Source organism: Taudactylus pleione, unplaced genomic scaffold (assembly GCF_031769625.1).
Source record: "Taudactylus pleione unplaced genomic scaffold, aTauple2 ptg000007l, whole genome shotgun sequence".
Taxonomy (NCBI): Eukaryota; Metazoa; Chordata; class Amphibia; order Anura; family Myobatrachidae; genus Taudactylus; species Taudactylus pleione.
The window spans coordinates 7,753,188-8,906,620 of NW_028284410.1; the positions used below are offsets into that span (position 1 = coordinate 7,753,188).

Genomic DNA, 1,153,433 nt, shown 5'->3' on the forward strand with positions numbered 1-1,153,433 from the left:
TGTGCTGAGTGAGAGATAGAGGGATGCGGTGTGCGCTGAGTGAGAAATAGAGGGATGCGGTGTTTGTTGAGTGAGTGATAGAGGGATGTGGTGTGTGCTGAGTGAGTGATAGAGGGATGTGGTGTGCGCTGCGTGAGTGATGTGGTGTGCGCTGAGTGAGAGATAGAGGGATGCAGTGTGTGCTGAGTGAGTGATAGTGGGATGCGGTGTGTGCTGAGTGAGAAATAGAGGGATGCGGTGTGTGTTGAGAGAGTGATAGAGGGATGCGGTGTGCACTGAGTGAGTGACAGAGTGATGCGATGTGCGCTGAGTGAGTGATAGGGAGATGTGATGTGCGCTGAGTGAGTGATTGTTGCGGTGTGTGCTGAGTGAGTGATAGAGTGATGTGGTGTGCACTGAGTGATAGGGGGAGGCGATATGTGCTGAGTGAGTGATGTGTTGTGGGCTGAGTGAGTGATAGATTGTTGCGGTGTGCGCTGAGTGAGGGATAGAGGGATGCAGTGTTTGCTGAGTGAGTGATATAGTGTTAGGGTGTGTGCTGAGTGAGTAATAGAGGGATGCGGTGTGTGCTGAGTGAGTGAAAGAGGGATGCGGTGTGTGCTGAGTGAGTGATAGAGGGATGTGGTGTGTGCTGAGTGAGTGATAGAGGGATGTGGTGTGCGCTGCGTGAGTGATGTGGTGTGCGCTGAGTGAGAGATAGAGGGATGCAGTGTGTGCTGAGTGAGTGATAGTGGGATGCGGTGTGTGCTGAGTGAGAAATAGAGGGATGCAGTGTGTGCTGAGTGATAGAGGGATGCAGTGTGTGCTGAGTGATAGAGTGATGCAGTGTGTGCTGAATGACAGAGTGATGCAGTGTGTGCTGAGTGATAGAGGGATGCGGTGTGTGCTGAGTGATAGTGTGATGCGGTGTGTGCTGAGTGATAGAGTGATGCAGTGTGTGCTGAGTGATAGAGTGATGCACTGTGCTGAGTGATAGAGTAATGCAGTGTGTGCTGAGTGATAGAGGGATGTGGTGTGTGCTGTGTGAGTGATAGAGGAATGCCGTGTGCACTAATTGAGTGATAGAGGGATGCAGTGTGTGCTGATTGAGTGATAGAGGGATGCCGTGTGTGTGCTTAGTGAGTGATAGAGGGATGCAGTGTGTGCTGAGTGAGTGATAGAGTTATAGAGGGATGCAGTGTGTGCTGAGTGATTGATAGAGGGATGCGGTGTGTGCTGATTGAGTGATGTGGTGTGCGCTGAGTGAGAGATAGAGGGATGCAGTGTGTGCTGAGTGAGTGATAGTGGGATGCGGTGTGTGCTGAGTGAGAAATAGAGGGATGCAGTGTGTGCTGAGTGATAGAGGGATGCAGTGTGTGCTGAGTGATAGAGTGATGCAGTGTGTGCTGAATGACAGAGTGATGCAGTGTGTGCTGAGTGATAGAGGGATGCGGTGTGTGCTGAGTGATAGTGTGATGCGGTGTGTGCTGAGTGATAGAGTGATGCAGTGTGTGCTGAGTGATAGTGTAATGCGGTGTGTGCTGAGTGATAGAGTGATGCAGTGTGTGCTGAGTGATAGTGTAATGCGGTGTGTGGTGAGTGATAGAGTGATGCACTGTGCTGAGTGATAGAGGGATGCAGTGTGTGCTGAGTGATAGAGGGATGTGGTGTGTGCTGTGTGAGTGATAGAGGGATGCCGTGTGCACTGATTGAGTGATAGAGGGATGCAGTGTGTGCTGATTGAGTGATAGAGGGATGCCGTGTGTGTGCTTAGTGAGTTATAGAGGGATGCAGTGTGTGCTGAGTGATTGATAGAGGGATGCGGTGTGTGCTGATTGAGTGATTTAGGGATGCGGTGTGTGCTGAGTGAGTGATCGAGGGATGCTGTGTGCACTGAGTGAGTGATAGAGGGATGCAGTGTGTGCTTAGTGAATGACAGAGGGATGTGGTGTGTTCTGAGTAAGTGATAGAGGAATGCGGTGTGTGCTGAGTGAGTGATAGAGGGATGCAGTGTGTGCTGAGTGAGTGATAGAGTTATAGAGGGATGCAGTGTGTGCTAAGTAATTGATAGAGGGATGCGGTGTGTGCTGATTGAGTGATAGAGGGATGCGGTGTGTGCTGAGTGAGTGATAGAGGGATGCCGTGTGCGCTGAGTGAGTGAAAGAGGGATGCAGTGTGCGCTGAGTGAGTGAAAGAGGGATGCAGTGTGTGCTTAGTGAATGACAGAGGGATGTGGTGTGTTCTGAGTGAGTGATAGAGGGATGTGGTGTGTGCTGAGTGAGTGATAGAGGGATGCGGTGTGTGCTGAGTGAGTGATCGAGGGATGCGGTGTGTGCTGAGTGAGTGAAAGAGTTATAGAGGGATGCAGTGTGTGCTGAGTGATTCATAGAGGGATGCGGTGTGCACTGATTGAGTGATAGAGGGGTGCGGTGTGTGCTGAGTGATTCATAGAGGGATGCGGTGTGTGCTGAGTGACTGATAGAGGGATGCAGTGTGTGCTTAGTGAATGATAGAGGGATGTGGTGTGTACTGAGTGAGTGATAGAGTGATGTGGTGTATGCTGAGTGAGTGATAGAGGGATGCGGTGTGTGCTGAGTGAGTGATAGAGTGATGTGGTGTGTGCTGAGTGAGTGATAGAGGGATGCGGTGTGTGCTGAGTGAGTGATAGAGGGATGCGGTGTGTGCTGAGTGAGTGATAGAGGGATGCGGTGTGTGCTGAGTGAGTAATAGAGGGATGCGGTGTGTGCTGAGTGAGTGAAAGAGGGATGCGGTGTGTGCTGAGTGAGTGATAGAGTGATGTGGTGTGTGCTGAGTGAGTGATAGAGGGATGTGGTGTGCGCTGCGTGAGTGATGTGGTGTGCGCTGAGTGAGAGATAGAGGGATGCAGTGTGTGCTGAGTGAGTGATAGTGGGATGCGGTGTGTGCTGAGTGAGAAATAGAGGGATGCAGTGTGTGCTGAGTGATAGAGGGATGCAGTGTGTGCTGAGTGATAGAGTGATGCAGTGTGTGCTGAATGACAGAGTGATGCAGTGTGTGCTGAGTGATAGAGGGATGCGGTGTGTGCTGAGTGATAGTGTGATGCGGTGTGTGCTGAGTTATAGAGTGATGCAGTGTGTGCTGAGTGATAGAGTGGTGCACTGTGCTGAGTGATAGAGTAATGCAGTGTGTGCTGAGTGATAGAGGGATGTGGTGTGTGCTGAGTGAGAAATAGAGGGATGCAGTGTGTGCTGAGTGAGTGATAGAGTGATGTGGTGTGCACTGAGTGAGTGACAGAGGGATGTGGTGTGAGCTGAGTGAGTGATAGAGTGATGCGATGTGCGCTGAGTGAGTGATAGGGAGATGTGATGTGCGCTGAGTGAGTGATTGTTGCAGTGTGTGCTGAGTGAGTGATGTGGTGTGCGCTGAGTGATAGGGGGAGGCGGTATGTGCTGAGTGAGTGATGGAGGGATGTGGTGTGGGCTGAGTGAGTGATAGATTGATGCAGTGTGCGCTGAGTGAGTGATAGAATGATGTAGTGTGCGCTGAGTGAGTGATAGATTGATGCGGTGTGCGCTGAGTGAGGGATAGAGGGATGCAGTGTGTGCTGAATGAGTTATAGAGTGATGTGGTGTGCGCTGAGTGAGTGCTAGAGGGATGCGGTGTGCGCTGAGTGAGTGATAGAGTGTTAGGGTGTGTGCTGAGAGAGTGAGTGATTGTTGTGGTGTGTGCTGAGTGAGTGATAGAGTGATGCGGTGTGTGCTGAGTGAGTGAAAGGGGGATGCTCGGTGAATGACAGAGGGATGTGGTGTGCGCTGAGTGAATGATAGTGATGTGGTGTATGATGAGTGAATGATTGAGGGATGCGGTGTGTGCTGAGTGAGTGATAGAGGGATGTGGTGTGTGCTGACTGAGTGATAGATTGATGTGGTGTGTGCTGAGTGAGAGATAGCGGGATGCAGTGTGCGCTGAATGAGAGATAGAGGGATGTGGTGTGTTCTGAGTGAGTGATAGAGGACTGCGGTGTGTGCAGAGTGAGTGATAGAGGGATGCGGTGTGTGCTGCATGAGTGATAGAGGGATGCCGTGTGCGCTGATTGAGTGATAGAGGGATGTGGTGTGCGCTGAGTGAGAGATAGAGGGATGTGGTGTGTTCTGAGTGAGTGATAGAGGAATGCGATGTGTGCAGCGTGAGTGATAGAGGAATGCGGTGTGTGCTGCGTGAGTGATAGAGGGATGCCGTGTGCGCTGATTGAGTGATAGAGGGATGTGGTGTGTGCTGAGTGAGTGATAGAGGGATGCGGTGTGTGCTGCGTGAGTGATAGAGGAATGTGGTGTGTGCTGAGTGAGTGATAGAGGGATGCGGTGTGTGCTGTGTGAGTGATAGAGGGATGCAGTGTGCACTGATTGAGTGATAGAGGGATGCGGTGTGTGCTGATTGAGTGATAGAGGGATGCCGTGTGTGTGCTTAGTGAGTGATAGAGGGATGCAGTGTGTGCTGAGTGAGTGATAGAGTTATAGAGGGATGCGGTGTGTGCTGATTGAGTGATGGAGGGATGCGGTGTGTGCTGAGTGAGTGATAGAGGGATGCCGTGTGCACTGAGTGAGTGATAGAGGGATGCAGTGTGTGCTTAGTTAATGACAGAGGGATGTGGTGTGTTCTGAGTAAGTGATAGAGGAATGCGGTGTGTGCTGAGTGAGTGATAGAGGGATGCAGTGTGTGCTGAGTGAGTGATAGATTTATAGAGGGATGCAGTGTGTGCTAAGTAATTGATAGAGGGATGCGGTGTGTGCTTAGTGAATGACAGAGGGATGTGGTGTGTTCTGAGTGAGTGATAGAGGGATGTGGTATGTGCTGAGTGAGTGATAGAGGGATGCGGTGTGTGCTGAGTGAGTGATAGAGGGATGCGGTGTGTGCTGAGTGAGTGAAAGAGTTATAGAGGGATGCAGTGTGTGCTGAGTGATTCATAGAGGGATGCGGTGTGCACTGATTGAGTGATAGAGGGGTGCGGTGTGTGCTGAGTGATTGATAGAGGGATGCGGTGTGTGCTGAGTGACTGATAGAGTGATGTGGTGTATGCTGAGTGAGTGATAGAGGGATGTGGTGTGTGCTGAGTGAGTGATAGAGGGATGCTGTGTGTGCTGAGTGAGTGATAGAGGGATGCGGTGTGTGCTGAGTGAGTGATAGAGGGATACGGTGTGTGCTGAGTGAGTAATAGAGGGATGCGGTGTGTGCTGAGTGAGTGAAAGAGGGATGCGGTGTGTGCTGAGTGAGTGATAGAGTGATGTGGTGTGTGCTGAGTGAGTGATAGAGGGATGTGGTGTGGGCTGCGTGAGTGATGTGGTGTGCGCTGAGTGAGAGATAGAGGGATGCAGTGTGTGCTGAGTGAGTGATAGTGGGATGCAGTGTGTGCTGAATGACAGAGTGATGCAGTGTGTGCTGAGTGATAGAGGGATGCGGTGTGTGCTGAGTGATAGTGTGATGCGGTGTGTGCTGAGTGATAGAGTAATGCAGTGTGTGCTGAGTGATAGAGGGATGTTGTGTGTGCTGAGTGAGTGATTATGGGATGTGGTGTGTGCTGAGTGAGTAATAGAGGGATGCGGTGTGTGCTGAGTGAGTGAAAGAGGGATGCGGTGTGTGCTGAGTGAGTAATAGAGGGATGCGGTGTGTGCTGTGTGAGTGAAAGAGGGATGCGGTGTGTGCTGAGTGAGAGATAGAGGGATGCGGTGTGCGCTGAGTGAGAAATAGAGGGATGCGGTGTGTGTTGAGTGAGTGATAGAGGGATGTGGTGTGTGCTGAGTGAGTGATAGAGGGATGTGGTGTGCGCTGCGTGAGTGATGTGGTGTGCGCTGAGTGAGAGATAGAGGGATGCAGTGTGTGCTGAGTGAGTGATAGTGGGATGCGGTGTGTGCTGAGTGAGAAATAGAGGGATGCGGTGTGTGTTGAGTGAGTGATAGAGGGATGCGATGTGCGCTGAGTGAGTGATAGGGAGATGTGATGTGCGCTGAGTGAGTGATTGTTGCGGTGTGTGCTGAGTGAGTGATAGAGTGATGTGGTGTGCACTGAGTGATAGGGGGAGGCGATATGTGCTGAGTGAGTGATGGAGGGATGTGTTGTGGGCTGAGTGAGTGATAGATTGTTGCGGTGTGCGCTGAGTGAGGGATAGAGGGATGCAGTGTGTGCTTAGTGAGTGATATAGTGTTAGGGTGTGTGCTGAGAGAGTGAGTGATTGTTGTGGTGTGTGCTGAGTGAGTGATAGGGGGATGCTCAGAGAATGACAGAGGGATGTGGTGTGCGCTGATTGAATGATAGTGATGTGGTGTATGATGAGTGAATGATTGAGGGATGCGGTGTGTGCTGAGTGAGTGATAGAGGGATGCAGTGTGTGCTGCGTGAGTGATAGAGGAATGCGGTGTGTGCTGAGTGAGTGATAGAGGGATGCGGTGTGTGCTGTGTGAGTGATAGAGGGATGCCGTGTGCACTGATTGAGTGATAGAGGGATGCAGTGTGTGCTGATTGAGTGATAGAGGGATGCCGTGTGTGTGCTTAGTGAGTGATAGAGGGATGCCGTGTGCACTGAGCGAGTGATAGAGGGATGCAGTGTGTGCTTAGTGAATGACAGAGGGATGTGGTGTGTTCTGAGTGAGTGATAGAGGAATGCGGTGTGTGCTGAGTGAGTGATAGAGGGATGCAGTGTGTGCTGAGTGAGTGATAGAGTTATAGAGGGATGCAGTGTGTGCTAAGTAATTGATAGAGGGATGCGGTGTGTGCTGATTGAGTGATAGAGGGATGCGGTGTGTGCTGAGTGAGTGATAGAGGGATGCCGTGTGCTCTGAGTGTTTGAAAGAGGGATGCAGTGTGTGCTTAGTGAATGACAGAGGGATGTGGTGTGTTCTGAGTGAGTGATAGAGGGATGTGGTGTGTGCTGAGTGAGTGATAGAGGGATGCGGTGTGTGCTGAGTGAGTGATAGAGGGATGCGGTGTGTGCTGAGTGAGTGAAAGAGTTATAGAGGGATGCAGTGTGTGCTGAGTGATTGATAGAGGGATGCGGTGTGTACTGATTGAGTGATAGAGGGGTGCGGTGTGTGCTGAGTAATTGATAGAGGTATGCGGTGTGTGCTGAGTGACTGATAGAGGGATGCAGTGTGTGCTTAGTGAATGATAGAGGGATGCGGTGTGTGCTGAGTGAGTGATAGAGGGATGTGGTGTGTACTTAGTGAGTGATAGAGTGATGTGGTGTATGCTGAGTGAGTGATAGAGGGATGCGGTGTGTGCTGAGTGAGTGATAGAGGGATACGGTGTGTGCTGAGTGAGTGATACAGGGATGCGGTGTGTGCTGAGTGAGTAATAGAGGGATGCGGTGTGTGCTGAGTGAGTGAAAGAGGGATGCGGTGTGTGCTGAGTGAGTGATAGAGTGATGTGGTGTGTGCTGAGTGAGTGATAGAGGGATGTGGTGTGCGCTGCGTGAGTGATGTGGTGTGCGCTGAGTGAGAGATAGAGGGATGCAGTGTGTGCTGAGTGAGTGATAGTGGGATGCGGTGTGTGCTGAGTGAGAAATAGAGGGATGCAGTGTGTGCTGAGTGAGTGATAGAGGGATGTGGTGTGTTCTGAGTAAGTGATAGAGGAATGCGGTGTGTGCTGAGTGAGTGATAGAGGGATGCAGTGTGTGCTGAGTGATAGAGGGATGCAGTGTGTGCTGAGTGATAGAGTGATGCAGTGTGTGCTGAATGACAGAGTGATGCAGTGTGTGCTGAGTGATAGAGGGATGCGGTGTGTGCTGAGTGATAGTGTAATGCGGTGTGTGCTGAGTGATAGAGTGATGCAGTGTGTGCTGAGTGATAGAGTAATGCAGTGTGTGCTGAGTGATAGAGGGATGTGGTGTGTGCTGTGTGAGTGATAGAGGGATGCCGTGTGCACTGATTGAGTGATAGAGGGATGCCGTGTGTGTGCTTAGTGAGTGATAGAGGGATGCAGTGTGTGCTGAGTGAGTGATAGAGGGATGCCGTGTGTGTGCTTAGTGAGTTATAGAGGGATGCAGTGTGTGCTGAGTGATTGATAGAGGGATGCGGTGTGTGCTGATTGAGTGATTTAGGGATGCGGTGTGTGCTGAGTGAGTGATCGAGGGATGCTGTGTGCACTGAGTGAGTGATAGAGGGATGCAGTGTGTGCTTAGTGAATGACAGAGGGATGTGGTGTGTTCTGAGTAAGTGATAGAGGAATGCGGTGTGTGCTGAGTGAGTGATAGAGGGATGCAGTGTGTGCTGAGTGAGTGATAGAGTTATAGAGGGATGCAGTGTGTGCTAAGTAATTGATAGAGGGATGCGGTGTGTGCTGATTGAGTGATAGAGGGATGCCGTGTGCACTGATTGAGTGATAGAGGGATGCAGTGTGTTCTGAGTGAGTGATAGAGGAATGCGGTGTGTGCTGAGTGAGTGATAGAGGGATGCAGTGTGTGCTGAGTGAGTGATAGAGGGATGCAGTGTGTGCTAAGTAATTGATAGAGGGATGCGGTGTGTGCTGATTGAGTGTAAGTGGGATGCGGTGTGTGCTGAGTGAGTGATAGAGGGATGCCGTGTGCTCTGAGTGAGTGAAAGAGGGATGCAGTATGAGCTTAGTGAATGACAGAGGGATGTGGTGTGTTCTGAGTGAATGATAGAGGGATGTGGAGTGTGCTGAGTGAGTGATAGAGGGATGCGGTGTGTGCTGAGTGAGTGATAGAGGGATGCGGTGTGTGCTGAGTGAGTGAAAGAGTTATAGAGGGATGCAGTGTGTGCTGAGTGATTGATAGAGGGATGCGGTGTGTACTGATTGAGTGATAGAGGGGTGCGGTGTGTGCTGAGTGATTGATAGAGGGATGCGGTGTGTGCTGAGTGACTGATAGAGGGATGCAGTGTGTGCTTAGTGAATGATAGAGGGATGCGGTGTGTGCTGAGTGAGTGATAGAGGGATGTGGTGTGTACTGAGTGAGTGATAGAGTGATGTGATGTATGCTGAGTGAGTGATAGAGGGATGCGGTGTGTGCTGAGTGAGTGATAGAGGGATGCGGTGTGTGCTGAGTGAGTGATACAGGGATGCGGTGTGTGCTGAGTGAGTAATAGAGGGATGCGGTGTGTGCTGAGTGAGTGAAAGAGGGATGCGGTGTGTGCTGAGTGAGTGATAGAGTGATGTGGTGTGTGCTGAGTGAGTGATAGAGGGATGTGGTGTGCGCTGCGTGAGTGATGTGGTGTGCGCTGAGTGAGAGATAGAGGGATGCAGTGTGTGCTGAGTGAGTGATAGTGGGATGCGGTGTGTGCTGAGTGAGAAATAGAGGGATGCAGTGTGTGCTGAGTGATAGAGGGATGCAGTGTGTGCTGAGTGACAGAGTGATGCAGTGTGTGCTGAATGACAGAGTGATGCAGTGTGTGCTGAGTGATAGAGGGATGCGGTGTGTGCTGAGTGATAGTGTGATGCGGTGTGTGCTGAGTGATAGAGTGATGCAGTGTGTGCTGAGTGATAGAGTGATGCACTGTGCTGAGTGATAGAGTAATGCAGTGTGTGCTGAGTGATAGAGGGATGTGGTGTGTGCTGTGTGAGTGATAGAGGGATGCCGTGTGCACTGATTGAGTGATAGAGGGATGCAGTGTGTGCTGATTGAGTGATAGAGGGATGCAGTGTGTGTGCTTAGTGAGTGATAGAGGGATGCAGTGTGTGCTGAGTGAGTGATAGAGTTATAGAGGGATGCAGTGTGTGCTGAGTGATTGATAGAGGGATGCGGTGTGTGCTTATTGAGTGATTTAGAGATGTGGTGTATGCTGAGTGAGTGATAGAGGGATGCTGTGTGTGCTGAGTGAGTGATAGAGTGATGTGGTGTGTGCTGAGTGAGTGATAGAGGGATGCGGTGTGTGCTGAGTGAGTGATAGAGGGATGCGGTGTGTGCTGAGTGAGTGATAGAGGGATGCGGTGTGTGCTGAGTGAGTAATAGAGGGATGCGGTGTGTGCTGAGTGAGTGAAAGAGGGATGCGGTGTGTGCTGAGTGAGTGATAGAGGGATGTGGTGTGCGCTAAGTAATTGATAGAGGGATGCGGTGTGTGCTGATTGAGTGATAGAGGGATGCGGTGTGTGCTGAGTGAGTGATAGAGGGATGCCGTGTGCTCTGAGTGTTTGAAAGAGGGATGCAGTGTGTGCTTAGTGAATGACAGAGGGATGTGGTGTGTTCTGAGTGAGTGATAGAGGGATGTGGTGTGTGCTGAGTGAGTGATAGAGGGATGCGGTGTGTGCTGAGTGAGTGATAGAGGGATGCGGTGTGTGCTGAGTGAGTGAAAGAGTTATAGAGGGATGCAGTGTGTGCTGAGTGATTGATAGAGGGATGCGGTGTGTACTGATTGAGTGATAGAGGGGTGCGGTGTGTGCTGAGTAATTGATAGAGGTATGCGGTGTGTGCTGAGTGACTGATAGAGGGATGCAGTGTGTGCTTAGTGAATGATAGAGTGATGTGGTGTATGCTGAGTGAGTGATAGAGGGATGCGGTGTGTGCTGAGTGAGTGATAGAGGGATACGGTGTGTGCTGAGTGAGTGATACAGGGATGCGGTGTGTGCTGAGTGAGTAATAGAGGGATGCGGTGTGTGCTGAGTGAGTGAAAGAGGGATGCGGTGTGTGCTGAGTGAGTGATAGAGTGATGTGGTGTGTGCTGAGTGAGTGATAGAGGGATGTGGTGTGCGCTGCGTGAGTGATGTGGTGTGCGCTGAGTGAGAGATAGAGGGATGCAGTGTGTGCTGAGTGAGTGATAGTGGGATGCGGTGTGTGCTGAGTGAGAAATAGAGGGATGCAGTGTGTGCTGAGTGAGTGATAGAGGGATGTGGTGTGTTCTGAGTAAGTGATAGAGGAATGCGGTGTGTGCTGAGTGAGTGATAGAGGGATGCAGTGTGTGCTGAGTGATAGAGGGATGCAGTGTGTGCTGAGTGATAGAGTGATGCAGTGTGTGCTGAATGACAGAGTGATGCAGTGTGTGCTGAGTGATAGAGGGATGCGGTGTGTGCTGAGTGATAGTGTAATGCGGTGTGTGCTGAGTGATAGAGTGATGCAGTGTGTGCTGAGTGATAGAGTAATGCAGTGTGTGCTGAGTGATAGAGGGATGTGGTGTGTGCTGTGTGAGTGATAGAGGGATGCCGTGTGCACTGATTGAGTGATAGAGGGATGCCGTGTGTGTGCTTAGTGAGTGATAGAGGGATGCAGTGTGTGCTGAGTGAGTGATAGAGTTATAGAGGGATGCAGTGTGTGCTGAGTGATTGATAGAGGGATGCGGTGTGTGCTGATTGAGTGATTTAGGGATGCGGTGTGTGCTGAGTGAGTGATCGAGGGATGCTGTGTGCACTGAGTGAGTGATAGAGGGATGCAGTGTGTGCTTAGTGAATGACAGAGGGATGTGGTGTGTTCTGAGTAAGTGATAGAGGAATGCGGTGTGTGCTGAGTGAGTGATAGAGGGATGCAGTGTGTGCTGAGTGAGTGATAGAGTTATAGAGGGATGCAGTGTGTGCTAAGTAATTGATAGAGGGATGCGGTGTGTGCTGATTGAGTGATAGAGGGATGCCGTGTGCACTGATTGAGTGATAGAGGGATGCAGTGTGTTCTGAGTGAGTGATAGAGGAATGCGGTGTGTGCTGAGTGAGTGATAGAGGGATGCAGTGTGTGCTGAGTGAGTGATAGAGTTATAGAGGGATGCAGTGTGTGCTAAGTAATTGATAGAGGGATGCGGTGTGTGCTGATTGAGTGTAAGAGGGATGCGGTGTGTGCTGAGTGAGTGATAGAGGGATGCCGTGTGCTCTGAGTGAGTGAAAGAGGGATGCAGTATGAGCTTAGTGAATGACAGAGGGATGTGGTGTGTTCTGAGTGAGTGATAGAGGGATGTGGTGTGTGCTGAGTGAGTGATAGAGGGATGCGGTGTGTGCTGAGTGAGTGATAGAGTTATAGAGGGATGCAGTGTGTGCTATGTAATTGATAGAGGGATGCGGTGTGTGCTGATTGAGTGATAGAGGGATGCGGTGTGTGCTGAGTGAGTGATAGAGGGATGCCGTGTGCGCTGAGTGTTTGAAAGAGGGATGCAGTGTGTGCTTAGTGAATGACAGAGGGATGTGGTGTGTTCTGAGTGAGTGATAGAGGGATGTGGTGTGTGCTGAGTGAGTGATAGAGGGATGTGGTGTGTGCTGAGTGAGTGATAGAGGGATGCGGTGTGTGCTGAGTGAGTGATAGAGGGATGCGGTGTGTGCTGAGTGAGTGAAAGAGTTATAGAGGGATGCAGTGTGTGCTGAGTGATTGATAGAGGGATGCGGTGTGTACTGATTGAGTGATAGAGGGGTGCGGTGTGTGCTGAGTGATTGATAGAGGGATGCGGTGTGTGCTGAGTGACTGATAGAGGGATGCAGTGTGTGCTTAGTGAATGATAGAGGGATGCGGTGTGTGCTGAGTGAGTGATAGAGGGATGTGGTGTGTACTGAGTGAGTGATAGAGTGATGTGATGTATGCTGAGTGAGTGATAGAGGGATGCGGTGTGTGCTGAGTGAGTGATAGAGGGATGCGGTGTGTGCTGAGTGAGTGATACAGGGATGCGGTGTGTGCTGAGTGAGTAATAGAGGGATGTGGTGTGTGCTGAGTGAGTGAAAGAGGGATGCGGTGTGTGCTGAGTGAGTGATAGAGTGATGTGGTGTGTGCTGAGTGAGTGATAGAGGGATGTGGTGTGCGCTGCGTGAGTGATGTGGTGTGCGCTGAGTGAGAGATAGAGGGATGCAGTGTGTGCTGAGTGAGTGATAGTGGGATGCGGTGTGTGCTGAGTGAGAAATAGAGGGATGCAGTGTGTGCTGAGTGATAGAGGGATGCAGTGTGTGCTGAGTGACAGAGTGATGCAGTGTGTGCTGAATGACAGAGTGATGCAGTGTGTGCTGAGTGATAGAGGGATGCGGTGTGTGCTGAGTGATAGTGTGATGCGGTGTGTGCTGAGTGATAGAGTGATGCAGTGTGTGCTGAGTGATAGAGTGATGCACTGTGCTGAGTGATAGAGTAATGCAGTGTGTGCTGAGTGATAGAGGGATGTGGTGTGTGCTGTGTGAGTGATAGAGGGATGCCGTGTGCACTGATTGAGTGATAGAGGGATGCAGTGTGTGCTGATTGAGTGATAGAGGGATGCAGTGTGTGTGCTTAGTGAGTGATAGAGGGATGCAGTGTGTGCTGAGTGAGTGATAGAGTTATAGAGGGATGCAGTGTGTGCTGAGTGATTGATAGAGGGATGCGGTGTGTGCTTATTGAGTGATTTAGGGATGCGGTGTGTGCTGAGTGAGTGATCGAGGGATGCTGTGTGCACTGAGTGAGTGATAGAGGGATGCAGTGTGTGCTTAGTGAGTGATAGAGGGATGCAGTGTGTGCTAAGTAATTGATGGAGGGATGCGGTGTGTGCTGATTGAGTGATAGAGGGATGCGGTGTGTGCTGAGTGAGTGATAGAGGGATGCCGTGTGCGCTGAGTGAGTGAAAGAGGGATGCAGTGTGTGCTTAGTGAATGACAGAGGGATGTGGTGTGTTCTGAGTGAGTGATAGAGGGATGTGGTGTGTGCTGAGTGAGTGATAGAGGGATGCGGTGTGTGCTGAGTGAGTGATAGAGGGATGCGGTGTGTGCTGAGTGAGTGAAAGAGTTATAGAGGGATGCAGTGTGTGCTGAGTGATTCATAGAGGGATGCGGTGTGCACTGATTGAGTGATAGAGGGGTGCGGTGTGTGCTGAGTGATTGATAGAGGGATGCGGTGTGTGCTGAGTGACTGATAGAGGGATGCAGTGTGTGCTTAGTGAATGATAGAGGGATGCGGTGTGTGCTGAGTGAGTGATAGAGGGATGTGGTGTGTACTGAGTGAGTGATAGAGTGATGTGGTGTATGCTGAGTGAGTGATAGAGGGATGCTGTGTGTGCTGAGTGAGTGATAGAGTGATGTGGTGTGTGCTGAGTGAGTGATAGAGGGATGCGGTGTGTGCTGAGTGAGTGATAGAGGGATGCGGTGTGTGCTGAGTGAGTGATAGAGGGATGCGGTGTGTGCTGAGTGAGTAATAGAGGGATGCGGTGTGTGCTGAGTGAGTGAAAGAGGGATGCGGTGTGTGCTGAGTGAGTGATAGAGGGATGTGGTGTGCGCTGTGTGAGTGATGTGGTGTGCGCTGAGTGAGAGATAGAGGGATGCAGTGTGTGCAGAGTGAGAGATAGTGGGATGCGGTGTGTGCTGAGTGAGAAATAGAGGGATGCAGTGTGTGCTGAGTGATAGAGGGATGCAGTGTGTGCTGAGTGATAGAGTGATGCAGTGTGTGCTGAATGACAGAGTGATGCGGTGTGTGCTGAGTGATAGTGTGATGCGGTGTGTGCTGAGTTATAGAGTGATGCAGTGTGTGCTGAGTGATAGAGTGGTGCACTGTGCTGAGTGATAGAGTAATGCAGTGTGTGCTGAGTGATAGAGGGATGTGGTGTGTGCTGAGTGAGAAATAGAGGGATGCGGTGTGTGTTGAGTGAGTGATAGAGGGATGCGGTGTGCACTGAGTGAGTGACAGAGGGATGTGGTGTGAGCTGAGTGAGTGATAGTGATGTGATGTGCGCTGAGTGAGTGATAGGGAGATGTGATGTGCGCTGAGTGAGTGATTGTTGCGGTGTGTGCTGAGTGAGTGATAGAGTGATGTGGTGTGCGCTGAGTGATAGGGGGAGGCGGTATGTGCTGAGTGAGTGATGGAGGGATGTGGTGTGGGCTGAGTGAGTGATAGATTGATGCAGTGTGCGCTGAGTGAGTGATAGAATGATGTAGTGTGCGCTGAGTGAGTGATAGATTGATGCGGTGTGCGCTGAGTGAGGGATAGAGGGATGCAGTGTGTTCTGAATGAGTGATAGAGTGATGTGGTGTGCGCTGAGTGAGTGCTAGAGGGATGCGGTGTGCGCTGAGTGAGTGATAGAGTGTTAGGGTGTGTGCTGAGAGAGTGAGTGATTGTTGTGGTGTGTGCTGAGTGAGTGATAGAGGGATGCGGTGTGTGCTGAGTGAGTGAAAGAGTTATAGAGGGATGCAGTGTGTGCTGAGTGATTCATAGAGGGATGCGGTGTGCACTGATTGAGTGATAGAGGGGTGCGGTGTGTGCTGAGTGATTGATAGAGGGATGCGGTGTGTGCTGAGTGACTGATAGAGGGATGCAGTGTGTGCTTAGTGAATGATAGAGGGATGCAGTGTGTGCTGAGTGAGTGATAGTTGGATGCGGTGTGTGCTGAGTGAGAAATAGAGGGATGCAGTGTGTGCTGAGTGATAGAGGGATGCAGTGTGTGCTGAGTGATAGAGTGATGCAGTGTGTGCTGAATGACAGAGTGATGCGGTGTGTGCTGAGTGAGTGAAAGGGGGATGCTCAGTGAATGATTGAGGGATGCGGTGTGTGCTGAGTGAGTGATAGAGGGATGTGGTGTGTGCTGACTGAGTGATAGAGGGATGCCGTGTGCGCTGATTGAGTGATAGAGGGATGTGGTGTGCGCTGAGTGAGAGATAGAGGGATGTGGTGTGTTCTGAGTGAGTGATAGAGGAATGCGATGTGTGCAGCGTGAGTGATAGAGGAATGCGGTGTGTGCTGCGTGAGTGATAGAGGGATGCCGTGTGCGCTGATTGAGTGATAGAGGGATGTGGTGTGTGCTGAGTGAGTGATAGAGGGATGCGGTGTGTGCTGCGTGAGTGATAGAGGAATGCGGTGTGTGCTGAGTGAGTGATAGAGGGATGCGGTGTGTGCTGTGTGAGTGATAGAGGGATGCCGTGTGCACTGATTGAGTGATAGAGGGATGCAGTGTGTGCTGATTGAGTGATAGAGGGATGCCGTGTGTGTGCTTAGTGAGTGATAGAGGGATGCAGTGTGTGCTGAGTTAGTGATAGAGTTATAGAGGGATGCAGTGTGTGCTGAGTGATTGATAGAGGGATGCGGTGTGTGCTGATTGAGTGATAGAGGGATGCCGTGTGTGTGCTTAGTGAGTGATAGAGGGATGCAGTGTGTGCTGAGTGAGTGATAGAGGGATGCGGTGTGTGCTGATTGAGTGATGGAGGGATGCGGTGTGTGCTGAGTGAGTGATAGAGGGATGCCGTGTGCACTGAGTGAGTGATAGAGGGATGCAGTGTGTGCTTAGTTAATGACAGAGGGATGTGGTGTGTGCTGAGTGAGTGATAGAGGGATGCGGTGTGTGCTGAGTGAGTGATAGAGGGATGCGGTGTGTGCTGAGTGAGTGATAGAGGGATGCGGTGTGTGCTGAGTGACTGATAGAGGGATGCGGTGTGTGCTTAGTGAATGATAGAGGGATGCGGTGTGTGCTGAATGAGTGATAGAGGGATGTGGTGTGTACTGAGTGAGTGATAGAGTGATGTGGTGTATGCTGAGTGAGTGATAGAGGGATGCAGTGTGTGCTGAGTGAGTGATAGTGGGATGCGGTGTGTGCTGAGTGAGAAATAGAGGGATGCAGTGTGTGCTGAGTGATAGAGGGATGCAGTGTGTGCTGAATGACAGAGTGATGCAGTGTGTGCTGAGTGATAGAGGGATGCGGTGTGTGCTGAGTGATAGTGTGATGCGGTGTGTGCTGAGTGATAGAGTGATGCAGTGTGTGCTGAGTGATGCACTGTGCTGAGTGATAGAGGGATGCGGTGTGTGCTGAGTGAGTGAAAGAGGGATGCGGTGTGTGCTGAGTGAGTAATAGAGGGATGCGGTGTGTGCTGTGTGAGTGAAAGAGGGATGCGGTGTGTGCTGAGTGAGAGATAGAGGGATGCGGTGTGTGCTGAGTGAGAAATAGAGGGATGCGGTGTGTGTTGAGTGAGTGATAGAGGGATGTGGTGTGTGCTGAGTGAGTGACAGAGGGATGTGGTGTGCGCTGCGTGAGTGATGTGGTGTGCGCTGAGTGAGAGATAGAGGGATGCAGTGTGTGCTGAGTGAGTGATAGTGGGATGCGGTGTGTGCTGAGTGAGAAATAGAGGGATGCGGTGTGTGTTGAGTGAGTGATAGACGGATGCGGTGTGCACTGAGTGAGTGACAGAGGGATGTGGTGTGCGCTGAGTGAGTGATAGAGTGATGTGATGTGCGCTGAGTGAGTGATAAGGGATGTGTTATGCGCTGAGTGAGTGATTGTTGTGGTGTACGCTGAAAGAGTGATAGAGTGATGTGGTGTGCACTGAGTGAGTGACAGAGGGATGTGGTGTGAGCTGAGTGAGTGATAGAGTGATGCAGTGTGTGCTGAGTGAGTGATAGGGGAGATGCTCAGTGAATGACAGAGGGATGTGGTGTGTGCTGACTGAGTGATAGAGTGATGCGGTGTGTGCTGAGTGAGAGATAGAGGGATGCAGTGTGCGCTGAATGAGAGATAGAGGGATGTGGTGTGTTCTGAGTGAGTGATAGAGGACGGCGGTGTGTGCAGAGTGAGTGATAGAGGTATGCGGTGTGTGCTGCATGAGTGATAGAGGGATGCCGTGTGCGCTGATTGAGTGAAAGAGGGATGTGGTGTGCGCTGAGTGAGAGATAGACGGATGTGGTGTGTTCTGAGTGAGTGATAGAGGAATGCGATGTGTGCAGCTTGAGTGATAGAGGAATGCGGTGTGTGCTGCATGAGTGATAGAGGGATGCCGTGTGCGCTGATTGAGTGACAGAGGGATGTGGTGTGTGCTCAGTGAGTGATAGAGGGATGCGGTGTGTGCTGCGTGAGTGATAGAGGAATGCGGTGTGTGCTGAGTGAGTGATAGAGGGATGAGGTGTGTGCTGTGTGAGTGATAGAGGGATGCCGTGTGCACTGATTGAGTGATAGAGGGATGCAGTGTGTGCTGATTGAGTGATAGAGGGATGCGGTGTGTGCTTAGTGAGTGATAGAGGGATGCAGTGTGTGCTGAGTGAGTGATAGAGTTATAGAGGGATGCAGTGTGTGCTGAGTGATTGATAGAGGGATGCGGTGTGTGCTGATTGAGTGATGGAGGGAAGCGGTGTGTGCTGAGTGAGTGATAGAGGGATGCCGTGTGCACTGAGTGAGTGAAAGAGGGATGCAGTGTGTGCTGATTGAGTGATGGAGGGATGCAGTGTGTGCTTAGTGAGTGATAGAGGGATGCAGTGTGTGCTAAGTAATTGATAGAGGGATGCGGTGTGTGCTGAGAGAGTGATAGAGGGATGCCGTGTGCGCTGAGTGAGTGAAAGAGGGATGCAGTGTGTGCTTAGTGAATGACAGAGGGATGTGGTGTGTTCTGAGTGAGTGATAGAGGGATGTGGTGTGTGCTGAGTGAGTGATAGAGGGATGCGGTGTGTGCTGAGTGAGAAATAGAGGGATGCAGTGTGTGCTGAGTGAGTGATAGAGGGATGTGGTGTGTTCTGAGTAAGTGATAGAGGAATGCGGTGTGTGCTGAGTGAGTGATAGAGGGATGCAGTGTGTGCTGAGTGATAGAGGGATGCAGTGTGTGCTGAGTGATAGAGTGATGCAGTGTGTGCTGAATGACAGAGTGATGCAGTGTGTGCTGAGTGATAGAGGGATGCGGTGTGTGCTGAGTGATAGTGTAATGCGGTGTGTGCTGAGTGATAGAGTGATGCAGTGTGTGCTGAGTGATAGAGTAATGCAGTGTGTGCTGAGTGATAGAGGGATGTGGTGTGTGCTGTGTGAGTGATAGAGGGATGCCGTGTGCACTGATTGAGTGATAGAGGGATGCCGTGTGTGTGCTTAGTGAGTGATAGAGGGATGCAGTGTGTGCTGAGTGAGTGATAGAGTTATAGAGGGATGCAGTGTGTGCTGAGTGATTGATAGAGGGATGCGGTGTGTGCTGATTGAGTGATTTAGGGATGCGGTGTGTGCTGAGTGAGTGATCGAGGGATGCTGTGTGCACTGAGTGAGTGATAGAGGGATGCAGTGTGTGCTTAGTGAATGACAGAGGGATGTGGTGTGTTCTGAGTAAGTGATAGAGGAATGCGGTGTGTGCTGAGTGAGTGATAGAGGGATGCAGTGTGTGCTGAGTGAGTGATAGAGTTATAGAGGGATGCAGTGTGTGCTAAGTAATTGATAGAGGGATGCGGTGTGTGCTGATTGAGTGATAGAGGGATGCCGTGTGCACTGATTAAGTGATAGAGGGATGCAGTGTGTTCTGAGTGAGTGATAGAGGAATGCGGTGTGTGCTGAGTGAGTGATAGAGGGATGCAGTGTGTGCTGAGTGAGTGATAGAGTTATAGAGGGATGCAGTGTGTGCTAAGTAATTGATAGAGGGATGCGGTGTGTGCTGATTGAGTGTAAGAGGGATGCGGTGTGTGCTGAGTGAGTGATAGAGGGATGCCGTGTGCTCTGAGTGAGTGAAAGAGGGATGCAGTATGAGCTTAGTGAATGACAGAGGGATGTGGTGTGTTCTGAGTGAGTGATAGAGGGATGTGGTGTGTGCTGAGTGAGTGATAGAGGGATGCGGTGTGTGCTGAGTGAGTGATAGAGTTATAGAGGGATGCAGTGTGTGCTATGTAATTGATAGAGGGATGCGGTGTGTGCTGATTGAGTGATAGAGGGATGCGGTGTGTGCTGAGTGAGTGATAGAGGGATGCCGTGTGCGCTGAGTGTTTGAAAGAGGGATGCAGTGTGTGCTTAGTGAATGACAGAGGGATGTGGTGTGTTCTGAGTGAGTGATAGAGGGATGTGGTGTGTGCTGAGTGAGTGATAGAGGGATGCGGTGTGTGCTGAGTGAGTGATAGAGGGATGCGGTGTGTGCTGAGTGAGTGAAAGAGTTATAGAGGGATGCAGTGTGTGCTGAGTGATTGATAGAGGGATGCGGTGTGTACTGATTGAGTGATAGAGGGGTGCGGTGTGTGCTGAGTGATTGATAGAGGGATGCGGTGTGTGCTGAGTGACTGATAGAGGGATGCAGTGTGTGCTTAGTGAATGATAGAGGGATGCGGTGTGTGCTGAGTGAGTGATAGAGGGATGTGGTGTGTACTGAGTGAGTGATAGAGTGATGTGATGTATGCTGAGTGAGTGATAGAGGGATGCGGTGTGTGCTGAGTGAGTGATAGAGGGATGCGGTGTGTGCTGAGTGAGTGATACAGGGATGCGGTGTGTGCTGAGTGAGTAATAGAGGGATGTGGTGTGTGCTGAGTGAGTGATAGAGGGATGTGGTGTGCGCTGCGTGAGTGATGTGGTGTGCGCTGAGTGAGAGATAGAGGGATGCAGTGTGTGCTGAGTGAGTGATAGTGGGATGCGGTGTGTGCTGAGTGAGAAATAGAGGGATGCAGTGTGTGCTGAGTGATAGAGGGATGCAGTGTGTGCTGAGTGACAGAGTGATGCAGTGTGTGCTGAATGACAGAGTGATGCAGTGTGTGCTGAGTGATAGAGGGATGCGGTGTGTGCTGAGTGATAGTGTGATGCGGTGTGTGCTGAGTGATAGAGTGATGCAGTGTGTGCTGAGTGATAGAGTGATGCACTGTGCTGAGTGATAGAGTAATGCAGTGTGTGCTGAGTGATAGAGGGATGTGGTGTGTGCTGTGTGAGTGATAGAGGGATGCCGTGTGCACTGATTGAGACATAGAGGGATGCAGTGTGTGCTGATTGAGTGATAGAGGGATGCAGTGTGTGTGCTTAGTGAGTGATAGAGGGATGCAGTGTGTGCTGAGTGAGTGATAGAGTTATAGAGGGATGCAGTGTGTGCTGAGTGATTGATAGAGGGATGCGGTGTGTGCTTATTGAGTGATTTAGGGATGCGGTGTGTGCTGAGTGAGTGATCGAGGGATGCTGTGTGCACTGAGTGAGTGATAGAGGGATGCAGTGTGTGCTTAGTGAGTGATAGAGGGATGCAGTGTGTGCTAAGTAATTGATGGAGGGATGCGGTGTGTGCTGATTGAGTGATAGAGGGATGCGGTGTGTGCTGAGTGAGTGATAGAGGGATGCCGTGTGCGCTGAGTGAGTGAAAGAGGGATGCAGTGTGTGCTTAGTGAATGACAGAGGGATGTGGTGTGTTCTGAGTGAGTGATAGAGGGATGTGGTGTGTGCTGAGTGAGTGATAGAGGGATGCGGTGTGTGCTGAGTGAGTGATAGAGGGATGCGGTGTGTGCTGAGTGAGTGAAAGAGTTATAGAGGGATGCAGTGTGTGCTGAGTGATTCATAGAGGGATGCGGTGTGCACTGATTGAGTGATAGAGGGGTGCGGTGTGTGCTGAGTGATTGATAGAGGGATGCGGTGTGTGCTGAGTGACTGATAGAGGGATGCAGTGTGTGCTTAGTGAATGATAGAGGGATGCGGTGTGTGCTGAGTGAGTGATAGAGGGATGTGGTGTGTACTGAGTGAGTGATAGAGTGATGTGGTGTATGCTGAGTGAGTGATAGAGGGATGCTGTGTGTGCTGAGTGAGTGATAGAGTGATGTGGTGTGTGCTGAGTGAGTGATAGAGGGATGCGGTGTGTGCTGAGTGAGTGATAGAGGGATGCGGTGTGTGCTGAGTGAGTGATAGAGGGATGCGGTGTGTGCTGAGTGAGTAATAGAGGGATGCGGTGTGTGCTGAGTGAGTGAAAGAGGGATGCGGTGTGTGCTGAGTGAGTGATAGAGGGATGTGGTGTGCGCTGTGTGAGTGATGTGGTGTGCGCTGAGTGAGAGATAGAGGGATGCAGTGTGTGCAGAGTGAGAGATAGTGGGATGCGGTGTGTGCTGAGTGAGAAATAGAGGGATGCAGTGTGTGCTGAGTGATAGAGGGATGCAGTGTGTGCTGAGTGATAGAGTGATGCAGTGTGTGCTGAATGACAGAGTGATGCGGTGTGTGCTGAGTGATAGTGTGATGCGGTGTGTGCTGAGTTATAGAGTGATGCAGTGTGTGCTGAGTGATAGAGTGGTGCACTGTGCTGAGTGATAGAGTAATGCAGTGTGTGCTGAGTGATAGAGGGATGTGGTGTGTGCTGAGTGAGAAATAGAGGGATGCGGTGTGTGTTGAGTGAGTGATAGAGGGATGCGGTGTGCACTGAGTGAGTGACAGAGGGATGTGGTGTGAGCTGAGTGAGTGATAGAGTGATGTGATGTGCGCTGAGTGAGTGATAGGGAGATGTGATGTGCGCTGAGTGAGTGATTGTTGCGGTGTGTGCTGAGTGAGTGATAGAGTGATGTGGTGTGCGCTGAGTGATAGGGGGAGGCGGTATGTGCTGAGTGAGTGATGGAGGGATGTGGTGTGGGCTGAGTGAGTGATAGATTGATGCAGTGTGCGCTGAGTGAGTGATAGAATGATGTAGTGTGCGCTGAGTGAGTGATAGATTGATGCGGTGTGCGCTGAGTGAGGGATAGAGGGATGCAGTGTGTTCTGAATGAGTGATAGAGTGATGTGGTGTGCGCTGAGTGAGTGCTAGAGGGATGCGGTGTGCGCTGAGTGAGTGATAGAGTGTTAGGGTGTGTGCTGAGAGAGTGAGTGATTGTTGTGGTGTGTGCTGAGTGAGTGATAGAGGGATGCGGTGTGTGCTGAGTGAGTGAAAGAGTTATAGAGGGATGCAGTGTGTGCTGAGTGATTCATAGAGGGATGCGGTGTGCACTGATTGAGTGATAGAGGGGTGCGGTGTGTGCTGAGTGATTGATAGAGGGATGCGGTGTGTGCTGAGTGACTGATAGAGGGATGCAGTGTGTGCTTAGTGAATGATAGAGGGATGCAGTGTGTGCTGAGTGAGTGATAGTTGGATGCGGTGTGTGCTGAGTGAGAAATAGAGGGATGCAGTGTGTGCTGAGTGATAGAGGGATGCAGTGTGTGCTGAGTGATAGAGTGATGCAGTGTGTGCTGAATGACAGAGTGATGCGGTGTGTGCTGAGTGAGTGAAAGGGGGATGCTCAGTGAATGATTGAGGGATGCGGTGTGTGCTGAGTGAGTGATAGAGGGATGTGGTGTGTGCTGACTGAGTGATAGAGGGATGCCGTGTGCGCTGATTGAGTGATAGAGGGATGTGGTGTGCGCTGAGTGAGAGATAGAGGGATGTGGTGTGTTCTGAGTGAGTGATAGAGGAATGCGATGTGTGCAGCGTGAGTGATAGAGGAATGCGGTGTGTGCTGCGTGAGTGATAGAGGGATGCCGTGTGCGCTGATTGAGTGATAGAGGGATGTGGTGTGTGCTGAGTGAGTGATAGAGGGATGCGGTGTGTGCTGCGTGAGTGATAGAGGAATGCGGTGTGTGCTGAGTGAGTGATAGAGGGATGCGGTGTGTGCTGTGTGAGTGATAGAGGGATGCCGTGTGCACTGATTGAGTGATAGAGGGATGCAGTGTGTGCTGATTGAGTGATAGAGGGATGCCGTGTGTGTGCTTAGTGAGTGATAGAGGGATGCAGTGTGTGCTGAGTTAGTGATAGAGTTATAGAGGGATGCAGTGTGTGCTGAGTGATTGATAGAGGGATGCGGTGTGTGCTGATTGAGTGATAGAGGGATGCCGTGTGTGTGCTTAGTGAGTGATAGAGGGATGCAGTGTGTGCTGAGTGAGTGATAGAGGGATGCGGTGTGTGCTGATTGAGTGATGGAGGGATGCGGTGTGTGCTGAGTGAGTGATAGAGGGATGCCGTGTGCACTGAGTGAGTGATAGAGGGATGCAGTGTGTGCTTAGTTAATGACAGAGGGATGTGGTGTGTGCTGAGTGAGTGATAGAGGGATGCGGTGTGTGCTGAGTGAGTGATAGAGGGATGCGGTGTGTGCTGAGTGAGTGATAGAGGGATGCGGTGTGTGCTGAGTGACTGATAGAGGGATGCGGTGTGTGCTTAGTGAATGATAGAGGGATGCGGTGTGTGCTGAATGAGTGATAGAGGGATGTGGTGTGTACTGAGTGAGTGATAGAGTGATGTGGTGTATGCTGAGTGAGTGATAGAGGGATGCAGTGTGTGCTGAGTGAGTGATAGTGGGATGCGGTGTGTGCTGAGTGAGAAATAGAGGGATGCAGTGTGTGCTGAGTGATAGAGGGATGCAGTGTGTGCTGAATGACAGAGTGATGCAGTGTGTGCTGAGTGATAGAGGGATGCGGTGTGTGCTGAGTGATAGTGTGATGCGGTGTGTGCTGAGTGATAGAGTGATGCAGTGTGTGCTGAGTGATGCACTGTGCTGAGTGATAGAGGGATGCGGTGTGTGCTGAGTGAGTGAAAGAGGGATGCGGTGTGTGCTGAGTGAGTAATAGAGGGATGCGGTGTGTGCTGTGTGAGTGAAAGAGGGATGCGGTGTGTGCTGAGTGAGAGATAGAGGGATGCGGTGTGTGCTGAGTGAGAAATAGAGGGATGCGGTGTGTGTTGAGTGAGTGATAGAGGGATGTGGTGTGTGCTGAGTGAGTGACAGAGGGATGTGGTGTGCGCTGCGTGAGTGATGTGGTGTGCGCTGAGTGAGAGATAGAGGGATGCAGTGTGTGCTGAGTGAGTGATAGTGGGATGCGGTGTGTGCTGAGTGAGAAATAGAGGGATGCGGTGTGTGTTGAGTGAGTGATAGACGGATGCGGTGTGCACTGAGTGAGTGACAGAGGGATGTGGTGTGCGCTGAGTGAGTGATAGAGTGATGTGATGTGCGCTGAGTGAGTGATAAGGGATGTGTTATGCGCTGAGTGAGTGATTGTTGTGGTGTACGCTGAAAGAGTGATAGAGTGATGTGGTGTGCACTGAGTGAGTGACAGAGGGATGTGGTGTGAGCTGAGTGAGTGATAGAGTGATGCAGTGTGTGCTGAGTGAGTGATAGGGGAGATGCTCAGTGAATGACAGAGGGATGTGGTGTGTGCTGACTGAGTGATAGAGTGATGCGGTGTGTGCTGAGTGAGAGATAGAGGGATGCAGTGTGCGCTGAATGAGAGATAGAGGGATGTGGTGTGTTCTGAGTGAGTGATAGAGGACGGCGGTGTGTGCAGAGTGAGTGATAGAGGTATGCGGTGTGTGCTGCATGAGTGATAGAGGGATGCCGTGTGCGCTGATTGAGTGAAAGAGGGATGTGGTGTGCGCTGAGTGAGAGATAGACGGATGTGGTGTGTTCTGAGTGAGTGATAGAGGAATGCGGTGTGTGCTGAGTGAGTGATAGAGGAATGCGGTGTGTGCTGCATGAGTGATAGAGGGATGCCGTGTGCACTGATTGAGTGATAGAGGGATGCAGTGTGTGCTGATTGAGTGATAGAGGGATGCGGTGTGTGCTTAGTGAGTGATAGAGGGATGCAGTGTGTGCTGAGTGAGTGATAGAGGGATGCGGTGTGTGCTTATTGAGTGATGGAGGGAAGCGGTGTGTGCTGAGTGAGTGATAGAGGGATGCCGTGTGCACTGAGTGAGTGATAGAGGGATGCAGTGTGTGCTTAGTGAGTGATAGAGGGATGCAGTGTGTGCTAAGTAATTGATGGAGGGATGCGGTGTGTGCTGATTGAGTGATAGAGGGATGCGGTGTGTGCTGAGAGAGTGATAGAGGGATGCCGTGTGCGCTGAGTGAGTGAAAGAGGGATGCAGTGTGTGCTTAGTGAATGACAGAGGGATGTGGTGTGTTCTGAGTGAGTGATAGAGGGATGTGGTGTGTGCTGAGTGAGTGATAGAGGGATGCGGTGTGTGCTGAGTGAGTGATAGAGGGATGCGGTGTGTGCTGAGTGAGTGAAAGAGTTATAGAGGGATGCAGTGTGTGCTGAGTGATTCATAGAGGGATGCGGTGTGCACTGATTGAGTGATAGAGGGGTGCGGTGTGTGCTGAGTGATTGATAGAGGGATGCGGTGTGTGCTGAGTGAGTGATAGAGGGATGCAGTGTGTGCTTAGTGAATGATAGAGGGATGCGGTGTGTGCTGAGTGAGTGATAGAGGGATGTGGTGTGTACTGAGTGAGTGATAGAGTGATGTGGTGTATGCTGAGTGAGTGATAGAGGGATGCGGTGTGTGCTGAGTGAGTGATAGAGTGATGTGGTGTGTGCTGAGTGAGTGATAGAGGGATGCGGTGTGTGCTGAGTGAGTGATAGAGGGATGCGGTGTGTGCTGAGTGAGTGATAGAGAGATGCGGTGTGTGCTGAGTGAGTAATAGAGGGATGCGGTGTGTGCTGAGTGAGTGAAAGAGGGATGCGGTGTGTGCTGAGTGAGTGATAGAGGGATGTGGTGTGCGCTGCGTGAGTGATGTGGTGTGCGCTGAGTGAGAGATAGAGGGATGCAGTGTGTGCAGAGTGAGAGATAGTGGGATGCGGTGTGTGCTGAGTGAGAAATAGAGGGATGCAGTGTGTGCTGAGTGATAGAGGGATGCAGTGTGTGCTGAGTGATAGAGTGATGCAGTGTGTGCTGAATGTCAGAGTGATGCGGTGTGTGCTGAGTGATAGTGTGATGCGGTGTGTGCTGAGTGATAGAGTAATGCAGTGTGTGCTGAGTGATAGAGGGATGTGGTGTGTGCTGAGTGAGAAATAGAGGGATGCGGTGTGTGTTGAGTGAGTGATAGAGGGATGCGGTGTGCACTGAGTGAGTGACAGAGGGATGTGGTGTGAGCTGAGTGAGTGATAGAGTGATGTGATGTGCGCTGAGTGAGTGATAGGGAGATGTGATGTGCGCTGAGTGAGTGATTGTTGCGGTGTGTGCTGAGTGAGTGATAGAGTGATGTGGTGTGCGCTGAGTGATAGGGGGAGGCGGTATGTGCTGAGTGAGTGATGGAGGGATGTGGTGTGGGCTGAGTGAGTGATAGATTGATGCAGTGTGCGCTGAGTGAGTGATAGAATGATGTAGTGTGCGCTGAGTGAGTGATAGATTGATGCGGTGTGCGCTGAGTGAGGGATAGAGGGATGCAGTGTGTTCTGAATGAGTGATAGAGTGATGTGGTGTGCGCTGAGTGAGTGCTAGAGGGATGCGGTGTGCGCTGAGTGAGTGATAGAGTGTTAGGGTGTGTGCTGAGAGAGTGAGTGATTGTTGTGGTGTGTGCTGAGTGAGTGATAGAGGGATGCGGTGTGTGCTGAGTGAGTGAAAGAGTTATAGAGGGATGCAGTGTGTGCTGAGTGATTCATAGAGGGATGCGGTGTGCACTGATTGAGTGATAGAGGGGTGCGGTGTGTGCTGAGTGATTGATAGAGGGATGCGGTGTGTGCTGAGTGACTGATAGAGGGATGCAGTGTGTGCTTAGTGAATGATAGAGGGATGCAGTGTGTGCTGAGTGAGTGATAGTTGGATGCGGTGTGTGCTGAGTGAGAAATAGAGGGATGCAGTGTGTGCTGAGTGATAGAGGGATGCAGTGTGTGCTGAGTGATAGAGTGATGCAGTGTGTGCTGAATGACAGAGTGATGCGGTGTGTGCTGAGTGAGTGAAAGGGGGATGCTCAGTGAATGATTGAGGGATGCGGTGTGTGCTGAGTGAGTGATAGAGGGATGTGGTGTGTGCTGACTGAGTGATAGAGGGATGCCGTGTGCGCTGATTGAGTGATAGAGGGATGTGGTGTGCGCTGAGTGAGAGATAGAGGGATGTGGTGTGTTCTGAGTGAGTGATAGAGGAATGCGATGTGTGCAGCGTGAGTGATAGAGGAATGCGGTGTGTGCTGCGTGAGTGATAGAGGGATGCCGTGTGCGCTGATTGAGTGATAGAGGGATGTGGTGTGTGCTGAGTGAGTGATAGAGGGATGCGGTGTGTGCTGCGTGAGTGATAGAGGAATGCGGTGTGTGCTGAGTGAGTGATAGAGGGATGCGGTGTGTTCTGTGTGAGTGATAGAGGGATGCCGTGTGCACTGATTGAGTGATAGAGGGATGCAGTGTGTGCTGATTGAGTGATAGAGGGATGCCGTGTGTGTGCTTAGTGAGTGATAGAGGGATGCAGTGTGTGCTGAGTTAGTGATAGAGTTATAGAGGGATGCAGTGTGTGCTGAGTGATTGATAGAGGGATGCGGTGTGTGCTGATTGAGTGATAGAGGGATGCCGTGTGTGTGCTTAGTGAGTGATAGAGGGATGCAGTGTGTGCTGAGTGAGTGATAGAGTTATAGAGGGATGCAGTGTGTGCTGAGTGATTGATAGAGGGATGCGGTGTGTGCTGATTGAGTGATGGAGGGATGCGGTGTGTGCTGAGTGAGTGATAGAGGGATGCCGTGTGCACTGAGTGAGTGATAGAGGGATGCAGTGTGTGCTTAGTTAATGACAGAGGGATGTGGTGTGTGCTGAGTGAGTGATAGAGGGATGCGGTGTGTGCTGAGTGAGTGATAGAGGGATGCGGTGTGTGCTGAGTGAGTGAAAGAGTTATAGAGGGATGCGGTGTGTGCTGAGTGACTGATAGAGGGATGCGGTGTGTGCTTAGTGAATGATAGAGGGATGCGGTGTGTGCTGAATGAGTGATAGAGGGATGTGGTGTGTACTGAGTGAGTGATAGAGTGATGTGGTGTATGCTGAGTGAGTGATAGAGGGATGCAGTGTGTGCTGAGTGAGTGATAGTGGGATGCGGTGTGTGCTGAGTGAGAAATAGAGGGATGCAGTGTGTGCTGAGTGATAGAGGGATGCAGTGTGTGCTGAATGACAGAGTGATGCAGTGTGTGCTGAGTGTTAGAGGGATGCGGTGTGTGCTGAGTGATAGTGTGATGCGGTGTGTGCTGAGTGATAGAGTGATGCAGTGTGTGCTGAGTGATAGAGTGATGCACTGTGCTGAGTGATAGAGTAATGCAGTGTGTGCTGAGTGATAGAGGGATGTGGTGTGTGCTGAGTGAGAAATAGAGGGATGCGGTGTGTGCTGAGTGAGTAATAGAGGGATGCGGTGTGTGCTGAGTGAGTGAAAGAGGGATGCGGTGTGTGCTGAGTGAGTAATAGAGGGATGCGGTGTGTGCTGTGTGAGTGAAAGAGGGATGCGGTGTGTGCTGAGTGAGAGATAGAGGGATGCGGTGTGTGCTGAGTGAGAAATAGAGGGATGCGGTGTGTGTTGAGTGAGTGATAGAGGGATGTGGTGTGTGCTGAGTGAGTGATAGAGGGATGTGGTGTGCGCTGCGTGAGTGATGTGGTGTGCGCTGAGTGAGAGATAGAGGGATGCAGTGTGTGCTGAGTGAGTGATAGTGGGATGCAGTGTGTGCTGAGTGAGAAATAGAGGGATGCGGTGTGTGTTGAGTGAGTGATAGACGGATGCGGTGTGCACTGAGTGAGTGACAGAGGGATGTGGTGTGCGCTGAGTGAGTGATAGAGTGATGTGATGTGCGCTGAGTGAGTGATAAGGGATGTGGTATGCGCTGAGTGAGTGATTGTTGTGGTGTACGCTGAAAGAGTGATAGAGTGATGTGGTGTGCACTGAGTGAGTGACAGAGGGATGTGGTGTGAGCTGAGTGAGTGATAGAGTGATGCAGTGTGTGCTGAGTGAGTGATAGGGGAGATGCTCAGTGAATGACAGAGGGATGTGGTGTGTGCTGACTGAGTGATAGAGTGATGCGGTGTGTGCTGAGTGAGAGATAGAGGGATGCAGTGTGCGCTGAATGAGAGATAGAGGGATGTGGTGTGTTCTGAGTGAGTGATAGAGGACGGCGGTGTGTGCAGAGTGAGTGATAGAGGTATGCGGTGTGTGCTGCATGAGTGATAGAGGGATGCCGTGTGCGCTGATTGAGTGACAGAGGGATGTGGTGTGTGCTCAGTGAGTGACAGAGGGATGCGGTGTGTGCTGCGTGAGTGATAGAGGAATGCGGTGTGTGCTGAGTGAGTGATAGAGGGATGAGGTGTGTGCTGTGTGAGTGATAGAGGGATGCCGTGTGCACTGATTGAGTGATAGAGGGATGCAGTGTGTGCTGATTGAGTGATAGAGGGATGCGGTGTGTGCTTAGTGAGTGATAGAGGGATGCAGTGTGTGCTGAGTGAGTGATAGAGTTATAGAGGGATGCAGTGTGTGCTGAGTGATTGATAGAGGGATGCGGTGTGTGCTGATTGAGTGATGGAGGGAAGCGGTGTGTGCTGAGTGAGTGATAGAGGGATGCCGTGTGCACTGAGTGAGTGATAGAGGGATGCAGTGTGTGCTTAGTGAATGACAGAGGGATGTGGTGTGTTCTGAGTGAGTGATAGAGGAATGCGGTGTGTGCTGAGTGAGTGATAGAGGGATGCAGTGTGTGCTGAGTGAGTGATAGACTTATAGAGGGATGCAGTGTGTGCTAAGTAATTGATCGAGGGATGCGGTGTGTGCTGAGTGAGTGATAGAGGGATGCGGTGTGTGCTGAGTGAGTGATAGAGGGATGCGGTGTGTGCTGAGTGAGTGAAAGAGTTATAGAGGGATGCAGTGTGTGCTGAGTGATTGATAGAGGGATGCGGTGTGTGCTGATTGAGTGATAGAGGGTGCGGTGTGTGCTGAGTGATTGATAGAGGGAAGTGGTGTGTGCTGAGTGACTGATAGAGGGATGCGGTGTGTGCTTAGTGAGTGATAGAGTGATGCGGTGTATGCTGAGTGAGTGATAGAGGGATGCGGTGTGTGCTGAGTGAGTGATAGAGTGATGTGGTGTGTGCTGAGTGAGTGATAGAGGGATGCGGAGTGTGCTGAGTGAGTGATAGAGGGATGCGGTGTGTGCTGAGTGAGTGATAGAGGGATGCGATGTGTGCTGAGTGAGTAATAGAGGGATGCGGTGTGTGCTGAGTGAGTGAAAGAGGGATGCGGTGTGTGCTGAGTGAGTGATAGAGTGATGTGGTGTCTGCTGAGTGAGTGATAGAGGGATGTGGTGTGCGCTGCGTGAGTGATGTGGTGTGCGCTGAGTGAGAGATAGAGGGATGCAGTGTGTGCTGAGTGAGTGATAGTGGGATGCGGTGTTTGCTGAGTGAGAAATAGAGGGATGCAGTGTGTGCTTAGTGAATGATAGAGGGATGCGGTGTGTGCTGAGTGAGTGATAGAGGGATGTGGTGTGTGCTGAGTGACTGATAGAGGGATGCCGTGTGTGCTTAGTGAATGATAGAGGGATGCAGTATGTGCTTAGTGAATGACAGAGGGATGTGGTGTGTTCTGAGTGAGTGATAGAGGAATGCGGTGTGTGCTGAGTGAGTGATAGAGGGGATACAGTGTGTGCTGAGTGAGTGAAAGAGGGATGCAGTGTGTGCTTAGTGAATGATAGAGGGATGCAGTGTGTGCTAAGTAATTGATAGAGGGATGCGGTGTGTGCTTGAGTGATAGAGGGATGCGGTGTGTGCTGAGTGAGTGATAGAGGGATGCCGTGTGCGCTGAGTGAGTGAAAGAGGGATGCAGTGTGTGCTTAGTGAATGACAGAGGGATGTGGTGTGTTCTGAGTGAGTAATAGAGGGATGCGGTGTGTGCTGAGTGAGTGAAAGAGGGATGCGGTGTGTGCTGAGTGAGTGATAGAGTGATGTGGTGTGTGCTGAGTGAGTGATAGAGGGATGTGGTGTGCGCTGCGTGAGTGATGTGGTGTGCGCTGAGTGAGAGATAGAGGGATGCAGTGTGTGCTGAGTGAGTGATAGTGGGATGCGGTGTGTGCTGAGTGAGAAATAGAGGGATGCAGTGTGTGCTGAGTGATAGAGGGATGCAGTGTGTGCTGAGTGATAGAGTGATGCAGTGTGTGCTGAATGACAGAGTGATGCAGTGTGTGCTGAGTGATAGAGGGATGCGGTGTGTGCTGAGTGATAGTGTGATGCGGTGTGTGCTGAGTGATAGAGTGATGCAGTGTGTGCTGAGTGATAGAGGGATGTGGTGTGTGCTGAGTGAGAAATAGAGGGATGCGGTGTGTGTTGAGTGAGTGATAGAGGGATGCTGTGTGCACTGAGTGAGTGACAGAGGGATGCGGTGTGTGCTGAGTGAGTGATAGAGTGATGTGATGTGCGCTGAGTGAGTGATAAGGGATGTGGTATGCGCTGAGTGAGTGATAGAGGGATGCGGTGTGTGCTGAGTGAGTAATAGAGGGATGCGGTGTGTGCTGAGTGAGTGAAAGAGGGATGCGGTGTGTGCTGAGTGAGTGATAGAGGGATGCGGTGTGTGCTGAGTGAGTGATAGAGGGATGCGGTGTGTGCTGAGTGAGTGATAGAGGGATACGGTGTGTGCTGAGTGAGTAATAGAGGGATGCGGTGTGTGCTGAGTGAGTGAAAGAGGGATGCGGTGTGTGCTGAGTGAGTGATAGAGTGATGTGGTGTGTGCTGAGTGAGTGATAGAGGGATGTGGTGTGGGCTGCGTGAGTGATGTGGTGTGCGCTGAGTGAGAGATAGAGGGATGCAGTGTGCGCTGAGTGAGAGATAGAGGGATGCAGTGTGTGCTGAGTGAGTGATAGTGGGATGCAGTGTGTGCTGAGTGATAGAGGGATGCAGTGTGTGCTGAGTGATAGTGTGATGCAGTGTGTGCTGAATGACAGAGTGATGCAGTGTGTGCTGAGTGATAGAGGGATGCGGTGTGTGCTGAGTGATAGTGTGATGCGGTGTGTGCTGAGTGATAGAGTGATGCAGTGTGTGCTGAGTGATAGAGTGATGCACTGTGCTGAGTGATAGAGTAATGCAGTGTGTGCTGAGTGATAGAGGGATGTGGTGTGTGCTGAGTGAGTGATAGAGGGATGCGTGTGCTGAGTGAATGATAGAGGGGTGCAGTGTGGGCTGAGTGAGTGAAAGAGGGATGCGGTGTGTGCTGAGTGAGTGATTATGGGATGTGGTGTGTGCTGAGTGAGTAATAGAGGGATGCGGTGTGTGTTGAGTGAGTGAAAGAGGGATGCGGTGTGTGCTGAGTGAGAAATAGAGGGATGCGGTGTGTGCTGAGTGAGTAATAGAGGGATGCGGTGTGTGCTGAGTGAGTGAAAGAGGGATGCGGTGTGTGCTGAGTGAGTAATAGAGGGATGCGGTGTGTGCTGTGTGAGTGAAAGAGGGATGCGGTGTGTGCTGAGTGAGAGATAGAGGGATGCGGTGTGTGCTGAGTGAGAAATAGAGGGATGCGGTGTGTGTTGAGTGAGTGATAGAGGGATGTGGTGTGTGCTGAGTGAGTGATAGAGGGATGTGGTGTGCGCTGCGTGAGTGATGTGGTGTGCGCTGAGTGAGAGATAGAGGGATGCAGTGTGTGCTGAGTGAGTGATAGTGGGATGCGGTGTGTGCTGAGTGAGAAATAGAGGGATGCGGTGTGTGTTGAGTGAGTGATAGAGGGATGCGGTGTGCACTGAGTGAGTGACAGAGGGATGTGGTGTGCGCTGAGTGAGTGATAGAGTGATGTGATGTGCGCTGAGTGAGTGATAAGGGATGTGGTATGCGCTGAGTGAGTGATTGTTGCGGTGTACGCTGAAAGAGTGATAGAGTGATGCAGTGTGTGCTGAGTGAGTGATAGAGTGATGTGGTGTGCACTGAGTGAGTGACAGAGGGATGTGGTGTGAGCTGAGTGAGTGATAGAGTGATGCGATGTGCGCTGAGTGAGTGATAGGGAGATGTGATGTGCGCTGAGTGAGTGATTGTTGCGGTGTGTGCTGAGTGATTGATAGAGTGATGCGGTGTGCGCTGAGTGATAGGGGGGAGGCGGTATGTGCTGAGTGAGTGATGGAGGGATGTGGTGTGGGCTGAGTGAGTGATAGATTGATGCGGTGTGCGCTGAGTGAGTGATAGAGTGATGCAGTGTGCGCTGAGTGAGTGATAGAATGATGTAGTGTGCGCTGAGTGAGTGATAGATTGATGCGGTGTGCGCTGAGTGAGGGATAGAGGGATGCAGTGTGTGCTGAATGAGTGATAGAGGGATGCGGTGTGCGCTGAGTGAGTGATAGGGGAGATGCTCAGTGAATGACAGAGGGATGTGGTGTGTGCTGACTGAGTGATAGAGTGATGCGGTGTGTGCTGAGTGAGAGATAGAGGGATGCAGTGTGCGCTGAATGAGAGATAGAGGGATGTGGTGTGTTCTGAGTGAGTGATAGAGGACTGCGGTGTGTGCAGAGTGAGTGATAGAGGGATGCGGTGTGTGCTGCATGAGTGATAGAGGGATGCCGTGTGCGCTGATTGAGTGAAAGAGGGATGTGGTGTGCGCTGAGTGAGAGATAGACGGATGTGGTGTGTTCTGAGTGAGTGATAGAGGAATGCGATGTGTGCAGCGTGAGTGATAGAGGAATGCGGTGTGTGCTGCGTGAGTGATAGAGGGATGCCGAGTGCGCTCATTGAGTGATAGAGGGATGTGGTGTGTGCTGAGTGAGTGATAGAGGGATGCGGTGTGTGCTGCGTGAGTGATAGAGGAATGTGGTGTGTGCTGAGTGAGTGATAGAGGGATGAGGTGTGTGCTGTGTGAGTGATAGAGGGATGCCGTGTGCACTGATTGAGTGATAGAGGGATGCAGTGTGTGCTGATTGAGTGATAGAGGGATGCGGTGTGTGCTTAGTGAGTGATAGAGGGATGCAGTGTGTGCTGAGTGAGTGATAGAGTTATAGAGGGATGCAGTGTGTGCTGAGTGATTGATAGAGGGATGCGGTGTGTGCTGATTGAGTGATGGAGGGAAGCGGTGTGTGCTGAGTGAGTGATAGAGGGATGCAGTGTGCACTGAGTGAGTGATAGAGGGATGCAGTGTGTGCTTAGTGAATGACAGAGGGATGTGGTGTGTTCTGAGTGAGTGATAGAGGAATGCGGTGTGTGCTGAGTGTGTGATAGAGGGATGCAGTGTGTGCTGAGTGAGTGATAGACTTATAGAGGGATGCAGTGTGTGCTAAGTAATTGATAGAGGGATGCGGTGTGTGCTGAGTGAGTGATAGAGGGATGCGGTGTGTGCTGAGTGAGTGATAGAGGGATGAGGTGTGTGCTGTGTGAGTGATAGAGGGATGCCGTGTGCACTGATTGAGTGATAGAGGGATGCAGTGTGTGCTGATTGAGTGATAGAGGGATGCGGTGTGTGCTTAGTGAGTGATAGAGGGATGCAGTGTGTGCTGAGTGAGTGATAGAGTTATAGAGGGATGCAGTGTGTGCTGAGTGATTGATAGAGGGATGCGGTGTGTGCTGATTGAGTGATGGAGGGAAGCGGTGTGTGCTGAGTGAGTGATAGAGGGATGCAGTGTGCACTGAGTGAGTGATAGAGGGATGCAGTGTGTGCTTAGTGAATGACAGAGGGATGTGGTGTGTTCTGAGTGAGTGATAGAGGAATGCGGTGTGTGCTGAGTGTGTGATAGAGGGATGCAGTGTGTGCTGAGTGAGTGATAGACTTATAGAGGGATGCAGTGTGTGCTAAGTAATTGATAGAGGGATGCGGTGTGTGCTGAGTGAGTGATAGAGGGATGCGGTGTGTGCTGAGTGAGTGATAGAGGGATGCGGTGTGTGCTGAGTGAGTGAAAGAGTTATAGAGGGATGCAGTGTGTGCTGAGTGATTGATAGAGGGATGCGGTGTGTGCTGATTGAGTTATAGAGGGTGCGGTGTGTTCTGAGTGATTGATAGAGGGATGTGGTGTGTGCTGAGTGACTGATAGAGGGATGCAGTGTGTGCTTAGTGAATGATAGAGGGATGCGGTGTGTGCTGAGTGAGTGATAGAGTGATGTGGTGTATGCTGAGTGAGTGATAGAGGGATGCGGTGTGTGCTGAGTGAGTGATAGAGTGATGTGGTGTGTGCTGAGTGAGTGATAGAGGGATGCGGAGTGTGCTGAGTGAGTGATAGAGGGATGCGGTGTGTGCTGAGTGAGTGATAGAGGGATGCGGTGTGTGCTGAGTGAGTAATAGAGGGATGCGGTGTGTGCTGAGTGAGTGAAAGAGGGATGCGGTGTGTGCTGAGTGAGTGATAGAGTGATGTGGTGTGTGCTGAGTGAGTGATAGAGGGATGTGGTGTGCGCTGCGTGAGTGATGTGGTGTGCGCTGAGTGAGAGATAGAGGGATGCAGTGTGTGCTGAGTGAGTGATAGTGGGATGCGGTGTTTGCTGAGTGAGAAATAGAGGGATGCAGTGTGTGCTTAGTGAATGATAGAGGGATGCGGTGTGTGCTGAGTGAGTGATAGAGGGATGTGGTGTGTGCTGAGTGACTGATAGAGGGATGCCGTGTGTGCTTAGTGAATGATAGAGGGATGCAGTATGTGCTTAGTGAATGACAGAGGGATGTGGTGTGTTCTGAGTGAGTGATAGAGGAATGCGGTGTGTGCTGAGTGAGTGATAGAGGGATACAGTGTGTGCTGAGTGAGTGAAAGAGGGATGCAGTGTGTGCTTAGTGAATGATAGAGGGATGCAGTGTGTGCTAAGTAATTGATAGAGGGATGCGGTGTGTGCTGATTGAGTGATAGAGGGATGCGGTGTGTGCTGAGTGAGTGATAGAGGGATGCCGTGTGCGCTGAGTGAGTGAAAGAGGGATGCAGTGTGTGCTTAGTGAATGACAGAGGGATGTGGTGTGTTCTGAGAGAGTGATAGAGGGATGTGGTGTGTGCTGAGTGAGTGATAGAGGGATGCGGTGTGTGCTGAGTGAGTGATAGAGGGATGCGGTGTGTGCTGAGTGAGTGAAAGAGTTATAGAGGGATGCAGTGTGTGCTGAGTGATTGATAGAGGGATGCAGTGTGTGCTGATTGAGTGATAGAGGGGTGCGGTGTGTGCTAAGTGATTGATAGAGGGATGCGGTGTGTGCTGAGTGACTGATAGAGGGATGCAGTGTGTGCTTAGTGAATGATAGAGGGATGCGGTGTGTGCTGAGTGAGTGATAGAGGGATGTGGTGTGTACTGAGTGAGTGATAGAGTGATGTGGTGTATGCTGAGTGAGTGATAGAGGTATGCGGTGTGTGCTGAGTGAGTGATAGAGTGATGTGGTGTGTGCTGAGTGAGTGATAGAGGGATGCGGTGTGTGCTGAGTGAGTGATAGAGGGATGCGGTGTGTGCTGAGTGAGTGATAGAGGGATGCGGTGTGTGCTGAGTGAGTAATAGAGGGATGCGGTGTGTGCTGAGTGAGTGAAAGAGGGATGCGGTGTGTGCTGAGTGAGTGATAGAGTGATGTGGTGTGTGCTGAGTGAGTGATAGAGGGATGTGGTGTGCGCTGCGTGAGTGATGTGGTGTGCGCTGAGTGAGAGATAGAGGGATGCAGTGTGTGCTGAGTGAGTGATAGTGGGATGCGGTGTGTGCTGAGTGAGAAATAGAGGGATGCAGTGTGTGCTGAGTGATAGAGGGATGCAGTGTGTGCTGAGTGATAGAGTGATGCAGTGTGTGCTGAATGACAGAGTGATGCAGTGTGTGCTGAGTGATAGAGGGATGCGGTGTGTGCTGAGTGATAGTGTGATGCGGTGTGTGCTGAGTGAGAAATAGAGGGATGCGGTGTGTGTTGAGTGAGTGATAGAGGGATGCGGTGTGCACTGAGTGAGTGACAGAGGGATGCGGTGTGCGCTTAGTGAGTGATAGAGTGATGTGATGTGCGCTGAGTGAGTGATAAGGGATGTGGTATGCGCTGAGTGAGTGATTGTTGCGGTGTACGCTGAAAGAGTGATAGAGTGATGCAGTGTGTGCTGAGTGAGTGATAGAGTGATGTGGTGTGCTCTGAGTGAGTGACAGAGGGATGTGGTGTGTGGTGATAGAGGGATGCGGTGTGTGCTGAGTGAGTGATAGAGGGATGCCGTGTGCGCTGAGTGAGTGAAAGAGGGATGCAGTGTGTGCTTAGTGAATGACAGAGGGATGTGGTGTGTTCTGAGAGAGTGATAGAGGGATGTGGTGTGTGCTGAGTGAGTGATAGAGGGATGCGGTGTGTGCTGAGTGAGTGATAGAGGGATGCGGTGTGTGCTGAGTGAGTGAAAGAGTTATAGAGGGATGCAGTGTGTGCTGAGTGATTGATAGAGGGATGCGGTGTGTGCTGATTGAGTGATAGAGCGGTGCGGTGTGTGCTAAGTGATTGATAGAGGGATGCGGTGTGTGCTGAGTGAGTGATAGAGGGATGTGGTGTGTACTGAGTGAGTGATAGAGTGATGTGGTTTATGCTGAGTGAGTCATAGAGGTATGCGGTGTGTGCTGAGTGAGTGATAGAGTGATGTGGTGTGTGCTGAGTGAGTGATAGAGGGATGCGGTGTGTGCTGAGTGAGTGATAGAGGGATGCGGTGTGTGCTGAGTGAGTGATAGAGGGATGCGGTGTGTGCTGAGTGAGTAATAGAGGGATGCGGTGTGTGCTGAGTGAGTGAAAGAGGGATGCGGTGTGTGCTGAGTGAGTGATAGAGGGAAGTGGTGTGCGCTGCGTGAGTGATGTGGTGTGCGCTGAGTGAGAGATAGAGGGATGCAGTGTGTGCTGAGTGAGTGATAGTGGGATGCGGTGTGTGCTGAGTGAGAAATAGAGGGATGCAGTGTGTGCTGAGTGATAGAGGGATGCAGTGTGTGCTGAGTGATAGAGTGATGCAGTGTGTGCTGAATGACAGAGTGATGCAGTGTGTGCTGAGTGATAGAGGGATGCGGTGTGTGCTGAGTGATAGTGTGATGCGGTGTGTGCTGAGTGATAGAGTGATGCAGTGTGTGCTGAGTGATAGAGGGATGTGGTGTGTGCTGAGTGAGAAATAGAGGGATGCGGTGTGTGTTGAGTGAGTGATAGAGGGATGCGGTGTGCACTGAGTGAGTGACAGATGGATGCGGTGTGCGCTGAGTGAGTGATAGAGTGATGTGATGTGCGCTGAGTGAGTGATAAGGGATGTGGTATGCGCTGAGTGAGTGATTGTTGCGGTGTACGCTGAAAGAGTGATAGAGTGATGCAGTGTGTGCTGAGTGAGTGATAGAGTGATGTGGTGTGCACTGAGTGAGTGACAGAGGGATGTGGTGTGAGCTGAGTGAGTGATAGAGTGATGCGATGTGCGCTGAGTGAGTGATAGGGAGATGTGATGTGCGCTGAGTGAGTGATTGTTGCGGTGTGTGCTGAGTGAGTGATAGAGTGATGCAGTGTGTGCTGAGTGATAGTGTGATGCGGTGTGTGCTGAGTGATAGAGGGATGTGGTGTGTGCTGAGTGAGAAATAGAGGGATGCGGTGTGTGTTGAGTGAGTGATAGAGGGATGCGGTGTGCACTGAGTGAGTGACAGAGGGAATGCGGTGTGCGCTGAGTGAGTGATAGAGTGATGTGATGTGCGCTGAGTGAGTGATAAGGGATGTGGTATGCGCTGAGTGAGTGATTGTTGCGGTGTACGCTGAAAGAGTGATAGAGTGATGCAGTGTGTGCTGAGTGAGTGATAGAGTGATGTGGTGTGCACTGAGTGAGTGACAGAGGGATGTGGTGTGAGCTGAGTGAGTGATAGAGTGATGCGATGTGCGCTGAGTGAGTGATAGGGAGATGTGATGTGCGCTGAGTGAGTGATTGTTGCGGTGTGTGCTGAGTGAGTGATAGAGTGATGTGGTGTGCGCTGAGTGATAGGGGGAGGCGGTATGTGCTGAGTGAGTGATGGAGGGATGTGGTGTGGGCTGAGTGAGTGATAGATTGATGCGGTGTGCGCTGAGTGAGGGATAGAGGGATGCAGTGTGTGCTGAGTGAGTGATAGAGTGTTAGGGTGTGTGCTGAGAGAGTGAGTGATTGTTGTGGTGTGTGCTGAGTGAGTGATAGAGGGATGCGGTGTGTGCTGAGTGAGTGATAGAGGGATGTGGTGTGTGCTGACTGAGTGATAGAGTGATGCGGTGTGTGCTGAGTGAGAGATAGCGGGATGCAGTGTGCGCTGAATGAGAGATAGAGGGACGTGGTGTGTTCTGAGTGAGTGATAGAGGAATGCGATGTGTGTAGCGTGAGTGATAGAGGAATGCGGTGTGTGCTGCGTGAGTGATAGAGGGATGCCGTGTGCGCTGATTGAGTGATAGAGGGATGTGGTGTGTGCTGAGTGAGTGATAGAGGGATGCGGTGTGTGCTGCGTGAGTGATAGAGGAACGCGGTGTGAGCTGAGTGAGTGATAGAGGGATGCGGTGTGTGCTGTGTGAGTGATAGAGGGATGCCGTGTGCACTGATTGAGTGATAGAGGGATGCTGTGTGTGTGCTTAGTGAGTGATAGAGGGATGCGGTGTGTGCTGAGTGAGTGATAGAGTTATAGAGGGATGCAGTGTGTGCTGAGTGATTGATAGAGGGATGCGGTGTGTGCTGATTGAGTGATGGAAGGATGCGGTGTGTGCTGAGTGAGTGATAGAGGGATGCCGTGTGCACTGAGCGAGTGATAGAGGGATGCAGTGTGTGCTTAGTGAATGACAGAGGGATGTGGTGTGTTCTGAGTGAGTGATAGAGGAATGCGGTGTGTGCTGAGAGAGTGATAGAGGGATGTGGTGTGTGCTGAGTGAGTGATAGAGGGATGCGGTGTGTGCTGAGTGAGTGATAGAGGGATGCGGTGTGTGCTGAGTGAGTGAAAGAGTTATAGAGGGATGCAGTGTGTGCTGAGTGATTGATAGAGGGATGCAGTGTGTGCTGATTGAGTGATAGAGGGGTGCGGTGTGTGCTAAGTGATTGATAGAGGGATGCGGTGTGTGCTGAGTGACTGATAGAGGGATGCAGTGTGTGCTTAGTGAATGATAGAGGGATGCGGTGTGTGCTGAGTGAGTGATAGAGGGATGTGGTGTGTACTGAGTGAGTGATAGAGTGATGTGGTGTATGCTGAGTGAGTGATAGAGGTATGCGGTGTGTGCTGAGTGAGTGATAGAGTGATGTGGTGTGTGCTGAGTGAGTGATAGAGGGATGCGGTGTGTGCTGAGTGAGTGATAGAGGGATGCGGTGTGTGCTGAGTGAGTGATAGAGGGATGCGGTGTGTGCTGAGTGAGTAATAGAGGGATGCGGTGTGTGCTGAGTGAGTGAAAGAGGGATGCGGTGTGTGCTGAGTGAGTGATAGAGTGATGTGGTGTGTGCTGAGTGAGTGATAGAGGGATGTGGTGTGCGCTGCGTGAGTGATGTGGTGTGCGCTGAGTGAGAGATAGAGGGATGCAGTGTGTGCTGAGTGAGTGATAGTGGGATGCGGTGTGTGCTGAGTGAGAAATAGAGGGATGCAGTGTGTGCTGAGTGATAGAGGGATGCAGTGTGTGCTGAGTGATAGAGTGATGCAGTGTGTGCTGAATGACAGAGTGATGCAGTGTGTGCTGAGTGATAGAGGGATGCGGTGTGTGCTGAGTGATAGTGTGATGCGGTGTGTGCTGAGTGAGAAATAGAGGGATGCGGTGTGTGTTGAGTGAGTGATAGAGGGATGCGGTGTGCACTGAGTGAGTGACAGAGGGATGCGGTGTGCGCTTAGTGAGTGATAGAGTGATGTGATGTGCGCTGAGTGAGTGATAAGGGATGTGGTATGCGCTGAGTGAGTGATTGTTGCGGTGTACGCTGAAAGAGTGATAGAGTGATGCAGTGTGTGCTGAGTGAGTGATAGAGTGATGTGGTGTGCTCTGAGTGAGTGACAGAGGGATGTGGTGTGTGGTGATAGAGGGATGCGGTGTGTGCTGAGTGAGTGATAGAGGGATGCCGTGTGCGCTGAGTGAGTGAAAGAGGGATGCAGTGTGTGCTTAGTGAATGACAGAGGGATGTGGTGTGTTCTGAGAGAGTGATAGAGGGATGTGGTGTGTGCTGAGTGAGTGATAGAGGGATGCGGTGTGTGCTGAGTGAGTGATAGAGGGATGCGGTGTGTGCTGAGTGAGTGAAAGAGTTATAGAGGGATGCAGTGTGTGCTGAGTGATTGATAGAGGGATGCGGTGTGTGCTGATTGAGTGATAGAGCGGTGCGGTGTGTGCTAAGTGATTGATAGAGGGATGCGGTGTGTGCTGAGTGAGTGATAGAGGGATGTGGTGTGTACTGAGTGAGTGATAGAGTGATGTGGTTTATGCTGAGTGAGTCATAGAGGTATGCGGTGTGTGCTGAGTGAGTGATAGTGGGATGCGGTGTGTGCTGAGTGAGAAATAGAGGGATGCAGTGTGTGCTGAGTGATAGAGGGATGCAGTGTGTGCTGAGTGATAGAGTGATGCAGTGTGTGCTTAATGACAGAGTGATGCAGTGTGTGCTGAGTGATAGAGGGAAGTGGTGTGCGCTGCGTGAGTGATGTGGTGTGCGCTGAGTGAGAGATAGAGGGATGCAGTGTGTGCTGAGTGAGTGATAGTGGGATGCGGTGTGTGCTGAGTGAGAAATAGAGGGATGCAGTGTGTGCTGAGTGATAGAGTGATGCAGTGTGTGCTTAATGACAGAGTGATGCAGTGTGTGCTGAGTGATAGAGGGATGCGGTGTGTGCTGAGTGATAGTGTGATGCGGTGTGTGCTGAGTGATAGAGTGATGCAGTGTGTGCTGAGTGATAGAGGGATGTGGTGTGTGCTGAGTGAGAAATAGAGGGATGCGGTGTGTGTTGAGTGAGTGATAGAGGGATGCGGTGTGCACTGAGTGAGTGACAGATGGATGCGGTGTGCGCTGAGTGAGTGATAGAGTGATGTGATGTGCGCTGAGTGAGTGATAAGGGATGTGGTATGCGCTGAGTGAGTGATTGTTGCGGTGTACGCTGAAAGAGTGATAGAGTGATGCAGTGTGTGCTGAGTGAGTGATAGAGTGATGTGGTGTGCACTGAGTGAGTGACAGAGGGATGTGGTGTGAGCTGAGTGAGTGATAGAGTGATGCGATGTGCGCTGAGTGAGTGATAGGGAGATGTGATGTGCGCTGAGTGAGTGATTGTTGCGGTGTGTGCTGAGTGAGTGATAGAGTGATGCAGTGTGTGCTGAGTGATAGTGTGATGCGGTGTGTGCTGAGTGATAGAGGGATGTGGTGTGTGCTGAGTGAGAAATAGAGGGATGCGGTGTGTGTTGAGTGAGTGATAGAGGGATGCGGTGTGCACTGAGTGAGTGACAGAGGGAATGCGGTGTGCGCTGAGTGAGTGATAGAGTGATGTGATGTGCGCTGAGTGAGTGATAAGGGATGTGGTATGCGCTGAGTGAGTGATTGTTGCGGTGTACGCTGAAAGAGTGATAGAGTGATGCAGTGTGTGCTGAGTGAGTGATAGAGTGATGTGGTGTGCACTGAGTGAGTGACAGAGGGATGTGGTGTGAGCTGAGTGAGTGATAGAGTGATGCGATGTGCGCTGAGTGAGTGATAGGGAGATGTGATGTGCGCTGAGTGAGTGATTGTTGCGGTGTGTGCTGAGTGAGTGATAGAGTGATGTGGTGTGCGCTGAGTGATAGGGGGAGGCGGTATGTGCTGAGTGAGTGATGGAGGGATGTGGTGTGGGCTGAGTGAGTGATAGATTGATGCGGTGTGCGCTGAGTGAGGGATAGAGGGATGCAGTGTGTGCTGAGTGAGTGATAGAGTGTTAGGGTGTGTGCTGAGAGAGTGAGTGATTGTTGTGGTGTGTGCTGAGTGAGTGATAGAGGGATGCGGTGTGTGCTGAGTGAGTGATAGAGGGATGTGGTGTGTGCTGACTGAGTGATAGAGTGATGCGGTGTGTGCTGAGTGAGAGATAGCGGGATGCAGTGTGCGCTGAATGAGAGATAGAGGGACGTGGTGTGTTCTGAGTGAGTGATAGAGGAATGCGATGTGTGTAGCGTGAGTGATAGAGGAATGCGGTGTGTGCTGCGTGAGTGATAGAGGGATGCCGTGTGCGCTGATTGAGTGATAGAGGGATGTGGTGTGTGCTGAGTGAGTGATAGAGGGATGCGGTGTGTGCTGCGTGAGTGATAGAGGAACGCGGTGTGAGCTGAGTGAGTGATAGAGGGATGCGGTGTGTGCTGTGTGAGTGATAGAGGGATGCCGTGTGCACTGATTGAGTGATAGAGGGATGCTGTGTGTGTGCTTAGTGAGTGATAGAGGGATGCGGTGTGTGCTGAGTGAGTGATAGAGTTATAGAGGGATGCAGTGTGTGCTGAGTGATTGATAGAGGGATGCGGTGTGTGTTGAGTGAGTGATAGAGGGATGCGGTGTGCACTGAGTGAGTGACAGAGGGAATGCGGTGTGCGCTGAGTGAGTGATAGAGTGATGTGATGTGCGCTGAGTGAGTGATAAGGGATGTGGTATGCGCTGAGTGAGTGATTGTTGCGGTGTACGCTGAAAGAGTGATAGAGTGATGCAGTGTGTGCTGAGTGAGTGATAGAGTGATGTGGTGTGCACTGAGTGAGTGACAGAGGGATGTGGTGTGAGCTGAGTGAGTGATAGAGTGATGCGATGTGCGCTGAGTGAGTGATAGGGAGATGTGATGTGCGCTGAGTGAGTGATTGTTGCGGTGTGTGCTGAGTGAGTGATAGAGTGATGTGGTGTGCGCTGAGTGATAGGGGGAGGCGGTATGTGCTGAGTGAGTGATGGAGGGATGTGGTGTGGGCTGAGTGAGTGATAGATTGATGCGGTGTGCGCTGAGTGAGGGATAGAGGGATGCAGTGTGTGCTGAGTGAGTGATAGAGTGTTAGGGTGTGTGCTGAGAGAGTGAGTGATTGTTGTGGTGTGTGCTGAGTGAGTGATAGAGGGATGCGGTGTGTGCTGAGTGAGTGATAGAGGGATGTGGTGTGTGCTGACTGAGTGATAGAGTAATGCGGTGTGTGCTGAGTGAGAGATAGCGGGATGCAGTGTGCGCTGAATGAGAGATAGAGGGACGTGGTGTGTTCTGAGTGAGTGATAGAGGAATGCGATGTGTGTAGCGTGAGTGATAGAGGAATGCGGTGTGTGCTGCGTGAGTGATAGAGGGATGCCGTGTGCGCTGATTGAGTGATAGAGGGATGTGGTGTGTGCTGAGTGAGTGATAGAGGGATGCGGTGTGTGCTGCGTGAGTGATAGAGGAACGCGGTGTGAGCTGAGTGAGTGATAGAGGGATGCGGTGTGTGCTGTGTGAGTGATAGAGGGATGCCGTGTGCACTGATTGAGTGATAGAGGGATGCTGTGTGTGTGCTTAGTGAGTGATAGAGGGATGCGGTGTGTGCTGAGTGAGTGATAGAGTTATAGAGGGATGCAGTGTGTGCTGAGTGATTGATAGAGGGATGCGGTGTGTGCTGATTGAGTGATGGAAGGATGCGGTGTGTGCTGAGTGAGTGATAGAGGGATGCCGTGTGCACTGAGCGAGTGATAGAGGGATGCAGTGTGTGCTTAGTGAATGACAGAGGGATGTGGTGTGTTCTGAGTGAGTGATAGAGGAATGCGGTGTGTGCTGAGAGAGTGATAGAGGGATGTGGTGTGTGCTGAGTGAGTGATAGAGGGATGCGGTGTGTGCTGAGTGAGTGATAGAGGGATGCGGTGTGTGCTGAGTGAGTGAAAGAGTTATAGAGGGATGCAGTGTGTGCTGAGTGATTGATGGAGGGATGCAGTGTGTGCTGATTGAGTGATAGAGGGGTGCGGTGTGTGCTAAGTGATTGATAGAGGGATGCGGTGTGTGCTGAGTGACTGATAGAGGGATGCAGTGTGTGCTTAGTGAATGATAGAGGGATGCGGTGTGTGCTGAGTGAGTGATAGAGGGATGTGGTGTGTACTGAGTGAGTGATAGAGTGATGTGGTGTATGCTGAGTGAGTGATAGAGGTATGCGGTGTGTGCTGAGTGAGTGATAGAGTGATGTGGTGTGTGCTGAGTGAGTGATAGAGGGATGCGGTGTGTGCTGAGTGAGTGATAGAGGGATGCGGTGTGTGCTGAGTGAGTGATAGAGGGATGCGGTGTGTGCTGAGTGAGTAATAGAGGGATGCGGTGTGTGCTGAGTGAGTGAAAGAGGGATGCGGTGTGTGCTGAGTGAGTGATAGAGTGATGTGGTGTGTGCTGAGTGAGTGATAGAGGGATGTGGTGTGCGCTGCGTGAGTGATGTGGTGTGCGCTGAGTGAGAGATAGAGGGATGCAGTGTGTGCTGAGTGAGTGATAGTGGGATGCGGTGTGTGCTGAGTGAGAAATAGAGGGATGCAGTGTGTGCTGAGTGATAGAGGGATGCAGTGTGTGCTGAGTGATAGAGTGATGCAGTGTGTGCTGAATGACAGAGTGATGCAGTGTGTGCTGAGTGATAGAGGGATGCGGTGTGTGCTGAGTGATAGTGTGATGCGGTGTGTGCTGAGTGAGAAATAGAGGGATGCGGTGTGTGTTGAGTGAGTGATAGAGGGATGCGGTGTGCACTGAGTGAGTGACAGAGGGATGCGGTGTGCGCTTAGTGAGTGATAGAGTGATGTGATGTGCGCTGAGTGAGTGATAAGGGATGTGGTATGCGCTGAGTGAGTGATTGTTGCGGTGTACGCTGAAAGAGTGATAGAGTGATGCAGTGTGTGCTGAGTGAGTGATAGAGTGATGTGGTGTGCTCTGAGTGAGTGACAGAGGGATGTGGTGTGTGGTGATAGAGGGATGCGGTGTGTGCTGAGTGAGTGATAGAGGGATGCCGTGTGCGCTGAGTGAGTGAAAGAGGGATGCAGTGTGTGCTTAGTGAATGACAGAGGGATGTGGTGTGTTCTGAGAGAGTGATAGAGGGATGTGGTGTGTGCTGAGTGAGTGATAGAGGGATGCGGTGTGTGCTGAGTGAGTGATAGAGGGATGCGGTGTGTGCTGAGTGAGTGAAAGAGTTATAGAGGGATGCAGTGTGTGCTGAGTGATTGATAGAGGGATGCGGTGTGTGCTGATTGAGTGATAGAGCGGTGCGGTGTGTGCTAAGTGATTGATAGAGGGATGCGGTGTGTGCTGAGTGAGTGATAGAGGGATGTGGTGTGTACTGAGTGAGTGATAGAGTGATGTGGTTTATGCTGAGTGAGTCATAGAGGTATGCGGTGTGTGCTGAGTGAGTGATAGTGGGATGCGGTGTGTGCTGAGTGAGAAATAGAGGGATGCAGTGTGTGCTGAGTGATAGAGGGATGCAGTGTGTGCTGAGTGATAGAGTGATGCAGTGTGTGCTTAATGACAGAGTGATGCAGTGTGTGCTGAGTGATAGAGGGAAGTGGTGTGCGCTGCGTGAGTGATGTGGTGTGCGCTGAGTGAGAGATAGAGGGATGCAGTGTGTGCTGAGTGAGTGATAGTGGGATGCGGTGTGTGCTGAGTGAGAAATAGAGGGATGCAGTGTGTGCTGAGTGATAGAGGGATGCAGTGTGTGCTGAGTGATAGAGTGATGCAGTGTGTGCTTAATGACAGAGTGATGCAGTGTGTGCTGAGTGATAGAGGGATGCGGTGTGTGCTGAGTGATAGTGTGATGCGGTGTGTGCTGAGTGATAGAGTGATGCAGTGTGTGCTGAGTGATAGAGGGATGTGGTGTGTGCTGAGTGAGAAATAGAGGGATGCGGTGTGTGTTGAGTGAGTGATAGAGGGATGCGGTGTGCACTGAGTGAGTGACAGATGGATGCGGTGTGCGCTGAGTGAGTGATAGAGTGATGTGATGTGCGCTGAGTGAGTGATAAGGGATGTGGTATGCGCTGAGTGAGTGATTGTTGCGGTGTACGCTGAAAGAGTGATAGAGTGATGCAGTGTGTGCTGAGTGAGTGATAGAGTGATGTGGTGTGCACTGAGTGAGTGACAGAGGGATGTGGTGTGAGCTGAGTGAGTGATAGAGTGATGCGATGTGCGCTGAGTGAGTGATAGGGAGATGTGATGTGCGCTGAGTGAGTGATTGTTGCGGTGTGTGCTGAGTGAGTGATAGAGTGATGCAGTGTGTGCTGAGTGATAGTGTGATGCGGTGTGTGCTGAGTGATAGAGGGATGTGGTGTGTGCTGAGTGAGAAATAGAGGGATGCGGTGTGTGTTGAGTGAGTGATAGAGGGATGCGGTGTGCACTGAGTGAGTGACAGAGGGAATGCGGTGTGCGCTGAGTGAGTGATAGAGTGATGTGATGTGCGCTGAGTGAGTGATAAGGGATGTGGTATGCGCTGAGTGAGTGATTGTTGCGGTGTACGCTGAAAGAGTGATAGAGTGATGCAGTGTGTGCTGAGTGAGTGATAGAGTGATGTGGTGTGCACTGAGTGAGTGACAGAGGGATGTGGTGTGAGCTGAGTGAGTGATAGAGTGATGCGATGTGCGCTGAGTGAGTGATAGGGAGATGTGATGTGCGCTGAGTGAGTGATTGTTGCGGTGTGTGCTGAGTGAGTGATAGAGTGATGTGGTGTGCGCTGAGTGATAGGGGGAGGCGGTATGTGCTGAGTGAGTGATGGAGGGATGTGGTGTGGGCTGAGTGAGTGATAGATTGATGCGGTGTGCGCTGAGTGAGGGATAGAGGGATGCAGTGTGTGCTGAGTGAGTGATAGAGTGTTAGGGTGTGTGCTGAGAGAGTGAGTGATTGTTGTGGTGTGTGCTGAGTGAGTGATAGAGGGATGCGGTGTGTGCTGAGTGAGTGATAGAGGGATGTGGTGTGTGCTGACTGAGTGATAGAGTGATGCGGTGTGTGCTGAGTGAGAGATAGCGGGATGCAGTGTGCGCTGAATGAGAGATAGAGGGACATGGTGTGTTCTGAGTGAGTGATAGAGGAATGCGATGTGTGTAGCGTGAGTGATAGAGGAATGCGGTGTGTGCTGCGTGAGTGATAGAGGGATGCCGTGTGCGCTGATTGAGTGATAGAGGGATGTGGTGTGTGCTGAGTGAGTGATAGAGGGATGCGGTGTGTGCTGCGTGAGTGATAGAGGAACGCGGTGTGAGCTGAGTGAGTGATAGAGGGATGCGGTGTGTGCTGTGTGAGTGATAGAGGGATGCCGTGTGCACTGATTGAGTGATAGAGGGATGCTGTGTGTGTGCTTAGTGAGTGATAGAGGGATGCGGTGTGTGCTGAGTGAGTGATAGAGTTATAGAGGGATGCAGTGTGTGCTGAGTGATTGATAGAGGGATGCGGTGTGTGCTGATTGAGTGATGGAAGGATGCGGTGTGTGCTGAGTGAGTGATAGAGGGATGCCGTGTGCACTGAGCGAGTGATAGAGGGATGCAGTGTGTGCTTAGTGAATGACAGAGGGATGTGGTGTGTTCTGAGTGAGTGATAGAGGAATGCGGTGTGTGCTGAGTGAGTGATAGAGGGATGCAGTGTGTGCTGAGTGAGTGATAGAGTTATAGAGGGATGCAGTGTGTGCTAAGTAATTGATAGAGGGATGCGGTGTGTGCTGATTGAGTGATAGAGGGATGCGGTGTGTGCTGAGTGAGTGATAGAGGGATGCCGTGTGCGCTGAGTGAGTGAAAGAGGGATGCAGTGTGTGCTTAGTGAATGACAGAGGGATGTGGTGTGTTCTGAGTGAGTGATAGAGGGATGTGGTGTGTGCTGAGTGAGTGATAGAGGGATGCGGTGTGTGCTGAGTGAGTGATAGAGTGATGTGGTGTGAACTGAGTGAGTGACAGAGGGATGTGGTGTGAGCTGAGTGAGTGATAGAGTGATGCGATGTGCGCTGAGTGAGTGATAGGGAGATGTGATGTGCGCTGAGTGAGTGATTGTTGCGGTGTGTGCTGAGTGAGTGATAGAGTGATGTGGTGTGCGCTGAGTGATAGGGGGAGGCGGTATGTGCTGAGTGAGTGATGGAGGGATGTGGTGTGGGCTGAGTGAGTGATAGATTGATGCGGTGTGCGCTGAGTGAGGGATAGAGGGATGCAGTGTGTGCTGAGTGAGTGATAGAGTGTTAGGGTGTGTGCTGAGAGAGTGAGTGATTGTTGTGGTGAGTGCTGAGTGAGTGATAGAGTGATGCGGTGTGTGCTGAGTGAGTGATAGGGGGATGCTCAGTGAATGACAGAGGGATGAGGTGTGCGCTGATTGAATGATAGTGATGTGGTGTATGATTGAGGGATGCGGTGTGTGCTGAGTGAGTGATAGTGGGATGCGGTGTGTGCTGAGTGAGAAATAGAGGGATGCAGTGTGTGCTGAGTGATAGAGGGATGCAGTGTGTGCTGAGTGATAGAGTGATGCAGTGTGTGCTGAATGACAGAGTGATGCAGTGTGTGCTGAGTGATAGAGGGATGCGGTGTGTGCTGAGTGAAAGTGTGATGCGGTGTGTGCTGAGTGATAGAGTGATGCAGTGTGTGCTGAGTGATAGAGGGATGTGGTGTGTGCTGAGTGAGAAATAGAGGGATGCGGTGTGTGTTGAGTGAGTGATAGAGGGATGCGGTGTGCACTGAGTGAGTGACAGAGGGATGCGGTGTGCGCTGAGTGAGAGATAGAGTGATGTGATGTGCGCTGAGTGAGTGATAAGGGATGTGGTATGCGCTGAGTGAGTGATTGTTGCGGTGTACGCTGAAAGAGTGATAGAGTGATGCAGTGTGTGCTGACTGAGTGATAGAGTAATGCAGTGTGTGCTGAGTGATAGAGGGATGTGGTGTGTGCTGAGTGAGTGATAGAGGGATGCGGTGTGCTGAGTGAATGATAGAGGGGTGCAGTGTGGGCTGAGTGAGTGAAAGAGGGATGCGGTGTGTGCTGAGTGAGTGATTATGGGATGTGGTGTGTGCTGAGTGAGTAATAGAGGGATGCGGTGTGTGTTGAGTGAGTGAAAGAGGGATGCGGTGTGTGCTGAGTGAGAAAAAGAGGGATGCGGTGTGTGCTGAGTGAGTAATAGAGGGATGCGGTGTGTGCTGAGTGAGTGAAAGAGGGATGCGGTGTGTGCTGAGTGAGAGATAGAGGGATGCGGTGTGTGCTGAGTGAGAAATAGAGGGATGAGGTGTGTGTTGAGTGAGTGATTGAGGGATGTGGTGTGTGCTGAGTGAGTAATAGAGGGATGCGGTGTGTGCTGAGTGAGTGAAAGAGGGATGCGGTGTGTGCTGAGTGAGTGATAGAGTGATGTGGTGTGTGCTGAGTGAGTGATAGAGGGATGTGGTGTGCGCTGCGTGAGTGATGTGGTGTGCGCTGAGTGAGAGATAGAGGGATGCAGTGTGTGCTGAGTGAGTGATAGTGGGATGCGGTGTGTGCTGAGTGAGAAATAGAGGGATGCGGTGTGTGTTGAGTGAGTGATAGAGGGATGCGGTGTGCACTGAGTGAGTGACAGAGGGATGTGGTGTGCGCTGAGTGAGTGATAGAGGGATGCAGTGTGTGCTTAGTGAATGACAGAGGGATGTGGTGTGTTCTGAGTGAGTGATAGAGGAATGCGGTGTGTGCTGAGTGAGTGATAGAGGGATGCAGTGTGTGCTGAGTGAGTGATAGAGTTATAGAGGGATGCAGTGTGTGCTAAGTAATTGATAGAGGGATGCGGTGTGTGCTGAGTGAGTGATAGAGGGATGCCGTGTGCGCTGAGTGAGTGAAAGAGGGATGCAGTGTGTGCTTAGTGAATGACAGAGGGATGTGGTGTGTTCTGAGTGAGTGATAGAGGGATGTGGTGTGTGCTGAGTGAGTGATAGAGGGATGCGGTGTGTGCTGAGTGAGTGAAAGAGTTATAGAGGGATGCAGTGTGTGCTGAGTGATTGATAGAGGGATGCGGTGTGTACTGATTGAGTGATAGAGGGGTGCGGTGTGTGCTGAGTGATTGATAGAGGGATGCGGTGTGTGCTGAGTGACTGATAGAGGGATGCAGTGTGTGCTTAGTGAATGATAGAGGGATGCGGTGTGTACTGAGTGAGTGATAGAGTGATGTGGTGTATGCTGAGTGAGTGATAGAGGGATGCGGTGTGTGCTGAGTGAGTGATAGAGTGATGTGGTGTGTGCTGAGTGAGTGATAGAGGGATGCGGTGTGTGCTGAGTGAGTGATAGAGGGATGCGGTGTGTGCTGAGTGAGTGATAGAGGGATGACTTGTGTGCTGAGTGAGTAATAGAGGGATGCGGTGTGTGCTGAGTGAGTGAAAGAGGGATGCGGTGTGTGTTGAGTGAGTGATAGAGGGATGTGGTGTGTGCTGAGTGAGTGATAGAGGGATGTGGTGTGCGCTGCGTGAGTGATGTGGTGTGCGCTGAGTGAGAGATAGAGGGATGCAGTGTGTGCTGAGTGAGTGATAGTGGGATGCGGTGTGTGCTGAGTGAGAAATAGAGGGATGCAGTGTGTGCTGAGTGATAGAGGGATGCAGTGTGTGCTGAGTGATAGAGTGATGCAGTGTGTGCTGAATGACAGAGTGATGCAGTGTGTGCTGAGTGATAGAGGGATGCGGTGTGTGCTGAGTGATAGTGTGATGCGGTGTGTGCTGAGTGATAGAGTGATGCAGTGTGTGCTGAGTGATAGAGGGATGTGGTGTGTGCTGAGTGAGAAATAGAGGGATGCGGTGTGTGTTGAGTGAGTGATAGAGGGATGCTGTGTGCACTGAGTGAGTGACAGAGGGATGTGGTGTGCGCTGAGTGAGTGATAGAGTGATGTGATGTGCGCTGAGTGAGTGATAAGGGATGTGGTATGCGCTGAGTGAGTGATTGTTGCGGTGTACGCTGAAAGTGATAGAGTGATGCAGTGTGTGCTGACTGAGTGATAGAGTAATGCAGTGTGTGCTGAGTGATAGAGGGATGTGGTGTGTGCTGAGTGAGTGATAGAGGGATGCCGTGTGCTGAGTGAATGATAGAGGGGTGCAGTGTGGGCTGAGTGAGTGAAAGAGGGATGCGGTGTGTGCTGAGTGAGTGATTATGGGATGTGGTGTGTGCTGAGTGAGTAATAGAGGGATGCGGTGTGTGTTGAGTGAGTGAACCAGGGATGCGGTGTGTGCTGAGTGAGAAAAAGAGGGATGCGGTGTGTGCTGAGTGAGTAATAGAGGGATGCGGTGTGTGCTGAGTGAGTGAAAGAGGGATGCGGTGTGTGCTGAGTGAGTAATAGAGGGATGCGGTGTGTGCTGTGTGAGTGAAAGAGGGATGCGGTGTGTGCTGAGTGAGAGATAGAGGGATGCGGTGTGTGCTGAGTGAGAAATAGAGGGATGAGGTGTGTGTTGAGTGAGTGATTGAGGGATGTGGTGTGTGCTGAGTGAGTAATAGAGGGATGCGGTGTGTGCTGAGTGAGTGATAGAGTGATGTGGTGTGTGCTGAGTGAGTGATAGAGGGATGTGGTGTGCGCTGCGTGAGTGATGTGGTGTGCGCTGAGTGAGAGATAGAGGGATGCAGTGTGTGCTGAGTGAGTGATAGTGGGATGCGGTGTGTGCTGAGTGAGAAATAGAGGGATGCGGTGTGTGTTGAGTGAGTGATAGAGGGATGCGGTGTGCACTGAGTGAGTGACAGAGGGATGTGGTGTGCGCTGAGTGAGTGATAGAGTGATGTGATGTGCGCTGAGTGAGTGATAAGGGATGTGGTATGCGCTGAGTGAGTGATTGTTGCGGTGTACGCTGAAAGAGTGATAGAGTGATGCAGTGTGTGCTGAGTGAGTGATAGAGTGATGTGGTGTGCACTGAGTGAGTGACAGAGGGATGTGGTGTGAGCTGAGTGAGTGATAGAGTGATGCGATGTGCGCTGAGTGAGTGATAGGGAGATGTGATGTGCGCTGAGTGAGTGATTGTTGCAGTGTCTGCTGAGTGAGTGATAGAGTGATGCGGTGTGCGCTGAGTGATAGGGGGAGGCGGTATGTGCTGAGTGAGTGATGGAGGGATGTGGTGTGGGCTGAGTGAGTGATAGATTGATGCGGTGTGCGCTGAGTGAGTGATAGAGTGATGCAGTGTGCGCTGAGTGAGTGATAGAATGATGTAGTGTGCGCTGAGTGAGTGATAGATTGATGCGGTGTGCGCTGAGTGAGGGATAGAGGGATGCAGTGTGTGCTGAATGAGTGATAGAGTGATGTGGTGTGCGCTGAGTGAGTGATAGAGGGATGCGGTGTGCGCTGAGAGAGTGATAGAGTGTTAGGGTGTGTGCTGAGAGAGTGAGTGATTGTTGTGGTGTGTGCTGAGTGAGTGATAGAGTGATGCAGTGTGTGCTGAGTGAGTGATAGGGGGATGCTCAGTGAATGACAGAGGGATGTGGTGTGCGCTGAGTGAATGATAGTGATGTGGTGTATGATGAGTGAATGATTGAGGGATGCGGTGTGTGCTGAATGAGTGATAGAGGGATGTGGTGTGTGCTGACTGAGTGATAGAGTGATGCGGTGTGTGCTGAGTGAGAGATAGCGGGATGCAGTGTGCGCTGAATGAGAGATAGAGGGATGTGATGTGTTCTGAGTGAGTGATAGAGGACTGCGGTGTGTGCAGAGTGAGTGATAGAGGGATGCGGTGTGTGCTGCATGAGTGATAGAGGGATGCCGTGTGCGCTGATTGAGTGATAGAGGGATGTGGTGTGCGCTGAGTGAGAGATAGAGGGATGTGGTGTGTTCTGAGTGAGTGATAGAGGAATTCGATGTGTGCAGCGTGAGTGATAGAGGAATGCGGTGTGTGCTGCGTGAGTGATAGAGGGATGCCGTGTGCGCTGATTGAGTGATAGAGGGATGTGGTGTGTGCTGAGTGAGTGATAGAGGGATGCGGTGTGTGCTGCGTGAGTGATAGAGGAATGCGGTGTGTGCTGAGTGAGTGATAGAGGGATGCGGTGTGTGCTGTGTGAGTGATAGAGGGATGCCGTGTGCACTGATTTAGTGATAGAGGGATGCAGTGTGTGCTGATTGAGAGATAGAGGGATGCGGTGTGTGCTAAGTGAGTGATAGAGGGATGCAGTGTGTGCTGAGTGAGTGATAGAGTTATAGAGGGATGCAGTGTGTGCTGAGTGATTGATAGAGGGATGCGGTGTGTGCTGATTGAGTGATGGAGGGATGCGGTGTGTGCTGAGTGAGTGATAGAGGGATGCCGTGTGCACTGAGTGAGTGATAGAGGGATGCAGTGTGTGCTTAGTGAATGACAGAGGGATGTGGTGTGTTCTGAGTGAGTGATAGAGGAATGCGGTGTGTGCTGAGTGAGTGATAGAGGGATGCAGTGTGTGCTGAGTGAGTGATAGAGTTATAGAGGGATGCAGTGTGTGCTAAGTAATTGATAGAGGGATGCGGTGTGTGCTGAGTGAGTGATAGAGGGATGCGGTGTGTGCTGAGTGAGTGATAGAGGGATGCGGTGTGTGCTGAGTGAGTGATAGAGTTATAGAGGGATGCAGTGTGTGCTAAGTAATTGATAGAGGGATGCGGTGTGTGCTGATTGAGTGATAGAGGGGTGCGGTGTGTGCTGAGTGATTGATAGAGAGATGCGGTGTGTGCTGAGTGACTGATAGAGGGATGCAGTGTGTGCTTAGTGAATGATAGAGGGATGCGGTGTGTGCTGAGTGAGTGATAGAGGGATGTGGTGTGTACTGAGTGAGTGATAGAGTGATGTGGTGTATGCTGAGTGAGTGATAGAGGGATGCGGTGTGTGCTGAGTGAGTGATAGAGTGATGTGGTGTGTGCTGAGTGAGTGATAGAGGGATGCGCTGTGTGCTGAGTGAGTGATAGAGGGATGTGGTGTGCGCTGCGTGAGTGATGCGGTGTGTGCTGAGTGAGAAAAAGAGGAATGCGGTGTGTGCTGAGTGAGTAATAGAGGGATGCGGTGTGTGCTGAGTGAGTGAAAGAGGGATGCGGTGTGTGCTGAGTGAGTAATAGAGGGATGCGGTGTGTGCTGTGTGAGTGAAAGAGGGATGCGGTGTGTGCTGAGTGAGTGATAGAGTTATAGAGGGATGCAGTGTGTGCTAAGTAATTGATTGAGGGATGCGGTGTGTGCTGAGTGAGTGATAGAGGGATGCGGTGTGTGCTGAGTGAGTGATAGAGGGATGCGGTGTGTGCTGAGTGAGTGATAGAGTTATAGAGGGATGCAGTGTGTGCTAAGTAATTGATAGAGGGATGCGGTGTGTGCTGATTGAGTGATAGAGGGGTGCGGTGTGTGCTGAGTGATTGATAGAGAGATGCGGTGTGTGCTGAGTGACTGATAGAGGGATGCAGTGTGTGCTTAGTGAATGATAGAGGGATGCGGTGTGTGCTGAGTGAGTGATAGAGGGATGTGGTGTGTACTGAGTGAGTGATAGAGTGATGTGGTGTATGCTGAGTGAGTGATAGAGGGATGCGGTGTGTGCTGAGTGAGTGATAGAGTGATGTGGTGTGTGCTGAGTGAGTGATAGAGGGATGCGCTGTGTGCTGAGTGAGTGATAGAGGGATGTGGTGTGCGCTGCGTGAGTGATGCGGTGTGTGCTGAGTGAGAAAAAGAGGAATGCGGTGTGTGCTGAGTGAGTAATAGAGGGATGCGGTGTGTGCTGAGTGAGTGAAAGAGGGATGCGGTGTGTGCTGAGTGAGTAATAGAGGGATGCGGTGTGTGCTGTGTGAGTGAAAGAGGGATGCGGTGTGTGCTGAGTGAGAGATAGAGGGATGCCGTGTGTGCTGATTGAGAAATAGAGGGATGAGGTGTGTGTTGAGTGAGTGATAGAGGGATGTGGTGTGTGCTGAGTGAGTAATAGAGGGATGCGGTGTGTGCTGAGTGAGTGAAAGAGGGATGCGGTGTGTGCTGAGTGAGTGATAGAGTGATGTGGTGTGTGCTGAGTGAGTGATAGAGGGATGTGGTGTGCGCTGCGTGAGTGATGTGGTGTGCGCTGAGTGAGAGATAGAGGGATACAGTGTGTGCTGAGTGAGTGATAGTGGGATGCGTGTGTGCTGAGTGAGAAATAGAGGGATGCGGTGTGTGTTGAGTGAGTGATAGAGGGATGCGGTGTGCACTGAGTGAGTGACAGAGGGATGTGGTGTGCGCTGAGTGAGTGATAGAGTGATGTGATGTGCGCTGAGTGAGTGATAAGGGATGTGGTATGCGCTGAGTGAGTGATTGTTGCGGTGTACGCTGAAAGAGTGATAGAGTGATGCAGTGTGTGCTGAGTGAGTGATAGAGTGATGTGGTGTGCACTGAGTGAGTGACAGAGGGATGTGGTGTGAGCTGAGTGAGTGATAGAGTGATGCGATGTGCGCTGAGTGAGTGATAGGGAGATGTGATGTGCGCTGAGTGAGTGATTGTTGCGGTGTGTGCTGAGTGAGTGATAGAGTGATGCAGTGTGCGCTGAGTGATAGGGGGAGGCGGTATGTGCTGAGTGAGTGATGGAGGGATGTGGTGTGGGCTGAGTGAGTGAGTGATAGATTGATGCGGTGTGCGCTGAGTGAGTGATAGAGTGATGCAGTGTGCGCTGAGTGAGTGATAGAATGATGTAGTGTGCGCTGAGTGAGTGATAGATTGATGCGGTGTGCGCTGAGTGAGGGATAGAGGGATGCAGTGTGTGCTGAATGAGTGATAGAGTGATGTGGTGTGCGCTGAGTGAGTGATAGAGGGATGCGGTGTGCGCTGAGAGAGTGATAGTGTTAGGGTGTGTGCTGCGAGAGTGAGTGATTGTTGTGGTGTGTGCTGAGTGAGTGATAGAGTGATGCAGTGTGTGCTGAGTGAGTGATAGGGGGATGCTCAGTGAATGACAGAGGGATGTGGTGTGCGCTGAGTGAATGATAGTGATGTGGTGTATGATGAGTGAATGATTGAGGGATGCGGTGTGTGCTGAATGAGTGATAGAGGGATGTGGTGTGTGCTGACTGAGTGATAGAGTGATGCGGTGTGTGCTGAGTGAGAGATAGCGGGATGCAGTGTGCGCTGAATGAGAGATAGAGGGATGTGGTGTGTTCTGAGTGAGTGATAGAGGACTGCGGTGTGTGCAGAGTGAGTGATAGAGGGATGCGGTGTGTGCTGCATGAGTGATAGAGGGATGCCGTGTGCGCTGATTGAGTGATAGAGGGATGTGGTGTGTGCTGAGTGAGTGATTATGGGATGTGGTGTGTGCTGAGTGAGTAATAGAGGGATGCGGTGTGTGTTGAGTGAGTGAACGAGGGATGCGGTGTGTGCTGAGTGAGAAAAAGAGGGATGCGGTGTGTGCTGAGTGAGTAATAGAGGGATGCGGTGTGTGCTGAGTGAGTGAAAGAGGGATGCGGTGTGTGCTGAGTGAGTAATAGAGGGATGCGGTGTGTGCTGTGTGAGTGAAAGAGGGATGCGGTGTGTGCTGAGTGAGAGATAGAGGGATGCGGTGTGTGCTGAGTGAGAAATAGAGGGATGAGGTGTGTGTTGAGTGATTGATTGAGGAATGTGGTGTGTGCTGAGTGAGTAATAGAGGGATGCGGTGTGTGCTGAGTGAGTGAAAGAGGGATGCGGTGTGTGCTGAGTGAGTGATAGAGTGATGTGGTGTGTGCTGAGTGAGTGATAGAGGGATGTGGTGTGCGCTGCGTGAGTGATGTGGTGTGCGCTGAGTGAGAGATAGAGGGATGCAGTGTGTGCTGAGTGAGTGATAGTGGGATGCGGTGTGTGCTGAGTGAGAAATAGAGGGATGCGGTGTGTGTTGAGTGAGTGATAGAGGGATGCTGTGTGCACTGAGTGAGTGACAGAGGGATGTGGTGTGCGCTGAGTGAGTGATAGAGTGATGTGATGTGCGCTGAGTGAGTGATAAGGGATGTGGTATGCGCTGAGTGAGTGATTGTTGCGGTGTACGCTGAAAGAGTGATAGAGTGATGCAGTGTGTGCTGAGTGAGTGATAGAGTGATGTGGTGTGCACTGAGTGAGTGACAGAGGGATGTGGTGTGAGCTGAGTGAGTGATAGAGTGATGCGATGTGCGCTGAGTGAGTGATAGGGAGATGTGATGTGCGCTGAGTGAGTGATTGTTGCGGTGTCTGCTGAGTGAGTGATAGAGTGATGCGGTGTGCGCTGAGTGATAGGGGGAGGCGGTATGTGCTGAGTGAGTGATGGAGGGATGTGGTGTGGGCTGAGTGAGTGATAGATTGATGCGGTGTGCGCTGAGTGAGTGATAGAGTGATGCAGTGTGCGCTGAGTGAGTGATAGAATGATGTAGTGTGCGCTGAGTGAGTGATAGATTGATGCGGTGTGCGCTGAGTGAGGGATAGAGGGATGCAGTGTGTGCTGAATGAGTGATAGAGTGATGTGGTGTGCGCTGAGTGAGTGATAGAGGGATGCGGTGTGCGCTGAGAGTGATAGAGTGTTAGGGTGTGTGCTGAGAGAGTGAGTGATTGTTGTGGTGTTTGCTGAGTGAGTGATAGAGTGATGCAGTGTGTGCTGAGTGAGTGATAGGGGGATGCTCAGTGAATGACAGAGGGATGTGGTGTGCGCTGAGTGAATGATAGTGATGTGGTGTATGATGAGTGAATGATTGAGGGATGCGGTGTGTGCTGAATGAGTGATAGAGGGATGTGGTGTGTGCTGACTGAGTGATAGAGTGATGCGGTGTGTGCTGAGTGAGAGATAGCGGGATGCAGTGTGCGCTGAATGAGAGATAGAGGGATGTGGTGTGTTCTGAGTGAGTGATAGAGGACTGCGGTGTGTGCAGAGTGAGTGATAGAGGGATGCGGTGTGTGCTGCATGAGTGATAGAGGGATGCCGTGTGCGCTGATTGAGTGATAGAGGGATGTGGTGTGTGCTGAGTGAGTGATAGAGGGATGCGGTGTGTGCTGCGTGAGTGATAGAGGAATGCGGTGTGTGCTGAGTGAGTGATAGAGGGATGCGGTGTGTGCTGTGTGAGTGATAGAGGGATGCCGTGTGCACTGATTTAGTGATAGAGGGATGCAGTGTGTGCTGATTGAGTGATAGAGGGATGCGGTGTGTGCTAAGTGAGTGATAGAGGGATGCAGTGTGTGCTGAGTGAGTGATAGAGTTATAGAGGGATGCAGTGTGTGCTGAGTGATTGATAGAGGGATGCGGTGTGTGCTGATTGAGTGATGGAGGGATGCGGTGTGTGCTGAGTGAGTGATAGAGGGATGCCGTGTGCACTGAGTGAGTGATAGAGGGATGCAGTGTGTGCTTAGTGAATGACAGAGGGATGTGGTGTGTTCTGAGTGAGTGATAGAGGAATGCGGTGTGTGCTGAGTGAGTGATAGAGGGATGCAGTGTGTGCTGAGTGAGTGATAGAGTTATAGAGGGATGCAGTGTGTGCTAAGTAATTGATAGAGGGATGCGGTGTGTGCTGAGTGAGTGATAGAGGGATGCGGTGTGTGCTGAGTGAGTGATAGAGTTATAGAGGGATGCAGTGTGTGCTAAGTAATTGATAGAGGGATGCGGTGTGTGCTGATTGAGTGATAGAGGGGTGCGGTGTGTGCTGAGTGATTGATAGAGGGATGCGGTGTGTGCTGAGTGACTGATAGAGGGATGCAGTGTGTGCTTAGTGAATGATAGAAGGATGCGGTGTGTGCTGAGTGAGTGATAGAGGGATGTGGTGTGTACTGAGTGAGTGATAGAGTGATGTGGTGTATGCTGAGTGAGTGATAGAGGGATGCGGTGTGTGCTGAGTGAGTGATAGAGTGATGTGGTGTGTGCTGAGTGAGTGATAGAGGGATGCGCTGTGTGCTGAGTGAGTGATAGAGGGATGTGGTGTGCGCTGCGTGAGTGATGCGGTGTGTGCTGAGTGAGAAAAAGAGGGATGCGGTGTGTGCTGAGTGAGTAATAGAGGGATGCGGTGTGTGCTGAGTGAGTGAAAGAGGGATGCGGTGTGTGCTGAGTGAGTAATAGAGGGATGCGGTGTGTGCTGTGTGAGTGAAAGAGGGATGCGGTGTGTGCTGAGTGAGAGATAGAGGGATGCGGTGTGTGCTGAGTGAGAAATAGAGGGATGAGGTGTGTGTTGAGTGAGTGATAGAAGGATGTGGTGTGTGCTGAGTGAGTAATAGAGGGATGCGGTGTGTGCTGAGTGAGTGAAAGAGGGATGCGGTGTGTGCTGAGTGAGTGATAGAGTGATGTGGTGTGTGCTGAGTGAGTGATAGAGGGATGTGGTGTGCGCTGCGTGAGTGATGTGGTGTGCGCTGAGTGAGAGATAGAGGGATGCAGTGTGTGCTGAGTGAGTGATAGTGGGATGTGGTGTGCGCTGAGTGAGTGATAGAGTGATGTGATGTGCGCTGAGTGAGTGATAAGGGATGTGGTATGCGCTGAGTGAGTGATTGTTGCGGTGTACGCTGAAAGAGTGATAGAGTGATGCAGTGTGTGCTGAGTGAGTGATAGAGTGATGTGGTGTGCACTGAGTGAGTGACAGAGGGATGTGGTGTGAGCTGAGTGAGTGATAGAGTGATGCGATGTGCGCTGAGTGAGTGATAGGGAGATGTGATGTGCGCTGAGTGAGTGATTGTTGCGGTGTGTGCTGAGTGAGTGATAGAGTGATGCAGTGTGCGCTGAGTGATAGGGGGAGGCGGTATGTGCTGAGTGAGTGATGGAGGGATGTGGTGTGGGCTGAGTGAGTGATAGATTGATGCGGTGTGCGCTGAGTGAGTGATAGAGTGATGCAGTGTGCGCTGAGTGAGTGATAGAATGATGTAGTGTGCGCTGAGTGAGTGATAGATTGATGCGGTGTGCGCTGAGTGAGGGATAGAGGGATGCAGTGTGTGCTGAATGAGTGATAGAGTGATGTGGTGTGCGCTGAGTGAGTGATAGAGGGATGCGGTGTGCGCTGAGAGAGTGATAGTGTTAGGGTGTGTGCTGAGAGAGTGAGTGATTGTTGTGGTGTGTGCTGAGTGAGTGATAGAGTGATGCAGTGTGTGCTGAGTGAGTGATAGGGGGATGCTCAGTGAATGACAGAGGGACGTGGTGTGCGCTGAGTGAATGATAGTGATGTGGTGTATGATGAGTGAATGATTGAGGGATGCGGTGTGTGATAAGTAATTGATAGAGGGATGCGGTGTGTGCTGATTGAGTGATAGAGGGGTGCGGTGTGTGCTGAGTGATTGATAGAGTGATGCGGTGTGTGCTGAGTGAGAGATAGCGGGATGCAGTGTGCGCTGAATGAGTGATGGAGGACTGCGGTGTGTGCAGAGTGAGTGATAGAGGGATGCGGTGTGTGCTGCATGAGTGATAGAGGGATGCCGTGTGCGCTGATTGAGTGATAGAGGGATGTGGTGTGTGCTGAGTGAGTGATAGAGGGATGCGGTGTGTGCTGCGTGAGTGATAGAGGAATGCGGTGTGTGCTGAGTGAGTGATAGAGGGATGCGGTGTGTGCTGTGTGAGTGATAGAGGGATGCCGTGTGCACTGATTTAGTGATAGAGGGATGCAGTGTGTGCTGATTGAGTGATAGAGGGATGCGGTGTGTGCTTAGTGAGTTATAGAGGGATGCAGTGTTTGCTGAGTGATTGATAGAGGGATGCGGTGTGTGCTGATTGAGTGATGGAGGGATGCGGTGTGTGCTGAGTGAGTGATAGAGGGATGCCGTGTGCACTGAGTGAGTGATAGAGGGATGCAGTGTGTGCTTAGTGAATGACAGAGGGATGTGGTGTGTTCTGAGTGAGTGATAGAGGAATGCGGTGTGTGCTGAGTGAGTGATAGAGGGATGCAGTGTGTGCTGAGTGAGTGATAGAGTTATAGAGGGATGCAGTGTGTGCTAAGTAATTGATAGAGGGATGCGGTGTTGCTGAGTGAGTGATAGAGGGATGCGGTGTGTGCTGAGTGAGTGATAGAGGGATGCGGTGTGTGCTGAGTGAGTGATAGAGTTATAGAGGGATGCAGTGTGTGATAAGTAATTGATAGAGGGATGCGGTGTGTGCTGATTGAGTGATAGAGGGGTGCGGTGTGTGCTGAGTGATTGATAGAGGGATGCGGTGTGTGCTGAGTGACTGATAGAGGGATGCAGTGTGTGCTTAGTGAATGATAGAGGGATGCGGTGTGTGCTGAGTGAGTGATAGAGGGATGTGGTGTGTTCTGAGTGAGTGATAGAGTGATGTGGTGTATGTTGAGTGAGTGATAGAGGGATGCGGTGTGTGCTGAGTGAGTGATAGAGTGATGTGGTGTGTGCTGAGTGAGTGATAGAGGGATGCGCTGTGTGCTGAGTGAGTGATAGAGGGATGTGGTGTGCGCTGCATGAGTGATGCGGTGTGTGCTGAGTGAGAGATAGAGGGATGTGGTGTGTTCTGTGTGAGTGATAGAGTGATGTGGTGTGTGCTGAGTGAATGATAGAGGGATGCGGTGTGTGCTGAGGCCCTGATTCAGAGCCGGAAGCTCTGACCAGAGTGCTCGCTCTGAATCAGGGCCGTCCTATTTAAATGTGGAGCGGCCTTTTGGACACTCGCATAGCTGTGGGTTACCACCCACAGCTTATGCGAGCGTCCATGATGATGGTCGCGGTGGTTAAAATCATCATGACCATCGGGCTTGCGTCGAGACCCTGCAGTAGGGTCTCGGTGCCGCAAGCCCTGGAGTGATTTTGGCTCTATCAGAGCCAAAATCACTCCCACTGACATCACTAGTGATGTCAGTGGGGCCGGACCCAGACGGTAGGCGTTCCCATGGGAACGCCTCCGTCTGGCAGCCACGACCCCGGCATGCCCACCAAAGGGGGCGTGCTGCCAGTCACCATCGACAGTGCGCCCCCTTTGGTGCGAGACCCGGAGCGACAGCTTGTCGCTGTCCGGGTCTCGCGCATGCGCACGAAGGAGCTCCCTCCGTCGTGTGCATGCGCATTGGGGTAACATCGACCAGCTTCCGAGCATCCTGCGCTCGTGAGCGGGTCTGAGTGAGACCCTGAGTCGGCTTCTGCTCTGTCCTGAGCCGGCGGCACTCACCACCCTCCTCCTCCAGCATAGCTACTGGCTAAAGCTCTGTCCCCCTGGCCCATGCAGCCAGCAGCTCCTCCACCAGCCAAGCTGCCCAGGCCAGTGTTGTTTCTGCTGGACACAGTGATCGGGCATTGTGCATAAATTGTCACAGATACAGTAGGTAGGTATGTATATATATATATATGTGTAAATTATGTGTATATATATATATATATATATATATATATACTTATATATATATATATTGCACAGGTGGAGAGTCCCATATCTTAAGTGCTTAATTTATAGACATCTATGGTTTGATTTCTTTGCAAACAATGTAGGTTGTTGCTGACATCACGTGAAAATTACATTACAATAGCCCCATTACAAGTATATTTAGTGAGAAAAATGTTGATGTGTTCAATACTTATTTTACCCACAGTACAAGCCTTGTGGCCCCAGTTCATGCAGGAATACAGCTGTGCCTTAAAAAAATTAATTGTATTGTTTGTACTGTGTTGTGCGTTTTGTTTTGCTCAATTGCATATATATGCCCTGTGGCTCCAGTCCACTCAGGAATACAGCTGTGCCATTAAAAAAAAGTATATTGTTTGTACTGTTTTGTGCACTTTGTTTTGCTCACGTACATATATCAACCCAGTGGCTCCTGTTAACACAGGAATACAGCTGCACTATAAAAATAATTTATTGTATTGTTTTTACTGTTTGGTGCACTTTGTTTATGTGCATATATAAGCCCTATGGCTTCAGTCCATGCAGGAATACTGCTGTGCAATCAAAAAAATAAGTAATTGTATTGTTTGTACTTTGGTGTGCTTTGTTTATTTCACATGCATATATAAGCAATGCAGTGATCTTCTAATTGAAAAATGGATAACGTAGTTTAGAGAAGAGCAACCAAATACTGTTACTGCAGCTGCTGCCACCAGTAATGATGATGACGCTAGTCCTTCAACGTCATCTACTAAAGCCGATGCTCAAGGGCATGGAGGGTCAGGGCATCTAAAATGTAAAAAACAATATACAGGGCTAAAGAAAAAAACATCTAATAAAGGAAAAGTGTGGTGCAGAAAAACAAAATTGGCAACATGCCATTCACCATATGCAGTGGCAAGAAAAGACTGAGGCTTTGGTCTTTATTTATTAGTGGTGGTTCTTCAAGTGTAAGTGAGGCATCTTCCTCTGCCTCTCATGATGATGCAAGACCTTGTCACTCAGAGTCTAAAAGAGGTGTAAAAATAATGAAAACCACTGGCAGTAGAATTAACTGTGCTAAACATAACCTGTAGGGGAGGTGACTATATCAAGCTCATATCCCAAGAAGAAACCTGATGGATCTATGAACTCAAGACATTGACACCAAGGGGTTTAAACATAGACTTTGAGCTAGCCTACTTTTCAAAAGAATGAAAATGAGCATTACAGAATTAATATTAGCCAGGTCTGTCGGGTCCGATATTTCAGGAGACTATAAGGCAAATTCAGGGGTCACTACTTACATACCTCCCTGATACTGCCCAATCTCTTCCAAACTTGGAAGCTAAACAGGGATGGGCCTGACCACTACTGGTATGGGAGACCTCTCAAGAACATCAGATTATGTAGCCACACCCCATAATAAATTCTGCCTTGTCTCCCTTAAGCACCATGCCCCAGAATTCAGACTACAACTGTCAAAGAACAGAACAACAAGGAGGAAAAAATAAAATATGTCAAATCCAGAAGGGAATAAAAAAACTAATTTCCACCATTTTTGAAAGGGGACGTGAGCAAGTATTAAACCCCTAAAAGAACTAATTACATAATCTCCACATTTCACAGGTTTATAAACAGTTTTTGGAACCCCGACTCCTACTACATTCACAACTTACAGTTACAAATATCCCAAAACTCATATATAATAATAATATAATCACGAATATAGAGAACGAATCAAGTGTACTAGGTCTTGGTTTTTGACTGTGTGTGATATGAATTCTCCTTAATATATCTTCATATGTGTATGGAGATCTAACCATGACGTATCACTTTTAAGTCTTATCCTCACCAATTTTATGTTCTACTTCAACTTTCCACTCTAAACTGCATTTAACATTATAGCCAAACTGCCTTTCAGATGTACATATATGTCTACTGTGGACCAAACTCCACCTATTCTAATAATACTTTGCTTTTTTATTGATATTATATGAGGTACTGCCACTAACCATTCAACTTAAAGAAATATCCTTGCACAAATAGTGCTAATAGTAATAAGTATTTTCCAATTCAAATAATCACTGCATTCCACTCCAAGTATCCATGACAACTAGACAAGCCACAACATAGACAGAGCAAGGAGGAGGCGGAACCAGAAGTAGCCTTAAAAGGAGGACATGATGACACTCCATAGACACACAGCCCTGACAAAGCATGTCATAACTGGACAAGCAAAATGCGTTGCTCATGCCCCCTCTGTTTTAGGACATTGGAGAGACATTGGGTGGCGGAGAAGAGAGTGCACACTCACCACCTGATGCCCACCTTGGAAACCCTGCTGACTACGCTGACCACAAACACCACCCTGAAGACTTGCACACAGCAGGATGGGAAGGATGTCAGAAGTTCCCATTAGCACCAATGGAACTGACACCCAATGACCACAGATGGGGGACACTTCATTACACACACTGCTAACATGGGACTGCAGCATTGGGTTTACTGGATTCCCTGTACAGTACTATGGCACATCAGTACCCAATAAATATATTCATATAAAGCAGTTTAACCACAGGTGCCTGCACCAGGACTCCCCACTGCAGTCATATGTTAACCCTTGGATTTTTAACAGAAACTGGCATATTAATAGTAGAACTGAATTTCCTTTAAAGGACCACCCCTGACAAGGCACCATCATAAATATTGAACTATACTCTATGGTCATCATTCAGACCCAGTCACAAGAACTGAGCGCTCATAACTGGGTCGATGTATAGGCCCTGGGCATGTGCAGTGGCCGCACTGCATGTGTGCAAGCTCCGGAGCGAGAGAGAAACTCTCTCGCTCCGGAGCTCACTATAAAAGGGCCAGCTGTCAATGTCGATCGACAGCTCGGCCCATTTTGTAGACGGGGTGGGTGGATGGTTTCACAAACGGAGGCGTTCCTTAAGGAACACCTGCCGTTTTGTGGGCGGCTGCACTGACATCAGCAGTGATATCAGTGGGGAGCTTCCTGCTCGATCAGAGCAGGAATGTCCCTGGGGCTTGCGGCTGCTGAGACCCAACCATAGGGTCTTGTCGCAAGCCCCGATGGTCGCGATGGTCTTGACCATCGCGACCATCAACCTGGTTGGTCACTAAAGCTGTGGGTGGTAACCCACAGCTTAGCTAGCGACCAGGAGGCCACACTTAAAAATAGAAGAGGCCACCTCATTCAGAACGAGTGCTCGCTTCTTGCGAGCACCTCTGAATGAGGGCCAATATCCCTAAAGGAGTTTTAAACTATATTGATAACTATGTTTACTTCATATGTATGTTTATGCTATGATATATTTCAATGTATGTTATTTATCTTATTCTGTTATTAAATGTATATTATATTCACTTTAAACATCAGCTGTGACTTTTAGATTGTGCCAGTACAGCACAATTTCTTTAGTCCACCAGTGCTATAGGCTGCACTAAGGTCCATCTGAATACCCCACAAAGGCACAGTTAATTTATATCTATTTCAAGCTAAGGAGCACACTACAGCCCCCATCCACCCATCCTACTAGAACTAACTGTGCATTCAGAAACAGTCACAAATGCCTGAGGAGAGTCTAAATGTGTCCACGAGTGCGATGTGTGAACCTGACCTTTCTGATACAGTTGTACTCACAGTAAAGCGACCATCCACCATGTCTGCTCCCTCTGCTAATGTGGGGATGAGAAGCACAAATATAGTTGATGAAATAGAAATTGAGGAAGTGCAAGTAGATGACAGGGATATTTGTGTAGCTGACAGCACTAATGAAGATGTTGAGAATGAGAATGTTGTTTGTGTAAGTCAGGCACCAGTTGAAGCAGCTCTTGGCCATGATAAGAGAAAGACCATTGTCATGCATAGGACCAACAAATGCACCTCTTATGTGTGGAATTATTTTACCCAAATCCTCACAATAATTATCAAGCCATCTGTAGCATTAGTAAAACCAAGGTAAGCAGAGGTAGGGATTTTAACTGGTACGTTAAAGAAAAGAAACTGGTGCTTAAAAAATAACAACAAGCAGTCCAGCAGCAGCTAGTTCCATTCTTTCAACTAGATCCCAGTATCTGCAGTCTCTACCACCAACATCTTCATCTTCAATATCCACAGTAATGATCGGAGGTAATCCTGCATCCAATTTGTTAAGGCTAGGTGACTGCTCCCCTATCCAGGATTCCTCAGAAAAAAACTTGAGTGCTAGGCCTGCTGCTGTTGCTGTGGATGGATCTTCATCCCTGAAGGGGACCAAGAAGACTAGTATTTAAAAAAACAAACTGACTGTGAAACAGTACTTTGCAAGGGGAAGCAAGCATAACAGCTCTCACCTAGTCGCACAGTGGATCACTGATGCCATCATTACTATGCTAGTATTAGATCTGCATCCAATATCTGCCATTAATGTAGTGGGTTTCACACAGTTAATTGAGGTGCTGTGTCCCCGGTACCAAATTCAATCTCAGTTCCATACCTCGGCTGTACCAGGACATTAAAAAAAACTAATTATTGGACTACAAAATGCCAATGTACCCAATATCCACCTAACTACATATATGTGGACAAGCAGTAGTGGGAAAATTAAAGATTACATGACTGTAACAGTCCACTGGATAGGTGATTCATCTTTAGCAGCAGCAGCAGTATCTAAAAAACAACACCAGCTCATTCAGAGGCAGGCTACTCTGTGTTTCACCAGCTTCACAAAGAGGCATACCGCTGAGAACCTCTTAGAAAAACTAAGGTATAGTGTACCATGGTAAAATGGCTTACCCCACTTGGACTCTCCTAAGGATTTCTGACTTCTAACAATGCCATCAATATTGTGAGAGCATTACAGATGGGTGAATTCCAACATGTCCCATGTTTTACTTACACAATCAACTCAGTGGTACAGTGATTTTTAAAAATGACCAAGGCGTGCAGGAGATGCTGTCTGTGGCCCGAAAAATTTCGGGACAGTTTTGCCATTCAGCCACAGCATGCAGGAGATTGCAGCAGCTGCCACCAACTGAAGCAAAGGTGGTAACCAGGTGAAATTCCACCCTTTATATCCTTCAGCAAATGGATGACCAGCAAAAAGCCATCCATAGCTATACAACAAGCCATGACATTGGGAGAGGAGGGGAGTGTTCCTCAGTCTGGCAAAGTGGAGAATGCTTTCCTTCTTGTGCAAGGTGCTGAAACCCTTTCAAGTAGCCACCTATGAAGTGAGTTCTGACACTGCTAGCTTGAGTCATGTGATTCCCCTAATTAGGCTTTTGGAAAATCAGCTCAAGAAATTGAAGGAGAAGATTAAACAAAGCGATTCCATTAGGTATGTCAAACTTGTAGATCAAGCCCTTTGTTTGCTTTGCCAGGATCCAAGGGTTGCCAATATCTTCTAATCGGATCACTACATTTTGGCGACTGTGCTTGATCCTAGGTTTAAGTCGTACATCATGTCTTTCTTTCCAACTGAAACAGATCTTAAGAGATGCAAAGAGCTCCTAGTGAGCAAGATGGCAGCTCAAGTGGTACACAACACAACATCCATTCCTTCAATTTCTCCAGCTGTCAGGAAAAAAAACTCAACTTTCCCAAAAGACCCAATGTTGATGCAGAGGAGTCAACATAACATTATGACATCTGGTCAGCTGTAAAAGAATTGCCAGAAATTAGTTACACCACTACCGTGACTCCATCTGATAGGATTATTTTCATGACACAGCACACATAGGCATGTCATAAAGTACCTTTGACTACTGGAAAGACAAAAAGGCAATTTGGAGGCCCTCGTAAGACTGGCTTTTCATTACTTAAGGTGCTCACCCTCCAGTGTGTACTTAGAAAGAGTATTCAGCACAGCCAAGAACCTTATCAGCAATTGGTGTAGGAGGCTACTTCCTCACAATGTGGAAAATATTATGTTCATCAAAATTAACTGTAAATTCCATAAGGAAGACCTTTACCACCAATTATGTAAATAAAATACAGAGGTACCTATAATGGTGGATTCCTGTGGGGAAGAATTAATATTGTATGAGGATGATGCACTCACTGATGAGGGTGAGGAATTAGATGAGGAGAATGACCTCTTCCAACTGAGGATTAACAATACTGTTAGCTTATTCCCATTGGTAGCTTTTGCTGAAGTGATTGGTTTGTTTAACTGTGCATGTCCTCTTTAATATATATAACAGAAGGTTCAGTGGGATGGCCCAAGGACAATTTAATCTTGCACCTCTTTTCTATGCACTGTTTGGGGCATTGCTGACTGACATTTTTATAGTTTATTAAACTGCCATCCTGTCTACCACTGCTTTGTGGCAATGTTTCATAGATGTCCTATATTTTTTTAAACTGCTGTGTGTTTGTGCCACTGTTCTGTTGCTTCCTTTTTTTTGTTTCAAACTGAACTGTATTTATTTCAACGAAAATCACAAATAGATATACTTGCAGAATACGCTTATGCCTTTTTTAACCTTGATTTGTAGATACCAATCTGCTTGCCTTTTTTCTTTGTAATATGTGCTAATTGGGGCATTGACAAACATGTTGTTATAGTTTAGCAAAATGTCTAACTGTCTACCACTGCAGTGCCATTCTCTTTCCTAGATGTGCCATGCTGGTAATTGAACTGCCACAGCTTCTACATGCGGTTGATGAATGCCAAAATATGTCCAGAAGTTTTTAGGGCCACAGACAGCATCTCCTGCATGCCCCTTTCATTTTATTAAAACATTCTGAACTACCAAGTTTATTGGGTGGGCAAAACATGTGACATGTTCACCCAGTTGTAATTATTAATTAATTTCTTTCCTGGCAGTCTAGTGTGAGCTCTCCTTCCAGTGGTCCTTTCTGAAATGGCACCCCAAATCACTGCGAGAGGGACTTATATCAAATCCAAAACCTGTGAAATCCAAAACCGGGGTGGTGATGATTTACCTCGATTTTGAATCCGAGCCTGGCGAGAAAACCCCACCCGGGACTCTGATCCAGTCAGATCCCTCTCCTCCCTCATATATTTTCTTCGGAATCAAAAAGTTAAATAACACTTACCAACAAATCAATCCTTTCTTTCCCTGCCTTCCACTAAATACATACTGTACCTCCCTCGGGTCATTGATCTCGTTCTTCATTAATGAAAAGTTGCTGCCACTTTGTTTCCTGGATGTGCCATGTTGGAAGTTGAACTGCCACAGCCATTGAAATCTTCTACATGCAGTTGATAAATGCCAGAAATGTCCAGAAATGTTTATGGCCACAGATAGCATCTCCTGCATGCCCCTTTCATTTTGAACAAAAATCAGAACCACCAAATAGCTCAACTGGGGCAAGGACTGATGTGAATGAGTAAAGGTTCATTGTAATTGCCTCCCCTCCTCCATCATAAATTTGCATCAGAATCCAAAACTTAAATAAATTTACTAAGAATCAACCCTTCCTTTCCCTGCCTTCAACTGCATACATCTACCTTGGGCCTCTAACCTAGTTCTTGATTAATGAAAACATTCTTGTGTTCTTTCTATGGGGTTGTATAGTTTATTAAGCTGCCATCCTGTCTGCCCCTGCAGTGCCATTCTGTTTCCTAGATGTGCCATGTTTGGAAGTTGAACTACCACAGCCACTGAAATCTTCTACATGAGGCAAGGACTGATGTGAATGATTAAAATATATTTTGTAAAAGCCTCCCTTCCTCCCTGCTTCAGAATCCAAAACTTTAATTAAATGTACTATGAATCAACCCTTCCTTTCTATGCCTTCAACTAGTACATACATGCTCCATCTCCCTCAGGCCTCTTAATAAATGAAAACATTTGTTTTCTGATGTGCCATGTTGGAAGCTGAACTGCCACGTGTTTGTGCAGCCCTCTGCTGTCACATAGCTTAGTCAGCCAGCTAGTTCGGTGCAACCTTTTTGCCTAAACTGGATTAAGACAATATTGTGAGGTGATCAAAATTGACTTTAAATAAGTGGAAATTATTGTTATTGAGGTTAATAATACTCTAGGAGCAAAAAAATCTCAAATTATGTGATTATTAATAGCTTTTTTGTACATTTAAAAAAAAAAAAAAAACCAGTCAGTGTTTTGGCAAAACCATAACCAAAAACAGATGTCGAATTGGTACAGCACACATCTCTAATAATTAAGCAGCTGTAGGTAGCACCTGTGTCTTACAGATTTCTACTTGCCTCCATGCTGGATCATTGTATCAGAACCTGCAAGTCAGATCTTCCAAGTCTGATGTTTAATCTGTCCTCTGGTCCCAGGCATTACCTGTTCCTGTATTTCTGCAGGAACCCTGCATCATAGTACTCTCTGGTCCTGATTCAGAGTTGGACGCTCTTTCAGAGCGCTCGCTCTGAATCAGTGCCCACCTACTGTATTTTTAGAGCGGCCTCCTGGCCGCTCGCATAGCTGTGGGTGACTACCCACAGCTAGTGCGAGTGGCCAGGATGATGGTCGCAATGGTCAAGACCATCACGACCATTGGATTTGCGATGAGACCCCTGTGGTAGGGTCTCGTTGCCGCAAGTCCCAGTGGACTTCTTGCTCTTACAGAGCAAGAAGTCCACCCACTGATATCACTTGTGATGTCAGTGGGACTGGCCCTAGACGGTAGGCGTTCCCATGGGAACGCCTCCGTCTGGGCAGCCACGCCCCCGGCCCGCCCACCAAAGGGGGCATGCTGTCACTCAACATTGACAGCACGCCCCCTTTGTAGCGAGACCCAGAGCGACGGCTTGCCTGTCGCTATCCGGGTCTTGTGCATGCGCATGACCGAGCCGCCTCCGTCGTGCACATGCGCACTGGGCCGACATCGACCCGCTCGCGAGCGCTCAGCGCTCAGGAGCGGGTCTGAATCAGGACCTCTGCTTCATAGCAAGTATGCATAATTTATCACTGTGATTGCTTCTCAGTAGTATTCACTAAGTGCCTGTTCTCCTGCAATAGCTCTACTAGCTGCCTGTCTATCTACAGTGACTCTGCATCTCAGTCAATGTTTGCATTCATCAGAGACTCTTTTAGTATACCACTTGCACCATTGTGTTATTAACAGTATCTGCTTCAGTTATTGCCTAGTTAGTGTCTGGCTATTTGCAGTGACTGTGCATTACAGCCAGTGATCTGCATTCACTAGAAACTATATCAGTGTATCTCTTGCTCCGTTGTATTATCTTCAGCTTCTGATTCAGCAATTTCCCTGTTATACCAAGTGCCTGGTTATCAACTTTACTCGGGATTAGGTGAAAGCCGGACCGGACTAGATTCTGGAATGCTGGACTGGGACAGCTCACTACAGCGACCTCTGCTGATGAGGGGCTGTCAGCTATATAATGCGCATCCCCAACACCCCGTCCAGGGGGTGTGTTAGTGACAGGAAGGAATTGATCATTACAGTGGCTCCCTGCCGGACCAGATGCCAGGACGCCGGAATGGAACAGCTCTGCTGTAATGCGCTGTCTGTCCGAGGGAGCCGGCTGTAATCTCTCCCCCCCGGTGACAGGTTGCCACTACACAACCCCCGGACAGCTTCTTAGCAGCACAGCTGGTCCGTTCCAGCGTCCTGACATCTGGTCTGGCAGGAAGCCACTATAATGAACTGCCTGTCACTGACACACCTGGACGGGGACTCGCATTATACAGCTGACAGCTCCTCAGCAGCAGAGGTCGCTGCAGGGAGATGTCCCAGCCCGGCATTCCGGAATCTTTTCCGGTCCGGCTTTCACTGATACCCCCTTTACTCTGCTAGTATACATTAAGCTGCAGGTGTCTGGTCTCTCTTCTCTGGGCTCCTGGTAATGAGGGCTAACTCTAAATTAAGGTTCTCATTCCAGTTCTGTCTTCAGTATGCAAGTTCCAGGCCTGTGTGTCTGTATTTCAGTGCACAAACCTGAGTCTCTCATTTAATTAACTTGGCGAAGTCCACACTAGCAGTTACACTATACATTTTAACCCTCAGTATGAATACAGAACTTTTCTCGACCCACTCAAATCCTTTTATTGCAGGTGTAGTGCCCCAGAACTTGATAAATGTGTACAGGTCCCTATAAAATGATCATGCAAGTTCAGAAAGCACTTAATGCAAGAGTTTTCCTGCCCCTGCTTGTCACTGGTTCATGCAACTGTCAGTCAAGGAGGGAGAGGCTGAGAGAGGTTTGCCAGCTGAAATCTCATGAGATCTGAAGAGAACTCCCAGGAAGCCTTTGCTGAGAAGAGCACATACAGAGATGTGTGAGACATTTGGTGTTGGAGACAGGAGTTGTTTCTGAGGAAAAGACAAGCAGGAGGTTAATTGGAAAAGAGCAGTGTACTGAAAACTTTCCCATGAGAATAAGGCAAAAATTGAGGTGTTAGCTGCACAGAGGCACCTGTGGTGAGTCTATCTACTAATTCCTAGAAGTTGTCAGAGCTCATGCAGCAGTGTGGCACCACAAGCCCCAGCCAGCATGAGGACATCAAAGCACAGGGTGTGTAGCATCAGTATGAAGATATCTCTGTTCCAGAACTGTAATTTAGACTGTGGCAGACTAAACTGATGTTATAGTTAACTCCAGCCATTTGGAGACAGTGAAGGCAAGAACAAGGATCAGCCATTTTGTGAATACAGATACTGTCAGAACCTTACTGTGAGTTGAAGGATAACAAAATTGAGACTGTATTAAAGTGCTATTTAACTACAAAGCAGTAATAGTGTGCAAAAGCAGTATACAGCCTTCTTACTGCAAACCAACAAGAGTCCAGCATGTACATTCTGCCTCCTATTCATGCAGTAAGTCAGTTAAGGAAACTGTGACTGTTAAATGTTGTCAGTTCTGTGGAACCACAGATCCCATACTGCCTGGATTGTCATCTGTTTTTACATCAAAGTATTAAACCACAAAACTATTGCTATCACAGAGAGTGTTATTCAGTGCAACTCTTGTACAGATATAGGAACATCATTTTAGGAGCAATAAGCTTTCTGCGGGATCTTCTTATTTCACCTATTCGCTAAAGGAACTATTGTCTGTCGCCACTTAACCTTAAACCTCTAGTGAGAGACTGAGATATTGTGCGGGACTTTATTGCTACTATGGGAAAAGATACACCACAGTGACTTCATCTTCCTAAAGGGTATTGTACAGTGCCTCTGAGAAACCTGTTCAAAACCAGCTGATAAGGACACAAGACTATTTGCACACCAGGATACACTTTACCACATTGTTATTGTGTTCAGGGTATCAACTAAGCCACGTCTGTGCTGGAAAGGAGCTTTGGAACCTGATTGAAACACCATTGTGAGATATCTGAAGAAATTTGCCTCTATCTAATTTAACTGCTAGGTTAGTCATTTATTGAAGTGTCAAAGTATTTGTATGTTGAAATGTATATTTCCTTGTCCATTGAAGTGTCTATTTGCCAACAAACAAGTTATGGACCTGTCCAAAGAAATTTCGTTGTTAATAAAAGTGTTATTGAATGTGTTATATACAGGTTATCTTTAGCCATCTTAACCTCTTTTGATTCAGAAAATAAAAGGTTAAAGGATTTCGATTATTGAGTTGGGAGTAAGTAATCTTTGCCAGTACCATTGCCTCTCTGTCACTTTATTCATTCTCATATCGGCTGAATCTACATTGCGAGGAAGGAGGAAGAACCGTGTTGAAGAACGGAAGTAAGTCTTGGCATTGTAGTCACTCCCTTCCTTCAGAGTGTTACACAGGTTGCTACAGATGTTTTCTTTGTACCTTTTATTTTTCACACGCTGGTGGCCTGGGCCCATAAAATCTTGGCAGAAATTATGATGTTGATAGGTGTCAACTGTGTGTTGTGGAGGACAGTCTACATAATGAATAGCTTCACCAGGGATTGATTTCTTAACCAAGTAGAACACAGGATGTGACATAACTCAGGGTTAATGCAGTGGGTATACAATGCAGGAACATATGGTATAACAGGTCCAGGAGCAGTTTAATGCAGGTGGTGTTTGCATCTGGAGCACGCACCAGCACATACATTCCACTGCGACCATCGAGTGTATGTGGTACCTTGCAGTAGTGACATTTATATATCAGAACAGAGCTTCTGGTGCAAAAAAAGCTGTCATTTATTATGCCTTGTCTGTAAATGGCACTTTCTACTTCAGGGTCCATAGGGGGTCCACAGGGTTGACCTTGGGGTACAGGTTGGGAACCAAATCCGGGCACCACGCAGTTAAAGCTTTTAGCTCCCAGGATGCACTTGGGTCCACTCTCCCTATAACCCCACCCCCCAGCCAGAGGCACCTCAGTTTAAGTTGGTGCCCGGCCGGAGTCGGGTCACCGTTACTGCAGGGGGGCTGCTTAGCAGCCCCTAAGCTTAAAAGAGTTTTATTATTTTTTACTACTCTTCAGAGCGGCAGCATCAGACTGTCCAATGGACGTCTGAGCTGCCGCTCCTACACCCCGCCGGCGCTGCGACGCCAGTACAGATCTGGGGATCGCAGCGGGACCCCAGAGTCTGTACTAGCCGGGCTCTGGAGGAATCCCTGGGCTGCTGCCGGATCGACGGGGACAGGTAAGTCGCGTGGTCACCGCTTGCGGTGATCCACGTGTGAATATGCAGCCTTATGCCTCCGGTCTCTGGGGATAGACCGGAGGCGCTAGCGGTGGCGGCGGGCTCCCCCTCCATGGAGGCATACCCCGCGTGTCCACAGCCCACCAGGGATTATAGCGGCAGCGGGAGCCGGCATCCCGGGGGGTTAATTGCTAGCCAGGGGAGGAAGCCTTCCCTGTCTAGCGGCTCCTCCCCTCAGCTCAGCGCGCCTTTCAATAATACAGTCTGGCGTCGCTGAGCTGCTTCCTCCGCGGGCCACGCTTCTTCTGAGGTCTCCAGTGGCCATTTTCTCTCTGTGGTGCTGCATAACTCTTAGGATGTCAGTGAGCCCAGTCCCCCTGCGTACCTGGCCATTTTGGGTGAGTGTACACAGCGCTATAGCCTTCCCAGACACTGAATCTGGGCAGTTGAATGTAACGACATTGTGCAGTATATTATATGTCATGCTTATGAATGTATATATATTTTTCTGCATTGTATGTGACTTATGCTAGTGCTGACTGTCTGCTTTTTCTCTCACCTGTCAGTGTATATCTATCCCTTTTCTTTATCTGCCCTAATACAGGTGTACCTGGGGTGGTTCTGAGACCTCACATATATATACTTGTTAATATCTGTGAGGTTTGTCACATACTGTTGCGTGCTGCACGTTGCCATATTTTAGATGGAACTGTGAGTTGCATACGCTGATAATGGGTCCCTGCAGCTAATCTTAGCATCAGTCAGGACCGGTATGGCACTGCTTAATATTTCCGTCAAGATAGTCAGATATATCTGACCAGGAGATTGCACACGATACTGCACCCATTATTGCTATCCTGCAAGTCATAGCCTGCAGGAATTAGTGTGGAGGATTTTAACTCAAAAACGTTTATGTATGCGGCACCATCTGGTGCGGGGCCCCTTGCACGACCCCCTTAAAGGGCGGTTTATTTCTCAGGATCCTCTCCTTTGAGGATCGCCGGGCGGGCCCAATTGTCGTCACTCGCTTGGAGTTACTTCACCATACTGCCCTTTTGAACTCGGGGTATCTCGCAATTTCTTGCAATTTACCCCTGTGCAACAGACTGTCGCTCCCCGCCAGGGTTTTTCACAGTACATGAATTACCTCCGATACCACATCGGTCTGTCATTCCCCTTGCAGGGATTACCACAACGGCCACCCTGGTGGATGTCGTTTTATACGAAATACTAATTGGCGTGATATACGCCCTGTGGTTACTGCCCAGTGGCTCTGCCGTGAACTGGATGGTATATTCGGCTCTTTCCCTCTCACATGGGGGGAGCCGATTTCAAGTATTATTATCCCTGCTTTGGGGCTGGTAGCCAGGTTCATTCTGGATATAGAGAATGTCGATCCTGCACCTGTATCATACATCTCCCGTTTTCTGCCCAGCGGGTGGATCTCATAGCGGGAGTCTGGCTGTCGCCAGATACGAGGAGTCACAAAGGCCTCCTGTTTCCCATTCCCTGAGGGTCCTCACAAGTAATGGAAATCCCCTTCTGGGATGGATTTGTATGTTAATCATCGGGTTACAGGCATTAATACGCCTCCCATCCCGGCCTGGACGGATTTTACGGATCCGTAGGTGGTAACTTTGCCTGAAATCAATGTATTCGTTTTCAGGGCCTGTTGCCCGTCCTACCATGGCCATAGCATGGTGATGCTTTTGTGACGTTTTTCCCCTCCAACTCGTCTAAGGTTCAAATATCTTTTGCCGCTCACATAAAATATGCAGTGGTCATATGTGGGATTACCTCATGGGATGCCGGTCTTCTAACTTTCAGGGTTTCGGCGGCGTCTGTATCCGCCGCAGTACCCTATGGCTGCGTTATGGGAAAGCAGAGGTGCAGACTCCTTCCATGGGGTAGATCTTGTTTGGTCCTGACCTTGACAAGATCGTTGCATCATTGGCAGTATCACTAATGGGGAGATACCGTCTTTAGCTACTCCCACTACATTCGGACTAACTCTGTTAAGTCTTTTTGTCCTCAGGGTCAGCCTAAAGGCCTGTTTTTTCCTAGGCTGTCGGCCTCCATGGGGGCCACCATATCCAGTACCGAGCAGTCCTGGACTTCCGGACGACCCTGTTTCTACACCTGAGGATATACCCTCAGCCTGACGGGACAGGTCTACATCTGGGGAATTTCCAGAGTGAGGTACTGATTCTCAACGGCCTCTCATTGCTCAGGCAGCCTCCTCACAGGCATTGTTACACGGGCCCTTCTTCAGACCTGATCAGGGCCTTACAATCCCAGAAAGCTATACAGTCTTTGTGGTAAGCAGAGCTATTTCGGCCAACCTCACTATCTCAGTGAGGGACTGGTTGTTCTACTTTCTTTCTGGGGCAGTGACCGACTGGTCCTCATTTGCCTATACTCTGTCTCAAATCCCTGAATCAGATTCCAACGGTGCCTGGACTCAGGTGGGATCGTCCATGCTCCATCATCCGACGTTTGGAACCTGGGGATTTTATGGTATATCTGAGTATTCAGGATACGTACCTACGGGTACGTACAGAGCCCTCTCATAAGCATGGGTTCAGGTTTGCTGTGCCACAGCAACACTTGTAAGTTTCGGGCTCTGCCTTTTGGGACTGTCCTCAACTCCACCGGGGTTTACCAGCCTTATGGATTTTCTGACAGTTCACCTGTTCAGGGTATCCGAATGCTCCTTTCTCTGGACGGTCTCCTGCTTTTAGCAGGATCACCAAGGTACTTTACCGCCAGGTCAGGATAACCATGGCTTCTTCTCGGCACAGATAATTAGTCAACGGAGAAAAAGTCCTCCCTGCATCCCTCACAGGGTTTTCTTCATCTGGGAGCACTGCTGGATTCTCAGACTCTGAGAATTTTTCTGGCGTAAGACAAGATCTCCACTCTTCAACTTGGAGTGTGCGGATATCTACGCAGTCGACATATGTCATTACTCTTTTTGTGATGCGCGGTCTACCAGAGTGTCTACCTTTTGGTAGGGTGGAATGTGCTCAGTTCCATTCCAGGCCTTGCCATAATTGACTCCCCTCCAGATGGATCGAGTTTTTCCCATCGGATCGCTGTTCGAACGATGATACTTTCTCCAGAGGCAAGTTGGTCTCTGTCCGGGTGGCTATGGCCATCTCGTCCGGGGTGTTCTTTGCTACAGACAGTGTCTGGTCCGCATTCGTTTCGGGGCAGTTGGACGTCTGTCGTTTCTGCCCTGCCACTTAACTTGTTGATACTTTAGGCTGTCTTGGACCTTCACTCTGGCCTAACCCATATGTCACGGTAAACCTGAATAGGTTCAGTCCGACAGTGTCACAACAGTGACTTCCATCTAGGCAACACTGGTAGTTGGGTGGCAATGTCAGGTATGTCATTCATTCTGACATAGTCCAAGGGTCTTCTCCTGGCCAACTCTGCAGTGTTTATTCCCGGAGCCCTCCATTGGGAAGCGGGCTTCCTCAGCCGTCGCGACGTGCATCCCGGGGACTAGTCTCTTCTCCAAGAGAGGTTTCAACTCCTGGTGAGCAGAGGGGGCCTCCCTGAGGGGATTGATCCTCATGGCCTTCTGACTTGATCACACATTACGGGTGTTACAGTCCAGCTCTAGGAGTACTGAAGCTACCTTCAGTGACTCTTTGTCAGTGAAGTGGTCCTTCCACTTTGTGTACCTGTGTCCTCCGGTCTCCCTTCTTCCTCGAGGTCTTCGGAAGTTTAATTCGAGACGGAGGGGCTTTCCTTCTGGGGGCTCCAGTTCGTCCCAGACATCACTGGTACTAAGATTTTCGGAGGCTTCTCATCGATACTCCATTCCTACTGCTTCACTATCTGGACCTGTTGTCTCAGGGTCCTTGTTTTTCCCTGGACCTGGATCATTTGTCTTTGACTGCACCCCTACTGTGGTCCTAGAGCTTCCCTGGCTCTGTCTTCATTGAGATGTTTAGAGAAGATAGGCCAGACTTTGCTGGGATCTGCCACGGACTGTGGCATACATAATTCTTATGGTATCGTACCTGTCGATACGATCCTCCGGTGCCCAGGATTTCCAGATATTCTGGCATTCCTTCCGGCTGGCTTGGGTTTCACCCTTGGCCTGGCCTTCCTGACAGTGCGGATCTCTACACTGTCGGTATGGTTAAGATATGGAATTGCTCCACTCTGGTATCCAGTTCATCCTTTGGAGTGTTTTCTGGATTATGCCTCCACTTGTCCTTCCTAGGGACTCCTGGGGAGTTAGTAGTGGTTCTTTGTTCCATCCGGGGACAGTCAATGGAACCGCTGGTTGTGATAGCCATTACATGGTCTATTGTTTAAGCTCTCTCTCTCTCAGGGTGTTTAAATCAACCAGGAGAGTGTCTGAATTGGGAGCGTTCTCATGTGGCTCCCTCTTCTGGAGGGCATCATGTCAGGGTGTGAGTTGCTCTCGCCCTGTATTTCTTCTTAGAGTGGTTTTTAGGTTCCATATTATTCTGGAACTTATGGTACGGCCATTCAGTCCCCAGTCTTCTCGGCTGGTGTGGCCTCATTGACTGTGGTCCGGCCTCTTTGGCTTTATATGATCCGTTCAAGTTCCTTATGGTAATCGGACTCCTTATTGGTGGTCTGCGGTTTCTGGTTTTCACAGGAAACGATGGCCAGCCTATAATGAAATGTTGGCTGGATGGCCTCATATGTCTTCCTCAGGGGCCTACCCATGGGTAGGCATTTCTGTCGTTGAGGCTTGTTTTTTCTCGGGCCATGTAACCCTCGTGGGCGGCTCGTTGTGGCGCCTCGGCTGTTTTGCCTTACAGGTGTCCACGTGGTCTTCTGTCCATTCCTTTTTAAGGTTCTAGGCATTGGTTTCCTTTGCCTCTCAGGATGCTTCCTTTTTGGCGACGGATTCTCCTCTCAGCACAACCCTTGGTTGAACTGCTTTGGGACATCCCCAAGGTCAACCCTGTGGACCCCCTATGGACCCTGAAGTAGAAAACAAGAGATATGGTAAGAACTTACCTTTGTTATCTCTGTTTCTACGAAGTCCATAGGGTCCACAGGGTGCCCACCCTGACGCACCTGGCTTCATATGGGCTGTGTTACTGGTCACCGGTTTCCTGTCTCCTTTTCTGTGAGTATGGTTCTAGAGTGTTCCAGTTTTCTCTCTCTTTTTCTCTCCTCCTCCGGCCTTTGGCTACTTACAAACTGAGGTGCCTCTGGCTGGGGGGTGGGGTTATAGGGAGAGTGGACCCAAGTGCATCCTGGGAGCTAAAAGCTTTAACTGCGTGGTGCCCGGATTTGTTTCCCAACCTATACCCCAAGGTCAACCCTGTGGACCCTATGGACTTCGTAGAAACAGAGATAACAAAGGTAAGTTCTTACCATATCTCTTGTTTTCCAGTACCCTTTGGTTATAGGGAGAGTGGACCCAAGTGCATCCTGGGAGCTAAAAGCTTTAACTGCGTGGTGCCCGGATTTGGTTCCCAACCTATACCCCAAGGTCAACCCTGTGGACCCTATGGACTTCGTAGAAACAGAGATAACAAAGGTAAGTTCTTACCATATCTCTTGTTTTCCAGTACCCTTTGGTTAAGTCTAGAGTGGTTAAGTACCATGCTGTCCCCAGCCTTTTAATAAGTTCATCCACACAAAGCATTGGGTAGGCATCACATTTAGAGTGACACACTAAGCTCTCATTAGGTTTCGACATGAACACAATGGGACTTGACCACTCACTATGTGACTTTTCAATTATATCTAATTCCAACATTTTTTTAAATTTCTTTTGACACTGATTCCCATTGGACTTCTGGTATTCTATAGGGCATTTGGTTAACCTGTTCAGTTATGTCATGTTTAGTGACTGTTGTTTTACCAGGTATGTCAGAAAACAAATCTATATTTCTTTTGAGAAATTCTACTACTACAGCAAAAAATTTTTCTGCATCGGAGAAACCTGTTCAAAACCAGCTGCTATGGACTGGGTTGTACTGTACCTTGAACTATCCAGCAATCCCCTGGGTGTCTCCCATATAGCAAGTCAAAAGGCTTGCGGAAACTCTCTAATGGCCAGCAATAAATGTTAACACATAATCCAAATCTTTCCCATCTTTATCCACCACTTTCTTTAGCATATTCTTTAAAGTATTGTTAAAATTCTCCACTAAAATATCATTCTGAGAGTGATACATGGAAATCCTTAGCTGTGTAACCTTAAAAAGGCAGCACAATTTTTTCATGACTTAACATAAATGGGGTACACTGATCATTTAGGATTTCCTTAGGCATTCATATTCTGCTAATGATATTTACTAGTATTCTAGCAACTGTACTTGTTGACATACAATATTGCACAATAATATAGCTTCAAGGTATCTAGTAGTATGATTCATTACTACCAAAATATACTGATGACCTCAGGCAGTCTTTATTACAAATCCAACCAAACCATAACTATTTTCTCAAATGGGACCTCAATAATAGGTAATGGGACAAGTAGACTTCTATAATGTTGCCGGGGAGCATGGTACTGACACCATACTTGCCTGCCTTGTAATATCTCTTCCCGGGAGAAGCAGGAGGGTGGCTATGGGGGCAGGGCCTGATGATTAGCATCATTTAGCACTGCCCCTTATGGTAAAATCACCCTGATTGGCTAGCATTTACATAGGTGTGGGGTCAAATGACGTGATTCATGTAGAATCGCGTCATTCGGCCCTGTGCCCTACACAGAGACATGCAATCGGTGTGGACATTCTCCTCATTCTGGGGGGGTTACCCAAAAAATAGGGAGCCTCCCGCGAAAACTTGTAGGCATGTATAACTGACACTCAGGGCAGGATGCACAATATTCCAATACATCTGTATGGACCCCATGGCAGAAAAACTGCTACAAATTTCTTTCAGAAGTTTGTCTACCCCTAGATGTCCTGCAGTTATGTGACTATGAGTCAGATTTAACACTGTTTGTCAGGATGCAGCCTGGTACTCCATGTCTGCAATGGCATCTTCAGGCTCCTAAAGAGCCCAGACGTTAGCTGTAGAGACAAGTGATGGATGAGTATCCTGCCCAGGGTCTTCTAGAGCCTTCTGGTGTGTGTCCTGGTTGCCGCGTTGCGGTCCTTGTTGCTGCCATGTTTGTTCACGTCATCTGATCAGTATTCTCCTATGGTAGTTCTGCGGTCAGTCAGCTGCTGTCTCTGGCCAATGACCAGCTACCAAGGAGTATATTAGGGCACTTCCTAAAGCAGGAAGATGCCTGTACAACTTTGCTCCTATAGTGGTTTTCTACTGTGTCTGCTCCCCAGGCTCTGCAGTGTACCTCTCCTGTGTACTCTCTTGTGTATGCTGTCTTCATCATTACCTAGCATCTCTCATTAAGTGATGGTTATTACCAGTACTCAGTGTCTCACATCAAGTACTGGTTATTACTGCTACTCTGCGTCTCACATCAAGTAATGGTTATCACTGCTACTCAGAGTCTCACATTCAGTACTGGTTCACATCATTATTCAGTGTTCATATCAAGCACAGCTTACCATTGCTAATTAACATCTCATATCAAGTACTGGCCATCATCGTCATCCAGTGTTTCATATCAAGTGCAGCTTACCATCGCTAATCAGCATCTCATATCAAGTGCAGCTTACCATCGCTAATCAGCATCTCATATCAAGTGCAGCTTACCATCGCTAATCAGCATCTCATATAAAGTACTGGCTATCATCGTTATTCAGTGTTCATATCAAGTACAGCTTACCATCATCATTCAGTATCTCATATCAGGAACAGTTTTACCATCGCTGCTCAGAATCTCATATCAAGTACTGGTTATCCTCACTACTAGCATATCGATTTCCAAAGTACCTTTCTCCGCTCAAATATTTTGGGATCTATTATAACTATTCTTCCAACATTGTCAGTGCTTATATAGTTCTCCCGTATCTATCTCCGTGTTTTCTCAAGATACCTATCCCAGGAGCCGTGACCTGTTCATCTGATGCAGCGACACTCACATCCCGATTGGAGGGGTCAATGGTGAACTATCAGGTGGACTAGACTCTGCACATTGGGGTAAGTATCGCCAACACCTGGGAGAGACATATGAAGAGGACTTATATATTGCCTTCCCGTTTCCTATCACCCACTGCCCTTGGCCCCCCGGGCCGTGTTCCAACTACAGAAGCCCTTAAACTCCAGGGCTTGACACTGTTCTTCTATATGATTTTGGAAATATTAATTGTCCCACAATTCCTTCTCCTTTCTTAGACACTTGGTACATCAAATCTTTACATACTGCCATGTGAGTGCATGACAACCTACTATCAGACTCTACTGGGTTTCTTTAATTTTTTTTGTAGCCTTTACCAGGGTAGGGTCATTTAAGTGCTCTGGCAAAGATCTCCTTTCTTACTTCAAGATACAGTCAACTGGTTCAACACTATTTTCTTTTTCAGTAAAAGGTGCATCATTCTGTGACCCACTGCTGCTCTTGTCACTTACTGATTCCATGACCTTGCTTGAAAATAGTGTTGTAATTGAGCGTTTATATTATGTGAAAGCAATACTTATTTAAAACAACAAATACACATGCACAAATTCATAGCAGCATTAATGTTTATAGCTCTTATGAGAAAAATGTGGAAGAGCGGATCCCTGTAAGGGTATTGTGGAACAGCAATCATGTAGTGAACTGTCCCTACCTTACCCTAATGGTAGTTTTCCTTCTCCTGGATGTGGTACAGTGTGCCCAGCAGATGTAACTGTATTGACAGCACTGTGCTCTGTATGAGGCCAGTTGGAATAGAAGCAGACTGATGATGGTGGTTTTTGGCGGGACTACCAGCGTGTGTGCGGCGTGCTGAGCCTCATTGCCACCGGATGACATCGCCGGCCACCCGATAATAGAGTAGGGAGTCTCCAGTCAGTCTCTGTCCAATGCCCACTCATATCCAATGTGTTTCATACCGTTGGGGGATTTCTCAAGGATAGGACACACCTTCCATTTGTCTATATTTATATTAAAAACTTTCTAAAAAAGTTTATTGTTTACAGGAAGTACAAAGACCAGAAGTTTCCATAAATGAGTGGCATACTCATGGTAAAAATATTTTAATAAAAATCAATATAAATGGATGTGTTTTGTTGCTTTTCTTTCATGATTGCTTATTCACATTAATACTGTATTAAAACTATGGGCCTGATTCACTACCATATGCAAAAGCGATTATGAATGCAGTTCAACTGCGATAGTATGCTAATACATTGCGATTGTTATTTCCTCGCAGCACTACACAAGGACGCCCACTTTACTTAGCACAGATCCATAATGATTAGCAAGACTAAAACCATCGGTACAATCAAGTACCATCGCACTCTCATGCGCACTTGCACAAGCTCTGACCTTACTCAGAAATTACTAACAACCACGCACACTATGAGACCTCAGACTGCGTAGGCCATCGCTGTGGATAATTTATGCACAAACATGTTGAAATGCACTGGCATGCCTGCATTCACCCAACCACCCACAAACGACACTTCCTATCAATTACTTTGTGATGGGTCTGCGTAGTCACTGTGATCACAGTCCCAATCGCCATAGCTATAGTGATGCATACGCATGCGCAGAATGCAACAATTGGCAGATTGTGTGCGGAATCTCAGTTGCATATGGTAGTGAATCTGGCCCTATGTTGTGTTTAAGAGTATTATAAAAATGAGTTTGTATAAAAATTGTTTATTTATAAAAAGGATGATAACTTTATATCAATATTTAAACCTTGTAGTTCTAAAGTGTTTAGAAGATAGATCCACTTCTTTTCTCTTTGTTACAATATAGTGACTATGTGACCATATTCAATTGGGTTTAGCGAGGAAAAAACCTTGCATCCCTCACGCCCAGTTTTGGATTACCTGTGGGTATGCGTGCTCCCGATACTCGCGGTATCCAATTAAAAAAGTTTTCACGGGGTTTTCAGAGCTGCGCTGCGTAAGAAAAAAAAACTTGCTTACCAGTCCATGGGGTCTCTGCAGCTCCCGGTGGACTCCAGTCCATCTGCTCACTAGGGAGGGGACTGCAGGGAGGCACATGGGCTGCTGGGAGATGTAGTTCTACCAGCAACCATTACTGAGGGGCATTTTCCCACTGGACACACACACACTCACTTACTCATAAACACTCACAAACACTCACACACATGCACTGACATACTCACCGCTGGTGCAGGAGACCAGGTCCTGACGCTGGATGCAGAAGACAGCACTTCAGAAGGTGAGTGTTAATTAGTCAATAGGAGGGGGTGCTGGACAGGGTCCCAGAGCATTTCCCAACCATTTTTTCTAAAATTGGGGTTTTTAGGAAAAATTGGTCATGCTCTGGAGGTGCACTCAAAACATCAATAACCCAGCTCTTAATTGAATAGCAAAACAATTGACATAATAATTGCATAGGTTTAGAGGTATATGGACAATTAGCAGCAACATGGCCCAAGCCACTACATCTAAAACATCTAATTAATTTTTTTATCAAGTCTTTTAAGAGGCGGGAACCTTCCTGGCAGAGCTGGACAATCTCCACGTTCCAACCCTACAGTCTCTGGATGTTTACGTTCACTCCACCGTCCAGCCTCCTTTTCCCCTGAAACAGTCTTATCAGTTATCACTCTAGATGACTGTTGCAGGCCTAGGGGCCATTGGGCTACACTCAACAGTTTTTTAGCCACCACATACATCTCCACCATTTCTACCAGTTGGTCTGCTGTTTTAGGTTCCCCATGGCTCAACCACTTGGCAGAACTGCATCCAGGGAACATAGATATCGGTCCATAAATACCCTTTCCACGATCTGTGGCCCTGTTAAAGTCTCCAGCTGTAGCCATTTCTTGGTGAGATGGATGAGGTCATGTATTTGAGAGCAGAGAGGTTTAATGACTATCCAGTGATTAACTTGTTGTGCTCAAACAGACATTGCGACACTGAAATGAGTTACAATTTCAGTTTTTAGTTCATCATAGTGTTTGACATCAGCAAAGCTCAAGTCAAAGTGTGATTTTTGTAGTTTCCCTGACCGAAAGGGGACAAAGAGGTTTTCCCATTGCCTTCTAGGCCAATTTTCTCTCTCAGCAGTTTTTTTTTAAATTGTTAAATAGTCTTCAACATTATCATATGGAGCTGAAGCCAGTTAGGACATCTGTGGAAGCATTTCCAGACACTAATGCTAGACCCTGTACCACCCCTCATAGGGCCTCAAAGTCCTGTTGCTGCTGGCTGTGATTTTTCTCACAGCCAATTACTGTTGTCTCTGACTCTCCTCAGTATGTAATTGCTCCTCAGTGGGCAATTGCTGCACCCTGGTAGCTTCCTGCTTAGTCACTGTAGTCTGTACTGTAGCAGTGGTTTAACTATGTTACCTCTTGGTGTAGGGGAGAAATAGAATCTAAGTTTCCTAAGCATCGGACGATGCCACCACCATTGGATTTAACAGAATAGAGTTAGCAATGTCAAAAAAAAATTGGTGTATATCCCTTTTAAATATTTTACTTGGATTTTTATGGCTGCAATTTAAGTGCATTTATCTACATTCTCCATGATGTGTGACAAAATTAGGGTAAAAATGCCATCTCATGGGGTAGACAGGTGCACTTTCACACAGCAGCCAATTACTGTAATAGCACACCAATCAAGGACCTTGGTACAATAGCCCTGATTCAGAGCTTTACACTAATGCAATCGCAACTGTATTCTCCCAGGGATAGCAGTTGCTAAACTATGCTAATGCCTTCCAAAGCATAGCTGTGCATAGGGACATCCTCTGCTGCCTTCTCATATCCATTTAATGATGTATAGCAGCTTAAACATAAGTAGCATTGATGCACATCGGGTAGTCATGCATCATGTAAGACAAGTCTGACCATCTGCAAACACTGCAGCTTCAGAGAGCTCTCATACCGAGATGGAGATCACAATGGCTAATTTATGCATGTCCATGAAATGGCATTTAAAAATGGTCTGATACAGCTACAGTTGTCTTACCACCACCCTGTTACAACCCCCAAAAGCTGACTACTTGTCACTCACTTTGCGAGACGTTCCTGTGCATGAGCATAATCACAATGCAATTGCTGCAAGTGTGCAGTGAGGCTTACACACATGCGCAATGGCAAACAATCTCTTGATCTCCGTACAAATTGGCTTTGCCAATATCTCTGAATCAGGCCCAATATCTGCAGCTAGTTTAAGTTTACAGCATAAACATAAATTAAACATAAAATAAAAGCCTAGCCTGTCTGGCTCTAACTGAACAAATGATTCTATCTCTCAGCGTGGAGGAACCTAACATCCCTCTCACAAAACAACAGTATCAGCCCAGTGCTTACAGCCTATAATCATAGTGTCTTTCACAAGGCCTGATGCCTGTTCCCCAGGTAGTGAGTGACTAAGCCTAACAACTGACACACCTTATATCAGCCTCTAACAGCTGCTCTGACAATGTTGCCAATTAGCCTCTGTCAGGATATTAGGGCACACAAAGCTCCCATTTACAACTTTTCCTGTGCTTTTATCACAACATTTTATATATATCAATAGATAGAAAGATATTCTGCCACACATACAATATGGCCCATTCTATTTTTAATCCTGCACATTTCAATCATGACAATTTCAAGAATTGTGGATCAGGCAGTAGCCCCACAGATTACATGTGATATCTTGCATGGAGGGAACTTATCCAAAGCAGAGTTGAATGCTCTTATACAGCTTAGCATGGGAAAGGACATAATTACTATATATATATATATATATATATATATATATATATTGACACAAACAGCCTCACACACAAACACATATCTTTTAGAGATTATATCAATTCATTGTTTCTCTATTGACCTTTTTTTTAAGTGTTTCTTGGCTTACTGTAAGAACCACAATGTCCTATCTGCAGGATCTGTGCAGCATCTTGTTGTAAGGAACAACTCCCAGCTTCTTTCATTTCTGTGGCTGGTAACTGCCTCTACAGCCACGATTAGCTGAGGGCTCTGTCAACAATAATGGAAGACAATGTATACTCCTCTCCCCAATAACCTCTCCGGGAGCAGGCCAACATGCTCCTTCATGCCTCCAGGCTGAGTGCTAGACTTGCCCTTATTTTTCTGTACCAGAGAGTCCTTGTGAGGTTGTCATGGCCACATTCCATGCTGGCTTACGACCACAGCACAAGGCAGAGTCACCAACCCACTTAGTAGCATTTCCCATAGTGGGGTATCACAATTGTAATATTACTGACTGCATAGCCAACATAATGGGTTTTATTAAGACAAGCAATATAACTACAGTTGTTTCAGTTTTTTTTAATTTGAACTCAACAAATCCTAAGAGCCCATTAGTCCAATAACCTCTTTGATTCCTGTGTGAAATAGGAAACTTTTATATATTAAACAAGAGGTCACTTGTTTTCATAGAACACCTGGATAATGTGGATTATAGTGTTTACAGCTATACTTACAGATTGAGGTCTAGAGCTATACACCATGGCTGTTTCAGCTATCACTATTTTTGGATAGAATATGTATTTGCAAAAGCATAGTCATCTCAATGGATTAAATAATATACTGTGAATTCATTGTTTTGTAATATGATCAAATTAAATGATACAGTACAATATAGGTTGTTCTGAATTGCTTATTGAAGGGAGGAGAATCATTGAAATGCATAAACCATTACAGATGTGCTTAACCTGGTTCAAGAGGTAAAGGGGAAAGGTGCGCTGGTGTTCAGCCAATTAATACCCTGGATTCAATTTGGCAGCTATCACAGTGGGCTCTGCATCTTACAAACAATCAGCAATCAGAAGAAAAAAGATAGTGATGCGCCGTGTAGAATTCAGTAAAATAATTTTAGGAATATTATGTATTAATATGTTTAATAAATTATTTTACTGAATTCTACACGGCGCATCACTATATTTTTTTCTTCTAACCTGATTCAAGACTATTCTGATTGTGACTATATTGTTTCTTAGAAACAATTTGACTGATGTAATGTATATTATGTATATATTTAAAAAAAACACTTGATCTATGTACCTATTTACTACTTTTTGTCTAGTGTTCTTAATAAATATATATACAGTGAAAGACAGCCATTGTGTGTTTTACCAGCATAGACCTTCAGGTTAGTTGACTGTCAGGCAATGGAATCCACAGCTGAAATCACTCAGGAAATACATGTCTACATATCATTAGCATTTCAATTTGTTAGACTTCACCAAAAAATGATTATGACACTTAATAATTACCAGAATACATTCTCTTGTTCCAAATATTAATTGGCTTAAAGTATTGCAAAGATATGTGTCTTACTGATGACCCCTGCCATCCTGTCCCTGAGTCACAATTGGGTTCTGTGTCAGTATTAGCAAACCTCTCTATAGATGCACCATCTGGGTCCTGGCTCTAACCCAGCGATACTCTTTGATAGATTATGGCAGGACCAAAATAGCTCAAAGCCTTTTTTCCCTAGCTGAAGCCTCTATCCCTCTCTTTCAAAATGTTGTTTTTTTGCAGGTTTCTGCTTAAATATTTATATAGTCCTCTCAAAGAGGTCAGGATGGAAATCATGAATATTTTATAACCTGACCTAGCAATGAGACTGCCATGATACACTGAAAATATTATGATATAGCTACATACCTTCTGTGATTTATTTTTATGCAATTATATTCTATATATTAGTTATACAGTATATTGGTGCTAGTAATTAATGTAACATCTTCCAATGCAGAAATAATTTTAACAGAATATAATACCCACACACTTACCTACACTCTTTAAATGAACAATAGTGTTAAATTGTACCACTCAAATGTAAGTAGTAGCAGAGAAACATCTTGTTATTACACAGCAGGAACACTGCTAAATCCCTTTGGGAATTTTTAAGCTTATAAAGGATCAGTTGCCCCACCTGCTAATGTAGGATGCATTTCATATATTCTATTTTATAAAGTAATATGATGATAAATGCATTACCACTGAATCCTGTAGATAATCTAAAAATATTTAGATATTCACAGCAAGGAGTTTTGGCCAAGCAAGTGTAATCATCTTCCTGCCTGCAGTACCTCTTCTAATCCTGGTTTCTGTAAAGATAAGATAATTCTTCAGGCTTCATGTACCACACTGTAACATTACAGAAGGTTAAATTACAAGCAAAAGAATTCTGGGTAATAGAATGCAAATACCTGTTTTGAGCCGTTGGCTGGTTTAGCCTTATGGGGAAAGTAGTTGAGCAACAGCTAGGTCAACCAAGGTCACCCATCCCTGGGAAGCTACTCTAGCAACCACTGTTGAAATGCAGATAACACATTATAATCCTTACTCATATTTTTGTGATGCTAAGGAATTTTAAAAATTGTTATCTAATATGTTTTAAATTTTTTTACACTGTTTGTCTATTGTCCATGTCTCTCTTATCTTGTAAAGTCTTTTTTTATTGCATAATATCAAGTGCATACAAAGGTTATACATAGCACACAGTGACAAGATATCAAAAAGGAATAAACATATATACATACAGTGGGATCAAGGTAAGAAATCATTTAAATATACAGCAAACAAAAATAAAGATCTGTGGGAATTGTTGGATCTATCATACAGACACTATAACACCTATGCATAATAACCACAATAATTAAAAATTTACACAATTTAGCACAAGAAACAAAACAAATATAATAAAGAAAATTAATAATAATTTGTAAACAATGAACATTGGGCCTGATTCAGACGCACTCGCTAGATGCGGCCACTCACTCCCAGTGTATGGAAATTCAGCTAAGTGACGTCAAGGCAGCCGCTCACATGGCAAGGCATAAGCACACCCACTATGTCTTGCCGTGCGATCACTTTGTGTTTACAGATGCCCACCAGCCTGTCTTTACCCGCCCACTAGAGTACGTCATCTCCAGGAACTATAAACAACCATCGGTACAACGGGTTCCATCGGATCTGACCACAGCGCTTGCGGTTGACTGTACCCTACCGCAAGCACTGCGATCACTTCAGTGTTTTATGCAACCAGGTGACGTGTACTATGACGCTGCTTGTTAATTATGCACGCAACCAGACCAGCGTGAACACACTCAGGCACACCTGCGTCCGCAACTCCACTCCCCCATTACTACTGGTCTGCCCCTGTTACCACCCACAAACGGCCTCTCCTGTCACTCATTCCTCTGGGCTGTCTTTGCAGGGTGAGCAAGCACATTCCGATCGCTCGTACTAGTTTGCGCACACGCACTGCGAACTACACGCATGTGCACATTAGCAAACATCGTTTGCAACGAGCGGCCGCTTGCTAGCGAGCGGGTCTGAATCAGGCCCATTGTGTGCTCAAAATTGTAGCATCATAGAAAACATGCACAACAGTAGAGAACAATGTAGAATTAGTTCCTGGTGTTCACTCCTGAAATCGCCCCAATTTTAGAACCAGTCTATATACTACATGTCAACCCTCCAAGAATACAAAAAATACTAAAAAGGCACTCCCTGGGAAATAATAAGATCCAAGAAGGTTGAGAGTAAGGCTAATCTGCCAAATTTTCATTTTTATACTATTCTATAGTTTTAAATAAACACATTATGTGCATTTTTGTATAATACTCTAATTTCTCAGTTTTTTTAGTACAGTCCTCTAATTTCTCTATGTGAATACCTAATTTCTTATACAAATAAACAATGTATCAGCCAGGCATTCATGGGCTAATGTGGATAAAAGGGGGGGGGGGGGCAAAGGATACCACTGTCATGTGCCACATTGTGCTTGAAATGGTACTGAGGGCTACCCATTACCCGCAACTTGTGTAATAGGCACTACACATAAAGTTTTCAAATTAACTTTATACTCCTCTGGAAATCTGAATCTCAATAATGACTGAAACAAATTGTCCCAAGTTATTAAATAGAAAGCTTTCTCAGCGTCTAAGGACAAAATTATATTGATATCAGAAGTGCAGATGAGTCAAGGGCCGAGAGAACGGTAATCACTTTCCTAATATTAGTGACTGAATGTCTGTCCCAAACAAAACTGTCTGGTCATTAGCATAATTGTAAAGAGAATAACCTTCAGGAGTTCAGGTACAAACAAGAAAATTGCCTATATGACCCTAGAAATTATTAGTATCTGCCTGGCTTAGACCATACTTTTATAAACGTTGGCTGAAAAGGTGTGTTTGGGCAAAATTTTATTTAACCCCACTAAACTGTCTCACCAAACCCTGTAAGAAAGGATACAATAAAATGTCCTACTATACCAATCAAGAACATGGGCTTTACCAATAACTAGGTCTTAATGGCTTTGATAAACTTGGTAAGCATAATAGGAGACGTGAGAAGGTCACCATGAAGCCTAGAAAGCTCCCAGAATGTGGACTTCTTAAATATATCAAGTAAAGATGAGCGGGTTCAGATCTCAGAGATCCGAACCCACCCGAACTTAGCGATCCGAGTTGAGATCCGAGTCGGCTCGGGTTTTTCCACCTGACTCAGATCTCAAAATGAGGCAAAACGTCATCATCCCGCTGTCGTATTCTCACGGGTTTTGGATTCTATAAAAGGTCCCGCGATCGCCGCCATTTTCATTCCAGCTGTGGAGAGTGAAGGAGGAGGCTGTGCTGTTGCTGTGTGTGCATAGGGGCTGGCTGCTTAATGTCCAGATACTGCATATGGGCTGGCTGGCTGTGGTCACTTGTCATAGGGGCTGGATGGCTGTTGTCCACTAATCCATAGACTTCATACTAGGGCTGGCTGTTGTGCTGGGCTGTGACTGTTGTCCTTAAGGGCTGTGTTACTCTGAGCTGTGCTGCAGACAGAAGAGGGGGGCTTCAGTGGCTCTTGTGTCACTGCAGTCCACAAGGGGTGCTGCTGTGTTGTACAGGGGGTGCTCTGTCCATCAGGGGTGTTCTTCACCCCGTGTGTGTGTGCACATTACCCACACTTATCAGCAATGTAGCTGCACAGGGGTGCTGCCTGTTTAGTTTATCAAGGGGCTGCTGCCTCATTCAGGGGTGCTCTCCGCCCACAGTGTAAATTATTATTTTTTTTTTCTGTATGTGTGTGCGTGTTATCCACACTTATCAGCAACGTAGTTGTGCAGGATTGCTGAATCTGTCGTTTATCAAGGGGCTTCTGCCTCATTCAGGGATGCTCTCGCCTCCAAGTGAAAAAAAAATTAAAAAGTGTTTTTTTTCTATGTGTGTGCATGTTAGCCACACTTATCAGCAACATAGTTGTGCAGGATTGCTGCCTCTGTCATTTATCAAGGGGCTGCTGCCTCATTCAGGGGTACTCTCCCCCCAAAGCGTGAAAAAATAAAAAAAAAGTATTTTTTTTCTGTGTGTGTGCGTGTTATCCACACTTATCAGCAATGTAGTTGCACAGGTTGCTGCATCCGTCGTTTATCAAGGGGCTGCTGCCTCATTCAGGGGTACTCTCCCCCCAAAGCGTGAAAACATAAAAAAAGTATTTTTTTTTCTGTGTGTGCATGTTAGCCACACTTATCAGCAACGTAGTTGCACAGGATTGCTGCATCTGTCGTTTATCAAGGGGCTGCTGCCTCATTCAGGGGTGCTCTCTCCCCAAGTGCAAAAAATAAAAAGTGGTTTTTTTTTCTGTGTGTCTGTGTGCGCAGTAGCCACACTTATCAGCAACATAGTTGTGCAGGATTACTGCATCTGTTGTTTATCAAGGAGCTGCTGCCTTGTTCAGGGGTGCTCTCCCCCAGTTTTAAAAATATATATATTGTGTGGTTATGTGCGTTAGCTGCAACGTAGCTATGCTATAAATGCTTGGTTACACTGCTGTAAGACCGCAGTGAGTATGGAGGATAGTCACATGACAGAAGAGCAGGATCCACATACCAGTCTTGTGATGATGCAAGGCTGTCAACGTCATCTATGAAGGCCAATAAACCAAGGCTTAAGTAAGGCCATGTAAAAAAATCAACTTTTACCCTTTAAAAAAAAAAAAATCTAAAGCTAAGTCAGAATTAGAGAAACAAAAAAATGGCAGCCGGCCTCTTTATGGAGCCGGCCTCTTGGCTGCACGCTAAGCTGTGGGTGACCACCCACAGCTTTTGCGAGCGGCCAGGTGAAGGTCACAATGGTCGCGACCATTGGGCTTGTGACGAGACCCTTGTGGTAGGGTCTCGTTCCCCCAAGCCCCAGTAAGCTTCCTGCTCTAATAGAGTAGGAAGCTCAACTACTGACATCACGAGTGATATCAGTAGGGCCGCCCTCAAATGGCAGGTGTTCCTTCGGGAATGCCTCCATTTGGCCAGCCACCCCCCCTCCCCGCCTACAAAATGGGATGAGCTGTTGATCAACATCAACAGCTGCAGCATTTTGTTGCGAGCCCAGGAGCGAGTAATTTCTCGCACGCTCCGGGGGCTCGCGCATAGCACTTGCGATCGGGTCTGAATCAGGCCCTGTGTCCCTGCTACCATGTCCCTTCTAGATTCCACTTCCCTAGAATAGCAATTCCCAATCTCTACAAGGACATTAAAAAAAACCTTATTAATGTCCTCCAAAATGCCATTGTGCCAACCGTCCACTTAACCACAGATATGTGGACAAGTGGGACAGGGCTAACTAAATATTACATGACTGTGACTGTATTGCCTCCAACAGTGAAAACAGCCACAGCAGCATCTAACAAATGCCAGCTCATTCAGAGGCAGGCTACTCTGTGTATCACTGGTTTTACTAGGAGGCATACCGCTTAGAAAAGCTCAGGGAATTCATTGCAAAATGGCTTACCCCGCTTGGACTCAATTTGGACTTAATTTGGTGGTGCAACATTTTTTTTTAAAATGACAGGGACGTGCAGGAGATGGTCTCGGTTTCCCATTAGTCTTCTGTACATTTTCGACATTCAGTAACTGCGTGTCGAAGACTGCAGAACTAGCAAGAACTGTGGAATTTGCCCTGCCATCAGCTGAAGCAAGTGGCAGTAACTAGGTGGAATTCTACCCTCTATATGCTTCAGTTGATGGAGAAGCAGCAAATGCCATCCAAGGCTACACTATGGCCTATTGCATAGGGAGAGGAACGGGAATGCACCTTAGTTAAGCGCAGTGGAGAATAATTTCCATGTTTTGCAAGGTTCTCAAACCCTTTGAACTTGCCACATGTGAAGTTAGTTCAGACACTGCCAGCTTGAGTCAGGTCTTTCCCCTAATCAGCCTTTGCAAAAGCAGCTGGAGAAACTGAAGGAGGAGCTGAAACGGAGTGATTCCGCTAGGTATGTTGGACTGGTAGATTAAGCCCTTCATTTGCTTCAACAGGATCCAAGGGTTATCAATCTCTTGAAATCAGATCACTATATTTTGGCGACCATACTTGATCCTAGGTTTAAGTCATACCTTGTGTGTTTTTTCAGATGGACAGATCTGAAAAGATGCAAAGAGCTGTTGGTGAAAAAATTGTCAGCTCAAGCGGCACGTGACATGGCATCATCTCCTCCTTCAGTTTCTGCAGCTGCCAGGAAAAAACTACATATTCCTAAGAGACCCACTTCTGGTGGTGATGCAGATCAGTCAGCAAAAACTAATGACATCTGGTTGGGTCTGAAAGAACTGCCTACAATGAGTGACATGTCTACCATGACGTTGTCTGATATGGTCACCATTCAGAGAATGTTGGATGGTTATTTTAGAGATAGCATCTAAATAGGCATGTCAGACAGTCTGTTTCACTACTAGCAGGAAAAAGGTAATTTGGAGTCCCTTACACAAACTGGTTTTGCTGTACTTAAGTTGCCCACCCTCTAGTGTGTACTCTGAGAGAGTTTTCAGCGCAGCTGGGAACCTTATCAATGATCGGCATAGGAGATTACTTAATATCCAGAATGTGGAAAAGATGATATTCATCAAAATTAATTACAAACTCCACGAGGAAGACCTTTACCAGCAATTAAGTAAAAAAGCTACAGAAGCATCCGTAATGGTGGATTCCAGAGGGGATGAATTAATATTGGATGAATAAGAAGATGTACACACTGATGGGGATGACAATGATGATGATGACGACATCTGTTCTTACCTATGTTGATTAAGCCAGTTTGTGTATGGGATCATTGGAACTAATGTCCACTGTGCATTGGCAGTTTGTTTTGCGGGGGATCCAAACAAGCCAATAATTTCAGCCACAAGTGGCAGTCCCTGTCACTAAAGTGATTGGTTTGTTAAACTGTGAATTTCCTGTTTCATATATACAACATTAGGATGGGTGGGAGGACCCAAGAACAATTCCATCTTGCTCCTTTTTCCTTTCCATTATGTGCTGTTTGGGGCATTGCTGTATGACATTTTTAATGTTATGGTTTATGAATGTCCAGAAATTGTAATGGCCACAGACAGCATCTCCTGCATGGCCCTTTCATTTTTTTAAAGAAAATTCTCAACCAATAGTGACATTCAGCCAAGGGTTCTCAACCCTCAAGGCTGCTACACGTCCCAAAGTCCGCATCCTGCTGCATGGCCAAAGGGCCACATCCCACCAAGAGTTCTCAGCCCTCAAGGCTGCTACATGGCTCAAAGGCTGCATCCTGTTTCACGACCAAAAGGCCACCTGTCATCACTCCTCACCAGCCCTCAAGGCTGTAACAGCCACAACTTGCCAAGAGTTCCAGCCATCAAGGCTTTTGCAGGACTGCTTCCTGATCATAGCTCTGTATCCCAGTACTACTCAGCCCGGAGGCTGCATCAACAATTGCAGGACTGCTTCCTGATCACAGCTCTGTATTCAAGTACTGCTCAGCCCGGAGGCTGCATCAACAATTAACTATCAACAGTCAATTCTTACTTCAGCCAGTGGCTGCACCAATCAAGTATCAACTCTTCTTACTTCAGCCAGTGGCTGTGCCAACTATCAATTCTTCAGCCAGTGGCTGCGCCAACTATAAATTCTTCAGCCAGTGGCTGCACCAATTATGAAGTATCAACTATTCTTACATCAGCCAGTGGCTGCACCAATTATCAACTATCAATTCCTCTTTCAGTCAGTGACTGTATCAACTATCAATTCTTCAATCTTAAAGGGGTACCCCAACCATCACAGTCTTTGCACAGTCCTTTGCACAGTCCTCAGCTCCATTTATCACTCAGTTTTGAGCCAGCTAGCTGGATGCAACCTTTTGGCCCTTAACTAGATGAAAAAAAAAACAATATTGTGAGCTGTGAGGTGCTCAAAATTGACTGGAAACAAATGGAAATAAATGTTATTGAGGTTAATAATACTGTAGGAACAAAAACAGGCCAATTTTATGTGATTTTAACTGTTTTTATGATTTTTTAAGAAAAAAATCCAGATCCAAAAACAAAACACGGAAGGGAGGTTTTGTCAAAACCAATCCAGATCCAAAACCAGAGGAGATACAGATCCAAAACCAAAACACGGGAGTCGGCGCACATTCGTAGTATCAATACTATCCTGATAATGTAAAGATGAATAACATATTTTCAAAATGTCATGAATGTCTTTGCCTTTATGAACTCTAGTACCATCAGGTTTCTTTAAAGTCTCTATATTTTCATGCTCTCTAAAGCAGATTTGACAAAAGAAGGAAAGATTTCTAACCTAATTTATAGAAATGAAAATTTTATTGACTGTATTTTTAACATGACTGGGCAATCAAAATCAAATTGTACTTTCTTGTGGAGGTAGATTTACTTTATTTATGATGAAATGTAGGTGAAGCATAGAAAGCTTGATAAACTTTAGTCAAAACCTACCAAGATTTTTTATAAAGAGAGGATAAGTTTAATCATGTAGTTGTACATTCAAATTTATCTCACCTCTTGACCATGTTCAGGAATGAGGGAGGGTGCCTACACTGAAAGACATATCAGTGTAGGCACTGCAGGGGAATAGTAATGACTGTACGATTACAATGTTGTAATCCTACTGTCGTTCCACTATCTGCTAGTGGATATGCATTAGTGTCGCTATTGCAGTTTGCCAGAGAATAAGATGGTCATCTTTGTACTCCTGGTTTGTCAACATAAAGGAATTGCATATACTTTTCAACATATTCCTAAATTTGAAAAAGTTTGATAAATAAGCTGCAAAACGCATTGATGACAAATGCTGTAGTTATTTTCAATTGCAAACCACAACCAGACAAGAACTTGATCTGAAAGGCAGGGTAAATCTCTGCCTATTAAACATGAGGCATCATATTATCAGAGACTAGGATGTAATCAATTCTTCACAGCATCCCCTGGGCATTAGCCAGGTAGGTATATTCTCTGTGAATAGGGTGGAGAACTCTCCATATCTCAGCATAATGAACTTGTCAAGTAATAACCAATATCCTAACCTTATAAGTCTTAAATGGAGAAGAACCGGGACCTACAGTATCCATGTTTTGAAAGTCCATCAAATGATTGTCCTCTCCTACTATGAAATGAAAGCCTGTGTGTATGTACAACCAAACAGAAATTAATGGAAAATAAACTTGCTATAGACATTGGGGGTGTGAAAAGTAAAGAAAACATATATAGACCCTTCAACCATGGTATTTGAAATAATATATTGCTCCATAGGGTCTATCTCATTAGACGGGATATTGAGTGCAAACTCTTTTTAATTAAAACATCCAGTGCTTTGGAGTTAGGTGGCAGTAGAGGACACTTACATTTTCATGTGATAAGTCTTTCTACTTCTTTATCATTTAGTGGGTTTCCTGTATAAGCGAGAAATCCATATTTAATTTATTCACTTTGATGAAAATCTTTTTACTCTTGATTGTGAATTGATGCCACTTACATTCCATGAGCTAATTTTTAAACTATCAATAGTTTGAACAGGGGGCCTGATTTAGAGATGCACGCTAATCCAATCGCAGTTGTGATTTTGTATGCATCACAGCTGTGAAAATATGCTAACGCCTGCAAAGCTTCCCCAAGCATAAGGACTCCCACTGCTGCCTTCTCATATGCGTACCACATCACTTACCTGTGTAAATATTGGTAACATTCAGTGGCAGATTTTACCTAGGGGCTGCAGTCCCCCGAGTAAAATCCTGCATTTCAGTGAGCCAATGCAGTCCGTGACTGCACTGGCTACACTGTGACTGGAGGTGGACTCCTATTGGAAGCGCCTCCTGCCAGTCACGCACTGGCAGCCGCAGGGGGAGGTGTCCTATTGGATGCGCCTCCTGCCAATCACGCACAGGCAGCCCCAGGAGTAGGTGTATCTGCATCAACCATAGAGCGGCTTCCAGTGGAAGTCACTGCTCTGCCTTTCGGGCTGCTCTACACGGCTTCTCAGGGCTGCAACCAATGCAGCCCCGAGAAGATGGTCTAGTGTTATGTACATGCACGGTGCTACTGCCGCTCATGCGCATGTGTGAGTTCCTGTGACTGACATTCATTGTGCAGGCACCGGGACCAGAAGCAGCGGCAGCCCCCCTCAGGTAAGAGGGCAGGACCCACTGCTGATAACACTGATGCACATCGAGCAGCCATCTTGCCTTTGTGGTAAGTATGACCTACCACAGCCTTGAAAGCTATTCTGACATGCAGAGCTGCATATGTAATCCCAGTGGCTAATTTATGCATGCCCATAAAATGACATTCAAAGGGACAGACACGCCTGCATTTTTCAGACCACCCCCTATCACCACCCCCAAACGCTGACAATTTGTCACTCACTCTGCGATGGATTCATTTGTGCATCCGTAGTTGCAATGCGATTGCTGCACATGGGTAGTGTGGCTTATATGCAAGCGCAATGACAAACAATCGTTATGCGTGCATAATCGACGTTGTGCCCAGCTCTGAATCAGGCCCAGTGTATAGATGAAAAATCAATAAAGATGAACCAGCAAGTATTGCTACACTTCACCCTCACAGAGGGTGGCAGTTGAGGGGGAATATCATGTCAATATGGAAATTGAGGGCGAGTTGTATTAGCCCTTAAAAAAACCCTCTAAAAACTGCATTCCCCATATGCATTAAAGTGGTCCGCAGAGATCTGCTGCAGCCCGCCAACACTGGAGTCCATATAGCTTTCTATGGGGCTGCAATGTGCTGGCATGCATCAAGTCCCGGAGAGCGAAAATTACCAGAGCTTGTGCCCAATTGGCAACGTCAACTATAGATGGTGCTGTCTATAGAAGTCGATGGGCTCCTTTCAGCACAAATTACCTGAGAGAGCTGATGGCCATGCATGGACAGTAGGAGGGCTGGCCGTAGCCCAAATTTTTGGTAAGCGAGTATATGATTTGGTGCCCCCCTATGCAGTGCCCCTTTGACAGTGCCTCCAGTAGTGGTCCCCCCTGTGCATTGCCCCTTGTGCCCCCAGTAGTAAGCCCCTTATATAGTTCCCCCAGTAGTAGTCCCCCTTTGCATTTTCCCCAGTAGTGGTACCCTTTATGCAGTGCCCTTTAAACAGTGGCCCCAGTTGTAGTTCCCCCCCTATGCAGTACCCCCAGTATTGCCCTTTATATAGTGCCCCCAGTAGTGGTCCCCCCCTTGTAGTGCCCCTAGTAGTAGTAGCAGTCCCCCCTCTTGTAGTGCCCCTAGTAGTAGTCCTCCTTGTAGTAGTCCCCCCAGTGGAGGTTCCCCCCTTATGCAGTGCCCCCAGTAGTAGCCTCCCTTGTAGTGCCCCCAGCAGTAGTCCCCCCATGTAGTGCCCCCAGTAGTAATCCCCCCTTGTAGTGCCCCCAGTACTAGTCCCCCCTTGTAGTGCCCCCAGTGGTAATCTCCCCCCTTGTAGTGCCACCAGTAGTAGCCCCCCCCCGCAGTAGAGACACACGTAATTGAAAAAAAAAACACTTACCTGAAACCCCATCCTGCTCCTGGTCCCGCCGCCGTTATCAGCTCCTCCATCCGTCCTCCCGGGTGCTTTGTATTATGGGAGAGACGCCATGACGTCATGACATCTCTCCCATTACCCACTGCGGGAGCCGGAAGATTCCTGGCTCCAGCAGTGGGAGCAGCAGCCGATGAGAGTCTGACTCTCATCTGCTGCTAAAGCAAACACACAGCTGCCAGCACCGGCGGCTGTGTGTTTGTGCTGTGTAGAGCTGACCGAACTCTGTCCGGTCAGCGCTACACACGCGGTGCAGCTGTGTCACAGAGACACAGTCTGCCCACGGCCCGCATGGTACGCAGCTTCTGTAACTACTTAGCTGTGTACCATGCGTAATGGGAGAACTGGCCCTGCACACTAGAACTTTCAGGTCATAAATCCGAAAGTCCTCAACACAAAGGACAGCTGTTATCAGAAGAGCTGTCATTTGGTTATTTTTTTACATTTATTCAAGCATATGGCATTAATAAGCTCCACTAGGCATGCAATGAGTGGCAGTATACACCACATGCAATGTGAACTGGGACGGTGCCACCATTAGGCAGCTGCCTGGGGGTGCCAGACACTGGAAGGTGCCGCATGTTGCCAAAAAATGTGCCTGCTTGTGCTATAACTCATGACTGTGCCTGTGATGATGTTCTACTAGCCACCGTGGTGCTGGTCTAGCCAGCCACAGTCACCTCTGTCAGTCACTGAGACAATTGCACCAGAAATGCTGCACACTGGTCTCCTCTCTCCCTGCAGCATTTGTCTACCTTGCCCAGGCTTCCTGTCAGCTGCCACTGATGTGTGCTTACTTTCACTTGTTGTTTACAAGTCAGTGAACCAATAACCCCTGTGGCGCCCACCACCAACACTCCTCTATACTTTCCTTTGCACTACCTCTGGGAGAAGAGGAGCAGGTATGCTTCCCCAGCAGAGAGTCTGAAAGAGTCCACATAGTAAGTGTAATGCACCCTATGCAGACAGTATATAATATATATATATATATATATATATATAAACAAATGTATATTGTGTGTGCTAGTAAGTGTAATGGCTCTGTTGACAGTATATTATATACAGTTTACAGCAGCATTACACTTACTGACACATAACACATATTGGATTGGTGGGGAGCAATAGGCTGAAGTTCTGCTTAGGGCACCGGGAAACCTTGTCCCGGCCCTGTATGCGATACATGACACATCCTGCCCTGGATCTTATGGCATGGTCAGCTGCATTATGCTACATATTAATGCAGATGTCTTACTCTCATATTTATGGTCTGTGCATGTTATTCTGTCATTTTATATGTATATGGTACTGAAGGTGTGAAGAGTTATGTCATTGTGCCACCTGTTAATATTATCAAGGTCTTTGTTTACTATATGCCATTATGTGGGCAGAGTTGCGTATGTTTATCTCATCATGCCACATTCTCACCACTATGTATAAAGGTTACCATAGCTACCGGCTTTTTTAGTTAAATGATCATTGAAGTTGCGTGTGGCATTATGTCACGCAGCTTTACTGAACTTTGTTCATGTTTTAGGGGACATGTCAGCATGTTTATTTTTTCTAGTTTTATGTTACTTAAGCATCATTACCCGTATGCACACTAACCTTGATAAGTATGTTTTGATGTCAAAACACATTGGTGGAGTTCCTGAAGGGAGCTTCTTGCCAAGTTCACATTTCTGATTGATTGTATTCGTGTATGACTTACCCAGGTTCCATCTACATACTGCCAATAGTCTTGTCTTGTCATGTGCTCTATTCAATCTACTACTGGTAGGAAGAAAACCTCACTGTTATTGTTTTTCATATGTTGATCCCTATATGTTGACCGTTGGTCTAAATAAATGTGCTTCTTTTTACACATTACACTATGTGAGTTTTTTTCATTTGTAATACTTGTTGATGGTGATGCGATTTGGAGAGATTCCAATATGAAGGATGCTCAATATACACAGATAACCTGTTACAATGATTTTTTCATGTAAGCATGATGTTTGCTGGGCTATTACTTGTGATGTCCACCACGTTCCCACTTCACACATTTCTCCTTGACCTTACCCTGGGAAATCCATCACCTTTTTATCCATCTTACCACATTGGGTGTATGCTTTTTAGTTACAGTATTTCACTATAATATTGTTATTTTCTTTCTTCATGTATACATGGAGTTGTAATGAATTCCCATAAACAGGGTCATTGGCTGAATCCATACCTTCATTTTATAGGAGTGGGATATTTTATAAGCACTGATTTATGTAGCTATAGTCTAACTAATTGAAGAATATACACCCCAATGCAAAGACAGGAGAGAATTGTTGCTGAGGTCTGGTAAATCCTGAAGGAATTCGCCAACCCAGTGTTCAGCAACATCCACCCTGTGAGACACTTGAGAATGCTTTTTATTTTAAGTTCCTGAATGGCATGTGGAAATTGTTTACATTGCACCTTCATTAGGGACCTCATAGTGTCCTAAATTGCTTTTACCACATCACTGTAGGACAGGGAGGATACTGTAGGAAAGGAAACACTGTAGGAGAGGAAATGGCTGGAGAGCATGGCAGAATCAGTTGCAGGGGTGCAGGCACACTATCTGCTGCTTTAGTATTCACAGTGGCAGCCATATTGGATTCTGCATTCTATTTATCACCCTGCGATTTCTGTTGTTTAGAGGGCATGGAAGGAAATCTCTCCAATTTATGAGCGGACATCTATGTAAAAGAAACAAATAGTGTGAGTCATGGCTGCTACTGTGAAACCAAATATTGGTGTTCAAACAGATCCTGCTTTGCCTCAGCAGACTTCTTTGTTTCTCCATCTAATCTCAAGGCCACAGGAACCAGAAGCCTGTTTGTATGTTCCTTAAATTCTCATATTGGTGCTGAGGCAGAGTTAGCTATTCATATCAGGGGTACAATTTATTTATTAAAAATGCAGAAATTGCAACCATATGCAAAGCAGCACTTATCTTAAGGTACATATTGGTTGATACAGTAGCACATATGCCTGATTTACACCAGTTTATCACATAAGCTTATAATTCACTTTTACCCATTTTGTAATCAGTTATTTTATTTGCAATAAATGCATTTATTAGACATGAATAAAATTGCTAAAATGGTTCCATCTTGGGTGCAACCTGTCTGAGACCCCTTTCAGACTGGCATCATCTACCTGGTTTATTTCTGGGTCGATGATGTCACCACCATCACCTGATGAGCCGGCTCTTAGAGATGAGATCATCTCCAAGCACCTGCCCTTCTTATGCAGTGAAAGGAACTCAGGTCACATTGACCCAGGTTACCCGTTTACACTGCATCATGAGCCGGCTTGAACCAGTGTTCAATGTAATATATAGTGTGTGTACCTGCACTGATAAACAATATAAATTTCTAAGAGAATTGATATAAGCAAATCACCACTAGAACAATAATAATAATATAAAAGTATATTTTTCAAGAGATTGATAAGTCCAATATGACCGGTCAAAACTTAAACAACAAAGATAATCACATATAAAAAAAAAGAATAAATACAAAAAATAATAAATACAGCAATTAAATTGATTGAATTCATATAATATAGATGAATAAAATAGCTGGAGGAGGTGGATCTAGAAACTATGAATAATTGGGTATCTAATGTTCCATGTTAACCACTTCTGTAACTTGAAGTCTTTATTCACACCAGGATAAACATACAAAAAAAGAGATTTACAGATGCACAACTCCAACATTACTCATTATGTATAATACATTTTGCAATAGCATTTTGCAAATAATAAGAGGTTTTGGCATAATCATGGCCATGGTTATGGGCCCACCCACCGCGCCCAGGTAACCTCTGAGGGTGGGTCCCTAACCTACTGGGGTTGAAATCCAGAGCGCAGGACACCCCCAAACCAGCCCAGCTGAGCCACCCCAGGGCATCACTCCAATAAGGAAAGGTGAAGTGTAAAAAAGTAGGATAGATAAGAGCAGCAGCTGCTGCATGTAGGGAGGTGAGAAATAAAGATGTGAAAATAATACATATATATCAAACAAACAATGAAAGTGCTAAAAGTGAAAGAAAGGAAAAATGTGTATATAATGCGATGCCCTGAAGCAGCCCAACCAAATCAATCCAGGGGACCCACGCCCCAAAAATCAACCCTTAGCTGCACTGCAGTATAAACACTACTGCAGTGCAGCTCAGGGTTGATTTTGGGGCGTGGGTCCCCTGGATTGATTTGGTTGGGCTGCTTCAGGGCATCGCATTATATACACATTTTTCCTTTCTTTCACTTTTAGCACTTTCATTGTTTGTTTGATATATATGTATTATTTTCACATCTTTATTTCTCACCTCCCTACATGCAGCAGCTGCTGCTCTTATCTATCCTACTTTTTTACACTTCACCTTTCCTTATTGGAGTGATGCCCTGGGGTGGCTCAGCTGGGCTGGTTTGGGGGTGTCCTGCGCTCTGGATTTCAACCCCAGTAGGTTAGGGACCCACCCTCAGAGGTTACCTGGGCGCGGTGGGTGGGCCCATAACCATGGCCATGATTATGCCAAAACCTCTTATTATTTGCAAAATGCTATTGCAAAATGTATTATACATAATGAGTAATGTTGGAGTTGTGCATCTGTAAATCATTTTTTGTATGTTTGCAACAATAGTCTCCACAGGTAGCACCTCCCATTACGTATATTTTCAGGGTGTGCAGTCTAGGGCCCCCCTTTCCACATATCACACCAGGATAACTAAGAATGGTTACTATCAGATACTGTGTTGCATGTATCCAATTATCCTGGCAAACAGTAACTTACTAATGCTTTGTTCACACCCGGACAAATTGAGACTGTATCAGCAGTGGAGGAGGCTCCGGAGAGACGGAGGTTGAGCGGCTCCTAGGTATCAGTAATGTTGAAATGATCCTGCCACATCCCAGTAATGGAGGCAGCTCCAGAATGACGAAAGTGTAGCGGCTTCTGTATTCAGAGACAGTAAATTGATCCGGCCACGTCTCAATCCTGCCTCAACTCCAAAAAGCCGGCTATTGTCCAGCGTGACCGCAGGTCCCTTGTCTCGATGGGCGCATGTGAAATTGATTGATCAAGTGCAGAAGTGTATTCCAACGGGTCCAAACAGAAAGTCCTCTGATGTGTTTCGCTGAACCAAGCTGGGACTTTATCAAAGAGTGAGTGAGAAGACTCCACATAGACCTCTTTTAACTGCAGGCCACTTGATTTCATTGGTGTGTTTGTCCTACAAATTGCCAACACCTGTAAATGATCCACCTCCCCCAGCAGGTGCAAAAATCAGATGTATTCCTCAAAGCTATAAAGATATATATATATATATATATATATATATATATATAATGTATACATACATTAAATGTGAATACTATCAATATAGTTGGTAAAAACTGAGTAGCCTCTTATCTCTGATTTAATACGTAAAACAATAAAGAAATCTCAATAACTGATCATTTGTGTATGCAAAAATGATTAGTTAACAATACTCCCCATCATTTAAAAAAATAAAAAGATATATAAAACTGTTGTCCTACCTCTACACTACTGCTCCTAATCTATCTCTGAAGATTCTTTATCTCAATCCTATAATGACATATAAGAAATTAATAAAACATATATAATACAAAAGTAAATATATACATATATATATATATATATATATATATATAGTTAATTATATTAAAGGATGCTGAAAAACAGTCCCCATGATTTCAAAATATATATGTGTACACATACAGACTCATAGGAAAGTTATTAACACAGCCATTCATGTATATAATGGTCAAAAGACTATGTATAAATATAAGGGTATGATTTCCTCATTCGGTCAAGAACCCATGACTTTTTGGTCTTATTCATCCCAGTACATGGTGTTACCATTACACCATGGATCCTGACCATTCCCTCAGACATGTATTTACCAGCCACAACAAGATAAATGTCCTATTCTCATGTAATTATGTTATCACTATATTCAAGCATGGTGTGATTTAATTCACTCATGTAAATATATGTAAGTGGGATATAATATTAATATTAATAATTAACTGTCCTCTTAATTAGACACATGACCAAATATCAACTTAACCTAAGCATTTGTATAAATACCCTCAAATGTCAATGGACATATATTTACTAGCTCTAACAACAACCAATGTTGAAACTATTAAATGTCTCTATCTACCCCATAGTTCTACAGACAGCCAACTCTACCTCTAGCATTGGTACAACCTGAGAGTGTTGAACTTTGGTGTATCTGTCATCCCCACATATTTTAGGACTGACAGCTGTAGCAGATAGCACAGAACTATATTATGAAGATGAAAACCTACTTATTTAAGCAAAAGGTTCAAAGTCTATGTTATCATTTAAGCCTGACGGAAATAAAGTTCAGAGTTTGAATATCCATAGTGCTTCTTTTCACATAAATATCTGAATCTGTCCCCACCCCTGTTGGTGTTAGACACATGTTGTATACCTATTAACATCAATCCACTTGGATCACTATTATGAGTATTGAAAAAATGTTGTGAAACACTATGTTTAATATAGCTTCTTTTGATGTTATTCTTATTCTCTCTAAACCTCGTTTTTAGAGACCTAGTGGTTCTGCCAACATACTGCATGCCACAGGAGCACTGCAGTAGGCATATGCAGTATGTGGTTTCACAATTAATAAACTCGTATAGGAAATATGCATGCACGTCAAGCATCTTGTTTTCCCACATTTGAAACACCCTACCATGGGAACAGGCAACCAGGAAAGGTCCTTATTTGGAATCTTATCCTTGGGAATTTTTCTAAGCATGCTGGGTGCTATCAGATTTTTCAAATTCCTATGTCTCTTAAAAACTACTTTCAATTGAGGTGCCAGAGTAGTTTGTAATATGGGACCTTGTTCCAAGATCCTATAGTTCTCCTGTAGGATCTCTTTGATATTGGTTGATTGATTATTGAATTTTGAAATAAAATTCATTTGGGTCATTCCAAATTTATCATAAGTCTCATTATTTGTAGGCTTGGTTTTCATCTTAATTAATTCCATTCTGTCACTATTTTCTACTTTCCTATAGGCTGTCTGTAATAGTGCTGTAGGATAACCTCTACTAGAGAAATCTTTAAACATAATGTTTGCTTGTGTTCTAAAATCTTCTATTGAAGAACAATTTCTATGTAACCTACCAAACTGACTATATGGAACATTATAAAGACACGGTTTGTAATGATTACTTGAGAAATGAAGGAAATTATTGGTATCTACAGTCTTTTTGTTACTTTTAGTTTCAATATTTCCCCCCTCAGAGGAGATAGTTAGATAAAAATAATTCACCATAATGTGACTAAATGTATGTGTAAACTTAAAATTCTAATCACTATTATTCAAATGTGAGATAAATTGTAGTGCTGAAATTTCGTCGCCATCCCAAATAATAAATAAATCGTCTATATAACGGTCACAGTACACTAGGTTCACGCCAATGGGACCCTTCCAGATGAATTCATCCTCAAACAGTCCCATGTTTAAGTTGGCAAAACTTGGCGCGAACCTAGTGCCCATGGCCATTCCAAGTGCCTGTATATGAAACTCACCCTCAAATAGAAAATAATTGTGCTCCAAAATAAAAGTGATAGCCATAAGTAAAAATTGTTTAAGTCCCCCCGAGATCTGCACATCTTTAAACAAAAAGTGTTCCATAGCACTAGTTCCTTTGGTATGCGGCATATGTGTGTACAATGCTTGTACATCAAGAAATAGAAAAGCATAACCAGATTTCCACTGGATATCTTTGAGTGTATTTAAAAGATGGGTAGTATCCCGTATGTGGGATCTCAGGGAGATAACCTGCTTCTGTAAAAAATAATCAATAAATTGTGACAAATTAGCTGAGAGGGACCCAATACCAGAAATAATAGGATGTGACGGGGGTGCTGTGAGGGATTTGTGAATTTTAGGTATGTGATAAAATAAAGGTATAACTGGAAAATCAATATATAAGAAATTAAATTCATCTTTGGATATAACTCCTCCTCTGAGGGCCTCATTGAGTATTCTTTTAGTTCCAATGCAAATTCTAAAGTGCGATCTCCTGAAATTTTCTTGCAAAAGGTATTATCTTGCAATTGGGAATATGCCACTTGGAGACACTTATCTCCTGATAGCATTTTTAAAAACTATGGAATGGTCTTTTTCACATTTTTTCAACTCCATAGATTCCCTCTCTGTCAAATTTGTCCAATGGGATTTCTTGGTACAGATTTTATGGAAGTCATCCATAGTTTTTTTATAAAAATAGAGAATAGTGGAAAATTTATGGTGAAAAGGATAGAATTTTGATTTGTTTCTGAAAGATTTGACATCTGTGTTCAACCCTTCTCGTGAACAGGGTTGAAATGCCAGGTCTTATTTCAACCTGGACCTTTCACACTGCCCATTAACCCAAGTTGCTCCACATTTACATGCAATAACCTGGGTTATTGGAGCATGTTTGAAAGGGGTATAATATAGTAGACGCAAAAGTTCCTATCAAGTTTACAGAAAAAAATAAATTTTGTTTAAACACATGCATAAAGGTATAATATATGCCCGAACTATGAAGAAACCACTCATTAGTGTCGACAGCCAATCCCAAGCAGTTCATCATTTGGACTTGCCTACCACCAATAATATAACTTCAGTCTGAATCTGTTTCCCATAGTAGAATCCTTTTTGCACACATACTATAACTGTATATGCCATTCACAGAGTTCTCCACATGCTCCTCTTTGTTGTTGCTTGTTGTATGGCTATGCCTACTCTGTGGTGTCACCTCACAATGTTTACAGTTTGTAAATTGTGGTTCCCATCATTCTCAAAACTGCCAATCCTCTCCAATATTGTGCATATCCTGATAGTATCATTTTACCAAATTAGTATAGTGAATACACTTTATTTGCCAGGCAAATTAACTGATTTTGGATCAATCCAATCCAAAAAAAGCAAATGTGAAACCTAATTTCCTGCATAACATATTTAAGTCACCTCAAGCAAATGAAATACCCTTAATATACACTAGAGATGTAAGCAGACCCCCATTTTTTGGGTTTTGCCAAAACCATCTTCAAATGTTTTGGTTTCTGGATTTTTTTTAATAATAAAAACAGCTAAAATCATGTAATTTGGGCCTGTTTTTGTTCCTACAGTTTTACTAACATCAATAACACAATTTCCAGTAAATTTTAACCATCCCACAATTGTTTTCAGTTTTCACCCATATTGGCCAAAGGCTGAAGTGAGCTGACTAGCTAAACTTAGTAACAGAGCAGCAGCACAAACACAAGGCAGTTTAAAAAAGTATATATTGTTGCATATCTCGGAAACGTAGTGGTACCGCAGTGGTAGAGAGGATGGGATAAAATATTTTCACTGATCAAAGGCCCGAGGCCAGCACAGGTAAATGGAGGTGTAATACATTTTAGTGGAAGAAAGGTAAAGCATTATTGATTGATTGACTGATTAATTACTTAGTGTTAATAATTTAATATAAAAAAGTAAATCAGAGAAATTGAAACACTATTACAAAACAAGCATCCAAAATCCCAATGAGGTTGATTGATTAAGTTATTGATTGATTACTAAATATAACTATAAATAAAAAAAATTAAAAACAAGAATCCTGATTGATTGATTGATAAATTAATCTATTTAATAAATAATTGATTACAGAACATAACTTTAAATAAAAAAAATTATAAATGGAACAAACCATTGAAAAACAAGAATCCAAATTAGATTGATTGATTAAATGATTTATTGATTAAATGATTGATTACAGAATATAACTACAAATAAAGAAAAATTGATAAATGGAACAAACTATTAAAAAACACAAATCCAAATGAGATTAATTGATTACTGTTAATAATTTAACTAAATAAAAGTAAATCTGAGTAATAGAAAACACTACAAAAAAACAAGCATTCAAAATCCCAATGAGAATGATTCCTCAGAAATTAAAGCTAATGAAATTGAATAATTAATTATTAATGATATTATTTGAAGGTACTAGTCTGTATCTGCTGAGAAGCTGCAGGAAACAGAGCCTAAACATCAGAATAAGAGGCTGGTGATAGATGGCATTGTAAGATACAAAATAACATGAACACCCCAGAAATAAGTAATATGTAATTCACTCCCAGCAGCAGCCCTAGCGTGCAAAGATTATTCTTGGAGATCCTCGATAGGGGTGGAGCCATTTAGCCATTGCAAATTGGATGCAGGAGGTCCACCTCTGACTATAAGGAGTTGGAGGTGGAGATTGCATCCATCCATGCTGCTGACAGCTGATGCTGGACTGCTTGTTATTATTTTTTTACAGGATTATTTGAGATTTTCCAAAATGATTTGCAAGTACTTGCTTCAAATGACATAGCAAGGAGGAGGTTCCTAGATGGTTAACGTCCCTACACTTTGGCCGCATAAATGGTAGAGATGACTTGCCAGATTTTTTCAGTATTTGGGTAAAAATAATTCCACAAACTCTTCTCAGGGATTTTTAAAGTTTGTAAACACAGTTTGATTTTCAGCCTTAGTGCTTTTTTAATCCACTGATTTTCCTGTTTTTAAAGATGACACCTCTAGACTCAAAGCGAAAAGGTGTTGCATGCATGGTTACATAAAGTTTCTGACTGTGTTTGGCCCCAGCTCCTGCAATAAGCATTCTAGGGCATAACCAAAAGTAGCATGGCCACCACTCACAAAGAAAGGCCATGGGCTGAACCTTACCTTGCCGCTGCTTGTGATGTATTGCATGCTGCCAGTTTTTCATTTTTTGGCAGTACAAATCCCATTATTGTTAGTGGTGATTTTTTTTCTTTAACGTGAAATATTTTTTAGATTATAGGTGCCCTTTCTTAAACCTTTTTTTACTATTAACCAGCTTTAGTAGATGTTGAAGTACTATAATGACTGTCAGCAGCCACAGCACTAGTCCTAGGTTGCTGCTTCTGCACTTCTATCGACTGACCTATGATTGGTTTTATTTTTGACAGCAGCCAAGAAATTATTTATTTAAACAAGAGAATTGTTTTGGGTGCAGATTATGGGGGATGCCACCACATACACTGTTGCTAACACTGGCAGCTGTTTTCATGCGGTTGGATAAACATGTCTTTGTGATTATTTTGGGGTGCAAATAAATGGAGGACAAAACTGCACACACCATTGCTTACACTGGAAGGATAACACACTATGAAATTTTTTTTGCGCTGTTGGCTTTGTTTTTTATACACAGACAACACTGGAAATTGTCTTCATGCACTTTGAAACAGGTCTTTGTGAGAAATGGTTTGGGATGCAGATTTTGGGTTGACACCACCGCACACACCATCGCTAAAACTTGATGGATAACACTCTATGCAAATTACATTTTGCACTAATGTCTTTGTTGATTAGACACAGAAAATACTGCCAATTGTTTTCACACACTTGGAGAAACAGGTGAGAATTGTTTAGAGGTACAGATGATGGGGGGACACCACCGCACAGAGAACAGTAAAATATTCTGTGTCTCTCATTTCAACACACACTTCTTGAAATACACAATATAATTTTTAAATTCAAGTAGAAGATACAGAACTTTTTTTATTTTGACAAGAAAAAATATTTATTTTTTATTTTTTTGTATATACTGTAAATGGGAAAAAACTCAAAACAAATAGGCCTTCCTGGGGTGCAGCAGCCTCAGACACAGTAGAGGATTTTTTGCACAGATAAAATATAAATATATTATTATTATTCGTTATTTATATGGCGGCAAAAGGATTGTGCAGCACCTTACAAAGTACATAAACAAATGAGGGCACAAGAAAAACAGTTGTTAACAGTACAAATAATGCAGGACAAATACATGGTTTATAAACATTGCTGCACAATACTTAAATAAGCAGCAGGAATTCAGCAACCAAGTGTTGTGGTGGGTACACACTGGGCGATATTACTGAGCGACTGCACAATTACGACATCGTAATCGTGCAATCGCTCAGTAATCGTGCACAAATCATGCACTTTTATGTCGGAAACGACCAGCGATGCGCACTCCCGCTAGCCGTTTCCGACATTGTCCATCGCCTGAACATGAACATGAACCTCGTCAGGTTGCTGCATGTTGGGGAATGGGGGAGAGAGCCCGTTGCTGAACGATATCGTTAATGATATCGTTCAGCGGCTGTGCTCAATGTCATGAACGACATTGAGCACAGCCTGCCGGGGACACACTACACGATATCGCTCAGGGAGCATATCATGTAGTGTGTACGCACCTTTAGGTGCCACTGTAGGGAGATAAGGAGTAAATGATTAAGATTAAGACAACTACTATTTTCTTTTTTTGTTCCGAGTGTCTCCATTAGTTGTCAGTGGACAGCATCCCCGATAGAATATAATTGCCAGTATAGTACACTATGATCAGGAAGAAATAAAATAAGTTGACAAGGGGTTCAATAATTGTACTATTTAGTTAATAGGAAGACTGGTGCAGTAGTTATTCTCACTTTATCAAACAAAAGAAACAACAACACATATAGCAGGGAGTAGCTTGTTTGTTTGCACTGCAGTGTGTGAGTGTGCAGTCAGTGTGCGTAGTTTCGGACTGGCTCACAAGGGTACAGGTGAAATCCCCTGTGGTCACCACTGCCTGAGGGCCCAACCTCCTCTTCTACTGTCAGGTTTCAGACTGTGCACTGGAATTATACATTGTTACTTTATTACAGAGTCACTTCCCTGGTAGAGCAGGAACATTATTGAACAGACCATGCTGCCTGCAGGTTATGTCCTCCATAGTGGTTAGACAAACCTTTGTGGTGGCTGGCCACACCCCTCTGGAGGCTGGCCACACCCTTTAAGCCTGGGTCCCTACCACTGCCTTCCTCCAGTGGGCCCTTCATGTCCCAGTCCAACATTGAATGTGTGTGACAAACAACATGCACACATACACTGACAATGATATATACTCCATTTTGTCCTAGTCCTACACAGTCTTGTACTCCACTTCTAATGATGCTCTTATTGCAACCTGATGGTACAGTTTGCTAATGGTGCTCCAGACCACAGATCCACACTCTCTCCCAGTGCTCTCCTGTGTCAAAATGGCACCTGATTATGAGGGATGGACTTTTATATGCAATCCAACACATACAAGATCCAACTCTGGAAAGATAAAAATTTTGCCTCGTTTTAGGATCCAAACTTAGTGGGAAGACCTGAGCCGGAACTCGGATACACTCATAACCCTTAAGTTCAGATGTGTTCCTCATCTGTAATGTTCACTAATGTATTTCCTGAATTTGGACCTTATTTTTTTGTCATTACAAACTGTGGAGATTAGAGTAGTACAAAGAATGTATAAAGAAATTCCAATGTAGAATTTTTAGTATGTACGTATTATCTGAATCTACTGTAATGACATATTTGGAGAGGTTCTCAGTGAGCACAGGCAGATGCGAAGAGTCTACATTTATAATAGGGACAGATAGCATTGATTTCTTTTACAGTAATCCAATTAGAGACTGATCTGTAGCATTGAAAGATTAACTGCAAGGATTTCCCCAAACCTCCATTAATCCTTTAGCACCAGCTATTCCTGGTAGGTGCATTCAAGGGCATGCTGGGAAAAGAATTTCTCCAACGGTTAAGGCCAAGAGATATATATGGCACATGTAATTCTCTTCCTGCCCTTTCTGATTTAAAAAAGAGACGTTTAAGTCTTTGAATGGTAATTAGGGAAATAATAGGACAGTGGAATAAAAGACTTGCAGAATTTTAATGCAGAACAGTAATGAACCATCTTGGTTCTAAATGACTTCTTACATTCTCTCTGGCATTGAAGAGTTAACCATTCCATTTATCACTATGATACACAAACCTGCCATACTGTGAAGATGAAGAATCTACCAGCTATAAAACACTACACTAATGGCTCACATTTTCACTGGGATATGTAAAATAAAAATAAAAAAGTGCTGACTTTGGCACAATGTAAAAACCTCATCAGTTTCTTTGCTGTCTCCCCTAATTGCACTGTTATGGTTTCATTAGGTGGAAGAGAAACACATTATCGTGGTCAGACAATCTCATTGAAGTCTATTTTATCTTTTGCAGAGCCATACAACATCTGCACATCATGGAAAACTTATTTCTAGAAAGCCACTGTGACTTAACCATTTCCGCTACAATGTTTTTTTTTTTTTAAATTATATTCAGGATAAAATATTTAGGTTCCCCCCAATGTATTTGTTGTATGATGGCAATATCATTTGAACAGAGGGGCATTATGATGTCATCCCATGTGATAGAGTATGGGGATGGCATTGATGGAAATCTGGCACAACTGATGTTGTGGTACTCAAATTAGTCTGTTCATGTTAAAGTTTATTATTTCATTTTCCACTTTATTAAAGTACCAATATCCAGTAGCAACTTGTTACATGTTTTTAAAATATATTAAATTACTGAAACTGATGGGGATCCCACAACTCTAATTGTCATTGAAACTATAATATTGCGCAATGCTGTCCTGTTGGGTAGCTCGCACTCTGTAAAACATTATCCAAGTAACAATGACAGTAATGTGCAGATTGAAATGAAAATATATATTTTTTTCTTTTAAACAGTGCTACTTTATTCATCTTGATGTCATACAAATAAAATGTTTCATCCTTCCCATGTCTATATAGTGTTTTCCGTTATAATATACAGATGAGAAGTGAAGGTTTACACACTGATATTACATAATAAGCAATAATGTTGGATTTTCTTGTTCCAGTCTTATTCACCAGGTAGAGAAATGCAATACATTACTTCTTCTAAAATACTGCCTCGTTCACATCTTTATTAAATCAATAGAGATTGGAGCTAACTTTCTTAAACGGATCTTTTACTATTTTGTTTTTTAGTGTTAATAATACAGGGCCTGATTCAGCAAGGATTGTTATTCTGCTAATACGCACGCTACGCAGTTGCTAATATCAGCAGTGAAATGCAAATGTCTGCATACGCATTGCGACCGCAGCCTGACATAAGGACGCCCACTTCCCCTTATACACATCCATGTATTTGAACAACATAGCAACTTAATCTGTAACATCGAGTAACATTGGACCCATACTCACAGTTTAGAAGGTCAGACCTCTAACTTCAGTGCACGCTATGAGACCTCAGGCTGCGTATGGCTACGAAGTGGATAATTTATGCACGCCCCTGCAACAACGTTGCAACGCACTGGCATGCATGCATGTATACGCCCGATCACCCCCCATCACCACCCACAAACAGCACTTCCTGTCAATAACTGTGCTCTGGGTCTGCGTAGCCTCTGTGATCGCAGTTCAGATCGCAATTGCTAGTTCACGAACGTGCACTGCGATGCATATGCATGTGCAGAACGCAACAATCAACTGATTGCGTGCGTATTAGCAACTGCGTTCCTTGCTGAATCGGCCCATGGAGCCTGATTGAGAGTTGGGATTAGAGGGCCTTATTCAGGTTGTATCGCATTGCTGCGTTCGACGTTTGTGGTCCGCGCATGCATATGCATCACAGTGCGCGTGCGCAAACTGGCCATTGCGATCAGGAAGTAATCGCAGTGAGCACGCAGTCCAACAGCATAGTGATTGACAATGAAGTGACCGTTTAGGGGTGGAGAGGGGGGGTTGTCGGAATGCAGGTGTGCCTGTGCGTTTGAACGCCATTACAGGGGCGTGCATAATTAAGCCTCTGTGATTGTATGCGCTGGCAGAGGTCTAGATGGCAACAGGAAGTTTTGCAGTCTGTGAGGTAGGGTCAGGTCAACCACAACTGTGAAAATGGTTCCAATGTTACTTAATGTTACCGATGTTTTCGCAGACTTGCGGATGCATGTCATGGGTAGTGGGCGGCTTTATACATTGATGGGTATCTTGGTATAGTGCAGCGGTTGCTGTGTGATTGCATTCATTAGCATATTTTCACAGCTAGAGGGTGCGTGCCGTGCGAATGCGGCCGTGGGAGTCGTACTGAATCAGGACCAGAGTAAGAAAGAGCAAGTAACTGTGCATCTTGGTAACGCCATGCTGCGCTACAGGACAGATGTAAAATGTGCAGAGAGATTTAGATTTGTGTCCAAACTGACATCTAAATTGCAGTGTAAAAATAAAGGTGTCCAGTATTTGTGGGCTACATGCAAAAGGGAAAACTCGCTTGGGAACGTAATCTCGGGCAGACATGATTCTTAGTAAATTTACTCCGCCGACTGACTTTCATTCCTAGTTCACAATTCCTCTTTTAAATGTTTTTATTGTATTGGCATATATGAATACATATTTACAAGATTCTGTGGTAAGTCAGATAGCTATACTGGTCCTATACTGTTTCATCTTATACCTCAGCCCACTAACAGAGAAACATACAAAAGAGGAGAATGCAGTGAGAACATTACAGCCGCTGGAGATACCAGTGGACAGAAGGGATGCACAATTTTTTATTATTATTTAAATCTGAAAATCACCCAAAACGTCAAAACTTTTTTTTTAGGTGCACATTTGAAAATGTAGTACCCTGAGAATATTTTTGTACATTATTAAAGAAAAAAATGCCTGAATAATAAATAGATGTGCGCGAACCCACGTGTTTTGGTTCTAATTCATCATCATGGTTTGGTTTTGCCAAAACCACGTTCAAGTGTTTTGTTTTTGGTTTTGGATCTGGAGGTTTTTTTTTTTTAAATAAATGATAAAAAAAACAGCTAAAATCATGTAATTTGGGCCTATTTTTGTTCTTACAGTATTATTAACCTCAATAACATTCATTTCCAGTCAATTTTAAACACCTCGCAGCGTATAATATTGTTTTCACCCATACAGGCCAAAGGCTGCAGCGAGCTGACTGGTTAAACTAAACAACAGAGCAGCAGCACAAACACATGGCATTTTAAAAAATAATATAGCACATCTTGGAAACAGAGTGGCACTGCAGTGGCAGACAGGATGGCAGTTTCATATAAACTGTACAATGCTAACCTATAGAATGTCTTCAATAATCAAGAACTAGCTCAGAGGCCTGATGGCAGTACTGGGAAATGGAGGTGGAGTATGTAGTGGAAAGCAGGTAAAAAAGAATGATTGATCGATCAAAATAATAATAATAAAAAATGGAGCTGTTTTACAGCAACTGAGAAAAGGCCATAAAAATACAATTGTAATAGCCAGGGATATCTGAAAAAGGGTTGCAAGAGAAGCTGGACATACAACTCCCCCCCCCCCTCTTCCCGCCTTCCTAATTGGGTAACACATCTTTGTAGTACATTTTATGAAGTGCACTAATAAGTAAAAATATAAGGAAGCTTAGCTCAGAGGCACAAGAGCAGTACAGGGCTCATATTAATGTCACAATAATGATGCTATTTTTTAACACAGTGTTTGAAAACACAACACAGTGCCTCACAACGCTTCTAGTACTCTAATGACATTATTTTTTAACACAGTGCCTGAACACACAACACACTGCCTCACAACTCTCCTAGTAATGGTACTAGGGAGGCAAATCATGGGAATAGCAGGATCCTGGGATTTTGGGCCAAAAACGCTGGGATTTTAATCTTTGTATTGGCGCTTCCAATCCTGGAATTTCCAGGATTGAACTGCACATGCACAGTTTAGTCAAGCAGCACTGAGCACTTTGCTCAGAGGAAGAGCAGGTTGCCCAAGCGAGCAGGCTGTGAGGGTGCATGTGACATCAGAGGTCATGCTGCACAGCTCCATGCCAACCCACCCCCTCAAGAAGCCATGCCTGCCTACAGAAATTAGCTCAGTTGAATGAGTGACTGGGGGTGACGACGATTGCCGTGGCTGTGTGTGTGCCTGCAGCTGGAGACTGAGTCTGGAGTGAGGAGGGGGCTGTGTGTGTGGACTGTGGAAAGTTAATGAATGTTTTTTTTATGAATGTGGTGCTAATATTTTAATTGCTTAACTCAATCCTGGGGAACCCAGGAATCCTGGGATCAGATTTTTTAAATCCATAGTCCCAGTATTGCAACAATGAGATGGGATTGGCTTCCCAAAATGGCACCCTAATGTTTTTAACAAAGGACACACAACAGTGTTTTATTTATTTTTTTAACACAGTGCCTCAGAATTACACAGTGCCTCACAGTGCTCCTATGGCTATGGCACACAAATAAGTTTTTTTTATAACACAGTGTCCCTTTAACACAGTGCTCCTATTGACTTTTTTAACACTGTGCCTGCCTGAAGCCCTGAACACACAAAACAGTATTTTTTAACAGAGTATCTGAAGCTCTGAACACAAAACACAGTGCCTCACAGTGCTCTTATGTGTTTCTTTTTTAATAAACCAGTACCCCTTTAACACAGTGCCCCTAACTGTGTTTTTTTAAATAACACAGTGCCCTTTAACATAGTGGAAGATGATGCAACCAAAACACACGAGTTCTGGCACCGGGAAGAATACATTTTGCCTCATTTTGGGACACAAAGTTGTCAGGGAAGCCCCAAGCCGAGGATTGGTTCGACATGTAACCCCTAAGTTTGGGTGTGTTCATATTGTAGGAATCTGAACCCACACATCTCTAGCCTGAATAGTTACTCTAGTATTGTGATGGTACTGATTTACATAAATCATCATATAAATGTGTTTAAGAGCAATACTAAACACCATCACACCAAACATATGGATATTTTAGATATTGCAAAAGTTGAAAACTGGGTCGAGTTCAATTAGCCTCGAAGTTAGAAATAGTGTTTGGGACTATTCAATAGTAGCCCGTGAAAAGTCGCAATAAGATTCACTTAACATGGATTTCTGTTCACATTCTCCTGAGGCTCAAACAGAAATCTGCATTAAAGTGGGCTTTCTGACCTTATCGTGCCATCGCAAATGCATTAATCCATAGCTCCGGTTAGGGTTGGTCATCCACCCACCATTGGTGGTTAACTATCGATGGATGATGGTTTTGCCATTGATGGCAGAGATCCAACTGTTTTCCACTTTCGATGGCAAACTGAGACCCGATGGACCAGGATAGAGCTTAGCCCTGCCCACTGGCAGCCCATTGAGCCCCAACTCTGTTTCTGATTGACCCTTAGCCCACTGTGCCAAGCAGTAGCAATGGCCATCATGGTGTGTGAACCATCAATGGTTCATTATAGATGGTTTTGTGCAATCAACGGTAATCACTAATGGAGCAATCGGTGGTGACAATCCGGAAACTTATCATGGAATCTATGGTTTAGCTGAAAATTTACTGTGCAAGAAAAAGGGCATGTAATTGAATAGCTTCAGGGTTAAAAGTCTGGGGCTACAAGCCTTTTCTTCACACTGTAAGATAATGAGGCTATATTAATTGAATCCGGAACTTTGTAACAATTTAATGTAAAATATTCCACATACTTAAGTACAGTATCATCACAGAAATGTTAAAAGAGACAGCATTATTTTTCTATAAACATTTTTTATTTAAAACTTTAAAACCATATTACCCCATACAGCAAACTGTGCACTTTAATATATCACAGTGTTAAAAAGGAAAATAATATCAAATTCATTATAATTTTTGTATATATATATATTTATATATCTATTTATATTTTATATACAGTACATTTCTTTTTCTAGAATGATAAGCAAGTAACACAGTTACCATGGAAAAAAAAAATATTACAAAATGTTTACAAAAACTATATTTATAGAAATTCTGATGTCTAGGAAGAGGAATATCCCCAAGTTTGATGAGTGTTTTTTTTCCTAGGGATATACTGTAGTATTAACATCCTGGCACTGAAATTAAGAAATGCACTTATACAATATCTTAGGGCAGTTCTTTTAGACTAGTGCAATGTGTTGTACCGACTGTTCCTAATATTGCAAACTAAGATGTCTTTGCCAATCCCACACAATTTAAAGGATCCATACCTATTTTCTTTCATGTAACAATATTAAACCTATACAATGCCAAACTCTGTCCCTGATTTGAACACTTGTTTTGTAGAATGTCAAAAGAATATTCCGAGGTAATAACATTTGTACTAAATATTCTGCAGATCGTCGCCCTTGAAATATTTTTTTGGGGTCATATAGCTGGAAAATAATATACTGGTAACCAGAAGGCTGGAGACTATTATGTGACAATACCATTGTTGTATGGTTGATCCTGATCACTTCCTCATCTACAATGCCACCCTTACTTGCCACAAGGTATAATCCCTGGACAAAAGCACATTCAATTGTAGAATATATTCCATGGTATGTCACTCAATTTACTCTACCACCTTCTCTGTGATGCCAATTTTGTCTTGGGTTTTAATGTTTCAGCATAAAAAGGGATCAGTTTAATGCAGTTACTGTTTAATGTCTGCTTTGCAGAGCTAGATAATACCAGTACACTGTATTGTCATATTATTGTATTTGTTATAGATTTTCTCAAAGAGTTATTAATATAAAAATGTCAGACTTGACAAACACTCTGTTACAGCATACAGCATGGGATAAAAAAAAGCTACTTATCAATGTTTGAATGCTCAGGACAGTTCCGTGCCATAGGGCACTTGGAAGCGTTCACATGAGCTTGAGTCAAGGTTACAGTGATGTCAATGTAACAGAAAAGCAACTAATAATGAGCAGCAGCATTAAATCAGACATGAGCAAGCAGATACACATTCTATAAATCATTCTAGATTAGTTTTATATTACTACCCTACCTGTACTCAGTGTTTATTTTTTAGGATGGAATCTGACAACATCAAGTCAAAGTGTGGAAGGGTCTTTAGGGCAGGATACAGAAAAAAAGTCACTGAGTGACTGATGCTCTCATTTTGTTACTGCACACTAAAGCTGTGTACACACTAGACGATATATTGGACGGTTTGTCATTTTGGGGTGAATCGGAATGACAAATCGTCCACATCATCCAGTGTGTATGCACTATTGTGCAATGCAGGCAGATCTCAAGATACGGCAAATGACACCATGCTTCTGGATGCATTGGCAGAACGACATATTAGGCGGTTGTACACCAGAACATGCAGTGTGTATGTACCGCCTTATATCTCATGACATCACATTTGCCATGGCTGGTTGCAGAGATCGTTTATTGTGTAACCAGCATTAGATTTATGATTAATCTGGTACCACCAGCATCAATATTAGCTTACACTACTCCACTAAAATATGCTAGGAACTAAAAATTATGTATGTAAATATATTTACTTTACCATAAAAAATTGTCTATTCGTTGTACAGTACATAGGGTAAAAATATAAGAAACCACTAGGTGAAGGGAGCAACAATACGTACATGGTGATGCTTTATTATTTATATTTCATCAATGAAGAATGCTTATATATTCTTAAAGTTGTAATTTGGTACTGGTAATGCATTTAGTCATCCAACACATCTACAGCGTATTGTTAAAGTATTTGCCAACAGTGAAAAGGAAGACCAACATACAGGTATATCCAGTATATTGTTGCCGCTGGACGGCAAATCGCACCCCGCATAGTGTGAGATGCGTGCCCGCGAGCGGATACATGCACTGCGTACGTGACCATGCCTCCATAGGAATGCATGGTGAGATCGCTGTGCGCGCCATAGCGTAGCAAAGTGCATGCAGGCATGGGGAATTGCATGGCGCGATGCATGCGCACGTTTGTGGCGCAATCAGCCACAATGTAACTGGGCACATCTGCACATTATATACCAACCATAAAAAGAGATTTTTTTGTAACTACATTTGTAATATTTCACTCAACAACTTTGTGTGACACTGCTTAGTGTGATAAGTCATTTGACCTTTACTGATTAATATTGATTAATATTACTGGGAGAAATTTAGGCAAATTATAAAACCCATCCAAAAATACACATTTATATTTTAAATACATTTATATTTTCTGGTTGAATAACAGTATAGTATTTGAATAATGTACATTTTCAATTATGGAAGAAATACATCTAACAGTAAGCATGAATGTCCTTTAGTTCCCTACTGCAACATGTAAAGACAGTTGAAGTAGATTATAATAATGCAACAATTATGAAAATGACTAAAATAAGTCATACCCAAGTTCAGAAGACATATTGCAAAAAATGTTTTACTGTGTTGAGAAACCGAATGATTGGCATAAGAAAATAAGTGGCTTAAACCTCTAGGATTGGGGCTAGCTTGGGTCTTGATCACTAGTCTTAGCAGCCTATGGAAGGGCAGAGGTGTGTTCTTTGTAGGAGACTATAGATTGGCATGGGCTGTAGGCCAAAGTTCCAGTCTTCCCACCCTCCCTCCCTTTGAGTATGTTGGTTTAGTGGTTTGAGTGTTGGCTATTTTACTGCGGGAATAAGCTAAGGGTCACCAGTCCAGGTGCAATTATTTTGTTGAGGTGCGCTCCCTTCCTTGACTGGTAGTTGGCTGTACCACCCTAATAGTGGGCAGTGTCATCACCGAAACAGGTGGGTAGTCAAGTTAGAAGGTTGACTGGATAACTTTGTTGCTTATAGGGTTTTTTATGGATGTGTTTGTGCACATTGGCAGTATCCACCTGTAATGCATGTTGTTGGTTGTGATTGGGCATTGTAGATTGGCTTATTTCTGGCTGTCCTTTCCTTGCCATCGTACGTCCCCTTAATTAAATATATATTTCATTTAATAAATAGCTAACAGTTTTTCTGCCAAAATATTTACGTCTGTGTCTTTTTTTATTGTTATTTAGTTGTTAAGTGATCTGCACACATGACACACCACATTAGATAAAAGGTTTATGATATTAAACTATATTACTATTTCCTGATGCAACATTTAAATAACCTAGAGATTTCAATAAAATTAAAAAAATGTGAGTTAGTATCATGTATGTAAGAATTATTAATTATTAAAAGATATTTGTAGCTAAGCTTTAGAATATGTTACCTTTAATGTTTAGTGCTGCATGAGGAAAAATCTATAGAAATACATCTGAGGAGTCAGAAATGTGAGAATGTGTAAATAGCACACAGAATGTATAATAAGCTTGGCTTAGTCAGGGAATGGAAGTGGATACCAGCTGCAGGCTGGTATCTTGGGAATGTAGATCAATACAGTGTATATTAAATTCCTTATATATTTATTATATGTTCATCCATATATGTAGAAAAAGAGTAAACTATTATTACATTAATGTTCACTGTGAGTGTTGGATACATTATGTTATTAAAGCAGCAATCTCATAAAAAGAACATATTTTTAACATGTATCACAGTACCAGGCTAAAAAGAAGAATGCTGTTAGTCACCATTTTATCTAAATTTGTTCTTCAGATTGCTATTATTCATTTATAATTCTGTTTGACCATGGTAACCACAGCCCCATGGCACATGGGCCCTGATTCAGAGTCGGACGCTCTGACCAGAGCGCTCGCTCTGAATCAGGGCCCACCTCCATTAATATGGAGCGTCCTCCTGGACGCTCGTTTAGCTGTGGGTCACCACCCACAGCATATACGAGCGTGCAGGATGATGGTCGCGATGGTCTTGACCATCACGACCATCGAAACTGCGAGCAGAAGCCTGCGGTTGAGTTTTTCAACCGCAATTCCAGGAGTGATTTTGGCTCTATCAGAGCCAAAATCACTCCCACTGACATCACTAGTGATGTCAGTGGGGCCGGCTTCAGACGGTAACCGTTCCCTTGGGAACACCTCCGTCTGGCAGGCACGCCCACCAAAGGGGGCGTGCTGTCAGTCAACATCGACAGCACGCCCCCTTTGATGAGACACTCCGAGCGAAGAAAAGTCCTTCGCTCGTAGGGTCTCGCGCATGCGCACGACGGAGCTCCCTCCGTCGTGCGCATGCGCAGTGCGGACCATCGACCCACTTGCGAGCGGACAGTCGCTCGCGAGTGGGTCTGAATGAGGGCCATGATGTAGTAATTATATCTGTGTCTGGCCTCCATTTTTATTTGCCAACCAGAGAGATTTTGTAGAGGAGATAATGACTTGTGAAAGTATTTAAGTAAATTAGATTCACTCATAAAAAAGATACGTAGCTTGCTATTTAAAAAAATTACCATTTGAGATTGTTGTTTTATTGTGATATGATGGTATTCTTGAATCAGGGGCGTATCTGTAATGGGTGCAGGGTGTGCAATGCACACTGGCACCGCACCACTCATCCTGCACCCATACTTTTTAATAGTTTACTCTCCGAAGTCAGCTGAAGAGGCGCTACATAAAATGCCTGGAAAATGGCTGCCGCGGCTATTTTTCCGGCGTTCTGCACATGCGCAGTAGGGAAATCACAGGGAAAATGGCTGCCGCACTATTTTTCCAGTGACCTGCACATACGTAGTAGACTCCATGCACAGACTAGTGCCTGTAGTCCACTGAGCCTGTCAGTGTGTGGCGCCGCCAGAGAGGGAGGATGGGGGCCTTGGAAGGGGAGTGAACATGGGCCCTCTCCTCTTATAAAATGCCCGTCTTGAATGTATAATTTCAATCATATATATTCTTTGAAACTTTTTCTCTAAATGTCAAGTGTCTGCACTTCACCGTTTTAATAGGACTATAGACTATTCACAGTCAACAGTAAGAAATGTGTGGATAGTGGAGTGTAAGTGTGACTTCCAGTGATCACTCCTAAAATTATACTAAGAAAAGATGGCCACCATACTTTGACAACCAGGGATGAACACATCAATGAATTCCTTCCCACAGACATAGAAGAATCAATAATTGTCCATAGCACAAAGTGAGTGAGACTGGCTTCAAATTCAAACACTTATCACACGTGTCAGCCACCAAGGGGTTAGTGTATAACTATCCATAGCTAAGTTGCCAGCAAATATTTATTAATATTTTGATATTTACTTATTTTGTCAGCTAACTAAATATCTACATATGTTTTTGCAGATAAATTGTTTCCTTGGCTGCTAATGTAAAGAAAAGTTATTCATAAAATGGTTCTGACATGTACCAAAGTAGGTTAATTTTAAAGTGATGCTTATATTTACAGTCCTCAGAAGTCTGATTTTGCTTTCTCTGCCAATGCATGCTACTTATTCTCATACTTACCTTTTGCGGCCTCCTCGGGAAGCATTCTCAGAGAGGAGATGCAGGAGACAACGTTGGTGGGCAGGGCAAAGCACTTTATAATAGTCCCATCCCCTCAACATCATGCAGAGGCAGCAGGACCAAGATGAAGCAATTTGCTTAGTATTACGTCATCATAACCCTGTCCCATTTCCCATTTTACTAGGAAGTGGGAGGGATGTGGATGGATGACCTGCTCACTCGGTAGTCCAGGTGATTGCCCAAAATCCAGGTGTCATTGACATCCTAGTTGCATAGCCAAGTATGCCTTGAGGTGCCAGGGGTATGAGTGTCCTCATAATACTCTTGCATACTGTCAATAAACCTCATTATTGTTTACTCTTACATTACATACTAACTTATATACTATTCTCTGCATGAACAATACATAACCACTGGTTTTGATCACATAACAATTTTCTGTAAATTATTAAAGGTCTTTAGACATAGGAGTAAATGAACATTTTATTTTCAAAATGAGTAGTTACAAAATGGTGTTGATGGGTACAAATGACTGAATGCCTCTCACCAGCAAACAGTTTTGTCTTGTATTAGAATGTTGTATAAACATGGCTTGCATGTATAGTATGATTAGCCTTCCCATAATGAACAATCAGTGAATGAATAATGTGGCCTAAATAAATACTTACATTCTACAATGGAATTACAGGACCACTGTTCCTAGAATTTTGCTGACATGTCACTGGAGCCACAAAGTGCATTTTTGCAGAGCAATTCTGCTGTCAAGTGTATTTATCTCAACAATATGCAACATTTTATCTAGAGTATTTCAATGATCAATACTGACTTTACTGTCTCGAATAATGTGGCTAATACCTTCCATGTACTATTTTCCTACTCACTTTCCTCTTGGTATTATTATATCATGGATATGTGGTCTGGTTAGACCAAGAGCACTGTTTACAGCCCCCTGGCAGCAGCAAAGCTGCATATGTATATAAACAAGAATCACAGACACAAATATACAGTACATTATTTCACCCTCTAATTTATAACTGCCCTGTCCTTGTATATCCTTGTATAACTGAATTAAGAAGCCCTCCTGAATTACTAATCTTCTTAGGAACATTAGCTTCACAGGTACTGAGATAATACGGTGTGTCAGGATATAATGTTCACAAAATTTAGACCTATCAACTCCTGGGAAATTTATAACTATCCTGGATATGATTATCATTCTCCCAGTCTTAAGATCATAGCACATTGGATTATTCTGCTGCAATGAAAAGGTCATAAGGAAAACAAACTGCAGAATTTGCTTTTCTTTTTACTTAAATCTGAATGGCTGCTATAGATTATGAAAGGAAATGCATACAATAACTTTAGTGCTGAAATAAGTGCCAGCAAGGATCAGGGAAGTAAACCTACAGAGGAGCTCCTAACTGGGCCAGGCAAGTATAATCATAAGACTCATTAAATATTTGTAATCAGATATGGGCTTTATAATATACCGAATAATAATCATTTTGGATAAGCCACACTGTGTACTGTACTTAAGAAAGAGACTTCCAATGTATACTGGACATCAATATTTGTTTCAGAATTTTTTTATTGGACTGCAAATTGGGGTTTGCTTCATATAAGGCTAAACTAAATACACCTGTCATCAGATTAGAGTTTATGCTATATAGCATAATAGAAATCAGAATAGACTACATAGACTGTAAACCAGACATCAGAATTTAGCTCAACACTATAGTATGTTTTGGAGAGTGTATTTATTATACCCTAACCTTGCTGCTGCACATACAGTAAATGCTACTCTTCACAATCTGGTAGCTGCACAGTATTGCTAGTCAACTATGGCTAATAATTTTCATACCTTACAGTAGCAACACACACTTTCCCCACCAGCAGCTACAGTTGTTATTCCACTACCTTCTCAGGACTTTCCCAAATATGTTAGATTGTAAGTTATGTTGGGCATATTCACATTTATCCTGTTTCATGTCTTTGTAAGTAATTTGTTTGTGTCCTCCTGATAACCTCATTGCACTGCTCTATATAATATGTCAGTGCTTTATAAAATATAATAATCTCCTTACTTTTGTGCAAATCCTACCCAGTTAGAATTTGAGATGCCATGGCTCCAATATATGTATATATAAGGAAAGGCACAAGTGTCTTTCTTGCTCAGAGTAATTTGCTTTTAATTTTAAAGCAAGTAAAAAAAAAAGACAAAAGGAAATAAAAAAATACATTAAAATCTTTGCTAAAATGATAACCACATAGTAAATGTTATTAAAACAAATTCATTTAAATATGACATTATTGCTAGGGAGAACTGTGAAATCATGTTTAAAAATACAACTCTTTTTTAAGAGTACAGATGAGGAAATGTGTTAAATATCAACCTTATTCTACATTTAATATGTTTTTGCCATTTCTAATGGAACTTAGCCTTAAATGATTCATTCACAAATCCCCCAATTGTAGTTACCCCAACATCACAAAATGTGGAATTTACAAATATGGTACAAATATAGTGTGGGATGCCATTTTCTGGATAGGTAAAGCAAAGCCAGAACTCGAAGATTGTGCCGCCAAAGATTCGCGCCATCTACAAAATGGCGCGCTAGGCCGCAGAATTAATTTTGCATGACATTCTGCTGTTGCTAGTTAATGCAATTCTTAAAAATATTCAAAAGGCAAAATTTAAACACAACCTAACATATTTAATGGCGAAAACAGAATATGCTAATGCTGTTCCTGTAGAAAGTTATCAGCTAGGCTGAATATTCAGCTTCATGTAAAATTCAATCTTAAACAGCACCACCACTACATCTTATACAGTCAATAAACTGGACGGCAATATTTCATGAATTGCTTGGTGATAAATTAATTGACTTGTCTGTAAAGTGTTGGGATAAATAGACTGAAGGGCCAGGTAAGTGGAATAAATGAGAAGGACTGAAGTGTAAAGCAGATAGGGCTCTATTTGAAAAAGGAGTAAGTTCCTAAATCTAATGAAAACTTCCATTTACTGATTTAGGAATTCCCCCTATTCATCAAGTTCCACAGGATGTGATGGTCACCGCCAGGAATTTGTGGTGGGCATCACACAGCCTATTCTGCATTGGCTTCTCCAAGCAATGTCAAGTCACAAGATAAAGTCTACACTGCTGTCCTTCATTATATGTGGTGAGCTGAAGAAAATATTATCTGTCATCGCAATGATCAATAGACCCTTGAATGTTCCTTTTTTTTTCTAATTGTCACCTATATCCCTTTCTCTTTTGGTCTTGCTGATATTCTAATTGATTTACACCTGACATCATGGTTCTTTAGAAATGGCGAATTCTTCATCATTAATGCAAACTACTCCTTATAGGTAATAAGCAAACTCTGCTTGAAACATACCTACTGTAGATGGGTCTTATGGAGACTGTCCAGTGGGCAGTAGGTTTCTAAACCGTTAGACGAAAATTGTTATGAATACATGAAGGATGCTGCTGTCAGGTACTGCAATTGTCTATACATTATGATTTATACTTATTAATTATGGGGTACTGTACTGTCTATAAAATACATCTTGTCACCGTGATTGGTGTATTCATCTTTTTTATTTACTTATATATATGCTCCTTACGTAATTAAATTAGTTCAAAAGAATGAGGGTTATAACTAACATAGTGGAAATATGTAGAAACCCAGAAAACAATTATTGTTCATCAATCTAGTACTGTATGAGTTAGAAAATAAAAGCAGAGTCAGTTTCTTGCACACGAGTACTTTTTAAATAAAATACATCTATACATACTGTAAGGTTCATAAATGAACCACAAAAAAGTGTGGACCCACAATGGTTCTTTCTTTTTGTCCAGCTAGCACACAGTCATTGGAACTGCCCCCAGACAATCAATTTATACCTGACTATGTAAGTTTGTGGATGCACCTGATAATGTGTATTAGTGAAATAACATTTAGTCCAACCTACTAAATATTTGTCACTGTCACTTCTTCATTTCAACTTTTGGGCAATATACTGCTTAGTTTGGCATCATTTTTGCATTAAATTAATGGCTGTAAGAGTTTATTACAGTATCTTGTCTTTCTTACAAGTGTACCTTTGTATGTCTCTTAGTTTTTATTACATTTGTCACCTAGAAATGTTCTTCCCTCAAGACGTGCAACTGGAAATTTTAAATGCGTCTCATTAAAAGTGCACAATTCAAGGTGATAAAAATCGAATCCTACTGCAAGGAGAAAAAAACGATACTCCCTCAAACCAGGGACCACCCATATAAAAACACATTCTTAACCCCTCTAACGTATGAATAATTTAGTCCCATGTTGCACTTCTCTTTAATGGCTGGTGCAAGTGAGCAGAACTGGGCATGTGATGACCCAAAAGAGTACTTACACTGCAGCTTTGGAGTTTATAAATGTACCTTCTTTATCTGTTTATCCTCTAAATGGTATCACAGCAGTATTGCCAGTTGTAAATTCATAATTAGCTATTTTTCTTTACATTGTAATTCAAAATAATTATTAACTTGTGTAATAATGTGGATAGTCAGTTATTTTTATCTAAAATTAAACCAAAATTGTTGATGTGAGCCCTCACTAGCTCTCTGGGTGTATTGCTGCTTAAATAATTTAACTATTATTAGTGCCAGGTATTGGGGGATAGTGGTTAGTTATTTTATCTAAAATAGTATGTTTCAATATTTGGGGAAGGGTGGAGGTAGCAAATAAATTGGGTTGCTGCAGTGTTGAATGTGCATACATTTGTGGAGCGTATCTTATGTGAATTGTCACTGCACAGGAAATGGGTGCACACAAGTACTGGTGATGCCTAATCATACACATCTCAATCATATCTAAACTTAAAGTATGACCTAAGAGGCAGAACTAAAATAAAATGTGTTCACCAAAAGCTTCTAAATGTACAATAACTATGTAGAGTTGGCCAGTAGCATAAATATGTTGTTTTTCGCCATATATTTTGCACCAAGGATAGGGCTGGTGCAAGTGAATACTAATGATGATGAAGTTTATCAAGCCAAATGCATGGATAGGGGTAGTTATGCAATTGCAGACTATGCAGAGCTGGGCATAGGCAAAAATATGACTGTTTGGAGATGTATCTGTTGCATCTAGTATAAGGGGATGTAGTTTAAATCCCTCCTTTCTTGATGCCGGAGCTGGAATCCCGGCACCAGTCAGAATCCAGGCACCGGCATCCTGACCACCGGCATAGCAAAGGTAAGTAGTAGGGTTAGACACTGGGGGGAGGGCTAGGTTTAGGCTATGAGGGGGAGGTTAGGTATAGGCTGTAGGGGGGAGGGTTACGTTTAGGCTGCAGGGAGGAAGCATTAGGTTTAGGGGTATGGGTATAGGTAGGGTTAGGATAAACATCGACAGGTGTCGATATCCTGATTCATTTGGGATGCCAGCGTCGGTATTCTGACCGCCGGGATCCCGAGAACTGGCATCCCGTACCCACCCCAGTATAGGGTAGGTGACTAGTAATAAACCAGGACCACTAGATGCATACAACTCTACATATAGCTGAATATACAAATTTCTTTTTCCATGCATGTTTCTTTTGAGTACTGTATGTCCAATTTGATATCTGCTTTGATATTAAGGGGTCTATTTACTAAGCAGTGTTAAGAGACAAGAGTGAAAAGTGATAAGGTACAAGCCAATCAGCTCCCAACTGTCATTTTTCAAACACAGCCTGTGAGATGGCAGTTAGGAGCTGATTGGCTGGCACCTTATCACTTTTCACTCTGTCTCCTAACACTGCTTAGTAAATAGAGCCCTAAGTCTGCTAAGTGCTTTCAGTATGTGTGTGTCATTAAGTTAAAGGGTTCTCTGTGGTGCATGAATATGACTTGTTCGGCACCTTCTTCATTTTTTGTTATGGAGGAAAAGGGAGTAAACACAAACTGTATATATTTATGTTTCATTACATTACTGTACACATTTGAAGATTGTGGTGCATATTAAGTACTGACATGAAATTGGACTGAAAATTGGGATCACTGTGAAGCAGGAAAATGTCAACATGGGCACACAATTATGACAGCTGGGTCACCTAAATTTTTTGGTACACAAATTTCAAAGTGTCACTATTCACAGAATACCATAGCTGACTTGTGAAACTATTTTATCTTCAGAGTATGGACAAAACTAAAAAAAAAAAAAATTTAATTTAAGAATTAAATATTATTACCGTAGTTAATCACACTATGAGTATTATCAGTGTATAGCAGGCAAAATCCTATCTTTGGTTATTTTAATTTTTTCCTGGGTTTGGCAACCTGGTCCTGTGTAGAATTTTGAGAATTGTGGTAGCATTGAAAGGACTCACTGAACTCTATTAAAGACATATGGTTAACAGAAGTGTTTACAGAATGGCATCACTGTGTGACATGATTTTCCTTGCTAGTTGAAGGTTCGTGCTTAGAGTCTTGTTGAATTGTGCAAAGGAAAGGAGAACAGGGGGTGATGTAACACAGTTCCCTTTCCTCGGCTTAGGAGTATCTTCTACATCGGCATTAGTTCTGAAGCAGTAATCTTCATGATTCAGCCGCATTAAAGGACCCATTAGCTGTCTGATTCAGACATATCTTATAGTCTGCGCCTCTTGCAAACTCCTCATAGGCACAGCATTGAGGTATGAGTTCCTATTGAGCAGTTTGGCAGACCGCATGTATGTACCAAGTGTGCTGTGTACAAGACAGATCTGATCCCCCCACTCCAGAATCAATGCTTTCAGCATGGACAAAGAAGAAAAGAGGGAGTCATTTTCATTTTTATTGCCATGCTCAAAAATACCACAACGTTTTTGTGGCTTCTCAATGTCCACGGATAGTGATATTAACTTGGCGATCAATTGTCTTTGTAAGATTTGTTTGTAAACAAGATACTTCTGGCTGTAGACTGAAAGAATGGTCTGATGCCCTTGACATTGGTCATCAAAATTGGTGAAAGGCATAGAACAGTTATTTGAGGACTGATTTCTGGACAATTGTGCATACATTCCATTTGTTCTATGGGAACACTGGGGTTAGTCCAGTATTGCAGGTCATGTTATCTTTTCCTGGCAGTCTTCTGTCATTGAAAGTGTGCATGTTAATTACGGCATCACTCTTGACCAGAACTGGTGGCTGCGGCTTGTGTTTGACACGCCGTTGACAGGTAAGAGACAATCGGATCTCATCAGCCATTGTGCTGCAGAAAGAACGCTGAAGAAGGAAATGCATAAAGAATAAGTGACAAATAAGGAGATGTTTCATCTTGCATAGTCATGTTGTAATTACTTCAATATGTCAAAAATCTACAGAGTATATACAAAGTGAATTATATCAATATTATTCTAGCTACACAATCAATCACTACTTTCAATTTTGGATAAAATTAAGTTGAACCATATTAAAAAATGGCCACATCCCTGTACGTTCATTGTAGGAGAACATTATTTACATGGCAGTCCTCTGAAATAACATGCAAAAGAAAACGGAGCATCTATTGGCAGTCGTCCGTGTGCAAGATTTATGCAAATGCATACAGACTGCTTTCATTATGTACATCCCTGAGGCAGAATGTGCAAGGGATGAGACACCCACTTTTAGCATCCGTGCACACTGTAATACATATTAGTGCATCCCTATATGCCAGGGGTCAGGGAACTTCTTTTTTACCTTTTACCCCAAAATATATTTAGATACACCGACTTTACCCCCTTGATTTGAAAGGAAATCATATAGTAGTGCCCCCATATAATGCCCTTGTAGTAGTGCCCCCATAGTTATGCCCCAGTAGTAGTGCCTCAATAGTTATGCACCTGTAGTAGTGCCACCAAAGTTATGCCCCTGTAGTAGTGCCCCATATAATGCCCCTGTAGTTGCGCCCCCATATAATGCCCCATAGTTATGCCCCTGTAGTAGTGCCCCCATATAATGCCCCTGTAGTTGCGCCCCCATATAATGCCCCTGTAGTAATGCCCCATAGTTATGCCCCTGTAGTGCCGCTTGGACAAAAAAAAACACTTACCTTAATCCCCGCTCCTGCATCCACCGCCGTCCTGTCCGCCCGCTGGTAATAACATCTCAGCGGGCGTCCGGCTTAGAGCCTCCCTGCGGCACAGCCGGGCATGCATATGAATCATTCTATATTATAGAATGATTCATATGCATGCCCTGCTGTCCGTCCATTACCCCCAGGAATTTCATTTTTAGCCCATGTGGGGTAATTTACCCCTGTTCCCTGACCACTGCTATATGCCATCATCGGTCGCACCATCAAAAATTACACCAGTCCTGAGGCAGGTGCAGTTTCTCTGTCTGACCATGGCCTCTTATGCCTTTGGAAAGGACAGCGTAAGGCAGGTGCAATCTGACTGAGCCTGTTTAAACCCCGAGGCTGTGGGAGCAGTATACCTGTAAAGACTTTTGTTGTTAAGTGTCAGTCATTAGTGTTAGCCTATAGGGATCCTTGGGTGTTTGGCTTTGCTGGTATATTAGGTCTGTTAGCCAAAGACCACCTCTTCGTTTCTGGAAATTTCTAGCAGGAGTCAGGGAAGTGATCTGTGCAATAATATGTATAAGCTGATGCATAGTCTGTTTTTTCTTGCTATCTACTTATTTCTTTCTCTAGCATTATCTATTCTTTTCCTTCTCCTATTCTTTTCTTTCCTCTTCCTCCAGTCTTTTTGTTCAGTCTTTTATTTTCCCTCAGCCTTAGATTACCTTATATTCTTTGTTCTGTCCTTCCTTCCTGCCCCCCTTGCGATGCCTCAGAAAAGCGTGCGGCCCACTCACTCTCTTTGCCGGAGCGGGGTCTGCTGAGACCGCGCGGCTGACGGTCACGTGACCAGTCGCGGCGCGGGTCACTGCTAGTGACGCCTGCGCCGGGGTTGGAGGCTGCTTCGGCAGCCCCGGCTACTGGCGGTGATGTGCAACAGCGACGGGTCCCGTTGCGCCGCATAGTGACGAGGGACGCGGCTGCTGCGGGCGCGTCCCTGGGCTTCAACAGGGCGCGGCGGGTCAGCGGTGCTTCCGCTTGTCCCCGCCGCTGGCGCAGGCCTTTGGGGCTGGGTCCTATCGCTGCTGTCAGCGGCGTTCCGGGAGGGGGGCGGGGATAACCGACACTGCTGTCACAGTACCCGGGGGCTCTAGGCCAGGCAGTGGGGGTAGGGCGTTTTGCACAGCTCTGGGTCAGGTCCCATCTAGGCACCCCGCTGGCAGTGATTCGGGTGCAGCATACTGCTGCTGTGCAGGGTGACATAATGCCCTCTCCTAGTGCTCCGCTTTAAGTGAGGTGGTGTCTGCGGGGGGAGACGTTGTTTGGTGTGGGTCACTTGATGCTGGGTCATACTTCCACCCCCCCTGTTGCTATAGAGCCCAATATACTGTATACATATATGTCCAGTACAGTGCTATCTCCTTCTGCTGTTACCCAGGACCCCAGACTTGCTCCAATGCTCTGGAATGGTGCCCGCATATGAAATAGAAAATATCCAGCTCAGGCAGGATGGCCCTACTGCTGAATCTAATGGCTTATTGCGATTGCTGGTCCTGTATATGCTGGAGTTACTGCACTCTCAAAATATTTTGTATGACACATATTAAAGCCGGACAAGTGCTAATTATTATTGCTTCAGCTATTGGCCACACTCACTCTTAAAATCAAGCATTGTGAACCCCCACCCCCTCTCTAGAAATCCTTCATTTGCCACTGGTGGGGGTCACTTAACGCTCGGTCACACTTACGCCCTTCCATTAGCACTAAGTGTGCGGCGGGAGCGCTTAAGCAATTAAAGTGTTTCTTCCCCTGCCGCTTTTGCTAGGTGATGCTGCACTTGTAGTGCAACAGGTTCTATTACCTCACAACTATAGAAAATAGGGGCGCTTGTAAACGGCTGTTGGTTTGGGTAATATAATTTATTGCACATTTCGCAATTAAGACCTATTTACTCAAAACACACAGATGGAATAAGTCATAGGACCTATTGCCACGATATATATCTGTAACGCACGGATATGGCTCCGATTACACAAAAACATTAAAAGCATACGTATAAAAATCTATGTCATGGTCATAAAAATAAAATGAAAAAAAATATCAAACACTGGTCTTATTAGCATGGGTATAAGCAGCAGAACATGAGGCATAACTATTCCATCACAGCCAGTTAGCAGGCGAATAAAAAATACAATTTGTTGGCAGCGCAGTTGACGTCCACCTCCCCAGTGTCGGAGCAGTCATCTACACACTTGCAGAACACTTTGGCCCCCCTCCCTGACACGTCAGCTTTTGCACGTTTTCGGTTTGCAGGGGGTTTTAAGTCCTGGTGCTGCGCCCTTGGTTTCTCCTTCTACGTCTGGGAAGGTGGCTATGGATTTTGTGCCTGTTCTACCTTCTCCCTCCTCTGCAGGTGTTGCTGCGACTATGACCTCTGCTGACCATATTGATGGTTTGCTGAATAGATTGGTTGTGTTGCTAAAATGGGTAACGTTAGCTGGGTGGACCAATTTGAATTTAATTTCCTCAGATTGGCGTTTGCATTGCGTTTCATGGCGCATTCCGTTTTTTGGCGGCTGCGCTGCTTTAACGGGATGTATTGTGTGGCGCGGAGTCTATGTTGTGCAGGATGCGTCGCGGCAGGGTGCTTGCTAGCGCTTCGGCATGCTAACCAGGGGTTTAGACTACTCGCTCTCAGGGGTTTGGAGGGATTTTTATTTTTCCTACGGAGGCAACAAATAGTTCGCCATATAAGTATAAAAGATCCTAGTAGGTTTTGTTTTTACCTCCAGCCTGGTTAGCATGCTTGTGCTTGTCACTAACATCGTTATTGTTGTTTTATGTTGTTTTGTCTGTGGATGGATAAAGGAATGCTGTGGCGTGAATTGAAGAGGCGTCTGATGAACACGGTGCAAATGTTTGGTTGGCCTAAAGGTGTTGATCGTTCATTTGGATGGACATGATGACGGAGTTGTTGGTTCATCATGCACTCATGATAAAATACGTACATTTGTTAGGTCTGATGGGGACCTTGGTTTATCATGCACTATAATATAAGATGTTGATCATGCATTTGGATGGACATGATGGCGGAGTTGTTTATCATGCACTCATGATCTGATACGTGCAATTGTTAGGTCTGATGGGGACCTTTGTGTCGGGGCAGTTTTGCTTCTGTTTTGTGGAGGCATTGTTTAAGGTGATGGTGGAGTTGGGTTTAGTTTGGTGGCGGGCTGCGGCTTTGAGTTGCCTTGCTTTGGTGGAAAGAACGGTAGTGTGCTTTTAGTTATAGAAATTAGGTGGGTGCGCTTTCCTGGTTCAATTATAGGCCAAACCCGTCCCTTCCTGGAATGACACAGCCCGTCCGGGCATGCTTTTTGGGGAGAGTTAAACACCAACGAGTGATGTGTTTGGTCTGCATGTGTCTGTGGGAGTGTCCGTTATTTGTTTTCCGCCACCATACTAACTTTAAGCTCACAATTAATTTCCATTGGCAACATCTAATTATCTACTTAGATAACCCAAATGTAATATGATTAATTATTAATTAATTATTAATAATCTGATGTCAAATAAATTTGACCTTTAATTTTAAATCCAACTCCTGTTGTCCGTGTGTTTATTCTTAGATAAGTTTTAGTTGTGTTAAGTCGGTAAGGTATAGTGCGCATATCAACCATAGGGAGTTTATGCAGTCGCACTTTCACACCCACGACACTCCCATAATACACCTACCAAAAGGACCATTTTTGTGTGCACTACTAACCACCTCCCAGTCACCACCCATCACTTTGCTGTCACCTTTCTGATACCATCTGAATCAGCACCTTTGTGTATGCACTCTGTGTACCGCATGCAGCACCTTTGTGTATACACTCTGTGTACCGCATGCAGCACCTTTGTGTATACACTATGTACCGCATGCAGCACCTTTGTGTGTACACTGTGTACCGCATGCAGCACCTTTGTGTATAAACTCTGTGTACCGCATGCAGCACCTTTGTGTATACACTCTGTGTACCGCATGCAGCACCTTTGTGTATACACTCTACCGCATGCAGCACCTTTGTGTATACACTCTGTGTACCGCATGCAGCACCTTTGTGTATACACTCTGTGTACCGCATGCAGCACCTTTGTGTATACACTCTGTGTACCGCATGCAGCACCTTTGTGAATGCACTCTGTGTACCGCATGCAGCACCTTTGTGTATATACTCTGTGTACCGCATGCAGCACCTTTGTGAATGCACTCTGTGTACCGCATGCAGCATCTTTGTGTATATACTCGGGACCTCATTCAGAGGCGCTCGCAAAATGCGAGTGCTCGCCCTGAATGAGGACGGCCGCATCTATTTTCCGACCCGGCATTCTGGCCGCTCACTAGGTTGTGGGTGACCACCCACAGCTTTAGCAAGCGGCCAGGTTGATGGTCGCAATGGTCAAGACCATCGGGGCTTGCCACGAGACCCTTGTGATAGGGTCTCGTCTGCCGCAAGCCCCAGTGAGCTTTCGGCTCTAATAGAGCCGGAAGCTCACCACTGACATCACGCAAGCGCAGGGCCTCAACATTGACCCACCTGCGAGTTCATAGGCGCTTGCGAGCGGGTCTGAATGAGATCCTCTGTGTACCGCATGCAGCAACTTTGTGTACACACTCTGTGTACCGCATGCAGCACCTCTGTATACACTCTGTGTACCGCATGCAGCACCTCTGTGTATACACTCTGTACCGCATGCAGCACCTTTATGTATATACTCTTGTGTACTGTATGCAGCATCTTTGTGTATACATTATGTGTGCCGCATTCAGCACCTTTGTGTATACACACTGTGTACCACATGAGCCGTAGGGGTATTTAGAAATTTACATGCATGTACAGCTGCAAATAATTTCTCAACTACGTGAACAACGGCACTCTGAATCAGGCCCTGTGTAGCTACTGTAATATAATACATAGGCCAATGCTTCGCCAGAATTTAACTTAAACACAGAGGAGGAAATGTAATGAAGAGCGATTGCCAAAATCACAACTTTTCGGTCATGTTTGCTGCATCATTTGTTTTAAAGGCAATACTAAGTGTTTTAGGTTGAAAAATATTTGTCCAATCTGTGAGTAATCTTCATTTTAATATGTGGTCAAAATTTGTATATAAATTAAAATTAATAAAATATTGCATGGTGCAGAAATATCTCCTCACAATTTGAAGCAGAAAGCTGGGATACCATTGTGGCAATATTGCTGATAGCAAACACAGGTCATTAGCCAGAGACAATCAATGGTTTTAAAACCATTATTGGTTGATGTCCATTCCTATCTCAGGGCATTAAGGAACTATGGGCCTGATTCAGAGATGTTTGAATACATCTCCAATGGTTACTCATCTGAGCATATGGAGGACCTGCACTATGCATGTGCAAATTTTGTATTACAAGATTGTTTGCAGAGCGTTCCTAAGCTGCAGCATGGTTGATGGGCTGTGACTGGGGGTGAGGAGGCGATGGTAACCGGGACCATTTTTACAAGATGTTGCCTCCATTTTATAGGCATGAGAGGCCAGGGTTTGCATCTTCCAACACAGATTTCCTTGTCCTGACAGGAGTTCTGGCGGCCAATCTGAGTAATCTTAGACTTACACAGATGGCCAATGGCTGCATGAATGGGATCCTATGGTGCTTATTTGGATGCAGCACTCCGATCTCTAATGCCAGCAGTGGCCGTTTTTTGCCTTTAGACACCTCCAACAGCATTAGTATTTGCATCCAAATAAGCAGCAGCGATGTGAATAGCATACAACTTTTAATCTGGCCCTATCCTCCATTTTGCATATACAGAAATGTATATAGAGACAACATTTCATATATACTCCACTTGGTAGCTCATTTGTTAAGTTTATAGACTTATATTTGCTGTTATTTTATCTATGTTGCAGGACTCTGTTGAAAGGAGTATGCTCCTGCACTGCCTCCTCCAGTAGAGCTGAGCCAGCGGTCACTAGGACCCGAAGCAGCTCAGTCGGGGAGTATGACCTATGACATGCACTATTGTGCATACATGGCATCTCCATGCATCTTTACTCCCCAGAGTCCCTGAGGACAGGACGTACTCTAGAGACTCCTGTCAGAATACATGTCAGTACAGCCTGTAACATTAACTGCAAATACCCTATACCCCCACCGATACACAGAGGGACTTTGGGGCTATCTTCCGCTGGTGCATCCACCCCAGCTTACGCCTGGCACACTACAATGCCCAGCATTACCCTAAAATCCAGGCTGCTATATTCCACTCAGATTGCCTACTGCTATTAAACCAGTGATATCCCTGTGTGTTATGTTACTAGCTCTTCTGCCACAGTACACAAATCTGAACGGGTTAAGCATACCACGTGTGGACTAACCACCACCAGCACCAACATCTGCGATACACAAACTTATACCATCAGCATAATGACCAATACAACTGTATTTGGGTTTAACTCCATATTTGGACGACTACTGCACCAAGCACAATCTCCTACACATATTTGTGACAGTGCATTCTGCTGTTACTATCTGCTGTCACACTACACTCTGCTAACAATTTTTGTATTTATACATTAGTAGCTAGTTATTCTAGGAATGGGATTGAAATGCCGGCGGTAGAAGGCCGACTGAGGAGATCCCGAACAGAGGTAAGTATGTTCCCTAACCCTCCCTTAGTGGTGCCTAACCCTAACCTCCCCCCTAGTGCCTAACCCTAACCTCCCCCCAGGGGTGTCTAAACCTAACCCCCCCTCCCCGCACCCTAAACCTAACCCACCGGGGGGTTGCCTAACTTCCCCCTAGTGCCTAACCCCCCCTTCCCCTAGCCTAACCCTAACCTTCCCCGGGAGGGTGCTTAACCCTAAGTCCCCCTGGGGGGTCCATAAACCTAGCCCCCGATCCCAGGGCTAAGTGTAATACTTACCCCGTCAGCGACGATCGGGATGACGGTGGTCAGGATTCCGGCGTCGGGATTAACATAGGCGTCAGTATTTTGATGCTTATGTTAAATCCCTTGCCGGGATTACACTGTCAGTATTGAGACCGGTGGCCATGCGGCCGCCAATCTCATAACTACATACAGTCAGGTGCATAAATATTGGGACATTGACAGAATTTTCATATTTGGCCTCTATTCACCACCACAATGGCTTTGAAATTAAACAAACAAGATGTGCTTTAACTGCAGACTTTCAGATTTCATTTGAGGGTAATTACATCCAAATCAGGTGAACGGTGTAGGAATTACAACGGTTTCTATATGTGCCTCCCACTTTTTAAGGGGCCAAAAGTAATGGGACAAACTAAACAATCCTAAATCTAACTTTCACTTTTTAATACTTTGTTGCAAATCCTTTGCAGGCAATTACAGCCTGAAGTCTGGAGCGCATAGACATCACCAGACTCTGGGTTTCATCCCTGGTGATGCTCTGCCAGGTCTCTACTGCAAATGTCTTCAGCTCCTGCTTGTTCTTGGGGCATTTTCATTTCAGTTTTGTCTTCATCAAGTGAAATGCATGCTCAATCGGATTCAGGTCAGGGGATTGACTTGGCCATTTGCATAACATTCCACTTTTTAGCCTTAAAAAACTCTTTGGATGCTTTTGCAGTATGCTTCGGGTCATTGTCCATCTGCACTATGAAGCGCCGTCCAATGAGTTCTGAAGCATTTGTCTGAATGTGAGTATATAATATTGCCCGAAACACTTCAGAATTCATTCGGCTGCTTTTGTCAGCAATCACATCATCAATAAATTCAAGGGAACCAGTTCCATTGGCAGCCATACATGCCCACGCCATGACACTACCACCACCATGCTTCACTGATGAGGTGGTATGTTTTGGATCATGAGCAGTTCCTTTCCTTCTCCATACTCTTTTCTTCACATCACGCTGGTACAAGTTGATCTTTGTCTCATCTGTCCATAGGATGTTGTTCCAGAACTGTAATGGCTTTTTTAGATGTTGTTTTGCAAACTCTAATCTGGTCTTCCTGTTTTTGATATTCACTCTTGTGAAGTCTTCTCTTGATTGTTGACTTTGACACATATACACCTACCTCCTGGAGAGTGTTCTTGATTTGGCCAACTGTTGTGAATGGTTTTTTCTTCACCAGGGAAATAATTATTTTGTCATCCACCACAGTTGTGTTCCGTGGTCTTCTGTGTCTTTTGGTGTTGCTGAGCTCTCCGGTGCATTATTTCTTTTTAAGAATGTTCCGAACAGTTGATTTGGCCACACCTAATGTTTTTGCTATCTCTCTGATGGGTTTGTTTTGATTTTTCAGCCTAATGATGGCTTGCTTCACTGATAGTGACAGCTCTTTGAATCTCATATTGAGAGTCGACAGCAACTGATTCCAAATGCAAATGTCACACCTAGAATCAACTCCAGACCTTTTACCTGCTTAATTGATAATGAAATAACGAGGGAATAGCCCACACCTGTCCATGAAATAGCTTTTGAGTTGATAGTCCCATTACTTTTGGCCCCTTAAAAGTGGGAGGCACAGAAACCGTTGTAATTTCTACACCGTTCACCTGATTTGGATGTAATTACCCTCAAAAGAAATCTTAAAGTCTGCAGTTAAAGCACATCTTGTTTGTTTCAAAGCCATTGTGGTGGTGACTAGAGGCCAAAATATGAAAATTATGTCAATGTCCCAATATTTATGCACCTGACTGTACCTTTATTCTATACTGCAGCAGATTATATGCATTGCTGTTTGTGTGCTCATCAGTCTCATATATGTCACAACAGATGCTTATGTATTTGTTTTCATGTTATTTGCTTATATTACCTCTATTGTCTCTTATGCATACTGTATATTGCTGTTGCATTATGTGCTGTGTTCCCATTGTAATTGTATTCTATTGCCTGTTTCTTTTCTGGTTTTACCGAACCACATGTCCTTTAACTACAATAAATCATCATAATTCAGACTCTCCCATCTAGTTTGGATTATTGGAAATTGTATGTCAAACTAAACATAGACCATAGGTAAGTTTATGGAGAGGACATACTGTATCACAGTAGTTGAATTCTACAGATATGTCTACATACACCTATCCTTAAATTGCTCTACATTACCCTGTTTGGTGCACCATGGACTTTGCGACTTACTGTATGCTGGTCACACACTGTACAATTATTTGTCAGACATCTGTCCAATCTGGCTGGTTGGGAGGAAAACCTGGTAGTGTATGAGAGCAAATGACATTTGACCATGGTCACAAAAACTGGAAAATGGACAAAAACAATTTTTCAAATTGGTTTGATTTAACCAATTTGTCTGAATAACAATGTTTGTCCAATTTCCAGTGTTTTGGACCATATGAACTATTGTCATTCGCTCCCACACACTACAAGATATTCATTCTGACCAGCCAGATTGGACAGATGTCTATCAGATAACTGTATAGTGTGTGCCCAGCATAAGCAGTGCCTTGTGTCCCGCCACACACTTTCTCACAAAATATTTGTCTTGTTCACATATCTAAAGCAGCAAATGTATAATGCATGGGTTCCCTGGATACTGGTGCTGGCATTTCATGTAGCTGCTGTGAGTGACTGGGTAAAAATGTAAAAGACAGGACCGATAAGCGTCTGGCCAGTCATTATGCTTTATACCAAAGTACTTTATACCAATCCCTTTGCGACACAAACCAATAAAATAATTAATATTGCCTAGGAAACTCATAATTTAATGTGTATGTGGCTATTATGCAAATATGATGCTAAATTAAGAAAAAAGTGCAAAACTCCAGGAATCGCTATCTGTGGTGGAACGTCTAAATCACACCAGGGGTCTCGCACCATATGACGCAAAAAGGATAAGTGTACTGTATGAGGACACATCTCAAGGAAAATAAGCATTTGGAGATAGAGATTTGTAGCAGTACACATTGGGATTGTACAGCCATCCGAAAGTAATATACACTATTCCTGTATGCCATCATGCAAATGTGTAATAGAACAACAGAGGCAACCAACTCACCTGCTCTCTCTCTGCCGTCTTCCTCAATTTGTATATAAACTCTGCCACTGCAACTACTACAGAGAGAATGAGACCAGCTGCCAATACAATAAATATGCCTCCCATGTTCTGGATGCCTAGTGCACTGGCCTCCTTGTTTCTTTCCTCTGGGCAACCTCCAGCTCTCCACCACCTCTCCTTCATCTTGTGGATTTCATCAGCCTCCTGTAACTGCAGTATGGCGATGCTGATCCTGTCCCTATATGGAGATCCTAAGGGAAGACAAAACTACAATCACTTATGTTGCACTGGAGGTAAAATGTAACTATGTACTGAATAAATATGGTTTCATTTTAATTTGATTTACTTAAATTATAGTTTGTGGACACACAGTACACATTTCTGTGCAGGCAATAACTGTATATTGACATTCAATAATATGAGTGAGAGCTGTTATATTATACCAATGTGATATCAAATATTATCCAAAGAAAGTGTAACAGTGACACTCAGGAACTAATTTATAAAGTGCACCACACATGCATTTTTCCACAAAGGTCTGAGAAGTCTGTCTTTACATTATTACTTCAACCATTCAATTATAGCTTAATGTTTTTGTTCTCCATAACAATGTACAGATTGCCCATTCCTTTCCTCACAGTCGCTGTTACATTCTTTTAAACAAACTGCACAGAGGAATGATAAAGGAAGATAAAAATATTTATACATCTGCAATCTGTATATTCAAAGCACTATTAATTAAACATGAAGTTAATATTTTTAGAACAGTAAGTGACTTGTTGTAGATAATGTAGCAAAATATGATGGAAATCATATTTTATTGTTATCACACATCAGTCTGCATTAGTCCTGTTCTTCCATTGTAAGCGGATAAGGAGCACTGTTAAGGATTACCTATGTCCTTATCAATTCCCTGGAAAGGGCTTCCTGTTATAGATATATTAGATAATGTGAAATTATATTTCCTGCTGGATACATATTGTGGTCACCTTAAATGATCTTAATCTATGGTATATGAAATAAAAAGTTTAATCCTGCCAAAACATTGTGTAAACAAGTATTGCCACAAATCACTTCATCTTACCCATGAGTGTTCCAATTCCATAGCCCTTTGAGTCTATGAGTCCACCAATCTGTGTGAGATTGCAGTTCCTCTGAGTTATATATTCAATAGCTGTTGATTCCATTAATAGAGCGTAGTCGGATGAGAGAACTCGCTGGATGCCTTCCTCGTAACTCTTAACGAGCGACGATGGCTTGCTGCTCATGAACGCCCACATCTTCTCAAAGGTCGAGATGTGAGATTTCTGCAGAGTAAACAAACAAGAGAAGGGTATTGGGATTCATACTGTTTATCAGACAAGCTCTCTTTGTTTCTCACTGTCAAACGAAAAAAGAGAGTAAATTAGCACATGCTATTATAAAATTCTCTTTTTTCCTCCGTTGTGAATTCTCCAAGGCATTGAGAAGTGTAGAAAGAAAACTGATGACAAATAATGATAGCGCAGCTAGCACAATGTGTTCATGTTTATCAGCCTATAAACCTCAGATGAAAAATGTTTACTAGTTGTTTACATATTACATATGACAATTTGCTTCTTTTTAAGAATTAGCAAGTCTCAAAACTTGTTTGTGCGCTGGTAGGCCATGACCCTAAATTAAGAAGATATGCATTTGTTTTTTCCATATCTTCTGCTTGGTGGTCAGTGTCAGGGGTGGGAGTTCATACCAGGAGCCCAGAGGGGAAATAGTTATTGGAGTCCCTCCCTGACCACTCACATTCAATACCAACACCCCAGTCCTAGCAGCACTGACACATACTCCCCTAATCCATGCTCACTAACAACACCCCAGTACCACCCAGTCAGACACTCTCCTCCCCTGCATTCACTTCCAACACACCAGCTGCACCCAGACACAAACTCTCACCCCCTCCACATTCACTTTCAATATACCAGCTGTATCCACATACACACACTCTTCTGCCCTGTAATCACTGCCAACAACCCAGAATCACCCAGACACACACCCCATCCCCTCCTCATTCACTTAAAACATCCCAGCAGCACCCAAACACACTCTCTTTCCTCTGCATTTACTACTAACACCCTAGCAGCACCCAGCTAGACATCTGCCTCCCCAATCACTGCCAACACCCCAGCAGAACCCACACTTTTCCTCCCCTGCATTCACTAACATCATAGCAGTAACAGACACACTCTTTCCCCTCCTGCATTCACTGCCAACACCCCACTAGCTGCACTCAGACACACAATCCTCCCCCAATGCATTTACCAACTCCACAGCACACAAACACTACCTGTTGCAGATGAGAATCTTCTTTCCTTGCAATTTGCTTCTCCCACAGCAACAAAAGAGGCAGCAGGTCCCACATGTGTGAAAGGGAAAAAATCAAGAAAGGAGGGAGAAACCATGTACTCCAGCCTCAGCCTTTGCCTTTTATGTACATTGGTGAAGTTTAATTGCTGGACATCAGTCCCTAGAGACCGGACTCCAGGATGGGGGCCCTGAGAGAGGGAGGACTGCAGCACACAATCACTGGGCTCTCTGCTTATTCCTGCTCTGCAGCACATAAATCAAAGTTGTCAAAGATCTCCATGTCCATCAGCAAGCATTGTAGTGACACCTATACCTTACATGGGGAATTATAGTGACAGTCATACCTTACATGGAGCATTCTAGTGACAACTATACCTTACAGGGAACATTCTAGTGATTATTAGATATGTGTTGTTGAGCTCATCTGGTTTTGTGTGTGTGTGTGAATTTACACCAGTTTTATCTTCTACTGTATGTTTCTTTATTTGTAGTTTTATATATTATGTGATAAAATAACATGTTAGAGTAACACCCCTCCTTGCAACAAAAACTTGAAAAGAAATAAAAATTGGACTACACCCCCATTGATGTTCCACCCCACCGATGCTCTGCCCACAGATCCACCACCATGCCACTCTCCCCCCTTCCCAAGCATTCCTGATGCTGTTTTCTAGAAAAATAGCACTGATTACAGGTTTCTGGAATTCCCTCTCCTAGACCAGAATTACAGTTCAAAATTATAGATGTGCACGGACCCCCTGTTTTGGTTTTGGAAAAACCACCATTAAATGTTATGATTTTGGTTTTGGTAAAACCACCCTCAAGTGTTTTAGTTCGGATTAGTTTTGGATTACTTTAAGTTGATAAAAACACATAAAATCATGTAATTTGGACATGTTTACATGCAATCCAAAACCGAGATTCAATTTTAAATCCAAGTCCCGAACTTTTAACAGACCCTAGTCTGGGCTCAATTCTCTTGGGAACCCCAAAAGTGATCTGAGCTGGGACTCGATTCAACTTGGAACCCCAAAGTTCGGGTGTGTTTGGTTTTCAAGAAAACTGAACCACACATCTCTACTCAAAATACTGTATAAAGAAAAGCTCTATTTTCTAGCACTATAGTATCACTTGTGTTGGTTCCTGTCAAATTTGCAGGGTAGTATAACTTGTAAGTTTTTACAGTTCTAAATAAGAGAATTTACTAGGATAAGTTATGTACTAGGTGTCTAGTCATCAATTATTGTGATGACCTAGTGCTAACTAAGTGTCTCTGAAAAGCAGCCGCTGATCAGATGATAAATAGGTCAGATGATATATGAATGGGTCAGATGCATTATTTTGATTAAAAAAACATGTGTAAACTAAGTTAATGCATCTAAGGCAATAGAGAGAATGATAAATGGGGCCCGATAGTGAAGTTTACAAACTGCACATAAAATAGCTTAAAAGACTGTGTTTAAGTGAAATTGCACTTTAGTAAATCTCCCTTTATGTGTTATTGCCTTGATTTTATCAGTGCCAAATTTTTTTTCCAACATAAAAAATCTAAGGTAACTATTTATAAAATAGTGATCTTGGGGCCCTCTGTGCATGCACGAGCAGGTTTGCAGACTTACACGTGCAGTGGAACTAGAAGCATACACTGTCAGTTTAATTTTGTGTGGTAATTTAATTAAGAAAAAGTAAAAAAAATATTTTTAGAATAAAGAATTTTTTTTCTTTTTTCTTCTGTCTATCTTCATTATGAGATGTTGAAATTTATAGATAGGAGGATAGAGGTGATACTTGCACCACTGTCATCCTTGTTAAATATTCTTTCACTTGTTTTGCATAAGGAAGCTATTGCTGGAGAACCCCAGTGATGGCTAGCCTTTAATAAATAGGACAAAAACACTATCTCCTGCAAAAACATCTGCTTTCTTTGGAGAAAGAGCTTTTAAATTTCAGTGACTTTTCTGTTCATTGTAAATTGTGCATTATAAGTACATAAAACTAGTAAATGATAATGGGTCTGATTCAGAGATGTACACAAACCTGATGGTTTGCATACATCTCCGATGGCGGGGGGACTGCGCATGCTCTTACACGCAGTGCCTCCCAGCCACAGCATGATTAATATGCTGAGGCCATTTGGTGGCAAGGACTCAGTGGCACTGTCTGCTTTTCCAGGAAACTGGGGCATGTTTTCTGGGAGTGTCGAGGCCAGTGTCTGCATTTTCCGCAAGCTGGCAGGAGGTGACCAGTGGCGTAACTAGGGGTGGTCGGGAAGGGTGCGTGCCCTGGGCGCCATGGGACCGGCGGCGCGGGGGGGCGCCGCCGGCCACGGTCCGGCCCACCCAAGTTAGCCACCAGTGTAGCACCGACCGCAATGAGTGCGGTCAGCGCTACACATTTACACAGGACCGGCACTAGGCTTCCAGCGCCGGTCCTGTGCTGCACGCCTGAACCCGTTCGCTCCCCCTGAGCGCTTGCCCAATAGCACCAGGAGGCGGGTTCAGGCTGTGCATAACACACGCATCGCCGCCAGCGTTGGCGGCGATGCGTGTGTTAAACAGCAGCCAATGAGAGTCAGATAGACTCTCATTGACTGCTGCAGCACCCACTGCAAGAGCCGGACTTCCGTCTGGCTCCTGCAGTGGGTAATGGGACAGATGTCATGATGTCTGTCCCATTATGCTGAGCGCGCCAGCCCGGGAGGACTGGCGGGCGGAAGCGGCGGCGCGGACTGGAGGAGCAGCGTGGATTCAGGTAAGTATGTTTTTATATATATTTTTTTAAAAACCTGTCAGCACTACTGGGGGCACAACGGGGGTGGCTACCACTGGGGGGACCTCTACTGGGGTGGGGGCACAATGGGGGGCTACTACTGGGGGCACCATTATTAGGAGGACCTCTACTGGGGGGGCTCTTACTGGGGGCACCATTATTAGGAGGACCTCTACTGGGGGGGGGGCTATTACTGGGGGCACCATTATTAGGAGGACCTCTATGGGGGCTACTACTGGGGGCACCATTATTAGGAGGACCTCTACTGGGGGGGCTATTACTGGGGGCACCATTATTAGGAGGACCTCTACTGGGGGCACCATTATTAGGAGGACCTCTACTGGGGGGGCTATTACTGGGGGCACCATTATTGGGAGGACCTCTACTGGGGGGGGCTATTACAGGGGGCACTTAATTGGGAGGGGGAACCTCAACTGGGGACCACTACTTGGGGGGGGAACTACTACTGGGGGCATTATAAAAGGGGCCTACTACTAGGGGCACTGCACTGGGGGGACCACAACTGGGGGCAACAACAGGAAGGACCACTACAGGGACCACTGGATAGGGGGGTCACTACTGGGAGCCTGCATCAGGGGGACCACTACTGGGGGCACTGCATGGAAGGGGGGGACTACTGCTGGGGCACTATATAAGGGGCTTACTGCTAGGGGCACTGCGGGGACCACTACAGGGGGCACTAGATAGGGGGGATCACTACTGGGTGCCTGCATAAGGGGGACCACTACTGGGAAACCTGCATGGGGGGGACTACTGCTGGGGGCACTATATAAAGGGCACTGCATAGGAGGGGACTGCTACTGGGGGCACTATATAAAGGGCACTGCATAAGGGGACTACTGGGTGCACTGCATTGTGGGGACTGCTACTGGGGGCACTGCATAAAGGGGAACACTACATAGGGCACTGCATTTGGGGGGACCACTACTGGGGGCACTGAGTAAGGGGAACTAATTGGGGGCTGTATAAGGGGGACCACTACTGGGGATACTGTATAAGGGGCACTACTATGGGCCTGCATAAGAGGGACCACAACTGCATACTGGGGGTACTGTATAAGGGGTACTACTGGGGTTAAGGTGCATATGGATAGGAATTTTCAGTGTGAAAATAAAGGGGTGTGTCATGTTGACACGCCCCATTTTTAAGTGACCACGCCCATTTTTTTGGGGCGCGCGCGCACATATCGGGGTGGTGGTGGTGGGGGGGCTCCCTTTTCAAATTTGCCCTGGGCTCCAAATACCCTAGTTACGCCACTGGAGGTGACCATTCTGAATAAGCGTAGTATTGCTCCAGTGCTAAGACAGCTGCTTCAGATGTTCCCATTATCCCTAACACTGCTACTTGACCTGAGTTCACACAAGTGCACGTCCGCAGGGCACAAGTGGGGATCTGCTTGGATACCTCCTTGCAATCTTTAGAATGTAAGCTCTTACGAGCAGGGCCTCTACTCTCTTGTGCTTCTCCTTACTTTACTTTCACCTACTTCTTACCCCCCACCATGGCACCTAACACTTGGTTGCTTACGCTCTGTTGCATATCTAGGTGTTATGGTCACTTATGTATCAATATATATTATCCATGTCCTTGTCCTATTTTTTACTGTAAGTCCGTTGTCAAATTATTTGTTTATGTACTTTGTAAGGCACTGCAGAACACTTGTTGCACCATATAAATAAACGATAATAATAACCCCAAACCTCCTTCCCATAGGAAGGAATGGGGCACCGGGAAACAACGCATTCCGAAGAAGCAGTTTTCAGAGATTGCTGAATACCAGGTGGTCCCATTGGGGCCCCCAATAATAAATGAATACTTGAAACAGGAGGAAACTAGTGTTTCTGCATGTGTTACATGTCTATTAAGGATTATGAATAGGCCCCATGTACTTCACTTTACCACTTAACTCAAAATTGCTTTTTACGATGATCACTTTGTCTCTGCGTCCCCCGCACTGTATCCTCCAATGAACATAGCGTGGATGCAGAAAACCACAGCAAGAAGTGTTAGGAGACAGAGTGAAAAGTGATAAGGTGCAGTCCAATCAGCTCCTAACTGCCTTCTCACAGGCTGTGTTTGAAAAATGTCAGTTGGGAGCTAATTGGCTGGCACCTTGTCACTTTTCACTCTGTCTCCTAACACTGCTTAGTAAATAGACCCCCATATTTGGTGTACATTGTATATTCTCAGACACATGATTTTGCCTTAGGCTTAACAATCTCTCTGGTCATTAGATGGCCAGTAAGGTGTTTCTGCATTTTGCATTATTAACGTGATCTGTTACATGTGAAGAGCATGTGTACTATTGCTAAAAACAGTGTAGGCAGCTACTGTATATTGCATCTGAGAAAAAAACAAACAAGAAAGACATTCTCTCTATCCATTCCCCATGTCATAGCATAAAAGCCGAACAGGCATTGAAGCAGGAGAGTGATAAAACATTAAAAAACATTACCCCAAATGTATTAAGCCAGAAAAAAAGTGATGCTGATTATTATATAATTATAATGACTAATGTACATTTAATTAAATGAGATTTCAATGTAAAACACAAAAATACAAACAGAAAAAAACAGCACTGTCCTAAATTTACAGTTTAAAATGCTGCCCACTATGTGTAAGGTTACCCAGTTCTTGTAAGTGCAGAAAGAACAAAAAAAGTATTGTGGTGCACCAACAGTAATTAGCAATATAATGATACTATAGGAATACTTTGTGATTCAAAATGTCTCAGACAGAAATGTTTTAATTGCTACTAAAGTAGCATTTATTCATTCTTGTAAATGTCAGCGTGAGCAATTCTCTTGTTTACTTCCATACGACGGACTGAGCTAACCTTGCGACACCCACTTTGCATATCTGAGCAAAGATCAACTGCGCTGGAGGTTCCGATCACTCCACTCTCTCAAAATATGACCACTGTGACTGCAGTGCTGCAAAAGAGATTGCAACCAAATGCCAAAACACGCCTATGACATTTCAATAACATGCCCATGCCACCTTCTCATTTTGTGATCACTTTAGATCACTTCCCAGTCTTCACCCTGAAACGCCCATGGATCGCAGACATCATCTCAAGTCATAGCAATGTTGTACACAAATGTGTACACCATCACACTCATTGGTTTGCATGAGTGCAATAAGGGTGTTCTAGACTTTTGACGCATGCACAGTAGCAATTAATCGCAAGCATTGGTACTGCATGCACCTCTGATTTAGGCTCATAGTCCTTTATAACAGGTGTAAAATGATGAAAATTTTACAAACACATGCACATGCAAGATCATAAATACTAAATTATATTTAAAAAATACTCAGATTTAATTTAAAGTGATGAATTGATGTCTAAAGTGATATAATTAATTACAGCTATATCTCATTGGTACTTTTATATCTGACATCAGAAAATCATGATCAGTTCGGCCAATCTCTTGCAACGTGGGAACTTTTTTTTTCTTTTATAACATCTTAATTGTGGTTTTGTCTATTTTTTCAATTAATTTAACATTTGCTTTCTTTTCCAATTTTAGTTTCTCAAATTTAAGGAATACAGTTTCACTATTACAGTATTTTCAATCCATGTGGGTTATTATTGAAGTGCTATGTAACGGCATTGAGTCAGAATCAAGGCCCATTGGCAGGAAAGGAAGGCAGACTGTTAAAGGTTTGCAAGTATTACTAATGGTAAGAGGAATCCATGTAATCATATACTGTAAATGCAGACGAGTTAAGGCAAAGGCTAAGTTGAGGACAAGGCTTTGCTGGGTTATTTCCGTAAAGGTTATGAGTTAGAAGGATTAAAATTGTACATCCTTCTTCTTTATTTTATATAAATTGACTCTTTGAATCCATACAAACCGGAGGACAATTCCCGTTCACGTGATCATTCATTTAGGATTTGATTTCTCTTTATAGATATTGATATTTGTGTAATCTTAAATTGTACAATAAAAAAACAATAAAAGTTCTACCGTATTTTAATAGTAAACCTATTTAACGAGCATGCTACACAAAATTGTCTTCTTTTCTCTTATATCAACAAATAATAATTGATATAATAGGATACTTGGTTTTTACTGTTTAACTGGGGTATACAGGTCAGTGGTCAGTTTAACTTAAGTTACATCCAGCCCCATCTAATCCTAACCCTTCAACCCCAAAAATACTCACAATATGATGACAGGCCAGAATCTCTCGACTAACTCAAATCCCCTGAAAACAAATTCCTAACACTAATAGAAATGTGTCATGTGTTTTTATTTAAAAATGTTAGAAGCATGCTTGGCAGATGGGAAGCAAAGGAACTAAGGGCCTGATTCAGACCCGATCGCAAGTGCTGAACGCTAGCAACTGGGTCGATGGTGGCCCAGAGCGCGTGCGCATGACGGAACCGGCTCTGTCGTGCGCATGTGCGAGACCTGGATAGCGACGGGCAATCCGTCTCTTCCTTGTCTCGCACCAAAGGGGGTGAGCTGTCGATGTGGAGTGACAGCTCGCCCCCTTTGGTGGGCGGGCCGGGGGGGTGGATGCCCAAACGTTGGTGTTCCCATGAGAACGCCTCCCATTTGGGGGCGGCTCCTCTGACATCACGAGTGATGTCAGTGGAGAGATTCCGGCTCTGTTAGAGCCGAAATCTCTCTGGGGCTTGCGACCACGAGACCGTACCACAAGGGTCTCGTCGCAAGCCCGATGGTCGCGATGGTCTTGACCATTGCGACCATTATCATGGACGCACGCTATAGCTGTGGGTGGTCACCCACAGCTATGCGATCGGCCAGGAGGCCGCACAAAAAAACAAAAAAAAACGGCCCTGATTCAGTGCGAGCGCTCTTTCAGAGTGTCCAGCTCTGAATCAGGGCCTAAATTTCATGGAACACTATAATCAAGTGGCATTGACAAGACATTAACAACCAGTTCCAATATAGGTTACAGGACTGGTCAGGTAGTGGAATTATTTTCATATCTCCCTGGCCTGCACTGCTCATGGAGGCCTTTGTACATCTCCCAGACAGAGCTGTTATTCCTTTAACCAATGTTAAGAAGTTTAATCTTTTTAACACTGTGTACAGAGAGGGTGCCATGAGATCACAGAAATGTCTTGCATTGCCCTTTCCTCGCTGACAGTTTATATCAATGTGTGATGCTCCTAGTATTCAATGACAAACATTTAATTTTCAGAAATGTATGAATAAGAGACTTCATTTAAATAAAACTACACAGTCCAGTACAAATCATTCAATCATTGAAAGTTTTATGAATCACTTTTCTGTCTGCCTATATAGTTTGTAAGTGATAATGTTCCTATCAAAAACTGTTGAAAAAAATTCCTCCTCTATCATTTACATTTCTGTATCTTGAAATTGGTTGATTGGATTCCCTTGGAAATTTCTAAAACAAATTAAGGTTGTCAAAACCTCTCTACATGCCCTCTTACTATTCCAAATGCATTAGCGTCTGAAAATTTGAGTTTATAAGTCAAAGCAGGATGGAAGTCTTCATAGGGTTCGAATAAATGAAATATTAATTACTTTACATAACTATTACGATAGTTTAGTTCATTAAAATGTTTTCATTAATTATATCTTGGGTATGTCTCTGTCCTATATTCGTTCTTCAATACTTTTATGGCATGCATCCAGGCAGATATATCCTGAATGTTAATATATATACAGAATGCCCATATACTGTATGGTGTAATGGGACAGCCATCTGTCCCATTACACCATAATGGGAATTTAGCATTTTGCATTCCCTACTATATTAGGATTTGAAAAAATACTTCTAATATCATTATATTTGGGTTGGGTACAGGATCCCGGCAGTCAGAATAGCGACAGTGGCATCCCGACAGTCATAATCCCAACGCCTGCAGGTAAGTGCCCTAACCCTTCCCCTAACCCACATTTCCCACAGCCTAACCCTCCCCCCGAAGCCTAACCCTAACCCACCCCTATGCAGCCTAACCCTAACTCTCCCTTCCGCAGCCTAACTCTAAAGCCCCCCTGCAGCCTAACCTTCCCTTCTCACAGCCTAACCCTCACCCTAGTGCCTAACCCAGACCCCAAGTCTAATATTCACCATTGGGATGTCAGCGGTTGGGATTCTGGAGCCGGAATTCCGACTGCCAGCATCCAGACCGCCGGGATGCCGACTGCATCCCTTATATTTGCAGTAAGGGGAGGTGGTACAAACGTGTCCTCATAAGGCAAGAAAGGACCGGTGCGACTGAGACGCTCCGAGACGAGTAACTTAAAGTATTTTATTCTAAACTTAAGTGTACCAGAGATGCTGGACTTCGACTTCAATTGCACAGGAATTAGTATAATAAACACGTACAAGGTCACAGATGAAGCACAACGGTATGTGGCATGAGGAAAACCTTTTGCTGCTCATATTGGTGCCCTTTTTAGACAGATTCAGACTCAGTCACACACAGAAGTAGAAATGCTGCAAGCCCCAGTGATTAATGTACACTAGCAATGCAGTTCTGTCACTTCTAGTTGTTTTAATTATGCAAATAAGATGCACATTTTCAGAGAAAAAGGTGCTTAGCGTGGCCGAGTCTCCCAACACCAGGCGCCCTGAGTGGGGCAATTTGTCGCAGCTTGAGCCACAGTTATGTGGACCCATCTGTACAGTATTGCCATTCTATGTACATTAACATAAAGAAAAAAAAAATATACAGGTTGAGTCTCCCATATCCAAATATTCCGAAATACGGAATATTCCGAATTACGGAATAATTTTGGCTTGACTGAGATAATAAAACCTTTGATTTTTGATGGTTCAATGTACACAAACTTTGTCTAAGGCACAAATTATTAAAAATATGGTATAAAATTACCTTCAGGCTGTGTGTATAAGGTGTAAATGAAACATAAATTTATTTCATGTATGTACACAAACTTTGCTTGAGCCACAAAATTATTGAAAATATTGTATAAAATGAGCTGCAGGCTGTGTGTATAAGGTGCATATAACACATATATGCATTCTGTGTGTATATTGGGGTCCCATTCCCAAGATATTTCATTATGATATGCAATTATTCCAAAATACAGAATATTCCGTTATCCAAAATACCCCTGGTCCCAAGCATTTTGGATATGGGAGACTCAACCTGTATATGTTTAACAAAATGCAACAAGGTGTCTATAATTAAAGTGATTTATTTTGCATTTTCCAAACAAATATTACTGGTAAATGATTATTTTGTACAATAATGATTTTGAGTTTCACTTTTTAAAAATAAACGCTCTCTTTGCAATTTGGCAAAGTGAAAAAAAAATAATAATAGATAATAGATTTAAAAGATTCCAGCAGAGTACATGACATGAAGCTCTATTTTGTATAGAACATGGTAAATGAGAATGTAACTATACATTGTGTTCATGTTCAAGGATGTACTCCATGCCCCAGGGAGTAAAATGATGATATTCAGACTGTCTGATCACACACTTAGCCAGTAAAACTTAATTCATGTTTCCAGAAGGAACTCGGGGCCTGATCGAGGCATGTCCGCTATTCCGATTTACGGAGCAGAGCGATAATCAGCAATCTGAGTCGGTGCATGCATTAAGATACATCACCGTAGTCACTCACAGTGACTAATTACTCGCAGTGTGATTAGCAGTCAAGCGTTTGTGGGAGATAACGGAAAGAGACTGTTACCGTCCATTTGCAACTCCAAAACATCCATTTAGCATCTGCAGAGAAATGGTGGAGATGAGTACAACTCTGGATCCTACATATGTGTGTAAAGATGCATATGTAGCCTGGAATGCATGTGCAGTATGTGAAAAATAACTAGATGGACTGTATTCAAAGTCGGAATCAGATTTAGATATTCCTGCTTGCTCAGAGCCTCTGAAATCCACTCTAATGTGGGGTGGAAGTTTAATTACATTGGTATGACATCATTCATGGATACATTCATCATTCATATCTTTACACTCTAATTAATTGAGATTATGTTCCATGGGGGGTGTAAACATTACTAGTGTGAGGATCTGAACAGATTTAAATTGAAAAGTGGGTTTTTTAATGGGTGAACTTGCCATCATGTACACGGATAAAATAAAGTCCAGAATATTAAAGGGTAGATAGATGGTGTAGGATGGTTCCAGCAGGAGACTGGGAGCAGGCAGGGTGGTGTTTGTTGCTAGGAAGCTGGGATTCAGCAAGAGCACAGGTGAGCACTCAAACAGACAGGTTTCAGGAGCACAGGAACTCTCTCACAGCATGCGCTGTGAAATATGTTGCACTGGCAACTATGGGAAGCTCTGGACTCCTTTAAGTACCCAGTGCAGTATCGTGATAGGTCAGAGAGATCATGTGACATGCCAAGACTGGAGCAGCTAAGTCACATGACCAGAGGCAAGATGGTGGCGCCCATACCAGAGCGGAATGGAAACACCACCAGGCTTACCCTGGCCAGAATGACACTGTGCCTGCGGAACACTTTGCACAGCCAATGCACGCCACCAGACACCAGCCCCTTTGCCTGAAGGACCTCACCACAGCACCCTCACAGGTAATACCTGTCATCCCCTATGCCAAGAAACCCTCGTCGTGACAGTACCCCCCTCCTTACGGGTGGCCTGAGGACACTTATCAGGTTTTCTGGATGGGCAAAGTGAACCTTCCTGATGAGTTTAGGAGCGTGAATATCTTGGGTATTAGTCCAGCAGCGTTCTTCCGAGCCATAGCCTCTCCAATCAAGGAGATACTGTAACTGACCACTTCAGAAACGGGAATCCAAGACTTGAGACACTTCAAACTCCACACCTCTCTTAGTTTGGACACCGGGAGGAACTGGAAGAACTTTGAGAAACTTGTTGAGAATCAATGGCTTGAGTAGGGATATTTGGAAGGAATTAGGAATTCTTAGGTAGGAAGGAAGTTGGAGATGGTAGGAAACTGGATTAATTACTTTAGTAATGGGAAAGGGGCCAATGAATCGTGGGGCGAACTTCATTGATGGAACTCTGAGGCACAAATTATGGGTAGAAAGCCAAACTTGATCCCTGACTTGCATTTGAGGCACTTTCCTTCGCTTTCTTAATGCCTGAATTTTGTAACGTGAAGAGGTCTTCTCCAAATTTGTGCGTACTTGAGCCAACAAAATAATCTCGGCAGGAAGTCCATGGAGACGAAATATGTGTTGAACAAAAAGATGAGCCAGATCCGATGCAGAGGGTAATTTCTTCAGAGGTACGTAGTGAACCATTTTTGAAAATTGGTCTATCACGACCCATATGGTGGTATAGCCATCAGAATTTGGTAAATCTGTTATAAAATCCATGGAGAAGTGTGTCCACAGGCGAGATGGAATGGGCAGAGGTAAAAGTTCACCAGCTGGGCATTGATGAGGAGACGTGCTGTGCACATTAGGTAAAGGAAGAAATGAACTCCACTATGTCAAGTTTCATTGATGGCTACCAGTAAAATCTTCTTAGAAACTCCAGTCTCTTCCGAATGCCAGCATGACCTGCGAATCATGAAGAATGAGCACATGTAAGTAGTTGCTTCCTTAACTCTGGGGCCACAAAAGTTTTCCCAGTAGGAGGTTGTAGGTGTATTGCAGCAAATACATTCGACTCTAACACTGGAGTACTATGTAGAATATCAGAATTGTTGTCACAGGATAGGGATCTGGACAAGGCATCAGCCTTTTTGTTGAGAGCTCCTGAGCGGAAAGTCAAGGTAAATTGGAAATGAGCACACTGGATATTTTTTAAGAAAAGAAGATTCCTATGATCAGTGAAGACGGTAAAAGTGAATTTAGCCCCTTCCAAAAGGTATTGCCATTCCTTTAATGCCAATTTAACGGCTGAAAGTTCTTATTCTCCTATGGCGTAGAGAGAACTTCTTAGAAAGAAAATGCATGAATGGATTCGATTATCCTCAAATCATTGGGAAAGAAAAGCTCCCACTGCCTCTGAAGATGCATCCACTTCTAACAGAAAAAGTCTATCCAAGTCAGGTTGTCTTAAGACTGGAGCTGTTATGAAAGCCTGTTTCAGAAGTTGAAAGGCTGTTTCTACCTCAGGAGGCCACAGAGCGGGGTTGATGTTTTTGTGGGTCAAAGCTGTAATGGGAGCCATTAGAGATAAAAATCCCTTGATGAAATGTCTATAATAGTTGGCTAATCCGAGAAGTCTCTGAACAGCCTTCAATGTCTGAGGTAGAGACAAATTTAGAGTTGCTTGAACTTTTTTAGGATCCACTTCTAGACTGGAACCGGAGATTATATAACCAAGGAATGGTACTCTAGGAATGCTGAAGACACATTTTTCCATTTTACAGTAGAGATGGTTCTTTCTCAGACAAGACAGGACTTCTTTTACATGTTTGTGGTGTTCCTCTAGGGATGAAGAGAAAATAAAAATGTTGTCTAGATAGACAACAACGGAAACGTATAACAGATCTCTGAAAATGTAATTGACAAAACCTTGGAAAACAGCAGGTGTGTTGCACAACCCAAAGGGCATGACAAGATATTAAAAGTGTCCATCTCTGGTATTGAAAGCGGTCTTCCACTCATCTCCTGCGTGCATACAGATAAGTCCAACTTGGAGAATATGGTAGATCCTTTGACTCTATCAAATAATTCTATAATCAATGGAAGTGGATATCTGTTCTTAACTGTAATATCATTAAGGCCTCTGTAGTCTATACACGGTCTTAGCCCACCATCTTTTTTAGCAACAAACAAGAAACCTGCTCCAGCAGGAGAAGTTGAAGGTCCAATAAATCCTTTCTCCAGATTCTCCTGGATATATTCCGACATGGCTTTGGTCTCTGGCAGGGACAAAGGATAAGTATGACCATGAGTAGGTATCTTGTCAGGCAGTAGATCGACTGGAAGACAAGATTCCTGACAACTTGTACTCCATGAGAGAATCTGCATAGTGCAACAGTCAATCCTGGGGTTTTGCTGATGCAACCATGGTAATCCTATAATAACTTCATGGAAAGCCTTGGGTATTACTAAGAACTTAAGATGCTCAGAATGGAATGCTACAATACGAACCAAGACTGGCTGAGTCTCCTTAGAGACAGTTCCATTTAACAGAGGTCAGGGAGATAGAGTGATCAAGAGATGTACAAGGAATTTGTAGCTTGTCAACAAAACTGGAGGTCCCAAAGTTTCCTGCTGCTCCAGAGTCTAACAGAGCAGTGACAAAAACAGGTTTAGGCTTAAGATCTATGGCTAAGATCAGGACAGAATCTTTAGAGTTTGGGGATGGACTTATTACTCCTAACTTGATGTCCCTAGGACCAGTTAGGAATGCGCATTTCCCGGCTTAGGGGAACAGGAGACCACCAGGTACCCCGTATCTCCACAATATAGGCAGAGGTTTTTTTTAATTCTTCTCTGTCGTTCCTCTTTAGAGAGATGGGTATGATTCACCTGCATGAGCTCTTCATCTGTAGGAGAAGGAGGAAGGCGGGTAGGAGTGGGTAGTGGGGGTGGCTTGTAACGATCACTTCTATGCTTCTCAGCCTGGCGTTCTCTAAATCATAGATCAATTTTATTGCAAAAATAAATAATTTCATTAAGATTAGTTGGAAGCTCGCAGATGAACAAATCATACTTTAATCGATCAGAAAGTCCGTGCCAAAAAGCTGAGGTACAGTAAGGGCTTCTTCATTCCATTTGAGCTCTGATGCCAAAATCTGAAACTGTACAACATACTGGCTGACAGGACGGGTTCCTTATTTTAAATACATAATACTGGATGAGGCCGAAACTGTTCTTCCTGGCTCATCAAAAATCCTACTGAATGATGTTATCAATTCAGTATATTTGTCCAGAAGAGGGTCTGAACGCTCCCAGAGTGGAAAAACCCAATCCAAAGCTCAGCAGGTCAATAAGGACATGACATAGGCCACTTTAGTTTTAGCAGTAGGGAAATTATCTGGCTAAAAGGTAAATTGCACAGCACACGGATTAAGAAATCCGTGACATAGCTTGGGACTGCCGTCAAACTTACTTGGCGTAGGTAGATGCAAGCAAGGAGATGAACTGTAACCTGTGTTATCAGAAGGAGGAGCAGGTGTAACCACTGTTACATTTGAAGTAGTCAAAGTAGTTTGCATGATATCTTGACGTTTAACCATTTTTTGAAAGAACTGAGCCATTTGGTGTTGTATAGTTTCCAAGTCTTCCAAACGGGTTGCTATGGTCTGAATTAAATCCATTCTGGACTCCTGTTCCGTGGCCAAGTCCATTGGGCCAGGGCAAACTGTTAGGATCTGGGTTTGTTGTGGACCCAGGGTGGTAATAGGCGCAGACACCTGAAAAGATTTAAATTGAAAGGTGGGTTTTTTAATGGGTAAACTTGCCAACATGTACACGGATAAATTAAAGTCCAGAATATTAAGAGGATGGTGATGATTAGAAACTGTAGTGAAGTAAGAATAAATAATGTCCGGGTAGTGGCAGAACTAATAAAAGTCTTTGTAATCCAAAAGGTCACTGCAAGGATGCAGACAGGAAAAAATTGGCAATTTTTTATTAGAAGCTACCCAGTTTCCACCACATCAAACTCATTTTGCATATGTACGCCCACAAGGAGTATGACATAGTGACAGGAGAACATAGGAAATATCAGCAGATTATCGAAAATGCACACACACTGCTCGATATCGGGAAATTGAGGCCGAGATTTTCATTCTTGGCCGATCGATCGAAGAAAAGCGCTTGTGGACGTTTTTTAACCATTTTATCGTCGAAACACTAAAACAATCGTTCATACACATTATACAATAAATCAAACCGATCACCCGAGTATTGGGTATTGGGTATAGTTTGTAGCTAGCTTAAATCTTTTTTCCATTAGGATTATAAAATGGAAGAAAGAAGACAAATTAGGTAAGAGAGAGTATGTGTGGGGAACTTTTTTCTTTATTAATAATTTTTTTTTAATATGTCAATATTTTTTTACAGTATGTTTTGTCTGGTATCATGGGCATACAGGCACTTGTAATACTGCAAGTGACAGTATGCCCTATTTATTATTCCAACACCTACAGTATATGCAGGATTGATGGGAGAAGACCTAGTGCCAACGACTTTCTGTCTTGGCAGGCTAGGACTGTGTAAAATTATAACAGGGGAACACCATGCTACAAATATCAATGTTATAGTGCCAACAGCTAACTTTTAGAGAATTGTGCTGGCAGTGTTATGTGCCTGGGGACCTACTTCTATAAATTGTAGGCTTGCGAGCAGGGCCTTCCTAACTATATACTGTATCTGTCTGTTATTACTAGGGGTGTGCACCGGACACTTTTCGTGTTTTGGTTTTGGATCTGGATCTTTCTTCGTGTTTTGGATCTGGATTGGTTTTGCCAAAACCACCATTCTGTGTTTTGGGTACTGGGTTTTGTGTTTTGGATCTGTATTTCTTTTTAAAAAAACATTAAAACAGCTAAAATCACAAAATTTGTGGGTTTTTCTGCTCCTATGCTATTATTAACCTCAATGACCTTAATTTCCACTAATTTCCAGTCTATTCTGAACACCTCACACCTCACAATAGTGTTTTTATGTCCAAAAGGTTGCACCGAGGTAGCTGGATGACTATGCTAAGTGACACGAGTGGGCGGCACAATAACGTGGCTCATCTAGGAGTGACACTGCAGTGGCAGACAGGATGGCAGTTTGAAAAAACTAGGCCCCAAACAGTACATAGTGCAAAGAAAAAAAAGAGGTGCAAGATTGGTTCGTTTGGGCCCCCCCAAAACAAGCTGGCAATTAATCTGTCCCTGCACAAACTGGCTCTACGGAGGCAAGATGTCGTCCTCATCCACCGATTCCTCACCCTCTTCAGTGTTGTGTACATCCTCATCCTCACAGAGTATTAATTCGTCCCCGCTGGAATCCACCACCACAGTTCCCTCTGTACGTTCTGGAGGCTGGTCTCCCTGGAAGAGTTGATAATTCATTTTTATGAACATCATCTTCTCCACATTTTGTTTAAGCAACCTCCTACGCCTTTCGCTGACAAGGTTCCCGGCTGCACTAAACACTCTTTCGGAGTACACACTGGAGGGGGGGCAACTCACGTAAAATACAGTTGTACAGGGGCCTCCAAATTGCCTCTTTTTCCTGCCAGTACAGGTATGGACTGTCTGACATGCTTACTTGGATGCTGTCACCGATGTAATCCTCCACCATTCTGTCAATGGTGACAGTATCATATGCAGTGACAGTAGACATGTCAGAAATTGTTGCCAGGTCCTTCAGTCCGGACCAGAAGTCCAAACTTGGTCCTGCCTGCCCTGCATCACTGCCAGCAGGTTGCTTAGGATACCTAAGTTTTTTCCTGGCAGCCCCAGTTGCAGGAGAAAATGAAGAAGGAACTGTTCACATGTCAAGTTCCGCTTCAGCTGACAGTGTTTTCACCAGCAGGTCTTTGCACCTCTGCAGGCTTGTGTCGGCTGGAAAGAGAGACACCACATAGGCTTTAAACCTAGGATCGAGCACGGTGGCCAAAATGTAGTGGTCTAATTCAACAGATTGACCACCCTGCAATCCTGGCAAAGTGAATGAAGGGCTTCATCCACAAGTCCCACTTGCCGAGCGGAATCGCTCCATCTTAGCTCCTCCTTCACTTTCTCCAGCTGCTTCTGCAAAAGCCTGATGAGGGGAATGACCAACTCAAGCTGGCAGTGTCTGAACTGACTTTACGTGTGGCAAGTTCGATGGGCTGGAGAACCTTTCACAACACGGAAATCATTCTCCACTGCGCTTGAGTCAGGTGCATACCCCCTCCTTTGCCTATGTCATAGGTGGATGTATAGGCTTGAATGGCCTTTTGCTGCTCCTCCATCCTCTGAAGCATATAGAGGGTTGAGTTCTACTGCATCACAACCTCTTGCTTCAGGTGATGGCGGGGCAGGTTCAAGAGTGTTTGCTGGCTCTCCAGTCTTCGGCACACAGTCGCTGAATGGCGAAAGTGGCCAGAAATTTTTCGGGCCACCCAAAGCGTCTCCTGCACGCCCCTGTCGCTTTTCAGAAAATTCTGCACCACCAAGTTTATTATGTGAGCAAAACATGGGACGTGCTGGAATTTGCCCTGATGTAATGCCGGCACCATATTGGTTGCATTGTCAGATATCACAAATCCCCAGGAGAGTCTAAGTGGGATAAGCCATTGGGCGATGATTTCCCTCAGTTTCTCTAAGAGGTTGTCGGCAGTGTGCCTCTTACTGAAACCAGTGATACACAGCGTAGCCTGCCTTGGAACGAGCTGGCGTTTCTGAGATGCTGCTACGGGTGACACTGCTGTTGTTGCTGCGTAAGGTGATACATCTACCCAGTGGGCTGTCACAGTCATATAGTCCTTAGTTTGCCCTGTTCCACTTGTCCACATGTCTGTGGTTAAGTGGACATTGGGTACAACCGCATTTTTCAGGACACTGAGGACACTTTTTCTGACGTTTCTGTACAGTCTCGGTATTGCCTGCCTAGTGAAGTGGAATCTAGACGGGATTTGGAACTGGGGACACACTACCTCCATCAATTGTCTAAATCCCACTGCACTAATGGCGGATACCGGATGCACGTCTAACACCAACATAGCAGTCAAGGCCTCAGTTATACGTTTTGCTTCAGGATGACTGCTGTCGTACTTCATCCTCCTCGCTAAGGACTGTTGTAGGGTCAATTGTTTGTTAAAAGTAGTGGTGTTCCTATTTCCTCTCTGGGATGATGAACAACTCCCAGCAGCAGCAACAGCAGCTGCGGCAGCAGTAGGCGTAGCAATGCAGGATCCTCCGGAGGAATCCCGGATAGGAGAGTCAGTCATGCCAGTGACATGGCCTGCAGGACTACTTCCGATCCTCACTAAGGAGGAAATTGACGAGGAGGGAGTTGACGGGGTGGTTTGCAGGCACTTGGATACAACAGAACAACGAGATTTAGGTGTCCCTGGACTACTTACGGTCTTAGCCAAAGTTTCTGAACTTGACAGTAACTTTTTATGAACGCGCTGCTGGTGCCGTATAAGGGAGGATATTCCTAGGTGGTTAACGTCCCTACCCCTACTTATTTCACCTTTACATATGGTACATATGGCAATACAGTTGTTGTCTGGATTTGGATAGAAATATTGCCAGACCAAAGAGGTGGAATGTTTGGTCTTCTGCCCAGGCATGACTGTGATGGGCTTTTTCATTCCACGGACAACAACTGTCTCCCTCGGAGCCTGATTTAAACAAACCACATCACCATCAGAATCCTCCTCGCCAACTTCCTCCTCAGCGCCAGCTACACCAGTATCCTCATCCTGTAGTACTTCAACAGTGACATCTTCAATTTGCATATCAGCAAGTGGACTGTGGGTGCTCCTTTCAGCACTTGCAGGGGGTGTGCAAATGGTGGAAAGAGCCACCTCTTCCCATCCAGTGCTGGGAAGCTCAGGCATCGCAACCGCCACCACACTTGGACTCTCCTTGGGGATTTGGACTCTCCTTTGTGATATCTTCTTAGAACGCACAGTTCTTGTGGCAGCAGCTTCAGCCCTAGGAGGAAGTGGTTCTTGATCTTTCCCTATTTTATTTTTATCTGAGAAAGTTTGGTCCTCCATTTATGTTATATTGATATATACGTGCGGCTAAGGTGCACACAAACACAGAAAATAATTTTTTATTTTTGTTGGAGACTAGTGCACTTTGTGGGTTACACCACCCTTTAAGAAATGAGCCAGCCGGTTCTTTACTTATGGGACACAGTCGCACGCTTGGTACTGCTCCTTTGTTGATGCACGTGCAGCTACAGTGCACACAATTCACAAAGACAGAAAAAAAAGAATTTTTTATTCTTTGTGGAGCATACTTTGAGGGTTACACCACCCTTTAACAGACAGACGCACGCTTGTCGCTGCTGCTTTGTGGATGCAGGTGCAGCTACAGCCCACACAATTCACAAAGACAGAAAAAAAAAAAGGAGAATTTTAAATTTTTTGTGGAGCGCACTTTGAGGGTTACAGCACCCTTTAATGGACAAGCCAGCCGGCCCTTTACTTATGGGACACAGGAGCATACCTGACGCTGCTCCTTTGTTGATGCACGTGCAGCCACAGTGCACACAATTCACAAACACAGAAAATATTTTTTTATTTGGTTTGGTTGGGGGTTACAGCACCCTTTAACGGTCAAGCCAGTCGGCCCTTTACTTATGACACAGGCGCACGCTTGGCGCTACTTTGTTGATGCACGTGCGGCTACTACGCACACAATTCACAAACACAAAAAAAATATTTGTTTTTTTGCACTTGGGGGGAGCACCCCTGATGGACAGAGCACCCCCTGGACAACTCTACAGCACCCCTTTAGGACTGGGACACTGCACAGGACTTTGGAGTGGACACAGCCCCTATGGACAACTGACTGCACAACACAGTCCAGCCAGCCCCTATGGACTTTGGAGGAGTGGACACAGGGCCTGATTCAGACCCGCTCTCAAGCGCTGAGCACTTGCAAGCGGGTCGATGGTGCCCTAGTGTGCATGCACACGACGGTGGGAGCTTCGTCATGCGCATGCGCGAGACCCAAATAGCGACGGCCAAGCCGTCGCTATGGGTCTCGCACCAAAGGGGGCGTGCAGGCGATGGTGAGTGACAGCATGCCCCCTTTGGTGGGCGTGCCGGCGGCGTTGCTGCCCAGACGGAGGCGTTCCCATGGGAATGCCTACCGTCTGGGGCCGGCCCCACTGACATCACTAGTGATGTCAGTGGGAGTGCTTATGGCTCTGATAGAGCCAAAAGCACTCCTGGGCTTGTGGCAGCGATACCCTACCGAGATCATCACGACCATCTTTTTGGCCGCTCGCATAAGCTGTGGGTGGTCACCCACAGCTATGCGAGCGGCCAGGATGCCGCTCCAATTTTAGGTAAGAGGGCCCTGATTCAGAGCGAGCGCTCTTGTCAGAGCGTCCGGCTCTGAATCAGGCCCACAGCCCCTATGGACAACAGCAGCACAGCACAACACAGCCAGTCCCTATGGACTTTGGAGGAGTTTACACAGCCCCTATGGACAACAGCAGCACAGCACAACACAGCCAGCCCCTATGGACTGGAGGAGTGGACACAGCCCCTATGGACAACAGCAGCACAACACTACACTGCACTACACTACACAGCCCAGCCAGCCCTAACTCCCACCCTCCCTCTTCACTGTCCACAGTCGAGTGAGAAAATGGCGCCGACGCGGGTACTTTATATAGAATCCAAAAGCCGCGAGACCCGGAAGGCGGGATGATGACGTTTTGCCTCGATTTCAGATCCGAGTCAGGCGGCAAAAGTTGAGCCTGACTTGGATCGGCCTTGGATTGGGAGGGCTCGGGGGGGTTTGGATTTCAGAAATCCGAACCCGATCACCCCTAGTTATTACCCAGTTTTGTTCTATTAATGTTTCCAGCCTAGGTTATGAGTGCTAGCACTGGGAATACTTTTATAAGGAGGTGAAATGCAATTTTGAAAAGCATTTTTGCATCTTAAAATGGCATTCATTGACATCAAATTGTTGCTAATGAATAGTGTTTCCTCCAGTATGGTTCTGCATGAAGATAAACCATGCATTTTAAATAGATCTTAATACAAACCCATCAACTGATCTGCAGATATATCTGCAGACTGTGCAGAACATGTGTTCTGCATAGACTCTGCACGATCTGTCGTGACTGACGTCACAACTGGGCGGGCATTTACATGCATCCACCCAGTTGAGCTGTCAATCACCCATGTGGCAAGTGTATGGGTGGTCGGCTACTGCCTGTACACACAGCATGATGCTCCAGTATATCTGTAGATATATTGGGCATCAGCTGTGAAGCACAGCTGATGCGATATGTCTGTGAATGACATTGGGACTGATTCAGAGCCGGACGCAATTAGCGCTCGCTCGTCCAGAAAATAGGGGTGGCTATTCAAATCAACCGTTCGCTCTTTGCGATCTGTTCACGCCTCTAGGTCTGAACGAGCGAACCAAACTTGTGGTAGTTTTTTAAAAAAATACGCCCCCTGGCCGCTCGCATCCTACGTCATGTCCGCTATTTATTAGATTAATCGAGTACATCGACCAGGGTATGAACTGCTCGCTATTCTTGGGGTTGGTTTTTCCTACCACAATTTTGCGAGCAGTTCTGACTATAAAATAACCCAGTGACGTGGTCAATGACGCTGCTGTTTTAATTATGCACACTCATAAAACGCCCGTTTTGACCTTTAAGCACGCCTGCGTTCGGATCTCCACTCCCCGTTTTCAAGCACCTTCCCCCGTTACCACCCACATACGCCTCTTTCTGTCACTCAAATTATCAGGCATTCGCTATTTTGCGAACACATGAATTTCGACTGCACTGACTGGTTCGCGCAAGCGTATAACGATCCGTACGCATGCGCAGTTGGGCAAACATCGCTCGGAGCGAACGAGCGCCCGCGAACGAGCGGCTGTGAATCAGGCCCTTTGTTCACTAGTACACACTGGCCAACGCACACACGATATATCGGCCATTCGATTGGTTGCTTTGGCATTTTTGTATGTAAGCCTTGATGACCCTATTTTATATTGTTTTACTGTATTAACTGAATGCAGTTCTCACTATGCAGCTCATGAATGGTAGAACAGACATCTATTTTGTGTAAAATACACATTCTCACACTGTGCATGCACACCAAATTGTACACAAACACTGTGCTTATATCCTTATGCAAATTTTGTCACATCATACACATACAACTTCTTACAACCAGAAAGGGGGAATGGGGGAGGGAAGGTATGGATAAGCATAGGCCGAGTACACTAAGGGATATATATTAACTAATGGTACATTTTAATCAATTTCAAATTGATCTAAATCAGTAAATCTATTATCATTGATGTTATGTTTCTGGGGCTGAATCATACATTTACTAACACTTAAAAAAACAAATCAAAAATTGTCTATTAATTAGTAAATGTGTGATTTAGCCACATAAACACAACCTGAACCTTTAGTAAATATCCTGTCCCTTACAATAAGCCTGGGTGCAGACACATATATACCTGCCAGGAAGCCAGGGCCAGCAACAGAAATCTCGGGGCCCAGTACACGGATGACTCTGGGGGCCCCACCTTCTCACGACCACCCCCGATCCCGCACATCCCTCCCCTGCATGTGTGAAATGTGAAGCATGAGAATGTTAAGATATGACAGCCTTTAAATAAATTGAATATACACTATGACTTACCACACTGTCTCTCTGTCACTAACAATGCAGGCTGTAGTTCTTGTCTGCCGTCTCCTGCAAGGTCTTCTTGATGACAGTGCTGTGGATGCCTCAGGGGTAGGAGGGATGGTGTCTGCAGCCAGCTGTCCACAGCACTCATCACCTTCCTCAAGTTCAACCTCTCATCACCATTATCAGTCCAGAAGACCCCATCACTTTCCTCTGTCCCCAGCCCCCATCACCTGTCCCAGCCCCCATCACTTCCTCCGTCCCTAGCCCCATCACTTTTTTCTGCCCGCAGCCCAGATCACCTTCCTCTGCCCCCATTAACTTCCTCTGACCCCTTCTCCTTTCTCTGTCCCCAGCCCCCATCACCTTCCTCTGCCCCCAGCTCGTGTCACCTTCTACCCCCACAGCCCCCATCACCTTCCTCTGCCCCTTCATCTTCCTCCAACCCCAGCCCCATCACCTTTCTCTGTCCTCAGCCCATCACCTTCTGCCCCCAGCCCCCATCACCTTCATCTGCCCATTCATCTACCTCTATCCCCAACCCCCATTAGCTTCCTATGCCCCTTCATCTTCCTCTATCCCCAGCCCCATCATCTTCCTCTGCCCCATCCCCTATTAGCTTTATATGCCCCTTTCACCTTCCTCCATCCCCAGCAACCATAATCTTCCCCTGCCCCAGCCCCTATTCTTCTACCAAACCCTTTCCCCGCAAAACAACAGCAGCACAGCCTGCCTGACGTGCAGCGACATGATCTATGATGTCATGCTGCCGCTTTGCTTACTTAAAGGTCAAGCCCGGCTAAACCACCTGGAAAAGCCCAGCGCTGCCCGAGCCAGGCTACAAGGGACTCAGAGATTGGCGGCTATGGGTCCTGGCAACCGCAGCCCCCCGACTGGAGCAGAGTCCGCGGCCCTATTTTGTGCTCGTCCGGTCCTCTGGGCCCCTCTGGACCTCGGGGCCCTGTACGCGTGTCCCCTAATTACTTAAGAGTGACTGACACTTAATACAACAAGATGCAATGATAATGATGATAACCAGCACTAGTTAGCTGATTCTAATTGGCAGATACTTAATTTACTAGTATGGTTACTGTATTATATCACTTTGTGGCTGTTTATTACTTGATATTTCCATTTACTGTAGACTACGGCAGGAAAGATGATTCACATTTACTTTAAAGGAAAACAAAATAGATGATTGTATTTAATTCAATTTGTAATTGCATTTTGTGTTTGTATGTAATTAAATTTGAAATGATTCTAATAACAATGTTAAGGCGCTAGACCTGTTTCAGCATGGATAGCAGTTGCAATCGCAGCTACATAATCGCACGTATTGCAGCTGCGAAAATATGCTAATGTCTGCCAACATAGAGACACCCACTACTGCTTTTTCACATCCTTAATACTTTGCAATCCTGTGTATACATCGGTAACATCGAAGTACATCGGCACGTCACGCACGATTACAGCATCCCTGACAAGTCACACACAATGCAAGTCTCGTTGCATGCAGTGAGTTACTCAAGCTGTGTAGGCAATCACAGTGGCTAATATATGCATGCCCATTCAAAAGCATTCAAACAGACAGGCACGTCTGCATTTCTGCAACCACACGGATATGACACATCATTACTGATTATATTGTATACAAATAGGGTAATTCAACTTTGAGATAAGTTCAACTAAACTTACTGTATGAACATAAATACACTTTTTTATGTGCGCTTCTTTCACTGCTTACATGTATAGAAATGTGTACAACTCTACATGAGACCCTACGTTGCCCTGTTGTGTTTTACTTGAATGTTAACAGTATACGTTTATTTAAATATTATATTTAATACACAATAAATATGTTTCTCCACTACCTTAATTCTGTCCTGCACATTTTAGAATGCTAGATTTGTGTAATAAAATTATCATTAACTACACTATATTCTCCTTTGCCTTTCCAGTCAACTGCCTCAGTAATATTTTTTACTACACCCTATGCTCCAATCATCACATTCAGTCTTTCTCCCAGACATACAGTATTTACCTACTTTCCAACTTTCCTCTCCAGGAGAAGCCCGGAGAGGAGATGCAGGTGGGCAGTGCTGGGGGCAGGACTGGACTATTCATGTTATTAGTCTCCGCTCCTTCATGATGAAATGCCACCAATCCCGCACATCTGAATAAGGGGTGGGGCCTAATGACTCTGAATAAGGGGTGGGGCCTACTGATTATCATAGAAGCACGTCATTAGGCCCCACCCCCGACGGACCGCGGATATTGGGTAAGATACTACCCATTCTGTCCACTTCTCTAGGCAGTAGGCAGGATGCAAGAGAAGTGCCTACTCTTTCAGGGGTGAGGGGAGCTACCTGAAAACTTGGGAGCATCCCGCAGGTTCTAGGAGATTACGCAAGTATGCTCCCAGATTGGTCTCATCTACCTCTATTGCTTTGCTTAAGTATGCCCCTTTCTCACCCTTGATTAAATTAAAAACTGTAACCCCTCTCTTGTCTCCCTGTTTCTGTCTTCTGGAACCTCTCTCATTGGCCCTGTCTTTTTATATTCCTTCCTCTCTTTGAGGACAATTTAGGAAGCAGTAACCCCTTTTGTTTCTGTCAAAAAAAGGGTTTATTCCTGTTTCTCCAAATGTAAGAAAAGGCAGACCATGGAGAAATAAGAGATTTATCTGCTAATGCCTTCTGCTTCTGTTATTAAAACTGTCACCCAAGCCAGCTATGGCGTCAAACCATTATGGGCACTTACAGTTATAAGTGGCAAAAAGCTCAGCTTTTCGTCGTTTGCTCACTAATACATAGTGCCATCTGAGGATGGTGAGATGGGGTTGGTGAGATGGTTACTTTCCAGTCCTCATGCACTGTTGGTTCTGAAAGAAATCTTGTGCATCGCAGCCTTTGTGAGCTTTCCGTATCACATCAGCACTAGGCTGTCTTTGTAATACATTTCAGCACTAAGACATCAAGCATCAGCATAAGTGGTGATGCTGGATTCCAGGATGTTTATATCAGCATATTCAGTGCATACACTTTATTTAGCTAGATCAGGCAGCATGTACGGTACAGGGGATGTATGTGTTGTTAGAGTTTGAGTAAAGATATTTTAATGAGTAAACCAAATGTGGCTGGAGAAACTCACAATTAGAAAGATTGTACTAAAATATATATAATAAGAATATATTTATTTCTGCAAAAGTGTGCTTTAGATAAATAGAATAACTTATTTAACTAACTGCCCATGACCCTTGCAAGACAGGTGTAACGAAACAATAAAAACATAACTGTATAATGAGTATACAGTAATACAATACCCTGTGGTAAACATTTGAAAAGAGGACAAGTACATGTCTGGCTTAAGGAGTTAATGCTTCTTCAGCATGTTCACTTTCATTAAACTTAAAAGATATTTTAATGCAGGAAAACCAGTGTTCATGCCAGCTTTTCTCTAAATGTGATGCATGGCTGTTCTGGTTATCCAATGCTGTGCATTTCAATTTCCTTTGTCTGGAAAAACTCTCTGAGGGCACTGGGTCAATAGGTTTATAGACTGCATTTGATCTCACACTGCATTTCTCAGAATACAGTAACATTCACCTGAGTGTTTGAGGGATAAACACACGAATACACACACACACACACACACATGCGCGCACTCCATAATACAGGAAGAGATAGGGAGATATGATGGACAAGAACAGGCCAGTATTATGGCACTTTAATAAAGGAATGTGTTGCTGGAATGTCTTTCACTATCTAGGTAATTTGGGGGATGTAGTTAGCAAACCGGCGGACAGCAAAGAAATACCAACTCTGGAACACAGACAGATGCAAGCCCAAACCAGATAGGTCTGGGGCGTCTTAGCTGTTAGCAGCAGGGGAAGGGGGGGGGGGTTAGGTTTAGGTAGCATAGTGGTGTTAGCATTAGGTTTTGGTGTAGGCACTAAGGGGGAAGGGTTAGGTTTAGGCATGAAGGGGGAGTCTTCGGTTTAGTCACTAATGGGGAGGGATAGGGTTAGGGTGCAGGGTGTGGAGGGTTAGGGTTGGGCTACAAGAAGGTAGGGTATACTTACCCGACCCCTGCTGGGATACCAACTATCAGGATGCAGCTGTCGGTACTTTGACAGTAGGCATCCCGACTGCCGGCATTACATACCGATTCCGTAATATAGGATATACAATCCTGCTAGAGAGAGTTTGGTGTTTAACAGACAAGAATTTAAAAAAGGTTACTATTACAAGTATCCCATGCTGCTACCCTACTAGGGAATTCCCCACCACTTCTGATCAGACTCTCACAAAGGCTTCAGGGGGTATATTTCCTAAAAGTCGATTTTGGTCGATGTTGGCTGTTTCTGAGCAGTGTCTGGGAGGTGGCTTGAAGTGAATGCAAATAAAGGTCATCTCATGAGCAGGTTATGGGTCTGTCACAGACGTGTCAGTGAATGTAGCTGCATACCTAAAAACAGAGTTGCAGCCATAGAAGACATGTTTAGCTGGAGTTCAGAAGGAGATAGTGCCAGCCATAGGCTGGTGCAAGTATTGATGGTGGGCACAATGGTGCACCAAGCGTAGAGAGAACTGAAGGAGTTACACTGTCCATGGACATTGAAAGTGTGCATCTCAAGGTTTGCATATTCCAGCACATGCTAGTGTACAAGAATAAGGCTGAAACTAGCATTTGCATAATACTCCTGCTGCGACTCCACAAAAAAATCATCATCTGTGTCCAACTCCGAAACAGGCTAAGCAATATGTACTCTGAAACTCATTAACTCCTCTTGTCTCAGCTGAGCACTTTTTCCACTAAATTGTCAGCTCCCTCAGAGATCATGCTACCCTTTCATCTATGTCTGCATTTTCCCCACTGGTGACAATAATAATAACAACAATATATTAAAGAGACCTGTGCATTTGTAAAGTGCTGGATTTTATTTTATTTCACACTTTTTGCTTACTATTTAGCTAGTTAAAGAGTGAGTAAGGACAGTGTTTGAAATTAATAAACATCTTATGCTGTGTATTGGAGTGGAATGTACATCATATTCTCTTTCAATCAGCAGATTGCCATGGTAGAAGTGCTTCTCTAACGAAACATGTAGATACTGACTAACAGCTAGACTTATGCAAAGTCGTAACTAGGGTTGATAACATCCAGGGCAAATTTTTTAAAATTGATGCCCTTTTGATAAGTGTTCTTTAAAAGCCTGTATATTCTATTCTATGAATTCTTATATTGGTATGCAAATAAACACAAATAAGGAAAACATGAGAGCAAAACAAAACAAATACATAAACAACAATAAATATCATGAGCAAACACAAACTAATTTGGAATGGAAAATCAAAGTTAATGACCGACAGCTGCTTCAGACTGAAACAGTCATATTTTATGTCACATCCTAGGTGTACATCAGACCCAGATGACTCAGGGCATTTTTATTTCTACCATCCTTGACTGTATGTATGCCAATAGGTTATGGGCCCAAGGAACTAGCGTGCACTTCTAGTCAGCATGCCCAGACACCAGCATGTTAAGATCGACAATGTATACTAAGAATACAGCTGCAGCAACACAGAATAAGAGGATCTGAGTATAGCAAATCCTTAATTTATACGGGTGAAAATGTACAGTGCAGGCACCAGTATGAGCTTTTCCAGGATAGTAGATTCAGAAAATTACACCACATGGAAGTTTGCCATGGAAATGCAATTAAAGTGGGAGAAGCTGTGGAAAGTTACCAGTGACCCAGGTGACTACCCAAACTCAGATGATGTGGATAGAGCCATGGGGACAATAGGCTTAGCTGTATAACAGTATGTATATATCATTATTCATGGAGAGACAACTGCACATTATATGTGGGTGACTTTACATATATCTTATGAAGACAAAGGTCTAACGAGATGAATCAACCTAAGGTATACTTTATATGACACAAAGCACAGTGCATGCAAGAATATGAATGTATAGATAAAATGATGTATATCTCTCAGCAATTGACTTCAGTAGGTAATCAAGTAGAGGAGTAGGCGGTTGCAATGATGATCCTGCAAACATTATGCCAGAGTATTATTTCTTAGTAGTGGTTTTAGAGACTTGTGGTACAAAGCTATCAACAAGGACTATGCAGGCCAAGCTTCTGCAGTTTCAAGAGCACATACCTGTAGAGACTAATGTTTATATTTTTCTTCTGCTGCCAAAGAGTACTAAACCTAGAAAATCAAAGAACAAATGTTTCAAGTATCACAAGCTGAGACATATGGCCCCAGAGTGCAGAGCAAGGGAACCATCACATAAGGCAACTCATCACATAAGCAAGATAAAAGGAATGAGTTAGCATTGAATGTAGCAGGCAGTCACCGCAAATATTGCTGGTACATGGACTCAGGCGCCATGAGGCAGTTTAGCTATAATGAGAATTGATTTAACCCTCTAAAGCTGTTTAAACCTGTGAATGTCAGGTGGATAGGATATAAAAGGGGGTATTTATCAAAGCTTGGACAGGTATAAAATTGTGAGAGATAAAGTATGAACCAACCAGCTACTGTCATTTTTCAAAACAGCCTGTAAAATGTAAGTTAGAAGCTGATTGTTTACTATTTTATCTCTCCAAGCTTTGATAAAAGTCCTAAATGCCTCGAAAGTCAAGACAATTATCGATATTGATCAATATTGATTGATGTTAAATGCAAATACATTCCCTGAGGGGAAAGTATGCCTTATGAAGAAACCATTGTGGAGGCTCAAAAAAGTACCCATTGCTGGTATTTCAAGTTATACAATGTAGTATTGGAAATTACCTTTGTTCAATCAAAAACTGATCATTGTGTATATTTCATGTGGAAAGAGAAATAACTGTTTATCTTACTTGTCCATGTGGATAGACTACTACTAGCTGGATAAGAGGGCCAAAAAGCAAATATCAAGCACATCTCAATGACACATTCAAACGCAAAGACTTTGGGCCTGCACACCAATTGATAGGTGCTCATACAAAACCTAAGTGGGGGGGTAGTTACCATAGATTAACAAGGCTACATTGAAGTGATGCTTAACAAATTTGGGATGACAGATGCTAAAGCAGTCAGCACATCAATTGACAAAAGCATGAATGCATAAAAGTTATGTGTCTGATAAAAGACACAAAAATTGAAGAGATGACAAAAATTCCATACCAAAGTGCTATTGGAACATTGATGTATGCAAGCGTTGGCACATGACCAGACATCACCCATGCTGTCAGCCATTTCAGTTAATTTATATCAATTCAAGTAAAGAGCAATGGACAGCCATCAAGCACATCCTCAGATACCTAAAGGGAACAAGTTCCTAAAACTAAATGCATTATGGCTGAAAGAGACTGTATGCATGAGTTAGTACTTTTAGCTTAGATGAGACCATCAACATTGCATGTGACAATAGAGGTGCAATAGACTTCAAAAAACTGCCAGTGGCATCCCAACACTCAGAATCCTGACAGGGGCTAGGTAAGTATCCTAGCCCTCCCCCTTCACCCTCTAACCCTAACCCTCCCATCCTGCATCCTAACCCTCCCCCCCCACACTCTAACTCTCCCAGATAGTGGCTAAACCTAACACTCCACCCTTATGTTCCTAACACTAACCACCATGGTGGTGCCTAACCCTAACCCCCCCTGGCGGTGCCTAACCCTAACACACCCCTGGGGGTGCCATAACCCTAACATCCCACCACCGCAGCCTAACCCTAACCCCCCAAGGTGCCTAAACCTAACCCTCCCAGTGGCTAACAGTTAACCTGGGCCGCTATACTTATGATCGAGATGCCAGCTGTCAGGATTCCAGCGTCAGCATCTCAACTGATGTCAAGATTCCGGCACCAGTGTTGTGGCTGCAGGTTGGGATTCTGGTGCCAGGATTCTGCCCTCCGGTATCCCGATCATAGGTAAACTGATTATATCCCTTAACTGTCACCACTGCATTAATCCTCACAGTGAACACACATAGGTACATAGAGTGTGTGCATATAAACTGCACCTCAGTGACCAGCAAATACCACAAATACTCCTGGCTGCACCTGGCTAATCCAGATATCCCATACCTGCTATAATAACCCTGTTTCTACCTGGATAATAAACCTTCATCTGGTTAAGTCATCTGTCTAGTGTACTGACTGCCAAGTGTATACTGCTGTTACCTACCACTGTAGTGTCTGCCTATAGAGCTTTGGTGCAAAATATTTCTTGTCAAAGATCTCCTGCAACTGCAAGGAGATTAACATGCTGAATTAGAGCACCTGTGACAAATAAGTAAGACTATCACAATACTTCATGCATTATTTACTAATAAATTATGCTTTATTTGCAAAGATATTCAAATAGATGAAAAGAAAGTGACAGACACAAACAGAGAGGACAATTGAGAGACTGAACTGGGGGATACAGACATTGAAACAAAAATAAGAACAGTGAAAAAGAAAGCTGCCCAGGAGAAGCAGAGGTCAAAGGAGCCAAGGTATGCACAATTGGGAAGTAAGCACATGCAGATTCCTAATATAGGTGCAAAAATTAGTGTATAATGTGTGATGAGAAGGTGGTGTGCAGTCATTATCCAACTATCTCTCCTAGTATGTGTCAGGGACTGTGGTTAAAGAGCTGGGGCACACCACTGGCAGTATGATACTGGTGACATACTGTAAGTACAGAGAAACAAAGCTGGTAATACTAATGACCACACAAACCTAAACAGCAAAAGCCATTCCCCTGACAACTGACAGCTTATTTGGGACTTGCATAAGGTTACCATGTTTTAACTTTCAGATTTCTCTACAAGGGTTGTGAAAAGGGGCATGGACAAAACTCCAGTTGGGTTGAAATTATTTAATTTCACAGATTTCAGGCACCCACATGCCCTTTTATATGCCATCTGCTGCACATGTACCTTATATGCATTCAGAGCAACACATGTAATTTTATATGCCATTAGAGATCTTTTATGCACCTTATAATACATCAGACCCCTCCACAAACCCCTTGTATGTCATCGGCTCCACAAGTCCCTTTTTGTGCCTTCAGAGCCGCTCATGCAAATTTCGATGTCAGTACCCCTCACTTGCATCACCTCTCCTCCACATGCCTCTTTAAATGTCAGAGCCCCCCTAAAGCCCCTTATATGCATCACCTCTCCTCAACATGCCCTTTATATGTCAGAGCCTCCTTCAAGTCCCTTATATGTATCAGCCTTCTCCACATACCCTTTTATATTAAAGAGCCCTTTCATGCCACTTATATGTGTCAACCCTCCCGGGACCAGGCATGCTGAGAGGGTTTTTTGGCATGACTGTAGCCACAGTGTATGAGGAAACATCTGTAGCAGTTCTTTCTAATGGTTGCGCTTTGTGATTTAGGGATGAGGTGTCAGTTTCTAGAGCATGGATGCACAATCTTATTTTGGTCAGAGGCCCAGATGGGAAGATTGCACTTATGTTAAGGAACCACTTTTAATCAATTAAATAATTAGGAAAATGTTTAGCTATACTTTTTTGAAAAATGTCCACTTATTTATGAGTAAAGTTTTTTTTGGCAAAATGGAGACAGTTCTGGAAAATTATGAAGCATGGGAATCCTTCTAATTCCATATACTATATTGAGTTTCAGGGTGTCTTGTAACACTATTTGGCCACACCCCCATCAAGACCCCTGTCATGTCTGAAAATAACAAGAAGGTTAACCTAACCTTCCCTATAGTCACAGGATGTAGTCCCAGCAGCACAGAAAGCAGCCCACACAACTCACACAAGGGTACCACACCCAGCCTGCCTGCAAAAAACTTCACAGATCTGAAACTACTGTAAACAGAATTTAGAATGTACAGACATGGAGTACAGTGGAGAGACATTGGTATATAGGGACGTTGCACTGCTGGTAATTCCAGGAGGTAGGCTGGCATGCAGAAATACAGAATTTTGCTTTGCTGGCAACTCTGGAGCTTCATCATGCCCATCAAGCCATTGATTTATGTACTGAGACCAGTGATATCACAACAAGTCATGTATGCAGTCCCATCAGGACACTGGGCCTGATTCAGACCCGCTCACAAGTGGGTTGATGGTGGGGCACTGCGCACGTGCGGCGTGCGCAAGCCCCGGAGCGAGTGAGAAATTCAGTCGCTCTGGGGCTCACAACAAACGGGGCAGCTGTCGATGTTTATCGACAGCTCGCCCCGTTTTGTAGGCGGGGAGGGGGGTTGGCTGGCCAAACGGAGGCGTTCCCAAAGAAACGCCTGCCGTTTGAGGGCGGCCCTACTTCCAGCTCTATTAGAACCGGAGCGCTCACTGGGGCTTGCAGCAGATGAGACCATACCACAAGGATCTCATCGCAAGCCCGATGGTCATGGTGGTCGCGACCATCACCTGGCCGCTCGCAAAAGCTGTGGGTGGTCACCCACAGCTTAGCGAGCGGCCAGGAGGCTGGTTTTAAAAAGAAAAGTGGCTGCCCTGATTCAGAGCGAGCGCTCACTTTTTGCAAGAGGCCCTGAATCAGGGCCACTGCCCCTAAGAAGTTGGAGGTAATTCAGCTTTCTGAGATGGAATAGGAAGGTGATAATTTTATCCTTTTATCAGAGCTCTATCGGCTTAACACTTAATAATGTATTTTACTTTTATTGATCGAATTTTTGAGTTTAGAACCTTAGGGATTTAGTGATCCATTACTTGTAGGTGCCATAAACTGTGTGCATATGCTGTTGATGCAGAGCTGTACACATCTAAAGATGGATGCAAATGGACAGAAATTACATTCATTTTGCGTGCACTTGTTTTGGTGTAATTTAAGACCATTTTCAAAATAAATCTGCATTGGCCTATTAGGCTCAACTAGATAGACTATATTTCTTTTTAAAATCCATATCATTTTTCTCTCTTAGGGGTAAATTCACTAAGATTCGTGTTGTTCCGAGATTGTAATCTCGGGTGAAAAGACACATTTTTGCTTATTGGGAATTTACTATTATTAAACTTTTTTCATCTTTGGGGGTAAAATCGGGTGTGTTAATGCTGCAAATTTGGCCATTTTTAACACTAGAAATGAATACACCACCCGCTCAGATCAGAAGTACTTTTCATTCACTTCAGCCTAAATCGGGAATTTACCATTATTTGTTTTGATGTATTAGGCCATTTTTGCAGCCAAATCGGAGACTAAATAGAATTTACAAATGCACCACCTCCTGAGATGCGAGATTTCATCAAACATACACAAATAAGTGTGATTTGTGTATGTTTAATATTGAAAAGTGTGCTCTGGCCAGCAGGCGGCCTGTGGGGTTACAGGTGCTTTGGCCAGCAGGCAGCCAGCACCTGTAACCCCACTGTAAAATAAGTAGTTAAAAAAAAGACAGAACACACATACCGTAAATAGTACAGCTTTATTACATACCTACCTATCCCATTCACACATACCTACTACCAGCTGGTCTGTCCCCTTGTCCCATGTAGAATCCAATGGGTGTACCTGGAATAAAGAGGTGATACTCACCTCCATCCTCATTGCTGCTTTCCGTAGCATCTCCGTACTTGGCAACATAACAAACCGAGAATCCAAACCCATACAGACAAGTATTTCTATGTGTGGTGTCACACATAGAAATACTTCGTGAATGACAGCTGATGGGCTGCTTAGGGAAATCCCACAGCCTGCCAGCCAATCAGAAGCTGCTTTATATGTAACAGCTGCTCATTGGCTGGGACCCATGTGTAACCAGCCAATGAGCGGCTGCTACATGTAAAGCAGCCTCTGATTGGCTGGCAGGCCATGGGATTTCCCGAAGCGGCCCGTCAGCTGTCATTCTCGAAGTGTTGCAGCCAGGTGCTGGATCCTAAACTATGGGGGAGCCCAACACGTTTTGTTACCTGTAATTTTAGTAACCAGGTCTGGCTGGTTATGATTTTTGAGGGGGACCTCATGTAATTTTTTAACATAGAAAAAAGAAAAAGTAGCCTGCACATATTTCACTGATATGGGCAGACGGCTTATTCGGAAGAGAAAGTCGGGCAGGGAACTCGGGGCTTCAACACGGACAGGATTGATCAAATACCCCATCAAACAACTTGATCCTGTCAAAACCGGGAGCTTGGTAAATTCCCGATTTTATAAAGTGAAAAAAAATGTCCCCTTTGATCGAACCTATCTGAGTTTAAAAATGGGACAAATCGGGACCAACACAAATCTTAGTAAATATACCCCTTACTACTTATTTTCCAAACTTCTAACAATATAATGGACACAAATGAGGATGAGGTGGGGAGAGAACAAAATAATAGACACAGATGAGGAGGTGTACATATGTAAAGCAGGCAGAGGTACATATGAGGAGTAGGCGAATTGCACATATGGGGAGGATGCAGAGGCAAATTAGAGTGTGAAGGTAAAAGGTAGGGAGAGAAGTACACATACAAAACTTAACTATGAAGAGTGTACATTATATCTATTCCTTGGAGGAAGGAATCTGAGAGAAGCGAGTCAGAGCCACAGGCCCCATGTGTACCCACTTAACCCAGCTCCATTGGAATTGATTATCCCAGCTATAAACTGCTGTTAATTTACAGGCAGATTGTGTGAGAATTGTAAGCATTTTACAGCAAAATTACTGTATCATTGTTGCTGCAAGGATCCTGGGCCACCTTGCATGTTGGGCCCTTTACATTCATTCCTACTGTATAACCACAAAACCTATCTGGTTGTTTCTTCACTGTCTGAGTCTGGCAACCAAATACATTTCAAAAGAAGATAATGAATTATAGGTATGAAACATGAAACAGATGCATGCGTAAAAGGTACTTAATTGCTATTTATGGATAAAAAAGTAAAATTAAAACTTTTGTGAAGAATTGCTGTTTTAGATGCAGTTTTGCAACATCTGTTCCCAAGTATCACAGACCATAAAGAACAGGTCTCTGCTGCCACCACCTAACGCTAATGAGCGCAAAATGCAACAAAGACACATAAACTATTTTTCCACATACAATATCCAGTTACTGGTGTTGTTTCTTTCATTGCAAGCATTGTTAATCAATATGCAATGCTGGTCTGTTTGCAATGGAAACTTAATTCAAGGAAAGAGAAGTTAGTTTAGCGGTTAATGGAAAATTGGGAGGATTTATTTGAGAACACTAAAAACTTTTTGGGCACATTAATCAGTTAATTCCTGGAGTTTAACAAAGCAAATAGCAAAAAATGTATATCAACACAGTAAAGAAACCTCTACTGATTATATTAAGAGCCTTATCCTGGGTATACACTAGGAAGATGGATTGGTCAGCAGACTGATCCACCAGCCGAGCGTCTGAATGGTAAAAACTAAACACACTTAGCTATTGGCCGCTCGACGCATCTGTACTGAGATCACTACTGGGCTTGCAATTCAATTTGTCCACCCAGTTGAGATGTTTATATCTGCGGCCCCTGTAGCTAGTGTATGGGTGGTTGGCGGGTCGCCTGTACACACATGCAGATGCACCAATATACGAGGGCTGATTGAAAAGTAATGATACTACCTCTGTTTTTCTGGTTATTGTGAAGCTCATACATCGATGTGTCTGAACCTGCAGTTGGACTGCCATAGTCTTCTTTGTTCGGTCACAGCTAGTGGAAGATCTTTGTACATTTCATAATGGCAGATGAGGAAGACGTGTCTGTGAGATTACGTCAAAGATGTGTGATTGAATTTTGTGTTAAACTTAGAAAACGAAGAAATTAAACTCATTAAATGTTGAGGCAAGCATATGATGGAGAAACAATTAGCTATGCTGCAGTTTTTCGGTGGAAGAAGCACTTCAAAGAGCGTAATACGCAAGTGACTGAAAAAGCTTGTTCTGGGAGATCATCCATTGTGGTTACAGATGTCTACATTACCAAAGCTGCGGAGATGTAGCAAAATGACAGAAGGCTAACTTTACATGAAATTTCGGCTTCACTTGGCATCTCATTCGAACAGAATCAGCAAATTGTGACTAAGGAACTGAAAATGCATCACTTGTGTGCCAGGTGGGTACCCAGAAATCTCACAGATTAGCAGATGCGAGGACGAGTTGAATCATGCAAGAACACTGTTTGAATGTCGGAGAGGATATCCGATTTCCTGACATCGAAAGTAATGTGTGACAATGTCATTATGATCCGAAATCCATATAACAGTCCAGGGTATGGAAACACGCAAATTCGCCTCTGCACAAAAAATATGGTGTGTTTCCGTTGGCGTATAAAGTCATGCTTCTGCTGTTCTTTAATGTGTATTGTATGATCTTACAGCACTGGGTTCCCCGTAGACAGACATACGATTGTGACTAATATTCAAACATCCTAAAAACTAGGGATGTGCGCCGACCCCCGTCTTTTGGTTTTGGATCTGTATCTTCTTTGAGGTTTTGGATCTGGATTTGGTTTTGCAAAACCGTCCTTGTGTGTTTTGGTTTTGGATCTGTATTTTTTTCAAAAATTGATAAAAACTGCTACATTAGGGCTTTTTTTGTTCCTACAGTATTATTAACCTCAATAACATTAATTTCTACTCATTTCCAGTCAATTTTGACCACCTACTAACTCACAATATTGTTTTCATGCAGTTTAGGCCTACAATTTGCACCAAGCTAGCTGGCTACCTAAGCTAAGAGACAGCAGTGGGCGGCATAAACACATGGCAGTTCAACCCCCAACATAGCACATAAGGAAACATATTCCATTAATCAAGAGGCCTGAGGGAGATGGAGTATGTATGTAGTTAAAGGCAGGGAAAAGAAGGGTTGATTCATAGTAAATTTAATTTCTTTATTCTGAAGCAAATTTATGAGGAGGAAGGTAGAGCATGGGTGAACAAAATGTCCCATGTTTTCCCAACAAAATCATCTTGGTGGTTTAGAATATTTTTTAAACTTAAAGGGGCATGCAGGAAATGCTGTCGGTGGCCATAAACATTTCTGGACATTTTTGGCTTTCAGCAACCTTGTGTAAAAGATTGCAGCAGCTGTGGCACATCAAGAAATGAATATTTTTATTATTCAAGAGACCTGAGTGAGTTGAGGTATGTATGGAGTTGAAGGCAGATAAAGAATGGGTTGATTAGTCATACATTTCATTTCATTTTTTGATTCCGAAGCAAATTTATGAGGGAGGAGGGGAGGCATTTACAAAAAATGTTTTACTCATTCACATCAGTCCTTGTCCCAGTGGAGATTCTTGATGGTTTCAAATATTTTTTTCAAGAATTAAAGGGGCATGCAGGAGATGATGTCTCTGGCAGAACACAAAATGGAAGCTCTGAACAGGAAAGGGGCAGAGGGATTTTAAAGTCTGGTACAAAACATCTCTTATTATTGTGCTTATGGGATTATGTATGGGAAGGATGGGAGGGGAGAAAGAAGAACATCTCCAGATACCATCACAAAATAGCTTCTCCATTTGGTGTTTGAGCTGCATCTGACCAAACATGACTGTTATGATCAAGCAAAGCCAAGCCCTCCAGAAAAAATGGCATAAGAGTATTTTGCAAGTAATGCCTCTTTGTGGTTTTAGATGAAATAAAAGTAAGCTTCAGAGTAGCAGCACAAAAGCACGGCAGTTTAAAAAATATATAAGACATCTATGAAACATTTGCCACACATCATTGGCAGACAGGATGGCAGTTTTCTAAACAATAAAATTAAAATTGTCAGACAGCAATGCCCCAAACAGCACATAACGCAAAGACAAAAAGGTGCAAGATGGAATTGTCCTTGGGCCCTTCCACCCACCCTTATGTTGTGTATATAGTAAACAGGACATGCACAGTTGTCAGGGTTGGCTAGGATTGGCTATCTCTTACCTCCGTGCTGGCTTCCCCTGACTTCCTTGTGGTCAGACGCCTGGTGCAGTGAGGGGTGAGATGCTGAGTATTCTACCTTAGGTGCTTTTGCGGACTTCCGTGGTCGCCTGTGTGTTTTGGGGATCGGAGTTCCCATCATGGGTGCCGCCATGACAGTTTCTCTCATGTGACAGTCCTCCTAACCAATGGTAGCATGATCTCAGTCAGCTGATGCTGTGCTCCAATAATCTGCTACCCCTGGGTATAAATCCGCCCCCAGAACTTCAGGAAGATGCTGTTCAACTTTGTTATTCCAAGTGCCAGTGTTACTCCCACTGTTGCTCTGTGCTAAATACTTCAGCGTGTTGCTTCAGCCTGCTCACAGTTTTCCAGTTTCCTGTATTAGCTTCCATGCTAACCCTTACTTTAGCTTTCTCACAGTACTTAAGCATGTCATGTCCCTTCCCTGTGTGTCTTTGTATATGTGCTGCTAATTCTATTGCAGCTTTCCTGTGGCTATTGCCCTGTGTCACTGAGGTGTCTGATTACCTGCTAGTACTATTAGCTCACAGCTGGACCTCCAGCACTAGTAATTGCCTTTGTCCAGTACCAGCATTACTAGCTTCCCAAGTTTATTCCTGCCTTCCCTCTGTGTTTTACTGTGTTTATCAGCTCCAGAATCTGTTGCAGTTCCTGTACATTTTCCTGTGTTTCCAAGCTAGCCTGCGACTGGGATTACTACATGTGCCTGTGTCCACTTCTCTCTGTGTCTTGTTTGTGCAGTCAACACCTACATTTATAGCTTTCCAGTGCATGTTGGTGTTCTATAATCTGTGTCTTGCCTCTGCAAATCAGCTCTAAACATATCTAGCAATTCCCAATATAAGCCTTGGTTTTTCTGTGCAATCAGCACTTGGATTTCTTAGTGATTCTCAGTACACTTTCCAGTATTCCTATGCTAGCCTGTGATTAGGATCCCTAAACAGCATTTCAATATCTAAGCATCTAGTTTACCTCCTGTGCTCTAGCATTTGCTTCGTTAAATATAGTTTCCGGTCTTCTGCCATTCCCAGGTACCTGTCCAGAGGGCCGCGATCTGCTCACTTGGTGCAGCAGAAAACCAAATCCCAATTGGAGGGGTCACTGGAGAAAACCACCAAGTGAGTTAGACACCGCGCCTCTGGGCAGGTCTAGCCAAACCTGTGTTCGGCCGCAACTAGGAGACCTAGTCCAGTTACTTCCCAGGTCACCCGAACCCCCCAGCTTACCGTCCTCCACAGAGGAACATTTGCATCGGATCATGACAACAATTTAACAAACTAATAACTTAAGCGACAAGGACTGCCAATTGTGGCTGAAGCGAATGGTTTGTTTGGGCCCCCACAAAACAAGCTACCATCGGGCAGATGACATTGCTGGCAATGATCTATCTGTGCACAAACTGGCTTTAAAGAGGCAAGATGTTGTTGCCATCATCATCCGATTTTCTTACCCTCATCAGTGTGTACATCATTTTCACACAATATTAATTTGTTTCTGCTGGAAACCACCATTACATCCTCAGGTGCCTCTGTAATTTTTGGATGTAATTGGCGGTAAAGGAGGTCTTCCACGTGAAATTTGTAGTTCATTTTGATGAGCATCATCTTTTCCACATTTTTGAGGAAGTAACCTCCTACGACGATCGCTGACAAGGTTCCCAGCTGTGCTGAAAACTCTTTCTGAGTACACACTGGAGGGTGGACAGCTCAAGCAAAGCAAAGCCAGTTTGTTCAAGGGCCTCCAAATTGCCTTTTTTTCTTGCTAGTAGTGAAATAGTCTTCAACCATTCTTTGAATGGTGACCATATCAGATGGAGTCATGGTAGAGGTCTCATTAATTGTAGGCAATTGTTTTAGACCTGACCAGATGTCAAAACTTGGTTTGTGTTGACTCATTTGCATCACCAGTGGATCTTTTTTTGGAAATTTTATTTTTTTCCTGGCATCCACGCTTGTTGGAGAAACTGAAGGAGGAGCCATCGCTGCACCACGTCCTGCTTGATCTGACAGTTTCCTTACCAACAGCTCTTTGGATCTTTTTTGATCTGTGTCCACTGGGAAGAAAGACATGATGTGTGACTTAAACCTAGGATTGAGCACGTTTGCCAAAATGTATTCATCCGTTTGTAAGCTTCTGACAACCCTTGGATCCTAGCTAAGAGAAACTAGGACTTGATCTATAATCCAACAGGCATTAGCTTCAGCTCCTCCTTCAGTTTCTCAAGCTGCTTTCCAACAGTCTAATTAGGGGAATTACCATAACTCAAGCAGGCAGTGTCTGAACTCACTTCGCAGGTGACTACTTCAAACGGTTTCAGCACTTTGCACAACATGGAAGATATTTTCCACTAAGCTTGAGTAAGGTACATTCCTATGTCATAATTAGTTGTGTAGTTTTGGATGGCTTTTTGCTGTTCCTCCAACCGCTCAAGCATATAAAGAGTGGAGTTCCACCTTGTAACTACCTCTTGCTTCAGCTGGTGACAGGGCAAATTCAAAATTTCTTGCAGGTGCAGCAATCTTCTACATGCACCTGTTGAATTACGAATATGTCCAGAAATTTTGCGGGCCACAGAGAGCATCTCCTGCATGGCCTTGTCATTTTTTAAAAAATTTTGCACCACCAAGTTGATTGCGTGAGCAAAACATGGGATAATATTGGTGGTGTTGTCAGAAATCACAAATCCCGAGGAAATTCCAAGCGGGGTAAGCCATTTTGCAATGACTTCCCTAAGTGATTGTCAGCAGTATGCCTTTTAGTGAAACCGGTGATACAGCTGTTGCTGCTGTTGGTGGCACTGAAGGCAATACACCTACCTAGTGGGCTGTTACAATAATGTAATTTTGCGTTTGTCTTTTCCACTTGTCCACATATCTGTGGTTAAGTGGACACTGGGTACAATGGCATTTTGAAGGACACTAATCAATATCTTTTTAACGTCCCTGTAAAGGATGGGAATTGCTTTTTAGTGAAGTGGAACCTACATGAAATTTGGTTGCGGGGACACTGGACCTCAATTAACTGTCTAAAACCCTCTGCACTAATGGATATTGGACACACATCAAATTCCAGCATAAATCTGCTGTCATACTTGCTCCCCCTGGCAAAGGATTGTTTAACAGTGAATTATTTTTTAGAAATACTACTAGTAGTCTTCATGGCTCCCCTTATTGGATGAAGATCAACTCCCAGCAGCAGCAGGCATAGCACTCAAGGATTCTTCTAAGGAATCCAGGATAGGGGAGGACTGAGTGAGCCTTATCAAATTGGATGCAGGACTACTTCTGATCATGATTGAGGATATTGTTGATGAAGGTGTTGGTGGTGATGATGCCAGGTGCTTGAATCTAGCAAAGAGAAGGGAGCTAGCTGTAGCTGATGCTGGACTGCTTGTTGTTAAATTTTTCTCCAAAGTTTCTGAATTTTGTGAACACTTTTGATGGATGTGCTGTAGATGATGTAATAGGGAGGAGGTTCCTAGATGGTTAGGGTCCATACCTCTACTTACTCTGGCATGACAACAGGTACAGATGGCTTGACAATTGTCTGAATTTGGGTAGAAATTATTTCACACATAAGAAGTGGATATTTTTGTTTTATGCCCAGGCATGACAATAGGCTTTTCCTTATCATGGGTAACAACTGTTTCCACTGGGGCCTGATTTATACAAATAACATGCTCATCAACAACATCCTCATCATCAGCATCCTCATCATCAATATCCTTTTTACCATCAGCTACACAAATATCCTACTTATCCTTGTGCACTTCCATAGAAGCATCCTCAATTTCTATGTCAGCATGTTTACTTGTGCTGCTCATCCCCATATTTGCAGAGGATGTACAAGTAGTGGAAGGAGGCTCCTCTTTGAGTACAGTATTGGAAAGGTCAGGCTCACACTTGACACCCACCGACACACTTAGGGGTAAATTTACTAATCAGTTTCCAGGTATTATCTTCTAGAAGGTGCTAGATAAATGAGAAGTAAATCTGATTGTTTGCTATGAGCAACATCACTTCTTAAATAGAACTCCCATCTTAGTAAATTTACCCCTTAGACTCTCCTCTGGGATTTGTGACATTTCTGAGCATATAGGCCCTGACTCAGAGCCAGACGCTCTGTCCAGAGCGCTCGCTCTGAATCAGGGCCCACCTCCATTAATATGGAGCGTCCTCCTGGACGCTAGTATAGCTGTGGGTCACCACCCACAGCATATACGAGCGTGCAGGATGATGGTCGCGATGGTCTTGACCATCGCAACCATCGAAACTGCGAGCAAAAGCCTGCGGTTGGGTTTTTCAACCACAAGGCCAGGAGTGATTTTGGCTCTATCAGAGCCAAAATCACTCCCACTGACATCACTAGTGATGTCAGTGGGGCCGGCTTCAGACGGTAGGCGTTCCCTTGGGAATGCCTACATCTGGCAGGCACGCCCCCGGCATGCCCACCAAAGGCGGCGTGCTGTCAGTCACTTTCGACAGCACGCCCCCTTTGATGAGACACTCTGAGCGAAGGAAAGTCCTTCGCTCGTCGGGTCTCGCGCATGCGCATGACGGAGCTCCCTCCATCGTGCGCATGCGCAGTGGGGACCATCGACCCACTTGCGAGTGGACAGCCGCTCGCGAGTGGGTCTGAATGAGGGCCATAGTTGGTTCCTGTACCTTAACAATTTTTTTTTTAAATGTCTACAGGGAGAAGGGTTTACATCATCATAAGAGGCTGAACCACCAGTTTAGCTTTTCCTTGCCACTTAGTGTGGTGAAAGGCATATTGCCAATTGTATGTCTTTCTGCAGCTAACTTTCCCATTAATGTTTTTTTCTTTACCACTGTAAAATGTTGGTTCTTTGATTTTAGATACCACTGACATAAGCCCTGTATGCCCTTGGGCATCGGCTTTAGTAGATTATGTAGGCGGACTAGCATTGTCATGACTGCTGGCACTGGCAGCAGCTCCAGCACTATTTGGTTTCTGCTCTCCTCTCAAGTGATCTTCTCCATATTAACAAACATGAATGAAGTGGGGTACAGCACAAACATCAATTTGTAGCAAATGTAAATTTTACACTGCGGTATCAATGACCTACAGTGTCACAATATTTTTTATGACTAAGAAAATAATAACACACAGCACTACCATTTACAGTGTCACAAGAGTTTTTATGAATAAGAAAATAATAACACACTTCGCTACCACTTACAGTGTCACAATATTTTTTTATGAATAAGAAAAGAATAACACACTACACTTCCACTTACAGTGTCACAAGATTTTTTATGAGTCAAACACTGCACTACCTCTTACAGTGTCACAATATTTTTATCTATAAGAAAAGAACAACACACTGTGCTACCAATTACAGTGTCACAAGATTTTTATGAATAAGAATAGAATAACACACTGTGCTACCACTTATAGTGTCACAAGACTTTTTGTAAAACACTGCGCTACCACTTACAGTGTCAAAATACATGTTGAATATTACACTGCTATGAATATTACACTGCGGTCTGACTATAAAATAATATAGTACACTGGGGAACAGCACAAAAAAATTATATTATTTAGCTTTTATTAACTTTTATTTTTTTTACACTGGGCACCCTTGGACAGACAGAGTACCCCTGGATGGACACAGCAGCCCCTGCCCTGGATGGACACAGCAGCCCCTGGATAGATACAGAAGCTATTGCCCCTATGTAGACACAGCAACCCCTGTATTGACACAGCAGCCCCTGGATGAACACAACAGCCACTGCCCCTGGATGGACACAGCAGTCACTGGATGGACACAGCAGCCCCTACCCTGGATGGATACAGCAGCCCCTGGATGGACACAGCAGCCCCTGCCCTGGATGGACACAGCAGCACCACTGGACAGACACAGCACATCTGCTCACTTCACTCTCCACAGCCGGAGAAAAATGGAGCCGATAACCTGGTACATATATAGTATCCAAAACCTGCGAGAATCCGACATCGGGATGATGTTTTGCCTCATTTTGGGAGAAAAACCTGAGCTGGACTCTGATCCCAGCCAGGATTGCGAAGTTCAAGTGGGTCCGGTTCTCTGAGAACCGAATCCGCTCATCTCTACTGAAAACCCATTTGCGTGGAGCCATAAGAAAGAAAAGACCACATTTGCTAAAGAAATGTCTTGAATCATTGCTGAAATGCTTCAAAAATGTATTGAATGTGAAGGACACTACTTTGAAAAAGAAAAATATTCAGATCCTGTGGAGTCATCTGATTCTGAATAAAAACTTTTCAACTTGCCCTCATATCAGACATATCGTCATCGGGGGTGCTACATGACCAAACAGACATATCGGGATGCACTCTTGATATATATCGCTCATCGATCAAACAAAAGATATATCGACAAGTGTGTACCCAGCATAACACTTGTGTAATTTTTGTGTAATATACTGTATCCTTTTCACCTGTTTAATGTGAGAGGCAACCTTTAAAATATTTCTTCTAACAAACATGTACCATTATTTCCAAAGATAAATGAAATATGAAAGCTTCCGTTTATCAGACAAATTAAATATAATTACATTAGATGTTAAATGTTTTAGAGGTTGTGCATCAAAGGAGATAAATGACATGTGCTGCTTTTAGGCCTTGTCAAAAAGTTAGACTTTTTTGGACAAAACAAATTAATTAATTTTGTTCTTTGACTTCTAACTTTAATAGATCATTAGGCTGTGATTGATAGAGAGAAAAGAAGAAGCCGGGATTCCTACCACTCACAAGGCAGGCTGGTTCTGTTGTGTATGTGTGCAGGCTTGTTCTTTGATCTTGACTTTCAAAAGCCATTTGGGATTCATACTAATCAGGGAAGGCTACAATCTGGGCCCCCTAGGTGCAGACAACTGTTGCAGTTTTTGAATATGGTCACCACATTTTGCTATGGTTACCTGGAACTTTTAGTTACAAAACAAAAATCAGACGTCTGCATGCTGCAAGGGTGACCACACTTGAGATTTGCTGACCTAGAGTTTGCTTAAACAGTTTGAAATAATAGCATTAGATGTTTGTGCTAAATATATCCTAGTAACCCACCATACAGTACACGCCACTTAACGAGGAGGAGTTTAAATGTTTTCCAATGCATTTAAGTTTATTAGGGGTCTATTTACTAAGCTGTGTTAGGAGATAAAGTGAATGGTGATAAGGTACCAGCCAATCAGCTCCTAACTGCCATGTCACAGGCTGTGTTTGAAAAATGGCATTTAGGAGATGATTGGCTGGTACCGTAACACAGCTTAGTAAATAGACCCCCTAGTACGTATGTATCTTGTTTTTCTTTTTTGGTTGTACAAAGCTTCGGGTCCCTTGTGGCACCTCATAAATAAATGATAATAAATAATAGGATGTTGGAGAGTTATTAATAGGTGCTTTGCCCTGGTCAAAAAGTGCTGATATATTTCTGTTCAATTGGGCACTAAAGTACATTATAGAGAGAGGGTGCCGATTACTAATGAAATGGGTGCTGCATTACATTCTGTTAAATATTGCTACAGTGGTTAAGGTGAAGGAAAATATGGAATATTGATAACAGACTGTCAATTGTCAATAATAAAATGTGATGTATAACTAAACTGTAATCTAACTTTAACCATTTATAATATATTCAGTTAATAAAATCACAGTTAGAAAAAATAATTAAATAAAATGTATTGACAAGAGATGGAAAGTGGTTTTGAACTAGGTGGGAAAATGTTTTTATGACATAAAACTAGGGTAAAAAATTACTAAGGGGTCTGTTCATCATTACATAGTTTCTACAAAAGCAGGTGAAAATTTAAATTTTCACCTGCAATTGTAGAAATGAAGTTATCGGGTCATTCATCAAGAAGGTAAAGCAGGAGATATCAGAGATATCGGTACTTGTGTACTTTACAGACTCATTGCAGAGAGAACCCAAGTGTTTTACAGTCATTGTTATTATCAATAATGGTAATGTCTAAATCCCCTTCACGGAGAGGACCCTGACATCATCAGCCAGTGTCCATCATCATTCCCAGTGTCCAGCGTCATTCCCTACCATCCAAGTGGGCATAAAGGGGGAATAAAACCTTGTGGCTAACCACTGAGCCTGAAGCATGGCGAGCCCACGAGGGGACAACTTTCTTCTTTAGGTGGGGACAACTTTCGGTACTTGTGTACGTAAAGTACACAGGTACCATTTAAAACATTCATTGGGTTCTCTCTGCAATGAGTCCGTAAAGTACACAAGTACCCAGATATATCCTCCTTACATTTCTCTCGTGGAATGGCCCGTTGTCCCCATACACTAGTATGGGGACAGAATTAATCAAGCTCCGAAAATATTTTTATTTATTATTATTTATTAACAGTTTCTTATATAGCGCAGCATATTCCATTGCACTTTACAATTTGAATCAACATTAATAAAACAAGACTGGATTGTAAAAGACAGACATAAAGGTAAGAGGGCCCTGCTCACAAGCTTACAATCTATAGGGAATTAGATGTTGATACACAAGGATAGGTGCTACAAATTGATAATTGGTCCAGCCCAATTACATAGGTTCTTGGGGCTCTATTTACTACAATCCACATATTGAATGCAGATTGTAGTGTGATATTATCAACTGAATTTGCATTGCGAATTCAGGCAATATCACAGGGATTTACTACAAGTCCCTTGCAGGGACAGAGCTTGCGATAAAGCTCTGTCCCTGCGAATCCCCTCCGCACACTAGTCATGGTATTTTCGCAAAAAATACTGTGACAAAGTGCCTGCGCATGCGCCGACCGGCCGCCGCTGTTACCCCCCGGTGCTAAGCCCCGCCCCCCAGTGCTAAGCCCTGCCCCAAAGATCACAGACCCCCGCAACCCCTCTCCCCCCCACAACTGCCTTCCCTTAATTGCACTTACCTGCATCATTTGAGTGACAGGATGAGGCATTTGTGGGTGGTAACAGGGGAAGGTGCTTGAAAACGGGGAGTGGAGATCCGAACACAGGCGTGCCAAACGGTCAAAACGGGCGTTTTAAGGGTGTGCATAATTAACAAAGCAGCGTCAATGACCACGTCACTTGGTTGTCTCTTAGCCTGAACTGTTCGCATGATTGCGGTAGGAAAATCCAACCACAAGCACTGCGAGCAGTTCAGACGCCTTTCGATGTACTCGATTGATCTAATAAATAGCGGAGATGACGTATGATGCGAACGGTTTGGGGGCGTCTTTACAAAATAGCGAGCACATATTTCGTTCACTCAGATATAGAGGCGTCAACAGACCGCAAAGAACGAGCGCTCTATTATCTTATCCGGCCCCTATTTCTGAACGAGCGAGCGCAAATAGCATCCGGCTATGAATCAGGCCCTCTGTTTGGATCACATTTCCCATTACAATTATGGGAAATGCGATCTGCTTACTAAAAATAAGTGATACTTAGGGGTTGGAGTAGAATTTTACGAATTCTACTCTAATTGCCCTATAGTAACTGTAGGTGATACTAAAATAATGTGAAAAGGGTGTGAAAACACCCTTTTTCACTTTATTTTAGTAAAAATAATGTTAATAAATAGAGCCCTTGGTGAGCTGTATGATCCAGTCACACTGGAAAGTTTGCCTAGTGTCAGGAGGATGTGAAATTGAAGAGAGAGAAAATGTGATATGTGTAAACTATAAGAAGAGATTTAGATAGGGAAGCTATAAAAGGTTATGTGGGTGGTTCTGGAATCTGATAAGCTTGTCTGAAGAGGTGAATTGTCAGAGAATGCTTGAACGTTTGGAGACTAGCGGAAAGTCTTATTGTGCATGGGAGGGCATTCCACAGGGTGGGTGCAGCCCGAAAAAAATCCTGTAACCTTGCATGGGAACAAGTAATGCCTAAGGAGGAGAGAAGCAGATTTTGTGCAGAGCGGAGATGTCGGGTTGGAAGATATTTTGAGATAAGTGAAGAGATGTATGTTGGTGTGGTTTGGTTAATAGCTTTATGTGTGAGTGTAAGTATTTTATATTGAATGCAGTAGAAGACCGGCAGCCAATGGATGGACTGACAGAGTGGATCAGCAGACACTGAACATTTGGCGAGAAAGATCAGCCTCGCAGCTGCATTCATTATGGATCATAGTGGTGAGAGCCCGTTTTTGGGAAGACCAGTTATGAGACTATTGCAATAGTCAATGCGGGAAATAATGAGTGTATGTATTAGAATTTTTGCATTGTCTTGTGTAAGATATAGTCGAATTTTAGCTATGTTTTTTTAGATGTATGACATTTAGGCTGCGAGCTTGTGGGGTGAGATTGATTGTCGAGTTGACAACAGTAATAGAGATATCAGGTTGGTAACCACTATTGGCCGGTAGAAATATAATTAATTCTGTTTTGGATATATTAAGTTTGAAGTGGCGAGATGCCATCCAAGATGAAATGGCAGAGAGACATTCAGTGACATGGACCAGCACAGATGGTGACATATCTAGGGAGGATAGGTAGATTTGAGTATCGTCCATGTACAGATGATACTGAAAACCAAAAAAGCTGATTAGTTTGCCAAGAGAGATAGTATTGATTGAGAAAAGCAGATGACCCAAGACTGAGCCTTGCAGTACTCCAACTGATAGAGGTAGCCAAGTGGAGGTAGAATCAGAAAAGCAAAAAGTGAAATAATGATTAGATAGTTAGGATGAGAACCAAGAAAGGGCTGTGTCTTGAAGACCTATGGATTGTATTATTTGTATGAGAAGAGAGTGGTCAACAGCATTAAAGGCAGAAGAGAGATCTAGAAGAATTAGAAGTGAGTAATGGCCTTTAGCCTTGGCAGTGACCAGATCATTTACTACCTTAGTCAGTGCTGTCTCTGTGGAATGTTGGGAATGAAAGTCTGACTGAAGTGGGTCCAATAAGTTGTGGGTGTTAAGAAAGTGTGTGAGGCAAGTCTCTCCAGTAGCTTGGAGGGGCATGGGAGCTGGGAGATAAGACGGTAATTTGAGAGAGAGTTAGGGTCAGAATTTTGTTTTTTTCAATATGGGAGTGATCACTGCATGCTTGAACAGTGATGGAAAGATACCTGTAGAGAAAGAGAGATTACAGATTTTAGTTAAGTGTGGGATGAGCACAGGAGACAGGGCTTTACTGTACTCAGGTAGTGTCTCTACTTCAAGGAAAAGATGGGGGTGCTCCCTAGAGTGTACATTTATATGCAGCAAGACATGTGTGCAGCAACAGTATCAAGGTATACATATTGATGACAACAATAAACCATAATTTGTATAAATTTCAGTTTCTTCCACTATATGCAGAATAATATTTTGGTTTCTGAATACATGTGGGTGGCATTTTTAGTGCAGCTTGTAAAATGTTTAGATCCTGTATATATATGTGCGGCAATTACAGCAAGGTATCATACCTAAAACACATACATTATATCTGTTACTGCTCAGATCTAAGCATAATCATCACAGTGGATACAGACAACATACATCTGTGTTCTACTTATTGCATATGGATACATGATAACAGTGTCTGAGATTATACACATAACTATCCTGTGTCACTATTGTTATTTTTCGTCAATTTTTATTATATATTTTTTTTTGTCTGTGTGTGATATTAGTGCTTTGATCATTCATTTATCTCCGTAATATGGTCATAGATAGTTATTCTAGTGATTTTCTCTTTTTCTGTTTTTATTGAGTATTTAATAAAAGGTATGTTTTAACTGCTATTTTATTTCTTGTGATTATGAAATTGTGGGGTGTGCCTCGCAAAGGAGTCTTTTTCTTTACCCTCTCTTGCTGCCTTGAAATAGGAAGCAAGATCTTGTGCACTGATAGTAGGTGAGTTGGTTGACGGAGGGGTAAGAAGTAATTTAAATATATTAAAAAGTTTGTGTTTGACAGTATCAGTGCATTACAATAAGAGTTGTAGATAGTATTATATGTGAGGAAGTCACTTGGAGTACGAGATTTATGCCACTGATGTTCTACTTTACGTGAGAGATTTTGTAGGTGTCTTGTCAATTTGGAATGCCAAGGTTGACGTCTAAGAGGGGTATTCAATATGAAACGTAAACTTCGCTGTCGAAGTTTACATTTCATATTGGAGCTTTTACCTGGGATAAAGTATCGGGTGCGCGTCCGCTTATCCCTGTATTCAATATGAAACCTACGAAAACGGGAGCCTGCGAAGTGGGATTTTCGTTAAATTACGAAATTTTCCTTAAAAAAATTGTAGGACCCCCCTAAAGCTGTAAAAACATGGGGGATCACTATGGGTACCCCCGTTTTTAGCCTGCAAATGAAAGTCAGGGATTTAAATAGCTGCGGCAGGTGTTTTTTTTCCGACATTGAAGTGATGCAGAAGAGCATTTAGGTTTTTTTTTTCATTTTTTTAAGTGGTCCCATCAAATTTGGGGTACGTGAAAATGGGTACTAGCATATTTTTATGTCCCTAAAGTAATTTTTTAAAAATTCTGCAACTGTGCACCTGCCGCTATTAATCTATTCTAGAATACACCTGCCGCATATTTGCAGAATAGCCCTGAACCTATTTCCCTATTGTTAAACTATTTTTTCCCATTTTTTTTTCACCCCACATTTTAAATTATTTTTTTGGGGTGTCCCTATTTTTTTTTTTTTGACACAGTTATTTTTAAAATGTCATTCCCAGGGGTGCAGGCTATTTTTTTTTAAGCCTGCACCCCTAAACCCCATTTCTGCAATTTTTTTCGACACCTATTCAGTGGTGAAAAGTTATCCCCGTTTTTTTTCAAAGACTTTTCGAAACTGCGAAAAGTCTTTGAAATTGAATACAGTGTAAAACTAAAACCTGCGATAATGACGTTATAGGTGCGATATTAACGCAAAAAACGGACTTATCGCTCCATATTGAATTCCCCTATAAGTCTTCATGAAGTGTGATGGGTAGCTGGAGCTACTTCATCAAGGACTAGTTCTAGGGTCTGGTTCAGGTGTGATACAGCAGTCTCAGGAGAAGTGAACTTAGAAATTGGTAAGAGTAGTTGTTGTAGAGAGGTAGATAGTTGTTGAAAATTAATAGCATTAATATCTCTGCAGGTTTGAGGAGGCTTGGCTGATTTGATTAGCATTGAGGTTGATGTAATGGAGAAGAGTGTGCAGGTTATAAGGTTATGATCTGAGAGAGGGAAAGGAGAACTAGTGAAATCAGAAACTGAACATTGTCTGGTAAATACAAGATCAAGGCAGTGGCCATCCTGGTGAGTAGAGTAGTCAGTCCTTTGGGAGAGGCCAAGAGAGGATGTTAAAGTGAGGAGTTTGGAGGCATGAGGAGATTGTGGACTGTCTTGAAATCACCCATGATGATGGTGGAGATGTCAGAGGATAGGAAGTGTTCCAGAAATTGATTGGGTGGTCCATGTGGGTGACAGATAGCAACAATGCACAGAGAGAAAGGGGTGAAAGTCCTAGTATGTACTTCAAATTATGTAATTGTGATCAATAGTACCTGTGGGATAACTGTATGCAAAAGATTGGGACAGTACTATTCCTACTCCACCTCCTATACAATTACCAGGCCTGGAGGTTTGTGTGAAGTGTAGGCCACCGTGTGAGAGTGCTGCAGGGGAGGATTTGTCTAATTGTGTAAGCCATGTTTCTGTTATTGTCAGAAGGTTGAGGTTATTTGAAATAAATAGGTCATGGATGGATGTTAGTTTGTTGCAGACAGAAAATGCATTCCATAGGGCACATTTTAGTGTTTTGGAGGGTGATGGGAGGCATGTGATGTGTCTGAGGGTTGCTGGATTTATATTCCTATGTGGGTAGGGCCTGGATTTCGTGATATGTCACTAGCTAATAGAAGTAGAAGGAGAGAGATAGTTGTGGGTTTTGTACGAAAGTTTTTTTATGGCGACAGGTTGTGGATGTTATTGTCAATTTATAAAGATACTTAAATAGCTCATTTGTATTCATAAGAGGGGAGTAGATTATTGAGGCAGCAATGTGCAAAGAGGGGTGAGCTGCAGGGAGAGTGAAGGATGTAATAGCCTTAGCCATGGAGTGAAATAAGAAAGAATAATTTTTGGTACATGGTGATTTAAAATAAAAAGTGTAAATCTTAGATTATTACATAAATGCATTTTTCTTTTTGAAATGACCTGCTTTTAGATGTTTTTCAATGTTTGTCCAACTGTTTTTTTACTACTTTGTGAACTGGATACATCATGAAAGGGATACACAGCTTTTTCGAGCACAGCTCTCATAGAACTGTCTAGTAAGAAAGATATACTGTGGCTGATTAATACAGGCTACATCTGAGACATGTCCAGCTGACCTAAGGTGTTAAAGTGCTCTGTGTTTGACTATGTAAACAACAGCCCAGTATGCCATTATAAACTATGCTTCGCTGAAAACATCACAAAAACAGGTAATGACTAATGCAAAATACAATATTTTTGGAGCTTGAGTGCGAGAGTATTCGCAGATCCCTCCGCTCCTGTCCGGCTTCTTCCACCAGACTTCGAGGCTCTTGTGCGTATGTGTGACCTGTAGGTCACTCATGCACACTAGTGCCACTGCTCTGAAAGGAGCAGTGAAAAGATTCACTACTCCAAAGGAGCATTGAAACACTTTGGGGAGACAGCTGATTTTCGGATAAGCTGTCTCCATGCCGGAGCAATGATGAATTTCTCTGGTGCTCACGTTGAGTTAGAATGTTAATTATCATCGTCCAAACTGTAGAGTTCAGGATAATAACTAATCAAGTTTGTATTGAGGATGCACTATTCTTTCATGTTTGGTGGAATTGTACAGTATGTACCTATTCCTTATTGAATTTGTTCATCAGTAATAAAGTCAGTAAAAAAGTTAATTCAGGTTATTCCATTTGGAGTAAGTGGAGCAAAACATTACAATCACATCATGTTGGCAGTTCTACCTATGTTATCTATCTGTCTCTCTCTCTCTCTCTAGTTAATTACTTAGGTGCCCTCATACTTGTAATACAAATACAAGTAGAGGTTGCAGTGTCCTTGAAGATGGCTGGTGGTAATTAAGAAGATACAGTAGTGTACTATTTTTGTTACCTTGATCAATAGCAACATATTGTTTGTTGTTTTAAAAGCCATATTTTTCTTGGTCTTGACAGTGCATTAGTAGCGGACATGAAGTAAGAAGCCATAAAACATGTGTTTCATATGGAACTCTGAACTACAACACTTTTATCTGTGGACTAATAAGACAAGCTACAGTACTTGAATTATATACTTTCATGACAATGACTCTCTCTACAATGTGCTGATGTTATGTATTATAGACATACAGAGGTGAGATACAGAGACACATGCTGTAGTTGCTTGATGGTTGCCCTTCATGACTGGTTACACCCTTTGTACCACTGTAGTTCAACCAGTGATTATCCTCAGTGAGAGTAGAAATCTCCCCCAATGCAGTGGTACAGAAGAAACCTATTAATTCCCAGCAGTGCTAAGGATTAGTGGACTGCAGGAGTTCAATGTGAAAAAATATACACTTACCTCTCCCCCACCAGTCAGAGCCAGGATATGATGCAAAGCAATGATTATGTAATTGCATCAAGCACAATGGTGTCATCATTTTTTTATCTCATTTCAGCCACTATACAGGTAAAATTCTGAAGAGACACAGGATGGAGATGGCAGTAAACATCTCCTACAGTCTAGCACCTAGGGATTAGGATGTAGCCTCATCTAAAAGATATTAATCCCCTATCTCAAATTATTTGCCCCGTAGCAATTATAAATTGGTGATAACCAGCAGGGCTGTAACTAAGGTGTTGCAGCTGGTGTACCTGCACAGAGCACAAATGCCCTGTGGGCATAACAGTCTGCCTCTGCCCCCGATCACCATTCAAGCTACCACTAGCTATCTTCTATCACCCTCTGCAATATACAGTATAGCAGTGTACCTTGAAGCTTCTTTGTGGGGCACACCGCTACTAATACACATCACAGCAGGCAGCTCTGCAGCTGCCTGCCCCGTGTGTTCCACCCCCTCCCCAACTCCTGTAGTGTCTTCAGGTACTGGGAGAGACATCATGATTGCTCTCCCAATCCAGTCCCTGTGCAAAGGAGCCATTCCGTTGGCATTCTGCTGCAGAAGAGGTGGCACTGATGGACACTGTGGCTTCCTTTGGCTCCCACAGTGACGTGCTAAGGAGCTCTGTTATACAGGTAAGTGCTGCATATAGGAGAGAGACCTGGGAGGGAGGATTTCTCCTGTGTGGCATAACGTTTACTGGGGGGATTTCTACTGTGTGGCATAATGTTTATGGGGGATTTCTACTGTGTGGTATAATGTGTAATAGAGGATTTCTACTGTGTGGCATAATGTGTAAGGTGGCATTTCTACTGTGTTGCATAATGTGTAAAGGAAGGGGATTTCTACTGTGTAGCATAATGTGTAAGGGGCACTACACATTCTACACAGTCTTCCTGCAGCCCGAGCTCAGAGGGATTCTCTTCTATCACCTGGCTGCAGTCGTGCAGCAACCCCGATTCCCTTTGCCTTCTCCCAATCCCAGCCAGCAGTCACAGGTGATTCTTAAGTTTTCCCCCTGCTGGTGGCTTCTACAAGTGTAGTAAAATGTTTTATATAGTTAAAAAAACAATTTATGATGTGTATATGTATGAGATATTGAGCTTCCCACAGCTCCCTGATATTTTTAGGTACAGGATCTCGGGTGCGAATGGACCTCACCACCACTTCTCATAAATACTTGATTGGGTTCATGTTGGGTGAACATGGTAATCACACCATTCGTCGGAACTCTCCAGAATGCTCCTAAAACTAATTCTGGGCAACTTTGGACCGATGACACCAGTGTATTACCCTGCTGGAAATTTCCACCCTTGTGGGAGTACATACAGTCAATTTAGGGCTGCAAGTGGTCATCAAACAATGAAATGTAACGGTTAACATCAATGACGTATATAGGCAGAACAGCGGATCCAACCCATGCCACATGAACACACTCCACACCATTATGGGACCACCAACAGCCTGTATAGTGCCTTGTTGACAACATGGGTCCATTGCCTCATGGGGTTTGCACCACACCCATCACTCAACCATCTGTGGTGCCTGAGGTATGTGACCACACCATTTAAATTAAAAAAGTATTAAAACCTATTGTGTAGATAAGATTTTGTGGTCACACTTTCTCTTGCACCCCAATTTTCTATATGTAAGCCAATTTTTGTCAACTAATCCCCCAGGTGCTCATTAATTGATATGCTTGGGTGAGGTTCTGTTTCTTTAAGCCTAAGCAGACCTAACCCCATGACAAAAACATAGTTTGTGTATAAAATCAGTGTGATACCTGGTGTCAAATGATAAGAGCAATTCTCATGTTTTTATGAGTAGAGACTGGTCAGAAGGGGGGACTGACACAGTTGCCCAGCTTGACAAATTATTGCAATATTTTGGAATCAACATTCCCTAAATTTAAATGAAATATGGTTGGAGTAAAGATGCTGCAAAACTCTGCAGCAGCAGCAGACAGTCAGGACAACAAGTCATGCAAAAATAAAAAATCAAACTTGCAAGTTTGAAAGTGCAGATAAAGAATAAGGGTAGAGAACTTACAATTCTAAAAGAAGGGTGTGTTATGTTTTTTTTTTTGAACTACAGAACAACTTTTGTCACTCAGAAAGTCATGTTGCATTTGCATGCTTCCAAATTTTGAATTTGAAATACTCCTAAGTCAATCACTTTAAAGTAAAAGTCCAATATGTGGCAGTATATGCAACAACATATTTTTATTACCCTCCTTTTACTTACTTACATATCACACTTTTACCTAAAAAAGGGACAAATTATTTACATTATTCTATACTTTTTTATGCTGTCAGCATACAGGGGCCTATTCATCATTACATAATTATGATAATTATTTTTTAAAGTCGCTGCAAGTTTAAAAACCAAAAGGAGGCGTTCATCATGCCTCCTTGCCTAAAGTATCTCTTCCAAAAAGCTGCTCTTTTTGTGGAGTCAGCTTTTTAGAAAAGTGATACTTTTCCTCCCACAGCTGAGGTATCCATAAGGATTTCCTCACTGCATCTGTCCCCCCCTTCCCCCTCTCTATTACGTTGATGACTTCCACACCAGAAACCCCCCTCAGAATTGTAGACCCTACCACCACCGCTGTATATCCCCCACTGTTCACACCACTGTCAATAACCACCTCCCCCGCTGCTGCTGGTGTCTATCCCTGGCTCCCTTACCCCCCGTGGCTGCCCATTGTCCATCCCCCCTCTCCCCCTCCACAGCCGCTGGTGTTCATCTTCTACCTCTGCTGCCCCTGGTGTCCATCCTACCCCCCCCACATGGCTTCTGCTGCTGGTCTGCGTAATCCCTTGAGTTGCCGCCGATGTTGTGTCTGTCCCCCCCCACAGCTTCTACTGCTCCACAGTGTAACCACCTAAGTTCTCTACCTTACGCCTGTAATTAGTAATCATCTCCTCCACTGCTGATTGTGTCTCTCCCCGGCTGCTGATGGTGTCCCACCACCACCCCCTCTTCCACTGCGCAAGCTCCCCCCAGCATCCCTGCCGGCAGCACAAGCTCCCTGCGGCACCTGTGCAGGAGAACACAGGAGGAAACCAGTGACAGCAGTGACAGCCAGATATGCTGGAGGTAAGTAGATACAGCTGGAGGGATCTAAATAGATCCCTCTGCTGCACAAGCTGCAAAGCAAACGGCAGCTAGTGCATGGTATTGTACTGTAGGCCATCTCATAGTGACGTACAGTATCACTCACAAATTCTGAAAAAAATGCTTTTCAGAACATGGTAAATTACATAATTTCCACACCCCCGTACTAAAGTATGAGGACTGTGGAAATTAACAGGGGAGAATTGTAACCAGGAGACATCAGTGATATCTCTTGTGTTATATGCTTAATTAATAGTCCTAAGCCTAAATTTTTACAAAAGTAGAGAAAAATTTTAATTTTCACCCACTTTTGTAGAAATTAAGGAATTATGAATAGAGCCATATAAATTATATATCTCACTAAGTCGAAACCACTTTGTAATAGTTGATATTGTAGAAGCCATGCAAGTAATTGGAAATACACAATATATCTCAGGGGACTTGTCATACAATCTCCAATTTAAAGCAATGACTTGCTTTATTATATGAATCACATATAAAATAGCTGATTTGTTTATATAGATTTATGTAGATTTTTGAATGTTTAGCCATCTCCCATCTAGGAAATATATAATTAAACAAGGATCATTTTTGAGGAAAATTCCACAAAAGTCTATTTCGGGAAACGGAGAAATGTACTTAAATAATTTTTTATTGCAGAAGATAGATTTTTGATATATATTTACTTAATTTAACAATATTATAACTTATTACAGACCTTCAACGTCACACAATCCTACCATTTGCTGGACAAAATATAGCACAGATATAGTGAATTTTGTAATAGGTTAAAATTTTACCTGTAGTAAAAAATTGCAACCTAGCTACTACATATCCTCCATAGACTGATAAAGTCTCCCAACAAATGATCAACTATAAAATCAGAAAATAGAGGAATATATGGGTATTCGTTTAAAGCTGAGCCAGAATGTCAACCCTGAAATCTTGATGATATTCCTCTTTTACAATATCACAGTACCGCAGCAGGGCTTCATTTGCCTTCTGTCTAGGGTTGCCACCTGTCAGGGATTACTCCTGACAATCCACCAGAGTTTTCATAATCCCAGAATTTTTTTTTACATTTCACACTTAGAAGATCAGCTACTCCTAATGCATGCCTACCCCAAAACCTCCAGTCCTTGCCTGCCTGACTGCACCTCTATGGTCCTCATCTGACACACTGCCCGTCTCCAATTTTAACCCGCCTAACTCTTCAGTCCTCCTTATCTGGTTGCCTGCCCCTCACCTCCACTCCTCCCTTGCTTAACCACAAACCATCTCATCCTTGTCTGCCTCATTGTGCACTTCCCTAATCACCTCCAGTCCTCACCTACCCTGTCTCTTTTCTCACTTGCTTGCCTTCCTACTCACCTCCCCTGCTGTGACTGTAACTGCTTCTGGCTGAGTGCCCTCTGCAGCTCCCAGTGGCCCTGAGTCTTCTTTCCTTCTCACTGCCTTAATTTGTACATGCCTTTACAGCCCCAGAGATAGTGGTACTGGTTGGTTAAATAAAATAACTTAGATGGTGACAGTTTAACCTGACAAAAATGGGGGGAGCTGGACTTGTGTATTAGTATTCCACGACTAAAAGAAACTGACTTCTTTATACATCTCTTTCTCATTTACTTCTGTATTATTTTTTCTTAATTTCAGCCATATTTGATGTTTTTTTAATAAGTGTATGTTGTTGTTCAATAAGCAATGAAATTTTTTTAATCACTGAGCAGTTTAATATCTATGTTTGGATGTCAACATAATACTCTGATATAGATTTACTTGTATTTACTCTCTCACTCTCTCTTTTACACTGTCCCTGAGGCATTTTCTGCCCCTCTCTCTCTCTTAATATGTTCCCTTCACTCTTTTCCTTGTTTCTATCGCTCTCCCCTTTCTCTCTACACCACTGTCAAAGCCGGATGATTGGCTGAGACCAAATATTTGAAATTAATTATCTGGCTACGCCATTCTGCATCGCCTCTGATGATGCCAATTTGCGTCGTCAGCATAATACCATCGGGTACGACGCTATACTTGGTTATTAGCGTCGTGCGTCTGCATAACTACTGCATATTGTTGAAGGTCCAATCAAAACCTATACGCACATTAGATAATACATATAAAATAAACAAGATGCAAAATGCATATTAGCAAAATTACACAATATTCTCACACTCACACATGCACGCAATTATAAAAAGGTTCCTCATATTAAGCTTAATATTAGAGGTTTTATTAGCAAATGCTTATGTTGTGAAATGTAATGTATATGATATTTAAGGTGCAGAAACTAGTAGACAAGTCATGTTTGGTACCATTCTAAATCCCTGTTTATTCGCAGATCTCCGGTTCTATCGGCAAGGAGATCGCATCATGCGTCTGCAAGTTATGAATTAAAGGGAATTAGTGATGAGAATGAATACCTCTGTATGTAGTGTCTTTTGGCTAGTTTAAACCAGTTCTTCAGCGGGAAAACCACACAAAGAAACTTCTGAGGAGCTGGGACATACCCCTAGTGACACTGTATGAACTGACCTATGACCTGCATCGTACCAGAATGTCCAGGAGCAAGAACCGTTGGAAATCTGTCAACTAGTTTCTTTGTTAGGACTGAACTCTGATTATAGTATAAAGCTATTCTCTCCTTGGATGACCACAGGCTTCTGGATAGACGACTGTATACTGGGACCAGTGTGACCGCGTATGTATCATCTTGTACCTTTGTATTTACTTGCTTTTTGTGCTAATTGTTTAGATCACAGCGCATTCTATTTTCTTTGAATAATATAACTTTTTGTGCTTTGGAACCACAATTGGATTGTAAAGCAATTATTTCAATATAGCGACTTGCAGTGCTAAATAGCGACATTTAGGTATAGAGTTTAAGGGGTATCAATAGTTGGGGTCTCAAAGATTTGGAGGTCACGCTACCAAGATTCGCACGATAGCATATGGATCTCGATTTCTCAACAAAGGGTGTAAGAAGGTGCCGTATGCAGGAAAGAACGCACTGTGTTCAAAACCTGTACCATCTAGTGTTGTGAAACCGATATCCGTTATTGTGTGATTTCAAGGAGTGCTGACTAGGACCTGGGGACGGGAGAGAAAAGTTTGTTTCTTTCATTGTCTGTCTTGGCGCTAAAGTGGTGGGGTGTAGTGGAGGAAATCACTGGAAAAGGTAAGTGTTATTGGAACACTTAAATTCTAACAGGGGAGAGTACTCAAAAAGGGATAAGCTACCGGACAAGGGCTTGTGTTAAAGGTGCCCAGAAAGACAGTATAATCGCATAGGCATTATTCTGTTCCTTGTTGTGCATGATGTCCACAACGGTTAGCGGGCCGGTTGTGCACAATGCTAAAGGACTGCATGAACGTAGCTCCATTGGAATGGTTCACCGGTCCACATTCTCTAGTGATAAGCTGCTTAGCGTTTTCCACGATGGGTGCAAAGCAAATGCAGAGAATGGTTGATGATGTGTTGCTCGTAGGAGGGCTGACAGGTTCGGCAAGGCATATAATGTATACAAAATATGGTGCATATGCAACTGCGTACTGTGATGTATGGGTTAAGATGACCAAGAGATGTTTGAAACCTTTTCCTAAGATTGGCAGTTTTGATGTGGAGGTGTTGAATAATGTTAGAGATAGCATCTGTGTGGTGAAATCTCTAAAGAAACAAGTAAAGTATAATGATTGTTTGAAATTATGGCAGCATGAGTGGAACACATGGTTGAGTGGCGTGCTCGTGCCGCTAAGTAGCGTCGTGAGCACTACACAAAAGTGTGCATGGGATGCAAAACAGCATTGCGCACGCACCACAAGTAAGTGCACACACGACGCTAGTTAGCAACGGGTGCGTGCCGCAAAAGAGCATACATGCACCGCTAGGTAGCGGTGCAAAAGGTATAGGTATTAGCGCATGCACACCTCAATCACCCTATGCAGCTGACGGCAACGGTACAGCTGATACAAAAAATTATAAGAATGTAACAAGTAATTTGTACCCTATCCTGAGTAATCATAAGGAAAATGTGTGTGTAGATGATGAACCTGTTGAAATGTCAGCCATTGCATATGCAGTAAATCTGTTAGAAACAGCACTGAACCCAGAAATGGAAGTGATCCCACCAGCTGTATCAGCAGAAGGGATCCCATCAGTTGTACTAGCAGTACAAATTGATGAAGGTAGTACAGTGCGTTGTAGTAACAGATTGAACCCCCAGAGTACTAAGGTAAAATTTCCCATAGGTAATCTTAAAAACAGCAAAGTGGTAGGCGTCCATCCTGTCTGGACAATAACAGTTCCCAATGGGAATCTGGATGGAAATGGTGTGGTACCCACAAGGGATGTAGCACTGCATTGTCCATGGACGAGAGCAGAATTACATTCAATAATGACAGATTTTCCTGACCCTAGAGAAGAATTTTCTAAATGCCAAAATTTGTAAAATATTTAGGTAATGCTCATGAGCCAACCAACAAAGATTGGCGAGTGGTATTACGGGCATGTCTTCCATCCAATACTGATGTGAAAAAGTTTCTCACGGATTGTGTAGTGGATGGAGATGGTCCCTTAACTGATGAGAATAACCAAGATAACATTACATGCATAGTCACCCAATTGGCCATATATTTTCCAGTGGTAGTGAACTGGAGTAAAATTTTTACCATAAGGCAGAAGGATAGTGAGTCTGCAGCAGATTATTTTACCCCAGTGCTGCAGACAATCACCCAATCTACTGGTATAGAGAATATAAAAGACAACACACACCACCAGAAAGTAGCTGTCACAGTACTTATGAATGGTCTTAAAGACAATCTAAAGATCAGGGTTCAAACCTCTCAGCCTAACTGGAGAGGAATTACTGTAGATGCTCTCAGGAAGTCAGCAATAGAACATGATAAAAAACATCCTCAGGAAGAGGGAAACACAAAATGAAAAGCTAATGGCTGTTAGCATTCAAGCTTTAGAAGGAAGTGCACACTGCCACCAGACCTATATCAAACTCAACAAAACACCAACATACCCAGCCACAAACCTCATACCACACACAACCACAAACTCTTCACGCTCAACAACCTACACAGTGACAGCCTTCCAATATAAGATGTTACAAATGTAACCAGAAAGGACACATAAGTAGATACTGCCAAGAGAAAAATTGGGGGACAAATAATAATAAAATACATAGGTTCACACCAAAAAGATATCAGCAGAATGTAGGAAATTCTCAGCAGTGCACATTTTAGCCCACATGGTGGCCGTGAATGCTTTACTGGAGAATGATAGTCAGCTCTAGGCATCAAGTCATACCTGTAGTCTACAGCCAGTCAGGTTAACTGAGAGTACTAGGGAAGAACCTACAATGACAGTAGATATAGCTGGTACTAAACACTTTTCTTGTAGACACAGGGGTGACCAGATCCGTGTGAAATTCTCTATCAAATTTACAGGTGACCAATAAGACAGTACCAGCAATGGGAGTAACTGGTAAAGTGCAGCATTATCCTTTAACTAAATCTGCAGAGGTTACCATCGGGCCGCTGGAAACTATGTATTCCTTTCCTCTGGCGGCAGTGGTTCCTACTAACCTACTGGGAAGGGATTTGTTGTGTAAAATGGCATGTGTCATATACTGTACCCCTGATGGTATATTCCTAGATATCCCAGAGAATGTTGTGCATGAGGTAAGGGATATATTGGACACGCCACTAAGGTTAATGGTTCACTCTACCTTTTTAGAACAAAGCCCATCCCAAGTAAAAGAGATGTTATCTCAAATTCCGGGTTCACTTTGGACCAAGGATGGACAGGACACTGGATTGATGGCAAATGTATCTCCTGTAATGGTAAATTTAAAAAGTAATAGGCAAGCTCCAAAAATCCCTCAATACCCTTTAAAACCAGAGGTAGAGCTAGGGGTTTATTCAATAATTGAGAGGTTGTTACAACAGGGGATTTTAATTCACACAGCTAGCCCAGCTAATAGTCCCATTTTTCCAGTGAATAAGGCTGGGGGGAGGGGTTATAGGTTAGTACAGGACCTTAGGGGTGTAAACAAAGTAGTTGAGAACCAATTCCCCATAGTGCCCAATCCAGCTGTCATCCTCATGCAAATTCCACCATCTGCAACCCATTTCACTGTCATTGACCTATGCTCTGCCTTCTTCTCTGTCCCTCTGCATCCTGACTGTCAGTATCTCTTTGCATTCACCTATAGGGGGGTACAATATACATGGACACGATTGCCCCAGGGTTTCATAGATAGACCTAGTATTTTCTCTCAAGCCTTACATGACTGTTTTCAATCTTTTCAGCCAGCCAATGGATCTGTTCTAATTCAATATGTAGATGATTTGCTGTTGTGCTCTGATTCATTTATGTCATGTTTAAATGATACTAAACTGTTGTTACTTCATCTCTCACATACAGAGCACAAGGTGGCTAAGGACAAATTACAGCCATGCCAGGCTAAGGTTAATTACTTGGGACACTGTCTAACCCAGGGGCTATGACATTTGATGACTGACAGAATACAGGCCATACACTGCTGCAAACCAACTGCAAATCCGTACCTTCTTGGGCATGTGTGGATACTGCAGAACGTGGATCCCAGGTTTTTCTGTTTTGGCATTATCATTGCAGGAATTGGTGTCATCCTCAAAGCCTGACCTTATCACACACACTGAGGAAACAGAGCAGGCTTTCCTTAACCTTAAGGATAGTCTGACAAGAGCACCTGCCCTGGGAATACCAGATTATGAAAAACCTTTTGAGTTATATTGTACAGACGCTGATGACTGCGCGGCAGTTGTCCTCACACAAAAACATGGTGACGCTAGCAGACCTGTAACATACTACAGTGCACAATTGGACACTGGCAAGATCACTCCCAACATGTTTAAGAAGTGTAGCAGCCACTACTCTTCTGGTCGATAAGAGTGAGGATGTAATATTAGGTCATGATATGATTGTACATACACCACATGCTGTACCTGCTTTGCTGAAATCTGACCAAACCAGACATGTTTCCTCAGCTAGGTTCACGATATGGGAACTAGCTCTAATGGCACCTGCAAATATTACCATTAAACAGTGCAATACATTAAATCCAACAACGTACTTACCATATGTGCCTCAGGATGCACAAAGGGTGGAGAGAGGTGAGTTGCTGGTTGAATGTGAGTTTTGCAGATATACTGATACACATGATTGTATGGAGTATTTGAATCAGACCTTTACTGCTAGACCAGATATACGTGTCACACCATTACAAAAATGTAGATGTGACATTTTACACGGATGGGAGTTGTCATAGACAAACTGACACAGGAAATTATGCACAGGTTATGCTGATGTAGATGTCGAGGATGTTGTAGAAGCCAAACCACTAGGTCCACTTCACTCAGCACAGTCGGCTGAACTGGTGGCATTAAGGAGAGCGTGTGAGCTCACAGAAGGTAAGTCAGCTAATATCTACACTGACTCTAGGTATACCTTCAGGGTAGTACACAATTTTGGGGCTCTTTGGCATCTGAGAAATTTTATGACAGCAGTAGGCATACCAGTTGCACACTCACACCACATAAAAGGACTCTTGACAGCTATCCAGCTACCAAAGGCAGTAGCTGTCATCAAATGTAAAGGCCATACATGTGAAGAAGACCCGGTGTCACTGGGCAATAACAAGCAGACGAAGCTCCCAAATGGGCAGCAGGGTTAAAAGTAAAAATTCAATTGATAAAATGATGGTTTTCCAAATGATTGACACCCAGAAATTAATTGAGATGCAAAATTTGTGTTCCCTACAGGAGAAGGCGGTCTGGAAATCGAAGGGATGTGGTCAGGAGTCCTCTGGACTCTGGAAAGATGGACAAGGTAGGCCGGTTGCTCCAAAAGGCATATTACCCAACCCTGGCTGAGGCAGTGTATGGTTTGACTCACCTAGGAAAAGGAGGTATGTGCAAGTTAGTCAAAGTATACTGGTGTGCACCTGGATTTTCTTCTCAAGCTGAAAAGAGGGCTATGTCCTGTTTGACTTGCTTGAGGAAAAATGTCAGGAAGACAATCCCTACCGAACCATCCCATATCCATCCGACAGACAGTCATTTTCAGGTAATACAAATTGATTTCATCCAATTACCACCCTGCAGGAATCTCAAGTATGTTTTAGTTTGTACCGATTTGTTTTCTAATTGGGTAGAGGCATATCCAGCTGCCACTAACACTGCTGTTTTTACTGCTAAAAAGATTGTTCAGGAATTTGTATGCAGATACGGTATCCCTAGAATCATAGAAAGTGCCTCAGGGACAACATAGTGTAGGTTTAGTACCATTCCCATTAAATGTCTCGGAGGTTCTTGGATTACAGAATCGGAAAATGCTGGATGGGAAATTCAGTAGGTCCAAACCTCCAAATTTTAAGCTCCACCAGTATCAAGTAGATAGATCTCTCTTATTTTTAAACATCACCAATTTCAACAAACCTGGAAGTTGGGAGGTGACCGGGAACAACCAGACAATGACCTTTTCATACAGAGCTGATAATGAACCACTAGATGATAAACTTGTACGCGACATTACTACCAGTGGGAGATATTTCCGGTGTAGGTATACTTGTAGTCCCATCAAGGAAATGGTTGGCAGAGTACTAGTAGGGTACTGTGCAGATATTATACAACGGGAGACATGTACCAGTCAAATGGGAGAATCTGAGATAGGATCCTTTGTCTGACAAATGTGTTTAATGGTAATGATGCATTCTATTCCTTATGTACTCCCAGATGATGAGTGTATTTTATATGTGGAAGGAAAGCGTACAAGTGGCTCACTCCAAGCTCTGAAGGTTTATGTTATCTGGGAAGGGTACTACAAGAGGTTATGACCTTTACACATGGTGAAATGCTGGGTATTCATAATAACACATCATCCCCATATCTTCATACAGAGACAAAAGAAAAATGTTACCTGGTGAAGTAAATACAGCCACACAGTTGATTAGCGAAACAACTGGCTTCCAAATATTGGTAGCATTACATCCCACCGGGATCACTCGGGGTATTTTAAATTTTATATACATCAAAGACCTTGCTAAATGAATAGATAATATCACCGAGATGTGTGATGACACGTTCAGGTACACAGGTAAGGAGCTACAGGCCTATAAGAAAGAACTGGTGCAACATAGACTAGTGTTAAACTATTTAACAGATGTTACTGGTGGATAGTGTGTGACTCTGGCCTCCAAAATTGGTGTCAGGTGTTGCACGTAGATCACCAATAATACCAGTGATCCCAAGGAGGTGATAGACCGGAAGATGGATGAGATTCTGCAGCTGAAATGGGAGTTTCGAAAGAACCATAATACCTCATTGACTGAGGTGGAGGAAAAAGGTAATAGAGTGGTTCTCGTGGTTGAACCCTGTAAAATGGTTCTCCGGTCTAGGAGAGTGGGTCCAGGAAATGGTTGCTAGTGTAGGTAAACTCCTGATTCTCATATTGGTTGTCATCTTAGTAATTGGCTTATGTGTCAGATGTGTTCCTACTGTGTTCAAGTGTGGAAAATGTACTGCCAAGGCAAACAGGGAGAATGAAATTATGATGGTGGTTAGTAGTAATAGTATGGCTATCAAGGTAAATGAAAAACTGCAATGACTGTACCATCAGATGATGAAAGGTGGATAGATTCAGCCATGTATGGAAAATATTATTGAATGTTACTCTAAACATTTTAAATAATGAGTCCCTATCCCCTTCAAGACTTCCTTTATAGGTTAGGTGCATCCCGACATCTTTCCCATGATCTTCAGGGAACCGAGGTGTGCGTATAAGGGTAGTTTTATGTCCCTCCCAGGGGCGCATTATTGATGGTTTAATGACCAAATTCTGCCATCCCATAATATAACATTAAATATTGTTTTATAGTGTATGACTGAAAAGATTAAGACTAAAGTTTGATAGGGCTTTGGTTGCTATCAAAGAGTGGATGAATGGCTGAGACCAAATATTTAAAATTAATATCTGGCGACGCCATTTTGCGTCACCTCTGACGACGCCATTTTGCGTCGTCAGCACAATACCGTCAGGTACGATGCTATACTTGGTTACCTAACTGCTGCATATTGTTGAAGGTCCAATCAAAACCTATACACACATTAGATAATACATATAAAATAAACAAAACGCACAACGCATATTAGCGAAAATACACAATATTCTCACACATGCACGCAATTATAAAAAGGTTCCTTCATATTAAGCTTAATATTAGAAGTTTTATTAGCAAATGCTTATGCTGTGAAATGTAATGTATATGATATTTAAGGTGCAGAAACTAGTAGACAAGTCATGTTTGGTACCATTCTAAATCCCTGTTTAATCGCAAGTTATGAATTAAAGGGAATTAGTGATTAGTGATTACATGCCTCTGTATGTAGTGTCTTTTGGCTAGTTTAAACCAGTTTTTTGGTGGGATAACCACACAAAGAAACTTCTGAGGAGCTGGGACATACCCCTAGTGACACTGTATGAACTGACCTATGACCTGCATCGTACCAGAATGTCCAGGAGCAAGAACCGTTGGAAATCTGTCAACTAGTTTCTTTGTTAGGACTGAACTCTGTAAGGTATATAACCTGAGTACTGATTATAGTATACAGCTATTCTCTCCTTGGATGACCACAGGCTTCTGGATAGACAACTGTATACTGGGACCAGTGCGTACGTGTATGTATCATCTTGTACCTTTGTATTTACTTGCTTTATGCCTTAATTGTTTAGATCACAGTGCGTTATACTTTTCCTTGAATAATATAACTTTTTGTGCTTTGGAACCACAATTGGATTGGAAAGCAATTATTTCAACATAGCGACTTGCAGTGCTAAATAGCGACATTTAGGTATAGAATTTAAGGGATATCAATACCACTCTCTCTCCCAATGCCCCCTCTCTCTGTCTATAATCTCTCTCTCTTTTGCTGTCTTTTTCAATATTTCTTCAGTTTAAAATATAAAAGTTTGATAAACAACAGTAGCTTTTCATATATGAATTATAACATTCGGCTGGCTAGAGAGGCAATGGCATATAAAGGGACATACAGGGGCTCTGATGGCATACAAGATGCATATAGGGCATATGGCATATAAAGTGGCATTTGGGGATCTTAAGGCATATAAGTTACATGAGGGTGCCCTAACAAATACACTGGATGTACTGTTGTTTTGGCCACGCCCTCAGTCTGGGAATCTGAAAAATCAAAAAGATACAGTAGTAAAACCCTACTTATGTTCTAGGTGGTGGCTCCAGCTTCACATACTAGTTATTGCTCTTCAGTACTAAGGTTTCACTTTGTATAATAATCTCTGTCCAGTCAGTGTACACTATAAATTAAGTTGAACCTATAAAGTAAAACTGAATTGGCTAGCTTTAAATATAGGAAATGCAATCTTATGACTGTAATAATTGATAGTGCTAATGTTGCCATCTGTTAACACCTGTATCTATAGTATGCCAGCATAGTATCATTGAATCAGAGTTGGGTACAGTAAGTGCTGTCATTTTAGGTATTCACTTTATTAACCCACAAAGTAGATTAATTTTTATTTACTTGTCAAATATGGATTTCTCTGTATACCATGTGCCATGCTAGGCCCGACTCACTGAGCATGTGTAGGTACAATTTACATTGGTTAGCTTAAATGTTCCTTGTTGCTTTATGTGCCAAGTTTATTAATTGGATGATGTTGTGAAAAAGATTCAGGTTTGCCAGTATTATTATAAGCATAACTAATACCGCTTTTATACAGAAATTCCGGGTCTGACCCGGAGGTTGGAACAGGGTTCCAATCCAGATCAGACCCGGAATTTCCCCGGCGCCGACCAAGGATATCCCCGAGTCGGCGCTCTTCACACCAGAGCCGGGTCTGCAGAGACCCGGCTTTTTTGGCATTGAAGTGGACACTTGGAGATGATGTCATCTCCAAGCGCCACTGAAGCCAGCCAATCATCAGGCATGCGGCACGATCCAGGTCACCCTGACCCGGATCGCGCCGTTTACACTGAAGGATTTCACGGGTTATTCCCGTATTAAACCCTGCAAGTTACCTGGCTTGGATTGCCGGTCACTAGACCCGGAAATCCATCCCTTTCCCCTTTTACACCAAGGAGCTACCCGGGTTAACCCTGCAATAACCTGGGTTTTAGCTCTGGTGTAAAAGGGGTATGACAAAGCAAAAAGCTAAATTCCTTCAGTTTCTTCAATGCTTCCTTCCTCCCATCAATGAAACAGTCACCATTTATATAGAAGTTAACGACCAGTTCACAAATGAACTAGCATAAAGATGTGATACTTAAACTGATTTTTATTTATGTGCTGTTTCTAATTTAATAAAATCGTCACTGAAGAGATCACCTGCCCTGGTACTGGGTGATTTATTAGCCTGGCTGTATATCATTCATTGAGCAGTCATTTACTATTGAGCAGCTGAAAACACTTCTCCACTTACAATATTACTTTCCCAAAATCCTCACCCTCCCTTAGAGGTCAGAGGCTGTCAGATCTCCTTCAGTCTATTAAATGCTGAGTGGACCTGCAGAAAAATAACTTCTTGGGATTGTGCTGAAGGAGGATGTCTGCATAATTTAGTAGAATAGAGTAAAAATAGAAAAAGCTGCAAATTCATTTACTAAATGTACACATGAGGACATTTCTAGGGTCATTATGCACAGCAAATTACACTTCCAATTTACTAAGTCAGTCCCCTCTTAGCATCCTTTGTGATGACATTGTAGGCAGCTCTAGTTGCTGAGAACAAAAACTGAATAATTACCTCCCTGAATGTGCACAATCACAAACAGGCGCCATCTTTGAAGAGACTCTCAAGTAGACACAATGACACAAATTTAATCTAGAAATTATTATTTGCAAGGATTGCCACATATTATTTTTTTTTACTAAGACAGTTCAGATTTAAAAAGTCATGTCTCAATTTACTTTTTTTTAAAAACCTGAAGCTAGTCAGAAAGTGCTAACAAACAACAAGAAAAAGGATTGTCTTGTATGGCACACAAATTGTATATAAAATATAACTTTTAGTAATTCTCAATAAAATATATTTAGTGAAATATGATTAAAAGACAGCCTACATAGAACACTGCTCTAAGCTTACAGGCTGGCGTTGAGTAATCTTATCATTCACACACACTCACACTAATATATATTCATTATATATAAATTACTATATTTTTTTAAGCATGGTTTTAATTCACATTTCAATTCTTTATTAACACGATTTATACATGTTTCAATGTAGGATATCGTTTAATAAAATTTTGCTGAATATATTTCACTGAGATTTATTAAAAGTTATATTTTATATACAATTTATGCACAATACAAGCAGTGTTGGACTAGCCCCCAGGGGTACAGGGGAATTCCCCAGTGGGCCCCACTGTCTGGGGGCCCCACTCCTTCCTCTAGGTGTCAGGTTCCAAACTGTGCACTCAAATTACACATTGTTAGTCTATTAGAGGTTCAGTTACCTGCTGGAGCAGGAATATGGATAAACATGGGTGCTTGATGCATTTCTAAAGAAACTACACCAAGATTTGCCAAATGGTTAGCTAAGCAGCTGTAGTGGCTGACCACACCCCTCTGGTGGCTGACCACACCCCTTTAGCATGGGCCCCTAGCACTGCATACCCCCGATGGGCCCTTCATGACCCAGTCCAACACTGAATACAAGACAATCCTTTTTCTTCTTGTTTATTATCTGTTTCATTGATTGTCATAGGCAGCACCCCTGAGGTCTTAAGAGATCTGTAGCAGAACTACAAATTCAGGGTACTTAAAGATTTCTAACTTGTGCAGATGTTTATGACTAGTGAAGCACAAAATAAAGCCCCAGTTTGATAAATTTGCTCTGGAGAATACACAGAAAAGTGTAGGACCCTAGTGCCATAATTTTACTAATTGTGTAAGTTGGACTATATTTAAGAAAGCAAGTAAAGTGATAAAATATCTATAATTCTATTCATATTAAATGTTCAATAACTTTTAAACTATTTAAACATATATAACACTTTAAAAGACCAGGACACTGGTACTCAAAAGCTAATGGGGCATTTCAGTACAACTGTTAGAATGTATTACTTCCCCACTGCCTACATAGAACTGAAGCCATTCCATATTTTAGGACATTTGGTCAAATAGAATGGTCTGTAAAAAGCTGTGACTACAGTCAGCTCAGCTGCTGTGACATAACATAAAACCCTGTCAATCCACACATTGCATTTCTGCAGAACAGGTGTGGTATGTTAGGTCGCCATATACCAAGTCGATATGCATCAGGTCAACATGAGAATATCAACATGGTAAAAATGTCGACACACAGCATATCTAAAAGGATGACTTGTTGCTAAGATTCACTTCCCTAGTCCTGGTTGCTGCAGCGACCCCAACTTCTATTTTTGGGTTCTGGCAGTCATATGACAGTTAGTTCTGGAGCAGGCATCTGAGGAGTGGCGTTCTGGTAAGTATTTTATCCCTAACCTTAATCTCTAACCCTAAACCTCCCCCTAGTGCCTAACCCTAACCTTCCCTCCGCAGCTTCACACTAACCTCCCCATGCAGCCTAAGCCTAACTCTCCTGATGGCGTCTAACCCTAACTGCCAGCATACTAAGAATTTCACATGGCAACATTTTAGATGTTGACATACTGAGAATGTTGAAATGGTGTCTATCGACATATTGAACCATGTTGACATTCTAATGCCGACATTGTGGTGTCAACATCGTCAATGTCGACCATGTGGCTGGATCCCCTGCAGAGCAAGTCTGTTAACATGTTATTGACTATGGGCTCTATTTATGTACATCCTGAAATGGCTACTGGAAAATAACACTATACAGTATATTGCATCATATTGATATTTAACTGTCTGGCTGTTCTGCAGTCCTGGCAAGCAGTGTGAAGACTGACATATTGACAGTACAAAAGTCTACTTCCCACTGCGCATGTGCCTGCAGTGCCTTGTGCTCCATAATGCACTCACATCTCAGGGCTTATGCTGGACACAAGGAGGCGGAGCAATGGAAGAGAATCAAGAACTTCATTCCTCTCCCTACCGAGGTAAGCTTGAGCTCATTTCACCATCTACAGGTGGTGAAATGACATGGAGAAGCAAAAGAATCATGATATTTCCATTCTTCTATTAATCACTCTTCTCATACTAGTGTATGGGGGAAGCGATTCTAACACTAATCAGGGGAACTGCTGGAGGAATCTTAGACTTCTCCACCAGGAAGCAGTGAAATTTCCTGTCTTCTGAAGTGCTTTGAGAAATAGGTCTTTACACTGCTGCATGAATAGACCCTTATATCTGCTTTGTTCGAAAAGCACCTTTCACTTAACCTGCTGCAGAGGAGTGAATGAGTACTGTATGATGGCTTTATTTATATAAGTATAAAGTTGTCAGCTGTGTATAGTATAGTATCCAGCACATATAATACATAGACTATGATATCTACTGGTAATGTCAAATAGTACCTTTACTTGCTGGTGATGTCAAATAGTACCTTTAATGCATCTGATTATACGTACCATTTAGATTTACATTAAGAGAATAAATCCAAAATAAGTAATTGCCTTAATATTTTTCCATGATGACACCCTACCTTAAAGAAATTCATGGTGGATCCATCAAGTACAGCTCCGTACTCTATCTTTGTCTGTCTTGCCAAGTCATCTGCTGAGTCTATGGCAGATTCCATCCTCTCTACTGTGAGGAAAGCAGCGAGGTTGGCAGTGTATGATGAGATGATAATGAGAGTAAAAAACCACCAAATTCCACCGATAATTCTTGTTGATAAAGCTTTGGGCATCAGCTCGGACCCTAAAATAAAGTGCAAAAAATTTTTACATTTTTTTCTCTATCTTTATTTCCTTAGTTAAGCTTGGAGGGAGGAGCATGTGGATAATCAATGAAGATATTACATATTTATATTGATATTTTTGTCAAAATATGGGACAGCTAGTATTACTTTTAATACCCTATGGTATATGAGATTATTTCCAAATGAAAAAATAAACAGCTATGTTCAACAAAAGATGGGGTCTTAGAATATAATATATATTATATAAACTTTTGACAGCTGCATCTCTCTTATTATTGCATTAGACGGCAGCTAATGTACCCCAGTGACATGTCTGCATCATAAGGTACGGCCTGATGAGTCTTTAATTTTGTTTACATTTTCTTCCATTTATATAGTTTAATAGACTGTGAATTGATTGCATAGTGTAACTTGGGCTGTGGCTACTCATCACTTTTTAGATGGGGGCATCAAGAGATTCTGCCCTTTTCCCTTGACCAAGCACCACATTGGGACTGATATTTTGACAAGTATTTTGTTTATTACCTCAGGCCAAGTTAGACACCCTTCACTCATTAAATAGTTCATTAGTGTAGATATACAGTAAATAGGTTTTTGGCCCTGATTCAGAGCCGGACGCTCTGACCAGAGCGCTCGCTCTGAATCAGGGCCCACCTCCTTAATTATGGAGCGTCCTCCTGGACGCTCGTATAGCTGTGGGTCACCACCACGAGCGTGCAGGATGATGGTCGCGATGGTCTTGACCATCGCGACCATCGCCAGTGCGAGCAGAAGCCTGCGGTTGAGTTTCTCAACTGCAAGGCCAGGAGTGATTTTGGCTCTATCAGAGCCAAAATCACTCCCACTGACATCACTAGTGATGTCAGTGGGGCCGGCTTCTGACGGTAGGCGTTCCCTTGGGAATGCCTACGTCTGGCAGGCACGCCCCCGGCACGCCCACCAAAGGGGGCATGCTGTCAATCAACATCGACAGCACACCCCCTTTGATCAGACACTACGAGCGAAGGAAAGTCCTTCGCTCGTCGCGTCTCTCGCATGCGCACGACGAAGCTCCCGCCGTCGTGCGCATGCGCAGTGCACACCATCGACCCACTTGCGAGCGGACAGCCGCTCGCGAGTGGGTCTGAATCAGGCCCTTTGTTTTAACATCAATAGATCACAATTGTTATGATGTCGTTTTTTCATAGTCTGTCTAGTTGCTTTGCAATATTTATTATCTAATTACTGCTATTAATCAACTAGGTGAATTTAAATTAGACTTACTGTAGTTTCCCTAGATTTATTGGTTGCCCTATGTGTACATTGAGGTTTTTATTTTGTAAAAGAATGTTTTAGGTGTAGGAGAGAGGTGTTAGTTGTATAGTGGTGGTTTGGTTCTCTAGTGGGACCGATGTGATTGAAAAGAACAGCAGATAGTGGCCACCTTTTGTATAGTAAATCTCAAGGTGCTTTCACTTCCAATACATTGGTTAGACTGATTGTGCACCCTGCTGGGGTCAGCGGCACCATCTGTCATGTTGGGTCTGTGATCATGGTCATTGGATGGTGAGTTGGATACCTCTGAATTTTTGTGTGGAGGTGGACTGGTAGAGAGTTCCCATTTCATAGGATGATGGGATGGCAGAAAGTACCCATCTGATTGGCTGGCAGAAGGTCCCCAGTATTGTGTTAATGGACTGACAGATGGCCCCCATTGTTGTTACACTATTGTAAATAGCCTGGCAGGTGACAAAAAAAGCACTAAATATGTTCCCTTTTTTACCACTATACAGTTTTTTAATAAATAACAAATTTAAATAAAATCTGACATTTTGTCCCACCATATCTTATCTTGTCTCCTAATTTTTAGAAAAGATGTTATATATTTTTACTACTGATGGAAAAGAACAGCGGTTAGTGGCCACCTTTGTATAGTAAATCTCAAGGTGCTCTCACTTAGGGGATTGAGGGGGGCTGTCCTTAGTTTTTATGTCTTGTGCTGTTAAGAAACTGTCCTATTTTTTATGTCTGCAGCACTTATGTAAATGTGAAAATAATCTTTTCATTGATATTTAAAATGTGGCAAATTAAGTGTTACAAACTAAAATACTTTAAAAATGAATAGCACGATGACAAAACATGGGTGGGGCTGGCCTTAAAGCCACAGGTACTGTAGCTGGGTCCGATGCCTTTTTGTCATGAAGAAATTTTCTCCCACCCTCCATTGAGTGCGTTATCAGCTTTAAAGTTTTTTGGTCAGGATGGCAGTCAGTGGTCATCTTGTCACAGTAGTTTAGGGGTGCTCTCCCTGCTGGCATTAGCAGGTATAGTTATGAAACTTGTTGAAAGTTGCTTCCAGCTTGTGGCTTCCTGTTAGATGGCCGTTCTTTCTTTGCCATCATACAGGTTTCCCAATTAATTAACAATTTAAATAAAACTTAGCTTCTTTATGCCAATAGATGTCTTTTGTGTTTTTCTTTAATTAAGTTAATTTACCCTCCTACATTTTTAACTGTCGGTTATTATCCAGTCCTGTTATATTACTGTTTTGTTTCCAATAGTAAAGTGCAACAGAATATACTGGCACTATATCAGAAAATGTTAATAACTAATTAAATCAGAACTTTTACTGTTTTAACTGCACTGAGGTCATGGGCTGTCATCAGCCTTTATGGAGTTTTGTTTATAAATAATAAAGCCATAGATATATTCATTAGTTATTTCAGTGGTACTCTGTGCATTGTCAATACTAGATAAACAGCAACTATGCTGTAATATCATCTACATGGCAGTTCTGTAATTGTTGCAGGCAACACTCCAAATATATAAAAAAAAGGATCAATGCTGTTTGGTGACAGCAAATTGTGACTAAGTTCCTCTCCAATGCTTTGTGACAACATTATTTCTTGTACTGCTTTGTTCTTTCTTTACAAGACTCTGTTTTTATCTTGAGGCTGTCAAAGTGTTACAAAAGTTCTCATTATGAGAGTATTAAAGCATAATACAAAATTAGACAATCATATAATACTTGGTTCCTCACCTTGCTGCATTAATGCACCAACTGCAAACCAAAAGCTGTTTAATAATGTAAAGTTGTTCTCCACAATGTCGGTTCCTGGGTTGCAGGGATGAGCGTCATACCATTCATAAGGGCTGAACCTAAGGTGAAGAAAAATGGACAAGGAATTTAGATTTCCTGTGACACAATACATTACTGTTACTAATGCTAATTTTGTCCAGTTGATTGAGACATTCCACGATGCATGAAGAGATGGGTATTGCTTTTTTGAAATGTTTATGAATCCAAAATAGACCAAATTATTATTACACTAGAATTTTTTGTTTGAATTTTAAGTAAAAAAAATAGATCTCATGCACTCACCGTAATTATACAACAATAGGAAAATTATGCCTATCCATAAGGAGCACTGTATATAAATAACATATTACTTTGGTGTCTGCTGACTTTTTTATGGGGGGTACGCCTACTGTAGCTTCACCAAAAGAAATGTATACAGTGGTTCATATAGTAATATTTTATAGTCATAAATTACCTAGTGTAACAATCAATTACCCAGCTTCATAGTCAGTTCCAGAAATGTTGTACCCTATTAATTATCAATATCATAATGTCTTCAATCAATACTCTATAGCATGATATCCACATCATTTCCCAATACCAGCCAGTTCCCCATCAATTCTCTATACTATAGTAATCCGTCAATCACAATATAATCATACCACATCAATCAGCTCGCCTCCCCCAGCAATCCCCAATATCATCATATTCCACATCAATTCATTCCTTCCATTCCACTCATTTACCTCCTCCTGCTTCATCTTGCTTTCTTTCTGCTAAACAGTGCATTGCCCTTCGTACACAGGGAGCTAGGGAACTAAAGTTCCCTTCTAGACAGAATTTACATTTGGAATCTAAGAATGCTGTCTGCATGCATACAGTAGCATTACAGGTCATAAGATGCCTAGCAGTATTGAAACTCACGCAGAAGGGAGTCCATTATGTTCTTTGCTGACCTCTAATACAGGGGTTGGGTACGGGATGCCAGTGCTCTGGTTCTCTGGTTCCCGGGGGTCAGAATCCTGATGCCGGTATCCCGACAGGGTTAGGATACCAACACCTGTTGGTAGGTATCCTAACCCTCCCCCTCTCTCTACCCTAACCCTCCCTACCTGGAGCTTGTACCTAAGCTCCACCCTAGTGCCAAAACCTAACCTCCCCCTCTCAGCAACCTAAACCTTACCTTCCCCCCTTAGTTCCTAACCCCAATGCTACCCCTGCCCCTAACCCTGCTACTTGCCTTCGTGTTTCTGACAGGTTTTGGGATTCCGGTGCCGGCATTCTGAATGCTGGAGTTCCTGCGGTCATGATTGTGACTGCATCCCATGATATAGATATGGCATAGGAGAGAAGAGCCCAGAGCTGAATCAATGTCTTTTATCCTTCTAATTAGGCCAATGCAAGAAGTCTAAACGCAGTATTTACACAATAAAAAGGACAAATAAATATATAGGTGCTATACCCTCAAGTTTTGGGCAGGGCCGAAACTAGGATATCTGAAACCCGGTGCAAGGCAATAATTTGTGCCTCCTCCCTTCCCGTACCTGGATTTTGTCCTTGCTCATCCATAAGGTAGTGCACTAGTCTGACGTTCTTGGTATAGTGACTTACATTATTCCACACACCGTAATGCCCATTACACATTATGCCACACACTGTCTATTACCAAAGTGCCACTTACATATTTGCCTCTGACACCATTTTATGCCCCACAGTAAGGTTTCTAATTACTTTAAAATTACCTGCTCGTTGTCAGGGGTTTTATGCTCATTACCAAGGGGTTTCATGCTCGTTACCAGGGGTTTTACGGGAGAAGATGCATCTTTCTGCATCTTCTCCCTGCAGCTGCGCTGGCCTAACAGACACTAGAGGTCCAGTAGGACCTCTAGCATCTGTCTCCTACTTGACGGCGGACATTTTTGGAGGGCCATTTTCAGCAGAGCCCATGAGGACGGCTAGTCCGCATGGAATCTGCAGCCCCCAAATCACCACACACTACAAGACTGCGTGGGGTGTGCAGGGGCTGAGTCAGCTCTATTTCACCCCCTGCATTCCAGCACCCGGTGCACTTGCACCTCTAGCCCCCCCCTAGTTGCGGCCCTGTTTTGGGAAAAACATAAATCACATCTATGCTTATAGCCTGAAATATAATCTAATTGGAACACTTATGATCATATGGCCTTATTCTGAGTTGTATGCAAACCTAATGGATAGCATACACCTCCGAAGGTGGCCGAACAGGGTATGCACAGGATCTTTCCTTCACATATGCCAATTGGTGTCTGAGATGACTTTTGCAGTTCCCCCTAAGCCGCAGCATCATTTGAGGATGGGGAAGTGGCGGTGATGGCCAGCGTCTCAGAATATGGAAGAGTGACGGCCTTGTCTTCTGGGCATGCCGAGGCCAGTGTCTGCTGCACTGGCCCTGGCTGCGTGATTTTCACAGCCTGAGTAACCTCTGAATTACTCGGAGACCCAATATTCACGCAAGTGATCCAATGACTGCACCATGAGACACAGCAGTGGATCACAGAAGCCCGCAGAAGGTGTCTATTCACACAAGATGCCTCCTATGACCACAGCATGATTTTGCATAGCTGCTGTGTACAAAGATGAGGTGATGCGATTAACATACAACTCCGAATAATGCCAATAGTCCACTGGAGAAACATATAAAACTCTACATCCAAATGCAGAGTGTGAGACAGATATTCTCTGGAACTGTTTTGAAACTTGCGCTCATCTTAGCACTATAATGATCAACTTGTTTTATTTGCAGCTGTAGACTTCTCTTTTGATATAATCTCAAGAGGTGACCTTGTGTTGATTGCACTGATAAAGTGACCTCCGCCAGTCACAAACACTAAGCTCTTGTGGATCAAAGAAAGTGCCATTAATACAATGTCACCCCTTCTCGAATAGATAAGTCACTTAGCAAACAGAACTGCAGGCTATCTCTCACACTGCATCAAAGATAAAAGATATAAAACTTTTATGTTGTGAAGTGCACTATGAAGTAAGACTTCTGAGGCATTGAGAACCAAGTATGAAGTATTGATAAACTGCAGCATGAAGAGCATTCAGTTTGACTAATCAAAATTCATCCACACAACTCATAATTATGTAAAAATGTAGATGGTTTTACCAAGTGGGAATGCACTGTGCTATTGCCTTTACAGAATAACTATGCAAAGGTACATTCTCATTCATTTGGTACGCAGAACTTGCAGTCCAAATTTATGACACATACATTACTGCTTTCCTTATATTTAAAGCTAAAACAATAGTATTTAGCATTATTATTATTGTTATTATTATCTGTTATTTATATGGCACCACAAGGGTTCCGCAGCGCCTCACAAAGTACATAAACAAATGAGCATACAAGGAGACAGTGACTTACAGTACAAAATAATGCAGGACAAGGACATAGTTTATAAACATGCTGCAATTGCAATTATACAACTCAAAGCAGCAGGGCTTCAGCAACCAAGTGTTAGGTGCCCCTGTGGGGAGTTTGGAGTAGATGATCGTATGAGTAATGGAAGGAGAAGCACAGGAGGGAAGAGGGCCCTGCTCATGAGAGCTTACATTCTAAAGTGGAGGGGCAGACAGACAGGGTTGACACAGAAGGGGTAGACAGTGAGAAAGAAGCATGGAGCAGCAGGTTAGGATGAGAGCTATAAAGCTTTGATGAAGTATTGGGTCTTAAGAGCTTATTTGAAGATTTGTAGAGAGGTGGAGAGTCTGATAAAGAAAGGGAGAGAGTTCCAGTGGTAGGGAAAAGCATGGGCAAAATCTTGGAGGTGGGAGTGGGAAGAAGTAATCAGTTGGCAGGAGAGGGGGCATGCATTTGATGAGCTAAGAGGGTGGGCAGGAATATGAAGTGAGATGTGATCAAATATGTAAATGGGAGAGGATTGGGTGAGCATTAATGATAGACATGTTTTGCAGTATTCTAACGTATGCAGGTTTAATGTACCTTCTTTCTAGGGATGTGCACCGACCCCCATGTTTTGGTTTTGGATGTGTATCTCCTCATGTTTTGGATCAGATTTGGTTTTGCCAAAACTGCCACTTGCGTGTTTTGGTTTTGGACCTGTATTTTTTTTTTAAAAATTGATGAAAAATGCTAAGATCACATCATTTATTTGTTTTTTGTTCCTACAGTATTATTAACCTCAATAACATTAATTTTCACTCGTTTCTAGTCAATTTTGACCACCTCACAGCTCACAATATTGTTTTCATCTGGTTTAGGCCCAAGACTTGCACCAAGCTGGCTGGCTGACTAAGCTAAACGGCAGCAGTGGGCGGCACAAATATGTGGCAGTTCAACTTAGAACATGGCACATAAGGAACCATGGCCCTCATTCAGAGCCGTTCGCTATTTGCGTTCGTTCGTTCAAAAACAAGGGGTGGCTATGCAAATGATCCGTTCGCACATTGCAGTCTGTTCACACCTCTAAGTCCGAACAAGCGAGCAAAACATACGCTCTTTTATTTCTTAAAAACTCCCCCTGGCCGCTCGCACCATACGTCATGTCCGCTATTTATTAGATTAATCGAGTACATCGAACAGAATATGAACTGCTCGCTATTCTTGTGGTTGGATTTTTCAACCTCTATTTTGCGAGCAGTTCTGAGTTTAAAAAAACCAAGTGACGTGGTCATTGACACTGCTATATTAATTATGCACACCCATAAAACGCCCGTTATGACCTTTAAGCACGCCTGCGTTCGGATCTCCACTCCCCGTTTTCAAGCACCTTCCCCTGTTACCACCCACATACGCCTCATTCTGTCACTCAAAATAGCAGGCTCAAAATAGCAGGCACTCGCTATATTGCGTACAAATGATTTTCGGCCGCACTGACTGGTTCGCGCATGCGTACTAAAAACCGTACGCATGCGCAGATGTGCGAACATCGCTCGGAACGAGCGTACTGCCGATAGCGAGTGGCTCTGAATGAGGGCCCATATGTTTTCATTAATCAAGAGGCCTGAGGGAGTTGGAGTATGTATGTAGTTGAAGACAGGGACAGGAAGGGTTGATTGGTAGTAAATTTAATTTCATTTTTTGGTGCCGAAGCAAATTTATGAGGGAGGAGGGGACAGCAGGGGCTCCAGAATTAGTATGTGGTTCCTGCTCTCCTCTCAACTGATTGTCCTCAATATCAACAAACACTAATGAAGAGGGGTACAACACACACATCAATTCGTACCAATTTTAAATAATACACTGCAATATCAATGACCTACAGTGTCACAAGATTTTTTATGAATAACACACTGCACTGCAACTTAGTTTCACAATATTATTTATGAATAAGAATAACACACTGCGATACCACTTACAGTGTCACAAGATTATTTATGAATAAGAAAAGAATAACACACAGCGCTGCCACTTACAGTGTCACAAGATTTTTTATGAATAAGAAAAAAATAACACACTGCGCTGCCATTTAGTGTCACAAAATTGTTCATGAATAAGAAAATAAAAACACACTGTGCTACAACTTAGTGTCACAAGCTTTTTCTGAATAAGAAAAGAATAACACACTACGCTGCCACTTACAGTGATGTCATTATGTTTTATATATAACGCATGTTATTTAGCAATTTGTTGTGGTCTTGTAGTCGGCGTGTAGCCTAATCATTTATTCTTGATTGAGGAAAGAAGTGAAAAGTTGAATTTTAGACTGCGCTACCACTTACAGTGTCACAAGATTTTTTCTGAATAAGAACAACACACCGCGCTACAACTTATAGTGTCACAATACGTGGACAAAAAACTGCGGTCTGGCCGGCAGTGCCACCAAACAATAATAACGTAGCTAAGTTGCTAACGCACACACACACAAAAAATATATCTTTTTTTTGTGGATTGATATTAATTTAATTTCACTTTTATTCTTTTTACACTGGGGAAGAGCACCCCTGAATGAGGCAGCATCCCCTTGATGAACAACACAGACAGCACCCTTTTTTTATGGACAACAAAGCACCTCTGCCATGTGTGGACAGACCACCTGCAGAGTCACAAATACGTGGATGATACTCTGCAGCAGTGTCACCGAACAATATTAGCACAGCTAAGTTGCTAAAGCACACACACAAAAAAATATATTTCTTTTTAATTTCTTTTACACTGGGGAAGAGTACCCCAGTATGAGGCAGCAGCCCCTTGATGAACAACACAGACAGAACCCCTTCTTTATGGAAAACAAAGAACCCCTGCTGAGTGCGGACAAACCACCTGCACAGAGTCACATGGACGCTAAACTGCGGCAGTGTCACCGAACAAATATAGTGCAGCTAAGATGCTAACGCACAACACACAAAAAAATAAAAAAGTACTTTTCTTTTTTTACACTGGGGAAGAGCACCCCTAATTGACAGAGCACCCCTCCTGGACAACACAACACCTCTTTATGGACTAGAGCACTAGCCTGATGGACAAGACAACAACACAGCAGCAGCCACAGTTAATTGACAGGACAAGTGACACAGCAGCTGCAGCACCCACTGAAGGAAACTCTCCTTTATATACTGCTGCCTAAGCCCCTTTATGGACAACACAGCAGCAACTTGCAGCCCAAGACCCTGACTGAACACACACACTGAGTGACTGACAGTGACTGACTACACGTCTGCTAGCTTTTTTCTCCACAGCTGGAGTGAAAATGGCGCAGATTGTGGGGACCTTTATATAATCCAAAACCCGCAAGAATCTCACAGCAGGAGGATGATGCATTTTGCCTTGTTTTTGGATCTGAGTCAGGCGGGAAAACCGAGCCTAGCTCGATTTTTGCCTCGGATCTTGAAGTTCAGGTGAGTCCAGTTCTCGGAGAACTGGACCCGCTCATCTCTACTAATTTCAGACACAAATGATGACAGAAGTCTACATCTTAAACACTACCACAGTCAGTATGAAGCACTACATTAAATACCTACTGTATGGAACAGATGCAGAGTTGCACAAAAGTCCATTTTGAGGACAGGGCCACGCATCTATGATCACGCAACTCCATCTGGTGCTGAATGGTCTTAGCTGAGTGGTAACAAGACATTTACATGCACAATAGGCAAATTTAGTGAGGGTGTATAGAGGGTATGTAGATAGAAATCTGGGCTATGCTGAATTGTGCATATGCAGACATCCTTTTGATTGTAGAGAGATCTGAATTTGCCCAAATAAGGGAGCCATACCAACTACCAGTGAGTCCGGGCCGGCGATGTTTGGCAGCGTTAGGAAAGGCGATTGGTGTGGCTCCCCTATTTGGATTTTGGACTGAGCTGCAGCACCATCTCTGGAGCCCCCACTGGTTAGAAGTGTCTTAGTCATTGTATCTGACCATGTGCTACTATTAATTCATTTTGTGATCCCAAGAGCAGAAGTAAAATACAGTTTTCCCTCAAAGAGCAGAACCAGGGAGATCCCATCCCAGGGCACCAATGGGTTAAAATGCATCATACCCATAGAAATGGATTCCAGTAATTGCCACTAAATACTGCATTATATCAATGCAATATATAGTAGTATTATGTAGGCATTCAGTGATACTTACCTGTCCGGTAACAACATCCAATAAGCAGCCCCTCTGCAATCCCAGAAACAGTGTGGATAATTAATTCCTGCAATTACAGTAAGTGCCTTACACGCCAGCATCTGCTCATGTCACAGGGAGAATGCTGGACACAAAGGTTGGAGCAATGGTTGAAGTAGCAGGAGCAGTGAACTTCACTGCTCCTCTCCCCGAAGCAAGGTACTTTTCAGCATATTTCACCATCTCCAGATGCCAAAATGAAATTGACTTGCGAAATGGAAACAAGACATTAGCGTTCTGCTCTGAATCACTCTCACAATACTATTGTGTGAGGAAGAGATTTTTATTTTAATCAGGAGCAGCGATAGAGAAGTATTAGATTTCTCCATGTAAAAAACTCCTGTTATCAGTTATACAGGGCTTTTCACTTCTTCATGAATAGAAACCTATCACACATCCCAAGGTACACATCCAATCAGTGAGCTGGAGAGTCCAGGCCATTTACTTTTAACAAACCTACTCCTTATTCTTTTCCCCAATATTTCCTCCATGGTGAGTGGAGAATGATATCATCACCATTGTGTTGTGCCCACCTGACCCAGCCTCAGGGAAATTGCTAGTCACTTTTATTTCAGGAAGTCTCCCTGATATTCACTTGTCTTGTGCTGGTGCACATTGTCTGGGCTTGGTTCCAGGATTGGCTGCTAGTCCTGCTAACTTATTACACCCTGTACTCCACCTGCAAGATTTCAGCTGTCCTCTAGAACAAACATCAGGGGCCAAATGTAATAGGGGTAGAGTTTAGCAAATGTGAGAGAAAACTCAAATTTTTTTTTAATTCAGCCAAACTCAGCCAATGTAATAAAGTTACAGAACAAGCATGTTTTTCAGACTCAAAAAACTACTGCTAAACTCTCACATTTTCTAAACGCTCACCCTATTACATTTGGTCCCAGAATGGGGAAATGTGATTTACAGTAAGTGACGGAATGCTTGTTGGTACCAAACAGAGTTTCGTGAGTATCCCAAAAATGAATTATCTCCTGTGATTTTCATGCACAACAAGAGTTTACAGAGAAGGTGCACCAAACTAAAAACTCCTAATGACCATCAATTCTGTGGGAGAAAATGGCTTGTTAATGAGAAAGGTCAGAAGAGAATGGCCAGACTAAAATAACTATGTGTTACAACTACTGTAGGGATGTGCGCCGACCCCCGTGTTTTGTTTTTGTATTTGTTTTTGGTTTTGGATCTGTATCTCTTTCGTGTTTTGGATCTGGATCTGGTTTTGCAAAACCTCCTTTACATGTTTTGGTTTTGGTTTTGGATCTGGATCTTTTTTCAAAAAATGATAAAAACATGTAAAACCACATAATTTGGCCTGTTTTTGTTCCTACAGTATTAATAACCTTAATAACATTTATTCCCAGTCATTTGCAGTCAATTTTGACCACCTCACAGCTCACAATATTGATTTTTTTCATCTATGTTTGGCCTAGGGCCAAAATGTTGCATCCAGCTAGCTGGCTCACTAAACTAATCGACAGCAGTGGGTGGCACTAACATGTGGCAATTTTTAAAAAATGAAAGGGGCATACAGGAAATGCTGAGTGTGGCCATTACAATTTCTGGACATTCATAAACAATCAAATTCAAAATGTCAGGCAGCAATGCCCCAAACAGCACATAATGCAAAGAATAGAGGTGCAATATGGAATTGTCCTTGGGCCCACCCTTATGTTGTATATGAAACAGGACATTCATAGTTTAACAAACCAATCATGTCAGCGACAGGGACTGTCAATTGTGGCTGAAATTATTGGTTTGTTTGGACCCCCATAAAACAAGCTGCCAATGTCATTGGACATGGAAATGATCCCATACACAAACTGGCTTTACATTACAACATCAGATGACATTGTTGTTGTTGTCCTTGTCATCCCCATCAGTGTGTACACCATCTTCTTCACATAATATTAATTTGTCTCCACTGGAATCCACCATAGGAGCCTATGTATTTTTTTAATGTAATTGTTGATAGAGGTCTTCCTCGTGGAATTTGTAATTCATTTTAAAGAACATCATCTTTTCCACATTTTGAGAAAGTAACCTTCTACGCCGATCACTGACAAGGTTGCAAGCTGTACTGAAAACTCTTTCAGAGTACACACTGGAGGGTGGGCAACTTAATTAATGCAAAGCCTGTTTGTGTATGGGCCTCCAAATTGCCTCTTTTTCCAGCCAGTACTAAAAGGGGCTGCCTGACATGCCTATTTGGATGTTATCCCTGAAATAGTCATCCACCATTCTGTGAATGGTGACCGTATCAGACATAGGCCCTCATTCAGAGCCGTACGCTCTGAGCAGAGCGCACGCTCTGAATGAGGGCCGCCCTCCATGAAAATGGAGCGTCCTCCTGGACGCTCGTATAGCTGTGGGTCACCACCCCCAGGCTATACGAGCGTGCAGTTTGATGGCTGTGATGGTCTTGACCATCGCGACCATCGAAACTGCGAGCCGGAGCCTGCGGTTGAGGTTTTCAACCGCAAGCTCCGGAGTGATTTTGGCTCTATCAGAGCCAAAATCACTCCCACTGACATCACTAGTGATGTCAGTGGGCCGGCTTCTGACGGGAGGCGTTCCCGTGGGAACGCCCCCATCAGGGAGGCACGCCTACCAAAGGGGGCGTGCTGTCAATCAACATCGACAGCATGCCCCCTTTGATCAGACACAACGAGCGAAGGACTTTCCTTCGCTCATCGCGTCTGGCGCATGCGCACGACGGAGCTCCCTCTGTCGTGCGCATGCTCAGTGCACACCATCGACCCACTTGCGAGTGGACAGCCGCTTGCGAGTGGGTCTGAATCAGGTCCATAGTCACGTTAGACATGTCATTAGTAGGAAGTTTTCTCAGTCCCGACCAGATGTCATTTTTTGGGGACTGATCTGCATGACCAGCAGGGATTCTGTAGGGAAAATGTAGTTTTTTCCTGGCAGCCACATAAACTGAAGGAGAAGATGATGGCGTGTAATGTGCCACTTCAGCTGACAATTTTTTCACCAACAGCTCTTTGCATCTTTTCAGATTTATGTCTGCTGTAAAAAAAGACACAAGGTATGACTTAAACCTAAGATCAAGTATTGTTGCCAAAATATATTGCTCTGATTTCAAGAGATTGATGACCCATGGATCCTGGCAAAGCGAATCAAGGGCTTGATCCACTAGTCCAACATACTTAGTGGAATCACTCCATTTCAGGTCCTCCTTCAGTTTCTCCAGCTGTTTTTGCAAAAGTCTGATGAGGGGAATGACCTGACTCAAGCTGACAGTGTGTGAACTAACTTCACGTGTGGTAAGTTCAAAGGGTTTGAGAACACAGAAAATATTCTCCACTGTGCTTGAGTAAGGTGCATTCCTGCTCCACGGCCTATGTCATAGGCCATTGTGTAGCCCTGGATGGCCTTTTGCTGCTCCTCCATCTGCTGAATCTTATAGAGGGTAGAATTCAACCTAGTTACTACCTCTTGCTTCAGCTGACGGCAGGGCAAATTCAACAGTATCTGCTGGTCCTGCAATCTTCGACAAGCAGTTGCTGAATGTCTAAAATGTCCCGAAATTTCTGGGCCACCGAGAGCATCTCCTGCTCGCCCCTGTCATTTTTTTAAAAATGTTGCACCACCAAATTAATTGTGTGAGCAAAACATGGGACGTGTTGGAATTCGCCCACATGTAATGCTCTCACAATATTGCTGGCATTGTCAAAAATTACAAATCCCGAGGAGAGTCTAAATGATTTCCCTGAGTTTTTCTAAGAGGTTCTCAGCGGTATGCCTCTTAGTGAAACCAGTTATACAAAGACTAGCCTGCCTCTGATTCAGCTGGCATTTAGTAGATGCTGCTGCTGCTGTTATTGTTCTACGCCTACCCAGTGGGCTGTCACAGTCATGTAATCTTTAGTTTGCCCTGTCCCACATGTCCACATATCAGTAGTCAAGGGGACAGTGGGTACAACAACATTTCAGAGGACATTAATACGTTTTTTTTAATGTCCTTGTACAGACTGGGAAATGCTGTTCTAGCGAAGTGGAATCTATAAGGTATCTGGTAGCGGGGACACAGGACCTCAATTAACTCTCTAAAACCAACTGCATTAATGGCAGATACTGGATGCACATCTAATACCAGCATAGCTGTTATGGCTTTAGTAATCCGCTGTGCAACTGGGTTACTGCTGTCATACTTGTTCGCCCTTGCAAAGGATTGTTTGACAGTTAATAGTTTGGTTACAGTACTACAAGTAGTCTTCCTCCTGGTACCCTTCTGGATGATGGGGCGGCGGGGGAACGCACGTTCGGTTCTCGCCCCAGATCTCTAAGTTCGGATGGGATCTCTGAGATCCAAACCCGCTCATCTCTAGTTACAACAGCGTTATGCAGAATAACATTGCTTAAGTATATCACATTGAATCTTGAAGTGGATGAGCTACAGCAGCAAAAGAACACACCGGTTAGCTAAGACTAGGAAACAATTGGCACATTCTCACCACAAATGTTGCCTAAGGGCCTTATTCAGATTATCGGGACTTTGCGCAGGTGCATGACCCAATCTGCGCATGTGCAGAACGGGTCTGCGATCCCACACACAAACTGGAGCAGACTGTCAGTGATTGACAGTCTGCTGCCGTTTGTGGGTGGGGAGGGGGTGGTGATGGGCTCTGTTTCCTGAAATGGTGACGTGTTGCCGCCATTGGGGGGAGGGAAGAGGCCAGGATCGCTGACGGAGATTTCCTGGCCTCTTCTCCGCATCTGTGGCGGCCGGCTGCATGACCCCATGGTTCACCTTAGCCGGCTGATGCTCCGCAGATTATCTGATGCTGCGTTGGACAACGCAGCTCGAATAAGTAATACAGCAGGAGGCGTGTTGCCTCCTTCTGCATTACCATATCAGCACAGATGAGATTGCAAAGCTGCTTGTGAGCTACAACTGAAGCTGAATCAGGCCCTAAGTGTGAAGAATCCCGATTTCTGCTGCAACATGCAGATGTCAGATCAAAATTTGATGAAAACTGTTTAGATTGGTGGTGTAGACCTAATGGTTTGGGGAACATTTTCTGGACAGTGGCATCTCTGGAAAGTGCTAAATTTAGTGTTTTCTGATGTGGGTGGCTATGTCCTTGCATAATTAGATTTCATTTTGCTCAATGAGATACCTAAATAAACTTGAAGTTGGCAAGTAGGTACCAGACAAAGAACTGTAAAGTAAAACAAGGTACAAAAAAAATCTGCTTTTTGTAATTATCCAGGCGCTTTAATAATCAATTTGTAAACAATGATATCCAACCAGCTATAAGTATGACACAAATCTATGGCTCTTCATTTTCTTTCTTTCTATTTTTATTTTTTTTAAAGGAATGTAGAAATACATGTTAGTAGTAGTATTTTAATATTGTAATATTCCCCATTTAAATCACAGATGTAATTAATCTAAATCCAAAACTATATAACCACAATATTTACCAATGTTAAATGCAACATAAAAAAGTAATTCTTTCTGTTTCAATTACCACCTATTCATTAACATCTGCTGCTTTCATAAGTCACATTCAATTAGCTGCTGAAATATGCAGCGTTATTTCAATGTTAGACCTTTTCCCGGACTGAAGGGAGGAAAGTGATCGGCTGAGCACAAACTGATCAAAGGGAAGGCAGAATCCATACAACTGGTCTTTGGAATGTGAGTCTCAACCGTCAAAATCAAATCAAGGAGAATATTCTAAAAGCTGAAATGCAGCAGCTTGTAAAACCCATTAAAACCCAGACCGTGGACATAATGAAGTGACATTTACTCCATGTTCAATCCTTCTATGCATGCAGGTTGTATATTAGAAGTCAGGCCTGTTTGACAATCACCCTCAGGCTCCTTCCATCTCATGGTAGGTTTAAGTAGAAATATGATTTCTTATTTAACACGTTACTTTTTTCCTCTCTGTCTTTCTTGTCCTGACACCGGAAAATAATGTTCAGAGAACTGGGAGTGAGAATATATGACTGAATAATGGTTATTCATGAACAAATGACATCTCTGGGGAGAAGTTGGAGAGTTCTGCTAGCTGGATTGAACAATTTCTTAATCCAATTGATATACTGCACATCTCTTTGCTAATTGAGAGAACCTCTTTTCATTTCTATATGCACTGTATTTCTAGATTGCCTTGTCTGGTCAAAATAATAAAAGTGTTGTACTATAGATGCAATTAACTGTCTGAAAATTCAATTTTATACATCCCCTGGGTTTCACTACATGGCAAATTTAAATGCATCCCAAGCACATCTTATTTAACCAATGCTCTACTGTATATCTCACACAAACAGGGCCTTATCCTGAGACAGGTGCAGCTGCATCCGTGTGTGCGTGTTCTGTGCTGCAGTCGCATCTGTGACTTTATGCTAATAGCACTACAAAGCCTCTCCCTGGTGCATAAAGGTGATTCTGAATGTACAGGGACTGAGACCATCAACTTTCAGCATCTTTAGACACACCATTGATCTCACCGAAACTTGCAGCAGCCCCATGCTCGGTGCAGATTCAACGTCAGAGTATGGCCTACAATGTGAGCGTTTAAGCATCTTTGACCGCAACCACTTTTGAAATGCCTGCGACATGCTCACAACACACCCATAAAAAGGACCATCTCAGTGCATCTAAATAGTAGAGATGTGCGGTTCGGTTCTCCAGAAATACAAATCCACCCGAATTTCGTGAATCTGGGTAAATCCGAGTCGCAGTTCTAATCTCCTGAGTCTTTTTGGCTGCTGAGTCGTCCACGGTGGGAGCCGGCTGGAGCTCACTCTTGAGCTCCATCTTCCGGCTCCCCTGTCTCTCCCATAGTGCAAGAGAAGATCCGAGACTTGGAGAGGACAGCGGTGGTCGCGTCAGGAGCAGGGATCAGATAAGTTGTATTTTTTTTATTGTGTGTGTAAGCCTGGCACAGCAGGGGGGGGGCACTGTATAGGGGGTGGCTGCTACTGGGGGCACTTTATGGGGGGGTGCCCGCTACTGGGGGCACTGTATAGGGGAGGCCGCTACTGGGGGCACTGTATAGGGGGAACTACTACTGGGGGCACTGTATGGGGGGACTACTACTGGGGGCACTGTATAGGAGGACTACTACTGGGGGCACTGTATAGGGGGACTACTATTGCGGGCAATGCAGTATAGTGGGGACTACTGTTGTGTGCACCGTATAGAGTGGACTACTACTGGGGGCAATGCAGCATAGGGGGGACTACTACTGGGGGAACTGTATAGGGGGGACTACTACTGGGGGCAATGCAGCATAGTGGGGATTACTACTGGGGGGCAGTGCATAGGGGGGGTGCCAGTCCATTACATTGCCAGGGGCGCTTGGATCCCTAGATACACCCCTAAGTTGATGTGATGCATTTAATACCGTATTAATAAACATTAAGTTTTAAATTATTTCTAATAGGGTGAGTGCCCCAAACAAGGAGAGTACTTTTCTTTCTCCTTGCTTATACCTGTATTTCACTCTCAGGGGTGCACCTTTAGTGGTCTATTAGCAGTTGGCCCTTAGTGGCATGATATTGTGCCCGCAGATGGATTTCCCTATCTAAAATTATCATATACAGCATAAACACCAGTGATTAGATCTCCCTCACTCCCCCCTTCCCTTGGGTTATTCTCAGAATGTTGACAGGAGAAATGTCAACATGTCAGAATGTCTACATTAGGGTTAGGCTGCATGCAGGAGGGTTAAGCTTCAGGGGGAGAAGTTAGGCTTAGGCACTAGAGGGAGAGTTACGGTTAGGAAAGAAATAGTCATCTGAACGCTGGAGGATCAGAGGTCTGACGCAGAAATCATGGTCACATAACCTCTGGGACCCTGGAGACACTGCTGCAGCCATTGAAAGCAGGTAAGTCACCAATGGGCCACCAGACACAACATGTTGACATCTATCCTGTCGACATTTAATCACTGTCTACATTATCAATGTCGACATTATGACTATTGTCATATTATTCCTAACCTAACCCGAGTAAATACTATCATTGCAATTAATGTCTTTTTATGTATGTATGTTATAAGCAGTTGCAAGCAGATAAAGCTATGAGGGATATCTAACAGTACAATAAACATTACAGATATAGGAAATCCCCGAAATTGTATTTGCATTGATTCACCCAAATTCATAGTCAATATTTGCATATCAGACCAAATGTCACCAACACTTGATATTAGCTATGGTTTAAATCTGTAAATTTCCCATTTTCCCCAGCCAGCTTTTATTTCAGGACTTCAATCATTTTATAATTATGTGGAGCAGAGGGCAGCAGCAAGTAAATGAGTCTTTAAGAGTAACTGACCATCAAAGCAAGTAAGATGGATATTAAGGCTTTACAATTAATCCTGCATTGCATGAATTAGGTCTGTACACATACTGTATTTTAAAAACATTTCATTTATTCCATATGGATCATAAAAATGGAAAAATAACAAAGTTTCCTAAATATTCAATGGCTATGTTACCTGTGGAATTGAAGTGAAAGAAATATAAAGATCTGCTACATAATTTGTTTGTTGCCTGCTTGCAACACCATGCAATACAGGGTTAAAATGGCTTTAATAAGAGAGGGTGGACAAACTGAAGTAATAATTAGTTCATCACAAATAGTGTGAAGAAAAAAATCAATGTCTTTTAACAACTGCATTAATTAAACAGCATATTTATTCTGTATTAATACACTTAGGCAGGGCCGTAGCCAGGGTATTGCGGCCGGTGCCATCGCACAGGGCACCACAGGTCAGGGGGCACTGTTTGGGCCTGTAAAATTTCTGTTTATTATCATTCTTGCTTGTAGCTTCCTCTTATTTCATCTCCTGGCCTCTCCTATCTCTTCCCTGGCCCTTCCCCATGAAGCCATGGCCCTTTTTTGGGTGCATTATGCCCCTTTGAAAAATGAGAGGGGCGCCAATGCTCTTTCTGGCACAGGGCACCATAAAGTCTAGTTACGGCTCTCCACTTAGGTGTCTATTCATAGATATCTCCTGCTTACCTTTCATTCCCGATCTGACCCAATTCCTTATACTATTGTTTGTGGACCAAAATTCATCAAGCTCTAAAAAATATAACATTTTCAGAGCTTGACATAATTCTTTAAATTATTTTTTATATCTTGCATTGTGTCCACAATTAGCTTTTATGTTGCAATTTGTATCTGGCCACTGAGATACATTCTCTGGGAGTCTGATCAACGCTACCTGTGGCTTGCTACTTCCATGTCAATTTCTTGTATGCTTATACTGGATTTACAATATAATAGCTCTTCATATTGATTTATATTTCCACGTATACATGTATTATATTTTTTATACTGCTTTTTATTGTTCTATTTAATTTATCAATAGACAATAAATTAATTGGTATTCACGTACTGTTTTCACCTATGTCCCCACATGGTTATTAGAGCGCAGTTCTCACTTTCATTGTGTTGTTCTTATAGTGAGGTTGGCAATACCTCCTTGTACTGCTGCACTGACATCTGATAACCCTTTTTTGATTAGCGCCAGGTGTATTGGTTGTGCTGACATCAGAAACCATCAACATTTTTAGATTAAATTTTTTTCATGGACCCCTTTTCCCTCCTTTGGAAAGCAGGGCCAGGGTTTTAAAAAGGTATCCTATCTGATTCCTTTGCCCCTGTTTGGCTCCTTCCGTCAGATGCTGGATTCTTTGTATGCATAGGTGAACCCAAATTCACGCATGTACACTAACATTGCCGAGTCAGACCCAGCAGTGCTAATTTTCACTGCTACACAAGTAGCAGTGATATAGATGGCGGGGACAACTGTTCTTTGGAATAGGTGCCCTCACACCTGAGCAATGTTGTATTGCTTCGGTGTTTTAGTATCCACCATTGCTACTCGCAGTGCAAATAAATAGGCCCCCTATAATCTAAGGGACAGAATTCATTTCATATGCATGTCAGAGCTTAAACCCCTAGTACAGTATATGTGGGGCTGCTCCTGGTTCTGCAAGGGTTACATTATGCAAGGGTTACAATCTGTGTTTGTGGTAAATGGGTTTGTTGGCTGGGTTACCCTATGGTTGATTATTGGAGTCATGTGTTTCAGGGCCATTTTGTGAACCTGTGCAAGTTTCCATTCAAGGGATCTTCTTCTGACAGAGATTCTACTACAAGCTCTCCCTTCATTTGGGTGTTGTGGTGTCAGCTTTTGTGGTGGTAAAGAATGGTAGCAGTCACTAACTGCCTTTTAGAAATTGAGGTGCTTTCCCAACCAATACACAGGTTAGGCTGATTCAACCCTACTGGGGTCAGCAGCACCGCCGTTCCAGGTGGGCCTTTTTGCGTCATTGGTTTGGGACGTGGATACCTTGAGTCAGGGTGTTGGGTTGGCAGTTGGTGTCTCATCCAGGTTGAGGAGTTCTGCAGAAGATGATATTGCTTAATGGGGCCGTTCTTTCTTTACCACCATACTTTATCTATGCTCTCTTTTTTTTCCTTGTGATAGTTACTCTATTATTAATAAATAAAGCAGACCTTTCTATTCCCCATATATATGCCTCTTGGTCATTTGCTATTATTATTAATTGTTAAGAGTTTATCTTGGTGTAAGGGAGTAGCCACACATTAGGCGATAGGGCGTTTATGCACTAATAACAAGTACAGCAAACAATTGTGTTTTGAAGTAGTTAGTAGGTCAAACGCAATATGTTTCCAATTTATTGAAAATATTTAAAGTGGCCATTATTTTAAGGGTAAAACCAGGTTAGTTTTGTCTTCAAAAAATATTGTTGCTTTAAATACTATAGCAAAATCGCTAAAGCAGAACTTATTACATTCAGGCTGAATCACTTTATATAACAACTAGTATTAAAGATTGTCATTCGCCAGGTCACTACAGTAGCTATTGACACTGCAGGGCTCTGTCCCAACCCATTTTCTCTCTCTCTATTGTGCCACCCTCCTGTTCTTTCTCTCCTCACTCTCTTTATCTGTCCCCATTCCCTCTCTATTCCCTCACCCACCTGTTCTCTTCTTCTCTCTGCCATCCCCAGGTTCTCCCTTTACCCCCCATGTGCACTCTCTCGCCTTCTTGGTCACTCTCTCTCTTGCCCTCATTCACTCTCTCTTTCCTCCTTTTCAGTCTATCCCCCCATTCATTCTCTCTCCCACCCACTGCTCTCTCTCTATCTCCCCTTCCCATTTATTCTCTCTCTCCCCCCAGCACCTGTTCTTTCTCCCCTCACCCCATGCTCTTTCTCAATCTCCCCCTTCCTGTTGACTCTGCCTCTCTCAGTAGTGTAACTAGGGTATTTGGAGCTCAGGACAAGCTGAAATAAGGAAACCCTACTGTGCGGAAAAAAATGGGCATGGCCACATGCCACAATGGGCGTGGTCACTGAAAAATGGGGCATGTCAACATGACACACCCCCCTTTCTCGGCAGTCTGGGAACATTCCTTTCCATTCCATATGCACCTTAATGCAGTGCCCCTTATACAGTCCCCCCTATTCAGTGCCCCCAGGTGTGGTCCCCCTTATGCAGGCCCCCAGTTGTGCCCCTTATACAGTAACCCTAGTATGCCCTGCCCTAGTTATGCCACTGGCCTCTCTCATACTGTAAAAATTAGCCAGCCTGGCAGCCGTCTCTCACAAATTGGCAGAACTGCAGCTGCCTCACATCATCTAAGATCTACAAACTACCCAGGGTCCCCCGTCTCCCCCTTCAACTCCCAAACTGAGTCAGCGTTGGTTCTCAGAGGTGGATGCAGTGTTGATGGGGCATGTAAGCAGGCAAATTTTTTCAGTCTGTGCATGCGTCCCAATGGTTACCGCCAAAAGATGCAGAATGAATTTTGCCGCAGAGAAAGGCAATTTCAGTGGGCACTTCTGGGTGGCAGGGGGGTGGCTAGACAGACATGGGTTTGTGGCAGTTAGCAACTGCATCTTGATGCAGTTTCACTGACACCATTGGCCATGTTCTAACAAAGCTTCTGTGACTACATAGGGCTGGTGCAATGTTTGATAGTTGGACCGATGGTGTGCACAGCACCAAATTAGATCTGCAGCAGACAGGCGTCACTGTACAAAGTCTATCAGGTGTGGAATTAGCATAAAGAAGCAATTCCTCTGTGGCAAAATATGTAGTCACAGTTTCAATAGTGTGCACCTCTGAGTCAGACCATATGTGTCATGTGTGCATCACACACATTAAGTTACAGTGCATGTCAGCTATCTCTGTCTGAATACATTCTGTGAGTAATCTGTTCTGTGGGGATCCCTGGCATATTCTGTGAGTGGGTGGGTCTCTGGTGTATTATGTATGGGTGGATGCGGGTCATTGGCAGGTGTGCCAAGAGAGGAGGGGAGAGGATACTAATTACCCAGGCCCGGGCTTCCTGGAGGGGCCCTGGTCTTGTGCCAGCCCCCCTCCCTCTTTCATTGCAGCAGCCCAGCCCACACTGCTGTGTGCTGGGCTACACTGAGAGACTGCTCGTGGCTGCTAAGTAGCAGCCGCAACAGTCTCCTATGCCTGTGGGGGGAACAATCACGCCCCCCCACTGCCTATACGCCAGGCTCAGAGGGCTCCTAGCATCCCCCTCCCTAGCGCGCAGCGCCGCAAAAAAAATGGTCTTTGGGAGGCATGGCCACGCCTCCCACAGTTAGTCCACGCCCCCTTCACCCAGGCCCGTTGTCGCTCTTTGCGCGCCTGGTCATTGGTGCCAGTGAGTCAGTGAAAAGAGTGGACGCGTGTGCCTCCCACTTCCATGTGGTAGACAGACATTTAGCATGATAATACGAGGTGTGGCTATTAAATAACAAGATTGTACTTGTAAAAAATAAACCATACTGCATGAGCTATCAGGGAATAGGCGAACATTGACCTTGGACTATCCTAAAACGGTTTGCACGTTTCACCAATCTCGCACATATAGTTTGCTGTCACACAGCATTCAAAGAAATTGTGTTTTTCCAGTGTATTGTAAAAACGTTCACTTCAAAAGTAGAGCAATGTGTTAACTTAAAATTTTTAGTTAAATTGAACAAAGCTCCCACCGAATCTTTTCATGTGCTAACGGAGGTTTTTGGGGCAAATGTATGTCATGTGCAAGTGTGTTTGAATGGCACCAAAAATTTAGTATTGGTCGTGAGGATGTCGAAGATGATAGAATGTCACAGAAGGCCTTGCACATCAAAAACAAATGAAAATGCGGAAAAAAATAGTTTGAATCGACCATCCGAATGATAGCAGAAATGGTAAACATCGACAGTGCAAACTTTTGTCATATTAAGTTTCTAAGATAGTTCCAAGGCCTCTCACTGACAACCACAAAGTAAATAGAAAGCACATTTGTACAGATATTTTGGAACAAATTAAAATGGATTTTCATCTATTAGATAAAGTTGTTACCTGGGATAAAACATAGAGCTTCCAGAATGATTCTGAGATAAAACACCAGTCCATGCACTGGAAAAACACCATCATCACCAAGAATGAAGAAAGCACATCAAAGCAAAACCAAATGAAAAACCATGTTAATTGTTTTCATTGAAATAATGGTTGTTTTTACGGAAATCTGGGTACCAGAAGGCACAACAGTGACTCACCATTACTACAAAAATGTTCTAGCAACTTTGCAGGAAAGAAAGATAAGAAAGAGGTCAGAGTTGTGGAAAAATGGTTTCATCCTCCATCAGGACAATGCACCAGATGAGTTTTTGGAAACAGATTGCAGTGCTAGAGAGCTCTCCATACTCGCCAGACCTACCTAGCACCATGTGACTTCTTTTTTTTTTATAAAGTCAAATCTGTACTCAAGGGAATCCATTGTGCATCAGTTACTGAGGTAAAGAAGAAAATGACAAAATGACAGAGCTCAGCTGACAGCTGACAGATAAAGAGCTGTAGCACAGCTTTGACCAATGAAAACAAAGAATGCAGCAGTGTGTGTGGATGCAGAAGAGGAGTACATATAAGGGGAACAGTGGTAAAATGTACTTAATATAATTAAACAAAAATTATAGCGTTAGTCCCATTAGAGCTGAAACTGGACTTTTTGGTGCCCTGTGCCAGAGAGAGCATTGCCCCCCCCCCATTTTTTTAATAGGGACATAAGATAGTGCACCTGAAAAAGGGCCAATGCCTCATGGGGAAAGGCCAGGGAAGAGAATGGGGGTAGCCAGGAGATGCTGGGGATAAAAGAAGAGGAAGCTACAAGTGAGAATGATAATAAATAGGAAAATTGACAGGCCCCAACAGTGCCCCTGTGCCATGGCACTGGTCGTACTACCCTAGCTACAGCCCTGAGTCCCATTATTTGATAGCCACACCTCATATAATAGATTTGGATGTTTTGAAATGTCAACAGTTTTATTCCAAGAATATACTGTCACAGTTTGTTGAATAAAGTGTATATATATATATATATATATATATATATCAATAAAATAAGTCTCTGCAGTACAGAAAAGTGTAGAAAGTCTCTGGTAACCTTTGATATCTGACTTTAATATAGCTGAATTCTTACTTCTGTAGTCAGAATCCAGAATTTTTAAACTCAGAATTGTCATGTTTCAAATTCAGATTTATGGGACTTTATATTCACATTTGGACTTCTACTCCTTGTAGCAATAGTCTTTTTAGGCTGGGTACACACGTAAAGATTTTCTGTCCAACCATCCAACTAGTTGATTGGTTGTAATGAAAATCTGGTAAGGTATGAAAGTATATTGGAGCAAATTGCTGATCATCAGTTACTCCCATACGTTACCAGATTTTCATTCCAACCAATCAACTAGTTGGATGGTTGGACAGAAAATCTTTACGTGTGTATGCAGCTTTAGTCTTTATTTCATCATAGAATTTTGACTTTTAACTTCAGAATTCTGAGTTTATAAGGTCAGAATAAAGGCTTTTCCATTTTTTTTTCTATGATTCGCCCTAGGGATCTTCATCTTGCAGCTTTCAATAGAAATAGGGCATAAATAAAAATGTCGGATTATTGCAAATAATCAAGAAAAGTTTTTTCAAGAATATGACTGTAAAAATAATGGCAAATGTAAAATGAATAATAATTAAAATTCAATACAAACTACTATACTCCTATATAGCTCAGGGCTTGATTCAGACCCACTCGCGAGCGCTGAGCGGGTCGATGGTGGCCCAGTGCGCATGCACACGACGGAGCCGGCTCCATCATGCGCATGCGCGAGACCCTTCGCTCCGGGTCTCGTACCAAAGGGGGCGTGCTGTCGATGGTGAGTGACAGCACGCCCCCTTTGGTGGGCGTGCCGGGGACGTGGCTGCCCAGACGTAGGCGTTGCTATGGGAACACCTACCATCTGAGGCCGGCCCCACTGACATCACAAGTAATGTCAGTGGGAGTGCTTTCGGCTTTGTTTGAGCCAAAAGCACTCCAGGGCTTGGGGCAATGAGACCCTATCACAAGGGTCTCGTCGCAAGCCTGATGGTCGCGTTGGTCTTGACCATCGCGACCATCTTCCTGCCCGCTCGCTATAGCTGTGGGTGGTCACCCACAGCTATCCGAGCAGGCAGGAGGCCATTAAAAAAAAAAAAAAAAGCAGGCCCTGATTCAGAGCAAGCGCTCTGTCAGAGCATCCGGCTCTGAATCAGGGCCTCAGTGTGCAAGTCTTCAATCATTCATTTGCATATTTAACTGGTTGCATTATGCAAACGTATAAGTGACAAAATATTTTATACTATACAAATGCTAGAATGTATTATGGTCTACCTTTATTGAATTATATTGCTTCATTATATACAAACACATTCCATAATTTAGCCGCCTATAGTGGATAGCTTTGAAACATCAGAAACAAATTTGCTGATTCATGAGACCCTCAAACCCATAAACCTAAAATATCGAATCAGACAACAATTTTTGGAATGAATGACGACAAAGCTTTTATTTTAGAACAAATTCAATTCTTGAATAAATTTAAGTGTGGCAAGAAGGCACTGCCCACCGGCAACAGCCAAGATATAATTAATTAACCACTAAAAGGCGTGGGCTAAATCCATGCTCTCAACACTGACAGGATGATCCAGATACCATCTTCTCCTACTTGGCCAATCCTGGCCCTAAGTCAAAGACCAGACCTACCCTAAGGTAATGGAATTCTCACAGATATCATTCTCGCAGATATCAAAGGAAAACTACCCATCAGTCACAACTGTGCCCTATTTGGCTGCTGGTGAGCAGTGCCTTTCGTCTGAAAGAAAAAAGTTAGTGAACGATCAAGATAAGTAGACACAGCAGAAGAAACAAGACAAGGGAGGGTGGGTGGAGGCAGAGTCAGATTAAGGTCCATATGGGCCTGAAGTTAAAATGTATAAAGGGCCTATTGTGTGCCACTGCAAGTGGAGTGACCAGTGCTGTGGCAGTGTGACTGGTGATGGGGAGGCATGACCAGTGCTGTGTATGTGGTCAGCATAGGGGGTGTGGCTAGTTCCATGGAGGGTATAGATAGGGCCTACCTTCAGACAGTTTACTTTATAGTGGAGCTTTTTTTGTGAACAGGTGTGAACTGTATTGTCTGCCTTTCATTGAGTGCTAGAATAGTTTAAATTAATGAAAAAAAAAATCTAAAATTGTTCACTTTTTATTGCCATATTTCTATAAGTGTTTATCACACGTTTCAGGCACTGCAGTAAATAATAAATGAACCACTGTCTTAGCTGTAGTCTTTTTTTTTTAAAAATAGCTGCATTGGCAATACTGGTCCAGGACAACTGGGTTAACTTACTGCTTTTCAGATGTGCATGCGTGAGCTTGCTTGAGCTTTCAGTTCTATTTATTAATTAAAAAATATAAATGAAGTTTAAAATAAAATAAAAAATATTTAAATGATAAAAAAAGTTATGTCTTTACATATAAAAACTATGTTTTCCCAATTTTGTTTTAATTTGTTATTGCCATCTGAGCTAGGGCTAACAGAACAGATAATGTGGCAGTGTAATTATCGCTACAATAATAGTTAAATAGGCTTCCCCATGCAAAGGTTTTGGTAAGCCTTCACCAGATAGCAAATGTTATCACTTATCAGTTGTAACTTTCATGTTTATAGGAAAAGTAATTCTCCATCAGTTACTAGGCTTTTTGTGTAAATGATTATTATTATACCCCTTTCAAACATAAACCTTGGCTTTGACCCGGCTTGGAATCCTGGACACTGAATACGGATTGAAGTAGGGGTTTCATGGCTTACCCCCTTTCACACCTGGGTGATAATCCCCGGTTATTCCCGGGTCATGACCCTGCACATGGGTGAGACTTTGCAATGATGCTAGTCAATGGACAGAACAAAAATAACTGCCAGCACTGTCTAAACTACAGTGGTTCATGTGGGCCTATTTTCATTTGGGGCCTGGAGCTGAAGCTCCACCCACCTTATTGTTAATTCGGTCCTGGGTGAAGGAATCCAAAATGAAAAGAGGAACACTTCCTGTCAGAACCAATATAAGAATAGACCTAAAACCCGCCCCTAAACTCTCCCCAATTGGACTTTTGTCATCAACAAAAAAGCACCTGTCAATCACACCCCTACAGTTCAAGAAATGTAAAATCTACGCACTAAGGGAGCCTTTTTTTCACTTCACGCTTATGCAGCCCTCGCTCCTTTATATGTACTGTCAGTTATTACACACAATTACATGTGAAAATACCTGTAGTATACATTATGGGACATGTTTTCGGATATATGTGTTATGCATGAAGTCAATAGGTCACACAATGGAGGAAGTAATGGCAGAAACTATGTTGAATGACAATAGCTTTTGCACACCATTATTACATGTTACTTGTTATATACAGGGGGGGGAGATGTACTAAGCATTGGATAGAGATAAAGTGGAGAGATATAAAGTACCAACAAATCAGCTTTTAACTGCCATTTTACAGGCTGCGTTTGAAAAATGACAGGAGCTGATTGGTTGGTACTTTATCTCTCTCCACTTATCATTCTCCAAGGCTTAGCCTGTGCACACCATTGCATGTTATTTGTTTAACACAGGATGAAGTAAAATTACACTAACACCGAATTAGTACCAGGCCCAGGTGGAAAATCTATATGAGTAGGCTGCTGGCGTATCCAGGTAAGGGAGTCATAACCACAACCCCGATATTGCATGGCCACTCAGAGCTGGAATTAATTCACTGCAGCCAATGGCATCACCCAGGGTACGATGGCCGGGAGGCAGCATAACCACTGACCCAGTCCATCCTGCCATGCTTAGATAAGGGAAGGGGCAGGTGGCACAAATTAATTAAGCATATAAGAGAAGGCAGATTGATCTGTAATTTTGCATTTAGTATATTATTAATAGGGTGTAATAAGCATTACCGGCGGCCGCGTGGCCGGCGGTTTAAATCCGACAGCAGAGGCCCGGAAGAGGTGAAGATCCCGATCGCTAATAAGGTAAGTATAACTAACCCTATTTTCTCCCCTAACCCTCCCTTAGGGGTGCCTAACCCTAACCTCCCACCCAAGTGCCTAACCCTAACCCCCCTCTAAGTTCCTAAACCTATCCCCCCCTTCCTTGCAGCCTAACCCTAAGTCTCCCGGGGGGGTGCCTAACCCTAACCTCCCCTTCCCCTAGCCTAAACCTAACCCTCCCAGGGGGGTGCCTAACCCTAAGTCCCCCCTGGGAGCCCCTATCCTAACCCCCCCTCACGGTTTTCCGCACTCGGCACCAGGCTTACCTTCGTTCGGTATGCTGGGCGGCGGGCTCCCGACATAGGTCTAATGAAAGGCGTCGGGATTTCGACACCTGTCATTAGTACCTTGCCGGGATTAGACAGTCGGGAAGCCGGCGGTTGCTATTTAGACCGTTGGCTTCCTGACTACATTCCTATTATTATTAATATTATTATTATTATTAATAATATTACAGGTTGAGTCTCTCATATCCAAATATTCCAAAATACAGAATTTTTTTCGCATGACTGAGATAGTGAAACCTTTGCTCTTTGATGGTTCAATGTACACAAACTTCGTTTAAGGCACAAAATTATTAAAAATATTGTACAAAATTACCTTCAGGCTCTGTGTATAAGGTGTATATGAAACATAATCAAATTTCACGTATGTACACAAATTTTGTATAATCCACAAAATTATTGAATATATTGTATAAAATTACCTGCAGGCTTTGTGTATAAGGTGTATATGAAACATAGATGAATTTAATGTATTGTATGTACACAAACTTTGTATAAGCAACAGGCTGTGTGTATAAGGTGTACAGTATATGAAACATAAAAGCATTCTGTCTTTAGATTTTGGTCCCATTCCCAAGATATTTCATTATGGTATGGGAGACCTAACCTGTATTATTATTATTATTATTATTATTATTATTATTATTATTATTATTTATATAGTGCCCACAACTATACAAGTACCTGTACACATGCAAAGGTATATTTTTGAGTCAGCAGCTATAACTTACCAGTAGGTTTTTGGAGTGTGAGAGGAAACCCATGCAAGCACAGGAGTATATACATATTCCACACAGATAGACCCCTTGTTTGGAATTGAACTCATGACCCCAATGCTATTATTTAGCAATGCATATCACTAGGAGAACTGGAGAGGTTCGGATATGGGCAACCTTTTATAATTGAACCCTTCTATTACCTGTACGATTAATACAGGTAATAGAAGGGTTCAAATATAAAAGATGTAATAAAAAAACCTGGGATATTTTTGGCAAAAAGGAACCTTAAAGTGTTGGAGAGAATTGCTCTCCTGCACTGTCTCCTCATGTACAGTGACATGCTGGTGAGATGATGTCACTGTTGTATTAGTGAGCATGAATGAACTCTGTTGGCACCACCTTGTAGATTGCCACAGTACTACAGCGACCTCCAGTATTAACTCCTCTGTAGAGACCTGCTGCTGTTACTGCTACCTACCACTACTACTGTGTTACTGCTGTTAACTCTATGTACACTGCTGTTACTAAATATAACCACCATCCTGGTTAAGGACGTCTATGTGGACTAACATCCCTTCCACATTCCGTTGACACCTATTGTAACCAAACAGGTAGGGTTGGTGCTAGGGTGTTTGGCACGCTCCTGCAAACTATAAATTTGTGCCCTTCCCTTCCATTTTTTATAAAGAGACAGCAATAAAGGGCATGGCCTCACAAGGAAGGGGCGTGGCCACATAATAGTACCCCCAATTCAAATTACACCACACAGTAGCAAAATCTTATTCACATTACACTGCACATATGCTACTGATTCACATTACACTACATACAATAGTAGTGTCATTTATTCATGTTATGACACACAGTGTGCCCCTTATCACTTTACATCTCACAGTAGTGCCCCATATTCACATTATGCCACACAGCAGTAGTGCCCCTTAGACACATGATGCCACAGTAATAGTTCCCCTTATACACATAATGCCACAGTGGTAGTGCCCCTGATACACATAATGCCCACAGTAGTGCCCCTTATACACATAATGTTCACAGTGTCGTCCCTTATACACATAATGCCCAGCAAAAAAAGCAAGTGACTTTGTAACTGGAACGTATTGTCAGATGCCTACAAGTTAGTGCATACTGGATGTGGAAGGAGGTTAGTCCACACGTTGATTCCAAACAAGAGAAGTTAAAAAGCAGTTAATACGATAAGATAGTACTCTCTAGTGGGCTAAGTACTGTACAGCCGTACAGCACAGTGAGGATCCAATACACACTGCCTATGCATAGAGTGGAAAATCAAAATTTTTTGGGCCCTGAAGCTTGAACTGCTATGGAGGTCCCTTTGCAACCAGCAACAATAGGGCAACATCCAACAAGGTCCAGATGCTTTGCTGCCCTTGCAAGGACCTTGAGGACCAAATGGTAGAGATGTAGAATCCCCCCCAGAATGTGAGAGACTGTAGATTGATAGATAAATAGATAGATAAATAGATGTAGAAACCCCCCAGAGAGTGAGAGACTCTGGGATTAGGAGCCCTGAAGCTTAAGCTTCATTAGTTTCACAGTAGATCTGCCGCTGCATGCAGACCCTTTTATACAGCCAAGTAAACAAGTCTTGCACCTGTAGTCTCATTGGCTTGACCTTTAAGTGATGTGACAAATCATGCACAATAGACATGTGATGTTATTGTGGCTAATAAGTCGTACACAGTCAATAACACAGACATAAGGTTATTGAGCTAGATGAGTCATACACAGTTAAGAGACAGCTGGTAGCATGTAATCTTTTAACTACATGTCAACAGAACAAACCATGTTGCAGTACAAGGGGTGCAAATACATTTATTTTTTGCATGTAGGATAAATACTGGCTACTTTTACAAGTAGCCCATTAATGCAGGACAGCTTTGTTTTTATTCTGCAATTTAGACAAGTTTGGGCGCACTCCTCTCACATCTAATAAATGCCCTAATAGTCAAAGCCCTTGCGTGTTCACCCTATTGCAAATTCTCAATTAATCCTATCAATAAACAATGTAAAATAACTTAATCGAATAATTTTTTATTTATTTATTTAACAAAAATCAGGAAGGTACAAGAGTGGGAATGCTATGATGGCAGATCAATGAGAAATGGCAATAAAGATAACACAAACATAGAAACATTCACTGGTGTACCACCCTCCCTTAGAATCCCTTTTTGGTGTACCTGACAGAAAGGACAGTGTTGCCCAGGGACACAGAGAGGGGGGAGACCAGGTAACAATTACCTGGGCCCAGGCTTGTTGGAAGGGCCAGAGTCCTCCCCCCCATCCCCCTCTTACCTGACAGCTGCAGCAGCCTCTCTCCCCAGCTCAGCGCACGGTGCTGTATGTTGGACTGCGGTGTGTCCAGGGAGTTTCTTCTGCCTGCACCTGATGTGTGGGGGGAATTTGGAAGAGATCACAGTAATCAGACCCACCCCTCTATCTGCCTCTGCTGAGGGACACTTGGTACCCCCCTGTGTGGCATGTTGCACCACTTTCTACAGCCATGGTATTGCAGTGCCCATCAAGAGCCATCAGCATCACCAAACTGAGGGATTGCATACCCAAAACATTAAAACCACTAACCTAACCTGAGCCATTTCACATTGCCACCTACAATTACATAGATTTGTGCATGTACATTAGATAGTGTCCCCTGTACAATGGCATGGACACCATGTTACTGGAAACCTCATGCACAATAGAGGTGTACCCGGTACCATGGTGTAGGCACCATGTTACCAGAGACCTGTGCATGTGCAGTAGGGTCTTGCACAATGCCAGAGACTACTAAACCAAGGAGGGGAGTGGGCCTGCATCGAGTAGTCTGCACAGGCCCCTTCCTCTCTTAATCCTCCTATGGCTTGGTTAAAAAGTTGGAAGAACAGATGTGTCCTCATACACTATTGCCACAGTCGAGCCAAACATCCCTTCTTGGAGAACCAGGTCCCAAGCACAGAGGGTCTTTTTCACTCAAATATTTATTTTAGAAGCACAAATTAAATAGTGGAATGCGACAATACTGCCTAATGAGACTGCCCTGATTAATTGATATGTGACACTTGTATATCTGTGTGCAACTGCATCTGAATCTGTGTACGAAGTGCTACGATGCAGCGGATGTGGCTTTTTTTTTAGTCCAATTTCCATTGTGCTTCATCAGTGAATTTCTACATATTTAAAACATAGAGGGAGATGTACTAAGCTCTGAAAAGTGATAAACTACCAGCCACTCAGCTCCTGTCATGTTACAGGTGTTTGGAAAATGAAAGTTAGGAGCTGATTGGGTGGTTGATCACTCTCCAATTTATCACTTTCCAGAGCGTAGTAAATCTGCCTGTAATTCCTGTGTGGTTAGGGTCGCAGCCCGGCGTCTCTGGTACAGATTGAGTGGTGATTCGCTGCTTCTGTGGTATGAATATGATGTAAATTTAAAGGAAAGCTGCTGCACTGCTCAGCGTGGCTCAGTGGATGCAAAAAATCCTAAGCACTTATTTAGAATTTATGTAAAAAGGGTATTTTGTCATTTAAAATTGACTGAAGAATACTTAGTGTAAGTATTGATATATGCATATGCATAGCTTCTTAGCCTGTGAAAACACACTGTGTATCTGCTCCTTTTGGGGGCAAAATTGTGCCTCTAAAGCTGTCACTTGGGAAAGATTATTTGAGTTTAGTTGAAATAAAGAGTTATTCCTGTAGGAACTGTGTCCTACAAGCTGTGAATGCAAATATCGAGTAGTCATTTGAGTCTTATATTTTGTGCTCTTAAGGGATTAAATGCCTAAGAAGCAGCGGCACAGCTATCAGACTTAGAGTCTCATTTATAAGCATTTATGATTCTTGCACGTACTTTAATAGCCCCTGAGTTGTCTTTAAGTGCCATTGACCTACAATAATGCCATTTACTGCACCCCTGGTGCATACTTCTAACTAGCATCTCTGTATGACAATAGGCTAATCTTACATACACCGCTTACAAGAACACAGCTTTGGGACTTCTTAGTAGCAATGTGCCTTTCCTTATAAGTATCTGCCCTGTTTAAACTTGTCCCATTAGTTATGCAATCAGACTGAAATATACACACTGTTATTCAAAATACTGTTTTAACAAGCTGGCATAGCTGTATCACCAACACAACATGTTGGTTTGTTTGTTATTTTTGCAAACTCTATAGGTACACAGACAGTTTGGGTTGCAACACCTATACAAATCAGAAAAACAAGGATGAATATAAAATACAAAATATAAAAACAAAAGTCTTTATTAAGGTCACTCACTCAGTTTCCATATTACATACATATGTAAAGCCTAGACATAGTGCCCAGGAGTTGCTTGACAAAATGGGTGGCATTACTGGCAGTAGAGGGGTCAGTAAAATACACTCCAGGTGTAAGGCAGTATATTTCCAAAAATTCTAAAGCTGTAAGAAGGCAGGAAAATAAAAAGAGCCTGCCAAAAATTAAGGATTTTATGTTAGCATGGCAGGAAGATAAGGAGCTATGCTGGAGATTGGAAGAGTAGAAGATTGGCACAGCCATAATTGGGACGGTTGCCATACCCTGAGTAGCCATATCTACACCTAAGCAAGCATCTGCATTCCTGCTTAGCTTGCAGAGAAAGACATAGTAAGTATGACTTCTGCACATTCTACACTGGCCATACACCAGACCAGCTTTCCTCCAACCATTCAACTAGTTGGTTGGTTGGAATAAAAATACAGTAATGCATAAGAGCAAATGACAGTAAGCAATCTGCAAACACCAGAAAACACGAAAAATTTAATTCAGGCAAGTTGGTTAAATCTGTTTTATTTAAACAACATGTCTGAACAGCAGCTTTCTTCCATTTCCGGTGTTTGGGAGCAAATGGATGATTGTCATTTGCTCCTATGCATTATCAAATTTTCATTCCAACCAACCAACTAGTTGGATGGTTGGAGGAAAGTTAGTCCAGTGTATGGCCAGCTTAATAGTTTTGAAGACATTCAGAGAAACAAAGACTATCCACAGTATCTCAGTATTGCCAGTGAAGGCAAAACATGCAGATCGTGTGAGTACAGTGTGAATAGAATAGAGCCAAGGTGATGAATAGAGATATTAACCCACTCTTAGAAAATGTAAGAAATGTAAAGAATTTTGCAACCCTGACAGAGACAGAGCCACCAATCTAAAAGAAAAAGCTGCTATACAGAGCTGCAATCCTTACAGACAAGGATGCAAGCTACCAAATCTTTTGGAGCAAGTTGCAAGACTGCTCGAGCTAGCTGTAAGAATTTCAAAGTAAAGTATAAATCTCATAAGGGTGTCTACCATAGCTCGGGAATAATTTTCTATGGGTCTCACTCATATAAGCTGTAAGAGGAGCATGGGGAGTGCCTGTCCATCTCAGAGGAAAAGATGGAACCAGATACCAGCACAGATGAAAATGAAGAGCCCAGGTACAACCCAGAAATCCAGGCAGTGTCCACGAATGTTCCAGATATCTACTGCTTGTTCTGTTTCTTTGCCATCTCTCAAGCTTTCTGCTGCTGATATAGCTGCTTCACAACAGCATGCATAGTATTCACAATTAATCTTTACCCAAGCCGGTTTGGCCATTACACCATTTTTGGCCATGCCTCCTCTAGAACCTGGGCCAGCAATTTGTCTCAACATCTCTGTTACTAGAAGTGTGAGTAGACACAGTAGCCTTATATTGCAGTGCTCCATACATAGAGTCATTTACCGCTAATAGTCTCTGAGACAGATGCACTCATTTGCATTGCATTATACTACTGGCACTACTACTTTCCTAATCATATAATTAGACAAAAGTTTGGTATTCCTGCGTACTGGAGTTTAGTGGCCGGGGTATACAGCACTTAGATAAGAGGGTGCCAGCCCTCTTGGGGGATAATAGTAATAGTGTAGTATCTATTGCGCTTCCCCTTGTGGTGGAGTAATGGTGTCTAGTGGTTAATGGATATTCAACCCCTGGTGGTGTATGGATATTTCTTACCATAAGTTTAATGAGGTACTATGTAAATTGAGCACCACTGAGCGATATGACAAATGTTTAATAGGGTATACCATAAACATAAAAGTAAATCAGCTTCACAAGACACACAATGGTATGCTGCGATGTGGTTTTAACAGCACAAACATTATGGATGGTTACACACAGTGGGATACAGTACAATCTAAAAACTAGTGGTATGAAAGAGTTCACACACTGATAAGAAGTGACAGGTGGCATCCTAACCTGTGTAATTCCTTCTTGGTGGCTTCCTGTTCAAAACACAAGTCTTTTACAGTGGAAGCTGGCACTTGGTGATTTGGGTCACAAGTGCAGAGTACCTGGTATGTGGGGACTTCTGCTTGCTGGCCGTTTGGAGTAGTTTTTGCTTCTCGCCAGGGATGCAGCAAATGGCTCACCTGGTCCTGGTGGTCTGCTGGGCATCTACCTGAAATGTGGGTCCGTTGTCGGTGCAGCAGGGTTGGCAGTGTTCCTGGCAGGGGTATGCCGCACGGTGGCTGCACTTTCCTCTCCTCAGGGTTGGCAGCTGTCTAGTGGTCTCCTGATGGTTACAGTGCTGTGTGTCCGGCTTCTCTGACTTCCGGAAAGAGTGTGCTCTAGTTTGAGGTGCAGTCACGTGATCAGTGGATGGAAGGTAACCATACAGTGTTAGGCACAAGTGTTCAGTATGTGGTTCCAACGCATTTCAGCCCTTAGGCCTTCCTCTGGGGGTGTATTATCATGATGGGTGGTCTCTCCTTTCTTTTATAGGAGCATGTTGTTTTTGATTGGTTTCTGGTTTTCTGCTGGAGGTATAATTAATCATGTCTGTAACACAGTGGCCATTTTGTTGGAGTCTATCCAGTGTAGAACAGGTTACTCGGCCATTTTGGGATGGGTTTCATTGTATGGCGAATCTTATATTGTGCAGGAACTTCTTGTTGTTCGTTTTAAGTTAATCGTCCAGTTCCAATGAATAGTACAGTGGATATTAGATATCTTAAATGGTATGCAGCTCTTTAACTTGTTCATTGCTTTATATAATACATGAAAAAGGGGAGGGGGGATGGTGCGTACCAGTACCAAATGTATGTTAAGACCTCTTAATCTAACAGTATAGAACTAGTAAATCATAGATCTAAACTAAAACCTTAAAACAGATCCCACAAATACATACAAAAACAAGCTACAGAAATTATTACAACAAGGTAAAAACAAAGCTATACTAACCAATCAAGAACATGAATATCTGTACATTAAACACCCATGCATCCCTGTCTTTTACTACTTACCAAAACTACATAAGAACCCAAAAAAAACCCAGGCCGTCCAATCATTTCAGGAATACAATCACTCACGTCAAAATTACCTTTCTCCAACTGTTTGTCAAAAAACAAAAATCATACATTAGGGACACAACCGATGTAATCAATAAATTACAAACAATCAACTGGCATGATAACTACTGGCTCATAACAAGCAATGTAACATCGCTCTACACTGTAATTAAACATGAACAAGGATTAGAGAGTATCAAAAACCACCTAAAACAAGATTCAGATATGCAGGACTTACAGACAAACTTCAATCTAGACAGTATTCACTTCATCTTAAACCACCCAAAGCCCAAACTACTCCAAACGGCCAGCAAGCAGAAGTCCCCACATACCAGGTACTCCGCACTTGTGACCTACATCACCAAGTGCCAGCATCCACTGTAAAAGTCTTGTGCTTTGAACAGGAAGCCACCAAGAAGGAATTACACAGGTTAGGACACCACCTGTCACTTCTTATCAGTTTCTGAACTCTTTCATACCACTATTTTTTTTAGATTGTACTGTATCGCACTGTGTGTAACCATCCATAATGCTTGTGCTGTTAAAACCACATCGCAGCATACCATTGTGTGTCTTGTGAAGCTGATTTACATTTATGTTAATGGTATACCCTATTAAACATTTGTCATATCGCTCAGTGGAGCTCAATTTATATAGTACCTCATTAAACTTATGGTAAGAAATATCCATACACCACCAGGGGTTGAATATCCATTAACCACTAGACACCATTACTACACCACAAGGGGAAGTGCAATAGATACTACACTATTACTATAATCATATAACTAGTATTATGCATAGTAGTAGTAATTGCATAAGTCTATTTAATATTTTTTTCCCTATGCTTACCTATACCTACTGAATAATAGTAAATTTGTTGGTGTGTAATGAATTACTAAGTATCCCAAACTAGGGGTGAGCGGGTTCGGATTTCGGAAATCCGAACCCCCCGAGCCCCCCCGGTCCGAGGCCGATCCGAGTCAGGCTCGACTTTTCCCGCCTGACTCAGATCTGAAATCGAGACAAAACGTCATCATCCCGCCTTCCGGGTCTCGCGGGTTTTGGATTCTATATAAGGTACCCGCGTCGGCACCATTTTCTCACTCGGCTGTGGACAAGGAAGAGGGAGGGTGGGAGTTACGGCTGGCTGGGCTGTGTAGTGTAGTGTTGTGCTGTGCTGTGCTGCTGTTGTCCATAGGGGCTGTGTCCACTCCTCCAAAGTCCATAGGGGCTGGCTGTGTTGTGCTGTGCTGCTGTTGTCCATAGGGGCTGTGTCCACTCCTCCAAAGTCCATAGGGGCTGGCTGTGTTGTGCTGTGCTGCTGTTGTCCATAGGGGCTGTGTCCACTCCTCCAAAGTCCATAGGGGCTGGCTGGACTGTGTTGTGCAGTCAGTTGTCCATAGGGGCTGTGTCCACTCCAAAAGTCCTGTGCAGTGTCCCAGTCCTAAAGGGGTGCTGTAGTGTTGTCCAGGGGGTGCTCTGTCCATCAGGGGTGCTCCCACCAAGTGCAAAAAAAATAAATATTTTTTCTGTGTTTGTGAATTGTGTGCGCAGTAGCCGCACGTGCATCAACAAAGTAGTGCCAAGCGTGCACCTGTGTCATAAGTAAAGTGATGGCTGGCTTGACTGTTATAGGGTGCTGTAACCCCCAAAGGGCACTCCAAACAAAATAAAAAAATATTTTCTGTGTTTGTGAATTGTGTGCACTGTGGCTGCACGTGCATCAACAAGGGAGCAGCGCCAAAGCGTGCGTCTGTCTGTTAAAGTGTGGTGTAACCCCCAAAGTGCACTCCAACAAAAATAAAACATTTTCTTCTGTGTTTGTGAATTGTCTGCACTGTACGTGCATCCTCAAAGCAGCAGCGCCAAGCGTGCGTCTGTCTGTTAAAAGGTGGTGTAACCCCCAAAGTGCGCTCCACAAAGAATAAAAAATTCTTCTTTTTTTTCTGTCTTTGTGAATTGTGTGGGCTGTAGCTGCATGTGCATCAACAAAGGAGCAGCGCCAAGTGTGCGCCTGTGTCCCATAAGTAAAGAGCCGGCTGGCTCATTTCTTAAAGGGTGGTGTAACCCACAAAGTGCACTAGTCTCCAACAAAAATAAAAAATAATTGTCTGTGTTTGTGTGTGCCTTAGCCGCACGTATATATCAATATAACATAAATGGAAATCCAAACTTTCGCCGATAAAAATAAAATAGGGAAAGATCAAGAACCACTTCCTCCTAGTGCTGAAGCTGCTGCCACTAGTCATGACCTTAAAAATAACATTTAAATCATCTGAGGAGAAATGTAAACTTGCCAATATGCCATTTACGAAACGGAGTGGCAAGGAACAGCTAAGGTCTTTCCCTATGTTCATGACTAGTGGTTCAGCTTCACATGACGATGGAAGCCCTCCTCCCGCTAAAAAAATCAAACGAGTTAAGCTGGCAAAAGCACAGTGAAGAACTGTGCATTCTAAGAGGATATCACAAATTCCCAAGGAGAGTCCAAGTGTGGTGGCGGTTGCGATGCCTGACCTTGCCAGCACTGGATGGGAAGAGGTGACTCTTTCCACCATTTGCACGCCCCCTGCAAGTGTGGAAAGGAGCACCCACAGTCCACTTGATATGCAAATTGAAGATGTCACTGTTGAAGTACAACAGGATGAGGATACTGGTGTAGCTGGCGCTGAGGAGGAAGTTGGCGAGGAGGATTCTGATGGTGATGTGGTTTGTTTAAATCAGGCTCCGGGGGAGACAGTTGTTGTCCGTGGGATGAAAAAGCCCATCACGGTCATGCCTGGGCAGAAGACCAAACATTCCACCTCTTTGGTCTGGCAATATTTCTATCCAAATCTGGACAACAACTATCTTGCCATATGTACCATATGTAAAGGTGAAATAAGTAGGGGTAGGGACGTTAACCACCTAGAAACATCCTCCCTTATACGGCACCTGCAGCGCGTTCATAAAAAGTTACTGTCAAGTTCAGAAACTTTGGCTAAGACCGTAAGTAGTCCAGGGACACCTAAATCCCATTGTCCTGTTGTGTCCAAGTGCCTGCAAACCACACCATCAACTCCCTCCTCGTCAATTTCCTCCTTAGTCAGGATCGGAAGTAGTCCTGCAGGCCATGTCACTGGCATGACTGACTCTCCTATCCGGGATTCCTCCGGAGGATCCTGCATTGCTACACCTCCTGCTGCCGCTGCTGCTGTTGCTGCTGCTCGGAGTAGTTCATCATTCCAGTGAGGAAGTAGGAACACCACTACTTTTACTAAACAATTGACCCTCCAACAGTCCTTAGCGAGGAGGATGACGTACGACAGCAGTCATCCTAAAGCAAAACGTATAACTGAGGCCTTGACTACTATGTTGGTGTTAGACATGTGTCCGGCTCTGCCATTAGTGCAGTGGGATTTAGACAATTGATGGAGGTAGTGTGTCCCCGGTTCCAAATCCCGTCTAGATTCCACTTCACTAGGCAGGCAATAACGAGACTGTACAGAAATGTCAGAAAAAGTGTCCTCAGTGTCCTGAAAAATGCGGTTGTACCCAATGTCCACTTAACCACGGACATGTGGACAAGTGGAACAGGGCAGACTAAGGACTATATGACTGTGACAGCCCACTGGTTAGATGTATCACCTTACGCAGCAACAACAGCAGCGTTACCAGAAGCAGCATCTCAGAAACGCCAGCTCGTTCCAAGACAGTCTACGCTGTGTATCACCGGTTTCAGTAAGAGGCACACCGCCGACAACCTCTTAGAGAAACTGTAGGAAATCATCGCCCAGTGGCTTACCCCACTTAGACTCTCCTGGGGATTTGTGATATCTGACAACGCTACCAATATTGTGCGGGCATTACATCTGGGCAAATTTCAGTATGTCCCATGTTTTGCTCACACAATAAACTTGGTGGTGCAGAATTTTCTGAACAGCGACAGGGGCATGCAGGAGATGCTTTGGGTGGCCCAAAACATTTCTGGCCACTTTTGCCATTCAGCAACTGCGTGCCGAAGACTGGAACACCAGCAAACACTCTTGAACCTGCCCCGCCATCACCTGAAGCAAGAGGTTGTGACGCGGTGGAACTCAACCCTCTCTATGTTTCAGAGGATGGAGGAGCAGTAAAAGGCCATTCAAGCCTATACATCCACCTATGACATAGGCAAAGGAGGGGGTATGCACCTGACTCAAGCACAGTGGAGAATGATTTCCGTGTTGTACAAGGTTCTCCAGCCCTTTGTACTTGAGACTCGTGAAGTCAGTTCAGACGCTGCCAACTTGAGTCAGGTCATTCCCCTTTTGCAGAAGCAGCTGGAGAAAGTGAAGGAGGAGCTAAGATGGAGCGATTCTGCTCGGCATGTGGGACTTGTGGATGAAGCCCTTCATTCGCTTTGCCAGGATTCCAGGGTGGTCAATCTGTTGAACTCAGACCACTACATTTTGGCCACCGTGCTCGATCCTAGGTTTAAAGCCTATGTGGTGTCTCTCTTTCCGGCCGACACAAGCCTGCAGAGGTGTAAAGACAGAAAAAAAAGAAGAATTTTTTATTCTTTGCGGTGCTGAAGCGGAACGTGACACGTCAACAGCTCCTTCTTCATTTTCTCCCGCAACTAGGGCTGCCAGGAAAAAACTTAGGTAGCCTATGCAACCCGCTGGCAGTGATGCAGGGCAGGCAGGACTAAGTTTGGACATCTGGTCCGGACTGAAGAATCTGGCAACAATTTCTGACATGTCTACTGTCACTGCATATGATACTGTCACCATTGACAGAATGATGGAGGTTTACATCGGTGACAGCATCCAAGTAGGCATGTCAGACAGTCCGTACCTGTACTGGCAGAAAAAAGAGGCAATTTGGAGGCCCCTGTACAAACTGGCTCTATTTTACCTGAGTTGCCCCCCCCTCCAGTGTGTACTCCGAAAGAGTGTTTAGTGCAGCCGGGAACCTTGTCAGCGAAAGGCTTAGGAGGTTGCTTCCACAAAATGTGGAGAAGATGATGTTCATAAAAATGAATTATCAACTCTTCCAGGGAGACCAGCCTCCAGAACGTACAGAGGGACCTGTGGTGGTGGATTCCAGTGGGGACGAGTTAATAGTCTGTGAGGATGAGGATGTACACAACACTGAAGAGGGTGAGGAATCGGTGGATGAGGAGGATGAGGACGACAATTTGCCTCCGTAGAGCCAGTTTGTGCAGGGACAGATTAATTGCCAGCTTGTTTTGTGGGGGCCCAAACGAACCAATCATTTCAGCCACAGTCGTGTGGCAGACCCTGGCACTGAAATGATTGGTTTGTTAAAGTGTGCATGTCCTGTTTATACAACATAAGGGTGGGTGGGAGGGCCCAAGGACAATTCCATCTTGCACCTCTTTTTTTTCTATGCATTATGTACTGTTTGGGGCCTAGTTTTTCAAACTGCCATCCTGTCTGCCACTCCTAGATGGGCCACTTGTTTGTGCTGCCCACTCGTGTCGCTTAGCATAGCCTTTTGGACATAAAAACACTATTGTGAGTTGTGAGGTGGGAGGTGTTCAGAATAGACTCGAAATTAGTGGAAATTAATGTTATTGAGGTTAATAATAGCATAGGAGCAGAAAAACCAACAAATTCTGTGATTTTAGCTGTTTTTATTCTTTTTTTTTAAAAAAATACAGATCCATAACACAAAACCCCGAACCCAAAACACGGAAGGGTGGTTTTGGCAAAACCAATCCAGATCCAAAACCAAAAAACAAAACACGAAAAGTGGCCGGTGCACACCCCTATCCCAAACCTCTGCATACTGCTTGCCACAAGTTCCTATCACTAACTGCTATATTATGACTATAAAGCCTATTGTCAGTATTTTCTGAGTTTTGACTGTTTCCAAGGCTTTTTTCAGAATTGCTTCTTTACACCCTAATATTATTTAAATAGTTCATATAATAATTTGTTTCATGGTACACATCCTTATGTGAATTCCATACAGTAACATTTATTTAACACTTGGGGCTAATTGTAGTAGTCTTCTAGAAGTGGCATCAGTGAGTTTACAGCACGTCTGCCCGACGTTTTAAAAGTGCAGTTAGTTAAAAGTCATTTAAAATTGAAAAAGTCAAAATGAGGTTGGCTTTCCCTTTTAAATGATTGCCCTTTTAAAACTCGCCTGGGACTAGCCGAAGTCTCCATAGCAGAGGCTATTGCATTTACCCCTTGTCTGTACCAGATTACAATTTGTAGGGTTTTTAAGTCTGTGCTGCATGCACAGTCTAGGAAAGTTTGTAGATCAGGTCTGGCCAATGGAATTGGATTTAAATTCCGAGGGCTTAATAGCCGCAGATTGTAATCCCGACAGCGAGAGACCGATGGATGAAGATCCCGACTTGCGCCCGTAAGTATATTAACTCTCCCCTCTCCCCCCTCTAACCCTAACCCTCCCTTAGGGGTGCCTAACCCTAACCCCCCTAGTGCCTAACTCTGACCTCCCCCCCTAGTACCTAACTCTAACCCCCACCTTTCCCTAGCCTAACTCTAACATTCCCCGGGGGGGTGCATAACCCTAAGTCCCCCCGGGGGTCCCTAAACCTAACCCCCCCATCCCCGGGCTAAGTGCATACTTACCCAGCAGAAGGACGATCGGTCTGGCGTCCTTCGGCTTTCTGGCATCGGGATTAACAGAGGCATCGGTATTTCAACACCTATGTTACTTCCCTTGCCGGGATGACACTGTCGGGATTGAGACCAGCAGCTGCATAACTACATCCCCTGGCCAACCTGTGGCTCTCCAGCTGTTGTGAAACTACAATTCCCAGAATGCCCTGCTACAGTTTTTCTGTTAAGGAATTCTAAAACTGTGGCAGGGAATTCTGGTACTTGTAGTTTCAAAACAGCTGGAGAGCCACAATTTGGCCATGCCTGATGAAGATCAATAGGAAGCTGCAAGCTCTCTACTTGCAGCCATCACTTTCCCACTTTTTGTTAACTAATGTTGCCATTTTGTGACAGGGAATATCAATTAGCATTTGGTTTCCCTGTTGTGTGAAGACACACCTTTTAATCCTTACACCACCCAGGCTGAACATGCAAAAAAAAAACCATGGCCTCGGGGTTTAACTTGCCTCCCGCTTAACTAACTGATCAGTTACTCATCTCTCTGCATTTAAAATCTGCATCACCTGCAGTACAGCATGGTTTTACCCAGGTGCAATGTTACCTGCACTTGTTTTGCTTTTTTGCTTTGCTCCCACCTCAAAATCATTCTGACTATGTTTTACTGAAGTTCCTGTTTGATTCTGGAATGGCTGATTGTGCTAATGTTCACAAAGGATGAAGCAATAAACCAGATGATGAGGTGTGTCATAAATGCAAATTACTTAGGGCTCTATTTACTACAATCCGCATTTTGAATGCAGATTGTAGTGTGATATTACTGACTGAATTTGCTTTGCGAATTCAGGCAATATCACAGGGATTTTGATAAAGCTCTGTCCCTGTGAATCTCCTCTGCACACTTGTCACTGTATTTAAAAAAAAAAATACCATGATAAGTGCCCGAGCATGCGCCGACCGGCCAATGCTAAGCCCCGCCCCCGTTGCTAAGCCCCACCCCCATGATCACGACCCCCCCTCCCTTAATTATTCTTACCTGCAGTGATCGGGGCTCCGGTGAAGTCCTCCGTGGCTCCGGTCAGCTGACATCCCATCCTGCACTGGGTCCCGGTCAAGTAATGACTTGGCCCCAGTGAAGGATGGGAGACCAGCTGGCCAAAGGGAGGACATCACCGGAGCACTGATCTCCGGTCCCTGGACTCAGGTAAGTTATTTTTTTTTACTAATTTTTTTTCTTTTTTTTACAGTGTATCAGCATGTGGTCTGTTTAGACAACACAGCTGATCACTGGGGCCAGCTTCGGGCTCTGCTCTGCATGTTAGAGCAGAGCAGGAGTCCAGTAACCAGGGAATACCTTGGATAATGCCACCTCCAGGTGGCGTTATTATCACAAGGCTTTCCCCGGTATTTTTTCACATTTTATTTTTAGTAACTTTGGCCGGATCACATCTCCCATTACAATTCTGGGAAATGCGATCTGCTTACTAAAAATAAGTGATAATTAGGGCTTGGAGTGTCTACTCCAATTGCCCTTTAGTAACTTTAGCTGAAACTAAAATAATGTGAAAAGGGTGTGAAAACACCCTTTTCACTTTATTTTAGTGAAAATAATTATAATAAATAGAGCCCCAAGTAACAAATATAATAATAATAATAATAATAATAATAATAACAACACAGCAAAGTAAGTAAATTTGGCAGAAAAACTGTTAGCTATAAATTTAATTAAATATATATTTAAAGGAAAATTTGGTTGCCAAGAAAGGACGACCAGAATTAGCACAATTCACAATGCACAATAACAACCAACAACATGCATTGTAGACGGATACAACACAAGATGCACAACTTTACTATAACACCACTATAACACAGCAAAAGATATCCACTTGACCTTTTAATTTGACTTCCCACCCATTTGGGTGATGCCCCCATCGTGGACAGCTAACTAACCAGTCAACAAAGGAAGCAGACCCAAAATAAATGATTGCCCCTGGACTGGTGAGCTGCCGTTCTTTCCTGACACTTTTGCTTTGCTTTGCTATTCTGTGGAAAGAAAACCATATTTGGAACTTTCCATTGTAAGAAAATTATAGTCTACAAACATAGCCAGGAAATTGATCATAAATTCAATCTGTAAGTGGTTCTTTTTCTATTCAGGAGAACATTATCACAATGCTCCATTTTTTAAATTTGAACTGATGTCGAACTCTGCAGAATGGCTGGCAGGGACTGGATCCTCTTGGATCCAGGCCTGCTGCCATGCCAGCTATCTCTGCCGGGTCCCACTGCCGCTAACACCCGCACCTACACTGCGTCCCTGCCGCATATGCCCTCTACCCACCCAGTGATGATAGCAGATCTATCACTGAACAGCAGATCCAGTGATGGATTTGCTGTCCAATCACATTTGCCTGACTGACAGGAGCGTGCTTTCATGTGGGCTGAAAAGGTGGCGCTTTGCCCTATTTTTTCAATGGGCTTTTACAGCCCTTGGCATGGCCCCGCCCCCCACTTCAGCACTTTTCTAATATCAGTGGGAGGCCAAGCTCTCACATCCTCCCGTCTGATTTTTACTGTAGAGATTAGAATAATGCAAAGCAGATATTTGTGACACAGAATATGTGTTATTAATATCTTCTTTGTATTATTAGAATCATTATGACAGGTGAGTCTCTGCCTCCCCTGACTACACATCCCTGCAAAGTGCGGGCAGAGACCGGAACCCATTTTGTAGGTGTGCCAAGCCGAGGGTCTGTATTGACAGACACAAACTTCCTGGACCTGGCTATCATTCTGACAGCCAGTCTGAGTAAGCTTTGATTTGTGCAGACTGGCCGAGGGTTGTGATCATAGCAACCATCGATCCTATATTGCGTCATCGGACGTAGTACTTGGATTGTAGATGCATGCAGGAGGCGTCTATTTCCTACAGGCGCCTCTTGCAGCATTTGCATTTTAGTTGTATGGTATTGCACAGCCGTTTCAGGCCTCCCTGTAAAACAACCATATTCCATAAGGTACTGTACCGTGCTTTTGACAAAGTAGCCAATTGCTTTGCTTTCTGGGAGCAGCAATGTTGTAGTGTCACAGAAATTAAGTGAGTGTTGTCAAATTTTGTATTGATGATTTTTGTTGAAAATATTCTGTAAATACCACAAAGCACTGATAGCATAAATACGATTTCTATTATTTCTAAAACACATACCTTTATTGTTTACTTTTGTAGTATACAGTAAAACCTGCTTTCGATTCTAAAAAGAAATAAACACATTTCCTTTTTCTAAATCTGGCTGTATTGTTCTGTCTTCAAACTATCAACATGTTTTTGAAACATGTGGAACACAATGTTTAAATACACCATGAATAATACTGATTTGATATCGAATTAAAACAAGACTACAGGCGTATTTAGTTAAAGAATGTCTTTACGTTTATACATCGCAAAGAGGCTAATGCACCGCCATTAATGTTGATCAAAATGTAGCCATGGATGCAAAAGATGACTAGAGAAGTGCTGGGTATTGTCAATAAATCAAGCCATGCATTCCACTTTCTAAAAAAAGCAGAGCTTGCTAGCAGAGAGACAATGATTGAAAAGCCCATTCTCCTTCCCTTAATATATTAAATCTGGTCCTATCAATTGTAAAACGCCTTACAGCAGCATCGCCTTACGGGCATCCAGTGTGCTTCATATCCCAGATTTAGGCTTATTCCATAAATATGGATTAGAAATATCAGACTAGGTATAAATCCATTTACGGATAAGATCAGAGTGAGCAGGAAAGTGCTGGTTTCATGTAAGTTAGAGATTAGCCGAAAGAGGGCTTTAGAGAGGTTTGGCTTGTATCGAGGATAATAAGTCTTGTTTATAATATACAAACAGAGGAGACACAATAAAGCCATTAATTCAGGTCACTTTATGTTCAGATGAACATCTGTTCTTCTAAATAGTGGATACTATTATTTACTGGAGGGCTTGTTAATACAGGTTGAATCTCCCATATCCAAAATACAGAATTTTTTTTTTGCATGACTAAGATAGTGACACCTTTGCTTTCTGATGGTTCAATGTACACAAACTTTTTTAAGGAAAAACCATGATTAAAAAATATTGTATAAAATGACATTTAGGCTGTGTGTATAAGGTGTATATGTTACATAAATGCATTCTGTGTTCAGACTTGGGTCATTATGGTATGCAAATATTCCAAAATATGGAAAAATCTGATATCCAAAATACTTCTGGTCCCAAGCATTTTGGATAAGGGAGACTCAACCTGTACATTGCTGGCACTTTAAAATGTGTCTATCATGTATATGTATTGAAAATAATGTTTTTGCTTGGCAATAAATACTGTGTGGGTTCTTTGAATTAACCTACATTTGTGCATTATAAGTTAGAGAACTAGGTAAAAAAAGTAAATTTTCCCTTTTTAGCAGATGAACATATGCCGACACATATAGGAGCTGAAGCTAAGCCTAAGGGGCATATCTACTGTATAATGGGTGCAGTGTGTTGTACCCATAGACTATACTTAACTTTCTGCCAGCTGATGAAGAAATCACTGGGAACATGATGTCTGCACAATTTTCCAAGAGATCCTGCACATGCACTGTGGACTCTGACACAGTGCCACAATGTACTCAGAGGTGAGCAAGCAGGGTACCCGCAGGTATATTGCACATGGCCTCCTCTTCTCTTAAACCACATAATAATGCCACATAGTGCCCTCATATACCACAGAATCATACCACATAGTAGCTGCATTTATCACAGAAAAATGCACATAGTGCCCCTATTAATCACATTAAATGCCATATAGGGCCCAGAATGTGTTTGGTGGCCATTGAGTACTGTTGACTGCACTGGTTGAATAAACTTGTATCATGCCAAGTAGTTTATAGACTGTCCCTTGCAACACACTGTGCAGGATTTATCTACCACAAAGCACCACACGATCAAAGTGTTGGACATCCTTGTTGTATATTGATGTGTCAGCCATACGTAAGTCAGTTTGCTCCTAATAGATAATAGAGAGGTAATAGATGAGATAGAACAAGAGAAATCCAAAAGGACAAAAACAGCACAAAAAAGTAGAAATTTTAATTTATTTTGAAAGATGAGCTACATTTTCTAGAAATTCAGTATAGTAAACTTATTGTATATATGTATAAATTTTTATAAACATATATTCTTCCAAAATGAATTCCACGAATCTGCTATTTTTTAACAAATCATCCAAATTTAGGGGGGTACAAAGGGTACACCCATGCCGGGCCCCAAGGCTTTGAAGGTCCCCAAGGTTCTAAGGGGCACAAAAGGAACTGCTGCACCCTTGCGGCTAATAGTTAATGAACTGACACTGACAAAGTCCCAGTGACTAAACTAGCGGGGGCGTGGCTCAGTTCTGGAAGGATGGAGAGATCATCCTGCTGTTAGCTGTATTGCTGTGGATGTTATATTTTTCATGCTGTCACACTTGCTGTCATATACACCGCCATATTTGGTATAGAGTTTTATAATTGCTTTAAAGGTTTGTTGCTGATTAAATTTTATCAATTCATGCACTATGGGCGCATCTTTGCTTTATTTTAGAAAAATACAATATCTGCTGGTTGGATTCGGGATCTATAAAGGTGAATATGCCGGCGTGATTATGGAAGTCTGAGTGCAAGTGAAACCAGTTGTGGAGCTCCAAATTCTTTGGAAACTGGTTGGCTTTATTTTCTGCAAACATAAATTCTGGGACTTGTAGTTTCTTGAGACTTTGCAACTTTTACTTTTAGAAGCGCTTAGAGAATAGTGTTTGTATAAATATATATATATATATATATATATATATATATATAGTGACAAGAATCACATAGAACAGAGTAAAATCCAACAGAATTTTTATTTTATCACCACAGGCAGATATACAGGTCAGTGTAGTGTTCATAGGCAACATGTTACAGCAGGTACACAGAATCTTCCAAGCAGCAACAGAGTTCTCTTAGTGTACCCTCAGGTCCAGGATAACTAACACTAGTCATCCCTAGGCCTATAACCTGGGTGACTAATTCACCGTCAGGATCATTGTGGATTTGCACTGACATAACTTTAAAGACAGATAACAGGTGCTGCTAATCAGCCTAGCTTGTGGCTTACAAGTGATCCCAGGAAACCCTGGACTGGATCTCATTACCATGCTGTTTATTGCCCTATCCAGGGCTGGTGCAAGGTTTCTGGACACCCTTGGCATTTCTTCAGCCTTGCGCCCCCCCAAATGCTAAACAAGCCCTTATACAGTGCCCCCAGCAGTGGTCCCCTCTATGCAGTGCCCCCCAGTAGTGCCCCAAATACAGTGCCCCCAGTAGTGCCCCCCTATGCAGTGCTCACAGCAGTGGTCCCCCTATGCAGTGCCCCTTATATAATGCCCCCATTAGTAGTCCCACCAACATAGTGCCCCTTATATAGTGCCCCAGGTAGTGGTCCCCCTATGCAGTGCCCCTTATATAATGTCCCCAGTAGTAGTTCCCCCCTGTGCAGTGCCCCTTATATAGTGCCCCCAGTAATAGCTTACCCCCAGCAGTGCCCCCAGTAGTAGCCTCCCCCAGCAGTGCTCTCAGTAGTAGCCTCCCCCTAGCAGTGCCCCCAAAAGTAGCCTCCTCCCAGCAATGCCCCCAGAAGTAATCGTGCCCCCAGTAGTAGCCTCCCCGCAGCAATGCCCCCAGTAGTAATTGTGCCCCCAGTAGTAGCCTCCCCCGAGCAGTGCCTCCAGTAGTAGCCTCCCCCCAGACAGACACACACATAAAGAAAAAAACAAAAAAACTCCACTTACCTTAATCCGCACTCCGGCGTCCGCTCCTCTGTCCCCCGGGCTCCAGCAATCCCTGTGGGCTGCGTTGCATGATGGTAGAGACATCATGATGTCTCTCCCACCACCCACCGTGGGAGCTGGGCAGTGGGCACAGCATCCAAAGAGAGTCTGTCTAACTCTCATCAGCTGCTAAAACAAGCATACAGCTGCCGGTGATGGTGGCTGTGTGTTTGTTCCTATTAGTTTCGTGTTTTGGATCTGGATTGGTTTTACCAAAACCACCCTTCCATGTTTTGGGTTCTGGGTTTTGTGTTTTGGATCTGTATTTTTTTGGAAAAAAGCAAAAAAAAGCTAAAAATCACAGAATTTCGGTTTTTTTGTTCCTATGCTATTATTAACCTCAATAACATTAATTTCCACTTATTTCCAGTGTATTCTGAACACCTCACACCTCACAATATTGTTTATAGGAAAAAAGGTTGCACCGAGGTAGCTGGATGACTATGCTAAGTGACACAAGTTGGGCGGAACAAACACGTGGCCCATCTAGGAGTGACACTGCAGTGGCAGACAGGATAGCAGTTTGAAAAACTAGGCCCCAAAGAGTATATACTGCAAAGAAAAAAAAGAGATGCAAGATGGAATTGTCCTTGGGCCCTCCCACCCACCCTTATGTTGAATAAACAGGACATGCACACTTTAACTAACCAATCATTTCAGCGCCAGGGTCTGCCTCATGACTGTGGCTGAAATGATTGGTTCGTTTGGGCCCCCACAAAACAAGCTGGCAATTAATCTGTCCCTGCACAAACGGGCTCTACAGAGGCAAGATGTCATCCTCATCCTCCTCATCCACCGATTCCTCACCCTCTTCAGTGTTGTCCTCATCCTCACAGAGTAATAGTTCACCCCGCTGGAATACACCACCACAGGTCCTTCTGTACTTTCTGGAGGCTGGTCTTCCTGGAAGAACTGATAATTAATTTTGATGAACATCATCTTCTCCACATTTTGTGGAAGCAACCTCCTACGCCTTTTGCTGACAAGGTTCCTGGCTGCACTAAAAACTCTTTCGGAGTACACACTGGAGGGGGCCAACTTAGGTAAAATAGAACCAGTTTGTACAGGGGCCTCCAAATTGCCTCTTTTTCCTGCCAGTACAGGTACGGACTGTCTGACATGCATACTTGGATGCTGTCACCGATGTAATCCTCCACCATTCTGTCAATGGTGACAGTAAGATATGCAGTGACAGTAGACATGTCAGAAATTGTTGGCAGGTCCTTCAGTCCGGACCAGATGTCCAAACCGGCCCTAGACTTATGACACAGGCGCACGCTTGGCGCTGCTACTTTGTTGATGCACGTTGCAGCTAATGCGCACACAAGTCACAAACACAGAAAAAGAAATATTTTTAATTTTTTGGAGCACTTTGGAGTTACACCACCCTTCAACAGATGAGCCAGCCGGCCCTTGATTTATGATACAGGCGCACGCTTGGCACTGCTACTTTGTTGATGCACGTGCGGCTACAGCGCATACAAACAGAAAAAATATATATATTTTTTTGCACTTGGGGGAAGCACCCCTGATGGACAGATCACCCCATGGATGACACTTCAGCACCCCTTTAGGACTACAGCCTCTATGGGACACTGCACAACACTGCCCAGCCAGCCCCTATGGACTTTGGAGTGGACACAGCCCCTATTGACAACAGCAGCACAACACAGCCCAGCCAGCCCCTATGACAGCAGCACAACACAGCCCAGCCAGCCCCTATGGACTTTGGAGTGGACACATCCCCTATGGACAACAGCAGCACAACTCCCACCCTCCCTCTTCACTGTCCACAGCCAGAGTGAAAAATGGTGCCGACGCGGGTACCTTTTATAGAATTCAAAACCCAAGAGATCCGACAGCAGGATGATGACGTTTTGCCTCGATGTCAGGTCCGAGTCAGGCGGGAAAACTCGAACCAGACTCGAATCCGGATTGGATCGGGGGGGCCCGGGGGGTTTCGGATTTTAGAAATCCGAACCCGCTCATCCCTAATGCATATGCAGCAAATAAAAAACTCGACTACAGGCGATCCAACATTGTCATAGCATGTGACTCACAATCATGCCCAATTATATCCCGGCTTGGATCGGGGGGGTTCGGATTCCAGAAATCCGAACCCGCCCATCCCTAATATATATATATATATATATATTTATAACTTTGCCAGCCAGGTGGCATTAAGAAGTAGCTAGGTGGGGCAGTGTAATACAGTACTACACTCCCACACCCAGCTGCTTCTTGATGCCACCCTAGTACTTGATATTAATGAAAAATGTTGATATGTTTTTTTTAAAGAATTTTGGTTCTTACTGGCTGGACATAGATATAACTGTCTATCAATGCTGTCTGAGACACACTACATGTCTGTATGCTCTGTCTAGCCTCTCTGCAATGTTCCCGCATTCAAACCACACCCTGCCTCTTAAAGATGGGGCAGGATTTCTAATGGGATCTCTGTGATTGCCTGTGACAGCAACATCACTGAATTGCAACTCCAAGGATCTCTGATAGAAAGGAGAGATACTGTCATAGTAACTTAAGTAAAGAGCAACTTTGATTAGAGGGACAGTCACAGGTCTCCCTCACCCGTCTCTTAGAGGCAGACCCCAAACAGATAGCTCCCCCAGAGTGAACGATCTGTAGAGGGTAAATAGCGTTGCTGTTATGTGACAGACAGAGCTGATCCAATAGCGCTCATAACGCTGATTACTCTCTGTTGAAAGCTCACTCTGTATGAGCTTTCTGATTGGCCCCCATCAGAGTGCTGGGTGGTGTGTAAAAAGCGGGAGGTGGAGCACTTGTGAAATTGATCCTGGGAAGAACACTGAGATAGATAGATAGATAGATAGATAGATAGATAGAGATGCATGTAGCCTACATATACATATGTATTGGTTATACATGTATTGGGAGGGATGTGTGGGTTGTGGAGAGGAGGGGTCAAGGAAGGTTGAGGGAGGGGGGCCTCCAGAGATATCAGTGTAACAGGCCCCAATAATTCTGTTGCCAACTCTGCTGTAGGGCAACCAAGTTATTCATAGCTAATTCAGATGAGGCATCTCCCCTGCATCTATTACCAACTTTGCACAAGCTATTGCATTTCTAAAAGCTACTAGGAAGACCAAACACATCCATGTTTATAAGAAGATCATTGCAGACAACACAAAATCATTTCAGCTTCTTCTTCTGTAACACCTGCATCACTAATGGTTACCAAATTACCAAATTATACTCATCAAATAACAAAATATTGCAATAAACTCTATAAAAAATACAGTTAATGGGGGAAGGTTACTAAACAGTGATTTTGTGTGTGATATACAAAACACCACACATTGCCTGTGGATTTCAGATCCATACCATCAGATTTACTATCTGGTGGTTTAAGGGCTGAAAACTCAAACTGCATGTGATGTGTGGCAGTGTGTGAAGTCCCAAGCAGCATGCCCTATAGAGCTAATTACATACAGCTTGGACCAAGCCGACAGAAAAATGGCATATTTTTTAGACATGCCATGACAGAATGAGATTTCAGAAAAAAGAATAAGCTAAGTATTTTTTAAGGAGCCAACATTAACTTATTAATTATGAGGAAATAATATTTATTAAGCAGTAAATATAAATGTATTATTTTAATAATGTGCCAATAGAAGAGTATTATTTGATTACAGGGCAATATTACTTTATTATTTTATAAAGAGACATATATAAATGTATTATTTAACCATTTGCCTGGCGTCATTGCATGGGTTGTGCCACAGGCAGTTGGCTTTCCCTGATGCATTCATATACCATGCAAGTGCAGACTGTATATGACGAAGTTGTGAGTACGCACTAGTAATACAATTGAAATGAATGGAAAATTACTATTACATAATTGATACCAACATCATGGTTCATCACAATAAAACATTTTTTTGGATGACTCTAAGTTGGTGGTGCTCCCTAAAGGTTTGTGCTAAACATATATAAAAGTACTTTCTGCAAGAAGCAGAGGAAAATGACAAATATGCCTTTGTAGGGGCACTCTTATGACAGATAATTGTTTATATATGGATGATGATGGAATGATTAGTGTGAATAAAACTTAACGTTTAATATACACCTTTAAAAGGAAGTTCTCCCCAGAGAGTGATGTGTAGATATAACATAGAAATCTACTAAGGACAGAAAAGAACAACATAAACGTCCTTTGAAGTGTAAATGAGTATTATTATTTATTATTGATAAAAATTCAATGAGTAATCAGCTCCTGTTAAGGGTAATGAATATTCTAATTAACCCTAATTAAATCTACAGGGAGGCACATATGATTACTTCATACGGTACATACCGGGCGACCTATAGTAGTTTTTAATTAGATCTCTGTTGTGATCAACATATACATAAATGATAGTCGGTCAGAAACAATTGTATATTGTAAGAAACTACACTATGATAACTAAGAAAGATGATTTATTAGGATAATCCAGCAGCTTTGAAATCTGTGTCCCCTGTAGATGAGTGAGGGATATACAGTCAGGTCCATAAATATTGGGACATTGACAGAATTTTCATATTTTTGCCTCTATTCACCACCACAATGGCTTTGAAATGAAACAAACAAGATGTGCTTTAACTGCAGACTTTCAGATTTAATTTGAGGGTAATTACATCCAAATCAGGTGAACGGTTTAGGAATTACAGCGGTTTCTATATGTGCCTCCCACTTTTTAAGGGGCCAAAAGTAATGGGACTATCAACTCAAAAGCTATTTCATGGAACGCCTGCAGTTTAGGGGCGGCCTCAGTAGTGAGCTTCCATCTCTATTAGAGCCGGAAGCTCACTGGGGCTTGCGATGGACGATACCCTATCACAAGGGTCTCGTCGCAAGCCCGATGGTCACGACCATCACGACCATCACCTGGCCGCTCGCAAAAGCTGTGGGTGGTCACCCACAGCTTAGCGAGCGGCCAGGAGGCCGACACAAAATAAAGATAATGCCGCCCTTATTCAGAGAAAGAGCGTCCGGTTCTGAATCAGGGCCTCTGTCCCTCGGATCCACCACAGGAATATTCTCCTCTTCCGCTCCCCCAGTACATGGGAAAGGGGCTGTTATGTTGACTGTCTATGACTGTTGACATTGTTTGTCGTCTGTGAGCCTAAGAATGCCTTGCAAGCAGCATTGTGGGTCAGTTGCTCAATCCAGCCACAAGACTAAGAGGTATATTTACTAAAGTGCGGGTTTTTAGAAGTGGAATTGTTGCCTATAGGAACCAATCAGATTCTAGCTTTCCTATAAGGAAAATGATAGAAATAATCTGATTGGTTGCTATGGGCAACAACTACACTCAAAAAAACCCACACTTTAGTAAATATACCCCTAAAAGTGCATGGAGGAGAGCTGAAGTTCCCCTCTAAGGTTCCCCCCTGAACTGCCCTATATAATCGGTGATCTGCAGATCTGGCTAGTGTTTGATGCCCGGGCTTGCTGGAGGGGCCCAGCGGAATTAGTACCCACTCTCCACCTCTCCTGTGATCACGATTATATAGTGCAGTTCTTGGATTTGTGCTGGGTCGGGGGGGTCATGGATCCCCCCTCCCCATCACGCAGCGCAGCTTTGCAGCTCTGCAGAAAGTTTTTTTTACTTTTAAGGGGACGTGGCCATGCCTCCCACTATTAAGTCACGCCCCTTTCCCCAGGGCCAGCTCTCTGTGGCCCTGATCAAAGTTACATATGTCAGCTAAACCTGATTCTTTCTAAAGGCCGGTACACACTAGACAAGTCTAGTGTGTTCTGACCTCGTAAGCAATGGGACCCGGCAGGGTTCCGGCATTGGCAAGTGCGTACACAAAAGTTCTTCAAAGAACAGTAATAATTAAGGATAGTAAGGACCAATTTAATAATAATACTTATTGCCAGAAGCATATTTATTTTAGTATTGCCATGATACTAAAGAATGTGTTGTTCGTATTTAACACATTAATCCTCTGTTGAGGTCCAGCAATGTTCCCCTCCTCAATAGCATCCCCCATTCTGTTGCTGGCAGCCTATCGCGATGCCAGCAATGTACTGTCATGCACACACATTGCACTTTTACTTGGCAGGGACTTGTCAATGCCTGAAAGGCTTTGCTGAAGCCAGAAAGGTGGTTGCCGGCAATGGGGGACTGTATGGCTGATACCTTCTATAGATGGTGTAAGCAGTTCAGTGACAAACAGCTGTAATCTAAGCTTACTGCTGTTTGGTAAATACTGAAAGGAAGACATAACCCCTTGTGCTAAAGGAGTAATGTCTTGTTAAATAAGGTAAGAAGTAAGAAGGAGTACAAATAAAACAGTACTTGATGAGAATGCTTCTGGTTTCAGCTGTATAATTCCCTGAAAGCCAATTTCTTCAGCAATCACTACATCTGAAGGAGACGGTACTTCTGTCACACTTTTCTTATATGCCACAGATAAAATCAGCTGTTTTTCAGAGTCTAAGTGCATCTCTGCTCATAAGCACAGAAGAAGGAAAAGTTAAAGACTTTCAGGCTAATGAAGACTTACACAAACTGTTTTGCGAATAGATCGTGCAAATTTTAGTGCTGGACATGCTCAATAGTTGAGCAGACACTTCTATCTATTCCCCCATTATAACATTTTTTATTGCCTCCATTAACAATCAAATTGTATTGTCCATATTAAATAATTAATAATATTACCGTCTTAATATAATTGAAAAATAACATTACTTTAATGTGACCACCTAAACATAAAATATGTTTACCCTTAATGAGATAATTATTAAAGATAACCAAGTACGCGGTCTATCTACAGGTGAAGTCAGAGCTATCCAAACAGATTCCACATTATTTTTGTAGATTGTATTAAGACACATTGGGCCTGATTCAGCAATGATCGCTATTGAGATTACCCACGCAATTGGCCTATTGTTGCGTTCTGCGCATCTGTATGCATCACAGTAAGCATACGCGAACACTCCACTGCGATCGGGACTGCAATCGCAGTGACTACGGAGACCCATAGCAGAGTGATTGACAGGAAGTACTGTTTGGAGGTGGTGATTGGGGGGTGGATGGTGAAACGTAGGCATTCCAGTGCGTTTCAATGCTGTTGCAGGGGCATGCATAAATTATCCACTGCGATGCCATATGCAGCTTGGACTGCTACTATGTGCGCTGAGGTTAGCAATTTCTGAGTAAGGTCAGATCTTGTGCAAGTGTGAGTAAGGCTGAGATTGTACTCGATGTTACCGATGGTTTTTCAGTCTTGCTAAGTAGTACGGATGTGTTTAAGGTAAGGGGGCATCCTTAAGTTAGACTGCGTATGGCATAGCGATTGCAATCATTAGCATATATTCGCAGTGAGACTGCATGCATAATAGCTATTGCGATCGCAATAGCGATCCTTACTGAATCAGGCCCATTGTACTGAAGCTTGTACTGTAGCTTGTTTTGTCTCATATGCGTTTGATGCTAGCAAATTCTTTACATATTTGTACATAGCTGCTGTCAGTACATTATAAATACTATATACAGTGTAATGGCTAAATAATAACTATCTGAGATGGCCTGAACTTGCTGTCTCCAAAATTAAAACAAATCACATCCAAGATGTAATTAGAGCTACTGTAGGTAGCTGGACATACAACAACGTTGAACCAGCACTAGTAATTATCTTTTCTATAGTATTGGAATGTTTTGACAGTTGTTCCATTAATTTTTTTTATGCCATTAACATTCTATTCTATGCTCATATACACATCGTTTATTTATATTGAATTGTTATGCTGCATGCATAGAACCGCCTGTACACATGTAGCAGCAGCCGCAGGGAGGGGGCCGGACCTGCTCCCGACCCGCTTCGCGACCAGCAGGACCCGCGGCTGTCTGGAAGATGATGGTCGTTCAGTGTATATGAACGACTATCACCTACAGATATATCTGCAGATATATCTGTATGGTGTGTAACCACCATTAGGGCTGAAGTTACTAAACTATTTCTTATGTGGTTTTCCTAATGTTTTATTCTAAAATACTTTTGGTCTTTGAAATGCTACATATCTACAAGAACAATGCAAAGACTGGGTGGTAAACAAACCGCTAGACAAAAATGAATGTCTTTGACAGTATGCAATTTAGGAATCAATAAACTAATCTGTAAAGCTCATTAACAATATCAACTGATTATTATTAGAGTGGGTATGCTCATCTAAGTTAAGGCAGTGACAATCTGAACCAGCAAATAAAACACAATTTTGTTTATTTTAATTCTCACCTGCTTTTTTGTTAGCCAGTATTTAACCACTTATGCATGTTGACTGACAAAATAAAAAAGTATACTTTTTTACTTGTTTATGTAACCATTGAATGAGGAGAACTTAAAGCCAGACATACCCTAACTTAGGGGTTCCCAGAGCCAGCCCTAACCAATTTGATGCCCTAGGCAAGATTTTGTCTGGTGCCATCAGAAGATAATCCAAGGCTTTCCCCTCACAGCACCTTCTCCCCTCACAGCACCCTCTCCCCTCACAGCGCACTACTGACTAAATAAAAAAGGGACAGGTTTTAGGGGAAAGTTCCTTATACCCACACCTCACTAGGCATTCTATAGGGCACATTCTCCTCTCACAGTACTCCTCTTCCCTCACTGCACAGCACCCCTCACCCATCACAGCACAGCACCCCTCACCCAGCACAGTACCCCTCATAGACCAGATTACAGCACAGCACCCCTCACCCAAAACCCTTCTCCCAGCACAGCACCCATTACAGTATATATTACATCACCCTCGACCAGTACAGCACCCCTCACACATCACAGATCACAACACTCCTCAACCACCACCCCTCTTACAGCACAGCAACTGTCTCCCAGTACAGCACTCCTCACCCAGCACAGCACAGATCACAGCACATCATCTATCACCCCTCTCCCAGCACAGCATCCATCCCCCAGCACAGTACCCCTCACTCAGCACAGCACCCCTCACAGCATAGATTACAGCACAACACACATCACCTCTCACCCAGCACCCCTCTCCCAGCACAGCACCTTTCACAGCATAGATTACGGCACAGTACACAACAAGCCTCACCCAATACAGCACCCCTCACCCAGTACAGCACAGATCACAGCACCCAACACCCCTCGCCCAGCACAGCACCCCTCACCCAGCACCCTTCTCCCAGCACTCTCCACAGCACAGATTATATCACACTACCCCTCACCCAGTACAGTACCCCTCACACATCACAGATCAAAAACCCCTCAGCCACCACCCCTCTCTCAGCACAACAACCCTCTCCCAGTACAGCACCCCTCACCCAGCACAGCAGAGACAACAGCACATCATCCATCACCCCTCTCCCAGCACAGCACCCATCCCCCAGCACAGTATCCATCACTCAGCACTGAACTTTGGATCTGTATCTGTCTTTCTGTGAAATTGCACATTTTGGGGCTGGAATTGGGCAGCAACTATGGAATTGCACAGAGTCACTCTGACTTGTGGGAGGGCCATGGGCATGTTGTGGGCAAGTATGCAATTCTGAGTTGTGCATAGTGGGAAAGAAAGTCTATTTCTGATGGATCTCTTGCATTAAGCATCAGGCTGGTAAGTGCCAATGCTAATGGTGACATTTGTTAAGCATAAAGCCAATGGGTGCACAGGCTTCCAGTTGCAGACATATGGACTGTTACATTAGCGGTATGGAGACTTGCATTAGCATAAGTTAGTAAATATTGTTTTTGTGGCTTCCAGCAATTACAGCCAGTGAGTGGTCACATTTTCTGTAACACACAGCTCAAAAAGACCACCCATTCAGAGTACCTCTGTCTACCTTGCCCAGAGTTAAAGTCTACCCACTAGGACTAAAATAAACAAGGGAAACCTTAACAGTGTTTATCTTTACACATCTTTTCTACATACTTCACTATCACCTTTTTCCCTTTTTCGTGTGATGCCCTGGGGATGGCCCTTGGTTGGAATTTTTTTGGGGTGCCTTGCTTCTCGGACATGAGCCCCTTAATATTAGGGACGCCAGTATAGAGGAGCCTTGACGATTGGCCTGGCGCTTATTCATATATTTGCAAATATGTGTAACCAATACCTCTAAATCTCTATTATTATGTAGGATATAAGTATTGTTTTTGCTGCAGTGTGCTGGAGGGCAAATCTCTCTTTTTTTTCTGTGTTCAGAGTAAATCCCACCCTTTACAAGCACCTGTGTTATGCAATTAAGCTGATCTGAGCAACTACCATTTTTCTTTGTAAATTTGGAGAGGCATGAAGGCAGTCAGCATTAGGAGGAGGTGCTGATGCTTATAGTGCCATGTGGATGTTTTTTGGGGTACCTTAAAGGTAAGTTAGCTCTCAGCTTACATATGTACTGTTATCATGCAGTACATCAATTGTAATTATATGACCCAGAGTGGGTGCTACCATTATGTAGCAATAATTATTTTGGGGTGAGCGTTTGGGAGTGGGGCCCCCGGCGGGGTTCTGACTGGGCCTTTCTCATGGCATCACCACTTAATTCACATAGAATACTTTTATCACTTCTCTATTTGTTTGTACATTATATATGTCATTTTAATTATTTATCATTTCATTAACACTTATTGATTTATCTTTACACATCTTTTCTACATACTTCACTATCACCTTTTTCCCTTTTTCGTGTGATGCCCTGGGGATGGCCCTTGGTTGGAATTTTTTTGGGGTGCCTTGCTTCTCGGACGTGAGCCCCTTAATATTAGGGACGCCAGTATAGAGGAACCTTGACGATTGGCCTGGCGCTTATTCATATATTTGCAAATATGTGTAACCAATACCTCTAAATCTCTATTATTATGTAGGATTTAAGTATTGTTTTTGCTGCAGTGTGCTGGAGGGCAAATCTCTCTTTTTTTCAGTGTTCAGTGTTGCCCATGCCTTGCCAGGTGCAGCATGCCAACTTGGCAGTGGAACATTATCAGACTACTACTATCATATTTGCTCAGAGATTATAAACACTAGACATCAGTTAATACTGTTTTCAATGCCTACCAGGGATAGCCTTCCCATGTACAGTACAACTAATGCATCCATTAGTGCCCATGTGCAGTTTTGCATTGCATGTTCATCGTCACATACTTGTTGCTGCAATTTGGAGGCTAATACACATAAATGGAAAAAACATGATCCACTGTAAAACTCCTGTAACCTTTTAGGATTAAAAAGAATATTCAGTTTTCACTATTATGGAAGCAGAAAGGTGAACTCTACAATGACTCTAGAAACAGATCTCTTCTAGCAACAAACTTGTAAAAATACTCCAAACCCTTACTATAACAATTATTAAATATACCCTAATCTACTGAATATTGAAATATTGAAACATAACTGCTGTATTCTTTGTCTGTCCACTACTATGGCACAGTACTTAATTACTGTTTGGTATAACCAATATACAAAGGGCAGTGGGTTTTAGTAAGCCTGCACCTATGAACATAAATTCACACAAAACCATTATTTAAATTAAAACAATACAAATAAAAACCTCTCATTCCACTTTCCTTGTCAGCAAGTTACATTAAGCACTTCATATTTTGTTCATTTTCGACACAGAGATGTGCTTTGCCACCAATTTCTATATTTATTTGTTGATCTTCAGCAGGTTCTATAGTTATTGTGGTGACATATTTCCTCCTTTGATCCATATAGAACCCTTTGTTCAGCTGAAAGTCTTTGGAGTTTGCCTGTGAGAACTAACGCCATCTTCAGATGGCATTGATTCTCGAATCACCGCTCCTTTCTATAGGAAGGAGGTCAGGGGTTGTGAAGAGGGTTACGAATGGATACATCTGCAACCTCCACCTGCCCTGCAGTTGTGCACCTCTATGGTAAGTAACACTGCTATTTCGGTAGCAGTGTTAGGTATTACTGGGACAGCTGCTTTTCAAGACACCTGAGCAATACTGAATTGCTCTTTTAATGAAGTATCCACCACTGTAACTGACAGCGAGTCAGATACTTAATCATCGGGAAGTGATCTGGCCCTTGATCCGGTCCCCGATGATGAATAGGACCCTACAGTATATGACAATTCCCCATTACAATGTAGTTTCTCCTCTTCAGTCATAAGTGGAAATGCATTTGAAATGTGCATGACTGCATAGTCCATACTAGTTTATGTTTGGTTCTCGAGTATGCACTGTTTATAAACACACAGATACGCATCACCATTGGATTTATATTCAAGTCATCATCATCCCCAGTGTACTTTGAACTACATTATCACAAAAAACAATCACAGTGTAAACTGCTACTGTAATTGCATATTGCACTGTAGACAAAAATGTTTCACTTGCCATGGTATTTAATTTAAACACTGTATTACCTTGCTATGACAAAAAGGACACAGCTCACTCCCAGGTAGGCAAGAAGGATGTACATCCAGATGTCAGGTGATAGAGGGTTCAAGAAAGAGAATACGCTGGGACTGGTACCATTGGCTTTCCGGTACAGGATGCTAATCCCAAGAGTCATGAATGGCTTAGAGAAATCAATGACTTTCTCTCGGGTGTGGGTAATGGTGAGTGGAGCCACTGCCAGGTCAGCTTTCTGAAAGAGTGTAGACAGACAGAAGATTATGAAATAGAGATAATATAAAACATGTCATTTTCAGTAAGTGGCTATCAGACAGGATATGACTAAAGGATACATAATGAAAATAAAAACAAATGTTGCTTGGAAATTGAAGAAACGTAATGTCAGCACCATCACATACATTGGGTTACTGGGCCTCTAATGATGTTGATGTAATATTATTATATTATTACAGACTCATTAAAAGACCAAAAGCAGTAATCCAGAAAAAAAAACTGCTTTGAATGTATTGACATTAAAATGCTATAAAATGCCATAAGGATGCTGTCAGACATCCATCTGCCTAAGATTTTTTGCAGCCACTGTATGTGGGGGGTAGGACTCCAAAAGCTCAATCATCAGTACTGTGATAACATTCTCAGTATGTGCCTAATTTTGATGCCCACAATATCAGAACATCTTGTCCTTGCCGATGACAATCCATTTTGGGTTTTTATATATTTTCTTTACCTCCACCTAAGCCTTCTTCAACACAACAATATACATTTAAACATACATACTCACACTTGTCAAAATGCAGCTTGCTATACAAAACAACAAACACTGGAAACTAATAAAAGATCATAGTAATACAAACATTATATATTGTTATTACAAACAACTGAAGTAAGACAAAAGAATTGCTGGTGCCAGGGAAATGATATACCCATAAAAATATATAAATAAAAAAAGCAATAAGTAAAAACCATTTTGCACAAGAAGATTATTCGGTCCATCCAAACTGATTTGCCATGATGTTTTTTTATTTGTATTTTTATTTTATTTTTTGCTTCTGATGAAAAAGTAGCAGCTCTTGAATCACAGTAAATGGTAGAGTGACTTTTAGTTCTGTTTTATTTATGTATTTATAATAAAAACATGTAGAAGCATTAACAGACATACATACATACATACATACAGTACATACATACATACTGAGTGTACATACATACAAACAAATAAATAAAAAAAAATTTGGACAGGCTTACTTAAATGATGAGCGATATAACCTGGTGAGAAATTCACCTATTAACTAGGGCTGTCTGTGAATCACCAGTGATTTTTTTTTAGTAAGCATGCTTGTTCTACAGTTCCCCTCTCATTTTTTTTTCTTTTAAACATGCATTGAATCTGCAACTCAATGAAAGCATTGTGCTCCGAGCCCCAGGGGGGCACCGTGGAGGGAGGATGGAGCAGTCTCGGACCATCAGCCACAGTCGTCCCCAAGCACTGTCTGTTAGAGGCTTGCTTTTCATTGTCTCTGTTTACTGCCCGGCCAACAGCCTTGAGCACTAGGACCCAGCGGCTCTCCACTGAGGCATGACTTCTGACATGCTCCACACCTGTGTTGTGCCTCATTGGCAAAGGACAGCTATTACCGACAGAGTTATTCTTTGTGATTTTATCCATGCATACCGATGTAATTAACACCGGCATGAATGCAAAGGGTGGCGGGATGCATTGTATCCTGAATGCGATGCGTCATTCATCCTGCCCCCTATATGGAGATCTTATCCAGATTACCCACTACCAAGGTTAACTTATTCTTTTAATGTAGAACATACACAAACACACTATATATATGGATAGTTTTATTGATAGTGTTAGTAATTATTATCATTGTGTATCATTGGCACAAGCAAGAGATATATCTCCTGAAAGGCATATTTTCTGATATGTCCACATTTTGGGCTTTATTTACTACAATCCGCATTTGTAATGCAGATTGTAGTGTGATATTACCGACTGAATTCGCATTGCAAATTCAGGCAATATCACAGGGATTTATTACAAATCCCTTGCAGGGACAGAGCTTGCGATAAAGCTCTGTCCCTGTGAATCCCCTCCGCACACTTAACACGGTATGTTCACAAAAAATATCGTGCAAGTGCCGAAGCATGCACCAACCGACTGTCACTATGCCCCACCCCCTGGTGCTAGGCCCCACCCCCCCACGATCGCGGACCCCCGCAAACCCCCCCTTAATTACAGTTACCTGAAGTTAACGGTGCTCCGGTGATGTCCTCCTTGGCTTCGGTCAGCTGACATCCCATACTGCACTAGGACTCAGTCAAGTGACGACCGGGCCCCAGTGCAGGCTGGAAGACCAGCTGACTAGAGGGAGGACATCACGGGAGCCCCAATCACCGGTCCCTAAGTTTTTTATTGCTACTGATTTTTGTTTATTTTTTTTTTAGCAGACATCAGCGTGTGGTCTGTTTAGACCACACAGCTGATCACTGGGGCTGGTTCCGGGCTCTGCTCTGCCCGTTAGAGTGGAGCAGGAGTCCGGTAACTGGGGAAAACCCTGGATAATGCCACCTCCAGGTGGCGTTATTATAACAGGGCTTTCCCCGGTATATTTTCACATTTTATTTTTAGTAACTTTGGCCAGATCACATTTCCCATTACAATTATGGGAAATGCGATCTACTTACTAAATATAAGTGATAATTAGGGCTCGGAGTAAAATGTTACGAATTCTACTCCAATTGCCCTTTAGTAACTTTATGTGATACTAAAATAATGTGAAAAAGGTGTGAAAACACCCTTTTTCTCTCTATTTTAGTAAAAATAATTTTAATAAATAGAGCCCTTAATATTTTGACTATTGTGAATGCACTGTTTCTGTACAAGGCCTATCTTACATGTCCCCATTCCAACGTGCAAAGTGTAAGGAGGAGCAAGTCAATGATATGCAAATATATTGAATTACTTTTTTTTTTCTGGTGCTCATTCATAGTACTGAAATATCTATCTTATGCAAATAAAGCAGATACATGTTTACCTGCAAATTAGCTCCTGTGAATTTAAACTACAGACTAGTTTGTAGTCTTTATAAAAATGTATGGCTAGGTCAAAATCCCAATAGTACAGAGACAGCGCAATGCTTTATAGCAAGGCAGAGCTATATATAACAGCCCATTATTATACGGAAGGGACAGATGTGGGAGGAAGGACAGATACATTAAAACAGTTAGGAACTGAATATGGAGGAAGTTGAGCTATTAATTAAGTGTACTGATGGGTTTTAAATTAGAATGATGTGATGTTTATCTGGCATTTTGACTTTGCTGCCGTAGCCAAACAAAATAAGTAATTATCCTGGCAACCTCTATATTTTTCTGGATGCAATATCACAATGAAATATTGCATGCCGTTACATTGAGATGCATGCAAACACATTAATTGTTATGTGACCTAAATCTGGGACACTCTGCTTTCATTACATTTAAAATCCTTAACGGGAACATTTGTTTTACTGCTTGTTTTAAGTTTTTATGTCTTCTCAGTTAAAAGCTATTTTGTCTTTCTTTTTTTTTGCATTACAGATTTGCTTGGCATTAGAGTGCTGCCTTAGGACAATTAAGTTAACACAGAGGCGGGTTTGGATTGATTTAATTTCATTGAGTAGACCTGCTGCTTGATCAGAATTTGAAAATGTTCGAGAAAGACAAATGAATATATGAAATACATATTGCTTTGGATGGGGGAAATGTAAATATGGTGAAAGGCTTAAATGCACTCAGTATTCTGTGTATACATGATATTGGAATTGATATCGATTCTAACAGGAATGAAGAAATGTATTGGTAAAACATTCATGTACACAATGGAAAATTATGAAGTTGTGTTTTTTTTTAACATATCAAAAATCTTTTTTTTTTAGATTCTTCTACTCTTCCTTCCGAACTTGTTTAATCTGTTACACATTTCACTAACCTTCCCTGGTGTATACTGTTTATTATGTCAGAAATGTTGTGTTTCTCGTTTGCCATACCATTCTGGCTGTTTCCCTGTTAAATTGTATATGCAGCTGGCAAGACAAAGGTATATAGAATTTCCACAGTTCTTAAGGTGCGTACACACTGGGCGATATTACTGAGCGACTGCACGATTACGACATTGTAATCGTGCAATCGCTCAGTAATCATGCACAAATCGTGCACCTTTATGTCAGAAACTACCAGCGATGCGCACTCTCGCGGGTCGTTTCCGACATTGTCCATCGCCTGAACATGCAGCACAATCTGCCGATAACAACAGATTGTCATGTTCAGGAATGATGGACAGTGCCTGCACTGAATGACTGATCGTTCATTGCAGACACTACAGGGGATCAGGAACAACGGTACGATTACAATGTCGTAATTGTACAGTCTTTCCTGATCGCCTAGTGTGTACGCACCTTTAGTATACAGTATGCACTATTCTGCTGCCTATTATCTCTCTTGCAGCTGGTAGCACCCTAGAGTACAATCACCAATCACCACTCTGTTGTACAGTACATTCTCTCCCAAACCTGTAAAAACTAAATGCACCCTTGCCCCTACTTCCACAGTCACACTACTGTCTGACAATGTAAATATTGCTCCCAGTAATCAGTAAGTGCTTTTCTGCAATACAGTTAATCCACCACTCAGCATCTCCAACTTTGAATGGTAAAGTTGTGAACTGGCTGAAGGCCCGGGGCCTGCCATGTGAATCCGGGCTAGTTTGCCGTTTGTGGCACAGAAAATATGTTACTTGGATCAAGCCTTCCCTAGAGAGTTGAGATGTCTCCCCAGTCACAACAGGTAATGGTAAATCTGTGGAATCTAGGTGCTTTAAGTCCCAGTGGACTGGAGGACCTGAAATAAGATTACAAATAGACAGTGCTGAGAACTCGAGAGAAACGGGATGAGTCGGGATGCCGATGGTCTAAATGCCGACCGTCGGCATCCTGACTGTATAATCCCGGCAGGTGTCTAATGACCGGTCATTACACCTACACTGGGAGCCCGACACCCGGCTTACGATCGAAGGTAAGCTGGGCGACGGGCGCAGACTGCCGGGGGGAGGGTAAAGTTTAGGGATCCCAGGGGGAACTTAGGGTTAGGCACCCCCCCGGGAGGTTAGGTTTAGGCTAGGGAAAGGGGGGGTTAGGGTTAGGTACCCCCGGGTAGAGGTTAGGGTTAGGCAACCCCCCTCGGGGGACTTAGGTTTAGGCGGCGGGGAAGGGGGGGGTTAGGTTTAGGCACTTAGAGGGGGAATTAGGGTTAGGCACTTGGGGGGAGGTTAGGGTTAGGCACCCCTAAGGGAGGATTAAGTTTAGGGGGTAAAATTAGGTTAGAACATACTTACCTTGGACAATATGGATTTAGACCCCTGCCAGGGTCTCGCTGTCGGGATTTGAACCGCCAGCCATGGTAAATCGTATGTATTCTGTGAGAAACTGGTATTGTACAATAAAAGTAAATGTAACTAAGGCCTTTGAAGTGGGAGGAGATGTACAGGGTCAGTCTTTAGCTGAGAGAGTCCCTTGAGTGATAACTGGGACCTCTCTCCCATATGTGGAGTGAGGTGTAGGCAATGATAGGCCAGAACAGTTGAAGAGGCAGCAGAGGGCATTTAATAATTTATAGTTTCCAACAACCTGATTTCGGTGAGACAGTCCCGAATCATGGTCACTTGCAGGGCGAAGCTTTCATGGAAGCTGGTGGAGCATCACAAGAAGTGAGTGCAGTTGAGCAGATTGTATGAACTAGGGCTATAGTGTGTGTAGATTGGAGGAGGAGATTGTTGTGTTTCAAATGTTAGGCGGAATGGTAATTGCATATTAGATGGTTATATCAACAACTGATCAGTTATCACACAGATAGTAAAAGGATTATTTGGAACGTAAAAGGTTTATTTCCTAAGTAGGCATGAGAGAGGTGAACTCAACTTGACCCAGGCAGATTAGAAAATCTGGCCCCATTTATCAACAAGGCATAACCCCTTTAGCGCTCGGGATTATGCCAGGTTTCTAAATTTAACAAACAGCGGTAATCTAAAATTACCACTGTTTATCAAGCATCACTCTCGCCATATTTTTCATCTCTCACCGGCAATGGATCACATGACAGTGCCTTTCTGGCTTCAAAGAAGCCTTCAAGGCACTGCCGGGTACCTGTGTCATGCACATGTGTAGACAGACCGTTGTGCATTCACATAACACTGGAGCCCAGTCACTGGCAGCGTTAGGCTGTCAGCAGCCCAGCAAAGGATCTCACTGAGGAAGTAGACTTTGCTGGACTTCGCAGGACTTTGCCAGAGGAGTAAGTATTGGTAAATACCAGTAAATTTTTCGTTTCTATCACAGTGATACTAAATGAAAAATTGCACTGGTGTTTAATATTGTTGATAAATGGGAGCTTCTGTGTGAACTATACAGGATATTTAGAAAGAGGAAAAGGAAGAAAGAGGAAAACTCTCATAGAGGTACTTTAAAAGAGCTGTATGTATACTCAGTAGGCATAACTTACTAATAACTTTTGGAACTCCATCCAATATTTTTTTTTTCTGACTGAATTTATGTTATATGGATTTATGTGTTCTGACTGAGTGCCATTCATATTAAGCAGATTGCTGATATACTGTAGTACAAATTAACCCATTCCACAAGATGATATACAGATAGAATTGGAATTGGCTTGCATAAACCAGCTAAATCTGAGCAGTGACCTAATAATTATCATTCTACATACAGGAACAAACCATTCATGTCTTATACTGTATAATACCCATTTTCACCAGCTGTCAAATAAAGCTAAGAATAGTTAATTTGCTAAGGGCTCTGACTTTATAATCATGGCACTGAGTGACTTGCTGAGGATTTCAGATCGAAGCCCAATGTCACCTCCCCATGTCCTTGGATAAGGATCTCTCCAAGCAATAAAAGAACATTGTATGCAAATAAAATGTTCCTTACAAATCCTGTGAATTGCAGTACAAAATTATATGCACTATAAAAATAAAGAAAATAATTAAAATAATCTGCTTCGTCATTTACCAGAAAACCACTACACCTTCCATATTAGCAGTGTAAGAAATCGGTGTACAAAATGCACATTCAATAATTAACTAGGCATAATTTTGAGCTTTATTTTTCACAAAAATAATGTCATGAAGGTGGATAGCAGAAACACAAACAAAATTAATGGGTATGGAAGATATGAGACCAGTCTATCTGAGCTAAGCACAGGCTCACCCATTACGCAATATAGGAACCTACCAGGGGCCCGGTGGACATGGATGGACCCTAAATACTCTTTCTAGTCTGGGGTCCTGGAGTAACTTTTGCCCTCTTAAGGAAAATTGTAATTTTCTTTATAGTATCTTATTTGCCTTTCCCTCAAGCAATTGGGGTTTTGGGGGATAGAATGTTAAACTTGTTGGACATGTCTATTTCAAAACTGCACTGTAACAGTAAGACCAGTAGAGTTATTGGATAGTCTCTGAACATAAGTTATACAGTTAGCTAAACTAAAACTCATAGAAATGACAATGTTAATTTATCATGTTTGAAAGAAATATCCACTACACGTGACATGTGTAGCAGCTTTGGCTAAGCTTAACCTGTATATCCTATACAGAGAAAGGAAGCCTTGTCTGTTACTAATTGTTTTTATAATAGGTTAAAGAAATAGTAAATACAACTAGTTTAACTTTGCTTATTCTGTGAAACAAGGTTTTAAATGGAAATGTTATACAGTATTCACCTCACATGTCTACCAATCTTCCCTGCTCCTCTGCTTCTCTGTCTCATCCATATTGATTTCTGCACAATTGTACAGATAAAGTAACGCCTCCCATATCAAAGAGAAGCAGTTGGCCTATTCAGTAGGTGCTCTGTGCCCAGAAAGGGCATATAAATGACATATTAAGACTACACCTGTCATGTTGAAAGAATCTGAGACACTCCCCTTCAGTATAGATGAACTAAAGTAGAGTAAAAGGCATTTTGAATAGAGAAGACATATTATGCACAAAATAAGTCTTAAGCTATAGCAAGTTTAAGCATCTGCGTACAATTCTATCTTCAGGGTATTTTACTTGCTCATTATTACTGTATCTAATGGTGAAAGCATCTATTTCTACAACTACTTAGGTAAAAGAGAACATAATTTATTTTATATATACATATATATATATATATATACTCCAGAATGTCCCGCACTCACAACCATAAAGTGTACAATGTTGGGGTGCTTCCAAGGATCAAACGAAGATGATCCCAAAATAGTCCTGTATTTCCACCAAAGGAAGGAGGCACTCGCCACTTTAATTCTTTAAGTAGTTTTATTCATTCATGGGCTTTACACTTGCTTGGATGTAACAAATTCTGGTCAACGTTCCGGTTCCAAATTGAACCTTTTTCAAGACCTCATCCAATAATTGATAATTACAAATAATACAGAGACATAATCTGTGAAAAAGAGGAAAACACATTGACATGTCTACCAGGCTCCTTATATAAAAATTCACGGCTTATATTGAACGATCACCTATATCTAGCACATATAGGACCTCATTCAGAGTCGGTTGAAGCGGCCGCACAGTCGTACGCCACCGATGTTCGCTATACTGCGCATGCGTAAAGTCCGCAATGCGCGTGCGCAAACTAGCCACTACGATCAGAAATTTCTCTCTCCTTGAACACCGCCAGGTCGGTAGTTTGAGTGTAATTTTGAGGCATTTGTGGGTGGTAACAGGGGAAGGTGCTTGAAAACGGGGGAGTGGAGATCCGAACGCAGGCGTGCCTAATTATGCGAACAGCATTTTATGGGAGTGCATACGGTTTATGGGAGTGCATAATTAACAAAGTAGCGTCATGGCACATGTGACATGGGAGGTTTTTACACTGACATGATCGTAGAGCTTAAGAGAGGGTATGATCAACCTTAAGCTCTACGACCAGTTGCGATGGTTCCCGATGGTCTCGATTAATCCTTTTATGCCCAGAGATGACGTGTAATGCGTACAAGAAGGGGGCGTATTTTTTTGTCTTCCGGCCGCTTCCTCCCCTTGGTCGGCCAGCTACCGATCCAAACTTAGTGCCATATAGGGTGCTGCTTAGTGCACATGGTACTAGCAGGACACCATCGCCAGGGTACCTATGTGACCATAGGATCAAACCATTAATAACATACACACACCTCAGTGTTATCCACCTAGAATTTGTGAATCACTATATATAAGTACCTCAATAGTCAATAGTGCTGTGTATAACGCGCATAGTTCAATGCAACCCCTCAAGGACCTAAACCTGTAGAGAACATAACTCAGTTATAATCAGGGATAGGAGCGCCAATCATTCCACCTTGTAGCTCAAGGTTGGCTTGCAGTCATCTCTGATTCATCCCTTCAGTGTGCCGTATGTCAGCTTAACCTTTGTACCTACTTATAGGCACAGCAGTTTCAAAACTGCAATAGACATGTATAAGTTTGGAAGATTAATGATGTTAAAGGAGTTCTTTGCAGATAGTAATTGTACTATGCCAGTCAAAAAATTTAAGAGACCATCTACCTTTGACCCCCCTCTCACAATGCTAGTCTGAAAACCTATTTAAGGTTAGTCAATAATGAAATTAACTCTAAGACTACCTCCAAGATTTATGATAATCTATCATCAGAAGTAAAGATTGCTCTACAGACCCTTAGGGACAATCCTCATCTTGTTATTCATTCTGCCGACAAGGGAGGGGCAGTTGTAGTACAAAATTGGGTGGATTATGATAAAGAAATCATGTCATAATTAAATGATCCGAATGTATATTTGACTCTGACTGCTAGGCCTGTTGATGAAATTAAAATCCATGTTGATATGGTGTTAAAACATGCCCATGCTCAGATGTGGATCGATGATGATGAGATAAAATTTCCGACGGTTGATAAACCGCAATGTCCTATCATCTACACATTACCTGAAATTCATTAGACCTTCGTCAAAACACCAGGCAGACCTATCATCTCGGCCCAAGGGTCATTATTGCAGCCTATAGCCATTTTTGTTCACAGTAAATTACAACCACTGGTGTGTGGTAATCCATCATATCTTCGAGATAATGGACATCTTTTAGAATTGATTAGGGATATGGGAGCACTGGATAACATATTTTTAGCCTTTGTATACAGTGATCCCACATGATAAAGGTCTGGAGGCACTAAGGGAAGCATTGCTGACTAGACCAACAAAAGTGATTCCTACTGAATTTTTGATTGAATTGGCAACTTTGGTTCTTTACAAAAATAATTTTCAATACAAAGATCGATACTATTTTCAGGTATCGGGTACGGCGATGGGCTCGAATTTGGCTCCGTCATACGCCAATTTATTTATGGCTAAATATGAAAGGGAGCATATACTATCGGTTTACGGTGATATGATTATATTTTACCATCGTTTTATTGACGATATTTTTTTAATTTGGCGAGGTCCCATCGAAGCCTTTGAATCAATGGTGACTGACCTAAATTCATTAAATTCCCAGATTTGATTTACTTATGACATCAATGCTAGAACAATCAACTTTCTTGATGTATCCATAAGTTATTTCGATGGGAAATTATTCACAACCCTGTTTAGGAAACCGACAGATAGAAACTTGGCCTTGTTGCCATCGAGTCATCACCCTACAAAACTAAAAGAAAATTTACCATTGTCGCAGTTTTTACACATCATACTAATTAACTCTACAGAGACAAGTAGAGAAGTACAACTAGAAGAGATGACGAGAAGATTTCTTGAGCGGGGTTACTAACAATCTTCCCTAACCCAATGTCTGAAGAAAGCTAAACTTCTGTTTTTGACTGAATCGTGTGATGCGAATACCATCACCAAAAAGGAGTCTCGTCTTATATACACAACTACCTTTGATGGCAACATGCAGACAACGCAAAAATCATTAAAAAAGTTTTGGCCTATCATTAAAAGTGACCAAACGCTACCTTTTTATAAGATGGCACCACCCATGATGGCGTATAGAAGGGGGTCAAATCTACGACAGTTATTAATGAGATCCACGCTTTATCCGGATAAGAAGAGTGATGTATCGGACTTAATGTTGAGAAGGCCTGGCAGCTACTCCTGTGGCAGTTGTGTCACCTGTGCCTCTATGATTGTGGGGTCTACATTCCCTCACCCACACTTGAGCTGGAAGATAAAAATTAAATACAAACTTCACTGTGCACTTGATTATCTAATCTACATTTTAGTATGCCCGTGTGGCCTATATTATGTTGACCTTACGGCCAGAAGATTCAGAGATCTCATGGCCAATCACAGGGCGAGGCGTTTATACAAGCGGCTTTGACAACTGGCACAAGTGATAAGCCAGTGGCTAGACACTTTTTACAACTAGCACATCCGGCAACATTGCTAAGATGCAAATTAATAGATTGGATACCACCTGAGCTGGGCACGGATAGGCTTGTGGCCTTAAAAAGGCGTGAAAGCTTTTGGATACATGAGTTAAATACGGTCATGCCAAGAGGACTGAATGAATGTAACCCGTTGAATGTATTCTTATAGGCATTGAGGTAGAGGGACATATTTTTGTTTTTCTATAAAACTAGTTTTCTTGACTCCGGATCCTCATGGTGTAACAGATGCGGTATTTGAGCTGTATATAGTATTAGATACATTAGACAATAGAGGTCTAGACAATTTAGGTCTATATAGAGGTTATTCCTATAATAATCTTCTAATATTTTAATATTTTTCTGTGTATATTGTATAGTTATGTCTTTGTATGTATGTTTGTTTTGTGCTAAGTAGGTAGAGGTTCTTAATATACCATCCATATATTTATCATATTATATTTATTGGTGTATAGTATTTATCGCGACTCTGCCATTGTTTTGTTATATACCACGCGGAGTTGTACCCGCATATATATATATATATATATATGATGTTATTTAAGTACACTAAATTGATGTCATGTCGCTGCAGCAATATAACACAAGCAGAGTTTTCTAACATGGTGGTGTATTAGTATGAAGTTATGGCCCTACCAGGCTCCTACAGTATGTTACTATGGTAACCAATGTGGCGGATTATCTTCCGTCCACCTCCGGTTTTACAAACACACATTTAACACCAGCGGGTCTCCATGGTTGGTTGCCTAGGCAACATGCACCAGCGTGCGTCTCATGCAGGCATGCAGAAGCGCTTGGTAGCACAACTGCGCACTTCCGGTTTCGTGGCTTCTTTAGCCAGAAGCACGGCGGGAGAGAGCAAACAGTGTGCACCTGAAGGTGAACTGACATGCTGCACACTGAAGGGATGAATCAGAGATGACTGCAAGCCAGCCTTGAGCTACAAGGTGAGCCAGATTCCACATAGATTGTGGAGTGATCGGCGCTCCTATCCCTGATTATAACTGAGTTATGTCCTCTACAGGTTTAGGACCTTGAGGGGTTGCATTGAACTATGCACGTTATACACAGCGCTATTGACTATTGAGGTACTTATATATAGTGATTCACAAATTTGAGGTGGATAACACTGAGGTGTGTGTATGTTATTAATGGTTTGATCCTATGGTCACATAGGTTCCCTGGTGATGGTGTCCCGTTAGTACCATGTGCACTAAGCAGCACCCTATATGGCACTATATGTGCTAGATATAGGTGATCGTTCAACATAAGCAGTGCATTTTTCCGTAAGGAGCCTGGTAGACATGTCAATGTGTTTTCCTCTTTTTTACAGATTATGTCTCTGTATTATTTCTAATTATCAATTATTGGATGAGGTCTTGAAAAAGGTTCAATTTGGAACCGAAACGTCGACCAGAATTTGTTACATCCAAGCAAGTGTAAAGCCCATGAATGAATAAAACTACTTAAAGAAGTAAAGTGGCGAGTGCCTCCTTCCTTTGGTGGAAATACAGGACTATAAATATATAATGTTCTCATTATATGGGTACTTTTTAACTTTGTATAACAGGAATACTATAAGATGAGGTTGGGTCAGGGTTATATATTTATACTTATTTGACAAAATATACTGTACATGATTTGAAATGATTACATCCCAAATTTGTGTACTACTATGCATCCAGCATGTAGAAATGACAATATTATAAAATAATATTGAAATAAAGGTTTCTGTTGCATAAGTGGCCCCAGCACCACCGGATAGCCAACCACACATTTAAAGGAGATAGATAGTAAATCTCATGGTTAGAGTCTGTCTCCAAGATGGTGTGAGGTTGTCCATTAAAATCCCTGTCCAACTCCCTACAAATGACTTATGATAGGCCACTAATACTAGAAACATAATATAAGCCACTTGACATGTTCACTAGAAAGCTGTGTAACATAAAGACCCATAACTTGGTAATTTGTGGCTATTGCATAACAAGTTTAAAATCTAAGGTTATAGCAGTTGAGATCAGTTTATCCATAAGATGAAGATAGATTTATTGACAGTAATGAAATAACTGTACTGTAAGTGGCTATTCTGAGTAGCACATTGCTACCACTGATTTAGTGTTTTTTTATCATGGTCACCTGTACAACTATATGCTAATACTAGTATCAGCTCTTCCCCTGGTGTACAGCCATGCATCTGACTGTGCAAGGATTGAGACACCTACTTTGAGCATTATTAGATACATTAATACCGATTGGAGTATACCAAGTTGCTGATTCTTAATCAGAGTAGATCTCCAATGTGAGCGATTAAGCGTCTAACTTTGCAACAAGTTCAGCGACAGGCCCATAATTGCGCGTCTGAATAGCCATCCTGCATATTGGCAATACATTTCTGTGACCATGCATCTCAAATGCAACTACACCTCTGTGCATACACACCATGGGATTTGCACTGTACGAGTTTTTAGGGAATGTCATGCACAGTAACAAAAAATCACTCAACTCCGTGGTTACTTATGTGTATGGCACTGTGTAGAATATTACAGGTTACTCACGCTTGCTCTGGACACTGACAAGCTCTTTGAATACTTACTGAATAAAAGGTCAGAGTGATTCTCCAGTGACTCACCTCTATTCTGTAAGTTCATGGGAAAGGGCCATTGACATCCGCATACAGTAACTTGTTTCAAGAGTAATAAGGACAATATTGTTGAATCATTGCAGCTAGAGATGCTTCAACTGGCTGTGTTTCAATTCTCAAACCAGATTGACAATCTGGTTCTACAATTAAAACATTTGCCAGAATTTCTAGAATTTTAGAACCATTATATGAAGAAAGTTAAATAGGTTAGACAATGTTTAGGCTGGCTTGACAAAGTTTTGTCTGTTAAACTGTATTAAAGCCAGTGCGTGCACACACACGCAAGCTAATTTGTACATATTCAAGCTCATTCTCATATTTGAAACTGGCTTGTACACATTTCAGTAAAATTTTTAAATACTGTATGTTGGCATTTTTTTAATTTGTGAATATTAATAATGAAAAATATTATAAAAGAAAGAAAATGAAAATCAATCATTATAATTTGAACCTTGAACAAGAATGTCAATCATCGAATGACAATGGCAAACCTCAAACACAGCCTGCAGAGGCAAACCCACAGTTCGAATAGCGGTCTATTGGTGACTGTATTATAAAACATTTCTGAGCATCTCTAGATAGAAAATTTTGATTGATCTAGAAAACAGTGGATCCAAATTAATTAGGACTGTTTTTTTATTTCTGTGGATTTGGATAAGGTCAGGAACCTCCTAGCTAGGGCCTACCTTAAAAACTATAAGACTGTCTAATGTTTATACTGTAAGGATCTGCATATGTTTTAACTTTCGCTTCGGAAAAATGACTTCTGTTTTATTTGTTTGTTGTTTACTTTTGTTTAGGTGTATTGTTCTTCTGTTGTGTCCATGATGTTAGGAAAAACAAAAATGCTGTAAAATTAAGTTACCTGTGTTCATCTGCTATTTCTCGGCTACTGAGGATGAATCACTAGGTGAGTAACTGAAAACTAATTGTCATTTTTTTCTTGTCTCGCTTGCACTGCGCACTCACTGGACTGTGTTAAAAAAATTATTTTGTGGGCAATTAGGCAAGCAAATTGTTAGTACATAATCAATGTAGTAAACAGGCAAACAGTCAAATTAAACACTTCCTCACTCCACATGTTTCCAAACTCCAATTTACTAATATTATACATTAATTGGCATAGTACCACTCCAGTTTACACAACCTAGGGGACAATGGAGATACTCTTCAGCTGTATAGTGATTCTATTTCCTTATCGCTCAGCGGCCCCCTATCCCATGCACAGATTAATAAGTAATGTCCTCCTTAAATGCTCCAACAACAGACCAGGATGTTTTTGTGGACATTAATTTGTTCTACAAAGGCACCTGTTCCATTTGGTCTTATAAACAATTTTTATATCACTTTTCAAGTTAGTCTTCCCCATCATAACTTTACTTTTAAATGCTGAAATGCTAAATGCCAAAATTATGACTATTATGAAACTGAGGAAAAACCAGAATGATAGTAAAAATGAAAGACTGATTGCCATGCTAAAAATGGACTTGAAATTCCATGCCAAGCTTATATCTAGTAGGCTTAAACCTTTTATTCTCCAGTTGATGCACCCAGACTAGGTCAAGATAGTAATAATCTGTCAATATAGTAACATGCAGGCAGCCATCTAACAACACCTGTTGAATATTGGACTTCTCTGCCAGAAAGGAGGGAGCCTGCATGGATCCAACACATGGGCCCTCTCTAAAACCACACCTGCCTGTGGAGTCTGTCTCCAAATCTCAAGTTGATTTCCTGTTACTTTACCTGGATACTGCAAAAGCATTTGTTCAGTTATATTGGACCTTCCATACAGTATTGTTATGGTTTGGGTACCAGGGTGATATACTATGGTCCATTATGGCTCTATAGTGAGACTCTTCTACTATGTTGTTCTCTAATGGCTTTTTGTCTACTCCCTTCTCCATTTATATTGACACTAAGCAAGCATGCCCCAAATTCTCACTTATATTTATTCATGATATTGTCACTACCTCCCCTCCTGGCTCTCCAATGAAATTTCCAAATTAGCTCATTTATTGTTGTTAGGCAATTCTGTAATCCCTTTTGACCTTTTCCAGGTGCGCTTTAATCTCCCTACTATGAATAGTTATAAATACTACCAAATATGTCACTGGTTCTTTGCAATATTTAAAACACTGGGGGTCCAATGGAAGGAGGAAGAAGAGGAGCCATAACCTTGGGGATTCACTACTTTAATACATTAATATTGACAAAATGTTTAAATTTAAACTCCAACTGCAATTTTAACTAGACCTTAAAACTATTTTATTCTCACATAAGTGTGAATCCATCTCTAAAGGTGCATACAAAAGTAATGAACGATTTTTGTTGAATGATTTTCGTTCAGTTTTTCTCTTGAAAAAGTGAATGAAAATTGTTTTAAAAAGTAGATGTTTACTTTACATAAAAAACGATTTTCTGTGTATTGAAGGAAAAATGTTGCAACTTCTATTGAAAATGGTTCAGTTGGCCAGTCTGACTGAACTACAAACTACAATCGACAAACGTGAACGCGCATGAATGATAATCGTTCATCGTTTATCGTTTTACACTGAATGATTTTTTGCCAATTGAACGATAACGACGTTGTTATAGTTCAATCGTTCAAAAAATAATTGTGTGTGTACGCACCTTTAGACTGCTTATCAGCTATCACTTTGTTTAAAACTGATTATACCTCATCCTAACTAAACTGCACAAATGTCTTCTTCGTGTAAAAGTTCCAAGTGACTGTTCCAGTGACCTTGGAGCACTGGGATTGTCCCCTCATAAAGTCACTTTAGAAATACATCAGAATCCTGAACTCTTAAGTCTTCTTTACACCAGTGAATTATCTTCTTTTGTATCTTTTTTGCAGACTTCGCTATACATGAAGGGTATGTTTTAGGTCATATCATTGCTACCAAAAACTTTTATTGCCCAATTTTGGAATCATTTTTCATAACCCCCCCACCCCCCTTTCATACAGTTGTTTACTAAATTCAATATGCTTTTCTGATGGAGATGGACGATACTCCATGCTCTAATTCTGTAGCCTCCCCCAATGTAAAGTGATTCACTTGGCATAAAATGTAAGTGAAGATGATGGAGCCACCTACTCTCAGCCCTCGGGGTCTAGTGTTCATGCTCCTACATTTATCATTGTTTATGTGCCACAATCTTCTCACCCTTCGGGATCATCTCTCCAAGCACTGTTGTCTCTTGCTTTCAACTGCTGAATTGTTTTCACTGTTTCTACAGTATATGTAACTGCTCCCTGAAATTCTCCCCTAACTTGCTCTTTTCATTTTTGTACCCCTTACCTATTGTTTTTAAAAATATAAAAAAATATTATTGATGTTAGGTATACTGTATATCTAATGCTCACAGTGATTTTTAGAAAGAAATTGACCACATGTACTGTAGCTGCAGATGTTTTTTGTTTTCACCAATTGGTTAAATAAATGTAATATTTTTTATCCTGTGACTACTCTCCTTGTAATCACGTAATCCTTCATCATTAGGAACATTAATCACCAAAATGAATACTGTATCTTGTTTTTATTCTCTTTTTTGTGGCTTTAGGCAGGTCTGTCTGGAGCATTCACTTAATTTCCTAATGTAATGTCTCAATGTTCTGCAGTTTTTGTCTCATGCCTTACTGTTCCTGTTTTTATCTGATTTAGTACTCTTGCCAATTCCATGCACTTTGCACCATAAACTCATGAAATGTGTATTAAAATAGGACAAAAAAAGAAGTCTATATGCTGCCACCATTATGTTCTAAATTTGCCACACAGTATGCCCTAATACTCCTGCATTATGACACATTAAAAGTAGGGGTGAGCAGGTTCGGATTTCTGAAATTCGAACCCCCCCCAGAGCCCCACGATCCGAGGCCGATCTGAGTCAGGCTCGACTTTTCCCGCCTGACTCGGATCTGAAATCGAGGCAAAACGTCATCATCCTGCCTTCCGGGTCTTGCGGGTTTTGGATCCTATATAAGGTACCCGCATCGGCGCCATTTTCTCACTCAGCTGTGGACAGTGAAGAGGGAGGGTGGGAGTTAGGGCTGGCTGGGCTGTGTAGTGTAGTGCAGTGTAGTGTAGTGTAGTGCAGTGCAGTGTAGTGTTGTGCTGTGCTGTGCTGCGCTGTGCTGCTGTTGTCCATAGGGGCTGTGTCCACTCCTTCAAAGTCCATAGTGGCTGGCTGAACTGTGTTGTGCAGTCAGTTGTCCATAGGGGCTGTGTCCACTCCAAAGTCCTGTGCAGTGTCCCAGTCCTAAAGGGGTGCTGTAGTGTTGTCCAGGGGTTGCTCTGTCCATCAGGGGTGCTCCCACCAAGTGCAAAAAAAATAAATATTTTTTCTGTGTTTGTGAATTGTGTGCACCGTGGCTGCACGTGCATCAACAAAGGAGCAGCGCCAAGCGTACGCCTGTGTCCCATTAGTAAAGGGCCGGCTGGCTTGTCCATTAAAGGGTGCTGTAACCCCCAAAGTACACTCCAAACAAAATGAAAAAATATTTTCTGTGTTTGTGAATTGTATGCGCAGTAGCCGCACGTGCATCAACAAAGTAGTGCCAAGCGTGCACCTGTGTCATAAGTAAAGGGCCGGCTGGCTTGACTGTTAAAGGGTGCTGTAACCCCTAAAGTACACTCCAAACAAAATAAAAAAATATTTTCTGTGTTTGTGAATTGTGTGCGCAGTAGCCGCACTTGCATCAACAAAGTAGTGCCAAGCGTGCGCCTGTGTCATAAGTAAAGGGCCGGCTGGCTTGACCGTTAAAGGGTGCTGTAACCCCCAAAGTACACTCCAAACAAAATAAAAAAATATTTTCTGTGTTTGTGAATTGTGTGCACTGTGGCTGCACGTGTATCAACAAAGGAGCAGCGCCAAGCGTGCGCCTGTGTCCCATAAGTAAAGAGCCGGCTGGCTCATTTCTTAAAAGGTGGTGTAACCCACAAAGTGCACTGCTCTCCAGCAAAAATAAAAAAATATTTTTCTGTGTTTGTGTGCGCCTTATCCGCACGTATATATCAAATCAATATAACATAAATGGAGGACCAAACTTTCTCCGATAAAAATAAAATAGGGAAAGATCAAGAACCACTTCCTCCTAGTGCTGAAGCTGCTGCCACTAGTCATGACATAGACGATAACATGCCATCAACTTCGTCTGCCAAGGCCGATGCCCAATGTCATAGTAGAGGCCACATACAATCCCAAATGACAAAGTTCAGGAAAATGACCTGAAAAAAAACATTTAAATCATCTGAAGAGAAACGTAACCTTGCCAATATGCCATTTATGACACGGAGTGGCAAGAAACGGCTAAGGTCTTTCCCTATGACTAGTGTGTGTCATAGTAGTATGACAAGTATGTTCATGACTAGTGGTTCAGCTTCACATGACGATAGAAGCCCTCCTCCCTCTAAAAAAATCAAATGAGTTAAGCTAGCAAAAGCACAGCAAAGAACTGTGCGTTCTAAGAAGATATCACAAATCCCCAAGGAGAGTCCAAGTGTGGTGGCGGTTGCGATGCCTGACTTTCCCAGCACTGGACGGGAAGAGGTGGCTCTTTCCACCATTTGCACGCCCCCTGCAAGTGCTGAAAGGAGCACCCACAGTCCACTTGCTGATATGCAAATTGAAGATGTCACTGTTGAAGTACAACAGGATGAGGATACTGGTGTAGCTGGCGCTGAGGAGGAAGTTGGCGAGGAGGATTCTGATGGTGATGTGGTTTGTTTAGATCAGGCTCCGGGGGAGACAGTTGTTGTCCGTGGGATGAAAAAGCCCATCACAGTCATGCCTGGGCAGAAGACCAAACATTCCACCTCTTTGGTCTGGCAATATTTCTATCCAAATCCGGACAACAACTGTCTTGCCATATGTACCATATGTAAAGGTGAAATAAGTAGGGGTAGGGACGTTAACCACCTAGGAACATCCTCCCTTATACGTCACCTGCAGTGCATTCATCAAAAGTTACTGTAAAGTTCAGAAACTTTGGGTAAGACTGTAAGCAGTCCAGGGACACCTAAATCCCTTTTTCCTGTTTTATCCAAGGAATCGGTGGATGAGGAGGATGAGGACGGCATCTTGCCTCCGTAGAGCCAGTTTGTGCAGGGACACATTAATTGCCAGCTTGTTTTGTGGGGGCCCAAACGATCCAATAATTTCAGCCACAGTCATGTGGCAGACCCTGGCGCTGAAATGATTGGTTTTTTAAAGTGTGCATGTCCTATTTATACAACATAAGGCTGGGTGGGAGGGCCCAAGGACAATTCCATCTTGCACCTCTTTTTTTTCTTTGCAGTATGTACTGTTTGGGGCCTAGTTTTTCAAACTGCCATCCTGTCTGCCACTGCAGTGTCACTCCTAGATGGGCCATGTGTTTGTGCCGCCCACTCGTGTCGCTTAGCATAGTCATCCAGCTACCTCGGTGCAACCTTTTGGCTATAAAAGCAATATTGTGAGGTGTGAGGTGTTCAGAATAGACTGGAAATGAGTGGAAATGAAGGTTATTGAGGTTAATAATTGAATAGGAGCATAAAAACCCACAAATTCTGTGATTTTAGCTGTTTTTATGCTTTTTTTCAAAAAGATACAGATCCAAAACACAAAACCCAGAACCCAAAACACGGAAGGGTGGTTTTGGCAAAACCAATCCAGATCCAAAACACGAAGAAAGATCCAAAACCAAAACACAAAACACGAAAAGTGGCCGGTGCACACCCCTAATTAAAAGTAAAATACAATGTATTGTTAAAAGGTCCTATGAATGGAAAATACATAAAAAATGAGTGTGATAACAATGCATCTAGTTCAGTTAAGTCACACCTATTTTTAATAATATTTATATATGCACATATTTCATGAAATTGGTGGTGTCTGCTGGGGTACACAATTATACAACCTTTCACTTGTGGAGCTATGCATATATTTAGGTTATTTCATGATGGTGATCTAAGTACGTGGATATACCCTGTAATCCATGCATATGCACAGGGGTGTTGAGAGGGGGGGTACTATTTACCTGGGCCCAGGCTACCTGAAGGGCTCGGCGGGTGTCCTTTCTCGCTCCCTCTCTCCCTCCCTCACTCACAGCAGCCCAGCACACAGCATGTGCTGAGCTGCAGTGGGAGACTCCTCGTGGCTCAGCAGCCACAGCAGTCTCTAATGCCTGTGGGGGGAAGCGATCACACTGCTGCTTTGCACCGAGCTGAGGGGCTCACAGCGCCCCTCCTCAGCACGCAGCGATGCTGCGAGTTGCTGCAAAAGTTTTTTTTATTTTTGCTCACACCTCCCGCGATTAGGTCACACCCCTCTTCACCTGGGCCCGGCAGGGCTCCACGCCCCTGCATATGCAAAATAGATATTTTTAGTTAGAAGATGCTATTTAAATAAGCTTAATGATGTTAAATGTTAACTGTCTAGCAGAGGGCTAAAAATGTTCTTCAGGCAAAAGGACTTCAGTATTACATATCCTTAGGAATGCTTGGAAGCAAGCTTCAGCCTGATTTTTTTCAATTTAATGTGTTTCACATTCTAGGTGCACTATGTATAGTAAAGGACATTAAAACCTTTCAAGTCAGACATATAATAAATACAGTCCCAATGTCTCCTCTCTTGTATGAGTAATTTAAGATGCAGACAAGACTACATAGGATCACATTAAGAGAAATACTAAGCATTTTATTTAATGAAGGGTATGGTGATAAAAAGCAAATAGGATAGAATGTTAAGGATCATGCCTTATGCAACCTCAGCTCCTGCCTAACACCCAATGGGACCTGAGAGGGCACAGATTACCTAATCCATTTTATGTTGTTGTTGTTAACTGTAGTTATGAAGGGGGCCCAAATCAGCATGTTACCATGGGGTCTTAACCAGGTCTGATGTAAAGTAACATTTTCAGTATTTTCACTGTGGAAATTTCCAAGTGAACCCACAATTTTGTGAATAGTATAGCAAGCGTGAAGCTGAAGTTTTAGTGAATGTGCACTTGTGTATATGTAAGTAAACTAGATGCACTTGTATGTTGGGCATTTCCATAAATGTCCTCTAATATGCCCCCACATATTATTGTATGTTTGAGATTATCTTTGTATTACCCTCTGTAAAATAGTTAAAAACATATACATTGCATAACCATTTCTAGAAAATGTACCTTGTTAATCCTGTGAAAATGTGATAAAAGACTTGCCTTAAAAGTAGGGATGTGCAGGCTCGGTTCTACTCGGTTCCGTTTGTTTTTTTTTACCGAATCTTATTGGGTTTCAGCTGTCACGAGTTTTGGATAGCCAATAAGATTCTGTAAAAAAAAACGAACGGAACCGAGTAGAACCGAGCCTGCACATCCCTACTTAAAAGTAGTTTGTGATTTATTTACTGTATTTTAAAATAAGTAGTTTATGATTTATTTACTGTATTATAAAATATTTAGAGATGTATAATATTAGTTATACAGAAACATAATAATAATAATAATAATAATAATAATAATAGTAATCATTATTATAATTGTAATAATAATTAATATATACTTAACATTCTTTATTTTCCTATTTCAGTAAAGGTGTGTATCCACTAGATGAGAGTGGAACAGCTGTACGATTACAACATTGTAATCGTGCAATCATTCTCCATCTTGTGCAGTGGATAATGTGCCTACACTGAACGATATGTTGTTCAGTGCAGGCACCCTCCCTCATCCCTGAACATGCACAACCTGTCGTTATAGGCAGGTTAGCCTGCATGTTCAGGTGATGCTTGATGTCAAAAACAACCAGAGGGAGCGCGCATCTCTGGTCGTTTTTAAAATTTGAATGCCCAATTTAGGAATGATTAATGAGCAATACAACGATAACGATGTTGTAATCGTTCAATCACTCATTTTAGTCGCCTAGTGGATACGCACCTTAACCAATTATTCGGACAGGTTAATTCTACAGTAATGGTTTAGTTGAGTAGTTAGTTCTAGTTTTCCATCTCTACCCAAAAAAACTCTGGGGCCAAACTATATACAGTATGGTAATAAATATTGCATACTTTATACATTATCCTTAATTCTAAGCATTCTGTACTGTATTTATAGATGCAATGGCTATGGGGGTAATTTGTCAAGCTCTGTGATGTGTTTAGTAATAAGTAGTGAATACCACACAGAAGGTCAAACAATCACTGAAACTTGCATAATTCCATGCCGGGATATGTAATGAGGGCTTGATTTAGTAAGGAATGCAATTGCGATTACAACTGCGATTCCGCACGGTCTCACTGCGATGATATGCTAATCCATTGCGATCGCTATGCTGTCGCAGCACAACATGAGGACGCCCACCTTACCTTACACACATCTGTACTACTTAGCAAGACTGCAAAACCATCAGTAACATCGCAGCCTCACATTTGCACAAGGTCTGACCTTACTCAGGATTTCCTAACCTCATCGCACACAGTAAAAGTCAAAGCTGCGTATGCCTACGTAGTGGATAATTTATGTATGCCCCTGCAACACAATTCAAACGCAGTGGCACACCTGTGTTTCGCCCAACCACCCCCCAGTCACCTCCCCCATCAATCACTCTGCGATAGGTCTGCATAGTCACTGTGATCGCAGTGGCTGGTTCGCACACTGTGATGCATATGTATGAGCAGAACGCAACAATCGGCCAAAAGCATGCGTAATCACAGTTGTGATTCTTGCTGAATCAGGCCCTTAGACCACTATTCTGCAGAACAGTTTTGAAAATTATGCTTAAGTATTGTACTATATTACAGAATTACTGAAGTTGAGAACTGGGGAAAGCTCATATCTGCGCCCTCGACAATGAATGTCAAACATAGAGCAAATTAGGCAACTTGCACATGTTATGTCTGTATTGTTCATTTGAATATTTATGAAACTGGTGAAGTTGGTAAAGGTGATCTCCAATTAGAGGATCTGCTGACAGCATATTTCCATTGCACTAACTGACCAAACTGAAGCTTCCATTAGTCATGTTATGACATTAGAAAACCAGCCAGTCAATTACTGAACTGTGTCATTTTGTTAAGTTTTATCATTCCTGAATTGAATAATTGGTTAAGCAATATGCATAGATAAAAAGCCTTTCACAAAACTAGTTCAGAAAGTTACTGTGTCACTTGTTAGATTGGACACACTGCTACATGTATTAGTGTCACTGAGCAGCAAAATAATACACCAAAAGTTAAGTAAAAACTGTTAAAAATCAGGTGATTTAAGTGTTTGTCTTTATGGATTCAATGACAGTTTATATGATGTTATGCAACATGTCTAACTTAAGTGATGAAATGTAACATACCTGGTTATTTAGAAATAATGGATACGACAATTGGTATTTTTATTTTTGCAAACACTATTGGCACATTATTAGAGTCATTTATAGGGCGGGATGTACTAAGCATCGCATTGCTGATGCGGTGCATCCCAACACTTATTGGGTACATACCGGCGTTAACAAGAACAAGATTTTATTATTAGCATCAGATAGAGGAGTGGAGAGGATTGCAGAAAATCGCATTGCTAGATTTGATCATAATGTGTAAACCCAAATAATAAATACAGCCTTGATGTGCCCTCATTAACAAGATTTGTTTTGTAAGTCATAAATGAGGCGTCATCCAGTAGTACTCTTAGGAAGAATGTAAAGTTTTACTTTATGACAAAGGTACAGTAGTTGAGGAGTGGTAGGTGGCTGGACTCTTGATGTGGAAAAAATTTAATGTATTTAGTCTATTGAGCATAAATTATAGCACCAAACTGTGAGTCCATAAACACTGAAATGTGTGGTAAAGCAACTAAGGTATAGCTTCATAGCAAATACAATGCATGCCCAGATGCCAAACAAATGTCAAACAAAAAGCCCAATTTGATTATTCACACCCAAGTAATACTGTAAGTTCAACATGCTTTAATATGCCCATAAGCTATTTATACCAGCACTGTGATTTAAGAAACATTATAGCCTGGATGTCCAGAGCAAAATACCCGAAATTTCCGCAAAAAAATTCATGAATGTGCCAAGCAAGATAGGAAGAACAGATGTATGGTGTGTGCTAAACAAATTGCCATAGCATAATAAATTGTCATGGACATTCATGTTCCATGGGCGCATAGGCAAGATTCCAGCTCCTGTCCACTGTTATTTCCCCTTTTAAAACAATTTTTCAAAACTATCTCATGTAGTTTTTAAAAAATCTACATTAATTGTAAACTGTGAGGATACACACAATTGCAATGTACAGTTATGCAGTGTACAAGTTAAAATAAACTTTACTGGCAAGATAAAATTACACTGATAAAGCTTTTTTAAAACTAGTTTCAATTTGTAGGAAACCATTTTTCAAGTTTCCTGTATTTCTAAACTGATATGAAGTTTCAAATGTGAGTATTCAGTCTTTGGAGGTTAGGTTTCCTTGTAACAGAAAATGGGTCTCATCCTCTATTTTTCAGTGCTTAATACATGGCTTAATTTTTAGTTACAAACAAATATTGCAAAATGCTGTAAATTTTCAGCTGGACAAACCATCCAACAAACCATGGAAAACCCATGCTGCAATGCAAATGCAATTAAAATACAGGATAATTGTGCATACTGGTCATCCCTTAGTTTACACTGATTTGAGTTACGACCCTAGTTCAATTCATACAGTGTGTTCATGTGTTTTATTTACTTTACAACATGGTCAAGGTGCACAAATTCACCTTCTAAATGGATTTACTGCTGTTTCTAAATAAGGCACACTGTTGGCGCAGTCTCTTTTTACCAAGCTTATAGTTATTTTTTTGCCTTTCATCTGAAATCACAAGCATTGGGAACTCAAACTATAAAAGGTCAGTATCAGTCTCCTTATTGTGTTATTATCTTTTCTGAATAAAGTGCAAGCTTTTAATCTCTTTTTAGTTATTGGTAAGTCTTTAATTTCTTTAAGTTTCTATATAGTTTTTCCAGTCTGTTGTAAATTGCTTCTTTATTTGACTTAATGCTTCCTTAATTTGCTGATTTGAATTATTACAGTATGAAGGAGCTTTTTCATGGACAGAGAGCTGATGATCTTTTTGAGCATATATGGTGTAACTAGGGACACATTACTTTGTGCTGCTGTTGTTTATATCTTGTTTGTTAGTGCCCTCTACTGTACTGTAATGAGACAGGTGAATTTGCAGCATTACTTGGCATACACTCTGTGTCGTTCTCTTCTAAAATACTGTCTCTCTCACTTTGGCATTAATACCTTAAGCATTTTTAAAATGTCCCTGGATGCAGGAACACTGTTCGCCACCGGTGGTCTAGCAGAGCACCACAGTCCAGGGAGATCCCCGACGCTTGCTCAAGCAAGCCACCTCCAAGCTCCAAGAAGACAACACACAAAGGACTTGGGTACTTATTCACCTCTTATCACCAATAAGAGATTGATGGGACACCGTAGTCTCCAACAACCCTAATATACCCTAATGACTGAGTATTGACTTTTGATTGTTACACTGCGGGTATACAAAGGACAAGATGGGACTTATCCCTTCTAGTGTGGACTTCATCCAATGAGACCATACTGTATGTGCATTGGTACCATTCTTTATGGATTACGATTAATAGAATACTACAAACCTATGTACTTGATTATTTACCTATACTGAGTAAAGATATTTCATATAGTTTTTATTGTCCATGATCTATATCTGTCCATAACAAGCACTGACCATTTTACAAGTTTACACATATTCTCTATGCCATAATTGACCCACTGCAGGAGTTCAAGAGTCTATATAGGTCAGCAACCACCTCTTATACTAATAAGCATATACAGTTCCCAATTACCCTTCAACACAGTTATCTAAGATATACAGACAACACCATCCTTACAATAGGGAACAGGTTGTGCGCAGCACTTGATTTTTATTTGTGTATTATTAACTAGATGAAGTCAGACATCCATAAGTGCAGCAGCACACAATAAGAAGTCTTCACCATTTACACAAAGTGCGCAGGTCCACTGTTAAACCATTATATGCCATACTGACTAAGGTCCAGCAGCAGACGGTGTTAAATGGGACTTCAAGATTTTGGAACTACATGGCCTTTGCTTCACTATAAAACACAATTACTGCAAAGCACACTACAAACAATTTCTGTGACATCTTTCTCAACTTAGAGAAACTAATCATGAAAGAGGCATGCCTATGGTGGTATACACACACCTTAAATGGTACACAGACAACAAAGTGATACCAAAGGGCCTAAACATCAAAAAGGAACCCACTCACAATCAGGAAGACAAAAACTTTATGACCAAGTGGAACGATACCCTTAATGAATGTTCATTTAAATTAATACAACTCTTGATAGATCACCACACTAAAGAGTTAGATAAACTAGACCTAGAAATTGAGGAAATAGGTTAACAATTAGACCCATATAAACTAGATCCAGAATTCATCACTCTTTCAGATCTCACACTCAAGAGAATCCAAATAGGGGAACACAACTTAATAGAAGATAAAAAAGGAAAAATCCTGAGAGATAAATTTGGAATCAATAGAACACATAACAAAAACAAAAATAAGAACAGAACATCCAATAACATCAAGAGACTACCACATATCAAACATGGCCCAATATATAAGAAACCTAACTTAACCTACCAACAATACATGACCAGACTACACAACAAAACACTTGAGGAAGAAAAATTGGAAACTGACCCTGATCACTCATTTGCAATATCCACATACAGTATAGAGGAAGAATCTAACTATTCATTCTCTATTTATGATATAAATGATGATCCCAAATTTGACACAATAGCCAGGCAGACATTGGACATAGGCTGGACCACCAGCAACATTAACAAAATACCCCCTACCAATAGACTGGTATCACGAGAAGACACCACAGTACCAAATTAACCCACAGACAATGTAACCTTCAGAAGCTTACATAATCCCCCCAGCCATGTATCTCACTAAGGCAGGTACTTTTTTAGATCTGGTCCCAACCACACCAACTACTACGATCACAGAACCACACCCCGCAATCCCCAAAGCGATCAAAAGGAAACTAGAAAGAACAGAAGGGGATGTAGGGGAGGTGAAAAAAACAAGACTAAAATCATAAATAAACCAGGGAAACCAGAACAGGGAGTATTCAACCTAAACAACACTATACTTACAGATGAGCATTTAAAACTACTGGATAAAGGATTAAAATTCGCCCCAATTAACAACATCAACAAATTTCAAACTTATTTTGATTTACAAAAATTCACATGCAAGCTCACACTGAAGAAATATTTTATGTCCACTACTCCAGCAGAAATCAGGAAAACAGCCAAACCAAAAACAGATCCATTTAGACATACTAACTTAAAACCACAATCCACTTGTTATCCAAGCCACTTGAAGGGACCATAAATAGAGGCATTTACACATATGGTAGAAAGAGAGATTGAGAGAATGGATACCAATGAAAACAGAACCAGTAATCTTACCAAAAAAGAGCATGACACACTACAAGACCTACAGAATACTCACTCCATCATTATCAAACCCGCTGACAAGGGGGGAGGGATAGTCATCCTTAACAAAGAGGACTACCATACTCAAGCAAATAGACTACTAGGGGACACCACCACATATAGAAAATTGGATCATGACCTCACAGAAACATTTACAAGGAAATTAGATAAACACATACAGCAAGGCCTCACAATGGAATTATCACAAAATAGAACACAAATTTAAAGAAACCAACCATCTGATCATTCTGGTTTTCTATTATTTACCCAAAATTCATAAAGACCCAGTAAACCCTCCAGGAAGACATATAAATTCTGGGATAGGATCCTAACCTCCAACCTCTTAGAGTATTTAGATACCATACTACAACCATATGTCCACAAACAAAAAGCATACCTTAGAGACAGCACACAAATCCTAAATCTACTGCAAGAGGTACAATGGAACAATGACTACTGGTTAGTCACTACAGATGTGACTTCATTATACTCCATCATTAATCATGAACATGGTATCAACAGTATCCGTTTTCACCTAGACAAAGACCCTGAATTACCACAACAACAGCTTGAGTTCATTCTGCAAAGTATAGAATTTATCCTAAAACATAATTATGTTTGGTACAACAATGAATTCTTTTTACAGACCACTGGCACAGCAATGGGCACAAAATTTGCCCCAAGCTATTCCAATCTCTTAATGAGTTGGTGGAAAGAGCATAACATTTGGCACACTCAGGAGTTTGGAGCAAATCTTGTGCTCTGGAGAAGGTACATAGACAATGCATTTTTATATGGAAAGGGGATGAAAACACCCTCCAAAGTTTTCTCAGCTACATCAACATTAACTCCAACAACTTAATCTTCACAGCCAATTATAGTAACACCAATGTTGTCTTCCTAGACCTAAATATATTTATACATGATGGACAGATACACACTAATACTCATAGAAAAATGGTGGACTTAAATAGCTTCATCCTCTCGACCAGCTGGCATCACCCAAACTGGCTGAATGTCATACCCAAAGGACAATTCCTAAGACATAAAAGGTATTGTTCTAGGCAAACATACTTTCTCAAACAAGGTGAGGAATTATCAACACAATTTATGGAGAAAAATTACGAACAAACCTTAGTTAAACAACAACTGGAAGTATGACACAATCAAAACAGAGAGGACATATTGACACATAAAGAGAATCAACCAAACATAAATGAAAAGTCTATTTTATTACACAATACTCAAAACAAAGCAAACAACTGGAGAAAATTTTGAGGAGACATTGGCAGATACTTCAAGAAGATGACACCTTAGCATAAACCCTACCTAGCAAACCAAGAATGATATACAGGAAGGCACCAGACATCAGGTCCAAACTGGTTAAGAACCACATCCCCCAAAAAGATTACAACAGACTACATTAAGTACTATATCCAAAGGCTTCTACCACTGTAATTCATGTTATGGATGCACTGGCGCTAGTGCTATAAGCACTAAACCCAACAATACATTCACAACATTGCAGTACAGGGGAGACACAAAAGGTCAAAGAAACACTTACATGTAACCACAATAATATCATCTATCTCCTACAATGCACTTGCCCAAAACAATACATGGGTAGAACCACAAGACCATTGAAGACAAGGATTGCAGAACATATCAGATACATTAAAAAATTGGATAGCCACAACCTATCTAAACACTTCTGTGATCATCACAATAGCAATCCCAAAGACCTCAGTTTTATGGCAATACAAACTGTACAACCGATTTGGAGGGGGGAGATTTTGACCACAGCATTAACAAACTAGAACTGGAATGGATGTGTAAGTTACAAACATTTCACCCTATAGGTTTGAATCAAGATAATGAAATCTAATCCACAATCTGCAAAATATGAATTGAGGATATTACAGTTTAGTTAGTAGATGATGCTGGTAGTACAACTAGATCTTAGCAATCCATCAACTCCACAGCTAGAGCAATTATTATGAATATCCTAACTTCTCCCTCCAGCAACATCTATTCTAATCTGTATATAGTTTATGCCACAACAATACCCTGACCAAGTTGATTTTAAGTTAATACACCACCTACAAGATGACGTTGATACACTATCCCTTTACAACATGTTCCCACTCATGACTAGATGCACAATTCTAGCCAAAAAATAACCAATGAGCCAGCATCTATTTTACTTATTTTACAATATGATCACCTGTACTTCTATTTTTTTTCTTGTTTATAAGTTAGATTTTTTTATTATTATTTTTCCACTTATTTGACCATTATTTTTATTTTTCATTATTTTATTTTATTTTTCTTCACTGATTTACACATGTCTGCTATATATATATATATATAAATATATATATATATATATATATATATATCAGTACCACTCAAAAGTCTGGACACACCTTCTCAATCAATGGTTTTTGTTTATTTAAATTATTTTCAAAATAGTCGATTAATACTGAAGACATTAAAACTATGAAAGAACACATATGGAATTGTGTTGTAAACAAAAAAGTGTTAAACAAAACAAAATATGTTTTATATTCTAGATTCCTCAAAGTAGCCCCCTTTTGCTTGGATGACAGCTTTGTACACTCTTAATAGGAATTACTAAGTGGGACCTGCTTGCTGTACAGTATAATCTCCATGGTGATAATCACTATGTCAACAAGGGACCTGTCAGGAAAGACGATTACATGATTAAACTAACCAATCAAAGAGGGCGGGACCGTTTAAAGGATCCATGAACACTTCATGCTCCCAAAGGAAATCCACCTAGGTCGAAACGCGTTGGTGGACACTGACTCCCTGAACCAGCACACTGCTGCCTGATTACACCTTGTCCGAGCCACATGCATTTCATAGGCTGCACTTGTATCCAGCCACACAGCCGAAGACCCGTAACCAGAAGTAATAGTACTAGCGCGCCTACACATCAGCCAGCTAGAGGACATCGAAGGAAGGCAGCTGAGCTCCCGGGTAAGTATCCCCTGTCAGTGGTGCCTCACCCATGATTACAGGTGCACACTCACAGCACTGGCACGGGGTGTCCTTGGATGCAGGAACACTGCCCGCCACCAGTGGTCTAGAAGAGCACCACAGTCCAGGGAGATCCCCGATGCTTGCTCAAGCAAGCCACCTCCAAGCCCCAAGAAGACCCAGTGGACAACAAACAAACTTAATGGACATGTTCCTTGCGCAATACAGATATGGTATGCCATCACACCCTGTGGTTAACTGCAGATTCAGCACTCTCACAGAATGAGATTGCTGTCACTCACAAAATGGTGGAGCTGCTAATTCACAGAATTGTGTGCTCATTGGAATACACACCAACCCACCAGGGCTTCGGCACCTTCGCCTGGTGGGTGCTAACCTGCCAGAGATTCAACGTCTTCACCTAGTGGGTGGCAGCCTGTGTCAGCTCTTTTTCATGGCTACTTCCCACTAGGACTTCCGGCATCACCTGGTGGGCGCCAACCCGCCATGGCTTTGGTGTCTTCGCCTAGTGGGCGCAAGCCTGTGTTTTAACTCTTTTTCATGGCTGCCTCCCACTAGGACTTCCGGCATTTTCACCTGGGAGATGCCAATCCGCCAGGGCTTCGGCATATTCACCTGGCGGGCACCAACCCACCAGGGCTTTGGCATCTTCACCTAGTGGGCGGCAGCCTATGTCAGCTCTTTTACTTGGCAGGCACCAACCTTCCAGGGCTTCAGTGTCTTTGCCTAGTGGGTGGCAGCCTATGTTAGCTCTTTTTCATGGCTGCCTCCCACTAGGACTTCTGATGTCTTTGCCTGGTGGGCACCAACTCGCCAGGGCTTTGGTGTCTTCACCTGGCAGGCACCAAACCACCAGGGCTTTGACGTCTGCAACAAGTGGGTGATAGTCTGTGTCAGCTCTTTTTCAGGGATGCTGCCCACTAGGACTTATGGCATCTTCGCCTGGTGGGCACCAACCCACCAGTGCTTTGGCATCTTTGCCTGGTGGGCACCCACCCACCAGGGATTCTGGCGTTTTCACCTGGGGTATTATGCTATGGAGACTCTCTCTCTTTAATTATACCCTCTGCATATAAAATTGATGCACTGTTTGGAGGAGTCAAAGAGGAGAACATACCCATGCAGAAAAAGTGTTCATGCTTAATGCCCATTTGTCTACTTTCATGGTAGACCACTGTATCTAGTAGCGGAGTCATATACACAGATATAATATCATTATATTTTGATGAAAACTGTATTACACTATGGAAAATATTTTTTTTCTTTCTTGAGTGCCTTTGGTGAATGAGATATTTTATTTGGGACACTCAGGAGAGGAACACTCACTAGAGTGCCCGATGGATCAAATTTTGGTGACATTTGTTTTATTATAGCAGAAAAGGGTTCCTAATTGAGAATGTCAGAAAAAAGTGACAGTTGGAGCTGTAGATTACTTCTGTGTCCTTATTTTTATGTTTTTGCCCTGAAATTTGGCATGCAGCACCGTGTGACAGTTCTACCAGCCCCTAAAAAATTTCAACTCAGTACCTCCTATAGCTTTTGAGGTGTATCCCCTTAAACACCCTGCCCCCCCATCAGAATTCTCTATGAAGAAATCCATTTTTTTAGACGACTGTGCCCTTATTATATATATATATATATATATATATATAGATATAGATATAGATATAGATTAGTCATCATAATATTATAATAAATAAAGACAAGAAGTAAATAAGACATAAATTAATTAAGGAACCACTTAAGTTCAAACTCCCCAAAGCTAATATTTTTAAAAGAAATATTCATCTCATGAGTGTTTGAACTCATTATCTCATTATGATCACTACTAAGCGTACTTGTATTTTAATATTATATTCAGGAAATCTGCAATATAATGTGAATGAACAATCCTGGAAAGCATATTGCACCAATGAAATGCAAAGTCAACTATTATGAAAGGAGAGTCTTTGTTATTTAAAGCTATTACCGGCTCAAGTTCCTCATTCTGGATAAATAAGATTATGGAACGCACGTTGGACCACATCTATTTCCTGCTTTTGAAAAGCTTGGAACACATATTTATTTTGGTTTCCGGTCTCCAGGAGCTGACACAGAGACTGGACCAATAGGCAGGACTATTAAAATAAATGTTTTGGTGATATTTTGGGTTTATAAAAATATCAGTCACACATTGGACCACAATGCTTTTGAAAAAGGACAACAGTAAGAAACGTGACAAGAATTGAACATCTGGTGCCAGCTGTGTTTTTCTGTGTGTTTTTTACTGTTCATAAATATTGCATATAGCATACACAGTGTTGCACTATCTTATATATGCCTTAATAATCAAATTCTAGTTTCAGCCTTCCCCTTGTGTACTAACATGTGCCAAACTGTGTAAGCCCTGGGATACTCAATTTCAATGCTCGTGGTCGATGCAACTCCACTGGTGGTTGTTATCACTTCACCATTGGCGCACCATTTTGTGCACCATCAACCCTTGCACCAGACTATGGCAGGCACAGTTCTTCCTTCTGAAATACATCTGAACATACCCTATGTGGCTGTGACTCTGCACTTGAGAATGCAGCCATTTTCACTGTTGTTGTTTTCAAGCATTCACTAGCTGGGATACACTGGTTTGCTTCCCTGATACTGCACTGAGTGTGGAGTAAACTCCATCAAGACTCATTGTCGTGCAATGTGTCTGGGAGCTGCTGGTGACATGTGGTGCACTGTTTGTGCACTAATGTGAGGAACAAATTCTCTGCAGCATTTAGAGGGGCTACCTTCTTGTGCAATGTGGGGGCTCTGATTGTTGACACCATGTGAGAGAAATGGACAAAGCAGGGGAAATGTTACAAGATAAGTATCGTCAAATCATCTTAACTCTGCAATACAAAAACAGATCTCTAAGGTGTCCAGTAAGCAGTGAAGTGAGAGAGTTTTATAAATATTCAGTTAACATGTGAATTACCATTAGTGTCCTATGTTTGTTATCAGAAAATAGAGAATAATTAAAATGAAGATTATTTCTACCAGGTAAGGTAATTGAAAACAACTGTAAATACAGGAACAAAAGGCAGATGCATGTTTAATTTGTTTTTGGATTTACTGTTGCCACCCAGTTCCGACCCCAAAACACCCATCTCGTGCAAAGACAGAACCGACCTACAGTATATGGTAAAATTTGTTATCTGCGTCCTTGCATAGAAAACTTTGTGATGCAGAATCAGTCACTAAATGACAACTCAATACAAAGAGATATACAATTATTCATTTTAATATTATTATCCTTTATTTATATAGCCCTACAAGTTTTCCGCAGCACCTTACATAGTACATAAACAAATAAGTGAATAAGAAATCAGTGACTTACAGTACAATACAATACAGTGCAGGACAATGACAAGGTTTAATCTATATACAGTGTTGCATTAGCGATCATAACACTGAAATAAGAAACAGGGCGTAAGTGTTAGGTGCCCTAGTGGGTAAGGAGTAGATGAAAGTATAAGTATAAGTAAGAAGCACAAGAGTGTAGAGGGCCCTGCTCATGAAGGCTTACATTCTAATGGGAATGGGCAGAAAAAGAGGCGTGACACAGATGGGGTAGACAGAGAGGAAGGAGCATGTAGCAGTGAGTTAGGATGAGATCTTGAAGGTTTTGATGAAGTAGTTGGTCTTCAGAGGCCGTTTGAAGAATTGTAGAGAAGTGGAGAGTCTGAGGGGGAGAGGATAAGAGTTCCAGAGGAAGGGAGCAGCACAAGCAAATTCTTGGAGGCAGTAATGGGAGGAAAGTAATCAGAAAGATTAATTCATAAGGCAAACTCCTAACTCACATCAAAGGCCAAATGTAATAGGGTGAGAGTTTAGAAAATTTGAGAGTTTAGCAGTAAACTCTCACATTGGTCCAGTTTCAGCTTCAAAATGGGCAAACATCTGAATGAGATTTTAAATCGTGAGAGTTTTTTTAATTATGAAAAACATGCAAGTTTGCTCTGTTGCTTTGTTCTCATACTCTATTACATTGGCCGAGTTTAAAAAGTGTGAGAAAACTCTCACATTGTCTAAACTCTCACCCTATTACATTTGGCCCCAAGTGTTTATTGAAACAACTGTTTTAATTTCTCAAGGCCACTAATACACAACATACTACATAGGTGTTTTAGAACAATAGTACATCATAGTTATTGTTGCCTTGAAATCTCAAACCATGACTAGGAAAAAAGCCAGCTTGAGATGCTGCCAGATCTGTATTATTCTCTAAGCCAAGTGTATAGAGATATTCCATTAAACCCACTCATTCTTTGCTTTCAATAGCTGTGGAAAATTTTCCTCAGCGCATATTGGTTTCAGAGTGATAGGGTTATCTAGAAAAATGCAATCCTTTGAATCAAAACTACATTATGAATCTATTTCCACTTGCAAAAATAAAACCAAAAATTAAAATGTTTTTTTATATCCATAATTAAATACTTTATCATCTGAACTTTATTTTATATTTTGAGGTTGTAATGAGTATAGACAGAACATTGCATTATTTAAAATTATTGAACTGTAACCTGGAACTGACTTATTATACAATATATTTTTTAAGAGAGTACATACAATTGTTTAAGCATTATCTTGTGTATAATTCTGCTGCTTTGTGTTTTGACATGTTTTTGTCATCATCACTTTTTATAAAGTCTAGTCGATATAATTTAAGATTATTACACACAAAAGGAAAATGGAGGAATGTGAAACTCAGTTTAAATAAGCTTTAGCAGGCCCTAAGTTCTGCTAGATAAAACAAATGTAGCAGTAGCTTTATAATACATGTATCCTTGGCTTTTAGAAAGAATGGTTGATCAGCCATTAAACAGAATCCTCCTAACATCAATTGATTATTTAAACAATTGGTTTAATTTCCCAAGGCCAATAATATACAATATACTAAATAGGTGTTTGAAAGCAATAACACTATAGTACTCATTGCCTTGAAATTCCAAACTATAACTATATGTAGACTTGCATCAAATGTGCGCTGTTAGTGGGACATGAGGTCTGGAGTTGAGAAACACTGGTACAACACAATCAATCACAAAAATACAAAAATACAATATCAACAATCACAAAATTCATTAACTAAGTGGAAGATCACTAAATTATATTCTAAATATTAGACAATACAATATTCCTACATACCTACTTGTGTATTTAATTAATTCCTACATACTTAAGTAATTTGTAATAAGATAGAATATGTAAATGAATTATCAATTGCTCTTAATAAACTTGAATTATTACATTGCAGTCTCCTAACAAATTTAAGATTGATATGATTAATATGATAGATGATGTACTTTTCCAACACTATATTGTATCAATATGGATAGCTTCAATGCTAGTAACCTGAGCTACTGCGACTTTGAGGGTGCATTTTTTTGGGATCTATATATGGGTTTGTGAATTAAAGCCTGTCTATTTAAGAATAACATTGCAGCACTTGTTATTCGCAGTCCGGGGTGTGGCCAGAGAGCTCATAATGGTGGTCACTATCTCTTAGAGCTCCACTACTGTCTGACCAGTGCCTAGATTCCCAGGGTCACAGATTGGACCTACACTTATCTACTTGGCCAGCCATAGAGCAAGAGCTTCCATTGAGCTATTGGCATCAGCTACAGTCCATTCCTGTCATCAGGAACAGGTCTCCTCTCATTCCACCTTGGACACAGATGCCATTTTGAAGGTCCCCGCTGATCTTCTCCTGTCATGCTTTCGAACAACTTCTCTGGTCAGGACTCCCACAACCTGAGGGCACATCTCACCACCAACCTGTTGCTGTAGCTGCTCTGGACACCCACACTAACTTCTGAGTGCCTTGCCATGCAGCATGGCATGACCACACGGGTGTATTGCTAGAGATTGGCCTAGGATCTGGAGCTTTGGATCAATCCTACTGGCTAAACACCTTCTTCAGACCACAAACTTTCTGCCTGCAGATGCAGGTCCCCCATACTAGGCACACTTGTTCTGGAGTGCCTGACACTGCTCATGGAAAGCTCTCACTGCCCCCACAGACCATCCCCTGGGGCACAGCAATGTTAGAGCTCTGGAGGACTGGATTGCCCAGGCTTTCTATACTGTGGCTACCTCCTGGACTGCCAGGCACAACCTGCGACACCTGATCTGCACTACTGCCACGTCAGGTCAGTCCCTGATCCCTCATATTGGCTGCAACTGTGCTACCCTCGCAGACTGAGTTCCTGGAGCTCTATATTTGCACAAGTGGACAGTAATTCCTGTTGGTGGAGATATATCTTAAATAAGTGTTTGTGACCAGTCTGCTTCAACCTCTCATCCTCCTGTTCATTTGGCTGACACAATTCAGAGATCTCTATTTTCAGCTGGTTCTCCTGCAACCTGGCCACAGGAGATCCTTGTTTCCACTTATTTAATGCACTCATGCTGATGCCAGTGCTCGGGTTATCTCTTGCCTACACTATTCCTGAAATACCCTCTGCTACAGTGATTGCTCTATCCTAGTACAATGTTCACTGTGTAAAATGGGGGGATGATAGATGTGATAGTTAACATGCATTCCGTTTCATGATAACTACAGATGTGTCCTTTTCCATCTTGGCTGCAGCAGTGGCAAATGTACCCGCGAGTCAAGGCATGTGAACTGGCATGCACCTGCACAGCACAGTATGCCAAGCTGTGGCATGGATCACACCATGCAATCCTATAGGATTGTGGGTGTGAATGCTCCACACGCCCACTAGCAGGTACTTATTTGTGGCATGCATACCATGGCATCAAGATGGAAAAGGACACATTTGTATGTTCAGTGTGCTGATGTGTTAACATTTCTCTACAGTTGCCTCCCTTTTACCTGTATATGTTGATGGGGAAATATAAGAAATGGACGCAGAAAAAAAGGTGTCAGACCTATGATTCTCCAATGGCTTCACAGTCTGATATTCACTCGGCTACCTCTTCTCCTGTTCAAGCATATGGCTCCAATTCAAAACACCAAGACCATGGGGAATATGAAGAAATACTATTATATATATACATTCTCTCCCTACGAAACACTACTTCCAATCTCTGGAGGTAAGGCTTATGACATGATCAAGTGGAACCCTTCCATGCTGATGTCACGCAAATAGCTCAGTGACTTCCCAGGAAGAAAGTAGGGAACAGTTGGAAATTGGAAGACATGTACTAAACTGCTGCAGTTGTCAGCTCAACAACTGAAGGAATTTAAGGAAATTCATAAATGACTGGATGATCTAGACAACCATTGTTGTGCTTTATAATGATCCAAATAATTTTATAGCTTTAAATAGTGACCAAAGACCGCTTCAACCCTGTGATTTCCAGTCTGATAAACCAGGGCATATTATAGGTAGACTCCATTATTTTATAGTTGAAGAAGAAATATTATGATAATTTAGACAAGTAGAGAGCATTGAGTTTCCATATAATGTTATTAGTTACAGTACCTTTAACTATAAGACCACTAGGTCAACAAATGTTCCTAGGAACAATTGTGTATTTCTTCTACTAACCCTTGGTACCTTTTGGTCCCATTATTTAGGTGCTTAACTGCCACATTATTTCTGTTTTCTGCACATTGATAGCCTGTATGACATGATTCCCATTTCCTGTGGCATACCAGTTATTACTTAGTTGATGTTATCCAACCAATCTGGTATACAGGATGTGTGTATATATATATATATATATATATATATATGGATTGTTCACTGGTCCAGCTTGTTGTAATAGGTCACAGGATCCTCCTTTAGGGTGGATGCAATTTATCTCCACCACGTCTTTACTCCTTAGTTGCCGCAGGGAGACTCGGCAGGGTGGTGTGGTTCACGGGGCTGTCAGCACAGTGCTTCCTATATGCACCAAGACCGGCCATGAGCACTGTGCATTAATATTGTCAGCACACCAATATGCACCTGCACCTGAGCCAGCCGCTACATGTGAGCTGGTGGCCACCTGACTGAGAACAATTGGGAGATTGTGTTTATCATACTAAATAAGTGTCCCTGCTTGATGTGGCGGAGATAAATTGTATCCACATTAAAGGAGGATCTTGTGACCTATTTCAATGGGACAGAGCAGTGAACAATCCCTATATTGAAGGGTTAGATAACTGGGCAATCTACCAACGTCCTAGAGTAGATCGCAGTGAGGTACAACAAACCAGTTGATCATTGCAGGTTTCACTTAAGCGGAATAGCACTATATTTACTAATGTAATGCCGTGATTGTAGGCTGTGTGTGTCTTCATAAAATTTGCAGGTATTTTCCATCTGGATTGGAGGAATTAATCAGGGGTTCAGTTGCCCCAGGCACTCTATGTTCCTACAAGATGGAATTAGTGCAGTCTTGTTAGTTTCCTACATCTTAATTTTAACAACTAAATACTGGTGGATACAGTTTGGGTGAACATTTGTTTTATCAAATAGGGAAGTTTTGAATAATTCTACAAACTTGAAGTTGTTTCTTACAAGTTACAGTAACTATGTTGTTTGTGAAATACCTTTTGATAGCTCAGACACCCACTAAGAATAGCTGTCAGCTCTGACATCCTGGAATGCAGTTCAGTTTTGTCAGGCTATAGTCAATTCCTGTACTTTCAATGATCTATCAGTATTGTTACTGTGGAAACTATAATAGGCACCTTTCAGTTGAAAACACAGGTTTCCCCTTAGCAGCATTTGTCTAGTTGAGAGATCAGCATTTAAAATTGTTTCTGTTCAGCTACTACTTATGTTTCTTTAGTCAGATTTCTGTACAATATCAGACACTTCTATTTTTTTTTAATTGTAGTCATTTACTTAAGAAAAAAAATTCATAAAGTATATAAAGAATGTTCACATGGAAGCAAACTCATACATGAAAGTTATTTAATAAGAAGTATAGCATGCCAGAATTGGAAATGTCAATTTGCCCAATAAGGTTAATAGAAGCACAGCGAGAGATGGGAACACTCATGGGGTAAATTTCCCTAAAGGTCAAATTGTGTTAGATTTTAAAATAGATCGAGTGCGACAGACATCAACATCATACCGATGTCGAAAATAAACATTATTTATTGTCCTGTTTCAGCTTCAATTAAAACCCAATGTCAGTTGGGTATTTGCAGTGCTAAATGCCATCAGTTTAAATCTTTTAGTTGAAATGGAAGTGTAAAACCAATCCAAAGCCCCCCCAAATAGAAGCACTGTATGATCTGAGCAGGCTTCATTAAGTTAAAAATGTTAAAAGAAAAACTGTGTAGGGTCCCGCACCAAAACCATAACCAGCCCTGGACCTCTCAGCCTGGGCTAGTTTAGGAAAATAGGGGAAAAAAATGGTGTGAGGTCTCCCCTATTTTCCTATAACCGGTACCGGGTTGAACTAGCTGGGGGCTTACACTATAGAAGGGAGACACACAGTGTGGGGTGCCCCTGCCATAATGTAATACTGTTAACCAGCCCTACAGTGGTCAGCCTAGGACTGGATTTTCTCAAAAAGTGGGGACCCTCCTGAGGAACTACCAGTCCTGGGCTATTCCCCACATTCCTGGCTGGAGATGGGGGGTTAGTTGTGTAAAAAAATAGATAATAATATTGTTCTTTATAGTGGGACTATAGATCCCAGCAAGCCTGCCCCTGCATGCAGGTATTTGTCAAACAATAAGCGCCAGCATGCCCGGTAAAATGCCCACTGGCACCTGTAGTAGTCCCACTGTGAAGACAATATTAAAATATTGACGACATGGACACTGAATGGGGTATTATTTTACCAATCTCTTGGATTGGATCCTCTTGGGACCATGTAGAAGTCGACTGGTCCTTGGAACAAAAAAACAACACAATCCAGATCTCTGCTGGACATGTAGTGTACCTGTACAGTGCCTAATGTGAAATAGCCCGGTCACTCCTGGTCATTCTCACTGAAGTCAATGGAGTAACCGTTGATTCACTAAGAGAGCTGCAGGCATTCAAGACGGGGCTCCCAGAGAAGCAGTACCACTGTTTTGTTTTGTTTTTCAATATTTTGCTTGCTACATGGAATGAATAGTACATGACCCCTTCATATAAATTGGTGTTTTTATTTAATAAAATACTCCCACATTTGGTGTACTGTGTTTTGTTTAATATTTTTTTACAGGTTTTACAGGACCTGTAGGCCACCTGCAAAATTAAAAACATTACGTAACTCTTTACACTATTACCTCTGCATCCAAAGCCCAAAGGGTGCACAGAAGAGCTCGGGGCTGGTTGTCCTAGGGATTTAAGCCATGGGCTGACCAGTTTGGGGCTGGTTCAGCCTAGTCCTGGATATTAGGAAATAGGGCTGACCACACACCATTTTTTCCCCCTATTTTTAAATACCAGACTAGGGCCCTCATTCAGAGCCGGACGCTCAGAGCAGAGCGCTCACTCTGAATGAGGGCCATCCTCCATAAAAATGGAGTATCCTCCTGGATGCTCGTATAGCTGTGGGTCACCAGCCACAGCACATACGAGCGTGCAGGATGATGGTCGCGATGGCCTTGACCATCGCGACCATCGCCAGTGCGACCAGAAGCCTGTGGTCGGGGTTTTCGACCACAAGCCCTGGAGTGATTTTGGCTCTATCAGAGCCAAAATCACTCCCACTGACATCACTAGTGATGTCAGTGGGGCCGGCTTCAGATGGTAGGCGTTCCCTTGGGAACGCCTCCGTCTGGCAGGCACGCCCCCGGCACACCCACCAAAGGGGGCGTGCTGTCAATCAACATCGACAGCACGCCCCCTTTGATCAGACACAACGAGCGAAGGTAAGTCCTTAGCTCGTCGCGTCTGGTGCATGCGCACAACGGAGCTCCCTCCGTCATGCGCATGCGCAGTGCACACCATCGACCCACTTGCGAGCGGACAGCTGCTTGCGAGTGGGTCTGAATGAGGCCCTAGGATCAGAGGCCTGGGTCTGCTTATGGGTTTAGGGGGGACTCCACACATTTTTTAATCTTTTCTTAACCATTTATAAACATCTTAAGCAAACGAAGTCTGCACAGATTATATTGATATGTGCAGGGCTTCCACTTCACAGCAGACTGATGGTGGGTTTGCCATGTGATCTTCTGTGGTAAAAGGAGTTGAAATACGACAGATTTCGAAGTCAGATTTTAAATGATAGTAAAAACCAATCCATAGTAAATGATGGTTTTTAAGACTGCAATCTCATGTCGATACCCATTGGTTTCAATCCGACGGCAGATCAGATCTTTAGTAAACGTATCCCTAGCAAACGATAATACCAAATTCATTATCCAACCAGCAAAACTAATATTACCTAATATTACACATTCAGGGGGAGTAGTTTATAGCTTAATTGTACACATTCTATTGTGTTAGCAACGTGTGTATTGTATACAGTTGACACATCCTCAGGGCCGATGCAAGGTTTCCCGGCACCCTAGGCAGAGCTTCAGGCAATTCCCCCGACCTTTAAATCTGCGTTGTGTGTCAGTAAGTGTAATGGACCTGTATATATATATATATATATATATATTGTGGTAGACACACTGGAGAAGTCTGAGATGGCATATATGTGTGTACCAGATTCCTATCATATGTGTTTTAATAACCCCAGGAAAAGTCTGTTATGCCAAACAGACCAGAAGTGTCGGCTTTTGGTAAAAGCTGAATAATGGGTCCTAGGGGTGTGGATGTGAGAAGAGAAGAGAGGGCTCCATCCACAGGCCATTCCAGGTGTTAGGCCTTTCAGTCTGAGAGCTGGCTGATTAGTAGTTGCACCTGGAAGTGGCTTAGATAAGCTGTGTTAGGTTTTGGTTCAGTGTCTCACATACCCTGGGAAGAAACAGATGCTGAGGTTTGTTCAGAGACACTTTGATATTTGAAAGTGCTGTGTTTGTGTTTGTGGTAAGGCAGTAGGCCCTGCCACTTGTAGAGAGGGAATAACCTGTCTAGTTAGTGCCCAGATGGGCTAGGATGTATTTTTATGTTTTGTTTATTTTGTTGTGTGTTGCACAATAAAACTGGTTCCGACCAGCTTGCACAAAAACCCTAGACTAGTATGCTGTTTCCTGGCTGCTGTTTGTTTGGAGGTGTCCATCTACCCCAGCAGAGGGAACCCCTACCCCAACTATATCACATTATATATATCACAATATATATATATATATATATATATATATATTACATACTTACTGAATTCCACTGCTGGCAGCTCTCATTCCTACCCAGGCTGCATCCATTCCCTTCTCTTCGAGCAAAGGGGGAAGTACAGAGGCAGCCCTGTACACACTGTATACAAGCACATGATGTACTCATACACTGCACTAACATTAGACAGAACCTATATAATGTAACATGCATATCATGCTGCTATCTGTAACACATAGTCATAGTACACAATAATCTTAAATTAGCTAGGTCATAGTGCCAGAGCTGCCCAGTGACTGGAATACTGAGACGGGACTCCAGAGTGAGGAGCACTGTCCATTGGTGTGCATGGGGAATCAGACATACCAGCAATGAGAGGTACCTGAATAAAGGTGCTACTGTATAAAAATGTATTAGGTGGTGACCCATGATGTGATAGTAGTGTGCTGAAATCACTCAGTATACAATAGTGTACAATAGTGTACAGAAGCCTGGTAGTGCCTGTATGCAGTTAGTAGGTACCCTCAGCTGGGGACCCGGCAGCAGTTCTTTGCCTCAGGTCTGTAACCTCCCCACCTTGATGGTTGAGCATGATAGGATCAGGTAGATCCATGCATACTGGCTCCAAACATCCAACACCAGCAGCCGCCTCACTGCTATCAGACTCGGGAGGATTTAGTGTTAAAAAAACTCAGGAGGAGTGGGGAAGAAAATAAAGGAAATGGACAGAAACCAACCAAAAAAGTAATAGTAGCAGCAGCAGAAAGACCCTCCTCCTCTGATCACCCCGGCTTGTTGGACGTCCTGCTCACTGGGGTGGGTGATTGATTAATTGACTTGAGCAGTGCGGGTAGCATGTGACATCAGCACTGATATTGACACAGCCTGACTGAAACATAGTGGATACAGGGCACGCCGCGGACACTGTGGCTGCGCAGGTCGAGGAGTGAGGAGACATTGTGCAGCACTGCCACTGCACACTGTCTCAGTCACTGACAGAGCGGTGGCCATGGCTGGCTTTACAAGTGCTGCGGCCACTGCGTGGACTTCACACTTGTTCATCAGTAGGACACTGCCTCTGCCTGTCATTATGGGCAGCGAGCGGCGCCCTCCCGTGGCCGGCACCCATAAACAGCTGCCTAAAGTTGCCTAATGGTGGTGCCGGCCCTACACAACCAAGCAAAAGAAAAATACTGACCATAAAACAGTATCATTTTAGCAACACACGGAGACTAAATTACTGCCAATCTAGTCTGCCTTGGTGAAATAACATCTTACTAGGTGAACCAAGCCTGAGCTCACCCATGAATGGAAAAAGTCATCACTTAAAATTATACATATTATTAGATAGATAGATAGATAGATAGATAGATAGATAAATAGGTAAATAGATACTGTAGATCAGTGGTGTCAAACTCGGGCCCTCCATCTGCTGTGGGACTACATATCCCAGCATTCCCTTATACAGTTTTAGCATGCCCTAATAGCAAAACTCTGGCAGTGCATGCTGGGATGTGTAGGGCCTAAGTTTGACACTACTGCTGTAGATAGATAAGACAGACAGACAGACACACTACTGGTCAAGAAATTTAGAACATCCCAATTTTTCCAATTTCTTTTGACATTTTTGGAGTTTAATGTCTCAATGAAATTAAATCACAGAACAGTAAAACAATTGTAGATTAAAAAAAAGAAATTATAAATGAATTTTGTTTAACTAAATATAATCAAAATTATTGACTCATCAAAGTAGCCACTTATCAGATATAAATGCCAAAAACACTTGTGGAATCATTGGAAATCAAATGTTGTTCAGGAAGTTCTTGCCAACACTGTTACAGAAGTTCCCACAAATGTGTAGCCCTTGTAGCTTGCTTTGCTTTCACCCTTGTGTCCTGTTCATCCCAAAATAGCTCACTGATATGCTGACCAATTTATGATTTCAAGCTTATCATTTTGTTACTGTATGTTCCTCAAAAGTAGTTCTGACATGAGGTATGTTATTGGTCATTTTCTACCTGCTGGATGAACCATAGACCAACTAGGAGTAGACCAGGGGTCATTGCATGGCGCTGCTAAATGCTGTGGTAGCTTTTGGTTCAGAGTAACAGTCACTCTGTGCAAGTCGCTGATTATGCATCCAGCAACAGAACCTGAAACCATCACACTACGCCTCCATGTTTGATAGTTGGTATCATAAGGGTTTATTTACTAAGCATCCACCTCTTACTGCCAAAATTTAAAAGGGCAATACTTTTAATAGAAAAACATTGGGTGCCATTGCTTAGTAAATATAAACCCCACATAATGAGGAACCATTGTTTTGTCTACACTATTCACAGCATACAAAACACCTGCACAGTGGACTAAAGATTTCACATTTTATTTATTGCTCCACAAGACCTATTTCAAGTCTTCAGTAGTCCACTTCAGTGCTCAATAGCCCAGACAAGCCTTTTTTTATTGCTGCAGAATAGTTGTAAGTTTTTAACCCATTGCTTGTTGGACCCGAGCACCGATGTGCCTTTTTACTTTCAAACTGTCCATTTACTGGAACTGTTGTATAAATGTTTATGAAACATCTTCACTGGCACAGAAAATTGTATTGTTTTCATCATAGTTTGTTGTACTGTAGCATCAACTTTGCATATGTTTATTTTTAAGTTCTGTACAGTATTATGTATAGTCACTTGTGCATAGAAATATATGAGTTTTGATAATAAACAAAATAGTTAAAAAATAATCAAGTCTGCTAAGGTATGAGCATGAACATAATAAAAAGATCAGCTTTCTAAAGGGGCCTATCCATTAGCAGATGTATTTCTTAGCGATGAAAGACAAAATATATCCCTTATAAATTCTGATGGCTGCGCTGAACTATATCGGTCATGTACATGACCGATTTTGCAAACGATATTGCAAAAGACGAACGATGAATGATATCGCATGACATCACTCAGGGAGTGGATTTTTTTAAATGATTGTTTGAATATTCATTAAAGAAGGAGTTTACATTACATTTTGGGTGGTGCTCTCTGCAGCCCTCTAAATTTCTGATTACCTATTTAAAACTCAGCATTTATTCTTTGTTGCTAGTTCGGTTGGGTGTACACCTTTCTGAGTGTCATTTCAAAGATTAATCGCTGGTTTGATTTTTGGCGTGCCATTAATTAAACTGTGTACTGTACTCTCTTGTAATCATGGATCACTACCATTACCATGTCAGGACAGCATATTTGGCCGCTGTGCTGTTGTCTGATCAGGAGAGGTCCGTGAGAAGAAGAAGGGTACATTCCTGCTGGATGAGGGAGTGACTGTTGCAGAGGGATTTCCTCTCACACATGCCACTTCTTCAGGAAATTCGCGAGAACATCCCGGATGATTTCCGAAATTTCCTGCATATGTATGATGTCACCTTCAGGGAGTTGTTGAGTCTTGTGATGCCCCTTATCCGTAGGCAGGATACGAGGTTTTGGAGAGCCATACCGATCGAGGAGAGGCTTGTGGTAACATTGAGATATCTTGCGACTGGACGATTGCTGACGGATTTGCAGTTTGGCAGCCTCATCTCCATCCAGGCGTTGGGGAGAATTATCCCGGAGATGTGCCTAGCTATTTTTACAGTTTCGAAGCTGCTGTATTTTAAGGTATTTAAAATATTTACTTTCACATTTATATTAACCGTGCCGCACTGGAGGTAGTCCCTTTAAGTGCAATTTTGTAGCTGCCCCTATATTTACCGCAGTAACCCCTCCCTGCGTAGCCCTCATGTATGTATAGTCATGTACCTCAGAGAGATGTGGAAATAATCACCCTTACTGCATTAGCACAGCTAAATATGCTGATAACACTGTCCCTATGAGAAAACAAAAAACCTTTTCCCTTGGATTCTGTGTATTCTATTGCATGCTTTTTGTGAACTTTGGATGTAGGGGTATCCCAAAACACTTGGACCTTTCATTGCATGTTTGTATAGTCAGCCACGCCCATTTAGATCATGTACCTGAGACAGATGTAGAAATACCTTCCCTGCATTAGCACTGCTATAATTTTAGATAATAGTGTCACTACGTGTATTTAAAAAAAGAAAACATTAGTTGTGTATTGGATGGCTGAAGATTTTGACTTACGCTGGAATTTCCCAAATTGTGGAGGTGCAATAGATGGGAAACACGTGCGCATTATCCAACCGGCGCACACTGGTTCCCTATATTTCAATTACAAGGGATATTTCAGCGTGGTCATGATGGCAATTGTAAATGCCAATTATGAATTTTTATATGTTGACGTGGGCAAAAATGGATGTTCCTCTGATGGTGGTTCTTTTAAAGACACCGTCTTCTACCACAGACTGTGTTCTGGCCAGCTACATTTGCCTCCAGCATCGGAATGTAAGCCCCATTTAAATTTTGTTTTTGTGGCCGATGAGGCTTTTGCCTTAAGTGAAAACATCATGAAATCCTTTCCCCAACGCGGTTTGGACAATCCGAAAGAGAATATTCCCCTACCGACTGTCCGGGGCCAGGCGTACGGTGGAGAATGCCTTTGGCATCATGAGCAGTCAGTTCAGAATATTCTACACACCAATCAGTTTGCGTGTGGACAAAATAGATTGGATTATGCTGGCCTGCTGTGCGCTTCATAATATGCTGCGCATGAAAGCTACACAGCACAGGCCAGCATGGTCATCACAGGAGATAGAACAATTAGAGGAAAATCCCATGTGGACCAGTCCTCTGCTGTACCAACACCATATTCTCAATGGGCAAAACAAGTCCGAAATGATTATATGGCCTACTTTAATTGTGTGGGTGCATTGCCTTGGCAAAATAATGTGACCATGTAATGTGCAAACTGACACTTGTTCCCAAAACTAAAAATTTAAGTTTTGAAAATAAAGGGAAAAAAAATAAGTTCTATTTTTATGTGTATATTTAAAATAATGTTTTATTACTGGTAGGAATGATGACAAACCAAAACATATTTATTGTGGAATATAATGTAATCATATATTTCTATCCTGATCGACCTATGTATTATAAATCCAAGGTTCACTCCAATCCCCTCCCATAGGGGAGAAAAAAGAATAGTGTTCTATAATTACCCAATCTCAAACCTACCCTCCCAAAGTGTGGTGTGTACCCGTAACCAAATACACCACCCGTATACTATAACCAAAAGCCCAAGACAATTGCTAAAATTTAACTGAACCCCTTCCATTAATGGCTAAAAACCATTACCCCTTTTAGACCTAAATGCCGGAGGTCAGACAGTGTTCTGGCAAGATCAGACCTGGTGCCGATCCAGCATATTACTGAGTCAGCATCGTTTACAGACCCAGCTCTTCTGTCATGAAAGTGGATACTTGGAGTTGACGTTATCTTCAAGCGCTACTTAAGCCAGCCAATTGTCCGGCCTGCGGTGCTATGCAGGTCTTCTAGAACCGCATTGCGCCATTTACACTGTAGGGTGGCACGGAAACAACCCGTGGCCAACCCTGCAGCTTACCCGGGATGGATCACCGGGTCCATGGACCTGGCTGGATCCATTACACCGCCACAAATCCCGGGTTGATGCGCATCAACCCTGGATTTTTGACAGGGTGTAAAAGGGTTATAAGTACTTACCTTGTTGCTAATAATGTCCATCGTAGTTCTGCCAATAAAGACACCTATGTTAATTCAATGAGGTCCTTCTCCAGTTGTGATCCAGATAGCCAAATCTTGTAGAATTGCCTCTAAAAACCAACATGATTGGCACAACACAATTTATCAATACTAAACGTATTAACAATCAAAATTTACCAATATTTAAAAAAAAAAATGCAACTACTGTTTATTTCATTTAAATGTTTTTTACTTCTGATGAAGTATGGATGGGATTCATCCCTTGTTACCAGGCCAATGAGTGCCAGACTACTCAAACAGAAAAAGAATCAGGCACATAACAATGTTGTGAAATACAGTCGAAAAAATACTTTGAAAAAAACATACTTTGAAAAAAATACTGACGTCAATAGGGTAAAGGGGAATAAACAAAACTCCAAAACAGTGTTCTTTGAGCACAAGAAGTAACTAGATGCTGCCTGAATGTTGTGTCAAGTTTGATGAAGTCCATTTGCCCAAGTCATGGCAACATGACCAAACTCACGGTCGTTCTTGAACAAAAACCAAAGACAAAAGGACTGACCAATTAAAAAAACACTTTAAAACTGAATATAAAAAAAATACTTATTAAAAAATGTGTCATCGGCCTGGAGGGTAGCTTGTGCCCTCATCCATGATGAGTGTACACTACTCCTCGATGTACTGGGATAGGGAGATGGTGGCGCTGGGCTACACGACTCAGCATACTGGATGGGATGTGACAGAGGAGGAACTGGATTTGTTGGATATGCCGGTCTATAAGGTGGGATGGGGAGATTGCCAGAGGCCGATGGGGTGGCGGAGGTCTAATGTATGACCCTACATCCATATGCTCATACTATTTTTCTTTGTGATACATTATCCTCTTGAAATGGATTTGCTGACTCGGAGTCATCTTCTCCATTTTGTGGCTGACATTGTTACCAAAACATTGATTTGCACTCGGGGGATTCATCAAAACTTCCTCCGTGTGTTTTAGAAATTGGCCAATACTTGATGGTCCAGAGGCTGGAGTCTTTATAGCCGGCTCTTCCTTCCAAGAGAATCTGCAGAGGAAGATGTAGACTCGGCCGGCCTCTCCACATCCAACTCCAAAACCTCTGTGGGCTCTGAAGGGAGGTTCAGGATGACGTCGATAACTTCGACCTTGAAAAAAAAAAAAAATAATAATTAATAAACATTTACTAAAACAATACTACTTACCATTAAGTGATCTGGAAATTAAGGAAGCCCTGGGAAAAGTAAAAATTCTGGCGCACAATCAATAAACATGTTTTTAAGGTAAGCAATAGACTTTAATCCACATAGTATAACATTTTTAATAGCTTACCTCATCCTGACCCTCCAACTCTTCTTTGAGGTCCTCCTCCTCCTTAACCCTTGGCTCCTGCGAGCACCGTGACCGTGTGATTGGTTCTTGTTCAAGAACAAATAGGAGCAGGTCATAGTACCACAGCTTGGGCTTCTGGACTTCATCAGCACTTGCTCCCGAATATTGTGCATTTTTGTACTTATTGTGCGCCTTTAAGAACACTGTTCTGAAGTTCTGAATTGTCGCCTTTACCCAGTCGATGTCAGCATCTTTCTCTCGGCCTTGGCTGTAGATAACAAGCTTATTAAATGCCTGATTCTTTTTATCTCTGTTTGAGTAGTCCTTGCTGGATAACTTCCACAGGCACTCATTGGCCTGGTGCAATTTGATGAATCCCATCCAAAACTTGTGTACCTTGGAAACTGACATCTGTAAAAAAATATAATTTTTTTTTTATAGACATTTGTAAACAGTAGTGCCCCTGTGCTCCCATTTGATCCCCTTTTCTGTGCTCCCATTTGTGCCCTTTTTCATCCCTTTAGTGCCCCTTCGGTTCCCCTTTATTGCCCCTTTATGCCCCTTCAGTTCCCCTTGTATGCCCCATTCACATCCCCTTTAGTGCCCCTTCAGTTTCCTTTGTACGCCCATTCACATCCCCTGGTAATGCCCCTGTAGTGCCCCCATAGTGCCCCACTGGTATAGCCCCTTTAGTGCCCCTGTAGTGCCCCCTTTAGTGCCCCCTGGTAGAGCCCCTTTAGAGCCCATAGTGCCCCCCGGGTATAGCCCCTTTAGTGCCCCTGTAGTGCCCGCCTTAGAGCCTCTATAGTGCCCCCATAGTGCCCCCTGGTAGAGTCCCTTTAGTACCCCTATAGTGCCCCCTGGTAGAGCCCCTTTACAGCCCACAGTGCCCCTGTAGTGCCCCCGTAGTGCCCCCTTTAGAGCCCCTGTAGTGCCCCCATAGTGCCCCCTGGTAGAGCACCTTTATAGCCCACTTAGTGCCCATGTAGTGCCCCCCTGGTATAGCTCCTGTTGTGACCCCTGGTAATGCCCCTTTATTCGCGCTTTTACATAACACAGGAAAAAAAAACATGCTGCTCCTGTGACTGCCGCACCGCACTATAAACAAGCCCATTAGCCCCCCTAGAAGGAAGCCTACAGCCTCCAGCATTATAAACAGCCCACTGCCCCCCACTCACTATAAACAACCCCGCTACCCCCCCGCTATAAACTACCCCGTAAACCCCCCCCACTATAAACAACCCTCTACTACCCCACCCTCACTGCACTACAAACCACCCTGTGACAATATAAACAATCCCCCATAGCTGCACTGTACTTACCTTTGTTGTTTTCCAAAGCTGTGTTGCCCCCCGGCGCTCTCCAGGAAACGCTGGCGGGAATTCTGAGCGTCCTGGGAGTGGCTTTCATAAAAATATTGTTCGTCTTTCATCGTTTACAAAACCCTACTATATTGTGCAATAATAATAAATATTACCTCACTTTAGTATATGCTGTATGTTGAAGCTATTAATTAATTAAAAACTAAATGTTCGAAATTATGAATTACTATTTTAAATGTTTATATTTATGGTAATTAACAATATGAAACATGAATTGCATGACCTAATATTTTTCATAAGTGACTAGTAAAAATAAACCACCATCTTACATATTGTATAATAAATCTGATAGATGTTGCTATTCTCTAGGTCACCACCTTTTGTCACTCTATGCTCACAGTTTCCCTTCCTAGCAATGTTAAGTAGTATAGCTGGTCCATAGCCTCAGTCTACCCTAGCTTCTAATCACTGAGGTGGAAAAAAGTGAAAGAGAAAGTTCCAGTTTTAAATCAAGGCTTGGCAGTTCAGTGAAATTGTACTTAATCTGCTACACCTGCTCGTAGCTTTGAATGCATCAGCAGCTGTCTGACTGCCACAATGTCTTCTCTGTAGCTGAAACAGTGAAAAATGAGGGTGTATATCTAAAGACAAAGGAAAAAATGACACATAGGGCCTAATTTAGATTTGGACAATGTATCGTTGCCACACGCAGTTGGCCGATGTTGTCAGATGCAGAAGGAATTTCGATGTAAGAGTCGTGAATTTCAGTGGGTGTCCCTGGTAGGTAATAGGGGTGTGATTAGGCAGATGCAGGTATGTTGCTAACAGCAACTACATCTAAATACACAATAGCACTGACACAGGATGACAGAGGGAGAAATTGCACCTACCATAGGGCTGGTACAAGTTTGATGATACAAGTCCAATGACGGTGCTTCTATATTATAGACACACTAAGACAAACTAGCACAACTGCAAGTCAGCATCTCATTATGAACAAAATCGGACACAACATTAGCATAAAAACACAATCCCGACTGTGGCAAAAGCAACGGCGGCGTCTGTGCCCACCTCTGAATTAGGCCCATAATTATCTGCCATTTATACTTCTACAATGTATTGTTCCAATGCATTTCAAACATAATATTGTCAGTCTGGAAAATGTGACAGTACATAAATGCAAAATTGCATTAAAAGACTTTTACTATATGTATTGGGATAGCAAAATGGCTACTGACAGCCATTTCTATTCATGGTTCTTATGTGTGTATCAGACATGAGGTGGTGTATTAGGCATGAAATGGTACAGGAATGTGGAAAGCAGACAGGCCATAAATCCACAAGGCATTGTCTACTGCGATGTATTCTTGCGTTAAGTTTTAAGAAGTCCTTATCAGTAGTTAACCAATAGAGTAGTTTGAAGTAGGGTTATGCCCATATTAGTAGAGTTAGATGGGTATGACAAGTAGGATACTATATAAGCAAAGAACAAAGAAGCTGCCAGTGGCCTGCCCTATGCCTGGACCAGAGACTGCAGCTGGTGGCTAGGATATTGTTCGTTCCAGCTCTATTCTGAGAGGAGGCTCCTGGATCGTGTAACCATCTTATATTCCGAAGCTAAGTAACTATTATTCTTCCATATCTTGTTATGTGTTGTAATAAGTAACATCTTTTTTAAAGATACTGGTTTGTGTGGCTTATTTAACCTTCTGTATCCAAGAACCTTATCTCGTTCCACCGGGAACACTGTACTATTCATTAAATACATAAATAATCCATTCTTGACAATATTATTATTCTGAATTAAGATAACTTTATCCTAAATTTTCTTTGTGTGTCCCTATTTTGACTATTACATGCCTGGGTACTCTCTGCATGCAACTAGACTTGCAATTTCTTAAACAGGTCAGAGCTGCTGTAATTCTGCATGAGGGTCCAATCTTACTTAATGTTACCGATGTATATGCAGGACTATGACGTCTTACGGATGTAAGAAAGTAGTAGTGGGCATCTTTAGTTTATGCTGGCTGAGCAGTTGCAACCATTAGCATATTTTTGCAGCAAAATTGAGTGCATAATCACAGCTGCGATCGCAATAGTGATCCGTAATGTATCAAGGCCACAATCTTCATAGTGCTGCAGGCAGCCCACAGTCCTTCACAGTCTGCCACAGCAGTGCTTAGTTGCACCCCACAGCCCTTCCCTGACACTGACTTAGTCTTGAAGCCCTCCCTAACACTCTGGCGTCTTGTGTGAAATGACGCCCACAATAATGAGGGATGGACTTTTATTGAATCTAAACACACAAGATCTGATGTTGGGAAGATGATGTTTTGCCTTATTTGGGGTTTGGAGGGAGAAACTGATCACAGGCTTTGAAGTGCTTGGATATACAAAAAGCAGATGGATTCCATTTTTAGAAAATTCCTCTCTCATTCTAATATTGGAATGTGAGATGCAAAACTTTTTATTCTGTCATAATGATTGAACCTGCCAGATTTTAACTAGAGATGAGCGGGTTCGGTTTTGAGAGATCCGAACCCACCCGAATTTTGTAGATCAGAGTCAGATCCAAGCCGGCTTGGATGTTCCCACCTTACTCGGATCTCTCAAATCAAGGCAAAACCATAGAGATGAAGTCTCGTGGCTTTCGTCTCTATATATAATGGTCGCGGCGGGCGCCATTTCACTCCGGTTGTGGAGACTGAAAAGGGAGGGTGGGTAGTGTAGGGCTAGGGAGAGATGATGTGCTGTTCTGTCTGCTGTGTCCTGGGCTGGTGCTGATCCATTCTGGGCTGGTGTTGTGCTGTCTGCTGTGTCCATCTGGGCTGTTGCTGATCCTTCTGGGCTGGTGCTACTGCTGTCACTGTGCTGTCTGCTGTGTCCATCTGGGCTGTTGCTGATCCATCTGGACTGGTGCTGTCTGCTGCGTCCATCTGGGCCCAATTTCTGGACCCCCCAAAAAATAAAAATATATATTTTTTTTCTGTAATATATATTTGTCTGTGTGCATGTTAGGCTTAACCGCACAAGATCTAGCAAGTCGGCAATGCAACCTAGTGCTGACCGACTCCAGTTGTCATCAATCTGTGCTCTAGGCCCAAGTTCTGGAGCTGGAAAAAAAATAAAAACATATTGTCTTTATTTTCAAATAATTGTCTGTGTTTCTGTGCGTACTAGGCTTAGCCGCACAAGATCTAGCTAGTCAGCAACGCAACCTAGTGCTGCCCGACTCCAGTCATCATCAATCTGTGCTCTGGGCCCAAGTTGTGGACTGGCAAAAAAACCAAAACATAATGTATTTTTTGGTAATTTTTTTTTCTGTGTGCACATGACTGCACCTGTGTGACTTTTGTAACTGCACCTTGGCTACACTATTGATGCTTGTGACACTGCTTCAACACCACAGAAAATATGGAGGGCTGTCACATGACAGGAGAGCAAGGCCAAGAACCACATGCTGTAGCTGCCGCCAGCAGTGCAAGGCCATCAACTTCCTTGTCCTCTATGAAGGCCCGTGCCCCAGGGCTTAAGTCACGCCATCGATATGGTAAAGCTACTTTTACTGAAGTAAAGAAAAAAAATTGAAAGGAAATTTGCCTTTAGATAAACAAAAAATTGGCAATATGCCATTCACTACACGAAGTGGCAAGGAAAGGATAAGGCCTTGGCCTTTCTTTATGAAGACTGCTGATTCTGATTCTGATAACCCTTCAGAAAAAACAACTGTGTGCCCTGAGAAATCGAAATCACAAATCCACGAGGAGAGTGCAAGTGTGTCCGCGGTTGCCATGTGTGAGCCAGACCTAAATACTAGTGTACTGGAAGACCCTCCAATTTCCAACATTTGTGTGCCCTCTGTAAATGTGGGGAAGGTCAGTCAACATCTTGCAGATGTAGTCAGTGAGGATGCTTCTGTGGAATTGCACAGAGAAGAGGAGGATATTTTGGTAGTTGAAGGTGCTAAGGATGATGAGGATGTTGATGATGTAGATGTTGGTGATGAGGATGTTGATGCCGAGGATGTCCTTTGTGTAAGTAAGGCAACAGTTGTTGCCCATGGATTGAAAAAGCTAAAGCCAATTGTTGTCATGCCGGGGCAAAAGACAAAAAGATCCACTTCTCACGTTTGGAATTATTTCCACCCCAATCCGGACAACAGTTGTCAAGCCATATGTAACCATTGCAAAGCAAGAGTGAGTAGAGGAAGGGACCTAAACCACTTAGGAACCTCCACCTCATTACGTCACTTGGAGCGCATTCATCAAATATCAAAGTGTATGTCAGCAAGTTCCAAAACCCAAAACGTAACAAGTCCAGTGTCACCTACCTGTTCCCTCTCTGTGGAATCCAAGCACCTTCGATCTCCAAAACCAACACCTGCATCATCATCAACATCCTCATTCATGATCGGAGGTAATTAAATAAAAACAATTGACTATTAAACAGTCCTTTGGTAGAGGAAGTAAGTATAACAGCTGTCACCCAATTTCACAGCGGATCACTGAAGCCATGACAGATGTGCTAGTACTAGATGGTGAAATAATAAAAACTGAGGATGATAGTGTGGAGGAAGTGTAAAAGGAGGATGAGGGGAAAATTTGTGTCCTATCTGACGCTAATGTGGATGTTGATGATAAGGATGTGGTTTGCGTAAATCAGCCACCAATGGCAGCAGTTCTTGCTAATGATAAAAAGAAAGCCAGAAAAGCAACGTCTTGGGTGTGGAATTATTTTAATCTAAATTCTGACAACAGTTGTGAAGGCATATGTTCCATTTGTAAAGCCAAAGTTAGCAGAGGAAGGGACGTTAACCATCTAAGCACCTCCTCCCTGTTACGTCATTTGCAGCGAGTTCATGCAATTTGTTTGACAAAATTATAATTTGTAATTTAATAACAAGCAGTCGAGTATCAGCTACCAGCAGTTTGGACCATAACATGCAATCTCCACCACCAACACCCTCATCATCAACCTCCTCCTTAATAATTGAAGGTAGTCCTTCCAAAAAATGTTTTGTGGGGGCCAAAACAAACCAAGGAGTTCAGCCACGAAAGTGTCAGTCCTAGTGGCTAAAGTGCTTGGTTTGTTAAACTGTGCATGTCCTTTTTAATATCCCACATAAGAGTGGGTGGGAAGGACAATTCCATTTTGTACCTCTTTCCTTTACATTTGGCACAATTTAGGCCATTGCCGACTGACATTATTATAGTTTATTAAACTGCCATCCTGTCGGCCACTGCTGTGTGGCAATGTTTCATTGATGTCCTATATTTTTTTAAACTGCCGTGCGTTTGTGCTGCTGCTCTGTTGCTTACTTTAGCCTGCCAGCTCGCTGCAGCCTTTGGCCTGTATTGGAGAAAAATAGTGAAATCAATATTGTCAGCTGTGAGGTGGTTAACAATGCCTAAAAATGCCTGAAAATTATGTTATTAAGGCTAATAATACTGTAGGAACAAAAACAGGCGAAAATTATGTGGTTTTAGCTGTATATCATTTTTTGGAAAAAATACAGATCCAAAACCAAAACTTAAAAACAATACACCAAGGAAAAAAATCCAAAACCAGATTCAGATCCAAAACCAGGGCAGATCCAGATCCAAAACCAAAACCAAAACACGGAGGTCAGCGCACTTCTCTAATTTTAACACATAAAAGACTTAAGAAAAAAATAACCCCCCAGTTCTGCTTTAAATAAAATTATTGCAACTTGCCACTATTGCACAATAAATGTGACCCCATTACTGAGCAGTCAGTTGCATACACTAGTATGATCTGGTTTGCTGTATTTGGCAGGACAGTTCTGCATCTACAGTAGGGGTGTGCACCGGCCACTTTTCGTGTTTTGTGTTTTGGTTTTGGATCTGGATCTTTCTTCGTGTTTTGGATCTGGATTGGTTTTGCCAAAACCACCCTTCCGTGTTTTGGGTTCTGGGTTTTGTGTTTTGGATCTGTATTTTTTTGAAAAAAAGCATAAAAACAGCTAAAATCACAGAATTTGTAGGTTTTTCTGCTCCTGTGCTATTATTAACCTCAATAACCTTAATTTCCACTCATTTCCAGTCTATTCTGAACACCTCACACCTCACAATAGTGTTTTTATGTCCAAAAGGTTGCACCGAGGTAGCTGGATGACTATGCTAAGCGACACGAGTGGGCGGCACAAACACGTGACCCATCTAGGAGTGACACTGCAGTGGCAGGCAGGATGGCAGTTAGAAAAACTAGGCCCCAAACTGTACATAATGCAAAGAAAAAAAGAGGTGCAAGATGGAATTGTCCTTGGGCCCTCCCACCCACCCTTATGTTGTATAAACAGGACATGCACACTTTAACAAATCAATCATTTCAGCGCCAGGGTCTGCCACACAACTGTGGCTGAAATGATTGGTTCGTTTGGGCCCCCACAAAACAAGCTGGCAATTAATGTGTCCCTGCACAAACTGGCTCTACGGAGGCAAGATGTCATCCTCATCCTCCTCATCCACCGATTCCTCACCCTCTTCAGTGTGTACATCCTCATCCTCACAAAGTATTAACTCGTCCCCACTTGAATCCACCACCACAGGTCCCTCTGTACCTTCTGGAGGCTGGTCTCCCTGGAAGAGCTGATAATTCATTTTGATGAACATCATCTTCTCCACATTCTGTGGAAGCAACCTCCTACGCCTTTCGCTGACAAGGTTCCCGGCTGCACTAAACACTCTTTCGGAGTACACACTGGAGGGGGGGCAACTCAGGTAAAATAGAGCCAGTTTGTACAGGGGCCTCCAAATTGCCTCTTTTTCCTGCCAGTACAGGTATGGACTGTCTGACATGCCTACTTGGATGCTGTCACCGATGTAATCCTCCACCATTCTGTCAATGGTGACAGTATCATATGCAGTGACAGTAGACATGTCAGAAATTGTTGCCAGGTCCTTCAGTCCGGACCAGATGTCCAAACTTGGTCCTGCCTGCCCTGCATCACCGCCAGCGGGTTGCTTAGGATACCTAAGTTTTTTCCTGGCAGCCCCAGTTGCGGGAGAAAATGAAGAAGGAGCCGTTGACGTGTCACGTTCCGCTTCAGCTGACAGTGTGTTCACCAGCAGGTCTTTGCACCTCTGCAGGCTTGTGTCGGCCGGAAAGAGAGACACCACATAGGCTTTAAACCTAGGATCGAGCACGGTGGCCAAAATGTAGTGGTCTGATTTCAACAGATTGACCACCCTGGAATCCTGGCAAAGCGAATGAAGGGCTTCATCCACAAGTCCCACATGCCGAGCGGAATCGCTCCGTCTTAGCTCCTCCTTCACTTTCTCCAGCTGCTTCTGCAAAAGCCTGATGAGGGGAATGACCTGACTCAAGCTGGCAGTGTCTGAACTGACTTCACGTGTGGCAAGTTCGAAGGGCTGAAGAACCTTGCACAACACGGAAATCATTCTCCACTGCGCTTGAGTCAGGTGCATACCCCCTCCTTTGCCTATGTCATAGGTGGATGTATAGGCTTGTATGGCCTTTTGCTGCTCCTCCATCCTCTGAAGCATATAGAGGGTTGAGTTCCACCGCGTCACAACCTCTTGCTTCAGGTGATGGCGGGGCAGGTTCAAGAGTGTTTGCTGGCGCTCCAGTCTTCGGCACGCACTCGCTGAATGGCGAAAGTGGCCAGAAATTTTTCGGGCCACCCAAAGCGTCTCCTGCACGCCCCTGTCGCTTTTCAGAAAATTCTGCACCACCAAGTTTATTGTGTGAGCAAAACATGGGACGTGCTGGAATTTGCCCAGATGTAATGCCCGCACAATATTGGTGGCGTTGTCAGATATCACAAATCCCCAGGAGAGTCTAAGTGGGGTAAGCCACTGGGCGATGATTTCCCTCAGTTTCTCTAAGAGGTTGTCGGCGGTGTGCCTCTTACTGAAACCGGTGATACACAGCGTAGCCTGCCTTGTAACGAGCTGGCGTTTCTGAGATGCTGCTACTGGTGACGCTGCTGCTGTTGCTGCGTAAGGTGATACATCTACCCAGTGGGCTGTCACAGTCATATAGTCCTTAGTCTGCCCTGTTCCACTTGTCCACATGTCCGTGGTTAAGTGGACATTGTGTACAACGGCATTTTTCAGGACACTGAGGACACTTTTTCTGATGTTTCTGTACAGTCTCGGTATCGCCTGCCTAGTGAAGTGGAATCTAGACGGGATTTGGAACCGGGGACACACTACCTCCATCAATTGTCTAAATCCCACTGCACTAATGGCGGATACCGGACGCACGTCTAACACCAACATAGCAGTCAAGGCCTCAGTTATACGTTTTGCTTCAGGATGACTGCTGTCGTACTTCATCCTCCTCGCTAAGGACTGTTGGAGGGTCAATTGTTTAGTAAAAGTAGTGGTGTTCCTACTTCCTCTCTGGGATGATGAACGACTCCCAGCAGCAGCAGCAACAGCAGCAGCGGCAGCAGTAGGCGTAGCAATGCAGGATCCTCCGGAGGAATCCCGGATAGGAGAGTCAGTCATGCCAGTGATATGGCCTGCAGGACTACTTCCGATCCTGACTAAGGAGGAAATTGACGAGGAGGGAGTTGACGGTGTGGTTTGCAGGCGCTTGGATACAACAGGACAACGGGATTTAGGTGTCCCTGGACTGCTTACGGTCTGAGCCAAAGTTTCTGAACTTGACAGTAACTTTTTATGAACGCGCTGCAGGTGCCGTATAAGGGAGGATGTTCCTAGGTGGTTGACGTCCCTACCCCTACTTATTTCACCTTTACATATGGTACATATGGCAAGACAGTTGTTGTCCGGATTTGGATAGAAATATTGCCAGACCAAAGAGGTGGAATGTTTGGTCTTCTGCCCAGGCATGACCGTGATGGGCTTTTTCATCCCACGGACAACAACTGTCTCCCCCGGAGCCTGATTTAAACAAACCACATCACCATCAGAATCCTCCTCGCCAACTTCCTCCTCAGCGCCAGCTACACCAGTATCCTCATCCTGTTGTACTTCAACAGTGACATCTTCAATTTGCATATCAGCAAGTGGACTGTGGGTGCTCCTTTCAGCACTTGCAGGGGGCGTGCAAATGGTGGAAAGAGCCACCTCTTCCCGTCCAGTGCTGGGAAGGTCAGGCATCGCAACCACCACCACACTTGGACTCTCTTTGGGGATTTGTGATATCTTCTTAGAAAGCACAGTTCTTCGCTGTGCTTTTGCCAGCTTAACTCTTTTGATTTTTTTAGTGGGAGGAGTGCTTCCATCGTCATGTGAAGCTGAACCACTAGTCATGAACATACTAGGGATCGACCTTAGCCGTTCCTTGCCACTCCGTGTCGTAAATGGCATATTGGCAAGTTTACGTTTCTCTTCAGCTGATTTAAATGTCTTTTTCAAGGTCATTTTCCTGAACTTTGCCATTTGGGATTGTATGTGCCCTCTACTATGACATTGGGCATCGGCCTTGGCAGACGACGTTGATGGCATGTTATCGTCTATGTCATGACTAGTGGCAGCAGCTTCAGCACTAGGAGGAAGTGGTTCTTGATCTTTCTCTATTTTATTTTTATCGGAGAAAGTTTGGTCCTCCATTTATGTTATATCGATTTGATATATACGTGCGGCTAAACACAGAAAATTAATTTTTTTTTGGTTCGGACTGGAGTGTACTTTGTGGGTTACAGCACCCTTTAACGGTCAAGCCAGCCGGCCCTTTACTTATGACACAGGCGCACTCTTGGCACTACTTTGTTGATGCACGTGCGGCTACTGCGCACACAATTCACAAACACAGAAAATAATTTTTTTTTGGTTTGGACTGGAGTGTACTTTGGGGGTTACAGCACCCTTTAACGGTCAAGCCAGCCGGCCCTTTACTTATGACACAGGCGCACGCTTGGCACTACTTTGTTGATGCACGTGCGGCTACTGCGCACACAATTCACAAACACAGAAAATAATTTTTTTTTGGTTTGGACTGGAGTGTACTTTCGGGGGTTACAGCACCCTTAACGGTCAAGCCAGCCGGCCCTTTACTTATGACACAGGCGCACGCTTGGCACTACTTTGTTGATGCACGTGCGGCTACTGCGCACACAATTCACAAACACAGAAAATAATTTTTTTTTAGGTTTGGACTGGAGTGTACTTTCGGGGGTTACAGCACCCTTAACGGTCAAGCCAGCCGGCCCTTTACTTATGACACAGGCGCACGCTTGGCACTACTTTGTTGATGCACGTGCGGCTACTGCGCACACAATTCACAAACACAGAAAATAATTTTTTTTTGGTTTGGACTGGAGTGTACTTTCGGGGGTTACAGCACCCTTAACGGTCAAGCCAGCCGGCCCTTTACTTATGACACAGGCGCACGCTTGGCACTACTTTGTTGATGCACGTGCGGCTACTGCGCACACAATTCACAAACACAGAAAATAATTTTTTTTTGGTTTGGACTGGAGTGTACTTTCGGGGGTTACAGCACCCTTTAACGGTCAAGCCAGCCGGCCCTTTACTTATGACACAGGCGCACGCTTGGCACTACTTTGTTGATGCACGTGCGGCTACTGCGCACACAATTCACAAACACAGAAAATAATTTTTTTTTAGGTTTGGACTGGAGTGTACTTTCGGGGGTTACAGCACCCTTAACGGTCAAGCCAGCCGGCCCTTTACTTATGACACAGGCGCACGCTTGGCACTACTTTGTTGATGCACGTGCGGCTACTGCGCACACAATTCACAAACACAGAAAATAATTTTTTTTTAGGTTTGGACTGGAGTGTACTTTCGGGGGTTACAGCACCCTTAACGGTCAAGCCAGCCGGCCCTTTACTTATGACACAGGCGCACGCTTGGCACTACTTTGTTGATGCACGTGCGGCTACTGCGCACACAATTCACAAACACAGAAAATAATTTTTTTTTTGGTTTGGACTGGAGTGTACTTTCGGGGGTTACAGCACCCTTAACGGTCAAGCCAGCCGGCCCTTTACTTATGACACAGGCGCACGCTTGGCACTACTTTGTTGATGCACGTGCGGCTACTGCGCACACAATTCACAAACACAGAAAATAATTTTTTTTTTGGTTTGGACTGGAGTGTACTTTCGGGGGTTACAGCACCCTTAACGGTCAAGCCAGCCGGCCCTTTACTTATGACACAGGCGCACGCTTGGCACTACTTTGTTGATGCACGTGCGGCTACTGCGCACACAATTCACAAACACAGAAAATATATTATTTTTTTAGCACTTGGGGGGAGCACCCCTGATGGACAGAGCACCCCCTGGACAACACTACAGCACCCCTTTAGGACTGGGACACTGCACAGGACTTTGGAGTGGACACAGCCCCTATGGAGAACTGACTGCACAACACAGTCCAGCCAGCCCCTATGGACTTTGAAGTAGTGGACACAGCCCCTATTAACAACAGCAGCACAGCACAACACAGCCAGCCCCTATGGACTTTGAAGTAGTGGACAACAGCAGCACTACACTACACTACACTACACAGCACTAACTCCCACCCTCCCTCTTCACTGTCCACAGCCGAGTGAGAAAATGGCGCCGACGCGGGTACCTTATATAGGATCCAAAACCCGCGAGACTCGGAAGGCGGGATGATGACGTTTTGCCTCGATGTCAGATCCGAGTCAGGCGGGAAAAGTCGAGCCTGACTCGGATCGGACTCGGATCGGGGGGGCTCGGGGGGGTTCGGATTTCAGAAATCCGAACCCGCTCACCCCTAATCTACAGTAGATCACTGTCCATCTGAAGTTTATTATTGTTATGAATAACAAAAGTGATGGAAGTTTGCCAGTATATGACGAATACCGTACTCTCACTTCTCCTACTGCTTCAATTGTATTACTATAAAATTCAATTCACTTACATTTTCCATACCACCTCTTCTAAATTACAACTTAAATCACAGGTTTAAACCTAGTCTTCCCTAAATGCAGAATCACATGACATAAAGACACATCCCTAATCGTCACCATTTTACGGTGCTATCACTCATATTGCAAGATTTCTAGACTAGCCTCTATATACATGTGTAAATGACACATGTAATGTCACATGAACAATGTAGTATTTGTACACAGACTAATGTATAGCATGCATCCACTTGTATGCTATACAATGGCATCTTGAAATAAAGAGTAGTTGGTCAGGCTCTAGCTTTATAAACCCATAACGTCAGCAACAAAAGGAGTGTACAAAGAAGCTTATAAAGAAGTAAACAACAAAGATCAGCACATATAAGTACTATAAAAGAGTAAAGAGACAAGACAGACATATCAAAGCATTAGCTCGCACATGAAGGACAGAGCAGAACAAAGACAGAGAGAAACTTGCCTTGACTGACATTACCAAGGACGATGTCAGACAAACGGCAAAGAGATCTGTGAGTATATATATATTATTGTTTGTTTGCTTTTCTATCACTGTTTATATATAGAAAATCATTCACTGCAATTTACTAGGGAAATATCACTGGAGTAGCTGAGCTACATTGGTGATACTGACCGGCAGCAGTAAGAGTAGTCTTATCACGTTGCCAGACAGTCTTGGATTGATCTATACATGCTTCACTTAGCACTGGTATTTTCCACATTTACAGTGAAACTAGAACCCTGAATTTTGCTTTCAGTTCTATTTGTAAAAAAAATAATAGTAAAATGTAGAAATTATATTTAAAATGTGTTGCAGATCGTGAGTGGGACATGTGTCCCATCCTGGCTTCCATTATTACAGGGACACCCATATTTGTAGGGTGATCACCAGACACTGTCAATCTGCACTAAAGAAAAAATATGTTTTTCTCAGTAGATTAGTGACCAAACACACATGGGGTTACCAATGTTTGAAAGAGGGGACCATTCTTCTATGTGACCCATTATTAATTAATATCTAGTGATTATCAGACAGTGGAGAAAAAAAGTGCACAAAACATGTTTTTTTCCTTAGATAGTGGAATATAATCCCCCATTTGTGTCAAATAAAAACAGGGGTCCCCTCATTTATATGGTAGATTTTTCATTCGGGTTACCATATTATTCCTACACATTGTAAATGCATTTTGTTTAAATGGTGAAAACTAGCCAATTTAAAAAACAAATGCATTATCATTTTCAAGGAATAGAAACCTTTTTTTTCCTGTTTTGGAAAGTTGGATTAATGCCGAAACATGATCAACAAATTATTTTGCTGATGTTGATTTTGGAATGTGACAATTATTGATGCATACAAATGGCCTCAGAACAGTAGTGAGAAAACCCACAACAGAGAATGGTTTACAAAAAATAAATATATCATCCTACTTCTGGATTGAACAAATCCTTTATTTAAATAAATAAAGCATTTTTTCATTGATTATTTGCTGTAGAGTGTCAGGCACGTGGGTCACAGCTGGTTCGGGTCACTCATTTTTTTGTTTTGCCAAGACCCATTGGTAGATGAGTATTGGATTTTGCTTACAGGTAACCCATTGGATATCTACCTGGAGAAGGGAACATGAACATCTGGCAGCAGGTAAGTATGTGTGTGAGTGTATTAGGTGTGGAATAAAATTGTAAAATCTACGGTGTGTGTGTGTCTTGTCGTTTTTTGACTTTTTTTTTTTAACAGTGCTTGCACTCATAGTTCCACAAATGCTAAAGGGCAGGCACCTGTAGTTTCACTGTAAAACACAATAGTTTACATTATAATTATAGCACCCACAAGCCAGGGGTTTACGGAAGAGCCCCGGGCTTCAGCGTAAGCCTGGGGTGCTCAGGGGGGGACCCCGCCTCCCCTGAGATCCCAGGCTCTCACTGACCAGCTTGAGGTGTTAATGCCAAGTGATAGGATCCCCTGGCTGTGGCATTACAGCCAGGCTAGAAATGAGTCCGGTGCTGGTACTCATATTTTTCCCTGTATTTTAGGAACCAGGACTGGCTCAAGAGCCAGGGGATGGTTATGCTTTTGGGGAAGGGAATAGCCCACATTATTTTTTTTTTACATTTTAATCATTTACACACTGTAAAACAACACAAGCAGCCTGCACATATTTCACTGATATGTGCAGGCTGCTTGGTCAGAAGGGAATCACGGGTAGGAAGCATGGGGATTAAACACAGGCAGAAACGATCAAATACACCATCGGAAAACAAGATCCTGACAAAAACGGGAGCTAGGTAAATACCCAATTTTATTTTAATAGATAACTCCCGGTTTTGATCGTTCCTATCAATGTTTAAAAACGGATCAACTCGGGACCAACACAAATCTTAGTAAATTGACCCCATATTGTCACTTCTATACTATACCATAATGTCATTTAATCAGTGTTTCTTATGTCCCTACATAGCCCCCACACTGACATGTAGGTGCATAACATGGCAGCTTCTTAACTGTGAAGCTGCCAACCACAGGGAGTGTGGCATGGAGCTAAGATGTCATATCCCAAATAAAACACTCTCATGAGATGTCCCATGCCCAAAATCAGCATTGCTGATCTGACAGACATCATTAACACAGTTTTATATACTGTATCTAATAGCATCTGATTTTAGATCACATTTAAACTGAATTTATACATGCTGGCAGTATGAAGTACCTATTGTTGTAGTGTGCCCATTGAGCATTCAAGGCCCCCTTAGATTCAATTAAAAAAAGACAAAATAGAAAAAAAGATAGTGAAGAGTCAAATTGCTCTGCATGGGTGCCGTGGGTAGTGAGGATGCTAAAGGCGTTTTTTTTATATTGCTCCTCTAGTTATTCCATTTTCCTAAATATCTCATGTAATTGTTGGTAGAAGCTAGTCAGACATTCTGTAAACAAATAAGGGACTAAAGGCTCCATTATTTTCTGAACCCTGTGCCAGACGTCCAATGAACATTCTGCCAAAAGGAAACTATATTTATTTCTCCATTTTATTTTAACTGTGATCCATTTCTTATGCTTCAACCTATGTTATTTACAATTTTACACCTAGGCATTCTATGCATAAATGCATTCAATATTTACAGGTCTCTAGAGGGACGTAAGCAATGTTTAATTAATTCAAAGCAGATTTACAGCACTGACAATGGTCTTGAGCTGTTAACTACACTGCTGCTCAATCAGTGTCCCTTGATCTCTTATTATACCTATAAAACTTTCAATTTTCACCTCTGCCTCTCTCACACAGTTTGCTCCTCCTCCCACTTTTTTGCTGTCAGCCCCAATCTACGGCTGCTGCCTCTCAACTACAAAGCTGGTAATTTGAAAGTCTCAGTTGATCATGACTCCCGCAGAACAATCTGTAATGTATGTTAACAACTGCATTGTGTAGTCATCCATCTTCATAGAATGAGGGCCTCTCAGTGAAGTACTGTGCTGCCCAGTCAGGGATAGTGAGGACCTGTCTGTTGCCTGATTAATAAAGGTCTATACAGTTTAAAGCAAACTTAGATAAATGGGAGAAGATCTGTGGCTAAAGCATCCATACCAGCATAATTGGTAAATTAGGTGTTTCTGCCTTTCTCCTGCTCTCCCATTAGAGCATATGTCTGTAAACAGCAGTAAAGGATGCAGACTAATGAATACTACAGTATTGCAAGAACAAAACTGACTAAGGCGTTCAAGCGTTCCCTGAAAACTTTCCTCTTTAGGTAAGTCTATCAAATTTCAGGAGAACCCACATAACATCCTATACCTATTCTAATCCATTACCTCCCCTCTATTGTACACAGGATCTGATTCAGAGCCGCCCGCAAAAAGCGAGCGCTCGCTCTGGAACAGGGCGGGCGCTTGTTTTTTATTTTAAGTTGCAGCCTCCTGGCCACTCACATACCTGTGGGTGATCACCCACAGCTTATGCAAGCAGCCAGGTGATGGTCGCGATGGTCAAGACCATCGCGACCATCGGGCTTGCGACGAGACCCTTACGGTAGGGTCTCATGGCCACAAGCCCCAGTGGACTTCCTGCTCTAATAGAGCAGGAAGTCCACCTACTGACATCACGAGTGATGTCAGTAGGGCCGCACACAAATGGCAGGCGCCTCCGTTTTCCCAGCCTCCCCACCTACAAAATGGGGCGATCTGTTGATCAACATCGACAGCCATCACGTTTGTTGCGAGCACCGGAGCGAGTGCTTTTTGCGCTCGCTCCAGGGGTCGTGCATGCGCACTGGCCCACCATCGCCCCGCTTGCGAGCGCTATGTGCTTGCGAGCGGGTCTGAATCAGGCCCACAGTCCACACATTAACTTTACATATGCTCTCTTTCTTCATTCCCATAACTGACTGACCCACACACCAACAATGCTATGTGACTTGGGGGCCTATTCATCAACACTAAATTAACATTTTTAAGGACATTTTCCTTAAATAACAATATTTTAGTATTCATGAAGTATCTTAATGCAGGAGATATCACTGATATGTCCTGGTTAAGTTCCCCTGCGGTAATTTCCACACTCCCCATACATTAGTATGGGGATATGGAAATTATGGTATTCATCAAATTTCGAAAATTATGTTTCTACATCAGGGTCCATAGGGTATCCACAGGATACCTTGGAGTATAGGTGATGACGTCAGGCATCGGGCACCATAGAGTTAAGTTTTCAGCCTCCCAGGATGCACTAGGGTCCCCCTCCTATACCCCGCCCCTGAGCCAAGGCATCTCAGTTTCGTTGGTGCCCGGCTCAGAGTCGGAGAACATGTTTAGAGGGGGGCTAAGGATAGCCCCTGAAGTTTTCTTCAAGGCAGCTGTGGCTGCACATCTGGGAGTACAGCATGGACAGTCATTGCTGACATCCATGCTGTCTCCCCTACACCCCGCCGGTACCAGAACACCGGTACTGATCCGGGGATGCTGGTAAGCATCTGGGGTCATGGCTAGCGGTGACCCCAGATGTTTCGGACCATGGCCGGATTCAAGGGGCAGCAGGTAAGCAGCGGGGGTCCTGCGGTGGGTCCCTCCTGAGCACATGGTCTACAGTCCCCAGGCAGGGGGCTCCCTGGGGACTGGCTGCAGTGTGGAGCCAGGTAACTAACCTGTGCTTCCACTACCCCCCTGGGACAGCGGGCCGCAGCTGAGCGGTAAGCGCTGCGGCGTCCCAGGGGTTAATTGCATGCCAGGGGAGCGCGCCATCCCTGTACACAGCCGGCACCTCCCCCGCTGCACACAGCCCTCTCTGCGCTGCCGATTGGTTCTTTGGCAGCGCTCCTCCCCCAGGCCGGCCTCCTCTCTGCTCCTCAGTGGCCATCTTTGTATGGTGAACGCTGCTGGAGCTGCTGATGGTGGCATCGCGGTCTGGGTCCCCCGGCATACCTCTCCTCCGTTGAAACAGGTCTGTGTATGCAGCACTGTGTCCTACCAGGCTCTGTGTCTGTGTAGTTGAGGGACAGCGCTGATAGTGCAGGGATTAATTTCTTCTGCATTGTATGTGACTTCTGCTAGTGTCTGCTGCCTGTACTTTCACTTTCTACTGTAAGCCATTTTACTGTCTCTGTTCTTCCTCTGCTAAAGCCCTTGCAGTGCGGTGTTTGCAGGGTGGTTCTCCCACTATACTAATGAGTATTAGTGAGAGGGGTCACATACTTACCATCATGTCTGAGAGTGAATTTCCTCTCCAGCTTATGTGTAGTAAGTACAATGTACCCATAGCGGAGGGGGAGGGTAACGCGGAGGGCAGTGTTATTTATTGGCGCAGCCAATTACTGTCACGGCTCCGGTACAGGAACCTCCCTGGGCTTGTTTCGCTAAATCGCTTACAACCCTAGAGGGCCAGTTAGCTCCGCCACCTGCGTTTTCCCAGATGGGATTGTCCCAGCAGTCAGTGCTGTCATCACCCATGCAGGGGTTTCAGAGACAACTGATGGTACCCCACAGTCTCCCTATTTCCCCTCCCCAGGTTTCACAGGAGCCTACGTGGGTTAATTCACTGACAAATTCGGTACAGCATTTGTCGGACGTGTTACAAGGGGAGTCTGTGTTGCGGCCACATAAGCGGCCTGTTGCGTCTCTGTCTGCTCCTTATGAGGATGATGACGTGACGTCCGATGATGGTGAGATTCTGGATCTATCTGACCAAGAACCTCTCCGTACTAAAGAGTCGGACACTAAGTCCAAGGTTTATATTCCTGGCCTTATTCGGGCAATCCGCACGGCTTTAGTTATTGAGGATGATGATCCTCCGGTGTCAAAGTCCAAATATGCCTTTTTTAAGGATATTAAGGGTGACCCCACAGTGTTTCCTCTTTCGGGTCAGTTAGTAGACCATTTAGAGGAGGCGTGGAAGCACCCTGGTAAACGGTATCAGTCTCAGAGGCGCTTAGCTGTGGCTTATCCGTTTGCGGACAATTATTTTTCTAAGTGGGAATCCCCTCCACAAGTGGATTCTCATGTGACATGCATAGTCCGAAGTGCCACCTTGCCCATGCCCTCCATGTCCTCCTTGAAGGATGCTACGGACCACAAGGTGGAGATCTACATAAAGTCCATTTATTCCCTCATGGGGGGGGGCATCCAGACTGGCTATGGCCGTATGTTGGGTAGCCAAAGCTATGGAGCGCTGGGCTGATAGTTTGGAGGTGTCTTTGGATTCCGAATGTTCGGCTGAACAGGCCGAGTTGGTAGGCAATCTCCGGGATTCGGCCACTTACATCAATGAAGCGGCCTTCGATATCAGTATCCTCACATCTCGGATTTCTTCGGCAGCTGTTGCTGCTCGTAGCACCTTATGGTTGTGATCTTGGAAGGCGGACGCTGATTCCACAAAGGGCTTAGAAGCTTTGTCTTTTAACGGAAAAGTCCTATTTGGTCCGGATCTGGACAAAACTGTAGCCACGCTGGCGGCAGCCAAATCTGCAAGTCTCCTGTGTGCTCCAGTCCCTTCAAGTTCGGGTATTTCATCCTTTCGGCCTTACAGGGCCCAGGGTAGACCAAAGCACAGTCTTTTCCCCGACAGGCTGGGCCCAAGAAATCGGTCAAGCCCAGGAAACAGGCCTGGAGTACCAGACGTCCGGCCCCTAAGTCTGATGACAAACCTGCGGCCGGATGGTTCGGGCCTCCCTTTGGGGGATCCCAAAGTGGGAGGCCGCCTGCTGCAGTTCGCCCAGTGTTGATCGATAACTATGACAGACAATTGGGTTCATGAGGTGGTTTCTCACGGGTATGCCCTCTCCTTTCGGCACAGGCCCCCATCCCGATTCTTCACCACGGGCCTTCCATTAGATCGGAACAAAGCCTTGGAACTACAGAAGGTTTTGAACACTATGCTCCTGGCTTGAGTTATATTGCCTGTTCCATTCTCCCAGAGGGGTCAGGGTTTCTATTCCAATCTATTTTTGGTGCAGAAACCCAATGGGTCATACCGTCTGATTCTCAGCCTCAAGGCCCTCAACAAGTCCTTGTGGGTGCCGCGGTTTCGGATGGAGCCCCACGGTCCATCATTCTGGCACTGGAGCCAGGGGATTACATGGTGTCATTGGACATACAGGACGCTTACCTGCATGTCCCTATTCTTTTGCGCCATCAGCAGTTCCTCAGGTTTACAATCCGCAACGATCACTTCCAGTTCCGGGCATTACCTTTTGGCCTGGTGACAGCACCACGATTGTTCACCAAGGTCATGGCGGCTTACCTGCTGCTGCATGGAGTCCGCACGTTGCCATACCTAGACGATCTTCTGTTGGTAGCAGGATCGCCAGAGCTCCTTCTACGCCACTTGGACCTGACAATTGCAGTACTGCAACGTCACGGCTGGTTAATAAACTGGCAAAAGTCCACCCTGACCCCATCTCAGAGGATTCTGCACCTCGGAGCCTTATTGGACTCCAGACAGCAGAGGATCTTTGTGATGGGGAAAAGATCTCTGCCTTACAGTTGAGGATGTGCAGTTGTCTGCAGAGTCTCCGAGTGTCTCTGCACTTGGCGATGAGGTTACTGGGCTCCATGGTGTCAGTATTCGACATGGTAGAATATGCCCAGTGTCTCTCCAGACCTCAGCAGCAATTGATCCTGTCCAAATGGAATGGACTGCCTCAGACTCTAAAGTCCCAGACGATGGTGCTCACTCCGGAGGTTCGCCTGTCTCTAGCCTGGTGGTTGCAGACGACAGACCTCAACAAGGGTCGTCCATTTTGGGTGGCGAACTGGGTCCTGTTAACAATGGACGCCAGCCTTCGGGGCTGGGGAGCTGTCACGGGTCCACACTTGTTCAAGGGCAGGTGGACTCAGGCAGAAAAGGAGCTTCCAATTAACATCTTGGAACTCCGTGCGGTTTTCAATGCTCTCCAGCAGGCACATTGGGTTATCCAAGGTCACCCTGTGCAGGTCCAGTCAGACAATGCCATCATCATGGCCTACATAAATCGACAAGGAGGAATCCGAAGTCAGACGGCACTTGTAGAGGTGTCCCGCATCCTGGTCTGGGCGGAGCGCAATGTCCCGGCCATATCAGCAGTATTCATACCAGGAGTCCTCAACTGGGAGGTGGACTTTCTCAGTCACCGAGACGTACATACGGTGGAATGGTCTCTGCACCAGGACATCTTTCAACTTCTGGTGGACAGGTGGGGTCTTCCAGAGATAGACCTCATGGCGTCACTGCACAACAACAAGTTGCCGGTGTACAGATCTCGAACAAGAGACGAAAAGGCGTCTCTGGTGGATGCTCTGTGCATCCAGTGAACGTTCTGGTTTGCTTATCTATTTCCTCCATTTTCCCTTCTTCCGCGGGTAATCCGGAAATTCAAACAGGAAGGAGGAACGCTCCTGTTGATAACTCCCGCGTGGCCCAGGCGGTACTGGTTCTCAGACCTTCAGAATCTGTCCCTGGACATTCCTCTGTGGTTGCCACTATGACCGGACCTGCTATCACAGGGTCCTTGTCTTCACCCGGACCTGGCTTGACTGTCTATGATGGCGTGACTGTTGAGACGGCCATGTTAAGGTCCAGCTCTGTGGTACAAACTATGCTAAGAGCTCAGAAACCATCTTCTGCAAGGATATACCATCATGTGTGGCATACGTTCTTCCAGTGGTGTCGACCGAGAGGTTATGCCCCTTGGGAGTTCCGTCTGTCTAGAGTGTTAGTTTTCCTACAGGGGGGGCTAGACCATGGGCTTTGCCTTGCTTCTCTGAAGGTGCAGGTGTCTGCCCTGTCAGTCTGGTTCCATCGTAGGATTGCTGCGATCCCTGATGTGTGCACCTTTATGCAAGGTGTTCTTTGAATTCAGCCACCTTTTGTTCCACCGGTGGGATTTAGGGATTGGGATTTAGCTGTGGTCCTGAGGGCTCTCCAAGGACCGTCGTTTGAACCACTGGGCTCAGTGGACCTTAAATGGCTGACAACTAAAATAATATTCCTTCTGGCCATTGCTTCGGCCAGACGTGTTTGGGCTCTCTCCTGTAGATCCCCTTTTCAGATTTTTCATAGGAACAGGGCGGTGCTGCGCACTCGTCTTGGATTCCTTCCCAAAGTTGTTTCAAGTTTCCATATCAATGAGGAAATCATTGTGCCGGCTTTTAACTCACCTGATCTTTCAGTGGGTGAGGCCACTTTGGATGTTGTGCGGGCCTTAAGGATTTATGTTGACCGCACTTCTTCATTTGGGAAGTTGGATGCCTTATTTGTCCTCTATGGCTTCCGTAAAAAGGGTTGGCCTGCTTCAAAGCAAACTCTGGCAGGTTGGATTTTTATGGCAATTTCAGAAGCTTATCTTCATGAAGGTCTTCCGGTTCCATCCTCTGTGAGGGCTCATTCCACTAGGTCTGTGGTTCCTTTGTGGGCAGCTCGACGTGGTGCCTCTGCAGTCCAGATCTGCAGGGCTGCCATGTGGTCCTCTGTCCATACTTATTATGGTATTATTGGTATTATTAGGTATTATGCGTTTGACACCTTTGCCTCTCAGGATGCTTCCTTCGGGCGGCGGATTCTCCTTTCAGCACAGGAGCGTCCCCACCCTTAAAGGATGCTTTGGGACATCCCCAAGGTATCCTGTGGATACCCTGTGGACCCTGATGTAGAAAATATGAGATATTGTAAGAACTTACCTTTGTTATTTCTATTACTACGAAGTCCATTGGGTTCCACAGGACTCCCACCCTGTCGCACCTGTGCTGCAGATGGGCTTTACTCTGGTCAACATTTTTTTCCATCTTCCTCTGGTGAGAATGTGATTCTTGTGTGTGTCCAGATCTTTTTTCTCTCTCTTCCTTCTCCTCCTCCAGCCTATGGCTTGGTACATAACTGAGACGCCTTGGCTCGGGGGTGGGGTATAGGAGGGGGACCCTAGTGCACCCTGGGAGGCTGAAAACTTAACTCTATGGTGCCCAATGCCTGACATCATCACCTATACCCCAAGGTATCCTGTGGAACCCTATGGACTTCGTAGAAATAGAGATAACAAAGGTAAGTTCTTACAATATCTCATATTATTTTCGGAATTTGATGGAGGTACTATCCGCCACTGTGAGGTGGCGAATAGCAGGTGAAACTGCTCTGCTCTTGTGCGTCCTCTGGCTCCAGAGGCTGGTCGGACACTGTGTTCTCCCAGCAGAACACAATAAAGATTAGAAAAAAAAAAAACTTTTTTTTTTCTAATCTGTACTGTGGTCTGCTGGGAGACCACGTGTCAGACCAGCAGGATGGAGACGGAGGCTGCTGCACGGACAGGTAAGTGCGGGACGGGGGGGAGGTTGGAGGGGTACATAAAATTACCGCAGCTCTAAGTAGTGCTGCGCATGCGCTGGGTTTACGAATGTAACAGCGCATGCACAGCACAGATTCCAGCTGTGGTAAGGTAGTGTAGGTAGGGAAAACTATCTATTTCCTGAAAATCTGTCATCGCAAAAATAACAGCTTTTCGGAATAGATAGTTATAGGGAGGATGAATGATGAATTCCTCCTGTAATTAGGTAGAACTCCATGCGAGTTCTAAATCTAATTACCTCCATCGAATTTTATGTATTAATGAATAGGCCCCTTGATCATATAGCCCATTGAATCTAGAGCATGTGCATTTATAATGAAGCATGTGAAATGCCAATCGAAAATGGGGCAAATATAATTTATTTTAATTAACAACACTAGTAAACAAACCTTCTTACTAAACAAAGTAGGCTATATACTTTATTTGCTTCCTTTTTAAAATGAGTCATTACAATGGAATCTTGCTTTTAAGGAGCACTTTAAGGGCCTGATTCAGTCCCGCAAGTGGGTCAATGGTGGCCCAGTGCGCACGCGAGCCCCGGAGTGAGCGCAAAAAGCACTCGCTCCAGGACTCACTACAAAAGGGGCAGCTGTCGATGTTGATCGACAGCTCACCCCATTTTGTAGGCGTAGCGGGGGGGTGGCTTCACAAATGGAGGAGTTCCCATGCGAACGCCTGCCGTTTGTGGGGGGCCCTACTGACATCACTAGTGATGTCAGTAGGTGGACTTCCTGCTCTAATAGTGCAGGAAGTCCACTGGGGCTTGCAGCAATGAGACCCTTCTGCAAGGGTCTCATCGCAAGCCCGATGGTCGCGATGGTCTTGACCATCGTGACCATCATCATGGCCGCTCGCATAAGCTGTGGGTGGTAACCCACAGCTATGTGAGCGGCCAAGAGGCCGCAACAAAAAAAAAGCACATGCCCTGATTCAGAGCGAGCACTCGCTTTTTGCGAGCGGCTCTGAATCAGGCCCTAAGTTCATTTGCATTAATGGGTGTGACTTAGACACATTTGCTCAATGAGACATGACTGCAGGGGCGTATCTATGGTATGCAATTGGGAAGCCAGCTGACAGTATACCGACAGCTGGCTTCCCAACTGTCATATCCCGTGGAGGGTGAAATGACCTAGATGTAGACGCCGCTCATTTTACCGATGCCGGAAGACCGGCGCCTGGCATCCTGATCAAAGGGATGCTGGGCACCGTGAGCAGACAGCCATGGGGGGGAGGGTTAGGTTTAGGGCTCCCGGGGGGGACTTAGGGTTAGGCACCCACCCGGGAGGTTAGGGTTAGGCTAGTGGGAGGGAGAGTTAAGGTTAGGCACCCCCGGGGGGAGGTTAGTGTTAGGCACCCCCCTGGGGGACTTGGGTTTAGGCAGCGGGGAAGGGGGGGTTAGGTTTAGGCACTTAGAGGGGGGATTAGGGTTAGGCACTTGGGGGGAGGTTAGGGTTAGGCACCCCTAAGGGAGGGTTAGGGGGGTAGGTTAGGTTAGTTAGTTTTTGCCTGGGGACAATTGGAATTTCCAGCGCTGTCAGGCTCCAACTGCCGGGATCTCTTCCTCTGTCGGCCTGACGCTGCCAGCAGTATTTCATATCGATTCCGTATCTATAATGGATCCAGGGGAGCCCCGCACCACAGACCCTGCACCCATAATAAACTTACCTCTCTGGGTTCCTACATCGGCGCGGGGGTCCGGGGCTGTAAAAACATCTGGAAAATGGCCATGCGCAGTACAGGGAAAATGGACGCCGCGGCCATTTTCCCGGTGACCTGCGCATCCGTTATAGACTCTGGGCACACTCTAGTTCCCAGAGTCTATAACTCTGGTGCTGGCCGTGCACAGTTTAGTGTGCTGCCGGCTGCCGAACGGAGAGGAAGTGGCCCGTGACGGAGACTGCACACGGGCCCCCTTCTCACTAGAAATGCCCCTGCAGGACTGTCACCATCATCAGCTTGAAATTTTCACTTAGATTTTAATATGAATACCTAGAAACCCCCCTTTATGAACCAATTTTATTTTTCAGAGTTGGTTACATCCTTGCCTTTGTCTCAGCACCAGCCGCGGGCCACCCGTGATCAAAGCTGCCCGGTCACTTCCTGTTCAGCTGTCAGCGCAGGGGCATATTTATAATGGGTGCAGGGTGTACAGTGCACATGGGTCCCTGGGTCCAGGGGGAGGGCCCACACCACACACGCTGCACCCATATGTTTTCATTACTCACCCCTCCGAAGTCCCGCACCATGGGCTGCCTCGCCGGAGAAAACACCTGAAAAATGTCTGCCAAGGCCATTTTTCCTGTGTTCTGCGCATGCACACCAGGGAAATAACCCTAGTGCGACCTGCGCATGCGCTGTAGACTCCAGGCACACTCTTGTGCTACGGCGCTGAGCACGTCCACCACTGCAGAGAAAGGAGGGGTCCCGGACAGAGAGTGCACACAAGTGCTGCAGCGCTGAGCGCATCCACCCCTGCAGAGAGAGGAGGGGGCCCGGACAGAGAGTGCACACAGGCCCCCTCCTCTGTAGAAACGCCCCTGTGCCAGCGTTTTGGCATCAGATGGCTTCTGACCCACCTGATGCGGAAGCGCTAATAGCTGAACTGTCAGTGGCTGGGTAGTGTGCCGCAATAACAGGTGACAGCTCTCACAGAGCAGCTCGGCACCTAGGGTCACAGAGGAGGTCAGCAGTTAGCAGCTGAGCCCACACGATGGTTGACCCTTGGTTAAGCTGTAGTAGCTGAAACCTACCGCAACCTACAAGGTCCTGACAGTCTGCAAAGCCAGGAACTCTGCATCCATGGATGCAGACTCTAACCTTGCCACTCATGGAAAATGGGAGAAACATGCTCCCATTTCCGGGAACGCAGGCCATCCCCACCACTTCACTGCCCCACAATTGCCTCTTCCTATCAATCAGGCAGAGGCATAAGTGTAGCTGCATGCAACTTGCAGGACCCATTCTGCACATGCACAGAACAGTTCCTGCGCATGCGCAGATTTCTGATAATCATGAATCTATTACCTGCCCAATGTGCAAAAGATATTTAACTTACTTCATTACACTGCTGATACAGAATCACTACTCCTTTTTTACAGGTCCAGGATCCTCCTTGTATACATATCAAATTCTTATGAACTATGGGCCTGATTCAGAGATGGACGTATTTGCAGAGCTGGACAAAAGCAGCTGTGCAAATCCATCCATCTCTGATGCAAATGCAGAAGGAGGTGTCTAACACCTCCTTTCTGCATTTGCAATCCCAGCACTGTGATCAACGTAGCAGGCTGGGATCACCATTGCAACCACTTTGACCAATAGTCGCGATAGTTGCTCCATTGGTCAGGCTACAGTCAGGCTGCCTGATCAGGTGCCGGTCACATAAAAGAGCAGGAACCTGTGTCTGCTGATGTAGACTCTGGCCTTGCCCCTCCCTGAAAACGGGGAAGACATGCCACCCCAAACGTGGGAACGGTGAATGGGAAGGTTGACCAGCCCAGTCCCCGAAATGCTGCAGCATGAATGACATGGGGGTGGGGGTCTGCAAGCGTAATCACAGGACCCGTTCTGCACATGCGCAGAATGGGTCCTAGACAGGTGCAGACCCAGAAACATTGGAGATGTACATTCATCATCGGATGAACGTACATCTCTGAATCAGGGCCTATGCTTTTTTAGTGGACTTGCCAAAAGTAGTAGAACATTGACCTCATTCACTATCACGTGGTTAGAGGAGTAAAGAGCATGGCTTAGCATCCTGGATTGTGCCAGTGAAGTGACAGGGACAAAGACTCAACTGACGTATAGTATTCCATAACTGCTGCATTGCGAATCTTATGGTGTTGTCTCATGTTTGCTATTTTTGTGTGTTGTGTGTTTATATTTACTATATATAATTAAATAGTGTGTGTTTAATTTACTGTTTGCCTTTATGATTACAGCAAAGAGACACCAGTTTCTGATGGCTCTTCTGAACCCAGCATGGGGCAGGTGTAAGTGCCAATTCTAATGATGATGGTTGCAGCTTCAGATGGAAGTGGGCAGCATGACTTGAAGCTGTACGGACATTCTCAGTAGCACAAGGTAGTGAATCTAGCTACCATGGCCATACACACTTACCCAGAATCAGGCACATAGTGTCAAATTCAATGTGCATATAAAGTATATTACAATACACTATTCTTTATTGTGAAAGGTGCTGAGGGCCTGATTCAGAGCCGGACGCTCTGACCAGAGCGCTCGCTCTGAATCAGGGCCCTCCTACATGAAAATGGAGCGTCCTCCTGGACGCTCGCATAGCTGTGGGTGACCACCAACAGCTTATGCGAGCATCCATGATGATGCTCGCGATGGTCTTGATGGAGACCCTGTGGTAGGGTCTCACTGCCGCAAGCCCTGGAGTGATTTTGGCTCTACCAGAGCCAAAATCACTCCCACTGACATCACTACTGATGTCAGTGGGGCCGGCTTCAGACGGTTGGTGTTCCCATGGGAACGCCTCCATCTGGCAGCCACGCCCCCGGCATGCCCACCAAAGGGGGCGTGCTGTCAATCAACATCGACAGCACGCCCCCTTTGGTGCGAGACCCAGAGCGACGGCTACCCCATCGCTAGCCGGGTCTCGCGCATGCGCACGATGGAGCTCCCTCCGTCGTGTGCATGCGCAGTGGGGTAACATCGACCCACTTGCGAGCGTCCTGCACTCGCAAGCGGGTCTGAATGACCCCCTGAATGTGCAGTTGATCACACATTATATATGAGTTGATTTTTGCTGCAAAACCAGTGGAATGGCCTTTTGTATAGCAAGAAAAGTTAAAATAACTAGAGCTTTATCTGTGTTGATGTTTAAAATGATCAGCAGTATATGAATGCTGCTTTAAACAGATGAAATGTAAAAGAACAAAACAGTGCAGTTTTATGGCCTTGTACAGTACTTGTAACCTGTTTGCGCTTTCTAAGCTATGTAATACAGCTCAAAAGGCATTTTCCTGAAGTACAGTGTAATAATATGAAATAAAAAAATAAAAATAACTTGTGTGTACATAAATGCCTTTCCCATGTAGTACTTTTTACAGCGGAAACTGCATTTACATCCTGCATATACTGTCAGTTAGATCATTGACTCTTAAACAAGTGCATTTTTATGGTTCATACACATGGTGGCCCCTTATGCACGATGCCATGGGCAGAAAGGGCAATGGTGGCACAGGGCACTGTGAAGCCCTGTTATTTTCTGTCCCTAATATTCACCATAAATTGCTTATGTCAGCAACTGCTTCAAATTCAATGGTGACAGCCATTTTGTCATTGTCTCACACTTCCTAATCCTGTAATGTGATGAGGGCCACTGCAGAGATGGCAACTGTTCTGTACTATACAATAAACCTAGCTTTAATACACATGGGGAAAAGGAAAGCCCAGCATAGAAACAGAAAACAGATTGCAGATAATGAGCACCACCATAATTATAGTATTCTTGTGACTATGTCAAGGCGTTCTGATTGCTCTCAGAATTGGTCGATTTTGATCCACCCACATCTGTCTGTCGGCTATCTCAACATAAGTTCATTGACATTTCTTTCCTGTGCAACTGCTCTGTCCATTGAAAAATATGTCCACAATTATAAGCTGTAGAACAGCCACTCCCATTCTCCTGAGTCTGTCAGGATCGCTCCTTATCTTTCTACATGGTTCTCTCTTGCCAGCATTTCTGCTGTTGTTGAAAATTACCCTGTGACATTCGATCTGTAATTCTTACACAAATGAAAAGGTTTGATTGGAGTGAGCTCCATGCGTCCCCAAAATGGTTGTTGTCACATTGTATACAATTAAAAAGACATTAAATAACTCTGAAACTAGAGCTTCAAAGCTGACCAATCAAAGCTTGATTAGCAGTTGAGTTTGTTGCCATGGAGACCTATTTTCATAATACTAATAATGATAGCTCTTGCGAAAGCAAAGGACATTTCATCCATTAAAATTACCGTGAGCAGTTTAACCAATGAAGAAAAAAAAATTCCTCCCTAACCTTTTCTCCCTTGAAAACTCAATCTGTGATTGCGTGCAAAACAGTTGGGGAGATTTCAGATGCTTATATTATATATGGTAAATTAAATTTCCAAGACCAGCTAAAAGAAAATGTTTAACCCTTAGCTGTGAAATCTGCTATACTTACATGAAAGGTTAAATAGTTCAGTACAGTATGTCAGTACAGATGTCAGCATGTATAAAAAATACTTTGCAATAGTTACTTAAAATTTCAAAAACAAAATAGTAAAAAAACAAGGTTTAAGGAAACATGGCAATAATGAAATGTGATAAAACCGGATTTCTCATTTCTCATGGGAACCTACTGTCACAATAAAATATAATCTGATAGGATTCTGAAAACACTGACACACAGAAAGATGGTGGCTCTTAATGTATATACGATATACCCCTCTACAGATAAAAAAAAACTGTCACTGAAAACAAGGTCACTGAAAAACTTGCTAGAAATCATAATTTGAAACCTAGTGACACCATCTTGTGAGAATGAAATATAATTTATAATTGTTGTCTTTCACATTGCATTATAAGCATATGGTTGAATAATTCTAGTGAAAATATTTCTAATGTTTTACAGTTGCATGCATCTATAAACAAAATAAACAAATTAAATAAATATCAAACTAAAAAAATAATTTAAGATTTAAAATACCCTTGTAATACAGTGGTAAATTGCCAATACTATTTTCAGTTATACTGCCATGCATAATATATGTTTGTGGTAATGTTTAACATTATGGGACAAATGTAATAGGTATTGGTCTAGATATTTCAGTGAGTTAGTATTCAGCTTTACAGCAGAAATATGTCAAGCATGTTGCATTTGCCTTTATAAACATAGCTGCTTTAAATCTGACTTCTTACCTGCTGATGTCTATGGCACTTTCAAAAACTCTATACCTATTACTTTTGGCCTTATGACATGTTGGCATTATTCCTTTTCTAATATTTTAATATATAAAAATCATAGGAATGACAAGTTTCCCAAAAAACAGATAATTATGTTTATTTAAAATAAAGAATTGGATTTAGCACTGTCTACTTCACTTATTGAGAGATACTGACACATAGTATTTTAAGCAGCATTTGTCAACATGTACCAGGACATATTGAGCTACAATCATATTTGAATGTTTTTCTTTTATTGTATACAGTGTATATATATATATATATATATATATATATATATATATATACACATATATTATAACTAGGGTTCCAGCAAGCCTTGCACTGCACTGACTTTGCCTATTGACATTTTACTGATTTTACTGATTGATGCTAATATTGAGCCTTTAGACATCTAATAATTTTGCCTATGAACCTATACTTAGAATATTTTTTTTTGTTATTTGTTACATTGTAAAAAAATTACTTACATGGTCAATTAGCTCCTTGACCAGACCATTCCATTGTCCTTTCTCATCTTGGATTCCATATCTGCCATCTTCGACTAAACGTATGTCATATTCAAATCCAAGAATTTCTGACACTTTCTTCAGGAGATCAATGCAAAAGCCTTCAAATCGATCCTTGCCAAACAGAGGAGTATCTGATCTCTTAAACATCACGTAAGGCTCTTCCTGGATAAATATAAAATATATATGTACATAGTGTTTATTATAGAGTATTTACAATTTCCACATATTTTCCTATAACACACTGTAATTAATCCTCAGGCACAGAACAGGTAACTTATTTAATGTCATGGTATATAATGTAGCATATAAATGTTTTGTTATTAGTTTGAATGATAATGTACGGTTACTGTATTAATAGTAGTATAGGGTCACTCATATCCAATTTATCACAGATTGTAAATGTTCACTTACAGGACCATGTTGCCAACCTAAGGGAATCACTCCAAATATACATCACGCCTTCATGATAATTGTATTTGGTTCTGTTTTGTTTATGTATTTACTTTATGTATGTTACAAATGCCAGAAAGCATATGTAATTTAATAATGCATGTATGTTATGTTGACTTTTCCTTTTTCTTGTTAGTGTTTGTTTATGCTCTGTGTTTCCTTCCCCTTGGCTTTGCCTGCAGCATTTATTTTCTCCCATGTTTCCCTTTTCTTTTTCTGTACCCTGTCTTCTTATGTGCTAAAAATAAAAAAAAAGTTTTTAAAAAAAAATACGGTATTCATCACACATATTACAAAAAACAGTTTGAATGGACTGGTAAAAAGTATGAGAATCACTCACCCTGTATGTACAATCCCTATAAACCAATATTTCACACCAGAGAAGTGTAGAAGCAGTAGAATCTTATTTAATACAAGATGCAGGATTTTTGAAAGGGCAATGTGGTTGTATACTAGAAGCAATATTTTTTATTTTAACTAAAAAAAAATTTTATTTCACTTATTATTTACAAGCACTGGGCCTTGGGGACCAGTTTTGAGACAAGTTTTGCAAATCTCTATACAGGCAAGTTTGAGGAAGAATACATTTGGAGAGGCCCACTTAGAGACAACATAGTCCTCTTTGGCCATTTTATTTATAATTTATTATTTGGGAAGGAGGGTCTGATATAGCACAATTTAATATTTGAATACAAATTCTTTTAACCTATCTTTTGTAGTCACATTTCACTCCAAAATGATTAATTATCTGGATATTATCCTTCTCCGTCCAGTATAATACAATTATTTCCTCTAAGTACTTGAAACCAACAGGAATCAGTAACTATCTACATTTTAACAGTGGTCACTATAAACCATGGATAAGAAATTATTCAAAAAAATCAGATTCAATGTCTTCGGCACAGATGATGATTTTTAAATAAGTACAACAAATGTTGAACAATTTAATGGCTAGAGGTTATCCATAATATCTGGTGAATCAAGTGAGGTTTTATACCCAAGATCCCAAATATAAAAATATCCCATATAGTAATTAAGAACAAGATACTGCTCCCCTAGACAAACAAATTAAAATCAAATGTATAGGAGAAGATCTAGGCATTCCTTTTATCTCCAAGTTCAATAAAAAATATCTAGAAATGAAGAGGTTAAAACTGATTTTTCCATTCTACAACAAGATAAGATTTCATCTGCATGCATTGGCTAAGCTCCCACAGTAATCTTCAAAAAGAATACCAATCTTCTAATAAACTTGCCCAAAATAAATTTTGAACATCAAAAGTAACAAATACTTGGCTACCTAAGAGACTACTAGGATGTTATAATTGTATTACGTTCATAAGTGTTACTTGTAAACATATGAGCAATAATATTACCAATATTCAGTCTAATGTTAATAAAAAGTTATTTCATATTGAGCAAATTCTCAATCATATTTCATATATACATGCTGGAGTGTCAATGTATACACAAGTACGTTGGTTGTACTATCAGAATGATCAAAACTGGGTTTGGAAAACATAGTATTATTAAGAAAGTTCAGAATCATAGGGCAAAATTTACTAAGCGGTGGTTTGACGGCAGGTTCTAATCTGGTCTATACTCTTGGGGTTTGGTGGCAGTTTTGCTATATGCAGATTTACTAAGGCCAAAACCGCTGCAAAACCGCCGTCAAAACACATTTTAGAATAGAATAAAACAGGGCTGTCATTTAGAAACCGCTGCAAAACCGCCACCAAACAACCGGGGTTTAGAATAGAATAGAAACTGCCGTCAAACCGCTACCACCAAACCGCCAGGGGTTTAGAACCTGCAGCTTAGTAAATTTTGCCCAATGTGTATTAAGACATTTTTCTCAATTTCATGAAGGTAACCCCAGTGGACTATTAATTACAGAAGTGGAAATGTTTGTAAGCATCAAAAGAGAGGGGGAAAAGGTTTAGATATTTATGTTTAGGTTACTTAATGAAGCTTTATATTATATATCTATATAAAAGGTCTGTCTCCTAACATCCAATCAATAGTTACTTAATTTGGATCTATTGATTATATAGTTTTTGCTAGACAAAGAACATGTCTGTATTTCACACACTAAAATCTATATTGTATGGAGCAGACTAGATGGGCCAAGTAGTTGCCATCAAATTCTATGTTTCTATGCTAATGGAAAGAGAGCTATTTGGATCTCTAATTCCGATGTTATAGTTAAGGGAATTATTCCTATGTTATCCATCTTATAGGTTGATGCCCATAGAGGATACTTTGTTGGCAAGTGGACATCCAGTACTGCCAGGAGATTACATTATATGTATGCTCATCTTACCATAGAAAATAATCATATTATATTATCTGCTATTATTTAACATTAAGTGGTTTTTTCAGAATGTGAATGTGTATATTGAACCCCAGCAAAAATTGTTGCATTTTCTGTTATTTTTATTTTACTTTATCTAATTTTATTTCACTTTTTTTGTTTTTTTTTAATAAAAACCCTTACGTTATATCTCCAATGCTAACAAGATACTTTTTGCTTTTGTATAGAATACATATCATGATACCATTAAACAAATAATTTTATAATAAGTAATCTATTTACTTTTTTTGGTGTTAATTTTTAGTACAGTCATGTCTCCTTTTAGATGTGAATTTGCACATAAAAATATATGCTTTTTTTATTTGCACAAAAATACACATTTATCTTTTTTCAAAGTATATATGCACATAAAGATGCATACCTATTTCTTATTTGTAAATGAGTATTTGCACTGAAAGACACATCTTTTTAAATACGCATTTGCAAAAAAGATGCAAACTTGTTTATCTTATGTATACTCTTAATAATACTCCTAAGGGGTCTATTCATCATCACTGTCACGACACTGTGCCCCAGCCTGCGCTCAGATATGCCTACCTAAAGCAGGTGGTTGGTTGTGATGTGGGTTTTACTCGAGCTGCCACCACGAAGAGTATTAGAATAGCGCTCTTGTGATCGCCAGACACTTAAATCACACTTCAATTCACAATTAATACACAAATGTAGCATGGGCCTCTCCAGGCATGTGAATTCATTAGAGCACAGAGATAACGCTGATAAAGATTTAGGATTTATTGAGAAAATATCTCCAGGGTTAAATTACAAGGAAAAACAGGTGAACAAACAAGACATACAGATATAAATGCACAGATTGATTTCAAATAAAAGAAAATGATAAAATGTCAGAATCCTAAGTTATCTTACTCTGAGAACTTAGGGGATCTGTATGGAGGGAGACCACCATAGACCAAAGATGGGGAGAACTCCTAGCACCTAGCTACTCCTAGTACTCCTAGCACCTAAACATGGGTGGCTGGCACTTACAGTTCCCCAACCATCCTCTCTCCCAGCAGCCCCCACCTTTTCCAAGCTCCAAAAGGACTGACCTTTGTTCTCCCAGGGTCTGTGTAGATGTAAATTAGCATGGCTACAAAAACCTATGCGTCATATATATGACTTCAAAAGGCATTTTATTGTTGGAAGACTGATAAGCTAAGGTGGAAATATTACACTCTAACAGCCTGTGTGTCTGTGCATTGGACTTGCACAATGGCCACCTAGGTTGAAGAGCAATCTTTACTTCCATGAAACTTTTGTCTTCAAAGACTAGATAGCACATGGCCACTTGATTCTATGTAGCTGATGCAACCCAGTTTTGAAATACTGTACCAATTCATAGCAAGCAGGCATTCCTAAGATATATATTTTAGGGGAACTATAATAATACACGTCACTCTCACGGGCAGGTTGTTGCTCATAGTACCATGAGCACACTTTACCCTGGGCACACAGAATACATACAGTCATGACACGTGGCTTGGAGGAATCGCTGTACCCCATGGCGATGGTCAGAATCACTTACAGTAGTTTCTACAAAAGCAGGTTAAAATAAAGATTTTCACCTGCTTTTGTAGAAATTACGTTTTTCGGGCCATTCATCAAAAAGGTAATGCAGGAGATATCACAGATATCACCTGCTTACCTTTCTCTCCCGAAATAATTAATCAAGCTCTGAAAATACAATATTTTCAGAGCTTGACTGTGGGAGCATTCTACATTTTCAGATTGTGTTTGTTCCCGCAACCCACTCCTCCCCTATGGGAGGAGTCCCGGGTTGCGAAATAAGATCCTTGCAGATCCCTCTACTCATGTCCAACTCCTTCCGCTGGATGCAGTGGTCTACTGTGCCTGTGTGATCTGTAGATCATGTAGGCACACTAGCTTCACTGCTCCGAGAGGAGCAGAGAAAAGACTCGGGGAGACAGCTGATTTTTCTTGCATCGAGTTGGAATGTTAATTATCGGGGTCTGTTCTGACCCCGATAATTAACATAATGAAAGAACCCTTAGCCATTAAGATCTCTAATAAGCACCTGATGTTCTGTGTGATTAAGAAATAAATGTATTTTTATACAATATACGGTATACATTGTGATAGGATCACTGGAAAAGTGGTCTGTGGCAGGTACATTTGTCCCAGATTCCTGTCTTTTGTGTTTTAAACCCCCAGGAGAAAGTCTGCAGTGTAGCAGGCTTGAGTTTCAGCTTTTTGAAAAGCCGGTTTGGGACCTGGGGGTTGTGGGTGAGAGGAGAGGGAGGGCTCCACCCACGGCCACTCCAGGTTTTGGTTCTCGCAGCCTGGTAACAGGCTTGTTAGTTTTCCACCTGAGAGTGGCCAATATAAGCCTAGTGTGTTTAGGGCTGAGTGTCTCACCTGGGAGAGCAGGCAGGGAGTTTGCTCAGAGACACTTGAAAAACCTATTTGTGAGTACTGTGCTGTGCTTTGTTGCTGGCGAGGGCATTAGGCCCTGCCAGGTTCTGGTAGTGAGGGAACTACCTGTGAAGTTAGTGCCCCGACAGGGCTAGGATTTATATTTATGTTTTCTTTATATTTCTGTCATTGTACAATAAAGACTGGCGCCGACCAGCTTGTACTTGCATCCAGACTGGTGTGCTGCTTCCCTGCTGCTGTGTGTGTGTGTGTAAGGAAGGAGTCCTCTACCCAGGAGAGGGACCCCCTAACCTAACTGTGTCACAATATGGTGGAGAATGCGGGCACCCACACACACTGAAGTTGCAGCGAGAGGAAAACTTTCCGTTTAAAAATTAAAGGGACAGACACTCAATTTGTGAGTGTGGAAATAACACTGTGTCCTTGGAGTCCCATAGAGGAGGCGTCAGCCAATGCTCAGAGAGGCAAGGTTCAGCTTCCAACCTACACCCCAGGACAAAATGGAGGACATTATTAAGGCCTTGCTTCAAGCTACAGCAGCTCAGCAGGAGACAAACAAACTTCAGCAGGAGACTAACAGACTTCAACAGGTCGCCATTGAGGAAACCTGCCAGGCCTTAGCGGAAAACAGCCAGGCCATAAGAGAGGTGGTACAGCACCTGGTCGCCCGGCCCAGAGATGTTAATACTGGTCCTCCCACCGCCACTCACTCCGTATGAGCCAGTCACTTCCTCCAAAAGATGACTTTGGGCGATGATGTGGAGGCCTATCTCGCCGCATTTGAAAGAACGGCCGAGAGGGAGAGTTGGCCCAAGGAGCAGTGGTCAAGTCTGGTGGCACCTTCTTTGTCTGGGGAGCCACAAAAAGCATATTTTGACTTATGCCTGGCTGATGCCAAGGACTATAAAAAACTAAAACAGGAGATCCTAACTCGCTTGGGAGTCACCACCTTTGTTCGTGCCCAATGGCTCCACCGCTGGGAGATCCATAAGGAGAAGCCTCCACATTCACAGATGCATGACCTTGTCCATCTGTCCTCAAAATGGCTACAGCCTGAGACGCTGACGGGACCACAGATTGTGGAAAGGGTCGTGATGGACCGGTACCTGCGATCATTACCTGTGACTGCGCAAGTGGGTGAGCCATGCAGACCCTAAGTCCACGGACCAGTTGGTCGAGCTGGTGGAGAGGTACGTGGCGGCTGAGGAGCTGATGAGTATGCCCCACCGAGCCCCGATGGCGCACCGGCGAACTCCCACAGACACTGGTAAGACTGTTCCAGGGGAGAAGGGTGCTGGGCAGTGGAATGTACCTAAGACTGAGGGTGTAGAACCTGGAGACAGGCCTGCCAGGCCGGGAAGGTTCTTGCCCCGTAAACGACTAGACATTAATATGACTCAATGTTTCCGATGTGGTGGCTTCGGCCATATTGCAGCTAATTGTGCACTTACAACTGAATCTATGCAATGTGATACTGCTCATGTCTACCGCAGGGGGTCTTTATTTGCACAGATAGCCTGTACGGCTGACCGGCGGGCTGTGACTGATAAGCACATGTGTGTACTCACTGTAGATGGCAACCGAGTAGAGGCACTGTTAGACTCTGGTAGCTTGGTGACACTTATAAAAGCTGAGCTGGTGAACCCCTTGCGGCGTGAGGGGAAAACTGTTGGTGTGACCTGCATACATGGGGATACTCGATATTATGTTACTGCTGAGGTGAACATCGAGACACCATGTGGTTCTGCTATAGTTTCTGTAGGTTTGGTACATGGTCTGATGTACGATGCAATATTGGGGAGAGACTTTGCTCACTTCTGGAAGTTGTGGGAAAGCCGTTTTGTTCCAGAGGTGAACAACCCCGATCCATTTGAGAAGGTTGTCAATGTAGTGGAGGAGGGAGTTTCTTCTGAGTCAGAGTTATTCCCTTTTTCTACTATGATTGGTGAACTAGAGAATGCAGAGCATGACGGTGGCCCGCCAACTGATGTGCCTCCCATTGAGGTGGGAAGTGTTGTTAGGCCAGGTGATCGTCTGCCTGCTTTAGAGGTCAGAAGATAGGTCTTTGCCGTGGAGCAGTTGAATGACCCTACTTTGGTAAAAGCCAGGGAGAATGTAAAAGTAGTTGATGGTAAACCCGTAGACCCTGTTAGTCCTTAGTCCTATCCCCACATGGCAATGTGGCAGGATTTGTTATATCAGGTGACTAAGAAGGGGGAAGATGTTGTGGAACAACTAATAGTTCCCAAAGCCTACAGAAGAAAAGTGTTGGATCTGGCCCATGGTCATATAACGGCAGGCCATCTAGGGGTAGAGAAAACCACTGAGCGAATAATGCAGAGGTTTTTCTGGCCCGGGCTTCATAAAGAGGTATCTGACTTTTGCGCATCCTGCCCTGAGTGTCAGTATCATGCTCCCAGGCCACATTTTAAAGGTCCACTAGTTCCATGCCTATCATAGAGGTGCCGTTTGAAAGAATAGCGATGGATTTGGTTGGACCCTTAATGAAGTCTGCCAGGGGACACCAGTATATTCTGGTCATAATGGATTACGCTACCAGGTACCCGGAAGCGATCCCGTTGCGCAATATGTCAACCAAGACCATTGCCAGAGAGCTAGTTCATGTCTTTAGCAGGCTGGGTATACCTAAGGAGATACTAACTGACCAGGGTACACCATTTATGTCCAAAGTCATGAAATAGTTATGCCGCCTGTTCAAAATCGAACAGTTAAGAACTTCGGTTTATCACCCCCAAACCGATGGGCTGGTCGAGAGGTTTAACAAGACGTTAAAACACATGCTTAGGAAAGTGGTCGACAAGGATGGTAGGGATTGGGACTACTTATTGCCGTATTTATTGTTGGCCATAAGAGAAGTTCCCCAGTCCTCCACCGGGTTTTCACCCTTCGACTTGTTGTATGGGAGATACCCAAGGGGGTTACTAGACATTGCCAAAGAGACATGGGAGGGGCAGTCTAGTGCTTACAAAACGGTGATTGAGTATGTTTCTCAAATGCAGGAGAGAATTGCTGCGGTAGTGCCGATAGTGAGAGAGCACCTGGAACAGGCTCAACAGGCACAGCAGAGGGTATACAACTGCAATGCTCGGTTATGCAGCTTTGCTCCTGGGGACAGAGTGTTAGTATTGGTTCCCACTGTGGAAAATAAACTTTTGGCTAAATGGCAAGGGCCCTTTGAAATCTTAGAAAGAGTGGGGCAGGTCAATTACAAAGTTTACCAGCCGGGGAAAAGAAAGCCGGAACAGATATACCATATAAATCTGTTAAAGAAAGATATCTGGAAAGATAGAACGGTACTGTCGGCCGTCCGAGACCCTCCAGTAAGTCCAGGGCCCTTAGTTCCCGAAGTGACAGTGGCAAAAACCCTGTCAGCAATTCAACAACAAGAGGTCAAGGAGTTTCTGATTAGAAATAGGGTGCTGTTCTCTGACGTACCTGGGAAAACCTCGGTCATTAAACATGACATCATCACTGACCCAGGGGTTAAAGTTAATCTAAAGCCCTATAGGTTACCAGAAGCACAAAGAGAATCGGTATCGAAAGAAATTAAAAATATGCTAGAGTTAGGGGTTATTGAAGAATCACATAGTGAATGGTCAAGTCCCATTGTGTTGATTCCAAAGCCCGACGGGAGTGTGCATTTCTGCAATGACTTCCGAAAGTTGAACAGTGTTTCAAAATTCGATGCCTACCCGATGCCAAGAGTGGATGAACTGATTGAGAGACTAGGGACGGCAAGGTATTTAACCACTCTTGACCTAACCAAAGGGTATTGGCAAGTACCGTTAACCGAAAGCGCCAAACAAAAGACAGCTTTTTCAGCGCCAGAGGGCTTGTTTCAGTACAAGATGTTGCCCTTCGGGCTACATGGGGCACCTGCTACCTTCCAAAGAATGATGGACAGGATTCTAAGGCCCCATAGACGGTATGCAGCTGCTTATCTGGATGATGTGGTCGTTCATAGTCCTGATTGGCAGTCTCACTTACCCAGGGTACAAGCTGTGTTGGACTCCATCTATAAGGCAGGTTTGACAGCCAACCCAAAAAAGTGTTGTCTAGGTATGGAGGAAGTAAAATATCTGGGATACACCATTGGCAGAGGCCTGATAAAGCCTCAGCTCAATAAAGTTGATGCCATACAAAACTGGCCACAACCTCTGAATAAGAAGCAGGTGAGAGCCCTCTTGGGAATTACAGGGTACTACAGGAGGTTTATACCCAACTTTGCCACCATGGCAGTCCCACTGACTGACCTGACCAAAGGCAAACAAAAAGTCATGGTAGAATGGAGTCCTGAGGCAGAGAAAGCTTTTCAGGAGTTGAAAGTAGCGATGTGTTCCCAACCTGTCCTGATGACTCCTAATTTTGAAAGGGAATTCATAGTACAAACTGATGCCTCAGAAGTAGGTATAGGAGCGGTCCTGTCCCAGAACAAGGAGGGTGAGGAACACCCTATTTTCTATCTTAGCAGAAAGTTGAATGTACATGAGAGAAACTATGCCACAGTGGAGAAGGAGGCATTGGCCATAAAGTGGGCGTTAGAGGCTCTCAGGTACTACTTGGTCGGAAGAAAGTTCATATTGATCACTGACCATGCCCCTCTGAAGTGGATGTCTGAAAATAAGGACAGTAATGCGAGAATTAGAAGATGGTTCTTGGTATTACAAACTTTTAAATTTTCAGTGGAAATTTTCAGTGTCACGCGTTCATTGTTTGGGGGCTTCAGTTGTTCCGCCCCACAGGTCGAAACAAAGGGGGCAGATATGTGATAGGATCACTGGTAAAGTGGTCTGTGGCAGGTACATTTGTCCCAGATTCCTGTCTTTTGTGTTTTAAACCCCCAGGAGAAAGTCTGCAGTGTAGCAGGCTTGAGTTTCGGCTTTTTGAAAAGCCGGTTTGGGACCTGGGGGTTGTGGGTGAGAGGAGAGGGAGGGCTCCACCCACGGCCACTCCAGGTTTTGGTTCTCACAGCCTGGTAACAGGCTTGTTAGTTTTCCACCTGAGAGTGGCCAATATAAGCCTAGTGTGTTTAGGGCTGAGTGTCTCACCTGGGAGAGCAGGCAGGGAGTTTGCTCAGAGACACTTGAAAAACCTATTTGTGAGTACTGTGCTGTGCTTTGTTGCTGGTGAGGGCATTAGGCCCTGCCAGGTTCTGGTAGTGAGGGAACTACCTGTGAAGTTAGTGCCCCGACAGGGCTAGGATTTATATTTATGTTTTCTTTATATTTCTGTCATTGTACAATAAAGACTGGCGCCGACCAGCTTGTACTTGCATCCAGACTGGTGTGCTGCTTCCCTGCTGCTGTGTGTGTGTGTAAGGAAGGAGTCCTCTACCCAGGAGAGGGACCCCCTAACCTAACTGTGTCACAACATATATATTTTGAATTATGTTTTTTTGCTATTACTATTATTCATTTATTAAACATATTTGTATTCTTACTGTTTATAATAATGTTAAAGTTTATAATAATGTTAAAATATATGGAAATAGACTATTATGCTCACAAAAAAAATCAGATAAATTATTAACATCTGTAATCAATGGATCACTTAGCGTAACAGACACAGGATAAAAGGAAGGAAATCCGGTCACTGCAACAAGTCTTAAAAAGTTTTGGGTATACAAAATGAAATGCATTGACATTCACTTTTTGGACACACAGCTCTCAGTCTCTTCAGTTGTATTGATCCACCAGAGACAGACATCTGATCCAGCCAAGTACTAACTCGCAAATATTGGATGGTATAATTTAGCAGTGAGCAGAGCGACTTTTGACACAATATTATTGCGGTTTAATACAGCCTCATACGACTTTGTAACCATTGTGTTCAGATCCTTGATACGGCAAGTTTAAGACACAAAATCCCAGATAATTGTTCAACTAAAGACCAACACACAATTGGAAAAGATCTATATACCACCTAAACCTTTGCACCTTTAATTATCTACTACAGGTTATTGTCCTGGACTTTTTTGATTGCCGCTAACAACTACTTTTCCATCAAACTGCAAGACTCTGATAAGTATTATATTCCGGATCATTCATTCTAATCCATGCAGATTTATATTTATTAGATCATTTTCTATGTATACTGTGAGTTTGTTTCGAGAACCAATTGTATTTATTTAATTTAATTTAATTTGTTGCCTTTAGCATATATTTTTAAGTTTCTGATTTTTTTAAATTCAATTATATAAAATATAAATTATCAGTATATTTTATGACACCAAGTGATATATCTACACATATATTATTCTGCACTAGCACAGTATTGTGCATTGTGTATTTTTAGTTATTTCAATGTTATTGACCTAGCTAGTTTGTCAAATCACTTGAGTCATGTCATGTGTTCAAGTTAACAATAAAGTGCCAAAGTGAGTGAAGACATTCATACAACAATATTTACAATACAGACTATAATAAAGTAAAACCTAGCATTGGTCTTTAATAGCCATAATTATCATAGATATATACTGTTATGTACTTTTGAGACTGGGCTAGCCCACCTAACTGATAAATTTGTGTCTTGCTTTATCCATGCAGTTATCTTAGTAAATTGAGCTTGTTATCAACTTATTTGCTATATGTTGAGTCCTATACACCAGTGTTTTGTTGACTGATGCATTGACAGCAAATCACATACACCAAATGGTCCACAATATACCAGGTGTAAGTCACAACAACATTGTTGAATGGAATCTGGTGTATATTTTTAGGCCATCAACTGCATACATACATATCAGTTGGTCAGTTACTGAGGGGATGCGGTTGAAATGCCGACGTCTGACTAAATCAGGCGTGGAAATCCCGAAGCCCGGTTTCCTGAACAAAGGTAAGCCGGGCAGTGTTAGCACTTAGCACTGGGTGTTAGGTTAAGGAACTCCCGTGGGGGACTTAGGGTTAGGCACCGCCCAGCAGGGTTAGGTTTAGGGTGCGGGGAGGGGGGTTTAGGCTTAGGCACCACCAAAGGCAGGTTAGGGTTAGGCACCACCCCGGGAGGGTTAGGTTTAGGGTGCGGGGAGGGGGGGTTAGGTTTAGGCATCACCAGGGGGAGGTTAGGAATAGGCAAAACTAAGGGGGGGGGGAGGGTTGGGATACTTACCAGGCCCAGTCGGGATCCTGATTGTTCGGTCTTCCAGCATCGGTATTTAGTTGCAGTTATTAAATCCATTGGTATTACATACCAATTCCATTACTGAGCACTACAATTCTGTTAGTTCAGCGTACACACACTTGTAACCTACCATGACAGTTAAATCCCACCAACTTTATTACTAATTTTCTGGTTACTTATGTCGTATCTAACTCTTACTGCAGTTTAAAATTATGCCTATACTGCAGCATTTATACCATGTCACATAGAACCTGTTTACACAGAAATATATTAATTGAAAAATAATAGCCTGTTTTTTATTTTAGTGTGAATTGATGGTTTTGACTTTCTAATTTTATCATCGTACATCTGTTTTCATGTTCAATAGTCCGTGATCACCAGTGACGGATTTTACCTATGGACTGTAGGGCTGCAGCCCCCCAATAAAATCTGCCACCTGCAGTAACTGCCTAGTAGTGGCAGTGATTTCTAATTGGAAGAGCCAACTGCTAATCACATTGATGGACAGCAAGGCCCAGGGGAAGGTATTTTCTCACCCTGGGACTGACAGTTTCTAACTGCGATAGTAGAGAGCGCTTCCCATGGGATACCACTCCCCTGCTCTCATGGAAGCCTTACTCAGCTTATAAGGGCTGCAGATGATGCAGTCCCTAGATGCCAACTGGCTTGTTTATGTGCATGTGCCGGGACATGTTCCTGCGCATGCACACATTTACAGACAACCCCAGGCTGGCCAACGCAGGAGCCGCCGATGGTGATCACACAAGTATTTTTTGTTTTTAGTTTCCTTTTGGTGCATAAATAAATGCATAAATAGCTGAATTATCCAGCATTTTCCTTTTGTATTATTGTCTGGATTATTTTAAGAACTAACATCTCTGCTTCAATTTGAAATGCATTATACATCTTGTCGTTAAGGGTTTATCTTCTTTGCCCTTTTTTTTCTTTTCACCTACAGCAGTGACCTTGTGAAGGTCAGTGTATCTCGACAGAATTAAATGGTAAGCTCCATAAAACAGGGACATACTGTGTCTGCAAAATTTGCTGTACACATCTGTGTATATCCTGGCATCCCCTTAAAAAATATAAAAGGTATTTATAGTATTGTGTTCATAAAATGCAAATATGCAATTATTAGCAAGCTAACAGCTTTTATAAATCATAAGCCACTATTAATTTTCCGCTGTTACAGAGTAGCAGTATGCATATTTTACGAGCTGTTAAAATGTTGTAATGTACATTGCATTTTACATATTTTTTTCTCTATATAATTCCTAACTGCAGGAAGCTCTTTCTCACAGCATATTTTCCTATTTATTAATAAAAAAAATGGACTAGCACTGAATTTAAAATTTCAAAGCACCAACTAATTTTCTAAATTGATTCTGTGGCCAAAGGTGCCCAAGATATGGAATATTGTGAGCCGTGAAATTGCTGTGCAGAGAGTTTGCCTATTGGATCATGGATCTCTCCCTGAATAAGTTGATTCCATAATAACAAGAAGGGAAGGAGAATTAATATGCAAATTTGGACATCTAGAATTTCATCCTATGGCTTTTCCTTATGATTAGATCCCATCACAATCAGTGCAACTTTTTTTCTAGGGTTTTATGAATAGTTCAATATAACTGAAACTGGCATCTTCAGACTAATAAAAATGTAAGGATAAAATTCGAGCAATATCCTGAAATCACAATATAATTTATTTTCAAATAGACAGTATTCCCACAGCAAACTACTGTGCAAAAATCGAATAAAAACATAAAATTAGGGGAAGGATATTTAAGTAGAGATGTGCACTGACCCCATTGTTCTATTATGGTTCTAAAATATTGTGTTTTGGTTTTTATCAAAACTACATTCAAATGTCTTGGTTTTGGTTTTATAATTTGGACCTGTTTTTGTTCCTACATAACTATTAACATCAATAACATTAATTTCCAGTCATTTCCCGTGAATATTGACCACCTCACAGCTTGCAATACTGTTCTCACCAATATTGGCAAATCACAGGCCTCATGCTAATAGAAATTGCTAATCATAGAAAGTAGAATTTATAATTTATTAAAATGCTAATACCAAACTTCTAGAACCAGCAAATCATAGGTCCAATCAAATCAAAGTCAGTCTCATTACCAGAGGGCACCTATTAGTATTTCCATAAATTCAGGTTTGGATTAAACAATCCACTGACTTCTTTATTCTTCATAACAGTTTACAAGTATTTATACTGTCACCATCACTATTCACAATCATTACATAGGAGTATAGTGGTGATAATCGTGAACCTTGTTTTCATGCAGTCAGAATTTTGTTTTGTATTAATATAATTTTGGTTTAGGGCCAATGCCCCCAGTAAAGCATAGTAATAATAAAGGATCTGATTCAGAGATGGATACATTGGCAATTTTTACAGAGATCGAGCAATTGTTTGCTGATGTGCATGTGAGAATACCGCACTACACACTTGCAGTGCTTGCATTGTGATTACGAATGCACAGAGGACCCACTCGCAAAGGGAATGACAGGTAGTCAGCATTTAGGGGTGGTAACAGGGGTGGTTAGAAAAAATGCAGGTGTGTCTGACCGATTCATTAATGTTTCGTCAGTGTGCATAATTTAGTCATTGCATTCTCCTGTGCAGATGCTTTTGCATTACCGTACGTCTCTGAATCAGGCCCAATATATGCTGGCTGTCAAACACACAGTAAAAGAAGGATAAAACTGTGTATTTGTGGTGGAGCTGCAGTAAATGGGACCTAAATGCATGGATGAGAAGCTGGCAATGTCTGGTCTTGCAAGATGAAGAATATCAATGCCCATGACAAGTGACTGTCTAGAATGAGATGTATGCTGCTGCCATGATATCTAGAACAGAGTTAAGAAGATGGAGCTGATTCTTCAACATCTACTGAAGAAGAAAAGTTGAAATGAACAGCTCAGACAATCTGTTATCATAACAGTAAATTAGAAGGAATATAAAAGAGAGTTTCATTACCAGGGGGTATCTATTAGGTTTTCCATAAATTAGGTTTGGCTGAGACAATCCTCTGACTACTTTATTTTCCATAATAGTATACAAGTATTCATACTGTCGCTGTCACTATTCACATTCATTATACAAGTGCACAGTGGTGATAATTGTGTGGAGATTTGTAACCTTGTCTTCATGCTGTCAGAATTTTGCTTTGTATCTATATCATTTTGATTTGGGGCCAAAAATCCCAGGAAAGTACTGCCTGTCAAACATACACTCAATCTTGGCAAAGGTCATAATGCAAAATTATGCACAATGGAATTGTCCTTGAGCCCTCCCACCCACCTTTGTGTTTTATAGTAAAAAGGACATTCACACATTATCAAACCAAGCACTTCAGTGACAAGGACTGACACTTTTGAGGCTGAAGTGTTTAGTTTGTTTGAGCCCCCACAAAAAAAAAACATTTTGGTGGTTTGTTTAAACCAAGTTACTAATTATCATAAGGCTAACAAAGTTAATCGTCCTCACAGTTGGAACATGTCATCATCTTCCATCACCCTCATCACTGTTGTTAATATCATCATCACACAATATTAGTTCATACCCACTGGAATCCATTATACGCAAGATTCTGTTTGTTGTAATTGGCCAAAAAGACCTTGCACATAGAAATTGTAGTTTATTTTGATGAAATTCAGTTTTCCACAATTTTGTAGCTTTCTACACATATTGCTCACAATTTTTTGGAAGTAGCTTTCTACACAGATTGCTCCCAAGGTAGCTCATTCAGACCCGCTCGCAAGTTGTGGTCGCTCACTGGCAAAAAGGGGCCAGATATTTAAATGAAGGTGCTCGCACTGCATCACGTAAGGATGCCCACTTTGTTTTAGCGAGCTATGGCAAAGTGCGCTCTCAAATGTCTAAAGATGCCCCCTTGCCACTCGCAACACACGTCATCTCCGGGAAATTAAGGATTAATCGGGACCATCGAGAGCCATCAGAGTTGCTCGCAGCCCTTGTGGTTGTTTTAGCCTGCCGCAAGCACAGCGATCAGTGCTGGCTGAAATACATGCAGGAGATGCTATTTTGCTAATTATGCATGCCCCTTAAAAAGCATTTTGGTGGCCTGACACATCTGCATTCTGTTCACAGGCACATTCCCCTTTCACCACCCACAAACAGCAATATCTGTTACTCAAAGCAGCAACCTGATAGTGGCTTACGAACCACCAAAATCAGATCACAATGTATGGCTTCCGCACGCGCACTGCAAATTATACGCATGCACAGATTGATCATGGTAGATGTGTCAATATATATGTGGGCAATTCTTTTAAGTCTGTCCAGATGTCATAATATTTCATTCTGGTGCACTTTGAAGACTTAGCATCATCACCAGTGGGTCTCTCGGAAATGGTTAATTTTTTCCTGGCAGCAGCATCTGCGTCATGTGCCATTTGAGCTGACAACTTGCTTGAAAGAAGCTCTTTGCATCTCTTGAGATCTGTGTCAGTTATAACAAAAGACATTATGTATGGCTTAAACCTAGGATCAAGCATAGTTGCCAAAATGTAGTGCTCTAATTTCAAGATCTTGACAACAATTTGGTCCTGGTGGAGCAAATAAAGAACATGATCTACAAGTACAATATACTTTGCTTCATTTACTTTCCTCCTTCAGCTTCTCTAGCTGCTTTTCTTGTAGTTTCTTTAAGGGTATGACCTGACCCAGACTGACAGTGTCTGAATTCACTTTATTGGTTACAATTTCAAATGGTTTCAGTGGTTTGTATGTATTCTCCACTGTGCTGGATTAAGTTAACATGCTCCTCCTCTCCTAATGTCCTAGCTTGATGTGTAGGTTTGGTTGGTTTGTTGCTGTTCCTCCAGTTGCTGAAACATAAAAAGGTTGGAATTCCAGCTAGTTTCTTCCTCTTGCTACAGGTGGTAGCATGGTAAATTTAACAGTTCTTGCAGCTGCTGGAATCTTCTACATGTGGTTGGTGAATGCTATAAATTGACAAATGTTATGGCCCACAGCCAGTATATCCTGCATGGTCGGTTAGTTTGTAAAAACTCTGAACACCCAAGCTTATTGTGTGCACAAAACATTGTATGTTTTGAATGTCACCCAGTTGTAATGTTACTTGCATTATCAGAAATAAAAAATTCTGAGGAGAGTCCTAGCGGGAACATTTTGCTGTGACATTCTTGAGTTTTTCCAATAGATTGACACTTGTATCCCTTGCGAAGCAAGGGATACAGAGAGTAGTCTGCTTGTGAATGAGCTGGCATTATGTTAGACACTGTTGCTGCTAAAGGCGATATACCCACCCAGTGGTCTGTCACAGTCATGTAATCTTTAGATTGACTGGTACCTCAAACAGTTGGATAATTGGGTACAATGGCATTCTCTAAGCAAATAATAACTTTTTGTTCACACTACAGGTGAGGAATTGCTGTTGAGTGAGATGGATTTGGTAGCATGGACACCTGTCCTCAACTAATTGTCCTTAACTAAATGCAATGATGGAGGCAATTGGATGTGGATATAATGCTACCATAGCCATCACGGCTTCAGTAATTCATTGTGTATCAGGATGGCAACTGTCATACTTGGTTCCTCTTGCAAATGATTTTTCACTACTAGTCTTCTTTTAGATCCCCTGCATTGATGAAGATTCACCGCTCATAGCAACAGCCTTAGTATGCAAGGATTATTCCTGAGAACTGTGCAAGTCAGTTTGCCTTTGCAAATTGGATGCAGGACTACCTTAGATAATTGAGAAGGTTGACAACAAAGGTGTTGGTGGGGGAGATTGCATGTGCTGATATCTATCCATACTGCTTGTTATTATTTTATATGATTTTCCAGAGTTTGATAAATAATTTAAATGAACTTGCTGCAAATGATGTAACAGGGAGGAGGTAACTAGATTTTTCATGTACCAACCACTACTTACTTTGACACTACCAAGGATTTGGGTAAAAATAATTCCACACGGAATAGGTGGATATTTTTGTATTTTGCACAGCCATAACAATGCACTTCTTCTTATCACTGACGAGCACTGCTGTCAGAACTTTTATCACAGGGGGTGACTTACTTTGACACAAAAAATATCATCCACCTGAAGTTTATCAACTTGTTCTTTTGCCAACACTTTCATCTTCAACAATCTCACTAATGTCAGATACACAATTTTCCCCCTAATCCTTATCGATTCCTGCCCATCTATACCTTCTAAAATCCTGCCTATACCTTCTAACATCCTGCCTATACCTTCTAATAATTGTCGCTATTTAGCGTAGTGAGTCGCACAAGAAATAAATGCTTTCAGACTTTGAGTGTGGTTCCAAAGCACAAAAAGTTATTATTCAATATAAAAACAGATGGTTACATGCTGTGATCTAAAGACAATTAGCGCAAATAAATCATACAGACCCAAGGTACAGTTGTGACATACGCACGTGCTCTGGACCCAGATACCGGCATCAGTATAGAAACCTCCGTCAACAGCACAGCAAGAAGACTGGCTTCTGAGTTCAGAGAGCCCACATATATACTCTTTACAGGGATAGGCAATACAATAGAACAGTTTGGCATGATTCCATTGGTTCTTCTTTCTGGTTCTTCTTTTACAGTGTAGTTCATAGGTCAATTCGAATGGACACAAACCAGCCTCCAACAGCGCTTTGTGTTCTTTTTCCCGCTGCATGCTAATCTAAGCTGATAACATTACAGAGTACATTTTAATGTTTTAACTCTCTATAGTCCATAGTTTGCAGACGCATGTTGCGATCTTCTCACCGATGATACCAGAAATCTGTTGAGACACAGTGGATCAGTACAACACCAAACACGGTCTGCTTACTATGTACTAAACCTTAGATATCAAATAACCTTTATTTCACAACATTAATAATTACTGATTAAACCTTGAATATTACACTTTAATGCTAGGGAACCTTTTATGTAAGTGTGCAGTGTGTAAGTATTGGGGTTTTGGGAATAGACACTAGTTTGCGTTGTGCGTCTACGTGTTTTGTGGAGTACACCATTGTACGTGTTTTGCAGGTTAATCATTTGATATGCTTTAGTGACTGTCTGTATTTACATAGTGAGGACTTTTAACTTCTTTCTATAGTGTGGGAATCACACAACGCTAAATAATAGCATTGCCGTATGTACTTATAATTGGCAAGATTCACTAAAATGGCGCTGGGTGGCCAGTCGCAAAATGGCGTCTTGTTGCCATTCGCAAAATTGCATCGCGCAGATTTAATTTTAAACCGATCCTGTCTCAGCCAATTATCCAGCTTCGACAGTCCACCCTTTGATAGCAAACAACATGCTATCATACTCTGATTTTAAAATTAATTTAGGCTTACATTATGACATTTTATTTAATGTTAATTTATGGGATGGCACAAGGTGGTTCTTAATCCAACAATAATGTGTCTCTAGGAGGGGACATAAAACTACCCTTATACGCACACTTCGGATCTTGGAAGATCATGGGAAAGATGTGGGGATGCACCAATCCTATAAAGGAAGTCTTGAGGGGGAATAGGGACTTACATGATTTAAGATGTTTTAAAATGACATTTTAATAACATATTTTTATGCATGTCTAAATCTTATACATCATATGATGGTACCTTCTAGTTCAGGGTTGTAATGCAGTCCTACATTTACCTCATTATTCATATTGCTACTACTGACCACCATCATAATTTCGTTCTTTCAGTTTACCTTATCTTTACATTTTCCACATTTCAACACGGTAGGAACACCTGACACATAAGCCAATTACTAAGATGACAACCAGTTTGAGGATCAGGAGTTTACCTATACTAGCAATCATTTCTTGGACCCACTCTGCTAGACCTGAGAACCATTTCACTGGGTTCAACCATGAAACCCATTCCTCTACCTTCTCCTCTACTTCAGCCACTGAAGCATTATGGTTCTTTCTAAATTCCCATTTCAGTTGCTGAATTTCATCCATCTTCCAGTCTATTACCTCCTTGGGATCGCTGGTATTGTTTGTAATGTAAGTGCAACATTTTACATCAATTGGGTGGCCAAAGTTATGCAATACCCTCCAGTGACAGCTGTTAAATAATTTAACACTAATCTATGTTGCACGAGTTCTTTCTTGTAAGCTTGCAACTCCCTACCTGTATACCTGAATGTGTCATCATACATCTCAGTAATATTATCTATTAATTTAGCAAGATCTTGGATATATCTAAAATTTAGTGTACCCCGAGCAATCCTGGTGGGATCCAATGCTAACAAAACTTGAAAGCCAGTTGTCTCACTAATTAACTGTGTGGCTTTATGCACATCACCAGGTATCATATTTATTTTGTCTCTGTGTTCATACTGTGTGTGAAGATATGGTGATGCTGTGTTTTTATGAATACCAAGCATTTCAACATGTGTGAGGGTCATAAATTCTGGAACTACTCTTCCCAGATAACACAAACCTTCAGAACTTGGAGAGAGCCACTTATACGCTTTCCTTCCACATATAAAATATACATCATTGGGGAGAACATAAGGAATGGTAAACATCATTATTGTCATACACATTTCCCTGGCAAGTGATCCTACTTCAGGTTCTCCCATTTGACTCATACAAGTTTCTTGTTGTAATATCTTGGCACAATACCCTTCTGGTACCCTACAAATCATTTCTTTGGTGGAACTCAGTGTATATTTATACTGGAAATGTCTTCCACTCGACCTAATTGTGCGTAACAGGTCATAATTCATAGGCTCACGATCAGCTCTTAGTGAGAAGGTCTTTGTCTGATTATTCCCCGTCACCTCCCAACTTCCTGGGTCATTGGAGTGAGTGATGTTCAAACATAAAAGTGATTTATCTACTTGGTACTGGTGGAGTTTAAAATGGGGTGGTTTTGATTTAAGAAATTTTCCATCTAGTGCATGCCCTATTTGTGATTCTAAAATTTCAGAGACATTTAATGGGAATGACACTAATCCAACATTACACTGTCCTTGGGGCACGTGGGAGCACACCCAACAGTCGGTTTCATTTAAAACTTTACCCACCATAGTATGATAATCCTCTAAAGGATACCCACCCTAATACTGGTTATACTTAGGTTGACACCGTTGGATGCAATTCTCATCGATTACGGACCCACAGAACTCGCACATACAATAATCCTCAGACGATAAACCTTCACACTGTCTCCGAGTTTTCAGAATAACAGATCTCTTAACAATTACAGTACTAAGATTGGTCAGACACTCCCCTGATTGGCAAAGCACTCCTCCTCTCGACTCCTCTCCATCAGTACTGCCATTAGCTCCCATCTCCTCTATCGGTCCCCCATCACAGAAACCAGAAATCCCCGAACAAACCAGGATGATGGAAACTCTAGAAGAGAATACAAAAATTAACATAGCAGACCAGTCCATTGCCGTAGCAAGGACCAACAAATTTCATTAGTTCAGATATCTCACTGCAACCTTTTAGCCCTCCCGGAACAAGCTCACGATCGACAGGTCCATGTTATCTGCCTTGTCTCTGCCTTGTTTCTCCACCGGTTGGTTGACCTTCTTACAGTGAGTGAAATGGACCCAGTTATCTCTTTCCGCCACCTTCAATGAGGTTGTACTCATCAGTAACACCTGATATGGACCTTCCCACTGATCAGTCAAACAACCTGAATGCAAGAAATTTCTGATCATAACAAATTCTCCAGGTTCAACATCATGACAGTTTGTTTCAGGCATATCATGTGACAATAATTTCAGTTTCTGCTGTTGCTGTTTTAACTGTTTACTCATTGTTATAAGATACCTTACAGTTACCTCACTGTAACCTTTCAAATCTTCCTGTGGACTTATAATCAAATGAGGTTGTCAACCAAACAGTATTTCAAAGAGGGACAGATTAAGAGGGGGTCTAGGAGTTGTCCTGATACTATGAAGGACAAGTGGTAGTGCTTCTGGCCATCCTAGTCCAGTTTCTGCCATGATTTTACTTAATTTGTTTTTAAAATTACAGTTCATCCTCTCCACCTTGGCACTGGATTGCGGTCGGTAGGGGGTATGAAATCGACTATTAATACCCATCAGTTTACACATATTTTGGAAAACATCACTTGTGAAATGAGTACCCCTATCACTCTCAATAATTTTAGGGATAGCATATCTACATACAAACTCCTGAACATTTTTGTTGGCAGTGAACGCAGCAGTATTAGTGGTAGCTGGATATGCCACTAATACAACCCAATTCGAAAACACATCAATGCACACTAATACATACTTGAGATTCCTGCAGGGTGGTAATTGGATGAAATCAATTTGATTAACTGAAAAGGTCCGTCAGTCGGAGGAATGTGGGATGGTTTGGTAGGGATCATTTTCCCAATTTTTTCTCAAGCAGGTCAGACAGGACATTGCTCTCTTCTCTGCTTGAGAAAACCCAGAGCACACCAGTATGCTCTCACCAATTTGCACATACCTTGCTTTCCCAAATGAGTCAGACCGTGCGCTGCCTCAGCCAGGCTTGGGTAGTACACCTTGGGAGCCACTAGCTTATCTTGTCCATCTCTCCAGAGTCCAGAAAGCTCTTGCCCACATCCCTTTGACTTCCAGACTGCCTTTTCCTGATGGAACACAAATTTTGCATCTCAATTAATTTCAGCATGTCAATCATTTGAAAAGTCATCAGTTGTTCAGTTGGTACATTCATTTTTAACTCTGCTGCCTATTTTGCAGCTTTGTCTGCCCTGTTGTTGCCCAGTGACACCGGATCATCCTCACATGTATGGGCTTTACACTTAATTACCGCCACTGTCTTAGGCAATTGGATTGCTGTCAATAGTCCTTTTGTATGTCTGGAATGTGCAATTGGTGTGCCTGTTGCTGTCATAAATTTTCTCAGATGCCATAGAGCGCCAAAATCGTGTACTACCCCAAAGGCGTACCTAGAGTCAGTGTAGATATTAGCAGATTTTCCTTTCGCTAATTCACACACCCTCTTTAGTGCCACCAGTTCCACCACTTGGGCCGAGTGTGGTGGGCCTAAAATTTTGGCCTCTATGACGACCTCGTCATTTACCACAGCATAACCTGTACATAATTCTCCAGTGTCAGTTTGTCTATGACAACTCCCATCCATGTAAAATGTCACATCTACATTTTATCCCGTATGTCAGGTCTTGCAGGAAAAGTTTGATTCAGGTATTCCATACAATCATGTGCATCCCGTATGTCAGGTCTTGCAGGAAAAGTTTAATTCAGATATTCCATACAATCATGTGCATCAATATACCTGCAGAACTCACCTTTTGCCAGCGACTCACCTCTCTCCACCCTTTGTGCATCATGTTGCACATATGGTAAATACTTAGCTGGGTTTAACATACTCCACCTTTTGATGGTGATGTTTGCAGGTGCTATTAAGGGCAGTTCCCATTTTGTGAAGCTAGCTGAGACATGTCTGGTTTGGGCAGAGATTAGCAAAGCAGATACAGCATGAGGAGTATAGACAATCATATCATGGCCTAATACCACATCCTTACTCTTACTGACCAATAGAGCATTTGCTTTTACACTTCTTAAACACACTGGGAGTGATCTTGCCACAGTGTCCAATTGTGCACTGTAGTATGCTACGGGCCTACTGGCATCACCATGTTTTTGTGTGAGGGCACATGCTGCACAACCATCAGCTTCCATACAATACGAATCAAAAGGTTTTTCATAGTCAGGTATTCCCAATGCAGGTGCTCTTGTCAGACTATCCTTAAGATTAAGGAAAGCCTGCTCTGATTCCTCTGTGTGTATGACACGATTGGGCTTTGAGGAAAAGACTAAGTCATGTAATGGCAAGGCCAAAATAGAAAAACCTGGGATCCACATTCTGCAGTATCCACACATTCCAAGAAGGTACGAATTTGCAGTTGATTCTGCGGCAGTGTCATGGTTTGTATGGCTTGGATTCTGTCATTTGTCAGCTGTCATAACCCCTGGGTTAGGCAGTGTCCCATGTATTTAACCCTGGACTGGCATGTCCTTAGCAACCTTGTGTCCTGTTTGTGAGAAATGAAGCAATAAAAGTTTAGTATCACTTAAAAATTACATAAACGAATCAGAATATAACAATACATTGTCCACATATTGTATTAGAACAGATCCATTGGCAGGTTGAAAAGATTGTAAACAGTCGTGCAGGGCCTGGGAGAAGATACTGGGGCTGTCTATGACACCCTGGAGCAATTGTGTCCATGTGTATTGTACACCCCTGTATGTAAAAGCAAATAAGTACTGACAGTCAGGATGAAGAGGTACAGAGAAGAAAGCAGAACAGAGGTCAATGACAGTGAAATGGGTTGCATTTGGTGGGATCTGCATAAGAATGACAGCTGGATTCAGCACTATGGGAAATTGGTTCTCTACTACCTTATTAACCCCTCTAAGGTCTTGTACCAGCCTATAACCCTTCCCACCACTCTTCTTCACAGGGAAGATGGGACTGTTGGCTACACTTGCTGTATGGACTAAAATTCTCTGCTGTAATAATCGCTCAATTATGGGATAAACCCCTAATTCTACCTCCTGTTTTAATGGGTACTGGGGAATTTTAGATTTACCATTACGGGAGCTACATTTGCCATTAATCCAGTGTCCTGTCCATCCTTAGTCCAAAGTGAATCTGGAATTTGGGATAACATTTGATCTACATGAGATAGATTTTTACCTGAACCAGTAGACTGATACATTATCCTTTGGGGAGTGTCCAACATATCCCTCACCTTGTGTGCAACTCTCTCTGGAATATCTAGAAATATACCATCAGGGATACAATATATGACACATCCCATCTTACATAAAAAAATCCCTTCCCAGTAGGTTAGTAGGAGCCACTGCTGCCAGGAGGAAAGAATGCCTGGTATGCAATGGCCCGATAGTGACCTCTGTGGATTTAGTTAAAGGATAATGTTGCACTTTACCCATTACCATTGCTGGTACTGTCTCGCTGGTCACCTGTAAATTAACTGGAGATTTTATCACTGATTTGGTCACCCTTGTGTCTACAAGAAAAGGATATTTAGTACCAGCTACATCAACCATCATTACCGTTTCTTCCCTAGTACTTCCCGTTAACCTGACTATCTGTAAACTACAGGTATGACCTGACCCCTAGCATTGACTCTCACTTTCCAATACAGCATTTAAGGCCACAATTGGAGCTTGTGACTGTTGTACATTTCCTGTACTCTGTGTATATCCCTTATGTGGATATCCAGGTACTCCCTGGTTAGGGGGTCCTACCTTCTTCACTTTACAGTTCCTACTTACATTTCCCACTTGGTTGCAGTTAAAGCACCTTCGTAGTGGGGTGGGTGAAAGGGTTGCTGTGTGGGTTGAGCGGTAGGGAAAGATTGTGGGTGTGGCTAAAGATGTTGAGGGTAATGTGGTTGTGGATAGTATGGGTTTTGAGGCTGTGTGTGATAAGTGGGGTAGGGCTGTATTTGTGGTGGTGCAGGATTGGTGAAGACATGTAGCTGTGCAGGTGCATGTGTGTCTGGTGGCTGTGATGTTACAGTCATTCCATCTAGAGCTTGAATACTAACAGACATTAGCTTCTCGCTCTGGGTCTCTCTCTTTTTTAGGATGTTTTTATCATGTTCAATAGCGGATTCTATGAGTGTGTCTACAGTAACTTCCCTCCAGCCAGGTAATGAGGTCTGAACTTGCGTCTTTAGGTTCTCTTTTAGACCATCGATAAGTACAGTGATGATCATTCCCCTGTGATGAGTGCTATCTTTAATATCCTCTATCCCAGTGTACTGGGTGATAGCCTGCAGAGCTCGGTTAAAATAATCTTCTGCAGATTCATTCTCTTTTTGTTTTATGGTGAAAATTTTACTCCAGTTAACTACTACTGGAAAATATACACCCAATTGAGTTATTATGTGGGTAATGTTACCTTGGTTACTCTCGTCTGTTACGGGACCATCTCCATCCAAGACGTAATCCGTGGTAAACTTTTTCAAGTAAGTATTGTGTGGAAGACAAGCCCTTAACACCACTTGCTAATCCTTATTGGTTGGCTCGTGAGCACTACCCAAATTTTTCAAAAATCTTTGGCATTTGGCTAATTCCTTTTTAGGATCAGGGAAATCATTCATTATGGAATTTAGCTCTGCTCTTGTCCAAGGATAATGCATTGCTACCTCCCTTGTGGGCACTACACCGTTCGCATCCATATTCCCATTCGGAACAGTTATTGTCCGGCTGGGATGCAGACCGGCCGCAATGCTACTTTTGACCTTGTTACCTGGCTGGGGATTAAGTCTACTACTGCTACGTATGTGATTAACAACTTCCTCTATGGGTGCAGTGGATGTTAACACTTCCTGTACTATCACTGATGAAGAAGGTGGCACCACTTGTGCTTGTTGTGATGGCGCAACTAACATGTGTACAGCATGGGAAATGGCAGATATAACAACAGGCTCTTCATCTGCATCATAAACATTTTCTTTGTGATTACTCAAGAGAGGGTACAAGTTACTTGTTAAATTTGTATGGGTTTTTACAAGAACTGTACCTGCACCCCCATCCACATAGGGCAGTGGTGGTGTGCATGAACCACTGGTAATACCTTCCGCAATGCTACCTTGCATGCACCGCAGATTAGCGCTGCGTGTGTACTCTCTGGTAACATGCACACCTTTAAGCCATGCATCCCCCTCATGCTGCCATAATTTTAAACACTCGTTATATTTTACCTTTTTCATTTGAGAGCGCACCATACAGATGCTATCTCGGACATTGTTCAATACCTCCTTATCAAAGATGCCAATTCTGGGGAATGGTCTAACACTCTTCATCGTCATTTTAAACCATACATCACATTACTTAATCGCATAAGCACCGTACTTAGTATGCATAATATGCTGTGTCGACCCAAGCGGCGCTTCCACCAGCAGCACATCATCTAACATCTCTACCGTTTGCTTGGCTCCCATTCTGGGAGAACCCTAAGCTTTTCAATAGAGATTTAAACTGGTGAAAGACAGTCAAGATACTTTCACTTACCTGCGGATGATATTAACAGGATGCGCCCACACACCTATGGAAGAATAACCCGGCTGCTTCCACGCACCTAATCCCTTTTTGGCTACCTTTTAACTGCTTGCATGTAGGTATTCCAATAATACCTACCCTTTTCAGTGATTTCGTCCACCCTCTGCTCAGTTCACAATCACAATTTTGCCAAAACTGTACGGTTCAATTACAATGCTCAAATAACCCTAACTGATCACTGAATACTGCAATCACACTGAGAGCCGAAACTACAACAAAGACAACAACTACACCTGCTTATGTGTATAGACTGCGGTATTTACTACCGAGCCAATAGGCCGACACCAAGCGCCTAGCACTTAAGGTTCCTACGATACCCTTAACTAGGGACATGTTACCCCTACCAACAAACACTCACTGTTACACACTTTTCTTGCGCAGAAAAATACACGGTTTCCCAGACTATGGCAACACTGTTCAAGGTATTTACAACAATGCTATCTATCAATATCCCCATGCTCTCTCAATGGCTTTGTTTAAAGAACACGTGGCAGCAATACAGGAAATATGTATACGCTATTGTGTGACTAGTCGCATACACAATAATGTGACTACTACGCAAAGCGTATTACCTTTACACTATTGTATGACTTCCCCTTTTAAAGATAAAAAAAAATCTATCAATGAAGGAAAACAAACTTTTTCCTTCCTTGTCCCTGGATTCTTAATCAGCATTCCTTAAGTCACAATAACAGGTAGCGGACTCTCAGCAACAAAGTGGTAGCAGATTTTCGAAGGCACAATGCGTTCTCCTGCTATGGCGCCTCCACCCTTTTGCTGAGAGATCGCTACAAAGTGTTACCAAATGACCGGTAGCATACTTCATACTGTGAGCCCCCAACTATCGATTTCTGCCCTTCGATACCGTCTAAAATTCTGCCTTTACCTTCTAATATCCTGCCTATACCTTATAATAATTGTCGCTATTTAGCGTAATGAGTCGCACAAGAAATAAATGCTTTCAGACTTTGAGTGTGGTACCAAAGCTCAAAAAGTTATTATTCAATATAAAAACAGATGGTTACATGCTGTGATCTAAAGACAATTATCACAAATAAATCATACAGACCCAAGGTACAGTTGATACATACGCACGCGCTCTGGACCTAGATACCGGCATCAGTATAGAAACCTCGGTCAACAGCACAGCAAGAAGACTGACTTCCGAGTTCAGAGAGCCCACATATATACTCTTTACAGGGATAGGGAATTCAATAGAACAGTTTGGCATGATTCCATTGGTTCTTCTTCCTGGTTCTTCTGTTACAGTATAGTTCATAGGTAAATTCGAATGGACACAAACCAGCCTCCAACAGCCCTTTGTGTCCTTTTTCCTGCTGCATGCTAATATAAGCTGATAACATTACAGAGTACATTTTAATGTTTTAACTCTCTATAGTCCATAGTTTGCAGATGCATGTTGCGATCTTCTCACCGATGATACCGGAAATCTATTGAGACACAGTGGATCAGTACATCACCAAACATGGTCTGCTTACCATGTATTAAACCTTAGATATCAAATAATCTTTATTTCACAACATTAATAATTACTGAATAAACCTTGAATATTACAATTTAATGCTAGGGAACCTTTTATGTAAGTGTGCAGTGTGTAAGTATTGGGGTTTTGGGAATAGATGCTATCTTGCATTGTGCGACTACGTGTTTTGTGGAGTACACCATGGTACGTGTTTTGCAGGGTTAATCATTTCATATGTTTTAGTGACTGTCTTTATTTATATAGTGAGGACTTTTAACTTCTTTCTATTGCGTGGGAATCGCACGACGCAAAATAATAGCATCGCCGTATGTACTTATAATGGGCGAGATTCACTAAAATGGTGCTGGGCAGCCAGTCGCAAAATTGCATTTCATTGCCATTCGGAAAATGGCGTTGCGCAGATTTAATTTCAAACCGATCCTGTCTCAGCCAATTATCCAGCTTCGACATCTTGTTGCACTCCCAAAGTAGCATCCTCAATATCTATATGAAACCCATTATCATCATTACTTGAACTACTACTCATCATCACATTTGCAGAGGGTTGAGAAATAGTGGAAAGCTTCTTTAGCATTACAGTGCCAGAATCACAAATGTCAGACTCACACATAGCACTTGTGGTCACCCTTAGACTCTCCTCTGGAATATGTGAAGTTTGTGAATGCAAAGTTTGTTTTCTAGCCTTAGTGCCCTTCCTGTGCACTGATTTGTCTGTTTTAAAGGTGACTTAGAGTGAGAAGGTGTTGCATGTGAGGTTACAGAAGATGCCTGACTGTGTTTGTCAATTGCTTTTCGTAATAGGCATTCTACTGAATGAAAGTGCAGTAACGGGACTACCACTCACAAATAAAGTCCATGGTCTTACCCTTGTATTGTCACTGCATGTTGTGTATGGCATGATGTTAATTTTACATTTTTACATTGCTGACAGCAATAACCTTTCCTGTACTTAAAGATTGGCAAACATTGTGTAGATTTGGAGTCTTCTTTCTTAAACCTTCTTCTTACCCCTATATTTTCTTTAAGTGTAGATTGCTGAAGAACAATGACTGCCAGCACAAGTGTTGGGATGCTCCTGTTCTTCTTTAGACTCATTCATGATTGATTTACACCACAACAGGAGTACAGCTACTGTAGTTGAATTTGTAACTTTCACCACAGCAATAAGATAGGGAAATGAGGAACTATTATCTTTACCATGCGATTTTATTAAAAGACTTTAAATATTTTTTGACCATAACCAGAAAGTACAGTAATATGTGCTGCCTCTCAAAAACACAAACACACTTGACATATAATTTAAATTGAATTCTAAAACACTTGAGATTTTTTTATTTCAGAGAAAAAAAGCTTTTTTGCACTTATTATTTTGAGGTGTAGCTGACTTGGACACAATCACACCCTGAAAGAAATGTAATACACTCTGCCTCTTTGACACCAGTAAAAAAGGCTTTTTTGCACTTAATTTTAAACATAATTTTGGGATGCAGCTGACGATGACACAATAAAATTAGTTTATTTGCTACCTCTCAAAAACACACATTATTGAAATATGTTTTAAATTGAATTATAAGACTAGTGATTGTTTTTGATACCAGAAAAAATGGCTTTTTTAACTTTTATTATTTTAGGGTACAGCTGACAAGGACATGACCACACCCAGTAAGTACTGTAATATACTCTGCCTCTCAAAAACACAAACTTGAAACTTGATTTAAATTGAATTATAATAGACTAGAGATTTTTTTATGACACCACAAACAGAGTGTCTTTGCACTTTTATTATTTTGGAGTACAGCTGGTGGGGACATGACCACACTCAACAAGTACAGTAATAGATGCTTCCTCTCAAAAACACACACTCTTGAAATGTGATTTCAAATAAATTATAAAATACTTCAGCTTTTTTTTTTAAACAGAAAAAGGTGAACAGAAAAAGTGTCTTCTTAGGGGTGCAGCTCATTGAAATACAGCACAGTATTTTTTGGTCCGCTACTTGAAATCACACTGTCTCTGCCCTCATACACAAGTGACAATATATACTGCAGTGTAGGTAAATATCTTTGTGAAAACAATTGTAAGTGCAGCACATTTTAAGTTTACTTTTACCAAACATAAAAGTCTGTTTGAACTGGATTGCAGGTGCTACTAGGGTCTGACAAACAAACAGACAGTGACAGTAGCCTGTTTGCAGTTTGCACTGGATTGAAGTCACTAGCTAGGTCTTGCAAACACATACTCCATTACAAAGATGCATGTAGTCTTTTACACCCTTCCCATCCTCTCCATCTACCTACAGCTCTCTCTAATGGCATCTCTTGTGGCATCTATTGAATTACAATTATAGGCCACAGCTTCTCTATATACTCTCTAGTGTGAAAGAATGCTTGATCATGAGGGAGGGACTTTATATATGCAATTCAAAACATGCAAGATCCAAGACTTGTGAGAAAATTATGTTTTACCTCATTTTGAGAACCAAACTTGGAGGAAAGACCCGAGCTGGGGCTTGGCTTCACTTGATACCACCAAGTTCGGGTGTGTTTGTTTTTTTTAGAGACCACACCACTCATATCTATATTTATGTACTGATTTTAAAATCAACTCAATATCTCAGTGTAAAAAAAGCATTCATAAGTGCTATTATTTTTAATATAATTGAACATTGTACAGTAGTTTATTCCACTATGACATGTACTTAGTTTTGATGAGAATTGAGAAATTGTGTATTTATTCTGTGATGTGGTTCCTTTTCTAGCAGATAAGATTGTCCATGAGTTCTTAGAGGTATATTTACAAAAGTCTAGTTTTTTAGAAGTGGAGTTGTTGCCCATATCAACCAATCAGATTCTAATAAGTAATGTAATACTTGCACTTGTTAAAATGATAAATCAAAACATTCTGCCAAAGAGGAGATGTATGGTATTAATCAATTTAACACAGTAAACAAAGTCTAAATTAATTATAATTTTCTTTAACTGAATTTAAAATAAACAAGTTATTTTTTCACCTCTTTCTTTCCAATAAGAATGCTAAGTTTAATTGATGCTTTTTGTAAATTGCTGCACTGAAAGAAAGGCATACATATAATATGTTGATAGTAATATTGTCAACAGTCAAAATGTCAACAGCATTAGGGCAATAGGAGAATGTTGCATAGCTGTAATGTTATTTATAGCATTTCAACTTTGTCAGCATTATAAATTTAAACATGGCAGTAAAATATCATGAATGCCAATATGGATAATATGCTTTAAATAACATTACAGCAGTGTCTGCATTGTCCTGTCGACATAGTGCTGTTGACATTTTGACTGTTGACAGTATTACTATCAACATATCATATGTAGTCCTTTCTTTCTTTGCAAGGATTTACAAAAAGCATCCTTTAAACTTAGCATTGACTGTCAACAGCATTAATGTCAACAAAGTGACTACTTCTTAAAATAAATATACTAAACATTTACATTTTTATGTTTGCAATGTAAAAACTAAAATATAATTTTGAGTTTTTTAATTAAAAGGAATACTTTATGTTGACTAGTAAAACCACTATACTTCCTATTGGCTGATGTAAGCCTACATTTCTGCACCATGAGAACAGAGAAAAAACATATCTACAATAAAGACGCAGAGGCAAATTGCGAGGGAAAAGGTTCAGCTTTATCTAATTATTTATGGAAAGGAGGCTAAAGGTATGGTGGTAAAGAATGAGCCAACAACTCAAGTTATCCAAAATCACCTACCAATGCCACACAGAAAGTCCAAGTACGGTAGACTCAGCCTAAACCTGTGTGCTGGTGGGGAGACCACCACAAGACCTTGTTGAGGTTAAATCAAAATGTAGTCTGTATTGTTTGAATAAAGAAAGTAATCAAGGTTTTAGTCTAATATATGTGAATTATACAGTAGCTCTTGCAGAGACTCGGATGGATATGGGTTAAAATAAATGGAAAAATAGCTTAAAAAGAGACTTTTTCTGGACTACGTGACGTAGGATGCCTGTCAGTCTGGAAAATGACACACAAGTCTGTATTCATATTTTCTTTGAAGGGAAAAATTCAACATCATATTTGCTTAAAGAGATTTAATCTACTAATGGTCATTCTGAACGAGGCATCCAATGTCAAAGAACACAGATGCATCATCTGATTTGCTTACTTATTTACTAATAACCACAGGAAAAAAAAGGAAAAAAAAAAAGGATTCCCTCCAGCTCACTGCAGCAATATCAACAAGAATACTTAAATCCTACATGATAATAGAGATTAAGAGGTATTAGTTACTAATACCTCTGAATCTCTATTATCATGTAGGAGTTAAGTATTTTGTGTTAATATTGCTGCAGTGAGCTGGAGGGAATCTTTATTTTCTGTGGTTCAGTGTAAACCCCACCCTTTACAAGCACCTGTGCAAAGTCATTAAGCTGATATGAGCGACCACCATACTTTTTGTTATTACTAATAAGCCAACACCGATACATGCATTATTGTATATTGTCACAACACATTTCTCTACATCCTCGAATAAAAAAACATTATTGCAATGTACATGTGAACACCCTACTGTTTTATGTAATTATGTGTATAAAATACCCTGTTTCCTGGTACATGGCCAAAGAAATCTCCCTCACTTCTCATTGTAATTACTCCACGTTACTCTGCCCAGAATTGTGGATTTATTGCTTTAATAAAGCTTACATATTCTTTATCACAAACCAGATGGTCCAAAGAATCTTCCTTTACCAACCTACAAGAAGAAATATACTGTTGCCATTCTTTTCCACCAAACAATCACAATAATCATGTGTGTGTTGGGGACTTCCAAGGAGGCAAGAGACCTCACTAGTATAAACCAGCAACTGAGCCCCAAAATGCCTACCCTTAACTGTTACAAGACTACACATATCAGACCAAAAAAAGGGAACATCCCTTACATATTTAACCATTGCTCCTAAATGTATTTTGTCACATCCTAGTAGTTTTAATTCAGACAGGCATATGAAATGCTTTCTGCCTTCCAAATGTTCTAGGCCCAGTGATTCAAAGCAAGAGAGGTGTTTGTAATTTATGTTTAAAATGATCCAAAGATCCTGTTTATGATTGTATTTAGAAATGTGTCTCATAACATGCACCAATAAACATGGGTAAAGCACTGCTCATTGCTTCAAACTGTGACCATTATATTGGCCTTATATATGCACCACAAAAACAGCAAAAAGTACCATAGACCATATTTTTCAAGCAGAACAATTGTAATTTGATATTGTGAATCAGCCATTTATATAACAATATGTCTATTAACATGAAAACTAATATATCTTACCAGCATAGTAGTGACAACGAGTGTCCTGTTTGTCAAAGACTCACTGACATTTGGTCCTCGTCCTTTAGCAACCTCGGTGATGTTCAGGCCATCAGTGGGGTTCCATGTTCCCACCTAAGAAGGAATAACATGTTTTGTATATAATATATGAATTCTCCTTTGGGGCAATTGTATAGTAAATTCATGTGGTGTTCTTACTGAAATTAATATTAATTTCTTAGCTGCAGTAGTTACTAAATTTAAAGCGGCAATTAATTTAAGGCAAAATCTAGCTGCTATATTACCAAAATTACACAAGTGTCCGCAAAGGCACTGGGTATTACTTTACATTTGGGCTTCAGTCTTGGACATTATGGCACAGCAGTACTCCACACAAATAACAATCCAGGGACCATTGTAGAAAAGGCAATATCATGGTTGGTGCTTGAGAGTTACCTGACTCAGGTGATGCACTGGATTCAGTGGAGACCGGCTTGACTGGAACCATGGATGTTGTAAATAGCTGTATTTGCATATGAATTGTATGGCAGAGAGAACTGCTTTTGATGATAAATGACAGGAACAGAAAACTTGTAATGTTGGAGTGGAACCAGTAGAAAACGTGAAGGAACCAGACTGGGACCAGCAGGAAGGCTGGCTGAGATGGATGGGGTACCAGTAGGTAGTCTTGCAGAATTGGACTGAGAACCAGTAGACAGACTTGTTGAATTGGACTGTGAACCAGAAGGATTTCCAGATGCACCAGGTATAGCTGTTAGCAGGATTACTAGATGAACTGGTCTGGGAACCAGCAGGATTTCTAGATATGCCAGATATTGCTGCCAGCAGCATTACTGCATAAAATGGTTTGGGAACCAGCAGGATTTCCAGATGCACCGGGGGTCTCTGCCAGCAGGAGCCTGGGATACACTTGTACACAGAGAGACAGATATAGCACAATCTGTACACCATGGGAAGTAATGAGATGTTCAGGCCCAGAATGCTATCAGAGGAGGATGTATATACCCTGGATCTGGCAGGAATTGGTGGATACAGTCAGGTGGTCTGGCAGTAGCACTCTGAGTGGTGGAAGGCACAACATGCAGAGGGAGCAAACATACCTGCAGTACTGAGAGTCAGAACTACACCTGCAATTCAAATCAAGACTAGCAGTGTTCACAGACAGGAAAGGACCCAGGTGAGTAATCAATTGGAAAGGAGAGTACAGTCCAAATGCATACACAGAAGTGTTGCAGCCAGCATGATCAGAGCAGATCTCCCTGGCAATTCACACACACAGATCCACGGGACAGTTGGCAGGGGTAAGTCTCAAGGGAAAAAAGGTGAAAAACTAGCCGGGATCATGACAGTACCCCCCTTTTTATGGGTGGACTCCAGACACCAGAAAAACTTTCTTCCAGTCATGACATTCCAGGAGCCCCAAACACAGGGACACCATAACTCTTGAAAACATCTCTTCAGACATCTTCATCCTCAGAGTAAGTAGACCATTCCTCCTCTCTACAGGTGGAACCTTCATCACGTAGGAGGTCTTTAGTGATCCCAACAGAGGACACTCTTCTGGAAACGTAGCACACAAAGATTTGGTACAAGAAGATGTAGAACCGGCATTCTTTAGCTGGTATCTTGGTGGAAAGATGATCATCTCCCCGGAAAGCCATAGCTCTCACGGGCAACTCCTGTGGAAATACGTGACAGTCAAATGACAAATGGTCTTCAGGAAATGGAGAATTATCATGTGCATGATCGAACTCAGATTCCGAGTCAGTATCTGAAGGTAGAATGGAAGAATTAGTATGACTTGAAGACTGATAGAACTCCTGGGAGGGACTAAGCAAAACATGACCAATTTTGATGGTGTTAGATGGTTGGTTCCTAAAGTTTCCTCAAGACTTCTTCTCTTGGAATGTTTGATTCTGTACCATACAAGCGGTACGTAGGAGCATAATATCAGAGGGTGACCACCTCTCACTAGAAACTTTGTCAGAGTTGTTATTTTGGGAGGTGTAGTCATACGAAGGGGACAAGGAGGTGTGTGCACATCTCATATTAAGAGATGCTGATTCCATCGTGCTGCTTTCTTTGGATGCTTGGAATTCAGTGCACTGGCTCTTGAAAACTTGACCTTGTTCGGACATCATAGGAGTGGAGGACTGAGCAAAGGATGGATTCTTGGTAGAATAAACAGACTGCTCGGACAAAATTTTAGAACTGGGAACTTTGTTAGAATGAAGATTGTCAATAGAATTTTGTTTTTCAGGTTTAGGATCAAATTCTTTAACAACAGTTTCACTGTAAGTCTTTATGTTTAGAAGTATTGGATCATTAGACTCGATGATAGGATTGGCCCAGTCCAACACCTTACCTCTAAAGGAAAGGAAAAGGAACCTAGCGATGTTGGTAGGAGTGACACCACAAGTTGGATCTGCTTCCATGATGGTGGAGTATTGCTTCATCAATGCATAGTATTGCGATAAGTCCCCATAAAAATAAATGCATGCTGGAGTATCCAACAAATTCTGTTTGTTCGAGGATTGTGGAGCACTTTCAGGTGCAGGGCCGGAGGAAACTTGAGGATGCTATGATTGATGGGGGGGGGGGTCGAAATAACTGAAGCTGACAGATGTTTGGTATTTGGACTAATTGATGGAACTGGAAGGGATCCAGAGTAGCTAGAGACAGTAGCATCAACAATCAATGCCAGGAACAGACTACAGAGATTGTCATCCACTGGAACGATATTCACAGGAGAGGCTGAACAGGAACCATGATACTCCTCCCTTGGAACTAGAACCTAGAACCCGCTCCTGGGGTACAAGACTATGAACCCCCTCCTGGGGCATGAGACTTTAAATCCCCTCCTGGGGAATGGAACTTGAAACCCCCTCTTGTGGTATGAGACTTGAGACCCCCTTCTGGGGAATGAAACTTGAAATCCCCTCCTGGGGAGCAAAACTTGGAATCCCCTCATGGGGAACAAAACTTGAGACCCCCTCCTGGGGTGCAAAACTTGAGACCCCCTCCTGGGGTGTGAAAGTTGAAGAAGCTTTATCCGGATTGCAACCGGCAGAATCCGGGCTGAGACTGGAACAGACAGAATCTGGGTTGGGACAGGAATGGGCAGAATCCGGGATGGGACAGAACAGGCAGAATCCAGGACGGGACTGGAACAGGCAGAATCCGGGCTGGGACTGGAACAGGCAGAATCCGGGCTGGGACCGAAACAGGCAAAATCCGGGCTGGGACCGGAACAGGCAGAATCCGGGCTGGAACCACAACACGCAGAATCCTGACTGGAACCGGAACAGGCAGAATCCAGGCTGAAACTGGAATGAACAATATCCGAGCTGGAATTGGAATGGGCACTGTTGGAGTTGCAAAGTGAACAGTCTTTAATGAAGTGGTTAGAACCTCCACAATAGAGATAGATATGTAAATCTTTGCACCGCTGGCATTCAGCCACAGGGAGCATTGGGCGCAGGTAACTTCGATGTCTCACTTTATTTGGTATGGAAAAATCTTTGGTTATTAGGGCTAACAAGGCAGAGGTTTTATTTGAATCAGGGGTAGTACTAAGAAACTCGGAAATTATCTTTAAAATTTTGATGAGTAGAGCTTGTAGCTGCTCCAGCAGTTGATGGAAGGTAGAGGTTCAGGTGTGATTTGAATGTCATTTGACGACTAGTCAGAATTTGCAAAAGCTGTAGCAATTGATGCTGTACCGCCTCCTATGAATACAAGCGAGCGACCAGGTTATGGAAAGCATTTGGTCCAGTATTCTGTGCTTGATCTGCCACCATCGGTAGGCCTGAACATACTGTCATGGTTGGTGCTTGAGAGTTACCTGACTCAGGTGATGAACTGGATTCAGCGGAGACCGGCTTAACTGGAACCATGGATATTGTAAATAACTCTATTTGCATATGAATTGTATGGCCGTGAGAACTGCCTTTGATGATAAATGACAGGAACAGAAAACTTGTAACATTGGAGTGGAAACAGTAGAAAATGTGGAGGAACCAGACTGGGACCGGCAGGAAGGCTGGCTGAGCTGGATACCAGTAGATAGTCTTGCAGAATTGGACTGAGAACCAGTAGACAGACCTGCTGAATTGGACTGTGAACCAGAAGGATTTCCAGATGCGCCAGGTATAGCTATTAGCAGGATTGCTGATTGAACTGGTCTGGGAACCAGTAGGATTTATGGATATGCCAGGTATAGCAGTTAGCAGGATTACTAGATGAACTGGTCTGGGAACCAGCAGGATTTCTGGATATGCCAGGTATAGCTGTTAGCAGGATTACTAGATGAACTGGTCTGGGAACCAGCAGGATTTCTGGATATGCCAGGTATAGCTGTTAGCAGGATTACTAGATGAACTGGTCTGGGAACCAGCAGGATTTCTAGATATGCCAGGTATTGCTGTCAGCAGGATTACTGCTTAAACTGGTCTGGGAACCAGCAGGATTTCCAGATGCACCAGGGGTTGCTGCCAGCAGAAGCCTGGGATACACTTGTACACAGAGAGACAGAAATAGCACAATCTGTACACCATGGGAAGTAACGAGATGTTCAGGCCTAGAATGCTATCAGAGGAGGATGCATATACTCTGGGTCTGGCAGGAATTGGTGGATACAGTCAGATGGTCTGGCAGTAGCACTCTGAGTGGTGGAGGGCACAACATGCATAGGGAGCAAACATATCTGCAGTACTGAGAGTCAGAACTACACCTGCAATTCCAATCAAGACTAGCAGTGGTCACAGACAGGAAAGGACCCAGGTGAGTAATCAATGTGGAAAGGAGAGCACAGTCCAAATGTATACACAGAAGTGCTGCAGCCAGCATGATCAGAGCAGATCTCCCAGGGAAATCACACACACAGATCCACGGGACAGTTGGCAGGGGTAAGTCTCAAGGGAAAAAGGTGAAAAACTAGTCAGGATCATGACAGGCAAATTCTACTATCAAATGTCTGGTTGGAAGATATTGGTTTCAGTGCCCTGGTCCTGTACATCCGATCTGGCCAAAACATTGATTGCAAGCTACCGGTAGCTCGTGAAGCTCCCGCCGGTAAATCGCGACCAACTTCATTACAAGCAACCTGTAATTAGCCTCTGATCGCTTCGTGTGTGGGTGATGCCATGATGGCACCCACTATGTGAGGAGCCTGTTCATCTGCTGGATCCAGTTTGATCTAGTCAGCGGCGGTGGGAAGCAGCCAGCTGGATCCCTGACAGTGTGACAGTGGGAGCACTGACAGCATGAGAGCGGGGAGCGGTGAAACTAGCCTGCCCAGCATGAAGACTTGTCAGGTAAGTTCTGATCTCTGGGGCATTATACACAGGGGGGTGGAATGGGATTCTGCACAAATGGGGGTATTACACAGAATCATTTCATATCATAAGTTATCTCATAAATAAGTTTCAACACATTGCTGCGGTAGCTCACTCGTAAGTAAGTGAACAAAAAGTAGATTCCAGGTCACAAAAGTCTGGCCACCTCTGCTGTACATAGATCATCAACTATATATCCTTAAATTTCTTTTTGTTCTCATCTTTGATAGAGCTAAATATCTTATGTAAATCACCTAGAGCATACATTTTATTTTTGCAATGTACACTACATTTTATATAGGCCTACAGGACTGTAGAATAAAAATATGCATTTAATGTATCTGCAGTATCATATTGTGCTAGAGGATTAATACTTCAACATATTTCATAAAACTGCCAGGGTAAGGCCACATATATAAGATTTTAAAAATACTATGGGATATCAGTCCTTAAGCTATTCTTATACAAGGAGATCATGTGGCTCTAGGTAACTGTCGAGAAGGGATCACTGTATTATTTGGTAGTTAAAATGAGTGTAATCTGGCTGTACAGCACTGAGAACAATTAGTAGGATTTCTTGCAGCCATACTGGGGCCTGTTAGTGCAGTTGGAAATTGACTTCAGGCCTAATTCAGAGCTGTATACTAATGCACCACTACTGCGTCTTTGTAAGCAGTTATGTGAAAATATGCAAATGTCACATACACCAGGAGATGTATTGAAACACACACTTACGGCTTTGCAAATTCCAGCATCTGCACAGCGTCAATGGCAGATAATTTGATTATCGCAGTCCTCAGTGAGCCTATGTACTTGATTACACTTTTTTTTACATGAGGCTGTTTCTATTTACATTTGGAGAGCAAATGTGTCCACCTCTAAATGAGCCCTGTAGCATACAATATTATTCAAATAACAGCAGACATAAGAACACTATTCATTTTCTTAAAGATTCATTCATGTACCAAAACAGGATACACTTTCTATTTTCAAAGGGGAAACCAGTGACACTGCTAATGAAGACTTAGGCCCTGATTCAGAGCCGGACGCAATTAGCGCTCGCTCGTTCAGAAAAAGGGGGTGGCTATTCAAATGAACCATTCGCTCTTTGCGGTCCGTTGCCATCTCCATGTCTGAACGAGCAAACAAAACATGCGGTCGTTTATTTGCAAAAAACGCCCCCTGGCCGCTCGCATCATACGTCATGTCCGCTATTTATTAGATTAATCGAGTACATCGAACAGCGTATGAACTGCTCGCTATTCTTGTGGTTGGTTTTTCCTACCACTATATTGCGAGCAGTTCTGACTATAAAACAACCAAGTGACGTGGTTAATGACGCTGCTGTATTAATTATGCACACCCATAAAACGCCCGTTTTGACCTTTAGGCACGCCTGCGTTTTGATCTCCACTCCCCGTTTTCAAGCACCTTCCCCTGTTACCACCCACATACGCCTCATTCTGTCACTCAAAATAGCAGGCATTCGCTATATAGCGAACAAACGATTTTCGGTCGCACTGACTGGTTCGCGCATGCGTATTAAAAACCGTATGCATGCGCAGATGGGCGAACATCGCTCGGAACGAGCGTACTGCCGCTTACGAGCGGTTCTGAATCAGGCCCTTAGACAACGGATTACTAAAATACCAGATTTGTCACCTTGCACAATCTGTATTCCAGTAATACTTTGGTAAACTATGAAGTCACAGTAGATAAATATTTTATTTTTGTGTAGACCGAGCTCAGTATTTAAATCAGTTCTATTATGTCTGTATTTTCATCCAGTGTTTAGTTTACTTCATTTGACATTTATCTGAAGGCACAAACAAGTTTTTTTTTATAAGATGCTCAAGTGGCACAGGGGTTAAGCCTGAGTCTCTGCAGACATTGCTCCAGTATATTGTAGGATTAACTAAGTACTGAATAAAGCTGCTGCAGATCCCTGTCATGTATACTGGAAAAGTTCCTGTTTACACAGCAAACAGATTAGGAAAATAGGATGGCTGGTAAAGCAGCAGACCAAAGCATTGTGTATTGATTATGACTAAATTTGATGGGGAAGTCAAGGGGTCACTGGAAGAGGTGAGGTCTAAAGAGACAAAAAGCAAAGGAGCCAGTCATTTATCTGTAGGATAATTGACAAACATGCCTGTATATTGTTAATCCTGTCAATAGCATTTTTTTTTCATTTTAGATTAATTGACTATAGTACTAATGTTCTAAACAGTCTCCGGTTCTGTATGCTGGATGGAGGTTGCAGTGTATGTTTGTATTTATGCTATTATGACCAATATTTTCCACAGACCTAGCTCACACTTCTGGATCATATGCATTATATGCAGCCACTTATTGAGGGTGTTTGATTGCTCATAGATCAACTGCAGTTCACTTCAGGTGGAAAAAAATGAACAACTGATTGTCTGATGAATTTTGGATCCAGTTTATATGAGCCCAGAAGCATTGTTCTGGCTTTCTATCAAAGTTCATAGATTTTTCATGACATTTTCAGTCCACAGTAAACTTGAATTTGCATGCCATCATTTTTGGTGTTTTATGATACACAGGCATTTCAAACAAGATGAACTGTATGTGGTACAGTATTTAAGACCTTTGTATAGATTAAGGAACTAAAGCAGAGTGAGCACTAAGACAGTTAGCATAGTGTAATCTCACTATGAATGCCAACAAACCAGCTACATGCATACTGTATGTGGCTATGCAGATTTACAAAATTGTGAAACGACCGCTTGTTGCTAGAAAGACAGGATGAAGTAGGGAAGTGGCATTCTAATGTAGGCTGAGTATGGTATTGACTGGTTCTCGTAATTGTCAACAGATGCACACCAGCACACAGCTGTACAGTATATATGCAAGTCTAAGCTGTATAATTTGCAGGTGCCTTAGGGCTTGTGCAAATACACAATAATAATAACTATAACTTGCACTAGAGAATATCTGATGCAGATTTCTTCATTGTCAGTACATATATTTATGTATTTGCATGTTTTAGAAAAATTTTTTTAGACAGGTGCAGCTGGTTCGCACAGGTCTTCCATAGTGGCTTACCCCAACCCATGCCTGGCATACCTTGGGCCTATTATGCTGGCCAGAGCCATGAATTCAATTTCAGCTTCCTGGCAACCCCTGATTTCTCAGCCCAGCATATAAAACTGCAGAACCCACATGAAGGCACCACAAGCTCCCAACCGACAGCTTCTGCTCACAGCAACTTGGTTCCGGAGCCTTCAACTGGCATGCAGCTGCCATCTTGAATTCCACTTGCTGCTTCCAGACTACAATGCTTGGAGACTTCCATAGCCAGAAGGGCTAGAAATCCTGGTGGTAGATGAGGGAGATGTCCTGGCTGTTTTCTTTGGCTCTCTAGAAAGAGACACCCCAGAAGTTTCTTATGCAGAGTTGCAGTCCAGCTCAGCAGCTATCACTGCCCAATGATCCTTTCCTGCAAAACCTTATGTGAGTCACGTTCTTACTTTCTCTCTGTGGTCTCATGTGGAGCCTCCCCTCCTTCTCCCCCACTCTGCCCTAATAATATGACTCTGTGAGGCATAGCCTTTCACCTCTCAACGGCAACCTACACCCTCTATGGAGGAGAGAAACACTTGACAACCTATCTGTATGCTCCAGTGCACAGAGTAAACATTCATTAGTATAATTTATTGACAACTGCTTAGCATGATTATACCTATGCCCGAAATGGAACAAGAAGAGGGCTCCTAAAGGGCTGACTCTGGAGATAACAGCACATGCTGATCTGATTTCTTGCAGTCGTGTAGAGACCAAACTTAGAATGACTCACCTCTTGGAGGCCACCGCGATGGCCTCTGTGACTGGGCACCTCCTGGGTGCATCTGACCTCAGCGATATTTAGATAGCCCTACATATCTTTAAATCCCTCCCTATCAAATTAAAATTGTCTTTCAAAAAAGATTTTGAACTGTTGGAAAGGAGATTACAGGAGTCTGTCCACTTGGAATTTGCTATCCTTCAGGCTTGACTTGACGCACCTGGCAGTGTGTCTTACAATACTTGAGAGCCATAGATAAGTGGTATATAATTACTATACTAACAGGCCCTCGTGAAGGTGGTGTCATGGCAGGCTATGTAACTACAATTTCTATAAGATAGACTGAACTAGAGCCTACAAATTAATTGACTAGTACGAGGCATTCCAGAGAATATCCCCACTCAGGGCCTCATCGATGTCCTAGTTAAGCTGTTTAAAACATTTCTGGAACATGACCTAAATGACTTAATTTTTTTCAACATGGACTAAAAGCCTTGTTCCCCCGAGGTCCCCAATCAGAATGGCTCCAGTATGCGATAAGGATGAGATTCTGAGATGGGTGAAGATACTGAACAATCTTGACTTTAATATTATAACTTTAGGTTATAACTTTTAAATGTTCCAAAATCTCCTGACACAATTTTCAGCTAATGTAACAGCTTAAACCTCTGACCAGATATTCCCAGAATAGCAAGTACCGCTGGGACACCCTTTTCAGCTTTATGGCAGGTCGGCCTCTTTTTAGTTACCCTTGGATGTTGTCCCTTTTGCTCAACTCAAGACATCGCCCAAATTTAATTATTAGAATGACCTGCCTCCCAGACCTAACAGATCCCTCCTCTGGTAACCCATCCTCTGGATTTGATGCAAACCATAGGTGCCTCCAAAAGAACTCAGAAGAGCATGAAATCATCTACTGCAGCCTTGACAACCTTAGATTCCTTGCTGGCATCTTACCATGTGTGTGCTTTACTATTATTGTACATGTTTCCATATCTGGGTCCTTCTTGTTGGACATTACTGTTGAAGTTAGCTTTGCCTTGCTTCTGTTTCTTTTTTGTGTATTTGCAGGATGCACAAAGTACTTCTCCGACCAACATGTGAGTTATTACATTTAGCCAATGCCAGCAGTTTTGTTTACTAACTTTTGGTGCATTACCTGGCCCTGTTGAGAGATTTACAGTACCACCTCCCATGTTTGGTTTCTCTGTGATCAGAATTTGTATTTCCAGATGTCCTGGGAGTGAGATATTGCCTTGTCACTTATGCTCCACATGTGATTTTTCCATTTTATTTTACCAATTGCCCGTTATTCATATTGCATAAGCCTCTTGCTTTACCCATGTTGTGTAATTTATTTATGTAAGATTTACAACTAACTACAGGTTCACCACCTCTGGCACTATACCTGGAGATGTGTTTCAAAATGCAATTACTCCTATCAGTTTATTTGATTGTCACTGTTGCCCTCTGAACTGCAGTTGTTTGTCCTGAGACTAGCAGTAATTTCCCTTATTGCTGCCATGCTTCTAAGGACTTATTTGTTTTTCATTTGTCTTGTATAAACTTTCTCTCCCTTTTTTCTAATCCTTTGTATTCTGTCCCTTTCCCCCTGCTCAATTATTGCCAAGTTTGTTTTTTTGTTAACCTCCGCCTTGCTGCAATTTCTTGTGCCAAGTGCCTTGTTAGCATGTGGGAGTTCATTGCCTTGTGGGATTTTTTCCATAGGCATAATCATCCAACTGCCCAAAACAGAACCTCGACCCATCGGAATAAGCTACACGTTTCCAGTTTTCTTGTGTCCATTGGCAGTGTTTATGAGCCCAGGCGATGCACAGCACCTTGTGCCATTGGGCAAACAATGGGACATGAGTGGGCTATTGGCTCCTGTACCCCATAGAAGAAATTAAACATTGCTGATGTTTCTTATGGACTCAGCATTTAATTTTGCTGCTATCTGTGGCAATGTCGCTTGCCAAACAGATGTTACAATGCATACTAGACAACACTGTCCACTATTATCCAGAGTTTTTATTTTGCTAACTTACATAACATGGGTAAAGCAAGATGCTTATGCAATATGAGTAACGGGCAATTTCGTAATTATAATGGGAAAATCACACATGGAGCATAATTGCCAATGCAATATCTCACTCTCAGGACAAATTCTCCTATGTAAGAATTGGCAGCTTTACCTTGAGAGCTGTGGAAGGAATTCACAATATAACAAACAAACAACTTATTATTATTATTATATATATATATTGTGATAGGATCACTGGTAAAGTGGTCTGTGGCAGGTACATCTGTCCCAGATTCCTGTCTTTTGTGTTTTAAACTCCCAGGAGAAAGTCTGCAGTGTAGCAGGCTTGAGTCTCGGCTTTTTGAAAAGCCGGTTTGGGACCTGGGGGTTGTGGGTGAGAGGAGACGGAGGGCTCCACCCACGGCCACTCCAGGTTTTGGTTCTCGCAGCCTGGTAACACCTGAGAGTGGCCAATATAAGCCTAGTGTGTTTAGGGCTGAGTGTCTCACCTGGGAGAGCAGACAGGGAGTTTGCTCAGAGACACTTGAAAATCTATCCGTGAGTGTTGTGCTGTGCTTTTGTTGCTGGTGAGGATATTAGGCCCTGCCAGGTTCTGGTAGTGAGGGAACCACTTGTGAAGTTAGAGCCCCAACAGGGCTAGGATTTATGTTTATGTTTTCTTTATGTTATTTCAAACCGATGGGCTGGTCGAGAGGTTTAACAAGACGTTAAAACACATGCTTAGGAAAGTGGTCGACAAGGATGGTAGGGATTGGGACTACTTATTGCCGTATTTATTGTTGGCCATAAGAGAAGTTCCCCAGTCCTCAACCGGGTTTTCACCCTTCGACTTGTTGTATGGGAGACACCCAAGGGGGTTACTAGACATTGCCAAAGAGACATGGGAGGGGCAGTCTAGTCCTTTCAAAATGGTGATTGAGTATGTTTCTCAAATGCAGGAGAGAATTGCTGCGGTAGTGCCGATAGTGAGAGAGCACCTGGAACAGGCTCAACAGGCACAGCAGTGGGTATACAACCGCAATGCTCGGTTACGCAGCTTTGCTCCTGGGGACAGAGTGTTAGTATTGGTTCCCACTGTGGAAAATAAACTTTTGGCTAAATGGCAAGGGCGCTTTGAAATCTTAGAAAGAGTGGGGCAGGTCAATTACAAAGTTTACCAGCCGGGGAAAAGAAAGCCGGAACAGATATACCATCTAAATCTGTTAAAGCCCTGGAAAGATAGAACGGTACTGTCGGCCGACTGAGCCCCTCCAGTAAATCCAGGGCCCTTAGTTCCCGAAGTGACAGTGGCAAAAACCCTGTCGGCAATTCAACAACAAGAGGTCAAGGAGTTTCTGATCAGAAATAGGGTGCTATTCTCTGACGTGCCTGGGAAAACCTCGGTCATTAAACATGACATAATCACTGACCCAGGGGATAAAGTTAATCTAAAGCCCTATAGGTTACCAGAAGCACAAAGAGAATCGGTGTCGAAAGAAATTAGAAATATGCTAGAGTTAGGGGTTATTGAAGAATCACATAGTGAATGGTCAAGTCCCATTGTGTTGATTCCAAAGCCCGACGGGAGTGTGCGTTTCTGCAATGACTTCCGAAAGTTGAACAGTGTTTCAAAATTCGATGCCTACCCGATGCCAAGAGTGGATGAACTGATTGAGAGACTAGGGACGGCAAGGTATTTAACCACTCTTGACCTAACCAAAGGGTATTGGCAAGTACCGTTAACCGAGAGCGCCAAACAAAAGACAGCTTTTTCAGCGCCAGAGGGCTTGTTTCAGTACAAGATGTTGCCCTTTGGGCTATATGGGGCACCTGCTACCTTCCAAAGAATGATGGACAGGATTCTAAGGCCCCATAGACGGTATGCGGCTGCTTATCTAGATGACGTGGTCATTCATAGTCCTGATTGGCAGTCTCACTTACCCAGGGTACAAGCAGTGTTGGACTCCATCTATAAGGCAGGTTTGACTGCCAACCCAAAAAAGTGTTGTCTAGGCATGGAGGAAGTAAAATATCTGGGATACACCATTGGCAGAGGCCTGATAAAGCCTCAGCTCAATAAGGTTGATGCCATACAAAACTGGCCACGGCCTCTGAATAAGAAGCAGTTGAGAGCCTTCTTGGGAATTACGGGGTACTACAGGAGGTTTATACCCAACTTTGCCACCATGGCAGTCCCACTGACTGACCTGACCAAAGGCAAACAAAAAGTCATGGTAGAATGGAGTCCTGAGGCAGAGAAAGCTTTTCAGGAGTTGAAAGTAGCGTTGTGTTCCCAACCAGTCCTGATGACTCCTAATTTTGAAAGGGAATTCATAGTACAAACCGATGCATCAGAAGTAGGTATAGGAGCGGTCCTGTCCCAGAACAAGGAGGGTGAGGAACACCCTATTTTCTATCTAAGTAGAAAGGTGAATGTATGTGAGAGAAACTATGCCACAGTGGAGAAGGAGGCGTTTGCCATAAAGTGGGCATTAGAGGCTCAGGTAGTACTTGGTTGGAAGAAAGTTCAAATTGATCACTGATCATGCCCCTTTGAAGTGGATGTCCGAAAATAAGGACAGTAATGCGAGAATTACGAGATGGTTCTTGGCGTTACAAACTTTTACATTTTCAGTGGAACACAGGCCAGGAAGCCAGCTGGCCAATGCAGATGCGTTGTCATGCGTTCATTGTTTGGGGGCTTCAGTTGTTCCGCCCCACAGGTCGAAACAAAGGGGGGGGATATGTGATAGGATCACTGGTAAAGTGGTCTGTGGCAGGTACATTTGTCCCAGATTCCTGTCTTTTGTGTTTTAAACCCCCAGGAGAAAGTCTGCAGTGTAGCAGGCTTGAGTCTCGGCTTTTTGAAAAGCCGGTTTGGGACCTGGGGGTTGTGGGTGAGAGGAGAGGGAGGGCTCCACCCACATCCACTCCAGGTTTTGGTTCACGCAGCCTGGTAACAGGCTTGTTAGGGTTTCCACCTGAGAGTGGCCAATATAAGCCTAGTGTGTTTAGGGCTGAGTGTCTCACCTGGGAGAGCAGACAGGGAGTTTGCTCAGAGACACTTTAAAATCTATCCGTGAGTGTTGTGCTGTGCTTTTGTTGCTGGTGAGGGCATTAGGCCCTGCCAGGTTCTGGTAGTGAGGGAACCACTTGTGAAGTTAGATCCCCGACAGGGCTAGGATTTATGTTTATGTTTTCTTTATGTTATTTCTGACGTTGTACAATAAAGACTGGTGCTGAACAGCTTGTACTCGAATCCAGACTGGCGTACTGTTTCCCAGCTGCTGTGTGTGTAAGGAAGGAGACCTCTACCCAGGAGAGGGACCCCTAATCTGACTGTGTCACAATATATATATATATATATATATATATAGTAGATGGAGACATTAACTATGTTACAATAAGTTGAATGACAGAGGTAGGAATCTGTGCTGAATCTCTGATAGTGAAAGTGGAAAAACCATTGTAAGGAAAAATGGAGAAGTTTGATTGGTTCAAGTACAAACCATGATTTATGATGCTATATACAAGAAGGAAAGGATCCAGTGACAGTTACACTAATAAGATGAGGTACTCAGGGACATCCTCTGCAGAAAGGTTACCCATACATGCAAAACATGGAGAAAGACAATTATTTTTTGTCCCTACAGATACTCCACAATTCATTAAACAACATTAAAAAAAATCACTCACAAATGACTGCTTGTTTTAACGCCCAAGGAGAGAAACAAATTCTGCGAACATAGGGTCTGATTCATTATGGATCGCTATTGCGATTACGCATGCAGATGGCCGATTGTTGCGTACTGAGCATGCATATGCATCTGAGTGCGCGAAGGCTTCACTGCTATCACACTATGATCGCAGTGACCATGCAGACCTAACGCAGAGTGATTGACTGGAAGTACCCGTTTGGGGGTGTTGACGAGGGGGTGGTCAGGGAAACGCAGGCGTGTTAGTGCATTTGAACGGAGTTACAGGGGTGAGCAGAAATTAGCCACTGTGATGGCATACGCAGCTTGAGCTTTCTCTGCCCGCTATGAGGTTAGCAAATTCTGAGTAAAGGTTAGACCTGTTGTAATTGTGCATGAGGTTCCAGTGGTACTCGATGTTACCGATAGTTTTGCAGACTTGCAAGGTATAAGGAATGTGACAAAGATTCGATAAATTAGTTCTCCAAACTGTAAGACACACACCTGCCTCTCACTGAGCTTCGGCAGATTGCTCACATGCTGTGAAACCATATCTTTAATCTGCAGTTTCACATGAAAAACTTGAAGTAAATTCTAGGAAGTGACTTTGACATGTCAGATAAGCACCATAAACTTCACAAAAGTGCTGATGACTTGAGTTCTGTTTCTAAATAAGTTCAGAAATAGTTAAGGGTTATTGTAACTATATGTATCCTGTATTTATTTACCTTTTAGTAACAAACTTTTGTGTGGAAATTTAAATATGTTTTTTTAAATTTTTCACCCAACACATGGAATATAATTCATGTAATAAGCTCATTAGCAAACTGTGAGCACATTTTGAGAGTCCCAGAAATTCAGTGATTAAGGGCTAGTGAAACAATTGATACTACTTTTCTTTCTTACCACTAAGGGGCATATCCGATTAGGCGCAAGTTTTATCATGCAGGCAAAGCCCCGGGTTTTACGCCTGGAGCTATTCACTTATTTAGCCTTTTCCCTGCCTCTTGTAATGCACAGTAACCCGCTGATTCTGTGTAAAATGCAGAACCTTATGGGTTTCCCCTAGCGTTAATTACCAGGGGTGCATTTTTAAGCCCCTTGAAGTAAAATTCTAGTTTTAAAGTTTTCTCTAAGTACTTACCAAACACCCTCCATCATGTCACTGCACTCCTGCTGTGCACAATCAATTATTAAAGGGCACTTTAATTGGTTACTAATACAACCTTTCGCACTTAGCCTAAATACCTTTAGTCTGAAAGGTATAACCCGGGTCACGATGAGTCATGGCTAAAAGGCTCTGATTGGTTTGCTCATTGGCATTTGGAAATGACATCATCTCCAAGTGTCCAATGCTGCCTGACAAAGGACCCGGGTCTCTACAAGACCAATCCCCGGTCGTCACCCATGTGTAAAAATGGTAGCCCTTCGTCAACCAGTGCTTGGTGTCCTGGGTCCGAGCCGGTTTGAAGCCAGGGCTTTATGTCTGAAAGTGGTTTAAGTCTCATCTGAGCAAAACCATGTTGCTTTTCAGAGGACGATATTTAAAATGTGCCAACAGATTTAAAGTTATGAGAGCTCTTCCTAACTCCAGTGCTGCCGAGAGTGGCCATGGGCACAGATTCTGAGGGAGGCATGGCCAAAGCGGGGGAGACTTGGCCACAGTCCATAAAGAGTAAAAATAGTTTTGCAGCACCAGTGACCACACAGGGGGCCCTGGAGACCACACAGGGGGACATTTGTACCCCTCAGCACCACTGCAATGCTAACTCAGGCCCCGCAACAAGCCAGGATAATAAGTACCCACTCTTTCCCCCAGCATGCGCCCCTGCCTAGCTCAACACTAAATTGTAGTGTAGAAATCAAGCAGTATTTGAGCTTAATATGCAAGACAGTCAAAATTGTCCCTGCATGCAAGCAAACAATGTTATTTCCCCCCCCTGCACAACAACATTGTTGTCCATGTGCAGATTTGCTCCCTTTATCTGAATTTGATCCTAACTCCAAATAAGGCCCTTATTGCAGGACAGATCCACCACTCTGCTAAATGCTATTTACCAGTGGGAACTATAACATACAGGAAAAGTTTGCAATTTCAATCAGTGCAATTATTTTTGGTCCTCATTGCTACAGAGAATAGTCACTTCCATCCAATCAGCATGTAAATTAATTCAATAAACATTACTAAATTATCCCCTAGGGGCTCCAAACTTACATTACAGTCTATAAAAAAATATCACCCAAAAATGTCACTTGCATACTTTTTTATAGATACAGTATATTAATGAATGAGCCACTTTTTAATCTAAACTGAACTCTATGTTATTGCCTTACATGTTTTATACAGTATAAAAACAGATACAGTTAGGATGAGTAAAGCAAACAGTTAACATTAACCTTACAATTAAGACACAATGCAATTGAACACAATGGCCCTCATTCAGAGCCACTCGCTATTTGCGGTCGTTCGTTCTAAAACAAGGGATGGCTATTCAAATGAACCGTTCGCTGTTTGCGGTCTGTTCACGCCTCTATGTCTGAACGAGCGAACAAAACTTGCGTTCGATTTTTGAAAAAATACGCCCCCTGGCCGCTCGCATCCTACGTCATGTCCGCTATTTATTAGATTAATCGAGTACATCGACCAGGGTATGAGCTGCTCGCTTTTCTTGGGGCTGGTTTTTGCTACCACAATTTTGCGAGCAGTTCTGGCTCTAAAATAACCCAGTGACGTGGTCAATGACGCTGCTGTTTTAAATATGCACACCCATAAAACGCCCGTTTTGACCTTTAGGCACGCCTGCGATCGGATCTCCACTCCCCGTTTTCAAGCATCTCCCCTGTTACCACCCACATACGCCTCTTTCTGTCACTCAAATTATCAGGCATTCGCTATTTTGCGAGCACATGAATTTCGGCCGCACTGAGTTCTTCGCGCATGCGTATAACGATCCGTACGCATGCGCAGTTGGGCAAACATCGCTCGGAGCGAACGAGCAGCGACTTACTTCCGGCTCTGAATCAGGGCCAATGTTGATTTTCTCCTGTTTTGCTTAGCTGAATAGCTATTTTATCTGCTCAAAATTTTTAATTTGACCATGTTCTATATTTATTTACATAGGATGTTACTTATAAATATGTGGGCCAGATATTGTGTTGCTGTAATCTTGATAAATACATAAATTACATATTCTATTGCAATCTTTAGGACTCTTTTTTTGAAACAATTATAATATATATTCTGGGAACTAGGCATGGAAAAGTGGCTGTCGTTTGAGCTGTGATATAAGTTATGGTACATGGTGACTGTCAAGTTGCATAATAGAACTTTGGCCCTCATTCAGAGCCACTCGCTAGCGGCAGTACGCTCGTTCCGAGCGATGTTCGCACATCTGCGCATGCGTACGGTTTTTAGTACGCATGCGCAAACCAGTCAGTGCGGCCGAAAATCGTTGGTACGCAATATAGCGAGGGCCTGCTATTTTGAGTGACAGAATGAGGCGTATGTGGGTGGTAACAGGGGAAGGTGCTTGAAAACGGGGAGTGGAGATCCGAACGCAGGCGTGCTTAAAGGTAAAAACGGGCGTTTTAAGGGAGTGCATAATTAACAAAGCAGCGTCATTGACCACGTCACTTGGTTTTTTTAACTCAGAACTGCTCGCAAAATAGCGGTTGAAAACACCAACCACAAGAATAGCGAGCAGTTCATGCGCTGTACGATGTACTCGATTAATCTAATAAATAGCGGACATGACGTATGGTGCGTGCGGCCAGGGGGCGTTTTTATCAAATAAACGAGCGTATGTTTTGCTCGCTCGTTCAGACTTAGAGGTGGGAACAGACTGTAATTTGCGAACGGATCATTTGAATAGCCACCCCTTGTTTTTGAACGAACGACCGCAAATAGCGAACAGCTCTGAATCAGGCCCTTTATTTTAAGCTGTGCAGCTCACTACTCTCCATCTGGTAGGCTAAATTATTATTACTCCACAAAAGTCATCTTTACTATGAGATATCTCTAATAGGGCTTCAGTCTTCATATATTTATTTACTAATATTTAGTAGTAGCCAATAGAACTTACTGCAAATATTCTAATGGCTACATGCAACCTGTACTCTGATTTTGCAGTATTTGGGTCAGGAGGGGATTAAGGGGGTCCTTCAGACCGGCTCGTGAGCGCAGGATGCTCGCAAGCGGGTCGATGTTGCCCCACTGCGCATGCGCACGACGGAAGGAGCTCTATCGTGCGCATGCGCGAGACCCGGATAGCGACGGGCTCTCCGTCGCTCCGGGTCTCGCACCAAAGGAGGCGTGCTGTCGATGTTGATTGACAGCATGCCCCCTTTGGTGGGCATGCCGGGGGCATGGCATCCAGATGGAGGCATTCCCAGGGCTTGCGGCAGCGAGACCCTACCACAGGGTCTCCGTCGCAAGCCCGATGGTCGTGATGGTCTTGACCATCGCGACCATCATCATGGACGCTGGCTATAGCTGTGGGTGGTCACCCACAGCTATGCGAGCGTCCAAGAGGCCGCTCCATTTTCATGGAGGAGGGCCCTGACTCAGAGCGAGCGCTCTGGTCAGAGCGTTCGGCTCTGAATCAGGCCCTTGATTCAGCAAAAATGGAAAAAAAGGTTGTTATAATATGTATTTATTTTTTTCTTTTCATTCTCTTTTTATTTAGAATTTATTAACATTTCCAACAGCTCTAAATTGATAGAGAGAGTAGACAAGGAACACTTGTCATTTGCTGTGCTGTTAATATAGTTAATCAAATTTAGGAGCATGATGCATGAATCTGGTCCTCCCAATGCACTTTACTGTGCACTCCTAGGGGTAAATTTACTAAAGTGAGAGTTTTTAGAAGTGAGTTTTAAAAGTGATGTTGCCCATAGTAACCAATCAGATTCTAGCTATTATCTTCTAGAAGGTGCTAGTTAAATGTTAAGTAGGATCTGATTGGTTGCTATGGGCAACATCACTTCTAAAACTCACTTCTAAAAACTCCTCACTTTAATAAATTTACCCCTACTCTTCTGTCTTGAGTGACACCAGAAAGTAGGATTAGCCCTAGGTTTGCAAGTAGGTGAAAAATCTGAATGTTCACTTTGCTAAATGTGGATGTCACACCCTTTATAAACATCCTTTAATTAAGTGAATCAATTTAGCTTAATTTATTGCTTATAAAAATGTTGTGGAAGGGGATTTTAGAACTGACATTACACCATGTAACACTTTATGATGGAAAGCTCCCTCCGTCCGTGCGCATGCGCAGTGGGGAACATCGACCCGCTTGCGAGCGTACTGCTGCTCGCGAGCGGGTCTGAATGACCCCCCAAGTTCGCAATGAATTAGACTAATCTCTGGGACCATCAACACATGGATAACTAAATAACCTTTGAAACCACTGGATAGGATGACTTGAAATTGTACAAAACAGTGATCTGAATGTGTCAATACCTTCTCCAAGCCGTCTTCCTTCAGGCTGACAATATCTAGATCAAAATCTGTTCGTAGCCCGCTGGTTTTGTTGAACACAATACGTCCGGTCAGCCCTTCCCACTGGGCCTGCAGATAAAAGTAGGGCATTTATGACAATTAACAAGCCTCATAAATCATCACTTAGTACATTAGCACAATACGTCATTTTAATTACTTTTTACATGATATTCTTTTTCCCTTTTTCTAATCCATGTCCCAAAAGGCTCTGGTAAATTAATAATCACATCATCATTGCTTGCTCCTTGATATTAATAGTACATTTCCATACATGCTCTTGTTGTCTAACATATATTTATGGCTATTTTTATTGTCTTCAGGGGCTGTATAGAGTGAAATATGTTTTCCTCTATGCAGAGGCCTCAATATGCCTGCTTACTACATTCTTGTTGTCTCAAGGGCATTGCAACTGCCTGCCATATATATTATACACCCTCTATAACTGTTCTTGTTGGCATTGCTTCTTTTTGCACTCCACTTCACATGATCCTGATTTATGTTTTTTTAGACAAATCTTTTGTCAACAGTATCCTATGAAAGAATCCTAAGCACAGAGAAGGCATTTCCTTCTGGGAGATATTTGGCTGCTCCTGAATTTAGCACTGACTTTTCCTAAATTAAAGAAGGCTCAATTAATTAATTGAATATTTTATTTATGTACAAGAGCCAAGTTAACTAAAGGAAGAATCCAGTGCTAACCTTAGGAGCACATAAATATCTCATGGTTGCGATGGGTAACGTTGATATATCTGTATCAATGATAACTGATAGCTCAGAGTAGTGTTTGCCACAGCCGATGTTTGTAAACAAAGAGAGAATGCATGCACGATAGACAGATCATAGATGAATAATGATATTGTAGGCCCCCCAATATGTCCAGTCCTAGAATGCAGACATTGCAAAGGGGTTACAAGGTTGCACATTTCTCTGAATAAAATGTAATAATTCTGAATGAATGACAAATATAGCTACAGAAGATATCATTACACCATCAATTAAGCCGAAGAGTGCACTAGCAGGTTGTGATTTCAGTAGAAGCAGCAGGAAATGAGAGGCATTAAGTAATTACCAGTAATTATTTACCCTTTAAGCATGATACATTTCTGGAACTTATACTGATAATGACATAATTATAAGCTTCCATTTTTACTTCTCTCTTCACGACATCTCATTTGACTGCTCTCTTATTAGTTCCCCATTTAACTACTTTCACCTGTGTAAACTATTGTCAATTGCCCTAATGTAGAATTTTCTATATACCCTACCCACTATCTTTAGCAGTTAACTTTCCACTATCTGTCACTGTTGATTTTGCAACAGGAAACTTGAAGAGATTTTCCAATATAAAGTCCACCCCATAATAACACTTTGGTATGGTCCTTCATCTGGAACCCCTGCCATTCATTCAATTAAGCATGGTCTCGTAACTCACACAAATCAGGGATCTCTGCAGACCACCTCCTGCGATGCTATAGCAGGATGGATCAAAAACAGTAGCTCTAAAGTCTCTCAATCGGAACTACTGTATAATATTTTACCTGCTACAGAGAGAGTTGAGCAGAGCGAAAGGTGTGGTCCAACCCCTGGGACCCCTGCACAGTCCTGTAACTCACACAAATCTGGGATCTATGCCGACCACCTTCTGCGATGCTCAGGTCTATTGCAGGATTGATCCAAAACAGTAGCTCTAATGTCTTTCAATCACAGCTACTACAGTATATGAGATTTCTCCTACTAAAGAGAGAGCTGAGCAGAGCCAAAGCTCTGTGACTTGAATTATTATTGCTGAGAATTTTAATCTTACACCAGGAGTAAATAGCAGTATTATATATATTAGAGATACACGGGTCCGGAGTTCTGAAATCTGAATACACCCCAAATTATAGGCTCCAAGTAAACCTGGGTTGATGTTTGGATTAACTTTTGTGTCCCAGTTCGGAACTCGGATTTAAAAACTGAACTCATGTTTTGGATTTGGACAGTTTAGCTGTTTTTATAAATTTTTCATAGATTTTCATCCGAAACCAGAACACTTTAGGCTGAGTTTGCAAAACCAAAACATGAGGAAGAATCTAGATCCAAAACCAAAACACGTGGATCCGGGCACATCTATAATTATATTTTATATATATATATATATATATATATATATATATTAGGGGTGAGCGGGTTCGGATTTCTGAAATCCGAACCCCCCCGAGCCCCCCCGATCCAAGGCAGATCCGAGTCAGGCTCGACTTTTCCCGCCTGACTCGGATCTGAAATCGAGGCAAAACATCATCATCCCGCCTTCCGAGTCTCGCGGGTTTTGGATCCTATATAAGGTACCCGCGTCGGCGCCATTTTCTCACTCGGCTGTGGACAGTGAAGAGGGAGGGTGGGAGTTAGGGCTGGCTGGGCTGTGTAGTGTAGTGTAGTGTAGTGCAGAGTAGTGTTGTGCTGTGCTGTGCTGCGCTGTGCTGCTGTTGTCCACTACTTCAAAGTCCATAGGGGCTGGCTGTGTTGTGCTGTGCTGCTGTTGTTAATAGGGGCTGTGTCCACTACTTCAAAGTCCATAGGGGCTGGCTGGACTGTGTTGTGCAGTCAGTTCTCCATAGGGGCTGTGTCCACTCCAAAGTCCTGTGCAGTGTCCCAGTCCTAAAGGGGTGCTGTAGTGTTGTCCAGGGGGTGCTCTGTCCATCAGGGGTGCTCCCCCAAGTGCTAAAAAAATAATATTTTTTGTGTGTTTGTGAATTGTGTGCGCAGTAGCCGCACGTGCATCAACAAAGTAGTGCCAAGCGTGCGCCTGTGTCATAAGTAAATGGTAGGCTGGCTTGACCGTTAAAGGGTGCTGTAACCCCCAAAGTACACTCCAAACCAAAAAAATATATATTTTCTGTGTTTGTGAATTGTGTGCGCAGTAGCCGCACGTGCATAAACAAAGTAGTGCAAAGCGTGCGTCTGTGTCATAAGTAAAGGGCCGGCTGGCTTGACCGTTAAAGGGTGCTGTAACCCCCAAAGTACACTCCAGTCCAAACCAAAAAAAAATTATTTTCTGTGTTTGTGAATTGTGTGCGCAGTAGCCGCACGTGCATCAACAAAGTAGTGCCAAGCGTGCGCCTGTGTCATAAGTAAAGGGCCGGCTGGCTTGACCGTTAAAGGGTGCTGTAACCCCCAAAGTACACTCCAAACCAAAAAAATAATATTTTCTGTGTTTGTGAATTGTGTGCGCAGTAGCCGCACGTGCATCAACAAAGTAGTGCCAAGCATGCGCCTGTGTCATAAGTAAAGGGCCGGCTGGCTTGACCGTTAAAGGGTGCTGTAACCCCCAAAGTACACTCCAGTCCAAACCAAAAAAAAAAATATTTTCTGTGTTTGTGAATTGTGTGCGCAGTAGCCGCATGTGCATCAACAAAGGAGCAGCGCCAAGCGTGCGCCTGTGTCCCATAAGTAAAGAGCCGGCTGGCTCATTTCTTAAAGGCTGGTGTAACCCACAAAGTGCACTACTCTCCAGCAAAAATAAAAAAATATTTTCTGTGTTTAGCCGCACGTATATATCAAATCGATATAACATAAATGGAGGACCAAACTTTCTCCGATAAAAATAAAATAGAGAAAGATCAAGAACCACTTCCTCCTAGTGCTGAAGCTGCTGCCACTAGTCATGACATAGACGATAACATGCCATCAACGTCGTCTGCCAAGGCCGATGCCCAATGTCATAGTAGAGGGCACATACAATCCCAAATTACAAAGTTCAGGAAAATGACCTTGAAAAAAACATTTAAATCAGCTGAAGAGAAACGTAAACTTGCCAATATGCCGTTTACGACACGGAGTGGCAAGGAACGGCTAAGGTCGATCCCTAGTATGTTCATGACTAGTGGTTCAGCTTCACATGACGATGGAAGCCCTCCTCCCACTAAAAAAATCAAAAGAGTTAAGCTGGGAAAAGCACAGCGAAGAACTGTGCTTTCTAAGAAGATATCACAAATCCCCAAGGAGAGTCCAAGTGTGGTGGCGGTTGTGATGCCTGACCTTCCCAGCACTGGACGGGAAGAGGTGGCTCTTTCCACCATTTGCACGCCCCCTGCAAGTGCTGAAAGGAGCACCCACAATCCACTTGCTGATATGCAAATTGAAGATGGCACTGTTGAAGTGCAACAGGATGAGGATACTGGTGTAGCTGGCACTGAGGAGGAAGTTGGCGAGGAGGATTCTGATGGTGATGTGGTTTGTTTAAATCAGGTTCCGGGGGAGACAGTTGTTGTCCGTGGGATGAAAAAGCCCGTCATGGTCATGCCTGGGCAGAAGACCAAACATTCCACCTCTTTGGTCTGGCAATACTTCTATCCAAATCCGGACAACAACTGTCTTGCCATTTGTACCATATGTAAAGGTGAAATAAGTAGGGGTAGGGACGTTAACCACCTAGGAACATCCTCCCTTATACGGCACCTGCAGCGCGTTCATAAAAAGTTACTGTCAAGTTCAGAAACTTTGGCTAAGACCTTAAGCAGTCCAGGGACATCTAAATCCCTTTTTCCTGTTTTATCCAAGGAATCGGTGGATGAGAAGGATGAGGACGACATCTTGCCTCCGTAGAGCCAGTTTGTGCAGGGACACATTAATTGCCAGCTTGTTTTGTGGGGGCCCAAATGAACCAATCATTTCAGCCACAGTCGTGTGGCAGACCCTGGCGCTGAAATGATTGGTTTGTTAAAGTGTGCATGTCCTATTTATACAACCATAAGGGTGGGTGGGAGGGCCCAAGGACAAATCCATCTTGCACCTCTTTTTTTTCTTTGCATTATGTACTGTTTGGGGCCTAGTTTTTCAAACTGCCATCCTGTTTACCACTGCAGTGTCACTCCTAGATGGGCCACGTGTTTGTGCCGCCCACTTGTGTCGCTTAGCATAGTCATCCAGCTACCTCGGTGCTACCTTTTGGCCATAAAAACAATATTGTGAGGTGTGAGGTGTTCAGAATAGACTGGAAATGAGTGGAAATGAAGGTTATTGAGGTTAATAATAGCATAGGAGCAGAAAAACCCACAAATTCTGTGATTTTAGCTGTTTTTATGCTTTTTTAAAAAAAAATACAGATCCAAAACACAAAACCCAGAACCCAAAACACGGAAGGGTGGTTTTGGCAAAACCAATCCAGATCCAAGACACGAAGAAAGATCCAGATCCAAAACCAAAACACAAAACACGAAAAGTGGCCGGTGCACACCCCTAATAAATATATATATATATATATATATATATATACATATATACATTAGCTGGAGTACCTGGCATTGCCTAGGATTTTAAGAATGTTTGCTTACACATCATCCTCCAACAAACCTCTCCTTAGGCAGGCCTCACGAAAGTGTGAGAAACTTCCCCATCAACAGTCCTAAGGTCTTCGAAGGAAGTAGGACCTGTAATGGTGTAAAGCAAACTTCGGAGACTGAAGCATTCAAAATTTGTCGGATGTACAGTGTAAACACGGCCAAGAGCTTCTGTTGCTCTGATACCAGGATGACCATCTACAGCAACTCCCTGTTTTCTGCGCATAAAAACTTTTCGAGAAGCATTCCATGTGTAATATGTTGGCAGCTCACAGTACAGCAGGGTCCTTGCAAAGTCATCATTTTGACACAGTTCGAAGAAAGAAGTCAATGTTGTTGCGTAATTTGGTATAGTCAGAGAGCTGAGAATGCTGGGGAGGCTTGCAAAAGCTCTCTTCGAAAGTAAACATTAAGATCATGACAAAACATGACAATACAAAATGCAGGCTCCAAGGCCTTACCCATATGCCGCGAGGCCCCACAATGAGCGTACAGCAAAAATTTTGGTTTCTAATTAATTACAAATTAACGGTAGTTAATTTTAATGTAAAATTTTTTAGTTGCCTCAGTCGTGTTTTAATACGCTCGTATGTATAATTTCACGATCTTGGCTTGTAAACTGTGGATTTGTATAGAAAGACAGAAGGAAACATTTTCACTTTTATATAGTAAAATAGTACAGATAAGAAAGTTCTTAAATATCATCACTGGAGGCAGCAGACAGCAGTACTGAGTGCAAGGCCCCACAATGAGCGAACAGCAAAAAATGTGTTGTTTAATTAATTAAAAATTAACAGTAATTAATTTCAATTTCAATTTTTTTTAGTTGCCTCGGCCGTGTTTTAGTACGCTCGTATGTAAAATTTCACGATCTTGTCTTGTAAACTGTGGATTTGGGTAGACAGACAGAAGGACACATTTTCGCTTTTACATAGTAGATATATACATATAGATTTTTTTTTCAACAAATATAATAATATAATAGTGACATAAACTTAGTAATAAATTAGACTTGGTACACCTTGATTGCTAAGTTTGACCTGATATCTTTGAGAAACAATCATAATTCTGGAAGGAACATAAGCCTGAAGAAAAGGATCAAAGAAACTGTAAAAGCCTGAAAAGGTAAACGGCAGTCCCTTGTGTACACAACCTTACACTTGCTTAGGGACTTTTCAAAACAGTTAATTAATGCTCCATGAAAGGGTGAGCCATCATTATATTGGAAATTCAATTAGCGCCGTCTGAACTTTGCATGTTGATGCTGTAAAGGAAATTTCCAATATGTGCTTTTTATGTGATTAGGAACACATCAGAATTCTTGTAAGGGGGGATTTCTAAGTCGTGCTTTCCATGTACCTTTGTACCTGTAATGCTACATAAGGCTTAAGTTGGTTGGTACAAGAAAGGCCTCGAACCAGTATTCCGTTGTGCAGAGCTGCATAAATTAGATGTGTGTATGTTATTACTTATTACCTTATATAGTGTGAGCATTCTAGAAAGCCACTCCTAGAATTGCGCATATAAACCTATTGAATGGGGAAGATCATTAGCCTCAGCCTGGGATCTGATGACAAGCTGGTGCCCAGTCAACCTCCCTGATGAAATACAGGTGTTGACAGACAATGAGGCTCCGTGAACTGCTCACACTGCTTGAACTGTACATCTGAAGCTACGTATAACAATAAAACTTATTTAAACATAATTGCAGTATGTGTCTATTTGATATTTACTCGATAAATCATTTATATTCAAAGACCAATAGTTCCACCAGGACCAATGCAATGTGGGTAAACTGGCAGGTTAATTTTTTTCATTGTGGTTTGCACCCCAGAGGTTATTTACTACTGTAATAAGTTATGTGTGGTGTTGCGGATTACACGTGAGGTTCCTACTGGACTTTGTGCTTAAATGAATCTTGATCAATATATTCAATCTCCATCACAATAAAACATGCTCTACAATAGGGTTTGTACTTCTTTAACCATTGGAGAACCCCAAGTTTTACAAACATGTTTAACGATAATGGCATTTGATATGACATCTGGAATCCTGTTATGAAAAAAAAATAACACTGAGAGCCAGGGAAGTTTGCTATTAAACTACCTATCAACTGAAGTCTGTCTATAAACTACTGTATAATAAATAAATACACAGAGACTTATTAGGGGGGAAAAGTGCCAGCTTTATTTAATAATGTGGTAGAGTATAAGGAGTGGGGAAAGTATTTGTGGCAAAGAAAGAACAGCCTCACACAGCTGTGTTGTGATCTGCTCACCATCTTAATCAGACCTAGATGGGGGGTGGCCTCCTCCAGTCCATTATACACACACTTAAGATATCCAAACTCCCCTTCCAATGACACACAGGACTGGTGGTGCCGCAGACTTCAGTAGTGTAGAATCTGCCTAACCCATGTCTTGGCAGGGAGAGCATCTCAAGATCTAATAGTGGGACAGCCACTGCTACCATTCTGTCCCACAATAAAGCATGAGAACCATGAAAACATATGGAATGGATGGGAGGGAATGTCCAGAAAGCTAGAGTTCACCCCTACACAGAAACAACTAGAATGACTACACAAACACACCCCTAAACAGTTGAAACAACTGGCCATACCACAGAACGATCCAATAATATTTTGGTATGCAGTCAGGATGCCAGTGGACGGGATGCCGGACATCAATATGCCGATGCCGCCACCCAGAAGAGATTAAGATACTGACGTCAGCATCCTGGCTGCCGGCATTCTGATGGTAAGTATGCGGGTTAGGGTTAGAGATTGGTCAGGGATGGGAGGGCTAGGTCTAGGGATCTCCCGGGGTGGGTTAGGTCTAGGCTCCAATGGGGAAGGTTAGGGTTAGGCTGCGGGGAGGAGGGTTTAGGGTTAGGCACCACTGGGGGGAGGTTAGGATTAGGCACCAGCGTGGGGAGATTAGGGTTAGGCACCACCTGGGCAGGGTTAGGTTAGGGGGGAGAGAGGGAGGGTTAGGATACTTATCGGCCCTTGTCGGGATCCTGAACATCAGTATGCCACTGTCGGTCTTTTGACCACCGGCATCCAGACCGCCATTCAATCATATGTAATCCAATATTTGAATCCCCTCTAAACCAAATATAGACTTGCACATACTAGGGGGCAGATTCAATTAGTTGTTTGATTAACCCTACTCTTATAAATAAAGGCTTTCTACCCTGTGTGTTAATCCCCAGATGGTGCACTTAATGCAGACTTTTCATCACAGCTTCAGGATCTGCAAGGAAAAATATGCATTAAATGCATTCTCTGAGGCTTAATGCACGGGGTAACCTATAGATTCCTGCACTTAACATGGAATCTATGGGTTAATTCACACTATTCTTGTATTTACCTTATAGGGAAATTGACTGATAATTGAATATCTCTGGGTGTTAAAACCGGAGCTTTATCGGTGTGGTAATTGAATCTGACCCTAGGTGATTAATACACAAAAGGCATATAAAATGCCTTCGGTTCCAATTATCTGTTATGTCTTACACCAGTGGTTCCCAAAGCAGGGAATTTGGAGTGGTACCACAGGTTGGTGGTCCAATGCCAATTAAAAAATTTTAGTCAGTGTGATAAGCAAAACCAGTGCTAATGACTGCCAATCAAAAAATATGTGGACAAAACCAAGTGCAGCCCTGTCAACCATCACATAACTGAACCTAAGGCTGACAGGTAAGCACAATTTAATTTTTGCTGAATTTATCAATAAGAAACCTTTGGCCCAGGGATGCCTTAGAAAAAATGCTGATACTCCAGGGCACCGTGATTCGAAACATTTTGGGAACCAAATCTTACACACATATATATTAACACAACGTACTTCTTGTAAACTCCAGGGAAAATATTTAAATTATATCTATATATGAGCCATGAGCTTGCAAATGATGCAAAACACCTTACCCAGATAACACTAGTATAACACCTCCCATACCAGTATATGTTTACAGAGAATATGACAATAGATCCTACAGTATGTACATCCTGAGCTTACTACTAATAATAATATTAATTTTTTTTTAATATGTCAATATATTTTTTTCTGTGTAAGTTTCCCAAAAGGAAAACTAAATAAAAAGTTTTGTATCATTGTGTTTCAAGTTGATATGACTGCATTAATTAATCAAGTAAAAATGCCAAAAATGGGAAATTGAGTTCTATTAGCATACTTTGTAAAATGTCAAGAGAAGCAGACAATAGTCTGCTGCATACTGTTCACATGCTGACATTTTGGTGTTGAATTTAATGCCTGTGAATGAAGAATGATGCAGATTTATGTAAAATGTTAGGTAAGCTTTCTCCTTCACCCTTCTGCATATCCTGATATACTGTAAGTGTAGAGTCTAAATACTCTTAAATACTGTGGGCCTGATTCCGAGAATTACGCTAATGCAATCTCAGCTACAAACTCTTATGGACCGCAATAGTGAAAATATGCTCATGTCTCCAAAAGCTTAACCAACCATAGAGATGCCCACTGCTACCTTCTCATATCCATCTGACGACGTGCAAAAGCGTAAACATCGGTAACATCTACGCAGATTGGGCAGTCATGGTGTATGTAAGTCAAGTCTGACCTGCCTCAAACACTGCAGCTCTTCTGACATGCGGAGAGCTCTCATGCTGCACAGGAGAACGCAATGGCTAATTTATGTATGCCCACTAAACAGAGTTTATGGGGTATATTTATTAAAGGTCAATTTTAATTGATTTGAAATCAATCAAAATCGTATTGTATTTCTGAAGTTAAATCACACATTTACTAATACTTAAAAAACTACATAAAAAATTGCCTAATTGTCTGTTAGTAACTGTGCGATTAAGCCCCAGAAACCCAACATCGATTTTGATCTATTTTAAATCGATTAAAATTGACCTTTAGTAAATATTACAGATGTGCGCCGACCCCCATATTTTGGTTTTGGTTTTGGATCTGGATCTCCCCTGGTTTTGGATCTGGATCTCCCCTGGTTTGGGATTTTTTTCCTTGGTGTTTTGTTTTTAGGTTTTGGTTTTGGTTTTGGATCTGTATTTTTTCCAAAAAATGATATAAGAAGAATAGATATTGAACCGGAAAAAGCGCTAATAAAGTGACATAAGTTTGCAGACTTATGTCACTTTATTAGCGCTTTTTCCGGTTCAATATCTATTCTTCTTGTATTGACTTTGAAGTATTTGGGTGTGTACTTTGTTTGCACTGGAATATAGCTGCTTCTGAGTCTTACTGCGCACTCTTCCAAGCTTACTTGTTATTTCAAAAAATGATATAAACAGCTAGAACAACATAATTTGGGCCTGTTTTTGTTCCTACAGTATTATTAACCTTAATAACAATCATTTTCAGGCATTTCTAGGCATGTTTAACCACCCCACAGCTCACAATATTGATTTCACTATTTTTCACCTATACAGGCCAAAGGCTGCAGCGGGCTGGCTGGCTAAAGTAAGTAACAGAGCAGCAGCACAAACGCACGGCAGTTTAAAAAAATATAGGACATCTATGAAACATTACCACACAGCAGTGGCAGACAGGATGGCAGTTTAATAAACTATAATAATGTCAGTCGGCAATGCCCCAAATTGTGCCAAATGTAACGTAAAGAGGTGCAAGATGGAATTGTCCCTCCCACCCACTCTTATGTGGGATATTAAAACGGACATGCACAGTTTAACAAACCAAGGATCAGCACTCAGCAGCACCAGCCCAGAATGGATCAGCAGTGCACCAGCCCAGGACACAGTACACAGAAGAAAGCACAGCACCACTCTCCCAGCCCTACACTACCCACCCTCCCTGTTCAGTCTCCACAGCCGGAGTGAAATGGCATCCGCCACGTGGTCCCTATATACTACATTGATCATAGAGACGTAAACGATTTCTGACTCTATGGTTTTGCCTCGGTTTCAAGATCCGAGTTGGGCTGGAAACTCTGAGGCTGCTTGGATCCGACTCGGATTTGCAAAAATTTGGGTGGGCTCATCCCTAGTATATATACCCCTAAATGTTCAGACACGCTGGGGTTTTTCTAAGGAAAACTACAATTACAATCTGGGACAGATTCAGAGTTGTACACTGCTGAGACCGCTTTAGCGTCTTTTGCTGTAGTTGCGCCTTTATGCTAATGCTATTATTAATCCCTTCCCCTTGTGGACAAGCATGAGCCTGAATGTGCAAGGACTGGGAAACCAACTTTGAGTGTGTTTACATGCAATGATCCCGCTTGATGCATCTTTAGATGCTACCATCGGCCACACCATCGAAAACCTGCACCTGCCCCATTCTAGGTGTAGATTCTCCATTAGAGTATGGACTCCAGTGTAAGCCATTAAGCATCTAAGTTAGCATCCAGTGACGCAACACTTCCATGACACTAAAAATAACAGGCCCACCAGATGGTGCATCTACGTGTATTTAAATATCCACCTCCCAATCACAGCCCTGGAACGCCCTCTAAATATCCAATACATTTTTGAGACCGTGCATCCCAATAAGTACTGCAACTCTGTACGTAAACACAGTGGAGATTTTAGGAATTTCTGCTCATGCGCTGTAGCAGAAATCACTCAATTCCATGAATATTGGCATTATATGCAGTTCAAAATTATACCTATGTAGTTTTATTGAGTTACTGTAGTTTCCATTGAGATTGCTTTCTTTTGCAACAGTCTGAGTGTGTCACTGCTACCTGCATCTTTTTTAGATGACAACAAAAACATGAATTTAAGCAAGAGACATCATATCTTCCAACATTAGTGAAAAACATGAGCAAAAACCATTTTTTTATTTACCCATAGCATGTCTATTTCAATTAAGACCACTCCCCATTCCCACTATTCCACAACTCTTTCGGCTATCAGAGAAAATCAGAACTGCTGACAGGTATTCAATATAAAACATGAGAGTAGCACTACAGTAGCATGAAACATTAACAGCAACTTACTCAGAAAAAGACCCTCAAAGTGGATATCTCAGTTCTGTGCACATTAAGACACACAGCTGTACATCAGAGGAAAGGATTATAGTAGCATTAGCATAAGTCACAGTTGAGTCTATGGCAATTAGATCTAACCTCTGGGGCCTGATTCTGGGTCACATGTTGCTGTGATCTAAGATATTGGTAGCTGTATTTGCACGTATTTAATAGGTGATTTGGGGTATTCTCTATGCCAGGAGAACCAAAAGGTGTGCTCCAATGCAGGGCCGTAACTAGGGTAGTGCGACCTGTGCCATGGCACAGGGCACCACAGGACAAGTGGGCACTGTTTGTACCTATCAATTTTCTGTTTATTATCATTCTGACTTGAAGATTCCTCTTATTTTATCCCCAGCATCTCCTGGCCATACCTATCTCTTCCATGGCCATTTCCTATGAGGCCAATGCTCTTTCTGGCACAGAGCACCAAAAAGTATAGTTATGGTAAATTAATGCATGTATATTACACTGAATTAAGGTTGCGTATTAGTGCAAACTGCAGGATTCCTTCACTGTGCATAGTCACAGAGCTTGTTAATAGAACTAGTAATGTCCTAGATCTACAGATGTGTCCTCATACACATAGTGTTTCTGCGCTAAATGGCTCACGCCATTTATCACAACTTAGCTAGTTTCATACGTACACATTTTAGTGTATTTTGTGGATTGCAGCCACATGCAATAAAAGGGATGCTAATAAACAGTGCACTGTAAAGAAATAGGATATGCTGCTAGAAAATACACAAGGGGATGTACATCCACAACCCAAGAGCAAACAATAGAAAATATGATGTGTACTTAATTCTGCGCTACCTATCTCCACATGTAAACCAATAGATGATAAAAAAACATATGGAAAGGGGACACATTACATATAGTCCAGTCAAAGTCCTTCTTTACAGGTAAGTCCCACCTTGTTACAAGATGTTCTACAGATGTTTGTATCCTTGTTCAGAAACAACAATTGTATCTCCCAGGCAATGGGCAGATACAAGAACAGAAAGAAAAAATAGTGCAAAACCTTAAGATAAAAGGTAAACTTAAAAAGAAGATGCACTTACAAGATCAAGGAATAAAAACAGCATATAACACAAATCTTTTGTGGCTGAGCAGCACCGCTTTCAATGTCCTCCTTGGATCACTCAGATGGAATTCAGGCTGGAGTTGTAGATACAGGTCCGGACTGTGGGCCTGATTCAGACCCGTTCTCTATATGCATGCGCTCACAAGTGGCCTGATGTTCTGCATATGTGTATGCACACGCTTCGTTCTGCGTGAGCGCGAACTACTCACTGCGATGGCATACCACTCGCTCACCCTGCAAAGACAGCCCAGTGTAATCAGTGACAGGAGTGGCCGTTTGTGGATGGTAACAGGGGCAGGACACTAATAAAGGGGGTGGGAGATGCGAACGCAGGTGTGCCTGAGTGTTTCAACACCGTTTTCAGAGGTGTGCATAATTAGCAGGCAGCGTCATAGTACACGTCACTTGCCTTTTTATTACATTGATTTCCTCACAATGCTTGCGGTAGGGTAAAGCTATCTCAAGCACTGCATGCTCGATGTACCAATGTTTTAATACACTTCCTGGAGATGACGTGTTGCTGGTGGGCAGCTCTGCCTGTGCGATTGGGTGTATGCATACACAAAGTGGCCACTCGCTAAGACATGGTGGGCGTGCTTATGCCTTGGTGAGTGATCGCTTCCGTGACGTCACTTTGCCAAATTTGCATACACATTCAGTGAACGTACGTAGATAGCGAATGGGTCTGAATCAGGCCCTGTGTCTCCCCAGTTACCAAAGGTGTTGGACAGCGATGATCACAAATACCACAAGAAGCATGTAGCCAAGCTTAACGCATTTGTGACCCTAGTGGGTCCTTCATCAGAAGCATATGTCCATAGGGGCTGGCTGCTGTTGTTCATAGAGGCTGGCTGGGCTGTGCTGTGCTGTTGTCCATAAGGGCTGTGTTGTTGTCTATAGGAGCTGTGCTACAGACTTAAGAGTGGGGCTTCAGTGGCTCCTGTGTCACTGCAGTCCATAAAGGGGTGCTGCTGTGTTGTCCAGGGGATGCTCTGTCCATCAGGGGTGCTTCTCTTCACCCCCAGTGTGAACAAAAATAAAAATAAAAAAAGTGTTTTTTTTTCTGTATGTGTGAGCGCATTAGCTGCATTAATCAACAATGTAGCTGCGCCAAGCATGCTGCCTGTGTCATTAATCAAGGGGCTGCTGCCTTGTTCAGGGGTGCTCTCCACCCCAAGTACAAAAAAATATATATTATTAAGTGTTCTGCAACATAGCTGCGCAGGCGTGCTGTCTGTGTCATTTATCAAGGGGCTGCTGCCTTGTTCAGGGGTGCTCTCCCCAGTTTAAAAAAAAAATTAAAATGATAAAAGTGTTTATTTTCTGTGTGTGTGCATTAGCCACACTTATCAGCAACATAGATGTGCAGGGGTGTTGCCTGTGTCGTTTATCAAGGGGCTGACACTGGTGACAGGACAGTCACATGACAATAGAGCAGGAACCACATAGTCTTGTAACTGCCGGCAGCAGTCATGATGACGATGCAAGGCCATCAACAACATCTATGAAGGCCGATGCCCAAGGGCTTAAGTCAGGCCATGTAAAATCAACTTTTACCCTGTTAAAGAAATAAATCTAAAGCTTTGTTATTGTTAGAGAAACAAAAAATTGGCAATATGGCATTCACTACACGAAGTGGCAAGGAAAGTTTAAGGCCTTGGCCTTTATTTATGACTGGTGTTTCTAGTTGTGATGATTTAAGCCCTTCTACTTGTAGTAGACATATAAAAATAATTGAAATTGTTAAGATGAGTAAGACACCAGAACCAACTGTGTGTGCTCCGAAAAGTCACAGAACCCTGAGGAGAGTCCAAGTGTGTCCACGGTTGCCATGTGTGAGCCTGACCTTTCTAATACTGTACTTGAAGAGGATCCTCATTCCACCATTTGTGTGCCCTCTACAAATGTGGGGTTGAGCACCACAAGTCAACATGCTGACGTAGAAATAGAGGATGCTTCTGTGGAATTGCACCAGGAGGATGAGAAGGATATTTATGTAGTTGGCGGTAACAACAAGGATGATGAGGATGATGATGCCGATGATGTTTGTGTAAAAACTGTAAATCAGGCAACAGTTTTGCCCATGGTGGGAATCCCATTGCTGTCATGCCTGGGCAAAGGACCAAAAAAAACACTTCTCATGTGTGGAATTATTTCCACCCAAATCCGGACAACCTTTACTAAGCCACTTTTAACCATTGCCAAGTAACAGTGAGTAGAGGTAAGGACCTTAACCATCTAGGAACCTACTCACTGCTACGTCACTTGCAGCACATTCATCAAATTGAAAAGGGTTTTTTAAAATTCAGAAACTTTGGCTGTCAAACAATCATTTGCAATGGTGAACTAGTATGACAGCAGACACCCAGTTGCGCAGTGGATTGCTGATGCCATAACAGCTATGCTGGTGTTAGATGTGCATCCAGTATTCACCGTTAATGCAGTGGCTTTTACACATTTAATGGAGGTCCTGTGTCCCTGCTACCATGTCCCTTCTAGATTCCACTTCTCTAGAATAGCAGTTTCCAATCTGTACAAGGACATTAAAAAAAACTTTATTAATGTCCTCAGAAATGCCATTGTGCCCACTGTCCACTTAACCACAGATATGTGGACAAGTGGGACAGGGCAAACTAAAGATTAGATGACTGTGACAGCCCACTGGGTAAGTATATTGCCTCCAACAGTGTAAACAGCAGCATCATCTAACAATTGCCAGCTCATTCAGAGGCAGGCTACTCGTGTATCACTGGTTTCACTAATAGGCATACCACTGACAACCTCTTAGAGAAACTCAGGAAAATCATTGCAAAATGGCTTACCCCACTTGGACTGCTCGGGATTTGTGATTTCTGACAATGCCAGCAATATGATGCGAGCATTACATGTGGGAGAATACATCCCATGTTTTGCTCACACATTTAATTTGGTGGTGCAACATTTATTTAAAAATGACAGGGGTATGCAGGAGATGCTCTCGGTGGCCCAAAAGATTTTTGGACATTTTCGACATTCAGCAACTGCGTGTTGAAGATTGCAGAACCAGCAAGTACTGTTGAATTTGCCCTGCCATCAGCTGAAGAAAGAGGTAGTAACTAGGTGGTATTCTACCCTCTATATGTTTCAGCCGATGGAGGAGCAGCAAAAGGCCATCCAAGGCTACACTACGGTCTATGACATAGGGAGAGAAGCAGGAATACACCTTAGTCAAGCTCAGTGGAGAATAATTTCCATGTTGTGCAAGGTTCTCAAACCCTTTGAACTTGCCACATGTGAGGTTAGTTCAGATACTGCCAGCTTGAGTCAGGTCATTCCCCTAATCAGACTTTTTCAAAAGCAGCTGGAGAAACTGAAGGAGGAGCTGAAACAGAATGATTCCGCTAAGTATGTCAGACTTGTAGATCAAGCCCTTCATTCACTTTGCCAGGATCCAAAGGTCGTCAATCTCTTGAAATCAGATCAATACAGTATTTTGGCAACCATACTTGATCCTAGGTTTAAATCATACCTTGTGTCTTTCTTTCCGACAGACATAAATCTGAAAAGATGCAAAGAGCTGTTGCCGCTTGAGCTGAAAAAATTGTCAGCTCAAGCGGCACGTGACATGACAGAATCTCCTCCTTCAGTTTTTTCAGCTGCCAGGAAAAATCTACATTTTACTAAGAGACCCACTGCTGGTGGTGATGCAGATCAGTCATCAAAAACTAATGACATCTGGTTGGGTCTGAAAGAACTGCCTACAATGACTGACATGTCTACCGTGACTTTGTTTGATAGGGATAGCATCTAAATAGTCATGTCAGGCAGTCCATTTCACTACTGGCAGGAAAAAGAGGCAATTTGGAGTCCCTTACACAAACTGGCTTTGCTTTATTTAAGTTGCCTACCCTCCAGTGTGTACGCTGAAAGAGTTTTCAGCGCAGACAGGAACCTTGTCAGTTATCGGTGTAGGAGATTACTTTCCCAAAAGGTGGAAAAGATGATGTTCATCAAAATGAATTACAAATTCCACGAGGAAGACCTTTACCAGCAATTTAGTAAAAAAAATACAGAAGCGTCTGTAATGGTGGATTCCAGTGGGACAAATTAATATTATGTGAAGAAGAGGATGTATACACTGATGGGGATGGGGATGGGGATAACAAAGATGACATCTGATGTTACCTATGTTGCAAAGCCAGTTTGTGTTTGGGATCATTGCCACCAATGTCCACTGCGCATTGGCAGCTTGTTTTGTGGGGGGTCCAAACAAACCAATCATTTCAGCCACAAGTGGCAGTCCCTGTCACTGAAGTGATTGGTTTGTTAAACTGTGAATGTCCTGTTTCATATATACAACATAAGGGTGGGTTGGAGGGCCCAAGGACAATTCCATCTTCCACCTCTTTTCTTTGCATTATGTGCATTACACTGCCTGTCATTTTTAATTTTATGGTTTATGAATATCCAGAAATTGTATTGGCCAAAGACAGCATCTCCTGCATGCCCCTTTCATTTTTTTTAAAAGAAAATTCTGAACACATTTGATGGGGTGGGCAAATATAAGCAGCAGCAGCACAGAGCATCTTCCTTCCAGGATATGTGTGCAAATACATTTAATACAAAAATTAGTTGTGTATATTGGTCACATACAAATATATTTACATGGTACGTACTGTGTGTAAAGCAGGCTGAGGTAACCTGAAGCACGCCACCTGCTGTTGTTGACAAATAACTTCCAGTAGACCCAGCAAACATCACAGATGCTGGGAGTTCTAATTCAGCCAGAGAACTACAGGCTGCTTCCCTCTAATGTAAACAACATGTCTTGGTCCCATTAGCCCTAACAACTTCCCTGAGAACAAACTAGTAAACATCTGTTTACAGTATGGTCTAGCAGCACCTCCACAAGCAAGGCCACCTCATTTTCTTTATTAGATCATGATGTATAATAAATTAAAAAAACTCCTCCAGATCAAATATGTATTTTAAGAACTGAACTTCTTGATCCTAGATTGATCTTCACTCATCATTTTTTTAAGAATCAAATTATTAAATTAAATAAATGAAAAACTAATCATTCCTTCCATCCTTTCCCTGTCTTCTGTCCATAAACATTCCAACTCCATTGGTCCTCTGACCTCGTTAAGGATAACATTCTTGGCTTTTAAAATTCTTAGGGGTCGTATAGTTTATTAAACTGCCATCCTGTCTACAGCTGCAATGCTACTCTGTGACATGTTTGAAGTTGAACTGCGACATGTTAGTGCCGCCCACTGCTGTCGCTTAGCTTAGTCAGCCAGCTAGCTGGATGCGACCTTTTGGCCCTTAACTAGATGAAAAAAATCAAGATTGTGAGCTGTGAGGTGGTCAAAATTTACTGGAAACGAGTGGAAATAAATTTTATTGAGGCTAATAATACTATAGAAAAAAAACAGTCCCAAATTAAGTGATTTTAGCTGTTTTTAGGATTTTCTTTAGAAAAAAATTCAGATTCAAAACCAAAAACAAAAAACAAAACACGGAAGGGCGGTTTTGGCAAAACCAATCCAGATCCAAAAGCAGAGGAGATACAGATCCAAAACCAGAACATGGGGATCGGTGCACATCTCTAGTTTATATAATATAAATTTTATTTTTAAAATAAAAGATATATTATCATAGTAAGCAAAAGTCATGTTAATAATAGTATACATATAACTAATATTGTTGTGTGTGCATGTGTCTGTTTTTTATGTCTTTTTTTTAATCTAATGAAACTGAAAGCAAATCTGAGCTTTCAGGACCATTGTGATGACTATTAAAGCGTGTAAATGCAGGGCTTGGTATGATGGTGGTAAACTACTGTAATCTCTCTAGGCCAGTATCACCTCAGTGTACTTGCTTTGGTGATATTTTTTCAAAACTGAGTGCAATAAAATAATTTCTTAAAAATGAATACTAATAAAAAAAAATAACCACAATTGGGGTATATACATAAATAGGCCAATTGATGTGACTTAAAAAGTGGTATGGGTTTAGCTACAGTATATGGCTGTGGGTATCATAGTGTGGTTGGGAGGGTCCTAGGGATACCCATCGCTCCAAGGCAGTAATGTTTAGCACTCAGCCACCCAATAAAAGAACATGTTACATCTGCTGTGAATCTGACTTTTTATCTACACAGATTTGTATTTGTTTGTCAGGTGGTCATGGGGTGGCCAATGAAGGTTGAAGACTCGTGTATAAGGGACTTTGGGAATAATGTGCCAGAAGACCCATTTTTATAATCCAGGGCTATGTAGCACAAGATCACAAATATTAATGTAAAAATGTTGTTTTTTAGAATATGATATTTACATTAGCAAAATGGAGTGTGCCCTTCAATTGTAAGGCATTGCATAGATGTTCCAGGCAAACATTTGTATTTCTGTACATTGAATATGCACTGTAGGCTTCCAGTGCCATCTCTGAATGTCTACAAGATCCATGTGATGGCATGGAAGTTATAAATAAGTATAGGTAATTGTTTCCCACAATCAGATCACCACACATGCACCCTCTTCTCAAGGTAGTTTGACTCTAGCAGCATCCCATCCACAGTTTCCTAGCAACCAGCTGCTGTGCTGCCAGAGCTGAGTGGATTCTCTATTGTTGATAATGATTTGGACAGACTGCTGGACAATATGGATAGTAAGGGGTCTATTTACTAACTGGTGTTAAGGGCTACAAGAGGTCAGAGGCACAGAAAATCCAAGTACATACCACTTCTTGATATGTACTAATGGATTTTCTGGACTAAGCTGCCTCCATCATTAAATCCCCAGTGCCCTATCGTGCTGCCACAGGCTCCTATGGCAGCGCTAAGTGCTTCAGTAGTTATCAAGCATTTATAAATGCTCAACGGGTCCAGTCTGCTCCCCTGGCACATCGCATCCCCAGGCTGCCGTTACCTCATCCTCTGCTTGTAAAAAAAGCATCCGCATCCAGGAATAATCTGTTTGTGTGTCAATAAAGCTGTTTAAAAAAAAAACTCTGAGCTGCTGCTGTGTTGAATGGAATCAAAGGGATGCGCTGTGTGCCTGAGCTCTCACCGCAGAGGGGGTGATTTACCGATCATCCTCTTCAGCAGGAGTTGCAACAGTAACTATTGTGGCAGCCTCCTTCTGCTTCGCAGTGGTAGTAGGCAAAGCAGGAGGGGCTTTTTCTCCGCAAAAAATGCCATGTTAATAAATAGACCCCTGAGCTCTTTCCCCGTTATGCATAAACTTTATGTTTATTGCACATTATCTCTCCTTTGTATCTATTGTCACTCTCCTTCCATTTGCAATTCTTTGAATGTAGCAACACTCGCATGTGTCTGATAATTATTGAATCATGAATTAATTCCACTTTTGCCTCACTGACAATAGGAGGTAGGTATGGTAAAAGGTTAAAAAGAGAGGGGGGATGGACTAAAGGGAAAAAAATGAAAGGGAGACAAAGAAAGAAAAGTTTAAAATGAGAGAGAATAAAATTGAAAGAGAGGAGGGGGCAGGAGATCACATAGTTAGACACAGGACCTCAATTAACTGTCTAGAACCCACTGCATTAGTGGTGGATATTGGAGGCACATCTAATACCAGCATAGATGTTATGGTGTCAGTGATCCACTCTGCAACTAGGTGACTGCTGTCATACTTGCTCCCACTTGCAAAGGATGGTTTAACAGTCAATTGTTTTTTAAAGTACTACTAGTAGTCTTCCTGTTCCCCTTCTGGTATGAAAATCCACTCCCAACTGCAGCAGCAGGCATAGCCCTCAAGAAATCTTCTGGGGCAAGGACTGATGTGGATGATTTAAATATTTTTTGTAAATGGTTTCCCTCCTCCACTCCCCTCCCCGCCTCCCTCATAAATTTGCTTCAGAATCAAAAAAAAATGAAATTAAATTTACTACTAATCAAATCTTCCTTACCCTGCCTTCAACTACATACATACTCCAACTCCCTCAAGCTGCTTGATTAATAGAAACATTTGTTTCCTGATGTGCCATGTTGGAAGTTGAACTGCCATTGCTGCTGCAATCTTTGACATGTGGTTGCTGAATGCCAAAAATTTCCAGAAATGTTTATGGCCACAGATAGCACCTCCTGCATTCCCCTTTAACTTAAAAAAAAATATTCTGAACCACCAAGTTGATTTTGTGGGCAAAACATGGGACATATTGTTCACCCATGCTCTCCCCTCCTCCCTCATAAATTTGCTTCAAAATCTAAAAATTTTAATAAATTTACTACTAATCAACCCTTCCTGTCCCTGCCTTCAATTACAAACATACTCAAAATCCCTCAGGCCTCTTGATTAATGAAAACATATGTGTCCTTATGTGCCATTTTGGAATTTGAACTGCCAAGTGTTAGTCCCGCCCTCAGCATGTTGGAATTTGAACTGCCAAGTGTTAGTGCCGCTCAGCTTAGTCAACCAGCTAGCTTGGTGCAAATTTTGGGCCTAAACCAGATGAAAACAATATTGTGAGCTGTGAGGTGATCAAAATTGACTGGAAACAAGTGGAAATTAATGATATTGAGGTTAATAATACTGTAGGAACAAAAAAAAAGATGTGATTTTTAGAAGTTTTTATGAATTTAAAAAAATTAAATACAGATCCAAAACCAATACACGCAAGGGGCGGTTTTGGCAAAACCAAATGTGGAGCTAACTGGTGGAAAGACAGACCCATGCAATTCACATTTTGTATAGATTTTGCTTGCTTGTGACCCAGTGAAGGAAATTAGTAGTATATTAACCTTCAGTACTACCAAATTAATACTTTGCTAAATCATAAAACAAAAGATTTCATTATATAACTTTGTTTCATCATGTTTCATTCCTGTTCTGGGAAATAATATGGGCTTAATATAACAGTTAAAGATATGAGCCGACCCCAGTGTTTTGGTTTTGGTTATGGATCTGTATCTCCCCTGGTTTTGGATCTGGATCTGGTTTTGGATCTTTTTCCTTGGTGTTTTGTTTTTAGGTTTTGGTTCTGTATTTTTTCTGAAAAATTATATAAACAGTTAAAACCACATAATTTTGGGCTATTTTTGTTCCTACAGTATTATTAACCTGTATAACAATCATTTTTAGGCATTTCCATGCATATTTAACTACCTCACAACTCACAATATTGATTTCACTGTTTTTCACCAATATAGGCCAATGGCTGCAAGGATCCTTCAGAGGAATCACGGATAAGAGAGTAGTCAGTCACACTTATGAAATTGGATGCAGGACTACTTCCGATCATGAATGAGAATGTTGATGATGATTCAGGTACTGGTGGTGGAGATTGCAGGTGCTTGGATCCAGATAGAAGGGAGCAGCTAGGTGACACTGGACTGATTGTTGTTAATTTTTTTTGTCCCCAAAGTTTTAGAACTTGAAATACCCTTTCCAATTTGATGAATGTGCTGCAAGTGACGTAACAGGGAGGAGGAGTTCCTCTACTAACTGTTACTTGACAATGGTTACAAATGGCTTGACAAAAGTTGTCCGGATTTGGGTGGAAATAATTCCACACAATGGAAGTTAATTTTGCCCAGGCATGGCAACAATGGGCTTTTTCACACCATGGGCAACAACTGTTGCCTGATTTACAGTTTTTACACAAACATCCTCGGCATCAACATCCTCATCATCATCAACATCCTCATTATCCTTGTTGTTATCGACAACTACATAAATATCCTCCTCATCCTCCTGGTGCAATTCCACAAAAGCATCCTCGATTTCTACATCAGCATGTTGACTTGTGTTGCTCATCCCCACATTTGCAGAGTGCACACAAATGGTGGAAGGAGCATCCTCTTCAAATACAGTATTAGAAAGGTCAGGCTCACACACGGCAACCACAGACACACTTGGACTCTCCTCTGGGTTTTGTGATTTTTCAGAGCACATTCGTCTTAACAATTTAAATTTTTTTTGTACCTCTCCTACAAGCAGAGGGGCTTAAATCATCACTAGAACCACCAGTCATAAATAATAAAGGCCAAGGCCTTATCCTTTCCTTGTCACTTTGTGTAGTGAATCGCATATTGCCAATTTTATGTTTCTCTAAAGCTGACTTAGCTTTAGATTTTTTTTTTTTAACAAGGTAAAAGTTGATTTTGTTAGCCTGACTTTTTGGCCTGACTTAAGCCCTGGTACATCAGCCTTCATAGATGACGTTGACGGCCTTGCATTGTCATCATGACTGCTGCCAGCAGCTACAAGACTGGTATGTGGATCCTGCTCTCCTGTCAAGTGACTGTCCTCCATACTCACTGTGGTCTTACAGCAGTGTCACCAAGCAATTATAGCGTGGCTAACGCGCACAACCAACCACACACACAAAAAAATGTTTTTATTTTCACACTGGTGGCGTGGCTAATACACAATTCCGCACACACAAAATTTTTTTTTTATTTTCTCACTGGTGGTGTGGCTAACGCACACACAAAAAATTGTTTTTATTGGAACACTGGTAGTGTGTGGCAGGCTAACACACACACACAAAAATTGTTTTTATTTGAATACTGGTGGTGTGGTAGGCTAACACGCACACACAAAAAATTGTTTTTATTTGAACACTGGTAGTGTGTGGCAGGCTAACACGCACATACAATTTTTTGTTTATTTGAACACTGGTGGTGTGGCAGGCTAAAATGCATACACAAAAAAGTATTTTATTTTTTTCACATGGAGGGTGAAGAGCACCCCTGAACGAGGCAGCAGCCCCTTGATAAATGAGTCACAGGCAGCACAGCACCCCTGCGCACCTACGCTGCTGATAAGTGTGGCTAACAGGTGCACACACACAGAAACATAAAGAAAAATAACAATACTCTATTTTTTCACACTGGGGGTTAATAGCATCCCGATGGACAGAGCACACCCTGGACAACACAGCAACATAGCCAGCCCCTATAGACAACAGCCAGCCAGCCCCCATGGAGTGGACAGGACAACAGCCAGCCTGCCCCAGTATTTAACTATAAATGGATATTATGGACAACAGCCAGCCCCTATGGTGTGGACATGACAACAGCAAGCCAGCCTCCATATATGGACAACAGCCAGCTTCGTCCCCTATGGATATAAGCAGCCAGCACCTGACACAACAGTATCCTAGCCAGCCCCTGTGCACATATGGACATAATAAGCAGCCAGCCCCTGACACAACAAAAGCCAGCTCCTATGCACAGCAGAACAGCACAGCACAGCTTCCAGCTCCCTCAGCACAGATCCCAGCTCCCTCCCTCTTCAATCTCCACAGCCACAGTGGCAAATGCAGGTTTTCTAGAGGGGGGTTTCCAAATACTTGATTTTAGAGTCAGTGTGGGAAGTCCACGAAGAGGGTATAATCAGCACTTATCCAGCTTTAATATGTATCATACAAAGTATATTGTGTTGCATTATTCCAGCATATACAGGACCAGAGATCACAGTACGCCGTTAGATGCAGCATAAGGTCCATCCTGTGTGAGCAGAATGTTTTTTTTACAGATGTGGGCATCATTTCAGAACATTGGAGCAAGTCCGGGAGTCTGGGATAGCAGCAGAAGAACCTAGCACTGGCCTGGACATATATGTACATATTGGTCTCCTTATGTACTGGATAGTGTATTATTATACAGTAATAATAATTAACCCTATTCATGGTCTATAGCAGTGCACCCCTAACAGTGTATGTTTTCCACATCTCCTAGTTGGTGCACAGGTATATTTATTACTGGCTGACACATTTTAAAAGATCCACAGGTGTTGCTAATCATTTCATTTGTGATACTGAGAAGAACATGCAGCACTAGTAAAATTGTATCATATTACTATTTCTATTGTGGTCATGATGTGTGCTGGGGAGGGGGGTTTCCAGGCAGACCGAAACCCCCCCTGCGTTTGCCTATGAGCCGGGTGGAAAAAAGGCAGTGAGCACGGGACATTTTATAGAATCCAAAATCCACGAGAAACCGTCAGCGGGATGATGACATTTTGCCTCGTTTTCAGAACCGAGTCAGGTGGAAAAATCCTAGTCGACTATGGCCCTCATTCAGACCCACTCGCAAGCGGGCGCACGTACGTTAGGCGTACGTACAAAAATATTTAAATTCAATGGCTCGCTCGTATTTTCGTTCGCATCTAAAATTCCTCCCTAAACTCAGGCGACCCCTCCTCTAACTAACGAGCGTACGAAATAGCGAGCGTACATCCCCGAAATGGCTTGAAAGGAACGCACGCACAAGTATAAACAGGAAGTGGCCTTGTCAGATGTCGATTACCTGCTCCTTTATTCTGCCTACCTCCATCAATCGTATCATGCCAATCAATGTATTAATTAGCTTAATTGTTTGTTTTTTTCAACACAATGCAAGAAACTTTACTCTTGTCCGTGTTTGTGTTTACCCGCAGAATACGTACGGATGAAACATTCGCTTTTATTGTTCAAAAAACATGTGAACCACAATTAAACAATTGTACTATTGCTGTGGATCCCCGCATATTTCCCTGGGTTCATTTCTTTATTTAAATTTGCTTACGCATGTCACTGCATCAAGCCTATCATAACTCTCCAGAGATTTCAGGCCCTGTCGAACACATGACTCATACACTAACCAATAAAACTGCTCCTGTTAATTTCCAAAATACATTAGCCAATCAGAAAATTTTTACACACTTTATCAAAAATGATTTTTAAGCAAAACACCATTGCCATCATGAGAGCCTCTGCATTCACCAGGCGTGAGCTGCTGGTGCTTACGGAGGTCATGGATCGCCGGATCACCAGCCAACCTCAACCCATGACCAACCGCCAGAAGCGCTCCGCGTATGCGGAGGCACGGTCCCGCCTGCGGTCCTTCGGCTCACGCCGCAACATCGGGCAGCTGGAGCGCAGGTGGTCCGACCTGCAACGGCGAACGCCCCGCTTGCTGGCATGCTTTCGCATGGAGATCCTGGAAAGTAAGTGTTATGTATTGTGGTTTTAATGTTTGTGTTTGTGGGGCAAACTGCGTGTGCATGTTTTCCTGTCTGTCCTATTTATTATTTGTACTCATATCTGCGTGTGCATGTTTTCCTGTCTGTCCTATTTATTATTTGTACTCATATCTGCGTGTGCATGTTTTCCAGTCTGTCCTATTTATTATTTGTACTCATATCTGCGTGTGCATGTTTTCCAGTCTGTCCTATTTATTATTTGTACTCATATCTGCGTGTGCATGTTTTCCTGTCTGTCCTATTTATTATTTGGACTCATATCTGCGTGTGCATGTTTTCCCTCTATTTCTGATTTATTCATTCTACTGCTATTTGGCTTTTTTTTTTTTTTTTTTTTTTTTTTAGTTTTGTTGCCCGGATTTGACCATAAACTAACCGCAATTTCTTTGTCATATTTTAGGGGGACAGCCAAGACTCCGCCGTCACCGTCCGTCCAGACGGCGTTCCCGGCCACTATCCCCAACCCCCAGCCAACACTCCACCCCAAATCTTTCCCCTATTCCCCACTCCTCCCCATCCTTCCCAGACCCTCTCCCAGAAATGTCGGGCCTCCTTCCCCTGCGTCCCACTTCCCCCTCTCCTCCACCCACCCCTCTTCCAATTACCCCCTCCCCGGAGTCCATCATAACTCCTCCCCATTCTTTGGGGAATGACGGATCCTCCGAGGAGGATCATGGAGGTATTTCCGGAGCTCCCGTTTTGGCTCCCGGTATGTTTTTTTTTTCTATTTTTTTAAAGCACAAACTGTTTGTATGTAATCATGTGTCGTGCCTTTCTTCGTGTTTTTGTGGCTTGACTTTTGGTGATTTTGAAGGTTTGCCTTTACCTCTTCCTGGTGATTTCAACATACACATATCATACCTGTGGGAATTTTTACCTAGGCCTTGTATTTTTGCCAGCCCCCCCTTTTTTTTTTTTTTTTTTTCGGTTTAGGAGTGATTTGGTTGTGTTTTTTTTTTTTTAATGTGGATTCCCTATTGTTGTATTAACCCACACACTTTTCTCACCCACAGAGGAACAGAGGCGTCGGCAAGAGGTGGCGGATTGTGTGGGGCAGATGCGCCAACATGTAATCGGCATTCTGGTGGCCCTCGACCGGCTGTCTGGCCTCCTTCGGCAGTAGTTTTTTTATTTTTGGTATTTTTTCAAAATAAATTTATTCAGACAAATATACGTTGTGGCTCATTTTTTAAATCCAAAACCAAGATAGTTTAGCATGACATAAGTAGACTGTTCCTGCAAGGATTTCCCTTTTTTAAAAGTTAGATTGTGTTTTGTCTTTGTATGTCAAACAGACCCAAGAAACACATAACAGTAACAATGTCATTTCCCTTTTTGGGTGTAGTGTCAATTACATATTTCTACATTTTACAGGTTCCTAGTTGGTGCGCAAGCTGCTTAGGCCAATCTTACAAATCCCAAGGTTGGGCCAGGCTTCCTTTTGGTGTGGGTTGGGAAGCTGAAAACATATTTCAGTTTAGCTCAACTGGCGTCAGTACTGGTTTACCCCTTAGTCAAATGTAACTTGTGTTAACCTGGTTACACTTGCTGTTAACGTCCCAAAAAAGGAAGACCATTTCACTCTCCAAACATTTATTCACAACATAACAGAGAAAACAAAGTGGTCACTCCCAAAAAAAGAACACAGTGATAAATTCAAATACAACACATACCAAGAAATAATTAAATAAAAACAAAAAATCAAGAACTGGTTGACGAAGGACCATGCCAACATGATTCCACAAACATGGCGTTGCGATATGGGTTCCAGAATATATGCCCAAAAGGACCAGATCCAGGTTTGGTAAGGGTAGCAGGAAGTAGTGAGCGTTGGAGTGCCAAAGATTATGTGAACAAACAGAAGATGGTGAGAAAAAAAAAAAAAAATTAGATGTTCGCAAACAAACACAAACACATTAGGTATAAACACTGTAGTTTTGTTCAAACTTACCTAAAAAATCTGGCCACCACATCATCGCGTATGGCCCCCCCACATACTGACCTTCGACCAACCTCGGGGGGCCATCCTCAGGTAAGGCATCCTCTGGCTGCATTGGGACACCACTCCTTATGGCAATGTTGTGAAATATCCCACACAGGACCACAATTTTAGACACCATATCCGGCACATACATGAGCTCGCCACCAGAGCGGTGGAGGCATCTGAATCGGCCTTTTAAAAGGCCAATACAGCGCTCCACCACTTGCCTGGTGGCTGTAAGTGCGGAATTATACACACTTTGTGGCCCTGGTGTGGGAGCCAAATAAGGAGTGAGCAGCCAGGACATGCAAGGGTATCCACTGTCTCCTGTGAAAAATAATAGACCACATCAGGAACACTGTGTATCAAGCTTAACATTGTTATGTACTAAAGGTCTCCACTTACCCAGAAGCCACGCATCACCAGCTTGTAGGTTGGTTAATTTCTGCCATATCCCTGATTGCCGGATGACGAAGGAGTCATGAGCACTTCCTGGTAATTTAGCATTCAGGGACAGGATCTGGAGGGAGGCATCACATACCACCATTACATTCAGGGAGTGATAGTGTTTACGGTTTCTAAATATTGCCTCCAGCCGTGCTGGAGGCTGAAGTGGTATGTGAGTACCATCCACAACCCCTATGATGTGTGGGAAGCCAGCTATTTGGTAAAAATTGGCCTTGGCCACACTAAGGGCACCCATATCCAAAGGCATTTTAATAAAATGATGGAGGTGCTTGAAAAGTGCCTCCATCACTGCCCTCAGGATCCGGGAAAAGGAGGATTGGGAGATGCCCGCCACTATTCCCACCATTGTTTGAAACGATCCTGAGGCACAGAAATGTAACACCGCCATAAATTGCGTCAGTGGTGGTATTGCTGTTGGACTGTCAATTTGCCGCTCAAGATCACTTTCTATTAATGAGAGAGTGTCTATGATGATTTTGGGAGGTAGACGGTAGCGTCTTAAAACCTCATCATCGGGCATTCCAAAAAGGGTGACACGTGTTCGAAATATCTGGGGCCTTGCATGCCTACGATGCCTACGCCTGGGACGAGTTTGAGGTTGGTCGTCTTCCGGGAGCAGGGCCAGAACAATTCGCCCCAGATCTACCTGAAATTCAAAGTTTACAATGTAAGGCTTTTGAGCCACCCCAAAAGTAACATAAAACAACTTAGCTTTCTGATACCATCCATAGCTGCTTACATGCCGGGGTATTGTCATGATACGTATAAACTGTAAAAAAGCCAAAAATGAGACATCAAAAATTTAGAGGGTGATTTTTTGTTTGTCAAATTGTTGCAAGCCAACACATAAAATAGGCGAAACACACATTTGGCCATCGATGAAAACGACATTGCACACCGTACGTCAAATAGGGTTCAAATGGACCCCAAAAATGGAAAAGGGAAAAGCAAAACTGGTTTACATGATGAATAAGCCTCGAAAAATGCGTTAATTAGTTCGCAAATGCAAGTCACTACACCAACAGTCAAAAATGCGTTAATTAGTTCGCAAATGCAAGTCACTACACCAACAGTCAAAAATGCGTTAATTAGTTCGCAAATGCAAGTCACTACACCAACAGTCAAAAATGCGTTAATTAGTTCGCAAATGCAAGAAAAAAAATGGACTTACCCAACTCGAATATATAAGATTTCCAACAAAAAGGTCTTTGGGTCCGAAAGCCAAAACAAACTAAAAAAGATGAAATTAGTGTTTAAAAAAAAATAGCTAACCAAAAACCAGAAGTAGACACCAATTGGCCACAAATTAGACTGCACAAAACTTACCAAATCAGGAAAGGATGGGGAAAAAAAGCAAAAAAATGTGAACGGAAAACCAAAACAACTGTAGCAAAACCAAAAAAAAAACAATTCTGCCAAATCCTCCAACCGCAAACAACCAAATCCAAACAACTTAACCGCCAACAATCCAACAACCCAACCTCGACTCCACACACACCAAGCCATAAATAGTGTTTATTTTCCCACACAAATTAAGGATGAATCATAGGGACGCACAATCAATGATGCGGCCGCAAACTAAGGACGCATGTATAAATACGTCACGAAATCACATTGAATTTCTGGTTGATTTCATTCTGGAAGCAGAGACATGGCTTCAGACCAGGGAAACAATGGCCAAAAATCCGGCGGTAAGGCCTTCATGTATTTTGTCTCAATGATTCTTTTTAAACATAATATTGTGCAAGTTGTGAAGTGGCTAAATCTGCATATTTACCCAAATAGGTGAGGAGGATGACATGGAAGAGACTGCTGGCCCCAGTCAACCCGCCAAAGCTGCCAAAAAAAAAAGGCAGCCACATTTCACAAGCAAGGAGATGGAGGTTTTGATCCAGAAGTGCGTTGACATCCTGCCCCAGGCAGCCAGGAATATGAGCCAAAGCCAGAAGTGGAGAATGTGGGAGGAGGTCGCCGTTGCTGTCAATAGGGTGGGTGATTATGTCCGTCTAGCCCGGGATGTCAAACGGCGGTAAGTAAACACTTTCCCATCCTATAAACAAACCCCATTGTAAAAAAAAGGATAATGGTTCCAATTTCATTCCACAGATGGGCAGACTTCAAATATCGTCTCAAGCAAAAACTTGCCGACAGGGCTAGGCATGCAAGGGGGACAGGTGGGGGTCCCACCCCTGTGTCATTGGAGTTGACAGACTTAGAAGAGCTGGCACAGGGGTGTGTGCAGGCTGTGGAGGTGTTTGGCGTGTCCAACATGGATACGGACATGCCAGACTTTGCGGCTCCTCATGTTGGCCAAGGTAAGTCTTGTGATGTCACCAACTCTGAAATGCTATTGTGCCAATATGTAGATTCTAATGTGAGTCTTTTGGCATTTTTCCTAACAGAGACAGAGGCGGATGAGTCTGCTCCAGAGGGGAGCCTTGGACGCAGAATTTCTGCTGGCTCTGCAGGGGAGGAACCAGTACATCCGGCTGAGGACCCTGCAGAAGCCAGTCCAGGGCGTGCCCCCTCGCAGGCAGTGGGCCTCCTCACAGAACTCAATTTTAAATCGGATTTCCATACGGAGATTCTGCAGAGGATGGACGCCAGTCTGATACGGGTGGCTGAGGCCCTGGAGCAAAATGCTGCGGCCAACGTGACCATTGCTCAGGCCCTGGCGGAAAATACCAGGGCCAACATCCGCATCGCCGATGCCCTGGAGCAGCTCGTTCGCCAGCACATGGTGGAGCCGACCTCCCTTCCTGCCGGAACATCCGGATCCTCCACCTCTGGCACAACATCAGCCAATCCTCCAAATGTGCCTAGCCCTGTGCCTAGTCCAGAGGCCACAACATCTGCCTCTGGACAGGCCAGCCCGATGGCATCCCGGACCCGGTCTGGCGCCCACCCTCACCCAGCCAAACGGGCGAGAAAACGGTGACAGCAATGGCGACTTTTCCCACACTCCTTCTGTGCTTGGCTCATATTCCTTTCTGGTCAAAACTTCCCTCTCCTTTCTTGTGAAATTTTTTTACATTTGGTATTTACGTTTATGTTACCAGTTATGGCTTTTTTTTTTTTTAAACAAATATCTTTGCAACAAAAAAAAGGCAACAAAATATTAGGCCAATTTGTTTGTGTTTAAACAATAAATTTAAAAAAAAAAAATGACATTGTATTGTGACATTATTGTACAAATGGGTTACATTTAATCCTGGCCCTAAAGGCAAAAACTGACCCTCTTAAAAAAAAAAAAAGGCCTCTTTAAGGAACGTTTAAAAAATCACATAGCGATGCAAATTCCACAGGAAACCAAAAAAAAGGGGAGCTAATTAAAACATGATGACATTATTGTTACAATAGGCCATAACCAACAAATTGTGGCCAAAATAAAACCCCAAAAATGTACGCTAATTGATTGTGTAATCATGACATTAGCAGCTCTGATTTCCACCTGCGTACGCTTTTGTGCTATCCCAATAAACTGCTTTCCAAACACATACCAAGCCGGTTTTCAATCCAACACTAATTACTTTACTGACCAGCCGCGATTAATCGCAGCACCATCCTTGAGTCCAGGGACGGAGGAGAAGGCCATCGCCAATGTGGTCGAGTAATCCTGACCCTAAGCTGTGCGAGCATTTTGAAGGGAAAGCGGATGTTCCAGTGACGTATGAGACGGTCCGAACACATTTGACGTTCGCATCTGCTAATGTATGTACGCCCCAAAAACGCCTCGCCACGCCTGCGTTTTTTCATCTCCACCCCCGTCAACACCCCAAAACGCCCTGTTCTGTCAATCACATTTGACATGTCACTTCCTGTACGCTATTTTAGGAACGAGAGAAAAAAAACTCGCAATCTGCCGTACGCACATGCGCAGTGTAACACCGACGCATGCGCGGTTAGTCAACATCGGAACGCAACGAGCGTACTGTTGTTAACGTGCGGCTCTGAATGAGGGCCTATGATCTGACTCGGATCCCCTAAGTTCAGGTGGGTTCGGAGCTCTGAAATCCGAACCCGCTCATCTCTAATAACAGTATGTATGTATTGGAATACTGTATATTTACTCTCAACCACACCTAGATAATAGTACACAGTGATTTTGAAATTATGTATATTTCATTATGAGACTGCAGCATATCTACTATAATGAGTTTGCATGTATATTACAACGTTATGCAGTGACATTACTAAAATAAATATTTTTCTAATAAGGTATAACAACCTTTAAACATGGGAAAAAATAAACACAATGTAATGCCATTTACAGTTCATTGATATGTTATAATGGTGTGTTCACTTTAATACAGGGACAGACAGAGCTCTGATAAGCTGTCAGGCAGCAGGCAGTCTCAAACAGCTAGCACTGAGCAGCTACAGTAGGTTGCTCCCAGGCATTTGCAAAAAGAATGGAGTCTAACAAATTATTTACACTCTATCTTTCTTCTTTTTCTGACATTTTCCTGGAGAGAACTCAAAGAAATAAAATATAATTGAACATACAGTAGTATACAAAAATACAGGACTACAATTATAGGTTATAACGTAAACTGAAAAGAGGATTTTGGATTAACATGGGTTCAATTTCTGCTATAAAATCAGAAGGAAAATCTTTATGATTAATTCAGAATAAAAGTAAAAAAATAATGAAGTCAGTGCTTAGTATAAATGTATAAGTTTAACCAGAATTAGAGGTATACCATCACTGCAACCACATTCTGGATCCATGGATATATGTTGACACCACTCTAAGATAATATATTGTGACAGATTCAACATAATTCCACATGTGGAATATCCATATCTCCCAGGTTTGGCAAAGCAAAGGCATTAGGATTGTGTAAATGTCCAGTTCAGGTGTTGCCTCAATCAGTGCCTGGAAAGGCAGATGATTACAGACACCTGTGAGAAACTGGTTTAAGAACTGCAGAGACACTGTGGAAACTGAGTCTGACAGTGAAATAATCGCCCAGCTTATAGGGGTGACTAGTGTTAGGGTTCCTGGACCTGCGAGTCCACTGAAGAAATATTGCTGTATTGGAATACTTGGTATGACGTCTTGCCTGTGAAACTGCCATATCCTCTGTACCTGCCTGTTGTGAGCAATAAAGCTACTGATGAATTTTATCTGGTCGATGTGATTCTTGTCACATTTGGCACCCAAACAGGGATTCTTGCTGGATACTGCTATGCAGCAAGAGCCCAGATACAGTGATAATATGTCTGTGTATATGCAAATTGTGCACAATATAAAAACTGTATGGGTGAATGGTCAGGGAATGTGGTGCAGTTTTAAGAGAAGCCAGCTGATATAGTTTGTTGGGAATTTGGCATAAGAGAATTTATAAAGCCTCCTAAGTTTGTCCATAAAGGGATAAAGCAGTGTAATATGGAGGAGCTTTTGAAAAGTTTTGCTTAAATAGCTGCAGGCAGCATGCTCTGGTAGCAGTACAACAAGCGCGGGTGCAAGAGCAACAAGGTCTGGTAGCAGCGCATCAAGCGCAGGTGCAAGGACAGCAAACTTTGATTTAAGGACAACAAACTCAAATACAGTTATTACATGCAGAGTTAACTGAAATAAGGAAAGATGGGCTGGAGCGAGAGGTGTTACAGAAGCTTACTCCATCTGATGACATTGAAGCTTTTCCATCCATGTTTGAGCATGCTGCTGCCAGACTTGCCCCTGTCTCACAGGGGAACCTCAGAAAGCATATGTTGAATTATACGTAACTGAGGCAAACTCCTATCCGCACTTGAAAAAGCCCATATTAGGCAGAGTTGGAGTTTCAGGAATGGCGGCTAAACCCATCTGAAGCTCCATGGGTCCAGCTGACCAAATTAGCCAGGCTGAGTAAGGCGTGGTTGCAGCCAGATAAGAACTCTGCTTAGCGTATAGTAGAGATGGTGGCTTTGGACCATGCCGTGCGGGTACTAGAACGTGTGGTGCAACATTGGGCGCTGCAGGCTGCTTCTCAAACGTTTGAGGAGTTATCAGTGGTGATTGAATGGTACCTGACTCTTGGGAAGTTAAACAAAGTCAAACAGGGATTCCAGCCAGTACCCAAGCCTAGAACCCAGGTCCCAGTTGTTAAAGCCAACAACTCACCTACAGTTGTGTGTTTTGACTTCGGTGTGCCAGGTCATTTGTGCCGGCACTGCCCAAAGCAGGGCGAGCCAATGGATTGTAGTGCTGGAAAAACAATTTGACCAGTGGTCAGCATGGCTGCTGGAAGCAATTCCCCTATACAAACCACCTTGTTGCATTTGATGGTGCGAGTGGAAGGCCGGGAGGTCTGGGCCTTAGTGTATACTGACAGCAAATTAACCATCATCTCTGTCAACCTAGTTCCACCTGGGGCTGATCATGTGCTTCCCCCGGTAATATATGTACATGGGGATGTAGAAGAATGCCCCCGAGTGCACTTCCCAATAGTGATCAAATGGTGATCCCTTAAGGTGATAGCCACTGTAACCACCAGGCCACCTTACCCATTGATCCTGGGTTGGGACTTTCCGTTGTTACAAGAGGTGGTTACTTGGCATGATGACAGCAGAAGGCCCACATCAGAGGTGTCCCAGGAGCCAAGCTCTGCTGTTTCCCAAAGTTTGGTGGCTGTATCGCCCTCCTTGTTGGTGGCTGTATCGCCCTCCTTGCCAGTGAGCAACCGGAGGGGAGTGAGACCGAGACACAGTGGGTTCCCATTGGCAAGGAAGTGTCCTTGCAGGACTTTGGTCAGGATCAACAGAATGATGGGAACTTGATAAATGCATTTGAAAATGTTGTAGAGATTAATGGTAGATTAATCATGGCTTTACCAGCAGAAGGTGTACCATACTTTGCATTGAAAAATGATTTGTTATATTGTGTAACCTATTTGCAGGGTTAGAGAGTAGACCAATTGTTGGTTTCCCAGAAACATAAGCAGTTGGTGTTAAGGGCAGCTCATACACACCTGTAGGGTGGCCATTTGGGGGAGGAGAAAACTCTTCAGCATATTCAGTTAAGATTCTTCTGGCCCGGCATTCATGCAGCAGTAAAAAAGTATTGCTAGGAATGTCCAGTCTGTCAGAAGACAGCACCCAGGCCAGGGTTTCAGGCACCCTTGGTTTCCCTCCCTGTCATTTCCGTACATTTTGAGAAAATTGGTAAGGATCTGTTAGGACCGGTGGAAAAATCTGCTCGTGGGCATCAATACATATTAGTGATGGTAGATTATGCCACAAGGTACCCGGAGGCCATCCCACTACATAACATGAAATCTATCACTATTGCCCGGGAATTGTTGATGCTATATATCCACTTAGAAATACTGCTGCAGATAAACTAATCAGTAATGCTGGGCATACAGTGCCAGAAACAATGCCTGTCAGACCGACACACATTTTATCTGACAGCCCGACACCATGCAGATATCACAGGCATACACTGTGAGATATCTGCACTCCACATTTCCCCATTCTTTCCCTGTAAAGAAACAGGGGAAATGTCTGTCGGTCAGCTGCGGCTAGGCATACACTGCTCGATGCAGCTGATTCTTAACTTACAAAATATCTCATTGGACGGATATGATGGATAATCTGGCATGCCCGACCGATTGATATTTTAGAATCGGTCGATCGCACACATAGTACAATTATTGGGGTGATCTGCCGATATCGGGCAGTTCAGCCCAATAATTGTATAGTGTATGCCCAGTATAAGATTTTACAATGGAATGCAGAGTTTGAACATATTGAGCAAGTAAATATGCATAATGTATAATTTTAAATTCTATAAATCCAAAAATTAAACCCTTACTTAAACAGTGTTATGCTAGCAAAAAATGATTTCCTTTTTCCTAATGGTGTAAGTATGCATAAAATGCTACCATAAATATGCACCACAGAGATATTTTTAGCATTAAATAGCTTTTCTCTCCACAGGTAGCACTTCGCTTTGTAACGAAAGTACTATTCAACTAGAAATGGCCTTTTCGTGAGGGTCTTTGCCCGGGCTATGCTAATGTGATGGGAGTACAAAAATTAATTTGAAAGCAGGGATTTTAAATACCTTATTAGAATAGGTCAAAACTTGGCACAATGGGGCATAGCAGTTCCTGGGTGAAATCAGTATTCATTGGTTTCCTGCATACTATTACACAATGTATTTGATTTTTTTAACGTGTGGATTAAAATTGTAAAATGCACAGGATTGGATTTTTGTTTGCCTATAAAATAAATAGAAAATTTAAACATGTGGGATCTTAAAGTGCTGCCCTTGCTCTTCATTACTGACACACTAAACCAGTGCAGATGTCTTCTTGCCACAAACTATAGTAAATGACACCACCCAATTTGTGCACATATAGGGGCTGCTTCTAAGTCGGATGGATCTCTTTCAATGGACACAAATAGTGAGTTTTAGCATACAACACATGTGCTGAAGCAAATTTATGCATTTATGTCCTATTCTTAGTCCAATGGATATTTGCCAGATCTTTCTTTCAGCAGAAACTGAACGGTGACAATGCATTTATATTGAGCTACTCTGTCTTGTGGGAGTGTCATGGGAGTGTTCTCTGAGGGCAAAGTGTAGTGTGGTCTGATGAATCATGGTTCCAGTTGTTTTGGGCTGATGGTGGAGCAGACCCCATGAAGCCATTGGACCCCAGTTGTCAACAAGGCACCATGCAGGTTGGTGGTGGTTCTATAATGGTGTGGGGTGTGTTCACGTGGCATTGGTTAGCCCCGCTGGTCCACTTAAACACATCATTGACCGCTAACTGTTACATTGCATTTCTTGCTGACCATTTACAGCCCTTCATGGACTTCATGTGCCCCCACAATGATTGAATATTCCAGCAGGATAAAGCACAGTGTCATTGGTCCCAAGTTGTGCAGAATTGGTTCATGGATCATTCTGCAGAGTTCTTACAAATGGTGTGGCTAAAACGGTTATCAAACATGAACCCAATTGAGCATATGTGGGATGTGGTGGAGAGGTCCATTTGCACCTAAGATCCTGCACCTACAAATATCAGGAAGCTGTGGGAAGCTATCCAGATGTCATGGGTTAACATATGTCCAGAGTTCTTCAGCCCACTTGTGGAATCGATGCCACATCAAGTTGCTGCACTTTTCTGGGCTAGAGAGAGTCCTACATGATACTAGGTATCCATCCCATGACTTTTGCCACTTCAGTGTAGATACTTGCATATACAATATACAGGTGTGTGTATGTGTGATACCCTGCAGTTGTAAGGTAACTATTAAGCTTTGACCCAATGCAGCCATAGATATTGAAGGCATGAGAGCCATGACTGTCTGAAACGGTGCACTCTAGGATGTTCTGGGGCAGTGCAGAGAGGTCGGCACAAGTGCAAATACATTAAAAGGAGGTGTGAGCCATAGTATAGTGAGCCAACAACAGGTCACATGTCTTGGAAGCTTCTGGAACCAACAGCACCCAGCTGAGCTATGAAAGGTAGGTGAGTTAGAGGGAGTCCAAAGTACCATCAAGCAGTGTTTACACTTTCTAACTGGTCTCTTCCTGTTTTTTTTTTTCTGGTTAAATTCACTGTAAATTCCCTGTCAAATTTTGTACATATTATTATATGGTAATTACGCAACAGGAGTGCTAAAAACTAACTACAGACAACAAAAATTCTAAAACTGACCAGGAGGAAACGTTGTCATTGCAGATTTCCCTGCAAACAGGCTGCTGTAAGCCTAAAAAACCATGGAGGGGGGAAACAAGGTGGAAACACTGCTGACAATAGAAGCAATGAGAGACCTGATCAACACAGGAAGGAGAGAGTGTCACCCATACAGAGCCAAAGGAAACAGAAATAAGGCTACATAAGTCAAGCTGCAGTTAACTTAAGGACAAATTCTTGTTTGTTAGTGAATAAATAGTTAATCCATATGTGGTATAGTGAGTATGGTTATATTTAGTGTAAAGTGTTATTTTTTCAAATATAATATTGCATTATTGAATCCAGTTTTGATGGTTTTTATTTATTATTTATTTATTACCAGTTATTTATATAGTGCACACATAATCCGCAGCGCTTTACAGAGAATATTTGTCCCTGCCCCAGTGGAGCTTACAATCTATATTCCCTATCACATGCTCACACACATACACACCAGGGTAAATTTTTGTTGGGAGCCAATTAACCTACCAGTATATTTTTGGAGTGTGGAAGGAAACCGAAGCACCCAGAGGAAAACCCAAGCAAGCACAGGGAGAATATACAAACTCCACACAGTTAGGGCCATGGTGGGAATTGAACCCATGACCTCATTGCTGTGAGGCAGTAACGCTAACCATTACACCGTCTGTGCTGCCAAATACATTGTGCAGGAACAAACTACTCATATCCTGCATAATGTTGTGTTTCCTGAGTGTTGCATTGCAGATCCTAGGTTCCTCTACTTTATAACTGTATTATATTTTGAATCCCAAAAAAACATTTTCAATACCCCTTTAAGTAAAGTGACCCATTGTAGCATACCTCTAGCTTCATTACTAATAAGAATATAAAAATGCTTGCCTACAATTTCTCTCTCATTGTCTGCATTTGGTTGAGGAACTCTTGACGTTCTGCCAAGGTTTGGTTTAAAGGAAGGAAGAAGTGAGAAGGTTACTCCGCTAGAGAGGTAACTCCAGCTTACACCAGCACCACATCATCTGTATCCTCACTTCTATAGGGTATCACATATGTGTGTAAACATAAACATACATAAGTACTTTTTAATAATGTATGTATTGTCGAGGAAGGTAAGTATCATTCAGCTGCCCCTGTGAGGTTTTTAATGGAAAATAATTGTGAAAGGAGGTTTTCTCTCTCTGCGATAACTGGCTATAGAAAACCAGCCTTATTACCATTTATTAGTAAATAGACCCCCAGTCTCATTTCAGCACTCTTTAACTCTTTTTTACTTATCACACAGCAGTCACCAGTAGCATGATGAATATCACAAGCCTGATCAATTTCATGTGTAAGTCTTCAGGGGAATATCACACTGCAATGTGTATAGCATTGCATCCTAAAGTACATGCCTTTTGATTTGGTTTCTGTAGTATGAATATTGCTATTGAATAATAATATTTCATCTATTAGGGAGTTTGACCATTCATAACAGGTTTACAGCTTATCCTCCTCTACAGTCAATCATGGGCAAGTAGAAACAGCACATTGTTTCTATTTTGGTGTACAGACCTTCCATGGGTGGATGGCATTTGTAGGATATAGGGGCACATAATGCATTGTCCCAATTATGGCTTCTCTCCTTCTCTGTATGTTGCTGAAAGTCCCCTCAATTTGTAATTTTCCTGGTGTGACTGAGGGTCGGTCTGACACTGTTTAGTTGTGTTTATTGTATAAGTAGGCTTGCGATATCTTTCCTTTAATTTGGGAAACAATGAATTACACAACTTCTGTGGATGACTTGAAGTCTCAATTTCTACTGGTTTTAATCAGTCACAGAACCTATGTAATTCAAGTATCCCAAATTAATGAGTTGATATGGCAAGCCTATGAATAAGGGGATTATCTGCCTAACTACAGTATACTTATCAATATTTGTTGTGGAACAGAATATTCTTGTTGTGAGCTAAATTGAGCATACTGTCTGTTGCTACAGAAACCTTCCTAACACTAAAATACAGTATACAGGGACTACATCCTTAATTATTATATTGTTTTCAACATCTAGCTAGGTATGTGCTGTTACCTAAATACCCTTCAAGACTGTTGCTACTTAAGGTAACCTTATTCAGGTTGAGATATTAATATTGTTGCCTTGCATTCTACGAGCACCTTTGTGGCTTAGAACTTACTTTTGCTTATTTGTATTATCCCCTCCATTTAGTTAATGACACCTGTGTCGACTTTGTTTGATTTAATCTGTAGTTAACTAAACAATGAAAAGTCTTTATTACTTCATGGTATAAAGAGTCTTGAAGTGACATAATGCTGCTATGGAGCCTTATGCTGGGTACACACTATGCAATATGTTGTTCAATCAGCCAATGAACAGCATATCGCATAGTGCATCTGCACGTGTGTACAGAAGATATGTCAGTGAACAACGTCATTCACAGACATATATCGCATCAGCCCTGCAGCACAGCCAATGCCACTATATCTTGCAGATATATCAGTATATCTGGCTGTTTGCACAGGCGACCTGCCAACTGCTCATACTCTGGCTGCATGGACCACCGACATTGACATCTCAACCGAACGGGCAAATTTAAATGCCGGACCAGTTGTGATGTCAGGCAAGACATATTGAGCAGACGATTGGTGTCTATTGGCTTACCAATCAGCCACTCTGTCAGTGGATCCATGGGTTGGCGGACAAGTCGGCCAAGTGTGTACCCAGCCTTATTCTCATTTTCCACTAACCAAAAACAATACAATGCTTAAAGGTGTAACTACAGTTTTTAGTATTACCTTTATATTGTTGCATGTGTCATTTTGATTTTTCAACCACTGTTCTCAAATGTGTATATTATACATGCAGATGTCATCAGTGTTAAGCTGCTGATAATGATAGAAAAAAAATAAGGTAGCTATGGGGGTGTGTGGTTATCCAGACTTTGTTATAGAAGAAGGTGTTATTTTTTTCCTCCTCCATATTGAACGCAGCATGTGTTTGATCCTGACTATACATAAAGACTTCCTGTTTGATTGTAGTTTCTGCTGCTCCTATAGTGTATCTGCTAATATTGAATTATTCCAGTATTGCATGTACTATATATTGTTATTCTTCTAATTGTATTGTGCATTATATTGCCAATCATGTTCCAGCTTTAGCTTGTTTTACACCATGGTGGATTGTATTGTTCAGTTAACATTGTTGTGCTTGTGTTTCTGAATAACCATTACTTTCCACTTATTGTCTCATGGTTTCATTATACAATACTTCACCTTTTCTGTCACCATCACACACAGACATTCCTATTTAATATATACCGCTCATTACTTCTCATGTGTCATAGTAATAAGTTACCAAAGTTACCAATAAATGTGGCTAATTCCCTTTACTTTTGAGTCTGTCTTTCTATAAGTGGTTTAGGAAGTGAGGTGGGGTTGTATCAAGTCAACTGGTGGACTGTGCCATAACTTGAAGAAAGTGAGCGACCTTAACCTCAAGGTTTAGGTTCTCCCCTCCAGGTACATCAAAGAAAGTGGGCCCTCACTTTGAACCTTCTTTAAAAACAATATGATATATAAATATTATTATTAGTAGTAGTAGAATTATTACTATCATTATTAACATCATCATTATTACTACTACTACTTTACACCTTTATCTAACATTGCCCATAAGTTCCATTGAAAACCTTTGATAAAAACCCCTTTGGACGAAGTGTAAAAATGTTCCTGTTTGCTCTTTGAAAAAACATTGTGCTCATGAAAGCAAGAAAGTACCAAGTTTGCCCATTTTCTCATTCAAGTGTCAGAATGACGATACATTTGTACAATGCACCTGCGGATTGTCTGATTCATCCATTTATACATCTAGCAGTTTGGTGCAATCACCAAACCAACATTCTAGCTCATTTAGAAGTGGATGCATTTGAGCTCCAAACATACGCATTTGTGCTCCACATAAAAGACACGTAAAAAATATGTATTTACATGTATACAGTATGTTTAATTGGGTGCTTGATGAGTCCAGCTCAAAAATAGTAGCATTTTCCCCAGCTGTACATCAGGCATTTAGGTGTGTATACTTGTGCCCCATATTAGTATAACAGAGATATGGCTTGACAGTGTCAACAGTAAATGCTAAAGGCACATTACCCTACCTGAATACAATTTCAATGTGAATGTGAACTGTGAAATACAAACACAAATTAAAAATACTAATTAAAATAAATCCACAAATATGCTGTTTTCCCTTTTAAAAAGCAAATACTGTAAGCATCTAATTTACTGCAGTAGTACAAATAGTAACATCAATTACGCAATAAACTGCAGCAGCTTGGTATAGTATAGTGATACTAATGAATTACTGTAAGTTCTAAGCTGGAGTGGTCAATATGCAGTCAGCCAATCAAAAGCGGCTGAATAGTGGTATCATTACAAACATCATCTTTACATAAAGTTGATCCAACAAAACATTATCTTGCACATAGTAGGTTAGATAAGCTGCTGATATTTCAGGGTAATTCATCCAACTCACTGCGAGTTGCAGTGGTGGATACTAAAATGCCGAAGCAATTGTACATTGCTCCAGTGCAGGGACAGCTGCCTCAAAAAGCAGCTGTCCCCATGAACTTTATTACTGCTTCTTCTGCTGCATTGAAACTTAAGTCACACTTGTAGTACATGCCCACTACATATATGGGCACATATATGCATATGAAGATACTCATTTGGTTGTGGTGGGATCTGAACAAGGGCAGAGGATCCAGAAGGATCCCTTTTCGCAAACTGGACCTTCTTCCCACATGAAGGAGCAGGATTCTGGGAACTGTCACCATTTGAAGATGGCATCAGTTCTTGGAGTCAAATTGCAAAATGTATTTTCAGAACTTGATAAATTTAGGTCCCCATAATACTGTATGGGGATGGCATGCCACATTGGCACTGAAAGGTATTAAAGAGATATTCGTGATATCACCTGTGTTGTAATGAATGGCCCTATTATTTAATTTATACAAAAGTTAGGTGACAATGTTCATTTTGACTAACTTTTGTAGAAACCAAGGGATAAAGAATAGACCCCTATGCTTCTTAAGACTGTTTATACTATAAAAGTTCATTAAGGTGCAGGGAGATTTGTTGAATGGAAACTTTGAATATAATAAAACAGCTGAGAGACTATTTTGTTAACTATATTATCAGCCCCTAGAGGACACTATTGCTTTATGAGTTTATTTAATATGAAAGACTCCGTTTCATAGGCAAAATATGCAACACAGAACATTTAATTTCTCTTTAATCATAATATGACATTTGAAAGTTTAAAACAAAATCAAATGTTATACATTCTTAACAAGCAATGAAATCTTAGCTGAAGCTTCATATTTAAATGATGCATGTTTGTCACATACAGTGTCTGTGTAGCTTTCTATGTTATGCGATACCTATATTCTTAAATGCAGGAAAATGTACAGTAAAAATGTAATCTCTAACACCCATTCAGATAAGTAGCATAACTGAGGAGGTCCAATGCTAGGACACCCCGCAATTGATGTGAACTCACATGTGTGAGCTCTTTCGAGCAGGGCCCTCTACCCTCTTGTGCTTCTCCCTACTGTATTTTCATTTATCTCTTACTCCCCACTAGGGCAACTAACACTCGGCTGCTTATGTGGGTGTATAGGTTGCTAATATAGCAATGTTTATTATGCTTGTCTGTGTATTGTATTGTATTGTAAGTCGCTGGTTACTTATTTGTTTATGTACTTTGTAAGGCACTGCGGAACACTTGTGGCACCATCTAAATAAATAATAATAATAATAATAATAATAATGATAATGTGTGTAATGCTGGGCATACACGGCAAGATAAAATGTCTGTCAGACCGACAGACATTTTATCTGGCCGGCTGCCAGCCGCAGATGTCCGCGGCATACACTGTGAGAGAAATCTCACAGTGTATAGCCAGACATCTGCGCTCCGCCCCCGGGGGAGGAGACATTTCCCTGTTCCTTCCGTTGGAAGGAACACAGGAAATGTCTGTCTGTCGGCCGTGCTGGGCATACACTGCCCGATGCAGCCGACAGTTACCGGGTAAATATCGCATCGGACGGGCATGCTGGACAATCCAGCATGCCCGACCGAGCAATATTTAACCCTCGGTCGCCCCCCCCCCCCACGCTACAATTATCGCAGCGATCCGCCGATATCGGGCGGATCGTCCCGGAAATTGCAGCGTGTATGGCCAGCATAAGAGTGGTATTCAAGTGTCTGTTTAGAGCATAATGGGTCCAATTGGCAAATGCAAAGGTTGGGGCCCAAGAACTAAGCCAAAGAGAAAGGAGAAGGACAAGTGGCAACCAATTGAGGCGGTATGGACAGTCCACAGAAAACATATAAGCAGGCAGAGCAGGTATGGGGAAGTCTACACTGAATCTTACCACATGGTGATAAGATTTGCTGGCTTCTTAGGGCAAATATTATCAAAATCAGATTTTGGACATGTCACTTCTGGTGTGCAGCCTGCTGAAAACATTGACTTGAGGAGTGAAGAGAGATGAAGTGGAAGAAGGTGTGCTGTAGGTTGTTTGAGAAGGGCAAGAAAACTAGTGAGCTGTGAGGGGCACATGGGAAAAGTAAGTGGTGTTGGCCAATGATAAAAGAAGTTAGAAGGACAGATATAAGCATGAGCAGATTTTACCAGTAAAATCTGCCACCCCCTGTAAGCCAGTTGCAGTCCATGCATTGGCTTTACTGGCAGTGGCTTGAAGTACAATGTGCTAATCACACAAAGGACAGGCAATCCCAGCGGGAAGTGCATTTAATTCATTGTGTGTGATATGGTACAAATAGGGTGGGGGCCAATGCTCCAAACAGAACCTATAGTAATTTAATCGACCACTGTTTGTAGTTTGTACACTTCTGTGTGATTTTTGTAGCTTTTGGTCATTCCACTCATAAGTTTACATAGTAAATATTCATACCGATTCCCAGAGTATAAATATTATAAATAAACTTAAATACAAGGCTTAGAAAAATATTACTTTTATTTTGCATCAGACATTGTTTGCTAATTTCCAGATTTCTACGGTTTCTTACCTCTTTGATGAAATTCATGAAGCGATTGCCAAACCTCCAGGCTTTGTGTCGATGACACTGCAATGAGTTGACTGTCATCTGAGGTGCCCTCTGGTAGCAAACAGACACAATATGGACCGCATCGTATGTCAGAGCAGCATCTGTCTAAAATAAAGGGCAATGGCATTGGGGTTGAGAAGAATCTCACAACTTTCTCTAAAAAATAATTTTATATATATATATATTTTTTCAAAGACACAAAGTATAAGTCCCACATTAAAAATGTAAAGTGTTAGTGTAGTTTCCCATCTAAAAGAGGTCAGTTTGCTGTGGTATTGTAGATGGGCATCATGTCTATTCTAAATGTCAGTTTATAAAATCCAATATTTTTGGAATATCACAAATACATTTTTCTTAATGTGAAATGTGCGCACCAGAATTTTAGATTGAGTATTGTATTTTTACAATATAACTCACTACCAGTGCCGTTGATAATAAATATACTGGATATAAGACAAATGATATAGTTACAAAAATACCTTGTCTAGTTCAGCTGCTGCACATCGAAAAAACTTTTGTGATTTTGCAACATATATGAACAAGGAAAAATGAGCTGAACTCCACCAGTCAAAGAATAATCATATCAGAGGAATATGCAGTGATCCACTTAAATAACCTGAGTGTGAAGTTTCAAAAAGTATTGTCCCAATTCGGAACTCTTCAAGGAACAATCTCAAGAACTGATATAAGCTTTTAAAAGGAATAAATTATCCAGAACAGCTATTAGAAGATGTTCCGAAGGAGTGCAGAGAATTGGATATGGATCAACTACTTCTCCCCTCTAAGAAAATTAATAAACTTAAAGATAAATGGACTAACAATGTACCCATTATCTCCAAATTTAAAAAGTCATCTATACAGATTAGGAGCATCATTTCGAAGAACTTCCCACATATTGATGCAAGATCCATTGTTAAAATGAGAGATAACCTATATCCCATGTGTGTTTTTTAAGAAATCGGACAATCTTATCAAATATCTAGACAAAGAGCCACTTTAGAGATAGAAGGAAGACTCTGAATTCAGAACACAGGAGTTCTACATGGTTAGTGAAAAAATCAATAGGGTGTTTCAAATGGGTTGGGTATGACATCCCGGCTGTTAGGATGCCGCTGGTCAGAATACTGACAGCGCCATCCCAACAGCCAGAATCTCGACACCCATAGGGAGACTGGAAAGAATTTTTCTAACCCCTACCCTAACCCCTACCCTAACCCTCCCTCGTCAGTGCCAAAACCTTAACCCCCCTAGTGCCTAAATTTAATCTCCCCCTCCCCGCACCCTAATCCTAACACTCCCTACCCAGTGCCTAACCCGAACCCTCCCCCTAATGCCTAACCCTAACCCCGCTACCTGACCCTATTCTCCTCCTAACACCGAGATACTTACCTTCAGGATGCAGGCGGACTTAACTTCAAGATGCCAGCAGTCGGGATACTGGTGCCGGGATCCCGACTTGTCGGGATTTCGGCGCTGGTATTCAGACTGTCGGCATCCTGCATGCCGGGATGCCGACTACATCCCTATTTAAATGGGGTGCTAGTACTAGCACCACATGTAAATTTATATCAAATAAATAAGAGTTTTAGGTCAAGTAATACCGGAGAGGTGTTCGATATTAAAGAATTTAGCAACTGCAATATAACTTATGCTGTATGTATACTTGAATGCAGTTGCTCCATACAATATTTGTAATATTTTTAGAGTCTGGTATACACATAGTATGAAATGTGAATAAATATGACACTTGGTTGGTGGTGCTCCCAAAAATTATTTGTGTAGAACACATGAATAATATTTTGATTAGAAGCAGAAAAACAAACAAGTCTTTCTGGGGCACTATTAGGAATTAGAGTACCCCAGAAAGACTTGTTTGTTCTTCTGCTTATCTGCAAAATATTATTAATGCTCCTTACACTATGTAGGGAGGACAGTTAGGTGTCTAAAATCTCACTTTGGAGCACAAACTGAATATTTTGAAATCAAGAGGTATACATAATATATATTTTTTGTTACAGTACATCAGACTGACCCATCAAGTGTCAAAATCACAGGAATAGAGGGCCTGATTCAGACCCATAGGGGGAGGGGCGCTAGATTGCACACCCTAAGCACAATGTGAGGTGCTACCTGCTGAGACTTGTAGTGCTGCAAGCATAAAGAGACAAATGCAAGTCCACACTCTAACCATGCTGAACCTAATAATATAACTGCTGAATAGCATCAACGAGGTTCTTTGCATAATAATGGCCATAATTATGGGCCTGCCACCGCGTCCAGGTGACCTCTATCAGGCAGGTCCCTAACACTCCCATGGAACAAATATAGAGCAAGGGACCCCCCAGGCCAACCCAGCAGAACTGTCCCATGGCATCACACTAGTTCAGACCCGAGCACAACGCTCGCAAGCAGGTTGATGGTCCCACACTGCGCAGGTGCATGCCGGAGCCAGCTCCAGTGTACGCATGCACGAGCCCCGGAGCGAGAGAGAAATTCTCTACACTCACTACAAAAAGGGCGGCTGTCGGTGTTGATCGACACCTCGCCCCATTTTGTAGGCAGAGCAGGGGGGTGGCTACACAAATGGAGGCATTCCTGAAGGAACGCTTGCCTTTTGTGGGCGGCCCTACTGACATCACTCTATTAGAGCAGGAAGTCCACTGGGGCTTGCGGCCACGAGACCCTACCACAAGGGTCTCATCGCAAGCCTGATGGTCGCGATGGTCTTGACCATTGCAACCATCAACTGGCCGCTCGCATAAGCTGTGGGTGGTCACCCACAGCTATGCAAGCGGCCAGGAGGCCATTTTTAATCAAAAAAGGGACACCCTGTTTCAGAGCGAGCGCTCTCAAAGAGCGTCCGGCTCTGAATCAGGCCCAGAATATGTATAACCTACAGAGAGGAGTGGAGACAGGTATCGTAAGCTATGCCTTTGTTAAAATGATTGGATTCACACCCTCAGATCGTTACATCCGGATGTGTTTATTGAATCCATTGAAATTGATTTGTATTTATTTTTTACATCTGATAACATATCTTCCTCTAGTTCTGTATCTGAGTAAAATGGTGGTGCGACCAGCACTAAGGTTACGTATTTATACACATCAAACTAGAATCCTTTTGGCCACAATCAATTTGGGTAGTTACATATAAGGAAGTAATCTCTAAATACAATACACAGTTTTGCATTATGTCATGAAGTTTGTTTGAATGACGAGAACAGCACTTATGCTATAGAGACAGAAATAGGAGATAGATAGAAAGTGACTGGGACAGGTGATGGGAGGGGGATTCTTTCAAAGTCACTTAGAAATATCCTTTAAAAATCTTTCAGTGCTGCATATACTGTATATTGAAGTCCAAAAATGTCCTAACGAAATGATATTCCATAAATAAATGTCCATAAAAATGTCAATAAAAATGTCCTTGACATTAACTCTTTAAGTGACATCTTCTTGGAGCAAATATAATGAAATTCCATTTTATCAAGAACAATTGTATTTAATATCAATAGTAGCATGTAAAAGACATATATTACCAGTTCTTACATGACTACTTAAATTCTAATTTGTTGGTAATGTTAATGGATTGCCACTGTTCATGCACACAAGCTTTTGTGATTTCTGATCCTTACTGTTTGGTTAATACAAAAGACAATGGTTGCTTCATTAATGGAAGAACACTCTGTTCCAAGGAAGTGCCATTTCTGAACCAGCTCCAAAATCGCAAATTGGCCCAATGAACTGGAACCTCAAAGGCTGCCAATGTATCATCTACTGTGTATGTTTGTATCCTGAGCAGATGATAAACAACACTGGAGGCTAGGTGGCATCTGGACTCTGAAGAGGCTGTTAAGAGAGGTGGAGCCCACTCCTCACGGAGACACAGACACAACCACAGGCTACTGTACATTGGCAAAATGATATGTTTGAGTCTTTGAGAGGTACATCCAGAAATGATAAAAGTGGAAAAATTGCTAAGGTCAAAACAACTGAGAGGAGATTCAGTGAAAAAAAATAAGTTGTATATAAAGTATAAAGTATAAATGGGAAGGGTATTGATAGAACATGGATGGAACAGTGTTTTAGGAAAATTTAGCAAAATAGATTTTACTCCACAGCTGTAATTTAAAAGCAGTATAATTGGTTATATATATTTCTGGTAGTTTTTTTTATAGTCTATTGTACACAAAATGTTAGTTATATTTGAACATGTAACACAATAAAAGTTTTAGTCTATGCATCAGCAGCACATTTCCACTTTTTACTCCATATTTACCTCCTGAGAGTCTCTTTGCAAAGGCCTGGGACATGGTCAGAGGAAGAGTTGTGGCAGACTGAGGGCATACATGCATGGCAACAAGATTATCCAATAACGTGCACCACACCCTCCTGCACTATCTGCACTGAAATCCTTCATCAACTGCCTTGTTGGGCAGAGTTATGTTATACAATATATAATAACTCAGTATTGCATATGATGCTACTCTGCTGTAAAAAAAAGGACTACAGGGGCTCTATATACAGTACATTGGTATAGCCCTTGGTATGTTCTATCCTTCCCTAACTCATACTTGCCTACACTCCTGGAAGTAATGGAAGGCTCCCTCACCCCCCAGAAGAGTAGGCACTTCTCCTAAATCCCGCCCACTTCCTAGTGAAGTGGGCAGAATGGGGAGAAACTTACCTAGAATCAGCGGTCCCTCGTTAGGGGGCGGTGCTTAATATTGTGATTTTATGATAATCTTGTAATTTGGCCCTGCCCTTAATAATATATACACTATTCGCTGGGTTTCACTGCGAGGGGGTGGTGCCAAATGAAATTAATGTCCCACCCTGCCCCCAACACTGCCTGACTGCTGACTCTCCCCGGGAGAATCCCGGGGAGAACAAATCAAAAGTCGGTAAGTATGCCCTAACTGTGTGGAATTTGTATATTCTCCCTGTGCTTGTGTGGGTTTTCTCCCACACTCCAAAAATATACTGTTAGGTTTATTGGCTCTGAACAAATAATTTAACCCTAGTGTGCAAGTGCAAGATTGTAAGCTCCACTGGGACAGGGACTGATTTGAATGGGCAAAAATTCTCTCTAAAGTGCTGCACTATATAAATAACTGGTAATAATTAATAAATAAATAAATAAATCATTGCTTTAGAATAATCTAATAGGTCAGGAATATGTTGCTTCCACATGAGTGACAACATCCTCAACAGCACTTTTGAGCATGTTCACTGCTTAAATCATTGTATGTTAACCCCTTGTACCAGGGACCCAGAAGCTGTATTTACATTCTTATACATTATGTTTTGTTTCTACTGAATTTGTTACCAAATTTTTGATATATTGAACTTAATATGTTGCATGACTCTATGACACAGCATATAATAAAAAATCCTATTTTTTTATCCTTAGTGGAATTGTATGGCAGGAACAACTACATATGTGGTGACAGTGGCTGAAAGTTTGGTTTGGGCTATTATGATAATTAAGTGATTGTCCTGGGAGTACAGATGATAAAATTAGTTACAGGTTACTTTCTGGAGATGTGAGTAATGATGGTCAGGGATCTGTATACTGGTGAAATATGATCTGAAATGTTTACTGATTAAATTGTTGTTGCAATGTCCAATAGTCAAATGGGGCCCACATGATATATATTGGCCAAGAGGGCATTGCATCATATAATAGTCAAATTGGTGTGAACTGTACACTAGTCAAACATCACCAATTAGAACCTTTACTTCTTAAGCCAAAGTTCTAGCATATTCTAGGATATCAATTTTTACCTACCACTATATATACACACCAATACTTTCCCTGGTACAGATACAGATTTTAAAGACTTGTTCCTGGAATTAGATGTTCTCATCTTTCAATACTGAGCAACAGCACAGCACATTTCTTGCTATCCTATATAACTAAGTCAATATAAGTCACTATCTTTTATCACTCCATGGGGTTTGTATGTTAATATATATTGAAGAGTGTTATTTTCAATTATAAAAAACATTATAGATCAGTAAACATGTCATTATGGTGATTGTAGTAAACCACGCTTCACCTAGGCTGTATCGCACATGGGTCCTGATTCTGAGCTGCGAGTAAAGCAAACAAGAGCAATTAACTGTGCATCTGGAAAAACCATGCTGCAATGCAAGGGGTGCAAATACATTTCAGTTTTGACACGCCCCTAACAAATCAAACTTTATACACATTTTATATCTGTTACACCTGCAATACAAGATGGTTTGTCCAAGTTGCATATTTACTTACTATTTTTTGCTTTACTTCCACCTCAGAATCAGGTCCAGTAAGTACATATACAGTATTGTACCTCTCAGCAACAAACTGACTTAAAACTATATTCAATGTTGTTTAACTCTGCCATTGCATTATGTGATGTGGTGAGTTATGAGTGTTACTCATCACCAGGGCCGTAGAGAGCGCCGCCGGGCCCAGGTAAAGAGGGGGCATGGCCTAATTGCAGGAGTCGTGGCCATGTCCCCTTGAGAAGCAAAAAAACCCACTTTTGTAGCACCGCTGCGCACTGGGGAGGGGGCACTGTGAGCAGCCTGTTGCAAACCTTAGGCATAGGAGATTGCTGTGGCTGCTGTAAGGGAAAGAGGAGGGGGGGGGCGGTGCCGGACTCGGGTCCCCGCCGGGCCCCTCTGGAAGTCCGGGCCCGGGTAAATTGTACCTGCTCCCCCTCTTCTCCGGCGCCCCTGCTCATAGCCATAACATTTTTCACTGCAGTTATTTTAAATGATAGCAGGTCAACAGGTCGACATTTGTAATTTCTGCATTCATAATGTCAACACCAAAATGTCAACAGTTATGATGTTGACATTGCTGAAACCTCAACAGGCAACATTTCAACATTCTCATATAGTGGTCAGGCTGCTAGTGGGAGGGTTAGGGTTAAAGTTAGGCATTAGGGGGAGATTAGGGTTAGGCTGTAGGGGGGGGTAGGTTAGGGTTAGACACTAGAGGGAAGGTTAGGGGTAGAAATTAGGGATGGGGGAGGAATAATCACCGGAATGCTGCAGCATCGGAGGTCTCACCCAAAAGAGATTATCAGATGACTGCTGGGACCCAAAAGCCACAATGGAGCCGCAGCAGTTTTCTGGAGCAGTGACCACTGAACCACCAGGGATAATATGTTGACATTAACATGTGGACATGTCAACTGCGTCTACACTGTCAACATATGAGGTGTGGCTATTAAATAACAAGGCTGTACATTTAAAAAAACATACTACGTGAGGTAAAAGGGAGTGGGGGATCATTGACCTTGAACTATCCCAAAACAGTTTTGCAAGTTTCACCCCTCTCGCACAGATAGTGTGCTGTCACACAGCATTCAAAGAAATTATGTTTCTCCCGTGTGTTGTAAATATGCTCAGTTCAAAAGTAGAGCAACGTGTTAACTTAAAATGTTAAGTTAAATTGAACAAAACACCCACCAAATCTTTCTGTATGCTAACTGAGGCTTACGGGGCAGACTGTATGTCCCGTGCATGTGTGTTTGAGTGGTACAAAAGATTTAGTGATGGTCATGAGGATGTCGCAGATGATGAACGTCCTGGAAGGCCTTGCACAGCAAAAACAAATTAAAATGTGGAAAAGATTTAGAAAAATTTTCAAATTGACCATTGACTCAGCATCCGAATGATAGCAGGAATGGTAAACATCGACAAAGAAACTGTTTGGCAAGTATTGCATCAAGATCTTAACATGACACACGTTTGTGCTAAGATGGTTCCTAGGCTTCCCACTACCGAGCAGATAGAAAATCAAAAGCAAATTTATACAGACATTTTAGCACAAATTCAAGCAGTTTAACATTTTTTTGATAAAGTTATTACCTATGATAAAAAAATGGATCTCCAGTATGATCCTGAGATAAAACGTCAGTCCATGCACTGGAAAACATCATCATCACCAAGAATGAGGAAAGCACATCAAAGCAAATCCAAATTCAAAGTCATGTTAATTTATTTCTTTCATATCAAGGATGATATTTTGGAAGACTGGGTACCAAAAGGTGCAACAGTGAATCATCATTACTACAAGAATAATAAGAAAGAAGCCTGAGTAGTGGAAAAATTATTTCATCCTTCATCTGGACAACACACCAGCCTACACAGCTCTATCTGTGAAGCAGTTTTTGGCCAAGAAACAGAGTGCAAAGCTAGAACACCGTCCATAATCACCTGACCTAGCACCGTGTGACTTCTGTATTTTCCCTGAAGTCAAATCTGTACTCAAGGGAACCTATTTTACATCAGTTACTGAGGTAAAGAAAAAAAAAAATAGCTTTTGAAATAGCTGACAGATAATGACCTACAGCTTGGCTTTGACCAATCGAAAATAAGAATGTAGTAGTGTGTGCATGAAGAAGGGGAGTACATACTGTAGAAGGGGAATGGAGTTAAAATGTACTTAATATAATTAAACATAAATTATAGCATCAGCCTCATTATTTAATAGCCACACCTTGTACCATACCACATCCTTTAAATGACGCATACATTTGCACTAATAACACTGGTAGCAAAAATTTTATTTTGTCAATATTATTACAATCTGTTTACTGCAAGTTGTTGACTATTAACAAGCTTTTGGTTCCATGGCAGAGGGTTTAGCATTGCAAAACCTATAGCAAAACTGCAGTATGTATGGGTAGTTCTACAAGTAGTTCACTGACAAAATAACTTTCATAATAAGCTGTCTGCATACTGAAATGTTACTGTCCAGAAAAAAAAGAAAAACTGCTAAAAATGGAAGGTAAATGGGCTGATTTATTTGGAAAGTAATGGTTTTCTCTGAGGTACAACAGTAGGTAGCTACTGTTTATTTCTGTTTGTGTAGTGGGACTAAATTAAGAAATACCAGTGCTTTGACACTATTGTTCGTACCGTCATTATTCCATCTTGAAGACCAGTCTCAGGCTTGGGAGGGGCTTGTAAACGTTCCATTGTCCATTTTTCTGCTATGGTGCTAACATAAGGATTCTCCACATTAAGTATCCGGAATCCAGTCAGATTAACCCCAGAGTAGCGATACGGATCCAGGTCCAATGCGTAGAGGTCCTATAAAACAAAATATAGATTTGAAGTCTTGCTAATACACTTTACTAGAACTTTATGACAAGGCATATAAATACTGTATCCAATTTCCCATTTTTATTAAATTTTATGTTTCTTTTAATGAAGCAGTTCCACACAATAGGTTAAGCCGGACTTCAAAACAACCACCAAAGTTTTGTTTCACTGAGGTAGTAAAAAAGTCATTTTCTAAATGGAGGAATAGTGAGAACCAAGATGTTTAATTATGATCATCAACTTGACAAGAATTTTAAACATCATATCTAAACACCACATGACAGCTAGTGCACAAACAGCCATCAAACATTATCATAAACAAAACACAGGAAAAAATGGTTAGTTAAAGAAAAAAGAGAAACAAACACTAGATAAAATTTTCCAATATTTTGGTCTAACTTCATATTTAGAAATGGGGTGCTGTAGTGTGTTAACACCCTTTTAGTCTGTTTATCTGTACATTCTCTGATCTGTTAATTATTTGACAGTCTTAAATCTTCTATTGATCGCATGTATTATTTGACATAATTGTCAACACAGTACTTGCAAATGTAAATGTAAGTTGGAAACATAGATAAATAATACTTAGATAATATATATATATATATATATATATATATATATATGTGGTCTTACCTACTGACACTATTATATAATTAGTTAAAGTCAACAAAAAATTACTCAATAGAACAATTTAATAAATACATTTTAAGGATAGAGTAATATATTAATTTTATCACAGTGGTTTATTTTTATATAATACACTTTGTGCCCTGGGATTGTTTAGTAGCTAAATCATTTTGGAATATTGTGTTTAATTGGTCTGTGCCACTTGCATGGAAACAGGCCATCAATCATTGACAAAGTCATCCAAATATGTCTATAGCTTGACAGGGATAGATGATCCCAACTCCCACCAGGAATTCAATGGAAAAAGTTTCAATATAGCAATTCTATAGATATAAGGAGCACAATTGCAGTCAGGCTTTTATGTTATTTGTTTATTCATATTTTTTTACTTTTTACCATACAATAGGATAGGATACACAATTGTCTTGTACCTACTTTTTATTTTACTCTTAGGAGGTATTTTGTCTTTACAGCAATTAAAACCCAAGAGTAATCTAGCAAAACTTATCATGCTTGGCATACAACCAGCTGTGTAATGTTGCCAGACGGAAAGTGGAAAATGGAAGGGCACGGCTGAGAAACGCATCTTAATGCATTCTTTGGCTAGGATGGATTTCTGGCTATTGTGTTTAATAACACAGAGATCTGCTGTTTCAGGAAATCTGATGACTGGATGACTAAAAAAACGACAGGAAATTGTTAACCTCTTCGGGTTGTGTCATGTTAGTAGCAATTAGACATGACAGGTTTTTTTTCAACTTAATTCTCAAATAAATTTGTTAACTCATCCAGTATTGTATTTTTTTATGAGGTCGTTCCTCCTGGAAAACTCTCCCACTCCATTTCTCCCCCTGCTGGTGTTAAAGTTGGCCAAATACATCAAGAGTGTACCTTCAGCGATAATACGAGTATTTGCTTGGTTTAGTCTGTATAACAAGTATCAAGTGTACCACCCTAATATTTGATCTTAGGAGGGTTATAAGAGCAAAATGAATGAATGAAATATGAACAAAACTTTTTTACAAAATATTTTAAATTATTTTTTAACAATTTATTGTATTTATTTATTTTTATTTGTGGAACTGAAAGCCAAAGTCCATGAATGAACTGATTGGCCAGGTTATACTGTACATGCATATATTCTCTCTGACTGGCCTAGTGAAGTGGAAAGAAAACACTTACAGCTTCAGCTAAGTATAGACAAGGCAACTGAGTATCAAACTGATTTTTTAACATAAATGAGCAAATAAATAAAACTACAGTGAGATTACAGCAAAAACCAGCCATCCTTCACGTCTCTGTGTTTGAATTTTGTTATTAGTGGTTTTCTTACTTTATTCAAATTGTATTTAAAAATGCACTTTGCAAAAGGCAAACAAATGAAAGTACAGCATGGTGATCGGAACTTCCTAAGAACCTACAAAATTCATGTCCCCTGTTTTTTTCTAAATAGGAAACCTTTCCCTTCTCCCAAATAAACTTCTTTGCCACTTTGACCTTATGTAATAATCTCATCCAACAAAATTATATCGAATTTTGCTTGTTGATGTATAAGCAGATGCATTAACAATTTAATTGTCTAATATTTTTTTCCAAAAAATGCCCAAAATTTATTATTTTTTTTATTATCAATCTATGTGCAAATGTATTAATAAAATGATACTGAATAAGGTTAAATATCTCTTATTTACATAATTTGACCATTTAAAAAAAATCAACAATTTTGGGGACATAAATGGAAAAAATAGGTTTAAACTTCTTTTTTCTTCTTATTGTAATCACACTTCATGAAGGACTCACTGCTGGCTAGGAGGCAGAGAGAGAAGGATTGCCTTTTGCAGCCACCCCCTGACAGTGCTTGTAGCCAGGGGAGAGAAGGAAAACTGTTCTGTAGCCAGGCCAGCAGAAGAAGGTTGGGGGGATATTGCAGCAAAAAACCAAGGGGTTGGCCAGGTGCTAGTAAAAAAAACAGTTGGTATTGATAAAATTTATAAAAACAAAAATAGAAGCAGCATCCCCTTCCCAAATCAAAAAACATCATCAATGTATCTGCAATAGAACAACAAGGCCACAAAGCAGCTCTTATTTAAGTGGAATCTTTGGGAGTTATTTGTACCTCTTTATTTATTCATCTGAATGTATCCACTCTTGAATGATGCATTTTAGAAATAAAAAAATATATTATACTTATATTGAAATCTATTTGTTGGTTTATTTTTTATTCTTTATATTATATTGTAATAATGTAATCAAGTTATATTAGCCAATATGATTAATTATTTAAATAAAAACAAACATACTGAGCACATGTGCCCATTAATTAATTATTATGAGCAATACTTGATTGGTGGACTGAATTAAAAGAATTTACACCAGCACCATTCATCAATGCCTCTGATGAAACTGCTAGTGTGTGTAGCAGAGAAATGCATTATGGCATTTCTTATCTCAAGCCATCTTCCTGGGGAGAAGCTCTGGATAACTTCTAAAGTTGATGCTGCATCAGGAAAATACTGTCTGCCTCCTATATATCTTCAGGTCACCCAATTGGTCTTTTAACAGTAAGCCTCTTTGCTACTACAGTGCAGTCACAATCAGATCAGCTATTTGATACTATGTAGCCATAAATACTGACTGACTTATAGCTTGTTGCCTCAGGGCTCAGTGCAACTATTGAACTAATATGTTTCACACACTAATCTAAGTGCTGTGCAATTTACCAACTAATTTCAAGCTATTAGCATTTATTGCTTAACTGTCTCATTTCAATAAATCATTGGACACTGTGACTGTGTCAAGAGAAGGGTATCTCACAGCTTTTGATAATCTTATGGACTGACATCATTGGCACATTAATCACATATTTACATCATATGCAGAGTGAATGACAATTTGTCTCATTAAGGATCAGTGACCCAGTATGTTATATACAGATTTCTACATAAGGATCCAAATCCAATGGACTGTTCAACCATCAAAGTGTGACTATAAGTATCAGCTACATGTCATCTCCACAAAGATTCAAGTGGAAGTTATTATATCTCCCCAAGTGTTACTAACACTCTTACATTCACAGATAATTTGCACTGTCTATAGCTCTACAAAGATTCCTCCAAGAGGTGACTATTCTATTAGTGACTTTATATTTCTACACTTAGGGTGTCACCATTACAATGGCCTCTAATAATACACGTATATATTTATTCTTAAAATTTGAAATATGGACCCTTTTTGCATATGTGTTCCTTATTTAGATACTAATTACATTTGGGTATAAGTTCATAGTGGCTTTATGTTGTTATTTACTGTGTATTATGGTATATGTATTTATTTATTATTTAAACCTAGGTGTATATTTATACATTTGAATTTATATTAAATTAATGTCTTAAATACTATTTGTGACATATTTTATTTAATTTAGCTCTCCTTTTTGGGAAGCTATTGTGCTTAGATATTCATTGAAACTTTCTGAAATTATAAACCTATTAAGATAACTTATCACAATCTTTTTATATTATGTGTTGTCTATTTAATTGTTGTGCCTAAATGTATTTTTATTTTGATATCAGTGTAACCTGTACAGTATATGTAGTGATAAGTGTGCATCAAGTGTATGATGTTGGTTAGGCCTGTATATAGAGATCAGCATGTATCAGTTTTGTGATATTGGTGTGTCCTCCTGTGTTAGAGATCTTTGTGTATCTGGTGTATAATGTCGATGTGACCTGTGAATAGATTTCAGGTGTGTGATGTCAGCATAACCTGTGTATAGAGATCAGTGAGTATCAGGTGTGTGATGTCAGTGTGACCTGTGTATAGAGATCAGTGTGTATCAGGTGTATGATGTTGGTGTGATCTGTGTATAGAGATAGATGTGTGTCAGTGTGTAATATCAATGTGATCTGTTCATAGTGATCTGTGTGTATTAGGTGTGTGATATTAATGTGAGCTCTGTTTAGTGACCAGAGTGTACCAGGTGTGTGATATCAGTGAGACCTGTTTATAGTGATAAATGTGTGATATCAGTGTGTCCTATGTATAGTAATCAGTGAATCATGTAATCACAGTCCAGCCAATTCTGCACAGTGATGTTATTTGTGCCATTGCTTCATTGGGGATGAGACAAAGTACATGATTTGTGTGCCCCTCCATCTCAAATTTGCCACCTCCAGCTTGCCTCTGGAATGGCTCCCAGGGGAAGAAGATTCAAGGTCAGAAAGTATGGTAGAGTATTCAGTGTCTATCAGGTGTATGATATTGGTGTGACCTGTGTATAGTGATCAGGGTGCAACAGGTGTTTTATATCAGTGTGGTCTCTGTAAAGTGAACAATATATACCAGGTGTGTGAAAGTAACAGTATGACCTGTGGATCAGGTGTGTATAGAGTAAGTAAATAGGATGGTATCATTGGAGGATGGGGGACCCAAACCAGAATCTTGACTAGGCCCCCCAGGGATCTTCATCTGGCTTTGGTGCTCACCTTAGTTTATTCCACGCCTTACCTCCCCAGTCAAGACTCTCCAGGCACAAAGTGGGCATATGTGTCAGAATTACACCAAACTACATGAACACCTATGTACAAACTGGTGTAGGTCTCACTCTGGACCAGCCCTATAATGTTTTAACAGGAGTATTTAGAATGAGAAAATCCACCAAAAAATGTATGCAATTGGCAACTATCCCATTAAGTCATTAAGTACAGCAACTCGATTACTAACTCTGTTCCCAATAAGTTTTATGCACAATACAATCTGCTTGACTTTACATTCCATATATTTAAGTGAAACCTGTCTAAGATTGCAAGTTCAGAACAGTATTTTATTGCAAATGATGCCTCTATTTATTCTGTGGGGGCTGAAGGGGATAAGCCCATATTCCAAAAGTCATTGAACAGCCATTTATTGAGTACCATCTGCCAGTGTTTGATTCATTGAACTGTATGCAACCTTGATTTTTGGCAAAAACTTGCATTTTACAGTGCCAAATGTTTACACAAAGTACTGAGTGTTGACATGGGAGCATTTAGATGCTTTCAGTATAACATAATAGGCCAATTCATTAAGATTCCCAGGGCCTCGTACCACTGAATCCTAGGCACACGCAAAAACAAGCTAAGTACACAGCCCCAAGGAAATGTGAATTAAAATGTCACACTTGCAATATATCACTGTTCAGTGTTCACCAATGGCATAATCAGAGATTCTTTTCTTTTTCTATTGAAAGAGAGAAAGTATATATAGGCAAACATAATGCTTACATATAAAAGGGTATACAATTGCAATTAAAATAAATAGTATTAACTTCCCAGTAAAGTATGTATTTTTGTCTTTGGATTATATGCAAAAACTGTATATGAGTGTGTAATACTTTAGTAGATCAATTGGCCAATTTTTTGACACTGCCCTGATTGCTGTGCTTTTGTCACTTAGTAAGTGCCCATAACGATTCACCGGCATAGCATGGTAATATTATTAACAGAAATTTTTATGTGGGCTGCGTTAACATACTGTACATTTCAGAAAACCGTGATGCCTGAAAAAGAAGTTGTCACAGCATCATAGATGTACCCCTTTAACCCCTTGTAACTAGAGATGCGCATCTACCCATGACTTTTTGGTTGTGAATTTGGATCCAGATTCATATTTGTGTTTTGGTTTTGAAAAATCACGCTCACATGTTTTGGGTTTGGATCTGTATTTTAAAAAAATTAAAAAAATTACAAAAAACAGCTAAAATTGCATCATTTGGACCATTTCAACTCAGTTTGACCAAAAGTGATTTGGAAATAAGACTCAGTTCGACTTGGAACCCCTAAATTTGGTTGTTATTGGTTCTCTGAGGACCGGACCGCACATCTCTATTTGTAACCTTTAATGCAAGTGATATATGTTAAGTACTCAATGAGAAAAATGGGGGGGGGGGTCAACTTTTTTCACAACTACTTGCTTTTTTTCTGGAAAAATATTTATAGAATAAATAAAAACATTATATAAAATATTTTTAGGGCATATAACATTTTTCACATAAAGGTAGCAGAAGGGTGTATAAGCCTTATGCTACATAAGTGGTTAGTCGTGGTGCTAATAGGTGGTTTAGTTGCAAGTAGTCAGATAGTTTAGCTTGATAGGTGTAGTTGGGGCCAGTTATCCTATTGTAGTGTAGCAGGGTAGGGTCTTATGAGTTTATATAAGTGAGAGTCAGGTTTCAGTCACTTTTTTTTTCTTCAGGATTCCTCACCCACCCGTCCCTATCATGTTCTGTTGTATGATATGTTGTGGTTATTGTTGTGTTCATCTGAATTAATTCAACTTTGAACTTAGCAAAGGTTCATCTAGGCCTCTCAGTGGCCAATAGTAGGCAAGCTGTCTCTGCCCTAAGAGGGGACCTGGGCTTTCTCATTATGGTTGGGCTCCAGTTGTGCTATGCTGATAGAGAGGTGAGTGTTGGCCTTAGCAGCTCAGTTAGTATCTTGGGGCATACAGCTACCCCCCATTGTTAGTTAAGTACAGTACATCTTGGCTGGAGCTGAGTTTTGTAATGCTTTCTTAGGCCACCTTTATTCAATCTATATAAATGAAATCTGTACCCATTTTTTACTTCCCAATACTTGTATCTTATGTCTTTATTTTTAGTTTAATGCATTTTGGTTTATTATATTTAGTGATAATAAATCCTGAGGTTCTCAGACTATAGACAGCTTAAGTATTATCCTTACCCTTTACTTTCTCAAAATGTTTTCTAATTAACAAGTAATGTATATAATAGAAACATAGGTATATCCCTTGCCAGCATGACCACAATGATGCTAGTATATAATATGATTTTAATAGAGCTGCGGCCAAAACATGCAGTATGAGAGATGGAAAGGAGTGGTTGCGCTTGTAAAGTGGCAGCAGCTTCTTCTACTGAGTCTGCTGTGTATTTATATCTGAGCACTCAATCACTGCACCAGACCAAAGAGCCCAGAGAGCAGCTGCCAGTAAGAAGAGACAGGCATCTTAACATGAGGTGGGAGAATGTGTGATTAGAAATCTCAGTTCTGTCTCCTACTGGCTATACTATGCACTTATGTTATTTATATGAGATCATTGTTTTATACAGAAAGTTTGTTGTTTAGACTCCCTTCCCTATAGCCTATACTGTAGACTATCTATAATGTTAATTATTTATACTGTATTACAAACACTGTCCAGTATATAAGGAGAACAATGTGTACACATATGTCCAGGACCAGTGTTAGGGTCTTCTGCCACTCCCTCAGACTCCAAAACTTGCTCCAATACTCCACAGAGCATGAGACTTGGATTATTGCATGGTGCCCACTTCTGGAAAAAAAAAATTCAGCTCATGTGGGCTCACCTTATTGCCTTTTCTTATACACAGGGCCAGCTTATGGTGATTGCTGGCCCTGTTTATGTCTGAATTATTACATACACTGCACTTTATATGTTGCTCTAAAATCAGTGCATCTGGAAACCCCTTCTAGAAATCTTGTGTTTTCCAATAATATTGGAAGATTTGGAATGAGGAGGATGTGAGGAAGCGGTTGGGTTATGATCATGTCACCCTGGTGATTATTCTTAGCAGAAAAATAGTCATTTATTGCTGCACATAGTACCTTCAAACCTCCCACAAATTGGGATCAATGTGCAGAGGGCACATCTTTTCAAATTGGCACTGCAACGCAAAAGTCAAGACAGTTGGGAGGTGTGTATTGATCCAGACAGTGTTTGCATCTTCAATAGGAAAATTTGTTCTGTTAATATGGAGTCCTGTCCCTTTCACAGGAAGATAAATCATTTTTTACACATGGACTTCCCCATGTGTTATATTTTGCTCTGGTAATCATTTTGATTATATTAAAAAGCTTATTGTTCTACTTATTCAGAAGCTTCAGGAGAAAGAAAAAAAAATGTATTAGAGGGTGAGAGTTGCAAAGTGCCCAGATTTCAAAGAATTAGTACTAAGAATTAAAGAAGCAATTTTTTACAGTGTAAAGGAAGTTAGACCTGCATGGAGAGACCTCTCCTCTGGTCATTACTAAATTTGCACAAGTTGTAATGTTTATACAGTGCATCCGGAAAGTATTCACAATGCTTCACTTTTCCACATTTTGTTATGTTACAGCCAAATTCCAAGATGGAATAAATAAATTTTTTGTCCTCAAAATTCTACACACAATACCCCATAATGACAATGTGTAAAAAGTTTTTTGAGATTTTTGCAAATTTAATAATAAAAAAAACACTAAGAAATCACATGTACATAAGTATTCACAACCTTTGCCATGAAGCTCAAAATTGAGCTCAGGTGCATCCTGTTTCCACTGATCATCCTTGAGATGTTCCTACAGCTTAAATGGAGTCCAGCAGTGGTAAATTCAGTTGATTGTACATGATTTTGAAAGGCATACACCTGTCTATATAAGGTCCCTCACTTGACAGTACATGTCAGAGCACAAACCAAGCATGAAGTCCAAGGAATTGTCTGTAGACCTCTGAGACAGGATTGTTTCGAGGCACAAATCATGGGAAGGGTACTGAAAAATATCTGCTGTTTTGAAAGTTCCAATGAGCACAGTGGCCTCCATCATTCGTAAATGGAAGAAGTTTGGAACCACCAGGACTCTTCCTAGAGTTGGCCTTCCATCTAAACTGGGTGATCGGGGAAGAAGGGCGTCAGAGAGGTGACCAAGAACTTGATGGTCACTCTGTCAGAGCTACAGTATTCCTTTATGGAAAGAGGAGAAACCTCCAGAAGGACAGCCATCTCTTCAGCAATCCACCAATCAGGCCTGTATGGTAGAGTGGCCAAAAGGAAGCCACTCATTAGTAAAAAGCACATGGCAGCCCACCTGGAGTTTGAAAAAAATGCACCTGAAGGACTCTCAGACCATGAAAGACAAAGATTGAACTCTTTGGCGTGAATGCCAGGTGCTATGTTTGGAGGAAACCAGGCACCGCTCATAACCAGGCCAATACCATTCCTACAGTGAATCATGGTGGTGGCAGCATCATGCTGTGGGGATGTTTTTCAGTGGCAAGAACTGGGAGACTAGTCAGGATAGAGGGAAAGATGAATGCAGCAATGTACAGAGACATCATAGATGAAAACCTGCTCCAGAGCGCTCTTGACCTCAGACTGGGGTGATGGTTAATCTTTCAGCAGTACAACAACCCTAAGCACACAGCCAAGATATCAAAGGAGTGGCTTCAGGATAATTCTGTGAATGTCCTTGAGTAGCCCAGCCAGAGCCCAGACCTTAATCCAATTGAACATCTCTGGAGAGATCTGAAAATGGCTGTGCACAGACACTTCCTATCCGACCTGATGGAGCTTGAGAGGTGCTGCCAAAAGGAGTGGGCGAAACTGCCCAAAGATAGGAGTTCCTAGCTTGTGGCATCATATTCAAAAATACTTGAAGCTGTAATTGCTGCCAAAGGTGCATCAACAAAGTATTGAGCAAAGGTTGTGAATACTTATGTACATGTGATTTCTTAGTTGTTGTTTTTTTTATTAAATTTGCAAAAGTCTCAAAAAAACTTTTTGCACATTGTCATTATGGGGTATTATGTGTAGAATTTTGAGGACAAAAATGAATTTATTCCATTTTGGAATAAGGCTGTAACATAACAAAATGTGGAAAAAGTGAAGCATTGTGAATACTTTCCGGATGCACTGTACATGCAAGCTAGCTTTTACTGTACATTGTTTTTCTTTCTTTACCCACAGCAAACTGGTGCAACCAACTTCTAGAATATGGAAAGTTTTCACCACAGCAAGTTTTGGGAAACAAATCAGTGACTTGATAGTATTGTTAAATTAAAAAATAAATAAATATATACAATATATATACAGTCAGGTGCATAAATATTGGGATATTGACTGAATTTTCATATTTTGGCCTCTATTCAACACCACAATGGCTTTGAAATGAAACAAACAAGATGTGCTTTAACTGCAGATTTTCAGATTTCATTTGAGGGTAATTACATCCAAGTCAGGTGAACGGTGTAGGAATTACAACGGTTTCTATATGTGCCTCCCGCTTTTTAAGGGGCCAAAAGTAATGGGACAATCAACTCTAAAGCTATTTCATGGACAGGTGTGGGCTATTCCCTCATTATTTCATTATCAATTAAGCAGGTAAAAGGTCTGGAGTTGATTCTAGGTGTGACATTTGCATTTGGAATCAGTTGCTGTCGACTCTCAATATGAGATCCAAAGAGCTGTCACTATCAGTGAAGCAAGCCATCATTAGGCTGAAAAATCAAAACACACCCATCAGAGAGATAGCAAAAACATTAGGTGTGGCCAAATCAACTGTTTGGAACATTCTTAAAAAGAAAGAATGCACCGGAGAGCTCAGCAACACCAAAAGACCCGGAAGACCATGGAAAACAACTGTGGTGGATGACAGAAGAATTATTTCCCTGGTGAAGAAAAACCCCTTCACAACAGTTGGCCAAATCAAGAACACTCTCCAGTAGGTAGGTGTATTTGTGTCAAAGTCAACAATCAAGAGAAGACTTTACAAGAGTGAATATAGAGGGTTCACCACAAGATGTAAACCATAGATGAGCAACAAAAATAGGAAGACCAAATTAGAGTTTGCCAAAAAAATCTAAAAAAGCCATTACAGTTCTGGGACAACATCCTATGGACAGATGAGACAAAGATCAACTTGTACCAGAGTACAGGAGAAGAGAAGAGTATGGAGAAGGAAAGAAACTGCTCATGATCCAAAACATACCTCCTCATCAGTGAAGCATGTATGGCTGCCAATGGAACTGGTTCCCTTGTATTTATTGATGATGTGACTGCTGACAAAAGCAGCAGAATGAATTCTGAAGTGTTTCGGGCAATATTATATGCTCATATTCAGTCAAATGCTTCAGAACTCATTGGACGGCGCTTCACAGTGCAGATGAACAATGACCCGAAGCATACTGCAAAAGCAACCATAGAGTTTTTTAAGGCTAAAAAGTGGAATGTTATGCAATGGGCAAGTCAATCCCCTGACCTGAATCCGATTGAGCATGCATTTCACTTGATGAAGATAAAACGGAAGGGAAAATGCCCCAAGAACAAGCAGGAACTGATGACATTTGCAGTAGAGGCCTGGCAGAGCATCACCAGGGATGAAACCCAGCGTCTGGTGATGTCTATGCATTCCAGACTTCAGGCTGTAATTGCCTGCAAAGGATTTGCAACAAAGTATTAAAAAGTGAAAGTTAGATTTAGGATTGTTTAGTTTGTCCCATTACTTTTGGCCCCTTAAAAAGTGGGAGGCACATATAGAAACCATTGTAATTCCTACACCGTTCACCTGATTTGGATGCAATTACCCTCAAATTAAATCTGAAAATCTGCAGTTAAAGCACATCTTGTTTTTTCATTTCAAAGCCATTGTGGTGGTGAATAGAGGCCAAAATATGAAAATTCTGTCAATGTACCAATATTTATGCTCCTGACTGTATGTATATATATATATCTCCAAGTGCTACTGTACATCATTATATGCAAAAAGTGTCCTCCAGAGTAAAATCATTTACAAATATTGGTGTGTCATATTTGTTGATATCCTGGCCACATACTCATGATTGTTTACCAAATAAATTCAGCTAAATTAAGCAGTATTTTAGGAGACACATCGGAAAGTTCCAATTAATAAGTGTTCATAAAGTGGTAGAAGAATCTACTCTGCAGAAATGTTTTCCCTCTTACCACCATTTACATTTCCAATCGGACCTGAATTTGCAGTGAGCATAAATTGATTTTCTAGGGGAATTCCGAAAAACAGGTAGTGCACCTGTGGCAGCACATTGTAGACCAATAGGCCAATTTTAGCAAATGTACAAGATCTGCACTCCTGTGTGTTTTACACTTTTGGAAATGACCTTTAAGGCTATATTTACTAAAGTGAGAGTTTTTATAAGTGGAGATATTACCTTTGGCAACCAATCAGATTCTATCTATTATCTTCTAGAAGGTGCTAGATAAATATTAAGTAGAATCTGACTGGTTTCTATGGGCAACACCTCCACTTTTAGAAACTCTCACTTTAGTAAATATACCACTTAGAGTATTAAAAATGTCCTTCGTCAGGCAGATATCGAACAAGTAGATAAAGCAGCACCATTGTTAATATTTCCAGTAGTTTCAATCCAACAAAATGACTCCCAGGGGTATATTTACTAAAGTGAGAGTTTTCAGAAATAGAGATGTTGCCCATAACATCCAATCAGATTCTACTTAACATTTAACTAGCACCTTCTAGAAAAAAATAACTAGAATATGATTGGTTGCTATGGGCAACATCTTAAATTCTAAAAACTCTCACTTTAGTAAATATACCCCCTGGAGTAAGTTACATAAATATCCAGCAAAACACTGAAACCACAGCATGGATCCATTAATCTCTTGAATGCAATAATGTCAGTACTCTACTTTGTACACCTACAAAGAGAACATTGAACAAGACTGGGACAAAAAGCCTTGAGCCTTTATCTGTTCATTTATTATGGTACAGTAAGCACGGGTGTCCCTATAAAATAATGTAAACTAGGATAGCTGTATATGACAGCAGGTTTTGGGGTATAGTGAAATATAAAGAATTAAAATAATGCAAATTGTCTTAATATGAATGTCTAAATTTGTGACTTATGTTTTATTTGTAGCTATAATAAAGATGAAAGTGGTAACATTTGTCTTTTATAGCGTACAGTACTCATTTACAGATGTTTATAGCAGTTTTTCTAAAGGATAAAAAGGATGCCATTTCTGATGTTGCCTCAGGCAACAGATTTAAAAGGTACCCCCGTCCCCTGTAGTTGCTGTGGAAGCCTCACTAGACAAGGAAATGATACTTCTGCTGCCAAATACCATACAGATATTTGAAAACTGCATTTTTTTTCTTGGCTTACAATCTAGAATACTAAATCATAGATGGCTAAATCATGCAGTGGGGAAGATAATTGCAAATTTCAAGCTTTTGTAGACAATATTAGGCCTCATACCAAGTGCCAACTTTTTGTTTTAAACACTGGTGAAAACACATGTCAAGTATCCTAGCATTTTTATGTGTGGAGCTTACTGTATAGCAGATTTTCCCATGTATGAAATATATAAAATACCAGATATATGTATAATATTAACAGTAAAAGACAAATAAATCGTGAGCACAAAAATATATTCAAAATAATATATAAATACAATATAATTTAATAAATAATTGAAGATTCATGTATTAAAAACTATAGAAATGTGATACTTAGAAGTATCTAAGAATTCACTGCTGGGACTTGTAGTGCAAATCTTCCAATCTTATCTTTAAAGTCACTAGTAGAAATGCAACTGTGTATGCTATGGAAACTCTGATACAAATACTATTAATGATTCTGTCTATATATGACATTGAGTGGACACCAACAATGTTGTCTCATATGACTGATTTTTTGTAATATTTATTAGTTTGCAGCCATACAAAGCAGTTTAAGGTAATAGTTTTATATGTATTTATGTTTTTTGTTATTGAAATGTATTAATACATATGCAATTACATCTTTTGTTTCTATTACAATTATTAAATACAATCATAATTGCAATAGTCCTAGCAAGACGTGTTTCTAGGACCCAAGCTGACAGTATGGAAAATGCCAGCATAGGAGAACAGCTCCATGTTACATATGCATACAGGTGCCGATACTACAGCTTGTTTTCACAATAGTGCTATTTGCATTCTATACCGATCACATTGTAAAAGCACTATTTCATTATAACCAAGGTTTCCAGTATCAGATCTGATTAAATGTGTTTTACATTTATTCAAAATCTGCCATGCTGTTTGGAGTCCAGACGTGTGTTAATCCCCAAGGCTGTATCAAGAACAGTGTGGCCAGTGCCATTGCCCAGGGCGAGATGCCCTGGTAGTGGCACAACCACAGCCCACCACAGCCCAGACTAGCTGCTGCTTTCAAAGATCTTTTGGAATTAGCTGCAGTTTCTGGACGCCTGCTGCGATGGATACGCAACCAGCGGGCACAATGTCCATCTCTGCTGGCTACCCTCCTCCTCACTTGCTCCCCTCCTCCAGTAACATTAGAGCTAGTGATGTCTTATCCCCCCAAGAAGATGACCCCGACGATGAGGAGCAGAAACTGAAAAATTAGGAATGCCATGGTGTTGCTGCCGCTATGCAAGCTGGGGAAGTCTGTATGGTAAGGGTGTAAGAATTGTGAGGCTACTTCTATAGAAGAAGCACAAGATACATTGTCTAGGTAGTCTTAAACGTGTTACATAAAAGTCGGGAAAAGTGGGGGAGATCCATAATGTCTGGTGCTGTAAAAAAAAACAAGGGAGTGCCTACCTACACCTCCTTTCTAAGGTATCCCCACCCAGACCACCCATTTCATAGTTAGGAAGGTGTAGGAAATAGAAAGTGTTGTACTGTACTAATAATCAGTATGGTGCAATGGTCTGTGAGCTTCTTACAGTAAAAAAAAAAGTATAATAATAGTAAAGTAGATTTGAAATGGAAATTAAATTAAAAAAAAAAAAACAAATGCAACACCCCCTTCCCTGCCAAATCTTCCAAAACAAATAATAAATTATATTATTAATGAAGTAAATAATAATCTATATAGTTTAATTAAATAATTAAGAAATAAATTGATTAATGATTATTTAAAATGAAGATGCGATTAGAGGGACAGGTTTACAGTATGCATTGTGTTCAACCCCTTGGACCACTATTTCAAGGAGGGATGGGAGGGGTGAGACACCAACTAAAATGTTACCTAGGGTACCAAATTGGAATATATGCTGTCAGCTTCAATGATAAACCTATAGAACTGCATCCAGCCTTCAGCTATTTCCTTTAAAGCAATGTGTGCTGACTGGTACTCTGTTCTCCCCAGGTCTTGAGTGTTACAGTATAGGTATAGGGTTTATAATAAAGACTGCTGCATAAAAACAGAATAATAGAGTCTAGGGGGTTTATTTACTAAGCCATGGATGGAAATAAAGTGAACAGAAATAAAGTACAAGCCAAACAGCTCCTAACAGTCATTTTTCAAACAGCCTGTAAAATGGCTGTTAGGAGCTGATTGGCTGGTACCTTATCTCCATCCAAGGAGATTCCTTTGCAGAGACAAGGAAATAGGCAGGTACACTATCAGACAAGGAAAAAGATACAGTAGGTATATACTATCAGACAAGGAAAAAGAAAGGTATAACATCAGACAAGAAAAAAAGGAGAGATTACGCACTAATAGAAACATATTCAAGTATGATCTTAGAATTTATCTCTCTTTGTGGTACTCCCGAAGAGTGAAATATAACAATATTCACAAAAGGTTGCAAAGAGAAAAAGGGAGAAAACTCTTTGATTGGGGCAGACTTAAATGTACAGTAGATGATAAAACAAATACTGTATGTATAGAAAAAAGTAGGGCTGATTTAAGTAATGGACAAAGTGACTAATGTCATGGAATAAAAATGTAAGGCCTGTACTCAGTTATCCTGAAATAGATATTATATGGCAAAATAGCATAGGTTCTTAACTCAGTGAAAAATGTGTTAATTTCAGGTACAGATAGTCATCATATGCATGTGTTAATAAGCAGCCAAGGAGATATAATGAAATATGAAGGTAAAGCCTGCTCTCATGAAGACAATATATAATTTGTATATTCCTGTGAGATTGATATGTATGAGAAGCAACATACAGAACTACACAGGTACTGTACAACTATTTCCACAAGCACTAATCCTGCACAATGTCACAAATGCCTGTGGCACGCAGTACAGAGTTATCTCTAATGGTGCATATTATGATTGCACCTGTATCAGTATAATGAGATACCAGTGGGCCTGATTCAGAGGTGGATGCTAATGTAGCCACGACTTCATCTTTTAACACAGCATGGCTGCATCTTTATGCTAATGCTGGAATTTGTACAGAGACGCCCAACGGCTATGGCTCTAACCCACCGCTTTGTGTAGAAAGTCACACCAACGGACATTTAAGTAACCACATGGTTGCTCAGAATGTCTGCCTGAACATGGCCTCTGGTGCCAGTGCAACTGCAAAGAAGGACACAGTCGCTGGCGGCGACACGTCAGTGTCTGATTAACCACCACGTTGTTACCTCCCAGAAACACCCACCAAAATTGTTTCTATCTGTAAAAAAGTTTGTTCTGCAACCCCCGGGGGTAACCATTGTTGTACATGAACAGTGCGACACTGATGCATGCGTGGTGCAAAAAACATTGGACAACTGCGCAAACATTGTCCACCTCTGACTCAGGCCCAGTGATACAAATATTAGGTATTCTATTTCTTTCACAGTTTACACATTAAGGCCCTCATTCAGAGGCGGCCGCTTTTTTTTTTAGTGCGGCCTCCTGGTCGCTAGCTAAGCTGTGGGTTACCACCCACAGCTTAACGACCGACCAGGGTGATGGTCACGATGGTCAAGACCATTGCGACCATCGGTGCTTGCGACAAGACCCTAAGGTTGGGTCTTGGCAACCGCAAGCCCTAGGGAGCTTCCTGCTCTGATCGAGCAGGAAGCTCCCCACTGACTTCACTGCTGATGTCAGTGCGGCCGCCCACAAAACGGCAGGTGTTCGCTTGGGAATGCCTCCGTTTGTGTAGCCACCCCCCTGCCCCGCCTACAAAACGGGGCGAGCTGTCGATCAACATCGACAGCCGCCCCTTTTGTAGTGAGCTCCGGAGCGAGAGAGATTCTCTCTCGCTCCAGGGCTTGCACACGCACAGTGCGGCCGCTGCGCGTGCACAGGGCCTTAACATCGACCCGGTAGCGAGCGCTCAGCGCTTGCGACCGGGTCTGAATGAGGTCCTAAGCTCCTTTATCAGCCTACTTAAATAGCAAGGATGTACTTGTGCCATTATCACATTGATCTGATATATACATAGTGATCAGACATGGGTTATTAAGTGAAAACAGCAATAATTGCTGATTGGTAATATCACTCAGTGATCTCCTATATAATATAAGCCCAGTATCACATTATAATTGTACATAGAGAGAGGATCTTTGGTTGAAACATTTTCATAATTTTCTTTTGTGCTGCTCGTCTTAAAACATGTATATGATGACTATCTGTATCTGAAATAAACACTGTGTTAAGAACCTTAAATACTGTATTTCCCATATTTTACCAATTTCAGGAAAACTATAGTTTTTTTAGTGCATTAGTGATTTAATACATTTTTCCCATGGTTTCAGTTATTCTGTCCATAACTAAATAATCACTGACTGTGTACTTGTGCCCCAATAAAAGGGTTTTCTCCTTTATGCTCATTTGCAACCTTTTGTGAATAGTACAAGGCAAATATAACTTTTTTCCATCTGGAATTACTAGATTGCGTTAAATGTAACACTGCACAAGTTAAGGAATGAGTTACTGTTCTACAAACGGATCTGCTCCAGCCTAGAAATCACACTGACAAAAGAGAAAAATGGTTACAGAAACATACGGTATCTTCACTTATACCCCTAATATAAGTACAATTGGAGAAAATGCATCTTTAGCGTTAGACATGTCAAGGGAACAAAGGGGATAGCTCAGGGATGCACATGCCAATATATTCAGTTCAAAATTACTAGATGATTATAATCTTTATTTTTACATTTACAAAAGTAGCTGTATTATCTGTTTTCTTACATAAAGATGTATTTGTTTTTGAACAGTTTGTGGCATATGTTCTCTCAGCCAGAAAAAAATAACTCACTGCAGTTTAATATAAAGGTTAGAGATAATTTGAAAGTTTCAAAGTTAAAACTGACCTGTTTTATCTTCTAATCTTTACAAATTATTCAGTCAACTCTGTAGATTAGGCAAATATCGTTACATGTAAATGCACCACAACTGTCGCCTATTTCATGACACTATTTTACTGTATTTTCTTTCCAATAAATATATAGTTCTGTATCCATTGATTAAAAGATGTCATGTACTTTAGCACTGCATAGCTTTGGTCCGAGCAGCAAGTAGCTAAAACTATGTATATGGCCCAGTTAGTGTAATAAGATGATGTTTGCACAAGCTCAACATTTAGGTCTAAACTAGCTTGATTGCCTGTTAAAATTGATGCATGTATGTGAATATTTAAATATCAATTTATATAAAGTATATATATTTTTTACAATTTCAGTATAATAAAAGATGATGTAATAGTAGTAGTATCAGTAGTTGTTGTAGTAGACCTACAAATCTTGTTTTCTTTCTTTAGGGCTTGCAGTCTATGACCTCCCTTCCTCCACTCATTTCTCTACTAACTCTCTTGACCTCATCCCGTCTAATCTCCTCCATTCCCTCCCTATGCTTAATCTCACCTTCACCCACCTTATTAACCTTTCCATCTCCTTTGGTACCTGCCATTCACCCCTCAAACTTGCCCTTGTCTACAGAATACTCAAGAAACCCTCCCATTATCCTTCTGTGCTTTCTAGTTACTGCCTTATATCTCTTCATCCCTATGCCTCCAAGCTCCTTGACTGTGTTGTTCATAACCATCTCACCTCCTCACTATTTCCACATTCCTTCCTTGACCCACTCTGATGTGGTATAATGTATGGGCACTACAGTGTGGCATAATGTGGGGGCACTACAGTGTGGCATAATGTAGGAGCACTACAGTGTGGCATAATTTGGGGGCAGTATAGTGTGGCATAATGTGTGTGGACTACAGTGTGGTGCAATGTAGAGGCACAAGAGTGTGGCTAATGTGTGGGCACTTGAGTGTGGTGTAATGTAGGGGGTACTGCAGTGTGGTATAATGTGTGAGGCACTACAGTTTGGTATATAATGTGTGGGCACAACAGTGTGGAATAATGTGGGGGCAATACAGTGTGGGGGGCACTAGTGTGGTATAATGTAGATGCAATACATTGTGGCATAGGGATGTAGTTGACATCCCAGCAGTTGGTATGCCAAAAATCAGAATAGCGGCAAGGAATTCCGACAGCAGAACCCTGACTGCCGGCATCCCGATAGTGAGTATTAGGGTTAGGGGTTAGGTTTAGGCACTAGGGGGAGGGTTAGGGTTAGGCTGAGATGGGGAAGGTTAGGGTTAGGCTGCAAGGAGGAAGGGTTAGGGATAGGATGCAGGAAAGGTGAGTTAGGGGAAAGGTTAGGGTTTAGGGTTAGGCAACTTACTGTACCTTTGTGCATCAGGATTCTGACTATTGAGATGCTGCTGTTGGTATTCTGACTGCTGGAATACTGACCAACAGGATCCCGTACCCAACCCGTGGCATAATATGGGGGCACTGCAGTGTGGCATAATGTTAGTACATGTGTAGTGGACTTATTTACCCACAACTGACCAGCATTGCAAGGGTTACTGCATGGCTCACCACTACCTCTCTGACTCCTTCATAATTACTACCACCTCCCTGACCCCTCCATACTCACCACTACCTATCTGCACAAACCCCCTGACCCCTCCTTACCAAACACTATCCCTCTGCACTATCTTTCTGACCCATCCATACTCAGCACCACCTATCTGCACAAACCCCCTGACCCCTCCTTGCCAAACACTATCTCTCTGCACTATCTCCCTGTCCCATCCATACTCAGCACCACCTATCTGCACAAACCCCCTGACCCCTCCTTACCAAACACTATTTCTCTGCACTATCTCCCTGTCCCATCCATACTCAGCACCACCTATCTGCACAAACCCCCTGACCCCTCCTTACCAAAAACTATCTCTCTGCACTATCTCCCTGACCCATCCATACTCCCCACTACCACTCTGCACTATTCCCTGACCCCTCCTTACCAACACTATCTCTCAGCACTACTTCCGTGACTCCCTCATACTCACCACTACCTGTCTGCACTATTCCATTTCATACGAAACACTACCTCTCTGCGTTTGTACTATCCACCTGGCCATTCCGTACCGAGAGAGAGAGAGAGAGAGAGAGGAGTTTTATAGTATTTTATTTTCATTATATAATAGGGTCATAAACTATACCAATACTTTTTCCATTAGAGTTGGCCGCACCCCGTCAAGTGACTGGTCACAGCACTTTGTGGGCCTCAATTATTGCGTTAACTTGTGGGCTCTTCATGCTCCAGTCCTCCACTGATTACAACCTATATTTCCTACCACCTGAATACACCCACAAGGGTAATTTAAATTAGAAGCCAATTAATCTACCAATATGACTTTGGAGTGCAGAAGGAAACATGAGCATGCAAAGTATATGCCAGCAAACAGTGACAACATGTTTACTCCACATAAATAGAGCACTGATCACAATCAAACACATGACCCCAGGTGAGGCAACAATGCTAACCACTGTGGCAATGTGCTGACAAAGTATTTGACTACATATTACTTGTGACATGCATAACATTAATATTGATTGTTTAACTGAGAATAGCATAATTTATTGTCTGCTTAGTGCTTAATCTCTACTGGCTGTGTTTAAATCATGTTTTCTTCTATTTGGATTTTGGTGCCATTTATTGAGTCCCTTTTGTAAGTGCCTAATTCAAAGCATTGTATTCAACCTTAGCTTTTGGCAAAAATCTTGCATTTTATAGAGCCAAATGTTAATACGAGGGACTGAGCGATGACTCAGGAGCATTTAGATGCTTTCAGTATAACGTAATAGGCCAATTCATTAAGATCCCCAGGGCCTCATACTACTGAATCCTAGGCACACACAGAACAAGCTAAGAACACAGCCTGAAGGAACTCTGCATTATAACATCACCCCTGCAATATATCTGTCACTGCTCACTAGTGGCGTTAATAGAGATTTGTTATCTGCTCATTTATTACAAATCCCTTCCTTTTCCACCTCTGGGCATACCTACACATTAAATGCATAAGCCATAATTAATAGAAGGTTTTCCTCGAGCTTACTGGAATAGATAATAATCAACATGAATTTGTTGGCTGCTGAGTTTTAAAAATACCTAGAGCATTATTTTTTTTTCTTAAGAACTTAACTTCATAAAAATAAATATCAGAGTGCTAGTGTGTAGTGGAATTTTCTATATGTTTATTTCCAACTTAAGGAAATAAAAATATAGAAAAAAACAGTCACTATGGGTCATTTACAAAGCTGCTAAAGTACAGGGCAATAGTGTAACTTGCTGATTTGTGAAACCATAGGCCAAATGTAATAGGGTGAGAATTTAGAAAATGTGAGAGTTTACCAGTAAACTCTTACACTGTTTAAACTTGGCCAATGTAATAGAGTCTGAGAACATGCAAACTGGCATGTTATTAAACTAAAAAAACTCTAATTTAAACTCTCATCCAGATATTTTCCCATTTTGAAGATAGAACTCAACCAATGTGAGAGTTCTACTGCTAAACTCTCACATTTTCTAAGCTCTCACCCTATTACAGTTGGTCCCATGTGTCTATTTTGTGAATCCCAACTGTTTTCACAGAAAGGACAGTGGATTTTTGTCTCAAGATGACAAAGCCTGCTCAGCGCAAAGTTTTGGATTTTTTTATAAGATGATCTAAGCAAATGAGAATTCACTTCAGTATAATTCGTGTGAAAGATCAAGATAATTTAATGAGATCCAAAGGACTGAGAATGCATATTTTATGGGCTGTTACTTGCCACAGAGCATTTTCTATCCAGCAAAAGACATGAATTTTATCGGGTACTTCTATCATACACATACTGTATCCAGTCAAACACCCAATCCCACATAGGTAGGCACAATCTAGGGGCAGTTTTAAAAACCAGGATGTTGATGGGCACCTAAAAATGCCCTAGCTGAAAAATTGCATGTGTTTGTGCAAACAGAGACAATCTACAGTATGCATTCACATATGCATTCTGGAAAAAAATGTAATGCCCTTAAATTTCACTTTCATACTAAAGTGAAATTACTGTTAATTTTTATTTTTGTACAATTTAAGAAAAAACATGTGTGCACAGGAGCACTGATGTGCACTGACAGGGGTTTCTCTAGTGGATTATCATGTTCAAATCCAATGATTTAAGGAAGCATCTTCATTGGCTCAACTATGCACAGGCTGTAGCTTTAGAGAGGCAGCATGCAGCCATTTACATGGGCTGCACTGCTTAATGTGTGCCTGTGTGTCACAAACTCTCGGATGGATTGTGCATGCCACCCGTATTCAGGGAATTGTCTAGACCTATTCCTGAGGCGCAGAGTCTAATGTGCCGGTGGCTTTCACCAGGGACCCTCGCAAGAAGGTATGGACTTGGCTGCGTCCAACACACGGGTCGTGGCCCTCAGGTTAGGTTTCCCTATACAGGTGCTGGCGAACTTGGTTGGTATGCAGGAGACTTTAGCATAGTCGAATAGCCGGGACAGAACCAAATAGACAAGACGGTACCAGGGAGCAGACGTAAACGGGTCACAGGGAATAACCGAGGTCAGAACCAGATATCAATGCAGAACCAGGGGTCAGGCAGAATCGGAGTCACGAACAAGCCAAGGTCAGAACCAATAGTCAGGATATGCACAGGAATGCTGGAGTATGGTAATGGAGCCTATACTCTGGCACTGGAGTGCTCCCAGGAACTTCCTTTTAAAGGTCAGAGTTCAACCCCAGCCCCAATCAATACTCCCTATTCTAACACCTGCCTCTTTATATCTTATGCAGAGTGGTGCATGCGCTCCTATTGGAGTCGCAGCTGCCTGCACACAGCCGCCGGAGGAGGAGGGGAACAGCTGACAGTGGGCGCTGGGGATCTCCTGCCCACTGTCCCATGCTGGCCTGAATCCCAGCGCCATTGGACCAAGTAAGCAAGACCTGGATTCGGCGACGCTATGACATTACCCTCCCTTCTAGAGGTGGGCACTAACCACCCCCCAAATGGCCTGTTAGGAAACTTCGGATGGAACTTCGAAGGATTTGAGGTGCATGAGTATCGGAGTCCTTGACCCAACAACATTCCTCCGGCCTGTATACCTTCCAATCCACCAGAAATTGAACTGAACCTCGAGACATTCTGGAATCTAAAATCTGTCTAACCTCATACTCCTCTTGATGGTCCACTGAAATTGCAGTGAGAGGGTTGCATTGTCTCAAATATTGATTAAGCACCAATGGTTTCAGAAGAGAGGTATTTAATACATTGGGAACCCTAAGAGTACCTGGAACTTTTAAGTGAACAGCTACCGGATTGATGACCTGAAGAATCTGGAAGGGACCAATGAATCTGGGAGCAAACTTCATGGTGGGAACCTTTAATCACAAGTGCTTAGTGGATAACCACTAGTGGATATCACCCGGGTTCAGCACAGGACCCTTCCTTCTTTTCCTATCCGTTACCCGCTTATACCTGGAAGAGGCTTCATACAAGTTCCTTTTCACCTCCCTCCAAATCCTGAAGAAATGACTCGCTGTGCCACCAACAGCTGGTAGAGATACTGACTGAAGAGCTGGTACTTCTGGTATTACAGGATGTAGCCCATACTGGATGAAGAATGGAGAGTACCCCCAATGACTCATGGTACAAATTATTGTAAGCAAATTCAGCCCATGGCGGCAAGGAAACCCAATCCTCTTGATTAGCTGAGACTTATATCCGAATGAACTTCTCCAAATCTTGATTTACGTGCTCAGTTTGACCTATACTCAAAAGATGGTATGCAGATGAAAAACTTAAGTTGATGTTAAAGCATTTACGTAATGCTCTCCAGAACCTGGAAGTAAATTGTACACCATGGTCTGAAACATTGTCTTTCGGAAACCCGTGCACCTTGAAGATTTCCTTTATAAATGCCTCAGCCAACCTCGGAGCCAATGGTTACCCTCTTAATGGGACAAAGTGAGCGACCTTGGAGAACCGGTCCACCACTACCCAGATTGTATTGAACCCCTGGCAGGAGGGTAGATCTGTTATAAAGTCCATGGATATATGAGTCCAAGGACGATCAGGTACTGAAAGTGGACATAAAGACCCCGCAGGAAGTTGAGGAGGCACCTTATGCTGAGCACAGATGGTACAAGCTGCCACAAAGTCCTTGACATCATGACGTACATTTGGCCACCAATAACTCCTGAGAATCAGTACCAAAGTTCTCCCCACTCCCGCATGACCTGAAAAACGTGAAGAATGGGCCCATTGAAGTAACTTAGATCGGAGTTCGGGTGCTACAAATGTTTTCCCTGGTGGGATCTTGACCTTGGTAACTGCAACAAAGCACCCTGGATTTGAAATAAGTTTGTCTTCCTTTACTTCACCTTCCTGGGCAAAATTGAATGCTCGAGACAGGGAGTCAGGGCCTGATTCAGAGCCGCTCGAAAGCAGCCGCTCGTTCGCTCCGAGTGATGTTCGCACAACTGCGCATGCATACGGGTCGTAATGCACATGCACCAACCAGTCATTGTGGTCGGAAATCGAGCGCTCGCAAAATAGCGAGTGCCTGCTAATTTGAGTGACAGAATGAGGCGTTTGTGGGTGGTTACAGGGGAAGGTGCTTGAAAACGGGGAGTGGAGATCCCAACGCAGGCGTGCCAAATGGTCAAAACGGGTGTTTTAAGGGTGTGCACAATTAACAAAGCAGCGTCATCAACCACGTCACTTGGTTGTTTCTTAGCCTGCACTGTTCACATGATTGCGGTAGGATAAACCTACCACAAGCACTGCGAGCAGTTCAGATGCCTTTCGATGTTCTCGATTAATCAAATAAATAGCGGAGATGACGTAGGATGCGAGCGGCCAGGGGGCGTCTTTACAAAATAGCGAGCGCATGTTTCGTTCACTCGCTAAGACATAGAGGCGTCAACAGACCGCAAAGAGCGAGCGCTCAATTTAAATAGCCGGCCCCTTTTTCTGAACGAGCGAGCGCTAATAGCGTCCGGCTCTGAATCAGGCCTTCAGCTTTTACATTCTTGCAACCTGGACGATAGGTAATAACCAGCTTAAAATGGTCAAAAAACAGTGACCACCTGGACTGGCGACAATTCAGGCAATGAGCAGTTTTGAGTTAAGTGAGGTTCTTATGATCCGTGTAAACTGTCACCGAAAGTTTTGCCCCCTCCAGCAGATATCTCCACTCTTGCAATGCCAGCTTAATGGCTAGTAACTCCGTATCCCCAACTGCATAATTCTTTTCTGGAGCAGAAAACTTACGGGAAAAAAACCCACAGGAGTACCACTTGCCCCACTCATCCATCTGTGACAGTACCGCCCCAACTCCCACTGTGGAGGCATCCACCTCCAAGAAGTAAGGCAGATCGCAGTCAGGTTGTCTTAGAATAGGAGCTGACATAAAGCACTGTTTTAAAAGAACAAAGCTCTTCAGCTGCAGGATACCATCTCCAAGTATCTTGTCCTTTTTTGGTAAGCACAGTGATTGGAGCTGCTATGATGGAGTAGTTCTTGATGAACTGGTGATATAATTTCAGAATCCCAGGAAGCGTTGTATTGCTTTCAACCCAACAGGGCGAGGTCAGTAAGTAACAGCAGCTAGTTTTGCCGAATCTATCTGCAGGCAGGAACCACAAATAATGTATACCAGAAACGTTACCTCTTTTTGCTCGAAGGAACATTTTGCAAGTTTGCAACACAACTGGTTGGACCGAAGTCATGTTAGCACTTCACACACATGCAGGTGATGACTTGATACATCCTCTGAGAATATTAGGATGTCATCTAAATATACCACAATGTATTTATAGAGCAAGTCCCTGAAGATGTGATTCATATATTTTTGGAAGACAGCTGGAGCTTTGTTTAACCCAAAAGGCATGACTAGGTACTCGAAGTGACCATCACGAGTATTGAAGGCTCTCTTCCACTCATCTCCAGCCCGAATCCTGATCAAATTATAAGCCCCGCGAAGATCTAGTTTGGTATGGGTCCCTTAATTCACTCGAAAAGTTCAGATATCAGAGGTAATGGATACCGGTCTTTGATGGTGATAGCATTCAGGCCCCAGTAATCAATGCATGGTCTCAGACCTCCATCCTTCTTTTTGACAAAGAATAGACCGGCACCCGTGGGTGATTTGGACTCCCTGATGAACCCACGTTCCAGATTCTCCTGAATATACTCAGACACTGATTGGGACTCGGGAAGTGAAAGAGGAAAAGTTCTTCCCCGAGGTGGCTCTTTCCCAGGTAATAGATCAATAGCGCAATCCCAGTCTCTATGAGCAGGAAGTGTCTCAGCGGCTTTCTTACTGAAGACATCTCGGAAGGACCGGTATGAAGCTGGAAGCTGAACTTCTGGAGAATTGACTGAACTCCGAATGGCTTACTGGGGAGGTTTGGTGGATGACAAACAGGAACCATGGCATCGAGGACTCCACACCAGAATTTGAGGTTCCTCCCAATCTAGCACAGGAGAATGCTTATGGAGCCAAGGAAGACCCAAGATGACAGGACTCTTGGCTGATGGAAATATATAGAATGCTATTGATTCTCGATGGAGAGCCCCTACTTGCATGATAATCTCTGCCATCTGAGAGTGGATGGTTGCAGTAGGAAGTTTATTCCCATCCACCCGGATGACACTGAGAGGTTTTTGAAGTGGCATAATTGGAATTCCTAACTCTTGAACTTTTTTAGATGTAATGAAGTTGCCGTCGGCACCTGAGTCCAGGAAAGCCCTAATGACTTCAGAGAACTTTCCCAGGATGAGGGTCACATCAATGGAGAACTGGGGAATTGCACAGTTATTTGGGGTGTGTTGAAATGTACCCAATCTGACCACCCCTTGAACAGTTAGGCCTTCCCGTTTCCCAGATGCTTTGTACAGCCGGAGAGATGACCTGGTTCACCACAATATAAGCAGAGTCTGTGTTTAAACCTTCTTTCACTCTCTGCAACAGGAAGGCGAGATTTCCCAACCTGCATGGGCTCTTCAGAAGGTTCCACTGGTGCCGTGAAATGTGGAGCAAGCTTAAAGGTAAACCGCCGAGACTGTTCCTTTTCTCTTGTTCTCTCCCTATGGCAAATATCCACCCGAATACACAGGGAGATCGAGTCATCCAAAGAAGTTTGCAGTTCCCTGGATGCGAGTACATCTTTGATCTGATCGGACAAACCCTGCATAAATGCAGCAACTAAGGACTCATTGTTTCATCCCAATTCTGAAGCAAGGGTTCGGAACTGCACAGCATACTGTCCTGCAGATTGATTGCCTTGTCTCAGCTGTAGAATAGCCGATCCCGCAGAGGTTACTTGACCGGGCTCATCGAAGACCCTCCGGAAAACCTTCAGGAACTCTGCGCTCTTGTTAACCAGAGGATAATTTCTCTCCCATAACGGAGAAGCCTAAGCCAAAACCTGACTGGACAGCAGCGAGATCACGTAATCCACTTTTGTTCTTTCTGACGGGAAATTTGCTGCTTGAACCTCAAATTGAACTGAGCACTGGTTCAAGAAACCTTGACAGTCCTTTGGGTCCCCATCGTACTTCATGGGATTCGGGATGCTTAATGGTGCAGAAGCACTTGCAGCCTTTACAGTCACCGTAGAAGGTGGGACTGATTGTACCGGGGGCGGCTGAGCGGCACTGACTTGTTGCATTAAGGTCTGCAGACACTGCATAATCTGAGCATGATCTTGTTCTTGCTTCTTGACTCTAGCAAGTAGGTTCTCGAGTAAGTCTCAGGGCGATGGGTTACTAGCAGCATCCATGTTTTGGGCCAGAGTATTCTGTCACAAACTCTCGGACGGATTGTGGATGCTACCTGTTTTCAGGGAATTGTCTAGACCTATTCCTGAGGCATGGAGTCTAATGTGCCGGTGGTTTTCACCAGGGACCCTTGCAAGAAGGTATGGACTTGGCTGCGTCCGACACACAGGTCACGGCCCTCAGGTTAGGTTTCCCTATACAGGTGCTGGCGAACTTGGTTGGTATGCAGGAGACTTTAACATAGTCGAATAGCCAGGTCAGAACCAAACAGACAAGACGGTACCAGGGAGCAGACGTAAACGGGTCACAGGGAATAGCCGAGGTCAGAACAAAATATCAACGCAGAACCAGGGGTCAGGCAGAATCGGAGTCACGAACAAGCCAAGGTCAGAACCAATAGTCAGGATATGCACAGGAATGCTGGAGTATGGTAATGGAGCCTATACTCTGGCACTGGAGTGCTCCTAGGAACTTCCTTTTAAAGGTCAGAGTTCAACCCCAGCCCCAATCAATACTCCCTATTCTAACACCTGCCTCTTTAAATCTTATGCAGAGCGGCGCGTGCGCTCCTATGGGAGCCGCGGCCACCTGCACACAGCCGCCGGAGGAGGAGGGGGACAGCTGACAGTGGGCGCTGGGGAACTCCTGCCCACTGTCCCACGTCGGCCTGGACCCCAGTGCCACCAGACCAAGTAAGCAAGACCTGGATTCAGCGATGCTGTGTCACTGTGTGCCCCAGCACTTTCCCTCTGCCTTTGCACAACTTCCCCCATTGTAGCTCCCAGTTGGAGGCAATATAGTAGGGTCCCCTCTCATTCCCTGCCTACATCTGACTTCATCTCATATTTGTCCAGGTCTCTGTCTGTGTTTCTACTCCTTCTCTGCACATCTATTATTATGTTTGTGTTAGTCTCCCTGTCTCCAACCTGTGTGTTCCTGTCGGGTGTTCTACAGTAAAAAGGTAGACAATGTCTAGACAGACATCAGGGGCCAAATGTAATAAGTAGTCTGTTTTGGTAAATTGCGAGTTTGGTGCTAAACTCGCAATTTTTCACAACTCTCCAATGTAATAGGGTGTCTGTTCAAGAAAACTCGCATTTTTCAGAGTTACTAAAACTCTCCATTCTCAAACTCGCATCCAGATGTTTTCACATTGAAAACAATCAACTCGCCCAATGTAATAGAGTGTCTGTTTCAGACTCGCAAAAAAAAGTTTACCAAAAGTCCCCAAATAATAGACCTGCTTCAGGCTATCGAGTACATCCTGAGCAGGTCAGATTAACACAGAAACATGCACATATCCATGAGATATGTACATGTTTCTGTGTGTACTTATGTTAAATGGTTTTAAATAAAAAAAATTACGTGCACCCCCTCCCAAAAAGCATAACTAGCCCCGGGCTTTATAAAGCCTGTTCTGGTTCTAATAATACAGGGGCCAAAATGCGTAGGGGCCCCTGAATATTAAGAACCAGCACAGGGCTTTGTTGAGCTGGTCATGGTTCTGGAAAATCAGGGGACAAAACGAGTAGGGGTCCCCTGAAAATTCCAGAGCCAGCACCGAACTCGCGACATTGTATCATTGATGTAACCACAAGATTAACATCAATTAATTTTGCGGCTACGACGTAGCGGTTCCCACAATAGATGTCTATGGGGATTTCTCACCATAGACGTCTATGGAACACACAGGCTGGCCGCATTCAGCTAATCAGGGAGCTGCTCCGACTGAGATGCTCCCTGATTGGCTGGCGGCCCCTTCACTGACGGGGCACACATAGCTTTGCTAGGTCCGTATGGTTCGTTTTTTTTGCGTTTTTTTTTTTAACCCCTGGATTGCCTACTTGGAGAAGAGGACGTGATCGACGTATAGGAGAGGTGAGTATGAATTTTTTTTTTCAGGTACACCCCTATGGATTACTTCGGATACTAGGTGAGTATGTGTGAGTGTGAGTGTACATGTATGTTTCAATAAAATTATACTTTCACGGTGTATGTTTTTTTATTTACGTATTTCTTTAGTTGTGGAACTACAAGTGCCAGCGGGCCCGTAATGCCCCACATGCTGGTATTTGTGGTTCTCCAAATACCAGCATGCAGGGGAGGCTTGCTGGTACTTGTAGTTCTACAAATAAAGACAATATGGAAAATTAAATTTTACACTTTACACTATCAACCCGGCACCCACCGCCCTAGGGTGCCGGGGATAGCCCCGCGCTATCAGTCTAGGCCTGGGGTGCCCTGGAGAGGGGGACCCCTTTATTGGGGGGGTACCCAACTCCACTGGGATCCCCGGCCTGGACTGACTAGCAGTCAGGGATAATGCTTTGGCCGGGGAAACTGGTGAAAGGTTTTCTCTGGCTGTGGCATTATCTCCCTGCTAGAAAGAGTTCGGTGCTGGTTCTGGAATTTTCAGGGGACCCCTACTCATTTTGTCCCCTGATTTTCCAGAACCAGGACCAGCTCAACAAAGCCCTGTGCTGGTTCTTAATATACAGGGGCCCCCTACGCATTTTGGCCACTGTATTTTTAGAACCAGAACAGGCTTTATAAAGCCCGGGGCTGGTTATGCTTTTGGGGAGGGGGTGCACTTTTTTTTTTTTTAACACACACAGAAGCCATCACGGATCTCACTGATCTGTGATGGCTTCTCTAAAACTCGCACCTTTTAATCCTACTCGCATTAAAAGGTGTCAGTTTACATACTCCTAAACTCACCTGCACTCGCAAATGCAGTAGCCTCGAGCTGAAAAGTTCGCAGGCTATTGAATTTGCGAGTTTCAGTACAAACTCGCACTTTTTAAAAGTGCGAGAAAGTGCGAGTTTGTACTGTTACTTAAACTGACTACCTATTACATTTGGCCCCACATGTTAGACAGTAAATAAGTTGACAGGGACAAAAGGTTGACTAACTAAAGGTCGACATGTAAGAAGGTCGACATGTAAAAATGGTCAACAGGGTCAGAAAGTCCATACAAAAATGGCCAGCACAAAAATGGTTGACAAATGTTTTTGTTTATTATTCTAACCCTAATCTTCACCCTAACCCTTCCTTTGGTGCCTAACCCTAACCCTCCCTCCTGGTCAACCTTAACTGTTGGGGTAGGTGGCTGACCCTAAATGTCCCTTCTAGGGCCTAACCATAACCCTCCAGTAAGTGCCTTACTCTAACCCTCCCTCCTGGTGCCTAGCCCTAACCATCAGGGTAAGTGCCTAACTCTAACCATTGGGGTAAGTGCCTAACCCTGTCCATCTGGTGGGTGCCTAATACTAACCCTAAAAAAAGTGTCAACCATTTTTGTTGCGACCATTTTTGTGGCGACCATTTGTGAGTCAACCTTTTGACCATGTCGACCATTTGTACCTGTCGACCCTCTTACATGTCGACCTTTAGTGTGTCAACCTTCTGTCCCTGTCAGCCTTTTGTACCTGTCGACCTATTGACTGTCTAACATCTGGGGCCAAATGTAATAGGGTGAGAGTTTAGCAGTAAACTCTCACATTGGTCAAGTTTTATGTTCAAAATGGGGAAACATCTGGATGAGATTTTAAATACTGAGAGTATTTTGAGTCTGAAAAACATGCGAGTGTGCTCTCTTGCTTTGTTATCAGACTCTATTACATTGGCCGAGTTTATAAAGTGTGAGAAAACTCTCACATTTTCTAAACTCTCACCCTATTACATTTGACCCCTGGGGCCAAATGTAATAGGGTGAGAGTTTAGAAAATGTGAGAGTTTAGCAGTAAAACTCTCACACTAATACATTGATCAAGTTGTATTTTCAATACATGAAACACCTGGAGGAGAGTTTAAATCTTGAGAGTTTTTTGAGTCTGAAAATCAAGCAAGTTTACATGTTCTGGGGACTTTATTATATTGGCTGAGTTTAAAAATGTGACCGTTCTCTCACACATTTTCTAAACTCTCAGCCTATTACATTTGGCCCCTGGTGTTTATCTAGACATTGTCGACCTTTTTGCTGTAGATCTTTAGACCTTATACCGTACATGTCATGCTGTCTGTGTGCCTGTAACTCTATCTTCCCATGTGTGTAAATATGTCTATTTTTTTATGTATAAGTCCATTTGTCCCACCAAACCCTTCTGTTCCCCCTATTTCTCCTGTCTACTCCCATAACCCACTTTGCACTTGCAACATATATCTGCCCTCATATTTAAATCATACAATGAACCTGCTCAAGTAATATCCTGCTTGGATAACTATTACATGTGTATTTGGACATTGTCTATAACACTGACATTGATGTCTCCATTAGAGATAAATTTATGTCATGCCATTCAGTTACAGATATTATGGACCATGAAGTCCATTTTCTACACAGTCACAATTCTTTATATGCATTTATCAAACACTCAGTACTCTGGATTGGAATACAAACAAAAAATAAATTTTTACAATGAATTAAACAATATCTCCAGATTTCACTTGTTCTCTCTTGTTTTTATGTTAGTTATTCAAGATATATAGGAGGAAATCACAGACAAACACTCATATATTCTGTGATAGACCTGGTGCCAAGTTACAATTTCATCATTAGAATGTTTCATATACTGTAGCTGAGAGATAAAATAACAGTTGGGATCCTTACCAGTGTAGTAAAGATGTAGTGATAATATTCTGTCATCATTCCCATTGCCATGGCCTGCAAGGTAAAAAAAATAAGATATAATATAAATAATGCAAGCTTGAGGTAGTAATAATCCACTATGTATGTTTTTATAATGCATTAATGGTTAATACTATTAAAATAGTGATGGGTATAGGATGCTGATGCTCAGGTTCCTGGCGGTCAGAATCCCGATGCCGGCATCCCCACAGGGTTAGAATATCAACACCTGTTGTAGGTATCTTCCTCCTCTCCATACCTTAACCTTCCCTCCCCGGTGCCTAAACCTAACCTCCCCCTTAGTGCCTAAACCTAACCTCCCCCCTTAGTGCCTAAAACTAACCTCCCCGCACCCAAAACCTAACCCTCCCCCTTAGTGCCTAGCCCTCCATCTAGTGCCTAACTCCTAACCCTAACCTTCCCCCTAACCTCGCTACTCACCATCAGGATTCCGGCAAACAGGATGCCGGGTTTCTGACAGGTGTTGGGATTCCGGCACCAGCATTCAACCACCGAAATCCCCGTGGTCGGAATATTGACTGCATCCCATTATAATAGTGTAGCTGTGTTTAGGTAAACATTATGACCTTAGGTCATTTTGGTATTTAACCTATAACGCCTTGTATTGTTAAAATGCACATACTGTATTGTAAATATTATATAAGTGGAATTATTTACCCAGTGCTACTAGATTATTAGAAGGAAAAAAATTATTTACAATGCTTTGAATGAACTCTTTACGTAAACACAGAGAGGGCAGTATTTTGTGGGCTGGATCAAAATCCACGAGACTTCAACTTAATATTCACTAGAACAGTGGTTCCCACACTTTTTCGAACCGCGGCGCCCTAGAGTATTAGCATTTTGTTCAAGGCACCCCTGGGCCAAAAGTTTTATTGAGAAAGTCAGCAAAAATTAAATTAAGTAAATTGTGTTTATATGTCACCCTTAGGTTCAGTTATGTGGTGGTTGACAGGGCTGTGTTTCTTATTGTCCACATATTTTTGGATTGGCAGTAATTAATCCCAACTTGGGAACCACTGCACTAGAATCTTCTCTTCACTAGTGATAAGTGCACTACTATCTAGCAATGAATATTTTATTTTAAACTGGTTAATGCTAGATCCAATTGGGTAGAAGGTACTCTGACGTCAGGGTGGGCTTGCAGTTTTACTATCCACGTGGACATAGAGTGGGAATAGTTACGAAGCGCAAGCCGCGATAAGCAAGCCCGCGAGGGTACACTTTGGGTTCTTATCTGAACACTGCTTCTCCCCCTACTGTCGCAGATCACGTGGTTGTGATGTCAGAGGTCCTTCAGACCAGTTCACTTTAGTGCTAACCTAGGGAAAATTGCTAAAAATGAAAACTAATGTGCACTTTAGACTAGCTTTTGTCAGTTGTTTTTAACACATTTTGTTCCATTTGACACATTCTAAAGTTTAAAAAATTGTTTTAAAACTTTAGAATGCAATGTATTGAATGGTTTTATTGATTCATGCTACCACAATATTTTTATGTAATAAGCATAGGTGTGAGCAGGACTTTAATGGTTTCTCTTGTTTTATTACAGAAACTGATTTATTAGTTAATATGCATTTATATGTAATAAAATAATTGCTTTCTATTTTTAATTGCATGAAAAACATTTTCAAAATAAAAACAATGACATGTTCCACAAAATTATAGCTGCTCTAACACATAAATGGTCCATTGACAATGACCATACCAGTATGCCGGTACATTCTGTTACTATGATAGCCAAGCCATTGGCCTTTGCAACATCTACCCTGAAAGGAGGCATCAAGACCCAATACACCTGCTGCATCTTCAAGTATGTTCAGTTCACTATACTGGGTGCAATATACTATATCCTCCTGAATTAAGACAGATTTCTGTGTATGTATAACTCCGTATTGGGCACAAATCAGAACATGTAGCCTATGTGTAAATGCAAAGTTGCCACCCAATTGCTCCCATTCAGCTAATAGTGGAGATGCAGCTAAGGTGTGTATGACTCTGAATCACCCGTAACTGCTCATAGTTGGGTATAATCGTATAATCTGTTCATGCGCATGTGCAGTGTGAAGGATCACAATATAGTACCTGCAACATTGACTTGCGTGGAACTCTAAATCAGGCCATATATCTTTAAATCTTCCCTCATCTCCTTTGTTACTTTAAGAAAGTGATGTGGGTCCTGCAGTTCTTCAATTCTCCACATACAATCACACCTGGAAATGCTTTTGAGATCCATCTTGCAGCTAGAGATCTATCCCATAGGCATTCCCAAGGGGTAAAGATCTGTCCCATAGGCATTGTATGTGGAGAATTGAAGCAGAAGTCAGGGATCTGACTGAGCATAATTAAAATCTCATGTGGATTTGAGCAAGGCCCCTTTAAGATTGGGTTGCTGATTTAAATTATTGTGGGGGATATTTATTAAAACTTGGAGAGAGTTAAAGTGGAGAGAGATAAAGTACTACTACTAACCAATTAGCTTCTGTCATTTTACAGTCTGTGTTTGAAAAATTACAGTTAGGAACAGATTGGTTGGCACTTTATCTCTCTCCACTTTAACTCCCTCCAAAATGTAATACATTTTCCTATGTGTTTTGAATTGATTGACAGGGATGTTAACTAGTGAGATTTGAGAGGTGTGTTTCATGTAATTTATAAGCAGCTGTCGGCTGGCGGTATGCAGTCAGGAAGTCGGTGGACCTAATCCCAACAGCCGGCTTCCAGACTGCTTTGTCCCAGTGAGGGTTAAATGACAGGTGTCTAAAGCTAGACGCCTGTCATTTTACTGACACCGGGAGACCGGCGCACAGCATCCCGATCGAAGTGATGCCGAGCCTGGACAGCTCCTGGGGGGGGGTTAGGTTTAGGGCTCCCGGGTGTAACTTAGGGTTAGGCAGGTGATTAGGGTTAGGCTACGGGGACAGAGGGTTATGGTTAGGCATCCCCAGGGGGTACTTAGGGTTAGGCACCCCTAAGGAGGGTTAGGGTTAGGGGGGAGGTTAGGTTAGAGATTACTTATCTTAGGTACGATCGGGATTTTCACCCATGTCGGGCAGCCGCTGTCGGGATTCCAACTGCCGGGCAGGCATCCGGCTATAAATCATACCAATTCCCAGCTGGCAGCTCTCCCTCTTTCTTCTGAAAATAATACCCGCCCACCCTATGTTGTTTTTATTGTTTGTGTTGGCAGATGCCTACAAGTTGGTAGGTGCATAGTGGTTGCAAACAAGGAGGTTAGTCCACACACTGATTCCAAACAAGAGTAGGTTTATTGAAGATAACATGAAATGGCTGATAGAAGATAAACATCAGTCAATACGATAAGCTAGTAATCTTTATTGGGCAAAGTACTGTATAGATGTACTGCACTGTGAGGCTCCAATACACACAGTGATAGGCTTGGGCACATGCATACCCTTTTATAGAGCCAAGTAAACAAGTCTTGCACCTGCAGTCTAATTGGGTTGACCTTTAAGTCTGATGAATCAGACATGTGACAAGTCATGCACTATAAACATGTGATTTTATTGTGGCTGATTAGTCATACTCAGTCAATAATGCATAGTCACTGTAAGAGACAGCTTGTAGAGTTTAACCACTTAACCATTTAATAACATATCAATAGTTTGGTGGTGGTAGAATGGCTGCATGTTTTAAATTGACATGATTTATCAATGGGTGCGCTCTCCTGATTTGATGGCCAAACATATGTCCGCTCTGAAAATTAACACAAGCCCATCTGGTTGTGCTATTGATTTCTGGAGAGCAATGTTTGATTTGTATGAGTATTTTGTTATCAATACTTCTCCGTCAGTAGTGCCAGAGTGTCTCAGTCCTTCATCCCCTTGTGTGCTCTATGTCACATTGAAAATCCCCTTTATGAGGACCCTTTGGGAGAAACTTCATGGCACAGTATGGATCCGGCAAGGTAGCTGTCTCTAAAGGAGTACTGTAATACTGCCATTGGTCACTCATCAGGAGGACTGCAAGGTATTATACATAGTAACCAGAAGAGAAGGGAACCAAGGGAGATATGAAGAGTTGGGTGTGAAGGATCAGGATCTCAACTGCACCAATCTGGCTGTATAATTGTGGGTTCTAATTTTGGAGAAAGCAGAAAAGTTGCAGGAGCTTTCAGGGATTTGCAACACTATGCACCTGAAGTATATGGAAAGAATAGTGGGAGAAGGGGAGTTCCTGGTGAAGGATTCAGCATCCAATGAAATTCACCGCATTAGTCAGGCATGAGATGATCATGATCCATTTCTTGTGAGACTGGGAAGTCCGTGCAGTTCTCATTTTATTTAAAGGATTTTATTAATTACACATTGCACAGGTGTGAATTTAAATTTTTTTGCATATGTTCATCATATTCTGAGTTGAAAGGAACTTCACCAGATCTTTCTTTCCATGAAATAGGGTGTTTCAGGGAGGAAACTGGGTGAGGACAATGTGATCACACAAAACTGCCCTGGAATGTGGAAGTGTCATGAGAGTGTTTTTGGAGTGGCATGGGTATAGAGCTAAAGTCTATGCATATGGGAAAGATACACCTATTTCTGAGGTAGTGCAAGTGCAGATACTAATAAGTAATGGGGCTTGAAGATCTCTTTCTGCTGAGGATTTTCCTGTCCACCTGCCTCTGTGTTTGTTAGTTTTGTTGTTGACTTTTTTTGTGGTGGAAAGGAACAGTAGCAGTTGCCATCTGTCTTTAGATCTTAAGATGCTCTCCCCACCAATACATGGGTTAGGCTGGTTCTACCCTACTGGAGTCAGTGGCATCACTTGCCCTGGTGTGTCTTTTCTGTCACTGGATTGGGAGTTGGATACCTTGAGTTGTGGTGATGAGATGGTTGTTGGTCCCCAATCAGGCCTAAGTGAAGTTGGTGAGCAGACAGCAATATTGCTTAATGGGGCCGTTTCTTAATTCACCACCATACTTTGACATTTTTTCCCCTGTTACCATTTAATTAATGATAAATAAAGTTGACCCTTTTGTCCCCACTAATATGCCTCTGTGTTATTATTTTATAAGTTGGTTATTATTATATTGTTATAATTGCAAGAGGAGCAGTCTGAGATCATGGCATTTATTGTATTTGAGGACTGAGAACTGGTTGTCATAATGGCAGGGAGACCCAACCCTCAAAGTGTTCCTGTTATGATAACTGCCCAGTCTGTTTAGCACTGGTTGAAGTTTCAGAGGCAGAGAAAGCTCTGCTTCTTTATTTATTTACTTACTTTAGTTTCTATATACAGTACTAGTCTGGAGGTTTTTCTATTCAGTTCAACTGGCCATTCATATAAATATTTGTACATGCATAAACCTTTGTTTTATTCATTTCATTAATTTTAATTGTTTTAATATAATCTCGCTCATCTGAAACCAGTGAAAACATTTTGGTAATTCCCAAAGTAATTTTTAAATCAATCTTTCATAGATTATGGCTATAATATACCTAACACTAAGAAGTCTGTAATTTTGGCGAGGGTTAGAGAACTGGTGATTTATAAGTCACTCTGCCTTTATTAGATTTGTTGAATAGCAAGGCATCCTATAAATCACTCAAAAATAGTGATGTTTTCACTTTTTCTGCCAACTGACCTTTAGTATAGTAGATTACCCCAATATATGAGTGTTATAGGGAAGAAGAGTTATTTCTGCACTACAGCAAATCCGGGATTTATATGAGCTTAATCAGGAAATCTGATTATTGGGTAATTACTTCACTTCCTACATAATGAAAGCAACTAAAACAAAGCACTGTCAAATTACCAGGACATTTCCTGAAGAGTGGTCAGTGTCCATTCCAAAATGCCAGTGACACAGAGTATGTGAAATAAAATATTTGTAGACAATCACAAGAGATGAGAGGAAAGGTCTGCACTGTATGCTGCACATAAAATAATATACAGTAGACATGTTTGTGTTGGTTCTCTTATAGATCTCAGTAATGCACAAACACAAAACATGCACATAGACACGACAAGAGATCAGATTTCACTTAGATTAAATGTCAAAATAACCTTCCTTCCCTCCCTCCCTCCAATAAAGGCTGAATCAAATAAATGGAATTCTCCAATTGGGAATTCCTGAGATGGGAGCATGGTGTTTGAGGAGATGCATCACAAAAGCTATTGGACATACTGAGCTGAAATTTGGCTTGGACAGGTAGAACTGTTGCTCGGTGCTGAATGCTATATTTCAGGGCAAAGAAAAATAAAAAATGAGTAATTGGGAGTAATGTAAAGTTTAAACTGTCAGTTTTTTCTTCCACTTCCAGTTTGGTCAAAACTGACACTTTTCTACTTTAGTCTATAAGGGATTTTTGGGAAGGCATAACTCAGGGTAGAGGACAAATTAGGACTTGGGGATTGTTTTGTTAGGTAGCTCTTGTTCCAGTGTAGGGCCTTTTGGGGTTTAGGTAAATGAGAAAGTTAGAATTTTTAACAACTGGCCAAAATATGCCACTTTTAAAGATAGGGAGCTTCAACTCACTGTGCAAGCTCAGTAGGTGGCCTGCTACAGTGGCTTCAACTGGGAGCACTAACATGGCTGCCTTTTAGCTATGGGCCATGCACAGCAGTAAGTACAGACTGCAGGTACCTGACAGGGCTGGGTCCCATTGACTGTATATACATTAGTCAGTGACTGGTCAGGTACACCATGGGCACACACACTTGTACATGCTGGGTTTGAGAGAGCAGCGAGGCTGTCCACTGACACTGCCCCAACAGATAGTAATTCATCACGTGACCCTTTCCAATCCTCCTCACTATCCACTGGTGGGTGTGGAGGCAGAGCTTGAAGCGCCACCAACACTGAGTGCCACTGACACTGCCCCGCTAGATATTAATACACCACATGACCCTTTACAATCCTCCTCGCTATCCACTGGTGGGCGGGGTGGCAGAACTGGATCCAAGAGGATCCAGACCCAACAAGTCTTCCTGCCGACCCTCAAGCAAGTGCGTACTCCGAAAGTGTTTTTAGCAGGGCAGGGAATGTTGTGAGTGATCGACGTAGGAGGCAAGCACCCTAATATGTAGAGAAATTGGTGTTCATCAAAATGAACAACCTCCATCAAAAAAATGGGTTTGCAAGTCTGGATCTAAGTGGGGATTAACTAATTTTGAGGAAAGAAGATGATGATCTTCTTGACATCAGCAATGAGGAGGATGATGGCTATAACAATAATGATGAAATTGTCAATTACAACAGTGACGAAGTTGACCACTGATATCTAGGTCAAAATATTTTAAATATATTTTTTATTATCATTTTAAAACAATGACAGCATTTTGATTCACTTTATTTTGGTCCAAAAAAAAATTAAAACATGTCATAATAAATTTGTGTATATTTATTTTGTTGGTGCCCAAAAATAGATTAATTACTGTCTGTAATCCTACTTTTTGTATCCTCTCTTTTGCAGCAGAAGTGACAAATTCATCCAATCCACATAATTGGTAATTTTATGAGTTTGTTTGGGGGTTTAAAATTTTCAAAATGTACATTGTCTGCACATTTATAGATTCACATTTCTTCTTTTTGTTGTCACTTTTTTTTAAATAAAATGTTAAATATATATAGATAGTATAAGAAATGAAGGCTACATGATGCTCAAGTAATGGTCTACAGAGTCCTGGCTGTCAGCACCCTGAACCTCTCACCACCACCACCACCACCAGAGATGAGTGGGTGCTCCTGGTTCTGACAACATAGACATTGTAGTACATTGCACATACGGCATGCAACCTTCATTTTTCAGAAAAGGGGTGAGTAGTGGGACTAGAAAGTGATGGGGCTCTTCCCACAAGTCTACTTCAGCAGCAAAGTCAAACATTCTTAAATCTTTCTGATGAGGATGACCATAATGAAGAGACCTGGTCCCCCCAATGGTAAGGTAAGCAAACGGTATGAAGGTGACTATGAGTGTACAACTAGCTGGACAAAGACAAGACTCAGGGAGGAATTCAATTAGCAGTGGTAATTTACCGTGGGTGCAAAAGGTTGGTAGCCTCTGGTTTTAATGCTTGGGGCTATTCAATTAGAGTCCTTATCTCTTGCCTGGTAAATTACCATGTTAGCGTGCATTAACCTATAGAATTTGGGATAAGGTCCCGACCTATTGGTTAACACGGTCATGGCACCCGCAAACCCAGCTTTTTGTTTGAGCTGGCTCAGGCTTAAATAAAATTCCTCTAAAACTGCTCTAATTGAATAGATCTGCTGCTTCAATTAGCCCGCGGTAAATTGCTGTGGCTCTTTGAATTCCTCCCATATACTGTTACTAGGGGTGTTTCTATAATGGTTCCAGGGGAGGCCCACACTGCACACCCTCTACCCATATTTGTAATACTTACTACTCCGAGTCCCGGTATCAGCACTGTCAAAATTGCCTGGAAATGGCCGCCACGGCCATTATCCCAGCGTTTTGTGCATGCACAGTAGGAAATGGCCGTGGTGCCATTTTCCCAATGACCTGCGCATGCGCTGTAGACTCTGGGCACACTCTAGTGCCCAGAGTCTACTGGTTCAGCATTGCGCTCAGTGCGCAGACAGCCGCGGGTGAAAGAGGAGGGGACCCTGGACAGAGACTACATACGGGCCCTCTCCTCTCTTGAAAGGCCCCTGACTGTTACTGTGTACACATCTTGTCCACAATATGATGATCTTGTCAATCGTTCCGTAAGTACAAATAGCACTAGTGCATAAAAATTATCATTTGAAAACTAATATAAAAAATAAATATATATTAACCACAAAATCATCAAGCAAATCATTTTTTAAACATTTTTTTTATTTAATTAAAAAAATAATAGATAAGGGTAATGCCCACGGTCTGTCTTATCACCGTCTCTGTATGTGTTTTATCCTCTGTCGCTTGATTGTTTAGTTGTTACTCACATCAGAACCAGCCTTTTAGAGAAAATGTTCACATCCTTATTCCAATTACTGGCCATTATGCTGACATACAGATGTGTCCACAATCCATACACCTTTCCTAAAATCTAGCCATATGGCTAAATGTGCCGTGTCTTTGAATCTGTGAATTAGCCATGCCTTGGGATTTTTCTCAAAATTTGCTACTTTAATCTGCCACTTTATACAAATACTTTTGTAGGAAAAAATGTTTGGGGCATTAATCCAATTGCTACTCTTTGTGGAGCGACTTAACCATGATGGCATCTCGTGCCAAATGAAGCAAAAAAGGAAAGGTGTATGAGGACACATCTGTATGGTGTGAATCACTCTTTTGGCCTTGTGACCAGGAGGAGCTTTCTCCCCTACAAGCTAGTTTACTGAAGACACTTTAATTCATGCTAAGGATGGGGAGCGGGGAAGGGAATGGCATACAGGCAAAATTTGGAAGGCTGCTGCTGGGGCCTCCATTTTAATATTCTTTCTTGTCATGCCCTGGAGTGTGGACCACCATTTTAATCTTCTTGTTGTCAATGATGATTAATATTTTTTATTTATTTTTTAATTAATATCAATTTACATTGTACAGGATTATGCACCTGGGAGGTGTCAAAAGGCCAGGAGAGGGACAGGTGCTACTTCTCCTCATTACAGAATGGCAATCCAATTAAGCTACAGATGTAAGGACAATTATTAGTAGCAATTGCAACTGTCTTAATTATTGATTTGTAATAATTTGTTAATCATTTTTTCCAAGCAAAAAATATTGGACAGACACTCACTCTATGATACATCTCTTTCTTACCACAACTACCATCATTTGCTGTCATCTACAGAGGCTAGTAAGCTCTGCAGTCACCCTCAAAATGAAACTATTATATATGTGCTATTGATGCAGATCTGTTCACATTTTGTGATTCACGCAATGTTGCAAAAGCACACAATTGCATTTTTTTAGTTAATGTATTTTATTTATGCATTCAATATCAGCAAAGCGCCTATGTGCCTTGTCACAAGCACCACCTTGCTCCAGGTAACTAAATGTATTATGCTCTATCTGCTGGCAGAACCTATGGTTTTGATAGGTGTCAGTGGTGTCTGATGGAGGTCAGTCCATGTGAAGAATAGTTTAACCAGGGATTGGTTTATTAAACAGGTAGAACACAGGATGCAAGTCAGCACAGGATTAATGCAGCAGCTATACAATGCAGGAACGTACACAGTATAACAGATCCAACCCAGAGTGGGTTAGTGCAGGTGGATCTGTATTAACTGGAGAACACACCTACATACATGTGCAGTGTTGCATTAGGGGCGGGATGCATGACCCAGCAGTCCCTCTGCCGTCCTTCTGCACATGTGCAGAAGGATGCATGCTGCGAGGGATGCTGTGAGGGATCCCTCTCAGGGTGGGGGTTGTGAATTGAATCCCATAGACTTGATGCATTTGAGAAATGCGATCAGACCCTTTAAAATGCCGTTTTAGGGGTTCTGACTGCTTTTGTGACATTAGTGCATCCCGCCCTAGGTCAGAAGTCGTACATGTGATGTCAGTGCACATCCATTACTATAGCATCAGCAGCACAGAGAGCTCTGCTCAACACTATTTGCAAAATAGGATGCTAGGTCTTTCTATAGTATCACCCCATGACTGAGGCTGGATGGAGTTTCCACAGACTGCAGTAATATTTCTGTCACACAGGAGGTGCTTCATATTCCTTCAATGGATACAACAAAGGGGCCACTGTCTTACCAACTATATGAGCATATAACAAAAGGAGACATCCTCTTCCTGTATGACCTGGAACTGTATTATTTGCATATTTGCAATATGTGATGTCTATAATATTTGCATATATGTGTGTGAAAACTATGTATTTGGATGCCAACCTCTAGCTCACCCCTTTATCTTGTCTATTTTCACTGGCACATTCCTAACCTTTAATCAAGTACTCATATCACCAGTCCTAACTAAAACACCCGTTAGCACAGCCTTCATCTATAGTTACCCCCTTATTTCTCAACTCCCCTTTTCCTCCAAATTACTTCAGAAATGTCTGAACAATTGCCTACCTCACTTTATCCACTCTCTCTCCCTTCTCAGCTCTTTCCAGCTTCCCCTCACAAAAATGATCAATGATCTACTTACAGGGTCATTTCTCCATACTTATATCCGTGGACCTCTCTGCTGCTTTAAACAAAATTGCTCACCATCTTCTACTGTCTACCCTTTACTCCATTAGAATTAATGCCACAGTTCTTTCTGACCTGTTCAGCTGCAGTACTCCTTCAGCTTCTCTACTTCTGGAACATGCACCCACCCCAACTACTGCAGCATTCTATATTAACCTCCTCACACCCATCTGTCTCAACTTTAATCCTTCCTCAATACTCAAACAAGACTGATCTCGCTCTCTCACATCTCCAACACATCCACTGTACCATCCTGAAAATGTCTATACTAGTTCACCAGATCCCCAAGAATGTTATTCAAAGTACAACCTCAGCACCCTCTTAGATCAAGTTCTGATCTGCTACTTGCTTTGTCTGTGAAAGCCACTATCTTTTATATTTCTCCCATGGCACTACCCACTGTAGAATTCCCTGCCATAACTGTTTAGGGTCCTCCTCAGCCTTCACTTCTTAAAAGGCACTTTGAAAACCCACTTATTAGAGCCTATCCTACTACTGGACTACTCACTGAGACCCAAAAATCCCAATCTCCACTCTAAGCCATGCATTTTTTCTTAATTATGACCTCTTCCAACTACATTGTAAGGTTTTTTATAATCAGGGATCTCCCTATCCATAGTTTTCAGTCCTACATTTATTTTGTCTACCTTGTATGTCCCTGTTTTATGTACTGTATGATATGTTTTCTTCATTGTCTGGTGTTGTGAAGCACTCCGCCGCCTTACAAATTAAGCCCAGTAACAATAATAATTATGTAATTTTGTTTACTACATTTAACTTTAAGTGAACCATCATCTTGAACAACATATGGCGCTTAATGTAGCTGCTTACGGTCAATTAATGCACTTAGGTGTTTATATGTTTAATTAATTATAAATTATAGTTTATCAAAGTATATTTCACACATGCAAAAAAACAGTTTAAGGCTTGAAACAGTATTAACAAAGCAACAAACCTGTAAACCAATTAATGCAAGTCGGCTAAAAACAAGACAAAGTACAGGCGAAAAAAAAAATTATAGCATTAAATTTCAAAGCAAAATAATTAGCAACCTCTCTGCCACGAATATTGATTTAATATACACTGGGTAGCAGAAAGGACAGAAATTAACACTTGCTAATGAAGGATACTGAACATATGGAGAAATGTGATGAATCCCACTGGACCATTCATGTTCAAATTAGAAAGCAGCAGTACTATGCGACACTAAATCAAAAATACTACTACAACAATTCTCTAATCAAGTCTGAAATCCTGAGGGAAATACAAAAGCACAAACTAACATGTCTCTCTGTACTCACCTGCCTAAGTATCTGGGCTGCCATAACATGACTGCAGTCAAAGATAATACGGAATTCTCTACCTCTCTTCATCTCCTTCAGGAGGGGGCGGGCATCTTCAGACTCTGGTGGCAGCTGGCGAATTTTTAACCGGATGTTGTATCTGGCTGGTGCCATGATAAGCTCCTGCAAACGGATAAGACCTACAGCAACAAGAAGTCAGGAGTTGTAAATAGTGTGAAACCTCTGATCACCTTAATTTGTCTATCATGTGAATTCTGTGTAGATCACAGGATATGGTCTGTTTCATTTTAAAGTTATTACTTAACTAATAATTTTTTTAAAAACAATTCTTTCATTTAAAAATGTGCACTCAAAAAACAATTTATTTTAATTAACTAATGATTACAAATAAATATAAAATCACTTTGTTTGAAAAATGTTATTTGTAATACTTGGGGAAATATTTGAAACCTTTGAAATAGTGGACAAGTGGAGAAGTTGCCAGTAGCAATCAATCAGCTATTACTGTAGCTAGCATTTACCAAGTGCATTCTATAAAATGATATGTAGAAGTTGATTGATTGCTATGAGTAACTTCTACACATGGCCATTTCTCCATGTTCATTTCTCCACTCTTTTTTACTCTTTAGAAAATCTGATACATGATAAAAAGTATAACCAGTACTACCCAGGTGTGCCGTGAGGGGGGGGGGGGGAATGGGTCCCGCCTACTGTCCCTTCCCCTCACCGCAACTACTTAGTTAGGGCAGGGAGAAAGAGAGCTGACTGCTGCTGCAGCAGTCTCTCTCCCCAGCCCAACAGACACGCTGCTGTCACGCTGTGTGCTGGCCAGACTAGGGAGACAGGCTGCTGCAGAAGCAGTCAGCTCTCTCTTGCTCCTGGCGTTATATGCAGGGAGGGAGCCATTGTGCCCCCACCCCCGGACACCCTCAGACACTCCCAGATACATTTCTACTACTAAATGATGTATATTGTGTGCCTAATTATCATGATTGAGAACACACGCTGAAATAGACTATACCATGAATCTGGAATCTGTTTCCCTGACTTGGCCAGAGGTATCTGTGGGCCAGTGTTATGTATGGGATTTTTTTATATATGTATGATACATATGGTTTCAGTTTGCAGAAATGAATTAAAATAAAAATCTTATACATACATCTGACACTTCAATTAGACATTTCTATTTGCCTAATTCTATTAGGGATGAGAACAGAGTAGGGCTACTAGTAATCAACACTATGTGGTTGGTTAGGGTTTTCATGGTTAGGAGGCTTCTAAAACACTGAACAAGTGACATACAAGAAATTTGATTTGAACAACCCCCATGTTTGGAACTGCATAGTTTTAGAGCAGAGCGAAATCCTATGGTATTACTTCCTAACTGAGACTTATGATAAATAAACTGGTGCTAGATTATTCAAATATGTTGACTTAAGTTAAAATGGTCCCTTAACAATTTAATATGGCTTTGTTATTAGGGCTTCTTGTTACAGATAACATATGTAATTCTGCATGTATTCGCAAACATGGCCTGCTGTTGGTGCCATCATACCTGTGCTGTCATCATAGACCACTGTTGCTGACCTCCACTTTAAAAACTGCACAAGATCCAGGATTGCGTGGCTGAGAGAAGCATAGTCTGGGTACAAGTTTACGTAGAAGGAGTCTCTGTTATCTAGAGGATGGTGCTTCCATCGGACCTGGATATGTGGAACTTCTAATGCATTGCAAATAGACTGGACTGCATTGGAGGAAGAACTGTGAGATGGACCAAATATAGCAACCACTCCAAGGGCCAGCTGGTCACAAGCTGCAACAAAGAGATATTCTTACCATCAATACAGTTTAGTTAAAGTATAAACCCATGTGGGATTCAAATATTACACAGTTTTAATGCCTCGGGTTATTCAGAGTTAATTCAGACTTCAGGGAATCCTGAAAATGTTTAAATTACAATATACCTTACAGGTGCAAAAGAAGAGCTTAAAAAAGCAAAACATTACTTAATTATGAAATTCCCATATAAAAGGCCAGTACACTTCAAAAACAATTACTTATAGCATTCAACTTTCAATGGTCATTTGGGTATTTTTATAAATTGGTGCAAGAATATAATCCAGACATGACCCTGTTGTTACTAATTAAATGTAAAGAGACAACAATACCGAAACATATCAACATTGAGTATTGTGTCATTGTAAACACAATTTGCTATATAGCTGCTCAGTTCGGAAAAATACAGGGTAATGTTGTTCCTGTTTCTTAGGTCTATAAAGCATTAAACACTGTCCAATGAAATAGCATTTTAGGTGTTTTTTTGCCTTTAAAAATGAGTTAGTAACTTTCTTAAATATCAGAAGGGTGCGCCATATTAATTTTTAACCATGAAAGGATTCAATCTCAAATTATGCTATTAGGTCTAGATGTGCCTACAGTCATCCCTTATTATTTTGTCAGTTTATGTAGTGGCTGCATTAGCCCAATACTTCAATTCACCAACTTATATTTCATTTCAGCATCTACTGTATGTGGAGGCAGCACTAAAAATCAAACATATATATTAATAATAAACTATTGGACAGTTTAGCAATCTGGGTGACCGTGACACCCAATGAAACACGTCAAGTTCCTGCCACCTACTCTAGCTCCCAGACTCCTTTCTTAGCATTACACCAGATCACTGCAGCTCATCTATTAACCTGTGGACACTGCCTACAGCCCTACACTATCTGCAAGACACTTGCTAAGGACTGCATGGATTTATATTTTCACTCACTTGGTAACTACATACCTGTTAACTACTGGAACAAATAATCATTTACAGTTAGACAATCACCTTTGAGATTCCATTACTCTATTTTTATGAACCAATATTTATATATTTTATTTATTTTGTACCATGATATACAGATCTTTTGATTGTATGTGCATCTTCACCATTTTAGGATTTTCCAAAAATGTGTTTTTTTATTTCTCAGCTGTCCAATAGTTTATTCTCGTGGTATGGTATTTGTGATGATTTTCAGCTCTGTCTCCACATAAATATTATTACCACCTCCTAGTTAGATTTGAGGACTGACAACCCCCTTGACAGCTGCTAGTGACAGCGCACAGTAGTCTCTCCACCTTCTTTGCTATTTGTGTTACATTTCATTTCAGAGTTTACAAGATTTCCTTCTGTATTCTGAAAATACAACACAGTTAAAATCAACATAGTTCTATATCTGTATACTTAACATAAATGTTAAACAATCCGACTGTGGTACTTTATCTGGTTTATCTGTAAATCCTTCCAAAACAAACCCTTATGCTGGGTATACACTAGCAGCTAAATTCTGCCAATCTGATAAATGCTCTGATCCGACAGAGAGATTATCGGATCAATGTGCACCTGTACACACTAAGCAATTTCTAGCTCAGTGTGTACTTCCTTCAGATCTCTTCAATGGGATCAGGAGGTTGGGAACGAGATAGTGTTGCAGCACATCAGATCCCAACCTCCCAATCTGACAGTTGCAGAAACATTTAAAGCCATTTATCATTTTTACACACTATACAATTATTGGGCCGAGCAGCCAATTATTGGGTGATTGGCACAATAATTGTATAGTGTGTTTTCCTGGCTTTACTCTAATTAAGGTAAATAATTTATACAGATAGCATAACACATTTACCCAGTAATCAAACTGTTACATTTAAGAAGCTCTGACTGTAAGTGCTCTCTGAGGGCTATTCAATTGCCAACGTACAATGACAGACTGAAACATTGTTCAACTAGCCACCTGGAATTGCATTGTTTGCTATCATTTTGATGGACTGCGTATTATATTAAGTTAAACAACTTGGCTTCCACCAACCTTTGTGGGGTCAAATAGACTGGACATATTACACCAATTTTCTAGATATATTTTAGACACTATTATCAACACCATTTAGATCACCTCTTTTTTACCACCAATTGTGAAATAATAACCTATACAGTAGCAACACATTTGACTGTGTTGAAAGTTAAAATATGTTTTGTTTGTTTCTAGTTTATACAACATTTTATCAGACTTCTAATAGAACCCTCCCATCCCCTTTATAAATTTATACTCAAAGCCACATTCAGATTCATAAGGAAATGCGATTTGCATATTTTTATGGATTAAGGGCCTGATTCAGAGCCGCTTGTAAGCGGCCGCTCGTTCGCTCTGAGCGATGTTCACACAACTGCGCATGCGTATGGGTCATAATGCGCATGCGCAAACCAGTTATTGCGGTCGGAAATCGTGCACTCGCAAAACAGCGAGGGGCTGCTAATTTGATTGACAGAATGTACCGTTTGTGGGTGGTAACAGGGGAAGGTGCTTGAAAACGGGGGAGTAGAGATCTGAACGCAGGCATGCCAAACGGTCAAAAGTGCGTTTAATGGGAGTGCATAATTAGTAAAGGAGCGTCATCGACCACATCACTTGGTTGTCTTTTAGCCTGAACTGCTCGCAGTGATAGCGGTAAGAAAACCTACCACAAGCACTGCGAGCAGTTCAAGATACCTTTCGATGTACCCGAGTAATCTAATACATACCGGAGATGACGTGTGACGCGAACGGCAAAGGGGCGTCTTTACAAAATAGCGAGCGCATTTTTCATTCGCTCGCTCTGACATAGGCGTCAACAAACTGCAAAGAGCGAGCGCTCAATTAAAATATCCGACCCCTTTTTTTGGAACGACCGTCCGCAAATAGCATCCGGCTCTGAATCAGGCCGTAAGTTGCTTCTTTTGATTGTACATGTATGAATTTTCACCAGTCTGCCTATTTTTTCAGTCATAAATGTGGCTTGCAATTGTGTACATTTCGGGGTGATGAGACCAGGGCTGGAATTGGCATGCAGTTTTGGAGAACAGGTGTGCAGTTGCAGACAAAGAATTGTAAGGGTGTGGTGTGGGCGTGTAGTTGCACTCTGTGACTAAAATGGCCACCAAAAAGTCTCAATTGTAGCCTCCTGGAAGGGTCTAAGTTGCGGGTGCACTGACCCTGGTGTAAGTGCAATGTTGATAAGGATGATTGCCTGCTATTGATCACACAATGTGAAAACACAAGCATTTATGCAAAACCCCTAAAACTGCTGCAATACTGTTTTAAAAGCCTTAAATACTTAAGAGCACACTAATTTTACACAAATAAAGAGTGTTTCATATTCAAGTGGGATAGGAGCAGTCTGTACAGTATATACATTTTTGAGGGTCGTCAATAAATTAAATTAAATTGCGTATTTTTGTCATTGGTGTTTATATGTTACAATCCACTTGGGTACTTATTATCTGCTCTGACCATTAACTGCACTGTATTTCCATTGATACTGTGATCTTCAGCCATTTTAGAACTCACAGAGTAGCTATGCCTCCACTAATAATCCAGCTGCATCAGCCCCAGGTACAATAAGAGGGGGAAGTCACAGCCAAAGTCCCAGCTGGAGACTTGCATATGCGGCTTGTTAGAGAGAAATGCACTACTGCAATACTGCATTACTTAGCTCCTGCTAGAGACCTGATTACAGCTGTCATAGCCACCATTACTGTTACCACTGTTAACTTGTATGTGCTTACTGTGTATACCGCTGTCACCTCTGTTTACTCTGTGTACACCGTTGTTACCACAATAAACCATCCAGCCTGGTTAAGGACATTTGTGTGGACTAACCTCCATTTCACATTCTGCTGCCACCTATTCTGACAATATATGTTCCACCAATAGGTTATAATAATACAGCTGACTCTGAATAGGTTGCAAAGTTGCAGATTGTTTTATGGACACATAATTATGCGTCTGTCACAGAATAAGGTCCTCAATCTCCACGCTATAAAATACGGCCTTCCCAGTTTTCTGTGACATTTTTTCAACAATATTTTCAGCTTTAATAAGTGTTTTCTTAGTCAAAGACCTCTTCAAACTGTCATTTTGCTAATTTATTGATCGCCCTGCTGAATAAGTGTCTTCTAATAGAAAGATTGAGCAATGTGTGCTTGCTTAGAAAGTGCTTACTCATCTTCATCAAATTCCCTACATTTGCCAACATATTCTTAAATTATGATAGTTTTAACATAAATTATATTTAAAATAAACAAGACAGTAGGCTCTTAATACCATGACAGTCACTTTCTCAAAAGTACATATTATTCCTTGTGAACTAGCAATGCCCACTCCATTAATGTGCACAGGAAGCAATGTAAAAGTTAAGCTAAAACTAATCAGTTTTCAGCCTGCTACTTTACATGTAATATCAGTCATTTGTACAGTAGCATGACTGTGAAAAATTGGACTGCAGTAGGACCAGAGAGAATGCTGAGCAGCATCAGCAGGAGTCTCCTCTCCTCCGCCTGTATGGGGGTGGGTGGGAGTGGTCACACTGATCACGCCCCCCCTTGGATTTGCCCCTGGCTGAGGGGCTTACCTCAGGGCAACTGCAAATAATTCCTTTTTTTGTTTTTTCTAAGGGGGGCATGGCCACGCCTTCCACAATTAGACCACACCCCTGAGAGTAACGTGCCCTTGGTCGGCTATCTACGGCTCTGCACCTTACAAATAAACATCATTGATGATAACACATTTAGGGGCCTATTTAAATTCAAAATCTGTATTTGAAATGCAGTTGAAATGTGAAATAATTACCTCTCACTGGATATTCAACGATATCACCTGAATTTAGCTTGCAAGAAAGCCTTGTCCAGGTGTAGAAGGAGAACGCAGCCTTCCACAATTGTTTATTGCTGCATCCTGCTTTTGTATTTTACAAAAGTCTTAAGTTTCCAGAAATTGAAATTGGTGTGTGCACATCTACCAGTTTTACACCAGGCATATGCCGCAGGTCAATTTTAGTGTCCAGCCCCAGCATTAGCAATAGCATCGGCGTACACCCGTGCAGTGCCAGGCATAGGAAAGCAGTGTACAGCATCACAGTCTCTATTAAAGGTATGTAAATGCTATTTTTTATATTTATTACTAAAAAAAGAAGTTAAATATTACACAAAATGTTGCAAATCACTGTTAAAAAGTGTTAAAAAGTGCACCATGGCTAGAACAGCCTTGTATACTAAATTTAAGTATAACTAATCATCATTATATTTACAGTAAAGTATACTATATATTTGATGCATATATATGATGCAAATATCCCAGGATCTGTTCTGTGATGGTGAGCTGCTTGCCAGATAATTAATTGCAGTTCAATAATCACTTAATAGTGTTGGTTCAGTTGTGCTTGGAGGAGGCAGGGCAGAGGTGGAGAATAGGGAGGGATCTCCATAGATCCCTCACTCCCAGTTGAAAAAAAACCAGAAGAAAGCTTCTGCTTATGCCATCTGAAAACAATCTATAATTGGAGCTTGGTAATTCTAGGCAGACCACATTTCCCATTAAAGGTATGGTAAATAATGTCAGCATCCAGAAATGATGTGATTTTTAGGACATGAAGAATTGTCTGATATCTCATTGAAAAGCCCTTTGATAAATTCTAGAGATACTTAACTTTTATGAAAAGTGTTCACAAAATAGTAGTGCGCACATGACTGATTAATATTCCCCATAGAGAGGAGCACCTTTTAGGCAAAATTTGGTGCAAATGAACGTTTTCAGCAGAACAGGCTTTTTTTTAAATATATGAAGTTTCTGTGATAAAATCTTTTAGTTAGGCTTTTGATTTGCCAATCTTCCATATGCCCTGATTCTGCCCTGTCCTTATTTTATTGTATGCTATATTTGATGGAATTTATAATCTTTAAATAGAGCTGGTAAAATTGACAATCACTGCATTGTGCTCTGAGATGGCATTTGAATTTCAAAATGTTAGGAGCAATTCAGCTCGGATTATAAGACCAAGTTCAGCTGAAGAAACATCTGAAATTAAACAGCCAAATGGTGATTGCGTTAAACAGTCAACAGAACAGTTTTTAAAAATTATCTCATCTTTAAACATAGACTACTACAAATCACAGTTGAGTTTTGGAAAGTAAGTGCATTTATCTTCTTGCCTAAGCAAATGGCTGAATGCCTGATCTGCTGGGATGCCTCCGGATGAGTAGTGATGTCAGAGACCAGAGGGAGTAAGAAAGTTGCAGAAGTATTGCAGTTGACTTAAATGGCACATTTGGGTAAATAGTTTTAATTACATTTCAATATTATATGAGCTATACTAAATTAATGATATTGTTGATGACTTTCCAAAAATATCTTTTTTTGTCTGAGAGGAGAGCAAAGTAGTAGTGTCTTGTCTTTTTGTGGCAGTCACAGCAGATATTTCTGCATTACTTCTATGAAAATCTGTGCTTCATCCCTAGTCACAGGCTTGACTCGATCAATAAACTGTCCTACTATTCATGTTACAAATGCTTTGAGCTGCAGTACAGGTATAATCCTGTTACAAAGAAAATTAAATTTATCACAGAATTCCAGGAGAATTGGTAAGTATACTGCTCGGTTTCTTCCAACAAGCCAAAAGCATATTGGAACAGTAAGTTGATTGACTGTGTGCATGTGTCTGTAAGAAGTATAGATAGTAGCCTCCACTGTTGAAGATAGTGATGTCAATGAATATTATTCTTTATAAAGTGAATAATGTGTGAGCTCTATTTAAAAAAACCTGTTATTTTTATTTTCAATTTTCCTTAAATGTTTATTTTGGATAACCAGTGACTTACGCTTTTCTCTAAGGAGAGTCATATCAAATAAACTCCAATTGTAATCCATATATTGAAATTTATAGTCATGGCTCCAATACCGTACAATGAGAGATATGTAACCAATCATTTACTGAGGTCCGTTAAGGGTTATTTCAGCCAGAGCAAGTGAAAGATCAATTTTTATTGCTTTTGTGATGCCCACAATAAGCACTGAGCCTATAAATTAGCTGAAAACTGACCAGACAATTAGGTAATAACCTGACCATTGAACACATCTGGGTTTTGTATAAAGCACAATATAAATCTGCAAGGATAACAATGTGACCAAGTTGTGACCTACAATACAAAGCACTTACAGTTTGTCTCTTGATCCCAAGAAAGAAAACTCGCATTTAATTTCTGGAGCTATTAATAGCTCCCTGTGGTGTTAAAAGATGGTGAATCATCTACTTTATGTAGAAACCAGCCTCTGAAAAAACATTGTTGTAATCATCTTGCGGTTTATGATATAGCTCAATCATTTATAGTTGTGTATTCATTGGCAATTCTCGGGGGAGAGTTCTCTAATTGGAGATGAGATGTGATAGCAAATTATACAGTAAGGGGCCTATTTATTATACAAATGTCTGCCTAAAATCATGCGGAAGTGGCAGTTTATACTTTATTTAAGCAGCTAGTCTATTAAGATATCTCCTGCAGACCACTGTGCCCTTTATTATCAATGGGTACTCCAGTCTGGGCCAAGCTTTGGTTTTCATAGATTGGCCCCAATAGCCACAGTAATGCCACCTTCAGATGATATTGAATGTTGTAACCCTATGGAGGGATTATGGTTAGACAGGGATCTTGTGATACATCCTGACAGCATCTTTCTTTCCCACCTAGTTGTCCTGCTAACAGATAGTTCCCATACTGTATGTAAATATAACATCAACTATATTTGCTTCTAAATTTGTTTTTGTCAAGTAATTAAATTCAAAAGCATGCTTATCAGGATCAAAGCCTGGACAGCTGACATTAAACTTTTATATTAGTTATTAATTGAAGGTAAAAATAAATGTAAGTATCTTGGCATCTTTTCTTTACTATGTTTCATTAATTCTTTGTTGTGAGACAAATTTTACAACTGTTAAACAGTTTCTGCTCTTGCCTACATGCAACCTTTTTGGGTTTAGATAATTATACATTACCATTGGGTATATAAGCTTCTTGCCCATAACAACCAATCAGATTCTAGCTATTATCTTCCAGAAGGTTCTAGATAAATGATAAGTATAATTTGATAGGTTGCTAGGGCAACGACTTCTAATAAACTGCACTTTAGTAAATATACCCCCTACAGTACACTGTTACTTTTTATGGGTTAATTAGAAGTTTGATTGTAGGCAAGCAAACAGTGACCATGTCTACTTGTAATCTAATCCAATGAAATCAGACTTGATGGCACAATGGAAAACCTGGTCAACCTATGGCCCAAATTTATGATTTTGTAAACACAGAGGAATAAATTCCAAGCAGCCAGGTTGAATAAACTAGTTTGAGCCCTCTGATTGCCTGCTGCTGCAGAGTTTTGTGGTCCCTTACTAATATACAATGATATTAAATAAATGTAAAAACTGTGTCACTAATAGTTATATAAGTGTTATAAAGATAATATCACTCTTCTGAAAATAAATTTATCATAAAGACAAATTCAGAAGTAGGAATATCTTAAATATGTGAGGGCACAATGACTAGTGGTATTGTTCCCTACAGAGCCACTTGCTTATAGAATCCCACTCTACCGCTGTATTCTTTATTACATGAGCAGTGCGTTCAAATATTACACTGACCTTTCCTGTTGGCTTCAAAGCTGTCGTAGAGATTGATCCTCTGTATATCATAGGTCAGAGTTGTGTTTGGTAATAGTGTTCTGTTTCTGTTGATGATGTTTGCTGCAAATCTAAAGGCTTGTTCTTCTGCACTCACAGAGGAAACTCCTTCCAGAAACTCAAATATGCCTCCTGTTGAACAATAATATATACATAGACACAATTAAACAAAGTAAGAGGCATTGATATGTTCTGTATAGAGCAGAGTTCTTGGTCCCACACAATATTGTCAGCAGCGCCATACCCATAGTATAAAGATTCAACTCACACTAAGGGGTCAATCCTATTAAGTGAGAAGGGTGCGAGTTGACGTTGCAACAGCGTTAAAACACAACAAAGAGACCAGCACCACCGCAGCCCACTCCGATTCCGAATTCTCTAAATTTTGCTCAGAACCCTCTGGGGCTGTGAGCAAAATTCAGCGAATCTGGGTTGCCGTAAAGTGTGGCCATTTCTGCGATGACTAGGACCAGTGAGATCATCATGGTTAATAGGATTGAGCCCTAAAGGAGATTTCTGTTTATTATACAGTAGCTACAGTATGCTTTTGTTAGTGTTATAAATAACAGTTGAAAAAACACTGTAAATAAACAACCAAAAAAAACAATACTCAAGCCATAGCAATGCCATGAATAAAGAAAGCTCTCCTATAATTTAAGGTAAAATAATGTTCTCAAAGTGATAATGTTCACAAAGTAAAATCATCATCTACTTTTTGGGTTTAGGGGCACAGCATTCATCTGTTGATAAAGCAGACAAGTATTTTTTTCATATATACTGTAGCTTAACTGATACAATATATGTACATAAAGCACACACTTGGGAACCTTTTGCCTTCTGTGAGTCTAGACAATTTTTATGAAATACACTTTAGGGCTCATTAGCTCATTACTTCATTGTGCAATGCCCTGCACCGTGTTCCCTCTTAGGTGAAAGCAGCTTGAACACTTGTAAAAGAGTGATTAATAGGATATTATATATGCTGCTAAAATACTCTTGGCAACACTTAGAAACTCCACCATGAACATAGCTTATTGTGTTTTTGGTCTGTCAAGTCTTTGGTAAAATTACTCTCATTTATTTTTTGTAAAACATTTAATTAAATAATTCCACAATACAAATAAACCATTAAGGTACTAAAAATCAAGAAAGTATGAAACATCAATATAACAATTTGCAACAGGTACAGAACTCCCATGTGTAGTTTGTATATAAGAAAGAAAGTTAATTAGACCAGAGTTTCAATGTTTTTTTAAGGAAATTTGAAGATAACGGAGAAATCGAAGCACGGGTAAGGTGGCGAGAGATGACATCACCCTAGAACAGGTTAATTAATGAAAATTAGCAAAGTTATATGTAGTAAGTAGAGATGAGCGGGTTCGGATCTAAGAGATCTGAACCCACCAGAATTTGGGGGATCCTGGGCGATTGAAGTGCAGCTCGGATCTCCCTGCCTGCCCCAGATCCCTGACCCGAGGCAAAACCTCGCGACGCCTCTGTCGAGTTGCGAGGTTTTGTTTTCAGTGGGTCTGTCATGGCTCTCAGCCAATCAGCGTTAAGCCCATTGAAAACAGCACAAAAGAAGAAAAGAAGTTGGCGCCCATCATCCCCCGCTGCCGACACCACCGGCACTCCCACTGGCAGCATCCCCCACTGCTGACACCACCACTGCCGCCACTTCTGCCCAATGTACTGAGGATACCGTCAGCGACACCCACACTGCCGACACTCTCACACTGAGGACACCACCAGCACCCCTGCACTGCTGACACAGTCAGCAAACCTGCACTAAGGACACCGCTGGCACCCCCGCTCTGCCGACACCACCGGCACCCTGCATTGAGAATGCCCTGCACTGCCGACACAGTCAGCAAACCTGCAATGAGGACACCGCTGGCACCCTCGCACTGCCGCACAACCAGCAGACCTGCACTAAAGACACCGCTGGCACCCCAGCACTGTCGACACAGCCAGAAAACCTGCACTAAGACACAGCTGGCAACCCCGCACTGCCGACACAGCCAGCAAACCAGCACAAAAGACACTGCTTGCACCAGTGCACTGCCGACACAGCCAGCAAACCTGCACTAAGACACCACTGGCACCCCCGCACTGCTAACACAGCCAGCAAACCTTCACTAAAGACACTGCTGACGCCCCTGCACTGCCGACATCACCGGTACCCTTCACTGAGGACACTGCCAGCACTGCAGCACTGCCATTCCATGTACTGAGGACACCATCAGCAACCCCACTCTGCCGACACTGCTGTCACAGTAAGTGCACTATTGGTGTATCCAACCCACACTGTATAACACACTGTATCTGTGTTGGAAATTAGAAACTGAACTGCCACATGTTAGCGCTGCCCACTGTGTCACTTAACTTAGTCAGCCAGCGAGCTGGATGCAACCTTTTGGCCTTAACTAGATGAAGCAAATAATATTGTGAGGTGGTCAAAATTGATTGGAAATTACTGGAAATAAATGTCATTGAGGTTAATTATACTGTAGGAACAAAAACAGGCCCATTTAATGTGATTTTAGCTGTTTTTATGATGTTTTAAGAAAAAATCCAGATCCAAAACCAAAACACGAAAACAAAACACGGAGGTGAGGTTTTGGCAAAACCAATCCAGATCCAAAACCAGGGTATATCCAGATTCAAAACCAAAACCAAAACACGGGGTTCGGTGCACATCTCTAGTATTATGTGGATTAAAGTACCTAAGAGGAATAATGTGACAAGATATAAAAGAAGAAACAATTGTGTTATACTGTAGGTTTCCAGATACAATATTTAACCAAAAGTAACAATCACTAATATTGTAGTGGGAGTTCATAGACTAAGTTGGGGGAGACAGTCATAGAGGCATTACGAAAAGTGGCAGAGTAAGAACCAGGTGGTTGATTCAAAAACTACCCAATGTTAGATTAGGTAGTTTCTGGGAGAGATGAAATGTGAGGATCCCATTTCTACTCCTTTTTCAATATTTTCAAGAGCAATCCACATATCAAGAATTTTGGCTTGTAATGTGTCTACTGAGGGAGCAGACTTTGTGGTATTCTTGTAATGGTGGGTGGTTTTCTGGCTCTGACCCCTATTTGTGGTAGTTATAGTATAACAATACAGGAATCTGTCATAATATGGTATAAAAGGATGTTGAACAAGTATAACAATCAAATAAAAGATCATTTATTGATATAGAAGATTAACCTCATAAAAATGATAAAACACTAGCAATCTCAATAATACACACAGAATTACCATTATAAACAGGGAGTAAACGACATATTTAAAATATACAGCAATAAAAGGACAAAATTATTCTAATAAAAGGGAATAAAGGAGCTCATTCAGACCTGGACACTAAACTGCGCTCTCTCGCAGCAAAATCCGCGTTCGCAGTGTCTGGTGTAAGGACGCCCTCTTTGTCTTAGAAAGCGACGGCAGAGCGAATGCCAGTATAAAGATGCCCACTTTTCTCTCTTAAAAGACGTCATCTCCAGGAAGTGTATGAACAATCGGAACCATCGAGAGCCATTGGAGCTGCATGCAGCGCTTGAGGTAGACCTTACCACGCTGCAAGCACTGCGGTCACTGTAGGCTGCAATACAACCAAGTGACGTGTATAATGACGCATCTTTGCTAATTATGCACACCCATAAAACTCCATTTTGATGCCCAGATATGCCTGTGTACGCAGCACCACTCCCCCGTTCACAAGCACCTTCCCCTGTTACCACCCACAAACGGCACTATCTGTCACTGAAAATAGTGTCCAGTCTGTTTACTACGAGCGCACGATTCCCGAACGCAGTGACTGGTTCGCGCATGTGTACTTTGATGCATATGCATGCGCAAACGTGTGCTAATCACCCATAGCGTGCGTCCGCAGCTTTGCGAATGGGTCTGAATCAGGCCCAAAGTGTATCAAAAAGTCACTTGATAAAAATAGATTATCAGTGCAAAAACAGTGAGAGTTCGTACCATAGGTATAAACATTGACCTTCCGGACCTAGGATCTCCAAACGATTATTCAAGGGGATAGAGATGTGGGCCCCAATGCTTACACTTTGTAGTCCCATTCCAGGGTTCACACAGTCACAGCCGCCTGGTCCTTTTTAGTGAAAGGATCGAGGTAGTTTCAGGCTGCTGGATATATACATATATTCCTCTCCCCTAGGAGCACCATAGCTCTCAAACCCCCTTTATCTATTTTACGTTTGTGGTATTCTTGTTTAGTATTAACTTTTTTGTCACTGTCATAATTAATGTGAGAATTGGTGTAATTGACCTAATAGCAGAATTTCTCAGCCATACATTGAAGTGAGTAAAGAACAGAGGAGATTGACTGTATTTCAATAACATGTCATTATTATCTATCACCCATAAGTATAAGCCTCTTCTCCAAAAAGTGGGTAAGTTATACCATGCTGAAAAATATGGTCCCTATTCTATAGAAAACCCTTAAGCAATAGTCCAACTTGAGAAAATGTGGTAACCATCTACCAATATAATAAATGATTTATATATTTTTGTATTTCTCATGTTAAGTATGACAGTATATACACACATCTCATTTAAAACATCTAAAACAATGGTGTTCATATATAAGTCACATAGCAGAAACGCAGAATATCCTAGCCCTCTAAAAGCACTGATATACAGCATTGGCATCTGAGATGTTAAACATTAAGTTTATATCAACAGATGAAGCTCTTCAACCGTTTATAGCATTAATAGACAAATAAATGGTCCATATCCATTCCTAATACAAATTGAGACCAAGAAGATTTAGTCCATCTGGATCCTTTGTCAATTAGACATGAGGAAATAAACACAACAATTAAAGAAATATGTCCCCAATGTGAAAATAAACAGTGGAGATCAAAATAACGAGAAGTATTTTAATGAAGCAAGCTATGGCCATATGTTGGATTCTCTTTTCACTGTGCTGTCCCAAAGCATCATTAATATTAATAAAATAACATCCATTTCTTCTGACATCATGGCTTTGTAGAACAACTATGGTACATATCTCTGGACATTTTGATGTGGGAATTTTGGGAAAGTGCAAATAGCTTGTAATAGGATACATTAATCGAAGTTGGTTAATTCTATAGTCCTTATGACAACTACACCTCAAACAATGATGCAAAAACATTGATTCATGGCCATAAGGCAATTAGTTTATTCTATCCTTGGAAGATTTTGAGGTCCTACATACACAAACCTTTTCATCTGTTATGGTGCATCCCACTGTATGGTGACTGCAGAAAAACAATCATTGATCCATATAAGGAAAATAAAGTCTATACTCCTAGGGGTAAAGTAGAGGTTTTTAGAAGTGGAGATGTTGTCCATAGCAACCATTTAGATTCTACTTAACATTTATCTAGCCCCTTCTAGAAGATAATAGCTAGAGTCTTATTGGTTGCTATGGGCAACAACTCCACTTCTAAAAAACAGCACTTTAGCTTGTGCAAATAAAACAGCAGAGCAGGTACTTTACCATGGAACTGGATATATCTGCACCATGTCTCCACCCTGACACCATTTGTTCTGATCAGAGGAAACCCCTCCCCCACACTAGACTGTCTGACTTACCAGTCCTGTGTCCAGATTTCCATTTACTGCTGGGATAGGAAAGTAGAATCAATGTTCTCAGGCAATGCAAGGAATTGTGATTGACAGATTGTTAAGGTCTATCTATCTATCTATCTATCTATCTATCTATCTATCTATCTATCTAATCTCTAATCTATCTATCCATTCAGCAGCCATAGTAACTGATAAACATTAACATTCTGCATTTAACTGGATGTTCAAGCAGTGGGCAATTCCATAATTTAAATGAGCACTGGAAAGGATCTGCATGAAGATTGAATAAAATTGTGTCAGCCTCATCAATATTCTTCTGAGAAGTTCAGGGGTCTTCAAGATCTTCCAACTTTGTACATCGACAATTGACATCTACAATAAATCAGAAGCCCCAACAGGTCACCATAGTGTAATATTTTCAAAATGTTGGTTTATTCCAGAATAAAAGCTATAAACTGGCTGCTCACAAATATAAAACAATAAAATTGTATATCTGATCATCAGGGGGACATCAGCTTGCTATGACCAAACTCTTGTAAAATTCACTATGACAGGAAAACATATGTGGGAGGCCATCCAATGTGTTTCATTGCCAGGACATCATCCTGAATGTTAGATACACAGAAATTGAGGGTCTCTCGGAATATGAGCAGAGTAAAATAATGGTTGTTACTGTAAATATACTGTACATAACAACAGCTAGCAGCGGAACTACATGGCTGCCTTTTCCTAGAAAGCATTTGGTGTAGATGGTGGCCTGGTGTCTGTAAGTCAGTTCACCCTATATGACATATAAGTCCTGAATTTATTTGGAAAAAAGTGTGTGTGTCTGTGGAAGAGGAAGGAGGGGGGGAGAGTGCACAATTAGAGATTTATACAAGTTGCTCTGATTCATAAAGTATTGGGAGGGGCTGCAAGTAAACTTAATTATATTATCTATTGAGTACGGGATTTCAATGGTCAGGATGCTGATGGTCAATATAACGACAGCGGCATCCCGACAGGCAGAATTCCAAAATGTTTTTGTAAGTATTATATCCCTAACCCTCCTCCTAACCCACTGCTCCCGTCCCACAGCCTAACCCTAACCTCACCTCCCACATCCTAACCCTTCCCTCCCACAGTCTAACCCTCACCCTAGTACCTAACACTAACCATCCCACTAACCTTAACCCCAATTTATTTATTATCAGTAACTTATATAGCACCAGCATATTCTGTTGTGTTTTACAACTGGTAACACACAGTAATAGAACAAGACTGGGTAATAACAGACAGACAAAGAGGTAAGAGGGACCTGCTCTTAAGCTTACAATTTACATTCTTACATTTGACTTTGGATCAAAATTTGTCAACTTCTCTACAATTGTCATAGGTGGCACTGGGGGTATGTAAAATGTGGAGCATAAAGCTTGGATTGCTGTGAACAGAGCAGTTTCTTACTGGTAATGCCATGTACAATTTTACAGAATCTTTGGACATTTCCTATGGTGGCAATCTAATGCTGTCTACAAATGATACTTATATTTTCCTAAAATTAATAGAAAAGATATACCACATTTGTGAAGGTGGGAAGTTTCTGTGCCACACATACTCTTAGCCTAACAACAATACATTTAGGAAAAACAAAAGCCACCACACTCCGTTTGCATAAGGCAACATTTCAGATCTGTATAGTACCTTTTTTCAAGCACACATACAGGGTTGTAGTGCCTTGGGAGGGGGGGCCCCATTTTTTTTTGGGGGGGGGGTCCCCACTTTCTGTGTAATTCCAGCCCTGGGCTGACCAGGTTTGGGCTGGTTAATGTTATGGTAGAGGGAACCTATGCAGAGTGTCTCCCTGCTATGGCATTATCTCCCTGCCTCATTTAGCCGGGTTCTGGTTATTGGAAAATAAGGGGAACCCCACGCTGGGTTTCCTCCTATTTTTCAATACCAGACCAGGCCCAGATGTCCAGGACTTGATATTGATTTGGGGGAGACCTCACAATTTTATTTTTATATAACTATTTACATGCTACAAGCAGCATCTAAACTAGCGGCTTTGGAGAAGTCTGTTAGTAATATATTATATTTTCTACTAGGCTTTCAATTTTAGGCTATTAGTTCTTGAGTAATGAAAACATTCTATGGAGTTGTTTAGTTAAACTGTCATCCTCAATGTCACTGCTGTGCCAGTATGTTTCATAGATGTGCTATATATTTTTTATACTGCAATGTGATTGTGTTGCTGCTTTGTTGTTTAGCTTAATTTATAATTATTAATTATTTATCAATTTATTTTACTGCCCTTTTACTATGCTATTATTCTGGCTTGAATCATCTGTATTAGCCAGAGGCCTGTGATTTCAGATTTGCTGGTTGGAGAAGTGTGTACAGTAGGTAATATATTATATTATTTTAGGCTTTTACTTTTAGGCTATTAGTTCTTGATTAATGAAAACATTCTATCATTCAGTTTATTAAAATGCCACCGTCTGCCACTATGTCTCATAGATGTGCAATATTCTTTTAAACTGCCATGTGTTTGTGCCGCTGCTCTGACGCTTAGTTTAGCCAGCCAACTCTTTGCAGCCTTTGACCAATGTTGGTGAAAACAATACTTAAGCTGTGAGGTGGTCAGAATTGTTACTTATGTTAATAAGGCTGAGGGAACAAAGAACAGGCCCAAATTACATGATTTTAGATATTTGTATAAATTTTTAAAGAAATGCAGATCCAAAACTAAAACTTTCGAGAATGGTTTTGCCAAAACCAAAACACGATTAAGATTTTGAATCAAAACCAAAACACGTGGGCCTGTACGCATCTCTTAAATAACAGTATATATATATATATATATATATATATATATATATACAGACAGGTGCATAAATATTGGGACATTGACAGAAATATCATATTTTGGCCTCTATTCACCACTACAATGGCTTTGAAATGAAACAAACAAGATATGCTTTAACTGCAGACTTTCAGATTTCATTTGAGGCTAATTACATCCAAATCAGGTGAACGGTGTAGGAATTACTACGGTTTCTATATGTGCCTCCCACTTTTTAAGAGGCCAAAAGTAATGGGACAAACTAAACAATCCTAAATCTAACTTGCACTTTTTAATACTTTGTTACAAATCCTTTGCAGTCAATTACAGCCTGCAGTCTGGAATGCATAGACATCACCAGACGCTGGGTTTCATCCCTGGTGATGTTCTGCCAGGCCTCTACTGTAAATGTCTTCAGTTCCTGCTTGTTCTTGGGGCATTTTCCTTTCAGTTTTGTCTTCATCAAGTGAAATGCATTCTCAATCGGATTCAGGTCGGGGATTGACTTCGCCATTGCATAACATTCCACTTTTTAGCCTTAAAAAACTCTTTAGTTGCTTTTGCAGTATGCTTCGGGTCATTGTCCATCTGCACTGTGAAGTGCCATCGAATGAGTTCTGAAGCATTTGACTGAATATGAGCATATAATATTGCCAGAAACACTTCAGAATTCATTCTCCTGCTTTTGTCAGCAGCCCCATCATCAATAAATATAAGGGAACCAGTTCCATTGGCAGTCATATATGCCCACGCCATGACACTACCACCACCATGCTTCACTGATGAGGTGATATGTTTTGGATCATGAGCAGTTCCTTTCCTTCTCCATACTCTTCTCTTCCCATCACTCTGGTACAAGTTCATCTTTGTCCATAGGATGTTGTTCCAGAACTGTAATGGCTTTTTTAGATGTTGTTTAGCAAACTCTAATCTGGTCTTCCTGTTTTTGTGGCTCAACAATGGTTTACGTCTTGTGGTGAACACTCTATATTCACTCTTGTGAAGTCTTCTCTTGATTGTCGACTTTGACACATATACATCTACCTCCTGGAGAGTGTTCTTGATTTGGCCAACTGTTGTGAAGGAGTTTTTCTTCACCAGGGAAATAATTCTTCTGTCATCCACCACAGTTGTTTTCCATGGTCTTCCGGGTCTTTTAGTGTTGCTGAGCTCTCCGGTGTGCTCTTTCTTTTTAAGAATGTTCCAAACAGTTGATTTGGCCACACCTAATGTTTTTGCTATCTCTCTGATGGGTTTGTTTTGATTTTTCAGCCTATTGATTGCTTGCTTCACTGATAGTGACAGCTCTTTGGATCTCATATTGAGAGTCAACAGCAACTGATTCCAAATGTCACACCTAGAATCAACTCCAGACCTTTTACCTGCTTAATTAATAATGAAATAATGAGGGAATAGCTCACACCTGTCCATGAAATAGCTTTTGAGTTGATAGTCCCATTACTTTTGGCCCCTTAAAAAGTGGGAGGCACATATAGAAACTGTTGTAATTCCTACACCGTTCACCTGATTTGGATGTAATTACCCTCAAATTAAATCTGAAAGTCTGCAGTTAAAGCACATCTTGTTTGTTTCATCTCAAAGCCATTGTGGTGGTGAATATAGGCCAAAATATGAAAATTCTGTCAATGTCCCAATATTTAAGCACATGACTGTATATAGCAGAGGGAGATATTGAAAGAGACATTATATTTCATTGTCACAATATTTACTGTACTTTGCTCACTACACTGGTTCCCCTCTCCTGTGGGATTCTTTTTGCTGACACCTGCCTCTCACTATTGCGTTCCTGTGCCTGAAGGCGAGTATATTGGGCATAACTTACAGTATGCATAACAAGAAGAATGGAAAAAAACCATATATTATACCTACAGTATATGCTGAGCCATATTCATTGAACCAGTAGAACACTGTAAGTATCCAATGTATGTCAGGCATATGTCACATCCACTTATAATTATACTTTAATAATTTATTTTGCTTGCAAAATATGCATTTGCTATTAATTGTTAATAAAAGTTTAAAGCCTCTCTAATACAGCAGGTACAACACTCCACCTCATGCACAAACATATTAGTTGAAGGGCTCTATTCAACATGTTAATTATTGGGGTCCACCGTAATTAACATCCCTACTCGATGCGAGCACCGGAGTAATTCATCATTGCTTCGGCGCGGAGACAGTTGATCTGGAAATCAGCTGTCTCTACCCGAGTTTTATCATTGCTCCTTTTCGGAGCTGTGAGACAAGTGCACAGGTCACGCATGTACACAAGAGCCCCGACATGCAGTGGAAGGAGCTGGACAGGGGCAGATGGATCCTTTTTCGCGACCCAGGACTCTGTCCCATAGGGAAGGAGCAGATAGCAGGAGCACTCGCCATCTGAAGATGGCGAATGTTCCCACAATCAAGCTCAGAAAATATTGTATTTTCGGAGCGTGATAAATTCTGTGCCCATACTAGCATATAGGGACAGCGGTCCATTGCGGTAAGCAGGAGATATCTGTGATGTCTCCTGCTTTACCATTTTGATGAATGGCCATAAAACTTAATTTCTACAATTGCAGGTGAAAATGTTAATTTTCATTTGCTTTTGTAGAAATTAAGTGATGATGAATAGAGCCCTAAGAGATCAAGAATTGGATGCCGACATCTGTACACCTTTTGCAGGTGCTGAAAGTCTGGTACAGTAATAAATAGTATTGGTGATTATGATTAGCAGTGATAGCTAACCACTCTGAACAATTTTAAACTTTTGTTTTATCCCCTAGTCTTGGGAAAATGCTATCACCCGTCTTCAACATTTTTCTTCATTGTACAGGTTTAATTAAATGTATCTAATAAGTCTCAATACTCTATTTTTTTATCACAGGGCATAAAAGAAAACAATAGACTCACTTATCCCAATCTGTGGACACAAGGCAAGCACCCTCTCCTGCTCCCCGGAGCTAGGTCAAGAGTTAGGAAGCCATAAAACTATCCAGTTAAGATGATACAATCTTGGCCCCACATCTTTACAAAGGTTAAGAGCGCAGTTAATGTCAATCCAAAATGAAATCAATAGAAAATAAGACCCGTGTGACACAATGTTGGATAATGATGATAAGTGATGAGTGTTTTACTATGAGGGACTGACATGCTGCATTTCTGAGATGAGCAGAAAACATATTGAATAGAGCACATAAATATGCAGTGAGGGAGAGAGGGGGAGGGATGTCCTACCAGATCAAACATAATCAGCGTTGATCCAATGTTGAGAGATTAGAAGCTGATAGTCATTTAGAGTCTGTGTAAAGACATTACTACAACGGGCCCACTGGAAAGAAAAAAGATAAGGATCGCATAGAGAAAGCAGGCTCAGAATGCTGAATGTTTTGGCCTTTGAGCTAAGGAGAATTAAATCAAGGGAATGAAAAGGTGATGCTTTTAAAAAGGTATGGTACGCAATGGTACAGATTGAACTTTCTATATTGAATTCATGTATGAACTTATGTTTATGTCATTTAAATAAATAAAAACATGTTTTATCTTAACACCACAAATTGAATTCTACACTCACAAATGGCCAGGGTCCCTTATGTTTTGTTGTTTCACACCTCCAAGCAGCAGAGTGGAGCGGATTAAGTCAGGGGTTGTAGCTACATCACAGAGGAGGTGTTTCTGCATCATGGAGGTGTTGTGTTCAGTCTGTACCATTAGACTACACCTTATGTGACTCAGGTCACCCTTCTTTCATCAGTTCATTAATTCACTACTACTCAATAATGCAGATATATACCCAGACTGGATAGTAATTGGGATAAAGCAGTGCCATTCGTGACAGATAGACAGGGTCCTCAAATTTTACTGTTCTGCTGAAGCTATTACGGCTGGGAGGTTTGGTGATTACCCACTGAAACTATTTTTTTTTTGAACACTTCTGAATTTCAACCTTCATCACGACACACAGCAATCCCGTCACCTCAGATGTTTTAATATTTGCAGCAAAGCTTATAGCCTGAACCTTGAGTTATTAACAATGTTGCCATTTTACTATGTTCATCCCAAGTTAACTAAGCTTGCTATATATTTTGACCAGTGGCGGAACTAGAAAGTGGTGGACCAGGTGCAAGATTATATGCTTTGGGCCCCCCTATGCAATGCCCCTTATACAGTGCCCTCAGTAGTGCCCCTTATACAGTGCCCCCAGTAGTGCCCCATATACAGTGCCCCCAGTAGTGCCCCATATACAGTGCCCCCAGTAGTGGTCCCCCTGTGCAGTGTCCCCAGTAGTGGCCCCCCTATGCAGTGCCCCCAGTAGTGCCCCTTATACAGTGCCCCCAGAAGTGGTCCCCACTATGCAGTGCCCCCAGTAGTAGTCCGCCCTATGTATTGCTCCCAGTAGTAGTCCCCCCTATGCAATGTCCCCAGTAGTGGTCCCCCCTATGCAATGCCCCTTATACAGTGCCCCCAGTAGTGGCCCCCCTATGTAGTGCCCCCAGTAGTAGTGCCACTAGTAGTGCCCCCCCTACATATACAAGACAAACACACACAAAAAAACAAAAACACACTTACCAGAATCCCCGCTCCTCCACATGCCACCGTCAGCTCCTCTGTCCTCTCGCTCTGCACGATGGGAGAGATGTCATGAAGTCATCTTCACTGTGGTAGCCTGAAGGCGGAGCTCATGAGTGAGCTCCAGCCCGGCTCCCTCTATGGAAGCAGCAGCCAATGAGAGTCTCTCTCATTGGCTGCTAAAACAAACACACCACCGCCGCTGGAAGTGGTGTGTTTGTTACTGTGTATTGCGACTGCTCTCACTGTGGTCCGCACTACACTTAAATACTGTGGGGTCTGGGGGACACTGGCGGCGGGTGCAGCGGTGGCTATGGGCCCCTGCACCACAGCGGGACCCGGTGCAAGGCACCGCTGCACCGCCGCTAGTTCCGCCACTGATTTGGCTTACCCACATTCACAGCCCAGAATTTAAATGTAGAAGATATCGGCCTTACAGTAGTAGGTATACCTCTCCTACAAGCTCTATGCTAATCTGTCACAAATGCCTTCCTACCACAATTAGAATGAAAAATGAGAATGAAACATGTACAATTCTAATACTGAGCCCATCCAAGATACAGGAAGAACTACTAGTAATAGCAATTTGTGAAAATTGCTAATTTTTTTAAAAAAGTTTGCAGTGAGATTCAAGGTGGCAATCATTTAAAATGCAAAAACAGATTTATTTATATATATATATATATATATATATATATATATATTGTGATAGAAGCACTGGAGAAGTGTGGAATGGCTTCTATATTTGTCCCAGATTCCTGTCTTATGTCTTTTAAAACCCCCAGGAGAAGTCTGTTAGAAAAGCAGACTAGTAATGTCAGCTTTTAGAAAAGCCCATTTGGGTCCTGCGGGTGTGGATGTGAGGAGAGGGAGGGCTCCATCCACAGGCCACTCCAGGTTTTGGGCCTTTCAGCCTGGTAGCAGGCTCATTAGGGCTTCACCTGGAAATGGCTGATTGAAGCTGGGTTTGTTTGTGGCTGAGTGTCTCATACCTGGGGGAGCTGGCAGTCTAGCCTGTTCAGAGACATTTGTTTAAAAGCCTGTAAGTACTGTGCACGTGTTTTGTTGATGGTAAGGGCAATAGGCTCTACCATTGTTGTAGCAAGGGAATCTGCTGTGTAGTTAGTGCCCAGCCGGGCTAGGACTTAAGTTTATGCTTTTGTTTATATTTTTGTGTGTGGCACAATAATGTCTGGCGCCGACCAGTTTGTACGAGATTCCCAGACTTGTCTCCTGTTTATACGGCTGCTGTGTGTAAAGAGGGAGTCCATCTACCCCTGGAGAGGGGCCCCTATCCCAACTGTGGCACTATATATATATATATATATATATATATATATATCTTTATTACTATCCATTTGTTAACTTTACTGGACAAGTCTTTCCTATTTAGATTGTAGATATATGGAATTATGTTATATTTATTTCATTTAATAAGTAAGATAACCAGAGAAGGCTTTATGCAGTGTATAACAGAAATGCAATTGTGTAAAACTCCTTGGAGTAAAGGATGCAGATGGCGTGCTGTGGGAGTTACATCTGTGGTGGATCAATCTTCTGACTTCTTACTTTGGCAGCAATTCCTACTGTAACTGTCCACTCCCCGCAATCTAGATTTATTTCTAGTAACTTACAGGAATGGGTCACTGCTATAGTATCATAGGCTTGGTTCAATAAACAACAAACTCACATTAGTAGAATGCCCCCAATAACAAAATTGTTTGACCTGTCATTGGTAACCTGGGTTATGATTAATTCTGTGTGCACCTCTAGGGGGCGTTAAAGTATATTCACAACTGAGGGTCAAATAGCAATGCTACAGCACTGATATGTTAGGTTTAATCAGTGTCTGTATATCATACTGTACATAACTTGGATATAGTAATGGGCAGGGCCGTAACTAGTGTAGTGTGACCAGTGCCATGGCACAGGGCACTGCAGGGCTGGGGGGACTGTTTGGGTCTGTCAATTTTCCTGTTTATTATCATTCTCACTTGTAGCTTCCTCTTCTTTTATCCACAGCATCTCCTGGCTGCCCCTATCTCTTCCCTGGTCATTCCACATGAGGCCATGGCCCTTTTTCAGGTACACTATCTTATGTCCATATTAAAAAAATGGGGAGGGGGGGCACTAATACACTCTCTGGCACAGGTCACCAAAGTGTCTAGTTACGGCTCTGGTAATGGGTTCCTCTCACCAAATCAGATAACGTGAATCAGGATGCAGCTTTCTCACCAGATGGTACACAAAGCAAACTTCTCTCTTAAACACTCTTGTCACTGCTTTCCATCCTGCTCCTTTCTCTTTTTCTGGTCACTATCTTGTCTCTTGCAACTCTTAAGGTGCGTACACACTGGGCGATAAAGTGGACGACTGAACGATAACGATATCGTTATCATTCAGTCGTCCACGTTATCATCCATTTTTAACCCCAAAACGATGAACAATAATGACGACGCGCGTTCCCATGGGTCGTTCCTCATCATCGTTCATCGGACTGACATGCAGGCCAACCTGACGATCTCGTCAGGTTGCTGCATGTTGGGGAATGGGGGAGAGAGCCCGGCGCTGAACGATATCGTTAATGATATCGTTCAGCAGCTGTGCTCAATGTCATGAATGACATTGAGCACAGCCTGCCGGGGACACACTACACGATATCGCTCAGGGAGCATATCGTGTAGTGTGTACGCACCATTACATTTTTCGCTCTCTCTCCCTCTCTCAGCTGTTTATCTGCTCAGCTGGTTACTATATCACTGCACAATGGCCTCTCCTCCACTCTACTCTCTCAGCAGGTCCAGTTGCTCCAACTGTCACTCCTCCAACTGATCTTGTTTACATCAACTGTATTTTATAATGTCTTTGGCTTATACACCCCTTTCCAAAATGGCAACGGTAGGGTATTACAGCTAAAAACACCTGCATATTGCTACCTGTTTTGAGATAATGACAGACGTAGAATGCAATCAGAGTGCATACACCAGGTGGCAAATGCAAGCATTAGGAGCTGATGAGCCTGGAAGATGATATGAGGCCTGACTGCGAGTACAAAAGATGCACAGTATAATAGTGCATAATGCATATACATTAAATGCAGCAAATGGCCAGAGACTACTAATAAGTCAATTGGAATAATCTATATGCTATGTAATCGGACAAGACAATAATATTATTATTATTTATTAAAGTCAACACTAAAACTTATGAGCAGCCTTCCACCTTCCCAACCAGATTAATAAACATATTTAATTTGTGCAGAAAGAGTGTTCAGTACAATGTAATCTTGCTTTTAAATCACTTCATTAACATTATGAGTGGTATACCATACCTCTCAACATGACCCTCTCCAGGAGGGACACAATGCTCTGGTCCTGGACTTCCCTGGTAAGAGGTGGGGCTGCAGCGCAGTTCAAAATTCAAATAGGGGAGCCACACCAACTGTCATTTCACATGCTGCCAAACATCACTGACTGGGACTCACTGGCAGTTGGTGTGACTCACCTATTTGAAATTTGGACTGTACTGCAGCCCTGCCCTTGGAGCCGCCACCAATCATATATTACCAGGGAAGTCCAGGACCAGAGCATTGTGTCCCTCCTGGAGAGGGTCATGTTGGGAGGTATGGGTGTACAATTAGCCATGAACATTGTTTGGGTGCTAATGGATCCCATGAGTCTATCCAATTAGCCCCGAAATCTGCCCGACACCAGCACTTATCGGGCTTTTTTGGGGGGGGACCTGATGTTATCTGAAAAGATATCTCCGAAAAGTGCCATGTTTTCTCCGTTGCGATGGTGAAAACACATAGGTCCGTGTACTTATCACGGATCCTATGTGTTTGCTCCCAAAAAATTTGTTTCCCAACATGATTTGACCTACCTCCAGCCCCCAACCAGTCATATCATGCAAGGTATGGGCTAGTGCTGGTTAAACATTGGGGAGTGACCCCACACATTATTTATTTATTTATTTTATGCACAAAGGAGTTTGTCCGCCCTTTATTTCAATTTTGCTAGCAGTAAAACAATATTCTAATCATTGTATGGCAAGCAAAGATTTGTGACAAATGAATTCTAGAGACATAATATTGGGCATATCTGAAAAAAAAAGTTGGTAGTATATGGAGTCCAACTTCATTATTATTTAGTTGGTAAATTATTAATTTGGCTGATCTGTTGATAAAGTTTGTGGTGTATGGCCAGCTCTAGTTGTCAGATAATTATAATTTTGTTGGTTGATCTGATGTAATGTGCCCTTATTGTTTAAGCATAAGTTCGTATTTAGCAGATCAAAGGTGAGTATTTATCAAAGCTTGGGGATAGATAAAATTGTGAGAGATAAAGCACCAAACAATCAGCTTCTCAAATACATTTTACAGTTTGAAAAATGACAGGAGCTGATTGGTTAATACTTTATCTCTCACAATTATATCTCTCCCCCCCCAAAAAAACCTCTCTCTTTCATATACACTGTCAGTAGCCATACACTGGGAAGCTCTAACTGGTTTGGTTTAACAGCATACAGACATGACAGGATTACATTAATAACAGACATTACTTCTTCACATTACATCTTCTAGAACATTCCTGTAGCAACAAAGTACATAACCATACAGTATACAGAGTGCCGACACGCCAACAACACTTAACAACATTGCCACCTGCTGTCCCTCCAATGTATTAACGCAATTTACATTAAGGGCCGTATTCAATAAGCCGCGAAAAGCCGTTTTAGGCTAAAAAGTTTCGCTGATGATGTAATTTCGCCAGGCGGAAAAGTATCACCATATTCAATTCCAAATATTTTCATGGACGCGAAAACGCAATGCAATGTAATAGGCAAAAAAGATTTGCCTATGAATAGGTTGTTAAAAAAAGTGCACATTTGCGGTTTTGGGGTGCAAACATTGGGAAACCACTCAGCACCCTTGGGACACCCCCTCAAAGCATAACTGTGTCAAAAAAATGCTAAAAAAAATTGGGAACACCCCAAAAAACTAAAAGTCGGGGTAGAAACTTAAAAACTAGCGAAATAGCTTTTGGGGGGTCTGCAAGTATGGGGCAGCTGTCTTTTAGATTGCAGGTGCTTGCTGATGGTACTTTTTTAAAACTTCACTTTTGCAATTTTTAACCATGCTTGCACCCAATTTCATGTACCCCAAATTTGCTGGGATTACTTATTTTCTCCAAAAAAATCCTGCTAAATACTGTTCTTCACCACTTGTGCAAAGACGCTAATTAACAGCTGCTGAGAGCATTTAAGTACCCCAAATACCTTGAGCAGGGCTATTCGGGGGCATTTAGATTGATCCAAAATGTTAGTGCATCTTTTGGGGGGTGTCAGGCCGATTTCCCCAAATCTGACAGCACTTTTCGCCTGTTTGCGTTTCTCCGTGACCCGTTTTCGCGTCCTTTAGAATTGAAGAGAGCAAAAAGCGGGGCTGCGCACTAACAGTTTTCGCGTCCAAAACACGCAAAGTCGTTGAAGAGAAAATTTAGCTGACGGCTGCAAAATTATCGCGGCTAATTGTATACGGCCCTAAGTCTTTAGCCGTGTCTACATGCCTCCTACAACCTCCCTCCTGGTCCCCTTGTTGTGGGATTCATCAGTGCAAATTGGCAGAAAAAAAGATGTGCATGAGCACACTAAGAAAAAAGAGCGCAAGTTCCAGCTGAAAAAATTCTGCAACTTGCCTGTACTACACCTAACTCTGAATGAGGTGCATAATGAACGAAATAATATACCGTAAACCACAGGAAAATTGCATATAATATGTTAATACAAGAAGTAAATATATATATATTTATTGGATCGCTTGGTTTTCAAATTTGTAGTTTCTCTCTCATGACCTGTTCAGAGACAAGTGTCAGTCAGATGTATGCTGGAGCTGCTTACATGGGGTGAGGAACATATAATGGTTTATGGCAGGTTGTCATAAATATCTAAGCCTAGCAACTCCTTTTAATATCTAATATAACAAAGTTTATAAGACACAATGATCCAAATTTATAGATGATAACTTTGAGTGATGAGGCTTCTCAGCTGCCTAAAAGTACACAAGAGTTATAAGGGACATGTCATAACCTGGGAAGGCAATATAAATATCACATTAATGTATCCTATTTATTTGTTCATAACAAAATACTTTATTATTGAATCTAATACTATCCTTTTATGATGAGCAGAGAAAATAGTTATGAAGAATTCCTAATTCCAATATTAGTTGTATACTTGTAAATAGCACACAGCTCATTTGCATATACTTAAATACAAACTAGCTGCAGTGAGTTCAGAGAAAGGAGGATGAACTGATAGCCCAAACTAGGCTTAAAATTTCCTTTCTGACATCGAATTGCGGTTATTTCCAGGGTATAAATTTTTATAATCATCTGTGATCCTGACTTTTGCACATTTTCCCACCACAGAAACCACATTTTGTAAGTGTGCTAATTTTTATTTTCTTTGAGAGAATCTTGTGCAATTTTAGTCTATGTACTATATGTCATTTATTATGTGGTAACCACTGTCCCTGCAAGTTGTATCCCCGGAAATTTGTAGAAGTCTTTCACAGAAGTGAAAGACTTTGCCGGGGGAAGCTAATACTGCACATGTGCACAGTGTCAGCTTCCGGAGCTGGACGGGGGCTGCAAGAGAGAGAGAGAACACAAAATCTCTTTCCTGCACCTGGAGCCTCCACAGGCTTAAAGCAATTTGCACCAACTGAAGATGGTGTAAACTACCGGGGATAAACTCTGAAAAGCTTCACTTTTTGGAGTTAAGTACATAGGGGACAGATCGTAGTTCCCAGAGATTTACAGTATGTGAAATCTTCTGTATTGTGCCATTAGTACATAGGCACAAAACAAACTGCAGTTTCTGCATAATTTATGTAAAAAACAGCTTAATACATAGGCCCCTAAATCACAAAAAAATTAAGTTCTGATTCTGTGGTCTTACAAACTCACATGGTGATGGTTGGATAGGACTGTGGTCTGCTGTGTGGGCAGATGTGATATGTTAGTGGGCTGAAAGGTGTGCTATATGAGTGAGTGAGGTGCTGCACTTCCTGATCGCAGGCGTACTGGGTCCTGCATAAAATTGGATCGAGACGGTGGGGTACGGAAGGTACGCTCGTCCTGTGGGTGCAATGATGATGGGGACTGTGTATGTGGTTGCTAGTGCGTGTGGTATGAATGAGTGGAGAGGTGTGGACTAATGGAATGACAGAGGCGGACACAAGGTGGGAGTAAATGGTTTTATTGGAGTAGTCCATGGCCCCTAATTACAGTGATCACAGACATCTGTGTAACCATGGCCCCTAATTACAGTGATCACAGACATCTGTGTAACCATGGCCCCTAAATACAGCAATCACAGACAGCTGTGTAAACAGCTGTGTAAACATGGCCCCTCCCACATGTCACAGCCTATCAACAGATCTGCAGCACACATCACCAGAGGGAGCCCAACCCCCCCATACCTCACTACACAGTGAGTTCAGCAACCTATCCCCACACAGACTCACCCCCCACCTCCCTGTACACCATTGGCCGCCAACATCACATGACCACCACCAAGCACAGGATTTAAACCCCATACCTGCAACACCATTCTCCTTACGTCCTTGAAGAAGGCAGAACCCCTGCCGAAATGCGTTGGAGACCCCATACGCCCACATTACAGACCCACGGCATACACCCACCGAAGCTCCTCAACCCCACGGGGACCTCCGGTTGGCATCAGCCATCCCATTAGCATCGCCCCCGCACTTGCTGCTGCAAGCACCTGCACCCTAACCATACAGACCACAGATTGTCACACCATCAAGCCCGTCCCGGGCAGTCCATCTACCTACCAGAAGGGTGACCCACACCGCACCCCCGGCTCTCACAGGGGTACCCACCCCCAACCCCAGTGACCCGGCACCAGTGGCAGCTCCCACAAGCAACTCAGCCCCACTGCTGCATTCACAACCATCAGCACCACCCAGTCGCTGACCGCTGCAAAATAGAAGATCCTCTTGAACAACAGCTACTCATCTTTACCACCGCAGCACCTTCAATCAGTCAACAAGGAACTGCAGCAACGCAACACCCCTACGGCCTACCAGGCCTTACCTACCAATAGGTACAAGACTTCGAGACTTTTCATTCATACGCAGGACGCCGCCAGGTGTACTACACCCATCCACCACACCATAACCCTCTCGCTCTCCCCCCCTCACCCACCGAGACTCCCAAGACTGTCGACCATAGTGTCCAGCAGGGGTAACGTGCCGGTCTATTGAACCACATCGAAAGGAGCCCCCTGAAAGAGTCCACCCACCTCCCCAATTTCTCCCCACTACCTCTCTCACCCACCACCACACCCACCTTGTTGCCCGGGGCTATATAGGAGAAGCACTGTGACTACTCTAATAAAACCACTTACTCCCATCTTGTGTCTGCCTCTGTCATTCCATTAGTCCACCCCTCCCCACTCATTCACACCACACACACAACCACATACACAGTCCAACACTCCCCATCATCATTGCACCCACAGGGCAAGCGCACCTTCCGTACCCCACTGTCTCTTACAAACTCACATGTTGAATGTTAGCTTGGTATTTTTATTACTACATACCTAACAACAGGAGACAAATGTTTGGGTAACCATAGCTGCGATTAAATTGTGAAAGTATATTGTAAAGTAAAAAAGGGGGAGAAATTAAGAACTCTCTAATGGTGAGCCCTCAAATCAATTATAAGTGGTGATAGCAAAGGTAATATTAATTGTGTTATAGAAAAAAGGAAGTTTTAATTATTTTAAGACAGACTAACTTGGTTGTTGGTGATTAAACCTTTATCATAAAAGTGTCACAACAGTCTCAGGTGAGATTGGAGCATGACATTTACTATGGACATATGTTTTTAAGTCAAATAAATTCTGATTTTTTTTCATTTATGCATTTTAACATTATATTCTCACCACATGAGAGCAATACAAATACATGTCAAGTCTACAGTATTACTGATTTAAGAAAATGTTGTACCCATATAACAAATTAGAGTGTGATTTTGGCCATGGGTTGATTCCAATTATTTGCTAAATAAAATAAAACTGGACAATGGATAGAATAAAATGAGATGCTTAAACCGACTTGCATTTGCAGTGAGTAATAAAAGCCTTTTATACATATGGTTCAGTCTCACTATGAGAGTACACATGCTACTTTAGTAAGATCAAGTACATCTGTCTTCATGTGACACTACCAGGAAACAAGACTCACTTCCAATTATTTTGTGAGCTTTCTACAGTAATTAATACATTGATCTCCTGTGTTTCCAATGAGTGAGACTTGACTTTCATTGAGTTGAAAGTGCTATGTTTTATGTTATGCTGGTAGTAAGGGAGAATGCAATTCAATTAGTGATATTACTGATGCAGTGATATTACCATGCACTGTGGGAGAATGCTGTTCAATGAATTAAACTATGGTACATTTCAAAAATAGAGATTTTAGTTCCATCCATAAAGTGTCTGTCAGAAAACATGGAGACTGTGATAATGGCAACAAAGATTTAAGGCAATGTCGAGAGAGCACCACAGTGATTAGTTATGATATTTTTGTACTTTTAAAATACACATGCACACTGTACAGTATACAAGATTGCACAATAGCATAGAACTGAAAACAAAATACATTATATTATTCTATTGTTGCACATAAGTGAAATAAGAAGCCAGAAATTTACTTTTGAATGAAAGTGAAAGGGGTATGTATCCATATACTGCAAACTATACAAAACAAACAATAAAAGGACATTCCATGTGGTAGGTAATTAAGGATTGGATATTGTAATGCAAAAGAAAAATATTTGGGAGATAGGGAACGACCTTGTAAGTGAGAAAAAACAATGTTAAGATCAACAGGGCACCACTGATTGGTATTATAATTTCCAATAATACTAAAATTAGTGTATAATAAGATAAAGGCTGATCCAGAGGTGTAAGCAGTTGTAGCTGTGACTGCAAGTTTATGCTAATGCCTTGGCTGATTGTCTTCCTGCTGAGATGCCCACAGACTGTGGCACTAATCTATCGCTGTGTGTTTTGAGACACACCATTAGCCGCACCATCGGTTGTACCATCAAAGATTGTACCAGTCCTATGAAGGCACAGAATCTCTGACTGAACATGGCCGCCTGTGTCAGTGTAGTTGCTGCCAGCGGCATGCCCATGTCTGGCTAGCCACACCCCCATCCCTGTTACCACCCAGAAATGCCCACTGATTATCACTCTCACTGTTTCCAAATTAATTCTGCATCTTAGGACGCATGTGTAATGTGACTCATGCGCAGACTGAAAACATTGGTCGCAGGCATCTGACAACAACACTGCAACGACCAGTGAACTAGGTCAAATGAGTCTTACTTCCAAGTTCCAAAAAGGGTTAGCCACAGCAACTTATTGAGGCAAAATGATAATAGATAATTGGAGAGATGTATCAAACCTAAAGAGTGGATAAGTGAAAAAGTTACATTTAGCAACCAATCAGCTTCTACAGTAGTTAGCATTTATCAAAGTACATTATATAAAATGGCAAGTAAAAATTGATTGGTTGCTACTAGAGATGTGTTGCAATCCTCATGTTTTGGTTTTGGTTTTGGATCTGGATCTCCCCTGGTTTTGGATCTGGATTGGTTTTGCCAAAACCTCACCTCCTTGTTTTGTTTTTCGGTTTTGGTTTTGGGTCTGGGTTTTTTCTTAAAATATCATAAAAACAGCTAAAATCACATAAAATGGGCCTGTTTTTGTTCTTAAAGTATTATTAACCTCAATAACATTTTTTTCCAGTCATTGGCAATCAATTTTGACCACCTCACAATATAATTTTTTTCATTTAGTTAAGGCCAAAAGGTTGCATCCAGCTAGCTGGCTGACTAAGCTAAAAGATGAGGGCGGCACTAACATGTGGCAGTTCAGCTTCCAAGTTCCAACACGGATACAGTGAGTTATACAGTGTGGGTTGGATACACCAATAGAGTACTTACTGTGACAGCAGTGTCGGCAGTGTGGGGTGCTGGCGGTGTCCTCAATGTGGAAGTGCCATCAGTGTTGGCAGTGTGGTGGTGTTGGCAGAATGGGAGCCCTGGCAGTGTCCTGAGTGCATAGTGCCGGCAGTGTCGGCAGAGCGGGGGTGCCAGCAATGTCCTCAGTGCAGGAGTGCTGACAATGTCGGCTGTGCAGGAATGCCCTTGGTGTGGGAGTATCAGCAGTGCGGGGTCACTGCCTGAGTCCTCAATATGTGGGGCAGTAGTGCAGGGGTGCTGGCAGTGTCCTTAGTGCAGGGTGCCAGTGGTGTTGGTAAAGCATGGGTGCCAGCGGTGTCCTCAGTACATGTGTGCTGACAGTGTCGGCAGTGCAGGGGTGTCGGTGGTGTCCTCAGTGTGGGAGTGCCAGCAGTGTCGGCAGTGTGGGGTCGCTGAAGGTGTCCTCAGTATGTGGGGCAGCAGTGGAGGGGTGGCGGCAGTGTCCTCAGTGCAGGGTGCCGGTGGTGTCGGCAGAGCAGGGGTGCCAGTGGTTTCCTCAGTGTGGGGGTCCTGATGGTGTCGGCAGTGAATTGCTGCTGGTGGTGTCCTCAATGCAGGGGGCCAGCAGTGTCGGCAGCGGGGGTGTCGGCAGCAGGGGATGCTGCCAGTGGGGGTCGGCAGCAGGAGGTGTTGGCAGCGGGGGGTGCAGGCGGTGTCAGGCAGCGGGGGATGGCGGCATCTTTTTTTCCTTCCTGTGCCAATGGGCTTAACGCTGATTGGCTGAGAGCAGTGACAGATGTCTCTCCCAGCCAATCAGTGTTAAGCCCACTCAATACAAAACCTCGCGATCCGACAGAGGGATCGCAATGTTTTGCCTCAGGAGAGGGATCTGGGGCAGACAGGGAGATCCGAGCTTGGCTTGGATCACCCCAGATCCCTGAAATTTGGGTGGGTTTGGTTCTCTGAGAACCAAACCTGCTCATCTCTAGTTGCTACAGTATTGCCAACTACTCCACTTGTCCACTTCTCTACTCTTTATAAAGCTTTATACAGGTCTTTTCTCTTTTGTGACTGAGGATATCACCTTATTTGGTAGCAACAAAACATATAATTGTGTAGTATGTACAGTATATTATCTGTAGCACAAATGCATACAACACATTTGCAGCAATTGAAATAGAAAGATAACATACAATAGAACCATAACAAAGGATGCTGCAGCTGAAATTCTTTTGGAATAAAAAGAGTTAAAGTATTACATCAACCAACAACAGACCTTTTCTTTGTTCATCCCCAGATAATTACTGAAAAACACCTAAAGAATAAAAAGGGGCCACAAAAGACCAGCAGAAAAATAATTGGTACTGGGATGAGTGTGGTCACTTTCTCATGATGATTGTGAATCGATTGTGTTCTGCAGTCTCCTGTGTTTGTGATTTGTGCTTATTCATGAATTCATTCTGTAGCAGTGCCAATCCCGAGGCGATGAGATCAGCCTGACAGGCCCTTCTCTCTAGAGACTGCTTAGCTGCATACGCAATGCAAGAAGTCTTATCATCAGGGAGCTGGGTGAACACAAATTAACACAAGAAAAATGGCTCCGATCCAGATTGTATCGATCGGCTGGATTATTTTCAGCAGGAATCTCTGTCCGTGTTTTCACATAGAGTCCCCTGGGCAATGACTTTTTCTCTATACAGCAGAATAGAAGGTTTGACACAGTCCCGGTGCTTCAAATCTCAAGGCACTGAAAGCTATTTTCTTTAAGTATATATATTTTTTCCTCTATATTGTAGTTTAAGCAGAGCCATGTGTAACATTTGCAGGCACATTGGGTGTGGTTTATCAAGACTATAATTGAAATTGTATTTTCGCTTCACATATCATGACAGATATAACATTTTAGCCATCATAAAGATGCACAATTACAAAGTGTATTACATTTCTTGGTGACTATTATTATGATATATCTAGAGCATCAGCTAGTGCAGCATATATATGTTTATATTCTAGGCATTTCCTGCATTTTGTACGATAGACTCACTGAACCTTCAGATATTGCTATACTTTGTTGCACTTTTTTCAGTTTATACATTGTGGAAACATTTGAAAGCTAAAGGGATACAAGTGGATTAAAAACATCCAACAACACAGAAGTGCCAGTTCATGGGAAGAACAATTATATGATAATACAGAATAATGCAGAATATAAAAGTATTGGAATGCAAAATGCATATTAATAAGTGAGCATATAAACAATTTAAAACTGAGAAAAAAATTGTTACATAGGATTTTTATACATTTATAAATGAAAATACTTGTGTTATGTAAGTCTACCTGCATATAACAGTTAGGGTGTAATATTTGTGGCATTGTGTTTACCTCCATTGTTTGTGTACTTTAGCTCAGATGTTAAGTAGTCACTACAAAATGTGCTACTTTTTATAAATAAGTAACTATCATATAAGGAAAGATAATTTTTATTTTTGCATACAGAATAATTTTTATTTGCTATATAAAGATACTCTAAAGAGCAACTGACCTCTAGACACACATCATTGGACACAGTTTACTATAAGTCAACAAACACAATACAACATTAAGTGGAAACAATCATTTAACATTTTAAAACAAGGTGTTTTACAGAATGAGGAGTCTAGTTATTGTGACCACTCCAAAAAGAATATTAGCTATCGCAGCTCTTTGCAGTGATAGAAAATCATCTTTTTGGATATTCAGCAAGAAAAAGTCACTGGCAGCAAGAGTAGTCTTAAGCCCCTTAATGGCATATGCCGGCTACTGGAGAGTGGACCTGATTCAGAGATGGACACGATGCTAATGTTTACACAGTTGAGTGACTATCAGTGGGCTGCACATGCATCAACTTTCATTAACATCGGTGGTTGCAGCAATAATTTGCCTACAGTGTAATTGACACTAAAGGGTTTATTAACTAAAGTGCGGATTTTTAGAAGTGGAGATGTTGCCCATAACAACCAATCAGATTCTACTTAACATTTATCTAGCACCTTCCAGAGTATAATAGCTAGGATCTGATTGGTTGCTATGGGCAACATCTTCAGGGGGTAAATTTACTAAGAATCAAGAATGCTCAAGTTTAGTTTTTTTAATCTCGATTTGCATCACCGAATCCCGGGTGATTTTCCTGTCTTTCTTCTCGCAAATTTACTAAGAAATGAGTTTAGCTGAAAGTGAGTTGCAAGTGAAGATGAAATTACTCACCCGAGATTGCAGTGTTTTCTCTCTGCCTAACTCTCCTGAGCTAGCAGCCTGCACATATCAGTGAGATATGTGCTGGCTGCTTGTGTGTTAGGACCCATTAAAAAAACATAGGGTTCCCAGCAAAACTTCACCTGCCCTGGACTTGCCAGCCAGTCATGGTTCTTAAAATTATGGGTAACAAAACGAATAGGGTTCCTAGTAATTTACGAACCAGCACCAGGCAGCAGGGCCAGACCTGGTTTTAAATATAGGGGTAAAAAAAATTGCGTGAGGTTCCCCCTATACTTTAAATCCAGCTCCGGATCCTTTCTAGTGGGGGACTGATGCTACAGCCAGGGGAGCCCTTTCACCGGGCACCCCAGCTGCAGCATCAATCCTGACCGCTAGTCACCCAAGGCCAGGGATCCCTGGGGATTTTGGGACCCCCCCATAAAGGGGTCCCCTTATCCAGGGCACCTCTGATAGCCCAGGGCTATCTCCACCACCACTGGGCAATGGGTGGCAGGTTGATAGTGTATGTAGTGTGTAAACAATAAAATTAACAACATTGTCTTTACAGTGGAATTACAGGTGCCAGCAAGCCTCCACTGCATGCTGGCACCTGTACCAGCATGCATGCAGGGCATTAAGGGCCCACTGCTACGTACACCAGAACTACAGTTCACCTATACAGAAATGTGTAAAAAAACACAAGACACATACCGTGAAAATAAAGTTTTATTACATACATACACACTCACACATACTTACCTGCTCCCAGATGTTCCCGTTCCCTTGCCACCATAAATTATCCTGTGGAAGTACCTGAAAAAAAGATCCAATACTCACCTTTTGTCCCACAGTGTTCTGCACAGAAATCCAATAAGGCCCATGGACACAGTTTAATAACACCCTTCAGCATGTTGTTACATTACGCAAATGACAGCTCAAGAGAATGAGCTGTCATTAGTACCGGGACGTGAGCCAATCAGTGGCAGCTTAACATTTTCGGCCACTCATTGGCTGGGACCCACGTGGACCCAGCCAATGAGCGGCTCCTTCATTGAAGTCAATGGAGAGCTGCAGGGTAACTAAACTTTACTTTGCGTTTCCCACCATTGACTTCAATGGAGTAGGCATCAGTCCCCCGCTAGAATGGGTCCGGAGCTGGTTTTAAATATAGGGGGAACCTCACACATTTTTTTTTCTCCCTATATTTAAAACCAACTCTGTCCCTGCTGCCTGCTGCTGGTTCTTAAATTACTGTGGAACTCTACTCGTTTTGTTCCCCATAATTTTAAGAACCAGGACTGGCTGGCAAGTTTAGGACTGGTTAGTCTTTTGGGGGGGGACCTCACATCATTTACAAAAAAAACCAAAACATTTTTAACAATTTACAGAAAGAAACATACACAAATCACAATGATTTGTGCATGTGTCAACCAAACTTACAGCTCTGGAGGTGAGTGTTTAAAACTTAAATTTGGCAGACAGTTTGCAGGCATCTCACCCGAGCTTGTCATCTCGATTCTTGGTAAATTTGCAAGCTGTATCTTTTAAGTGAAAAGTACTTCCAAGTTTGCCTGATGATGATAAGATTCGATTTTGCTATCTCACCCGTTTTACAAGTGAGAAGAGCGAAATCTCTCTCTAATTCACCCGACTTTGCCTTTAGTCAGTTTGCGAGTTGAAAATCATGCCTAAACTCTCCTGAGATGGTCATCTTGACCATTCTCAATTCTTAGTAAATTTACCCCTCATTCTAAAAATGCATTTTAGTAACTATACCCCTAAGGGAGTATTTGGGGGAAGCAACAGGGGAGTGGCTCAAGCACAGGTGCCTTGCAAATGTTGTCAGGGTATCTCAGTCTTCGACTACGATCCCGTATGCACTAAAAATAGCCCTGGAATCTCAGTTCCCACGGCCATTCTGCGTTACCATAGGATTAATTAGAAGGCAGATAGTTGACTGATCTGCGACTGATGCTGCATGCTGCATCTTTGTATGCAGTGGTTTGGATTTGCTATGCTGCTGTTGGGCACCTCTATACAAATCCCAGAGGCTGAGACATACAAATTTGCAACAGTGATGGCATTAGCATACAGCACATCTCTGAATCAGGTCCAGTGTAAACAATCTTAAACTCTAATGCATAACCATAATGACAAGAAGAGCTAGCAATAACTATAACTCATACATTATGGTGTATGTGTCTATATTATCTTTTATCAATCAATATTTTTGCATTTGGTCAAAGACAAACAAGGATTTATCAATGCTTCATAAAAAGACCCCTAGTTTGGATCACAGAGGAGCTCATTTAGATTTAGCACCAAAAGTGGCTGGTTGTACAGTATGATCATAGCAAACAATTTATTCATTGTCAGTCAAACTGCATTTGCCACTGCGACTTAGCTGATGAGCCCTTAAGGAGCTTTTCTATATGGCTATGGGACATACAGTATGTATAAATGGTCAGGTTTTAGTCTTGTCGCCGCTATTCGCAATAAGTTATTAACATTCACAGGTATGTTTCAAAAGAACACATGCAAGAACAGGGCTCCAAAAGGATCCCATCCCTGCGATGTGTCGGAAGTGATCGCATTACTGGTCATTTCACTTCATTCCAGAACTTAAATCTGATAGCTTCACAGCAGCTGCTGCTGTTAGACATGTAGAGACTATTATAGTTATGGATATATCTGCTGTGGTCCCTCCTTCATGCATTCGGGTCATACAGTACATAATATTTGCAAGTATCCCCCAAGAATGGGTGTTTCAGGGGATATGCCACAAATATTGAATGGTAAGTAGGCCCCTATAAACCACAATTAAGCTCAAGATACTAAAGTGCAAATAATAAAGAAAAAAATCATTAATGTCTAATAGCATATCTCCCAGTATTTGAACTGTATTCTTCTGGACAATGTGTCTTCATCATAACAAATCTCTCATTGGATTCTATTGGACGTATCTCCCAAAAGTCCAAATCAGTCATGGCAAAAATCCAGAATGCTGGGGTAGTAAAATAGCTCGGAAGTGCTATGCTTAAATAGGAACAGTAGGTGGTATATAGTAGAAATGAGCAAACCGTTCATTCATCTTGCTCCACATCTGCCCATAAATGTTTGCATGTTTCACCAGTACTGTTTTGCCTTATGGCCTTACGGTTTTCCTGTATTATCCCAATCATACCACAGAGCAAATTGAAATGACTATACAGTAGTTGACTCATCATAAATTATACAGTTCTATGAAATACAAATATACAAATATATTGATTAATGGCGAAGAAAGAAGGGAATTAGATGATTGGTTTGTGGAATCTTTCTTTTGTTCCTACTGTAAAACTCAATATGCATGATACTGCATATTCTATCATTTCTAGTGTCTTGTAATCCTTGTTATTCATTGCTATCCATACTGTATATGACATAACATTTAATGTGCAATAAAAGCAAAAATCTACTTTTCTACTGCAGAATATCTCCATATTACTGAAATGCTCACATGCACATTGCACACAGCAGCTGGAATTGGTAAAGTACACCAGTCCCGATTATCCAGCAGTAGTCAGAGATGTGCAGCACAGTAACATTAGGTATATCATTCAGTGTCAGTGTGCACACAGCAGGGTCCAATATTCAATTCAACAATACACAATAAAAGGGAAAATGCAGCTCTCCAGAACTGAATGCAAAGTGCAGTTTAGATAAGGAATCACAGCGACATATTACTGTATCTCAGTGGTTCTTGTAGTTGGGATTTGCTAGTGCTGTAGGCTATAGTGATGGTAAACCCAAAATGACAACTGAAAAGGCAAAGAAATGATGACAGCAAAAACAGATTTCTCAGAGGTAATAATATGTTGATATGATGTGTTTAGCGGTGTTAGATAATGTGTCACTCTGAAGCTGTTCTCTCAGTATTCAGTACTCTAAGAGCTAGCCATTAGGTTAATTCAGCATCCGCTAGAGAGCCACAAAATACTCTTGGGTTTAGTCAATGAAATCACAGCAGCCTCATCATTTATTCCTCGCAAGATACAGCGGATTAATCAATTTACCTATATTTATGTTTGCACATAAAGCAACACAGTAGCTTTAAATAGCTAATGGATTTGCTACTAACCACAAGACATTATTGCAATTTTCATTTGGATGCTGATACGTAAGGCTGTAAATTTGTAACATTAAGATATGTTTTGTTTTTTATACAATCATGGCTGTAAATAAAACAGTCCTGCACCAACAACAATACCAAAATGTCTGAGCTGCCAAAGTTTCTATTGAGGCTCACTCGATATATAACATTTAGCCAAATGTTTTGGTTTCTGCATTCCAACCATTTAAAGTGTCATATGAGAAAATCTATATCATGAAATACTAACAGTAGGCTGCAGCCTACATTACACTCTATTATGCCAGCCTCAATAGCGTTTAAACATCAATCAATATGCAGGTTAAACTCTCTCTCTGTTCGCTTTTTAACTGAGAGGCAGGCTAATTGATCTCCAGAGAAAGTCAATCTTCTATGAAAAGAAAATACTTTAATTATAACGAACTTCACAGCCATTTGCACAGCACAGACTACAGACTGTGTAATAGGAAATTAAGCACCTGCATTCACTGTATTATACAGAGCTCCTAACCTGTTGATTTGTGGTTTAAAGGGGATTTCAGATTCTGGAAACGTAAGTGTGAAGGCAAGTTAGTTGCTTCCTGTGCATGGAAAAGCAGCTCTTGTCCTGCACATGGTTATTTGTACAAATTAATATAATTCACTCTAGTGTCAGTCTGTTTTAGAGTAGGCTGAAATGTTGCAGCCCAAACAAACATGCAATATTACAGCCACAAAACTGTAGCCTATTGTGAGCATTTTGAATTGCATGTATCTGAGTAAATACAGTATAAGGCGGCATCACCTGGGGAGATGGGCAGGTAGGTACATTGTACTCAGGCCTGTCTAGGGGTCCAGACCAGCAAAGCATATGTAACAATAACTCAACATTGTGATGCCACAGATCTTTGGGTGACCTGATATGTACTGTGGGGTGGAAATATACAGACCAACTTGCTAACCACTTGGAGAGTTAGGTCCAAACAATTGGTGGTTTCTGCTGCTTTGAAAGGAGAACAAAATTCATTAAGTTCTCCAACAGAATCCAAATGCAAACAATGTCCTTTCTGGCTCAAGTCCCCGAATTGAGTAGTCAGTACCACTTCTTTGAAATAAATAGTTTATTGAAGTTTCGTAGTATGCCTTTGCGTGCACAGGGTACTGCAAACGTAAGTTGCACTTAAATCAAAATTACGTTTTGCTTTATTGAGCATGTGCATGACCTGTAGCAATAATCCAGTATCAGATTGTACACATAGTCAGATTTTACTCAATGACGATCTGTGGTTCGGGTTGGGTATGGGATCCCGGCTGTCAGGATGCCAGCTGTCAGATCACCGACAGCGGCATTCCGACTGCCACAATCCCAACACTAAAAGGTAAGTCTCCTACTGCTAAGCCTTACCCCTAGCCCTAACCCTCCCTCCCTGGTGCCTAACCCTAACCTCCCCCCTAGTGCCGAACCCTAACCTCCCCCTCCTCACACCCAAAACCTAATCCTTCCCCGCTAGTGCCTAACCCTCCCCCTAGTGCCTTGCCCTAAACCTAACCCTCCCCTAACCCCCAATACTTACCTTCGGGATGCCGGCAGTTGGTATACTGGAGCCGGAATTCCGACTGCTGTCGGGATTCCGGCGCCGGTAATTAAACTTCTGGCATTCTGTATAGTGGTTTGGTTTGGTGATATTTTAAAGACATCAACAATATTAAATTAGTCCAATTTTTAAAATGGTTTAAATTATGGAAATTGTCTTCAGTTTTATTTCCTGTTTTGTTACAATTTTCACAAGGACCCAAAGTAAGGAAAATAACAGCAAAGCTTTCAGCTGCTTCCAACATTTTAAATAATTTTCTCCAATTCCTAACTGCTATATGTGGTTAAAGGCCCTCACCTTCCAGAGTCAACATACATGCTTTTACTAACATCTTAATTACGCTTGTTAAAAAGAAAGGAATGATAGGACTGCAAGTGCATATGCTTGTTTAATGGAACAACAATTGGTAAGGGCTCTAAAGTACAAGAGTGGAAAGTTTTTGGACACATTCCTTTTTTGTTGTTGTTGTTGTTGCACAAATAATGCTTATAGCTGCTTTTAAACAAGGATTGGTGCTTGAAATCATACACTGGACAAAAACACATATTATTATTATTACTTATTATACTTTTATATAGCATCACAAAGGTTCCGCAGCACCTTGCAATGTTACTTATAGTACAAAACAATGCAGGACAAGGACATGGTTTATAAACATTGTTGCAGTATCGATCATTACACTCAACAAGCAGCAGGTTGTAAGCAACCAAGTGTTAGGTGCCCTTGTAGGGAGTTTGGAGTAAATGATAGTATGAGTAAGGGAAGGAGAAGCATATGGGGGAAGAGAGCCCTGCTCGTGAGAGCTTATATTCTAAAAGGGAGGGACAGACAGACAGGGGTGACACAGATGGAGTAGACAGTGAGGAAGGAAGGAACATGGAACAATAGGTTAGGATGAGAGCTGAAATGCAATGAGGAAGTAGTGGCTCTTGAGAGCCCGTTTGAAGATTTGTAGAGAGATGTAGAGTCTGATAGGGAGAGAGTCCCAGAGGTAGAGAGCAGCACAGGCAAAATCTTGGAGGTGGGAGTGGGAGGAAGTAATCAGATGGCAAGAGAGGTGGAGAGCATTTGATGAGTGAAATGGGTGGGCAAGAGTGTGATGGGAGATGAGGTCTGGGATGCAAATGGGAGAGGATTGGGTGAGGGCTTTGTGAGTGGAAGAACTTTGATCTGGGTTATGAAGAAGAAGGGGAGCCAGGTAGGGCTGGTAGAAGAGGGGAGGCAGATGTAGAGCATTTGGAGAGGAAGATAAGCTGAGCAGCAGCATTGAGTATAGATCGGAGTGGTGAGAGGTGGAAATCAGGCTAGATAGGAGGAGGTTACAGTAGTACAATCTAGAGATGACCAGAGAGTGGATGAGGGTCTTAGTAGGGTGAGAAATAAATATTTTTGAGATGGAATTGGCAGGACTGGGATAATTGCAAGACAGAGTGCTTGGAGGCTAGAGGATATGTTTGTGCTGTCAATAGATAATGATATTGGGAGAAGTGAGGTTATGCTGGACAGTGGGAAGATGATCAGCTCAGACTAAGACATGTTAAGATTAAGAAAGTGTTGGGACATCCAAAAAGAAATAGCAGAGAGTCAGTTTGAGATATGAGTGAGGAGAAAAGGGAGAGGTCAGGTGAAAAGAGGTAGATGTGAGTATAATCACCATAGAGATTATATTGGAGACCAAAAGAGCTAATAGGTTCACCTACAGAAGATGTATAGAGGGAGAATAGGAAAGGTGAAAGAACAGAGCCTTGGGAAACACCTACCTTTAGTGGAGGTGAGAGGACTTATGAGTCATGAGCAGAGACAACATGGTCAGAGAGTAATGCCTTCTTCATTCATGTTTACAGTAATGTTTTGATATATTTTCTATAGCTATTGATGGAAATGACCACACACATCTTTGTTCAATCCTTTGGCCTGATTACTGTATTTAATTTTGTAGAATAATTTTCTTTGTCTTGTACCACTAAATCGTTGAGGTTATATGGCAACTTAAAATTCTGGGGTCACTTCATTTTTTTGTTTTATATATATATAGGCAAATATACATTAGAATAAAATTGGTTGGTGCACACTACACAATACATATTTCTCCCAATTATTGCAAAGCAGGAACTTGAGGAGCTGTAATACTTTGAAAATATTTAGTTGATGAACGCAATGCATTTCATTCTCCAAATGAATTTCAGATACAGAGTTAACTCAATATCTAGAGAATTACAAAATTGAACAAACCACTTTACATATATCTATCATTACCAAAACAAGAACTTCTTCACAAATCTGCATATGTTATCTCTAAATACATTAAGATGATAGTTTTGATTATAATGGTTGTCAGAAATGTTCTGCTTTTTTCTTGTATAAGGAAAAAAAGATCATTTTGCCTTCTTAACACCATTCCAGGAATTGACATCAAGGGAATAGATCAAAAATGTAAGCTTAGATGAAAAGATTATAACACTGTACATGAATTGCTAAGTAACTAATCTTTTACTTTTATTTAAACTGATAATTTACATGTTGATTTTTTTTCCATAACTTTTTCTCAAGCTTTTCTATATTTAATATATATAATTCTTTGTTACAGTAAGGTATCCATATATCCTGGGGCAAAAGTACCGGAGGCAGTGGATGGCAGTAACAACAGCCCCAGAGGGTGCCGTTACAGCTGCCCACCATATGGCACCTCTTCCTGGCACCAGACTACATGTCCCAAAGAGGCTAACACTACAGGATTCCTACTCCCAACAGTTCCTGTGAGTAATCAAACCACAATAATTTTTTTTTAAAAAGCTGTATAGGTCTAATTTGCCATTTTTTATATAATTAGCACCAGTTGCAGTTAGCTCCTGTGAGTACTTTGCTCCCAGCAGCATCACAGGTGAGATGTGATGGTTTGTGATGTTGCTATCTATCAAAGAAGCCAGCCAGCAGAGAAGCAACAAAGTAGGGAAAAAGAAGGTGACCTAAGGTAAGTATAAAACCGAAGAGGGGAGCACATTCTGGAAAATAGAGATGGGAGGAGAGAAGTGCATTTAGCAAATTACAGATGGGAGGGGGGCAGTGTATGGAGCCCAATAAAGAAGATAAGGAAGTGGAGTTAGGGTAAGTTTGTACAATGTGGGGGTGGGCTGTGATGAGGTGCTCAAAAATAAAATACAGGCACGGTGCACAATAGAGAGCATGTAGAAAAGGGTGAACACAACAATTATATTGTCTTATCGTCGCTCTTCATTTGATTAGGAGATGTTACTTAGCTGAGTAGCTCAGTATCAGTTATTGAAAATGCTCTCCTCACACTTTAAGATATTGGGGAAAATGTAACAGCCTGCTACTTGCAGGTAATGGGGAGTTTCTGGTGAGTCTGGCCAATGTTTTGATGTGGTAATCTTTTAAAAGTGATGGTTTCACCTATGCTTGCAAGTTGCAGGCTATTACGGTACAATAAACCCAGTAGATTATATTGATACACAGTTGTACTAAATTGTGGACCCATGTTTGATATGACTATTTAGCTAAAATGATGGTTCACTGACTGGACATACTATGTTATTGCTAGCATGTTTTCAAAAGAGACACATTAATTTTAAGAATTGTTAATAGGGACATATTAGTAATGAAGGGAGTTAGGAAATCAGATTAACATGTGAAAAACAGATTATTAACAATTGATACCCTGCCCTAATTAGTCATTCCAAACGGAACAAATGTCCAGGTTATAAGTATAGCATGTCTGTGACAAAAGGCTATAGAGCACACACCTGTGAACTTTAAACCCATTTCCACTAGTTTATAACAATACAGTAGGTGTCCTTTCTGCCACTTACTGTAGCTGGAAATGTGACTCTGAGGGAAAGTGCCCAAACCAGTTATCAATAAATCATACGCCTTCATATTAGAGGATTTGGGAAATTTGGTGGCCTATTTAGGTTTAAATAATGCCATAAAAATGTAATTTCTTTTATATGAAACATATGAAACTATGAAACTGTGCAGGAAACTATGACCGATGGAGTGATATTTGCATTATGTTTCTGTGAACTATCAGAAAAAAGTTGTAGGCTAAAAAAGGATTTGAATTATTTTGGGGCACGATAATTCACACATACAGGTAAAATTTCCTCCCTCACATTAGCAGATAGGCTGCCATTCTGAGAGATTCATCCAGAGGTAAAAGTTTATAAGAGAGCAAATTGTCAGACTTCGGGGCTCAATTCAATTGAAAGACTGTACCTTGATTTCCAGCTGTGCCCCCAGCCGGAATATACTGAGTGTTATACTCTATAAGTTTCTTCTTTTTTATTTTAAAATTGTATTTTTGCAAACTTAAATCTTGTTGCAATGTAATTCTTTAACCCTGTACTACTTCTTTGTACATTAAATATAACATTCAGTAAGTATTTCCTTTATGCTCTGAGTAACTCAATAGCCTGTTCTGAAGAGAAGAATTGCTAGAAAGACTGCTTAGGCCTTGTTAACTATTGAATACTAGCCTGCCATGTATTTAATCATTTGATAGCTAGCATTAGAATTGTTAACTCTTGACCACCAGATGTCATAGAGTGTGCATTGGTTAGTTAGTTAGTTAGTTAGTAGTTAGGTTTTCCCAGACCTGTGAAAAGAGAGCAGTGACAACAAGAGTTTGTGTGTTTTTGTGTGGAGTTTGTGTGGAGTGACAGAGACTGGTTTGTGGAAGCAGTCAGCTAGTCTGCATCCTAAAGGTAGGTGCAAGATTGCTGGTGATTACTGGGAGTATAGGTAGAACCTAGAGATGATTTAATCACCTCAGAACCCTACCCTGACTAAGGGGGAGATTTAAGAAAGCTTGGAGAGAGATACAATTGGAGATAAATAGCACCAACCAATCAGCTCCTAACTGTCATTTTTCAAACACAGCCTGTAAATGACAGTTAGGAGCTGATTGGTTGGTACTATATATCTCCACTTTTATCTCTCTCCAAGCTTTATTAAATCTCCACCTAAATGTTTGGGAGACACAGGGATTCGGTATAGCTGCCCTGACTTACATACATTAAGAAGGGTAAGTTTTTTATCTAGGGTAGAGCGAGAAAATTCCTTGTGGCAGATAAAAACAACCACCTGTCCTGTCTGCCCCTACTACATCCACCTGTGCATTTTTGTATTTTTCTTCTTGCATGTTCTCCATTGAGGTTTAATCGGTACCTGGAATATTACGCCTTATGATTTTTTTTTTGTATTTTTGCATTTATGTTTTTGAATATTGTGCATTTTTCTTCTGCTTGCTGGACCTTCACATTTTATGTAATATGCTCTATTTCCCCACTGTATAGCTCTGCAGATTTCATGTGTGCCTTATGAACTGACAATGTCAATGTGACATTGTGGTTTTCAGTTATACATGGAATCTGTGGGTGCAGTGCAAGTTTTTATTTATTTTGTATTGCTGTACATTATCTCACACATTGGAATTGCACATATTATGTAATTTTTAAATTACCTAATATTTATTAATGGAGATGAGCTAGATTCTCCTAACTTTTTTGCTGATTATTCATCTTTCATTCATGTCTGGACTTCAAATTCCACTGTGCATGCTGCCTTGCACTGCCACAAAAGGCCCCAAGGCTGTCTGGCAAAGTAGTAAGAGTACTCTTTTACTGATAAATTGTGCCAATAGAAGATTTTCTATTGCTGTGATAAGCGGCCATGGAAAATCTATTCTATAATTGCATATTGATAAATAGACCCCTTAATGAGTCTCATTCTGTATTGTTACTGTGCCTTCGGGGCCCCCTAACTATAAACTTACCAGTGAAGCTCGGCTGCTGCTTCACTATGTTGTTAATGAGATGGGAGTGTGTTGCTGGTCTTTACTTTCAGAGCCTGGTGCCACCCATGGGTAGTGCTTATGGAGGAAATGCCTGAAAGGAAAGGCATATACAAGTGAAGATTTGGAGAAGGCAAGTCAAAAGGGAAATTACTAAATGCTTTGTGTTGACATAAAGAAATACAAGTTTCTATGGGGGCTGCCTAACATCAGATTTACCAAGCTCCAGGAATCCAAAGCAGCTAATTCCAGCTTCAGATGGCATTAGCTCATAGTAACCTGTGGGCTATCGCATCACATATATTTTTGGAGAGGATCCTCTGGATTTCTCTCTTTCAGACCCACACTGATGCAAACACAGAGCAATGCCCCTAATCTGCTGAAAGTTCTCTGGTCAGGTTAGTGTCTCCCTGGTCTATAAGTACATGGAAGGGACTACCATGGTGATGTAAGCTTCAGGAAGAAGTGTTAAGTTATACTAGCAATGACCGTAGATAATGGCATCACTAGGGAGTGTGGGCCGTAATGGGTAAAACCATCCGAGGGGTGACATCAAAATAGCAGAGCGGCTCTACTATTTTGGTGTCACCCCCTCAGATGGTGACACCAAGCAGAATTGCAGTGGGGGGCTTCCCAGCAGCTCCCAAAGTGCTGGGCAAGCCTCCAGCATGATGAGGAGGGTGACGTGACCTGCTGTCATGCCCCCAAAATGGCAAACATGGACACAAGACCGTGCCTCCTTTTGCATGTACACCTTCATTGCATGCAACGACTAGATGAGTGTCGCACCAGGTGTCACCACACCCAGTGGCACCTCTAACCATAGATGAACTGTTTCTAGAAAAAGAGGTATTGGACTCATTACCATTAAGTACCATCATGGAAAAAGCACTGAAAAAAAGCAATGATAATCTCAGGTTTTACAACAGACATCTGTGAGACAAATATAGTAGTCCCAAACTGCTTCCAAATTCAATTAATTTCACTGTTCTAGGTTAATTTAAGTTCTGGGAGTACTTTTCAAGATTAAACATAGTGCAAAGTAAAAATCATTGCACTGTTGAGAGACATTTCTGTTTTAAAAACAGCAATACCAAAAAACCCATTTGTAAATAACATCTAAACGTCTTTCTTGAAGTCAGACATGAGGTTGAAAAACAATTAATTATTGCATCTGGACATACACCCTTCAAACAAGACCAGACCTTACACCATCTGCCAAGTATAGGTGAAATTTGAGTTTAACATTTAATATGGAGAGTGAGATTAAGTGAAGTACCTCTTTAGAGTGGAGGTTTGTTCAGGAAATTAATTAAGGACGACTTCTGTTTGTGCACACAACACCATTCTGAACCTGCAGGCATTGTCATGACACACTGTATTTAAATAATGAAATACATAAGATTTAGTTAGTCCAAGTGTATAGTGTGTGAACTACTGAATGTCTGTTGTGCTGTTCTATGGCATATACAATTATACATTTAGCAGAGTAACAGGTGGCATACAAACATGTATTTGGTGTTGCAGCTGCATTTTTGATCTTGAGGAATTTAAGTGACATCTTCAAGCCATTTATTTTAGAATATGTCAACTTTCAACAAATGGCTTCTGATTTGCTCTGAATGATCACATACAATTAGTTTTTATGTATATGTATTAAAGTTGTTGTTAAATTCTGATTGAGATGTGAAACATATAGAAAGGGTAAATTTGCCTGAATGACTGCCAATAGAATCATTGCTTTTGATCTCAGTCTTTGCAGAAGAACAGAATGGGAGTGGTAACTGACTGCACTATCCATCTTTAATTATCCTGCAGCCAACGGCTCAGGAAAGTAATAAAAAATGGAAAAGTACAGTAGTAGTAGATGGTGCTGTATTAATTATGTGCTGAATACTTTTGTATAAAATGTTTTTTTTTAAGGATATAGATATAAATATGAATATAGAGTTACTATGTACACGTACAGATGATACAGAGCTATTTTCAGTATAGTGTCAATAATATTGTATACAGTATATATTATGTTAAAAGTGATTAATTTCATCACTGAGGTCTAGAAATAATAACTACAATCCTTGGATGGATATAAGTTCATATGCCTCCCAGGATGATAGAAACAGTTACCCAATAGTGAACGCACTACCGTACTGTAGCTTTTGCAATAAAAACTCGACTTAAAATGTATATATATCTATTTACTAGATTGAATAAAATGTGTAGGAATAACACGGTAACCCAATAAGATACACCATTTTAATAGTAAACAGTCTACTCTGTCAAATGAGTAAGTGCCTTTGTTAATAGATGCCAGAATGGGGGAGATTTGTGTATTGTACTTCCCCATCGCAAGACTTCTTCATGCTATCTGTATTGTAGGTGTTATTGTCTGGTGATTAACAGAAAAAAACTAAGGGGGCAAATAGTTAGAAAGAGGAGACTCTCCTCTTTCAAATGAGAGGATCAGAGTTTGTAGGTGCCAGTATTGAAGAGATCAGGCATTTTAGTGCTCAACCCTAGATCTATTAATGTGATATTAGAGGGTGATATTGTCTGATGATCACTCATGGTCATCAGAAAATAACCACTAAAGGGCTACATAATCTGTAAAATAGGGTATTATGGAAGTATTATGGCGATAGAGATTCTACCCCAATCCTTGAATTCTTAATAATTTATTCAATGTGCAGTGTATGGGTAATTTCCTGAGCATTATACATGATCACTAATGAAAAATCTCTGAAAGATGACATTTGAAAAAAGGGACTAATCTTTTTTAAATGAGCATATCCCTGAATCTGTGGGTGCCAGGATTGTGGATATATAGTGGTTTTAGTGTGCTCCTCATATACCCTTGCACTTTAAAAGCATGCAGTGCTTTTACTGTGAGGGAGTGGGGCCTAGCAACATCATGGGTGTCTGACAGAAGTCATCAAGCCTGTTCCATCCCCAGCTCCACTGGCAGGTACAGCAATAGAGAGACCATTTAGGTGAGGTTTTTTTACATCTTAGATTGTATGGGACTTGTCCATGTAGCTTTTGATGCACTGTACATATTATGGACAATATCTACTGAAGGGGTTAAGTTCAAATAAAATAAATAAAAAAATCAGGCAAAATGCCCCCCTTTTAAAAGCCTCATTTAACTCTCGCACTAGACAGTATTGGCTAGTTTCCATTATAAAAGGGCGATGGTGAGAATTGTTTGCCATGAGTTACTGACAAATATTCTCATGCTAGGTCTATTCAAATATTTATCACAAAAGAAAACAATTTATAGCATGGTAAATATCCATTTAGTAGAAGATATATGCAGTTTATTTCAATCAAAAGTGAGGTTTAAGCCACAAAACTGTCAAGAAATGTGTGCCAATGTTTTGGCAGGCTAGTGGTCTACTTTATACACCCAAGAAGGATAGTAGCTGATCAAAAGATTGGCTTCCACGATTGTTGTATAAATCTCATTTTTGATTGAAGACCTGTAAGCATTTGTACCTAGTTATTCTGCCAGTGTTGACTGAGCAGCCTAGAGGGGTTTGACACAGATTAGTAGGAAGCCTGTGACAGACATACTCAGCTGGCTAACACTCTTAACCATACATTATTCCATCATACTACAGAGCTGGTTCTGGGAAATCAAGACTAACATTGGGAATATTATTTGGCAAAATAGGGCAAAGAGTAGTAAATAAAATTTTGTCCTTTCAAAATACCTATATACTGTAGCTAAATGCATCTGATTATACTGTACTATTTCACATTCAGTATAAGAGAAAGGCATATTCTTCTACTTCAGAAGCCATGGCTTTACTGTATGTTGACACAATTTTGTGTTGAGAATACAACAAGGAAAAAGCTGTCAGCACTTGTTTGCTCTGTTTGGAAGCTCTAAGCATATAAGCGTAGTGTACATAGCCCAAATCAATATTGAATCACTTTTTTTTTTTACAAATTGAAAAACATATAAAGTATGGTTCCTGTATGTGTACTGTGTATTGTTAAATTCAGTGGACCATTTATATCAATCTATTGTTATACACAATACATCTACACACTAAGAAGGAGTAGTTCTGGTTAAATAGGCACTTATTATTTCACTATTCATGGTTCTATTTAGTAACGTTTAAAACAGCTGTTCTGCTAGAGAATGTAAGATATTTCCTTTCTATGCATCTAGTAAGGAGAAATGTGTGGAGAAATCAGATTTCTCTGCCTTTTCCTTTTTTATTATTATTATTATTATTATTATTATTATTATTATTATTATTATCATTTTCCTATATTTATATTGCACCACAAGGGTTCTGCATCGCCTAACAAAATACAGAAACATTTCAGCAGAACAAGAGTACAGCGACTTACAGTAAAAGACAATGCAGGAGATGTAACATTGCAGAAACAGTGGTCATAACACTCAGATAAGTATCAGGGTGGCAGAAGTCAAGGGGCAAGTGCCATTACAAGGAGTATGCAGTGAATAGTAGTATAAGTAAGGGAAGTGAAAGCGCATGGGGAAAAGGGTTCCGCTTGTGAGAGCTTACATTCTAAATGGATGCGGCAGGCAGACGGGTGACACAGTTGGGGTAGACGATAAGCATAGGACAGAGGTTTAGGATGAGAGATGGATAGCTTTGATGAAGTAGTGGGTCTTGATATCCCGTTTGACGTTTTGTAGAGAGGTGGAGAGTCTGATAGGGAGAGAATTCCATAGGTAGGAAGCAGTTTGAGCAAAGTCTTGGGAGGAAGTAATCATTGGCAGGAGAGGCGGCATTCATTTGCATAGTGAAGAGGGTGGGCAGGAGTGTGAAGCGAGATAGACTCAGAGATGTAAATGGAATACGAACAGATAAGGGCTTTGTAATTTAGTGTAAGAAGCTTGAATTGGGTTCAGAAGGGGAAAGGGAGCCAGTGGAGGACTTGTAGGAGAGAAGAGGTGGATGTGGTATGGTTGAATAGAAAGATGAGCCGGGCAGCAACATTGAGGACAGATTGGAGTGGAGAGAGGTGGGAATCAGGAAGGCCAGATAAGAGGAGATTAAAGTAGTGCAATCTGGAGATGACCAGTGACTGGATGAGGGTCTTAGTTGCCTCCATGGTGAGAAAGAGTCTGATCCTGGAAATATTTTTGAGATAGAAACAGCAGGACTGTGAAATGTTCCGAATGTGTGGTTTTAATGTGTGGGAGATAACTCCAAGGCAGTGCACTTGGGGGCTAGAGGAGGTGGCTGTGCTGTCAGTAGATAATGAAATTGTGGGGAGTGAGGTTATGCGGGTGGTGAGAAGATGATCAGTTCAGTCGTAGAAATGTTAAAATTAAAAAAGTGCTGGGACATCCAGGAAGAGGTTTCTGTAGCAATGGTGTCTGTGCATGAATTATATCTATACATATAAGAGAAACTTCTCTCATCTTTGGTTCAAAACACAACACAATCTCTAAATACATTACATATACATATCACTGTTTTTTTTCAGACATGAATAGGACTTATTAGGCAAGGAAGGGACTAAAAAAGGTGGCCTTGACTTGGATAAGTTTGTGTGATGGTCAATGAAGTAGATCCAGACAGAATAATAATCAGGCAAATAGATGATGTCAGAGACTGGAGACAATAGTATTGAGGACACAAGGGATAAAGAGAGAGATAAACTGAAAAAAAGATAAGTACCAACCAATCAGCTTCTAACTGTCACATGGCTGTGTTTGAAAATCTACAGTTAGGAGCTGATTGGTTGGTACTTTATCATTCTCTACAATATCTCTCTCCCAGTGGCGTAACTAGGGCAGGGCAATCAGGGCACGTGCCCTGGGTGCCATGGCAAGCCCTGTAGAGGGGGCGCCACCACCCACGGCATCGTACCCGCACGCTGGACCCCCCCACCATTATGTCCTGTGTCTGCCCTGCAACGAACAGGAAAGTATGCCTGATAGCCTGGTGCTGACTTGGCTGCCTGTAGGGGGAACTGCAGCGGAAGCGCACAGCCCCTCCTAGGCAGCCTTCTCTCCAAGCCTCATTCTCCTGCTCTCTCCCATTACTAGAGCTGTCGTCTGTGCCGGGTCACACCACAGGTAAGTTATTGGGGGGTAAATGGGGGGTTAGGGGTGGATGGCTAAGCTGCCATGGGGGGGGGGCATTTTTTATGTGTGGTGCCTAGTCGGGGGGATGGGGGGGGGCTGCTGGCTGCATTTGTGTGAAATAAGTGTGTGTCTATATAGGCTTTAAGTGTGTGTATGTATATGTGTCAGTGTGTGTGTATGTATATGTGTCAGTGTGTGTATGTATATGTATCAGTGTGTGTGTGTATGTACATGTGTCATTGTGTTTGTATATGTGTGTGTATGTATATGTGTGTGTGTGTATGTATATGTGTCAGTGTGTATATGTATGTGTGTCAGTGTGTGTCTGTGTGTTGAGAGAATGCAGGGGGGAGGTGATGGTGTGTTGAGAAACAATGCAGTGGGGAGGTGATGGTGTGCTGAGAGTTGATGCAGGGTGGGAGGTGATGGTGCACTGAGAGTTGACACAGGGGGGCGGTGCTGGTTTGCTGACAGACGACGCAGGGGGGAGGCGATGGTGTGGCTAAGATATGATTCAGTGAAATTTTGGTGTGGCTGAGACACACAGGGGGAAGGAAGATACACAGGGGGCACAAGGCTGGTTGAACTGCTGTCGTATGATGATGACCTTGTTAATATTCCAACACAAACAGGTATCTTCCATGAATATTGAATTCCGACTGAAGAAACTGTCATCCCAGGGAGGATGTATTCCTTCAGAGGTTCCACTTTGTGAGAAACCACCATATAGGTAAGGTGCATATGGCATAGAACGGAATGTTCCCAGACTGACAAGAGATTGGTGGCGTGTTATGTTGACCCGCCCCATTTTCAGTAGCCATGCCCCTTTCATTGTTTGACCACGCCCATTTTTTTGTCGTGCATCGAAGGAACGCAAAACTACTTTTACTATGTTGGGGGGGGCGCCAATCTTAAATTACGCCACTGCTCTCTCCAAAGATTAGTGAATTGACGCCAAGATGAGGTCATCATTGGAGGGGTCAGAAAGGGTTGAGGTTAGGGGTTGTTTCAAATGGTCACATCAAACAGGACAAATTTCAGTAGCAGAGTAACCGCAGGCAGAGGATGCCGCACAACTAAAGTTTAGCAGGAATACCTTAAGTGGGGAGCACAAAGATTACTGTCTTAAATACCATGAATGCAGGTGCAAGCACTATATAGATCTGATATCATATTCATAAAGATGTGTCCTTCTACATCTTTGATGCGTATCTCACGAATCACGCCACACTTAGGGTCTCATTCAGACCCGCTCGCGAACGCAGGACGCTTGCAAGCGGGTCGATGGTACCCAAATGCGCATGCGCGTGACGTCGTGTGCATGTGCGAGACCCGGCGAGCGACGGGGAAGCCGTCGCTCGGGGTCTCGCACTAAAGGGGGCGTGCTGTCGATGGTGAGTGACAGCACGCTCCCCTTGGTGGGCGTGCCGGGGGCATGGCTGCCAGAAGGAGGTGTTCCCATGGGAACGCCTACCGTCTGGGTCCGGCCCCACTGACATCACTAGTGATGTCAGTGGGAGTGATTTTGGCTCTGATAGAGCCAAAATCAGTCCAGGGCTTGCGGCAGCGAGACCCTACCGCAGGGTCTCGTCGCAAGCCCGATGGTCGAGATGGTCTTGACCATCGCGACCATCATCATGGACGCTCGCATAAGCTGTGGGTGGTAACCCACAGCTATGCGAGCGTCCAGGAGGACGCACCAAAAAAAAAAAAAAAACGCCCTGATTCAGAGCGGGCGCTCCTTCAGAGCGTCCGGCTCTGAATCAGGCCCTTAGTGCGAGGCATGTGCCCGTGAGCAGATACGCACACTCATAGGAATGCATGGTGCAATCGTAGTGCATGCCATAGTGTACTGTAGCGTATGCTGCTGCAGGTAATGGCGTGATGCGTGCTCACGTTTGTAGTTTATCTGGCAAAGATGTAGCTGTACACATCTGTATGCCAATTACAAATATGCTCAGTGTGAAAGTTTCAAAGACTTTTAGCTGAGAAGTCACACACCCTTGAAAAGCATTCCCGGGAAATAGTGATCCATCAGCACCAAGAGCAAGGTCTGGGCACCTAGTGTTTAAATTTTGAAGGTCTCACAAATTAACACAGAATACAATACATACTTGTATATATTCAAAAGATAAAAAAGGAAAAAATAATAATAAAAATACTCCATCGCTAATTTTTAGTTACATATATTTAGACCCAACACATGAAATTAAACTTCTTAACAAGCTGTAAATAACCAAATTTTACTTCCTTAATAGTGACATTTATCTTGTGGTCTTACAATGCACCATGCAGCAAGCTGCGTCAAGCTAGCCTCACTGTTTTTGAATTAGCAGCTCAGCAATGGATTTATTCACTACGCGGTGAGTATAATTAAAATCTGATGCCTGTGTTTTCACAGCTCAATGAACATGTTAACACAAAACCAGTGGATTCCTGAAATGTCTCCTTTGGGAATAAATTAATTTTACACATATAACGGCTTACTGTAATATTTTAATTATGCTCATCAAAGGCAATTTTCAACTTTATCTATTAATGCTTCCCCTACGCGTGTTTGAAAACTCACGGTAGCGTAACAAAGGTAAACAATCACAAATCGACTTCACACTTCGCTGAATGTGTTTCTCATCTTTATTCACAGCTAAAGCAGGGACATTCATTTTATTATAACCAAAACCTTGTTTTCTGTAGTAAAGTGCTGCAACAAAAATGCAAGTGCATGTTGTAAAACCCATGAAATGTGCTACCAGGGTCACTAATAGGCTGCCACCATGTCAATGCTCAGTCACATCTCTTTCTGAATTTCCATTTTCAGTTACTGGTTTCAGGATAAAGTCTGACCCTGTGCTCAGTTGGTGCCTCACGGGCAGGCAGCACAGCCCAGGGGCCAAAACTAGTTACATTTGTTAAATGAATGTTGCTTTCAAGCACAAAAAGGTAAGAATGAAATGTTTTAATCAAAACTGGAAGGGATATTCTTTTTTTCATTAAACTGCTGTCACATGCAGGGTACTCATTGTAGTACAAAAATTAGTTATAAAATGTTGAGCAATGTATCCATATAAAAAAAGCTATATGCTTACTGTATGCTTATATAGTCTAAAATTATATACCTGCAGCAATTGTTTGTTTTAAGCTATTTACTAAGAGTGCACATATTGTATTAAGTGATGTAATGAACAGCAACAATGGTACTTTATATAATAATAATAATAATAATAATAATAATAATAATAATAATAATAATACTGTAATAATCATATTAAAATATCTAAAGTATCCAACACTTACAGTATATTACAAAATCTCCTCTGATGAATTTTGGAGTACCATCGTAATATGTAAGATCTTTAAAGATACTGTACCCATCTGAACTTGCATACTGTTATTCTGCCTCCACAAAATACTTCCAATTTGGCTCTCCTGTGCCTCTCTGGCTGTTGTCTGGTTCCAAAATACATACTTTACATACACCTTCATTTAATTGGTTCTGGGCCATATTTGTATTCACAACACTCCAGCTTCAAGCTTAGGAAGCTAGTAATATAACTTTTTTCACAATGGGGCATGGTTTTCTACAAGATTTCTGCAATTTACAGTAATTTGTAGGGTGTCGGTGATCAATACCCAAGGAGTGCACATATTCATCTAAATATTACTTTTTTAAACTATATATATATATATATATATATATAGAAAATACAAGGAGCTGGTATCGAGCGCCTACTGTGCTTATATAACTTATTATAAAGTGCTAACAATATAAAGTGATATCGTGCAATAAAAGTGCTAATGCAAGGATAGTAATATCAAATTATCATTATCCTCAAATATTTATGCAATTTATTATATATAAAGTATAACTTATAAAATAACAACGGTCTATATGACTAAAGTGCTATTGCAGAGATCCTTCAAGGATCATAAACTAAATTAACAATCATAACATTCCATAAACATGTGCAAAAAATGCATAAATAATTTAAATGTGAATCAATAAAAGTGCAAAAATTCATTTAAAATAACATAAATTAGTTTTAATCAGACACAACAATAGATATCCTCCTACATGAAGGATAAATGACATAAAAACACATAAAACCAAGGACAAAAATGTGTATATATAAAAAAGGACTATAGATTTATCAGAATAAATAGGAATAAAAATCGTAGCTTATCTGATAAAAATGGCAAGTTCATGAATGGAAAGATAATAGCAGCCTCCAACGCGTTTCGTCCGTATCCTGGACTTCTTCAAGGGATATTTTAGCTCCTGTGGGGTATCCAATATTTATACCCCTTCTAATAATGACAAATAAGAATTGACAGAGCTCCTTAGTGACATCACTTCCGGTTTTCTAAACAGTTCCTCTCTATTAAAGTGGAGTAACCACTTAGAATCACATTAGGCCATTTCCTTTATTAAAACATTGTTAAATTGGAAGTCTGTTTCCTAAATATAAATTATTTGCTAGCATATTACTCCTTCCTTGCTGTGTATCGCGTCGCGTCACTTCCGCCCTTGTTATTCGTGCATCGCGGTCCTTCCGCCCTTACTTGAGCAGTTCACTACATCACTTCCTCCTCCGTTGTCAACGTCCCCATTGCGCGCTATGCCTCCTCCTTCCTTGTGCAGGATAGGACCTTTTATCCACTCGTCCGCCCGTCACGTGTGTCACGTCCAGCGTCAAAGCATCTCCAGTTTCTGGCGGCCTCCATCTTTGTACTCTAAATGTCTCCTTTGCCCGCGGCCATCTTGCTACTCTCATAAGTTCCATTTTCTTTGCCATATTTATGCTCCCATCTGCATCATGTTATTTATAATCCTGGGGATAGTAGTTTAGTTATTATTTCCTATATGGAATAATGGATGACAATATTAGTTTAAATATATATAACCAGCCATATGCTTGGACTCTAAAAAATGATGAGAGATTGTGACAGTTTCTAATTATTCTCCACACCTATTCAGAATCATAACTAGAATTCAAACAACTCCATAAATAAATAAATATCACATATATTGATGTATAATGTAAACTTATATGTGGACACTAGTAAAAAATCCTAAAATCATACTATTGGGGACTAATATAGTACATCCTTAAAAAATAATAAGTAATGATGATATTAAAAATTCTTCTTAAAAAAAATGGTGGATGGCAATCTTCTTTAGGGATTTTATAGTTCATATGCATATATATATATGCATATATATATAGTCTTTTCACTCTGTAGGGTCAATTGGTTCTTATGTGAGTCTTGAAACATGTAATCGATATTGTTGCATTCTGGAAATTCTTACTCCCATCTTCGGATTTATAAATCAGAGAATTCTTCTTAGGTCGTATGTCTTGGGGGATTCATGCTTATATGTCACATAAAGATACTACCGTACCTGGTCTTCCATAGAGGTCTCCCATCCAAGTACTAACCAGGCCCAATGGTGCTTAGCTTCCAAGATCAGATGAGATTGGGCGCTCTAACCCAGGTATGACGGTAGGTTATATTAGGACCTAACATGAAATCCCTTTTATCTTTTTCATCTTCATTAAAGAAATGGTGCTATCTCATAATTATCGTTAAATCCTCTAGGAGTCATAGTGTCCAATTCGAAAATCCAGAACATCTCACGTTTGGATAATTTATTTGCAAGATCTCCTCCTCTCTCTCCCAATTCCACATGTTCTATAGCTTTGAACGTTAGGTCATCTGGATCTGATCTATGGTGTGAAATAAAGTGTCTTGACACCATATGAGTCTCCACCTTGTTCTTGATATTCCTTATATGTTCTTGTATACGAAGTTTTAAAGGTCGTTTGGTCTTTCCTACGTATTTTATTCCACATGAACATTCCAAGAGGTAAATGACTGAAGTTGAATTGCAATTAAGATGTTGTTTAATTTTGTATTCCTTGGTATTTGCAGAATTACTGAAGTTTTTTCTCTGCCGATGTAAAAATTTGCATATATTGCACTTGCCACATTTGTAACTCCCTGGACAGTTATGGATAATGTTGGATTTTGAAATATTAATATCACTTAACATACTAGGTGCTAGAGAATCTTTGAGATTCCTTGCCTTTCTGAATACAATGGGGGGTCTGGGTGGTAGAATTTCTTTTAAGACTGGATCCATTAGAAGGATCTTCCAATGCTTATTAAGGGAAATCTTAATGTCTCTCTCCTGTGCGTTATATGTTGTGATGAATGGGATGATATTCTTCTCTTCCTCTTCCACATTCTTATATTGCAATAACATATTCCTCTCCATGGTATCCATTTTCTCCTTTGCTTCCAATAATAACCTTGGAGGATATTCTTTGTCTAAAAATCGATTTGTATATGTTTGGATTTGCTCGTTACATGTTTGTGTTTCACTGCAATTTCTTTTTATTCTGTGAAATTGTGAGTACGGAATATTCTCTTTCCATCTTCTTAGATGTCCGCTCTTAAAATGAAGATAACTATTGGTATCTACTTCCTTCATGAAGTTCTTTGTAATGATCGTGTTTTCTTCTCCACGTAGAACCAAATCCAGAAATTCAATAGTACTCTTATTTATTTTCGATGTGAATTTCAAATTCATATTATTCTCTGAAATGTGATTTAAAAACAATTGGAAATCTTCCTCCAACCCTTCCCATATTATCAGAATATCATCTATATATCTCTTAAAAAATATGATGTTATTTCTAAATGGATTATTTTCAAAGACATAATTCTTTTCCCAACATCCCATAAAAAGATTGGCAAAGCTAGGGGCAAAAGTTGTCCCCATAGCAGTGCCGCAAATTTGCCGATAAAATTGGTGTAAAAATTTAAAATAATTATGATTTTTGGTAGAAAATAAAATATGGGGGTTGTAGGATTGGTCTGTAGGAGATATTGGAACTCCTCCTTGGTTAAAATGCCATTATGTAGTCCATATACTAAGAGTCTCCTTAACTCATCCACATATTTCTCCAAAGGATCACAATCGAGTGGTACATAGGAATTACTGTCACCTAATAACCTATGAGATTCCTATTTTCTACCAAAAATTCATAAGTCTTTGGAAAATCCCCCAGGAAGACCCATCATCGCAGGAATAGATTCGTTAACTTCACACCTGTCTGAATATGTGGACATTTTTTTATGTAAATATGTGAAAGAACTTCAATCGTATTTAAAAGACACTACTAATTTATTACAAATTTTAAAAGGGATGGAATGGAAAGCAACTTATTCATGGGTCACAATTGATGTTCAATCCTTATACACATGTATTGAACATGGTAAAGGGATCAATGCTTGTAGAGAATATTTTGAAGTGGACCCAACAATGAGCACTACACACAAATAATTTTTATGTGATTTAATGTCTTTTATTCTGGATCATAATTATTTTAAATTTTTACACCAATTTTATCGGCAAATTTGCGGCACTGCTATGGGGACAACTTTTGCCCCTAGCTTTGCCAATCTTTTTATGGGATGTTGGGAAAAGAATTATGTCTATGAAAATAATCCATTTAGAAATAACATCATATTTTTTAAGAGATATATAGATGATATTCTGATAATATGGGAAGGGTTGGAGGAAGATTTCCAATTGTTTTTAAATCACATTTCAGAGAATAATATGAATTTGAAATTCACATCGAAAATAAATAAGAGTACTATTGAATTTCTGGATTTGGTTCTACGTGGAGAAGAAAACACGATCATTACAAAGAACTTCATAAAGGAAGTAGATACCAATAGTTATCTTCATTTTAAGAGCGGACATCTAAGAAGATGGAAAGAGAATATTCCGTACTCACAATTTCACAGAATAAAAAGAAATTGCAGTGAAACACAAACATGTAACGAGCAAATCCAAACATATGCAAATCGATTTTTAGAGAAAGAATATCCTCCAAGGTTATTATTGGAAGCAAAGGAGAAAATGGATACCATGGAGAGGAATATGTTATTGGAATATAAGAATGTGGAAGAGGAAGAGAAGAATATCATCCCATTCATCACAACATATAACGCACAGGAGAGAGACATTAAGATTTCCCTTAATAAGCATTGGAAGATCCTTCTAATGGATCCAGTCTTAAAAGAAATTCTACCACCCAGACCCCCCATTGTATTCAGAAAGGCAAGGAATCTCAAAGATTCTCTAGCACCTAGTATGTTAAGTGATATTAATATTTCAAAATCCAACATTATCCATAACTGTCCAGGGAGTTACAAATGTGGCAAGTGCAATATATGCAAATTTTTACATCGGCAGAGAAAAAACTTCAGTAATTCTGCAAATACCAAGGAATACAAAATTAAACAACATCTTAATTGCAATTCAACTTCAGTCATTTACCTCTTGGAATGTTCATGTGGAATAAAATACGTAGGAAAGACCAAACGACCTTTAAAACTTCGTATACAAGAACATATAAGGAATATCAAGAACAAGGTGGAGACTCATATGGTGTCAAGACACTTTATTTCACACCATAGATCGGATCCAGATGACCTAACGTTCAAAGCTATAGAACATGTGGAATTGGGAGAGAGAGGAGGAGATCTTGCAAATAAATTATCCAAACGTGAGATGTTCTGGATTTTCGAATTGGACACTATGACTCCTAGAGGATTTAACGATAATTATGAGATAGCACCATTTCTTTAATGAAGATGAAAAAGATAAAAGGGATTTCATGTTAGGTCCTAATATAACCTACCGTCATACCTGGGTTAGAGCACCCAATCTCGTCTGATCTTGGAAGCTAAGCACCATTGGGCCTGGTTAGTACTTGGATGGGAGACCTCTATGGAAGACCAGGTACGGTAGTATCTTTATGTGACATATAAGCATGAATCCCCCAAGACATACGACCTAAGAAGAATTCTCTGATTTATAAATCCGAAGATGGGAGTAAGAATTTCCAGAATGCAACAATATCGATTACATGTTCAAGACTCACATAAGAACCAATTGACCCTACAGAGTGAAAAGACTATATATATATATATGCATATATATATATGCATATGAACTATAAAATCCCTAAAGAAGATTGCCATCCACCATTTTTTTTAAGAAGAATTTTTAATATCATCATTACTTATTATTTTTTAAGGATGTACTATATTAGTCCCCAATAGTATGATTTTAGGATTTTTTACTAGTGTCCACATATAAGTTTACATTATACATCAATATATGTGATATTTATTTATTTATGGAGTTGTTTGAATTCTAGTTATGATTCTGAATAGGTGTGGAGAATAATTAGAAACTGTCACAATCTCTCATCATTTTTTAGAGTCCAAGCATATGGCTGGTTATATATATTTAAACTAATATTGTCATCCATTATTCCATATAGGAAATAATAACTAAACTACTATCCCCAGGATTATAAATAACATGATGCAGATGGGAGCATAAATATGGCAAAGAAAATGGAACTTATGAGAGTAGCAAGATGGCCGCGGGCAAAGGAGACATTTAGAGTACAAAGATGGAGGCCGCCAGAAACTGGAGATGCTTTGACGCTGGACGTGACACACGTGACGGGCGGACGAGTGGATAAAAGGTCCTATCCTGCACAAGGAAGGAGGAGGCATAGCGCGCAATGGGGACGTTGACAACGGAGGAGGAAGTGATGTAGTGAACTGCTCAAGTAAGGGCGGAAGGACCGCGATGCACGAATAACAAGGGCGGAAGTGACGCGACGCGATACACAGCAAGGAAGGAGTAATATGCTAGCAAATAATTTATATTTAGGAAACAGACTTCCAATTTAACAATGTTTTAATAAAGGAAATGGCCTAATGTGATTCTAAGTGGTTACTCCACTTTAATAGAGAGGAACTGTTTAGAAAACCGGAAGTGATGTCACTAAGGAGCTCTGTCAATTCTTGTTTGTCATTATTAGAAGGGGTATAAATATTGGATACCCCACAGGAGCTAAAATATCCCTTGAAGAAGTCCAGGATACGGACGAAACGCGTTGGAGGCTGCTATTATCTTTCCATTCATGAACTTGCCATTTTTATCAGATAAGCTACGATTTTTATTCCTATTTATTCTGATAAATCTATAGTCCTTTTTTATATATACACATTTTTGTCCTTGGTTTTATGTGTTTTTATGTCATTTATCCTTCATGTAGGAGGATATCTATTGTTGTGTCTGATTAAAACTAATTTATGTTATTTTAAATGAATTTTTGCACTTTTATTGATTCACATTTAAATTATTTATGCATTTTTTGCACATGTTTATGTAATGTTATGATTGTTAATTTAGTTTATGATCCTTGAAGGATCTCTGCAATAGCACTTTAGTCATATAGACCGTTGTTATTTTATAAGTTATACTTTATATATAATAAATTGCATAAATATTTGAGGATAATGATAATTTGATATTACTATCCTTGCATTAGCACTTTTATTGCACGATATCACTTTATATTGTTAGCACTTTATAATAAGTTATATAAGCACAGTAGGCGCTCTATACCAGCTCCTTGTATTTTCTATTTGTTTGTATATGTAATAGATCACCACTGTTACATTATTTGCTGGTTGAGCTGACACTCACACATCTTTGGGGGTGCATTATAATAGTGTCACATTATTACAAATTTTAGTGTGAGACAATAGACACACAACTGATAAAAATACCACATTGAGGGATTTGCACCCAACTGGCGCTGTGATCTTCTGCTGCACATATATATATATATATATAATATTTCAACATAAATTCAGGTGGTACTCAGAACCGCTCATCATCGTTTCAATTCTATTTGAAGAGTTTTCGTCAGAACATAGAAAAACAAAAGCATGTGTACATCATAATATACCCTACACCACTTACCCCCATGTGCCAATGAACCTCCCACTGATTCCTTTCAGTGCCAACCTGGTGCTCCATCGCGGCTAACTGACATCATCATCGGGAAACTCATTACCCAATGTGCAGACAAGCCTCCGGCTGACTGACGCCAGCGCCGTCCCGGAGCACCATCGCGGCTCTTTGACATCAGTATATGAGGCTAGTTGCTAAGCAACTATAAACAAAAGTACAAAGACAAAAAGAAAAGAAAAAAAAGAAAAAGCAACAATGTCCAAATTTTACAAAGCTATTCATCAAACAGTTTCACGTAGAAATTCAGTCACTAGACATATCTAAAGGTCAGCATGAAAAAAATTATACAAATATATACTATATAGAAATACGCTGTACATCCCCCAAAAGAACAGAGAGAAAAAACTGACAGCTCTCAAACATATGTTTTCTGAAACACTAAACCTATGGTCCAGAAAAGATATATATGGTTAGAGAGACATATATGACAATTAAACAAAACAGTTCGAGATACAGTGTTCATTCAAACCCATAGGGCTCCATGTCTCCAACTCGAAAATCCACCTGGCCTAGATCTATCAACTCCACGATGGCTTTCTGGCACACAATCTATCATCTTATACTTTAAGGATGACAGGCTATGGCATGCATCCCTAAAGTGTTTCGCCACTGGCTGATCAGTGGGTTTTCCTTTTAGTGCAAGACATATTGTGCTCCTGTGGAGCACCATATGCTCCTTAAACTTTCGCACGGTTTTTACCAATGTACAGTAACCCGCAAGGACAGCGGATGAAGTATATATAAAATATTGAGGAACATGTAAGAACATATCTAATTTTCATCTTCTTCCCTGATTGAGGGTGTGGAAATGATCCCCCCTGTTCCAGAAAGCTGCAGGTTGTACACCCCAAGCATCGATAGTTGCCCAGTTCTTTGGTTAGAAAATGCTGCTTTTCTTTCTTTTTACTCCAATTTGAGATATCTGTTCTCATAACCCAGTCTTTAATATTTTTCCCTCATTTAAAACAAGGAACTAAAGTTGCATCCTTAGTAATGGTAAATCAGTCTCATTGTTAATTAACGGCCAATAATTCATTGCTGCTTTTGTTGAATATAGCTTTACCCACATCATGGGGTGCTTTTTTTCTTTCACAGTGGATTTTTGTAATAATGTTTCCCTGGATATTGCCAAAGCCTTACTTCTGGTGTTAGATAAAAGGGTATTGGAGTAACCTCTCTGTAAGAATCGATTATACATAATATCCATCTGTTTCTATATATCCTCCTCATTATCACAAATATGGCAAACTCTTACAATCTGGGAGAACAGAAGTCCATGTTTGAGTACTGCAGGGTGGTGATGCTCTGCAGCTAGAAGTGAATTACAATCGGTGGGTTTGTTATATACCATTGTAGATAATTTCCCATCTAGTTTTCTAATGACTACATCCAAGAAGTGGACACTACTTACATCAAATGTAAACTTGATATTTCTGTCAGATTGATTAACATGGGACATCAATTCTTTGAACTAATTTTCCGTCCCAACCCATATGACAAATACATCGTCAATGTAACTTTTATAGAGTAAGATTTTGTTAGCAATTATAGGATCATTAAAGAACAAATCTCTCTCCAGAGAGAACATGAATGCACTAGACTTTGCAGGGGCCACACATGACCCCATTGCACATCCTTGGAGCTGGATAAAGAATTCACCATTAAAAATAAAGAAGTTCCTAGTCAAAACTAGTCTCAAAAGATCTAGAAAAAAGTCCACATCTGGTCATAAATATTTCAGGTTGTTAACAAGAAGTCTTCTCATGGCATCAATACCTCTTTCATGAGGGACGCTGGTGTAGAGGCTAACAATGTCTATTGTAGCCATGTAGCCATATAGAAGATGAGATGGTAAATCACGCATTTCTGTTAGCTTATTAAGAAACATAGTAATATCTTTTAAGTATATTGCTTCATTTTGAATCACAGGCTGAAGAAAAGCATCCATAAATTTTGAGACATCATGATACAAAGAGTCCCTTGCCAAAATAATCGGCCTCCCAGGAGGCTGTATTCTATTTTTGTGCAATTTGGGCAATAGGTAGAAGATTGGCACTTTAGGTGATTCTATAAGAAGAGAAGTTGCCACATTTTTAGTAATAATATTACTACTTACAGCTTCCTCAAAAAGGGTTTTTAATTCCATAAACAACATCGCAGTGGGATCAGTGTCTGAATATTTGTAAACCTACAAATCTTTTAACTGCGGATATGCCTCATTTTTGTAATCGTCAATACCCCTGCCCTTATCAACGGGGGATTTCACAAAATCATTATATCCTGCATGATTTTTTAAGGCAATCCATTCTTGTAGAGGTAAATTATGTATTCTATGAAATGATGATTCATTGATATTTTCAATCATTTCTGACATGGCTTTAGTATAGGCTTTAATGTTCAAAATATTGGAAGGGGAATCAAACAGAGACCTCATTTTTAATAGACCTTTATCCTCCTTTTTTTCATGCTGACCTTTAGATATGTCTAGTGACTGATTTTCTACGTGAAACTGGGGCGGTACACCTGTCAAACCGTAATGCAGGTGTCCTAAGGCGAGCTCAGGGAGTACAGAAACCTCCCGTGGAGCAGAAAGCAACTGTTTGATGTAATGCAGTGGCATAACTAGGGTATTTGGAGCCCAGGGCAAATTTAATAATGGAGCCCCCCCCCCTATGTGCACACGTAAAAAAAAAATGGGCGTGGTCACCGAAAAATGGGGTGTGTCAACATGACACACAACCCTTTATTGTTACTCTGAACATTCCTTTCCATATGCACCTTAACCCCAGTAGTGCCCCTTATACAGTACCCCCAGTATGCAATCTCCCCAGTTGTGGTCCCTCTTATGCAGACCCATAGTAGTGCCCCTTATACAGTACCCCCAGTAGTGGTCCCCCTTATGCAGCCCCCCATTAATTCCCCTTATACAGTACCCCCAGTATGCAATGCCCCCAGTAGTGTCCCTCCTTATGCTGCCCCTCATTAGTTCCCCTTATTCAGTGGCCCTCATAGTGGTGTCCCTTATGCAGTGCCCCATGTAGAGGTCCCCCCTATGAAGTGCCCCCAGTAGTGGTCCCCCTTATGCAGTGCCCATTATATAGTGCCCCCATTATCAGTCCCCCCAATGCAGTGCCCCCAGTAGGGGTACCCCCTTATGCAGTGCCCTTTATATAGTGCCCCCAGTAGTAGTCCCCCCATGCAGTGCCCCCCAGTAGTGGTCCCCAATATGCAGGCCCCCAGCAGTGATCCCCCTATCCAGTGCCCCCTATAGTGGTTCTCCCTATTTAGTGCCCCCAGTAGTGGCCCCCTAGTAGTAATCCCCTTATATAGTGTCCACAGTAGTAGTTTCCCTTGTGTCCCTAGTAGTAAGCCCCTTATATAGTGCCCCCAGTAGTAGTTCCCCCGTAGTGCAGACACACAAGGTGAAAAAAAATACATATATTTTTACCTGAATCCACGCTCCGGCTCTGGCCACTGCTCCTGCCGCCACCTCACGTGAGTCCTCCCGGGCCGGCGCGCTCTGCATAATGGAAGAAATGTCATGATGTCTCTCCCATTATCCACTGCAAGAGCCGGAAGGCGGAGCTCATGAGTGAGCTCCAGCCCAGCTCTTGCAGTGGGTGTTGCAGCAGTCAATGAGAGTCTATCTGACTCTCACTGGCTGCTGGTTAACACACACATCGCTGCCACATTCGTGGTGATGTGTGTGTTAAACTGCACAGCCTGAGCCCGCCTCCCACCCTCCTTATGCTGCTATTGAGTAAGTGCTCAGGGGGAAGGACAGGGGCTCAGCTGTGCAGCACAGGACCAGCGCTGGGCGCAGGGAAGCCTAGCGCCGGTCCTGTGTAAATGAGTAGTGCTGACTGCACACACTGCGGTCAGTGCTACACTGCCTAACTAGGACGGGCCAGGCAGGACTGTGGCTGGCAGCGCCCCCCTGCACCGTCTGTCCTACGGCGCCCAGGGCACATGCCCCTCTCATCCTGCCCTAGTTACGCCACTGCTGTGATGTTTTGACATTGTTGCTTTTTCTTTTTTCTTTTCTTTTTGTCTTTTCACTTTTGTTTATAGTTGCTTAGCAACTAGCCTGATATGCTGATGTCAGTGAGCCGTGACAGGGCTCCAGGACGGCGCTGGTGTCAGTCAGCCGGAGGCTTGTCTGCACGTTGGGTAATGAGTTTCCCGATGATGATGTCAGTTAGCCACGACAGAGCACCGGGATGGCGCTGATGGGAGTCAGCGGGAGGTTCATTGGCACATGGGGGTAAGTGGTGTAGAGTATATTATGATGTACACATGTTTTTGTTTTTCTATGTCCTGACGAAAATTCTTCAAATAGAATTGAAACGTTGATGAGCGGAGGCTCAGTGTTTTATTTCTAATATTTCTATTCTGAGTGCCTCCTGAATTTATGTTGAAATATTGTATGCTCTAAGGAAGGCACTGGAGGATTACTGCATTTTTTAAGTGTTTGTAGTGCCTAGTGTGATATATATATATATATAGATATATATATAGATATATATATATATATATATAGATATATATATATATATAGTTTATATAAATATATATATATATATATATATATACTCATATGTACAGTATATTTATATAGCACTTCTCTCTCAGTGAGAAGTTACATTTGCATTTTAAAAAGCACAAAGATAAAAATATACTAAGTAATATTAGCATACAGATTATAGAACTAGGCTTTTGGGTTGTGTTTTCTTTTTATTAGAAACTAAAGGTGCATTCATTGAAATGTTTGCATAAACAGATATATTGAGTCTGTTTTTTATGGTTTCCTCTAACTATGCGAGGAAGCAAGTTCCAGAGAGTCAGAGCTGCAAAACTGAAAATATTTACCCCCAAATGAATACGGGAGATTCTATGTAGTGAATAATGTCCTTCATCTACAGATCAAAGTGAGTGAGTGAGTGGGGGTATCTGCTTCAGGTATCTTAGACCTTGGTTGCAAATGGTATTTAAAGTCAGTAATCCAGCCTTTAAATAGATTATCCATCTTATAAATAGCCATTTAAGGGAGAAGAAACTAAGGGCCTGATTCAGAGCCGTTCGCTATTTGTGGTCGTTCGTTCAAAAACAAGGGGTGGCTATTCAAATGATCCGTTCGCAAATTGCAGTCTGTTCCCACCTCTAAGTCTGAACGAGCGAGCAAAACATACGCTCGTTTATTTGATAAAAACGCCCCCTGGCCGCACGCACCATACGTCATGTCCGCTATTTATTAGATTAATCGAGTACATCGTACAGCGTATGAACTGCTCGCTATTCTTGTGGTTGGTGTTTTCAACCGCTATTTTGCGAGCAGTTCTGAGTTAAAAAAAACCAAGTGACGTGGTCAATGACGCTGCTGTATTAATTATGCACTCCCTTAAAACGCCCGTTTTGACCATTAAGCACGCCTGCGTTCGGATCTCCACTCCCCGTTTTCAAGCACCTTCCCCTGTTACCACCCACATACGCCTCATTCTGTCACTCAAAATAGCAGGCCCTCGCTACATTGCGTTCCAACGATTTTCGGCCGCACTGACTGGTTCGCGCATGCGTACTAAAAACCGTACGCATGCGCAGATGTGCGAACATCGCTCGGAACGAGCGTACTGCCGCTAGCGAGTGGCTCTGAATGAGGGCCTAAGTGTTCTGTGGCAGGAGCAAGTCTGGTTAGTTAACAGCTTGGGTGCATTCAGCACCCCTGCGGCATGCACTGAAAGACGCAATGCTCCTATCCATCAGCATTTGAAACAGTCATCAGAACTATCATAACACATTGCACTGGAACTGATCTCACCATATGCTCACCTCTAAATATCCCATGATACATCCTCAGGACACCTACCCTACGTGTGAATACCCCGGTGCACCCAGTTACAGTCACTCTGACACATGAGGAGTTTTGGCTGAGATATGTACGACTCTGAATTACTTTCAGTTACTCAAAGCTGTGTATGTACAGTTGCAAAGCTTGGGAATAGCGAAAAATCACAAGATCCACCCGCAAAATGGACTTTCCTGCAACTCTGAATAATCAGCCCCTTTGTGTATACATTTGTGAAAGGAGTCAAAGCCTTACCTGCTATTACTTTAGGACTAAAAGTGTATTTATGACACAGACAAATTATTATTTTTTGATGTGGGAGCTATTTCTACTGCCACAACTTAATGGTAGGGATGCATGACACATCGCATTTCAGATGTGATGCCGCTCTTCACATGCATGCCGGCGTTGATTACACCGGTATGCATGAAGAAAATCACAAAGGACAGCTTTCTCGGTAAGAGCGGCCCTTTGTGAATGAGGGAATTCTGGGTCTATGAACCAGAATTTCCTCTGGTGTCCTTCTGTGCATGCAAAGAATTACACACGCACCATGGGGGGTACCTTGAGGGATTGGATTCCTCGCACAGCACCCTGTGGAGAGAAGCCCATAGACTTCTTTAGATGGCGTTACCCACCTCTTGGCGCATATGAGAAATGCAGTCAAACCCGTATGTTCAGGGTTATCCGCATTTCTCATGTTGCTGCATCCTGCCCAATAACTTTTGTCTTCATCATGTATACATTGTTATTGCCCCATTAGAAATCAATGAATATTGCCCATTACTAGTATTGATAAATAATATTACTTACAGAAGATAATAATTAAACTTTCATCCTTAATCAATTACGTTTTTTTTTGTCATAATAAGTGTATCGTGTCGCATCATGTGCTGCTTAGACAGGTAGATCTGATGTTTTTTCCAGTAGTTTTTCTGTGGTTCATGTAGTGACTTTGCCTAATCTGCATTGAAAAACTGTTGCATGTCTGTGGTTTGAAAATCAGCCTCCAAACTACTGAATACTAAATCCAACAATTTGGAGGTGAAAACCATCAAAGATGTTCAGTGGTGTGGGAAAATTTCAAACTGCAGCAAAAAATATATTTAGTAAATTCCTCCTTCAGAGTAACAGGTTTCAGAGTAATAGGTTTCAGAGTATACATAAGCAAAATTTATTCTGTCAAATGTATCTTGTTCCACATTTTGGCAAGACATTTTGCATATTTCACCAGCTGATTTTTTTTTTATGTACAAGCTCGATTTAGATTGTGAAATGCAAATTTAGAGATGAAGGGGTAAATTTACTAAGAATCATGTCTGATTGAGTTTGTTTATTTTTCATCTTGATTCACATCGCCACAACTGATTTGAGGCTTCTGAAACTCTCAAAGAAGCGTGTTTAGGTCAAACTGAGTTTTTGATGGTCCATTACAGTGTTTCCCAACCTCGGTCCTCAATGCACACTATCAGGGCAATTCAATTTGGAGCGAAAAGTCAATTTCACACCGATGACATCATTTTTGCTGGTTTTGGTTTTACACTGTATTCAATTTCAAAGACTTTTCGCAGGTTCGAAAAGTCTTTGAAAAAAAACGGGGATAACTTTTCACCACTGAATAGGTGGCAAAAAAAAGTGCAGAATTGGGGTTTAGGGGTGCAGGCTTAAAAAAAATAGCCTGCACCCCTGGGAATGACATTCTAAAAATAACTGTGTCAAAAAGTTTTAAAAAAAAATAGGGTCACCCCAAAAAAATAATTAAAAATTTGGGGTGAACAAAAAAAAATGGGAAAAAAGTGTTTAAAAATAGGGAAATAGGTTCAGGGCTATTCTGCATGTATGCGGCAGGTGTTTTCTAGAATAGATTTATAATGGCAGGTGCATATTTGCAGAATTTTTAAATAAAGACTTTAGGGACTTAAAAATATGCTAGTACCCATTTTCATGTACCCCAAATTTGATGGGACCACTTAAAAAATGAAAAAAAAGACCTAAGTGCTCTTCTGCAACACTTCTTCACTGTCTGGAAAAAAACACCTGCAGCCGCTATTTAAAACCCCAACTTTCATTTGCAGGCTAAAACGGGGGTACCCGTAGTGATCCCCCATGTTTTTACAGCTTTAGAGTGGTCCTACAATTTATTCCAGGTAAACTTAATTTTTTTTCGCCGATCCTACTTCGCCGGGTCCCATTTTCGTAGCTTTTAAATTGAATACGGGGATAAAGCGGGCGCGTGCCCGATACTTTATCCCAGGAAAATCTCCGATGCGGAGCGAAAAGTCCAGCACAGACTTTTCGCTCCCATATTAAATACCCCTCTAACAGTCCTGGTATTAGTGATATCCATGCTTCAGCACAGATGGTTAAATAAAAATAACTGAGGTACTAATTAAGACACCTATGCTCAAGTATGGCTATCCTTAAAACCTGGACTGTTAGTGTGCCTTGAGGACCGTGGTTGGGAACCCCTGGTCTATTAGATCAAGATTTCTCACTTGAGATTTCTCACCCAAGTTGCAAGTCTTCGTGCAGCCAAACTCTCCCGAACAAGCAGCCTGCACATATCAGTGAGATATGTGAAGGCTGCTTGTGTTATACCTTTAAAAAAAGGGTTAAATGTTAAAAATAAATGACGTAAGGTCCCCCCTGTATTTTAGGAACCAGAACTGGGCTGCTGAGCCTGTCCTGGTTTTAAAAAGAGGGGGGAAAAAATTGCATAGGGGTCTATTTTTAAAACCAGCACTGGGCTCAAATCAGGCCAGGGTGTAATACCACAGCCAGGGGACCCTTTCACTGGATCTCCCCAGACAAAGCATTATCACCCCAAGCTGGTCAGCCCAAGCCAGAGATCTCAGGTGAGGTGGGTACCCCCCAATAAAGGGGTCCCCCCTCTCTCTAGCACCCCAGGCTTATGCTGAAGCCTGGGGCTCTTCCACGCACCTTTGGGCTGTGGGTATGGAGGTAATAGTGGTGAAAATAGATTTAAACTATTGTTTGTTACAGTGGATCTGCAGGGGCCAGCATGCCTGCCCTTTGGCATTTGTGGAACTACAAGTGCCAGCAGGCGGCCGGCACCCATACCGCCGCTGTTAAAAAAAATAGTTAAACAACCACAAGACACACATACCATAGATTGTAAAATCCTATACTCACTTAAGTCCTTGCGCTGGTCTTTTTTGCATCCACAGGTCTTGGTAAAACAAAAACACAACTGTCCCGTTCCAGCTTGGACAAGTATAGGTATATGTGTTGTATCACATATACTTATACTACATGGAATGCCATAAGACGTGACTCTTCTGAAATTCACACACCCTGCCAGCCAATCAGAGGCCGCTCTACATGTAGCGGCCGCTGATTGGCTGTGAACCACATGCCTGTCACTCTATAGCACATGGGTCACAGCCGATGAGTGGCCGCTACATGTGGAGTGGCCTCTAATTAACTGGTGGGCCATGAGAATTTCAAGCCAAAACCCATGGATACTATGGAGACTTAGGTGAGTATAGTAACAGTTAATCTATTGAATTCCACTTGGACAAGGGTATAGACCAGCTGTCAGAAGGTAAGTATGTGTGAATGTGGTAGGTGTGTGCCATAGTATTGTACAATCTATGGTGTGTGTGTCTCATGGTTTTTTAACAATTTTTTTTAACAGCAGGGGTACAGTTGCCGGTCGTCTGCTGGCACTTATAGTTCCACAAGTGCCAGAGGGCAGTCATGCTGGCACATGTAGTTCCACTGTAAAAAAAATAGGTTATCTCTATTTTTAACACTATTACACCCATACTCACAGCCCAGGGGTGCGGTCAAGAATCCCAGGCTTCAGCGTAAGCCTGGTGTGCTTGGAAGAGGGGGGACCCATTTATTTTGGGGGTCCCCACCTCCCCTGAGATCCCCGGCTTGGGCTGACTGGCTTAAGGTGATAATGCTTTGGCCAGGAGATCTGGTGAAAGGGTCCCCTTGCTGTGGTATTACACCCTGACCAGATTTGAGCCACTACACATTTTTCACCCTATTTTTTAAACCAGGACATGCTCAGCAGGCTAGTGCTGGTTCCTAAAATACAGGAGAACCCTACTAATTTTTTCCCCTGTATTTTTAGGAACCAGGACTGGCTGACCAGTCTGGGGCTGGTTATGCTTTTTAGGAGGAGGACCCTACATTTTTTTTTGATAATATTAAACCTTAACATAGTGTTTACATGCAGAATCATACATAAATCACACTGATCTGTGTATGTTTCTGCCAAAATTGCAGCTCAAGAGGTGATCTATTTGAAACTTCTTTTTAGCTGCAAGTTTACTACCATTACACCCATCATTGTTACCAAGATTCTTAGTAAATTCCCAAGTTGTATATTTTACATGAAAAGTATTTCCGAGTTTGACCGATGGTGAGTTTAATCGAGTTTGCAATCTCACCCGAGTTTTTCAGTGGAAATAGAGAAATCTCACCCAAGTTTGTCTTTAGTAAATTTGTGAGTTAGAAAAAATGCATAAACTCACCCGAGATTGCAATCTCGAATCTTAGTAAAATTGACCCTAAAGTGTTCAATGGCAAAACAAAAGTGTAATGCAAAGGCTGCATTACTTGGCACCTCTATGAAAAGGCTACCACAAACCTTGATTTGTGTGAGATTTAGTTTCAATCGTCCCTCTTAATACTAGTAGTATCAATAGGATTTAACAAGACACTCGTAGCCAATCAGAAAAGGATGGTCATCTTGATGATCAGTTTATATCTTGCATCAGGGGTCAAGCTCCCTCAGGTGCATATTCATCTTTGTTGTGGTCTACAAGAGATGTATTTGTGTGTACACACCCTTACTGTACTCGACTAGCATTTGCGCGACCTCTAGTTATTGTAAGAATAAACACAATTTTTTTATTGTCCATTTCACATGAATACATGTGCTTCCAGTTTGACTGTTAGTAACACATTTAATAGTTTTTGTTTAATTTAATGTATTTAAATTCAGAAAAAAACACTTTATTTCATGACTGTATCATTTTTTCCTATCTAGATCCTCAGCTATCAGTTTCCTAAGATGGCTACAGTGACAGTAGACAGCGGCTCCCCTTGTTAAAAGCAAAGAGCAAAGTGCCTTCAGGTGTATAGGTTTGAACTTCGTCAAGGCCACAAACTATCAAACAATCCCTAAAAACAGGGACACTCTTAAATTACACAGGTTACAGGGCTGGCTCTAGTGGAAATTGGCAATGTGCAAAAAGCTTGTGTGAAAGCTACAAAAGTATTCTTCTAAACTTACAGTCTGAGCAAACTTTATGACTCATGCAAGTTCATATTAAATCCAGAGTTAGTCCTTTTTAAAGGGACTATATATTTTTGTTAGCCCTCTGATCTTAAAGGTGCTCCCCCATTCCCAAGTTAAAAAAACAGACATTTGCCCCATTCAGGTTATGCCACACAGTAATAACCCTTATACACATTATGCAACACAATAGTAGTGCCCCTTATACATTATGCCACACAGTAATGTCCCTCACACATTATACCACACAGTAATGCCCTTTACAGTTTATGCCACATAGTAGGAGTGCTCCATATAACACATTATTCCACACAATAGTAGTGCCCTTTACACTTTATGCCCCTTATAAAATTATGCCACACAGTAATGCCCCTTTACACATTGTGACCCCTACAGCAACTCACATCTACATGTCCCCCCAGCAGCCTCTCGCCCGCCCCACCCCGTGTGCCATCATAATCCAGCAGGTGTGGATTTGGTGCCAGCTAATTACAGCTGGTGCAACAGCAGGCATGGATAGACAGACAGCGATGGCGCAACTTGAATCTGCTGTTGTCACCAGCCAATCAGAGCTCGTGGACCGGCAGCCAATCAGGAGTCACAACTGTTGATTGGCTGTCAGTCCATGAGCTCTGATTGCCTTGCGTCAGGCGGCGCTGTCTCTCCATGTCTCCGTGCCGGTGCACCAGCTGCAGTCAGCTGGCGGGCCTGCACCAAATCAACACCGCTGACACTCAGGTCCCACTTGATGGCCTTGACTGGACTGGCCCACCTTGTGTGTGCACCATAGCTGTCGCACCCCTTGCACCCACTGTAGTTACGCCTCTGTTCACATGCATGTTAGCAAACAGTGGGATCCTTTTCAGGATCAATGGAATGGGCTTATAGGCGGGGACAATGTAAACAAATTAAGTCTGCAGGTGTACTTTAGGCTCCAGTCTTCAACCCAGGCAACACCGGGTATCCCAGCTAGTAGTAAATACACTAATATTTAGAAAACACTTATGCACTTTTACAGCTCTTCAGAACTTCTGCTCGTCTTTCATCCATACTCCCATCTAATGCTGAAAATGGCAGAATACACAAAGAAAAAGCAAAACGTAATTGGACATGGGTATAACTCTTGTCAGTGCAGAAAATCACATGACCACATGAGGTTAATGTACCCTGTTTTTATTTACCAGTTTTTACAGAGAAATTCAGCAAGAATGCTAACCTATATACCCATAAATAATTCATGTCATCCCCATACCTTCAAATAAGAGTTAGCCAGCACTAATTTGTTTTCATAAATCTACACTAGGCTCTTCTGTAATTGTAAGAGATTTCAGCTGCAAAAAAAAATCAATAAAAGGAAACTTTATTCCCAATCTCCTACAAGCCAATTACATGTTTAAACAGCGCTAACAACTAGAAGCTTGGTGCAGCCGGAGGGTACATAGATGTACGTAACAAATTCAGCCCATGTTGATTATCCAATGCTTTTATGCACATTTACTCTAATCAGGATGAAAACTTGACTGTACAATAATGAAACATTCCAGAGATTTTGATTGTACATTTTATTGCAGTTATATAAAAAGTAAAAGACCAGAAATGTGTAGAAATATTTACGCCTACCATCCTTCAAGTAAACGCTTTAATAGCACTAAGGTAACTTTATGTCTTCACTCTTTGTGATCGGACCATCTGTGGCTGCTTCTCTGCTTCCCCGCCAAGAGGGGGGGGAGGCAGGTAGAGATTGCCCGGGCATCCTGAGGGGCCCAGCGGTGGCCCGGGTCCGGCGCCGCCCCCCCCCTCCCTCACAGCAGCCCAGCACACAGCGTGTGCTGAGCTGCAGTGGAGACTGCTCGTGGCTGCTGAGCAGCAGCCACAGCAGTCTCCTATGCCTGTGGGAAGGAGCGATCACACTGATTGTGCCCCCCCTGGCTTTGAGCAGGGCTGAGGGGGCTCAGAGCGCCCCCCCCTCCCCAGCGCGCAGCGCCGCTTGGCAGCGCTGAAAAACTTTTTTCATTGCTGGGAACGGAGCGTGGCCATGCCTCTCGTGATTAGGCCACGCCCCCTATTACCCGGGCCCACCGCGGCTCTCAGCGAGCCTGCATCTCTGTATGGCCATGGCAGCCTGATTACTAGTTTATGCTAATGCATAGCCCTAAGTACACAATAATCCGTACATCTCATATGGAAGCCAATTAGTATCTGGACTTACACCATCCACATGCTTGGTGCATAAGATCTGCCGGAAACAGAGGTCCCATCTCCATCTGCATTACACACATATTGCATGGAACTAAGGGCCTGATTCAGCTTCAGTTGCAATAGCTAAGCTGCTCGTTATCACGCCTCCTGCTGCATTACATATCCGAGCTGCGTTGTCCAACGTAGCCTCGGATACTCTGCGGACCACCGGCTGGCTAAGGTGACCCATGGGCACATGCGCAGAACAGGTCTGGTGCCTGCGCAGATTCCCGATCATCGGGAATCTGCGTTCAGCATTGCTCTAGCGTGCACTGCTGTATTAAGCCCAAAATGCAGATGTGCATCCATGTATGACAGCACCACCTGTATGTATGTGCGGCCATACTGTGAGTCTCCATCTCTGTCCTCCACATAGATATGACATGCCCCTGAGAGTCTTCAGAATGGAGAGAGACAGCATTATAAAGGCCAGTGACCCTGCAAGTTCCATTACATTATCACCGCTATACCGCTGTATATGTTCAAGTGTGTGCGTACTCCACTGCCACAATAGTATGTATACACACAGGTGTGTGCTCCTGCTTGTCCGCACACCACCTGTGCTGCCCCATACATTCCTGGCTGGATCTGGTACATCCATATGTATATGTGCATTGTGAACCTGTTGTACATACAGTACCTGCTGTATTAACCCTGTGACATCCTGCAAACCTGTTCTTCCTGGTTAATAAACCAAAGACCTGGTTAAGGGCCTACAGTAATGCTTGTATGTAATCGCCGATGTTCACTGAAGTGAGTGATTATCTGCAGACTGTGGATGCGCGGCACTCACAGGAGTGTTTTGCAGAGATACTTTGCGATCATGCACACATTGGGATTTTTATGGTAGAGATGGCATTGCCTAACCGGAACAAGCTCCTTAAAGCGTACAGTGATTGCAGTCAAACCTCAGAAAATGGCATTTTCAGAGGTTAGACTGCACTTTTAGTGTTGATGCATCCCAACCATAAAAAGGAAGATCAGTCATTCTTAGAAGAGAGTGCAGAAACAGATCCTTTTTATGTACCGTAGCATTTGTTAATAATACCAGAAACTATTGGTACTGTATGATCTGGACCATGGTTTAACCAAAATGATGTTTCTGATTTAGTTTCTGTAGAACAGTGTTTCCCAACTCCAGTCTTTGGGAACTCCTAACGGAGCATAGTTTCAGATCTCATCAGTATCACAAGTGAAAAAATTAACACCACCTGTGGATCTTATAAAATGTGTCAGCTTGTAATGAATACACCTGTGTACCCACTAGGAGATCTGAAAAATATGCACTGTTAGGGGTTCCCTAGTACTGGAGTTGGGAAACACTGCTGTAGAACATATTTACCAATGTGTGATGACCAGAGCCGTAACTAGACTTTTTGGTGCCCTGTGCCAGAAAGAGCATTGGTGCCCACTCATTTTTCAAAGGGACATAATGCACCCAAAAAAAGGGCCATGGCTTCATGGGGAAGGGCCAGGGAAGAGATAGGAGAGGCCAGGAGTTGCTGAGGATGAAATAAGAGGAAGCTACAAGCAAGAGTGATAATAAACAGAAATTTGACAGGCCCAAACAGTGCCCCCTGACCTGTGGTGCCCTGTGCGATGGCACTGGCCGCACTACCCTAGCTACGGCCCTGGTGATGACCATTTCTACACGTGTGATCATAGTGTAACATCCTACATTGGTGGGAGGTACTTAGGGGCATGATATCATGAATCATGTCACTGCAGCCTGCCCTTGGCTGTTCAATACTGTAAATCGCATTACTGTTCCTCGGGGGGCAGTGGAGCCATGATGATTCATGAATCGAGGCATTACGTCAATGGACCCAGCTTCAAATCCCTGTTTGGAACATGGGTGTTATCTGGAAGGCTGGTCTATTTTAGCAGGAGTTTGGGAAAGCATCCAGAGATTTTGGAGTCTTATGGGTATTCTGGTAGAGTGGGAAAGTATTGTATGTAATGCAATCCTCCTATTAACATGTGTAATTTATACAGTATAAGGCGCTAAGTTGTGTTATATTGAGAATGCAGTGGAGTGCACCAAGCCTAACATAAATGTGTTCATGTACATAGAGAATACCCAGTATTGCGCTACCTAAAAGAGTATTAAGAAATATTCCGTACTTTTACAGGAATAAATACATGGAACTACATTAGTCAAATGAATGTTGCTCCCTCACATTTAATACCATTTCTGTGTGACTGAGAAGACACTAGAAAGAATGATTCTGCTTTATGCTGTTTGTGAAAAAATGTCTTTCCCCTCAAAGTAGATGATGCTTCACGTTATTATAATGCATGGATGCGCACCCTCTGAAAATGCAGACCCAGCCAGTGATACGCCAAGGTGATGAATTTCAGATCACTCTCTTCTAAATTATTAGCAGAGCAGAAATCTGCCATGTTTCTTTCCACACATCGAAGAGTAACTGATTTGTTTTTCCTTAAACATTATTAAATATGTTCATAGAAGAGCTATTTGTGCGATACGAGAAATAAACATCCCCATCATTAGGTGTGTAGTCATCATTACACCAAAGTGCTTCTAAGTAGAAGACAGTTTTGTGTCAGTACATGAGAATTATGCCTCAAGAAAACTTGAATGTATGTTTTAGGGGTTTAGGTGTTTTTGCAGTTTATTTTATTTGTGTCCATGTTACCAGTGACCAGTCACCTTATTAAACATATCAATGCTAATAGCTGAGATAAGCCCCCTCCTTCGACTGGCTCAGCTCCCTGTCTGTCAACTTGAGTAGGATGCATTTGGCCAATAATTGGCTGACAGAAAAAATGCACAGCTAAGCTGGATACACAGCATACGAAGGTGCACACACGCCATACACACTGCACATACAGCGTACAATGGAGCAATGTATCGTTACATGCTGCATTTGACAGCACTGCATTGACATGTCGTCCGATATGGTATATTGGGCCGACATATCGGCACATCGTCTAGTGTGTACGGACTATTGTGCGCTCTCAAAAGTCGTTCATTGCAGCTTCTGATTAGACTACAGTGTAGGCCAATCAGAAGATATCTTGAACGACACCATGGTCCTGGATATGGCCACTAAACAATATAGTGTATGGCCAACTGACATATCGTTCTGTCGGTCGTGCCGTTGGCCACGATCCATGATCGAGTAAGTGTGTACCCAGCTTTAGTTGTACCCCACTGTTAGAAATACTGTACTTACTTTTTGATCATTCATTATCTAAATTAGACACACACTGTACTATTAAAACTGGGTAGTTAAAGTGCATAATTGACGGACTAGGTGTCAGTACTTTATTTATACCTTTTCTTGGAACATACCCACATACATCTAGGAGAACTGACTCAGACCAAAAATATATGACAGACAGACATCCGCTGTATAAGTGACAAGGAGAGAATAGGGATGAAGGGGGGTGAGGTCATGTGATAAATGGCAGATGGGGTCATCACTAGAGATGTGCACCGGGTCATTTTTGCTGGTTTTGGTTCTAATTTGTCATCCGGTTTTGGTTTTGGTTTAGCTAAAACACCGTGATTAGTTTTGGTTTTGGATCTTTTCTGTTTAAAAATGTTTTGCAAATTAGTAATGTGATCAATCAGCCTCTATTTTGAACAGTTCCCCAAAATCTCCCCAACCATAAAAACAGTGGGCCTGATTCAGACCCATTCGCGAGCGCTGAGCGCATTACTGTTCATGCGTGCTCCGTCGTGCGCATGCGCGAGACCCGGATAGCGACGGCCAAGCCGTCACTCCGGGGCTCGCACCAAAGGGGGCGTGCTGTCGATGTTGAGTGACAGCACGCCTCCCATGGGAATGCCTACCATCTGGGGCCGGCCCCACTGACATCACAAGTGATGTCAGTGGGAGTGCTTTCAGCTCTGCTTGAGCCGAAAGCACTCTTGGGCTTGAGGCAACGAGACCCTACCACAAGGGTTTCGTCGCAAGCCCGATGGTCGCGATGGTCTTGACCATCGCGACCATCAGCATGGCCCTCGCTAAAGCTGTGGGTGGTCACCCACAGCTATGCGAGCGGCCAGGAGGCCGTTCTGCAAAAACAGAGGACTGACCCTGATTCAAAGCGAGCGCTCTGTCAGATATTCCGGCTCTGAATCAGGCCCAGTGTTCCGTACCTGTGGGTTGGATACAGTGCGGGTCACATACAGTGCGGGATACAGTGTGGGTTAGATACAGTGCAGGTTGGATACAATGTGGGTCATATACAGTGTGGGTCGGATACAGTGCAGGTTGGATACAGTGTGGTCTGGATACAGTGTGGGTCGCATACAGTGCAGGTTGGATACAGTGTGGGTCATATTTATACAGTGTGGATCGGATACACTGCAGGTTGCATACAGTGTGGGATACAGTGTGGGTTGAACACCATGTGGGTCGGATACAGCGTCGGTCAGCTACAGTGTAGGTTACAGTGCAGGTTGCATACAGTGCAGTTTAGGTACACCAATGGTACACTTATTGTGACAGAGGTTGTAGGCATTGTCCTCCGTGCTGGGGTGCCAATGGTGGCGGCCATGCAGCGATGCCGGCAGTGTCCTCAGTGCGGGAGTGCTGGCGGTGTCGGCAGTGCAGGAGTACCGTCAGTGCTGGTTTGCTTGCGATGTCGGCATTTTAAAGGGTGCAGGCAGTGTTGGCAGTCTGTGGGTGGCGACAGTGTCCTCAGTGTGGGAGTGCTGATGGTGTCAGCAGTGCAGGAGTGCTGGCAATGTTCTGAGTGTGAAAGTGTCAGCGGTGTTGGCAGTGCAGGGGTGCCGGTGGTGTCCTCAGTGCAGGGTTGCTGGAGGTACCGGCATGGCTGTAGTGCAGCAGTATCAGCATTGCTGGGGGGCGCTGGCAGTGTTGATACTGTGGGTGGCGGTATCCTCGGTGTGGTGGGGGCCACCATCTTGCATCCATTTACCCCATTGAAGCCTATGGGGAAGAGCTGTGACAGATGGCCAATCAGTGGTCAGCCCATTGATTTCAATGGGACTTTGGTGCCCGAGCCAAAACTGCGAGATCCGACACCGGGATCTTGAGGTTTTTGCTCAAGTATGGAAGCGAGGCAGGCAGGGAGAACAGAGCTGCGGCTCGGATCACTTCGGGTACCAGAAGTTCGGGCATGTTCGGATTCCAAGGAATCCGAACCGCTCATTTCTAGAAATCACATATGCCTTCCCAACTATCCCCTTGTTCCCCCAAAATACTCCCCTTGTCACTTATGGAGAGGGCATCCAAATATTATTTCTGTGCACAGGCCCACTGATAGCCTAAAATACCTCTGCATTCAATGTTTTGTTTAAAAAAACACCACCTTTCTAAATATTTGCTATGGAGATTAAGAATAAGTGGTGCAACTTAGTGTCGCTTCATTTATAGTGCTCTGGGCTGTAGGAACACATAGTAAACAGCTGCAATTAAATTTTAATTACTGTGGATAATTACGTAGTACATGCAAAATGGTGTTGTATTATGTATATAGATAAAGACCTGTGCAAGGTAATTTCTGCCTGAACGCAAAAGCACTTCCTAAACTTTTCATGTCTTCATTCAAGTGCTTCCTACGATTGCTCACTCTGCATTTATGTAAAAATATATAACACTTAAAGATGTGTCTTTTTTAATAAATGCCAGTGATCCTGAATTTATTACTGCTGCAATAAGAGGTGATAAGAAAATATAATTATCAAGTCTAAACCCCCATAATTAATAACTATGGACCTGATGTTTGCTCAGTCGAGTGACCATTTGCTACTGTGCATGCGTAAAAAGTGCCGGAAACCCCTGTGGCTCAGAGACCCTGTTGTGCATAGGTTCTCTCCTATTTTAGCTGGTTGCAGAAAGCCATGGATGTTCCTTGGAGGTAACGGGGAAGCAGCATGAAGTGAACACAATAAAAGGCCATCTCATGGGTGTGCTATGGGAAGGTCACAGGCGTGTCAGTGAACGTGGCTGCATTTTCAAAATCAAAGCCGCAGCTACTGGCCATGTTTAGTGAAAGTTCAGAAGGAGATAATGCGCCAGTCATAGGGTTGTGTTGATGGTGATAATAATGGTTCACTGATGGTGAAGTGTTTGAGTCAACTGGTGGATTGCACTGTCCATAGGCATTGAATGTGAGCATCTCAGGGCTTACACTGTCCCGCTCACATGAGAACATATGGGGAAGGCTGAAACTAGCACTTGCACATTACCGCTGCTATGACTCTGCAAAAATTTGCAACCACTAATGCATTAGGTTCACAGCTGAATTAGGCCCTATGTCCCTAAGGGGCAGATTTATTAAGCTATGGAAAGTGATTAATTGGAGAGAGATAAACTACCAACCAATCAGCTCCTAACTGTCATTTTTCAAACAGCCTGTAACCTGACAGTTAGGAGCTGATTGGTTGGTAGTTTATCACTCTCCAGATTATCACTTTCCAGAGCATAATACATCTCCTCCTTAGGGCTCTATTTACTACAATCCGCATATTGAATGCAGATTGTAGTGTGATATTATCAACCGAATTCACATTGCGAATTCAGGCAATATCACAGGGATTTACTACAAATCCCTTGCAGGGACAGAGCTTGCGATAAAGCTCTGTCCCTGCGAATCCCGTCCGCACACTAGTCACGGTATTTTCGCAAAAAATACCGTGACAAAGTGCCCGCGCATGCGCCGACCGACGCTGCTACCCCCCCCGGCGCTAAGCTCCGCCCCTGGTGCTAAGCCCCACCCACCGTGATCCGGACCCCCCACGGCCCCCCTCTCCCTTAATTACACTTACCTGCATGCTCCGGGCCTCCAGTGATGCTCTCTATGGTCCGATAAGGTGATCTCCCATACTGCACTGGGACCCGATCACCTGATGACCGGGCCGCAGTGCACTATGGGAGACCAGCTGACCAGAGGGGAGACATCACCAGAGGCCCGATCACCAGTCCCTGGAGTCAGGTAAGTAAAAAAAAATGTTTACAATTTTTTTTTCTTTTTTTACAGTAATCAGCTTGCGGTCTGTTTAGACCACACAGCTGATTACTGGGACCGACTCTGGTCAGATCACATTTCCCATTACAATTATGGGAAATGCGATCTGCTTACTGAAAATAAGTGATACTTAGGGGTTGGAATAGAATTTTACGAATTCTACTCCTATTGCCCTGTAATAACTATAGGTGATACTAAAATAATGTGAAAAGGGTGTGAAAACACCCTTTTTCACTTTATTTTAGTAAAAATAATGTTAATAAATAGAGCCCTTAGTTTCTTATTTACACATTGTTTGTTACCTATTTATTCAAATGTATTTGTAAATTATGTATTTAGATTGTATTTAGATTGTATTAAAATGATAAGGGATTTCTGTGCAGAGTATTAAAGGCCATATTCCATTGAAGATATGTGTACAGTTTTACCACCGCATCTGAAATAAAGCAAATACTCAGTGGAACAGTTCTAAAGATTTCACTTATCTCTACTTTCTATCCCTGAGTACATTAGTCAATCAAATGACTTACTGTAGATCAATATTGCTCCATTCATGTTCAATCCCCTATAGAATGAAAACACTGTGATTTAAGGGGTTAGTAAAGTCTCGAAATCCTCATTAAGAAAATAGATGTAATTTTTGAAACTAATCTGAGATGACCTGAGACTGACCAAGAGCAGAAAACCTCAATTACTGTTATAAATAAAATTATAATGGCCCCTGTCTTTAAGTCAGGGCAGACTGCTCAATTAATTAATCACATTAAAGACAGAAGACGATCATTGGCACTGGGCCACAGAAACCAAGAGATTATCACACTTCTCCCTACTGAAATGTGGGTGTTGTATAGAGGGAGACTAAATTTATTTGAAATAAAGAGCTGTATATATATATATATATATATATATATATACACACATATGTACTGTATATCAAATTTATATGAACTCTACAGAGTTTGTTGCACTATTAAATGCTCTAATTGAAGTCATTGGTCTTGTAGTCACTTTGTGCAATCCATTGAAAGTAGAAACAAGTACCGAGTAGGGAAACTGAAAATTTCTGTTACTTCAGTGCTTTGTGCACTTCTCACATGGTGTATTGATGTTGGTTTGTAGTACACATTTACTTTCACTACTGTCCTATACACAATATCAGCTTTCCCTGAAAAAAGCTTTGCCACTGCTGCAATAACCCGGGTTATTGCCGGGTCTACCCATTTTAGGCTTGACCCAGGTTATCCGACCTGGGTCAAGCCTAAAATGAGCTGATTTGTGGTTGTGGAGCAGTCACCTCCCACTTTTTATAACCTCACAAGTTTAGCAGAGCAGGCCCAGGTGTGAACAGGGCTGACCTGTGAATAACCCAGATCAAAGGTGCAGTGTAAACAGTGTCTGACCTGGTTTGGAACCATGGGACTGATTCAGAGCCGCTCGTGAGCACACTGCGCTTGCAAGTGGCTCGATGTTTGGCCACTGCACATGTGCTGCGTGTGCCGAGCGACTGAACTTCAGTCAGTACGTGGCTTGCTACAAGACGGGTCGGCTGTCGATGGTGAGTGACAGCTCACGCCGTTGTGTAGGCGGGTAGGGGGGCGGTTGCACAATTGCAGGCATTCCCTTAGGAACACTTGGCATTTGTGGGAGGACCTACTGACATCACTACTGATGTCAGTAGTTGACTTCCTGCCCTATTAGAGCAGGAAGTCCACTCGGCCTCGCCGCAGCCTAGACCCCTACCACAGGGTTTTGTCGCAAGGCCGATGGTCGCGATACTCGTGATGGTCTGCAGGTCGCTTGCACAAGCTTGCTAGCAGCAGGAGAAAAAAAAATGCCCACAGACCCTGTGAGCTGCTTGAGGCAGCGAGCGGGTCTAAATCAGGGCCCATGTCCGAAAACCCAGGTCAGACTCAGGTTTTTGGTGGAAAATGGGTATTAGATAGATTTCCAGAGTGTTGTGTAAACTTGTCATAATGTCAACCAGTCCTAGCCTGTTGAAAAAATGTGTGGGGCAATGTAGCACATTGCAGTTAAACGTGGGAACCCAAATGGGTCTCACCACTAGTCACTATGATTAGAAGCTGGCACTGGCAGGAAGTGACGTGAATTGGCTCCTCTTGAGGAATTTTTAAAAAATGTTTTAAAATATTTTGCAAAGAGTTTACCAAGCTGGTCGAAAGAAGAGGACCCTCCTCAGTATTTCGATGAGCAGTAAAGTGGTGAATGTTGGTGGGGAGTTATTTTTAATAAGGTACTTTTTACATGGTGTGTTACCGTATGTGGTTATTTCAATGTATTTGTTTACAAGTGCTCTGCAGATTCCATTGGCCTCTGACAGCCAGGAAATGTTGGTGCTTGTCATTCTACAAGTGCCAGCATGTTCTAGCATCCATGGGAAGTGTATGCTGGCACTTGTAGTTATATAAACAGTAGCATATGCAAGCAATTTTGTCATGTCAGGGCTTGCTTCATACTTGCCAATGAGACTACCAGAAAGAGTTATATCAGAGACTCCATATCAGAGGTAAAGGGGCATGATACCATGTTCGGTCATTGTGGTCCTGTCTTGTCACAAACCCATTTCACTTGGGATGTAGGTGGCATGTACAAGCCATGCACACTCTCTTGGGTGTCCAGGAAATCCCCTGAAATTAGTAACTTAGTTGGTAATTATGTCTTATTAGGGCCTTTAGAACATGGGATCCCTCTATGGTAGCCAGTGGTGGAATTTACCTAGGGGCTGTGAGGCTGCAGCCCCCCCAGTAATATCCTCCACTTCAGTGAGTCAGTGCAGTCCGTGACTGCACTGGCTACACTTTGACTTGAGTTGTCTCACCATTGGAAATGCCACCTGCCAGTCACACACAGGACAGGTAACCCCAGAGGAAGGTCACGTATAGGACTGGATGCCAGTCCAGGCTGCGATTAGTAGAGAGCAGCTTCCATTGCTTGCAGCCTCTACAGGGCTTCTCGGGACTGCAAACAATGCAGTCCCCAGAAGCTGGTGTTATGCGAAATCTCAACGCCACCGCCGCTCATGCACATGCTTGAGTCCCGGCGCCTGCCGGAATCATTCTGCAGGCATTGGAACCCGGCTGGCCACGGCCAGAGACTAACAGCAGCGGCAGCCACTTGCACATGCGTGGTCTGATGACCAACCATAGGCGTATTTACAATGGGTGCAAGGTGCAGTGCACACATGCTCCTGGGTCCAAAGGAGCGTTCCATACAGCACACCCTGCACCCAGAGCAACTTACCTTGTGTGGTGATGCCAACAAGAGATTCCCCCACTCTCTGAAGTGCTTATGGTGACATCTTGCCAGTGACATCTTTGGAATGATGGTGCAGAGTGGTAAAAGCAAATACTCTAGCACTATGCCAGAACCTTTGCTCTTTTGTCCACTGTGCCATCTTTCTGGTCATCACTAAAAAGATGACATTGCCGCAGATTGTGGGGGCACTAATTGGAGGAGGGGACTGCGACTCATAGGTTCCTCAGGAATTAATATGCCCCATGTCCCTAACCTAAAGTAACATGATAGCACATTTTGCAGGGATGGGCTCTTATCAGAGCCTGTGTCCCTGCAAACAATATCTTAATACATGCCCTGATAATCATTTATTATTGTCAGGGATGAAAGATGCTGCTGCAGTAGCAGTTAGTTCTCTCTCTCCCTGTGTTATGTGCGGGAGAGAGAAGCAATTGCGGAGCACAAAGCGGTCCGCAAAAATAATAATTTTTTAAAAAATGTTTTGGACGGAGGGGGTCTGACCACACCTCCCTATTTGGCCACGTCTCCTCCCAGTACCTGGGCTTGGCAGACTTGTTGGCAGCCCTGGGTAGAACACAGGTTTAATGCAGCACAATGCAGAACCATACATTAAGAACAGATCCAGGAGCAGAGCCGTAACTAGACCTTTTGGTGCCCTGTGCCAAAAAGAGCATTGCCCCCCCCCTAATTTTTCAAAGGGACATAATGCACCCAAAAAAGGGGAATGGTCTCATGGGGAAGGGCCAGGGAAGAGATAGGAGAGGCCAGGAGATGCTGGGGATGAAATAAGAGGAAGCTACAAATGAGAATGATAATAAACAGAAATTGGACATGCCCAAACAGCGCCCCCTGCCCTGTGGTGCCCTGTGCAATGGCACTGGCCGCACTACCCTAGCTATGGCCCTGTCCAGGAGCATGGTGTCTGTATCACACACCTGCAGATACATGCAGTGATGGCAGTGGAATTATATAGTGAGGTGGTGACACAGTGGTGTATAGTGTACCACTGTATATATGTGTTACCACTATGACTCACAGTCTTCCACAGTAGACACTTAGGGGCACATCCTTACAGTCCAGATGGCTGAGAGGAAACTGTGCGGTAATGACATGCATCCGCAGCAATGCATTGGGTAGGAAATACTGCAAGTGACAGTCAGTTGCTGGAGTCAGAGACTGATTAAGAACCCTAGTAACAATTCTGTTTGGGTACCCTTTTACTCCGTATGTACAGTATGTAAAAACAAAAATCACATAAATATTGCTTACATTGATCAGGTTCCCTCAGTATCTAATGTGGCTGGGAACCTAGGCTGCCTAATGACTGATCCGACAAAAGTACCTGAACATTAAAAAAAATTACAGAAAAATAGTAATCTTGAAAATAAAGCTGGGTACACACTATACAATGTAACAAATGATGCGACGGTTGCCCCAATATCACTAAATTAGCGTACACATAATATAGAGAGTATACACTTTACAATCTTCATATTTTTTGGTCTAGCAATGGTGTGTACACAATACACGATGTGCACCACATCATTCATTGCATTGTCCTATCTGCAGCACAGCAGATGGGACAATGCTATAAACGACAGTGGTGAACGAAAGCATACACAATATAAGACATTCGAATGATATATTGCACGATAGATCTTATAGTGTGTACATAGCTTAAGGGGCATGTCCAATTTGGTACAAATGTTTTTCCTGGAAAAATGAACGTGGCTATCGCAATCGTTTTTTAATCACTGTGGGTATGCGTGCTCATGATTCTCATGCTATCCAATTAAAAAACGTTTTCCGACAAAAACCTGAGCTAAATGAAAAAAAAAAAGTGGAAATCAGCTTGTACCCCCATAAATTTTTTTTTTTTTAAATATTGGGTGACAATATACATGTTAATTACTATCCCAAATATACATATTTTAAGCTTTAAAAATGCTTCAAATGGCTGATTTGTGGATTTTTTTAAGAACATAAATTAAAAAAACAATGAAAAAGATAAAAAAAAGTTGATTTCGAAGTAATATGAGGCCACCTTAATTTTTTCTTAAAAAATAGCTGTAACTCCCACCTGTAATGTTAAAACACCTGTCTCATCCATACAACACCCCCATATACCTGTCACACATTTTTTAACCCAATATTCTGCACTTTGCTTAATTTTACCCTAATAATGATATGCAATTTTTGGCCCAATTAAGCTAATTGAAAACTTCCATTTGCCTAATTAGTCATTGGGGGGGAGTGTCCCAGGGGATCTGAACCATATCCCCACATTAAAATAGGGATTTTCCCCAACTTTGCACCTGCCCCTAACATGCAAGAAAAATGAATAATTGCGGTCAACTGGATATGCCCCAAAGTGCTTATTTTTCCTATACATGATTTAAGTTATAAGGTTTATCCTTCTGAAAGGCAGGCCCTAACCAGTAACCATTTCCTTTTTTCTAACTGTACAGTCCAGCAGGCTCTGTCCTATGCTATTAGCACGTTGCATTTCCATGTTGAGCTGTTGAAATGTCAATAGCATTTCACAGTCTGCTTTTTCCATATTTATTTCCTTTCCTGCACTTTGTCTGCTGGCTCCTGTGGTTTTTAATTATAAGCAGCTTCTTTAGAAGAGACTGTACCTCTTTTACTGTATGTCCCCGACATGTAATTGTCTGTGTAGTTTCACAGATATTTTGCATGGTTTAACTATATTAAATACTTGTTTGTCCAATCAGTGTTTCTTAGAAAAAAGAAAATTGACTTGGGCACTAATTACTGCTGTAGGGTTCTTGGAAATAGAGTGAATGAATCAGTGCCCTGAAACCAATTATTATTAGTGATTCTTATGGTGCATATCCACTACACGATATAAATGAAAGATTGAATGATAACAACATTGTTATAGTTCAATCGTTCATTAATCGGGCAGTAAATATGACCAGCGACGTGCGTTCGCGCTGGTCGTTGTCGGCATCTGTCATCGCCCAATCAGGTTTTGCAGGTTCAGGGATGAGGGAGGGTGCCCACACTGAGTGATATATCGTTCAATATGGGCTCAATATCCACTGCACAATATAATGAATGATTGAATGATAACTATGTCTTTATCGTTTAATCGTTCATTAGTCGTGTAGTGGATATGCAGCTTTACTCTTGTGAGTGGCCGATTTCTTCTTCTACTGTATCTTGTGATGTCAGAATTAAGGTAAAAGTATTGCATACTTGCCGACATTAAGCTCCCTCCTTCCGGGAGGGAGCTGAATGTCTACGCAGAGCTGGGGGCGTGGCCGGGTAATGACGCGGTTTAGGGTGCGGGGCCACGCGATCGCGTCATCGTGACTCCGCCGCCTCTTCACAATGCCTAAAATATTGGCATTGTGAAGCAGGGGGCGGAGCCACGATTACGCGATTCAGTGCGAATCGCGTAACCGGGCCCCACACTGCGGGGGTTTCTTGTAGTAGTCTGGGGGGGGGGGGGTAGGCAGCAGCTGGGAGGCTTGCCTGCCTTTCCAGGGCGTCGGGAGCGGCATCCGATATTCGGGAGGCTCCCGACCAAATCGGGAGGGTAGACAAGCCTGAAGTAATGTAGTGTAATGTTAAGTAAATGATCTAGTGTAATGCTTTGTAGCTGGTGGTATGAACAAAATTATGAAATTATGTTACACAAAACAATAGATTCTGCTAAGCGCAATTGTTGAAAAAATATATATGCATTATGTATTTCCTAACTGTATTTTTTTCTTTTTTTATGTGTTCTTAATACTTGTTATTCACCATGTTTCCGTTTTGCATAAAAAAACATTTGAGAGGTTTGTATAGGTTAAAGTTATAAGGGGTGTGAGATTGTGGGGAGTAAATAGCTAATGAATTCCCTAGGTAAAATCCACTCACATATGGAAGCTATAGAAACACACCTTATCTATGGGCCTGATTTTGAGTCGGATGAAACACCGATGTTGGACACAGTATAGTGATGTTTTTTGTCTGTATATGCATCTGAGTAGCACAGCGCTTGCGTCTCTATTTTGTTCGTACAAAGTCACAGTACAAATTTAAATGCACAGTAGGAGAAGTGTATAGGAAATGTATGCAGCGTTCCTGGGTGGTGTCTGGGAGGTAACGGGGTGTGGCTAATCAGGCACATCGAAATGTGTCTTATGGATGTGTTGCAGATGTGTCACTGATAGTGACTGCATACAGAGACAGAGATTCATCAACATAGGAGACCATAATAACGGATAATCAGTAGCTGCCATAGGGCTGGTGCAAGTTTTGATGGTGCCGCCTAAATATGCCCCAAGCAGTATATCAGTGTCTGAAGATGCTCTTAGTAGGCATCTCCATCTTTGCATATTTGGGCATACAGTTGTACACCAGGGAAGGGCTTTGTTGTGGCATTAGCATGAAGTAGTAGACGTGACTGTCGCAAAAGACGCAGTCACAGATGCAGCTCCGTCCAACTCAGAATCAGTCGCTGTGTATTAAGCCTAATCTCTCATGAATTGATGGCTGATATTACCAAAAGAACAGCAAAAGTACACCAATAGGGAATTTCCAATTAAATGATTAGCTAAGTAGATTTATTGTTTGGCTTTTACTTCTACCTACATCTAGAGCGTGTACAGTAGGTTTAATTGCTGGAAAAGATACCACACCTAGGGTATCATAAGAAGTAATAGGTTCAACTTCATTTAAATAATGAGAACTGTTCATATTATTATATGAAACACACATGGGGTAATAATGACGTACTTGCCCACTTTCCCAGGATATCTAGAAGACTCCAGAATTTTGGGGAACGTTCCAGGACTGCTGATAGAATAGACCAACCTTCCAGATTCTACAGCATCCTGTATGCTCCATGATAGCAGCATCACTGAGGTACCGTCCCCCATTGCACAATGCTTTTACACCTGGTCTCATACAGCAAAGGGGTGATGCAATTCCCGGGGTAACCCACTTTGCTACCACCTTCTGGCACCTCTCTGACAAGAGGTTAACAAGTAAGATTTATGAACCAGCAGCTCAGTTGATGTAACTCAAAACAGCTGTCTGTGATGTCCATTATACCTGTTTTATGCTGAGTTACATTGCTTTATGAACTAGTGCAGGAGCAATCGGATGATGTGGGGTGTGAGAAGTGTATTTTTTTTATTGTACTAGATCTAGTGATTTAGTAGTTTAGTAAACAAAATTTCCTATGCTTCCCAAATTTTACTTTTGCATTGAATCCACAACATATTAGTATTTAGCACAAATGTATGTTAAGCTAAACTTTGTTTACTTCTCATTAAAGTAATGGTTGTTTTATTCAATTGTACAGTTTCTTAATTATTTCCCCCTCAAGTATTTCCCTCAGCACCCACAGTGTCCCTCAAAAGTTTATTAGCATTTGTAGGGATGTAGTTAACAGACCGGTGGACTACATGCTGACAGTCTATATCCCGACAACTAAAGCCCGATGGAGGATTTAAGATAGGCGTAGAGAGTTAGGGTTATGCTAGGGGGAGGGTAGATAAAGTTAGGTGCCAATGGGGGGGGCTAGGGACCTCCCCGGGTGGGTTAGGTTTATGGGGCTGGAAGGGGTGGTTAGGGTTAGGCACCACTGGGGGGGAAGTTAGGGTTAGGCACCCCCCCTGGGAAGTTATGGTTAGGCACCATTAAGGGACAAAGGCAAGTAAGGGTACTTACTAGCCCTAGTTGGGATCTTGTCCTGTTGGGCTTCTGTAGTCCGGATTTGAACCGGCAGCTAAACAGATGCCGGTAATTCATACCCATTCCATATTTGTATGTGTTATTTGACTCCTTCAATGCTGAGGGTTTTCTGACCTATGTGCTAAGGTAGAGATGAGCAGGTTCGGATTTCAGAGATCCGAACCAACCCGAACTTAAGAGATACGAAGCAGATTCGACTTGGGTTTTCCCACCTGACTCGGATCTCAAAACGAGGCAAAACGTCATCATCCTGCGGGTTTTGAATTGTATAAAAGATCCCATGATCGCCACCATTTTCATTCTGGCTGTGGAGAGTGAAAAGGAAGGAGGGGGCTGTGCTGTGCTTTTGCTGACTGTGTTAAAGGGGCTGGCTTCTGTTTTCACTCATCAGGGGCTGGCTGCTGCATAGGGGCTGGCTGTTGTAACACTTGTCATAGGGGCTGTCTGGCTGGCTGTTGTCCACTCCATACTAAGGCTGGCTGCTGTACTGGGCTGTGTTGTGCCTGTGTTACTTTATCTACTATACTAGGAGCTGTGCTGCAGACAGAAGAGGGGGGCTTCAGTGGCTCCTGTGTCACTGCAGTCCATATGGGCTGCTGCTGTGTTGTCCAGGGGGTGCTCTGTCCATCAGGGGTGCTTTTCACTCCGAGTGTGAAAATAATAAAGATTTTTTTTTCTGAGAATGAGCTGCGCAGGGGTGCTGCCTGTGTTTACCAAGGGGCTGCTGCCTCGTTCAGGTGTGCTACCACCCCCAAGTGCAAACAAAAATTGTGTTTTTTTTTCTGTGTGTGCATTAGCCACACTTAAAAGCAAAGTAGCTGCACAGGAAACAGTGCTGCCTGTGTCGTTTATCAAGGGGCTGCTGCCTCATTCAGGTGCTCTCCCTCCCAATTTCCCCCCAAAAATGAATCCATTCAATTAATCAATCATTGTGTTTTTTTTTCTGTGTGTGTGCCCGTAAGCCACACTTATCACCAGTAACATAGCTGCACAGAGGTGCTGCCTGTGTCATTTATCAAGAGACTGCTGCCTTGTTCGGGTGCTCTCCCTCCCAAGTGCCCCCCAAAAATTAATCCAATCAATCAATGTGGTTTTTTTTTTGTGTGCGTGTGCGCAGTAGCTACACTTATCACCAGCAATGTAGCTGCGCAGGGGTGCTGCCTGTGTCATTTATCAAGAGGCTGCTGCCTCTTTCAGGTACTCTCCCTCCCAAGTGTCCAAAAAAAATTGATCCAATCAATCAATGTGTTTTTTTTTTTCTGTGTGTGTGTGCGCGTTAGTCATGGCATCACAAACGCCTCTACTGAGATTTGCATAAACATTTTAAAAGGTGAAAATAGAGGATATGGTTGAAAAATGTAATAAAGCAGCTAAAACTGCATTCTCTGATTATAGTGTCCCTCCTCCCAGTCCCTACCCATGGCCCCTCTACCTGAATTCCAGCGAGGCAGAGGGGCAACTCCATGCAACTGTATTCCAGCTGCTCCTCCTGTAGCCCAGGTCAGAAGATGTGTAGGGGGTGTAGTGATGATATGGACTAAAATTGAGCTCACATCCACTAAAGTGGACAATGAATCCTCAATCCAACAGGGAGCAAAGCTGTAATTTATCCACAACACAGGATGGGATGACAATATAGGCTTGGATGATGGTATACTCTGGGGTGATGTATATATAATCCTCTTCACACAATAATAATTTGTCCCCGCTGGAATCTGCCATTACAGGTGCCTCTGTAATATTTGCACATAATTGACGGTAAAGGTCTTTCTTGTAGAACTTGTAGTTCATTTTGATGGACAACATATTTTCCATATTTTGGGGAAGTAGTCTCAGGCTGGTCACTGACAAGTTTCCCGGCTGTGCTGAAAACTCTCTCTGAGTACACACTGGAAGGTGGGCAGCTCAATTAAAGCAAAGGCAGTTTTGTGTAATGGCCTCCAAATTGCCTCTATTTCCTGTCAATAGTTATTTACATCTCTTCAGATCTGTGTCAATTGGAAAGAAAAAACAATGTCTTCATCCCTTCTGGAATGAAAATCCACTCCCAGCAGCAGGCATGGTGCTCAAGAATTCTCAAGAAAGACATAATGTAAGACTTAAACCTTAAATCTTAAATGATACATTTGCTGCCCTGTTCCACTTGTCCACAATATCTGCTCCAGTTAAGTGGACAGTGGGTACAATGGCAGTTTGATCTGAAGGCCACTAAATAACTAACTATGCTTTTTTAAATGTCCCTGTACAGGTTGGGAAATGCTTTTTTTGAAGGTTTGCAAATGATTATTTAACAGTCAATTGTTTTTGGAAAGCACTCTTCCTGGTCCCCTTCTGGGATGAAAATCTACTCCTAGACACAGAAACAGGTGCAGGATTCTCAAGAAAGACACAACATAAGGCCTTTAGGGGTAAATTGAATTTACTAAAGTGAGAGTTTTTAGAAGTGAGTTTTAGAAGTGATGTTGCTTGCCCATAGCAAATAATCAGATTCTAGCTACAGTATTATCTTCTAGAAAGTGCTAGGTAAGTGATGTTAAGTAGAATCTGATTGGTTGCTATGGGCAACATCACTTCTAAAACACACTTCTAAAAACTCTCACTTTAGTAAATTAAATGTACCCCTTAATATCTTTGTGCTGGTTAAGTGGCAATTTCGAGTCTTCCTGGTCCCCTTCTGGGATGAGAAAATCCACTCCCAGCAGCAGTAGCAGGCATGGTGCTCAAGGATTTTTCTGGGGCAAGGACTGATGTGAATTAGTAAAATATTTTTTTGTAAATGCCTCCTCCCCTCCCCTTCTCCCTCATAAATTTACTTCAGAATAAAAAAATGAAATTAAATTTACCACAAAACCCTTCCTGTCCCTGCCTTCAACTACATACATACATACTTCAACTCCCTCAGGCCTCCCTTGAGCAATAAAAACATTTGTTTCCTGATATGCCATGTTGGAAGTTGAACTGCCACGTGTTTGTGCTGCCCACTGCTGCCACTTAGCTTAGTCAGTCAGCTAGCTTGGTGCAAATTTTGGGCCTAAACTGGATGAAAACAATATTGTGAGCAGTGAAGCAGTCAAAATTTACTGGAAATGAGTGGAAATAAATGTTATTGAGGTTAATAATTCAGTAAAAACAAAAACAGGCCCATTCTATGTAATTTTTGCAGTTTTTATGAATTTTTAAGAAAAATCCAGATCCAAAAACAAAAAACAAAACACGGAGGTGAGGTTTTGGCAAAACCAATCCAGATCCAAAACCAAACACGGGGGTTGGTGCACATCTCTATGCTAAGGCCATTTTAGGTGTTAGCGCTCATCACACATTCCAACATCAATATCACAGTAAGCAATACCAACAAAATTTTACTTTTTTTTTTTTTTTAAACTTAGTATTTTCAGAAAATACCTTTTTGCTCATTCCATTTCTAACACATCAAATAAAATGTAACCAAAGTAATAAAAAAGTGTTTTGTTATTAAAACGTCAATAAAGTGAACCAAAACAATGTAATATTTATTTATTTGTTTATTCTAACACCACTAATAAATACCCTTTGGGTCTTGCTTTGGCATTAAACCACTGTTCCACAAGACAATAGCTATTAAGGGACACCATAAATTGAAAAAGGGGACTCCCCTCTTTCAATTGTGGGTGCCCTAGGTTGCAGGTGCAAAAAAGGGCATTATGTAATTCACTTCCACTCATATATGGAAAACTTTCGTTTTCTGCAGCATATTGTAACATTGCAATAGGGGTCCCATCATTTGAAAGAAGTTGTGGGTACCCCTTAATTTTTGGAAGTCAGATTAATGGAGATCTTCCCCCATCCCTGGGTTCAATCATTTTTCTTCCGTGTAGTGGGTTAATGTTTGATAATCACACAGATCAACAGACATTACCTACAAATGGGGCACACAGTTTGAACAGTTCAAATGAGGGACCCATCATATTTCTATGATGTATGGTGGGAGAGACAAAAAGGTTTAAAGTCCCTCCCCCACCATGCTCATTCATTTTTAAAAGAGACATTGACAAGCATATGCACGCTGGTGTCTTTTCCAATTCGGGCCCAGCATCACATATCTTTTCTTTGCTAAGCACCTGTGGAGAACAGGTCTGGCAAAGTACATCTGCATGATGAGTCTTACTCCTTCACAGTGAAGGGGTTAATATGGAAGAAAGACAGGGGTCAGATATGCTAAGGTGATAAATTGGAGAATAATAAACAGTCAACCACTCAGCTCCTAACTATCATTTTTCAAACACAGCCTGTAACATGACAGTTAGTAGCTGAGTGGCTGGCAGTTTATCACTCTCCAATTTATCACTTTCCAGAGCTTAGTACATCTCCCCCAGGATCTGTTTTAAAGGTCAGTGAAAGGCAAAAACCTTCTTTCGACTGAGGATGTCATGTGTGCGCATCACTCAACATAACTATACTTTACCAAAACTATTGTAAATAAAGACACGGACACAAAGATGTGACAGATTAATTATGTCAGCTATTTATTTAAAATCTAAACAAAGAAAAGAAAAAAAGGTATGGTGGCAATGAAAGGAAGGCCAGCATCAGCACAATCCAACAATGCACCATAACCAACCAAAGCAATGCATTGCAGGTGGAAACCGGCCAAGGTGCATCAACACAATTTCACAATTTAAAATCAAACAAAAGTAGCCATTCAACCTTCTATTTTGACTACCTTCCCGGTAGGGTGGTAACGTTGCCCCAGTCAGGGTGGTGAAGCCAACTAACCAGTCAACGAAGGTGAGTGCAACCAACACATTTACAATTTGCACTGGTGACCTGCCGTTTTTCCAACCTAAAGAGACAACAGCCAATGCAAAGAGCTAACAAATCTTACCCAAACAAAGGGGGAGGGATGGTGGGAAGTCAGCAACAAAAGAGGCCAAAGCCTTAAGTACAAACACACCCCCTAATGTGATAGGACCGCATTCCGCATGTTATGCACATCCAAGCTGACCCCATTCTAGAGATTTAAACCACCTCATTGTGCATTTATTTTTGCCACTCAGATTGCTCTGCCCCAGGGTTTTCTTATTATTTTTATTCAAATCGTATGCTTCATGACTGAAGAAAGAAGGTTCCCTATGATTTTAAGTGAATTATGTGATGAAGGGTTTTGGGGGGCATTTTTTTATTAAAATACTACATCTTTCCGTAGTTGACATGGAGTTGAAGTAAGAATGTGTAAAGCCACAATTAAGTTATTTGATAAAATGTACTTAATTCATGCAAATATAAGTGACATAGATTGTATCAACTGTAGTCCATTGTTGGCAAACACCACTTGGATTTTGTCACTTCACTAAACCGAGTGACTTATCACAAATTCTAACCAATCAGACTATGCCAGTTGTTTATGTTTTGGGATTTTTGTTTATTTTCTTAATCAATGAATTGTATATATTAGAGTAGTCACCCTGGATCTAGGTAAGTATAAAATAGTGAAAGAAGACTTGTGTCAGAAAGCATTTATTTAAGTAAAGGCCGTTTTACTAGAGTCTGTATATTGCGTATCACTCATTTTACATGTGAACTATAGGTCCAAGTGGCCAATTGGTATCAGGGCATGCTGGTTCTTGTAGGTCTACAAATTCCAAAATACTCAGTGTAGACTTGACCGTGCTTTTTAGACATATAGGGCCAAATGTAATAGGGTGTCAGTTTTAGTAACAGTACAAACTCGCATTTTTAAAAAGTGCGAGTTTGTACTGAAACTCGCAAATTCAATAGCCTGCGAACTTTTCAGCTCGAGGCTACTGCATTTGCGAGTTTAGGCGAGTTTAGGACTATGTAAACTGACACCTTTTAATGCGAGTAGCATTAAAAGGTGCGAGTTTTAGAGAAGCCATGGGAGTCAGAGGCTGGCCGCATTCAGCTAATCAGGGAGCTGCTCCGACGGCTGCCTGATTGGCTGGCGGCCTCTTCAATGACGGGGCACACGTGTGCCCCAGTCATTTACGCAGAGCAAAGGTATGTGTGCATACCTTTGCTCAGTCCGGCATGGATCGGGTTTTTTGCATTTTTTTATTTTAACCCCTGGATTGCCTACTTAGAGAAGTGGACGCGATCTACGCATAGGAGAGGTGAGTATGTTTTTTTTTTTTCAGGTACACCCCTATGGATTACTTCGGATACTAGGTGAGTATGTGTGAGTGTGAGTGTGCATGTATGTTTTATTAAAATTATACTTTCACGGTGTATGTTTGTTTATTTACATATTTCTTTAGTTGAACTACAAGTGCCAGCGGGCCCGTATTGCCCCGCATGCTGGTATTTGTGGTTCTCCAAATACCAGCATGCAGGGTAGGCTTGCTGGTACTTGTGGTTCCTCCCCAAAAGCATAACCAGCCCCAGGCTTTATAAAGCCTGTTCTGGTTCTAAAAATACAGCGGCCAAAATGCATAGGGGGCCCCTGTATATTAAGAACCAGCACAGGGCTTTGTTGAGCTGGTCCTGGTTCTGGAAGATCAGGGGACAAAACGAGTAGGGGTCCCCTGAAAATTCCAGAACCAGCACCGAACTCTGTCTAGCGGGGGGATAATGCCACAGCCAGGGAAAACCTTTCACCGGTTTCCCCGGCCAAAGCATTATCCCTGACCGCTAGTCAGTCCAGACCAGGGATCCCTGGGGAGTGGAGGACCCTCCAAATAAAGGGGTCACCCTCTCCAGAGCACCCAAGGCCTAGACTGATAGCCCGGGGCTATCCCCGGTACCCTATGCCCGTGGGTGCCGGGTTGATAGTGTTAATGTAAAGTGTAAAAATAAAGTTTCCATATTGTCTTTAGTTGTAGAACCACAAGTACCAGCAAGCCTCCCCTGCATGCTGGTATTTGGAGAACATCCAAATCAGGTGCAGGGTGTAGGAATTACAACGGTTTCTATATGTGCCTCCCACTTTTTAAAGGGCCAAAAGTAATGGGACTATCAACTCAAAAGCTATTTCATTGACAGGTGTGGGCTATTCCCTTGTTATTTCATTATCAATTAAGCAGGTAAAAGGTCTGGAGTTGATTCTAGGTGTGACATTTGCATTTGGAATCAGTTGCTGTCGACTCTCAATATGAGATCCAAAGAGCTGTCACTATCAGTGAAGCAAGCCATCATTAGGCAGAAAAATCAAAACAAACCCATCAGAGTGATAGCAAAAACATTAGGTGTGGCCAAATCAACTATTTGGAACATTCTTACAAAAGAAAGAATGCACCGGAGAGCTCAGCAACTGCAAAAGACCCGGAAGACCATGGAAAACAACTGTGGTGGATGACAGAAGAATTATTTCCCTGGTGAAGAAAAACTCCTTCACAGCAGTTGGCCAAATCAAGAACACTCTCTAGGAGGTAGCTGTATATGTGTCAAAGTCAACAATCAAGAGAAGACTTCACAAGAGTGAATATAGAGGGTTCACCACAAGATGTAAACCATTGGTGAGCCACAAAAACAGGAAGACCAGATTAGAGTTTGCCAAACAACATCTAAAAAAGCCATTACAGTTCTGGAACGACATCCTATGGACAGATGAGACAAAGATCAACTTGTACCAGAGTGATGGGAAGAGAAGAGTATGGAGAAGGAAAGGAACTGCTCATGATCCAAAACACACCATCTCATCAGTGAAGCATGGTGGTGGTAGTGTCATGGCGTGGGCATGTATGGCTGCCAATGGAACTGGTTCCCTTGTATTTATTGATGATGTGACTGCTGACAAAAGCAGCAGAATGAATTCTGAAGTGTTTCGGGCAATTTCATATGCTCATATTCAGTCAAATGCTTCAGAACTCATTGAACGGCGCTTCACAGTGCAGATGGACAATGACCCGAAGCATACTGCAAAAGCAACCACAGAGTTTTTTAAGGCTAAAAAGTGGAATGTTATGCAATGGCCAAGTCAATCCCCTGACCTGAATCTGATTGAGCATGCATTTCACTTGATGAAGACAAAACTGAAAGGAAAATGCCCCAAGAACAAGCAGGAACTGAAGACATTTGCAGTAGAGGCCTGGCAGAACATCACCAGGGATGAAACCCAGCGTCTCGTGATGTCTATGCATTCCAGACTTCAGGCTGTAATTGCCTGCAAAGGATTTGCAACAAAGTATTAAAAAGTGAAAGTTAGATTTACGATTGTTTAGTTTGTCCCATTACTTTTGGCCCCTTAAAAAGTGGGAGGCACGTATAGAAACCGTTGTAATTCCTACACCATTCACCTGATTTGGATGTAATTACCCTCAAATTAAATCTAAAAGTCTGCAGTTAAAGCACATCTTGTTTGTATCATTTTAAAGCCATTGTGGTGGTGAACAGAGGCCAAAATATGAAAATTCTGTCAATGTCTCAATATTTATGCACCTGACTGTATATATATATAAATATGTATAGATATATAGATATATAGATAGATAGATAATTAATTCGTTTTATTACCCCAAACTCTCTGTGTTATTTATTATTTATATGTACAAAAAGGTAAAGATACATGCTGATGGTCATCATCAATACAATTTTTATACAAGGCCTTTAGATATATCTATTGAAATTAGTGACTTAATTTCACTTTGAATAGAAAGCTAGCATGTTTGATATCAAATACTGAAGAGAACTAATTTACAAAGTGCAATTTATCCACTGTGTAGCACAAAACTAGTTTTGCACTCTTTGTGCACCTCAATAGGTGCAACTGCACATACATTTCTGCCAAAGTGTTTACGTTTAAGAAGCAAGATGGGAAAGTTTGCACAGAGAACTGAAGTGCACTGTCCTAGAATTCCTAGGAGACCCCCCATTTTGTGAGGGGACAACCATCCCCAATCATTTTATGTGCAGATAAGATAAATATTCATATGTACTCCATGCATTATAATTAGAATCTTAACATGCACAAAATTGCCACATGTAATAAAGACAGTCCTGATTTTACCTCACTTATATGATTAATTTAGACCATTAGCTAAACAGTTGCGTTTTAGGAGAAAAGTTTATTTTATTGAACACTGTGCTACTAAATAGGAAGAATGTTTGACCTTGATTTAGATTCTTCTGCCTCTCTGTCCATCTGTGCTCACTTCTAAATTATTAAGGATTCTCCTAAGGTCAGATGGTAGGCACCCACCTTATACAGTAGTATGAACAACTAGATGGACCTTTGCAATACTAGATCATTTTGTTATGTAAATCAAATAAAGTGCCTGCTAACTGAGCCAATGAATAAAATATCTGCTTGGAAATGTTGGTGCCCATTGTTTCAGAAAAGAAGAGACAATCAGAGGCCAGTACTTGAGGCTCACAATTGCTTATTAGAACATAGATTATGTAAAAAAATGGTTCAGTTGAAGAATAATTCTAGAATATCTGAAATGAAAGCCTGGTCTCTTACTTTGTTTTTGGGGAGCTATTAGGTTCCTCATTTTCTGTCATGTACACACTGTCACCACTGTCAAGTGAGGAAGGGTCCTTGATGTCTAGAAATTCAGAATTGGGTGGAAGTATCCTTTCATCCAGAGAGATTCCAGGATGTAATACATACAGAAAACACAGGAAGGTCAACAGGAATAAGATCCGGCATATTTCAAGTGCTTGGTGATTAATCATAGATCTATCTTTAGTATTTCAGCCCTTGTGTTAAATAGACCAGTCAGTTGAGTAAACACACGGGAGAAAAGTAATTATCTAGAGTCTGCAAATATCTTGTAGTAGCATATAAAAAGTAATACATATTTTTTTGAATCTATATTAAATATTACAGCAGCTCTCCCATTAAAAGCGCTATGTAAAATAAATGTAAATCAACCCAAGTCATTGAACTACGTACAATGTCCTTCCAAATGATGGCATATACTTATTAAATGCAATAAATCTTTCCATTGTAGGGCAGTACATGTCACTAATACTCCTTTCAGACATACAACCCGGGAAATTTCCTGCTCAGACCCGGGAATTTCTCCTGTGAAAAATCCCTGGTATTTGGTCTAGACCCCCCTTTCACACTACAGTTTCCCAGGTAGCACCATTCAGACATAAGCAGGGTTTTTCCAGAGTTTTACACAGTTTTTTAAAGTGGATGGTAAGGTGCAGAGGGACAGGTGGGGAAAGTGACAGAGGGACAGGTGGGGAAAGTGACAGAGGGACAGGTGGGGAAAGTAACAGGGACAGGTGGGGAAAGTGACAGAGGGACAGGTGGGAAAAGTGACAGAGGGACAGGTGGGGAAAGTGGCAGGGACAGGTGGGGAAAGTGGCAGGGACAGGTGGGGAAAGTGACAGAGGGACAGGTGGGGAAAGTGATAGAGGGACAGGTGGGGAAAGTGGCAGAGGGACAGGTGGGGAAAGTGATAGAGGGACAGGTGGGGAAAGTGGCAGAGGGACAGGTGGGGAAAGTGACAGGTGGGGAAAGTGAGAGAGGGACAGGTGGGGAAAGTGACAGAGGGACAGGTGGGGAAAGTGACAGAGGGACAGGTGGGGAAATTGACAGAGGGACAGGTGGGGAAAGTGACAGAGGGACAGGTGGGGAAAGTGACAAAGGGACAGGTGGGGAAATTGACAGAGGGACAGGTGGGGAAAGTGACAGAGGGACAGGTGGGGAAAGTGACAGATGGACAGGTGGGGAAAGTGACATTGGGACAGGTGGGGAAAGTGACAGAGAGACAGGTGGGGAAAGTGACAGAGGGACAGTTGGGGAAAGTGACAGAGGGACAGGTGGGGAAAGTGACAGAGAGACCGGTGGGGAAAGTGACAGAGACAGGTGGGGAAAGTGACAGGGACAGTTGGGGAAAGTGACAGAGGGACAGGTGGGGAAAGTGACAGAGGGACAGGTGGGCAAAGTGACAGAGGTACAGGTGGGGAAAGTGACAGAGGGTCAGGTGGGGAAAGTAACAGGGACAGGTGGGAATAGTGGCAGAGGGACAGGTGGGGAAAGTGACAAAGGGACAGGTGGGGAAAGTGACAGAGGGACAGGTGGGGAAAGTGACAGAGGGAAAGGTGGGGAAAGTGACAGAGGGACAGGTAGGGCCAAAATCCCGGGAATCTCAGTATGTCTGAAAGGGGTATTATAGGATAAATGAAGCTGTTACATCTTGTTACAAAAAAACAACAACAACCTACAGTATTGATGAGTTTATGTTTAACTGGTAACATTCCTTTATTTCTTCTGTGTATGTGTGTGTGTGTGTGTATGTGTGTAGGGAATCAGTATATAATACCGAAAGATGGGATCCAGGCGGTCAGAACCCAACACCTGGATCCTGACAGGGTTAACATATTTACACTTGGTGGTCAGTATGCTAACCCTCCCCCTAACCCTCCCTCTCTTGTGCCTGAACCTAACCTCCCCCCTAGTGGCTAAATCTAACCTCCCCCTCCCCGCACCCTAAACCTAACCCTCCCCCCTTAGTGCCTAATCCTATCCCTTCCCCTAGTGCCTAACCCTAATGCCTAAACCTAAAAGCTACTTACCTTCGGCATCCCGGTGTTTGGGATGCTGGTGCTGGGATTCTGACCAGTGTCGGTAGTCTGGGGCCGGTAAGGTAAGCATCGGCATCAGGGCTGCCGGGATGCTGAATGCATATTTGTTAGTACCCTCACAGCTCATTGAAGCAATTATTCGATCATTCTGAAAAGTCATCAAATGAATAGCTATTGTCTCATGTATACCTGCATGTCTTTGCTACGTGTATGTCATAGAATAAAGCAAAGAAACTGTGATACATTATTTCTTAATCTCCAAAGATATTCTAAAGTGGCATGAACAGATTTGTTGGTGCCCCTTAGAAAATATAATAAATAATTGGATGATAGTGATATTTCAAACTAATTGCTTTATTTAATTAGCATCACACAAGTCTTAAATCTTCTAAACAGAGATTCAGATAATTCACAGTAAATAGAAAATAGCAGTCACTCTGCTGTTTGGTGTGCATCATAGTGAACATGGGGCCTGATTCAGAGATGTATGCAAACCCGATGGTTTAAATGCAGCTCCAATGATGGCCGATCAGAGTATACGCAGGATCTATACTGCACATGTACTGATCAGTGTCTGCAAAATCACTCACAGTGCCCCATAAGATATGCATGATTGAAATGCTGCAGCAGTTTTGGGGTTGGGGAAGGGGAAGCAATGGCCAGTGTCCCAAAATGGGCTCCCCAGCTGAGTAACAACACCAGCCATCCTGAGTAACCTAAAGGTTCCTCAGATGGCCGATGTTAATGCAAATGATCCAATGGCTGCATCCTCGGATGCAGCAGTGGATCACAGAAGCCATCAGGAGGCATCTAGCATGTTTTAGCATCACTGCTGCCTCCAAAAATGCAATTGAGTGGAGATGGTTGTCTGAAGAGAGCAGAAAGAAATGTATAAATGAGCATGTTAAAGGTGAAGGCTATATGACCATATCCAAGCAAATTGCTGTTCATGTGCAAAATATAACTAAGAGGCCTCTGGACATGTCTGTAAGAGTACAATTGACCCCCAGATTAAACAGAATGATAGTGAGAATGATAGAATAAGAGCCAAGGAAAACTGCCAAGGAAATACAAGCTTAACTCCAAGGTCAAGGTGCGTCCTTGTCTGATGTCACCAACCAACACTTGTTGATCTACAGTTGGCTTCATGGATGAAGACTCTACTTTTTAAAAATAAAAAATCCAGACTCAAATTTACTAAAATGCATACTGACAAGTCACAATGCTTCTGGGAGAATGTAATTTGGACAGATGAATCAAAACTGAAGGTTTTTGACAACTCACATCAGCTCTATTTTCTCAGATAAAAAAATGAAGCTTACAGTGGAAATAACAACATACCTGCTGTGAAACATGGAGAAGGCTCAGTTATGTTTTGGGGCTGCTATGCTGTGTCTGGCACCCTGAATCTGTGCAGGGCACAATGAAATCTGAAGACTATCTGGGAATTATGGAGTGAACCATACTGCACAGAGGGCCTGATTCAGAACCGCTTGCTCTGACAGAGTGCTCGCTCTGAATCAGGGCCGAGCTTCATATTTTTTTGTGGACCACCCACAGCTATAGCGAGCGGCCATGATGATGGTCGCATTGGTCAAGACCATCGCGACCATCGGGCTTGCGACGAGACCCTTGTGGTAGGGTCTTGTGGCCGCAAGCCCCAGAGAGCTTTCGGCTCTAACAGAGCCGGAAGCTTTCCATTGACATCACTTGTGATGTCAATGGGGCCGCCCCCAAACGGCAGGCGTTCTCATGGGAATCTGGTGAAGGCTCCCATCAAACCTGAGACAGCTGGAGCAGTTTGCTCAGGAAGAGTGGGCCAAACTACTTGTTGATACGTAATTGCCTCTAAAGGCTGTACAACTAAATATTAGGTTAAGGGTACTGTACCAACATTTTTGTTCATGCCATTTTCATTTGCTAAATCTGCAAAGTTTGATTTCCAAATATCGAATAAACAATGAAGGATGACAATTATTTTTGTCAATTTCAAGATATCTCTGAGAAAAATATGGGTCAATATAGAAAAAATACAAAACAGGCACTCACCCTAAAGAAATAAAACAATTTATATGCTTGTAAATTTGGAAGAAAGTGTGACACAATTTTCTTTTTTTCCCCTCCAAATACTGTGCTTGACCGATGGAGGAATATGCATGGTGAGGATTAATATTATCCTCTCTTCTCTCTGCCAAAATCCTTCTTCACATCTTTGCTGGTGGAGGTTAGTCCTGATCCATTTTTGAGCAGGCTGCGTTTTATCTACTCCCTACCTATTACAAGCTCAAACATATAAAGCACTGGGTCTTGATGTACTAGACGGTATGTAAGCACATGCAGCCCTGTTTTTTTTTTTCTCTAGCACGTGTAAACATGTACGTTGGAAGAAATTAGGATATGTATGATGACCAGATCTATGATGCATCAACTCAATGCTTTTTCAAAATAAGAAAATTAGACAATAATTGTAGAGCAAACACTGTATTATAGCTATTATAGTAACTCATGCTTGAGTGAATAATTACATTTATGTATTTAATTTATTTATTTATTTAGAGAGTTGTTTATTTGAAAGTTGATATGTAACCAATTTGCTGCCGTAAAGATGTCTAGCATTATTAAAGAATACAAATTTAATAGCGATTTCCTCTATTTTCATATAGTCTACAATCACAAGAACAAATTCACACCTCTAATGGCTTTATAGTTTGCCAGGAAATACAAAGATGTGGTGACAAGCTGATTTAAGTAGGGTTCTTTGCAAATAATCAATACATCTTTTCCTTTCTAATTGAAGTACAGGTACTGTGGTTCAGCAATCCCAGATGCCCAGGATCAGATCTGGGCATCTGAGGATACCTGCACTTGGCACACTTTTATCAGACATTTATTTTTAAGCTGAGTTTGAGGTAGCCCAAGTTGTAGTAGCTGAATTTCTTATAGTGCATATGATTACTGGTATATCTTTGTCTCCAGTGTACACTATCTCACCTTATTTCAACTATACCATGCTACTTGTAGCTGTGCAAAATTGGCAGTTGCCTATTGTTGGTTTAAAATTGGTGGCTGATGATACCTTTGCTTGCAGTAACATTTTTACATTACTTTTGCCTGACAGCAAATTTTTTTTGTTATCACACTGCCTTACAGTCAGTATGTATCATTTGTTCTTATATTTTAAGCTCATTTGGGCAGGACCACCATCTGCTTAATGTCATTGTAAGCTATTTATTTGTATCATGATTCCTTCAATGTACAAAAATAGGATAGCTAGCTGTTGCCCGCAGCTTCGCTCATGATTAAATCACTTCTGCTAACATTTTTTTTAATTTGAAATATTCATGAGGTATTCCCTGTGACCAGCAGAGCTATATAGACTGCTGGCAGCAGCACCTTCACCCAACACTCATACCAATGATGCTGTGTGCCCTGTGCATAGAAAGATATGTAACCAAACCTATTCAAGTGAGTGTGGACCCAAAGCCCCCCTGCCCTTACCAGCCGCGCGCATGGTGCCACACCTATTTCTTGCATTGATGATGTCAATAAATGTTGTTTTTGTCATTGCTCAGCTTTAACTTGACGGATAGAGATGAAACAATGTGCAGGTTATTCGAAGGAGTTTCCACTACAAAATGAAACTTGGTTCAGTAGGTTTTGTGCCAACTTTGAACAAACAGAGAGACACAAAGTAGAGTAACAGTGATTAATAAAGTGCACACACATTACGAAGTGCTTTACAGATAATACTGAGTCATTCACATTTTTTTGACAGGATGTTTTTTGATTGTGGGAGGAAGCCGGAGTATCCAGAGGAAATCCATGCAAACTTGTAGAGAATATACAAAACCCCCACAGATAATGCCCTAGCTTGAACTGAAGCTCTGAGGCAGCAAAGTTATCCATTGTGTGAATGACACATCAATAATATAGATATAAGATAAGAACATTATAATAATAAACTAAATAAATGTCATGAAATTCATTTTCATTTGCTTTCACTCTGTTTAGGCATGATATGCTGGAACTGATTCAGAGTTGCACGCTAGCCCATTTTGCAGGTAGAACTTTCAATTTTTCACACTATACTTTTGAACTGAACATGCGCAACTTTGAGAACATTTGGCTAATCCTCAGTTGTACACATCTCAGTCTCATCTCCACTTGTGGCTGATTGGGTGCATCTTAGTGGCAACTGGGCGTTCACGTGTAGGCTAAGTATTCTGAAGAGATTTCAACAACAAAAAATTATAAATCCCTAACTGGCGCTGATTGTATTGAATAAAAGAACAAAGGAAATCAAACCTCTGCGGCTGCTTAAAATAAATGTCTGTGAGATTCATATCAAAAACTCCAACCACTTTGAAATAAATAAACAGCGTCTGATAAAAAGTCAGATGTTTCCAGGAGTATCAGATGAGTGTTTATTAATAAGAAACTATAAAAGGGCAACACTGTTGCAACTGTTTCCTAGATCAAGCTGTAACACTCGCCTGTTAGTCCAAACTTGCACTTGGAGCTGGATGTTTAAGGAGATTAAAAGGTAGTAGTACTTCATGTGCTGGCATCCTTATATGCACAATTGTGATTGCCTATAATAATCCGCATCTGATTACTTGAGGTGTCCCACATGCTAATTAATCACATGAATGGCAGTTACCTCTACTCAGATTACAGATACTGCACTGTGTAATTAAAAAACATAGGCAGCATACTCCCTTTCATATAATCAATGTCATGTCTTAAGCATCATCTAATTTTGTTATATGCATTTATTCTGTGTAATGGTTAGTCTCATATCAGCTTAGTTTGAACCTCATAGGCTTCAATCGAAGCTCCCCAATGCACCCTATATATGGTAGCACAGATCCACCAGTTTATCCTCATGTACTCCATCATACAGGTGCAGCTATATTCTCCCCTTTGTAGCAGCAACAATGTTTTACCAATTCACCTCACAAATCCTATTACTACAATAAAACACCATTCTTTAGATTTTCACATTTAGTTTAGAATTATTGAAAAGTTGGATTGATTTATGTCAACTTACACTCAGGTCATAGGGAAGTTTATAGAGAGAACAGAACAGTAAAATACCAGCTGTCAGCGAGTGGGACACATATATTATAACTCACAGATCTGCCCCACTGCCAGCTCAGCTATCTGAATATGACAATACAGCAGTTTCTACACAGTCTGCAAACAGTGGTTACTCAGCAATAGGAGTACTGTACTTTTGACTACACAGAAACCTACATCACTGTCAGTGCAGTCACATGCATATGACAATGCAGCATTCCCTGCACAGTCAAGCACCTTCAGAGCAGTACCAAAACCATGACTTCAAATCTCCATCATGTTTTTGCAAACTGTTGGCCATCACAGCAGCTACTACACTGGGTGCCTGATCCGGAATTGAATACTTACTGATACCGGCCCATCTCATCCTACATATTTCTTGTGGGTTATTGTACTGTCCAGCTAGCAGACTTTCTACCGTCTACAAAATTGGCTATACCGATAATATATAAATAATTTATTCAGAATATCATTCAAATTTATTTGGATATAACTGCCCCTGCCGATCTGTATCTGCTACAATCGACAAATCAATTATCCACAAATTTAATATCAATATGGGCTCTCTAATATGAATTTTAATGTTATGGAATAATTTCACATCTATATAATATTGTAAAAGTCTAGCACCAGTGTAGTATATGTTGGAATCAGTATGATTTACCGCCGGCCGCATGGTTCTAATCCCGACAGCGGCAGCCCGGCAGGGGTGAAGATTCCGATCGTTCTTTCTGGTAAGTATCGCTAACCTAATTTCCTAGCCTAACCCTAACCTCCCCCCCAAGTGCCTAACCTTAACCCCCCTCTAAGTGCCTAAACCTATACCCCCCTTCCCCGCAGCCTAACCCTAAGTCTCATTGGGGGGGTGCCTAACCCTAACCTCCCCTTGGGGGTGCCTAACCCTAACCCCGTCTTCCCCTAGCCTATCCTCAACCCTCCCAGGGAGTGCCTTACTTTAGCTCCCCCCCAGGAGCCCCTAACCTAACCGTCCCCCCCCACGGCTGTCCGCACCCGGCACCCGGCTTACCTTCGATCGATATGCTAGGTGTCGTACTCCTGGCATAGGTCTAATGACAGGCATTGGTATTTTGACGCCTGTCATTAGTACCTTGCCAGGATTAGACAGTCGGCAAGCAGACGGTCGGCTTCCCGACTGCTTCCCGTATATTTTCATATACTTTTATGTATTTATGTTTTAATTAAAGTAAAAAATATTCTTAAGACATGTACTCAAGCAGATTTGGTTTTATTGTTTATGTGCCTACTCTAGCACTGCTTTGTCTGTTCTTTTGTCTTCGTTTATTGCAGGTTGGCCACCTCTCATAGCAGCAGCTTTAGATACACTATTTTATTTTGCTTTTGTGGCTAGGGCTTAATTTCTACTTTTTAATTTAACAGAACTTGTCAGTCCACAGCAGAGATTCACAGAAAAAGACTACATAGGGTTAAATTGAACTTAAGGCTTTATTCATAGATGGATATCAATATTTGATGTGGTTCAGCTTTTTTTTTTTTTGCCACTGCTCATGCATCAAGTTGCGTGGTGATGGTTTAACGATGGCGGTCGCTGGGATAATTTATTTGCAAAGTGAGGGACAGGTAGAGTTTGGGAGAGGTCATGGGGGGTGGTAAGAAAAATGCTGGCATGTCGGAGCTGTTTTCTAAGCGTGCTCAAGTGAGGCTCTGCAAATTTGTTTGCAGCTGCAGAGGCTCCTGCATCTTAGGACAGCATAAGCTTACTCAGAGGTTCAATGTTCCTGCTGTTGTATGTGAGCAGCGGATGTCAGACGCTGGAAGTGGGCAGCTCAGTGCACAAGACGGCGGTTATTTACGGAATCGCAGTCACGACCGGATTTCTGTCCATCTCTGAATCTGGCCCTTAATACCTACCTTGCTGGAAGTGAAAATTATGGCTCCATTGGTATTGTTAATGTAAAAGATTTATATACCTTTTGTGTTTGTGTTTTAGCAACAAAGGGCTTTACATTACCCGCTAATTAACTAGGTGGTTTCTTACTTACTTCAGGGTCTGGGCTGCCACATCAAAATCATTAATTATCTTATGAGGAAAGGTTTACTCTGTTTAGTATATGTTGAGAGGCTTTCTTGATTAATTGGTGTTTGAAATAAATCAATGCTAAGTTTTTGTATAGAGGCACTTATTGAAGAGCTGCTTTTAAATACTGTAAAAGATGCAACCAATAAAACAATTCTAAAGCTCCTGCTGTCATATATGGTATTATGCAGAATGCATGGAAATATATATGTATACTCGCTAGCTGAAAATAAAGAGTAATTTGAAGTCCCTGCTGCTTTGGCTTATTCAAGTGTTTCATTTGCAGGTCTGACATGATAGCATCCTTCAAGGGTTAAAAGAAGCTTTTGTGTAAATGATGGCTGTGTTCTGGCCTCTCAGCTCCACTGCTCACATTTAGCACTACACACCTCCATCATTCTACCATTATGCAAACGTTTTGATAGGCGATAAAAATCGTTAGGAACAGCGGACTCATTCAAGTCAGTCTGTGGTGATTAATACATTTCACCGCTTTTCAAATTGAAACTTCATTTGGGAGGACAAAAAAATGAATGATGATCTATAATTAGAGAGTCCCATCAGGGAACAGAACATCTATTGTTACAAGGTCTATACAGGGAATTCTTCACTGAGTAATCTATGTTAGGGCTTGGCAGGGCAATAAGGCATGGATAGCAGAATTTAACTCTGTGGTAAGGAAACCCACTGATCTCTGTATTAGGGAAAAGAATGACATGCAGTTAAAGGGCTACTAACTACAAAATAATTAACAGTCCTTGTATGAGGTATCTATTAATTTATTTGAAAGTGCTAAACTAGTAAGTAATACTGACTAATATCGATAAACTATTACTAAACCTATCTGATTGGAGAGTTATGGTACTCCTCTATTCAGCAGCTGTATCTGGTTATTTCTAGCAGTGATTTGAATCCAGCACTATCTTGAGTAGTTCCTCCTGTCTCCACTCAATATATTGGAATTCAAGTCACAGCTGAACCAGGAAAAAAGGGCCTGATTCAGAGATGTATGCTATTCCGATATTCACGCAATTGAGCTATTATCGGTCAACTTCACTTGTGTCACAGTCACACTTAGAGATGTGTGCTGACCCCCGGGTTTTGGTTTTGGATCTGGATCTCCTTTGTGTTTTGGTTCTGGATTGGTTTTGCCAAAACCACCCTTGCGTGCTTTGGTTTTTGATCTGCATATTTTTCAAAAATTGATAAAAACTGCTAAAATCACATAATGTGTTTTTTTGTTCCTACAGTATTATTAAGCTCAATAACATTAATTTCCAGTCAATTTTGACCAGCTCACAGCGCACAATATTGTTTTCATCCAGTTTAGGCCCAAAATTTGCACCAATTTAGCTGACTGACTAATACACATTGTACGATCAGTCAGCGATAACGATATCGCTGACTGATCATCCTGCACACCACCAACGATGGCCAATGGCCCGCAATCAACGATCGCAGGTCACTATAGTAACCTGGTCGATATCGACCAGGTTGGCCTGCATGCACGGGCGATGGACGATATCATTATCGTCCATGCATTCCCGCACATTGCAGGTCATTGGTGGGTTGGAAGGGACCAAAAAATGCATGATATGAACAATATCGTTATCGTTCATATCGAGCATTTTAATCGTCCTGTGTGTACGCACCTTAAGCTAAGTGGCAGCAGTCCTGACACGTGGCAGTTCAACTTCGCAACATGGCACAAAAGGAAACATATGTTTTCATTAATCAAGAGGACTGAGGAAGATGGAGTATGTGTGTAGTTGAAGGCATGGACAGGAAGGGTTGATTGGTAGTAAATTTCATTTAATTTTTTTATTCTGAAGCAAATTTATGAGGGAGAAGGGGAGATCATGGTTGAACAATATGTCCCATGTTATTACCACAAAATCAACATGGTGGTTCAGAATATTTTTTCAAATTAAAGGGGCATGCAGGAAATGCTATCTGTGGCCATAAACATGTCTCGACATTTTTGGCATTCATCAAGCGCATTTGTCAAAGATTGCAGCAGCTGTGGCAGTTCAACTTAAAGCATGTCCCATCAGGAAACAAATGTTTTTATTATCAACCAAGTTTTGACATCTGGTTGGGTCTAAATTAATTGCCTACAATTAATGAGACATCTACCTTGACTCCATCTGACACGGTCACCATTCAAAGAATGGTTGAGGACTATTTTACATTTTTTAATGATAGCATTCAAATAGGTATGTCAGACAGTCAGTTTGACTACTGGCAGGAAAAAAGGCAATTTGGAGGACCTTGCGCAAACTGGCTTTTGCTTTACTTGTGCTGCCCACGCTCCAGTGTGTACTCTGAAAGAGTTTTCGGCACAGCCAAGAACCTTGTCAGCAATTGGCGTAGGAGGCTACTTCCTCAAAGTGAGGAAAAGATGATGTCTATCAAAATGAACTACAAATTCTATGCCAATTAGATCCACAAAATACAGAGGCACCTGTAATGGTGGATTCCAGTGGGGATGAATTAATATTGTGTGAAGATTATGTACACACTTATGAGAGTGAGGAATTGGATGATGATGCTGACAACATCTTGCCTCTGTAAAGCCAGTTTGTGCAGATAGAGATCAATGCCAGCAATGTCAGCTACCAATTGGTAGCTTGTTTTGTGGGGGCCCAAACAAACCAATTGCAGAGAGAAGGGAGCTAGCTGATGCTGGACTGCTTGTTGGCACTTTTTTAGCCAAAGTTTCTGAACTATGAAAAAACATTTTGGATGGATGCACTGCAGATGACCTAACAGGCAGGAGATTCCTAGATGGTTAAGGTTCCTACCTCTACTTAATCTGGCTTTACAAAGGGTACAGATGGCTTGACAACTGTTGTCTGGATTTGGGTAGAAATAATTCCACACATAAGTGACTTGTGCCCAGGCATGACAATGGGCTTTTACTTTATCATGGACAACAACTGTTTCTTCCACTGGTGCCTGAAACAAACAACATCCTCATCAACAACATCCATATTATCGTCAGCTACACAAATATCCTTCTCATCCTGGTGCACTTCCACATAAGCATCCTCAATTTCTATGTCAGCATGTTCACTTGTGCTCATCATAAGAGGCAGAACAACCAGTCATAAATAAAGGCCAAGGCCTTAGCCTTTCCTTGCCACTTCATGTGGTGAAAGGCATATTGCCAATTTTATGTCTTGATACAGCTAATTTTCCCTTTTATGTTTTTTCTTTACCACTGTAAAAGATTGGTTCTTAATTTTAAATGCCCTGACTTAAGCCCTGTATGCCCTTGGGCTTCCGTTTTAGTAGATGATGTAGATGGACTAGTATCATCATGACTGGTGGCACTGGAAGCAGCTCCAGCACTAGTATGTGGTTCCTGCTCTCCTCTCAACTGAACATTCTCAATATCAACAAATACAAATGAAGTGTTGTACAGCACACATGTTAATTTGTACCAATTTTAAATATTACACTGCAGTATCAATGACCTACAGTGTCACAAGATTTTTTATGAATAAGAAAATATTAACACACTGCGCTGCCACTTAGTGTCACAAGATTTTTTATGAATAAGAAAAGAAAAACACACTGCGCTACCACTTAGTGTCAAAAGATTTTTTATGGAAAAGAAAAGATTAACACATTGCGCTACCACTTACAGTTTCACAAGATTTTTTATGAATAAGAAAAGAAAAACACACTGCGCTACCACTTAGTGTCACAAGATTTTTATGAATAAGTAAAGAAAAACACACTGCACTGCCACTTACAGTGTCACAAGATTTTTTTTATGAATAAGAGTAACACACCACACTACCACTTAGTGTCACAAGATTTTTTATGAATAAGTAAAGAATAACACACTGTGCTGCCACTTACAGTGATGTCATTATGTTTCATATATTATGCATGTCATTTAGCACTTTGTTGTAGTCTTGTAGAAGGCGTGTAGACAAATCATTTATTCACGATTGAGGAAAGAAGTGAAAAGCTGAATATTACACTGTGCTACCACTTACAGTGTCACAAGATTTTTATGATTAAAACACTGCACTACCACTTACAGTATCACAATATTTTTAATGAATAAGAATAACACACTGCGCTATGACTTATAGTGTAACAATACATGGATGGATGATAAACTGCGGTCTGCCTGGTAGTGTTACCAAACAATAACAGCACAGCTAAGTTGCTAACACACATACACACACAAAAAAAATATATTTTTTATTTTTTGAGGAATGATAATTTTATTTCACTTTTATTTTTTTTACACTGGGGAAAAGCACCCCTGGACGAGGCTGCAGCCCCTTGATGAACAACACAGCACCCCTTTGTGGACAACAGAGCACCCCTGCAGAGCAGCGGAGTGCGGACGGCCCACCTGCAGAGTCACAAATACGTGGATGATAAACTGAGGTCTGGTCAGCAGTTTCACCGAACAATAATAGCATAACAAGTTACTAACTAGAAACTACCTGGCTAGCAAACACACAAAAAAAAAAGATTTTAATTTTAACTTTTATTTTTTTTACACTGGGAAGAGCAACACCACTTTATGAACTGCAGCCCTAGCACCTTGATGGACAGGACAACACATCAGCACCCCTTTATGTACTGCAGCCCAAACCCCTTTATGGACAACACAGCAGCAGCCCTTTATCTACTGTACCCTCTGCCCCTTGATTGACAGGACAACAGTGAGTGACCCAGCAGCGCACCCCCCACTTTATGTACTGCATCCCCAGCCTGACAACACTGCACCCTTGAACAAATAGTGACAAGTCACTGACAACAACACACAACACTGACTGCACCCTAGAAGAACAGAACTCATCTGCTCTGTACACTCTCCACAGCCGGAGTGAAGATGGCACCGATCACCAGGATCTTTAAAGAATCCAAAACCAGTGAGAATCCGACAGTGGGAGGTTGACATTTTGCCTCGTTTTTAGATCCGAGTCACGAGGGAAACTCCGAGCTGGACTCGGATCTCATCTCATATAACGAAGATTAGATGGTTCCGGGTCTCTGAGAACCGGACCCACTCACCTTTAGTCACACTACGTATGTGCCAAGTTACCTATGCGATGCTGCTCACAGTGATTCATGTCCCAGCAGTTTTCAGCGCATGTCACAGCCTGTGTCTTTGATCCCGTATGCAGATACAATGGTCCCAGTGTCTCAATTCAGGCAGCAGGATGGCAGTTGTGAGTGCATTAGTGTACATTTGTAAATCAGGCTCAGAGTGTGTTCTCTGTAAAGCAACCTCCACTGCAGTACATATATTCATATATGGGAAAGAGTGGGTTGTGTAACACTCTACCAAAAACTTTATAGTTTAGGTTTTCTGTGAATTTAGCGTGGATTCACAAGATCTGGGTGTATTTGTGTGAATTTAGCTTAATGTTAGTATGGATTACTGTGTGGTGTTTTTGCGGATTTAGGGTCTGATTTAGAGGTGGACAGTAATGCATTCGCTAGTACAGAAATATGCAAATGCTAATCTCAGCCTTCCTCTTGTGCACCAGCATGCAACAAAGAGTACTAGCATTGAGGCACATACTTTCAGGCTTCATGAACTGTATCAGGCTTTTTCTGTATTTATAGCATGGATGTACTTTTTTCTTTATAATGTGTATCTGGCTTTTTCTGTATTTATAGCATGGAACTGGCTTTTTCTGTATTTATAGTATGGATCTGTTTTTTTCTGTATTTATTGTATGGATTATTATTTTTTGTATTTATAGTATGGATCTGTTTTTTTCTGTATTTAGAGTATGGATCTCTTTTTTTCTGTATTTCTAGCATAGATGTGGCTTTTTCTATATTTATAGCATGGATGTGGCTTTTTATGTATTTATAATGTGGATCAGGCTTTTTCTCTATTTATAGCATGGATCTGGCTTTTTCTGTATTTATAGTACTGATCTGTTTTTTTCTGTATTTATAGTATGGATCTGGCTTTTTCTGTATTTATAGTATGGATCTGTTTTTTTCTGTATTTATAGTATGGATTTGGCTTTTTCTGTATTTATAGCATGGATGTGGATTTTTCTGTATTTATAATGTGGATCTGGCTTTTTCCTAATATAGCATGAATCTGGCTATTTCTGTATTTATAGTATGGATCTGTTTTTTCTGTATTTATAGTATGGATCTGGATTTTTCTGTATTTATAGTATGGCTTTTTTTGTATTTATAGTATGGATCTGGCTTTTTCTGTATTTATAGTATGGATCTGGCTTTTTTGTATTTATAGTATGGATCAAGCTTTTTCTGTATTTACAGTATGGATCTGGCTTTTTCTGTATTTATAGTATGGATATGGCTTTTGCATTCATCCTATTGCATGTGGGCTGGATACAAATAGAGAAGGAATTTATATTAGAACCATACAGACTTAGATTTATTTGATTTTCTTTTTTTCTACCTCATCCTTTGATGCTTAATAAAACTAACGGCAAAGTTGCACCTGACTGATGGACTTCTGTATCTGTTATGGACTGACATTATAAGATTAGCAGACAGCAACGTTCCACATTCTCCCTTAGAAATAGGACACCTTACATATTAGCCTTCAGCTGTTTGTCTACATGAATAACAGTGTAAAAGTTAATAAGTTATAGCTATAAATTAAAGACACAAGCATTGTTTTGTCATTTCCCTTTATTTTTTGCCTAATACCAACATACTGTTCTTCTGGAATTTCCTGGAGGCTCTTGAATCCCATGATTCACTCTCGGTTGCCCAGAAAAGTAGTCAAGTAGCTCTCCCATTGTGCCTGGCGACGGCGTTGCCCACTTCCCGACTGAAGTGGGTGGTCTGAGCGGCTTAAAATGCCTGGAACTGCCACATAGTAGGGGCAGGGCCATGTGATGCAGTTGAGGCACCACGCCTCCCACACCACCCACCTGGCTGCTCTGGGCTTCATGTAACCACCCACCTGGCTGCCCTCTCATTTTAGGGTACATACATTGGAAAGCTTTTGGGGCTGTGATGGGAGCAAAGCAAAAAAAACCATAGCAACTGTATATCTGGAACAAACAATTTTACAAGCAAAGGGGGCAAAACTTTTTTTTTTCTTGGGTGCAGGGCTAAACGTCACTACTTATGCATGTAGCCCAGAAATACTGGACTGCTTTATTTTTACAATTTAGTTTTGGGTTTGGACAGCCCCTCTAAAATCTAAATCTCTTTGCACATTTTAAATCTGCAGTGCAACATGGTTTTATTGTTTTTGTTTCTTTGTCCCAACTTAGAATCAGCCCCTTTATGTGAGATGGTGCTTTTTGTTTTGTCACTTCACACAGAGATCATTGAACTTTATGAATATTACATAAACAGACAAATGTTTTCAGTGAACACTGAGCGGAGCATGAATCTAGTATTTGTTACAGCATTGCGTCGATGGTCCATCTAACATTCAGTATGGCTGTGTAGGTTGCACTGATCACTCATTGTAGTCTACTGACTGCTCAGGTAAAATGTATCAGAAGCACAAACAATGCCTGATTTTATGACCCCCCCCCCCCCCTTTCCCCTAGTGGTCAAGCTGTAACACCAAAACTTTTGCTCGGGAACAGTGCAGGAGGCAAGTGTTGAACAAATCTATTATTTTAAGTAAAACTGAACACTATGTTAATATTTTACTGATCTTATTTTATCAGCTATACATTCTAAATAAATAAAAAAATTAAATAAATACAACATACAGAGTATTGTGTATTTGATTTTCATCCTGTTTTTCTGTAGACAAAATGATTCTTACAAATGATTAGATAACAGCTGAAATTCCATTTGTAGCTTGTAGGCCACTGTTATCTTATTAGACAGCGATAGTAAGAATACGGCTTCAGTATGGGTGTAATTCTTCAACTGTGACAGTGACTTGCCAGACTTTGTTATAATATACTTAAAATAACTACAGGGAGAACAATTCCTGAAATAAACAGGTAATAATAATTCATTAATCCATGAATACAGTTGATGAACAGTGGCAATATTTTATTACATCTTATAATTTTTTTTTGCCTTTTCATAATATATATATATATATATATATATATTACAGTATATATATATATATATATATATATATACATACATACATGAACAGTATGTGTATAGAAAAATTCTGATAAGGGGCCCATCCATTAGCAGATATACTGAACGACTGAACAGTATATCATTCAGTCGTTCAATTTATCTGCTAATGGTTAGGCCCTAAACGATGACAGATGCGCACTCCCGCGGCCGATAAATTTTATCTTTCGTCTCTCCAACATGTTGGTCAATTATCGCATATCGCTGCCAGATATTAGAAATATCTGTCAGTTTATATGCGGTAAACGACGAATGACGAAAGATATTAACAGCAGCTACAAAGCACTGGAGAGAAAAAAAATTCACTCCCTGCATGATGTCATGCGATATCGTTCATCGTTCGTCTTTTGCAAAAATCTGTCTTGTACATGACAGATATCTTTCAGCACAGTCACCGGAATTTTCAATAGATATCTTTTGTCTTTCATCGTTCAGAAAAACATCTGCTAATGGATAGGCCCCTTTACTCCTCTGTTAGAATAAGCTATTTTCTATTTATTCCTAGCAGATAAATTCCATGTATTTAAATTAGAGCATACAGTTTCCACCCCATCATCACTCAGTACCTCCTTTGGATCATTGGGCCCTGACAGTTGGTCATTTGCATGTTGCAGACTTTCATTAACAGATAGCGGGTTATAGCTTTCCATATTCCCATCCGCATCATGAGGTGATACAGAGGCTAACCTCCCACCGCATAATAGGGTCCGGATGGTATATATCGTGAGGGGGGGTTAGATGACCTTTCAAAGCCGCACCAAATCAAGATTTATACAGAGGCAACTGAGCAGAATCAAAGGACAAAGCACTATTCATTAAAGATGCATTGGGAAAAGAACAACAAAGCTCACACCCCATTAAATACAAAAAGAAATGTATGACTCTAAAAGGCAGGGTTAAATTCCTTACTGTTGTTCTCCTTCAATGGATTAGAATACGAACCACTGGTAAAAGTCTTATTCTTTTATTTTCCCACCACACAATTTCACCTAAAAAATATTTAGCTTTGATCAAATAGAAATTTCTCAGGAATGTCCATAAATAGTATACTTCTCACAGGAACATGCTTATCAGTAGAAGGGCATTAGTTGTGTTAGTACAGTGCGTACATTATTAAGAGCTCTCTCTCTCTTGTTTCCATTACTGTCTTGTTTATCTGTTCTTACATAGATATATGCACTGTGCTGTTAGACCATTTCTGCATGTGGTACCTCTCTGTAAACAAAATCAGGGGGAAATAGCACTTTTATTAAAGTACTTTGCTGGTTTCTAATATGTGACTTCTAAATCGTCTAAAGATTGTATAATAAATTCATCCTGTCATTTTATACCATTACCTCTGTACTTGCCAAGCAAACCTATTTTACTTCTTTAACATGCTACAAGTCTTCTGTGCCCACTTGCATCACCTATCCCTTCCTTAAAACGTTGTTATCTACTTTAAGAACAAAATCAACAACAGTCAGCAAGTTATATCTTCATGCCAGACACCGCACCACATACACCTATTCTCACACTCTCTAATCCACCACAGTTTTTACCCCCAATAGTAATTTTTTGTGTAATTTATTTAGGGAATTCAGTCCTGTGCTGAACAGGCTGAAGCTGTGTATGACAGGGGCATCCCACAGCCACACTATAGGTTTCATAGTGTTTATTGGCTTCAATTCCAAGGCATGACCAGTGAAAATAAGTACCATTTAGTAAATAAGACAAGCAATCTCTGCCTTCTTAAAAATGAAAGAAAGATAAACATCTAAGATCATTTAAATCATTGGTTCCAGAAAAGTAGTATCGCTGCATACATGTGAATGCCAACATAGAATATAGAGTATACGCCTACAGGGCTGTAACGCGGGCTGTGCAGCTGGCTCTGTTGCCCAGGGCACAAGGTATGCAGTCGGGAAGCCGGCGGATGTAAGCCCGACAGCCGGCTTCCCGACTGCCTTATCCCAGCGAGGGTTAATGACACGCATCTAAATCTAGACGCCTGTCATTTTACCAATGCCAGGAGACCGGTGCCCGGTATCCAAATTGAAGTGTTGCTGGGCGCCTTTGCTGACAGCCGTGGGGGGGGAGGGTTAGGTTTAGGGTTCCCGGGGGGGACTTAGGGTTAGGCACCCCCCTGGGAGGTTAGGGTTAGGCTAGGGGAAGGTAGGGTTAGGGTTAGGCAACCCCCAGGGGAATTACGTTTAGGCAGTGGGGAAGGGGGGGTTAGGTTTAGACACAAGGAGCGGGGATTATGGTTAGGCACTGGGGGGGAAGGTTAGGGTTAGACACCCCTAAGGAGGGTTAGGGTTAGGGGAGTTAGATTAGGTTAGTTGATACTTACCTGCGGACGATTGCGATTTCCAGCCACTTGCATCCGGCGGTAATTCATACCTATTGGGGCACAATGCCCCAGGATGGAAAGACTGCTGCCTTGGTCAAAGCTTTATTGTAGCTGCCCTGCCCTGCTCAAGTGTACAGTGCAGTGCTTTTCATGCAGTAAAGTGTCAAGATTTAAAGATGCTTCTTTCTTGCGATTGTATAGGAGGCAGCTACCGGTATGTGAAGAGGAGCCACCCACAAGGGAAAAGAAGAAAAACAGCTAGAGGCAGTAACAAAGGTAAAGGGTACATAAGTAGGAAGTGATAGGGGAAGAGTGTTTCATGTTGTGAACAGGTTGCGATGTGGTACATTGTGAAAAGGGGGCACAGTGGCATATTGTGATCAGGAGGCACTGTGTTCATATTGTGAACAAGGGGCACTTTAGCATATTACTATTATTACCTGTTATTTATACAGCACACACATACTTGCAGCGCTTTACAGAGAATATTTGGTCATTCACATCAGTCCTTGCCCCAGTGGAGCTTACAATCTGTAATCCCTGCCATATGCTCATACACATACATATTAGGGTTAATTTGTTTCGAGCCAATTAACCTACCAGTATAGTTTTTGAGAGTGTGAGGAAATTGAAGTACCCGGAGGAAACCCACACAAGCACAGGGAATATACAAACTTCAAACAATTAGAAATGTAGTGGGCATATTGTGAACAACGGGTAATGTGGCATACTGTATACACCATGCACTGGTGGCACAGCGACATACTATGACATGGGAGATGCACTAAGCTTTGGAGAGTGATAAAGTACCAACCAATCAGCTCCTGTCATTTTTCAAACACAGCCTGAAATTGACAATTAGGAGCTGATTGGTTGGTACTCTCCAAGGTCTAGTACATCTCCCCCTAGTGAACAGGGAGCACTGTGGCATACAGTACAATGTATAGTATGTACTATGACAGGGGACACTGTAACATACTGAGAACAAATGTTGTACTAGACGGGTTCTCGTTCTTACCACTAGTTATTAGATCAAATGTAATAGCCTCTGGGGGGGCCCAAAGTGCAGATGATTTAGCAATTTTGCTGTGTGATTTAAAGCCGTGATATTTTTAAAGCCAAAACCAAGTTGATTTTGCCTTAAAAAAAATTGCCACTTTAAATCTAGAGCACAAAATTGTTGAAAAATCAGTATTTTCATCAACCCAGAGGCCCGTTATGTTTGTTGTCTCTATTATAATCTTATCATTATCTCTAACTATGTGTAGTTTGAAAGAACATTTAAAACATATTGTACTATACTGACACCAGGGGTGTCTTAAGAGAGGAGGGGACCCATGTGCACTCCTCGTGCGGGGCCCCCTCCTCTCTCCCCGGTGGCTGGCAGGCAACTGACGCAGCTGGCCAGCCACCGGAGCATTAGTAGACTCCGGGCACTAGAGTGTGCCCGGTGTCTACAGCACATGCGCAGAACACCGGAAAAATGGCCGCGGTGGCCATTTTCTGGCATTCTGTGCATGCACAGTAAACTACAGGCACACTCTAGTGCCCAGAGTCTACTGTGCATGCGCAGAACACCGGAGAATGGCCGCGGCAGCCATTTTTCCGGCGTTCTGCGCATGTGCAGTAGACTCCGGGCACACTCTAGTGCCCGGAGTCTACTAATGCACCGGTGGCTGGCCAGCTGCATCAGTTGCCTGCCAGCCACCGGGGAGAGAGGAGGGGGCCCCGCACGAGCAGCGCTGACACCCGACGCGGGACTACGGACACGTAAGTTTAAAAAAATATGGGTGCAGTGTGTGCGGTGCGACACACTGCATCCGTTATAGTTATGCCACTGACTGACACAATTTTATTCATACAGGTTATAAACAATATGAACTTTCAAATCTCATGTAAGAAGTGGAATTTTATGCATGAATATAGGTAACCTACTCATCATAATACTGTTGACCTAAACCTCAAAAATACCTCTAAAATTAATGTTATATGAGGTTGGTACAGTAAAGACCTCTCTTATAAAGTCTTGGTGCTCCCACATAATGTACACAGGTTCCGGACTATAGATAGATAGTAAAAAGGGCAACAATGTCTAGATAAACACCAGGGGCCAAATGTAATAGGGTGAGCGTTTAGAAATTGTTTAGCAGTAAACTCTCACATTGGTTGAGCTTTATCTTTAAAATGTGAAAATATCTGGATGAGAGATTAAATCGTGAGAGTTTTTGAGTCTAAAAACATGCATGTTCTCGGACTCTATTACATTGACAGAATATGAAAAGTGTTAGAGTTTACTGCTAAACTCTCACATTTTCTAAACTCTCATCCTATTACATTTGGCCTCAGATGTTAGACAGTCAATAGGTCGACTGGGACAAAAGGTTGACATACTAAAGGTCGACATGTAAGAAGGTCGACATGTACAAATGGTTGACAGGGTCAAAAGGTCAACATGAAAATGGTCGACACACATATATATAAATTTTTTAGGGTTAGGCACTTACTGGAGAGTTAAGGTTAGGCACTTAAGGTAAGAGTTAGAGTGAAGATTAGGGCGGAAAAAAAAAAAAGTTGGCAATTTTTGTGTCGACCATTTTCATGTCACCCTTTTGACCCTGCCGACCATTTGTACCTGTCTACATTCTTACATGCCGACCTTTAGTGTGTCAACCTTTTGTTCCTGTTGACATTTTGTCCCAGTCGACCTATTGACTGTCTAACATCTTGGGCCAAATGTAATAGGGTGAGTGTTTAGAAAATGTGAGAGTTTAGCAGTAAAACTCTCACACTAATACATTGATCGAGTTGTATTTTCAAAACAGGAAACACCTGGATGAGAGTTTAAATCTTGAGTGTTTTTTGAGCCTGAAAAACATGCAAGTTTACATGTTCTGTGACTTTATTACATTGGCTGAGTTTAAAAATGTGAGAGTTTTCTCTCACATTTTCTAAACTCTCACCTTATCAGTTGGCCCATAGTGTCTATCTAGACACTGTCAACCTTTTTACTGTCTATCTGTTAATCCTCACCCAAAGTACACACACTCAAATACGACTGGAAATGTAAAATGAGTCAAGCATGATTCTCCCCACCAAAACATGGTGACTTCTAAAACTAGCTTGCGTTCTCATTGAAGACATCTGTAGCTAGAAATTGCTCAGTGTGTATGGGTGCACACCGATCTGATAATCGCTCTGTCGGGTCATAGCGTTTATTGGATCTGCAGAATTTATCTGTATGTGTTTACCCAGCATAAGTGTTTAAGTCTAAAACAAATGTTTCTTTCTACTAGATTTTTTTCCTCACTAATCTGTTATTTACTCTTTTAGCCATAAACTATTATTGTGTTACTAGTGGAAATACTGTAATTTCTTGCTTGCAGGCCAGAACACATGGGAAAAATATATTGAAGTAACAGAGAAAAATATATTGAAGTTCCCCTTGTTGTATTGTACAGGTCATTTTTCTCATTCACAATCTTGGCTTTTATTCCGCAAATAAATCATTTTTGAATTTATGGCTCATTATACTTATACAACTTATAATGAACATTTTTACTTATGTATTTGTTGTACGTATATTAAGTGTAATAAAAAGCTGGCTCTTAAATCATCTGCAGCAGGGAGTTGTATTCAGTGTTATCAGAATTCTCAATCCACGTAATTGATCCATGGTTCATTATTCTCAATCACATTAATCGACCCAGGATTAATTATACTTGCCAGAAGAAGTTATAAATTATTGAACATTTTAAATTGAAATAAGTATGTACTTTATTTCTGTGCCCCAAAGGTATAATGAACCATTTTTCGCTAATGTACTTACTATATAAAGAGAAGCAAGCTATGGTATTGTCTAACACTATGGTTCTTACATACACATCATTTACTGAGAATTCATACATAAAAGATAAAAATATACTTATGTAAAATAATAGTATTTGATAGACATTTCTAGGATTGGATTTTTTCTAAGAAAGACATTTCTGTTCATTGACAGAACATTGTAATAAAGTCTGTTTTATGTTCCAGCTGCTAAACATTACAAAAGTGTGTCTAGGTGCAAGGTGTCCTTCCTACCTCAAAGTCACTTCTGTCCTACTTCCTCTGAGGCCACGTGCAGTGGGACTGCAGATTAATGGGAAGGTCTTATAGGGGTGAAGCTTCTCTTATTTCTAGGTCACACACGACTTGAATCTAAATTGCAATCTTTTGTAATTCATCCCATTCCCAATAGCATCTTAGTGAAACAGTGACCAGTGTTATCATTAATAGAGTTTTGGATATAATAATAATAATATGCACAAGAAAGCATCATATGCAATGCCCAAAGCTATTTAGTGAAGTAAGGAAAAATACAAGGGCAAACTGTTAATGCATAGAATAATATATAAAATACAGCTTTCACAACTGATAATTTTAGGATTGATTAGTACCCTTGTACATATTCAGCTTGTATTTGTAGTTTATCATAGAACTGTGAAATGTTTTATATATATATATATATATATATATATTTATATAGTCTAACATTAGACTGTAAATTATAGATTATAAAATATATATTATTAGCACCATGCTGCTATAAAGTATAGACATTCCAAATTGCCTCAGGTACATTTTTATCATTCTACTGTAAATATGAATAATAAACTATTCTATAAATTGGGTAGATAATGCTTGGCACTAGTGCCATAAGGTGGCATTCAAGGATGTTTAGAGTCGCACCCAGAGGGTCAGTCTTTTTCCTGCTAGACACACTACTCCCCTCCTACTCCCACTATTCCCTTCACAGAGGAGACTTTTTGGGAGCACTAGACCCTCTTAAAGATGGCATTTCCCAATAAGCTTCTATTGGGAAATTCCATCTAAAGATGGCATTACGCACCAGGTTCAAGCACTTGATTGTATCTCATTACAAAGCTTGGTACATATGAGAAATGCAGTCAAACCTCCGAAAATTGCATTTTCGGGAGTTTGACCACATTTTTGCCCTTAGTCCATCCCAGCCTAAACCAAATAACCTAAGCATGGCCTGCATACCCAGTGAAACCTGGGCCTCTAGTGAGTGACCCCTACTATAGTTAGCCCTGTTCGCAGTTAAATAACAGTACAAAGTTCTTAAGCATGAATATATTTCTGGACTACAAATTGTCTACCTAACCTGAGCCAACTAATTAAATATGGAATGACAGGGAAGACTACTGTAACATTTAATACCCAGCTGTTACTTTTGTAACTGTTTCTACAGTATATGTTATAATGGTGGTGGCACTCCAGAATTTTTTTTGGATTGTAATGTTGAACATCTGGCACCCAAAGGGAAAAACGTTGCCTACAGTACACCTGCAATAAATAAAACCTTCACATCATATATATTGCAGAAAATTCTCATAAAACAGCCATTTTCTAAGGATTTCAGCATAAATTAATGTACTAAGAGGGTTGCACAGCAGATGTCAGAAATTTATCAGTCGCAAAAGCTTTCCCTATAGGTTCCTATGGGCACTGTAAATTTGTGAGATGTATGGTTTTGTGATTTATTTATGGAGAACGATCCGAAGAATGAAAGTGCATGAACATTGAGAAGGCCATCTTAACCAAGAAGTAAAGTGATAGTGGAAGCTCTTATTGGAGGGAGACATACCATTAGTCAGCAGTCACTATCTTGACAGTGAATATGCCTGATGAAGAATGCCAGCAGAATAATACTGACATGGTTGTAATAATGGGATGTACAGTAGTTATGACCCAGACGGTCGGGATGCCGGCGCTCACAATGCCAGCACCGGTATCCCAACACCAGTCAGAATTCCGGAACCAGCATCCCGACTGCTGACATCCCAACGGGTTAGTATTAAGGTCAGGGGGTTAGGGTTAGGCACTAGGGAGAGGGTTAGGGTTAGGCTGCGTGGGGAAGGATTAGGTTTAGTCTGCGGGTGGGGAGGGTTATGTTTAGGCTTTGAGGAAGGAGGGTTAGGTTTAGGGGTAGGTGTAGGGTTAGGGTCAGCCTACTTACCAGTATGTGTCGGCATTGTAACCCCATTGAAATGCCTGCGTCAGGGTTCTAAATGACGGTATCCTGAGTGCCAGCATCCCGTACCCAACCCATTGTAATATTACTTAAAGTATTTTATCTGTGTCGACAGTATAGCTTTAAACATGAGTGCAAAATATAATGTTTAAAGTTATAATGCCGACATGGTTAAAATGCTTTAGGTAACATTACAACCATGTTAGTATTATGCTGTTTGCTTTCTCCCATTAACAGATTCAAGGTGGATATAGTGACTGTCGACAATATAACTACTTCCCTTACAGGAGCCCGTGTCCCTGCAACAAATTTTCGATACATACCCATGATATATAATTTCCTATTGCTGCAATATGCAGCAATCAGCCGCAAAGAGGAATTATCACTAGCGTTAGTGACTGCTATTAAATCTTCCAGCATCAACAGTGTAGGCACTGATGGTCTCATAGCCATTGTCCTTGGGTAGAGAGGGGCGACTGTGATAAAAGAAGGACACCAGTAGTGTTTGCTTGACATCCGGCACTACAGCTGAAACAGAAATTACCTTATCATATAAAGTCCTAGCGCCTATCAACAAGTTCCAGATGAGGTGAGATCCATTTTCATTTCTAACAAAAACAAAGTTCATACTAATATCATTGTTACTAGTCATTTCGGTATAATTTTATGCAAACTGTTATACAGAATCTTTATCCTGGAATTCCTAATATAGGGAAACAAAACAGGATGCTATAACAAAACCATAAGTGATTATTTTTAGCAATGTGTGTGCACCCCCATGTTTAGGTTTTGGTTTTGTCAAAACGGTATGTAGTCAGGAAGCTAGCACTCGAAATGCCGACCGCCGGCTTCCAGACAGTGAAATCCCAGCATGGGACTAATGATAGGCATCTAAATACCGATGCCTATCATTAGCCCCATGCCAAAAACTTTACGCCCAGTACACCGATCGTAGGTAAGCCAGGCGTCGGGAGCGGATAGCAGCGTGGGGGGAAGAGTTTGGTTTAGTGTCTCCCAGGTGGACCTAGGGTTGGCTCCCCCCAGAAGGGTTAGGTGAAGGGAGGGTTAGGGTCAGGCACTCCCGGGGGGAGGTTAGGGTTAGGTACCCCCCGAGAGGGTTAGGTTTAGGGTGCGGGAAGGGGGTGTTAGGTTTAGGCTCCCCTGGGTGGAGGTTAGGGTTAGGCACTAGGGGGGAGGTTAGGGTTAGACACCCCTAAAGGAGGGTTAGGGTTAAGGGGGGAGAGGGTTAGGGATAGCCTACTTACCTCCCCTGTTGGGATCTTCATTTGCTGGTCTTCCAGCATCTGTATTTCATCCGCTTGGCTGACATAATACTTACCGATTCCGTCAAAACCACCTTCAAGTGTTTTGGATCAGAATTGGTTTTGGTTTCTTTAAAATTGCTAAAAACAGCTAAAATCATGTAATTTGGTACCATTTACCTGCAATCCAAACCCGAAATTCAGTTTTTAAATCCAAGTTTTGAGACCCGAGCCGGGACTCAATTCGACTCGGGACTCCAAAGTTTGGGTTATGTTAGGTTTTAATGATAACCGAGCCACACATCCAGGGCTGCCACCAGAAATTGTGGGGCCCGGTACTAATAAAATAGGCAGGGACCCCTGGGGGAGAGCATAGGGCAGGGAAGGCTGCACCTTATTGGGGGGGGGGAGGCACAGGGGAGGGAGGGCCATTAGGAGTAGGGGAGAAGCAGAGGGCAGGGGAGGCTGTCTGGAATTGGGGTGGGCGGACGCGCAGTGAAAGGCTACTGGATATTATGTACGTACCTATGTACTGACTTCAGCTGGTCCGGAGAGAGCGGAGGCCCAGGATGCAGGGCCGCAGCAGTGCAGTTATGCACCGGCAGCCAGCTAGAAAGCGTCAGTGGCACTTCAAATATGGCACTGACCACGAGCCAATCACAGCTCGCGGACCGGCAGCCAATCAGGAGCGGCCGCTGCTGATTGGCTGCTTGCAGGACAAACAATCAGGAGCGGTCGCTCCCGATTGGCTGCCCTTCCGCAAGCTCTAATTGGCTAGCGGCTGGCAACTTATTTGGAATGCTGCCTGCGCAGCGCTGAGCCTTCTATCTGGATGCCGATATAATCCATTAATGCTGACATCCGGGCTCCCTCTCTCTCCGGGCCTGGGACTACAGGCCCGTCAGTCCCCCCCTGCTGGCGGCCCTGCGCACATCTCTAATTATTTGAAGAAATTGCTGCCATCGACAATTACTACATCCTCAACCTGACATATTACCTAAGCAGCTATGTTTTCAAATGCTAGCCCTTTATCTGTATGCACAGTAGAGAGCAACTCATCAAGTATTAACATTGTATAACAGAGCTTTTAAAAGATAGAATTGCTTGACATTGAGGAAGTAACAATTTTATCTTAACAAGTGAGTATTGGTATTGGGTCAGCAACAACTACTGGCTATACTGAGAGAATAACATGCAACAGTCAATTTATGTTGAAATAAAAGTGCAAATACTTATTATGTGGTCAGAATGTCAGCTAGGTAAAAGGTTTGAATATTGCATTACACACTGAAAAGTGTATGACATTTACCACTTTACAAGTAGATACTGGACAAGACTTAAATCCCATAATAACATGTAACAGTGGCTTACTCATCATCTCTATTCAAACATTCTTTGTTCAATTTGGTGAAGTTCACTGCAATGTCAACTCCCTGGGTTATGTTCTGTTGCGTAGGCTGAAGCTGATAACATGCAGACCTGCTGTTCTATTGATTGCCTTCTACATAGTGTTCCCATCTTAATGAGGCCTTCGGCCATGCAACGCAACCAGAGTTATGATGCTTGTTCCTTACTATCCTATTGTGAGACGGTAAATTGGCCCTTCTGCTATCTAATGCACTGGCTGCATGTGTCTCTATGCCAAGCTCTTTGTCTGGGTTTGCCAAACAGTTTATTTTGTCCTTCTGCTGTTCTTCTTTTAAATGACACATGCAGAGTGTGTCAGGGGCTGCAGAAGATCAGCAGATGCAGCTGGTAATCAGGTTCCTAGTGCTTTATCTTCTGGGAGCTGAGGAACAGATTTTATACACACACGCAGCATATTGTAATCAAAAATTGCACTCAGTCACTTTGATATTGCTTAGCAAAGGATTTTGCCCAAAACTTGCCAACATTTTAAAATATCAGTTGTGGGAAACTTTCCTGGCTATGCAAAATAAAGGAGCTTTGGGATCACATAAACGTACAGTATATTAGAGGAACAGACTATGAGGCAAGACCAATGTTACTTTCAAATATAAATCCCAGTTAAAGTAGCTACCATTTTCACTAAGCTGAGCTATGTTATGTTGTAAATTACATGCTTTCATATAAACATAAATACATAAACCAAAGGTAACACTAATATATACATTGAAACAAAAGGTAATAATATTACATATGGTACAATAACATTGGGCTTCATAGTAATATAGTTGTCATTGTTTTATAAGTAAACTTGAAGTGTTGGGAATCAAAATCTGCTACCCATAATATATATCCATTCATAGGGCCTGATTCAGACCCACTCGCGAGCGGCTGTCCGCTCGCAAGTGGGTCGATGTTATGCACTGAGCATGCGCACGACGGAGGGAGCTCCGTCGTGCGCATGCGCCAGATGCGACGAGCGAAGGAAAGTCCTTCGCTCGTTGTGTCCGATCAAAGGGGGCGTGCTGTCAATGTTGATTGACAGCACGCCCCCTTTGGTGGGCGTGCCGGGGGCGTGCCTCCCTGACGGGGGCATTCCCACGGGAACGCCTCCCGTCAGAAGCCGGCCCACTGACATCACTAGTGATGTCAGTGGGAGTGATTTTGGCTCTGATAGAGCCAAAATCACTCCGGAGCTTGCGGTTGAAAACCTCAACTGCAGGCTCCGGCTCGCAATTTCGATGGTCGCGATGGTCTCGACCATCGCGGCCATCAAAAAGCACGCTCGTATAGCCTGTGGGTGGTGACCCACAGCTATACGAGCGTCCAGGAGGACGCTCCATGAAAATGGAGCCCGGCCCTCATTCAGAGCGTGCGCTCTGCTCAGAGCATACGGCTCTGAATGAGGGCCATAATTTTTTGGCTAATCAGTGTTTCGCCATCAGTGTCCTGATATAGCTTCTGTGTACTGTTCCCTGCCAGCAGTGATTATATCCTGCTGCGGAGTTGTCAGTTGGTGACGTGTCATGTGAGACAGTAACACACAGTTTATGTTTTTCAACTGTGCATCCGTCCAAGTCCTTGCACCCGCAGACACCAGGATGTACACCAGGATAGGGCTTATACTAGCACTGAGCATAAAGTTGTGGTTGAGACTATGGCAAAGGATGCACACATGGACGCAGCATGGTAACAGGGTGGCAGTCGTCCTGTTTCGGCCCCGCACTCTAAATCTGTGATGTCATCATATCAGGCCTAGGTGGCAGTGCCACCAGCTCTGGGAAGTAGAGCACTCTCTGGTGTGTGTGAAGGATGCTTCGGGCAGCTCTTCAGGCTACAGGGTGCCTGCTCAAAGCATCCCTCGGACACTGTGTATGGCTCTGCAATAGCGCTGCTGGCTACAGAGTGCCATTCCAGGCACCCTGTAAGCCATATGCTGGTGCCATGGGGCAGTGATTGTGCCGTGGCCGCCCACAGGGCGCTGAGCAATGGCACAAGCTGCAAACTCCTAAATACAGCCCTGCATGAATGACACTGGTTCTGGCTCAAAATCAGCCCCCATGTATATAACACGACAGCAGTGCCAGTTTCTGCCTCCCTCCTGTAAGCTGAAGCTCTTCATGTCAATGTTCTTTCAATTCATGCACATCAGATAATCATTTTCTTGGGATAACATATATTTATTAATTGGATTTGCCAGTGTAATAAAATAGGGAAATATTTCATTATTTAGGAATTAAATGACATCCACTGTTACCCCTTCTATTTGTATGAAAGTTGCACCTGTAACTGATCATGAGAAAAGGCTTAAAAGTATATTATAGTGGTTTAAATAATTCAGAATAGTCCATGTGTCACTGAGATTGTAGACTGTTAATATAAGATTTGGAATTGATATACTGTTAAATAAATCTCCATCCTCCTTCATGTATAAAATGCCATGCTGTAACTGTTGTGATGGTATTTATTGGACAGGGATGTTTGGGTAACAGCTGGGTGAGGTGTTAGCTAAGTGCGATTTTAATATAAAATTTAAAATTCAAGCTGGGTTTCATTAACAGTGTCATATCCCCAGTGTTAGAGACACTTGTGATGTTAGATTTTTTTTATTGTAACTTTGTCTCTTTTTGTCACCTAAGGACTTTTAAAAGTTAAATTCTATTATGACAATATAATATATGAAACTTGTACTTTCAGAGACAGTGCCGATATATCCTCCGGGCAGACACTTCAGGTATGTGTCATTAATACCATTCACATTACAGCCAAGTTTGCAGTGTGTAAGCAGCATCCGAGTGACTATCTGGAAATAGTTGTAGTCTGTCAAAAACTATGTACTGTTGTGTAAAGGTTAAACAGTAAAGGAGCTGTCTAACTTCAAGCAACTTTAATTTATTGTCGCATATGCATTATCCTGCAAATTTTACTAAATACATACTGTAGCTTTATACCTGTTACTATGCTTTTCAGCTATATATTTAAATAATCAGAGTCATTTATTGCTATTGCCCAGGGATATGACAGATTCTACATTGCACATAATTGTATCCAGAGGGCAACTTTGTGTCTTATCCCAGGGCAACAAAAATAAACAACTATAATTACATGACAGGACATAGAAGGACCAAGTAATGTGTTTTAAAAAAAAATGTTGGAGGACATGTGTAAGCTTATAAATAAACATCATTGAAGTGAAGTCTACCATTCATTCTTTACAACTTATACTGTATACTGTAGTATTTATCTCTAAAATGTGATACAAACGGAGCAATATATATATAAATGGTCCAATTCTGAGTTGAACGTATGATTCTTTTTGGACAGTAATTTATATGTTTTTGCATTATGCATGCTCCAGAACTGAGCATACACAAGTACAAACAATGCAGAATCATAGGTACTTTAAATGGGTTGGGTACGGGATGCCAGTGCTCAGGATCCAAACCCTACCCTTAACCCTTCCTCCTGCAGCCTAAATCTAACCTCCCCTCTAGTGCCTAACCCTCTTCCTAGTGCCTAACCCTAACCCTTACCCTACCCCTAACGCCACTACTTACCGTGGAGATTCCGGTGGTCGGGATGCCAGCACTGGGATTCTGACTGGTGTCGAAAATTTGTTGCCGGCATTCTGAGCACTGGCATCTCGCAAGCCGGTATTTCTACTGCATCCCCTTCCTCTAACGTATCTTTACTTGCTGCAGAACTGACATAACTAGCATGTAATGAAGCATTCACATGTAGGCAAAGTTCAGTGAGGGTGTGTCAGTACAACTGCTGGTTATGCAGAGTTGGGGGAAGCACCATGTATAGACTGGTGCAAGTGTGCACTAATGATGATGATCAGCAAGCTAAGTGTATAGATATGGAGTGGGAGACCGCAAAGATGGTTAGAACTCTATATTTCTATAATGACTACAAGGCCATAACTGTGTGCAACTCTCTTGCCGCACCATGGCCCTTGTTTCTATCTAGCAACGTGCCTGTAATGGCACCCTGAAGCCAGGATCACTGCTGCGCTGATGCCAGAGCATCCTTTAGATCAGCATTTTTCAAACACTGTACGGTTGTTCGGTCAGATCCGCCGGGCAGAGCTGCTGGTCAGATCCATCACACCGCGGACTGGGCAGTGCTGAGCTCTTCTGGGAGTCGGGCCGTGACCTGTGCTGGTATGACATTACCGGTCACGCACACGGTGTTTCCACCCCATCTTGAGACGCCCTGCATGAAGGGGAAATATAACCTACCTGTGGCAACCAGCACCACCTGCCTGCCTGCCTGCCTGTCAGCTCCGCGGCTATCAGACCTACCAGCCAGCATGCCTCACTAGCTAGCCAGACTGTCTGCCTGCCCGCCTGCACGCTGCTGACAGCTCTGCCGATGACGGACAGGTAGGGGCAGAAAAATGGAAATTTATTTTTTATGTGGGAGCCAGTGTAATTTGTTTTTTTTGGGGGGAGCAATGTGGGTTTTATTTCTTTGGGGGCCATCAATATGTTTTTTTTGAGTCTGTAGGGGCCAGCCAATGTTATTTTTTTCTGTGGAGGCCAATGTACTGTATGTGTATTTTGTTATCTGGGGCCAATGTATGTGTGTTTTATTCCTGTGGTGGCCAATTTTTTTATGTGTGTTTTATTCCTGTGTGGGACAATGTATGTGTGTTTTATTCCTGTGTGGGCCAATGTATGTGCATTTTATTCCTGTGGGGGCCAATGTATGTGTGTTTAATTCCTGTGTGGGCCAATATATGTACGTTTCATTCCTGTGGGTGCCAATATATGTGTGTGTTATCCTGTGGTGCCAATGTATTTGTGATTTATTTCTCTGGGGCCAATGTATGTGCGTTTTATTCCTGTGTGGGCCAATGTATGTGTGTTTTATTAAGTTGGGGACCAATTTATGTGTTTTTATTCCTGTGTGGGCCAAAGTATGTGTGTTTTATTCCTGTGGGGGCCAATGTATGTTTGTTTTATTTATCTGGGGCCAATGTATGTGCATTTTATTCCTGTGGAGTCCAATGTGTGTGTGTTTTTTTATGTGGGAGCAAATATGTATGTTTTTTTATAGGTTGCGCATGCCACATCGCTGGATGGTGTGCCTTGGCAATTTTAAAATCTTGCGTAGCGTGCCTCGAGTTAAAAAAAGGTTGAAAATCACTGCATTAGATGCTCCTGACAGGCACCCTGCAGTCTGTGTCACTGATTGCAGCTGTAATCAGCCTGCATTTACTGGTGCTGCTGGCCCCACTTGTCAGCGCAACATAATGATGCAATTCGCATGACGTCAGATGCTAAGGGGGTTGGCCAACACAGGGTGATATTTAGCCCTGTTATGGCGCTGTATGACTACAGTACTGTGGATCATCTTTCATGTCTCCACTTTCCACCCTCTCTCATCATTCTAACCATACCACACCAATGGTACTGTAGTTACATAAAAATGCCAGTTACTAATATCTGCTTTAATATTGGTGGCTGGAGGATTCTGCATTACAGTAGCCAATGCCACCCACACTCTCTTTACTAGAAGCTACAATTGTTATTCTGCTACTGGATGTGTTAAGTGTAGAATACCTCACATCTCTTTATTTGTAAGCCACTTAAATATTGATACATAATGCTAAATGACCACTGTCATTTATTTATAATCAGCAGGTCACACATATGAGTTTATTGAACTACTAGCAAGTCAATTTAGAGGCCTGTCCATGGCCTAGCGAGGTATGTGGTATCTTTTCTAGACATTCACAATGTACACATTAAATGGGCAATGCACATTCATTATGTCAACATGAGAAAGTTGACATTGACATAACCATAGGCATATCTATAATGGGTGCATCCATAGTATTCTTACTAGGGATGTGCAGGCTCGGATAGGTTCTAGTTTGCACGCCGAGTTCGGATTTTTCCCTCCAAAAATCGGGTCTCAGAAAGAGTCAAAAGGTCATCTTTCATGGACAAACATCATCTTTCCTTGTGCAAGCGGGTCCGTCCTTCTCTGTGGAGCCATCTTCCTAATGACATCTTCAAGAAGATGGCCCCGGCAGTGAAAGCAAAGTCTCTGGTACTGTGCCGGAGCCTCCACTCTCTTGTGTGTATGTGCTATAGTCTAAAGATGAGCGTGTTCGGTTCTCAGATAACCGGACCCACCCAAATTTCGGGTATCTGGGACGCTCCCCGCCTTCCCCGGATATTTTTCCCGAGGCAAAACCTTGCGATCTGCTGTCGGATCTTGAGGTTTTGCTTCAAGCGGTCATTTTTGAAAATACTTTTGCCTGTAATGGGCAAAGCGGTGATTGGCTGACAGAGCCGTCTGGCATGGCTCTCAGCTAATCAGCATTAAGCCCATTGAATGCAAGGAAAAAAACAACTAAAAGTAGATGGCGTGGTTCCCGTGGCCGGCACCCCCCGCTGCCGACAAATCTGCTGCCGGCACTCCCCACTGCCGACACACTAGCTGTCGGCACACCCACTGCTGACATCACTGGCTCCCCCATGCTGCTGACACTGCCGGCTGTCAGCACTCCCACACTACCATTCCATGTACTAAGGACACCTTCAGCAACCCCCGCACTGCTGACACAGCTATCAAACCTGCACTGAAGACACCGCTGGCACCCCAGCACTGCCGACACCACCGGTACCCTTCACTGAGGACACTGCCAGCACCGCAGCACTGCCATTCCATGTACTGAGGACACCGTCAGAAACCCCTGCACTGCCGACACAGCCAGCAAACCTGCACTCAAGACACTGCTGGCACCCCCGCACTGCTGACACTGCTGGTACCCTTCACTGAGGACACTGCCAGCACCCATGTACTGAGGACACCATCAGCAACCATGCACTGCCGACACTGCTGTCACAGTAAGTGTACTTTTGGTGTATCCAACCAACACTGTTTCCAACCTGCACTGCATCCAACCCACTATGTATCCCGCACTGTATCAAACTATCAACCCACATTGCAGCCGGCCTCCACTGTATCCAACCCACACTGTATCTCGTACTATATCAGACCCGCACTGTATCCAACCCACACCGTATCCCGCAATATATTAGACCCGCACTGTAACCCACACTGTATCCGACCTGCACTGTTTCTGACTCACAGCTACGGAAGGTACCAAGGAAAAGTCTGATTGATCGGGGCTTTACAAGGGTCAGTCATTGGTGGCCCGGAACCCCTCATGAGGAAAATACAGATTGGGCAGTGAGAATAGGCATGTGCGGGGGGCGACTAAGGCCCTCATTCAGACCCGCTCGCAAGTGCTATGCACTCTCAAGTGGGACTATGGTGAGGGCCTGCGCACACTCGCTCCGGGGGCTCGCTACAATGGGCGGCTGTCGATGTTGATCGACAGCTCACCCCGTTTTGTAAGTGGGGTGGGGAGTGGCCGGACAAACGGAGGCATTCCTGAAGGAACGCCTGCCATTTGTAGACAGCCCTACTCACATCACCAGTGATGTCAGTAGGGAGCTTCCTGCTCTGTTAGAGCAGGAAGCTACCTGGGGCTTGCGGTAGACGAGACCCTATTGCAAGGGTCTCAACGCAAGCCCCGATGGTCGCGATGGTCTCGACCATTGTGACCATCACCTAGGTACTCGCTAAAGCTGTGGGTGCATAGGCAAACGCAGGGGGGGGGGGGGTTCTGTCTTTTACTAGTGCTGCATGCTCTTCTCAGTATCACAAATGAAATGATTAGCACCACCTATGGATCTTTTAAAATGTGTCAGCCAGTAATAAATAAATATACCTGTGCACCAACTAGGAGATGTGGAAAAGAGGCACTGTTAAAGATGCACTGCTACAGACCATCAATAGGGATAATTATTAATACTGTATAATAATACAATATCCAGTACATAAGGATACCAATATGTACATATATTTCCAGGGCAATGCTAAGTTCTTTTGCTGCACCCTCAGACTCCTGGACTTGCTCCAATGCTCAGGAATGGCGCCCACATCTGAATAAAACATTCTGCTCAGACAGAATGGACCTACTGCCACATCTAATCGCTTACTGTGATCGCTGGTCCTGTATATGCTGGAATTATGCAACACAATATACTTTGTATGTAACATATTAAAGCTGGTTAAGCCCTCTTAATGGACTGGCTACACTCACTCTAAAATCAAGCATTTGGAAACCCCCCTCTAGAAATCCTTCATTTGCCACTGGGGTGGTAACCCACAGCTTAGCGAGCGGCCAGGAGGCCAGCTTTCAAAGCAAAAGCGGCCACCCTCATTCAGAGCGAGCGCTCGCTTTTTGCGAGTGGCTCTGAATGAGGGCCTAATTGTTTTGAGCAATGATATTCCATGCACGATGTCGATTTTTAGTAAATTTCTGTGTTGCATTGTTATTTTCTATTTCAAAATTTACTGGAAATGACTGGAAATAAATGTTATTGAGGTTAATAATACTGTAGGGACAAACAATTATGTGATTTTAGCTGTTTTTATAATTTTTTGAAAAAAAAATCCAAAACCGAAAAACAAAACACTAATGCTGCATACACACGTAACGATTTTGTTAGTGAACGATTTTCGTTAACGAATTTTGTTCCGTTTTTTCTTTGAAAAGGTGAACGATTTTTTGAAGTGTAATGAACGATTTTTTGAACGATTTTTTTCAGCGATGAACGATTATTGTTCATCGATATAACTCAGAAACTGAACAATTTTATGAATGATTGAACGATAACGACGTCTTACGTGTATGCACCTTTAGGAAAAAAATCCAAAACCAGATTCAGATCCAAAGCCAGGGGAGATCCAGATCCAAAACCAAAACACGGGATCAGAGCACATCTCTACTATATTCACGAATATCACTAGGAAGATGGCACGGTAGAGGAGGAGAGACCTGCTTGCCGGAGCAAGGGAAGAAGTGGGGCTTGAGGGGGCCCCACTGCTCTGAGGAGTGGGTCCACTGTACACGAGCCCCCTCGGGCAATAATACACCATTGATCGTAACACTGATGTTATGTCAACATACTGTATTATTCACTTAATACACTACATATATTTTGTATTGATTTATTGTCTCAAGTGACTTGCGGTAGACAATTCAGTACATTTTCATGCTATGAGATTATTATATAGCATTTTTAAACAAATGACTACAGCATGTTTCCAGATTTGAAAGGAAGCTGTCGAGTTTGTAGATTTAAAAACTATGCTTCTGCATTAAAGATCTGCAGTTCTGCAATAAGGATCTGTTATTACATGATAGCATGCACAGTTAGTTGCTTCGCACAGTCCTCCTTTCCTGCACAATTGCTGCGCATAGTCCTCCTTTCCTGCACAGTTGCTGCACACAGCCCTCCTTTCCTGCAGACTTGCTGCACACAGCTCTCCTTTCCTGCACAGTTTCAGCTTCCATTGGTGAGCTGATTCTGTAACTGTAGGTAGCAGCAATGTGAAAAGAGAAAACTTATTCATAATTCTCATACAGTATATAACTTAATAGAAAATAAAAAAACTGCATACACACGATGTTAATGGACTGGCAGGCAGGTTTGATACATTTGATTGTTACGTAAGAACTATATTATAGGTATAGGTTTTATATTAAAAATTTTATAAATTATATGAACCATTATTTGTGGATTTTGGGTCAGGCTGGATAAAACATTAATTATACCCCTTGGATGAGCTACATCTTAGAGACCATTCATCACAAAAGAAATGTTAGAAAACAGAGCTTCACCAATTGGAAAACATTTAAAAGTTCCTTGTTTCCATCCTTGCTCTGTCTACTGCAGCCTCTATGAATACACAGGGGTAAATTTATACCCCATTCAGACACAGACTTTCGACCAGGGATATTGCCAGGGCTTTGGCTAGACCCAGGTTTTGGCTGTGTTTGAACAGACCAGACCCGGGTTGGATGTCCCGGGTCCGCAACCCTTCTAGGTACCAGAGTTATTCCCGGGACAGACCTGGGTTGCACTGAAAAATACTTGATTGGCTGTTTGGGGCACTTAGCAGCCAAGGCACCACCAGTTTTCATGAGCTCATTATTGCGAGCCAAAAAAAGCTTCCCTTTTCAATGACTCACACTGAATGCCAGGGCAGACACGGGTTCAGTGTGAATGGGGTCGACCCAGGAATTTCCTGGGTCCAAGGTGTAGTGTGAACGGTGGTTCCTAGCTGACACACAGGTTAAAGCCGTGTTTAAACACCCAGGCCGAAGCCGTGTCGGAGCCCCGCCTCATGTCTGAAAGGGGTATCGCTGAGCAAGACATTAAAAATAGCAATACTATTTAAAGCAAAACACTTGCTTTGAATATTATTGCCATTTTAAAGTTCATGGATAAACATGCTGAGAAGGGGCAGCTTTTGCCGGTTAGTAAATTTGTCCCACTCACTGGTTTACTGAGTAATGGGCCTGGTATTTTGCAGACGGGTCCAATTTGGGTCGGACCTGGCTTCAGACCCCATTTCCACTACATTTCGACTCAGGTTATTCCCAGGTTGGCCTCGTTCACACTGCACCTGTGTACAGTGGAACTCTTCTGCCAGCGCTTGGAGATTATGGAAAATTTGCATCTCCCCATGCTGTAAATGAAACCCTGGCTGTTCATCCCAGGTTACCCGTTTACACTGCCCCTTAACCTGGGTCCTTCCTATGTCCAACACTGGTCTCTATCTGGGTTTGATTCTGGGTCACTGGACCTGGGATATTTTTTTGGGACCCATTTCCACTAAGCAGCAACCCAGTTAGACCTGGCAATAACCCAAGTTAATACGGTAGTGGAAAGGGGCTATTTTTGCCAGGCTTAAAATTTAAAATGAAAAGGGTCAATATCATTATGATGTTACCCATCCCTTTCCACTGGTCTGAGCACATAGGCGCAAGCACATGGTTACCACTGCAGAGGTATTTTACAGATATGGAAATATTGATTGTGTGGATACTTTTATTTGTTAATCAGTATGACAAGTCCACTTACAGCAATCTACATACAGTATAATTGTATATGATCTCCCTTTCGTCCATTATATCAGTTTATTTTACTTTATTGGTGCTGCATTATTGCAAAAACAACTCTGATTACAGAAATATATATATATATATATATATATATTTATATATATTTATATATAGTACATTGCATTACTGATTCATTCACTATTCCATTATTTCTAATTCCCAAAATTAATCTGGTTCCCTTGGTTTCTTACATATGTTATTGTTATGCAGTCTTATCTTATTTACACTCTTCATCAATAAACAAAATGATGCAGTTCTATAGACTCTCCAGAGGCTATCTAGGAATGTGGAGGCCACAAAATCAGCCTTATCGGCCACATCTCTCCAGTATGTCACTAGTTGGACAATCAAGTTCTAGAGAACCAGCATATAAATATCACCATAGAGTTTAATACAGTGATTATCTTCAGATCTTAATTAGATCATCTCACTAAGCATAAACTTATAATATACTATGGGGTCTATTTACTAAGCAGTGTTAGGAGACAGAGTAAAAAGTGATAAGAAAGTGATAAGGTGCCAGCCAATCAGTTCCCAACTGTCATCTCACAGGCTGTGTTTGAAAAATGACAGTTGGGAGCTGATTGGCTGGCACCTTATCACTTTCTTAGTGTTAGTGTTTGTAGAATCCCTCTGGGAGTTTTACATTGAGCAGCTTATGCATGAGTGGGTGCGAGCAGACAGATAAGTGCTTTTTTATTTTACTACACTCCATCAACTCTTTTTGTCACTTTACCTTTTTAGTCACTGTGGGACCTATTCATCAACCCTAAATGGCCCGGCAACCATCGGGTCATTCATCATTAGGGGTCCGAAAAGGACCCCTGATATTCAGCAAAGTCTGAAAACTGAAAGTTTTCGGAGTTTGCTTCTGAGAACAAGCGCCATCTTCATACGGTGCTTGCTCTCATAGCCCCGCTCCTTCCTATGGGAAGGAGTTCCGGGGATGCAAAGAGGGATCCGATCCCTCTGCCGCCTCCTCACCACCTCCCCAGTGGAATGTTATCTCCTCATACTGTAGTTTACAGTAGATGTGTTTAATTTCTTACAGTAGGCTCAACTCACTAACGGTGTATCCTGTGCATTGATCCGATGTTACCTGCATTGCTATATAAACCAATTACAGTAATAATAAATTAAAGACAAAGACAACAGTGCTGGCTTTTTGAAATAATGTAAAATTTTATTGACCAATTAATAATAATAATGGATTGGTGGCAGCATTAAAGAACGGACATGACAAACACAATGAACCACAAAATCCACAAATATGCGACAGACATGTAGGGTAGGAGGGAGGGTGAACCCGGAACAAAGTAAGTTAAACTACCTAGCAGCAACTCTCAACCAAATAACATTTCTATAGGACAAGAAAATCCACATCCAGAATACAAAATCTTAAAGGGGGCTGTCATAAGCACACTAAATGGGCAAATCACAGAAAACATCTTATGGTTCATTTAGAGATGTGCAGTTTGGTTCTCCAGGAATTTGAATACACCCAAATTTCATGAATCTGGACAGATACGAATCGCGGTCCTGATCTTCCCACGGTTCGGAATTTGGATTTTATATCCAAATTTCAGGGTTTGGATTGCAAAAATTAAATGATTTCAGCTGTTTTTAAAAACTTTTTATCAATTTTTTAAAAAAAGTTATGACATCAGAACTCAGTATATATATATCAATATTATTTACAGTAGTTTATCTTTATAATAACAAATCATTTCTGTTCATATATCTATATTTTTGCAGCATATATTACAAAAATAGAAAGTATGCATCTATTACACTACCATGTTCAAGGTCGTTGCCTAATAAATAAATATCACCTATAAATAATGAGAGCTAAACACTGTGTTCTACCCCAGTGGGGATAAATGGGATAAGTTATAGGTAAGGTAAACAAACAACAAAACATAAAGTTGAATAAAAGAACACAGTGTAATCAATATTCAGTTCCATCTCCTGCAGGACCACATGTGTCTCTATGATTTATTCATCTTGGAGGATGCTATATAAAGGAAGCAGCACAGCCTGTAGACTGGAAATGAGGTTACAAAAACCAGCTATTTGTAAACAGTTCAGTAAGTGTAGCAAATCCAACATCCGTTCTTCAGGCTATCAACAATTGCATGGAAAATTGATGATTTAAAGTTAAGAAAACTGCAGAATTTGAGGTTGTAAAAAATGAATACAGTACTTCACCCCAACAACATTTTATAAATGTTAAATATAATAAACCTTGCCACTGGCTTGGAAGTCCCCTACTCTTAGCTCTGCTACAATTTTTTTTTAATTTTTAGTATTCTATCAAGGGAATATATTTATACTATTATTTATTATACATCTAGGAGCCTGCATTCCCTTGTTTCTCTAATGTACCATCACATTTCTGTGTACTTCTACCTTCTTAAGTAATTTGTGATAACTAAAACAGATATCAGATTAAGGGGTCTATTTACTAAGTAAGCAGTGTTAGGAGACAGAGTGAAAAGTGATAAGGTGCCAGCCAATCAGCTCCCAACTGTCATTTTTCAAGCACAGCCTGTGAGATGGCAGTTAGGAACGGATTGGCTGGTACCTTATCACTTTTCACTCTGTCTCCTAACACTGCTTAGTAAATAGACCCCTAAGGGAGTAATGCCTATTCCCAAGGGCTTTTACACATATCCACTATAAACACCTGTTAAAAGCATACTGAAAAAAAAACATCAGGTGGAGCATTCATACAATGCTTCCAAATTTCCAATGCTTCCTTGCAAAAAACTGAATCGATGTTAAGCAAACACAACAAAGAGAACATTTGTCAAAAGTGTGTGTGCATAGATCCATTAACTCACATTAATTTCTAGACTCTCACCATTAAAACGATTTATAAACATATGTTGAAGACGCAACCTATAGTAAATAGTGTACTGTATCACAGAGATCCTTACCAGAGGCATCACCAGGTGCGGTGACACCCAGTGTGCACTCCATTTCCCCATCGTGTGGCGTGACCTAGCATAACGGGGGTGTGATGGACTCCTTACGGAGGCTAGTTGTTCCTGCACTGTCAGCTCCTTTTTGACAGGAGCTGAGTGCTGCAGGAAAATGGCACTGAGTCACTGAGGAGGAGCCGGCATTTTGGTGTCACCCCCTCTGAGGGTGAGACCTGGTGCGAACCACACCCCCTGCACCACCATAGCAATGCCACTGATCCTTACAAATATGAGGATGGTATTTAACATTACTTACCTGTCTGGCAAGGGTCAGCAGTGTCCCCCTCTTTGTCGCTGTCGAGCTCCTGGCTGCCTACCGTTGCCAGTGATGGGTTGTTAACTAATGTAGATGTGGGGTGGCTGTATGCGCATTACACTTAAACCCAGCGTTGACACATCAAAGTCTGGAAGGTTTCTCTGAAGTCACAAAGACTGCTGCTGGGTCCACAATAGGTATCGTATAGAATGGGATTGAAATGCCGGCAGCTCAAATTCCAACAGCGGATGCCTGACAGGATCAATTTCCCGTCAGGGGCAGGCACGTACCCTATCCTCCATTGTCCCCCCTAAGCCTAACCTACCCCCGGGGTGAGCGCCTATCCCTAACCTCTCCTGGGGGTGCATAACCCTATCCCTCCCCCCTAGGGTTTAGAAACCCTAATCTCTCCCCCCAAACCTAACCCTAACCCCGCTAGTCTCCCTAATACTAACCCTCCCCCCCCGCATGGCTAACGCTAAAGGCGCCCCAGACTTACCTGCATTTGGGATAGCATCCTCTGCATTCTGGCATCAGGATTATGATAGACATCAGTATTTTGACGCCCATCATAAATCCCTAGCTGGCATTCCGCTGTTGGGACTGTGACCGGCAGCCTTGCAGCCGCTGGTCACATGCCTACATCCCGTAGTGTACAGCTAACAGCATCTATAGATGGCATAATTGGTACAGTCACAAATAGCGGTAAACTAAACCTACAAAACACATGTCATAAGTCATTTAGCGAGTGTTAAAGGGGTTATGACTCATTCTTAAATAGAGCCCATGATATGAACACTCTTGTATATGAGACCTAAAACTAACTAAAACATTTTTACATCCTGATAAATCTAGAATTATTTCTAGATTCTAGACATTTATTTCTATTTTTTTCAGAGCCAAGAAAGGAATTGTAGATCCATTTACTGGGACACAATTTTATACTCTATGATGCAGTACTGTTCGTGGCAGCAGTGGTGGATATGAAATTACAAATAAACATGGGCACACAGTTGTGACATTTATAACTATGTGCTGGAATGACTTTTTCCTGTCTACGTTTGCCATGTGGAAACAAATGTGGGCACATTGTTTGTGTCAGTATGCAACTTCATTTCTCACAATTAATTCTGCAATTTTTAAAAATGTTATTCTTAAACATTCACAACTGCCCCTTGGCAAAGGCTATTTTGTCCTGAAACAGTGGAAACTTTATTTTGAAGTTCTCGCTCTTGTTTATTTTATTTTTTTTAAAGATTTGTTTGTGTTAATTTTCTTTGGCCCAGTTGCTATGATAATGTCTTAAAACACAGTGACCCCCTCCTATCTGTGTGTATGGCAGCATAATGAGGTTATAAATTTAATTGGGAAGGGAAACTATGTCAGAACATTTCTGTGTAGAGTGCTGTGAAAAATTGTGCACTGTTTATAAAAATAAATCATAACTACGTGATGTCTTACCTAGCTGTGTTTCATTGCAGGGCCATTTTATTAAGGTGGCAAAAAGGGCATGGGACCCCCAGGGAAGGGGGCAACATCATTAGGCATCCTGAAAATTAAACCTAAAAGTACAGCTCTCCCTGTCCGATTTAGACAAGAGATAATGGGGCTTATGTAAAAGGGTGCAAGTTTGTGCCACTGCTGGAATTCATGCGAGTGTTCCTGTTTTTTTTAAAGCGCCAATCATTTTAAAGGTAAAACCGAGCTGGTTTTGCCTTTAAAATGATTGCTGCGCTAGATATGTCTTTATCAAATGGAGAAAAAAACCCTCTTTAATAACCCTTTTCTGCGTAGAATTGATGGCAGAATGGTAGAAATAAAAACTCCAGGTCCATCTTGCCTGCTACTTATGTGTTTATTTTCTCTTTATTATATAAAAATATTTGTTTAACAATAGTTGTATATGTTTGTCCCAAGCCTTCTTATATTCTTTTACTGTGTGAATTGGGCTGCTATTCCATGGTTTATCTTTCTGTAAACAGCATAACATATTACCTCCTAGAACTTCACTAATATATTTCATACTAGCTGAAGTACCCGGCATTACCCGCGTTTAAATCTTCAAGTTATTAAGTTATCAATGAGTTGAATGGAACTGTCAACATTTTAAAAATAATTAGCAGCTCTTTCAACACACCCATGAGAAAAGTTCTTCCCGGCGCACCCTGCCGTGAGGTCCGACCGGGACCCCAACCACTCCATTAGGCACCCCAGACCAACTCTGTGAAGTTTTCATAAAAATCCATCCAGTTGAAGACCTAGAACCTTTTTCGCGTTCAAAGTTCTGCCCAGCGTACACCAACGGGAGGTCCGACCTTTTGCTTTGCAGCTCATGTTCCATTCTAGCCATTTTCTCTCAGCATGAGGCTTAATGACGATGGTGCAGGGCCTAATGACATCAGTGGTGTATGAAACACTCCAGCAACCCCAAGAATGTGAAGGACTGCTTCTAGAGTTTAGATATTATTATACATTGTAAGGGATTAACTAATAGAATATCTAACCTGCTGTCATAAAAGTGTAGTCTGTGCTCTGTTATCACCTAGCTGGCTGACCCATGTACATACCTATCTTAGGAAATTGCAGAACACATGATTTAAAGCAGAGATGGCAAATTCAAGCCCTGATTGTGACTTTAGATTTCTTTCTTTTTACACAGTTTAATTATTACACTTTACCTCATAATCCAGCCAATAACAATAGAATACATTTTACATGCACTGTACTAAGGTGGAAATTGTAACCCAAAAACAGATTTAATTTTGAATTCATTTTTTTGTAAGGCTCATTCTTTGCTATAATGATACAGAGGACCTGAATTGGTCACCTGAGTGCTCCATTCACTCACCAACTCCTTTTCTAAAAAAAAAGACCGCAGCTAAATTTAATTGAGTAGGTTGCCTGAAATTTGATAATCAGCCATGCTACATGTTTTCAGTGGAAAGTGACAGCATTCCTATGAATGCCTCTCATTTGTAGCGCTGTATTTACCAGTCCTATACTTTGTCCCTCGCTTCCTGACATTTGACATTTTTTGCTGTGATTAATTCCTTTCTCTGCCAAGTCTTCTTGCCAAACTGACACATTGATAATCCCCTGCCTACACAACTAATGTGCAAAAATTGTGTTCTTTCCAGTCCCAGCAATCATCACATTTCTAAATTACCATCTGCATGGTTCCCTCTGTTTTTTTATCTGCTATTTGCATCAGTACAGTTTAACCCTTGTGGATGCCAGATGTTGTGAAGAATAACACCTGAAATAAAGCAGTTGAAAAAGTGCTTAGTTACTTATACATCTGCATCACAAATGTTATCTGTATTTGATTTGTCCTTTTTATTTTATTCAATATACTTTCTTGCACATGTATTTTATATTCAATTTCACTTACTGTATTTGACTCTTGATACAGTATGTGTACAGTTAGTGCAATCTGCTAGCTCAGCATGGAAGCCACTGACTAGATTCTTGCAATTTGACATTTGACCGACATGTGTGAGCAAATTGGACACAGAACTGATCATTTGTTGAAATGGCCTAAGCATTTAATATTAATGTCTGTAAACAGCTTAGTATTTCACACTACGCTAAAGACCATACAGATAATAAAACATTGCAACAATAAAAACATGTTGTTTGGTTTTTATGCTAGTTATTAAATGTGCACTCTGGGGCATATTCAATTGGGTGCAAGGTTTACCAAGGAAAAAACTTTGCGCCCAATTTTGGATTACTGCGGGTATGCGCGCTTCCGATACCCGCAGTATCCAATTTAATTAAAGTGGTTGCGGGGTTTTCAGCTCGGAAAACCCTGCACTGCGTAAAAAAATAAAATAATTCTCCACTTACCTGCCTGGGGGTCTCCGGTGGTCTCAGCAGCTCCCGGTGGCCTCCCCTCCATCTTCTCACTGGAAAGGGGGCTGCTGGGAGTCCCGGGGGTTTCAGGGAGGCACAAGGGCTGCTGGGAGATGTAGTTTTCCAGGCACCCATTACGGGGGGGCACACTGACACTGGGGGGGAGGCAGGAGACCGGGTCCCGACACTGGATGCAGAAAACAGCACTTCGGAAGGTGAGTATTACTGACTAATTAAGCTAATAGGAAACTTCCAATTGCTTAATAAGTCATTAGGAGGGGTGTCGCTGGTGTCCCAAAGCATTTCCCAACCTGTTTTCCTAAAATGGTGGATTATAGGAAAAATTGGTTGTGCTCTGGAGGCACGCAAAAAAAATCTCCCTGCGCTCAAAATAAGAAAAAATGCGCACCTAATTGAATAGCAAAAATCCTGCACCTGCAGGAAAAACCTCACCCCCAATTCAAATGCCCCTTTATGTTGCAACTCTGTGTGTTTCCAATAAAATTAATATCATATATGCTAGTTTATTTTTAGTTAATTTCAGTGATTTTTAGGGGTATATGTACTAAAATGTGAGTTTTTAGAAAAGGAGTTATTGCCCATAACAACCAATCAGATTCTGCTTATCATTTACAGTATCTGGCACCTTTTAGAAGATAATAGCTAGAATTTAATTGGTTGTTATGGGCAACAACTCCACTTCTGAAAACCCGCCCTTTAGTAAAATTTACCCCTTACTATTTTTGTGCCAACAAAAGAGATGTTAGCTGTCTGCACACTTGATACTATTGCATGTGAGCACTGGCCCTGATTCAGAGCCGGACGCTCTGACAGAGCGCTCGCTCTGAATCAGGGAGTCTTTTTTTTTTTTTTATGGTGCGGCCTCCTGGCTGCACGCATTGCTGTGGGTTGCCACCCACAGCTAATGCCAGAGGCCAGGATGATGGTCGGGATGGTCAAGACCATCGCAACCATCGGGCTTGCGATGAGACCCTTGTGGTAGGGTCTCATGGCAGCAAGCCCCGGAGAGCTTTTGGCTCAAACAGAGCTGAAAGCTCTCCACTGACATCACTTGTGATGTCAGTGGGGCCGCCCCCAAACGGTAGGCGATCTCATGGGAATGCCTCCGTCTGGGCAGCCACCCCCCCGGCACGCCCACCAAAGGGGGCGTGCTGTTACTCAACATTGAAAGCACGCCCCCTTTTGTGAGAGACCCGGAGCGACGGAGTGCCCATCGCTATCCGGGTCTCGCATGCGCACCATCGACCCAGTTGCGAGCGCTCAGCGCTTGCGACCGGGTCTGAATCAGGCCCACTGTTTCTACTCAGTTAATATTTTAAAACCTGCTGTTGTATTTTAACCATCAACTCTCATTTATTTGATAGGGGGAAAAGTGTTCCATTTCCAGTCCATACTAGATTGGAATTATAATCATATTGGCTTGCTGCTTCTATTCTCACATACAACCATCTTTACATTCCAGTTGATTAATACTCTGCTCATTATGGTTATACTTTTAAATGGTTAAGTATTCAAAAACAAACTGATAACAGCAGGGAAATCTCACCCATTTCTCAACTTAAAAAAATATATATTTTGTCATCTCTGATCTCTCATTCTATAAAGCAATGTCAACACCTAAGTAAATTGCAATACATTTCACATAAAAGGATATGAAATACCACTTATTTCTGTATAGCCCAAATCATGATTTTACATAGACGGCTGTGTCCATCTCTGTGACAGCAAGAGCAAACGATTGTCATAAATATGTCTGCTCGGTGTTGCTCGGTGTTGAATGTTGCCTTTACTATGTAATAACTTTCAATTGCCTACACTAGCAGTTTATCAAACATGTGCAGATTTGGATTTCACATACAGTAGGTATCAATGTCACAGTGTGTTGCAGTCTAACTGAGGGTGTTGTTCATAGGTGGAAGTATAGAACTCGGGGTATGACTAATTGCTTATCTGATTATATTTAGTTTGTTCAATTTATAGACATGCAGTGTGTATTATCAGTAAAGGATTTATTCAGAGGAGTGGAAAAATTAGAATGTACAAAAGGGTGACTTCTGTGGCAACTGGAATAAACAATGGTTGCAGAAACACTGGAAGTTGGGAGACCGCTTTAGAATTGTTATTGCAAGGCAATAAACTACAATATCTTTAGGGATTCTGAGTAGTCAGGTAATAGATTTGTACCAGTTGAAACGGACAGCTCAAAACAGAGTAGCACAGACATATTCCAAGTAACAACAAAGCATTTCAGAGCCCAGATCTTAGGAGGTGAATGCACATGGCTTATTCCGTACATTGCACTGTGCATTTGTGCTTGCATGTGCCAATAAGTTTGTGTAGCAACACAGTGTGAGTAGCCACAGTAGGTTCATACCTATTCCAGTCAGCTACGGATGGTAGAACGGTGACCAATTGAGCAAAATATGATTTTGTACAATATCCAATTTCATATGAACATTGCCAAATTGAGCAATATAGTAACATCACACTGGTGCAAGTGTTAGATACATTTAAACACTTTAACTTTTGAAAATGACCAGGTTACCTCCCCTACTGTAGAACTAAATGATCAATTACAAAAGTAAATGACATCTGAAGGTTTAAAGATGTACTAAGTGCAGTCTGCAAAGCATTTTGTGGCTGGTTGGTAGATTGAAGTTACTGCGCTGGATGTGTAATAGAGCTCATCACACCAACATAGCTTTACTGTAGGTTGTTTTGGGGGCATTTTGAACAATTGTAAAATGTTACACTTCAAGTGATAAATAAGTACAGTAGTTTTTCTAATGCTCCATTGCCTATGTTTGTGAAAGCCTTTGTTGCATAGGAAATAAAGGGAATGTTCTTTTTTTCCAGCTGTTCACAAGGTGCAAAACATACTTCATATCAGGGTCATTTTAAGAGAGGAGAGGGTCCATGTGCAAACTCAGTGCAGGCCCCCTGCTCTCTCCGGCAGTCCCGCGGTGCAGTAGATTCTGACTTAATGCCCAAATCTACTGCGCATGCGCGGGTCTCCGGTAAAATGGCACTTGCATAATTTTCCCAGGGACAGCAGTACTGCTCATGTGCGAGTCACTGAGAAAATTACCACCGCCATTTTCCCTGTGATTTTTGCTGCTCCGCATCACCGGCATCACCGACAGGTAAGTATAAGACTGTGGGTGCAGGGTGTGCAGTGTGGGCACCCCTGAAACCAGGGACCCATGTGTGCTGCACACTCTGCGCCCATTATAGATATGCCCATGCTTCATACCCACCATAAATATGTCTGGGTGTAAATGAGTCCTTAAAAAGTGTAGTTGTCATTCCGGGTTTGTTTTCTAAAAGCATAATTAAGTTTCTATAAGAATTTGAGCCTTGACCTTTTTTTTCCGCTACTGTAATGAAAACTGTATATTAAACATTAATTACAGCAATAATCTGCCTCATGCAGTTACATAAATTGAATCCATTAAGTGCATTTATCATTGAAATAGTTGAGATTCAAGAATTACTTTTTTTTTAATTTAATAAAGAAATGAAATATATTGTTTAAAAATCTATGATAAATATGTGCAAGTAATATTCTAGATTTTTCTATCTCACTAATTTCTGGCCACAAATACAAATACTAACATTTTATTATAAAATACCAGAGATCATGTCAATATTGGCAAGATTTTATTATTTCCACCCAAAAAGACTAAGTGGTATGTATTAAATTGAGATTTTGTATAACAACCATTTTTAATTAGGTTAGATGTGCGAGTTTGCAAACCGATACAATTTCTGAAAGGCAAAACTGGTATTAAACTCCAATTTTCAAAACCACCAATCTCACATAGTAATAATAATAATAATAATAATAATAATAATAATAATAATAATTGTATTTATATAGTGCTCTTTCTTTCTCCAACAGGACTCAATGTGCTGCTGTTTTTGAAACCTGGGAAATATATAAACAATACAATCTGTGAAGAATCAATTTGCAAAACTGAATGCAAGTTCAGAAATCAGCAAAAGTTTAGAGTTTGTTATTTTTGTTATGACAAAAATTATCATATTACCATTTGAGTATAATGCCTATAAAATGGGACAAACTGATTCTGATCTTGTAGATTAACTGTGGATTTCTGATAGTGTTAAAATGATAATTCTTTGTGAAATACAATACTGTATAAAATCTGGAGACGTGTAGGTTAGGAGGAAGAGGGATGAACAGCAGCAGCATACATTGTTGCCAATGCTTAGTAGAGTATATTAGTTGATAATCATGATGTCAACATATTTTTATAAAACTTGAGATCCAGTGGAAATCTGGACACTTAAAAAGCATGTTTTAGATGCATGCAGAGTTGAAAACTACCACCTCTGATGTGATTTCATACAAACTGGTGATTAATAAATACTGCAGCTTTCGTGTAAAACTGAATTTGTTATATTGTAGTTTTAAAATTTTATGCAAAACCGCTGTTTTGTAAATCCTTCCCTAAATGTCAGAATGTATTTTTTGCAACAAATTACACAGTGATATATGTTACAGATAATGAACTCAAACGTTACTTGCATACTGTGTTGAAACAATTGTGTCACTTATGCATGGTTTATTAATAAAATTGATTTACAATAAAAGTCAAGGTCTGTCTTGATTATACTCAATACACCTGACCTGGATTAAGTTGCCATACAGGAAAATACTAACGCATTCTTGGTAATTCGATAATTGTTTTTCTTGTTTACAAATGGATAAATGAGTAAATAAATAAAGAATGAAGTTGGGTCTGAACTGAGCTCATGTCACCCATCATTCCACATACCCTGTATTCTGGAGCATGACTCTAGTCCCCAGGCAGCAGCCTGCACTGCCTAGTTGCATTTTACGTTATGCTTCAGTTAAACTCCTGACTGCCTCCATGTAGTAATAATTTATTACTTATCTGCCCTCTGGTCATGCAATATGCACATGTCAAAAGGAGCCCTGTGCAACCCATGAAGTAGATGGAAGATACCACATGCCAGATGGATGCGGATTTCACTTTAGGTTCGAGTTTGTTTGATTATTCTTAGATAAACTATGGTGCATAAACATCCAATTTAAAACAATAATCAGTCATACTGGCTTTCTGCTATTGAAATGCTGCCCATCTTTTAAGTCTAGTTACAATTTTTATGAATCCCATTTTCAGTTTAAAAAACATGTATCAGCAAACATTTGTACTAAGTAAAGGAAACTAAGGGGCTGATTCAGACCCGCTCGCAAGCGCTATGTGCTCGCAAGCGGGTCGATGTTTGCCACCTGTGCATGCGCAGCCTCCGGCGTGCGCATGCGCAAGAACCAGCCAGCGACGAGTGCTCTGTCGCTATGGGTCTCGCACCAAAATGGGGTGGCTGTAGATTGTGATTGACAGCTCACCCCATTTTGGAGGAGGGCAGGGGGGCTGGCTATACAAACGGAGGCGTTCCCGAAGGAACGCCTGCCGTTTGTGGGAGACACCACTGACATCACCGGTGATGTCAGTGGTGAGCTTTCTGCTCTATTTAGAGCAGGAAGCTCACTAGGGCTTGCGGGAACGAGACACTACCACAAGAGTCTCGTCGCAAGCCACGATGGTCACGATGGTTGTGACCATCGTGACCATCACCTGGCCACTCGCAAAAGCTGTGGGTGGTCACCCATAGCTTAGCGAGCGGCCAGGAGGCTGACACAAAAGGAAAAAATGCTGCCCTGATTCAGAGCGAGCGTTCTAAAAGAGTGTCCAGCTCTGAATCAGAGCCTAAGTCATCCGATTATTATTATTGTACAGATGTACCCTGCTTCATCTTTGCCGATCGCCCTAAAACGTGCGCATGCATCGCGCCATATGATTACCCGCAGCAGCATACGCTATGCTACGCTATGGTGTGCACTGTGATCACGGCTTATATTCCTATGGGGCGTGGGTGCGAAAGCAGAGCACATATCCGCTCGCGGGCACACGCCTTTCGCCATGCGTGTCACGTTTGCTGCATATGCAAGGATGTAGTAGGACACATCTGTATATGTACAAGTGATATTACTATATATGTAAGCTTCTGGAAATAATATCTGTATTGACAATGAGTTCTAATGTCAACGCTTACAACAGGCTTGTCAAACTCAAAATATCAACCAGGCTGAATATTCAAGGTCTAAGAGTGTGTGGGCACATCAAGATGTATACCACATAATCCAACGTACAATGTAGCTGATGGCGGATTGCTATATTCTTCCCACTGTGAGGGTGGGGAAAGTGAGTCCCCGTTATCATTGACCGACAAGTAATGCATTCTGCACATCTATAACAGCCAGGTCGACGAGTTGGGAGCCAATGTGCCTGTGGCACCGAACCCTTGACTGATATAATTGGGCGCCTTGGCGGGTCGACCAGTGTCTTGTGGATTTTGGGCAGTAAATAAATAATAGGGCACAATTAGTTTGTGTTACTATCGACACCAACTCCATGCTTTAGCGCTAAATGTGTTGATACCAGCACTACTATTCTGTATCTTATGTGCCCCTGCTATTATGGTCCGATTCAGACCTTTGTTTACCTTTGGGCACGCTGTGGCGCTGGCGGTAGCCACTGTTAGCGCTGCTTAGCAACAGCCCATGTGATTTGCTTTACCCAGTCTGCCGTGTCATTTCCGATTGTAGTGCATTCCACATAGTGGAACGCATGGTACTTCCAGGTTGTGGCGCTGCAGAGTTGTTCCTATTATGTGCATGCCAGCTGAGTGTTTTGTGCCACTTGTGCGTGCAGTGTCTGTGTCCCAATGCTGTGAGTATGTACATTATGTGTATTTGAACTATGGCTTTTTTTTTACAAGCCCCCACTTCCGGGTTTGTACTGGGGGTGGGGCTTTGCTAATTGATGTGGCTATATCAGATGGCAGGTGGATTGTTGGTCTATGGGTCTTTCTGGTGGTAGCTTTGTGGTGGCTCTCCTGTCCCGACAAAGGTCTTGTTGCGACTGATACGTCGACTATAACTATGTGATCCATGAGTAATTAAAATATGCCTTTTACTGATTGGTGAGTGCCCATCCTCTCTCTCTCTCTCTCTCTCTCTCTCTCTCTCTCTATATATATATATATATATATATATATATTTTTTTTTTTATTAAGGATGAGTCCTGACTCGAGTCAGATCTAAAAACCACATGTTTTTGATTGCAAGTCCCTCCCTTGTGATTTTTAGGTGCCAGGATTGGTCAGCATTGACTGGAAATGACTGGAAATTAATGTTATTGATGTTAATAATACTATAGGAACAAAAACAGGTTCAAGTTACATGATTTTAACTGTTTTTATAATTTTTTTTACAGAAATCTAAAACCCAAGCCAAAACAAAACCCTTGAGCTCAGGGGCATTTCAAGAGAAGAAGCAGCCCGTATGCAGTCTCTGTCCAGGACCCCCTAATCTCTCTCCAGCTGCTGGCATCGCAGTGAGCGCAGCACCATAGCGATATACTGTAGGCACTAGTCTGTTCCCAGAGTCTACAGCACATGCACAGGTCACCGGGAAAATGGTGCGGTAGCCATTTTTTTGGGTTTTCCCTACAGCGCATGGCCACGGTGGCCATTTTCCAGGGAGTTTGACAGCGTTGATAATGGTGCCGACGTGGGACTGTGGAGGCAGAGTGATAAGTATTAAAAATATGGGTGCAGGGTGTGCGGTGTGGTGCACCCATTATAGATAGAGTACTTCCCTGCTTGAGGGCAGTTTTACCAAAACCATTACATTTGAGGGTGGTTTTGGCATCTCTAATATCTATCTGTCTATCTATCTATCAATCTATCTACAGATGTGTCCACGCTAATCCTTGCTGTAGTCAAAGCAAATAGGCGTCCTAGTCGCAGCATGAAAATAGCGAGGATTGGCTTGGCAAGGCACAAGAGGATCCACGGCTTGCAATACCCAACTTGCTCCACTAATGAAAAGTGCTTAATAATACAGCAGTGGATGGTTTATGGCACTACAGAATCATAAGCCCTGACAAATGGGCCAATCGCGTACAGTTCTGCACAGTGTAAACAGTCTTCTAAATATACTGTAGTAATACAGCAGGTTGCACTATTTTATTAAAGACGTCTATATTGTTCTGCAAGGACGTAGCAGCAATTTTTGCAGTGATGTATGGCACTCACACAGTGCTGACATGCCTTACGCATGAATGGTGGGGTTGAGGGACGCTATAAGAAATCCCCACTGAACTACAAGTCTCAGCACAAAAAAAGGTCTGTTTAGATTAAACACTGCTTGTGCGACTTTTGCAGCAAACTATTGTAGCAGCAATATCTGGCTAACTGCAAAAAATGAAAGTCACACACACAGAGTATTTGAGGTAGAAAAGTAATGCATGGTTGGGAAACACACCAAATAAAAATATTCACTACGATCATTGATATTCAATAAAAGGAGGTTCTGACACTTGTAGTGTTGTGTATCCCCTGCATGTTAGATTGCTACTACAGGTAGTGAAGAGCAAGGCATAAACAACAGGTGTGAAGCATCTTGCTAGTAGCCTCCATGGATCAGTGATTAAGGTCAATACCAAATAGAGCCGTCACCTTGGGTTTGATTCCCAAGGTCAGGGCCAATAAGCAATGTGATTTTGTAATCAATATTATTTTATCTACAGTATATTTCTTTAAAAATGTAACCGTTGCTACATACTGTATCTACACATTGTTCTGCAAGCACTTTTCGGCAATTTCAACAGTGGTGTGAGGCAGTCAAACAGTGCTGATGTGCCTTACAAATGAACAGTGGGGTTGAGGTGCATCCTATAGAATCACTACTCAACTACAAGTCTGTTTAGACTTAAACACAGATTAAACACTGCTTGTGCGACTTGTGCAGCAGCAGGAGCACTATCTGGCTAACTGCAACTGCTGAAAGGCGCACACACAGAGTAATTTACACAGAAAAATACAATAAATGCAGGGTTGGGAAACAAGCCGTTTAACAGGCAGAGGATACATGACGCTGCAGGTGTCAGAACCTCCTTTTATTTAATGTCAGTGATCGTTGTAGTGAATATTTTTTTATTTTGGTGTGTTTTCCAATCCTGCATTTACTTTTCTGTGTCACTTACTCTGTGTGTACAACAACTGCAGTTATGCAACAGTCGCACAAGTAGTGCTTAAACTACAGTAAACAGACCTTTGTCTGTGCTGAGACTTGTAAATAAGTGGTAATTTTATAGCTCTCCCCTCAACCCCACTAACGTCAGCATTCATCTGTAAGGAATGTCATCACTGTGTGAGTGCCACACAACACTGTCGCATGGGCAGTGTTTAATAAAATTATGTGTTATCGTGCTGAGACTTGCAGATGTAAAAAATATATCCACCATAATATAAAAATGCTGTACAGTCTATATTACTGTATTGTACTATACACTGGAGTTGGGAATAAAAAAGCATCCAAAAAAGTAGTTCAAGCACAACAAGCATCATTTGAATACATTACAGATTTCAAATATGCACAATAACGTTTTTTAAAAGCAACACCTGGTGGACAAATAGTAGTATTGCACTCGCCAGCATCTCAGTATACCGAGCTGTGACTCAGTATGCCACACTGCGACTGACTGCACTATCCTGCGATCAGCCATGGGCATACGTAATGTGACTAGATTTTTACACTACACTGTGCATAGAGGTAAGATGAGCAAGGACACATCTGTATCTATCATTTATAATATATATATATATATATATATATATACATATATATATATATACACACTGCATATATATATATATATATATATATATACACACTGTGTATATATATATATATATATATATATAAAATGGATAGACTTGACTTTTGCATGCAGAGTAGAGAAAAGCTTGAATGTGCAAAATAATTTAAGCGTTTACAACATCCAGATTACACACTATTCAGTGTGGTTGTGGATTTTAAGGATGGATTACCAGTTTTAGGGTGTATTATGCAGTCTGCAATCTGACAATGTAACGTATTACAATTAGGGATGTGCAGGCTCGGATAGGTTCGAGTTTGCACGCCGAGTTCGGATTTTTCCCTCCAAAAAAACAGAACTCAGAAAGAAGCAAAACGTCATCTTGCATGGACAAACATCATCATTCTTGGACTTTGTCCAGGAATGATGATGTTTGTCCATGCAAGATGACGTTTTGCCCCTTTCTGAGTTCCGTTTTTTTGGAGGGAAAAAATTGAGTTCCGTTTTTTTGGAGGGAAAAATCCGAACTCGGCGTGCAAACTCGAACCTATCCGAGCCTGCACATCCCTAATTACAATAATTACAATATAACACACATACAGTAAAAATACTGTATAGAAAACTGGAAAGACTTAAACTACACAAACACAAGTGGTTTTTCTGATTGCATGTCATTGGATTAATCAATTAGAAAACACTTTTGTTACTTTGCTGGATTAATCACCTGAGAATGATCTCTCTAAAATCTTACCAGAGTGGTTAAAGCAGAAATTGCAGTCAATATTCTGCTAAAATAACAACAAAAAACAATAAAACACATGAATGTGACTAAACTCTATTATAGTAAAAAATAAACAGTTGAAGTTCACACAATGCAATGAAATTGTGGAATTCTATGCTACAAGATATACATTATTTGCACTACACAGCAATTACAAATCGCCTGTGTAGATCATTCAAAGGAAAGGCTGGTTATTGTTCACAACCGAACAACACAAAATTGATAGTATAGGAAGATTATAAAGTAGGGATGAGCGGGTTCGGATTTCTGAAATCCGAACCCAACCGAGCCCCCTCGATCCAGCCGGATCCAAATCAGGTTTGAGTTTTCCCACCTGACTCGGATGTGAAATTGGAGCCGTGCTGCTGTTGTCCATAGGGGCTGTGTCCACTCCAAAGTCCATAGGGGCTGGCTGGGCTTTGTGTGCAGTGTTCCATAAAGGCTGTAGTGCTAAAGGGGTTCTGTAGTGTTGTCCAGGGGGTGCTCTGTTCATCAGGGGTGCTCCCCCCAAGTGCAAAAATTTTTTTTTTTCTGTTGGTGTGCACTGTAGCCACACATGTATCAACATAGTAGCAGCGCGAAGCATGGGCCTGTGTCATAAGTCAAGGGCCAGTTAGCTTGTCTGTTGAAGGGTGGTGTAACCTCCAAAGTGCCTGAATACAAAAATACAATATATTTATTTCTGTGTTTGTGACGTGTGTGCAGTATCCCATAAAGGCTGTAGTCCTAAAGAGGTGCTGTAGTGTGTCCAGGGGGTGCTGTGTCCATCTGGGGTGCACCCCCCAAGTGCAAGAAAAAACATTTTTCTTCTGTTTGTGTGCGCTGTAGCTGCACGTGCATCAACAAAGTAGCAGCGCCAAGCATGCGCCTGTGTCATATATCAAGGGCCGGCTGGCTCATCTGTTGAAGGGTGGTGTAACCCCCAAAGTGCCGGAAAAAATAAAAAAAATATTTTTTTCTGTGTTTGTGACTTGTGTGCAGTGTCCCATAAAGGCTGTAGTCCTAAAGAGGTACTGTAGTGTTGTCCAGGGGCTGCTCTGTCCATCAGGGGTGCTACCCCTAAGTGCAAAAAAAACAATTCTTTTTTTTCTGTTTGTGTACGCTGTAGCCGCACGTGCATCAACAAAGTAGCAGTGCCAAGTGCGCGCCTGTGTCATAAGTCAAGGGCCAGCTGGCTCGTCTGTTGAAGGGTGGTGTAACCCCCAAAGTGCCTGAAAAAAAAAATATATTTTTCTGTGTTTGTGTGTGCCTTAGCCGCACGTGCATCAATATCACATAAATGGAGGACAAAAATTTGTCCGATAAAAATAAAATAAGGAAAGATCAAGAACCACTTCCTCCTAGTGCTGAAGCTGCTGCCACTAGTCATGTCATAGACAATGAAATGCCATCAATGTTGTCTGCCAAGGCCGATGCCCAATGTCATAGAAGAGGGCATATAAAATCCCAAATGGCAAAGTTCAGGAAAATTACCTTAAAAATAAATTTAAATCATCTGAGGAGAAATGTAAACTTGCCAATATGCCATTTACGACACGAGTGGCAAGGAACAGCTAAGGTCCTCCCTTATGTTCATAACTAGTGGTTCAGCTTCACAAGACAATGGAAGCCCTCCTCCCACTACAAAAATCAAACGAGTTAAGCTGGCAAAAGCACAGCAAAGAACTATGCTTTCTAATTCCAAGAATCCCCATGGAGAGTCCAAGTGTGATGACGGTTCCGATGCCTGACCTTCCCAACACTGGACGGGAAGAGGTGGCTCCTTCCACCATTTGCACCTCCTCTGCAAGTGATGGAAGGAGCACCTACAGTCCATTTGCAGATATTCAAATTGAAGATGTCACTGTTGAAGTACAACAGGATGAGGATATTGGTGTAACTGGTGCTGAGGAGGAAGTTGATGAGGAGGATTCTGATGGTGAGGTGGTTTGTTTAACTCTCGGCACCGGGGGAGACAGTTGTTGTCCGTGGGATGAAAAAGCCCATCACGCTAATGCCTGGTCAGAAGACCAAACATTCCACCTCTTTGGTCTGGAAATATTTCTATACAAATCCGGACAACAACTGTCTTGCCATATGTTACATATGTAAAGGTGGAATAAGTAGGGGTAGAGACGTTAACCACCTAGAAACATCCTCAATTATACACCACCTGCAGCGTGTTCATAAAAGGTTACTGTCAAGTTCAGAAACTGTGGCTAAGACCGTAAGCAGTCCAGGGACACCTAAATCCCTTTTTCCTGTTGTATCCAAACGCCTGCAAACCACACCGTCAACTCCCTCCTCCTCAATTTCCTCCTCAGTCAGGATAGGAAGTAGTCCTGCAGGCCATGTAACTGGCATGACTGACTGTCCTATCCGGGATTCCTCTGGAGGATCCTGCATTGCTACACCAACTGCTGTCGCTGCTGCTGGGAGTAATTCGTCATCCCAGAATGGAAGTAGGAACACCACTACTTCTTTTACTAAGCAATTGACCCTCCAACAGTCCTTAGCGAGGAGGATGAAGTACGACAGCAGTCATCCTGAAGCAAAGCGGATAACTGAGGCCTTGACAGCTATGTTGGTGTTAGACGTGCATCCGGTATCCGCCATTAGTGCAGTGGGATTTAGACAATTGATGGAGGTAGTGTGTCCCAGGTACCAAATCCCATCTAGATTCCACTTCACTAGGCAGGCGATACCGAGAATGTACAGAGACGTCAGAAAAAGTGTCCTCAGTGTCCTAAAAAATGCGGTTGTACCCAATGTCCACTTAACCATGGACATGTGGACAAGTAGAACAGGGCAGACTAAGGACTATACGACTGTGACAGCCCACTGGGTAGATGTATGGCCTTATGCAGCAACAACAGCAGCATCACCAGTAGCAGCATCTCAGAAAGGCCAGCTCGTTCCAAGGCAGGCTACGCTGTGTATCACCGGTTTCAGTAAGAGGCACACCGCCGACAACCTCTTAGGGAAACTGAGGGAAATCATTGCCCAATGGCTTACCCCATTTAGACTCTCCTGGGGATTTGTGATATCTGACAATGCCACCAATATTGTGTGGGCATTACATCTGGGCAAATTCCAGCACATCCCATGTTTTGCTCGCACAATAAATTTGGTGGTACAGAATTTTCTGAAAAACGACAAGGGTGTGCAGGAGACGCTTTGGGTGGCATGAAAAATTTCTGCCCACTTTCACCATTCAGCGACTGCATGCCGAAGACTGGAGAGCCAGCAAACACTCGTGAACCTGCCCTGTCATCACCTGCAGCAAGAGGTTGTGATGCGGTGGAACTCAACCCTCTATATGCTTCAGAGGATGGAGGAGCAGCAAAAGGCCATTCAAGCCTATACATCCACCTATGACATCGGCATGTGGGACTTGTGGATGAAGCCAGGATTCGAGGGTGGTCAATCTGTTGAAATCAGACTACTACATTTTGGCCACCGTGTTCGATCCTAGGTTTAAAGCTTATGTGGTGTCTCTCTTTCTGGCTGACACAAGCCTGCAAAGGTGCAAAGACCTGCTGGTGAAAACACTGTCAGCTGAAGCGGAATGTGACATGTCAACAGCTCCTTCTTCATTTTCTCCCACAACTGGGGCTGCCAGGAAACAACTTAGGTATCCTAAGCAACCCACTGGCGGTGATGCAGGGCAGACAGGACCAAGTTTGGACATCTGGTCCGGACTGAAGGACCTGCCAACAATTTCTGACATGTCTGCTGTCACTGTATATGATACTGTCACCATTGACAGCATGGTGGAGGATTACATTGGTGACAGAATCCAAGTAGGCATGTCAGACAGTCCGTACCTGTACTGGCAGGAAAAAGAGGCAATTTGGAGGCCCCTTGTACAAATTGGCTCTATTTTACCTAAGTTGCTCCCCCTTCCAGTGTGTACTCCAAAAGAGTGTTTAGTGCAGCCAGGAACCTTGTCAGCATAAGGCGTAGGAGGTTGCTTCCACAAAATGTGGAGAAGATGATGTTCATCAAAATGAAATATCAATTCTTCCAGGGAGGCCAGCCTCCAGAAAGTACAGAGGGACCTGCGGTGGTGGATTCCAGTGGGGACGAATTAATACTCTGTGAGGATGAGGATGTACACAACACTGAAGAGGGTGAGGAATCGGTGAATGAGGACGACATCTTGCGTCCGTAGAGCCAGTTTGTGCAGGGACAGATTAATTGCCAGCTAGTTTTGTGGGGGCCCAAATGAACCAATCATTTCAGCCACAGTCGTGTGGCAGACCCTGGCGCTGAAATGATTGGTTTGTTAAAGTGTGCATGTCCTGTTTATACAACATAAGAGTGGGAGGGCCATAAGGACAATTCCATCTTGCACCTCTTTTTTTTCTTTGCATTATGTACTGTTTGGGGCCTAGTTTTTAAAACTGCCATCCTGTCTGCCACTGCAGTGTCACTCCTAGATGGGCCACGTGTTTGTGCCGCCCACTTGTGTCACTTAGCATAGTCATCCAGCTACCTCGGTGCAACCTTTTGGCCTAAAAACAATATTGTGAGTTGTGAGGTGTTCAGAATAGACTGGAAATGAGTGGAAATTAATATTATTGAGGTTAATAATAGCATAGGAACTGAAAAACCCACAAATTCTGTGATTTTAGCTGTTTTTATGCTTTTTTCCCAAAAAATACAGATCCAAAACACAAAACCCAGAACCCAAAACATGGAAGGGTGGTTTTGGCAAAACCAATCCAGATCCAAAACACGAAGAAATATCCAGATCCAAAACCAAAACACAAAACGTGGCCGGTGAACACCCCTACTATAAAGTAAGCAAAGTACAAATACAATTGCAACTACAGTTATTTTCAAAGTGTGCCACAGTACTCTAATTAGTACCTAAGAATACAAAAGAGCAAAAGGCTTTCCACGAAAACTACATGTAAAAGCCTTTAAAATAATTTTTGGATAGCTCACTAAACTTTTTGAAGTGCAGGCCAGATAACTCTGGGTGAGCATAATTAAGCCTCTAGGTGAGTCCATTTCCCCCTTTTAAGAAATAGTGGGTGCTGCCTTAATTTGTAGTGTCAGATTTTTGATCGATGGGTTTTTAACTATTTAGAAAGAGAGGATGAGTTTGTGGTTACTTATAAACAATCCTTAGTAGCAGCTCCCCCTCTTTTCTTTTGGTAATCCCTTCTTCCCTCCGTGGTTTTGTTGCTTGTTATTTTTGTTTTGTGTTTTGCATGGTGGCAATTGAATGGCTGCATGTTTTTGACTTGTTGTTTAGATTAGTGGCTTTCCAATGATTTATGATGGCCAATACCTACCGGGAATTTAACACAATCCCATCCGGGTGTGTTATTTGGTTTTGAAGAGTTTACCACCAATATAGTTGTCATTTTTTTTGTTATATTGTCATCCGTTTTTGGTCCGCCACCCTACTGACATTAATCGATATAGAAATTTTATTTCAAATAAATGTGACCTAATTTGAAATGCCACCTCCTGTGTTTGTTAGTTTAAGTAAGAGATGTTTAAAAGGTGGACACCTATGCAAAGGAGGTAACTGATAGGCAGTTTATAGATTTTAAAGTACACACAGGAAAAATTTCAGTATATGTCCTATAACAGTTTGAACAGTATGCAATCAAAATGATCTCTACAATATACCAGATAAGCTTACTATTATGTAAATATACTGTAGTATGCAGAACATGACCCTTTTACAAGTTGATATAATATGGTGATATGTTCTCTTTCTATGTAATGAAGACAGAGGACATTTTATATGTCTGGCAAAGGATTTTAAAGGGATGTAGTTGAAATCCTGGTTATCAGAATGCCAGAGCTGAGAATGCTGGCACCAGAATCCCAGCACCGGCATCCCGACGGTAAGTAGTGGGTTTAGGGTTAGGCACTAGGGGGAGGGTTAGGTTTAGGCACTAGGGGGTGAGGGTTGGGGTTAGGTACTAGGGCAGAGGGTTAGGTTTAGGCACTGAAGGGAGGTTAGGTTTAGGGTGTGGGGAGCTAGAGTTAGGGGTAGGGTTAGGATACCTAGCAACAGGTGTCTGTATCCTAACCCTTTCAGGATTCGGACTGCCGGGATCCCAAGTGCCGACATCTCATACCCAACCCATTTTATACTACTAGACTGTGTCAGAATAAATTTACAGTAGGAGCAAGGGTTCAACATGTAAGGGGTTTCAACTCATTCCACAATGCAACAGGCTCTAATTACCAGCCAATCACAAATAAAATCAGGATTCTTACACTTTTGTCTCTGAGGGGGAGATGTATCAAAGCTCGGAGAGAGATAGAGTGGAGATAAAAAGTACCACCCAGTCAGCTCCTATCATTTTTCAAACACAGGCTGTAAAATGACAGTTAGAAGCTAATTGGTTGGTACTTTATCTCTCTCCAAGGTTTGATACATCTCCCCCTTGTGGAAGACAATAACGCTTCATTAAACGAGAGTGAAAGTATTCTGCACAGTGATTTGAATGTGACTTTTTGGTCACATCCTATGCTTTCTACAGGAAAACCACATACAGAAACTACTTGGTAGGTCGTTCTAGGATTAAAAGGTGAAACTTTGAATGGCATTAAGCTAAAAAATTTATGAACAAAAATGAGGAATTGAACAGTGTCTACATTTCTGTAGGAAACAAAAGCAAATTTTCATAATCCATTTTAATTCTGTTTATAATCTGCCTCTTACCATAAGAGACACTTGAGGCTTTGATCTGCCATGTCATATTATAGAACATCCACTGCAGGCCAACAATATATTAGACATCTCCAGTCTTGCAGAAACCTGCTCCTATATATTTGTATAATTCTTTCAACCGTGTTATAGAGCTAACAATGAAGCATTTTCAGAATTATCAATGTGACCCTGTAAATTGGTAGATTTTATTATAGCCTCAGGAGTGCAATGGATAAAACAATAAGATGAGGAGCAGATGTCAGCAAAAATATGACAAGTTGATGACCATTTAATGTTATATAGGGAAAGCTACCTTTATAGTCTTCTGATGCCTGGTAGATTTGTTCACTTTTATTGCTCTTGGATACTTATCTTAAAACATTCCTCATTTTTAAATTATTATTTTGTATATTACTCCATTGATTAACTCAAATAAGGCACCCAATATAAACAAACTACTTACGTAAATCATGAGTCCACACTATAGTTTGAGGACTGTAGGCGGAGGTGCTAATGAAAACAGATGCGTTTTGACCTGTACTTTGGACACATTTGCAATTATGCAGCTGATCTGTTGTTGTATTTCTTGGTAAAGCCAAACTTATCTATATATATATAATCAAGATGGGGAGGTAGAGGTGGGAGGTGCATGTGAAATGCTGTGGTTTGCAGCATCAGTAGCACTGCTATCATTATGTGTTCCACCACTAATTGCATCATCAAGCCCCCAAGCCACCCACTTCACTGGGGAAGGGGCAGCTTCAGGGAGGATGCCCTATGCAAAAAGGCAAGTATAGGTAAGGACAATACATTTATACTTAGAAAAACACTTATTAAAAGTGTAGGCTTTGCAGGGCCGTAGCTAGGGTAGTGCGGCTGGTACCATCGCACAGGGCACCACAGGGCAGGGGGTACTGTTTGGGCCTGTCAAATTTCTGTTTATTATCATTCTTGCTTGTAGCTTCCTCTTATTTCATCTCCAGCATCTCCTGGCCTCCCATATCTCTTCCCTAGCCCTTCCCCATGAAGCCATGGCCCTTTTTTGGGTGCATTATGTCCCTTTGAAAAATGAGGGGTGCGCCAATGCTCTTTCTGGCACAGGGCACCAAAAAGTCTAGTTACAGCCCTGAGGCTTTGTACAGTACTTTGTCCATATTACAATGTTTCCATGGTGTCATCATGTGCAAACCCCCCCCCGCAAAAAAATAAAAAATAGTAAAGTGAATGCAATTAAATGCTTTAGCTCTGATAATTCCATTGTAAGATGGCATTCAAAGAACAGTTGTCATATACTTGCTAAATAGTCTTGCCCATCGAAATGCACCAGATATATTTTTCGTCTATGAGATCATGTGATAACTCCTGTTTTCTCCCGTGATAGGGTTCTTTGCTGTTTCACACATATAAGTATGTCTTATACTTACAAATGTGTGTTGGGACATGTGGTAAATCAGTTAATCTCAAACTGTGAATCATTAATTATATTTTCATTGAGTGGGTGAGGTTATCACTGCACAAGAGACACACCTCACAACTAGGGAGTCACTCATTTGTGCGGTTTGTCCCTAACACTTGGGCTCCATCTATAAATGTACAGCCCCATCCTAAATACTAAACTAAAAATATTGTAATTGTGTATTGTCTCAAATGTTCCAGCAGGTACATAAATGGCATATAATGTGTGACAGGCGGGTCTTAATGTTGTCAAATTCTATGTTTCTTTGTATAACACGGTTGAGTGACCCTGAAGCTGCCTACAGGGCTGGTAAGGCATTGTAACAGGGATGAGTGGAAGATTTCATTACTCCTAAAATTCATTTTCCTTAGGTGGAAAATACTGAGCCATTGACAAGCAGCAATAAGAAGAGGATGAGCATGTTCAGCCTGGAGAAATACATGGCTGAAAAACAAGGGACTTGGAATTATAGCCCCAGAGAATAGAAAATGACATTCCCTTTAGAAGAGTAAAATCATAATTACAGCCTAAGGTGTTCTGTCTAAAATAGCAGCTATCTGTGCCAAGACTTGTCATATGACAAGAGGACAAAAATAAAATAGAGCAATATGGTTAAGTGGAGAACAGGGGATGAACATTTACATTAAAAGCTTCAAAACATCAGTCAAAACAGATTTTACCTTTTGCTTTCTGGGATATGATTTTTTGGCAGTATTGTTTGTCTTTTATTTTTTTAATGTCTCAAAGATACCTTCAAACATGATTACATTCATTGATTTGCCAAACTGATCCACACTTGCCAATATGTGAAAACAATTTTCAGGGACCATTTGCTGTTCAGTAAGGTAATCAGTATTTGTAGTATACATAATGCTCTATACAGATATAGGACATAACCACTGAACACGATTATCACACATCTGTATTACATTTTATACATGCAGGGAGGAACTGGGTGTGCATCAGCTACAGAACCCAGAGGCTAGTGGACACAGGCAATGCTGGGTCACCACTTCCTTGGAGGCCTGTGCTCTGCTCTCAGAAGAGTAGAGCAGTGACTCATTTGGGGGCCTGTGCATGCAATGGACAACCTGAGCAGTGCAAGAAACTTGCACAACTTGTGTGCCAGCACAATTACATCTTAATAAGACTGGACTAGAGATCCTGCCATTTTTTGAGACAGTATAAATTTAGATTGAGTTTGGCTGGTTTAAGGACCTTGAACTTTTACAATCTCGCTTTTACAATCTCGTCGAGTGAGCACATTTATGGAACTATTGAAATATTTTTGTTTGAGTGTAAATGACTATTTTTCAGCATAGCATTTTATAGTATTTTTTACTTTTTGAAATTTGAACCGCAAGCATATTACTGTGTTCAAGCTTGAAATTTCAGTTTGTCGTATGCTAAAATTACCACTAAACATTTATGTGGGCATTTAAGCTCAAACAAGATTGAAATGGCTCAAACATGGTCAAACGTGCTCACATATATCATTTTAATCTATTTAAAGTAAAAAAAATGGACTGTCATTTTTTGTCATTTAGAGGCAACAACAGTCCTGTTAGAGAAGCTTCTCAGAAATTGGCATGAAGCAATACTGTCACTCTGTAAAAGCTACTCAGCATATCCACGCCACCTAATACTAATATACAGTAGCTGTAACAGCCCAAACTTCAGACTTTAAAAAGTGCTCCGCAAAATTTTTGCCTAATTCCTCACACGTGCTAAATTAAAGCGCAAAGTGTATAGTCAATATCAATGTTTGTAATGAGTTCTACTGTAGGAATGGAAATGTCAGGGATGTAAAGGATAACATATTGCTTAAAGACTGAAGTAAAATTTGTAGCTCTTTTATAAATTGTTATTATGAAGTGGAGTTTGTTTGTGTTGCAGATCAATATAGAACGGAAATTAGGGCAGATAAAGTGAAAATCTCACTCTGACTTTATATGCCCTAATTACCGTTCTATTGATCTGCAACACCAACAAACTGCACTTCATATACCTGATTCATATAAGTGCTACAAACATATACTTTAGCTTGTAAGCACTGTGGTATCCTTTACATCACTGTCATTCCATTTCTACTAGTGGACTGATTACAAACATCTTTTTATTGATCATACATTTTGACCTTTAATTTAGCACTTGTATTTATGCTATTTTATAATTTTTTTGAAAAGTTGCATAAATACATAAAGTGAGTGAAAATGTATTTTATATATCTCAACCAATAGATATAGTGGTCAGCGCTCACAGGGAAAAGGGGAGAAAATACCACTAGCTGCTACCTAAGGTGATGTTCTGACTTCCTTACCATAAATACAATACAAAAAGAGGGAGCACTCTATGGTATTAAGATAATTAATACCGTCCCATTTATAACCAGTGTACAGTGTAGAACTTGTGTTCATTCCAAATCCTATGTGTCTCTGTAGTTTGGATTAACAAACTAATAGTTTTAAGTACAGTTTATTTACTCTGGTGGGCAATAACTGTAGGCTATAAGATGGAAAATTTGTAGTACCAAGTTCAGTTTCATAAGCTAGTCTAAATCAGACTGTAGGCAGGATTTTGATTGGATCTACGTGATGGATCCCTCCTTTGTAGTGTTCCCATAGTCATATGAAGCCAGTAATTATCTCCGTCCAAGCCCGTGGATACCTCAGGAATAATAAGTGCAGTATCAGGATGGTTCCGTATTCGATTTGAAGCGGCGTTTTCGCCTCTACCGGCGAAATCCCGTTTTCGCTTACATCGCCAGTTTGGAGCCGAAAACCTTTTCGCGTGCATGCCCGCTATATCCCTGTATTCAATTTGAAAGTAGGCTAAATCGGGAACAGGCGAAACTTGGATCGGCGAAAAAAACTGGAATTTTCGGGAAATAATTGTAGGACCCTCCTAAAGATGTCCAGACCAGGGGGATCACTATGGGTACCCCTGGTTTTGTCAGCAAAAGAAAGTCGGGTTTTTAATTAGCCGTGGCATGTGTTTTTTTTCCCGACATTGAAGATGTGATGCAGAACAGCACTTAGCTTTTTTTTTTTTTTTTTTTTTAAATTGGTCCCATCAAATTGGGGTACATGAAAATGGGTGCTAGCATATTTTTAAGTCCCTAAACGCATTTTTTTTAAATTCTGCAAAAATACACCTGCCACAGCTATTTGAAACCCCGACTTCCTTCAGGAGATAACAATGGGGGTACCCATAGTGATCCTCTATGTCTACACATCTTTAGGGGGGTCCCTGTAATATTTCCCAAAAATTTGCATTATGTTTTACCTGTAAAAAAACAGGTTAAAAGTTTAAAAAAAAATCACATAGGGTCCCCCCCAAAAGCCAAACCAGCCCCAGGCTTGCCAGCGTCCTGGTTTCTAAAAATACGGGGAACAAAATGTGTAGGATTCCACTGTAATTTAGAAACCAGCACCAGGCTGCAGGGACCATTCCTGGTTTTAAATATAGAGGGAAAAAAAGACATATGGCACCAGACCCAACCGACTGGGGTGTAATGCCACAGCCCAGAGACCCAATCACCGGGGCTCCAGGTCCAAAGCATTAGCACCCCAAGTCAGTCAGCGCAAGCCGGTGATCTTGGGGGAGTCGGGGACCCCCTCAAAGAAGGGTCCCCCCCTACCAAGCACCACAGGCTTATGCTGAAGTCCGGGGCTCTTCCCCATACCCCTGGAGCAGTGGGTATGGGGGTAATGGGGGGCCAAATAATGTTAAACCATTGTATTTTACAGTGGAACTACAAATGCCAGCATGCCTGCCATTTTGCCCTTGTGGAACTACAAGTGCCAGCAGACATGCGGCACCTGTAACTTCACTGTAAAATAGTTAAATAAAGACAACACACACACACCGTGATTAGTATAACTTTATTACACACACCTACCCATTCACACATACTTACCTATAACATGTTTCTATCCCAGCACATTTGGGGTACTTGAAAATGGGGTTCAGCATATTTTAAAGTTGCTAAAGTGAGTTGAAAAAATCGTGAAAAATCCACCTGCTGCAAGCAGCTGCAATGAAAAAAACACCTGGGGCAAACTTGGGGACCCCCCAGAGTCAAGTTCGCTAGTTTTTAACTTTGTCCGCCCATTTTTTTTTTTTTGCCCCCAAATTCAAAGTGATTTTTTGGAGTGTCCTTAAATGTTTTTTTTAAATATTTTGACACAGTTTACCTTTGGGGGACTGTCTGAAGGCTGCACGGGGGTTCCCGCAATGTTGCACCCCTAAACCCCAATTCTGCAGTTTTTTCCGCCTGCTATTCATAGGCGATACTTTTTCGCCATTACATTGCATTGACTTTCCACCTAGGTGGAAAGTCTTCTAAATTGAATACGGGGTAAAAGCCAAACAGGCGAAAATGACGTCATTGGTGAAGAGTTTTCGCCGAAAACAGGCAAAAACTGACTTTTCGCCTTAAATTGAATATGGCCCTATATTGCAGATGATTATGTAAGATAGATGCTACTTACTGTCTGCTGGTCCGTCAGGTTTCTGCACTCCCGTCAGAGTTTTTGTGCAAGCAAGGGAGCTGGGTCATCACACAATTGGATTCAGAATTAGAAACATTCACCAGTAATAGAATTTCTCAACAGGTCTGCCAGCCAGCTCCCCAGGTAGTGAGTATTGATATCTTTTATAGGAATCGGTATGATATCCGGGTGGCTGAATAGCCGCCAGTTCAAATACTGACGGCGGAAGCCCGATCGTTCAGGATCCTGACAGAGGCGGTAAGTACCCTAACCCTCTTCTTCCCCTATCCCACCCTTGGTGGTGCCTGACCCTAACCTCCCCAGGTTGCCTTACCTGAACCTCCACCAGTGGTGCCTAACCCTAACCCCCCCTTGCCGCACCCTAAATCTAACCCTTCTTTGGGGTGATGGGGGTCAGGATGCTAATCTCAGTAACCCGATCCTCTTCTGGATACTGTCATTGGCATTATGCCAGGCATCAGGATTCCTGTGTTGGTATCCTGTCCGCCGGCATATTAAACATATACCCTTTTATATATATATGCCTAATTCCACATTTGACTGCCTAGCTGTGCATATTTTACTGGCAGAGTTAGACTATAAACTCCAGAAAATGAAAGTGTACAAATATGATGCTGATTGATGTTCTGTGAAATGGTAATGCAAAACTGGTCTATTCCACCATGAAGGCATGAGAACTCCCAACCACCTAATCACTATAACAGACCAGCAACTCAGCCCCATAACTCAACTGTAACAGGATTACACAAATTAGACCATTGTATTAGGTGGTTTTAGCCACTGGGATCAGTGGCGGAACTCCCGGAGACAATGGAGCCATTTGCTGCCGGGCGCCAGCCCTGAAGGGGGCACCTGGCTCCATTGTCACCCATCCATTCCGGGTACTGCTGAAGAGGAGCTGCATGGAGAAGGAGTGCCACTCCTTCTCTCCGCTCTCCCCCCCCAAGCGTCATCGGCAGCCGGAGGAGGGAGGGAATGAGATAGATCCCCGTCCGTAAATGTATCCCACTGACGTCATCGCGGGTAGCCAGACCATGTGATCATACCACGTGACTGCAGCTGCACTTAGCATCACATGCTCTAATTTCCACGGGCTTAGTTGAAGGAGTGGAAGGTGCAGTGTTCCACTATCGTGGGCGCTAGTGCCGGACAGGTGGTGTTCCAGGTGATTGAAGGTGCCGTGCTCCACTAATCACGGGTGGCTGGTGCTGTGCACGTGGGGTTCCCGGTGATTGTGGGTGTGGGCAGGTGGGGGCACTGCATATGGGGGGACTAATACGGATGGGGACTACTACTGGGGGCACTGCATAGGGGGATCACTACTGGAGGCCTGCATAAGGGGGACAACTACTCGGGGCAATCTATAAGGGGCACTGCATTGGGGGGTCACTACTGGGTGCCTGCATCAGAAGGAGCACTGCTGGGGGCCTGCATAGGGGGATAACTACTGAGGGCCTGCATAAGGGGGACCACTACATCAGTGGCCACATGTGATGCAAGATGTCGCTGTACGATCCCTACTCCTTCAAAGTAAGGTAAGGTGTTGCAAGGGGACCAGTATACTTCTTTGCGGAAGTGTTCGGTCCTTCACAGCACAGGTTGCATTTCAGGACGGGTGTTTTAGTCATCCCTCATTTGTGTACAATTTAAATTTGGTTAGAGCGGCTTTTCTAGCATCTTCCTTGCCACCCCTTTACAGATTCTAATTCAGTCATCAATTAGTAAATACTGTAAACTGTAAATCAAGCAGTTGTCTGTGTTGTTATTTCATTTATAGTGTTAAGGGGTTTTTATTATGATTAATAATAATAAAATAATGGATGCTTACAGAGACTTTAGGCCGGCCTACCCTTCATTGTGCTACAGAATCAGCAGACAGCCCCAGAGGCAGCACTGGGAGTGACACAGCTAAATACCAAAACCTTATATCAGCACATGACTCTGGCAGGCACAATTAATGACTAAGCATCGAAATTACAGGTTAATATACCAGGACATAAAACAGAAATGAATTACAAGAAAATGCATATATATAACTAAGAGAGTGCAGACCACCAAGTATTGCTCTTTAGGATATTGGCCCTCATTCAGAGGTTCTTGCAAAAAGCTAGCGCTCGTTCTGAATGAGGGCGGTCGCTTCTATTTTAAGTGCGGCCTCCTGGTCGCTAGCTAAGCTGTGGGTTACCACCCACAGCTTAGTGACCGACCAGGTTGATGGTCGCGATGGTCAAGACCATCGCGACCATCGGGGCTTGCGATTAGACCCTAAGGTTGGGTCTCGGCAACAGCAAGCCCCAGATAGCTTCCTGCTATGATCGAGCGGGAAGCTCCCCACTGACATCACTGCTGATGTCAGTGCGGCCACCCACAAAACGGTAGGCGTTCCTTAAGGAACGCCTCCGTTTGTGCAACCACCCCCCCCGGCCCGCCTACAAAACGGGCCGAGCTGTTGATCAATATCGACAGCCGGCCCTTTTGTAGTGAGCTGCGAAGCGAGAGAGTTTCTCTCTCGCTCCGGGGCTTGTGCACACGCAGTGCGGCCGCTGCGCGTGTGCAGGACCAAAACATCGACCCGGTTGCGAGCACTCAGCGCTTGCAACCAGGTCTGAATGAGGTCCATTGTTCCAAGGAGATAGACTTTTACATGAGATATAAAACTCAGGTGCAGTAGCTGTTCTGGTAATAGCAACAAAGTACAGACTGACTTAATGTGTATCCACAGTGATCTCTATTGTTCATGTTATTATAGATATGCTTAGGACTGTTTGCTAGTATGGTAATAGCTTGTAGATATTAACCTACTGCTACCAATTTGGTAAGTGTGGAGCATGAGTTAGTGTAATTACCATTAAGGGTATTACCAATAAGGAAGAGTAAAGGTAGTGAACAATACTGAATTGGGATGTTATTAACACTGAATTATATGTTTTAACCTTGATTTTGTTAGGGATTGTGATGCTGGTAATCTCCAAAGCCGTCCAGTATCAGTAGTAGTCCATCATTTTATACTAAGTGTTGGATAAATATATTTTAGAGTATAATGTATTATTGCTAGTTATATGCATGGGAAGATCAAGAACTGTCAAAGAGTTCCAGCTAAATAAAGTGAGCAATATTTTATTTACTGTCAATTGTTGTGTTGGGATTGGTGACCACCTGCCTCTGCTGTGACGTGGGAAGAAAGAAGCAGCAGGAATCACTGGAATGGTGTGAAATCCAATACTAAAAATCTTCAATCACCTTAGGGGTGTCACACCGGTCATATGGTCCAATATGTGCACATCCACATATACATCTTGGCTCATACATCCACACACTAGACCTGTGATTCCCAACCTCGGTCCTCAAGGCACACTAACAGTCCTGGTTTTAGTGATGTCCTTGATTGTGCACATATGGTTAAATCAAAATAACGGAAGTACTAATTAAGGGCCTGATTCAGAGCCGCTCGTAAGCGGCCGCTCGTTCGTTCCGAGCGATGTTAGCCCAACTGAGCATGCGAACGGATCGTTATCAGCATGCGCTAACCAGTCAGTGCGGCCGAAATTCATGTGCTCGCAAAATAGCGAATGCCTGCTATTTTGAGTGACAGAAAGAGGCGTATGTGGGTGGTAACAGGGGAAGGTGCTTGAAAATGGGGAGTGGAAATCAGAACGCAGGCGTGCTTAAAGGTCAAAACGGGCATTTTATGGGTGTGCATATTTAAAACAGCAGCGTCATGGACCACGTCAATGGGTTATTTTATAGTCAGAACTGCTCGCAAAATTGTGGTAGCAAGCACCAACCCCAAGAATAGCGAGCAGTTCATACCCTTGTCGATGTACTCGATTAATCTAATAAATAGCGGACATGACGTAGGATGCGAGCGGCCAGGGGGCGTATTTTTCAAAAAAACGAACGCAAGTTTTGTTCGCTCGTTCAGACATAGAGGCGTGAACAGACCGCAAACAGCGAACGGTTCATTTGAATAGCCACCCCTAGTTTTAGAACGAACGACCGGAAATAGCGAGTGGCTCTGAATGAGGGCCTAAGTCACTTACGCTCAAGTATGGCTATCCTTAAAACCTGGACTGTTAGTGTGCCTTGAGGACCGTGCTTGGGAACCCCTGCACTAGACCATACAAAAGAAAAAAAGAATGGCATTTGATCAAAAGTAGTCAAGCAATGTCACAAGGCAGAATTGCTCTCTGGTTTTGTACTGAAATTATCCAAAATGTAGTGATATAAAATAGTAGCTGAACATAGTTGATATCATCCTTTTTCATACTGATAGTTTCACACTGCTTACCTGTGCAATGTCACCACACAGGCTACTATCTATGATAAATACCATCGTGCTAATCTTTTTTTATAAACTGAACAGTGGAGGTGCACATGCATGTCACCAAGCTAGTAAGTAGTGGGGCTGCCTTCCCTGACAAAGCCTTGTGTGTATATGTGTTTTTCACACTGTGGGGCTCACAAATATCTAATTATGCCACTGTGTACCACTATGTGTAAAACATACAGCCTAGTTCAGTGTCATTGCTTACAGCTTTCTATCATTAAAGCCAGAATCCAGAAACTGCTTGTGTGTAATCTATTACCGCACTATGCATTGGAATATCTATTATGGGTGCAGGGTGTGTAAAGCACATAGGCCCCTGGATTCAGAGGGACCCACACCAGGTATCTATATAATTATAAGCACCTCTCCAGAGTCCCATGTCGGCGCTGCAGCAGAAATCAGTGGGAAAATGGCATGATGGGCATTTTCCTGGAGATTTGTGCATGCACAGTAGAGTGGTCACTGGGAACGTGACACCCGCGCATGTACAGTAGAGTCTGACACAATTCCAGAGTCTACTGCATCGCAAGAGAGGAGGCCCACGCCTCTCTTAAACTGCCCCTGCTGTGATAATGGGTTTGCCCCATAATGTAGGATAGCCATCTAAGGGCTGCATTTATTTACAGATGTGTCCACATACACCTATCCTCAAATTACGCCTTATAGTCCCTGTTCGTGTGCCACAGACTTTGTAACTAATCCATGCCATACATTTTATCTGCATCGCTAATGTGGCAAATGTATCTTGAACACTGGTGCTGACATTATATACAACTGCTGTGTGTGTCTCAGACACTAACCTGGGTAAAAAGGCAAAAGATTGAAGTGAATCGTGCCAGACATCATTGTGCTTAATTTGCAACTTCATAATTCCTTTTCATCAAAAATGCTAATTCTAAGTCAATATGGGGCAAATCTAATAGAGTCCTAGTTTGAAAAAGGTGCAAGTTTGTGGCAAAAAAATGTGAGTTTGCACCCGCTGAATGTAATAGAGGGCAAGAAGGTGTACATTCGCATGAAACTCGCATCATGCATTCTCATCCCATACAAAGTCGCATCCAGGTGTTTGCCCATGTCAAACATAGAACTTGCACACTGTAGTAGGGAGCGAGTGTAAAACTTGTAATGAAAAAAAAATCGCAAAATAATAGACCTGCTTCAGGCTAGCAAGTTTAGCCTGAGCAGCAACGTGTATAGCAGAAGCCTATACATATAAGTGAGATCAATGTAGTTTTCTGTGTTCAAAAAATAATTGAAGTGTTAAAATAAAAATCACATGAGGTCCCCCCCAAAAGCACAACCAGCAACGGGCGGTGTGAACCGGTCCAGGTTGTGAAAATACGGGGGTGGGGGGAGAACGTAGGGGTCCCATGCATTTTAATTAACTGGCACCAGGCTCTGTGAGCCGGTCTTGGTTGTGATAATATGAGGGACATAATGCAGGGGCAAATGCAGGATTTCTAGGGGGTTTCCAAATGCTTGATTTTAAAGCAAGTGTGACCAGTTCACGAAGAGGGCATAATTAGTACTTAACCAGATAATATACATCATTCAAAGTATAGTGTATGTAATAATTCTGACATATATACAACCAACACCGTGCTCTAACTAGCGGGGTTTAAGGCTGCAGACGGGGGACACACGAGTCAGCCCAGGCCGGGAATCCTTGGGGAGGTGTTATCTAGGGGGGGTGGTATATTTATTCAATAGGGAGGGGTGTATTTGTTTTTTGTGGGGGTGGTGGTGTGTGTTAATACTGTCTGTGGGGGGGGTAGTGTATTAATGCTGTTTGTGTATGTGTGAGTGGGGGGTGCACTAATATTGTGTGTATGTTGTATGTGAGGTATATATTAATGTAGAGTGTTTGTTGGGGGTGTATTCATAGAATCTGTGTTATATGTGGGTCGCTGATGGGTCTCTGTATTATATGGCAGTGACTACAATGTTCCTTGTATTATATTGAGGTCCTTGCTATGCTCTCTGCATTATCTGGTGGTCACTGTGATTTTACCTGCATTATATTAAAGTCACTGCATAGTTCTCTGTATTGTATCACTTCAGTGTTCTGTTATGGGTGAGGTAGTGTAGTGCAGGCAGCAATACTTAGCCATTGAGTCTTGAGAGCTTGCATGCTTCATTGAAAAGTGTAGAAAATCAGCAGGTGCTGGCATCTTAAAGTAACAGGAATAAAAATGGGTACATCACTTACAAATAAAATGGGTACATCAATATATCTGGCACATCACAGACTGACAAACGACTGCACGATTACAATGTCGTAATCGTGCAGTCTTTTGCCTATCTTCTAGTCGATGGGCACCTTTAATCTCTCTGCACATTATAAATCTGCCCAACCTGCAGTGCACATGGATTTGACCAAGATGCACAGTTACCTGCCCTTTCCTACTCTATTCCCAACTCTAAATCAGGCCGTAGGTCTTTGCCCAGATTACAGAAAGCCTAGCTTCACCTCTGATAAGGACACATCTGTACAAATCAGGTAAACTTAAGCTGAACCACAAAGTATTCCACTGCTCTATAAATACTTTTTTACTGAGTAATTTGTTATCATGGCAGAGTCAGGCTCACTGCTTTGTAGAGTGCTTTGTAGAGTTACAGGGAAGCACAAGTCAAACCATTAAGCACAATAAAATATACTTAGGGAAAAAAGTAGAACAAAACCAAAATGTCATTTTAAATTGTTTCAAAATCTCAAGACAATCTTGAAGCATATATAAGCACACAATAATACATCTGAATGGATGACAATAACCTTCAGGCATACAGTTGTGGCAGTGAAAATTTGGGTGCAATACTTTAAAGGGGTGTGGCCGATTTGGGTGCATGGACACTCCCCGCATTTTGCATACCGGATCCCCATGGAGATGATTTGTCGGTGTGAATTGGCAATGTGATGCTGGAAGGTTATGGTCATACAACAACATTGGGAGCATTACCAATCTCTTACATGTGTATCTGTAGATGTTATCTATGCTTGTTATCTGAATAGATCAAAAGCAGTCAGAGTGATGAGTTTATAGAGATACATGTTTTATTGTGGGCCTTTTATTCCAGACCCTTTATCTGCTGTGCCTTTTATTTATCAGTATATGGAATATTGTGTTACTAATGGCAATGTAAAGGGAAAAAATGAAAAAAATATTTACGTATTAGCCATTTCAAACAATATGCATAAGCATTAAACAGGGATGAGCACCCTGGCATTACAACTGCAAAACTGCAGCTCTTACTATAGGCATATTTGCCTCCTCTCCCGGGAATGGCCGGGAGGCTCCAGAATCTCAGGTGGTGCTCCCTGCCGCCCAAAAGAGTATTCGAGTCTCCCGGCCAGGAGCTGCTGCTGCCGCTCGCGTTTCTCCAGCTTTGTACACTTCCCAATTGAAGTGTGCGGTACGGGGGGCCAATGAAGTGATTTGTGCTGAACCATGTTATCGTAGCTCTACCCAAAACGTTACAATACCGGTAATCTTGGCATTGGATAATGAGAGACGGGGCCACGTTGAAGTGCCCACCTATGCTGCTTCACAACGCCTGCTGTGCCAAATTGTCTTTCCCCTCCCAAAGGGGGCAGCCAGAAAGTTGAAAAGTATGAATGTAGGTTAGCAATATAATTGCATTCATGTTAATACTTAGAGGCATATTTATCAATTATTGTGTTTCAGATTATTCAATTATTGTTATTCAGACAAGATAATTGTAATTTATTAGTGCCGCTATTACCCAAAATGTACTAATATACAAATGCTGGGACAGGGGCTCAAAAAGGAACCCACCCTTGTGATGTGTAAGAAGTGAAATTAACCCTCTCCCGGTAATTTGAGCAAAGTGTAGGCCAGAGTCTACAGTGGTCAGCACTGCTTCACATGCCGGAGCTTGGTAAATTGGACAGCCAATAGTTCTGCAGGGGCCGAGGCAAGTTTCAGAGATATCTTCTGCCGTCCCTCCATGGTACATTTGGTTATCCTTAATATTTGTGGGTACCCCAAAAATGGTTTTGGTGGAATATTCTGCAAATATTGTTAAATAATATGCTCCTTAAAGTCTTTATTGTAGAATTAAAAGAAAGTATTTCTATTTATTTATCTGCAGTATTGCTATTACAGATTATAAATGTTTCCTTAGCGTACTGCACTTGTTAAAATGTTAATCTTGGTTCACTGAGGTAATTTAACAAGTCTCACAAATTGGTGTCCTATGAAAACATACTGGTGAGTGTTTTGGACAAGAGAACATCGCAGTGACTTGTTTATTCTATATGTAAAGCATATGTAAAGCATAGCATTTGCTTTGGTAAGCTGAAATGCATTCGGATCCTGAGGTTGCCAGCAATGTTACATATATATATATATATATATATATATATATATATATATATATGGAATAGTGGGAAAGAGGAAAATGCGCCTGATAGTGTAATATATTAGGTGAAAATTGTGAGAGACATATAACAGGTAACTCTTATATGCGTACCAGATAATTTCTTGAGTATGCTCAGTAGATAGAATCCAGTTTGGATGTTCCAATATTTCATAAAAAGTCAATGCCACGAGAAACTATAAAAAAACCCAGTGATATAGCTATGGTATTTACCATCAATTAGTGTACTGCCCTCTATTTAGAGGATATAAGTATAATTCTAAATAATCAATTGATATATAAAAATATATTTATTAGAATGAAGGGGACAAAGGGGTATATCAAAAATGGAGACTGTAAAAATTGAATGATAAAATAAAAAATTCAATACATATATAAACACAATATGAGGAGGATTATACAATATATGTTAAAAAATACTAAAAAAAATTCAATTCATAAGGCTTAGCTTAATGAATATGGCACTATAAAGTGCTAGTGCAGAGACTCAATATGGTAGTCCATTTTTTAGTCCATATGTTGGTGGGAGGAGGGGGCCCAATGCGTTTTGTCTAACACAGACTTCTTCAAGGGGAGCAGGAGGCATGAGACAAGACTCTTCCATGGTCTGTATTTATATGGGAATAGATTACATTTAGTTAATTGGATAATTCCGTGTCACATGACCCGTGACCGGATGTGATTATCCGGAGGTTCCTGTTTACATATTGTGCAATGTACTGTCTTAGCAAAGATGGCTGGATGTCTAAAGTACAAACCTCTTTGGACTCTTATTATCAGTTTCTTTCATTATCCTGAATGGAGATCCCGCTGTAGTGCGCACATTGAACGTGTTCCCGCAACTGACGTCATCGTTGGCTCCATTGTGCTGGAAGTCACGTGGGTGGTGAGCCTCACATGGACCACAAGCTCCGGGCATAGTCTTCCTGGTTAGCAGTATATCTCCATAGTGAAGGTTGCCAGGGATGCTTATATGCGGAAGTAAACAGTTCCTCTTGAGGAGTGCAGCAATTCAGCTATATGTGTTTACATTTTTGGTTTGAGTCCATTATCTTTGAATTGACTTTAATCAGACCCATAATATTGGTGGTCCGTAATAGAATAAATAAATAGGCAAAAGCAGATAAAATAGTACATTAAAAAACAATTGATTAGGTGACAGAGACTTTTTTTGTGTATAGATATTTGCATAAATTGGCACAAACACATATTGGCATATAAATAAAGTATAAAAAAAAGGTATATAGAAAAATGGGGAGTTCGTCCTAATTAACAGATGGCATCTTTACACATTGCAGATATTTTGTATATGTAGCTTAGGCAACTATTTTGAAGATGCTGCTATAGCCATTAATGTTAGGGTTTCTCCATATTTAATTATAGGCTCATTTGTATATATGGACAAAGGTATACATAGAAGACAGATATGTACACCTTCAGACCATATTCGACAAACTACAGGAAATTCACAATAGACAGGTGCCCTTGCAATTCATCATTTCCAAGTATATCTCACTTCTACATTTTCTCCATGCTTGGGGGTAATTTTTTACGCATGTATACATACATATATATATATATATATATATATATATACTTATGTATTAGATCGCTCCTAAAAAGAGTGATGGCATTTCCTTGCACATGAGATTATTCCTCAGTAGAACTACTGCTCCTGGTATTCTTGGGTGGTCTTCCATCCCAGTACTAGCCAGGCCCAACACTGAATAGCTTCCAAGATCAGACGAGACTCGTCATCTCCAGTGTGGTATGGCCATAGATATCTTAATAGTATATCTCGCATCTAGAAATACTCTACCTCTTTATAAAAATGGAGCGATCTCATAACCTTCATTTAGACCATATGGAGACAGTGTATTTAGCTCGTAAATCCAATACATTTCCCTTTGGGATAGTTTTCTAGCTATATCACCTCCCCGGGGACCTGAGGTAACATGCTCAATAGCTCTGAAAGTCATATTGTCTACTAGGGAATTGTGAGTTGATAGGAAATGTCGAGAAACTGAGTGGCTAGTTAGCTTGTTCTTAATATATCTAATATGTTCCTGTATTCAAAGTTTTAGAGGACGTTTGGTTTTCCCTACATATATAAGTCCACAAGGACATTCTATAACATAGATCATAGAGGTAGTATTACAGTTTGCAAACTGTTTCATACAGTATTCCTTTGAGTTATTGTAGTTGGAGAAGAATTTCCTGTTAGGGTGAAGGTACTTGCATACAATACAGTGCCCACATTTAAAAGCACTCACACATTTTGTTGTTAGAGATTTGGCTAGTTGTTTTTCTGGTAATAAACTTGGTGCAAGAATTTCTTTAAGATTTCTAGATTTTCTAAACGTGATTTGAGGTTGAGCTGGTAACATTTCAATGCATTGGGACCCCCTCCTCCCACCATCATATGGACTAAGAAACGGACTACCATATTGAGTCTCTGCACTAGCACTTTATAGTGCCATATTCATTAAGCTAAGGATTATGGATGTTTTTAGTATTTTTTAACATATATTGTATACTCCTCCTCATATTGTGTTTATATATGTATTGAATTTTTTATTTTATCAATCAATTTTTATAGTCTCCTTGTTTTGTACACCCCTTTGTCCCCTTCATTCTAATAAATATATTTTTTATATATCAATTGATTATTTTGAATTATACTTATATCCTCTAAATAGAGGGCAGTACATTAATTGGTGGTAAATACCATAGCTATATCACTGTTTTTTTTTTCTTTATATTTTCTTGTGGTGTTGACTTTTTATAAAATATTGGAACATCCAATCTGGATCCTATCTACTGAGTATACTGAAGAAATTATCTGGTACGCACACAAGAGTTACCTGTTATATGTCTCTCACAATTTTCACCTAATATATTACACTATCAGGCACCTTTCCTCTTTCCCACTATTCCAGATTCACTCAGCTGTTCTGTTCAAACCAGCATATGTGTAACGGGAGATTATAGCGCCAATTTAGGTACAAATCCTCGTAGTTGATATTTAAATATATTGTATCTCACACTTATATGTTCCTTAAACATACAGAGATGAACAACAGGTTATCATGCACTCCCCAGAAATATGGGTGTCAGCTCAACCAGTAAAAAAATGTATCAGTGGTGATCTGCTACATATACAAAAATGCAACTATTGGAACTGGAATAGAGCGCCTCATGTGCTTATATGCCCATATATTATATATATATATATATATATATACTGTGAAGATAAACTGCGGCACTCCAAGAAATAAAGTTTAGAAAAAAATCTGTATTTGGCAATCAACAGCCGAAGTTTCAGAGCGTTTATCAAGGCAGCCAAAATACATTAAATAAATTGTAAAGTCACAAACAAGTGGTACAAAATTCTTACCTTAAATAGGTACAAGTGGTCCCTGGTCTGCTGCAGACTGGGCAGCGCCTCCCCAGTCTGCTAAGCAGACCACAGTGCTTTGAAAACATAGCTGTCAGCAATGGATACATGAATAATATAATGGCAAAAGATCTGCCTAAAGGACAAAGAACACAGGAAATCTGAGAATATACCAGTATAACGCCCTGTGACATATCTATAGAAAAGAAATGCCATTATATCGACATCACTAAGAAAGTATAGGCAACATTTATTGTAGAGTTAACTGATACAAACTTTAACGATACATTATTATAGCACCAATTCTAAAAAAGTGTCATATACAGTCTCACCAAGCGTATCAACACTGAAGCATGTATATATAAGCCCTGCACTACGCGCTAAATGTACATGACTGAATGATATCTAAATTATATTCCAATTCATTTTTTCATTAAGACCACGTGGTGCAATAGTGTCAAGTTGATAAATCCAACGAGCCTCCAGTTGTAATAAATTATTTTCATGGTCACCTCCCCTGATGGAGATCGGTACCTGATCTATAACCATATGTTTCAAGGAAGGTGGCAAATGTCCCACTTCTAAGAAATGTCGGGCTACCGGTTGTTCGGAACTGCCCCTGTTCAAGGCCAATTTAATTGCTGACCTGTGTAGTGCCATTCTTTCTCTAATGGTACGGACGGTTTTACCAATATAATAATAGCCGCAAGGGCAAATTATGGCATAAATGGCATGCGTAGAGAAACAGTTCAGAACAAAACGTATCTGATACTTTTTATCCTTGTGGGGATGCTTGATGTTATTCCCTGTAATCATGTGCTTACACATGGTACACTGTAATATAAGAGACATAGTAGTGCATACTGACATTACGAGGTGTTCCAAAGTAGAAACATCAACAGTTCCTTTTTTACAAAGGCCTCCAGGATGCTATAAATGTTTACAGTGTACCACGTGTAAGCACATGATTACAGGGAATACCATCAAGCATCCCCACAAGGATAAAAATTATCAGATACATTTTGTTCTGAACTGTTTGTCTACGCATGCCATTTATGCCATCATTTGCCCTTGCAGCTATTATTATATTGGTAAAACCATCCGTTCCATTAGAGAAAGAATGGTACTACATAGGTCAGCAATTAAACTGACCTTGAACAGGGGCAGTTCCGAACAACTGGTAGCCCGACATTTCTATTTGCCGTCTTCCTTGAAACATATGGTTATAGATCAGGTACCGATCTCCATCAGGGGAGATGAGCGTGAAAATAACTTATTACGACTGGAGGCTCGTTGGATTTATCAACTTGACACTATTGCACCACGTGGTCTTAATGAAAAAATGAATTGGAATATCATTTAGATATCATTCAGTCATGTACATTTAGCGTGTAGTGCAGGGCTTATATATACATGCTTCAGTGTTGATACGCTTGGTGAGACTGTATATGACACTTTTTTAGAATTGGTGCTATGATAATGTATCGTTAAAGTTTGTATCGGTAAACTCTACAATAACTGTTGTCTATAATTTTTTAGTGATGTCGATATAATGGCATTTCTTTTCTATAGATATGTCACAGGGCGTTATACTGGTATATTCTCAGATTTCCTGTGTTCTTTGTCCTTTAGGCAGATGTTTTGCATTATATTATTCATGTATCCATTGCTGACAGCTTAGCATGATTTGCACTTCTATTTAATACACCATATTGCATATAATTAGCAGGTTATAGTTGAGGGCTTTGGAGTACATGTTTTTAATATTGTACATCATGCCCTCTATGTTTTCATAGCGCTGTGGTCTGCTTAGCTGACCGGGGAGACACTGCCAGGTTACCTGGCAACCAAGTCGCAGCTGGCTTGACGTCATCATGACGGGACCCCGGCCTAGGCGTGGACGCGCGCTGCCCGGTCTGCAGCAGACCAGGGACCACTTGTACCTATTTAAGGTAAGAATTTTTGTACCACTTGTTTGTGACTTTACAAATTATTTAATGTATTTTCGCTGCCTTGATAAAAGAGCTATGCTCTGAAACGTCGGCAGTTGATTGCCAAATACAGATTGTTTCTAAACTTTATTTCTTGGAGTGCCGCAGTTTATCTTCACAGTGTATTCTACGTTTGCTGAAGGCATCCACCGTTATCTATATCACTTATTTTGCCTTACGAGTGCCAGTCCGCTTGTACAGTTATATATATATATATATATATATATATATATATTAAATTGTAGTTTTATAAATTAAAGTGCTTTAAAGTGCTTAGTGCAAAAAATAATTCATTCAGAGAAAACTCCAAAAAGAAACAATTAGCAGCAATATGTATCAATAAGATTTTATAAACATGTGCAATAGTGCATTAAAAATAAAATTATGAAGGTCAATCAGTGTAGGCTCATCACAGACTGACAAACGACTGCATGATTACAATGTCGTAATCGTGCTCTCGTTTCTCCGTTGGCTAGTGGATGGGCACCTTTACAGTGCATGGTTTTCATTTTTCCAAGTTGGTGCATAGGTGTATTCATTACTGGCTGACACATTTTAAAAGATAGATTCACAGGTGGAGCTAATTATTTAATTTGTGATTCTGTGAGGAGACCTGGAAAACATGTGCTGTTAGTGCTCCCTGAGAAATGAGTTTGGGAATCACTGCTATAGACTATTTAGTTTATAAATGGAATTTATTCTGTTTGCCATCAGAAGTGTAAAATGGGCAATCATACCCTGAGAACAAGGTTTATCTTATGAAAATCCAATTTATTTTGTATTTGATATCATACCAATGCAGAGTTGCAGATATTACATAGAATATAGAGAGCGTCTGAATTAAGGCTGCTTTTTTCAATAGCAGTTTTGATATGTCTGCAAATAGAAAAGTTGTGTTACTAACAGAATGGCTTTGGAAATCAGTCTTATGTACCATAAGGCATGGAGCGTCACACCTTTATTCCGTTATAATCCCAAGGACACGTTTCATCATGCTGAACAGTTTATAAAACCTGCTGCCTTAAGCTGGGTACACATTAGACTATATTTCGGTCTATCCGAATGATTGGTCCGATATATTATCAAAATCGCCTAATGTGATGCTCTATGTCTGGCCATGCATGCTCCCGATTAGTTGTCTGTCGCATCATCAGGTCGGCCCTACATGTAGCTCAATCTGGTGGTCGGGCACTGGATCATCTAATGTGTACCGGCCGCCTGATATGTCAGCCCGTCTCCTGTGCGGACACCCATTGCATCGCTGGGTACACACATCATCTAATGTGTGCCCAGCTTTACACCATCAATGCAATCTTTGGATCATTGTGGCTTAGTGGAATTGTGTGAGGCACAAAGTTGTCAAATTTTCCATAGATTTTTGTAATTCTTACTTTTCTATTATAGGATATTTACTTTTTAAAATGTTGCTTGAATATACAGTAGGTTAAAATAACCTAATCAACAAGTTGTATCTTTCAGCCAAGATTTATCTGTCTATAAAGGAGGATGTAATTGAAAATGTCCTTAATTAATGTACAGTAAATATGTAATTAACTAATGTGCTTCCTTGTATACAAAAGGAGGTTGGAAAAACTACAGTACACCAGATTAAAAGAAATGATCTTCAAATGTATTGGTATTAAAAATTGTAAATACCTCTTTAAACTACCTGCTGTAATACTAACTCTGATATACTGTATGGAGATAACTATATAGGTCCAGACATCTGTGCACTAAGAAAATGTAAAAAACAGTGTTTCGGTGTAAGATGGAATTCTTTATGTTTTCAATACAAAACCAATTGTATTTCTTTGCTAAGCGAATATTTATTTTGCACCTGAAATGTTTCTTCTATATACACAGTATAATTTCACAGAATTATTATTTTTTTCTGAGGTGCAGCAAGAGACATAATGACTCGCAGATTGCTCCATATTAAATGCATTTATATTTTTATACTCTTATTTGAATAATGGATGAGTCTTATACAGCTTACTTATAACATCTTCTAGTAGATCTCTTTCCACAAGTTAAATGACTTGCTATTTTACAGGACGCTCCGGAGATTCTGGTAATCGGACAAGATACTGCATTTTATTTTTTATCCTGCACTTTAAAAATGGGATACATTTGTTACCGAGTATGTACAAAAATTAAGGAAAACACATTTTAAGTCTACAAATTACAATCACATGCAAATAATTAGCAAAGTCTGGTCACTGGGTGAAGATCTTGCAAGGGACACTTTCTTTTTTTTCCAGGAAGCACATACTCATTTGGCAGCTAAGGAGAAGATGTATCAAATGATTTAAAGAGGACAAGTGGAGAAGTTGTCCAAAGCAACCGATTGGCTTGTAGCTATCATTTATCAAGTACATTCTATAAAATGATAGGTAGACTCTGATAGCTTGCTATGGGTCATTTCTCTACCTGTGCTCTTTAGAAAGTTTGATACATCCCCCCCTCCCTAAATCCCTAAATCCTGCACATGGCTGCACAGATAGGTGCTATACATATATATATATATATATATATATATATTAAAACAAAAATGCCTTTATCCTGCGCTCACCCAATAACATAACTATACAAAGTCAGATGGCTGCCTCTTTATACCCGACCCCCCTGTTAGTGGGATCAACATACAAACAAATACAAAAAAAGGGACAAAAAGGGCGCTCTAAGTGGAATACGATGTGGCTTTAAAATATGAGGTGAATTGCCGACCAATATTTAGGAGGTGTAGACGGACCAATCGAAACTTCGTCTTTGTGTGAATTCTCCTCAAGGTAATGTTTGGTTTACATGACCTTGGAAGCCATCAAATGGAAGAATTTTGAAACATGGACTAATCTGGCGAGTTCCTGCAAGTACACCCTCGCACCAGAAGAAAACACCCAAACAATGGCCAAATGGCTGACTGTTACACTGTATTTTTAAAAAGGTATATTTCCACATTAATGTGGAAGCCATCAGTTTGATGGCTTCCAAGGTCATGTAAACCAAACATTATCTTAAGGAGAATTCACGCAAAGACATTTGGAAGTTTTGATTGGTTCGTCTACACCTCCTAGTGTGGCAGAGTTGATGACATTGTCAGCATCACGTGATGAGCTGGCATCTGGAGATGATCTTATATCCGAGTGCAGGCTCTTCCTATGGAGAAATGCGATCTGGGTCAGATAGACCCGGGTTACCCGTTCACACTGCATCATGAGTAGGGTTGAATACGCGTTCAACCCTTCTTGTGACTAGGGTTGAAATACCGGGTCACTCGACCTGGCTTATTTAAACCCTGCCCTTTCGCACTGCATAGTGACCCGGGATGCTGCCCACTCACGTGCATTAACCTGGGTTACTGCTGCTAGTGGAAAATTGGTATGAATCAGCTCCAGAGTTTGCATATTGAAATTTACCTTACCAGGGAAATTTTATGTATATTTGTTTATTCTTTTGTTAGCAAACAGATCTTACTCAGTGATTTACCAATGTCAAATAGAGGAAATTTCATACTTATGCCCCCATTTATCAACGATGCATAATCCTTTTAGTATTCGCTAAAGGGATTATGCCAGGTTTCTGTATTTAACAAACAGCGGTAATCTAGGATTACCACTGTTTGTCAAGCATCGCTGTTGCAATGTGGGCCCCTTTGCCAGCAATGAACAACCAAGGAGAGAAAAAGCGCTATGTGGATAACACAATCAAATGCTTCAAGGTAAGTATAGTGACAATGTTGATAGTATTTATATTATTTATAATAATGATTCTTCTAAGTGCGGCTTGATAGAAACAAATATTTAATAAACACTATGTTGCATAACAATTAAAAACTATATATATATATATATATATATATATATATATATAGCCATATAGTAATAGGTGAGTGAAAAAACATGTAAGCTGTCCAAAGATTTTAAAGTGTGCACACTGTAGGTGGGAAATCCCGGATCCTGTTATCATATAAAAAGTCTTTTTGTGGAAATTTCAGTAATAGATGTATAGATAAATAAATAATACTGAAATTGTCCGGCGTATTATCCAGTCACTGTAAGATGTATGTTACCCTTTATGATGGATCTTCTTTAATTAGCAAGGTGTCCTCGTAAGTGTTCTGCTTGGTAGGAATTGTAGACCTCCAGGGCTAAACATCACAAATGTCGCTGGTCCGGAACATGAACAGTCACTTTGATAACTAGGAGATGGAGTCCCAATAAAAATATATTCCAAATAGGTTCTACGCGTTTCCGTGTGGTATCGCCCCACACCTTCCTCAGGAGCAAATGAAGGCCTTTGCCGGCAATGGAGGCCCAGCAGTGCTTTTCCTTCTTCAGCAAAGCCTTCCAGACACTGCCGGGTCCTAGTGTCATGCACATGCACAGATGGACCATCATGCATGTGCACAACATTTCAGCCCCGTCACTGGCAGCATTAGGCTGCCAGCAGACCAGAGGCGGACCCCGCAGAGGGCAAGGACTTCTCAGGACCTCACCGGAGGGGTAAGTATTGTTAAATAACAGTAAATTTTGCTTTGGTATCACAGTGATACTAAACGAAAATTCTCACTCGTGTTTAATATCAATGATAAATGGGGGTATTAGAGAGGTGCTCAGTATCTGCCTTTTTGGAAGCTCAAAATAAACTGATTTTTTAATTGTCCTATGAGAAGGAAAAGATTCATTTTTTGCCATTACTTTCAAAGAGACACATTTTGTTACATCTGGGAACATTTTATATGCACACATAAACCAATGCAATAAAAAAAATTAAATGTACACATGCAATCTTAAATAAAAACAGTCCTGACATTTAAGACATAAATGAGATAGAAATGAGCATCATTTTTCAGGAAAAATACTGCAAATAATAAAACGGTTGGACCAAAAGTGATATTTGGGAGCAATTCAGAGTGCTGTTAGTTTTGCTGATACACACATTCCTATTACGGATCGCAATCATGGGAAATGTCATACAATGTGGCTGCAAAGATAAACTTTCTTTTTAAAAACAAGGAATGGTGGAATAAATCTGTGTCAGCGAACTATGGAAATCTAGATGCATTTGCTGAGTCTCTACATTTTTTTCTGTTTCATAAATGATTACCAGGTGTTAAATTGAATTCTATTTTATGATGTATTCTGAACACAATCTTCCTTAAAAATACATACCTTCCAATGTTAGAATTTGTAGTGTCGGGACTCTTTTGGGTAAGGTTCCTGCCCATGACCATGCACTTAGGGACATACTGTACCAAGCATACTATGACTCCCAAACCCATTTTTCCTGACCTAAATACATTTTAATTTGATGCAAAAGCCAGTACTAGGTGTGACTGGCACCCACTCAGTGATCGCTGATGCACATGTGCATTGCATGCCACAGACACTTGTTTCACTGGCTGGGGATAAAGTGTCCAAATAGGTTTGTGGGCAAATGATTGGATAAGTTAGTCAGAAAGGTTTTCAGTGTCCTGACCAATTTGACCTAGGGTGGTGGTATAAAATATATATATTTCTGTTGTCTGAGATTTAAGGGGTGAACAGAGTTATTACTTTGTCACTGTCGACCTTTTGACTACATCTATAGAGGCCTGTAGATGGCCACGCGGTTTCACAAAGTATTACTGAAAAATACCTCCTGAATGTTCCCATTTTAACTCTGTCTCTGTAGGTTGGTGCTAATCTGAAGCATATCAGGGACACAGATGCTAGTAGGATAATAACTAAGATTTTATCATGATGTATTGGGGGCAGCAACTAGCTATTGTCAGCAGGAGTTGTTGAACCAGCTTACTAGCAGGAGCAAGAGCTACAGCTCCTTACATACAGTACCTATATTCAGGTTTGACATTTGTGTGAACATGCCCTTACTGTGTTTGGCCTTTGCTTACCTCCCCATCTCATGCAGAGTACAAATTTGTCTATTTTACATTAAACAAATGGGCATAGGTCCAACTGAATTTAGCCTCATAAATGAGGCCCACAGTATCTACCAATGTACAGTATATGGGAAATCATCAATGAGTGCATGTTAGAGATGCTTGCCATCTTAAGAGTCAATGAAATGTTGTTTGTACAGAATAAATTAGACAAACATTTCCATCTCAGCCTGTAGAACACGCTGACTGATATTCTGGACATAATACATGAACATTTTTCACATATTGCAAACAGCCAAGAACACAGCATAGTATGAGTCAGGCTTGGCTGTATTTGTTCAGTAGTTGAGAGGAAGAAAAGCAAAAATGAGTCGGGAATTATGGCGAGAGAGAGAGATACAGAGAAAGCGAGAGCACTAATAATCAGAAACTATCAGTAATTTCCATCTCCAGCATATTACTTTTAGCTTCCATATGCTTGTCAGTCTTGTAAAACACTATCTCAGGGAACAGGAACAGAATAAGATAAACACATAGCTAATATTGGCCAATGATAAGAGATGATTGCTATCAGCTAGGGAAATGGTACTTTCTCTTGTCATGTTGACCGCCTCAGAAAGACTAGAGTAGTGTATGTCAGATTTTACCATTTTACTATGCAGGGATGTCAGAGATGGTTAATAATTTTTAAAAACAAAATATCCAAATTTTACAAGTAATTTGTGATGGGGATGAAACCACAATGTCAAAAGTGATAATGTCAAATTTTCAGACTGTCAACATTTGGGTTAGGCTGCAGGCGGGAGGTTTAGGGTTAGGCAGCAGGTGGGAGGGTTAGACTTAGGCTGCAGCTGGGAGGGTTAGGTTTAGACTGCAGTTGGGAGAGTTAGGCTTAGATTGCAGGTGGGTGGGTTAGGCTTAGACGGCAGGCGGGAGGATTAGGGTGCAGGTGGGAGGGTTAGGCTGCAGGTGGGAGGGTTAGGCTTAGACTGCAGGCAAAAGGCTTAGGCTGCAGGTGGGAGGGTTAGGCTTAGACTGCAGGCAAAAGGGTTAGGCTGCAGACGGGAGGGTTAGAGTTAGGCTGCAGGAGGGGAGGTTAGGGTTCAGACGGGAGGGTTAGGCTGCAGGTGGAAGAGGTTAGTGTTCAGGTGGTAGGGTTAGGCTGCAGGTGGGAGTGTTAGGCTGCATGCAGGAGGGTTAGGCTTAGGCTGCACCTGGGAGGGTTAGGCTTAGGCTGCAGGTGGGAGGGTTAGGCTTAGTCTGCAGGTGGGCGGGTTAGGCTTAGGCTGCAGGCGGGAGTGTTAGGCTGCATGCAGGAGGATTAGGCTTAGGCTGCAGGTGGGAGGGTTAGGCTTAGGCTGCAACTGTCATTTGCTCCCATACAAACCCATATTTTGGTTACAAACAGCCAGCTAGATAATCTTTAGTTTGTTTGGTCAACTTTAGTTGGGGAAATATTAATAATGATGGAGGCACCAATTATATTACACATTAGTTTTAGCTTTGAGCCAATTAAAATAAAATTATAGTTGCAGCTGTTATTTAATTTATAAATAATACTGGCCCCTTAATATTAAATATTATATTGTCCACATGATTGTTTTTTTTGTATTACTAATTGTTAAGTTACCCAATGCTAAATTATACAAATAATTGTGCACTATAAATAAATGTACTAATGGCTTGGGTGCCTTAATTGAGTGTTAATTAGTGAGAATTTAATAATGTGCCTCTTTAGTATGTTCTGGCCAGACTGCTAGCTCAAAATGTAAGCAGTTTGAGCAATCTCATCAGCTAGAGCCATTTACTAGTGGTTTTGGCCTAATTCCAGACCTTTAATAGTTCAAACCCATTGCAAATCGATTGTGATATGCATTTTATCTCACCAAATTACTGGACTTTAAATAAGGCTATTTGGAGGCTACAACTGTACTCCATTTTCCCCTTTTACACAGTCAATTTTGTTGATTTACAAGATAAATAATTATATTTAACCAAAAATGAACATGCAATGCAATCATCCAAATGTGCATCGATAGTGAAAATATGTTATAATTTGCGTAATATGATTATATATAAAATAATAATTATTACAATTGTAAACAGTATATATAGACATGTACAATTGTGTCTTTTACATTGTAGTTTATTCCACTTCTAAGGGTTATGCCATTTTCTTAGTAATTTTTATCAAAAGTAGTGTTTCTCAACCTTAACCCTCAAGTTGTCTCAACAGGTCTTACTTTGAGGATTTCTGTCTGTGAAAGCAAATTGGATAATTACTGTGCATGATCAAAAAAATCCACAAAACATGACTTGTTTGTGGTACTTGAGGGCTAGACTTGCAAACCCCTGATCTAAAGCAAAAGTCTAACCCTAAGCAGAATATATACAGCCTTGCCAACATAACCCTGATACATACTGTAAGGGTATATTTACTAAAGTGCACGTTTTTAGAAGTGGAGTTGTTGCCCATAGCAACCAAACAGATTTTAGCTATTATCTTCTAGAAGGTGCTAGATAAATAAGTAGAATCTGATTGGTTGCTATTGGCAACAACTCCACTTCTAAAATCTCGCACTTTAGTAAATATACCCTACACTGTCTATGTACAATGTCCAAATGTTTCTAATACCTCTTTTCCACCAAAAACCTGGGTCTGACCTGGGTTTTCAGACATGTTTCCAACTGAGGTCAGACCCAGATCAGACACCGTTTACACAGCACCATCAATCTTGGTTATTCTCAGGTCAGCCCTGTTCACACTGAACCTGGGTCTGCCTTGCTAAACTTGTGAGGTCATAAAATGTGGGAGGTGACTGCTGCACAACCACCAATCAGCTCATTTTAGGCAAGACCCAGGTCAGATAACCCAGAGTGTGCCGTTTACACTGCACCATTACGCAGGTCCATCCTGGGTCCGACCCTGGTAGCTATCTGTGTTGGATTGACAGGTCACTTGACCCAGGTTATTTTTCAGGGACCCTTTTACACTGAGATGCGACCCAGCAGTAACCCAGGTTTTTGCTCTAGTGTAAAAGGGGTATTAGAATCACCTGATTGCCAAACACTGTTAGTGGAGATCAGCTACAGCAGGGTGACAGACAGCAGGATGCTTCTAATAAAACACTCTCTGCCATCACCCTTATAATGCCACTTGATAGTTTTTCTCCTTTGCACATAATCTTCCCCAAAAGCCAAAATATACATGGCAGTAACATTAACAGTTTTCTTATTCTTATATATTAATTGTATAGTGAAGTGGTTCCCAAACTGTGCGCCGTGGCACCCTGGGGTGCCTCAGGACAGTTGCAGGGGTGCCTCAGGTTGGTGGTCCAGCATCAAATCAAATTATTTAAGGTCAATGGAATGTAAATATGTGAACAAACAGAAGAGCAAACCTGTCCAACACCACATTACTGAGCCTAAGGATGACAGGTAACCACAATTTACTTCACTTTACTACATTTTTTTCTGAATTTCTCAATAACAAACTTTTGGCTTAGGGGTGCCGAGAAACCAATGCTGATACTCTAGGGCACTGTGGTTAAAAAGGTTTGGGAACTACTGGTATAGTGTAATATTTATATTTTGATAAAAGGCATTTACAAATGAATACATAAAAAATAATGGACAATTTAATGTATCCTGCACCATATTACTATACTGTAGTTCAATGTGTTGCTGTCAACTCCAGTCCTAAAGGGGTTAAACACATCTTACTCCCCTGAGAGTAAGGAACTGGCCCTTAAATAATACTCACATGATTAAACTATAACTGCCATTGCCTCCAAGGATAGTTGCATCAATCTGCCGATGATCCTCAGTTTCTTGCTTCTTTTGACTTCTTATATCCAACATCAGGATAATATTGCTGATCAGCTTCAGGCCATCTCTAGAAATAGCACAGTGACACGTGCCTCTATTTGCCATCTGCATCTGTCAACAGAGATGTCCCATGTTGTTGTCTACCTGAGATGATCGGAGAGACATTCAAGCAGGAAGCCATGCTGTCCAACTGAAATAAGTCATTGTTCTCTCTATACATCTGTATACATCAGGGACAAAGTGTATTCAGCTACAGTATTTTCTAATCTTAAACCATGCTTATATAGTTTTACTCATTTTTAAAATTGACTTCTGCTTTTGTGTTTTTTCTCAGTGAGATATATATATATATATATATATATCTCCACACACTTTTTGACCCTGGTAAATATCCCATTGTATTCTCCCTGATGGTCCATTAAAATTATACTTGGACTTTACAATAAGTATTGCTAAACTTGCTTGTATTGTAAATCACTCCCATTTTTTATTATTATTATTATTATTATTATTATTATTAATATTATTATTATCCTCTTTATTTTGCATATATATTTTAGTGTTAATAAATGATTATTTTAAATAATTTGGATATTATTGTATTAGGTTTAAGTGGAATTCTGGCAATATTATTTTACTAAAAGACAGTGCTGGTTATTTTGCTCATCCCTAGTTGTGTTTTTTTTTTCTGTATGAGGGGCTTGGTGACAGCAGGAGGCTGTCTGTGTAAAAAGAACAGTTACGCTTGTATTCCCAGCACAGTTTCATTAGTAGTGATGTTTCCCCAGGACATGAGATAAATTCAGAAGCCTGGATGTTTATCTCCTTTGCATGTTGTTGATGTTTCTGAAGAAATAAAAGGTAGATTCAATTACATATGTGTACTGTATGTTATATACAGTAAATTATTTTCATAATGGTATTAAATAAACAAACTTCTATCTTAAAAAAAAATGTTTAGAACTAGGATATAAATGTATAATGTTTATTTTATATTGGAGGCTACTTACTGTAAATATTTTGCTTTTAATCATGAGCCCTTTTGGGTTCCTGTGACCACATATTATACGACTTGTATTGTAGAGTGAGAAAGCAATATAGCTTTAATTGTAAATCAATAAGGAACCATGATGTGGGTGTTTCAAGGTAGATAGATGGATGATATACCAATTGCACACTGTGTAGCCTTGGCTGTTACCGGTTTCCCCTGATAGCAATATATTTACTAGATTAACCAATGTCTTCAAAATAAGAACATAATCTTAGATATACTGCACATTCAACATAGACAATAAGGGGTAAATTTACTAAATTGAGAGTTTTTATAAGTGAGTTTTAGAAGAGATGTTGCCCATTGCAACCAATCAGATTCTACCTAACATTTAACTAGCACCTTCTAGAAGATAATAGCTAGAATCTGATTGGTAGAAGATAATAGCTAAAATCTGACTGGCTGCTATGGGCAACATCCCTTCTAAAACTCACTTCTAAAAACTCTCACTTTAGTAAATTTACCCCTAAGAGACAGGTTATTATTGTACAGGTCAGCCTTTTAAAATATTGTCATTGTTAGGAAAAAAAAACATAGTTGGAGTCTTTATCAAGTTGCTTGTTTGTATTTTTACTAACACATGTACTTACTATGGGACATGTTGAAAATACATGTGTTTATGAGCCACAAGTAGGTAGGGTCTTACTTATTGAACACATGCAAATGGTAATCTTGTAATGCAAATACAACAGACACATTTTTCTTTGTTTGAAAACACAGCTACAAGTTGATTCACCTATATCCAAATATTCCGAAATATAGAATTTTTGGAGTGTGACTGAGATAGTGACACCTTTAATTTAGAATGGTTCAATGTAAACAAACATTGTTTAATGCACAAAATTATTAAAATATTGTAGAACATCATCTTCAGGTGTGTATAAGCTGTATAAGGAACATAAATGAATTTCAGGATGTAGTCAGGAAACCGTTGGTCAAAATGCCGACCGCCGGCTTCCAGACAGTGAAAGCCCGGCATGGGACTAATGATAGGCGTCTGCATACCGACACCTATCATTAGCCCCACTCTGAAATCCCGGCACCCGGCATACCGAACGTAGGTAAGCCGGGCGTCGGGAGCTTTTAGCCACAGGGGGAGGGGTAGGTTTAGGGACTCCGGGGGGGACTTAGGGCTAGGCACACCCATCATGACGGTTAGGGTCAGGCTAGGGGAAGGGGGGTTCGCGTCAGGGAGGTTAGAGTTAGACACTCCCCCGAGTAGTAGTTTAGGGTGCGGGGTGGGTTAGGTTTAGGCACCCCTGGGTGGAGTTTAGGGTTCGGCACCACTAAGGGAGGCTTAGAGGGGGGACAGGGGTAGGGATAGGGTTAATACTTACCCTGTCGGAATCTCCATCTGCCGGCCTTCCGGCATCAGTATTTCATCCGCCAGGCTTAGGTCCAGCGGTATAACATACCGATTCCATGAATTTCATGTATGTACGCAAACTTTCTTTGATGCACAAAATGTAAAATATTGTATAAATATATCTTTTACGCTATGGCACGTATTCAATTAGACTCAAAAAGTTGGAAACTTTTCGCCTATTGTACTATTTTCTGCCACATTCGCCTGTTTGAGACGCGAATTTGCGTCATGCGCATCACCCCGATTCGCTCTATTCAATTACAGAACAGGTAAAAAAACAAATAGGTGAATGCATAACAGGCGGAAAGTAATGAATAGATTGGTGGAATCAGTCTGTACCCCAAAATAAGATGCACTGACACTGGTAATCATTACAGATGTGTACTATTAGCCCTAATAAACGTACTTTGTGTCCTTAAGTTGTGTTAAAAGCTTTCTAGACGTATATTTGTACAAGTGGTGAAGAATGATAGAAAATAGTCTTTTTTTGATGAAAATAAATAGTCCAGTCAAATTTGGGGTACTTGAAAATGGGTACTAGGATATATTTGTTTCTCTAAAGTGCACTTTTAAAATATATGAAAAATCCACCTGCTGCATGCACCGGCAATCCTAAAAACACCTGGCCCATCCATACAGCCCCCACGAGAAACCTATTTTGCTACTTTTTATCCTTGTCCCCACACTTTTTTTCATTTCTGCCCCAAAAATGATGTCTTTTTTGGGGGTGTTCTATGGTAAGAAATCTTCTTTGGGCTGATTTTGTCCTTTTGGGGGGGGGTCATCCAAAGAGTTCTGAATCAGTTCCCCACATTTGCACACCAAAATAGGGATTTTGCACTTTTTTCCGCCTGCCATTCAGTGGAGAAACTTCAGTGCATTGAGTTTCAGCTTAGGCGAATTAGTCCCGGAATTGAATTTGGAGATAAGACGCAAATAGGTGAAAAGTGGCAATAGGCAAAGCATTTTCGCCGGTTTTGGCTTTTCGCGTTTAATTGAATCCGGCCCTATGTGTGTATAAGGTGAATATGAAACAAAAAAGCATTTGTGTTCCATTCCCAAGATATCTCATTATGATATGGAAGTCACCAGGGGGGATGGGGTGGGCAAATCTTTTCATGTGGCCCCAACTCCCATTATGCAGTGCCACAAATTGTGGCATCATGTAGTTGGGTTGGGGCTATGATGATACAATTTGCTTAGAATCATTGCATCAGATCCCCTTCCCCATCCCATCCCGTTTCACTAGGACGTGGGCTGATACAGGAGGCTTCACTACTCTTCCAGGAGACCATGGAGGTCCCCAAAAAGTCAGGAGTCTCTCAGAGAAGTCCCGGAAGAGTGGGAAAGTACGAGTTATGCCCACGATTAGATTACAGAATGTGCACATATAACTATTAACCACTATAATTTTGCTGTAAATAAAATTTGAGATGCATAAATTATTAGCTTCTCAATGCAGTATCTGCATTTAAGTGAATGTCAGCTGCAATGACTACAATTTTCCAGTTATAGACTTAGGTTTGAAAAAGTTACCTTTAGTAATTTTTGTCCCTGGTTTCAGTCTTGATGTTTGCATTGCACAGTTTCAGTTATCTTGAATGCTCACTATCTATTCTTATTATCCGAACTTTAGAATGTTATATTTATTAAAGAAAAAAAGAATTAACAATTCTGATACATAACTTTATAACAAATTTGTACATGCCCATTACCAAAGTTTCAATGGAAAAGACAAAAGTAATACAATGATTACAAATGAATGAAATGTAAACTTTACTTTTTTTAATTACTAAGGTTATAGCTGCCAAAAGTAACAACTAATTCTTAAGGAACCTGAGACCCACAAGTCTATTTTTTAAAGTGAAGTAAAAAACTGGAATTTTTGCCAGAGTTAGAGCTTCCCCCTATCTACTAAAGACTTAGGGCCTGATTCACTATGCTTCATTACTTCATATAGTATGTAAATTCATTGCGATCGCTCTCCCGTTGCAGCAATACACAAGGACGCTCACTTTACTTAGCATACATCCGTAATGTTTAACAGGACTGGGAAATAATCGAGTAACCAGGGGCGCCGAGAGGGGGGGGAGCGGGTACAGTTTACCCAGGCCCGGGGTTCCAGAGGGTCTGGTGCCGCCCCCCCCTCACTTCCTCCCTCCCTCCCTCCCTCACAGCAGCCCAGCACACAGCGTGTGCTGAGCTGCAGTTGGAGATTGCTTGCGGCTGCAGAGCTGCAGCCACAGCAGTCTCCTATGCCTGTGCGGGGAAGTGATCACACAGATCGCGCCCCCCCTGGCTTTGCGCAGGGCTGAGGGGCGCTGCAAAACACTACTTTTTTTTCAAGGGGGCATGGCCACGCCTTCTGCAATTAGGCCATGCCCCCTCTTTACCGGGGCCCCGCGTGGCTCTCTACGCCCCTGCGAGTACCATCGCAGTCTCACACACACTTGCACAAGCCCTGACCTTACTCTGAAAGTCTAACTTCATTGCATGCTATGAGCCCTCATACTGCATACGGCATTGCAGTGGCAAATTTATGCCCGCCCCAGCAACGTTAACACCTGGACACCTGCGTTTTGCAGACCACCCCCCCATCGCCTCCCACAAACGGCACTTCCTGTCAATCACTCTGCTATGGGTCTGTGTAGTCACTGTGATCGCAGTCCCTATCGCAGTGGCCGGTTCTCGCACGTGCACTGCGATCCATACGCATGCGAAGAATTAAACTATCGCCCAATTGCATGAGTATTAGCAACTGCGTTCCTTGCTGAATCAGGCTCTTAGAACTGTCATTAGGAAGCCGTTAAGAAGGCTCTTACCAGTACATGTAACATGGCATTTCTGTTATTGCTATCGCCATCCCAGGATGGTGATAACATGGGCATCTTACAGAATAATAATTTAAATAGTTTTATTTCTGAAAAATAATTGCACATTACTTAATATTTTTTTTTTATATTTTGTAACTTTTTTTTTTAACAATGTGGATATGCATCTAGACTGGCCACTGAAACAATAAGTTATTACACTATCAACCAGTATTGCCAGGGATGCGAGTTTCACTCAGCTGGTCCAGAAACATTCTCTCTGGACAGACAGCCTTATAACCGCATATTAATAAATGGGCTCAACAGAAATCAATCATGTTACCTCGTAAAACTCAATCTTGCTGCATTTAATTGTTATGATAGTACATAGGACCTGATTCAGACCCGCTCGCTAAGGCGTGATCGCTCGCTCTGAGCAATTTTCGCCCATCTGCACATGCGCAGGGGCACCGAGAGGGGGGGGAGCGGGTACAGATTACCCGGGCCCGGGCTTCCTGAGGGGCCCGGCGGGGGCCCGGGTCCTTCGCCGCCCCCCCTCCCTCACAGCAGCCCAGCACACAGCGTGTGCTGAGCTGCAGTTGGAGACTGCTCGTGGCTGCTGAGCAGCAGCCACAGCAGTCTCCTATGCCTATGCGGGGAAGTGATCACACTGATCGCGCCCCCCCTGGCTTTGCGCCGGGCTGAGGGGGTTCAGAGCGCCCCCCTCCCCGGCGCGCAGCAAGGGGGCGTGACCACGCTTCCCGAGATTAGGCCACACCCCCTATTACCGGGGCCCACCTTGGCTCTTGGCGGCCCTGCACATGCGTATAATTCGCAGTGCGTGTGCGCAAGCTATTCGTTGTGATCTGACTTTGGTAGCTCGTAAGCCACTATCAGGTCGCTACTTTGAGTGACAGATAGTGCCGTTTGAGGGTGGTAATAGGGGAAGGTGCTTGTGAACGGGGGAGTGGTGTTGCGAACGCAGGCGTGTCAGTACCTTAAAATGCCGTTTAAAGGCATTTAAAGGCTACTCTGCATAATTAGCAGAGTAGCATCATTGTACATGTCACCTGCATGTATTTCAGCCCGCACTGATTGCAGTGCTTGCGGCGGGGAAAGGCAACCCCAAGGGCTGCGAGTTGCTCTCGATGGCTCATGATGGTCCCGATTAATCATACATTTCCCGGAGATGACATGTGTTGCGTGAGGCTTGGGGGCCTCTTCAGACACTTGCGAGCGCACTTTTGCCGTAGCTCGCTAACAGACAGTGGGTGTCCTTACGCGATGCAGTGCAAGCGCTTAATTTAAATATCCGGCCCTTTTGGCCAGCGAGCAATCTCATCTTGCGAGTGGGTCTGAGCTCCATAGTCCATAAAAATTGCATCATAGTGATTTAAAATAAGTACAGTGACTATAAAAAGTATGGAAACTTTTGACTTTTTCATTTTTTTTGCTATTTTCATCATTTATCAATACATCATAGAATGAAAGTGGATTTATTTCAGAATTCTTGCACCGATTAACACAAATACATTTATTATTCAAAAAAATCTAAAAGTACAAATGAAAACATGCATTAATTGACATAAATATTCCCCCCCATTGTTTTAAAACTTTAGCTACAATTACAACAATAAGTCTCGACCTGAACATATGGACAATGTAATTTCATCGATTTTTCTTTGTAATGTTATTCCAGTTCCATAATAGGAACGTTTAACAGAAACCAAATTTTAAATCATTTCACAGGTCCTTCAAGTCTGGGTTTGACCAGGTCACTTAAGGACATTATTATTATTATTATTATTATTATTTTTAAAAACAGCTATGTGCCTTTTACTGTTTGGTTTGGGTTGTTGTCCTGGAATATATACATTCTAGACCTAGATCTCTTAAAGACTGCAACAGGTTTCCTTCAAGTATACTTAAAATTTGCTCCATAAATTTTGACAAGTTTTCCAGTTCCTAAATTATGGAAGCAGCTCTATAGTATCCTGATCCTGTCACCATGCTTCATTTTAGTGATAGCCTTGGGATGATGCCACTTTCCCATGAAGAACAAATTTGCGAAGTACCCAGGGTATTGTTCCATGGACAGGTTCTCCAATCTCTACTAGGTTAACTCCAACGGGCCTCTCTTTGACCTCTCTAAAATTTTAATTTCGTGCATAAACATTACGTTCACTTTTTTGGATGGCCTGTTCTAGACAAATTCCCACTCTCTCTTCATGTTTTATGATGCACTTGACCATACTTGTCAACTATGAAAAGTTCTTCTCCAGGAGTTCCCTGCAGAGAACAGTTCAGATGGGCTTATCACTGATAAGTGCTGCAGGACACCGGGTTGTGGGAGAATTGCTCATTTTTCAGGTAGCTGGGAGACTCTCCCCCAAATTCAGGAGTTTCCCAAAGGTTTCAGGAGAGTTGGTAAATATGCACCTGACATATACTTCCCCATATGGAATCTTATAATAAGTCTTTTGAATTTTCTCTGAATGTTCTTTGATGTGCACATAGAAGCACTTATTTAAAAAAAACACACTAAATTAATTGAATACAAATTGTGCCCATGTGAAGTACAATCAATTAATATGTTGGAAAAATACCAGGTAAAAGGTTTAATACTTTCATCTTGACAGCTCGTTTGTTTGCCCATAGAAAGCCTTATATACCTGCCTGGCAGTGCTGAAAACCCAAGTGAGTATAAATTTACCTAGACAAATATTTGGAACAAGCAAAACAGTGCTTTATTGTACAAATCTAAAAAATCAGATTATAGCTTTTTAAAGGAACAAGTTAATTGCACCAAAAGCCTACAGTAGAGGAGATCTTTGTCACTGTTCTCTGAAAGCACTGTCCAGGCAGCAAAGCTACATTATTCATTCATCTACCAGACAGAAAGTGCACTGGCTCCCCACTTTCATCAGGCTAACGAAGTAACAAAGTTCACTAAGGCTTACATGATCAAATCACTGGCACTATTCACAAATCCTTTACCATACCAAAAGGCCTTACCGTAAGGAGCTGCAACCCCTCATCAAAATTGTCCAAACAGAAGACTGCTGTCATTGGTGTGAAACTCCCTTTTATTCCTGGTCTGGCTCCCTCAGTAATTTGGTTTAAGCAGGATGGGTGCTAGATAATGCAGACTTACCAGATTCATACCATCTTATTGAAGGAGCTGTTACTGAGCCTCCCTTGTTCCTCACATCAGCAGCAGGCCCCGAACTGCATTTGAATCTGGGAAGTTTAGCAGAACTGTTAAATAATGGGAACCATTTTATCCAGACAGATGCATAGAGAATCCACCTTGTGACATTTAAGAACTGAGTAAAAGTATGAACGTTCTGAGTTTGTATGGACTTCCACACGACCCCAGTAAAAAGCATTAGAGAAAGGGGATGCCAAGTGGTCTTAAACTTTGAAGAAGTCTTGCACACTGCTATTGCTACATATGAGACAACTGAAGGCTTTATGTAAGGGTGTGAATAATTATGAAATCAGTAGTCTGTTTTTTTTTAAATGAAGAAAAATCTTTATGATTGTGTTTTTATTAGAGATGTGTGCAGACCCCCAAGTTTTGGTTCTAATTCATCATCATGTTATGGTTTTGGCAATACCACCCTCAAGTATTTTGGTTCGTATTCAGTATTGGGACGGTTTTGGATTCCTTAAACATTTATGAAAATCTATTACTAAAATGTAATTAAAATATTGATTAAACAGCTAAAATCATGTAATTTGGACCTGTTCACATTCAATCTAAAACCAGAGATCGACTAGGAACCCCAAAGTGATTCTGATCTTATACTCAGTTCGACTTGGAACCCCTAAGTTTGGGTGTGTTTATATTTCAGGAAAACCGGACTGCACATCTCTAGGTTTTATTGACAATATAGAATAATTTGAATTGACCAGTGGAAGGAATAAATGCAAAAATCTGATAAATGTCAAAGGGGGTTAATACTTTTCACATAGACTATGATTTATGCTGTGTATGAACACTCCACATTAACAATAATATTGCTCCTATTTAGTGACAATTTATACCTGAATTAATACTAACAAATATGCCTGGCTGTTTCAAAAATGCTAAATTGTTATTCAAAGAACTGTGAACTGTTTCACACTGTTTGTTTCAAATATTTGGTTTGCTTGTTCTTTGAAGCTATAGTACTGTACGTATCTCTAGAATTCAAAGAAGACTGATTAAACTCTATGGATATGTATACACAGAGAGGCTGATTCTGAGTTTGGAGCAAACCGAAAAAACTGGATACATTTTATAAAGATCGATTTTAGAAGATTTTATGTTTTTCTGCAATATCCTGTTGATTTTGCAATTTGGAGATTTACTTAAGGCAAAACCAACAGGAAATTTCATGCCAAACACAACTTTATATGGCAATCGCTGGCATTAGACCATCAATCAAAACATCATATGACTTACATAGACCAGAATATAAATCACAGATTTACTAAGAATTGTGTTATTAAAAAACAGTCAAAACTGAACTGAAATCCCATATGAATAGTCATATTAAAAAGATCTGCTTGTGAGCTGCAGGTTAGTCTAAAGCACTGCAGAGATCAGTATGATATGTGCAGACATTGATGTGTTAAATAGTAAAGCAAGGGTTAAAAAAAAAATTGCGTTTGGTCCCCCCCCTCCTAAAAGCATAACCAGTCCCAGACCTCTGAGCCCAGTCTGGTACTGGAAAATTGGGGGGAAAACTGGTGTGGGGTCCCCCCATTTTCCAGTAACCAGCACTGGGCTGAACCAGCTGGGGGAATTACACTATAGCAGGGAGGCACATAGCATGGGGTCACCTTGCCATGTAAAACCAGTTCCAAACTTGTAAGCCCAGGGCTGGAAATCCTTAGAGTGTCAGGACCCCCAAAATAAAATGGGGTCCCCCCTCCCGAGAATCAACCAACCCTGGGCTTTTCCCCGCATCCAGCAGATGGGTCATTGGTGTAAAATTAAATTGTAATATTGGTCTACACAGTGGGACTACAGGTCCCAGCAAGCCCACTCCAGCATGTAGGCACTTGTGGATCCACAATTGCCAGCATGCCTGGCATGGGTCGTTGATGTATAAAAAATATATATATATAAATTAATATATATTTATTTTGTGCTCACCGACCCATGGCTTGGGTCCTCTTCATTCCATGTAGAAGCCCACTAGTCTTCCTAAAGCAAAAAAATGCACAACCCAATTCCAGATGGACTGTACTTGCACACTATAGAGGTCATTCCCAGTCACTTGAATTAGAATGAATAAGGAAAGAGCTAAATGGCTGAGAGTTCCAGTTCCCATGCGCTCAGCCAATTAGCGCTTTCCCCCTTTCATTCTAATGCTGGAATCAGAGAATGATTTCCATTTGCGCAAGTTGTGTACCCCTTGAATTGCAGCATGCTCTTTATCCAGATACATAGTTACTTGCTCTTTTTTATTCTTTCCTCCCACCTCAGGTGTTGACTGCAGTAAAATGTTCAATTGTAGATTTTTTTGTGCTTCAATGCTATTTATACCCCTTTTACACCAGAGCAAAAACCTGGGTTTTTGCTGGGTCTACTCGTGTCGCAGCTCAGTGTAAAAGGTCCCTGAAAAATAACCCGGGTAAACGGATCCGGCAATCCAACCAAGGTAGCTACCAGGGTCGGACTCAGGATGGATCCGGGTAATGTTGCAATGTAAACGGCGCAACCCGGGTTATCCGACCTGGGTCATGCCTAAAATGAGCTGATTGGTGGTTGTGGAGCAGTCACCTCCCACTTTTTATGGATTGGGTATGGCTGTTCGATTCCCGTCAGCGGCAGCCCGACAGGAGCAGAGTGCGACACAACGGAAGCCCGACAGTGCTGGAAATCCTGATCGTGGATAGGTAAGTATCCACTAACCTAACCTAACCCCCCTAACCCTCCTTAGGGGTGCCTAACCCTATCTTCCCCCCCAAGTGCCTAACCCTAATCCCCCCTCTAAGTGCCTAACCCTAACCACCCCCTTCCCCGCTACCTAAACCTAAGTCCCCCGGGGGGGTGCCTAACCCTAAGTCCCCCCCGGGGATGCCTAACCCTAACCCTCCCTCCCCCTAGCCTAACCCTAACCCTCCCGGGGGGGAGCCTAACCCTAAGTCCCCCCGGGAGCCCTAAACCTAACCCTCCCCCCCGCGGCTGTCCGCTCGCGGCGCCCGGCATCACTACGATTGTGATGCCGGGCGCCTGTCTACTGGCATCGGGGAAATGCGGGCGTCTACATCTAGACGCCCGGCATTTCACCCTTGCCGGGATAAGACAGTCGGGAAGCCGGCTGCCGGTATATAGGCAGTCGGCTTCCCAATTGCTTCCCCTTTTTATGACCTCACAAGTTTAGCAAGGTAGACCCAGCTTCTGTTTGAACGGGGCTGACCTGAGAAAAACCCAGATTGATGGTGCTGTGTAAACGGTGTCTGACCTGGGTTGGAACCATGTCTGAAAACCCAGGTCGGACCCAGGTTTTTGGCGGAAAAAAGGTATAACAGCGTTCTTCCCCATACAGCTCATTTACACCTTTTTCACTGAAAACAACAACAAATTGAAATAATTTGTTTATATATATATTAGTTTTTAATTACACAGCTGCCTCCCTTAAATCAATGCTGAAAAGATTTGAGAATTGACTGGACAGAATAGTCCATGAATCCATATCACAAATCCATGTTCATCTGTTTCTGAGCCTCCATCCTAAACAGGGTTAACATTTTATAACATGTACTAGAACTAGTAGGTCTACAAATTATCTATGTTACAATAAATGAAACCATTCAATTCTAACTAACTGCAGGTACTGTACAGTTAAGACCGTAATCTCTCTCTGTTGGTGGTGAACTAATTAAATGCAATTAGGTAATAATGCAACATTGACATAATTAAAATAACAGGTGAATGATCAAATCTATTAGTAGTCCAAAGGCATTTAGAACTGATTAATGCTAATACCTAATTGTGGCTGGTGTTAATAGGACACAAGGTAACCCCCTGAGTTAATTTAATGCCAGTAAGACAAGATTACACTAATAGAAGATGATCATTTCATTAAACAGCATTGTAGCCCAATGTACTGCATGATTACTGGCTCACAAGAATATACAGTATGTAGTTATGTTAATCCAGAGGTGATGATTTTACACCAATATTGTGGCAAAACAATTAACCTGTGTTTAAAAGAAGAAACTCCCTTAAGAGCAGAACTTGTCTGTGGAAGATTCTTAATGTTAGTGAAGCATTCACTTTTACTTATAAGACCTTGTAAAATTATTTGGTTCATTAAGAAAGTCAAAACCAATTTTGTTTATGTGTATAATGATATGTTTTAAATAAACATTGCAATTAAGTACTTTACAAGTTGAGTGCAGTAGTTTTATTATATTCAAGGTATACAAGCTGCAGAGTAGTTATATGAAGCAATAGAAGTAATTATCATCAATGCCTCACAAATATTATACTACCACACATATGTCAGCCTAATGTCCTTATACCGAAATTGTTAAGTAATGCCGGCTGTTGGGATGCCTCCTTTCACAATATCGACAGCGGTATCCCACGGGTTGGTATCCAGACAGGGGTCAGGTAAGTATATTTACCCTTACCCCTTCACCCCCTAAACCTAATCCTCCCTTCTTGTAGCCTAACTCTGACCCTCCCCAACCCATGCCCTAACCATCTCCGTTAGTGCCTAAACCTAAGTCTCTCTCCTTCATGCCTAAATGTAACCCTCCCCCCCATAGTGCCTAACCCTAACCCCCCCCCCCCCACAGTGATGCCTAACCCTAACCCCCCCTAAGGGTGCCTAACCCTAACCTCCCCCCCAAAAAAACCTAACCCTAACCCCACTACGCTGCCTAAACCTAACACTCCCCCCTGTGGCTAACAGCTAAGGGCGCCTCGGACTTACGTCATTTGGGCTGGCATCCTTCTGGATTCCGGCGTCTGGATTAAGATACGTGTTGGTAATTTGATGCCTATCTTAAGTCCCGTGATGGACTTTCAGTATTGAGATTCAGGCCGACGGCATGCCGTCCGCCGACCTGATAACTACATCCCCTTATACCTACCTAATTCTCTGGTGCATAGTACATATCAAAATTCCTACAGTGCATAATGGTGGCTAATATATAATACAGAAACCATTCATTGTGGATAGTGGGCCTGATTCAGCAAGGATCGCTGATGCGATCTCAGCTGCAATTGCACACGTAGGTCTGCTGTGAAATTATGTGCATCTGTGTGCTCTGGTCTAGGTAGACTACAACCAGACCTTCAGAAGATAGATCTTATACTCTAGCCATTGACCTAGTATAATCTCCTAAAAGATATCCATAGTCTGTTATTCACATCTTCCAGACTCAGCAATGCACACCATTCTTATCCTTTAGTCATTTCCTTTGTTACTTATTGGGGAAACTTATGTAGCAATACACAAAAGCTTATTTTTACATATTTTATGACATTTTATGACTGTGTTTTTCTCTGTGTTTTAAACTACTGCTCTATACTATGCAGAAAGATAAAGGCCCTCATTCAGAGCCGCTCGCTATTTGCGGTCGTTCGTTCTAAAACAAGGGGTGGCTATTCAAATTAACCGTTCGCTAATTGCGGTCTGTTCATGCCTCTAAGTCTGAACGAGCGAGCAAAACTTGCGGTTGTAATTTTAAAAAATACGCCCCCTGGCCGCTCGCATCCTACGTCATGTCCGCTATTTATTAGATTAATCGAGTACATCGACCAGCGTATGAACTGCTCGCTATTCTTGTGGTTGGTTTTTCCTACCACAATCTTGCGAGCAGTTCTGGCTATAAAATAACCCAGTGACGTGGTCAATGACGCTGCTGTTTTAATTATGCACACCCATAAAACGCCCATTTTGACCTTTAAGCACGCCTGCGTTCGGATCTCCACTCCCCGTTTTCAAGCACCTTCCCCTGTTACCACCCACATACGCCTCATTCTGTCACTCAAAATAGCAGGCACTCGCTATCTAGCTAACAAACAATTTTCCGCCGCACAGACTGGTTTGCGCATGCGTATTACAATCCGTACGCATGCGCAGTTGTGCAAACATCGCTTGGAGCGAACGAGCAGCCGCTAACGAGCGGCTCTGAATCAGGCCCAAAGTGTTTAGTGGATAAACACGTTAGAATTTATGTAAACATAATGATACAGGAGCTAGTTCAGAGATGTGCGCTAACCTTATGTTTAGCACACATCTCCGATTGTGCCGTTTTGCGCAAAAACCGATACTGCGCATGTGCAGGTCCTGCATGATCGCATGCAGAACAGCAGCAAACTGTAAAGCTGCATACACACACAACGATTGAGTTAATGAACGATTTTAGTAAACGATTTTCTACCTTGAAAAAATTAACTAAAATCGTTTACTAAAGTAGTTCATTTACTATGTTCATTCAAATGTAATAAACGATTTCTATGAACTACAAACGATTTTTGCATATTAACTTAATGAAAATCGTTGAGTTGACAAGTCTGACTGAACTACAAACTACAAACGTGAACGCGCATGAACAATAATCGTTCATCGTTTGACTCAGAAAGGGAACAATTTTTCCAAACGATTATCGTTAAACTATATCGTTTAACGATAATCGTTCAAAAAATCGTTGTGTGTGTATGCACCTTTAGTGATTGACAATCTGCTGCTATTTCTGGGAGGGGAGGTGTGTCGCCACCATTGGGGGGAGGGAGGGAAGAGACCACTCCATTTCCTGGCCTCTCTTGAATAACTGCGTTTGCATGGGGTCACTCAAGTTGGCAGAGGATCACACATATTTTCCGATGCTGTGTCCATGGACGCAGCTTGGAACAGTAATTCATGCAAAGTGTCGAACCTTGAATCACCCCATAGTTAAAATTTTGCCATTGTGTGTTTCTGCGAATAAGGTGCTTAAATGAGATCAAGATGAGCAAACGGAGGGGTTGTGTAATTTGCAAAGCAGAAACACAATATTCCACTGTGTACAATTATTTGTCATTTGACACCATCCCATCAATGTTTGTACATTCAAGGATAAACTGGGTGTGGTTTGGTGCTAATAAACTGGTTTGTCCTTGTTGCTGGAAGTACAATAGCAGCTGGTGTCAAAAAATAGATAGATCAGTGATAATTATTGTAACCATAGTTATCAGAGAGCAGCCATTAAAATTTGGGTGCAGGGAAAGTATATTTACAAAGCTGTTGTAGTTTATTCATAATAAGAAATGCTGAAGGTTGTTGGTTGCTTATATTCCAGTTTCTTAAATAACTACTTTTTACCTGTTACATTATATGCTATTACTAGAAATGTAATTGTTATACATAGATGGGCAATGATATTCAAGTACAGTATTACTTTTGCCCTCTATTGTTTGGTATATATTGATATGCCATAATGTCATCTCTAGAGAGACTCCATTTAAAGCACAAAACCCCAAGTGTAAAATTTGAACATATGACCCATGAAGATAAAACACATTGGGCGTGATTCAAATGTGGATGGTATTGCACAGTCACAGGGAAGCGGCTGTCCAATACTGTACAAGTAAAAAGCATATGCAGCAGGGGGGTGTCTGTGAAAAAATAATCGGTCGCGATGATTGGTGCCCTTGGCCAGTCAACGTAAATTGAAGCTACATAGCGCGCATGTCGGAACCCCTATGCCAGGTCTAGGAAGTCTGCATCCCATGACACAGACCCTGGGCTTGGCACTCCACCAAAACCAGGGTGACACCCCCCTGTTTTGTACAATGGTCCTGGTCGCTCCCCCGATACGTCCCCCAAATGCTGCAGCTTGTCAATTATGCTATGGCCAAGGGAGGAATGCAACTGAACATGTAGAATCCATTCTGCACACGCGCAGATCAAGAAACCATCGGATTTGTATGTAAACCATCAGGTTTGCATTCAAATCCAAATCAGGCCCACTGTTCAGTGTTATGTTGACTTTACACTGCCGATTAGATACACAGTACATTATTACCACCCTATTCCACTAAAAATAGCTGAACCTCCTCCAACATCTTTAGGACAATAACCTGAAGTCAAAATGTTTAGTAACAGTGACATTATTTGCCTCTGTCCTGTGCATTAATCTACCAATCATATACTGCACAAGTCTGCAAAGCTCTTACTCAATCAAGTTCAGCAGTACTTTATATTCCTTAGGGCTTCCAATCTCAGGATTGCGTGGTTTATCCAGGGATTGTGATTATTGGGATTGGGATGGTAAACCAGCCCGGGAAATTTTTGAAAGCAGTGATAATGGGGGCGGGCTCTGTTGAAAGGGCGGGGTCTGTTGATGGAATGGGATACTCCCTCCTTATAAGGCCTGATTCTTTATTGTATGCAGTCGCGGCTACTTCTAACTCTTTGCATGGTGCACAGCTGTGTCAGAATGTGCAAGGACTGGACACCTATGTTTAGCGTCTATAGATGCCGCAATACCACTAGATGCGCCTTTAGATGCCACCATCGGTTGCACTAGCAATATACAAGTTGCATTTCATCCATCTGTATGGCCTAATGTGTATGCAACTACTTTCAGCAAACACTCACAACCTTCCAATAACATGCCCATACTGTGCTACATATGCGTCTGATTAGTAACCACCCAGGATCGTCCAACACATTTAAAATATTGATATTGCTTTACAGAAATAAAGAATTGAACAGCACCTTATTTTCTCATAGGGCCTGATTCTGAGTGGGATGCTGCAGCGTCCGTCTGTGCGTCCTTTGTCGCAGTCACATCTGCAACCTTATACTAATGTCGCTGCAAAATCCACAGCTACCAGCATATATTAAATAGAGCATCACAGCTGCCACCACATAATACAGAGAACATCACAGCGACCACCATATAATGCAGAGAGCATCACCGCGACCAGCACATAATAGAGACCATCGCAGTGACAACTATATAATGCAGAGGGAGTCATAGTCACCACCAAATAATGCAGAGAGCATTGCAGTGATGTATATACAGTTATATGTATTATAATTTATATATATATATATATATATATATTTTTCTAAATATATATATATATGTAGACAGTATATAGCAAGTGGATAGGCAGCATATATACATATATATATATATTTTTTTTCAGACAGGCAGACATATTTTAAATATAGATAAGTCAGCTTACTTACTAGCTGTTACACATTGTGACAGTCACATACTTTAGGCTGCCGGCTCCTGTGTGCAGGATGCTACTGTGCCGTCTTGTACTGTGTGTGCCTGCTGCTTGTTGTCCTGGAACTGGAGCTGTCACTGGTGGTGACTTGACAGGCTCCGTCGGCCATTTTCTTATGGTGAGTAAGCTTCTGCGCATGCGCAGAAGTTGTAACACTGCCTGATCGGAACTGGACAGCTCCAATCGCGGCAGCTGGGGCCGGGCCGGTGTATCATAGAGGTGGTGAGTGACGGAAGCGTGCCAGGCGTCTGCTGGCCCCTAAACACATGTAAAGGGACCGGCCCGGCGGGAAACGGCCCGGCGGCCCAATCCGCCCCTGACCACTAGTAGTCATATATCCTATATAACATTACAACCTTCTACAGGGGAATGACACAGGAGAATACATCATGATGCTCATATTAGGCTTAATTAGTAGCGCATTAGTTATTTTTTGGTGTATAGTTCAGTCCAGTAAAACACAGTGTTTGATATATGTTTATTTCAGGTTGTTGCTGTACTTGTAGTTGTTAATGTACTTCATCATCAAATGCAATTTCTGCTACTATCCCACCCCACCCAACTGTTTATGAACCTCTCCCCATAATAGTACTTATATTTTGTTACTACTACAGTAACCTAGCTGTAAATAGATAAGGCAGTATACTGGCGCTGCATATCACTCCTGCTCATTCTAGGACCATTGTTTATGGTAATAAATCAATAATATTCCTCCCCATTACACTGCACTGTGCTACCCTGTGTGTATTATGATAGACCCATGCGGTACAATGTGTATCGCATGCAAGATATTACAGTGTATCAGGGAGACAGAAGAGCTGCATTAAAGAAGTAATTGGCAAATCTGTCAAATACTGTTTCCATTTTAGCTGACAGCAGGCAATTAAGTGCAGGGTCGGACTGCCCATCTTGTACTTCTGGCATGCCAGACGGGCCGATGGCCAGATGGGCCGGTCCGGCTTCAAACCCCAGCCGAACAGCTCCACCTCCCGACACTCTGCTTGGCCAGGGGATACTGAAAGACGATGAATTTAAGGGAAGGCCATGCCCCTTTTGAGGGCACACACGCAGGGGGACTGCCAGGGCTCAGCAGCCCCAGTCTTTCCCTGATGGAGTGGCTTATAGTGTCTTTATTCTATCTGATAAGTGCTGGTATTATTAAATAAGCAGAAACTAAACATCATAGGGGGTTATTATAAATGAGTCATTAGTGGGAAAACAATAAATAAATGAAAACAATACATGTCATCCTTGCTCAGCTTCCCAACACTACCTTCAAGTCTAGATTTGAATTTATGTACAGTACATAGGTCACCTTCTATTGAACCTGGATGGGGATGAGATTGTTGTCACTGTACTTTCTTATGTAACAGGTATTCCGACAAGCTAAGCCTGTGCAATCACCCCATTCCATCACCTGCACAAAAGTTATTTGTCTAAAGAATTGTGGGTTAAATCTGTAAAAACTAAGGGGTGTGCGGTGTGAGTGATCTAAGAGTGGGTACAGGATGATATGTTACTAAGTGGACATCCCTTTTCAGAGGATCTCTCATCTCTACATTCTATTTATACTATTAATTCAAGAAAATTATTCCATGGTTCCATGGGATTTGGACTGAAAAAATAAAGGATACAGAAAGTGTTTGTATTGCAGAAAGAAGCATGTAGGATCTGAGCTATCTGTTTAATGAATACATTGGAAAGTAATTATGATTAGAAACATTCACTCTTTCTAAAACTTTAATGTAAGAATCACCTTAGTAAATGGACAATATGTAGTATTATGTTATTTTTGTACTTAAATTGTAGAAGATTTTTCAGATCAAAAATGCAAATGATGTCTTACTTTACTTTGCATTTGATTATTTATGTGTCTTTGATTCCAGCAGTGTACACAACATCTTGTCAAGGGTTTGGTACAATCATTCAGTAATCTCTTCTGTTCAGAACACTTTAAGCTTTTATATCCGTAATTATTGTTTTGTTATCCTTTTCCTCACTGTGTGAAAATACAATTATGCAGCCATCACTGGTAGAGCAGATAATAGAAGTTGCTGATCAGTTTTTATTCCGCAGCCAATCAAAAATATCTAAGAAATGCTTAACCTAAATGTTTACCCTTCAGCTGTCAGGAAAGAAACAAAATATATACAGATAAAAATGATTCTGAAATAACTCCCCCTCCTCTGAAAGAACTCTTGGTTGCCATACTTATTTTTGCAACCTAATATTTGTCGTACACACACATTATATTTATTCTAACTATATATATATATATATATATATATATATATATATAGTTAGAATGCAAAAACCAGGGGGGCGCTATACAGAAGAAATATAAAAAATATACAGGTGATGAAATCATATGATTAGATCAGTAGGTCGTCTTTACTGTGTCTACAAGTCCTTTCCACTGGGATACTGGGATACCACAAGGTATGGAATTGTGGAGGCTGATCTGCCCGACGTGTTCCTGAAAATACCCTCTCACCAAATATCACCCGACAAGAAAAAGGCTCAATGGCCGATCAGTAAATAGTTGGCAAATTCTAAAAAACAATACATAATCTATAAAAAATTGCTTGTAGCATAAATAAGGTGACAAATTATCCACAATCACTATACAGTTGAGGTGATAATATAATCCTGCCACTTTACGGGTGTGAGCTTGATTGGCAGGATACTCCCGCTTAGTGTATGGACATGGCTCCAGAAACCCTACACATGTCGTCCATAAATGGACTTCTTTAGGGGTAAGAAATCAAGAATTATTAGGCATTGTCGTGATTGATGTACTGAAAATCGTTCATAGGTCATTCATAACAGTAGCAAAAAATTGATTGCACGATCACACAAAAATGGGAATTCAAATCCAGTGGATAAGTGGATCCCAAAAAATGGATTGTATTCAAGGAGTGATTTAGAACAATGTGAAAGTGCCTTCCAAACATTTGTCTGTTTTCCAAGTGCAATGAAAGTATATATTATATAATTCCCATTATATCCCATTATGAACAATCCCCCTTACCATCCCCCATTCCCGTTCACACTAGGTGTGAGGTGCATGCACGCTAGACCAATTAAGGGGGTGTGACCTCGTGGGAAGGGGCGTGGCCTCTTGGGAAGGGGCGTGGCCTTGTGACCCGATCCTGATCCCCCCTGGTCCCGTTTTTAACATTACTGGGGGGGGGGTGACTGCTTGCGTTGCAGTGCCGGCTCCCTCACAGTGTCAGGAACTGGGTGTTGCACTTATTGCTACAGTGTAGCACCCGGCTCCTGCCACTGTGGTGGAGTGTCAGTCTGCACCTTGCTGTCACCCCTTGGCAGGTGACACCCGGGTGCGGCCCACACCCCCTGCACCCCCCTTGTGATGCCACTGGTGTGTGGCACTTACAATGTAGAATGAAGAGGAAAGTCCTTTATTAGAATGACAGGACTGGCACCAGAAGATTACCAGACTGGTACTGGTTTTGAAGTCGGACTGGAACTGGAAGATGACCGGACTTGGACTAGTATTGAATCTGGAATGGAACTGAGAGATGGCCAGCCTGATACCGGTACTGCTGTATGCTGGGACTGGCTAGACAATATGGATGCCAGACTGAGACCGACTAATGCTCACAGGTTCCATTCTGGAATCGGTTTGACAATATGGATGCCGGGCTTGGAACTGCTAATGCTCACAGGTACTGAGCTGGAAACTGTTAGAAAACATGGATGCTGGGCTAGGACCAGCTATGCTGGATGCCAGGCTGGGACTGTTGATGCTGGGCTGAGACCAGTAACGCCTCTGACCGGGCTGGGACCGGTTATGCTGGATGCCAAGCTGTGACTGGTGATGATGGATGCCATAGTGCTGCATTTTGTTAATTGATAAAAATAAACTACTAACACTTCTATTCTTTTATGCATTCTTACGTTGCAGCATTTTTTCCACACCTGCCTAAAAATGTTGCACAGTATTGTATATATATATATATATATATATATATATATATATATATATATATATAATATGTATGCATGTATGTACAGACAAAAACTGATTAGCACCCTTGATTGCCAGACCATCTTTGAGAGGTTGAAAAAGATGTTTTGGTTTCTGTAGTCAGTCTCTCATTCCCTGGTGAACAGGACAGAGGTCTGTTGAGAGACACTGTGATTGCTGAATGTAAAGTGCTGTGCTAAAGGGAATCATTTTGTTTAGTTAGAGCCAGACAAGCCAGGATTTACTTTTATGTTTTGTTTATTTTTGTGCTGCTAATAAAACTAACTGTGGATACTTGCCCCAAGGCCCTGGCTGGTGCACTACTACTTGGCTCCTGCATGACAAGTGTAACTGTTTATCCCAAGAGACGGCACCCTTACCCTTATTTTCAGCCATAAAAATCTATGTGGAAAATTTAAAGTGACAAAATACCTGTTGTTTTATTTTTGAAAAAAAAATATATTGTGAACATCTTGGTGTTATCAGCAAATGCTTTGGGAAGCCAAATGCTGCTTCTCACCTGCAGCAAGAGATAACATGGAGGACAAAGTAAACGAGATGCTACAGGCTACAGCAATGCTGTATGAAGCCATCAGGGCTCAGCAGGAAACGACCAGTGTTCAGCAGGAAGTCACCAGGGTGCAGCAATTGGCTATTGAAGAGGCCCAGAGGCAACAACAATTGGAGGTTGAGTAGAACCAAGACTGCAAGGCCTTAACAGAGGTGGTGCAGCACCTAGCAGCCTTGTCTGGAAATGCTTCCACAGATATCACAAATACTGTAGCTCTAGCTCCATACGGGCTAGTCACTTTCTGCAAAACATGACAAAGAATAATAATGTTGAAACCTATTTAACAACTTTCGGAGAAACAGCTGAGAGGGAAAGTTGGCCTAAAAACATTGTCATCAATACCACACCTGGTCACGCCTGGCATTTCTGACACTCTGGTTGGTACATCTCCATGTGGGCCTGGCAAATCCCAACTGGTAGCACCCATGGTGGCAGAGCATGGATTCCATCATCTTGATTTCATTCATGTGACTACATTAGCCTACCATATTCCGGGAGTTACACTCACATGCCTCCTCTGCTGGTATGTTCATTGTCAAAACTCTCTTCATCTAGAGAACAGTCTCCTGATTCCTGGCTGCAGTGGCTTGCTGTCCTGTTCTAGTTCCTGTATCTGATCCTTCTTTCAGTAATCAGCATTTGCCAAGTGCAGCTGCATCTGGTTCTGCCATCAGTAAACTTCATTTCCAAAAAGCATACATGGGGAACAGTACATCTCATGGTAGTTACTGTGGGATTAGTTTCTTATTTGACGTTTGATGCTATATTGGGAAGAGATTTTCTCCACTTCTGAAGCTGTAGGCTAGTCAACTGCTTATGGAAGTAAATATCCCAGACCCATATAATAATGTTACTGATGCAGTGGCAGTTGGAATGTTCCCTGAATCTGAAGTGATTATTTTTCCAAGTATGATTGGGGAGTCAGAAAATGAAGAGAGCAATAGTGGAGTGTAGAATGATGTAGCCTCTACTGAAGTAGAGAATGGTGTTGAACTGATTGAATGTATGCCTGGTCTTGAAGTAAGAAAATATATTTGCCTTAGACTAGTTAAAACTGGTAAAGGCTAGACAGAAAGTAAGTGTGGTTGGTTTAAACACAGTAGAGCCTGATAGTAAGTTGTCATACCCTGACATTGCAGTACATCAAGATTTGTTGTATGAAATATCCAAAAAAGGAAAATATATTGTTGAACAATTGAACTGTGTTAGACCTGGCTCATGGTCACATACAGTAACTGCAGGACATCTAGGGACATCTACCTCTAATAAAGTCTGTCCAGTGTCACTAGTATATTTTGGTGGTAATGGATTAAGGTACCAGTTATTGAGCAATGGTATTGCTTCAGAGTATGACAACAAAGACAATTGCTTGGGAACTAGTACATGTCTGTAGCAGAGTGGGAATACCTATGGAAATCCTAACTGATCAGGATATCCCATTGAAAAGTTGTGCCTCCTGTTTAAGGTTACTCAGCTACAGACCTCTGTGTATCACCCACAGACTGGTGGTTTAGTACAGAGGTTTAACTATACTCAAAATAAAGTTGTGGGTGAAAATAGATTGGGATCATTTGTTACAGTGACTAAAATTCTGTTACTTTCCCGGCTGTAACCATATATAAATGTCATCCATTTAAAATTGTACCCCTGAGGAAGTTTCAGTTTTGGGACGAAACATGTAGGGTATTGGTATTGTCCTCTTCTGCTATCTGTAGAGTCTACCACCAGTGAGCTCACATCCGCAAGGGTGGTGGTGGAATATAACATCTACTCTACACTAACAGTGGGATGTTTTAACATCATGTTTTAAATGTGAGCAATTGTATAAATATTTGTATTTTATATAAAAATAAATAAGTTTTGGAATTTTCTAATGAGAGGCCATTTGGCCATTTTTCTTGGGTTAATTCTGGTGAGAGGGTTTATTTTCAAGTCTTCTCACTCTGAGACTGTCAAGTGAAGCTACAGCTGTGAACTGAATAAAGAAGCTATAAGACTTCTAGTGAACCATCTTGATCATCACACTAAAGACTGTATTTGAATCAAATTAAGTAGGACTGTACTATTATACATTAGCGCCCTCAGGTATCTATTGTATTATTGTATCTTTTGGAGCCCACTAACGGGGGTTTCACTTGAGGTGCTGCTTCCAGTTCTTAGCGCAAGATAAGGGATCATTTCATTTATTTTATATTATATATATATATATATATATATATATATAATATAGGATTGGGGTATCTTAGGTGCGCTAATATTTGTCTGTAGGAAGAATCTCTACTACAGGGGAGTTTTGATAACAAGTTTTTTAAAAATGGCAGCTGATAACTAACTCATACATCCTTTTATTTTTATTGAAAACATCACCCAACAGTAAAAGCCTTATGGCAACAAAGAGTCTTTATACCTGAATATTTTATTCTTGGTATAGTATATCAACAGAGTTTACATAAAATTAATGTAACGTAATGTGTTAGTATTAGGGATGTTAGGGACCCATCTTATGGGGTTAACCTTGATGAGTTGGATGGGCAAACATGTTCTAAGAACCTCACTTATACTCCATGTTAATTGTAGAGTTTATCAGGATTTTTTTGTCTATCATTGTTCTTAGGGCCTGATTCAGAGCGCTCGCTCTGAATCAGGGCCCACCTCCATAAATATGGAGCGTCCTCCTGGACGCTCGTATAGCTGTGGGTCACCACCCACAGCATATACGAGCGTGCAGGATGATGGTCGCGATGGTCTTGACCATAGCGACCATCGCCACTGCGAGCAGAAGCCTGCGGTTGAGTTTCACAACCGCAAGGCCAGGAGTGATTTTGGCTCTATCAGAGCCAAAATCACTCCCACTGACATCACTAGTGATGTCAGTGGGGCCGGCTTCTGACGGTAGGCGTTCCCTTGGTAACGCCTCCGTCTCGCAGGCACGCCCCCGGCACGCCCACCAAAGGGGGCGTGCTGTCAATCAACATCGACAGCACTCCCCCTTTGATCAGACACTACGAGTGAAGGAAAGTCCTTCGCTCGTCGCGTCTCGCGCATGCGCACGACGGAGCTCCCTCCGTCGTGCGCATGCACAGTGCAGACCATCGACCCACTTACGAGCGGACAGCCGCTCACGAGTGGGTCTGAATCAGGCCCTTAGTACCTAGAGTGTGCGCCTGCATTCTATGTCCCCTGCATTTTACTACAAGTCTCAGCATGGCAGCACCTCCTATTATGTTTAAGATAAGGGTGTGCAGTCCAAGCCCCACCCCTTTACTACTATATTTGTATATATTTTGTACACTTGAAGGTTGAGACTCTATCTATTTGGAATTTGCACCCCACCCATCTGCCCTCTGTTGTTTTTAATCACCAGCCCAGGTTCCTGCATTTCTATCTAAATATTATAATGGGCACCATTACAGGTGAATGGGCAAACATTTTTGGTAAAACATGTACCAAGAAACTCACTTATACTCCATGTTAATTGTAGAGTTTATCAGGATTTTTTTGTCTATCATTGTTCTTATTACTTAGAGTGTGAGCCTGCATTCTATGTCCCCTGCATAAAATACAATATAGTAAGGTACCCCAATCCTTGTATCTTTATTTTATGGCCTCTATTAGCTGAGGTCCACCTGTAAGGTTCTTCTTGTGATATATGCAATATAAAGTTTTTTTTTTATTATTATATGTCTACAAATATATTATTGTTTCCAAAAAGGGAATTTTGGAAGATAGTATTTGATAGTTTCTTGGAGAACTGCCATGCTTTAAGGATATACGCTTATCACATATAGGAGCACTTACATTTCAGAATCCCTTGGTAATTAGAGGTAATGCTTTTATTTACAGCATAGCTTCCTATTGACTGCCCATAGTTGTGACAACAGAGATTACCACGAAGGAGGCAGATTTGCAAACATTGGCGGCACAACTAATTGGGAAGGAAACTGATGTAGAAGGTTTATGTTATAGAATCTGGTAGAACGGCGTATTCTCTATGCAAATTCCATTTTAATTTGAATCAATTTGGAGAGCAGATGCGAAGATAAAAAAACAGGTCCTGTCTTGTAAAGGAGAAATGTTTTGCTCGAGTTCTTAAGCGCAACTCAAATCAGGCTAATTATGTATATTTCCTTTTATCTGAGTGTAAATTATATTGTAGGAGCAGCTGGCAATGCAAGTGTGTGTTTGACAATTATAAACAAAAGTCATAATTAACCATTTTATTTCAGCACTGAAAAACCAAAGGCGACTTATGGTGCGATTTTTAGGATGCAAGCATCAGTATTTAACTTTGTAAGCTGTATAGGCCTTGTCTTTCTTTATAAAGTTCACCTAATATGCCTTTTTGGTACATGATTACAGAGTTCACAAAGCTCTGCATGTGTAATTATAACACAACAAAACAAAGTCATATTTTTCTATTATACAGCATGTCAGTGGCGTCATGACTATTTTTCAGTAGTACAGATCTGTACATCACCTTCTACGTTTTTATTTTACGAAGTCTTTATTAAAGCATTCTTATACAGGAATACAACAGAAACTAGGTAAACAGTCAACATTTGAAAAATGGCTGCCTTAGTGAATGTCAACAGTATAGCATTCCTATTATGTTAATGCATTACGCAATTTGCCTACTAAATCATTATCCCAAAAGAACTGCGGTTGCACTTTTGGTGCCAGTAATTTTAGAAAATATTTGTGATCTGTCATTTTAAAGAGTTGTATTTTCATCGTGTTAGTACATGTTGTTTCCAAAAAAGTTTTACGTTGCATTTATATGTTACTTGACCTGAATACAAAATATTAAGCTCATAATTCTTTTATGTGCAACATATTAAGTCAAGTAGTTAAATAGCATTTCATTTAACAGCCTGCCTATAGAATCTTTTTTTGCAGTATTTAATAGACTTCAGGTCTTAAGCGTATTCAATAATACAGTAGATAAGTCACCATACAAACAAATAGGGACAGATAACTCATAGTCAAAGAGGTGAAGGTCAATAGTAGAAGCATCACCAAGCTACCAACTCAGAACACAGGTGAATGGTCAAAGAAGGTGGTCATCAATCAAGATCAGGAATAAAGCAGGAGGCTCAGAATAACTGACCAGAGGACAAACCCAGGACACAGTGTAAGAGAACACATCTGGCTTAAACAGGGTAATTAGTGGCAAATCATTGTGCCCTCTGCGATTGCACATGAACCACCACATGTGACCATTCTGACTGGTATAGGAGAGATATTAGTTATTTGTATTTATGTGAGAGCAGAAAAGGCTTTCATTATAAATAATGGATCTTACTGTAATCTTTAGTAAATTTATGTTGATGCAAATTCAGTTAAGAAAGAGTCTGATTTTCTGCAAAATGTCATTACAGTAATGGAAGCATCAAAACTAAATAATCCATTCCGTTATTAAAACTGCTATTTATTTTTTAAATACCTTGTTAAAAAAGTACAGTGTTTAAAAATATGATTGTGCCAAGCAACTACTTTATCCTTTTTGTACCACTTTTAAGTTAAAATACAAATTACTTTAATGTATTGCTTAAAATGTATTTCTTATCTCACAGAACTTTCTGGACTTTTCTAAATACTACAGAAAGGAGAGGGCTAATGTGCAGGCCAATGTGCAGGTTCCTCCTCTCTGGCAGCGCGGTAGACTCTTGCTTGGTGACAGACTCTACTAAGAATGCGCAGGTCTCTGGGAACTTGGTGCCTGTGCCACATTCCCAGAGACTTTTCTATTGCGCATGTGCAAAACAACAGGAAAATGTCCGCCATGCTATTTTACCAGTGATTTCTGCTGTACTGCTGTACCGACCTTCTGCGGGACTCCAAAGAGACAAATATAATTATGGGTGCAGGGTGTGCGGTGTGGGCTCACTGGGCCCAGGGGCTCGTGTACACCGCACACCCTACTCCCGTTATAAGTACACTAACGGCAGGTGTGCTAACACGTGTGGTTATTTTTCTAACCTAGCTCTACACTACTAATTGTCTGTTCTTTCTTTATATACCATTAATAAAGGAAACGTTAATAAAGTATATTAAACCATCAGTAAACAGTTAAGATTAAAAAGACTAAAAACCTCAAAAAGTCCAATAATGCTTTGTACATGCTATAAAAACAAATGTATGCAAAAATAAAAGCAGCACAATATTAGTGTGTGAAAGCACAAGTACTAATATACAGTATTTCCAAAATTTTAGCATTCATAATGGATACCTCTCTATATAATACATGATCTGTAGATGTTGCTGATACTTACCATTAGAACATTAGACTAAAATGTATTTCCTTTTTTGTACTTATTGTGTGTTTTCTAATCAATATTGTGTGTTAATGAATCAATAAAACACCAAAAACCCATGTAGTATATTCAACTAGTCTCAAAAAACATAATTTTTCTTATTGTAATGTGAAAATACATTGAAACAATCTTTTAACTCCCTTGATATACAGCACAGTACAGTACTACGAGGGGATCATGCTACAAATAAATAACAGACAATACCATGAAACAGAAGGTACTGTAAAGATGGTAATGCCTTAATGAGCTTACAGTGTAAAAGTTGTGGAGAACAACTGATACACTTATTACTGGAATAATAATTGTAGCTGTTAGCGGGAATACTATGTAGCTTTTACTATTTTAACAAATCTAAGGTAATGTGATGTATTCTGATTGGTCCCTTTTTTTTTGTTTTCTAAACTGAGAGTAAGCTAGACAATGTTGAAGTTCCAAATCTCAAACCTTGTTCAATTTGCTTACCACAGTTAAACAGGTGCTAACAATGAAATAGTATATCCGGTCATGTGGTTTTTGGGTGATATCATTGTACAGACTATAATTAACTTATTCTGAACTATAGAAATATAGGTGAAATACAATTAATAAATAAAATCATGAAGTTTAGTAAATCTACCTTGTGCTTCTACAAAAATATAATTATTAGTATTTTCTTAGTGATGAAGAACAAAGTTGTTTAGTTCATCAGCAATTTATGTTTCAAAGGACAAACAACATATACTGTAGGTCAAGATGACATTCTCTTTCATATGATACTTTAAAATATAAAGTGACATTCACTTTAATGGGACTAACTGAATTTACCACCTGTACTGTACCTACACGGTATATAAATAGATATTTAAAAGACCAACAGGTACAATTTTGTTCACGTTTCTATATAATAAAATCGACTGCTGATAAAAAAATAATGTAATCACGTTGGCATGTAAGGACAGCTGGTATGATCTCTGACCCCTCCCACCAGTGTCAGTGATACACAGCAGAGAGTGAGGTGGTAGATAAGAGACAGTGGGGGAAGGAGAAGGAGAGGAGATGAGAATGGATTGGGGTGAGGTATAGATAAAAAAGGGGGGGGAGACAGAAAGAGAGAGAGAGGTGAAGAGAAAGTGTTGAGTGGAGAGAAAGTGAGAAGTGGTCCTGAACAAATAATGAATAGAAGCCAGGCAATGCCGGACATTACAGCTAGTTAGTTTGTAAGAGGACTCGGGCCCTTATTCACGATGGTCAGGAATTTGCGCAGATGTAGGACCCGTACTGTGCATGTGCTTACGGGTCCTACATGTTTGCATGCAGTACAGCAGCAGTCAATGATTGACAGTCTGCTGCTGTTTGTGAGCAGTCTCCAATGGGGGGAGGGAAGAGGCCACGATCGCCGTTGGCTGACGGAGATTACCTGGCCTCTTTGTCGTATCTGCAGCGGCCAACTTGTGTGAACCCATTGGTCACTTAGCCGGCCAATGTTATAGCAGATTATCTGATGCTGTGTCCTTGGACGCAGCTCTATTGCATGCAGGATGCATGACGCTTCCTTCTGCATTATCATAATTGCAAGGACGGAATTGCAAAGCAGCTTTTGTGCAGCTTTGCAATTCCGTTCTGTGCTGAATCTCAGGCCCTCTGTTTTCATCCAAAACTATAAAACTATGGGCCTGATTCAGAGCCGCTCGCAAAAAGCGAGCACTTGCTCTGAATCAGGGCGGCCGCATGTTTTTTTTTCCTTGGTCTCCTGGCCGCTCGCTAAGCTGTGGATGACCACCCACAGCTTTATCAAGCAGCCAGATGATGGTCGCGACCATCGGGCTTGCGACAAGACCCTTGTGGTAGGGTCTCATCCGTTGCAAGCTCCAGGGAACTTCCGGCTCTAATAGAGCCAGAAGCTCACCACTGACATCACTCGTGATGTCAGTGGGGCCGCCCCCAAACGGCAGGCGTTCCTTCGGGAATGCCTCCGTTTGGCCAGTCACCCCCCCCCGACATGCCTACCAAACAGGGCGAGCTGTCGATCAACATTGACAGCCGCCCCTTTTGGATGTGAGCGCCGGAGTGAGTGATTTCTCGCTCGCTCCGGGGCTCGCATGTGCGCACTGCCCAGCCATCGACCCGCTTGTGAGTGGGTCTGAATCAGGCCCTATGTACAGCCAGTCTCTAATGCTAATGTAAATCAATAACCCACCCACCAGCACATCTAACTGCAAATAAGTAGCGTGGTACTGTAAGACATTGCTGTTTTTTTAATCAACCTTTCTTGATTTTTAAGAAGGGCTTAGAAACTAAGCACAAGAAATTATTTACTTCCTTTCTGCAGGTATCAGAGAAATGTATGTGTTGTTAAACAACAATTTTCACCCCAGATGAATTGAGTATGTTTTTTACAATGGCCGACAAGGGGGGAAATTCTGACCCTTTTTTTGGCTTTATTTAATGAACAACTGAAGGGCAGTGTGGCCCATCAAAGCCTAACTGTATGCGTTTTCTCTTTGTTATGCTAATGACACACCCCATGTGCGAATGGCACTTCCAGAGACATTTAGTATGTTCATTGACACCGTGAAATGTTTTCACCCACGCCGTAACCTTCACAGGCACAGAACATCTATCAGTCTTTAAACTATTCATCTGCAAAAATAAAAAGGTAAAGAAAGAGAAAAGAAATAGCTTACCAATTATTATGCTAATGCCTTTCAATACATTTCACTGGATTCCCTAGAAAATGCAATGAGTTGAGTTTACAGCATCCAAACTGCAAAATTATCCCTAAAAATGTAAGCAAACTTATTACATCAATTTAAATAATATACTCCAACCTTGTGTAAAGTGTTTTAGCCTGTAACATTAGGATGATGCGTGTCTGAAATTATTTCACTGCTCGTATGAAGCAACATTATAAAATTCTGCACTGCTATCAAACTTGTTTACAACGATGAGGATGAAGTAAACCTACATTAATATTTATATACAGAGGTGGAAAACTAATTAAGAAATAACAGCATGAAAATACAGGTGCTTAACCTGAGTCGGACGTAACCGTGTCTGTGTCTTTTGCAGGTTCCACGTCTGCGACTTTATGCAAATGCTGCTTCACATCCCCTCCATGGTGTACATTCGTGCGTACAAATGTGCAAGAACTGAGACACCCACTGTCAGCATCCATAGGCACTGAAATACCGATTGGTGTGTCTTTAAAAACATCATAGGTTGCACTATCAAAACTTGCACCAGGACTATGGCAGACGCAGTTTCTCCGTTCGAGTATGGCCTCCTATGTGACTGGTTGGGCATCACTGTACACAACTGCCTTCAGTGACACATAATGGTATATGGTAGCTTACATTTTAGCCTATGGTATATTGCACTTTTACTGTGTGTCTGCGTTTATCTGTACATAGGAGTCAGCGTACGTGCTGAATTGTTGATACACGAACGTTGCTCTGATTTGTGAGTGCTGCCAACAGCGTTTGCAAAACATATTAGTTTTCATGTCTCAGGAACATAGAGCTTACACTGCAATGTGCCTAGGTTATTAAAAAGATGGCTGCTCAAAGCATCGACATGTTGTGAGCTTACAGTGTGGTGTGTGGAGAAAAGAAGAACAGTATGGGACTTGCTTCAAAATATTGTTATAGGGCCCAGTAGCGTAAATAACACTTTTGTAAGGAGTTTAGTGGCTATGTGGCCCGAAGTTGACCTGCTGCCGGGCCACTGCTCTGTTCTTTAAGACATGCCCAATGGTGAACTTCCAATTCCAGACTGATGGAGTGAACAGCTCCATCACAGAGCTCAGCTGCACACCCGGTTGTATAACAGCCTCTAGGTGTGGACCGATTATCACAGCTCACCCCCAGTACTTTATGGACAGATTTCTGTCTATCCCAGTGCCGGCTAAACTGGAGCTTATGTGTCAGGAGAAATGCTGTGCCAATCCCATCATGGTGATGGTCAGAGAGGCAGATGCTGTGACTCCAGTGTTCATGAAGGCTGCAGCAGTGCTAGAGATGCCTTCCCTCCTACATGAATGCCTTACACCAAATAAAACTATTACATATGAGAAGAACATTATATTACATATAAACCACCATGGGACCATTACTCACACAGGATGTCACAGATATAGTTGCGCAGCTCCACCAACTCATGCTGCAGGTTTCTGACTCTTTGACTATTTCTCTGCGGATTCCACTGTGACCTTTTCCAGGCTTACCCCCTGACTTGGCATATTCTTTAACAAAATGGATTACATTCCCTGAAGTGACCAAAGTTATTCAGAAGCTGAAATCTGCTAAAGCTTCAGGCCCAGCAGTGAGTTTTACAAAATCCTTTCTCCCAAAATTGTGGATACACTGGTCTCTGGGCCTGATTCAGACCCAGTCGCAAGACCTGATTACTCACAACCGGGTCAATGTTTGCCCACTGAGCATGCGCACAATGGAGCCGGCTCCGTCGTGCGCATGGGTGAGACCCGGCTAGCGACGGGTGCTCTGTCGCTCTGGGTCTCGCACCAAAGGGGGCGAGCTGTCGATGGTGATTGACAGCTCACCCCGTTTGGTAGGCGGGCAGGGGGGGTGGCTGGCCAAACGGAGGCGTTCCCAAAGGAACGCCTGCCGTTTGGGGCGGCCCCACTGACATCACCAGTGATGTCAGTGGGAGACCTTCCGGCTCTATTAGAGCCAGAAGCTTTCTGGAGCTTGCGGCCACAAGACCCTACCACAAGGGTCTCGTCGCAAGTCCGATGGTCGCGATGGTCTTGACCATCGCGACCATCAACCTGGCCGCTCGCAATAGCTGTGGGTGGTCACCCACAGCAATGTGAGTGGCCAGGAGGCTGAACAAAAAAAAACGCCCTGATTCAGAGCGAGCGCTCGTTCAGAGCGTCCGTCTCTGAATCAGGCCCTCTGTTTTTAGTCATTATCTCATCCAGAACTCTCCCATGATATTTCAACTCTGCTATTTTGAAAGTCCTCCCTAAATTGGATAGAGACTTGGCTCAACCTGGTTCTTATAGGCAAACATTCTTGCAGATAATTTGAAGATAGTCCTACCGCACATCATCCACTTGTAACAAACTGGCTTCATATGGGGTCGTCCCTCGGGTGTCAACGTCCATCGGGTTCTTTCTGCCATTCCATATATGAGCACTTCTGAAAACCCTAAACCCAGCATAATACTATCATTGGATGACAAAAAGGCATTTGTCTTTATTTCATGGCAATATCTTTTCAATACTCTGCAATGTTTTATAATTATTTATTGATAATCTAAAATTTCTTTACGACAATTCTCAAATGCAGATATACTGTAACATCTATCTATCTTCACTTTTTACAGTACAAAAATGGCTGTCCCCTCTCTCACCTCCTTTTGCAGTCAGTTAGAGCCCTTGCCGTAGCCCTACACAACTCCCCACTTCTCATGGATTTCATATTGGCAATGTTGATCTTCCTCTCTGATCCAGCTTTCTTGCTCCCTGCAGTGATGAGGATTATCACTTTTTGGGTTATAAGATCAACACAGATCTGAAATTTGGCCTATCAGAGACTGGGCCTCTTACCTTCATTCCATTCCTACTCTAACATCCATTAAAAGTACCACTTCCCAATTTATTAGGCATTTAAATAATCTCTGACCATTCTTGGTTTTATAAAACAAAATTTTCAACTGTTATCACTAAAATTACTACTATGCTTCAGAATTGGAAATCCATAATGGCCCACACTACTTTCCTTAGGGTATAATCTTTCCGAAAATCTTTTATTTTATGTAGCTGCTCCCAACCAGCATTTCCAAGACAGATGTTACATGCTTAACCCGACATACAGTATGTCCCATTTTCTGTGACAAAACAAGAAACCTAAAATAAATTTGTCGAAGTATCATGTCCCGCACCATTTTATATTTACTTACAGACTTGTAATTTCATCACCTCCCTCCCTCCAGCTCTCCACTCATTCTCCTCTCCTGACCCCCTATACTCATTGAGATTTACCAATACTAGGGCAGGATGTACTAAGCCTGAAATGCGGCTTTCCCCATACATTCACACACGTTCCTTACATATATAGATTATTATTCCCCAGCACAACACTGGCATATGGGGCCAAATGTAATAGGGTGAGAGTTTAGCAGTAAATTCTCACACTTTTTAAACTTGGCCAATGTAATAGAGTCCTAGAACATGCAAACTCACATGTTTTTAGACTAAAAAAAACTCACAATTTAAACTCTCATCCAAATGTTTTCCCATTTTGAAGATAAAACTCAACCAATGTGAGAGTTTACTGCTAAACTCTCACATTTTCTAAATTCTCACCCTATTACATTTGGCCCATAGTTCCTACTGAAGTAGACAGTTGCCCAAAATACCATCACTCTAATGCAGTGGTTCTCAAACTCGGTCCTCAGGACCCCACACAGTTCACTTTTTGCAGGTCACACAGCAGGTGCACAGGTGTATTCTTTACTCACTGACACATTTTAAAACATCTACAGGTGCAGCTGACTATTTCACTAGTAATTATGTGAGTAGACCTGCAAAACATGCACTGTTTGGGGTCCTGAGGACCGAGTTTGAGAACCTGTGCTCTAATGCAATGTTCATACATTGTTTTGGGGATGTGGTAAAATAAAAAAAAATGGTTATATTCTCACTCCAATTTCAGCCAGATCCGCTGGCTGCCTTTGCTCCAACTTTTTGAATTGGAATATGGGTCCTGATAAGCAGAATGTGATTCCAATCCTCACAGTTCTGTTTACCTTAGATTAGGAAGCCATATTGCTTCACTGAACCACATGTACTGTACTAATCCTTTACTTAATCAAGTTAAGCAAAAAACACTACAGCTGTTATATTTTGATAGACGATCAGCCTTACCTGATGTAACAAAGGTTTTGTATGATTCTGCAAGAAATGGGACTGATTATTTGAAAAATGGACACACAGTCTCAAGACAAAATCTTCAATGTATTTGAATCACCAGATTTGTACTTGCACTGCTATTTATTACTAGAATCATAATGAGCTGAGTTATATGGTTTATTTTCTGAAGGTCATTGCTCAAATCCTGCTGCTTTCACACTTTCTTGATGATGTACATCATATTTGGTATAGATAGTAATGTTATGGGACCTCACACCAATCCCTTTTTGCCCTTCACCTCTACTCACCCCCCAGCTCTTTGTGTCACCCTGCCCATTGTCCACCAGACGTCTTTGTCAAGTGCAAACTTCCACATGCTTCTGCATTGTACTCCGCTGTGGTTACTATTCATTACTGTAAAACTCAATAAAACAGATTTGAAAATAATAAACAAAACATACACAGTGGCTATTTCATGGGCACATAGCCCTGTTTGGGCTTTCAGTTCATTTGGTATGGCACATGGCTAAGTAAGCTGCGTTTCTGCCCATACCTCCTTTATTCTTATTTATGCCACTGAATACACTGTATAGATCTTTCTTGTCATTTTTCAAATCGATTGAAAGTTTTTTTTTCATTTTCTGAGTTTTTTTCTCCTACATAATACTTATGTCAATTCAAATAATAAATAATGATGCTTCTGTGTAGATTTTGACCTATCTGCTGGGACTAGTATTATACACAGATGTGTTCACATACATCTAGCCTCCTTGCGCGGTAAATAGCCCTTTTAGTTGCACCAAGCGTCTTTTCGTGCGACTTTTTCCCTTAAAACGCATCATATTTGCAAAGCTTATGCTGATTAAAATGTTATGCAGCATGCCTAGGTCCTGTGTGCAACTGCGACATGCTACAGTACATTACAGTGTCACTACCGCTGACAGTGTAACATAGCATATCGCATGCAGATACACCCGCAGTTGCTCACAGAATATAGGCATGGCATATATCATTTTAATCAGCAGAAGCTGCTTGTGCGTCCTATTCACATCACTTCTAGAATAGGACAAATTTTAAGGGAAAAGGTTGCACGAAAAGATGCTCAGCGCTACGAAGTCACACAGTGCTCACTTGTTGTGTAACGCAACTTGTAGGGTATGGAGGATAGATGTATGTGTAACACACCTGTACATTTCTTTGAAATAGCACTCTGCAGCTTGAATGCATGGTCTTTTCTTTATTATTAATATGATTCCCCTTGTTTACCCAGTTATTTATTGGATGTGAAAATTATATTACTATATGCGTAACTTGCGCTTCTTTCATCGTAGCTGGATATTGGACAGTTTAACACCTTTAAATGTTTTCCTTTTTTAATATTAACTCAATCGGAGATTTAAATCATTGTTTCTAACAGATAAATTTGTACTTCAGTCATAGAAATGTATTGCATATCAGATATTAATCTGTCAACCAGCAGACCAGTAGAAGCACAGGCTTGCAGATCTGAACGGTGGCTAGTGACAGAGAAGCCTGTCCCTGCTTAGTAAATGGCTCCTTGCCAGTGCTACAAAGGCAATCCATTGGCCGCCTCACAGAAGGAGATTTCAGACAAAGACGCCCTTGACAAATCTTCTTTTGTTATTTTCCCCCCTTCCTGCTGCACACAAAAAGATTTTCAGGGTGGTTCAATGGAAACTACACATGTTTACAACTGAACCTCTGTTCTTATCCCGATTTTGTTTTTATCTGAAATAATGTCATGCAAATGTATGCATTACGTGATTCCTTTTGTGAGAGACAGAGAGTTGTTAATACATTTCTTTTTATCTCTGTAATTCTCATATTACCCAATTAGACTGTTATCTCTCTTGGGCAGACTCCTCCATATTAGTTCTTTGTGTTTTATCGGTAACAAGAACGTCTTCGGGTTTTTTTAAAGACGTTGTACCATCTGCAAGTTGTAAAACTCTGACCAACATTACTGTTCATCATTAAACACAGTTAATAATACACAGACATACAAGTAGGTGGTCTGGTTAGATTTCTTCTATAATTCATGCTAACGATGTAATGGAGAAACAAGATTTCATGTTGTGCTGCAAGATTTTTGTTACCAGATAAAGGCATGAAAAAAAGGAATTTTGGGAGGGGGGTTGGGAGTTAGGGGGCCTTTATAATGTGGTCAAACCTCCTAAATGCTGTTTTCTGGGGTTTAAGCATATGTGTCATATGCACCAAACTTTGGAAGGCAAAGCTTTCGGCAGCTTGGATCCGGTGGGCAAGCCATCAGAAGATGGCGTTGCCCACTGGCTCCAAGCTGCGGAAAGAAGCCTATAGGCTTACTCTTTCAATGTTCACTTGGAAGGGATCCACTTGAATACTTCCCAGTGTCTCCCGTGGCGCTCATATCATTCCACGCATGCACAGAAGGACGCCACAGGGACTTCTGGTGAATAAACCCGGAAGTCCCTTTATCGCAAAGGACAGGTCTTACCTTTGTGATATTCTACATGCATATTAGCATAATTAATGCCGGTATGCATATGTTGAGTAGTGGGATGCTTTGCTTGCAAAAATGCGATGCTTGATGCATCCCGCCCACTGACATTAGTGCTTCATGGGCCCGATTCAGCGTTGTACGCTAATGCTGCTGCAGCTGCGATTTTCACAGCTTTGGATTAGCGACAATGTAATAATGCAGTAGCAGCCAGGACTTGCACTGAGACATCCAGCTGACCGCAACTTCATACACACATTGCAGTATCGGTCACAGATCATGCACACATCAACTTGCTGAGTGAGTCTTTGGTCACTTGGAATGGCCGCTGTAACTGAGCCACCTGCGTTTTAAGCCAACACTCCATGTTTACAAACTCGGCCCTCAAGGCACCCTAACAGTCCTGGTGTTAATGATATCCACGCTTAACCACAGGATACTTTATTAGTACATCAGTCAATTTGATTTAGCCACCTGTGCTCAACCATGGATATCTTTAAACCTGAACTGTTGGAGTGCCTTGAGGACTGCATTTGGGAAGCTCTGATTTAAAGATTTGCACAGTGTAGATTTGCACATCTTACAAGAGTAAGCATGCAGTTTGAAGTGTGCATACCATCCAGGTGCAACTGGGGAATAGCAAGGCATTTTGCAATTGCTTCGTACATCACCTCCAGTGATATCTTTGCAATATTGTATTAATGAAAAATATAGTTGGCAGGGTCTGTTTACTAAATCACCACGCTCCACAATTTTTTGGGATTCTACTGGTTTCAGTTTCTAGTTATCACTCACAAATCCTGAAGTTAACAGTACAATATGATCTTCCCTGTTGTAAAAGGGTAACCGCTGCCGTCACCAGTCTTCTACACTAGAACACCTTTACCAACTCGCATTTATGGTCACTATGTGGTAGATGCAGTGCCTTTTTTCTTGCTTGCTTTCCTGCCTCAATAATTTCTGCATGCTTACTGTGGTTCAGTAACTGGCAAAGCACTGTTTCAGGAATGTTGGACTATTGGAGTCCCTGCAAGTGTTATTTAACAAATGTCAGCTATCCTTAGTAGTCTGTTTACTAAGCAGTGTTAGGAGACAGAGTGAAAAGTGATAAGGTGCCAGCCAATCAGCTAATAACTGTCATCTCACAGGCTGTGTTTGAAAAATGACAGTTGGGAGCTGATTGGCTGGCACCTTATCACTTTTCACTGTATCTCCTAACACTGCTTAGTAAATAGACCCCTTAATGTCTTATTGCCACAATAAGAGGTGATAAGAAATTATAATTACAGGTCTAAAACTTGATAATTAATAAATATGCCCCCAATTCTGGGCAGAACATTTCAGTTAGGGTGGCATAATAGGTCATCTGATGATGCCCACTGATGCATGTGATGTTTAATATTCTGAGCTAGTGTAGATAGGTCAGAAACACAGTGCAAACCCATCATTAAAGCTGGTGCCTTAACAACCAGAGCTGTGGAATTTGGGTGCACATTTGTAGGTGCAATTACAGGTTATTCTCCTATTGGACAAGTTTGCACTGGTTATGAGCAGCATTAGCAACATCAGCATTTGGTGCTAATTTATTTTAAAATTTTGGAATATGTTATCTTGAAATATACATGCAGGGCCATAACTATGGGTGTGCAAGCAGTGCCACTGCACAAAACTGATATGGTGGCACCATCTCTGCCCTGTGGCAGCTGAATTTAATTGGTAGAGTGCCCTGAACTTCAGCCTACCGATCTTCTGGAAAGCCACCCTGCACATCTTTGGGGCAGCATTTTGTTCCCAGGATACATAATTGCCCTGTTACAACTTTGTACATGACCTTATCTGGCTGTCCCTTAATTTAGAATACAATACTGTATGTTCTTTATAACTCAATAGTGCAGAAACACAGCATACACACACACAACTTTATACAGCAGCAAATAAACAAAATCTAGAAGAGGTAAAGTGCTTTATTTTTAGTTGAAGCGTGGTAACAGAGTGCAATAGAGGGGGCAGTGAGTTATGTCTGTGGGAGACTGTTTGTGAAGGAGCAGCATTCTGTTGTTACAGCAGCCTGGAGTAAACATTTCAGCTAGGTCTGAAAGGACTGATTAATGAAGATGATGCTTGGAAGCATATTTCCTTTTTACGAAAGCTCCACTGAAAAGACCACAATTGCCTCCCAGTTTTTTGTTAAACACTGGAGTTTGCAAACATGTACAATAAATCTAATTTGTTTTTCTTTTTAGGAATATGTCATTGCTTGAAGTGGAGCTGCATAAACAGATTTGCAATTTTGTTTTTGAAAATGTATCAATTGTTTTGCTTCTTGATGGAACAAACACTAACTTTTAACCTTAGGGCCCCATTCAACAATGAGACATAACCCTTTTAGCACTCATTGTTGAATGGGGCCCTAATCTTTAGCACTATAGATGGCGAGAGCAATACGTTAAATAGGAACCCAGCAACAGTCTTTCAAGCTTCATCAAAGCCTTATTAATATTATTTATTCCCAGTTATTTATATTGTGCACACATATTCTGCAGCATTTTATAGAGACTATGTGGCCATTCACATCAGTACCTGCTCACAAACATACACACATTTTTTTTGTTGGGAGTTAGTTAACCTACCAGTATATTTTTGAAATGTAGGAGGAAAACCCAGTGCTGTGAGGCAGTAATGCTAACCGGTTTGTAGACAATAGAGTCACTTTAGCATATCAGTGTTGTTGTTATTTTCAGGAAAAAAGACCTTATTTAGATTTCAAATACTGAACATATATGAAATCCAAAAGTGCTTGTTTGTACGATTGTTACAATGTAACTTGTGTAGCAACATTAAGTTGTTATAGTAAATAGTTTTGATATCCAATACTCACCAGCTGCTGCACTCATCCTGTATGCAACAGAAACGGTGGTGGAGGGTGAAAAGCAGCAGTCTTCAAACCTCGTGGCTGATTGAATACACCCCCTAAATGTACCTGTGTTGGCAGCTCAAAAAGAAAGTGTTGATCAAGCAGCATTAGCAATATTATATACAATGAGGCTGTTGAGTAAACTGAAAAGTGTTGGTAATTGAAAAAGTAGTCCCACTGCTTACTTTTAATAAACCCATAATCCCAAATTGTATTTGAAATGAAATAATCCAAAAAGATTAGAACAGAATACAACATCCTGTTCTGTACGGTTTCTGAGTTCAATTTCTTGATCTAACTTGTTATGGCTGAGGTCCATTCCTCATGTTGCTGATTGTCATGGTAATGAATCATTTATGAATCACTTAACCTTTCTCTATTGATCAGAAGCTGTTTTGGTGGACTCCGGCAAGAGACTGGTGAGGAGCTAATAACGGAACTCGAATCTAAAGGATTTTGCTTGTTTTGGCTTGCATTTAAATCCATTCCATTATGATTTCAGGTGCTGTGAGGTGGTCATAATTAACTGCAAATGCATGGAAATTAATGTTTTTGATGTAATAATACTATAGCATCAAAAACAGGTGCAAGTTACATGATTTTAGCTGATTGTATACATTTTTTAAACAAATCCAAAACAAAAACCAAACCCAAACACTTGAGGATGGTTTTGCCAAAACCAAAACACAACGATGATATAAAACCAAAACTAAAACACAAGGGTTTGTGCACATCTCTACTATATATGCCAAGTAGATGTACAAGTACTTTACTGTAATGTACAACAACCCAGGTTTGACTTTGCAGTATTTGGAAAGCGCTCTGGTGTTGTAAGACCAGGGGAGATGATAGGCCAGTGTCCTCTCAGATGGGGGGAGAGAGGGAATGCATAATTTGTAGTGGTCATCTCAATCCGACAGTATTTCCTTCAGGCTATTTTTTTTTGGGGGGGGGGATACAATTCACATTTGAATGTTCTGTAAAACAGTAATATACTTTATCCTCATCTGTGACAAAACTGTCATTGCAATGGGTGATACAGACTTTTTCTGGATCAACACAATTAACAGAATAGCAGAATGTAGATTATTGGTACTGTAAGTATACCATTGGAATAAGTCGATTCATGTTTTTAATTTGTTCTTTTAACTGTGAATGTACAAACATTTCAATAAGTTTGCATATTAAATTCAGTCATAATTTAAAGTACATTCTTGCAAAACTAATGGCATATTAATCAAAGTGTGTTGAAAGGAATTTTGCATGAAAGTAACTTTATAAACAGATTAGTAAATAGTGCTGTGTGGCATGTTTAGGAGTTAGACTACCTACACTCCACATCATTAATATGTACTACTGATTCATATTATCTAAAGCATCTTCAAAAGAAACAGAGCAGCCTTTTTAACACGCTTTTACCATTACAAAGTGAGAACTCAGCTGACCCCAATATATTAAGCTTTTAATGTACTCTCCACTTAATTAACTTTGCAGAGAACAGTCATCACAGAAATCTCTCCGTTGGAAAATCTGCAGCCAACCAAATCATTGAAAAATATGTTTTTCCCGCTGCATTAAAGAGAGAAAAATCAACATTTTTATACAGTGCACTAAAGCTGCCAGAGGTTTAATTCACAGCGGGGTACAGCTGGGAATGAGCAATGAGTACACAACATATCGTCTGTGGAAGCTGTAAGGAAATAAGAGTACTTATACACTATATCTCAGCTGCAATTATGAAACACAAACTGACTATTTTATTGCTAAACTAACAAAAATCTGACACATCATATATCACAATTGTCCCTCTCTTAGCAGGACAGTGATTTTTTTTTACCCCAAATTCAACATCATAATTTTTTCTCACCAAAGTATCCTTTCTATGATTTTATGATATCCTCTCCATAGATAAACACCTCCATTGGTATAAAACTATCTGTCTATCTGCTAAATTAATTATAATGTAATGGAGGTACTGTAGTTTGGAAAGCACTAAGGGGGTGATTCAGAGATGGACACTAATAGCATCGCCGCTGCACAGCAGCAATACTAAAATATGCTAATGCCGCTGGAGGCATCTTAGGGTTAGAGACGCCTCCTGCTGGCATAGCAGATCCGAGCACTGCGTCCACAGATGCAGCATCAGATCACCAATGTAACCATTGGCCGTGATGTTTGCAGCATCGCCCATCTGAGTAAGCCTAAGCTTACTCAGAATGACCACCTGAACTCCACTTCTGAGGCCTGTAAATTTGCTCTGGAAGACTTAGACATTGGCCTCTGCACTCCCAGAGAACGGTGGTGATAAGCCTCAGTTTTGTGAAACAAAGCCCATAGCGCCCCATCCCTGCCCCCAGATGGCTGCAGACTGACATTCACCTGACTTCCGCAGCCGTACTGCATGCAAGGACGCAGGACCTGATCTGCATGTGTGCAGAACAGGTCCTGCACATGCACAATCCTCCCTCCATTGGACTTGTACACAACCCATCGGGATTGGGCACAAGTCTGTATTAGTCCGAAAATTTACCCACTTCTTACCTCAATATGCAAGAACGAATACATTTTAGGCAGTTTATATAGGTTCCCAAACATAGCATAATTACTATACCATGGGGCAAGATTTATGTAATGTGATAGAGGAGTGGAGAGGATGCAATTTTGGTTGGATGCACCTTGCTCAGAGGAGCTGTGCAAAGCTTCCCACACAGGGGTTCATGCTAAGCTGGGCATACACCTTATCGTGTACTGTAAAATACTGAAATGCCCACAAAACAATCATGCAGATTTGGTCTAATCAGACACTTGTGCCTCCTTACTCTTAGGGAAGAGGAATGAGGGAGAGTAGGGAAGGTCCAATTCAGCCTGAGTAAAGTAAATGTGGGTTTGCATGATTGTGACACAAGCAGGCTTGCAGGGAAACACATGTAAGTCAGTCAGAAGCTGTATCACTTATGTACAAATATATACTGATGATAGCAACAGTTGCCTGCACTAGCTGCTTCAGTTTGGCTGATTGACCTCTGATGCTGATAGTACTTGTGCCCATGTTACATGATTTTGTGGCACATCTTACAATTCATTTTATTGTTAAATGCATTCATGTATAAGAAGGAGATGATACCTGCTGTATTCTAATTTTATTAGTAAATCAAACTTAATAGTGAATATGTTTTTTTTTTAATGAAAACAATTATTGTTAATAAACTTTTACTGTGTTTTGACCTGTTTGGGTCTACGTGTATCTGATTTATGCTCTAAATAAGCCTGGCACAAAAGATGTGTCCAGTTCTAACAGTAACTTTAAATATTGGTATAAGTCAAATAGGTTTGTGGGCTATGTTTATGTGCATTTTTTAAAGCTCGTATTTTAGACGCATTTTCATTCAGCTTCACATAAGAGCTAAAATAGCCAACTTTAATAAAGAAATATAAGCAATACGTGAAGCTAAAAGAAGCAATTGATAGGAGAAAAATGAAAACATATATCTGATTGAAAGGAGTGGCAATAAATGGCTAGGAGGTTGGACTTTTGATGTGATGTTTACACTCTTGAACAGTCAAAAGATGTTTCTGTCCATCCTGCATTGGGGCTAACTTTTGGAGGTGGCTCCCTAGAGTGGAGAGTAGACATATACAGTACCTTAAAGTGTGCTGGGTTCACCAACCAGGGACATCAGTGCCAAACCTAGGCATTGCAATGTGCTTCAGCTATCCATTGTTAGTGACTTTCATTTATTGAGGATATACAGTAGTCAAGAGGTTGACAATGTCGACAATCATAATGTGGACACTGCAATGTTGACAGTTATGATGTAGACATTGTTAAAATGTCAACAAGTAATGCGTCAACATGCTCAAACTGTCGATATGTGAAATGCCGATATTGTCATAATGTAAATATTCGGGTCAAACTGCGGGCTCGAGGCTTAGGGTTAGGCTTCAGGACTGGTTAGAGTTAGGTTGCAGCGATGGAGTTTAGGGCTAGGAACTTCAGGGAGGGTTAGAGACAGCAGAAAAATACCCAAATGCCAGAGAATCAGAGGTCTGACCCAGAAGTGATAGTCACATAACCATTGGGACCCGGAAGTCACGCTGTAACCGCTGCAGCAGTCTGGAGCAAGGTAAGAGGTCAGTGTACTAAGCCTTGGAGAGAGAGAAACTGAACTGAGATAAAGGACTAACCAATCAGCTCCTAGCTGTCCCTTTACAGGCTGTGTTTGAAAAATGACCTGGAACTGATTTGTTGGTACTTTATCTCCGTCCACTTTATCTCTCTCAAAGACGTAGTACAGATGTGTCTTCTTGCATCTTTGCCGATTGCACTGCAAATGTGCACACGCATTGCGCCATGCAATTAGCTGCGGCCGCGTGCGCCATGCTGTGTGCTGTGTTCACACCATGCAATCCTATGGAGTCGCGGGTGTAAGCACAGTGCGCGGACCCATTCACGGGTGCGCGACTCGCGCAATGCATGGTGCGATTTGTCGCACAAGCGGAAAAGATGCAAGCAGACACATCTGTACATAGACCACTAAGTCACCACTGGGCCACCAGGAACTATGTCAACATTCTAACATGTGGACATTTCATCACTGTTTACATAATGAATGTCAACATGGTCCACATTATGACCATGTCGACATGATGATGTCTACGTTATGATTGTCAACATATCATACCCAACCCCATTTATTGTGTTATTTGAGAGCATTATTGTTAATAGGTATGGATAATGAATAGATGCAGGGAAAATTGATTCAGCTGTATCTTGTAAATTGATTCGACCGAAATTCATCAACTGATTTATGCACTCTGGAGACTCATACTAATCTGAGTGTATGGAACATGAAGAATTCAAGCAGCAAGGATTAACAAATGTCACGCATCTATAGCACTTACAAGAGGATCTTACAGCCCCTCTGACACTCATTCTTTCTGAATTGTTCTAGGTGAGAACATCTGTGAATACCTAGGCAGAACGTTAACATCTCAACTTGTGTAATTGTTAACATGCTGACTGATGCAAACAATCCTATTGTCTTCTTGTGATTTATCATTTAGCACTTAACCAACATTTTTTTTCTAAAAGTTTTTTTTTTTTTTATAAAATGATGTAAAGAGAATACCTATTTGATTCTGATTCAGAATAATTCTGTATTATTGTTAACAAAATTATACTGAATCAGGTTTAAATACTGTATTATTTACATAAGTTGATAATAAAAAAAAAATCAACAAATTTTCAACATATTTGTGAAAAAAGTAGTTTTAAAAAAAACTTTATGTTGTTATACAGCAGGGGTCAAGGAACTTTTACCGTTACCCCCTTGATTTGAAAGGAAGGAAATCATATAGTAGTGCCCCCATATAATGCCCCTGTGGAAGTGCCCCCATAGTTCTGCCCATGTAGTAGTGCCCCCATATAATGCCCCTGTAGTAGTGCTCCCATATAATGCCCCTGTAACCCCCCAAAAACACTTGACTTAATCCCCACTCCTGCATCCGCCGCCATCCTGTATGCCCGGCTGCTCCTCGGAACTATGGGAGAGACGTCATGACGTCATTCATATGCATGCCCTGTTGTCCATCCATTAACCCCCGGAATTTCATTTTACCCCATGTGGGATAATTTACCCCTGTTCCCTGACCACTGTTATACAGGGTAAATATGGAAGCAGAGGGACCAGCAGGGCACTGTGAGAGTACCTTTCAGAAGACTCAAAATGGGCTTTGTCATGCAAAACCCAGTTTGGTGCCAGGCAAGTGGTTAATCCCAATTGCAATTTCAGTGTACAAATATCCAGGCAATGCACTGCTACAGTACCTCAACTTATTTCTTTTTTCTAATGGTTTCTCTAGTGCAAAAAAACAACAACAACAAGTATCCAGGCAATACACTGGTGTATTGGATTGACGTAAAATGGACCAACTTGTGGTGCTCTGCACACTCTAGCCACAGTAGGAACTGGGATATGATTTTAGCCAGCCTTGAAGCAGTAGGAAACTTTGAGATCCGTTGCCACTAAAAGATTACACTCCAGATGCCTGACACATTTTGGCACGTGCCACGCGACTTTGCAAAGTGATTTTTCTATTCAGATTTTAATTCCATTAATACTTTTCATTACAGTGTTTATATTTAATGTGACTCCCATCATTGTTAACTGGTTAATATATAATTTCTTTCTACTTTCAAGTGAGTTACATTGCATTGCCTGTTACTAGTTTTTTTAATTTAATTTAAACTGACATATTTAAAATGTATATTAGTCTCATTTAAGAAAAGCACACCAAACCAGACAATCCAAAAATTAAGCTCTAAAACAAAACTTAACATGTAAATTGTACATTAATAACATTGTTTTCCTTGCTAATGATGAAGAAGGTGATGATTATAATGAACATATTAAGCATTCTAGAATTAATGCTACATCTAATGATAATTGTGAAATGCAAATTTTATGTTTATATTAATTCCATGGGAAAATCCAAACAATCCATAGTATGGCCGCTGTCAAGGCTAGAAGTATGTATAAGAAAAAGAGAAAAAGTATAGCAGGACACATTCTAGAGTACTTTTCCAAACTGTACACTTAGCAAAAATTATAGCTTTAGATATGATGCCTTTCAGGTTTGCTGATTCTGCATCATTTTGGGAATTAATGGCTTGAACATTGTACAGAAAGGATATGGCAAGTACAAAGTCACTATTATACATAAAACAAAGCTGTTCCTGTTCTTTACACTGACTTTAAAAAACTAGAACTTTGAAGTACCATCTATGGCTTTCACTCAATATGTTTTGCTGTCTGCTGCTTTCACAGAGATTGTAGATAGCTGATTGGTTGTGGGCGGGGCAGATCACAGATATGCAGAAGTTTCAAAAACAAACTGAATCATGATTGGCAAATTTACCTACTGTACAATAATTTTTGTTGATGACAATTTGTGCACTGATACATAAATCGTTATATATAATATACATATTATTGTTATATTTAATTGCTGTGAATGAAAAAAAAATCACTGATCCATTTGTAATTATATAATACAAAGGTATGTAAAGCAAAACCTTCAGTGTGACAGTTTTTTTTTTTTTAGCCTCACAGGGGAAAAGTTCCTTCCAGACTCAAAAAATGGTAACTAAATACATTCACTAGGTGGGAAGCATCAAGCATCACATTCTCCATGCAATGCATACCGTTGCTCAGTGCATGCATGCATGCTGGCATTACTAGTGCCGGTATGCATTAAGAAAATCACAAAAGACAGCACTTCTGATAAGGGTTATCCTTTCTGATAGATAGACTTCCAGGTTTATGATCCAGAAGTTCCTCTGTGCATGAGCAGAATGACACATGCAACACCGGGGGTGCTGGGAGGAATCCCATTGGATTCCCTCTCACAGCACTTTTTTGGAAAGAATTCTATAGGCATCTATTGGGTAACGCCATCTAAAGATGGCGTTACCCATCGGGTCCATGCTATGGATAGCTTTTTGAAACTTGGCACATATAAGAAATGCGGTCAAACCCCCAAAAACAGCATTCTCAGGGAGTTTGACCGCATTATTGATGATAGTGCATCCTGCGGCCTGGGTTTTTCATGCCCATGATTTTCTCTAATAATTACAGCTACCATTTATTATATTATTTAAAAAAAAAAAACATTCAATTAATTTTCATGTTATGTGAATCTGCTAATGTACTTTAGTTAGGAATTCCACAGTTTAACCACCCTTACAATAAACAACCCCTACTTATGGTAATAATTAAACCATCTATTTTCATCTTCATTTATTGACGTCTTGTCATCATATCAGATCATATTTGGTAGGCATGATTGGTCCTTCATATTTCAGAATCGTCTCCAATGGAATGCTTAAGGATTACAGCTCTATAATTTCCTGATTATTATTTATTCCATTTTTAAAGCTTGGTGCCACATCTTCTTATCACCAATCTTGTGGTACTGGCATAATTATTTAAACACAGTGTTCCACAAATCTAGTCTCCCAGAAACCCTAACAGTGCATGTTTTCTAGGTCTCCTCACAGAATCACAAGTGAAATAATTAGTACCACCTGTGGGTCTTGTAAAATGTGTCATTCAGTAATGAATACACCTATGCTCCAGCAAAAGGTTGTGGAAACATGCACTGTTAGGGTGGCCTGATGACTGGATTTGAGTAACACTGCTTTAGCAGAAATGGGTGGATTCCATCTGTGCCCAGTGCTTTATCTGTTTTCTTTTGTAAGCATAACTTTATCTCCTCAAGTACCTTTTAACACTATGCATAGGCTATTGATGTACTATCTAATTCTCGCTATTGTCCTGAATCTTTGTGCAAATACATATCCCAGGGACCTTGCATGATTTTCTTTTTGTAGTATATTTTAGGTTTGATGACTATTTCCTATTAATATGCCGATGGTGACTGGCAACTATGTTTGATAGGATTATATTTTTCGTGATATGTGACACCCTCCATTTCTCTTTCTCTTTCAATCTCTATCCACTGCTGAGTATTGTTATAGTGTAATAAAGTGTAATAAAATGAATTTATTTTCTGATTTTGTTTAGAAATAGTCTCTAAGGGGCAATGTAATAGCCTCCAGTTTAGCATATACAGTATGTCAGAAATTGCCAAACCCAACCGCCATTTTAAACCATCATCGCTGCAAGTTGCCATCTACATTTCAAAACAAAATTTCTTGAATAGAAAAAACGCAGGGTTAACAAATCACCTAAAAAACACATACAAAACTAGAGGTCCTTCTGACAGACAAGATTGTAGAGTGAGGTCCACTTGCTATAGGTCCTGCAATTTCACCCCATTCAGCATGGGCTGGATTTCCTATAGAAAAAGGCCTGCAAAAAAGGTGTTGACTAATAAAGGTAAAAAAAAAAGAAAAGAAAAAATAGTACTTTCTTCCTAGCAAGCTACAGGTCCCAACAAGTCCTGTCATGGGTAAAATGTATGGGAATTCTGGCACATAGAGGACCTGCAGTCCACCTGTACATACACTGTAGAAGAAATATGTTATTGTATCGAAAACTCCACCACACATACACTGTTCTTCCCATTCGTTGTCCACCTAATTCCAAAGTGGTTTTCTCTTGAGAGATGCCACGTTAACCGATTGGAGTGGCGCAAATCCAACTCTCACATTTCTTCAGTCCAGTTTGCACAGCAACACGATTTTATGTCACTGGTCATCAATATATATATATATATATTGGACTATGGGGCTTATTTATTAACATTATTTTTACTAAAATAAAGTGAAAAAGAATGTTTTCACACACTTTTCACATTATTTTAGTATTACATAAATTCACTAAAGGACAATTGGAGTAGAATTGGTAAAATTCTACTCCAAACCCTAATTATCAAATTTTTTAGTAAGCAGAACGCATTTCCTATCATTTTAATGGGAAATGTGATTTGCCCAGATTTACTAAAAATAAAATGTGAGAAAATATTGGGGGAAGCCCTGTGATAATAACGCCAGCTGGAAGTGGGGTTATCAAGGTTTCCTCTGTTTCCCCGACTCCTGCTCTGCTCTAATGAGCAGAGCCAGTAGCCGGACCCCAATGATCAGTTTTGTGGTCTAAATAACCTACTTACCTGCATGTCTGGTGCTGCGGAACAGTTGTGGCACCTTATAAATAAAGGATAATAATAATGTCCTCTGGGGCTACAGTTAACTGGTCTCCGGGCTGCTGCATTGTGACCCTGGTCAGCTGCTGCATAGAACAGCTGACTGGGGTCACAGTGCAGGTGCCGGCAGACCAGTTTATATAAAATATATATATATTATTATTTTTAAAATGCATGGCGCCCCCCCCCCTAAAATCAATAAGAGGGTCACTCACGGTCACTCTATATTGAAATGAATGGAGAGACGCACTGATTGGCTGAGAGCAACCCTCCCGGGGGGAGATGGCTGAAGGAAGGGGTATTTTATTTTTTTGGGTTGTAACTTCCCAGTGGATTCCAATCCTGGGCTGACCAGTTTGGGGCTGGTTAACATAATGGCATGGGGACCTCTGCCATAAGACACGCTTTGTGTCTCCCAGCTATAGCGTTATCCCCCTGGTTCAGAAAATAGGAAATAGGGGGAACCCCACCCATTCTGTCCCTTTATTTTCCAACTCCAGCCTATGCTCAGAGATCCAGGGCTGGGTATTTATTTGGGTAGGGACACCACAAATTTTTTAAGAAAAAAATGTACTATTTCTATACTTTTAAACCTACATAGCCTGCACAGATCAAAGTGATATTTGCAGTGCTCATATATTATTTAGCTTTTATTCTCAGTGGTATCAATAGAAACACACCATGGCAAGTTGTCCTTTAAAATCCACGAGGAGTTGACAGTGGATTCCATTTAAATACCAAAAACGCCACTTAATAAATAATACCAATTAGACCTTGAATACCCATCAATTTGCAGTGGTTTTCGGCAGATTCTAATTGACACAGAATGTGCCACTTAGTAAATTTTGCCCTTGCTCTTCAGTGCTGCTGGTGATTGAGCTCCGATCTCTAAACACTGCAGTGCACTTCCTAGTCTCATGACACATCCAAGATGTCCATCAGTGCTCAATGCACGCCCCCCATACTCAGCGGCATGCCTCTATTGGTTCTCTTTCTGTGCAGCTTACTGCCCGTGGTGTGGCCCCGCCCCCAGCTCTGCAAGCAGTCTCTGACCATACAGAAGTGAGGCTGAGCTTTTGCCTCATCTCTCGTCTCCGTGCAGTCCCAGGGAGCTCCATAAAGCTGGTGAGTGTTTACTATAGAAATGATTACAATAAACAAAGACGTTATAAATGTCTTTGTATTATTTTAGTAATTTTTATATCAAATCTCAGGAGTATGACAGGGGAGGCTCTGCCTGACCCTGACTGCACGTCCCTGGTAGGTAACCTTGGAATGCCCAAAAAGAGATACTTTCTACTCAGGATTTTAGCACTACTAAAAAAATAGAAGGTAATTTTTCTATGTTGTGATGAGATGACTGCTTACATGGCTTTTGATACAAAGCCACACTTCTTTACCCTGCAAGTATATTATGTATGATAGGCATACTCGCAGTCTCTTATTCAACACCCTCAGGGAAAGTTCAATGAGACATGGGCGTAGCTCTGCATTTTTATCTTTGTGGATCTGCCCACCACTTTTAAAGCCTCAATTCACTGCATTTTATGTTGGGAACTGAAGCTACACATCATTGTGGTTCCTATACCAGCTGTTCAAAGCAAATATTCTCTGTATTTTTACCGTGGGTGATTCAATGCAAATTGCATCATTCGATCTTCCAGCCCCCCACTTTAGTCACCAAGTGGGTAACAATGGAAAATTGGATACAGCTTTCGGGAGAGCCTTCCAAGCGTAAGAGTTTCCCAGACCTTCCAGGAGAGTTGGCAAGTATGATGTTGGGTAGCTCATGACTTTATTTATTCAAAACAATCAACTTTCATTTGTGAAGTAATAAAAGTTACAAAATTGGTTGACAATATTTTGTTTATAGCATGGATATGTGATAATCTTGTAGGTGCTCTCTTTACTACTTCACATAAGATAAAACAGAATATTGCTAGTTGTAGGAAGTATATTAGAAAATCTAAAAAAATAAAAATACTTCACAACTTCAATAAAAGTGAAATGTTGTTAAATAAGCAAGTTATTTAGTTAGTTAAATACAGATTTGAAGAAAAGTTTAATAATGCAAACTGAGATACAAACAGCACTTTAACATATTTCTAACTTTACCCTCAATGGACTGATGAAGTGATGTACACAAGCTGTAGTATGCAAGCAAAATCCTCAGAGAAGATGAACAATCTACTATATTTGTATTATGAACACAGGCAGGCACCAAGTATGAAGTGTGATAATATGTAATATGTAATGCATAATTGATGAATAGGGGTAAATTTCCTAACGATCGGAACTGCGTCCGGTTTGAAACAGACAGATATAGAACATCAGATTGCAGTCTAAGAATACATTATTTACTATGTATCGGTTTTATCTGTAATTTACGATTCAATGTGTTAAAATGTTTTAAAATTGTAAGGGCGCAATTCAATTGTTGGCACCGGCAACTGTCTCCCCTTCGTGCCGATGGAGCTATTCAATTGTTGCTTCTATCAGATGTGAACAGCTGTCGGCGCCGACATTTGAGCTCGCACCCCCCGGGGGTACACTCATGAAAAAATCTAATTTTGTACCATAAACAGTGCATGAAAGGGGGCGGTATACATCGGTATGATGTACCGACACTTCAGCAGCGCAGTAAGAAGTGTCCTGGCGCTGGGACCAAGCATTGGATCCCAGTGCAGGAACAGCAGCAACAGCGGTGGCATTCTGTGTAGATGTGTCCCACTGGGATTAGATAAGATTTCTAATCTGTGTGGATACAAACCATCAGGTTCCGGTGCCATTTCAGATGTGGCAGCAGTTAAAACCCTGGCTGGCAGCGGCCTCTGCTTCATATTAGCTGCCAGTGCCAAATTCAAAAGTCTGTCGCTTCTTTTGATTGGCTATTGGCCTGCAACCTGGTATTGGCTCACACCCGGTGCCAGCCAAATTTAAACTTCCGCCACATATGCTGCACTGGCACCAGGACCCGATGCTCTGTCACAGCGCTGATTAGTGATGTGTCCCAGGGCCCAGTGGGGCACATCTCCATACAATACCACTGCAGTTGCTGCAGGGGGTGAGAGAGGGAAGCAGACAGTAAGAGGTGCAGGGGGAGAGAGGTGCAGGGGGTGAGAGAGAGAAGCAGGCAGTGAGAGATGCAGGGGGAGAGAGGTGCAGGGGGTGAGAGAGAGAAGCAGACAGTAAGAGGTGCAGGGGGAGAGAGGTGCAGGGGGTGAGAGAGAGAAGCAGACAGTAAGCGGTGCAGGGGGAGAGAGGTGCAGGGGGTGAGAGAGAAGCAGACAGTGAGAGATGCTGAGGTATAGATAAAAGCATAGGCTAAAAGGATAGCAGGGAGTGAGAGGTGCAGGGGGTAAGTAAAGGAGAGAGAGATGCAGGTGATCAGTCACAAAGATAGGATGGAGATATGGACACATGAGGAGAGTGAAAGACAGGAAACAGGAAAGAAGAGAAAACAGAAAGAACACATGGAAGAAGTAAGAGAGATGAGAAGAGTTTGTTAAACATTTCCTACTACATAGTGCTAAAAGCATCTAAAATTAATATCATATTATCAAAATCCCTAAAGCTTCCAAATTCCCACTTCGAGCACTGGCCTGATTCAGAGCCGGATGCTCTGAAAAAGCGCTCTCACTGAATCTGGGCATTTTTTTTTATTTTCTTGTGCAGCCTCCTGGCCACTCGCATAGCTGTGGGTGACCACCCACAGCTATTGGCAGCGGCCAGGATGATGGTTGTGATGGTCAAGGCCATCGTGACCATCGGGCTTGCGATGACACCCTTGTGGTAGGGTCTCGTGGCCTCAAGCCCCAGAGAGCTTCTGGCTCTAATAGAGCTGGAATCTCTCCCACTGACATCACTGGTGATGTCAGTGGGGCCGCCCACAAACGGCAGGCGATTGATTGGGAACACCTCCGTTTGTGAAGCCACCCCCCAGCCACGCCTACCCAACGGGGCGAGCTGCCAATCACCATCGACAGCTCCCCCCTTTGGTGCAAGACCTTGATTGACGGAGCACCCGTCGCTAGCCGGGTCTCACGCATGTGCACGATGGAGTCGGCTGCATCGTGCGCATGCCCAGTGGGTAAACATCGACCCAGTTGCGAGCACTCAGAGCTCGCGACCGGGTCTGAATCCTGCCCACTGTCCATAAAATAACATTTTTGCAATAGTCTAAAAAAGAGAAATATTGATGTGGCTAGTCTGGATTTAGCAAACCATTGCATACCACCTGTATAAATTAACACAGTTGCATTGAAATAGTGCATCACAATACACCACAACAGAATAACTATTTCATGAATAAACCACCTACTCTGTGCTAGGCTACTGCACACATATTTTGGGTAATATTACTACAAAGATGATGGCAAGGTTAAATTCAATATTAGCATTGCAACATATTTTCTATATCCCAATTTATTATACTTATATTTATAAAACCATTTGAAGGAGACAGCTGAAAACATGTTTTTTAATATTTGGATAAGATAGTAGTCAATACTTTGTCTCATTTATTACTCCTTACTGTATAAAACCATATTTTACTGATTGAGCTTTAAAAGTGTTTTCTATGCTGTCCATGGTCCTGATTTAGCCACCTTTTTGAGATGTTCAAATTGACATAAACAGGCAAAGAAACTAGTTTTTATGTGGACTTTGGGGTAAATTTCCTAAAGTGTGTTATTCAGACAAGTGAATGTGTTTCCAATAGCAACTAATCAGTTATCATTTCTTTATTGCATCCTAGAAAATTATAAACCTAATCCGATTGGTTGCAATGGGAAACACCAACACTTGTCTGTTTTACAAGCTTTAGTAAATCTACCCCTAGGACTAAATTAAATACATGGTTTAGTGGGAAATTTGGTTTATTAAAACTGATATTAAAACATGTGTCTATTCAAAATATATTGTGTTAGGGCTGGCAGAATTAATGGTGCATACACACGGTCAGATTTTGTGTCAAATCTGAATGATAACGATTTAAAAAATTGTTCAATTGTTCATATCTGAAAGAAAATCTGACCTGCAACGATTAACGATATCTGACATCTGATGTGTTTGCAGGCAGATTTTGACGATTTCATTAATTTTAATACTGTCTGAATTCGATCAGTCGTTCAAATCATTCAAAACGTTGGTAAAAATCATTCAATCGTTCAATCGTATATCTGACATATCTGACTGTGTGTATGCATCATAACTGTTAGTGGGAAGAGGGTGTCCAAACGTGCCCATGCACATAACGATATTTGCAAGCGATTGCACTATAACAATGTTGTTATCGTGCAATCGCTTGCAAATCGTGCATGCATCGTGCACATTTATGTTGGAAATGACCAGCGCGCCCACTGGTCATTTCCAACATCTATCATCGTGCAAACAAGCTGGTCAACCTGACCATAACATCAGGTTCAGGATGTTTGCAGATGATTGATGAGCCTGCACTGAACGACTGCTCGTTCAGTGCAAGCTCATCAGACTGCACGATTACAATGTCGTAATTGTGCAGTCGTTTTCATGTCTAGTGGATGGGCAGCATACAGTGATGTCTTGTGAGGTGAGGCAGGTGAGGCAGAGCCTTTCCTGTCATACTTAGGTATACTCCAAAGTTTTGACTATAAAAATGATAAGAAAAAAATGAAAGAATATATTATAAATAACTTCTTTGTATTATTCTAATAATTTTTATAGTCAAAACTCTGAAGTAAAAAGTGTATGGTAGGTGAGGCACTGCCTCCCCTATCTACCTTTACCACACATCCCTTATCAAAACTCACCAAATTTCCAGCACTATATACTGCTGCACATTTGTATACTGCTCACATGAATCCTTGGGTTCATATATGTGTGTGTAAATCTGGCTCTGATACTAGCCAGTGCCTCCCCAGCCATTTACCTCATGCACGTCACTGGTGTCTAAGAGAGTGAACCTGACCAACACCTGTTTGTGCATATGTGAAATATATGTTGGTAAACAAAACAAAAAAAGCCACATTGATAAAATATTCAGAGCAAATACATTCAGCATAAATGAGAAGAATCTATTAGCAATCTAAAAAGTGTCTGTCAATTAGCCTAATTAAGTGGTAACATTTCTCTATTAACAATGTGTACCATTAATTTCTGTAGATTTTAGCTATTTTATATTTATATCACACAACTGTTTAGTGCAATGTTGCACAATCTGTATTGCTTCAGCAGCCTCCATTAAATTCAGAGAACACTTTGGTACACATTTCTGGTTTTCCATTGAGAGTTCTGACATTCTCATGCACTGTGATTACCCTGTGCACTCTACATAGTGTAAGGGCTAAACATACAGCAGCTATCTGTCCACATAGTATAAGGGCTAAACATACAGCAGCTATCTTTCCACATAGTGTAAGGGCTAAACATACAGCAGCTATCTTTCCACATAGTATAAGGGCTAAACATACAGCAGCTATCTTTCCACATAGTATAAGGGCTAAACATACAGCAGCTATCTATCCACATAGTATAAGGGCTAAACATACAGCAGCTATCTGTCCACATAGTGTAAGGGCTAAACATACAGCAGCTATCTTTCCAGTTAAAGTAAAGTTTTCCTTTCATATAACTTGATTAACAGGGATATTTATTATATCTTCTAAAGAGTATAAGTGGTGGTGTTCTCCATTGCAACCAATCAGCTACTTGCTATTATCTGGTACATTCTTAAGAATGATAGCTAGAAATGAATTGGTTGCTATGGGAACACCACCACTGGTCCTCTCAATTGTAGTTGACTAACTGTTGCTAAAAAGAAGAATTGAGAATTGACTGAATGTCTAAGCAAATTCAACACTTCCATTTGTTCTCTTTAGAAAGTTTGATACAGATGTGTCCTCATACACCTGGCGTTTACGCCATAGAGGCAAGATGATTGGCACAACGGAGGTGGTCTGACACAGGAAGCGTAGCAAACTTTTTCACTAATATTGCATCTGAGTTGCATTGTAGCCCCATACAAAGCTGCCCTCAGTATAGCAGAGATGCTAGGTTGTAACTTTTGTTGCAAAATAATTGATACAAACTACAGTATGTGCAAAGTCACAGACTCAACAAATCATTGTGGGAGAAATTACTGTGGCTGCATTTTTATACAGATTTGCAACTTTGCAGCACCCATTGGTCAGTGTATGTTAGCAATGTAGTTTTGTTGCTTCTTGCACTTTTAACAGTGCGTATAAGATGCAACGATGCTTGCCATGGCTAAGTCGAAAGGACCCTGGCATGCCAAGATGAGCCCTTTGGCTTACCTAGAGCAAAGATGTATGAAGACACATCATTAAATATCCCCCTAAGTAAGCAGACAGTGGGACTATCATTATTTCAAGCATAATATTTGTGGAGTTTTTAGCATTAAAACTATGCTTTATTGATGTCATACTGCCAGCAATAAAGGTTATGTATTCCTAATTTCTGGATATAATGAAATACAGAGTTTAAAGGAATTCATAGATAGTGTGCAGGACATTCTGTTACAAAATATTGTACACAACCATCAATCTAACTTTACCATCAAAATAAATGTTCAGTGGTAGGTTGTTGAAATGTACACCCTGAATGCATTGGAATAATATAATGTTTGTGCTTTGTGCTGTGGCTTGTGATTATCATGAACGGTCTTTTCTGTCCCTAAATATGCTTCAGTGTAGTGTAGTCATCTTCACTTTCAAAAGACATTTCCCCCACCCACATTAGTTATTATTATCTGGACATTAACACCTTACACTATAGAAAGGACAGCGCCAATGCCCACATCCTAGCTTCAGTTGGCTCAGATGTGACCTCATTTGATGAAGTAGGTTAATTAGTATATAAAATTATATGTCTTGTTGGGCTACCATTTTATTCCTGCACCTTATTGTGCATTTCATTAAAAATATAATCTTAACTCTAAATTATAAAGCAATTTTTGCTAGTTTTAAAGCCTATTTGTAGTTGCCTGATTCACAAGAATCACAAAGTATTTCTTGATTATGGTTTTAAAACAAATATGCACATTTTAGTTCACTTTTCTATAATTTCAGTTAAAAAACAACAAATTGTGGGTAGATTTTATTTGCCACGCAATTAGGTATAATCAAAATAATGGCAGTTTTTAAAGATTGATAGTTTTCTAGAAAAAAACAAGGTACAACTTGTATGGGTACTACATGAAGAATTACTGCTAACAATTTTGTAATGTAACCAGCATGAAAAAAGCCAAAATAGGCTCAGAAAAGGGGTGAAAAAAGCCTCAGCAATGAAGGGGTTAAGTATTTTCTCAAACTCTCTCTGACCCCCTACCTTATCCTAGTTTCTTGTTTGGAAATTTAAACTAGTCTAACTGGTGGGCTACTGTGTAAGTAATAACTATTACCCACTTAACCGAGAATTTTTTTTTCCAAAAACCACTCAGAATTGTATTATTTTATGACTGAATTAGGACAAGAACATCTTTTTAAAACTTATCCAACACGATGTCAAAGTTTTTTTTTTTTGAGACACAACATATGGTGCGTGAACTTGAATCTATTTAACCATTCACAATCGAAGGTCCCATAGCAATATTCTTGATTGATAAGGGGTTCACCATAATCAAAAGGTTTCATGGAACCATCGTTATGATCATTGATTTTAAAAAAATTATATTTTATTTTCGATATATTGAAAAGCCTGTATATCGGAAAATCGCCGCACACAAGGAGGTGAGGAGAGAGGAAATAAGAGGGGACAGAAAAGAGGAGGGGAAAGGAAAGTGAAAGCACTGCTATGTTTTTACAGTGCGGGGAAAGGAGTGGCTGATTACTTTTTACAGCAAATTAGGGATGGCCATCAATGGGTTAGCTGTCGATGGTTACCTTCGATGGTATTGGAGGTTGGCATCAATGGTATGAAACCATTGGCTGACAACCATCAATGGTAATCCCTGCAAAAACATTGTTTTACTCCGTACCATTGATGGAGGAGAACCGTTGGATCTCCACCATTGATGTTAACCAATCGACCTTTGCTGGTTAACCATTGATATTTGTTAAACATTGATGGTCAATGGCCATACCTACAGTGAATACTGCAGGGTATGAACTGTGACTGGGGGGCAGCCAGCGCTCCATTTACCTTTATCCCCACCCCTTCTCACCCTTTCTGTGCCGATCACTCTGTCAGGGAAAGCCCAGCCTGGTGTGGTCGCATCTGATGTGACCAAGCCAGGCAAGTGGTTAATGAGCTTTTTGATGGCAGAAAGTAGCACGTCATCTGCAATTTCATAGCAATGTATATCCCTTTAAGATAAGTTTAAAAACAAACTAATTCCAAAATCATGACTTAACTTGGGTTAAACAAATTACCTCTAAGCCTGCAAAGTCCCAATATCAATATCTAACTAAATCCACTTTATTTCTTTCTACAAATTGGCCAGGATTAATAACATTCTGAAGGTGGAAATAGTATATTGGTATACATTTTACATATATCCTACATATGTCCTTGACATTATCAAAATTAGGTTTCTGTATTTTCTCTTTTAAATGCTCAGTTTATTCAGCTCTATTGTATACTACCATATAACAATATTGAAGGCTCTTCGATGATACAGTGATCTGAAAGAGATTGAGCACAGCATATTTGGCCTGGGTGTCATCACCATGAAAAGTGTCATTTTCTTTAAAACGGAGGTGATTTTAATGAGGTGGGAGACTTGTGCAGAAAGACGGAAGAAGTAATGACATGCAAATTGCACTGGCTGGAAGATGGATCACTGCAATCCAAAGACATTTACTGTTTTGGTGTTAGACAGCAGAGAGCTGTAAACGATTTATCTCTAGGAGCCAGCTACGGGAGAGTTACTTACAGAGACTTCTGGATGTAATACACGGAAAGATAGCATTCTCAGACACAGCAAGAAATTATGCTTTACAATCTAGAGGAATATATATTATGCACCAATACAAATATCTACTGTAGATTACCTCAGATTTGGTAACCATGGATTATTTCTACTCTCACCCATGAAGACATGTGATGGGTAGTTAATTAATAGATAACAATACAAGATTAATGCAAAAATAAATAACTAAATCTCCTTTAACAGCCTGGATATCATAGAAATAAGCTTGATAATTGTTGAGATTATATCACTACTTGGTCATGTCATTGGCCCTGATTCAGAGCTGGACGCTCTGAAAGAGCACTCGCTCTGAATCAGGGTGTTTTTTTTTGTGCGGCCTCCTGGCCGCTAGCATAGCTGTGGGTGACCACCCACAGCTATAGCTGAGTGGCCAGGTTGATGGTTGTGATGGTCAAGACCATCGCAACCATCGGGCTTGCGACAAGACCCTTGTGGTAGGGTCTCGTGGCTGCAAGCCCCAGAGAGATTTTGGCTCTAACAGAGCCGGAATCTCTCCACTGACATCAATCGTGATGTCAGTGGGGCCGCCCCCAAATGGCAGGCTTTCACATGGGAACGCCTCTGTTTGGGCAGCCACCTCCCCAGCCCGCCCACCAAAGGGGGCGAGCTGTCACTCAACATCGACAGCTCGCCCCCTTTGGTGCGACACCCGGAGCGACGGATTGCCCGTCGCTAGCTGGGTCTTGCGCATGCGCACAACGGAGCTGGCTCCATCGCGCGCATGCGCTGTGTACCACCATCGACCCGGTTGCGAGCGCTCGGCACTTGCGGTCGAGTCTGAATCAGGCCCATTGTTTCCAGTGATCTAGACCAGTGAGGACAGTGGTAGAGAATAGAGCACTGGTCAGTGAGTGATAAGCATACTGTATGCACTTCTAAGCAGACATACTCAGAGGTAAGAAGACGAGATGTTAAAAAATATGCTTTAATTAATATGCATTCATCAAGCATGACTATGCAAATAACAGAAAAAAGTTGTTCAGAAATCATGCTATGGATTGGCTTATTTTAATGTCTGATTCAGGGGTGGATGTAGTTGCAGCCATGACTGCAACTTTATGGAGGCACAGAATTTCCATCTAAACATGGCCTCCTGTTTGAGTGCAACCACATCTTTGGACACAGTCGCTGACCGTGACTCACCTGCATCTGACTAGCCACCCCCTGTTACTTTTAAGTACAAAAAGATGACCAAACTGGTGCTGTCTAAGCAGTTGATCTGATGTGGTTGTAATAAGTTAATGAAGAAAATTACCAATATAAATATTGATATACTAATGACCCACCCAGCTTCTTACAGGAGCTATTTCATCTTGCCACAGTCCCTGCACCTCATAACAACCTATGCCATGTCACCATAGTCCCCTCCATCTCACAACAGCATCCTGCTTCTTACTCCTGCCCCCTACATTTCACCACAGCCCCTCACAGGCATCTGCATCTCACCACAACCCCCTGCTTCTCACTTCTGCCCCCTGCATCCCATCAGTGCAACCACAACCCCCCTGCTGCTGCCCTGCAGTTGGCTGGGGCCTGGCTACTGGGATTGCTGGGAAGGGCAGGAGGATCATGAATGAGTGATTTGTATTTCAGCAACCATAAGCATTATCAGCAGTATGTCCTTGGGGCTGGAGCCCCTATGCATATTTCTGCAGCCTTCATGCGCACCCCTCCCCAGCTGCCAAATAATGTGATGAGCAATGCCCTCTTTGCATAACCCTATATTTCCTGGGCTTCTTGTTGAGCTTCCTCAACCATGGTGTCCTTGGCCGTGAACAGCGCTGACTTCCATGGGAGGTTCCTCCTGTTCCCCAGGGCATGTTGCTGAGTGGGAACATCTGGAGAGGGAGCACTTCATGGTGGAATACTGGTGGCCGGAGTCCACCTGCAATTACAGTGTAGGGGTGGACATTGGAATCCATTGGTCACTAACCATCAATGTTTTTTCCAATGGTAATGCTTGTACCATTTGATGGTGGTAGTCCAATGTTTGCCACCATCAAATGGAAATAATTTGATGGTGTTCCTATGGTTATTTATATTTTATTAAATTCCTGATAGCTATGCCTCCTTTGGCTAATTCCTGGTTACTGTCTGCATCAGGGCATCTTCATGGGCTCACTGGAGACTGTCTCTCACTCTCTGTTTGCCTCAGACATGATCCTGTTCACTCCTTTGTTCCCTTCCTTCTCTAGGCTGCTGCTAAGCAACAGGGCACTTTGCTAGCCCTGATTGGCTCTCACTTTGCTGTTTAAGTACTATGGGCAGCTACTCTGCCTGAGCTTAGTGTAAGATTATTTTTTTTCTTTGACTGCTTAACTAAAATAGTGACTGCTCGGCTCCTTTTTGTCATAGATGAATGGCACAAACACCTAAACCTTTCTTGGCAATGCTATATAGAATAGTGCAAATCCCATCAAAATCTGTCCAGTGGTTCAAGAGAGTATCCCAAACACAAAAACCCCAGAACTGGGAACTTTATTTTATATATATATATATATATATATATATATAGTGATAGGATCACTGGTAAAGTGGTCTGTGGCAGGTACATTTGTCCCAGATTCCTGTCTTATGTGTTTTAAACCCCCAGGAGAAAGTCTGCAGTGTAGCAGGCTTGAGTCTCGGCTTTTTGAAAAACCGGTTTGGGACCTGGGGGTTGCGGGTGAGAGGAGAGGGAGGGCTCCACCCACGACCACTCCAGGTTTTGGTTCTCGCAGCCTGGTAACAGGCTTGTTAGGGTTCCCACCTGAGAGTGGCCAATATAAGCCTAGTATGTTTAGGGCTGAGTGTCTCACCTGGGAGAGCAGGCAGGGAGTTTGCTCAGAGACACTTGAAAACCTATTTGTAAGTGCTGTGCTGTGCCTTTGTTGCTGGCGAGGGCATTAGGCCCTGCCAGGTTCTTGTAGTGAGGGAAGTCACTTGTGAAGTTAGTGCCCCGACAGGGCTAGGATTTATGTTTGTTTTCTTTATGTTATTTCTGACATTGTACAATAAAGACTGGCGCCGACCAGCTTGTACTCGAATCCAGTCTGGCATACTGTTTCCCAGCTGCTGTGTGTGAAAGGAAGGAGTCCTCTACCCAGGAGAGGGACCCCATAACCTGACTGTGTCACAATCTATATATATATATATATATATATATATATTCACTGCCTGACAAGGGAACTGAGCACACATGCTGAGAATAGTCATCCTCACTGGATTGAGTACATCTGAGGAATATCAATTCAAATCACTTTGCCTCAGGGAAGCATGAAACATGAAACACTCATTGGAAATTAAGCATATCCAAAAGGAGTGACTTATTTAAAATAGAGGTGGCCAGACAAAGAATTGAAATATCTATTGTGAATATCTGTTCGGTTATTAAATACCCTGATGAAGTTGATATTTGACGAAACACATTGGGCGATCATGTAAAAGTGACCGAAAGAGGGCTAACTTGCTGTTAAAGAGCTCATACATCTGAATGGGAGGGACATCAAGTTTTTAACACCTATCCCATATAGACCGCTCTGCTTGTGCTATTTAAGAGAGAGAGAGAGAGAGAGGGAGAAAGAGAGAGAGAGAGAGAGAGAGAGAGAGAGAGAGAGATACGGCTTGAATAAAAACAAACCATTTAATAATTAAAAGAAGCATATATCACATTCAAAATCACAATAAAAACTGTTTGTTGAAATTATAGTACAAATATACAGTATGCCTAACATAATGTCAAGGAATAAAAAGCCAAATCTTATTGTGGAGATAGCCACTGTGGCTACCAGAGGAAGCCTACTATGTGCACATAAATTATGCTCCAGATGTTACCCCATAGTTGTGATGGATATGAGGTAAGGGTAGTCCCAAAGAGTCCAATATTGTTGTTTTTCTTAATGCATTTTGTTGTGAAAGGAGCCCATGTTCTAAAAAAGTTGTGGGCTCCTTCCGCCCCCAAATGCCAGCAGCATGTCAATCATGCTGTGGCTTTGGGGCAATGTGCCCAATGTCACAAAAACAGATCTACACATGTGCAGTGTGGCTCTTGCTCATATCTGCAAACATCGGAGATTTAAAAAAAAAATCGACTTTACATAACTCTCTGAATTATGCCCTCAGTATTGCTTTGTGGGCAGTTTTGTGCCAAGCAATGGGAGAGATAAATTGTTCAGGTCTAAAAAAAGCAACACGTGTGCTTTATGCCTGCACAGTAAGGGCAATTAAATTGGTCATACTTTGCTCCAAAGATGTGTACCTGGAAAAAAACATATATTCCCCCCTTAAGCAGGCAGGTTTGCCATTAGTCCCCACCATCAGTGCAGACTTGCACCACCCTAAGCTTGGTGCAAAAGACAAACCTCCAAACAGTCATATTCTTTCTTTTCCAACTCTGCATGGCCTGCAGTGATCTTTGGGCCTGATTCAGACCCACTCGCGAGCGGCTGTCCACTCACAAGTGGGTCGATGTTCTGCACTGAGCATGCGCATGACGGAGGGAGCTCCGTCGTGCGCATGCGCCAGACGCGACGAGCGAAGGACTTTCAAACTGCACGCTCGTATAGGCTGTGGGTGGTGACCCACAGCTATACGAGCGTCCTGGAGGATGCTCCATAGTTATGGAGGACGGCCCTCATTCAGAGCGTGCGCTCTGCTCAGAGCGTACGGCTCTGAATGAGGGCCTTTGCCTAAATGAGAACACCTTACTACAACCAAGTTACATCTCTTCTGTTATAAGTGTAGATGTGATCGAATTGTGTACAACTTTGCATTGCCCATACTTGCATGTGTTATTTTCTGTGCATCTGGAAAGATGCTTCCTAAATGTGCAAATGTTCAACTCTGCATCAACCTACAGAACTGCAGGAATGTAGTTTGCTAGTGACATGGAGTATGTTTAGTTAATGTGTTTGGATTTACATGGCTGCCAGGTAAGTGAAATCACAGCCACACTAGGAAAATGCATGACTAAAGTAAAAAAAATAGGTTAAGTCCCAACACCAAGTCAAACAATTATAGCCCTTGTAAGCATTGTAAATCCTGTGGGGTTTTTACCTTGAAAATAGTATCTTCTTTGAAGAGAAGTGTGAATTGTTTATCACATACAGTATACTACCAGGGAATTCACTCAGGAACAATCAGTGAGTATAGTATCTTTTTTTCATTGTAACTGAGGGGTCTATTTACTAAGCAGTGTTAGGAGACAGAGTGAAAAGTCAGCTCCCTACTGTCATTTTTCAAACACAGCCTGTGACATGGCAGTTAGGAGCTGATTGGCTGGTACCTTATCACTTTTCAACCTGTCTCCTAACACTGCTTAGTAAATAGACCCCTGAATTGTGAAAAGTGTTAAAATGTCTCATAGTGATTAACAATTTTGCAAAATGCCACAAAGTAGTTGCAGAAAGGTCACAGATAGAGATGTGACTATCATTATGGGCAAATCAAAGAGAAAAAACTCCTGAAAATGTCATGGCAAAAAATGTCAATTCAAAGTACAGTAGATGTTATTCGCAAGCAGGATACTCATATGTCCTGTGGATTCTTAGCCTAAACCTGTTGGTGTTCAATTGTGCTAACTGCTAGAAACAAATGTTTTCTCTTAGCTTTTTCATTGTCGTAATAAATAAGCCTGGCAAACACTTTCAACCCAGAACACACTGAAAAATACAGAATTGGGGCTCACAAATTGATGAAAGTGAAGAGTTGCAGAATAAACATAAAAAAATGAAAACCCTGATTAGGTAAAATGCAAAAATGGGATATCTGACAGTAAATTACAGTATTACCTATCCTATTATCCTACTTTCCAGTTTTGCCACCTTCTATCTACTTCTAAATATCAGTAGCAAATAATTACTTTAGCTATATCAGATAAATACATCTAAATACATGAGTATAGAAGAGCCAACTGATTTTCGGTCAGAGGGTACTTGCACAAGATTATACAATCTAACAATTGTCTTTGAGCAGTCCATGTTACTTTGGAAAAATGTGCAATGCCATGTTGTGTCTGTGTGTAAAGAGACAGAACAGACTGAAATATTCAGAGAGACTTTAAAATACAAGCAATTTTGTAGTCGTAGTGGGTTCCAAGACAGACCTGTCACTATAATTTAAATTACAATAGAGGGTCTCTGCCCAGAAAAACAGATCTATGTTCTAGTGCTGTAACAGCAGCACTGGGCCACAATTCAGACAGCACAGCTGGGCACCACTGTCCTAACCATTGCCAAGATTTGCTAATGCTTGATGCTGGCCACGTCTTCAGTGCAGCAATCAATTTTCACAGTATGATGCTAAGTCCAGGATTTATAATAATTCATAAACAGTAATGCACTCAAATGCAAACATATGCAGTTATTCTACGAACTGCTCAGACTCAAAAAAATAATAATATCCACAGAAAAAAATATTTAATCAAACTATGTTATCTAAGTGTTACATATGCAATATGGTATGATTTTTGCTTAATTTTAGTGAAAAGTATTTGTTAATAATTGAAATTGTATTTTTTTCAGTGGCTGAGCTATAAGTGTGTTAACAGGAAAAGGTTAAAAAGTTTGTATAATGTATATATGCCTACTTTTGAAGAATAATTTTAGGGGGACCATGAAAGTAACACCTAGGCATCATGCTTAGCACAGCGCACTGCCATAAAAGCAGGAGTTCTAACACACTAGCAGAACAGTAGATCAGCCTCCCAGAATCTGCCCACCTTCCTGGTGAAGTGAGCGTTCCGGGAGTTTGATTATGTGATTTGCTGCAAACTGCATCCCCCTGCAGAATGTTGTGAATTACTGCATTGCACAGCCTTCACACATAGATGCCTCTACCCCCTCTCTTTCTCTCTCTCAGTCCCTCTCCCACATTTCTATCTTATTCTCTTTAGCTCTCTCTCTGACACACACACGCATTGTAGAGAAAGATCAGTAATACTTGGGGGTAAGTGTAATAGGGTGCGGAGTTCTGACATCGATAAATCTTGTGCAAGACTGCCCGATGTTTTAAAGTAGCAGGGTTGATTTTGCCTCTTAAATAACTGCTACTTTAAAACATCGCACGGGACTCGCCGAAGTTAGAACTCTGCACTTTATTACATTTACCTCTACATCTGCGAGCTGGAGAGAACTGGAAATTTCCTTGTAGCACGGCTCCTCCTGGCAAAGAAATTTTATTTAAAAAGAATTGGGGGATATCCAATTAGCTACAGGGTTTACCCCACCGCTAATTACCTGCTCGGACCTATTCATTTAGGTCCTGTATCCCCCATGCGTAAAGCTCAGAGGGTTCACTTTTGCTCACCTCTTCAGGAGATGCAAGGAAAAGTCTGCATTAAAATGCCCCCTTCTTTATTTAATGTGCGAGCAAAACCAAAAATTCTGCATTTCATGTGGAATCTACAGGTTACCGCATGCTGCCGAATAATTGAATAGCTGTGGGTGTGGAACCCGACACTTAATTCTGCATATATGCAGGATATGTCCCTTTATGTGCTCTCAGAAAATGGGCCTTGCTCTCCAGCACACAGTAGTAGTCATTACAAAGTGGAGTCCCAGGCCCAGAAAGATGGGGGCCCGGGTGGCAGCAGTGGGGATTTAGCGCTGGCCATGAGCCAATTAGAGCTCGTGAGATGGCAGCCAATCAGCAGCGGCCGTTCCTGATGATCCATGAGCTGTGATTGGCTCATGGCTGGTGCCATATTCAAAATACCACCAGTGCTGTTTCTCCATGCCTGTCTAGCTGCCAACCAGGTACATAGAATTCTGCCCTGTGCCCCCCTAGTTTAACCAGCCTTCCATGCCCTGTGCCTCTCTCTAGTCCAGCTAGCCTTCCCTACCCTGTCCACCCGCAGTCCAGCCAGCCTTCCCTGCCTTGTGCCACCCACCATAGTCAAGCCAGCCTTCACTGCACTGTGCCTCCCCTAGTCCAGCAAGCCTTCACTGCCCTGTGCTTCCCACCATAGTCAAGCCAGCATTCCCTGCCTTGTGCCCCCACCTCAGTACAGCCAGCCTTCCCTACCCTGTGCCCCCCCATAAGGTCCAGCCTTCCCTGCCCTCTGCCCACCCTCCAATCCAGCCTTCCCTGCCCTGTTTTTCCCATGTCCATCCTTCCTTGCCCTGTGCCCCCCCACCCTCACCATTTCTAGCCATCCCTGTGTACCCATTAGGTCCATCCCTCCCTGTCCTGCACTTCCCCTTCCTTCTGTCTTCTTATGTGGATCTGGCCTTTTCAGTGTGTTTTATGTGGATCTGGCCTTTTCAGTGTATTGTATGTGGATCTGGCCTTTTCAGTGTACTTTTTTCAGTGTGTTTCATGTGAATCTGGCTATTTCAGTGTATTTTATGTGGATCTGGCCTTTTCAGTGTATTTTATGTGGATCTGGCCTTTTCAGTGTATTTTTTTCAGTGTGTTTCATGTGAATCTGGCTATTTCAGTGTACTTTATGTGGATTTAGCTTTTCAAAATATTACTTTACTTTGGTGCACTAAGATGGCTGTCCTTTGAGGGCGTTAGCAGCGGCAGGACACGGCGGAGGTAGTGGGCAGGATGGCGGTGGGATCTCGCAACATCCAGCACTGCTGTGGGAAGCAGCAGGATTGGCGGCAGCAGCGGCGGGATGCAGCAGTCATGGAGATGGGACATGGCACGGGAGGCAGTGGCAGGACATGGCTATTACCTTGCAGAGTTTGGCAGCGGGCAGCGGCGCAGCTGGCTCCAATTTCAAATATGGCATTGCGGTGCCAGTTTTTAAATTCAAGACTGCCGCGGCGAGCCAATCACGGCTCGGTGCATCATCACCCCACCCCTTTATGCTGGTTTATATAAGCCAGCGCAAGGCAGCAGGTGTCAGTCTGATGGTGAAGTAGGAGCAATGAAGAGCTCCTGAAGATGGAAGACGTCGGGGGAAGTCCTGGATGGGTGGTGGCCATGTAAAAGAGCTTAAAGGTCACCGCCCTCCAGGTGAAGATGCCGTGGAAGCCCTGGGGTAGGCAGCAGCCATGTTAAAGAGCTTAAAGGCTGCTGCCCCCCAGGTGAAGGTGCAGCAAAATAAATTATTAAAACATTTGGTATAATGTTTTTATTTCAATATTTCTTTTACAGGTGTACTATATGTACCAGCGGGCCCTTAATGCCCTGCTTGCTGGTACTTGTGGTTCTCCAAGTACCAGCATGCGGGGGAGGCTTGCTGGGAACTGTAGTTAACCTGCAAAAGACTCTTTATTTGCACTATGCAATTAACCCACTGCCCAGGGGTTCCGGGGATAACCCCTAGCTATCAGCCTAGGTCTGGGGTGGCCTGAAGAGGGGGACCCTTTTATTGGGGGGTCCCCAGATCCCCAGGGATTCCTGGCCTGGGCTGAGTAGTGGTCAGAGGTAATGTTTTGGCTGGGGGGCCAGGTGAAAGGGTTCTCCTGGCTGTGGCATTATTCCCCCGCAAGAAAGTGCTCAGTGCTGGTTATGGATAACACAGGGGACCATTACTATTTTTGTTCCCTGTATTTTGACAACCAGGACTTGCTGTAAAAAGCATGGTGCTGGTTGTGCTAAATACAGGGGGCCCCTATGCTATTTGTGCCCTGTATTTTCACAACCAGGACCAGCAGTGAAAGCCCAGGGCTGGTTGTGCTTTGGGAGTGGGGGCACTTCATTTTTTTTTTTTTACACAGATGCAACACAGATGCATGGATGGATCTCACTGATACATCCATGAATCTCTGTCTTATTGATTTTATTCTCTCAGATACATGGCCAGTACCAGTGAGCCCCTCTGTCGCCCGCTGATGCTCCTGTGCAGTGCCCACTGCTGCCACTGCTCTGCACCTGCTCTGCTGCCACTGCCCCGAACACCTGCAGTCCACCCCATAGCCGTCTCTCCCTCTGCACCCCCAAAACACCTCTGCTGTCCTCTCCTCCACCCACACTAGTGTACCATTTTGTTGCCCTTTTCCCCAGCAGGTGGCCCGGTTTGCTCCTCCAAACAATGATGGTTAATAAATTATAATAAAGCAATGAAATTTCATAGACAATAAACCTTAGTTTCACATGTCCCATTAAGGCTTCTTAGAAATTATCTGAAGTTTCACAAAACCTACTGAATTTCGGCTACTCAAACTAAAAAAAAATCAATGAAATTCCAATCATTAAGGTTGATGCCTTAATAGATGTGTTCCATGCACAATACACATATGGTATGCCATCACACCCTGTTGTTAACTGCAAATTCAGCACTCTCACAGAGTGAGATTGCTGTCACTCACAAAATGGTGGAGCTGCTAATTCACTGAATTGTGTGCTCATTGCAATACACACATGCAGTTTATTCAACTGTAATCTGAGCAGTTAGGTGGCACACACATCCCACTTACTGCCCACAATCTTCCCATTCGGTCACCACAACAATCCCACTGGGTTCCAACATCCTTCTCACTCCATACATCTATTTCATTCAGAATACACATTCAGCTCCCTAAAACTATCATCCTCTGTCTATGCATGTACACTTCACATGTTCATTTTCACCTGCTTTTGTGAAGTGATAATGCATAGACCCCTTAGAGTGGTGGCATTCTGATACTGTGCATACATTAAATAAAAATTTTGTTTTGTTTTGTAAGACAAAATATTTTGCTAATTTTTAATGAACAATTATTGTATTTATTTGTAGGAGTTCTGGCATTTCACAGCAGTCAGCAATACAATTTCAGCTTCCAAAATGGAAATGTTTGATGAACCACTACTGATAACTGCTTTCAATACCTTAATTCCATGTAAGTGCATTTTATAGAGGTGATGGATTAATATCCACACATAAAACAACAGGGATGAAATCGAAAAATGTAACGTTATGACAGTTTAAGTAAACGCAGACACATTTTCCTAGTTATTAAAGGAATGTTTACCAATGTCATTTATAAAAGGAACCCTCACCTTTCTGTTTCTTAGTCCAGTAATGTGTAAAGTAAACATCTAACATGCCAATTTATCCTCACTTCACTGTACACTTGCTGGATCTTGAAATACAGTCAGGTCCATAAATATTTGGACATTGACAGAATTTTCAGATTTTGGCCTCTATTCACCACCACAATGGTTTTGAAATGAAACAAACAAGATGTGCTTTAACTGCAGACTTTCAGATTTAATTTGAGGGTAATTACATCCAAATCGGGTGAACGGTGTAGGAATTACAAGTTTCAATTTGTGCCTCCCACTTTTTAAGGGGCCAAAAGTAATGGGACTATCAACTCAAAAGCTATTTCATGGACAGGTGTGGGCTATTCCCTCATTATTTCATTATCAATTAAGCAGGTAAAAGGTCTGGAGTTGATTCTAGGTGTGACATTTGCATTTGGAATCAGTTGCTGTCGACTCTCAATATGATATCCAAAGAGCTGTCATGATCAGTGAAGCAAGCCATCAATAGGCTAAAAAATCAAAACAAACCCATCAGAGAGATAGCAAAAACATTAGGTGTGGCCAAATCAACTGTTTGGAACATTCTTAAAAAGAAAGAACGCACCAGAGAGCTCAGCAACACCAAAAGACCCGGAAGACCACGGAAAACAAATGTGGTGGATGACAAAAGAATTATTTCCCTGGTGAAGAAAAACCCCTTCACAACAGTTGGCCAAATCAAGAACACTCTCCAGGAGGTAGATGTATATGTGTCAAAGTCAACAATCAAGAGAAGACTTCACAAGAGTGAATATAGAGGGTTCACCATAAGATGCAAACCATTGGTGAGCCACAAAAACAGGAAGACCAGATTAGAGTTTGCCAAACAACATCTATAAAAGCCATTACAGTTCTGGAACAACATCCTATGGACAGAGGAAACAAAGATCAACTTGTACCAGAGTGATGAGAAGAGAAGAGAAGGAAAGGAATTGCTCATGATCCAAAACATACCACCTCATCAGTGAAGCATGGTGGTGGTAGTGTCATGGCGTGGGCATGTATGGCTGCCAGTGGAACTGGTTCCCTTGTATTTATTGATGATGTGACTGCTGACAAAAGCAGCAGAATAAATTCTGAAGTGTTTCGGGCAATATTATATGCTCATATTCAGTCAAATGCTTCAGAACTCATTGGACGGCGCATCACAGTGCAGATGGACAATGACCGAAGCATACTACAAAAGCAACCAAAGAGTTTTTTAAGGCTAAAAAGTGGAATGTTATGCAATGGCCAACTCAATCCCCTGACCTGAATCCGATTGAGTATGCATTTCACTTGATGAAGACAAAACTGAAGGGAAAATGCCCCAAGAACAAGCAGGAACTGAAGACATTTGCAGTAGAGGCCTGGTAGAGCATCACCAGGGATGAAACCCAGCATCTGGTGATGTCTATGTGTTCCAGACTTCAGGCTGTAATTGCCTGCAAAGGATTTCCAACTAAGTATTAAAAAGTGAAAGTTAGATTTAGGATTGTTAAGTTTGTCCCATTACTTTTGGCCCCTTAAAAAGTGGGAGGCACATATAGAAACTGTTGTAATTCCTGCACCGTTCACCTGATTTGGATGTAATTACCCTCAAATTAAATCTGAAAGTCTGCAGTTAAAGCACATCTTGTTTGTTTCATTTCAAAGCCATTGTGGTGGTGAATAGAGGCCAAAATATGAAAATTCTGTCAATGTCCCAATATTTATGGACCTGACTGTATATTTTATGTTAAAAAATGACATGGAATTGAGGTGTGCATGATAGTCAAATCATTATCACATTTACCCTAAAAACAATATGATCAAGTATTATAAGGTTTATAATATATGTAACTAAGGGCCTGATTCACTAATGTAAGCAACTGCAATTACGCACGCAATTGGCCAATTGTTGCGTACCGCACTTGCGTATTAGCCATTGCAATCAGGGCTGTGATCGCAGTGACTATGCAGACCCATCGCAGAGTGATTGACAGGAATTGCGTGGGTGGTGATGGGGGTGGTCAGGCGAAAGCAGGCATGCCAGTGCGTTTCAATGCTGTTGCATGGGCATGCATAAATTATCCACTGCGATGGCCTGTGCAGGTCTGAAGTTAGCAATTTCTGAGTAAGGTCAGGGCTTGTGCAAGTGTGCATGAGGCTACGATGATACTCGATTGTACCTATGTTAAACAGTCTTGCTAAACATTACGGATGTGTAAGGTAAGGTGGGCGTCCTTATGTAGTACTGTGTATGGCATTGTGATCACAATGAATTAGCATACTATCGCAGTTGAACTGCGTGCGTAATCGCTATTGCATTCGCAGTTGCGTTCCATAGTGAATCAGGCACTACATAGAATTAATAACATGCTTAGATTATTTTGGTAAAAGGTCACAATTTTATTTATATGCCAACTCACACAGCAGAAGAGCCTATACCTCTGTTGAAGGTGATGATCTAACATTTACCAACATGATATTTATCATATCGTTACAGACATTGTAGAAAGAAGTAATTCCATGTTTACCACTTTCAAATTATTGTATAAGGCACATGCTGAGAACATCATCTGTTACATTGCAAGAAGAAGTCTTATCCCCCATATGAACCTGTTCATGGGTGCTCATAAATCACACTCTGGTCACAATTATGTCAACACAATCACAGGTCACAAAACGCTGCAAAACTTTATAATGAAAAACTGCAACATAGGCTTTGGGATTTAACAACTTCAGTGAATGCTTAAGCTTACAGCTACTCAACAATAACAATTTAAAGTGAACTTGTTCACCCAAAATAGTGTAGAATAGTGATGTAATGCATGAACACACAGTAAAAGTGAATACAATCTTACTATTTCTAATGTTTACTTTGTTTTATAAAGTGCTTTCACCAGGGGCATTTTAATAGAGGAGGGGGCCTGTGTGCAGCCTCCGTTTGGGCCCCCTCCTCTCTGTCGGCAGCTCAGCGCGGCACTGAATGCTGAAGATTCTGGCTTCATGCCAGAATCTACAGCGCATGCGTGGGCTTCCGGGAAAATGGCACCCACGCCTACATTCCCGGATATATCTTCTCTGTGCATGCGCAGATCACTGGGAAAATGGCCACCACCATTTTCCCAGTGAGTGTTTGCTGCTCCGCAGCGCCGGTCCAGGAATCGGCGGAGAGGTGTATGATTACCTGTGGGTGCAGGGTGTGCGGTGTGTGGGCCCCTTGCTCCCATTGTAAAGACGCCTATGGCTTTCACTTTAATAATGGGTATATTAGAAAAAGACTTCGGATTTAAAATCCGAATTTCCGAACCGCAAAAGGAACAGTACCGTGACCCGGATCTCCTCAGGAGATTAGAACCGCAACTCGGATTTACCTGGATTCACGAAATTCGGGTGGATTCGGATTTCTGGAGAACCGAACTACACATCTCTAATATAAAGGTATAATTCACAAAATGTACCTTTTGATGTATATATTTTTTGTTCTCATTTTTACAGTATGCCGGAGCTCGAGATCCCGTCGGTCAGAATCCCGACACCAGCATCCCCTCAGGATCACAATCCTGACAGAAGAAGCTAAGTATACTCTCCTTCCACTAACCCTCCCTCCTCACAGCCTAAACCTAACCCTCCCCCCAGTGCCTAAACCTAACCTCCCTCCCCTGCAGCCTAATTGTAACCATCCCCTTCTAAACCCTCCTCCTAGTGCCTAAACCCTTAATCCTCCCCTTAACCCCAATACTTACTATCGGGATGCCGGTGCCGGGATTCTGACTGGTGTCGGGTTTCCGGCACTTATTATTCTGAGCGCTGGCATCCCGACAGCTAGGATAATACAGTAACTACATCCTGAAGTAAGCACAAAAAGTCTCCATAAAAAATAATAATATAAAAAGTACTACTGAGTCATTTCAAATAATCTGTCAATAATTTTATATGGAAAATACAAATAGCTCTTTTTGAGTTACTGATTAAAGTAATTTCAATTTAATGATTTTTAGAAAAAATTGTATAAGCATTATTACTATGCATGATGCCAACATATAGACGAGGTATTATTGAGCCTCACAACCATACATCAGATTTACCTACTCTATCAGGATTGTCAGGGAAAATCCCAAAGTTTGGGTAGTTCTACTACGACTCCTAGGAGAATATTTCACCCTACTGGATCACTGCGGAAGGCGTGGGGAGGGCAGATGATGTTATCTGTGAATTGCATCATAGAGAGATACAGGAAAGTAGATATCCCATGTTCAGCCTCTGTACAGGGCCCTGTATTTCTCAGCAACAAAGTTGCGAGTAGACTCTGGCACTGAGCCTACTGTGCATACAGTACGTGGATCTCGGGGGACATGGTGCCCACACCGTGTTCCCAGTGATTTCTGTACTGTACATGCACAAATCTCTGGAAAAGTAGCAGCTGCACCATGTTCCTGTTTTTTTCTGGAGCAGCGACGTGGGACTCCGGAGAGATATCTTTACTAAATGGGTGCAGGGTGTGCGGTGTGGGCCCCCCTAGACCCAGGGGTCCGTGTGCACACCCTGCACCCGCTATAGATACTCTACTGCTGGCATAGTGAAAATGTAGTCAAGTATGACATATACAACCAGACCATAAGTCACACACATTAATGGTGCAAGGTGCAAAATATGCACCTCCAATGTTATCATTGTGAATTTGTAATAGATTTGACTACATGCAAACAATTAGGTAATATGCATATAATTGGGGGGAGATGTACTAAGCCTTGGAGAGAGATAAAATGAAAAGAGATAAAGTACCAACCAATCAGCTCAAAACTGTCACTTTACAGGCTGTGTTTGAAAACTGGCAGTTAGGAGCTGCTTGGTTGGTACTTTATTTCTCTTGACTATTTCTCTCCAAGTCTTAGTACATCATCCCCATTGTGTGTGAAGGCAACATTTTGCATCTTCAAATGGAAATCATTGGGCAGAGTTAGTTGATCCTTACCAAGTGCAGACAAGATAAAGTTTCCTTTCAATGGTTTATGCTTATTTTCATTATACACAAAGGGTGCTGAAGAAACACTTAGTGGATCCTATGTGGGCTTACCTGTTCTCATTTTTCTCCACTCAGGAACTGGATTTCATGAGTTTAGGGATATTGGAAACCATGCCTCACTTATACTATCAATAAGAGGCATATTGCACCTTCCTTTATAAGGTAGGCACCAGTAAGAAAAAGAAATTCATATACAGAAAATGTACACATATAATAAAGTAAGCTGTATTGCCACCCAACTATGATTATAAACTCAAGATATAAATAAGTAGTATTTTAGGAGAAAAATATACTGTAAAACTTTTCTATTAATGAAGTACAGTAGTCAGTATAAGATCCTAATGTGCTAATAGGCAGGATTGTGGCTAGACATTTTAGGGGTATATTTACTAAAGTGCGGGTTTTTAGAAGTGGAGTTGTAGCAACCAATAAGATTCTAGCTATTATCCATCTGCTGCACAAGCTGCCGTGTAAACGGCAGACTGTGTAGAGTGACATTCGGGGGCTGTATGCCATCTCAGGATAGTGTATAGTATTAGTTACACCACCAAGTTCCGTAAAAAGTGCTTTTTTGGAACTTGATCATTGTCACAATTTCCACAACATACTTCTTTAAGGGGACTGTAGAAATTATTTGGAAAGAATTGTAAACAGGAAATATCAGAGATATCTACTGCGCTACACAGTTAATGAATGTTAATTTTCACCTACTTTTGTAGAAATTAATGGATGATGAATAGGCCCCTAAATGTGTTGCATTAAGCTTTTATTAAAATCTCCACTGACTTCTATCAGATTCTTAATAGATAGGTTTACAGTCTCATTTAATGCATTTTGTCTCATATAAATCTGACTTGGTTATTATCCCAGCCCCAGAAATGTAAATATATTGAGCTTAAATATTCCCTGATTTGAATAGGTGGAAAGTTTATCGAGAGGGTATCATACTCACATTGACTATAAATTCATGTTTCTAGCGTTTCTACCATTGGTCTTAATTTTCTGCCAAAAGCATTTCCCCTACATAATTTTACAACATAATCAAATAACCTTACACAGAGCATAAAGATAATAAATCGCTTTCAGTCACCATTTATTTTATGAACACCTTCTAAAGCCCTTCATTTGTATGAATGGTGTGTTACTTGGAAATGTGTCATGAGACAAAAAAAATTCCCAGAACGTGCCCACAGCAATCAGATGGAAATACATCTAATAGGACAGTTTTCATAATGTTAAAGATCAAGTATAAAAGTAGATAGTGTATCATTCCAATTTAGTGGGTCAGTGAGTCCTATGATGTTGGGGTGGTGACAAGCCAATGAGTTTTTCTCAGTTTAACCATTTCTAATAGACCTTTAACAGCACCACAAATGAACACCTTGAATTTAACATTACATTAAAACGTAACTATAATGTATATTACCCTCTTATTTCAGATATTAAAACTTATTAGCTGTAATACAGATAGAGCATATTTATTTTAATCCAATGTGCCATCGAGAGCCCCTGGAACTACTGTGAGTCAATTTAAATGCAGTGTTATTAGGCTTGATTGGTGCAACCAACTAACCATGTGACAGGCTCTCCATTACATCATTTCTATCAAATAAATGTAATCCATCTATGTTATCTCTATACTTGGTAATCTACAAAAGTATCAGGAAGGAGACTAATTCAGTATTTATTCAAGAAAAGATGGCAGTGTAAAAGAGTACACATCATTTCTGTTTTTATCACAGGGGGGTGTATCAAAGCCTAAAATGTGGTAAAACTTGCTAAAACTGCAGGTTTATCATAATACATATGTATCCCTGCATGTATTAAATAACTCTACAGCAGATATTAGAGATATCTCTGTGGGCCGCTGCGCAGCAAGCCACTTAGAATTCTATGGGGTTGTGATGTAGGCAGCAAGCTCCGGAAAGCGTAACTTTCCAGAGCTCCTGCTGGATAGGCAATGTCATCTATGAATGGCAATGCCTACAGAAGCTTTTGGACATTTTATTACAATGCAAAAACTCGCCAGAGAGGGATCCAAAGACTGCACTTGTGCCCTAGGACTCCTGTTTCATAAACCCAGAAGTCACTTCTGTTGGAGAAGAGCGCTTGCACTGTCTCTTTGGTCTGTTCCCATAGTAATGGAGGCACGCTCAATGCACACGCATGACCTCCGACCCAATGCTCCTTCTGCACATATGTGGCTTACCGTGCATTTCTCTTCTTTCATCTGCTATAGGAGTAGGACATGCCCACAACTATTCTGTTTGCAACTGAGCTTTACAGATGAAGTGGTGCCACCGCTTACCACTGTGTCACTACCACTTACCTCTGTGTTCCACTACTACCAGTCATTTTATATTACACTGTGCAAAGCCCAGATACTGCACAATACCTTTGTTTACCCGCTCCTGGCGCATCTGTATCATACTGCATGTATCTGAGTTGTGCTGCATCAACTCTGTTTTGTCGCCCACCCTGTTGTTCTACTTGATTAATAAACCAAAGACCTAGTTAAGCTATTCAACATGTGGATTGACCTCTATTGTACACAACACAGCCACCTATACAGTGACATATCTATAATGGGTGCAGTGTGTGCGGGGCACAGGGGGCCCCGCACTGCACACTCTGCACCCATATACTTTTTAAACTTACCTGTCTGAGGTCCCACGTTGGGTGTCACTGCTGCTCAGAACACCGGAAAAATGGCCGCCGCGTGTGAGCGTGCCCGGCGTCTACTGCGCATGCACAGACCACCGGAAAATGGCCACCACGGCCATTTTTCTGGCGTTCTGCGCATGCGCAGTAGACTCCGGGCACACTCTTGTGCCCGGAGTCTACTAATGCTCCGGCGGCTGGCCAGACGCATCAGTCGGCTGCCAGCCACCAGGGAGAGAGGAGGGGGCCTCGCACGAGGGGGGCACACGGGCCCCCTCCTCTCTTAAAATGCCCCTGCACCTATATATACAGCTATAGGTTCTGTCAATATCTTCTTCAACAGTACAGCTCTATAGGATGAAATGTCCCGGCAGGTAAGTACTGATGCATACTGATGTTTTAAATTACTGGTATGCATGCAAATAGGGGCTTGATGCATCACAATAAAATTGTAATACATGATAGATCCCCCTCACAGTCACAAATCATGGTATTATGTAAGTACACTATAGTCCTTGACTCATAGGACAAAATAGCAGGTAAGAGTTATCCAGTAACACTGTGAAAGAATGAGTAAATGATTTTGACAAAAGCCAAATGTTATCAAATATTTTATTCTGTGAGCTTAACATGACATCTTACACAGGAAAATATGGATGGCTCCTGTTCTGTTATCCTGCTAATTTTAGTGCAGCATGACATTTGTCTTTCTCAATGAATGAGGCAACAAGCATATTTCTCCAAGAAGCCAGGACTCACAGTGTTACCAGTGAATGGTACAGAATTGAATGAGTTACAAAATGAAAACATAGAATAAAATGAAAAATGATGCACACCCTTACCATCTCTCCCTGGACATGGCACAGAAACTGCACTTTGCATTTCAAGCAAGATTGACTGTGTGTCACTGATGGATCACTTGAAAGTATTAGGCAGATACAAGAATTGATTAGCCAATAAATCAGCTACTGGAGTTTAAAAGAAGCCATAGAGCAAATATTATAAATCAGGGTCTGATGGAAGTTGAGAAGCACTGGTACAATTTAATCATGTCTTTTATGTATGCTCTTATTTAGAAATAGCAAATTTAGGTGATAAATAATAATTTTTAAAATTAAAAGATGGGACAGCCATAGGATATGATGTTGCTTGAGCCATAAAATTGACCCCTTGGTTCTATAGATCCTTTGGTATTCAAAATTAACAAAATCAGTTATAGGAATTTAACCCCACTTATACTGTTATTTGGGTACATCCTGTGTAGGAATTAAGCAATGTGAGATGCAATCACATAACCGCTTAGGTACTATCCACTGGTGGTCTTCAAATATGAATTTTTTGGTACACATTTCCCCTGATATTGTCCATGCCCTACATTATAGAACATAATACTTCCATGTTTAATATGGAATCAGCTTAAACTTGATTTCAAATTGACTTTTGTCGATTGATAATCTGCTTTCATAAACACTTTTTCCTAGCTAATTAAATTGTAGTTAATTGATTGATTGTCTGTCAACTAAACAAATCCTAGATGTCGGGCAGCCAAGAGGCCATTGGGAATTGAGTTGGACAGTCTGAGGTATAGATTCAAAATGTACAACATGCATTTGCACTTTTATTTAAATGTAGTCAATCCATCAAAATAATGGGTTTATTATAAACAGCGATTAAACAACATGTTTAGTGTTATGTGGTGAATCTGTATTCTACAATTAAATAAAATATATTTTCTCAAGGTAGCTGCCGAGTAAAATTCGAAATGGAAATAGCAAAACATTTTTTTTTAGATTTGATTCGTATTCCTTAATGCATACTGGAATGAACATTACCATTGGTAAACGAGAATATAACTCTTAGTAGATGACAAAATTACATTCTGGGCACCAAAGTGCACTATTACTGTGATGTGGGATGCACAATGCCTGTTAATCCGAACTAATTGAAATTCTTTTTACTAAGGGGACTATTTATTAATAAACGGGTTTAAGATCTGATAATTAGAATTTGTTTTTACTGTTATTCGTGGCAATACAAAATTCTGTTCCACCAGGACACGAACATCCCTGTGATGTGTAAAGTACAGTGATCACTGAAGCAATGACTTTACCTTGTGCTGTGGGGTTCCTGGGGGCCTAATGCGCATGTATCCTCTCTCTAAGTAATTCATCCTGCTCCCAGTAAATTATACAATATATAGCCTAGAGGCTACAATGGCTAATGCATCCTATCCACAGGAAAAAGGAGGCAATAGATCAAATCTCTTTTTATAAATATATAAAGGACAATTCTTTAATTAACAGAAAAAAATTGGCTAGAGCATGACAATTCTAGGATGGTTTTTAATGACATTGCTGGACAGTCCAAAGCTGGTACCCTGCACAGTACTGCAGGCCCATAATTTGCTGCTCTGCATTGGAAAGTGCTTAATTGTAGGTTACAAAGTGTCTTTTATACACCATAAAGGGATGGGTTACCTACAAAATGGTTTTATACTATAATAAAGCCAGTCAGAAAAAGTAAAATGTCAGCTACTCAGTTTGTTCATTTTAAATTTACGGAAATGTGGTGATCACAAACTGCACTCTCTCAGGAGTGTATAACTGAACAGTCAGGGATGCGATCATGTGCAGTGTATAAACCAGCTTCTATGTGACAGCTGGCTGAAATGTGGAAGTAGATGGTGGCGGCTCTCTGTTCGCAAGCTGCCATCTTCTATGCTAGCAATCAGTGGGTAAATTGCCACTTAAATTATAAAATAATTATATATATATATATATATATATATATACAGTCAGGTGCATAAATATTGGGTCATTGACAGAATTTTCATATTTTGGCCTCTATTCACCACCACAATGGCTTTGAAATTAAACAAACAAGATGTGCTTTAACTGCAGACTTTCAGATTTAATTTGAGGGTAATTACATCTAAATCAGGTGAACAGTGTAGGAATTACAACGGTTTCTATATGTGCCTCCCACTTTTTAAGGGGCCAAAAGTAAAGGGACAAACTAAACAATCCTAAATCTAACTTTCACTTTTTAATATTTTGTTGCAAATCCTTTGCAGGCAATTACAGCCTGAAGTCTGGAATGCATAGACATCACCAGACGCTGGGTTTCATCCCTGGTGATGCTCTGCCAGGCCTCTACTGCAAATGTCTTCAGTTCCTGCTTGTTCTTGGGGCATTTTCCCTTCAGTTTTGTCTTCATCAAGTGAAAAGCATGCTCAATCGGATTCAGGTCATGGGATTGAGTTGGCCATTGCATAACATTCCACTTTTTAGCCTTAAAAAACTCTTTGGTTGCTTTTGCAGTATGCTTCGGGTCATTGTCCATATGCACTGTGAAGCGCCGTCCAATGTGTTCTGAAGCATTTGACTGAATATGAGCATATAATATTGCCCAAAACACTTCAGAATTCATTCTGCTGCTTTTGTCAGCAGTCACATCATCAATAAATATAAGGGAACCAGTTCCATTGGCAGCCATACATGGCCATGCCATAACACTACCACCACCATGCTTCACTGATGAGGTGGTATGTTTTGGATCATGAGCAGTTCCTTTCCTTCTCCATACTCTTCTCTTCCCATCACTCTGGTACAAGTTGATCTTTGTCTCATCTGTCCATAGGATGTTGTTCCAGAACTGTAATGGCTTTTTTAGATGTTGTTTGGCAAGCTCTAATCTGGTCTTCCTGTTTTTGTGGCTCACCAATGGTTTACATCTTGTGGTGAACCCTCTATATTCACTCTTGTGAAGTCTTCTCTTGATTGTTGACTTTGACACTTATACATCTACCTCCTGGAGAGTATTCTTGATTTGGCCAACTGTTGTGAAGAGGTTTTTCTTCACCAGGGAAATAATTCTTCTGTCATCCACCACAGTTGTTTTCCATGGTCTTCCGGGTCTTTTGGTGTTGCTGAGCTCTCCGGTGCGTTCTTTCTTTTTAAGAATGTTCCAAACAGTTGATTTGGCCACACCTAATGTTTTTGCTATCTCTCTGATGGGTTTGTTTTGTTTTTTCAGCCTAATGATGGCTTGCTTCACTGATAGTGACAGCTCTTTGGATCTCATATTGAGAGTCGACAGCAACTGATTCCAAATGCAAATGTCACACCTAGAATCAACTCCAGACCTTTTACCTGCTTAATTGATAATGAAATAATGAGGGAATAGCCCACACCTGTCCATGAAATAGCTTTTGAGTTGATAGTCCCATTACTTTTGGCCCCTTAAAAAGTGGGAGACACATATAGAAACCATTGTAATTCCTACATCGTTCACCTGATTTGGATGTAATTACTGTACCCTCAAATTAAATCTGAAAGTCTGCACTTAAAGCACATCTTGTTTGTTTCATTTCAAAGCCATTGTGGTGGTGAATAGAGGCCAAAATATGAAAATTCTGTCAATGTCCCAATATTTATGCACCTCACTGTATATATATATATATATATATATATATATATATATATATATATTATCATTCATTATGTATGTTCACAACAAACTCGAGATCTACTGAACTGATTTTGATTGAATTTTCACTGAAATGTTTCTTGAGATCCTCCAAGTAACATAGACTATACACAAACACAAACACACACCAATCATTTCTCCTCATCAGTCAGCCATTACAGAGATAACTTACTGGGCTATTTTCAGCAGCAGCTCCTTGTAATCTGGAGGGCGGAGCTTGTATGTAATATGTAATATAATAATGTGATTACTAATCTGACATAAATCAGGCTCCACCTTCCAGTTCAGAATTGGGCAATAGAACATTGTGTCCTCCCTCCTCATCTTGTGATTGGACACAGTGTTAATCAGGCCCCAAACCCAGTGACGAGATTGGAGGAGGTGTGCGCTTCCCATATTCCACTATCCCTGATCTGGGTGATGTGTGGAATGTGTCAGTGACAGTCCAGGGGGTGTCCGCAGGAGAGAGCATTCATACCCTTGCTGTACCCCACTGTGGGCTGCGTGATGGTAAGCTGGCTCAGCGGGAGCAGGAGGGCAGGGAGACGGCTCTAGGCCACACAGTCTGAGTTGTGTGGTTTCCATGATGACCTGAGCTACTGGCAAAGCTTTATATGTGATCTCCAGACACACATGGATTCCATGCATGTTATTAATACTTATATTTATTATACAGGCTCAGCACATTACACAGTGCTCCACATACAGACAGGGACAAAAAGCTTGCGAATTGTCCCTATGAAGGCACTGCGACACTACTTCAGTCATCACGTCACCCGGTGCCATGACTGTAGGGTGCGATCATTGCCCTCCACGTAGCTGGTGATCCCAGATGGGAGCAGCCTCCCTCCGTAGTTATAAGCTGTACTTTCATGTGATCCTACACGAGTGCAATTCTCCCCCTCCATTCTCTCCACATGGCGGGTGAGCCACAATAGATACAAACAATCTTCTTGTCACTGAATAAAATTAATAATCACTCAGTATCATTGAATAAATTAATAATCACTCAGCAACGATGGGTAGGCACTGCTAGTTATTAATAAAGCATCATAAGAATTTAAAACATAATGATAAATAATGCTGTAACAATACATTTAATGTGGTTTGATCCAAAAGAGACTCATCTGATAAAGTGGAGAATGCAACTAGGAGGGATACTATGTGGAAAGGAAAATTAAAAGTTAGACAAGTCTCCCATAACACAAAGTGCCACCTTTATCAGTGAGCATGTCTTACGCAAACATTATTTACTATTATTTATTATGTGACTTTTTGCAACTAGTAAGCTTATTAGTGATTTTATTTGGACCACCCCATCCTAATTCCCATTCATTTGTTCTTGACACTGTTAGAGCAGGAAGCTCTCTGGGGCTTGCGACAGAAGAAACCCTACCACAAGGGTCTCGTCGCAAGCCCCAATGGTCGCGACCATTGCGACCATCACCTGGCCGCTCACAAAAGCTGTGGGTGGTCACCCACAGCTTAGCGATCGGCCAGGAGACCGCAACAACAACAAAAAAAAACACCCTTATTCAGAGTGTGCGCTCTGAAAGAGCGTCCGGCTCTGAATCAGGCCCACTGTCCACTATCAATGGGTGCCAATACTATTATATATTTCTTACTAACAACCACAGTTAACCTAACATAAAATAAATAATGAATTTCAATAAGCAACAAGTATTCAAGCTATTAAAAATGTACAATAGGTTGTGAACTTTAAACAAATCCCTCTGGGAAGGAAGGAGGTTACCGTTCTTTGCTGGCAGGCCTGAAAAACAAATTGTCGGCTCTCATGTTAAAGCTTCAGGAGAAGAATAAGTGAACACAATCAGGACTCCATAGAGTGCCAGTCTTCATATGTGTGACTGATGGCATAGATTTCTGTGTATGCTGCTCCAATCACGGCTCGATCAGTGATAATAACTCAGCATAAAAAGCATCTGCGTTAGTACTGATGTGAGCTCTCCCAAAACAGCAATGTTTAATCCTCAGACTGCCCCTTCTTTTATAAAATGAAATACAATATAAATAATTAGGTCATCAAATTGCCATAGCATTATTACTATCGTAAATTAAACGGAAAAATATGCGGTTTACAGTGCCAATATATTGTAGGTTATAAAAACCAATGCAGGAGTATAATGCATCAAATTACAAATGTTCTGTTCTATTGTATAGCATAAAATATAGCATTTCAGGTTTCTTGGTGGTTCAGATAAAAAACGATTTCTTTTGTACAGGGTTTACACAGAGCTAGGCACTGAACATACATATTCTATGTTAGTTAACAAGAAGAAATAAAATGTCTGTAGACAATGTACAGTAATAGGAAGAACTCTTATTTTTCTGACAGAGTACAGTAATTTGTAATTAGATCCACAAATGATATAGCCTAATTACAGTGTTTACAATTATTTTAAATACTTTTAAAGAGCTGATAACTCTTTAAAAGCCAGTTCATGGGGAAGTAAGAGAAACCAAATTTCATGTATCATCTGTTTTTGTAAGATTTTTTTTTTATTGAAAACAAATAACTTGCAAGAATCAGTTAAAAAAATACATTCTTGATGTCACTTCCCCTAAATGCTCCCAGCATGCTGTATTGTGAAGGTCAACAGAGCACTTCCTAACAAGAAAATGTCTTGATACAGTGATTAATTGCCTGCCCTGTAATAGTCTTTTAAGGCAAATGATGGTTGTAGCAATAGATTTTCTTTGTTAGTTGTGGACCTGTGTGACAGAACATGATGGTTGCGCTACACTCTGAGTAACGATGAACTATATTCTTCACCTCATAAAAAACAAAGTGATCCAAAAGAAATATAGAATATAGCTGCTTGCTATCCAGTAACTAAAAATCTTTTTTGAAATGTAACCTTAAAGTGGGTTAAATATTAATCACCAAAGTAAGGTTTGGATATTGCTACATAGAAGAACTTGGACAGGGGCACGGAGAGGGGGGGGGGCGAGTACTAATTACCTGGGCCCGGGCTTGCTGGAAGAGACCGGCAGAGGCCCTGGGTCTGACACTGCCCCTACTCCCTCTTCCCTGATAGCTGAGCAGCCCAGCACACGCAGAGCAGCAGCAGTCTCCTCTGCCTGTGGGGGGAGAGATAATTTTTATGGACCCCTCTTGATTTGAGCTGGGCTGAGGGGTCCATAGCACCCCCCCTCCACAGCGCCATTTTGCGGTGCGCAACTAGTTCCCCCCCAAGGGAAGCATGGCTACGTCTCCTGCAATTAGGCCACGCACCCTTCCCCCAGGCTGGCTCTTAGTGGACCTTTATATGGGTGTCCCAGTATATCATTTCATAGTTAGTAAAATCCTGGGAAAGTTAAGTGGCAAGAAGTGATCTGTGACCTTCATAGATTTATGGAGCCTAATTATCATTGGGGGCTGGGATGGCCCTGATGATTAAGTATCCAACTCACCATGCGTAACCTGAGTTCATGCTTGCACATGGCCAAAGCATATCAGTGCGGAGGGACCTGCTCAGATCCCTCTTGGCAACCCAGGACCTCCTTCCCATAGGAGGGAGTGGGGGTCTGGGAATGGTATGCAGTCGGGATGCTGATGGTCTAAATGCCGACTGTGGGCATCCTGACTGTCTAATCCCAGCAAGATAATTCAATAAGCAGAATGATCCGCACTCCAGGTTCTGGTGGGTGGGTGTAATGATTGTGCAGGGGAGGGAAAGGGGGGGGGGTTATGCTGCACAGGGGCGAGGAGAGAGAGAGAGAGAGGGGGAGAGGGTTAGCAATGGTGCTGCTCGTGGAACAGGCGTACCAAACCTGTTGGGTTATGCTTTAGGAAGGAGGTACACGTGCGCTCCTTGGTGTGTGTGCGGGGGAGGGGGGGGAGAAGAATACAGAATGGGGGGGAAAGGATGGGAGGTGTGCTACTGGGGTGTCGTGTGTTGGTGTGTAACTTAGTAGGTAGATGGGTGATAGACAAATGATGAGTCAGACACTGTAAATGATTTGAATGCAACCTGTTTATTGGTGAGGCACAATGCTCCCCAGGTGGTATCGTGGGATGGGTTGGGGATGAATAGGTAGTTCCTGTAGATCCTGGTCAGGGTGTTGGTGGGCCCTTTTAGGGGGCTCCTTGCCGTGCGGCCCTTACTTCTGCACGTCCCATTTGCTGGACCTATGGTCTCAGTCTTAGTGGACCAGGATATGTGTGTTAACAAAGAAGTCCCATTCAGTGACAATGGCGGCGTCCCGCACTATTGAGTTGTTACCTACCGGTAGGTTTGTTGTCCTTGGTTGGTGCACAGTAGGTGTGTTCTCCGGTGTGCTTCCAGTGGTTGGTGGCACCCTGCGAGCCCGCAGGGTGTTGTCTGGATGGGCGCTCGTCACTGTTCCAAGGGTTGGGGTGATGCGGCGGTCCGCGTACTGTTCAGTCCCACCATGGTGGGGAGGTGATTTCACCAATATTGTGGTGATGCAGCAGTGATACATGGGGGGGTTGTGTTCTCCAACGCGTTTCGGCCTGAAGCCTTTATCAAGGAGTTACTGAGTGGAGGACTGAAGGTGCTTTATATGTGGAGGGTGGGTGTGTGGGCGTGTCCAGTAAGTAATGTGACCTATCGGAGCCATTGGGGCTGATCTGGGTAGGATGCAGTTGGTGGGAGGGGGGCAGTGTCGGTGATTGACATTTGTGATGGCTAATCTTTGAGTACTGTGCTTCTGCTGCGAGCGTGTCCTCTTGGTGTGTGGGCGCGGAGTTACCTCCACGTGGTAATGGCCGGGCTTGTGGGGAGGTAAGCGTTGTCTTGGTAACGTCGGATGCTCCTCTGACGTCACCGGTCCACGTGAGTGCTTGGACCTATTGTGTGGGGGCCTGATAGGTCATGTGACCCGGGGATGTGTGACGCGCCGCGTGGCGTGTGTGTCCAGGTATACCCCTGTGTTGTAGGATCATGTGGTTTGGTGCGGCCTATCATGGGGGGGTCCCGGTGTTGATGCTGGTTGCCATGGTACCGCCCTCTACAGTGGGTATAGTGTTACCCCGGGTGCTACGTGTGGAGTGTATTACGCGATTGACGCCTATTTGTGGGGGTGTTCCCGTGTATCGTTCTTGTGCATGCATTAAACTAACTAAAAATTGTGTGGTTAGTGTGTCATAATTATGGACATGTGTAACGCGATATGTGCCTGAGTGGAGGGGATGTCCCTGTGCGTGATCTTGTGAATCAAGCTCTTCTAAGTGTTTTTGGGCAGGCGCGTTGTAAGGGAGGTGAAGTGGTTACCGTGATGAGCTCTACTAAGAGTTGTTTAGGCAGGCGCACTGTAATGGAAGTGGAGTGGTTACCGTGATGAAAGTCAATACAGTAAGTGTGGGGGGATGCAACCATGGAGTGTGATTAACAGCCCGATCAGACAGTCGTTACATTGGGTGTGTGTGCGGTGGGGTATGAAACTGGGGGAAGTGTCCGGTGTTGGTTCATAAAATTATTAGTGGTGAGGGTTGGGGTGCAGATATAGGGGGGGCTCAGTGCTCAGGTGTCCCATGAGTGTTGGTGTGGGGGTGGTTGTGTGTTGAGGTTGGTCATCTTGTGGGTGCCTGTGTTGCATGCTTCCCAGCATTTATGTGTAGTAGTGTGGTAATGTTGGGTGAACGCTGAAAAGGTTGGGTGGGATGTGGGGTCCATATGTGGATCGCTGTTGGAGTGTCATGGTGCGAGTGCATTGGTACTATTGGGGTCGGATTAATGGATTCCTTATGGGGTGGAGTGATTGGGTGTTCTTAGGTAATTGGTAGTATGTGGGTGTGTTCCTGTTTAATGGGACCTGTCCTTATGGGTGTGAATCTAACGGGCTATGACTGATTTGATTTCATTATCAATATTCAGGCCGTGTGGTGCGAACGTTTGCATGGTGAAAATCCATTTTAATTCTTCTTTGTTGAGTCTTTTAAGTACGTCTCCTCCTCTCCAGTTTTTGTTCAGTGCTTTGATGCCTGTGAATGTCATGCATTTTATGTTACTATTGTGATTTTCTTGGAAGTGTAGAGGGACGTTGTGGGTATCAGTCTTGTTTTTTATACCTCTTATGTGTTCTGCGATTCTCGTTTTGAGGGGTCTTATTGTGCGTCCTATGTACTGACGGTTGCATGGACATTGTAGCATGTATATCACGTGACTGGTGTTGCATGTTATGTGTTCCTGGATATTGTAGGTGTTTCCTGTTCTTGATGAAGAAAATGTGGTTGTGGGTTTGGTACTTCAGTGTCCTAGTGTCCGGCAATTGGTACATGTCCCACAGTGGTAGAAGCCTTTCTTGAGGGGTTCATGATCTATGGTGATTTGTGTCAGTGAGGATGGGGGTATGTGGTTGCGAACTAATTTGTCTTTGATGTTTGGGGCTTTGCGATAAAGTACCTTCGGGTGTGTGGGGAGTATCGTGGCCAGTGTATCGTCCTTAAGCAGCAAATTCCAGTGTTTCCTAATAACTTGTTTTATCCTTGTTGCACTAGTGTTGTATTGCGTTATGAATGGTATGTCTTCCGTGTGTTGTGTCTTAATGGGTTTATATTGTAGTAGTGGTGAGCGTCCCTCGTTGCCTATTTTGTTTAGAGTTACTTAGAGTGTTTCGCTGCTGTAGTTTTTGGCTATGAACTGCTCCTTCATTTGGTTTCCTTGTTCGTAGTAGTCTGTTAGTTTGGTACAGTTGCGTCTGATGCATTTAAACTGGCTGTTGGGTATGTTTTGGAGCCAGTTGGGGTGATGTCCACTGTCTGATATAATGAAACTGTTGACGTCTACCAGTTTGTGAAAGGTCCTGGTGTGTATTTTGTGCTCGTCGATGAAGATATGTAAGTCCAGAAAGTTGACGTCTGTTTTGCTGTATTGTGTCGTGAATTTTAGATTACTGTCATTGTTGTTGATGTGGGCTAGGATGTTTGTGAGGGTGTCTAGCGGTCCTTGCCATATGCAGAATACGTCGTCTATATACCTCATCCATAGGACCAGATTCTTCCCCCAGTCATGCCCTGCCCAGATGTGGGAGTCCCCCCTTCTGCTCATGAACAGATTGGCATAACTGGGGGCGAACCTGGTTCCCATGGCGGTCCCTGTCACCTGTCGGAAGAATTGGTTGTCAAACCAAAAGTAGTTGTGTTGTAGAATGAAATCTATTCCGTGAAGTATGAATTGGGTTTGCGATGGGTCTAGTGTTTCCCCCCCATTCTGTATTCTTCTCCCCCCCTCCCCCGCACACACACCAAGGAGCGCATGTGTACCTCCTTCCTAAAGCATAATCCCAGCAAGAGTCTAATGACAGGTATCAAAATCCCGATGCCAGTCATTTTACCTATGTCGGGAGCCCGACACCCAGCATACAGATCGAAGGTAAGCTGGGTGCGGGGGGGAGGGTTAGGTTATGGGTTCCCGGGGGGGACTTAGGGTTAGGCACCCCACCCCAGGAGGGTTAGGCTAGAGAAAGGGGGAGTTAGGGTTATGCACCCCCCCCAGGAGACTTCGGTTTAGGCTGCGGGGATACCAAACCTCTGGAATGTACATCATTAGTGGTTATATAAACATTGTGTTGAGGATAAAGCAACAAAGGTCTGTGAATATTGCTTCCACTTACTGAAACAAAGACCTTTTTCGGGCTTATTTAAAGCTTACATCAGTATGTGCCAACACGGAAAAGGCCTAGCCAAGGAGGGCTTCATGTACTTGTAGTAACATTGTAGAGTCTGGAGAAGATTTACTAAGCAGATGTTTGCAAGGGGTTTTGCAAGCAATGGGTTCTGTCATGGATTGATGGCGGGTTCTAAGCTCTAAATAGAGCATTTACTAAAGAACAGTTTGAACTTCTAAATAAAATAAATGGCAATATGGCACCCCCTCAAATTGATACCCTGCCCTATGCCTCTAGACTTACAGTAGGCTGATTGTGAAAAATAGGGTGGGATTTTTTTTCCAGGTGATAGTTGCCATTTTTGGGGGACCCCACTTCTTTAGGGATTCCAGCCCTGGGCTGACTAGTCTAGGACTGGTTGCAATTATGGCAGGGGGACCCCAAGCTGCATGTCTCCCTGCTAGAGTGTCATCAACCCAATGTTGGATAGTGAAAAATAGGGGGTAACCCACATGCTTTTCACCATTATATTACACTGCTTAGAGACCCATGCATGGTTGTGAATTTTGGGGTGACTTCCACACCACTTCTTTATTTTTTGGTATGATTTTAGCATTTATTTTATATGAGTAAAGTCTGCACAATTCCCTAAGCAGTTTAGTAAATCTGGGGTTTTTACTCAAACGGAAAAAACATTGATGGTCAATATTCTATTCCACTCTAAACTGTGGTTTCTCAGTGGCTTTGCAGTGGACTTGAGCTTTATAAATCTGGAAAATGCAATCTTGCCAGTAAACTACTTCCCATTTGACTCTATTTGATGCTATGAATTTGCCTAAAACTTGTTGAATAATCATGCTTGGCGACGGGGGCGAGGCTTAGTGTCGGGAGGGTAGCAGCGGCGGCCGGCCGGCGCATGCGCGGGGCACTTGTCACTGTATTTTTTTTGTGAAAATACCATGACTAGTGTGCTGAGGGGATTCGCAGGGACAGAGCTTTCTCGCAAGCTCTGTCCCTGCAAGGGATTTGTAGTAAATCCCTGTGATATTGCCTTAATACGCAATGCGAATTCACTCGGTAATATCACACTACAATCTGCATTACCAATGCGGATTGTAGTAAATAGAGCCCTTGATGAGATATTTAACTAAGTAATGGTATATGGTGCTTCAGTTGCCCATAACAAAATTAGTATAATTCTAGTGAAATCACAATACTGTCTGTCATACTATCACATACTTCACAACTTTTGTGAGGTCATGGTCAGAACATTTGCGTAGGCCTCAGACGCGCTCACAACAAGGAGGGCGTGGCCTCACAGGAAATGCTGCACCCACGAGTTACTGTACGCCCCCATTTTCATTATTCTGGAGGCTTGCTGCATGTTCCTGGAGCTGCTGGACATCCCACAGCCTCTCCCAAAGCCGGCATAGTGTGTCAGGGTGTCCCCAAACTCCCCTTCCCCCACCCACGGGACACTGTGGGTGGAACAGCATCACAGTGCCAAAAAATGGGACTGTCCCACTGAAATAGGGACAGTTGGGAGGTATGCTATAAATAGATTGGATGTGTCAAGTCTGCAGATCTGTTGCAAAGGAGCATTGCTGAAATGGAGATAACATCATGACTGACACATCACACTCCAGGTCAAGTAATAAGAATCAGATTTTTTGGAAATCAGTGATTTACGGTAACATCCAGTTTTAATACTGTGGACATAATCTTTTAAAGGTACTGAACCCCTCAAGGGTTTGATAAAACTGAACAATCTGAGTAAGTGATTAATTTAGTTAAGAAGCAAATGTAAAACTGGAGATTTGCTATTCTGTATACAGTAAATGCTAAAGTGAAGGTAAGTCAATTTCTTGTCCTCACTTCAATCAATTAAGTGACTGGCTTTAAAATCACTATATTATAATATATGCACATTTTTAAGTCGGATTCATCCTTTATTAACAATGTCGGTTTGGATAAAAGATAAATGGGAACTGTTTAAAAACTAAAGCGATGAGATAGCCAAAAATTTGCATTTAGACATAACTAAATATAATTACCACAATGCAATTTAAAATTAAACTGAAAATTGACATTATTTTGGAGGGGTAGGCCGACATGTACTAATTTCTCCTTTAATACTAGAATATCTCTATTAGTGCAGACTATCAGTAAAAGCAGCTTGCTGGACAATGCCATTTTTGTGCTTCCTTACTCAGAGTAATGTGTACTACTGCCTTCTTTATCTATTTACAAGTTGCAAAAAAATAGACCACTGTAAAGCATTTGTATTCTCATTAAATTTGTAAATCTCTCTATAACACCCATTGAGAGATGTATAATTATCACTTCTGTCTTAACTAGTAAAATGGACTTGACATATACCGGGTCACCTCAGCCTGTCCCCACTGCACTTACCTTTGCTGTAACTTCCTTTCCTTGTTTCATCCACGGTGGGGATTCTTAACAGAAAGGAGAGGTATGCTCAGAATGTGTCTGTCCATCTCAGGACATGCTATTCTCGATTATTACAAAGAGATGCGCCCGAGTTCATTGTGGCTGAACGTGCCACAAATGTGCTCGCGCATCGCATTATGTGCCACAATATGCTATAGCGCGTCCCGGATCGCGAAGTGCATCTACATTCATTCCTATGTAGATGCAAATGCACATCTCCGATCGTGGGAGTCCGTCTCTCGCCATGCATGACGCGATTCGCTGTGCTACAGGAAAGGATGTACAGTAGCTGGGCATAACTGTAAGTGTCCCAAATTCAGATAGTTTTTAAAATTTAGTTCTTCTGTGGGACTAGGGATGGGATGTATCATGTATTGCATTTTGCATGTGATGTATCCTGCCACTTATCGCATGTATAGTAGCTTATATGCTGTATGCAATTGGAAATACAGAGGCCAGCTCTTTTGATAAGAACTGAACTTTGAGTTGTGAGGACTTCCTGGTTTAAGAACCAGGAGACCTATTGGCAATGCTTATCATATGTGTCATATGTCATCATATGTATCCGGAGCTTAATACATGAGGAATTTGGCAAATCTCAGAAAAGGGCAGTTTATGGAGGTTTGACCGCATTTTACCCTTTGCATATTCCACACTTAAATCTTAAAATAAACATTTGATGTGTTGCAGAAGAAGGGAAACAGTAAAAACGTCACTCTCCTGTCTGCACTGACTGCTATAGAGGTATAACTGGACTGCAACGGAATGTTCCCACATAGGTAAAGTTCAACGAATGCATGTCAGCTCATCTCCAGGCCATGCACACTTGGGTGTATGCAATAAGCATATGTAAGTATATTTCCCTTTGTTTTGCACGTAGTAAATATGCATACATGTTGAGAAACTATACATACAGACTGGCAAACTACAAAAAGCATTCAACTCTGCATATGGGCTAATAGACTCGATCATTTCTGTGCACACAGATCAGGAGCACATATACCAGATTTCCAACTAGGCATCAGGCTAATTGCATTAATGTGGAAAATCTGTCTCAAGCTCCTGCAACAAATTAGGATTGTATCTGTTAAATGCAAGTTAGTCAAGTGAATATTAGTCAAATAAATGATCTCGACATCAAGTGCCGGACTGGGACTAAAAATAGGCCCTGGCATTAAAGCACACCAGCCCACCTTGTGTCAGCATCTGAACACAGAGGAAGACACATCTGTGCACACCATAGCAGAGCCATAACTACACATTTTGGTGCCCTATGTACATAAAGAGCATTGGTGTTGCCATCAACAAATGAAGCAGGAAGAGTGCGCTCTGATAAAAACAGGTGTGGTCTATTGGGAAGAGGCATGACAACACACAATAGTACCTTCAATTAAAATGATGCCATACTGTAGCGCCCCTTCATCACATTACACCGCACTGTAGTGTTCCTTCATCATATCACACTGTACAGTAGTGCCTCCTATTCACATTACGCCACACAGAGCCCATTCACGTTATGCCATGCAGTTCTACTCCTTATAAACATTATGCCACACAGTAGTAGTGCCCCTAATAATACATTATACCATGCAGTAGTAGTGCCCTTATATATTATGCCACACAGTAGTATTGATCCTTATACATTATGCCCTACAGTAATGCCCCTTACACATTATGCCACACACAGTAATGCTCCTTACCAGGGGTGTATTAAGAGAGAAGGGGGCCCGTGTTCTCTCCCTGTCTGGGGCCCCCTCCTCTCTGCCCGGCTGCTGTCAGCAACACACACTATAGTGTGCCCGGAGTCTACTGCACATGCGCAGGTCATCTGGAATATGGTGAGGCAGCCACTTTCCCAGTGATTTCCTACAGCACATGTACAAAATGCCAGGAAAATAGCCGCAGCGGCCATTCTCCAGGTGTTTTGTGTAGCGCTACTCCGTGGGATTTCAGAGAGGTAAGTATAGAAAAAAGTATGTGTGCAGGGTGTGTGGTGCGGGCCCCTCTGGACCCAGGGGTCCATGTCCACCACACAACCTGCACCCATTGTAAATACACCCCTGCTCCTTACACAGCATGGAACACCCAGTAATACACCTTATAACACATTATAGACATACTGTAGAATATCAGATACAGACCAGAAACTCTTTTGTAGAGCCCCCCTCTTGCAGCTTCTCGCCTCCCCTGTGTCCGTCCAGCAGCCTCTATTCTTCACCTGTATGCCCTGGTGAATTTGGTGTCGGGCCGCCAGCGCCTGCATGAAGCCGCAGCCATGGGGCAACAACGCTGATGTCATTTTTGATCAGGTGCTAGTCGCGAGCAAATTGGAACTCATGGACTGGCAGCCAATCAGCAGCTGCTGCCGGTCTGCGAGTTCCTTTTGGCTCGCGACCTGCACCTGTTTAAAAATGACATTGGCACTGTTCCTCAAGAGCTCCCAGCTGCTGCGTCTGTATCCAGGTGCTGGCGGCCTGGCACCAAAACAGTGCCTCTGAGGGGGGCATCGAGCCCCCCTCAGCAGCACTGCCCGGACCGGCCCATATGGCCATCGTCCCTTCTGGCATTTGCCAAAGCTTACAGTTGGGCAATCCGGCCCTGCCGATATCTAGTCTTATGTGTGGAGGAAATATCTGTTTGTGTCTCTGCATAACATAGATCACATCTACAAATGCTCCCTCATCAGCTGACTACTGTAATGTTTCTACCATGACTGTTTTTTGCTTTCTGTCTCAGCTTTCTGTTTCTCCAAGCCATGATCCACCACTGATAGCTGCACAAAAATGTAATTTACCATGGACTGTGTTATTATTATCTGCTGATAAAACTGCTGCCTTGTAATTACAACATACACTTTCCCCATCTAGCTGCTATCATTGTAATTCTGTTTCCTAATGTATCAGGAGTTCCCCAAATCACTTAAATTGTAAGCTCATCTGGCAGGGGCCATCTGTACCTTAAGATGCATACACACACAACGATTTTTTGAATGATTATCGATAACGATATCGTTTATCATTCAATCGCTGAAAAAATAGTTCTCTTTCTGAGTTAAAACGATGAACGATTATCATTCATGCGCGTTCACATTTGTAGTTTGTAGTTCAGTCAGACAGACTAACTCAACTATTTTCAGTAAGGGAATATGCAAAAATCGTTGGTAGTTCAAAAAAATCGTTCATTACATTTAGTAAATGAACGATTTTAGTAAATGATTTTTGTTTCCCTTGAAAAAATTAACGAAAATCGTTTACTAAAATCATTTATTTACTAAAACGTTGTGTGTGTGTATGCAGCTATAGGTTTTATGTAAAAGCATGTTATTTGTTTGTATTGTGTGATCCCCTCATTGAATAGCACCGTCTAATATGCTGGCGCTTGATAATCAATGCTTAATAATAACTGCACATATGTTTGTTAGTACAAGTATATGTTACAGAATAATTATTTTTAGCTATATACAGTGCATCCGGAAAGTATTCACAACGCTTCACTTTTTCCACATTTTGTTATGTTACAGCCTTATTCTAAAATGGAATAAAAATTTATTTTTGGCCTCAAAATTCTACACACAATACCCCATAATGACGTGTAAAACATTTTTTTGAGATTTTTGCAAATTTAATAAAAAAAACCCACTAAGAAATCACTTGTACATAAGTATTCACGGCCTCTGCCATGAAGCTCAAAATTAAGCTCAGGTGCATCCTGTTTCCACTGATCATCCTTGAAATGTTCCTACAGCTTAATTGGAGTCCACCTGTGGTAAATTCAGTTGATTGGACATGATTTAGAAAGCCATACACCTGTCTATATAAAGCTCCACACTTGACAGTACATGTCATATCACAAACCAAGCATGAAGTCCAAGGAATTGTCTGTAGACCTCCGAGACAGGATTGTCTCGAGGCACAAATCTGGGGAAGGGTAGAGAAAAGTATCTGCTGATTTGGAGGCCACAATGAGCACAGTGGCCTCCATTATCCGTAAATGGAAGAAGTTTGGAACCACCAGGACTCTTCCTAGAGTTATCCGGCCGTCTAAACTGAGCGATTGGGGGAGAAGGGCCCTAGTCAGGGCGGTGACCAAGAACCAGATGGTCACTCTGTCAGAGCTACAGCAATCCTCTGTGGCGAGAGAAGGACCTTCCAGAAGGACAACCATGTCTGCAGCAATCCATCAATCAGGCCTGTATGGTAGAGTGGCCAGATGGAAGCCACTCCTTAGTAAAAAGCACATGGCAGCCTGCCTGGAGTTTGCCAAAATGCTCCTGAAGGACTATCAGACCACAATGTGACAAAGATTGAACTCTTTGGTGTGAATGCCAGGCATTATGTTTGGAGCAAACCAAGCACCGCTCATCACTAGGCCAATACCATCCCTACAGTGAATCATGGTAGTGGCAGCATCATGCTGTGGGGATGTTTTTCAGTGACAGGAACTGGGAGACTAGTCAGGATAGAGGAAATGATGAATGCAGCAATGTACAGAGACATCCTGGATGAAAACCTGCTCCAGAGCGCTCTTGACCTCACACTGGGGCAACGGTTCATCTTTCAGCAGGACAATGACCCTAAACACACAGCCAAGATATCAAAGGAGTGGCTTCAGAACAACTCTGTGAATGTCCTTGAGTGAACCAGCCAGAGCCCAGACTTGAATCCAATTGAACATATCTGGAGAGATCTCAAAATGGCTGTGCACCGACGCTTCTCATCCAACCTGATGGTGCTTGAGAGGTGCTGCAAAGAGGAATGAGCAAAACTGCCCAAAGATAGGTGTGCCAAGCTTGTGGAATCATATTCAAAAAGACTTGAGGCTGTAATTGCTGCCAAAGGTGCATCAACAAAGTATTGAGTAAAGATTGTGAATACTTATGTACATGTGATTTCTTAGATTTTTTTTTTTATTAAATTTTCAAAAATCGCAAAAAAACTTTTTACACGTTGTCATTATGGGGTATTCTGTGTAGAATTTTGAGGACAAAAATTAATTTATTCCATTTTGGAATAAGGCTGTAACATAACAAAATGTGGAAAAAGTGAAGCGTTGTGAATACTTTCCGGATGCACTGTACATATTACTCCTAAAAATTTGACTGTCAGAGTAAAGGGTTTACTTTATTAAGCAATCTAATATAATGATATCATATACAGAATAGTACCACTTACATCAAAAGAAATCATTATGACAATTCCCAGCTGAGATTGAGATTGCCAAATTTATTTAAGTCATTAGAAAATAGCCATTTATCAATTTTATGAATACACGTAGTTTCAATTTTATGAGTTCTGCTTAATAAAGTGGTTTCATTTTTTGGCTTTATATACACCTTAAACTTATAGTAATTCACTAAGGAAAAATAATAATTTGATTTAATATAGTGTACGCATACTATGGTCTACGTTATTAGAAGTATATTAAACCATGCATACTATCCAACTCCTACATTCATAGCATGACACAGGCATATAATACACATACATATGATCCATGAATCAGTGACAGTTCCACTTGATTAAAATGTGCAGGGTTCATCCGTCATTGTGGAGCTAACTGAGAGAATTCTGCTGATGTGCAAGTCCACATCTGTTTCACAAGCACCACTCTGCTACTCTTTGTCTTGTGCAGTATGATTGATTTATTGGTCATATCTTACACTCCTTTTTATTGACACTTTTACAGTTTCCATTAACAAAGTAACCACATTACTAGGGAACTCCAGACAGCCGATAACTGAAGACTCAGCTGTGACCTGAAATGAACCTTGGAAACCTATTACTGTCATTATATCTGGTGGGTGCAAGAAGAACTGCATCTTCAAGTGGTGCAAACAAGGAAGACCTTACAACATGTTACCTGTCATCCATAAGTAGAACTGCTGAAGAAATAACCTTTATAGTGAAAACGAGAGTAGTTTTATCAGAGACACTTTGCTGTCAGCTACCTGCCTTATAAACCTCTGTTAAAAAGGAGCTGCTGTCATCTTCTTAAAGTAAAGAGACAGAAGATGTCCAGGCTGACTATAGATTAGAGTGAACAAAAAGCAGTAAAGGTATTAAATTGGTTAGGGCTGACAGAGCTGGTTAGTAATAATGTTATTGTCAGTAAGATGGGTTCAAATCTCAGCATGACCTATGGTATCTTGACCTTGAAATTTTTTTTTGTGCTGTGTTTTCCTGAGACATTAAAAAAAAAAGAAAGAATACATTCTTTCATTCAGTCTGTTGTTTCCTCAGAACACCACATGTGATGGCCCTAATGTAGGAAAGCTGTTTAGGCAACTTGTGCAGAGACAGTTATATAGGCTACTAGCTGATGTACCCTGGGGTAATGTATAAATAATTCAAATGTATGAACTTTAAAAATATTGATGCACCATAGTGACATGAGCATCACAATGCTATGTGGATGTGGGTGGCCTACTCTTTCTACTATATCTTATTTCTTAACTTAATATTCCTCCTCACATAATGGCACTGCCTCCTTCACATGTAGTCCTGTCCTCAGGACACTGTCTGCCATAACATTAGTTGCTCAACTCCTGCTGCTTTGAGCACTCTGATGATTAGATTGGCTAAGAAACAGGGTAGACAGAGATGATCAGCTGATGGAGATTGTCAACTCACATCTTAAAAGAAGGAGGTGTGTGTGTGATTAAAGGGGAGATCAACTCTACTGTGGTTAATTCCAACTATGCCTATATAAACACTTTTAATAACTACACAAGAAAATATAATAAAACACTAATTTCTGGTTTGGTCAATGACTGACCACTCACAATATTTCAAGGCTTGCATCTAGGTTTTTACAATTTGTGGAGATACCAAATAAGTTATGTAAAGCACACTTTAATATGCACCTCACAAAAATGGGAAATACAATATAAGTTGGTATGATGTTTATAGATAAGAATTTTTCTCATGCTCCAGAAAAACACTAGATGGGGCCTCAATTTTCTCATGGCTCCGCTAATAGCAAGTCATGTGGAAGACAGAGAGTGACAGACAGCCTCCAAAGAACCCATGAAGATGCCCTGATGCTGCTGCAGTAGCCAAGAATGAGCCAGGGTAGGCATAGCTACCAGGAATTTAAAAAAACAACAACATCAGATCATCAAATGATTTCCATTTGATGGTGTCAAACATCGGACCGCCACCATCAAATGGTAAAAACAGTACCATCGGGAAAAAACATTGATGCTTAGTAATCATTGGATTCCGATGTCCGTTGTGCTGAACCTGCAGGTGGACTCCAGCCACCAATCCTCCATTGTGACGTGCTCCCTCACCAACTTGATGTTCCTGCCTAGCCACATGTCTTTGGTAAAGAGAAGGCACCTCCCATGGAAGTCAGCCCAGGAAATACAGGGCATAATGTACAAAAAGGACATTGCTTATCACAATGTTTGGCAGTAAGGGACGTATGTACATGGAGGCTTGGGAAAAATGCACAAGTGCCCTGTGGACATGCTGCTGATAATGTGTATGGTAGCTGCAATAAAAATCTCTTATCCATGATCCTCCTGCCCTTCCCAGCACATACCAGTGGCAGGGCAGCAGCAGTGGGGCTTGTGGTGACACTGGTGAGATGCAGGGGGCAGGAGTGAGAAGCATGGGGTTGTGGTGAGATGCAGGGGACTGCGATGACATGGCATAGGTTGTTATGAGATGCAGGGGACTTTGACGAGATGAAATTGCTCCTGTGCAAAGCTGGGGTGGTTTGCTAGTCTTTATAAAGTATATTCTTGTTTATGGTGTTGTGTAGTTATTTATTATTGGCTTACTAATTAACACAGCCCAAGCATTGCAGTTTTCATTACCACAACTGTCACCAGCCAAGGATTGTGATGAGCCCTGTAGCTATAGCACAGAGCTGGTTTTACCACATTTCTGGGCAGGCAGATTTGCCAATATAATGCACCCCTATGAACAGTGGCAGCTCCAGAGGTGGGGCTGCAATTCAGTACCAAATTCAGTTAGGAAAGTCAGACCAACTGCCAGTGAGTCCCAGCTGGTGATGTTTGGTAGTGTTTAGAAGGGCATTTGGTGTGGCTCACCTATTTTAATTTTATACTGCACTGCAGACCCACCTCTGGAGTTGCTATTGCCTGTGAAGATCCTCTTAAAGCCTATGGGTCAGAATCTATTAGCCACGGTAATTATTGTGGGCTTGTAGCAGTGCCTGGGGATTCAATTGATGTATGTGATAACCCCCCTGAAGTTTTTACAGAAATCTGCATTAAGTAGAGTTTATGCCCTTATTGAGGCTGCTGTGAATACGTTAACCCATAGCTCTGGGTACATATCCTGTAAACAATGGGTTAACGCACTTTAGCCGTGGATTGATCGTGCAAGGAAGGGCTTGTTGTTGAATAGCTCCAGGAATAAAAGTCCGAGGCTACAAGCCTTTTCCTTACACGGTAATGTATCAAGGCTAATTGAATCCAGCCATGTTGATTCAGCCACATACTTACATAGTATTTTGAGGTACACGTATATCAGAGATTTGTGGCCAAATTTTTTAATTTACACATGGTTCATATAATTGTGACCTGCTCTAAATGAAACCTAATATTTATGTGGCTTAATTTTATATATTAATAATAATAATAATAATAATAAAAAACAACAGCAACAACATCAACATTATTATTATTATTATTATTATTATTATTATTATTATTATTATTATTATTATTTATATTTTACAACACTCACAGAAAATATCAAACCAGTCCCTTTCACGGTGAAAGTTATAATTATATTTCCTACCACACAAACACACACACTAGGTGCCAATTAACCTGCCAGTATGTTTTTTTTTTTTAAGTATAGGAGGAAAGCTCATATACTGTATGTGTATTCAACTCTTAAATTGTACTGGTGTCATCATTCTAGTGCTTTTTGCATAGGATTATGGTCAGTAAAATACGGGTTCTGAATGTTTTTCTATTGTCACCAGAAAAAGGCATTTGCCTTTTAGTGTGGTCATCAGAATATAAGCTCAGCATTTGTATTGTGTTGACTTGAATATGTCCTCTCCATATTGTCTATAATCAATAGAGTCATGCACTGTTCTGTAGCCCTCTGAGCTCATTAGACAGTGATAACATACTAGCCTGCTCTGCATTGTACTGTGGTCACCAAATTGCAGCTCTGTATTTATTCTATGGTAACATTGTTCTGTGGTTAATCAGAAAAAAAGCTACGTTTTGCACTATGATCATCCAAAAATTGTTTCTGTGGTCATCCAATTACTGGTTTTACATTGCACTTTGGTCACCAGAATATGTCTCTGCCTTGGTCAAAGCCCATATGTGGTCACTAATATGTGGGCTCTGCATTGTCCTGTGGTCACCAGAATCAATCTCTGTGTATTCACTTGTTTGCTATACTGTGCATACTATTTACTCATCTCTATATTCACCCCTGAATATGCCTCCAGGCATTTACACAAGACATAGAGTACATTAAAATGGAACTAACCTCAATGTATTTGACATACACACACACATGCATGCACATGCAATAAAAGGTATATTTTTTGCATTGTGCTGTAATTATATTATGGATAGTTCTGATTCTACATTTGATAGCTGTTATTTTGGTAACTGGCAAAATCTCCATTGTGTAGAATGGTCAGAATGTGAAACAATGACTGATTTAAGTTTGCAAAGACTGTCCATTGCATTCTGCCTGCTGCCCTAACATAAACCTTTGCTTAGGCGTTTCCAAATCACCAAATGCTGTGCTGTAATGTTTCAGTCTCTTATCTAAGTCTTTGATGGACTCTTTGAACATTTAAGCTCCAGTCTATACTGTACCTACCACTAAGAGCTGCTTCATTGCAAAACAATACCTCAAACTACCATGTACTCATTGCACCCATTGCAATCTGGCACAGGTGCCCAAGTTGTATATAATAATTAAAGAGTAAATATTTGCCAAATTCTATTGCTTCCAAGAAAAATGTATAGGCATCTCTAAATACAACCCTACTATGGCTATAAGTACTGACTTATTTCTGTAAATGAGCTATATAACTTAATCAGTTCTCATTTACTACTTTATAATATTAGTTCAGATATAACACAATAATATCCTCAAATGAATATATTAATAACATGCCTTCAGTGTATTATAGAATTTGTCACACCTCTCACAATTGCACTTGTATCTCTGTTTCCTTAATGTGCCTTATTCGGAGTCCATATACCCTGCCCTCCCTCTCCCTTCCCAACATTTACTGCTGTAAACTGAGGAAAGCAGTGCAGCTGAGGACATTGTGCTTATTCATAGCAATAAAGTAAATAATTGTTATTACCAACATAGATTTTTGAGCTAGGTTTCCTAGAAAATATGGAACACCAAATAGGGTTTTTTTAGACTTCCAATGAGAAATGAGTTTTAATACAAACATATTACTTTTATGTCGCTCGAAAGTTTAATTTTGTAAATTTAAAAAGGCTTTGACAGTATTATGTAATAAGTTTCAACATTACCATGTTTTCTCTCCCTATTTATCACCTACTTTCTATTTTATCTCTTGTACAGCATTTTCTTTTATCTTTACCCAAACCATAACCCCTGCTTTATACAGATATTATAGCTAAGGTAATACAATGGGGAAATTCATGGTATTGTAATCTCATGTTCACACTATCTTAGTACTGTATGATATACTGCCCTCTACTGACAGCTAGCTGTCACACTCAAATCAGCCCACAGAGCAAACATACGTTCACAGTCGTTACATTTATAGAACAATACATCCTATAACCATATTGTTATGAATAGATTAAATTATTTAATGGTAGGTATACTGAATACTATTAGCTATTTCCTGACCATCATTGTAAAATATTGTGACTTCATAAGTAATGTATATAGTATGGCTAGAGTTTAAAAATATCAAAGACTTATCAGAAGCCAATATTTGTTACATTTAAAAATCTATCAAATCCAGATTTTCAGTTACTGGTTATAACTAAAGCTGAGTACATACTATAAGATATATTATACGATATAACATACCGACGTGGATCAGAACAATATATCATTCGGATCATATCATTTGTACACCCAACTGTGTGTATACGGCGTTTGTTCATCGCTTCATCACATCTGCTGTGCTGCACAGCAGATGGAACGATGCAATGATCGATGCCATGATGTTACAGGCAGCATGTAACGATATATTGCGCCATTGTGCACCTGATCGTGTAGTGCGATATACAGTATCGTTACATCGAGTCGTTCCTTTGCTGGGTACACATATTGTATAGTGTGTATTCAGCTTTATTTGTGAACTTGGAAAGAGTTTCAAACTGTTACTGTGTTAAAAATTGTATACGGGTGATCAGGAACATCTATGCATACATTTAATCCGACCTACAAATTCATTAAAACTTTTTTTCTTCTAGAACAAATCCTATAACTTAATGTCCACCTCAATGTCCATGTTTTCTTGTTGGGCGACAAGCTTGTTCAGAATCATCACCACATTAAATTTTCCCTTGATTCAAAATCAATGTCTTATTGAAATATACCCACCTATAGTGACTTTTAGCAAGCATGAAAGTAGTCTTCAGTTGCTTAAAACTTCACACATTTTACCTTTTTCATCTTCTTTGCCCTTAATTGGGGACACTATACACAATTGAATCAAAGGAAGTTGAAGTGTGATGTAGGTAGGTAAGAACAAGGTCAGGGGTTGGAGGTGATCCAGATATTTCAAAGTGTATTCCAGATATTTCAAAGTGTATTCCAATAACACAGCACTTTTGGTTAACCCATAGTAAGAAGTAACATGATTTGTCTATTTTTGTCATATCTAGGCTGGTCTGCGATCTTGTGCAAAATGTTAACTCACAGTAAAAAAATATGTTGTCTTCCTATTAAAAAGGACACATTTTAATGGTTTACACCAATAAGCATTACTGTTTTATATAACCATTTTATGAAACTTGAGAGACATAGGGTTAATGTACTGTATCCTGCAGTAAGTGCTGCAAAGTACATATATACATTTTGTTAACAGTAAATGTAGACTTCCAACATAGAATATTCTCTGAAGGATCTTAACTAAAAAGGACTATTGGGGAAATGGTTTTAATTAATTCACAGAACAATACATGGGAGTTCATCTCAATTTTATGGTTAATCATAATCATAAACACACAATCTCTATGAATCCAAACATCACACTCACACCTTGCCTTTAAGATGGGTACACACCTGACAGATATATCTGCAGATGATGGTCATTCATAGACACGGAACGGCCATGATCTGCTTGTGCCCTTGTGTCCCGGCAGCTGGGGGACGGGACCTGGCTGCCGGTGGGCATGTTGGGGGCATGTCTCGCCCCCCTCCTCGCGGAAGCTGCTGTGTGTGTACGGGTGGTCTACAGACCACCTGTACACACTTGCTGATGGACAGATATTTCTGTAGACATATCTGTCCATCGGTTGTGCAGCACTGCCAATGCGATATGTTGGTGAAAGGCGACATTCACTGACATATCTCAGGTACACACTGGCCAACAGGCAGCAGATATATTGATCGATCAATTGATCGGCCAATGTATCTGTCAGTGTGTACCCTAGTTGTGCTTGCCAAATGTAAGGAGCACTTTTTGAACTTAAGTTATTCCGTTTGATTGTGTATGACTCTGCATTCTAATATATTCCATGGTTAGGCAAACCTCATGTATACTTTACATACTTTAGTGGTGTAACTAGGGCAGGGCAAGCAGGGCATGTGCCTTGGGTGCCGTAGGATGGGCGGGGCGCCGCCCGCCACGGTCTGGCCTGGCCCATCCTAGTTAGGCAATATAGTGCAGACCGCAGTGTGTGTGGTCAGCACTACACATTTACACAGGACCGGCGTTAGGCTTCCCTGCACCTAGTGCAGGTCCTGTGCTGCACAGCCAAGCCCCTTCCCGCCCCCTTAGCACTTACCCAATAGCACCAGGCAGAGGGTGGGAGGCTGGCTCAGGCTGTGCAGTTTAACACACACATTGCCGCCAGTGCAGCAGCGATGTGTGTGTTAACCAGCAGCCAATTAGAGTCAGACAGACTCTCATTTGCTGTTGCACACTAATCACAGCTGCGCGGTGGCGATGTGTGTGCTAATCAGCAGCCATTGAGATTCAGACAAACTCTCATTGTCTGCTGCAGCTCCCACTGCAAGAGCCGGGCTGGAGCTCACTCATGAGCTCCGCCTTCCGGCTCCTGCAGTGGGCAAAGGGAGAGACGTCATGACATCTCTCCTATAATGCAGAGCATGCCAGCCCTGGAGGACTGACGTGCGCCGGCAGCAGCGGGAGCAGTGGCCAGAGCCGGAGCGTGGATTCAGGTAAGTGTATTTTTTTTTTTTACTTGTGTGTCTGCACTACCGGTGGGGGGGCTGCTACTGGGGTCACCATTACTGGGGTGGACCTCTACTGGGGATGGGGTACTACTACCGGGGGCACTGCATCTGGAGGGGGAACTTCTACTGGGGACTAGTACTGTGGGGGTAAACTACTATTGGGGGCACTATATAAGGGGCTTACTACTAGGGGTCCACTACTGGGGGCACTAATAAGGGGGACCACTACAGGGGGCACTGTATAAGGGCACTGGATAGGGGGGGATCACTACTGGGAGCCTTCATAAGGGAGACCACTACTAGGGGCATTGCATGGGGGGACTACAGCTGGGGGCACTATATAAGGGGCTTACTACTAGGGGCACAAGGGGCACTGGAGAGACCACTACTGGGGGCACTAAATAGGAAGGACCACTACCGGGGGCACTATATAAGGGCACTGGATGGGGGGATCACTACTGGGGGCCTGCTTAAGGGGGATCACTACTGGGGCACTGTATGGGGGGGACTACTGCTGGGGGCACTATATAAAGGGTACTGCATAGGGGGTACCACTACTGGGGGTACTGCATAGGGGGGACTACTACTGGGGGAACTATATAAAGGACACTGCATAAGGGGGTACCACTACTGGGGGCACTGCATTGGGGGGACTGTTACTGGGGGCACAATATAAGGGGCACTGCATAAGGGGACCACTACTGGGGGAACCACTACATTGGGCACTGCATAAGGGGGACAACTTCTGGGGGCATTGCATACTGGGGGTACTGTATAAGGGGAACTAATAAGGGGCTGCATAAGAGGGACCACTACTGGGAGCATTGCATACTGGGGGTACTGTATAAGGGGAACTAATGAGGGGCTGCATAAGAGGGACCACTACTGGGGGCATTGCATACTGGGGGTACTGTATAAGGGGAACTAATGGGGGGCTGCATAAGGGGGACCACAACTGGCGGTACTGTATAAGGGGCACTACTATGGGCCTGCATAAGAGGGACCACAACTGGGGACATTGCATACTGGGGGTATTGTATAAGGGGCACTACTGGGGTTAAGGTGCATATGGAAAGGAATGTTCAGAGTAACGATAAAGCAGTGTGTGTCATGTTCACACACCCCATTTTTAAGTGACCATGCCCATTTTTCGCACATAGGGAGGGGGGGCTCCATTTTTTTTTTTATTTACCTTGGGCTCCAAATACCCTAGTTATGCCACTGGCTTTACATGAGAAACATCTTATAGCAATATACATACACAATACAGTAATATGACATTGTAAATCAAAGGACTCTGTACTGTAAGTTTGAGCATTCCACATACAGTATAATAACACCAGGCAGGCTATTGATCCAAGTAGTATTGTAAATTCACTAAGTATTCTCATTACCATCTTCTGGAATGAGAAATAAGAATCTTTTTTCTTGTGAAACATGAAGGATATAATGTGACCTTTTTTTTTTTTTTGCTGGATTGAGAAAAGATTTTGAATGTAACATAATGGTAACATTTGCATTTAAATATATATTGTGTGTATTATATTATATGCATTAAAATATAGTATATGTACAGTAAATAGTATTTAAGCAATAAGCTTTATTTACAACTACATTACTACTTACGTCATTGTCAAAGACCACTGAATGCATTCATTTTATTTCTATTATATACAAGTGCAGAACCAAATATTTCATTACTACCATATCTCAAGTTTTTATATGTTGCATAAACCTGAGGGAAAAAAAAAATCTATAGCTGAGTTTTATTATTTTTATAATGTCCTATTTATCCCAAGTAGTAAAACATTTACTAGGATGCATTGATATTTTCTGTTTATTGAATACAAGTTTAATAAGCCATCATAGTAACTTTATAATCTGTGCTGTGACGTTGAGCTTGATTGCCTGCAGAAATATATGTTCTGTAGCTATAAAGCCTCATTTACTCTACTTCTAGTTTTAGGAAGTATTTTCAGTACATCTTAACTATTTAATGATGAGAGCTAATTTCAACCTTAATGGCTTGAACATTCATTTAAATTGATTTGATTTAGCCTAACCAAGAGAATTATGTATTGCATTATTTGATGCTGTTCTGGTAGCATATAGTGATACAGTTGAGACCCCGGCGGTCGGGATTTCAGCACTCAAAATGCAGGCACCGAAAACCCGACACCAGTCAGAATCCCAGCGCCAGCTTCCTGACCACTGGTATCCTGATGGTAATTGTTGGGTTTAGGCGGAGGGTTAGAATTAGGGTTAGGGGTTTGGGTCAGATACTATGGACAAGGCTAGGGTTAAGCTGCAGGGTGGGGGGGGAGATTAGGTTTAGGCTGGGTAGGAAGGAGGGTTAGTAGTAGGGTTAGGATACTTACCGACAGGCATCGGTATCCTAACCCTGTCGGAGATGCTGGCATCGGTATTCTGACCGCCGGGATCCAGAACACCAGCATCCTTTACCCAACCCTTTTAACTAAATATATATCTTTATTGGGCATTAGATAGGACAAATGGAACATGCATTTTTCCTGAATTTGTTCCACAGTTCATTTTAGACAATACATGCAACTTCAGAAGATTATCCTAAATTATTATCTGCAATTAAACCTGAACACACGAAGGGCAGAATTATGTATTTTTCTCAGGGATGCAATTTTATGATTTTTATTATTTTATGACTAACTTGCCTTCACAATTTTTTTTACCAAAAGGTTCCCCCTAGACTTAGCAGTGATACATCCAAGGCAGGGCCATCTTAACAGCAGTGTAGGCCCTGGGCAAAGCAATGCCCTGGGGGCCCTACCCACCCATTCATGGAACAAAAATGTAAACGGTCAATAAAATTAAACCTTTAGATTTATTGGTACTTTCAACAAAATCTGTTTAAACACAAAGATATGATGTAAATCGAGGATTAATCAACAGAAACTTATGAACATTGTCAGCCTTGAAAAACAAAAACATTCATAGAAGTATCTCATTGTAGTAGCGTAACTAAAAGGTGTGGGGGTTGTCCGGCTTCCAATCACTGAGGAGGAGCTGGCAGTGCATGGAGAGACTCCAGAGGTAGCCTGGCATCTCTGGGTGTGCTGGGCAAGCCCCCAGAGTGATTAAACTGGGGGTGTGCTGTGGGCCTACGCCCACTCCAATACCATGACCAGGGATCCAGCTCCCCACAGCTCTGATAATACAGGAGCCTCGCTGTATACTAGAGTGTATACAGTATACTACTTAGTATCATTGAATGATACTCCTATATGTGTATTGAATCTTACATTATATATATATATATATATATATATATACACATACATACATACATACACAAAAGGGCTCACTATTCTCCTTGTTAACTGTTCACCTTAATAAAAATGTTGCAGGCCACAATGTCAGCTGCACTTTCTTCTCTTAATTGCAGTGATGCCGGCTGTGGTGACTCGTCATCCTTCTCTACACTGGCGCTGATGTCATCACATCAGCGTCAATGCACAAAACCACAGAGGAGCCGCCTGTCACTTCAGCAGTGCTGTGGGAGTCTGTCTCTGAAGCGCTTCTATAGAGATCAGATGGGGAGGGATTTTCCGGGCCATCTTCCGGTACAAGTTGGTGCAGCCCCATTTGCTGATATAGTTAAAAATTGTACTGTACCAGCCAAAATGAACCCCTAGAATCATTGGGGCCCAGTATGCCCATACATTAATGCGGCCCTGATCCAAGGTAATTTGCTTAGTAACTAGCACATAATTTTTTATTAGATTATGTATTTATTTTTTTTAGTATTATTTAGTATGTGAGGTCCGATTCTGGTCTCCTCTGCATCTAATAGAGCATTTCTCAACTGCAAAGAATCCCCACTGAAGTCACATGGTGATGCTTTGGCAGCAAGACAGGATTAAGGGCGGGGTGACAGGTACGGTCACCTCGGGGTCTCCACACACAGAGGGGCCCACACCACTAGTGCATGCGTGGGAGGGTTCTGAGTACATAGAAACCCCCCGACGAACAAATACCCACCTACAGTGGCCAAAGAGGGGGCGGAGCCAATACGGCAAGCCCTGCCCCCATAGTACCCACGAATGGTGGCATTATGGTGTGAGGGGGTGGGGCCTTATGATGTGAGGCCCACCAGCAACCTGCAGCTGTTGCATAAAAATGTAAGTGTATGTTTACTGTTTTATTGTGTATGTGTTTGGGTGTATATACTGTATGTGTTATTGTATATACAGTATGTGTTAGTGAGTGTGTATACTATGGATGTGTTAGTAAGTATAAATGTGTATGTCTTGTGTGTATGTATTTGTTTATGTGTGTATACTGTATATGTATACACACATAAACGCATGCACACCGCCTCTCATGCCAACTGATTACTTCCTCCCATTCCTGCCTCTAAGATTTTACCCGCACTGCTTCCCACCTTTGGAACTCTCTCCCTCTTCCCATCATACTCTCCACCTCTCTACAATTCTTCAAATGGGCTCTCAAGACCCATTACTTCATCAAAGCCTTCAAGCTCTCATCCTAACTTGCTGCTACATGTTCCATCCTCCCTGTCTACCCCATCTGTTGTACACCTGTTTGTCTGCCCTTCCCCTTTAGAATGTAAGCTCTTTACCCTTTTGTGCTTCTCCTTACTTTACTTTCATCTACTTCTTACTCCCCACTAGGGCATCTAACACTTGGTTGCTTATGCTCTGTTGCTTATCTGGGTGTTATGTTCTCTAATGTAGCAATGTATATTATCTTTGTCCTCGTCCTGTATTGTATTGTTCTGTAAGTCACTGGTCAACCAATTTGTTCATATACTTTGTAAGGCGCTGTGGAACACTCGTGGCGCCATGCAAATACATGATAATAATAGTAATAATAATAATAATAAAATGTATGTAATATATAATATATACTTCTGCTACATATATATATATATATATATATATATATATGTATATATATATATATATATATATGTGTGTGTGTATGCATGTTTAACACACATGTATATATATACAAATTTACAAATCCAATGCTGGGGTGACTGACCCAAACAAGGTACCACCTTGCTAGAAACAATTTTCAAAAGTAGGGGTGCACTCATCAGTCTTCATGAAAAATATTTAACTTTATTTAAACCATTATAATAAAAGTACAGCCATCGATGTTTCAGTCCAATCCACGGACCTTTCTCAAGGTCAAAGGTACGTGGATTGGACCGGAATGTCGATGGCTGTACTTTTATTATAATGGTTTAAGTGAAGTTAAATATTTTTCATGAAGACTGGTGAGTGCACCCCTACTTTCAAAAATTGTATAACATATACATATATAAATATATATATATATATATATATATATATATATATATACACACACATACATACACACACATATATAGCCCACCCCCTCCAGAAAATCCTGTGTTCGCTCCTGCCCACATATATATATCCTGATGAAGGGACTTCTTTTGTCTTGAAACGTTAATCTATGGAGTAAACTACACGTTATGTCTTGAAGTCCGCTGAGTGCCGCCTGATCCCTGGTTCATATACTGTATGTATATATATATATATATATATAGATAGATATAGATATAGAACTCCCCCCCCAGAAAATCCTGTGTTTGCCCCTGCCCACAAGGCTCGGTGTGGCTTGATAGGTGCCCCCACAACTTAGTTGCCCGTTGCCCCAGGGCCCCCACAAGCCTTAATCCGGCCCTGTTTGGCAGCATATGTGCCTGGTCATCATTATCAGTGTACACTTGCACCTGAAAAGATACAGCCCTTAAAAGGACTATATATGATTATGTGATGGTGTGCATTTACATTAAAATACCCTTACTGCTGGTTACTGTACATGAAACTCCATGTCACACCCACTTTACACCTACAGTGTCTGGTCTTTAGTGTTGATATATTCGGAATGATTTCCACTCTCACATTTATGAGTTCCAAGTGTAATGATAGCATAACCAAACAAATCTGTATGATTCCACTAACCAGCTAAACATCATAGATTTAGGTGTGGGCAGACACATTTTACTTTGCCATTTACAAACAGCACCTATGAATAACGTCCATTCTCTCTTATATTATAAGGTATGTAGTGTATATATACAGATCTTGGGTGAACGTATTAGGTCCAACAAATATGTGGACATATTGTGGTACAAAGAAGACTATTTAAGCATCTACAGTACAAAGGAGATGGATGAATAATACATAAAAAATAAGCCCGTGTGTGATTTTCTAAATTGCTAGTTAAATTATGTTTTGAGATACATGTCACATGGAATTTGTAGGAATCACCGCTGGCCCTAAGCCCTGCGGATTAAATACTGACGCCGCAAGGCCGGCAGCTGAAAATCCCAACTATAGGTAAGTAACAACCCTAACCCTCCCCTCTCCCCCCTAACCATAACTCTCCCTTAGGAGTGCCTAACCCTCACCTCCCCCCTTGTGTCTAACCCTAACCTCCCCCCAGGGGTGCCTAACACTACCCTCTCCCCTAGTGCTTAACCCGAACCTCCCCCCAGGGGTGCCTAAACCTAACCCCCCCTCCCTGCACCCTACACCTAACCCTCCCAAGGGGTGCCTAAACCTATCCTTCTCCCTGGTGGTGCCTGATCCTAAACCCCCCTTCCCCAAGCCTAAACCTGACCCTCCCAGGGGGGTGCCTAACCCTAAATCCCCCCGGGAGTCCCTAATCCTAACCCTCCCCCCCTCCGTGGCTAAGCGCTCCCGATGCCTGGCTTAACTACGATCGGTATACCGGGTTTCGGTGTGGGGGTGATAATAGGCGTCGGTATTTAGACACATATCATTAGTCCCATTCCGGGATTTCACAGTCGGAAGCCGGCGATCGGCATTTCGACCGCAAGCTTCTTAACTACATCCCATGTCACACATACATTTTATATATTCATAGGCCAGAACATTTTTTAAATGTTATCACTCAATAGAGGCTAGCTGTAAACACTAGGTGGGCAGATGAACAGCCTTTAAATAGTCAAAAGAAAGGCTCATGACAGGCTTAGAAGACGTACAACTATACCTTTATACACTAGCATTATTATCATTGAGGGCATTGTTTACTCCTTACACTTTGTTAGGCTGTGTCTTTTCTAGAGGGCATCATATTAGTCTATGTGCACAGCACTAACAAACAAAGAACCAAGCCCAGACTGACCTAATGTGCCATTTTTCTGTGTCTGCTGATTCAATTGGCTCTATGTGAAGGTCAGCTTGGTGAATTAACTAGATAAGTGAGCACTCTGCTTTTATCTTGCTGCAAATATATAGCTTTTTTTTCCTTTAATAGCACTGCCTTTATGCAGTATAGCAATTGCTAATTGAAATACTGTTGTAAATTAAAGAAGCATTTCTTACACTTTGCTAAATAGGCTACTTTCACAACTTTGTTGTTTTTAAATCACAGCATCATCTTCTCTTTTTATAAGCTTCAGGTTACCCATGTCAAGCTGAGTTTTTGGGTACATCATGTGGTGATGCCCCACTTAGTTTCTGGACATCTATTACTTCAATATCATTTAATTATATTTAACTCTGACCTTCTTCTGCATTTCAAGTTCAATTACCAATGTTCTTCTGACCCATTTCTTTTTTTCAAACCATTGAGTGAATATTATTCATATTATACAGTAGTAATGTTAATATTTTATGATAGTAACTGATTTTAAAAATATGGTTACACATGTAGAGAAACTATTCTAAACTAAATTACATTTATTTTTGAAAAAGAAAAATTTAGCCCTAGATGATATTAAAGGCACAATTTAACTACTTAAATCAAGCATTTCTTACAATGGATCTGTGTGGAAACTCCATTATAAATATTGGCCTTCACTTAGGGAAAATACCTATGTTTGGTATTGCACATTAATGTTAACCTTCCACTGCCCTCCAAGCTGACATTGTTACTGATTCTGCCACTGCGGGTTGCTTGCAGTCACGGTGTCTCTAGGAGATTCCTGTATACGTTTGCTAGTGTAGAGGCAGACAGATCCTGAATGAAAATCAATATGTTTGGGGTTTTTCCAGCTAAAAGCAAATGGCTTTAGACAAGTGGTTTAGTGAACGTCAGGGATACATCACATTTGGGAAATGGATTTTGTACAGAGTCACACTGTTAAAGTCAATGCTGTTGGTATGTGGTTGGAACTAAGCTTTACAAACCAATACTTATTAATATAGCATGAGGACTGTTCTCACAAGCCTTGCTAATGAATATAAACTGTAATGCAACATACAGAACATTTACACTGCGAGCGCCCTTTGCTTCCCATCGCTCTATTCAGCCTTCGTATAATTACTGACTGTACTTTGCTTAAGCTGGTCACATAGTACTAGATCTATCACCGTTTATGCTACAATGTTTATGAAACTTATGTTGAATGTATAAATATGTCTGGCAAACAGCTACTAATAATGACACAAAGGAGAGACAGAAAAAAAGTTACATTAAAGACAGTGTTCTGTAGATCACGGCTCTGACTCTTGTGAACTGGAGCACTACTGACAGTTGTTATGGTGTGTTGGGAGCCTATTCATTCTTTTGTTTCCTCAAGTCATTCAATTGGAATTTTTATTTTCTTTACTTCTTTTCCTTCAAGCCTTGCATGTATCCTTAATAAAAACCCATGGAATTCGTCTTTGTTATACTATTTATATATTGTACAGTGGGATACATTTTTGGAAATTTTCCAAATTGACTCAAACCAACACTTAAAATACTTTCAGACTAATCTTGCAACCTACAATACATTTGTCAGAATATTTAATTTACATATGTTGTTTCTATAGCCAAATGCTACATTCCATCCAACCCTCAGTAACGTAAAGAAAAAAATAAAATAATGCTGGCCACTTGTGGTGAGTGCATTCAGTTGACATAATCTAAATTGATCCATTTGTTAAATGAAGTGCTTCAATGTGAATTGATCCACTTGTCAAATGAGCTGATTTGAGTTGTAACTTATTGCCAATGTACAATTAAAGTATTGACAAGAACTCTGTCAACCAGTAGGAGTCAAGAACCAATCAAAGTTCTTGCTCCAAAGATTCAAACAGCAGTTGGAGAAACATAGAGATACACTTTCCATTGTATATGTAAAGTTACAAAATTTAAGAATACATTAGCTGTTTTAGAATCTTCAAATAATAGGACAAAATACATAAGACATATTAATCCATTAATTAAGATTTATTTATCTCTATTGGATAGACAAGGCAGATTGCTGGAAATCTTTTGTTTGCTATAACTTATTGTTTGCTAATAATATATTCAAGATTCATGTAACAAAATTCACTTTATTTTCTTCAAATGTTAATATAACACATGTGAAGCAGTCATTCTGCACAGAAGACCATAATTCCATGCATAGATACATTTAGTGACATTCCTTAGCAATGCCAAAGGCCTCCCCACCAAGGATAAAACAAAATGATTTGTACAATGTAATAGTGCCCCTAGTGTATAAATTGGTACATTTTTTTAGTTAATAATTATTGGTTAATTCAGTCATCTCCCAGGCAACCTTTTGTTATCAAGCCTAAATAACTTAAAGGAACAAGGTTTTTGTTTTGTTTTTAAATTAGTAAAATGTCAATGTAATATTATTTAACAGATTGTGTTATGACCACCAGAGGGAGACAGAAAGAAAAGCTGTTTCATTTCCCTAATCTTCCATTTTTCAAACTCTGTTCAGATTATTCTGCCTCTAGGTCTGTCAAAGTGATCTATGCAAAGGAAAGATGAAGTATATACATGAGAAGAATGAAAGCAATTGACAAAAACAGACGTTTCTTTGTTTGAATTTTAATATGTAAAACTGGAAATAAATTTGCCATTTCATTGTCCTTTTTATACTGCTTTCACTATATTTTCCATAGGTGACCCAGTGCACAAACCCATGATGAGTTGTCCTACGACACAGTCTACAGTAGATCCACCGACTGTGCTCATCTTGTACTTATAAAATTATTTTGATTTGGAAATTGCACTGGTGTACACCCAGTCTTACTTTACTTCTGATCTTTAGCAGCTGGTTGATTATTGTGCAGTGTCTAAATGTTTGTCAGAGCTACAGTATTGATGACTCTAGGCTAGTGAGAAGAACAAGGAGAAAAGCAGCAATACTGCATAACTGTGGCAATTCCAGACCGAGATCCCTCATATGTTTGAATGATCTGATGCCAGCGAGCAGGCCACCTGGTGGTAGCCATGTCACCCAGAGGAAGGGCTTTATATGATCAATGAATTTGGTAAAGTAGCTCACGTCTGGTCTTGGTGGTAAACGTGTAAAACATTTGATGGTTGGTATGTATCAATGACTGTAGTTGAAGACAATAAATATCATACAGTAGCTGTTGATGACTAGCAGTCAATACACAATAGAAAACCATCAAACGTAAACTAGATTCCTAATTCTTTTTGTACCATTCACGCAAAAAAAGAGATTGTTATCCATGAAAAATAATGTTGTTACTATATATTGAACTCTTTGTCCCAGGATGGGGTAATTGTAGGAAAAATGTGTACAGTATGACCAAGTGATCACATCTACACAGACACACTGGTGTAGGATAACTAAACAAATTGTAATTATTTTTCCATCATCATTTATAGTGCTATTTATTCACCTGATTTTGAGCTGTCTTAATAATGAATACACTGTATACAGTTAGTGAAGAAGTGAGCAATTTAAGTGAATAAAATGTGAATTGTACAGTATGCAAAAAATTATTATTTATAATCATGAACAATGTGTGACATGCATATGTACATATCACCCAGACATGCATACATAAACACGAATGCTTTTCTCATTCTGACTCAGTTGAATTAATTCTCTTTCAGTTGCTTTAAGATTTTTGTACTATAGAGTAAAAACATTTTATTTTTCATATACTAATATTCTCAAAACTATCAACAGGAAGGTTCTTCTGGGAACAGAGTAAAGGATTACGGAACTGGCAGAGAAGCAAACGGTCTGGTACAACAATAATGTTTATGGAGAGTATTACAGAAAAAAAAACCAATATAGCAGAGTGATGCTAGAAACTTTCGATTATATATAGTATTAAACAGTAGGACTGCTCTCCCTGGTATCACTGCTGGGATCCAAAGGTTGGGATATCACAGTGTAGTACACCCAACAGTGCTCTCTGTTACAGCTCTCATTTGATGAATTGCATGTTTCAGAAGTCCAAATGCAATACAAATCATGTACACATAACCATGTGACTTATTTTTAGGGCTCTCAGAAATATAAGTAAATAATAAACTTGACATATATTGACCTTAAGTATGCTCAACCCATAGCAGTTATAGGAAACAATTCCTTCATATCTAAAGTAGTGTATTAATTATGGGAATATAAGACGTGTGAGTTCAAGATTTAGGGGTGAAAATGGCCTGACCTGAGAAAACTTCGACACATGGGACTGCTACTCCTAAGCTGCACATTTCACTTACTGCAGAAGCCATTCTTGTCAAATTTGCAATGCCATGATATGTCAGATTTACAGTAGTATCTTATTTTGATCATAGCTACAGAGGTGATCATATTTCGTTGTGAGTACTGGTCTAAAATGTTTACTCTTTAATACCAATATGCTATAAAATTCACAGAATCTTTAAGGAAATTATAAAAAAATATACCATAACCTACTCACACTACCCCCAAATATTGTGTAAAAAAAACAAATAATAAAAATACAAAATAAAAACATGGCAATACAGTATAACTAGCAAGAACATGGCAGATTCAAAAAATGGAGGCACTCGAGAATATATTTATATATTGTAATTAGAATATAGGTATTTTAATAACTAATAACAGTGTCTAATAATAATAAAGCACATTTTGTGCACAACAAAAATGATTAAGACGTATCTTTATGTGTGCTTTAATATACATTGAGAAAATTCACTAATATCATTCCCCATGGAGGATAAAAGCAGGGTGTCTCGGTACTGAAAATGTTTGGTTTTACTGTAAACTATAAAAACACGAACCCTATTTGATCTTTGACCTTCTTTGTAAAATTGAGGTTAAGTGTAAGTTCAATATTTTTTTCTTTTCTTTTCTAACCTCTGTTGATGATTGGTCAGTACTCCCTCATGTCTTAGCATGACCCCCAAAACCTTAACTCTCTATAGTATATCTTGTTACAGTATATTATATTTTTAGAAAGATATTAATGTAATACTGATTTTGGAAAACCTATTGTTATTAACTGATTATTAAACCTAATTGCAAGACTAGAGGGTTTAAAGATTCACACCTCATCAATACATTTTTATAATGAATGTATCATTTATTAATCAAAACAGTAACAAGTGCCAGTAAATTTAGCATATTCATTTGTAGAAATGTTCAAGCATATATGAAGCCAATACAAGCCAAAAATATTTCACTTCTATTATTGTCTTTTCCTGCGGCAACAATAACCCTTAATACAAATGTGGCACAATTATCATTCTGTATTGAGAAATTTTAATTAATTAAATTATGGTCAATCAGATAAAAAAGGGAACATTTACAATTTTTTAGAAATTGTTACTGTAACAGGTGTCCTTGCCCCTCTCATGGACTGTCCTTGATAATCATGTATCAGTTTTAACTTTGTGGCACATGTTCTCTCTCTAAAATAATAAATATATGTTTTTTGAAAGATCTACTGTATTATTTCCGTTTCAGATTTTGTAAGTATCAATTTACTGCATAAACACTATAACATTGTCAAACATCCTGTTGCAGAATATTCATTGTAGTAAACTAACAAAACAGTACTTCAACAGAGTGTCTAAATGCATTTTCTTTGAATTCCATTTAATAAAGAGCTTACGAAGTATATTCTTTTCAGCACCTGTTCCTACTACACACTGGCAACAGCTTTCAGGGTAAGAATCTTCTTTGTAAGTTATAAAAGACATATAAAGATGTAATTTCTTCCATGAAGAGATGAACCATTGAGGTATGGCATTACTACAAATAGATGTTTCCTGCATGTATGTGGGACCAGACAAACCTATAGCACTTCAATATTTTTTTTTAAAGAAAAAAAATTAAATCAGCAAACGCATACATTTTTAGGCACAATAATACCTGTTATATATGTACAGTACCTATACGAACAAGAAATATTATCCTCCATCCACTTTAGGTACTATATTTACAGAAACAGTCTAGTATTTCAATTTATATTTAAAATAAATATATGTATTAATAAATATATATATATATATATATATATATATATATATATAAAACATGTCATCAAGATATAACACTTGGTTTATTTCACGTTCACTTTGTGTTTATGTACAAAAGTACATCCTTTGTGATGTACTTACTATACTAATGTTTATTGATTTGTATTAAATGTGTATTAGTGTAGCCATTGCTCAGGCATAACATTAGATTAAGTATCTCTGAAGGAAGTAGATTGCATTATCACTTTTACCGATGTTGTTGTGCAGGCCTTGTCAAAAATGGTTTAATTAAAGTTACTGATGGAGATCACTTACAAAATGGTTACACACAAACCTTCATTATCATAAATTGGCAGGATATAGGTATTAATCTCAAATCCCTATACTCAATGAAATGCAGATGTAAACCTAATTTGGTATAGTTTGTCCTTGGGGAACAAGGAGATTAATGGACACCCAAGGTCAGTAAGTGGAGAGACTGCACAGTCTATAACCTGAACAGGATTTTGAGATGGGAAGCTTCCCGCATACTCCTTAGCTGTTCCTGGTTGAATAACAGAAAGTTAATCTGCTACGGAGGGGGAAACAATTGCAAGACTTATCACAGACTATCACAGTTCTCTGTGAGCACAAAGCAGAAGACAGCACTGAGAACAGAATTGACTGCTGATCTGAGACATCGCTTAAGACAATAAATGAAAACATTGCCTTTGCTTATAAATTACACATCTGCATGTAGAAAGCTACACTATGACATTATCTCTGACAGAGCTGCTGTATTTCATTATCTGTATGCATGAGGGTACTTTATGTGACTAATCCTACCCTTTAAATGCCAATTGCCCATCATGTGGATGGTAGATGCTCTTTTCTGCAGCTACTGCTTAAGAATAAACAACTTTTAAAAGAGCATTGGTATAACTATCATAAGAAACACCTACAGTATCCTGTGTATTCACCAGCATGCAGATATATACGGGCACAGTCACAGCTCAGATCTACAGTATGTCCTTAGGGACAGCTCAAATAAACTCTGCAGTGAATGGAAGACACAGCAAAGCAGGTGAAGGCAGATGTCATCAAAATTTAGTATCTGGGCAGCTGGGAAACCTGGAATGACCATTTTGCTGGATAAGTCATCCATTTCAATTTAGAGTTTGCAGCTAACAACCTAAAGGATATTCCCCTACAGACTCACAGGCAGTTAACCCCTTCACTAACAAAGGCATCAGCAAAGCACTGAGTAACATATTATTTCTGGATCCAAGGCCACAGAAGGACAGACCAGGTATAAGTGATAAAATGGCATGCAGGACTTACCTATGCGAATAACATGTGGCATTCCTTGACAGTCCTGAAGCCAGAGGATGTAGCAGAGAAAAACTGCCCAGTAGTCTAAAACCATACTCCGAAAAGAGAGCCAGTAATGTGTCATTGTTAGAAACAAAATCCCCCCGAAGTTAAGTTAATATGGGATTCCCTGGGACTTCCTTTGCGGTTTTAAGATTCCAGTGATAGCCCAAGACAGTCACAGCTGAATGCCTCTGCACTGCACATGTTAGCAGACTATCCCCCAAGACTCAGCAACTGAAAGCAAAGGTTAGAGGATGTTTCTGCTAACCACACAAAAAAATCTTCTCCCTTTATGTGTGTTCCACTGGTCTGCTTCTCCCAGTCCCATTCACCTGCTGAAGACTAGATGCTTAGATGCAGTCCTCATTGATGCTATCAACTGGTCCTTAGCAAAGCTGTGGAATGGAATTCCAGACCTAGAAGATCAGGAGCTCCCTGGGGCTTGGGGAGAAGGAAAGACAGATGCAGCAACAGCCATCCTGCAGTTGAAGGAAAAAAAAATATATTCCCTTCACTGGCTACAGAGATTTAGCACAAGTGAGAGAATTGGACTGACAAAGGCAGACACACTCAGGCAGCCTGCCTGCTCCACATGCAAAACAGCTACCATCTCATGACTGTGATTTGTTCAGTGGGTGAATACAATTCATTGCACTTGTGTGTAGTCTTTAGAGGTGGATGGGTGGACAGCAAATGAAGACAAACAAGAGGGTGATGCTGGATTACAAATGCTATCTTGGACATTCAGAATACGGGCGTTAGAATAGAATTCACACACACAGGGCAGCTTTCTTGGTCCCCCTCCCCTTTGCTATAAAGCTACTTATTGGGAGTGGGTAACCTGCCAGCATTTGCTTGGCATTAACATTGTTGTTTTTCTGGCTCTGTGACACAAACATGTAAAAATGAATCTCTGGCTATGAAGGTGCAGGGAAGGTGTGGTGTAGTGATTAGGGAGTGGATTCTGATTCTTTTGGAACAGGGGGTTAATTCTAGTTTTCTAAGTGGTTAATCAGACTGTAAATAGTAACATTAGTATTACAAGGACATATCTACCTTATTCTAACAGGATAGCAGGTTTAAGTTGTATATCCCGTATACTCATCAGAAAAACTTGCAAAAGTAACTCACATAAGAAAAACTGCTAATACAATATATAAATGTCACTGCATCCGCGTCACAAAGACAGCAGGAGCAGGCAGTAACAATAATAGAGAAAATAACATGTAAAACAGGCATACTGTGCATTGTTATTTCTTTCAAAACAAATGATTATTGTAAATCTGATAAAAATGAAGACTGGTTTCCTTCCCATGGATGAAAAAGGCTTATGTAGAAGTACAATTCATTCAGCTGTTTTTCATTTGGGATATATTATCAAAGTTTGAAAAGCCTTATGGCGGTTGAAATCAGTTATTTTTGCTGATGATAGGACCTCACCATACCTTTAGGAGCTACCCAAATGGATGGAAATATTCACCAAATTTCGCTGGCAATAGTTTCCAACTGCTTTGCATGGAGAAGCTTATTTAACAAGGACTGAAGATGGTGGTAAAAAGCAAATGCTTGAAAAATGCTTAATTATTATTATTTTTTTTTTAACTATTCTTAACTTTTTGTGTTCACTAAGTGGAACTGAAAGGCCATGGGGTAAATGTAATAGCCTGCGGACTGCAGGCATCGACGAGTCCCATTTGAGACTGGCCGATGATTTAAAGTAGCAGTCATTTAAAAGGCAAACCCAGGTTGATTTTGCCTTTTAAATGTTTGCTACTTTAAAACTTTGGGGAGTCTCGCACAGGAGTCGCCGATGCCTGCAGCCTGCAGGCTATTACATATAACCCTTTAGAGTGTAAGCTCTCACGAGCAGGGACCTCTTCCCTCATGTGCTTCTCTTTACATTTTCTTCTACTCTTTACTCCGCATAAGGGCACCTAACACGTGACTGCCAACTCCCGGCTGCTTATTGTGAGTGCTTTAATCGCTATTGCAACAATGTATATAAATCGTGTCCTTGTCCTGAACTGTAATGTACTGTAAGTTACTTGTTTCTTGTTCGCTTATTAGTCCTATGTACTATGTAAGGCGCTGCGGAACACTTGTGGCACCATATAAATAAAGGATAATACTAATACTAATACTACTAATAATAATAATAATAATAATAACCCAAGCCTGGGTTTTCAGTTCCACTTTGCATGCACTAGCCACAAAGACGACATATCGACAGAGAAAGGCCTGGCAAAGCAGTCAGTTAACCCTTATCACACCGGGCCAGTATAGCCAGTTCTCAATGCTTGTTAATATATAGGCTCTTTGAAACTTATTGTGACATATTTCTGCTTTTCTTAAGTGCATATCATGGAAGTGTGAGAGCTGGTTCATTTGTGTGGCATTAGCATCACTTAACAGCTATTATGTATTGTATAGGCAGGATGCAGATGCATACAGTGTATTGTTTAAATAACTGTATGCTAGGGACCATTAAAATGTATGCTAAACCCAAATGTTGTTCAAGCTGTAATAACAAAGCATGCAACAATCATAAAACAAATAATACAATTATAAAAGATTATTGCAGTTATACATTATATATTATTTTTTTATTGCTGCCATGTAAACAGAAATGCGATTAGGTATAAGGAACAAAATCTATGCCATGTCTGTAGTTGAGGTTAAAATATGCTAAAACAGCTTATCTAAATGAACTGTTATGGAAGAAGCTTTTAGATTCCCGGAGGTGCACTTTACACTACTGCTGGTATTGTGCTTCAGAGTAGTTCTTACATTGTGTGCTTAATTATACTTAATTCTGCTATTGTAAGATGCATTTTATTATGGTTTTAAGTTTTCCCTTAAAATGGTCTTATAGTAGGTATTGCATAATACTTAGAATGGGTACATGGTGTTACTAGAAGTTATATTTTATTCTGGCGTTTTTAGATACCCTTCACGCTAATGTTTGGCGTTGCCATTCACAATGCTAGGATATGTATTTAATTATGTTTTTTTTTTTTTAAAAGAGCAGTTTACCCTGCGTTTCAGTAAGACAATTTGCTGGTAGTAACAGTGATTCTTTCCCCAGGAAATGTCATTCACTTTCAGTCTTAAGCACACATTTTATAGATGCGTGATTCTGCTTCTTATGCTGGGTACACAGACTTGGCGATATACAGTATCACTAGTTTTTTCGACTAGGGATATATCACATGTGTGATAGTGTATATCTCTGAACGATGTAGTACACACACATATCAGATCAGCCCTGCAGCATAGTCGATACCTATATATCAGTAAACTTGGAATCAGTATGATTTACCGCCGGCCGCATGGCCGGCAGTTCAAATCCCGACAGCAGCAGCCCAGCAGGGGTGAAAATTCCGATTGTCAAAAGGTAAGTATTCACTAACCTAAATCTACCCCCTAACCCTAACCCTCCCTTAGGGGTGCCTAACCTCCCCCCCAAGTGCCTAACCCCAATCCCCCCCTAAGTGCCTAAACCTAACCCCCTCTTCCCCATCGCCTAAACCCAAGTCCCCCGAGGGGGGGTGCCTAAACACAAGTCCCCCGAGGGGGGGTGCCTAATCCTAACCCCCACTTCCCCTAGCCTGACCCTAACCTCCCGGGGGGGTGCCTAACCCTAAGTCACTCCCGGGAGCCATGAACTTAACCCTCCCCCCTCGCGCGGCTGTCCGCGCCCGGCTTACCTTCGATCAGTAAGCCGTGTCGGGCTCCTGGTGTAGGTCTAATGTCAGGAGTCGGGATTTTGACGTCTGTCATTAGTGCCTTGCCGGGACTATACAGTCGGGAAGCCAGCAGTCGGGATTACGTCCATTGACTTCCCGACTGCTTCCTGCACATTTGCATGCCAGCACAAATGTGATGTCACCCCAGACACATTGAGCGGCTGATTGGTAAGCGTGAATAGTTTACCAATCGGTCGCTCTGATGGCGGATTGGTCTGCTCACCAATCAGACGTCAAAGTGTGTACCCCGCATTTGTCTTGTAGATTGGTTCATTAGATTTCTCTATAAAAAATAGACTATTACTGTAACTTTACTTAAATGTATAACTTACATGCAAAATTATTATTATTCTTTGTTTTACATTATTGGAAAGTGACCATGTGATTTTCACAAATATCTTTAGATCTCGGTATTCCCTATGTTTCTGAAGCATTTTGGTCGAAACTAGTATACACTATTATGTACTATGCTGTTAATAATCTTGTTTACACTGATGTACAGTAGCTCATAGTATTAACTAGCGATCTGCCCCGGCTTCACATGGGAGTAATTTCATGTCTCCATAGCCCCCTGCATCTCATAACAACCGACGCCATGTGAACACAGTCCCCTGCATCTCACAACAGTCTCCTGCTTCTCACTACTGCTGTCTTCATTTCACCACAGCTTCCTATAGTTTACCACAGCCCCCTGTATCTCACCACAGACCCCTGCTTCTCACTCCTGCTTCTTACCACAACCTCCTTCATCACACCACAGGCCTCTGCATCTCACAACAACCCCCTGTTTCTCACTCCTGCCCCCCGCATCTCTCCAGTGTCACCACAACCCCCACTGCTGCTGCCCTGCAGCTGGCTGGGGCCCAGCAACTGGGATGTCAGGGCATCTGCATGGGTTCGTTGTAGGCTGTCTATCACTCAGTGTTGACCTGCTCAGTCCCTGACTCCCTCTCCTCTATAGGCTGTTTCTAAGCAACAGGGCAAATTGCTATGGTAGCACTACATGGTGGAGGAGTGGTGGCCGGAGTCCGCCTGCAGGTTCAGCATAGGGATGGACATCGGAATCCGATGGTTACTAACCATCAATGTTTTAGTTTCAATGGTAGATTTTTTTACTATTTAATGGTGGTGGTCCAATGTTTGCCACCATTGAATGGAAATAATTTGATGGTGTTCTGATGTTTATTTTTATTTAATTCCTGATAGGTATGCCTCCCCTGGCTCTTTCCTGGCTACTGTGTCTGTATCAGGGCATCGTCTTGGGTTCTCTGGTCTTTGGAGGCTGTCTGTCACTCTGTCTGCTTCAGACATGACCCTGCACAGTCCCCGACTCCCTCTCCTCTCTAGGTTGCTGCTAAGTAACAGGGCACATTGTTATTGGTTCAGCTTCAGATGCTCTCTTGCTGTTTCAGCACCATGACCAGTTCCTATACAGCAGCTTGGTGTACAATTATTACTGTTACTTGCTTCACTAAAATCATGACTACTTGGCTCCCTTTTGTCACAGATGAATGGTTCATACACCTAAACCTTCCTCAACCATGTATAGAATAGTGAAAACCCTATCAAAATCAGTGGTTCAAGAGATTAGCCCGAACGAACAGGCAGACCACTAAACCAGGGACTTTATGCTATATAGAGAGAGAGAAAGAAAGAATCTATAACATAATATAAAGCAGCTAAGGTGTTCTCTTTTGAGTGATAATAAGAAGCACAAATGCATAAAAAGAAAAGTGACAACACAGTCAATGGGTCTAGGCAAGATTCATCATGCTCATCTTTTGAATTTGTAGAGCTACATAATATGACATCAATACAGTAGCATGAGAAGAACCTTAAATGGGGAACATCACTGCAGTTTTCTTTTACCCAAATAATACTTCACCAAACCACACCACCACTTTCTAATTTAACAGGCAATCAGCTTTGGTGGTTCAGTTTTCAATCAGCAGCTAGTACCTAGATTGACTTCAGGACTAAGGGCCTGATTCAGAGCCGCTCGTAAGCGGCCACTCGTTCGTTCCGAGCGATGTTTGCCCAACTGCGTATGCGTACGGATCGTAATCCGCATGCGCGAACCAGTCAGTGTGGCCAAAAATCGTTTGTTCGCTAAATAGCGAATGCCTGCTAATATGAGTGACAGGAGGAGGCGTATGTGGGTGGTAACAGGGGAAGGTGCATGAAAACGGGGAGTGGAGATCAGAACGCTGGCGTGCTTAAAGGTCAAAACGGGCATTTTATGGGTGTGCATAATTAATACAGCAGCGTCATTGACCACGTCACTGGGTTATTTTATAGTCAGAACTGCTCGCAAATTTATGGTAGGAAAAACCAACCCCAAGAATAGCGAGCAGTTCATACGCTGGTCGATGTACTCGATTAATCTAATAAATAGCGGACATGACGTATGATGCGAGCGGCCAGGGGGCGTTTTTATCAAAAAAACGACCGCATGTTTTGTTCGCTCATTCAGACATAGAGGCGGCAACAGACCGCAAAGACCGAATGGTTCATTTGAATAGCCACCCCCTTTTTCTGAACGAGTGAGCGCTAATAGCGACCGGCTCTGAATCAGGCCCTAAGAGTATGCAGTAAAAAGGTTCCAAAGTGCACAGGGTAACCCCAATTGGTTCTTTTTTTTTAAGCAGAAAATGGTAGTGGAGGAGGTAGCTGAGATTGAGACAATAAAATGAAAAAGAGAAATGTATCTAGTAATGGCAATGTGATCTGTGCTATGCAGATAACAATGTGCAAAAATGATTGGCAATAGGGCTGATCCAAAGTTGGTCACATAAAAGTTTCCATAGACAATTGCCACAAACTTTGTTTTACAGGTTACCAACAAAATGGAGAAACTTCCTTAGAGCACTAAGTAATGTACAAGCACTATACAATATATAATACAGGTTGAGTCTCCCATTTCCAAAATGCTTGGGACCAGGGGTAATTTGGATATCGGAAAATTCCGTATTTGGAATATTTGCATACCATAATGAAATATCTTGGGAATGGGACCCAAATCTAAACACAGAATGCATTTAAGTATTATATACACCTTATACACACAGCCTACAGGTAATTTTATACAATATTTTTAATAATTTTATGGATCAAACAAAGGCCCTGATGCTGGGAATTTTTTTTTTGTGCGGCCTCCTGGCCGCTCGCATAGCTGTGGGTGACCACCTACAGCTACTGCGGGCGGCCAGGATGATGGTCGCGATGGTCAAGACCATCGCGACCATCGGGCTTGCGACGAGACCCTTGTGGTAGGGTCTCGTGGCCGCAAGCCCCAGAGTACTTCTGGCTCTAATAGAGCTGGAAGCTCACCCACTGACATCACTGGTGGTGTCAGTGGGGCCGCCCACAAACGGCAGGCGTTCACTTGGGAACGCCTCCATTTGTGAAGCCACCCCCCAACCATGCCTACCAAATGGGGTGAGCTGTCAATCACCATCGACAGCTCTCCCCCTTTGGTGCAAGACCCGGACCGACGGAGCAACGTTGCTAGCCAGGTCACGCGCATGCGCACGACAGAGCCGGCTCGCGTAACGCGCACGATGCTAGCATGCGCACAACGGAGCCTGCTCGTGCATGCGCACAATGCTAGCTGGGTCTCGCGCATGCGCACGACAGAGCCGGCTCCGTCGTGCGCATGCCCAGTGGGCAAACATCGACCCGGCTGCGAGCGCTCAGTGCTTGCGACCGGGTCTGAATCAGGCCCAAAGTTTGTGTATAAACATGAGATGTATTTATGTTTCATATACACCTTATACACACAGCCTGAAGGTAATTTATAGTTTATTTTTAATAATTGTGTGCCTTAAATAAAGTTTGTGCAAATGGAACCATCAAAAAGCAAAGGTTTCACTATCTCAGTCATGCTAAAAATATTCAGTATTTCAGAATATTTGGATATGGGAGACTCAACCTGTACTTAGAAATAGTGTGGCTATTTGTTGGGTCTTAGAAGCCCATACCATCAGGCACACTGTAAATGGTCCCATATGGATTTAGGATTTACATTGATATGCCCATCAGCGGCATTGCAGATCCACCGTTTGCATACAAATACGCAGCCATCGGACACACATACAGTAGGTCAATCATTAGACTTCCGAGTAACCCTATGGTTGTGCAGAATGGCAAAAGGAGTCTTAACAACTACATAGGGGATCGCAGTCGCAGGCTGTGAAATGCCTGGGAAACGGTCACGACACACCTGCATTTTAGTTGACACTCCCCCGTTACCTACTCCAAACAGTCCCTACCTTTCAGTCACTTTGCGAATAAATTCACTCTGCGACTGCCATCACAAGACCATCGCGACACATGTGCAGTAGAAAAAACATCGTCCATTTGCAGAAACATCGGTATAGCGTCCATCTAGGAATCTGGCCCATAATGAGTTGCTTTTTCTGTATGTCTTTCCCTAAATGATTGTTGACACATTAAAGGGAACAACTGTGCCACAGGCTACTTCAAGTCAGAGATTGTCAGCTCTAATTGAGGGTGGGAGGTAGAGATCAATTTGATGCTAAAACTACACAAGAAGAGAGTAGGATAGTTCCTTATGTTGTCAGTAGGTGCTGTTCAACCAAATGCTAGACAGTACAGTTAGTTTTGTATTAAAAGATACAGTTCAGAGGTCCAATTCTATCTCACGTTAAGTGTTCCTCACAGTGCTTCTTTCAAAAGAGTAGTACCATATTGTAGCTCTGGTACACAAGCAACCAGTGACCCCATTTACCAATGTACTAAACTATTATAATGGTTCATTACATTCATTGTATTTTTGTGGCTATTTGATTGCAAAATGTACAGTATCACAGTAGTTTAAAATGTTGGCTTTGGAAAAAAATTGAAAACCAAGTACACTGTATTATAGAATTTTCTTTTCATCTAAAGCATATTTCTAAATGGGTGTTTGTCTTGTTCGGGAAGAAAAGATTTGGCAACATAACACTGATGACCCAGTATTGCACAAACTGTAATTCTGCAGAGCAAACTGGGGAGATTTGCTCATCTCTTGCCACTGCACAGATGTGACATCAGGGAGCACAAGAAAATAATTGTTCTCGCTTAGGTTGCTTGTTGTAAATACTCTGAATTCCATTTACTGCATAGCCCCACTCCCTGTCATTCCTATAGTTTTTTATTTGAATGTGAATTGCAATCTGTTGCACAGTTTGCAGTCTGTTTTGAAATACGTTTTAGAAGCATTTCTGCCCATACTGGTTGAAAAAGGGTTAAGAGACAAGAAATGAGCAATTAAAGCAATTTTCTCTATCTAGTGTAGACCTGACAGCTTCTGGAGATGACGTTTTGGCCACTGCAGCATGAAACTTTTCAATTAAACTGTCAGTTTTGAGACGAGAGAGAGATATCCCACCTCAGACCACATTCCCCATCAGTACTGCAATAGGATGGGGCAGAGGACTGATGGGCCGAGACAGCACTCAGGGGATATGAGGGCAGCTATTTATATCTATATCAGTGTTATGCAATATCACACTTTAATAGCAATCATATACACAGATAATGGTGCATTGTAATGCGGTGTTTAACTAGTTCCATCAATGAAACCATAATACTAATATTCAACTGGCACTTAACACAATCAGGCATGACAACAGAAACAGACCCTGTGGTGGAACGGCCACATACAATATAATAGCCGCATACAGTTGTCACTTCATAGGTAATAAACCTATCAACAATTCTCTCCTGAAAATGAGAAGAGTGCAACAAGCAGATATTGCTAAAGTATACACATAACAATATATATATATATATATAAATATATATACACTTTTCTGCTCCTCCTACATATTCTTTGCTTTATACTGCATACTAGGTTTCTGCTGGTATGTATGCGTATACACGAGTACAATGTATGGCATATAGGGTACAATCATACTGGGTAAGAAAGAGATTTCCTCCGGGAGCTCTTTGATTTACTGCGCAGGTATTAGTAGTGAATTAAAATGTATCCCATTTCATTTTGTGATACGTTACAATTCTACTGACCTGCTCCTTGGATATAGGTCACATCAGAATATTGCAAGTCTGCTGAACATCATCATTTAACTGTCTTATGTCTGAAGAATGAAAAGAAAAAAAGAAAGAAAAGAACAAAAAGCTCAGTGTGATCACCCACATAACCCCCTTGCATTGTGTGCACAATACATAACCCCAGTGAAAGTACTTGTGTGTTTCCTATTACATCACAGCTACCAATCACTGTTTCCCTTGCAGCATTTTACAGGAACATCCTACTTTCCCCTTGTAGCATCAATATTTTTTCCCATCTTGCTGCTGTCAGCCTCTGGCCTTCTGCTGAAAAAGCTACTAATCTGCAGAACATCTTCATAAAATTAGTACTGGTCTTTTCCCATTAACCTGAATTTATAGTTCAAACTACGGAAGAAAGATTAAAAAAAAGCTTTATCAGCTTCGGTTTTACTTATTTTAATGCTTTTAACTCCCCCCACCTCTTTTTTTGCAATAACGGAATGGATAATGAGTGTTCTCCATGAACAGTGCCAATTGTAGCCATATTTTAATGTTTTATTCTTTGCAGAAGACAAAGCTCCTCGTGCTCACCCTTGTTCTGAGATCACCCTTTATTACCAGAGCTGGAACCTAAAGGACATATATGTATATTTCTCAATCAGCTTACCTGCACATCTACACAGTAACTTCACAAATATTGCAGGAGAAAAAGACAGATGATATGGAAGCCATACATTTCAGTAACCTTCTGCAGAGGGAGTTGAGGATTAATATGTTCTATACTGTATTTATTCTTCCTGTATTTATTTACATTTCAACATCAATCTTTGCTCACAAAATAGAAGTTATAAGTATAGAAGATATCACTGATATTTTGTTACTTATTTGACCTCACGTGAGACCACGTCTGTATTCACTTTAGCACAATCCCAGACTGCTGTCTCTAGCAACAACAGATTCTTAAGTCTTGACTGCCCTCTACTGAAATATATGCATTTGACTGCTAATGAACAGTTTGCATTACAAAGTATAAAGTGCTGTTCCCAAGAGGATTTAATATACAAATGTAAAAATGTTAGACTCTGTTTCATTACAGGTACAGGGAATAATACATTTCTAAAGGTGCATACACACTAGATGATATTTTGCATGATTCGCCCGATTTTGTCCAAATTGTGAGTGTCCGCTCATGATCATGATGCCGATGCGCGCACCTGCGGGTTGTACATCGCATCTTCAGATCTTGCCTACAGCAGGAAAGATTTGCCAGTCTCGTACACGATTTTGTGCAGATTGTACGTGTGTTGGCAGTGACAATCTATCGCACGATCTATCGTACATTCCGCGTCACTTGACTGACATATTCCTGGACATGCCCAGTCTCCTTTTTGCGCTGCATCGTGCCTTGGAAGGAGATGGACGAGATTTGAGCAGCTGGCACACCTGAACGCGCGGTCCTTATATTTTGATAAGTATAATGATAGTGCTGCTGAGCATCAATATATCCACTGACTAGCAATGTGTTTTAGTGCAAACCCTGTCCACCAATGTCTATTATTAAATGCATGATCCACCCACTGACCACCAATGTATATAAATGCATGACCCACTGTCCACCAATGTTGATTAAATGCATGACACCTTCTGACCACCACTGTGTCCCCTCTCCTGTCCACCAATGTGTATAAAATGCATGACCCACTGTCCACCATTCTGTGCCCAGCCCTATTGTGTATATATATAATACATATTTAAAAAAAAAAGAATTCATATTATGAACATAATAAAATAATGAAATTATTCTAAATAAAACTTTATTGAAAAATGCAAAAATAAAAAATTAACTTCAACATGAAAACACTATAACATTAAAACCGCATCACTTAAAACAAAACAACAACACATTAAAAAAAACCTGTTTATAATCACTAAAAATTGTTATGACAAATGTCCATTTCATTTTTTTTCCCCATAGAAATGTCTTTGTATAAGGAACACAAATTTATAACTGGCTTCCTCGAGTTTTATGAAGCCAAAGAATGTCTCTTGAGGGTCACTTGTCGTGACTATGCCAACAAGTCCAAAAAACTATTGGCATTGGAGGAGTTGGTCCAATATAGCAGTTGATACTACAGCGACCCAACAGTTAAATGGGTGAGGAGTAAGATACAGAATGTCCAGACAGTTTTTGTGAAAGAGCAGAAGAAGGTGGAAGAGTCCAAAAGATCTGGAGCCTCCGCTGATGATGTGTACCACCCCACCTTGTGGTATTACAATTGAATCTCCTTCTGGAGCAAAAACCTCATCAATGGTTGGTTGTCCTGAGGGCCAAGCGGGAGAGAGAAGAGGAGGTGGTCAAAGTTGTCAGCGTGGCATCCGAGGCAGGTTTGGTAAGTAGGGAGACAGGACCTGATTCAGACCCGGTCGCTAAGGAGCGATCGCTCGCTGCTGGGCGATTGTTGCTCAGTGCGCATGCGTATAATTCGCAGTGCGCAAGCCAGTCTCAGTGATGGGGAATCATGCGCTCGTAGCACACAGACTGCCCGCTACTTTGAGTGACAGTGTCGTTTGTGGGTGGTAACAGTGGAAGGTGCTTGTAAACGGGGGTGTGGTGTTGCGAACGCAGGCGTGTCAGGCCAACAAAACACAGTTTAAAGGACATGCATAATTAGCAAAGTAGCATCATTGTACACGTCACCTGCATGTATTTCAGCCAGCACTGATCACAATGCTTGCGGTGGGGTAAGGCTACCTCAAGGGTTGTGAGCAGCTCCGATGGCCCTCGATGTTACCGATTAATCAAACAATTCCAGGAGATGACGTGTGTTGCGAGGGGAAAGGGGCATCTTAATACACTTGCGAGTGCTCAGTGCCTTAGCTAGCTAAGACATAGAGGGTGTCCTTATGCCACGCAGTGCAAGCATTTAATTTAAATATCCAGCCCTTTTTTTCCAGCGACCGGTCGCATCTTGCGAGCAGGTCTGAATCAGCTCCACAGTGCATACACACCATTTATTTCTTTTTTATTCACATTACTTTCTTTCCTTTCCCCAAATGTCCACAGTCCTCCTGCCATGGCACTTCCCCCGGTCCATTAAAATTGGCCATGTATGCCTCCCTCCCATGCAGTCCCTGTGTTTTACAGTCCAGGTGTTGCCACAGATGACAACTGGCCAATCTCCTCAGGCTGGTCAGGGTCGTCTGGCATAGTTGTGCCAGATGCCCTTTGTTGGGTTGTTTTGTACTGTAGAAAGTTATGCAGGACACAGCATGCCAAGATGACCCAGTCAATTTTGTCCACACGCAGATTTATCGAGGTGTGGAAAATGCGGAAGTGGTTACTGAGAATTCTAAATGCATTTTCCACAATACGGCATGCCCTGGAAGGCCTGTAATTATAGATCCGCTTCTCTCTGGTCACGACCTTTTGTGCATACAGTATGGCTTCATGATATGCTCCTGTAATGCAAAAGCCTTGTCAGACACAAAGACAAAGTTTAGGCCGTGCTTCGTTTCCTCCACTGTTGGTAACTTGAGGGTCTTGGAGGTGAGCCTCTGGTAGAATGCCGTCTGTTTGAACGACTCACCTTCTGAAGCACGGCCATTCTTGCTAACATCCACAAACAAAAATTCCTAATTGGCATTCACCACTGTCATGAGAACTATGCTGAAGTACCCCTTATAGTTATAATAGTAGGATCTGCTGTTGGCAGGTGGGGTGATGCAGATATGTTTCCCATCGATGGCTCCCCCGTAGTTAGGGAAATTACAACGCTGTTCAAATTCTTCAGCGATGGTTTTCCGCTCATCCACGGGTGTAGGAAAGTAGAAAAAGATGAAAATATTGGTTACAACATGAATATAATTTTTTTATTATTTTTTCTCTACAGACTTCCACCCAAGAACTGTATTTGGCGGCAACTCCTGACTTGAGTCTGATTGGGAAAGTGAGGGGAATGTATCACTTTCCCCATGCCCACCAGCAACTGCTACTATCCAGAAAAATAGGCATCAGCAGGGAAGAAAGCAGCCGCAGAACATGCAGTCTGCAGATGACTTCTTGAGACAGGCTGAAGAGGTCTTAAGAAGGCCCCCCGGCCACTTTGATCACCTTCCTTTCCACATAAATAGCTCCATGAGGCAGATGAGGGCTGACATGCAGTTTGAATTTTATCATCTGCTGTATGATTTGGTGATCAGGGGGCTCAGAAATAATTTGTCTCCAGCCACCTACATCGCTGATCCTCTATGATCACTCCCACACAGTCAAAGCCTACTCCCCCACCCACTAACCCGTCTACCTCAAGCCAAGCTATTCATAGAGTCCTTTTGGACTCTGAGGAGGAGATTCCTAGGTTTTACAACCTTCAACAGTTTTATGTTTTTATACAATTGTCAACCAGTTTTATCTTTACCAATAGCTACTCTGGTATATGGTGGTGACAATGTTGATTGGACATGGTCACTAAACTGTTGGAAGCTGGGGCCACAATCTGTACTTGTACCATGTGTTTTCTGGCCTATTCAATCCTGCATCTGATCCATCATATATCATAGAGCAGCATAGCTATTGGTACTGATAAAACTTGTTGATAATTGCCTTTTACAATATAAATGCATCTAAATTAAAGAAAAAATGCATTTTCAGAGTTGCATTTTTGGGATGCAGTCATATTGCCGGTGGACGGGATGCTGGGCATCAATATAACTACACTTGTTTTCTACATTTAATAACAAAATAAAAATAAAAACTTTTTCTTTCTAAAGAAATTAATATGTAGTGTGTTTTTTCTTACTTTGCAAAACTGGTACTGCAGAACTTTGACAATAGCCTTGCAGGTCTCTGGGATGAAGACGCCCAAAGCCTGAGGGGAGATGAGGGACCCAAACTTCAGGTCAGCCAGGGACCTTCCTGTAGCCAGGTACCTCAGGGTAGCCACCAGCCGCTTCTCAGCAGGGATGGCCCTCCGCAGCTTTGTATCCTGCCTCTGCATATAGGGGGTCACCAGACGCAGCAACTCTTGGAAGATGGTAACATCCATGCGCACGAAGTTGCTATAGTCATCCGGATTATTCTCCAATATCTCCACCAGCAGCAACATGTGAGAGCTAGTATCCCTCTGTAGCAGCCACTCCTTTGTCCAGCATGATCTCCTCCTTTGCTGGGCCCTTTCCTTCACCAGCTTAGCCCCAGCATAGGCTAGCAAAACTCTAAAGTAATAGGGATCCATCACCACAGAATACAGGATAAAATGTAGTATAGAACACACTTTGTTAAAGGCAAGCCAAAAACAAAGCAGAGAACAATAGCAATGTACAGCGTTCAGCAGGTATAAGCCATATATTTTGCTGAAATTTTGAAGATCATCGTCAGGTGGTAAGCTAACGATATATCATGCATGATTTAACGTTAACGACACATGATAGATCATTAGATTGTTGTTCAGATTGGACACTTTTTGCACCATATCATGCCCTGGAGTGCCGGGGAGTTGTCGGAGAGAGTTCAAGGGAAATTTCTTACAATATAGCATCGTGAGCACCGTCTAGCACCTTAACTTTTTTTGAGGGCAAAGATATTGCTGAATTAAAGACTATTGATAATTGTTCTACGAGGATAATACAAGATAGATAGTGACTATGTTAAGTATTTAATGTTTTAATATTATTGCTTTTACTATTATTATTATAATACTAACCTGTTGTTATTGCTCATTGCATAGGGGACTATGCTGTTACTCCACTCTTAAATGTAGCCATAAAACAGTGGTTGTGTCTTCCTGCACCAAGTTCCGAGCTCAGGCCCATGCCATCAAGGGCAGCTGAGACCAGAAACCTGACAGAATGAAACCAATACAGAATGCATATTGCTGCACTAATCAGAGAATGTTGCAGTATCCATGTTCAATAGAGAGCTTAATCAGTTCCCTGCATTATAATTGCCAGGGCTAGGCTAGAGAAAGAATTGATAGGGGATATGGCGATATAAGGAATTGTTGGGGAATACGACTGTATTGGGGGTTGATGGGGGTCATGATGATTTGGGAGATTTATGTAGATATGATATATGGAGGATTTATGGATGAGATGATAGTTTTGATGATTCATGGGGCATATTAGTATAGGTGATTCATAGGTTAGTGATGGAGCCATTATAATATGGAACATTATTGAGATCCATGATGATATATAGGATTGTTGGAGCTCATGATAATATGGGACGCTGATGGTAGCAAGATAATAAAGGGAATGTGTGGAAAGTTTCATGGCATGGAGCAGTTCATGCTGGACATGATGATTAGGGTTGCCGCCTCATTCCTTTAATAAGAGACACATATGAATTACACAAGTTCTTTGGCTGATTAAAACCACGTGAATTGGAGACTTGAAGTCAGCCAGCCACAGAATCTGTTTAATTCAGAGATTACCAAACTCAACATTACATTCCAGGTTTTAAGGATATCTGAAACTGAGTCTAGATGGTTAAATCAAATTGACTGAGGTACTAATTAAGTCACCTGTACTTAAGCATGGATATCCTTAAAACCTGGACTGTAATTGCAGAGTTTGGGAACCTCTAGTATAATACATATGTGTCCCCTATTAAAGGGATGAGGTGGCAACCCTAATGATGATAGACTGTGGTTAATGTGGGACATAACAATCATATAGGAATTATTGTGGGGGGAATGCTGACTTGAAAAGTATATAAGGGCACCAAACTGGTTAAATATACACACGCGCGCTGCGCGATGTGTGGTCAGGTGAGGCTGGTTAGCTGAGTCTTTCCTGTTATACTTAAATATACTCCAATGTTTTGACTAGAAAAATGATAAGATTAAAGAAAATATTATAAATATCTGTATTATTCTAATCATTTGTATAGTCAAAACTCTGCAGTAAAACGTGTAAGGCAGGTGAGGCACTGCCTCCCATGTCTACCTTTTCCACACATCTCTAAACAAAACACACCAAATTTCCAAGACTATATACTGCTGCACCTTTGTATAATCACCACATTAACCCTCTGGTTCATGTAGGTATCTGTAAATCTGGTTCTAATGGTAGCCAGTGCCTCCCCAGCCATTTAACTCACCGCATGTCACTGCCATGCTTGCACACACACTCTTTTGAATCACATTTCTTACTATAAAGAAATATTAATTTGTACATTTTTATGACAAAATTCTATGAATTGCAACTCAGTCACTCTGATCTGACCAAGATCTGTGCTTCCTGTCCACACTCATTACCTGCTCCTATGCACTCTGAGGAATTCCTTCACTTATACATAAATACTTTCACCTTGTTTCTAAACATTCAAGTGCCCCTTGAAAACTCAACTCTTTAAGGCAAGCTTGCCAATTTCCTGAGCAATTACACAAAAGCTGGCCACACATCTAAATATTATCTGTCCAACCAGCCAACTAGTTGATTGGTTGGAATGAAAATCTAGTAACGTATGGGAGTAAATGATGATCAGCAATTTGCTCCTAAATGCCAGAAAACAGATGAAAATGGCCGTTCAGACAAGTTTTAAAATGTTTGATCTAAACAATTTGTTCAAACAACAGTATTTGTCCATTTCCCAGTGTGTGGGAGCAAATTGCTGATTGTCATTTGCTTTCATACCTTACCAGATTTTCATTCCAACCAATCAACTAGTTGGCTGGTTGGACAGATAATCTTTAGATGTGTGGCCAACTTTAATTGGCTTGCATATCATCACTTTAATTCAGGACACATATGAAGTACACAAGTTCTGTGGCTGATTAAAATCAGTTGAGATGGAGACCGGGGGCCTATGTATCAGTTTCTGCACAATTTTATGAATTGTTGATATGTACTAATTGGCATTACAGATCACAGTCCCCATTATTATCAATGGTGACTACAATATGACCCCTATGTACCAAACTCCAAAATGCAAAGATTTTTGGAGTTTGGCCCCATTTGTTTACACCATCTTCAGATGGCGTAAACTGCTTTTAGCGTGTGAAGGCTTACAAGTAGGAGAGAGATCTTACAATCTCCCTCCTGCAGCCTCCAGCCAGCAGCGGAAATTGTCACTGTGGGCATGCGCAGCAGGGCCATAGCTAGGGTAGTGCGGCCGGTGCCATTGCACAGGGCACCACAGATCAGGGGGCGCTGTTTGGGACTGTCAAATTTCTGTTTATTATCATTCTTGCTTGTAGCTTCCTCTTATTTCATCCCCAGCATCTCCTGGCCTCTCCTATCTCTTCCCTGGCCCTTCCCCATGAAGCCATTACCCTTTTTTGGGTGCTTTATGTCCCTTTGAAAAATGAGGGGGGTGCCAATGCTCTTTCTGGCACAGGGCGCCAAAAAGTCTAGTTACGGCTCTGATGCACAGTGTTAGCTTCCCCCAGAGAAATCTTTCACAAACGTTAAGTACTTCAACTAAATGCTGGAAATAATCCGGAGTGACATCAGTTACCTCATCCGCCATCCCTGCGAGTTCCCATTTGTAAACAGCAAGGATATTTTAGTTAAAAATGAAAATATCCAAAATGAAGCAGAACCTTAATAATCAAGGCAGTTCCGCAATTATTAGTACATAGGCCTCTTGAACTCAGCCAGCCATATAATCTGTGTAGTGATGATCTGAAATTCAAAAACCAGTTGACTCCTGAGTTGGATCATATAGTCTCACAAAGCACTTTTAACCATTGCTATCAGGTTGCACCAATATGCATTACAGTTCAATTACTCTCATGTATCAAGCATCTACTTACATGTACAATGTACTTGCATACAGAACCCACTTGAAGCTTTCTCTGTTTGTTAATGTCAAGTTTTGTTTCATTACTGTCCTTGTCCCATATTGTAAAGTGCACTAAAATATTTTTCTCCCAAACTTGCTAACAGAATGACAGAGCAACATATGCCCCCTGTGAAGATCCTTGTGTTGCTGTATCTCCAATCTGCTGTGTTACTGTATATTATCAATCAGAGCAATGTGCTGAATAGAGCTGCTAAAAGCTCAATAGATTGCTAGAAGCTCCACAGCAGAGAAAACTGGGACAAGAGCAAACTGTAGCAGGTATTAATCAGAAACAAAATAAATAAGCAGTATGTCACGGCATGTGTTGGAATTTTGCTGACATCTGTCTAAGAAGTTAAACATTGTTTTAAGAGTACTACTTGTTTTAATACTTAAGTACTATAGAAGTATGTTTTATTTTTATGCACTTTCAGTTTTAGATTTTCTTTTAAATAATGTATCTAAGAAATCTCATGGAAATTAATAGATACGTTGATAGAAATAACTGCATCATTCAAAAACAATTTTAATTTGTCCTTCTGGTTTTCCAAAGTTCCTTTAGAAAGTCTAAACCATCAAACCAGTTCCTAACACTGAAGTATATAAGGCTAGTTACACATCAGCACGACATAGAAAGATGCGATGGTCATTCCAATTTACTTTCATCCCAGAACAAATGGGGTGTCATAGGTATTACCCGACAGCGGCAGCCCGGCAAGGGTGAAAATCCCGATCGTCCCTAAGGTAAGTATTGCTACCCTAATCCCCCCCCTAACCCTCCCTTAGGGGTGCCTAACCCTAACCTCCCCCCAAGTGCCTAATCCTAATCCCCCCTCTAAGTGCCTAAACCTAACCCCCCCTTCCACGCCGCCTAAACCTAAGTCACCCGAGGGGGGTGCCTAACCCTAACCCCCAGTTCCCCTAACCTCCCGGGGGGGTGCCTAACCCTAAGTCCCCCCCGGGAGCCGTAAACCTAACCCTCCCTTCCCCGTGGCTGTCCGCGCCCGGCATCACTTCGATCGGGATGCCGGGCGTCGGTCTTCCGGCATCTGGTTAATGACAGGCGTCTAGATTTAGACACCTGTCATTAGTACCACGCTGGGATTAGGACGTCTGGAAGGCGTTTGTCGGGATTTAGACCGTCTGCTTCCAAATTGCATCCCAAACAAATTATATAAAGCGTACTATGCAATCTTCCAAATGTTGGCACGATGTATCATATCGGAGAAGTGTAGCCAATTAATCGTTTCTCCTGTACACACTATGCAATCATTGTGTAGATCACTGGCAGTTCAGGTGATGTATTGGATTGGACCAATATATCTTGTGGTCTTTCAGTTTGAGCATGCACACTGCACGATATGTACCACGTCGTCAATGATATCTTCCCATATGACGTGCAGCACATCAGCTGTGAATGTGAATGTGTTGAACGACACATGTGAACGTGCGATTGAATGTACATACTATGTGAAAGATATGTCATTCCAATTTGCCTCAAAACTACATATCGTCCAATATATCACCTAATGTGTACCCAGCCTAATGCTATTACTGCACTTAAGGCAATGTTGGAGTGTAAAAAAGAACAAAAATGCCAAGCTCCCTCCAGTTTGGTCCTGCTCACCTAAAAGGAAACATTATTGTGCTTTTGATGGACTGCGAACATTTAAAATCAAATTTTGTCCACAAAATTTGCAGTTCATCATATCTAAATGCAGAATAACGCAAATATTGCACAGAAAGGTTTAGATAATTTAGAACATCTCTACTTACCTTTTTGTCACAGGACTCTTCAATTTTTAATGAAGACAAATGGATGTGGCCCCAAAGTACTCTGGGCATAATTAAGCTAGTTTAAAATATGGACTGATGGAACAGGGATGTGCAGGGCCGACCCGCCCTTTACGCTGACTACGCATGTGCATAGAGCACCAGCCAGCAGAGGGCGCTTTGATTCGCATACCCTCCCGCCGCCACACTCCTTCCCACAGCAACCCCCGCCACCACACTTCTCCCCCCCGGCCACCGCAGGGAGGCTCCATTTCCAGCCCAGCTCCCCGCAGCGGCAGCCGGAGCTCACTCCTGAGCTCCAGCCTCCAGCTCCCCCCACGGGCACTATGGGAGAGACATTATAACGTGTACACGCCACGTTTACAGGGGGCACTATTACAGAATGCTTACTACTGGGGTCACTCTTACAGGGGGCACTATTACAGGAGGCTTACTACTGGGGGCACTTTTACAGGGGGCATTACTACTGGGGGCAATTTTACAGGGGCTTTACTACTGGGGGCACTATTACAGGGGTCTTACTACTGGGGGCACTTTCACAGGGGATATTACTAGTGGGGGCAAATTTACAGGGGCACTACTACTGGGGGCATTATTACAGGGGCATTACTATTGGGGCACTACTACTGGGGGCTAGCTACTTGGGGCATTATTACAGGGGCATTACTACTGGGGGCACTTTTATAGAGGGCATTACTACTGCAGGCAATTTTACAGGTTCACTACTACTGTGGGCTTTATTACAGGGGCATTATTATTGGAGCATTACTACTGGGGGCTAACTACTTGGGGCATTATTACAGGGGCATTACTACTGGGGGTACTCTTACAGGGGGCACTATTACAGGGGGCACTTTTATATAGGGCATTACTACTAGAGGCAATTTTACAGGGGCACTATTACTGGGGGCACTATTACAGAGGCCTTACTACTGGGGGCACTTTTACAGGGGGCATTACTACTGGAGGAAATATACTGGGGCACTACTACTGGGGGCATTATTACAGGGGCATTACTATTGGGGGCACTACTAATGGGGACTAACTACTTGGGGCATTATTACAGCGGCATTACTACAGGGGGCACTTTTACAGGGGGCATTACAATTGTGGGCACTATTACAGGGGCACTACCACTGGGGGCAACACTGCAGAGGGCACTACTAAGGGGAGCATTACTACTGGGGCCACTACTAATGGCGGCATTGCAGAAGGGACACCACTACTACTCGGGCACTGCAGAAGGGGTACCACTGCTGTGGGCATTATGTGTAAGTGCCACTACTGCTGTAGGCATTGTACAAGCATCACTACTACTGTGGGCATTATATTAAGGGCACTACTAATGTGGGCATTGTATTAGTGGCACTACTACTGTGGGCATTATGTATAAGGGGCACTAATGTTGTCATTGTGTAAAAGGGGGACTACTGTCTGTCAGAACATAAATAAGGGACACTACTATGTGATGTAATGCGAATTAGGGGCACTATGTGGTGTAATGTGAATAAGATTGTGCTACTGTGTGGTGTAGTTTGAATTGGGAACACTATTGTGTGACAACGTCCCTTTCTATTGAGACCTTTCCTTAAGCATGCCTCCCAACCATCCCTATTTTGGTGACAAAGTGTCCCAGATGGGGGAGGGGGAATGGTGAATAGATGTCATGTGCATGCAAGAGCACTGAGAATGATTGGAATTACTGACCAGCGCTCGTGGTTATGGCTTTTACCATGAGACCACACCCCTTTCCTTTGTCAGGTGTATGCACCTTTGGCATGTGCAAATTTTGCCAGGGGGCGCCAAAATGTATCTTTGCTTAACAAAAATATTAGGCTGGGTGAGAGGGCAGGAGTAGTTGGAGTGCAGCTTGGTTCTGTAGGGGTACCCTGTCTCTACTTGTGTGAACATTTTTGTAACAAAATAGTAGCACCAAGCACTTCCTTGTGTGCTTAAGTGTGGTATAAGGGAGGCTAAGGGGTGAGGGTGGGCTCTGGTTATGGTGGCAGTAATCCATGGTTGGAGGATGAAACATTAACAGTAAAAAGCAATAGGTTGACACCACAAGTTCGACAGTCAATAGATTGACAGGTACCAAAGGTCAACACACAAAAGGTTGACATGGATGTAGGTCGACAGGTAAAAAATGTTGACATGGTGAACTGTCAATACAAAAATGGTTGACATTTATTTTGTTGTTTTTTTAGGGTGAGGGTTAGGCACTTACCAGAGGGTTAGGGTAGGGCTCTAGGAGGGATGGCTAGGGTTAGGCAGCTACGGTTAGGCACCAAGATGAGGGTTAGGGTGAAGATTAGTGTTAGAAAACACTAAAGCATGTGTTAACCATTTTTGTGTTGAACATTTCAATGTCATCCTTTTGACCATGGCAATCTTTTGTACTTGTCGACCTTCAACCATTTCAATATTTTGTGTGTTGACCTTTGTACCTTTCGACCTTATGTCCCAGTCAACTTATTGACGGTCTACCATTTGGTGTCTATATAGACATTACTGTCAATCTAATGATTACCACCCATGTTTTCCATCTGGGTTGTGTTGTGCTGGTTGCGTTATGTGATGTGGGGTGATCTAAGTGTGTAGGTATAGATACATCATAGAAGCTCCTCTAGAAGGATACTTTGTGGTGTTTATGATCAATGATAACAATAACAAATAGTGAAAATAAATGAGGAGGAGTCACGTTCTTTGTAAACAACCATCTAATTGTTGTACAATGCTAAGCTCCCAGGTACTCTGTATCTGAATGGTCCCAGTCCATTATATCCAGTAACTAGATCTGGTAAACAAGTCTCCTTTGCCTTCTTGCACACCAGTCTGGGTTTTACCACTGAGACTTGTTCTTACAGCCACCATCTGTTCAAAATGATACCTCCAACCGTTGGTCTCATCCGATGCTTCCAACATTGGACTCATCAATTAAATTCTTCAATCCAACAACATCAGTCCCAATCGATCAAGTTCATCAATTCATTAATATTGGACTCAGCAATTCATTTCTTCAATTCTTCAACATCAGTCTCAAACCGATTCAGCTCTCAATCCAGCATCATTGGTCCCAATCCGATTCTGCCCATTCATCCTATATTATATATCCAGTTCCATTCAAACCTGTTCTTCAATAAAAACATGCTATACTTGTCCTCGCCTTTGGGTCCATCATCCACTACCTTATCTCTAGCGCCTCATATAATTACATGAGGAGGTCCTGGCTCAAGCCACACAAGTTCCTTCACATCTCTCTAAACTCCTCTTCAGCCTCACATGCCGGTTCCAACCTGAATCAACACTCAGGCATGACACAAAGTTGGTAAGTTTCCAGTGGTACAGCCTTTCCTCATTACCACCCTAATCTGACAGGGTGCCAGGCTTTGGGCCTGTTGTACGCTGTTGGGTTGTAGTACTGCAGGAATGCTGGTGGGGGGGTGCCAGCTAAAGTCTTAAATAGAGCACCAAATTGGTCAGTGGTCCTGGATTTGGTGGTGCTGAATGTCACCGCAGGGGAGTTATTTATTTTTTATTTATTACGAGGTTTATCTGTTTTACTTTAACTGGGTCCACTAATATAGCATGTTGCCACTCCAGAGTACCCAGCCTTTATAATTGAAAGCACTTTCAGGGAGGTCTGGTAGCCTCTGAAAGGAGTTGAGGCACAATGGCCCTCCATTACAGTAGCCAGTCCTGCTGAGCAGACTGTGGCTTGTTTTCACTATGTCAAAGTAATGCCAAACTCTTGGGATCCATGTTATACTGGAAACTGTAACCAAACCAAACCAACATTTCTAGCAATGGGGCTGGTTAAAGACTTGGGAGACTGAGACATGCTGCTTACTGTTTTTGTAAATTATGTATCTCTGTAATTTTACACATTGCAATGTGGATATTTTTTTATTTAATATATTTGAAACAAATGCAGTTCTATAAAGGAATTAATGGTACAATGACAGTGTTCAATAAACTGTTCAGTATACTATCACTGGTCACTGCTGCTTTGCAAATGGGGATAGGTTATGTACTTAGTGAATCATAAGCAAACCTGAAAAACATATGTTAATGAATTTTCCACAAGCCCACAAATAGATTTATTTTTATCTAGTCATCAGTTGGAATCATACTTATCTACTTTTCCTGAATAGCCACCAGGAGATTAGGGAGGGAGTGGTAGGTTGGATTGGTGGGACCATGGCGCTGTGAATCATGCCATTGCAGCTGTTCCCCGGCTGTATATTGTTGCGATCTACTGTATTAGATTTCTGTGGCGCAGGACTGCAATGAAGCAATACATAATAAATTGTGTCAACATGACCCCTGACCCCTTAATCAGGGAAGTGGTGGGATGCAGGAGGTATCGGTGTCTGCACACAGTCATATTTTGATGTATCTTTTTGAAACTTATGTTGCTCAAGATATTTTTAGCCTCTCTAAACCTTTTGATATTTTAAATAATATTTAGCATTTATAGCTTTTATTAGTTTTATCTTGAATGATTCATAAAATGGGGTAAATGTAACAGCCTATGTGTTGCAGGTCCCTGCAAGAGTTCGGTCATTTAGCCTCAAGATTTAAAGTGACAATAATTTAAAATGCAAAACAGGGTTGTCTTTGCCTTTTAAGTTATTACAGCTTTAATCTAGAGGCTAAATCGTCGAATTTTCATAGCTGTCTACAACTCATAGGCTGTTACATTTACCGCAATATATTTGAAGCTTTAACCAGCCACTTGATTGGCTGACATCTACATTTCAATCTTACCAGATCAGAGATTATTATGTACATCTCTCCTATGAAGAACTGCACACAAGTGGCAGAGAAATGAGTCAGAAGATCAGATATATTCTTCCTTTCAATTCTCCTTTTATTTATTGACTGTTGCTACAGAAAACTGGATATTACTCTTCGTATGAGATTATTTCTAATGTGGGACTCTGTACATGTAGTTGTCTGTCAGTATGAGACTTTACAATTCAGCATGAAGACTAAGCTACAAACTTAATGAGTCTCTAAGAAAGAGTTGAAACTGATTGCCAGACAGCTTAGAATATATATTACTGTCTCAGTACCCCGAGAACATGAAACTTACTTACAGATAAACTACAGAGTTCTCATATATGAATTTTATATTTTCTTAGAAAAAAAAACTGTTTGAGCCTACACCTAACCTCACAGAACTGAAACATTAAAAAGCATTAATACAAATGTAATTGGTTTGTATCACAAAATAAATCTCACTCTATTACACATTAATTTGAAACAATGAAATAATCAAATAGGCAAAAACTGTGTCCAAAAATAATATATAAATTTTTTGTAACTTTAACTTTTTTTATCCCAACATTGATTTTGTGTCCAAAATTATTATGTACTATATGAAATAGATTTTGGGTCACAAAACCAGTTTTGCCTGCCACAAAATAGATATTGTTTCATACAATCAGTATTGAGTAAGTAAAATAAATTTGTGAATTAGAAACTTTCTGTCAAGTGGTAGCTCGGCAGTGCGATGCTAGGGGGATTGGGTACAGGATGCCAGCGTTCGGGATCCCGGTGGTCAAAATCCCGACATCGGCATACCAACAGGTAGTATTCTTACCCTCCCCCTCTCCGGTGCCTAACCCTATCCTCCCCCTAGTGCCTAAACCTAACCCCTAACCTTAACGCTAACCCACCCCTTCACCCCGGTACTTACCTTCGGGATAAATGCGGTTGGGATTCTGGCGTCAGCATTCTGACCGCCGGAGTCCCCGCAATTGGAATATTGATCGCATCCCATGCTGGGTGTGTGATCACATCACAAGGATCAGGATCCTGCATCCCCAGACAATAATTCTGGCTACTGAGATGGCAGAACAGTCCCCCCAATTTGGAACTGTCCTGACTAAATCAGACCAGATGTTTACTTTTATAAACTGTGACATGCAATTTGTTGAAAAAGCTTAATTGCATACTGTGTAATTGTAAGTATTTCATTTGTGTCAATTTATAAAAGGTAAAATAAAAGTTAATTACAAATATAACTGAAATAAATTATATTACTTTTTCAGTTTTACTTATCTTTAAATCTGACACACATGCAATGTGCACACTGCGCTGCAACTATTTCAGGTACATGTCTTATGGCTAATTATAAGATCAGGCATATCAATTATAACACATGTATAAAACATAAGCTGCACAGTTGCAATACAATGGGATTACAATTACATGCATGCTGCATGTTTGCAATCTGAAAACACAAAGTGGGGAATATGCCAAGCATTGATTTAGTTTAATTTATATTTTTTGACATGTTTATGAATGGTTTATAAACTCCCATACTTATTAAAAGTAAAATCTGCTAGAACTTGGCCTCAAAACCTAGCTGGCAAATAAAAACAAATTGGACAGACAAGAGAGAAAATGTGGAGAAGTGAAGCTTAAAGCTGACTTTAAGCCTGAGACCATTTTAAACCCCAAGGTTAAGTTGAGAGTGGCCTTTTTAATAAACTGTGATTGACACTTGTAGGCAGTTATAGTAAAAGTAAATATATTCTCAGTGCATAATTAAGTACTCTGACTGAAATTTTATTTATGTATATAACACCTGCTGCTCAACGACACTTGGAAAACCTATCTGTGAGTACTGTGCTGTGCTTTGTTGCTGGCGAGGGCATTAGGCCCTGCCAGGTTCCGGTAGTGAGGGAACTACCTGTGAAGTTAGTGCCCCGACAGGGCTAGGATTTATATTTATGTTTTCTTTATGTTTCTGTCATTGTACAATAAAGACTGGCGCCAACCAGCTTGTACTTGCATCCAGTCTGGTGTGCTGCTTCCCTGCTGCTGTGTGTGGGTGTAAGGAAGGAGTCCTCTACCCAGGAGAGGGACCCCCTAACCTAACTGTGTCACAATATGGTGGAGAATGCGGGCAACCACACACACTGAAGTTGCAGCGAGAGGAAAACTTTCCATTTAAAAATTAAAGGGACAGACACCCAATTTGTGAGTGTGGAAATAACACTGTGTCCTTGGAGTCCCATAGAGGAGGCTTCAGCCAATGCTCAGAGAGGCAAGGTTCAGCTTCCAACCTACACCCCATGACAAAATGGAGGACATTATTAAGGCCTTGCTCCAAGCTACAGCAGCTCAGCAGGAAGCTACCAGAGCACAGCAGGAGACTAACAAACTTCAGCAGGAATCCGCCAGGCAACAACAGGTCGCCATCGAGGAAACCCGCCAGGCCTTAGCGGAAAACCGCCAGGCCTTAGCGGAAAACAGCCAGGCCATAAAAGAGGTGGTACAGCACCTGGTCGCCCGGACCAGAGATGTTAATACTGGTCCTCCCAGCACCACTCACTCCGTACGAGCCAGTCACTTCCTTCAAAAAATTACTTCGGGCGATGATGTGGAGGCCTATCTCGCCGCATTTGAAAGAACGGCCGAAAGGGAGAGTTGGCCCCAGGAGCAGTGAGCAAGTCTGGTGGCACCTTTTTTGTCTGGGGAGCCACAAAAAGCATATTTCGACTTATGCCTGGCTGATGCCAAGGACTATAAAAAACTAAAACAGGAGATCCTAACTCGCTTGGGAGTCACCACCTTTGTTCGTGCCCAACGGGTCCACCGCTGGGAGTTTCATATGGACAAGCCTCCACGTTCACAGATGCATGACCTCGTCCATCTGTCCTCAAAATGGCTACAGCCTGAGACGCTGACGGGACCACAGATCGTGGAAAGGGTCGTGATGGACCGGTACCTGTGATCATTACCCGCAACTCGGCGCAAGTGGGTGAGCCATGCAGACCCTAAGACCACGGACCAGTTGGTCGAGCTAGTGGAGAGGTACGTGGCGGCTGAGGAGCTGATGAGTATGCCCCACTGAGCCCTGATGGCGCACCGGCGAACTCCCAGAGACACTGGTAAGACTGTTCCAGGGGAGAAGGGTGCTGGGCGGTGGAATGTACCTAAGACTGAGGGTGTAGAACCTGGAGACAGGCCTGCCAGGCCGGGAAGGTTCTTGCCCCGTAAACGACTAGACATTAATATGACTCAGTGTTTCCGATGTGGTGGCTTCGGCCATATTACCGCTAATTGTGCACTTACAACTGAACCTATGCAATGTGATACTGCTCATGTCTACCGCAGGGGGTCTTTCTTTGCACAGATAGCCTGTATGGCTGACCGGCAGGCAGAGACTGATAAGCACATGTGTGTACTCACTATAGATGGCAACCAAGTAGAGGCACTGTTAGACTCTGGTAGCTTGGTGACACTTATAAAAGCTGAACTGGTGAACACCTTGAGGCATACAGGGAAAACTGTTGGTGTGACCTGCATACATGGGGATACTCGATATTATGTTACGGCCGAGGTGAACATCGAGACACCGTGTGGCTCTGCTATAGTTTCTGTGGGTTTGGTGCATGGTCTGGTGTACGATGCAATATTGGGGAGAGACTTTGCTCACTTCTTGAAGTTGTGGGAAAGCCGTTTTGTTCCAGAGGTGAACAACCCCGATCCATTTGAGAAGGTTGTCGATGTAGTGGAGGAGGGAGTTTCTTCTGAGTCAGAGTTATTCCCTTTTTCTACTATGGTTGGCGAACTAGAGAATGCGGAACGTGACGGTGGCCCGCCAACTGATGTGCCTCCCATTGAGGTGGGAAGTGTTGCTGGGCCAGGTGATAGTCTGCCTGCTTAAGAGGTCAGAAGAGAGGTCTTTGCCGTGGAGCAGTTGAATGACCCTACTTTGATAAAAGCCAGGGAGAATGTAAAAGTAGTTGATTGTAAACCCGTAGACCCTAATAGTCCTTTGTCCTATCCCCACATGGCAATGTGTCAGGATTTGTTATATCAGGTGACTAAGAAGGGGGAAGATGTTGTGGAAAAACTAATAGTTCCCAAAGCCTACAGAAGAACAGTGTTGGATCTGGCCCATGGTCATATAACGGCAGGCCATCTAGGGGTAGAGAAAACCACTGAGCGAATAATGCAGAGGGTTTTCTGGCCCGGGCTTCATAAAGATGTATCTGACTTTTGCGCATCCTGCCCTGAGTGTCAGTATCATGCTCCCAGGCCACATTTTAAGGGTCCACTAGTTCCATTGCCTATCATAGAGGTGCCGTTTGAAAGAATAGCGATGGATTTGGTTGGACCCTTAATGAAGTCTGCCAGGGAACACCAGTATATTCTGGTCATAATGGATTACGCTACCAGGTACCCGGAAGCGATCCCGTTGCGCAATACGTCAACCAAGAACATTGCCAGAGAGCTAGTTCATGTCTTTAGCAGGCTGGGTATACCTAAGGAGATACTAACTGACCTGGGTACACCGTTTATGTCCAAAGTCATGAAAGAGTTATGCCGTCTGTTCAAAATCGAACAGTTAAGAACTTCGGTTTATCACCCCCAAACCGATGGGCTGGTCGAGAGGTTTAACAAGATGTTAAAACACATGCTTAGGAAAGTGGTCGACAAGGATGGTAGGGATTGGGACTACTTATTGCCGTATTTATTGTTGGCCATAAGAGAAGTTCCCCAGTCCTCCACCAGGTTTTCACCCTTCGACTTGTTGTACGGGAGACACCCAAGGGGGTTACTAGACATTGCCAAAGAGACATGGGAGGGGCAGTCTAGTCCTTACAAAATGGTGATTGAGTGTGTTTCTCAAATGCAGGAGAGAATTGCTGCGGTAGTGCCGATAGTGAGAGAGCACCTGGAACAGGCTCAACAGGCACAGCAGAGGGTATACAACCACAATGCTCAGTTACGCAGCTTTGCTCCTGGGGACAGAGTGTTAGTATTGGTTCCCACTGTGGAAAATAAACTTTTGGCTAAATGGCAAGGGCCCTTTGAAATCTTAGAAAGAGTGGGGCAGGTCAATTACAAAGTTTACCAGCCGGGGAAAAGAAAGCCGGAACAGATATACCATATAAATCTGTTAAAGCCCTGGAAAGATAAAACGGTACTGTCGGCCGTCCGAGACCCTCCAGTAAGTCCAGGGCCCTTAGTTCCCGAAGTGACAGTGGCAAAAACCCTGTCAGCAATTCAACAACAAGAGGTCAAGGAGTTTCTGATTAGAAATAGAGTGCTGTTCTCTGACGTACCTGGGAAAACCTCGGTCATTAAACATGACATCATCACTGACCCAGGGGTTAAAGTTAATCTAAAGCCCTATAGGTTACCAGAAGCACAAAGAGAATCGGTGTCGAAAGAAATTAAAAATATGCTAGAGTTAGGGGATATTGAAGAATCACATAGTGAATGGTCAAGTCCCATTGTGTTGATTCCAAAGCCCGACGGGAGTGTGCGTTTCTGCAATGACTTCCGAAAGTTGAACAGTGTTTCAAAATTCGATGCCTACCCGATGCCAAGAGTGGATGAACTGATTGAGAGACTAGGGACGGCAAGGTATTTAACCACTCTTGACCTAACCAAAGGGTATTGGCAAGTACCGTTAACCGAGAGCGCCAAACAAAAGACAGCTTTTTCAGAAGAGGGAGGGCTCCACCCACGGCCACTCCAGGTTTTGGTTCTCGCAGCCTGGTAACAGGCTTGTTAGTTTTCCACCTGAGAGTGGCCAATATAAGCCTAGTGTGTTGAGGGCTGAGTGTCTCACCTGGGAGAGCAGGCAGGGAGTTTGCTCAGAGACACTTGAAAAACCTATTTGTGAGTACTGTGCTGTGCTTTGTTGCTGGCGAGGGCATTAGGCCCTGCCAGGTTCTGGTAGTGAGGGAACTACCTGTGAAGTTAGTGCCCCGACAGGGCTAGGATTTATATTTATGTTTTCTTTATATTTCTGTCATTGTACAATAAAGACTGGCGCAGACCAGCTTGTACTTGCATCCAGACTGGTGTGCTGCTTCCCTGCTGCTGTGTGTGTGTGTAAGGAAGGAGTCCTCTACCCAGGAGAGGGACCCCCTAACCTAACTGTGTCACAATATATATATATATATATATATATATATATACATATATATCTGTGTGTGTGTATATATATATATATATATATATAATTATTTTAAAAATTCATAGTAATTTAAAATACACAGATCCAGTAAAGCGAATTGGAATAAAATAATAAGCAATCTGAATAAAATCTATACAATGGACAGTACACCATACAATTAAATCAAGATTACTATGCAATGATAAACTTTATAATGTAGCTATATATTCTTTGTATCGATTCCTGTAACTTCTCTTGTGTAAAGTTGGAAGTGTACAAAGTTCTGATTCCACAATAAGATTAGTTATATGTTGCAGTTGTTAATGCTATATGCTATCTTTAGCACTTACTGTACTAATGATAAATATTGGTGTAAACAAACTCCAGTTGCTCCTTTTAAAAACTTTCAGCACGGTCATATTACTCCAACACTAGGAATCCCTTTTCCTGTGTAAAGCAGCATGCAATGGCTGACAATTAACTCTGTTGTGCACATTATTAAGCGGATAATTACTGCAGTTCTTTAGCCATCAATAGTGTGTTGTGCAGTCACTCAATATAGAGAGTTGAATCAGCATCCAGTACCTCTACTCACAGGGACCCTGCTGTGGATAGGTTTGTAGGTTTGGCAAGAACTGCTGAATAATACTTTGTGTGGGCCGGCTCATGTCTCTGCCGGGGCATCAAGGAAGGCACTAGGATCAGCCGCCACTTTTCCCGGAGTGTGTCTAGGTGGACATCAGTCACCATTCAGTTGTAAGGAGCAACAATTCATTTAGGTCACTTCTATGACCTCTTTCAAGTTGATTACATTTATTTAAAAGACATCCATTTGATTTGTGTTTTGCACATTTTCTTAAGAATACAGGTTGAGTATCCCATATCCAAATATTCAGAAATATGTAATTTTGTAAGCGTGACTGAGATAGTGACTCCTTTTGCTTTCTGATGGTTCAAAGTATACAAACATTGTTTAATGCACAAAATTATTAAAAATATTGTATAAAATTATCTTAAGGCTATGGGGCAGATGTACTAAGCTCTGGAAAGTGATAAATTGCAGAGTGATAAACTACCAACCAATAAGCTCCTGTCATTTTTCAAACACAGCCTGTAACATGACTGTTAGGAGCTGAGTTGCTGGTAGCTTATCGCTCTCCAATTGATCACTTTCCAGAGCTTAGTACATCTGCCCTGCCCCCCATGTGTATAAGGTGTATATGAAACATAAATTAATTTTATTTATGTAGACAAACTATGTTTGATAAACAAAATTATTATAAATATTGTATAAAATTACCTGCAGGCTGTGTACATAAGGTGTATATGAAACATAACTGCATTCTGTGTTTAGACTTGGGTCCCATTTCCAAGATATCTTGTTGTGGTATGCAAATATCCCAAAATATGGAAAAATCTGATATCCAAAATACTTCTGTTCCCAAGAATTTTGGATATGGGAGACTCAACCTGTATTTCCTAATGCACAGTGGGCCTGATTCAGACCCGGTCGCAAGCGCTGAGCGCTCGCAACCAGGTCGATGGTGGCCCAGAGCGCATGCGACGGCTCCGACGTGCGCGAGACCCGGATAGCGATGGGCAATCCGTCGCTCCGGGTCTTGCACCAAAGGGGGCGTGCTGTCGATGTTGAGTGACAGCACGCCCCCTTTGGTGGGAGGGTCGGGGGGTGGCTGCCCAGATGGAGGCATTCCCATGGGAACGCCTACCATTTGGGGGCGGCCCCACTGACATCACAAGTGATGTCAGTGGGAGAGCTTTCGGCTCTGTTTGAGCCGAAAGCTCTCTGGGGCTTGCGGCAACGAGACCCTACCACAAGGGTCTCGTCGCAAGCCCGATGGTCGCGATGGTCTTGACCATCGCGACCATCATCCTGGCCGCTCGCATTACCTGTGGGTGGCAACCCACAGCAATGCGAGCGGCCAGGAGGCCACTCCGTAAAGAAAAAAAAGCCCGGACCTGATTCAGAGCGAGCGCTCTGTCAGAGCGTCCGGCTCTGAATCAGGGCCAGTATGTGAAGTGGTGAGAGTAGCATGGAGAAATTAGCTTAATTAAAAGTACCTTTATAATGTCTTCAGTCTATAAATTATTATATCCTAAATCAAAGTAGGCTTTATTATGATCCATATTCTCTAGGTATTCTTTAATAAAATCAGTTGTATTAAGCTCTGCATTATTTAAGAGTACTAGATTCAAGAGATCATTATCTTTAGTTGTGCCTTCTACCTACTACACAAAAAATCGCTTATAGACTAAATTAAAATTGGTTCTCCTTTTGTAGTGCTAGCATACCCATTGCACCAATTAATGTAGTTAAAATACAGTATCCAACATTAACAATTAACCAACTGTGCAGTTATTCCTGTCACATATTTTAAGGACATTATAGGGGATATATCAAAGTGTGTTTTTTTTTTTCAAACAACATTTATTTTTTATGCAGTTTTCAAATTATGCAATCTATCAATGTAAAACTGCACATTGAGACCTAGGGGTGTATTTACTAAGTCTTGATGGGGTAAAGTACCAGCCAATCAGCTCCTAACTGCGATGTCACAGGCTGTGTTTCAAAAATGAGTTAGGAGCTGTTTGATTGGTACTTTATCTCCATTCACTTTATCTCCATCCAAGCTTAGTAAATAGACCTCTACATTTTTTAAAATGACAGATCATAAACCACAATGGTTGACCAACCATATGATGAAAGTTATGTGGTGGAGTTTACTGGTTTTTATAAAAAGGTACAGGTATCAAGGGAACAAATGAAAACACTACAAAAATGTATAAATTCTATGCAAAATAATGAAATCCCATTATATAGTGCCTAAAAAAAAGAAAAAATAGCACAAAACTGTTTTTAAGCCAATTGTATATGTGTTGAAAAGTTTTAAACATTTAAGGGGGAATCCAATAAGACCCGATAATTTTAACAGCAAATAAGATGGAATTTTAAAATGCTTGAATTGCTTTCAGGCAATTCAAATAGATCCTGTTTTATTTTATCGAAAATTAATCTGCTTTCGGACTAATAAACATAGGATCTGTGATAAGTTTATGGATCCTATCTGTTAATGCCAGCACATGCCGAAAACAGATAGTTATCAGGATTTTTTTTGGAGCCTGCTGAGCTCCTAAAAAGAGATGTCCGATAATCAAGGGCACCGAGAGGTGGGGGTACTAATTACCTGGGCCTGGGCTTGTTGAAGGATCCTGGCAGGGGCCTTCTTACCTGTCAGCAGCCCAGCACAAGCAGAGGGACCAGTTAGACTGCTGCTGAGCAGCAGCAGTCTCCTCTCCTCTACCTGTGCGGGTGTGTGGGGGAGCGATCACACTGATCACGCCCTTTGATTTACCCCTGAGTGAGTCTTCACTCAAACCCCCTTTCTTAACTGGCAACGCCAATGGATTATGTGCATAACTATTTAAGGTAAAGATATTAACATATTTGCCCTATTTGATGTAATCGCGAATGCTAAGCCTATCGCCGCAAAGCACAGCCCATCACAGCACCTCTGTTAACACTAGACACAGAGCTACTGATATGCGACCGCCGATAATGCAAGTGCCCCTGCAGGGCAGCCTTCTTGGCCCTACCATCCGCTGAAGAGGAAAGAGGAAAGCATTGAGGAGGAAAAAGTGTTGCTAGAAGACTCTACTTTCCTTGTGCGCCTATCCCTGTTACGTTGATGTAGAAGACATACCAGAACCAGTGGTAAGCTACACAGCCTGACTCCCCTTGCTCCAATCACTGTCCAACTCACATACTTTACAGACTCATCGGACGGGCCCAGAACAGGGTCAGAATCCTGGTGGTTGCCACCATCCTGTCCAGCGAGATTCTCCTCAGCATTGCTGACCAGACCTGAAATAGAAAGTGGATCAGCAGGATTACTTGGCCTAGCAACAGTAAGAGAAAAATGCACATCAGATGGCCTAGTAGGAACTGATGAAGCCATGACCAGAGCAGAGAGCTGACTCTTCTTGAGTGAGCAGGGACTGCCCCAAAACCTGTACAAATTTCTATGCTAGAGGGGCCAGGTGACGCCACAGCGCTGCCACAAACAAGTAAGAGACAAAGTAAAATAGGCTGGAAAAAAGGCTCTGACAGATAGAATAAAACCACAAAGGAATATACTGTAGAAAGGTAAACAAGAAAAAGGAGAAGGAAAGGGTCTGAAATAAATAAAGGAAGAAATTAGCACAACACAGTCAAAACTGCATAGCACAGTACAACATTACTTCCCTGGTCCAAAGCCGAAAAAATAAATAAAATCAGAAATTTCTTCTTTAAGCATAATCTAACCCAGGGAACACCCCTGTAAACTTTACTATTGAAGTCTTAGTCCCTGCTTAGCTAGTGTGAAATGATCCAACCTTATATATTGTAACAAGATCAGGTTCAGTGGTATCATCTTCTGGGGTAGCACTTTAGCACCATACCACTTTACATGCAGCTGCCAATTAGAAGCACACAAGTCCAGGGCCTTAGTACAAGTAACCGCAGCTAGTTTTTTTTACATAAAAATAAAGAAACCATAAAATAAATCTTACTCTGTCTGGCTCTAACTGAACTAAATGGTTCTCCCTCTCTTACAAGTGGAAAGAACTAGCGGTATATTACTAATAGAGATGAGCGGGTTCGGTTCTCTGAGGATCGAACTCATCTGAATTTAGGGGACCCGAGTCGACTCGGGTTTTCCCATCTGACTCTTGGATCTGAAAACGAGGTAAAACGTCATCATCCCACTGTCGGATTCTCGCAGGTTTTGGATTGTATAAAAGGTCCCATGATCGCTGCCATTTTTAATTCTGGCTGTGGAGAGTGAAGAGGGAGGTAGCTGGGATCTGTGCTGTGCTGCTGAGCATAGGGGCTGGCTACAGTTGTGTTGCTTAATGTCCATAGGGGCTGGCTGTTGTTGTGACTGAGGTTGTCCTGTCCATAGGGGCTGTCTGTTGTCCATAATCCATATAGGGGCTGGCTGTTGTCCTGTACATAGGGGCTGGCTGACTGTAATCCATAGGGGCTGGCTGTTGTCCATAGGGGCTGGCTGGCTGGCTGGCTGTTTTGCTATGTTGTCCAGGGGGTGCTCTGTCCATAAGGGGTGCTCTTCACCCCCAGTGTGAAAAAAACAAAAATTCTGTGTGCATGTTAGCATTACTTATCAGCAATGTAGGAGTGCAGGGGTGCTGTGCTGCTGCCTCTATCATTTATCAAGGGGCTGCTGCCTCATTCAGGGGTGCTCTTCAACCCCAGTGTGAAGAAAATAAAAACAATTTTTTCTGTGTGTGTGTGCATGTTAGCCACACTTACCAGCAACGTAGGTGCGCAGGGGTGCTGTGCTGCATGTGTCATTTATCAAGAGGCTGGTGCCTTGTTCAGGTGTTCTCCCTCCCAAGTGCCCCCCAAAAATTATTTGAATCAATCAATTTTTTTTGTGTGTGTGTCAGGGGTGCTGCCTGTGTCGTTTATCAAGAGGCTGGTGCCTCATTTGGGTGTTCTTCCTCCCAAGTCCCCCCAAAAAATAAATTAAATCAATCAATCAATCTTTTTTATTTTTGTGCGTGTCAGGGGTGCTGCCTGCATCATTTATCAAGAGGCTGGTGCCTCATTCGAGTGCTCTCCCTCCCAAGTGCCCCCCAAAAATGAATTCAATCAATCAATCTGTTTTGTGTGTGTGTGTGCGCGCACATTAGCCATGGCATCACAAAACGCCTCTTCTGAGATTTGCGAAACATTTTCAAAGGTTAAATTAGAGGATATGGTTTAAAAAATTGAATAAAGCAGCTAAAACTGCATTCTCTGATTATAATGTCCATACTCCTAGACCCTACCCATGGCCCCTCTACCTGAATTTCAGCGAGGCAGAGGGGAAACTCCATGCAACCATATTCCAGAGTGCATCTGCTCCTCCTGTAGCCCAGGTCAGGAGATGTGTAGGGGGTATGGTGATGATATGGACTAAAATGGAGCTCACATTCACTAAAGTGAACAATGAATCCCCAATCTAACAGGGAACACAGCTGTAATTTATACACAACATAGGTTGGGATGACAATATAGGCATGGGTGATGGTATAATCTTGGGTGATGTATACATCATCCTCTTCACACAATATTAATTTGTCCCCACTGGAATCCACTATTACAGGTTCCTCTGTAATTTTGCATGCAATTGATGTTAAAGGTTTTTTTCGTAGAGTTTGTAGTTCAATTTGATGGGCATCATCTTTTCCACATTTTGGGGAAGTAGTCTCAGGCCAATCACTGACAAGGTCCTCGGCTGTGCTGAAAACTCTTTCTGAGTACACACTGGAAGGTGGGCATCTCAAGTAAAGCAAAGGGAGTTTTGTGTAAGGGCCTCCAAATTGCCTCTATTTCCTGTCAGTAGTTATTTACATCTCTTCAGATCTGTGTCCCTTGGGAAGAAAAAACAATGTCTTCATCCCTTCTTGGATGAAAATCCACTCCCAGCTGCAGGCATGGCACTCAAGACACAACGTAAGACTTAAACCTTAAATCTTAAATGTTGCATTTGCTACACTGTTCCGCTTGTTCACAATATCTGCTCCGGTTAAGTGGACAGCCACTAACTAACTATGGGCCTGATTCAGACCCACTCGCGAGCGGCTGTCCGCTCGCAAGTGGGTCGATGTTCTGGACTAAGCATGCGCACGACGGAGGGAGCTCCGTCGTGCGCATGCGCCAGACGCGACGAGCGAAGGAAAGTCCTTCGCTCGTTGTGTCTGATCAAAGGGGGCGTGCTGTCGATGTTGATTGACAGCACGCCCCCTTTGGTAGGCGTGCCGGGGGCGTGCCTTCCTGATGGGGGCGTTCCCACGGGAACGCCTCCCGTCAGAAGCCGGCCCACTGACATCACTAGTGATGTCAGTGGGAGTGATTTTGGCTCTGATAGAGCCAAAATCACTCCGGAGCTTGCGGTTGAAAACCTCAACCGCAGGCTCCGGCTCGCAGTTTCGATGGTCGCGATGGTCAAGACCATCGCGGCCATCAAAATGCACGCTCGTATAGCCTGTGCGTGGTGACCCACAGCTATACGAGCGCCCAGGAGGACGCTCCATTTTCATGGAGGCCGGCCCTCATTCAGAGCGTGTGCTCTGCTCAGAGCTTACGGCTCTGAATGAGGGCCTATGTTTTTTTAAATGTCCCTGTACAGGTTGGGAAATGCTTTTTTGGAAGGTTTGCAAAGGATTATTTAACAGTCAATTGTTTTTGGAAAGCACTCTTCCTGGTCCCCTTCTGGGATGAAAATCCACTCCTAGCCGCAGAAGCAGGTGCAGGATTCTCTAGAAAGACACAATGTAAGGATTAAATCAGGGGTAGCCAACTTCGGTCCTCGAGACCTACTAACAGCTCACGTTTTCCAGACCACCTAGCAGGTGCACAGGTGTATTCATTACTCAGTACCAGATTTGAAAAGCTCCATAGGTGGAGTTAATTATTACACTTGTGATTCTATGAGGAGACCTGGAAAACATGCACTGTTGGTAGCTCACGAGGACCAGGGTTGGCTACCCCTGCCTTAAATCATAGATATTACACTTGTCCACATATCTGTGCTGGTTAAGTGGCACTTTGAGGCCACTAATTATGTTTTTTTTAATGTCCCTGTACAGGTTGGAAAATGTTCAATGTGGAAGCTTTGCAAATAATTATTTTACAGTCAATTGTTTTGGAAAGCAGTCTTCTTGGTCGCGTTCCTTCCTTCCTGGATGAAAATCCACTCCTAGCAGCAGAAGTTGGTGTAGGATTCTCAAGAAAGACACAACGTAAGACCTTAAGGGGTAAATTTAATTTACTTATGTGAGAGTTTTTAGAAGTGAGTTTTAGAAGTGATGTTGCTTGCCCATAGAAAATAATCAGAGTCTAGCTATTATCTTCTAGAAAGTGACTAGTTAAGTAGAATCTGATTGGTTGCTATGCGCAACATCACTTCTAAAATGCACTAAATTTACCCCTTAATTTCTTTGTGCTGGTTAAGTGGCAGTTTGGAGGCCACTAACTAACTGTTTTTTTAATGTCCCTGTACATTTTGGGAAATGCTTTTTCATGTGGAAAGCACTGCTAGAAGTCTTACTGGTCCCCTTCTGGGAAGAGAAAATCCACTCCCAACAGCAGCAGCAGGCATGACCATCAAGGATTCTTCTGGGGCATGGACTGATGTGAATGTGCCAAATATTTTTTTTTGTAAATGCCTCCTCCCCTTCTCCCTCATAAATTTTCTTCGGAATAAAAAAATGAAATTAAATTTACTGCCAATCAACCCTTCCTGTCCCTGCCCTGCCTTCAACTACATACATACTCCAACTCCCTCAAGGTTACCTTGAATAATAAAAACATTTGTTTCCTGATGTGCCATGTTGGAAGTTGAACTGCCAAGGTGTTAGTGCCACCCACTGCTGACGCTTAGCTCAGTCAGCCAGCTGGCTTGGTGCAAATTTTGGGCCTAAACTGGGTGAAAACAATATAGTGAGATGTGAGGTGGTCAAAATGAACTGGAAGCGGGTGGAAATAAATTTTATTGAGGTTATTAATACTGTAGGAAAAAAACAGGCCCATTTTATGTGATTTTAGCTGTTTTAATGATTTTTTAAGAAAAAATCCACATTCAAATTCAAAACCGAAAAACAAAACACGGAGGTGAGGTTTTGGAAAAACCAATCCAGATCTAAAACCAGGGGAGATCCAGATCCAGAACCAAAACCAAAGCACGAGGGTTGGCGCACATCTCTAATTACTAATGGTCAATTTTGGATTATATTGTGTATTTATAGGTGATTTTCTGTGTCATTTTTAAATTGGAGATTTACTAAAGGCAAAATCAACTATAAAATAGACTATAAAACCGAATTCCAACCACAATAATCCATCGATTTAACATCGGTACTTTCACATGGATTACTACAGGAATCTCTCATTAGCTAACAGATGGATTGAAAATCAACTTAAAATTGACTACAAAATCGACAGAAAAATCCCCAAATAAACACTGTTCAAAAACAGGTGATTTTTAGCTTCTAAACCCAATTCTATTGGTAGGAACTTAATTATGATACCTATAAAAGGAGACACAAGCATGTGGTGCACTGTGGCATACATGTTCTGACACCAGTTCCTGCGGCATAATTCTCTTGACCCGTTCCTCATACTCATTATAATCCCCCTCCACAGATGAACCTCCTCCAGTGCTGCATGCAGAGCACCTTTCCTGGGCCATCTTGGGTTTGACACAGCATCAGATGTCTAAAAAACACTTCACACACTAGTGCTTGTCGTGTTTTAAATGTCCAATAGAATTCACTGCATCAACAGCTGTCTGCCACATGGTCCACTTTTTTCTTGCAAATGTGTATTGGGCCTGGCAACTAAGTAACTCCTCAAAGTTAGACAAGTGTCACGTTTGTGCTATGGAGATCCCCTACAAAGGGATTTGAAGTCGGGGTCCCAGGTTGGGGAAGGATCTGGAGGCGAGGGGCCTGGATGTATGCCTTCCTCATCCACAAGTACCGGATGTTGGCTAGACCTGACCAAAGGCACTGAGTCTAATTTACTGGAAGGTGTTCACCAGTGACCCCTCCAATTGGGATTTGGGATTAAGCTGCACCCAGTAAGCAGGTCGCAGCCTTTTGGTCAAGTATCCAGCACTATTGGGAAATGGAAGAATTGCAGGGAAAGCACACGAGAATGATGCTGGGAGTTTGCACTTGGGTGACGTACTGAGTACATACACATCCAGATGCAGAACTGGCACAGAAGGATGACACTAGGAGATTGTACTCGGATTGTACTCTGATGACCTACTGAGTACACACACTGTGGATCCAGATGCAGAACTGGCACAGGAAAATGACACTTCGGATTTGGTACTCGGATGACATACTGAGTACAAACACAGTAGATTAACACTAGGAGGATATCACTAGATGAACAGAGCTTGGAATCTGGAACACTGCAACAGCAAGTATTCACTGGAATTAACGTTGTACAACTTCCTGTTGTCCAAAGACCGGCTAAATACCCTAAGGTAGCAGTCCATTGGAGGATAGTGTCAGCTGACAGCAACCAATGCTACCATTGGGTAAAGGACTAATCAGGTGATGTGGACTGTCATGGCTGCATCCATGATGGTAACCGCAGAAACCAAATCACGGTGCAGCACATAGATGTCCTTGCAGACCCCATGCATAATCTTCAGCGCATTACTCGCCGCCGCATCTGGCATCTGACTGTTCGAAAGGTCAGGGGAAGCCAGCACTGAGGTGAGTAACGGCCGATCATAGGCCGCAACCTGACAAGGAGTTTACCAATGCACATTTACACCTGACATTGCAACCAAATTTCATGTTGCAAGGTGAGGCTCCTTCCCCAAATCAGAGTCCTGGCCTTCTGCCTCATTCCAACACACTATCCCCACTAATTGGTTCTCTCTCCTACACCTCCCTTATCTATCTTGCTCTACCCCTGGCAGCCTCAATAACAAATAGAAAAGTAAATACACAAACTACACTTATAAACTAATATAGAACTTAAGCACACACACTCCCCAGGCACACACACAGAAACACTGACAAAGGCTAAATAAAACAATTAGACAAGACAAACAACAAGACAAACTTCAAAATGACAATAACAATACATAAATTGATGGGAAAAAGCTCTCAGAAATCACTTTCTAAGCACCTATATGAAATCACAACTCTCCTGCTAAATACTAATTCCTCCTGTTTCTCCACAAGACACACATTCAATTTGCCATTTAATAATGAGTTTATGTGGCTTACAGTGCAAGTGGTATGTTTTGCCCCATAGGAGTACATAATGAAATGTTTGTTATTTTGTAGGTGATTTTGAAGAGCACATTCCAAATCGACCATTTCTGCACTCTTGAAAATCGACCAACATTGCATTTAATTTTGAAATCGATTTCAAAATCAAATGTTAGTAACTGAGAGATTTGGCCAGTGATTTACTGTATACAGTTGATTTTGAGTCAACCTAAAGAATCAACCTTTAATAAATATACCCCTTAGTGACCAACTCACAAAATAAAGCAGCACTTTAGCACAGCACTTATATATAGCAGACATAGGGGTTGTGGCAGTATCACCAGAGATGGTGATGGTGAAATGCAGATTCTCTGTGTGGCAGGAGAGATCTGCCCACACAGAGTACAAAAGCATTGTGGTAAGATGTGTAATGGCTTCCACAGTACCAGAGCCCAGGTTCGGCTGCTGGTGGACACAGTCAGACAGTCCAGGGGGGGCTGCAGTGTGAATGAAGCAGACCAGGTGGTTAGGATCATACCTGCCAGGAGGCAGGCAGATCCCTATACCTCTGACACTGTCCTTGTGAGAGGCTGTAGCCAATAAGCTAAGAAAGCTATACCAGGCCAGGAGGCCAGTGTTCAGTCCTGCATGTGGCAGGAAGGACCACCAATCTCAGAGACTGTAAGAGACTTTCATGCAGGTTAGCTACTGCTATAGAGAGGGTTCAAGAAGTGAGCTAGTGCCCTAAGAGAGGGCTAGGTTGTTTATTATTTTCTAATGCTGTTTACTGGTTTCCATGCTGGAAGTAAAGCACCATTTTCATTTATTTTTACTGGAACGCAATGTGTGGACACCTAATCACAGCACCATTGACCCTAATCTACCGAGCTAATTACCCCACAACATCACAGGGTATATTTATAAAAGTTTGATTTTATATTCGATATGATGCTCGATTTAACTCCTCTCAAATCAAATCAAATCGAATGTACAAATCCCTGTCGAAATCCCAAATGTACTAAAATTTAATTTTTGTAAGGCTTTTCTAAATCGAATTCGATTTGGTTCGATTTTGAACAGTGATTTGATGTTCAGTTTTGCATGCCCAAGTGCAAATCGAAAACTAAATCCCACACAAATTAGAACCTCAAATCTCCAAAGTAGTAGACCAGCTTCATGCTTTAGTTTACAGCATGAGCAGATCTAATTGACACAGATGCAATCCACAGATCAGTAAGATTCATGCATGCACCTGTGTTACTAAAAGCACAACCAGCCCTGGACTTTTGCCAGTCCTGGTTGTGAAAATACAGGGGATAAAATGAGTAGGGGTCCACCGGTATTTTCCGTAACCAGCACCAGACTCATTCTAGCAGGGGGGGGTAATGCCACAGCCAGGGGAACCATTTCACTGGGTTCCCAGGCCAAAGCATTATGCCTGACCACTAGTCAGCCCACGCCAGGGATCCCTGGGCAGGTGGGGACCCCCTCAAATGGGGTCCCCCTCTCCAGGGCCCCCCAGGCAGGGTTGATAGCCTGGGGCTATTCCCGGCACACCTGGGATGTAGGTGGCGGGTTGATAGTGTAAAAATAGATGTAAAAACATTGTCTTTAACAGTAGAACTACAGGTCCCAGAAAGTCTCCCCTGCATGCTGTTACTTGGAGAACCACAAGTACCAGCATGCGTCGCATTAAGGGCCTGCTGGCACCTCTAGTTCACCTGTAAAGAAATGTTAAAATAAAGACAAGACACACACCATAACAGTATATGTTTATTACACACAAACACATTCACACATACTCACCTACAATACCTGGACCGATCCTCATCTCCATGTAGGCATCCACCATCTTCTTAAAACAAAAAAATGAGGAGCCCAAACCCAAATGACAGGGTAGCTGTGGCATTTGTAAGGGAAATGCCGGGGCTGAGCGTTCGTTGGCTGAGAGAGGTGAGCCTCTATCTCTCTCGGTCAATGAATGGTTCCCACCATTGACTTCAATGGTGACAGCTGCAAGCTAATCTTTAGTAAAATATACCCCATAGTGTCTCTCAGCAGGCCTTTAGACTGTTTCTTACAGGCAGTGGTTGAGACTGACTGGAGGCACTGGCACACCCTTTAACAGCCTCTCACATGTGGTCTGGAAATCAGGACTGCTAATCATCAGACTGTCTTCTGAACAGAAACAAGGAACCTGGGATATATAAAGATCTCCCTTTGACAACTTCCCTAGTGTTTTTGTCACATACCTTCCACTCCTGTTTTGCATGTGTTGCCCCATAACAAATAATACGGGGCAAATAATTTACGTTAGCCAGTTGACTTCCTGGTGTGTGGTCTACTAAGGATTTAAAATTTTGCAATGCCAAAGGTGGCTGGTGCCCCATGTAACCTAAACCTAGATCTTGTATTGAAACAGACCTTCTGGTGAAGAAAAAGCTATATTTTCTTTTGCACTGTCTGTCAGTGGCACTTGCCAGTACCCTTTGGTTACATCTAGAGCAATTAAGTGCCATATTGTTCCCTGCTTTGCAATTAGTACATCCACACAATGAACTAATTGAAAGGGTAGGCATTAAACTTACACACATTATTCAATTTATGGAAATCATTACAGAAGTGTAAGCTCCCGTGAGGTTTCGGAATGAGTACAATGGAACTTGACTAGTCATTATGTGACTCTTCAATTACAGCTAATATCAACATTTTTTACATTTATTTAAACACTGCCTCCCATGGGGATTCTGGTATTCTATAGGGCTTTAGGTTAACCTTAACCCCTGATTCAGTGATTACAGTATGTCTTGTTTAATGGCTGTTGCTTTACCATGTATGTCAGAATACAAATCTCTGTTTACTACCAGATAAAGGGCCTGATTCAGAGCCACTCGTAAGCGGCCGCTCATTCGCTCCGAGCGATGTTTGCCCAACTGCGCATGTGTACGGATCGTTATACGCATGCGCGAACCAGTCAGTGTGGTCGAAATTCATGTGCTCGCAAAATAGCGAATGCCTGATAATTTGAGTGACAGAAAGAGGCATATGTGGGTGGTAATGGGGGAAGGTGCTTGAAAACGGGGAGTGGAGATGCGAACGCAGGCGTGCTTAAAGGTCAAAACGGGCATTTTATGGGTGTGCATAATTAAAACAGCAGCGTCATTGACCACGTCACTGGGTTATTTTATAGTCAGAACTGCTCGCAAAATTGTGGTAGGAAAAACCAACCCCAAGAATAGCGAGCAGTTCATAAACTAGTCGATGTACTCTATTAATCTAATAAATAGCGGACATGACGTAGGATGCGAGCGGCCAGGGGGCGTATTTTTTCAAAAAACAACCGCAAGTTTGGTTCGCTTGTTCAGACCTAGAGGCGTGAACAGACCGCAAAGAGCGAACGGTTGATTTGAATAGCCACCCCTATTTTCTGGACGAGCGAGCGCTAATTGCGTCCGGTTCTGAATCAGGCCCAAAGTCTCATGCTGTTGAATAGTTGAGAGCATTTTGGCTTTTGATACTTTGGGACTAAAGGTACTGAGGTTTTATAAAATTTACATGGTAAATCTGTTGTGGTTTTCTCTTTCCAGGATGGGACACTTTATAATTAACCTCACCCACATTTTCTATGTCACCCAGTGAAGGATTTTAAAACTTCTCTAATGGACATGAATAATTGTGCAATAAATAACACCACTCTTTCCCATCTTTATCTAACATTTTTTTAAAACATATTCTTTAGAGTTTTGTTAAACCTCTCTACTTACCCATCAATCCGAGGGTCATACATGGAGGTCCTTAGATGAGTAATCTTAAACACATGGCATAACTTTATATAAAAGGGATACCCTAATCAGTTAGGATTTCCTTAGGTATTCCCAGTCTGTTAAAGACATGTGCTAGTTCTTTATCAATTGTCTTTGTTGACATATTGCTCAATGGTATTGCTTCCTCATACATCTAGCATCAATATGCTATGCAGTGCAAGACACATGACCGCCAGGTCCCGCACGACTCTGCTAGCACCGAGCATCTTTTTTTACCTGAAAATGCACTTTAGTCACAATTTGATGCGCCTGAGACGCACCAGGAGACTGCACTGATCATTTTGTACACTGCAACTAGAACTACTTCTGCCCAGAATCTCGTATCCAGACCTTATTCACTTTAGGTAGCTGTGTTTTCTCAACAACTGTTCTCTTTGCTATTTCAGTCACACCTTTCTGTTCAGGTTGTTAGTTGTGTTGGATGCCACTACTCTATGAAAGATAGCTTGAACTCTGTTCTCATATTTTCCACCATTGTTAGACCTTAGCACTTTTATTTTTAGGCCTGTTTGAGTTTTCACCAAACTCTTGTATTCTGCTGTTTACTTCTCTCTTAGCTTTCAGGTACGTGTGTCATCCTTGTATCGTCATCTACAATATGTGTCATGAAGTAGCAGTCACCGCTCATCAACTTCATTGGTCCAAACATATCTGTGTGCACTAATTTTATGGTGCTTTGGTTCTGGACACAACTTTTGAAAGGGGTAAAGTGTTTGCTTACACTTCAAACAACTTTCACTTTTTGGGTTGTTCACGGACATCCCTCTCAGCATGCTATCTGGAAGTTTCTGTATGTTAATGTACCCAAGATGACCCAATCTCCTGTTCCACAACTCCATGCGCTAGTTGGTATCAGCAGCCACCATTGCTCAACAGTTCTCAGTATTTAGGATTTACAGCCGTTGCTTTTACAATCCCTCTTTTATTGTCCCTCTGCAAACTGGATTGTATCCCTTCTTATCCAGAACACCGATGGCAATTAGTGATCTGGCTCAAAAAGTACATCTTCATTGGGAATCGGTATATAATGCCAGCTGTCTCGATGCCTCCTGCCAAAATACCAACAGTGACATCCCAATGGTTGGTATCCCGACAGGGCTTGGGTAAGTATACTTTCCTTTCCCCCTAACCCTCCCTTCTAGTAGCCTAACCCTAACCCCATCTCGCACCCTAACCCTCCCCGTTAGTGCCTAAACCTAAGTCTTCCCCGTTCGTGCCTAAACCTAACCCTCCCCCCTTAGTGCCTAACCATAACCCCCCCAGAGGTGCCTAACCCTAACCTTCTGGATTCCAGCATCGAGGTTAAGATAGGCATCAGTATTTCGATGCCTATCTTAAGTCCCATGTCGGGCTTTCAGCATCGGGATTCAGACGGGCAGCATGCCATCCGCTGGTCTCATAACTACATCCCATCAGTATCTGTAACAACTGTTTTAACGTTGATCTTCATGTGCATTTAGAACTTTTATCTCCTATTCCCTTGACATTTACAGGATCACATGAATTTAATGACTTAAACCAACTCTCATTGCAGCTGAAGTACCTTGTGACTCCTGAGTCTTTGCGGTGACTGTCAACTACATTTAATACTGACTCATTTCTTCTGTCACTTTTCAATAATGAAGTACCATTCAGTTCACTTGCTCTGCACTCTAAGGGGTAAATTTACTAAGAATTATGTTTGGTTGATAATAAACTCGCTGGGCAAAGCTGGGTTGCTTGCAAGTTTTTCCTGATCAAACACACGGATTTACTAATACTCGTGTTTGACTATATTGCTTCTGTCAGCAAAATTGCTGCAGCTGATTGAGGCCCATTTTATTGCCATCATCATTAAGTGCTGACAAATGAGAAACTTCACTTACACACAAACATGCCGATGATTAGGTCGATGTGATTTTTTAAATTCTGCTCAGGGTTTCTCTGTGTTCTAGCATGTTTGCAACCACGATTCTTAGTAAATCCATGAGTTGTATTCTAGTCAATGGAAAGTACTTGCATGTTGGTTCGATGGTCTATTCCGTTATATTTCCATAGTTTGCCATTTATTTATACGCGCAATCATGTTTTGCATCCATGTTTACCTTTAGTAAATCGGAGAGTTGCAAAATCAGTGGAAACTCACATGGGAATGCAATCTCTGCCAGACACGATTATTAGTACATTTATCGCTAAGGGCTTATGTCACACCTTGTGAGGCTTGAAGCACTTGCACTTGGGCTTTTTATATATTTTTCACTTTGTTAGCAAGGCAGAATTCACAACACTGGTCTCAACAGGAATGTGCTCTTGAAACTGAAGTAGCATGGCCCATATAATCTCCGTTGATAGCTTAGTAGCACATGACTCCAAATATACAACTAGAAAATCATACTCTTGGATGCTAACTGATGCCAATTGCTGAGAGATAGACAGCGTCAAATCTAAACATTCATTCGTGTTTTTGCATGCACTGAGTTGAGTGCCATACAGAGTGTGCCTCACATTAAACCTTGTCATTAGGGTGCTTATTCAATTGAGCATATACCCAATTTCGCAGTATTCAATTAAAAAATGGTTGCAAAATTTTTGGCCACCAAAATCCCATGGGGAGAAAAAAAATTTCCAGTCAGCCTGCTGCCTGTGATTACCAACAGCACAGCACACTCCCTGCAGCCCATCACCTCTCCTCACCTACCATGGACATGGTGCACTAACACACAGCAGCAGTACCCCACACACAGCAGACAGACCCCAGCAGCACCCGACATGCACCAGTGGGACTCCACACACACAGACACCAGCAACACACTTTCCAGAGTCCTGGGTGCTCATGAAGAAGATGGAGGAATATGATGGAAGACTGCAGCATGTTGGGATGGTAGAGGAGGAAAGTGCTGCCAGAAAGAAAGCAATTATGGACTAATTAAGCTAATTGGAAACTTCATCTTGCTTAATTAGTCATTAGGGGGGTTCGGTGTTAGGGGTTCCAGAGCAAATCACTGCAATTTTTTCTTTAAATAACAATTTAAGGAAAAATCTGACTTTCTCTGGGGCTGTAGAAAAAAAGACTATTTACTATAGAAATCACCAGCATTTTCTCGCTCCTTCATTTGAATAGGAAAAGCCCTGCAGCTGTTGGAAAAACCTCAGGTTTTTCCTATTTCACCCCCAATTGAAAATGCCCCTTTAATGATGCTGGTTCCTGTAGTGCTATTTGGAAGTTTCTGGGGTACCTCCTAGGTGAGTTAGCTCTCAATTTAAATGGCCTAGACGCAGCATGGCGGTTAATCATGTATTTGCAAATATATGCAACGAAGACCTGGATTTCTATTATCATGTAGTGTGCAAGCTTTTTTGCTGGTTTTATTGCAGTGTGCTGGAGGGAAACTTTTTTCTCAACATGATCTAAAACCTGGACTGTTGGGGTACCTTGAGGACCACGTTTGGGATCCTCTGCCATAGTGTAATACATTCAAAAGATATACTTCGCTTATTATAAAGTAATACACATGCATTAAAGCAAATAAAATAGGGTTATCTGAAAAACCACTCCAGGAAAACGCATTTCATCCTGACACCAACACAGTGTCAGTCTGACTTTTTCACAGCAGATTTCACAAGAGGAATCACAACTTTATTAAATGACAAACAATATCTATCTATTTTTAAAACCCTGTGTTCATGAAAAATAACTGATTTACTAACATTGACATAGTTAAAATATGTCCCATTGTTAAAGCTCTGTTGATCAGAAGCTCTATCGTTTGTGCAAGAACAATCAGGAGCTGTCTTTTACTACAGTGGATTAATATTTGTCCTGCTTCACCATGAGTGCTGTTCTGGCAAGCAAACATTGCTAAATAGCTCAGATAAATTTGATGTAATCATGAAGATATTTTTTTTTTTTTGGGGGGGGTGAATAGCCAATAGGGGTTTATTTATCATTACTTAATTTATACAAAAGCATGTGAAAATGTAACATATTCTTGTCTTACCATAGAGCCTACTAAGGTAAATATTTATATTCCATTAGCGTCATTCTTTAAATGTGAATATGATTAGCTTAGACTATTAGATATGATTCTGTAGTTATATGCGGTCCAGTCTTTTTTCAATTTGTTTGCTCTTAAAGGTTGTTCTGCTATCATCTAGTCCATTAATCATCGTAGGTATTTATTTACCTTCTCCTTTTAAACTGCAAGTTATAATACTGTATTGTTTATGTAATGAACACAAAGTTTCTTAATATTTTTTTAAGCGATTTGCCTTGAATGAAAAATAGGACAGCATTTTACTAGTTATATTTGACAATTCCATGGTGAAAGATCGCTCTCTTAAGGCTGTGGTTTGTAGTTATCTACATATGTCTGTATTTAATAAATATTATTTACATTTTTATTTTGTAATTTTTATTTAGTAATTATTGGTTCTCATAGAAGGGTTCTTCTATCACTGCTCGTGAGTTAAGTGTCATGTGACAAAAGCAGGTTGAGCACATGTACCTGTAACATAATCAATTTGAGAACCGCCCGGTCCGCATCAAGAGCTCTGGAGCTCCATCAGCCCCTGCATACAGCTTACAGCTGACCGTACAGGGAACTCCCTGCGCCACAAGGACAGAGGGGCTTTTCTATAGAAGCAGCAGCTCATTTGGGCTTGGATAACATCGCTGCTAAAAAGCCCATCCTGGGCTTTATTTATTGTACGCCTCCAAGTAAGTTGGAATTGGCCGGGATATAACATAATACAGCCTGATAGACCTGCCTTCTATAAGTGCTGTTTATACAAGCAAGTCATCAAACTTCTTGAAATAGCTCCAAGTCTGGTGCAAAGTCCTGATATACCAGTCCTGCCGCACCGTATTGTCAGCCTGTAACAATGAACTGAGAGAATACCACCACCTAAAGCTAAAAGGCAAGTGACAAGGAAGGAAAGACCCGGTGATAATTGGTGCTTTATACACCACAGCGGCCACTGGGAATACACGTGCCATGGTCTCTCCTAAAGTCAGAGGAGAGACACTAAGCAGTGAGTGCTGCTGTCTTCACCCACGAGCCTGCAGGGGAGGACCAGTGTGGTGTGTACAGGACTGGCACTAGGCTTCCCTGCACCCAGCACAGTCCCGTGCTGCACATCCGTGCCCCTTCCCTCCCCCTAAGTGCTTACCCAATAGCGTGGAAGCACGGTGGATGGTGGGCTTTTCCACTGCAGCCTGCGATAGCAAGCTCAAGCAGGGAGCAAGGCTCCACTTCGGGCGATGGCCCTGCTAGCCCATGCCAAGAGCCATCAGTGGGTATGTATATAAAGACTGAGTCAACACACCACATGTATACAGGCTGATTAAGGAAACAAAGTAACTATCTCAACTTGCAGTGAGCACATTGTATCTATCTGTCAAACATGCAGGAGACTGTGTTTAGCCTCACTGATTAGTGAGAAGACAGACTTGGGGGTCTATTTACTAAGCAGTGTTATGAGACAGAGTGAAAAGTGATAAGTCTGTGATAAGGTGCCAGCCAATCACAGACTGGCTGGCACCTTATCACAAAGGAGAAATAACAGGGGTAGGGGGACAGAGCGCATACTGCATCGGGGTAAAAAGGCGGGGACGGGAGACAACAGTAGGAGAAGGAGAGAGGACACGGGGGAAAGGATGGGGGGGTTTACAGTGGGGCTGGAAGGGCACCGGTGGTGGGGAAATACATAGGAACACTGCAGGTGTATGGGGAAAAGTATCACTTTCTGAAAAGTTGACTCCACAAAAAGCTTTTCGGATAAGATACTTTTGTTAGTAAGGCATGATGAATGCATACAAACAGTTTTGTAAACTTGCAGCGAGTATAAAATATAATTCTCACAAGTTATAATTATGGAGTGATGAATAGACCCTATAGTCTAGAATTTTTAAACAATCAAAAAATTTTGTACTTTTACATATAATAAGTATACATTGTACTGAAGAAGAAAACCAAGGCAAATAGTTGTGCTGTGGATGGAGCTTGAAATTACTAACCAATGAAGTTCATACTTAAAACATTTTTTTAATGCAAAAAACAAATAAACACATACAAAATATAAAAAAACAGCATTATCAATAACATACAGAATAAATAGAACAATGAAAATCTCCAAGATAACTCCTATCAGGGGCAGGAGAATATATATAATGGGTGCAGGGTGTGCGGAGCCCACACCACACACCCTGCACCCATACTTCCTAATACTTACCTCTCAAAACTCTGAAGTCAGCTGGAGAGGTGCTACACAATGCCTGCAAAATGGCTGCAGCTGCCACTTTTCTTGCTGTCTTGTGCATGCGCAGTAGACTTTGGGCACAGGCAAGTGCCTGGAGTCTACTGAACCTGTCAGTATGCCGCAGCCAGCGGAGAGAGAGAAGGGGGCCCCGGATGGTGAGTGAACACTTGCAGTTTGCGTGATCTAGGTGGCCGTGCCTCTTAGTGAAACCCAGTGGCAGTGTAAGATATACAATGCTGGTGATGGCCTCTGCTTATTTACACTGACTTCATAAGCTGTCAGCCACTGCTCCACTTACAAGGCCTGCAGAGAGTGAGTAGCCATCCTAAGAGCAGGTGGAAGACCCTTCACAGATCATCAGGCTGAGTCTACCCCCAAAATCTCTACGATGGATGCAGGAGCAGTCAAGTAGCAGTGAACATTACATAGTGTCTCCCCAGCTGCCGACATAATGAAATGGAAAAAGGTAAGTGTAGAGGGGGAGGGGAAGCCTCATAAAGTTATAAAGTTAGTGATTGGGCTATGTTGTTGTTGTTCTATTGGAGGTAATTGGAGGTAATAATTTAACATAATGGGGGACTTTTAAGTTAATGTTGTAGTGGCGTTAAAATTTTAATCCAATGGGGATGGTGACCTCGACTATTAATATATTGATGTAGTGGGGGTTTATTTAGCTATTCACATTTACTTACATAGCACCAGAATATTCTGCTGTGCTTTACAAATTAAGAAAAAAATGGTAAAACTGTAAGACTAGACTGGAAAATGATAGGCAGACAGTGAGGTAAGCAGTCCCTGCTCACAAGCTTACAGGGGTTTAATGATTGTAAATGTATTTGGGAAGGGCATTTAATTTTGTTTAATTGTGTGGTTGTGTTAATCATTTAATGTAATGGGGAAGGAACTCTGGACTTTTAATTTTTTGGTCTTTTGGGGTCAATTAATGGTGGGAAATAATAATTTGTTGATGAGAAATTTTTAATATAATAGTGGTATCTTGGCAGTACCTATTAATGGTGTGGTGATGGGATCATACATTTAATTCTGGGTTATTTGGGGCTTTTAATTGAATTTGGGATTGAGTTTGGGAAAAAGGATGGCTACTTATTAAATCTCAATACTAATTATCTGAAGAACGTAGAGCTGTGTGCAACTAACAGTACACACAGTACAGTCTGTATATATGAGGGTGATAGGAAGGCCTAAGAGAGTGGCCCAGCACTGTCTAAAATGACAGCCATATCCCCGCATTCGGCGCTCCGGCTGTGGAGAGAGAAGCTAGCAGACATGTAGTCAGTCACTGTCAGTCACTCAGTGTATGTGTCCATTTGGGGTCTCGGGCTGAAGGCTGCTGCTGTGTTGTCCATAAAGGGGTTTAGGCTGCAGTCTATAAAGGGGGGATTCTTTTAGTTGGTGCTGCAGCTGTTGTGTCTCTTGTCCTGTCAATTAACTGTGGCTGCTGCTGTGTTGTTGTCCTGTCCATCAGGCTAGGGCTGCAGTCCATAAATGGGTGCTGTGTTGTCCAGGGGGGGGGAGCTCTGTCAATTATGGGTGCTCTTCCCATTGTAGAAAAAAAAGTACTTTTATTTTTTTAATTCTTTTTTTCTATTTGTGTGTGTGCGCTAGCAACTTAGCTGCACTATTATTGTTTGGTGCCGCAGTTTATCGTCCACGTATTTGTGACTCTGTTGTACATAAAGAAGGGGTACTGTCTGTGTTGTTCATCAAGGGGCTGCTGTCCGCCTCATACATGGGTGGTCTTCTCTAGTGTAAAAAATAAGAAAAGAGCTTTTTTGTGAATGTGTGTGCATTTGCAACTTAGCTGTGCTATTATTGTATGGTAACACTGCTGCAGTTTATCGTCCATGTATTTGTGACTCTGCAGGTGGTCTGTCCGCACTTGGCAGGGGTGCTTTGTTGTCCATAAAAAATGGGTGCTGTCTGTGTTTTTCATTAAGGGGCTGCTGCCTCATTCAGGGGTGTTCTCCCCAGTGTCCAAAAAAATAGAAGTGCTTTTTTTTGTGTGTGTGTGTGCATTAGCAACTTAGCTGCGCTATTATTGTTTGGTGACACTGCCGGCCAGACCGCAGTTTATTGTCCATGTATTGTATATAAGTCATATAAGTCATAGCACAGTGTGTTTATTCTTATTCCTAAAAAGTATTGTGACACTGTAAGTGGTAATGCAGTGTTTTACTCATAAAAATCTTGTGACAATGTAAGTGGTAGCGCAGTCTAATTTTCAACTTTTCACTTCTTTCTTCAATCGTGAATAAATGATTAGTCTACGTGCCAACTACAAGACCACAACAAAGTGCTAAATAACATGCGTCATATATAAAACATAATGACATCACTGTAAGTGGCAGTGCAGTGTTATTCTTTTCTTATTCATAAAACATAATGACATCACTGTAAGTGGCAGTGCAGTGTTATTATTTTCTTATTCAGAAAAAATGTTGTAACACTGTAAGTGGTATCGTAGTGTGTTATTCTTAGTTATAAAAAAATCTTGTGACACTGTAAGTGGTGGTGCAGTGTGTTATTGTCTTCTTATTCATAAATAATCTTGTGTGACAAACTGGCAGCACAGTGTATTATTCTTTACTTATTCATAAAAAAATCTTGGGACACTGTAAGTGGTATTGCAGTGAGTTATTCTTATTCATAAATAATCTTGTGACACTAAGTGGAGGCACAGTGTGTTATTCTTTTCTTATTCAGAAAAATCTGACATTGTAGATAATTGATATCGCAGTGTAATATTTAAAATTGGTACGAATTTCACTTCATTCTTGTTTGTTGATATGGAGAACAATCAGTTGAGAGGAGAGCAGGAACCACATACTAGTGCTGGAGCTGCTTCAAGTGCCACCAGTCATGACAATACTACAGTAGTCCATCTACATCATCTACTAAAGCTGATGCCCAAGTGCATACAGGGCTTAAGTTAGGGCATCTAAAATTAAGAACCAATCTTTTACAATGAAAAAGAAAAATACATCAAAGGGAAAGTTAGCTGCAGAAAGACATAAAATTGTCATTATATCTTTCACCACATGAAGTGGCAAGGAAAGGCTAAGGATTTGAGGATGCTTCTGTGGGAGTGCACCAGGATGAGCAGGATATTTGTGTAGCTGACACTAATAAGGATGTTGTTGATGAGGATATTGTTGTGTAAATCAGGCACCAGTGGAAGAAACAGTTAATGCCCATGATAAGGAAAAGCTCATTGTCATGGCACAAGACAAAAAAATTAACTTTTTATGTGTGGAATTATTTATACCCAAATCCGGACAACAATTGTCCAGTAATCTGTACCCTTTGTAAAGCCAGAGTAAGTAGAGGTAGGAATATTAACCATCTAGGAATCTCCTACCTATTATGTCATCTGTAGCGCATCCATCCAAAAAGTTTTTGTGTTTTGTGTTGACTCATCTGCATCACCAGTGGATCTTTTGGGAAAGTTTAGTTTTTCTCGATAGATGCACTTGCTGGATAAACTGAAGGAGAAGCCATCGCTGCATCATGTGCCACTTGAGCTGACAGTTTGCTTACCAACAGCTCTTTGCATCTCTTCAGATATGTATCCATGTATGACTTAACCTGTTATATTAAATCTTGCATTTGCTCTGTTCAGCTTTTCCACATATCTGTACAATGGTATTTTGGAGGCCACTAATTAAGTTTTTTTTAATGTCCCTGCACAGGTTTGGAATTTCTTTTCTAGTCAAGTGGAATCTTGATGGGATTTGGTAGCGGGGACACAGGACTAGACACGTGCGCTGACCCTCATGTTTTGGTTTTGGTTTTGAATCTGCATCTCCCGTGGTTTTGGATATGGATTGGTTTTGTCAAAATCTCACCTCCATGTTTTATTTTTCAGTTTGGAATCTGGATTTTTTCTTAAAAATCATAAAAACAGCTAAAATCACATAAAATAGGCCTGTTTTTATTCTTATAGTTTATTAACCTCAATAACATTTATTTCCACTCGTTTCCAGTAAATTTTGACCACCTCACAGCTCACTATATTGTTTTCATCCAGTTTAGGCCCAAAATTTGCACCAAGCTAGCTGGCTGACTAAGCTAAGCTGAAGCAGGGGGCAACACAAACACCTGGCAGTTCAACTTCCAACATGGCACATCAGGAAACAAATGTTTTTATTATTCAAGAAAGGCCGGAGGGAGTTGGAGTATATATGTAGTTGAAGGCAGGTCAGGGACAGCAAGGGTTGATTGGTAGTAAATTTAATTTAATTTTTTTGATTCCGAAGCAAATTTATGAGGGAGAAGGGGAGGGGAGGATGCATTTACACAAAAATGTTTGATATTTTCACATCAGACCTTGCCCCAGAATAATCCTTGAGGGCCATACCTGCTGCTGCTGCTGTTGGGAGTGGATTTTCTCATCCCAGATTTTTTCTTAAAAATCATAAAAACAGCTAAAATCACATAAAATAGGCCTGTTTTTGTTCTTATAGTTTATTAACCTCAATAACATTTATTTCCACTCGTTTCCAGTAAATTTTGACCACCTCACAGCTCACTATATTGTTTTCATCCAGTTTAGGCCCAAAATTTGCACCAAGCTAGCTGGCTGACTAAGCTAAGCTGAAGCAGGGGGCAACACAAACACCTGGCAGTTCAACTTCCAACATGGCACATCAGGAAACAAATGTTTTTATTATTCAAGAAAGGCCGGAGGGAGTTGGAGTATATATGTAGTTGAAGGCAGGTCAGGGACAGCAAGGGTTGATTGGTAGTAAATTTAATTTAATTTTTTTGATTCCGAAGCAAATTTATGAGGGAGAAGGGGAGGGGAGGATGCATTTACACAAAAATGTTTGATACTTTCACATCAGACCTTGCCCCAGAATAATCCTTGAGGGCCATACCTGCTGCTGCTGCTGTTGGGAGCGGATTTTCTCATCCCAGAAGGGGACCAGGGAGACTTCTATTAGTGCTTTCCACATGAAAAAGCATTTCCCAACCTCTACAGGGACATTAAAAAAACATAGTTAGTGGCTTCCAAACTGCCACTTAACCAGCACAAAGAAATTAAGGGGTACATTTAATTTACTAAAGTGAGAGTTTGTAGAAGTGCATTTTAGAAGTGATGTTGCCCATAGCAACCAATCAGATTCTACTTAACTTTCTAGAAGATAATAGCTAGAATCTGATTATTTTCTATGGGCAAGCAACATCACTTCTAAAACTCACTTTTAAAAATTCTCAATTTAGTAAATTAAATTTACCCTTTAAGGTATTACGTTGTGTCTTTCTTGAGAATCCTGCACCAACTTCTGCTGCTAGGAGTGGATTTTCATCCCAGAAGGGAACCAGGAAGACTGCTTTCCAAAACAAGTGACTGTAAAATAATCCTTTGCAAAGCTTCCACCTTGAACATTTTCCAACCTGTACAGGGACATTAAAAAAAACATAGTTAGTTAGTGGCCTCAAAGTGTCACTTAACCAGCACAGATATGTGGACAAGTGTAATATCTATGATTTAAGGCAGGGGAATCCAACCCTGGTCCTCGATAGTTACCAACAGTGCATGTTTTCCAGGTCTCCTCACAGAATCACAACTGTAATAATTAACTCCACCTGTAGATCTTTTCAAATGTGGTACTGAGTAATGAATACACTTGTGCAGCTGCTAGGTGGTCTGGAAAACGTGAACTGTTAGTAGCTCTCGAGGACCGAGGTTGGCTACCCCTGATTTAATCCTTACATTGTGTCTTTTTTGAGAATCCTGCTTCTGTGGCTAGGAGTGGATTTTCATCCCAGAAGTGGACCAGGAAGAGCGCTTTCCAAAAACATTTGGCTGTTAAATAATCCTTTGCAATCCTTCCGAAAAGGCAGTTCCCATCCTGTACAGGGAAATTAAAAAAAACATAGTGGCCTTCAGTTCAAACTCCCGTTGTACCCACTGTCCTCTTAACTGGAGCAATTATTGTGGACAAGCGGAACAGAGTAGCAAATGCAATATTTAAGATTTAAGGTTTAAGTCTTACGTTGTATCTTGAGCACTTTGCTTGCTGCTGGGAGTGGATTTTCATCCCAGAAGGGATGAAGACATTGCTTTCTTCAAAACAGACACAGATCTGAAGAGATGTAAATAACTACTGACAGGAAATAGAGGCAAAACTGCCTTTGCTTTACTTGAGATGCCCATCTTCCAGTGTGTACTCAGAGTTTTCAGCGCAGCCAGGAACCTTGTCAGTGAACGGCCGGAGACTACATCCCTAAAATGTGAAATAGTTGATGCCCATCAAAATTAACTACAAATTATATGACAAAAACCTTTACCGTCAATTTCGTGCAAAGATTACAGAGGCACGTGTAATGGTGGATTCCAGCAGGGACAAATTAATATTTTGTGAAGAGGATGATATATACATCACCCCAGATTATACCATAACCCAAGCCTATAATGTCATCATGTTCTGTGTTGTGTATAAATTACAGCAGCACTCCCAGTTAGATTGGGTATTCATTGTCCAATTTAGTGGATGTGAGCTTCATTTTAGTCCATATCATCACCACACCCCCTACACATCTTCTGACCTGGGCTACAGGAGGAGCAGCTGCACTCTGGAATATGGTTGCATGGAGTTACCCCTCTGCCTCACTGAAATTCAGGTAGAGGGGCCATGGGTAGAGTCTGGGAGTAGGGACATTACAATCAGAGAAAGCAGTTTTAGTTGCTTTATTCCATTTTTTAAACCATATCTTCTAATTTCACCTTTGAAAATGTTTATGCAAATCTCAGCAGAGGCATTTTGTGATGCCATGGCTAGCACGCGTGCACACACAAAACAGATTGATTTAATTCATTTTGGGGGGGCACTTGGGAGGGAGAGCACCCAAATGAGATGCTCTTGATAAATTACACAAGCAGCACCCCTGACACACACACACAAAAAAGATTTATTGATTGATTGAATACATTTTTTGGGGGAACTTGGGAGGGAGAGCACCTGAACGAGGCACCAGCCTCTTGATAAACAACACAGGCAGGACAGCATCCCTGCACACCTACATTGCTGATAAGTGTGGCTAATGTGCACACACATACACAGAAAAAAATGTTTTTATTTTTTTCACACTAGGGGTGAAGAGCACCTCTGTAAAAGGCAGCAGCCCCTTGATAAATGACAAAGGCAGCAGCACAGCACCCCTGTTCACCTATGTTGCTGATAAGTGTGGCTAACACGCACACAGAAAAAAATGTTTTTATTTGTTTTTACACTGGGGGTGAAGAGCACCACTTATGGACAGAGCACCCCCTGGACAACACAGCAGAACAGCCAGCCATCCCCTATGGACAACAGTCAGCCTGCCCCTATGGACTACAGCCAGCCAGCCACTAGTGACAGAAAAACTGCCAGCCAGCACCTTTATGGATTATGGACAACAGATAGCCAGCCCCTATGGACAGGAGAACCTCAGTCACAACTACAGCCAGCCAGCCCCTAAATGGACAACAGCCAGCCCCTATGGACATTGAGCGACACTACAGAAGCCAGCCTCTATGCACAGCAGCACAGCTCCCAGCTCCTTCCCTCTACTCTCTACACAGTCGGAATGATAAATGGTGGCAATCACGGGACCTTTACTGATGATGATGTTTTGCCTTGTTTTCAGATCTGAGTCAGGCGGGAAAACCTGAGTTGACTCGGATCTGACTCGGATCCCCTAAGTTCGGATGGATTCGGTTCTCAGGGAAATTAACCTGCTCATCTCTACACAGGACCTCAATTAACTGTCTAAAACCCACTGCATTATTGGAGGATATTAGACACATATCTAAAACTAGCATAGATGTTATGGTGTCAGTGATCTCCTATCCAACTGGGTGACTGCTGTCCTACTCGCTCCCCCTTGCAAATAATTAATTAACAGTCATTTGTTTTTTTAAAGTACTACTAGTGGTCTTCCTGGTCCCCTTCTAGGATGAAAATCCACTCCCAGCAGCAGCATGCATAGAGCTCAAGGATTATACTGGGGTAAGGACTGATGTGAATGATTTAATTATATTTTTTGTAAATGCCTTCCCTCCTCCCCTTCCCTCCTCCCTCATAAATTTGCTTCGGAATAAAAAAATAGAATTCTACTACTAGTCTAATCTTCCTTTCCCTGCCTTCAACTACATACATACTCCAACTCCCTCATGCATTTTGAATAATAAAAACATTTGTTTCCTGATGTGCCATGTTGGAAGTTTAACTGCCACTGCTGGTGCAAACTTTGACATGCGGTTGCTGAATGCCAAAAATGGCCACAAATGTTTATGGGCACAGACAGAATCTCCTGCATGCCTCTTTAATTTTAAAAAATATATTTTTAACCACCAAGTTGATTTTGTTGGCAAAACATGGGACATACTGTTCACCCATGCTCTCCTCTCCTCCCTCATAAATTTCCTTCAGAATCAAAAAAATAAATTAAACTTACTACCAATCAACCCTTTCTATCCCTGCCATCAACTACATGCATTCTCCAACTCCCTCAGGCCTCTTGATTAATTAAAACATATGTTTCCTTATGTGCCATGTTGGAAGTTGAACTGCCATGTGCTTGTGCTGCCCACTGCTACCGCTTAGCTTAGTCAGCCAGCTAGCTTGGTGCAAATTTTGGGCGTAAACCGGATGAAAACAATATTGTGAGCTGTGAGGTGGTCAAAATTGAAATAAAATGAGTGGAAATTAATGTTATTGAGGTTAAATGTACTCTAGGAACAAAAAAAACAACAAATTATGTGATTTTAGTTGTTTTTATAAATTTTTTAAAAAAATACAGATCCAAAAAACAAAACATGCAAGGGGCAGTTTTGGCAAAACCAAATCCAGATTCAAAACACAAGGAAATACAGATCCAAAACCAAAACATGGGAGTCGGAGCACATCCCTAGTTGTTAATGAAGAATTAAAGGATGTTGACTGTTGTTACAGTAGTAATGTTATATACACACAGTTAATGTTCTATACACAACTGTTTAGGTACTAGATCACTTAGGGTGAGATTTACTAAGAATCGTCTTTGGCTAAGATTGCATTCCTGTGCGAGTTTTCCCTGATTTTGCAACTCAGAAATTTAGTAAAGGCAAACATGCATGCAAACACATGACCCAGCACAGAATTAGATGACCAAACATGCAAATAGAAGTCCATCGAACCAACGCACAAGAGATTATTATAGACAGGAATACAACTCATGGATTTACTAAGAATCACGTTTTGAAAAATGATAGAACGCGGAATAAACTCACAGCAGAATAAAAGGAATTAATAGCTCACCAAACCTGTGGGGTAATTGTGTTTGATTTGCTCTCCCATTTGTGCTGAATTAATTCTGATGGAAATAAAAAGGGTCAAGATCAGCTGCAGCAATGTAGGTGTTTAAAACATGGCTGAATCCAGTTTTGTGCAGTTTTCAACCACTATTTTGTATACTATGGACTTAAACAGCTGACTGAAAGGACCCAGGCATAAGAAACAGAGCAGGATGTGCAACTTCTTTAGGTACCATGCAGACTCTGCTGCCCTTAATTTTTCCATGACCATTTAAATTTGAAGACACTTTCTGCTGGTGTGGTCGTACAGATGTTCTGCCTCAACCATAACAACTTAATGCATCTCTATGACCTTGTCAAATGTCAACTTCTCAGACACTGGACGGTCATGCACGGTATCTAGGCTGCACAAACTGCTGGCTGTTTTACAGTGCTTATGGCTCTGACCAATATCTCTATAAGCTTCCCTTGCCAGGAGTCAACGTGGTATGTTGTCAGGGTAGCTTTTTATAGTATCTCATACATGCCTAATGTCCTGGGTGCTATTGATTGAACATACATTGAGCGAAGACCACCTCGGGATAGGGCACACATATACCTAACTCAACATAATTCCTTCTCAACTAATTTACAGGTGGTGTGTGATGCAAACCTTAAAATCATGGGTGTTGTAGTGGGCTATCCTAAACTCATGTTACAGTATAATGTCTTTATACTCAGTCAGTCATCCCTCCATGAAAAATTTGAGCCAGTCCAAATGCCAGAATGTTGGCTGTTGGGTTAGTACACATTACACTGGTCTTTCAATGGCAATCCACATACCTATATGCTTGTAGTTACACAAAATACCTGCTATAGTTTCCTTGCCTTACAGGTGATTCTGAGCATGGCTGTTGCTCATGGTTTCTGTCTCCATTGTTGACCCTGAATTCTCGTGCTGAACACAAGTATAATAAAGCACTACACAGCCACTAGATCAGTGATAGAACACACTTTGGCCTATTAGAATCTAAATTTCAGTGCCTGGACAAGTCTGGAGGCATTTTGGATATGTTTCCAAATGAGGATAAGATATATCTGAAGGAGGATGCACCACAGGATAAGATGTTCCTGAAAGAGGTTGCAACACATGATGAATCAGAGCAGCAGATGATGGCCCTAGAGAATAACCAAACTTTATTTTGAGCAAACACAATATTTTTGTTATGTACAGAATGTACAAGACATGTTATAAATTTATTTGCCTGCCACCTCATTATCGTCAATGATAACTTGTGCTGTTTTTCTTTGAATGGGGTGTTGGTCTGTGAATGCCAAAAATATATGTTTTGAGAAAAGTTATAAAGACCTTCAAAACAAACTGACATGTGGTTCATAGAGAAAAGACAGAAGACTCTAATTTGGGGCACTGCTCCTTTCCTGCTCCTGTAGGTCATGCATGTGCACTAGAGTCCCAAAGTCCAGTGGAAGGAGCTGGACAGAGTCCTATTCACAACCCAGCACTCCTCTAATAGGGAAGGAGCGGGTTGTTAGCCCCAAGCGGGAGCATTTGCCATCTGAAGATGGCGAATGCTCCCGCACTCAAGCTCTGAAAATATGAATTCTGCCCCCATACTAGTGTATGGGGACAGTGGGCCATTCCACGAGAGGAACGTAAGTAGGAGATATCTTTGATATCTCCTGTTTTACCTTCTTGATGAATGAACCGATAACTGTGTGCTGTCAATCAACATCGACAGCACGCCCCCTTTGATCAGACACAATGAGCGAAGGAAAGTACTTCGCTCGTCGCGTCTCGTGCATGCGCACGACGGAGCTCCCTCCATCGTGCGCATGCGCAGTGCACACTATTGACCCACTTGCGAGCGGACAGCCGCTCGTGAGTGGGTCTGAATCAGGCCCATAGTTCAATGACACACCTGCTATAATTGCTGTGAAACCAAAATTGTTAGCAATTGCCAGCTGTTATACATTATACAATGGTATATAAACAAAATATCCAATCCTTTATATCATGACCTAATATTCACATCATAATCACATCTAGTGCCCAGAGTCTATCACAGCGGTGCTGTGATCCTCCTCTCTTGAAACGCCCCTGGATAGAGAGTGAAGTGTTTTGTGGTTCCCACATATAAAGCTTAGCTAATTGGACGGGTGCAGGACTGTACAGCTCAGAACTCTCCAATGGCTCGCTCTGCTAATATGCTAGGTGCCGGACCGTGCAGCTGAGAAATCTCCTGCGGCTCCCTCAGTTCTGTCTGTACACAGAGAGGGACCACGTGACCTCTGCTGATGCACATTTCACTACTCAGCTTGTTCACACGTTGTCCTCAGATAAAATCCCTCATGTGGGGAGATATCAGAGTGATCAGCCAATCTGAGTTGGCTGTAATGATTGGCGGCAGCAAATAACCAATCCTGTTAAGCCCAAACAGCATTGTTGTGAATAGTCTGTGGTAGAGTGTATCAGATCAAGTAATCAACAGCTGTTGAAGTTTGTTGTACAATACTTGATTAATGCTGCTGGTGTTCTCATTGGTATCACTTAACATTGGGCCTGATTCAGCAAGGATCACAATTGCAAAGCTGCACACAGGAGGTATAGGAGACCCCCTGCTGCATTTGCGATCCCAGCACTGCAATGGAGGTCACAGGCTGGGATCACCATTGTGACCATTTGTGCTCTCAGCTTACTCAGACTGGCCAGTTTGCAAGCCCAGGACACTGTGTTGATCAACGCAGATCCTGGGCTGGCCAATCCCAGAATACAGGGCAGGACATGCCCCTTTTCCGGAAACGATGGCTGACCGCGCCCGCACTGCCGCTTAAATGCCTCCACCTGTCAATCAGGCAGAGGCATTCAAGGGTCTGCATACAACTATACAGGACCCATTCTACACACTCGCAGAATTGGTCCTGTGCATGCGCAGATTCCCGATAATCGTCTATCTGTAATCAGCAGCGCACTCGCGTGCACTGCTGAATTAGGCCCATTGTTGCCATATATACATATTGGGTTTATCAGTAGAACTATTAATATACTGTATATAATGCTTAACAGCAGTTTTTCATTTCTTACTCAGTTCTGCGAAGCAAGTATGGGATTATATTATTATGAAGCATCTAGACAAACACTTGGTTAAAGAACTATTCACAGAAAACCCTGTGTATGATTACACATGAATGGACACATTTACTCCACATTATCTACAAACCAATGTGGGTCTTGGCCATACAAAAAATGTGAGGTTTACAAAACATTTAACAAGTGAATTCCTTTGCATTCCAGGTAGAAGCTGTTTGTTTGCTAAATTGAAAGTCACCACTGGAGAAAATGTAAAAGCTTTGCTGTGCAACATACATAAACCCCTAAGTTACATCCTTGTACCTGCATTGTTAACAGCTACAAGGCTGTATACTGGAAATGTGTGAAAATTAATTAGAAATAGAAGTAACATAAATAACTAGCACATTAAATTCTCCAGGTAACCATACTATACATAAACATTGTACAGATATGTATTTTCACTTTTTTTTAAATAAATAAAAATATTATGTACTCTCAGCAGGCCAGGGTGGTCGATCTGGGTCAGATGTAGATCTACGACACCACTTCTGGTGGACTAACAGTTCACAAAGGCTCCTCATACTCTAAAAACTCTATCTGGACAGGGGATAACTGCCACCAGTCTGCCTGGATGTTTTGGCAGTTTTAGACATCTTATCCTAACTTGCCTTTTGATGTCTCTAAACCATTTTTTTACATGGGTCAAGGTCACAGTTCACATGGCCAACAGCAGTGAACTTACCAACAACCCCCTTCTAATTGGCATTTTTGTCTGCCTGCACTAGTGTGGGCAGAAAGCTGTCAGCAAAGCACCTCATAGTGCTTAAAAACTTCCCTCACAATCGCAAGATTTTCATCAAATATAAACTTTACATTACACCTAGTCTTGGTTTTGCTACACTGGGTGGACTGGACGCATCAACATCACTCTCCTGTTGTGACTGTGGGGTCTATGCATCATCACATAATTTCTACAAAAGCAGGTGAAAATGAAAACTAACATTTTCACCTGAAATTGTAGAAATTAAGTTATCGAGCCATTCATCAAATATCACATCTCCTGCTTACCTTTCTCTCGCGGAATGGCCCTCTTTCCCTTACACTAGTATGGGGTCAGAATTCATCAAGCTCTGAAAATACAATATTTTAGGAGCTTGATTGCGGGAGCATTTGCCATCGCCCCTGTCTGGCTCCCTCCGCCGGACATCAAGGTTCTTGTGTGCATTCGTGACCTGTAGGGATTAGCTGCTCACAGAGTAAGCTGATTTTTGGATCAGCTGTCTCTGCGCCAGAGCAATGATGAATTGCTCTGGTGCTGGTAGCAAGTAATATGTTAATTATCAGGGTTTGAACCCCAATAATAAACATAATGAATAGACCCCTGAAACAGAGCCTGCTGAGCCACGTCCTCTGACTGCAGTTCCTAAATCCCTTTGCCAGCTCTTCTTCTCCTCCATCCTAATAAAAAATAGCACAGAGAATAAAAACCAAAACAACACAAAATTAATCTATACCAAGAATAAATACACACACACCAGGCTCGCACAAATAGTGATAAGACAAAATAAAAAAGACAAAGCAGACAGAAAACCAAGACAAACTTAATACAGATAAGACAGAAGACACAAAAAGAGTTAAACTAGACCAATTACAATTGCAGACACCTCATAATACACCCCAAAATACTCCAATGAAAATGTAAAGGCAAAATAACTCTCCTTTAGAGCAAACTTCTACATAAACTCACAACAACGCATGTGTTTGAGCAGTTTGGGGCATATTTATATGAGTTTGCTTCTACCCACGGGAGATCTGAAGTGGTTTCCATGTTTTATTGTGTTTATTCACTTTTTAGCTTATTTTTTTTTACTGTGATTCTATCATAAACATGATGACTGATGGACTTCTGCACCACCACGACATGATCAGTATCACTAACAGAATTCTTGATACAGACTTCCCCTAGTAGTAGTGCATCGGCCACTTTTCGTGTTTTGTGTATTGGTTTTGGATCTGGATCTTTCTTCATGTTTTGGATCTGGATTGGTTTTGCCAAAACCACCCTTCTGGGTTTTGGTTTTGGATCTGTATTTTTTGGGGGAAAAAAGCATAAAAACAGCTAAAATCACAGAATTTTTTTTTTTTGTTCCTACGCTATTATTAACCTCAATTACAATAATTTCTACTCATTTCCCGTTTATTCTGAACACCTCACAATATTGTTTTTAGACCAAAAGGTTGCACCGAGGTAGCAGGATGACTATGCTAAGCAAAACAAGTGGGCGGCGCAAACATGTGGCACTGAGGTTGCAGACAGGATGGCAGTTTGAAAAACTAGGCCCCAAAGAGTACATAATGCAAAGAAAAAAAAGAGGTGCAAGATGGAATTGTCCTTGGGCCCTCCCACCCACCTTTATGTTGTATAAACAGGACATGCACACTTTAACAAACCAATCATTTCAGCACCAGGGTTTGCCACATGACTGTGGCTGAAATGATTGGTTCGTTTGGGCCCTCACAAAACAAGCTGGCAATTAATCTGTCCCTGCACAAATTGGCTCTGCAGAGGCAAGATGTCATCCTCATCCACCAATTCCTCACCCTCTTCAGTGTTGTGTACATCCTCATCCTCACAGAGTGTTAATTCGTCCCCACTGGAATCCACCACCACAGGTCCCTCTGTACTTTCTGGAGGCTGGTCTTCCCAGAAGAATTGATAATTAATTATGATGAACATCATCTCCTCAAAACTCCTACACCTTTTGCTGACAAGGATCCCGGCTGCACTTAAAACTCTATCAGAGTACACACTGGATGTTGGGTAACTTTGGTAAAATAGAGCCAGTTTGTACAGGGGCCTCCAAATTGCCTCTTTTTCCTGCCAGTACAGGTATGGACTGTCTTATATGCCTACATGGATGCTGTCACCGATGTAATCCTCCACCATTCTTTCAATGGTGACAGTATCATATGCAGTGACAGTAGACAAGTCAGAAATTGTTGGCAGGTCCTTCAGTCCAGATCAGATGTCCAAACTTGTCCTGCCTGCCCTGTATCACCACCAGTGGGTTGGATATCTAAGTTGCTTCCTGGCAGCACCAGTTGTGGGAGAAAATGTAGAAGGAGCTGTTGACGTGTCATGTTCTGCTTCAGCTGGCAGTGTTTTCACCAGTAGGTCTTTGCACCTCTGCTGGCTTGTGTCCACCAGAAAGAGAGACACCACATAGGCTTTAAACTTAGGATCAAGCACGGTGGCAAAAATGTAGTGGTCTGATTTCAACAGATTGACCACCCTCAAATCCTGGCAAAGTGAATTAAGGGATTCATCCACAAGTCCCACATACGAAGCAGAATCACTCCGTATTAGCTCCTCCTTCACTTTATCCAGCTGCTTTTGCAAAAACATGATGAGAAGAATGACCTGACTCAAGCTGGCAATGTCTGAACTGACTTCACGTGTGGCAAGTTCGAAGGGTTGGAGAACCTTGCACAACACAGAAATCATTCTCCAAAGCACTTGAGTCAGGTGCATACCCCCTCCTTTGCCTATGTCATAGGTGGATGTATAGGCTTGAACGGCATTTTGCTGCTCCTCCGTCCTCTGAATATAGAGGGTTGAGTTCCACTGCGTTACAACCTCTTGCTTGAGCTGATGGTAGGGCAGGTTCAAGAGTGTTTGTTGGCGCTCCAGTCTTTTGCACGCAGTCGCTGAATGGCGAAAGTGGCCCAACATTTTTCAAGCCACCCAAATTGTCTCCTGCACGCCCCTGTCATTTTTTTAAAAATTTTGCACCACCAAATTTATTGTGTGAGCGAAACATGGGACATGCTGGGATTTGCCCAGATGTAATGCCCGCACAATATTGGTGGCGTTGTCAGATATCACAAATCCCCAGGAGAGTCTAATTGGGATAAGCCATTGGGCAGTAATTTCCCTCAGTTTCTCTAAGAGGTTGTCCCTCTTACTGAAACCAGTGATACACAGCGTAGCCTGCCTTGGAATGAGCTGGTATTTCTGAGATGCTGCTACTGGTGACGCTGCTGCTGTTGCTGCGTAAGGTAATACATCTACCCAGTGGGCTGTCACAGTCATATTGTCCTTACTCCACCCTGTTCCACTTGTTCACATGCCTGTGGTTAAGTGGACATTGGGTACAACCGCATTTTTTAGGACACTGAGGACACTTTTTGTGACGTCTATGTACATTCTCGGTATCACCTGCCTAGTGAAGTGGAATCTAGATGGATTTGGTACTGGGGACACACTACATCCATCAATTGTCTAAATCCCACTGCACTAATGGCAGATACCGGATGCACGTCTAACACCAACATAGCTGTCAAGTCCTCAGTTATCAGCTTTGCAACAGGATGACTGCTGTCGTACTTCATCCTCCTCACAAAGGACTGTTGGACAGTCAATTGCATTGTAAAAGAAGTAGTGGTGTTCCAACTTCCTCTCTTGGATGATGAACAACTCCCAGCAGCAGCAGCAGCAGTAGGCATAGCAATTCAGGATCCTTTGGAGGAAACATGGATAAGAAAGGAGTCAGTCTTGCCAGTGACATGGCCTGGACTACTTCTGATCCTGATTGAGGAGGAAATTGATGAGGAGGGAGTTGCTGGTGTGGTTTGCAGGCACTTGGATACAACAGGACAAATGGATTTAGGTGTCCCTGGACTGCTTACGGTCTTAGCCACAGTTTCTAAACTTGACGGTAACTATTTATGAACGTGCTGCAGGTGACATATAAAGGAGGATGTTCCTAGGTGGTTAATGTCCTTACCCCTACTTATAACACCTTTACATATGGTACATATGGCAAGACAGTTTTTTTCCGGATTTGGATAGAAATAGAGGTGGATTTTTTGGTCTTCTGTCCTGGCAAGAAGATGAGCTTTTTCATCCCATGGACAACAACTGTCTTCCCCGATGCCTGATTTAAACAAACTACATCACCATCAGAATCCTCCTCATCAACTTCCTCCTCAGCACCAACTACACCAATATCCACATCCTGTTGTACTTCAACAGTGACATCTTCAATTTAAATATCAGCAACTGAACTGTGGGTGCTCCTTCCAGCACTTGCAGAGGGTGTGCAAATGGTGGAAGGAGCCACCTCTTCCCGTCCAGTGTTGGGAGGGTCAGGCATCGCAACCGCCGACACACTTAGATTCTCCTTGGGGATTTGTAATATCTTCTTAGAATGCACAGTTCTTTGCTGTGCTTTTGCCAGCTTAACTCTTTTCATTTTTCTAGCAGGAGGAGGAGGAGGGCTTCCATTGTCATGTGAAGCTGAACCACTAGTTATGAACATAGGCCAGGACCTTAGCCATTCCTTGCAACTCTGTGTCATAAATGGCATATTGGCAAGCTTATGTTTCTCCTCAGATGATTTAAAAAAATTTTTTTTCGGTCAATTTACTGAACTTTGGCTTTTTGGATTTTACACGCCCTCTACTATGACATTGGGCATTGGCATTGGCAGACGACGTTGATGGCATTTCATTATCTATGTCATGACTAGTGGCAGCAGCTTAAGCACTAGGAGGAAGTGGTTCTTGATCTTTCCCTATTTTATCCTCCAAATTTTTGTCCTTCATTATTTTTATGGAGTGAATAACCCCTGTAAAAATTATTGGATGAAGGGCAACTTGCACCACACAGAGCAGCCCCTGTAAAAAATATTTGAATGAAAGGCAGCTTACACCAAACAGGGCAGCTCCTGTAAAACTTATTTGGATGAAGGGCAGCTTACACCACACAGGGCAGCCCCTGTAAAAAAATATTTGGATAAAGGGCAGCTTATACCACACAGGGCAGCCCCTATAAAAATTATTTTGATGAAGGGCAGCTTACACCACACAGGGCAGCCTCTGTAAAAATGATTTGGAAGAAGGACAGCTTACTCCACACAGGGCAATGCCTGTAAAAATTATTTGGATGAAGGGCAGCTTACACCACACAGGGCAGCCCCTGTAATAATTATTTGGACTGAATATACAGCACAGGACAGCACCACTGGTCTGGTCTGGACTGATACAGCAGAGCAGGTCACCCCAGACTGATACAGCAGCAAAGCACCACTGGACTGGACTGATACAGCAGAGCAGGTCACCCCCAGACTGATACAGCAGCACAGCACCACTGGACTGGACTGATACAGCAGAGCAGGTCACCCCCAGACTGATACAGCAGCACAGCACCACTGGACTCGACTGATACAGCAGAGCAGGTTGATATAGCAGAGCCACTTTCCCACAGACACTACACTACCTGTCCTCAAACTACACTCTCCAGAACTGGAGTGAAGATGGCATGGCGGGAGGCGCGAAATGTGCAAGGTCCGGGTCTCGCGAGAATCCGGCACCAGTATGATAACGTTTTGCCTCATTCCGGGAACTGAGTCTGGTGGGAAAACCCGAGCTGGACTCTGTTCAAGGCTCAGATCGGGGGTGTTCGGATTTCAAAAATCCAAACCTGCTCATCCCTTATATAGACAAACACGAATCTAAGTAAATCCATGTGCTCCAGCGTAAAAAAATATACTCGAGTCTGAGCTCTGCCTAGTGTTTTTTTTTTTTAAGACCAAACTCAATTCTTAGTAAATCTCCCCCTTACAGTCCATCCAGAAGTTAAAGCAGCTCTAATTGTGCATTGCACATGACTCAAATGTTCATGCAGAACAAGAAATTCAATCCTAGTTTCTAGTTGCAAAAATGTCCAAACAGTTCCAATGAGCCAAGGCACCAAAAGTGGAAAAAAGTGCTTCAGACGGCTTAGCTGCTGAATGTACAACTGGCTGATGCATTTTGCCGGTTACATGGCAGCTTGTGTAGCAGCAGGATATCCATGATTTCTTGCAGCAGCTGTTAGCTCCTCCTCCATCCCCTTTGTTGGTCCCTCCTCCTGCTCCCTTCTCCCGCTGCATTGAATATTCTCCCTGCCGCTGCATTCTGTTGCTGAAGTAAAGCGTCTCACTACTGTCTATTCCCCGGTGGGACTTGTAAGTGCTTGTTCAACAGTTATTTATTAACTCTTTTTTATTTACTGTATATCATGTCTGCTGTGCTTTTTGAAATAAACGTTTGTATTGAAGTAAATAATTTTTTCTCTGTGTACTTAATTTCATATTCCTATACATATATTGCCTTCTGTGAGTGGAGGCAGCACATGTGCATCACGGAATCCAGCAGGGTTAAGTCAGAGCAGCCAGAGAAAAGTATCTCTATTCTGAAAAGCTGTCTCTGCAAAAATTACAGCTTTTCAGAAGAGATACTTATGTACAGGAGGTTTGATGAATACCTTAGTTAATTAGGTAGAATTCAATGCAGGGGCATTTCCATAGAGGAGGGGCCCATGTGCAGTCTCAGACACGGGCCCCTCCTCTCTGCCCGATGGCCAGAAGCACACTGAGCTGTGCGCGGCCAGCGCCGGAGTTATAGACTCTGAGCACTAGAGTGTGTCCAGAGTCTATAGTGTATGCACAGGTCACTGGGAAAATGGCTGCGGCAGCCATTTTCCCTGTACTGTGCATGCACAAACAATGGGAAAATGCCCGCCATGGCCATTTTCCAGTCGTTTTACATCGCTGGACGCCCGCACCGTCATGAGACTCCGGAGAGGTAAGTAATATTATGGGTGCAGGGGGTCCTGCGGTGCGGAGCCCCCCTGGATCCAGGGGCCCGTATTCCCCGCACACTCTGCACCCATTATAGATATGCCCCTGATTCAATGCAAGCTTTAAACTTAATTAACATGACATTTTTATTTTATTGAATATACTTTATAAGTAGAGATGTGCGCTGACTCCCGTGTTTTGGTTTTGGTTTTGGATCTGTATCACATTCATGTTTTGGATCTGGATTTGGCTTTGCCAAAACCACCCTTAAGTGTTTTGGTTTTGAATCTGTATTTTTTCTAAAAAATCATAAAAACAGCTGAAATTACCTAATCTGGACTATTTTTGTTCCTACAGTATTAGTAACCTCAATAACATTTATTTCCAGTCATTTCCAGTCAATTTTGACTACCTCACAACTCACATTATTGATTTCATCCAGTTTAGGTCAAAAGGTTGCATCCAGCTAGCTGGCTGACTAAGCTAAGTGACAGCAGTGGGTGTCACAAACATGTGGCAGTTCAGCTTCCAACATGGCACATTTAGGAAACAGAGTGTAACTGCAGTGGCAGACAGGATAACAGTTTAATAAACTATATGACCCCCATAGAAAATTAACTTAAAACCAAGAATGTTTTCCTTATTCAACAACTAGGTCAGAGGCCTGAGGTAGTTGGAGTATATTTATATGCAGTGTCTGCACCATCGCACAGAGATTCTTGGGGCGTATTTTGGGAGCAGGCTCACTGAAGCCCTCACATTGTGTCCTATGTGAACCAATCACCTAAAACCAGATCACCTGAATGACATCTGCTGTGGCAGACAAGATTGCAGTTTAATAAACTATAAAACACCATAGGAAGTTAAAACCAAGAATGTTTTCATTAATCAAGAACTAGGTCAGAGGAATATGTTTATATGCAGTGTCTGCACAATTGCACAGAGATTCTTGGGGCATATATGGGAGCAGACTCACTGAAGCCCACTTGTGTTCACATCTATATGAACCAACCACCTAAAACCTCATCACCTGAATTACATCTTGCGGACGAAGCAACTACAAAAGACAAAACCTTCAGTAAAGACACAGGACACTAAAGGCATATTCAACCTTTCTAAATATGCCCTAACAGAACCAGAAATTTTTCTCCTTAACAAGTGTTTGTCCTTTACCCCCACCATGGAAATGAACAAGTTTGATGTGTTTATTGACTTGAATAAATTTGTACAGAAATTGACACTTATGAGGCACTTTCTGAGAAAGGCGGATGCAGTTGTATCCAACTATGAACAGCACTCCAAGTCTGGCTTGAAACCCACTTCCAAATTTTAACCATTGGAATCAAAAGGGAAATACATCAGCAAATTCTGTGATCTGGTCAAGAAATGCAAATAGAGAGAGGGAAGCACTCAAGAGATTACAGAGGAATGTTTTAAAACCTGGTTATTATGGATTGTGAAGCATACATTACTGAAGATAATAGATTGCTAAGGGATAGCAATTCCTATATGACTTTATCTGGGGACCCCAAAGAAGAATTTGTGGAAAAACTCAGAACTATCTTGCTACAGGTTCTAAGAAGTGAGATCATCATGAAAAAAGAGTTCCAGTACCTAATGCAAACCAACCCCATCACCCCCATATTCAATTTTTTACCTAAAGTCCACAAATCCACCTGGGCAACCAATTAAGCCTGGAATAGATTCTTTGACATCACATCTATCTGAATACATGGACATTTTCCTTAATAAATATGTCACTTGCCTACCCTCCTATCTCAAAGACACCACAACAAAACTGAACTTGAAGGAAAATATGACTTGGAAGGACACATAAATGTGGGCCACAATAGATGTACTGTATAATCACTGCACACATGAATAGAACATTCAAAAGGGTTAGAAGCCTGCAGGAATTACCTTGGTAATGATACTATTATGTCAGAAATTCATAAAGATTTTATATGTGATTTTATGTTATTTATTCTAAAACACAACTATTTTAAGTTTCGGGATCAATTTTATCTTCAAACTTGTGGAACAGTGATAGGGGACTATTTTTGTGCCCAGTTTTGCTAACCTTTTTATGGGCTGTTGGGAGAATACACACATTTATAATGATCATCCTTTTAAGAAAATATCATTTTTTACAGATGATTTATTGATGATATTTTAATAATTTAGGAAGGCATGCCCAATTCTTTCAATCAATTTGTAATGTATATTACGGACAACGATGTGAACCTAGTTCTTACCTCGAACACAAGCACTGAATCTAAAGATTTCCTGGATCTGGTACTCATGAGATCTGGGGAAGAGGTGATCACCAAGAATTCATTAAAATGTTGACATGAACAGCAACATGCAACACATTAGTAATCATCTCAAGAAGTGGAAAAATAATATCCCATACTCACAGTTTCACCGTAATAAATCTGAGGACTGTGAACAACAACTGCAGGTATACACAGATTTAGATTTAGATTTAAAAAGAAAGGTTACCTTACCCATGTACTAAGTGGAGCACTTAACAAAAGCAGGCAATTGTTTGCCAATAGCAAGATAAGCACCTTTAGAAAAGCTGTCTCTGACTGTGGACTTCACCAAGATGGCCACTGCCACTAGAGCCGCACTGACCGAATAATAGATATAGCTTCCTGCAATTGAGGACAGGAAGTGCTCTTTTTTATATGTTCATATACAAATATTCACTTTATTTTTAATTCATCAGCACATTATTCATGTACTCCAAACTTTGCCTGTATTTTACCGCTGTTTTTATATAGAATCCATTTCACATGTTCACCAAACAGGAAGTAATGTCACAATTACCTAACAAATTGATCTGGGTATAAACATGAGGTCTGCCCCACTCACACTAGCACACCCTTGATAAAGTCTATCTGGCAAAATGTGTTGGGCCTTCCCATACTGCACCTCTCCTGAAAGATAATAATCTTACTCCCATCTTTTACTTCTTATATTTTTTTATCTATTATTTTTTTTAAAGTGTTGCTTTATTTGACTACCAGTGCAACAGTGTCCTGTTTTAGTGCTGTTTTATTATTCCACCTATTTCTAGCCTACTTTTACAGTGATATTTTATGGAATATATTTTATGCCTGATTTGTTTTTACTAAATAAAACTGATGTTATATTTTTAACACACTACTCAGTCATAATTTTACAGGTTTGGGACGCCAGAGGTAGCTGTCACCCTATTTTTTGTCTTGCCATTATTACAGCCTGTCAATTCACCATGGTCCTGGGGAAACCGGTTGGGGTTGAGGGGGGAGCAATTAAAAAAACTGGTTAAACTTGAAATTCTACCATGTTTTGCCCACCAAATCAACTTGTTGGTTCAGAATTGTTTTTAAAAATGAAACGGACATACCGGATATGTTGTGTGAGGCCAACATATAATTATATATAATTATATGAAAAATCAGATCAGAGAAGTGGGAAGGATTGTTTAAAATCAAGCATCCAAAATCTCAATCAATGTTCATTTACTAATCAATTGATTATTACAACTGGGTTAACATGTCGCATGTTTTACTCACAAAACCAACATGGTGGTTCATATTTTTTTTTAACTAAAGGGGCATGCAGGTGATGCTGTCTGTGGGCAGAACAATTTCTGGACATTTTCTGCATTCATCAACCAATTTCAGTGGCTGTGATAATTCAACTTTTAACATGGCACATTTAGGAAACAGAATGGCACGGCAATGGTAGACAGGATGGCAGATTAATAAACTATACAAAACATGTTTGTTGTTTATGCTAAGATAGTCAGCAATGCCCTAAACAGCACATAATGCAAAGAAAAGAGGTGCAAGATGGAATTGTCCTTAGGTCTTCCCACCCTTATGTTGTATATTAAACAAGACATTCACAATTTAACAAACCAATCACTTCAGTGACAAGGACTGTCACTTGTGGCTGAAGTGATTGGTTTGTTTGGACCCCTACAAAACAAGCTACCAATAGGCAGCTGGCAATGATCACCACATACAAGCTGGCTCTACAGAGGCAAGATGTCATCACCATTATTATCTTCATCTTCATCATCAGTGTGTACATCATCTTCTTCACACAATATTAATTCATCCCTCCTGTAATCCAACATTACAGGTGCCTCTGGACTTTGTCGTAATTGCCGATAAAGGTCTACCACGTGGAATTTGTTGTTCATTTTGATGAACATCATCTTTTCCATATTTGGGGGAAGTAGCCTCCTACAAGGCTCATTGACAAGGTTCCTTGATGTGCTAAAAACTCTGGAGGGTGGGCAGCTTACGTAAAGCAAAGCAGTTTGTACAAGGGCCTGAAAATTCATTTTTTTACTGCTAGTAGACAAACAGATAGTCTGACATGCCTATTTGGATGTTGTAATTAAAATAATCTTCAATCATTCTTTGAATGGTGGCCATATCAGATGGAGTTGCAGTAGAGGTGAACATGTCACAAGTTTTAGGCAATTAATTTAGAGCGACCAGATGTCTAAATGTTGTGTTGACTCATCTGAATCAGCAAAAGCTGAGTTTTTCCTGACAGCCACAGTTGCTGAAGCAGGAGATGTCATTGTGCCACATTCCGCTTGAGCTGACAATCTGCTCACCAACAGCTCTTTGCATCTCTGTTGATCTGTGTCCATTGTAAAGAAAGACATGACATATGACATCAACTTAGAATCAAGCACGGTCAAAATGTATTGATCCGATTTTAAGAGGCTGAGAACCCTTAGATCCTGGTGAAGCAAATAAAGTACTTGATCTACAAGTCCGAGATAATTAGAGGAATCACTTTGTTTGAGCTCCTCCTTCAGTTTCTTGATCATATTTTCCAAAACTCTAATTAGGGGAATCACCTGACCTGGCAGTGTCTGATATTTCACAGATGACAACTTCAAAAAGTTTCAGCACCTTGCACAACATGGAATGTATTGTCCACTGCACTGGAGTAAGGTACATTCTCCCCCTGTCATGGCTAGTTGTGTAGCTTTGGATGGCTTTTTGCTGTTCCTCCATCTGCTGTAGCATATAAAGGGGTGGAATTCCACCTTGTTACTACCTCTTGTTTCAGCTGATGGCAGGACAAATTAAACTGTTCTTGCAGGTGCTGCAATCTTCTACATGCAGCTGCTAAATGGTAAAAATGTCCAGACATTTTTTGGATAACATACAGCATCTCCTGCATGGCCCTGTCATTTTTCAAAAAATTCTTCACCAACAAATTGATTGTGTGAGCAAAACAAGGGACTTGTTCAAAAACACCCAGCTATATTGCTCTCACAAGATTGGTGGCATTTTCAGAAATCATAAATCCTGAGGACAGTCCAAACGGGGTAAGCCATTTTGCAATGACTTCTTTGAGTTTATCTAAGAGGTTCTTAGTGAAGCTGGTGATACAGAGAGTAGCCTGCCTCTGAATGTGCTGTCGTTTGTTAGATGCTTATGTTGCTGGTGCTGCTGATGGCAATGCACCTACCCAGTGGGCTGTTACAGTCATGTAATCTTTAGTTTGTCCTGTTCCACTTGTCCACATATATGTGGTTAAGTGGACAGTGGGTACTAATTATGTTTTTTTAATGTCCACGTACAGGTGGGGAATTGCTTTTCTAGTGAAGTGGAATCTAGATGGGATTTGGTAACAGGGACACAGGACCTCAATTACCTGTCTAAACCCACTGCTTTAATGGTGGATATTGGATGCAGATCTAATACCAGCATAGCTCTTATTGCATCAGTAATCCGCTGTGCAGCTGGGCGACAGCTGTCATACTTGCTTCCTCTATCAAAAGATTGTTTAACAGTCAATTGTTTTTTTAAACTACTACTAGTAGTAGTCTTCTTGGTCTTCGTCTCAGATGAAGATCCACCCACAGCAGCAGCAGTAGCCGGCCTAGTGCTCAAGGAATCTTCTGAGGTATCCTGGATAGGGGAGGACTCACTTAGCCTTATCAAATTGGATGCAGGACAGTTCCAATAATAATTGAGTATATTGATGATTAAGGTGTTGGTGCTGGAGATTACAGGTGCTTGGATCTAGCAGAGAGAAGTGAGCTAGCTAACGCTGTTGTTACTTTTTTATCATAAGTTTCTGATTTTGCTAAACACCTTTCATGCCTGCTCTGCAAATGATGTAACAGGGAGGAGGTTCCTTGATAGTTTAAGTCCCTACCTCTGCTTACTGTGGTTTTACAAACACTATTGTTGTCCTTTGGGTAAAAATAATTCCACATAAGATTTGAATCTTTTCATCTAATGCCCAAGCATGACAATGGCCTTCTTCTTATCACGGTTAAGAACTGCTTTCACTGGTGCCTACATCCTCATCATCAACATCCTCATCATCAACATCCACATTAGCGTCTGCATCAGCTACACAAATATGCCTCTCATACTGTTGCACTTCTACAGTACCTTCCTCAATGTCTAGGTCAGCAAATTCTTGACTTGTGCTGCTCATTGGCAGAGGGTGCAGACAGTTAGGAAGGAAGCTTCTCTATGAGTTCAGAAAGGTCAGGCTTACACATAGCACTCGCAGACACACTTAGACTCTCCTCAGGGATTTGTGACATTTCTGAAGACATATTTTGTTCTACTGGCTTAGTGGTTTTACTTTTATCATCATTTGGTTGCATATTATTATTGAGTTATCAAAAAATACATAGACATAGTACAAACAACAATAGAAGAAATTATTTTTTTTCCATTATTTTAAATTAGCAGCTCAGTGGACGCTGCGTGCAGTCACACTGCTTATATATATATTTTTTTAACTTATTAATTGTTTTCTACTTTTTCTGCAACTACAACTGTGGAGTCACATTACTTATATCACAGTGGGGTATGGACTGCGGAGTCACAGTGCAACATCACTGTGTGACAAATTAGTAATAATAAATAATACAATAATACAGTAATTCCAGCACTATAAAAAAGAGTTAACAATGACTTTCTATTTGCCTGTACTGTAAATCTCGCTTGACCAATATTAACAGTGTTTAACACTAAGGGGACTGAAGTGGACATATCAGCTGCCAATGGAGGTGGAGAGGATGGACCTAGCAGCAAAGCAGCCACTTGACACAGGGAGTGGATGGACACAGCACATCAGAAGCCACTGAAGGTGGAGAGGATGGACACAGCACAGCAGCCACTGAACACATTAGCCTAGACTGGTGTCAGTGTCAAATCGTGCCTGAATTACTGCAAGAATCCAAAACCCATGAGAATCTGAATCTAGGATGATGACATTTTGCCTCGATGTGGAATCCGAGCAAGGAGGGAACACCCGAGCTGCCGGTCGGATTTACTCGGAATGGGGAAGGTCAGGTGGGCTCGGTTTTCAGAAAACTTGCTGCACCTCTCTACACAGTATATACTGTATATATTATATGATGGATAGATAAATAGTCATCTTAACTTCATTTACATTTGAAATAATTTAGAATTCTATAGACAATCCAAGAAAAACAGAAATTATATTGTCATAAATGTAACCTTTATATTCATTATGTTAATTATCAGGATCCAAACAGACCCCAATAATAATAATAATAATAATAATAATAATAAAAATAACATACTAACTCAACACAAGTGCAGGAGCAATTTATTATTGCTCCGGAACAGATACAGTTGATCTGAAAATTAGGAGCAGTGACACTAGTGTGCCTGTGTGACCTGCAGGTCACGTATGCGCACAAAAGCCCCGGCGTCCATCGGAAGGATCCGGACAGGGGTGGAGTGATCCGGAACTCCTTCATATAGTGAAGTAGCAGGGTTAGCAGTGAGTACGGGAGCAAACATCATCTGAAGATGGCGGATGCTCCCGCAGTCAAGCTCCGAAAATATTGTATTTATGGAGCTTGACGAATTCTGTCCCCATACTAGTGTAGGGAGACATTGGGCTATTCCAGGAGAGAAAGATAAGCAGGAGATATCTGTGATATCTCCTGCTTTACCTTCTTCATGAATGGCCTGTGATGATGATGAATTAATACACCAACCAGGACCCTATTTATCATTATTTTTTTTTTTTACAATTTTTTTTTTAAAAAAAGGGTGTTTTTACACCCTTTTTACATTATTTTAGTTTCACATAAATGTTTTAAAGGGCTTTTGGAGCAGTTTCTGTGAAAAGCTACTACAAGCCCTTTAATTTAGGGGTGTGCACCGGCCACTTTTCGTGTTTTGTGTTTTGGTTTTGGATCTGGATCTTAATTCGTGTTTTGGATCTGGATTAGTTTTGCCAAAACCACCCTTCGGTGTTTTGGGTTCTGGGTTTTGTGTTTTGGATCTGTATTTTTTTTTAAAAAAGCATAAAAACAGCTAAAATCACAGAATGTGTTGATTTTTCTGCTCCTATGCTATTATTAACCTCAAAAACCTTAATTTCCACTCATTTCCAGTCTATTCTGAACACCTCACACCTCACAATAGTGTTTTTATGTCCAAAAGGTTGCACCGAGGTAGATGGATGACTATGCTAAGCGACACGAGTGGGCGGCACAAACACGTGGCCCATCTAGGAGTGACACTGCAGTGGCAGACAGGATGGCAGTTTGAAAAACTAGGCCCCAAACAGTACATAATGCAAAGAAAAAAAAGAGGTGCAAGAAGGAATTGTCCTTGGGCCCTCAAACCCATCCTTATGTAGTATAAACAGGACATGCACACTTTAACAAACCAATCATTTCAGCGCCAGGGTCTGCCGCACGACTGTGGCTGAAATGATTGGTTCGTTTGGGCCCCCACAAAACAAGCTGGCAATTAATCTGGCCCTGCACAAACTGGCTCTACGGAGGCAAGATGTCATCCTCATCCTCCTCATTCACTGATTTCTCACCCTCTTCAGTGTTGTGTACATCCTCATCCTCACAGAGTATTAATTTGTTCCCGCTGGAATCCACCACCACAGGTCCCTCTGTACGTTCTGGAGGCTGGTCTCCCTGGAAAAATTGATAATTCATTTTTATGAACATCATCTTCTCCACATTTTGTGGAAGCAACCTCCTATGCCTTTTGCTGACAAGGTTCCCGGCAGCACTAAACACTCTTTCGGAGTACACACTGGAGGGGGGGCAACTCAGGTAAAATAGAGCCAGTTTGTACAGGGGCCTCCAAATTGCCTCTTTTTGCTGCCAGTACATGTACGAACTGTCTGATATGCCTACTTGGATGTTGTCACCGATGTAATCCTTTACCAGGCAGACGCACGCTTGTCACTGCTGCTTTGAGCATGCAGGTGCGGCTACAGCCCACACAATTCACAAAGACAGGAAAAAAAAGAAGAATTTTTTTATTGTTTGTGGAGCACACTTTGAGGGTTACACCACCCTTTAACAGACAGACGCACACTTGTCGCTGCTGCTTTAAGGATGCAGGTGCGGCTACAGCCCACACATTTCACAAAGACAGAAAAAAAAAGAAGAATTTTTTTATTGTTTGTGGAGCGCACTTTGAGGGTTACACCACCCTTTAAGAGACAGATGCATGCTTGTCGCTGCTGCTTTGAGGACAGTATCATATGCAGTGTCAGTAGACTTGTCAGAAATTGTAGGCATGTCCTTCAGTCCGGACCAGATGTCCAAATCGGCCCTTGACTTATGACACAGGCGCACGCTTGGCACTGCTACAGTGTTGGTGCACGTGCGGCTACATCGCACACAAGTCACAAACACATTAAAAAAATAGTTTTTTATTTTTTGGAGCACTTTGAGTGTTACACCACCCTTTAACAGACAGACGCACGCTTGTCGCTGCTGGTTTGAGGATGCAAGTGCGGCTACAGCCCACACAATTCACAAAGACAGGAAAAAAAAGATGAATTTTTTTATTGTTTGTGGAGCGTACTTTGAGGGTTACACCACCTTTTAACAGACAGACGCATGCTTGTCGCTGCTGCTTTAAGGATGCAGGTGCGGCTACAGCCCACACATTTCACAAAGAGAAAAAAAAGAAGAATTTTTTTATTGTTTGTGGAGCGCACTTTGAGGGTTACATCACCCTTTTTAACAGACAGACGCAAGCTTGTCGCTGCTGCTTTGAGAATGCAGGTGGAATCTAGACGGGATTTGGAACCGGGGGGACACTACCTCCATCAATTGTCTAAATCCCACTTCACTAATGGCGGATACCTTGGACGCACGTCTAACACCAACATAGCAGTCAAGGCCTCAGTTATACGTTTTGCTTCAGGATGACTGCTGTCGTACTTCATCCTCCACGCTAAGGACTGTTGGAGGGTCAATTGTTTAGTAAAAGTAGTGGTGTTCCTACTTCCTCTCTGGGATGATGAACAACTCCCAGCAGCAGCAACAGCACTAGGAGGAAGTGGTTCTTGATCTTTCCCTATTTTATTTTTATTGGAGAAAGTTTGGTCCTCCATTTATGTTATATTGATATATACGTGCTTCTAAGGCACACACAAACACAGAAAATATTTTTTTATTTTTGCTGGAGAGTAGTGCACTTTGTGGGTTACACCACCCTTTAAGAAATGAGCCAGCCGACTCTTTACTTATGGGACACAGGCGCACGCTTGGTGCTGCTCTACTTTGTTGATGCACGTGCAGCCACAGTGCACACAATTCACAAACACAGAAAATATTTTTTTATTTGGTTTGGAGTGTACTTTGGGGGTTACAGCACCCTTTAACGGTCAAGCCAGCCGGCCCTTTACTTATGACACAGGCGCACGCTTGGCACTACTTTGGTGATGCACGTGCGGCTACTACGCACACAATTCACAAATACAAAAAAATATATTTTTTTATTTTGTTTGGAGTGCCCTTTGGGGGTTACAGCACCCTTTAGCGGTCAATCCAGCCGGCCCTTTATTTATGGGACACAGGCGCACGCTTGGCACTACTTTGTTGATGCACGTGCGGCTACTGCGCACACAATTCACAAACACAGAAAATATTTTTTTATTTTGTTTGGAGTGTACTTTAGGGGTTACAGCACCCTTTAACGGTCAAGCCAGCCGGCCCTTTACTTATGACACAGGTGCACGCTTGGCACTACTTTGGTGATGCACGTGCGGCTACTACGCACACAATTCACAAATACAAAAAAATATATTTTTTTATTTTGTTTGGAGTGCCCTTTGGGGGTTACAGCACCCTTTAGTGGTCAATCCAGCCGGCCCTTTATTTATGGGACACAGGCGCACGCTTGGCACTACTTTGTTGATGCACGTGCGGCTACTGCGCACACAATTCACAAACACAGAAAAGATTTTTTTATTTTGTTTGGAGTGCCCTTTGGGGGTTACAGCACCCTTTAGTGGTCAATCCAGCCGGCCCTTTATTTATGGGACACAGGCGCACGCTTGGCACTACTTTGTTGATGCACGTGCGGCTACTGCGCACACAATTCACAAACACAGAAAAGATTTTTTTATTTTGTTTGGAGTGTACTTTAGGGGTTACAGCACCCTTTAACGGTCAAGCCAGCCGGCCCTTTACTTATGACACAGGCGCACGCTTGGCACTACTTTGTTGGTGCACGTGCGGCTACTGCGCACACAATTCACAAACACAAAAAAATATATTTTTTTATTTTGTTTGGAGTGCCCTTTGGGGGTTACAGCACCCTTTAGCGGTCAATCCAGCCGGCCCTTTATTTATGGGACACAGGCGCACGCTTGGCACTACTTTGTTGATGCACGTGCGGCTACTGCGCACACAATTCACAAACACAGAAAATATTTTTTTATTTTGTTTGGAGTGTACTTTGGGGGTCACAGCACCCTTTAACGGTCAAGCCAGCCGGCCCTTTACTTATGACACAGGCGCACGCTTGGCACTAGTTTGTTGATGCACGTGCGGCTACTGCACACACAATTCACAAACACAAAAAAATATATTTTTTTATTTTGTTTGGAGTGCCCTTTGGGGGTTACAGCACACTTTAACGGACAAGCCAGCTGGCCTTTTACTTATGGGACACAGGCGCACGTTTTTTGCTGCTCCTTCGTTGATGCACGTGCAGCCACAGTGCACACAATTCACAAGCACAGAAAAAATATTTGTATTTTTAGCACTTGGGGGGAGCACCCCTGATGGACAGAGCACCCCCTGGACAACACTACAGCACCCCTTTTGGACTGGGACACTGCACAGGACTTTGGAGTGGACACAGCCCCTATGGACAACTGACTGCACAACACAGTCCAGCCAGCCCCTATGGACTTTGAAGTAGTGTACACAGCCCCTATGGACAACAGCAGCACAGCGCAGCACAGCACAGCACAACACTACACTGCACTACACTACACTACAACACTACACTACACAGCCCAGCCAGCCCTAACTCCCACCCTCCCTCTTCAATGTCCACAGCCGAGTGAGAAAATGGCGCAGACGCGGGTACCTTATATAGGATCCAAAACCTGCGAGACCCGGAAGGCGGGATGATGACGTTTTGCCTCGATTTCAGATCCGAGTCAGGCGGGAAAAGTCGAGCCTGACTTGGATCGGCCTCGGATCGGGGGGGCTCGGGGGGGTTCGGATTTCAGAAATACGAACCCGCTCATCCCTACTTTAATTCACATTTATTATTTAGTAAGCAAATCACATTGCCCATACTTGTAATGGGAAATGTGATCTGCCTAAATTTACAAATGTTTAATTGTAAAAAGTAATGGGAAAAGGCCAGTGATTATAACACCTTCTTCAGATGGCATCATTGGGTCTTTCCCATGTTTCCCTGACTCCTGCTCTGATCTAACAGGCAGATTAGAGCTGGGAGTTGGCCCATGTGATCAGCTTTGTGGTCTAAATAGACCACAAGCTGATCACAAAAAAAAGCACTTACCTGCATCCAGGAACCAGTGATCGGCACTCAGGTGAGGTCCTTTGTGCCTCCGGTCAGCTGGTTGCTGGGCCACTCACTTTGATTCCAGGTCAGCTGATGTGTACTGTAAACTGGCATCTCAGTTTCCAACACACATCAGATGACCGTAACAGTGCAGGAGCCTGGTAACCAGCTGACTGAACGCACAGAGGAGCTTACCGGATAACCGATCTCCAAGCTAAATGTCAATGTTGTTGGGGGGGTGGCGGTGGCAGAGGGGGGAAGCAATAGCTGGTGGCGCATGTGCAGACACCTACTCACATTATTTTTTTGCAAAAATGCCATGAAAAGTGTGCATAGAGGAATTGCAGGAACAGAAGTTTATCATGCCGCCCTGTCCATGCATACGGATGTTAGTACATCCAAGTGATATTTTCTACATTTGCAATGTGAAAAATAAAATAAAATAACACACTACAACCACATTTTAAATGTGGACTGTAGTAAATAGGGACCTAAGGGCTCTATTTATCACAATCCACATCTAAGATATGGATAGGTTGTGATAATATTGGCCACATTTGCATTGCGATATTTAAAAAAATGACAAAGATGTATCAAATATCACATGCATGGACAAAGCCTGCGATATATCTCTGTCTCTGCTAATTCACTTAACACACTTCTCACTGTATATTTGACAACCGCGATCACCCCCCGCAACCCCACCCCACACAATCCCCTCCCTGTTCAGTTTACACTTACCTGCCTGGTGATCAGTGCTCTGGTGAGGTCTTCTGGCACACCAGTCAGCTGGTCTCCAGGATCCTGCACTGTAACCCTGACCAGGGTCACAGTGCAGGAGCCCAGTGACCATCTAACCAGACCTCACTGGAGCAGTCAGAGCAGAGCAGGAGTAGGAAACAAGGGAAAGCCAGGATAACACCATCTTTTTCCCTGTTATTTTTTCACAATTTATTTTTAGTAAATCTGAGCAGATCTGCTTACTAAAAATATGCTAATTGAAGGGCTTGCAGTAGTTTTTCACGAAAACTGCTCCAAAAGCCCTTTTAATACATTTATGTGATACTAAAATGATGTAAAAAGGGTGTGAAAATACCCCCTTTCACATTTTTTTTGTAAAAATAATATTGATAAATAAGGCTATATTAATAAAAGCTTTGGTGATATACCTGTAGTTCTCCACTATAAGCAAAATGGGAAGCTTTCAAGACATGTTTCTATACAAACATTGGTATTCCTACTGGCATTACACTCTTGTTTGTTCATGTGCTGCTTTTAATGTTTACAGCACACTGCAATTTTATGCTTTTTAAATGCCCTGACATTTCGGAAATCCATCATACAAATACTATACTTCAAACAAATATCAGCTGCTTACTTTTTTGGTTGAACCCAGTGACATACTGTACAACATAAAAAATAAGAACACTTATATGGAGCAAATGTAACACTCATACAGATTTGTCCTCATTCACATTTCACATTCGCTCTATATGGCGTGAGATGGCACACCACTTTTGCATCTTAACTATTTTTTTTGCACGGCATTGTATCTTTGTGCACCACAGCTGAATACCAACAGACTTGTAGGGGTAAATTTACTAAGATGGGAGTTCTATTTAAGAAATGATGTTGCCCATAGCAACCAATCAGATTCTACTTCTCATTTATCTAGCACCTTCTAGGAGATAATACCTGGAATCTGATTGGTTGCTATGGGCAACATCACTTTTTAATAGAACTCCCATATTAGTAAATTTACCTCGTAGTGTACTAAGGATTGTACTGTTTTCACAATCCTGGCAGTGCAAATGTGCACAATGCTGTGTGGCAGGATGCATGGTGCAGCTCAATCATATCGGTCCACAATCACTTGCCTTTTTCAGTTTGGCATCTTTTTTGCACAGCTATAGCACATGAATACAGTGGTAGTATATAAAGTAGAGATGTGCGGTTCGGTTTTACTCGGATATGTTCAGATCCAAAAAACGGCATCATATTGGCTATCCGGCTGTCACGTGTTTTGCATAGCCAATATGGAGAAATCCGAATTAATCGGAACTTGCGATAACTTGGTGATAAGAACCGAATAAAACTGAACCCGCACATCTCTAATATAAAGTATGCCTATCTTTTGCTTTAATCGCATTACCAGTGCAACAAAGAAGCAAATTGACTAAAGTATTGAGTAAAAAATTTCCACGGTGCGTCTGTCTCATTTTTTTATTTATTTTATAAATGTTTTAAGTGGTGCACACTAGTGGACATTATGGCTGCCCCCTCTGGGAAAGGGCATCCAGGTCGGCACAGCAGGACGGCATGAGGGGAGTGTGCATGAGTGGGTGGTGTGGGGGGCATGCCGGCATGATTGCAACATCATTGCCACCCCCCACTATACAATGCTGATATTAATGGTATTGTAAAGTGGAGGACTTGGCTATGATCACACGATTCAGCACAAATTGCATCAACAGCTGCCCAGCCAGTCCACTTTACTAATTGAAGTGGGCAACAGAGGCCGGACATGTGGCACTGCAGGATACTTGTTTGCCTTTCTGGGTGGCAGGGAGCAGCACCTGATTTTTGGGAGCCACCTGGCCATTTTGGGAAAGTAGGTAAGTGTGAAATGGTGTGATTTGCGGATGAGTGCATGTGGACACAGCTGTAGGTGCACATTTTACCTAGGTGAGAAGTTTGTAGCAAATCAAACCTCTGTTGCACTCCAAATGGGGCAAATGTCATTGTTTTCATGCATAGCAAATACTACAAGCTCTATATGCAACACAGCATTATTTAATTCAAATTGTCTTTATTAGATTCACAGAGTAACAGAAACAGGTGGGGATGGCTGTCTTGAAATTGTAGAAGGTACAGTTATTATGGATTTAAAGGCCATTAGCAAAGGTAATGAGGATATAGGGCCTGATTCATTGCAGACCACTATTGCGATCACAGCTGTGATTACGTACGCAGTCCCACTTCAAAAATATGTTATTGATTGCAATTGCAATGCCGTCTCATCCTAACATAAGGAAGCCCACTTCACCTTACACACATCCGTCATACTTAGCAAGTCTGCGAAACCATCACAGCCTAAAGCACACTTGCACAAGGACTGACCTTACTCAGGAATTGCTAACCTCATCGCATACAGTGAGAGCCCAAGCTGCGCATGCCATCACAGTGGTTAATTTATGCACACCCCTGTAACGGCATTCAAACGCACTAGCACACCTACATTTCGCCGACCACCCCCACCATCAACACCCCTAATGGTCACTTCCTGTCAATCACTCTGCGATGGGTCGCAGTGGAGCTTTCACGCACTGCGATGCATACGCATGTGCAGTATGCAACATGTGCATTCTGCGTGTGTAATCGCAGTTGCGATCGGTAATGAATCAGGCCCATATATTGTAGATCCAGGGGCTACAGTGTGAGTAATGAGCTAGAGTGCTAAACATCTTGGAAAATTGATTAGGTTGAGACAGGATGGACAAGAGGAGCATATTGAGATTTGATTTAATTTGGGACAATGGGTTTATTTACTAAGCAGCAGCTCATAAAAGCCACCACTTCCTGGCATGGCTAAGCCTGAAATTTAAAAGGGAATGCTTTCAATATCAAAACACAGGTTGTTTTGTTATTAAAGGCATTGCCCTTTTAATTTCACAAGCCACTACTTAGTTAATATATAGGTCTTTAAAGTCAAGCCAATGTAAACATTGTCATTGTCCATGAAGGTCTTTTATAATATATACCGTAGTCTCTAAAATATAATTTTAAAGATTCAAACCAAAATGGTTGGAGGAGGATGTTGGAGGAGGAGGTATAGCACCAACAGCAAGAATGAGGGTTGGAAGGAACTTCCTCACCATGTTACAAGGAGCAAGTGTTGTAATCTGATGTATAATAAATAAGATTCCGATATAGCAAAGCCAAAGGTCATTACACAATTGAAAATTGTGCTGGAGCAGAACAGCAGACAAGGATAAACCAAGAGGCATAGTCAATGGGCAGGAGCAGAGGCAGCACACAGTAATGGAGACAAGAGAAGAACAGCAGACAATGAAAAAATTCATATACTTTATGAATGGCCAAGCTGACAGAGTGAAATTCAAGTGATGTGCACAAGCAGAATTAACGATCTAGTAATGAAAATGCAGTCCAGAAAGCAGCCAAATACAAGTACAGTAGCTCTTGCAACTTTGAAGTACTGTTATGCAGGGTGGGTTACCTTAAGTAGGTTGAGGGCTGGTGAAATCATCAGGAAAGGTGATCTCACAGTTTGAGCAAATGCCATGGCACCAGAGAACTAGTTCATGGGCTATTTCAGAGTGCACTAGTGGGGAAACTGCTTCGAGAGTCCCCACAGTTAACAAAAGACAGACCACCACATTGCGGATGACAGAGCTCCTACATCTGCATAAGTGCAGCTTGTGAAATATTGAAGATCTCATTATTTCAAAAGGTTCTAAGTTTAGATACTTGGCACCAAATGTCATATGGGGAGCCGGTGGCCATGGAACGTCTCCAGAAAGTGTTGGACATGCTGATGAGCATCTAGCACAGAACATAGGGGCTTATTTACCAACAGGAGAGCAGTTTGTATTGGGTATCTAAGGCAAATGTGCTCTGTGATCAGGCATGAGTCAATTGGCATTTTTTTCCACTTTCTCATATGGAACTCCAGTTCAAGGTCACAATCCCAAGCTTTGGTGAATCATAATGATTGAGATTGCACCTATAGGTACTTCCATTCCTCAACAGGAGCACCTACATAGTTCCCAAGTTGTCAAAAGAATATCTTCCCAACTGTCTGACCCAGACCACCCAGACCGCCCCAAAAGTTAACCAGCGTTGAAATGACCTAGCATCAAGTCCATGGGGAATTGTGGATTTATGGTAAATTAACTTAAAAGGGAGTCCATTGGAGAAATAGACTTATGGACTCTAAGGGAATTCCAGCATATGAAGGTAGGGCTATTGATGGTAGGATACATTGTTGATAAGATAAGTATCCAATGTTTAATATTGCTGGAGCATGCACCACCTACTTTTTAATCCAAATCTATTGCTTGTCTTTAGTGCCTCTTGTCCTTTCTAGTGTTCAATTGAGCAAAATGGCTTGTAGCATCCATATATATTATTGAGTTGGAGGCCTTCCTGGTGTTTAAACCTGTAAGATGCGTCTAGTTTTAAGCAGGGATGTCTTTCATCCCAAACAAACTCATTGATTAGGGAGCAACCATCAATGATAAATCTGTACAGACAAAACCTGCAGGAGTTATAGTAATTTATCAAGGGAGACCATGTGCAGGACCTCAAGTTGTCCAAGATAGGTGAATATCTTGAATCTATAGGATTGCAATTTATTCTGTAGTTTGGACAAGTGAAGTATGTCATTGGCCTGGGACAGGTGAGATAAATATTTGATAATAAAGACCCCTAGTTACTTCAGATGGGAGGAATGCCAAATGAAAAACAAGACATTGCCAAGGCCCTCTACCATTTGGGAAGATGCTGTAATATTTGGTAAAATGTATTTTGAAGTTTGACAGTGCTTTAAAAATGTGGTACTTGTCAAACAATTAGGTAAAGAAACCACATGTTTGGTGACCATAGCCAATAGGTCATCTGAAAGGAGGCTAATTTATAATCTCTATTTTTTACATGAAATCCAGATATATTGCAGTTCAACTGCAATGTATAACAGTGCTTTCATACTGAGGAGAAAGATTAATGGGGAAATAGGACAGCCTTGTCGGTTGGCATTTCCTATGTCATAGGAGGTGGAAAAGGAGCCATTGATTTTAATCCTAGCAAAGGGGAGTTATAAAGAGAAATATTTAAGTGGTAACAGGTAGGACTCTGCCCTATTTGTCTCAGCACACTAGCCATAATACCCTAACCAGCCCACAGAAAGGCTTTCTCTGGGCAACAGATATGCCAATTAACTGGAGCTGGAGAAGTGGTCTTTTAGTGACATGAATTCAGTAGTATTATCATGGGCCTCATGACCCAACACATAGTCTACTTGAGAACTCTAAGTTTTGTGAACATTATATTTGAGAGCAGGGATTATTACCTTCTTTGTAGATGACAGTAATGTGGCCTCTAATGTATGATGTGAGAAGTAGGTGTGGCCTGAGATGTCATTAGAAGCTTACAGTAAGAGCAGACTTCAACCGAGGTGGTAGATTTATTAGCCTTTTCAACTCTCCTAAGAAAAAAGGATGGTCTAGATTATCTCTGTACTTTGCTGAAATATCTGGAAACCCAATTCTAGTTAAATTGGTGGAAATAGCCTCTCATCTGTTTGCATCCTTGTTATGAGGTTCATGGCCTGTTATGATGTACAGTTTGGTATAATAGGAAGAGAAGGTGGAGGCAGTGCATCCCATGTTATGATGTAGTCTTCCCTTGTGATCCTTAGTAGAGTGTATAAAGTGAATCTTTATGCTTTGAGAGCTACGGCCAACATTTTGCCAAGTTTATTGCCCTAATGTACATAATGACTATGCCATTTTTTAAAGGGTAACTTAATTTTGTTGAACAACAATATATGAGCAGAGCACGCAGTTGTCAGTTCTGTCAAGGTATCCTGTGAGAACAGGGACTTTTGGGAAGTCTCTAAAACCTTCATTTTCTTCAGTTTCTGGCTGGATTTTTGTTTCTTAAGGAAAGCCCCAAGTACTATATACTTCCTGTGGATAAAGCACTTATGCACTTCCCAAACAATAACTTTGGGAGGCCAGAGCATTAAATTGTACTCAATATGATCATCAATGGCCTTCTTTGGTTGAGTTTTACGGTACAAATCATGCAAAGTGAATTGTTAAATTTCCAGAGCTATCACTTAGCAGAAGAAAACAAAGAGAAAGTTTGAGTATCTATCCAGGAAGTAGATCCCATGTGAGGTGTGTTTGTGTGTGTGCATGTATGTGTAATCTCTGTATTAACATAAACCCTATGATTGGTTCACAACAGGAAATGTGGGATGTATGCTATTTTGGGCCCAGAGGTCAACTGAAACCACCTTCAATGATTAAGTTGCCTTCCTGCAGGAAATTTACCTTACATCTAACATTGCCGCAAAAAAACCTTGGTTGTCACTGGTCAGGAACATAGATTTTAGCAATGGTAAAAGTTTGAACAAAGTTTGAACATTTGGGGCCAAATGTATTAGGGTGAAAGTTTAGAAAAACTCTCACACTAATACATTGATTGAGTTTTATTTTCAATACTGGAAACACTTAGATGAGAGTTTAAATCTTGAGAGTTTTTTGAGTCTGAAAAACATGCAAGTTTGCATGTTCTGTGACTTTATTACACAGGCTTAATTTAAAAATATGTGAGAGTTTTCTCTCATATTTTCTAAACTCCCTCTGCCAACTAATGCACAGATACATTTCAAAGAAGCAACAAATTATAAGATAAAGGATTTTCTTGGGAGCTATTACAAATGTAGGCTGCATGGAAGGATAGATTGTGAAGTTGAGGCACAAGTGCAGAGTGTCCATAATGGGTCTTCTGATAAAAATGCTATGTTGGCCTTGTTGGCTTGGAGGGAACAAAGAGCTTTGGCTTTCTTCTTGTGAGCGATCATCTCTTTAGTATTAATAGAAACAAGGCATAAGGAGTTTCTCATTAAATATGATAAGGAAAGGGTAGAGTTGGATGTACAGGGTGGTAATTGAAAAATTTTAGACAGGGTAGGGGAGATCCAGAGCAGGGGCTGAGTAATGACGGACTTGGTTAACAAGTTTAATGGAAAAGAGGGGAAAACTGTGAGATCAAAAGAAAGAACAGAACAGTAGGGGATAAAACAAGTGGGAAAATAAAGAGTCCATGGGGTAAATTTGCTCTATTTTTGAGTCGATTTTAAGGTCAATTTTAATTAACTGAAAATCGACTCAATATTGACTATATAAACCATTGGCCAAATCTCTCATTTGCTAACATTCAATTTTGAAACTGATTTTAAAATCAAATTTGAAATCAGTCGGATTTACTAGGTGTAAATGCATTCGGTTTTGAACTTTCTGTTCATAACCGAATGCAAATACAATCTAAAAATCTAATTCAAACAAATGTAAAAAAGAAGCATGTACAGATTGCTATGACACCATGGCAGTTGTTACAGACAGAATTGAACAAGCCAATTGAACTAATATAGTCATATGTATAAAGAAGTACCACATACATTCTAGGTCCCAACTTTTGGTGCCATTAAACATTATCCCTAAAAATTGTAGCAGATTTAAATATTATCCTCACAGCCTTCATTCAACTGATATTCAACTGATAAATGTTGGTAATGTATAAGTGGTGCACTTTACTTTAAAGCTAAAACTTGTTTTTTGAATAATGGTTGGTTAATTTTCTGTTTCCTTCTATTTATAGTTTCTGCATCAAGGAGGAATTAAGCTCCATCCACAAGATCATCAATTCCAGAGCCATATGGATAGATAGCCAGTGAGTAATTGTTTGCAAAATACATTTTGCAGAAAAAACAAGACAAAAAAAAACATAAAAGGAGTGGTCAGAAATAACAATTAAGAGCAGAAAAATAAGGCATACAGAAACCTAATATCCTAAATGCTTAATTATCTCTATTTCTGGCTATTACTGAAAAATGGTTTTCAAGTTATTTAACAAAACTTTTTGCTCATTGTTTTTAACAATGGATTTTTAGACATTTTTGTCCATAATTAACTGTCAGTGGTCATGATGGTGCTGAATAAACATCATTCATTTCCTTGATGGAAATGTAAGCACATAGGCAGATCAAATGAAGTTGAAGATTAGCTACAGTTGCCTCCTTAAAAAAATATCCATTATCTTCATTGTGTGTGCAAATATTGTTAGAAAAAAATTCAAAAGTTATTTTTTTTATTGTTCTTCATTCATTCATCAGGAGAAAAAAAGATTACTCTGAACAATTTCATCTAACTCTAATATATTTACTACATGAATTTGACTTTATGAAGATGGTTAAAATGGTAAAATAACTATATTCAAATACGTGTATTCAAAAAATGTCACAGCATAATACTAATGTTTCAAGGCCCGTAGCCCCTTTGCCAAGGTGTGAGCATCAAATGAAACAATAAAGTGCTTACCTTATAAAGGATGAAAAAGGAAGACAGCCCGCTTGTGAAGGAAGACATCTCCTGCACCGCCATGTTCATGCCCCCTCCGGAAGATGAAGCAGACAGCTCTGGGTGTTGGGTTGGCTAGGACACCTGGTAGCCCTAACAACCAAACAACACTACCGGGTGCAAGTATTGCCAGTTCTGAAAAAAGTGAGAATGTGTGAATATAATTACAGTACCAACCGCTGTTAATATTGATAAAGTGAACAAGTACTAGAGATAGATAGTGAAATTGTTATTTGACGAATATTTTTCATACATTGGACACCTGGGCAATTTATTTCATGTCAGAGGAGTGCCGGATCTTACAACCCAATGTGTGTATATATATATATATATATATATATATATTTTTTTTTTTGTATTTACACAAACTGCACCTTAACCAGAATCTTTTTCATGTCTTATTCGATGTAAACTATATGTTACTAAACATACAGTGCCTAAATCTAGCCCTCTCCCTTAGTACCTAATCCTAACCCCACCCCCCCAGTTGTGCCTAACTCTAAACCCACCGTAGGGGTGCCTAACCCTAACCTCCTCCCCCCCGTGGCTAACAGCTAAGACGCCTTGTTAGTGCTGGTGTCTTGTCTGTATTCCGGCGTTGGGATTAAGATAGGCATCGGTATTTCGACGCCTATCTTAAGTCCCGTGTCGGGCTTCCACCGTCGGGATTCAGACTGGCAGCATGCCGTCTGCTGGTCTGCTAACTACATCCCTTAAAGAGGAGAAATGGACAATACAGTAAAAAATAATACATCACTTGTTAAGCCAAAGATAATGCTGAGAGGAGTCTAAGACAATTTTTAAATGATTATATTATTTTTTTGAGTGTTATTACTTGCTAGCTTTGCTTATTATTGCAGAAACCATAATGCAGAAGTGTAGCATGGGAGAACACAGAATACAGGCTAAATACTTGTGTGCCGCTCAAGAGGTTCCCTAGCACCAATATGGAAAGAGAGGCAGTCATTGTTTCCAGGGCTGATATCTAGTCCCCCTCTTGAAATGACAGTTATGAATATCCTGTCAAGCTTCAATGAAGTCTGACAGACAATGACATGCAATATGACAGAAAGTGGTTAATATATTAATTTTATCAGCTACACCACAATATTTGGCAGCACAATATTCTCTGACTTTGCTGCTCTTCCTGGAAAATTAAAAGTTTCCCAGGTTACCAGAGATATTCTTATTATTATATACAATAGAACAGGATCCTAGAATGAGGTGTATATATATATATATATATATATATATATTTTTTTTTTTTCATTTTTTTTTTTCATTATTATTTATTTATTTTCTTTTTCTTTCAGCCTTTTAGCAATATACTATAGGTTGGAAAAGAATTTCAGATATACTGTATGCATAATCTTCAAAATGTATCTTTTATTATTGTGTTACATTCATATTTGTACAAAGGTACTTAATAAAATATCCCCCTTGTGTTAATATGCCAAAAAATATATACATTAATATTTCCTACATAATAACTGTCAAAGTGATTTTTTTCTGTGCATCTCTTTATTGATATTTGTTTAAATAACCCCGGTTTCAGTGTGAACATTTTTTTTTTACGTTTTACTGCTATAGTTTAAAGCACATTATTGTATTCAATTTGGCTATCATTATAGATAAATGAATGAAAGCATAATTTTAGTCTGTACAAATACAATATGTATTTTTAGAAGACAAATGAACAAGAAAATAATTACAGCACCTTTCCCTCCGCAAGCAGGATAATTCTTCTTTCTACTCTGCTGATCAATAAGAAAATGCTTCTCATGATTCATTTTTTTAAGCTCGATACAAGACGCAATTTGCTTGACAACTATGAACGATCTTTTATCCAGCACAGCTTGGCGAGTCCTGCAATTATGTATTATTGCTTTGCGTCTCAGCAGATCACTGATTGGCTCAGCTAGCTCTGTCCTATGTTCTTTTTTCTTTTATCCCTCAAGACTCTGATTTTGTTGATCAATTTGGTTGTGTGGCAGTAGCTGTAATCAAAGTTGGATGGAAGATAGGTAAGGAGTTTACAATCGGCTTTGGGAAGTTTCCGTGTAATTACACTTGGCTCTTATTGATTGATAATCATCTATCTATAAACTCATTTGTAGGGAATGATTTAGTGCTAGTAAGGTTATTAGAAGTGTTACACCCACATATCAAACAATACACTTTAAGATTAAATAAATGCTCTGAACATTTTTAGGAGTTCTTTTGCCAACAAGCTGCAGTGAAAAGATATGGAAAATAATTTAATTTCTCATGTAAATCCTATCCCATTACAGGTGACATAGTGCAGTAAAGATATACAACAACCATACTTTTGGTAGGAATAAGTCATACTATATAAAAACTTTTTTTATAATGTTGATGGGTGGGCATTTTTTTGTATGTCACATCCACCTGTGCTGTGTGTATGCTTGTATGTGGCTTAATATGCTTAATTTCTGTGTATGTGTGATGGTACTGGGAAATTGTTTAAATATATAACATTCTCTTATATTTTATGGAGCCATCCTTGTCAGAATTATTATTTTTTATATCAGTGTATTTCTTAATCCCCTCCAAGTGTATAAAACTACAGTGAAAGTAGCTATGTGCATGCACCTTCCTATGCAAACATGCAGGTGTGTGTCCCATTGTTGTAGTTTAGCAAAAATAATAGATGTGATACTATGAGGGGCAGGGGAAGAAGGGGGATGTGCCTGTGTGGGCGAAGGTGCAGCTGCCTCAGCTGCCATGCCAGAGTGTAGGGAAAGCAGTGATGTGGCAGGGTCAGCACAGCTATACCCTCACAGAGCCTCCCCTGTCTGTATCTGCAAGGCCCTGTCTCCTCCTCACTTATAGCAACAATCTCAGAAGGTCCTGTTTGACAGGCAGCTGCTTCCTTCTTCCTGAGCACTATGGTGTGGCTGCAACAGGAGAGGGAAAGATTCAACAGATGAGATCTCCAACAGGTACTTAAAGTTATGGGAATTGGGGGAGAGGGTTTGGGTATAGTTTATGGTAGGTAATACTAAAAATAACGATGGGGTAAGGCTTTTATGATTTAATGGGGTTAATTAGGGTTAGGGTTTTTTAATGAGACTTGTAATTAAGGGTTTAATGTTGTCTGTAGTATGTGGCAGTCACTAATGCTGCCTGAAATATATGGCGATCACTAATGCTGTCTGTAGTATACGGCGGTCACATCTGTAGTGTAGCTTTATTTTAGAACCTTTCAAAATACTGTATAACATCAAAAGTGTACCACTTTATGAACCAGATGCAATATAATTCAAGTTCTACACTGTATCTTTTCCATACAGTATAAAAATAATTGTCATCAGTTGCAATACAGTATATAATATATAATGTATATAATCAGATAAATGAATGTAACCAAATGTACAACATTTTTGTTTTGTTTTATTTCTCTATTGAAAAACTTGTTTAATACATAAAATACAATTACAGTACCTTTAATACTTAGGGTCATATTTATTAAACACATTTTTTTGGAGTGTTAGTATACCCTGAATATATTACAGAGGTTCCACAGCAGACATCGGAGATATCCTCTGTGGTTTCATTGTTTTTGATTAATCGCAATAGGAGCCCCATATGGTGGCTGCTGTATTGTGAGATTTGCTAAATTCACATTCCAAATCATGAACCCAATAGCTAAATACATTGTAGGCTATGGGCTACATATCACATAATGTACTGGGAGGGGGATCCTCCCTGGTAATAGCCACTCACGCATGAGCTGTTTGATGACCACACTTGTGCAGTAGGTCCTGCAGCATAAAGTAAAGTGATCACAGATCCAATCACCTTACTTTACACACTGCAGGGATGGGCATCTATCTGACCACACCCACTGAACGGACCACTTTTGTGTGAATTTCTAGCCTGCTCCCAGTCTTCGCCAAGAATGGCCATCACTTTTTCAGAACATTTCTGACACCGTCTGTCTCCATTGCAATAGTGTTTTTGGGCCTGAGATGGACGCAAACCCAATATTATTGCATATGAACGATTATTGGTGTCGCACAAAAGTCACGTGACCATAGGGTTACTCAGATGGTTGATTATTGTCTAATGTGTAAGTGATGACTGTATCTCCGCACACAAGTCTTGAACTTGTCACAAGTGGGCATCTCGATACAAATCCAGGTGGGTGACATTTGCATATATTCGCACAGCTGCTGCATTCAAATTCACAGCAGCAGTGGCAATAGTATCAGGCCCTTTGTACATATACTCTGTATGACTTTTTAGACATTTTTGTGCATGCACAATTGCAAAAAAATGCTCAACTACATGAACATCCGCATTGTTTGTGGTTTTGAATCAGGACTTTAGCATCTATATCATAACACACACACACGTGCATGCACTCACACACACACACACACACTTTGAACAGGAGAAGAGGTGCAAGTATCCCAATACTTAATTATCTGCCATTGTTTCTTCCTTGAGACCTGCAGTATTTATTTGTCGAGCAGTAGTTATACCATTTGGCTGTTTGTTATAATGTTGTATTTATTACACTATAGTTTGTCCATATGATTATAAGTAATGTATTAGAATGTTATAAAGTAATTATTTTTTGTGAGCATTGTCGAATTATACCTCCCTAGCATATTTCCCTGGCTCCCAATAATAAATGGCATTCCTTTAAAAGTGTCAAGTTGTTAGTGTCTTGTCCTAGTTGGGGTTCTCAAGCTTGGTGATACTTTCTCCAGCAATCCCCGACATTCAACCAATGAGTATGCCACAAAATCAAATTACATTAGACAAAGTTATAAACAGACACTATGAGCTAGCGCTGCCTACAGCTCTGCCGGGCCCAGGTAAAGGGAGGGGGCAAGGCCAATCGGGAATGTGTGGGTAGACCCCCTCCTTCCAAAAATATAAATAAAAATGACTGTATTCGCGGCTGCGTGTACCACATAGGGGGTGCATGTGTCCGGGGGTGGGGGCGCAATCGCTCTCCTGAGAGGCACATAATGCAGAGAGAGAGGTCTGACTGTTGCTGCAGCAGCCTCTCTCTCTAGCCCGGCATGGAATCGGTATGAATGACCGCTGGCTGTAAGGCTGGCGGTTCAAATCCCGATGCTGGAAGCCTGGAGCAGTGGAAATCCCAACAGAGGATTTGGGTAAGTGTCACTAACCCTATCCCTCCCTTAGGGGTGCCTAACCATAACCTCCCCCCTAGTGCCTAACCCTAACCCCCCCTATTTGCCTAAACCTAACCCCCCCTTCCCCACAGCCTAAACCTAAGTCTCCTGGGGGAGTGTCTAACCATAACCTCCCCCTGAGGGTGCCTAACCCTAATCCCCCCTTCCCCTATCTTAATTCTAACCCTCCCAGGGGGTGCCTGACCCTAAGTCCCCCCCCCGGGAGCCCCTAACCTAACTCACCCCCCCTGTCCACGCCCGGCACCCAGCTTACCTTCGATCAGTATGCCGGGCTCCCGGCATAGGTCTAATAACAGGCATCGGGATTTTGCCTGTCACTAGTGTGCTGCCGGGATTTGACAGTCGGTAAGCCAGCAGCGGCTTCCTGACTACATCCCCCCCGGCACACAGCGTGACAGCAGTGTGTGCTTGGCTGGGGAGAGAGGCTGCTGCAGAAGCAGTCAGTCTTCTCTCCCTGCTGCCCAAACTTGATGGCGATGGCTGGGGCTGGGTGGGGGGCGGGCTGTAGGACCCGGGCCCCCACCGGGCCCCTTCAACAGGCCCAGGTAAATAGTACCCACCCTCCCCTCTCAGCACCCCTGCATAGAGATGCCATTCAACAGCCACCTAAAAAGCATTAAAACCAGTATGCCTCATTATCAATATCTGAGAAGCCCTATGCCCCAGTTCTGTTACCTTCTCCCCCAAAGCAATATACTATGAAGCAAAGTGTTCAGTAATTAATCATAGGCAAAAGTAAACTCATTATGCAGTACCAGAAAATACAATTACTGCTATTTCTCAATAACCGACATATTTTAAAAAAGAAAAAGCAAACAGGATATCCAAGAGCTTATTATTATTTTGTAGCCTTTTCCTACCATGTGCATATTTATAACTTTATCTTTTATTTTCTTAGAATGCTCTTTGTTTTTCATTTTCACAGCTCTCTCTTAGGAGTATATTTACTAAAATGCGGGTGGAACTGGAACTGTTGCCCATAGCAACCAATCAGATTCTAGCTAATATCTTCTAGAAGGTGCTAGATAAATGATAAGAAGAATCTGATTGGTTACTTTGGGCATCATCTCCACTTCTAAACACTTGTACTTTAGTAAATATACCCCTCAGAGTCACAGGATGAAATCTGAATTAGGCAGACTTTTATCCATAAAATCCTTTTTTTAATGATTCACAAATAGAGCTTAATTGAAAGTCAATTGCTATGCAAATATCTTTCAACTGAGTAAAAGTGGAGCTTTTGCAGCACAGGAGTTGAATACTTAAGCAAGAAACAGTTTATTTTTTTTACACTATACTGACAAATAAAGAATTATGAGTTTATAAATGTACTTTAAGAGCAACAAAAGTACTGCTTGGAACAATCTGTGCAATGCCATTTGTACTACAGATAAATTAATTTACTATTTAGGGGGCTGAATACTTTTGCAAGCCACATAATGTAGGATTTTCAGAGTGGGCGAGTCAAAGCTACCATAGAACAAAGCTCAGGATGTCCACTGTGATCAAGTAAATGGGAGTCTCCTTTGGGAGAATCATACAAGACTTGACAAACCAGATGGCAGGTTGAGAAATTAAAATTGCATTGTCCTTGCAGAAAGTGATAAAGGTGACGATGTACATTTTTTATGCTACTCCCCTTTCAATAACTCCTTCTATAATCCATCTATAATCTGTCACTATTTAATAAGACAAATGGTGTCCCATATGGGACAAAATTAAAATACATTTACATTATTTTGCCACTTTTGTGGTCATATTGCAACATCACTATAGAATTGTACAGTACTGTACCTTGTTTTTTTCCAGAAGACTTAGAATTTTCAGAAAATACAATTTATTTTTTATACTTTCTCCCAATATGGCCAAAACGGTCTTTTTTTGTCAATATTTCAAGTAGTGAACTAAAAGCAAATGTGTGTATTTTTCTTACCACCCCACCAAGAAATACTTTATGGTTCTTGCTTCGGCTTTAGTAACATTTACAAATAGCAAACATTTTCAATCATCAAAAAGGATTTCATGATAATAAATAATAATAAAATTTGCAATTGAAAGTGATAATGCATAATATTGTGGCTAATTTATAAAAAGGCATGCTATGTGTAGAAATAATATTATAGCCAATCATCTGGAATACTAGTCAGGATGGGGGAGATATTATAATGAAAACACTTCTCTCTGTACTGCTTAACACCTTTTATACTGTAGTACAGATTGTAATTGTCTGGTGATCATCAAACAATAACTACTATAGGGGGCACATGACTTGAAAGATGAGACTACCCTCTTTCAAATGACCCCCGCCCCCAACTATGTAGGTGCCATAATTGTGCTATTTAATGTGATCTAGCATCCCTGGCCCTACTAGTATTTCTGCAGTGTGAGGTGTTATTGTCTGGTGACCACAGGTATCACCAGATAGTAACCACCAGGGGGTCACTGTACTTAGTGACTGGAGAAGATAGAACTTGGTGAGATCTCTGTGCATGGGTATAATGACATTTTCTTTGATTCACCTATTACAGTATGTCAATCCCCAACAACATTATTAGTTGATGGAATATGTGTAAGTGCTGTATGTTTTAAGCCTCTTTGGCATCGTGAGGTATACACTACGGGTAAGTCTCACTTGTCTTTAACACTGTAGAGGTTAAAGATGAGATGTCCCATTTAAAACAAGCATGTATACACACCTTAATAAGACAATATAGTTTATTTTATATAAAGTACATATTTATGTACCCTGTTGTCTGCAAAAATAAAAAAAAGACAAAATGTGTCCAAAAAAGATTAATTTTGCAAGTGTAGCATAGTCATCAGGTTTATTCGGGGAAATGTGGCTTGAAATTGTTAATAATAAATGCAACAATCAGTGGCATAGTCAGTGGGTGCAGGGGCAGTGGCCAATCCCCCAGATGAAAATCGGTGCCTATGCTAGTCCCAGGGTCTGGATGATGATGCCCCATGACATCATTATCATAAGTGGCAGCGATTGGAGTATCTGCTACCTAGTCCACAGTGGTGGTTGGTGATGCCAAAATTTTATATAATGTTGTGGTCACACTTTTTCTTGCATCCCATTTTAGAATATGTAAGCCAGTCCTTGTCAGCTAATTCTCCAGGTGCCCATTCATTGATATGCTTGGGGGATATTCAGTCTCATTAAGTTAACAGACCTCATCCCATGAAAAAAGCATAGTTTGTGTATGAAATCGGTGTACATCCTAGTGGCAGATTTCACATGTTTTTGTGAGTCAGGTCGGGACTGGCCAAACTGAAAAATTGTTTGGTGTGTGATAGAGCAGAGTTGTAGGAAGTGAGCATGATTTTGAAATAAAAGTAGTCAGATGAGCAGGTGATTTCCTCTAGTACACTCAAACACGGGAGCATTTCTGAAGGTAACAAGTAAGTTTAGAGTGTCATGGTTGGGGAGCTGACCAGCAAAGCTTCAGATTTACCACCAGGGCAGCAGAATTGACAGTGGAGGTGAGTGTAGAGTTGTAAAGTGTAACAGGCTGGCCTGGCCGAGCAGCTCCGCCTCACGGCGTACTGATCGGCCGGGATACTGAAAGTCAGGGGTGTGCCACGCGGCCAGGGCCCTGTGACTCATGGCATGCCCCCGTGAGACATACCCACGCACCTTTTGTGATAAGACCATGACCCTTTTCTGGACGTGCACACATGAAGACTCGCAGGGCTGCTCGGCAGCCCAAGTTTTGACCCTGATCTTGCCTATCAGAAGCAAGTAATTTAATTGGGAAGGTTTGCAAAACTAATGCATAGTATGTAGGCAGGTGTGTATGTCTTCCATTTTTAAAATGTATTCAGTGATGTGTGGTAAGAAGCTTCTATTATTGGGCAGTTTCACAGACATTTTGGCTTTAGTAAATAGGTGAATAACTAAACCACCAGCAACATGCCACAATCCTGCCGAAAAAAGCAAAAGAACTCTTTATTAAATATACCCCTAGGTCAGTGCACAGGAAAATGATAAAAAATATTTATATTTATAAGTGTGTTCATTCACAGTTTAATTTTCAGTTTTTGTTTGTGTTCCTTTATGTTCAAGCTTGGAAGCCTTTATACTGATATTTATATTGTACAATGTTTTTTCAAACATTATCAACTTACAGTTAGAACCTACTTAAAAAAGCATGCATGCTACTTTTTTATACACTTTACATAATATCTTAAAAAACATGAGCTTGAGAAAATGGAAAAAACATGACAGAATCATTTCAAAGCTTGCGCCTTCCATCCTGGATTTTTTCACCTAAATCAGCATCTTTTGATGAAACTTTTAAACCTTAATTGAGGAGTTTAAATGCTCCCTTATTTGAAATGTTGACAATAAGAAAGCGTTAGTGATTGTTCTAAACTGCTCTCTCCAGGCATCTGAGAGACAATTCTATTACTAGCTGTGTCAAGCTGCAGGAAATATGACATCTAACACAAGCAGGCTGTAATAATATTTGGCAGTACATTGTACATTCTTTTCATTGGTTTATCTTTCAATCAATCAGGCAGCATATAAAACCATGCACAAAGCATTATCATGCTGCCTGAACGCATTGTACCTTAGGCCTACAAAGGTACACATGAAAGTAGCATATAAATACTGTATAATACATAAACAATAATTATATTGCAATCATCTAAAGTATATGCTCCAATCAGAAAATTAAAAGGATAAAGTGCAACCATATTTTTTTGCAGAGGTGTTATCACAAAAGGAAGATGCCAAACACCATTGAGGTTATTAAGGTTGCTTGTGTAGAACAAATTTACCAGTTTACTAGTGATCTCTTTTCAGACAATTGTGTGATGTCAAATACTGCAGTAAAATAGTAATACAATCATTTGAATTTAGTACTTGACAGATTTGTTATAGACTGCGTGGAATAAAGGATCTGGGACTAATTTTGAGTTGCACGCACAGTGGCTGCAGTTTTTGGGCAGCCGTGGAATCCTACTTTACTACCTTGTGCTAATGCAAGACTTCATAGGGCTAACATCCTAAGTCTGTAGACCATAGGTCCAGCAGGGAAATGTGCGACAGTAAAGAGCACACATAAAGGAGCCCCCTGAAAGGGTTTACCCTCTTCCCAACTGAGGATCGGACCTGTTTATCCCCTACACTATACTACTGAACTACCACACGCCTCCATGGACATTCTAGGGAGACCAAAGTCCTGCCCCCTGACTACAGCATTCATTAAGGAGCATTGTGCCTCTGTCCATATGAATAATTACAAGTTTGCAACCCACTCGCCTAACCTGTTTGTTTTTTATCCCTTGCTACAACTCACCTTTTCTATCACACACATACCACGCACCCCTCCTCTCCCTCCCCCTACGACCCTGCGCACACCAGGAGTGCACATAACCACCTATCTTTTCATGTTAACTCACTAGTAGGATCATGTACCCCTACTATATGCTGCAGCACCATCCCAATCCTCCCTCCCCCCACCAGCCCCACCAAATATACACATCCCTACAATATCACCACACCCTGAAGCACAACCAACCCAACAATTATCATAATGCGGGGGTTCTTGTGTCTACAAATGAAAAAGCGTGTTGCCCATTGATTACACACTGCAGTCACCATCATTAATATCAGCACTTGCAACAGTCCTATGATAGGTATGATAGATCTGCCAGAAACAGGTTTCCATCCCCATATGCATTACACAGAATCACCTGTAGCCTAACTTCTTAGAAAGACAGATCTGTCCAAGTTCTATCCAACTCAGAATAGGACAGAGATATGCAAACATACATTCCCATGAGCGCATGCGCTGTGTGCAGAAGTTCGCCATTTGTGTCTGTGAAAAGAGATCTGTGTGATTCAGAAATAACCTCTTTAACTTTAAAAGAGAAATAATAATAATAGTACAATTTCTTTATAAGGGGACGCAAATATCTGCACTGCCATACAAAGCAAAAATAGAAATCAAGGTAAACATATGCATATACTTAATTACATCATGTGTTACAGCTTATACCAATTGGCTGATTTAGTGAGCCTAATGGGAAGAATGAAACAAGAGGAGGGAGAACCCTGCTTAAGAAAGCTTACAATCTGAAAGGGAAGGAAACAACAGATCAGGCAGAGATATGTTAGGCTATAGAGAATTGGTGAGTTTTGAAGTAGCATTTCAAGCTATGTAAGTTATGGGGGATTCTGATGCTTCCATAGATTAGGAGCTGGAGAAGACTTGGAGGTGGGTGTAAGATGTGGTAATAAGAAGAGTGGATAGAACAAGGTGGGAGCGAGTGTGGAGGGAAATGAGATTGGAGATGTAAAAGGATAGTACAGTACAGTAGAGTGTAAAAGCTTTCAAGATTGTAGTGATGTGTTTAAATTGGATCTTACAGGGAGCATACAGCCAGTGGGGTTTTTGGTACTCAGATCAGAATTCAGAGGGTCAGCATGGTTATTGGGAGAGGGTAAAAAGCTTGGTGGCTTGATGAGGCTCCTCCTCATGTGGAAGATAGCTGGGTACCAACTGTGTTTCAATTGAATAGCAGAGATGCGTTCAGTAGACTATCCTGTCAGTAAACTGGTCTGAAACTGATAGCAGTATGCATTATGCCAAGCCTGGAAGGACTGTACAGATTGATGAGGAGAGCTGCCAGAAGCAGATTCCAAAGGCAGCAGATGAGGTGTGTCATATGGTGTGGGTTGAAATAGTGCTACAGAGCCTGCACACAGTCCTTGATGGATACTGGAACTGGTTCAGGATCACAGCTGAGGGGATGTTATCAATTGCTGGATAGAGCGCACCGCTCAGTAAATAAAAGAGTCTTGCTGAGGTATACACCACACTGGGCTTGCTGGATGAAGTGCACAGTGGAAAATGAATACTGGTACTTGCTATATGAAGTGTACAGATTAGAATGGATACTGGTACTTGCTGGTTGTAATACAATGCATAGAATGGGTGCTGCTGTTTGTAGACTAAGGTGCACTGTGTAGAGTGAATAATGGTACTGACAGACTGAAGTGGACAGACTGAAGTGCACTGTCAAGCATCACAGTAGAAGAGGCATTTGTGGGTTCCTGACAGTGGTCCACTGTACCTTATAAGAGTTTAATGGAGACCTAACAGTCATCATAGAAGATAAAGTTTTACATGGTGCAGACCTTCTATGGGATTCCATGACTGAGGATCATGGACATATGGAGAGGGGAACTGGGAACACGATGTGTGGTTTTAATATAGACAGAGACATCATTAGATAGGAGGGACCACTATCCATAGACTTTGACAAACAAAGGGGAAATGTCTACATCTGGAAAACTTCAAACCTTGAGAAGAGTGACATTCAGTTTAGGGATACAAGATACTTACTGTACTAACTGTAATGATAAAAAGGCCCCAGCTTTCACTTTGAATGAGTGGGACCAGTGGCTAACTTGTGCTGTGGAGCACCACATCCAGATGACTGGCAAAACTTCATACAGGCAAAAATCCAGGAGAATCTTTATGCCTTGCCCATAGTGGTTACCATAATGAAAACAACGTGCATTAACTACTACACTAAAAGCACAATGACTGTACCAGATCAGTACACAGTCACAATGATTGATTAGACATTAGACAGTCTGAAGGGGACCCACTGCTTCTCAGTGTTTGATTTTAGGAGTGGCAATTACCAGATATCCATGAGATTACATTCATGGATATCTGGTATATCTTAAAACTGTTGGTTTTAACAGTTTAAGAGAATGCCTCAAGAGGTGTCCATTCTTCTATCCACATTCCAACACTGCGTGGACAAACTTATGGGCTATATGAATTTCAGAGAAGGACAGATGTACTGTACCTTGTAAGTATAATAGGGTTTGGCCTACAAGCACATGATGAAAGGCTACTTAAAGTATTAGATTGTTTTATTGAACATGGGTTGAAACTGTCCCTAGACAAGTGCCACCTGTGCCAAACCTTTGTAAACTACTGTATGTGAGACAAATTGTTAACAGAGAAGATATTGCCAATGATTGTCCAAGGTGGAAGATGTAGCCAATTGGCTAAACACACAAAATTGCTCCAATCCTTCTTAGGTTTTGAAGGTAATACTGCAGATTTGTACAATCTCCACAAACCACAGCTCCTCCTATATATAGTTTCAGCCATGTATTTATATTAATTAATTGACATTTTCATATACTGTATATTGCTGCACTAAAGAAATGTTTGCTCTTTGAAAGCTACACAGAGAATTTGGCAGACATTTATTTTTTAAGTGGTAGAAAAGTATGTTATCCTAAATATTTTGCTTCCTAAGCTTAGTATTCTAAATGATAAATTATAATGTTGCAAAATTAAAATACAATATGAAACAAAGGCTTACTTGTAGGAACATTACAGCTGACAGGTTTATAAAAACAGACAGTAGTTTTTAATTTAGAGTACAGTATATGATATATTTTATGAATTGACACTAGTACTGTGTATATTGCTGTAGAAGGCAGTTTATCAAAACAACATTTATTGATTCTAACACCTGGAAGCCATTTAGATCTTCATTGTCTATGATACAGTGATAGTACATCAATTAAGAGTTTTATGCAACAGATATGGACAGGTGTATTTCCTGGGGGTAAATTTACTAAAGTTCGATTTGGGATTCATTTTAATGACTCTCTTAAATCGACTTGAAATCGAACATCAAAATCCCATAGCAAATTTCAAATTGACTAATAATGGATTTTGCATTACATTTTCAAATCAAATTCGATTTTGGTCGATTCTAAGAAGGGATTTTGTGTTCAGTTTATTAAATCCCTTCCAAAGTTGAAGCACATATCCCCATTAAAATCGAATGTAAAATAGAATGCAAAATCGAACACAACTTCCTCATTACTTCCTATGAGGCTAAATGTATTACATGCACACTAATTAATGGGTGAAAATTGGAAACACTTGTGCACACTCTAGAAAACTGATTGGAACGTTAAAGGGAGTTGTCAGGTGTGTGCATAGTGCAGAGAGTGCTGTATCCAACTTTTTGTGCTTATGTGAGTATGGCAGCTGATAGGAGTGGGGGAAGGCAGCAGATGGGGGTGGAGGAAAGTGCTCCTGCATTTGCTGGGTCTAATCAGGATGAGACTGAGGGCCAACAATCTGACTCTGGCATAGAGCCACAGCCAGGGAAAAATAAATCTGGCTGTAATGTTAGATTTACTTATTCTGAAAATTGTGCCTTGGTGAATGTCATCCTCAACATTTATCATAAATATTTTGGGAGGATGATACAGCAAACTTCAAGTAGGCGCAAAAATATTATATACAGGAGGCTATAAATACAGTGAATAGCATTGGGATCTTTAAGTCACTAAAACACAGTACATCAAGTGTTTTTGGGACATCAGAAAATTAGTTAAAGAATAGATGGCCCGGGAAGGAGAACTTCATGTGAGACTGGAGGTGGATCATCTGTGCACGGCCACTTTTACGAATATGAGGAGCAGGCGAAAGCGGTGTCTGAAGTTAATGTGCATGACACAGATGCACCACCAGAGTCTGGTGCGTAAACTGCAAACACCCTGCTTAAACCATAATTAACATATGTATTTTAATTATATTTATCTTTTAAAAATATGTTTTTTTTTATTTGCTCACTTCAAGTACACCGGCCCTTATTCAATTAGAGTTGTAAAGCCGTGATCGGCGAAAAAGTTACGCCTATTGCCTTTTCTCGCCTGCTTGCGTCTGATCTCCAAATTCAATTCCAGGACCAATTAGCCTAAGTGGAAACTCAATGCACTAAAACAGTTGGAGAAGTATGTCCAATGAATGGCAGGCGAAAAAAAGTGCATAATCACTATTTTGGGGTGCAAATGTGGGGAATTGATTCTGTACCTTTTGGACACCACCCCCAAAGCACAAATCAGCCAAAATGTAATAAATACATTAGAACACCCCTAAAAAACATGTAATATTTTGGTTGATCAATTTAAAAATAAAAAATGGGGGACAAGGATAAAAAGTAACAAAATAGGTTTTTGGGTGGCTGTATGGATGGGACAGGTGTTTTTAGGATTACAGGAGGCAGCAGCTGTGTTTTATAAAGTTTTTAAAAATGTACTTTTTTAACTCAAAAATATAATAGTACCTATTGAAATTTACCCACAAATTAACTACATTTAGTTACAATAACAAGATCTTGCTGTTTATCAAATTTACACATACTAATGCAAAAGTGCATATTACAGCCATTTTACTCAATGTAGGAACCTCCAAAATTTTAATTACAGCTATTAATATACTTCTAAGTTGATTACCAAGGTCACTTTGGCATTTTTTGTGTTACAGACTGTTTTTTTAATTTATTTAGCTAGTTTCCATATTTACACATCCGCGTTTTCTCCTGTTTTGCAATTGAATAGGGTGAAAAGTAGAATGTGCAAAATGAAAGTACGCTATAACGTCGCGTATAAACAGGCGAATGAGGCAAAAACATCGCATTGGCGAATGGTTTTTGCCTGCCGCGACTTTTCGCCTGAAATTTGTTTGTCATTTGTTCACCTGTAATTAATGCGAACTTAATGTTTGTTTACAGCACAGCCAAGAAGAAGGCCTTCTGCAGCACAATCCAGAACACTTGATGATGAATGTCCTGGTAATTTTAAAAACAACAATGAATACATTGCCTTTGTAGGGACAAAAATTTAAAAAACACCATTAAATTAATGTTAAATGAATGTGTACTATACCACAGAGTGAGCATTAACCTAATTAGGGAGTATATAGTTAAAATGAAATAAAGTTGACTTTTATTATTTTCTGCAAACTCAAGTGTTTGTTTTTTACAATAGAAAATGTATTGTCTTTTGCAAACAATTTACCAGAAGATGGTAGAGATTTTGAAAAAAAAAGGGGGGGACAGATTCTTTTTTTTTTTTTGGGGGGGGTGTTAAAAATGCAATGAAAAATGAAACTTAAAATCACAAGCACTTTTTGAGTTAATAAGATTATTTCAAATTTTAACAATTTTTCATCCACAGAAAGAGATGGGACCATCATCTGCATTGGCCCAGCACACCATTACTGAGGTCCCAGCAACACATGTGGCAAGTGATGTGGAGCTGATACAAACACAAATTTGCACATCTCTGGCTGCTGAACTGGATTCTGGTAAGGGACATCAAACCTATATTTGTGCAAAAAACTTATTATTTTTGCATTCATATTAACTTCTCACAAACAGTAGTCATTGTTAATATACTATGTTCAGTTTTTAACAAATAATTAAAAAGGAGGCTAACAAATTTTGAATAAAAAATGGGCAGTTAATATACTTGGTGTTTTCGTATGTAGATTTTGATATATCACTATTGGAGGAGTGTCCCATGCCACAGCCAGTGCCACGTGATGATGAGGAAGAGACCTTCACCTTGCATTTGGAGCAAATATCACCATCGCCTGAAGAATTCCCACAGGAACAGCCACAGACATCAGCACCACCTGCAAGAAATAGAGATAAGGATATACTCCAAGCCATCCAATCCTTTGAAGAAACCCAGGTGGAGTTTCTACATCAACAAAGGGACCAAAACACCAAAAATAATAGACACATTAGGAGACTAACTTCAGTCTTAGGTCAAATTAATAGCAACATAGTGTGGCTAAAGAAAACCAAAACAACAATAGTAACCAGGCATTGCAAACAAATGCTATTAATCAGCTAACTGGTGCAATCACAATATGCACTCAAATCTTGGCATGGTTACCTAGACAAACAGGGTCAACTTTGGATAGCAGTATACCAACTGCAAGCACAACACGACCCACACCACCAAGACGTAGCCTCTGAACATGTGCTGGCCTAAGCAATAGACCTGCAGATCAGCACCCCCTGCACCAAAATTCGAAGAGAAAAAAAGAATTAAGGTGTTAGTTCTGTTTATAGATTTGTGAAATGTTGTTTGCTTGCATTGTTTTTGTGCAAACATTTGTATATTTCAACACTTACTCTAAAAAAATATTTATTTTATTTTGTAGGCCATGTGGTATTTTTGCCAATACATATAAATTATCTTTCACCACAATTTCAACCAAAGAAATTTGCATGTTTGAAGGTGTATATTTTGAAATTCATGATATTTTCATTTACTAATCATACAAAACAAATGATTGTGGTTCTAGTTTACAGATTTTTTTGTGTTTCTTTGGAACAGACAACAATTAGACAATTAGAAATACTTAACTAATTACACTGAGTTATACATAAACACCTAACTCAACATTTGTGGGATTGATTTACAAAAACAAATACTTACAGCTGAAATAGTTGGCAATAAGTCTAAACCTAATCTGCCTACCACTTTCTGTGCTCACTATAGTCAATAGTTGGTAACAAAACCTCTGCCTGCTCGCTGTCTATTGCATAATACTGGGGGAGTGGTTGATTTAATGCAATATTATGCAATAGACATCAGCAGAGCACAATATCGGACACTTTTGTTGGATGATATACTGTAATAATATGCCTCTAGATGTAGCAATACACCTGTATCTTGTTTTTAATAGGCCAAAGGTGCATTCTATCATGGATCGGGTGGCTATATGTGCCTAGTTATATTTATGCTCAGCAGAGTTTGCAGATTTGACAATGGAGTCAGAAGCCAGGAATAACAGCCATAGCCTAAATCAACTGTTGGGGCCAAAAAATAAATAAAAATTAGAACAATATAGTAACATGTAGAATTAGCTACTTAATTAACACATACAGGTAACTTAGACCAACGTTCATCCCTCTGGCATTTGGTTTGCCTCACTTTGCACTAAGGGATGAATCGCTAAGGATGTAGGCTTCATGGCACAAACCAGGATAGCTAGTCACAACAAGCATGATTCTTAGTTTTGCATCACAGACAATCTGCACATTCATGGAATATGTATGATATCTGTTGATAAAGACAAGTTGTCAGAGTTCAGCCGGGGATTTGCCATCCCTTACCGTCCCGCCGGCTTCCTCTGACTTCCCGGGCAGTCGGGCGGCTGGTGCGGCGACGTGGGAGGTGCTGAGCATTCTCCCTGATGCTGGTGTCTCGGGTGGCCTGGTGTGCGGGGATCGGAGTTCCTGTCTTGGGCGCCACCATGACACTTCCTTCTCTGACTATCCTTCCTTCCCTGACAGTCTGGCCGGTCAGCTGACGCTGTGGACCAATCAGTGGGCTTCCAGGGGTATATATCCGACTCCTGTGTATCAGGTAGTTGCCTGAACAACCACTGTCACTGCTAGTGTTACTAGTGGTCTCTTGTTCCAGGTTCCCTTGCTTCCAGTGATCTATTCCTGTGTGCAGCTATATCATCTATCTCACCAGTGCTTTACCATCTCAGCCTGTGTGCAGCTATATCATTCATCTCACCAGTGCTTTACCATCTCAGCCTGTGAGCAGCTATATCATTCATCTCATCAGTGCTTTACCACCTCAGCCTGTGTGCAGCTATATCATTCATCTCATCAGTGCGTTACCACCTCGTCTGTGTGCAGTATGCCTCCATTCTAACCGTGCATTACCACCGCCACCTGTGTGCAGTATACTATCCATTTCACCTGTGCTTTACCATCACATCCTGAGTGTAGTTATATGTACCCACCTCTCCTGCATCATAATCTCTGGTTGGCTCCAGTACCACTACCCACCTCATTACTGGACTCTGTGGTCCCCACCTACATGATACAGTATTGCACCGTGGTGCACTCTTTCTAACCAGCAACCTGGTAGAGTGTGTCCACAGTGCACACTTCCTTGTACCTCAAGTACAGTGTCCCTATGTGCCCCTTACTGGCACAGACCCTTTGGGCCACGAGTGTTTGTCTCTCCTTTTTCCCTCAGGCTTTGGTCACCTAGTCAAAGGATTGCGAGCTGCTTACAAGGTGCAGCTCAAGCCCATATCCCGATTGGTGGGGTCACTGGTGAACACCATCTCATGGGTTAGATTATCCGCACCTTTGACTAGGTCTCGCCAATGACCAAGACCCGTGGATGCAGAGGTCGTACATTCAGGCCCCTCGCCTCCGTTTCCTCCCGCAGCCTCAGGCCTCAGCTTCCAGAAAACCACCTCCCAGCGTGACAGTTTGTTCAGGCCCAAATGGAAGCTACAGGCTCCCCAGGTACTGGGAATCTCCAAGAGCTAACGACTCACATGGATAACCAAGAGGCGGCACAGCAGCATGTGGCCCAGTACCTACAGGAATTATCTGGTCAGCTCCTGTCTATTCAGAACACTCTGGCAGCTTTGTCTCATGCTCCACCTTCTGTCGCTCCTACGGTTTCTCCTGTATTACCTTCGGGGTTCGTTCCTCAAAAATCCCGTTTGCACTTGGCTACTCCCGAATGGTTCGATGGTACTCCTCAATGATGTCATTGTTTCATAAACCAGTGTGAGATCCAGTTCGAATGCCTACCCCAGAATTTCCCTACCTCCCGGTCTAAGGTGGCCTATGTAATTTCATTACTAACCGGGGCAGCTCTGGATTGGGTCTCCCCCTTGTGGGAATGAACAGATCTGCTCCTATCTAGATATGAAGAGTTCGTGGCAGCTTTCAAAAGGATCTTCGATGAACCCGGGAGATCTGTCTCTGCTTCTTCAGATTTGCTTCGTGTCCGTCAGGGTACCTGGTCCGTCGGGCAATATGTAGTACAATTTCAAACCCTGGCATCCGAACTAAAATGGAACGAGGAAGCACTTAAGGCAGCCTTCCTACATGGCTTATCTGAGAGGATGAAGGATGAATTGGCATCTAGGGATTTACCTCCCACCTTCTTGGATGTTATATCCCTCTGTATAAAATTGACCTTCGCCATAGAGAGCGGTGGGGAAATAGGGGGCGTGGAGATCGTCCTCGGGATCGCCCATCCTTGGGAGGTCATTCCTCTCCTTCCTTCTCTAGCAGTGAGGAGCCGATGCAAATTAACAGATCCCGGTTAAGTACCGCCGAACATAACCGGCGTTTTCAAAATAAATTGTGCTTGTATTGTGCTGCTCCGGAGCACACATTAAGGAATTGTCCTGTTTTGACGGGAAACGCGAAACCCTAATTGATGTTGGGAGCATGCAATTGGGGGTTATTTCTGACTCCTCCCAAACAAATGATAGTTTATTGCCTGTGTCGCTCTCCTACCAGTCCAGGACAAGGATGGTTAAAGCCCTTGTGGATTCTGGGGCTGCCGGCAGTTTTATTTCTAAGTCACTGGTTCAGACCCTAGGCATTCCGGTGGTTCCATTGCCAAACAGATTACTGCTCTCTGGTGTAGATGGCAAGACCTTGCTAGGGAGATCCATTTCCTCAAAAACCCTGTCAGTGTTCCTCCGGATTGGATGTCAGCACCAGGAGACTATTGAATTTTTTGTTCTTCCTGACTCAGCCTATGAACTAGTTTTAGGCCTCCCCTGGCTACAAAAGCACAATCCTATGTTTGAGTGGTCCAGTATGCAGATTTTATCGTGGGGTCCAAGTTGTTTCCATGGATGTCTCATCCAAGTACTCCCTGTCCGCACTAACGCGGTGTCCAATAATGGAAATATAAGCTTCCCCCCATCTGACAAGCCCAAGTGTTCCTCTGTTCCCGGTCAACCAGCAGCTTATCAAGATTTTGCCTATGTATTTTGCGAACAGGCTGCGGATAAACTTCCACCTCATCGTTCCTGGGACTGTGGTATTGAGCTCCTGCCAGGGAAGAACCCTCCTCGGGGTCAAACCTACCCATTATCAGTTCCTGAAACAGCCGCTATGGCGGCATATATAAAGGAGAATCTAGCTAAGTGGTTTATCCAGCCCTCCACTTCTCCAGCAGGAGCGGGGTTTGTTTTTGTTAGCAAGAAGGACGGCGGGCTTCGGCCTTGTATTGACTACCGGGGTCTCAACCAGATTACTGTAAAGAATCGATATCTTCTGCCTCTGATTCCGGAGCTTTTTGATAAAGTTCGCGGGGCCTCTTTGTTCACCAAACTTGATCTGCGGGGTGCGTATAATTTAATACATATTAAAGCTGGAGATTAGTGGAATACCGCTTTTAACACCAGAGACGGCCACTTTGAATATCTCGTAATGCCCTTCGGACTCTGCAACGCCCCAGCGATATTTCAGGGTTATGTGAACGAGATCTTCCGGGATGTCCTCTACAGTTTTGTTATAGTATGATTGGATGATATTCTAATGTTTTTCAAAAATTTGCAAGATCATCGCCAGCATGTCCGCGAAGTCTTGTCACACCTCCGGAAGCATCATCTTTATGGAAAAACATCTAAGTGCCTTTTCGAACAAACCTCGGTACCCTTCCTAGGGCACATAATTTCTGGAAAGACCCTCCGGATGGATCCGGAGAAGTTAAAAGCCATTTCTGACTGGCCATTACCAAAATCCTTGAAGGCTACTCAACGCTTCTTGGGTTTTTCAAATTATTACCGGCAGTTTATACCAAATTTCTCCACACTGGTGTCTCCAATCACAAATCTCACAGAAGAAGGGTGCCAATCCCATTTGCTGGCCAGATACTGCCATCCAAGCCTTCCAAAAATTAAAAGAAGCCTTCTCCACTGCACCTATCCTGTGCCAACTCCAATTGGACAAACCGTTCACAGTTGAGGTAGATGCTTCTTCAGTAGGGGTAGGGGCAGTACCCTGTGGGTATTTTTCTCGTAAGTTTTCCATTGCCAAAAAGAACTACGGAATTGGTGACCAGGAACTACTAGCAATGCGGTTAGCTTTAATGGAATGGCGGCATTTGTTGGAAGGAGCCAACTTTCCAGTTACCGTGATCACAGATCATAAAAACTTAATCTACCTCCAAACGGGTCACCGTCTAAATGCTAGACAGACCCGTTGGTCCTTGTTCTTTTCAAGATTTAATTTAAAACTTTAATTTCGTCCTGGCAGTCTAAACAGAAAAGCTGATGCCCTCTCGTGGTCTTTCTTGTCCAGTACTCAGGAAGAGGATTATCAACGTTCCCGACCAATTTTAGATCCTGTAGTCTTCACCTCTACTCAAATGTTGACTCCTCCCCAAGGGAAAATTTTAGTGACCCCGGAACTACAGGGAAAATTACTAACTTGGGCTCATAGCTCTCTGTTTGCTGGCCATTCTGGTATCCTCAAGACTTACAAGTTCCTTCAGCATTCCTATTGGTGGCCCACAATGAAAGGGGATATTCGAGAATTTATTCTTTCATGTGTAAAATGCGCTCAGCATAAGACTCCCCACAAGAAGGCAGCAGGTCTCCTGCGACCCCTGTCCATTCTTAATACTCCTTGGACCCATATATCCATGGATTTCATCTCTGAACTTCCATGCTCCCAAGAATACAATACCATATGGGTAGTGGTGGATCGCTTTTCTAAGATGGCACACTTTATTCCATTGATGGGTCTCCCTTCTGCTCCTCAGTTGGCAAGAGTCTTTGTTAAGGAAATATTCAGGTTTGCATGGACTTCCTAAAGAGATCATTTCTGACCGTAGCTAAATTTTGGAGAGCCTTATGTAGCACTTGTGTAATCAAGTTAAAATTTTCTTCAGCCTACCATCCACAAACTAATGAGCAAACTGAAAGAGTTAACTAAGAGCTGGAGACTTTAATAAGACTCTTCGTTTCCTCCTCACAAGATAACTGGCTGGATCTATTACCTTGGGCAGAATTTTCACACAACTTCAAATATCACACTTCCTCCAAAGCCACTCCTTTTTTTACGGTGTTTGGGAGACATCCTCGAGTCTCAGATTTTAAAAATTTGCCTACAGTAGAGGTCCCTGCAGTTTCTGAAATGGTGGAGTCTTTCGCAACCGTTTGGAAGAGGTTTCATTCCTCTCTGAAGCAGTCGTCCAAGAACTACAAAAAATTTGCGGATAGATGACGTGTCGCTGTTCCACTGCTGAGAGTTAGAGATAAAGTCTGGGTATTCTCCAGGAACATCCGATTGAAAGTACCCAGTATGAAGCTAGCCCCATGCTTCATTGGTCCTTACCGTGTTCGCAAGGTCATCAACCCAGTTGCCTATAAGTTGGAACTCCCATCTCAACTAAGAATATCCAATACTTTTCATATTTCTTTGCTGCGTCCTCTAGTGCTGAATCGTTTTCAAACTTCTGCTCCCAAGTTACCTCAAGTGCAAACTTCTCAAGGTACAGAGTTCGAGGTAGGGAGGATTTTGGACTCTCGATTTACCAAATCTAACAACCTCCAATATCTCATTGACTGGAAAGGGTACGGTCTGGAATAAAGGGCATGGATCAGAGCCACAGATGTTCATGCGCCTCAAATGGTTTGAGCCTTCCATATTAGATTTCCTGGTAAACCTGGTGGGTGTCTGGTGTCCACCCTGAAAGGGGGGGATACTGTAAGAGTTCAGCCGGGGATCGGCCATCCCTTACTGTCCCGCCGGCTTCCTCTGACTTCCCGGGCAGTCGGGCAGCTGGTGCGGTGACGTGGGAGGTGCTGAGCATTCTCCCTGATGCTGGTGTCTCGGGCAGCCTGGTGCACGGGGATCAGAGTTCCTGTCATGGGTGTCACCATGACACTTCCTTCTCTGACTATCCTTCCTTCCCTGACAGTCTGGCCGGTCAGCTGACGCTGTGGACCAATCAGTGGGCTTCCAGGGGTATATATCCAGCTCCTGTGTATCAGGTAGTTGCCAGAACAACCATTGTCGCTGCTAGTGTTACTAGTGGTCTCTTGTTCCAGGTTCCCTTGCTTCCAGTGATCTATTCCTGTGTGCAGCTATATCATTCATCTCATCAGTGCTTTACCATCTCAGCCTGTGAGCAGCTATATCATTCATCTCATCAGTGCTTTACCACCTCAGCCTGTGTGCAGCTATAACATTCATCTCATCAGTGCTTTACCACCTTGCCTGTGTGCAGTATACCTCCATTCTACCAGTGCATTACCACCACCACCTGTGTGCAGTATACTATCCATTTCACCAGTGCTTTACCATCACAGGCTGAGTGTAGTTATACGTACCCACCTCTCCAGCGTCATAATCTCTGGCTGGCTCCAGTACCACTACCCACCTCATTACTGGACTCTGTGGTCCCCACCTACGTGTTACAGTATTGCATCGTGGTGCACTCTTTCTAACCGGCAACCCGGTAGAGTGTGTCCGCAGTGCACACTTCCTTGTACCTCAAGTACAGTGTCCCTACGTGGCCCTTACTGGCACAGACCCTTTGGGCCATGAGTGTTCATCTCACCTTTTTCCCGCAGGCTTTGGTCACCTAGTCAAAGGTCCACGACGTGCTTACGAGGTGCAGCTCAAGCCCATATCCCGATTGGTGGGGTCACTGGCGAACACCATCTCGTGGGTTAGATTCCGCACCTTTGACTAGGTCTCGCCAACAACCAAGACCCGTGGATGCAGACGTCGTACATTCAGGCCCCTCACCTCCGTTTCCTCCCGCACCCTCAGGCCTCAGCTTCCAGAAAACCGCCTCCCAGCATGACACACGTGTTCCATTCCTTGGTGGTCTCAGCCCAATCTGTGTGCAATCTATACAGTAGCTCCCAGAACATTAGGAATGCCTGAGAGACTGTAGAAAGCTACCTTAAGTTCATGTCAGTGTGACTCCTGGCTGGGAAAGCAGATGTAGGTATTACAGAGGGATCACGTGCCTACTAAAGGTAGATAGCACTCTACCTTAAACTGACTGAAAGGAGCCAGTAGCAAAAAAATGCAAATCACACAGCAGCTTGTGCAGGCCTGATATGGCATGTGACCATGCAGTGTCTGGCTCAAGTTAAGTCTTGATGAGGTCATACAGCATCATGTTGGAATGTGAGAGGTGGAACATCTGTATGACCTCACCAGCAGACAAAGCATTGAGATTTATCTGACAGTGAAATAACCTTGGCCTGAGTAGGTTGCGGGGTACCTCATGAAGCTGTTGATATTGCTCTGATTGATGCTCCTGTCAGTCAGGTGGTGATTTGCATACCACAGGAAGGTGCACAGCACAGCATAGCCTTGAACAGCCACTATTCCTACAGCCAGACTGTCCCACATGCTTTTGGGAACTTTTAAAGGCATTACAATACATTTTCAGCCAATAGAATGATGTTTAGAAGCTCAAATCGATTGTCTCTCATTCTTCTAATCATTTTGGGATTTGAAGTTCAATTTGGTGTTCAATTTGCATTCGATTTTGTATGGTTAGTGAATGAAAATATCATGTATCATGTAGTGAATGAAAATATCATGTATTTCAAAATATACACCTTCAAACATGCAAATTTCTTTGGTTGATCTCTTGAATATTTAAAAAAAAGTTAATTAAGATAATTTATAAGGGATCCTATATCTGTCTATTGGAAAACATTGATGTTTTGCAGAAATTTGACATTCGATTTGACCTTTAGTAAATCTCCTGTTAGAAAATCGAACCACATGTATATATATATATATATATATATATATAGGATAATAATAATACTTACAGTATGTGCTATGTATTAAAGGCAGTGTTGTACATTTACTGTTGTTCACTCCTACTGTATGTAATCTATGAACCTATAAAAAGTACCGTGCCTTTGATCTATGGGCAGACCAAAAGGGAACCTGGTATCCTCACACAGAACGGGATGTGCCCAAGAGTACTTTTAGTCCTATGTTCTCCAGGTGTGTCTACTTGTAAACAAGATAATGATGCTGGGAAAATTTAAAAAAATGGTAAGTCTACCCACCTTTCACTGTAATTTTAGATCTTCCCCTGATGTTTTTAATGTCTATGCTTTATCTCCACTTTTGAAAAGGGTTGTTAATCACTCTTAAATTATATTATTGTGATACTGTAAGAAATTCTGATATAAGTTTGTGATATTCATTTAAATTATGGTAAGTACTGTTTATGTTCATTTTGCAAATTCATGTGTCAACAGTGTGTTTTCCATTTTAACTCCATTCCCCTCTGATTACCCCATGAAGTTAGGCCAGCACAATCCCTTTGTTCACAAAGCTGTAACAATAGAGATTTGAGTAAGGTTACATCTGATGAAGGCTACCAAAGCAGAAACCCTCTAATTAATTACAACTCATTCCTCCACAATCAAAGAGTTTTAGAGAGTATTGTCTCCTGTATCGATCCATGCTTTCTGACAGACCTCAAGATGTCTGTCCCAGTATGAGTTGTGTGTAAGGCAGACATTACAAATCCTTGTTGGCCAGTCTCCTGCATATTAGCCACATTCTCATCCAGGAGCAGAGCATAAGAAAATGGGAGACTTTATAAAAGTCAAATATCAAGGGTGAAATGTCAGTCTTGAACACCTGCAGACTTGAAGACTTAACTGGTTAGAGGTTATGGATCCTGATGGACTGTCAAGGATGAGAGGCTATGAAGAGGGCTGTGAGGATTGTATTTTCACATTCTGAGGGCTGTGAGGATTGTATTTTCACATTCTTCATACACAAATTTCTGATCCAGTAATGATGCACCAGGATTGGTTTAATAAGATATATATTATTGTTAACCTTTGCATAAAAGTACTAGAATTTATTAAATAAACATACATATTTCTTATGAAGCTAAATCTCAAAGTTATGAAAATACCCATGTTTAAGTAATAGGGCAATTATAAGATAAAGCATGTTTAATTGAATGCTATTCTTATGCAGGAGTCATCTATGGTTAACTCTGAGTACTTTCTCTGCCAGTTAGCATGTGAAGTAGCCATTATTTGCCTCAGCATTATAAAATTTGGTGAAAGCAATGATATCATCCAGTCCTACTGTACTGAGACAAGCTAGGAAGTAGTGCAGGGGATTGTATATGATGTGCAATATTTCACTAATGCTGTAAACTATAATATAGTCCTTCAGTAGTCCATTATAACAATGTCTTAAGAGAGTGATCTAAGTGAACAATGTGCAGTAGGTGCAGTCTTTTTGAGGGTTTATTCACCGTACATGAAATACTAGACTATTGGTTTGTGACATTCAAGAGGAGATCCTGGACAGTTATCCCCTGGGTAGGCAAATCTTGTGCCCTATCTACAGAATATTGCACTGTGGCCATAGTAATTAGAGAGTTTGTCACAGTCACATGAAAGTAGTTGGTAACAGCCTCAAAGAGAGAAGTCTGCACCTGAACTGTATAACCAAATACACTACAATCCAGTGAATCATCTATAATAAAATAATTCAGGGGAGATAATCCAATGCCTGAGATACCATGAGGAGACCTACTACAATAATGACCACCATATTCTGTCTTTTTACTGCCAATAAGTACTACCCATATGTCTAAATGGATCATGAAGATATCTTCTAGGAGATGGCTGCAGAGATACCCACATTATCACATCCAGGGAGATAACATACTGAACTGGTTGGTGCAAATGGCAGCAGATGACTTGGAGAATATTTGCCTGTATTGCTGCTCCTTTATTGAATGATACCACCTCTGTGATTTGGTCATTTGAATGGACCCTCCTAAAGCAGAGGTTCCAAAATGCAGTCCTCCAGGGACTCCAACAGCTGAGGTTTTAGAGATATCCATGATTGAGCACTGGTGGCTAAATCAAATTGACTGAGGTTCAAATTAAATCACCTGTGGTCAAACATGGATATCCTTAAAACCTGGACAGTTATGGTGCCTTGGGGACCGAGTTTAGGGGAAAAAAAGTGAAATGCACTTTCATCCACTGGGGGGACACTGGAGTATATACAATGGTATACAGATGGGTGATGAGTGGAGCCTGGTACTTTAAGTTTCTTCAGAAGTGTGGTTGGCTACTCCTCCTCTATAGCCCACCTGAACCTCAGCTTAGATTAAGTGCCGAGGGAGCCAGATGCATTTACAGGGTTTTCCTCAGCCATTTGTTTCTTCACTTATTTTTACTTCTGCGCCAGTCTGCTTGCGTCGTGGGAGCCGCGGCAGGACCGCCACAGCTGCCTGCGACTAATGTCTGGGTCATGAAGCCACAGGGTCAATGGATCCTGGGGAGATCTGCCACAGCTGCCTGCGGCTTGTGTCCAGATGCCCACATGCCCGCCGCGCACTGGCCATCTATCGTAGTGGTAAGTATTCCCAACCACCGAGGGGTGGGTGCTCTATAAGTAATTGACCCAACAGGGGAAGGCCGCTTATGGAGGTAAGCAGACTCCCAGCTTATCCATCTGACAGAGTGCTCCCGACTTGCTGCACTGGGTCTCCCGACTGCCAGTGAGCCATGTGGGAAGGTTGCATACCGGGCACGATGCTTAGTTTTGAGTCCTTCTGATTCAGAAGTGAATCAGTGACTCCATTCTGCCAGAGCTCACTTAGTGTCCTCTTAGACACATGCTCTGCTCAGAACAAGGGGTTTAGTACAGCCATGTCCATGCTGCGCTGCGCTCCTGCCCAGACTATTAGCATAACAAATTAACACTCATCTCCAGCTCCAGAGTCCAGACCCTCCAGACAAGCCATATGGCATACGTCAAGCGGTCACATGGTACTGTTACAGCCTTTAATTAGGGGGTCAATGTATTCCCGCCCAGGCACTCTGCCCATCCCAGTATAATGGATTACAGCAGTAATATTTGTAAATAGTCACTATTCCCATTTGGACTTAAAATGTTTTTTTTTCTGTTGGGTTCTCACTGTGACTAAACTGCCTCCTACATGCCTGTGCTGCAGGCAGAGAAGCTAGTATAGTGAGTAATTCTGTCTGAAGTACAGGTGTCACTGATATCTGTGTGCAGCCTATTTTCCTATAGCACAGAGGCCCTGATTCAGAGCCGGACGCTCTGACAGAGCGCTCACCCTGAATCAGGGCCATCCCTCCTCCTTTTTGGAGCGGCCTCCTGGCCGCTCGCATAGCTGTGGGTGACCACCCACAGCTATAGCGAGCGGCCAAAATGATGGTCGCGATGGTCAAGACCATCGCGACCATCGGGCTTGCGACGAGACCCTGTGGTAGGGTCTCGCTGCCACAAGTCCTGGAGTGCTTTTGGCTCTATCAGAGCCAAAAGCACTCCCACTGACATCACTAGTGATGTCAGAGGGGCCGGCCCCAGATGGTAGGTGTTCCCATGGGAACGCCTCCATCTGGGCAGTCATGACCCAGCACGCCCACCAAAGGGGGCGTGCTGTCAATCACCATCGACAACATGCTCCCTTTGGTGCTAGACCCATAACGACAGCTTGGCCGTTGTTATACAGGTCTCGCGCATGCGCACGACGGAGCCGCCTCCGTCGTGCACATGCACACTTGGGCAACATCGACCCCCTTGCGAACGCTCAGCGCTCACGAGCGGGTCTGAATCAGGCCCAGAATTTGCAGGGGTTAGCATGTTGCATGAATGTGGGCAATTCAGGTGAGAAAGCACCCCTCTCACCACAATGTATATATATATATATATATATATATATACACAGTGTATTAGGGATGAGCGGTTTGGATTTCTGAAATCCGAGCCCACCACGATACGAGCCGGATCTGAGTCAGGTTCAAGTTTTCCCTCCTGACTCGGATATGAAATCGAGGCAAAATGTCATCATCCCGCTGTCAGATCTCGCAGGTTTTGGATTCTATAAAAGGTTCCCGCGTCGGTGCCATTTTTCAATCTGGCTGTGGACAGTGAAGAGGGAGGGTGGGAGTTGTGCTGCTGTTGTCCATAGGGCCTGTGTCAAACCACATTCCATAGGGGCTAGCTGGGCTGTGTTGTGCTGCTGTTGTCCATAGGGGCTGTGGGCCTGATTCAGACCCGCTCGCGACCGCTAAGCGCTCGCAAGCAGGTCGATGATGGCCCAGTGCACATGCGTGAGACCCGGCTAGGGATGGGCAAACCGTTGCTCCGGGTCTCGTATCAAAGGGGACATGCTGTCAATGTTGAGTGACAGCACGCCCCCTTTGGTGGGTGGGCCACGAGAGTGGCTGCCCAAATGGAGGTGTTCCCATGTGAACGCCTCCGTTTGGGTCCGGCCTCACTGACATCACGAGTGATGTCAGTGGGAGAGATTTCAGCTCTGTTAGAGCTCCCTCCCAGCACTGTTCCTTTTTGCAATATTCCTCTGGTGAGTTTTTTTCAGCTGCATCTAGTTTGTATGCAGCATGTCAGTGTCATGCTAATTTTGTTTGCTATTTTTGGTCTTCGACTTTTCTAGTTGGTTCCTCCTTGTCTCTTCTCTTCTGTTGTCCTACTATCCTTCTCCACTTGGACTTAGTTAATCTTAACTGAAGGTCGGGTCGGGTATAGAGGGGAGGAGCCAACTACACTTCTGAAGAAATTTAAAGTGGCAGGCTCCAGGGGCTGGCTGGCAACTTTCAGGCTGGGGGGCAAGCCCAAGTGAGTGGCCCAGGTTTTCTCCCAAAAAGTAAGAGTGATTAATCAAGACAGGGAAGTGTGTCTCCTTATTCATCTGATGTGAAGTCCTGTGAGTGCCGACCGTCGTTTCTTTCTGTATACCGGACATAGGTGAGATTTAAGTCCAGGAGGGAAGGAACCGAGGCATGATACACTATAGGATTGAGTGCCGGTTTTGCTGGATATATGCTCTGTATATACTACATAATAATTATGTAAGGTGGTGATGTCTCCAATGGCTCCCACTGAGTGGGAGACAGGACATTCTAAGGAGAGGAAGACTGGCCTCCGGGGTCAGTATGGGGGCGGTGGGGGGCAGGGGGTGTTGGGACGGAACCGTGATGGGGTGGAGGTTGGGACATGGCAGTGATGGGGAAGGAGGTGGGGGTGGAGGAGGACAGGAAAAATGGAGTGGGACTATCCACACAAATGGTGGGGAAGAGCCAGGGTGGGGGGGTATATCTATATTAAGGTGTGTGTGTATGTATGTATATATATATATATATACACACCACAGTGCTGCTTTAAAAATATAATTAATATAAGTACTTACATATCAACAGTAGCAGCAGCACCGCTATATGATGTCTAGAGTGGAAGGCTTCACTAGCAAGCCCCGGCTCGGTGTAGGTGGACAGGCAGTCAGGAGGGCGGTATCGCTGTGGGCAGGGCCTTGTATGGCCGCTGGTGAGGAAGCTGGCTGCGGCTGCAACAGCCTGTCTCCAGTCACCAGGCAATCATGCAGCGCTCGGCTGCAGGCAGCTGGCAGCCCCCAGGTCTGAAATAGTACCGGCCCAGGTGGAAAATGTCACCCTGCCCCCCGGTCCAGCCCGCCACTGGCAGGCTCCAATCATCACCCGACTGTACCCCATTGTCCAGTGTCCCCTATGGATTCGGAGAAAGAGATTTATCGGTAAATACCAAATCCTAATTTTGTCTCTATTTTATATGTGCAACCTGTCATGACCAGGGGTGACAGGCTGCCGAGATCGCGGTGCTTACCGCTCTGGGCGCTGTGGCATGGCGTTTCCAGCAGAGGTGCAGGTTCCTGGAGAACAGTGCTGGGTGCTGTGAGTCTCCACAGACCAAGGGCTTAAATCTGGAGGCAGGTGAGAGGGGCTGAGACCAGCAGCGCTTCAACATGGTGACCACTGGGCGTGGCCATCTTAGATTTGGGTTACATGTCATTTCTGGCCAATCAGGTTCAGTCTGGGCTGGGGAGGCTAGCAACCAATCCTGCACTACCTGAGGGTACTATAGGGCTGTCAAGAGGCTCTTTAGTTGCCAGTGCAATGTCTATCACAGCGTATGCTGTGAGCTAGTTCTCTGTGCTCCCTTGCTCCTGTTACTACCTGTCTCCTGACCCCGATTACCTACTATACCAAGCCTACCCCGGGTCTCTGAGTTCTGCCAGTGTTTCACAGCCTAGTTCTGATCCCGTCATGTACCACTCCTTCATGAGTCATACTGCCCTTAGGCCGGCTGCTTTCAAGTACCAGCAAACAAATCCTCATTCCTCATCCGACTCCACTGAAGGTCGAAGCGCACGCCAACCTGTGACAGTTTGCACTGGCCAAATGGATTAGGCCAGTGGACAGGATCAGAGGGCCGACGTGCTCCAGGGCATCGCCAGCCACCTAGAGAGACTAGAGGCGTCTCAGCATCAAATGGCTCAGTTCCTGCAGGAAATGTCTCTTCATCAGGATATGCTGCAAGCTTCCCTGGTTACTGTTAATATGCCTGCCGTTTGATCGGAACCCCAAGTTGTGCCGAGGGTTTCTCAACCAGTGTGACGTCCACTTCACACTACAGCCTGCGAACTTTCCATCTCCAAAATCCAATGTGGCATATATAGTGTCTCTACTGACCAGTTCTGCCCTGGACTGGGTTTCGCCTCTCTGGGACAGGTCCAACCCGTTACTAGACAACTACTCTGAATTCCTCGCGTCCTTCCGAAGGATTTTCGACGAGCCCGGCAAAACGACCTCCGCGGCAATGGAGATCCTCCGACTTCACCAAGGGAACCGACCAGTCAGTTAGTATATCATTCAATTTCAAACACTGGCTCGGAACTAAAATGGAATGAAGAAGCCCTGACTTACACCTTTTGGAATGGATTGACAGATCACATAAAAGATGACCTCACCACTCGAGATCCGCCGGCTACCCTCAATGAGCTTATCTCCCTATGCAATAAAGTGGATTTACGGTACAGAGAACGCCAGAGTGAGAAAACTAGAGGAGATCGCTTTAGGTTCCGGCCGACCATTACTCCAACCCTTCCTCTGTCTGAACCTGCGGGTGACGAACCCATGCAGATTAACCGGGCCTGCCTCACGGTAGAAGAGCGGCAAAGATGCCAGCGAGAGAATCTATGTATGTACTGCGGGGATACCAGTCATGTGGTCGCAGTCTGCCCACGTCGTCCGGGAAACTCCAGATCCTAATCTGTGACGGAGACACCAGGTTAAGAGTGATGTCTCCGTCTCCGTCAAAAAATGAATCTACCCTCTCCATTACTTTTGAGATCTCCGTTGGTTCTAAAACTGTTCTATCTCTCCTCGATTCAGGGGCCGCTGAAAATTTTATCACCGCTGAACTTGTCCAGAGGCTCCGGCTTCCAGTCTCCTCTCTCGACCACACCGTCACTCTATCTGCAGTAGATGGCACCCAGATTACCAATGGAATAGTCTCTCAACATACCCTTCCAGTGCCAGTTCGTGTCGGAGCTCTCCACACTGAAACTATCCGATTCCTAGTAATTCCCAAAGCCTCCCATGAAGTCATCCTTGGAAACCCTTGGTTACGCAAGCACTCCCACATTATTGATTGGGACACCATGCAGATCTTGTCCTTTGGAAAAACTTGTCAAGTATCCTGCCTTCCTCAAATCAAACCCATCAAAGGTAGTTACATTGCAACCACTACTCCAATTCCATACCAGTATCGCTCCTTCTCTGATGTCTTCTGTAAGACCGGAGCCGATATTCTGCCTCCTCACCGGGAGTGGGACTGTCCTATTGAGTTGAATCCTGGCAAAACTCCTCCGCAAGGTCATACTTACCCACTCTCCCTACCTGAGACTGAAGCCATGTCAGCATACATCCAGGAGAACCTGCAAAAGGGTTTCATTCGACCATCCTCCTCACCGGCAGGGGCAGGATTCTTTTTTGTGTCTAAGAAGGATGGAGGCCTGCATCCTTGCATTGATTACAGGGGCTTAAACGATATAACCATCAAAAATCGCTACACGATACCCTTCATTAACAAACTTTTCGATCGAGTAAAAGGCGCTACCATTTTTACCAAGCTGGATTTAAGAGGGGCCTACAATCTCATTAGGATACGAGCCGGGGATGAATAGAAAACAGCACTCAATACTCCAGACTGGCATTTTGAAAAACCTGGTAATGCCTTTTGGTCTCTGCAACGCTCCTGCTGTGTTCCAAAACTTTGTGAATGAGATCTTTTGGGACTTACTATATATCTCTGTGGTAGTATACCTTGACGATATTCTGATATTCTCCTCCAACATTGACAGACATCGATCCCACGTCGAGGAAGTTTTAACTCGCCTACGAAAGAACCACCAGTACTGCAAAGCTGAAAAATGCGTATTTGAAGTTCCCTCAGTTCCCTTTTTAGGTTACATCGTTTCAGGTGCTGGCCTTGAAATGGATCCCCAGAAAGTTCAGGCAATTTTGGATTGGTCTCATCCGAATTCTTTGAAGGCAGTACAAAGATTTTTGGGCTTCGCAAATTATTATCGAAGGTTTATCAAAGGATTTTCCACTCTCATGGCACCAATTTCCGCCCTAACTTGCAAGGGGGCAAATCCATCCCGATGGCCTCCAGAGGCTGAAACTGCATTTCAACTCTTAAAACAAGTCTTCATTTCCGCCCCTGTGCTGAGACAACCCAACATTAACTACCCATTCTTTCTTGAGGTAGACGCCTCTTCTGAAGCTGTAGGGGCAGTACTATCCCAGAAACTCGAGGAAAGCAAGTTTCATCCCTGTGGCTTCTTCTCAAAGATATTTTCCCAAGCAGAAAATAATTATCCCATTGGTGAGCTGGAATTATTGGCTGTGAAACTAGCTTTTGAAGAGTGGCGTTATCTTCTCGAGGGCGCGATGTATCCCATCACCGTTTATACAGATCATCGGAATCTCCTATACCTAAAGAATATTCAGTGCCTGAGTTCCCGCCTGGCTCAATGGTCAATATTCTTTTCTCGTTTCAATTTTACTTTAACTTTTCGCCAAGGCTCACTAAATCAAAAAGCAGATGCTCTCTCTCGTTCACTCTCCTCCGACGCATCTTCCAAAGGTCATAAGGAAACTCCAGTTCTAGACTCCAGAGTATTCGCTGCCACTCGCATTCAACCTCCTCCTGGGAAGACATTTGTGGCCTCAGACATGTGCAAGCAGCTTTTGAAGTGGGCTCATACTTCTCGTTTTGCCGGACACCCGGGCATACGCAAGACCTTGGAATTCCTGCAACGATCATAATGGTGGCCTGCTATGAAGTCGGAAATTGAAGCTTTTATCGCCTCCTGTCCACAGTGTGCTCAACATAATACATCCAGACAGGCTCCTGCCGGCACACTCCTACCTTTGTCAGTACCAAGCCATCCTTGGACACACCTTTCCATGGACTTTGTAACGGATCTACCTGTTTCTAATGGGTTTACCACCATCTGGGTTGTAGTGGATCGTTTCTCCAAAATGGTTCATTTCGTTCCCCTCAAGATGTTGCCGTCTGCTCCAGAGTTGGCTGAGTTATTCGTCGACAACATCTTCTGTCTCCATGGACTTCCAACTGAGATTGTTTCTGATAGAGGGGTACAGTTCGTAGCCAGATTTTGGAGAGCTTTATGTTCTATCTTTCAAATTAAACTGAATTTTTCAACAGTTTACCTTCCTCAGTCTAACGGGTCTACAGAGAGGGTCAATCAAGACCTTGAGACTTTCCTACAAATTCACATGTCTTCAACACAAGACAACTGGGCGGACACCTTACCCTGGGCTGAATTTGCCCATAACAGCTCCTATCATTCATCCATGGGGCAAACCCCATTCTTTGTAGTTTTTGGACTGTATCCCAGAGTACCAGAGTTTCAAGAATTGCCAGTCTTCAATGTACCAGCAGTAACCTCCACTCTACAGAAATTCTCTCAGATTTGGACTCAGGTCCATTCCTCCATACGAAAAGCCTCTCAACGATATAAATTAACATCAGACAAAAAAAGGAGAGCGGTGCCCAACCAAAAAACGGTTGACTTAGTATGGCTATCTACTCGTAATCTTCGCCTTAAAGTGCCGTCTATGAAATTTGCTCCTCATTTCATCTGTCCATTTCCCATCGTTCAAGTGATCAATCCAGTAGCCTATAAATTAAAACTTCCATCCTACCTCAAAATACCAAATTCTTTTCATATTTCCCTGATGAAACCTCTCATCCTGAATCGTTTCTGCAAGACTCTGCCACGCTCCCCCAAAGTCATGACTGAGAGGGGTGAAGAGTTCGAGATCAAACAAGTCCTGGACTCTCGTTTTCGTTATGGGCAGCTCCAATATCTACTGGATTGGAAAGGTTATGGTCCCGAAGAATGTTGCTGGGTGAAAGCTGAGGGTGTCTACGCTCCTCGCCTAGTGCTTAAGTTTCACTCTGAGAATCCTGGTAAACCCAAGAAGTGTCCAGAGGCCACCCCTAAAGGAGGGGGTACTCTCACGAGCAGGGGTGACAGGCTGCCGAGATTGCGGCGCTTACCGCTCTGGGCGCTGTGGCATGGCGTTTCCAGCAGAGGTGCAGGTTCCTGGAGAACAGCGCTGGGTGCTGTGAGTCTCTGCAGACCAAGGGCTTCCATCTGGAGGCAGGTGAGAGGGGCTGAGACCAGCAGTGCTTCTGCACGGTGACCACTGGGCGCGGCCATCTTGGATTTGGGTTACATGTCATTTCTGGCCAATCAGGTTCAGTCTTGGCTGGGGAGGCTAGCAACCAATCCTGCACTACCTGAGGGTACTAAAGGGCTGTCAAGAGGCTCTTTAGTTGCCAGTGCAATGTCTATCACAGCGTATGCTGTGAGCTAGTTCTCTGTGCTCCCTTGCTCATTTAAAGTGCCATTACCAGTGTGTTTCTGCAGACTCACCTCTCAGCCTTGGTGCGGTTTGCTCCTGTTACTACCTGTCTCCTGACCCCGACTACCTGCTATACCCAGCCTACCCTGGGTCTCTGAGTTCCGCCAGTGTCTCGCAGCCTAGTTCTGATCCCTTCGCGTACCACTCCTTCATGAGTCATACTCCCCTTAGGCCGGCTGCTTTCAAGTACCAGCAAACAAATCCTCATTCCTCATCCGACTCCACTCCGGGACCAAGCGCACGCCAACCCGTGACACAACCTTAAATATAATTCAGACATGTAAATTGTGTTGATCCACTTGCAATACACATACTTTGCACATGTTTTGCGTAGACAAATAATTTAAACTTTCTAATTCAAGTTTTTAATGTGGCATGTAACAAACATATTGACACAGCTACAAGAACATACCTAATGGGTGTCTCCATGTCCTTACTGTATTGCACTTCCACATGAATTCCCCTGATACATGTATTGGAGAGCAAGGGACAAGAAGGATCAGTTATCCTAAAAGCTCAAAAAACAGGTGAAATACATTTTGTGCCAGACACTTATCAGTAAATTTACTAAGACTTGTATCTGGTTTAGAATAAACATGCTGAGCATCACTGGGACACATGTGAGTTTTTCTCAAACACACAGATTTACTAACAATCGTATTTTACTGAATCGTGTTTTCCAATGGTCTTTGCAATCATGTTTGGTTCAGTCATATTTGGTTCATCAGCAAGTTCAGTCATATTGGGCTGAAAACAATAAAAGTGCTTGTGACCAGTGTTTTCTGCATAAGCACTGAACAGATCAGTGTGATCTGTGCAGGCATCTGTTTGCTTTTGGTGAAATAAAGGGTTAAGAATACAGAAACAAATCTTTGTTTTTTGGTCCCCCCAAAAGCATAACCAGCCCAAGACCCATTCTGGAACAGGAAAATTAGGATGATCAGGTATGGGGTTCCCCTTATCTTCCTATAACCAGCACCGGTACTCCTGCCCAGCCAAAGCACTCACCAGTCCCAAACTGTTCAGCCCTGGGCTGGCAAACTTCAGAAAATGAGGACTCACACCACTGATGGCAGTGGGTGCAGGCCAGTTGCTGGTTATATGAAAATTGGGTGTTTCACCAAAAACATACAAAAGCACAACTCAGATCACACTGACTGATCTATTGACTTCTATTGACATATTTGGGTGTCTATTTCTATTCTGATAGTGTTTTTACATTCGTGTTTTGCTTAATTAAATCTCCGAGCTGCAAAAGTAGGAAAAACATGCACAGAAATGCAATCTCCATCAGACACGATTCTTAGTAAATATGCCCCTTAATTTTGACACAAAAATGCTCCTGTGTCCAAATTTAAACCAGTCCCACAGTGTGCAACAATGCATTATGGTTTTCAATGTTACAGAGAAAGTAGAACTGTATGCTTTCTTTATTTTATTCACTATCCTTATTACATTACAACCTTGGTGGCTTCTCTTCTATGAACTGAATATCTCATCATTTGTGGCTTCTCTTCTACGAACTGAGAGCCTGCTTCAGCTTGGATCGCAGTTGCTAATACGCATGCAATCGGCCAATTGTTGCATTCCGCACATGCACCTGCATCACAGTTCGAGTGCGCGAATCGGCAACTGTGATCGGGACTGCAATCGCCAGAACTACACAGACCCATCGCAGAGTGATTGACAGGAAGTACCATTTGTGGGTGGTGATGGGGGTAGTGGTTGGGAAAACGCAGGTGTGCCAGTGCATTAGTATGCCATTGTATGGGCGTGCATAAATGATCCACTGTGATGCCCTACGCAGCCTGAGGCCTGATAGCGTGGGCAGAAGTTAGCAATTTCTGAATATGGTCAGAGTTTGTGCAAGTGTGCATGAGAGTGCGATTGTACTCGATTGTACCGATGTTTTCGCAGTCTTGCTAAACATTACAGATGTGTAAGGTAAAGTGAGCGTCCTTATATAGTGCTGCGGTTTCATAGCGATCACAATGAATTAGCATACTATCGCAGTTGAACTGCATGTGGAATCGCAGCTGCGATCGCAATAGAGATCCAAGCTGAATCAGGCCCTGAATGTCTCATCATTCACACTAGAAAATATGTAAACTGAGTACAATGTCTCCCAAAAGAATCATCCAGTTATTTGTTGTCTGTTGTTAAAGCTTGTTTCAGCTCTCCGCTCTACAATATAAAACAAAATAAGTATAGTTAAGTTGTGCATTTTTTCTTATTAGATTTTATCTGGTGCCTCTTTATTAAAATACTATATTAAAAAGTGTGCTACTGGCATCCTTGCTTGTAAAATACTATTTGGAGATCAAATCTGATGTCTAATACTCACAGACCTGCAGATCCGCCGTCGGCTTGATTGATTTGCATATATCATATTGCTAAATAATTCAGACTAAATAGATTAGCTTGTTATGTTGCAGCCTGAATTCATTTAGAAATTTGCTATATTACTGAGATAGCTTAAGCGATTACTAAACAGCCATTTCCTAAGCAGTTTCAATATAATATGGTATGACTGATTAACTGCTGCTTCCAGAAACATTCTTAATGCTGTTACAATATCAGTATCTCATAATATATATATTATGTCAGCTAAACACGGAAAACAAGCATCACAACATAAAAGATTAGATACAAACAATATAAAACATAATTACATAATAAAAACAAATGAACATAAAGGTCATTTTCATTGCTTAATATACTGTTTGGTAAATACAGCACTGAGGGCCTGATTCAGAGGTGTATGCTAATGCTGCTGCTGCGTCTGTGTATGCAGCTGCTATGCAATAATATGCAAATGTCACAGCTTCAGGAAGGGGCATCTTAAGAGAGGAGGGGGCCCGTGTGCACTCCCCGTGCGGGGATCCCTCATCTCTCCTCAGTGGCCGGCAGCCGACTGACACGGCTGGCCGGCCACTGGAGCATAGTAGACTCCAGGCACTAGCTTGTGCCCGAAGTCTACTGCGCAAGCACCAAACACTGGAAAAATGTCCACAGCGGCCATTTTCCGGTGTTCTGGGCAGCGCTGACACCAGACGCGGACAAAGGACAGGTAAGTTTAAAATAATATGGGTGCAGGGTGTGCAGTGTGGGGCCCCCTGGACCTGCCCCGCACACACTGCACCCATTACAGATATGCCACTGACTTCAGGTAGATGCCCACCTGCGACTTTGCAAATCAAAGCATCTGCACAAAAAGCCTCAGCATTGGTCACAGATCATTAGATTGTCGCAGTCCTGAGTAAGTCTATGGTCCCACAGAATGACCATGATAAGGGAGACACCGTAGCCACGTTTCATGCATATGGGATTGCAGTTGTAGGCAGCGACTCACCCTGAAAATGGGTGTGACACATCTGTACTTTGCCACCACTCTGCGTTACCTTTCCCTAACTCTGCCCATCTGTCAGTCATCACTCTGAATAAAATGTCAGTGCTTAGCTACGGTAAAGTATTTTGACACATGCATGAAATCTATGAAAACATCGGAATAGCATACTTTTCTGAATCAGAATCTGAGTACATAGAACAGAGAAATTCACACTATACAGCAATGATGACATACTAAAGAAAGTTTTTGGAGGGCACGTACAGTACCAACAGTATTCGGATGAGCAAGAGTGGTTCATGCAAGTATTGAATAGGTGCACCGGCGTGCAAAGAAATGAACAAATACTGGGCCTAATTCAGACCAGCTCATGAGCGCTGAGCGCTTGCAAGTGGGTCGATGTTGCCCAAGTGCGCATGTGCACGACGGAGGCAGCTTCGTCGTGCGCATGCGCGAGACCTGAATAATGACGGCCAAGCCATTGTTATGGGACTCGCACCAAAGGGGGCGTGCTGTCGATGGTGAGTGACAGCACGCCCCCTTTTGGTGGGTGTGCCGGGGGCGTGGCTGCCCAGATGGAGGCATTCCCATGGGAACGCCTACTGTCTGGGGCCGGCCCCACTGACATCACTAGTGATGTCAGTGGGAGTGCTTTTGGCTCTGATAGAGCCAAAAGCACTCCAGGGCTTGCGGCAGCGAGACCCTACTGCAAGGGTCTCATCGCAAGCCCGATGGTCGCGATGGTCTTCACCATCGCGACCATCATTTTGGCCGCTCGCTATAGCTGAGCATGGTCACCCATAGGTATGAGAGCAGCCAGGAGGCTCTTAAATTCAGAGGGATGGCCCTGATTAAACTTTAGAAGTGGGAAATCTGGGCATTGAACACAATGGAGCTGGTTCTTAGTCAGACTGATCTCTGGGCCTGATTCAGACCCGCTCACGAGCGCTGAGCGCTTGCAAGCGGGTCGATGTTGCCCAAGTGCGCATGTGCACGATGGAGGCGGCTCCATTGTGCGCATGCGCGAGACCCGAATAACGATGGCCAAGCCGTCATTATGGGTCTCGCACCAAAGGGGGCGTGCTGTCGATGGTGATTGACAGCATGCCCCCTTTGGTGGGCGTGCCGGGGGCATGGCTGCCCAGACGGAGGCGTCTGGGGCCAGCCCCACTGACATCACTAGTGATGTCAGTGGGAGTGCTTCTGGTTCTGATAGAGCCAAAAGCACTCCAGAGCTTGCGGCAGCGAGACCCTACCACAATGGTCTCATCGCAAGCCTGATGGTCGCGATGGTCTTGACCATCGCGACCATCATTTTGGCGGCTCGCTGTAGCTTGCAATTATCTAAAACCTTCTAAATGATAATAGCTATAATCTGATTGGTTGCTATATGTAGATGGAAATGTACGCATTTTTGCATATATTCGTCCTACTCTGAGTCAGGCAGCACTTGGCTGAATCATCTTTCCATTACCTGGGCTTTTCCAGATGGGAGATAGGAAGCAACAATGTTACCACACAAAACTATTCAGACTTGTGGGAGTGTCATGGATGTATAGCCTGAGGGCCTGATTCAGAGCAGGACGCTCTGACCAGAGTGCTCGCTCTGAATCAGGGCCCTCCTACCTAAAAATGGAGCGGCCTCCTGGCCGCTCACATAGCTATGGGTGACCACCCACTGCTTATGTGAGCGGCCAAAAAGATGGCTGCGATGGTCAAGACCATCGCTACCATCGGGCTTGCCACGAGACCCTGTGGTAGGGTCTCGCTGCCGCAAGCCCAGGAGTGCTTTTGGCTCTATCATAGCCAAAAGCACTAACACTGACATCACTAGTGATATCAGTGGGGCCGGCCCCAGACGGTAGGCATTCCCATGGGAACGCCTCCGTCTGGCTGCCACACCCCCGGCACGCCCACCAAAGGGGGCATGCTGTCACTCAACATCGACAGCACGCCCCTTTGGTGCGAGAACCGGAGCGACGGAGTGCCCGTCGCTAGCTGGGTCTCATGCATGCGCACAATGGAGCTCCCTCCATCGTGCGCATGGGCACTAGGGCACCATCGACCCGCCAAGACCATCGCGACCATCGGGCTTGCGATGAGACCCTGTGGCAGGGTCTCGCTGCCGCAAGCCCAGGTGTACTTTTGGCTCTATCAGAGCAAAAAGCACTCCCACTGACATCACTAGTGATGTCAGTGGGGCCGGCTTCAGACGGAAGGCGTTCCCATGGGAACGCCTCCGTCTGGGCAGCAACGCCCCCAGCACGCCCACCAAAGGGGCATGCTGTCAGTCACGATCGACAGTACGCTCCTTTAATGCGAGACCCATAGCGACAGCTTGGCTGTTGCTATGCGGGTCTAGCGTATGCGCACGAAGGAGCTCCCTCCATCGTGAGCATGCACATTAGGGCACCATCGACCCGCTTGCGAGCGCTCAGAGCTCGCGAGCGGGTCTGAATTTAGGCCCTGAGTTCTATGTGATTCTTAGTCATGTGTACTCAGGGTTGGATTAAGGTCTGTTGGGTCCCCTGGGTAACAAACGTGTTGGGGCCTATATATATTAGGGGTGTGCACCAGCCACTTTTCGTGTTTTGATTTGGATCTGGATCTTTTGTCGTGTTTTGGATCTAGATTGGTTTTGCCAAAACCACCCTTCCGTGTTTTGGGTTCTGGTTTTTGTGTTTTGGATGTGTTGGTTTTTCTGCTCCTATGTTATTATTAACCTCAATAACCTTAATTTCCACTCATTTCCAGTCTATTCTGAACACCTCACACCTCACAATAGTGTTTTTATGTCCAAAAGGCTATGCTAAGCGACACGAGTGGGCGGCACAAACACGTGGCCCATCTAGGAGTGGCACTGCAGTGGCAGACAGGATGGCAGTTTGAAGAACTTGGCCGCAAACAGTACATAGTGCAAAAAAAAAAAGAGGTGCAAGATGGAATTGTCCTTGGGCCCTCCCACCTACCCTTATATTGTATAAACAGGACATGCACACTTTAACAAACCAATCATTTCAGCGCCAGGGTCTGCCACACGACTGTGGCTGAAATGATTGGTTCGTTTGGGCCCTCACAAAACAAGCTGGCAATTAATCTGTCCCTGCACAAACTGGCTCTACGGAGGCAAGATGTCATCCTCATCCTCCTCATCCACCGATTCCTCACCCTCTTCAGTGTTGTGTACATCCTCATCCTCACAGACTATTAACTCGTCCCCGCTGGAATCCACCACCACAAGTCCCTCTGTACGTTCTGGAGGCTGGTCTCCCTGGAAGAGTTGGTAATTCATTTTTATAAATATCATCTTCTCCGCATTTTGTGGAAGCAGCCTCCTACGCCTTTCGCTGATAAGGTTCCTGGCTGCACTAAACACTCTTTCGGAGTACACACTGGGGGGGGGCAACTCAGGTAAAATAGAGCCAGTTTGTACAGGGGCCTCCAAATTGCCTCTTTTTCCTGCCAGTACAGGTACGGACTGTCTGACATGCCTACTTGGATGCTGTCACCGATGTAATCCTCCACCATTCTGTCAATGGTGACAGTATCATATGCAGTGACAGTAGACATGTCAGAAATTGTTGCCAGGTCCTTCAGTCCGGACCAGATGTCCAAACTTGGTCCTGCCTGCCATGCATCACCATCAGTGGGTTGCTTAGGATACCTAAGTTTTTTCCTGGCATCCCCAGTTGCAGGAGAAAATGAAGAAGGAGCTGTTGACGTGTCACGTTCCGCTTCAGCTGACAGTGTTTTAACCAGCAGGTCTTTGCACCTCTGCAGGCTTGTGTCGGCCGGAAAGAGAGACACCACATAGGCTTTAAACCTAGGATCGAGCATGGTGGCCAAAATGTAGTGGTCTGATTTCAACAGATTGACCACCCTGGAATCCTGGCAAAGCGAATGAAGGGCTTCATCCACAAGTCCCACTTGCCGAGCGGAATCGCTCCGTCTTAGCTCCTCCTTCACTTTCTCCAACTGCTTCTGCAAAAGCCTGATGAGGGGAATGACCTGATTCAAGCTGGCAGTGTCTAAACTGGCTTCACGTGTGGCAAGTTTGAAGGGTGGGAGAACCTTGCACAACACGGAAATCATTCTCCACTGCGCTTGAGTCAGGTGCATTCCCCCTCCTTTGCCTATGTCTTAGGTGGATGTATAGGCTTGAATGGCCTTTTGCTGCTCCAACATCCACTGACGCATATAGAGGATTGAGTTCCACCGCATCACAACCTCTTGCTTCAGGTGATGGCGGGGCAGGTTCAAGAGTGTTTGCTGGTGCTCCAGTCTTCCATCATGCAGTCGCTGAATGGCGAAAGTGGCCAGAAATTTTTCGGGCCACCCAAAGCATCTCCTGCATGCCCCTGTCGCTTTTCAGAAAATTCTGCACCACCAAGTTTATAGTGTGAGAAAAACATGGGACGTGCTGGAATTTGCCCAAATGTAATGCCCCCACAATATTGGTGGCATTGTCAGGTATCACAAATCCCCAGGAGAGTCTAAGTGGGGTACACCACTGGGCGATGATTTCATTCAGTTTCTCTAAGAGGTTGTCGGCGGTGTGCCTCTTACTGAAACCGGTGATACACAGCGTAGCCTGCCTTGGAACGAGCTGGCGTTTCTAAGATGCTGCTACTGGTGACGCTGCTGTTGTTGCTGCGTAAGCTGATACATCTACCCAGTAGGCTGTCACAGTCATATAGTCTTTAGTCTGCCCTGTTCCACTTGTCCACATGTCCGTGGTTAAGTGGACATTGGGTACAACCGCATTTTTCAGGACACTGAGGACACTTTTTCTGACGTTTCTGTACAGTCTCGGTATTGCCTGCCTTGTTAAGTGGAATCTAGAGGGGATTTGGAACCGAAGACACACTACCTCCATCAATTGTCTAAATCCCACTGCACTAATGGCAGGTACTGGATGCATGTCTAACACCGACATAGCAGTCAAGGCCTCAGTTATACGTTTTGTTTCAGGATGACTGCTGTCGTACTTCATCATCCTCGCTAAGGACTGTTGGAGGGTCAATTGTTTAGTAAAAGTAGTAGTGTTCCTACATCCTCTATGGGATGATGAACGACTCCCACCAGCAGCAACAGCAGCAGCGGCAGCAGTAGGCGTAGCAATAGAGGATCCTCCGGAGGAATCCCGCAAAGGCGAGTCTGTGCTGCCAGATACATGGCCTGCAGGACTACTTCCGATCCTGACTAAGGAGGAAATTGAGGAGGGAGTTGACGGTGTGGTTTGCAGGTGCTTGGATATGACAGGACAATGGAATTTAGGTGTCCCTGGACTGCTTACGGTCTTAGCCAAAGTTTCTGAACTTGACAGTAACTTTTTATGAATGCGCTGCAGGTGCCGTAGAAGGGAAGATGTTCCTAGGTGGTTAACGTCCCTACCCCTACTTATTTCACCTTTACATATGGTACATATGGCAAGACAGTTGTTGTCCAGATTTGGATAGAAATATTGCCACACCAAAGAGGTGGAATGTTTGGTCTTCTGCCCAGGCATGACCGTGATGGGCTTTTTCATCCCATGGACAACAACTATCTCCCCTGGAGCCTGATTTAAACAAACCACATCACCATCAGAATCCTCCTCGCCAACTTCCTCCTCAGCGCCAGCTACACCAGTATCCTCATCCTGTTGTACTTCAATAGTGACATCTTCAATTTGCATATCAGAAAGTGGACTGTGGGTGCTCCTTTTAGCACTTGCAGGGGGCTTGCAAATGGTGGAAAGAGCCACCTCTTCCCATCCAGTGCTGGGAAGGTCAGGCATCGCAACCACCACAACACTTGGACTCTGCTTGGGGATTTGTGATATCTTCTTAGAATGCACAGTTCTTCGCTGTGCTTTTGCCAGCTTAACTCGTTTGATTTTTTTAGCGGGAGGAGGGCTTCCATCGTCATGTGAAGCTGAACCACTATTCATGAACATAGGGAAAGACCTTAGCCGTTCCTTGCCACTCCGTGTCATAAATGGCATACTGGCAAAATTATGTTTCTCTTCAGATGATTTAAATGTTTTTTTAAGGTCATTTTCCTGAACTTTGGCCCTCATTCAGAGCCACTCGCTAACGGCAGTACGCTCGTTCCGAGCGATGTTCGCACATCTGCGCATGCATACGGATCGTTATACGCATGCGCGAACCAGTCAGTGCGGCCGAAATTCATGTGCTCGCAATATAGCGAATGCCTGCTATTTTGAGTGACAGAATGAGGCGTATGTGGGTGGTAACAGGGGAAGGTGCTTCAAAACGGAGAGTGGAGATCAGAACGCAGGCGTGCTTAAAGGTCAAAACGGGCGTTTTATGGGTGTGCATAATTAATACAGCAGCGTCATTGACCACGTCACTGGGTTATTTTATAGCCAGAACTGCTCGCAAGATTGTGGTAGCAAAAACCAACCACAAGAATAGCGAGCAGTTCATACGCTGGTCGATGTACTCGATTAATCTAATAAATAGCGGACATGACGTATGGTGCGAGCGGCCAGGGGGCGTTTTTAACAAATAAACGAGCGTATGTTTTGCTCGCTTGTTCAGACTTAGAGGTGTGAACAGACTGCAATTTGCGAACGGATCATTTGAATAGCCACCCCTTGTTTTTGAACGAACGACCGCAAATAGCGAACGGCTCTGAATCAGGCCCTTTGTCATTTGGGATTGTATGTGCCCTCTACTATGACATTGGGCATCGGCCTTGGCAGACGACGTTGATGGCATGTTATCGTCTATGTCATGACTAGTGGCAGCAGCTTCAGCACTAGGAGGAAGTGGTTCTTGATCTTTCCCTATTTTATTTTTATTGGAGAAAGTTTGGTCATCCATTTATGTTATATTGATTTGATATATACGTGCGGCTAGGGTGCACACAAACACAGAAAATATGTTTTTATTTTTGCCGGAGACTAGTGCACTTTGTGGGTTACACCACGCTTTAAGAAATGAGCCAGCCGGCTCTTACTTATGGGACACAGGCGCACGCTTGGCGCTGCTCCTTTGTTGATGCACGTGCAGCCACAGTGCACACAAGTCACAAACACAGAAAACATTTTTTTATTTTGTTTGGAGTGTACTTTGGGGGTTACAGCACCCTTTAACGGTCAAGCCAGCCGGCCCTTTACTTATGACACAGGCGTATGCTTGGCACTACTTTGTTGATGCACGTGCGGCTACATTGCACACAATTCACAAACACAGAAAATATTTTTTTTTTGTTTGGAGTGTACTTTGGGGGTTACAGCACCCTTTAACGGACAAGCCAGCCGGCCCTTTACTAATGGGACACAGCCGCACGCTTGGTGATGCTCCTTTGTTGATGCACATGCAGCCACAGTGCACACAATTCACAAATACAGAAAATATTTTTTATTTTGTTTGGAGTGCACTTTGGGGGTTACAGCACCCTTTAACGGTCAAGCCAGCTGGCCCTTTACTTATGACACAGGAGCAAGCTTGGCACTACTTTGTTGATGCACGTGCAGCTACAGTGCACACAATCCAGAAACACAGATTTTTTTTTTTTTGGAGTGTACTTTGGGGTTTACAGCACCCTTTAACGGACAAACCAGCCAGCCCTTTACTAATGGGACACAGGCGCACGCTTGGCGCTGCTCCTTTGTTGATGCACATGCAGCCACAGTGCACACAATTCACAAACAGAAAATATTTTTTATTTTGTTTGGAGTGCACTTTGGGGGTTACAGCACCCTTTAACGGTCAAGCCAGATGGCCCTTTACTTATGACACAGGCACACGCTTGGCACTACTTTGTTGATGCACGTGCGGCAACAGTGCACACAATTCACAAACACAGAAAATATTTATTTTTGTTTGGAGTGTACTATGGGGGTTACAGCACCCTTTAATGGACAAGCCAGTCAGCCCTTTACTTATGGGACACAGGCGCACGCTTGGCGCTGCTCCTTTGTTGATGCACGTGCAGCCACAGTGCACACAATTCACAAACACATAAAATATTTTTTTATTGTTTGGAGTGTACTTTGGTGGTTACAGTACCCTTTAACGGACAAGCCAGCCGGCCCTTTACTAATGGGACACAGGCACACGCTTGGTGGTACTCCCTTGTTGATGCACATGCAGCCACAGTGCACACAATTCACAAACACAGAAAATATTTTTTATTTTGTTTGGAGTGCACTTTGGGGGTTACAGCACCCTTTAATGGTTATGCCAGCTGGCCCTTTACTTATGACACAAGCGCACACTTGGCACTACTTTGTTGATGCATGTGCGGCTACTGTGCACACAATTCACAAACACAAAAATGTTTTATTTTTTTGCACTTGGGGGGAGCACGCTTGATGGACAAAGCACCCCCTGGACAACACTACAGCAACCCTTTAGGATTGGGACACTGCACAGGACTTTGGAGTGGATACAGCCCCTGTGGACAACTGACTGCACAACATAGTCCAGCCAGCCCCTATGGACTTTGGAGGAGTGGACTCAACCACTATGGACAACAGCAGCACAGCACAGCACAGCACAACACTACACTGCACTACACTACACTACACTACACTACACAGCCCAGCCAGCCCTAACTCCCACCCTCCCTCTTCACTGTCCACAGCCGAGTGAGAAAATGGCACCGACGCTGGTTCCCCATATATAGGATCCAAAACCCGCGAGACCCGGATGGTGGGATGATGACGTTTTGCCTCGATTTCAGATCTGAGTCAGGCGGGAAAAATCGAGCCTGACTCGGATCGGTCTCGGATCGGGGGGGTTCGGGGGGGTTCGGATTTCAGAAATCCGAACCTACTCACCCCTAATATATATATATATATGTATATATATGTACAGAAACATATATTATATATATATATATATATATATATATATATATATATATATATTACAGTATGGTACTGAGACAGCGCTCAATCCCGTGTGCGTACGTGTACAAGCAGTTCTTTTATACCAATACAAATGTTTTTAATCCACTAAAATCCCATTTTTGCGGTGGCAGCTGTATATTCTCCAGAAGATTCAGTTGTTGTATGATCCCAGAAAGTCATAGAAAACAAAAGGTGAGAGCACCTATATAGTGTAGTATTAAATACAAAATGTGGCACACTCTCTCAAAAAATGGCATGCGTACCGTAATCACCCAGAATAATAAGCATTTGTTTATGAGTCCTTTATCAGGTATCACCAGATTGGTCCTCTTATGTACCCAAAAGCCACTGGTTAAATGCTCCAGAACATAGGGTCAAAAAGAGAAAACACTTTCCATAGTGTAATATATATAGTGTAATATATTTAAAATAAGTTTTAATCCAAAATACACAAAACACACATAAAAATGAAGAATTACATTAATGAAAATTCAAGCAGGCTTATCTGATTGTAGCTGGTCACAGGGTCTAGGGGTACACCCACAGTCCTCTAGGGGTACACCCACAGTCCTCAACGCGTTTCGTCCTTATTGAAGTTATAGCTGGACTTCTTCAGGAGGATTTGTGAAGGAACCTCAAACGTTGTCTTATATATCTTTAGAGATAATTGCTAGTGTCCATAAACGGTGTTTCCGGTGGGCACCGCCATTTTGTTGAAAACCGCGCATGCGGGGGATTAAGTCAGACCTCGTGAGTCCCCAGGAAGTGAGGGACATCAAGCGCAAGTCATGGCGCCATCTTGTGTTTACCCGCGCATGCGTGGTAAACACTTCGCAGGAGACAGAGCGTTGTGATATAGTAAACGGAGCCATTAAAGTAAATAGTTCTATTGGGAGCTAAAATAAACCTTGCCCTCATGTCTTTTCTTCGAGGGCTAATTGTGCATATATATTTGACTGAGGTATTTATCACCTTTTCCTAAGAGGCATTCTAGCTAATACAGTGCTAAAAGAATGTCCCACCTTCAGTGGCCATTTTGTTGAAGTTCTTGCATAGATATAAGCATGGCTGCCCTTTAGTTCAGTATTAGGCATAAATCATATATTTACTCAGTCATGATTACAATAATAAAAATATATAAAAAATAGCTAAAAAAATATCAGCAAGACAATTTTTTTTTCAAAAACACTAGCAATAAAGAAGTACAATTAATATTAATAATATAGACTAAAATAAGGATGTATATATTAGGGAGGATACAATTGATACACAACACAGAATATATATAAAACAAAAATCAGTGCATTGATGTTTAAAATACATTTTAAAAAGGATTATAAATATGATGTTACTAAAATCCATTTAATATATATAAGTTTATTTTACTAAAAACAGGAATTATAAAAATGGTGCAATCTCGTCTGACTCATTAAGACCAAATGGGACCATAGTATTTAAAGTAAAAACCCAAAACATTTCACGTTGTGACAATTTCTTTTCCCTGTCCACTCCCCTGTCCCCCAGTGAGACATATTCTATGGCTTTGTACTTCAAACCGGCGGGGTCTGCATTATGATATTTGCAGAAATGTTTAGGGACAGAGTGGTTATCAACCCTATTTTTGATTCCTCGTACATGTTCTTGGATTCTTAATTTTACATTCCTTTTTGTCTTGCCCACGTATTTCAAATGACATGGGCATTCAATCATATATATAACCCAATTGCTCATGCAATTCATCAAACTCTTAATTTTAAAGGAAGATGTGTTATCATGATTGGAGAATTGGCTATTATTATTGTTTACAAACTTACAGATGTTACAATTGTTGCATTTAAAAAAAACTTTAGTTTGTCTAAACCATTGTGTGGGTTTAGTTTCTAATGGTTTTAAATTGCTGGGAGCAAGGCTATTTTTTAATTATTGGCTTTTCTAAAGGTCAATAATGGTTTGTCAGGGAGTGCTTTACCAAGAATTGAATCAGTCTTTAATATATTCCAGTGTTTGTTGAAAATTCTTTGTATTTTTTTTTCTTTACTGTTATATTGAGTGACGAAGATAGGGTTGTTATTCGTAATATTCTTAGGTTTATAGACTGGAAGATCTTCACGTTTTATATTGGTCACTCTTTCTGAGGCTTGGCATATAACTTCTTCTGGGTATTGTCTTTCCCGAAACCTATTGGAATAAATTCCCATTTGTTCTTTAAAAGTATCCATGGATGTGCAATTCCTTCGTAGTCGACAGAATTGGGAGAATGGTATGTTTGTTTTCCAACTATTTTTGTTTCCACTTTTAAAATGTACATAACTGTTTGTGTCCACCAGTTTGATAATACTACAACTCTTGATTCCACAGTTATCACTGCTTAAAATTAAATCCAGATACTCAATTTCATGTTCACTGAATTTATATGTAAAACATAGATTATATTCATTTAATTTAAGGTACTCCATAAAAGACATAAAATCAGCTTCTGTGCCATCCCAGATTATTAAAACATCATCTATGTATTTGGCGTACAAAATTACGAGGTTTTTAAAAAAATGGTTTCGACGTAGTGTCTTTTATGAAAGATTCTAAAGTGCCTAAAAGTGCCTAAAAGACACTATGTTGATTCTACAAATACTGAAAACTATACAGTGGCAAGATGGTTTTAAATGGGCCACTATAGATGTACAGTCCCTGTACACCTCGATTCCACATAAGAAAGGTATATCCAGCTGCCGTGAATTTTTAATGGAAGATGCCCTAATGAGTCAAAAACATAAAGATTTTATCTGTCTTTTAATGACATTTATTCTGAGTTATAATTATTTTACATTTTTAGACAGATTTTATATTCAAATTGAAGGTACAGCAATGGGTACCGTTTTTACTCCCAGTTTTGCTAACCTTCATATGGGTAGCTGGGAGAGTAAATACATCAATGGAAATCATCTTTTTAAAAACCACGTAATTTTGTACGCCAGATACATAGATGATGGTTTAATAATCTGGGATGGCACAGAAGCCGATTTTATGTCTTTTATGGAGTACCTTAAATTAAATGAATATAATCTATGTTTTACATATAAATTCAGTGAACATGAAATTGAGTATCTGGATTTAATTTTAAGCAGTGATAACTGTGGAATCAAGAGTTGTAATTTTATCAAACCGGTAGACACAAACAGTTATGTACATTTAAAAGTGGACACAAAAATAGTTGGAAAACAAACATACCATTCTCCCAATTCTGTCGACTGCGAAGGAATTGTACATCCATGGATACTTTTAAAGAACAAATGGGAATTTATTCCAACAGGTTTCGGGAAAGACAATACCCAGAAGAATTTATATGCCAAGCCTCAGAAAGAGCGACCAATATAAAACGTGAAGATCTTCTGTTCTATAAACCTAGGAATATTACGAATAACAGCCCCATCTTCGTCACTCAATATAACAGTAAAGAAAAAGAAATATGAAGAATTTTCAACAAACACTGGAATATATTAAAGACTGATTCAATTCTTGGTAAAGCACTCCCTGACAAACCATTATTGACCTTTAGAAAAGCCAATAATTAAAAAATAGCCTTGCTCCCAGCAATTTAAAACCATTAGAAACTAAACCCACACAATGGTTTAGACAAACTAAAGTTTTTTTTAAATGCAACAATTGTAACATCTGTAAGTTTGTAAACAATAATAATAGCCAATTCTCCAATCATGATAACACATCTTCCTTTAAAATTAAGAGTTTGATGAATTGCATGAGCAATTGGGTTATATATATGATTGAATGCCCATGTCATTTGAAATACGTGGGCAAGACAAAAAGGAATGTAAAATTAAGAATCCAAGAATATGTACGAGGAATCAAAAATAGGGTTGATAACCACTCTGTCCCTAAACATTTCTGAAAATATCATGATGCAGACCCCGTCGGTTTGAAGTACAAAGCCATAGAATATGTCTCACTGGGGGACAGGGGAGGGGACAGGGAAAAGAAATTGTCACAACGTGAAATGTTTTGGGTTTTTACTTTAAATACTATGGTCCCATTTGGTCTTAATGAGTCAGACGAGATTGCACCATTTTTATAATTCCTGTTTTTAGTAAAATAAACTTATATATATTATATGGATTTTAGTAACATCATATTTATAATCCTTTTTAAAATGTATTTTTAACATCAGTGCACTGATTTTTGTTTTATATATAATCTGTTTTGTGTATCAATTGTATCCTCCCTAATATATACATCCTCATTTTAGTCTATATTATTAATATTAATTGTACTTCTTTATTGCTAGTGTTTTTAAAAAAAACGTCTTGCTGATATTTTTAAGCTATTTTTTTATATATTTTTATTATTGTAATCATGACTGAGTAAATATATGAATTATGTCTAATACTGAACTAAAGTGCAGCCATGCTTATATCTATGCAAGAACTTTAACAAAATGGCGACTGAAGGTGGGACATTCTTTTAGCACTGTATTAGCTAGAATGCCTCTTAGGAAAAGGTGATAAATACCTCAGTCAAATATATATGCACAATTAGCCCTCAAAGAAAAGACAAGAGGGCAAGGTTTATTTTAGCTCCCAATAGTACTATGTAATGGCTCCGTTTACTATATCACAACGCTCTGTCTCCTGTGAAGTGTTTACACGCATGCGCGGGTAAACACAAGATGGCGCCGTGACTTGCGCATGATGTCCCACACTTCCTGGGGTCTCGCGAGGTCTGACTTAATCCCGCGCATGCGCGGTTTTCAACAAAATGGCGGCGCCCACCGGAAACACCATTTATGGACACTAGCAATTATCTCTAAAGATATATAAGACAACGTTTGAGGTTTCTTCACAAATCCTCCTGAAGAAGTCCAGCTATAACTGCAATAAGGACGAAACGCATTGAGGACTGTGGGTGTACCCCTAGAGGACTGTGGGTGTACCCCTAGACTCTGTGACCAGCTACAATCAGATAAGCCTGCTTGAATTTTCATTAATGTAATTCTTCATTTTTATGTGTGTTTTGTGTATTTTGGATTAAAACTTATTTTAAATATACTACACTATGGAAAGTGTTTTCTCTTTTTGACCCTATGTTCTGGAGCATTTAACCAGTGGCTTTTGGGTACATAAGAGGACCAATTTGGTGATACCTGATAAAGGACTCATAAACAAATGCTTATTATTCTGGGTGATTACGGTACGCATACCATTTTTTGAGAGAGCGTGCCACATTTTGTATTTAATACTACACTATATAGGCGCTTGTTCTCACCTTTTGTTTTCTATATATATATATATATATATATGTATATATATATATATATATATATAGACACACCGACTCGCATATATTAATATTATAAGGGCACAGTCTGCTTCTAAAAAAATGGATTTCTCCATAGAGAATTCTGAAGGGGGGGCAGGGTGTTTTTCGGGGGGCTGCACATCAAAATCTATAGGAGTTACTGAGTTAAAATTTGGCATGGCCGGGTAGAACTGTCACTGGGTGCTGCATGCCAAATTTCAGGGCAAAAACATAAAAATTGAGGACATGGGAGTCATCTGAATCCCCAACTGTCACATATTTCTGACATTCTCAATTAGGAACCTTTTTCAGCTGTACTCTGTGGAGGATTTTTGGGAAGGCAAAACTCAGGGTAGGGGTGGAATTTAGACTTGGGGTTTGTTTTATTAGGTAGCTATTGTGCCAGGGTACATGCTTTTGGGGTTCAGGTAAATTAGAAAGTTACAGTTTTGAAACTATTACCTCAAGAATGTGCCATTATAAAGATAGGACTTTTCAACTTGTAGCGCAGCCTCAATAGGAGCCTCCAGCAGGTGTAGTCATAGTGGCTTCACTTGGGTGCACAAAGATGGCCGTCATTTGCTGGCAATAGCAGGCAATGGTAGCAGTGGCGGGGACACGGATGCAGCAGCGGGGACAAAAGCGGCGGTGGGGACATCAGCATAGGCAGGTCGCAGGTGTCGGCGGTGGTCCGGGGGGGCACGGGGGAGTGGCAGCGGGTCACGGGTGTCAGCAGAGGGTCCAGTGGTGGTGGAGGGTCCAGTGTAAGTGAGAGCATTGGCGGCGGGCCTGGATCCAGTCCCCGCCAGCCATTCTGCAGAAAACGGCAGTGGCGCCCATTTCAAAAATGGCGCCTTAGCACTATTTTTGAAATTCAAAGATGGCTGCCACATCCTCAGGGCACCCCAGGCCATCGTTTTTGAAATGGGCGCTGCTGCCGTACTCGGCAGAATGGCTGGTGGGGACTGGATCCTCTCGGGTCCAGGCCCATCACCGACACCCAAACAGCTGCCGATCCCGGAGCTGACATGTGCCACTGACGATGAGGTCGCGAGCCGTTACAGGCTCGCGGTGGCCATTTTTGATTTTCAAAGATGGCCGCCATGAGCAAATCATGACCACAGAAGCCCTGGGGAGGTGGCAGCCACCCCCCAGGTGAAGACGCCAACAGCCCTGGCAGGTGGGTGCCCACCAGGCAAAGACGCTAAAGCCCTGGTGGGTTGGTGCCCGCCAGGAGAAGATGCCATAAGTCCTAGTGGGTGGAAGCCAAGTAAAAGAGCTGACACAGGCTGCCGCCCAGTAGGTGAAGATGCCAAAGCCCTGGTGGGTTGGTGCCCACCAGGCGACTACACATAAGCCCTGGCAGGTTGGCATTCGCCAGGTGAAAATGCCAGAAGTCCTAATGGGAGGCAGCAAAGTAAAATAGCTGACACAGGCTGCCACCCACTAGGTGTAGACGCCAAAGCCCTGGTGGGTGGGTGCCCACCAGGCAAAGCCCTGGTGAGTTGGCATCTGCCAGGCGAAAACACCGGAAGTCCTAGTGGGAGGTAGCCAAGTAAAAGCAGACACAGGATGCTGCCCACTAGGTGAAGACGACAAAGCCCTGGCGGGTTGGTGCCCACCAGGGAAAGGTGCCAAAGCCCAGGCAGGTTGGTGCCCAGCAGGTGCAGAAGTCCTAATTGGAGGCAGCTAAGTAAAAGATCTGACACAGGCTGTCACCCAATACGTAAAGACGTTGAAACTCTGGTGGGTTGGCACCCTCCTGGTGAAGATGCCAAAGCCCTGGCGGCGAAGTCGCCGAAGCCCTAGTGGGTTGGCACACGCCAGGCGAAGAGGTCTAAGCCCTGGGGTGGTGGCGGCCACACAAAAGAGCTTAAAGGCTGCCATCCCCCAGGTGAAGACCTGTTAAATAAAATATTACAATATTAAAGTGAGTTGTGTTATTTTAATATTTTTTTTACAGGTAGACTACAGGTGGCAGTGGGCCCTAATGTACAGCATGCTGGTACTTGTGGTTTTCCAAGTACCAGCATGCAGAGAGGCATGCTGGGACCAATAGTTCACCTGCAAAAGAAAATATTATTTAAAATGCAACACATCACATAATCAACCTGGCACCCACCGCCAAGGGGTGCTGGGGATAGCCCCGGGCTATCAGCCTGGGTCTGGGGTGCTCTGAGGAAGGGGACCCCTTTATTGGGGAGACCCCAACTCCCCAGGGATCCTCGGCCTGGGCTGACTAGTGGATAGGGGTGATGCTGTGGCTGGGGGGCCCAGTGAAAGGGCTCCCCTGGCCGTGGCATCACCTCTCCGCTAGAAGGAGTCCGGTACTGGTTCTGGGAAATACAGGGGGGCCACTGCTGCTGCCGCTACCCCACACACCTATAGCCATCTCGCACTCTGCACCTCCCAAACCAACCTCATGTGTGCTGTCCCCTCTTCCACCTGTGTTAGTGTACCATTTTGGTGTCCTTCTCCCCTACAGGTGGCCCGGTTTGCTCATCCAAACCATGATAGTTAATACATTTTAAAAAAGATATAAAATTCCATAGACAAAAAATTGCCCAAATATGGGGGACAAATGACGCAGGGGTCCCCCATATTTAGCGCAACCAGCACAGGGCTCTGAGCCGGTCCTGGTTCTGGAAATACAGGGGGAAAAAATACATAGGGCCTCCCTGTATTTCCCAGAACCAGCACCGGACTCCTTCTAGAGGGGGGGCGATGCCACAGCCAGGGAAGCACTTGTACCGAGCCCCCCAGCCGCAGCATCACCCCTGACCGCTAGTGAGCCCAGTCCGGGGAACCCTGGGTAGTTGGGGGGCAATAAAGGGGTCCCTGTCCTCAGGGCACCCCAGGCCCAGGCTGATAGCCCGGGGCTATCCCCAGCACCCCTGGGCGGTGGGTGCTGGGTTGATTATGTATAGTGTGGTGCATTTGAAAACATAAATATTGGCTTTTGCTGTGGGACTACAAGCCTCCCCCGCATGCTGGTACTTGGAGAACCACAAGTATCAGCATGCAGGGCATTATGGGCGTGCTGGTAGCTGTAGTTCCACAAAAAAAGCAATATTTAAAACACACACAACACACACGCCATAGAAAAGGATAATTTTATTAAAACATGCATGCACACACACATGTACTAACACATGCACACACTATCTCACATACTCACCTAGTATCCCTGAAGCCAATCTGTCCTCTTCTCCAGTATCCAATGGTATTCCTGTAATACAAAATTTCATCCTCAACTCCTCCTATGCATAGATTTGTTCTCTTCTTTCCAAAGAAGGCAAATCCAGGGTCTTGGCAAAAAAAAACAACTAATTACCCGAACGCACGGCCATTAGTAGTGTCCTCTAAGGACACTACTACCCGAATGACAGCTCCAGAAATCCTGGTGCGGAGTGCTCATTGGCTGAGAGAGGCAAGCCTTCCACCTCTCAGCCAATGAGTGGTACTCACCATTGAATTCAATGGTGAGAACTGAGTGTGCCCTTTTCAAAAATGGCACCTCAGCGCCATTTGTGAATTCAAAGATGGCCACCGCGAGCCAATCATGGCTCACGACGTCATCACCCCACCCCCTCGGCTGACTTAAATACAGCCAGCAGCATGAGCCCCGTCCATTCAGTCGACAGCCGGGGAGCTGGAGAGACCAAGCTGAAGCATGAAGATGCCGGGAATCCCTGGATGGGCGGCGGCCATGCAAAAGAGCTTAATGGCCACCGCCCTCCAGGTGAAGACGCCAGAAAGCCCTGGATGGGTGGTGGCCATGCACAAGAGCTTAATGGCCGCCGCCCTCCAGGTGATGATGCCGCAGGAGCCCTGGATGAATGACAACCATGTAAAAGAGCTTAAAGGCCGTCGCCCTCCAGGTGAAGACTCCGCAGAAGCCCTGGGGGAGCACCAGCCATGTTAAAAATGCTTAAGGCTGCCGCTCCCCAGGTTAAGGTCCTGGTAAATAAAATATTTAAAAGATGGTGTCTGCCTGTTTTATTTGAATATTTCTTTTACAGTGGTACTATAGGTACCAGCAGGCCCTTAGTGCCCTGCCTGCTGGTACTTGTGGTTCTTCAAGTGCTAGTATATGGGGGATGCATGCTGGGACCTGTAGTACTACTGCAAAAGCCAATATATAAACATATGCACCACACAACACACATCAACCTAGCACCCACCGCCAAGGGGTGCTGGGGATAGCCCCGGGCTATTAGCCTGGGTCTGGGGTGCCCTGAGGAAGGGGACCCCTTTATTGGGTGTATTCCAATGAGCACACAATTCTGTGAATTAGCAGCTCCACCATTTTGTGAATGACAGCAATCTCCTTCTGTGAGAGTACTGAATCAGTCATTAACCACAGAGTGTGATGGCATACCATATCTGTATTGCGCAAGGAACACGTCCATTAAGGCGTCAGCCTTAATGATTGTAATTTCATTGCTTTTTGAAGTTTGAGTGGCAGAAAATCAATAGGTTTTGTGAATTTTCAGATCATGTCTAAGCAGCCTTAATGGGACATATGAAACTGAAAGGTTTTCTGTCTATGGAATATAATATGTATATATATATATATATATATATATATATATAGACAATATATATATATATATATATATATATATATACAAATACACACACAGACATAGACACACACACACAGACATAGACACAGTACACATATACATTACTTACTCTTACTGTTTCAGAGGCAGGGAAAGGCATATTGGCCAGCAGCAGCAGAAGGGGACGGAGCCAAATATCTGGGGTGGGGCTTAATCACGGGCCATGACATGTGGTTTCAATTGAAGAAAAAAAAAAAGTTAATCTTGGGGATTGGGGCCGGGAACACTGTGTGGGGGCCCCCTATGTGTGGGGGCCCTGGGACGACCACCCCTGTCGCCCTCCCTATAATCCGACCCTTTGTGTACAGAGCAAGGAAGCCTGTTTCTGATGGATCTCTTGCACCTAACATAAGGCTTGTACAAGTGTTGATACTAATGATGACAAATGCGGCAATTGGCATAAAATCAGTGGGTGGCCAATCTTTCCCACTTGTACATTAGATACATGGATTCTCACATTAGCTATACAGAATCTTGCATTACAGATGTGTTTTCATACATATAGCCTCAATACATTACACAGCACGACTTGCCTGGCATCAGTGAGCCGCCAGTTTTGTGCTACTCTACTAGCATTGGGCGTATTTTTTTGCCAAAAATTTGATATGTGACACTAGTATGTCTGTGTGCATCGGAGTCTGTATATGAAGCACAATGGAAATTAGAATGAAAAAAGCTGCGGCCTCTACATTGTAACTTGTTACAGATTCAGAGACTCAGACGCAAACAGGTATACTGTACAAGTGTTACATATCAAATTAATAAGCACAGTCTGCTGGTGATTCATAGTCACATCACAAATCAACTTAGATGCATTTTTGCCAATAAAAAAGATGGAACTAATACAATCAGCACTAGCACAGTCTAATGGGGCATGATGCTCCGAGAGGGGCTTTTTAGCATGACTGTGGCAAATATGTGTATAGTTACATATATAGCATAAGGAAGTAAATAGAGCTGAGCAGACCGAACCCGGTGAATCTGAGCAGGATCCGAGTCAGGCTCGGGTTTTCCCACCTGACTCAAAATCCAAAATGAGGCAAAGTGTCATCAATCCTACGTTGGATTCTCACAGGTTTTGGATTGCATATAGGTCCCTCCCTGCGGTGATTGGCACTATTTTCTGCTGAGTCTCCATGCAGGGAGGTCGGGCTGGCAGGCTGTGTGTGCTGTGCTGTCCATACAGGATTGCTCTCCATCCAGTGGCTGTTGTGTCCATCCAGGAGTGTGCTGTGCTTTCCATCTAGGGGTGTGCTGTCCATCCATGGGTGTGCTGGCCATCCAGTGTGCTGTCCATCCAGGGGTGTGCTGTGCTGTCTATTGCAGATGTGCTAACTACCAGTTTGCTATCTATGCAGGGGTGTGCTATTCATCCAGGGGTGTGCTGCTGCAGTCCATCCAGGGGTGTGCTGTCCATACAGGGGCGAGCTGTCCATCCAGGGGTGTGCTGTCCATCTAATGTGCTGTCCATCCATGGGTGTGCTGTTCTGTCCATCAAGGGTTGTGCTCTTCATCCAGCATGCTCTCCATCCAGGAGTGCGGCATTTTGGAGGACACTAATTAAGTTTTATTTTAACTTCCCTGTTCAGGCTGGGAATTTCTTTTCTAGTGAAGTGGAATCTAGATGGGATTTGGTAGCAAGGACACAGGACCTCAATTAACTGTCTAAAACCCACTGCATTAATGGCAGACATTGGATGCACATCTAATACCAGCAAAGATTTTATGGTGTCAGTGATCCACTGTGCAACTGGGTGACTGCTTTCATACTCCCCCCTTGCAAAGGACTGTTTAACAGTCAATTGTTTTTTTTAAACTACTACTAGTAGTCTTCCTGGTCCCCTTCTATGATGAAGATCCACTCCTAGCAGTAGCAGCAGCAGCAGGTGTAGTGCTCAAGGTTTCTTCTGAGGAATCCTAGATAGGTGAGGGCTGAGTTAGCCTTATCAAATTTGATGCAGGGCAACTTCTGATCATGACTGACAATATTGTTGATGAGTGTGTTGGTGGTAAAGATGGCAGGTGCTTGAATCTAACAGAGAAAAGGGAGCTAGCTGATGCTGGAATGTTTGTTGTTACATTTTAGCCAAAGTTTCTGAATTTTGAAAAAACTTTTGATTGATGTGCTGCAGATGATGTAACAGGGAGGAGGTTGTTAGATGGCTAAGGTCCCTACCTCTACTTACTCTGGCTTTACAAAGGCTATAGATGGCTTGGTAATTGTTGTCCGGATTTGGGTAGAAGTGATTCCACACATAAGAAATGTATTTATTTTTCTTATGCCCAGGCATATCATGGGCAACAACTGTTTCCGCTGGTGCCTGAATTACACAAACAACATCCTCATCAACAACATCTTCATCATCAACAGTCTCATCATCAACATCCTTATTAGTGTCAGCTACACAAAGAAATCTTCCTCATCCTGGTGCACATCCACAGAAGCATCCTGAATTTCTATGTCAGCATGTTCACTTGTGCTGCTCATCCCCACATTTGCAGAGGATGCATAAGTGGTAAAAGTAGGCTCCTCTTTGAGTACAGTATTGGAAAGTTCAGGCTCACACTTGGCATCCACCAACACACTTAGGCCCTCATTCAGAGCCGCTCGTTAGCGGCAGTACGCTCGTTCCGAGCGATGTTTGCACATCTGCGCATGCGTACGGTTTTTAGTACGCATGCGCGAACCAGTCAGTGCGGCCAAAAATCGTTTGTACGCTATATAGCGAGTGCCTGCTATTTTGAGTGACAGAATGAGGCGTATGTGGGTGGTAACAGGGGAAGGTGCTTGAAAATGGGGAGTGGAGATCCGAACGCAGGCGTGCTTAAAGGTCAAAACGGGCGTATTATGGGTGTGCATAATTAATACAGCAGCGTCATTGACCACGTCACTGGGTTATTTTATAGCCAGAACTGCTCGCAAATTTGTGGTAGCAAACACCAACCACAAGAATAGCGAGCAGTTCATACGCTGGTCGATGTACTCGATTAATCTAATAAATAGCGGACATGACGTATGGTGCGAGCGGCCAGGGGGCGTTTTTAACAAATAAACGAGCGTATGTTTTGCTCGCTCGTTCAGACTTAGAGGTGTGAACAGACTGCAATTTGCGAACGGATCATTTGAATAGCCACCCCTTGTTTTTGAACGAACGACCGCAAATAGCGAACGGCTCTGAATGAGGGCCTTAGACTCTCTCCTCAGGTATTTGTGACATTTCTAAGCACACAGTTGGTTCCTGTACCTTAACAATTATTTTTTTTTTTCAATTTCTACAGGGAGAAGGGCTTACATAATCATAAGAGGCAGAACCACCAGTTATGGTTCTGCCATAAGAGGCAGAACCACCAGTCATAAATAAAGGCCAAGGCCTTTCCTTTCTACTTCTACTGTGGTGAAAGGCATAATGCCAATTTTATGTCTTTCTGCATCTAACTTTTGCTTTGATGTTTTTTTCTTTACCATTGTAAAATAATGGTTCTCTGATTTTAGAAGCCCTTGGGCATTGGCTTTAGTAGATAACGTAGACAGACCAGTATCATCGTGGCTGGTGGCAATGTCAGCAGCTCCAGCACTAGTATGTGGTTCCTGCTCTCCTCTCATCTGATTGTTCTCCATATCAACATGAACAAAGTGGGGTATAGCACTCACGTCAATTTATACTAATTTTAAATATTACACTGTGGTATCAATGACCTACAGCGTCACAATATTTTAATGAATATTACAAGGCAGTATTACTGACCAACAGTGTCACTATACTTGTTTGAATAATATTACACTGCGGTATTAATGACCAACAGCATCACAATACTACACTCAAAATACTTGATTAATTTTACACTGCAGTATAATGAACCTACAGCATCACTCACACTACTTGATGAATTTTACACTGCAGTATCAATGACCAACAGTGTCACATTATTTTTATGAATATTACACTGCGGTATTACTGGCCGACAGTGTCACAATACTTTATGAATTTTACACTGCAATATGATGAACCTACAGCATCACTCACAATACTTTATGAATTTTACACTGCAGTATTAATGACCAACAGCATCACAATACTGCACTCAAAATACTTGATGAATTTTACACTGCAGTATAATGAACCTACAGCATCACTCACACTACTTGATGAATTTTACACAGTATCCATGACCTACACAGCCCCCAGGATAGAGCACAGCACACCCTGCCTGGATTGGACAACACAGCCCAGCACATTAAAAGCCTGGATGGGCAACACAGCCCCATGGATAGAGCACAGCACACCCCTCCATACCCCTGGATTGGACAACACAGCCCTCCCTCAATGGAGCACAGCACAGCCACACTGCCTGGGACTCAGCTAGCAAAAGGCACTAATCACTGCAGGGAGGGACTTATATACAATCCACAACCTGCGAGAATCTGACAGCAGGAGGATGATGTTTTGCCTCATTTTGGATTCTGAGTCTGGCGGGAAAACCCAAGCCTGACTTAAATCCTGCTCGGTTTGGCAATGTTTGAGTGGGTCTAGTTCTCAGAGAATCTGGACCCACTCATCTCTAGTCCTAGAGTAGGCAAGAAATAGCCTGAGCCCCTAGTGAGTGATTGGGCATTAGTTTCAGTCCACTCTCTTGCAACAGAAATGTAAGGAGGCCACTACTGTGTGGCATAATGTGTATAAGTGGCTCAACTGTGTGACATAATGTGAATAAGGGGCTCTACTATGTGGCATAATGTGTATAAGGGGTACTACTGTCTGACATAGTGTGTATAAGGGGTACTACTGTGTGACATGATAAGTATAAGGGGCACTATTGTGTGACATATTTTGTATAAGGGGCAGTACTGTGTGACATAATGTGTATAAGGGGCAATACTGTTTAGAATAAGGTGAATAATAGACTGTATTCTGTGGCGTAACATGAATACGGGGTAAATATTAGAGATGTGTGCGGGCCATTTCTGCTGGTTTTGGTTCTAATTCATTACTTGTTTTTTCCAAAACGCCGCGACTGGTTTTGGTTTTGAATTTTTTTACAAAAATTTAAAAAAAAAGCTAACATCACATAATTTGGGCATTTTTTCTTCCTAGAGTATTATTAACCTTAATAACATTAATTTCAAGTAATTTCCACTCAATTTTGATCAGCTCACAGATCACAATATTGTTCACCAAAATAAGCCAAAGGCTGGCTGGCTAAACTAAGAAACAGAGCAGCGGCACAAATACAGATGTGCCCAGTTCACATTGTGGCTGATCACGCACAAATGTGTGCATGCATTGCGCCATGCAATTCCCCAGGCCTGCATACACTATGGTACGCTATGGCACGCACTGTGATTGCACCATGCACAGGGCTGGATTAAGGCTTGTGGGGGCTCCAGGGCAACTAAATTGTGGGGGCCGCCTTCAAGCCACCCTGAGCCCCACCCTTTTCTCCCTCGCCACCCTGAGCCTACTTCCATCCTACCCCCAAAGCCTATTGCTCCGCAGCTGACTTACCTCAGTGACTATTTGCGGGTGTGACCTTCCGGCAGAGCTACTCCCTGGTCCTCTCATCAGCATCATAGACATAATGTGTCATGTGGCACTGGTGAGAGGACTCGGGGGCCTCTCTGCGCTGTATTACTCTGCACTGACTGTGCCGCTGCATACAGCAACAGCGGATCACAGCAGTGAGTCTCAATCTGGGAACAGGTGTCACTTGGCACCTGTTCTTGGCAAGATCACACAGACCCATGTGGGGACCCCACTGTGTGTGGGGGCCCAGGGATGACAGCCCCTGTCGACATCCCCCTTAATCCTGTCCTGACCATGCATTCCTGTGGAGGCGCATACGCCTCGCACTATGTGTGCATTTCGCAGCAGTGCCAAGGATATACCTGGGCATATCTGTACATGGCAGTTATTTCTGTTTAAAAATGTTTTGCAAATTAGTAATATGATCATTCAGCCTTTTTATTGAGCAGTTTCCCAAAACCTCCCCAAACATAAAAACAGCGTTCCGTACCTGTGGTATGGATACAGTGCAGGTTACAGTGTGGGTTGGATACAGTTTTGGTCACATATAGGGCCTGATTCAGAGATGTACGCTAACCCGATGGTTAGCGCACATCTCCGATGTTTGGAGGACTGTGCATGTGCAGCAGGTGTACTGCGCATGTGCAGCGTCCCTGCTTGCAGTGTGTCCTAGCCACAGCCTGATTGACAGGCTGTGGTGTTTGGGAGGCGGAGCGGGGTTGTTCCCTGGCAGCATTCCCGGAAACAGGGGTGTGTCACCCCTATTTTCCGAGAGGGACGAGGACAGGGTCTGCGTGGGTGCAGATAGACTTCCTGGCCTCGCAAGCTGCCAGGACCCGGCCAGGCTGCGGGAAGCTTTAGGTCCCACAGCCTGGCCAATGGAACATCAATGGCCGCGATTGTTTCAATGGTGAACGATGGTGACCCCAGGCTGTGACCTAGGTCGCAGCGCTGGGATCATGCAAATGCAGCAAGGAGGTGTGTGACACCTCCTTCTGCATTCACATTTTCAATGAATGGAATTGAAAAAGCAGCTTGTGTGTTGCTATGCAATTCCGTCCATCTCTGAATCAGGCCCACAGTGCGGTATACAGTATGAGATGGATACAGTTTGGGTCTACTACAGTTCGGGATACAGTATAGGTCACATACACTCCTGGTCGCATACAGTGTGGGATACAGTGCGGATTGGATACAGTGTGAGTCAGATACAGCACAGATCAGATACAGGGCTCAATTCAGACCCACTTGCTAGATGCGTATGAATGTTCCCAGCGTATGCAAATTTGGCACACACTCAGCAAGGCAGGAGATCACACGGCAATGCATAAGCATGCCCACTATGTTTTGGCGTGCGATCGCTTTGTATATGTAGATGCCCACCAGCCTATCTTAAGACGTTTTTAGTGGCCTGCCCCAGTTACCACCCACAAACGGCTTCTCCTGTCACTCACTCTGCTGGGCTGCCTTGCGAGTGAACTCTTCCTGATCTTTCGCACTGGTTCACGCACGCGCACTGCGATGCATACGGGTTGCATACAGTGCAGGTTGGATACACCAAAGGTGCACTTACTGTGACAGAGTGTGCCGGCATTGTCCTCAGTGCAGGGGTTGTGGCAGTGGCGGCTGTGCAGGGGTGCCTGTGGTGTTGGGTATGTGAGGGTGGCAGCAGTTTCCTCAGTGGGAGGGTGGTGGCAGTTCATGGGTGCTAGCTGTGTCAGCAGTGAAGGGATGGCGGTGGGGTCCTCATTGTGGGAGTCGGATACAGTGCGGGTTGGATACAGTCCTGGTCACATACAGTGCGGAATACAGTGTGGGTTGCATACAGTGTAGGTTTCATACAGTCCTGGTCGCATACAGTGCATGATACAGTGTGGGTTGCATACAGTGTAGGTTTCATACAGTCCTGGTCATATACAATGCAGGATACAGTGTTGGCTAGATACAGTGTGGTTCGTATTCAGTGTGCATCGCATACAGTGTGGGTCGGAGACAGTATGGGTCAGAAACAGCATGGGTTAGATACATGATGGGTTGTATACAGTGTGGGTTGGATACAGCATGGGCCAGATACAGTGCAGGTCAGATACAGTGCAGGTTGGATACAGCATGTGTTGTATACAGAGCGGGTCAGATAAAGTGCAGGTTGGGTACAGTGCAGGTTGCACACAGTGCAGGATACAGTGTGGGTTGGATACAGTGTGGGTCAGGTGGGATGTAGTCATCATTCCGCTGTGCAGGATGCTTAAGGGTGAAATACCGGTGTTGAAATCCCGACAGTGTTGGGATCCCGACACCAGAATCCCAACTGCCGACATCCCTAAGTATCAGGCATTAAGGGGAGGGTCAAGATGCATGCTTATGGTTAGGCATTAGTGGAAGGATTAGGGTTAGGCACTAGGAAGGAGGCTTAGGTTTAGTGTGTGGGGAGCGGGTGGGTTAGGTTTGGGGTGCAAGGATGGGGTGGTTAGGTTTAGTCACTAGGTGGAGGTTAGGTTTAGGCTCTGGGGAGGGAGTTTTAGGTTTAGGATGTGGGAAGGGGGAGGTTAGGTTTAGGCACTAGGGGGTGGTTAGGGTTAGGCACCTGGGAGGGAGGGTTAGGGGTAAGGGTTAGTCTTACCTTAGTTCCTTATGGGTGTCGGGATTCTGATTGCTGGGATGCCGCTGTCGGTATTCTGACCAGCTGCATCCCGGCCACTGGGATCTCATACTCAACCCCGTCGGATACAGTGTGGGTCACAAACAGCGCGGGTAGGATACAGTTCAGGTGCACTTACTGTGACAGAGGGTATCAGTGTTGTCCTCAGTGTGGGGGTGCTGACGGTGTCAGGGTGCTAGTTGTGTCGGCCATACTGGGATAGTGGCGGTGTCCTCAGTGCGGGAGTGCTGGTGGTGTTGGCAGTGCAGTTGTGCCAGCAGTGTTCTCAGTGCAGGAGTGCCGGCAGTGTCTGCAGTGCAAGAGTGCCAGCAGCAGTTGCGTAGTGCGGGGGGGGTCGAGTGGGGCACCTCTCCTTGAAACTGTTGGACCCGGAGGCACGGGGGCAGCACTGGCCGCAGTCCAGGGCAGTGTGGTCCATGGCACTAGACACTAAAACAGACATGCCCCTACCTCTCCTATACTGCTGAGCGGGACCAGAGGAGTGGACAGCGGTGAGTGCAGGAGTGGAAATTCTGGTCTGTTTTGTGTCTGTGTGTGTTTTATGTGTATGGTGCACTACTGGGGCACTGTATAATGGGCAGTGGGCACTTCAGGGGGCACTAATGGAGGCACTGTATAAGGGGCACTACTGGGGGCACTGTATAATGAGCACTAGTGGGGGCACTGTATAAGGTGCACTAGTGGGGGTACTGCATAATGGACACTACTGGGGGCACTGTGTAAGGGGCACTACTGAGGGCACTTCATAAGGGGCACTACTGGGGGCACTAATGGAGGCACTGTATAAGGGGCACTACAGGGGGCACTGTATAAGTGGCACTAATGGATGCACTGCATAAGGGGCACTACTGGGGGCACTGTATGAGGGGCACTACTGGGGGCATTGCATAAGGGGCACTACTACTGAGGGCACTGCTACAGGGGGCATTGCATAAGGGACACTGCTACTGGAGGCATTGCTACAGGGGGCACTTCTACTGGGGGCATTTAGGTGCATATGGAATGGAAATAAATGTGCCCAGAGAGACGAGAAACGCTGTTGTGTCATATTGACATGCCCCCATTTTCAGTGACCATGCCACTTGTGGCATCTTGCCACACCCACTGATTTGTGCACGCAGATTAGGCATGTGCAAACAGTTGGTGGGGGGCTCCATTTTTAATTTTGCCCTAGGCTCCAAAGACCATAGTTACACCACTGGCCAGCAATGTTGTGTTTGCATACACTCGGTGCGTGCGTGTATATGCTAATCATGCATACGCATGGTAATGACAGCATAAAGCTACATACACCCATCAAAGTCAATTCTACCCACCTCTCTCTATGTACAGGCTGAGTACTTCAAATTAGCTCATTTACCATCGAATCCATATGCACACTAGTGGTTGACCTGACTCTGTCACAGACTTTAGAGATTCCTGCACGCAGAGAGATGCACAGCTCCGTGCTGCACAGCAGTGGCTAATTTATGCACACCCCTGCAACGGTGTTGCAACACACTGGCATGCCTGTATGCACCCGACCACTCGTCCATCATCACCTACAAATGTCACTTCTTGTCAATCACTCTGCTTTGCTTTGGGTCTGCGTGGCTTCTGCACATGCAGTTTCCATCGCAGTTGGTAGTATGCACACGCACTTGCATTGCTTGCTTAATCAGGTCCTGGGTGCGGAAGGGCCGGTGGTGTCGGCAGTTGTGTCCTTAGTGCGGGGTTTCTGGCGGTGTCGGTACAGTGGGGCTGCCACCATCTTGCATCCATTTGCCCCATTGAAGTCTATGGAGAATCACTGATTGACTGAGAGCCATGACAGATGCTCTATCAGCCAAGCAACGGTCAGCCTATTGATTTCAATGGGACTTTGAAATTGGCACCTGAGCCTTACCCGAGCCAAAACAGCAGGATCTCGAGGTTTTGGCCCAGGTAAGGATCCGAGGCAGACAGGGAGACCCGAGCTGTGGCTCAGATCGCCTTGGATCCCAGAAGTTCGGGCTTGCTCAGATTCCAAGGTATCTGAAACGCTCATCTCTAGTAAATATGAGACACGTCAAGAGGACAAATTTGTAAGTGGGTTCAAATTTATAGTTTGCAGGGGGGCATCCAGCAGCCTAGCACCTGCCCTGCGCTCATCTCTAGTTAAAGTGCTACAAGTAGCATTACAACTGCATCTACATCCTGGAGCCAGCATTGTGTAGTCAGTGTCAACTTCCCATTTTTGTTACCCTGAAGAAAAAGCACTTTATGCTAAATAAGAGTTGGGAGCAAAGCAAAGAGAAAGGATTAAATTTACACATGGCAAAAAAATATGTTGCAATGCAAATTCAGCAGATTTAAAATGTGGAGAACAATTTAGATTTGGCAAGGTCATGCACTAGCTCAAATCTAACTTACAGTATAAAGTTAATGTCCAGGATTTGTGGGCTATGTGTAAAAGCTGACAGGATTTACCCTGCATGCACAAAAAAAATGTGTTTGTGCCCCTTGCATTGCTTTTATTCTTTTTGCTTTGTTACTAACCATACATGCCTACCCTCCCAGTTTTCGTGGGAGGCTCACGATTTTTCAGGTAACCCCCCGCACCCCCTGAAGGGTAGGCATTTCTCTCGCATTCTGCCCACTTCCTAGTGAGGTGGGCAAAATGGGGAGAATTTCTGTTGTGATTGCGGGTCCCTTAATGATGCGATTCTCAGTGAATCGCATGATTTAGCCCTGCCCCCTATTTAAATTCAACCCAATTGGGGCAATTTGGCAGGGCTCAATGATGCGATATGCCAGCCCCCGCCTCCGTTACAGTCCACCTGCTTCTCCTACCGGGGAGGAGAAGCCAAAGATAGGCAACTATGTTACTAACTGAGAATCAGCCCTTTAAGTGGATTGAAACATTGGTTGGGCGTAAACCCCCGTGTTTTGGTTTTGGTTCTGTATTTATCTTTGTATTTTGGTTTTACAAAACCACCCTCACGTGTTATGTTTTTAGTTTTGGATCTTTATTTTTTTTTTTAAATTATAAAAACCGCTAAAACCATGTAATTTGTGCCTGTTTTTGCTCCTACAGTATTATTAACCTCTATAACATTAATTTCCAGGCAATTTTGATCACCTCACAGCTCACAAGATTGTTTTCAACTTTTCACCAATATTGGCCAAAGGCTGCAGCAAGCTGACTGGTTAAGTCAAGCGATAGAGCAGCGGCATAGACACTTGATAGTTTAAATGAATATAGCACATCTATGAAACATTGCTGCTCAGCAGTAGCAGACAAGATGGCAGTTTAATAAAGGCAAACATGGGAGTAATTTGAACTGCAAAACACATCCGAATCTGCAAATTGTAATCAATACACCATTGAACCAATGCTGTCAGTGCCCAAGTTGAACACCAGAAGCCAGTTTTACTTTTGACAGGTCCAGAAAGATCCACGTCAATACTGACGGGACCCAACACACCGGCAGCCGTAGAGTACTAGTCACCAGATGCTGGTTCTCTGCACTTCTGCCTGTTGAATCCAAACAGCAGCGGCTACCTTTTAACAGGTCACTGGTTGGCTGAGAGAAAGCCTTTCTCAGCCACCAAGCGGCCTGTGACCATGGTAGCGGCCACTGATTGGATCTGACAGAAGAGAGTTTTCCGGACTGAAACACTAAGATTTGACATGAGAAAGAGGACGTTTTGGCTTATTTTTGGATCTGAGCCTGGCAGAAAGACCAGCTTGGAACCCCTGAGTTTGGGTGAGATCGGTTTCCGGAAACCGAACCCGCTCATCTCTAATTTCACATCGGACCCATACGCACAGTTAAGGCGGGTCAGACCTCACTCAGGAATTGCTTACTTCAGCTCACGATATGAGGCCTCTGGCTGTGTATGGTACCGTAGTGGCTAATTTATGCACGCCCATGCAACATCGTCCCAATGCTAATGCACTGGTATGCCTGCATTTGCCCGACCACTCCCCGATCACCACCCACAAATGGCACTTCCTGTTAATCACTCTGCAGTGGGTCTGTGTAGCCTCTGCGATCACAGTCCCGATCACAATAGCTAGTTTGTGCACGCGCACTGCGATGCATACGCATGCACAGTATGCAACAATCAGCTGATTGCATACTTATAAGGAACTGTGGGCCTGATTCAGAGCCAGATGCTCTGACCAGAGCACCTGCTCTGAATCAGGGCCCTCCTACCTAAAATTGGAGCGGCCTCCCGGCCGCTCGCATAGCTGTGGGTGACCACCCACAGCTTATGCGAGCGGCCAAAAAGATGGTTGCGATGGTCAAGACCATCGCGACCATCGGGCTTGCCACGAGACCCTGTGGTAGGGTCTCGCTGCCACAAGCCCAGGAGTGCTTTTGGCTCTATCATAGCCAAAAGCACTCCCACTGACATCACTAGTGATATCAGTGGGGCCGGCCCCAGACGGTAGGCATTCCCATGGGAACGCCTCCGTCTGGCAGCCACACCCCCGGCACGCCCACCAAAGGGGGCATGCTGTCACTCAACATTGACAGCACACCCCTTTGGTGCGAGAACTGGAGCGACAGAGTGCCCGTCGCTAGCTGGGTCTCACGCATGCGCACAACGGAGCTCCCTCCATCGTGCGCATGCGCACTAGGGCACCATCGACCCGCTTGCGAGCGCTCAGCGCTCGCGAGCGGGTCTGATTCAGGCCCTGTGGTCCTTGCTGAATCAGGCCCTGAGTGCACTATTCGGAGGGCAATTGGGAAAAGATATTTTCTGCTAACATAGTAAGTGCCATATAAGAGCTAAGGTGGAGAACCACTGCATTAAATTAAATAATTGAATTCTTCATTTATAGTTTGAATCTGATCGATATATAATAATAATATTGATACTCTTAAATTCAATTTTATAGAATATGCATAATCCTTGATTTGCCTGACATAATTACACCATGTGATGTTATGAGATGCCAACCAAATTTTAAGTGAGATGCCAGAGCTATATTTCTTGCATACAGGATCGCAGGATGTGACATACCCTCGAACTATGACAAAGTGACCACTTCTCAACCGTACCAGATAAGTCTGAATATTATACTGAGTGTCCCTCATACCTGTTGCTTATAGAGTTTATTTTATATATTGCATTTATTATTGTCTGAAATTTGAACTGGCAGCATGTACTAAAGCCTATATTGTGGTCAAAACTCAGAAACCCCTCTTTTCTGAGTTTTGGCCACATTTCCATATGTACCAAGCTCCAGAATGCGATAATGCCACCTGTAGATGGCGTTACCCAACAGAACCCTATGGGCTTCTTACTGCACTTCCCCTTAAGAGGGATCCAATCAGATTCACCCCTCATGGCGCGCTTGTCATTCTCCGCATGTGCGGAATGACGCCAAGGGGAATTCTTGGTCATAAACCCGGAAGTTCCTCTATCGCAAAGGACAGCTCTTAAAATGACAGAAAGTAAGGCATTGCTGCTGCGATGCGTAGTACATCCCATCCAATATGCTTTATTAAAATTTGTTGTATATTTTATTTTTGAAGTCCACAGAAAGAGTCATTTATCCTTTTTAATGAACCACTGTAGCACTGTTCTCTGTTAATCTCATGATTAATTTAAGCCATGATTAAGGGGAAATCCAGTAAAGATTGCTCCTGATTGGCAGATTGCAAATTCATATCTGAAGCCGTGATCGTGCAAATATTACAGGTTGAGTCTCCCATATTCAAAATACTTGGGACCAAGGGAATTTTGGATATCGGAATATTCCGTATTTTGAAACATTTGTATACAATATTGAAATGTTTTAGGAATAAGGCCCAAATCTAAACACATAATGCATTTAACATTCATATACACCTTATTCACCCAGCCTGCAGGTAATTTTATACAATACTTTCAATTATTTTATGGCTCAAACAAAGTTTGTGTACATACATGAAATTCATTTATGTTTCATATACACCTTATGCACACATCCTATAAGTCATTTTATACTTTATTTTTAATAATTTTGTGCCTTAAACAAAGTTTGTGTACATTGAAACATCAGAAAGCAAAGGTGTCACTATCTAAGTCATGCTAAAAATATTCCGTATTTCGGAATATTCCGTATTTCGGAATATTTGGATATGGGAGACTCAATCTGTATATGATTTTGTGGCCATATTTAAATTTTTTGGGTACTTTAATTTGTATATAATAAGGAATATTAAGCATGCTGTATTATAGTTTTCTTTTTAAATCACAATCACACCAAATACAGAATTTTTTTTGCTATCAAGATCAAATGTGTAAAAACTTACATTGTGTTTGTAACATTGTAGTGAATATATGATTAGTATCTGATTGAACCAGAGTGATGTGATAATACAAGTAAGTAATTATGAACTCATTGATAGATTGGTGGTGTTCCTACATCTTGCTATATTGTTGAGTTTATAGGATTAATTATTTTATTTGTTTTAATAAATGTTATTGGTTGTATTTATGTATTTAGATATATTGTCAGCATATCTATCCATTTTTTTGGTTCAGTTATACATTATACAGGGTCCAGGCACACTGACAGAAAGCAACAGAGATCTCAATAGCACACTAGTGCCTTCAGTATAAGGGGTAAATTTACTAAGATATGAGATGGTCCCGATTTTCAAAGTAATTTATCTTGCTGGAATTCGCCAAAATATGGGTGATTTAATCCCTTTTCTTTTACCAAATTTACCAGCAGGCGATTTGAGGCTAAACAGTTTGCCGATGGTGAAGCAGAATGAGATATCTCTCCGAGTAACTCATTTTGCAGGAGATTACTCACCCAAGATTGTAGTGTTTTCTCCCTGCAAATCTCTCCCGAGCTAGCAGCCAGCACATATCAGTGAGGTATGTGCTTGCTGCTTGTTTGTTTTCCCTTGTAAAAATTAGAAAAATGTCTAAAAAAAAATGACGTGAGGTCCCCCCCTCAAAAACACTAACCAGTCCCGAGCTTGCCAGCCTGTCCAGGTTCTTAACATTACAGGGAAAAAATGTGTAGGGATCCCCTATAATGTAAGAACCAGCACAAGGCAGCAGGGAAAGAGCTGGTTTTAAATATACGTAGAAAAGAAATGATGTGAGTTCCACCATATATTTAAAACCTGCCCTGGACCCTTTGTAACTTGGGACTGATGCCACAGCCAGGGGTGCCTTTTCACCGGGCCATCCAGCCACAGCATCAGCCCTGACCGTTAGTCAGCCAGGGCCAGGGATCCCTGGGGAGTTGGTGACCCCCCCAATAAAGGGGTCCCTCTCCAGGGCACCCCTGACCTAGACTGATAGCCCGGGGCTATCCCTGCCACCCCTGGGTGGTGAGTGGCAGGTTGATTGTGTTTGGTGTAGTGTAAAAAATAGATTTATCATCATTGTCTTTACAGTGGAACTACAGGATCCAGCAAGCCTCCCCCGCATGCTGGTACTTGGAGAACCACAAATACCAGCATGCGGGGCATTAAGGGCTCACTGGTACCTGTACGTCACCTGTAAAGAAATGGTTAAAAAAACACAACACACCTGGAAAATAAAGCTTTATAACATACATACACATACATACTCACCTGTTTCCAGATGTTCACGTCCACTTGTCAACGTAAAGTATGCCTTCGATTTACCTGTTAAAAAAGATCCAATACTCACCTTTATGTCCCACGATGTTCTCCGTAGAAATCCAAGAGGGGGCCTGGATACAATGTAACAGCATGTTACTGCATGCTGTTACATTGCACTACTGTCTGCTCGTGGGAATGAGCAGACTTCAGTCCCGGGCTGCCGGCCAATCAGCGGCGGCTAACATTAGCGGACGCTCATTGGCTGGGACCCACGTGGAGGAGCTGCTCATTGGCTAAGCCCACATGGGTCCCAGCCAATGAGTGGCCGCTAATGTTAGCCACCACTGATTGGCCGGCAGCCTAGGACTGAAGTCTGCTCGTTCCCATGAACAGACAGTAGCGCAATGAAACAGCATGCAGTAACATGCTGTTACATTGTATCAGGGGCCCGTCGGATTTCTGTGGAAAACATCGTGGGACATAAAGGTGAGTATTGGATCTTTTATTCCAGGTAAATTGTGGGGATACTTTACGTTGACAAGTGGACGTGAACATCTGGAAAAAGGTGAGTATGTATGTGTATGTATGTATGCATTAAAGCTTTATTAGTACGGTGTGTTGTGTGTTTTTTTAACCATTTCTTTACAGGTGAAGTACAGGTACCAGTGGGCCCTTAATGCCCCGCATGCTGGTAATTGTGGTTCACCAAGTACCGGCATGTGGGGGAGGCTTGCTAGGACCTGTAGTTCCACTGTAAAGACAATGTTGAAAAATCTATTTTTTACACTACACCTAACACAATCAACCCACCACCCAGGGGTCCCTGGCCTGGTATGACTAACAGTCAGGGCTGGTTTTAAATATACAGTGGAACTCACGTCATTTTTTTTATCCGTATAATTAAAACTAGCTCTGTTCCTGCAGCCTTGTGCTGGTTCTTACATTACAGGGGATCCCTACACATTTTTTCCCTGTAATGTTAAGAACCTGGACAGGCTGACAAGTCCGGGGCTTGTTAGTGTTTTGAGGGGGGACCTCACGTAATTTTTTTTACAAATTATTCCTATTTTTACAAGTTACAGAAAGAAACATACACAAATCCCAATGATTTGTGTATGTTTCTGACCATCTCGCAGCTCAGGGGGTTGAGAGTTTGAAAAGTGATTTTGACAGAGAGTTTGCTCCTATCTCACCCGAGCTTGTCATCCCAGTTTTTGGTAAATTTGACAGATGTATGTTTTAGGTGAAAAGTATTTCCAATTTGGCCTGATGGTGATAAGATTTGAGATTGCTATCTCACCCGAGTTTTACTAGTGAGATGAGAGAAATCTCTCTCTAACTCACCCGACTTTGCCTTTAGTAAATTTGCAGGCAGGGAAAAAAATCAATAAATCACCCGAGATGGTCATCTCGACCTATCTCGATTCTTAGTAAATTTACCCCTAAAAGTGTACTGTATATCTATCATGTTATAATAATGAATGCATTTTTTAAGCATTGAACAGATGGTCTTTTAGTGTCTATTTGTGAAGTTATGTCTTATCTTGTGTATATCTCAGTATATCTTCATAGTTTCTCCACTCAAGTCTTCTTTCCTAATAAGGATTTAACTTTGCTGCACAATATTGGCTGAAAAAAATGAAATGCACTAGATTCCACTCTTTGGAGACCAGAGAATACAAAACCCTGCAAGATTCAAAATGTAACATGAAACAGTCAGCTTTTATGTATACTTTATAATGTTTTCAGCTACCAAGCTGGAAAACAAATCCAATGGAATATTAATGCAAAAAGCTTCAAAGCAAGAGTGTTTGCAAAGAGCTTAAGGGACGTAACTTTGGTTCAGGGCAGAACTTTAAATGAAATGTGCTAAGTCTTACATACATTAAATACTGTACATTAGTATGTTTCGCAATGCGCACTCAAATGGAACCACACACCCCTCTGAGGAAATCCCATTTGGGAAGAAACTAGTCAGGGACTCTAACAAGTGCCTTTTTTATCACCACCACAAGTCCTTGTCTTGCGACACTTACCTCTACAAGGGCGCATGCAGCAGATGAGTCAAAGTCTGCCGTTTGGCTAACTGCATGCAGCAGGGCTGGACAGAGCCTGACCCACAGAGACATCTCTATCTGCCAAAACGCTGCTGTTAGACACCACAGGCAGCAGCACAGCAGACACCAACCAAAAGTTTGTCCATTGCATCATAAGCCGCTGCACTGTGTAGAGATTGCTCCTCGCTTGATTCATGGAACAACACAGACCTGCCAGTCCATCACCGCAAAATAGCGTAGACGGCAGCACAGAGGATGCCATTTGGTGGCTGAGCATAAGTGCATCACCAACCGCAGTCTAGCACAAAGAAAGTGCATGTTCCTTTGGCAAGAGACAGACAGAGTCGACAGTCCACCACACTGTCATCTGACGACTGAGCAATAGAGTGTCATCTACCGCAAATCAGCACAAGAAAAGTGCATGTCCTTTTGTTACGAGACAGACGAAGTTTGCAGACTGTTACGTTGTCTCAATTATGAGGTATGAATTGCAGACCTGGCTATAAGACAGATGGAGCATGAGGTACGTTGGTGAGTGAGGATACATTGCACACGTTACACTCACTGTGGGACATTAACTCCATAAAACCATGGGCGTCGAGAGGGGGTAGGAGTGGGTACAGCTTACCTGGGCCTTGGCTTGCTAGAGGAGCCGGTGGGACCCAGGTCCAGCGTCGCACCCCCTCCCTTACAGCAGCTCAGCACACAGCTCACAGTGCGAGAATGCTCGCGGCTGCTGCAGCAGCCGGAGCAATCTCCTATGGCTGTGGAGGGGAGCAATCACACTGATCGCCCCTCCCCCGCTTAATGCCGGGCTGGGAGGAGCTTACAGTGCCCCCCTCCCCAGTGCACAGCCCCACGTGATTTGTTTATTTATTTTGTAGCAAGGGGGCATGGCCACGCCTCCCGCGATTAGGCCAAGCCCCCTCCTTTACCAGGGCCCGACAAGCTCTCTACGGCCCTGCATAAAACCTGCACTGAAATTGCTAGTTGAAAATTATTCTAAATTCCTAAAAACACACTTCTGGACAGTGGTCATCAGTGTTCAGCAGGACACAGTCTGAGAATTATGCTTTAAATTTGTTATATCATTGTTGAAGCCAGATGGTTGGCTAAGATAGAATCTGATAAAATCAAAATCTGCACCACAGCATTTTGCAAATGGCTACTCAGCACCATTTTGCGAATCCTAAACAGTATACGGCGCTATGTTATTATTTAGTATTGTGCGTTTCCTACGCAATAAAACACTGTTAAAAGTCCTTACAAAAACAATACATACATTTATTAATACACATATATCAGTGATGACAGACAAAGTCTTGTAGACATGTCTGTGACAAATAATTAGGAATACACAAAGATACTGTGAGCGTTTGCTCCGTATATAGATACAGTATGTCTGTGGCAATTGAAGTATAACACAGACAATAATATGCTCAGAGAGAGTGGATTTAGAAACAATTGTCAGATGTTTAGCTATCATTAGAAATTGTAGGCCTTGTGTCCCATGCTGATGTTGTTAAGAGGCACTGACAATTGTATTCTGAATAAACATAGGAAAGCCTATGCTGATGTGGTTAAGAGGGACTGACAACTGTATTCTGAATAAACATAGGAAAGCCTTTTGTTAAAATTATCAGACTGTTTGCCAAAGCTTGCTCAATCTGTGAAAAACAGGAAAAACTCCATTGTCTGATTGTCTGTCATTATTTTAGTTCAGACAGAGGTAATATTACTGTTTGGAGATATGTATGTATATATATATATATATATATTAATATATATATATGTATATATACACTTGAACGATCACATGGGTATCCACAATGCGTGCACACATATATATACAGTTGCAATTATAATTAGAAACACTCACAGCACATGTTTGGTGCTGTACATCGCACCTTTTAAGACTGCATGTAGACACACAACGCATCCTTACATATAACCATAAATATACACACACTCATAAAAGGTTCCTGCACATTATGGTTTATATTAAAGTTATTAATTATGATGTAAAATGTATGTATTTGATATTAATGGTATAGAAAATGATAGACATGGCATGTTTGGTACTAAACTAACACTCTATTTCTAGATATCTGAATCTATCAGCGAGGGAGTCGCATCTTGCGTTCGATGGTTATGGAATATAGGAAATTATTGGTTAGAATGTATACACTGTAATGTAGTGTCTCTATCTAGTTTAAATCAATTAAAGATAGACAATGTAATCTGGAGAATTGGGACATACCCCTAGTGAACTGTCCTATGAACTAGAGCGTACTACAAAGACCAAGAGCAAGAACCAATGGAATTATGTTTGTCTGTCTACATTGTTGTTATCATGATCTGTTCTTGGATGACCGCAGGCTTCTGGTTTGATGACTGTAACTTGGACCGGTGCGCATGCATATGTATCGACTGTACCTTATGTATTAATAATCCTTTGCGCTCATTGTTTAGATCAAAGCGTGTAATACTCTTTCATTGTAATAATAACTTTTTGTGCTTTGGAACCACACTCAAAGTCTGGAAAGCAATTATTTATTGTGCAACTTGCATCGCTAAATAGCAATATTTGGGTATAAAGATTATTAGATATTCATATCATCTACCCAGGTACGACAATTTCTTTGAAAGTCACCTTACTTTCTATTGTGGAACTTTAACAGATTTCAGGCTTGTATGCATGGAGCGATAACAATCTCTGCCCATACATTTAGCACCTATAACCACAGCTACTACATTAGGTGTATATGGTGATCCAGATGTATATGTCACTAGTTATCACTTATTACAGGGTTTATTGGCTCTTTTGATGTTTAGTGTTTAAACACTAGTGGACTTCCTACTCTAATAGAGCAGGAAGTCCACTACTGACAACACTAGTGATGTCAGTAACCACTCCCAACAAACTCCAGTCATTCTTAAGGGAATGCCTGCGTTTGTCTGGCCACCACCCCACCTGCCCACAAAACGGGATGAGCTGTCAATCAACATCGAAAGCCGCCCCGTCTTGTCGTGCACGCGCATGCCGGAAACGGGCAACCATCGAGCCGCTTGCTGAATCGGTCCCTTTGTCCAACATGAACCGTCTTAAAGACCAAGTCCATCTGATCATGTCCATATAGCCAATTAAATAAGGCACTCAATTTTTTTTGAATCACGGTACTCATATAATTTTACATATCACTTAACAATCCATCATAATACATATATAATAAAAGTTACAAGTTAAATTGTAAGTCTCTGGAAATAAATGCCATTAGGATCCTTCTTCCAGATGTAGATATAGCATTCAGCTGTTTCTGGCAAAGGTGCGCTAATGCACTTGTTCGTCTCCCATTTGAATAATATTAGAAGATGAGGTCATCCTAATTGTGAGCTAAATCTGGTGCATATTCACTTTGCCATACAATCACTTTGCCATTCTGTTATCTTGTAATAAATGGATGTTTCAAAAACAGAATTTATATATAAATCTGGGTTGTTGAAAACTAAAAACATGGCAGTCTCTCTCTCTCTCTCTCTCTCTCTCTCTCTCTCTCTCTCTATATATATATATATATATACCCAGTATATATATATATATATATATATATATATATATATACAGGTTCTATAGATCGGCACTCCATTTAGACAACCCAAAAACCGGGGTGCACTAATCCAAACTGCCCCAGCATATGCAAAGACCCCATACACATGTTCTTGAAAAGCAGGCAGCACTCCTCGGATTTAATGATGAGACTTAGGGCCTGATTCAGAGCCAGACGCTATTTGCGCTCGCTCATTCAGAAAAAGGGGCCGGCTATTTAAATTGAGCGCTAGCTCTTTGCGGTCTGTTGACGCCTCTATGTCTGAGCGAGCGAACAAAACATGCGCTCGCTATTTTGTAAAGACGCCCCCTGGCCGCTCGCATCCTACGTCATCTCCGCTATTTATTTGATTAATCGAGTACATCCAAAGGCATCTGAACTGCTCGCAGTGCTTGTGGTAGGTTTATCCTACCGCAATCATGCGAACAGTTCAGGCTAAGAAACAACCAAGTGACGTGGTCGATGACGCTGCTTTGTTAATTATGCACACCCTTAAAACGCCCGTTTTGACCGTTTGGCACGCCTGCGTTCGGATCACCACTCCCCGTTTTCAAGCACCTTCACCTGTTACCACCCACAAACGCCTCATCCTGTCACTCAAATTAGCAGGCACTCGCTATTTTGCGAGCGCTCGATTTCCGACCGCAATGACTGGTTGGCGCATGCGCATTACGACCCATATGCATGCGCAGATGTGCGAACATCGCTCGAAGTGAAAGAGCGGCTCTGAATCAGGCCCTTAGAGCAGTAACTAAGTCTCTCTAAGTCTCATCATTAAAAGAGGCTTAAAGAGGGCGCTATATTCCTGATATTCTGTTATATTAAATTGAAAGATAGTAATATTTTTTACTCGGTTATTTGGTATATTTATTCATTAAATGTATCTATATCAAAAGCCCATAGAATTTGTGAAAATATTATTGAGAACCTTCAACAATTAAAAACTTTTTATGACTACAATTTATTAAAATAGTACTTATATAAAGTCTACAATAATATACAATTTGGCAATTCATCATATAACATTTCACTTTTGAGTAAAATTAATTCACCATTTTATGGATATAGTTTTTCCAGATATTTGCTTTGATAGTGAATCTATTAAAATTCACTTTGAAAGCAACCAACTGTAAAAATAATATTTTCATTAATTGTATGCGCTTTTGATACAGATAAATGTAATGAACAAATGTACCAAATAACTGGGTAAAATCTATTAATATCTTTCAATGTAATATAAATTAGAATATCAGTAATATAGCGCCCCCTTTAAACCTCCTAAACCTCATCAATTTCGGTCTCACTAACAGTTGGCCCTTTAAGGGGAGCTGCTTTGTTCATACCACTGATCTGGGCCAGGATAAAGTTTTATAAATATATATATATATATATATATATATATATATATATATATATATAGGTATATAGTGTTTGAATTGTCCGGCCCTCAAATGATAAACTCAACTGTCCGGGTGCCATCCATCCCTTTAACTATATATATATATATATATATATATATATATATATATATAAAGCACTAATCCATGGCACTCACCATTCCTAGTTTTGGGGTGCAACATGGTATGTGACCAAATTGTTTAAATAGAAATCACAGGGGCTCTGCACTCACCATAATAGCTAATAATAATAATATACATAATAAACAGTGGGGTTTTGGTTTGCTATTGCTCAGAATTATAACATGGAAATAGCCATCACATTAGTGTTAAACTCAGGGTATGCTATCAAGGTTTAAAGCTCACAGCAACTTTGCTTTTAAATGTGAGACAGTTACCAAGCACACCTGTTGCAAAGCACCTAGGAAAACAGCTGACACAAGTTAGATAACTACTTAAGAGGGGTGCATGAGAAAATGTGATCACAAAAATATTAATTATAAAAATATAATATATGAATATATATATATATATATATATATACATGTATAAGAGGCACTAGAACCACTATCACCATAAAAAATCTCAGGTGCCTTCCTTATAATATGCAATAGTGTTGTGCAGTCAGTTGTCCATAGGGGCTGTGTCCACTCCAGTTGTCCATAGGGGCTGTCTGGACTGTGTTGTGCAGTGTCCCATAAATTCTGTAGTCCTGAAGGGGTGCTGTAGTATTGTCCAGGGGGTGATCTGTCCATCAGGGGTGCTCACCCAAAGTGCACTCCAAAAAAAAAATATATTTTTTTTTTCTGTGTTTGTGAATTTTGTATCAACAAAGTAGCACCAAGCGTGCACCTGTGCCCCATAAGTCTGTTAAAGGGTGGTGTAACCCCAAAGTGCTCCAAAAATAAAAAACATTTTTTTTTCTGTGTTTGTGACTTGTGCGCGCTGTAGCCGCATGTGCATCAACACAGTAGCAGCGCCAAGCATGCGCCTGTGTCACAAGTCAAGGGCCGATTTGGACATCTGGTCCGGACCGAAGGACATGCCAACAATTTCTGACATATCTACTGTCACTGCATATGATACTGTCACCACTGACAGAATGGTGGAGGATTACATTGGTGACAGCATCCAAGTAGGGATGTCAGACAGTCCATACCTGTTCTGGCAGAAAAAAGAGGCAATTTGGAGGCCCCTGTACAAACTGGCTCTATTTTACCTGAGTTGCCCCAGTCCAGTGTGCACTCCAAACGAGTGTTTAGTGCAGCCAGGAACCATGTCAGCGAAAGGCGTAGGAGGTTGCTTCCACAAAATGTGGAGAAGATGATGTTCATAAAAATGAATTATCAACTCTTCCAAGGAGACCAGCCTTCAGAACGTACAGAGGGACCTGTGGTGGTGGATTCCAGCAGGGACGAATTAATACTCTGTGAGGATGAGGATGTACACAACACTGAAGAGGGTGAAGAATCGGTGGATGAGGAGGATGAGGATGACATCTTGCCTCCGTAGAGCCAGTTTGTGCAGGGACAGATTAATTGCCAGCTTGTTTTGTGGGGGCCCAAACAAACCAATCATTTCAGCCACAGTCGTGTGGCAGACCCTGGTGCTGAAATGATTGGTTTGTTAAAGTGTGCATGTCCTGTTTATACAACATAAGGGTGGGTAGAAGGGCCCAAGGACAATGCCATCTGGCACCTCTTGTTTTCCTTTGCATTATGTACTGTTTGGGGCCTAGTTTTTCAAACTGCCATCCTGTCTGCCACTGCAGTGTCACTCCTAGATGGGCCACGTGTTTGTGCCGCCCACTCTTGTCGCTTAGCATAGTCATCCAGCTACCTCAGTGCAACCTTTTGGACTAAAAACAATATTGTGAGGTGCGAGGTGTTCAGAATAGACTGGAAATGAGTGGAAATTAATGTTATTGAGGTTAATAATAGCATAGGAGCAGAAAAACCCGCAAATTCTGTGATTTTAGCTGTTTTTATGCTTTTTTTAAAAAGAATACAGATCCAAAACAGAAAACCCAGAACCCAAAACACGGAAGGGTGGTTTTGGTAAAACCAATCCAGATCCAAAACACGAAGAAAGATCCAAATCCAAAACCAAAACCAATAGTTTATTTTTATCAATTAACAAAATTCAAAGTGCATGAACAGAAGATAATTCTAAATCAAATTAACATTTGGTGTGACCACCCTTTGCCTTCAAAACAGCATAATTTCCTCTAGGTATACTTCCACACAGTTTTTGAAGGAACTTGGCAGGGAGGTTGTTCCAAACATCTTGGGAACCTAACCACAGATCCTTTGCTCTTTATGTAATCCCAGACAGACTTGATGATGTTGAGATCAGGGCTCTGTGTGGGCCATATCATCACTTCCAGGACTCCTTGTTCTTCTTTACGCTGAAGATAGATCTTAATGGCTTGCTGTATGTTTGAGGTCGTCCTGCTGCAGAATAAATTTGGAGCCAATCAGATGCCTCTCTGATGGTATTGCATGATGGATCAGTACCTGCCTGTATTTCTCAGCATTGAGGACACCATTAATCCAGATCAAACCTCTATCTGCATTTGCTGAAATGCAGCCCCAAACTTGCAAGGAACCTCCACCATGCTTCACTGTCTGCCTGCAGACACACATTATTGTGCAGCTCTCCAGCCCTTCAGTGAACAACATGCCTTCTGTTACAGCCAAATATTTCAAATTTTGACTCATCAGTCCAGAGCACCTGCTGTCATTTTTCTGCACCCCAGTTCCTATGTTTTAATGCACAGTTGAGTCGCTTAGCTTTGTTTCTACATCAAATGTAAGGCTTTTTGGCTGCAATTCTTTCATGAAGACCACTTCTGGCCAGACTTCTCCGAACAATTGATGGATGTACCTGGGTCCCACTGGTTTCTGCTAGCTCTGAGCTGATGGCACTGCTGGACATCTTCCAATTTAGAAGGGAAGTATGCATGATGTGTCTTTCATCTAATGCACTAAGGACCTCATTCAGAGCTGGTCGCACAGAGCGTGCGGTTGGTCTGAATGAGGGGAGGACCTCTTGAATTTTCAAGACGTCCTCCTTTGCAGTGGTAAGGCTGTGGGTTAACACCCACAGCCTTACGACTGCCTAAGGTGATGGTCGCGATGGTCAAGACCATTGCGACCATCGGGGCTTACGACGAGACCCTAGCATAGGGTCTCCCTTGTCTTGAGCCCCGGAGAGCTTTCTGCTCTGTCTGAGCCGGAAGCTCTCCACTGACATCACTAGTGATGTTAGTGGGGCCGCCCCCAAATGGTAGGCGTTCCCATGGGAATGCCCCCATTTGGGCTGCCACCCCCCCAGGCCCGCCTTCCAAATGGGGCGAGCTGTCAATCAACATCGACAGCTCACCCCCTTTGGATCGAGACCCGCTATGACCGGCGCTGTCGGCTCTCATGCATGCGCACGACGGCCGTCGCCGTTGTGCGCATGCTCTGTGGGGGGCCATCAACCCGGTCCGAGAGCATGCTCTGTGGGGGGCCATCGACCCAGTCCGAGAGCATCGGCGCTAAAGACCGGGTCTGAATGAACCCCTTAGTTTCCTTGGCCGACCACTGCCTTGGAGAACACTGTTGTTGAAGTTCCTACAAATGTGTTGCTCTTGTACTGTAGGTTGTTTTGCTTTCACTATTTTATCGAGTTTATTCCAAACCAGCTCAATTTGGTTTAACTCTGGAGACTGTGCTGGTCATTCCTTGATTTGAAGCCTACATTCTAGTTTTTTTCTCAAAGTTGCACTATGTAGACAGAAAGTGATTTGACACTGACAACAAATAGATTAACAAGATTTTATTGATGTCAGTACTTTGCAGGTCCACCATGTACAGTGATCTCTGCAGACATCAGTCTTGGCAAGCTGCCCACAAGTTCCTTGACAACAGCATGCAGTAGGTTTTGCCATTCCACCTTAAGTACAGTGACCAACTGTGTGCCTGATTCAATACGGATCGCAAGTGCTAAGATGCACGCAATCGGCCGACTAGCTGGGCGCGCTACATGGCTGTTGAATTTGTAAATAAACCTTATAATATATTCCTTCCTATAAACCTCTAAGATTCACCTGCCTAGAACCTCTAAGACAAAACCCTGCCTATAAACCTCTAAGACAAAACCCTTTCTATACCTTCTAAAACCACAAGTTGTCGCTATTTTGATTATACCATTAATGAAATACCAAGACAGTTGAATAGTGGTCCGAAGCGCTAAAGATTATTATTCAGGTAAAAGTACAGATGTTACAACGCTATGATCTAATAATGAGCGCAATTAAATTGTACAAACATTAGGTCATAAGGTACAGTTAAAATACATGAAATGGTTATTAAAGATCAAAATACAATGAGCAATATGAGACAGAGAGAGAGAGAGAGAAAGAGACATATTAAAATACAATGAGAGATATATCAATGTCTGCTGAGAGCACATGTTCAAGATGGCTGGTGATGGAGTGTGTGTGAGGGGGGGGGTTGGGAATGCTTCCTGCCCTATTGTTCAAACCGCATGGTCTACAAACAAACTCCATTATGAAGCTACCTCATTGAAATCTCCCATAATGCCATAGTTAATTAAATATGCACGCTGGATATCATATGCCAACACATCAGGCAAACACTGCACCATTTAATATTCCATCATGTACCACACAAGCTGATTCCAATATACAACAATACCATCCTACTACAGACCTCATTCAGTAGTCACTAGACCGTGGGGAGGGGGAAGGGCCGAAGCACATGTTTTTCCTTTGTTTGCAAGCCTCATGATCCCTAGGCAAACTCCATCCTGCACCAAGCTGCAACTCCGCAAATCATCCATCAATGACTACAACCACAACAAAGACAATATACCTATCTGACCCACACAACACCACAACTGGGCAGAATCACAATTTCCCTTGTTCACCCCACATGGAGGCAAGCCATCTCCAACAAACCGCAGACAACATACCCATCTGACTCACACAACACCACACTATGATCACATTCATGAGTATACAACACACACAAAGCCCATCTCTCCCAAGCAGAGATACCGTTCAAGCACATGGCAAGGCCCAAACACAGAACACATGGCAAGGCCCAAACACAGAACACATGGCAAGGCCCAAACACAGAACACATGGCAAGGCCCAAACACAGAACACACCAGAGGATCTCAATCAACCAGCATCAATCATTCACAAATATCACAACAATTCCACAATCAATCCCTTTCCTGCATGCTAACAACAGACTATTGTACCCTACAGTGTAGATGAAGAGTACAGATTAGATAACATATCATCCACTGTATGCTAACACAGACTCATGAATATCCTTAAAACTACAAACCACACACCATGCTAAGCTAATAACAGATTAACACCACATAGCTACAGACACCCAAATAGGCTAAATATTGCACATTTTATACACAGCTATAACAACCCAGAGGAACTGAGACCCATTCTTCCGTTGTCTGGTCAGGGAGTGTACCTCTCTCTTCCTTCTAAAATCTGCAAGTGTGTCTGCTAATCTGTGTTTTCTCAGGATGTGCATGCTATGTTCCTGCCCCCTTTTACCTGTGAGGTCATCAGAAAGGGAGTATCCTTTTTGGTTACCTGAGACTACTGTTTCTACTCTCAGCTAGCTAGCTCTATTGATTAAACTGGAATAACCAGTCCTTTGGAGAAATCTGTTGCAGGGCATTTATTGGACAATTCCAAATGGATACAAAAGGTCTCCAACCTCCTTTTGTATCCCCCAACATGCAAATCTAAGCTGCTATGGAAAACAACATTTCAAATAGATATTCTCTCTAACATTCATATTTCATAGCCGCATGTTCTGATCTTCATATTGATGTCACCGGAATGCTGCGGAAACAGAGTAGGTCAGTACGGTTCCACACACAGTTCAATTGTCATTTACTAAGCCATAGTTACAGAAAACATTCATTTCTTAATTATCCTTTTTGCGTTACGGGACCATTGCTTTTAAATGTATGTATGCGGGGAAAACACCACTGAATTGCGTTGTGCGTCTGAGGGTCGGTGGGGCACTCAGCGAGCAGCACTAAGCTGGAAGGGCATCTATGTGTGTGTGTGGCCATGCCAGTATGATTTTGGGAAGGATCACTAAAAACTTGACTGTATTCTGTTTAACATTGTGTGTATGAGTTGCAGGGAATTTTGCTACTTTTCAAATATAAGTCTGTGTGATATTATAAATGGGCCACATATACACACACATATATATATATATATATATATATATACACACATAGACAAGCACACATGTATTTTTCTGATGTTCTTAAACTGCAAATTGCAAAATGTGTTTATCATACAGGAAGGAGGCTTCCAGCTGTGCTGTCGGAGCCTCCCTGTTTAGTCTGCCTGTGTTTGAGGAAGGCTGACTATGTACCTTTTGTTTACAAAATAGTGCTGTGAGATTTTATTTCTGAGATGGAGTCTTGGCCCTTTACAAGACAGCATTGCGCAGATTCCAATTGCAAACAGATTCTGTCTTCGCCAATTATCCGGTTTTGACATGGCATATGGAGCAAACATGTAGCAGGACACATCTGTAATAACAACCTGCTTTTATACAGAGAGGGTGTTTGTAATCAAGTAACCAAAATAATAATAATAATTTGGAATTGTTTGCATCAAAATTTATGGCTTAATTTACATCTATTGCTGCAGAACAGCTGTACGTTATTAAACCATTACTAACTCCCTGAAAAAGACCATGTTTTTATAACTTACTTTACAACATTTTTCAGTTTTTTGCTAATCTAAAAATGTTTTAACTTCTAGTAGTTTACCACTTACCTTTTTGAAATTTCGAGTTCAAACAGATGGTCATTGAATGGTGGAACTTGAATCCTTACGGATTTAAGGGCCCAATTCCGACCTGCTCGCAAGGAAGCGTTCACATGCAGCCAGACGATTTTGCATTGTGCGCATGCATATGCATTGCAATGCGCGTGCGTGAACCAGTACGAGCAAATGGGAAGATTATGCTTGCTGCACATAGACTGCCCTGTATATTGAGTAAAAGGAGAAGCTGTTTGTGGGTGGTAGCAGGGGCAGGCCACTAGAAATGGGGGAGTGGAGGTGCGAATGCAGGCATTCCTGAGCGTCTTAATGCCGTTTCAGATGTGTGCAATTAACAGGCAGCATCAAAGTACACGTCACTTGGCTGAATTTTACACTGAAGAGCTCGCAATGCTTGCGGTAGGGTATAGTCAACCACAAGTGCTGTGTTCGCTTCCAATGGTGCTCGATGTACTGATGGTTGCATACATATCCTGGAGATGACGTGCGCATGTGGGCGTCTTAAGACAGGCTGGTGGGCATCTGCATACACAGAGCGATCGCACACCAAGACACAGTGGTCGTGCTAATGCCTTGCCGTGCGATTGCCTGCCATGCTGGGAGTGTGCCAGATTTGAATATGCTGGGTGCATGTGAACGCATCTAGTGAGCGGGTCTGAATCGAGCCCTAAATTCATTGCAGTCTCCATCCATCACTTATAGCACTAAGGATCGAAGAGATGATAAGGACCGGAGAAGCACCAATTACAGAATTAGGCACTTCATTGGAGGTAGTAGTCACCTTCACAGCCCCCAGTGTGGCCAAAATGTATTGCTGCTACAATTAACTTATCATCCACCTCATGATTGGTGTGGCCCAGACCAAAGCCTGGCTAATCTATGCAGAAATAACATGTCCCAGTATGTGGGAGAATAATTCTGCTTGTTGCAATTCTGGGTCAGGACTCTGCTGGCTTTGAGGTTGGCATCAAATCACAAGAGTGCAACAAATTTAGGGGTCTATTTACTAAGCTGTAATAGAAGATAAAGTGAACGGTGATAAGGTACCAGTGAATCAGCTCTTAACTGCCATGTCACAGGCTGAGTTTGAAAAATGGCAGTTAGCAGCTGATTGGCTGGTACTTTATCTCCGTTCACTTTATCTCCTAACACAGTTTAGTAAATAGACCCCTTAGGCTCCAGGAGAGAAATATGCACCACCATTTGATGCTCCAACACAAAAGCAGAAATGATGTCATGAGATAATTTAATTGGCTGACCAATAATGCAATAGTGAGCAGAAGTTGCAAGTACTACTTGCTTCCGGATGCTCAGCTCTGTTTCATATAACTCTGAGCGTTTTGCAATGCGTATTGTCTATATACTGTTAATGCCCCTTTCAGCTCCCGACTAATGCTTGAAAACTGGTGTCTTATGGGCCTGTTTCCACCATTTCCACCACTGCCTATTAAAATATTAACACCATTTTCCTGATGTGTTACTGTAAGCTAAAGTATCAGTACCATAAATTGTAATTGTTAAAACATAATGCATCACCCCCTTTCTTGCTCTTCTCCATTTTTTCTATGTACATCCAAAAATGATGGCAAAATGCTGGTTTACCGTTTGCTGAGGTTGCACGATCCTCTGCCCTATATGCCTACACATTTATCTAGACTCCCATCATTCAGCAAATGTTGATTACTGTATATCTTTATATCTATTAAAAGATATAGTAAAGACAAGAATAAGTCACATAACTAAACGCATCTACAATGCACATTGTTTTATGTAATCTTGCTCATCGTCTCACGACCACATTTGTGAAAGTTCTTAATACAAGTTAATAATTTTATGTTACTATGTGACAGGGAGAAAAAATTAAGGGCCTGATTAAGTTGTTTGTCATGGCCACTACACTATTTCTACATATATGGTAACCAGGACAGGTGCTGGTTATCAATTCTGCTTTTCTATTTTACCCACACATTAAACATCAGCTGATAATAATGATGAGTACTGGTGTATCTAGTGTACAGCTGCATTAAGATATCTTTAAAGTTCATTTACACACATGCAGCTCAAAATACACACTTAATGCAATTTTGTGGCTTTTTATTATGTGTACATTAGTCTTTACATTTGTATTGTACTCTAAATGAGACCTTAATCTGCTATTAATGTTCCTATACTGAATGCTAGGCAAGGATCTTGCATGGGGAAGGGAAAAATGATGAATTTTACATTTTGATAATATTGTGAATGTTACCTCTTGCCCTTAGTGAGGCTCTGACAATGAAGAGTTAATCATAGAGGGATGGTAAAAAAAAATAAATCCCCAGGCAGTAATGTAGAAAAAAATGAAAATGAATTATGACAGTTTTATCAATTGTCAGGCTCTGTACTACCATGTACAAAAAAGCATGCAATTTACTGAGTCTTCAACACAAAAGCTTGTACAATGACCATGCTATGATAGCTTTTATTTTGCTTGAACCCTCCCCCACTTCTTCTGAGCCTCTTCAATTCTTTTATGATTTTTTCCCTCTTCTTCTTTTCTAAAGAAAAGAAGACAGAATCGATACAACTATCCCCCTCCGATGGCTATTGAACAATATCCATGTAGGATTGACGCCCCATTCAGTTAGGAAAGCAGTCCAATTATGCTATGACTGTCAATTTTGGGGTCAAGGTTTGAAAAAATAAAAAAAGAATGAGGTATTTAGACTGAAGTGCTCTATGAAAGTCAGCTAACCCTTTCCATATCAGTGTATATGCTTTCTGTATAGTATTTGCCATATCTAACATCTTTTGTTCTGTCTTCCAATAAATAAAGCAAGAAAAATGTGAATTTTTTTATATAAATTAAATGATTGTATAAAAACAAGAAATCCACATACAGTAGGATCATGTTTACATTAGAACCATTTATTACTGTTCTATTTTTCATGTTTGGATTTTTTCCTATTGATCAGACAGGATATGCTGTGCTTTACAACCTCAAATGCATGCTGTAAAGAGAGAGGTTAATGCTCAGTTGAACTTACTACAGTTTGTACAGCATAAAATACATAACATATAAAGGGGAATAGTCATTAAGCAGTGGTCATCCCTTTTTATGCAGAAATATGGGTTATCGCTGTTCTAATTAATTTACTAAACAGGTTTCCACTGTCTCATGTGACCCTACCAGTGTTACAGCTTAGGAAGATATGGGTATAGCAGTCTTTGGCCAATTTACCAAACTGCGATAAGCAGTGGTGGACTGGGCCAGGGAGCAAGGTGCCATCTGCCCCCCGGGCCGTTACATTGTTGCCATCTGTGGGCCGCAGGCACGCTGAGCTTGCGCAGCAGAGACTGCAGCTGGGAGACATGTATAGTACACTCCCGTCTCCCGGCCGCTCCAAGTGTGTGACAATAGAGATACAGCATTTTGGGGACGGAGCTGTGTAGGTCCGAGTCACATGCAGCAGATCTCTGCCTGCCCCTACAGTTCTACACTGTGAAAAGCTGCTGCTACTGCTGTTCGTGCTTTACAGTGGCTGGCCCCTCCCTTGGAATCAGCCACCACATGACCTGAGCTCCTTTACAGTCTGGCCCCTCCTCTCCTACTCCCTTCTCTATGCCACTCCATCCTCTTCTGACTCCTCCCAGTACCCATGTCGCCTCGGTTAGGTCTAGACAATACAGGGCTGATGGCCCTGTGACGTCACACCCATGTGACTCGGCCTGAAAGGGGGAGGGGCGGGGATGCTAACGGGGACCAAAAGTGTCCCCTCGTGGCACTGTGGCTCGCTGCGCTCACCACAAATATTTATTCTCCCTCTATGCCCTAGTGGATGGTAACGCAGGAGCTGTCCAGCCTCCTGCAGCGGTCACGTGGTGTCTACGTCACAGAGGTCCTTTCTCCAACTTGGAAATAGCAGCAACCATGTCGCCTCCTATTCACTCCTGCTCTCTGTAGCCATGGCTGGCTGCCTACATTAGCATCAGAAAACAGGTAAGTGGCTTGTTGTAAGAGGGAGAGTACTTGCTTATGTGTGTATGATACAGTATATATGTGAGTATGTGTGTGAGAGTAGGGGGGGGTCTGCTCATATGTGTGATATATGTGTGTGTGGGGAGGGGGCAGGGCTTATGTGTGTGGGGGGGAGTTCTTGCTTATGTGTGTGTGATATGTGTGTCTGTGGGGGGGTAGTGCCTGCTTATGTGTGTATGATATGTGTGTGTTTGTGGGGGGGCAGTCCTTGCTGAAGTGTGTATGATATGTGTGTGTGTGTGTGTGTGTGCGGGTAGGTTGTTTTGCTTATAATGACTTGTAATGTTCCTTACCTTTATACTGTAGGCCACATATTCTATCAGATATATGTTACCTCTGATTTTAGAATTAATGTCAGTAGTGTTACTGTGTGTGCTAGGGTATATATTACTGTGTGTGCTAGGGTATATACTGAAGTATTGATACCATTATAATCAAGGAAGGGTTTGCTAGGTAAAGTATTTGGCATAATACACTACATAGGGCCTGACTGAGCAATTCCTGTTATACAGCACATATGTATGAGCCACACTGCACATGCACACAGTGATATTACCAGCGATGGTCGCAGTGAGGACTTGGATGCAGTGTGATTGATGGACAGCATTGTGGGAGGTAATGGGGGGAGGAAGAGGCAGAAGCAGGTGTCTAGGCCATTCTGGTGGCATATCTCCGCCTGTGATTGTGAACTTGTACACAGTAAAGGCTCCGGTGAGTGCTTACTTGTGACGGTCATTCTGAACAACCATAGGGTTGCTCTGAAAATGGATGGTATGACTGATGGTGCATGTTTGTATACAAGCAGCGGTTTTCAGGTGCTGATAGTGGGCGTCTCAGTACAAACTCCTGCGGCTGTGACATTTGCATAATGTATACAGGTGACAATAAAAGTTCATGTCAAGTCAGCAATATTTTTTTGCATACGGAATGGAATGGCCCCTGTGTAGTATATCAGTCATTAGAATGGTTCCAGGGGCGACTTTAGAGAGGAGGGGGCCTGTGTGCATCCCTCGTCATGGGCCCTCTCCTCTCACCCCGATGGCTGGCAGCCATCTGATGTGGCAGGCTGGCCACCACAGAACCAGTAGACTAGGCACTAGAGTGCCCAGAGTCTACTGTGCATGCGCAGATTGCCGGGGAAATGGCACTGCCACCATTTTCCCGGCAATTTCCTCACAGTGCATGCGCAAAACACCAGAAAAATGGCCGCGGCGGCCATATTCCAGCTGTTAAGCAGCGCTGAGGGATCCGATGCAGGACCTCAGAGAGGTAAGTTTTAAATAATCTGGGTGCAGGGAGTGTGGTGCGGGCCCCCCTGGACCCGGGCGTCCATGTGCACATTATAGATACACCCCTGAATGGTTCTTGTATTGTTTATCGGTCACTAGAATAGTCTCAGCATTGGTCAGATGGGGCTGATAGGTGATGTATCCGTAGCTATTTTACATAACAGTTTGTCACAAATTAGAATAGCTATTTAAACCACACCAACATTAGGCAAACTACACCTACAAAATGTTTTATTACACCCATTGTTGAACGCACTGGTAGAAAAGCAGGGTCATTTATTTGTGTCTGCCCCCCAGGCTAAAAGTTGCCAGCCAGCCACAGGCGATAAGACAGTTTTACAGTATTGCAGTTTCAGGAGCAAACCTTACTCTATATCAGGAAGATGGTAGGCTTACTTACCTTGCAGTATTTGTGTTGTGTCCTATTGCAAGTTTTATCAACTTGCATGCCCAATATGGATAATTACTTTTACATGATCCCTGACGCAAAACCGTATAATGGAGCATTATGCTACTGGTGTGGGCTTTCGTGTTGGGACCAATTTGCACTTTGAATTGGCATAGTTCAGTAACTTAGTGATTTGCAGTGGTAACATAAAATATGTCCACTGTACTGGGACCTTATTAATGTTATATACTGAATGTATCTAATTCTCCTAAATAGTAAATTATGTGTTTAAAATAATAAATTACCATTATCGATTATATAAGAGGGGGTGCAACCAAAGACAGTATGTGAGCATATATATAATTATTTTTATATATATATATATATATATATATATATTTATATATATATATTAAGGGTGAGCGGGTTCGGATTTCTGAAATCCGAACCCCCCCAAGCCCCCCCGATCCGAGGCCGATCCGAGTCAGGCTCGACTTTTCCCGCCTGACTCGGATCTGAAATCGAGGCAAAACGTCATCATCCCGCCTTCCGCGTCTCGCGGGTTTTGGATCCTATATAAGGTACCCGCGTCGGCGCCATTTTCTCACTCGGCTGTGTACAGTGAAAAGGGAGGGTGGGAGTTAGGGCTGGCTGGGCTGTGCAGTGTAGTGTTGTGCTGTGCTGTGCTGTGTCCACTACTACAAAGTCCATAGGGGCTGGCTGGACTGTGTTGTGCAGTCAGTTGTCCATAGGGGCTGTGTCCACTCCAAAGTCCTGTGCAGTGTCCCAGTCATAAAGGGGTGCTGCAGTGTTGTCCAGGGGGTGCTCTGTCCATCAGGGCTGCTCCCCCCAAGTGCAAAAAAAATATTTATTTTTTCTGTGTTTGTGAATTGTGTGCACTGTGGTTGCACGTGCATCAACAAAGGAGCAGCGCCAAGCGTGTGCCTGTGTCCCATAAGTAAAAGGCCGGCTGGCTTGTCCATTAAAGGGTGCTGTAACCCCCAAAGGGCACTCCAAACAAAATAAAAAAATATATTTTTTTGTGTTTGTGAATTGTGTGTGCAGTAGCTGCACGTGCATCAACAAAGTAGTGCCAAGCATGCGCCTGTGTCCCATAAATAAAGGGCCGGCTGGATTGACCGCTAACGGGTGCTGTAACCCCCAAAGGGCACTCCAAACAAAATAAAAATATATATTTTTTTGTTTGTGAATTGTGTGCGTAGTAGCCTGTGTCCCATAAATAAAGGGCCGGCTGGATTGACCACTAAAGGGTGCTGTAACCCTTAAAAGGACACTGCAAACAAAATAAAAAAATACTTTCTGTGTTTGTGAATTGTGTGCACTGTGAATGCACCTGCATAAACAAAGGAGCAGCGCCAAGCATGCGCCTGTGTCCCATAAATAAAGGGCCGGCTGGCTCATTTCTTAAAGGGTGGTGTAACCCACAAAGTGCACTACTCTCCAGCAAAAATAAAAAAATATTTTCTGTATTTGTGTGCGCCTTAGCCGCATGTATATATCAATATAACTTAAATGGAGGACCAAACTTTCACCGATAAAAATAAAATAGGGAAAGATCAAAAACCACTTCCTCCTAGTGCTGTTGCTGCTGCTGGGAGTTGTTCATCATCCCAGAGAGGAAGTAGGAACACCACTACTTTTACTAAACAATTGACCCTCCAACAGTCCCTAGCGAGGAGGATGAAGTACGACAGCAGTCATCCTGAAGCAAAACGTATAACTGGGGCCTTGACTGCTATGTTGGTGTTAGACGTGCGTCCGGTATCTGCCATTAGAGCAGAGGAATTTAGACAATTGATGGATGTAGTGTGTCCATGGTTCCAAATCCCATCTAGATTCCACCTGCATCCTCAAAGCAGCAGCGACAAGCGTGCGTTTGTCTGTTAAAGGGTGGTGTAACCCTCAAAGTGCGCTCCACAAACAATTAAAAAATTCGTCTTTTTTTTCTGTCTTTGTGAAATGTGTGGGCTTTAGCCGCACCTGCATCCTTAAAGCAGCAGTGACAAGCGTGCGTCTCTGTTAAAGGGTGGTGTAACCCTCAAAGTGCACTCCACAAACAATAAAAAAATTCTTTTTTTTTTCTGTCTTTGTGAATTGTGTGGGCTGTAGCCGCAACTGCATCCTCAAAGCAGCAGCGACAAGCGTGCATCTGTCTGTTAAAGGATTACATCGGTGACAGCATCCAAGTAGGCATCTCAGACAGTCCGTACATGTACTGGCAGGAAAAAGAGGCAATTTGGAGGCCCCTGTACAAACTGGCTTTATTTTACCTGAGTTGCCCCCCCTCCAGTGTGCACACCAAAAGAGTGTTTAGTGCAGCCAGGAACCTTGTCAGCAAAAGGCGTAGGAGGTTGCTTCCACAAAATGTGGAGAAGACGATGTTCATAAAAATGAATTATCAACTATTCCAGGGAGACCAGCCTCCAGAACGTACAGAGGGACCTGTGGTGGTGGATTCCCTCGGGGACGAGTTAATACTCTGTGAGGATGAGGATGTACAAAACACTGAAGAGGGTGAGGAATCGGTGGATGAGGAGAAGGAAGACGACATCTTGCCTCCATAGAGCCAGTTTGTGCAGGGACAGATTAATTGCCAGCTTGTTTTGTGGGGGCCCAAACAAAACAATCATTTCAGCCACAGTTGTGTGGCAGACCCTGGCGCTGAAATGATGGGTTTGTTAAAGTGTGCATGTCCTGTTTATACAACATAAGGGTGGCTGGGAGGGCCCAAGGACAATTCCATCTTGCTCCTCTTTTTATTCTTTGCATTATGTTCTGTTTGGGGCCTAGTTTTTGAAACTGACATCCTATCTGCCACTGCAGTGTTACTCCTAGATGGGCCACGTGTTTGTGCCGCCCACTCGTATCTCTTAGCATAGTCATCCAGCTAACCTCGGTGCAACCTTTTGGATATAAAAACACTATTGTGAGGTGTTCAGAATAGACTGGAAATGAGTGGAAATTAAGGTTATTGAGGTTAATAATAGCATAGGAGCAGAAAAACCCACAAATTCTGTGATTTTAGCTGTTTTTATGCTGTTTAAAAAAAAAAAATAGAGATCCAAAGCACAAAACCCAGAACCGAAAACACGGAAGGGTGGTTTTGGCAAAACCAATCAAGATCCAAAACACGAAGAAATATATATTAGGGGTGTGCACCAGCCACTTTTCTTGTTTTGTTTTTGGATCTGGATCTTTCTTCGTGTTTTAGATGTAAAGTGATACATCTACCCAGTGGGCTGTCACAGTCATATAGTCCTTAGTCTGCCCTGTTCCACTTGTCCACATGTCCGTGCTTTAGTGGACATTGGGTACAACTGCATTTTTCAGGACACTGAGGACACTTTTTCTGTCGTTTCTGTACAGTCTCGGTATCGCCTGCCTTGTGAAGTGGAATCTAGACGGGATTTGGAACCGGGGACACACTATCTCCATCAATTGTCTAAATCCCACTGCACTAATGGCGGATACCGGATGCACGTCTAACACCAACATTGCAGTCAAGGCCTCAGTTATACGTTTTGCTTCAGGATGACTGCTGTCGTACTTCATCCTTCTCGCTAAGGACTGTTGGAGGATCAATTGTTTAGTAAAAGTAGTGGTGTTCCTACTTCCTCTCTGGGATGATGAATGACTCCCAGCAGCAGCAACAGCAGTAGTGGCAGCAGGAGGCATAGCAATGCAGGATCCTCCGCAGGAATCCTGGATAGGAGAGTCAGTCATGCCAGTGACATGGCCTGCAGGACTACTTCCGATCCTGACTAAGGAGGAAATTGACGAGGAGGGAGTTGACGGTGTGGTTTGCAGGTGTTTGAATACAACAGGACAACTGGATTTAGGTGTCCCTGGACTGCTTACGGTCTTAGCCAAAGTTTCTGAATTTGACAGTAACTTCTTATGAATGCGCTGCAGGTGCCGTATAAGGGAGGATGTTCCTAGGTGGTTAACGTCCCTACCACTACTTATTTCACCTTTACATATGGTACATATGGCAAGACAGTTGTTGTCTGGATTTGGATAGAAATATTGCCAGACCAAAGAGGTGGAATGTTTGGTCTTCTGCCCAGGCATGACCATGATGGGCTTTTTCATCCCATGCACAACACCTGTCTCCCCCAGAGCCTGATTTGAACAAACCCCATCACCATCAGAATCCTCCTCGCCAACTTCCTCCTCAGCGCCAGCTACAACAGTATCCTCATCCTGTTGTACTTCAACAGTGACATCTTCAATTTGCATATCAGCAAGTGGACTGTGGGTGCTCCTTTCAGCACTTGCAGGGGGCGTGCAAATGGTGGAAAAAGCCACCTCTTCCCGTCCAGTGCTGGGAAGGTCAGGCATCGCAACCGCCACCACACTTGGACTCTCCTTGGGGATTTGTGATATATTCTTAGAATGCACAGTTCTTTGCTGTGCTTTTGCCAGCTTAACTCATTTGATTTTTTTAGTGGGAAGAGGGCTTCCATCGTCAAGTGAAGCTGAACCACTGGTCATGAACATAGGGAAAGACCTTAGCCTTTCCTTGCCACTCCGTGTCTTAAATGGCATATTGGCAAGTTTAAGTTTCTCTTCAGATGATTTAAATGTTTTTTTCAAGGTTATTTTCCTGAACTTTGTTATTTGGGATTGTATGTGCCCTCTACTATGACATTGGGCATCGGCCTTGGCAGACGACGTTGATGGCATGTTATCGTCTATGTCATGACTAGTGGCAGCAGCTTCATCACAAGGAGGAAGTGGTTCTTGATCTTTCCCTATTTTATTTTTATCAGAGAAAGTTTGGTCCTCCATTTATGTTATGTTGATATTTAGGTGCGGCTAATGCGCATACAAACACAGAAAATAATTTTTTATTTTTGTTGGAGACTAGTGCACTTTGTGGGTTACACCACCTTTTAAGAAATGAGCCAGCCAGCTCTTTACTTATGGGACACAGTCACATGCTTGGCGCTGCTCCTTTGTTGATGCATGTGCAGCTACAGCCCACACAATTCACAATTTTTTATTCTTTGTGGAGCGCACTTTGGGGATTACACCACCCTTTAACAGACAGACGCACGCTTGGCGCTGCTGCTTTGAGGATGCACGTACAGAGCAGATAATTCACAAACACAGAAGAAAATGTTTTATTTTTGTTGGAGTGCACTTTGGGGGTTACACCACCCTTTAACAGACAAACGCACGCTTGGCGCTGCTCCTTTATTGATGCACGTGCAGCCACAGTGCACACAATTCACAAACACAGAAAATATTTTTTTCTTTTGTTTGGAGTGCCCTTTAACAGACAAGACAGCCGGCCCTTTTCTTATGGGACACAGGTGCATGCTTGGCACTGCTCCTTTCTTGATGCACGTGCAGCCACAGTGCACACAATTCACAAACAAAGAAAAAGAAAATTATTTTGTTTGGAGTGCCCTTTGGGGGTTACAGCACCCTTTAACGGTCACGCCAGCCGGCCCTTTACTTATGACATAGGCGCACGCTTGGCACTACTTTGTTGATGCATGTGCGGCTACTGCGCACACAATTCACAAACACAGAAAAAAAAATAATTTATTTATTTGCACTTGGGGGGAGCACCCCTGATGTACAGAGCACCCCCTGGACAACACTACAGCACCCCTTTAGGACTGGGATGCTGCACAGGACTTTGGAGTGGACACAGCCCCTATGGACAACTGACTGCACAACACAGTCCAGCCAGCCCCTATGGACTTTGGAGGAGTGGACACAGCCCCTATGGACAACAGCAGCACAGCACAACACAGCCAGCCCCTATGGACTTTGGAGGAGTGGACACAGCCCCTATGGACAACAGCAGCACAGCACAACACAGTCAGCCCCTATGGACTTTGGAGGAGTGGACACAGCCCCTATGGACAACAGCAGCACAACAGCAGCACAGCACAGCACAATACTACACTACACTACACAGCCCAGCCAGCCCTAACTCCCACCCTCCCTCTTCACTGTCCACAGCCGAGTGAGAAAATGGCGCCGACGTGGGTACCTTATATAGAATCCAAAACCCGCCAGACCCGGAAGGCGGGATGATGACGTTTTGCCTCGATTTCAGATCCGAGTCAGGCGGGAAAAGTCGAGCCTGACTTGGATCGGCCTCGGATCGGGGGGGCTCGGGGGGGTTCGGATTTCTGAAATCCGAACCCGCTCACCCCTAATATATATATATATATATATATATATATATATATATACATATACACATACACAGAAAAAAATATATAAACAAGTATTTAGTAAATATAGACTCACTCGGTAAATCCATTACTATTAGATCGTGTCCATGGATTAATGCTATCTCCCGGTATTATTACAATGATATATGCACACCCAAGGGTGTCCAACTGACACTGGCTATTCCCTTAATTCTGAAAAATGCAGTTGACAAGAGGAGAAACAACTATTCAAAACACATTTTTTAACACTCAGCTAATGGGTTCACAGAACAGCAATAAAATGTATCTACCATTATAGCACTACTAATAGGGAAAGGGAAAAGTTATTTCAACTATAAATTTATACCCATACCTAAAGAAGAGAAGCATGATAATAGACATATATTTATCAGGCATAATCATCATAAAAGTATTCTATACTTTAAATTGCTAACACTATTCATGTAAAAATTCCAAAGCTTTATCAAAGCCCCTCAGAGCGCCAAACAATGAACAAATTCTAACCTTTGTCAAATGTATCAATCATCACCTGTATCCAAAAAACTCAGAGTTAGGGACAATAATTCAAAACTGAGAGAGAACCTAGATAGGAAATTGACATCAAACCATGACATACTATTAACTCTTCACAAAAAAACATTGTAAACCCATTTGTTCGTTAAGACCGGATGGGGAAAGGGTGTTTAACCTGTGAATCCATTTGGATTCTAATTGCAGTAAACATCGTGACCTGTCACCACCCCTTTTCAAGGGAGGGACATGGTCAATGATTTTGTACCTAAGCATGGCCAAACTGTGCCCCGCCAAGGCAGTGTTTGGCCTCTGGCTGATCACTATGTCCTTTTTGAAGTGCCAATCGAATGGCACTTCTATGTAAGGCCATCCACTCCTCAAGCATGCGGTCAGTCTTACCGATATAACTGAGACTGCAGAGACAAGTAATCATATAGATTACAAACGTAGTTGTACAATAAAGAAAGCGCCTGATCAAATATTGTTTACCGATAAATGGGTGAAAATAACAATCCCCGCTGATCATATATCGACAAGTCAGACAATCTGCACAATTAAAACAACCCAATTTGTTAGAGCGTAACCAACTGCTTTTTTCTTTCATAGGATCACGAATATCAGATCTTACTAAAATATCTTTTAGATTCCTGCCTCTAGTATAAGTCGGCATGATATAATTAGTTTGAAAAGACTTTAAATCTGGGTCAAATGTTATAATCGGCCAATGTTGTTTAATTTTGACGACTAACCCAAAGATACCTGTCTAAATTCCACTTGCATAACAGGTGAAAGTCTATTTAGTCAATATATAGCAACAGAATGTCCCGTACACATATAACAGTACTGGCCACCGTAATATTGTATCCTGGCGACTTTCCCGTAAATACCCAAATCCAGTCAGGAAGTATCTAAAAACAAAATAGAAGAATGTGGGGGCGCCACATCATGCATTAACAAGATAAAATTTATAGGCAAGTAAAAAAAGGGCAGAGCGTGCGTACCAGCGTGTGTCGTAGTGACAAAATGCATAGGGACATGGGCAGGTGATCTGTCTTTCTGTGGTTAGTGCTCTGGTGAGGAGGTCCTGGAGACGTTCAGGATGGCAGCTGGGAGCACCTTTCCATCACTCTGCTGTCAAACTCCGCAGTGGTTAGCCGCTTGTTGTGGTACGCACGCTCTGCTTGTTTTTAATTGCCAATACATTTTACATTGTTAATGCACGATGTGGTGCCCCCGCATTCTTCTGTTTTGTTTATATATATATATATATATATATATATATACAGTCAGGTCCATAAATATTGGAACATTGACAGAATTTTCAGATTTTGGCCTTTATTCACCACCACAATGGCTTTGAAAAGAAACAAACAAGATGTGATTTAACTGCAGACTTTCAGATTTAATTTGAGGGTAATTACATCCAAATCAGGTGAACGGTGTAGGAATTACAACGGTTTCTATATGTGCCTGCCACTTTTTAAGGGGCCAAAAATAATGGTACAAATTAAACAATCCAAAATCTAACTTTCACTTTTTAATACTTTGTTGCAAATCCTTTGTTGCAAGGCTTATCTTCCTTGCCAAACATTCATCGTCTGCTGCCCCGCTCTGTCAGTCCCTCCATTGGTTGCCGGTTTTCTACCGTATTCAATACAAAATACTCTTACTTACACATAAGGCTATTAACCAAACCACACCAACATACATCTCTTCACTCATCTCAAAATATCGCCCTACCCGACCTCTCCGCTCAGCACAAGATCTGCATCTCTCATCCCCATGCATTACTTGCTCCCACTCATGGTTACAGGACTTTCTTAGGGCTGCACCCACTCTATGGAATGCCTTACCACGCAAAATATGACTTTCCTCTAGTCTCCAATCCTTCAAGCGATCCCTGAAAACTCACCTCTTCAGGCAAGCTTATCAGATCCCAGAACTGCCCACACAACCTTCATAGCTTCCATATCTAATTACATCCCCTTTTACAGTCCACACATAACCTCACACATTGTCTTTCTCTCACATCCTCATGACATTTGGCCGACATTCTTGTGTGACTGGATCATGCAGCCAACCAAGAAACTGTGCATTGTGGCCGGACCAAAATGCAATATATAGCACCTATCCTTTTGTATTACTGCCTATTTCCCTATAGATTGTAAGCTTGCGAGCAGGGCCTTCCTACCTATATATCTGTCTGTTATTACCCAGTTTTGTTCTATCAATGTTGACAATTGTAAAGCGCAACGGAATATGCTGCGCTATATAAGAAACTGTTAATAAATAAATAAATAAATAAATCCTTTGCAGACAATTACAGCCTGCAGTCTGGAATGCATAGACATCACCAGACACTGGGTTTCATCCCTGGTGATGCTCTGCCAGGCCTCTACTGCAAATGTATTCAGTTCCTGCTTGTTCTTGGGGCATTTTCCCTTCAGTTTTGTCTTCATCAAGTGAAATGCATGCTCAATCGGAGTCAGGTCAGGGGATTGACTTGGCCATTGCATAACATTCCACTTTTTAGCCTTACAAAACTCTTGGGTTGCTTTTGCAGTATGCTTCGGGTCATTGTCCATCTGCACTTTGAAGCGCTGTCCAATGAGTTCTGAAGCATTTGACTGAATATGAGCATATAATATTGCCCGAAACACTTTAGAATTCATTCTGCTGCTTTTGTCAGCAGTCACATCATCAATAAATACAAGGGAACCAGTTCCATTGGCAGCCATACATGCCCACGCCATGACACTACCACCACCATGCTTCACTGTTGAGGTAATATGTTTTGGATCATGAGCAGTTCCTTTCCTTCTCTTCTCTTCCCATCACTCTGATACAAGTTGATCTTTGTCTCATCTGTCAATAGAATGTTGTTCCAGAACTGTAATGGCTTTTTTAGATGTTGTTTGGCAAACTCTAAACTGGTCTTCCTGTTTTTGTGGCTCACCAATGGTTTGCATCTTGTGGTGAACCCTCTATATTCACTCTTGTGAAGTCTTCTCTTGATTGTTGACTTTGACACATATACATCTACCTCCTGGAGAGTGTTCTTGATTTGGCCAACTGTTGTGAAGGGGTTTTTCTTCACCAGGGAAATAATTCTTTTGTCATCCACCACAGATGTTTTCCGTGGTCTTCCGGGTCTTTTGGTTTTGCTGAGCTCTCCGATGCATTCTTTCTTTTTAAGAATCTTCCAAACAGTTGATTTGGCCACACCTAATGTTTTTGCTATCTCTCTGATGGGTTTGTTTTGATTTTCCAGTCTAATGATGGCTTGCTTCACTGATAGTGACAGCTCTTTGGATCTCATATTGAGAGTTGACAGCAACTGATTCTAAATGCAAATGTCACACCTAGAGTAAACTCCAGACCTTTTACGTGCTTAATTGATAATGAGGGAATAGCCCACACCTGTCCATGAAATAGCTTTTGAGTAGATAGTCCCATTACTTTTGGCCCCTTAAAAAGTGGGAGGCACATATAGAAACTGTTGTAATTCCTACACTGTTCACCCGATTTGGATGTAATTACCCTCAAATTAAATCTGAAAGTCTGCAGTTAAAGCACATCTTGTTTGTTTCATTTCAAAACCATTGTGGTGGTGAATAGAGGCCAAAATCTGAAAATTCTGTCAATGTCCCAATATTTATGGACCTGACTGTATATATATATATATATATATATATATATATATTAGCTGTGATACCCGGGCACTGCAATTAGAAGCTGTTAGCAGCCTCACACAGTGGATGAACTTGATAGTTCTGATTGAGATTCTTTGATCCGTCGAATTATCTGCAGAATCATCTATATTTGTCATTCATATCTATTTTGGAATACTTTTTTCTGTGAATTGTCCATCAGAATTCTATCTGAATCTTCTAAGATTGGGATATACTCAGTATTTAAATATTTACCCCTGAAGAAGACCTAATGGACAGAATGCATTGGGTATTGGTTGCAATGGTGTCATCCTATATACGTTAAGGATACTGCAAATTAAATCTGACCACCTCTAAAGGTGGAGGCAGAAAAATTCCATCTTCATTTGTTGTGACAATGGATGTTTGAACGCTATGTAAAACCCCAGTAAGCACATTTTAATATTTGTATTAAATGTTTTTAATAAAACATATTGTAAAAATAATTTTCGATATCAACTAATGTATGGCCCTTTGGTAATATTTTGGGTGTTTATTTGGTGAAGGGGTTTGTTCAAGATTTTTTAAGATCTTCCAGCGACTTCTCTAGAGTTTTTACAGATAAATTACCCATACTACGGATTGAACTCACCATATACAGTATACAGAGGGATATATAGAAATTTGCTTTCTATATGGACATTGGAGTATTGCATAGTATTTTTTATAATTGTATGTGTTTAAATCTATCTTTGATGATATTGCACCTCTAGTTTTTTGTATTGAGATATATATATATATATATATATATATACACCAGCCAGGCCCCGAGGTATACCTGCAGCCTTTACTTGTTTAGTGGCATGCCTACCATGGGTGCAAGTACTGTAGTGCGGCTTCTATGGTGCCCGAGCTGCCTCTGTGGCCCACCATTCCCCCTGCACAGTCATACACACAAGGTGGGCTGGTCCAGTCAGGGTCATCGAGGGGGATCCGGGTGTCAGCGATGTTGATTTGATGTCAGACTGCCAGCTGATTACAGCTTGCACACTGACCGGTAGTCATGGAGAGACAGCGCCACCAGTCATGAGGCAATCAGAGCTCGCAGACCAGCAGCCAATCAGGAGTGGCTTCTTCTGATTGGCTGCCAGTCCACGCACTCCGATTGGCTCACAAAATTACACCAGGCACTACTATGTGGCATAACGTGCAAAGGCATTACTGTGTGATATAATGTATAAGGGGCATTACTGTGTGGCATAACGTATAACCGGCACTACTACTGTGTGGCATAATGTGTATAAATGGTACTACTGTGTGGCATAACCTGAATGGGCTTTCTTTGGGGGAAATGTATGTGTTTTTTTTACCTCTAGAGAGGTCCTTTTTAAGATCTTGCTATGTGGACCACAAAGTTCTAGTTCTGCCCTTGCATGCAAACACAGAGGCTCTGGATTTAATATGAACTTGCGCAAGTTTGCTCAGACTGAGGTAAAAAATATACTTGTGTAGCTTTGTCACAAGTTTTTGGCAGACTGTCAATTTCTACTGGAGTCAGAATCAGAACCTGTGTAATTTAAGACTGTCCATATTTTTAAGGATTGTGTGACAGTGTGTGGCCTTGATGAAGTTCAAACCTAGGACAAAACCTAATCCTGTTCAAACTACACCACCATGCCAAACTTGATTGAGCTAGGTCCACAACTCTGGACATGCATAAAGGACAGACAGGCAGGCTTTCTGGCTTACTTTATATATATGATGACAATATAAACAATAAATTGAAACATTGATTTACAGTACTTCCACATCTTTCTGAGTCATTTATGCCATGAGTGGGGTGCTGCACCATTACCCTTTTTCTGAAGGCACCGGCAGGATCAATGGAGTGCCAGACTCTGGATGATTGTATATATATATATATATATATATATATATATATATATATATTAGGGGTGAGCGGGTTCTGATTTCTGAAATCCAAACCCCCCCGAGCCCCCCGATCCGAGGCCGATCCGAGTCAGGCTCGACTTTTCCCGCCTTACTCGGATCTGAAATCGAGGCAAAACGTCATCATCCCGCCTTCTGGATCTCATGGGTTTTGGTGCCATTTCCCACTCTGGCTGTGTACAGTGAAGAGGGAGGGTGGGAGCTAGGGCTGGCTGGGCTGTGTTGTGCTGCGGGTGTCCATAGGGGCTGTGACCACTCAAGCAATATGGGCCGACTGGGCTGTGTTGTGCTGTTGTTGTCCATAGGGGCTGGCTGGGCTGTGTTGTGCTGCTGTCATAGGGGCTGTCTGGGCTGTGTTGTGCAGTCAGTTGCAGTCATAGGGGCGGTGTCCACTCCAAAGTCTATAGGGGCAAGCTGGACTGTGTTGTGCAGTGTCCCATAAAGGCTGTAGTCCTAGAGGGGTGCTGTAGTGTTGTCCAGGGGGTGATCTGTGCATCAGGGGTGCTCCGCAAAGTGCACTCCAAAAATTTTTTTATTATTTTTTGTGTTTGTGAATTGTGTGCACAGTAGCCGCACGTGCATCAACAAAGTAATGCCAAGCGTGCATCTGTGTCATAAGTAAAGGGCTGGCTGGCTTGACCGTTAAAACGTGCTGTAACACCCAAAGTGCACTCCAAAAAAAATAAAAAAATATTTTTTTGTATTTGTGAATTGTGTGCACAGTAGCCGCACGTGCATCAACAAAGTAGCGTCAAGCATGCGCCTGTGTGATAAGTGAAGGGCCAGCTGGCTTGACCATTAAAGGGTGGTGTAACCCCCAAAGTGCACTCCAACCGAAATAAAAAAATATTTTTTGTGTTTGTGAATTGTGTGCGCAGTAGCCGCACGTGCATCAACAAAGTAGCACTAAGCGTGCTCCTGTGTCATAAGTAAAGGGCCGGCTGGCTCATCTGTTAAAGGGTGGTGTAACCCCCAAAGTGCACTCCAAACAAAATAAAAAAATATTTTCTCTGTTTGTGAATTGTGTGCACTGTAGCTGCACGTGCATCAACAAAGGAGCAGCGCCAAGCATGTGCCTGTGTCCCAAAAGTAAAGGGCCGGATGACTTGTCCATTAAAGGGTGCTGTAACCCCCAAAGTGCACTCAAAAAAAATAAAAATATATATTTTTTTTGTGTTTGTGAATTGTGTGCACAGTAGCCACACATGCATCAGCAAAGTAGCATCAAGCATGCGCCTGTGTCATAAGTAAAGGGCCAGCTGGCTTGACCGTTAAAGGGTGGTGTAAGCCCAAAAGTGCACTCCAAACAAAGTAAAAAAATATTTTCTGTGTTTGTGAATTGTGTGCACTGTGGCCGCACGTGCATCAACAAAGTAGCGCCAAGCGTGCACCTGTGTCATAAGTAAAGGGCCGGTTGGCTCATCCATTAAAGGGTGCTGTAATCCCCAAAGTGCACTCCAAAAAATATTTTTTTCTCTGTGTTTGTGAATTGTGTGCACTGTACGTGCATCCTCAAAGCAGCAGTGCCAAGCGTGCATCTGTCTGTTAAAGGGTGGTGTAGCCCCCAAAGTGCATTCCAACAAAAAAAACATTTTCTTCTGTGTTTGTGAATTGTCTGCACTGTACTTGCATCCTCAAAGCAGCAGCGCCAAGCGTATGTCTGTCTGGTAAAGGGTGGTGTAACCCCCAAAGTGCACTCCAACAAAAATGAAACATTTTCTTCGTTGTTTGTGAATTGTCTTCACTGTACATGCTTCCTCAAAGCAGCTGCACCAAGCATGCATCTGTCTGTTAAAGGGTGGTGTAACCCTCAAAGTGCGCTCCACAAAAAATAAAAAAAAATTTATATTTTTTCTGTCTTTGTGAATTGTGTGCACTGTATCTGCACGTGCATCAACAAAGGAGCAGTGCCAAGCATGTGCCTGTGTCCCATAATTAAAGAGCTGGCTGGCTCATTTCTTAAAGGGTGGTGTAACCCACAAAGTGCACTAGTTTACAACAAAAATAAAAAAATATTTTCTGTGTTTGTGTGCACCTTAGCCGCTCTTATATATCAATATAACATAAATGGAAGACCAACTTTCTCCGATAAAAATAAAATAGGGAAAGATCAAGAACCACTTCCTCCTAGTGCTGAAGCTGCTGCCACTACTCAAGACATAGACGATAACATGCCATCAATGTCATCTTCCAAGGCCGATGCCCAATGTCATAGTAGAGGGCATATACAATCCCAAATGACAAAGTTCAGGAAAATGACCTTAAAAAAAACATTTAAATCATTTGAGGAGAAATGTAAACTTGCCAATATGCCATTTACGACACGGAGTGGCAAGGAATGGCTAAGGTCTTTCCCTATGTTCATGACTAGTGGTTCTCCAGCACTTTGAACTTGCCACATGTGAAGTCAGTTCTGACACTGCCAGCTTGAGTCAGGTCATTCCCCTCATCAGGCTTTTGCAGAAGCAGCTGAAGAAAGTGAAGGAGGAGCTAAGAAGGAGCGATTCCTCTCGGCATGTGGGACTTGTGGATGAAGCCCTTCATTCGCTTTGCTAGGATTCCAGAGTGGTCAATCTGTTGAAATCAGACCACTACATTTTGGCCACCATGCTCGATCCTAGGTTTAAAGCCTATGTGGTGTCTCTCTTTCTAGCCGACACAAGCCTGCAAAGGTGCAAAGACCTGCTGGTGAAAACACTGTCAGCTGAAGCGGAATATGACATGTCAACAGCTCCTTCTTCATTTTCTCCCGCAACTGGGGCTGCCAGGAAAAAACTTAGGTATCCTAAGCAACCCGCTGGCGGTGATGCAGGGCAGGCAGGACCAAGTTTGGACATCTGGTCCAGACTGAAGGACCTGGCAACAATTTCTGACATGTCTATTGTCACTGCATATGATACTGTTACCATTGACAGAATGGTGGAGGATTACATCAGTGACAGCACCCAAGTAGGCATGTCAGACAGTACGTACCTGTACTGGCAGAAAAAAGAGGCAATTTAGAGGCCCCTGTACAAACTGGCTCTATTTTACCTGAGTTGCCCCCCCTCCAGTGTGTACTCTGAAAGAGTATTTAGTGCAGCCGGGAACCTTGTCAGCGTAAGGCATAGGAGGTTGCTTCCACAAAATGTGGAGAAGATTATGTTCATAAAAATGAATTATCAACTCTTCCAGGAAGACCAGCCTCCAGAACGTACAGAGGGACCTGTGGTGGTGGATTCCAGTGTGGACGAATTAATACTCTGTGAGAATGAGGATGTACATAACACTGAAGAGGGTGAGGAATCGGTGGATGAGGAGGATGATGATGACATCTTGCCTCCATAGAGCAAGTTTGTGCTGGGACAGATTAATTGCCAGCTTGTTTTGTGGGGGTCCAAACGAACCAATCATTTCAGCCACAGTCGCATGGCAGACCCTGGCGCTGAAATGATTGGTTTGTTAAAGTGTGCATATCCTGTTTATACAACTTAAGGGTGGGTGGGTGGGCCCAAGGACAATTCCATCTTGCACCTCTTTTTTTTTTTCTTTGCATTATGTACTGTTTGGGGACTAGTTTTTCAAACTGCCATCCTGTCTGCCACTGCAGTGTCACTCCTAGATGGGCCACATGTTTGTGCTGTCCACTCGTGTCGCTTAGTATAGTCATCCAGCTACCTCGGTGCAACCGTTTGGACATAAAAACACTATTGTGAGGGGTTCAGAATAGACTGGAAATGAGTGGAAATTAAGGTTATTGAGTTTAATAATAGCATAGGAGCAGAAAAACCCACAAATTCTGTGATTTTAGCTGTTTTTATGCTTTTTTAAAAAAAAATACAGATCCAAAACACAAAACCCAGAGCCCTAAACATGGAAGGGTGGTTTTGGCAGAACCAATCCAAATCCAAAACATGAAGAAAGATCCAGATCGAAAACCAAAACACAAGACATGAAAAGTGGCCGATGCACACCCCTAATATATATGTATACTGGCGTCACATGGGGGGTGGGAGGGGTGCGGGTCACACCTGGTGTCACCAGCTGAGGGGTGACACCAAAGTGCTGGCTCCCCCTCAGTGACAGTGAGGGAGCAGGCACTCAAACACGCTGGTCCTTGGGGGCATTCTGCACCTCCAGCACCCCCGATGTATAAAAAACGGGGGTTTGGCCCATGGGGCTGTGCACCCACCCACGAGACCATGCCCACCCATGAGGATATGCCCCTAATTTTGCACCGCATGCATTGAAGGGTACCTGTCCTCCTTGCCCGCACCAGGTGCAATTTCAGGTAAGGATACCTCTGTGTATCTATACACTGAAAACACCCATATGAATGACTGAGAACATATGCCTATGGATGTTATGAACTTATATATTTTTTAATGTCTCCTCCAAAAACCCTCTTCTTTCCTGGACATTCCCTCTCCCTTTATTTTGATGATTTTTTAGAATTTTTTTATTTTTTTGATTACTTTCTCTTTTTTGGATATCTCTTTTGCTTTTGATAACTATTTTGTGGTTGAACATTCCTCAATAGATGTTATATTTCTTATAACAGCAGTATTAATACTTTGGTCAATTTATTATTTATTGTTGAAAACCACATTAATAGGTTATACCTCTAAACTATTTTAATATTAACATATATCAGCATTTTATTGAAGTATTTTGCCTATAGAAGAATGACGATTATTCTGTTGATTATAGTATCCCTGTCTTTCACATAAGGCTAGATCCCACCTTATATACTATCTTTTAGAAAAAGATGCCTATAATTACTTTGTTTCTATTATTAGAATAATATAGCCTGGATCCATGAGTGGACAAAGATGGCAACACCGCTTATCTGTGAGGACAAAGATGGCTGAAGAACATTGGCTACTAAGGGCGGAAGTGACGTGACGATTAAGAGCCAAAGTATTCACAGTAGGGGCAGAAGCTGTAGGCTGAGCAGAGATGACGATCATTATGGAGAAGCACGAGTAACAGCACCTCATGAGGAGGAATCGGGTGGATAAAGATGGCCGCGATGTACCTAAGCAAGGACCAAGATGGCCGCTACCGGGATTAATGCATGAGCGGAAGTGACGCACCTTAAGGGCGGATGTCGGAACCAGCCAGTGATGACGTTTCATAAACTGACTGGAGGAGAAGGGCAGAAGTGTCGCTCTGAGAGGTCTCAAGACTGGCGGAAGTACTGTAACGCGCTGGACTCATTGTAGACCTCACAGAACTAGAAAGCTTTAATTTTTTATTGAACTAATAGCGCGATATCACTTTTCATTTTAGCCACATCAGTATTAATGTATTTATTTGGTTCTTTGAATTTTGGTTACTGAATTAATTATTATCCAGAAACCGGAAGTAACCTAATTAATTCTAAATTGAGGCTAGTTTGTCCCTATTAAGGGGGTTTATAAACCAGACACCCCACAGGAGCTTTTCATTCCTTGAAGAAGTCTGATTGGCAGATGAAACGCGTTGGATGCTCCTCTTACCTTTCATGAACTGACTACTATTTTACCAGATAAGCCGCAGAATCCCTTTTTAATTATACTGATCGATATGTCTTTTTTATAGTGTTTATTTATTTGTGCAAACTCTTATATACTGGTCTTTAACAGACATGTGACTGTTGTGTATAGCACATCCACTCTTGCACATTACCTTTTATTTATTCATATTTTATCTTCATTGTTGTAAAATAAATTTTGAGATTTTTTTATTTGTACATTTTTAGTCAGAGTACAATTTTATTCTCACTTGCACTTTATTAGGTGGCAATATTGACCTATATTTGATATTTATGAATTTGTTCTATACTTGCACTATGCACTTTTTGGTTTAAACACCATTAATATGTATACATGCACAGCACTTTGTTTAGCACGTAGGCGCCTTTAAACAGATCTAATTTTTCCACACACACATATATATATATATATATATATATATATATATATATGTATAAATATATACACACACAGCATTAAAGAGTAATCATCATAAATATTTTTAATGCTAACTCATAATTAGCCTAAGCCTATATTGAAATACGTGAGTGGCGCAAAACAATATATAAAATAAAAGCACCAATAAAGCACACCAGCAATCTTGTTTACACACATCTTTTTTTTTCTGTACACTCTAATTTGTTTTTATTTTACTTGCTTCTCATATACAATATGTTATAAACAAAACAATCAAGTCATTTTATTTATAAACATAATAAAAGTAAAGTTTTAATAAGGATTTTCTCTCATTACCGGTGTGCACCAGTGAAAGACTTCTTTTACTTCTTTTCCCATTCCTGGTTATGAGAATTGCAGTGGTCACCTGTTTAGTACTGCTGTGGTAGGCAGTATTACAAATTGACATTTAGTGCTGCATGTTGGTATATATACAGATGTAAGTGGCTGGCGCTATGTTCCCTGTGAAGTCTAACTATAGACCCAGAATGCAGCCAGGAACATCAAGAGCTTTCAACAAGACCCCTCAAAAGGTTAATTGTATTGTGAAGTGGTTCCAGCGCTTCCTGTGATCTAATGAAGATCTTTTCTGTTTGGTATTTTTCTCCAAAAAATATACGACAAATAAAAATAAAATATATAGTGTAAAACCATAACAATGTTTTATAAATCGTGACTTGTTGATATAAACCCACCCTTTAGAAGTAAGTTGTAGACGTTGCACCCAATTTTCACCGTGGTCCTGCGGTGGTTGCATAATGCAACGTTGGCCTTTAAGGTGAGGTCTTCAATTCCTCCCATACGTAGTGTTGTAAATGGGGAAATAAATACAACAAGCCTCCATGGTACAGATCAATTTACCCAATCCAAGATTTTACACAATATGCAGAGTACCCACCTTGAATGGGAAATATTATATGCCTTGGACATTCATTTTCTCATCCCGATGTCCGTCGGTATATTACTATGGGTCCTTATACCCAGTTCAAAAATTATTGTGGATATAGACTAATTAAAACAGTAATTTATTTCTTATTCTGTATATGATAAAAAGGTCTTAGCGGTATGTAGTTAATTTCACCAGACCTCAAAAAATATACAACAATTTCTGTTTAAATTAAAATTTAAAACATAGAAAAATGCAAAAATAAAAAAATAAATAAATAAAGCAAAGATAATTCAAAATTTTAAAAGTAGAAAAAGGAGAAATGAATTAGTGGAGAATTCTAATGATGAATACCTAGCAACATGTTTCTTAGATCCTACGTCTGCTTCCTCAGGCATTTTTTGCATTTCTATATATTTAAAATTTTCATTTAAACAGAAATTGTTGTATGTTATTTGAGGTCTGGTGAAATTAACTACAGTTAAATGACAAATAAATTTAAAATGATACACTGATATAATAAACAACTGTTTCTTTTTGTAACATGAATTCCTAAGTCACATAATATAGATACTAATGTGTTGCAGTGTATTGACACCTAAATTGTAGTCTAATACCTAAAAATACAATATATCGAGCGCTCCTTTTTCTTCCTCCAATAATCCCACCAATGATGATATAAGTCAAAACTTAATATCTTCCGTGCCCAAAACTTTTTGTTGTGGACATGGAAGATATTAAGTTTTGATTTATATCATCATTGGTGGACCATATACCAGTTATCCATTTATGAAAGAAAAAAAATCCTTCATTGAGAGGTGACGGACTACCTAATCCTACATGTAAGTAGGAGAAAGAAAACTCGTACTATATATATTGAATTTGTCTGCCAACAGTATATCCTTCTGAAAAACTGTCCCGCTGTACTCCAGTATGTATCATTTTATCCACAGTCTTGTACTTGGCATGGCCACGCTGGAATCTGTGATCCCGGGTGCTCCCTTGTTATAATCTTGTGGACTGTAGTGAGTAAAGATATCATAGCAGTAAATAACAGCAGTGTGCAGCAATTGCTGCTGTTGACATAAGCAGCAGGAGTGGTCTGTAATCCGTGATCTGCTACTTCTCTGCATAGCTACTGTTGGTCTCAGTGTGTAGTGGCTTAAATGGTGGTACTCCAGCTGCTCCCCACAAAGATGTTAATTGGCAGTAGGCAAGCTGGGGCAGTGACTTGAATCACCATAGGCTGGAGGCTGACATCAACACGTTTCGTCTCTTCAATAAGTTGGGACTTTTTCAAGATGTGGGATAGTTGTCTTATGTGTCCTCTTACATGACAATTTTCAAATGAATTAGAGAAGGCCATTAAAATGAAATTGACTTTAATAAAGAGAATAATTGTGAAAATAACATATTTGTCTCCAGGATCAATCTATTATTGCCCATGCACAGTGGGGAGTTAGGGAATGGTTGCTAATATACTCATACAGTTAAAAAAAAAGGTCATGAATGTGCAGGGCCAAAAGAAATGCCAGGTAAAATGTAAAAATATCACTATCAACATTGCGATTTTTGGATCCAACAAAATTGTGATATATTGGGCATGGAGATCGATTTTTCTAAAAGATTGATCTTCATTGCCAATCACTAACATGACTACACTTGGTTGCCTAACAGCACAAAGATAAGGAAACCTTTTGTCCACTACTATAGGATTTCCTACGCAAAACTCACATAAATATACAAGGGTATCACATTATAATGGATGTGGCCACTTCCTGATATCTGAAATGATAAAATATAGCTAACACAATGGAGCTGTGGTTACACATACTGTATCTAGACCATGGAAGGAACAAAACATATCTTTATGGAGAGTTATTATATATGTCTTATGGTTACTATGGTTGCTGTATGAAGTAGCTGACCAGGTTCACAGTTCAGGAGCCCGGAGACCAGCTGACTGAAGCCCCAGAGAGAGGACCTCACTAGAGTACCCTGGATGCAAGTAAGTGGGGTTATTTAAACTATGTTTTTACAATAATCAGCTTGTGGTCTATTTAGACCACAAAGCTGATCACCGGGGCCAGGGAACCAGGGGAAAACCTGAGTAAAGCAATCTCCATGTGACATTATCATCACAGGGATTCCCCAGTATTTTTTCACAATTTATTTTTAGTAAGTCTAAGCAGATCACATTTCCCATTACAAGTATGGGAAATGCGATCTGCTTAATAAAAATAAGTGAATTGAAGGACTTGGAGTAGTTTTTCACAAAACTACTCCAATTGCCCTTTAATTAATTTATCTAATACTAAAATAATGTGAAAAGGGTGTGAAAACTCCAATTTTCATGTTATTTTAGTAACAATACTATTGTTAAATAGGGCTCTTTGTGAGGTAACTATTAGCTAATGACATGTAGGTGTAAAACATGTTTATAGTAGTGTTGATAACATTTAAAATAACACTCACCAGGCTGCAGAAGGTATAGGGGGTATCACTGTCATGGACATTTTCTCCTTTCATGAACTCTGCTGGGATGAACCTCCTCTCTGGCTCCTCATATTCCTTATAATCTGTCTCTATGGGGGGACCACCACCAGTGCGCTGTGCAGCCTTGTGCTCTTCAGCCATCTTATTCTTTACTTTTACTTTATATCTGAGAAACTCTTACCACATTGAGATTTACTTCTCTTAGAATGCCCAACAACATTGACTGCCTCCATTGCTGCTGCCCACAGCTGCTTCTTATGCCTGGATGAGGTCTTTGCAGCCTACCTCCAAGAAAGTGGCTCATACAGTAATTAGGAGCCAATTCATTAACCAGGGCCACATTCTCACAAAGCAAAAATGACTATTACATTTTTCATGACTCATCTTCCTGCTCAACCTCAAGGATCCTCTAAATGGCTTCCTATCTTCCTCTCTGCTCCTTCTCCTCTCCCCTCCATCTTAACAAATAAGACACATGAGACAAACAAATACAGAGAAAAAAAAAACACACAAATTAACACTAAATTAACACTAACAAGATAGAAAAAAAATACACTCAAATAAAAATTACAGATCTGTCCACATACACCTTTCGAGCCATGTCACCAAATTTGCCATGCTTTTGAATGTGTGTATTATCCACGCCTTGTATTTTTTCTTAAAATTTGCTACTTTAATCTGATACTTTATATGAATACTTTTGCAGGAAAAAACATTTTGAGATCTATCTAATTGCTACTCGTCGTGGTGCATCTTAGCCGTGAAGGCATCTTGTGTCAAATTAAGAAAAAAGGAAAGGTGTATGAGGACACAGCCTTTTAACTAAGACCAGACTACACACAATAAGACAAAACAACTCTCAACAGTCATAAATTTGCTCACCAAATAACTCTCAAACTACTATCTCCAACTATTTCCATCCTCCTCACTGCACTTTTACAATGTGGGTGGCTTGGGGTGTTTTTATAAGGGGTTCATGATAACAAATACAATGTGAAATTCTTAGTTTTTAATTTCTATTTCACATAGGATTCAACAGAAAATGAAAAATTCAATAGACTTTACTCCAACAAAAAATTATCTACTTCACCATTGGTTTTCAATTGACACTGAAAAACAACAATTTTTAGACACTACCACACCATTGATGTCTGTCAGTACCTGTCAGTTTTGAAATTTACTCAAAACCAACGTATAGTAAATATACCCTATACAGTCTAACAACATTGACATCTGTATCATACCAAACTGTATTGTACTGTATATGTTGAATATTCGTAGTAATTAAAGATGTGTGCAGACCCCCATGTTTTGGCAAAACCACCCTCAAGTGTTTTGGTTCAGATTCAGTTTTCGTTTGATTTTGGATTCTTTAAAAATTGATAAAAAGCTATAAAAATTCTACAAAAATCAATAAAAATTTATAAAAACAGCTAAATTCATGTAATTTGGTCCTGTCTACATGCAATCCAAAACCCAAGTTTGTTTTTTAAATCCAAGATCCCAAAAGTTATTCTGAACTAGGACTCAATTTGACTTTGAACTCCTAAGTTTTGGTGTGTTCATATTTTAGGAAAACCAAACCACACATCTCTAGTAATTATTAAGACTTATTAGCATGAAAAATACTGAATACTGTGATAGAAGCACGGGAAAAGTGCTGGATGGCACATACAGTATGTGTCTCCCAGGTTCTTAACATATGTGTTTCAAAATCCCCAGGAAATGTCTGTGCTTGTGCTTGATGAAGTTGGGCTTTGAGTAAAATCTGGATAATGGGTCCTGGGGGTTTGGATGTGAGAATGAAGGAAGAGCTCCATCCACAAAGCTGGTTCAGCTTTTCCAGACTTCTACCTGAGAGCAGGCTAATCAGTGCCTGCAGCTGGGAGAGTCTCAAATAAGCTGTGTAGTGCTATGGCTCAAGGTCTCTCTCCTGCAGAGAGCAAGCAGGCAGTCTTGTTCAGAGACACCGTGTTATACTTCTTGTAAGAAATCTGTATATGCCTATGTTTGTGGTAAGGGCTGTAGGCCCTACAACTTTTTGAGAGAGGGAAGTTATTTTCTAGTTAGTGCCTGGACGGGCTAGGATTTATGTTTATGATTTTAATTTTTATTACTGCACAATAAAAACTAGCTCTGGCTAGCTTGCATAAAAACCCAGGACTAGTGTGCTGTTTTCCTGGCTGCTGTGTGTTAGGAGGTGTCCAACTACCCCAGGAGAGGGACCTCCTACCCCGATCCTATTACAATAATTTACATTAATTTAAGTCTTGCGCACAATCTTTCTTGTTATAGATATAATTGTCCTAGTGGCATTTAATCAGATACTGTTTATTGTCTGGTTATAGCCTTGCAAGAAGTATATTAGTTGATTATGAACTAAAGATTGTTATAGATAAGTCAATAGTATATTTGCTTCAGTATTATGATATAAAGACCCTCAATGCTACAGTATGTAAAATATAAACATGCTTTCTCTTAGAATAGCATACATTTTCAAACACCATATATATTATGCTTCTATGCATGCATCTTTATATATTTACATTAATTATATTCAATGCACAAATGCGTCCCTGACAATGACATGTCTCTGACACACCCACTGCCAATAGCCACCCCCCTAGTCACCAGCCAGGATTGCCCTTTGTAATTGCATGGATCTCACCATCAGGAAGCATTCACAGTGCATATCATACACATACATGGAAGGAAAACAATGGGCACTTGTGTCTGAAGTTTCCATTCCACCCACCTCAGAATCAGGCCCAGTGCTTGGTGTAAACCAGGGATGGAGAACCTTTTTCCTGCTGAGGCCATTTTGATATATATAACATTATTCGCGGGCTCTGTGCAGGTCACGCTCCCTCCATGTGACATCACAACGGGATGGGGCCACAATCACCTGTAATTACAGCAATGCCCGAAGCATCCTGAGGAGGAGCTGTAAGGGCAGCAGTGTGATTGTCTGAAGCATCCAAATGACACTCCAGGTGGCACTGCGGCATATATTCTGGCTACAGGTTGCCATTCTAGGCACCCTGCTAGCCAGATGAGACTATCAGAAAAAAGCTCAGAGGGCCAGACCAAATTATTCTGCGGGCCTTATATGGCCCCCGGGCCTGTGGTTTCTCATGCCTGGTGTAAACTATGCAAGTCCAGCTCTAATAGTATCTGGTATATAATGTGAGGCCCATTTTATTTCACACCTCAATCTAAACTATCAGAATCCTTGGGCTCTGCTATTGCTGCAGTTATGTCTTTAGTGCAAGGAAGGTTCTTAATCTGATGCTATGGCTTTAGAAAAAGTGGAGGATATTGCTGTTAAATGGTTGTCCTGATTCTGTAAATATGTTCTCCTCTATACTGTAACCTGCTGAAGGCACATTATGCTTTTGAAATGTCCATTTCGAATAAATATTTTTAAGATTCCCTGTAATGTCACTTTATTTACATTGTATGCCTTGAATTGTGTCTCTTGTATTCTACAATCAACATTTGGAGCACTTATCAAATGCAGGTATGTCCACTTTAAAGAGATTGCGCTTCTTAAAAGGCCATTTTCTGTGCTTCTATTTCTTCCTGGCATACATAATATTTAAGACCACAACAACATTTTATGTAGTACCTTTTTGCTCATTCGAATAAAACAAGTGTTACCTTTATGATACCATATATATGGTAAATGTTTGAATTACTCATGTTTCAAATACAAAATGTATAGAAATGTTGTAAAATCATTTTTACTTCTTCATTTTATATGATAAATGCACTTTCCCTGTTTCCCTGCATTGTAAATTTAGAGAGATTTAAAAAAACGTAACAAATAAGTTTCTATTTTTGTTTTAAAGTGAATACCATAGTAAATGAATGGACACTCTGATTATGGGAATTATGGCAAAACTTGAGGCTCTTAAAGAGAATAAGAACTTTGCACTTCACTTATGTAATTATTCTTAATGTACCCTGACGAGCACTCTAGACTGTCTTTTGTGTTTAGTTCTATGCATTAACCTTCATTTCTCCTTCTCTCTATCTCGCTTAACTCTAGCAGTTTATATTGCCTTATATCATTGTGTCCTCTACCTAACCTGCTACCAGAGAGCAGAATTTTAAATTGGCTTAGTGAACTCAATGAGGATATTACACAGTATATTAAAACACTACGTTAGTGGAATACATGTGAGTACATTTGCTTTCTCCCAAAATATATATTTTTCTATCTAACAGCACAAAAAATTTCTTGCAAATATTATTCATGAATTGGTGACTAAAAAGTATCTATAAACCAAACAGAACCAGACAGGGTGCTCACAGTACAGTGCATTAACCAATGGTTACCTGTTGCTGTTTTTAAAAAAATAGAGTCAATGCCTTATTCAAATTCAATCTGAGATGTTATTAGAATTTTGTATGTCTTTAATTATGTTTTTTGCACTTGTGTGTATTTTTGCAATCCACAACTCTTTTCAGTCTTAAACATGACATGAGACTATGTACAGACTTATGGCAGAGAGCTGGAATGGGCCCGCCGTCACAGGAAGTGGGCATGTGTATGATCTCAGTTAGCGTGCAATGGCAGCAGAACATGCTTATGGAGATTCAGAAATCGGCTTGATAAGTCTTAAAAAATCCTGGTGAACAGGTTTAAGGTGTATGTGCTTAGGTCCTGATTGTAAAGGGTAAGTTTACTAATTATCGTGTCTGGACAAGTATTAAACACACTTGACATCACATGAGTAAGTTTGTTTCATACAAACTCACAAATTTACTAAGAATTGTATTTGACTGAATCATGTTTTCCGATGGTGTATGGAATCGTGTTTACAAGTATGTGTGTTCATTCATATGTGGACTGTTCACACAATAGACCTGTCAGCAGCGTGTTTATCAGAAGTGCTGCATAGATTGCTGTGAAACACACTGATTTCGCTAACCAGCGAAATGACTGTCTGCAGATGGAACCCGCTGTGCACGAGTGGGAAACCCTGAGAATGCGGCAACACACTACTTACCACATATATCTCCCACATTGGTACACTTGTACCTAACAGGTACCTTTTTCTTTTCAGGTGAATTGTATATTTTGATGGGGGATTTGGGCAGCATTACCCTGCAATGTCACATTGATACCAGGATCTCGCCACCCTCCAGGACTGCTACATCTCCACAACTTACCCTTTTTTTCATAGACCATGTGAACAAGGGAACACCGTTCACTTTTCACAAAGGCATTTGCATATGATAAGCAGCAGCGTATTTTTCCATGTTTTTTATAGTCACTCTTATATTTAACTGATACTTATCTCTGACATACAATTCTGGGGAATTCTCATTGCACCGCAGACCTGTGATCCCTGCCCTGAAATTATTTCAACAGATTATATCAGTGTTCAAGGTACAAAAGCAGATACCCGATGTACTTATTCACTTCCGAGGACTTACAGAGGGTAAGCTTACTCCCTGCAGGAATATTGGTCACACAGGAAGCAGTAGCTGCCCTATGTAATGAATTACCAAAGGAGACCCTATGTTTTAGTTTCTTTCAAATATCTATTATTACCTAAAATCCAAACTATAGATTTGCTCACTTTCTATTATACACGATTACCATTGAGAGAAACCAAAGTTATATGAGACATAATTGAGCAATTATGCACATTCACCAAAGGTGGAATTAACTGCCTACAAAGAAACAAGTCTATTTTGATACCTATGTGTATTTCTAACCCTGAAGAAAATCCATAATATACCACTGATTGTACTGTCTTATTTTGTGTTGCTATGATCTCTGGCGGGACGTCTTCATTTCATATTTCTTACCTGTTTCTAAGAGATAACATACAATTGTAAGCAGATTCAATGATATTTGACAGCATTTATGGCTCACATGGATGTTTTTCCAACACAAGCTTATGTAAGTTGTATGCAGTTGTGATCAGCACTGACTGACATGGAAATGTATAGTGCTAGCTGCCAGACTGATTATTGAAATCCTGATTAATTGTGATATTGTGTGATTATATCTTCGCATTTTCTTCGGACTATATCTGTGGCACATAAATTATAAATGATGAAATACTACACTGTCGACCTTAAGATTGTTATTACTGACCACAGCCCCGCAATATTTTGAATATTTAACATTTTGGTGTATTGTATCTCTAGTCTAGTTCAGAATGCTGAACATTTAAAAGATTTATTAAAAGTGAAGTTTAAAAAAAGAAAATTCCTAAGAGTGCCCCCAACAAAACGAGAGTCCCTTTCCTTCTCCATTTTGGCAATTCAGTTTACTCTCAGGGGCGCACCCCCATAAGTTGTGATTCTAATTGAGCATTTGATCCATATTATATTTGTCTGATTTTTGGGTAAATTACCTCTATCATTATTTTTCTAAGTGAATATCACTCTATCTACCCCCTTACCTGTGCTCAGGTTTCTCCTATTTCACCCCTCCTTTTCATTGTAATCACACACTAGACCTGTCAGCAGCATGTTTAACAGAAACGCTGCACAGATCACTGTGATTTGTGCAGTCTTCTGAGTGTAATAATGTAATAAAAGTGTTAACAATTTTTTTTTAAATGACATGGGTGCCCACCCTCCACTTATTTTCCATTAACCATCACCGGCCTGAACCAGCCAGGGGGCTTACACTACAGCACGGAGACACAACATGTGGGGTCCCCCTGAAGTAATGTAAATCATCCCCAAACTAGTCAGCCCAGGGCTGGAAATCCTTAAAATGTGGGGAACCCCCAATAATGGAACCCCTCTCAGCCCAGGACTCTTCCCTGAGTCCCTAGTGGTGGTGAATGCAGGGGTAATGGCATAATTAAAGGGTTAATATAATTTTTCACAGTTGGGTACTACAGGTACCAGCATACCTGCCATACCTCTTGCTCCCCTCCACCTGGGAAGGCACATGTTGTTGATCTGTGTTGGGATAAATACAGTAGTATTTACATTAGAGTAATGTTCAACTACTGTACATTATGTGCTCTACTGTACAAATGTACCGTATTTCCTTATCACTCTTTCTCATAACAGCATACTTTATGCTGTACAGTTGGCATTTAATGGGCTTTACAGTACTTGCTGTAATAAATAAATAGAAAGAGCCAGAAAAGTATTGTACAATAAATACAGTGTACAGTACAGTGTTAAACTGTAGTGTTGAAATGGCTAGTTTGGTGGTAATTTAGTGTGTCCATATAAATAAATAAAAAGAGCATATAAATTACACTACTAGACCTTTAATGGCTAACTGCATACAGCAATTACAGTATAAAAAAATGAAGACATAGTTTATCTACAGTTTTACAGTATATGACACAATACTAAGCATTACCATCATCATCTTCATCCTCCTCTGCCTGCTGGGCCACATTCTCAGGACCCTTCTCATATGGTCCAACTGTGAAAAGCTAAAACAAGTTACAGTATTGACACAGTAATTTATTATTATAATAATAATAATAATTATTATTATTATTATTATTAGCTGTTAGCTATGCAAGTAAAAAACTAAATCAGAGAAACTGTGATGACCTGGAAGACAATATACATAGATAACTGGAAGTAAAGGTAGTGCTAGGGATGAAACATGAGATAGGAGACTCTGCACATGAGAGCTTCCATACTAAGGATGAACAGTAGGACTGTGAACTGGGAAGAAGCATAGGAGGAAGGAGTGATAAATAATTAGGAAGAGGAATGGTATGGTTTGATGAAAAGGTATGGGGTGGACTTGTAATAGGGTGCAAGTTATTTCAAATGTCAGTATAGCGATATACTCAAACATTTTTAGGACCAATGTAATAGGGTGTGAGATCATGTAAACTTGCATGTTTCTATCATTCCTGCAACACATAATGGCCAAGCGCGCATACAGATGTTTTCCCATGGAATACAAATTACTCGGCCAATGTAATAGAGTCACACAAAATTACTTAACTTAACAAAAACTTGCAAACTAATAGACCTACTTCAGGCTAGCGAGTTTAGCCTGAGCAGGTGTGAATTAGATAGAAGCATGCACAGATCAGTGATATCCATGTATGCTTCTGTGTGTAAAAGCTAGTCAAATGTTAAAATTGAAAAAAGTAAACCAGCACTGGGCTAAATCAGCTGGTTCTTGTTGTGAAGATACGAGGGGAAAAAGATGTAGGGCTTCCTCATATTTACAACAACCAGCACCAGGCTCTGTTAGCCAGTCATGGTTGTGGAAATACTGGAGACAAAATGAGTAGTATTATCCACAGACAGCATCAGGCTCTTTCTAGCAGGGGTGTAATGCTGGAGCCATAGGACCCACTTCACAGGACGGTCCCCTGGCCAAAGCATTCTTCACTCCATGCTAGTCAATTTGTATATTGAGTTCATGAGCAAGTTAAGGGCAATGTAAAATAAATAAAACAAGTTTGATAATCCTTTGGACTCATTAATGTCTGCAAATCTTATGGAACATATATTGTGAATATTCACCAACACCATTTAAGTGCTACTATGGTGTCAACTCATACAGACTAAATAAATATAGGTACACATTTTAGATGGCACCTGTCACATACAATGTGTTTATACATTTAGGAAAGTTATACCTAATATTTGTTTGTATGTTTTTGTAGCAAACACACAAATTACTTTAAAATCAAAACACACTTACCTTCATAGTAATGATAACAAATTGACCCAAAGCAACTTAGTAGGCTTTACAACATTTTGAACAGTGGTGGATACTACTAAACCATATGTATATTTATTCACATTTATATTTGTGGCATCTTATTACTGTAAAAAGTGCAGTGACATCCATATTGTTTTAAATTTGATACAAAAATGAACACTGATCTTTGATGGCCTCTACTAGGGTACTGCAGCTCTATTTAGCACTGAGTGGATTTAACAATGTAATTAAGGGGTACATTGACTTAAGTCAGAGCCAAATGAAGGCGGGCGCAGTGAGCAATTTACCCCAGGCCCCCCTCAGGGGTCCACCAATTCTTTAGTCAGCTGCAGTGCAGCATAGGACTGCACTAGCAGCTGTATAGAAGCAGGAAGATGGAGTCCTAGCCGGGGGTGGAGCTACAGGGCACTGCACATTCAGTGTCTACAGCATGGGAGAGACAGAGAGGAGGCCAGGATGGGAGGATACCTGGCTATCCAGCAGCCTATATGGTAAGCATGACTTAGGGAGGGGGCACTCTATGTATGTCATGGCCAGCTCCAGGGGTTGGAGCACCATGTGCTGGCCCTTAATAATGCACCCTTAATGCTCAAGAGTGTATAGGCTTTAAAAAGATCAGGGTATCTGAAATAAAAAAATGAAGATTTTACAGGGGTAAAGACTAAAACACCTCTAATGGATAGTGCAAAAAAACCTGAAAATTGGCAACATAAAATTCATCACATGCAGTGGCAAGGAAAGGCTCAGGCCTTGGCCTTTATTTCTGAGTGGTGGTTCTGCAACTGTCAGTGAGGTCTATTCTGCCTCTCATGACAATAAAATACATTTTCACTCAGACTTCAGAAGAAGAAAACTGAAAACCACTAAGGCAGTTGATCAAACTGTGCATTCAGAAACACAAATGTCACAAATCCCTGAGGAGAGTCCACGAGTGCTATGTGTGAGCTTGACCTTTCAGAGAAGACACCTTCCACCATTTCTTCTCTAAATTTGTGGGGATGAGCAGCATAAGTATTGCTTCTGACAGAAATTGAGGATGCCACAGTGGAATTGCAAGAGGATGAGGGGAATATTTGTGTAGCTGACACTGAGGATATTGAGAATGAGGATGTTGTTTATGTAAGTCAGGCACCAGTGGAAGCAGCTCTTGGCCATGATAAGAAGAAGGCCATTGTCATGCTTGGGAATAGGACCAACAAATCCACCTCTTACTGTATGTGTGGAAATGTTTTTACCCAAATCCTGACAACATTTGTCAAGCCATCTGTAGCCATTGTGGAACACAGTAAGTAGAGGTAGGGACATTAAGCATCTAGGAACCTCCAAGCTATTATGTCATCTTTAGAATGTAAGATCTCACAAGCAGGGACATCTTCCCTCATGTGCTTCTCTTTACATTTTCTTTGACTCTTTACTCCACATAAAGGCACCTAACACGTGACTGCCAACTCCCGGCTGCTTATTGTGAGTGCTTTAATCGCTATTGCAGCACTGTATATAAATCATGTCCTTGACCTGCACTGTAATATACTGTAAGTTACTTGTTTCTTGTTCACTTATTAGTTCTATGTACTATGTAAGGCACTGCGGAACACTTGTGGTGCCATTTAAATAAAGGATAATAATAATAATCTGCAATGAGCTCATGACTAGTATTTTATAATATCATAAACTAGTGCTAAAAAATAACAACAAGCAGTCAAGTATCAGCTACCTCCCTTCTCTCTACTAGATCCAAGCACCTGCAATATCCACCACCAACAGCTTCATCTTCAATATCCTTAGTAATGATCAGAGGTAGTGCAGCTTCAAATTTGTTATTACTAGGTGATTCCTTCCATTTACAGGACTCCTTTGAAGAATTGTTGAGCGCTAGGCCTGCTGCTGCTGGGGGTGGATCTTCATCTCAGAAGTGGATGAAGAAGACTAATACTGTAATAGTAGTTTAACAAAACAATTGACAGTTAAACAATCCTTTGCAAGGGAAGCTTGTTCGACAGCTCTCATCCAGTAGCTCTGAGTATCACTGAAGCTATGCTAGTATTAGATCTGCATCCAAAATCTGCAATTAATGCAGTGGGTTTTATACAGTTAATTGAGGTCCTGTGTCCCCAGTACCAAATTCCATCTCGGTTTCATTTTACCCAAAAAGCCATTCCTCGGCTGTACAAGGATATAAAAAAACCTGCTTATTGGGTTACAAAATGCCATTGTACCCACTGCCCACTTAACCACAGATATGTGGACAAGCGGTAGTGGGCAAACTAAAGACTACATTACTGTGATAGCTGACTGGGTGGGTGAATCACCTTCAGCAGAAGCAGTATCTAACAAACAATGCCAGCTCATTTGGAGGCAGGCTACTCTGTGTATTACCGAATTCAATAAGAGGCATACCACTGACAACCTCTTAGAAAAACTAAGATGTCATAGAAACATGGCTTACCCCACTTGGACTCTCCTCAGGATTTGTGATTTCTGATAATGCCACAAATATTGTGAAAGCATTATAGCTGGGTGAATTTCAACACATTCCCTGTTTTGCTCACACGATCAACTTAGTGGTGCAGGGTTTATTAAAAAATGACAGGGGCATGCAGGAGAAGCTGTCTGTGGCCCAAAAAATTTTGGCACATTTTTGGCATTCAGCAACTGTATGCAGGAGATTGCGTACCTGCAAAAAGTTTCATTTGCCCTGCCATCAACTGAAGCAAGAGGTGTTAAAAAGGTGGAACTCCACCCTTTATATGCTTCAGTGGATGGAGGAACAGCAAAAAGCTATACAGCAAGCAATAACTTTGGGAGAGGATGGGGTATTAGCCCAACATAGTGGAGAGTACTTTCTGTCTTGTGCAATGTGCTCAAACCATTTGAAGTAGCCACATGCTGACACTGCTAGCTTGAGGTGTTCCCCCTAATTAGGCTTTTGAAAAAATCAGCTGGAGAAATTGAAGGAGGGGATTAAACAAAGCAAATCTACAAAGTATGCCAGACTTGTAGATCAAGTCCTTTATTTGCTTCACCAGTAACCATGGGTGGCCAATATCTTGAAATCTGATCACTACATTTTAGCAACCAAGCTTGATCCTAGAATTAAGTTGTATGCTGTGTCTTTCTTTCCAACTGACCCAGATCTTAAAAGCTGCAAAGAGCTCTTGGTGAGCAAGTTGCCAGCTCAAGTGACACATGTCACTACGACATCTCATTCAATTCCTTTAGCAGCAGCCAGAAAAAAATTCAGCTTTCCCAAAAGATGGGATGGTGTGCAGGTAAGTCAACACAACATTTTGACATCTGATTGGGTCTAAAAGAATTGCCCAACATTAGTGACACCTCTACCGTAACTCCATCTGTTACAATCACCATCCAAAGAAAGGTGGAGGATTATTTTCATGACACCATACAAATAGACATGTCACAGAGCCCCTTTGAGTACTGAAAGGAAAAAAAGGCAATTTGGAGGCCCTTGTACAAACTGGCAGTGCATTACTTAAGCTGCCCACCCTCCAGAGTTTTCAGCACAGTTGGGAACCTTGTGAGCGAACGGTGTAGGAGGCTACTTCCTCAAAATGTGGAAAAGATGATGTTCATCAAAATTAACTGGACATTCCACAAGGAAGACCTTTCCCGGGAATTATGTGACAGTACAGTCTTCTGTAGTGGTGGATTCCAGCGGGGATGAATTAATATTGTATGAGGATTATGTACTAACTAATGGGTGTGAGGATGGCAATAACAGTGACATCTTGCCACTGTAGAGCTATTTCCTTAAGCCAATTAGTAGCTTGTTTTGTGGGTGCCCAAACACACCATGCACTTCAACCACAAAAGTGGCAGTCCCTGTCGCTGAAGTAAATGGTCAAAGTGTGCATGTCATTTTTAATATCTGACATAAGGGTGCATGGGAGGGATAAAGGACAATTCCATTTTGCACTAACTTTCATCTCTGCCACTGCTGTGTTGCAATGTTTCATAGATGTGCTTTAAACTGTGGTGTCTACGCCGCTGCTCTGTCGCTTAGTAACCACCAGCTCACTGCAGCCTTTGGTTATGATGGTGAAAACAATATTGTGAGCTGTGAGGTGGTCTAATTTGACTGTAAATGGCTGTAAATAATTGTTATTGAGGTTAATAATACTCTAGGAACAAAAAAAGCCCAAATTATGTGATTTTAGCTATTTTTGGCAATTTTTGTAAAAAATCCAATTCCAAATCTAAAACCAGTCACGTTACTTTGGCTAATCCAAATCCAAAGTCGGACGATGAATCAGATCCAAATCCAGCAAAAAATGGTCTGATGCACATCTCTAATCCCAATATGCTTCTGCTCTTCATTGTAACTCAGGAATGTATAATATGTCATCTTATTTAGGTGATGTACAGTACACAGCTCAGGTGAACTTGTTTAAATCCACTTTTATCAAATTTAATTCGCAAAGTGAGTACCAGGTAGTCAGTGTTTGGAGGAGGTAACAGGGGTGGTTAGACAAATGCTGCCATGTCTATGCTCTGTATGAAAGGGTAGTAGTGGGCGTCACTATGCTTGGGTAAGCTTTGGAAACATTACCATATTTTTACTGCTGTATTAATTGCAATATCACAGATGCGATTACTTTAAGGTAGATTTATGCATCAGGCCCATTGTGCACTACACTTTAGCTCTTTACTATTAAAGGTAGATTGCATAAATCCTTATACAGTATGTATTTTAATAACATGAACAATAAACAATAGTTGGTGGTTTGCATTCAATGAAAAAGCATATGCACTAACCACTTAACCATGTCACCATATAGTCTACCTCATCCCTTTGCACTCTCAAAGTTTCTCACTCCTGCTTTCTGCCCTTAGCTCCCATTACACTGGCTCACTCCTTATGTCTTCCGTATGAGCAGGGAGCTTCCTCCTGTTCTCATCACCTCTCTGCTCTCCTCCCCTGGACTCCAATCATCTGTTCTTGTCTTTTCAGATGTACTAGACCTGCCATTTGTGCCAATGCTAACAGCTAGAACTCTCTACACTGTACACTATACATTTTAAAAATACAAAACAGGATGTACAACAACAAATTTTTATTAAATAAAAAAATATATATAAAACTAAATAAACTGTAAAATAAAATAAAAAAAACAATCCAACAACATATTCAGTATTAAAAAAAAGAGGGCTATCACCAAAAAAATTAGCTCTGTGGAAAAAAAGAAAAAGGTACAGTAATTACAACACTAATATACAGTACTGTATAGTATATTGCAAAATCTTGACATCGACAATGTACTGTGCTGTAAGTAGTACACTACTGTATACTGTAGTAATAAGCATTGCTGTAATTTACCTTGAGTGTAGCCCCCTCGAAAAGGGCCATGTGGCCCGCATTGGTGGTGTCAGAGGCTGAGAGGACTTAGCTCTGTTTAAAAAAAAAAAGTACATTAGTCAGATTTCAATATTGTGCTCCCTGTACATTATTTACATGTAGGGTATACTCTTTCAAAGGGAATTTGCATATGTACGCCCACAAGGATGATCAGGTATTCAGGAAAAAGCACAGAAAATACGTGCAGATTATCAAGAAAACATACACTGCTTGATATCGGGAGACCTAGGGGGAGATGTAATAGTGCAGCACACATCGTATTGTATATATTAACATCTCATTTGCTGGAGTGGGGGTGTGAAAACTCTCCCTTCTGGCGATCCCTGCCTGAGTACATACTGTAGCACATCAGCCTAGTGATGCACTGTGTCTCACCCCCCAGCAGGAATGCTGAGCATGCATGGGAATTTGCAAGCATCACAAGATCCGATGTGAAGCTTGCAGGCCAACAGCCACTGCAGGGACAGTGCTGTCCCTGCTGCTGTGACAGGGTAACAACAGATGCAGCTGTCAAAATTGATAGCTGCATTTGTCGGAAAAGTCTGTCAAACTGATACATTGCCCTCCATATCGGGGCTGCTATCTTGTAGATAGCAGCACTGATAATGACAGCCCCACAGTGATACATTGGAGAGAAGCGGTATCAGCGCACATAACATGCGCTGATAACACTCCTCCCCCATATTGCCCCTTCATACATCTCCCCCCTAATTTAACTCTCTCTCTCAGCCCTACATTACCTAAATGAGACCGATCAATCTCATTGGCACTCTCCGCCGACTCCACCGACTCATCAATGATAAGGCGATCTGTATGTAAAAGAAAAAAACTTTATTGTAAAATCAAGTACTTTTATTGTCTTGTTAAATAAAGGGTTTAAAGGGGTGTTGCATAAGCATTACCAGAATCACTGCTCTCCACAACTATGATATGGAGGTGTTCTGTGTAAAGAAACAAAAAACACAGTAATAAACTCAATGGGAAAGTACAGGGTAAACAGAACATTACTGTACACTACATTACAGTAACCAAAACATACTGTAAAAAGAGCACAAGTAACATTTTGCACCAAAATTCTCAGGAACCAATATGACTGGGAAGCAAGGTGAGCAGGGGAGTAGAGAATGGTCTTTAGAGTACAGGTGGTACAGTAGAGGAGGGAAAGAGACATTCTTAAAAGGAATAGAAGTACAGTACAGTAGTAAAACACATTGTACTGCACAGTACTTGCTTAGCTGGGGAGGGCTTTCGGGCTCTGCTGCCCAGTCCTCTGCTTCCACCTCCATCTGCACCTCCACCTCCTTGGATCCCTGAGAACCGGGCCCGCTCATCTCTAGTTAGGAGATTATGTTGGAGATGTAAGGAGCAGTGTAGTCTTTGGAGTACAGGAGGTACAGTACTGGAGGAACAGTGACATTCTTAAAAGGAAGAAAAGTATAGTACAGTAGTAAAACACAGTGTACTATACTGCACAGTACTTACTTACTCAGCTGCCCTGTCCTCTGTCTCTGCCTCCTCTGCCTTATGGCGGTGACGTGGTTCTGGGCCTGTGTAATCAACAGTTTTCTTTTTAAAAAAATTGGAACATGTACATATATAAATAAACCCTGACAGTATTATTGTTACACTTTATTTATAGTATACGGCACCACAATTGTACATTACAGTAACCAAAACATAAAAAGAATAGTACTGTAAAAAAAAATACTATAATGTAATTTTGCCTCAACACAAATAAAAAAAAAACCTCATGGAAACAAACACATTGGCACAGATGAAAAAAAATCAAAATGCGCACTACAGTACATGTAAACAATCCAAAACATTGGCTGGCCAAGCATATAAACACAATTTACTGTACTGTACAGAATTTACTTGGCTGTGCAGGCCCTGCTGTCTCTTCCTCTTCTGCCTGCTGCAGTCTCCTCTGGCACTGACGTACTGAAGAAAGAAAAACAGTGCACAATGTATACTAATGTTTGTCTTAAAACAATTTGTATAAAAATAAACCCTACTGTACTGCAATTTTTTACACCATTAGTAGTGCCCTTCTGTTATACACATTCTGTTTTACACAATCAGTGACAGGGCAGGTGAGGGGTACACGACGGCCGATGTGGTGTCTGACATATCAATGGTACCATTGGAGTGGGTGTGGGCTTTTGCAGATCATGTAAGGGGCGTAGCTAAACTCATACTTGCCTACTCTCCCAAAATTTGCAGGAAGCTAATGATTTTTTGGAGGAACCCTTCACAACCCCGGAAGAGTAGGCATATCTACTGCATCCCGCAGACTTCCTAGTGAAGTGGGCAGGTTGGGGAGATTTTTTTTGGTATTTTCAGGTCTATAGGTAGATGGTGGGGCCAAAATGACATGAATTTCCTCATCGATAGTGCTTCCTGCTTTGCTTCGGTACAGAGGCGAAGTAGGGAGAGTTATAGTAGCACGACTCATACATTTACCCCTTACATTTAATACATACTGTAGAAGTGCCTTTTATTCACATTATGTCACACAGTAGTGGCCCTTCAATGGCGACCATCGATGGTAGCATTGGTGGATATTATTGATTACCGCCATCAATTGCAAAATCATCAACCCTCAGAGGTTAACCATTAATGTCACATTATGTCACACAGTAGTGACCCTTATTCATGTACTGTAACTCTACAGTTTATGTCACACAAAGCCCATTCACATTATGTCACACAGTGCTATGGATCCTGATAGGCTAACCTAACTACAGTAACTGCACAGTAATACGTTACCTACTATGCACAAGGTGCTGCCTCAGCCTTTGGAGACATTGGGGATCCCTCCTCACTAAATTGCGATATCCAGACCTACTTAGACCTAGATGTCTCGTCAGGCCATCATAAAAGCCTGGTGCTTCTCAATGTTATTAATGAGTGGCTGATCCCACCACTGCACAAGGATTTACAGCTCCCTCTGTGAGTAAGGATGATGCCTCCCAGCCATTTTCTATCCTGTATAAACAGAGCAGGACATAGGTCACAAGACGTATAGTAGGAAGCACAATGGCAGATATTAATGCACCACAGTGTACAAATGCGCAGGTCATATTTTACATAGTGTCAGTGTGTGTTTGTGCATTTCAGTGTATTAATGCTGCAAGGTGGTCAATGTGTAATCTCTTTATGTCCTGTAACTTGTAGTTGAATGATGGTTTCATACTTTAAATACTGTTCAAACCCCACTACTAATTTCTAAGGCATGTCATGGTTGTGTGAGAGCCTGGCACTGCAGAATTTGCCAAGAAAGACAAAGTTTGGAGCTCGCACAGGATAAACATAGAATTATACCCCTAAGTTATTAACACTAACTACAGTAGGGATGTTTACAAAAGTAAAAAACAACTTGAAGTAGGATTAAACACCAATAGTTGTGTATAAATAATGGGTTGGTGGTGCTCCCCCGAGTCAGAGAGTCAAGAATATATAGAAAGAGAAAAGAAGACTCATTAAAGCGGTACAGGATTCTGAGTAATGTTAAAATATAACCTTTATTCTAAAGCCTATAAAATATGTAGGATTTAAGAAAATCCAAGGAGTAATGTATATAAGAATAGTACAATATTACACAAACAAAAAACATATGACATACATTGCATAAGTGAGTATGCAGACTCCTATACAAATTAAATTTCAAGAGAGAACGAAAGAGATGTGAAAAACGCTTCTTATGTATCAATGCACAATTCACTATTACAAATGAGTCATATCAAAGAAATAATTTTTATCTCAGTGAAAGTGAGTGACAATCGGCAAATTTTTCGAAAAGATAATTATTTTACATATCTGTAATTGATATATGATCAATGAAATATGTGAAAACCAAGTTAGTTTTGATCATATAATCAGCAACAATGTTGCCGTTTAGTCCCTACCTTTATATTTCTAGCGTATAATGTTTAGACAATAATGAAGTATCTTAGCACAATAATAATACAGTCATAATAAAAAGTCAGCTTTTGCCCAACACTGGAGTGGAAACAGGGACGTTTCTAGAGGGGAGGGGGCCCATGTGCAGTCTACTACATGGGCCCCCTCCTCTCCACCCGGCAGCGCACTGAGCTGTGTGCGGCCAGCGTCGGAGTTATAGACTCTGGGCACTAGAGTGTGCCAAGAGTCTATAATGTATGCACAGGTCACCGGGAAAATGGCCGCTGAGTATGCACAAATGATGGGAAAATGCGCAAATGATGGGAAAATGGCCGCTGCGGCCATTTTCCAGTCGTTTTACAGCACTGGACCCCCATGCTGACGTGGGACTCCGGAGAGGTAAGTAATATTATGGGTGCAGGGTGTGCGGTGCCCACCCCCAGGGGCCCGTGTTCCCCCCCCAGATATGCCCCTGAGTGAAAAAAATATGCAATATCAGCAGTGTATATAGTAGTTGTCAGAGGCATATGTGACATGCATATAAACATATTCTCAAACTATGGTACTGGTTATTAGTAACAGAGTTACCTCTTATTGTCCCAAAATTCATACAGTGATATTATTTTCCTGATTTATGAGAGGAAAAAATTAATTATATCACATTCATATATGACAGGGAGATGCACACATAGGAGCAACTGTAACCATAAGTATCCTTTATAATATGTTTCACATAGTCACCTAAGGGAAATATGAAGGTTATAATAATTACAATGCAGATTATATTGCATATATCCAAAAAATTGAGAGAATATAATAGTAATAATGGTGCCCACATAGGGTCCTCGCTGCCTTTACTGTCTCTTTGTCATATGAAAAATAGAGGACAAAGGATGAGAGGACAGAGAGAACCACTAGTAGGAAGAAAGTAAATGCACTTCTGCTTTCTAAATGCGAGCGCTCGCTCTGAATGAGGGCGGCTGCTTCACCTTATAAATCCGGCCTCCTGGCCGCTCGCTAAACTGTGGGTGACCACCCACAGCTTTAGCGAGTGACCAGGTTGATGGTCGCGATGGTCTCGAAATACATTTGACAAAATATATATTTGCCTTTATCATGAGGCCTTATAATTGATATATATTACATTTGAGGTGAGTGTTTGGGCGTAGTGCCCCCGAGGCTACTCTGGCTGGGCCTCCCAAGGGCATCACCACTTAATACACAAAGGACCTCATTCAGAGATGCTCGCAAAATGCGAGCGCTCACTCTGAATGAGGGTGGCCGCATCTATTTTCCTGGCCGGCCTCCTGGCACTCGCTAGGCTGTGGGTAACCACCCACAGCTTTAGCGAGTGACCAGGTTGATGGTCGCGTTGGTCGAGACCATCGCGACCATCGGGGCTTGCGATGAGACCCTTGTGGTAGGGTTTCATCTGCCGCAAGCCCCAGTGAGCTTTCAGCTCTAATAGAGCTGGAAGCTCACCACTGACATTACTTGTGATGTCAGTGGGGCCGCCCCCAAATGGCAGGCTTTCCTTCGGGAATGCCTCCGTTTGGCCAGCCACCCCCCATCCCACCTACAAAAGGGGCAAGCTGTTGATCACCATCGACAGCCGCCCCTTTTGTAGTGAGCCCCGGAGTGAGAGAATTTCTCTCTCGCTCCGGGGCTTGCGCATGCGCAGTGCGGCCGCTGCGCGTGCGCAGGGCCTCAACATCGACCCACTTGTGAGCACTCAGCGCTTGTGAGCGGGTCTGAATGAGGCCCAGAGTGTGTTCTATTCTGATGTTAGGATTAACATCGCAGAAAAGAATCACAAATGGCAGGCCGAAGAGAGAGTGCTAGAGGTTACACAAAGTAAGATATTAGAGAATGCAGTCACATAGTAATAATATATAACTGTAATATTGTGCATACACATGTTATCCTGATGGTAAATAGTAAAGATACTTGCAATCTCTGAGTACCGTGTGTAAAATGGGACATAGGCCCTCATTCAGAGCCGTTCGCTATTTGCGTTCGTTCGTTCAAAAACAAGGGGTGGCTATGCAAATGATCCGTTCGCACATTGCAGACTGTTCACACCTCTAAGTCTGAACGAGCGAGCTAAACATACGCTCGTTTATTTCTTAAAAACGCCCCCTGGCCGCTCGCACCATACGTCATGTCCGCTATTTATTAGATTAATCGAGTACATCGTACAGCGTATGAACTGCTCGCTATTCTTGTGGTTGGTTTTTTCAACCGCTATTTTGCGAGCAGTTCTGAGTTAAAAAAAAACCAAGTGACGTGGTCATTGACGCTGCTATATTAATTATGCACACCCATAAAACGCCTGTTTTGACCTTTAAGCACGCCTGCGAACGGATCTCCACTCCCCGTTTTCAAGCACCTTCCCCTGTTACCACCCACATACGCCTCATTCTGTCACTCAAAATAGCAGGCACTCGCTATATTGCGTACAAATGATTTTCAGCCGCACTGACTGGTTCGCGCATGCATACTAAAAACCGTACGCATGCGCAGATGTGCGAACATCGCTCGGAACGAGCGTACTGCCGCTAGCGAGTGGCTCTGAATGAGGGCCATAGTGTCTGAATAGGCAGGAAAGAGAAGATGGCAAACGGTTGTATCGTTCGGCTATGTACAGCGGCTAAGAGCTGTGCATGAAATTCTGCATACAGTCTAGAGAGAGGGTGCCTGGCCAGCTGTATTACAAGTTTCGGAAATATGACGTACATTTTGTCATAGGGGAGGCTTGATCACATCAGTCACTGTAGAATTTGCCACAAGTTTGGTGCAGAAGATGCACAGTCAGTTTGTAAGTCAAATACACCTGTTTCTGGTATGTGACTTGTAGTTCTGTGATGATTTTATACAGCATCCTTCAAACCCCACTGCTCATTTTTAAGGCATGCCTTCACTGTTTGAATGCTGCACATCACTGTCTACAGTGCCGCAGTGACCGGCACTTACTGCTGTGTACAGATTAGTGATAAATTGTGCAATCTTCTAGCGCCACAGCAGTTCCGACTTTACCACAAGTTTGCTACAGAAGATGCACAGTCATTTTTTAATCCAAAGACACCTCTTTCTGGGCTAAGATTTGTGGTTAAGTGATAATTTCATACAGCACTGGTAAAACCCCACTACTAAGTTCTAAGGCATGCCCCCACTGTGTTAATGCCATTCATCACTGCCGAAATTGCCGCAATTGCATGGGAAGTCTTTCATAAAATAGCCTGCCATACAGAATTAGGTAGTTACACTGTACTGTTACACTGTGCAGCATTGTACAGTAGAGTATGTGATTACCTGCCTGTCAGGGATTTCTGTACTATAGTATTCTGTATTTCCTTATCCATCCACTGCTGTACAGTATTATTAACCACTGTAGTTTTAATCAGTGGAGCACTGGCAACCCAGCTGTGAAGCTGTGTATTGTATGCTGTGGATATCATCAAGCCTCACTGCGCCTTATCGCACCATGCTGTGCTATTATCATGCCATGATTTGTATGGTGCGTTATGAGCAAAGGTGTAGCAGGACACATCTTTACTTACTGGTGAATTGGTTTCTGATTAGCTCCTGCCTTACCTTCCTACACAGTTTAAATAGAGGTGAGACATGAATGCGCGTGCTTAGTCCCCTTTCATAGGCATCATAATTGTGTGCACTTTAATTTAAACTACTAACACATGCAAACATGCTGCTGAAGAGGTAGACTATTTGAAACTTCAATTTTGGCTATGGATGAGCGGGTTCAGTTCTCAGAGAACTGAGACCACCCGAATTTTGCAGATCCGAGTCAGATCCAACAGGCTCAGAGTTTCCCGCCTGACTTGGATCTCGAAGCCCAGGCAAAACCATAGAGTCGGAAATCTCGCGGTTCACGAGCTTATGTCTCTATGATCCATGTAGTATATAAGGACCATGCGATGGAGGCCATTTCACTCTGGCTGTAGAGACTGAACAGGGAGGGTGGGTAGTGTAGGGCTGGGAGAGCTGTGCTGTGCTGTCTGCTGTGTCCTGGGCTGGTGCTCTGCTGATCCATTCTGGGCTGGTGCTCTGCTGTCTCATGGTGTAAAAAGAAAGACTGACACCATGGCTAAACAGAAGAGTCACCTTCAGGATGTGAATTGTCTCATTTGCATGGGGAAAACATAACCCTCAGATGAGATGGATCTCAGCTAGTGGACAACATTGAAATCACCATTAAAAAGTCACAATGGAAGACTACAGTGTGGAGAATCTTTCTTCACAGTCAGGAGAGGCTTCAGAAAACATGAAAAAAGATCCTCTAGGTGCTGAACTTCAAGGGATTTCTCCATCATGTTCTGCAGTGTGGAAAGGTTTCATTCACATGTTTTCTATAAAGCAGTTGAAAGTTACAGCCTTCAAAGTATCTGGCTATAACACCCACCTTTGCTAGGAATTACCAAAGATTATTACAAGCAAAGGATTCATCTGTCCGAAATCTGTCTGGGAATTCATGGATCGTATTTGGCCTGAATGCACTAAGACATCCAGTAATTCTGTCACTGTGTTCTGTTGCCGACTTTGGGCCTGATTCAGAGCCGGACGCAATTAGCGCTCACTCGTACAGAAAAAGGGGGTGGCTATTCAAATGAACCGTTCGCTCCTTGCGGTCTGTTGACGCCTCCATGTCTGAATGAGCGAACAAAACATGCGGACGTTTATTTGAAAAATACGCCCCCTTGCCGCTCGCATCATACGTCATGTCCGCTATTTATTAGATTAATCGAGTACATCGAACAGCGTATGAACTGCTCGCTATTCTTGTGGTTGGTTTTTGCTACCACTATATTGCGAGCAGTTCTGGCTATAAAATAACCCAGTGACGTGGTCAATGACGCTGCTGTATTAATTATGCACACCCATAAAACGCCCATTTTGACCTTTAAGCACGCCTGCGTTCTGATCTCCACTCCCCATTTTCAAGCACCTTCCCCTGTTACCACCCACATACGCCTCATTCTGTCACTCAAAATAGCAGGCATTCGCTATATAGCGAACAAACGATTTTCGGCCGCACTGACTGGTTCGCGCATGCGTAGTAAAAACCGTACGCATGCGCAGATGGACAAACATCGCTTGGAACGAGCGTACTGCTGCTTACGAGCGGCTCTGAATCAGGCCCTTTATTCCTACCTGAATCACAAACTGAAATACAGAATAGTAAGCACAGACAACATGGAGGCCTTTGTTATTCCGCTGCCTGCATGCCAACCAATACCTCCCAGGCTGACTACACCCACTGGGGGGACCAGGTCTTGATAATGACCATCCCCATCTGTTGCTAGGCCTTCTTCCAAACCATCGATCCTGGACTTCCTGTCCAAAAAGGGTGAGCAGGGTACAGAAAGAAGAGCTAGATGTCCCCGATGACATTTGTTTTTCATCTATAATAGATGATGTGGAGAGATAAGAGCTCTAGATGTTGGAACAGGGGCTCCCACCTATTTGGCTTCCCTCCAGAGAACAGAGCTCTGTTCCTCAGGAAGTGTATATGCCTGAGCTGATAGGTAGGTAGTCTCTGACTGTTGGTAAACACCCTTCAGGAGATGGCAACCCAAAATAACAACAACAATAATAATAATAATAATAATAATAATAATAATAATAATAATGTGTCCACTGATAAATTATAATGATAACCAGCATGATCCCTTAACAGCAGCATACCCCATATGGCCAACTCATAACATGACACCCAGTTTGCAGCCTCCTTTTCCTTATGACACTAATCCAGTCTCCATGGTTGATAAATCAGCCATGTGTGGTCCACCCAATTTTTGGCCTTCTACATTCTAACATATTCACATATCTAAGAAGTGGACAGTGGGAACAGTGGCAATTTGAAGGCCACTAACTAACTCTGTTTTTTTATATCCCTGTACAGGTTGGCATATTCATTTACAGAACATAAGGTTTGCAAATGATTATTTAAGTAAATTGTTTATTTATTTTTGGAAATCACGCTTTCTGTTCCTGGTCCCCTTCTAGGATGAAAAAAATCCACTCCCAGCAAGCAGACATGGTGCTCAAGAAAGAATTCCCAATAAAAGACACAACGTAAGACTTAAACCTTAAATCTGAACTGTTGCATTTAATGCTCTGTTCTGCTTGTTCACATATCTCATATGGTTAAGTGGACAGTGGAAACAACGGCAGTTTGAAGGCCACTAACTAAATCTTTCCCTGTACAGGTTGGAAAATGCCTTTACAGAAGGTTTGCAAAGGATTATTTAAGTCAATTGTTTTTTGGAAGCACTCTTCATGGTGACACCTCTAGACTCAGAATGAGAAGTTGTTTCATGCAAGGATGCCTGACTGTTTTGCCCTGGCTTCCAGGCATTGTAGGGCATGAAACAACAGTACAGGACCACCACTAACAAAGAAAGGCTTTAGTCTGAGCTTTTCCTTGTCACTGCATATGGTGTACAGCATGATGGCAATTTGATATTTATCGGCAGTAAATTTTCCCTGTTATTTAGAAGTGATTTTTTTGGGTACTTCCGTATCTTTGCGGCCCCCTGCTGGATGTGTGTTGAAGATACAGCAGTAGCGTAAACTTCAGCAAATACTATTTGGACCCTTGCAGGCTGGCTGCGCTCGCCACGCTGTGGGCACAGTGGTTCGCTTTGCTCGCCACATGGATTTATTCCCCCTCCATGCCCACTTGGATGGTAGGGAATGACATTGGCTGGTAGGGAATGACATTTGACACAAGCTTATAAGCCAGTGTCCAACGTCATTCCCTACCATCCAACGTCATTCCCTTCCATCCAAGTGGGCATGGAGGGGGATTAAATCCATGTGGAAAGTGAAGTGAGCCACCGTGCCTGCAGTGTGGTGAGCCCAGCGACCCCGCAAGGGTCCAAATAGTATTTCCTGGAGTTTACACTACTTACGTATCTTCACTGAATAGTGAAGATACGCAAGTAGCGTAACCAGGGGCAGCAAAGATACAGAAGTACAGTTTTTTCTTTATCACTGTAAAATAATGTTTACATTTCAGGTGCCCTTTTATTTGATTTACTTTTTTCCCCTTGTCCACCTTTAGTAGATGTTAAAAAGGTACTATATTTGGCAACACTATTACTGGGCTGCTGCTGCTTGTATATAGACTGATCCATGATAGGTTTTATTTTTGACACCAGGACAGGAGAAAATCTGCTGTTGTTCAACATAACTTACAAAAATGAGACAGGGAAAGCCTGAGGGTCTGTTGGCTTCAGGGCCACAATCAGGGGGGGGGCAGACAACACTCCTGTACTGGGCCCAGACAGCTGAGGGGTTTGGCCACTGGCAGGCAGAGTTAATTGTTAATTTATCGCCCTCATTCAAGACAGCTGCGGCTGGTAAGTGCTGGCTGGACTGGACATTTCTATGAATGAGTCATCACACACAACTCAGCAGTGTGTGATGACTCATTCAATAATGAACTCTACGGCCAGCAGGGCCATCTCTTCCATTGGGCTTGTTGGGCAGTTGCCCAAGGGCCTGAAGCTTGTAGGGGCCCACCAACATGCCCCCCTGCAGCCGCGGCCAGTTGGTAAATTTGTCATATTTTTATAAGCCAGCCACCGGTGCACTGTATTCTGATCTATCCTCCCCCCTGGTGACGAGTACTCACCTCAGTCCCAGTTTCACTTCATCCATCAGCTTCAGACCAGTCAGACAGAGTCTCTCTGCATGTGTGGGAGGTCTGATGGGCATGCAGGAGGGTTTAATTTTATTTACCATTTAAATTTTTTTCCTGTGAATGGGTGGGTAGGGGCCCCAGTGCATTGCTTTGCCCAGGGCCCACACTGTTGTTAAGATGACCCTGACGGCCAGTGCTGCATGATTATCACAGACGTACCCAGCACCAGTGTCCTGCTTCTGATACAGTTAATTAGGCTACAGCTGCAACAGGATCAGCTTGTATAAAAAAGTTAGGAACACTGGGCCCCCTCTAACAGATAGAACCCCATCAAATACTGTAAGTTACTTCACATCTGCTTCCATAGTTGCTCCGCCTTCAGCCCTTCTCCTCTTCTCCACTCTGCTCTATAATTAGCCAGATATTGTGTGTGCACTGCACTGAGGAAGGAAATGTGGGAGAACAACTGTGGTGCACACACAGAGGTGCCTCCCCCCTCCTATACTATCTGCCCCTCATACCTGTGCCTTTACCCCCTCTCCATATCTCTGCCTCTGCCCGCTTCCCATTCATTTTTGACTCTGCTCCCTTCCTATCTGTGTCTTTGTGTCCTTTACCAAAGTGTGCCTCTCCCCTTGCACCTCTGTCCCCTTTTACCAAGGTGTGCTTCTCCCCTTGCCATGTCAGTGCTCCACACCACATACAGTAACTGAACCTCAGGATGGCAGGTAAGTACTGTTTTCTGTTGTAAATCATTAGGCTTTTCTCAGTTTTAAAAAATCCTTTATTCCTTTTTAATCTTTAAAGACAAAGGACCTTATTCAGAGGCGGCCGTACAGTCTACGGCCGCACGGCCACCTCGATGTTTTGCCAGTGCACATGCTCACGAGCCGGCTCCCTCGTGCGCATGCGTGAGACCCGCTATGACCGACAGCGCCGGTCATAGCAGGTCTCTTTCCAAAGGGGGCGAGCTGTCGATGTTGATTGACAGCCCGCCCCGTTTGGAAGGCGGGCCGGGGGAGGGTGGCAGCCCAAACGGTGGCATTCCCATGGGAACGCCTGCCATTTGAGGGAGACCCCACTGACATCACTAGTGATGACAGTGGAGAGCTTCCAGTTCTGACAGAGCCAAAGCTCTCCGGGGCTTACGACAAGTGAGACCCTACCCTAGGGTCTCGTCGTAAGCCCCGATGGTCGCGATGGTCTCTGACCATCGCGACCATCACCCAAGCGGTCGTTAGAGCTGTGGGTGTTAACAGCCTAACGACAGCCTAACGACCGCAACAGAGGAGGCCGGTCAGGATGCAAGCGACCGCTCAGTTTCTGAGCGACCGCTTGCATCCTCCGACCGCCTCTGAATGAGGCCCAAATATTCAATTTCTTTATTAAATCTACTGCTTAACTATTTATTTTTATTCTGTGTAATGTGTATGTGTATATATATATATATATATATATATATATATATATTAGGGGTGTGCACCGGCCACTTTTCGTGTTTTGTGTTTTGGTTTTGGATCTGGATCTTTCTTCGTGTTTTTGATCTGGATTGGTTTTGCCAAAACCACCCTTCCGTGTTTTGGGTTTTGGGTTTTGTGTTTTGGATCTGTATTTTTTTTTAAAAAAGCATAAAAACAGCTAAAATCACAGAATTTGTAGGTTTTTCTGCTCCTATGCTATTATTAACCTCAATAACCTTAATTTCCACTCATTTCCAGTCTATTCTGAACACCTCACACCTCACAATAGTGTTTTTATGTCCAAAAGGTTGCACCGAGGTAGCTGGATGACTATGCTAAGCGACACGAGTGGGCGGCACAAACACGTGACCCATCTAGGCGTGATACTGCAGTGGCAGACAGGATGGCAGTTTGAAAAACTAGGCCCCAAACAGAACATAATGCAAAGAAAAAAAAGAGGTGCAAGATGGAATTGTCCTTGGGCCCTCCCACCCACCCTTATGTTGTATAAACAGGACATGCACACTTTAACAAACCAATCATTTCAGCGCCAGGGTCTGCCACACAACTGTGGCTGAAATGATTGGTTCGTTTGGGCCCCCACAAAACAAGCTGGCAATTAATCTGTCACTGCACAAACTGGATCTACGGAGGCAAGATGTCATCCTCATCCTCCTCATCCACCGATTCCTCACCCTCTTCAGTGTGTACATCCTCATCCTCACAGAGTATTAATTCATCCCTGCTGGAACCACAGGTCCCTCTGTACGTTCTGGAGGCTGGTCTCCCTGGAAGAGTTGATAATTCATTTTATGAACATCATCTTCTCCACATTTTGTGGAAGCAACCTCCTACGCCTTTCGCTGACAAGGTTCCCGGCTGCACTAAACACTCTTTCGGAGTACACACTGGAGGGGGGGCAACTCAGGTAAAATAGAGCCAGTTTGTACAGGGACCTCCAAATTGCTTCTTTTTCCTGCAAGTACAGGTACGGACTGTCTGACATGCCTACTTGGATGCTGTCACCAATGTAATCCTTTAACAGACAGACGCACGCTTGTCGCTGCTGCTTTAAGGATGCAGGTGCGGCAACAGCCCACACAATTCACAAAGACAGAAAAAACAAGAATATTTTTATTGTTTGTGTAGCACACTTTGAGGGTGTCACCACCCTTTAACAGACAGACGCACGCTTGTCGCTGCTGCTTTAAGGATGCAGGTGCGGCTACAGCCCACACAATTCATAAAGACAGAAAAAAGAAGAATATTTTTATTGTTTGTGTATCACACTTTGAGGGTGTCACCACCATTTAACAGACAGACGCACGCTTGTCGCTGCTGCTTTAAGGATGCTGGTGGAATCTAGACGGGATTTGGAACCGAGGACACACTACCTCCATCAATTGTCTAAATCCCACTGCACTAATGGCGGATACCGGACGCACGTCTAACACCAACATAGCAGTCAAGGCCTCAGTTATATGTTTTGCTTCAGGATGACTGCTGTCGTACTTCATCCTCATCGCTAGGGACTGTTGGAGGGTCAATTGTTTAGTAAAAGTAGTGATGTTCCTACTTCCTCTCTGGGATGATGAACAACTCCCAGCAGCAGCAACAGCACTAGGAGGAAGTGGTTCTTGATCTTTCCCTATTTTATTTTTATCGGAGAAAGTTTGGTCCTCCATTTATGTTATATTGATATATACGTGCGGCTAAAGCGCACACAAACACAGAAAATATTTTTTTATTTTTGCTGGAGAGTAGTGCACTTTGTGGGTTACACCACCCTTTAAGAAATGAGCCAGCCGGCTCTTTACTTATGGGACACAGGCGCACGCTTGGCGCTGCTCCTTTGTTGATGCACGTGCAGCCACAGTGCACACAAGTCACAAACACAGAAAATATATATTTTTTTGTTTTGGAGTGTACTTTTGGGGTTACAGAACCCTTTAACGGTCAAGCCAGCCAGCCCTTTACTTATGACACAGGCGCACGCTTGGCACTACTTTGTTGATGCACGTGCGGCTACTGCGCACACAATTCACAAACACAGAAAATTATTTTTTTTTTGGTTTGGACTGGAGTGTACTTTGGGGGTTACAGCACCCTTTAACGGTCAAGCCAGCCGGCCCTTTACTTATGACACAGGCGCACGCTTGGCACTACTTTGTTGATGCATGAGCGGCTACTGCGCACACAATTCACAAACACAGAAAATATTTTTTTTTTGGGTTTGGACTGGAGTGTACTTTGGGTGTTACAGCACCCTTTAATGGTCAAGCCAACCGGCCCTTTACTTATGACACAGGTGCACGCTTGGCACTACTTTGTTGATGCACGAGCGGCTACTGCGCACACAATTCACAAACACAGAAAATAATTTTTTTTTGGGTTTGGACTGGAGTGTACTTTGGATGTTACAGCACCCTTTAACGGTCAAGCCAACCGGCCCTTTACTTATGACACAGGCGCACGCTTGGCACTACTTTGTTGATATACGTGCGGCTACTGCGCACACAATTCACAAACACAGAAAATAATTTTTTATTTGGTTTGGACTGGAGTGTACTGTCGGGGGTTACAGCACCCTTAACGGTCAAGCCAGCCGGCCATTTACTTATGACTCAGGCGCACGCTTGGCACTACTTTGTTGATGCACGTGCGGCTACTGCGCACACAATTCACAAACACAGAAAATAATTTTTTTTTTTGTTTGGACTGGAGTGTACTTTGGGGGTTACAGCACCCTTTAACGGTCAAGCCATCCGGCCCTTTACTTATGACACAGGCGCACGCTTGGCACTACTTTGTTGATGCACGTGCGGCTACTGCGCACACAATTCACAAACACAGAAAATAATTTTTTTTTTGGTTTGGACTGGAGTGTACTTTCGGGGGTTACAGCACCCTTTAACGGTCAAGCCAGCCGGCCCTTTACTTATGACACAGGCGCACGCTTGGCACTACTTTGTTGATGCACGTGCGTCTACTGCGCACACAATTCACAAACACAGAAAATAATTTTTTTTTTGGTTTGGAGTGGAGTGTACTTTCGGGGGTTACTGCACCCTTAATGGTCAAGCCAGCTGGCCCTTTACTTATGACACAGGCGCACGCTTGGCACTACTTTGTTGATGCACGTGCGGCTACTGCGCACACAATTCACAAACACAGAAAATTATTCATTTTTTGGTTTGGACTGGAGTGTATTTTCGGGGGTTACAGCACCCTTAACGATCAAGCCAGCCGGCCCTTTACTTATGACACAGGCGCACGCTTGGCACTACTTTGTTGATGCCCGTGCGGCTACTGCGCACACAATTCACAAACACAGAAAATAATTTTTTTTTTGGTTTGGACTGGAGTGTACTTTCGGGGGTTACAGCACCCTTTAACGGTCAAGCCAGCCGGCCCTTTACTTATGACACAGGCGCACGCTTGGCACTACTTTGTTGATGCACGTGCGGCTACTGCGCACACAATTCACAAACACAGAAAATAATTTTTTTTTGGGTTTGGACTGGAGTGTACTTTCGGGGGTTACAGCACCCTTTAACGGTCAAGCCAGCCGGCCCTTTACTTATGACACAGGCGCACGCTTGGCACTACTTTGTTGATGCTCGTTCGGCTACTGCGCACACAATTCACAAACACAGAAAATTATTTTTTTGGGGGTTTGGACTGGAGTGTACTTTTGGGGGTTACAGCACCCTTTAACGGTCAAGCCAGCCGGCCCTTTACTTATGACACAGGCGCACGCTTGGCACTACTTTGTTGATGCACGTGCGGCTACTGCGCACACAATTCACAAACACAGAAAATAATTTTTTTTTTGGTTTGGACTGGAGTGTACTTTCGGGGGTTACAGCACCCTTTAACGGTCAAGCCAGCCAGCCCTTTACTTATGACACAGGCGCACGCTTGGCACTACTTTGTTGATGCACGTGCGGCTACTGCGCACACAATTCACAAACACAGAAAATATATAATTTTTTTAGCACTTGGGGGGAGCACCCCTGATGGACAGAGCACCCCTTGGACAACACTACAGCACCCCTTTAGGACTGGGACACTGCACAGGACTTTGGAGTGGACACAGCCCCTATGGAGAACTGACTGCACAACACAGTCCAGCCAGCCCCTATGGACTTTGAAGTAGTGGACACAGCCCCTATTAACAACAGCAGCACAGCACAACACAGCCAGCCCCTATGGACTTTGAATTAGTGGACAACAGCAGCACTACACTACACAGCCCTAACTCCCACCCTCCCTCTTCACTGTCCACAGCCGAGTGAGAAAATGGCGCCGACGCGGGTACCTTATATAGGATCCAAAACCCACGAGATTCGGAAGGCGGGATGATGACGTTTTGCCTCGATTTCAGATCCGAGTCAGGTGGGAAAAGTCGAGCCTGACTCGGCTCGGACTCGGATCAGGGGGGCTCGGGGGGGTTTGGATTTCAGAAATCCGAACCCGCTCACCCCTAATATATATATATATATATATATATATTATATATATATATAAACACAAAGAGAATTCAGAGATTTCGCATATTCAAAACATGCACTGTACAATACATTAGTAAGCTCACTTGAGTCCAGCATGGAAAAAAAAACAAAATTGGTTGTAAAATACTTGATAATTTATAAAAAAGCACCAGGTCCTAAATGTTCAAAGACCGCAGCTCTCCACAAAAGAACGACTGGATACCAGGTCCATGGATCTATTAATGTAAAAGAGAGGAGAGCGCTCAATAGTGCAGATAAACACAATTTTATTTGGACACAATATTGCAAAATTCACGCGTTGGTGCTAGAGTGCCGTCCGTACCTTAAAACAGTGTGGGCTGGTTACCATGTGATGTGTAAAATATTCCACCGGACACAATCCAGGCACTTTCCTAGGAGACCGTCGGGCTCACACACCCAGCTGCTGGACACTGCTGGGCAGGCCACTGCGGGTTTGACCATGTCAGGCCTGGAGGTGCTTGGAGGTAGCCAGGGATTCCTAAGATGCACGTCACAGAAGCCTGGCTCTAACGCATTTCATCATGGACTTCGTCAGAGGGCTGGGCTCTGTGGCATGACAGACTCATTATAAAGGCTTCACTAGCCAATCAATGTGGGGGTGTGTGCACTCACACCTGAAACCTTGCCAATCGCCTCTTTACTTAAAAACACTAAACTTTTAGCTTCAAAAAATTCTTAAACTACTAGATAGCACACAGATTATACTTGATCCTTAGTAAAAACGAGTCATATTTTCCATCTATCATGATTTAGAATGAGCTACATACTGTCAGCAAGCTCTATCTCTTGAATGCAACGCTGCAGATTTGTGATGTAACCAGCCCACACTGTTTGTTTTAAGGTACGGGTGGCACTATAGCGCTGACGTGTGAATTCAGAAATATTGTGTCCAAATAAAATTGTGTTTATCTGTACTATGGAGTGCTCTCCTCTCTTTTACATTTATATATATATTAGGGGTGAGCGGGTTCGGATTTCTGAAATTCGAACCCCCCCGAGCCCCCCTGATCCGAGGCAGATCCGAGTCAGGCTCAACTTTTCCCGCCTGACTCGGATCTGAAATCGAGGCAAAACGTCAACATCCCGCCTTCCGAGTCTCGCGGGTTTTGGATCCTATATAAGGTACCTGCGTCGGCGCCATTTTATCACTCGGCTGTGGACAGTGAAGAGGGAGGGTGGGAGTTAGGGCTTGCTGGGCTGTGTAGTGTAGGGTAGTGTAGTGTAGTGCAGAGTAGTGTTGTGCTGTGCTGTGCTGTGCTGTGCAGCGCTGTGCTGCTGTTGTCCACTACTTCAAAGTCCATAGGGGCTGGCTGTGTTGAGCTGTGCTGCTGTTGTTAATAGGGGCTGTGTCCACTACTTAAAAGTCCATAGGGGCTGGCTGGACTATGCTGTGCAGTCAGTTCTCCATAGGGGCTGTGTCCACTCCAAAGTCCTGTGCAGTGTCCCAGTCCTAAAGGGGTGCTGTAGTGTTGTCCACGGGGTGCTCTGTCCATCAGGGCTGCTCCCCCCAAGTGCTAAAAAAATAATATTTTTTGTGTGTTTGTGAATTGTGTGCGCAGTAGCCGCACATGCATCAACAAAGTAGTGCCAAGCGTGCGCCTGTGTCATAAGTAAAGGGCCAGCTGGCTTGACCGTTAAAGGGTGCTGTAACCCCCAAAGTACACTCCAAATGAAATAACAACATATTTTTTGTGTGTTTGTGAACTGTGTGCGCAGTAGCCGCACGTGCATCAACAAAGTAGTGCCAAGCGTGCGCCTGTGTCATAAGTAAAGGGCCGGCTGGCTTGACCGTTAAAGGGTGCTGTAACCCCCAAAGTACACTCCAGTCCAAACCAAAAAAAAAATATTTTCTGTGTTTGTGAATTGTGTGCGCAGTAGCCGCACGTGCATCAACAAAGAAGTGCCAAGCGTGCGCCTGTGTCATAAGTAAAGGGCCGGCTGGCTTGACCATTAAAGGGTGCTGTAACCCCCAAAGTACACTCCAGTCCAAACCAAAAAAATAATTATTTTCTGTGTTTGTGAATTGTGTGCGCAGTAGCCGCACGTGCATCAACAAAGTAGTGCCAAGCGTGCGCCTGTGTCATAAGTAAAGGGCCGGCTGGCTTGACCGTTAAAGGGTGCTGTAACCCCCGAAAGTACACTCCAGTCCAAACCAAAAAAAAAAATATTTTCTGTGTTTGTGAATTGTGTGCGCAGTAGCCGCACATGCATCAACAAAGTAGTGCCAAGCGTGCGCCTGTGTCATAAGTAAAGGGCCGGCTGGCTTGACCGTTAAAGGGTGCTGTATCCCCCAAAGTACACTCCAGTCCAAACCAAAAAAAAAATAATTTTCTGTGTTTGTGAATTGTGTGCGCAGTAGCCGCATGTGCATCAACAAAGTAGTGCCAAGCGTGCGCCTGTGTCATAAGTAAAGGGCCGGCTGGCTTGACCGTTAAAGGGTGCTGTAACCCCCAAAGTACACTCCAAACCAAATAACAAAATATTTTTTCAGTGTTTGTGAATTGTGTGCGCAGTAGCCACACGTGCATCAACAAAGTAGTGCCAAGCGTGCGCCTGTGACATAAGTAAAGGGCCGGCTGGCTTGACCGTTAAAGGGTGCTGTAACCCCCAAAGTACACTCCAGTCCAAACCAAAAAAAAAATTATTTTCTGTGTTTGTGAATTGTGTGCGCAGCAGCCGCACGTTCATCAATAAAGTAGTGCCAAGCGTGCGCCTGTGTCATATGTAAAGGGCCAGCTGGCTTGACCGTTAAAGGGTGCTGTAACCCCCAAAGTACACTCCAGTCCAAACCAAAAAAAAAAATATTTTCTGTGTTTGTGAATTGTGTGCGCAGTAGCCGCACGTGCATCAACAAAGTAGTGCCAAGCGTGCGCCTGTGTCATAAGTAAAGGGCCGGCTGGCTTGACCGTTAAAGGGTGCTGTAACCCCCAAAGTACACTCCAAACCAAATAACAAAATATTTTTTCTGTGTTTGTGAATTGTGTGCGCAGTAGCCGCACGTGCATCAACAAAGTAGTGCCAAGCGTGCGCCTGTGACATAAGTAAAGGGCCGGCTGGCTTGACCATTAAAGGGTGCTGTAACCCCCAAAGTACACTCCAGTCCAAACTAAAAAAAAAAAAAAATTTTCTGTGTTTGTGAATTGTGTGCGCAGCAGCCGCACGTTCATCAATAAAGTAGTGCCAAGCGTGCGCCTGTGTCATATGTAAAGGGCCGGCTGGCTTGACCGTTAAAGGGTGCTGTAACCCCCAAAGTACACTCCAGTCCAAACCAAAAAAAAAATATTTTCTGTGTTTGTGAATTGTGTGCGCAGTAGCCGCACGTGCATCAACAAAGTAGTGCCAAGCGTGCGCCTGTGTCATAAGTAAAGGGCCAGCTGGCTTGACCATTAAAGGGTGCTATAACCCCCAAAGTACACTCCAGTCCAAATAAAAAAAAAATATATTTTCTGTGTTTGTGAATTGTGTGCGCAGTAGCCGCACGTGCATTAACAAAGGAGCAGCGCCAAGCGTGCGCCTGTGTCCCATAAGTAAAGAGCCGGCTGGCTCATTTCTTAAAGGCTGGTATAACCCACAAACTGCACTACTCTCCAGCAAAAATAAAAAATATTTTCTGTGTTTAGCTGCACGTATATATTAAATCGATATAACATAAAGGGAGAACCAAACTTTCTCTGATAAAAATAAAATAGAGAAAGTTCAAGAACCACTTCCTCCTAGTGCTGAAGCTGCTGCCACTAGTCTTGACATAGACGATAACATGCCATCAACGTCGTCTGCCAAGGCCGATGCCCAATGTCATAATAGAGGGCACATACAATCCCAAATGACAAAGTTCAGGAAAATGACCTTGAAAAAAACATTTAAATCAGCTGAAGAGAAACGTAATCTTGCCAATATGCCATTTACGACACGGAGTGGCAAGGAACGGCTAAGGTCGATCCCTAGTATGTTCATGACTAGTGGTTCTGCTTCACATGACGATGGAAGCCCTCCTCCCACTAAAAAATTCACAAGAGTTAAGCTGGCAAAAGCACAGCGAAGAACTGTGCTTTCTAAGAAGATATCACAAATCCCCAAGGAGAGTCCAAGTGTGGTGGTAATTGCGATGCCTGACCTTCCCAGCACTGGGCGGGAAGAGGTGGCTCTTTCCACCATTTGCACGCCCCCTGCAAGTGCTGAAAGGAGCACCCACAGTCCACTTGCTGATATGCAAATTGAAGATGTCACTGTTGAAGTACAACAGGATGAGGATACTGGTGTAGCTGGCGCTGAGGAGGAAGTTGGCGAGGAGGATTCTGATGGTGATGTGGTTTGTTTAAATCTGGCTCTGGGGGAGACAGTTGTTGTCCGTGGGATGAAAAAGCCCATCACGGTCATGCCAGGGCAGAAGACCAAACATTCCACCTCTTTGGTCTGGCAATATTTCTATCCAAATCCGGACAACAACTGTCTTGCCATATGTACCTTATGTAAAGGTGGAATAAGTAGGGGTAGGGACGTTAACCACCTAGGAACATCCTCCCTTATACGGCACCTGCAGCGCGTTCATAATAAGTTACTGTCAGGTTCAGAAACTTTGGCTAAGACAGTAAGCAGTCCAGGGACACCTAAATCCCGTTGTCCTGTTGTATCCAAGCGCCTGCAAACCACACCGTCAACTCCCTCCTCGTCAATTTCCTCCTTAGTCAGGATTGGAAGTAGTCCAGCAGGCCATGTCACTGGCATGACTGACTCTCCTAACGGGGATTCCTCCGGAGGATCCTGCATTGCTACGCCTCCTGCTGCCACTGCTGCTGTTGCTGGGAGTCGTTCATCATCCCAGAGAGGAAGTAGGAACACCACTACTTTTACTTAACAATTGACCCTCCAACAGTCCTTAGCGAGGAGGATGAAGTACGACAGCAGTCATCCTGAAGCAAAACGTATAACTGAGGCCTTGACTGCTATGTTGGTGTTAGACGTGCGTCCGGTATCCGCCATTAGTGCAGTGGGATTTAGACAATTGATGGAGGTAGTGTGTCCCCGGTTCCAAATCCCGTCTAGATTCCACTTCACTAGGCAGGCGATACCGAGACTGTACAGAAACGTCAGAAAAAGTGTCCTGAGTGTCCTGAAAAATGCCGTTGTACCCAATGTCCACTTAACCACGAACATGTGGACAAGTGGAACAGGGCAGACTAAGGACTATATGACTGTGACAGCCCACAGGGTAGATGTATCACCTTACGCAGCAACAGCAGCAGCGTCACCAGTCGCAGCATCTCAGAAACGCCAGCTCATTCCAAGGAAGGCTATGCTGTGTATCACTGGTTTCAGTAAGAGGCACACCGCCGACAACCTCTTAGAGAAACTGAGGGAAATCATCGCCCAGTGGCTTACCCCACTTAGACTCTCCTGGGGATTTGTGATATCTGACAACGCCACCAATATTGTGCGGGCATTACATCTGGGCAAATTCCAGCACGTCCCATGTTTTGCTCACACAATAAACTTGGTGGTGCAGAATTTTCTGAAAAGCGACAGGGGCGTGCAGGAGACGCTTTGGGTGGCCCGAAAAATTTCTTGCCACTTTCGCCATTCAGTGACTGCGTGCCGAAGACTGGAGCGCCAGCAAACACTCTTGAACCTGCCCCTGCCATCACCTGAAGCAAGAGGTTGTGACGCGGTGGAACTCAACCCTCTATATGCTTCAGAGGATGGAGGAGCAGCAAAAGGCCATTCAAGCCTATACATCCACCTATGTCATAGGCAAAGGGGGGGTATGCACCTGACTCAAGCGCAGTGGAGAATGATTTCCGTGTTGTGCAAGGTTCTCCAGCTCTTCAAACTTGCCACACGTGAAGTCAGTTCAGAGACTGCCAGCTTGAGTCAGGTCATTCCCCTCCTCAGGCTTTTGCAGAAGCAGCTGGAGAAAGTGAAGGAGGAGCTAAGACTGAGCGATTCCGCTCGGTATGTGGGACTTGTGGATGAAGCCCATCATTCACTTTGCCAGGATTCCAGGGTGGTCAATCTATTGAAATCAGACCATTACATTTTGGCCACCGTGCTCGATCCTAGGTTTAAAGCCTATGTGGTGTCTCTCTTTCCGGCAGACACAAGCCTGCAGAGGTGCAAAGACCTGCTGGTGAACACACTGTAAGCTGAAGCGGAATGTGACACGTCAACAGCTCCTTCTTCATTTTCTCCCACAACTGGGGCTGCCAGGAAAAAACGTAGGTATCCTAAGCAACCCGCTGGCGGTGACGCAGGGCAGGCAGGACCAAGTTTGGACATCTGGTCCGGACTGAAGGATTTGGCAACAATTTCTGACATGTCTACTGTCACTGCATATGATACTGTCACCATTGACAGAATGGTGGAGGATTACATCGGTGACAGCATCCAAGTAGGCATGTCAGACAGTCCATACCTGTACTGGCAGGAAAAAGAGGCAATTTGGAGGCCCCTGTACAAACTGGCTCTATTTTACCAGAGTTGCCTCCCCTCCAGTGTGTACTCCGAAAGAGTGTTTAATGCAGCCGGGAACATTGTCAGCGAAAGGCATAGGAGGTTGCTTCCACAGAATGTGGAGAAGATGATGTTCATCAAAATAATTATCAGCTCTTCCCGGGAGACCAGCCTCCTGAAAGTACAGAAGGACCTGTGGTGGTGGATTCCGGTAGGGTGAACTATTACTCTGTGAGGATGAGGACAACACTGAAGAGGGTGAGGAATGAGGAGGATGAGGATGACATCTTGCCTCCGTAGAGCCAGTTTGTGCAGGGACAGATTAATTGCCAGCTTGTTTTGTGGGGGCCCAAACGAACCAATCATTTCAGCCACAGTTGTGTGGCAGACCCTGGCGCTGAAATGATTGGTTTGTTAAAGTGTGCATGTCCTGTTTATACAACATAAGGGTGGGTGGGAGGGCCCAAGGACAATTCCATCTTGCACCTCTTTTTTTTCGTTGCATTATGTACAGTTTGGGGCCTAGTTTTTCAAACTGCCATCCTGGCTGCCACTGCAGTATCACGCCTAGATGGGTCACGTGTTTGTGCCGCCCACTCGTGTCGCTTAGCATAGTCATCCAGCTACCTCGGTGCAACCTTTTGGACATAAAAACACTATTGTGAGGTGTGAGGTGTTCAGAATAGACTGGAAATGAGTGGAAATTAAGGTTATTGAGGTTAATAATAGCATAGGAGCAGAAAAACCTACAAATTCTGTAATTTTAGCTGTTTTTATGCTTTTTTAAAAAAAAATACAGATCCAAAACACAAAACCCAGAACCCAAAACACGGAAGGGTGGTTTTGGCAAAACCAATCCAAATCCAAAACACGAAGAAAGATCCAGATCCAAAACCAAAACACGAAAAGTGGCCGGTGCACACCCCTAATATATATATATATATATATATATATATATATATATATATAAATGAAATGATAACCTGAGGAGCACTTAGTATTCACAATTTAAATCTCCTTTGGTAATACAATATTAATATAAATATATAGATTATGAGTCAATGGAAGATGAGAGTTGACACACAAACCACTTTAATCATTTCAAAACACTTTATTAAAATTCAAAAATACATAAGACTTTTCTTATTAGCTTATAATACCTGTCATTATACCAATTATAAGGAACAGAATTATTGAACAAAACTTTGTCAATTGTGATGACAATCACCAAAGAGGTTTCGTCGATCATGACTTCATTAGGGGTTCTGTGGTGTCTTTGAATTGCTTGTCTCAAAATGTGTAAAAAACACCCATTTACTGACAGCTAATACTGGTGGATTTGTTAGACAGCTCTTGAGTATTTTTAAATCCTTAATTATAGAACAAACTTTATATGTTCCTATCTTTCAGACTTAAATTCTGGTCTCCCAGGTCTTCCAGGTCTTCTAGGGGTGCACCTCAGACACAGCAGAGTTTTTTTTAGACCGATAATAAATATACTGCATTTATAGATTTCCTTGAGAAAAAAAAAAGTGCAGGTTCACTTTAAGAAACAATCTAGAGCACCACACACAATAGCATGTTTGTTTGGAGTGTGTGAGTGTGCAGTGTGTGTGGCACACAAATGCTGAGTTTTGCGCAGATCCAGCGATTGTTTGCCATTGTGCATGCGTGTAAGCTGCACTGCACATTGTTTTGTAATTATGTCCACACAGAGGATCCATTCACAAAGTAAGTGACAGGCAGTCAGCGTGTAGGGGAGGTTACATGGGGTGGCTAGGCAAATGCAGGCATGTCTGACCATTTAAATGCTGTATCATGGGTGGGCATAAATTAGCTACTGCAATCTACTTCTCAGCATGAGCGATCTTTGCATGTCATGAGAGCTACAGTGTTTACCACATATGCTGTATGGCTACCCGAACTGTATCAGTGTTATCGATGTTTATGCTGTTGGATGTCATTAGATTGATATGAGAAGGCAGCAGCAGGTGCCCCTATGCTTGGATGTTCTTTGAAAGCATTAGCATATTTTACCAACTGCAATCCATGAGAAAATGCAGTTGCAATTGCATTAGCGTACATCTTTGAATCAGGCCCAATGATCCCTGCAGTCACCCTTCCCACACCCACTATGATCTACCTACTCCAACAACTACAAATCTTTTTACCCTGATGTCCTCCTAATGGCGATTTAGACTTAGTAAACAGCCCCCAGCAGAGCCGTAACTAGACTTTTTGGTGCCCTGTGCCAGAGAGAGTATTTGCGCCTCCCCCCATTTTTTAAATAGGGACATAAGATAGGGCACTTGAAAAAGGGCCATGGCCTCATGGGGAATGGCCAGGGAAGAGATAGGGGTGGCCAGAAGATGCTGGGGATAAGAAGAGGAAGCTACAAGTGAGAATGATAATAAACAGGAAAATTGACAGGCCCAAACAGTGCCCCCTGCCCTGCGGTGCCCTGTGCCATGGTACTGGTCGTGCTACCATAGTTATGGCCCTGGCCCCCAGTCCCACACCATCTCCCTCTACTCTCCTGTGTGAAATGGCATCCAATAACAATGGAGGGACAGCAGCAAAGATTATTTATAGGGTGTAGTGGGAAATTTAAATCGCATTTTTTTCATTGACTGTTGCTTGGGACTGTAAGTTGTCATGTATAATTGTCTTGTACATTTTTAAGAATGTAATCTTTTTGTCAGTTTAATTAAAGTCGTGTCTGTGTTTATTTGTGTGCATCTGTGGTGTGTTTGTAAGAGGTGGAGAATTAAGATAGGTTTAATTTATCTGTGTCTATTTTCTTGTTTGTCTTGTCTGCATACTAGCAGAAGAGACTTCTGTTAGTATGCAGAGGGAGAAGAGGAGTAGAGAGAAAGATAGGAAGCATAAAAAGCTAGAGGTAGGGAAGGAAGTGCTGGAAATGGAGCATGATGAAGCCAGCCATCTCACGTCAAGGAGAAATCTTAGGTACTCATACAATGAGAACATAACAATGATGGCAGCAATAGTGCCAAATTATTTGGTGATACTTGTGAGCCAGGTTCACGGTGGTGCTGGCTGTTAAAATGGAGGTCCAGTTCAAGTGCTCTGAAGCCCATTGTTAGAAACTATGTGGAGGTAAAACACACGATGGCTGAGAAGCGAAAGGTGGCAGAGTGTACAGGTGGCGGTCCCCCTTATCCATGGAGTGCCTCGACTATGAGTACCAGGTGCAGGCATGGGTGCCGAGAGGGAGGTAGTGGGCAGGGCTGGATTATAGGGAGGGCAACAGGGGCAGTCGTCCTGGGGCCCCCATACACTGTCCCCGGGCCCCTGCCACATCCCCCAGATTAACTTCTTTTCACAGAGCTGCGGCCTGAGATTAAGCCCCGCCCACTCCGCATTTGATTCCGCCACTTCTGCGGCTGCCTCTGGAACAAGTGGAAAAAGAAGAAAGCAGTAATATATATATATATATATATATATATATATATATATTATATATGTCCATATCTATAGACTATGTGTGTGTGTATATATACAGTATATATCTATATACCTTATATATATATATACATATATATAAATGACCAGCACATGGCGGCATTCCTTGCAAGAAGGGATGAGCCTGGTTCATTCTTTCTTCCATGGAATGCTGCTGTATGCTGGAGTATGTATATATACAATATGTTTATATATATATATATATATATATATATATATATACATATATATATATATTCATACATTCATACATATATATGTGTATATCTATATAAGCGTGCATGTGTGTATGTATATATATATATATATATATATATATATATATATGTATTAGGGGTGTGAACTGGCCACTTTTTGTGTTTTGGTTTTGGATCTGGATCTTTCTTCATGTTTTGGATCTGGATTTGTTTTACCAAAACCACCCTTGCGTGTTTTGCGTTCTGGGTTTTGTGTTTTGGATATGTAATTTTTGGGAAAAAAAGCATAAAAACATCTAAACCCAAAGAATTTGTGGGTTTTTCTGTTAATATGCTATTATTAACCTCAATAACATTAATTTTCACTCATTTCCAGTCTATTCTGAACACCTCACACCTCTCAATATTGTTTTTAGGCCAAAAGGTTGCATCGAGGTAGCTGGATGACTATTCTAAGTGACACAAGTGGGCGGCACAAACACGTGGCCCATTTGGGAGTGACACTGCAGTGGCAGACAGGATGGCAGTTTGAAAAACTAGGCCCCAAACAGTACATAATGCAAAGAAAACAAAAAGGCGCAAGATGGAATTGTTCTTGGGCCCTCCTACCCACCCTTATGTTGTAAAAATAGGACATGCACACTTTAACAAACCAATAATTTCAGTGCCAGGGTCTGCCACATGACTGTGGCTGAAATGATTGGTTAGTTTGGGCCCCCACAAAACAAGCTGGCAATTAATCTGTCCCTGCACAAACTGGCTCTACGGAGGCAAGATGTCATCCTTATCCTCCTCATCCACCGATTCCTCACCCTCTTCAGTGTTGTGTAAATCCTCATCCTCACAGAGTATTAATTTGTCCCTGCTGGAATCCACCACCACAGGTCCCTCTGTACTTTCTTGAGGCTGGTCTCCCTGGAAGAATTGATAATTAATTTTGATGAACATCATCTACTCCACATTTTGTGGAAGCAACCTTCTACGCCTTTTGCTGACAATGGGCCTGATTCAGACCCACTCGCGAGCGGCTGTCCACTCGCAAGTGGGTCGATGTTATGGACTGAGCATGCGCACGACGGTGGGAGCTCCGTCGTGCGCATGCGCCAGACGCGACGACCGAAGGAAAGTCCTTCGCTCGTTGTGTCCGATCAAAGGGGGCGTGCTGTCAATGTTGATTGACAGCACGCCCCCTTTGGTGGGCGTGCCGGGGGCGTGCCTCCCTGATGGGGGCGTTCCCACGGGAACGCCTCCCGTCAGAAGCCGGCCCACTGACATCACTAGTGATGTCAGTGGGAGAGATTTTGGCTCTGATAGAGCCAAAATCACTCCGGAGCTTGCAGTTGAAAACCTCAACCGCAGGCTCCGGCTCGCAATTTCGATGGTCGCGATGGTCTCGACCATCGCGGCCATCACAAAGCACGCTCGTATAGCCTGTGGGTGGTGACCCACAGCTATACGAGCGTCTAGGAGCACGCTCCATGAAAATGGAGCCCGGCCCTCATTCAGAGCGTGCGCTCTGCTCAGAGCGTACGGCTCTGAATGAGGGCCAATGTTCCCAGCTGCACCAAACAATCTTTCGGAGTACACACTAGAGGGGGGGCTACTTAGGTAAAATAGACCCAGTTTGTACAGGGGCCTCCAAATTGCCTCCTTTTCCTGCCAGTACTGGTACGGACTGTCTGACATGCCTACTTGGATGCTGTCACCGATATATTCCTCCACCATTCTGTCAATGGTGACAGTATCATATGCAGCGACAGTAGACATGTCAGAAATTGTTGACAGGTCCTTCAGTCTGGACTAGATGTCCAAACTTGGACATGTCTGCCCTGCATCACCGCCAGCGGGTTTCTTAGGATACCTTAGTTGTTTCCTGGCAGCCCCTGTTGTGGGAGAAAATGAAGAAGGAGCTGTTGACGTGTCACGTTCCGCTTTAGCTGACAGTGTTTTTACAAGCAGGTCTTTGCACCTATGCAGGCATGTGTCGGCTGGAAAGAGAGACACCATGTAAGCTTTGAAGCTAGGATCAAGCACGGTGGCCAATATATAGTGGTCTGATGTAAACAAATTGACCATCCTCGAATCCTGGCAAAGCGAATGAAGGGCTTCATACACAAGTCCCACATACTTAGCGGAATTGCTCCATGTTAGCACCTCCTTCACTTTCTCCAGCTGCCTCTGCAAAAGCCTGATGAGGGGAATGACCTTACTGAAGCTGGCAGTGTCTGAACTGACTTCACGTGTGGCAAGTTCGAAGGGCTGGAGAACCTTGTACAACACGGAAATCATTATCCACTGCGCTTGAGTCAGGTGCATACCCCCTCCTTTGTCTATGTCATAGGTGGATGTATAGGCTTGAATGGCCTTTTTCTGCTCCTCCATCCTCTGAAGCATATAGAGGGTTGAGTTCCATTGCGTTACTACCTCTTGGTTCAGGTGATGGCAGGGGAGGTTCAAGAGTGTTTGCTGGTGTTCCAGTCTTCGGCACGCAGTCAATGAATGGCGAAAGTGGCAAGAAATTTTTCGGGCCACCCAAAGCGTCTCCTGCACGCCCCTGTAGCTTTTCAGAAAATTCTGCACCACCAAGTTTATTGTGTGAGCAAAACATGGGACGTGCTGGAATTTGCCCAGATGTAATGCCCGCACAATATTGGTGGCGTTGTCAGATATCACAAATCCCCAGGAGAGTCTAAGTGGGGTAAGCCATTGGGTGATGATTTCTCTCAGTTTCACTAAGAGGTTGTTGGTGGTATGCCTCTTACTGAAACTGGTGATACACAGTGTAGCCTGCCTTGGAACGAGCAGGCGTTTCTGAGATGCTGCTACTGGTGATGCTGCTATTGTTGCTGCATAAGGCGAAACATCTACCCAGTGGGCTGTCACAGTCATTGGGTACAACCGCATTTTGTAGGACACTGAGGACACTTTTTCTGATGTCTCTGTACATTCTTGGTATCGCCTGCCTAGTGAAGAAGAATCTAGATGGGATTTGGTACTGGGGACAAACTACCTCCATCAATTGTCTAAATCCCACTACACTAATGACTGGTACCGGATGCACGTCTAACACCAACATAGCTGTCAAAGCCTCAGTTATCCGCTTTGCTTCAGGATGACTGCTGTCGTACTTCATCCTCCTTGCTAAGGACTATTGGAGGGTCAATTACTTAGTAAAAGTAGTGGTGTTCCTACTTCCCCTCTGGGATGATGAATGGTTCCCAGCAGCAACAGCAGCAGCAGTTAGTGTAGCAATGCAGGATCCTCCCGATGAATCCCGGATAGGAGAGTCAGTCATGCCAGTGACATGGCCTGCAGGACTACTTCCGATGCTGACGTAGGAGGAAATTGACGAGGAGGGAGTTGATGGTGTGGTTTGCAGGTGCTTCAATACAACAGGAAAAAGGGATTTAGGTGTACCTAGACTGCTTATGGTCTTAGCCACAGTTTCTGAACTCGACAGTAACTTTTTATGAATGTGTTGCAGGTGACGTATAAGGGAGAATGTTGCTAGGTGGTTAACGTCCCTACCCCTGCTTAGTCCACCTTTACATATGGTACATATGGCAAGACAGTTGATGTCCTGATTTGGATATAAATATTTCCAGACCAAAGAGGTGGAATGTTTGGTCTTCTGCCCAGGCATGACCGTGATGGGCTATTTTCATCCCACGCACAACAACTGTCTCCCCTGGTGCCTGATTTAAACAAACCACCTCACCATCAGAATCCTGCTTGTCAACATCCTCCTCAGCGCCAGTTACACCAATATCCTCATCCTTTTGTACTTCAAAAGTGACATCTTCAATTTGAATATCAGCAAGTGGACTGTGGGTGCTCCTACCAGCACTTGCAGAAGGTGTGCAAATGTTGGTGCGGCTACAGCACAAACAGAAAAGTATTTTTTTTGCACTTGGAGGAGCACCCCTGAGGGACAGAGCACCTCCTGGACAACACTACAGCACCCCTTTAGGACTACAGCCTTAATGGGACACTGCACAACACAGCCCAGCCAACCCCTATGAACATTGGAGTTGACACAGCCCCTATGGACAACAAACTGCACAACACAGCCAGCCAGTCCCTATGGACTTTGGAGTGCACACAGCCCCTATGGACGACAACAGCAGCACAACTGCCACCCTCCTGTTTCACTGTCCACAGCCAGAGTGAAAAATGGCGCTGAAGCAGGGACCATTTATTGAATCTAAAACCCGCGAGAATCCGATAGCGGGATGATGACATTTTGCCTCGATTTCAGATCCAAGTCAGGTGGGAAAACTCTAACCTGACTTGGACAGCTCGGATCGGGTGTGCTCGGGGGGATCGGATTTCAGAAATCCAAAACTATCACCTATCTCTAGTATGTATGTATATATATATATATATATATATAAACCTTACTAGAAAGGGGCCCCCACACACTTGTTGCCCAGGGACCCCCACAGACCTTAATCTGGCCCAGGGAGTGGGTACTACTTTGCCGGCTGGCTGGAAGGGTCCGATGGAGTCCTTGGTCATTAGCACTTTGGGCAGAAAGAGAGAGGAGACTGCTGTTGCTATGCAGCAGCAGCCACTCTCCCCAGCCCAGTACTACTGTGTGCTAGCAGGGCTGGCTCCAGCAGGAGCCGCGTCCTGTGCGACAAGAGAATCCTACGTCCCTAATCTAAGGGGCTGGTGCCTAATTAACACAGGCCATGCCCTCTGTATGACGCTATTTGGGGGCATTCCCATACGGCACGCCTCCCATTTAAGGTCAGGCTGGAGGCAAGCCCAGCACTATGTCAGTATCTGTACTGCCCCCAGCTCTCTCCCTGCACTGAATGGATGCTGCTTGCATGCGTGCGGCATCCATTCATGTTCCCAGGGGGCAGCACCACAGTGAGGTGCCCAACAACCCGACCACTGCAGGACAAACAGAGGGGCAGTGCACAACAAACAGGACTGTTCCACTGAAATCGGGAATGGCTTGGAGGGGTGCACCCTCTATGGGATGGCACCCCTGTTTGTCCGTACTGGTCAAACATGCCTCGAGCCGGCCCTGTGTGCTGGGCTGCAGAGAGTCCATGGAGGCTGCAGCTGTTGAGCATCATCAATCTCCTCTATCTACCTCCTAAGAGGCAGCAGTCACTCTCAGTAGCCCAGTACTACTGTGTGCTGAGCTGCAGAGAGTCTACGGAGGCTGCTGCTGTTGAGAATTAGCAAACTCCTCTCTCTCCCAGCAAGTGTTCCAGGGGAAGGGGGCATCTACACTGATTGCCCCTCCATCTCCTTGGATTAACCCCTTAGCTGAGGGGGATAAATCAACCCCCCTTGCCAGTGCATAGTACTTTAAAAAAAAAATTTGAGGTGCATATGTAGGATCTCTATATAAGCTCTGTTCTCTTATATCTTAATTATCTATTCATGTCTTATATTTCTATTCATTACTAAAAGAGTTTGTCTTATTTGTGCTTTTTATCTTTATTTATATGCACTATCTGGTAAGTACAGAAAGTTAGCAGCGACCATCTTAGAGAATAAAAGATTATTTGTTTCTAAATAATTAATTTTCTAGAATTAAGCTGCCTAAAATCTTAAACACTTTATTCCAGCTAACATATAATTGATTACTGCTTATTAATATATTTAGCCTTAAAATATATTTTGTATATTAGATATTGTTATTGCTTTATATCTGCTGGTCCTTAAAAATATAGATTATTATTGTATGGTTAAATATAATTATTCTAAATGCATGAATACATGATAAAGTAGCATTTTAGGACAAGCACTTTACTGTATTTCTGCTTTATCAATTGCTTTAAGTCACAGTATTGCACGTTTTTTAAGCATCATGATGAAGACTTCAGCAGTATAATGTGTTTTGACACACAAACTTGCCTCTCAGTAGCTAGTCAATTATTTTAAGTTTTGTTGGTAGTTTCATGTAAACTTTAAAAAAAAAAATCTTAGTAATATCAGGATTTCTCTACTTGTAGGGGTATGTTTACTCAAGTGTGGGTTTATAGAAGTGGAGATGTTGCCCGTAGCAACCTATCAGATTCTAGCCATTATCTTCTAGAATGTACTAGATAAATGATAAGTAGAAATTGAATGGTTGCTATGGGCAACATCTACACTTATAAAAACCCACACTTTAGTAAATACTGTATACCCTGTACTGCTAAAAACTTCAATGGTAAAACGATTTTAATCTAAAGGGTAGTTTCCCTGCAGCCTCCTGTCAGTTTGGCCATTACTAAATATGCAGATTACAAAAACATCAGATAACTGTTGGAATATGCAATACCAACTAAGTAAATATACCTTGTTGTGTTTTTTGTGGCAACATAAAAAAGATACATATCTAGACACAGATAAACTTTAATATTATTTAATTTGCATTACTACAGTATATACTGTATAAAACTTTATGTATATTTTTTGTTGTGCAACATACAGTTATTTTGTACTGCACTGAACAAACAGAATGCTACTTGTAGGTGACGATTTACATTTGGTGTGTCCGAAGTTTTCATCATTTGAGTCTCCTCTAAACATTTATTATGTTACTAAAATAATCTGCTGACTGCAGAGTGTCTAACGAATTGGTTAAAACCATTATTCCCAATTATTTTCTAGGAATCCCAAGAGTGCAGCCATCCAGTATCAGAATATATAATCCTGTATCACAGCTGGAGATCTTCACTAGGCTCCATTAGAGAAAATTTTCCACTAATACAATCCCTGAATTATTCATCTTTCTATAACTGCCACAGGGCATTTTTGTGCATGTAAACGGCATAAAAAATGTCTGTTAATGACATCAGCTGTATTCAACCAATCGTGAAGCTTTCAAAAGTACTGTACATCTTTGTAACCTGTGCTGCTGCTATATAAAGTGACTGTATTTCAACAGATGTAATGTTAGAGACCTCACCTACAGATATTTATGCTACCACTATGGAGTAAAAGTTATTTTATTTGTAAATCGCCTATTTTTTCAGCTTCCTCATTCTATATATCAAGGAAGAGCAAAATGTTTGAGGTGAATATGCCATAAGAACAGTATCTGTACTCCACAGGCAAAAGGCAGAAAACACAGGACAAAAATCGCTAGTTGCTTGGCTGAGGTTTAAATATTCATACTCCTTTGAAGTTTAAAAATTTGAGAGCTTGCTGAAAGTCAGAACTACCTTGTACTAAAATGAGACAAAATAGCAATTAAACCTTACTGATGAGTTATACTGAAAGTATATTCTGTACTGGAGCTATGCAAATTGCCATCAGAAAATCTCATTAAATTAGAAAAAAGAGAAAACTTTCACCTGTAATCAGTGTTGCAGATTTGACAACGTAAAAGGGAAAATATAAAGAAGTAATGCTGCTTTCATACTCCTATAATGGTGCTATTACTTATTAAAAAAGCATATTCATGTTCTGCCTGCTAATGAAGCAGTACAAATGTTACAAGTTTGCAGTATACTGAAATGTGTCAGTAGAAATTATTGCACGTTTTATTGTGTATTATTTAACAAGGAAGCTATATGCTATTATTTTTTCCAGGTTTGATACAAGTAGTAAAAATTCTACCCATTATAAATCGGAGGAGATCAGATCTGGTGACTTACATTAGCAATTAGAAAGGCTTAAATTTGTTACAAAGTGGTTTTGAAACTCATGTTGTGAATTCAAAATGTCACGTTCCGTTTTCAAACCTTAGTTAAACCTAAAAAAATCTGCTAAATTTAAGTAAGAGGATTTGGTTTAGGCATATTTGAACTTAAGTGGCTAAAGTGTTGAACATAGTAAATCGAGTCGTGGTTTGATTTTTTTGCGGTCCGGAATTCAGATTTTAAATCTGAATTTTGAATTTAGGATTACATAAATTACATGATTTTAGCTGTTTTTAAAAAGTTTTATCTATTTTTTTTAAAACTCCAGTTCTAAAACCAAAACACTCCAGTTGCAAAACCAAAACCAAAACAAAACACAAAGATGAATCCAGATCCAAAACCAAAACATGGGGGTCAGCGCACATATATAATTTAATTTCAACAATATTTTTTCAAGGACAGTGCAAATGTTGCAGTTGAGATCAAATCAAACTGTTCACAAAATTACAATCGCAAATAAAGGGTCTAAGTTCACAACCAGTTCTGCAACAAGCCCATGACACTACCAAACAAGACGGTTCATCTCCATATATCTGCATAGCCAACTTCCAGTCACTGTCTAGGTATGCACAATAATTTCCAATACATTTGTGAGATCATGCATCTCAAACCCTACTGCAATTATGGTTGTACTGTATACACAGTGCAACGTGTGCACCGTGTGAGTTTTTAGTGACTTTCACACATGCAGTAGAAAAAATTTGCTCAACAAAGTAAACATAGGCATTTCATGAGACTCAGAATCAGGCAGTAACTGTTAAGATAGGGTTTTGGCATGACAGTTCTGTAAGGAAACTCATATATGGTGAAAGCCTGTGATGAGTTTGGCTAAATGCTTAAGTGACAAAATGCAGATAGTAAATATGTAAAGAATGCTCAAAATGATTTTGATTAATGTCTCTAACTTGAAAAAAACATGGTATGCAGAATATACACCCATCAGCCCAAACATTAAAACCACTGAGAGGTGACATGAACAACATTGATTATCTCACTACAGAGAGCTGACACTGCCATAGCAACAGATCCAAAGCTCTCAGCAAATCAGCACTTTCCCATTCATTTCAAAGGCAGTGTCCATTAGTGACCAGTCCATGTGGTTCCGCTCAGTTTGTTATTTTACCAAGACCATTAGATGCCTAAGAGGAGCCCATAAAGGATTTCTCAAGTATCAAATTGGTGGTTTTGGGATGTGTTTGCGAGTAATGTGGTTATTTTAATATTTTCTATACAGGCAGATTGCAGGTGCCAGTGGACCTCTAGTGTCCATTCATGCTGGCACTTATAGTTCCACAAGTGCCATTCTGGTCCTGGCTTGACTTGTAGAAACATTGGTAGTTTCAGCTCTTCTCCAACCATTAATTTGCAAAGTGTTTTGTGGACATCAAGAAAGAAAAGAAATGTATAAAGCGTACTCTGTGTAATATAAGGGAAAAATCATTAAATCATCCAACAAGTGGTATGCTCAACATTTGGTGTAGAGAATTTCACCTTCAGTAAAATTGCACCAATACCCACCAGTTTTGCAGTTTGCAACATTGTCTCCTGGAATTCCAGCTGTTTCAGTAGAAAAAGTTATAATTTATTATATGCAGTTAAGTTTTATGCCATGTAAAAACTTTAAATTGCTTGATAAAATAGAAAATTAACTAACAAATATATAAAAGTTACTATAGATAGTAAAAAAATTTAAATACAAAATAATATTTGTAAAAATATCAAATGAAAAAGTTATAATGATTGGTGATGTAGACCCCCAGGTATTAAAATTTGGAAATTGTCCTAAAATTGTTATACTATAAGGGAGTTGGAGAAAATAGCGCAATTTGTTTGATACATAAATAATGTGTTAATTTATGGATCAGACATAGTGGTATATTGGTGAAAGCATAAACACAGATAAATAAAAACAGGAATTTAATACTCGGCTTGGTTAAATAGCACATAACAACATAACATTTTCAGTGAATCTCAATTCTGGCAAGTTGACGGTAATCATCTAGGATTTCATACCCAGTGATATTCAGAGTGAGATTCCAATGTCAAATCAAGGAGCTTCAGTACCTTCAGGTCCTGATCAAATTTCAGATATCAATTGTGGAACTGCATTCTTTCTGTACAGTATATCAGTCAACATATGAAGCCAACATGTCATATGGCATCTAGGGCTTCTTTTAGACTAGACAGGGTTCCAAACATGCATCTCTGTCAAGCATACTGGATATTCTACCCAATATGGTAATAAGCAACTAAGAAATAGATTTAATGTACATAAGCATCTCATGCACAGGAAATCAGTTACAAGAAACAATTTAACAGACAAATGCAGTTCCAGGGCAAGGGAGTCCATTTTGGCATTGACACATAGTAGAAGTCAGTGTCAGCAGTACATCTTCTGCACATAGGCAAATTTTGTACTCGCATTAGATGCCCTCACTTCCAGGTATTTTGAGTGGGATCCTAAAGCTTTTTATCTCCAGATCACCCACACCAACTCCAGAATTAAAATTGGGACTTTCAATCCAGTCATGCTATCATCACATACTTCGCAGCTACCATACATTGGCTGTGCAGCTGCTGTGCTATTACTAACACTCTCCACCCAGCCTAGCAGGAGGAACTTTCACTATTATATGATCACAGAGCCAGTGCTCAGACCACACACAGTGTGGTTACCAGTCAGCAGTAGAGCGACTTTTCCGGACCCTACTCTCCTACTAACTATCAGCTAAGCACACACAGAGGTCTGCAACTTACCATACAGTACTACTGCACGGCCAGCACTGATACTACCTACCATGCTATTGCTAGCTTCACGTGGAGCAACTTTCTGTACCCTGCTCCCCAGCTGTATCACCTTCTCAGCTTGGTAAGAACTGTGATCCACATTGTATTATAGCAACATACTAAGACAGGATTACTTCCTCACTGACAATGGAAGCCTGTTCTCAGATCTAAGTCCCAGGCTAGCTTATTTCTCAAATTGCACCAATCAGTTGGGTGACTTTTTTGTTGTATGATTTTACCATTTATATGGGATCCCATATGCAGCTCACAGAGGAGGAGATGTATCAATCCTCAAAGAGAGATAAAGTACCAACAAACTAGTTTCTAACTAACATTTTTCAAGCACAACCCGTGAAATGACAGTTACAAGCTGATTGATGGTACTTTATCTCTCTGTACTCTGTCTCTTTCCACGGCTTGATACATCCCCAAGAGGATACTGGATCTATTCATGTAAACCATATCACCAACAGATACGTGGAGGTTCCATTTGATATATTTATTACAAGGTGACTGACAATTTAATCAGCTTGACTGCACTGTTTGTTTATTCATATAATTTTTGCATTTAGTTTGTGTCTCATCAACTAATATAAGAGTACAGTGTTTATCAGTCAGGCTCACAGACTAACAAAGCTCAATATCTATGTTTTACTGGCTGTAGGTTGTATGTGTTTGCTCATTATAAATTGGTTTATATCATATAATGATCATTTTCCATCTAATTTTATTGCTGTATTTTTTTTACCAAATGAATATGTATCCAATCTGACTGCGCTCCCAATTTGTCTTTTTCCTAAATTTTGTACTTGTCTGTACCATCTGAATACCTTTGAAATCTGGATATAAATGGATTCTCACCACCAGGGGTTTGATGACCAGTGTAAATATCAGGGGTAATGGAGGGTACCCCTCTTTTGTGCCGTTAGTTATGTTACAAGCTGCTAATAAAAGGCTTTTCTCCAAAACCCTGGCTGAGGGAGCAGAGTAAAGTGCCTGGATTCCCTGAAGGAGGTTGCCCCCGAAACAAATTTGTTGAGGAGTCTGCATCATAAAAGGGCAACCTACCCAGTTGAATGGTTTATATGTGTTTAGGGAAAGTATGATGGCTAGTGTTGTGTGGAATTTATATGATGAATGAGACTGAAGTTATTATCTCAGGCTTATCTACTAGGGATAAACTCCAATATGATCCGTATGTACTAAGCTAAGGTAGAGGTAAACTGAGATGAGCTGTAGGGTGCAGCTTTCCAAAGTGCAGATTTTACTAAGTGCATAATTGTAGCATTATACCTGTGTTTAACTGAAGATAAACAGAAGGAGAATAATCTAAGTTTCAACTATCAACAACCAATTCAATATAAGGTCAAACTTAAACAAAAATTGTGAGTTAAAAAGCTCATCACAGTAACCTCTGCTGTCTGCATATCCAGGAGTGTTACAACTGGACTCCCTTTGTGGTAATGGCAAGAACTAAACACGTCAATTGCTATTAATACTGCTGGCCTCTTGATTTTCACGTACATTTCAATGCATACTGTATCTGTGCCTATGTCAGTTTGCCTCATTCCACTTGGAAATACTTTCTTTTTACCATAGCTCTCTTGCCTAGCCTCACATCCTTTATCTACTAACAGTCTACTTTAATATTACATTTCTGCACCCATTAAATTCCCACTTTTATTCCGCTCAATAATAAACTTTTGTGTAGAAAACTTTTATATATATTTAAACTGAGGTTAATCAGTATACGCTAATATGTACCCCAGTGTATCCAGCCAACTACTGTGATGCTGCAGGCTGTACCACAGTGTATCCATATAAGTACTATGACACTGCTGGTCATACCCCAGTGTATACAGATTCCATATAAGTACTTTGATGCTGCAGGTCATACCCCAGTGTATCCATACAAATGCTGTGATGCTGCAGGCTGTACCCCAGTGTATCCATACAAGTACTGTGATGCTGCTGGCCATACCCCAGTGTATCCATATAAGCACTGTCAGGGGCTGGCTGGCAACCTTTAGCCTGGGGGGCAAACACAAGCAAGTGGCCCTGGCTTTTCTAACAGCACATTGTGGAGCTTGGCCCCCGAAAGGGTAACACCATCTCCATATGCCGTTACCCTATAGTAGCCTATGGGCTACTATTCTTCTGGAGAGGGGTGCTCCGGATCCCTCTCTGTTGGCCCATTAGAGCCGCTCATGCACAGTGTATGCCAAGGACCAGAACCAGGAAGCAGTGGGACAGCGTTATGCAATCACACTGCTTCCAGCTCTACCCCAGGGCAGGCTCCTGGCAAGAACATTTTAGTACATTTGCATGAAAATATTAATTAACACATTGCAAATTTGGGCATAAAATATTTATCACATCTACATTGTGGAAACTGGATTATAGGCTGAGACAAGATCAGTTTAAAATTGAATCGCAGCGACACAATCTTGCGACTGGCCGCAAGACGCCATTTTGCGAATGGCCGCCTAAGCGCCATTTTAGATAAACTCACACTTTAGTACATGTGGCGATAATACTATTAGCATCATGCGATTGCATCTGTGACCATTGCCATAAGTTACTACGATTCCCCAAAAGCCCATTTCATGACTTTACGTAGTTTGGGTGTTCTTGATAAAGTGCATATTATTATAATTCCCCTAAAGGATATATTGCATTTAGCTAGAACAGATCAAATGGCCACGTGACAACTAGCCTGTGTAGATAAGCTTCCAGGATAACGTCTGCTCTCACTACAGGTGTCACGGCTCGAATACACACCTTACATTAGCAAGCTTCTTGCAATGACAAAACTTCAAATCCTAGAGTGTTATCTTAGGTTTGGGTCTTGTAGCTGGGTTAATTTGCATCCACACAAGAGTCTGGGAGAATAAAGAGCTTTTCTTTTGAGCCTGGGAAAGGTGGAGGGGCTGCTGAGATAGGTGGCATGTGGAACTATCAGGCTCAGCATTTCACACTGCTAGATGTTCACTTAGTAAGTGAGATTTAAGTGCACCATTCCTCATACACACATTAATATGCACAATTGCGCTGGTAACTAATCGCATATTAGCGAATGCATAAGATCCTGTATGAAAACGCTGGTTGTTAGCTTCATGCGCATGCATCTGCCCCAAGTTAACTAGCGTCTTTACATCACACCCCGCATACTCACACATTACATATTCACACATAAGGTTTAATAAGCTTTAAAGTACAAGATTTAAGTTGGTTCAGTTAGTATAAATGCTGTGAAATTAAGATATTTGATAACTAAGGTTTTATACATGCTAAGAAAGCTGTGTTTGGGTTCATACTGATGCGTACTCTTTCAACAGAATTCCGGTATTATCGGTGTGGAGATCGCATCATGCATTCTCAACTTATGGACCACAGAGACTTCAAGCAACAAAATGTATATTATGAACAACTGTTAGGATATTGCATAGGGGTGGGAGGGCAGAGACCCCCAGTTGTTAGAGGCTGGGTTGAGTCTATTTGAACCAGCTTGTTAAACGCTCTGTAACAGATGCTCCCCCCCTGGGAACCAATAGCATCAGCAACAAACTTCTCCATTGTCCTGTCTATTACGGTCGGTATAAATATGTGTGCTCCAACACTGGGTCTTTAGTCTTCTTGCTGAATGCTGACTGAGGAGTTTCTTGCTGATGCCTAACATCTGGACCAGAATGCGCTGCATATGTATACTGTACTTGGGTCTGTATAATTCCTTTGCGCCGAATTGTGTCAGGATCAATAGCATGTAACTGACTGTACTTTTACCTGAATAATACTTGTGCTTTGGAACACAGATTCCAGGTCTTAAGTATTTATTTACTGTATGACTGCGTATGCAAATTAGAGTCATCGTTAGAAGTTTATAGGTAGGATATTAGAAGGTATAGGCAGGGGTATATAGAGGTTCTGATACAGTATCATCAACATAAAAAATGCGGATTGTGACAAATAAATCACTTAGTAACAGACTTGCCATCCTTAGGTTCAGTTTTGTGATGCTGAATGCGAAGAGTGGATTTGTATGGGGGAGGAGGGTAGATGTGTATGGGAGAGGAGGTGTAGAGGGGAAGTAGGTGGATTTGTAGTGGGGAGAAGGGTAAATGTGTAGTGGGGAGAAGGGAGCATGTGTTGGGTAGAGGAAGGGGATTTGTAAGGGGGGAGGTGGCTGTCCTGCTGGCTGATGTGAGCCGGCCAGACAGGCAGGACTGGCTGGCTGATGTGAGCCGGCCAGACAGGCAGGACTGGCTGGCCCTAATGCTGTACACTTTTACTGGCCCAGGGGGCAGGTGGCACCCTGCCCCCCAGCGCCAAGCCCACCCATGAGCACTGTGATGTTGCAGGCAATACCCCAGTGTATGCTTCCATACCCCAGTGTATCTGTATAAGCACTGCGATGCAGCAGGATGTAACCCAGTATATGTTTCCCTACCCCAGTGTATCCATATAAGCACTGTGATGCTGCAGGCCGTACCACAGTGTATCCATACATTTGTGCCACTGCTCTGACTCTTCTTTTTGTTTGTTTTATACTGTATTTATTTTAAACTAAAATCACAAACAGGTATACTTGCAAAATACTCAAGCCATTTTTCAACCTTGATTTGTAGACATCAGTTTAGTGGGATTGGCTTTCCTTGATTATAAAAGCCATGTATGCAACTCAAGCACCAAATGGAAAGGCTATTTTTTATGGTATCTGCAGATGGTCTACCTCCTCCCCTCCCAGCCTTCATAATCCTGGAAGCACAATGATAAGAGATGTTTAGTACCAAACTTTTAAATCCCTCTGCCCCCTTCCTGTTCAGAGCTTCCATTTTGTATGCTGCCACATTAATACTGTAGTTCATCCACCCATTCAAGAATTGAAATGGGCAGGTGCGATACTGGCTTTACTCCTGTTGGTGGGAGGGCCCAAGGACAATTCCATCTTGCACCTCTTTTCTTTGCATTATGCACTGTTTGGGGCTTTGCAGCTGTCTTCTTATATAGATGAAAAATATTATTGTTATAGTTTATTAAACTGCCATCCTGTCTGCCACTGCAGTGCTAATCACTTTCCTAAATGTGCCATGTTGGTATTTGAACTGCCACAGCTGTTGAAGTCTTTGACATGCGGTTGCTGAATGCCAAATATGTCCAGAAATTTTTATGGCCACAGACAGCATCTCCTGCATGCCCCTTTCATTTAAAAAAAAATGTGTAACCACCAAAGAGATCAACTAGGGCAAGGGCTGATGTGAATAATGAAAATATATTTTGTAACTATCTCCCATCCTCCCTAATAAATTTGTTTTGGAATCCAAAATTTATATTATATTTAGTACGAATCAAACCTTCATTTCCCTGCCTTCAACTACATACATACTCCAACTCCCTCAGGCCTTTTGATTAATAAAAAACATTTGTTTCCTGATGTGCCATGTTTGAAGTTGAACTGATACAGCCACTGAAATCTTCAATATATGGTTGCTGAATGCAGAAAATGTCCAGAAATGTTTATGGCCACAGACAGCATCTCCTGCAGAACCACCAAAGAGCTCAACTGGGGCAAGGACTGATGTGAATGATTAAAATATTTTTTGTAAATGCCTACCCTCCTCCCTCATAAATTTGCTTTGGAATCCAAAACTTAAATTAAATTTACTACAAATCAAACCATCCTTTTCCTGACTTCAACTACATACAGTACATACTATATCTCCCTCAGGCCTCAGTCTTGATTAATAAAAACATTTGTTTCCTGATGTGCCATGTTGGAAGTTGAACTGCCATAGCTGCTGAAGTCTTGGACATGCGGTTGCTGAATGCCCAAAATGTCCCCTGTATGCCCCTTTCATTTAAAAAAAAAATCTTAGCCACCAAGTTGATTGGGTGGGCAAAACATGGTAGATTTTTAAATGTACCTATTTTTTAAATTGCTCCCCCCCAACCCCATCCAGTTGCCCCAGGATCCTGGTGAATTGATAGGCTGTTTTGAATAACAGTACAGCTCAACAAATGCCTGCTTCCTTTGTATATATGTGTCTCTAAGCAGAATAACTGGGTAATGTAGATGGTGGGTGTCATGCGAGAGACCATAAATATGAGCAAAAAGCACAGAGCATCTTCCTGCCAGGATGTGTGCATTAAAGTGCAAATACGTTTAATACAAAAATTTGTTGTGTATATTGGTCACATATAACCTGAGGCATGCCAACTTCCAGCAGGCCCAGCAAACAGCACAGATGATGGGAGTTGTAGTTTAGCCAGAGAGCTAGAGGCTGCTTTCCTATCATGTAAACAGCAAGTCTTGGTCCCATTATCCCTAACAACCTCCATGAGCAAAAAGTAAATGTCAGTTTACAGAGTGTGTTATTTAGCAGCACCTCCATAAGCAAGGTCACATCATTTCTATTAGATATATAAAAAACCTCCTCCAGATCAAAGATGTATTTCAGGAACTGAGAAGGACTGATCCTACAATGATCCTTCCTCTTCAGATCAAAACAATAAAATAAATAAATTTACAAACTAATCAATCTTCCATGCTTTCCTTGTCTCAGTCCATAAACATACTCCAACTCCCTTGAGCCTCTGACCTAGCTCTTGATTAATGAAACAATTCTTGGTTTTTAAACTTCCTATGGGGTCATACAGTTTATTAAACTGCCATCCTGTCTACCACTGCAATACCACTCTGTGCCATGTTGGAAGCTGAACTGCCACATGTTTGTGCCACCCGCTGCTGTCGCTTCGCTTAGTCAGCCAGCTAGCTCGATGCAATCTCTTATACTAAACTTAATGAAATCAATATTGTGAGCTGGTAAAAATTTACTGGAAATTACCTGAAATAAATGTTATTGAGGTTAATAAATCTGTAGGAACAAAAACAGGCCCAAATTATGTGATTTTTTAGAAAAAATACAGATCCAAAATCAAACACTGGGGTCGGCACACATTTCTAATTACAATAGTCCCATATTTCAATTGGCAAATTTAATTAAATAATTACAACCATTTTATATATTTGACAAAATGATGTACTAAATAGCACACAGTATCATGCCGCACATACACTTGAGCCAGCCTCTTTCAAAACATGTCTCAGCATAACCACTGCACCACAAATAATATAACTGGGTAATAAGGAAATTCTATTCCAACATCTGATTAAATCAGCCCTTACCTTAAGGGTGATCACTTGTTTTGAATTACAATCAGCCAGTATGTAACTATGATACCTCATATTATTTTAAAATGCTACTTCAGTAAGTTTAAACATATTATTGCTGCATACAGTCATATGTATATAAAAAGTGCTGGATATATAACTGCATCAATAGTACTCAATATAATCATGAGTGCAATGAATCCCACCTCTTAAATACAGTCTTGACAAGCTTTTATTGCAGTATATATATATATATATATATATATATATATATATATATATATATGGGAAATACAAATAATTTTTTTGTCATCAGCAATATGATAGTAAATACAATTAATCTTTCCTCTCTAGTATATGCTTGACATATTTCAATTACAATATGTATAGAGGGATTACACAGGTCCCCTTCTTTATACACTTAAGGATATCTGATACTGTAGATCAGGTAGGTTCAGTTTCCAGGATACCATAATTACCGACTTTCTGGCTGTCCCAGGTTGGCTTTCTACTCATAGCAGGTGAGGGGGAATGGCATTAGGTGGGTGGTGCGGGGGGTATGGCGGCTCAATTGTGTCATTTTGGCCTTGTTCCACTCTATACAAGAATAGTAAAGTGGCGACGGGGCTACGATGATGAAATTCATTGTGAAAAGTGCCATCTCTGACTGCCCAACTTTTCTAAGTATGTGGGCGGCCATTGGGGGTGCGGGCCATCAGTAGCAGATTCCCGGTAGACTTGCCTAGTTTTGTAGGTGTCCGTGGAGCCACCAAATTTTTGGGAGGCTCCGGCCATTTTGGGAGAGTAGGAAACTAAACCCACTTATCTCTAACTTTACATAATAGCTTTGCCCATTTTCATGCCAAATCTTTGTCATTGTCTTTATGTAATCATTGTTATGTACTTGTAAGTTATATAGTAGTATTGTCTAGACAATTATGGCATCATTGATTAAATTATCTACATTTAAAGAGTTACTAGACAATAAAAAACAAGTGACTAATATAGACACAAAGACACAAAACACTTTATTTGGAATTGGTATGAATTACCACCGGACCTAAGTGCAGCGGATGAAATATTGAAATTGGAAGGCTGGCACATGAAGATCCCGACAGACTAACCCTAACCCTCCCTTAGGGATACCTAGCCCTAATCTCCCCTCCTAGTGCCTAATCCTAACCTCCCCCCAGGGGTGCCTAATACTAACCTCCCCTCCTCGCACCCTAAACCTTACCCTCCCAGGGGGGTACCTAAACCTAACCTTCCCACCTGGGGGTGTCTGACACTAACCCCCCTTCCCCTAATCTGATCCTAACCATCCCGGGGGTGTCTAACCCTAAGACCCCCCGAGAGTCCCTAAACCTAACCTTCACCCCCCACGGCTATCAAATCCCAATGCTTGGCTTACCTACATTCGGTATGCCGGGCGTCGGGATTTCAACGTGGGGCTAATGATTGGTATCGGTATTTAGACACCTATCATTTGTCCCATTTCGGTATTTCACTGTCGGGAAGCCGGAAGAACTAATTTCATCTGCCGGCTTCCTGACTTCATCTCCTTTATTTTTATTCTGGTAATATTAAGTCATCATTTTCACTACAGGTTCTTTCATTTAAGATCCTACTCCTACATATATCACATTAAAATAGACTTCCAGATAACCACCAATGCAGTAAATTAACAGGAGCTTCTGATCTGCCAGTTTACAATGCTGCTGCAGGATGGGAATCTGGTCTGCTTTGAAATTCATACTGGCAACTGTAATGCAGAAACTGTACTGCAGAGATAAACATCACTGAAGTCTACCTTCCAAGAGGTAAATGCAGGAAAATAAGAAACTTTCTTACTAAGTTACATTTTTACATTTGCTTCTGTAGTTAACTGCCAACTGGGAAAGTTTCTAATTGTAAGGGAAAAACCCTACTTACACTTTGAAAAATGTTTTTCATCATCAGACTCTAAAACATTCCATGCTCCCACAACTGAAAGTATAGAGCCAATTACTTTTATTAATATGTGTTGCACAAGCTCACACATGCATAATCCATCATTACACACAAATTACATATTTGACATGTTTGCATAAATGCATAAAAATGCTGAATATACTGTACGGATTTCTATTTTTTTGTATTAATCATAAGAGTGTTATATAATTTTCTAATTAAATGGATTTATCTATAATTATCTCAATATGAGTTCAAAGTTTTAAAATGCCCACTTCCAAATAAAATCAAAAACGAGATTTCCAATATGAAAACATTCAAGGACAGTCAGAAAAATATGTATAAATGTCCTACTGGCAAATGACACTTGAACATAACCTTATGCATCTTAAACAATAAATGTAAACTGTAATAAAGACACAGAGACAGATGTGGCATTTAAAGTTGCCGGCCCTTTTTTATGTAAATATTAATAAACAATAACTTGCTTGCTATACAAATTGCTTGCCCAGAGTAGAAATTATTGTACATCCTTCACAATGTAATAAATGCCACTAAAAGAGTTTACTCTGCATCTTCTTATACCTTTTCTAAAAGTCGGGTCACCACCAATAATCCTCCTTTGAACATACAAAGGAGTATTTTGTATCTCTGCCCAATGCATTCGACCTTCTTGTATTGCAAACTCATACACTTTAGTGGAAAACTATTCAACACAGTGCAAATTGGTGCAAACAACATACAGTAAGTAGTGTGAATTAAGTTAAGAGCTCTACAGTATATCGCTTCTCTCATTTTCAAAAGACATTGTGAGTTTGGAGTAACTGCAACAATACAAAACTTGAATTTGTGCAATTAATCTACAATAGAGCATATATATTGTCAGCTTCAGAAATTCATCTTATGTGATTACTGCCAATGTATGAGTCCTTATTATTAGATATTAGAGCTTGGACCAAAGTGTTTTGGATAGAGATGAGCGGTTCTGTTTTATTCGTTTTTGTTCGGAAATCAAAAATTGCATCCAATAGGATATCCGGCTATCCGTGTTTTGTATAGCCAATAAGATAAATCTGAACTTGTACTAATTTAGCAAAAAGTACTGAGTCAAAACAGAACCTATCATCTAGTTTTGATTCTAAAACCATTTTTGTGTTTTGCCAATAAAATCATAATGGATTTTGATTTTGGTTTTGGATCTGAATTGTATTACAGATGGAACAATAAAACTGGTAAAACCATGTTAATTTGATCCCCCACCCATACATTAGTTTTTCCATCTTTAACATTAATTCACAATCAAGGGATAACACATTCAGTAGTAGAAGCTATAAGACTGATCATAGAGGATGTACAGTAGAGCTATTCATAAAACGTATTACAAATATACATAAGCTATAACATAATTATAAACTAAATATATTCAGTAGAACTACACATAACATGACTATGGATGGTTAGGAGGGGGCATCACATACTAATAAAATATTCCTCAGTGGGGGGCAAAGAGGTACCTGATAAGTGGAACCCTCCAGTACCTGCCCAGGTTTTTTGTTTGGAGTCCTATTTCACTTAGGATGATGTTAAGGATAACAAGTAATAAGCTTTGGTTACTGCTATACTTGGGCTTCTATCAGTCAGTAAACAGTAAACCCAAAGGTTTCATTCCTGGATTTTTTTGTGGGTGATAACCTGCACATCACCCCCATGTATTTTATCTCTACAGGATGCTGCTCTATGCCACTGTCATGTATCCTTACACACCTCCACAACCAATCTCTACCTTGAAGCAGTCTTTTAAATACCAAAATTAGGATGTTAATGTGCCTGTACTGTATATACATTAAGTGACTCTTATTTGTGATACTCTTTCACAATACTATTGTTTATTATCATTTAATTATTAAATGACCTAGCTTCTGCTACTACAGCTGCTTGGTCTATTCATGTCCAAAACAGATGTCATCTTTCATAAACTTTTTTATATCTCTGTATTGCCCAACTTGGTGTGTCCTTGCTATCAGTGGTAACGCAGTGGCAGGTTATTGATTTTTTTTTTAAATAGCAAGCATCATATCTACCATTCAGACAATCGCATATTAGTGGTGAACTTGATGGGTAAAGTTTTTTTTAATCATATTTTAGGATATAGTTGTTAAACAAAATAGTTTAGACAGTCTTACCAACTCCATCATAGCAATTTATGGATCCCCTTCTGGTATCCATCTGTCTACATGTCTTACATTTTCCTTTATAATCTATTGTTAATTAAAAACAACTATTGGGTTTATCAATCCATTTAATTTCTGGGGTTTACCAGGACAGATTATTATTATTTTTTTTTACATATGAGCACTCTTAAGCTGCTATCCTGTTGTCTGCATGTCTGATATTTTTCTGAATAATCTATTAAATTAAATCAACAATTGGATTTATGAAGCTATTTCGTTACTGGTATTTGCCTGAACAGCTTGTTGTTATTCATAATAAAGCATTCACAATGACAGCACCCTCTTATTTCTCTCTTTTAATTAGAGATATGATACTGACCATCACATTAAAATACCCAACTACAGTATAACTACTTGATTGTTAACAATACTAAAATATTCAATTGTTTAGGAGTTTCAAAGTGTGCAGTCAAACATCCACAGCAGCCATTTGCTATCAGAGATATGATATCTGCCCCCAAACTAAATTTCCCAAATGTATTTTCTTGGATTTGAAAAAAATAAATACATTATATTTTGTGGTGCTATGATGCTCTCAGTGATAGGTCAAGTACAGTCTGTTGCTATCAGAGGTTTGATAATACTGCCCCTCACACATTTTTTGTGTGTGTTGGGGGCATTGGGGCTAGGGGATGCTGCTTAAAGTGACAAAAAAACAACTTGTTTTTTCATTAGGAGGCTTTCTTTCTAGCAACAGTTGGTAAGTGTGGCGTGCAAGTCTCCTGACTATACTGCGAAGGAGAATTGAAAAGAACACATTCAGAACTCACTTGCTGGCTAGATCAGGTCTGATTATTCTAGGCCCTAAGCATTTCCCAATCTACTAAATGCTGATCTTTTTTACCCCAAATTTATTAACAAGGTTAAAATTCATTACAAAGCCTGCAAATATTTCTCAAACTTTAGAGGTCATTAGTATTCCCAAGGCCCTTTCTCCAGGAGGATCAAACTGTGGCAGCTAGCAGATCATCTTAAGACCACAGAAGCTCCAGCAGAGACCACAGGTCACAACTGGTGAAATGCCTGCAAATATTCAGAATGGAAAGCCTACCATTCCTCTTCTCCCATAATGATTTCAGCATCAAGATAGACCTCAAAGACGCCTTTCATTCCATCAGGATCCAAAGCTTCTGGGATTCCTTACTACTTTTCTTTAATTTTATTTTTCAAAGCACCAATGTACATGTTACAGTTTTACTGTTTCCTTCTGCAACCTGACCTGTTGGCATGCTTGTGCTCAAATTTTTCTAACTGGAACTTAGGACTTAACCAGTAATTATTAATCCCACTTTTTGCAAGCATAGTTACCGTTGCAATAATAAAAATCACCCTGACCCACTGGATTTCTGCAATATCTCTAGTCCCTCTCTCTCAGAAATGAAGCATACACTGCTGACAGATGATCCACCCTTCCAGATATTAATACAGGGATAGAGAAATTCTACAAGAAGTGTGGCTTATATATTGACAAATTAGATATCTCGACTCAAACTCATATTTTTAAAATACTTGAATCTACTGACTGGTTTAATTGCCAACATTTGTTATCAGACTCCTCGTCATGATTCATATTTGTGTTAACTATTCCTTTTATCATGAGTCTTCAATATATACCACACTGTATTGTTATATACCCACCTATAGCTTATAAACAAATTTATGGTTTAAACCTAAATGTTCTGAGACTTTATTTCTAAGCTCATATTCTCCACCCCTCCTCCTCCCCTCCCTCTATGAGTTTTCCTGCTGTGCTATCTGGTTATACAGTATATACTGTTCTTATCATATTGACACCTATTCCTAAGGACCCACTGATTTATGGTTAGTTGTATAATTGTTATATGGTCTCACGCTCTATTTTGTCTATATAAATAATCCTGCGTTACATTGTCATGAAACTGTCATTGTTCTTGTCATTTTCTCTTTTTGAAATATAATAAAACAGAATTACCAAAAACTGCTGACATAAAAGGAACTCAAACTTCTGTTTATCTTTATATATTGTACTTAAAATGTATGTCTAAAAAATTATTTTTATTATTCATATATTTGGAATACCTGTTACCTTTAAAAGGTTGGAATAATCATGCGCATAACCATACCACATAGCTTTAAATGGAAATCTATAGAGCTAAAATAATTATGCATGAGTATAAATAATATCAATTCACACAGCATACAATATTTATGCTCTTCACAGAGTATGAAATCTATTTATGTTTGAATTCCTTTAACTTTATTGATATATTCTGTGACTGGACATCTATTATGAACTACAGTAAATGTATATTTCATCTGATGATAAATTCTCCAATAGCTTTAAAATAATAATCTTTTATATGGAGAAAGATATCTATATGCTCAAAGATTTGCAAAGTCAAAGAACTAATACCAGTTGTAATTGGTTTACCAGTATTTTTTTTCATACAGCTATGTATCTTGATCAATAACTTTGTAAATGTAGAAACTTATTGTTGAATATATTAAAATATGTTCTGGTCTATAATTTGTCTTAAAAAAAAAACAACAACAAGAAAACCTGGAGCTCTTTGAATAAATAATCAGTAGTCAGTTTTTTAGCTAATATTGATATGAATTAAGTTTTGTAAGAATCTGGTGGCTTCCATAATACAATCTATAGTATTAAGAATTACAAATCCAGCTTCTTTATTAGCTTTCTTTTATTAGCAAGTCATTATTTACCATTAGAGTTTTCATTGTCTTATGGTCATGGGAAAGTATGCTAATTTTAATTTTACCAATACCCTCCTTTAACCACTTAACTGACAAATTATTTTTCCAAAAACTGCTCAGAAATTGTTTTTTTTTTTATGATTGAATTAGGTCAAGAACATCTTTCTTAAAACTTATCCAAAGCGATTTTATTAATTTTATTTTTTTAACACAGTATACCATAACAATTGCAATTCTTATGGTAAACTGTAATGGTAGCTATTGACAGGTGTACCATCGATAAAAACGTTCATTGATTATTTGAGACCACAGCAATCGATGTTGCCTTAACATTGGTTGGGGACTGCCATCGATGTGCAGCATCGGTGCCTGTCAGCAGGGCAAAACCGCTTTTTTTTTAGACCATCGATGGTTTGCAAAACATCAATGGTCAGTGGCCATCCCTAGTGTGTGTGTGTGTATATATATATATATTTATATATATATATATATATATAAATAATCATTCACATACTGTGTGCGTGTATATATACATAGATGTATATATATATATATATATATATATATATATATATACTGGGTGTGTGTGTGTGTGTATATATATATATATATATATATATATATATATTATACATACATCCACTGCGCATATATATATATATATATATATGTTATATTTACTGTTTCTTTACTGCCCGATCACTGTGGCCAGCAGTGATCGGGCACAAGGGAGGCAGATGAGGCGGAGGTGCTACTGGCTGGGATGAATGAGGAGGAGGTGTGGCTGCCCCTGGCCAGGAGGAAATAGCTGCCTGCAAGAGAGCAGCCAAACGGGGGAGGTGAGGGTGCTGGCGGGTGGACACAGCAGCTGCCGTGGCCGGCTTCCAGGAGCCACGGCTGCTGCTTTCTGTGGAGGAGGAGCCCTTCCGGCCGCATGGAGAGTGGGATGCCGCCGTCCAAAGTCTGTTGGTCAGAGCAGCACCGTGACTGGCTTCCAGGAGCCGGAAGTGCTTACAGCCATAGAGGTAATGGCTGCCTTGCAGCCGGTCCACGGGGGGTGATGCTAGCATCCCGATCACTGCTGCCCACAGTGATCGGGACTCCACAGCAGCCGCGGCTACAGGAGCCATGGCTACTGCTACAATGAAAGTCAACCACACTGGAAGGGGGCTGATACCGGGTGCCTGATCACTGTGGCCAGCAGTGATCGGTACATGCTGGAGAGGCAGCCGCATGTGGAGAGGGACCCATAGGTCCCTCTGATATAGGCGGCTGCGGGAAGATTAGCTTCCCACAGCCGCCCAGTGGGCATTCCTGACTGGTCGTATCAGATACGACCATGTCAGGTAAAGACCAGTCTGGTATGGTCGTATCTGATACGACTGTGCCAGGCAAGTGGTTAAACATTTAACAGGATAGTTCAATATAACTGCTGCTTGATTCTACAAGTAAGAATTCAGCTCAAACCTTTCTTTTCTGGTGAAATATCTCTTCAACAGAAGTATTTTATTGCACTTGTTTAAAACAATTAAAGTATGAAAATGTAGAGGCCCCTTTTTTGGGTGTATGATCTGGTAATGACAATTATTCTTTATTGTCTTTTTTATTATTCAAATGTGTACGTTTGCTTCAAATTATCCCACAATCATTATTACTTTACTAAGACTTAATTTAAGATCTGACACTCTTAGGAGTGACTAACCCTAAACTGGTATCATAGCCAATGTAATAAATTAAGGTAAACCATATAAATCCCAGAATAAATGTAAAATTAATAAAAAAAACTTGAGATGAGGAGGAGTACAGCGCAGGTAGGTGAATCAAAGAACTATACTGTATCATATAGTAAAAATAACAATTAATACATACATTAAATAAAATCATATTGATATTGGCTTGTGCTAGTATATGATTTTTTTTTTTAACAAAGTTTATTGAGTTTTATATAATGAAATACAGTGTGAAAGAAAAGCTAACCACCACCATGTACGGAGGGAGGTAAGGAGAGGAGAAATCTCATACAATAACCAACAGTAAAATGAATAGCAAGAGGCTAGATTTCTATCTCAAAGTTTACAATAGAAAGAAAGACAACAATATTCAATCTCTTGCTAAGATATTGTAGTATTATAAAGATATGGAAAAATATGTCCATTCTACCTAAAATGACAAACAGCAATAATTGGTAGAGAAGAGAAGGAGAGAGAGAGAAAGAAGACAACACAGGGGGGAGGACATAAAGGAAAAAAGCATACAAGAGGGAAGAAGAGGGAAGGAATATTGGAGAGAAATAAATAAACAATTAGCTTGCTTTAAACTAGACTAAAGATATGACTTATTGACATCATGAATAAATAAGTACAATAGGCATGTATAGAAAAGTAGGGAGAGGAATTGATCTCAGTTGCTTATGCCGTAGACAAAATAAATCTAAGGAGATACCAATTAGTATTTTCAAAGAGCTTAATGATGTGGTCTTGAGATGCTGCTTCTAAAGTGTTAATAAAAGGTTCTCATTTCTAATAAAACTTTTAAACTCCTTTGTTAATATCAGGTATAGTTGAGGAGTGATCATAGTAGAGGAGTTGTAACATTTTATGTTTAACCTCAGAAAGGGCTGGAGAAGTTTTACTGGTCCAATGTAAAATAATCACTTTCTTAGCAATGGTTATAATAGCAGTCACCAGATTGATGCTTTATCTGGACCTACGTTCCATAATCTAAAATTACCACAAATACATGGTAAAGGGTTGGGTGTTATTGGAAGGGAGAACATAGTGTTTATAAACTTAACTACTTTACTACATTTTTCTTTTACTTTTCTACATCCCCATATACAATAAAAAATGTGGCATTGGTCATTTGACATTTTGGGCAAATACCAGATTCTGAATCTATCATTTGTTTTTGTAGTGCTGGGGAAATGTAAACTCTGTGAATTGTACCAATATGGACTTCCTGCAAATAGGCTGAATGCAAATATTTAAGAGTAGAGTCAAAGTGGGTGAGAAGGTCAGGTAATGTGGTTAAAGAAGATATATCTGCTTTCCATGTATTAAGGAGTGAGGTCCAGGAAGGGGCCGATTGATTATCCATAAAATGCCCATAAAGCATATTAATTCTATAAGGGAATGTAGAGATCAGTCTTAGAAGTGAATGTAGTGGTTTAGGATTTGTCTCCTCAGCTGGAATCATACATATAGAAGATATATAGCGCCTAGTTTGAAGGTACATATAAAAAGGGTGTCTTTGCAACTGATATATTTGTTGTAGATTATCAAAAGTTGTCCTCCTGAGTCAAAAACTTTAGAGACAATTGAAAAACATTTTTCTTTCCATCGAACGAAAGTACAATTATTTACAGAAGGAGGGAAGGCTGGGCTTCCCCATAAGGGTACATATGGAGAATATCGAGGATTACCATATAATTTCTGATTTACAGAGATCCAGGAATAATATGTGTCTCTATAGAAGAATGTTATTTACTATAGCTGTAGGAATGTAAACTAATTTGGTGTTTAGCTAAAGGAATTTAAACTAATGTGGTGTGCAATAACACACTAGGATAATAAGGGGCAAGCAAGGCCATATCTAGGTGGTGATCAGTATAAAGACTTGTCTCCAATAGCCAATCACTGACATAATGGAAGAAAATCGATAGAGAATAGAGGATAGATCAGGGAAACCAAGGCCTCCATTACATCTTGAGGTCTTCATTTTGAAAATAGTGATTTTTACCTTGCCAAATGAAATGAGAAAAGCTATTAGTAATGTATTTGATATCTTTTCTGGTGAGACTAATTGGCAACATTTGCATAGAATAAAAGATTTTTGGGAAAATTATGCTTTTTTAACCACTAGGTGACCTAGTAATGAGAGGGGAAGGGATTTCCAGTGATCTAACATTTTAGTTGTCTTAGTTATAACCAGTGTAAAATTGGCCGAAAAGAGTTGAGTTAAATCCGAACCAATATACAGTATACACCAAAGTATTTAATCGAGTTGCAGGCAATACAAAAGGGTTGGAGAATCAATAGAGATATGAAGCCAGGTCACTAATAGGGAGAACCTCAGATTTATCCAGATTCACCTTATACCCTGATATCGATCCAAAAGAGGATATACTGTAATATCTAACACAGCCAGGTAAATAGACATTTGGATTGGAGAGGCTAGTATATGATTTAATAGGGAACTATGTACAGTAAGTAAATTGATAGTAATTTATAAAATCAATACAGTACTAACAGTACCATAAAAAATAGTGGCTATACAGATGTGTCTTATACACCTAGCCTCAATATGCCATGGGGCACAAGATGCCTGGTGTGAGTGAGCTGCACCAAGTTGTGTAGCATTTTTTTCATATCTTTTCTTCTTGAATATGGGTCATAGTAGCGTGACAAAATAGATTTGCGAGACTGCACTGACTAATTTGATATGTGACACTTGTATATTTGCATGCAACTGAATATGTAAAAAAGTTAACTTATTTTGATTGATATAGCATTAGTATGATCAGAAAATAGCGGTACCTAAGTGAACTTCTCAAGCTCCATAGAAATAAATCTCTATTTAAACAATGAAATATAAAATTATTACGAGTAATAGTGTAGGCGAATATTATCAGTCCGTGATATAATCAATCGGGGCTCAAGTACATCAGGAGATGGTAGCCTTTGCCTGCAGCCTGTGGAGTAACGGGGGAAGTAGCATTTATTGTCCTAGAGTTGCAGCCTGTAAATAACTGTAAGTGGTAGCAACAGTTATATTTGTAGGTGAATATATCAGTCCGTGGTATGTTCAATGGGGGCTTAACAACTCATTCCGGTTTGATGGTAGTCTTTACCTGTAGAATGTGCATTCCCATATTGGAAGCAGCAATTCTTGTCCTGGGTTTAGGACCAGTAATTGAGGGCTGTATTGGTGGTAGCAACTGTTACAAATGGAGAGATGCAACAGCGATAACTTAGAAAAGAGATTATGTCAGTTATGATAGCACATTAGACTCTGTGCCTTGACTCTGTCAGCATTACCCTAGTCTGAATACATTCAATATCCCAGAAGTGCAACACAATGGAGTGGAACACTGGTGACATGGCTAGTGCTGGGTATAAGACAATATAGAATAAGTCTGACATACTAGTAGGAAAAAACTATTGGAAATCAACTGTTAATCAACCATCACTTCTTTCTTCAGTTGCTATTATTTTGACATTTTATTACTTTTATTTTATTTAATATTTTCAACTGTGTTTGAAGAAACCAAATGTCTTATTGCACAAATGTGATTGCTCATGGGTGATTTTCTGTAGATTTATTTTCCTTGGTAGACAGTATATTAATTTTGCTTCCCTCACCCTTGTTTATATATTTTGGTTTTACATTTTCTTTGGGCATCATTCAATTATATTACATTTAAACAAATGTCAAAATGATATGCTTCTAATTTTTTGATGATCTGAACAAATACATTTAATTTTAAATATCCCATTTAATCCTTTTCAATTAATATATATCTTTTTTCTATTCATTATAACTGTATGTCTGTTTGACTCCAAACATCATCTCTTTTACCAACAAAGCTTTAAATGTTAAGTTACAGTAATTATTTCTGTATGAGGTGAAGCTGTGTATGCACAGAACATACTGGGTTACGGATTACAGTAGTAATTCAGGATTCCAAAGACAAGGCTTTACATTTGTACTCTACATTATTAAAGGATTTACTAGCTTCAAGAAAAAACCCAGAATATTTCCAACTATCCAAGTCTCAGTTGGATATTTCAACCATCTCATGTTTTGGCTATTTGTTATTCTGTACATGGGGGATGGGCACAAGATAGATTAGATAGATAGATAGATAGATAGATAGATAGTCAATAAAATTTGGGATAATTTACTGTATATGACTTTGGCTTTTGTTTTTTTCAGTTGTTAATTTTTTTATGAATGCAACAATTCAACTTATTTGCTCCTTTTTGTATGTAAGTATGATACATAAGATTTTAGTCTGAAGCCTGACAAAGAGATACAATGAAAGTCCTGTATTCTTACATTTACAATGTGTTCACTTTAACAATACAAGGTTGAAAAAAGGTTTATTAAGCAAGTGTTTCCAATACTTTTCTGTTATTTTATTAAATGAAACACATTAACAAAGTATCTTATATGGATGCTTAAGGGATGGGCATACAAGAAACAGAACATGCTGAGCTGTAAAATACTACTAAGTATTCTTACACACTGCCCCATTTAGAAGAGAAGAGTTCAGGCCAATAAGCCTCTTTTTGATGTTTAATATTGAAAAGCTGCTTGCAAAGCATTATGGGCTGTCGCTGAGTTAATTGGAATCTCGGGTGAATAAAGTTAAGTTTCTTTATTGGGTCCATTCTCTGCCTGACCTTAGCCATACCCTCTTCAAGCAGTTCATTCAATCCCCCGGACCTTGCTGACAGCAAGCCAGAGAAAGTAAGTTTTCTTCTTTGTCAAGGCTGATCCCATGAGGCTTTTTGGATAATTCTGTACAATAAAAATGATGGTCTGTAAGCATTGACAAGAAAACCTTCTGAGGTAGCTTGCAATGTTGATGTTTCTTATTGTTTTCGGTGAAACAGTTTTTGTGTAGAAGAAAGGAACAACATTCAAAGATAGAAGGGTTGAGAATAAAGTACAATACTACACACAGTAATACCCACAATATGTATTAGATTTTGTATGCATTTTCTGAGACAGATACCTATTACTTTAGAAATTCACTGCAGAAAGACTGTTTCTCCATCTATTTAATATCAAATCTCACAATTTATTTTAAAATGCTATAATTCAGTTAAAACTATTACAATATCAATTTAAACCTTAACTCCTAATTGGAGAATTCCACTCCAAATATAAAATGTAGTCTGCTGCAAATCCTTCACTCCCTTGGTCTATGTGACCTTGCCCTCTCCTGGCTGTCCTCCTACCTCTCTGACCAATCCTTCTCTGTTTCCTCTCATGACTCCTCTACCCCCCCACAGCCTTTTTCAGCAGGTGTTGCCCAAGGTTCTGTTCTTGGACCTCTCCTATTCTCCCTCTATACAACCTCTCTAGGTGAACTCATCAACTCTTTTGACCTCCATTATCATCTCTATGCTGATGATACTCAAATATACCTTTCCTCCCCTGATCTCTCCCCCTCTCTACTGACTCGTATCTACAACTGTCTCTCTTCTATCTCTTCCTGGATGTCCCAGCAATTTCTTAAACTTAATATGTCTAAGATAGAGCTAATTGTCTTCCCACTCTCCACTATAACTTCACTTCCACCTATTGTTTATCTATTGGTGGCACAACATCTAATCTAGCCCCATATCCCTCTCCTTCAAGCCACATATCCAGAACTTTCACAGTCCTGTCGTTTTCCTCTCAAAAATATTTCCAAGATCAGACCCTATCTCACCCAGGATGTTACTAAAACCGTCATACACTCAATGGTCATCTCAAGTCATGATTGGACTACTGTAACCTCCTCCTATCTGGCCTCCATAAATCCCATCACTCTCCTCTCCAGTCTGTCCTCAATGCAGCTGATTGGCTCATCTTCATCTCCAAATGCTCTACATCTGCCTCCCCTCTCCTACAAGCCCTTCACTGGCTCCCCTTCCCTTTCAAAACCCAATTCAAGGTTCTCACCCTTGCTTACAAAGCCCTCTCCAAATCTTCTCATATATATATATATATATATATATATCAGATCTCATCTCCTGTCCACCCTTTTCATTCATCTAATGCACGCCGCATCTCATGCCAACTGATTACTTCCTCTTACTCTCGCCCGTGCTGCTCTGCACCTTTGGAACTATCTCCCTCTCCCCATCAGACTCTCCACCTCTGTACAATCCTTCAAAAGGGCTCTCAAGACCCACTAATTCATTAAAGACTTCCAGCTCTCATCCTTACTTGCTGCTACTGTATATGCTTCTTTTTCCCCGTTTACCCCAACTCTGTCACACCTGTTTGTCTGCCCTTCCATTTTAGAATGTAAGCTCTTATGAGCAGGGCCCTCTACCCTTTTGTGCTTCTCCCTACTTTACTTTCATCTACTTCTTACTCCCCACTAGAGCACATAACACTTAGTCGCTTAAGCTCTGATGCTTATGTGGGTGTTATGGTCACTAATGTAGCAATGTATATTATCCAACACATTGCCCTGCATTGTATTGCATTGTATTGTATTGTACTGTAAGTCTTTGATCCCCTATTTGTTTATATACTTTGTAAAGTGCTGCAGAACACTGGCGGTGCCATATAAATAAATGATAATACTAATCAAGTAATTCAAAGTTATAATAATTTAGTATGCTAAACCTGAACAATTTTTTATTAATTTGACTCCTCTCCACAGATCAATTAAACCACTTACCTGGCTAATATTGTTCCAAAAAAAATGCTCAGAAATTGTAACTTTTTATGATTGAATTAGGTCAAGAACATGTATTTATAACTTATCTAAGACAATTTTTTATAAAAAAAAAATATTTTGAAACACTGCATTAATATTGATTTTTTTAACATATTAGACTATTGATGATCAGACTATCATGACTTTGCATTTTCCCAGTTGCTACTAGTCTGAGTAGCTGCCATGTATACACCGGGGGACTGAGGGCTTCTGTATTTACATTTCCTGGTGGCTGCTCCTCTCCGCAGCCCCTGGGTGGGGGGTCCCACCATACTGTCTATTCAGAAGTGATTGGTAACATGGCAGACACTGAGGGAGGTCCCTCTGCCATTGGCAGCTGATAAAAGATTATCCTCCAGCAGCCACCCAGTGTGTGTTTCTGACTGAACGCATTGTTTGCAACCATGTCAGGAAACATATAGCCCTGTGTGGTTGCAAATGATGGCATGCACAGCATAAGTAGGACATAGAAAATGCCATACAACAAGATATACTCTACTGTGTGCATGCTACAAAAGATAAACAGTCCACTTTTGTTTTTGTAATTTAGGAAACCATGTGTTACTGATTACAAAATAGTAAATGTAGTAACAAAGTAAAGGGGTAGTGTAGGGGGGACATAAATGAAGGAGGGAGGAAAATAAGGCAATAACTGGTACAGATTATAATATACAGAATATGTGTGAACATATAGGGGGCAATGAACTAAAATCCTGTGCTAAATGTAGTAATTATAACTACTTGTTACCAGGGACCCCAGACATCATGGAATTTATCCACCTTGTTGTGAAGCAAGGCTGTGATATATTCCATGGAGGCTACATACCAAATTGTATTAATAAGTGCCTGCATAGGACGGACAGAAGGGCATTTCCAAAACACAGCTATTAACAGTTTGGCTCCATTGAATATATGACTACAAAGTTTATTTGTAGGTTTAAAAGCTCTTGTCATTGGCTTACATAATAAAATAAAACAGGGAACATTAGGAGGAGAGAGGCCAGTCTCCCTGCTATTAAGAGAAATAACCTCCTAACATTAAGATACAATCAGAGGGCATTCCCACCAGATATGTATGAAAGTACCTTTGTGCTCTTATTATCTCCAACAATGGTCTGAGGATGAAGGAAAAATATGGTGCAGTTTTTCGGGACCATATACCAGCGTGTATAAATTGTATATGAGTTTTACCTAATGTTGGTATTGATAGATGTCTTTGTTACCTGCTGCCTGATATTTAACCAATCTTCCTCTTCAAGTGTTACCCCTAAATCTTGTCCCCAAGCCCGTTTGAAGGTCTCTTTAAAAACAGTTGTTGGAGAGGCCAAAAGAAAATATAAATTTGAAATAGCACCTCTACGGCCTGGGACATAAATACACATATTTTCAAAAGGGGTAGGTTTCCTAACTTTGCAAGATTTGATTAAGGAGTGTATAAAACTTGAGATTTGCAGGTATTCAAATTGATGGGTAGGCTGCAGGCCATATTTCTCACACAGTGTGACACAATTTTAGGGAAAAAAGTCTCCTGCAATGTGTAAGAATCTAGTTATTCCAACCATGGCCCATGGGAGCAGAGAGGTGTTCATACTGTACAACCCAATGGGGAAGTTGGGATAATGCCAGAAAGCAGTCAGCGATGAAGGATAGAGAGCTAAGTCAACAACAAGTATGGTCCTTACCAGGTTTGGGGATCACTATGACTACCGATCATAAGGAATCTACATGAAAGCACACACCTTGTAATATTTTGTAAAATACAATGACCAGCTGGGAGTAAAAATGACCAGAAAATGTCTTATAGTACGATATGGGGAGGCCTTCGGGAGGTGGGGCCTCAGAAGGTTTCTGCCTTCAGCGCTATCTCCAATTCTTCCTCTGAGATAGGGAAATTGAAATTAGTGACATCGGAGCTAGATAATTTGGAAATATTGCATGAGTCCACGAAAGCCTGAGCAGCCAAAGACGGTGGCCCAAGGCTTAACTTGTTCTCACTAAGATTGTATAAATTTTAATAGTAATCAAAAAAGGCTTTGTTAATGGTCACTGGGTCATAGGTGAGAGTACCGCATTTATCTCTAAGTGCTAAGATGGTTTGCAAGGCTTTTTGGATTGAAGTCTAGCCGCCAACTGTGTATCTGATTTGTTCCCTTTCTCATTAAATTTTTGATTTAACCACCTGAGTGATTTCTTTGTTTGTTCTGCTAGTAAGGATTGAAGTTCACCCCTGAAACCCTGAATCTGTTAAAAAGTATAGGGAGAGAGAGTTTGGTTGTGAATTTGCCCAAGCTGCTCCAACTGGTCAGTCTGCTGTTTTTTTATATGTGTGGCGTATTTGATCACTGCCCCTCTGATAACTGCTTTATAGGCTTCTCAAATAGTAGGACAGGAAATAGCAGCAGTAATATTACTGTCAAAGTACTCCATAATCTGAGATTGGATGTAATCCTTAAATTGGGGTATATGAAAGAGAGTCTAAATTAATCTCCATGTGGAGCGGCCTCTTTGGGATTGCAAAGGATCAATGAAGGCCAAAACCAGAGTGCCCAGACCTCCATGTATCAAAGAGACCAGCCTCGATCTTGTGCTTATGAAGGTTGCCTGCGAACAGTGGTGGTGGGGTGAATGGGGTGACTTCTGTCCAGCTCTACAGATAAAATTGAGTTAAAGTCCCCTCCCAACAGTATGATACCTCTATGCATCTTGTTAAGCTCAGCTAAAGGTCTACAGAAGAAACTAGCTTGTCTGATATAAAGGGCATATAAAGTCACTAAACTCATTACTTGAGGGCCCAGTTAGCACAATCAAAATAATTTTGTTTCACTAAGAATGAGAGCTATAGCTGCAATAATAGTAATGGTGGGTACACACCTGATGATATATCTGCAGATTGAGTGATCTGCAGATATATCTGCAGATGATGGTTGTTCATACACACTGAATGGCCAGCATCTGCTTGTGCCCCTGGGTCCCAGCGGCAGGGGTGGGACCCAGCAGCCAGGAGCGAGTCAGGGGCATGCCCTGCCCCCCTCCCCATGGCTGCCACTGTGTGTATGGGCGGTCTGTACACACTTGCTGATGGACAGATTTGTCTGCAGACATATCTGTCCATCAGCTGTGCAGCACAGCCAATGCGATATGTCTGTGAACGATGCCGCTCACAGACATATCATTGGTACACACTGTCCGACGGGCAGCAGATATATTGGCAGATCAATTGATCGGCCAATATATCTGTCAGTGTGTACCCAGCTTAAGAAAGAAGCTTTCTTGATATACTGTATTTTTTTGCTTATAAATCTGTTATTGTAACCTTTTCATTTCACACTGATAGATGAGGAAACCAGTTATAGTAAATTTCTCCCTCATTTAATACCAATTGAATTAAAAAGGGTTTATCCAGTTATCATATTTTTTTGTTTATTAGGTTACCTACATTTTTCTTTAATGTTTTTCAATGGTAGATTTGGCTTAATATTGGTAGCATTTTTCACTTCTGTATAGTGCATACTTGCTTAATTTAGTTTTTGCCCCTCTGGGAAATCTGGTGTTGAGATACAGCTGATAGCTGATGGGGGTGGGGCTGGACAATTTGCTTCTCATAGAATCTCACCATATTGGTCCGTTTCTCAAGGAATTTTTGGGATGTAAAAGAGCCACCTATCCATCTGGTAGTCTGGGTGACACCCCAACAATTTATGTGTTTCCCAGATATTCTGGGAGAATCAGTGGGTATGATATAGAGCCACTTATAAAGTGCAGGGTGTAGAATCAATTAAGAAAAAAATATAAAAATATATAATTAATATCAGGCGTCTACTTACTATAACAATGATTTCATGGAAAAGTGTACCTCCTCCAGAAATGTATTTTTTCCATTAATTTTGATATTATGCTTATAACTTCCTACTGTACAGTTTAGAAACATTTTTGGAGGCTAGAAGCAATTTGATTATTTCCTTTAGTTCAATTTTATTAAAAACCATTTAAAACATTCTTTAAAAGCTTATCCATTTTAGATCAGAAGGAAGAATATAGTGATCATGTAACTACTAGACTTCCCGTGTGCAGAAATACAACATCTCCTTTATGCACAGTTCTATTGCCGTGCAGCAACGTCAGTGATATTTCTTGCTGAGTCTCTGGAGTCTCAAACATTCGATGACTAGGAATAGAGCCCAGTCCTCAATAAAAAAAGGTGGGTAGCTGTTAAGAGTTTTTTTGTAGACTTATATTACATTTATACACCGAGATTAGAATTCTTTAAATTTGAAAAGTCAATCAAAGGATTAGAGGAAATAGAAATTCATTTAAAACCTAGCAAAATCCTATTTTACTAGCAAGTTTGGCAGTGAGCTGTGAACAGACTAGATGAACACAAAAAACAGTGATTGAACAATGCGATCATAATCTGTTCAGGATTCTGAGAGGACAGAAACAAGCACCCAACTAATTCAAGAGTTTCATTAAGACAGACACATACATAGGGGTTTTCTTCTATGACACCTGGATATTAAAGTCCGTAATGGAGTCAGCCAACTGGTAAATGGAGCTTTTAAACACTTTCTGTGCTCCCCATTAATGTGTGTAAAGTTGATTAATTCTGGCAGGGAGGGGAAAAATAAGTGCTAGTGGTCAGCAAATTTCATTCAATTTTCTCTTCAGTGTTTCAATAGGAAGAAAAAAAAGTCAGTTTAGGCTTCTATAGATAAAGTAGTTATATAATCCCCTAACTGGTGTAATATTGGAACATTTTATTGTTCCAACTAGTGCTTTAAAAACTCCTTTTAAAATATGAAATGCATATTGGTTAAAGAAGTTGAATCTTTAAGTTCCACTGTTGTGTCACTATTCCAGGGAATAGATATTTCACAACCCAATTTCTGAATGTGGTGACTGTTCTGCAGAAAAGTATTAAACATTTTCCCAATGTTTAGATTTTTAGTATTGATTCACATCACTGCCCCTGTGGAAGTCTACTCAGTTACGGGAAAAAATATTTCTGCTGGGATTCAGTAGAAATGCTGTAACAGTTATTGAATTGTAGTCTTCGCATTTAATGAACACAGAGACAATAGTATTAAATATCAGTGTTGAGTGCTAATATTGCATGGTTAACATGATATGATTATTACATCAAAAGGTGCAACAAATACTGTCTGAGTATGGTTACAACCATGGGGCCTATTACAATGGCTCTATCCATCCCCTCTACTGTATCTGTCCTAAAATAGTTGCAACTATAGTGTTAGGAAAATGCTGCCTGTACCCACAGCATCTAGCACTTATTATTTGCTTTAATATAAAGCATGTTATTAACAACATAAAACTATCATTGACCTTTTACTAGTATTAAAATGCAGAAGGTATTGTACAGTACTGTTCTTCTAAAAAACTTCCTTCATCCACACTGCAGTATGTACAGTATACACTTCGGTCACCATTTTAAAGCTTCAAAGGGATATTGAAATTGTGTTCATACATTTCATGGCTCCCATTGATCCTTATTTCAGTGGGACAGTGCCTATTTGACAACAATATCTGCTGTTGTCAAGCATTTGGCAGGTACTGTATATCTATTGTTTGCTGTTTTACATAGTAAAGCAGTTCTGAATGGGTACTGTACACACTTGCCACTGGTGCACGTGGTAGTGAATGGGTGCTAGGTGGAGACAGGGAGGATTAAAAGGGACAAAGCCAATCACTAGTAAATGAACCAGTTTTGCGCTAATTTGATGTATATAAAAAATTATATAAAAATGCTATTAAATACTATTACCAAATAGCACCAACTCGGAGAGGGGGAGATTGGTACAAAAGTTTATGTGCAAAGGAAGCATTTTGGATTTTTAAGTTACAAACTTTGTTTCCCTTAGGGCTTAATGACAAAATCGATTTTGAGTCATTTGAGCATTAAAAAGGTTCAGCTAGTCCATGAATTTTAGTCTTGTATTCTAATTTTTCTGCGGGGGGGGGGGTTCAGAATATATGGGAGGATGTATAGCCCTCTTTGGTTAGAGATTAACAGAGTTATGGTTTAGGCTTGATTGTTAATTTTTTAGAGGATGATAATTATGTGTGCATATGTTATATGTAATAGGTATCAATAGTTGGATGTATTGTAGTTGATCTTCAGCAAGTATTATAAAAAGATTAATTATACCACTTATTTAATTTCCCTGTACTACATGGAGTAGTTTTGGATAAGATTTAATATTTATATTAGTACTAAATATGGTTGGAAAATTATTTATGATAATATTTCTATGTTAGCATAAAGTGGCTACTTATTGTAGTAGTAAGGGTTCTGTATGTGAATATACAGTAGGCTACTGGGGTTCGAGTCCCAGTAGGGATTGTTGCTTTTTAAGTGAAATTATTATTATTATTATTATTATTATAATTTTTTTAAAACAACGTCAAATCTTTATATATTATTGCTATTAGTGAGAGAAAGCAATAAGACAAGTTTGCATAATGATTTAAAATATTGTATACTAAGATCAAGATGATTATTTTAGATGTTTGTTTTGTATTGATTGAAAGTATAACATTTTAAAGCTCTGCACCAGCTCAATGAGAGACACCTGTGTTATCAGGTGTTAACTAATGAGGAGAACGAATCAAAAGGAGTGAGGATTGGTATAAATTGAGCTGTTTGTGTCTTGAAGGCTTTACTCTTTGATAAAGCTTCCATTGGAGGGAGCAAAACCAGTCAGAGCACTTCAGAGGACTGTTCTTATTAGATCTGCTACTTGGTGGGACTTTGTATGGGTGGTCCCTATATCCCCAGCACTCACCTTAAAGAGCAGCGAAGACGGAGATGTAGACTGGCCTATTCTGCAAGCCAGGAGAGTGCTCTTTCTGCAGTGTGGTGAAGGGCTGTCAAAGGCTGACAAAATTACTGCCCAGGAGAACCGCTTGCACACCTTGGCCCGATGGGGCTCGAAATACACCTGAACCGGAGCTTATTAAATGGAAGAGCGGACACACAAACAACCTTACCTTAGTCTAATGTGGTGAGATCTTAAAGTGATATACTGTACTTTTGCTCCATTAACATTATATTGAGGAAGAGAACTGGCTATTGGACGTACCCAGCTCTACATATAATTGTGCAGATTTTTAGCATGTTATAGTGTATACCTGAATATGTATGCTTTTTATGTTTTTTATTAATTAGATTATTTAATATAAATATATATATATATATATATATATATATATAAATAAAACTATTCTGGCATCTTGATCTTATTTGGTAATAGTATTGAATAGCATTTTTATATATTTTTTATATACATCAAATTACTGCAAAACCCCTTCTTTTTCTAGTGATTGGCTTTATAGTTTTTTTGTGAATTTACACAGGTTCACAGGTGGGTTTGCAGCTTTATAAAATTAATTTGTGCATTAAATATATTGGTATACATTATTTAAATATTAGAGTCCTGCTAATTAGTGTGTTAGTGTAAGGATTAAAAGGGAGCTTAACACTCTAATGTTATATATAGCCAGTTTAAATTACCATTAAGCATAATCAGAGCAGTAATAAAGAAAGAAAAACAAGTAACAGTTGAAAATTTCCCAGGAAGTGGACACATGAGCATGTTGCTTATAATCCTCCTCACTCTGGGAGGAGGATTATAAGAGTGGTAAAGATAAATCGAAAGATCACAGTTTCAAAATTGCGTTATTTGTCTAAATCTTGGGGTTTTACATTTTTAAAATCCACTGTGAGATGTTACCCTTATTACCATTAGCTTCACAAAAGTTTCACAAAAGAGGCCTTTCCTAACAGCAAGATGCAAAATGTAGCCCATGAGCTTTGCAAAATGTCTGTGGAACTACAAGTAGAATAATGTGATGTTATCAGATGAGATAACAATGTAACTTGTTGACTATGGGCCTGATTCAGAGTCGGACGCAATTAGCGCTCGCTCGTCCAGAAAATAGGGGTGGCTATTCAAATGAACCGTTCGCTGTTTGCGGTCTGTTCACGCCTCTAGGTCTGAACGAGCGTACAAAACTTGCGGTCGTTTTTTAGGAAACTACGCGCCCTGGCCGCTCGCATCCTACGTCATGTCCGCTATTTATTAGATTAATCGAGTACATCGAACAGGGTATGAACTGCTCGCTATTCTTGTGGTTGGTTTTTGCTACCACAATTTTGCGAGCAGTTCTGGCTATAAAATAACCCAGTGACGTGGTCAATGACGCTGCTGTTTTAAATATGCACACCCATAAAACGCCCGTTTTGACCTTTAAGCACGCCTGCGATCGGATCTCCACTCCCCGTTTTCAAGCACCTTCCCCTGTTACCACCCACATATGCCTCTTTCTGTCACTCAAATTAGCAGGCATTCACTATTTTGCGAGCACATGAATTTCGGCCGCACTGACTGGTTCGCGCATGTGTATAACGATCCGTACGCATGCGCAGTTGGGCAAACATCGCTCAGAGCGAACGAGCTGCCGCTTACGAGTGGCTCTGAATCAGGCCCTATGTACACAATCATTACATTTAAATAACAAAAGGGAATCCCTCCAAAGAAGAACACTGGAATTGACTGGGTCATTGATGTGGGTCATTGATGCTTTGTGAATGTTTTTATTGGCAGAGCCTATAGATATTGACAGGTGTCAGCAGATGTGTAGATGGATATTAGTCCAACACTCCCCCTCGCTCAAGCAGCCACTGGTTACACAAAAACAGTAAGTAAACTTTTTTACACTTTAGAAACATGACTTGTAACTAAAAGCCACAGAGCAATATGTCAAACAAAACATTTTCTATGGTCAAATGTATTATAGCCCACATTTCTGTAGAAACACATTGAAACAGTGTCACGACCAGGGTTTCTCGGCATGGTGGTCAATGGGTGTTGCCTGTGAGGTCACTGTGGTGGAGGGCTTCTGGCGGTGGTGCTGATGTCTGGTGAGGGGCATTGGCTGTGCATAATTCTGTTGTGGGCATGCTGTCACGTTGGGCTGTTGAGGCCTGGCGGTGCTTCTGTTCCATTTGGCATGGGCGCCGCCATCTTGCCTCTGGCCATGTGATTTTCTCACCCAATCCTGGTTTGTCACATGCTCTCTCGGGCCAGTCATGGCACAGCACTTGGTATTTGGGGAGGTTCAGAGCCGCACTTCATTGCCAGTGCAACGTGTTTCTCAGCATAGCTAAGAGTTCCCTGTGCTCACCACCGGTTGCCTGCTTATCTGCTCCAACCCCACTGGACTACCCTGCATCCTCCATTACCTTCCCCTTGCCTGAGTACCTGAGTCCTGCTGTTCACCCTGCACCTTGCCTCCACTGACACTTTGCTGGATATTTCTCCCTCAGTCTGCATTCTTCATTAATCAGTCACCACCTGGACAGTTCCCCTTGTCTACCACTGCCTGGACAGTTCCCCTTGTCTGCCACTACCTGGACATTTTCTATTAACCAGTCACTACCTGGACATTTTCCATTGCCTGTCACTAACTGGACTTTTTCCTATTTGCCTCACTACAACTCCCAAGTGCACTTTATACCCGGTCTTTCTGTATTACCCCATTCATGTCTGTAAAGCCACTCATTAAAAACTCCACATTTACTATTAATCCTGCTTCAGTGTCTGTTCTTATTACCACACTGGGTCCACAACAAAACCAGAACCTCACAGTTTGCACTGGTCCCATGGATCTGGCCATGGAACAGGAGTCTGGAGTAGATTTATTTCAGTACATTGCTGGCCGTCTGGAAAACCTGGAAATCATGCAACACCAAATGGCTCAGTTTCTGCAAGAAATGTCTAAATGACAGGATAATCTGCAAACTTCCTTATCCACCTCTTGGGTACCAGCAACTACACCAACTTCTATGTCCAGGAATACAGGAAACAGGGCATCTCCCGGCTTAAATCTCCCTATGCCAAGCAAGTTCAATGGCAACCCTAAGCTCTGTCGCGGATTCCTGAATCAGTGGGATATACATTTCACCCTACAGCCTGATAATTTTCCCATTGCAAGAACCAAAGTAGCTTACATCATTTCCCTGTTGTCTGACTCGGCCTTGGATTGGGCTTCCCCACTCTGGGAGCATTCAGATCCTCTTCTGGATAACCATGCAGGCTTTGTGTCATCATTCAGGAGGATTTTTGACTAACCTGCATGTACTGATTCAGCATCGTCCAGTATCATGACCCTGAGACAAGGAATCCGTCCTGTCAGCCAATATGTTGTACAGTTAATAAATTTTGGCATCACAGCTCAAGTGGACCAAGGAAGCCCTCACATCAGCCTTTTGGCATGGACTTTCGGACCGACTAAAAGATGATCTGGTCTCCCGTGAGCTCCCTACTAACCTAAATGACATGATTTTGCTCTTTAACAAGATCAACCTATGCTTCAGAGAATGTCTGGCTGAAAAGCATTGGTCTGACAGGCAAATGTCATCTACCCTTCCCTTGCCTACCCATCCAGCCCCTCCTCCTATGGATGAAGACCCTATGCAGGTGAACCATACCCATCTCTCCAAAGTGGAATGTCAGAGAAGGATATTAAAAAACCTCTGCCTACACTGTGGCGATTCGGGTCACCTGGTGGACTCCTGTTTCCACAAGTCGGGAAACTGCCATTCCTAACTGACACTGGGGACCTCAAGTTAGGAGTAATGAGTCCGTCCTCAAATAAAAAGATTTCATCATAACTTTAGCTATAGATAAGTAGCCTAAACCTGCCTTTGTTACTGCTCTACAAGATTCTGGAGCAGCCGGAAATTTTATAACCTCCAGCTTAGTGGACAAACTACAGATTTCTGTTCATCCCTCCATCATGCGATTTCCTTGACTGCTGTAGATGGTCGGCCTCTGGCTAATGGAGTCGTCACCAAAGAGACTCAACCAGTACTAGTCCATATCGGAGCACTCCATTCTGAGTCTTTAAAGTTCTTAGTGATACCTGAGGCATCTCAAGATGTCATGTTAGGACTACCCTGGTTACGCCTGCACAATCCTAGGATAGACTGGTGTTCTATGCAAATTCTTTCATGGGGAGCTGACTGTCAGACATCTTGTCTTCCCAAGATACGACCTGTAAGGAAATCAGCTTCAGTAATATCCCCATCCGTTCCTAAGGAGTATCAAATGTTTACTGATGTCTTCTCTGAGCAAAAAGCAAATGTCTTACCTCCTCATAGAGAGTGGGATTTTCCAATTAATCTATTGCCAGACAAGATGCCGCCTCGTGGTCGCACCTATCCTCTGTTCTTAACGGAGACCAAAGCTATGTCTGAATACATTCAGGAGAATTTGGAGAAATGTTTTGTTTGCCCCTCCACCTCTCCTGCCGGAGCTGAGTTCTTCTTCATTGGCAAAAAGGACGGTGGCTTAAGACCATGGCTTGAATAATATAACGGTCAAGAATCTATATCCGTTTCCACTAATCACAGAGTTATTTGATAGAGTCAAGGGGTCCATCATATTCTCCAAGTTAGATCTTAGAAGGGCCTACAATCTCATTCATACTCGCTCAGGTGATGAGTGGAAGACCGCTTTTAATACTAGAGATGGACATTTAGAATACCTTTTGATGCCTTTCGGCTTGTGCAATGCCCCTGCTGTCTTTCAGGGCTTTGTCAATTAAATTTTCCGGGACTTATTGTACATGTCTGTTGTTGTCTATCTGGCCGATATATTGATTTTCTTGTCTTCTCCAGAGGAACATCATAAACATGTGAAGGAGGTGCTGTCTTGTCTGAGGGAAAACCACCTCTACTGTAAGCTGGAGAAATGTGTCTTTAGTGTACCCAGTGTGCCATTTCTCAGTTATCTCATCTCTGGCTCCAGCCTAGAAATGGACCCCAAGAAAGTACTGGCGATCCTGGATTGGCCCCGACCTCAAACCTTGAAAGCAGTCCAGAGACTACTCGGATTCGCCAACTATTATAGACGTTTTATCAAAGGATTCTCATCACTGATGGCTCCCATTATGGCCCTGTCCCGTAAAGGCGCCAATCCTGCCCTATGGTCACCCAAAGCAGAGACAGCCTTCCAGTTTATCAATTTGAAGGGTACTGAGGTACTCGGAAGATTCTGGAACTTTTAAAAAGAAGTTACTGGTGGCCATCCATGAAGGCTCATGTGCTGGAGTTTATTTCCTCATGTACCTCATGTGCTCTGCATAAGTCTTTGCATCAAGCCCCAGCTGGTGAATTGTTGCCCCTGCCTATTCCATCATGTCCATGGATGCATCTCTACATGAACTTTGTAATGGATTTACAGAACATCTAAGGGTTACACCACCATCTGGGTAGTGGTAGACCAATTTTCGAAGATGGTCTATTATGTACCTCTAAAGAAACTGCCTACTGCTCCTGACTTGACTCATCTGTTCGTCCAGCACATATTCCACCTCCATGGACTTCCTACCAAAATAATTTTGATCGTGTTAAGCAATTTGTGGCAAACTTCTGGAAAGCCCTATGTTCTATTCTACAAGTAGAGTTGAACTTTTTCACGGCCTATCTCCCTCAAAGCAATGGATCCACAGAGAGGGTCAATCAAAACCTTGAGACCTTCCTAAGGATCTTCATGTCATAGTCCCAAGATAATTGGTCTGAGTTGCTACCATGGGCGGAATTTGCACATAATGCCTCCTACCATTTCTCTACTATCAAACCTCATTTCTGATCATCTACGGTCTTCATCCTCGGATTCCTGAATTCTGAAGCCTGCCTGCCTTTGATGTGCCAGCCGCAGAGGATATTGTACGAAGATTTGCATCTAATTGGTCACAAGTATGTATTGATTTGGAGAAGGCACCCTCTCACTACAAACTTCAGGCAGATAGGAGACATAGGAAGGTACCTTGCATGCAAGTTGGAGACCAAGTCCAGTTGTCCACCCGGAACCTCCGCCTTAGAGTACCATCGATGAAATTTGCTCCCCGGTTCATCAGACCCTTCTCCATTACAGAAATCATCAACCCTGTGGCATATCGCCTTCAGTTGCCTGCTTACCTAAAAATTCCTAAATCATTCCACATCTCCCTCTTGAAACCCCTAATCTTGAACAAATTTTGCAATGTCCTTCCTGTTCCCCCTTGCATCCAGACTGAGAGAGGCATGGAGTACAAGGTCTCCCAGGTCCTGGATTCTCGTATCCGCAAGGGACGACTACAGTATCTCCTACATTGGAGGGGTTACGGCCCGAAGGAGCGCTGTTGGAACAATGCCCAAAACATCCATGCCCCTGCACTCATCAGGAAATTCCACTCAGCTCATTCTGAAAGACCTGGTGAGTGTCCTGAGGCCACCCATAAGGGGGGGAGTACTGTCATGACCAGGGTTTTTCGCATGGCGGTCGACGGGTATTACCTGTGAGGTCACTGTGGCAGGTGGCATCTGGCAGTGGTGCTGGTGTGTGGTGAGGGGCATTGGCTGTGCGTGGTTCTGCGCAGGCATGCTGTCACATTGGGCTGGTGAGGCCTGGCAGTGCTTCTGTTCCATTTGAAATGGGCGCCGCCATCTTGCCTCCGGCCAAGTGATTTGCTCGTCCAATCCTGGTTTGTCACATGCTCTCTCTGGCCAGTCACAGCACAGCACTTGGTATTTAGGGAGGTTCAGAGCCTCACTACATTACCAGTGCAACGTGTTTCTCAGCATAGCTGAGAGTTCCCTATGCTCACCACCTGTTACCTGTGAAATGCTACCTGCCTGCCTGCTTGTCTGCTCTAACCCCACTGGACTACCCTGCATCCTCCATTACCTTCCCCTTGCCTGAGTACCTGAGTCCTGCTGTTCACCCTGCACCTTGCCTCCACTGACACTCTGCTGGATATTTCTCCCTCAGTCTGCATTCTTCATTAATCAGTCACCACCTGGACAGTTCCCCTTGTCTGCCACTACCTGGACATTTTCTATTAACCAGTCACTACCTGGACATTTTCCATTGCCTGTCACTAACTGGACTTTTTCTATTAACCAGTCACTACCTGGACATTTTCCATTGCCTGTCACTAACTGGACTTTTTCCTATTTGCCTCACTACAACTCCCAAGTGCACTTTAGTGCTATACCCGGACTTTCTGTTTTACCACATTCATGTCTGTTAAGCCACTCATTAAAAAGTCCACATTTGCTTTTAAACTTGTTTCAGTGTCTGCTCCTATTACCACCCCAGGTCAACAACAAAACCAGAACCTCACAAACAGGAGACGTGAGTCACATCATTAAAATGTCAGTAGATTTTTCTTCACTAATTACATTACCATTAACTAGCTCATGTATAAAGAGATGTTTAGTTGCAAAATGTGTATCACAACCATGATTTTTGCTGGAAGACAGATCATATGCATCTCCATTTTTACATGCAATTTCTATCACACCACTTTGGTTAAGAAGAATTAATTCACACCAAGTCTAATTGAGCCACAAGGCTTCCTTGGTTGTTTCTGTGAGTGCCATGTATTCTGCTTCATTGGTAAACACCATTAGACTGTTTCCTGCTTGACCAGATGATGGCTACATTTTCAAGGGCAAAGAGGTATCCAGTTTAGGAGTGCTTCTCATTCTCATCGGATCCCCAATCAGTATTCCAGAATGCCTCCAATACTGGTTTCATACTCTTGAAGAACTTTAATTTTATAGAACAACAAAAAGCATCAACAGCAGATTAGAGTCTAAAAACATTGTATTTAATAAGCATGAGTTTTGACTGTAATTTGTAATCCACCATCAATATCTGTTGGTTTTGAACCCCTATCCTGCCACAAATTTGATGAGAATCTGCTGTCAATCTGCAGTGCTTTTAAAGCACTGCGCAGATCACTGTGATCTATGCGGGCTTTGTTGCATTAAATTAACTTAAAAAGTAATATGCTGTGGGTTCCTTTACATGTCATTAAACAGCCCTGGGTCTCTGAGCCCAGGCTGGAATTGAAAAATAGGGTGGAATGGCATGTGTTCCCCCCAATTTTCCAATAACCAGAATTAGGCTAAACCAACTGGGGCAGGTGATGTTATAGTAAGGACACACACAGCATGATGTCCAAAAAAACCAACCAGACCCTGACTGGGCACCCCCAAAAATGTTGTATCCCCCTTCCCCAGGGACAACTAGCCCTAAAATCCCAGGACTTTTCTCACCACCGGAGGACTTTTCTCACCACCCCCAGGGTTTTGAGTGCAAAGGTAATAGTATTAATAAAGTATATATAATATTGTTCTTTACAGGTGGAGTGCATGTCTCAACAAACCTAACCGAACATGATGATTAAACTATTTTACAGTGTACCCACAAGCATTGTTCTTTTTTTTGCTATTTTACTGATCACCAGGAGATTGACACTCTCCTATAAATACAATAGCTGCTGATTGACTAGCATCATTGTGGTCTTCTTATTTGCTTTTGTATCCATGTTTAAAGTAAAGTACTTTAAATATAGAAACAAAGGGCATTCACCATGTGAAAAAATGAAGCTTTTAGCTATTGATAGGTTTTTGTCTAAAAACAATAACAAATGATCAATAGGTTCTAATTAAGCCTTTTAGCTGTGTAATCTCATGTTAAGTCAACAATGATGACAGGGCCAAAAGGCAGAACAGAGGCCACATGAGGGCCATTAAAAGGAGGAGAATGAGCAACATCGGGCTATTGTGGAGAAGTAGGGGTCACAAGATAGTTAAATTATCATGTCACTAGAGTCCTTTGATGCAAGGGGCTCAGGAATTGGTGTACCTGTTGTCTGAGGGTAAATGTGAATTTTTTTCTATGTTTACCCTGTACAGCCATGGACAAAAGTTTTTCGAATGATACAAGTATTGCTTTTCACAAAGCTTGCTGCTTCAGTGTTTTAGACCTTTTTGTCAGATGTTAATATGGTATACTGAAGTAAAATTACAAGAATTTTCTAAGTGTCAAAGGCTTTCATTGACAATTACATTAAGTTTATGTAGAGAGTCAATATTTGCAGTGTTGACCCTGCTTTTTGAAGACCTCTGCAATTCATCCTGGCATGCTGTCAATAAACTTCTGGGCCACATACTGAGTGATGACCGCCCATTCTTGCCTAATCGATGCTTGGAGTTTGTCAGAATTTGTGGGTTTTTGTTTGTCCACCACCTCTTGAGGATTGGTTAGGTACTCCATCATGCTGAAAAAGGCATTTTTCATCAGCAAACTGTTGGATAGTTGGGAGAAGTGGTTCTTGGAGGATGTTTTGGTACCATTCTTTATTCAAGGCTGTGTTCTTAGGCAAAATTTTGAGTGATCCCACTCCCTTGGCTGAGAAGCAACCCCACACATGAATGGTCTCAGGATCCTTTACTGTTGGCATGACACAGGACTGATGGTAGCACTCAACTTTTCTTCTCTGGACAATCATTTTCAAGATGCCCCAAACAATCTGAAAGGGGATTCATCAAGAAAATAACTTTAACTCAGTCCTCAGTAGCCCAATCCCTGTACCTTTTGCAGAATATCAGTCTGTCCCTGATGTTTTTCCTGGAGAGAAGTGACTTCTTTGCTGCAGGCACCAGGCCATCTTCCAAAAGTCTTTGCTTCACTGTGCGTGAAGATGCACTCACACCTGCTGACTGCCATTCCTGAGCAAGCTCTGCACTGATGGTGCCCCGATCCCACAACTGAATCAACTTTAGGAGATGGTCCTGGCGCTTGCTGGGTGTTCTTCGGCACCATGAAGCCTTCTTCACAACTATTGAACCTCTATCCTTGAAAATCTTGATGATCCGATAAATGGTTGATTTAGGTGCAATCATACTAGCAGCAATATCCTTGCCTGTGAAGCCCTTTTTGTGCAAAGCAATAATGACTACATGTGTTTCCTTGCAGGTAACCATGGTTAACAGAGGAAGAACAATGATTTCAAACTCCACCCTCCTTTTAAAGCTTCCAGTCTGTTATTCTAATTCAATCAGCATGACAAAGTGATCTTCAGCCTTGTCCTCGTCAACACTCTCACCTGTGTTAACGAGATAATCACTGACATGATGTACGCTGGTCCTTTTGTTGCAGGGCTGAAATGCAGTGGAAATGTTGTTTTTGGGATTAAGTTCATTGTCATGGCAAAGAGGGACTTTGCAATTAATTGCAATTCATCTGATCACTCTTCATGACATTCTGGAGTATATGCAAATTGCCATCATAAAAACTGAAACAGCAGACTATGTGAAAACCAATTCTTGTGTCATTCTCAAAACTTTTGGCCACGGCTGTAGACATAACACTGTAGACCTAACGTGAGTCAATTTAGCACAAGACAATTGGTGCTGCAAAAGCCTCTTCATGCAGTATGTAGATATTGTTATTAATTGCACAGTATTCTCTTATTCTAGTAGTGCAAACTGTGTTTTCTTCCAGAAAAAAAGTATGTGAGCTATGTAAATGTTTGCAAAATGGTCATCTATGAAATGCTCTATGATATACAAATAAAAAGACTAAAAATCTATGGCCATCAGCTAGCTAACATAGAGCACACAGATATCTGCAGTGTTGAATGATGCAAGGAAAACTTTTTACTAAAAAATGTCTATTGGAAAACTAATATATTCCATTTGTATCCTCTAATGTTGAATTGCAACATGCTAAAAAAAATAGCTTATGTCACCAGCCTGTGATAAATAATCATAAACACAAGTATTAACTATGTGATACCCTACATCCAAAATGTGTCATTTTACTATGTGCTGGACAGCTGCAGCTATTGAAATGCCAGAGAGCCATGGCTGTGAAAGCCTACAAGTCATTGGGACAAGTGAGTGTGCATCAGAAATAGTTCAGGGGAAGCCTGTAAAAGCCAGAGGTGGGTAAAGCCAAAGCCAGTGAATCCAAAGGCAAGCTGCTGAAATGAAATACACCTTGAACTTGTAGGACCATGGGGTTACAATGTTCTAATTTCAGGAAAAGGTGTTCCATTGTGTAGATGTTCTAATCTTCTAGAGGAGAAGCAACAGCCTAAACCGGTTCCCCATATCAGCACCTGCCATGGCATTAAGTTAATAACCATTATTTTGACATTACTAATGTTGACACCAGAACAGTTAGGATGTTGACATGGTTAAAATGTTGACTTCTAAAATGTTCACATGGAAAAAACATCAACCTATGAAATGTTGATATAGTAAAAGTGTCAATATTAGCATTTGGGACAGAGTGAAGCTTAGGTTTAGGGGTTAAGGTTAGGTTTAGCTGTTATCCATAGACAATTACACCAAGCAATGCAAAAAACTTAAATTTTTCAGAGATGGAGGATGGCACTTTAAGTGCCCTATCTCTCACATGCTGGCATGTATGCACTCCGATGCATCCGCATTAAAATGAAGGAAGCTCTATTTTTCAAACAATATACCCTTGAGTAATTTTTGTGTGAGATCACCAGAAAATATCACCCAACATTGTAGAAAAAATTAAGATTTCAAAAGATAGAGGGGGTTCTAATACTGAGATCATCTCCATCTAGTTTCAAATAAAGCATAGTTCCCCTCATTAGGTTATAAAGTGTTCAAAATGTAATGCACTGTTGGGCTACCATTTTATTCATTCACATTGTAAACATTTACTGTAAATTAAGAACACAGAAACTAGCAAAATACAAAAGCAATATATTTCATGTGAAGTTTTTGTTAGGATAGTCTTTTTGTAGACAACTGTTTTTGTTGCTGTTTTGGAATTATGATTTGCAGTATAACACATGTACTGTATGTCCTCTTTGTAGCATTGACTTGTACTGTACCATATAGTAAATTACAGTAAACTGTTGTTCATTTACTGCACCTGTGGTGGGAGTTCTCGTATCTCTGTTGTGCAGTGGTGCAAAGTGAAAGTGATACCTCATACCATGCTACAACTAAGGTAATATTGGGCCTGTCTTGTTCGTCGTATCATCTATATATTTAAAGTTAGTAACACTAATGCACTTCTCAGCAGAAGAAAATAGTGGCATAAATTAAGTATCATTGATTAGGCCAGTTCCAGGAAATGACAACACTAGTTCTGATGTCTCAGGATCGATGCAGTTTAAATGAAGAACAAAAAGGAAATATGCAGCACGACTCCTTTCCCAAATTCTCAACAAGGCCCCAAAGCTAGAGAATCTGATCTGATTACCAGTAAAAGAGGTCTCATGGAATGATCCTGGCAAAATAAAAACCAGTTCAAAATATATGCAACTCTACTGGAAACAAAACTATAATTTTGCATTTTTCAATAAAATTTAATGGAAGAAAAGACTCCTCAAATGTTTATTCACTTCTTAAATTAAACATACTAAAAATCTACTTTCTTTATTGATCCCCATAAAACACTGAGCTATTTGCACACTACAGCTAATCAAATCAGATTAAATTCTAAAAACGGAGAGCCCGAGACATCATGGAAAAACTGGACAGTGTAAAGGAATCTACTGACTCACCTTTTATCATATAGACCTGATTGCCACTCATTAGCAGGTGAGTCTATTTTCATTTATTTTTTAAATGAACTGTAACAGATAAACATAAGGTTTTTTTTTATTTTTTATGACCAAAGTTTTGAGGAGTTTTTTTTATTTCTCAAAGTTTTATTGTGTATATATTTTTGTTTACTTTTTTTTCATTTGTTATAATGTTTTAAGGGAAATGTGTCCATTATTGGGATTACCTAATTTACAAAATTGCCGTGAATCTTGATAATTTTATCATGATCTGCAACCCAGTGGAATGGGAAAAAAGCACTCTTGAGGTGACACAATGGTTATTTTTGTTTATTCCTTTGAATAGTGCCGTGTGGAGGATATATATTCATTTAAGTGGGTTTTTTAATTTAAATACAGATTCTACGTGTTGTGCACATTCTGAAAATGCAATTTAAATGATTGTGACATTGGAACTCATGGGAAAAGTTCCAAAAATATCCAGGTAATGCATTCAGATTTTAAGGGGCTTTTTATGTACATTTCTAAAAGAAAGCTCTCTTAGAAACTTGCAGTGTGTGGTAGCATAATACTATATTTGTGCAAATTGTCATAAATAAATCATACTTCTCTACTCTCCCGAAATGGCCAGGAGCCTCCTGAAAATCAGGTGTTGCTCCCGTCCCCCCGGAAGAGTTGGCAAGTCTCCTGCACTCCCCGCCAGCTTCCCCTCCCACCACCACTGGTGTCCAATTCCCCCTTGTATAACGCTGCTCTCGGGGCAGCCGATGATGCGATTCATGCTGAATTATATCATTACAGCCCCAGCCCTGGCTGTACAATGGAGGTGAACTCGGCATTGAGTAGCAGTGGTGGGGCCGTGATGATGTGATCACACTACCATGCCCCTGCCCCCCACCTTCAAAATAGCATTACACCCCCCCCCCCCTGTTGTGCCGACCTGGCTGCCTTCTCACAGAGCAGACAGCCGGATTGTCGGCAAGTCTGCATAATTGTAATTACAAATAAATTGTGGGTAGAACAGTACAGTATGTGTTGGCAGGGAGGTTAGAGACCCACCTGTGTTTTCAAGTGTATGAGGATGTATAATGCTTGTGTTATATATTGTGGATAAGGGTTTTGTGTAATTTCATGTATAATTAGAACAACCATAGCCTTTTTGTCAGGGTACTTCAACATTTTAAAAACATTGTGAAAAAAAAAAGTGAGCAATACAAAAGTAATACCATATTACAGTTAAAAGCCCATGAAGGAAGTAACTGGTTAAATGCATGTTCATTTGTCCTCTGTTCGTGGGTGGGAGAAAAGTTAATTAAAACTTTCTTTTATACACTTTTTGATCTACGGTAGCAAACGGTGTAACTGCAGATACTGACTGTGTTACAGAATGTTGTATGCATACATTATATCAGGATATGGGATTGCCAATGCCCTGCAGTATAACACCTGTATGTCCTCTTTGTAGCATTGGCTTGTAGCACTGCATCAAGCTTGGCACAAATCTGCAGTGCCAACTGTGGTTATGCAACCATAACAAGTCATTTCCCTTCCTAGTCTATCCAAAACAAGATGCTCTCCTTGTCATCATGAAAACATCACAAGTGAGTCTGCCAAGTTCTTATTGCAGTCACCGATCAATCGCTTCCAATGGTAATGAAGGAAAACAAGATTTTCCAGGGGCTTTAGCTAAAGTGCCTTAAGGCCAGAGACTAATCAATAAAACATCACTACAGATGCATGCAAGCTGGAGTCTCCACTGCCTTGGGGGGATCTGACGTTCGGCCTTTCAACTAACATTTTTGATGATTATTCTAGTAGTTTTTTTATTGCAAGATGCAAAGCTATTTTAAACTACACGACTCTTGCCAGCTATTGGCTTGCTGTCACTACTGTTTATATTCACTTCCAGATTTCGAGAATGTATTAAAAGTGCAAACTCTGATATGCTGCAGTTTATAAAACATCACACCACTTTCCTAAGCTAGCAAAGCAAATTCACAGTTGTCATTAACCAGTGCAAGGAACTGATTGAGAAACATATTGTACAGAGCAAGAGAGCAAGCTCTAATCTATGCTACAATATAATGACCAGATGTACAATAGATGTTATTGTTCTGCACTGCAAGCTATCATAACTCTGTAGAGATGCTGCACCTCATTGCATGATAAGTGTGGCTGTAGTGTTCAAAAGAGAAGTATCTACTCACCTGTGCTGATTAGCTATTTGCATTGTGGCACAGTGATGCTGAAGGAGGTTATAATAAAAATAACTTCAGTGAAATAGAAGGGTCAAATGTAATAGATTAGCAACAAATACCAAGATTTCTGAAATTAGGTAGAATATTTAAAGTGACAATTTTAATGGCAATAACAATCTGGTATTACCTTTTAAAATATTGTCGCTTTATATCTCACAGCAAAATCGCACTTGCCACAAATTGCAGACCATTACATTTGGCCCGAGATTTATGTGACACTACAGTCTTTGCATACCAATTTGACAAGACCCTTACACCAATACTTTGGCTACTGGTAACATTTGGAAGCTACAACTTGCTATGCTTTGACTTAGATGATCTAATACCTCCTATTTGAAATGTGCCTATCAACACCCACACATGGTAAGATTCTAACACAATGGGCCAAATGTAATAGGGTGAGAGTTTAGTAAATGTGAGAGTTTAGCAGCAAACTCTCAAACTATTACATTGATTGAGTTTTATCTTCAAAATGGGAAAACATCTGGATGAGAGTTTCAAACGTGAGAGTTTTTTGAGTCTAAAAACCTGCGAGTTTGTAGGTTCTCAGACTCTATTACATTGTCCGAGTTATAAAAAGTGTGAGAGTTTACTGCTAAACTCTCTCATTTTCTAAACTCTCACACTATTACATTTGGCCCTATGAATGAATAGCACAGAGAATAAAAAGTTGTGTATTTAAAATTTGTTAATACACTTTTAGAAAATGTAAAGAAGCAGTGTGGTACTTGAGAGGACAGAGATGAAGCTGAATTGACATAGGGGGTGATTCAGCTTAGGACGAAGTTGCAAAGATACATGCAGGCAGTTTTGCAACTCCGTCCTAGCTAATATGCAAATGCAGTAGGAGGTGTATGACAACCCCTGTTGTATTTGCGATCCCAGCACTGCAAACGAGGTGACCATCGGTCTTGATGGTGGATGGTGCTGGGCAGCTAAGTAAGCCTCAGCTTACTCAAGCTGGTCGGCTTGCAAGGCCACGAAAACTGCATCCATGGACACAGCCCCTGGCCTTACCCCTCCTGGAAAACAGGGCCAACATGCCCCTTTTCCAGGAACGCTGACCATCCCTGCCCCCACACCGCCCCTTAAATGCCTCTGCCTAGGCAGCGGCATATCAGGGGTTGCGCACAATCAAGCAGGACCCATTCTGCACATTTGCAGAAAGGGTCCTGTGCATGCTTAGATTCCTGATAATCAGGAATCTGTGTTCAGCAATGCAAATACATGCAATGCTGAATTAGCCCAGTAGACATCAAGCAGAAGTATGCTGCACTGTCCTCGTGGCCAATGTGAGATGCTGCAACTGTTGGATAAAAAGAGCATCTGCGCTGCCTCCATACTTAGTGCCAAATAGGTACCTGAGCCAACAGTCTTTAGGACCAGCCAGAGCTCAGCATGATGCCTGACATCTGACATGCACTACTGCAAAAGTGCACCTTGTTTGTGTGTCTTTCCACTTTGGCAAACTCCATTAATGGAAGCTTCTCTGAGACTCTCCTATGACAGCAGCCCTGCAGTGTCTAGTAGGAGCCCACAAGTACACTGTAATATCACTGCTATATTAGAGGATCATAGAACTACCTTACCTTACAGGGGGCACACCACCCATATGCCCACTAAACTACATCGACCAGCAATACCCTAACACTCCAGGTTACATTAGTACTATTGTTTTTACATTATTACAGTATATATCTGCTACCTATTGTTCTACCTAGTTCAATAAACCTAAGACCTGATGAAGCTAAATCATGTGTGGACTAACAAACCCCAGAACCAAACAACTACACAACACATTTAACACCTTATAGATAAAGATTAGGTGTTCAGTTGCCAGGGAGGGTTTACGATTGTCATACCCCATAAGGGGATTTCAAGTGTCGTATCCCAGAAGGGGTCTTCTGGTGTTAAAACCCAGGATAAGTCTTTAGGTGTTATACCCCAGGTTGGGGTCTTCAGGTGTTGTACCCCAGAAGGGGATTTCAAGTTTCATGGCACAGGAGTGGTCTTTAAGTGTTAGACTTCTGGAGAAATCTTCAGGAGTTTAACCTCAGGAGGGGTTTCCAAGTGCCAATCTCCAGGAGGGGATTTCAAGCATCATGCCCCTGGAGAAAGTTTCCAGTGTTAAGCCTCAGAAAGAAGCTTCTAGTGATTTATCCATCCCAGTCAGGGACTCTAGTCTGTCTAATGTATCCATGTGACAGAAGGTAAAAGTTTCTAACTTTAAGTCCAATAAATTTTTATGTACTCTTTCTGGTCCGTCCCCTCCTCTCAAAGACAAGATCTTGCCGGTAAGGAACAGTTTGATAACTAAAGCTTTTAATGCCAAGCTAATTCCCCAGGGAGCAGATAATTGCATGGAAGGTCTTACATTTGTGATCCCAGGAATTTTGGAGTCCATACAGAAAAACAAAGCTAAGGTGTTAATAGAAAGCTATGGAGGCAAAGTTTTTGAGAATATTAGCAGTAAGATCAATTACATTATCAAAGCAAAGAGCTTTGGGACTAAGATTATTGATGAAGATGGCTTGTTTTAATTAATATATACCTCGGTCAACAAGAAGTCATCTTGTGATCATTTCATCTCAGTGGACAACAGCTTGTCTGACACACTAATTCCAACTTGTCACTGGATTCTACCCATTATACAAGGTTTGCCTTCTCTAGTTCCAACATCTCCTGGTGTTTCCGGTTCCAATTCTGCTCCGTTATGTTGTTCAAAGGCCTCTTCAACTATTGCCAACTTAAAGTCTTCTAAAATTCATTCAGGTTTATCTATTGATTCATGTAAAGTACATCAATTAACTCCAGTTGTGTCATCTTCTCTCCAGCCTAAGGAATCTCAAGTTGGTTTCATTCCTGCACCTGAGTAGGATTCTACTACTCAGGATTCCTAGGACGATCCAGTGCCCATTGTCTTTGATGGCGATCTGACCCAATACACTGCATTACAGTACTTAAACATTATGATGCTCTAATGAGAGCTGATCCTTCATGTGGTATCAATTCCACCAACCTGGTTAAGATTATTTTCTTGAACTTCAGAGGAAAGGCTTTAGAGTGGGCTATACCACTCATAGAATCCAAAGATACAATACTTCAAGATGTGATGGCTTTCATTACAGCATTGATTAAATAATTTACTCCAACGTGTCTGCCTTCAGGTACCTTCTCTGACAAAGTTTTTAATTTGACCTTACCATCCTTTGACATTAAACTCAGATACACCGCTTTACTTCCATTCCATGATAGTATGGTGCAGGATCAATTAGTCCAGAAGAAGTCTCTAGGAACTATTAGTGATCAACAATCTGATACCATCAGAATTGGTTATGCTTCCTTTGGGACAACTCCTGAGTCCTCTGGATTTTCAAGTCATACTAATTCTACCTGATAATGTGTTCCCTAGGAATTACCTATGAGCACTATGATTTTTCCGAAGAAAAAACTCATCGTATCATACAAGATATCTTAAGAAGATTTCTCAGTTTTTTGGTGTCTTTAAGTTTTGAGCTCCTGAAGTTTTCACAGGAAAGTTTTATTTTATGCACTTCCTAGGTGTCCAGTGTCCACCCTGAAGGTGAGGGGGTACTGTCAGGATGTGGCTTGAGATCGGCCGCTAATCACCACTGTGCCAGAGTCCATGAGCTTAGGTCTTCAGTTGCCAAGGGTGGAGGTGAGTGGTTTGTTGAGTTTTCTCCCCGGGGTCTGCTAGGGCTTCCGTGCATGCATCCTGGTTCCTATGGTGTGGGCATGGGTGCAGCCATGTTGGTCCGTATCACCTGACTAGTATCTCCCAATGGTAGTCCTGTGGTCATGCTGATCTTCCGATCTTCTAATCCTATGACCAATTACCTAAAGGTATTTAGTATGACTCCAGGAACCGGAAGCTGCTGTTCAACTGTGCGTTTTCAGTGACTGTGATTACTAGCTGTTGCAGCTTACCAAGTTCCACATTCTTTCCTACCAGTGTAATATCCTAGTGCCTGGATTCACTCCTAGCTTTATACTATGTATTTCCAGTGACTCCTTCCAGTGATTCTCAGGGTCAGACTCCTCCAGTGATTTCTTCAGTATTTGTCTCTGTGCTGAAACTCCAGCACTAATTAGCAGCTAGTTATCTTATGTATATGTCAGCACCTGTCTCTGTGCTGAAACTCCAGTTTAACAACCTCTCCACCATTTCTGCATCTGTATCAGCGTGTGTACTCAGCACAGCATCTGTGTACTGATTTCAAGTGTCATTGCGTCATTGCTATACTTAGTATAGCATTGGTGTACTGACTTTAAGTGTCATTCTCCTGTTTCTGTGCCTGCATCTGGATCACCAGCATGTGTACTCAGAACAGCATCTGTGTACTGACTTCAAGGGGTAAATTTACTAAAGTGAGAGTTTTTAGAAGTGAGTTTTAAAAGTGATGTTGCCCATAGCAACCAATCCACCACGGGTCACTGATGTAAAGATCCAAAAGGTCCCCTTGTATCCTGCTATTACCAATGTGTTTTGACAGTAGGTCTTTCTCAAGGTGTGTGTGTGTTCACCTTGAGAAAGACCTACTGTCGAAACACATTGGTGGTAGCAGGATACAAGGGGACATTGTGGATCTTTACATCAGTGACCCATGGTGGAAAAGTCCAGAACTTTTATCCACTCCAGGTCATTGTTATTATTTCCATCTGTTTTATTTCACTCGGTTACCCATCTTTTAACTTGAATTGCATGAGGAACAAATAAATATTTTTTAACTGACATATGATGGTTGGTTTCTATTTTATCCTATACCATATCCATCCATTTGGGATAAGAGGATAAGATATCAACCACAACAGAAGAATAGAAGCACCGGAATTAAAAGATACCTTTATGAGCTTAAGAATCCACGATCAGTGTGAGTTGGGGTACGCCCACCTTTTAAATTGTACCATATGCATGGGTGAGCTCTACAATTTGGTGTAATTTCACAATGGTGACAAGATCTTCTGGTTAATAGATAACATTATATGAGGAACCTATAATATTTGAACGTGAGTGCGGTATGACCACTTTTACTGTCTACATTCAGGGGAAGAAGACACATCTTTTTGTGTTATTTGAGAGACTTTCCTGTCATCAAAAACTACCCTATATTATTTTCTTCTTGTTTGTCTTCTTTCTCCTCCACCTGCAAGATTCCATACAAGAAGAGCTATAGCTTCATCCACTATGTTGAACATATCCTATTGGCAGTAAGATAAACCCTACAGTATTGTATTGGTTTCCTGTTTGTATTTGTGTTTGTTATTCTATTAGTAGTGTGCAGAGTTTTAGGGTTGTCGATTTCTTGTGTTTTGTGACTTATCTATTGGGGGTTGGTGATCTCCCCACGGTCAATCTCTACTTTGCTGCCCATTTGTGCGCAGTTGCCCATTGTATCTTTTTTTGTATACATGTTCTCACATTTCAAGTTTCCTTCATTGTATTCCAGTGTACAAACTCACAGTATTCTCTACATTAGTTATCCTGTGTATTCATTCCGGCTGTTCTCCTGGACTCCTCGTCACTCCCAGGTACCTGACCAGAGGGCCGTGACCTGCTCACTTGGTGCAGCAAAACCCAAATCCAAATAGGAGGGGTCACTGGTGAAGACCACCGAGTGGATTAGACTCCATGCATCTGGTCAGTTTAAGCCAACACTTGGGTTTGACCAATAAGGAGGACATTATTATTGACAAACCATCAGTTGCCTCCTAGTCACCCAAGCCTCCCAGCTCCCAGTCCTCTAACTGAGGAATTCCTTGAAGCGGACAGTGACATCCTTTTTCTGGGTAATATTTTTAGAGTTTTGGTTGTGTATTTGGTGTTGCATCCCCTGGAGAGAACCTTGCCTTGATGAGAGTGAGCATCAGCTTAAAATTGTGCTGTGCTAACAGTGGTATAATCTACTTTTCAGAAAGGCATGGGTTGACTTACACCATAACCATGTGTCAGTGACACCACTTTGCCATGTGGGTAATCTATTAAGCATTATAAGATGGAGAAGACAGAAACCATTTATTTGCACCAATAAAACATATGAGTTGCCACTGCTGGATTGCCACAGTGGTTGTCTGATCTGTTCACTGTCTCCTTGTCACAATACAAGTTTTAGTTATAGAGTTATTAATATATTGATGACCAAATGTAATACCAGCTCCTATTGCCTGTTTAATTATTTATTAGAGTTTAGGTTTGTTGTTGCATTGCTTAGTATCCCATGGCTGTCATATGCCTTTAAGGGTTTTAAATAGTAAATTATTTATTTTGCTTTAGTTATTTGCCACTCCGTAAATCCTTATCAAATCTCACAATGTTTAAAATGTATCTTACAATCCTTCCATGACATTGATCTTAGAGCTATTACAGCCTTCACTAGATACAGTGGTGTAACTAGGGTCTTTGGAGCCCAGGGCAAATTTAAGATTGGCACCTCCCACACACACACATAGGAAAATTAGTTTTGCGTGCCTTAGGCTCGCTGCAAAACAATGGGCCTGGTCAAACAATGAAAGAGGCATGGCTATGAAAATGGGGCCAACCAACATTACATGCCACCAATTTCTTGTCAGTCTGGGAACATTCCTTTCTATTCCATATGCATCTTACCTATATGGTGGTTTCTCACAATGTGGAATCTCTGAAGAAATACATCCTCCCTGGGATGATGGCATCTTCAGTCGGTATTTAATATTCATGTAGGTCACATCATCCAGGAGATGCCTGTTTCTGTAGGAATAATAACAAGGTTATCATCATACGATAGCGGTTCAACTAGACTCGTTCCCCCTGTGTAACTTTCTCCCCA

General features: G+C 42.2%; 1 protein-coding gene and 2 pseudogenes across 1 annotated transcript; 1 reads left to right on the forward strand and 2 right to left on the reverse strand.

Annotated features, from left to right (window-relative positions):
* Positions 1-133,382: 133,382 nt before the first annotated feature.
* GRIK3 (glutamate ionotropic receptor kainate type subunit 3) lies at positions 133,383-840,598 on the reverse strand. The gene is made up of 16 exons (XM_088461525.1): positions 840,305-840,598; positions 531,131-531,301; positions 522,192-522,449; positions 520,634-520,815; positions 508,175-508,228; positions 475,104-475,277; positions 466,146-466,289; positions 420,537-420,644; positions 400,214-400,327; positions 365,864-366,067; positions 283,703-283,926; positions 223,424-223,542; positions 220,186-220,403; positions 145,711-145,933; positions 144,627-144,877; positions 133,383-133,826 (listed from the first exon to the last, which is right to left on the reverse strand). Exons 1-16 carry the CDS (start codon positions 840,417-840,419, stop codon positions 133,632-133,634), a joined length of 2,754 nt encoding a protein of 917 aa, XP_088317651.1. The 5' UTR covers positions 840,420-840,598; the 3' UTR covers positions 133,383-133,631.
* LOC148542879 (5S ribosomal RNA) lies at positions 581,396-581,514 on the reverse strand (annotated as a pseudogene).
* On the forward strand, positions 584,718-584,836 carry LOC148542880 (5S ribosomal RNA; annotated as a pseudogene).
* Positions 840,599-1,153,433: the final 312,835 nt, after the last annotated feature.

Coding starts and splice junctions, on each gene's coding strand:
- GRIK3 (XM_088461525.1), bottom strand. CDS start 840,419: ATGACACATTACTGGCTCTCTTTTCGGAGTATGGTTTTAGACTACTGG. Junction 220,404..223,423: donor TGGTGCATTAATGCAGCAAG/GTGAGGAACCAA, acceptor ACTTTATTTTAG/GGTCCGAGCTGATGCCCAAA. Junction 144,878..145,710: donor TGGAATTGGAACACTCATGG/GTAAGATGAAGT, acceptor GTCTTCCCTTAG/GATCTCCATATAGGGACAGG.